The following is a 1153433-nucleotide window of genomic DNA, read 5'->3' on the forward strand; positions in this document are numbered from 1 at the left end:
AATAATCTTTTCATGATTTCATTGACATTCCCTCAACTAGTGTTGACTACACTCAACTATACCTCCTCATCCTATATGATTCTTCTATGATTCTTGTTCATGTCTTTCCTTAAATACTCCATGATGAATCCACTATTTCTTAAATGTAGTGTGTGGACAAACATATACAAACATTATATATATGAATGTAATATGAAAATTAGATAAAAATACATTTATATATTTTATATCCTAATATTTTCCATATATGTGTATTTATCTATATATTTCCATATATATTTATATATAAAAATATTTCTGTATATCTCTATATTTTTATATATACCTGTATAACTTTCACATACCTACATCTATTTATAGCTACATAATTAGAGGTATTCAACTCTCTATCTATCTATCTATCTATCTATCTATCTATCTATCTATCCATCTATCTATTTATCTATCTACTACATGCATTCAATACCAATGTAGTAACAAATTGCTTTTAACACACTCTCATAGCTCACTTTTTTCTGGTTAGCTATGTTGTGATGGTATCTATTATGTTTCGTATGCAAGACACTATTTCTAATATACCTGCTTTCATCAACTGTTTGTCTTTGCTTTGCCCTATGGATCATTTGAAATTTTGATTCTTCTTATACTGAGGTGTTTCATGGTGCGTAGCAATATAGTATCACCAGGAGAATACTGGTATTAAAAAGATATAATGTAACAAACAGTAATAGCACTCATGGACTTTCCGGCTCTTCCTCTTAAATACAAAAAAAATTGTTAATCTAAACCAGTGGTCTCCAAAATGAAAGCTATGGCATTATTCCACAGGACATATGATCAACCAGTCAGAGATTGGAAAAATGGTCTGGATCCCAGCTTTCCTGCAATAGCCATTCATGGGGCTTGTCTTCAGATCAATTGGACCTATCTTTTGCCCATTGCCTATTCACCCCCATTACAATCCCTACATGTTGCTCAAGTGCCTAAATGAACTACTTATATAATGGAGTTAGCCTTTTGGGATAACTATAACATGATTAGCAAAGGGCATCCACAGTAGCAATTGTATAGATACTACCACTCTGTGCTGACCAGATCACCTCATGACTCTGGTAGTCACCCCTTGGAAGTAGGGTTTTTGTTATGGGGCAGTGACCAACGAAAAAGAAACCTTCCTCACCACTTTGCATCTTGGATAGAACAGACTAAGTCACATGGAATGAGCAGACTTGGGTTGCAATATGCATCACAAACTTACTATATTATCTTTTCCCCATCCCCGAAATGCCCGTTTCTTCCAAACTTCCAGCAATGGTGCCACTATGCTTTTAGTCTCCCAGATTCAGAACCGTAGTGCCATCCTTGATGCCTCACTCTCTCACTCACCTTACATATTATCTTAACCAAGTCTTTTTGTTTCTATCCTAACAATAGATTTTGTATCCATTCCTTTATACCACCCTCATTTGGAACCTCATCTCTTACATGAATGACTGTGATAACTTTCTAATTGTTTTGACCACTTCGAGACTAATAATGTCTCTCCAGTCCATAGTCTACCCAACTGTCAAACTAATTTTCCTAAAATGAAGGCCTGACCATGTGACTCTTCTCATCAATATACTCCAGTGCTCTCTATTACCTCTAAGATCGAGTATCATTTCATCTTCATCTCATCTTTTTAATATTTTTTTGTAAATTGCAAAATTTACATAGTTATTAGTATAGTAGTACATGTATACAATTTATAAATATAAATATACATGCATAGATTAGCATATTCAATTTTTAAACTGTTTACAGGCGCATAATTTTAAAAGTTTGAAAATCATAGTAATGTATTATGGAGTAATAGATGCTATTTGGCATGACATTGTCCAGATATACAACAGGCAAGGTGGCAACTACATAAAATGGACAAACTAATAAGTATTTATTGATTACTTATCATGTGGCTAGTATAATACTTAGATCATCTATCTCAGTTAATTTGTTGTCTATACAACCTATTGGGCCCATCTAGAAATATAGCATGAGTTCACGGTAGCCCCAGGGGGAAAAACCTGAATATTTCTTCAAATTGATTTGTTAGAACTTCTTGGAACTGTTTTGGGCTAGCTTTATCTTCCTTAAGGATTCTTTATATTCTGGTCTAGTATAGATACTAACAGTTATCCTGTATCTGACCAGCTGCCAAAGTTTGGAAAGAGGAGGTTTATTCTTACGTCTTTTATTTTTCCCTTGTTGCCCAGTATATGTGTAACTACACCTTTATCCCCCAAAGCAGATGTCCTTAATCTGGAGTCCATGGCATTATTTTGTTTTGTTTTTAATGATATTGTATTTCAATATGATTAGTTTTCACTGTAATCCTATATATGTTATTTTATTAACTTATAGTATTTTTATGAGCAGTGTTCATCAGACATAGAGGTCTATGACATAAAAAGGTTAATAACCCCTGCAAAGGATACATGAATATTACCTTTCCATTGCTCGCTCTCTCTCTCTCTCTCTGTCTCTCTCTCTGTCTCTCTCTCCTTTCTTTCCATATGTATGTATAAATATATATATGATTATATAATATTTATATAATTATATACACACACTAGGGCAGTGAGGTGTCATAGTGGATTGTGCATTGGCCCTAGAGTTAGGAGGATCTGAGTTAAATCTGGCATCCCTTATTAGCTGTGTGACCCTGGGCAAGTCACTTAAGTCTGTTTGCCTCTTGTGTAAAATGAGCTGGAGAAGGAAATGCTAAACCACTTCAGTACCTTTGCCAAGAAAATCCTAAGTGGGGTCACAAAGATTCAGACATAACTGAAATGAGTAAACAACAATAATATATGTAATACATATATGAAATGAATCTCTGTTATTACTAGATAATTCTAGCTACAACGATGGAGGGAAACCCATGTGGCCATTATATTTTAAGAACATAGCGCATGGATTATGACTCGGAGTCAGAAGGTGACAAGATGCCAGATGGGTGGAGAAACAGCCTTACCACATACCCAAATGCACTGTACTATTTTGTTTCTTAATTTCCTTTGTTTGGAGGATTTTTTCCCCAGGAAAGGAAAAATAACTCAGTGGAAAATTATGAAAGACTATTACACACACACAAATCTGATTTAAAATTACAATGACTTGGTAAGCGTTAAGTTGAGGAGGACATATTTCCCAGGTTTGGTATGCTGTTTTTTGAGGTTTATGAATCTTACCACCATTGCTGTCCCAATTTAACCATCTTGCCTTTCTATCCCCTATTCTCAATCATCTTGCAAGAGAAAAAAAAATAGCATTGTATTTATATCATCAATTTCCCTGAGTTGTTCTAACAATTTAGAGAAAGCCAATCTTCTATAAATAGAAGTGAAGACAGAACAGAGAGAAAGTGAAAGGAAGAAAGAAGGATTAATACCAGATAGAAAGGGGAAAAGAAAAAAGAAGACAAGCATGGTTGGCAGTACTCTTGCCCTTAACAAGAGTCAATCAAGTCAGCAAGCATTAGTAAGTGCCTACAGCGTATCAGGCATTGTGCAAAGAGAAAATTAATAATGCAATGACTAAAATAAAAATTCCCTGCCCCCAAGGATTCTACCTTTCTACTAGAGGGAAGCAACATGTAAAAAGATAAGTCAACACAGAAATATCAAAAGCAAATACAGGGTAGTTCGATGTGGAGCTAACGACAGTGGGGAGGGTGAAGAAACACCTCATCTATGAGGTAGCCATTAAGCTGAAACTTGAGGGGAACTGGGGATTTAAAAAAGTAGATGCAGAGAGGGAGAGCATTCCAAGAATGAAGGACAGCCTGAGTAAAGACACAGATATAGGCAAAGGAATGCTGTGAAAATGGCAGTTAGAGCTATTTGTTGGAAATGTAGACAATGTGAGAGGTAGTAATGTGAAATAAGCCTGGAGTTAGATCGTGAAGAACTTTAGATGCCATACAGAAAAGTTGGGAGATTTATCCTTGATGCAGTAAGGATTCACTGAATCTTCTCAAGCAGGGGAGTGATGTGGTCATACTCATACTCTTTGCATATCATTTTGCCAGCTTCATTGAGGATAAATTGGAGAGGTGAAATTGGAAGCAGAGAGACTGACTATGAGGCTTTTGTAGTAATCCGGGTGATAGGTGATGGGAGCCTGAACAGGGTGGAGACTAGGTGAGTGGAAATGAATGTGAAAGATCTAGTGAAAGTAGAATCAACAAGATTACGCAACCGATTGGATGGGAGGGATAAGAAAGAAGGAAGATTCAATAAGAAAGAAGGAAGACTCAAAGACAACTCATAGCTTGTGAACCTGGCTGAATGGAAGGGTATAGTCCTTGAAAAAATATAGAAGGGGAAAAGATAATGAGCAGTGTTTTAAACATAATGAGTTTGAGGTGCTGTAATATCAATTAAGTTGGGTGTCTTTGATTGAGTCTTATTAGGTGCTAAGCCCCAGGCCCAAACCCCTATCTATTAGGTGCTAAGCCTATGTGGGTGTGAAGCCCTCAGGGTCCTAAGGGGAGTTGCTAAGACCAGAGCAAATATTAAGAGCTTAATTTCTGGTTCTAAGTGAAAGATATTTCTATGTTGGATTAAAGTAAGATTGTTAACCCTTTAACGTTGCTTTCCTTAGTAAAGCAGATCTAAAGAACTTGGGCTTACAACGTTCTTGTTGTTGGGCTTGTGTTGGTTTTTCACCCCCACAGCAGCTGCTAGCTGAATTGTTGAAACAGATGCTTATGGGGAAGCCAGTTCAAAATATCCAGTAGACAGTTGAAAAAGCAGAAGTAGAGTTAAGAAGTTAGATAAGTGAAATCATGAGGACTGATGAGGCCTCTGAGGGAGCATGTAGATAGATAACTCAGGACAGAACTTTTGGGTGCACACACACATAGAGAGAAAAATATGAATGATAAGCCAGCAATGATGACTGAGAAAGAGAGGTCAGATAAACCACCATTCTTGACCCTGTTACCACCTCAAGCTGTTATGTTCCCTTTCTTCCCATTCACAGATGAATTTCTAGAAATATTATTTCATGCTTACTGTTTCTACCTTCTCTATACAACTCACTCCTTAATCCCCAGAAGTTTGACTTTTGTCCTCACAACTCTACTGAAACTACTGTCATCAGTGACTTCATTGCCAAATACAATGATCTTTCTTTTTAAGCATCATGACTTTTTCTATAGATTTGATAGTAGATTGTCTCTTAGATTTCCTGATGCTATTCTCTCCTTGCCCTACTCCTACCTTTTCTCCTACTTCTTAATGAGTTTGTAATCTTCTGTGCATTTGAACATAGTCTCCTCGGTTAGTTTCTTTTTTCTTCATTAGCCCCCTAAGTCTGAATATTCTTTATTCCCCATCTCCATCCTGCCCCACCATACACCTTGTTTTCATCCCTTATCTCTTTTCTTCTCTCTCTGTATCATCTTCCTTGGACATCTTATCCACTGTTCTGTCTTGAGTTAACACCTGTATGCAATGATTACCATATCTTTCTCTCTGTCTCCAACCTGTACTTTGATCATTAGTCCCACATGTTTAACTATTTCTCATTTATCTTAACTCAGATTTTCTACTAGAATCTCAAATTTGATGTGTCCAAAGTTTAAATCCTTCTACACCTTCTATAGCCGTTCCTCCAAATATCCCTATTTTTCTTGATGGTGACAACATTCTATCAGCCACCCCTGCTTAAAACTCTGGATTCATTCTTAACTCCCATCTCCCTCATTACATACAAGTTCCTTCTATTCGATTGATTTTTCCTGTGAATTTTTCTCTCCAAAATATTGATCCTTTTCTGTCCATCCCCACAGCTGACCCCCAGTTCACTTTTATCTGTCATAACTTATGATAATTTCTCAACTGGTCGTACTCCAACCCATCATTTACCCCACTAGGAAAGTAATCTTTCTAATGCACAGAGGTGAGGACAGTACTGCCTGATTAAAAAAAACAATAAAACACAACAACTAAAGTGTCTCCTTCTTGTCTACTAAGTAAAATGTGAATTCCTTGATTCAAGGCCTGTTAGAATTTGGCCTCAGCCTACCTTTTCTGGTGTATTTCATACTATCTCTACCATTACCATCCCTCCCCTCCATCACGTATTCTCTGTTACAACAAAATAGAACTACTCATTGCTCCCTGACGTTTTTTGCCTACATCTCCTTTATTACACCTTGAAACAGTTAATTTACCACTCTGTCCTCATTTAAGTCATAGATCAAGTACTTGCCAGCACCACAATGCTTTCTCTATTTCTTCTAGACAGACATGATCCCTCCTTCCATCTCTCAGATCCCTGTGTTTGGCATTTTCTACATACTTAATCACTTTCTCTCTTGTATTTTAAACTTATTTACATATTTAAATCCCCTTTAGAATGTGAACTCCTTTAGAAGGTGAGTATGTCATTGTTCATGGGTATCCCCTCTGTTTAATATGGTGACCTGCATGTATTAGGAACTAAATAAATGTTTGTTGAATTTGGTAGTGAAGTTTGCAAGTGAAAAAGAGTACAGAGGTGGGGTGATTGCTGGAAAAAATTGGATTGAACAATTTTTTTTAAGATTAGGAGCAGGGCATGTTTTTAAGCAAGGGGAAGAGGCTAATATAAAGACAAATATAGAAATTACATTTCTTCTCTAGTGCGGGAAAAACATTTAAAAAACAAGGAAAGGAAATAAGAATAAACTCAACCAACACTGGAACAAGACCATTTCCACAGATCAAACTGTTACCCCACAATCACTTAGACATTACATTGATTCATAAAATCTTGAAAATGAACATTTTTTAAGGAAAATGATAAGTGTTGGAGAGGATGTCAGAAAGTTGGGACACTAATGCACTGTTATTGGAGTTGTGAACTGATCCAGCATTCTGGAGTGTAGTTTGGAACTATACGCAAAGAGCGACCAAACTGTGCATACCCTTCGATACAAAAATACCACTACTAGGTCTGTATCTCAGTGAGATCATTGCTGTTGTGTTTGTCCTTCATTTTCAAAGAGAACCATGGCATCAGGGAAATGATGACATGACTTGCAATTGACTTTGATCTGAGCGAGGGAGGGCTATGCAAGGTCAACAGCCTCACTTTCTCCTCCAGAGCCATCTGGATCCACGACCAGATATTCATCAGGATGATTGGAGATGGCCCAGGATGCAATGGGAGATGCTGGCCCTTTTAGGCTAAGGCCTTTTCATGTACTCACTTAGACTGAGGTAATGCCCCTTCAGTGAATAGGCTCTTCCCTGCTCAAGCTCCACTTAAAGGCTGTATTTTGGGTCCTCCTGGCTTATAGTGAATGTCAGTGGTAACTGTTTGTCTTTAGAATAGCAACCCAGAGGGTCTTCCCCTCCCAGCTTGATTTTTTTCTAATTAAAGGGGCCATCCCTTGACTCACTTCTTAAAGTGAGATCATAAAAAAGAGCAAAAGACCTACACATGCAAAAATATTTATAGCAGATTTTTCTTGTGGTGGCAAAATATTGGAAATCGAGGGAATGCCCATCAATTGGGGAATGTCTGGACAAGCTGTGGTATATGAATGTAATGGAATGCTATTGTGCAATAGGAAATAATAAACAGGCAGATTTCAGAAAAACCTGGAAAGACTTTTATGAACTGATGCAAAGTGAAATGAGCAGAACCAGGAAAACATTGTACACATTATCAGCAACTTTGTGTGATGATCAACTATTTATGAATGACTTGGCTCTTCTCAGCAACACAGTGACCCAAGACAAGTATGAAGGATTCACTAAGGAAAATGTATCCATATCCAGATAAAGAACTGATGGACAATGAATGCAGATTGATGCATATTTTCTCACTTTATTCTTTTTGCATGTTTTTTTTCCTTTTGATCTCTTTCTTTCACAACTGTGACTATTATGGAAATATGTTTTATATGATAGCACATGTATAAACTATATCAAATTGCCTCCCACTTTTGGAAGAGAGAAGAGGAAGAAGAAAAATTTGAATTCAAAATCTTGTGAAAATGAATGCTAAAAATTGTCTTGACATGTTATTGGGGAAAAAATAAAATACTATTTTAAAGAAAGAATGACCCTTTTTATTGGGTACTGCCATTCCAAATACTCTGTCTTTGAGCTACGCAGAAGTTTTCAAAATATAGGGACATGGATGACAAGACCAAAATTATATAGGAACAGGTTGAAATGTATAGAATCCCTGTTCACCCATTTGCTGCTGGAACTCTCTCTGATCCTACAGAGAATGAGCTTTCATTGCAATGCTTTGATTCAGCTACTGAAGCAGTGATTTTATCTATCTTTGCAATAGTCTATAGAATTTATTTAAGGAAGAATCACAGTTTGGCGGCTTGCCCTAGGATCATTTCTATCTGAACCATTAAAAATATGAGGCATCTAGGTGATAGAGTGGGGAGAATACTGGGCTGAAAGGCAGGAAGACCTGAGTTCAGATATGGCCTCAGGAACTTACTTGCTTTGTGACCCTGGAAAAGTCACTTAACTTCTGTCTACCTCAGTTTCATCAATGTGTGAAATGGGAATAATATGTACCTCCTAGAGTTTGTGTGAGGATCAAGTGAAATAACACTTATAAAGTGCTTTGTAGACTTTAAACTGCTATGTTAATGCTAGCTGGTTATGAGGAGATAATAGAAGGAGTCATTGTGATGATAATAATTGCATTCAGCTACAAAAATTAGATACTTTACCCACCTGACTAATATTCTAGAGCAGGGGCGAGGAACCTGCAGCCTTGAGGCCACATGTGGCCTTCAAGAGCAGCCCTTTGACTGAATTCAAGCTTCACCAAACAAATCCTCTTAAAAAAAGGATTTGTAATGTGAAGTTTGGATTTGTTTGGTGAAGTTTGGATTCAGTCAAAGGGCCGCACTTGAGGGCCACATGTGGCCTGGAGGCCACAGGTTCCCCACCCCTGTTCTAGAGAACACTAAACACAAAATAAAAACTAGTTGTTCAGTTGTGTCTGACTATTTGTGACCCCATTTGGGGCATTCTTGGCAAAGATACTGGAATGTTTGCCATTTCCTTCTCCAGCTCATTTTACAGATGAGAAAAGAGCCAAACAGGATTAAGTGACTTGTTTAGGGTCACATAGCTAGTAAATGTTTGAGGCCAGATTTGAACTCAGGAAGATGAGCCTTCCTAATTCCAGGCTTGGCACAAATAATAGAATAGCAACTTGTCTTAGAACTGTTTCTATGTGAACCTTACCAAAATGATGAAAATAATGAGAAATGAATAATTAGCAGACATTTATATAGTTGTTGATGTTTGCAAAACACTCTGAATATATTACCTCATTTGGGCCTAGATATAAATTTATAGTACTTTTTCTCTAAATAATATATTGAAAAGAATTAAAATTCCAGTAGTTGACCAGACACGAACCATTTTAAGGCAAACTATTTCAAAAGTCTGCAGTAATGCTTATATTGTTTTTTCTGCTTATTAAATACACATTCCAGGAAGAATTAGGTACTGTGTCTGTCCCAGAGTATGTGCAAATAAAACTAGAAAAGAAAACAATACCTAAAAAATGGAACAATGACAATCAGTAGAGAGGTATGTCACTTGGGCCTTTCAGTTTCTGGTTGTTAAAAGCTATTTATAAGTCCAACACACTTTTTCTATTTCTGATCACTTTTCTGATGTATTAAGAATACATTGAAACCAATTATAAAGAAATTAAAACTTGATAATTGACAAGGCATCTGTGGCATTGAGTTGTCTTTTCCATTCTATTGACAAGGCAAAAATCCACGTAGTTTTATAAATGGAGATCTGTCGCAAATATGCTAGTACCTCACTATAAGAGTATTTGCTATAGAGTGGAATTCCATATGAGGCAGGTCTGCTTTGGCCTCCATCCAATGGCATTTAGTTACTGAGGGACCTCACTTTGAATATGGTTTCATTCTAGTTAGTGTCTTGGCATAGGCCATGAATGAGGACAGCCCTGGAGTTGGTGCCAATGTTTTGTTAAATGAATTGTCTTTTTTTATTCTGGTTGTAGGCTCTGCCCTTCTATACCCTAGTATTATTCTCTGGATTCTGGGATGCAGATGTGCAGTCATAAATTTACTACTCTCTAGGGGAAAGACTCACCATTGGCAAGGGAGAGGGAGAGAGGCACAGAGAATTTTTAATCGTTTAATCAAGTAGGCAAAATGTGGATGGCCTGACATCATTTTAACCCACATTCAGGGAAGGATATTTATTTGTCTTCTCTACTGTACTCAGACTTGCTACAGATGTCATAGGGTCAGAGATTTAGGACCAGAATGAACTTTAGAGCTATCTAGTCTAACCCCCTACTTTGTAGATGAGGAAAGAAAGGTCCAAAGAGCTTATGTGACTTGCCCAAAGTGACACAAGTAATTGACAAAGCCAAGACTTTAACTCAGATCTTTTGATTTCAAATCCAGAACATTTTCCTACTGCTTCCCAACACTGTTACCTTTCTGCTGATCTTAGGAGAAACTGCAAGTTTTCACTGGTTTTTGACAGATAATAGTAACACATGAAGACCTCAAAGTCTATATTGATATTCTTTACCTGCAAATATTTTTGGATTCTGGACACAGGAATCCACTAATTTCTGCCTTCACAAAAGCCCCAGGCTCCCTTTCACAGTGCTACAAAAAATACAAAATAATTCAGGTTAAATGATTTTCCACAATGTTGCTTTGGCAACCCACACCCTTGAATTACTATGGATTACTATGAATTACTATGCTTACTATGGATGCAAAGGATGACTTTAAGGCTAGAAAGTAATAAAAGCCCAGCAGTCATGCAATTTATCATTGCCTTGGCAAAGCTCTAAGGAGAACTGGCACAGAGAGAACCAAGTCATTTTAAAGGAACACTTTTATGAGCATTGAGGAGATTGGCAAGGTATACTTTCAAACAGGAATTTGCCGAAGTGATTCACTGAAAGCATAGAGGGTTGAGTGGTATCAGGGCATAGTGATAAGAGGACAGAGACCTGGAATAAAAAAAAACTTGAACTTGGTTACCGGTTTTATCCTACTTAAAAGTTCTGTGAACTTGGCCTGCTTATTTAACCTCTAAACTCACTTTCTTCATCATTAATGTAGGAATAATAAAATTTCCAGTAAGTACTAAATCATGTATAGGAAAGGTCATATATACAAAAATGCTTTGTAAATTATTGGAAAATTCTTCATAAATACAATATATCAATAAATCGATATTATTTTTTAAGTTATGGCATGGGTCTCAAAGAAATTAAGTAACTTTCCCATGATCACAGAGCTTGTATGTATGAAAGACAGGATTTGAACACAAGTTTTCCTGACTTGAAGACCAGCATTTTCTGTACCACGAATCTTTCACAAGTCATTATAAATTATATGATAATAATAACCTTGACAATTTATTTTTGCTTATTTATTTTTAAAATTTTCCCCAGTTACATACAAAAACAATTTTTAACATTTGTTTTTAAAACTTTGAGTTCCAAATTCTCTCCCCTTCTCCCTCCTCATCCCTTCCTCGTTGAGAAGGCAAGCAGTTTGATACAGGTTACACGTGTGTAGTCAGGCAAAACATATCTATGATAGTCATGTTGTGAAAGAAAACATAGACAAAAAACTCAATAGAAATAAAATAAACAAAAAAGTATGCTTCAGTCTGTATTGAGAAGCCATCACTTCTTTCTCTGGGGATGGACAGCGGTTTTCATCATAAGTGCTTCAGAGTTCTCTAGGATTGTTGTGTTGCTGAGAACAGTTAGATCATACTACAATAATGCTGTTACTTTGTACACAGTACATTTCACTTTGCATCAGCCCTGGCATAATCTTGACAATCTAAAAGATTATTTTCACATTTCCTTTTTTTTTTAATCTCTAAATTCTTTTTTTTATATTTAAATTTATTTATTTAACATATTTGGTTCTCAGCATCGATCCTCACAACAGTCTGAACCACAAATTTTCTCCCCATCTCCACCCTCCCCCCCACTCCAAGATGGCATACACTCTGGTTGCCCTGTTCCCCAGTCAACCCCCCCCTCTATCACCCCCCTCCCCTCCCATCCCCCTTCCCCTCCCCTCCTGCAGGGCAAGACAAACCTCCAGGCCCCATTGCCTGTTAATCCCACCCTCCAGTTGCATGCAAAAACCTTCTTTTTGTTTTTGAACATCTGCCCTCAAAACTCTGAGTTCCAAACTCTCTCCCCTCCTCCCCTCCCACCCACCCTCCCCAAGAAGCCGAGCAACTCAACCCAGGCCACACATGCATCACCATGTACAACCCCTCCACAACACCTATGCTGTGAAAAGCTAACTACACCCCGATCCCTCCCAACCCATCCCGCTTCACTGAATTTTCTCCCTTGACCCTGTCCCCCTTCCAAAGTATTTGTTTTGATTACCTCCACCCCCATCTTCCCTCCCCTCCATCATCCCCCCCCTTTTATTTTTTTTTTTATCTTCCTCCCTCTTCTTTCCTGTGGGGTAAGACACCAAACTGAGTATGTATGGTATTCCCTCCTCAGGCCAAATCCGATGAGAGCAAGGTTCACTCATTCCCCCCTCACCTGCCCTCTCCCCTCCTCCCACAGAACTGCTTCCTCTTGCCACCTTTATGCGAGATAATCCACCCCATTCTATCTCTCCCTATCTCCCTCTCTCAGTATGTTGCTCTCTCAGCCCTTAATTTCATCTTATTTCTTTTAGATATCTTCCCTTCATCTTCAACTCACCCTGTGTCTGCTCTCTCTCTTTTACATATATATATATATGTATATATATAAAAACACACACACACATATATATACATACATACACATACATACATATACACATAGATAAATACATACATACACATTCACCTATATATATATATATATATATATACATAAACATATATATATATATGCATATTCCCTTCAACTACCCTAATACTGAGGTCTCATGAATCATACACATCATCTTTCCATGTAGGAATGTAAACAAAACAGTTCAACTTTAGTAAGTCCCTTGCAATTTCCGTTTCTTGATTACCTTTTCATGCTTCTCTTGATTCTTGTGTTTGAAAGTCAAATTTTCTATTCAGTTCTGGTCTTTTCACTGAGAAAGCTTGAAAGTCCTCTATTTTATTGAAAATCCATATTTTGCCTTGGAACATGATACTCAGTTTTGCTGGGTAGGTGATTCTAGGTTTTAATCCTAGCTCCATTGACCTCCGGAATATCGCATTCCAAGCCCTTCGATCTCTTAATGTAGAAGCTGCCAGATCTTGGATTATTCTGATTGGGTTTCCACAATACTCAAATTGTTTCTTTCTGGCTGCTCGCAGTATTTTCTCCTTGATCTGGGAGCTCTGGAATTTGGCGACAATATTCCTAGGAGATTTCTTTTTGGGATCTATTTGAGGAGGGGATCGATGGATTCTTTCAATTTCTATTTTGCCCTGTGGCTCTAGAATATCAGGGCAGTTCTCCTTGATAATTTCTTGAAAGATGATATCTAGGCTCTTTTTTTTGACCATCAATAATTTTTAAATTATCTCTCCTGGATCTATTTTCCAGGTCAGTGGTTTGTCCAAGGAGATATTTCACATTGTCTTCCATTTTTTCATTCCTCTGGTTCTGTTTTATAATATCCTGATTTCTCATCAAGTCACTAGCTTCCACTTGCTCCAATCTAATTTTTAAAGTGGTATTTTCTTCAGTGGTCTTTTGGACCTCCTTTTCCATTTGGCTAATTCTGCCTTTCAAGGCATTCTTCTCCTCATTGGCTTTTTGGAGCTCTTTTGCCATTTGAGTTAGTCTGTTTTTTAAGGTGTTGTTTTCTTCAGTGTATTTTTCAGTATTTTTTTGTGTCTCCTTTAGCAAGTCATTGAGTTGTTTTTCATGGTTTTCTCGCATCCTTCTCATTTCTCTTCCCAATTTTTCCTCTACTTCTCTAACTTGCTTTTCCAACTCTTTTTGAGTTCTTCTATGGCCTGGGGCCAGTTCGTGTTTTTCTTGGAGGCTTTTGTTGTAGGCTCTATGACTTTGTTGACTTCTTCTGGCTGTATGTTTTGGTCTTCTTTGTCACCAAAGAAAGAATCCAAAGTCTGAGACTGAATCTGGGTGTGCTTTCGCTGCCTGGCCATATTCCCAGCCAACTAACTTGACCCTTGAGTTTTTCAGTGGGGTATGACTGCATTTAGACTAACGAGTTCTATGTTCCACGTGGTGGGGGAGAAGTGCCAGCTCTGCCACACCGGCACTGCTCCTTCCCCAACCCCTAACCCGAACTGGGCTTAGATCTTCAGCAGGCCATGTACTCCTGCTCTGATCTACCACTTAATTCCTCCCACCAGGTGGGCCTGGGGCCAGAAGCAGCAGCAGCTGTAGCTGCCCCACCTCCGCTGCCCCCAGGGCTGGAAGCCGAACCGCGAACTCCTTCCACTCCCGCAGCTTTTCCCACTAATCTTCTCTGCAGTCTTCGGTGTTTGTGGGTCGAGGGGTCTGGTAACTGCCGCAACTCACATATTCAGGGCGCTAGGGTCCCCATCTGCCCGACTCCAAGTTTGGTTGTTCCACACCGCTCAGGCTGGGCTCTGCTCCACTCTGTTCCCAGCTCCCAGCTCCCAGCTCCGTGTGGAATAGACCTCACCAAGAGACCATCCAGGCTGTCCTGGGCTGGAGCCCTGCTTCTCTCTGCTGTTCTGTGGGTTCTGCCATTCTAGAATTGGTTCAGAGCCATTTTTTATAGGTTTTTGGAGGGACTCGGTACGGAGCTCACTCTAGTCCCTGCTTACCCGCCGCCATCTTGGCCCACATTTCTTTTTGATTCCCTCTATGTTTAGCAAACATTTTATCGGCACACCCATTTGTCAATCTGCTTTTAACGTCCCCCTGATCTGTCCAGTTGTGAGTGTTTTTCCCCCTTATACCAATGAGGAGAAATTCTTTTGTGTTTACTTTGTATTCATTCTTTTTTAACTAATTTGTGGAGTGTTGTTTCCTTTCATTTGATTGTAAGCTTCTTGGAGTCAGCTGTCATTTCCATTTTTATCTTTTCATCTGCAGCACCTAGTCCAATGTCTGGCACATAGCAGGGATTTGATAAATGACTGGTGAATGGGTATCCAAATAATTCTTTCAAAAGTTGGGGTGATGGGATGAAGGAGAATTAGTTGACTAATGAAAAGGTAATGATTGATAGTTACCTTTGATTCCAAGTGCCATAGTCAAATTCCATCAAATCTATACATTGCAAAGTAGTACACCAAAAAGGAGATTTCAAAATCCTGATAGTAAATTAATGTATGAAAATGGAAGTTCACCTAATAAAATGTGATGTGGGGAAAATACATATTTGATTCATAACTGAGGTGTTTCTAAGATGATTCCAGGCCAGCTAGGTAGTGAAGTGGATAGATTGCCAGGCCCGGAGTCATCAGGAAGACTTATCCTCCCTAGTTTAAATCTGTCCTCAGACCCTTACCAGCTGTGACCCTGGGCAAATCACTTAACCCTGTTTGCCTCATTTTCTCATCTATAAAAATGAGCTGGCAAAGGAAATGGCAAGCCACTCTAGTATCTTTGCCAAGAAAAACCCCAAATGGGGTCACAAAGAGTTGCACACAACTGAAACAACTGAACAACAACCACAAAGATGATTCCCAGTTGAAATCAATGATTCTCTGATATATACTTCACATGAGGTTTTTCCTAGTTGTCTCTCCCTTCCCCCACTACTCAATCTACTTCCTATCTCTTTCCTCAAGATCTAGAAAGGCTCTTAAGAGCAAAGATCTAGAGAAAGGATGTCTTCCCCTTGAAGTTGGTCCAAAAGATAAGAAAGTAGATAAGAATCTAGTTCAGTGATGATGAAAATTCCTGTTTCCTTTAACATAGAATATTTCAGAAAGTTCTCCATGAGGCACTGGAGCATTTTCGGATTAAGGGTTATAAGAACAAGGTTTGATTATAATTACCTTTATCTATTGATAATTTTAAACTTGTGTGGAGTATGCTTCTTTGTAGGTTTCAAATGTACTGAGAGGAAAGGTCAAAGCTGAGCAAATATATATTTGTACTAAATGACTGTGGGCAAATCTCAGTTTCTTCTTATGTAAAATGGAGGTTGGACTACCTGTAAATTCCCTTCCAATTCTGAATCTATGATTATTGAGCCCAATATTCCTTATTTCCTTCCCTTCCATGTAGAGTCATAGATTTAGAGCTAAAAGAAAACTTAGGAAATCATCGAGTTCAACTTTCTTATTTTAGGGACTAGGAAACTGAGGCGATATGGAGTAACTTGGCTGAAGGTTGCTCGGCTAGTAAGTGGTAGAACCAGAATTCTTTGTGCGCCGCCCCCCCCCCCCCCCACTTATCACTCCCTATTTCTGTTCCTTTTCTGCTGATGCCTTAAGCCTGTTATTGGCACTCACAAGCATTGCTTAGCTAGTAGTACTCCAGTTAACAGGGTTAAAGAGGTAATGAGGTAATTGACCCCTCTCCTAGAAGCTCATGTTTCCCTCCACACCAGGGTACTTGGGCTATATCTGCACATGCCCAGTGAAGAAAAATTTCAAACTATACCTCTTCTCAGGGTAATAACGTCTACATGGCTTTTATCACAGTGCAAAAAAAATGGGATGCTTCAGTAAGACAATAGATTTGTTTGGCAAAAGAAAGAATGATCTCAATACTCTGCCTTTACTCTTTTCAATACACATGCATACACACATATGCACAAGCAATACCGTGTGCAAGAATTGCAAAATAAGCCTGGCCTAGGTCCAAAAGAGCTTGGTAAATAAGTAATAGAAAAGTTAAATTAACATAGTAGCTACATGGCTTTTATCCCGATACAAAAATTGGGACATTTCAATAGCTCAATAGATTTGTAAAGCAAAGGAAAGGGCAACATTGACATGGTTCTTAGGCTCCCTTCAAAACACAACATAGATACATATATATCTGCATATGTGTACACAAGCATTGCTATTGGAAGACCTGCAAAATGAGACTGGCCCAGGTCAGAGAGAGCTTGGTAGGTCAGCAATAGAATATTTAAATCAAAGTACTTTCTGGGAGGAAGCCAAGTGAGAGAAAGAAGACAGGGGAAACCTGATCTATGATCCTGGCACTGCTGATAATATGAGCAGCTGCACTGAAAACTCTCTGGACTATTTGATCGAACTGTCAAGAAGTCCAGGGACTACAGAGTTATAACTGCTTTCTGTATTAGTGATAGAGACATAGTGAAAATTGGTTGCTGAGTCTTATAGGATGCTTAATGGGGAGAAAGATGCACTTTAAAAGACTGTGCTAGTTATAAGAAAGGAGGGGGAGAGGGGAGAGAGAGAGAGAGAGAGAGAGAGAGAGAGAGAGAGAGAGAGAGAGAGAGAGAGATAAAAATATAAGTTTTACAGATTCATTTTTGTGGTGCTGTGACTTGCAGACAGATACAGGCCTTAAGAACTCATGGAAAACTAATTGTCCCCTTTCTTGATTTGGTCTGGTGTCCTATAGAAGTCCTCCAGAGTCTCACCTTGGGAACTATGAAGGGTTTTAAGAACCATTTCACAGACTGATTTACCTCCAGCTCCAGCTCCTCCAAGACATATTTGAGAACTTTAGAGAAAAGGGATGGGCAAACCCCACTCCAACTCACCCCACACCATCCCATCCCCCTGAATCCTCTATCCTTGTCTCCCCTGGCCATGCACTACTCCCTTCTGAAGCACACAAAAGGTTCAGTCTCTACTGATAGCTTTATTCTCAGTGACTGAGAGTCTGAATCACCAAAATTTCTTATAATTTCCAACCTGGAAAGTGTTTAGAGTTTAAGGTTGAGTTGTAGAAGTTGTAGAAGAGGAAACAGAAACAAATCACCTATCTACTCCTCTTTATAGAATACCTCCATTCTCCAATTCTATAATAAATTTGCTCAAGTAAGAGGTTGAAGATAGTTGTATTCATCATATAAATAAATACTATATATATACACACAATACATATACACACATGTGTAAGTATGTATATGTACACATACATAACAGCATGTACATACATATAAAATTATATGCTTATGAAATTATATATAAATATGCACATAAACATATGTATATAACACATGTGTATATGTATATGTATGTGTGCATGTATACACATGTATCATCTAGTCCTATTTTAGCAGATAAAGAAAATTAAGGCCTAGGAAGGTTAAGTGATTTGAATCTAGGTCCTCTGGCTGCAAAGGCTTTCCATCTTTCCATTGTAACCTGCAGCTTTTTTTTTCTACATACATAAATATACATTGTAGAATGAGAAAATCGAGGCTCAGAGAAACTTACTCCAGGCCTCTCAGCAGCAAAGTTGTGATTGAAACCTTGATTCTGTGCCTCCGTATTTGGGGTCATCTGTTTGTTTGCAATAGTATATTGTGCTATCCAAATGCCTAGGCAGATCACAACTTAAATTATGGAGGGTTTCAAATGAACCACTTTTGGGTAGAAATGACATGATTAAAATTAGTAATAATATCTTTCTTTGTGAATAGTTGAGGTTTTATGGATATTATTCAACTAATTACAAGTCTCTAGGAAACTACTACACATCAGATGTTAGTGGCTACTGCCCCATGCCAACAACAGAAATTCTAAGACCCCTAGAATTGCCCTTAAATGTTAATTTCTGCCTTTGACAGAAAACCCTGCTTCTGTCTTATACTATTAGCTTCTGTTCTTCCAATTTTCCAGGGATGCTAAGGGTTGAGGATCACTATGATGAAAGTATTGCATCCATTCCCCAATTGATAAAAGCAAAGGATATTAATAGACAGTTTTCAGATGAAGAAATTAAAGCTATCTATAGCCATATGAAAAATGCTCTAAATCACTGTTAAATTAGAGAAATGCAAATTAAAAAGACTCAGAGGTACCACCTTACACCAATCAGATTGGTTGATATGACAAAAAAAGGGAAATTGTAAATGTTGAAGAAGATGCAGGAAAATTGGAACACTAATGCATTATTGGTGGAATTGTGAACTGATCCAACCATTCTGGAGAGCAATTTGGAACTATGCCCAAAGGGCTATAAAATTGTGCATACCCTTTGATCCAGCAATACCACTATTAGGTCTGTATCCCATAGAGATCATCAACAAGGGAAAAGGACCCACATGTACAAAAATATTTTATAGCAGCTCTTTTTGTGGTGGCAAAGAATTGGAAATTGAGGGGATTTCCTTCAGTTGGGGACTGGCTGAAGAAGTTGTGGTATATGAAAGTAATGGAATACTATTATGCTATAAGAAATGATGAGCAGGTGGATTTCAGAAAAACCTGGAAAGACTTATATGAACTAATGCTGAATGAAGTGAGCAGAACCAGGAGAATATTGTAGACAGTAACAACAACATTATGTTGCTGTTGGACTATGATGGACTTAGCTTTTCTAAGCAATACAGTTGTCCAAGACAATTCCAAAAGACTCGTGATGGAAAATGCTATCCACACATCGAGAGACAACTATAGAGTGTGAATGTAGATCAAAGCATACTATTTTCACTTTTTTTCTTTCTCATGGTTTTTCCCTTTTGTTCTGATTCTTCTTTCACAACATGTCTAATGTAAAAATACGTTTAACATGATTGTACGTGTATAACCTAAAAAAAGTATTACATCTCTGGCTGTCTTTAGCAAAGCATATCATTTCAATTATTAAGTGACTTGTCCATGACCATACACAAGGAAATAAATAAAGAAGCTAGAATTTGAACCCAGATATTTCAACTCTGAATCCAGTTTTGTTTAAAGTGGTCAGATATAACAATCCCATGTCCTGAGATATCTGCATATCTGGGGACATGTTAATGAGGGAATTAAGTTTTACTGGATATTGAGGATTAACTTTGCAGATAGGTGAAATGAAAAGACATGATATAATTTGAGGGTTACCAGGAAAGAGGTTGGTGGGTTTTTCTATCCAATATTCACAGTGGGCCAATGCCCCAGAGCCAGTGCTTGTCCTCCAAAGATTACTTGGCAAAATAGAGTTGATCTGGGGGGAAGGATGGGTGGGGATCATTTTCCTAATTGTGGAACAGCCACTGATATAGGTGTCCCAGGAAGTGATTAGGTTATTATTATCCTAAGAGTATGGGGAAGGTCAGAAACTTGCTGAGAGGAAGAAGGGGACAGATTATGGGAGCACTGGGGAATGAGGTAGGTGTGCTTGTATTGGGAAAAAAAAACCTCTGAGATTGGCAGCACGGAGAAGGATGCAACCATTTTCCTATCCTGTAACTGACTGATCACCTACCCCTTGAGATAAGTCTTTGGCTTTCATTTTGGAAACCACTCATTTAGGACATCATTTTATATTTTAGCAAAATATGATAATGTAAATTTCTTGAGGGCAAGGATCATAGCTTATTTAAGCTGTAAATCTCCCCCATCATAGAGATTAGCATGAAGGATTTACTTAATTCAACTTTTACATATACACACAAATAGATATCTTGTTTTAGATTAAATTGATATATACAGTGTATATTTATAAAACTGATAAATTACAAGTCACCTTTTTCTTTTGTGTTTCAAAGGTACTCCTTCAAAGCCTTCCTTTAATTAAGCTCCTCTAGTGCATTTAAAAATTAGTCAATTTACCTGTCCTTTCCCTCTGCCAAAAAAATTTGCAAAACACTTTATAAAACACTATGTTTTCTAGGAATAGCTGTGTTTTATAAAGCAAAATACATCTGTATCTTATATTCTCTGTGGAAGATAGTAGGGAATTATTTCATCAACCCTATATCTTCATTCACTCTTTGAAAAGAAGATCAATAGATAGAGATGATAAAAAGGTGAGAGACAGATCAATAGATTGATTGATTGATAAACCATTTATTGTGTTTATAGTAAGCTGACATGAAACTTAGAAGAAGATATGAAAAACATTCAGACATTCCTGAAAACTCTCAGACATTCTGAACTTGAGAGCTAATAGGCATTTTTGGACAGTGACAATCAAGAAATATATTTCAACTGAATGTCGCACACAAAGATTAGTTAGCTGTTTTAGTAGTGGTGTCATGGTGACAGGTTATACTGAACCATCAACACTCTTACCCAATTCTCCAGTGGCATTTTTGTGATGACTGGGACAGAATGCAATCTTTGATTTTTGAAAAGACTTTTCTGCTTATGACTTGAAATGCTCTGTGTGGGGATTCATGACTTCCTTCTCATACAGACTGAGTCAGATGGTTAATAAGAATCTTCTTATTTTTTTTAAAAGTGTTAGTATTGGTATAAAACTAGGCTTTACTAGGTAAAATATAAGGGAAAAAAGGACTACATTTCCTTCATTGCAATGTCTCTTGAAGACTTGTTTTTTGGTCGTGACCCTGTGCCTCTCCTTTAAGAAGAAGGAACTAGTTAACAAAAAAGCTACTAGACCTGAGGTTCTTCTTGATTTTGACCTTTACAATGGATTTAATTAGCCCAGCCTCTCTGACTGACAGCATATTTGATATATTGACTATATTTAAAAACTGCTGTGATAGCTTCTGCATTAGCAATTCTAGTTCTGTCTCCTCTTAAAGAATGCATATTCCCTTCCAGACTATAAATGGATCTCTTACAGCTTGATCTCTCTGAGGAAGCAGGTATCTGGGAAAGATGGGGATCAAGATACATGAAACCAGTTCCTTGGTCTATGAGAAAAGACACAAACATTCATGTGACTTCCACAAATCACTAAGAGACATTTTCAGTATTAAATAAATTGGGATTAACGTCTAACAGAGAGTTCCTGCTGTTTCAAGAGGAGCCTTTATAATTTTCAAGAGGAGCCTTTATAATATATGGCTCTATTGAAATATGTTGAATTAAATTTGTGTGAATTTGAGTGTTTGGCAACTGGAGGGGGTGGGGAGTAGCATTTCAAATACCACAATTCATATAGTATTGAGTAATGACTTCTTGGTACAACATGTTCGTTTGACTCAGTTTCCTACTTAATACCATTAGTTTTTTCTAGCTAGAAAGCCTTATTTTGGTTACTTGCTTCTTTCAAAAAAATATCAATGCCTTTGTTTTTCCAACCCATTTATTTTCAAATATATCCCTCCTGCCACCAAGCAAGTCATTTTTTATGACAAAAAAATTTTGAGAGAAAGAAGAAAAAAGAAAAAGCAACCCACATAACCAACCTTTTCTGACAGTACATGGAATATTCTCCACTACATGGAAAATGTAGTGCTCTAACTATGCAATGGAATAAAAGAGATACATTTTCTTTACTGTTCTCTGGGGTCCCATTTCATATTTAAGAACTGTGTAATCATTACCTAAGAATTCTTAAGATTTCCAGAGATTGTTTTAAAATACATAGCATAATCTCAACAATGCGTTGAGTTTGATGGACAGATTTAAGAAAATCTCATAGTTTATTACTTAACCTTACCATATTGAAAAGTAAAATATTTTTCGCTAAGATATTATTACTCACAATATCATTGCTATAATTTATATCCACAGCTTTGTGGAGTCATGTATTTGAGGGGAGCGTCAATGAGGGTAGTAAACCTACCAAATTAAACATTAAGGGAATTCTCCTTCCCTAAAAATGATATATATGTGGGGGGGGTGAGGATGGGGAAGGAAGGGGGAGAAATATTTTTGCACATTAAAGAGAATGACTCTCCTCTGTTTTCTAAACCAGAGTTTCTCAAAGTGTGGTCCAGGGACCCCTGGGAACCTCTAGGACCCTTTCAACAGTCAAAACTATTTTCATAATAACACTAAGACATTTTAGTTTTTAATGTGATAAATATCAATAAATATGATCATGTCACTCCTCTACTCAAAAAACTCCAGTGGCCCCCTATCATCTCTAGGATCAAATACAAGATCTTCTGTTCAGTGTTCATAACATAAACCCTGCCCCACTTCCAGTCTTCTTAAACCTTACTCCCCTCCACATACTCTTTGATCAAGTGACACTGGCTTCCTTGCTGTTCCAGGAATTAGACTCTCTCCATCTCTCTGCTCTAGACATTTTCTCTGAGTGTTTCCCATGCCTAGAATTTCCTCTCTCCTCATCTCTGTTTCCCTGAGTTCCTTCAAATCCCAACCAAAATTCTACAATCTATGGGAATCCTTTCCCAACCCTTCTTAATTCTAGTATTTCTTATTTACTCCTTTAAATAGCTTGTTTATACATATTTGCTTGTTGTCACCCCCAAAAGATTGTGAGCTCCATGAAATAGTGGAGTATCTTTTGCTTCTTTTTGTATACCTGGTGCATAGGACAGTGACTAATACATAGTAGGCACTTAAGAAATGCTTATTGACTAACCCAAATAAACAAAAATTCTATGGAGTAAGAGGAGGGGAAAAATCCTCAGTAATGTTTAAGAATGTAAAGGGATCCTGAAACAAAAATGTTTGTGAAATGCTACTCTAAACGAAGACAAGGGGCTAATACATAGTTCTTAACTTCATCATCATTAATAAACAATAAATTCTGAACTGTATATTGTAGCTCACACAGAAATCTAGATAAACACTGTCCTACCCTCTGGGCCTCTAATTTTATTAAGCTTACACTATTAAGCTTATTGGGATAAATAACAATGTCTCTGTCATTTCACGATAACATTGTTCATATACATATATTGAATAATTGAATTGAATAATCATAATATTGAACCAACCCATAATATTTTGAAATTTACTATAATATATTTTGGAGGCCAGTCGTCCATTTATAAGACTCTTTTTTCCTGAGTCCTCTGCCAGCAAAGGCACAGATACCCACACAGCTAAGGCGTAGGCAGACTGATAAAAGCCTGCTTTGAACTTGAAGCCTCAGAGTAAGTAAATGTGTCAAGGCCATGAAGCAAGCTAACTGTATCCCATCCAAATCTCTGTTTGCTCTCTGAATACCAAAAAGGACCTATTTGTTGACCTTAGTCTGATAGTTTCACTTCATGTCTGTCCGTCAATGATTTTCCTGCTGACTTTGGTGTTTCCCTTCAGCTTTCCCCTTTAGACTTTGGTCAAAGGTTTGCCTTTCTTGTTTCAGAGTTCTCTGTTAGTTTCCTGTCTGATACAATGCTGGTTTGGATTTTATCTTGTTTGAATTTAACAAATGAAATTAGGAGAGGAAGAGGCATGGTATGGTGCAAAGACATCATCAGCTGGTGGTGCTGTGGATAGAATAGAGGACCTGGAGTCAGGAAAGCCCAAGTTTAAATCCAGCCTCAGACATTTTCTAGCTGTGTGACCTTGGGTAGGTTACTGAACCTTAGTCTGCCTTAGTTTCCTCATCTCTAAAGTAGAGATAATAATAGCACCTACCTCCTAAGATTGGTGTGAGACTCTAATACCATAATATGTGTAAAGCACTTTGCAAATTTTAAAGAGATACATAAGTGCTAGTTGCTGTTAATATTATCATTAATTTGAATCCTAGGTTCTGCCACTTACCATCAGTGTAAACTTGTACAAATAACTCAATCTATTGAGATCTTAGTTTGCTCATGTTTAAAATTGGGGGGCAGTGGTTGGACTAAGTGACTTCTAAGGTTTCTTACACCACAGAGTCTATGATCCTATGAAATTACAGAGGACTAGAAGTTCCTAAGGAACTGTCTGTCCTCTTAGCATCATCTATGTAAAACTAATTAAAGATGTGGGACAGAGGGGAACCCAGTGGAGAAATTCAACAAGGATGGGCTTGCCAACTCTTCTGAACCCTGGCTGAATTTCTACAATGTTTCAAACACAAAACAACAAAGCTTTGCCCCACCCTGTCTCCTTTGAGTGTAAGCCCAAGGAGAAAATTTGAGATGGCCAGAAAAGTTTACCCTTGGCCCCTGGCAGGTCATACCATTAAGTTCCTTCCAAGGGGAAAAGGTACAAATCAGAAAGCTTGTCAGCAAATTTTAGCCCTAAATGTAGTTGCCAGTAATATCGGTGTTGCATTAGAGGAATGAATTTTGAGAACTCTTGATTATACTGATATTCAAATCCCTTGCCATTTGGATATGAACATTCTTGTTTCACTTTTGTCATAAATCCTAACAAGGAGTTGGTGCCCAGGACATTGAAAAGCATTTTGTTATAGTGGAAAGGACAACCCTCAATGTCAGGATATCTAGATTTTAATTTTTCTCTGTCTATGGCCATAACAGCCTGAATACCACTGTATCTTGTCCAATCTAGGGAGCTAAGCAGTGTCTGACCTGGTTAATACTTGGATGAGAGACTGCCTGGCAGCTAGGTGGCACCATAGATGAAGTGTCAGGCCTGGAGACAAGAAGACTTATTTTCATGAGTTCAAATCTGGCCTCAAATACTAACTTCGTGGCCCTAGTCAAATCACTTGGCCCTGTTTGCCTCAGTTTTCTCATCTGTAAAATGAGCTGGAGAAGGAAATGGCAAACTGCCAGGAAAATCCCTAATGGTGATATGAAGACCGAAAAGACTGAACAACAACAGCAAGAACGACAGTTCTGTCCCATTAATTAGCTGAATGAAATTGGGCATCGTTTAACCTCCCTGGGCTTCTAATGTACCTGGCCCTCAGTTGCCTCATTTGTACCCAAGGAATAGATATTTATATTGAGACATTAGCTCCTGTATGTACTTTTGGTCGTTCAGTCATTCAGTTGTGTCCATCTTTCTGTAACCCTATGGACCATAGCACACGAGGCCTTTCTGTCTACCACTGTCTCTTAAAGCCTGTGCAAGCAATACTGTCCATGGGGAAAGACACTTGGCAAAGATACTGGAATGGTTTGCCATTTCCTTCTCCAGCAGATCACCTCGAGTCAGGACTCTCCATTATGACCTGTCCATCTTGGGTAACCCTGTGCAGCATAGCTCCTAGTTTCATTGAACTAAGCAAGCCCCTCCACTATGGTAATGCAGTGATCCAGGAGGGGTCTGTACGTACTAGTGAATTCTATTAGTTGATGCAGTGTCCTAGGTTGGTATAGTTGTGAAAAGAGGCATTGGATTTAGCATCAAAGGACCTTGGTGGAAATTGAGACTCTACAGCTTAATGCAAGTCATTTACCCTATTTGGGCCTCACTTCTCTCATTTGTAAAATGAAGTGCTGAACCACATGGTCTCTCAGGTCCCTTCTAAGCCTGAATTCTGTAATTTGTCTAAGTCACTACCTCTAGAGGAAGAGCTGGATTTCTAGAGGTAATAGGTAATAGTGCCCACTTTTCTATTTGGATCTGTCTAATTCAGTATTCTAATCAGTGCCTACCATCTAGCTGTCCAAAGAGGGTGATTTCAGGGTTACCACGGGATACTGGTGCTGTCCAAAGAAATCTCTTCCTTTGGCTTCTCTTCCTAACATTAGAGGAGACCTCAATTCTATTGTTCTTTATAATCAATACTTTGACAACTAAGACTAAATGTTGCTGTTTCTCTTGCTCCTGTTAAAATGCACTCATTTTTAGGAAAGAAGAGAAGGCCTCCATTCACTCTTCCAAATTCGTTCTATTAAAAACTCTTAGAGAACACAGAGAGCTTTATCCTGGGGGTACAAAATAAAAGACAGGTAAATTTCAATACAGAAAAGGTTCATCTTCTTTGAAATTTTTTTTGTGGGACCCCTCTCTGACTCTTATCATTAGAGTACCAGTTTTTCTGGGTTGAATAAGTGTTTAATATTGCTAAAGGATATTTTGGGAAGCTTCAGTTTGGTAAAAAGACAACATTTTCTAATATAAACAATCGTAAATTAAATGAATAGGTTAAAAGAAACCAAGTTGGGATTTTATTGCTAATTCCTTGAGTCACCCTTAGGCCTGGCTGCCAACCCACTTTCCACCCTTTTATTCCAACCTCCTCCCCACCCCCAACCCCACCAGATTTTTTTACCTTAAATGGAACATCTTATAAAAGAAGAAAGCAATGCAACATTATTATTCAGAAGATTCAAAGGTGATGATAAAGAGGAGAGTTTCTAACTTATCAAAATTATAACAAACTTTTTACTAAAACACCTCAACTTTGCTTCCAACATATATTGAATGGAATATTTCCTGAAGCTAGCATGTATGTATTGAGCTTCTCTGACCTGCCCAGTCTTACACTAGGTTGTGGATGATACAGAATAGGTATGGAATGTGATATGGGCCCTCATAGAGTTTCCAGTCTAACTGGGGGAAACAAAGCAACCTATATGAAACCAATAGAGGCAAACTCTATTGATCAGCCTGTCAATTGATCAGTCATGATCAGCCTGTAAGAAATAAAATTATGTTCACCTGTCTTAAGACCCATTTGAAATTCAAAGAACAATAGTTTTAAGGAAGTTAAATTTTTTTCTGATTCATCCTATTGTGCTGACGTTCTAAAACAATTTGATGTTGGTTGTGATTAATCCTAAGTATTAAGAACCCTTTATTTTGAGGAACTATGCCTACTTCTAAAGTATGAGTTCCACATGAATTTACTTGGTCACTCCTCAGTATTTCTGTTCCCTTCTAGTCTGTTCTGAATTCTGTTTCCAGAATCTTAGACTATACCTTTTTTTCCCTTCTTTAGTCTTTGTGTGAAGTAAAAGTCAGTCAACAAGCATTTATTGAGCACCTATGTGCCAGATCCTTTGTGGAGTGCTGGGCATACTGGAGTGTAGGCAAAAAAACAGTCCCCACTCTCAAGGAGCTCCCAAAGGAATGGGGGAGAAGACATGTTCTAACAACTATGTACAAACAAGATTCAGGATGAATTGGGGCTGATATCAGTGGGAAGGGGTATTGAAAGGATTCTTGGAGATGTTAAAGCTTCAAGAACCATGAAAGTTTGACCTCCCTCTTCTGTTTTCTCTGTCAGTGGATCCTGCTTCATCATTCCTCTTTTTAAATTGTCTTAGAAATATCAATTCATGAGGAAAACAGTAGGGCAGAAGCGGTACCTTGAGGGATGCTATGCAAGTAAAATAAGATGATGAGATAGTGTTTTAGAGATTCTTTGTGACCCTTACAACATAATAAAAGTCCTCAGGAAACATAAAAATGTTATTAATGAGAATAATTAATATTGATGTCATTGTGTGCATGGCAGGTCCCACTGTATAAAAAAAAATTAAAGTACAAGCAAGTAGAACAAGCAATATATAAAATATGCATTATTTTGAAATATGTTTTATGCCAACAAAAAAGAATGGTTCAGTATTAGAAAATTATAAGTATAATAAATCATATCAATAACTGCTCATAGCTTATCTTTCTACGAATGCAAAATTTTTAAGAAAATTATATGCTCATACATCAATGGTAGATATCTAGTGGAGAGTAGGAGTAGAAAAGTGATTCCATATAGATGGTGAGGTCATCAGGATGTTTAGAGAAAACTTGTTAATTGCCCCAAATTCTGGAACACTGGAGGACCTCCCAATTTCAGTCAATAAAAACATTAAAATCCTGTGATTAAATAAATATAGAAAAGCACTTCAATAAACTATACCATCCATCCATTTATGTTAAGAACTTAAAAGGTGCATGAATGATGGAGATTGTTTTAACATGATAAAAATAATTTATGTGAAACCAAGAATTACAGATGTATGTAATAAAGAAACATTTGAGACATTGACCCTAGGGACAGGACCATATATGATCATCATTATTATTTTATAGAATTTCCTAAATTCACCCCTAGATATAAAAATTGAGTCAGAAAATATTAAGGAGCTAAGAATTCTCAAAGAAGAATTTATATCATCTCTGTTTTCAGATGATAAGACAGATTTGTTTATTTTTAGAAAAAACAAGAGAATAAAAAAATTAATAAATAACTTTTAGAGAATATTGGGTTACATAATAAAAAGTATAAAATGATTAGCATTTCTCAGTCACAACAGAGAACAAAATAAAATGTATAGAAAGAGAAATACCATCTGCAATAATAAAAAAAATTGTATCAAATACTTGAGTATTAACCTACCAAGATACATATACACAATACCTATGTAAAGACAATTATCTATCTCGAGTACTTATCAGGCATTGTGGATTGGTAGGCTAGGGCTCTGGACTTGAATTCAGGAAGGGTAGGTTCAGATCCCATCTTGGATGCAGACTAGCTGTATGAACCTGGGCAAGATATTTAACCTGTCTGTGCCTCAGTTTCAGAGGCCTGAAAAGAACTTTCCATGGATATGCATTTACAGGCATGAAGCCCGAGGGGCACAAAAGGTGAAGCAACTTGCTTAAAATCACAGTGGCAGAACTGAGAATGGAATCCCAAAACTTGGGATTCTACTCCAGTGTTCTTTCAACTACTTGTCCTTAGAAAGAAAGGAGCAGAATAGAGGGAAAATCGAGCTCTTCCTTTTTGTTGTTGGCATAGCACATGTTCATTAGGGACTTCATACTGATTTATTAATTGCTGCTTCATCAATGTTGTTGTCCTCCTCCTCATCTTCAGCCATCATTTCTGCCATAGCCTTAGGGAAACAAAGGAATTAATATATTCATAACAATGTAGGAGGAAGGAGTTATAACAATAGGTAAAAAGAATAACATTAGAACAAGGCAGGGAAGTAGAAATAGAGAAAATCCATTGAATACCACTTAAAAGAGATCCTATGAGGAAAACTCATAGGAATATCATAGTCAGATTCAGAAACTCCCAGCTCAAGGATAAAATGTTAAAAGCATCAAGATTAAAACAATTTAAATATGATGGTGCCGCAATTAGAATTACACAAGACCAAACAGCAGAAACATTAAAGGACCGCAGGTCTTGGAACACAATATATTGAAGAGCAAAAGACCTGGGGCTCTGGCTGGAAATATCATACCCTTCAAATTTAAGTATTATCTGGAATGAAAAGATATAGACATTTGACAAACCCTCAGACTTTCAAGACTTTGTTAAAAAAATCCTCAACTTAATAGAAGATTCGACATACAAGAACCAAGACTGACTGTAAAGGATTCATAAGGACAGACTGTTTGCCTTTTATATAATATAAAATATAAACCGTATGTCTAAGATTCTTGTTAATAATTGTCAAGCTCATAAGAAAGAGGGGGATAAACCTGACTATGATAGGAATTTAAAAAGTAAAACCATTTATAAACAGCTTAAAAAGAGTAACTATTTTATACAAAAGAGGCACAAGAGGAAGAAAGGATATAGAGGATTTAGATGGGGGAGGAGGGCTGGTAGTTCTGGTTAACCTACCTTCATTGGGAATGGGTTTAAGAGGGAACAATACATATATATTTAGTCTTCTAAATTTAGAAGAAATAAAATGGTAGGAGTATAGTGAGGGGGGAGAGGACAAGGGAGAGATTAGAGAGGAGAATGAGGAAATAGGTAAAAGCTGTTTAGATTACTGGGAATAGGAGGATGGGGGGGATGCTTAGGGGGGGAAGGCAAGTAATAGGAGGGTGATATAGAGGGTAGAAATAAAGTAGAGGAGGCAGGAGGGATAGAAAACAAAAGATATGTACAAATATAAAAACAAATATCAGGAATAGAGTATGTTTTGGAAAGCATATGTCTATATATGCATGTATATGTGTATAAGTGTATGTATATATCTGTATGTATATGTATCTATTGAGAAACATATCCAAAATATATTGTAGCTTTCTGGGGGCAGTATGGGGAGGGGAAAAAAGAACAAAGTTAAAAAGTGCACAGCAGAGAACGAAAGAAAACACAAGGAAGCAAAGAAAAGATGGACAATTCTCAACACAAAGTGTATTATTTATCATACAGGCTTTCTTGAAATGAAAATGTATTGTTATGTATTTTGAATCCTCCCATGTCCTGCTATGCACATGACATGTTTTTTTTCTTTCTTACTTTATATTTAAGTTTATGATATGTTTTTGTTTCTTTTCTCTATTCTATATCTGTGTTCTGGTAAAATAAAATTTAAAAAAGAGTAACATTGCTATCCAATAAAGAAGGAAAAATGTTTAATTCATTTTTACCTGGTGAAGTCATTTTAATTTATGGTACTTAAAAAGACATTGTTTTCCCACTAAAGATTTTAGAATAGCTATCAAATAAGAAAACATTTATTATGCACCTACTCTGTGCTAGGGGGCTGGAGATACAAATATAAAGGTAAAGAAAAATGTAGTTATAATTATATTCTAAAAGGGACTACAACATATAAATACATAGGAAAACACCAAATACATACAAAGGGAGATACAAGGTAAACATGGGGGAGGGGATTTGCTAACGGATATTGGTACCTGAAAAAGTCTCAGGCAGAAAGAGGTTTTTGAGCTAATTTTTGAAGTCAACCAAGGATTTCAAGAAGTGGAGATGAGGAAGATCACACCAGGAATAGAGACAGCCAGTGCAGAGATAGGAAGGTTAGATGGGGTGTTGTGTATTCAAATCTAGCTTCCGAAGTTTACTGTGTAATCCATGTACCGTGTAACACAACTTCCGCTTGTCTCACGCTTTTCTCACCTGTAAAATGGGGAGAATACTAGCACCTACCTCTTGTGATGATATAATGAGGTAATATTTACAAAAGCACTATGCAAGCCTTAAAGTGCTTGTAAATGTTACTATTATTATTGGTAGTGGTCTTTTCATAAAGATTTGCTTCTCTGACTGTAAAAATTTTGTGGTCATATGTGTTATTTGAGAAGTGCAGGTCAGAGTGATCAGTCAGAGAATTATGGCAGAATCAGACAATTTACCTACTGTAATATTTAGCTGCTTCATCATCATAATTTTCAACCATTATTTCTGCCGCAACCTTAAGAAAGAAAAGAATTAGTTTATAACAACATAGGAGGAAGGGGTTATAACAATAGGTAAAAAGAGTAATATTGCTATCCAGTTCTCCATATTTCCCTCCTGTGTTCCAGGAACAGGTCTGGTCTATTTTCTAGGCTATATTTGATATTAAATTAAGGCTACCCCAGAGGCTGAAAACCTATGGCTTGGCTAAGAACAACTCAGTAGTTTATTTCATTGATCGTTTGTATTTCTCTGGAAAGAAAAAGAATTTTGTGTTTTTCTGCAATAACCTTAGAGTTTCATAGAATGTTATATCTGGAAGGAGCATTGGATATTATCTCTAGTCCTCATTTTATAGATGGAGAAGCTAAGACTCAGAAAGGCTAAGAGATTTATCTAAGTCCGTAGTTCCTAAGGAGCCAAGTCAGCAAAGCCAGCTATTTTCATTTAAGTATTCTTTCCTTAAACCATGACACCAATTCTTTCTAATGGAAATACATTTCTTTGGGCAAATCCTGTGCTGCCTTTTCAATTCCAGGACATATATGTAGAATTTCTTTAAGCTTATTTTGAAAAGCAGCTCTTCTCACTTACCTTGCAAGAAACTGGATCTAATAGAATTAGGCTAAATGTTACTGTAAGGAGACATATGGTTTATCAATGTTAAGGTTCAACTAGTAAAGAAACAGTCAATTCAGAAATGTGTCGAATTGTTTAAACTACTAGACAGGACTTTTTTATCATTTTTTAAATAAAAATAATTTAGGACTAAACCTTTATATTTAAAAAAATGTTTCTGTACATTGATGTTTTTGTGATTCTGGAAGCATTATTAGATTTCAGTCTCACTGATTGAAGTGAGAGATGGAATGATTTGCACAAGATTACATGAAAGACAAAAGACAAAATTCATAAAACCAGTTTCCAGAGTTGTATTCCTGTTTGCTTTTGTTACTCCCACTTCTATGCTAGAGAAAAAGTCCTGAATTCATTTTTTTAATCTCAAAAAAATGAGCTTCTTGATTAATCTATTGAAATTACCTTTACATGGAAAAATCAGCTATAGATTATGAAATTAATTACAATGGTTAATGGAAGGGTAATGGCAGTAACTACCCCATTTGGCTCTGATTTCTTGATTAGGTGTAAACACTTTTTTTCATTGAATCACGCAATCAGAACTGAATGAGAACAGGAGCTATACATCTTTTTGAATCAATCAAAACCACTGAGTGAGAGACTGCAATAATCTTAGAGTTTCATAGAATGTTATATCTGGATCACACTTTAGGCACTTTGTACAAAAGGAAGATGCTGTCTCAAAAGAGGAAAGAAATTTTGAATGTCCAGAAAGTGGACCAAGCAGGGAAAAAAGGGAAGACTGATGTATAGCAAAGAAAGGAGAAACTGAGGAAAATTCTTGGCTGACAAAATTTGGGCATCACAAATAGGAAAATATAGGCTAAAGGGAGGCCCAAGAAAAGGTTGGCTCCTTTCCCAATACTGCCCTTCTCACCCCTGCCTCTATTATTCACAGATAGTATAATCATAATCTGCTGTTTCATTACCCAGATGTTTCTAGTAAATTGATTTTTGCTTCAACCACAGAAGCCAGGTGTTATTAGAAATAGATATAAATGCAAGTCGCCAGAGAACCTAACCTTTGCCTAGGTGATAGGACTTTTTCTTAACTGGGGGGTTTTTATAGCTCATAACTTTTCATCTAAAATAAACAGTCTAAAATTGAAGAGGAAGAAACCAAAGTCTTTATGTTGCTTTCAAGGCTTAATTATTATAGGAGCTAATAAAAGGGTGTTACGTTACGTTTTAACATGAAATAGGCTTTGTAAAAATTGAATTTGGTCTTTGATCTTTCAATTTAAGAAGAACTTAGAAAGTTGCCACTTCTATGTGTTGTGCAATATACTGGGTGTTGAGAATACGACGACAATGTCCAGCCCTTGTTGTGTTTTTACATCCTATTGGGGGAAAACAAAATTCTCATAGAAGAGAAGAAATATTAAATGGATACAGAGCAATCTGACTAACATCTGGGGGAGGGGATATTGCTATAGGCTTCCTCTAGGAGGACACTTGAACTTGGCTTTGAAGAAAGCTGGGCATGCTAAGAGGCAGAGGTGACGTCAGAGTACATTCCGCTGCATTCCAGCATGTGCAAAAGCAGAGACAGGAGGTGGAATGTTTTTTCTGGGGAATAGCATGCTAGTCAGGTTGGCTGGAACATTGAGTACATTCAGGAGAGTAATATGTAGTAGGCCTGGAAAGACTGGAGCCAGACTGTGCAAGGATTTAAAAACAGAGAAATTTGTAGTTTATCCTAGAGAGAGTACCTTGAACAAAAAGTTGCTCCTTGAGGTTTTAAAGTCAGCCCTGTGTTTTGGGAATACAAAGTTGATGTCTTATAAGGGATATTGGAGGATTGATTGAAGAGAGAGAACAAGGAGATCCAGTTGGAGGGAGGCTGTTGTAGTAATTCAGACCAGAGATGATGACTGGAGAAGAGAGGATAGACAGAAGATTTGTGGAGGTAAAATCAAGACCTGGCTACTTATTGGACGCAAAAAGTAAGAGAAATAAATGGAAGAGCTGAAAATGATTCTGAGGTTGAGTGCCCGGGTAACCTGAGCACCTGGTAACCTGAAAGTTAGATGTCTTCAACAGAAATGGAGATGTTGGGGAGGGGGAGAAAGGGTCAGGTGAAAAGATGAACAATTTTGCTTCAGACATGTTGAATTTAAGATGCATGTGGGACATATAGTAGTCAGTTGGCTTATACAAGACTGGAGATCTAGAGTTAGCTATGAACATCTGGGAGCTGTTTGCATAGATGTGATAGTTGAATCCATGGTGGCTGAGGAAAGCTTCAAGAGAGGGAATTTAGGGAAAGAAGAGGGCCTGGGAAAGAAAGAATCCTTAGATTCTCTGAAAGCAAATAATATTTAAAATTAGACATCTTTTCAGTGATTTCTTTTACCTTAAATACTTAGGCCACTATCTCACCCCAAATCTTGTACTTGATTTTCTATTTGTACCTTATGTGCTTGTTTCGCTCATTTCAATCTCGACTGGATTGTAAGTAGGAACTGTCACTTTTTTATTTTTGTATACTTGGCGCCTAGCTCAGAGTAGGTAGTTAGTCAACATTGGTAAGATTTAAACTTTACTAGTAATGTTTTTTTTTTTCCAAAAAAATCACATTTTTAAAGCACAGAAGCTTTATCATTCAACTTTAAGGAAAGAAAAGGAAATTCAAGAAAATTTGACTTGAATATTCATCGGATCCACCATTGGCTTCACTAGCAGTTTCACCAGAGATAGTGTTACATGTTAGCTAGAGTTCTGCTGTTCTTGAGTCAAAATCTTGTTTTTGACACAATTAGCTATGAGCCTTAGTTTCCCCATGCGTAAAATGTAAACAATGTAGTCCCTAGCTCACGGAATTGTTGTGAAGCTCAAATGCAAAACTCTATACAGCATTTGGCAAAATTTAAAGAACTGTATAAATGATTGTTATTGTTATGAAAGAAAATTACTTCCAAAATGTATCCATTCCTTTTGCATTTGGAAATTTTCAACATTCTCCAATTGCCCTCCTTGTGGATGACTCTTTTAGGTGAGCATAACAAACCAACATGAGAAACCTAAACAAAGATAAGGGTATTTAGAAGTCTCATGATTTTAACACCCAAATTATTGGTACCTGAAAAGCAATTTTTGTAAAGATCTTACAGATTGGATCATTGTGCATGCCATCACGAAGCACGTTTATCAATAACACTTCAGTGCTAACTCTGAAAACTGTGGACTTGAAACTGGCATAGGAGTACCCTGTAGCCTTTGTAGAATTGTATTTTAATATGAAAGGTTGGAGAGAACTCTCTAACCTGGCTCTAAACTGCAGTTCTAAGCAGCCCATGGAATAGATGGGAGGCTCTGTCTTCATGGGAGGTCTACCATAAAGGCTTTTAGATCTTTTTTCATTATATGAAAGATTCATGATTTCAGTGACTGAGATTTTAGAAACCTTTAGGAGCCAGAAGAGTCATCACCTAGTAATTTAGCATCAACTGTGTGGTTTAGTGGTGGGCTTTTTCATGTTTGGGAGTGGGGAGTGTGGGGGATTGTGCAAACAATATAGCTGGTTTGAAACCCATCCAGGACCAATGCAAACACCAAGTGGGCTGACTGAAAAACCACACATTGTTTCCTTCAGACAAAAGATAATGATGCACTAATGAGTTTTACCCTTTATTACCCTCCCTGAAACATAGCCTCAGGAAAGAAAACCCACAAAACCAAGTTGTTAGGTCCAGAATTTAGGTTATTTTGCAATGACCCCTATCCCTTTCTCCTCAAGCAGTAGTATGTGTATTGTTAAGTGTGTTGTTTAACCCATAAATTCCAATCCCATGTAATCTTGATAATGCCCTCCCAGGAAGAGAAAGGAAATGAGGAAAGGTAATAATGGAACCATTTTCATATATATAGTGTTTCTCCATGGGATATGAAATTCTTTACTAATTCTAAGCCCATTGAAATGGAAAACCATCAGAGATTAATATTTTTATTTTATAGATGGAAGAGTAAAGGAAGAGAAAGGTTAAGCAATAAATCTAACATAACAAAAAAGTAGGACAGGGACAATAAGGGTGGAAAAGTTCAAGTCTCCTTGACAGATTCCAAAAAAATGGCATAAATAAAGTATTTACAAGTTTCCTCTAACCAAATTCCATATTTCAACAGAGGATGTTCTTGCATATATTCCTTTCATTGCTATCATCCATTGGAATTTCTAAGTGATGACACAAATGTAGGTAAATGAAGAATTTAGGAAATAGAATCAGGGTCTAAGATGTGATTGATTCCATCTATCCTCCCATCATCCCCTTAGATCAAACCAAAATGTGAATCTAACTTCTTTTTCTGTTAATCTACAAAATGTATAATATCATAGCTCATCCCAGAAGGGAAGCTCTGAGTCAATTTCCTGCTATGCACTGCTTAAGTATAGTAGTATTTTAGATATTACACCAGATTTTCTTTTAGATATGACGGAGAATAGATTAATAAATATGCCATCAACTAGCAAGAAGCAGCCTAATTACATATGGAAAGGGCTGTGGCAAGGTGGAAAAAATCGTTCTCCAGTCAAAGAACCTAGATTCAAATTTTTCTATGGGTACTTAATAATTGAATGATCTTGATAATCAAGTCATTTAATCTTCTTGGTTGGGTTACAGTTTGCTGAACTGTAAAATGAGAGTGTTGTTATCTTGTAGATCTATGATCTTGTATTTGCTTATTGTAATATTTATTTCCAGACATTAGTCCCTCTCATTATGTTAGTATAAAAATGACTAATGGTAGATTCATAGAGTGAGATGCCCTAGTCTTCATTTCTAGCTTCATTTCTACAATGGAGTTACTAAGCAATCTGGATAAGTCATCTGATTTCTTTGCATCTTTTTTCTACGCAAATAATTTTTTTTCTGTTTGGATAATGGGATATTTTCCTAGCAGGTTTACAGAAATTGTCTCCATTTAAAACTATTTCTGGAACGTTTTATATGTTGATGTTAAAATGAAATGAACACTAAACTCATATGTTCCTTTTCTCTACATCACCTCTTTCCCTATGACATCCCATTTTTAGAAGACCCTTCTATAATCCCTTCTTTTCCATACTTTACTTTTCTATTTTGAAGAAGCCATTACTGCTGCCAACTAAGACTTGTGTGTAGAGGACCTTTTATTTTTCCACTAGAGCAAAGAGGTAAATTAAAACAGCTGCTTCCTATGGTTGGGGGAGAGAGAGGGACATGGAGAATTAAGTAAGCTTCACACTTCCATTGAGCTTGGTGCATTGGTCCTCTTGTGTATCCCTAACTCTGTTGCTTTATGCCAACAGAGAACTTGAAGCTTCAGAAGTATTCCCCTGAGATAGTACCCTGAATCCCAAATCATAGATTATTGGATCTAGAGAAAACATTACCTTTTACCTAATTCCGTAATTGCTTCTATGCCACCCTTGACTACTTTTCATGATTTCCCCTTCTGTGATTAGAATGTTCTTCTTTACATTGAGTCAAAATCTGCTTTCTTGTAGCCTCCCCTTATTGTTTCCATTCCTAATCCTGCTCCGTGTCACAACCCAGAATAAATAGATACCACATCTTCTAGGTGAAATCTCATCACTTATATAAAGATAGCTTCAGTTTCTCTTTGTTTTTTTTTTTTGAGAGGGGTGGCTAAAATAGCTTTAGTTCCCTTAAATATTCTTTATGATTTATGGTATCTGGGTTACCACCCACATGAGTCACCCTGGTTGTGTTGTCATTGGTCATTGACCTTCTTAATAACCTCCATAATTGTACTGAATACTTACATACCCAGTATGTCTCTCTGGGAGGTTGTGAGAATTGAATGAGTTACTGTATGGGAAAGTTTTGAAGCACATAAAGAGCTATATCAATTAAAGACTATTGTTTCTTGGTTGTAGACTGGATTCATGGATCTTAGACATTATTGCTATGTTTGAATCATCCAGATAGTACTCTTGGCCATGCTGAGGTAATTTCTGTAAATGTTGGAAAGAGAGGAAATTCTAAATCTAAATGAGCATATCTTGATCACTTGCAAATCCTCCCCATTTTTTGTTGGTTTTTGTTAGAAATAATGAATGCAGTCTTTCCCACTAAACAATGAGGAATAGGAAGGAAAGAAGGAAGGAAAATATCTATATTACAATTAATTGTTATCGATTTCTATGCAACTCCAAGTGAGTCATTGTTCCTTATAGAGTGGGAATAAAAACAATTAAGGTTGCCAGGGAAAGACAACTAAAAAGCATATGTTGGGATAACTCTCCCTTCCCTAAATCTTAGACTGAAAATAATGAATAAATATGGTAAATATAGTCAACGAAAGTTTTTTCTAAGGGAATGTGACATTTCTTTTATTCATATTATACCATATGTTATAGTTTTTCTATAAAGTTTGCTTAAGGCATATCCAAAAAAATAAATTCATCTTATTAAAATTATATTAGAAATTGTTAGAATTATATTAGAAAAGGGCAAATACAAAGGAAAAAACAAGAGTCTGCCACAAAAAGAGAATATATAGAATAGGGTTTTTTTTGTTGTTTTTGTGATGTTTTATTGTGTTTAGTGTGTATGTGTTTTTTAAGATGTGATCTCTGTATCTTACCTAGGCTAAGTACAACAGCTTACTCCTATAAGCCTACTCCTCTCTTGATAGCTATAGGGGCTTTGACCTCCTTATCTAACCATGGGGGCAGATGTGGTGGCCTCCCAATTCCAGAGCTCACTGTACTAAGGCTGAACTTAGTGTGGACCCTATGTTGGCATAGTTGGTTCACTACAGCTCAGAACTCCTTATCTCAAGAGACTCCCCAGCTTTAGCCCTCCTCAGAGGCAGGGATTGTAGGTATGAGCCATCATTCCAAGGTAGACTAGTTTTGAGTTTTGTTTGTTTTTGCTTGTTTTACAAATCACTTTATATAGATATTTCATTTAATCAGAGAAAGAAGGTCCAGTATGGGATTTGAGTATTGGGATTTGAGAATATGTATCATAGGCAGGCAATAAATGTGTCACATGCATAAACAATATACTTCACTCTGCTACAGTTTCCAAGGCAAAGAAACTTTTTCCTCACACATCACAGATGGTCCCTGATGTATGCATCATCTTGAAGCAGTGCCTTCACTGTATAATTCCTGGCACACACTATCTCCCGAAGCTCTCTTAAACTTTATGCTGTTGTCTATAATACCATATGCAATCTCTGATTTTATGCTAGGTAGCTGGGGATGTGTATTAACCTTTTTCAGAACACTTGATTACCTTTTAACACAAGGGTAGACCCACACCTGTTTGCAGGGCAGATCTGCCCACTTGCTTTATTTTCCTCTGAACCTCAGAGTGATATTGTGGTGTTTGCTGCTTTACATCCCAGAAAATCATTTCTACTGCATTGAAGCTATTTTACCAATCTCATTCAAAATTAAAATTTGAAAACTAGAATAATTGAAGAGCTGTAGAAAAATAGGAGTTGGCTAGCTGACATTCCTAATGGCAGATAATGTCACTTCAATTACCATGTATAAGTAACACCACATTGGAGCTGTGGCGTATCTGTCAGGCTCAGACAGAAAAAGTATAATGGACTAAGTCGGGACTCAGATAGCTAAAGAGTAAGAAGCAGAAGTCGGGGCAAAATGTATATCAGAACCTGCATAGATCAACAATGACTTAAATACCAGAGGATAGAGCAAGATGAGAGATCTAACATCCAAGGAAACAGTCAGGAACAAGGGGACCTATAGATATTGAAACAACCCAAAAATTATTATAAAAGCTGATGCAGAATCCCAGCAAGGATATTTACAATTAATTACAAGACATCTTTTCTGTCCTAGGATGAGTCTTTTTAATATGGTTCTGTGAGGAGAGAACTTCGTTTCAAAATGACCATTCCAGTCTGAGTAGGCAATTGGAAATATTTTGCTGAGAGTCCTCCACCCTTTAAGTGTGAATATCCCCCAAGGCTCTGTCCATCTCTCCATGTTGTCTCTCAGAGATCTCATCCTCTTGATCTCTGTCCAGGGCTAGAGTCTTACATCACTAACATTATGCTGGATATCGCTGCCTAAAGGTCCCATAGGTATCTCAAATTCCATACATCCAAAATGAAACTCATTCTCTTTATCCCAAGACATTCCTCTCCTCTAAATTTCCCTATTTTTGTTGAGCATCACCATTCCTCCAGTCAGCTAGGCCTTCAACTTTGGAGTCATCCTTGGTTCTTTTCTCTCCTTGACCCCAACATGTTTCCCTTCCATCCCCTACTCTCCACTTACATGGCTGCTATCTTAGATAAGGCTTCATCAGTTCTCATCTGGATTTTTCCAATGGCTTTCTAACTGGTCCCCTGCTCATCTCTCCCCAGCTAATCCATGTTCTACACAGCCACCGAGGTGGTTTTTTTTGTAATTCATGTATCTGAACATATCATATTGCTATTTGTGAAGGTGTGGGTGGTGGTTCCCTAATGCTTCTTGAACAAAATGCAAAGCCCTTGGATCGCAGCTTAGCTTTCCAGATAAACCATGCTGTTCCCTCAGGTAATGCAATGGATAGAGTGCTGGGCCTGGAATCAGGAAGACCCTAGTTCAAACCTGATTTTAGACACTTACTAGCTGTCTGACCTAAGCAAATCACTTAATTTTTGTTTGCCTCAGTTTCCCCAAGTGTAAACGAGGATAACAATAATAATAATAATATACTTCATAGGGTTGTTGTGAAGCTCAAATGTGTTATTAGTAAGGCACTTAGCATAACGCCTTGCACATAATAGACACTATATACACATTAGCCATTATTTTGTGATCATTATTGTTTATTACTTATACTACTGCTACTTTGTGTTCCAGCAAAACTAGCCTTCTTGCTATTTCCTATACATAATTTCCTACCTCCATAACTTTGCATCATAGGGAGCTAGGTTGCATAGTGGATAGAACAGTGAGCCTGAAGTCAAGAACTCATTTTCTTGAGTTCAAATCTGGCCTCAAACTCTTATTAGCTGTGTAACCCAGGACAAGTCACTTAACCCTATTTGCCTCAGTTTCCTCATCTGTAAAATGACCTAGAGAAGGAAATGGCAAACCCATCCAGTATCTTTGTCAAGAAAACCTCAAATGGGGTCACAAAAAGTTCAACACAACTCAACAACATACCTTTGCATTGGTATCTTTTATGCATGGAATTTCCTTTCTCATTCTCTCTTCTTGAAATCTCTGATTTCCTTCAAAAGTCAACTCAAGTTCCATCTCCTACAAAAGGAATTTCTTCATGTTCACTCACTGCCTTCCCCCATTAGCCCTCATCAAGTTGTTAGCTCTCCCCTAACACCCCCCCCCAATATTTTCTATATACTTTTTATTTCTTTATCTGTGGCTATCTTATACCAATCCAGTAGAATATAAACTCTTTCAGATCAGGGACTGGTTTGTATTTAATCCTGAGTATGGATTTGGAGATGAGAGGAGACTCAGAGACCACCAAGTCAACCACCTTCATTTTACAGGTGAAGAAACCAGTGTCATCAGAATGTTTGCCTGTTCATAAATGACTTATAAATGACATAAGGTAGGAAACCAAAGATAAACACATTGCACCAAATCCTCTGCTATCTCCAGGGTATTTATAGATAAAGATTTTAAATAAGAGAATTAAACATGAGTCCAAACTTATTCAAACTAATAAGCCAAAGTTCTTATTGTCCCTTTTTGAAATTTATCAACATTATAATAATAATGATGATGAGAGTTGGAAGTGGTGGCATTCAGTCATTTTTCACTTATATCCAATTCCTCATGACCCCATTTGGGGTTTTGTTGGCAAAGATATTGGAGTAGTTTGCCATTTCCTCCACCAAATCATTTTACAGATGGGGAACTGAGGCCAAGAGGGTTTTAAGTGACTTGCCTAGGATCACACAGGTAGTAAGTGTCTGAGAATGCATTTGAACTCAGCTCTTACTGTCTTCAGACCTGGTACTCTATCCACTGTGCCACCAATCTGCCCTCGTCTGATGATATCTACAACTAAACAAACAGAGCTTCTACCAAATGATGAGAGTTAGCATTTACATAATGCTTTATGATTTTCAAGGTGTATTTATATTTATCTCATTTGTGCCTCTAACCTTGCTCAGGTTACCCATACTTTACAGAGAAAAACTGAGACAAAGAAAATACCAAGCATAAGTGCCTACTGTGTGTCATGTACTGTGCTCAGTGCCAATGGGTATAAAGAAAGGCAAAAACAGTTCCTGATTACAAGGATCTCATGAATGGAGTGAAAACATACAACTATGTACAAACAAGATAGACACAGGATAAATTAGAGAGAGAAGGCACTAATATTAAGGTTTCTTATAAAAGGTGAGATTTTAGCTGATACTTAAAGGAAACTACCAGGTAGGGATGAAGAAGAAGAAAATTTGAGGCATGGAGGCAATCAGTGAAAATCCCTGGAGTCAAGATGGCCAACAAGGCCGATGTGGCTGGATGGTAGAATATGTGTAGGGTAGTAAAATGTAAGATCACTAGAAATGTGGGAAGGACTTTAAAATCCAAACAGAGGATTTTATATTTGATCCTAGAGGTAATAGAGAACCACTGGAGTTTATTGAATAGTAGGATGGCATGATCAGACTTGTACTGTACAGAAGACCAATTTGACAGCTGAATGGAAGTTGGACTGGAATGGAGAGAGACTCGAGGCAGGGAGAACAAACAGAAGGCTATTGCAGTAATCCAGGTATGAGGTGCTGTGCCCTTGTTCCAGAGTAGTGGTAGTGTCAGAGGAGATAAGAGGGCATATAGGAGTGAGGTAATGGAGTAGAATTAATAGGACTTAGCAATTGGATAAAGGAGGTGAGATATAGTGAGGAATCAAAGATGAAACCTAGGCTGGAAGCCTAAGAAGAATGATGGTGCCTTCAGCAGTGAAAAAAAAGTTAGGAAGAAGGAAGACTTTGGGGGAAAAGGAATAAGTTCATTTTGGGATATATTGAATTCAGTTTGAGATGTCTAATGAGAAGTTGAAGATGCTAGACTGGCACTCAGGAGAGGGATTAAGGCTGGGTAAATAGATCTAAGAATCATCTGAATAGAGAAGATCATTGAATACTAGGGAGCTAATGAGATCACCAAACACAGTAGTACAAAGGGAAAAGAAAAGAGGTCTCAGGACAGAAATATGGGAGACACATATGGTTAGCAGACAGGAGAAGCAGCAAAGAGAAGAGAGGGTACCATGATGAGGGCAATAGAAAGTGTCAGAGGCTGCAGGGAGGTGAAGGATGAGGACTGAGAATCTCTAATTATATTTGCAGATGAAGAGATCATTGGTGACTTTGGAAAGAACAGTTTCAGTTGACTGATCAGGTCAGAAGCCAGAAGACCGTAGAGAGACAAGAAGAGCAGAGATGAAAGAAAGTAGAAGTACAGGATGTAGATAGCCTTCTCAAGTAGTTTAGTCATGAAAGGGAGGTGTGATAGAAGGGAAATAGCATAGCTATGGTGAATGGACAGATTGAGTGAAGGGTTTTTGTTTTTGTTTTCTTTTTTTGTCTTGTTCTGTTACGAAGATAAGGGAGACCTTGGTTGTCAGCAATAGGGAGGCACCCAACAGTGTGAGAGAGAAAGTGGGGATGATAGAGGTGACAATATGCAAGAAATGATGAGATGGATCAGATCATATGGAAGGGTTTGCCCAGGTGAGAAGAAAGGCCAACTGTTTCTGTGAAACAAATGTAAAGAATATATGGGGGAAGACAACTGAGTGGCATGAGATGAACAAGAGAGGAGAAGATGGAGTTCCATGTGGATGACCATAATTGTTTCAGTAAAATATCCAACAGGGCTCTCAGTTCAAAGGGTGGTAGGTGGGGAAAGAGGAAAGCTATGAGAGGTTTGAGAAAGAATTTTGGAAAAGCCACTACAATTAGCCTTATCTCACAGGTTGACTAAGTTATAGAGTTCAGAATTGAACACCTGTCTTCTGCATACAAATCCTGTGGGTTTTTTCCATTTAATAAAGGTGCAATAATTCATTGTATTTGTAAATATTTATACCACATAGAAAAATTTATGTACAGGGATATTTACAGGTCCCAATGAGCACCTTTTTATTTAGTTCTGGTGAACTATTCTTGTTTAATTCCAATATTAAGATAGACTACTTCAAAAACATGTGTCTGCTATAATCTTTTCACTTCACAACTCCAGCAAATGTGGTTGACCTCTTACCCACAAATATCTACCATGATGCCCATTTTCTAAATTGTAAGATTTCTACATAAAATCAAGAAGAGACAGTTGTAGCCTGGGAGGGATTTCAGCTTTAGGGTTATCTACAGATTCTTTACAATTTATTCCAGACACTACTGTTAACAGATGCAGTGGGGTCTGAAATTGATGTGGTAAGTGAAAGTACTGGTTATAATATTTTCAAGAAACCCAGTCACATTAATTAAGTAGGAAAGAAACTCCTCCTAGTTGTTAATTACCAGCAGAAAACAGGGAACTATTTAGTAGCTAAGCATGTTAAAGCCAGGGCCAATCCAACTTAACAAAGTGTTAATATAGGCAAGCCATTGCTTTACTAGGAGCATTGTTGGGTTAAGCTCTCAAACTTTTGAGTCTCAATTTTTGTTTGTTTTTAAGGAAATATTTTCTCCTTAAAAACACTGATTGTGATTTCAGACCCTCTTCACCTAGCCCAAGGCAAGAACATCAAATCTGGAAACCAGTTTCCTAGTTCAGGCCAATGACTTCTGTCTAGACATAGTTTCCTAAATAGCAAAATGATGGGTTGATTTAGATGATACTGCAAATCCATCTTTGAGCCATCACATTGTGTATCTAATGGAGTGAGGAAGGAAAGGAAGGACCATAAGTAGAAAATACAGTTGCATACCTCTTAAAATCATGGATATCTTGATTGAATTTCTTCTCTTATTTTTATTAATTCACTATTTTGGGGGGTTGTCTATACTGATGTTGATAGTCACATATTGACTGTTCTATCATCGAATGATATTCTACTCTTCTGCAAAGTGATCTCAATCTTAAAACCTGGTCAGAAGCCAGCTTGTCATATTTGTCATTTTATATGTCTAGTCTCTTTGGTATGGTACTTAGTTTGACTAATTCTGCTTTGGGTGTGCTTCAGACAGTCAATTCCAGGATTACTAAACTAGAATTTCAAAACCCTTACTCCCCAGGAAGAGGACTAGACTTGGAACAGAAATCTTAATAGCTTGAAGATAAATGATTAGTACAAAGGACATTGTCATTTCCTTCTTTATTAACTTTATCAAACTTGGAATTGAAGTGTGAATATGTGAGGATAGGCTTTAAATAGTACAAGATCTGCCTGCATTACTAATCACATTTTAAAAAAAATTGTGTTAATCTAATTTCTGGAAATGACAGAGGCAGAGCAGTAACTAACACTCTTGTAAAGTGGGAGACCCCATGATAATACCATTGCACCATGTGGTGGGGAAGACGGATTAAGGATATGAAAAGACCTCTGTTTGGAAGGGAGTAATGGGAAAAGGTGGACCATGGATGAATGTACCCAGATGTTAAGAACAAGTATACCATCTCTCACCTTCTTGTTTTAACCATTTACTTCCATGATGAGCAATACGCTAACTTCATTATACACTTAGTTGTTTCTTCAGCAACACATATTTAAGTTTCAGTAGTCTGACAGCAGAAGGCACATATCTGTCAAAGAATTAATTTAGCACTCTGCATTTTCTGGGCTTGGCTAAGATATTTTGATTGTTTACACAAGGTGGGATGGGGGGAATTGGGCCATGGACGTCAAGCAGGTCACACAGTCATGCTCTACAAGGTTGAGTATCATAGTCCTTCTGTTAAAGACAAAACAAATCAAGGATGGTGAAAGATGAATGGGGGGTGGTGTTGGAGCATATTCCAGGGTCTAGAGATTATTAAAGGCATGGTAAATGGGATGCAGTGGCAAAATTGTGGTGGGACATTCTAAGAGCAAATAGTTCAAGTTGAACAGGTGTTTTCCGCTATCTTTCTGGGACAGTATTCTTCCCAATAGAAACATATTTTCTCAGTTTCTTTATATGAGCAGTCCCTAGGTTAAATGCAGGCTGTTGCAGGGACTTCAGTATCACTAGAAGCACAGTAAAATAGGACAAGCCTAGAAGCCCGACTCCACACATCTACACCATTCATACTGGTCTTCCTATCCCTCAAAATGGAAAGTTTGCATAAATGAGAAACTTGCCTTTTTGTATCTTTTTTTTAATATCTGGAGTCAGTTATTATGTAAATGGACAGCTCTTGTGTATGCCTCACCTAATGTGGAAAACCATAATGGCAGTGGTGGCTCTAAAATAACTCAAGCAGTGAGTCAAAAAGTATTAAGCATCTACCATATGCTAGACAATGCTGGACACCAGATACAATGAATGAGACAATCCCTCCTCACAAGGAGCTTGTGTTCTAATGCACAAAAGGCTCAGAGGTGTGTTATCATTATTAGTTTTGTTTTTGTAGGTACTACTTCTATTTAATTTCAGATGTGCCCTGTGCTCTTGTCCCTACCTCCATGTTCTCTGAGATGATTTCAGAGCTTTCAATTGTGTTCTCTTGCACTTGTTTCCTTTGTTTAAAACCTCCCATTGGCTCCTTAGGTACTTTAAATTTAGCATTGATAATAATAATTTTAAAACAAAGAAACACTTTCAGGAATAATGGTTAGTATTGATTTGATTACTGTGCCTAGAACAGAAGTAAAAAGCAAGAGAAAGAGGGTTTGTACATGTCAACACGGCATACAGTAAGGTGGTCTGGATGGATTCATGGATGGGATGGGAAGCATCGTTCAGCCTAGAGCCAGCTAGATATGGTGGGCTAGGTTCAGGGCAGCTAGGTAGCACAATAGGTAAAGCACTGAACATGGAAACAGGGAAACCAAAGTTCAAATATGGCCCTGGACACTTCTTAGCAGTGTGACCCTGGGCAAGTCACTTAACCTCTATCTGCCTCAGCTTCTTCATCTGTAAAATGGAATATTAATAGCATCTACCTATCAGAGTTGTCATGAGGATCAAATGAGATAATTATAAAATGCTTAGCACAGTGCCTGGCACATAGTAGGCACTATGTAAGTGTTAGCTATTGCATATACTCACCAGTAAAGACAGCCCAGGGACAGGTTCCTCTAGAGGCTGAGGACATGGTTTCTAGGAAATTCTATCCAAAGTGTGCTTTTTTTATTTTTACTAATTCTCTCATATTTGCCTTAGTTTATTAAAAAAAACCATGAAGACAGAAACAAAGTTGATCAGTTACTTCCCTGTATATCTACGTCAATTTCTTTAGATAATTCTACCAAAAGCCTATAGCATTTAATTCTCAAGAATTTCTTCTCCCTTCTGGGTCTACTTTCCATAGACAATTTTAGTCTATCAGATCCAAATTATCCTTTCTCTGAACTTTTTGTAATTTGCACTCCCCAGATTTAGCATACATGTCAGAGTATTCAGTGTTCTCTTCACCTTGATTTCAAATTCTAAGGTAGAGAGGTTTACAAATGCTCAGGGCTTCCATCATTGCCAACCCAGCAATCAATTTCCTTTATTGCACATGGATCAGATCTAGAATAGAATTCCTCTTTATTGGCTCCTCCACCTTTTGAAGAACAAAATTATCATTTTAAGACAGTTCAAGAAATTATTGGCTACTCTTCTTGCAGCAGAGAGGGAGAGAGAGAAAGCTGGCCAAAGAGAGAGCCAACAGATGCCTGAGTAACTGAAGATCTCTGTCATCTTGAGTACATGCCTCAGTGCCAGGTTTTTCATCTTTTTTACAGCTGCTTATCTATTTTTTTATTCTATCTATGTAGCCTGTAGTATGGAACAGGGATGATACTGTTTTTGTTTCTGCCTCTGTTTATCCTTACTCAAATGTTTTATACCATCCTCCCTCCCCCACGCCCATCTGGTTCCTAGATTTCTTCATTGGTCTATTTCCTTAATATGTTGTGCTACTCCACCTGCTCTACCTTTTACCTATCATGAGCCCAAATTTGGTTCCTTGCATTAACAATTCTCATTCACCGTCTATGCTAACCATACTTGAATGTGTGCATAGCCATCTGAGGTCATGTTCCTTTGGTTTGGTTTCATTTTGGTCTCTGAGGCTAACCCAGAACTGGCTCAAAGCATTTAAGTTCATATCCTCTTGAGTTCCTTTAATCGATAGGCCTGTTGATGTTCATTTCATCCCTAAGTCAATCTATATGAGCTTTAGTTTAGACTGAAATCAGTATACAAAGTCAATAGAATAGGATCAAGAGTTGAATTTTCATTTTTCTCACTGGATTCTTCTTAATGTTAAAACCTTGGCTATGTCTCTGGGGGCCAAGGCATGAAAACTCAGTGTTTCCCCCAGAATAGTTATAAGGCTAATGGAAATGTGTCTAGGGAGAATAATGGGTGGTGCAGAGACATAACCTCTTGGGTCCTGACAACTGGGGCTCTGAGACACAATTAAATCTATCTGAGGGACAAGTTAAGGGTCTGGGTTACATGATTTCATGTAACTCTTTGCCAAACTGATGGATAGCAATAATATGAAAATCCATTTTAAATAGTGCTTTAAGGCTTATAAAGCTCCATATGCATATTATTTCACTTAATCTTCAAAATGTGACTGAGAAGTTGTTAGGAGAGATCTAACTACTCCTATTTTATTTATGTGTGAATGGACTTAGCATACTGAAGTCACCAATTCAGTATGTGACCTTGACCGTGTCTTTTAATGTATCTGGGTTTGTTTTCTTATCTGTAACATGACAGGGTGAAACTGGATGATCTCTAAAAGCCATTGGAGTTCATGGAAGGTAGTGAAGTCAGTAAGTGTGTGGAGTTTATTGGAAAGGGCAATGAATTCAGAGGACTGGGGTTCCAGTCTCTTCTCCTTCATACACCAACTATATGCAACCTCCATTAAGTCCCTTCTCTCACAGGCTCGGTGCCCTTGTATGTACCTGTCTCACAGGAATGTTTTGAAGAAAGTTGCTATAGAAACATGGGTTAAAAGCATTATTTCGCCAAATGACTTGGCAACATTGATGTAGGTCATAAGTACCAAAAGCGAGATTCGAACCTAAGCCTTTCTGACTCCTAGGCTAGTGTTCTTTCCGTGACACCACAGCTGTCTCTTATAATGTATAATGTATAATGTCTCTTTTAATACCTATCAGAAAGGTTCACAGCTGTTGGGCAGTGGCTAGAGTCACTAGATTTTTTCTTTTCCTTCTTGTGAGCTGCTTTGAAGAACACAAAGGTCGACTTCACTGGGATGTGCTGAACCAGGAAAAATAGGGAAAGGAAAGAATTCTTCATGTGTACCAGAGAAGTACAAAGGGGAAATGGTTCTGCCACTCCTTGGTTTATCACCATCTCCACGACTGGTCACACTATATACAAAGCAAATGCAGCGTGAAGCAGTGAGCGGCATACCGGGTGGGTCAGACGGGGTGCATGGGTAGGATGTTTTTGATTTTGTGGAAAGCATTTTAAACAGGCCTCTTTAATTTTTACATATACAAATACAGAAAACTCCCTGCTCCAGGCCAAGTGGAAACGGTTGTTCGAAAACTTGTCTTCAACACACAAGACTAACACCAGGGGAAAGGGAGTGCATTGGTGGAGAGTAACTGACATTTTTTTTCCCCTGCTTTTATTTCAGCAGCATTGTTCTCTCAGGCAAGATCTTTAAAAAAAAAAAACCTCTTTATTGGAAAAAATTAGACAGCGTAACAGCTCCAGAGAACAATGTCCCTGAACAAAAAAAGCCGTAGAGAATTTATCACCATTGTGATCCTTGCTTTAAATAAAAGTAATGACATTTCTCCCCCTCCCCCTCCGCAGAGTTCTTGGATTACTCCAGGATTCAACACCACATTCCTCATAAGATCCCCATGGAATAGGGTGGTGGCAAGTACCATTAACACTGTTTTACAGAGGAGAAAACTGAGAAACAGAAAAGTGACTCATAGTTTGGGCAGATGGAGGAACAGAAATCTTTTCTCCTGACTCCCACTTCTTTTGCATTGCCCCAAGTCCTGCTGACCTTCCTTAGATGCCTATTTCCCACTTTGACCCACTGAGTTTGAATGTTTTTTTTCTGAATTGTATACTCCCAGTTCTGACATTACCTCATCAAAAAAAAAAAAAACAAACAGGTGAGTGATGCCAGTGTCAGACTCACTTGATATTCAAAAACAGAAGGAAATTGTCCTGGTTTGATTCTTTTGTGGTTAGAAGCTCCTTTAGGGAACATAGTCTCATTTTTCCAAGCAGGAATCAAACCTCTCCTGGAGGGAAGCGGCACTCCCCATTCCACTTGGGCAGTATCACTTGGAAAAGTAGATGAAGAAATTTGCAGTTCTTTCTCTTGAGTCATGCAGAGTGCCCTGGTCATTCCACTCTGGATTTGCCTGCCAATAATAATAACTTCCTGTCCTTTCCTTACCACATTATACACATTTACAGTCAATATTTTTATTTTGCATTTTCTGCTATTTTTGTGTCATTCAGGAGAAATTGGTTAAATTCAGCTATTCTTTTTCATCCAGCCATAGCACCCTGATTCTCAGGGTTTAAATTCTATGTTCTCTTTCTATCTGTTCCTTCAAATAGAAGTGTGACAGATCAAGTGATTCTTCCCGAATTGCCAAAGTGACTCCCAAAATACTAATAATGAACTTTGCCATGCAGAAACAGACTGTCAATTGGCCAAGGGAGATTGAAGCAGAGTAGAAACTAGGGATGGGCAAGGTAGACAATTACCTTGGGTACAACACAATATGGGGTATAACATGAGACATTTTTTATGGTTATTTTATTTTTTAATTTTTAAATTTTTTTTATTTTTAGTTTACAATACTCAGTTCCACAAGTTTTTGAGTCCAAATTTTCTCCCTCTCTATCTCTCCCCTCCTTCCCCCCAAGACAGCACGTAATCTGATATAGGTTCTACGTATACCTTCACATTAAACTTATTTATACAATAGTCAAGTTGTAAGGAAGAATTATAACCAATGGAATGAATCATGAGAAAGAAGGAACAAAACCAAAAAAAAGGGTGGAGGGGGAAGAGAGCAAATTGTTTGCCTCAATCTGCATTCAGACTCTGTAATTCTTTCTCTGGATGTGGATAGTTTTTTCCATCATGAGTCTTTTAGAGGTGTCTTTGAACCTTGCGTTGCTGAGAAGAGCCAAAGTTAGTCATCACAGATACCGTGTGTCTATAATCTTGTATACTGTTCTCCTGGTTCTGCTCCCCTCACTCAGCATCAGATGACATTAAGTCTTTCCAGGTTATTATAAAGTCCATCTGCTCTTTATTTTTTACAGCACAGTAGTATTCCATTACATTCATATACCACATTGTTCAGCCATTCCCCAATTGATGAGCATCCCCTTGATTTCCAATTCTTTGCCACCACAAAAAGAGCTGCTATAAATATCTTTGTACACACAGGTCCCTTTCCTATTTGTGTGATCTCTTTGGGATACAGCCCTAGAAGGGGTATTGCTGGGTCAAAGGGTATGCACATTTTTGTAGCCCTTTGGGTATAGCTGCAAATTGCTCTCCAGAATGACTGGATGAGTTCACAACTCCACCAACAATGTAACAGTGTTCCTATTTTCCCATATCTTCTCTGGCATTTATCATTTTCCTCTTTTGTCATTTTAGCCAATTTGACAGGAGAGATGTAGTACCTAAGAGTTGTTTTGATTTGCATTTCTCTAATCAATAGCGATTTAGAGCATTTTTTCATATGACTATAGATATCTTTAGTTTCTTCCTCTGAAAACTTCCTGTTCATATCTTTTGACCATTTATCAATTGAGGAATGGCTTGTATTCCTATAAATTTGATTCAGTTCCCTGTATATTTTAGAGATGAGGCCTTTATCAGAGATACTGGTTGTAAAAATTCTTTCCCAGTTTTCTGCTTTCCTCCTAATCTGTGTTGCATTGGCTTTGTTTGTACAAAAGCTTTTCAATTTAACATAATCAAAATTATCCATTTTACATTTTGTAACACTCTTTATCTCTTGTTTGGTCATAAATTCTTCCCTTCTCCATAAATCTGACAGGTAAACTATTCCTTGCTCTCCCAAATTGCTTATAGTATCGGCCTTTATACCTAAATCGTGAACCCATTTTGATTTTATTTTGATACACGGTGTAAGATATTGGTCTATGCCTAGCTTCTGCCATACTATTTTCCCATTTTCCCAGAAGTTTTTGTGAAATAGTGAATTTTTACCCAGAAACTGGACTCTTTGGATTTATCAAAGAGTAGATTACTATAGTCGTTGACTACTGCATCTTGCGTACCTAACCTATTTCACTGATCCACCACTCTATTTTTTAACCAGTAGCAAGTAGATTTTATGACTGCTGCTTTATAATATGTTTAATATCTGGTATGGGTAGGTCACCTTCCCTAACATTTCTTCTCATTAATTCCCTTGATATTTTGGACCTTTTGTTCTTCCAGATAAGTTTTGTTATTATTTTCTCCAGCTCTGTAAAATAATTTTGGGGTAGTTTGATTGTTATGGCACTGAATAAGTAATTTAATTTAGGTCAAATTGTCATTTTATTATATTAGCTCGGCCTAACCATGAGCAACTGATGTTTTTCCATTTATTTAGATCTGACTTAATTTGTGTGAAAAGTGTTTTGTAATCGTGTTCATATAGGTCCTGGGTTTGTCTTGGCAGGTAAACTCCCAAATATTTTATGGTGTCTACAGTAACTTTAAATGGAATTTCTCTTTCTGTCTCTTGCTGTTGGGCTTCATTAGTAGTATATAGGAATGCCGAGGATTAATGTGGGTCTATTTTATATCCTGCAACTTTGCTGAAGTTATTTATTATTTCAAGTAGTTTTTTACTTGATTCTCTAGGATTCTCTAAGTAAATCTAACATGGGACATGTTTTGATAACACTTCCATAAAGGAATCAAGAAGACAAGATTTATATATTAAATTTTATGTAAAATGAAACTTAATAATAGTACCTACCACTGAGGATAATATTTTGAGAATTATATGTGATAATATATTTTGAATGCTCTGCAAAATTTAAAGTACTATATAAATTCCAGTAAGAGCAAAACACAGATACTTTCAGGTTTAGAGAACTGAGGACTCTGTTCAGTCCAGGGGGACAAGGATCTGACAGAGAAGTAATGTGGCACATAAGCTTAATGCAGAATATTAGAAGAATGTCCCCATCCATTATGTTCATGAACCACTGTGAAATGGTTTAACATCAGAAACTGATATCATTTTATCAGTTCAAATGATATTAAAGAAGAAGGAGGCATTAATATCTGCTTTGCTGCTGCACATGGGCCATGGGACTTTTCTATCTGATTTGCAGCTGAAACCTTTTCTATTAGAAGGTGAGCTGCTAGATACTAGAGATTGTCTTGTGATGTGGAACTAATACATAGTTTATTCATTCTTTTTTTTTTGGATCAGAGTAGAGAAGCCACAGACACTCCCACCCTCCCAGCTGTTAGCCAAAGAATTTAACTCATGTACACAGCAGTATTTCCCAGAGAGGCAGAGGTACCTAGATATACACACACCTGTCAAAGAATGATGACTCAGAACTACTGTTTCCTTTCCTGGAAGTTACAATCAGAATTGCCTCTCAGTCCCCTGGCTCCTGGGGACCTTTTGCCTTGGGCTATGGCACTTCCTGATGGTGAACAACATTTTAAATGACTACAATTAGGAAGGTTTGAAAGGTGCTTCCTTTACTCTGGGCAGTCTGATTTCAAGAGACTAGGCAACTTTGGTACTGTCCAACTCTCTCTGTGGTAGTTAAATAGCCTGTACCAAAAGCAACTCCTTGGGATGAAAGGACCCCATGGTCTTTCTGTTTGCACAAGCAGCTTTGTCCAGCGCAGTCTGCTTAGGCCATCTGCATTTATAACCCTGGTTCCCCTGCTGATTGACAACATTGTCAGACCAGCAGGAGAGTTAATAAAACCAACAGGATTTATTTATGAGTTTCTCCAGATAACAGCTGAATTCAAGATGTGAGGGCAGAATAAAGTATCCCCAATGTTATGGATGGTAGCTATTTCAGACATTCCTGAGAGGCCAATCATTTGTCTGTCATTTCCCTTTAAACTACCACCATCACCACCGTCACCACCACCACTACCACCTCTAATGCATTGCTAAATCCTGTTGATTCTACCTTGAGGAAACCTCTCACATTTGTCCCCTTCTCTCACATTGCAAAACTACTGTTTCAGTTCCTCACAGCCTTGTGCCTGGACTGCTTTAATAGCCTCCTAACTGTCTACCCTACCTTCAGTCTCCCTTCCTGCCCCCTTTGCCTATACCTGTCAATCCAGTCTTCATATCAATATCTCACCATTTCTATTATCCCACCATGTGGGCAATCCCTCCAATGCTATAGATGACAACCTGTCTGTGCCTTTTCATCTTTTGTGACCTTTTGTCTGTATCTTTCTATAAATCTTCTGAGATGGGTAGTCCATGTGATGTTCCTGTGTTTAGGTCTCATATCACTTTAAATACTCCTATGTAGGTATCAGTGCAGCAAGCAAGCTATCCTGGCCCCCTGCTTGTTTGCCTTTGCTTTCACCACATGACTAGTCCATCTCCATGTTTCCTCACATAGCTCTTTGATTATCTATAAAAGAGAACTGCTTCTTAAGCTCAATTCATGTGTTTGTAGCAAACTAACCACATAGCTGCCAAAATAAACTTCCTAAGCAAAGACCTCATCCCTCTCATGCCTCTAAACATTCAGTAGTTCTCTATTGCCGCTAGGATCAAACCTGTCTTCCGTGGCTGCATAGAATTATCTCTCCAGACTAGGAAGGAATCTCAGAGACCAACTGTAGTAGTACAGCTTCTCCCCCCCTTTTTTTACAAATGAGATTATTAAGACCCAGGAATGTAAATACTGCCCATACTCACCCAGGTACTAAGCATCAGAGGGGGAATTGGAACCTAGGTGCACCAGACCCAATGCTTATTCCATTGTGCCAAGCTGTACTGTTGTTTTAAACTCTTCCACTATATCTTGCATAACTATTATTCATACTCAGACATGTATTAGCTGTGTGACCTTGGGTAAGTCACTTAGTCCTGTTTGCCTCAGTTTCCTCATCTGTAAAATGAATTGGAGAAGGAATTGGCAAACTACTCCAGTATCTTTGCCAAGAAAACCCTAAGCGGGAGTCATGAAGAGTCAGACACAACTGAAATGATTGAACAACAACTGTGGCATGGTGGGTTGCACTTGGTTACATTCTCACCAGCACTCATGCCCAGCATGAACCTCTTCACGTGTCCTTTTCGGATTCCTTTTCTCCCTTCAAGCTTCTGATAAAAGGCACTTCTAACATGAAGCATTCTCTGATCTCCAGCAATCCAGTATTTCTTCCTCAAAATTTTCTAGGGTGCTTTACCTGATATCTCCTTTACCCTATCCCTTTCTGTGTCTTATCTCTTTACCTGTAATGTCTGCCACTGCCCTATTATGACTTAAGCCTGTTGAAAGGAAGGACTGTGTATTCATTTTCATTTTCCTAGCTCCTCCCATGATGCTTTGCACATAGTAGGCTTTAGTAAGCATCTGTTTATTGAGTCAGAGTACATAAGGAATAGACTAGGGATTCTGGACTACTGAATGAAATTCTTCCATCACCTACTTTGTAAGAGATGGGTTGGCTCTCGAACTTTACTACTGAAGAGCACACTCTCTCCTGCTGCAGTTCTGAACATGTAAGAAAAAAAGGTCAATGGCAGCGGCTGCCTCATGCTGTCCCTAACGGTAAATGAATGGCTGCTGAAGGAAAAGCTATAGCAAAAGAGCTCTTAGCCCACCTTTAGCCTTATCATTTTTTTCCTTTTTTGATCAGGGGTGAGAATACTATTTGAAAGAAAGAAAAAGAAGAAGGAGACAGGAAACGAGAGGCTGACTTTGTCCCACACAGTTTAGTCTGACCTCATAACATTTTTCTTCTCATCAGCTTCATTTTCTTCTTCTGAGAATTCAGCAGCTTTCTTTTCTTCTTGGGCTCTTATAAGGAATAACTTCTAAGGACGATCACCAAATCTTTTACAAATGTTAAAAAAAAATAAAAATGTGCCCAAGAAAAGCACACTTATTAACCACCAAACCAGCATTATGGCTTCCAAAAATATTTGCCCCCAACTGGTCTGAATATATTTCAATACTATTCTCAAAGACAATAATTAGGATATGCTGAGGGAAACATAGATTTATTGTTCTATCAATGATACATGTTTGTTTTGGGCTCTGAGACGGATGGATGAGGGCTTGATTTTGTAAATGTTTCCTGGCTGCAGCTTATCAAGTTTGGGTCATATTTACTTAGAATGCTATAATTTTGGAAATTATTAAACAAGGAACCAGAATGCTTTCCTTTTAAGACCACTGAAAGCTGAAATCACTCTGCAAATATAATGAGATGATTAAGCTTAATAGGCCAAATATTTCATGTTTGCCATGAACCTCTTGAAGGTGTGACTGTTTTTATATGTCTTATATGCATGGGAGTGAAGAGGTATAGAAAAAGACCTTTAAAAACTTGGTCTAAGACTTTAAAAAAACATCATTTGCTAAAGCTTAAAAAAACCTTTTGTCTTCCTCATCTTCAGTTCTTCACCTTCCCTTGCCTTTTTTCAACTCTCTTGTCCTCAAGGAAAGCTCATTAGATACTTTTATATCCATAGTCATCATAATTATGTCTTTATTTAGTGTCCATTTTCATGCATTGATCAACTAGGTACTATACCAAACTTTCTTTGAGTGTCCTACTAGAAAGAAATGATAATGACAAAAAGATTTAATTTCTATTAATACTTGCCTGTTATGCAAGAATAATAATAAATATTTGCTGAATTCGAATTGAACTTGTTCAATTAACTCAATGCTGTACAGAATCTCTGAGGTGGAAGCGACCATTGAGATCAATCCAGCTGAACCAGGTAATTATTGCGTTTTCCTAAGGAGGCAGAATAGACAGATCTGAAGCAGGGGTCAGAGGAGCTTGGTTCAGATCCCACTTCTAATCTGTGAGCTTGGACAAGTTACTTAACCTCATTTTCCTCATTCATAAAGTGAGAGAGTTGGGCAATGGCCTCTGAAGACCCTTTTACATTTAGGTGTATGGTCCTTACCTTCTTTTCTTCATTCTAAACCTATCTGTCCCCACCACCCCTCAACGAGTTTCATCAACTACTTTTCATATAATGTCTATTTCTCCATGTTTTTGCTGTGTGTCTTCATTAAACATCTCTAAAGAGCAAACACACCATTTATCTCATACAGTACCCAGAATAGTAGGATGTATATAATAATCTTAATATTTTAGAGGATGATAATCATAATGCTTTCATTTGTGGAAGGAAATAGAAGTAATTTACCAGATGAGGTAACAACAATTAATAGTTTATTTAAGTAATACTTAAAGGTAATTCCTAAATGTATTATTATTATTCCACTTTATAGACAAGAAAAGGGAGTTATATAAAGGTCAGTTTTGTACATGCTCATGCCTTAAAGCCCAAGAGAAGTTAGATACTTTAATTTTTCCATTCATTGGCCCATTTTAATTTTTCCTTACATTGTAATATCTAGGACATTGCAGTTTTTAAATTGTTCTGCAGGTAGTCAGTAGTTCAGTTTACTTATTCTATGACCTCCATTACAACTGAATGGATGCTGTTAAGTGAATTTGCCTTGAGGAACCTGTGATTTTGCCTTTCCTAGAATTCTCTTTCTCCTAACTTTCACCTCCTGTCTTCCTTCAAGTCTCAGTTAAAATCTCAGCTTTAGCAAGAAACTTTTCCTACTCCTCTTCAATGGTGGTACCTTCCCTCTGAATTTACCTCCAGGTAGCCCTGATAAATTTTGTACAATCATAGTTATTTGCATGTTATCTCCTCTATTAGCATGTACACTCCTGGAGAACAGGGCCTGTTTCTGCCTTTCATTGAATCTCCAATGCTTGGCACAGTGCCCTGCCCATAGTAAGTATTTAACAGACACTTGTTTCTGACTGAGAACTCTAACCCACCCGAGCCCATATAAGCTCAGGGCTACAAGTCTATTCTTTTATCTCCTGAACAATGGCTCTTAAAGGTCTTGCTGCTTCTCATTGAACTCTGCAAAGGGTTATGTTGGAAGCAAGTAGCATGCCCCAACTGTCCTTCCTAATCGATGCTTTTTACTCTTTTCCCATTGCAGGATGTTTTGGAAACTTTCCCTCTCCTTGTTCCTGGTAGCAATGCTGGTGAAGGTGGCTGAAGCCCGGAAAAACCGGCCCCCGGGAGCCATCCCCTCCCCATACAAGGACAGCAGCAGCAACAACTCGGAGAGGTGGCAACATCAGATGAAGGAAGTGCTGGCTTCTAGCCAGGAGGCCCTAGTAGTCACTGAGCGGAAATATCTGAAGAGCGACTGGTGTAAGACCCAGCCCCTGAGACAGACGGTCAGCGAGGAAGGCTGTCGCAGCCGGACCATCCTCAACCGCTTCTGTTACGGCCAGTGCAACTCCTTTTACATCCCTCGGCACGTGAAGAAGGAGGAAGAGTCCTTCCAGTCGTGTGCCTTCTGTAAGCCCCAGCGGGTCACTTCTGTACTAGTAGAACTGGAGTGCCCAGGGCAGGACCCACCCTACCGACACAAAAAGATTCAGAAGGTAAAGCAGTGCCGGTGCATGTCTGTGAACCTCAGTGACTCAGACAAACAGTGAATGGCCACAGAGGCAGGATGCTGCTCAGCATTTGGGGGGACCCCTCACCCCACCTCCTGTCAGATTTGCTGCTGCCTCTATCCCTTTCCTCTGAGCAGATTCACGCACTGGCTGGTCCCTTCCCTTTCAGCAGGTAGTTCTCTCGGGGGATGCAGGTTTCCGTGTCACTGTGACCGGAAATAGAAGCTTGGCTTATGTGTTCCCAGGTGCCCCTTGGCAAGATTCCTGCATCCAAGACCAGACTGTGAAGCAAGCCCTAAGGAAGAAGATGGAAAACAGTCACCAACCAAAAAGAAAGAAAAGAAAGAAATTGGAAGGATATTTTAGGTGATGCACTGTTAAATCCAGCATTAAAGTTTCCACTGTGTGGGAAAAAAAGAAAAGAAATATATCTCCTTTTCAACCCTACACTCCAACCATCTATGTGAAGTGAAAGATGCCTCTATGGCTTCACTGTCACTGTGTTTCCCAACTGGGAGCTTTTCACTCTGTGGATTTTATGCCACCACTGCTGCCTGAGGCTGTGATGTAGACAAGCACATGGTTCAAATAAAAACAAAACAAAATTACGAGGAGACTCTTGACAAGCCTGATTGCAAGAAGACGCTGGGAGCCCTTTGAACCAATGATTTGGCTTCCCTAGGGGACCTTGCTCAAGTCATAGGATCTTAGGATCATAGCTCTAGAGCTGGAAGGGACCTTTCAGGTCATCTAGTCCAATCGTCTTATTTGACAAACGAGGAAACTGAGACTGGGAGAGTCAGAGTGATTAGGCCGAGGTCACACAAGTAGTCAATGTCAGAGGCAGGGTTTGAATGAGGTTCTCTGACTCCAGCTTCACTGTGCCACACTGCCTTCTCCCTCCCACCCTAAAGCATGTGTTGGCATCAGCTTCCTCACCTTTTTGTTATTGTTTTCCTCCCAATTTGTGGACTTGAGACAAATTTTGGTTTTGCATGCTTTGTTGCTGCAGTTAGAATATTATTACACACAAAGGTCTCTACATTAACGCTGGTTTGTTTTTTTTATAATCAACCTGTAGTAAAGAGTTGTTAAAAGTAAAATCATCCTATCCATGTATTGTTTCATGTGTCGATTTTGGCTCTGGCATTGGATGACAATTCTGAGTAAACACCAAGATGCTGGGGTTGGAATCTTCCTCCACATAGACCAGGTTCATGGTAGCTAGAGGTGCAGAAGCTTGCCACTTGGAAATATTTCCCAGCCAGTCATTCATTGCTAAATATCTATGCTTGGGGATGGGCAGGGTGGGGGAAACACTAATTTCATTTAAGGTACTAGAGCATCTTGGCACAGGGTGGGGGAGGGGGGAAGGATTAGGGTGAGAATGAATGGGGTTACTTGTTAAACTGAAGAACAAAAGCCCCCTTAACTTTTAAGGTGTTTAGATACAAGAAAGAACACTTTTTTCACTGCCGTGACACTAAGCATAGACCTTTTCTGCTAAAAAGAAAGGGAAACTTAGGAGACAAAGGATTTGAGACCTTTTTTATATGTAGAAAGAAGTGAACAATGAAAAGCATCCAATTAAAACTAAGTTAAGCCATCAAATCAGGGATTCTTAACCCTTTTTACATGTCATGGACCTCTTTAGCAGTCTAATGAAGCCTATGGATCCTTCTCAGCATAAATAGTTTTAGAATCATAATGAAAGGAAATGCTAAATTTAATTTGGAGATTAGTAAAAAGAAAAAGTAAACCATTCATCTTCAGGAATACCCTGAAATCTACCCACAGACACCTTGGGAGTCCAAAGATCCCAGGTTAGGAAACTTTATTGAAGACTAGATGCATAGGAGTTCCAGGGACAAAGTTTTAACTGATGTATATAATTATCCACATTAGTCAATTGGCCAATAAAAGTTTAGGTAACTGAAATGATTCATTTAAGTGCAGCAAATTCTTATTAAGTGCCTATTTACTTGCAAGCTACCATGGGAGGAAGTGGAGTTACAAAGACAAAAAAATCTTCTTTCAAAAATGTTTTCAAAATATGAGGTACCTGGCCTCAAGGAGCTGACATCCTACTCGTTCTTTTTTAGATCGTTAACAATACCCAGATTCTCTTTGTGAGAAATCTTACAAGTGGGAAAGGGTTGCATATTTATTGGAACATCCTCTGAAACAATTTTGAGTCATTTCTCAAGGAGTGACCCTCTTATTTCCCCAAGCTTAAATTGTTGAGAGACTTCTGCTAAGGAGGTTCATGATGGCTCAGTTCCCTGTTCCATGAGAGAAATACTCTGTCTGAAACTGTGAGGATTCATTTCTTTCCGACATTCACCTATTAAGTTTAAAAGGGTTTTCACAGGATTTCAGGAGGAGGCCTGGGGAGCTAGAAGTCATTATCCTGTTTTCTTTCCCAGCCTCACTGCTTTAATTTCTATCAATGATTCATATTTATGAGGATGGGGAATGTGGTACTGAAAAGATGGTTGGCTTCAGCACCTGCCTTTGACATGTTTCTCAGTTAAACATGTGGTGGCCCCAAAGGGAGCAGCGCTAAATTACCATCTTGGTGAAGGAAGCTGGGGAGTGGGGGTGAGGGTAGATGTAGGCAGGTAAGAGCAGCAGGGGGAGGAGGATGGGCAAATCCTACCTAACTTAAGAACTGACATTCTTATACTTAGTGATGAATTAAAAGCAAGATTCTGAAATTACGAAGGTCAGCAGAAAAGCTGTGTGAGGAAGGAGCCCTGAGGAGTCTACATGGGCATCCTTTGGTGATTCTCTCTTGCAAAGCCAATCCCTCTGACCAAGTTAGCAGAAGATCATGCAGATTAAGCTATACATAAACACAACACATATGTGCACACTCTCCAGGGGTATCAATGAAAGCAATATGAAAGTTTCAGTGTGAAGCCCTTTATGGAGGTTATTGTATGTAAAAACTAAGTTTACCTTATAATGGTTCAAACTGTATTTAATTGTGTTTTTTGTTTTACAAATGAAGAAAAAAGCTATAAGTATAATGTAATTATTTTATAGGTGTACTATTAAATTATAGAACAAATAAAGATACTCTAGGATTATATGTAATTGAAGTCTCATTGTGCCTTGGAAGGTTAATTGGGAAGTTGTTTGGGGTGGTTCGCTCATTGAGCCCAACCTGTTCAGGACACTAAAGCTGATCAAAGTCTGGGAGTCTAGCCCCAGGCTCTAGGACTATGGATGGCTGTGGGCAAGATCCAGAGGAAAATGTTAGGGCAGTCATGGGGCAGAAGTGACTAGAGGTGGTTTTCTGGGGTGAAATGGGTTGTAAAGACTTTGGGAGCAGTCAAGACTTGCAGCCAAATATAAGATCATATATACAGAAGTCAAAGGAACACTAATAATAGGGAGACACTGTGTTGCAAGGGTGACTCTGCAGTGAGAGAGTCTAGGTACAAGTCCTAACTGACCCAAAAAAACTGAATAACTATGGGCAAGTTAGTCAGTTGAGAATTTATGAAGAGCTCATTACAAATAAAGGCAAAATATGGGCCTTATCTTCAAGAAGCTCATATTCTAATGGAGGAGAGAAGATGGAAATTGCTGTGTACATTTAAGATGTGTAAATGCAAGAGGGAAGTTACCAGCGGTGGTGGAGGGACCAGGAAAGACATCTTGTAGAAGTAGGGTTTGAATTGAATATTGAAGTATGCCTGGGAAGCTAGAAGATAGAAGTGAGAAGAGACAATATTCCTGGCATAGGGGATAATCAGCCAAACAGTCATGTTGTGGGGAGATGGTGTCCTATTTGAGGAATATCCAGAAGGCTGGATCATAGAGTTTATGGAAGGGTACCGAAAGTGTAAGAAGATTGTAAAGGTAATAAGGGGATGGGTTGTAAAGGGATTTAAATGCCAAATAGAAGAGTTTATATCTGATCCGAGGCAATAAATAGCTACTGCAGTTTACTGGGGAGGAAGAGGGAGCGAAGTGGTCAGACCTGTGCTTTAGGAAAATAACTTTGGCAACTGATTGAAGGATCCACTCAAGTATGAAAAGATTTGAGGCAGGAAAACAACAAAACAGAGGGGTATTGTAATAATTCAGGTGTGAGATGATGAATGCCTGTGCTGGAGTAGTGGCTGTAGGAATGAAAAGAAGGGGACACCTACAAGGTTTGTTACAAAAGTAGAAATGACAAGACTGAACAACAGACTGGGTGTCAGGGGTGGAAGTGAAGAATTAGGGATGACGCTGACCTTGTGAGCTTGGGCAAATGGGGAGATGGTGGTACCCCTAAAGGTACTGGGAGGTTGGGAAGAGGGGTAGGGTTTGAGGCAATAAAACATTCTATTTTGCTCATTTTGCATTTCAGTTGCTGCCTATGGCAATTTGAGATGTCTGAAAGGTATTTAGTGATGTAAGTTCTCTAGGCTGAGCTTCACCTGAAAAATGAAGATGATTGGATTAAATGGCTTTTGAGGTCCCTTCCATTTCTAGTCTGTTACCTCAATTCATTTTACATATAGGGAAACTGAGGCCCAGAAAGTTGAGTTGTCCAAGATCACAGACATAGTAAATGGCAAAACAAGGATTTTGAAGCCAAGTTCTCTGCCTTTAGATACAGGACTCTCCACATTATCATAAACCTCTTTGTACCTATGTCTCCTTAAAAAGAGTACTATTTCTTTTCCCTCCCTGCAATTTTAGCTCTGAGAGCAGTCATTGGCAGGTAGTAGTGAGAAGTCATATCTTTCTTCTCAGCTTTTGTCTTTAGTGCCTAAATACTTGATATTTGCCTTCAATGTACCTTCATCTGCCAAACAATAAATGGCCAACTTGTCCTAAAGTGTCCCCTAAATTATACTTTTATACAGTTTAAGCGCTCCCAGATTTCTCACGATGTCACTATCTTTTCTAGTGACTGACTCAGCTACCATTCGAGGAATTAGAATTTCCATTCAGGAAAAACAAAACACTTAATAAAACTGATGAAGGTTACTTGGGGCATGTTCATCAATATGACTCAATAAAAGTGTTTAATGATTTTATGTTTGTTGACTGAATACAAGAAGCTATACTAATTGCAAGTGCTAAACTCCAATGCATTTGTTTCCGAAGTTTCCAAATTGGTTTCTCAATTACACATTAAATGAAAATTAATATTACTAAGATGACTCATCAACAGAGGGGAAAAAGCAATAAGAAAGATTAAGAGGCTGTTTTCAGAGTCATCAACTTGCTATCTGAGTAGGATGTTTGATGATTAAGCTGTCCACAATGATTATTGGAAAAGAAGGGTTTTTTTGGGTTTTTTCCCCCTTAAGTGGTATCATGAGAGTATGTGTAAAAGCCCTAAATAATAAAAATAGGCTGTTATAATTTTGAATATCTTCCAACATATCCACTCACCGAATACATTTGGTACCGATGTCCCCAAGGGATGTAGGAATAACAATTCAAATCAAGAAACACTTATGAAGACGCTATAATGTGCAAGGCATAGCAGCAATGTTATTTTTTAAATTTATTTTTCCCCCAAGATGCCCATGAATACTAGGACAATCACCAAGTTTAAACTGTAGGCTAAGAACAAGAGAACTTGAAAACTGTGAGGGAATTCTTCCTGTAAGAGTCATGGAATCTCAGAAGTGACTTCAGAGGTCAGCTAGTCCACCTGCATCATGAATTCTTTAGTACCACCATTCTTTCAATCAACCAAGTTTGCAACCTTGGGTAATAGCTTGTCCTCACAATGTTCTTTCCTACTCCCATACAAATGATTGAAAGTCATACTGCTTCTACTTCCACACTATTTCTCTCTTTTCAATTCTAATTGTCGCACCCTCTGCCAGCACCCTCTCACTGTCTTTTGCCTGAGCAAAATCATCCTAAATGTTGTCCTAAATGTTGTCCCTGCTAAGTCCCCTTGCAGCTTTCACTTGAAAATATGTAGTGAATGAGAATTTGTTGTTGTTTGTCATTAGTTCTCAAAGAGAACTATGACATCAGGCAGGTGATGCCATGACTTGTAAGTGAATTGGATTTAAGTGAGGGAGGGCTATATACAAAGTCCCCAACCTCACTTTCTCCTCCAGAGCCATCTGGGTCCTGTGGTAAGATATAGATCTGGACAACCAGAGATGGCCCCCAACTGTGCACTTACTACCTATTGCATTATTGAAGCAACAAGCATTTATTTAGCACCTATTGTGTGACAAGCCTTTTGCTAAGTGCTTGGGATGCAAAGTGAGGCAAAATGAAGACAACAAAAACATACAGTTTCTGCCTTCCGGGAGCTTACAGTCTAATTGAGATACCAGACAAACAACTATGGACTAAAAAGCACTATGCAAAATAAATTGGGGATATTCAATGAAGGAAAGGCAATTTTGAACTGCTTCCATGGTTTGAAATTTCATTTTTTTAGCCAAGCATGCCACCCTGTAACTTCTACTTAATTAGTCCTAATTCTGCCTTCTGGGGAAAAATAGAACAAGGCAAATCCCTCTTTTACATGATAACTCTTCAAACCCTTTACCACTTGGCCCGGATCAAGCTTTTAGTGGCATACTGAGTGGAAAGATTCCAGAAGCAAACAACAAACAACATGAAAAATATTTGAATGTAGGCAATGTGTCTGTATTCAGCATGAAAGATGTTAAGCAAAATTTTTATACTCTAGTAATTCAATAGATCTTTGATACATTGATGTGGGTACTTTCTCCACAAGTGCTGAGAAAAAGCCTAACCTACACAGTTCTTGTCTATGTCCTATTATAAGTCCTTCAAAAGGGAGTCTATCCCAACTACTAGATATGTTCCTCCTATGTACCAGCAAGACTCTTAGACTCTGCTAGAAATTTAGTGAGGTGCTGAGGGTACAAAGATGTTCCCTGCCCTTAAAGTTTCTTCTAGCTTAACATAAATATAATATAAATAACATAAATTTATACGGTCCTTACAAATCTCCATGAGCCTAATGGCAAGGCTTAAGGTCCTAGAAAAGTGGTGTTAAACACAAAAAGAAACCAATTTCTTCCTATCTGCATGTTGGCTTAAAAAACAAACCATAAATCAAGACAACGTTTTATTGTATTTTTCAAAAAATGCATCTTCTTAATCTGATTTTGTCACACTTGGGAGTGCATTTGGAGTTGGGGACAGAGATGAACAATGAGGAGCAATGGTATCAATGGTAGTCTTTAAAGGGATACAACAATATAGGGACTGAGCTAGCTGAAAAGAGAATTTGAGTCATCAGTGTCTCATTCTAATATTCGTGCTAGCTGAGTGATGCTAGCTACTACAGCAGCATGGTGTGAGTCAGTCATAAAATCATGTTATCATAGGGCTAATAGGGAGCTACAAAAATTTGTCTAGTTTCTTTCTGCTTTTTTCTAAGACTAACAACCAGATTCCCTCACACAAATGGACAATCTACTACTTTAAAATGTTAGGGAGGTGATGCCATTATATCTATACTCATGACCTTGGCCATCGGTAAATTTTTCCTGATGTCTAACCTAACTGGTGATGCTATTTGCCAAGAAGTCTCCAAAGAATTAAAGCTTCCTGTTGCTCAAGGGGTAATGGAGAGGCACATGGTCAGAGTCACTACATTATAACATATTATGGAAAAGAGTGGGAGAATCATAAAAGCTACGATTAAAGAAACATATGTCCCCTGTGCGTAGAGTGCTTTCCCCACCTTACCCCTCTAACATTGAATGCTAGGTCCCTTCCTCCCAGCTCAAGTACATAGGGTATTGGACAAAGAGTGAGGAAGACATAAGTTCAAATACCATTTCAGATGTATACTAGAAGACAGAGGTTCAAATACCATTTCAGACATATACTTAGCTATGTGACTGGCCTCAGTTTCCTAATCTATATAACGAGAAAGCTGGATTCAACAGCCTCTTAGATACCTTCCAGCTCTAAAACTATAACTTCTTCATTCTGTAGTCTAGATAAGGAAAGGAAGATCACTCCAAACCTGAGAGAACAATGAGTAATAAGCAATTTTTTCCATATCTCCTTATCCCAGTGATTCTAGGATTTCTATGTTCCACCATTTTCTCTTCCCTTTTTTGATTCTCTATCCTCATCCTCTCTATACTTCTACTAAAACATCTTCTCTTTAAAAATTCTCTACTTACCTAGCTGGCCCTAGAGTAAGGAGGGAAAAATATTCTTACCTTAGCCCCTAACACAGGATAGTATCATAGTATAATATATTTTTCAAGTTGAGTTAATGAAGAATTTATTAATTGCTTACTATAGGTCAGGCATTGTTTTAAGTGTTAGGGATACAGAGAAAAGCAGATTCTCCTCAAAGAGCCTATATTCATATGCAGAAAACAACTAGATATCTACAAGATACAGGGTAAACTGGAGAGAATCTCAAAAGCAAGGCGCTAGCATTAAGGATGAACAAGAAAGGCATCTGGCCCCAAGTGGAATTTGAGCTGAGGTTTATAGAAAGCCAGGGAAGCTAGGAGATAGAGGTGAAAAGGGAGAGAGAGAATCCCAGCAACAAAAGATAGCACACGAAAGGAAAAGAAAAAGAAAAGAAAAGGCATCTGGAGACATCGTCTTATTGGAGAAAGCGTAATCCAAACTGTGTGGCTGGATTATATAATACTTGGAAGTCAAGTGTAAGGTTGTGTTTGTCCTTTGTTTTTGAAGAGGACCATGGCACCAGGGAAATGATGACATGATTTGCAGTTGACTTTGATTTGAGTGAGAGAGGGCACAGGCAAGGTCACCAGCCTCACTTTCTCCTCCAGAGCCATCTGGATCCCGTGACCAGATATTCATCAGGATGACTGAAGATGACCCAGGATGCAGTGGGAGACCCTGGCCCTTTTAGGCTAAGGCCTTTTCCTATACTCACTTAGAGTAAGGTAACACACATTCAGTGAATAGGCCTCTTTAAGAAGTGAATCAAGGCATGGCCCCTTTAATTATAAAAAAAGAAAAAAAATCAAGCTGGGAGGGGAAGACCCTCAGGGCTGCTGTTCCAAAGAGAAACAGTTACTATTGACATTCACTCTAAGTTTGGAGGTCCCAAAATACAACAATTAAGTGGAGCTTGGGCAGGGACCTATTGTGGTCCAATCTATGAGCTTCAGAGTGAATTGTGTTTATGTTTTATGAAAGAAGAAAGAAAAGAAGAAAGAAAGGAAGGAAAGAAGAAAAAAAGAAAGAAAGAAAGAAAGAAAGAAAGAAAGAAAGAAAGAAAGAAAGAAAGAAAGAAAGAAAGAAAGAAAGAAAGAAAGAAAGAAGGAAGGAAGGAAGGAAGGAAGGAAGGAAGGAAGGAAGGAAGGAAGGAAGGAAAGAAAGAAGGAAAGAAGGAAGGAAAGAGAGAGAAAAGGAAGAAAGGAAAGAAATCTAGCCAATAAACCCCAAGTTAAGTGGGTAGTTTCTGACTATCAAAATTTACCCAGGAGAGGGAGAGGGAGTGTTTTGAACATAATTCCACCCTTATTGTTGGTCTCACTTTATATCCAAGCCCTGATGGTCTAGTATCAACTTCTTAGCATCGACAGCATCAGGATTTGCTCCTTCCTGTTGGTCTCTGGGCAGCCAGTTGGTGCAGTGGATAGAGTGCTGGGCCTGGAGTCAGGAAGATTCATCTTCCTGGATTCAAATCTGGCTTCAGATACTTACTAGTTGTGTGATCCTTGGCAAGTCACTTAGCCCTGTTTGCCTCAGTTTCCTCATCTGTAAAATGAGCTGGAGAAAGAAATGGCAAACCACTCCAGTATCTTTGCCAGGAAAACCCCAAATGGGGTCATGAAGAGTCAGACTTGACTGAAACAACTGAACATCAACAATCAGTCTCTGCCCTAAAGGCATAAGAGAAACCATTTCTTCTTTTCCAAATAAATTCTCTTCCCCAAGAGAGTGCCAATGAGTTTATGAATATGAAAGTTATTTTGACTCTTGAGTTTTTCTCACCCACAAATTGAGGGATTTAGACTAGATAGTATGGAGATTCCTTTCAACTTCTAATAATCATTTAGAAGATTTCTGGATCCTCTCTGTAATTTTTCTGTATTCTTTAGGATCCTTCCTCCAAAAAATCTAGCGTATATTTAATATTATGCCTCTACTTTCTCCCTCATCATATATCATGAACTTAAAGTACAAAGTTCTCATGTCTTCTCAAGGCACCTATTTTAACTTGGGAAGATAAGAAAGATGCTCAAATAACTGAATAGAAATTGTCCTATATTGGGAACTAAAGCACCTGAGTTAGAATTTTGCCTCTATCACTCAGTGAACTGCTTGCTACCCATGTGACAATGATTGAATCATTTTCCCCTCTAAGCCTCAATTTCTTCATTTGAAAAATGAAGGATTTGGGCATTTAGGTGATACAGTAGATAGAGCACCAGGCCTGGAGTCAGGAAGATCTGAGTTCAAATCCAGCCTCAGACACTTGCTGTGTGACCCTGGTAAAGTCACTTAACCCCTATTTGCCTCAATTCTTCATTTATAAAATGGCAGCATACTGGAGAAAGAAGCGGTAAACCACTCCAGTATGTCTGCCAAGAAAAACCTATGGATGAATCCATGGGGTCACATAGAGTCAGATACAACTAATTGACTGAACAACAATCTCTAAGGTTCCTAGTAGCTATAAATCTATTATTCTATGAACTTTGGTACAACATAGACTACAAATGAGGCAAGAATAGCATTCCAACACTGAGATGTGGTATTATCGAGCCTGCCAGAAGAGGGAAAGACTTGAGGGAGATTCTCCCCAATTTGTCTGCCATTGTTTATATTTCAAATCTGGTGGGTCCTTTACTCTCAGGAAATAAGCATTGGACAGTAGAGTGCCTTGAAATAGAATTCTACCCCATGAAAAATATAATGACAGTTTTGCTCAAAGGAGCTATTTAATGGGAACTATACAGGACATAGGTTATAGGACTGATTATCAGCTCAATAACAAACCATCTAAACTAAATATAAGTTATAAGCTCTCAAGCACATATATCAGACATTTCCTAACATAGTAAACCATTCAGCTCTATAAAAATTACTTCTATGTAAAAAAGAAGTTTAATAGTAATCTTAAAAACCTAAGGTACACAATTATTACTGAAGAGAGTTTGATGATGGCTTACATCTTTGGGGTTCAGTTGCACATACCTTGACATGAGGCCATGCTGACATTTCAACTCTTGGAAATAAGTAAAGAAGAGGAAGATGGAGTAAGAAAAGACTGGTGGTTGCTCCTTTGTTTTCCAGAAGAGATTTAAATAGGAGGGAGAGGGAATAGGAGAGAGAGGATGGGAGGTGAAGAGGGAAATGGGAAGGGAGGAGAAGTTTGAAGAGATGGAGGGAGAGAGGACTAATTCAAAAACAAAACAAAAAGAAATTCTAACATGAGCTTCAGATTACTACGGCTGGTTCAGCCAAGTCACATGTTCCTGGTCATCTTCTTTATTAATGGATCCAAAATTTCTCCTCATCAACCTTCCCAAAAATAAAACAAATATCTTTATCTTTCCATGTTATAATTTCTGTCAGACCTGAAGATCTAAGAAGGTGTTTGTTGTTTTCTTTTTCTAGGGAAGAATTTTGTTTTAAATTGGAAGGGTCAGCAATATCTTTGCTAAGTCTCTGCTCCAAAAGAGATCAAAGAAAGAGGAAAAGCACCAACATGTCCAAAAATATTTATAAGAGGTCCTTTCATTATAGTAAAAATTGGAAACTAAAGTGGTACCCACCAATTGACTAATGGCTGAACAAATTATTGTATGTCAATTAATGTGATATTACTGTACCATAAGAAATGATGAAAAGAATAGTTGCAGGGAAACATGGGAAGACTTGAATGAACGGTTGTAGAGTAGAGTGAGTAAAAGCTGGCAGACAATTTATTTAATAAAAATAACATTGTAGAGACAAATAACTTTATTAGATTTAATAGCTGGTCAGAGCAAATGACTAACTGTGATTCCAGGGGACTGATGATATAGGCTACCCACTTCCTAAGGGGTGATGGATGGAAGATGCAGATTAAGGTATAAATTTTTGAATATGGACAATATGAGAAACTGTTTGGCTTAACTATACACATTTATTATAAGGGATTTGCTTTTCTTTCTTTTTTCAATTGGAAAGGCAAGGAGGAAAGAGACTGAGGGAACTCTTTTTGGATGATCTTAATCTCCTTAGTAAAGTAGGAAGCAAGGTCATCACCTGAGGGCAGGGGAAGCAGGAGGCTTGGGGGCTTTTCTCCACTGTTATCTGGGTCTTCATCTTATATTTCTACATCTATGCACATTTCAAATTCCCTGAAGAAAGTAAACAGCTTCTGAATGAGTGAAACAGACAAGAAGGCATTACCCAGACTATAACTCCTGAAAAGACCACATTCTACATTTGAAAAAAAAAACCCTGCTTATTTTAAAAATTGAAATTTGCTCATTTAGGGTAAGGACATGTAGGGTATAAATTACCACTTGGGTGTCTCACCAGAGCTGGGAACTTTAAATTCCATGTTTGAAACTTCAGCATAACATTTGAGAATTATCAAAATATTTATGGTCGTAGTTTCTTGTTTTTCTTTTTTAATTTTTGTGGTAGTGGTGTTTTGTTTTCTTTGGTTTAAGGAGGCAGAGAATATACTACTTGTTTTACCATAGGCACCACATTGCCCTGTTCCCATGTATGGGAGGCAGCATATCAGGAGGGTCTATTTTTGTCTTTAATTCCAATTCTTTGGTGACTTTGCTAACAACAATCTGTCTCTCTGTCTCTGTCTCTCTGTCTCTGTTACTGTCTCTCTCTTCCTGCCATCCTGAAAAAAAATATTACATGCCCTCTAACTTAGGAAGATGTTAAATACTTAATAACAGGTGCCAGAAAGCAAATAATTGGATGTGAAATGAAATATATTTGATAGCTAATGTTTATACTATACTGTGGTAAGTGCTTTATAAATATCATCTCATTTGATCTGCACAACAACCCTGGGAGGTAGATGCTAGTATATCCCCATTTCATAGATAGGAGAACTGGTAAAAAGAGGTTAAGTTAGTTGCCCAGGGTCACACAACTAGTAATTATTTGTGGCTGGATTTGAAATCAGGTATTCCTGGCTTCAGCTCTATCTACTGTGTCACCTTGCGGCCTCTAATGCCAATCACTTTAATAATAGAGCCCCTTAAAATACAGCACATGGTTGTATCACCAGTCCAATCATAACATCCCCTTAAAAGAAGTAAAAATTGCTTCATGTAACATAGTTAGCCTATAAAGTATGTGGTAGGCCTGTTTGCCAACACCAAAATTATATAGAGTTCATATTTTGTAGGAATTGATGCTAGTTTCTGGAAAAAATAAAAAAAGGCCATTAAAAAATAAACCCATGACAAGAATGTAACATTATGTTGCAGTAGAAATTGTCCTGGCTCTGGAGTCTCTGGACCTCAGTTCAGAATGCACCTCTGTCGCTCATCAGCAAAATCTGTGTGTGATATTGGGTGACTCTTTACCTCTTCCAATCTGTTCATCATTTACAAAACGAGGAGGTTTGACTCTGAGGTCCTTTCTAGTTAAGATCCTTTCTAACAATTTTAGAGAACTAGGAGGCAAAGCTGTAATTGAGGATGAGCTGCTACTGGTATTGAGAGTTTATTGTGGGCCTATCATGAAAGAAAAGGCCCTCGAGTGTAAATATTAGTCCATCGTAGTAGGTAATTGAGTATTTTCCTGAATTTCTTATACTTTTCCAACAGCTGTAAGTAATGATCTATTACTCCAGGAAAATTCTGGCTAGTGGTTGGGCATCATAGTTTCCATTGAAAATGTCACTTTCCCCTAGTTGTAGTGGTGTTTTCAGGAAAGTAAAAATGAAAAATGATTGTTTTTATAGAATTGAGTAAAAGGGACTTGAAGAATTGTGTGGGGATAAAATGCAGAGGGTATAATTAGAGAGATGTATGACTGGAAAAGGAAGTGTAATATAAGGAAAGGATAATCAATAGGCAATCCTTGTACCGCTATGATATCTATGCAGCAACGAGAGATCGAGAGGAAGACTGGCATGTTGAATAGGCACCCTGGAGAGGACTTATGAAAGGACACGGACCAAGAGTCATTTAGGATGAGATGGCATACATGGGGTGTGATCCACACAGTTGAAAGGAGTACCCACATTGACTAGATCCAGTATCAAATTATAAAAAATAGACAGTTGCTTTATATTCAAAACTACATTTTGTAGATGATGTTTCTAGAACTAGAATGGACCTACGAGGGTATGTAGTGCCATGTTTCTGAAAGAGTGTGCTGAGGCACACTAGTGGTTTGCTGGGTCCATGGCAAATCCTTGAGACTTCCTCATCCCCAGCTGTCCTCCTTTCTCTAATCCCCCAAGGGTAGTTTGTAGCCTTTTTCTCCCTTAGAGACAAAACCTTGGACTTCCTGAGGGGAAATAAAGAAGGTAAGGGAGCAGGTGTGGGGAAAGAGAAGCAAAGGAATACCTAGGTAACAGGTCTGGAAGCCTGACTGCCCAGGAACCCTTTTTTGTTGCCAACTTAAATTCTAAGTCTCCCATGGTTACTCACAGGAAAAAAGAAATACTGTGTCATAAGAAGAAGAAGAAATCTGAGAAACACTGATCTAGTGAAGTCCCCTCCATTTACAGAAAAAGAAACTTGGGCTCAGAGAATTTAAATTACATTCTCAAATTTAGACAGTCTAGCCCAGATTCTCTGACTCCAAATCCAATACTCTTCCCTCTTCTGTGCATTGCTTCATGTCCTCATCCAATGTGTTCACCCAAAGAATTATTAAATTCTAAGATATGCTGCAGCATTGGTAGAGTGAGTTTCCTCACTGGGAGGACCATCAACCAGTTAAATGTGTACATATTTCACACTTGAGGTTTTCTTTATCTTGCCCCTTTCCATACCAGACTATCTTGATTATTTAAAAGGCCACATAGGGAAAGCACGGTGAACTGGAGATTGTTGTTTGTCCTTCATTTTTGCAGAGGACCAATGATATCATGGCTGATACCTTGACTTGCACCTGAATTTGATTTAAGTGAAGCAGAGTTGCACAAAGTCATCAGCTTTTCTCTTTCAGTCATCAAAATCCAGTGGCAGGACAAAAGTCAAGATGACTAGCAATGGCCCGGGATGCCGTGGATGACCTCTAAGGTGATGTCTCTAAGCCCTCCACAGTGCCTGCTTCAGCTGCCTTCGTGGCCATTGGGACAAAGTTTTTCTTCTTCCCTTTAAGCTGGGGAAAGTCTTCACACACTTGATGTAGATATCTCCCTAGTTCACTGATGGGTTTGAGGTCTGATGGTTACCCTCAATATGGTTTAGACTATCTGCAGAGATGGTTTTATGGGGTGTGGCTGCTGCAATGCTATGGCCTCTTGGAGCCCCAGGTGAGAGTTGGGTCACAGGTGAACACCAAAAGTGGATAAGCAGCCATGAAAAGTGCTTGGCAAGCCCTCATACCAGAGGTGTTAGGCCTCCCTGAGCATCTCATGAAACAACATCAACAACATAGCCTGGAGAGGAAGCAGTCCATTGCTGGACCTGTACTTGAAACTTTCCAACTTGGAAACGCCTGTAGAATTTGGAGGACTTTGTGTGTGCAAAGTCACCTCTACCATGATGAGGCAATGTCTGAGTAGGACTTGAGTAGAGAAAAATATAAATATTTTTCAATACTAAATATAGTCAATACTAGTATTCATGTGTGGATTTGTGGATTACTTGTGACCTGTTTTTTCTACATCCTTAGCACTTAGCGCATGGCTGTTGTCTTTCATTCTTGAAAAGGACCAAAATGACATCATTATGTTAGAGTCAAGTTATAGTGTGTCCGACTATGGCTGATCAGACCAATACAAGCTCAGAATGCTCTACCACAGGTTAGGCACACATAGTCCATGCCAACATTTGATGTGGGTTCTCTAAATTGACGCATCTTGCCTTTCTCTTGAGCTACTTCAATTCTGCTTTGCTCATAGAACACAGCACCTTCTCTGATGTGGGCACTCCATGCTAGGCGGTCCTGTGCCAGTGTCTCCCAAGTCACACAAACAATTCTAAAGTTTCTTCCAACCTGGTCCATAGGTACTTAATAAATGCTTATTGGTTTCATTTGAGTTCTATACCACCTTCCAGTTGGAAAGAGGTTGGAAGAGCTTTGAAATGGAAATAGCACTGTACTGGTCTGGTACTGTACAACCTTAGGCAATATGTTTAACCTCTTAGGTCTTTTACTCTCCTCATTTGCAAAATGAGTTAGTCTAGAGAGTTAGCCTAGATTCCTAGTAAGGTTTTCTCTGGCTCTAAATCTGTGATCTTGTGATCCTTTGATCCTATGAACAAATAGTAAAATGAAGGGTTCTCCTATGCAACATAAAGTAGAAATGGCTTCAGTTTGACAATAAGAGCATTCTATGACACTCAGGTTGTGACTATCTTTTTTTTTTTCATCTGTAAGAGAATAGTTATGGGACCATTGAGAGAGGTCTCTGTTTGAATAATCTGTCTAGCACCTTCTGTGGGGTATAAGATTCACCCACAGCCAGCACCCAGAAAGCTGCCAACAGCACAGGTTCTTCTGATCTGCTTAATTAAGGAAAGCAAGGTGAAGGGGTTGACAAGCTTACTTTAATTCAGCACACAAATATCATTCGCTTAGTTCAGGGGAAAAAGTCAGCACATTGAACTTCAGAGCAAAATGCAAACAAATTTCAAACATCAATAGACTTTGTCTGATTCAAATTCCAACACATAGTTACCAGAGTTCAACAAAATCTCAACATCCAGGTTTACAAGCTGGAGGGCTCCTTAGCTACAGCTGCCCAGAGTCTCCTCATCAACACCATCTCCAGAGCCCCGCACAAATGGCTCTGTCCTCCCTTCTTATAGGGCTTCAGACATCAAAATTCAACTGGATCACCAGAGCTCAGGCTCTGGTGATTGGTTCTTGAGTTGGTCCCTCCCCTTAGGACCCTGGGAGGTTCACATCCACATGGATTATGTTAACATCTAATGGGATTTGGGCCTGGGGCTTAGCACCTAGTAAAGCTCACTGAGATAAGTTGAGTCACTCAAAGAAAACAAAGGCCATCCCGGTTACAGTCTCACTGAAGAGGTCTCTTTAGGTTCTGAGAATACCTTTAGCAAACTAAATTATATTTCTTAAAGTAATAAATCTATAGAGTATGGGGTTCTAGAAAATCATAGTTGAGTAATTTTATATTAGTTGGACTTCAAAAATTTGTCTTTGTATGGGATGCCTAGAATAGCCCAGGGTTCATGGTCTGTGCTTAATGAATGCCTGTTGAGTTGAATTGATAGGAATGTTCCTGTGCTTGTTGACTAATTAATCTATTATTTTTTACTAAAGCTCAGGTTGTCCCTGCCCCCCCCCCATAGTAGAATGGGGAAAATAGGAATAATCACACCTATTTAGGGGTCAGTCTATGCACAGTGAGTCTTCCATTTCTATCAGCAGCATTCCTCCAAGTTCCCCTGGCCTGATCTCTAAGGTAGATCTCGCTATAGGGGATTTTGATGTACTGTTGTTGAGTCATTTCAGTCGTCTGACTCTTCGCGATACCATATGGGGTTTTCTTGGCAAAGATACTGGAGTGGTTTGCCATTTCTTTCTTCAGCTCATTTTACAGATGAGGAACTGAGGCAAACAAGGTAAAGTGATTTGCTTAGGGTAACACATCTAGTAAGTATCTGAGGTCAGATGTGGACTCAGGAAGATGAATCTTCCTGACTCCAGGCCTCGCACTCCATCCACTGAGCCATTTAGCTGGCCTGATCCATTAGCTTCCACCAAAATCTTAACAGAAGGCCAATGTGTACACATAGAAAGGACTTTGGATAAAATTACTTACCTTATTTTAGTTAACATATCTTCTTAGAAATTTAGACACATGACATGTAAATCTGGTTACCTCAAAAACATTTGGTTAGTATTTTGGCAATCTAGCTGTCTAAAAGTTGATTAAAAACAAACAACAAACTATTTCTTCTCTCTACTTTTCCCAACTTAGGACCACCTCCTTATATTTTTCTCAGACTCTTGGTGAATAGTTTTTTTGAAAGGTCATTTTAAGACCCAAATAGGACTGTAATGATAAAATACTTCTATTCCTTATGGATGCATGAATTCATCAGTGTGAGGATTCCTTTCACTGACAAAGATTGCAACTCATCTCTGAATTGATAGAATAGCTTTCAGGTATGTTGTGCTAGAGAAAAATTCATCCCCTTCTGGTCAAACTGGTAATGAGCTTCTCTCTGAATTTAACTGGCTTGTCAATGGACAATAGACTTATTTGGCCTTATTCTCAAAGACTTTCCATATTGATAGGATTTGTCTGAGCTTCTATAATTAAAAAAAACAACATGCAAAATTAAGAAAACAAGCAATTGTATCTGCAAGACTTAGTTTCCTTATCTATAAAATAAAGGGGTTGGAATAGATTCCCTTCCAACAGCTCTTTCTGCTCCAAATATTTAATCCTATAATTCTAGGATCTGTTTATTCTTTAATAAGAGCCTGTAAAAAGGTGATAGAAGGGCCATGGTACAGATAACTTAGTTGTTCTCAGTCTACCTCTCAGACCTCATTGCCTAGGCCAACTTTAGTGCTCCCCCAACTCCTCTTTCCTCACTCAGCATTATTTACTGGTACACAAATGTTTTAAAAATCACTGCAAGAGCACAGCATCCTGGGTACTTATCATTATACAATTACCCTGATCTCATCATGTGGGAATTCCAGAGTGTGGTCAGCCTTGCTGGCATTGGCAGCAAAGAAAATCTTAATGGGTTCGTCTTTCACCATTTGAAAAATAATTTTCAAAGCACAGTGCTCACCATTTTGGAAAGCTAATTCTCTTCAGGGTGCAATACACAGACAGTCAGAATTGACTTTGCTAGCCAGGAATAACAGCAATGCCCCTGACCTGGCTGTCAATACAACTTATTCAGATGCTAAAGTAGCTTTCTTCAGGAAAATCAAGTGTTCTGTATGTAGGATAAGGCATGGAGTCCTATAATCATGTCTCTTCTTTCCTTGGAAGGGGAGGTCACTGAACAAGTACAAAGCATCATTTTTGAAGGGTGGTGACACTAGTTGGAGAGTTTATTTCTGAATTAAGGAAAGAAAAGAAAGGATTTCTGCCATCACACATGGGGGAGGGGAGACATCACAAGCAGCAATGTGGTAAGTTTTTATTTCTTATTTTATTTTAAACCACCATATTAAAAACAGATGAGCCTCATCACTGGAATTTTGTGGGTTCTAAATCTCCAGAGAATAATAACTTCATGGCGTAATATAACAACATTACACACATATCAAGATGGCATTTTAAATCATATTTGACTCACTAAGCCTTTATAAAGAACCTACTAAGTGCAAGACAGCTTGTACCTCTTTGCAGAGGGAGGCAGGAGCCTCCCTTAGAGTTCAGAAATAGGAGATGAGAAAAAATATGCTAGGCTTTGAGTCACCCACTTAGGGCAAATTTTTGTTTTTGTTTTTGTTTTGGCTGAAATATGACATTTGGAGCCTTAACCTAAAATAAAGGAAATTAACAAACTTGGCTTGGTTGCATTTGCAACAGAGCAGTCTTTGCATTTCTGGACTTGGTATAATTTAAGGAGATAATAAAATAGAAATAGAGAAACTTGGGCAGGTTAGAAATCATTTTCCCTTCCTCAGATCTAGCTTAGTACTCTTTCTCTCCACCATTAGAATGTAATGTTTTTGAGGGCAGGATCAGTTTTTCCTTTTGATTTTTGTATTCCTCGTACTTAGCGCTGTGCCTGGGACATAAGTGCTGAATAAATGCTTTTAAATGTCTGACTTATTCTCTCATATAATTTTTACGCTCTATTTTGCATTGCATGGTTTAGTAATACAGTGTTGAAATTGGAGTTAGGAAGGCTTGGGTTCAAATCCCATCTCAGACATTTATTGGCTAGGTGACTTAACCTCTTGGATTCCACCACTATCCCTTCCCCCCCTTTCAGCTTCCTATTATGTATCATCTTCCTTGATTAGAATATAAGCTCCTTATGTGCCTTTCTTTTGTTTTGTATTTGTGTATTCCCAATGCTCAGCAAAGTGCCTGGTACACAGTAAGCTCTTAATAAATGCTTGTTGGCTATTGAGTGACTGATCCTCATTTGTTCTTCTGGAAAATGGACATACTATTTCATATGGTTGATCCAAGTATCAAATGAAATATCTGCTAAGTGCTTTGCAAAGCAAGATATAAATGTTTATAATTATAATTATTTGTGCACATGTATTGTATGTCCTTATAAGAGTTATAAGTTCCACAAGGGAAAGGAGTATATCTTAATTGTCTTAATAGTCCTGTCCAGAGCCTATCCTAGTGTTCTATAATATATAGAAGGTCCTAAACACACGTTTATTATATTATTTTTTTCCAGCTTTAAAAAATGAGTGGCTAACAAGATGTCAGACAACACTTGCCACCCTGACTCAATTATAATTCTTCATATTAATGCTAGAGTCTAAAGTAGGGTTCTGTTTATTCATGAAGCATTGCATATTTTTTGAGCCATGGAAATCCTACTCTGCTGCCCATCTCATTTTAAACCAGGTTCAGCCCTTGACTTTCAAGATAACTTTTCTTCCTTTGCTCTAGCAGCCTTCTCATGCTGGCAGCATCTCCACCCCCACAGCCTCCTACAATTGGTGAGTTCCTCCCCAGAAACTCCATTTTGAGGAAACATCCATAACAATAATGCTGACCAAACCCAGATTAGCCTTTTATGTATTATCTTTACCCATTAGAATGTAACCTTCTTGGGGGGAGGGACTTTCTTTTTTCTTTTATTTCTATTTCCATCATTTAGCACAGTGTCTGGCACATTGTCAGTGCTTAATAAATATTCTGTCTGTCTCTATCTACTGGGCCCCTCTACCATCCATCCATCCATCCATCTGATCAAGGTAAGAGAATGAGTCTGCCTTTCCAAAGTCTATGTCAGGAGCACAAACTCTGGTAGATTCTTCCATCCTGGAAAGGCTTTAAGTCTGGTCCTCACAAATGGCTTGTTTGTTTCATGAGAACTAGCCTAGCTACGTATACAGAAGAGTATTATAAGTGGGCTGGCTATTTGGTGATGAGGTATTTGCCCATGGAAAACCAGAAAAATACCAGGGAAATAGGTAATGCCAATACTTCAATGCAATGGCGGTAGAAACAATGTTTAAACAGCAACTTGCAACGGAGTCCCATTGTTAAGCCATACTTTTCTAATAGAAACAGGCATATTAAAATACAGATTTATAAAAATACCACAGATCATGTTGCCTCCTAAATATTTCCAGTAAAAAGTAGTTTCTCCTTTTTGGAATAGATGCATCCCAATGAATTTCACTGCTAAGCAAATCTTATTTTCTCCTTGACTTCATTTATATAATTGGCAGTGTGCTCTTACAGGGAGAGAATCACCACTGGTGATTGAGAATGAGAAAAGATGACCCTCTCAGTAGACTGAGTTAAAGTTGTTTGGCATAAAAGATTTTAAGATCGGGATTAGCCCCTTGACATGCTAGATATTACAACATAAGACCAGTTTGGGGAGCATTTTATTCCTTCAGGATATCTTTAATTCAGTGACTATTTGTCTCCTACCCCCAACTCAAATTCATTGCTTCATAGACTAAAATATTATTGTTCTCTATTATTATTATTTTGCCCTTAACATATTTCCCCTTCTGGCTTCATCATTTCTGTTTGTAGTGTTATTCTTCCAAGTTTAAGACCTTCAGATTATTGTCCATTATTTCTCATTAGTCTTCTCTATTTTCCTTCTGCAATAATAATCTCATTTGCTCTCATACATTCATCTTTTTCTGGATTCCCACTGTTAATATCTTAGTACAAACTCTCATTATTATCTACCTGGCCTATTTAAATATTCTCCTAACAGGTGTTCATATTTCTGTTTCCACCTGTACTTCTATAATCCAACCTTGCCACCAGTGACAGAATAAACTTTGTTTTTCATAGATCAGATCATCATTCCTCTGCTCAAAAGCCACCAGTCACTCTTCATTGCCTATTGAATAAATCAAATTGCTATTCCTGATATTCAAGACCTTCCACAATTTGGTATTAGACTTTTTATTTTTTAAAAAATAGATTTAATAATATCACCAAAACTTCCTTAAGAAGCCTTCTCCCTCTACTCTCTGATACACAGAGCCATCTCATATTACAAATAACATTTTTTAAAAAAGAAAATGAGGTTAAAAATCATGAAAGTAGAAAAAACCTATTCAAAACATTAAAAAAAATCCTGCAATAAATTGCAATGTAACATACCATTGACCTCTCACCTTTGCAAAAGTGTGGGATGAGGGGTAGTATCTTCTCCCATCTCTTCCTTGGAGCCATGCCTCTTTGTAATTTTTCAACATTCACTTTTGACATTTTGTGGTTTTTCTTTCTGTTTACACTGTCATAGATGCTGCGTATATGGTTTTCTTGGCCCTGCTTACTTCACTCTATATCAGTTTATGAACCTTTTTTCCTTGTTTCAATGTATTTATTACATTAATCAATTCTTATAGTATTATCATGCTCTGTTACATTCATGAACCACAATGTATTTAGCTATTCATCAATTGATGGGCATCTATATTTTCTTAATTCTTTCCTATTGCAAATGGGGACTTTCTCCTTATCAGTTCCTCCTTGGGATATGTCTGGTAGTGGACTCTCTGTGTCAAAGGCTATGACATTTTAGTCATTTTGTTTGCATAATTCCAGATTGCTTTCCTAAATGATTATACTGATTCAGAGCTCCACCAACAATGTACTAATATGACTCTTTTCCCACAACTCCTCCAACATTAATTATTCCCATCTTTTTCATTTTTTTCCAATTTGCAGGGTGTGAAGTGATACCCCAGGATTCTTTTTATCACATTTCTCTTATTATTTTGAGCATTCTTTCATATAGTTGCTAATGATTTGCAGCATTTTAGAGAACTGTTTGTTCATACCCTTTGACACACCCAGGCTTTGATGCATGCCTGGATCATGTAGGATGGAGACCACTAGGAGGCTCAATGGATAGAGCATTGAGTCTGGAAATAGGAAAACTTGAGTTCAAATATGGGCAATCCACTGAACCTCTGTTCACCTCAGTTTCATCAGTTAGAAAATCGAGATAACTATAGCATCTACATCACAGAGTTATAGTGAGGATTAAAGGAGACAGTACTTGTGATATATTTTACAAAAATGCCTGGTACATAGTATGCATCATGTACATGCTTATTACATCCTTCCTTTGATAACTTAACTGTTGGCAAATGGCTTATGATATTATCTCTGTTTTTGTGTATTCTATACATATATGTTTGTGTATATATAACATATGTGTGTATATGAGTGTGTATAAATGTCCTAGAAGATCAATGCAGTTTTAAATTTTAAGAACTTCAGAAGTATAAATGAAATTTATAAAAAACTTTTGAAAGTTTAATAAGATGATCTAATATTTATATTTTTATTAAAATTCAACATAACTATTGTCTTGTGCTAAACATCACTTTAGTCAATTTTCATTCTTTGTAAATCCTTTTATCGATTGCTATTCAGTGACTGAGTAGATTCCATTTGTATTCCTAGCCTTAAGAACATCCAAAGAAGATTTGATGCATTTGTGACAGTTTTGATGTGGCTCTGTAAGAAAAACTTCAATGGAGATGGATCAGATAACCAAGGTAGCCAAAAAAGAAGACCTGCTATTTGAAAAGGTGAAAAGGTCCTTCAGAAACTCTCTTTGTCTCTGTCTCTGTCTCTGTGTCTCTGTCTCTCTTTCTCTCTTTCACACACACACACACACACACACACACACACACACACACTCTAATGACAAGGTGACCTGTCTCATTAAAATCAAAATTACAATTTTATTATTCAAAATCACAAAATTAAGTATAAAGGAAATTTAAATAAACTTTCAAATAATATTTTTGTACATTTATAGCATTAAATTTCTGAACTTATTAAAGCTTAAAACTATTCAGTTGTTTAGTTGTGTCCAACTCTTTGGGATGCCATTTGGCGTTTTCTTGGAAGAGATATTGGGGTGGTTTGCCATTTCCTTCTTCAGTTTATTTTCTATAGATGAGGAAACTGAGGCAAATGGGATTAAGTGATTTGTCCAGGGTCATACATGTAATAAGCATCTGAGGGCAGATTTGAACTCGGGAAGATGAGTTTTCCTGACTTCAGGTCCAGTGCTTTGCCCACTGTGCCACTTAGCTGTTCTTAAAACTATACTAAGAGTTTTTAGACACCTTGTATATGTTAATTGATTCTATAACTTGAATACAAAATGCTTATTAGAGAAATTTGATGCAAATATGCATTTTTCCCATTTGGCCACTTTACTGCTTATCCTAGATGCACTAATTTTGTTTCTGCAGAAGCTTTTCAGTTTCGTGCAATGAAAGTTATCTAATTCTCTTTTGTGATTGCCTCTATCCCTTGTCTGGCTAAAAATACATCTCCTACATATAGCTGTGAAAATTATATGATCTCCTCTCCTAATTTTTTATGATATGGTCTTTAATACTGTATCCATTTAGAATGCCTTGTTAATATGCTATAAAATGTTGGTCAAAGACTAATTTTTCCCAGACTGCTTAATAGTTTTCCAAGCAGTTTTTAAAAAAAATTAAATAAGGAGTTCTTTCCTAAGTAATCTATATTTTGCATTTTATATAATGCTTTGTTATTAAGTTCCACTGTTTCTGATTCCCCCTTACTTACTCTGTTCCACTGATCTACCTCTCTATTTTTCAGTCAGTACCAAATGACTATGATGATAGCTGCCTTACAATATAATTTGAGGTCTGGGAGTGCTATCCTCCCCCATCTTCTTTTCCTAATTTCCTTTGATATTCTATCCAGATATTTTGTTTTTCCAACTAAATTTTGTTACTACTTTAAGTTCTATAAAGCAACTCTTTGATAATCTAATGGGTATAGTCAGGCTTTGGTATATGCCCAGATCACTTAAGATGGAGACAACCATGTGGGAGGTGGCAGAGACCTGCTTCTGGGAGAAGACATTCTGCGTTCCCTTACCATATCAGTAAGAGCAACCTCTTTCCATTGACTGCATAGCAAGAACTGCCTGGGTCTTTAAAGTTACCAGACTCTCCTCTCCTTTCTACCCTCCACTCCCCTCAGACATTTTTAGTGACATCGGAGAGAAGAGGTAGACCAGATTCCCCATATTATGTTTCCAGTCCCTACCTGTCACCTAGTGACAAACAATACTTCTTCTGCCACACCTCTACCACATAGAATCCCAAATTTCTTTGAGGGTTTGGTCACCTCCTTCAAGAGGCCTTTCCTGATTCTCCTAGTTGTTAGTATCCTCCTCCTCCATTATTATGTGGATTTTTCTTTTTTGGATGTATGCTCTATCTGCAAACATTTTGCATCCCCTGGTAGAACATATGCTTTTTGAAGGCAAGCACTGTCCACAGTATTTGTAACCTCAAGGGCTACTACAGTGCCTGGCACATAATAGGTACTTAATCAATGCCTTGTTGATTAATTGTAACTTAACTCCCTGCTTCTCTGTCACTTAAAATGCCTCTAAGTGATAGGCTATAATATCATACTCACCCATGGGTACCAATGTCCAATACAGTGCTATTCAATTTAGCACATTTTTAAAGTTCAAAGCATATATAAAATGAATCATTTCTGGACTTTGTAAGTTTGAAACAACAGAATAAGAATTAAAGTAAGAGATAGAGAAGAATTTTTGCATCATGTTAATGAAGCACTGTTTCTACAAGTGTTCTAAAACTTTAGAGATGTTTGCCACCATCAGGAAAGTGATCACTTGGGAACAAACCATTCTACCAATGTCTTTCATGCACCAGATTTTATTGTGGCACATGGGAAATTAAGCTCAAACAGAAATTTTTTGGTTTCATAGTGCACTATAATATGGCTCCAAAAATGGCTTAAAAATCCATGTTATCAAAATTGTAATACAAATGTATATATATATATGTATATATATATATATATATGTTTAAGCCATTAACAATGATCAGACCTGCAATAGAAATTCAACCTTCCTGTTCCTTCTAAAAATAGCAGATATAAGATCTTATTTCTCATTTTTTCCTCTGGTTTAAAAATAAGGCTAGAGATTTTAAAGATTTTCTTAGGCAACACATATAACATAAGAAAACAATTTTTATTATTCATTTTATTTTCATATAAATTAACATTCTAGAAAAATTGAAATAGAAACACTAAATACAATATTGCACATAGTGATCTTGTTAAATGTTCTATTACTTCATTGTAGTATGGTAATATACAAGTAGTTGAGGGAAACAGGAAGTCTATAAAATAAATGAACTACTCTATCTTTACACTTAAAATAAATCCCAAATATAAGAACATCAGATTATACTTTACATAAATACAAACATAATTATGAATCAGTGCCATTGCAGTGGTCTATTCTTTTTAATTGCTTTCCATAGCTGGCTCAAAATAGCAAGATTTATCCCCTTTTATCACAAAATACTAATCTGCCAACATACCACTTTTTTTTTCTTAAGGAATCACATTGGCTAGGCCTATTGCCACCATGACACATTTTAAAAGCCCATTAATTTTTTCCTCTTTAGCTAGAAGAAAAGAAAGAAAAACAAACAAAAAAGCTTTTAAAAATAATCTATTAGATAACAAATATAACTACATTCTCAATTTGCATCCTTTAAATTATCCTGGCATATTAATTCAGAAAGAGCCAAGGACAGTTCTGATTCCTTTTAGTGTTGCCCAAATACCCTGGCAGGTTACAAATAATAAAACAGGAGTACATTGTTATTCAATCAGGGGCTTATTTTATTCCAGTTCTTGCTGCAAACTGAAAGTCTGTGGGCATCAAGTATTTAAATTCCTTCCAAATATTGATAAATGATCCTTTGAGAGCATATGTGAAGCAGTAATGAGGATAGTTGCCGCTTCTAAATGATTATACCTAAGAAAATCATTAGTTTCATTTAGGACGGACAATTTAAAACTAGGTTAAAAATATCCTCATTAAAACGAAAATTCCTTTGCTTTCCTGTTAATTGCTAAGAACAGTTTCTTTTTGTGGTGGTTAGGCCTCCTGCCTCACTGTTCTGACCCTATTCAGTATCTGGAATAATATAGCAATTGGAAAAAAATACCCATAATCATCTTCTTCACAAATCATTTGGGTACAGAGAGCAATGAAAGAGTTGGGAAAGCATTGATTATATGGGGTAGACAGCACTTAAATATTTAACATACTAAATACAAATGTGGACATGAAACTGATCCAAATAATTCACGAGGAGTAACATTTTCCTTTCTAAATCTCAGTGCAGTATAGTGGAGTCTAGTTGCTACTGGAAATGGCAACATTAATTCACATCACAGCAACACACGGGCTTAAACCCAAGTTTAAGTTTTTTTTTTACTAGGTTCTGAATATTTGTAGATGCTCCCCCATTCGTGTACTTTTCTGTTCTTTTAGTATTCTTCCATAGGCTTAAAAATAAAATAAAATATGTGACACAATAAAATAAAAGGTATTCCTGTTAGTCTGCTTCTGAGTGGGTCACTTTTGCTGTTGCCTTTGAATGTATTGTGGTATAGGTGGTATAGTGTCTGTTACTTGGAGGAAAATACTAATTTTGATCTAGTTTCATTTTGGAACAGTTAACAGTTGTGATACATGTTTCTACTGAAATCAAGCTGACTTAGAACATTAGTCTTTAGCTGGATGAAAACGGATTGAGCTGATTTCCTTGTATTTAGTCAGATTTCTATCATTTAAGTACTAGAATTCATGCCATTCATGTTGCATTGTTCTCTATTGTTGGCTTTTTTAATTCAGTGGGTTTTTTTAAATGGATATTATTCTGAGAAAATACATAAAAGTTGTAACTTTCAGAGTGCACACTCAATTACTGTTAGAGATATTATAGTAGCTTCCGACGTGAGACAATCAAGGATAATTCAAAGCCCCAAATTAAATATCAGTTACACCAACATGCAAAGTGAAATGTGGTTTAAAAACCACCCCAAACTGATAAACTATTGCTGTATAACAACCTAATTTATCCTCAAAAAACAAGCAAAGACTTTGGGGGAGAGGGGTTACCAGCTGGAGCTTTTGCTATTGATAACTCTACAGTGTGTATGGGCTTCTTGAAATTGGATGAACAATGAAAAAACAAGTTAAAAATCAGATGTTAACCACTGTTATGAATTAAATGATGCTTATCATGGGTAAGATAATGCAAAAGCTATAGTACCAAATGTTGGGAAAAGTTATTTTTTGTTGATAAAACTAAATTTTTTGTTTTCCTTTTAAGGCTATTCAAAAACAGTGCTAAAAGTAAGTCCATGTAAGCTTTTAAGATTTGGAACTCTTTATCAGACTACAAAACATCCACCTGCAAAGAATATTTTGGAGACCTTTTTTAATCTTCCTAGAAGTTTATGCCTATTGAGGCAATGAAGAATTCTGATAAATATCTTGATACACTAAGAAACAGGGTTGTTCTAGCATTATAGGAATTGCCAAGTAGAGATGGAATATTTAACTACCGCTTTGAATGATAACATATCATGAAAGGGTAGGAAATGTATCCAAAAGATGTGTCACTAGCCTGGAAAATTATCTGAACTAAATCTATTTAAAACTTTCAGTCAATGATCAAGAAAAAATGACAAAGAAACACATAAAAATGAATGTGTTAAAATGGTTGTTTTATAATGAAGAATTAGATAATACTCATCAAAATTTTGGGAATTTAACTCAAAATTAAGCAAGTGATTGCCGCAAAATGAGGACATATTGCATGTAATATTTTTTTTAATGTAAAAAGTAGTTTATTTTCTGGGTCAATAAATTTAATTATTTTACTTTTATATTTAATTTGTGCACAGTACAGTGGAATTGATCAGTGAATCAGTCAAGAAAACAGAAACTAGACTTAGGTCAAGATGAAAAAACAATGATGTAGTTTCCTTTCCCCCCCCAAATACAGTGAACTGTGTTGATCTAGTGGCAATGATATATCCATTCTGACTTTTGGTGATCAAATTTTCATGCTTATCTTTGCTTTCTGAAAACAAACAGACAAGATAGAAAACAAAGTTAGACACCAACATTTCCAAGAAGTTTAATGGTATCACAACGTCAATGCTACTAAGTAAAACTTTTCTATTTGGAACAGATTCCAAGGAAGATACTACATGCCTTTCATGGGCAAGCTTCTTTTCAGTGTTTCATTAGACTTACATAAACTAGAGGGTAAGTGCTTCTCATGTTCCACTTTGGATCATGTAAAAAAGATGTTTTCACCACCATATGCCTCTGCCCCCAAATCAAGCAGACTCTCCTTCAATTTTATGTACAATGTTTCTCCACAAGTCTCAGAGAAATGTGACTAGAGTTAACAAATTAGTCAATGTTCCCCTTCACTTATGACCTTTTAAACATATATTTCAATTAAGGAAGGAAAGTACTGAAAAGAGGCTGTCTGCACAATACATTTCAAACTGAAATTTGAAACTTGATCCAAATTAAATGAACTATGATTTGTGGGAATAAGAAGGAAAACAGTGTTAGTAAGTAAAATATGGTTCCAAATCATGTCATTTTTTCTCCTTTCTAATCGTATTCCATCTTAGATTATTGTAATAGCTTGTCTTTATAGACAATGCTAGCAAAACTCAATTGCCAAAGTTCTTCAATTTTAGAAATATAAACCAAGGACTCATTTAGTATCTTCTGTCTTTGGTGGCATCAAACCACTTTCCAAACTTTATAATTCAATACTTCAATGGATCTGTGGTCTTATGGATGTGGGTACTCCCTCCAACTCAACAGGGACTGTTGCAATGGCAGAGACAATGGTGAGATAGCAACTTATCTACATAGTCTCAATCTGTATGACTCTTATTCATGTGCCTCCATAAATGCTCCATGAAGAATTTATGCATTGCAATGGAGAGTTTTATGTGTTAAGATTTGATAAGTATCAGTGTAACACTTGGGTTATCCATTTCTTATCCATTACTCTTATTTCCAGGCCTTCTCCTGATCACAGATTTCTAGGATAATTTCTTTTAAGTCACTTGTTTCAGTCAAGTCATCCTTGGTGATTTACTGTAACCTATCTACACCCAATGATAAGTCTTTCAATTGCCATTTGGGTCACCTATAATTTTGATTCTTCAGAGACCATAGTGTTGCAGCCATACAGCCAGGAAAATATAATTTAGTATTTTAGAAAACAGCTTATGATTGTTTAACGCACTAACTTTCCAAATTTAACACAATTTGTTGTGTTCCTTATTCAATATGGGTCCAGTTCATTGGCCACTTGCAGTGTCAGTCCAAGATATATGCACTAATTCAATGGATTGTTCATTCAACTGAATATCCTAGTGTGATTAAGAGACATTTTTTACCTATTTGTTTTCTTTTTCCTATGCTAAAATTTGACTCAACTCTTTTGAGCAATTGTGGATCCCATTACAGAAGATTTGTAGTGTTCTTGAGCTTGATACAATCAATACAATGTGTTATCTAAACGAAATCATCTGCAGAACTCCTTATGATAAATCTCTTTTCCATAATCTAAATTTCAATAATTTAATTATCAGTCTGCATACTTCATAACATACACATTATATAAATTATTTGCTTCACTAATAGTGAAGCAAACTTGTATGCTTAATGCTCCCTTCCCGCTGAATAATAATTTGTCACATTATTTAAATGGATTAAGTGGCAAGAGACAAATCTTAACTTTGGTGGTTAAATTCAGCTCATTATCTGACATCTGTTAAGCAACCAACTTTGTAATGCCACTCCTGGTTCTGAATTTAGTTTTCACAGCCCTAGGCAAAGGACAACACTAGTTGGAATTTCCCATTTTTCTCCTAATCCCAATAAAGCTAATCAAATTGTAACATTTACTCAAACTTCAAAGGGAAGTCTGGAGAAAGTTTGAGAAATGGGTTCCCTTTTCTCAATAGTCTCATCCTCTTTTTCAGTCTGAAGATTCTGAACACCCTTGCCCCAGCCCAGCCAAAGCCTTGTCTGTGCAACTGCATGAGCTAAACAAGAAACTCACAACTGATATCAGCATAAAGGGAAAAGAAAGACGTAAGAGACAAGCTTAATTGTGTATGTATCCTTGTGTGCATTTTATGAGCAAGTTCTGAAAGCCATAGGTTATAAACAATATATATACTTACGATTCCAGAGTCATGTTTCGGCTTTATTTTATACAGAGATTTTTCTTTTTTCTGCCTACACACTTCCTCTGCTTCTTTTACTCTAAAGAGGGAGAGAACACATTTTGAAACACAAGCTGAAGAACAATAAACAATTCCTACTATAGCAAGTGAGAACTTTATAGCCAGTAAAAGCTTCAGAGAAGCTTCTAAGCTATACCCCAAAAGATACAATGGAAAGCTTTGCAAAATGGTGCCTATCAAAAGTAATAAAGACAAACTCCAAAATCTCCTTTTGGAGACAACATGTCGGTAGGAGAGTGACCTCTCCTTCTGCAAGCCTAAACTAGCAAAGCTTAGGCAGATCCTGCCAGGCTGAAAGTATTTGGAATATAATCAATATTTGCTTTTCACCCTGTTTTTCAAACTTCATCATCTGAAGAACATCTTGGAAGGTTTTATCAGGGAAATTCATAGAATGTCTCTCATCTGTGAACTAATGAAGTAGCTTGAAGGAAAATTCACACTTTAGCCTCATTTAAAGATTCCTTTTTCAAATTCATACTTTCAGGAAATAGGCTTTTTGTTTATGGAAATAGGAAAAAAGAAATGTATCCCTTAGATGGGGAACAGAAGAAACTAACTTGCTGTTGAGTGATTAGTGGTGTGAATTTGGCCAAGTCGCCTACCCTAGGCCTTAATTTCCTCATCTATCATATATAAGGATTGAACTAGATAATCTCTAACATTCCAGCCTTGATACTCTAATGATCTATGAGTCTGTGAGGCTACTTTATGTTTAAAAGATCATCTTTCTTTTTAGAGCTGTGCATACTGTGTTCCTGGAAAAATAACAACAACAAAGAAGTCAGGCCCTCACATCTTAACCAAATCCTCTTATGCAGCTCTAGAAGGCCGATTTATCCAAGAGAAATGTATAATAAATATACTTCTCAAGTCCTGGCTGTGGCAAAGCTCTGATTAAGGAATTCATCTTATATACAGTTGAATGAAACATTTACTTTTTACAATTCAATGAAACAAATACAGTCCAATATCACTGGCAAGAAGATTAATGATACAGTATACATTAAAGCATGACAAATGGAAGCAATTCCTTTGGACATAAAAAGCCTGCTGGGGTTGGTCTTGTTAGTAATTCCAGAAAATGATGACAATTTAGAAGACACTTCATTGTTGTTACTTTTATTACTTTCTGCCCAAGCAATAAATTGTCTTTAATCCTCCCTCTAAACATTTGTAGAAGAAAAAAAAAGTTTCTTTATAACAAGCTAATGATTGCAGAGACCACATTTTCCCCTGAAATAGCTACCAGTAAATTTAAGTTGAAGTATTTGGATGAGACATTAAGAGAAAATTTTTTTGTGCACTTAGTCAAAATCCTGTAGATCCCTCCATTAAATTCACTTTTGACTCTTTTAATACATTTTTTCCTCTTCAAATTTTGTTGGCATTTAAAAATACATCTCAAAAGTTTTTAAAATAATCCAAAAATTCTATTTTTCCACCTTTTTATTTCAATCTCTGAATACATGATGGCTATTTGTGAACAGCTGAGTGTAATGATAAAGAATTTTTTCATTTCACTCTAAACTAATAAGGAAATTCCTATATAGCAGAGACATTTGGAGGGTTTTTTTTTTAAAAAGAGAATCAAAGAGATGAGAAAGATGGTAAGAGGTTTTTACAAAGCCTTCTCTTTTACTTGGGCTGGATTGATTAGATTTGCCAGAACCAAAAGTTCAAATATAGTCTAGTTTGGTTATCCTCTTAAACTGGGCACTATTCCCACGTGAATTAGCATAGGCAGCAGCCCAGTAAAGCCAGCTTTTTGAAATTGTGTCATATAGCCATCAGGTTAGGAACTTGACTCCCAGGTAATGTGTCCCACAGACACAGGTTTTCATAAATTGTGATAAAAAAGCTTTATTAATTTGGTTGTGGTGGTGGTGGGAAAAGAGGGAGCCAATATGAATGAACAAAACTATGAGAAAGAAATATTTTTTTAAAAGATATGAATTTTGATATTTTGAAAAACACTCTAATTCAAACTATCTGCTAACTTCACAGTTCTAGGTAAAAGTCCTAAGGGGCCCCCTTTAGTAAAAGATGAATAGATTAAATTTATAAAGAAAAGCATTGATGTTCAGATCAATTAATTAGCATATATTAAGACAAAACAAAAGGAGACTCAGTAAGCTGACAGAGCTTACATTCTAAATATAAACAATCAGATACACAATTAATATGCTAAGTCTCTCAAAATAAGCTTTTTAATGAGACCACATGCAACCTGATTAATATTATTAATTTGATTAGAGTGGGAGTGAGAATAACCAAAGGTTTACAAAATAGGAGATTTAGATACATAAGAGTACCACTGAAAAATTAAAGGCAGAAGGTTTATGGAGAAGAGAAAATAAAACCAGTTATCAGCTGTGATTTTTGAGGTACTTGTAGAATATCCAAATGGAAATATAGTTGGAAATGGGTGTCTGAAGCTCAAAAGTGAGGGGAGGGATGGAAAGCTACGCTTGTGAGTCAACTGCTTTGGACATACTTGAAGCCCTAGGTGTGAATGATATCTCCAAGGGGAAGATTGTAAAGGAAGAAGAGGGACAAAAATATTAAGAGGTCAGTTAACAGATGAGGAACTAACCTGGCACCTAGTGAGTATTTAACAAAAGCTTGTTGGTTGGCTGGCTGATTATTTGATTGAGTAAATCATACAGGGAAAGAATGGCATGAGAAGACCCAGGAGATTGTGGTGCCTTAGAAGCCAAGAGTAGGAAGGGTTGTCCGCAATGTGTTGTTGTATACCGTTTGGAGGTCAAGAAAGATGTGGGTTGGAAAAATGCCTTTGTATTAGGTGATTAAGAGGTCACTGGTAGCCTTAGAACACTTTTAGCAGAATGGCTAAAAGCCAGATTCCAGGAGCCCAAGACAAGGATGGTTAAGGATCACATGGAAACATCCACTGCAGACATTTTCAAGAAGTTTAGCATGGATAGAGAAGAAAACATTGGGGGATTCAGGGCAAAGAAAGGCTCGCAAGCAAATTTTCTCAAAATCTGTGAAACTTTTTGAATACTATCACTTTACATGAATAAAAAGAACAAATGGTTTTTTTTTAAAAAAAACTTATTTAAAGCTGACTCCTATTATTACTCTCATTCCTAGCATTCAAAAGCTCCAATTATTAATTGTGCAATGTTTAATTGGATTGGTTTCCTTCCAAAAACAAGTCTTCAAATATCTTATCTGTATAATGAAATCAGGCCTGGTTCTCTAAATTGAATTTAACAGCAGAGCAAGTGGCTCCAACACGCCAAGTCAATATATAATAAATAAGAAGTGAAATTTGTATTGAGACTAAAGAAACTAAAGGATCAAAGATGTTACATCATATGTAGGGCTATGGAAGTTAAAGATAGAAATTCAGCATGGCTTTGCGCTAGTAAAAGGAGGTAAAGAGTAAAATAAGAAGCTATGTTAACATAAGAGCAGAAAAAGAGATAACGTTCTATTTTACAAACAAAGAGAATGTTGTCCAGCATTCTACTTGATGTGAAAAACTTCAGAACCAGAGGTAGAAATAACATAGGTGGCAAAAATGTACATTATAAAAGGAAAACAAAGAACAAAAATCCAACCAAACAAAAAAAGATACTTTTTGCCTCCATTAATGCCTGGGTTTAGATCTTCTGCAGGTATAGACCAGTCATTACCTCATCCTCCCCAGGTAAACATGTGTGAATCTGTGAAAGAGAACCCATTTCTCCCTCAGACACAAGACTGATAGGAAGGAAAGGAACCAGAGGCTAAATGCCCTATAAACAATGTCAACCAAATTAATCTCTTCCTAAATGGTAAAGTCAAGATCAGATATTGGTACTTTGTGAACTCCTTTTTCTATTCAATTCAACAGTATTTGTTAAGGAAAAAAATCAACACTGTACAGGTTCTGGGGGTACACAGACTAATATATATATTAGTATATATATGTATGTATATATATATACACACACATACATGTATGTGTATATATACACACATATGTGTGTATATATATATACATATAATATACAAAGCAAGTAAGCATGAAGTAAATAGAAAATATTTTTGGTTTTTTTTTTTGAGGTTTTTTTTTGTAAGAGAGGAGAGAGAAGAACATTAACCAGTGGAGGATCAGGAAATGTTTAATGTACCAAAGTTGCACCTGAGTTAAGCACTGATTGGAATTAAAGATTCCAAGAGACCAGGTTGAGAAAAGACAGTATTATATATAGCTGTGGGGTGAATCCTGCCTCAAAGTGAGAGATCAAATGCTACATACAGAACAGTCAGTTATGTGGATCCCAGATATACTAGGAGCTGGCTGGGTTGGGGTGGGTAGCCAGTATAGATACAGGCTCCAGTAACAGCAGGCAGAGGTATGGGCCTCAGGGACAGGGGACAGCAGCAGGTAGTAGACAGAGATATTGTCCTGAGCAGCAGCAGATGGCAGAGTGGGGGTAGAAATGTGGACCCCAGCAACAGCAGACAGTAAAGGTGATCCCAGAGGCCATGGCAGAAGAGTGGGCACTGGCAAATGGAAGGTACACTGTATGCTATTCCCTTGTTGTAAGGCAAAACTGATTGGCCCACCAGCTGTTCTGCTTGGTTTCTTCCTCTAACTTTAGGCTTCTCTTGGGATAAGCCAGAAACCTGTTTATCATGGAGATTTGATTCAGATTTGGTACTTGATACCGCCTTGGTACCTTCCACTTGCTTTCCCCCTCTGATTGGAGATTTGGAGGGGAGAGCAAAAATACTCTCCAAACCTCTCTTTATAGAAGATTTCGAAATTCCAGCCAACTGTTCATTTCCTACCAGCTGCCATGCTTGCTTTTAACTCCACTAACATCACGTCCCCAAGCTGGGTACTTTCTAACACACCCTCCTCCTTCCCTCCTTTCCAGCTACCTTTTGTCTTCCCCTACTGGATTGTAAGCTCCTTGTGGGTCAGGGACTGTCTTTTTCTTGTTTGTAGCCCCAACATTTAGCAACAGTGCCTGTGAGTTCAGTTCAACATTAAATGATCCTTGTGTAACTCAACCTACTCGATAGAGGACCAAGAGGAGGCACTGTTGTGAGGGGACTTACTCTCTGGCAGCAAGGGGGAGATTTACATGTTTAAATGGTCTCCACAGAAGAAGAACAGCAGTCTATTAGAGGCCTCTTATGGGACGAAGATTTTCATATTGCCCTTTCCTTCCTACTGCCACACAGTTGGTCAGTCAGTCAGTCTGTCTGTCTCTCTCATAAACAAAAAAATATATTTTTAATGGATAGGAAATAATATCATATACAGGTAAGTCATTCCTAAATCAGTTTTCTATATACTGCTAGCTTGACTTCTTAAAGATCAACCGTTTTACAAAACTAGGGTAATAAAAGTAAGAAAAAATACAGTATAGTGAATATCACACAGGTTTTGATCTTCTATAAACGTTTCATTTAGATTCTTTTCCACTGGCCTACCACATACTACCAGAGCAACTGAATAGAATTATCTTGGCATTTTTACTATAAATGAAACCAGAAGAAAGTTGCATTTAAATGAAAGAATGATTCACAGGTTATTCTTGGAGAAGCAAAGAAAGGCATTCATAGAACTGGCTTTATGATTTGCTCCAAATCAGCAAGACACATTTGCAGAGTTCATTATAAATATGTGCAAAAAGACCACTTAGAAAATAATCAGAGCTTATTCCCCAACATTTGTTTCAGGGAAGGAAAAGGTAGAGAAATTCTACAAAGAACTTGATAAGATCCTTAAAACTATTTCAATATATATTCTGACACTTGGTGTCTTCGATGGAAAAAATGGGTACAGGCAGGGACTGTAAGAAATGCTTTAGAAAATATGGATCCAGAACAAGAAATAAGAAAAACCAAAGACTTATTGATTATACAGAAGCTTCACACCCATACTTCAGGAATGCTTTCTTTGAAAAAACAATGAGAAGGCTCTAGATGTAGTGAGCATTAAATAACATTGTAAAAATTAAATCGATTCTATTTTAATAGATAAAAATGACTTATTATTGATGTGGGAATCATACCCAAAATTAACTATCTGGATATAATCATAGCAGTGATCTTTTTGAGCAAGGATTAACCTCTAAGATGTAGTTAAAATGGCATGCATTGGTTAGACCCCCTATTGGCTACTCTCTCAATTTATCTTCATATAAATTGGTTGATTTCCCAGAGGGTAGATGCTGCCTTGAAGTTCAAAGGGTACCCGGTGGATACTCACTTCAGAAACAATAGCTCATCAGTCCTTACTAGTATGTTTCCCTTCAACAACCAGAGTAGATACAACTACTTAAGAGCAAAGGCATTCACTAAGATGGTATGGTAAGGGGATGAGTAAAACATATTCCCCTCATAATACGGTGGGGAGAGTGTGTACAAATTGAAGAACACATGTGTAGTGAAGCATATGGCCAAGGCTGGGCCTTGCTGGGCCTTGAAATTTTTTCTCTGTTGTTGCTGTTTGTCCTTAGTTTTTAAAGAAGACCACTAACATTACAAGGTGACATCTTTTTAAAGAGTTTTTTTATTAATTCATTTATTTTTAGTTTTCAACATTCACTTCCCTAACTTTCAAATTTACAGGGTGATATCTTGACTAGCACATGAACTGGATTGAAATGAGGCAGAGTTGCACAAAGTTATCAGCCTCACTCTCTCTTCCAGAGTCATTGAAGTCCAGTGGCAAGACAAAAGTCAAGATGACTGGCGATGGCCTGGAATGCAGTGGATGACCTTGGCGTCTTCAGAATCTGACCAAGCTCTAAGCACTTCATGGAGCTTGCTTCAGCTGCCTTCATAGCCATTGGAACAAATTGTTCTCATCTGCCCATTCATCTGCGGGAATTCTTCACGTGCTTGGGGTAGGCACTCCCCTAACTCACTGATGGGTTTGAGGTCTGTTGGTTACCCTTAACCTGGGTTAGCCTGTCTGCTGAGACAGTTTACTCGAGTGTGACTGCTGTGCATATTATAGCTTCTGGGAGCCACAGGTAAGAGTTGGGTTACAAGTGGACATCAAAGGTGGATGAGCGGGTCTGAAGAGCAGCCCTCACACCACAGGTGCTAATCCTGCCTTAATACCCCATGCAGTGCTCTCTACTAAAGGGTTCTCACAAAGCTTCCTCTCGGTTTCAGTGCCTGGGCTGTGTGCACTCAGGTGGGTTTCCAAGATCCGCTCCTCTCTACAGCTCAGGTATTAAATGCTGAGGCTCACCCTCTCATTAGTGGGTAGCTGGCTTTTGTTGTTACAAGGGGTCACAGTCCTCGGAGATGCTTTTGGACTTGAGTGACTGCCTCTCTGTATAAAGTTTGTCTGTGCTCCCTGCAATTCTACACCCCAAATATTCCCCATCTATTGGATATTGTCCTTGACTTTACATCTGCTGGTGTAGTGGTCTTTTTCTGGGAAAGCAGCTTTGCTGCTAGAAACCATGGCTCATGTGTGTTGGAATGTTGAGAGGACAGAAAAAAAAATCCCCCAAAAGATAAAGGGTAGGTCTGCATTTCTTTCTCTTTAACTGACTACTGAGCTTTGATTTTAGGGATTAATCATTTAAAGCTCTGAACGTTTATTTATGGCCCTTATTTTGCTAATCCAATGACATTATTCCCTGTTGATTCAGAAAAAATGTCCATACTTTGTAAGGGCGATACTAGGATGGTTAACACCTTGTTAACATAATACAACCATATTATCTATGACTACATTCTACAAGTATATTGACTGAGTTGAGGGGGAGTGTCCTGCCTTTATATTTTCTCTCAGCCAAACATCTGATGGGCAGCTAGGTGGCACAGTCAATAGAGGAGTGTTGGTCCCAGAGTCAGGAAAGACTGTTCTTCCTGAGTTCAAATCTGGCCTCAGACACTTACTAGTTTTGTGAACCTGGGCAAGTCACTTAAACCTGTTTACCTCAGTTTCCTCATTTGCAAAATGAGCTGGAGAAGGAAATGGCAAACCACTCCAGTATCTTTGCCAACAAAACTCTAAATGGTGTTGGAAAGAGTTGGATATGACTAAATACAGATTCAACAACAACAAAAAACACTTGAATATCCTAATCAAATCACCTGGGATGCTGTTTTGGAAAAGGTCACATGTAACAATTCAGAAACAGCCTGGAAATTAACATTTTCCTGTCAGCATATAGGTTGACTATAGCTGGTGGACCTGGGAATTGCAGTCACTTCCAAATTCATGGTTACACAATTTTTATAATCAGCCATCATTTTGTAATATGCCTAAGTGTTACCCCCTGTTATGCAAAAGCCTGATGAAAGCCAGACTTTTAGGAAAATATAAAAAAAAAAAAAACAAAGCCTCCAGTGAAACCTGGTCCCTACAGGGCTTGCAAAAGATGTAGAGCTCTCCCCACAAGGGATCAGGAGTAAAGTAGAAGTCACTCCCCTATCATCCAAGTTAGAAATTAAACTGTGCTGGGTAAAAATTCCTCTGGCTCCCAGTAACACACAGGGCACCTGAAATTTCCACAGACATCTGCAACACATACATATACTAGTTAATATATAAAATGCATCTTGAATATTTTAGATTCCATTATACCCTGAATATATTGTCAGTCATTTCTGTTATGTCTGACTTTTCAGGACCCCATTTTGGGCTTTCTTTGCAAAGATACTGAAGTGGTTTGCCATTTTCTTTTCCAGCTCATTTTACAGATGAGGAAACTGAGGCAAACAGAGTTAAGTGACTTGCCAGGGTCACAAAAACTAGTGAGTGTTTGAGGCCAGATTTGAACTCAAGGAGAAGAGTCTTTCTGTCTCTAGGCTGGGTACTCTATCCACTGACCACCCAGCTGCCATAAACATACATATTAACTTAGTCACATACATATATATGTCAGATTATCTCTCCCATAACATGAATAACTAATAGGCTACAAGCTTCTTTAGGGCCAACATTGTTTCATTGTCTAGAATAATATTGACTAATATAACCTTGAATTAATCAGAATTAAATAGCATACAGTATGAAGTGTAAGCAGATTCCATACAGTCAAATGAGATCTGTCATTTTCAAAATAACTATAGTTTTTATATTAGATACAACACCCACTATTTTATATTTCTCCTGAAAATTGAAATGAACAACCAAAATAAACTACACATATTTAAGTTATGCATTTTTATGTTTTCAGGGCACAATCTACACTATCTCTTTGAGTTTCATTACTACTATCCATTTGACAAGTGAGAAAACTGAGGCTCAGAAAAAATATACGGGTTTACTTGTAATAACTAGTAAAGGACAGATACGAGATTTGAACCAGGTCTTCCTAACTCAAGTCCTATACTCTAGAAGCCCTTTGTCATGCTACCTTTAAGGGCTTTAAAGGAATTAGGAATTACCAAAGTTAGAATCAGAGGAAAATTTTCTGATTCCATAGGGAGTATATGTGAGATATATAGTGATGATACAGAATAATATTCTATCATCTCTGGCAGAGATAACTGGTCAAATCAAGTTGTTTCACATTTGTGCAGATAATGCAGGTCTGTCCTTTGAACTTCAATACTTTATCTTATCCGTTCTGATGTAAATTTTCTCAAATGTATCATCCACTTCCTGACTTTTTGAGAAGAGGTACTGAACATCATTCAATGAGTCCTTGATGAACCTCCCCAAAAGCATTGTATTGTTCTCTGATTCCTTCAGGAGCTACTAAAACTTTAGTCTGCTTATCCAGTACTAATACTGAAGTCAGTCTGCTCAGGGAGTTTTGTAGCTGCTTTTACATTTTCTGTTCCATATACTGATTGCAGGCTATATACTAGCTCTCACTTCTTAGTGACTTTTTCTAATATCATTCTTTTTTTAAAAAATTTATTTAACATATTTAGTTTTCAGCATTGATTTTAACAAGAGTTTGAATTACAAATTTTCTCCCCATTTCTACCCTCCCCCCAACTCCAAGATGGCATATATTCTGGTTGCCCTGTTCCCCAGTCAGCCCTCCCTTCTGTCACCTCGCTCCCCTCCCATCCCCTTTTCCCTTCCTTTCTTGTAGGGCAAGATAAATTTCTACACCCCATTGCCTGTGTATCTTATTTTCTAGTTGCATGCAAAATTTTTTTTTTTGTTTTTGAACATGTGTTTTTAAAACTTTGAGTTCCAAATTCTCTCCCCTCTTCCCTTCCCACCCACCCTCCCTAAGAAGTCAAGCAATTCAACATAGGCCACACGTGTATCATTATGTATAACCCTTCCACAATACTCATGTTGTGAAAGGCTAACTACATTTTGCTCCTTCCCAACCCATCTCCCTTTATTGAATTTTCTCCCTTGACCCTGTCCCCTTTCCAAAGTGTTTGTTTTTTATTACCTCCACCCCCATCTGCCCTCCCCTCCATCATCCTCCCTTTCTTAAATCTTCTTCCCTCTTCTTTCCTGTGGGGTAAGATACCCAATTGAGTATGTATGGTATTCCCTCCTCAGGCCAAATTTGATGAGAGCAAGATTCACTCATTCCCCCCTCACCTGCCCTCTCCCCTCCTCCCACAGAACTGCTTCCTCTTGCCACCTTTATGTGAGATAATCCACCCCATTCTATCTCTCCCTATCTCCCTCTCTCAATATATTCCTCTCTCATCCCTTAATTTGATTTTATTTCTTTTAGATATCTTCCCTTCATCTTCAACTCACCCTGTGTCTGCGCTCTCTCTCTCTCTCTCTCTATATATATATATATATATACATATATATATACATACATATATACATACATGCACATTCACTTATATATATATATGCATATTCCTTTCAGCTACTATGATATTGAGGTCTCATGAATCATACACATCATCTTTCTATGTAGGAATGTAAACAAAACCGTTCAACTTTAGTAGGTCCTTTATGATTTCTCTTTCTTGTTTACCTTTTCATGCTTCTCTTGATTCTTGTGTTTGAAAGTCAAATTTTCTATTCAGCTCTGGTCTTTTCACTGAGAAAGCTTGAAAGTCCTCTATTTTATTGAAAGTCCATATTTTGCCTTGCTAATATCATTCTTTTAGTCCATTTCCTTCTATCATCCTTTACCCTCTCTTCTCCATCATTTCCTTGTGTACACTTTAAATCAGTACCAGTCTGGAAAACTTATATCACTGCAATAAACAAACTGGCTTGACATATATGTTAAATAAGAGTTAAGGAAATTGTAACGTGCACAGTAGGCCTTTAATAAATGTTTGCTGAATTGAATTAGGGGAAAACTCTCTCCTACAGAATAAAGTACGTGACTGTCAGCTGTCTCAAGATTTTTTTTACTTCTAGAAGACTGGTAATGTCGGTCTGCCTTGCACATAAAGGAGAATTACTGTAAATCTAGCTATCATGGTCAGACTTCCAAAATACTTACATAGCAGTGGTATCCATAAAGATAGAAAGCTACACAGATATGAATTTAAAATCTTGAAATCCAAGTTTATTAAAGAAGTTTGACATTATTACCGGTCATGGCAGACTTTTATAAAACTGGCTGACCACCTAGTAATGCTGTGATGCTACCTGGTAGGGAGCAAACCATACAGTTAATCAATCACTAAGTTGACCTGATATTCTATCATCTAGACAAGAGATCATCAGGAAAGAACTACAAAGTCTTTAATTGCTAAGATTTATTTTTTTTTATTTTTTGGGGGGGGGCAGGGCAATTGGGGTTAAGTGACTTGCCCAAGGTCACACAGCTAGTACATGTGTCAAGTGTCTGAAGTCGCATTTCAACTCAGGTCCTCCTGACTCCAGGGCCGGTGCTCTACTCACTGCGCCACCTAGCTGCCCCAATTGTTAAGATTTAACCATAAATCTGGTTTTAAAAAATCATACACAGACATCTTCTCCCCTAGTTTTAAACACAACTCAAGTAACTATATACTATTTTCAGTATACTTTTGGCGGTACTTTTCTTCCCCCATGAAAATACCCTCAAGCAGAAAGAGCTTTACCTAATTTGGGAGATTGGTAGCATAAGAAAGTAAGCTTATCAAGCAGAGAACATTTCCCTTTAAGATGGTCAATGTTTTTTAAAGAATAATTGAATGGAATAAAAATCAGCATCAGCATAGTGTTGGCTCAAACTACCTAATTTAAGTGTTTGGGACTTTATCTTTGGTATCTTACAGAGCAAAACAAAGATTCTCAAATTCCATTCTTAGTAACATTTGCAGTAAGGGTTAATCTAAACAAAGGGAGCACTTTCTTGTTTCTGTCCTAATAAAGTTGTGGTTTTTTTTTTCCTCTGCACTTTCCCTCCCTACCCCCAAACTCATTTATTGTCAGGCAAACATACACAAAATGTTCAGCATGATTAACTTTAAGGACAGTTTGCAAGATGAATAAGGGAGATACACTTTGGCACAGATACAGGAAAAAGAAACCAGACATCTCTGCAGCCGGCAGGCAGAATAATTTTTATCTACCTTCTATAGCAAATGCCAGGCTGGCCACAGCCTTATCAAAATAGCAGATATGCTCCCTCATCATTCAATCTGATTAGAAAGACCACTTTTAACCGCTAAACATTTAGTAATTTTGTCTAAATACATATCCATAGTAGACAAATGCATTTCCTAGTGGCTCCTTCTGTGTTTGGTAGAAAGACCTTAACACATCATTGAAGTCTACCAGTCTAGGACCAATTTAAACTATGCAGAGCTGAAATGGACATATGCATTAGTTACTGGTATAGTAGTAGGGATTCTAACAGTCTCTTCTAGAATAAGCTAAGAGTAGATACTATTATCATTACCAGCTGACAAGGCACTTTTGTGAAAGCTTACACTATCCTGTCTGTCTATGGATTTGAAATTCTGAAACTGAAAAATGGAGGGGGGTTGGGGCATAAAGGGAGAGAGGTCAGGGCAGCAAGCTTGAGTTCTATAACTGGGTTTTTCACTAGTGAAAAAGAAAATGTTGGAGACTTGTAGGATGAAAAAGAGTCCTTATAAGTTGACTCTCAGTCTGAAACACAATGATAATGGAACCAAAGTCCCCCCCAACCCTTTTCTTAAATACAGGGAATTAGAAGTATTTTTTCTAACATTTATGACTTCTGCTAAAATTTTCTGAGTTGTAGCTGAGTTTCCAAGTCTCATCACTGAAAGGCTGGGCCATTTGATCAAGAAACACATATTATCACCTTAAATGATTATAGAAAGAAATTTAAATTTAATAAAGTAAGCTCTAGGTGGCATAGTGGATAAAGCAATGGGCCTGGAGTCAAGAAGACTCATCTTTGTGAATTCAAATCCAGCCTTAGACACTTATCAGCTGTGTGATCCTGGGAAAGTCACTTAACGCTGTTTGCCAAAGTTTCTTCATCTGTAAAATGAGCTAGAGAAGGAAATGGCAAAACCCCTCCAATATCTTTGCTAAGAAAACCCCAAATGTGTTCATGAAGAGTCAGGCATGACTGAAAAAATGACTGGAGTAACCTGAACTTAAAGCTCTGGAGAAACAGGCGAAACCCTCAAGCTTCTGTGTGTGCTCTATAAGCCCTGTAGTGAGGAACAAGTTATGATTTAGTAAGGGATGGCAAAGCTTTTTATGTTGATAGGATATACATTATGGTATACCTGGTCCCTTCAAAAAATGATTCCCACACTAGATCACTAAGTCCATATTTTATAAAACACTTCCTTGGACCAGGCAATAAATCCTAATTTAAAGACCAGGATGAATGAATTGAAAAAAATATTTTCATGTTATCTGTTTTAATATATCTCATTTTTTTCTCACCTGGCTACTCTCCTTCATGGTCTCCAGAAAGTTATTTTCCTATAAGGTAACATCAACTCTGACACTCACACCTTCTCAGTACCACTTGTCCCTGGAGCCTCTCTTTCCCTCTGATGGATATGTCACAAAACATCCTGTTGTTGTTGCATGTATGTATCCCCAGTAGTGATGTTGTACGATGCCTATTGGACCATAAGCTGCTTGAGAACACAGAATATGCCTTTTTTCATTTTTTTAAAACTTAGCCTCTACTAAGCAGTTGATAATTATTCCTTGAATTGAACTCATAAACTGCATTGATTGAAATGTGTTGTCAATATCAAGAACAGTAATAATTTGACTGTACCTTGTGCCGGACAGACAGTACCTGCAATAATATATACACTTTGTGCTGTTATACTTTAAGACAGATAATGGCTAGTTTGAGACAACAATGGAATGGGCTACCTGGAGAAGCAGTGAGCTCCCTAACACTGGAAGTGTTCAAGCAGAGGCCAAATGACTCTCTCTCTCTCAGATGTTGGAAAAATACTGAAGTTATTTGCTGCACTGAGGAGGAGTCTAAATTAAACGATGACTATTGTTCTTTCTAAACTTCAAATAATATGGCACCAGAAACAACTCTTAGGTCTTAGTGTTTTGATGTAGATGGCTAACTGCGTCAACAATTAAGTTAGACAAGTTATGTCTTCTTCTATTAGGACTCATGCACCTTGAAGGCAGGAACTGTTTCCTTTTTCCATTATGCCTTTGTTTCTCTAGTGCCTAACAAACGCTTTATTCACATTAGGTTCTTAAAATGCACTTGAGGACTGATTCCTTGTAAATTTATGTTGAAATTATTGGTTCATGACTGATATTTTCTTCATGTGAGAACTTCTGTAAAAACAAAGGTTTTTACTGCACAGAATTGAATTTATGACCATAATAGATACATTGCTATAAAAAATAATCCCATTAGGAAACTTACAGGAACTGAGAGGAATTTAAGCAGAACTAGGAAAGTGATACACATGATGAGCACAATAATGGAAGTGAAAGGAACAGAACAAATGAAATGGAATGTTGTATAATTACAATTACCAAGCTTGTCCCCAAAGACAACATGAGAACCCCCACTTCTTCTTTACAGAGGTGGGAAACTGTGGGTGTGGGTTAGGATCAATGTATTAGTTTCACTGAACTGCTTACTCTCCCTTTCATTTTTCTGTTTTATAGCTTCAAGGGATAGCTCACTGGGCAAGAGAAGATAATGAAAAAAATAAAAGGTATTAATAATTCAAATAAAATGTTATATATAATCACTATCCTCTTCATTTTTATTTTTTAAAATTCAATTTATTATCAGGAGATTTTTTCCTAAATAGCTAATATTCATCATAGTCTGGATCAAATCATCATCAGAATGATGGACTGATCCAAGTAGTAAAACAAAATTCATAGGTTCTTCAATTACACGATAATATAGATGCTCTGCCCTTAAAATTGTTGTCTGACCACACAAGATGGCCAAAATAACTGTAAAATCATATTTGACAACAAAATTCATTTTTTATTATAGGAGAATAGTTTTGTTTGCTACATTTGACATTTTGCAGGCAAACATATTTTTACAATTACCACCTGCATTGAAATCTTTTCAGGAACTCAGTGTTTCTTGGCATACACTCTAGTAAAGGTTTTGGTTATTGCTATTAAAATATGAAGTTAAGATCTGTTGGTGCTTATATTGTGGTTTTTGTTTAGATACTGCTCTAGTATGGGTGCCATGTCTAGATAACATAGTTTCCTCTCTTTGGAGATAATTTATTTTGGTATGCTCAAGGACTGATATGGCAGTGGGTTTGAAAGGGCTTTGGCAAATTCCCTTATGCATGAAGTTTCTAAAGAAACAAAACTATGTCATATACGTATATATATATATATATATATATATATATATATATATATATATATATATATATGTGTGTGTGTGTGTGTGTGTGTATGTATATATACACACATATATATACATACACATATATGTATGTTATATATACATATATATATATATATATATATATATATATATATATATATATACGATCTAGAAAGATCTAGTCTCTTATAGAAGCAAGGAAATAGTTTAAATGGCCACTGGATTATTACCTTTATATTACTATGGTTTTAACATGCATTTTTTCACCAAAAAGATATCCATCATTTTCACTCTTTTCATTCATTCTTAATTAAAAAATAAGTGTAAAGCCACAGAATCTCAGAGCAAAGAAGGATTGTAGAAATAAACTAGTCCATTTCCCTTTGGAAGAGAAAAATCCTCTACACTCTCACTGATAAGCAGTAAGAAGTTGCCTCAACCATATTTCTACTTCCAATGGTACAAACTGATTTGGAAAAGCAGGCATAACACCGGGGCATATTTTATTGCTCTGAAATTTAAAACACAGATGGAATGCCTTTGTACAAGATTTAGATGACAACTGTAGTTTGGTATCTGTCACAGTTATATTTCACTCGTCTCTTACAATGTAGCAGCTTTTAACTGTAAACATGCAGTTACAGGAAAGAGAATAAAACCATAATCAGAGCATTATCTGAACTGGACAATAAGCTCTTTGGGGCCAGGGAACATACCATCTACTCTTTTTTTGTGATTCCACTAACGTCTAACATGGAACACAAGAGCAGCTCCTAAATAGAAAGGGATTATTATTTCTATATTGCTGTCCTCCTATAGAGACGGGGATAATACAACATCAAGAATATGAAAAAATGCGTTAGTGGTGGGAAATCCCCCTGCCCCATAAAGAATGAAAGTAAATGGAATGATTTACCTGGTCCAATATGGCCACACTATGTAACCCCATCATACTAGACTCACCCACTCTGAGATAAAGAAGGCAGGAAAGAGTCAGTAACATATAAAATTGTAGGATGAATATTTTGGAGAAGTTTTCACTCAAATAGAAATATTATAATGGAAAGTTCCTTTCCCCCAAAATTGAGAGGCCTATGTTTTCCTTTGTTCTCCCCTTCCTAAAGTATTAATTGAAGTCAATTAAGTATCATTTATGGAAGCAGTTGTTTATGATATTCCAGTTTATTTTATGCTATAATCCTTGCAGTAACAAAAAGGGAAGGGGAGATTCTAGTAGTAAGATAGCTCTAGAGAAGAAGGATCATTCTTTATTGGTTGAGCTGGGTTGGGGGAATGTTTGCTGTTACTTACCACTTGCCAAATATTTATCTTATTTGTAAAATCTGGAATCAAGCCAGCATTGCCAACGTGAATGTCTTAAGCCCTGAACCAACAAGCTGAGATGAATGAGGACAGTATGAGTAGAGATGACTTTACAGTGAAGAAATGGTATCCATCTTACATCAGATCCATGGTGTGACTGTTATGAACATCTTACTAAGCACTATAAGCCAGGGCGCCCTAGAGTCAGGATTTTGATAGGAGGAAAACACAGGTTTGAAGAGAAGGAGGAATAAAGTACAAAGGGAGATCCTGAGCTTGGAGGAGCACATAGTCCAGTAGAGAGGGTTCATTTTGGCCCAGATAGATTGCATTGTTTTGGGGCTATGTGGCCTTCAGAAAGAGGGGGACATTAATGCTTGCTTAGGGTAACAGAAGAGAAAAGCCAACTTCACAAAAAAGCAGTAAGCCATTTCGGTCAAGAGGTCAGTACATTTGCTTCAGGTAAAAAACAACACAAAAACACCAACCAAGAAGGATGGAAGGCGGAATGGGGCACAGGTCTTCTTTCATTCCTCATAAATTTTCCAAAGATGATTGATAAGAACTTAGTAAACACATTCTCCAAGTTCCTTGAGTAACCTAGGATGTAGGTATCCAAGCCTGGTGATTTAAACTCTTTAAAAATTTCCTAGTGTTTTTTTTTAATTTCCTCTTTTCTTATTTTTTCTTTCTATATTTTCCCTGGGGTGTTTAGTAATAAAATCATTTAACTAGCTATCATTATTGTGCCTTAGATATACTGGGTACTTAATAAGCGTTGAATTGAACTGAAATCACCCCAAAGGAAAGATATATACTGTTTTCAGTGGGCCTATATCCTTCTCTTTCACTTATTGAGGGATCTAGACTGAAAAAGGAGAGATGATAGAACCTAGAAATCAAAAATGGTAACCATTACTATAAGGTCAGAGGCTAATTGGTGAAAGAAAAGAGTAGAGTCAGCTAAGTACTGTAATGGATAGGGTGTCTGGCCTGGAGTCAAGAAGACGAGTTCAAATCCAGATTTAGATACTTACTAGCTGTGTGACAGTAGGCAAGTCATTTAACCTTTGTTTGCCTCAGTTTCCTCATGTGCAAAATGGAATAATAACAGTACGTACCTCTCAGGGTCGTTGTGAGGATCAAATGAGATAATACTTGAGAAACACTTGGCACGACGCCTGGCACATAATAAGAGCATATAAATATTAGCTATTATTATTGTGTAAAGAAGTGGCCTCATGGCATCATGATGCCACGGTTGGATGCTATTTTTGAAATATAATTATCACATATCACAATAAGGCTGCTATGTAAATGGTCTCAAATTTCTATGGTAGAGTAGAAACAGTCCTTGATGTGGAATCAGAGAACTGGTTTTCAAATTATACCTTTAATAATCAGAGCCTGTGTGATCTTAGGCAAGTCATTAAATTCTGAGGCTTGCTTTTGTCATTTGTAAAATAAGAGGGATGGACTAGGTGGCCTATAAGGGAGTTTCTAGCTCTATAGTTATGATTCTTGAATCATATGATACTTTAATTTACTTGATACCTTAATTATATAAATATATATACACACACATCTCTATATATTTATACATATACACACGTAAATACACACATACATGTACACAAACACATACACGTTCTTTTATTTATTTTTTTCTTTTGAGGGCCAAGTTTGAACATCAGGGTTGCACTGGAGTTTGGGAGATACTGTCACAATGTAAATAATACACAGGGTTAGCCTCTCTCAGTGGGGACCCAGATCAAAATATTTCTGTTGAGGTCTTAGGTTTGAATGCTGCTTAGAATGGTGGAAACCACATGATAGGTCTTCATACCCTCTCTTTTTTCTCTTTTTAACCATAGTTACTCAACAGGCAGCCACAGCTTTGGTAAATGAGTCATTAATACAAAAATAATAATTGGTATACATGTGATTCTCAGAATTCCAAGAATGAGGAGTATGAGCTTATTGGACACAAAGTTTTCTTTCCACATGCTAGGAAATTTTTTAAAAATTTTATTTTATATTATTTTATTTAAAGTTTTTTTCCATACTAGGAAAGTTAGGATTGGGAGATCAGAGGATGAATAAAGCATACATATGAAGACAAGTAGCATTTCATTGCTCTAAGGTTTCAAATATACTACCTCAAAAATAACCCCAAATATATGAAAACTATTGCCCTTTCATCTTTATCTACAACACCCCTGGTGCAATGTGCCTTGCAACTAGTAGGAACCTGGTGAATTGAAATTAAGTGGCTGTACCAGGGCCATACAAGTAGTAAGCAATGTTTGAACCTAACCTAGGTTCCAAGTCTCCACATCCAGTGCTTTTTATAATATGCAATGCTCCCTCCATACTCCCCAAAATGCAAAACTATAAGGGGGAGGTTCCATCAGCTTATTTTAAACTCTTAGGTATTTTATAGCTAAATTAGTTTAGAAAATGCCAATCTAAATTCAGATTAATTTATATCATTAGTAAATACACAGTAGTACACATTACCCTTTCATTTGGATATTAATTTTTAGTTAATGTTAACATTTTAATAGTCAATGGAAACTACAGCCAGAACCATATAGAAATCTTAAGATTCAACTTCAAATTTCCCAACCTTGAAGTAAAAATCTCAAAAATCACAATATATCAATTTAATTCTTCCTTCTGGAAAAAGAATTATAGCTGAATACTCATGGTATATGCTTTCATGGACTAGGTTTTAAAATGAATCAGTACTGAATTGTGTCCATAACAACCACAAAAACAGAAATAACTTATCAACCATAATTACTGTACTGATCTCATCCTTTTCTTCTGTTCTGCCTTTCATAAAAACACTCCTTTACATCCTTTCCATACATTCACTTATGGTTATAGTAGAGGCAAAACTTCATTTAAATGTTCACTTATATAAGAACATGTGCTCAGTGTTCTGGTGGGGGGGAGGGTGGGCAGTGAGGTAGGAGTGGATAGAAAAATGATTAAAGCAATCCATGCCAAAGCTTGAAAGATAAGACAAGCACACATCAAATTAGAATCCAAATTGAAGTAGGTTAGATCAGGGGTGGGAAGCTGTGGCCTCAAGGTCACCTGTGGCTTTCTAGGTCTTGGGTGAAGCCTTTTGACTGAGTCCAAGTTTTACAGAACAAATCCTTTTATTAAGGGGATCTGTTCTGTGAAGTTTGGATTCGGTCAAAGGGCTACACTTGAGGATGTAGAGGGTCATATGTAGCCTTGAGGCCTTAGGTTCCCCACCCCTGGGTTAGATGCGTAGTAGATAGAAAAATATAACAGATCTGAGGAGGGAGAGATTATTTCCAGGTAAGGGAATCATAGGACTCTTAGAAACAGAGATACCAAAGCTTCATATTTAAGTACTCTGACTTAGGTACATGTGCCTACTTGGATATATGTTAAATAGATTCTATTGTGTATCTGGGCTAAGCTCATAGACAGTTTGAGGGGTGGAGTTCACGAGAGGAAAACTTCAACTTTACTTAGATTAATCATCACTCAAACCATAATAATCCTTTGGCACCAAATGCTAATCCAAAGGATGATGTATATGCATGTAAAGGGATGATTTTCAAAAATTTCAAGGCCAATATATCTGATGGCTCCTTACCTCTGCCCATACATCCCCCAGAACTGAGCTTCCTACTATGCCCTAACCAAATCATCACTTCCCTTTCCATTTGTATTTATTTTAAAAAGACCTAAAGCCCTGCTCATGGAAGGAGAAACTTTTGGACAAAGATGAGGAGGGATTTCTTCAGGGATAGTTTATAGAGAACAGAAGATAGTTTATGTACCAAAGCAAAAAGAAACTATGGAGTAAGAGAGTGTGGTTGTAGAGGGAGGGCTCCCGAAAATTCCCTGTCACTCCCTCTGGAAACATAGCCCTAGTTTGGTAAACACTACCTTAAAAGGGACAATTTAGCACTTTATCTCTCTATGCTTCAATTTCTTCTGTAATGGATAAACATAACTAAGTATTTCACACAGAAGATCCAATTAATCATAAGCTAGAATTCACCAAATGCACAATACTACACAAATAAAGGTCAGTGTTATGATGAACACTATTTTCCATTTAGGAAGAAATTTAATTTAAAAGCAACAAATGAACCTAGGGCATATTTATTTTTTAGTAAGCCTAGGCCAAGCCCGAGTTAACCAAAGAAAGTAATTTGACTTATCTGAGCGAATCTAGGACTTTTCTTAACTGATGAAATAATTATTTCCAAGTATTCTTCATCCCATTTACCTCCCCCACACACTTGAGAAACTTTAAAGTGGCCAAATGGAATTTTATCAAATTTTCCAAAAATATTCACCCTTAGGGCATAGGAATTTCCACCTCAAAGGTTAATTTTTTGCACTAATTCCAGCTCATAAAGACAAAACCCAATACAAGTATGTTTCCACTTACTGAAAAGGGCTTTATGTCTGATTCAACTCTTCAATTTAGCAAAATGTGTAGTTTCTAACTACAAATTAAAATATGTAAGATACTACAATTCACTGTTGCAAAATAATTCATTGCTGAATGTTTGCAAATTGGCTTGTTCCCCTAAATAAAATCACAGGATATGATTCAAAAATGTAGTTGATTTAGGAATATTATTTTTCTAATTCTAATTTTACTGTTTTTCTTCAAAATAAACAATTATACATGACATACATATTTTATCTGCTCTTTTAAAATACAATGGAAGACTGCACATGAACTGTACTATGAGTTTAAAGTTGGCTGTTTTTCAAAGCTTTCTGGCAAGATAGCATGTTGCTCAAGATGCCCAAATGGCAAATCAAAATCCCAGGTGCATAAATTTTTAGAATAGGATGACTATGTAGTTAACCAATATTCATTATTCATGACAACAATGTACTGATTATTTTCCATGAAAACCGAAATGAGGTATTACCAGATGCTACTGCACAACTCCAAAAATGACGGTAGGGTGAGACTTTTTCTGGCCTAATTTTAATGCCTTCTAATACTCTGCTAGAATGAATCTAATGAGCTTTATTGTATTGAACAGAGAGGAAAATCACTGTGGCATAAAGGATAGAGAACTGGCCTTGGATTCAGAAAGGCCTCAATTCAAAACCTATCTTTGACACTCACTAGTTGTTGACTATGGGTGAGGCACTTCACTTTTTGGTGCCACAGATCAAATTATAGACACTGTATCAGTAGGTGTCTCCATACCAGGACTAGATCCAGAATGCCCTCCCTCAAACACATAGAAAAAAATTTAACCCCAATCCCCCAAAGTTATTTGAATAATCTCCTTCTGATCCATATGACTAGAGATGCCTTGGTGCATGAGCCAATCCTTGTCATATTTCCAGAAGTATCCAAATCCTCAAGGAATTGTTCTAAGGCAAGGAAACAGGGAAGGGGATGGAGAACAGGAAAAAGGCATTGTGAAAATCCAAAGAAGGCTTAGTTTGATAGCTTTTCCCCAAATCATCAACTAGGTACGTTCTCTCAAAGAGAGTGATTATGAAGTATGCAAGGAGGCCCAGGGCAGGGACTGGCTCAAGACAGACATCATTAGAGGAGATAGAAGTAGTTCTTCCTGTAGAGTCAAAGATTTCCTGAACTTTTCCCACAGAATCAACTGCTAATTTGACCTTGCTATCTGCATCAATAATGTAGAGCCCAGCTTCCTGTTTATTACCTTAGTGTGAGGACCAAGTCAAAGTCATTGTTGCAAGAGTGGATCTAGTCCAAAGTCACATTTACTTTGCATCTCACCTCCAGGACCTAAGCCTCAGTGTAGCATGGTGATTCTTTAATTTTTCCTTAATTAGATTTCTCTTATATTTCCTACATTATCCATTTCAAATCTCTTCTTTCCTCAAGCTTCCCATGCCACATTCCTTTGAATCCCCCTGTAGAGGACCTCTCCACATATTTGATTAAGAAATAGAGGACACTCACAACGAGCACCCTCTTCTTCTCTACATCTCAAAACATCTTTACATCATTCTGTGTACTTTCATCCTTTATTTTAGTGTCTGATGAAGAGGTGTTTGTTCTCACCGTGGGCAATATCTCTACTTCTGCCCTTGTTCCAATCTCAAAGATCTTCAACGTTTCCTTATCTATTAACTGCCTACAAACATGCTTACATCTCCCAAATACTTACAAATCCTTCATTTTGCCATATCATCCCCTAAAGATACCATCCTTTATTTCTCAACTCTTTTATAGCCAACTCCAATTAAAAAGCTGTCTAGACTCCTTGCCTTTTTCTTCTCCTCTTACTTCCCAGTCCCTTTAAATGTGGTTTCAGAGTTCATTGCTCAACTGAAACTGCCCACTCTTAAAAGTGACCAATGATTTCTTCATTGCCACAAGCTATGGCCTTTTTTCAGTACTCATTCTTCTTGATCTCTCTGTAGTATTTGACACTATTGACCATCTGCTTTTCTTAGATATTCTCTCCTCTTTGTATCATCATGACAGTGCTAACCTCTGGTTCTCTACCACCCTCTCTGGCTATACATTTTCAATTCTCTTTTTTGAAGGATACTGAAATCTCATAAAATCTCATCATCATAAAATCATCAAATTCATCCCTCTAACTATGGATATACTTCAGGCTCTTATCCTGGGTCTTCTACTCTGCTATATCTCTTTTTTGGCGACCATCATCCTCATGGGTCAGTTTTTATCTCTAGGCCCCCCAGATCTATCTATCTGCCTGCTTGTCTGTCTGTCTATCTATCTATCTATCATCAATCTATCTACCCATCTATCTAATCTACCTATCTATCTATCTATCTATCCATCCATCCACCTATTCATCTACTAGTGACTCTTTTCTGAGCTCTTGTCCTGTATTACTCACATAATTTTAGACATTCTCAACTAGATATCTATAATCATCTCAAATTCAATGTGTTCAAAAAAGCATTCAGTATTTTTTTTCCCAAACTCCCCTCTCCCCCAAAGTTCTCTATTTCTTTTGAAAGTCTACCTAGTCCCCCAGGTTTGCAACTTTGGAGCCATCCTATTATCTTCTCACTCCTGCAACTCCTTCATATCCAGTCATGTGCCAAGTCTTATCTCTTCTACCCTCACAACATCTCTCACATCTAGGTTTTTTTAAACCATTCACATACACACCACCACAGCTCAAGCTTTCATCACTGCTCTCCCAGACAATAGCCGCTTAATAAGCTCCCCTGATTCCTTTTCATTCCCTGACCACCAATACATCCTCTATACAGATGAAAACTAATATTCCCAGCATAAGTTTGATCATTTCTTCTAGAATAAAATACAAATTTCTCTGTTTGTTATTTTAAGCCCATCTGGCTTCAGACTCCTCTTCATCCTGTTACATTTCAGCCAAACTGGCCTACTTGCTGTTCCTTACAATTTTCTGTCTGCTATTTTTACGCCTTTATACAGGCTATCTATCCCCTGTACCTATAATGCACTTCCTCCTCACATCTGTTTCTTAGAATCTTTTGCTTCCTTCAGATCTCAGCTTGGCAGAATGCATACTTCTTGAGGGCAGGGGATTTTTTTATATTTGTATCCCAGTGCCCAGACCAGTGTATAGATTACAGTAGGTGCTTAATAAATGCATGCCCATTAATTGAAGTGCCACCCCCCTCTAAAGATATTTCTTTCTCACTTGGTGGCTAGGGCAACTTCTCACCTTCAGAAATTTCACTGTATATACTTTATATATCTACATATGTATTTTGTTTCCCTTGATAGAATGTAAGTTCCTAAAGGGCAGCAACTTTTGGTTTTTACCTTTGTATGTCCAGTGCTTAGAACATAGTAGTTGCTTAACAAATGCTTGTTTTGTTAAATGTAGAGTACTTATAAGATTTTGCAAGTCTTCATCATCACTGAAGGCTATTATGCTTTAATTCACCTGCTGTAACCATTAGTAAATTCCTCACAATGTGGCAGTAGGATGTGGCTTCCTCTAGGAGTGATTTAATGCTCCTTTTGTGCGTGCAATAGTGGTGGCCTCCCAGTATGTTTTTCACTATTCAAGGCACAGCTATCCAATGCCAGACTTTAAATTACTCAGCAGCAAGTTTTAAATCATGTAGCTAAGGAATCTGTAGGGAGACATACCAGCCTTTCTCCAGAGAGAGATCAATGAGCTGTGGAGACATGTTGGCCAGGAATCCCCTCTTTCATCTAGATATACAGTGTGACACATCAGGTGCCAACTTAGCTGCTATTCTTAGGGGAATGGGGCAACTTTTATAATCAATTGGAGGAGGGAGAAGCTGATGGATTATTTAAAGGATGTTAGGAATTACCTTGGTAGTTAAAGTGACAGCAGGAGTGGATTAAATGAAGTTCTCAAACTTAATGTGATGTTTAAGTTAGCTAGGTTCCTAAGCATTTGACTATAGATCTTTCTCAGGAAGAAAAAGAAAAAAAAACTCTCATAGGATTTATTTAAGACAGCAGTCAAAAGGTATAAAAGAGAAAGCTTTGCAGCATACATATGTATATTATTAATAGTCAGAAAGTCTAACAGGGTTTTTATATGGCAAATACCAATGTTCTGCATTATTTTGGGATTTATATTGAGTGGAACATTCTTTTCTTTTCATTTTTAAGTTCCACAAAGTCTTTAGTTTTCTGAATTCCAAAAATCATAGCTCCCAACATGTCAGAAGCATCTGAATTTGAAATGAAAATGTAACAAGAATTATATGAACATTTAAAACATCAGTAAGATTGGAGAGGAACAAGATGAAACAATCATTCCTAACAAACTGAAGATCCCCAATGATATCGTCCTGTTTTGCAACTCTGGTTAGCATCCAGAATGTCGGATATTTAAATTCTAAGCAATTCAACAATTTCATTTCAGAAGGCCAGATTTTCATTCTGTACCAAGCTCCACAAGTCTTCATCATCACCAATCTTTACTGAGTGCCCTGGGATTGCTGGCACCTCCGTTACTGACACGACAAATATCTCCCTCTTCCATGGCTAAAAATTCTTCTCGTGACACAGCAGCTGCCCATGGTTTAAACTTTCATGCATTAGAGAGTCTGATGAGCACAAGCATGAAGCCAGAATAACGATTCGACAAAGAGACTACATCTCATACTACAGTATGAGGCCCTGTAACAGCAACCAAAGGACAAAAGGGACTGAGGAAAAAAGTGCTCTGAGCAGTGAATTGTAAACCTGGACTATTAACAAATAAAGAAATAATAGATGACAGTTAATTAAAAGCACATGGCATAGCCCTAAATCAAAGGCAGAAAATATTATCCCTTTTCCGCTTCAAAATATTGTTATCTGACCATATTTTTGGCTATCCATGAATCTTATCTCTCTTAGATCTAAAATTTCTAGGAGCCTGGCAAGTTAAGTCAACAAGCATTTATTAAGTGTCTATTATGTACATGTCAGGCACTATACTAAGTGCTAGGGATACAGAGAAAGGCAAAAGCCAGTTCCTGATCTCAAGGAGCTCATAGTCTACTGGGGAGACAACAGGCAGACAATTATGTACAATATTGATGATAAACACACATATCACGTATGTATAGTAGCTAGATGGTTTAATGGATACAGCACTGGGCTTGGAATCAGGAAGACTCTTCTTCCTGAGTTCAAATCTGGCCTCAGACACTTACTAGCTGTGTTACCATGGGCAAGTGACTTCACCATGCTTGCCTCAGTTTCTTATTCTGTAAAATGGGCTGCAGAAGGACACTACTTTGGTATTCTTGACACAAAACTCACAATGAGGTCATGAAAAGTCAGACACAACTTAAGCAACTGAACAAAAAAAATACCTACATATCCATCCATCCATCCACCTATTTATCTATCTGAGAGATGCATGTTTTTATATGTGCATATATATGTATTATACATGATAAATTAGAGATAATTAACAGGGGGAATGCACTAGCATTAAAGAGGATCTGGAAAAGCTTCTTGAAGAGGCTGAGATTTTAGCTGGGACTTGAAGGAAGCTATGAGGCAGAGATGAAGAGAAATAGGATTCCAGAGATGGAGGACAGTCAGTGGAGGACAGCCATTTCCAGGAGGATATGCTTGAAGTGAGGAAATAGAATGTTCTGTGTGAGGAACATAAAGAAGCCAGTGGCACTGAATTGCAAAGTATTATGGAAGGTTGGGGGAGGGGAAGAAGGTGTAAGAAGGCTGGAAAGGTAGGAGGTGTCCAGGTTATGAATAGCTTTGAGGGTCAAACAGAAGATTTTATATTCGATTATGAGGATGTATAGTTTATCAGCTGGAGATGGGGGAAGGGAGGGCATATGCTCATGTTCTTTAGGAAGACAAATTTAACAGCTGAATGGAAAAGGGACTGGAGTGGGGAGAGACTTGAAACAGGAAGCCCAAACAGCTGGCTATTGCTGTAGTCCAGGCATGAGATATTGAAGGTCTGCACCAGATTTGTGGCAGTGTAAGAGGAGAGAAGTTGGCACAAGCAAGAGGTGTTACAAAGGCATTGAGTTCATCATGTTTGATTCAACGAGAGGATTAAAGGACAATACCATAAAATGGAGGTACTTGTAATCTATAATCTTTTTCTATTTAAGATTCTACAAACTTGAGCTTTGAAATAATTCTCCTCTTTGACCACAATGTCCAGTCTTCACCATTTTACATCTCCAACCCTGCTCTTTGCCCTCGAGGTGAATTCTGGATCTTCATTATCCCTCCTTAGTCTCTTTTCTCTTCTAGCTTCATTTCCATCTATTCCTAGTGTTGATCATCTCAATAATACATTTTCTTCTAGCCTAAATGTACCATCCTTTGGACCTCTTGCTTTACTTCTCTTCTTATCCCTAGCCCCGGATAACTCCTACCATCTACCTTTTTCCATTCAGAATACAAGTAATAGCATCCTGATGAAGGAATTAAGGAAAATACACTGACTGGGTCTCCTGTGAATTTATGCCATTGTACTTTATGGTACTTTCCCAACCTATCCTTTAGCACCAGTCCTGAATATCCATCTGCTCACTATATGTTTCTGTGTGAGTTTCTTGTGGGCAACTCAAGTTAAAGACAGCCATAACTGAATTTGTCTTCTTCCCCATCTATGCTCTTTCCTCTAAATTTGTTCAGCTGTTGATAGCATCACCATTGTTCCAATCAGCCATACTCAAAGTCAGTTGCCTTTGAATCTTTCCTTCCTTTGCTCACCATCCTAAAATTTTAGTATTTTATTTTTTCCCCAGTACCATGTAAAAACAATTTTTAACATTCCTGTTTAAAACTGTGGGGTACAAATTCTCTCCCTTCCTTCCCCCCCTCCACCCTTGAGAAGGCAAGCAATTCAATACAGGTTATAAATGTGTAGTTATGCAAAACATATTCATAATAGTCACACTGTGAAAAAAAGACAAGAAAAAAAACTCAAGCAAGATTAAGAAAATTTTAAAAAGTATGCTTCAATCCGTATTCAGACGCCATCAGTTCTTTTTCTGGGGATGGATAGTATTTTTCTTCCCAAGTCCTTCAGAGTTGTCTTGGATCATTGCATTGCTGAGAATAGCTAAGTCATTCACAGCTGATCATCTAACAATGTTGCTGTTACTTTGTACACAGTACATTTCACTTTGCATCAGCCATGCAAGTCTTTCCAGGTTTTCTTAAGAGCATCCTGCTCATCAATAGTAATCCATCATAATCTCTTACCACAATTTGTTCAGCCATTCCCCAATGATAGGCATCCCCTCAACTTCTAATTCTCTACTGCCAGAAAAGAGCTGCTATAAATATTTTTGTACGTATAGGTCTTTTTTCTTTTTGTTTTTTATCTCTTTTGGGCTACCTTGTAGGGGTATTGCTAGGTCAAAGGGTATGTATGGCTTTATAGCCTCTTCAGCATAGTTCTAAATAACTCTACAGAGTGGTTGAATCAGTTCACAACTCCATCAATAGTGCATTAATGTCTCATTTTCCCCACATCCTCTCCAATATTTGTCACTTACCTTTTCTGTCCTACATTAGTACCTCAGAATTGTTGTAATTAGCATCTCTCCAATCAATAGTGATTTAGAATATTTTTTCATATGGCTATAGGCAGCTTTGATTACTTCATCTGAAAACTGATGTCTTTTGATCATTTATCAATTGAGGACTGGCTCTTACTTTTTATAAATTTGACTCAGTTCTCTATATATTTGAGAAATGAGGCCGTTATGAGAGAAACTTGCTTCAAATTTTTTTTTTCACAGTGTCTATTGATAACTGTATTTCCCTTCATCCTGTTCCCCCTCCCATTTATTCTATTCTCTCTCTCTCCTTTCACCCTAGCCCTCCTCAAAAGTGTTTTACTTCTGACTACCTACCCCTTCTCCTAATCTGCCCTCCCTTCTATCACCGCTCCTCTTCTCTTATCCCCTTCCTCTCCTACTTTCTTGTAGGGTAAGCAAGATAGATTTCTATACCCAATTGAATGTGTATGTTATTCTCTCTTTGAGCCAATTCTGATGAGAGTAAGGTTCACTCACTCCTCCTCACCTCCCCCCCCACTTCCTCTCCACTGTAAAAGCTATGTTCATCATCCTTATTATAGCATTTACCAGATTACCTTCATTCTAAATTCAAAATATCTCTAGTATATATCCTTTTCTTTACACTCTATTGTCACCTCCCAAGATCTTCCCTTTTTTCCTGAATTATTATAATAGCTTAAGTTTGTCTTTCTTACCTTCTCTCTCTCTCTCTTTCTCTCTCTCTCTCTCTGTGTCTCTGTCTCTGTCTCTCTCTTTCTTTCTCTCCCTCCCTCCCTCTTATAATCTTATAATAACCTTCAGAGATACTTGTATCTTTTGAAAAATGTTCATCTGAGGCCTAGTATATTAGTTTGTATGTAGTATGTAATTTAAGATGTATTTGGTGAATTGAAAGGCAAAATGTAAAAATGTCAAGCTAATATAATGTTTACACATGATGTATGCAAACATACATATATGTATTAGCCATATCACATCTGTAATTATTTCAATAAGTGTTCTTTTAACGAATAACTTCAGGAATAAGCTTATATAGGGGAGTCTTTTCAAACTAGAGTCAAGTATTGATTATTTAACAAATGAAAGCATCTAGATCTGAGATTAATAGTGTGATATCTTTGACAGTACATATATCAGTTATTGCTTTCTTTGCCTAATATTAAGATTATTTCATGTTCTTTCAAGCATAGGCTATCCTGAAATATACTGAGTGTAGGGGAACTGGGTGTGGGGCAGGAGGTTAGCCAAGGACTAAAAAAAAATCCGTGAATAATCTTCACTGAGATCATTCAGAGTTGACTTTTTATGACTTTGATCCATTCTTATGACTAAAAGTATATTCTGAGGCTTCTGCTTGCTTTCTTGAGCCAATATTCTCTCTGATTCTTTCCACTGCACATAAATCATATGTCATTTTCTTTTTATATTCTGCAAAGGAATTTATATTCTCACCCCCCTCCTTATTTACCCACATCCTCCACCCTATTCTCACTGTCTTTAAAAGCATGCATATATGTACCCCCGAGTTCCTACTTCCAAAAATTACTTTTTATCATATTGCTCCTAAATCTTTTGCAAGTAGAATGTTAACCAGACTAGACAGAGCTAAGAGATACTGTTGCACATTCCATATTTATTTCCAAAATATTTTTTATTTCAGTAAAACATTACTGGAGATGCTTTGCAAAGTTTAAAACACCTAATAATCATAAAATCATGAAGATAACAGAAAAGGTGAACAGATTTAATAACAATTCTTCCAGTGTTAGGCTTTTAATATTGTAAAAGACTCCAATACACTGTACTGAATGAAGACATCACCTACCTGATGTTCATCATACTAATTTTAACATTCTATTATATTTGCCTCCTTGTCTCTATGGAGCCAGTTCCTATCCTAAATATTAAGCTGGTGACTTTTCAAAGTCATCAAAGTTTTGTGGATTGATGGTAAACCTGAAGATGAAAGCAAAACTAAGCAGAGGTAAGGTCAGGCCTAGGAAAAATAAGAGAAAGTACAAAGGTAAGGGGAGAGGTGTCAGCCTAGCTAATTATCTCATCCTATTTAAGGGGTTCCAGTATCTGCTGGCATAGAGGAGCTTCCTCTATGAGCTTCCAAGCTCTCTAGAGGTATTATTGCTTGGGGTAGGGGGAGTGAGGAGAGCACATTAACTTCAGTCTCCTTCCTCAACTCATCCCACTCTTCACCTAGAGAAGGAGCTCATGACCTTCAGAAAACTGCAGAGCTTGAACTGTTTTTTCATCAGTGTACCTTGACACTTGACACATAGCTAGGACAACAGTGGCTGGCAAAGGTGGTAATCGGTAGCTGAGAATGAACTGAAGGCAATGAGGAGAGGTAGGTTCAACACTTCCTTTAGGAGCCTAGCAGAAAGTCTACACAGTACATAAGGGGAATATCCTGAGGACCAACAATAGTTGTCTCTTTCTACATGTGCTCTCTAAGCTTGTGCACACTTTCCCTCTATGAACTTGAGGGAATATACGCCATAAGGTAAGGAGTAGGTTATGTGAAGGAAGGGGAAGGAAAGAGGAACATCAGTTGGGTTGTTTTTTGTTTGTTTTGTTTTGTTTCCACATTTTAAGAAGTAAGGAGCTATGGTCTTAAAGTTATATAGAGACTGGTAAAAAATTCCCTGCTCAGGATCATCATTTTCCCTTTTGCCACAGTTTTAGGAAGGCAAGTAAAAAATCCAGTGAGCTGATAATAGATGTAAAAAACCCCATCAATTACTATAATAACATTGAGCCTCAAAAGTTTTATTTTTAAGAAGTCCTTCATTATTTTTTTCATTGTTCTGGCTGAAAAAAAAATCCAAATACAAATTACCATGGTTAGCTCTGACTTGTCTCCTAAACCATGACAAAAGTAGAATTAATTTTCCCCTCCTATTTCCAACAGCCTTAAAGCAGAGTAACACCAGGACCATAAAATTAATTAATTATTATACTCTAATATATGCAAAGGAAAGGTAGCATTGCATAGGAGACAGACAATTGACCCCAAACTCAGGAAGTTGTGGGTCTAAGTCTTGCCTCTGACACAGTGTCTGAGTCTACTGGCAAGTAAGTCACTTCTCTAGCAGATTGCCATTCTACCAGGCATGGTATCCCTCTAACCTTTAGTCTCTCTCTACATAATGACTCCTTCTCTTCTGGCTACGAACATGATCCTTTATTTTTTTTTTAAATTTTCAGGGTACTTATTTTATATTATTCTTTTTTAATGTAAATAGTATTTTATTTATTCAAGTTACATGTAAAGACAATTTTCAATATTATATACCTTATTAATAAAATAAATAAATTACTCAGGAATTATATCTTTCAGAATTTTGTTTTGTTTTGTTTTGAGGGAGGAAGGCAGGGCAATCGGGTTAAGTGACTTGCCCAAGGTCACACAGCTAGCAAGTTTCTCAAGTGTCTGTGTCTCAAGTGTCTGAGGCTGGATTCAAACTTGGGTCCTCCTGACTCCAGGGCTGGTGCTTTACTCACTGCACCACCTAGCTGCCCATCTAATGGCCTTTTCTCAACCTTTAAACATCTGACACTTAAATATCATTTCCTGGATACCTTCCTTTTTTTCTAGTTTTTCATGGCACTGCTTTTGCCTTGTTTTCTCCTCCTACCGGTCTGAACGTGTCAATCTCCTTTGCTCGATCTTCAGCCAGGTCATACACATTGTGGATATCCCTCAAAGCCCTCTGTTGATCGTTCTTCCTTTTCCTCTGATATCTCATTTGGTGATCTTAGCTCCCTGGGGTTCGGTTATCATCTCTGCGTAGATAATTTCCAGGTGATACAACCAGCCCTAATCTCTCTCCTGAGTTCTAGTCCGACATCACTTGACTTTTGGTTATTTTAAACTAGATATCTTATATGTGAACTTAGCATGTCCAAGACAGAATTCATCAGCTTTTCCCAAACCCCTTTCTTCTTCACAATTTCCCCGTTAGTGTTGATGATCTCACCATCCTTCTAGCCTCCCAGGCTTAGAACTACAGCCACGTCTCTCTACCCTTCACTCACCCATGTATCCAATCTGTCACCATGTATTGTTGCTTGTTTTTCCCACAACATTTATTGTATAGGTTCCCTCCTCTCCACTCACATAGTGAGCACTCTAGTTCACACCTTCATCACCTTGAATCAATTGATCTTGATTTTTCATACTCTAATACATCCCTTACTCAGCTGCCAAAGTGATTTTCCTAAAGCATTGGGCCTGTTCTCAGTTACTTCCAGGATCAGATATTAAGCCTTTTGTTTGGTTTTTCATAGCATGACTTCTTCCTTCCTACCTTTCTAGTCTTCTTACATTTCCTCCAAGATGCCATACTGGGCTACCTGCTGTTCTGCCTATATAACACTCAATCTGCTGTCTCCAGACCTTGGCGCTGGCTCTCTACCACGCTTGGAATGTAACGGTCTCCCTCCAACTTTCTACCTCTTAGTTTTTATGGGTTCCTTCAAGGCTCACTTCAAATCATACTTTTTATAAAGGGCCATTGCTGGTCCCCTTACCTTCTAGTACCTTCTCCTCTAAGGTTCTCTCCCATCTACTCTGTAGGTACCTGGTTATTTACATGTTGTCTTCCCCATAAGAATGTGAACTCCTTAAGGACAGACTATTTTTGCCTTTCTTTGTATCCCTAGCACTTAGCACAGAAGTTGGCACATTGTCTGTGTGATTAATAACCATTCACTGACTGACAAATTCTGAGTGTCCCAGGCAAGTCTGTAAGTTGATAAGGTGCAAAGAAGGCAAAGATGTACATTTGCCTTAAGAAAGTTTCTTAGAACATGAAATCACAGATATTGTCATCAATCCCACCCAGCAATTCATGCAAAACCTACATATAAATGCCAGCATTAACTTGAAAATAGGTGGCATAGTGGAGAAAGTGCTAGGCCTGGAGTCAGGAAGACCCAGCTCTGCATGGATTGTAAACTCCTTTGGCTCCACATGCATGTTCATTTCTCTTGTAATAAACCTAGTTTTCACATAGGTTTTGTGAAGTTGCGATTGCCTGATGTTGAAATCTGGCTTCACACACTATCTATGTGACCCTGGGCATGTCACTTAACCTTGCTTGCCTCAGTTTCCTTATCTGTAAAATGAGCTGGAGAAGGAAATGGCAAAATATTCCAATATCTTTGCCAAGAAAACCTGAAAAAGGTGAAGAAGAATCAGACATGACTGAACAACAACAAAATGTAAATTATTCCATTCTGTGAACAAGCCCATACTTTCAGAAAAATCTATAATTGTAAACTACAACTTCTGCAAGTTGTTTGTGCTTTCCAATCCCACTTCATATACCTACAAACTATGTGACTTCAGTATTGATGGCAAGACATTGGAGATGCTCGCATGGGACTGCCCACCATGGCATGCTCACATCAAAGAAGGTGCTCTGCTCTATGATCAAAGCAGAATTGCAGTAGCATGAAGGAAACATGAGATTCCCAAATTCAGAGACATCTCCTTTCCAAATGTTCAAATGCACTATTTGTGCTCCACCTGTGGTAAGCGTCCTAGGCTTGTATTAGACTGATCACCCACCATAAAACCCACTACACCTTGGCCCCAACATCATAATGTCATTGATCCTCTTAGACTATGAAGAGCTACCACCACCACCACCACAGTGTGATCATGTACAGCCTAAACTGGGTATAATAATAGTTGCACCACACTTACAACTTGCTTGAAAGGGATGTGCAAAGTACAAAATTGCCTTGTGACTTTATTAAATGAATAAACATGTAGTCAGTATTTACCATGGACAAAGGACTGTACTAGGTATGCCAAAGTATATGAAGAAGTTTTAGACATGGTCTCTGACCCTAAGGATCTTATAATTTAGTTGAAAGGAAAGTGGAGAGATAAGTTAAACAACTAAAAAAAATAAAAGTGGAAAAAATGTCACAAAGTAGTCCCTGGTGATTTGCAAAATGAACTAAATAAATAGAAAAGGAAGATCATGCTGTAGAACAGAATATCATTTTCCCTGTTAGTCATTGTACATTTCTATGCACATTGATAGGGGCTTGACAATGCCATCAAAAAGGTCCAGGGTATTAAGAGCTTTACAGAAATGTCCTTCTCATTGCCAAGTACAGGAAATACTTGTGGAGCTTACAAAAAGGGAAAAGTTTTGAAAAAGTGTGACTTCAGTCATATGGTTTTCTTTCTCACAGCAGCTGGTTAATGATGGAGCCAAAATTAGCAATATATTACAAGGGGTATATTGTGGGCAGAAGGGAACAAGCATTTATTAAGCATGTGCCAGGCAGTGTGCCATGTGCTTTACAATTATTATCTCATTTGATCCTCACAACAGCCCTGGAAGGTATTATTAATTATTATTATTATTATTACTATTATTATCCTGATTTTATAGCAGAGGAAATGGAGGCAGACAAAAGTTAAGTGACTTGCCCAGGGTTGCATGGCTAGTAAATATCTAAGGTCAAAAGTCAACCAGCAGAGTCATGCTCCCCCAACTTTCTCCAGCCTGGCTCAAACTAATGTTATTAGGAAAAGCTTCCAGGAAATCTGCAATTCAGGTACTTGAAAAATGGGAACTTAAAAGCTTGTGGCAAGTTTGTCAGCATGTCAAACCTAGACGGAAGCATCCAAGACTGCCACTTAAAGAGAAAGAGTAATTCTGCAATGTGAGAAAAGCTGGCTCTTGGCATATCAATATCCTAAGATTTCATAAAATATTGAACTATTATTGATGGATAATATCCTGTTTGGAGTTCTTTCTAATGAAGCACATGCTATGCATGAGTTATAGCTAGTACTAAGGAGCTTTGCCCAGGACATTTAGAATTCTCAGTCTTTCCTCAGAAATGGGTACTAAGAAGACATAAATGTCATAGAGAAAGCATAATGACTATTTCAACGGGGTAATTTCAAAGATTTCAGAAATGCCAAACAAGAACAGTAACAAAAAACATACTTCCATCGTCTAGTTAATATCTGAAATTCTACCATGAAAACCTAATTCCTTTAGCTTCAGACTTTGATCCTTCTTAAAACGAAAATGTTCCTGTTTGGCCTCTAGAGTATAGCCCAATTAACTTCCCAACTGTTCCCAGGCTGTCCCTCAAGCTTGGAATGCATTCCTTCTTCACCTCTACCCCTTAGGATCCCTAGCTTCCTTCAAAGCAAAGCTAACGTGTCCTCTTCTAATGAAGATTTTACAGATTCTACCACCTGCTAGTGCTCTTTCCCTTTTCAAATGATCTTGTCTTATCTATTACATATTTTTCCCCTTAGAAAAATGAAAACTCCTTTAGGGCAGAAATGCTTTTGATTTTTGCCTTTGCATTCCTGGTGCCATGCATGTTGTAGGCACTAGCTATTCAACAGGATCAGAAGCATTTCAGGCTCTTTTTCTTCAATTTCATTCACTTTAGACATAATGATTTTCAGACCCTTTCCTGATACCATGTTTTGATATGGATCTCTAGAAGTCATGAGGGTATTACATTTAGGAGAAGGTCAGGGAATGGTTATTGTGGGATAGAGGTCATATGAGAAATAAAGAATATGAAGCCTGGAAACACTAAAAACAAACTTTTCTTATTTGTAATCTTGACAATGACAAGTGCTATTTGGGGAGAGTCACCTAACAAAGCCATGATTTAATTTCCCCATAATTTGAGACCCCCAACTTCTCAACCTCCTTTAAGGCCCTCTCACAGGTCCACTGTAGAACAAGGCCAGGGCCACCTGCCTTCTGACTTTCTTTGTCACTGTCACCCACTGATGTGCTTTGGAGGCCTCCTAGGCCTTTTCCAGTCCAGATTAGACCCGGGACAATACCCATTCTAGCTCTGTCCCTCTTCCCAGACATGGTTCTATGGAAAGCAAGATAAAACTAGGGTCCTATACTTTCTTCTGTTCCTGCCTGTTGTGAGACAGTCATCTTAAGGCCTCAAAAAATAAAACATCCACCTGCTAGAAGGTTAGACTTCTGGGAAAACACTGGAATGATTTAATCACATGATTCCATTTACAGACCTTTCTCTAGCAACTAATACTCTGTCAGTACTCACTCCTCAATGGCTAACATACTCACACTCCATTATATTTTACACATCCCATCCCAGATGTGTAAAGCCCACTCTCCATGCCAAACTGTCCACTTCCCTTTCCCCAACCACTTCAACCCTACTGCTCTAATGTCTGACTCCAGATGTTTCAGCACCTTCCGCCTGACCCATAATTAACTAACTTACTTTAATTTTAATCCTCATCTTGTTCTTTCCATGATCTGGCATTCACTGAGATCTGGATCCCTCCTGAAGACACTGCTTCCATTGCTACCTATTCTGCTACTGGCTGAGTTTGCTTTCATACCCCCAACTCACTCGTCTCAGTGGGAGTACACTACTTGCTCCCCATTGGCACTTCCAGAATCTTCCTATACTACCACTGTTCAGAAAACCCTCCTTCTTTGAAGTTTGCTATTCAAATTTATTATACAATTCAGACTCTTGTGGTGATTGCTTACCTACCTGAAGGACATTCTCTTTTCTTCCTCAATGAGTTCAATGTTTATAGTCTTTCTTACCTCCCCATCTCCTGCACTCATAATAAGGGACTTCCATATCTATGTCTACACACACACACACACACACACACACACACACACACACGTATCCATATCTATTTATCGACAGATAGAAGTGTATAGATGTAAAGATACTCTCTCCAATAACCTAACTTCCCAATTCCTCAATTTAATCAGTTCCCCAAACCAACTTTAATGCACCTCGGCTATACACAAAGATGGCCATACTGTGGATCTTGTCATTATTCACAAGGGCACCAGTTCCACTTTCACAAACTCTGAAATTCTTTTATCTGACCATAACTTTTCACGAATCTATCTCCCTCTATGCTTTATGACTCCTAACCCTGCTAGGAAATGTGGAATAATTATTATGATGACGATTAGTACTCCTAACTGCCCTTTTCTAGCTCATCTATATAACCTAGTGATTAAAACTCTATCATGTATTAGTCTGTATGCATTGGTTGAGCTTAATTTTTTAAAGTTATCACTTATTTTTTTCTTTCTTTTTTATGCCTTCTGCAACCCATCCCAATTATTTTTCACATTTCCCTTTGCTCCAAAGTAATGTATTATCACACATCAAAGTGCAAGAGATTCTGTGAAAGAAACACACAACATATCCATTGCTTGTTCCCACTGATGTAAACTGATGTCTTAGAGTCTCCTTACAAATGAAAACTAAGTGGATGATTGTTGTTTCAAGCAAGCAAAGCATTGGGAAATTTTGTACTACTGATGAACAAGGTCCATTGGGATGCTGCAGTTTTCTAGAGATCTCAGGCAAAGCCACTGTTGGTAGAGAGTTGTTAGAAAGCACACTAAGTGGTTTGGTATTTTGGTTTGGTTGTATAGGGCATATTGGGTTTCCCTTGCTCCTTCCCACAAGACAAAGTTATTTCTGGATATAACACTGGGAGGTCTACGTTTCTCTTCATGACTCAATGTTGAATAAGGCTGCATGTGAACAGAAGGCTCCTCAGTGATTTCATAAACTCATTGACTGGTATTTATTTCATATATTCACACAGAACCCCTTTTCCTCCTCCCTGCCCCCCAAAGAATTAGTCTAGGAAATACTGTATAGGATGAAAGGGTCTCAAAATTATAAGATGATTGATCAATGATGCTTTTCAAGATACTCAGACTAATTCTGAGATGTAAACCTCTATGGTGGTACTGTTAAAGCCAAAAATGGCAGATAATGTCCCTAAAGTCTTTCTGCATTGCTTTATGGCAAACTGAGATCATCTCCCACTATCAAATTCCATCAGTGTTTTTCATCTAAATTTGATTTCTTCTTACAACTAACTCATTGTAGAGACATTGTTTTCCAGACTATTGTCCAGGCCAGTCTTCATTTCAGCTACTCTACAAGAGCATCCTAACTTTTTCTATCTCCTGACTTCCTGAGTTCTACCTTTTGGCTACTCTCAACAGCCCTCTTAGGCTACCCCTTGTAAAGAATAATTCATTTTTCAAGCTGGCAAACTTAGTGATGTCACACCTAATAAAACAACAGTTTTATGACTCTTTGTTCGAATGAAAACAACCTACCTTTCTTGGAGAATAAGTTTGTTCTCTTTTTTCCAGAAATCTTTAAAGTCAGAACTGAATTCATGCCAGAGGCTGAAGAAAACATTTGGGGACACTTCCTTCTCTCCCATTTTTGGTTTCATGAAGAAATAGGCTGTAGTTTCCAAAAAGCTGTCAAAAAACACATAGACACATTTTACACACACAAAAGTAGCAACATTTCTATTACTTTTCAATATGAGGTATTCTTTCTTTATCCAAGCCCTGATTTCATTCACGCATAGTTTTTACCACCAAGAAAACTAAAACACTTCAAACACCAACACTAGTTCTGCTACATTCTGATGTCAGAAACTTGTATAGAGGCGATAGGTGACAGCTGCAAAGTATCTCCCATCTCCAGATGACTATCCCTAGTTATATGGAATTTTCAAAATAAATGTTCATGTGAAACTTACAAAACTATTCCAGTATTAAGATCTGAAGTCAACTTGAGAAAAATAGAAAAAAATGTTCCCTCCATACAATTCCTCAAACCAATATAATTTTGGCAATTTACCCTAAACCTAGTACTTAAACCCCAGCCAACATTTCATCAGGCAATATGCAGTGGTTAGTCAACCCTCCACCTGTCTATCCCCTTCCCAATTCTAGAAGTAAAATCAAATAAATACTACCATTTCTTTTGGAAAAGGTACATCAGTCTCCTGTCCTATGGCTCTACTCATTATTCCTTCTAATTTTTCTAACCAAAATATCCTTCCTTGGCCACCAGTAGGAACTTCTGGAGGATGGAAACTGTCTCCCCTTGTGTTGTATCCCTAGGACTTAGCACAATGTTTACCACAAGTAGCAATAATGTTACTAAATGCTTTTTCATTCATACTATATTTACATGTTTATATCAATATAAAGTATTAGGTTTACCAGTCTATAGATAAGAAACAAAACCAGACATCATAGGCAATGTATACACAATTTCTCACATGAGTCATAATAGACCTATCATATTACCACAAATATAGTGAGACTGTAACCACAGCTTTCATGACAAAGTGTCACTTCTTATATATTTAACATAATCCTGGCATGATAAGTATTAATTTATATTGCCTACTAACATATTTCTATGTAAAGTATTGACAAATATATTAATTAAAAAACAGAACATTTGCCATGAACAAAATATTTCAAAATCTTAACTATATTTGATGCTGTACCCTTCTATTCAATCTAAGTAGAAATTGGTCCTGCCCTTTATGAGCTTACCATCTAGGACAGACACAAAGGATCCACTGTTATCTTATCAAAAAAGGACACTATTGAATAAATAAAATACTTAGAAGAATAAATAGTAAAGGCATTTTGTGGGGTTCCAACTGAAAGTAGGGTCATTAAAATTATATATTTAGAAAAGCTGGGATCTTCTAATGTTGTCTATGTAAAAAGGAGGCCAGATATTTAAATGTGATCTGCTTCAGTGACATCTTTTTGACTTTGCACTGGCTATTTCAAATTCCTAGGCCTGTATAGCATCCTGTTCTTGTCTTTCACACTTGATCATTGTTACCTCGATTCTTGTCTTACTACTTAGTTTTATAGCAAGTATCATATGTATGTAAATTAATTAGGGGATAAGATCCAACTGAGAAAGAATTGAATGATTATTCGTATTTAAGACACATGTTTGTATATACAGATATGTATGCATACACACAACCATACTTACAAAAGAAATGTCTATGAATAAACACAATGGTACATTAAATATCTTCTATGGATCTCAAGGGGGCAGCTGGGTGGTACAGTAGATAGAGTAATGGACTTGGAATTATGAAGACTCATTTTCTTGATTTCAAATCTGGCCTCCAACACTTACTAGTTGTGTGACCCTAGGCAGGTCACTTAACTCTGCCTCAGTTCATAATCTGTAAAATGAGCTAGAGAGGGAAATGGCAAACTAATACAGTGTCTTTGCCAGGAAAACCCCAAAATAGGGTCATAGAGAGTTGGACATGACTTAAATGACTGAACAACAACATAGATCTCAAGAGTAACTGACAATTTATATTCTGAGATTATTCTACTAGCTTTTTGTTGAATTGGTTTGAAAAACAAATATTCATGAGGTTAAGCCTAGATTTTATACCATAACACAACCTCTCCAGTTTTATGAGATCTCTATATTTGAACTCACTTTAGAAAGAATGATTAAAAACAGGGAACAGGGTCAAATTCTCATTCTAGTCACTGGGTAGTGATGGAATTTATTCTATGATGGCTTTAGCTTTAACCTCATTCACCTTTCTTCTTAATATAACCTATATTTACATATGGATATTATTCACATCCGATGAGATAGGACTATTATGCTACCTTAATTCTAGTGGCAGATGTATCATCCATAAATAGGAATTCTTTAGTCATCAAACACTTAATTTACTTGAAAAGTAGAGAGATGTGGCAGCCAAGGATGACACCAATTTAGTAAATAAGCTTATTTGTAAGATCTTATGGAAGATGGCGGAAAGTTATTTAGCAGTTAAAATAGAAAGCAGTTGTTTAGTTGTTTCAATTGTATCTGACTCTTCATGATCTAATTTGGGGTTTTCTCTGCAAAGATGCTGGAGTGGCTTGCCATTCCTTTTCCAGTTCATTTTACAGATAAGGAAATTGAGGCAAATAGGGTTAAGTGACTTGCCCAGGGTCACCCAGGTAGTAAGTGTCTGAGACCAGATTTGAACTTAGGGAGATAAATCTTTCTGACTCCAAGCCTGGTACTCTATCTACCATACCACCTCGCTGCCCAGTAAGCAGTACTAGAGGCAAAACCTATTCTATAGAAGTCTTACAAGAGATCAAACTAAGAAAAATCATTTTGAAGGTATTTAAAGATAAAACTGGAAGACAATAAAAATACAGAAGATAGAAAAGATCTACAATGGCTTTTATAATAAACTCTTTTCAACATTAAGAACATGTGTATCCCAAATATGCTTATAGAGGAAATGCTTATATTGAAAATGTCATAAGATCAGATAATTACCACTTCAAAAAGTATATCCAGTGTGGAGTTTAAGTCAAGGAGACATTCCCTAAAAAAGCAAGTCATCCAGATGCTTCTATTTGATAATGATATTGCGTTGATTTATTCAAGCATTGGAATATTCCAGAACCTCCTGGAAGAGTTCCATAGTCACAAAAAGCCCCAAATAGATAAAGAATACCTTTTTGACTTGTCATGAATTTGACATATTGAGCATCCTGACATACCAACAAATGGAAAACCTAGAGTTTATTCCTCTCTCCCTGTCTCTCTCCTCTCCTCTCCTCTTCTGTCTCTCTCTGTCTCTCTATCTCTCTCTGTCTCTCTCTTTCACCCTTCCTTTCTTTGAATATATACACACATAGAGATAGGTGACATACAGATATTATTGGACAGACATTACAAATAGACATTGAGTTGGACACAACTAAACAAAAGAGAAGAGTAGGCCGGGTTGCCTTTGGAAACTGCTAAGTTCTTTTAGTGATGACAAACTTTTCTCCAAAAAACAAGGGAAATCTTTCCAACACTAGCTGTAGTATGGTTCTATGTCTATCACTCAAAGGATAATTGAAATGTACATTTCAGTGTGATCAGATTGCAACACACTTCAAACAAGGAAAGAATGATTGTGTGAAAAAAAATCACTTATTAAGCGCTTAAGACACAAGAACCAAAGCAGGATATTCCCTGACATAAAGGAACTTAGAATCTAGCAAGGAGAGGTAACATATTTGAGGCAATGTTGGCCAGGGGAAGCTGCTTTGGTTCAAGAAGTTCTGGGATGATTATTAGCTAAATATGCCCTTTCCAGTGGCAATAATAATATTGATTTCATTATAGTTCTCACAGCAAGAAGTGGAAAGCTGGAGTAGGGAATGTAGGATATGTACTGACGCTGAGGGAAGTTAAGTGACTTGCCCCAAAACACAAAGCTTTGAATCTCTTTTCTTAACTCCAAATTGAGATCTCTAACCTCTTTCACCCCAACATGCTTACTCCCATGATAACAAACCAAAGTCAATCTAACTTTGTACCTAAGGTCCCATATATGGTAGGATTTTATGTTCAGTATTTTAAAGTCATCTTTAGATTCATAGATACTCTGAAAAATAAATCAAACAAAAACAACAGGGCACATTTCTGTAATAAGATATAAGCTTTTTAATGCCAAAGATAACTTTGTCTTTTATTGTCAATGTTCAGCACAGTGCCTGGCATGAAGTAAGCACTTAAAAGTGTCATGAATGAATGAATAATATCCATCTTTATCCATCTACCAGACTCCTAATTCCTCCCTTTAATCTGACATCATAAAGACATATAAGGCAGGTGGCTTTCAATTTTGTTTTTCTTCCAGGTGGCCTACTTCTCTTTGTAATTTTGAGGAGGATAGCTTGCCTGGCTTCTTTTGGAGAAACATTTTATTGTGTAGGACATCTGCCAGGCCATGTCTTTTATTTGCTTCAGGATAGGGCATGGGAAACGTCTTCTTTACCTTTGCTGCCGCTCATAGTTTAATGTAATCAGGAATCTCCTTAAAATGGACATTTTAAAAAGAAAGGTAAAGAGAGATTTCTATTCCATGTAAATGAATAGCAAAATAGAGAGTATAGATCTCTTTGGGTAATAATACTTTTAAGTTGTGAGATGCAAATAACTAGGTGGTGCAATGAATAGAGGGCTGGACTTAAGAGTCAGCAAGACATGCATTCCAATCCTACCTCATACACTTACTAGCTCTGGACAAGTCACTTGACCTCTATCAGCCTCATATACAAAGTGGGAATAATGGTAACATCTCCCTCAATGGGCTGTAGTGAGGACCAAATTGAGTTAACACAAGTAAAACACTTTGCAAACCTTAAAGTGCTACATAAACGCTAATTTCTGTTTAGCCATGTTATTTATTTTGTTACTACTTCTAATATACAATTTAAAGCAGCCCATTCCAAAAGATTCCCTCTCACTGCATTTGACATTTAGGGGAAGAGAAAGCAAATAGTTTTCATTCACATCACAAACGAATATTAACAAATACAAACACACACGCACACGTTTTAATTTTGTTCCATGACCCTTGACTTACCAGCACTCAGGCGATAATAGTCCAAGACTAAAAAAGTGAGATGAATGATGAAGGAAAAAAATCTAAAGCTTATCATCCATAAAAAATAAAATCCCCAAACAAAACCTACCACTAATACATCTATAGCTATAAATATAGCTACTATCACACATCTAAATCTGAATCACGCTTATACTTTGTGGGGCCCCCAAGTCTATGCACAGGGAGGAATAGACCATTTATTAATTTCCTCTCCCACTGATTCTAATGCCAAAGGGGCCTTGGGACTAAGTTCCTCCCTCTCTAGTTCTGCTGTTAACGTGGCAGATCAGACTAATCCAGGCATTGCTGTATTTTTGCTAGTGGATTGGGGCCCCAGGAGCAAGGGATCTTGGGGAGTCATTTATTTTAAATATATCTAAGATCAGATGGGCCTCTCATTTGGCTAACAGTTCATTTTAATAAGACTTTCTCCTGAATGTGTCTGCAAAGACCTCTGAGTATCTTTGTTTTGCTCTTTTCTCCCCAATCTCCCATTTCACTATCTTGCCTGATCATTCAAAGAAGAACAGGACCCTGAATGAGGATTTTTGCATAGAGCTAGGATTGTACATGTTTAACTCAATTTAGTTCATATAGGCAGAAACAGGGACATAAAGCATCTCAGTATTAAAAACAAGGCCAAGTGAACATACCAGTTTAAATGAACTGCCAAGAATCATCATCATCAATCTTCCCTTGCTTTTGCCTTTTTTATTGTGCAACGTTGGATTTTGTAATATTATTCTTCAGAACAAACTAAGGTCCCAAGAGACAAGATTTATTTTCAGTAAAAACCTTCCACAAGCAACTGCAATTTTTGGAATCCTAAATCATCTTCCTCATTTTTACCTCCTTCTTCCGCCCCCAATAGAAACTTATATTAAGTGTAACAAATTTTATTGCTCCAACAAAGGAAAATAAAGCTTTTTTCTTCATTATTTAAAAAAGGCCTTCAGGGGTTGTCCATCATTTCCTAAAGAGCACAAAGAATACTCTTATATGAACCACTTCCCTCCAGGCAATGGAAAATCAGTGGGTCTTAGAATGATATTAGGATAGAATGGTATTTTTGTTCTGTTAAAATGATGGACTACTTTATTTACACCTTAAGGGTTCTGGTATTCTCACAGCAGTTAACAAATGATTAAAGAGGCAATGTAGTATAGCATCAGCTCCATTCACCTAATTTCATCATATATAAGAAACTTATTTTCCTACAAAAATAAAATATCCAAACAAAATCCACACTAATATATTTGTAGATAGATAGATAGATAGGTAGATAGATAAAAACACAACTATTATCACAATCTAAATCTGGATTATGCTTATTCTTCATGGCACTTTCAGGTTTACGCAGAATGAAAGGGTTATTGGTTAATTTTCTTTCCCACAGATCCTAATGCCAAAGAGGCCAGGAGATAATGAAATGAAATAAAAAAGAGACCCTGCCTTTAAGGACCTTATAATCCCAGTCATGCTACTATAATATCTATGTGACCTTGGGGCATCCTGTGCCATCACCAGTCATCTCGACCTTTGTCTTCCCCATGGACTTCAACAACTCTGGAGGAGAAAGTGATGCTGACAATTGCACAGCTCTGCCTCACTTAAATCCAATTCTCTTGAAAGTGAAGACATCATCCTCAGGATGTCATTGGTCCTCTTCAAGAATGAAGGACAAGCTACAATATGTGACCTTGGGCAAATCATTTAATTTTTTGGGATTTTGTTTCCTCTTCTGTTAGGGTCAATGACCTCTTGGCTCTAAATCTATGATCCTGTATGCACAGATAATTAGGATACATGTTAGAAAGTTCTATGTCCAAAAGATAGATCCAAAGTATTAGGAAAACTCTCAAGACGGAGACTAGTTTCAGATGGGAGGGGTAAAGAGGGAAATAGAGAAGGCTTTGTGAGTGGTAGGATTGATTGCTCCTTGAGGGAAGCAGGCAATTTAATAGGTAAATGCTTGGGAAGGGGATTAAGGGAGCCCATTTCAGTCATGGGAGATGGGATGAGGAAAGATCAAGATGGCAGAGGGTAGGATGACCATGGAGAACAGAAGAAGTCCAGATCAGCTAGAACATTGAATACAAGAATGAGCAGGATATGGGATTAGGCTAGAAATGGTGTGTAGGAGTCAGATTGTACATGGACATGAATGGCAGAATAAGGAGTTTAAAGGTAATTGGGAAACCACTGCATGATTTTCAGGAAGAGAAACATGGTCATAATTGTGCATTGGGAAGATTACCTTGTTAGTCATATAAAAGATGGGTTATAAGAGGGAAGGAAGATCAATTAAGAGGCCAAGGAAGATGAGGACCTGATTTGTGATGGATGTCATGGGAATGGGATATATGAGGAATAACGGAGAGGGGAGGTGACTCAGAGGGTTAGAAACTAGTGAGCTTGGAAGAGGGTGGTGCCATCAATAGAACTAAAGAAGAATCCTTCTATTCTCTGTCCTGGTCAGACTACATGTGTAGGACTGCACTTAGTTCTTGGCATAGCATTTTAAGAAGAACCTGGATAAACAGAACATCCAGATGAGGGCAACCAGAACATTAAAGGGTCTTGAAATCATGTATTTGAGCATCAATTGAAAGATTTTTACCTTGGGAAAGACAGGAGGTAGGAGGAACATAATATTTTCCTTTAAGTGTGATGTCATGTGGAAGAGGATTTGCCTTCTCGGCCGCAGAGAGCACTGCTAAGTGTAGTATGTGGAAGTTGTTGTTGTTGCTGTTCATTCATTTTCAGTCACGTGTCTGATGCTTTGTAACCCCTTTTGGGGTTTTCTTATGAAGAATACTGGAGTGGTTTGCCATTTATATCACCAGCTCATTTTGTAGATGAGGAAACTGAGGCAAAAAGGGTTAATTGACTTGCCCAGTGTCATAAAATTAGTAAGTGGCTAAGGCCAAATTTGGACTCAGGAAGATGAATCTTCTTGACTCCAGGCTTGCCACTCTATCTGCTGGGCTACCTCATTGTAAGATAGGTGGAAATTACATAGAGACAACAATAGGCTTGATGTAAGGAAAAACTTCCAAGGGGTATTTGAATCAAAATGGCTGTAAGAAGTGGAAAGGGCTGTCTCATTGGAGGTGGCAGGTTCACCTTCACTAGAAGTCTTTGGAAAAGTGAGGATAACTACTTGTAGTTTATATTGTGGACAGGATTCTTGTTCAGTTAAGGGATGTATGACAACCTCTGAGATCCCTTCTAAATCTATGATTCTGATAAAGATGCTGGAGGAGTAATGTGTGAGCGGAGAGAGATGATGAGTTTCGTTACATACATGCTGAGTTTGGGGTGATGGCAGGATATATAGAAATGGGTTTTTGGTAGGTATGAGAAAACACAGGACTGCTACTCTGAGGAGAGAATAAGGTAGAGGTGTATGTGTGTGTGTGTGTGTGTGTGTGTGTGTGTGTGTGTGTGTGTCTATTTCAGAGGCATCTAAACAAAGGAAAAGTGAATTTCACCAGAATGGATGAAACTACTAAGAGAAACTACTACTAAGAGAAAAACAAGAGAACACAGACAAGGAGAGAACCTTGCAAGAGGGAAGAAAGTGAGGAAGTATGAAGGGCATGGTCTGAAGTAGGAAAAGAACAAGGAGAGAGCTTTGTTATGGAAGCCCATAGAGATAAAATATCCAGATAGGGGGAAATCAAGGGACCATACCTAATGTTTGGATAGTTTATGATCCCCACTATTCCCAAGACTCTTGTTTTCCAGATCCTAGTGTCTCCACTCCACTAACGTCTGAGATGCTATGGGAGTTAAAGTGGTGGTTGTGGTTTAACCCACCTGGAATATGCTACCTCTTGCCTCTCCCTTGGGGTGCCTTGTTGTTCACTAGCAACTGAAATTTACCCCCAATAAAGTTGTCATGGATTGTCTTCATTTGGCAATTTGGATTATTAATCAAGATTATTATTCTTGGATTGATTCTGGGAGCACAGAAATGTGAGGTTAACTAAGTTGTCATCGCCAAAATCCTCAGGCCTCAAATAAATAATGACAACACCAAAACCATATGTCTGTATATTGCTTTTAACTTTTAAAAGTTCATTTATATTATTTATATTAGAGGCAGTTAGTAGATACAGTGGATAGAGTTTTGGAAATGGAGTTAAGACCTGAGTTCAAATCGAGACTCAGATATTTACTAGCAGTGTTACTCTGGCCAAATTTAACCTTTCTTAACCTCAGTTTCCACATCCATAAAAGTGGAGATAATAATGGCATGAACCTCCCATGATTGTTCTGAGGATAAAATGAGAGCACTTTGCAAATCTTAAAGTGCTCTTATTATGAGTTTTTTTTAAACCATTGTCACAATGACAAAATGTCACATGAGGTAGACAGGCCAGCTGTTTTCATCTCTATGAGATAATATTAGGAAACTGAAGGACAAAAATATTGTTTGACTCACCCGAAGAAACACAAATATTTAGTTGAAGAGCTTGAACTAGAACTCAGGTCTCCTGAGTGCCAGTGCAATACTCTTGCAAAAAACTATGCTGCCTCTCCTTTCTGAGATACTGTGATACATCTGAAAATAAAAGAAGTCTTAAGGGTTAATCTGGAGCTAACATGGCAGAGTCCTCAGCTGAGCTCCCCCAACATTCCCCTTTAAACAACTTTAAAATAATTCCTCAATTCAAATTTTGGAGCAGCAGAGCCAACAAAGAGTCAGGGTAAGACATTCTTAAAGCTCCAGACAACTTAAGAGGTGAGAAAGAGAGCTCTGTGGCATAGGATGAGAACTGGTCTGGAGCCTGTGTAGAGGCAATGCCAGTGGTGGCAGTGGCTCATTGCAACAATAGCAGTAGTAGCTTTAGGAGTTCTCAAGCCAGAGCCAGTAAGAGGATCAGGCAACTGGTCAGAAAGAGATTGTAGAAGATTGTAGAAGACCCCCTGTCCTCGCAATGGGCACAGGACCAGATGCTGTTTGGCAGTTCCATTGTCTATACCCATTTCTGGGTCACAGTGCAAGGGCAGAGAGGAGTACCATCAGTCTTAAGGGATCAGAAACAATGCGGAGCACTACTGCCTGTGCCAGCAAGGGATGAGGTGCCCAGTGACTTCACCTCTCTCTAGATCTTCCTTTCGAAGTACCAAAACCTCCAAACTCCCAGAACTAGCTCTGAAAACAGCAGTATGAAAAAAGGGTGAAGCTTGGGACAGTACTCCCAACAACCCCCTATGCCAGGAACAGAGTCCAGTTTTAACATAAAGTTCGAAGCAAAGAAATGGGCTGGAATGAACAAGCAACCAAAAAGGAACCTGACCATAAAACGTTACTACAATTACAGGGACACAAACTCAGAAGACTGATGTCAAAATATCTACAAGCAAAGTCTCAAAGGGGAAGAAGGGGGGATTATGCAAAAACTCAACAAAAAATCCTGGAAGAACTAAAAAAAGAGACTTCCAAAATCAGAGTAGTAGAAGAAAAACTGGAAAAAGAAATGAGGGCAATGCAAGAAAATTTTGAAAAGACAATTTAAAACATGGCAAAAGAGGCACAAAGATATTAAGGAAAATAACACCTTATGAAACAGAATTGGCCAAATGGAAAAGGGGTACAAAAGGTCACTGAAGAAAATAATTTCTTAAAAATTAGAATTGGGCAAGTGGAAGCTAATGACACCATTGGATATCAAGAAAAGTTGAAAGAATGAAAAAATAGAAGAAAATGTAAGATAAGAAAAAGAACTTACCTGGAAAATAGATTAATGAGAAATAACTTAATTGAACTACCTATAATTTATTATTGAAGGAAGAGCCTAGAAATCATATTTCCAGAAATTATGAAGGAAAACTGCTTTGATAAGGTAGAACCAGAGGGTAAATTAAAAATTGAAAGAACTCACAAATCACTATCTGAAAGAAATTCCAAAATGAAAACTCCTAGGGATATTATAGCAAAATACCAGAGCTTCCAGGTCAAGGAGAAAATACTTCCCAGCAGGTAGGAAGAAACTATTCCAATACTGTGGAGCTACAGTCAGAATCACACAAGATTTAGTAGGTACCACATTAAAGGAGTGGAGGGCTCAGAATATGATACTCCAGAAGCCAAAGGAACTAGGGTTACAACCAAGAATAACCTATCCAGCAAAACTGAGCATAATCCTTCAGGGAAAAACAGATATTTAAAGAAATAGAGAACTTTTGAGAATTTCTGATGAAAAGGCCAGAGCTGAATAGAAAACATGACTTTCAAAGACTTAAACATAAAAAGGTAAAGTTGAAAGAGAAATGACACAGTACTCAATAAAGTTGAATTGTTTATATTCCTATATGGGAACATGATACACGTAACATGCAAGAACTTTATATTATTAGAGCAATTAGAAGGACTCCATATAGACAGCAGTGGAGTGAGTCAATCATTTTGGGATGATCTAAAAAAACTGGATGGCTGAACAAGAAGGATGCACGGGGAGAAGGGAGAGGAAAAATGGGGAAAATTATGTCACATAAAAGAGGCACACAAGGAAGTGCTTTTATACTGGAGGGGATAATAGCAGAAGCAGGATGGGCAGTGCTTGAACTTTATTCTCATCAGAAGTGACTCAAAGAGGAAAGAATATATGCATATACACACTCAAATGTAGAAATTTATTCCATCTGGCAGAAAAGTAGAAGGGAAAAGGAATAAGAGAAAGGAGTGGGGTAATAAAAGGGAAGGCAGATAAAGGAAGGCAGTGGTCAGAGGTAAAACAGTTTTCTGAGGAGGAACAGAATAAAGAAAGAGAAGGAAAAACAGGGGGAAATACAATGGAGGGAAATGCACAGTTAGTAATCATAACTGAGAATGTAAATTGGAGGAACTCATCCATAAAACACAAAAAGATGCCTGAATGGATTAGGAAACCTGATCTAATAATTTGTTGTATAGGAGAAACACATTTGAAATATAGAGACACAAGCAGAGTTAAAATAAGGGGGCAGAGCAGAGTCTATATATGTTTCAGCTAAAATAAAAAATGCAGGGGTAACAATCATGATCTCAGACAAAACGAAGGCAAAAATAGACCTAATTAAAAGAGATAAGAAGGGAAATTACATCTTGCTAAAAGGTACCATAGACTAAGAAGTAATATTAATACTAAGCATATATATGCTACATGGCATTGCATCTAAAATTCTTGAAGGAAAAGTTAAATGAATTGCAGGAAGAAACACATAGTAAAGCTATACTAGTGGGGCACCTCAATTTCCCCCTTTTAGAGCTAGAGAAATCTAATAATAAAATAAATAAGAAAGATGGTAAGGAGATGAATAGAATTTTATAAAAAAAATATATGATAGACCTTTGGAGAAAATTGAATAGGAAGAGAAAGTATAACTTTTTCTTTTTTTAGTTTAATTTTTTATTTAATACTTTTAGTTTTCAACATTGATTTTCACAAGAGTTTGAATTACAAATTTTCTCCCCATTTCTACCCTCCCCCCCACTCCAAGATGGCATATATTCTGATTGCCCCATTCCCCAGTCAGCCCTCCCTTCTGTCACCCCACTCCCCCCATCCTCTTTTCCCTTATTTTCTTGTACGGCAAGATAGATTTCTATGCCCCATTGCCTGTATATCTTATTTCCTAGTTGCATGCAAAAACTTTTTTTTGAACATCTGTTTTTAAACTTTGAGTTCCAAATTCTCTCCCCTCTTCCCTCTGCACCCACTGTCCCTAAGAAGGCAAGCAATTCAACATAGGCCACATGTGTATCCTTATGCAAAACCCTTCCACAATATTTATGTTGTTAAAGACTAACTAGATTTTGTTCCTTCCCATCCTATCCCCCTTTATTCAATTTTCTTCCTTGACCCAGTCCCTTTTTGAAGGTGTTTGTTTTTGATTGCCTCTTCCCCCATCTGCCCTCCCTTCTATCATCTCCCCTTTTTTATCTCCTTCCTCATTCTTTCCTGTGGGCTAAGATACCCAATTGAGTGTGTATGTTATTCCCTCATCAGGTCAAATCCAATGAGAGCAAGATTCCCTAATTCCCCCTCACCTGCCCACTATTCCCTTCCTACAGAACTGCTTTTTCTTGCCACTTTTATGCAAGATAATTTGCCCCATTCTATCTCTCCCTTTCTCTCTCTCTCTCTCTCTCTCTCTCTCTCTCTCTCTCTCTCTCTCAATATATTCCTCTCTCATCACTTAATTTTATTTTATTTTTTAGATATCATCCCTTCATATTCCACTCACCCTGTGCCCTCAGTCTCTCTATATATGTATATTCCCTTCAGCTACCCTAATACTGAGGTCTCATGAATTATACACATCATCTTTCCATGTAGGAATGCAAACAAAACAATTCCACTTTAGTAAGTCCCTTATGATTTCTCTTTCTTGTTTACCTTTTCATGCTTCTCTTGATTCTTGTGTTTGAAAGTCAAATTTTCTATTTAGCTCTGGTCTTTTCACTGAGAAAGCTTGAAAGTCCTCTGTTTTATTGAAAGTCCATATTTTGCCTTGGAGCATGATACTCAGTTTTGCTGGGTAGGTGATTCTTGGTTTTGATCCTAGCTTCACTAACCTCTGGAATATCATATTCCAAGCCCTTCGATCCCTTAACGTAGAAGCTGCTAGATCTTGGGTTATTCTGATTATGTTTCCACAATACTCAAATGGTTTCTTTCTGGTTGCTCACAGTATCTTCTCCTTGACCTGGGAGCTCTGGAATTTGGCAACAATATTCCTAGGAGTATTCTTTTTGGGATCTTTTTCAGGAGGCAATTGGTGGATTCTTTCAATTTCTAGGTTCTTTTTTTGATCATGGCTTTCAGGTAGTCCAATAATTTTTAAATTATCTCTGCTGCATCTATTTTCCATGGCAGTGGTTTTTCCAATGAGACATTTCACATTGTCTTCCACTTTTTCATTCCTTCTGTTCTGTTTTATAATAGCTTGATTTCTCAACAAGTCATTAGCTTCCACTTGCTCCAATCTAATTTTTAAGGCAGTATTTTCTTTATCGGTCTTTTGGACCTCCTTTTCCATTTGGCCAATTCTGACTTTCAAGGCATTCTTCTCCTCACTGGCTTTTTGGAGCTCTTTTGCCATTTGAGTTAGTCTATTTTTAAAGTGTTATTTTCTTCAGTATTTTTTCGGGTCTCCTTTAGCAAGTGATTGACTTGTTTTTCATGGTTTTCTTGCATTATTCTCATTTCTCTTTCCAATTTTTCCTCTATTCCTCTAACTTGCTTTTCCAAATCCTTTTTGAGCTCTTCTATGGCCTGAGACCAGTTCATGTTTTTCTTGGAGGCTTTTGATGTAGGTTCTTTGACTTTGTTGACTTCTTCTGGCTGTATGTCTTGGTCTTCTTTGTCACCAAAGGAAGATTCCAAAGTCTGAGTCTGAATCTGAGTCTGTTTTCATTGCCTGGCCATGTTCCCAGCCAACTACTTGACCCTTGAGTTTTTTGTTGGGGTATAACTGCTTGTAGAGTAGAGAGTACTTTGTCCCAGGCTTGAGGGGCTGCACTGTTGTCTTCAGAGCTTTTTCTACACAGGAAGCTCTGCCACACTAGCACTCTTCCTCCCCCAAGAACTGCCAACCCGGACAAGACTCAGATCTAAGCTGGCTATGCACTCCCGCTCAGATCCACCACTCCCACCAGGTGGGCCTGGGGCTGGAAGCAACTGCAGCTGTTGTCCTCAGAGCTGCACCACCTCCGCTGCCCCCTGGGTGGTGGCTGAACCACGAACTCCTTTCACTCTGTCCCAGCAGCTTTTCCCACTAACCTTCTCTGTTGTCTTTGGTGTTTGTGGGTTAAGAAGTCTGGTAACTGCTACAGCTCACTGATTCAGGGTGCTAGGGCCTGTTCCACCCAGCTCCTGGTCTGGTTAGTCCAGGCCCAGCTCATGCTGGGCTCTGCATGGCTCCACTCCCAGCTCCGTGGGATAGATGTTACCCTGCGACCATCCAGGCTGTCCTTGGCTGGAGCCCTGCTTCCATCTGCTATTTCGTGGGTTCTGCAGTTATAGAATTTATTCAGAGCCATTTTTCATAGATGTTTGGAGGGACCTGGGGGAGCTCACACAAGTCCCTGCTTTCTAGTCACCATCTTGGCTCCTCCCCCAAAAGTATACCTTTTTCTTAGCTATATATGGCACCTTCAAAAACATCTACCCTGAATTAAGGCATAAAAGTTTTATAACCAAATGCAGAAAAACAGAAAGATTAAATGCACCCTTTACTGACCACAGCGCAATAAAATTAAAGGAATGTGGAAGCATAGAATAAAAATTAATTGGAAACTAAACAATCTAAACCTAAAGAATGAGTGGGTCAAAGAACAAATCATAGAAACAATCCTTAATTTCATCAAAATGAATAACAATGAGACAACACAGTAAAATTTGTGGGAGGAAGCCAAAGCAGTACTTAGGGGAAAATTTATATCTCTTGATGTATACATCAATAAAAGAGAGAAAAAGCAGTTCAATGAACTGGGCATGTATAACAACAATGCTGCTTGGAGATGCTGGGGAGATGTAAGGCCAATAACACCAGTATACAGGAGGGCTGCTAGCACAGGCTCTTTGATCTGCTTTTCTAAGGAAAGCAACTTTAAGGGGTTTACAATTTCACTTTAATTAAACATATATATGCCATTCACTTGGTTCGAGGTGGGGGGAGAGTCAGTACCCCTGAACATCAGAGAAAACACAAACAAATTACAAGCAAAAATTATATAAACAGAGCAAATAACACAAAGCAGACAGGGCTTCTAATCATCTGTCCACAGCAATATATACATAGCTACCAGAGAGAAAAGTGCCAACATCTGGGTTTTCAAAGGTGGGGGGGGGCTCTTAATGGCCATACAGAGTCTCCACAGGAACACTCTTCTAATGAGTGAGCACCCAAAGCAAAATGTTAACCTCAGAGTATATATACCCTTCTTCAGGGTCTGCCCACAGAGGACATCACAACCATGTGACTTGAAATCATGTGACTTAGGCTTTCTTGTGACTTAACCAGGTCATCAAAGACTCTTGATTCAAACAAAGGTAAGTCTCAATCAAAGGCACTTGATTATTTTAGTGCTGAGAACTAGAACTCCAAAAGAAAAAAGAACAAAAGTAAAAATCCCATTTTGCTTGCCATTACAGCATGCAACTAAAAAAAACCTAGAAAAATAAGTAATTAAAAATTCCTAATTAAACACCAAAGTGGAAATCTTGAAAATCAAGGGAGAGATTAATAAAGTTGAAAGTAAAAAAAGAAAACTAATAAAACTAGGAGCTGATTTTATTTTATTTTTAAAATAGGCAAACCACTGATTAACTTGATTTTAAAAAAAGAGAAGAAAATCAAATTATTGGTATAAAAAATGAAAAAAGTAAATGTACCATCAAGGAAGATGAAATTAAAGCAATTATTAGGATTTATTTTTCCCAGTTATATGCCAGGGAAACTAGACATCTAAGTGAAATAGATGAATTTTTCAAAAATATAAATTGCCCAAATTAACAGAAGAGAAAAGAGAATACTTAAATTACCATATATTAGAAAAAGAAATTGGATTAGCCACAATGAGCCCCCTAAGAAAAAATCCCCAGCCCCAGATGGATTCACAAGTGAAGTCTACCAAACATTTAAAAACCAGTTAATCCCAATACAATATAAACTGTGTAAAAAAGAGGCAAAAGTCATACCAAAGTCCTTTTATGACACAAATATACCTAAACCAGAGAGTTTAGAGAAAGAATATTAGAGGCTAATCTTCCTAATGAATATGGATATAAAATTTTAAAATAAAATACTGGCAAGAGGATTACAGCAATATATCACAAAGATCATATATTACCAGGTGGTATTTATACCACAAATGTAGGGCTGCTCAAATATAAGAAAAACTAGCATCATATTTGACCATATCAATAAGAAAACAACAAAAATCATGTAATCATCTCAAGATGCAGAAAAAGCCTTTGACAAACTACAACATCCATTCCTATTCTTAAAAAAACCTCAAAAGCATAGAAATCAATGGAGCTTTTTCTTAAAACGCTAAGTAGTATCTAACAAAAAGTGTGAACAAGTATTATCTGTAATGGGAATAAACTTGAAGCCTTCCCAGTAAGATCAGGGATGAAGCAAGGATGTCCATTGCCACCACTATCACTCAATATTGTACTAGAAGTACCAGGTATAGCAATAAGACAACAAGAAGAAATTAAAGGAAAAAATAGTCACTAAGAAAACAAAACTATTATTCTTTGAAGATGATATGATGGTATACTTAGAGTACCCTAGAGAATCATTTAAAATAGTTGAAACAATAAACAACTTTAGTAAAACTGCAGGATATAAAATAAATTCACGCATGTCAACAACATTTCTATATAATACCAATAAAATGATCTGGAAGAGATAGAAAGAGAAGTTCCATTTAAAATAACTGTATATAGTATAAAATACTTGGTAGTCTACTTGCCAAGACAAGCCAAGGGATTATATGAATGCAATTACAAAACACTTTTAACACAAATAAAGTCAGATCTAAACATTTGGAGAAATAAAAATTGCTCATGGGTAGGCCAAGCCAATATAACATAAAGGACAATTCTAGATAAATTAATTTATTTATCAAGTAAACTATTAAAATTATTTTATTGAGCTAGAAAAATAACGAAATTCATTTGGAAGAACAAAAGTCTAAGAATATCAAGGAAATTGATGGAAAAAAGTGAAGGAAGGTGGCCTTGCAGTTCCAAATTTCAAACTATATTACACAGCTAAAATCATCAAAACAATCTGGTAAATAATTTGGTGGATCAGTGGAATTGGTCATATACATGATACACAGTAGTAAATGACCATGGTATTCTAATGTTTGATGAATCAAAAGATCCAAACTTTTGGGGCAAGTATACACTATTTGAGAAAAATTGTTAAGAAATTTGTAAAGCAGTTAGGCAAAGACCAGGAATGAACCAACATCTCATACCATATGTCAAAAGAAGGTTAAAAATGAGTAAATGATTTAGAAATAAAGGGTGATATAAGTAAATTATGGTAGCTAAGAAAAATGTACCTGTCAGATCTATGGATAAGAGAACATTTTTTTCTTTTTTTTCAAGGCCTTCTTGATAAAAGAACATTTATGACTAAAGAAGAGATAGAACAGATCATGGGAAATAAAATGGATAACTTTGATTACATTAAATTAAAAAGATTTTGCACAAACAAAAACAATGCAGCCAAAATTAGAAGGAAAGCAGAGAACTTAACTGAGGAAATTTCTTTTCAGCAAGCTTCTCTGATGAAAGCTTTATTTCTCACATATAGAGGAAATTTAGCCAAATTAATAAAAATAAGAGCCATTCCCCAATTGCCAAACATCTAAGGATACAAACAAGCAGTTTTCACTTGAAGAAATCAAAGCTATCTATAGTCATAGGAAAAAATGTTCTAAATCACCATTAGTTAGAAAAAATGCAAATAAAACAACTCTGAGATACCATCTCACACATAACAAATTGGCTAACAAAAAGAAAATTAAAAATGATACAGGGGAAGTGGAAAAATTGGGATACTAATGTACTGTTGATGGAGTTGTGAACTGGTCTAACCATATTGCAGAATAATTTGGAACTATGTCCAAAGACCTATAAAATTTTGCATGCTTTTAACCCAGCAATACCACCACTGGAGACCAAAGTAAAGGAAAAAGGACCTATTTGTACCAAAAATATTTATAGCAGCTCTTTTTCTGTGTTGGCAAAGAAGTGGAAATTGAGAGGCTGTCCATCAAGTGGGGAATGGGCTGATGAAATTGTAGTACATGATTGTGATGGAATACTATTGTGCCATAAGAAATGATTAGCAGGATGGTTTCAGAAAAACCTTGGAAGACTTATATGAACTGATACAAAGAAGCAAAAGAACACTGCACACAGTAATAGAAATATCATAAGAATGATTAACTGTGAAAGACTTTGCTACTCCAATGAATACAATAATCTAGACAATTCCAAAAGACCCTTGATAAAAAATGCTATGCACCTCCAAAGAAAGAAGTGATGAACTCTGAGTGCAGACAACTCTTTCCCTTTTCTTTATTTTTCTTTTCTGTGGTTTTTGCAACAGGGTTTATATGGAAATGTTTTTCATGACTTTATATCTATAATTTATATCATATTCTTTGCCATATCATGGGTTGAGGAGAAGAGGATGGAGTAGGAAAGAATTTGGAGCTAAAAATTGTAAAAGACAAATGTTAAATTTTTTAAAATGTGATTGGGAAATATTTAATGAAGTAAATGAAAAATATTTAAAAAGAAGTTAATCCTCAGGTACATGCAGATTTTAAAACAGTTTATAAGGCATCTAGAGTGTATTCCCTTAATACTCCAGAGGGAGGTGACTCTTCATGTATTAAGGAACTAGCACCATCTTAGCATTTTAGAGCATTGAAACTTTTAGTCAATGCTACATGAGTCTTAAAGCTTTGTTCACAAAATGACTATATTCTTCAGGGAGATTTATGATGGCTGTAAGTGATAGCCCAAATGATAGTTAAATTATCATTTACAATGGAAGAAACTGCCTCTTAACCTCTTTTTTAAGCAGAGTAAAGAATAAACAATAAATGTTGCTTTATTCCCTAGAAGCTACTATACAAAAAAGGCATAGAAAAAAGATCTTTCTTGGATACGGCAAGTATCACATGTGTCTCTAAATATATGTGGGCACTGAAGGTGCTTCTAGTAATAATATGGTCCTGGAAACCATGGTTTTAGAGAGGTTTGCTGGGAAGTAAAATGTCACTTTGTATACTAAGTTGTATTCAGCTATTTTTTGTTGTTTATTGTTCAGTCATTTCTGTCATGTCTGTCTCTTTATGACCTCATTTGGGGTTTTTTTTTTGGCAAAGATAATGGAGTGGTTCCCCATTTGTTTCTCCAGCTCATTTTACAGATGAGGAAATTAAGGCAAACAGGGTAATGTAACTTGCCTAGAATCACACAGCTAGTGAGTGAGTGTCTGAGGCCACATTTGAACTTAGGGAGAAGTTTTTCTGACTCTAGGCCCAACACCCTATCCACTGTGCCATCTAGCTGCCCCTTTTCAGATATTATTGAAATTGACAAATGAGTGGGTAAATGGGATGACCAACATGAAACAAAGGATTTTATTCAGCAAATGTGGATCATTTGTTCTACACTTAGGGATCAACAAATGGGGGATTTAAGTACATACAAGTTATTGGGATTCCCTGGGCTTAACTAAAGTTCCCACAAGAATGCCCATAGCATGAGTGACCATAACAATAACAGAAGCTTTAATTTCTTCACGAAGTAGATGGCACGGAATACCAAAACCACCTTTTTTAACCATCCTATTTCATGTTAAGTTATATAGTTCAATGTAATAAACATTTAAAAAATGCCTTTTATGCGTATTGCACTGTTTGGGGGTACCTGGGTTAAAAAGAAAATGAAACAGATCCTCTATTCAAGGAGTTTATATTTTTTGAGAGGATACAACACACACACAAGTAACAAAGTTATTTGAAGAGGAAGAGAGATAGTTAACTATTTGGGGGAGGGAGTATTAAGAAATACTTCCTGTCAGACAAAGAAGTCATTGATTCTGTGCTTTTAAGGAAGCTATGAATTCTATGAAGTGAAGGTGATAAGAGACAGCATTCTAGGCATGCAGGACCACCCATGCAAAAACACAGAGTTAAGAAATAGAATATTATGCACAGGGAACACTTAGCAGCCCCATTTTACTGGAATGAAGAGTGTGTGAATGGCAGTAATAGAAAAGGAAACTAGAAAAAATGGGTAGTAGCGAGATTGTAGACAGATCAGAAGTCATTAGAATATAGATTCTATATTTCATTCCAGAAGTAATAAGAAAAAAAATGGATAATTTTTGAGTATCTGTGTTGGGGGAGGGGCTGAAATATGGTTAAAACTGGTTTTAGGAATTAATTTGGCAGCTATGGAGAGAATGGATTAGAGGAGGAAGAAACTGGAAGCAGGAAGACTAATTAGAAGGCTGTTTGTTACAATAGCCTAGGTAAGAAGAGAGTCTTCTTGAACTAGAGTAGAGCCGGAGGTAGCATGGACAAAGTTGATTGGATAAGGGAAGCTAGTGAGAAGCATCCCTTTAAGCAGAAACATTTCATTGTGGTTGTAAGATATCAAAATTGAGATTTAGGATTCTACAATAGCAACAATTATGCAAGATTTAGCATTCCAGTAGATCTGAGTCTTCTCCCTTCCTTTTTCGCTGATCTTAAAGAACTCAATTCAAATTTCTCTGTACACTTCTCTATCTGGAAAATGTGTCTTACATACTTGCCCCATCCCTCACAAAGGTATGCTAAGTTTCAGTAAGCTAAGACAAAAAAAACTCCTCCAAACCATAGTGATACAAATAGAAGGCAAAATTACAACTTAGATTTCATTAACAGCTTGGTACTGGGTAAGCATCTTTCCCCAGATACAGTGGTCTCTCCTTTCAAGCCAGTGAAAGAATCAACCTAAAACTCACCCTGAGGTATATTTAGAGAGCTTGAGCTTGTGGGGAAAATCATCCAAGTGACAGTTGATGTTTGTTAAATGTACTTTCAGAGTCTGGATAAATCGTTGTTTTAGTGGTCCAACCATGTCTGTGAGGTATGCCTGGCATGTTGAATACTGCATAACACTGCTGTCCTGAGTGGAATAACTTCTTTATAAGAGGAAACATGAAGTCTTGCGATGAATGTGCATGTGAGAAGTACTTGCAATCTAACCAAATTCTCAGGTGTAGGATCCAATTATGTTAGAAAACTTGAAACTCCATTACTTTGGGGAGGAAAATTTGCTCCTCCATTCTGTGATAGCAAAGCCTTCTAAGATTTTTAGAATTCTTGAAAAATATGCTAACACCAGGGAGAAAGAATACTTCTCTGAGGTTAAATAAACAAAACGAACATATTTGATCTCTTTCATTCATCCTCTTCTCTATTATAACATATCTTTCATATAAACTTAATCTTTGCCTTAAGCAATATTCCCATATTCTTGCCTTAACTAAAACCTGGTTTTGTCCAGATGAGACTATCTCCCAGCAATTCTTTCTTTACCTTTTCCCTTTTTCTTCAACTAAGCAAAAGAAGAGGGATCCACAATGCGATGTTTGGGTCTCTGTCCTATTTCCATTATTCAATATCTAATCTTCTTTTGAAGTCCATTCTGTGCTCTCCATATTACCATCTTTATTGTCCATCATTATCAATAACACCTTTGTTTTGCTTAATGAATTCACATCTGGCTCCCATTTTCTCTAGGCTCCCTTTCTCCTGCATTTATCTCTAGAGACTTCAAGATATGCATAGATGAGCCTTCTGATACCTTGAATTCATGATTTATTTACTCTCCTCAACTACTACAACCCTCATCTACACCTGACTTCTGTCACTCAGTGGTAATAAGTCCCAAACACCTAGGGAATTGTTATCACCTAGAACTTGTTTATTTCCATGATCTCAAATTTGGCATATGTGGTACCTATTACAATAATCTCTTAATTTTATACCATTACTCTACTGTCTTAAATCTACTGATTCAGATCTTTGCCTGTATAGTGACATCTAGTGATAGGATTATAAATTTAGAATGTGAAGGAGCCCTAGAGATTATCCAGTCAAACTTTATCACATTACATATGAATAGACAGAGAATTGGAGATGTAAACTTACTTGCCTAACATCAGAAAATAAATGGCAGAACCAGGCAATAAATGGCAGGGTTAGTATTTGAACTTTTAATTCCAATTCTAACACTTTTTTTTCTCCATTTTTTGGAGGCGTTTGGGGTCCAGCACTCTTTTGACAGCAACATGATCTCTTTCGCTATCTCAGTTGGTACAGTATCATCTAGCTTCAGTTGCCTCTATTAGCTCAAATATTAAAGAGTATCACTGATCTCATTGATGTGGATGTTCCCTATTCCAATGCAGATGTCAACCAACCCATGCCTGTACATCCTGTGTGTCTCTCATCCATGTCCTCCCCAAAGTTCTCTATGGAGTGTCTACTGTTTCTCCATTTCTCTTCACCTTGGGAGTATACCAGTGGAGTAATCAAGCTGTCTGTGTATTATTCCTTGCTCTTGCCATGTGACCAGACTATCTCATTTTTTAATAAGATATTTCTTTGACATCTTCTACTCTGACTGTCATTCACATGCCTTCTTTGCTACAGAGTGTAGCCTGCTCACACCAATCATACGGCTCTATCCTTTGCTCTTTATGTGATATTGACCTTTGATTTCTGAGAGATTGTAAAGTTCTATTACTTGTAGCCAAACAGCAAACCCAATAAAATATTGATATTAAAAAGATAGATTTTTGAAAAGGATCAACAAGATGGTGGATTGGCCACTTTCTCCAAACTACTTTAACTCTACAACCTTCCAAATAAAAGAGAGGGGGGGAGAATTTGGCACCACACGTAATTATAGCTAAGTGTACAAGAGAAAAACAGAACTCCAACAAGGAAAAATCCTTATGAATTAACACCAGAGAAATCTACACTTTAGAATTCTAAACCTCACTCAGCACCTCTCCCTCACAAGCACTTAAGGGAGCAGTACAACCTAACTTAGAGAGCTGTTCAGGAACTTTTGTGATTTCCCACAGCTACAGAGACTCCACTAGTAATATTCTTCAAACTCTCAGGGAATGACAAAGATGATAACTAACCACATCTATCTAAAGCAGGAGAGAACAGGGGATACTGAAAAAAAACCTTGCCATTTTTTTAGAGACCACCCCTAATTAAGGGGTCACCAAAGCTACAGAGATTTCCAAGAACACTAAAACAAGTGACAGATTGTTTGAACTAAACCATAAAAAGGAAAAGAAATCCTAGGGAATAAACAGGATGGCATACAGTATGGTTGACTGATCTTGGTCTAATGGAAAAGGGAATGAAACTCAGCCAGGGGGAGTTCTTTGCCCCTCTCTGAGGGTAGGCACTTGATCCACAATCTCCTATAACCCCAACAGAATGAGGCAGAGATAGTCTTACCGCCTTGCTTTGGGGGCATACCCAACATCAAAGGCAGAGGAGCCAGAAATTGAGTAACGGGGGAATAAAAAATAAAAGCTGAAACACCAAACATTTCAAGACAAAAGGTCTCAGTAAAACCCAAAATATATGCAGATAAATCAAAAGAGGATCCCAAGCTCAGGAGAGAGACTGAGCAACTACTCTTCAAAGGTAATAAAAAGTACTCAACAATTATAATAAGAAAAAGAAAAGTAATCCTATGCTTTATGAAATACAAAATACTAAGAGTGCATGAAACATCAAGAAGTTTAACAGTTTAAAAGAGAAATGAAAACAACAAAGTAGGAAATTAAGAATAAATATAGTTTAGAATTTAGAGTTCTTAATGTAAAATTAAAAAAAAAACAAAACCTAAATTACTAGATTAGAAAAAAACTGAATCCAAAACAGAAAATCTCTCTAAAAAACGTGAAAGAGGTTAGCAGAGCAGGAAGACAAAAATACTAAAGTGGAGGAAAATCTTATAGAAGATGAATACAATGAAACAACATTGAATAACACAATAATTGTAGAAAACTAAAAAGGATTAACTTTAAAGAGAGGATATACCAAAACAACTTAAAGATGATAGGTCTCCCAGAAGCACATGCCAAATCCAGAAACCCCTTAATACTATCATGTAGGGAAATAATACAAATAAACCTTCCCAGAAATACTGAATACAGACAGCAAAGCATCAGTCAAGAGAATGCATAGATGGCAAGCAGAAAATTCCCTGAACTCCAAACTATAAAACAATGAAATTTTGCACTTTAAATGACAAATGACAGATTTTGCAAGCAGAGAGAAGAAAGAACTTCAAATATAATGGAATGAATATTGAAATAGCAAAGATCAGTCTCTAGTCTCAGGAAATTGTAGAAGGGAATGGAATAGTATATTGAAAAAAAGCAAAGGAGCTCAAAATAACATGCCCAAAATATGGAGGTGATCTTGGGTTCTAGGTGACTATCAGAGAACTATAAGCCCTGGTAGTTTCTATTATGGTATAAAAGCTTTGGGTATGATCACAGGTCTATTTCCTGAGGGTCAACCTAGTTTACCACAGAGAGGTACATCATCAGTAAGTTAGCCACCCTGTAATAATTTTTTCCCCTCTATTCATGGCAACTCATGAAAAAATGGAAAAAAAATAAAAAAGGCCCTCAGTCCACTATGGCCTTTTCTCACTTCTGAAGTGATGGTAGAATGGCAGGAAATGGGAAAGATTTTACAAAGAATCACATACTCTTTATACCATAAATGCACTTTAATTTGATTATTACCCCTCAAATACTTTTAATGAGATCCTTGCCCAGTGACCAAGAAGACATTCTGTTGAAGGAGCAATCATATCAATCATGACATTATTACTCTGTTATCCCAGAAGAAATAAAGAAATTGCAGCTATATGGGAAAATGATTTATAGTACTCTGTGAAGCAAAGAAATGAGTTGACCACATAGGTTTCATTGTCCCTGTGAAGGAAAAAAGAGACATCAGTTCATGAAATACTGTGTCATCATGGAATGCGGCATTAATGATAAACGTTAATAAAAAAGGAACACCATGAAAATAACTGTAGTTTATTTACCAACAATGGTTGTTGAGAATGAAATGGTAGAGAAATTCTGTAAAGAACTTGATAAAATACTTCAAATCAAATCAACGCATACTCTTCTGCAAAATATATACACTTAATGCAAAGCCTGGAAAAGTTGAGGAGGGGGATAAAGTTTGTTTTACAAAAGCAATGAAAATGGCCAGAGATGTGTATATTGCATAGATGGCTTAGGTCTCTATTTCATGAACACTTTCTTTGGGAAAAGAATTGGCAGGTACTGGATACAACAAGCAATAAATAAACATACAAAGAATGAAAGAGATATTTAAACAAACATAAATTGGCTACATTTTGAGTCAGTAATAGATTTGTTATTAGCATTGAGTTACAACTGAATTAACTGCCTTGGTGCTATCAGATCATCAGTTTGTTACAGCTAAGATTTTAATTCATAGTAAACAAGAAGAATAATGAGAAAGAAAATATGTTGCATAACTGAAACAACTCAAACTTAAACTTTTTAAATCCATTTTTCAAAATTTCAAATTGGCAAAAGGATAACAGAAATGACATTGAAACCAACTAAAATAATTTTATCAGGAAGTCTAGTGGACGAGTGATGGAACTTGTTATCTGTTTTAAAAAAGAAGGTGATGGATTTAGGGTGCTGAATGAGATATTTCTGTATACAACGAATGAAGGATTTTTTTTTGGTTTATTTGACTGCATATTTTTTCTTTTCTTTTTCTCCCCAGAGGACTGAGGTATTTGAGGGAGAGGCCACAGCTTTCAGTTCAATTTTTAACAATATAAAAGTGAGGGTGCTTCACATATAAAATATTTCATGCATTTTCAGATGAAATCATTGACTTAGTAGTTTTACTTAACTCTTATACTTTGGTACAAGAGTCTTCTCCTGAGTAATCTGTAAATATTTTTAATGTAAAAAAATTCAATAAAATTTAACAAAAAAGCCCAAGTTGAAAAATGTTATATGAGGTAAAGCTAAGTTCTCACAATTCAATAATGGGCTTCATTATTTGATCTCCCAAAGACTATACTTTACTTGTCAAATTATCATCTTATGACATTCTAACTCCATAGTATCATTCATGGGAACACCTCATGGTGTTTTAGTTTAGGATCTCTCTACAAAAATGTTGGCCATTATACCATTCCATTACTAGCATAGAGTGGTGAGGGATGGAGTGAGGCAGAGAGAGTAGAGTTTGAGCACTTGCCAGAGATTACACTTCTTAGGGCAATCAATATGAAATTATTCATAGGTGGATATTATTAAATTGACCTTGTGGTTTCGTTATGAAGATGAAGAGAAGGGAATACTTTTGAGTTTATGGATGGTGAGGTCCTTGAAGGCAAAGACTAATTTACTTCAATATTTGTATCCTAAGCACTTAGTACTGTATCTGACACATAGTGGGGTATGTAATAAATACATGCTTGCTATCTCTTCTGAGACTTGGATGGAGATAGTCCAGGATCCAAGAGCCTTGGGAATAGTTGTGTCTCCTAACCCCTTGATATTGCTTTCAGCCCAGCCCCTACCATCATCAGGAAAGAGCTGGTCTTCATTAACAAATGCCATTCAACCATCACTTACGGAGCAGGCTAATTAGGTTAGCTTATGCCACAAAGCACTCTATGGGAGAGATAGGAAGTAGCCACCACCATCACCTATCCTCATACTCCAGTGGAGGTAGATGAGGACCCTTGTGAATATGATAGACTTGTGAATTTAAATGCCAGAATCTTGTGAATATTAATGCCTTTCACACCACCTGGACTATGTCCAGCATAGACTGCACAGCTATCACTATGGAGATGGATCCACCTTCCTTCCTACCACCATGACCAACTACCATGGATGGTCAATTAATCCAGGAGCCCTGTGAGTGACAACACCACCCAAACAACCCATCCTGCTCTCATCACAGCCATAGAGGCCGTCATTCTGCGAAGCAACTCCCTGAGGAAATGTGGCCTGGCAACTGTCTTTTGAAGATGCTACAGCCACAGTCATTGAAGAACAGAAAAAAAGTCCTTGCCACCAAAGTCCTTGGCATTGTCAAATAATTCAAAGTCAAAAACTGATATGATTTTATCTGTGGAAATGACATTAAAGATGATACCTCTTCAACTACCTTACCATTGTACTTCAAAGACAAAGGGAACTTTTCTCCTGATATATAGCTGAAACTTTCTATTTGTTATCTTCTCTATTAGGATCTATTTGTAGGTCAAATGCTAAACTGAGTGCTTTGCACATTGAAAACACTACATAAATGCTTTTTTATTCATCCATTCTGATTTAGTGGTTAATAAAATAGTTGATGAATAATAAAAATATCACAATTCCAAAGTTCAGTTGTACTAATCTTCAATAAATCAGAAGGGCACTTAAGATCTTTTCTCTTTCTACTTAAATCTTATCACCATTACTTCAGGAATCTAACTCTGATGGTGAAATGTACTATAGAGGTGACCTCAATTTTTCTTGAATGCTATTCTAACCAGGCACAAATTCTGGTGGGTTCTACCATCCTGGTATAGTCCCGACAAAAAGAGTTTATTTCTGAAGATCAACCTAATTAAGTATGCAGAGGGTCATCTTAAGGAAGTGAGGTACATGGAAATCCATGAAACAAGAAATTACAAAATCACCATTAGTCTTGCTTAGCATATTTCTAATCCTTCAGTGAAGCTGGCAGAGTAGTGAAAGGGTACAGAAGGTGCTAAGAATCACCTAGTTTTTAGGTCATTTAAAAATATTAGCTGTTGAACTTGAATATACGTGCTTGGTCTCGTGAACTGTATCACTTAATTTCTTTGTTATTTGCTGTTGATCAGTCATTTCAGTCATGTCTGACTCTTCATGACCTCATTTGGGGTTTTCTTGGCAAAGATAATGGAATGGTTTGTCATTTCCTTCTCCAGCTCATTTTACGGATGAAGAAACCGAGGCAAACAAGGTTAAATGACTATCTCAGGACTGAACATTTCGTTATAAATGAAACCAAAAACAAAAGGAATTTGCAGCTAAATGTTAAGATTATTTACAAGTTCTCTTGGGCAAAGCACATAAAGTAGTTGGTGGAAATGATTTTAACATTCATCTAAGGTCAAGAAACATAATTTCATTGAACATCTGGGCAACTCATGTCACAGTGTTCATACCAGCCATTATTAATTTTTTTTAAAAAAAAGTACTTCATGTGCCAACATGGGTTGCAGAGGATATATGAAGGAAGAAAAATTATACAAAATACTTGATAAGACCCTCCAAGTTAAATGAACATATTCTTAAATACCTAATGCCTTTAAAAAGTTAGCATTAGAAAGGATGGTGAAAAAATGTTTTTTTAAAAAACTGAATCATGAATAAGAAATAAAAGAGGCCAAAGGCATATATATAGACCATATAGAAGCTTTATACCTAAATATCACTATGCTTTCTCAAACAAGACAATAGGGAGGAGCTATTTCACAAAAAATGAAATTGACTGTATTCTTGTTGTCCAGTTGTGTCTGATCCTTCATGACCCATGGACTGTACTGTCCATGGGGTTTTCTTGGCAAGGATACTGAAATGGTTTCCTATTTCCTTCTCCAGTGGATTAAGGCAACGGAGGTTAAGCGACTTGCCTAGGGTCACAGCTAGCTGGTAAGTGTTTGAGGCAGGATTTCAACTCACATCTACCTGACTCTAGGCCTAGCACTCTATCTACTGAGACATCTAGCTGTCTTGTGGTTATATTCTAAGGGGCAGTAAATAACTGGATATGATTTTAGAAGTTGATTTTGAATTAGCTGTTTCTCTTCAGTAGACAAAGCACTGACTTGCTAAAGTAAAAATTAAAAATAAAACCCAAAACACCAAGTTAAAAGAATGAAATAAGAAGATAAACACACTAAGGCGGCAACTCTGACCTGACCACTTCAGGTGGTTTCTTGATGTTGAAAAAATGGGAAATGAATAGAAAAACAGTCAATAATGTTTCCTAAGTAAATTTAATTGATATAAATCAGCTGGCACAATTAGGAACCTCAAGAATTCTAACAATCACTTCACTATCAAAATTTACTCTCTACTTGACTAGTGAGTGATAGGTCAACCAATAGTTACACTGGTTTACAATATAACTTTTGAAATAAAATCTTGTGGGAAAGAGTGGTGGAAGATTATGAGCAATTTGTTGTTCAGTTTTGGAGTATTGGGACTAGAACCTAGATAGTTCAGTCATGTTCTACTCTTCATGACCCTGTGGTGACTGTTCATGGGGTTTTTTTGGAGTGGTTTGCCATTTCCTGCTCCAGTGGATTAAGTTAAATGAAGTGACTTGCCCAGGGTCACACAGCTAGTAAGTCTCTGAGGCAATATTTGAACTCAGATCTTGCTGACTCCAGGAGCAGTACTCTATCCACTGTGGACCTAGCTGACTTTTTGAGCAATACCACCTTATAAAAGAAGTAGAGAGAAAAACAATTTTTCTGTAAGTCTGGCAAGAGAACTAATGAAGCTAAGTCTTTCCAAGGGCATTTAAGGATGAAATTAGAACAAGGACAGCAAGAGACAAAAAGAAGAAAATATCTGTCAACATTTCTATAACTTATGACAATGGAGCTACCACATTTGGATGCTATCATGATAGTTTCAATGTGCTGAATGAGTTACTAGAGATGGAATTAAAAAAAAGTTGAGAAGTATAGCTGGTCTAAATTAATTACACACAGAAGTGTATCCTAGAGGAGAAAATTTTGAAGTTATAAGAGGACTGATTTTCAAAATATTTGAAAGAGGGGAGGTTACCAAAGGCTTTAAAAATATCTTAGGCCTTATTATGGCCAGAAACAAGTAAGAAAGTTATCAACAACAATCAGTCTATGCTAATTTTTCCATCACTACAGAATTTTTATGAGAATAATCAACATGAATAAAGAGCAAGCTTAGAAGATAATGCATAGGTTATATTTTTGTTTTGCTTTTATAAATGATGCTCTATATGGGACCAAATTTTTATAGTCACCGAAGACTGAAATGTATGGAGAATACAAGATCTCATTGCGTTTGTTTGTTAATTATAAAAAGTATTTAATTTGATAGCTCAAATTAAAGTTACTTAAAACTTCTCTACCACCAAAGTGTTATACATTAATATGTCAAATCATTCCTACTCCCCAAAAGCAGAATAATAGAGATGGCCTTGTTAAATTTCTCCCTGGTTATAAACAAATTAGTCTATTTTATGTCATTTATTATTCTAGGGCATTTAGAGAGATGAGAGAAGGTATTTATCTTCATGTAGGTTCTTTGAGGAAGGAAGTTGGGTTTTGCCTGTTTGTTTTTGCATTCTTTTTGTATTCCCATTGTATAACACAGTGCTTGGGACATAGTATTTAATAATTGCTTGCAGATAGATTGATTAATTAGAGAGTCAATTCAGAGTTCCTAATTCTGCCTTCTAGGGTTAAATAAAACAAGGCTAATTAATCTATATAAAAGTCCTTTCTATATGAAAGTCCTTCCAAGACAGCTGTCATGGTCCTTCTATGGTTTATTATCTCCAGGTGTAAAAATCCCAGTTCTTTTTACCTGATTGTTATATGATACAGTTACAGACTATCTTGCCATTTGGGTGGTCATGCTGCAGGTTTAAATATAATGTATTTAGCTATGTTGAAGTTTAACATTTTTAACCTATGTTGATCTTGTAAGGCATCGATAATGCACTCTCCTAGAAAACTGCTTGTTCAGTGGAGACTTCAGTACTTGCATCAATCACTAGCCAGAGGGGCTAAGAAATGGGATCATGTGGACAATACAGTACAAACCCCAATAAACAACTTGAATAAAACTTTTTCTGCAAAGCAACAACTCCTTGGAACTCATCACATTGTGGTTTCCCAATTTCCACAGTTCTGGATCCTCTTAATAGCAATTGGACCACAAATTTACTTGGTTCTTCCTTTCTTTTCACTCCATAATCAAACCATTTGACTAAGCCTAGACTATTCCTGTTCTCTTTTCAATTTTTCTGCCCAAAGCAAGGATTATTCTCCATCTAACCCTTTTGTTTTTGGGGTCACTTCCGAGGCATTATCATAATGCAATATTATGGTTTTGGGGAATAATTTAGTTTCCTGTCAGTTTTGATAATTTGCAATACATTTGCAGACACTGTATTTTATTTGATCCAAGCAAAAACCCTGCAAGGTAAGCTGAACATGTATCGTTCTATGCATTTTATTGATATGGAAACAGGTTCAGAAAGATTGAAGTGATTATCTCAAGATCACATCTCTAATAAGATTCAGAGTCTAGAGACCAGGTCTTCTGAGTCTCATATTTGTACTCTATTGGACTATTTCTTATCTTTATTGTTTACTTAGTACTATATAAGTTAAGTTGTCATTCAGAATGATAATCTGTATGCTATACCTAAAGTGAAAACAATTTCAAAGGATCACCTGCAACGATTTATGAAATGTTTCTGCTGTACTGCAAAATGGCATAATGTAAACACATTGGATTAAAATTCAAGAAATCTAGGTTCTTGTCCCAATACTCCAAAAGTATTGTTTGAACTTGGAAAATTCCTATGTCCATAAAACACCTGCTTTGTTTTGAAAAACGAAAAGCACGAAACATGACAGAAATATATTACTAATGTAAAAAGAGATGGCTACCCAGTTCTAAACAGGAATCAGATTGCCTTAAGGATTATTTATAGCCCTAAGTCTTCTCTGTAGTGTTTTGCTGTTTTAAAGTAAATTTTCTCATTCTTTCCCTTATCTTGCTCTTGTTGAATGCAGCCCAGCCTTGAACTGCCTGAGAGCAATCAAAACCAGTTAAAAGAAGATGACTGAAACCAGTTAAAAAAAGAAAAGAGAGGAAAAAAGGGGCATCCTGGCCATTTGACCAGATGTTAGGCCATTTGATCAGATGTTAGGCCATTCTGACCAGATGTTACCATTCACTAGACTTCCAGGCCTTCTCTATGGACTTGAGGTTGTTATGCAAAATGACTTAAGTAACAGCTTCTTGAGGCTGGGCCTCCCATGAGACTCCCTCTCTGTTGAAATGTATTTAACCCTGCCCCACTCTGCCCTCTCTTGGGCAGTCTAGGACTTCTGTGCTATGTGGTGCTCTGAATTACAATTCCCTTATCTCTATTGAAGATCTAAATTTTTGCTATTTTGGTAGTCTTCTTCAGTTCAGATTGACACCCTAAGTTTACTTTTAATATAATGGTTCTCTCTCATGTTAAAAAGTCTTATTTCCCAGATTTCAAATAGTACAATTTGAGTAATTTATATTTCCTCAAGTGTTCTCCTGTACTTAAACACACATATTGAATTAAATAGGATGGAAAAGAATGTCTTCTGCCCCTTGCTTTTTGCTTGGTAATTTCTCACCAAAACTATATAAATTTGATGTAGTTTTCCCAGCTAGCTTGTACAATCCATAGAGCACTGGGAGTTCACATCTAGCCTCAGGGACTTACTGGCTGTGTGTCCCTGGGCAAATCTCTTAACTTTTTTCTGTCTCAGTTTCCTCATCCAGAATATGGGGATAATAATTGTACCTGCCTCCTAGGGTTGTTGTAAGGATCAAATGAAATAATATTTGTAAAATAATTCACAAACTATGAATCATTATATAATGCCTGCCATTATTACAATAATTCATGTTAAATATAATAATTATTATACTAATATAACTCACTGACTTTACATTGTGTGGAAAAAACAAATGTCATATATGATTAGCAAAAGCACCTCCAAGAGCTTGATAGCAGAGACCCTAACCACAAAAGGGATATGTTTCTATTTTCAGAACCAAGCCTTTTAAGGTATAAAGAAACAGTGTTGTCTATATTTTCATTCCTTTTCAGTTTTCAACCAAAACTGGAAAGAGGAGGTGCCAAAATCCAAAATGTTTTTTGAAACCAGTAGTTCTTGTGAATTTTGCAGCTTGAAGCCCATGAACTAAACTAACTCTCTCTCTCTCTCTCTCTCTCACACACACACACACATCTCTCTCATCTCTCTCTTCCCATAGTTAGTATTGAGGTGCTCTACTTCCCTTAAGGTAGATAGCTAGATAGCTTATATTTTAAGAGTCTGAAATATTTAGCTATGAAGTTCTAATTGCAAAGTAACACATTGTATTTGTTATACTTTATCAATATTAGTAAGGGAATGATGTAATTGTTTAGAGTTTTGCAAAGACATTCCATGTCACTTCAGTGTTAATACCAGGCTGGAGCCTTCCTTGTCTGCCTGCATAAGCTAGATAAACACAGACCTGTATGCTTTCTTCTCATCTCAGGATACTTACTCAGAGAGATCCTGGAAAATATGCCTATTGTGAGCTAAACATTTCACTTTTCATTTTATCCATGTGCCAGAAATCCATTCCTTGGATAAACACTTTACAAACTGACACTCTAAAAGTCACTAAACATGATAAAGAGAGTGTACATCATTTCAGGACTGATTAAATATTTTCTCTCCCATGACAAATGAACAGTTACAAACTATATGGAGCCTTTGGAACCAGCATTCCATTTTTGTCTTTATTTTGTATGAAAGATTAATTTTCCATTTCAACTCATCAGTTATGCAATCCTAGCTTTGGTAAAGCAGCACTCATGCAATTCAGCAGGAATATTATTTATTTTTAAAAGTATGTAGAATAGTGCTTTGTTTTGGAATTATATCATAAATGTGCTTTCCTCCATACCACTTCTGTCATTTATAGTGTTTTGTTAGTGACCATTTCTTAAATTTCTCATTTGTTAATGCTAGCTCTATCCTCAAACTACCTCATACTTATTTATCTGGGTGCATGTTATATACCTTAGAAGAATAGGAACTTCTTGAAGGCAAGAACTGTTTCATTTTTGTCTTTTTATCCCCAGTGCCTAGCACTATGTTCTCCATGGTAGATACTTAGTAGATGGTGAAATTTCTTCTTTTTCTAAAGTCAGAAAGAATTTGGGGAAAAGAGTATTGGTAGTTAATCTAGGTGTCTATAAAATTAAAAGAGTGCAATTAGGTATATTTGATTTATTTAAGATATATACATGCTCTAAACTTAACCACTCTGAAATTCATTTTTTAAAAAAATAATCGAAATTAAGTATGTTTACTTCCACCCATCCTATATTCATTTACTTTGTACTACTTGTTTTTTTCTATTTATCCAGTTTGTTCACACATTAACCAATAATAATACTGTATATAAAAGTATTAGAATATACTACTGTATATAGCCTATGATTATCTTTCTTAAATATCTTATAACATTTCTGTACAAAAACATTTAAAAATGTTTTAGTACAGCACATGAGAAGCCAATATACATGTGTGAGTCTGTTGGTGATAAGTACTTTAATATCTGGGCAAAATCATAAATTGACATAGCATGTGGAGAAGGTATTGTGAGAGAAACACAGAACTACAGAACGGTGGAATGGGGGAAGAGGGGAAAGGGGACAGTGAGAAGAAAAGGTAGAAATGATAAAAGACTTCCTTTTATATATATAACTAAGGAGTTCTTTGTCTAGAGTTTTACAGGTATGTTCCCTTATTAATCTATTTTACAGAAGTTGCTAATACAGAACCCACCATAAAATTTCAAAACCTCACTGTAATAGTGTAGCTAATTGGTCACTTATAAAACTTTTTCTATGGAATTGTGTTTCCTAACTTAAGCTCTAATAATGCCATGTTTTTGAAGAATCAATTAATGATGCATGCAGCATATTAATTCTTAGATTGTTTTTTTCTCCATGTGGTTACATTATGCTTAAAATGGATTTAACCAAGGGAACAGGACTTACATGTACAAAAATATTTATAATAGCTTTTTTGTGGTAGTAAAGAAAAAATTGAAATGGAAGGTATGCCCATTAATTGGAGAATGGCTGAACAAATTATAGTGTATGATTGTGATGGAATACTACTATTCTATAAGAAGATGAACAGGATGGATTCAGAAAAACCTGGGAAGACTTACATGAACTGACACCACGTGAAATGAGCAGAAGCAGGAGAACATTGTACACAGTAACAACAATATTGTAATCATGATCAATTATGAAAGACTTTGCTACTCTGATCAAGAAAACGATGTAAGACAATTCCAAAGAGCCCATGGTAAAAAAAAAGAATCTATCTCTAGAGGAAAAATGGATGAACTCTGAGTGTATATTGAAGCATACTCTTTTCACTTTCCTTATGTTTCTTGCTTGTTGCTATTGCCTTTGTTGTTTTGCAACGTGGCTAATATGGAAAAATATTTTTCATAACTTTACATGTATAATTGACATGATATTGTTTGCCATCTCAAAGGGTTGGGGAGGGGTAGAAAGGAGGAAGAGAATTTGGAACTCAATTTTTTTTAAATGGAATGTTAAAAAATAAATAATAGCAGAAGAAAGAACATAGCCAAAAAGTGACAGGGATTCCAGTTCAGGACCTCTGACTCCAAATCTAGTTGCATTTATGACTGGCTGGGCTTGTATTTTAATGGTTGTAATTATTGTAAAATGCCAGATAAAGTTTAAAAAATAACTCAAGAATTTTAGAATCCAGCTTGAAAGGACCATAGTTAAGAAAATCTAAGCTATACCCAATTGTAAATAAACAAATGAATAGATAAATAAATAGATGAATATGTAAATAAATGAATAAATCCTTTCTCCAAACACCCAGACAGTCCTCTAGCTTCTACTTAACTGCCTCCATTGGTGATGAGCTCACTCATTTGTTAGAAATGCAACACTTTCTTAGACAGCTCCAATAAATAGAAAGTTCTCTTTTATATTGAGACAAAATGTTTTGCCTACATCTTCCACCTATTGGTCTTAGTTTTGCTTTCTGGAATTATAATGACAACTACAGCGTCTAATGCCCCATATATACAACAGCCTTCCAAATAGTTACATGGTTACTCCCATCACCTGTTATATTTTTCAGGATAAACATATTGAGTTCCTTTCAGCTTTCCTTATATGACAAAATTTTCTGTTCCACTTACATCCTGGAGGTCTTTTTTTAAACTAATGTTCTTCAATTTAACCAATGGTATTAAAAATATGGTGCCCAGAGTTAAATATGAAATTCAGATGGGCAGATAATACAGTCTGACCATTACCTACCTTGGTTTCAACACTATTAATTGAAGTGATGTAGACCGATAGGGAATTAGCTTTGTGGGTACACTCATATCACTCTTAGACTAAGTGTGCCGTTGACTAAAGTCCTTAATCTTCTTTCACATGATAGATATTTGATTACAAATATGGAGCTAGAAGAGAACTCAAGGGGCCATCTAGTCTAACCTTCTCATTTTTTAGTTGAGGAAAGTAATGCCCAGGTGAGTTAAATGGAATGTCGAATGTTACACAAGAAGAAAATGTCACTGGCATGAATTGCTTTAGTAGACCTTTCTCCCTAAACCTGTTACTTGGAGCCACCCTCAGGGCTCCAAATTTTGATAAAACCACAAACACTGTAAGCCCTCAAACTGAGGGCTATCTTGCTATCACTTGTTTCTAAAATGGTTTATTACAATAGTCTTTTGGTTCATCTTCTTGCTTCAAGTCTCCCCTTCTCTAATCCATCATCCACACAAGTTGCCAAAATGATTTTCCTAAAGCACAAGCCTCATTTATAGAAGATTCTCTCTTCTCATGTCTTTCACCATGGAATCTCACCTAGATTCTATGATTCCTTCAAGACTTAGCTCAAATTCCAACTACTGCAGGAGGCCTTTTTTAGTCCTTCCAGCACTTCTGCTAGAGCCTTTCCTTCTGCTATTAACTCCTATGTATTCTGCTTTAGTCTTATTTTGCACATACTTAGTTATCTAAATGTTGTCTCCCTTACTAGAACATAAGTCTTTGAGGGTGGGAACTTCTTAGTATCTCCAGAACTTAGCATAGTGCATAGTATGTACTTAATAAATACTTTTGATAGATTAAGCATTAACAACTTTTCTTCAAAGATCCCTAATTTTATCAGTGAAGGTTCACCTTTTAGTGATGCATCTTGCAACCTCTTTCCATTTTAATAGATGTTTCCTAGGTGACAAGAAAATCATCACAGTGACTCAAATGTTCTTATGATGAGCCTCATCAAATTTAAGTCCGGTAGACTGGCAGATGATAGACAAATGGTACTAACAGTCTCTTTGGTTTTGTCAAACTTGCCAGAGCCTGACAACAGCAATATAATATTTGAAATTATTGTTCACTTCTCTAATAGACAATATCCTACCAAACCTGTTATTTCACAGGTATCTGACAAATATGAATTTACTACTCTCACTAATGGACTTTATATAAGAATTTCTGAAACATTAATTACAATATATGGAGACTGAATGTTCATATCCCCCCAAACTCAGGTATTCACTTCTTTTACCTACTTTTCTTCTTTGAATTACATGGAAGAAAATTAAGAAGCCACCTTGTCAAACCTATACTTGTAAAACAATCCAGTCTACCATAACCTCAGCAAGTGGTAATGTAGTCTTTGTTTGAATACCTCTATGGAAAGGGGACTCACTTCCTCCTGAGACAAGCTGCTACTCTTTTGAATAGCTTCAGTTGTTATGACTTTTTTTTCCCCCACATGCATCTGGAATATAACTGCAATTTTCAACCGCTGCCCATCTAGGACCAACCAGAATAAGTCTAATTTCTTTTCTGACAGCCTTTCAATAACAGAAGTCAACTATCATCTTTGTCTTAAGCTATCTATTTTCTAGGCCAAACAATCCCAGTTCCTTTCATGGATCTTTATATGGCATGATCTTCAAGCCTTTGAAACCATCCAGGTCATCTACTTTTTTATGTTCCCCAGTTGACTGATCATCTTCTTAAAATATGGCAGTCAAAACAGAGCACAATACTCTAGGTGTAGTTATATAAAATTTCAATTATTAAGATTAACTAAATGGAAGGGAAATCTGAATCAGTATATAATATATCTCTAAAGAATTTGTTTTAAAAGCATATAGTTTTTAAACTAACAGTTTTGACAATCAGAAGTCCTGACAAGTGTGATATGATAAATATCTAAGACTTGTTTGCTATTTACACAATATGTAATGCATAAAAACTATATTGCTATATTTTATATATATATTTATATATATATAATATATATAATATATATATATACATATATAAAACTATATTTTAATCATGGCAATTGCTCTCCTTAAAATTATCTTTGAATCATTAATTTCTTAGTTACTATATTCTTCAGAAATACTTCCAGAAGGGGAGGGGTAATAAAAGGAGTTTTCACTCAAGATGAGTTTTTTACTCAACTTGATGAAATTGTAGGGAACGGACCTATCTTTACAGGCAAATGCAGGGTATCTCTCATGGAATGTGGGTATGCCCACAGGCACTCTTAATTAATGGCTGGGTAAGAATTAATCAAGCTTCCCCATGATTGACAAAAATAGGGTAGTCATTTTCACTCAGACTTCCTTTCCATTTTCATTATAACTGTAGCATACTAGCAAGTATATGCATTTTAAAGGTAGTGGAAAAAAGTCTGTGCTGATGTGCAAATTTTCTTCTCTCTGGTGTAGGTTTCAGAGGTTCACTCTAAACTTCACATGCTTTTCCAGCTAGGTTGAAAGGGCAGTTGCTGGAACTCAAGCTCCTAGATATATTTCTGCCTTTCTGTTGACATTTCTTATAGCAACTGGGAGAGAGAGAGAGGTGTCCTGATGATGTCTATGGCAAAACCAGAGCCACTAGTCACCAACTTTGTTTGATGTCTCATGGGGAAATCCAAGTTCAAAAGTTCCTGAGTTTAAGAGTTTGAGTACCAGATTCTCTATAGAGAGAAAGTGATTTAATGATGTACTGTGCTCCTTGGAGAAAGGAAAAGAGTAACACCATGAGTTATTCTGTCTGACAAAGCAGGTTTGATGGGAAGAGTATTGCTTGTTCAGCAGTCTCTAAAGTGTATTTACTTTCCAAAGGGATTCTAACTCCCAAGATAGTGCTCTGTATCTTTGGGTCAGTCACTATGTATTTATGTGAAAGAGGGACCCATTGGAATATCATAGTTTCTATGATGACAATCCAAAGTTCATTTTCCTTTTCAAGTATCCTAATGGTCGTTTCTGTATCTAGTTATAGTCTCTCAAGTTCACGTGAAGGCAACAAGCTGTAGAGAAGTCAATCCTTTAGAGGCATCTCCCAGGATTGGATTCAGTCTAGGCAAACTCAGAGCCTTTAAGGAGGGAGTGGGGGAGGGAAGCCAGGGCTGTGATTTACACTACAAAGGTAAATTCTGCCCAATTTCTAAATGAATTAGGTTTTACTATAAACTAATTTAGAATTAATCCAATTTATATCTTGCTATCACTTTTATCAAAGGGAATGATCTTCAACCTGGAAAGGGATTAGCAAACATATTTAAAAGAAAACTGAAATCCAAGTTAGTTAGGAAGATAGGAAAAATTACTTAGCTTCCCTAAATAATTTCAAGACCTATGGCTCAGTAAACACACATACATATGTATGTGTGTACATATATTTTTATGTTTGTGTGTGTATGTACACACACACACACACACAGAAATATATATTCTGATCAAAGTTGCAGATGTGACCCTTGAAAGCTGTAAGCTGTAAGAATCTTTAAGGAACAATGAGCATGCTTGTATAATTGAGCTTGTAAAAGATTTCTGGATTTTCTAAAAGATAAGAAAATGAGATTCTAAAAACAATAGACCAATAAGCATTATCCTACTCTCTCTCCCACCTTCATCCAAGAACTGATTATTAGCTAGATAATTTGGGGGCACCTAAAAAGGAAAATGTGATCTTAAATATCAGAATAAGCTCACTGGGAAAAATTCACACAAAATAACCTAATTTCATTTTTGATAGCACCAAAATATTGGCAGAAAATTGTTATAGTGCCAGCAAAGCACTTCTGAAACTGGCAAGCTGTTTTGCAAAGTCCCTCAAGAAATCCTTATGGACAAGATGAAGTACAGTCTGGACGATAGTACAGTAAGGACTCATTGTAGCTGGTTGGGCAACTTTTAACCAAAGATTCTTAACTACATAATAGATTGATATCAACTAGGAATGTAGACTGTGAAAGTAGAGGTTGTTCACATGTCACGGATATTTCAGAGAAGATTATACGTATAGTAGGGGTTGGACTGGGTGACTGCTAAGGGTTCTTCCAATTCTAAGAGTCTATGATTCTACTGTTGATTTTACAGAACTCTTAGAAATATACTATGCAGGTCTCTCAAGTGATGTGTTCCAGGGTTTAACAACTCCTATTGTTAACCAATCTTTCAATAAACAAAAACCTTCATACACCCTGTCCTCATTTAAGGTCCTACTTACTATGTATTTTTGTCTTTAACTGAGGTAGCCAATTACTAGTTACCAGTTTACATAAAAGTTCCTATGTAATATTATGTATCCAAGCTTGTTATGTGCTCTCAATGAAGACAGAAGACTATGGCTGTTGGAATTATATCTGAGTCAGGATGTTATTTCAAGTCTGGTCAGTTTTCTGGATTAAGGAGATGAAAAGGATGGAAGAAATGAAGCATGAAAAATGATGGATTTTCAATCAGATGTCTACCTCTGCTCAAATCTGCAACTCTAAAACCAACCCAAAAAATCCTACAGCTTCCTTGCATTATCAATGATGCAATTTTGCCTAATTCCTCTTATATCTCTCTTCACCTTTACAGAAATCTCACTACATTCCAACCTCCAAAACCTTTACCTATTTTTTAGCAGTACTGTTTTCTGCTGCTTTCATTTTTTTCTGTTTGCTTTTCTTAACTTCCTCTCCAGCTCTGTAGCATTGAACTATATACAATGCATTGGTTAGATATGGTGGTGGTGGTGTTCAGTTATTTTTTTAGTTGTGCCTGACTCCTTGAGAGCTCATTTGGGGTTTTCCTGGCAAAGGTACAGGAGTGGTTTACCATTTCCTTCTCCAGCTCATTTTACAGATGAGGAACTGAGGTAAACAAAGTTAAGTGACTTGCCCAGAATCACACAGATTTAAACTCATGAAGATGAGTCTTCCTGACTCCAGGCCCAGCAGTCTATCCACTGCACCCCTTAGCTGTCCCCAGATTATGGTAATGATATCTTATACTAGTGAGGGGCAAAAACATAAAATTCAGCAGCAACAATGTGCATTTAAATGCAGTAATATATTAGATTAATTTTTAATTGTTTAAAAAAATGACTGGTGGTCTTAGTCGGTTACTTTGAATGAAATATGCTATGTCATGGACACACTGGGCATGTCTGACACCAAGCATTTTGCAAACCTGTTCTGAAGTGAGATATTTTAGTGCAGCATAGCAAGTCTTCTCACCATTTATGAGCCGCTGTCAACGAGTGCTCCTCAGCTTCTTGGTCAATTTTTGCTATAAACATGGAAGGACAAAAAAAGAGGATATGAATGCTAAATAAGTGCCATATCTCAAAGAATATGATGCAAATCCTGTAAAATTATTATATAGTAACATTTAATGACATAACTAAGTAGAAACCTAACATTCGTTTATTTGTCAACAGCTTCAAATAGCCTAAAACATCTTATATTTTTAATCACTATATTCTCCTCTAATATTTTAATCATCATTGGTGCATATACTTTGTCAACCAATACAAATCAGCACTATAACTTGGTTGAAACATTATGAGAAGTTTTGTGGCCAAAAAAAAAAAAACCAACGACCCACTACGAGGCCAATCTGGTAATGACCCTCTCTAAACTTAGCCACTGTGCTCCTTGGATAACAGGCACACCGAATACTTTGCTAGGCCAATACTCACAGCCTTTCTAACATAGTGAAACCTGCAAGAGCTCAGGTTTTATGGGCATACATTTGCATAGACTTTGAGAGCCAGGGTCACCTCCATTTCATGTTGAGGCACCAGAATGGGACTTTAGTGGTGAAAATGCAAACACAATGGATACAGAATTTAAAGTTTGTAGTTTTGATCCTTTTATATTATGCATATAATATTGCTTTAGGCAAGAAATAAATTTCATGATCTATGTGACTTTTAGGATCCTTAAAAACAATTCCTAGGATTGATAACTTCAGAAGATAATTCTAAAGAGGCAAGAGAATTAAAAAAAATTCTGAATATGATGATATAGGTATGAAATTTAATTATCATATTGTATCCCTATTTATTCAATAATATAATAGTGCTTACAGATAAGACAACTTGAGGTTATTAGATTTAGAAGGGATCTAGGAAGTCATATAATCCAGCCTTTAACCAAATCATGAAAACTATCTACAATATTCCCAATTAACAGTAATCTAGGCTTTGCTCAAAATCCTCTAGTCAGAGGGAACTGAACTTTGAAAAAATCCATTGTGGCGGTGGGGGGGGGGCAAATCCAATCTGCACTTGTTAGGAATTTATCCATTTTACTAATTAGTGAAATGATAACATCGGAAAATTTCAAATTTCACTTTTCCGTAGCAAATGTGAATCAATAGAATTTCTATTAACTTTGAAAACAACAATTATGCTTTGATCAAATTTATTTATGTCACAAAGTTAACTTAAGGAAGTAGCATGACTTCAGTTAGTCATCATTAGAGAAATGTACATCACAAAAGTTGACAAGTTCAGAGTACAACTTAAGAGGTATTTACTCAAAAGAACCTAAAGATTTAACACAAATGAAATTTTTTTTAAAAAAATAGACATTTCATTGCCATACTGTTAGTTTGAAGAACGTTGAAATTTTATCAAAATTTTCAAATTGTTTCAGAAGATACAGTTATAAGGATACAAAAGCAAAACGAATAGTGGCAACAGGCAAGGAAACTATCCACAGAGGAGTTTATCTTTCTGTCTGAATGTTCCATTTGGAACTCAGTGATGTATGAGTTCATGTTTGGGGGAATGAAGGAATAGAGATAGTAAAATTAATAAAATAATAAAATGAAATTAATAATAATAATAATAAAACTAAATTGGAGACATGCAGAGAGAAACATTTTACTTGTGACTTTCTTAACTGTCTCCATCACTACTGAAAACACAAAAGTACAGCTTGGACTGGTTAGTGTTTTGCAGCCCCAAGACAGTGGTTTTCAAATATCTGTACAGTATCTGTAAAGTTATAACTAAGTGTCATACTCCTACTATTTGCCAGGATTGCTAAAATTTGACAGGATCATTTGAGCTGGCGGCAGGGATCTCCCCGTCTCCAAACCCCCACACACTTTGCATTAGATGGTTTACATAAGTCTACAGGTCAGTTGTTTACCATATTAAAAATGGGACAAATGTTCCATGATTTATTTTTTGAAAGAGTTTCAACATGAACACCCTGCACCATAAAAATTTGCTTTGGGCTGCCTGGCATAAAGAAAGATTTCCATCCAGAAGCAACTTTATACATACAAAAAGGTTGCTTAAACACGCATACACACACACACACACACACACACACACACACACAACACAAAATCAAAACAAACCTAGACCATTTTCAGGAAGTCCTTTCAAATGTTATCAAATTTAGTTTACAAAATCAGAGATTCATAATTAGAATGGAAAAGGATATTTCTTATGATAATTAAAATAGATTTTTAAAGAAATCATTGCACTGAGGTTCATATCAACAAGTTTTTACTTCCTTAATACATGATACAAACATTTGTTCAATCTGTATTCATTGCATGCAGAGACAGAACACTAATAACACTGGATTTTCTGAAATGATTCCATAAAAGATAGATGTAACATTCAACCAGTCTCCCAAATTGTGATAAACAATTTTTAAAGTGACTATGTAGGAGCTCTATAAAGATTAATTTTGATATGAGAGCTAAAGAAGCAGCTCTTGCCTCATTTTATGGACACATTTGGTGGTTAAGGCACAGTACTCTGTATACAATCTTTGAGTGGCAAGGTGACAATTGTTACTAAAAAGGAGCAAATATGGACTAATCTTACCGAGCCAAAATCCATATTCCAATCATTTCCCCCAGTATGCCATAGTTCTCAATACTGTAAACTATTTTTGCCCAATACTTTTACATAGTTTAGAAACTAGGAGGATTTGTACGTTCAAATGGTAATTAGTCTTAATAAACAGTCAAACTAAAGATCAAAGGAACCCCATTATGGTTTACCATCTTAATCCTTAATATGAGTCAATGATTCAATAAGCCAAACAGATTTTTCCTCCCACTGTTTGGCAATCTTACAAGAAAAGCTTGGTGAGTTGGATTCCAATTCATGTTATGGGAACATGGCCATGCCATTTACCAACAAGGACTTTTGTCCACTTATGACATGTCTTCATTACAACTTTCCATCACCAAAAGATCCCTTCATATAATGGTTTTGTTAACTTACCAATGAAAGTAATTTTTTTGGGAAGGACGTGGTTGAAGGGATATAATTGATTTCAGCCTAAAAGCTACTTTTGATATTAATATAAATTCGCTCAACAATAGTTTGGTGAAATTACTTTGGTGAGTGAAATTGAAGATGTGAATAAAACACTTATAGATGGTTACAGTATACCTGTGATTCTGCCATTTAATATTTTTCTTTTTTTTAATAAATGTCACAGCTTACATGGTTTAGATCAGAAACTTCAAATCCAAGACCTGGAGGCAACAGGTTTTTGCAAAACTCCTCAGTGTGACATGATCTAGATTAAAATGCAATTGGGGGAATTTTTAATAAAATAAATAAAATACCATAAAACATAGATAATGTTAGTTTGTGGTTTCCAAAGTCAATTTACGGGCCTCAGCAATCTGCTTCTATCTGAATTTGATACTATTGGTCTAGACCACATTCAGTACATAATGCACATGTTTTTCTTTTGATTGAATAATACTGATAAGTTTCTAAATATTATTAAAGCCTATTGATGGTCTCTGTCTACCTTTTTAGATTTCCTATACTTTATTTTCTTCCACCTACTCTAAGATGCAACTATATGGACCTATGTACAATTCCTTAAACACTACTCCATCTACCTTCTCAGTGCCTTTCCTCATGCCTAGAATGCTCTGCCCTCTCATACCTGCCACCTCATTCCTCTGGCTTCCTTTAAGAACACACAGCTCAAATGCAAGAGGCCTTTCCCAGTAATCCCAGCTTCTAGTGTTTTCACCTCTGATATTACTGCCTCACCCATTATATATACATTTTTATATACCCAGTTATTTACATATTGTCTGCCCCATTACCCTATGAGCTCCTTGTGGACAGTGGCTATTTTTATCTTTCTATTTATCATTAGCACTTAGCACAGTGACTGGCACATTAGCAAGCTCTTAAAAATTTTTTTTGATTGCTGATTGAGTAACTAGCATAGCATTTAATTAAATTTGTTCATGCTGATTTCCCTTACCTAAAGTAAACTATTAATTCATAATAATGGTGGGCAAAACAACATTAATTAAAAAATTGAATTACAAGACTTATTAAAATTAATACAAATGAGATTATAAAGAACTTCAAACTGGGCTAACTTCTAATGGAAGTTTTTGGAAATCTGATTAATGAATATGTTAGAACTTTCAAATGACCATATTTATTATTTGTATATAAATGTTTACTCCTACAGTGTTTCAAACATTTCAGGTCAAATTCTACCTTTGAAATATTATTTAGACTATTTTAAAAATCAAATCCATTTTCATTTTTAAAGATAAACTCCAGCTCATTCCCTTACTTAATTATTATGAATTTAAAATCAGTAGGGTCTGAATTTATGAATAATCACCATTCCATATTATGCTGTTTATTATTGTTCAGTCATGTCTCAATTTACGTGAACCCTATGGATATTGTTTACAGGTTTCCTCAGCAAAGATATAGAAGTGGTTTTCCATTTCCTTCTCCAGTGTATCCCCATTCTACAGATGAGGAACTGAAGGAAATAAGGGTTAAGTGACTTGTGCTGGGTCACATAGCTAGTAAGTGTCTAAGGCCAAATTTGAACTCAGATCTTCCTGATGTCAAGCCTGGTGCTCTATACATTGCACCATCTAGCCAAACCATGCCAATATATAAAAAATGAGGTTAATTTTTAAAAAAATCATTTCAATATAAATTAAGACACAGATATATAAATATCATAGAATGACTTGGACTTTAACTGAGGGCACTGATATCTTAAAGTAGCACTTCATCCCTCCCTCCACTCAAACGAATATGCCTTAGTTTAGTGACAGGTACAGTTCTTTTAATACATGATTAAAGTGATGGGGAAATAAAGAATTGTTTTTTTCCCCCAAACATATTTCTTATGTATAGACATAAGAAAAAGATATATCTTCAAAATGTATTTTGTATGATTATATGGGCGTGTTTTCCATATGGGTAAAAAATGAATTTTAGTAAATTAGAAGAGATAAGTCGTTAACTTATCCAATATCTCTTATTTTTTAAAGCATATAATCAACAAAATATCCGCAAAGGAAAAACAAATTAATTTTTCTAAGAGGTACTTCTCTTATATGCACAAATATAACATTTTACATATAATTTAAGCATTTTAAAAACAAAAATTTTTATTTTCTTCCTTCCACCTTGAAGTGGTTCCAACTCTAGAAGTTGCTTTTTTTTCTGTACAAGTATGGTAGAAAGATCTGTGGCTGATTAGCACAAAGTCCATTGATGGTTAGCTTTAAGGTTTAGCATTTAAATGAAGTCAATGTCAAAGGTTCAATTACTTTAGTATTCCAAGTAGCTTCACTGAATTCTAAGGCCATAGACAACTACCTAGTCCTCATCAAAAAGGTGAGCCTTTTGTCACATGAGGACTAGGCAGGGGTATAAATAAATCTATGTAAATAAAATGTCACTGCTCAGGGATATAAAAAATAGCATTTCAAACGCATGCCACATTAGCAGTCAGTAGTATCACATTAACATATATGAAGGACTTCACTGTTACTATAATGAGGGTCCTAAAAGACTCCATAGCCAAGTTCAACTTTAAACACTCATCAAATATGTCAGAACTGATTAAAATGCTTCTATGACCATTGTGACTATGATAACCTAAGAATTATTGATATCTGACCATGAAAAGCACTTGAAAAGTGGTTAAAAAGGTAGAGGAACCCATTTTTCCATACTATATGCATATAACAGTTTTATTGCTTCTTCTCCATTTGGGTTATTTTCAAATTAAGAGAATACTCTTAAAGGACAAATAGTTATTGCTGAAAGGAGAAAAAATAGAAAAGAAAATGTTTTTCTTTCAATCTGTAATTTTAAGCAGATTCACTTTCATTTTAATTTTTTTCAGTTTCTATTCTATTTTTCCAATGATGGGAAAACATTTCTTTTTGTTTAGTTCATCATGGACAATTTGTGGAAATTATGACTAATGTTAAATTTCAAGACTGTTTTCAATATATTTACAATCTGTTATCAATGGATTTATAATAAAATATGTTGAGTTAATTATATGAGGGAAGAAATATAAATGATGCCAGTTATTTAATTGCCAGCAAAATTCATTTGACTCATACTTGCAGTGCATATTTCACTTTCCTGAGACATTAAACAAGGGTAGCAGCCTTCCAATCATGCTATAATAAAGATAACAGAATAATGAACCTGAGAAGGGAAATGTCAAGAAGGGCAGACTCAAAAAGCTTTGATTACTAATAAGGTTGGTTTGTTGTCACATTATCATCTTCAAACTCCTTGAAGATCTTTCCTAATCATCTTTAATGATGTATAACTGGAAACTTTGACCACTGTCTTCATAATTCCTCACCATTTTCTCCCATAATTCCACTCATCTCCATGTTTTTGCATTCCCATTCTACAACTTTACTTGTGATATGACTCTGGAAATATTCCCCCTCTTTTATAATTCACCACATTGACTTTGCTGCTTTTCTAGAAGGTATCTTAATACATTTGGGGCTTCTGCTTAGGGGAAAAAAGGGAAATGCCAGGTTTCAAGGTATTGAATGCCAAGGTATCAAGGTATTGAATGCCAAGTTATCAAGGTATTAAATGCCAAGAACTTTTCTTACAGTGTGAGAAAGCAGTATGATGAAGGGATAAAAGCACTGGATTTGGAGTTTGACAGTCTAGGTTTGAGATCCAATATTGTCATTTATTCCTTGTGTGACCACAGGCAAGGAATTTAATATTTCTGAGCCAAAGAGATTTCTCAGCTGGAAACAGTCCTGTAAACAGTATGCTAGTGAAATAGGAATAAGAGTACTTGCACTACCTATCTCCACAGGCTGTTGGGAAGGAAGTATTTGTAAATTCTTATGTGACATATAAATGAGGCACTATTATTGCTACTCTAACCCCACTTCTACTCAAGCTGGGGACATCTTCTGACTTTGACACAGAATGCAGTGTGATCAGAGGGAGACATGACTACTGATTGGCTGAGAGAAATAATGAAGATCTTTTTCTGCAGGAGGGAGGACTTTTCTTCAAAATTACTGAATGGCTTTGAAAGAGATGCTTGGGAAAGGCAAGTAAAGACTTTAGAATGTCTGTGGCTCTAGGGGGATCTCCAGTTCTCCATTAGAAGTTCCACATTTGCCTTTCTCTAGAAGTCCTCCTAGAATTCAAAGAAATCCTTTCTCCCTTATGCAAGTTAGCAGCTTCTCTAATGTGACAGACAGCCAATCAGACTCCATCTCCCTTTGTTTATGTAGCACATAGAGGACAGGAAAATCACTTCAGGTTTAGAGAGGAGTGAGGTTATATTCCTGTTTAATAATAATTCTTTAGAAGTCTCAGAATAATAATAAACCTGGACTACCAAAAGTACCTAACACTACATTCATTAATAACTTATCCTTTACATATTTCATTTGTTGTCTCTTCTATTCGACTGTGAGTTTTTAAAGGGCAGGGACTGCCTTTTGCCTTTCTTTGAAACCCCAGTGCTTAGCACAGTACCTAGGACATTTTAGGTGCTCAATACATTGACTGACTACATAGTAATGTAAAAGATGTTTTTATAATCTATGGCAATCCTACAGCAAAAAAGAAGTAAGGATACACTTTAGGCTCTATGGTGTTGGACTATATAAAATCAAAGGTAAACCTTGATGAAATTTCATGTGCTCTGTTTTTCTCCTTATATTCATTTTGAGTTTGATTTTGAAATGAGCATATTTGTTGGAAAACTTTCAATGCATATGAAATAGGAAAGTATTTGAAGATTTTTATACTAGTTTTATTATATATATATATATTAGAAAATTCAAAATTCCAGGAAGATACAGATAATGTAAGTTTTGGAAGAGCTTATATGAATTAAAAAAGATAAAATAATTTATGAAAACTCATTGAAGGGATACTCTGTGTCACTTGCCAGCCAAGCATAACATCACATAATCTCTATGCCTAGCAGAAGCATTAGATTTGCTAATAAAGAAAGGTCCTGGGCTATAGGTTGTAAAGCCACTGAAGAAATTAAGAAATTGGAGAAACAGAGTAGGAGTTCAGAGAAGGCAAGAGGCTGCAAAAGTGGCAAAGGGAGCAATGCCTGTGTTATGGAGAAAAGGAAGATGGCCATGGAAATAAGAAAGGAGAGTAGTTTTATGACCTGAGATGATAATCAATAGCAAAATTTTGCCAATTATAATTATTTCTTAACTTTTTGTGGACTTTATTACATCTGGAATTATATACTTGGAATGGACATGTCAAAGTCAGTTATAGTAGAATATTAAGTGAATTTAACTATATGTAGAGATATAGATATAGATAACTATACATAAAGAAAAAGCAAGAATATAAGAGAATGATAGTTTAATAAGTGTGGATCTACTTGCCATTCCATTCAATGAGCATACTCCCCAGAAGGAGCATGAGATAGGAAACTAAAATCTACTTCCAAGCATCAAATTTCATTTCACTGTGTGACAGATTTTGTAGCTGTTTACTTCCTGCCCAACCTACTGAACCCTTAGAATCAATCTTATCTTGAATCTATTGATATACGTCGCCATATCATCGGCAACCAATATATTGGCAACCAATATATCATTCCAACCTGAGGCTGTTCACCTTGGAGACCTGATTAAAAAAAAGGGTGGTGGTAGTGGTGGTAATTATTACTTTGGTGATTATGACTTCACTCACTTACTTTAGAACCTAACCCCTACTTGAGACTGTTCCATAGTTCATTCTACCTTCCTTTGTAGTGAAAATAGAATGAAACTTCCATTCACTTCCCTTATGGTCCATTCAACCAGGCCTTTAGCTTCTGAACTAAACATTTCCATTATAATGGCTGCATCATGGTGGGTGGTGGTCGTGTTTTTTGACCTGTGGTTTATGGGATCACAGGACCTAGGGGTGGACAATTTGGAGCAAATAGGGGGCCCTTTGCTGAAACCAGATGGCAAATGAACTCCTGAACTTTCCTAGAGGGCAGCCATTTTTCTCCTTTTAAGTGTCAAAAAACTGGATTACCTTTTAGTTCCAGCTCAGCTGAATAAAACTGCTGGCTAGATAAATTCAGTCAACTGCTAAGTACTCAAGAGGTTAAAAATATTGAAAAACAGTTCCACTTCAACAGCTTGGCATCCATCAATGTCTCCTCCAAAAGCACTCAAAAGTCCTCCGCAGACTTTGGTCACCACAACCCTTTTGTAGTTGTTGTTGTCCTACTATGTTACTATTTTGACCCACTGATTACTGTTTGTAGTTGCTGCCTGGCTCCAAACCCTTTTGCAATGTGAAGTATTTCAGCTGAACTAGCTCCAAAGGAGTATGAGTCAGCAGAGGCACGAAAAAGGGACGCCCTTTCTGATCTTGTGCTCTCATAAGGGAATACCACATCTTCCCAGGTAATTGGAGACAGAGTTGCATTTGAGTAATCTCAGATGGAAAGCAACTTAGAACCCTTTCATCTGTTTGTCTAGGCTTTAAATCTTTTTGCTTTTTTCCCTTTTATTTAAAGTGTTAACTAGTATTTGTTTATAATTAGCTATGAATGTGCATTTCAGTTGCTTTTAAGTATAGCCAGTTGTTGGGCTTTTTTTTTTAACTATGAGCCTTGTCTCTGAGTCATTTAAAACTGTTATTTGATTGAAGCTATACGACTTTTGTTTTGAGATTTCTGAGGCATTGTTTCTGTTTACCCTAAACTGAAGCTCAAACAAATGGAGATGGATTTTGCTAGTGATGTGGAGTGTGGATACTAGTACCTTTTCCTTTCCCCATTTCCTGGATAACAAGAGAAAGCTATGCTCAAATTCATTGCCTTTCTGATACTTCCCAGTTTCTCATGACAATAAAACAAATGCTATGGAATGCTCTTAGCTAAGAAGAGAGGGGACAGAATATCTATGAGGTATGGAATTACAACAGAGCCTTTGTAATATTTCACAGGCACCTTACAGTTACGAGTAAAAGCTATTTCTATATTGTGTGGGAAGATATGTAACACATGTAGACATGTGTCCTTAGGTATATAGGCATATAGGTACACACATTGGCTTCAAATAAAACAACTGAAGTAATAAAGTAATTATATTCATTGGCAACTCACATAAACTTCAACAGTGTAAAGCATATAACTTTTGGCCAAACCAAAAATGCAGTCCCTCTATCAGTCTTATCACCCAGATGAATTTAACTAAATTATTCTCAGTTCATTTTAAAAATCTGCATTAAAAAATAATGGAAAGCACATAGAAAACAAACCAATTAGTTATGGGCATATGTTTTCCATCATTCATAAGGTATGGTGGGTATTATGATGGCACGCCATTTCACAGAGGTACCAATTTCGCCTCAGAAAAAGGCTCATCCCTTGCCTCAGCTGCCAGGTATAACTTGGATCCAGGGCTTTATTCCTTAACTACTTTTACTGTCTGTCATCATGGATTCTTCATGACCCTATTTGGGGTTTTATTGGCAAAGAGACTGAACTGGTTTTCTATTTCCTTCTCCAGTTCATTTTACAGATGAGGAACAGAGGCAAACGGGTTAAGGGACTTGCCCAGGGTCACACAGCTAGCATTGAGGCCAGATTTGAACTCATGAAGATGAATCTTCCTGATTCCAAGCCCAGTGCTCTATCCACTGCACCACCTAGTTGCTCCACAATAGAATATTAGAAGTCTATAAATTAGAACCCTCTTTGCCTCAATTTAATGGACTTCTTTTCCCTTTACACACCGCATCTTCCTTTTGCTAAATATTTATTCTAAATCCAGTTACCAAAATAATTATTTGGATTTAGTTCTTCCTCTGAACTTACTCCCTCATAATAGATGGATGGATGTCAAAGTGATCTAAGAATTTTAGTTGCATGGCATACATAAAAATATTCAAATTTCAGTCCTTCTGAATTAAGTAAAATACTACCCAATAACAATCTGTAGATCCAAAATATCCAAATACATAACTTTAAAATGGGGATTTGTAAAAAGCATAAACAAATTCCTCTTCAACATTTTCTCCCAAATATTTATAATGCCTCCACACTCATATTATGAACTATGTCAAGAACTCTATAAAATTTAATCTATAAGACTGTCAATCTTAAAATATTTCAATCCCTTAATTTCATTATAAGAGAAAATTACAAGAGAAGTTACAAGAGAAACCTCGATCAAATCAGTTTGGAAGATAGTTGGCATGCTATCCAACCTGTCCCTCCTCTTATAAATGATCCAAAATATATTTCTCTGTTTTAATAGTTATGGATTTAGACCCTCTAAAAAAACCCTTCAAAGAAACCAACATTTTTTCATTAGACTGATTATGTCACAATCTTTTCTGAATAAAAACAACACTGGATGAAACTCTAATCCCAGAATTCTAAAATGGCAGCAAAGATTGCCCTGAAAATAGAATTCTGATCACAAGATAGATTTTAGAAGGTCTGTCTCTGAGGTTTCCAACCTCTATGAAATGCCATGCCCATTTTCTTTTCACTTGTTTCCTTGAGCATAAAGTAGGAATGATTATAGTTATTCATGAATGGGCAGGGGAGATATACTAGTTAGTTTAGTTCAACAGTATAGTAGAGGCATTTTCAGTGACAATACAGATAAAGAGGTAGAGTTCCAGAAAGCTTCCGGTTGATTATGGTACAATGGATCTGGAGACAAAAAGTAGAAATAGGCAGTAAAACAGAGGAGGAAGATAAGCTTCTTATTCCCCTTTTATACATTTTTTTACCTATAGCTATGATCTCCATGTCACTAAAACTCACCTCACTCAGCTCATTTCAGTTCAACAAGCATTCAAGTACCTATTATTACACATTTGACACTAATTGGCCACTTTCTCAGAGTATGACAAAAGGTGGAAAACATGGGCTTATTGCAAGGCTTTAATAAGAAAAGTACAGTTTGCTAGATTTTCAGATTCAATGATGTTCTGTTTTTATAGTGATAAATTGACTCTTCCCTACTTTGCAGCAATAATTTAAATGACTATCAAAATTGCAATGGGAATGTGAGGCAATTCAAATGTGTAAAAAAGAGATGGATCCAATGGATGACTGAGGGAGATTAGGAGAACTCATTCACCTCCACTTAAGAAATTTGCTTTTGAAAGCATGTTGATGGCAGTTAACAGTTAACTTTCTCTTTGAAGAAGTCCGACAAACTTTTCTCAAAGACTGTATCAACAGAAATATGGGAAGCAGACCATTGCAAAGTGATGGAACTGAGAACCCATATATCATGTCTTGTGCTCCCTCATTCAAGTCACACTGTCTCATCCTCAGGAAATAGTCTGAGGGAGCTCCAAATTTCTTGCATTGCATCAATAGGAAGTTTAGCTATTAGCAGTTCACGGTGAGTGAAAAGTAATTCCAAAAACTTTTATTCAGTTTTAACTGCAAGCAACTGAGAAGTGAACTTATGAGTTGTGAGTTAGTTCTCATTATCTGGGCTTGGAGATATATGAAAGATAGATTGTAGTCCTGGAAGGTTTCTTCATTAGGAAGAGTGTGGTCCTGAGATCAAATGGAATACACAGTCATTTATGTTACATGTGGACATTACTTTTGTTTTCTATTATCTTTTATGTAATCTGATTAAATGCTTGCACATAAATGATCTAGAGAGAAGTGAACAATGAAGTCATGAAATTAAAAGATATTTGTTCCTTGGAGGGAAAGCTATGGCAAATCTGGACAGCATACTAAAAAGCAAAGATATTATCTTACTGACAAAGGTCTGCATAGTCAAAGCTATACGGTAGCAATGTATGGCTGTGAGCGTTGGACTATAAGGAAAGCTGAAAGCCACAGAATCAATGCCTTCAAATCATGGTCCTAGAGAAGACTTCCGGAAGTCCCTTGGACAACAAGGAGATCAAATCAGTCAATACTTAAAGAAATTAATTCCGCTGTTCACTGGAAGGTCAAATAATGAAACTAAAGTTTAAATACTTTGGACACATAATGAGAAGATGGGAATCACTGGAAAATATCTTGATGATTGAATGCAAAAGTAAAAGTGGAAGGCAGAGGATGAGATGGATAGATAGTGTCACAGAAACATCAAACAGGAACTTGGACAGACTTTGAGAGATAGTGTTGGATAGAAGGGCCTGGTATACTATGGTCTCATGAAGAGTCGGACATGACTGAGTGACTGAGCAACAACAACATGGCTATGATTGGTAGAAACACTAAGTCATGGCATAAATAGATGAGAAAGCTTACATCATACATAAAGGAGCAGATCTAGGTAGTGAATGGCAATCAAATACTCTGAGAGGAACAGAGAAATTGGTACTTAACTCTGAGAGGATTATGTGCATAATTAGTAGGGCTGAGTTTTTGGTTGATAGTCACATATCTAGGATCCCAGCTAATAAATAGGACAATAAACTAGTTCTAAGTTGTCAAATGTGTATGAGGTATTTTAAGACAAACTACCCTGGGTGGGACTTATACATTCTAGCTACTGGTTTCCTTATAAACACATGTAATTAATGCATACTTACGGAGTTAAATTGAATAGGATGTTCCTGAATTTAAATAGTTTACACTTTATATAGTCTTACTAGTTAGGATGGGTTGAAGTCAGAGGGAATATAATATGTCCTCTTTCCTTGGAGTCTTTCATTAAAAGACTAATTATGCTTTAGGATCTTAAAAAATGTCAGAAAAGGCCTGAACAAAAGCAAAAAGGTCAATGCCTCACATTGAGATTAGTCATTTCACTTCAATAATTTTTATTAGAATTTTTGTCTAAAATACCTTCAAAATATAAGTTGGGCTTGATGACTGCTAAGGTACTTTCCTACTTTCAATTTCTGTGATTCAAATACTGTAATGCCTCATGTTCTCAGAGAATATAAAAAAAGATCATTATTCATTTTCTGAGATTCCTGAGGGGTAGCAATTATCATACTAATCGATAACACAGTGATGCCTCTGAGCAACCTAGCAGTTGTGTGACCTGGGGCATGTCAACAGATTCTTCTGGGTATGTCTCTTCATCTTTCAAATGGAAGTGCACTAGATGATGTTGAAGTTCCTGCCCAGCTCTAATGCTGTCTGGTTCCATGGATCTGAGGTACATAGGTCTCTGATATGAGCTAGAGCAGAGTTTAAAGTTGTGGAAAACCAGATAACCACACTTATTAAATACGTATACTCAGTTTTACATACTGTACTAAGCTGTAAGTCAATCAGTTCTGACCTGAGAATCTGAGTGGAGATCCACTTCTCTCCTATGAAGTAAGGGACTTTGTGACATCTATTTTTCTCGATATTTGATATCTGAAAGCTATTTGCAGGCTGGGATAGATGACCTCTTTCAGGTCCCTTCCAGCACTATGATTCTATGGTGAGCGGGGGTGGGGATTGTGAGAAGACAATATAGCCCAGGCCGCTCACTATAGATACCTGACCAAACAAGATAAAGCAAATAACCTTAGAAGATAGGCTGCTTATCCGGAGAGGTGGTAAAAAGTGGTTCAGTCCATTGGGCTACTTGATTACAACTAAATGACAAAATTTTTAAAAATGTATTTTTCTGAAATGCTGAGAATCTTCCAAAATCTTTGCAATAACTGAAACAGGTTGTATCTTTTGCTTATTTTCCAAAAGAAAATAAAAGCAATAGCAAACCTTATTACCCTGTCTATATTCACTTCTTTTAGAAGTGAATGTTTTGGTGCTCTTTGGCTTAGTTAATATCCCACTGCTTTCACCATCACTTCATCCTCAAGTATAGTATTTCCAATACCAAAGACTGTATATTTTAAAAAGACTTGAGGTTTCAACACTCTTTTAATTATAACCTTGTGTTTACAGATTTATTCCTTTTCTCCCCTTGCTTTTATTTCTCTAATTCAGCTACAATTTTCCATGTTTGGTTTCAGCATGAAATTACTTTTGGGAGAGAGAAGAGAAAATGGATGACAAATGGGAGAAGGGTAAGGCAACTGAAATATCCTATTAACTATTTTTAAATTTCTGAAACAATAAGAGGAGAGAAGGAAAATGGAAGCCTGCTTCTATCTAATGGAAGGGAGAAGAACTGTGTGTGGGGTTTTTTTAATTGCCCATAGTTTAAAAAGTCAAAAACAATTTTTTTTTCTTTCTAAACTATATAATATAAAAGGCAATCCATGTCAACAAAGGATAACCAGGATTCCATTGTCTTCCTAGTCACCTCCCCAATAAGAACAAAGGTCATGACAGTTTCAGTGGAAGGTCTAGGAATAGGAAAATATAATGGGAGACATACATATATGCATACACATATACATACATGTGTATATGTCTGTATGTGTGTGAATACATATGTTTTGAGGAAGAAAATTAAATCTAAGGTCCCTCTAAAATAATAGCATTCTTTAAAAGTGATCAGCATAGCTCCTTCTCTGACTTACTCTTTGTCCTACTGAATGCCTTAAGGGGCCGAGAAGGAATGGAAAGAAAAGGGAATGTCTGATGCAAAAATGGTGGTAGAAGATATCAAAGTGGGAGATTCTCTGATGGTTACCTCTGCTTCTCATTCCCTCTTTTTCTTCCTTTTATCATTACAGAATCCATAACTTTAAAAGGTTAAGATAAAAAAAAAGACAAAACTGAACAGCCATCTGGAAAATAAGAACCTTCATTTCCTGGAATGCATGCAAGAGAATGAAATCACTGCATACTTATTTTGTCATAGGCTATAGGTATCTAGTCAACAATCACTTTATTCAAAAGGTTAAATTTAACTGTTGTGCATAAATTCCATCTGTATATTCCAGTATTCTAGAAAATACTGACTTTTCATTTTGCTTTTGCAATTTAACTAAATGTATAATGCTTTCCTTTTTCATGAAAAACCAAACAACAAAACCATTACTGTCTTAACACTTCTTTAATATTTAAAAGGTGTATTTTATTTCAGATAGTTTTTAGAGCACTTAGCCTATTCTGAAAAATATTATATGTATGTTCAAATTTTGAATCTTCATCTTAAAATCATTTCACATAAATGAACAAGTTTCAGGCTTTGTCATTCCTCTCAACATTCTTCCAGTGTTCTCAATTTCAAGTTTTTGAAAATATTATTGTAATTATTACAAAATAATAATTATATAAATATTGATTTGACCCAACCCACACATACAAAAGTTTGTTTTATCTGACTTAAGCATGAACTCTAACTGGAATATTTGTTGATTACATTTATATGAAAACAAAAAATGTCCTTAAAAAATCAATGTAGTTCAAAAACCTGCCAAACAAAAATCTAAATTCAGTCCCATATTGTGAAAATGAAGTATTTAAAATGTAAAATGTTAAATATAATATTTTAGAATATAGGCAAATAATTTATTTCTTTTCATCTTTCATCTTTCAATGACAGCAACAATTCCAAAATAAATTTGTAAATAGTAAGAAAAAACTTATACCAACTTAATAATCCAAATTTCTTACCCCAGACTGAATTGTCATAGAGCAGTAGTAAAACAACAGGATTTTCCTTTCCTTTGAGATGTCTAAATGTCCCACAATACAATCAACAATTGAAACATCCTCAACACTACTCAGATCCTTATCAACTTTGAAATATGAGATGGACTCATAAGATTGCAGAGGATTCAGAAAAGAGCCACAAAGTTGATCTTAAAATTTGGAAAATAAAAATATGAAATAGAGCTTCTTCCTGGGGCAATTAATAGATTTAGTTAAATAAAGGTTCAATCCATCATCACAAACCTTAACACCTACTGTCCACTGGTTTACTAAGACTTATTTTGATTTTTGTTTAACTAAGTATAGATTAAACCCATTAAACCCATTTCAATAGAAAGTGACACTTATGTAGGTCTGGAGATGTGGTATAGTGGACTGAAGGCTGATCCTGTAAGTCAGGAATACACAGTTTTGTACCCTGCCTCTGTGGCCATTTGACCATGGGTAAATCAGAACATCTCCATGTCCTGAGCAACCCTATAATAGTTTTATCTTTTCATCTACATTTGGGAAAGTGATTTCCATACAAAGAGTTGCTTAAACTGATGAAATCATAGATACAAACCATCTACTCACTCCCTCCCTCCCCAAAGAAGACACTCATTTCCTTTTAATTAATAGGAGGCAGAAATAAGAAAACATGAATACCTGTCCTGGAAAATATACAATTCTGTTCAATGTAGAAGTCACATGCAATTTGAGCAACATGGTGGTCAGGGTTGCTATATTGGCAATTGATGTTTGGCAAGAAATTTCTGGTGAATTCACATTGCTTGATTTCTTTTATATGATTTAACACAATTAAAGATTTCATGCTCCCCACACCCAAAAATGTACTGCAAATTACAGGTCCTTGAAGTAAAGAAAGGGCATAACCTATCAAGCACATCACTGGATGGACAGAACAAATGCCACCTTCACGTTCACCAATGCTATTCATAATGTTATGCAGCGCCTTAGCACTTAGGATAATGTTTGTCAATTATGATTTTAAGAAACTGATTAAGTTTGCAAGCTGTAAACTCCTTGAAGTCAGGAATTACTAGTTTCATTTTGCTTTTGTCTTTTTATCTCCAGCACCTAGCATTGTGCTTTACACATAACAGGCAGTTTTAATAAATGCTTGTTATTGAATTGAAAGATAGCATGACATTTCAAATTATATTCACATTGATACACAAAAATAATTTTATTCTGATATTTTTCTTTAAATATATCCTCTTATTAATATCCTCTTATCCTCTTATCCCAGGAAGAGGGGGAACTATGCCTGAGTCAGATTTCAACATCACCCATTTTTTTGTATAACATCATCAATAACCTTTGTAAAACACTAAATCAAATCCATATAAACTGTGAATGAGGTCACTCAACATCATTCCTCTCTTTGCCCACATTTAGGAAAATTCCCGAAGCACTATAAATATTCCCAGAGTATGACAGGACAACTCTCATTTAAGTCCCATTCCAGTAGTTAAGTTGCATCAAGTAATCAATACTCTATTCCATTATAAATTTCAAACTATAGGATTTCTCAATATAAAATTACTTTTTTGCAGAGTAGGACAACTCAAGCTTTGAATGTTTCATTTATATCTCTGAGTTAGAATTTACTCCCTGCTTACTTGAAAGGAATGTGGGAAGAGTCAATGTGATAATGGAGGTTTTTTTGAGTTCCCTAGGAAAAAGTATTAAATACTTGGTGCTATTAATGTTTCATAGAAATAAAATAATGAATAATGCAAAAGATCTGTTCATGTTCTTTTGGTGCAAGGTTTTTTTCTTTACAATAATCAAATAAATAAGACATTGGACACAGGTGAGAAATTTAGCTACAATTTTTTAAAAAGGAACTGCATGCTAAAGTATGCATAAAATGTTTTTTATAATAGATATATAAGCAAAGCCATGGGGGCGAATGATATTATCTTTTCCGTCATTTAAAAAATGAGAATTATACAAAAAACACATCTTTAGCAAATTGTTCTTCTCAGAATTTGTGACTGTGACTCATGATTAAACTTAATCCTTAGCTTCTTGTGATGTCAAAATAAATATTCTCTTTTCCAATATGTATAAACAAACTTTCTACTACCTCTTTGTTGACAACAAAGGAAAAGGTAAAATAACTTCTCATTGTTTACCTTGAAAAATGAATTGCTCCATACTTTCTTTGAAAGGTTGGATGTGCTCCTCTAAGGACATCTGATAAACTTTTCCTGCTTCAGTTTCACAGGCTGAAATTAATGCAAGAAATTGCTTAGAATGCCACATGGTTAATGATAGGATAAAAACACATTAGCTAATGTTAGACAGTCTGGTTAGCCCTGAAAACTGATTTATTTTTAATCATTTCATTGAAGCATTTGAATGAAAAAAGCAATTTGAGTGCAGTTATATGCAAGGATTCATTTAGTGATCCCATTGTTTCAGATACACTATAATTTGTGTGTGTGTGTGTGTGTGTGTGTGTGTGTGTGTGTGTGAGTGTGTGTGTGTCTGTAGACATAGGGAGAAAAGGTAAATTTATTCTCATTGTTCTGGGGAGAATGCCCAATTACTTGTTCTTTCTCCATTAAAAACATGATCTGATTTGAAATTTTCTAAGAAAGATCTAGTATGGCAAAGAATCTTATATGATTATATAATTCCCATGTAGGGGACACCGAGAATTAACAATGAGAAAAGCTCTGAATTAAGATCTGCTATTGGCATGATGGTAGTAAGCCACAGTATGAATCAAAAAACTGAAAATCACATATACCTTGATAGCCAACAACTCAAATTAATTAAATGCCCCATATAGTATTTACACTACAAATTACATTTTTGAAGTAAAGATACCAATAATCGCAAGAGGCGATTCTCATAGAAATCTCAAGGCAAAAAGACTTTCACTAGCTGATATAGTTTTCTTCCTAGTTTAACAAGTGAATTTAGAAAGTGGAGGAGGAAAAGTGTTGTACTAATAGTAGACATTCTAGATCCATAATATAGGAAAAGGAGAATTTGCGTATACTATGATGTGGGACCAATCATAACTGCATTTCTGATAGCTCATTTGTTAGCAAAATGATAAATGAAACAGTTTGATCTACAAACAGGAATAAGATGTGCAACAGCAATTAATCTGAAGACCTAACACTGTTTGTATTGGTTTTCTATTACTTATTGTACGATGAATAAAGAAAAGTTTATCTTGAAACCCAGAATGTTCAGCTTTGAGAAGTGAAGACTTAGTGGGGGTATGAGGAGGGTTTGCTCATTATCTTCAAACATTTCAGGGACTTTCAAATAAAAAAAAATATTTTTGTTGCTTTAAAGAACAGAACTAGAGCAAGAGAGGATGTTGCAAGGCAGATTTTTACTCAGTATAAGAGTGAATTTTCTAACCAATAAATCAAATCTGGTTGCCAATTTGATAGTAATCTTTTCATCAATGGAAATAGTCCAAATGAGCTTGGGTGAACAACTGTCAGAGATTGTGAAAATGGATCCCTGCCCTGGAAGGATGGGCGTGGGGATTAAATTAGGTGACATTTAGCTGCAAGGAACAATTCTCCCCACCCCACCCCCTGCAAAGTGAATATAAAGACCTGGCCAAAGAGATCAAAATCAGAGTAGTGTGGGGTCCATATCATTCCTGCTGTCTTACCTCCTTCTTGAGTTTTACTGAGAATGCTTGATTAGATTTTAGTACCTTAATTCAACTAAAATGAACGGTTATTTAATCCATTCACACACAAAAAATGCTAAATATAAAGTACAGAATACTAACTATATAGGAATAACATGTCCTTTTCTTTCAACACACAGAGCAAACATTCTGGTCTAGGCCCTCAATACTTTGTGCCTGAAATATAAGAGTACCTTTATTTTTTAAAAACATTGATTTTGTTTTTATTTTTTGAAAATTTTTATTTTTCCCAATTACATGTAAAAACAGTTTTTAACATTCATTTTTTTTTTAAATTTTTGGTTCCAAAGTCTTTCCCTCCCTCCTTCTCCTGCACTTCCTTGTGAAGGCAAGAAATTTGATACAGATTTAACATGGGCAGCCATGCAAAATAATTTCCAAATTAGCCATATTGCTAAGAAAACACAGATTATAAAAAAAAGAACAAGAAAAATAAAGAAAGTTTAAAAAGTGTGCTTTGATCTGCATTCAGATTCCATAATTTTTGTCTCTGGAGATGGAGAGCAATTTTTTCATCATAAGTCCTTCAGAATTATCTTGGATCATTGTGTTGCTGAGAATAGCAGGTCATTCACATCTGATCATCGTACAATATTGCTGTTACTGTGTACAATGTTCTCCTGGTTCTTCTCATTTAAATTTGCATCACTTCATATAAGTCTTCTCAGGTTTTTCTGAAACCATCCCTCTAGTCATTTCTTATAGCACAATAATATTCCATCACAATCACACACCACAAATTGTTCAGTCATTCCCTAATTAGTGGATATCCTCTCAATTTCCAATTCTTTGCCCCCACCAAAATAGCTGCTATAAATATTTTTGTACATATAGGTCTTTTTCCTTTTTTAAAAATCTTTTTAGGATACAGACCCAATAGCGGTATTGCTAAGTCAAAGGGTATGCACAGTTTTATAGCCTTTTGTGCTTCATTCCAAATGGCTCTCCAGAATATTCACAACACCACCAAAAGTGCATGAGTATCCCAATTTTTCCACATCCCCTCCAACATTCTTCATTTTCCCTTTATGCCATATTAGCCAATCTGATAGTTGTGGTACCTCAGAGTCGTTTTAATTTGCATTTCTGTAATTAAAAGTGATTTGTACATTTTTACATGACTATAGAAAGCTTTCATTTCTTCTTCTGAAAACAGCCTGTTCATATTCTTTGGCCATTTATCAATTGGGGAATGACTCATATTCTTATAAATTTGACTCAGTTCTCTATTGTGTTTGAGAAATTAGGCCTTTATCAGAGACACTTGCTGTAATCTGTTCCCTGCCTACCCCAGTTTTCTGCTTTCCATCTAATCTTGATTGTATTGGTATTGTTTATACAAAACCTTTTAAATTTAATATAATTAAAATTATCCATTTTACATCCTGTAATGCTTTCTATCTTGGTTGGTCACAAATTCTTCCCTTATCCAAAGATCTGACAGGTAAAATATTCCATATTCTCGTAATTTGTGTATAATATCACCCTTTTAGTCTAAATTATGTATCCAGTTTAACCTTACATTGGTATATGGCATGAGATATTTTCACATGCCTGGTTTCTGCCAAATTGCTTTCCTATTTTCCCAGTAATTTTTGTCAAATAGTAAGTTCTTGTGCTAAAAGCTTGGATCTATGGATTTATCAAACACTAGATTATGGTCATTTACTATAATGCAATTTGTGCCTAATCTATTCTACTGATCAACCACTTTGTTTCTTAGCCAGTACCAGATTGTTTTGATGAATTACTGCTTTGTAATACAGCTTGAGATCAAGCACTGCTAGGCCATCTTCATTTACTTTTTTTAAAAATTGATTTCCTTGATATTCTTGACTTTTTGTTCTTCCAGATGAATACTGTTATTTTTTTCTAACTCTACAAAATATTTTTTGGTAGTTTGATTAGTACGGCACTAAATAAGAAAGTTAATTTAAAAGAATTGTCATTTTCATCATATTGGCTCAGCCTACCCATGAGAAATTGATATTTCTCCAAATGTGCAGATCCAGCTTTATTTGTGTGAAAAGTATTTTATCCTTGTGTTCACATAGTTCCTGGGTTTGTCTCGGCATGTATACTCCCAAGTATTTTATATTGTCTATAGTTATTTTAAATGTAAGTTCTCTTTCTATCTCTTGCTGTTGGACTTTGTTGGTAATATATAGAAATCCTGATGATTTATGTGAATTTATTTTATATCCTGCAACTCTGCTAAAGTTGTTAATTATTTCAACTAATTTTTAGTTGTTTTTTTAGGATTTTCTCAGTATACCACCATATCACCTGCAAGGACTAATAGTTCTCACACAATACTGAATAGTTTTGATGATAATGTGGAACCTTGCTTTTCAAAAAGTCTGTACTATTCACAAGAACCCACCCCCACAAATGTATCCTTCAAACAATCCTTCCAAAATTGACTATTCTTATCTTTCGTCAGATTTGACAATTGTAACAAATCTTGTATCAAGAAAGAGAGGCCGACTTTTCAGGACAAAAAGTAGCTATGATCTGAATATCTCAAGATGCTTGTCCAATTTGCTTTTGGGACAAAACAGCATACTACTTGGGTTGGCACTCAAGTCTCATTTTAACTGAAAGACAAATTATTTTGATAAAGATAATACACTAAAATAACTTTATAAGAATTTCCCTAGGTATCTAAAGTCATTTTCTAATAAGCACTTTGGGATGCAACTCACAAAAAATTCAAATTGGCTAATCAGCTTTTAGTACAGAAAACACAAAACAGTTACCATCTCACTGCACTTTGTTATAGATTCAGGTTAAATAGCTTTCTTTTCTTCCCAAGTCAATTATTTCCCATTCACTGCTAACGCATTTTGAACCTTTAAATCAGCATCCCCAGGAAACAATCAGTACTTATTTTTTATCTTCAAGATCTCTAACTTGAATCATGTCAGATACTTAATTTCCTGATGGAGTTAAAGAAATGTTTGGAGTAAGAATAGACCAATTTCTCAACTGCTTTAGGAAACTGAGAAGGCTAAAGACAATGAAGAATCATATCTAAATATTATATATATTTTTTAAAAATCTACACTTGCTGCAGGAAATTCTTAAGAGAAGTAAGCATTCATTTTTGATGGCCCTGTGAAACATCTGGAGTAATCATTGAATTTCAATTGGAAGGCACTTTACTGAACATTTAGTCCAAACTATGCCCCAAAGTTTCCTCATTTAACCATACCGGATAAATGATTATCCAGCCTCAGCTTGAAGATCTCCATAGGACTAGGTAGCTCTCAGTTCATACTAGTTATGGAACTTATAGGGGCACCCTTTGTGCTATATATGTAGAAGTGATTCTACCATCTCTACAAACCTAAGCAAATAGCTATTCACATAGCAGACTAATTATTAGGATGGTCCTGGATTTGCATAACACCTAAGTTATTTCTAAGTCTAGGAAAAGTAGAGCAGCACAATGACAATAAGTCAACTGATATTTATAAGTACCTACTATATAGCAGATGCCATACTAAGCATTGGGAAAACAAATACAAAAGTGAAAGAGTTCCTTTCTTCAAAGAGCTTACTTTCTTGTTTTGTTTTGTTTTTGGAGGGGAGAAGGCAGGGCAAATAGGGTTAAGTGACTTGCCCAAGGTCACACAACTAGTGTGTCAAATGGCTGAGGCTGGATTTGAACTCAGGTCCTCCTGACTCAAGGACCAGTACTCTATTCAGTGCACCACCTAGCTGCCCCAAAGAGCTTATTTTCTAATGAAGAGACAACATGTCAGCATATAATTACAAAGAGAATATATGTGTGTGTGCATGTATGTACTCATGATGAATAAAAGACTGTCTTGGGAAGTAGTACCCTGGAAGCTACTGGGATGAGGAAAGGATTCATGAAAAAGATTCTATTTGAACTGAGCCTTAAAGGAACACAAGAGATCCAAAAAGTAGAGGTGTATGGAGTGCATTCCAAGTTTGGGGTACACTCTGCACAAAGGCTTAGAGACAGGACCTGAGATGCTCTGTTTGCAAAATAAGAAGTAGGCTGGTATGGCTAGATTATATGGAAGGGAACAATGTGCAAAAAGATTAGAAAAGCAGGAAGTTGTAAAGAGATTTAAATACAAATGGAGCAGTTTATATTTGACCACAGAGGTAATAAGAAACCACTAGAATTTCTCACATGTATTTTGGGGAACAGTATGTTTAGATCTCTACTTTTGGAAATTATTTGGAGGATGGGTTGAAGTAGATGGAAGCTTTAGGTAGAGAGACTCAATAAGAGGCAACCAGAATCATTCAGTTGTAAGGAGGGCCCAAATAAGGGAGATGGCTGTATGAGTCAGTGGAGAGGATAGATTGTGTGTGTGTGGAGATAGAAACAAGATATGGTAATTTAATGGATATGTGCCTTAAATGAGAATCAGGAATTGAGGATGACACTAAGGTTGTGAACCCAAATGACTAGAAGGGAGGTGGTGCCCTTGACAGTAACAGGGAAGTTCAGAAGATGGATGGGTTTAGAGAAAAGGTAATTAATTCATGTTGAGTTATTTTTAATTTTTTTCATTATAATCTGAATAAGCATCAAGAATTTAATTATACAAATAAGAATGGATAAAAGATTATATATGAAACTTTGAGCTTCACTTATGTTTTTAAAAATGTATTACATTTAACATAATAGTTACAGAATTGGCATCCTTGTCTTTTGAATAATGTTGAATGTGAGTTGGCTAGGCACTGCTCCAAGCACTCTACAAATACTATATTGTCTGATACTAGGCGGATAATAAGGAATAAGTTACGTAAGCTTTCAGTGCCAATTTGCTTATTGGTAAAATGGAACACTAATACTTCTTCCACTTAATGCACAGAATTGGTGTGAGGAAAATGCTTTGCAAATCTTATAGTTATATAAAATGAGTTACCTACACTTAAGCTCCATTTTCACGTATCTTGAACTTGAGAAGGGAGCTATATTTCTTTGGAATCTTTTTTACCTCCTTTCTTCCAAGAAAGTACATATTCATTAGGCAAAATATATGAACTCAGTACCATATTATTTCACAGCACGCAAAATTATCTTTTAATATTTTTATTTTGTGTAAATTGTGTCATCTCAGCCAGGATTCTGATATTTTTAAATGGATGTAATTCCTGTCCTTTAGGAGCTTATAGTCTATTGAATATCCCATTTCCTCTCCTATCCCTCATATCTCCTACCTTCAATGGTCTCTGATAAAATATTCTGCATGTAGCTTCTTTATTAAAATAATGAAAACTTAGGAAAGACTTTAGGAATTGCCTAATGGGATCTTCTGCTCATTGTAATAACCCATTCTACAATAGCCCTGAGAGATTGTTATCAAGCCACTGTAGGAACACTTTATTTCATTTATGACATGGCCTGTTTAATAGGTCTTGTTCAATGTATGGAAAGCTTTGTGAGAGAATCCTTTGCATGTCTTTACATGCAACAAACTATTTGGACTTTACAGCAAGAAAGTATTTTGGGAATACATGGTTTTTGTTTTTTGGAATGAATCACATTAAATGTTTATTTTTAACCTTTTACTTAAGTTACAAAATCAAATTAAGTTACCACTCAATAGGAGCTCAGTAGTTTCTGAGGTGGCTCCTACCATTGATTTTTTTAAAGTTCTTCCCAATAGTGAGTTGAAAGGTAAATCTCCAAAACGTCCTCTGATACCAATTCTGCCCTCTAAAGCAAATAAAATCAAGCTTACTATTTTTTTCCACAAGTATGGTGCCCCACCTGAGTTTATTCTCCTGTAGAATAAACATTCCCAGCTCCTCATGTTCACCATATGAAATAGTTTGTAGTCCTCCCAACATCCTGACCATTCTTCTCTGGATGTTCATTACTTTGTAAAGGTGTTTCTCAAATAACAGTGTATAGAACTAAAAACAACTTGCCACATATGGTCTGACCAGTGAAAAGGACCATAGGACTACTACCTTTTTCCACCCCTTCTTTATATTTCTAGATACTTTTTAACTAATTTATAAGTAAGCTCTGATTTAGTAACTTAAGTAAAAGCTTAAAAAAAATTAGTATGATTCATTCCAGAAAACAAAAACTGTATGTTCTCCAAATACTTTCTTACTATAAAGTCCATATAATTTGTTGTATGTAAAGACTATGCAAAGGCTTTTCTCATAAAGTTTTCCATACATTGAATGAGACCTATTACTATATCATAAATACCATACCATACCATAAATGAACTCTGAAGAGTGAAGTTTGAGTACTTAAATTTCAACATCTGATTTTTGTTCATGGAGCAGTTGTTGATTTGAAGTTATTTTTAAAGAGTCAGAAATTCCCACCGGTGACCTGAGTCTTGGTCATTCTAAATTATTTCGTGTTGTGTTGTGTGACTTATTTTCCTGGCTGTTATTCTCCACCTTCAAGACTGATATATGAATATACAGATATATTTGTTAAAGATTTCAAATATTGTAATCTTACAAAATATGAGGGGTCATTTTGAAACATTTTGAAAGGCTGCAATAGATAGGCTTCTTGGAAAATATGCATTGTAGTCAAATCCAAGTATTAAAAAAAGCATTTGTTAGGAGGCTGTGTTGGCATCACTAGCTAATTCCAATCTTGTGGGGTTTTGTTGTTTTTAAAGACATTTCTAGTCCAAAAGTGCTTTGTTTTGTGTTAGAGGGCTAATATTGGAAACCACATGTACTTCATACACAATGGGAAATCTAGGCAGTGTAGGTGTGAAAAAAAAACAGCAGCAACAACAAACAATAACAAACCAAAAATCTTTTAGATGGACTTAATGAAAATGTTTAAAATACAATCTTTAGCTACATACAGTAGGATGTGTATTTCCATCATTATGTTATTAATGCCACCACTATCATTTCACACTCTCTGAAATGAACCAGGGCTTCATATAGACCAGTGCTCTAGTCACTTTTCAACTGAACTTGTCATTTTACCAACATCTTAGATTGATGTAAATCAATGTTAAAGATTATATTCTAAAATCCACAAATACTATTTTACTATATTACTCACAATTACTTATCTTTATCCGACCCACTCCCTTCTTTTTGTCCTCTCCTCATGCTTAGTACAGCCTACATTGTCCCTACCTTTGTAGGACACGTTGGTTATTATCCTTTCCTTTGTGTTAGGTTGTATTTGTTTACTTTTGTGCATGTTGGTCTCCCTATAAGAACATAACCTCCTGGAAGGCAAGGACTATTTCTTGTCTTTTTACCCCCAGTAGTTATCTTGCCCTTAGTTGGTGATTAACAATATTTTGTTTGTTGAATTGAAGTCACAACTCAGGTACCACTTTTCTGTTGCAACCTTCCACGATTTTCTCAAGTAAAAGGACTATGGTAATTAGAAATAGAAGATTTGGTTAGGGACTAAGAGTAAACTCTCACAATTTCTGCTTGAATTTACTATCCTCACCAAAAGACCACTGAGTTAAAGTTAAAGGCTACTACTGCCTCTCCCTGCTTGCCTCAAAGAACCACACTATGTTAACTTTGTCTAAAATGTTACGTAGTGGGAATGTTACTCAATCATCACATGAGAATAATGATGGAAGTAACAGCGTGAGTGAAAAAAGGGATGGGGAGTGGGGGTGAAAATTATTGCCAAACACAAAATCTTTCCCTGATTATGAATAGGTGCTTTGCTCAGGATCTGAATAGCTAAATAGGAAGTACAATGTTGTAAAATGCAGTGCTAATTAACTCATTTAAAGCATGGAAATCATGAGACTAGGGCCCTATGAGATTTGGATTTGATTCCTGGACATGTCTCAAACAGAGGAATGATAATTTCCTGGCCAGGGTTGGAGTACACCTAACAATAAACAGTAAAAAAAAGTTTTTCCTGTTGTGTCTGAAATATGATCAAAATATCTTTCCATTTAAAAGAAAGCATGAAGAAGAAAACTACCTATACAACAACTACCATTTATACAGTGCTTTAAATTTTGTAAAACTGCTATATATAGTATGTGACATGCATATATTATGTATATGTACGCAATATACATAAAACTGTTACATATGATATGTAATATATATGGAATAATGTGTGTACACAAATATACATACATGTATGCATCTAGCTAGCTAGGTCGCTAGCTTGATTCTCAAACCCCTGTGATGTAGGTTCTAATAATATCTCCATTTTAAAGAAGAGGAAACAGAGGCTAAGAAGGGTCAAATGAATTACCAGGGCCACAGAGTTACTAAGTATCTTAGGACTGAAACTCAGATCTTCACGATTCCCATGTCCAGTACTTTTTTGACTGTGCCACACATTCAGTCATTTATCAGCAAGGTAGATACAAGAAAAAAAATAACTACTGTGAGGGAAGAATAGCAGTAGAGTCAACTCAAATTTCATAGGAAATTAAATTCAAAGAAAAAGCAAGTATTATAACCCATGGACTCAGGTTTCTATATAGAAATTAGGCATTATTGTCATTTTTATTATTTTTATTGCCTTTGTATATCTGTGAGCAAGGAGTATTTCTCAAATTATTTGGATTTTTGTTTATTTAGGCAAAGAGTGGTTTTAGTGCATAGAGTGCAGACAGAAGCCAAGGTGAACTGGAAATTTTAATTCAAAGAGGCAAATTTGACCTCATAAGGTATCACTGAGATTTGATGGGATGATATCCATTTGAAAACTGGGGCTCTAAATACCTTCTTCAAAAGACATAGAGAGACCAGCAAAAGTGGTACTGTAAGAAGAAGCAGTAAAGCTAAGTTATCCACACTATTACTCTTATACTAGTCTAAAAATAGTTCCAGACTGAGTGATCAGGAAATCTAAGGATGAACTACAGGGGGTGACTTCTCGAGTTTAAGATTGCAACTTCATCTCACAGGCAAAGGATTGGTGCAAGAATGGTGGAACAGGAATTTGCCAGCAGCTTTGTTGCTCTGACCGTAAAGCAGGACTATGGTTTCAACTCCTGGCTATGAGCATTGGTTCATAGGCAGCTCTGCTGCTTTAATACCAGAGTCTTGTACTCAATTACTCATCCCTACTCCTAAATGGGCACTGACCAAAGGAGGGCCAACAGTTCTATTCCTCTTAGTCTAGACAAGAACAACTTAGAACCTCACCTTCATCTGAATTATTCAAAGGAAAGTACAGAGGCACACACACGTGCGCGCACACACACACACACACACACACACACACACACACAAACACAGAGTTTAACAAAGAAATAAATTGAGCTCTACAGGGAAACAGAAGGGAATATGGAGATGCAATAAGAAAATAAAGGGTAAGGAGAGATTCAGAAATGGAGTAGTCCTATGATAAGCAAAGGGTAGACTATAAAGATGGGTTTAAAAAGAAGGAAAAATTAAGAACCAGTGACTGGTATCATGATGAAGGTAACAGAAGAGGGGCAAGGGAGCAGAATCTGATTGCATCAAGCAGAGGGCAATGGTATGAAACACATTCTGTTTCACCATTCTAGTCTTCTTTGTTCTTGTTTGTCTTTCATTTTTGTAGAGGACTAATGAAATCATGGGGTGATGTCTTGACTTAAGCATGAAATGAATTTAAAAGAGGCAGAGTTGCACAAAGTCATCAGTCTCACACTCTTCCAGAGTCATTGACATCCAGTGGCAAGACAAAAATCAGGACAACTGGCAATGGCCTGGAATGTGATCTTGGCATCTTCCGTATCTGACCGAACTAAACTCTCTACTGCATCTGCTTCAGCCACCTTTATGGCCACTCATCTGCCCATTCTACAAGGAGAACTCTTTACATGCTTGGGGTAGACACTCCCCGAACTCACTGTTGGATTTGAGGCCCAATGGTTACCCACAACTTGGTTTAGCTTGTCTGCCAAGATGGTTTACTAGGGTGTGATTGCTGTGCACACTACAGTTTTTGGAGCCACAAGTGAGAGTTGAGTGTCAGGTGGACATTAATGGTGGATGAGCACGCCTAAAAAGGACTGAGCAAGCCCTTTCACCAGAGGTGTGAGTCCTTGAACACATCCATATATAGTCTTCTTTGTAAGAAGTGGAACAAAGACAAAGAAAAGGATAAGAAGATAGCATGAAGGTAATACACAGTGAACTATCAAAACTATAAACATGAATGGGCTGGATTCACCCAAAAAATGAAAGTAGATAACAGAATGGATTAGAACATCTATGCATGGAATGCTCTTCCTCATCATCTCTGCCTCCTGATTTCTCTGGCTTCTTTCAAGTCCCAGGCAAAATCTTACTTTCTACAGGAAGCCTTTCTTGATCTCTCTTAATTCTAGTGCTTTCCCTCTGTTGATTATTACCTACTTATCCTGTAGAGAGCTTACTTATATATTGTTATTTGCAAGTTGCCTTTGTTATTAGATTGTGAACTACTCAAGAGCAGGGATTGTCTTTTACCTGTGCTTGACACAGTGCTTGGCATATAGCAGGCATTTATTAAATGTTTATTGACTGACTGAAAGTAGAATTCAATGTTGTTTACAAAAAGCGAGTTGAAACATAAATATGCACACAGAGTTAAAATAAGGGTCCAGAGGAAAAATTGATTATTCTTCAGCAGAACTAAAAAAAAGCAGGGTGATGTCAAATAAGGCAAAAATGATGTCAGATAAGGCAAAAACAGCAATGAATAAATATATAAAAAAACTTTACTAAAATAGATAACCCAGGGAAACTGTGTTAGGCTAAGTGGTGGCTTACGAAATGTGTTTATACAAGCACTTAACACGTATGAACAGAATAGAATAGCATAAGATATTAAAAAGAAAAGCTAAATGGATTACAAAGGGATAAAAGGCATTAAATCTTATGAACTTCAATATACCCCACCTCACATTGGATACAACTAGAAAAAATTGAAATGTTAACTCCATTATCATAGCACAATATAAAATTAATCTATATCTATGTATCATTAGCATTTCTGCATATTACTGCTAAAACCCAGGAGAATACACAATTTATAAAATATTTGGGAGTCTACCTACCAAAGCACACATAGACACACTGTGAATACACCTACAAAAAACTCTTGGCCTAAATAAACACAAATATAAATAATTTGAGAAATACTATTTGGTCATAGGAAGACCAAGGCAATACAAAGAAAATGACAGTAATACTTAATTTAATTAACTTATCAGTCCATACCAACAAAACTACCAAAAGAGTACTTTATGGAGCTAGAAAAGAAAAATAGTTAGATTCATCTGCAGGAACAAAAGATTAAAAATCTTAAGGGAAATAATGGGGAAAAAGAGTCAATGAAGAGGGTTTAGTGGTAACAGATCTCAAACTATATTACAAAGTAGTATTCATCAAAGTAATTTGTTTCTATTTTTAAAAAAAATTTGTGGAACAGATTAGGGACACAATACTCAGAAGCAAACAAAAATAGTTCCCTAGTGTTCAAGAAATACAATGATCCAAGCTATTAAAGATTCTCTAGCAAAAAAAAATGCTTGGAAAACTGGAAAGCACTCTGACAGAAATTAGGCTTAGAACAAAATTTTACACCATCTACCAAGATAAGCTCTGATGGATTTAATTACTTAGATATAAAAGGTCATATCATAAATATATTAGAAGAGGAAAGAAGAAACTACCTTTCAGATGTATAGGTAGGAAGAGATTTCATCCCTAAACAAAGTATTGAAAGAATCACAGAAAGAAAAAAAATGTATAAAATGTTTTAATTTGTACAAACAAAACCAATGCAACTATGATCAGAAGGTAAATGGATAATTGGGGGAAATCTTTGCAGTAAGATTCTCTGATAAAAAGTGTCACTTCCAAGACATATAAGGAATTGATTAAAATGTATAAGAATAAGTTCCACTTCTCAATTGACAAATAATCAAAGAAAATGACTAAGAAGTTCTTAAGGGAAGACATGTAAGCTATCAATAGTCCTATGGAGAAAAAGGGGCTCTAAGCAACTAATAATTATAGAACTACAAATCAAAGCTAATATGAAGTTCCATTTTATACTCATTAGATTAACAAAATTGAAAAAAAAGAAAAATATTAAAAGGGTTTAATTAAAGAGGGATTTTGATGTACTGTTGCCATTAACAGCTGGGAAAATGTACAGCCATTCTAAAAAACAATTTTGGATTAGTTACAAAAAGATACTAAACTATATGTACCTTTTTGCCGAGTAACACTTTTACTAAGTCAATATCCCAAAGAGAGCAACTAAAGAGGAAAAGGACCATATGTACAAATATATCTATACCAGCACTCTCCATTGTAGCCTAAAACTAGAAAGTAAGGGAGTGCTCTCCTACCAGAGAATGGCTGAATAAACTTTGATATATGAAAGAAATGTAATATAATTGTGCCATAATAATGCAAAAGAAAATTTCAGAGGAACCTTTGAAGACTTCTATGATCTGATGTGGACTGGAGTAGAACCAGGAATACAATTTACAAAACAACATTATAGAGGTAAACAACACTTAAAGACTTTTAGACTTTTATTAATGAATTTGCTATTCCTTTCCTGACAGAGAACTGATGGGCTCAATATCCAGAACAAGATCCACATTTTTGGACAGGGACAACATGAGATTTTGTTTTGCTTGACTATGCATATTTGTTACAGAGGTTTTTTTGGTTGTTGTTTTCTCAATCGGGGCAAAAGGAAAAATAGGAAGGTGAGAAAATAAATGCTATTTAAAATATAATTTAAACTAAAAACAAAAGAAACCTATAATTAAAGGGGTAGAAAAGCATTATGTATTAAAAAGATTTACTCCTATAAGGAAATCAAGGAACCTGAAAGGGAATGGGATATACAGTAATGAGCATTTGGGAGAAGGCCAATGGAAACCAAAATAGAAGCAATATTGTCATCAGAATACAGTAGACCACCTGGCAAGAAAGAAAAAATAAATAGAGTACAGGAAACAAATCACAAGCCAGGAACTATGGCATAATATAATAGTGATGGGGGACTTCAATTTTCCAGACATTTGCTGGAGCTGTCTCTCTGCCAGAAGCAAAACACTAATAATTTCTTTACTTTTTTAATGATAATTTCATCTTTCAAAAGACTGAAGAATCACCAAGGGGAATTCTAATCTGGATCCAAGAAAACCTGGTAGCAGACTGAGGAATGATGGAAAACTTGGGGCTGGGGGTGGGAAATGAATCTTCTATCTCAGAGTTAATGACTGAAAAGTAGAGGAAAACAAGAAATTTTCTAACATGCACCTTAGATTTTGGATAAAAGATTTAAGTGCTTTGAGAAAGTCTAGGCCTAAACTTCAACAGGGGAAAGTAGTCCGGAGAGGATAGAGAGAATTTCAAAAATGAAGTTCCGAAGATACAAAGAAGAAAAAAAAAGGGGGGGGGCTGTGGAGGGAAGGAGTTAGAAAGAGAGAGAGACAGAGAGAGAGAATGAAAAGCACTGTGTTAATAAGCGCTTTACATATATTATCTCATTTTATGCTTACAACAACTGTGAAGGAGGTGCTATTATTATCCCCATTTTACAATTAAGGAAACTGAGGCAGAAAGAGATTAAGTGATTTGCCTAGGGTCTAACAGATAATAAGAAAATGAATCCAGATTTGGTTGCAGGTTTTGGTCTAACAGATAATAAGAAAATGAATCTAGATTTGGATGCAGGTTTTCCTGTGCTAGGGGGCACAGTGGAACTCTCAGCTGAGAACTTTGCATCATATGTTACATATAAAATTGATGTCATTTTGCCGTGACCTCCCTCTTCTCTCCTCTTTCTCACCTATCACTCAGGTTCCTTCTGCTATCATCTCCTCCTTTAACATGATGAAGTGGATTTACCATTTGTTCCAACAGATTTGACCTTATTTTTTTCTTTTTTGTTTTGCACTTAATAGTATTTTTTCCCAATTTCATGTAAAATAGTTGTCAACACTCATTTTTGTACGATGTTGAGTCCAAAATTTTCTCCCTTTCTCCCTTGCCTCCCCCTGCCCAAGACAGCAAGCAATCTGATATAGGCCTACATGTGTGCAATCATGTTAAACACATTTGCACATTAGTCATGTTGTGAAAGAATAATCAGAACAAAAGAGAAAAACCACAAGAAAGAAAAAACAAACCAAAAACAACAAAAAAGACAAAATAGTATGCTTAACTCTACATTCAGGCTCCAAAGTTCTTTCTCTGGATGTGGATAGCATTTTCTATCACAAATCTTTTGGAATTGTCTTGAATCATTGTATTACTGAGAAGAGCTAAGTCTATCAAAGTTGGTCATCTCACAATGTTGCTGTTACTGTGTACAATGTTCTCTTCATTCTGCTCACATCCCTCAGCATCAGTTCACGTAAGTATTTCCAGGTTTCTCTGAAATCTGCCTGCTCATCATTTCTTATAACACAATAGTATTCCATTACATTCATATACCACAATTTGTTCAGCTATTCCCCAATTGACGGGCATTCCCTCAGTTGCCAATTCTCTGCTACCACAAAAAAGCTGCTATAAATATTTTTGTACATGTGGGTCCTTTTTCTTTTTTTAAATGATCTCTTTAGGATACAGACCTAGTAGTGGTATTGCTGGATCAAAGAGTATGCATGGTTTTATAACCTTTTGGGCATAGTTCCAAAATAACCTTCAGAATGGTTGGATCAATTCACAACTCCACCAACAAGGCATTAGTGCTCCAATTTTCTCACAACTTCACCAACATTTTCCTTTTCTGTCATATTAGCCAATCTGATAGGTATGAACTGGTACCTCAGAGTTGTTTTAATTTGCATTTCTCTAATCAATAGTGATTTAGAGCATTTTTCATATGACTATAGATAACTTTAATTTCTTCATCTGAAAACTGCATGTTCATATCCATTGACCAATTATCAATTGGAGAATGCCTTGTATTCCCATAAATTTGACTTAGTTCTCTCTATATTTTAGAAATGAGGACTTTATCAGAAACTCTGGCTGTAAAAATTGTTTCCCAGCTTTCTGCTTTCCTTCTAATCTTACTTGCATTGGTTTTGTTTGTGCAAAACCTTTTAATTTAATGCAATCAAAATTAGCCATTTTGCATTTCATAAAGTTCTCTATCTCATTTGGTCATAAATTCGTCCTTTCCCCATACAGGTAAACTATTCCTTGCTCTCCTAATTTGCTTATGGCATCACCCTTTATGTCTAAATCATGTACCCATTTCAATCTTCTTTTCGTATAAGGTGTGAGGACACATCCTGGTTTTCCTTCTACTTATTTGACTGCTCCTTTTCTGTTTCCTTTGCTGCATTCTCTTCCATATAACTTCCTCTAACCACAGATGTCCCACAATGTTCTGTCCTGAGACCCCTTTTCTTCTCCCTCTATAATACTTCACTTGTTGATCTCATCAGCTCTTGTGGATTTTTAATTACCATATATTTCTATACTTATGATTCTTAAACCTGTCTATCCTGCCCAATTTCTCTGCTGACTGATAATCTCACATCTCCAACTGCCTTTAGGGCATCTCAAACTGGATGTCCAGTAGACATCTTACACTTAATATGTTCCAAACAGAACTTATTATCTTTCCCCTTAAGCTTTCCTTCAACTCCTACCTTCCCTATTACTGTAGAAGGCAATGTAATCCTCTCAGTCCCTCAGTCATCATGGATTCCTCATTATCTGTCACCCTTCATTTCTAATTTGTTGCCAAGGCCTGTCAATTTCATCTTTGCAATATCTCTTAAATAAAGCTCCATTCTGTTCTTTTACACTGCCACCACTCTAGTGCATGCTCTCATCACCTCATGCCTGGTCTACTGCAGTAGCCTACTGGTGGGTTGGCCTGCCCTGGGTCTCTCCTCACTCCAATTCATTTTCCATTCAGCCTCCAAAGTGATCATGTCACATGCCCCCATCCTCATTCAATAAACTTAAATGGCTTCCTATTGCCTCTAGGAACAAATGCAAAATGCTTTGTTTGGCATTTAAAGCCCATTCAAAACCTAGCACCCTTCTACTTTTCTGGTCTTTTTACATCTTATTCCCTGAAATATACTCTTGGATCCAGTGACACTAGCCTCTGGGCTATCCCATAAGCAAATTATATTATTTCTCAGCTCTGAGCATTTTCTCTGGCTGATCCCATGCCTGGAATGCTCTCCCTCCTCTGCTCTGTCTTCTGACTCTCTGGTGTTTAATTCTCAACTAGAATTTTACAGTATACTTTTCCCAACCTGTCTAAATTCTCCTGTCTTCTCTCTGTTAATTATTTCCTATTTATCCTCTATATAGCTTGCTTTGTATATATTTGTTTGCATGTTATCTCCCCCTGCAGCCTTCTTGAGGGCAGAGACTCTTTTGCCTCTTTTTGTAATCCCAGTGCTTAGCACATAATGGGTATAATAAATGCTTATTGATAGATTGATTACTATGTGTCAAGCACTGTGTTAAGTGTTTTAAAAATATTATCTCATTTGAAACTCACAGCTCTTTAGGTAGGTGCTATATTATTCTCATTTTGTAAATGAGGAGACAGACAGAGATTAAGTTACTGTCCAGGGTCACACAGCGAGGAAGTGTCTGAGGCTGGATTTGACCTCATCTTTTCCTGATTTTAGGCCCAATGCTCTATCTACTGCACCATCTAGATGTCCCCAGCATTGGTGAACATCTAGAAATACAAGCAGTGATCACAAGAAACCAGTATAGTTTTATCAAGATCAAACCAGACACAGTTACTAGTCTTGTATATTAAGAGAATGTTTTTGATACAGTGTAACTAGATTTTAGCAAAACACTTGACAAATTCAAATATTTAGCTATATTTTTTAAAACAGTAATTTGGGTATAAGCACCAATGGCATGCTTCTTAAATTTGCAGATGACAAAAAACTGGGAAGGAAAGCTAACATACTGGATGAGAGTCAGTATGCAAAAAGATCTTGACAGTAGAGAACTAGGCTGAATCTAATGAGATGAAATTTAATGGAATAAAAGTTTTAGATTCACATTAAAAAAAAAAAAAAACTTTTCAAGTTCCAGATGGGGAAGGCATGGTTCAGCTGAAAAAACAGATGGAGGTTTTAAGGGACTGCAAAATCGATATGAGACAACAGTTTAACATGGCAGCCAAAAAAAGTTAATTTGAATCTAGTCTGTATGTAGTGAGCCAGAGTGACACTCCTTTTCCTGTCTCTCTGACTTTGAACTGGCTATCCCCCATATCTGGAAAGCTCTTGCCTCTCTCTCTTCTGTCTCTTAGAATCCCCAGTTTCTTCCAAGATACACTCAAATGTCACTTTCTGCAGGCAGCCTTTTTTGGTCCTACTAGCTACTTGAATCTTCCTTTCTCAGGCTGCCCATCCTCTACTACGCATATGTTTTGTACACATCTATTTGTTTATATGTTATCTTCCTCATTGGAGTGTAAGGTCTTTAAGGGCAGAGATTGTTCTTTACTTCAGTGCTTAACAAAGTGTTTTGCATATAATAGGTTCTTAAAAAAATTTTGTTGAGTGATCATGTCTAGGACTCCGGAGATGATAATCTTGATGTATTCTGCCTGGTTTAGACTATATCCAGAATATTGTTTTCAGTTTTAGGCACCACATTTTAGGAAGGACCATAATAATCTGTATAACTTCCTTCAGAGGACAAAGAAGATGGTTATCATTCAGTTGCTTTTCAGTTGGGTCTGACTATTCATGACCCCACTTGGGATTTTCTTGGCAAAGATTCTGGAGTGGTTTGCCATTTAACTTCTCTAGCTTATTATATACATGATGACACTTAGGCAAACAGGTTTTAAGTGACTTGCCCAGGGTCACACAGTTATTAAGAGTCTGTGGCAGTTTATTTTGTTTTGGGATCTAATTCTTTGTAAGTTTTTCCACACGTTAAACTTGCCGCTTTGGAACTTTCACCCTTTGTATCTAATTCTACTCATTTGTGCCAAGTAGGACAATTGAAGGTATCTATCACGACCCTTTCAATTCCAACTCTTGCATTGTCTAGCTTACACATACTCATTTATTCAACTGATCCTCACATGGTATAAATTTGAATACTTTTACCGCCTTCCTTCCTTCCTTCCCTCCCTCCCTCCCTCCTTTCTTCCTTCCCTCCTTCCTTCTTGTCAACCTCTTTATTGCACAAATGGAGACACTATAGCTAGGGTTAAGTGACTTTACCCAAGGTATCAGAAAAAACAAATAGCAGTGAAAACTATATAACCTGACCCCAAATCCTGTGCTTTTCCTACTCCACTCCCCTTCTTTCCCCCTTAAACTTCCCTATTATTGTTGAGGGCACTGCCATCCTCCCAATCAACCTGAGCACAAAACCTAAGTGTCATTTTCAAGTCCTCATTAACCCTTACCCCCATATTCAATTTGTTGCCAAGGTCTGTCAATGTCACCTTTCCAATATCTCTCAAATATGGTTCTTTCCTCTGATACGGCCACCACTCTGGCATAGGCACTTATCTCCTCATGCTTGGACTATTGCAATAGCCTGCTGATGGGTCTGTCAACCTTACTTCTTTCCTTACTCCAATCTATCCTTCATTCAGCCACCATCATTTTCCTATAGCACAGACCCAACCATGCCACCCCACCACCCCTCTCCATAAACTCCAAAGGCTTCTTTATCTTATCTGGGATCAAATACAAAATCCTCTGTTTGGCATTCAAAGCCCTTTGTAACTTGGCCCCCTCACCTCACCTTTCCAGTATTCTTATATCTTTTTCCCTGCTATATATTCTTCTGTCCATTGACACTGGCCTCCTAGTTGTTCACAAACAAGACACTCCATCTCTCAGCTCCAGGCATTTTCTCTCACTATTCCTCATGCCTGGAATGCTCTCTCTACTCACCTGCCTACTTATTTCCCAGGCTTCCTTGAAGTCCCAACTAAAATCCCATCTTGTATAGGAAACCTTTCCCAACCCCTTATAATCCTAGTGCCTTCTCTCTATCAGTTTCCTATTTCTACTGGATATAGCTTGTCAGATTATATGTGTGTGTTTGTTGCTTTTCCTGTCACATTATAAGCTCCTTGAGGACAGGCACTATCTTTTGCCTCTTTTTGTACCCCTAGTTCTTACCACAATTCTTGCTAAGTAGTAGGCCCATAATAAATGCTTATTATTATACTGACTCCCTCACTCATTCACTGTGCTGTATTACTAAGTATTCTTAAAAATTGCAATGAGCTAAAATTGGTATATAAGTGTATGTGGGTAAGGTATTTTACATATCTAACTTCCATGGGATGAAGTAATGAATCAAATAATGTCTTTAGGCTCTGTCTAGTTTGGTGACTTCATGCCACTATTATTTACATGATTCTGATGGGCAGGAACTATAAGAAGTTAAAAGGGAGCAAGTTCAAACAGGGTATTGTATCAGCACAAAGCTGACAAGGGTTAAAGATAATAGTTATCTCTGACCTCAGTATAAACCAACTGTAGGTTGATTAGCCCATTCTTTTTACCTTGTGCAGTTACAATTCTGACATATTTTGGTTGCTGTGATCCTGGAAGATGTAAGGGATTCAGAAATTCCCTCCCCTCCCCCATACTCATCAAGCACCTCTGACAGCAAACACTATGTACTATTGTATATAGGGATAATTTAAAAGACAGTTCCATATCATGAAATATTAAATCTCTATTTGATGGTGTTTACATAAAGAACATGGTTTTATATAACATCAAACTCCAAAAGCTTGTAGTAAGTCATAGTCACTTTCTTTCAAGTTACATCTAAACAATTTTGACTGACAGTAAGAATTTGTAGAAGTTAGTGGAGAGCATGAAAAGGAAATTAAGTAAAACACGGTGATTTAAAATCTCTTACTTAGTACTGATAAGATTTTCTATTAAAGTGCTCTTGAGCATAAATGCTTACTAAAATGCTATTTTAAATGACTATGAAAAACTTTGCCTCATCCTATAAAAAGAGATAAACTGGGAGCCACAATTTGGTTCAATTTAACAAGCATTTATTAAGCAATTGTCTATATTGGGAATGGGGGAAACAAAAGTGACATATCACTCAAGAGACACAACACATATAGAAGTGAAAAAAATGAAAAGTAATTGAGGAGGGCAGAGAGAGTGTTAACAACCAGGATTATCAGGGAAGCTTTCACAGAAGGAAGTGATACACAGACTGAGTCCTGAAGGAGTGGAAGGATTCTGAAAAGCAAAGATGAGGTGGAAACAATGCCAGGTGAAAGCAGCTTAAGTAAAAATCTGACTATGCTCACCATGCCCTTGTTATCCATTACAAAGCAAAGATTCCATGAATATTCTCCCTGATTTTTACTTCAGGATAAATGTAAGGTTCTGTATTTGGGCTTTAAATAAATAAATTGTGCAAGTACAGAACAGGAGAGACTGGACAATTGAGGAGTTTATGTAAAAACTACCTAGTCATTATAGTTAAATAGAAATGACCTGTGTGATGTGACAATCAAAAGAGGTGATATGATAAGACGCTACAGAGAAACATGCTAAAGAGAGAAATAAGGCTGCTCCTTGCTGTGGCAATATCATATATGGAATTTTGTATACAGTCTGGGGGCTATATTTTAGAAAGGTTATTACCAAATTTACAATGCATACAGAAGACAGTGACTAATGTGATGGGGACTCAGAATCTACATGAAGACTGATGGAAAGGATGGTGACCACATATCCTGATGATGAAGAAAAGATTTTCCATTTTGTGAAGGACTGTCAAGTGGAAGAAAGGATTAGACTTTTCCCTCTTGGTTCCAGATGGAAGAATTAGTACTCATAAAAGACAAACGTTTCTATAAGCAGTTAGAGCTGGCCAAAATGTTATTGTCTACAAGGTAACAGTTTCCCTATCACTGGTCATCTCCAAGGATATTAAATAAGGGACTCAGGCTTCAAGGAGAGGTAGGACTAGATGATCTCTGACATCCTTTCCAACTCTAGGAGTCTATTATTCATTGAAGGCATATCTTGGGGAAATCGTAAGCCAAAATTAATTTCTTGATTGTTAATATATGTCAACAGCTCATTCTTGATGTTACATTTTTTAAAAATGACTAAGCATTCTCTGGTTATACTAATCATAAATTATGAAAGCAATATGGTATAGGAGGAAAAGTGCTAGAATTGATCTCAGGACACCTGGGTTCTGGTCCTAACGCCACCACTAACAAGTTTTGTGAACTACAGGAAGTCACTTAATTCCTCTGAATGTCAATTCCCGCATTTATAGGTCAGAATAATCAATGCGATTTTGAGGTGTTGGCAAGTTATAGTGTTACAAGAATAGTATTAGCTCTATTGTGGATTAAGTGGAAAGGTTTCTGAAGGCACCTAGTCCAACTTCCTCATTTATAGAAATAAGGTGACTGAGGCCAGACAGAGTAAGTAATACAGATAGGTTTTGAACCCAGGGCCTCTGAATCTCAATAGAGTGTCCTTTCTACTGTGTCACACAGACATTCAGCTCCTACTCTCCCCCCTTTACTTCCTTTCACCTGAAAAGATGTTAAACCATGTATTACAGAAACAAATCTTGGATATGTGAAGACAACGAATCCATCAAATTGGAATTTGTCCAAATGTAAAATGGCACGAATTGTCAGTGTTTACATCATCCTAAAGGTAATGATATCATTTCCTCTGATAACACTTAGACACTGTGGAAAAATTATGTTGCCTCTTTCAAGACTGCCATAGTCAATGTTAATAATTATATTTAACAACTTTTAAAAGATAAAATGAATCTGAAGAGAAGCAAATCTATGCCTAAAAAGGAAAATGGAGACAGAGTAGCAGTTTTCCAGTTTGCATTAATTTTCCATTAAGACTTCCACTAAAGGGTGCTGAGGGGTTTCCTGAGACAATTCCTTGTTTGGAGTTTTAAGGACAGTAAAACATGACTCACAGATTGACTACAGCTTGGCTTTAGTTGACATCTGGTTTAGGTTTGAGAGTCTGCAAGCTGTACAGATGTAGTCTCAATTAACCCTTTCACTGATGGTTTGATTGATGCTTCAAAGTGACAGTGAATGCAATGCTAATGATTAGCAAGGAGGTTTTTTTTTCTCTTAATTACTTACACATTCCACACTTCTAAATAAGTGGAAATATTCAACTTTCATGATTTGGTAGTATGAGGGTTATTGCTGAATCATCTTAACTAATATTTAAGATGACAGATTTGGCATTTTTCAATAAAACAATGAAAGCACTCCTCACCACAAGCTAACATGCTTATAATATTTCACATATGGATCTGGGTTCCATCAAAAATGTCCCATCACCACCACTGTGTTTCAAAGAGTTAATGATTTGCTTAAGAGCTTTAACATTTGTAGAAACAAATTAAGTAATTTAGATATGAGAAGATAGAAGAATAAAATAGCAAAATGTTGTAACCATGATATTTATGTAATTTCCATGTAATTAACCTATGACTATAAGAATTATTCTTCAATGAACCCTGTGGAGATAATTAGATATATAGAAATGATCCAAGCAACAGTATCCAGTCTGTTCCAAATAGATAATAAAATCCAGAGTGGTAAGGTAAGATGAAATTTAGTGCCTATTTAAAGGGATAGACCATCTGAATATATACCATTTAGGCTGAAGCCAGGAATTTCTGAAGTGATCAAGTCCCAGGTGATTTAAAAGAAAATAAAAGCAATAAATACCCTTTTTGTGACTGCAGACACGACCATAGGGCCATCTTAAAAACCCATCCAAATCTCCGGGAAAATATTTATAGTTCCTGGATTATTGGGATAATTCAGTTTGCCAAAAGATACCTACAATAATATTATCATTTCTAGGGATTATACCATTAATGTGCCTTCAACAGCTTCTTCTTTTGGAGGACGGTAGTCACGTATTAAGGATTTTAGAGACCTCCCTTGAATCCAATAGCCAAGAAGTGATATTAGCTAGATGAGGGAGATGGCATTAAACTTGGTATTTTTTTCTGGTCTGTTGATTTAATGGTTCATTAATGAATATCATCAACCTATAGGAATGATTTGTGGGAGGAAAAATAGTTTTAATGATTGTGAAAATTGTTCATAAAAGGTAAAACTCCTATTTATCTTTTGTTCTAAAAAACAAAATGTTTTGTCTTTCTTTTTTTTTTAAGAGTCCCAGTTGCCCCAACACTAGCTTGAAGCATATTCTGGTGTGCTGCCTCACTTCATTCATTAGCATCAAAATGAAAGTGACACAAGATCTAGTCAAAGCAATGGGGCTCAGAAATTGTGTCAGCTTTGCTTTGCTGAATCCTTAAGATGAGATCAGAAAGTTATAATGGGGCCATGTAAAACAAAACAAAAACAAAAAGAAACGAAATAAGGGAGAAAAGGTGAAAAGGGGCAAAACAAAGTAGGAGTTAGGGACCGGATCTGTGACTTCACTGGCATAGGAATTCCTGATGGAGGAAATGCCTTCTACCAATGGAGGTTATCAACCTTTCCAAAACATATTCTTCAAGAGTCGCCTAAATAAAGCCTTGAGACATTAAATGAGTTTCATGGAGACACAGATATTATGTCAGAGGCAGAACTTGAACCCAGATATTCCTGGCTTCAAGGACAGATCTCCATTAAAAGGGGGAAAATCATAATGAAGAGACATTTTTAAAAAAGAGGAAATATTTTAAATGAGTTTGGATTGTTTAGCTTGGAAATAAAAAAGGGTAAAAGGAAAACTTCATTTTCTTGAAGCATAAGGTAAGACAAGAATATAAGAATATAAATTGATATGATCAGCGCTTTGACACTTAGGCTACATGGGATATTGGGTAGGTCCCCCATTTTTGTGCCTCAGTTTCCTTTACTGTAAAATGAACTCAATACTATGCACAATTTCAGGATTGGTTGGGAAGAAAGTTTCCCCTCACCCCCCACCCCAAACTTGAAAGTATTATCTATTCATATTCTCTCTCTCCCCAACATATAAATATATGTGTGTATATATACATATACCCACATCTATACATAAATGTATATATACATATGTGTGTGTGTGTGTGTATATACATATACACATACACACACACTCATAGCTTTTTTTCCCCTATTTTTTTCTCTCATGTCCCTTCTTAAATAGTAAGTAGAGTCTGTCTGTCTTACCAGGAATCTAGAGGAACGCAGAGTTGACAAGAAGTCTACATTTTTTGATTATATTCTAGTTATTCACATGGAAAGTGATTGGTTCAAGCTCAAACAAAGGAGTGGTGCCTTATTATTCTTCGAAATGATAGAGTTGAGATAACAATAATTGTAATAATTATAATGGAAGATACTTAAGAAAAAGAAACAAAACTCAAAAAGACCTTGCTTAAAATGACAAAGAAAGGGAATCAGTCCTTGAGAGTGATGTGTTCTGTTGGAAAAGAATGTAACCCCATGGTGACAGAGTTATTCATTATGTGTGGTGTGGTATTTACACTCTTGTTCTGTGACTTGCTAATGCTAGGGCTCCATAGGAATGAGTCCTACTGAAGTGAGTTAATAATAATATGTGCATTTTTGGAAAGAATTTAGCAAAGTAAATATTACAACCAATATCAACTTTCAAAATGAAATATAAATGACAGGGAATAAATAAGTTTCTTTTAATAATCAGTTGTGCTTTTATAAGGCAGTGGAGACATTGGGACAAAATTAGAAAACAAAAGGAAATATATTTTGCCTTCAGAGGAAGACTGAAGTTCTCTTACCAATATGGTTCATTGACAGCCTGAGAAATAGTGAAAATAAATGACCAGAAACTCAGACTCCTTCACAAATGCCTTTGTTGCACAAGAAGAGCTACCTTTGAAGTCAAAAGGAGTTCAAGACATTCAATGTATGGAAGGGACCAGGATGGGATGAATATTTTTGGATTAATAAACTAAAACAGAAAAAAAAATCTGAGAAAATCTGTTACTTGATGCTTTCCTCACTGAGGATCAACTTAACAGACACTAAAGGAGCAAATCAAGTAATGAAAATAAAGCAGTTTTTATAAAGAACAATGTAACTGGCATACATCCTTACTGCATAACTTTTTTTTTCCCTGTTCAAAAGAAAAATAGCATCTCGATTACTTTAAGAATGGAATTTTATTGTTTGTGTCTCAGTAATAACTGAATGAATACACACACACATACATATTTTTTAAGTTCGAGTCTACATTTGCTCTTTGCTCTTTTTTCATAGCTTGTTTCAAGACCATTAGTGAACATCAAATCTAAAGTAGTTGTTGCCACGAAAATCTTAATTTGGTTTTGAAAATAAATCTAACCAGACAAAATTAATTGAAACAGATAAGAATAAAAATCTAGTTATGTCAAAAGGGCCAAACTAAAAACATAAAAAACCCATTTGGGGATTGCTACTTTCTAATAATGTTCTTTTAACTGTAGGTGGTCTTAAAGACAAAAGTCTGTTAGGCTTAAGAAAGATAAAGTCAAATAGTTCACACAAAATTCTATATAGAAGAAAATATCAGGTAAATTCAATAGAGAATAATGGGAGCCTCAATAAAGTTCACAACACTTCCTAAACACCCAGAATTCATAAGCTGTTTGAAAGACATTATTTTCAAACCTAATAATTCTAATGTTTTGGAATTACTCCAATACTTCCTAATAATTCCCTGGGGCACAGAAGATAGATGGATAGACATGCATTTCCATCCTGCTTTTGACTCTTCCATGCAAATCATTTAATCTCTTTGAGCTTCAGTCAAATGTTTAGGATTATAGGTTATAAAAGTTACCTAACTGCACTGGCAGAGAGGTAGCTTCCAAACAGGAATCTCTCACATCAATTAAATAATTTTCTGGATCCTTGACCCCCAAAACACTTCACATTTGAAAACTCCAATTTCCCATCACTTCAAGATAACTCTAAAGAATATCAGTAGAAGCATCCTGACTCTTCCCAAGCTTTGTGAGAATACATTTCCACAGAATGTATTTTAAAATCTTAAATACCACATATGCTTTTAAATGTCTTCATTCAAGGTGAACAGAAAGAGAAGGCTTGTGTCACCTTATTTCCTCCCTGAATGGTTAGGCTCAAGTACTCTTAATTTATAAGATGATCAATAACCAAGTTAAAAAATGAAGAGCTATTGGCTAACCAGCTTCACATTCTATGTGCTTTTTCACAGATGCAATTGTAGTAGTATTGAGATGATTAAAGAATGGACATAAGATCTTGAAAAATATCAACATCAATGCCCTCGGGGTTTCAATAACAAAGAGAATGAGGAAAATAAGGGTAAGACTAAGTAAGGATACTAAGATAATCCTAAAATAGGTTAAATTAAAAATACATGTGCTGAAATTCAGCCATAAGACTAGTATGGATCAATATGGCAGGGTACTTCATAAATGATATGAAAAAAATTTTTTCAGTCATGTCTGACCCTTTCATGACTCCATTTGGGGTTTTCTTGGCAAAGACACTGGAGTGGTTTGCCATTTCTTCTCCATCTCATTTTACAGATGAGGAAACTGAGGCAAACAGGGTTAAGTGACTTGCCCAGTGTCACACAGCTAGTAAGTATCTGAGGACAGATTTGAATTCAGGAAGATGAGTCTTCTGGACTGCAGGCCTAGAACTCTATTCACTGTGCCACATAGCTACCCAAGTGAAAAAAAATGTGATGGCTCAAAATATTGGATTATAACTGAACATAAAAAAACAAGAAAAGTAGAAAAATCCCAGACAGATTACATAGAAAAGATATTTTGGAGAATTAATGCCTTTCTATGGTGTTGCTCAGAGACATGCAATTCAGCAACCAAAAAGCATCTCAGCCCATTTTAGCTGTAGATCAGAAAAAAATATTATATCATTATTAAATGTTTTGATCAAAGACAGCAAAATCAGATAACAGAATAGTTTTTATTCTTCTTCATTTTGATGAGGTAATTTTCCACTTATAAAATAGCATTTCTCTTTCAAAAGAGAAGTTGGACCAAAAGAGATGAGGTGATCCAGGCATATCAGATGTTAATGTCCGCACAGGCTACCAACAACATGCCTGGAAACCTAGGGCTAGGGTGGGGTCATTAAGCAAGTCAGTCAAGTCACCCTAACCTATTTAAAAAGGGTGCAAAGAAAATGCTTAAAAAGGTAAAAAGAATCAACCCATACCAATCATAGATTTCAGTTTTTACTACTCTAGTCAAAATTCCTTTCTAAAAGCTATTTAAGCCTGGCTGAAAAATCATTCTTACCTGATAATCTTGGGGGGGGGATGCATTGGTGGGGACACAGTTTGATGACATTAGAACATTTTATAATAAACATTTTAACCTCTGACTCAGTACCCCTAAACCTCTGTTGGAGAGATGTAGCTTTGTACCAGGACTAGAGGTTTGTGGGTGAGTGGGAGTTGAGATAAGGATATTCACATAACGGGACCCCCCCATGTATGCTTACACTAGCTTAAAAGGTTGAAACACAGGGAGGAGAAAATTATTAAGGGTTATTTTCTCCAACAGAGACCTTCATATCAATTGTTTACTGTGTTTTGGCAGCTGGCAATGAGAATTTCTTTGAAGAATAGGCCCATTACCCCATTAGGAAAGCATGGTTGAATTTCAACACACACCAATTTACCTACTATGCTCTTTGGGTCATGGTAAGGCTATGAAAACTTCCTGTTCATTCTTCTATATGACATATCTAGCATTCATAGCCTTTTCCCCTCCACTCACAGTCATCCTGCTCTTATCCAAGCCCTTGTCAACTTACACTTGGATTACTGCAATGGCCTTCTAACTTGTATCTTTCCCCCCTCCAATATTCTCCCAATTTGAAAAAAGTGATTTTTCCAGAAGTTCAGATCTATGTCACTCCCCAACCCTTTCAAATCAATAAATTTCAGTGCATTCCTATTATCTCTAGAATCAAATACAAATACCTCTGTTTGACATTTAAAACTCTTTATCACCTGGCCCATCCTACTTTTCCAGCCTTATTTCATATTACTTCCTGTTGAAGATCTAAGCCCAGCCCGGGCTGGGGGTTCTTGGGGAAGGAGTAGTGCGGGTCTGACAGAGCTGGCATCTCCCCCCCAAACGTGGAACATAGAACTCGTTAGTCTACAAGCAGTCATACCCCACTGAAAAACTCAAGGGTCAAGTTAGTCGGTTGGGAATATGGCCAGGCAGCGAAAGCACACCCAGATTCAGTCTCAGACTTTGGATTCTTTCTTTGGTGACAAAGAAGACATATTTGATAAAGCCAAATAATTGCATCATTGTTCCTCCCACGGGGCAGGCCATCTCATCTCAGCACCTTTACACTGGATGTTCTCCTTGCCTGGAAAACACCCTTTCCTCATGTATGCCTCTTGGAATTCCTAGATTCTGTCAAGACTCAAGTCAAGTATTACTTTCTGCAGGATGCATTTCTTATTCTCCCTAGTTACTAAAGCCTCTACTTCACCCAAGGCTACCTTGTATTTATTTAGCAGAAGTTCCCAAACTTATTTGGCCTACTGCTCCCTTTTCAAAAAAAAATTACTCAGCACCCTTCTGGAAATCTACTTTCTTTAACGCTTTAACTTTTTAAATTTGCATCATTTCACAAAATATATAATTTTTTAAAATGATGCATCTTTTTTTAATTTAAATTTATTTATTTAACATATTTGGTTTTCAGCATTGATTTTCACAACAGTTTGAATTACAAATTTTCTCCCCATTTCTACCCTCCCCCCACTCCAAGATGGCATATATTCTGGTTGCCCTGTTCCCCAGTCAGCCCTCCCCTCTATCACCCCCCTCCCCTCTCATCCCCCTTTCCCTTCCTTTCTTGTAGGGCAAGATAAATTTCTACGTCCCATTGCCTGTGTATCTTATTTTTTAGTTGCATGCAAAAACTTTTTTTTTGTTTTTGAACATGTGTTTTTAAAACTTTGAGTTCCAAATTCTCTTCCCTCTTCCCTTCCCACCCGCCCTCCCTAAGAAGTCAAGCAATTCAACCTAGGCCACACATGTATCATTATGTATAACCCTTCCACAATACTCATGTTGTGAAAGGCTGACTACATTTTGCTCCTTCCCAAACCATCCCGCTTTATTGAATTTTCTCCCTTGACCATGTCCCCTTTCCAAAGTGTTTGTTTTGATTACCTTCACCCCCATCTGCCCTCCACTCCATCATCCCCCCCCTTTTATTTTTTTTTATCTTCCTCCCTCTTCTTTCCTGTGGGGTAAGATACCCAACTGAGTACGTATGGTATTCCCTCCTCAGGACAAATCTGATGAGAGCAAGGTTCACTCATTCCCCCCCTCACCTGCCCTCTCCCCTCCTCCCACAGAACTGCTTCCTCTTGCCACCTTTATGCGAGATAATCCACCCCATTCTATCTCTCCCTATCTCCCTCTCTCAGTATGTTGCTCTCTCATCCCTTAATTTCATTTTATTTCTTTTAGATATCTTCCCTTCATCTTCAACTCACCCTGTGTCTGCTCTCTCTTTTACATATATATATATATATATATATAAACAAACACATATATATATATACATATATACACATACATACATATACACATAGATATATACATACATACACATTCACTTATATACATATATATACATAAACATATATATATATACATGCATATTCCCTTCAACTACCCTAATACTGAGGTCTCATGAATCATACACTTCATCTTTCCATGTAGGAATGTAAACAAAACAGTTCAACTTTAGTAAGTCCCTTGCAATTTCTGTTTCTTGATTACCTTTTCATGCTTCTCTTGATTCTTGTGTTCGAATGTCAAATTTTCTATTCAGTTCTGGTCTTTTCACTGAGAAAGTTTGAAAGTCCTCTATTTTATTGAAAATCCATATTTTGCCTTGGAACATGATACTCAGTTTTGCTGGGTAGGTGATTCTAGGTTTTAATCCTAGCTCCATTGACCTCTGGAATATCGTATTCCAAGCCCTTTGATCTCTTAATGTAGAAGCTGCCAGATCTTGGGTTATTCTGATTGGGTTTCCACAATACTCAAATTGTTTCTTTCTGGCTGCTTGCAGTATTTTCTCCTTGATCTGGGAGCTCTGGAATTTGGCGACAATATTCCTAGGAGATTTCTTTTTGGGATCTATTTGAGGAGGCGATCGATGGATTCTTTCAATTTCTATTTTGCCCTGTGGCTCTAGAATATCAGGGCAGTTCTCCTTGATAATTTCTTGAAAGATGGTATCTAGGCTCTTTTTTTGATCATGGCTTTCAGGTAGTCCAATAATTTTTAAATTATCTCTCCTGGATCTATTTTCCAGGTCAGTGGTTTTTCCAAGGAGATATTTCACATTGTCTTCCATTTTTTCATTCCTTTGGTTCTGTTTTATAATATCCTGATTTCTCATAAAGTCACTAGCTTCCACTTGCTCCAATCTAATTTTTAAAGTAGTATTTTCTTCAGTGGTCTTTTGGACCTCCTTTTCCATTTGGCTAATTCTGCCTTTCAAGGCATTCTTCTCCTCATTGGCTTTTTGGAGCTCTTTTGCCATTTGAGTTAGTCTGTTTTTTAAGGTGTTGTTTTCTTCAGTGTATTTTTCAGTATTTTTTTGGGTCTCCTTTAGCAAGTCATTGACTTGTTTTTCATGGTTTTCTCGCATCCTTCTCATTTCTCTTCCCATTTTTTCCTCTACTTCTCTAACTTGCTTTTCCAAATTCTTTTTGAGCTCTTCTATGGCCTGGGGCCAGTTCATGTTTTTCTTGGAGGCTTTTGTTGTAGGCTCTATGACTTTGTTGTCTTCTTTAGGCTGTATGTTTTGGTCTTCTTTGTCACCAAAGAAAGAATCCAAAGTCTGAGACTGAATCTGGGTGTGCTTTCGCTGCCTGGCCATATTCCCAACCAACTAAGTTGACCCTTGAGTTTTTCAGTGGGGTATGACTGCTTGTAGACTAACGAATTCTATGTTCCACGTTTGGGGGGGAGGTGCCAGCTCTGTCAGACTTGCACTACTCCTTCCCCAAGAACCCCCAGCCTGGGCTGGGCTTAGATCTTCAACAGGCTGTGCACTCCTGCTCTGATCTGCCACTTAATTCCTCCCACCAGGTGGGCCTGGGGCCAGAAGCAGCAGCAACTGTAGCTGCCCCACCTCCGCTGCCCCCGGGGCTGGAAGCTGAACCTTGAACTCCTTCCACTCCCGCAGCTTTTCCCACTAACCTTCTCCACAGTGTTTGGTGTTTGTGGGTCGAGGGGTCTGGTAACTGCTGCAGCTCACATATTCAGGGCGCTGGGGCCCCATCCGCCCGACTCCAAGTTTGGTTGTTCCACGCCGCTCAGGCTGGGCTCTGCTCCACTCCGTTCCCAGCTCCCAGCTCCCAGCTCCCAGCTCCCAGCTCCCAGCTCCGTGTGGGATAGACCTCACCCAGAGACCATCCAGGCTATCCTGGGCTGGAGCCCTGCTTCCCTCTGCTGTTCTGTGGGTTCTGCCGTTCTAGAATTGGTTCAGAGCCATTTTTTATAGGTTTTTGGAGGGACTCGGTATGGAGCTCACTCTAGTCCCTGCTTACCAGCCGCCATCTTGGCTCCGCCCCTCAAAATGATGCATCCTAAATTGAAATTTGTGGGTTTTTTTCCTGCATTGAAATTTTGATCATTGCGTCATGTAACCATAAAGTATCGTATTGTAAACAAATCATTGCACACACACATATTCCTGCTGATGCATGTTGGACTTTCGGACAATGCACCAGATGCTGACCTGTCAAATTTTGTTTGCTAAAACCTGTGGGGGGACTTGACCTCTGATGGGTTATAAATTGTATTTTGTGTTTATTTGGAAGATAATTTAACCACTACAACTTTAACTGTTATAGATGAAACATGTATGAATGGTTTTTCAAATTTTTTCTTCTCTTCTTTCCTTATGCTTCCACAGCTCTCTTACTTTTATTCAAAGCCCCCCCAATGGTAACACCCAAATCTACTCCCATCCCCTGGGTCATTCCAGCACCCCTCAGGGGGCAGTATCACCCACTTTGGGAACCTCTGCTTACGATGTTATATTTAGAGACCTACAAATTTTTTTGCAGATATTGTTTCCCTCATTGGAGGGAAACAAGTTCCTTGAGGTTAGAGACTGTTTAGCTTTTGTTTTTGTAAAGCTATTGCCTAATATCATGTCTGAGCACATCAAGTGATAAATAAATGTATGTTAATTGGCTGAAGTACAGTAATGATCGCATTAACATTTTGTTCCACAACTCCTATAGACAAATCAAAATGTACTTTCTAGAATACTTTGTATCTGTTTATAGGACAATAATTTTGCATAAAAATCAAGCACAGAACTCAACTCCAAGAGAAGTTACTGCTAACCTTCATGGTACACAGTCAAGAGGTGAACCTGGCTTATTAAAAGAAACTATAAGAAAAAAAACTATAAGAGAACACTACATAAATTAAACCCTAAAAACATGAGTCATGAATGTTAACAGTGCTGAGATAAGAGTCTGTCACAATTCTAAGGTTCTTAAATTCAGTTTTAAATTCTTCTTTATTGTATAGATGGGGTAGCCTATTCCTCTCTACTCATAATGAATCAAATAACATTGAAATGGATATGTACCTTAAGAAGCACCTAATCCAATGTCTTCATTGTAACAAATGAAGAGACAGGGACAAAGGGCTCTTAAATACCCAAAAGACGGTTAGCTAATGGCAGAGCCCAGACTAGTATCTGAGTGTTTGGGATCTCATGTAGAACTCTTTCATTCTTTTTCACTAAAAAATATAATAACAATGATAATATGAAATAGATAAGCTCAAAGGGGAACTCAAAAGGCCCTCCATGAGCTACATCCACATGAACTCAGCCAACGTCATCAAAAAGCACTGAATATTGATAGAGCCACACAGAACTGTTCACAGAAAAAGAGGGATTCATGATAGTAACACAAATCATTGCACTTAACACAATATTAGTGAAAAGTTATCCTTAGGATGACTAAGACTGATAAATCAATGAAGATTATACAAGGAAATGGCAGAAACTGTGCAAACTACCTCTAAAGATTACAAATTTTTTGACAAAATAAAGATGATAAAAATTTGGCACCAACTGAAAACCTGTAAAAACATGATCAAATAGCTAGAATGACAAACTATACAACTGATGTCTGCTGTCCTTTATAAAGTAACATATGCCAAATCCCATATTATAACTACAGACCCCTAAATATCTCTGAGAATTCAACAAGTAAACTGTGCTAGAACTGGAACATCTTCACATACAAAACTATTTCCCACAATCACCTGTTCACAACATCAATTCAAAAACTTAAGAACACTAAAGTGAATGAAAAACTTTCAAAGTATAGAATTCAAAAGGAAGCAATCAAAACCATGTGTAGACAAGAATAGGTATATATTCTCTCGTCCATCTTGTTTCCTACTGGAGCTGTCTCAAAAATACACTCACAAACCTTATACAAGAAACCTAACATTCCAATACTTTTATTCAATTACAAATGGGCACTATTTTATCTATCTGGGTGATAATTCACAGAATATTAAATATAAAAGGCTAAAAATAGTAGGATAGTGACTGGCCCCTGGATGGCTCCTACCTGAGCTATGTTGAAGAGGATTAAAATAATGAGATATTAATAATAATAATAATAATAATAGATGATACATATAGCGCTTTAAATTTTGCAAGGCACTTTACATATATTATCTGATTTGTACCTTACAATGGCCTCGTGGAACAGATAACACAGCTATCAAAACTTTTCCTGGTGAAAAATATAGTAATTTATTCCAGTCCAATGAAAATAGGCACTGAAAAGTTGAACAATTCAACCACTTCAGGGGATTCTTTATTTGCACTAATTGAGATCTAGCTATATATTCAATGATTGTTGTCCCTTCATAGTAGTTCCATTATTGCTGCTCTTTCTCAAATAGTTCTTAGTATTCCTGTAAATGCTTGAGGCATATTATGACAAATATCATTTGTTTTAGAGAATATATTTAATTTTTGGAAAGAGTAAAAAGTCAACTACATACATATTTGTCAATAAGAAGAATGATCAAGCTACGTAATCCTCTTTTTGTTTAAAAGGATGGTGTGATTACAAGTTATAAGGCTGTTTCCAGACAGTTCTGAGACTGAGCTTTTTGTGTAGATCATAAAGTAATCCTTGATATAATTTAAAGAATTCCAAAAAATTTTGAGCAATGATGGCAAAATTCAAGTATGGATATGGATCCAATGTGACTCATTAGAAGGAAAAACTTCTTGAAGGAATCTTTCTTTCTTCCTTTCTTCCTTCCTTCCTTTCCTTTTCTTTCTTCCTTCCTTCCTTCCTTCCTTCCTTCCTTGCACTGGGACAGAGATGGGCAGCTATAATAATTGACATTCTTTTTTTTTTTTTGGAGTGCGGAAGGCAGGGCAATTGGGGTGAAGTGACTTGCCCAAAGTCACACAGCCAGTAAATGTGTCAAGTGTCTGAGGCCGTATTTGAACTCAGGTCCTCCTAACTCCAGGGCTGATGCTCTACTCACTGTGCCACTTAGCTGCCCCAATAAGTGACATTCTTGAAGAATTTTCATTACTTTCAACTGCATTGCAGCCAGCTCAACTAACACCAGGAAAGCACAATAATTAATCAAATGCCCCATCAGAATTTTGGAAAATTTAAAGACTGATATTGAAAAGCATGAATCTCAAGTCGAAGACTTTTTGTCAAAGGTCATATAGCCAGCATATGTCAGAAGCAGGATGTGTCTGAGGTTAGATACGAACCTAGTTCTTCTTCTCTCCTGGGACACCACTACCATGCCAGTGTTACCTCCCTGTTCAGTGACTCCCTTTCTCTTTCAGAATGAAACCTAAAATCCTCTCTTTGGTATTCAAAGCCCTTTATAACCTGCCTCCTTCCTACATTTTCAGTCTTCTTATACCTTATTTCTCCCAATATACTCTATGTTGAACTGACACTACTAATTTGCTACTCCTCAAGCAAAACATTTCACCTCCGGACTCTGAGCACTTCTCCTGGCAGCCTCCTTTTCCCCAGGCTTTGAATTCTCTCACTACTCATTTCTATCTTTCCCCTTCCTTGGTTTCCTTCAAGTCCCAGCTAAAACCCCACCTCCACAAGAAGCCTTTCCCTGCACCACCTTAATGTTAATGCCTTCATTCTATTATCTCCAGTTTGTCTTGTAGCTTTTTACATAATTATTTGCATGTCGTCTACCTGTTGGCTCACCCATTAGACTGTATGTTCCTTGAGTTCAGAGGGTGTTGATTTTTACTCTGCATCTTTAGCACCTCGCATAAAGTGTGTGGTCCATAGTAGGTTCTTTATATATCATTGACTGATTGACTCTGGAGGGTTCTGATGCCAAGCAAACAGAAGAATTTGGGAGACCTTACCATCTTATACAGTAACTCTGCTGGGGACATTATCTATGACTATTTTAGTCACCCTTGCCAGGAAACATCTCCCTGTTTTATGCCTTGCCTAATATTAATAAGCAAATTAGCTGCAAACAATGCTGGATGTATTTTATTATCTGTAAAAGTATGTATATGATCTAAGCACATGCCTTAGAACTAGCTTGTTGAAGATGGTCCTTTAAGGTTCTTTTTTAATCTATTGAATTAATTTAATCCCTCTCCCCCTCCTCCCCCACTTTTAAACTTTAGATTTAGGTGATATAAGGAGCTCTAGTAAAGAAATTCCCCATACCAATGAAGATCACCTAACAAATATTAAGTGCCTACTATTTACCAGGTACTGGAGATACAAATACAAAGAATTAAATAATCCCTACTTATAATGAGTAACCCTGTTTGCCTCAGTTTCCTCATCTATAAAATGAGCTGGAGAAAGAAATGACAAACCACCCTGGTATCTTTGCCAAGAAAACTCCAAATGGGGTCACAAAGAGTCAGACATGATTGAAAAATGACTCAACAACAATTTGTAAGGAGAGAGGGGAGAAAAGGGAAGGAAAAAGAAAGGTAGATATACATATATGTGTGTATGTGTATATGTACATACATATACAATGTGCCTATTACATGCCAGGCACTGTGCTAAGTGCTTTTCTTTAAACAAATATTAACTCATTTGATCCTTACAACAATAACGCAGGTAACTGCTATCGTTATCCCCCATATTACATTCCAGGAAACTGAGACAAACATATTAACATATTAAGTGACCTTCTCAGGGTCACACAGCTAGTAAGTATCTGAGGCTGATTTTGAACTCAGCTCTTCCGGACTCCAATTCTGATGCTCCTTCCACTGTGCCAAGTAGGTGCCTCAATGAGCTGTTAGCTCTATCATCTGAGTGAACTGAGTGGGACACTGGGAGGTAAAATGTTTTGCCAAAGGTGATATAGCTAGTGTATTTCAGAAGTAGGATGTGTCAGAGGTTAGATATGAACCTGGGTCATCATGCTTCTAAGGCTAGTTTTCTAATTATTAATGCCATGCTGCCTCTTAAAATAAAATTGCTGAATGAAAAAAAAGAATATTTTATTAATTGAATTGTTGACGAAGAGGAGGAGGAGGAGAAGGAGGAAGAATGGTAGTACTAGTATTAACAGCCAGCCTTTTAAGGTTTGCAAAGAACTGTATATCATTTTGTCCTCACTTAATTCTCATTTTATAGATGTAGAAACTAAGGAAGACAGGGGTAAGTGACTCACCTAGGCTCACACACCTATTAAGTATCTGAGTCTGGGTTTGAACTTGGATCTTCCTGACTCTAGGTCCAACATTCTATCCACTGCCCCACTCATATACTCATCGTAGATATCCTTGAGATTATGGAATGTAAGTTCCTCCAGTAGAATATAAGATTCTTGAGAGCAGGGATGTGTTTCTCTTTGGTCTTTGTATTCCTCCCTACCTAGCACAGTGCCTGTCACATAGTAGGTGTTTTTTAATCAGCTTGTTGTTAATAACTAGCATTTTTATACAGCAACTGAAGGTTTGCCACACACTTTATGTACAATGAATTCATGTGATCTTGACGACAACTCCGTGAGGTAGATGGTATGGTTATTCCATTTTACAGATGTGGAAACTGAGATTGAAAGAGGTCAAATGATTTGCACAAGGTCACACAGTAAGTTTCTCAGGCACAATTTGAACTCACGTCTTTCTGACTTTAAGTCTCACTTTGTTTACACTGCATCATCTAGCTGTTTCAATAAATGTTTGTTAAGCTGAAATGAATTATATCTTCCATAAAAGATTTTTCTAGCTCTTTTCTCTCGGCCTGGACGGCGGCAGCATGGGTAAGTGCCGTGGTCTTCGTACTGCTTGAAAACTCCGAAGCCACAGGAGAGACCAAAAGTGGCATGACAAACAATACAAGAAAGCTCATTTGGGCACTGCCTTGAAGGCCAACCCGTTTGGAGGAGGATCTCATGCCAAAGGGATTGTCTTGGAAAAAGTTGGTGTGGAAGCCAAACAGCCCAATTCTGCCATCAGGAAGTGTGTGAGAGTCCAGCTGATTAAGAATGGCAAAAAAATCACTGCCTTTGTTCCCAATGATGGCTGCTTGAACTTTATTGAGGAAAATGATGAAGTCTTGGTTGCTGGATTTGGTCGAAAAGGTCATGCTGTTGGTGATATTCCTGGAGTCCGATTCAAGGTTGTGAAAGTTGCAAATGTTTCTCTTCTGGCCTTGTACAAAGGCAAGAAGGAAAGACCAAGATCATAAAAATTGTATGATGTCTTTGTCATAGTAAAAAAGTTTTCATGTAAAAAAAAAGATTTTTCTAGAGATGAGAAGGTAGGCAAATGAGTGATTGATGCTGTCTGGATCACCTTTTAGTCAGTGGTAAAATTGTTTGATTGTTCCCCCCTTGATTGCCATCTTCCCTTCTTTCACCTATCTTGAGGATCACTTCATCAATGCCCTCAGACTCATGTCACCACCAGCATGGGCCTCGTCTGTAAATACTCAGTCTGCTCCAGCTGCTCGTCCAGGCTTTCTGTCCTTTCTTTTCACTTCCACTTTCACACGCAGCACATTGAGGACAGAGGTGTCAGGGTCCAAATGTGGTGGTTCTGCTGTCATTGAAGAAAACAGAAATGTTGACAGATTGTTTCCACTTTTTCATCTGTTTGCTGTCGTCATTCAAATGTCATCTTTCAATGCTCTTGGGATGATCTGGTTTAACTGATGCCAAGCTTTCTTGTAGATCCATATCCTCATGGTCTCATGAAGTAACACTGCTCATAATCTTCCCCTTCCTTCCACATTATATTTTGCAAATGAGTTTCTACTTTTGAATCAAAATTGCAATGTAATGCAGTCCAACCAGAATTACATTTTAGAAGATTAAGAACTGTCTAACAGATTTATCCCTTATGGAAAACTCAAATCATATGTAGACAACTTTAGATACAAATATGGACTTGGGTGTTCATGTAGAAATGGGATTTATGAATCAAAAATAGTTGAGATTAATAGCCCCAAAATGATCTTGCTCATTATTATTATTACTATTTCTGGACTAATTCACACAATGGGATGAAATCCTCTTTTTTGGTTTGGAATATTTTGGGTGCTGAATCCTTCTGTGATTAAAAAATAATCTCTAAACCCAGAAAGATTTAAATAGCACCATTCCTACAATAAAAGTGATAGGATTCTGAAGAGATCAAAAATGTGAAAAAATAAGAAAAATAATTTGGGGAACTCGTCTGTTGGCTTCAATTTTGGTGGATATGGTATCGAGACATAAAACGACATGGCACAATTGGAAAAAAAAACCCTGGAGACCTGAGGTCTAGTTATGATTCTTCCAATAACAAACATTGAGCAGGCCTCTTCCATCTCTTGCTCCTAGTTATCTCATCTGTAAAATGTGGGAGTTGGACTAGATGTCAGACAGACACTTCTTATATTTTAACACTAAATGGCTGCATTTTTAGTCACTTTATGGTAATGTTTTGTTTTCTTCTACCAAAATGACTTGGAGTCCAGCAAAAGATTTTACTTATCAATAAATATTTCATTGAAACATAGGCTTCTATTAGATACTTTATAGATGCAAACATTTCTTTAATTCAAAATGATACAACTAAAGGAACCATTAAGGCAACTAGGGAAGAATTTTCACAAGAACTTCCATGCCTAGTTCTGGTAATGTAATTATTTGACTCTCTGTACATGTTGAATTGATTTAAGTCATGTGGCAAATACTATAATTTCTACCCTAGAATGATACTGGTACAGAAGTTATCACTTGACATGACTGCATCACGAAGGGCTGTTGACAGTCAGGAGAGATCAAAAGCAGATCGGGTTGCTTAACAAACTATACGTCACTGAATTCAGAAAGACAAGGCTGAGAGCCCTAGAGAGTTACAAAACCTGGAGGCAATTGTAGGAGCAAACACAGTGGGTGCATTAATAAAATCCTAAACTGGGCTTCAGCCTTCCTTGTGTTAAAATGTCTGGTACATAACACATTAATCCTTGGCCCTCTACCTTTGCATAAAACAATCTAAGTGTCTATGGAGAAAACTGAAAGATGATAGACTCGAGATAGTATGATTCAAAATCAGGTATTGTGTCCTTATAATCTGTATATATCTTTCACTGTAATTTCCATTTCCTTATTTAAAAATACGATTTACTTTTCAAGAATATGATGAAGACATGCAATTTACTTAAATGTCCATAGATACAGTTACTAAACTTATTCCACAGAAAGAATTTATATAACTTCTAAAACATGAAAAAAATAATCCATAAACAGCAATTAAGGGAAAAATATTTAGCCAAGGGCTAAATCTATACTTCCACAAATGTGTTCATTATTGTGATGTTCTGACAAAAATTTCTCTGTGCATTCCCTTCAAAATTCCAGAAAGCTATGAAATAAATTTTTTAAAAGTTTTTTTTTCCTTGAGAAAATAGAGACCACTGAAACGATGAGACTGTGCCTTGTGGTGGGATGGGATGATGAGAACAGAAGAAATAAAGAAGGTAGAAATGCTCAGTCTATTTTTAGTTTCTGTTTTCTCTATCAAAGAGAATAATCTTTGGACCAGAAAAACTAGAACAAAAATGGCTCACTGGGAATGGAAACCCAGGCTAAGCAGGATGATAGTAAGAACATTTAACTGCTCTGGATAATTTCAATTTCCCAGGCACATAAAAAGTACATTTTGTCAGATTTGATTCCTGTGCTACTGTCAACCATTTCTGAATCATTATGGAGAATGGAAAACAAGTATTATCTAAACAGGATAGGCCAAATGCTGTCCCAGTTTTTTTTTTTTATTTTAATGGGGGGAGGAAGAGAATAGAGCTTGTAAACTATAGATCAGTGAGCTTAACTATTATTATTGGGGAAAAAAATTCTAGAATTTATTATTAGAGAAATGACTAGTAAATATCTAGAAAATAGAGTGGTTATAGCAAGAAGCCAATGAGCATAGTTTCATTAAGAACAAGTCATTTTATACTAATGACTTTCTTTTATGACAGAGTGATTAGATAAGTATATCAGGGTATTATTTAGATACAGTTTACTTTGATTTTAACATATTTTTTGATAGTCTCTCATGGTATCCTTATGGAAAAGATGAAGAAACATGATTAGGAAATAATATAGATAAGTTGGTTGGATAGGTAGACCTAAAGAATAATTGTTAATAGTTGAAGTCTACTTGGAAGGATATCTGTGGTGTAGTTCCCTAGGGAAACGCCCTTGGTCTCATGCAATTTAAACTTTTTATTACATGTAAATTCAAGTGAAGGCATAGATGGCAAGCCTACCAAATTTTCTAATGACAAAATTTGGGAGGTATAGCTAACAGATCAAATGACAGGGTCATGATTCAATCAATCCCAATCAATCAATTAACATTTATTAAGCAGCTACTATGTAGCAGACACTGGATAAAAAAACACTTTAGAGCCTAGAATATTGGGAAAAATCTTAAGTCTTACATCTGATTTCAAGCTATTAATTAAACAAGAAAAAAGTGCAGGAGGTAAGATGAGGTGGTAGTTCTTACACAGAAAAAAAAAGATTTAGGCTTCTTAGTTACCTGGAAACTCAATCTGGGCCAATTCTATATGACATAGTATCAAGAAAGGTAATGAAACTTGCTCTACATTAAAACTGAAATGGTAGCCTTACAGTGTATTATTTAATTGTTTTATAATTCTGTCAAATGTCAACTTAATTAAAAAAATCAGTCAACATTTATTATACACATCATTTTCTCTGCTGAGAATACAAAAATTAAAAATGAAATAGTCTCGTCTTTTCTGTTCAGGACTTTGTAATCAATCTGGGGATATGTTATACATCTACAAATGAGCATACAAAAGGGAGAAACACTAAAGTATTCTAATACTATTTAGGAAGGGCTAGTTCACTTGGAGCTTGGAGAGAGGGAGAGGGAAGATTCCAGAAGACTTCTTGGAGGAAGTTAACAACTGATTTACACTTTGAAAGAATAGGTAGAGATGAGGAAGAAAGATGTTACAGTCATTGACATGGTAGTCTATTCAAAGATATGGAGATAGGTGATTACAGGATGAAATTAAAACACAGAAAATAGTCCAGTTTTGTTAGAATTCTGCCAAAAAGTAACCCTGAGTAAGGCCACATAAGCAGATTGAAAACATCATATCTCAAGCTAACATCCAGTATATAGCAAGGTGTCTGGCAAAGGAGAATCTCTTAACAAACACTTGTTGAGTAAAAAGTTTGCACTGGATCTTAGAGCTTATTCTCACATTTCTATGAGATCTTCTTGTGATGTTTTAATCTAATGCCCTGTGACCTCTTTCTTAGCTTCATGGCAACACAAAAGGCATTTATAGACAAGAGTGGAGGCAACAAATAGAGGACTAGTAGGCCTTGAGTAAGGAAGACCTGGTTTAAATCTGGTCTCAGGCACTTATTAGCTAAAGTGACCCTGGGCAAGTCACTTGAGCTCTGTCTGCCTCAATTTTCTCAGCTGTAAAGTGGGGCTAATAATAGCTCCTATTTTGCAGGGTTGTTGTGAGGATCAAATGAGATGATATTTGTAAAGTGCTTGGCATAGTGCCTAGCACACTGTAGGCACTTAATAAATGCTTGTGCTCTTGCACACACATGTAATTTCTCCACCAAAGTCCAACTTTAGTGTTTCATTTTGTCATGAGGTTGACTAGATACTATGTGAATGGTTCATAACTCTGGCAGATCCTACTAAACCAGAAAAGTTTCAAGTATAAGTCTGGAAATGGATTGGATTTTTCACTTTTAAGCAGGAGTTTAACTCGTTTCTAAGAGTCAGTCTAATGATGACTTTTTTTCCTGCTTCAGTAACTTAGGCCTCTTCTGATATATATAATTGTTGTCTGTGCTCCATCTAAACTGGGCCACATCATATTCCCCCAAATCAGAATTCTACCTCTCGTTTCTCTGCCTTTCCACAGGCTTTCCCTCATGCCTGGATGTATTCCTTTGGTTCTATTTCTAAGAATCCCTTACTAGATTTAAAGAGCACTTCATGGGAAACTTTTCCAGACCAATCCAAAAACATTTATTAAGTGTTTGTGATGTGCCTGACCCTGTGCTCAGCACTGCAGATATAAATTAAAAAAAAAAAAGACAAAAAAGCACAGTCACTACCTTCGAGCAGCACAGATTCTACTGGAGAAAGCTAGAGACAATGGAGTACAAGGAGAGTCTGAAGTACCTTCAAAGTGAACGTCAACTCAACAAGCACTCATTAAATGCCTACCATGAGCCCAGCACTATGCTAAGGATACAAAGGGGATACAGAGAATGGAAAAATATTCGCTTCTCTCAAGGAGCTTACAGTCTAAAGGTGGAGACTACATGTAAACAACTATGTACAAACAAGCTAGATGCAGAATAAATTGGAGATTATCAACCGAAGGAAAACACTAGAATTAACAGGGATCAGGAAAGGACTCTTTGCGATTTTCACTGAGACTCGACATAAGCCAGAGCATCTAAGAGATGGAGATAAGGAAGGAGAGAATTCCAGACGTGGGGGATAGACAACCAGTACCAAAGGCACACAGATGCGAAGTTGAATCTGAGCAACAAATAAACCAAATATCACTGAATATCCATAGAGTATATGGAAGAGAGTGAAGTGTGAGGACATGAGAAAAGTTAGGAAGGAGCCAAGGAGTGAAGAGACTTAAGTATAAAAAATTTTATTTTTGTATCCATTCATTCATTTTTAATTTTGGAACCAAGAGGGATCCACTATAGCTTATTGAGCAGTAGGGTGACATGATCAGAATCACAATCTAGGAAAATCCCTAAGTCAAAGGAAGAGAGACTAATGAAAAGGCTTTTTCAATAGTCCAGGGGAGAGAGAGGTGACAAGAGCTTGTCTCAGAGTGGTGACTGATGCCTCGAATTGTTAATGCATTCCCCTTCCTCAAATTATTGTGCATTTTTGTGTTTGTTCATAACTCCTCCATAGTTTATGACATTACACGAATCAAAGGATAGAGAGCTGTACCTGGAATGAGGACAACCTGAGTTCAAATCCTTCCTCAAACACTTGCTAGCTGCGTGACCCTTGGCGAGTCCCTCAGGCCTGCTCCATTTCCTTATCTGTAAAAAGGAGCTAACAATAGCAACTACCTTCTAGGGTTGTTGTGAGGACCAAATGAGGTATTTGTAGAGTGCTTTTCAAACTTTAAGGTATTATGAAAATATTCACTATAATTATTATTATGGTAATATTGAAATATTGACATATCTTTGAGAGCAGGGAATATGTTTTTGCTTTTGGTCTTTGTATATGTTGCATCTAGCAGAGTGCCTAAAACACAGTGAGTACTTAATCTGTCTACTGAAATAAATTTGAATACCTACACTAATACAATCACTCATTCTTGAAGCATTTCAGCATATGAAAATTGAATGGGGGGAAGGGACATTCAGAGTGGTAGGTGATGTGTAACCGACTGAATAGGAAAAGAAAGAATGGGCTCAATGCCTACCCTGAAGACACCATATTAAGTCATTTGTTATAGAGATAAACATACAGTTCTGCTATCAAATCATGCAACTGTAGCTTTGAAACCTTGTCCCTGATAGGTGAATTGTGAATGTAAATCTGGCTCAGCACTGAAATCATGATGTTTCATTATGATTCTAGCAACACTTCAGTAATGTTTACATAATTTCAAAGAGCTAAAAGCACCATAAAAGGAAATATGTTTTTCCCCTAGAATGCCCAGAAATATGATTTTTGACTTGCCTGCTTTATTTTGTTTTTTGAAAGTTTATTTAGGGAAAAGCAATGAATGACTATTGTTTTCTCTAAGGAGAGGCATTTAGTCAGTTTATCCAATAGTTATATATTTTGGATGCAAACTGTCAATCAGTAAAGATTAGTATGAGATGAGCAAGGCATTGTTTTAGGCACTATCCATCTATAGAAGAAGCTCAGTCAAAATAAGTAATGATCATTATGCTTAATATTTAAAGCCCAATCTATGTATTTGTCCCAGTTTTTTAATGCAACAATTCTTAAAATTTTTTTTTCCCACCATCTTTATGTCATTGTCAGCTTAATATCTAGCTCCTCTACCTATACCTATTGAGATATGGCATTGCCAATAATATCAGATCTGTTCTATCTAGATCTCTGATTTGTGTAGTTAGACCAAAGCTTAAGAAATAAATAGGATAAAGACAGTTGCCTCAGTTGAACAGAAACCAAAACTCTTGGCAAGAACCTCTGCTGGGAGTACTTGTTTTTGTCTGAATGCTGCTTTTAATTCAAAAAGTTCTTTGGGAGAAATCTACAAAACCTTCAACTCTTTCATTTTAAAAATGCAATAATAGCCTAGATTGCCAATAACCTACTGGGTCTATGTGTATGACTTTTTTTTGACTAAATGCATAAAAGAAGAGAGTTTGGTTCCATAAAAAGTCACATAATTCAGAAACTACAAATGTTGGGAGTTAGGAGGGGAGAGAATGTTTATAAAATTTATAGGAAGAAATAAATATAACACAAAATCCCAAAGAGATGTGGCATATTGTTGACCATGTCAGTGAAAACAAGACTAGAAAAATGCTGAAGAAATGTAATACCACCCATATATTCCAGGTTATATTCAAGAAGTATTTTGTTAGATACCTAGATTTGTTTGTTTTGGTTTTAGACACATAGAAGAGTAAGCATAATAGCTATTTTTTTTGGTCAGAGAAGCATAGTTAAACTACCCAAGGCAAAGGCTATAAAAAATTAATATGTTCTTCACATCACGTTGAAAAAGTTTCCTTTGTCCATAAGCAAGGTGAAACTACATAGATGGATTGCATTGTATTTTGTTACCTCGCAAATCTTTCTTCAATTTTCGAAGGTCTTTCTGAAAGTCTTCAAACTTCATCTGAGAGGCCTGAAAGAGGTCCTGGGGTTCTGGCAGTGGAAAAACACATTGTTCTTTTCCAGCATCCTGACAAACAAGTGGGGGGGGGAATGATTTTTTGAAAGAATGACCATCCACAGGCATAGAGTCAGAGTAAATTTGGCTGTGTACATAGAAATTACAGTCACTCACCTGATCGAAATTTCGAAGATAATATGAAACAATGTACGACAAAAGACTTCGGCTGTTGTCCTAGGCAGAAAGATAAAAATGAGTAAAGGTGGTTTAAATTTTACTCACTAATTTTTTAAAAAAAATTCTAGACAACAACCTATATATGATGACATTTTAAATGAAAAGTGAAATTGTATAAGACAAAATGTCTTTCTGTACCTAAGAGGTTTAACTGCTTCAGGAAAGATTATCTATTTAACATTCTTCCTCAATTAATCAGACCACTGTCAAAATTGGTTAAGGGTGATGTTTCAACTGTAAACATTCTCCTGTTTTTGTTTGTTTGTTTATTTCCTAAATCACACATGTAACTTAGCATTCCTTAGAGGTAAGCTATTTTTAATGTTGAAATGTATGACTTCTGTCTTATTTGAAAGAATTTAAAATTTACCGGACCCTATGTCCAGTGGTACAAACTATATAACCACCTGTGGGTTTGTGACTCAGTTCACAGATAAGAGAAATCATAAATGAACCCCTCTCCCCAAGAAAAAAAAGAATAAAATGATTTAAAAATAATTTGGCCTTTATGGAAATCATTTTAGATGATAAGTTATTATATAAACCACCCATTCTGGCAGACTCTTAGGAATTTGTACATATAACATAATGAATAATGCATCATGAGTTCTGCAGAAATCTCAGGCTTAAGAGGCTACTTTTCTGTTGTTTTTGTCATATTCATATAGGGACTGATTTGGCTCTAGAAATTGTATGCATTGCTCATTATTGCTACCACATCTGAATCAAAACCATGCGATATAAATATTGTGAATGACATTTAGACTTTACCTACTTTAAACTAAATCCCCCAAGATAAGCTGCACATGCTCCTGGACTTTCTAATTGTTATGATTTTAGCTCCTGGTTAGAGGTTTATTTTTATTTTTGTTTTAAATATTATTCTTCTCTCTTCATACCCCTCCCCTACTACTTTAGCTATTTCCTAATCCAGACTTTTCACCCTAAAATTTGCTTTCAAGTGATCGAAGTGACTTTCACTTATCATTTTTGGTTTGTGGCTCTATTAACTCTATTAACATGAACCTGCTAATTAGGTTGAAATCAGTCAACAACATATTTAGCAGAGGCTTGTTGTTCATACTAGCCTCTATAATTCTGAGACAGTATCTCGGAATTAGGAAGGCCCAGATTCAAATGTTATCTCAGATACTTGCTAGGTGTGTGACCCCAGGAATGTCACTTAGCCTTTCTGAGACTAGGATTCTTCATGAAATGGGGCTAATAATCTACCACATAGCATTGTTCTGAGGATTATATAAGAAAGGTGTCCTAATAATCGTAGTACAGCTTTAAGCTTTAACAACTTAAGACTTAGTTTTAAGTGTTAATTACATGAGATTACACAAGGTATCCCAATAGTCTTAGTGCAGTTTTAAGGTTTAATAACTTAAAACTTATTGTTAAGCTTTAATAACTTAAAACTTATGTTAAGCTTTAATAACTTAAAAATACACTAAGACTTTTGGGACAAGCTGTGTAATCTCATATAATCCTCATAACAATACTATGTGGTATATTATTATCACCATTTCATGAAGAATCCCAGGATCAAGAAGGCTAAGTGGCATTCCTAGGGTCACACAGCTAGCAAGTATCTTTAATAGCTGTATAACTTAATAAAGTAGATTTGATAACTTAAAACTGTACTGACTTTTAGAATATCCTATATAAATAAAATACTTTGTAAACCTTAAAGTGTTACATAAAATGATCTAGAAATAGCAGTAGCAAAAATAATTCTAATATTCTAATTTTCTCTAAGAAGATATAAAAACATCCAGGAATAAACACAATTATTTCTAACTTAGCAAGGACACCAAAACAATTTTGTAACTTATGTCAGGTCATACAAAAAGTTAAATTACTTCTTGTTCCATGACTGAATGCTGATTTCTCAATGTAGACCATATTTTGAATTTGAATCAATGGGATCTGCCTTTGGAGAACTGACTGAAACATGACCCTTAAATAGAAAGAAAATGGAAGATATTCTCTTACTCATGTTCGTAACCTCTTTAAGAATCTGTTAAGGTTCCATATTAAAAATTAGCAGAAACCTAATCTGGTACTATTTATAGGTCCTTAATCATTTGGAAATAATATTTCTATTCATCAATTCAATAGGGAAATAGTAGATGGAAAATTTTGCTCCCCTTTTAAAAATTTCCCTAATAATCTATGTGTTTAAAACTGTACTTCTATTGGTAAATAATGTTGAATTATTCCTGTACCAGAAGTCACAATAAAAATTTACAGGCTACAAATGTAATAGGTTACAGGTAGAACTCTACCAAAAATATAAATCATATGAAGTTGAATATTCAATAACTAATAGAAAAAAGTTTAGAAATTTGCTGCTTTTAGCAAAAAGTCAACAACTTTTTAGTGGAAAATAATAGGAACAAAATACTATTTTTTAATTTTGATATATAGCTGTTCCAATCCTTTGACAGTCTTTCTAATATTTCATAATTTCCTCACCATTAGCACCACAGCAAGTACATACATATAACCAGATTCCTAAAATATTCTGCTAATATCCTAAATATCCTAAAATATCTGCTAAATGCTTGTTGTTCTAATTTTTTTAACCTCTTCACCAATTTCTTTTCTTAGCAGTTTCATATAGGTAATGACAGTGATTAGATTTAAGGATTCATAAGATTTTGAACTAGAAACATTTGAGAGATCATCTATTCTGGGCATCAGGGAGAGATAATTGTACTGGTATGGCTAGATCTATTTTCTACTTTAATTATTTTACTTCCTTTAGAATAATTTATTTTAGATTCTTCCTAATTTTTTAAGTACTTGAACCTATTGTTCCCCACTGGTTAGCATCTAAATAATTAATTTAAATAGAAAAAATAGCTACTGGCTATTTTATCCTAGGAAAATTCCTTCAGATTTCTGATTTAGACATTTTTTCCATACTGCAGATGGTCTTTGGCATATATAGAATTGGACAAGAAATCAAGAAAGAAAGATGTAGTTCTAGCTGAAGTCATAGTCATCAAGGAGGACATAGGATTAATGGTTACTTATTTAAAGAAACATTTTAATACTCAAAACACATACACACAAAAATGAACATTTCTTTTACTTAGGTATATTTTGGTTTCAAGATATAAAGAAACAATTATTACAAAGGACACATACTGAAACTCCTTATTACTAACAAAATAATCTCATCTTCTAGTGATCCTACAGTCAGTTATAAAAATACTTACACTGCTTTTGACATCTTTCAGCTTTGGAAGAATGTCTAATCCAAAACCATCTGCCTGTCCCCGAGTCTTGTTCCCACCATTCATGTAATTACCAAAGGCAAGAACCAGACCTAGAACCTGCATAACCCCTGACCCATTTTTCAATGTCTGCAAAATAGGATAAAGAACAATTTTTCTCAATTAAAATTTTGTATAACAGTTATCAATTTTTACAAGAGTTGTCATCACACAATATGCCAAGCTTCCAATATATTTACTAACATTTTAGGTCATATCCATTTACCATTATTCCTGCTTACAAATTGTAGTTCATTAGAAAATGTCTAAAATGCATGTTAAGAAGGTCACAAAAGACACAGAAGTTACATTTACATACACATATACACAAAGGAAAAAAACCTTAAATTAACTACATCAGCACAGAAAGGAAAAAAAAAACCCACACTAACTTTATCAACATATTCTAACAAACATTTCACACATAAACCAAAGGGAGCATTTGCAAGATAGTGAGCAAGCACCTAATGCCATGTCTCCTATTCTTTGCTAAACTAAAGAGGGCTAGAAAAAGGAAAATTGTGAAACAAGAACTATTTCAAGAGAAGTTCTTTGCAACTATTCTAATTTTACATACCTCCTTAGCAACCCAAGTAATCTGGCATCAGAACTAATACTAAAAAATGTTGACATAAAGAAATACATTTTATAAAGAGATTAAATTTACCCCAAATATTTCACACTTGTTTCTTCCAAAGCACTGTTAGGCTTAACTTTGTATTGCTTATACCCAGCTCATCAAGTTTTTTCAAAATGTTTTACTAACAGAAGAGAGAATGGTATTACTGCCCTTAGACTTTTTGATATTGACAATTTATGCAGAGTATTAGTAGTCTAACTTCAAGGAGGTATTTTAGCCTCAAAATTCAGCTATGCCGTTGTCTCCAAATCATTGGGATGGACTAATTATTAGCAATTTGTTGAGAAGTCTTTTCCAAAAATCAAAGAAAGCAAACAGAATGCTTTCAAATGGCATTCATTTGGATGTCGGATGTATGAAAGCCTCTGCAAAGTGAAGATTTTGCTTTGGCAGCAGCAGAAGGCACAGTATTCTCTAGAGGCTGATGTGCATTGGCAGGAATCTTATGATGCTGCAGTGAAGCCCTGAAAGCCAATCTGAACATGTGCTTTGATCTGGAAGCACCATCATAAAATGTTCCATTCGGCAGGACTGCGATCCTTCATATTTAATGAGGACTTAAAGTAAATAGAAAGAAAACTTTTGAAATATGAACATGACTGAATAAGATTAAATATCTGAAATCTAGCTCCAGCTTTCTATGGACCAGAACCCACCTCACACAACTTCTGGAGTAGTTCAAGTTTGCGACGAATCGAGCAAATGCTTTCTGAAAATGTTGACTGGAACAGGATGCAAAAGACTCTCTCTGAAAAGTTGGGTATTAGTGATAGTTCATAAAGGAACCTGAGGGAAGAAAGTCAAATGAAGAGGGAAAATATAATTCACATAAACAGATGTTTAGCCTTATATCATTCCTAGCAATTATGTACTTAAGATACTGCACTTTCCTAATGGAAATAGCCCACACATCTCCTGGAGGACTCCTCTTTGGCTATAAGAGGCATGCTTACTGTTCAGGTTTGTCCAAAGACTTGGCGTTTTCTTTTTCTTTGCATGATCTGCCATGCTTTTCAATTTTTTCCAATTCGTCTGTCTGTGCTCTCTGGAAAAAAGAAGACATTTTTTTCCTGAAAACCTGGCCAATTAAACTCTAAAGATAATAATTGTCTTCCTACAAAAATCACTCTATATTTTCATATTCCTTAGCATCTGTTTGTAGTAAAACTTTACTTAATTCATGAGGCATTTTAAAGTGTAAATATGTTTAATGCAAACCAGATTACCTCCAAATCTTCCAAATAATGTTATTGACTATTAGTAATCTGCAAAAGATTTATTCATTCAAGCATGCATTGAGACAATACATTTTTCCTTTCCTGTTCTTTTGGCTGTTTATATACTCTCTAGGATGAAAGAATTTGCTTTTAAAGTGGTATTTCTCATTCAAAAATCAGTCAAGTTGAATTTGAATGTAATGTGATCCTAAAGATTTATGTAAAGTTATTTCTCTGATGGTAAAAGAAACTATTTAACTATCTCAATCATTGTTCACTGCTATTTAGGATATGAAAAATTCACAATGTAATTATTATTTTGACTTTTAATGTGAACAACACAAAAATTGCAGAACATAAACACAATGTTTGGGTCCCTTTCCCTGTATTTTCTTTTTGGTAGAATCATATCTCTAAATTTATTTTCTTTTATATAAATATATACGCTCCCCCTCCCATGCACACATGAACTCAAGATCAAATTTACTGTCTTAACTTCAATTTTTGTGAATCTCCATAAAATGTTTTTAGCAGCATATAAAAAATGTTATAGACATAGAACAACAAATCTAGCTTTAACTAGACTACTTTTTTACATGTTACTTTTATCTATGTACATTTTACTAGGGCAGCTATACATGGTACAGTGGATAGAGTGCGAGGCCTAGAGTTAGGAAGTCCTGAGTTCAAAGCTGGCCTCAGACCCATTAGCTGTGTGACCCTGGGCAAATCACTTATCGTCATTTGCCTCAGTTTCCTCATTTATAAAATGAGCTGGAGAAGGAAATGGCAAACTGCTCCAGTATCTTTGCCAAGAAAAGCCCAAAAGGGGTCACAAAGAGCTGGACATGACTGAAATGACTCAAGAACAACATTTTGATATGGTTTATATTTTACAAAGATATGAAATCTATCATGTCACACATTCTGAATGCGTGGAAGGTAGAACCTCATCTCTTGTGCCTGAGTCAATTAGTTCCACAGCATGTAAATTTCATTCTGTATAATTCATTGTTAAAACACCAACACTGATCAACCAAGAAGTGCTTTGCGAGTCTGGATGGACTTTGGCCTGAGAAGTCTAGAGAAGATCTGTGGTCTCCTTGCAGTCCTGGGATGATTTCAAAATGTGACTTTTTCTGGTTGATGAACTCACATAAGAAAGACTTGTCTGTCACCTACAATGAGATATCTTTTAACTAGGGAAGAACAGGTGATGATTAACAGACTAAGGGGAAATATTGATTCCTTGATGGTTTGATACTTTGAGTTTAGAATAAGGATGAAATATAAAATCTTAGGAGGCAAATAAGGGAACAGTTTCTTACAAATACTCAGTTGCAGCAAAAGAATTGGAAAGCTATTTGAAGAACTCAATTTAATATATATTAAGTTCTGACTATAAACAGAGCACTTTGAGGGGTATATATATAGAACAAGACTGGGGTTTTGCTGCCATGGAGCCTCATAGTTTAGTATGAGTCATCATGGTATAGTAAAAAGTGTCTTGGTTTTGTAATTAGAGGGTCAGGTTTAACTCTAACTGCTGATGCTTAGTATCTGTGTGACCATGGACAAATTACTTAACCTTTCTGGGTCCCAGTTTCCTCATCTGTAAGTAATGACATCGAGTAGATGACTTCTACAATCCCTTTCCACTCTACATCTTTCGAACCTATGGTACATACATAACTAAATATAATCTACGATAATGTATCACTGCATAAGCTTTAGAAAATGTATGGGTAGGAATTAAACAGGTAGAGCAGGGAGGGCATTACAGGAAGAGGGAATGGTGGGATCAAAATACTTTTGAGCTACATATTCACTCTTCAGATAAATACGGAAGTTACCTCAACAGTTTAGAGAAGGGATTATTAAAAATTACTCACTTAAATGCATCTGTGTAAGTCAGACCAAGAACCCAGTGATGATGCACATTCTAAGGAGAAATATTGATTCTCTGATAGTATGACATAAATCAATCAATAAACATTTATTAGGTAGCTGCTGCGTATTAGGCAGTGTGCTAAGTGCTAGGGATCTAAATAGAAGCAAAAGACCGTCCCTGGTCTTGAGGAGTTCACAATCTAATGGGAGAGAAACTGAGAAAACAAATATGTACAAACAAGCTATAGCCAGGATAAAAAGAAAATAATGAACAGAAGGAAGGCCCTAGAATTAAGAGGGTTTGGTAAAGGTTTCCTGTAGAAGATGGGATTTTAGTTGGAATTTTAAAGAAGACAGGGAAGACATGAAGAAGAGCATTTCAAGAATGGTGGACAGACAGAGGAAATACCCAGAACCAAGAGACAGAATGTCTAGCTTCTGAAACAGCAAGTAAACCAATGTCACTGAATCAAAGAGTACCTGGAACCTGAATGTCAGCAGTCACAAAATGCCTCTAAACTTCTTTCCTGGGAAAGGGCAGGGCTTTAAAAAGCAAAATTGAACTCTGGTGGGCTTGGGTCCCATGCCACTCGAATTCTCTCCAGGATCCCCCTCCACCCCACTTCCATGATGCTCAGAGGTTCACACTCTCCACAAAGGAGACTAAAGACAAAATTTAAATTGAGCCACCCTGTAAGAGAGCTTTGACACTGATGTCAGGATCACATCATATTAGTGTTTTCAAAAACAGAACTATGATAAAGGCTAGAAATATTTTGGCAGCCAAGTGGCACAGTAGACAGAGTGCCAGGCCTGAAGTCAGGAAGACTTATCTTCCTGAATTCAAATCTGACCTCAGATACTTACTGTGTGACCCTGGGCAAATCATTTAACCCTGTTTACCTCAGTTTCCTCATCTATAAAATGAACTGGAGAAGGAAACGGCAAACCATTCCAGTATCTTTATCAAGAAAACACCAAATTGGGTAGCAAAGAGCTTTACCCTAAAATATAGCTCAAATTCTGGCTTTCAAACTACTAAAATCACTGGCATCGAAAGGAACTTAAAAAGAAAAGATGAGGGCTTATTCTGCTTCATCACCAACCCATTTATACTCCTAAGACCTAAATGCAAAAAAAGACTGGAAAAATTATGTGTATATATGTGTGTGTGTGTGTGTGTGTGTGTGTGTGTGTGTGTGTGTGTGTGTGTATTTTTTTAGATAGACTGTGCCGAACTAATAGTAGGAGCCTACTTCACCTGGTCCTCCAACTATTTGAGGGTTTAAACAATAGTATGGACACTAAATGCAAAAACCTGAATTTAACTATCTTACACATATAAATGGCTGGGGTTGCACACTACTTTCCAGAGCATACTCCATCCCCCACCCAATATGCCACAGAGGCCCTTCAATGCCCACTTTACTAGGGACAGGAAGTAATCAAGCCTGACAGCACTACTTGATGGCTGGTGCAAGACGTTCTACACACACCTGAGGTCCTACCTATCCTACTGTACCTTCCCATTTCTTCCCCTTTCTCCCCTTTGGGGAGATTGTCACTCTTATTTTGTCTTTAATGACCAATTGATTTCACTCCAGGCAATTTCTTTCCCACTCTGTACATTCCAAAGTCTTTAATCTCCTTCCTCCTTCTTTTCAAAATCTTATTCAATTATTTCAAGATAAATCTCTGCCACCCCCACATCTCCATCTTCAATTCACTTGTCAGAGGAAAAATAACCTTAATCGTAGGTGACAGGCTTAAAAGCAGTGTTATTGATACAACTTTACAATAAAAAAGAAAACTTTAGGTTTTTAAGTGAAATTAAAAAAATAAAGGCTGGCATGATCAGACTTTCAACTCCTTGAAAGTACTGAGAAGTCATTCATAGAAAATTTCCAACTCTGTCTATCCTTCTCTAATTTAAAATGCATATCATATTCCTCCAGGACTATCAAGATGATGATTGAAATATAAAACCTTATCTAAACACAAATTTACAATATACCAAAATATAATTGTATATGAATATTATATGAATATTTTTGTGTTTTCTCTGCTTGTTGGTTAGTGACTGGGAAGCAGCAAGGTGAGTTTCTTGTACTGGTTCACTAAATTCAATTTAACAAATTTTAAAAACATCTAATATGTAATTGGCAGCATTCTTTTCAGTAATAGAGATACAAAAATGAATGAAACATGGTTCCTGCCCTCAAGGAGCTCAAAATGTGGGCTCTATCACTACCTAGCCGTGTGACCTTGGGCATGTCCCTTATGGCCTCAGTTTTCTCATTTGTGAAATGAAAAATGGGAAGCAGATGAATTCTAAGCCCTAAAATGCCTTGTGAAAGATTCTATTAAATTCTCAAAAGTCTTTTTTCTACTTTTTTCTCTTCAAGTATACATTATTTCAGCAGCAAAGTGAATTAGTATTTGAGAGGATAGCCTGTGAATTCAATTATTATTTGTTAACATGGTTTCTACTGGAAAATCTGTTCTAAGTGCCAAACAACTCATTTGCAGATGAACTTTAAGATCCTAACTTGTTTGTAAGATGTGAACTTCTTGTATTAGCTTGACAGTCACTTGGGGAGGAAAATCATAAACAGAGACAGCAAAAGAGGAACCTAGAGATTTAGTTTTCCTTTTCTTTCTGCCAGTCATATTTCAGTACTAGCACTCTTAGACAAAAGCAGAAAATTTTCTCCCAGCTGCCTGTCTTGGCAAGGACCACACACTGATATACATTGTTATGGTGCCTTATAAACAATTAAAGACTGCAGAGGTGACCATTATCCTTATAAAAATTCTCTGTATCTTAAAATATTCTCAAAGGTGAGGAGTATAGGCCATTTCAAAATAATGTAAAGAAAAGAACTTTGGACTTGGAGTCAGGAGAGTGAAGTTTAAAATGCACTTCAGATACTAGTTCTGTGATTATACTGCAAGGTAATTAACATTTTAGAGCCTCGGTTTCTTCATCTACAAAAAGAAAATACACTACCGAGTCTCATAGGAATGTCACAAGAAAAGTGATTTGTATACCTTAAAACACGCAATGTGAGTTGCAATGGTTGGTAATGATTCAAACTTGTCAGAATCAGAAGAAAATGATGATAATCTTGTAAATAATAATAAAACACAAATCTCCTGAGGTATATACTTTACATTTTGTGCTGATTCTTCTATTTCTCCCTAAGTGGGGAGGTTAAATGAGTAAAGAACCCAAAAGTATTCACTGGGGAACCATCTTTCAGACATTGTTAGCCAAGAAAGAAAACTTGCCAGAGAGTCTGTAGATGTTGCCATAAATAACACCCAAGTGCCCATCCCCTTCTCCCTCTCCCCCTCCCACCTTTCCATCTAGATTCAGGAGGTATCACTACACACCTGACACAAGGCTTGAATGTATTCTTTAATTTGTTTGGTAGTCAACAAAGAGAAATTCTTCAAGAAGTTAAAAACAGTTTTTGACCAGCTGTGTTAAAAATAGATCAAAGAACATCTCTTAAGGCTAGCAGGATACAAGAACTGCTGGACTAACACCTATGCTTGTTTTTGTAAGGTAGGTTGGTGTCACTTCATTTACTTATTCACATCTTCCCTAAAGACACTGAACTCTATACTATCACTTATGGTGCTGTTCTTGATGCTTGTTAACTATCCTTATGTACTGCATATATACTGCAACCTGGTGGAGAGGGGTGCCAGACTGAATCAAGAGAAGGGACTAACAAGGCCATTTTCTATTTTTGTCATGAAATTTTTATGGAGTTTTGACCACTTACAATCAATAAATTGACATTTACTGAGGTCTTCCTATATGTAAAGGACTGCATTAAGTACTATGAGGGATATAAAACTATAGGAATGGGGTATAATACGGCTCAGTGGATCAATCAACAAGCAGTATCCTATGTGTCAGGGACCATGTTAAACACTGAAGATAGAAAGATAGAAGTAAAATACACTACCCCTAGAGAGCTTATGTTTTAACAGTAGAGCCCCCAGGTAAATGTGGGCAGAGGCAGATAGGTAGTGCAGTGGACAGAGTGCCGGACTTGCTGTCAGGAAGCTAAAATTTGGCCTTAGATACAAGGTGTGTGACCCTGGGTGAGTCATTTAACCTCTGTCTGTCCTAGTTTCCTCAATTGTAAAATGCGGATAATAATAGCACCTATCTCCCATGGTTGTTGCGAGATTAAAGGGAAATTTTGTAAATCACTTTGTAAATCACATTTGTAAATCACTTCACAAACCTTAAAACACTATATAAATGTTAGCTATTATATCATATTTATTGTGATTATTATATTTTATTATTATGTAAATATACAACAGAGGTATACATGTATAGATTAAAGAGGTATGAAGGACTCAGAGAATAGTTTGAGCTCAATTTTTTGGGGGGGGACCTGGCCAATATTGGAATTTTTTCAGTATTTGTAACAGAGCTTTACCTTGCTTTATCAACAGGGACAGAGAAAGGGGGAGGTAGAGAAGGTGAACTTAATGAAAAATAAAATAAATATTAATTTAAAACAAAAGGAATATAAGGTTGTTTGGGGAGGGAGGGCATTAAGAGCTGTGAAGATCAGGAAAAGGGTTCAAGTATCATATTGGGTTTGAAGCAATCCCAAAAGCAGAGATGAAGAGGGAATCTATTCCAACCTCAGGGGCAGCCCAGTGCAAAAACATGGGAGATAGAGTGTCTTTTGTGAGAAATGGTAAGCAGGTGATTACAGCTATACACCAAAATGTGTAGAAGAGAATAAAGATTAAGAAGGTGTAAAAGTAGGAAGGAGCTTGATTGTATAAAGATTTAAAGGGTAAATGGAGGAGTATATTTGATATCAGAGTTAAAATGAAACCAGTGTAGTTTACTAAATAGGTGCAGGAATTGAGACGCCTAGACCTGTACTTGAGAAACAACACTTTGACAGCTCTAGGTAAAGGTGGGTTGGAGTGGGGAGTAGCTCCAATGAGGTTGGGAGACCAAATAGGAGGTTGTTGCAAAAGGTCAGGCAAGACATGGTGAGGGCCCAAACTAATGTGTGATTGGTGAAAAGTGAGCATTTGTGAGTGATGTGGAGATAGAAAAAAAGAGTTGGCAACTGATTGGAAATGCGAGATGAATGAGAGTGGGGAGCAGAGCAAGATACTGACGTGGAAAAGTTACATGTCTGGGAGAATGGTGATACCCTAACCTCAATAGGGAAATTCAGAAAAGGGATCAGATTTAGAGGCAAAAGATAATGAATTCTGTTTTGAAAATGGTGAATTTCAACTGCCTTTGAGCCATGCAATTCAAAATGTCTAATAGGTAATTGGTAATGTTGAATTAGAGCTCTGCTGAAAGACCAAAGTTGGACATCTCTATCTGGAAAACATCTATGGAGAAATGATAACTATAAATACAAGCAGTGTTTTCCTTGTTCCCCCAGCTATTGATGTCTTCATCTTTTTTTTTTTCTTTCAATCAGGGTTAGGTGACTTGCCCATGGTCACACACCTAGTAACTATCTGAGCGCAGATTGAACTCAGTTCCTCCTAACTTCAGGGCTAGTGCTCTATCGACTGAACCACCTAGTTGCCCCCCTTTTTTCTTTTTTTTAAATGCCTTCACCTTTCAGATTATCTTCTTATACTTTGGTATGTATCTTGTATGTACCTAAATGTTTACATGTTTTATCATGTTAGCATGTAATCTCCTTGACAGTGTGGGCTATGTGGTTTTTGTTTTATGTTGCTTTTCATTATATCTCCAGAATTTAGCACAGTGTTTGGCAAAAGTGAGTCAAGTCAAATCAACAAGCATTTATTAAGTGCTTCCTTTATGCCATGGTACTGTGCTAAGCTCTGGGGATACAAATACAAGCAAAAAGAAAGATAGTCTCTGCCCTCAAGGAGTTAACATTTTTAGAAAGCTGAAGCATGGTGGCAAACTCTAGAGAGTCAGAAGGAGAACCAGGAGAGAAATATATAAGTGGTTGATGACTGACAAAATTCATGGAACCTGATAAAATTAACAAATGAGAAAGTATATAGAGAAAAGGACTTGGGAAAGATGTTTGGGATATATAACTAGTTAGTGGGAATCACATTGCATGATGAACCAGCAAAGGAAACTGAGAAAAACTGTTGACAGGTAAGAGGAGAAGCAGGAGGGAACAATGCCACAAAAAAAATCTCTTTTTTCTACTGGATTCTTTTGTGTATCCAAAAGGAGGGTTTGTCTACCAATTAAGAGATTACTAGTCATTTAAGAGAGAACAGTTTCAGTTGAGTGATCATGCCAGAAATTAGATTGCAGAGGGTTTGCAAGAAAGTGAGCTGAGAGGAAATAGAGGCTATCAGAGTAGAGAGTTCTTTCAAAGGATTTGGCTGAAAAAGACAAGGGAGTTTTAAGATCACAGCTAGCAGGGATGAAAGAATATAGTGACTTTTTTATAAAGGTGGAGAAGACATGGGTGCTTTTGGCAGCAGGGGAGAAACCAGTAGATATGGAGAGTTTGATGATAAGAGAGACATCAGGGCTCATAGGAGGGGCAATATGTGATACAAAATGGGAAGGGATCATGGGTATATGTAGAGGGTTTGGTTTTGGTGAGAGGGCCATTTCATCAGAGGCCAAAATAATGATGGAAACAGTGGGAGATGATGTCAAAGACTTGTGAGATAAGGAGGAAAGGCTGTGAAATGAGAAAAAGGGTAAAAAAAGGAGCTCACAGTCAATGTCCAGGGCTTCCTTTGTAAATGAGGCAAGAAATTAAGCTTTTGTAGGTAGGGGTTAGGGGGTGGCATGGGAAACAAATGCATGGGAAATCAAATCCAAGTGTTATTTTGCCTTTCAAAGCTATGTCTCAGAAAGAATTTTTGACCAAAGTTGGAATAAAATCAATAAACAAAAGTGTTAACAATATAAGATGACAATTCAAGAGATATCAAAGCATTTATATCATTTCAGAATCAAGAGTAGCAAGGGACCTCCGGACACTACCCATCACATCCCATGCCATCTACATCATTGCCTTTTCCAAACTTAAAGTGACATTTTTTACAACTTCTACACTTGATCATCCAAGCCTTCAATTAAAGACATAAAGAGAAGGAAAATATACTACTTCCCAAAGCAGCTCACTTTTGGACATCTCTAAAAGTCCAAAACTATTTTCCTTACATCAAGACAAAACTGCCTCTCTGAAACTTCTGCCAACTTTTACTCCTAGTTCGAAGAAATATGTTCAATGGGTATTTAAGTGTTTTGGGTTAGAAGTAAGTTAGAGTAAGTTCACAGTGTGATGATTTATCTGGGAAGACTTAACCAGGAAGCCAGCTAAATATTAAAACTCTAAAATGTTAAATATGTTTATTATTATTAAATATTTATTTTTATTTAAATATCCATTCATTTATTCATTCATTGGTTGATTGGTTATTGAAAAATTAGGGAGAGCAACCATTTGTTCCTTTCAAAGTTAGATGCCTTTCAAAGCTACGTCTCAGAAAGAATTCTTAACCAAAGATGGAGTAAAATCAATAAAAAAAGATAAAATGGATAATTTCAATTACATTAAACTTAAAACCTTTGCTAAAAAATTCACTGGAACTAGAATAAGAAACAAAGGTGCTGTTTAGACAGAAAAAAAACCTTTTCCATAATTATCTCTGTTAAAATCCTGCTACAGGAGATATGTAGGTAACTAATACAAATATATAAGAAGAGTCATTCCCCAGTAAATAAGTTGTCAAAAATATGAACAAGCAAAAAAAAGAGCTACAAACTATCAAAAGCCATCTAAATCTATGATATGAGAAATGCAAATTGAAACAACTTTGAAGTTTTATCTCACAACTCAAAAGTTGACAAAAATGACAAAAAATGGGAGTAATCAATGTCAGAGGGTCTGTGGAAAGGCAGCTACTTTAATATGCCACTCTTGAACATGTGAAATGATTCATCCATTCTGGAGAACAATTTGGAATTATGGTAAGAATGTGACTAAAACACCCATGCCCTTTGACCCAGAGGTTTCACTGCTATGCTAAAACCCCACGAAGGTCAAATATAGAAAGAATGGTATTATATGCACCAAAATATTTGCAGCATCATCTTTTTTTGGAAGCAAAGAACTGAAAACAAAATAGAATCCTGCCGCATGGATAATGGTTAAGAAAGTTGTGATACAAGAAAGGACTTAATAACTAATACAAAGTAAAATAATTTAGACCAGGAAAAAATATGTTCAATAACAGTTAAAATGGAAAACAAAAAAATTAAAATCTATAATTATCATAACTAAGCTTATCCTTGAAGAAGAGATGGGAAAATAAGCTTCTTTCTTTTCTTTGCAGAAATGGAGGATTATGGATTTGGAAGACTGCAAATGCCAACCATAATATTTTAGCTACTGTTGTTTTACTGATTTGTAATTTTTCCTATTTTTTAAAAAAAATATTGTATATTATTATTGTTGTTGTTGTTATTTCAGTTTTGAAACTCTTGCCTTGATGTTCCAAGATCCTATTTGGAGAATGCCTCACGTGGAGGCTGACTGCTTCAGCCATGTGTCACTTTACTCTCCTACCATCTTATTACCAGCTACTTTGCTGATACTTGCAACTCTCGGCCCCTCATTTCTCCCATTTTCCAGTTTCAGAAACATAATTTTATCACTATTTCCACTGCTGCTGAAAATGGTATTTTGATCCACTCACCAGTAAATCTACTTAGTATTCCTGTAACTTTCCAAATCCCATGAGGTGATCACTGTCCTCTCTTACCCTACAAATTCTTTGAGGACAGGGACTTTTTTAATTCTATTTCTGGATGCCTCAGCACTTACTATAACTTGAGGCATGAGGTAAGTGGTTACCAAATGCATTTCATTCATTCATTTATTTGTAGCTCCCTGATTGAGGTAAGGAATACATTCAGAAATAAATGTGATGTAACAACAAAAGACAACAATGAAAATATTTTAAATTAAAAACCAAAAGCCAAAGAACTTTGTTGAAGACAGCATTAAGAACAAATATCTCATCAAAAGTAATGCTATAAGTGATGATTACAATAACTAATAAAAATAACTAACATTTCTACTACACTTTAAGGTTTGCCAAGCACTTTACAAACATTATCATAAATAATTCTCACAACAACACAGCGAGAGAAGTGCTGTTATTTTCTGCCTTTAATAGATGAAAAAAAAAAACTAAGACTGACAAAGGTTAAACAACTTGCCCTGGGTCACCCAACTAGTATCTGAGGCAGAAATTGAAGTTGTGTCTTCCTGACTCCAAGCCTAACATTCTACTACACCATTTCTCTAGCACGATTATGATGACAGGCTTCTGTGGGGTTTCCTGCAACCATAATCACCATTTATATAATTTCTATAAGGGAAAAAATATAAAGAGTTCCAAGTAATCCACTGCTGCACTAGAACCCACTGGTACATTGGAGACTACCTATACAACACTGGCTAAGTGGTAATTCCTCTAATTACAAAAATTATTTTTCAGTAGATAATCTGGGATCTTTAAGAGCTACAGTTATATAACATAATATAAGAAGTTTTCCCATCCCCCTACCCAGCAGAAAATAATAACATATTATAGATTTATAAATGTCTTGGCTGACAGGAAATTTCAAAATGCTGGTCCCATATACTACATGGAAGGCTAAACTTATTTATCCATTGGCTGAAAGGTTTCCCCCCCTCCAGAAAACTGGAATCGAATTTCCATCACTTAACCCCATATTGGCAAGTATGTAAGCTACCAAAAACACTGAGCCAAAGGTACACAGATCACCATCTGGAAGCATTTAACTTTGCAAATGTGATCACTATTTAAGGAAATCATGATTGGAGTTGTGCATCCTTGCTTAGAAGCTTGGTTATTTATCTACATCATAAGCCTGTTGCTCAGTGAATTCATATATTTATTTATTTTGCAAATGATGGGACAAGGAAATAACAAAGGGATGCTCCCTTCAAACATAATATCCAAACACTCTAAAAATGAATATTTTTCAAAATATTACCAGTATTTTCAGCCAAAGATGCAGATTAGGTAACTATTTTTAATATTACAATAAAAACCTAGGGTAACATGATGGTTCTCTGGTCAAATCACATCTATAAAAACCTAAAAGTTACATTTATGCAGTGTCTAGTTTATATCATAGATCAAAGGCCCAAGATGTAGGAGTTCATTCCATGCTCCAACTGTAGCACTACAGAGTATTGTGCATACATTAGCTGGTTGCAGTTTATCATTTCTTAGACAGCTTCAACGGCTATTTGGTGTTGTATGTTGGTAAAATAATTTTGGTTTAATAATGACTATTATCTTTAAGGCTTACTTGCCATGAGAATACTTGTAATAATTAACGACTTAGATATCAGAAGAAGTCATTCACTGTAAGATAGTGAAAACATTAGTAAGGGGAGAATGTAGGAGAAACGATTTCCGTGCCCTACCAAGTTATAAACTTTACTGTACTTCTCAAAAGAGAAAAGCAAAAGGCAATTGTGAAAGAAAGAATACCAATTTCTGTAAAGACCTAAAAACAATGCCAGAAGGAGACAGACATGGATTGTATAAACAATCCAGTACCACACACATAGGGACACTCAATAAATGTTCTTTTGGAGGTCCCTTAGGGACCAAAGGAGAGTTGCAATAAAAGCAGTGGTAGGCAAGTCTTTCCGTTACTATGTGAAACTTTCACTTAAGATTGGAAGCACAATGAAAAGAAAAATGAAAGCCGCAGAGATCAAGGCTAATATCTGTGGTCATTAAAGTTTCAGTATAGAAGTGTTATTTTCATCACTGATAAAAATAATACCTGGGACCCATCAAATATATTAGTATCCCTTGTCTCTTTCTAGGCAAGTTTCAATTTAATCCAGTACTTAGCAAATAGCTACTAGGAGCAAAGGGCTATAATATGGAAAAATACTGGAAAAAATACAAACATGAATACATCAGGGTCCTAACCTCAAGGACCTTGCATTCTAGTAAGATAAATCACACACAGACATACACACACACACACACACTCACATGCACACAAAGGACTATAATATGAAATATTATAGGAACTCTGAGCTGAAATTAGAAAAGTTGACAAAGTCTTGACTTGCTTTTAGGCAGCTAGCTAGGTATTGCAGTGGATAGAGTACTGGGCCTAGAGTTGTTCAATTATTTGAGTCATGGCCAATACTTCATGACCCAATTTTGGGTTTTCTTGGCAAAGATACTAGAGTGGTTTGCCATATCTTTCTATGGAACCAGGAATATCTGAGTTTAAATCCATCCCTTAAACACTTACAAGTTATGTGATCGTGGGAAAGTCACTTAACCTTTGTCTGACTCAGTTTCCTTATCTGGAAAATGGGTATTAATTACAGCACCTTATTTTTAGGATAAAATGAATAATTTTTGTTAGGCAATTTACAAACTGTAAGGTACTATAAAATGCTAATTGTTATTAGTATTCTTATGATAATTCTTTTCTTTACAAATAGTGACAGAAGAAGAAAATAGAATTACTTTTCCAGATATGAGTCTGACCAATAAGAAGGAACTGGTTATAAATGTTAAAATTACAGAAATCCTGAGAAAAAAGTAGCCAATGATACTTTAATTGGGGGGGGGGCGGGAATGGTAATAGTCTGAAGTGCTTTCTAGATTCAGTATCAGTCGGTTTCAGAGTTCAGAGATAGGATCATGGCAGATTCCTATGGACTAAGATCTTAAGGTTAATTCAGTTTAAGAAATGCTGAGAAGATTATTCTGACATGTTGGTAGCACAAGAACAGATAATTTCTTTGAAAAAGAAAAGTGAGTGTGGTCTAAAGAGACTTATGTGGATGAATGGGGAATTTTTTTAAACAATATAACAGATATACGTGTGTGTGTATATATATATATATGTACATACATATATGCATGTGTGCGTGTTATCAGTCATCTAATCAATTCTGTTTCCTTCATTAGTATAAATTAGTTTTACCCACTCACTTGTTAATTCTGTGATTCTGTGAAGTCTTGTCTATGTCTTTCTATAAATGATACGCTATTATTTTTATCTACTTCTTTTAATATTCCATGGATACCAGTGAAATAATTAGGATGTCCATCTGTTATCCACTTTAACTACAGGATGAGATGATATTTTTGTGATCATAAATAACCATTATATTAGCTTTTCTGCAATTTCTACTAAGTAAAATTAGTAATACTATGTCATAGCCTGTTTATACCTGTCTTTACCTTGCCTTTTATTATTTTACGGATTGATCAATTGCCTGAAATTTTCATCCTTCAGAGACCATTAGAGCTCCACAAATCACAGCAGTATAACATCACTGGAGAGATACTGGTTTTAGAAAAACGGAATTTGGGGTCACTAAAAATACTTTTTTGTTGTTGTTCAATCATGTCTGATTCCTCATGACCTCATTTGCAGTTTTCTTGGCAAAGACACTAGAGTTGCTTGTCATTTCCTTTTCCAGCTCATTTTGCAGTTTAGGAAACTGAGGCAAACAGGGTTAAGTGATATGCCCAGTCACACAGCTAGTAAGTATCTGAGTCTGGATTTGAACTCAGGTCTTCCTGACTCCAGACCTAGAGCTCTATCCATTGTGCTACCTAGCTGCTCTAGAGCTACCCAATTTCAAGAACACAATCTAGTGCAATCTCCATCTTTAAATTAAGCCCAATCTCCATTGTCAAATCATCTCTGAACCCTGTTTACTTGCCATTTGCAGTGCTGGATCCAAATGAATAGGAATTTTTGAACTACCTCAATAGGTAGATAATTAACTGCTTATTATAAAATATGACACATACTTTGCATCTAAGTTTTTCTTTGATTAAGCTCCTCTCTTCTGAGTGGCTGTGGATCTCAGTGATAAGTTTGTATAATATGTTAGAGTTTTATGCAATCAGCACAATGTCATCTACAAAAAAGCATTGGATGACCTTGTCATTTATATGGAATACCATGTCAATTTGGACTTAAGACAATGTATACTCTACAACACCAGCAAACACTTTTAGTTCCATGTCTTCAATATGTGTTTCTTGGTATATGCCTGTCTTGCTATGAGGAATCAGAGATCACTGAATAAAGTTGTTCCTAGGGTTGCATATAGTACAGATTCTTGTAGATTTCAACATGGGGCATAAGAAAGGTTTTGCTTAAGTGAAGTCTGCATACTTTTCTCTACCAAGTCAAAAGTTTTTGCTTTTCAGTCAAAAATTAAAACACACTGGGATCTTATATCCTTTCTACCTCTCAGTTATCTATATGACTGAATATGTGATCTGCTATAGAAACCTGACTCTGAAAGCCTGCTTTTTTCTTCTGCATATTTTCATTAAAGAAATGTTCAATCTATACATAGACCAATCTTATAATTTTATGGGAATGAGAAAGTAGACAAAGGTATCAATAGTTAATTATTTCACCCTGAGCATTGTTTTAGGGAGTAAAAGCAGAATCCTTGATTTTTTTCCTATTCTTTCAAGAATTACCACCTCTTTGGAATGTTTTGAAAACTGATTCAAATACTTTTAAAATTGTGTTACATTCAGCAAGGTGTTCTTTTGCATGTATATTGCATTGGAATCAGCTACTTTTAACTCACTTCCTATGCTTAAGTGCCATATGAAATATATCATTTACTAAGTTGATGTCTAATTTGGGGGGTTCTGCTGTCATCCATAATGAAATGATATTGTTTCAGATGTGCTAGCAGATCTATTCAATTTCATATCTGTTGCCTTCCTTCCAGTTTTATCATTAAATGTTCTCAGGATGATCAGACTTTCTAAGAGATTGTTATCCACTCTACTATATTTCAAGTACTTCTAATAATTTTCTATTGTCATTTATTATAATGCTTTGCGAATGAGCTTGCATTATGTTAGGTCTGCCTTTGGTCTTCCATGTTGTTTTGCTTGGCCAAGAGATGAAATGTTTGCTGGCTGAGGCATTTTCTGGGCCTTCTTGTTGTATTAATTATTTAAACTAGTTAATCCTCTTTAACAAAAAGTAATAATTAGAGTTAATGTCTTTATTTGACCTAGTTTCATTTTTTCAAAGTAAATGCCTTATTTAAATATGACAGGCTAGAGCAATTTTAATTGTACACAGTGCCTTCAAATCTTAATCCTTTTTCTAGTTTGGTATTCATTTTGACCTTTACTCCGACTAGTTTAAGATCTGCCTGCCCAGAGACATCTGATTCAAAAATGATTCCCATGGTGGGAACCAGTTATTTCCTGTCCATTAAGATCCAATCAATATCATTTTTGGTGTGTGATGTTGTTTGACATGTCCAGAACCTTCTGACTCAGTCCCTAAATAATGTTTTCATGATAGAAGTTTTTTTTAGCTGTCTACAAGCTTCTTATAGCTTCATATTTGTACTGCCTAATCATATTTACAACACATCTTTTGCTGGCCTTCTCTATGCCCACAATCCTGCTGATGTTGCTTGTTACTGAGGCATGTCATGATTTAATGTAGAGGAGCCAATCAAATTCAGCATAAAATGTATATACTTATCCAGATTTTGCAAAACACATAGCTATAGACTTTTCAACGGTGACCTGTTTGCTTAAACTCATGAACACTACAGAATGAGATAACCAAATGTTCCATGAAAAATATCTCTTGTAACTTTTAGACATATCCGACTTATGCCTATTCCTTTATTAATCTGTCCAAGAATAGTCAGTGAGTCAGTCTTCCCTTTGGCTAGAATAAAGAGTGGCATAGTCCCATAATAATACCAGGTGAGCTTCAGTAAAAAGATGAGTATATGGTTTTACTTAAGCTAAGTTATATCAAGGTGGGGAAAGGGCTGGAGACAATTGCAATGGCAATGATAAAGGAAAGGGAGGGGTTGAAGAAGAAGAGAGAGGAAATTCTCAGACACTTAGTAGCTGTGTGACCTTGGGCAAGTCACTTAACCCTATTTGCCTTAGTTCCTCATTTGCAAAATGAGCTGGAGAAGGAAATGGCAGAACACACCAGTATTTTTGCAAAGAAAATCCCAAATGGTGTCATGGCAATTTGGAATAACTCAACAATAATAACAAATGAGGTCTCTCCAAACCAAAGCAACTGACCATGAAGACAACTCGGTGAGAAGGTTGAAACATTACTGACATTACTACTTTGCAGAAGTCAGGGCTTTCTCCATTAGCATGTAAACAATGAATTAGCACTTCATTTTTTGTAGTTGTATTCATTTATTCACCTTCTGCATTTAAAAAAAATCCTGCTCAATTCTGTCTTTATCAAGAGGAATGATTTATAATTAAGCATTGTAAATGTCATTTCTTTCATTTAGGAAAACATTCTACTTCGTAGTATGTTATCCATTAATGTAGTGTATTCTCCTTTGTTGCCCTGAAAAAAACAAATGATAAAACAAAGCATCTGAATACTATATTTCAGAAAATCATAAAAGGAAAATACCTGAAACTATTGGGATTAGGTAACAAAGAAGAGCAAAAGCATCCATAGGATTTCATTGGAGAGAAATCCAAAATTTAACTTGCCCCAAAATGTAGCAGTCAAACTCCTGAGCTTTAATGACAAAGAAAAATGTTTTAAAACTGCCTGGAGGAGGCAGCTTGCCATATAATTGACTTATAAATGGCTACTACTATATATCACATAGGACAACAGAAAAAAATATATATAATGAAAAACATGTGAAATGGTATGCCAAAAAGCCAAGGAAAATGATTTACATAACTTAATATAAAGGTACATATTTTCCTACATGAAAGAAAAAGTACCTATAACAATAAGCTTAATCTTAAAATATTCTTCTTGATAAAAACAGAACTGAGGAGGATTTTTACAATGCAAAAGGTAAAGAAATCCATACAGCTACAAAAATGTGAGGTGATAATTCAATGTTTACATGATGTATGGAGAAAACTCCATCTGCTGCAGGAAGCCTTTTTCAGTTCCCCTTAATCTTAGTGCCTTCCCTTAAAGGAGACTACAACATTCTCAATTTGTCCTGTATATATCTTATTTGTACATAGTCATTTGCATACTATCTCCCCCCAGTAGACTGTGAACTCCTTGAGGGCAGGGTTGGGGATTTTTTTGACCTTTCTTTGTATTCCCAGCACTTATCACAGTGTCTGATACCTTGTAGACTTTTAATAAATGCTAACTGTCTGACTGACCAACGGGGGAAGATTCTGATTTTCTAGGTATTTGCAGTGTGATCAGGAAGAAGTAAGATTAGACTTGTTCTGATTGGTCCTGGAGGCAGAACTAGGAACAATAGATAGAAGTACCAGAAAGGAAGGTCTTGGTTCAATATAAGGGAAAAACAAACACAAAAGCTTTCCAACAATTAAAGATGACCAAAAGTGAAAAGTTACTTTGGTAGGTATTTTACTACAGATCTTTAAGCTGGAGAAAAGGAGACAGGAGGCTTCTGCTGACTAGAGATAGAAAACAAAAGTGTCTATACCCAAAGTTTGGAGAAAACTGATTTTCAACATTATGGGCTAATGAGTTTGACTTAATTTTTAAACTTAATTTCTGGAACTATATTAACAGACATAAAATACATGGCTCATGGGCCCTTATAAAAGGGAAGCAGTAATCAATAGAAGTCAGCAAGGATTCATCCAAAATAAGACCTAGCAAATTAAGCTGATTTCCTTTATCAGACTTGTTAAACTGCTAGATTAGAGGGTTGCTAATGATATGCTATATTTATTTACTGAAACATTAGCACAGCATTGGAGAGAAGTGAGTTAAAAGAAAGTACAGTGTGATTTTGAATTACTTGACCCTGAAAAAGTAGGAATTCAGGGATCAATATGAACCTAGATAAATATCTCAAGGATTAGTCCCCAGAGATCTGTGCTTAGCCCTATTCTTAGGGGGGATAGATGGATGGAGGAAAGGGAGGGAGGGAGGGAGGAAGGAAGAAAACATTCCTTTATTAAGTGACTTCTATGTGACAATCACTTTGCTAAGCTCTTTCCAAATATTATCTCATTTAATCTACATTTTTATCAATGACTTGGATAAGTAACAAACTGAATGATTATCAGATCTGTGAACAAGATTAATCTGGGAAGAATACCTAACACTCTGGATAACAGCAAAAGGATTTTTTAAAGATCTGAACAGAATGGAATGAAATCTGAGTCCAATATAATGAAATTGTAATAAAAATAAATGGCTGCTAGGTAGTGCAGTGGATAGAGTGCAACAAAATAACAGCAGTATAGGGGAAGCATAGCAAGATAATAGTTTATATGAAAAAATTGGAGATTTTATCTGGCTAGAAACTGAATACAATATTCATCAGCAAAAATTGAATATAATCTTAAGAACTACAGTGTCCTGAACCATAAAACACACATTTCATAAACACCTACTCTATACAGACTACTGTATTAGGTATTGTAGTGATAACAAAGTTCATATAAAACATGGTCATTTCCCTCAAGGATCATGTGGTGCACAGGAGACGGTAGTACTATTATTTTCTGCCCCAGGAACATAATACCTTGAATACTGTATATCAGTTCTGAGTACTACATGGTAATAAGACCATTGAATAGCTACAGCACAGGGAAAAGTGACCAGTAAGTGTTCATAGGATAATAAATTTAGAGACTGGAGCCCTGACAAATGAGGATGAGTTGAGGTAACTGGCAATGTTTAATCTAGAGAAGAGATGGGGCATATGGTGAGGTAGAATTGCCTTGAAGTATATGAAAGACTGTCAAATGAATAATAAATTTATTCTTTCTGGTCCCACAGTAGTACAATGAGTAGAAGTTGCAGGGAAGCAGATTTCAGGTTCATATATGTAAGAATTTCCTAAGTAGAGTAGGTAGTGAAATTCCAGTCATTGTAGTTCTTAATGGAGAACCTGAGTGACCTCTTAGCCAGGGAAATGCTGTAGAAAAGATTCCCATTCAGGAATTGGTTGTATGAAATGAACTGATGTCCTTTCCAAGTAAGAGATTCTATGATTCCATGAGTTAACTGCCCGATCTTCCTTTGATCCACTCACTAAGCAAAGACCCCAATTGAAAAAAGAATAAGTGTTAGCATATGTTGCCTATAGGCTAGATGTTACAATGTGAAGTGATGCTGAAAATAGCAAGTGATTACCTTTCGCAATTAGACTATTAATCTAAGGCAAGAGGAGGGCAAGAAAAGAAAGGAGGGCCGGAGAGTTTTAAAAATGATAACAGTTTGAGTTAGTTACTTCTTATCATTTGTTGAATTTACATTAAAGAAAGCACTAATTTTGAGGTCCAAACAGGCAGCAGCTGGAAAACATAATGCTTAGTATTCTTTTTCAAGCTAAACAACTGTATTTCACTCCTTAAACATATTCCATAAAAATCGTAAAAGCACCATTAGTATAAAGATAACATTCCTTTTCTTAAAATGATAATAAATACTATTAAATCTTTGAATTTACAAAATTAAAAACAATCTCAAAATTAATTCTTGACAACTTTGATTACATACATATGTATATATTCACACACATATGTTTTAGGTGATATCCCTCAAAAGAAACTGACAATGTCGCAGAGATAAAACTTGTTTTGCCCAAACCAATGAATAAGTAACTGTGATATTGGAACTTTCAGTGTGTACTGTACAATTGACAAACACCAATACGGCACAATGGATTGGTAAATCAGTCATATATATTACACATTGCAGAAAGGATAAACTAGTTAGGAAGCAACAAATAAACTTGCAATAAGTCAACACTTTTGATTGGTGGTAGGGATGAAATTTAAATTTGAAATAAATAACAGAGTGAAAAATTACTTGAAAATTTCACAAGAACATCACTTTTTATGAAAGATTCATTAATCATTTTAACCTTCATTTTATGTAAGTTTCAATGTTCTTTCTCTAAAAGTAAATGAAGACTGGCCAAAAAGACAGGCAAAATTTTTTTATATTTTCAGTGGCAAAGCTCATCCTAAAGGAGACAGAACTGTAATTTATGTTTTTTATTAAATCCATAGATTCAGTCTGTTACTAATTCAAGATCTTAAGCTTTTTTTGGAAGTTTTGAAATTCACCTTTAAGTATGTTTATAGTTGAAAATAAGCATACTTGCAAGGTTTCCATGAACCAACTCGATAAAACAATGAAATATGAGAGTATGGTTTTAGGAACCGTTGAAGTGGGGAAAGTCAATACTCTCAAATTTGTTTGAAGAAACTGATGATTAAATGTTCCTTAAAACATGAATCAATTAAAATCTTCTAGGAAGTTATGGGAACACAGATGGTTAATCAAATTCATTTTCATTAATGTAATAGAGTATACTCTTTTGAGGATGCTATATCATGTGACAGGCTCTATATCCTTCTACTCCAGATTAAAGTTTATAGTATGTCAACTACTACATTAAATAAAGATTACTAAGGCTCTAAAGCATGCTTCTGAAATCCAATCCTAAGAAGTGTAAATTTAGATCTTTAATTCTTTCTACCATACCTGCTCTCCTTCCCCACCCCAAATTGGATTAAAACTGTTTAATGACAAGGGGGTGAGGGTTCCCCTCCCCCACCTTTCTATCCTTCCTTGCCTTTAAGTAAATTGCTTTGAATACAATTTCATTTCTAAAGTCTTATTTAATTCCACATTCAGGGAATGAAAAAGCATTGACCAAATGTATAGGTGACAAAACAACAACCACAACAATGGACTGAAGTGAAAGTCAAACAAAAAAAATTTCAAGGCAATTTTAATGTGACTGTCTCAATTCACTATAGAAAACATAAAGACACCTCTACGCTGCTATCTAAAGAGTAAATCTAAAGAAACAGAAGCCCTAGAACTATTTAACCAATTGTAAATATTATATGTTACTCCATGAAAAAACTTTACTGTCTGAACTCAATGCTAGTGAATAACCCTAAATAAACTATAAAGATTTTTTTTAAATCACTAAGATATACCATATTTAGTAACGATGTGGTTTAACTAGGCTTTAATTCCTCAGTAAACAGGAATTGAGCCCTCAGGATTGTGGCTTTTGAAATTAGGGTGTGTTTAGATTTGGAGACTGCCCAAACTTCATTCACTGTCTAGAAGAGAAAGCTCAGTGCCAAACATATGCAATCAGAAAAAACGATTACATTCTGAATAAAGATTGTAAAACAAATACTCCCATATGTTTCACAGAGATCAAATGAAACTGCTGAAAGCCAGTCCAATGATATTTAAGGACCTGGCAAAAGAAAACTTCAGTGTGTATGGTGAAAGGGGGATAGGTTAGCTCTACTCTTGTCCTCCCCTCCCCCCCTCCTCCAAAACTAAGTAGTGGAATGCTAATAAAGAAAAATGGGGGGTTAAGTGTATCAGTCATCTTTTTTCCAGATGTAACCTAAATTCTCCAACCTGTGCCTCCCACCCTCACTCAATCCAAATGCTAAGAAATAATTAAGGCAAAATATTTAAGACGAGATACTTTTCAACTGTTACTCAGTTCAGAAACTGATAATTAATGATATCATCAACATAACAACTTAGTGTTTTGAAGGAAAGTCAAGGATAACTTTAATAGTGGGCCATTTTTTTTCTCAAAACAATGTCTCAAGTCCAAGACTAATTATTTACCAGTGATCCAAAATATCAATGTATTCAGCTCTAAAAAAGGATGGAGATAGTAATTTAGTGACAATTAGCTGTTTATGGAAAAACACAAAAGTACAATGTAGACTTTTCTTTTGCTCATGTTTTGCTAAATTTGTATTATTTTATGGTAAGAAGGAAGGAAAAGAAAATGAAGACATCTAAAGCATACAAATATAAGATTTTCTTTTGCAAAGATTTTCTTACATTTGTACAAGCATAAACATTTATTTGTGCCCAGATTAAATATCAAGTTTGAAATACAGGAATTCCTTGTACTACATAGTAGCTATGTTCAGAAAGAATTTTTGTTAAAAGTCTATTTTGAATGCAGTGAGTAAACTTCCTAAAGAAAGTGATTCTGTGAAGAAGAGGCCTTTTTAAAAAGTGAATAATCACCTAATTTATTTTTTTTGTGTAAAACCAGATTTATATATGCTATTCACTAGTTTGCTAATATTGAAGTAAATAGTTTTTGGAGTGTTAATCTCAAATATTATATCTTATGTAGAAAGAGAAACAGCAGAAATGCATGCTATGCTACTGTTAAATAAAGTGGATAATGTTATGTTCAAATGAAAAAGACTGAATATTGACAAGTCCTTTTATATGACCTGAAGCTGGACACACATGAACTCAATCTCCCTCATTCATAGAAGCAGTAGAAAATGATATCTACCTTCTCATCCTCTACATGGCAGAAGGAAATGCGCAAAGGACTCTTGATATCACTTCTAAAAGGTTTTGAAGCAGTGACTTATATTTTCTAATAACATGTGTTTTCCTAAGAGTTAAAGGTTGAATACCCTATAATCTCAATCTTGATAACAATCATTAATACCAAATTCCATATGTAGAGCACTTAATACTGCTGAAATACCATCACAGTTTATCATTATATTTCTTTAAAGTTCCCACTGCTAAGACAGGATGGGAAGGTTTTATTTTGCTTCTCATTTTACAGATAAACTGAAGTATAGGTTTCCAAATTCAAAATCCAGTAAAATAGGGTTCTTCAGGAGCCTTTTAAATCAGAAATGCAGCAATAAATAGGCCCAAAGAAGACATTTTTTCAGCAGCCATTTTTATAGAGTGATCCTTCAATGACCTACAAAAGACTGTAGTTCAATTTGAGACCTGGCAGGTATGGTGACTGAGTTTATGAATGTTTGTGCTAAGCTAGTTTTCCTACTCAAGGCATTGTAGAGATATATTAAAAATGCAAGCTTTCTATTTACTATAGGAAAAAAATGAGTTAGAAAACTTCTCATTACTCTCCAGTGAATTATAGAGACTGGAGAGTTCATATAGAAGTAGTAATGAGGTAAAAGAAATAAGCAAGGAGGAAGTCTGATGGAAAAATTCCAGTGAGGTAGAGAGAATCAGAAACAGTGAAGGTGTTTCGAGAGTAGAACCGAAGTACAAAACACAGATGTCTTCCTATAGAAAACAAAGGTGGAATTCACTGACATTCAGTTTTCTCATCTTCTAATTTAGCCTCTCAATCCTAACTTCCTAATGTCTCACTCCAGATCTGCCCAACCCTGACACTCTGGAATGCCTGTTCCATGAACAATAAAGTCATTTTCATCTTAAATGTCTTCCTTTCTTTCTCCTCCTTCTTCTGGCACTCACTGAGATGGGCCTCCCTCCTGATAACATAACACAGCTTTGTTCACTACTCTTCCTAGTACTGCTTGAACTTTCATTGATATTCCCGACTCACTGGTTGTGGTGGGAAAGTCAGAACATTCCTTCCTTTCCTTTGCCACTTCCAAACACTACATACCACCACTCAGAAACCTGTTATCATTTGAGATTCATTGAATCCAAATTTGTCACCTAATCCACATTCAGGTAGCTATTAGATATTGGCCCAAGGCTAGTCTCCTTATTTCTTAATGAGTTCAGGGCTTGGCTCACAGTATTCCTCTCCACCTCAACTCCTTCACTAATTCTAGAAAACTTAAAAATGGATGTAGTGATGTTCCCTCAAATATCTCGACTGTCTGGTTCCTTAATCTATTCAATTACTATGGACTAATCTTTAACTCCACTTCAGTGACTCTTGATCTTGCCGTTATCCACAAGTGATTTGCTTACATATTCAAGAACTCTGATTTTCCTTGTCTTATGATAATAATTTTTAGCTTTCCATCTCTCCTATTCCTCATTCCTTCTAAATTTACTCTCATTCTCTTCATGATCTCCAATCCCTCCTTCCCAATCCCAGGGCATCATCACCTGTGGTCTAGCCTCACATTCTTCCCTTCCCCATCAGACTCCTTGGTAAACCAGTTCAACTCTACACTATCCTTTAATCTTGAATCCCTTGTTACTTTGCCCTGTGGCTAATAACATTTTGCCAAACCCAAATGCTTGATTATTTTTACTATCTGCCTCCTTCCCTCCTACTCACATGTTGCTGGACAAAACTAGAGGAAATCATGAAACCCTGTTAACTGGAGCTATAAATTTATGCTATATAATTTCAAATGAGCCACAGATACATCATGGCAATGCTGCTATGCCTCCCTAATTGGTTCCCTACCTATCACATTTACCATAGCAGTCATTCCAAACCTTTTCTTTCTTCCATCCTCCCACACTTCTCCTTCCCTTGTCCTCTCTGCTTAGAATTTCCCCTAAGAGAAACAATTGAGGTCATTTGCAGAAAGTTCTTTCACTCTTCCCTCATCTCACATTCCTCTTACTTTAGCCCCCACTATTTTCCCTTTCATTCTAGTCTCTGACAAGGCTTTCTACTCTCCAAAGTCAATCCCTCTATATGTGTCCTTAATCCAATTCCCTCCCAATATTCTCCAACAAATCCCAGTTTTGCTCCCTGCTCTATTACTTTCAATCTCTCTTTATCTACTGGCTCCTTCCCTGATGACTTTAAACATACCTATCATAAAAAATCCCTCACATGATCCCCCAAACCCGTCACCCTACATCACTCCTCTCCTTCATTGCTAAATTCCTTGAGTTCTTTTATGTTTGGTGCTCTCTCCTAGCATTTGTTTCTGGACCCTTTGCAAGCTGGCTCCCAACCTCACAATTCAACTGAAAGTGTCCTCTAAACACTTATAATTTATCCATTAATTGCCAAATCTAGCGACCTTTCCTAAATTCTAATTTTCTTTTACTTTTCTGCAGAATTTGATACTGTTGGTTGCTGTCTCTGTAAGATTTCACAACACTACTTTCTCCTGGTTCTCCTCTTAGGTATCTAACTGCTCCATCTCAGTATCTTTTGCTGGTTTTTCAACTATGTTAGAGGAACTAGCTTTAGGCATTGTCCAGTGTTCTGCCCTGGACTCTTTTCTCTTGATTTATATTGTCTCACCTCACAATCTCATCAGTTCACACTGATTTAATTCTCTCTCTGTGCTGATCTTTTTTGTCCTTCATTTTCAAAAAAAAACAATGACATCAGGAAGGTGATGTCTTGACTTGCAAGTGAATTGGATTTAAGTGAGGGTGGGCTGTACAAAGTCACCAGCCTCACTTTTTCAGGGTCCAACTGCAAGACATAGATCAGGAGGACTTGAGACGACCTTGGATACAGTGGGAGATCTTGGGCTTTTTAAGCTAAGGTCTTTCTCTGGTCTCATTCAGTGATAAAGGGTAGGTAAGAAATGAAGCAAAAGAAGGCCTTTATTACATACTTTAAGAAATTAATCTTGGTGGGGGAGACCCTCAGCATTTTTGACCAGACCAGAAATAATTTACACTCACCCTGAGCCACTGAAACCCAAACAATGACCAAGTGAAGCTTGGGTTAGGACCTATTATTGGCCAATCAGTGAGAATCACAGTGATTTGGGTTTGAGTCATACTCAGGTAGCTCCATTTGAATCCCAATGGGCCTTACCAATGTCTGTTTTTTCCAGAGCTCTATTTCAAGAAATCCACTTTTTTGGGGGTAAGGCACCCACATGTAAGTTAATGATTCCCCATGTAGTCACAGGGAGGTAGAGAGGAAGAAAGGAAGGAGGGAGCATTGCCCAACTGGAACTGGCCAGTTGGGTCCCCAGTGGGGCAGCTACCAGCACTCACAGAATGTCGTTTGTCTTTTATTCTTGAAGAGGACCAATGACAACAGGAAAGTGATGTCTTGACTTGAACCTCTGTCCTGATGATTCCTAGATCTATATATCTTGACCTGGTCTCTCTCCTAAGCTACAGTGATGTATCTTCAACTATCTTTTGGATATCCCATAGGCATTTCTAACTCATCATGGCCAAAACAGATCTCATTATTTCCATCTCAAATCCTCCCTTTTGAATTCCACTATTACTATACAGAGTTTCACCATCCTCACAGTCAATGAGTTTCACAACCTCAATGTTATCCTGAACTCCTTACTCTCACGTACTCCACTCATTCAATTGGCTATCAAATATTTTTGCTTCCGTCTTTGAAACATTTCTCATGTACCAATACTGTACTACTTTGGGACTTCTCTGACTTTTCCATCAAGCCCCGGGAGCCTCATCACTGGTAAACCTCATCTTCCTGCAAGATCCAAGCATTCTTGACACACATATCTCATCAGATGGCCTCTAAGTTTCCTTCAAATGTCAAGATTCTAAGAGTAGAAGCTTCATAATGAGGGAAAATAGGATACAAACCTATACAGTTATGAGGTTTCAGGAATATAAAATATAGAAACTCAAAAACAAATTAAAATATGTTTACTAATTTAATACTTATATCAAAAGATTACATGCAAATCCATGATTCATAAAGCTTTGTTTTGGTAATGGCCTCATAGGGCTTGGTCAATTAAAAAAAATCCTGAAGAGATTATTTCTAGCAGTTCTCCCTCTCGTATCACTGGATCATCAATAATGATACTATATTTTTGAAATACTGAGTGGATAGAATTTTATGATGGCAAGATTCCTAGTTTTTCTTAATTTCTGGACAGCACTATTCACCACTTATTAGATAAAAATTTATTTTTCCTCTGGGCACATGGAATACTCAGACTAGATCTTTAGACAAGAAGTAGCTGGAGATGCGGATGTATAACTTAGAAGAGAGGGCAGTGCTAGGGATAGATTTGGGAGTCATGTACATAAAAACAGTTATATAAGGGATGAAGTGACAGAAACAACATGTAAAGAGCAGACAAAAGGGCCAAGGACAGCACCATGGGAAAAACGTATACATTACAGAATCAAAAAGAGGATGGAAATTGAGTAAAGGAGAGAGAATTAATAGTTAGAGAGGTAGGAGAACTAGGAGAAAGAGATATCTTGGAAGACAGATAATTGAAAAGGAAAGGAAGTCAAGTGTGTCAGGTGCTACAGAGAATTCAAATAGAAAAAATAAGGAAAACCAAAAAGTAGAGGATATAATGGGAAAATAGGATTGCATCAGGTAGATGGAAGCAATAATGAAGGTAAAGAACAAGAACACTAGGTGAAGGACTTGAGGGGATGAGATTACAGTCAGTGAGGAGTCTAAGTTTTTAACCATAAAGTTTAAGAGAAAAGTTAAATAATGGTAGCAGTAAGTCACTAAACTTTGATTCAGTACCAAGTCTTATGCTAAGCAGCGGGTACACAAAGAAAGGTAGAAGACAGTACCTGTCTTTTAGGAGGCATTCACAATCTAATGAGGGAGACAGCATGCAAACAACTACGTACAAAGTACATACAGAATAAATTAGAAATAAGCAAAAGAGGGACTGCACTAGAATTAGGACCAGTTGGGAAAGGCTTCATGTAGAGGGGTGTGATTTTAGCTGGGATTTAGCAGAACATTAGTTTGGATATAGTCCCAGGGATCAAACTGTACCCTTCTCTTCTCCTAATAAATCAGATGTGTTGAAAATGGGTTGCACCTATTGGAAAGGACCAAAGGGAAATTTTACTTTATAGTGGGGGAGACAGGAAAACAAACACTTTACTAATAAGATGAGGGTGGAATATTAGGAACAATATTGCCCAATTATATGCCAGTAAATCTAACAATTTAAATGAAATTGGTGAATATTTACAAAAAACAAAAGTTGCCCAGATTAACAGAAGAGGAAATAGCATACGTAAGTAACCCTATCTTGGAAAAAGAAATTGAACAAGCCATCAATAAGCTACCTAAGAAAAAATCCCCAGGACCAGATGGATTCACAAGTGAATTCTACCCAAACTTTAAAGAACAATTAATTACAACACTATATAAGCTATTTGGAAAAATAGGCAAGGAAGGAAACCTTCCAAATTCCTTTTTGTGACACAAATATAGTGTTGATACCTAAACCAGGAAGAGCAAAAAAAGAGAAAGAAGACTATAGAATAATTTCCCTAATGAATACTGATGCAAAAATTTGAATAAAATACTAGCAATGAGATTACAGTAATAAATCAGAAAGATCATACATTGTGACCAGGTGGGATTTACACCAGAAATGCAGAGTTGGTTCAAAATTAGGAAAACTACCAGAAGAATTGACTATATCAATAACAAAAGCAACAGAAATCATATGATTATCTCAACAGATGCAGAAGAAGCTTTTTGACAAAACACAACATACATTTCTATTTTAAAAACTGCATATATTAAAGAGCATAGGGATAAGTGGAGTTTTCCTTAAAATGATAAGCAGTATCTATCTAAAACCATAAGCAAGAGTGAAATGAGTAGAACACGGAGAACACTGTATGCACTAACAGCAACACTGTACAATGACCAACTAAAACTTAGCTCTTCTCAGTAATGCAATGATCTAAGACAATCCCAAAAGACTTATGAAGGAAGATGCTATCCACATTCAAAGAAAGAACTATGGAGTCTGAATGCAGATCAAAGCATACTATTTGCTCTCTCTCTCTCTCTCTCTTTGGTTTTTCTTTCTCATGGTTTTTTCCCTTTTGTTCTGATTCTTCTTTCACAGTATGACTAATGTGGAAATATGTTTAATATGATTATACATGTATAGCCTGTATCAGACTGCATGCCATCTTGGGGATGGGGGAGAGGAAGAAGATGGAAAAATATGGAACTCAAACTCTTATAAAAGTGAATGCTGAAAACTAAAAATAAATAAATAAACAAGAGAATGAAAATAAAACCATGAGCAAACATTATTTGTAATGGGGATAAGTTGGAAGTCTTGCTAATAAGATCGGTGATGAAATAAGGATGCCCACCTAATATTGTTCAATATTGTACTAGAAATGTTTGCTATAGCAATAAGGAAAAAAAAAGAAATTGGCAGAAGCAGAATAAGCAATGAAGAAACATAACCAACATTCTTTGCAGATGATATGATGGTAACTTAGAGAATCCTAGAGAATCAACTAAAAGCCTAGTTGAAATAATGTAACAAAGTTGCAGGATATAAAATAAATCCACATAAACCATCTGCATTTCTAGATATTATCAACAACGCATAGCATCAAGAGATCAAAAGAGATATTCCATTTAAAATAATGGCAGACAATATAAAATACTTGGAAGTTTATTTGACAAGAAAAACCCAGGAACTATATGAACACCATTACAAAACACCTTTCCCATAGATAAAGTCAGATCTGTACAATTGGAAAATATTATTTCCTTATGGGTAGGCTGAGCTAATATAATAAAAATGACAACTCTACCTAAATTAATTTTCTTATTCAGTGCCATACCAATCAAACTACTGAACAATTCTTTTATAGAGCCAGAAAAAAAATAACAAGTAGATGAATCTGGAAGAAAAAGAGGTCAAGAATATCAAAGGAATTAATGAAAAAATGTGAAGAAAGCTGGCCTAGCAGTTCCAGTTCTCAAATTGTATTATAAAGTGGTAATTACTAAAAACAATCTGTTATTGGCTAAGAATTACAGTGGTAGATGAGTGGAATAGATTAGGTACACAATTCACAGTAGTAAATAACTATAGTAATCTAGGTTTGATAAATTCAAAGATTCCAGCTTTTGGGACAAGCACTCACTATTTGACAAAAACTGCTGGGAAAACTGGAAAACAATTTGGCAGACACTAAGCATAAACCAACATCTCACTCCATATATCAAGAAAAGGTTAAAAAGGATAAATGATTTAGAAATAAAGGGTGATGCCATAAGCAAATTAGGAGAGTTCACCTGTCAGATATATAGATAAAGAAAGAATGTATGACTAAACAAGAAATAGAGTGCATTACAAGACATAAAATGGATGGGAAATTTTTTTGAAAATGTTAACAAAATTATGTGTAATTAGAAAAAAAATAAATATTCAAAAAAAGATGATCATATAAATACTTAAAGCTTGTAAAAATAATTCACATTCAAATATGGGTTATATCTGGTATCAAAGAGAGGATTACTAGAGATTTGTGTAATGGCAAGTAAAGTGGGACTTTTTGTTGTCTTTTGTTTTGGAGTACTTCTCAGCACTAAGGCAATCAAGTGCCTTTGAGTCTTGCCTTTATTTCAATCAAGAGTCTTTGATTGAATCTAGAGTCTTTGATGACCTACTTAAAGCATGGCAAGGCTTAGGTCACATTGGTTTGAGTTGCATGATTGTGACACCCTCTGACCCTGAAGAAGTATATTTATACTCTTAGGTTAGCATTTTGCTTGGGGCTCACTCACTGGAAGAGTGTCATTTGATTTGACCGTATGAGACCTTGGGTAGCTGTTGGAGCCCCCTGGCTTTGAAAAACCCAGATGTTGGTGCTTCTCTCTCTGGTAACTATATATGTAATGTCTTGGTCAGATGGCTACAAGCCTGTCTCTTAATTTGTGTTATTTTGCTCTGTTCATATAATTTCTGCTTGTAATTTCTGTTTGTGTTTTCTCTGAAGTTCAGGGTGCTGACTTTTTCCCCTGGACTAAGTGAATGATATATGTATTTTAACTAAAGTGAGATTGTAAACCTCTTAAAGTTGCTTTCCTTAGAAAAGCATATCAAAGAACCTGTGCTAGCAGCCCTCCTGTGTGCTGGTGTTATTGGCCTCACACAGCCACAGCAGTGGCAAATAGCATTGTTGTTACAATTTGGGGGATGAAGCAGGTACAATTCCATTAATGGATATAAATGAGGATGTAGAAGTTAGTGAAATTTGAGAGGATGTTGTGCATAGAGTGATAGACACAGATGACAATGATGAAAGAGGATGAGAGGTATACTGGAGGCACTATTTAGTTTCAGGTGTGAAGAAAGTATGATGGAAGAGCAGAAGTTAGGTTCAGTGGGGAAAGTTTTACCAATACCAAGGTTCCAATTTAAATCCTGACAATTTGAATCTAATTAACTTCAATTTCCTGCCCATGTTTTGCTATACCTTCAAGCCCATTTAGCATCTCTGGTGATAAAAGGTCAGATTGACTAATGTTTATAGTTCAGGCCATTCAACTTTCCTACCCTTCTTATATGCATGCATGTACAGGAAAGCATGGCAAATTCCAGGTAGTTAGGATGACCACTTTTCTAGTCATAGCACCCATAATGAATTAAAGTAAATAGAAACATTTTGAGTTACAACTTCTTTTGGAACAGGCTTATATAATTCTTTTTGGTTGGGTACATAGAACTATATGTATATGTCATACCAGAATAAAGCTGTGGCCTGTTTTAATCTAGCTAATGTATGATTGTAGAGTTTGGGGAAAATCTACAGGAAGTGGGAAACCTTACTGCCAAGTTACACCACAGATGTACATTTCATACAGTATAACCCCTTATTTATATCAGTCATGTATAAACACACTAACTATTAGTAACTAGAAAACATGGAAGATTTATTCTGCATATTGCTCTAAAATTAAACTCAAACTTGTTTTGCTATCTCTGTTTTCTTCATAAGAAAGAATAAGGTACAAGATCTCTATAGTAAGAGCTCAAAGAAGTTCACTTCTTATAGTTAGCTAGATGGATAAAGAAGGAAGAAAAGCTACAGAGCTTTAACAAAATGAAAGGCGTTCTTTTAGAAATAAGGGGATTTGGGAAACATTTGAACTCTTTCTCTTTTTGGGGTAGTGGTGGTAGTAGAAGAGTCTGAATCTGTGATTTAATTTATGGACAGAATTCCGTATAAAGAGATCCCCTCTACCAATCCAGATCAGCTATTCTGCTTCTTACAGTTCGAGAATTATGTCTGAGGAAATGAAAGGAATTAAGTCATTTGCCCAAGGTCACATGCCAATATGTGTCAAAGGTAGGAGTTGAACCCAGGTTTTATCTACTACGCCTTGCTACTTCTCAAATTCATATTAAGAGAAAGAAAAAAATCTTGTTGACTGATAATCACTATAATAATTCAGCTTTAGAAACTAAAGATAATGTGACTAAAATGCCTTTTAAATAGTAAGTGGTGGCCTCACTTTCAGGGCACTGGCAATATAAATGCTGTTTAGTATTTCACCAATTCCATCATTCGTGAGAACCATACCTTATGGCTAGAGAATAATACTTGCTAAATCCACATAAATCTCTCTTTTTCACTTCATGGATAAAAAGTTTTATTTTGTATTTGATTACATTTCTCTTTAGAAATGGTTATACTGTACATGTATGTATATATTTTTGTTCTGTTTCATCAAAATGAACATATGACCCTTACCAGTAGTACCTTTATCTTTCTGTCTGGCATTTCACCCACAGTGTGTACTAGACTACAAGTTCTTCAAATGCTCAAAAATGTTCATTGCTGATATTTTTGGTGCACTGAAAAGATGACTAATTATCATATGACTAAATTGAAATGTGGATTCAATCAATCTATAAACATTTATTAAGTACCTAAAATGTGCCAGGCACTGTCAGAGGTCTGGGTCGCTTCTGGCTTCTAAAGTCTAAAGAAAAGACATACCATTCCAACCTCTCTTCAGGGCTCCTGAGGGAGAAATCCTTTGGGAAGAAGCCAACATGTGGAGGAACTGGCAATCTCAACCATGCCCTTATCCCCAGCTTGCTATACTAGAGACTGTGGGGAATTCCTCTTGAGTGAGATCTCAGACTCTCTCAGTTGATTTGATTTATTTTGTCCCCAAGGGCAAAGCTTATTCACTCTGTATTGTCTGGTATATAGTCTTCTGTGAATAATTTCTCTGATGTGTTTTGTTATTGACAGATAAATGGATTTGTTTATTATTCTCTATGTGTTTTCATTGTGGCATTAGCATTTGGTGGGAAGAGATATATAACTTGGGACATTCCTTTCCCATTAAGGGTTAATGTAGCTTAAACCTAAAAATTTATTTCCTTTAGACTAAAAAATATTTAAGGAAGCAGGCAGATATAATTATGGCCTAGTATCCTCTCTCTCTGGGGAGAAGAGAGGAGTCAATCACTGTTCCCAACATCCTGCCTTCCCTCATGATAGAAATCACAGTCATCTTTGGATAAGGGTGTGAGGAGGAGATGCCAAAATATCTATTCTTGCCTCCCTCTGCTCCACATCTAGACAGACCCATGTTAGTACACATAACCTACATGACCAAAACAGTCCCATGTCAACCCCTTACTGAATAAATACTAACACAAACTTTACTAATCACAATGCAGTAAAGATCATGTTTGATAAAAAGCCTTTGAAGAAAGGATTAAAGTTAATTGAAGACAATAACTTAATCTTAAAGAACTGGTGGGTCAAAGAACAAGTCATAAAAACAATAGATAATTTTATAAAAAATGAAAACAATTAAACAAAAGCAAAATTTGGGCAATTTAGCCAAAGCAATCCTTTAGAAACATTTTTTCCTTTGAACATGTTCACTGACAAAAAGAGAATAAGAACATACCAGTGAATTAAGCACACAACTAAAATATAACAGAAAATGAACAATATTTAAGAAAAACTAACTAAATACCAAAATAGAAATTATGAAAAACCAAAGAAGAAACATATTGAATGAATAAACCATGATCCATTTACCTGATAAAACTAATAATAATGCTTAATAAATTTGATTTATAAAAAAATAAAAATCAAATAAATCACTAGTAGTAAAAAGGAAAAAGGATAGTTCACAAGAAATGAAGAAAATACAAATCAAATTCCCAAAAACTATGCTGTACAATTATATTATAAGATAATCAAAATCTTAAATGGAATGGTGAATATTGGTAAGATTATAAAACGTTCCAATTAACAGAACAAGAAATAAAAATTTTAAATGACCCATTCTCAGAAAAAGAAATTGAACAAACTATAAATAAACACAGGGTGGGGGGCAGGACCAAATAGATGTGTAAATGAATTTTCTCAAATATTGAAAGAATAATTCATTAAAATATTGTATAAATTGTCCACAGTAGGAAAATAGATTCTATTCTTCCTATAATATAAATATTGTTTTGATACATAAAGCAAGGTGAATCAAAACAGAGAAAAAAACTATAGTCCAATATTCCTGAAAAAAAGATGCAAAAATTCTAAATGAAATTTTAGTAAAGAGGCTACATGTAGGAATGAGTCAATATTAGGAAAACAATATTAATGTAATAGACAATAATGATAAGAGCAACAAAAATCATAATTATATACAGAAAACACTTTTAACAACATACAAAATCTATTTCTGTTGAAATACTGTAAGACAAAAATAAATGGAGCTTTCCTAAATATAATAAGTAGTATTTATCAGTAACCATGAAATGGAGATAAACTAGAGTCCTTTCCAATAAGAAAGTAAAGATGTCCATTGTCACCACTACCATTTGATATAATGCTAGAAATACTAGCTATAACAATAAGCCAAGAATAAGAATTGGAGGGAATGAGCATAGGCAAAGAGGAAACAAAGTTATCATTTTTTTTTCAGATAACATGGTTTAAATAGAGAACCCTAGAGAGCCAAGTAAAATTAATTGAAACAATAACTTCAGGAAAGTTTCAGAATATAAAATAATTGAAATAAATCATCAATATTTCTATACGTTACTCCCCAAAATCAGGAATGGATTTTAAATTATGACAGAATGTAAAAAATATTTGGAAATCTACCAGCTAAAGACACACAGAGGAACTACATGAATACAACTACAAAATACCTTTATAGAAAGAAAGACTAGATCATTCAAGAAATGTTAACTACTCATGGGACATGATAATAAAATAATACATAATGCTATCAGCCTACTCCTACTAGCTATTGCCTTAAGGCAAGAAAAGAAAGTAATGGAATAAATCTAGGTAAAAGGGAAGAATGTTTATATTAATTGCTCATGGATAGGTTAATAACAAAAATGACAATGCTATATAAAGTGATTTATTTTTCTGTACTGTTCTAGTTAAACTATGAAAAGATTACTTTATAGAGCCTGAAAAAAATATTTAAAAGTCCATTTAGGAGAACAAAATGTTAACCATCTCAAAAACACAAAGGAAAAAATTAAGAAGGATGGTGACCTAGCAGTACTGGATATCAAATTGTACCCCTAAGCAGTAATTATCAAAATGATTTCATACTGGTTAGAAGAGTAGAGAAGTTGATCATTGTAATATATGAGATGTAGCCCTGTGTTTTTTCAACACACATGACCTTTCTCCATGGTTAAAGATTCACTATTTGACGGCAACTTCTGGGGAAAAAAAACAACAACTGGAAAATTAGGTTTGGACCAATACCTCCCATAATTTTTGTCCAAATAGATACATGACTTACATATAAAAGGTCATATCATAAACAAATTAGAGGAGCAAGAAATAAATTCTCTTTCAAATGTATAAATAAGACTGGTGTTCATGAATAAATAAAGGATACAAAGGATCATAGAAGATAAAAAGGACAATTTTGACTACATAAAATTATTTTATATAAACCAAGTGAATGCAGCTAAAATGAGAAAAAAGAAGGAATTGAAAAAAAAAATCATCGCAGTGAGTTCCTCTGATAAATATCTCCTTTCCAAGCTGTTTAAGGAATAACAGTCATGCTACAGTTAACGAATGGTCCAGGGATATAAAAAGGCACTTTATAGAGAAAACAAGCCAAAATATCAATAGCCATATTTTAAAAACTGCTCCAAATTGTTCATACTGAGAGAAATGTAAATTAAAGTTCTCCTGATGATCCAATTCATATGCAATAGATCGGCAAAAATGTAAAAGAAGACAATAGAAAATTTTGGGAGGTGTGTGTGTGGTGGGGGGAAGCCCATGAATTTAGTGTTGGAGGCACTGTGAATTGGTCCAGTCATCCTGGAAAGCAATTTGGACCTATGCCTAAAAAGTCACAAAACTGTGTAAACCCTTTGGTCTAGTGATAACTCTATTAGATTTATATTGTAAAGAGATCAAAGAAAGGAGAAAAGGCTCAGGTAAGCAGAATATTTATTTCATTCTTTTTGTGGTAGCACAACTGTAAACTGAAGGGGTACCTATCAGTTGGGGAATGGTTGAACAAGTTGTGCTTTATGAATGTAATGAAATACTACTGTGCCATAAGAAGTGAAAAAAAGGAATGGTTTTCAGAGAAACCTGGGAAGATTTGCATGAATCAGAACTTTTTCCTAAATAATAACTATATTGTAAAGACAACTTCAGAAGACTTAGGAACTCTGATCAGAACAACCATAATTCAACAGGATCAGTGATAAAGCATGTGACTCATCTCCTCAGAAATTATGGACACAAGGCATCAAAAAAGATATACATTTTTGGACGTGGCCAAGGCGGGTTTTACTTTATTTCACTATATATGTTTCTTACATATATTTTGCTTTGTATTTGTTTTACTTTTTAAATTGTGGGTAGGTGTGTGTGTGAGAAAGAAAATAAATATTAAATCAGTATTTTTTTTTAAGAAAAAGGAAAGCTATATGGAGAAAACATCATCAGATCATGGATCTCACTAAATATGAATAAATATGTTTTTCTTAGTATATAAAGATTGTACCAGTGACTACTGACTTACTACAAAGGTAAATTTGGAAAACCTTGTTCAGTGCCAAAGTTGATATTACATTTTCCATTTCTTTCCATGTCACACATAGAGACAAGGGCAAAAAGGAAAAGCAGGACAACATCTCCATTCTTTTCTTTCTCCTATTAGTGGGTAATGAAGGGATATAACTGTCTCTTTTGCAACTCTCTTATTTCCAAGTAGATATATGTATTGTACAGCCATTGGTCTTATAGTCTGCTTGCTTTTAGTTACTTTCCCACTAGTAGTAATATGTTTGTAATGAGCCATGAACACACTCTCCCCAAGTCCCTTCAATGACTGATGGTCTAATCTAATTTCATGCTGAATCCAAATGCATTTAATTCAGTGTGGCAGCATGAAAAGAACCTTGGACTTAGAAAACCTGGATTTGTCATTTCTGCCACTTAGTATTGATGAGTAACAGGGCACATAAAGACTCTTTCTCCCTGTTTCTGGCTGACCATGTATGTTAGCTTAGCACTTGGGTACCCCCAAGTATGATAAAGTAACTCACTTATTGGCAGCTGGGCAGGAAGGGTTTCTAACTCAGCAGATCTTTAAATAGGAATAACTCAAGAATGACTGATCTCTCTCTCTCTCTCTCTCTCTCTCTCTCTCTCTCTCTCTCTCTCTCTCTGTGTGTGTGTGTGTGTGTGTGTGTGTCTCTCTCTCTCTCTCTGTCTCTTTCTCTCTCCTCATGAAGACTTTTTGAGCTACTCAGTAGAGGTATAAAGACAGAGCTGGTGCCTTTCTGGCATCATGTTAACTGTTTCAACAAGGTACCTAGAGAAGATAGGTTCAGCTCAGCAAACTTGTGCCTAGGTCTTTGGCTATCTTTTCTGCTTTGTGTTTCTGTCCTTGATCATTAGTGATGAGGGCACAGTCTCTGGGAAGCCCCTTGAATCTGGAATACAGTCTCTGGGAGCCCTCTTGAACTGTCCTTGAATCTTCCAACTAGATCTGGCCTTCCCCAGAGACTATAGCCTCATATTATCATTAGGCCTAAACCTTGCCCTCTATTGTTAACTATAGATATGCATGCCTTCAGTTACTTCCCAAAGACTACAGCCTCACATTAGGCCCAAATCTCTACCTAAACCTTGCCCTCTATTGTTACTTTAGATATGCATGCCTTCAGTTACTTCCCAACCTTGATATTCCTTCAGGAACTTCCTGCCCTTGATCTCATTCTCTTGGTTCCTGGACTCTGACCCCACCTTATCCTCCTTAGACTTCCCCTCAAGACCCTCCCTAAACCCCTCCTCTAGTCACCCCAGACCGCCCCTCAATCCCTCTGACAATCTTCATGTAGATGATCTCATCTTGCCTCCATGAAAGTGCTCAGGTTCAATCTAGCTCAGTAGGTTGAATCTGGCCTGCTTGTGAAAACAGGCATCACAAAGGGTGGGATTTCTTAAGACAGCCCATTATGGTGAATCCCTAATAAACTTTCTCTTTTCCCTTGGCTGAGAAGGCTTGAGTCGAATTCTTTCGGCAGGACCCGGCGTGTAGGTGTTACGGGGTCTCGAGCACCCCTAGAAACGTATGTTTCCCTAACAATCATCATTTTGCAAAAACCTCTTCAAGAAGTAATCAAATATCATTCTAGATGTTTTAGACTTTGAGAAGACCTTGTGAGTTTGAGATGTCTGGAGATCCTAGGTATAGGATATACTGATATACTTTGGAAGGATTTCTTGGCACCTACTATAGTGCTTTCGGAGAAAATGAACAACAGCTGGGGGATAAGTCCAGCCCCTCGTCTAGCTGGCCAGAATACAATGACTTTGAAGACTCTGAGTGCAGTCAAAACCAAATGTAAATTACCTATTCAGTAGTCCTCAAACTGCTTCTTGTTCTGACATTAAAATCTTAGCATCCTGGGAGTGTGCAACAGTAGTTACAAATTATTGCATCCTATTTTATGTCTTCTTCCAATATGTACTTGTCATAGTCCTTTATGTCTAGTATTCATTTTGAGTATAGTAAATAAATACCTGTCCCATTCCTGATTTAAGCTATATACCGAAGACCTTTATACTCTCTATTTTTAGTCAAAGAAGTGAATTCTTAACCCAGAAACTCAGGTTTTTGTGTATATTGAACATCAATTCAAAAATTTCACATGCTTCTATGTGCTATGCACCTAATATGTTTGACTGCTCCACCTCTCTATTTTTTAACTAGTGCCAAATTATTTTGGTGATTGTGATTTTGATATTTGATGATTATGGCTGTGTGTGTGTATGTGTGTGTTATAGATCGCTAGGCTCATGTTTTCCCCCTTTTAAATAAATTCTCTTTTAGATTGTTGACCCTTTGTTACTCCAGATGAATTTAATTATTATTTTTCTAGCTCTACAAAATAATCTTCTGTTTGCTTGATTGGTTTGTTGTTGAATAAGTAAATTTATTGAAGTAGTGGTTGTTAATTGTTAGATATATGATCTTGGGTGATTCACAATCTCACAGGGTTTCAGTTTCCCCAATTCATAAAATGAGTATAATTATATTATCTAATTGCAGGTGTTTTTAACAAAAGCATTATATTTGTAAGTAATAATGTGAGTAATTATTATTAATGACAATTCAACAACTATTCATTGAGAGTCCATTAAGTGTTCAATATAAATATTAATTAATATTGATATATTAGTAGTTATCACGAGTTGCTGCATCCTGTTTACAAGTTTTCTGCTAGTGGGTGCTTGGGAGAGACTTCTGTGTCTGTGAAAGTAAGGTAGACATGAACAAATTAAAGTGTCTAGTCATGAGAATACTGTCTCTAGTCCCTAGACCTGTTATTAGACAGCTTACTGTATTTGCAATCTTTAAAAGAGGTAAATCTAAATTTCTCTCTCATTAATCTGTTATTTTTTTTCCCTTTTTTCCAATTTTTAAAGCATTTTTTATTTAAACTTTTGAGTTCCAAATTATATCCCTCTCTTCCTCCCCATTCCCCTTTCTGAGATTGTAAGCAATCAAGCAATCAGATATAAGTTATACATGTGTAATTATGTAAAACATTAACATGTTAGTCATTTTGTATAAGAAGACTCAAATTAAAGAAAAATATGAAAGAAAGAAAGTGAAAAATAGTATGCCTCAGTCTATATTCAATCAACATCAGTTCTTTCTCTGAAGGCAGATAGTATGCTTCATCATTAGTGCTTTGGGATCATCTTGGAGCATTATATTGTTGAGAATAACTAAGTCATTCACAGTTCTTTGTTAAACAATGTTGCTGTTACTGTGTACAATATTCTGCTGCTTCTGTTTGCTTCACTATGCATCAGTTCAAGGAAGCCTTTCCAGATTTTTCTGAAATCATCCTGCTTCTCATTTCTTACAACACAATAATATTCCATTGCAATCATATACCACAGCTCATTTAGCCATTCCCCAATTAATGGGCATCCCTTTGATTTCCAGTTCTTAGCCATCACAAACACAAACACAAACACAAACACAAACACACACACACACACACACACACACACACACACAGACCTGCTATAAATATTTTTCAATAAACAGTTTCTTTTTCCCTTTTTTGGACATTTTCAGAAGATCAACCTGGATCAAAGGGTATGCACAGTTTTATAGCCCTTTGGGCATAGTTCCAAATTGCTCTGCAGAATGGTTGGATCAGTTCACAAATTCCCCGATAGTACATTAGTGTCCCAGTTTTTCCATATCCCCTCCAATATTCCACATTTTTTATAGTACCCACTCTGATAATTATGAGGTGGTCCCTCAGAATTGTTATAATTTGCATTTCTCTAATCAATAGTGATTTAGAACATTTTTCATATGACTATAGATAGCTTTGATTTCTTTGAAAAATATCTGTTCATATCTTTTGACCATTTATCAATTGGAGAATGACTTGTATTTTTACAAATTTGACTCAGTTCTCTATATTTTTGAGAAATGAGACCTTTATCAGGGATGCTTATTGTAAATCCCCCCCACCAATTTTGTGATTTCCTTATAATTTTGGTTGCATTGACTTCATTTGTGCAAAAACTTTTAAATTTTATATAATTATAATTATGTAGTTTACAATTCATAATGCTATCTATATCTTCTTTGTTCCTAAAGTCTTTCTTTATCCACAAATCTGACAGAAAAACTATCCCATCCTCTCTTAATTTGCTTATGGTATCAATCATGCACACACTTTAACCTTATCTTGGTAGATGGTGTGAGATGTTGGTCTATACCTAGTTTCTGCCATATTGTTTTCCAGTTTTGATAGCAATTTTTGTCAAATGATGAGTTTTTGTTCCAAAAGTTTGGATCTTTGGGTTCATCATATATCACATTACTATAGTAATTTACTTATAATGTAATTTGCACCCAATCTATTCCACTGATCCACCACTCTCTTTCTTAGCCAGTGCTAGATTGTTTTAGTAGTTATACCTTATAACACAGTTTGAGATCTGGTACAGCTACACCACCTTCTTTCACTTTTTTTTCATTGATTCCCTTAATATTCTTGACCTTTTGTTCTTCCAGATCAATTTTGTTATTTTTTCTAGCTCTATAAAATAATTTTTGGTAGTTAAATTGGAATGGCCCTGAATAAATATATTTAGGTAGAATTGTCATTTTATGATATTGGTTCAGCCTATGCATGAGGCAATTAATATTTTTCTAATTGTCTAGATCTGACTTTATTTGTGTGAAAAGTTTTATAGTTGTGTTCATACAATTCTTGGGTTTGTCTTAGCAAATGGAATTTCAAGTATTTTCTATTGTCTCCATCTCTTGCTGCTGGACTTTGTTGGTAATATATAGAAAGGCTGATGATTTATAGGGTTTTATTTTGTGTCTTGCAAATTGCTAAAGGTGTTAATAATTTCAAGTAGTTTTTAGTTGGTTCTCTAAGATTTTCTAAGTATAACAGTAGGTCATCTGCAAAGAGTGATAGTTTTGTTTCCTCATTATCTAATTCCTTTATTTGTTTGTTTATTTTTGACAAGGAAATTGGTCTTAAATAACCTGCCCAGGGTCACACAGGTAATATGTATCAAGTGGCTGAGGCCAAATTTGAACTCAGATCTGTCTGACTCCAAGGCAGGTACTCTTATCTACGGCACCACCTAGCTGTCCCCCTTTAATTTCTTTTTCATCTCTTATTGCTCTAGCTCACATTTCTAGTAAAATATTAAATAACAGGGGGATAATGGGTATCCCTGCTTCACCCCTGATTATATTGGGAAGCTTCTAGATTATCCCCCTTACAGATAATTCTTGCTGATGGTTTTAGGTAAGTATTACTCATCATTTTAAGGTAAACTCCATTTATTCCTATGCTGTCTAGTATGTTTATTAGGAATGGGTGCTGTACTTTACCAAAGGCTTTTTCTGCCTCTATTGAGATAATCATATGATTTATGTTGGTTTTGTTATTGATATGGTAAATTATGCTGATAGTTTTCCTAATATTGAACCAGCCCTGCATTCTGGGTATATATCCCATCTGGTCACAGTCTATGATCTTTGTGATATATTGCTATGATCTCTTTGATAGTATTTTATCCAAAAATTCAGCAGTAATATTAAGGAAATTGGTCCACAATTTTCTTTCTCTGTTTTGGCTCTTCCAGGTTTGGGCATCAAGCACCATATTTGTGGCATAAAAGGAACTTCTTAGGACTCCTTTGACTATTTTTCCAAATAGGTTATATAGTATTAGTATTAATTGTTCTTTAAATGCTTGGTAGAATTTGCTTGCGAATCCATCTGGTTCTTGGGATTTTTTCTTAGGGATTCATTGATGGCTTGTTCAATTTCTTTTTCCAATATTGAGTTATTTAAATATTTTATTTTTGTTCTGTTAATTTGGGTAATTTATATTTTTGCAGATATTCATCAATTTTATTTAGATTGTCAAATTTATTGGCATATAATTAGGCAAAAATATCACCTAACAATTGTGTTAATTTCCTCTTCATTGGTGCTGAATTTACTGCTTTCATTTTTGATACCAGTGATCTGGCTTTCTTCTTTCCTTTTTTAAATGAAATTAAACATTGGTTTATCCATTTTTTTTTGTTTTCCCCCCATAAACCAGCTTCTAATTTTATTTGTTAATTCAAATGTTTCCTTACTTTCAGTTTTATTAATCTCTGTCAAGATTTATACTTTTGATGTTTAATTGTTTTTTCTTTTAGTTTTTTTTCAGTTGCATGCCCAATTCATTGTCTCTTTCTCTCTTTTATTGAAGTAAGCAATTAGATATGTAAATTTTCCCATAAGTATTGCTTTGGCTGAATCTCATTAATTTGGTATGTTGTCTCATTGTCATTTTCTTTAATGAAATTATTGTTTCTGTGATTTGTTCTTTGACCCACTTTTTTTTTTAGGATTAGATTATTTAATTTACAATTAACTTTAAATATCTCTTCCTATTGTCCATTATTCAATATAATTTTTATTGCATTACAATATGAAAAGGACGTATTTACTATTTCTTATTCTCTCCTTTAGATTGTGAGGTTTTTATGTCCTAAAGCATGGTCAATTTTGGTGTAGGTGCTATGTACCGCTGAGAGAAAGCTATATTCCTTTCTATTCCCTTTCAACTTTCTCCAGAGATGTATCATATCTAACTTTTCCAGAATTTTATTCACCTCCTCACCTTCTTTCTTGTTTATTTATTGGTTAGATTTATCTTGTTCTGAGAGGGGAAAATTGAGGTCCCCCACTAATATAGTATATTGATTATCTATTTTCTCCTACAACTGATTAAACTTCTCCTTCAGAAATTTAGATGCTATATCATTGGGTGCATATATGTTTAGTATTGATATAAATTCATTGTCTATGGTACCTTTCAGCAAGATATGATTTTCTTCCTTATCTCTTTTAATAAGATTGATTTTTGCTTTTGCGTCATCTGAGATCATGATTTTTATCCCTGTTTTCTTTGTTTCAGCTGAAGCATAATAAATTCTGCTCCATCACCTTACCTTTATGTTGTATCTCTCTGCTTGAAATGAGTTTCTTGTAAACAACATATTGTAGGATTCTGGTTTTCGATTCATTCTGCTATTTGCTTCCATTTTATGAATGAGTTCATCCCATTGATATTTACAGTTATAAGTACACATTTCTCTCCTTGCTATTTTTTGCTTGTTTATCCACCTATCTCTTACCCCCAGTCCTACCCTTTCCTTCCTCAAAAGATTTTTACTTCTGATCACTGCCTTCTTCAATATACCCTCCCTTTTATCAGTCCTCCCTCCCCCTTCTATTATCCTTGTATGTTTTTACTTCTTCATAGAATAAGATAGATTTCAATAACAAGCTGAGTGTGTATATTATTTCCTCTCTGAGCCAATTTTGATGAGAGTAAGCTTTTCCCATCACCTCCCTTCCATCTTCCCGTTCATTATAATAGCTCTTTCATGCTTCCTTTATGTGGGAAAATTTGCCCTATTCAATCTCCCCCCCCACCTTCTTCCTTGAGTCCAATTTTTTTCCCACTCCTTTATTTTTTTTTGGTGAGGGATATTATCCCATCGAAGTCACCTCACAGTCATACTCTCTGTCTACATATACTTCTTTTAATTGCTCTTACAGTAATAAAGTTAAGAGTTACAAATACTATCTTGCCATGTAGAAATATAAACAGTTTAATCTTATTGAATTTCTTATGTTTTCTCTTTCCTGTTTCTTTTTTCACCTTTTTATATTTCCCTTGAGTCTTTTATTTGGAGGCCAAATTTTTTATTCAGCTCTGTTCTTTTAATTAGAAATGTTTGAAAGTCTTCTATTTCATTACATGTCAATTTCCCCCCTAAAAGATTATATTCAATTCTGCTGGGTAGGTGATTCTTGGTTGTAGTCCTAACTCCTTTGCCTTTCAGTATACCATATTCCAAGTGCTATGGTTCTTTAAATGGAAGCTGTGCAATCTTATGTAATACTGCCCACTATTTTTGAATTTTGGCTGCTTGCAATACTTCCTCCTTGATCTGTGAACACTGGAATTTGGCTATGATTTTCCTGGGAGTTTTCATTTTGGAATCTCTTTCAGGTGGTGATTGGTGGATTCTTTCAATTTCTATTTTGCCTTCCGGTTCTAATCTATCAGGGCAGTTTTCTTTGATAATTTTTGAAAGAAGGCTTTTCTTTTTATTTTATCATGGCTTTCATGTAGTTAAATAAATCTTACATTATCTCTCCTGCATCAGTTATTTTTACAATGAGAAATTTCACATTTTCTTATATTGTTTTATTTTTTCATTTTGTTTTATTGTGTCTCTATGTCTCATAGAGTCACTAGTTTCCACTTATTTAATTCTAAATTTTAAGGAATTATTTTCTTCAGTGAACTTTTGTACTTTCTTTTCCATTTGACCAATTCTATTTTTAGGGAGTTATTTTCCTCAGTAAATTTTTATATATCTCTTCCCACGGTATTCACTCTTTTTTCATAATTCTCTTGCGTTACCCTCATTTCTTTTCTCATTTTTTTTCTTCTACTTCTCTAATTTGTTTTTAAAAATCCTTTTTAAGCTCTTTCAGGAATTCTTTTTGGGCATAAGAACAAATTATATCTATTGTTGAGATGTCACATGTAGCCATTTGGACACTATTGTCCTTTTCCAAGTTTATGCCTTGATCCTCCTTATCATCATAGTAACTTTCTATAGTCAAGTTCTTTTTTGTTTTTTTGCTCATTTTTTCTGCTTTTTAGGTGACTTGGTGTTTTTATGTGAGAGTTGGGCTCTGAACCTGCACTGTCCCAAGGTTCTTGTGCTGGGGCTCTGGGTCTTATTGGGCTTGTATTGGGTTTTAGCTGCTTGCTTTCTCTGGAGGGTAGGCTTCCCTCTTGTACTGGTGGTTGGGGCCTCCATATTGGCCTCCATATTGGAGTTCAGCTCCAGACCTACTTTAGGGGTGGGGCCTTGCTACTAGGTTGCCATGGTAATAGAGTCTTTCTGATGGCTGGCCCTGGAGGATTAATTTTGTTGATGGTCTGCCCTGCAACTGTGTTGCTATGGAAACTGGGTCTCTTTGCTGCTAGGCCCCAGGGGTGGGGATCTCACTGTTGGTGAGGGCAGGGCTTTACTACTATTGGGCAATAGGATCAATGCCTTGCTGGTGGTTTGTGTTAGGGGTTGGGTTGCTGGGGTGGGACCTTTTTGAGCTGCACAGACTGCTCACTTGCCTAGGGGACTCCTGGTTTGCAGGAGGGCATGGCATCATTGGTAGTCTGCCCCAGTCTCAGATCCCTGCTGGAGACCCCCTGCTGTGAGCTGGCTGACATCACTGCTCATGTTCCCTCCCACCCCAGTGAGACAGACCTTTCCTGCTGGGCTGGTGAGCTTCTTCCCTGCTCCTAGATCAATTGTGAAGCAATTTTCTAGTTGTTTAGAGGGGAATTTGTGAGGGCTTCAGAGGTTTCCTTCCTCACTCTGCCATCTTGGCACTGTAAGTCCTTAAATTTCTAAACTGCATAGCTTACTTTATTTTAAAAAAAATGCAGATTAATGTATAAATGTATTTAAAAGATACTATATTTGCTATATGCTCACTCTCCTATTGTGTATATATGTCTCTACATATGTAAATATACACATACACACATATATTTGCATATTCATGTATACATCTTGATCTATTCAGATATCTATCTAAATAAAGAGACAGTGAGAGAGGGAAACCAAAGCAGAGAGAGATAGAGAGAAGTAGGAAGAGAGGAGAACAGAAAAAGAGAGAGACAGAAACAGAGGAACAGGTGTACATGTGTGTGTGTGTGTGTGTGTGTGTGTGTGTGTGTGTGTGTGTATTCACACTTCTTTCTATACTCACATTTTCATAGAGGGCTTGAAGGGTCTCCAGGTCAACCACAGAGTTATCCAAGTTCACAACAGCTGTTTTAAAAAAAGCAAAACAGATGTACCAGTTAGTAATCAAGACAATTATAAGCTAATTATGAAAAGTTACCTAGCCATTTAAGTTTACATAGCAAAATGGCTTCATAAATCCCTAAACACATACCTTCACGTTTTCATTCAAATGATCCCATTAAACCCAGCCCTAAAACGAAAGTCAGTATTCTTAGATGTAGGTATTGTGTTAAAAAGCAAACAAAAATGAAACAATAAAATCCTCATACATGCCATATACATCTATACAGAGTCACAAGGAGAGCTTAACTATAAACTGAGGAATCACTAGGAAGCTTTGCCCTGACATTCATGCCCTGATGAAAAGAATTAGAACAATCTGTACCATGCCAGAAAAATAAGCAGCTTTCTCTTGTCACCAGTAGACTTCAGTCTTAAACTGATTAATCCAGACATCAACCAGTTTACTTTAGAACACTTGACAAAGGTTAAATCTTCTATTACAAAACTGACAGGGTTAGTACAGACATAACATATGCTTATCCTGTTGTCCATTAACACCAATTCTTTGATGTCATATTGTGTGATTTAAAAGGATATAAAGGATCCTATCAAAAATTTTTAAAAAATGAGCCAATACATTTTATATTCAACTCAATTATGTATTCTAAGAAAAAAGCACCATATTCCAAAATAAGTAATAACTAAATTTAAAGATGATTTTACTCTAAGACATTATTATACACTATCCTTGTTTACTTATTTTCCTCATTTATATCTTATTTAGTGTAGTATTAAAATTAATCTGTAATAGTTAAATATATACTTGATGGAAATGGGGCGAGTTAAACCAAATGTAAGCTGTATGCCAAGGAGAAAACTTGTTTGAGATTAAAGCCTTCCTGGAGGTATTCGACAAAGTTTAATAGTCATGAGTTATTTACTTTATTTACTTCTCAATATGAGTGCTAACTCAAATAGAAATGGGGGCCACTAAACTATACATAATGATCCTTGCCAGTTGCATATTGACTCAGAAAATTGCAAATTAATATTATCTATGAACTATTGCATTTTAATTTATTTTGTTAAATATTCCCCAATTAATGTTTGGGGCTGCACTAGGGAGTGATGCTGGTGTTTGATACCTCTGCCTCATATAATATCATATTCTCTAACCCCACAGAGCTTAAGACACAAATACAACATTATCTTAGGCACATTGGCAACACACATGGAATGCAGAAAGGAGGTAGAGTTTCTAAAAGGATGAGTAATTTGAACAAGATAATTTAGCACTTCTATATTGAAGCTTCAGGTATACCCCAGATACATTAGCAAGAATTATACCAAGGCAAAAATGATACTTCCACTCACATGATAAACCCATTTCCATTTCCAGAGAAAGTCATCTCAAATCTCCTCTTTATTTCCACACTGACTCCCTGGCAAACTAATTCAAGTCTGCATTGTATTATTCTCTTGAATCTTTGCCCCCTTAAAATATATTATGCCCTGCTGAGGCTTGGCCTCAGCTTTGGGTCACTCCCATCATCTTCCACTTTCACTCACATAGACATGCTGCTGAACAAATGTAGAAAACCATCCACTACAAATTTATGATGCACAACTTCCTTTATCAACTCACTACCCTACTTTTCATATTGACTCTTTAAAACTTTTCACACCTCCTTAAACCTCGCATGATTCCCTTTCTTCTCATCATCTCAGCTGAGAACTTTGTCTCATATTTTGCTGAAAAAAATTCTGGCCATTCACCATGCCCTTTCTCTTCTCATCTCCATTTCATCTTATTGCCTCATTTACACCTATATTACGCAAAGAAGTATGTTCCTTCTTTTCCTATTCCTTACCAAGACAAAGCCCTCTGCCTGAACAAGTGACCAATTCCTTTGCACCTCCTCCAACAGTGGGCCCCTTCTGTCATCCTGTAATGGCAATGTAAATTTGAAGAACTTCCCTATCCATTAATAGGCCCATGTGACCTGTTTACGTCACAGGAAGCCTAAGTCACATGTGGTCGGGGGAGCTTGCTGAATGAGAGGAACAGGAAAGGATGGAGCAGGAAAGGCTCAGAGTGGTTAGAGTGAGGGAGAGACTAGACCTGTGCTAGCTATACCGTGAGTATGTTTGTGGAAAGGCCCCAGCAGCAGGGCGGGAATGGTTTTGAGATGGAGTTGTTCTCTGCTGTGATAATGTGTATTAATTTATTTGCTGCTATGATGGATTGGACTTACTGGTTTTGGAACCTGGTTCTCTGCTGTCTGAATAAATGGTTTACTTCTACCTTATATATGGAGAGTCTCATATTTCGTGATACAGAAGTATATAGGCATATTTACAATTATGGTCTATATTTTGATTATTGCCTTGCTAATACACATCCCTGCTCTCTCACTTATCTTCATTCTTTCTCCCTGCCTATTGGCTCCTTCCCTACCATCTACAAAAATGCTTGCATCTCTTCCATCCTCAAAAGTCCTCACTTGATTGTTCTATCTCTACCAACTATCATCCTACATCTCTTCTGCTCTTTGTAGCTAAGGTCCTTGAGAAGGACATGTACAGTGGGTGTATCCGCTCCCTTTCCTTTCACTCTCTTAACTTCCTATAATCTTGTTTCGAACCCCATCCCTCAACAGAAACTGCTGTCTCTAAAATTACCAAAAAATCTGTAACTGTCAAATCCAATAGCTTGTTCTCATTACTCCTCCTTCTTGACCACCTGCTGCCTTTGAAACTATTGACCATGCCCTTCTTGATACTCTCATCCCTCTAGATTTTCAGGGCAGTACTATCTCCTGGTTGTCCTTCTACCTGACTACTCCTTCTCAGTATTCTTTACTCATCTAGCAGTCCACTAAATGTGGGTAGACCACAGGACTCTGTCATGGGTCCTCTTTTCCCTCTATACTACTTCATTTGGTGATCCCATCAACTCCCATAGATTTAGTAATCATCCCTGTGCTGTTGATTCTAACATCAACTTATCCGGCCCTAATTTCTCTGCTGACTTCCAGTCTCACATCTCGAACTTTAAGTCCAGTAAACACCTTAAACTCATGTCCCAAACTGAACTCACTAGCTTTCTCCCTATGCCTTCCCCCTTCCAACTTTCCTATTACTATTTAGAGTACTACAACCCTCACAGTTTCCCAGTTTCACAACCTAGATATCATCTTTGATTCATAGTCCTCCATGCTCCCATATCCAATCATTTGCCAAGGATTGTTGATTTAAAATTTGCAATGTCTCTTGAATATGCCCCTTTCTTTTCTCTGATATTCCACCACTCTGGCACAGGCACTCATCATCTCACACTTAGACTACTGTAATAGCTTGATGATTGTTCTGCCTGCCACAATTCGCTCTCCAATGCAGTCTTACATCTTCCACTAAGCCACCAAAGTGCTTTTTCTAAAGTGTAGGTCCAACTATGTTCCCTCCCCTGCTCAATAAATTGCAAAGGCTCACTATTACCTATAGGATCACATACAAATCCTGTTTGACATTCAAAGGCCTTCGTAATGTAGCACCCCTCCCCGCCTTTCCAGGGTTCTTACACCTTACACCTCCCTTCAAACATAGTACTCTTTGATCTAGTGAAACTAGCCTCCTTGCTCTTCCAATGACACGAAAGACAGTCCATCCCTCAGCTCCAGGTATTTAATTTCTCTGGTTGTCTCCCATTCCTGGAATGTTCTTCTTCATCTCCACCTCTGGCTTCCCTGGCTTCCTTCAAGTAAGTCCCAGCTAAAATTCTACAGGAATCCTTTCCCAATCCCTCTTAATTTGTGTACCTTCTCCCTGTTAAGTATTTCCTATTTATCTTGTATATAGCTTGTATGTACATATTTTCTTGTTGTCTCTCCTATAAGATTATGAGGTCCTCTAGGGCAGGGACAGCTTTTTGCCTTTTCTTTGTATCTCCAGTGTTTAGCAAAGTGTATGGTACATAGTACCAGTAGGTGATTAATAAATGTTTATTGATTGACTATTATTACAAAAATCCCTTCCCAGGCCTTAGTTCTTCATCTATAAAATTGAGGCTGATTTTCTGTCTGGTAAACACGCAAGGATTAGAGATTCACAGAGATGGACAAATGGGTAATCACTATTCACACACAATATTTATATAGCTTTTTACCATTTGCAAAGTAATCTCACATAGATTATGCCATTTAATCCCCACAACAACCATTCTATATGATGGCCAGGGCATAGATAATCAGTCTCTTTTACAGATGAGGAAAATGAGGCAAAGAGATATTAAATAGAGGTCATATAGCTTGCTGGGAGCCAGGATATGCATCTATCAAGGTCTTCTGACTCCAAGTCCAGGGCTTTTTTCACAATGCCATGCTTTCTTCTAACTTTTTCTATCTCCTCAATGAGTTTCATTCACCTGAACTGAGGACTGGGATACTAGGACATTCCATGAGGACCCATGCTAATGATTTACGCAGTTTTAATATTGAGATTGAACATAAATTCCTGGCTTAGTTACTGCTTTGCTATGTAACCACTGAATTTCACTTTTGGCCTGTCTCAATTTCCTCCCATATAAAAAAGGGAAAATACTACTCACATCTCCTGGGGTGTGACACAATTAGCTCAGTATGGAACCATGGCCAAATCAATTTCAGTCATCTCAAAATAGATGCCATGCTTTTATTTCATTTTGATATATTTATTTACCAAATACATGCTGAGGCACAGGCAAAATCTTAAAACAAAGAATAAATCCAAGAACTGGACAGGAAATCAGTGTTGTAATCTCTAATTATGATTACTTCATTCACTATAAATCATGGCCCCTTAATAGTCAACTAAATAGTAATATGAATGCAATTCAAGATTAGAGGATAAATAGTTTACACTCATTTTTTTTTCTTCCCTCTTTGTCCCAGTGTCTTCACAAATACCATTAGTGTCTGGGACTCATCACAATTCTAAACTGTCTATCCCTAACAGGTCTATAAAGTAGTTTTAGCTATATTCCCATAATATACTTTAAAATGTTACTACTAATTTCACTAGAGTATCTGCTTTATTTTTATGTGAATGGGTTCAAGGATCAGGAAAATGTCAAGAGGAAACACTGGACTTTTTAAAAGAGCACAAAAGGTTATTCATTTATTTAGATCACTGCTAAATTTTGAGCACAAAAATAACGTAGGTATTTGTGGTGTTAATATGTACATTAGGCTAGTTTCTATCTAAGATGGTTAATGATTTTATGCCTTCACATTAACTTAAAACTAATAAAATAAATAAGGATAAATTGGATTCCATGTAACTAGCTGTTTCGTCTTTGGTAAGTTATTCTTATACTTCTTTCTATTACTCATTTGATTCATTTTTTTAAAGAGGAGAACCATGGTTGTATCTATTACTACAGAGGGTTCACTTGAGGAAATGAGTTAATGAAAATGGAAGTGGATAGTCACAAAATTATTTCTATTTGGTTTAGAAAGAAATAAAATTTGAAGTCTATAGAAATATATCAGTTATATCCTGGAGGAAAACGGGTATGGAGGAGAAAGAGGGAATAAGCTGTGAATTTCAGGTAGAAACTAGTTACATGATTATTTGTTTCTGACAAGAATTAAAATGATAAAATATCAATTGCATTCTCTCATCTTTCATACTTTGGTCCATTTGTTTCAGTTAGTTAAAGCTGTGTGCTAATTTAGCCAAAATCATTGAATTCCATGGTCTTTTCAATGAATTATGCTACTACAAAATTAGAAGTGAAAAAATCTTACTTTAGAATCTCTAGAATTCAATTAGTTGCTTAATTTCAAGTATGCAATGATGATTATATTCCAAAAATAATACAAATGTACAAGAGGGCCAATAAAACTCTGGCAAATTATTTTCTCTTTTTCTCAAGTGACAGTATTAGTTATACAGAAAAAAAGCAGCATCATAAAAAGCCAGATAAGGTTATGAATAGAAAGCTGGGATATTCTTTGATCAATGATTATGCAAAACAAGTCACACACATGTATGGCCCACAGACATCAGCAGAACATTATTTGCACATTGGGTCTTTGCTGTTATCTTGTTTTCAAAAGTTATTTGCTTTAACACCAAGAAATATGGCACATGATTCCTAGTTTGACTTCTACAATGTTAGAATCACCCAAGGATTAGCTAGAAAGCACTGTAACACTTCTGTTTGAATGTTTGTATGAGATAAGAAAATGTCTGTCTGTGAGCTTTCAACAGAAAAGCTATGTGGAAAGGAAAGGATCATATTTTAAAAGCCTGTTTTAAAACAAACGTGTCCAAGAAAAAAAGCACTAAATTTCAATTATCCAAAGGGACTATAAACCTACACTTGAAAATACTGCACATTTTTCAGTTAGTCAGAGAAACTTACTTTATGTAGGAAATTCAACAGAGGATGATAACTTTTAGGATTCTTTGAAAAAATATATCATTGACAAAGTCTCACTAGTCCTTGATGCGAATTTCTATCTGAATCTTCTTACCGTGACCACATTTAAACATAATATATACTGTAGTCCTTGTACCTGGTTCCCTGAATAGTCTATAAGTATTTGATCCACTTCACAGTGATCTCATTTCATCCACAGAATCTGATAAGAAAACTGAGCAAGCTTGAGAATGAGAAACAAAATGAAGAGAGGCAGATAACCTCAGCCCAATATTTGATTCATGCCTCATGATCCTAATATCATGGATTTTTTAATTCCTGCTAGCTCATTCTGACTTGAATGAGTAAGCGATTCACCTTTGCCCAAGGACTTCATGAGAGCTTATAAAACCATCAACATAACTTGACTGCATTTTGAGGAAAGACAATTACAAGTATGTTTTCAAGAAAGACTTATTTCAAGTATAATAGATATATGGATTCAAGAGTTATGTCTAAGATGTCACACTGGCAAAAGCTTATTCCAATAACTGACTTGTGTAGAGAATATTATTGTGATCTAGTAGAAAAGTACATGTTTTATGTCAGTTTTTAAAAAGCCAGATTTGAGGATGTATCATTAAAAACCTCAAGATCTTTAATGTAGAAATAAATAATAGAATTATAGTACATTAAGAGTTAGAAGAGAATTTTGAGTTCAGCTAATCTATTACCCTTTTTGATGCACAAATCTCTCTCAAATATCCAGAAAAAGGATTGTAAACCCGCTACGTACTGGTCATCCAGCCTCCACTACTCCATGTGTTCTGAGGCAGCCCATTCCATTTTTTGAGAGGTCTCTTAGGAAATCTGCTCCTTACACTGAACTGAAATACAAGTTTTGGTAACTTCAAGGCACTGTCAGTCAGTCAATGAAGCATTTATGAAGCACCTATAAAGTGCTAGACATCATGTTAAACACTGGAGATACAAAGAAAGGTAAACAAACAAACATAAAATAAAAACAGTCCTTACTTTCAAATAGCTCACACTCTTGGGGGTGGGAGGTAAGGAATAAAACCTGTAAACATTTGCCTACCAACATATGTGTGTGTGTGTGTGTATTATATATATATATATATATATACACATATAAATATGTGTATATATATACACACACACATATATATATACATATATATGTATACACACACATATATATATATGAAATGGGAGATAAATTCAGAGGAAAGATACTGCTATTAAAGAGGTCTGAAAAAGGCTTTTTTGAAGAAGGTGATGCCAGGTCTGTCCCTGGGAGGCTTAAAACAATTGTTTGTTTTGTACTGGATCACTGATTTCAAGTTCCTCTACCAGTGTGAACTGTCAACAGTTCTGTAACATAAAATCATAGAGTTCGAGTTGGCAGGAAACTTTGAGGGCATTTAGGCTAGCTCCATTTCACAAATGGGGGGTGGGAAAGAGAGGTGAGATGATATAACATAGTAAATGGCAGGTTCAGGATTCAAACCCAACACCTCTGATGCCTGATCTGGCACCATTTCAATTGACCAGAACTACTAGTTATTTGGAACTCTAAGAAGCAAAGGAATTCCACCAGGATAGCATAAGCTAGATATGTCAGAGACAGGACTTAACCCAGATAGTCTGAATTCTGAGCCCTCTACTTCCTCTAGGATTATCTCCATAATATTTATTGCATTTGGCCATATTTCTCCATTCACACACATTCAATCTTAGTTCAGGTCCTTACTGCCTCTTGCTTCATGACAGTCTTCTAATTGGCATTCCTAATTCCAGTCTCTCAGCTTTTCAATCCAGTATCCCAACAGCTATCAAAGTAAACTTCTTAAGGTGTAGACGATCCTGATACTACCCTGCTTAAGATGGTCAGTGGCTCCCTACTACCCTTTAATATAAAATCCAAACTCATCAGTCTGAATGAGTCCTCCACCATTTGTGCTCAGCCTGCCTTCTCCAACTCATTTCACAATATTCCCCTCCAAGTACTTTGTTACCAACAAACTGGCCTACTGTTGAACTCAGTTTTTTATTTCCTGTCTCTATTCCTTTGTAGAGATTGTCCTTCATGCCTGAAATGCACTCTTTCTTCACCTTTGCCTCTGAATCCTTAGCATTAACTACTTAAAAATTGTGTGTTACATAAAAAAGAGAATAATTCTGGGGTTGAGACACCTTGAGATCTAGCCCCAAAGGAAACCACAAAGGGGAAGTAGTCAGAAAGTGAATGACAAGGAAGAAAAAAGCCTGAAAGCATCAAGGATTTCCAGGAAGGAAAAAAAAATCCTCAAAGAACTTGAATACAAGCTGGTAAAATCAACAGGAAAAACTAGTAAACAAGTTTAGGTATCTCTGAATAAATGTTGCAAAATAAAGGAAAATGATCCAACAGTGGTTGAGATAGAGGATTCTGTGGAATTTGAGGTGAATATTTGAGGTGAACCTGCCATTTACTATGTTATATCATCTTACCTCTCTTTCCCCCCAACTTGTGAAATGAAGGAGTTGGCCTGTGGAAATTGAGGTGAACCACAAATGTGCTTTTCCCAAGTGGTTTAAAAGATAAATGAGAACTATGAAAGCAGAATGTATGTCCTGCACAGCAAAAATATTGAACAGAATAGAAAAATGTGAATCAGCAATGGCAAGCCTTACCAAAGAAACAAAAGAGAGTACACTAGACTTGGATTGCAAATATACAGAAATGGAGGATAATCCAGAAGAACATATGTGTGTATGCATATATATATATATATATATGTATATATATATATATATATATATATATATATATATATATATATATACACATACATATAGATACATACACACACATATATACTCACTATGCAAAAAAATCCACACTGAACTTGAAGACAAAATGCATAGAGACAATCTAACATAGGTCTCCCAGAAGAAAAAGACAAGATGAAAAACTTTAACCCCATAATGAAGGAAATAACAGAAGAAAACTGCCTACAACATTTAAATATAGAAAGTTAAATTTCAGGTGAAAGAATTCATAGGTCACCTCCAGGAAAACAACAACCACAAAACAGTGCTACAAACTCCAAAATACTTAATGATTAAATTTGACAATTCAATTCACAAATAAGTTCTGCAACACATTAAGTGAAAGACTTTCAAATACAAAGAAAATGATAATTTCATAAGGGAAGAGAATACGTCCAAAGAGCAGTGGAGCTCATGATGCAGTCCAGGATGACCTATCCTGCAAATGTGAGCTTAACCATACAGGACTAAAGACAGATATTCAATAATAAAAAAGTTTGAAACATTTTTAGAAAGAAAACCCAAACTGAAGAGATCATTTGCCTCTCAAATACCACAAGCAACAGAAATGCAGGAACAAATAAATCAGCAGGCAAGGACAGCAACAGCCACAAAATAACAACAGAGAGACCAATAAGAAACTTCTAATGTATGCAAGGAGACAGGAGTGAAGGGAGAAATCTGGCAGAGGTGAGAGGGTAGAGGTGGAAAAGGATATTATAGACAGAATCCAGTGACACCATGCCTACAGATGAATGCCTTCTTTTGTGGGACTCCATTATAATACTGGAGAGTACACAGAAATAAGGGAGTGGAGCTGGGAGATAGAGAGGAGTGAATTGTAGATCAAGGTCAAATCAAGGACTAGCAGGGAGGGGAAGGTGACTTCTGTGGTCTCAGAAGAAAACTCTACAATGGAATGGGGAAAGAAGTGAGGGGTAATGAGATGGATAGGCAAAGGAAGGAGGCCTTACTTTGGAGGTAGGCAGGGGTTCCACTGATGAATGCTTCTATGGGTGAATAGAGATGTTCAGTGAAGGGAGATGAGGAGCTTACATTGTATTAAAAAAATCCTGGGGGATTTGGCTTTTGAAAAGTCTACTTGTCCTTTGTGTGTGGGGGAAAGTTGGAACCCCTAGAGACAACTGGCACCTGAGGGAGAGGGAGAATAGGGACAAAGGGAGGAAATTTCCAAAAAAAAAATGTATTAAAAAACAGTCAACAATAAAGGGTTAGCTGTGTAATCAGGGACATGTGGTGGGGGAGGAGCCCTATGATAGGGCAGTGTTCTCTCTCACATGTGCAATAATTGGAAGAGTTATGGAAAATGGAAAAGGGAATCTATGGAGTAAGTCCTACAAAGTCATGGCAGAAATCTCCCAGAGGAGAAACCTAGAATGGATGCCCTGGAAGCTTTGATTTCATGAATAATACAAAAAAAGAAGAGAGATCAGATAATTATAGGACTCATGAATCAGAGAATGAGGGTCCAGAGTAAACAGAAACAGAAGATGGATGATAAGAGTGAGAGAAATCACTTTTGGACAGGGATGCAAAAAATGAAATTTCAAATTAAGGAGCAGGACTAACTGAAGGGGAGGAGAGGAAAAGGAATGTACTTGACTGAGAGTAAAAGAAAGGGAAGAAATATATAACCAGATAAAAACAGGAGAGAAAAAGGAACTCATAAATAAAACCATAAAGGAAAAGTAATATCAAGAAGAGGGGATCAGGAGTGAGGGGAAGAGAGACAGTAGGAACAGGGTCACCTTATAAAATTAAAGCAAAGCAACTGAAGGAATGTAATGCTGTGTTTACAGCAGAAGAGGGAACTTGAAAATGAAAAGCTTCTGCAAAGGCAATATTAATATATCTAGGATAAGAAGTGGTTTGACAAGTGGTCAAATATATCTAGGATAAGAAGTGGATTGACAAGTGGTCAAATGAGAAAAAAATCTTCAGATCAAATTTCTCTGATAAAGGTTTACTATCCAAGATATATAAACTATATATAGATGTATACATCATCCCAAATAAATGATCAAAGGTAATGGGAAAAATTCTCAAAAGGAAAATTGAAATGTATTCACAATCACATGAAAAAAATTAACTCATTCATTAGTAAGAGAAATGCAAATCAAAACAACCCTAAGGTTTCACCTCATAACCTGCAAATTGTCAAAAATTACCAAAAATGGCAGCAGTCAATATTAGACAGGTTGTGGAAAGATGGATAAACTAATATATTGTTGGTGGAACTATGAAGAGGTATGAACATTTTGGAAAGCAATTTGGAATTATGCAAATAAAGTGACTAAAATGTCCATACTCTTTGAACCACAGACTCCATTGTTAAACTTATTAATCATAAGGAAGCTATTATTAATAAAAATCTCCATATACTCCAAGATATGTAGCAGCACTTTTTTGTTACAGCTAAGACTGGGAAACAAAGTAGATGCTCATTAATTGGGGAATGGCTAAACAAATTACGATGCATGAATATAATGGAAAATTACTGTATTGAAAGCAGTGATGCATGCGATGAAAACTTTGAAAGATCTATATGAACTGATGTAGAGTGAAGTAAGCAGAGCCAATAAAACAATAAACACAGAAACTAGGACAATGTAAATTAAAAAAAACACACACAAAATTCAAAAACAAATATAACCAACTTTTAAAGATCAAGTGGGACTCAAATGAAAATGTATAGAAGACATTCCCAACCTATCCCTTTGTGGAGGTGGAATATCTACAGTTTGCACATGCTCTTAGAATTTTGCAATGTATCAATTTTGTTTTGTTTTTTTGGAGGGGGGAAGGCAAAGCAATTGGGGTCAAGTGACTTGCCCAAGGTTACACAGCTAGTAAGTGTGTCAAGTGTCTGAGGCCGAATCTGAATTCAGGTCCTCCTGACTCCAGAGCCGGTGCTCTACTCACTGCCCCATCTAGCTGCCCCAATGTATCAATTATTTGTTCTGACTGTAATAGTATTTGTCATATGGGATGGATCTCTGGGAGGGTGTGGAGAAGTTTATATGAGAAACTATGGTTTTGTAGGTAACAGAAAATATAAGTAAAAACTCATTTAAAAATAAATCCAAATAAATATATATGCATACATAGAGATATGCATATAAACACATATATACATATATATGCATGTATACAGACTCACATACACACATATGGCAGTTTTTAGAGGGGCAAAGACTTAGGAGGGTATCCAGCTAAGAAACATTCTAAGTATTTGAGCTAAACCTTGGAAGGAGTTAAGGGTTCAAAAAAGGAGAGGAGAGAAAGGAGAACATATCAGTCATAAAGGACAGCCAGTATAAAGAGTTATAGAAAGGAGTTGGAATGCCCTGTATGGGAAATAACAGGTTTGGCTCTCATTCATGGAATAAGAGATGTCAAAGTCTGAAGGGTTTTGATCAAACAATTTGTTTTCTGATCTATAGGCAAAGGAAGCCACTGAAGTGGTGGCATCATCAACTACATCAATCTGTCTTGAAAAAAGGGTTTTGTTTTGTGTTGTTTTGATTTTTCTTTTAATTAGACTTTGAGCTATCCTATCACAAAGAGATTTATCTATTTAAGAAGAAAAAATGCCTGCCAACTATGATAAGCTATGCATTGTTTTTACTCTTCAAAATAATAGTAAATAATTTGAAGAAAAAAGACCACATTCGAGCTAATAAGGCAAAACATTAAAATAGCCTGGTATTGGCAGAAAAATGCTAAAATTGGAGTCAACTGGCCTGGTTAATTTTTTTTCTGTCAATAGCATGTTAACATCAATGTACTAATGTTAGTTAAATGTTGGCTAATGTCAACTTGTAAGTGATAAATGATTTTAAGACTTTTTAAATGCCTTAGTCTCTGAGTTGAGTGTGGAGCACTGTCTGAGGAAATTGTAACTCACTGCAGAATTCATAATTACTCTACCAACTGCATGCACTATCCTCCCACTTTGTCTATTTCTTATGTAGAGTCTCCAGTGCAACTGAGAAAATCAAACTAGAGAAAAGACTTTTTTTTCTTGCTTGCTTCTACGAATGTCTATCTCAAGTGTTTCCCTGTTTCCTTATCCCCATCAATTTGTTCCTTTTAACTTTTTAAAAATATAGCTCAAAACTTCTTTGAGAATTCTTACACAACAAATAATAAAGTCCACTAATTGGCAATCTTTCAGCACTAAGCCTTTATATTTGCTATATAAGTGTTTTTTGCTCATTTTATGTGCATGTTCTCTCTCCCAAGCTAGATGGCAAACTTTTTAAGGGTAGGAAATGTGTTTCCAGTTCATTTGTATCATTCATGACAGAGAGACTTCTCCAAACACTAGGCACTCAATAAAAGTTGTTGATTGGCAATGTAGTCAACAGTCTGAAAGACAGACAGACACACTACAGTATAAAAATGAAAATCTTAATTTGGTGCTTAAAATAACAAATGCATCTCCTTTCATCACATCGTTCCTCTTCTACCTCTACAGAGTATTTATCACATTAGAAGCAAATTCAGATGTTTGCAGTTTCAGTCTTTATACGGGTCTTCCTTCTCTGCAAATGAAGAAGTGCTCTGAATTTGTTCACATCAGAGTAATTTCAAGAGAATGCTGGCTCATTTTAACATGTGTAGTGGAAAGAACAGACCTGACACTAGGAACATCAAGTTCTAGTGGAAACTCTGCCACTAGCTAGCTATCTGGTTTGGGACAATTAATTTACCCTCTCCAAACCCTAGTTTTGTTGCTGTTGTTCCTTTCTTTTTGTTTTTTTCCCATACAATGGGATTTTTAGACACGATGACCTCTAGCAATCTAACTGCTAATATTATGCAAGTCTCTCATAGTTGTATGGTAACAATTCTCTGTAATTCAGGTAAAGTCATAACATTTCAGTCTGGGAGTGTTAAATGCATAGATATATTCTTCAGTTTATAGAATACAGTTCCATTCTCCTTTTAATAGACCTCGCCAGTCATCCCAATTATTTCATTGCAGTGGAATTTTGATATGAGTGCAATGTCAGAAATTACATCCCAAATCTTCTAGAATGAAAAGAGGAAAGAAGTCAAAGCTTAAAATCACTGGATGATTTAGCAAATAAAAAGAAGTGAAGGAAATCCAGGACAGGAAATAAGGAGATACAACTCATGAATCCTCCCCATTCTTCCCTTAAATTTTAAGTTCTTTTTCTCTTGTTTTAGTGAATGATGTTGATTTCAGTGGTTAGAATGAGTGAGTTATGAAGGCATCAAGGAAAATTCAGTTTAACAGCCTTATTAACAAGAATATGTTGTTGTTGCTTTTATGCACAAAGAAAGTAGACATTGGATATAAAGACAAAATGAAAACTGGTCCCTCTCTTTAAGGAGTTCATATTCTACTTGGTTAAGGAAAAGAGTAATTAGCTCCCTGCCAATAATGCAAGCAAGGGTTTACTGGTAGTATAATTGGTATTTTTAAAATTAATTTATTTTTAGTTTGCAACATTCATTTCCACAAGATTTCGAGTTCCAAATTTTCTCCCTATCTCTCCCCTACCCCCACCCCAAGACAGCATGCATTCTGATCACCCCTTCCCCCAGTCTGCCCTCCCTTCTATCACCCCACTTATCCTCTTCCCCTGTACTTTCTTGTAGGGCAAGATAGATTTCTATACCCCATTGCCTGTACCACTTATTTCCCGGTTGTATGTAAAAACAATTTGTAACATTTGATTTTAAAACTCTAAGTTCCAAATTCTCTCCATTCTTCCCTCCCCCACCCACCCTCATTGGAAAAGCAAGCAATCCAATATAGGTTATACATGTATAGTGATGCAAAACATTTCCATAATAGTCATGTTGTGAAAAACTAACAATATTTCCTTCCATCCTACCCCACCCTCCCATTTATTCTATTTTCTCCTTTGACCCTATACCTTTTCAAAAGTGTTTGCTTCTGACTACCCCATCCCCAAATCTGCCATCCCTTCTATCATTCCCTCCATCTTATCCCCTTCACCCCTACTTTTCTGTAGGGTAAGATATCCAATTGAGTGTGTATGTTATACCCTCCTTAAGCAAAATCCAATGAGAGCAAAATTCACTCATTCCCTTTCACCTCCCCCTTTTGTGTGAGATAACTTATCCCATTCTATCTCTCCATTTCTCCTTCTCCCAATGTATTCCTCTCTCACCTCTTAATTTTATTTTTTAGGTATCATCACTTCATATTCAACTCACCTTGTACCCTCTGTCTATATCAATCTATCTATCTATCTATCTATCTACTCCCTCCAACTACCCTAATACTGAGAAAAGTCTTATAAGTTACAAATATAATCTTTCCATGTAGGAATGTAAAGAGTTCAACTTTAATAAGTCCTTGTGAATTCTCTTTCCTGTTTACCTTTTCATGCTTCTCTTGATTCTTGTATTTGAAAGTCAAATTTTCTATTCCACTCAGGTCTTCTCATCAAGAATGCTTGAAAATCCTCTATTTCACTTAATATCTATTTTTCCCTGAAGTATTATACTCAGTTTTGCTGGGTAGATGATTCTTGGTTTTAATCCTAGCTCCTTTGACTTCTGGAATATCATATTCCAAGCCCTTTGATCCCTTAATGTAGAAGCTGCTAGATCTTGTGTTATCCTGATTCTGTTTCCACAATACTCGAATTGTTTCTTTCTGGCTGCTTGCAATATTTTCTCCTCGACCTGAGAACTCTAGAATTTGGCTACAATATTCCTAGTAGTTTTCTTTTTGGGATATTTTTCAAGAGGCAATCAGTGGATTCTTTCAATTTTTATTTTACCCTCTGATTCTAGAATATCAGGGCAGTTTTCCTTGATAATTTCTGGAAAGATGATGTGTAGGTAGATAAAAATAAGAATATTTTTATCATCACTTTCAGGTAGTCTAATAATTTTTAAATTATCTCTCGTGGATCTATTTTCCAGGTCAGTCATTTTTCTAATGAAATACTTCACATCGTCTTCTATTTTTTTATTCTTTTGGCTCTGTTTTATAATTTCTCAAAAGAAATGAGAGGAATGCAAGAAAATCATGAAAAATGAGTCAACAGCTTGCTAAAGTAGACACCAAAAATAATGAATAAAATAACACCTTAAAATAGACTAACCCAAATGGCAAAAGAGGTCCAAAAAGCAATTGAGGAGAAGAATGCCTTAAAAATGGAACTGGCCAAATGGAAAAGGAGGTCCAAAAACTCACTGAAGAAAATGATTCCTTAAAAATTAGAATGGAGCAAATGGAAGCTCATGACTTTATGAGAAATCAAAAAATTATAAAATAGAACCAAAAGAATGAAAAAATATTGCAAACAGCTGGAGAGAAACAATTTGAGTATTGTGAAAACAAAATCAGGATAACACAAGATCTATCAGCTTCTACATTAAGGGATAAAAGAGGTTGGAATATGATATTCTGGAGGTCAAAGGAGTAGACTTTCAATGAAATAGAGGACTTTCAAGCATTCTTGATAAAAATATCAGAGCTGAATAGTAAATTTGGCTTTCAAACACAGGAATCAAGAGATGCATGAAAAGGTAAATAGGAAAGAGAAATCATAAGGAACCTATTAAAGTTGAACTGTTTATATTCCTACATGGAAAGATGATATTTGTGACTCATGAGACCTTTCTCAGTAGAAGGGAATATACATGCATATGTGTGTGTATGTATGTACACACACACACACACACACACACACACACACACACTCACACACAGATAGCACAGGGTGAGTTGAATATGAAGTGATGATATTTAAAAACAAAATTAAGGGGTAAGAGGAATATACTGGTAGAAGGAGAAGGGAGAGATAGAATGGGGTAAATTATCTCACATAAAAGTATCAAGAAAAAGCTGTTATAATGGAAGGGAAGAGGGGGGAGGTGAAAGGGAATGAGTGAACCTAACTCTCACTGGATTTGGCATAAGGAAGGAATAACATACACACTCAATTGGGTATCTTACCCTACAGGAAAGTAGGGGGGAAGGAAATAAGAGGGAGGATAATAAAAGGAAGGACAGAATGAGAGAAGGGGTAGTCAGAAGCAAACACTTTTGAAAAGGGACAGGGTCAAAGGATAAAATAGAATAAGTGGGGGACAGGATAGAATGGAGGGAAGTGTAGTTAGTCTTTTACAACATGACTATTATGGAAGTGTTTTGTATAATGATACATTCATAACCTATATTGAATTGCTTGCCTTCTGAAGGAAGAGTGGGTGGGGATGGAAGAAGGGAGAGAGTTTGGAACTCAAAGTTCTAAAAACAAATGTTAAAAATTGTTTTTACAAGCAAATGGGAAATAAGATATACAGGCAATGGGATATAGAAATCTATCTTGTGGAGTCAGAGCTACAGGACCCACAAAAAAACAGAGGGAAACAAGTCTCCAGCCCAAGTCAGCCTGGATGGTCATTGGGAAGGGTCTATCGCATCATACTGGGAGCAGAGCAGAGCGTGGGATGTGTCAGGACAGACCAGGCCAGAGTAGACTGGGCACAGCAGGCGTCAGGGTCCTGAATCACTGAGCTGTGGCAGTTATCAGACCTCTCAACCCACAAACACCAAAGGCAATGGAGTAGGTCAGTGGAAAAAGTTCTGGATCTGGGTGAGAGAAGTACATGGTCTGGCCCCAGCCTTAGGGGCAGCAGGCAGCAGCATCAGGAAGCTCCAGCTACTGATTTCAGAGCTCTGGCACCTGCTGCTTCTGGAGCCCCTGGCCAACATGTTGGGAGGAATCAAGCAGCAGATCAGAGCAGGACTGCAGGGAGGGCTTTGATGACAAAGAGGCACAGTTCTCTTGCTTTGCCTTGCTTGAATCTGGGTTGCAGTCCTGGTTGGTGGTTCTCGTGGGAGGAGGAGTGCTGGTGTGGCAGAGCCTGTGGTGACTGTGGAGAGGGAGTCCTCCTGGTGGTTACTCAGAAGAAAGGAGTGCTTGCACTCACAAACCAGAACAGAGGCCAGAAGAAGAGCATCATACCACCATAGAACAGAAGTAGCTCTGAAAACAGCAGTGCAAAATTCCTGAAGCTTGGGAAAAAGCATTCTCCACTCTGAAAGCAGTCATATCCTTACCAAAAGCTCAAAAGTCAAGTAATTGGCTGGGAAAATGAACAAGCCATGTAAAAGGACTCAGAATATAGAATCTTTCTTTGGTGACAAAGAAGATCAAAACATACAGCCAGAAGAAGTCAACAACACCAAAGAGCCTACATCAAAAGTCACCAAGAAAAATATGAACTGGTCTCAGGCCATAAAAGAGCTCAAAATGGATTTGGAAAATTGAGTAAGAGAAGTAGAGGAAAAACTGGGAAGAGAACTGAGAGTGATGAAAGAAAATCATGAAAAACAAGTGAACGACATACTAAAGGAGACCCCAAAAATATTGAAGAAAATAACACCTTAAAAATAGACTAACCCAAATGGCAAAATAGCTCCAAAAAGTCAATGAGGAGAAGAATGCCTTTAAAGGCAGAATTAGCCAAATGGAAAAGGAGGTCTGAAAGACCACTGAAGAAAATAATGCTTTAAAAATTAGAATGGAGCAAGTGGAAGGCAGTGACTTTATGAGAAATTAAGAAATTATAAAATAGAACCAAAAGAATGAAAAAATGGAAGACAATGTGAAATATCTTGTTAGAAAAGCCACTGACCTGGAGAATACATCCAAAAGAGATAATTTAAATATTATTGGACTACCTGAAAACCATGATCAAAAAAAGAGTCTACACATCATCTTACAAGAAATTATCAAGGAAAACTGCCCTGATATTCTAGAACCAGAGGGTAAGATAGAAATTGAAAGAATTCACTGATTGCCTCTTGAAAAATATCCCAAAAAGAAAACTACTAGGAATATTGTAGCCAAATTCCAGAGTTCCCAGGTTGAGGAGAAACTATTGCAAGCAGCCAGAAAGAAACAATTCGAGTATTGTGGAAACAGAATCAGGATAACACAAGATCTAGCAGCTTCTACATTAAGGGATCAAAGGGCTTGGAATATGATATTCCAGAAGTCAAAGGAGCTAGGATTAAAACCAAGAATCACCTACCCAGCAAAACTGAGTATAATACTTCAGGGGAAAATGGATATTAAGTGAAATAGAGGACTTTCAAGCATTCTTGATGAGAAGACCTCAGTGGAATAGAAAATTTGACTTTCAAATACAAGAGTCAAGAGAAGCATGTAAAGGTAAACAGGAAAGAGAAATCATAAGAGACTTATTAAAGTTAAACTGTTTTGTTTACATTCCTACATGGAAAGATGATATTTGTAATTCATGAGACTTTTCTCAGTGTTAGGGTAGTTAAAGGGAATACATACATACATACATACATACATACATACATACATATATATATATATATATATGTGTGTGTGTGTGTGTGTGTGTGTACATATATACATATATACATAAATATACATATATACATGTATATATATACATAAATATATATATAGGCAGAGAGGGCATAGGGTATGGTAAATATGAAGGGATGATATCTAAATAAATAAATAAATAAAATGAATGGGTGAGAGAGGAATATATTGGGAGATGGAGAAAGGGATAAAATGGGATAAATTATCTCACATAAAAGTGTCAATAAAAAGCAGTTATAATGGAAGGGAAGAGGGGGCAGGTGAAAGGGAATGAGAGAATTTTGTTCTCATTGGATTTGGTGTAAGGAGAGAATGACATACACACTCAATTGGGTACCTTACCCTACAGGAAAGTAGGAAAGAAGGGGATAAGATGGGGGGTGATGATACAGAGGATAGATTGGGGGTCGAAATAGTCAAAAGCAAATACTTTTGAAAAGGGACAGGGTCAAGGCAGAAAATTGAATAAAGAGGGACAGTACAGGATGGAGGGAAATACAATTTGTCTTTCACAACATGATTATTATGGAAGTGTTTTTCATAATGATACATGTGTGGCCTATGTTGAATTGCTTGCCTTCTCAATGAGGGGGGGAAGAAGGGAGAGATTTTGGAACTCAAAGTTCTAAAAACAGATGTTCAAAAAAAGTTGTTTTTACATGTAACTGGGAAGTAAGATATACAGGCAATGTATATTACAAGAAAGTAAGTGGAAAGGGGATGGGGGGCGGAGTGAGAAGAAAGAAGGAAGGGCAGACTGGGGATAGGGGCAATCAGAATATTTGCCATCTTGGGGTGGGGGGAGGGTAGAAATGGGGAGAAAATTTGTAACTCAAAATCTTGTGCAAATGAATATTGAAAACTAAAAATAAATTAATTAATCTTAAAAAAGAAGTAGTTTTATAATAAACAAGCATATAATTATATAACACAATATAAAGACATCTCTAAAGAAATGGATATGTAAATAGATATAGATATAAAAACAAACACACAATATTCAAGATTTGCAATTTAATTGGTTTAGGGAATTCCTGTTGAGCAAACTCCCTCCCCCAATGCAGACTGGTAACTATTCTACAACTTACAGCCGTCAAAACTTTCCTGGGACACTTCATTCATCATACTTGAATACAGTTCCTCCTGACTCTGAGGCTAGCTTTCTATGTATTCTACAGATTGCCTCGCAAATTCACATTAAGTAAACTATTCAACTTGTCAAAAATAGGTACCTTTTGTTTGTCTCTTTGTATGTTTCTGTCTCTCTCCTCTATCTCCTCTCTCTCTCTCTCTCTCTCTCTCTCTTTCACACACACACACACACACACATACACACAATCCCTGTTCAGACCACAAATGTGATGCTTTATTCTGAAACTAGGACTGTATTTTAGGAAGGATATTAGAATTCACCTACAGGAAAATGAATATAATGATGAAACTATTTGGAAACATACCATGTTGGAGCCATTGAAGATTAGACTACATAAAATATTTATTAAGCACTTACTATGTACAAGCACTTTGCTAAGTGCTAAGAATACAATTAAAAACACAAAGAAAGACAGTCCCTTTCCCCTAGTAGCTTAGGTTCAAGTGGAGGAATTTTGTTCAATCTTGTCAGACTCTAAGTGAACCCACGGACTCTGTCAATGTGGTTTTCTTAACAAAAACACTGAAGTATTTTGGCATGTCTTTCTCCAATGTGTCTCCATTTAACATATGAGAAACTGAAGTAAATAGGGGTTAAGTGATTTGCCCAGGGTCACACAGCTAGTAAGTACCTGAAGCCTGATTTGAACTCAAGAACTTCCTGACTTCAGACCCAATGTTCTATCCTCTCCACCAATACATGGACAGTATGTAAAAGACTGAGATGCATTTGAAGTGAGCTTGGCTGGCACAGGTGTTTCCTCAATTCTCTGAAGGAACTCATCAATTGAAGGAGGAAACACTAGGGATTGAAGTATTTATGTCATGAGCAGGCCCCTGGACTGGAGGTGAAAAAGTAGTACTGAAATTAGATTATTTAGCTTACAGAAAGTATGACTTAGAGTAGAGATTCTTAAGCTTTTTTATGCCATGGATCCATTTGCCAGTCTGATGAAACCTCAGAATATTTTTAAAAGCATAAAATAAAACATACAAGATTGTAAAAGAAATCAATTATATTGAAAAATATTTGCCAAAATATAAAATAAAATTGTGCTATAGTACCATAGCTAGTAAGTTTTAATAGCTACAGTTATTTAAAAGTAGTAATGAGTGTAAACTATATTTTGAGATATTTGCAACAACTACAATGTGATATGAAAATACCTATGATTTCTATTGGTGACATAGTCATAGATACTGTTAATATTACTCTGATTTGTTATATACATTCATACTTGAAACTGTTAGAGGTTAGTAAAAAAAATAAAGAGAAAAGTTTTGTTTTTTTTCCCATCTAACTTGACAGACCCTTTGAAATCCATTAATGTAGAGGGAAACAAATAGTTGGAAGACCGTCATATAACAGGAAGCTTAGACTTGCTCTACATGGGAATTATTAAAACTTTCCCCTTATTTTGCCCTTCCCTTTGCCCCACTACACATCTACAGAGATCATTTCTTTTAAATAAGCATTTTTAAGGGTACTGATTATTTGCCACTACTAGCCCTTCTCAGTATGTGCCAGCCTATCTTTGCAACCTATTCCACCAGTACTTTTCTAGACAAACTGCTCTTCCAGACAAACCAGTTTATTAACTGTCTACAAGTATATTCACCATATTTCCACCGCAAGCCTTTTGTTTCTTTTTCATCTTTCTGAGAAAACTCTATTCGTCCATGTTCATCAAACAAATAAGCATTAGGCTAAAAAAATAGTTTGTGTTTTTATGACTCTTTGGTGATTTTTGGCACAGTGCTCTGGACATATTAGTTCAGCAATATTCATTGACTAATGGGAGGAGAATATACCTGTCTATGGGGTGGGAAATGATCTGAGGAGGTATGAGTTAGAGAGTTGATTTCATCTTGCAGAACAACGAGTTTCTGGAGATCATGAAACTCAGGAGCAAAGCCAAGTGGGAAATAAGGATGTGAATTTCCTGAGTGCCTTCCTCAAAAAGAGTGTCTGGGAGGAGTTTCCATGTCTACCATCCACCCTTTTTAGCCAGAGGGAGACCAATGACTGCTAAGAAGGTATAAGTTTAAATAATGAATGCACCTTACAGAAAGATGAGGTTTCTGGAGATGATGAAATGCAGGAATACAACCAGGTGGGGAATGAAGATAACACTGTTAACTTAGCTAGGTTAACAGTGACAGTTGCTACACATAGGACAGGCACATTTCTGATCATCCCTATTCACACACATAAAGAAAAGTAGCAATATCTTGAAAGATGAAGGACAACTAAATATTAGCAGAGACTGGGAAAAAATTTCCTCTGAACAAAGACTGATAAAGCAGCCAAGTTATATTGGTAATAACAGTGAATTAAGAGCTTGAGGGAGTATTTTCCAAAGTAAAGGGCCTCTTTTTCTTGAGTTGCAATTTGTCATAGATGTAAATGGTCAATTGTTACTCATTTAAAGGTTCCATAACTAGCCTGTCAGTAAGGAAATAAAGGAGTGAGATGGGTAGAAATTCCTCAAAATTGTGGCTCTGAAATTTTTAGCTGAGATTCATTAAAGCATGGAATCTTAGGTTACAGAATGTCACTGTGCAATTTGGTCACAATAGAGTGCAATTTCATAAAACGAAATACAACCTTAATGAGATATTGATGAAGTTAATCCTCACCTGAAAATATGCACAACTGTGAATTTTCATAAAAATAAAAAAATCCTAAAACTTTATCATAAAATAGACTTTTGCTTAGGAATTTAGCTGTCTAATGATTTTTTAAAAAATGTTTGTTTCAACTGAATATTTCTATCAAATGAGTTATGTTGAAAGTTTGCTAATAAAATCAGCAAAGACTTGGTACCACATTCATCTTAGCTTAACATTCTAGACTTTGAATTCAATATGAAAGCAAAGGCTACGTTCCTTTAAAATTCTCACCAGTAAGTATACACATATGCATGCACATACATATGCTTGGTACAGACTCTGCTGTGGATACTGAGGCATGTTACCATGTTTATTCCTATGATATAAATATGCATCAATGTTTTAAAATTATTTTGGAAAACTTAAAAATTAAACAGATTAGAAATCCTTCAAAATGTCAAGGATAAGTGGTTTCCTTGGTATAAATTCTCATTCTATTGATGCCCAATGAAATCACTTAACAAACACCGGCCGTGGCCAAGGAATTTATCACCCTCCAGCTACTTAAATGATTAACTTACCACAGATTTAGCAAGGCTGATCCTTCCTTGACAAACATACAGTCCATCATGGGAATATGCAATAGAGTGAACAGCTGAGGTCAAAAGAATATTCTAGAGATGAGAAAAAGCCCATTCTTTACTATAATAGAAATCTTGGACTTCATTCTATACTTATTTAATACTTGAAGGAGCTATAATTTGGTTACTTTAAACTTGATTAAGCTAATGTGGTTACTCTCTCCACCTACGCAGATTTCATCTTTCCCACTCAAGAAATGATATAGTGAAAAAAAAAGATCACCTACTTGGTGATGAGTATGTCTGTGCTTAGCCAAGCTAGTTCTTAAATGATGGACATACATCCCATCTCCAGGGTGGTACTTGAAGTCTCTACATTGGTAGAATCTTTCAGAGTTTGTATCCCACTGCAATTGTCTAAGAATGAATTATCACAGGTCAGCTAAATGGTGCAGTGCATAGAGCACTGGCCCTGGAATCAGGAGGACCTGAGTTCAAATCTGACCTCAGACACTAGCTGTGATACCCTGGGCAAGTCATTTAACCCAAACTGCCCCGAAAATGCATTATCACCTTTAGACCAAAATGAGTCTTTCTATTTTGGCCCCATCTTTTTATTTTTCTTTCTATACCAAGTGTTCCTAACCTTGGGTCTGTGATCTTCATTGGTAGAGACAGAGATAGGATATAGATACAGGATATCAGATAGACAAATATACAGATAGACAGATATATATATATATATATAGATAGATAGATAGATAGATAGATAGATAGATAGATAGATCATGAAGCTATAGACATAGGTAAGAAATATATAGCTATGGATATAGTTTCAAGTCCATATACAGATGTGGATATGGACAGATGGATAAGTAAGTAGATAAATATGTACATGTTGATATGTGTATGTTAATAGTATTTGGTTCCTTTTCAATCCTGTGGATTTTATTTTATGCATTTAAAAATACTATTCTGAGAAGTGATCTGTGGGTATCACCAGTCTGCCAAAAGAATTCATGACACAAAGAGGTTCATAAACCCTGCTCTATAGAGGTTAGATATTATTAAGGAAGAGAACTCAAGGGTAAGGGTTTCACCACAAATATTAAAATAAGTTGAATGGTATGGGTGGTACTTAAAGATGGCCTTTAAAAACCATGACGATGTGCGATAGAGGATATGGAGAAAGTGAGGGGCAGGGTGCGGCGGGTCAGAAAGATGATGCTAGCTAACATTTATATGGCCCTTCAAGATTTGCAAAACATGTTCCATGAAATGTCTCATTTGATCCTTTCAGTAACTCCTTAAGTTATTATACTCATGTAACAGATGAGGAAACCAAGGCTTAAGCAAGATTAAGGACATTTGCCAAGTTCGCAAAGCTAGTGTTTAAAGCAGGCTCCAAGTCTAGCACCCTATCTGTTATACTATGATTCCACATTATTATAAGTATCTACTGGCTAATCCTTATAGGTGAAGCCAACTAGACAACACATCATTGACTGTCAGTCTTTTTTCCTCCGAAGCCTCTTAATTCTTAAGCCAGGAGTAGATTCATGCTTACTTTGCTTCTGATCCTGGCTTTTCATCACTATCACCACCATCATCATCATCATTATCTTCTTCATCACATTTATTTCACCCTTTGAGGTTTACAAAACACTTCACAAGTGTAATTTCATTTGATCTTCACATTAACCCTTTATGGTAGGTGCTAACTTTATCCCCATTTTACAGACGGTGAAACAAAGACTCAGAAAGGTTAAGTGACATGCCCAAGGTCATTTAGCTGGTAAGGGTCTATGAAAAGTGGTAAAGGCTGTTCCACTCATTCTTTCCCATTTAATCTGTATCTGAATGGGCGTTTTCTATAGCAGTGAAATCATAGACCCAGCCCTTATCCCAATACTCTATTCTCCTTCCCTGGAACTCCTCCTCCACTAAATTCTGGGCCCAACATTGTCTGTTTGCTAAATCTAAGATTTCTATATCCTTACCTTTCTTATTTATTCCCTCTTACTGAGAGCTTCTATGTTCTGGTTTCTTTTATACTGTGAATGTCAAGATTGATATGATTCAGTTCATTCAATAATGTCTATTCAATCCTCATTGGAAATATATCCAGAATATCATCAGCTAAGTTTAAAATAAAAGATCTAAAAACTGATACATAGCACCCTCTACCCCATTTCAGCCTCTCTGCCACTGTTACTGCTAGTGGACGTGGAAGGGGACAAAACAGAACTACGTTCCATTTTGAGTTTTACCCTTGTTTCATGGGCCCCCAGGGCCAAAGAATTCATTGCCAAGTGGTTACATGACTGGTAAGGAATCTCTCATCATGTCAGCCAAATATCTTTAAGACAGCCATGGTGGGAGGGGCATTAGTCTTTATGTACTTGTGGAAGGCAGAACAAGAACTTAGGGGTAGAAGTTACAGGGACACTGATTTCATCTCAACATAAATGAAAAACCTCTTAATGATTCAAGATGTCCAAAACTGAAACAGCTACCTTCAACATATTAATCATTTATTCAGCATCTATTAAGTGCTAGAAACTAACCCAGTTCCTGGGAATACAAAGATAAAAAGGAAATCATTCCAGTCCTAAATAAGTTTTCTTCCATTCTCTTACGGAGGCAGAGTGTACATATGGAAGTGCAAATTAAATATATACAAAATAAGTCCAAAGTAATTTGGGGATGATGGAGGCCCTAACAACTGGAGGAAAAGATCAGCCAGATCCAGAGGTTCTAAGACGTAGAGACAAAAGAGAGAAGGCATTCCAAGTATGGGGGGGGGGGAAGTCCACACACAGGCTCAGAAGATGGGCTTCGATCATTTATCTGTGATCATTAGGCAATTATTATACACCAATGCACTATGGTATATTATCATTACATTTATTTTGTAAATGAGAAAAATATCAGAGAGGAAATAAATTAACCCATCTCATGTTGCCCAATATTTGTGGTAGAACCTCATTTCTATATTTTCACGTCTGTCCATTTTGCAGCATTTTGCTAGAGGGGAGGCTCTTTTCCTACCGAGCAAAATCATACTCTTGGCCTGTTCCTTAAAGAATATATAAGATTTTGATTGGAGGGAAGGTAGGAATGGTTATTTCAGGAATATAGAATTGGATGAGGAAAATACACAAACAAAATATATAAAGTGAAGCTAAATTTTGGGGAAGCATCAGTCTAATTAGAGCTGAAGGCTTATGCTAAGGCAGTAGCAAGAGATAATGTCAAAAATAGCTTCTGACCAAATTATGGCAATTTTTGAATGCCAAGCTAATGGATCTAACCCTGGGAAATTTAAAATTTACAACCAAATCAGTGATGTGATAATAATGTTATTTAAAACAGATAAACCTGTTGGCAGTATACAGCAGAATGGCTTGGAAATCAGTCAACAATTTAAGTGCCTATTATATGCCAGGCACTGTGCAGTGGGAATACAAAGATAGGCAAAAGTCAGTCCCCGCTCTCAATGCACTCAGTCTAATGCGGGAAACAACATGTAAACAACAGGGATAGGGGAATCAGTACAGAAGCTATTTCTGCATTCTTGTGAAGATGTGATAAAGTGGGCAAGAAATACATGAATTGCTCAGATTGAGGCATGCAACTAGATAGACGACCATCATAATCATCCATCAATATGTATATCTTGGGTATGTGCTGCAAATGGATAAAGAGCTAGAACCGGAATATATTAGGAGTTGGAGAACAGGATGAATTGCATATGGGGAAAATTCAGTTTGTTCACTGACCACAAACTGTAGGCCTTTTAAAGTTCTCCTCTTTAACATTAATAGTCTTGGGGGGTGAAGCCAAGGTGGCAGCTGGAAAGCAGGGACTTGCCTAGGGCTCTCCCCCAGGACCCTCCAAACACCGATAAAAATGGCTTTGAACAAATTCTAGAACTGCAGAACCCATGAAATAGCAGAGGGAAGTAGGGCTACAGCCCAGGACAGCCTGGATGGTCACAGGGTAAGGTCTATAGTGCACGGAGCTGGGAGGGGAGGGGAGCGGAGCCCAGCGTGGGTGACAGCAAGACCAACCAGACCAGAAGCCAGGCAGAACAGGACCTAGCACCCTGAATCAGTGAGCTGTGGCAGTTACCAGACTTCTCAACCCACAAATGCCAAAGACAACAGAGAAATTTAGTGGGAAAAGCCCTGGGGGACAGACTGAAAGGAGGTCACAGTTTGGCCACCGCCTTGGGGGCAGTGGAGATGGTGCAGCTACAGAACTACAGCTGCAGTTGCTTCTGGCCCCAGGCCCACCTGGTGGGAGGAATTAAGTGGCAGACCAGAGAGCGAGTGCAGAACCTGCTTAAGATCTGAATCAGGTCAAGGTTGGTGGTTCTTGGGAGAGGAGGAGCACTGGTATGGCAGAGTTTGCTGTGAGAAATAGCTCTGAAAACAACAGCACACTTTCTCAAGTTTGGGACAAGGTACTCTCTACTCTACGAGCAGTCATACTCCAACAAAAAACTCAAGGGTCACATAGTGTAGCCAGAATGGACTTTGTTTTCTTTGAATGACTCAGCTCGCCTCGTTGAGCTTCCCTGGATGCTTGGGCTTGCTCTTCCGGGGCAGGACCAGAGCTTCCTGTGTGATGAGTCATGGCACTGGCTGAGGGGAGGTGTGTTAACGTGGTCTACGCTGGGGGAGGGGCCAAGTCAAGAACCAATCGGCCCTGGTCGTTCAGGCGCCGCTTGATGATGTCAAAAACTCTATAAGAGGGGAGAGAACAGCTTGAAGATCTTCCTTTCCTTTTCCGGTTGGAGCCAGAGACGCCTACAGCCGAAGCTGAGCTGCCGGTAGCAGAGCTGACTGGAGGCTAGTGGGTAATCTTCTTACCATAGAGAGGAAGCATGTATACGATTTTGCCTTATACCATCTCGCTTCTCTGTGGCCTCCTGGTTACTCTTGTGAGGCGGACTTATTGGGCCTGGAAGCTTTTGATGAAAATATCAAAATGGGGATGCTGGTTTGTGGGATTGTTACTGTGGAGTGTAAATACATGCTTTAGTTCTCCTGCCTTCTGCCTAGAGAATTCCTTATATCCTGCCTTTTAGGCACATATGAGATTCTCTTTGAAATCATAAATTCTGCCTTCCTAATATACGTAGTTGGCTGGGAACATGGCCAGGCAGCAAAAACAGACTCAGATTCAAACTCAGACTTTGGAATTTTTCTTTGGTGACAAAGAAGACCAAAACATACAGCCAGAAGAAGTCAACAACATCAAAGACCCTACATCAAAAGCCTGCAAGAAAAACACAAACTGGTCTCGGGCCATGGAAGAGCCCCAAAAGGACTTGGAAAAGCAAGTTAAAGAAGTAGAGGAAAAATTGGGAAGAGAAATGATAATGATGGGAGAAAACCATGAAAAACAAGTCAATGACTTACTAAAGGAGACCCCAAAAATACTGAAGAAAACAACACCTTAAAAAATAGACTAACTCAAATGGCAAAAGAGTTCCAAAAAGCCAATGAGGAGAAGAATGCCTTGAAAGGCAGAATTAGCCAAATGGAAAAGGAGGTCCAAAAGACCCATAAAGAAAATACTACCTTAAAAATTAGATTGGAGCAAGTGGAAGCTAGTGACTTTATGAGAAATCAAGATATTATAAAACAGAACCAAAGGAATGAAAAAATGGAAGACAATATCAAATATCTCATTGGAAAAACTACTGACCTGGAAAATAGATACAGGAGAAATAATTTAAAAATTATTGGACTACCTGAAAGCCATGATCAAAAAAAGAGCCTAGATATCATCTTTCAAGAAATTATCAAGGGGAACTGCCCTGATATTCTAGAGCCAGAGGGCAAAATAGAAATTGAAAGAATCCACTGATCGCCTGCTCAATAAAGATCCCAAAAAGAAAACTTCTAGGAATATTGCTGCTAAATTGCAGAGCTCCCAGATCAAGGAGATCTAGCAGCTTCTACATTAAGGGATCACAGGGCTTGGAATATGATATTCCAAAGGTCAGTGGACCTAGGATTAAAACCAAGAATCGCCTACCCAACAAAACTGAATATCATGCTCCAAGGCAAAATATGGATTTTCAATAAAACAGAGGACTTTCAAGCTTTCTCAGTGAAAAGACCAGGGCTGAATAGAAAATTTGACTTTTAAACACAAGAATGAAGAGGAGCATGGAAAGGTAAACAAGAAAGAGAAATCACAAGGGATTTACTGAAGTTGAACTCTTTTGTTTACATTCTAACATGGAAAGATGATATGTATAATTCATGAGACCTCAGTATTAGGGTAGCGGAAGGGAATATACATACATACATACATACATACATACATACATACATATATGTGTGCATGTGTGTATATATATATGTGTGTGTATATATATACATATATGTATATACATATGTATTTATGTGTATATATATATATACACACAGAGGGCACAGGGTGAATTGAATATGAAGGGACAACATCTAAAAAATAAAATCAAATTAAGGGATGAGAGAAGAATATGTTGAGAGAAGGAGAAAGGGAGAGATAGAATGGGGTAAATTATCTTGCAAAAAAGTGGCAAGAAATAGCAGTTCTGTTGGGAAGAGGGGGCAGGTGAGGGGGAATGAGTGAATCTTGCTCTCCTCGGATTTGACCTGAGGAGGGAATAATATATCCACTCAGTTGGGTATCTTACTCCACAGGAAAGAAGGAGGAAGGAGATAAAAAAGGGGGGATGACAGAAGGGAGAGCAGATAGGGGGAGGAGGTAATGAAAAGCAAACACTTTTGAAAAGGGACAGGGTCAAGGAAGAAAATTGGATATAGGGGGATAGGAGAGGAAGGAGCAAAATATAGTTAGTCTTTCACAACATGAGTGTTGTGGAAGGGTTTTGCATAATGATACACATGTGGCCTATGTTGAATTGCTTGCCTTCTTAGGGAGGGTGGGTGGAGAGGGAGAAGGGGAGAGAATTTGGAACTCAAAGTTTTAAAAGAAGATGTTCAAAAAAAGTTTTTGTATTCAACTAGGAAATAAGACATACAGGCAATGGGGCATAGAAATCTATCTTGCCCTACAAGAAAGTGAGTGAAAAGGGGATTGGGCGGAGCAGGGTGCCAGAAGGGAGGGCTGACTGGGGAATGGGGCAATCAGAATATATACCATCTTGGAGTTAGGGGAGGGTAGAAATGGGGACAAAATTTGTAATTCAAACTCTTGGGAAAATTAATGCTGAAAACTAAAAATATTAAATAATTATTTAAATTAAAAAAAAACATTAATATTCTCCCAGTGATGCTATATGGCTCCTCTGCTCAAGAAGATCCAGTGGCTGCCTACTGACTCTAAGACAAAATAAAAATTTCTCTATTTGACATTTAAGTTCTTGGATCATTTGTTTCAAGCTTCCCTGTCCAGGCTGATTGCATATTCATATCACTCTCAATACCACACTCTTTGTTCCAGCCACTCACTGATCCCTGTTTACTACATTGTATGTGTGTGTGTGTGTGTGTGTGTGTGTGTGTGTGTGTATGTGTGTGTGACTGAGAGACAGAAAGACTGAGACAGAGAAAGACAGAGAGAGATAGAAACACACAGAAGAAAGAACCAAACATAGAGTGAAAAGGAGGGGAGAGAAGGAAGGAGGGGAGAGAAGAAAGGAAAGCGGAAGAGATGGGAGAGGAAGCAAGGGGAGGGGAAGAAAGAGGAGGGGATAGGAGAAAAGGGGAGAGAAGGGAAGAGGAGAGGAGAGGAGAAGACATTTTTAACATCTTACTATGTACCAGGCACAATGATAAGCACTGAGGGTACAAATATAAGAAAGCAAAATGGTACTTACCCTTGAGGAGTTTACATTCTATTGGGCCAAGACAATACAGAAAGGGGGTATTGGAAAGAAGAGATGGTGGACAAATGGTTATATGGTATAAAGATGATTGGGAAGTATTGGGGAGGCCTGGTTATAGGAAACATGAGACAAAAATTCACCTACCAGAGCTAGGGGATCTAAGGAGTTCAGTCTCAGGTTCTAAGAGAAGGAGGAGGAAGAGGACCGTGAGGGAGGAGGAGGAAGAGTACAAGAGCAGGCAGCATGGCATGGAAACTAGATTGCCTCAAATTGGCATGGTGTCCGGGGCCTGGCAAGAGAAGTTAAGAGCTCACTCTCATGAATAATTAACCAGGAAGAGGGATGTGGATGTTAACTGAAGAGCAGGCAGCCTGGTGTGGTGATAGTCAAAGCATGGAGGCCTAGGTAAAATGGAAAGCTAGCCAATGATAGACACTACCAATAGTATTACTGAAGGTTTCAGTTCTTGATTCTACCAGTAACCCAGTGATCCCTCCCCTAATCATTTTGTATTTATTTTGCATATATCCTACATTTACTTATCTCTGAACACGTTGGAATTCCCTAAGAGAATGTAAACTCCTTGAAGGAATAAACTGTTTCACTTTGGTCATTACATAGCATAGTGCCTAGCACTTAGCAGGTAATTCCTAAATGCCTGCTGATTTATTCATGGCTATAAATCATAGCATGATCATTCTTCAAAAAACTAAAATCACAAATAATCCAAAGAGCAAGAGAACGATACATGATAGGAGTAAGGACACTATAGCATGTTTCTATTAACAACATCTTTACAGGCAATCCATAAAAAGTTAATAACAATGATTTGTACTCCACGAGGGCATAGAAGTTTAAACTTTCTTTGTATTGCCAATGAATCGCACAGAATCTGACAGCCTGAGCACTTAATAGGTGCTTTCTGATTGTTTTTGACAGATGTGTATAACCTAAAAAGGATGTGGATCTGTCCTGAGCCATAAATAAATGAAGAGAGATGATACTTCATCTTTAGGCTCCTAACATTTTCTCTGCCTGCTCCCCCATCTGGGATGCTCTCCTTTGCTTCCTTTAAATCCCAGCTAGAATCCTATCTTCTACAGAAAGCCTTTTCCCAACCCTCTTAATCCTAGTGTCTTCCTTCTTTTAATTTTTTCCCCTCTGTTTATCCTGTATATAGCTTATTTGGGTAAGTTAGGTGGTGCAGTGTATAGAGTGCCAGGACTGATGTCAAGAAGAATCATCTTCCCGAGTTCAAATCTGACCTCAGACATTTGCTAGTTGCACAACCCTGGGCAAGCCATTTAACCTTGTGTGCCTCAATTTCCTCATCTCTAAAATGAGTTGGAGAAGGAAATAGCAAACCACTCCAGTATCTTTGCTAAGAAAACCCCAAATGGGGTAAAGAAGAGTTGAACGTGGCTGAAAATGACTCAACAACAACAACAACAAAATAGCTTATTTGTAATTTTTTTCCATTACTCTCAAACCAATCTGCTGATGAGCCTTTTCACAGTTTGCTACACTGGTCCTCAGGTGAAAGATGCAAAATATGTCCTTCCAGGGCTTGTGATTCATTGACACAGTCATTAAGAGGCCTTCCACATCAGGACTGGGCATCAAAGAAGGACTTATTTGAGGTGCTTTGTATGACACCAATAAAAAGCATTTATTATATTTCGAGCACTTTGCCAAAAGCTAAGGAGATAAATACAAAAGACACTCTTACAAGTGAGGCAACAGATATAGGCAAGCAGTGGCCAGGAAAGGAGTTATGGTCCTGGAAGTCACAAAGAAGGGAAGTGGAACAAAGGTGAAGTTAATAGGTCAATTGATATGCTCTTTCCAGTGGCATGTGATTACAATTCTCAGAGCAACACTTGGGAAAGGGGGGAGGGGGAAGGGAAAATATAAGCCCAGTGGTAGGGTGGAAAATGCTCAAGAGTGAGAGGTTACAGTGTCCCTTATTCCACATTTTGTAAAAGAGGTTTTACAAGGGACTACTTAATCCATTTAGGGAGTATTTTTAAAAATCTATTCAAAACCAGCTATTTAGAAGAACTTATTTAAAAGAAAACAATTGTATTAATTGGAACTCATTCTTACCCAATTATAAGTAAATATTTGTGAGGTCATTCTTATCCAATTATAACTATGAATGTGGAAAAATAAATATAAATATAGTACTTGGAAGACAAGGATTGAATCTTAGTCACTTTTGTACCTTTGCCAATGCCTGTCAGAGTGCCTTGAATATAGTAACTATTCCATAAATACCTGTTTGAATTGGTCTGCTAATTTGCAAGGTTTGTATAATATTGTGTTAGGGAAGTATAGAAAGAAGGAGGTAACTTTTGGAATTTTTCACAGTTACTTTAATATTTCAATGTATAGAGGAACCAGGGTTATGCATAAATGTTTTAGGCAGTCTTAATATTGTTTTCTGATAACCATAGGGAATATTTGTTGTCCCAGCTTAAAATATTAAATGTGCTGGAAAGGCAATTTAATTTAAAAATGCTAAATAAATGAAATTACCCTGCTTCATAATGGTTCTCCCCTACTCCCAATGCCAACCAACTATTTCTCACTGGTGAATTTTAACTTTATTTTCTAAAACTAGGTGTACAATGAAATGCCAGTTAATATACCTTTCTTCCTTAAATTACACAAAGAAAGGCTTTCTTATAGAAAACAGTTGGTACACATTCCACCACTGGTACATCTCAAGTACACATGCTCAAACAAGTCGGCGGACATAAGTTACTGATTAAGTCAGTAGGCTGCATACACCTATGGACTTCCTTTATGAAACTGGTGCAAGTTAAATTGTTAAAGAACAAATAAGTTTTGTTTGAGTCAGTATGTCGCCTTCTTGTCTAGGCAGAAAAGAAATGGAGACTGAGACTGTAATCCTTTCAGAATAAAATACTTAAATACAAACATGATTGCCATTGTAGACTGTTTAATCTAGTGATATTGTATTTCATTTCTGTTTTTGGAGAGGTTTGTTGATTTGACTATTCTGAGTACTACTCTGTGCTTATCTCAACTGTTTAGATAAGATTTATTTGACTTTGGCAGGTGACAAAATCTTGGGTGTGGAATAAGGGAGGGGAAAGAAAAGGCTGGCTCCTTTCCAAATTATGTTTACTTTAAGCATAGTGCATGGATGAGTAAATAGTTTCTAACAACATACTTTACTTTGTGTAAAACATCCACTGTCTCATATTTTTAGTAAACTGTCACTGAAAAGTTTCCTTTCTTGGGCATACATACTTCACCTTCTTGCCTGGGTAAACAATGATCAAAAGTTCTCTTAAAAAAATTAAAAAAAGGGGAAAGTGAATTCCCTTTGAATGTAAGGAAGCTAAACTTGAGCTCATGTTTTGACATTGCTTTCTAGTACATGAACTGGACTGATTATATTATGAGATTACATTTGAATGAACCTATATTGTTTTATTTTTTGTGAATAGATTTTCACTAGAATTTTCAACAGTATTTGTGCATAGATCACAATGGCTTCTGGCAAAACTTTTTTCAGTTGACCTTAATTTTTCTGAATTTATTTTACTATATACAAGTCTATTGGAATTTGAAGCTCTATATGCAAAATTCAAAAATCAAAGAAAAAACAATTAGAGGGCAATCATTCCTATTTAGAAACTATTAAAAGGCTTTGTTTAAATATTCATTTAAACATCTAACTTACTGCATAAGGGGAAACTGGGTATATATACACAAACATACATATTATTTAGAAGGATACAGAAAAAGAGAGTAAGGCAAGGACCCACACATGTTTGAATTTTGAAAGATCAAACTTTGAAAGCAAATTATACCTCTCTAAAATAAGATTGCCAATATTCTTCCAGCAGTCAGTAAGCACTTGGAGAACAAAGATTGAGTCTTAGTCACTTTTGCATCTTTAGAAAAATCTGTCAGAGTGCCTTGCATACAGTAGGTATTCCATACATGCCTGTCTGAATTGATTTATTAATTTGATGGTTTGTATAATGTTGAATTGGGGGAGTATAAAAGGGAAGAGGTAGCTTATTTGATTTGTTTTCACATGTTGTCTTTAATATTTCAATGTATAAAGCAATCAAGAATATGTGTAAATGCTTTAGGCAGTCAATACTTTTTCTGGTACCTATCTAAGAGTGAAAAATACAAATTTTTATTGTATATAAATTGAGTCAACCAGACCTGACCTTCTGCTGTGACAGATGCAGATACATAAGGAAACCTTGGGAAAATCAATATCTGTCTGTCTCATTTTGTTCTCTCCAAAAAGGTTCTCATCTCTTATAAGCACCCTGGAACCAGAACCAGACCTTATGTCACTTTCTCTCCACTTCACAATGTTCAATCTAATCACCCTCCCAATAGAGTCTTGGACTTTGCCCCTGAGAGTCAGGATATGATCATTTTAAATTCATCTTGCCTGGAACCAGGCCTCCAGGACTCTTCCTGACAACCTCCACACCGTGACAACACTGAAGTATCTTGTCCCTGCCCCACTCTCTTCTATATGTAATTTTCCCCACTGTCTGGCACATGGTAAGTGCTTAATACATGCTCTCATTCTATAAATCTGTCTATCTGGTTTTAAAGCAACAAAAAGTACCAATTTGTCTCCTAACTGTATACCTTAATCATTAGGGAAATTTTCTTCCCCTCTTTAGAGTATATCAAATAACTTTCACATCTAGTGGGTCTTTGTTTCTTTGGGGATCTAGTCCTTTTACATGATTCACAGTAACAATGAAAGGATAGACCTAGGCTGCTCCTTGGTAAACATTGTTCCTTGCTGGGCTGCTTATTTTATGATGATCAAGGTCAAGGTCCTTGGGTTTTCTCTCCTACCTTCTGCCAAATATCTGTGGCTCATTGATCCCTAGTGTCTATTGTTCCCTAAAGTGCCACTCTCTCTAATACCAGCAAGGATGAGGACAATAATCCTGTTTCTCCCCCATTGAGGCACTGCTGACATACGAGCATGTCCATCTGTCACCACTCCATAATGCACATGTTCACCACAGGGGTGATATGAATGTACAAGCCACTTGCCAGGCCCTCTGCATAGTGGCTCCTTCTTTCTTCTTCATGGACTGTAGTGATGTCTTCTCTTGCATCTGCCTGGATTCCTCCAATCAGTGAGGGGCAGGGAATGGGGATGAGGGTTATGCTTGTTTTTCAGGAAGAACCAGTACATTGATTTTATGGTGCCCTTGCCATGATACCATCACATACACAGCACTTACAATAGCTAACCAAATCTAATAAAGGCTACCTGAATGGAAATTCAACAAAATTGATTTCCCTTTAATAAATATCTATTGAGTACCTAGTATTGCAAGGCAGTGTGCTAGACATAAGGGTATAGACACGAAGTTGAAACAGTCCCTGTGATTAAGGAGCTTCTATTGTACTAGCAGAGGTGGAGACCCTCTAGGTCCTCAAGTATGGCCCTTTGAATAGGTTGGATTCAGTCAAAGGGCCATACTTGAAGACCTAGAGGGCCAGGTTCCCCATCCCTGTGACTAAAGGAATACCACATGAACTCAGATAACTAAATTCAAGATAATCTGAAGAGGAAGATAGTGCTAACAAGGGAAAGGGAGAATGTTGTGGTGGATGGTGGACTGTCAAGAAAGGTTTTGAATAGGAAGTTATTCCTGAGCCAAATGGGCACAGGAACAAAAGATCCTAAGCAGTGGTGTTGTGATGAGAGTATATTCTATATAGAAATATCAATCTGTACAATGCTGTAATGTTAAGAAGGGTGGGATTTTTTTTTTTTTTTTACTGTTTTCTCTTTTGGAATGTTAAGGCGATCAAGTACCTTTGATGAGTCTTGCCTTTCAAATGTAATGGCAGGCAAAGTGGGACTTTTTGTTGTCTTTTGTTTGAGTGCTTCTCAGCACTAAAGAAATCCTTTGATTGAGTGCCTTTGATTGAGTCTTGCCTTTGTTTCAATCAAGAGTCTTTGATAACCTGCTTAAGTCACAAGAAAATCTAAGTCCCATGAGCTTGAGTCACCTGGTAGTGATGCCCTCTGACCCTTAAAAAGGGTATATATACTCTGAGGTTAGCATTTTGCATGGGGATCTAACTCACTGGAAGAGTGTTGTGTGATTTAACCAGACGAGACTCTGGGTACCTGTCATGGAGACCCTGGGCTTTGAAAAATCCAGATGTTGTTGCTTCTCTTTCTGGTAACTATGTATGTATTGCTATGGATAGACTAGTTTGTTATTTGCTCTGTTTACATAATTTCTGCTTGTAATTTCTGTTTGTATTCTCTCTGAAATTCTGGGTGTTGGCTTTTCCCCCTGAACTAAGCAAATGGTATATGTATGTTTAAAATAAGATTGTTAACCCCTTAAAGTTACTTTCTTTAGAAAAGCAGATGAAAGAACCTGTGCTAGCAGCCCGCCTGTGTGCTGGAGTTGTTGGTCTTACATAGTCACAGTAGCGGCAAGTAGCATTGTTGTTACAAAATTGTTTACACATGCAGGGGGTCCCAGGCCAGGGTCTTCCCTAATGTAATATATCACCCTGAAAGGGTGGCATAAAATACAAGCTTGATTATATCTTCATTTGTAAGTAGGCCTAAAGCCCCTACTTACCAGGTACTAAGTCAATTTGGGCATGAAGCCCCCAGGGCCCTAAGGGGAGTTGCTAAGACTAAAGCCAGTGGTATGTGAACTGAGTTCTAGTCAATCATGAATTCAGCCAATCAGATACCTTAGTTCTAGCCAGTCAGATGCCAGCTAGGACTGTATATAAGGAGAGTCCAGAGTGTGAGAGAACCAGAACTGAAGAAGGCTAGAACTGAGAGCAGAACTGAGGAGACATTGAGGCAGCAGACTTCAAGAGGGTAATGAAGAGCAGACACTGAGAGAGCCTGCTTTGACAGAGCTGCAGAAGAGAGTGCTGAGTGGAGAGTTAGGATTCATTAGTGATTGTTTACAGGAAGGCCCTAGCAGTGGGGAGGTTACATGATGACTTGGTTCCTTCCTATAATACTGTGTTATAATTTCCTTGTTGCTACATTGAAGTGGGCTTACTGGTTTTGGAATATAATTACTGCTATATCGAATTGGAGTTATTGCTCTTGGGATCTGATACTCTGGTGTCTAAATACATTTTATACTTCCTCTGCCTTCTACCTGGAGAGTTTTTCACACTTTGCAGTTCTGAACTATACAGGCATGTTCATGGTCATCCTCAAGGTCATGAATTTTGCCTTACTGATACAAATGCAAAGGTATGAAGACAGGAGATAGAATGCCAATTTCAAGGATGAACTAGTAGGCTGGCATGATTGAAATGTAGGGAACATGAAAGGGATATAACAACCTGAAAAAAAATTCAAAAAATAGTTAGGGGCAGATTGTGGAGGGCTTCAAATTCCAAAGTAGGGATCTTCTATTTTATCTCAGAGCCACTAAGCACTTTGAGTAAGAGATATGGTCAGATATATATCCTAGGAATATAAATTTGTCAGTTATGTGGAGGATGGATGGGCAAGGGAATGGACTAGAAGCAGAGAGACTAATTAGGAAACTAATTTAATAGTCTAAGTGAGAGCTGATGGGGGCCTCAACTAAGCAATAGACTGAGTGGAGAAGTCTGAACAAATGTGAAAGATGCTGTGGAAGTAAAATTGAGAGTGAAAGCCTAGCTTTCATATATTCCACAGTCTTAAAGACTTGTAAAGATTTCAAGGCATTAAAAAAATTGACTGTAGGTTCACGTATTACCATAAATATTTTAAGCATATTTACTGTTTCTTTTTCCTTTGAAACATACGCATGCATCTGAGATTACATGACACTGTGTTTTATTTCCATTTTCCCCTTTCCTTCAAGCAGAGGTAGGAAACAATGTATTTGACCCTCCTATGCCAGGCTGCCAAAATCCAAAACTCATCTCTTCCAAATTCCTTGCTGGTACAAAATGAAATATTTAAAAGGTTGTGAATAGCAGTTATCATACCTTCACAAAGTCCCTAGATTTCATCATATTTCAACACATCAAGCTTTTCACTCAATATTCTAAATTACTACTTAGGAGAACTAGAGATGCTTGAAAAGTGACATAATATTCTTGTGATATTCAGTCCATGATCTAAGTGTGGTAGGATTATGGAAATATGCAACTCCAGAGATTTTTGGCCAAGATAACTGACAAATGACACTGAACTGCCAATTCAAATTGCTTAGCTATAAGTGAGACATCATGGAGGCTATGGACTCTTAAAGAACTTACTTGCATATTTGTAAATTAAGATGTAAGTTTTAAGATCATGAATACTGACCTAACAAAGTCGAGCCTAGGCAGCCAAGGGTCAAGATGGTGCTTCAAAGTAAACCAGTACGATTGATTCAAAAATTCAAATTAGAATAGCAAATTTCAGCCTGGAAGGGGGTGTGGAACTATTAATTGTATGGTGGTAAGTTTTGAATATTATAAAAATGTAATTTCTGAAGAATCTAAGTGTAACAAGCTCTGGTAGGTGTTACCTGGCCACCAAACCCCCTGGGATTTAGAAATCTTCCCTCTTGTTGAAGAGAAAAAAACTTAGCCCTTGGACTTGGGTAGCAAGCTCTTGGGTTTGTTCCATGGGTAGCAGAGATTTTCGCACAGCGAAGGCAAGTGTTTTGAGACTTGCAATAGTCCATGGGAGAAGTGACGAGGGCCAGAAGTAGAGTTTTCCCTGCCTGAATGGAGAAAACTGGACTTCTATAAGAGATGATGTGAACCCAGGAAGGATAAAATTTGACAGAAATGGTGGTCATCCCTTAGCAGCAACACCACTGTGCAAGCAGCCATAATCTACCACATGCGTAGTTCCCTTTTTTAGAACATGAGACATGACTTCTAAATGGATGACCTGGGAGGTATGTGACTGTGTGTTTTTACTACTAGTATTCTGATAGTAGCAGAGCTACTACTATCTGGCTCAGTAGATAGCAGCAAGAGAAATGAGAGAAACAAGCCAGCCACATGAAGAACTGGTGGGGCCTGCTCTGGTCTTACTTCTGCTTAGTTATGTTATTTTAAAATTTATTCTGTTTAAAGACATTTTCTGGATTTAATATTTAATATAAACACCTGCATATGAACCTGTCATTATGTTGACAGATGTCCCTTTGTTTGCAGCAGGAGAGTGCAACGGGAAGTCTTAGGGCACAGTGCAAGCCGCTCAGGAGAAAAGGATCTTTCCTAGGACAAGGCCAGGGACTCTGCCACTAGACTGTTTTCAGAGTTTTTTCTATTCTAACCAGGGCAATAAGCACAAGTTATTTCATAACCAACCTCCTATGTGGAAAATTGCTGTGAATGAAAGCCATGTTTTGTAAATCTGCCTCATAGATACAAGCCAAAGTTACATAATGATATATAAATTTTAGAATTAAAGATTCTTTTTTATTTTTAGCAAACTTAAAATCTAAAGCACTACATGGACAGTAAAATCATATCTATTTTCTTGCCCATCCTTCAGTATGAGTAGTATATCGGACTCATAGTTGCAATCACTGGATCATAGATTTAACATGAGAAGAAAGTTTAGATGTTATACAGTTCAAACCCTATATTTTACAGATGAGGAACCTGAGGCCTAAGGTAAGAAGTGAATGTTGTTGTTTGGTTGTTTCAGTGGTCTCTGACTCTTTGTGACCCCATTTTGGGGTTTTCTTGGCAAAGATATTGAACTGGTTTCACCATTTCCTTCTCCATCCCATTTTACAGATGAGGAAACTGAGGCAAGCAGAGTTAAGTGACTTGCCTAGGGTCACACAGCTAGTAAATGAGGACAGATTTGAACTCAAGGAAGATTATTCTTTCTGACTCCAGGCCTCTAAGAAGTGACTTGCCCAAGGACAAACAACTACTAATATATTCTAACCTTTGACAGATATTGTTAATTCTGTGTTTGCTGCATCTCTCATATAAGTTCATGTTTTTCTGCTCACACAACCACCATACTCTTTTAGGCCTCCATCATTTTTCACCTGAATTACTTCAATAGCCTTCTAATTGACCTCCTTACCTCATGTCTAATCCAATTTTCATTCAGCTGCCAAAGTGATATTCCTAATGATTTCCTAATGATTGGGGGAAAAGAAAAGAACCTACATGTTCTAAAATGTTTATAGCTTTTATGTTTATAGCTCTTTGTGGTGACAAAAACTGGAGATTGCAGGGATGCGCATCAATTGGGGGCTGGCTGAACAAGCTGTAGTATATCATTACGATGGAATACTACTGTGCTTATAAGAAATGATCAGCTCAACAATCTTAGATCAAATATAAGTTTCTGTGTTTGACTTTTAAAGCCCTTCGTAACCTAATCCCTTCCTATCTTTTAGTGTTCTTTTGGGTACTTTATTCCCTTGCACATTTTCTACAATCCATCTTGCCAACTTGCAGCTCCTCCAATAGGACATTCCACATTCCATGGCCTTTGCGTTGGCTATCCTTCATGCCTGGAATGCTCTACTCCCTTATTCCTGAATCTGGGTTTTTTTGGCTTCAAGATTCAGCTCAATGCCCTTCTACAAGAGCCCTTTCTTTCCTTCCCTCTTGGCCTCAGCGAGAGGCTAATGACCCTCCCTTTGAGACTACTTCCTATCTACTCTGTATGTATCTTATATACTAAGTTATTTACATGTTATCTCCCCAATTAGAATGTAAACTCCTTGTAAGTGGACACTTTTTCCTTTCTTTGTTATGCTGGTACTTGGCACAACACCTAGCAAGTGCTTAAGAAACATGTTTTTATTGGTACATAGTTACATATATGTATACATGGTTACATAAATGTGCATTATATAACTATGTATCATGCATACATATATGTACATATGAATATAGGTGAATAACAATCGATAAAATTTTACTTCAAAATAGGATTAAGAGAACAATCAGGAGTACTGACCTACACATACACAATTACTTATTATGTGGGAACAGGAAGTTGAGACAGAATAGTTGAACAAGAAGGTGGGTGGGGAAAAACAAGTAAAGAAAATGGAAGGGGAATCACATGATGGGAAAAAGGCAGATATGACTACATATGTATAACCTATATCAAAGTGCTTGCCTTCTCAATGAGGGGTGGGGATGGAGGAAGGGAGAGAATTTGGAACTTAAAATTTTAAAAATTAATGTTAAAAATTATTTTTAACATGTAAGTGGGAAACTTTTTAAAATAAATAAATATTCAAGTGTAAAAAAATGGCAGATACTGTTTTTCTTCTTCTTCCTCCTTGGAATGGTGCAGGAGGTGAAGAAGAAGGAAGTTTTAAAAAAACACGTGAAGACATAGTCTAGTTAGAGTTCTGAAAAAAATAAAATGAAGAGAGAGTTTTCTAGTTAGTTATCAAAAGGAATTTATTAAATGGATGAAACTAGTAGCTGTTGAAAAGGAAATTTGTGATGTTGTCTTTTAGAACAAACTAAACTGGCAGAAGCCTAAGGAACACTTTTATAGTCATTGAAATATCTTTGTAGTAGTCCAAATCCCAGCACCAAACCATCACCAACTTCAAAATTATAGATGGAATTATTGAGCAATGTTGAGTTGAGAAAGGTCCAGTGAGGTTAACTGATTTGCCTAAGATTACAGGCTAACAATTTAGCAGCAATATGACTACATCAAAGATGCGACAAATTTACCCCATCCCTTTAATTCTTGCCAACAAATCTCCTAGGAGTGGTTTGCTTTGTTTACGTTTTTCGTGCTTTTCTTTTCATACCCTTGTTCGTCTATTTTTTGAAATTGTTACTTGTACCAGCTAAAATCCTTTACCACCTTACAAAATGCTAAGAAAGGATGTGAACTGTTTGAAATAAGCCAGAAACACTGCAGACCTTCATAACCCCAACTTTAACAGAAGTAGTAGAAAGCACAATAGTCTTGGAGACAGAAGCTGTTTTTTCAAATCCTAGTTCTGTGAAAACTTCATCTCCATGAATCGCAAGCTGCTCATCAACCAAATGTAGATAAAAGTATACTTCCTTGCACTATGTACCTAACACCAAAGGTTCTTTGGAAATCTTAAAAGACTTAAATGAATTGGATAGTTTTCTTATTATAAATTTTAGGGATGAAGACGGACCATTTACAAAGTGTTTACTCCATAACAGTTATACGGGAAGTGACACTAATAAAATGGGATATAATTCATGTAAGCACTTGGAATCAGAGATTCCTGGAAGAAAAAAAATAACCCAGTTTTAAAACAAAAGTTATATCTGATGATAAAGAGAGGGAGACAGAGGGAGAGGGGGAGAAGGAAAAGAAACAAAGAGGGAAGAGGGAGAGGGAGGAAGAAAGGAAGAAAAAGAAAAGGAAAGAGGGAGGGAGAGGGGAGATGGGAAGACAGAAAGAGAGAAGGAGAGAAGGGAGAGGGCAAGGGGGAGAGAGAGAGAAAGGAGGAAAGTCAAGGAGGGAGGGGGGAAAGAAGAAGGAGGAGAGAAAGGGAGAGTAGGAGAGGCAGAGCAGGAGAGAGACAGAAAGAGAAGTTATCTTCTTCCTTTGAACTCATTCCATCTGTCAATTTAATTTCCTATAGACACCACTTACTGCTTCTTTCAAGAATCACTCCTTCCTCTTTGATACATAGTAGAAGGGAATTCAAGTTCACAACTTTTGCCCTACTTCTCCTGGAATCAAGCACACAAAGTCACAGAACCTTTAAGAAGAAACCAGCAAGAAGTTCAAGTGTTCTACACACCATATCTACCTTCCTACCCTAGAAGAACCTCTCCTCCCCTGGCCCAGAATCTTTGAGGGAAAGACAGCAAAGTGGCGAAGCAGAAAAAGATCTGGAGTATGTGTCAGGAGTACTGGGTTCTAGTCCTAAATCTGCTACTAATTAGCTTTGAAAACATGCTCCTTCACCTTTTTGGCCTTCAGTTTCCTCATTCCGCAAACAAGTCAAAGTATAACCAGCAATGAAAATGCTCACAGAATCTCTATTCATATTGGGCAGAACATCAAGTTTCTTTTTATTTTAAGTGTTCATTTTTATTATGTAATTAAAAACATTAACCAACAATGTGAACAGGTCACTACACGAAGAAACAAAAAAGAAGCTTATACATGACATTGGAAACTTCTGTAGCGTAGTTTGTTTTGAAGTATGTACTAAATTCAACACGAATAACTAAAGTGGCCCCAAGTTCATTCTTATTGATATTTCCTTCTGAAATTCCTTCTGCTTTCTTTCATGTATTTTGACTTTATTTTCTTTCTTTTTCTCTTTTTTTACGTTATTTTCATCATCCATCAACCCCTACCTCCTCTAAAATTCCACCCTATCCCTGAAACTAGAAGCCCCTCTCTTGTTCCAGAAATGGATAGCCAAGTCAAACAAATTCATGATGGCCATGACTTAAAAGATATGTTTAATTCTGATCTTTTAATTCAGCACCTCTCTGACAAAGAGTATTAGGTGGGTCAAGAGCTAAAGACTGGAACTTTAGGTCAGAAAAGTCTGACTTCAAATCCTTCCTCAAACACTTCCAAAGGCTTGACCCTGGGTGAGTCACTTACATTCTAGCCTCAGTTTTTTCATCTATTGAATGGGAATAGTAGCATGTACCTCACAGGGTTATTGTAAGAATATTTACAAAGTATCAAATAAATGGTATATATTAATATTTATAATGATAACCTCACAAGTTTGCTTCCAGGATCAAGCAAGTTAACACAAAAATTACTTTGAAAAACTTAAGAGTATTAGATAAATTCTAATACAAATCCTAGCTATTATTAGTCATATCAAGTCATAATTAGAACACCAAATTTAAACAAAAGAACTGCAGAAACTCTAGGATAAATGATCTCAAAGTTTCCTTCCACTTCTGATATTCTATGATTCTAAGCTTTATGGAATAAAATATATTTGAAATAAAAAATAAGGACAAATGATCTAAACAAAGGATTTGTCTTACATAAATCCTCAATAAATGTACATTTTCTTTTTATTATTTGTATTAAAATTGGGGCTAGGATGTCTGGTCACAGAACAACAGTATCTCCCAGTTAGAAAGGATCTCCAATAAGCTTTTTTGGAGTCAGAAATTATTTTTTGGTTTTCTTTTTATAACAAAAATATTACTTGCAGCTACTGTGACTGTGCAAGGCCAACAACAAGAACAACAACACCAGCACACAGGAGGGCTGCTAGCACAGGTTCTTTGATCTGCTTTTCTAAAGAAAGTGACTCTAAGGGGTTTACAATCTCACATTAATTAAACATACATATGTCATTCACTTAGTTCAGGGGAAAAAGTCAGCACCCTGAACTTCAGAGAAAACACAAACAGAAATTACAAGCAGAAATTATATAAACAGAGCAAAATAACACAAATTAAGAGACAGGCTTGTAACCATCTGACCAAGACATTACATACATAGTTACCAGAGGGAGAAGCACCAACATCTGGCTTTTTCAAAGCCAGGGGGCTCTTTAATGGCTACCCAGGGTCTCATCTGGTCAAATCACATGACACTCTCCCAGTGAGTGCGCCCCCAAGCAAAATGCTAACTTCAGAGTATATATACACTTCTTCAGGGTCAGAGGGAGTCACAACCATATGACTCAAACTCATGTGACCTAGGCTTTCTTGTGACTTAAGCAGGTCATCAAAGACTCTTGATTGAAACAAAGGCAAGACTCAAAGGCACTTCATTGCCTTAGTACTGAGAAGTACTCCAAAACAAAAGACAACAAAAAGTCCCACTTTACTTTCCATTATACTTTTATATCCCTAGTTCTTAGGATAGTGCATTGCACATACTGGGCATTTTTTTTTAATTTATTTATTTATTTTTATCTTTAGTTTACAACACACGGTTCTACATAATTTTGAGTTCCAGATTTTCTCCCCTCCCTCCCCAAGATGGCATGGAATCTCATATAACTACCATGTATAACTTCGCATTGAATTAATTTATACACTAGTCAGGTTGTGGAGAAGAATTATGACCAATGGAATGAATCATGAGAAAGAAGAAACAGAACCAAAAAAAAAACCCAAAAACAAAAACCAAAGAGAAGAAAAAAAGGCGAGCATGTAGTGTGCCTCAATCTGCATTCAAACTTCACAGTTCTTTCTCTGGATGTAGATAGCATTCTCCATCGTGAGTCCCTTGGAGTTGTCCTTGCAACTTGTGTTGCTGAGAAGAGTGAAGTCTGTCAGGGTTGGTCCTCACGGAATCCATATATCTGTGGTTGTGTCCAATGTTCTCCTGGCTCTGCTCTGCCCACTCAGCATTATGTCGTGTAGGTTTTTCCAGGTTGTTACGAAGTCTGTATCATTCCCATTTCTTATGGCACAATAGTGTTCCATTACCTTCATATACCACAGCTTGTTCAGCCATTCCCCAATTGATGGGCATCCCTTTAAGCCATACTGGGCATTTGATTAATATGGAATTGAAGTGACATCAGTCTTTTAGTCCAACTCAAACAGAAACTGGATTTCCCCATACAGCCATCTAGACAAGTTAGTCACCTCACCTCACCTTAAAGATCTTTGATGAAAAAAAGCCCAGTCCATGTTTGGATGGCTTTTGTCACTAAATTTTACCCTATATCACACAGAATTCTGTCTCTCTACAATGCTGATCTATTGCTTCTAACTCTACCACAAGTAGGCTTCTTCTTGGCACATAAGTGCATCTGGGTAGAAAAAAGGGATATAAACACTAGGAAGGCAGAGAACACACCCTATTTAATCTTTATATTGTTTTCCTCAGATACTACATCTGTCTTTAATATATCTCCCTTCAGTCTTCATAGCACGCTGAAAGAAACCCCAAGAGTGTGATTCTAGGCTCTGGCAGGTTCTATTAGGTTGAAAATACTTTAATCACAAACCAAAGTCAAAATTGTGTCTAGCTGAGCTAATTAGCAGGAGGCTTGTGTCACTGAAAGTCTGGTCATTCTGTGACTTTTTTTTTTTGGCCATAGTGAAACCTCAATTAATCAACCAATCAACAAATATTTATGAAGTACCTTCTGTGTCCTGCTAGGACCTGGGCATTAAACCATCTCTATTTGTAAGGAGCTTAAAGAGGGGGAGAAAAGAAGGACTTGTTTATATATATATATATATATATATATATATATATATATATATATATATATATATATATATATATATATATATATATATATATGTAAAGAGAGAGACACACACACATATATATATACACACACATATATATACACACACACACATATACACACACACACACATATATATATATGTATGTATGTATGTATATAATAAAATTAAAGCAACTCTGAAGTACCACCTCACACCTATCAGAGCAGCTAATATGACAAAAAAGGAAAATGTTGGTGTTGAAGTGGATGGGGGAAAACTGGGACGCTGAAGTACTGCTGATGCAGTTGTGAACTGATTCATCTATTCTGGAGAGTGATTAGGAAGTATGGCCAAAGGGCTATAAAACTGTTCATACCCTTTGATCCAGCAATACCACTGCTAGGCTGATATCCCAAAGACATCCAAAAAGGGAAGAGGACCTATTTGTACAAAAATATTTATAGCAGCTCTTTTTTGTGGTGGCTAAGAATTGGAAATCAAAGGGATGCCCATCAACTGGAGAATGGCTAAACAAGTTGTGGTGTATGACTGTAATGGAATATTATTGTGCTACAAGAAATGAGAAGCAGGATGATTTGGGAAAAACCTGGAAAGACTTACACGGACTGATCTATAGTAAAGTGAATAGACCTAGGAGAATGTTGTATACTGTAACAGCAATTATTTTTCAATGAAAAACTGTGAATGACTTAGCTATTCTCAGCAATACAATGATCCAAGACAATCTCAAAGGACCAATGATGAAGCATACTTTCTACCTCTAGAGAAAGAACTGATGTTGACTTAATACAGACTGAAGTATGCTATTTTTTACTTTTTCTCTCTTTTTTCTTTTATTTGAATCTTCTTATATAAAATGACTAATGTGGAAATGTTTTGCATAATTGCACATACACAACTTTATATCTGATTGCTTACCATCTCAGGTAGGGGAGAGAGAAGGGAGAGAGAAATAAAATTTGGAACTCAAATCTTTAAATAAAAATGTTTAAAAATTGGGAAAAATAAATGTATATAGAGCATAAATATATAGTAAATAAATGCAAACACACACATATAGTAGTTAAATACAAAATAGTTTAGGAGAGCATTAAGTAGTTTTTTTTAATGGTCTTTAGTCCTGTAAAACAGTAGTGTCAAACTCAAATAGGGCAAGGGCCACTAAAACATACACAATTGACTTAGAAAATGGCATATTAGCATTATCTACATTGTGATGTATTTTTATTTATTTTGTTAAATACTTCCTACTTTCATTTTTTACTCTTATTTTTTGAATACTTTATTTATTTATTTGACACTTTAGTTTTCAGCATTGATTTTCACAAGAGTTTGAATTACAAATTTTTTCCCCATTTCTACCCTCCCCCCAACTCCAAGATGGCATATGCTCTGGTTGCCCTGTTCCCCAGTCAGCCCTTCCTTCTGTCACCCCACTCCCCTCCCATCCCCTTTTCCCTTACTTTTTTGTAGGGCAAGATAGATTTCTATGTCCCACTGCCTGTATATCTTATTTCCTAGTTGTATGCAAAAACATTTTTTGAACATCTCTTTTAAAACTTCGAGTTCCAAATTCTCTCCTCTCTTCCCTCCCCACCCACCCTCCTTAAGAAGGCAAGCAATTCACTATAGGCCACGTGCGTATCATTATGTAAAACCCTTCCACAATACTCATGTTGTGAAAGACTAACTATATTTTGCTCCTTCCTATCGTATCCCCCTTTACCCAATTTTCTCCCTCAACCCTGTCCCTTTTCGAAAGTGTTTGTTTTTGATTATCCCCTCCCCCATCTGCCCTCCCTTCTATCTTCCCCCTTTTTTTATCTTCTTCCTCCTTCTTTCCTGTGGGGTAAGATACCCAATTGAGTGTGTATGTTATTCCCTCCTCAGGTCAAAGCTGATGAGAACAAGATTCACTCATTCCCCCTCACCTGCCCCCTCTTCCCTTCCTACAGAACTCTTTTTCTTGCCACTTTTATGCAAGATAATTTACCCAATTCTATCTCTCCCTTTCTCCCTCTCTCAATATATATTCCTTTCTCATCCCTTAATTTTATTTTTTGAATATCATCCCTTCATATTCAACTCACCCTGTGCCCTCTGTCTCTCTATATATGTATATTCCCTTCAGCTACCCTAATATTGAGGTCTCATGAATCATACACATCATCTTTCCATGTAGGAGTGTAAACAACAGTTCAACTTTAGTAAGTCCCTTGTGATTTCTCTTTCTTGTTTACCTTTTCATGCATCTCTTCATTCTTGTGTTTGAAAGTCAAATTTTCTATTCAGCTCTGGTCTTTTCACTGAGAAAGCTTGAAAGTCCTCTATTTTATTGAAAGTCCATATTTTGCCTTGGAGTTTTGCTGGGTAGGTGATTCTTGGTTTTAATCATAGCTCCACTGACCTCCGGAATATCATATTCCAAGCCCTTCGATCCCTTAATGTAGAAGCTGCTAGATCCTGTCTTATCCTGATTGTGTTTCCACAATACTCAAATTGTTTCTTTCTGGCTGCTTGCAATATTTTCTCCTTGATCTGGGAGCTCTGGAATTTGGCAACAACATTCCTAGGAGTTTTCTTTTTGGGATCTTTGTCAGGAGGCATTTAGTGGATTCTTTCAGTTTCTATTTTACCCTCTGGCTCTAGAATATCAGGGAAGTTCTCCTTGATAATTTCTTGAAAGATGTTATCTAGGCTCTTTTTTTGATCATGGCTTTCGGGTAGTCCAATAATTTTTAAATTATCTCTCCTGGATCTATTTTCCAGGTCAGTGGTATTTCCAATGAGATATTTCACATTGTCTTCCACTTTTTCATTCCTTCTGCTCTGTTTTATAATAGCTTGATTTCTCATAAAGTCACTAGTTTCCACTTGCTCCAATCTAATTTTTAAGGTAGAATTTTCTTTATTGGTCTTTTGGACCTCCTTTTCCATTTGGCTAATTCTGCCTTTCAAGGCATTCTTCTCCTCATTGGCTTTCTGGAGCTCTTTTGCCATTGGAGTTAGTCTAGTTGTTATTTTCTTCAGTATTTTTTGGGTCTCCTTTAGCAAGTCCTTGACTTGTTTTTCATTGTTTTCTTGCATCACTCTCATTTCTCTTCCCAATTTTTCCTCTACTTCTATAACTTGCTTTTCCAAATCCTTTTTGAGCTCTTTCATGGCCTGAGACCAGTTCATGTTTTTCTTGGGGGCTTTTGATGTAGGCTCCTTGACTTATTCTGGCTGCATATTTTGGTCTTCTTTGTCACCAAAGAAAGATTACAAAGTCTAGGTCTCAATCTGAGTGTGTTTTTGCTGCCTGGCCATGTTCCCAGCCAACTTACTTTACCCTTGAGTTTTTTATCAGGGTATCACTGCTTATAGAGTATAGAGTACTTTGTCCCAAGCTTGAGGAGCTGTACTGTTTTTTTCAGAGTTACACAGCAAGTTCTGCCACACCAGCACTATTCCTTCCCCAAGAACCGCCAACCCGGACTGGACTCAGATCTAAGCTGACTCTGCACTCCTCTTCAGATCCGCCACTTAATTCCTCCCACCAGGTGGGCTTCGGGCCAGAAGCAACTGCAGCTGTAGTTCTGTAGCTGCACCACCTCTGCTGTCCCTGGGCACAAACTCCTTTCACTCTGTCCCCCATGGTTTTTCCCACTAACCTCTGTTGTCTTTGGTGTTTGTGGGTTGAGAAGTCTGGTAACTGCCAAAGCTCACTGATTCAGGGTGCTAGGGCCTATTCTGCCCAGCTCCTGGTCTGGTTGGTCCTTGCGGCCCATGCTGTGCTCTGCTCTGCCCTGCTCCCAGCTCTGTGGGATAGACCTTACCCGGAGACCACCCAGGCTGTCCTGGGCTGAAGCCCTGCTTCCCTCTGCTATTTCGTGGGTTCTGCAGTTCTAGAATTTGTTCAGAGCCATTTTTATAGGTGTTTGGAGGGATCTGGGTGGGAGCTCAGGCAAGTCCCTGCTTTCCAGCTGCCATCTTTGCTCCACCCCCCAATTTCATTTTAATGCTTTGTGTAGCTCTTGGGAATGTTGTGACTGTGCATTTGACACTTCTGCTATAAAATTCCTTCTACTTTCACAGTAAATGTAGCATAGAATGGGCTGAACATACTAAGATCCAGACAATCCTCAGTCTATCTACAAACACTGCTTTGACTATTAGTGATATTGATGCATTAAAATCATCCGCTGATTGAGTCAACAAATTGCTTAAAGAAGCAATCTATATCTATATCGACAGTCTCTCTATACGTCTAAGCAAAAAGAAAAGTCAGTAGCAAGTAAATTGAAGGAGGATATAGAAGTTGTCCTCGGAGAAAGGAACAAAGGAATGGCCTTAATCGTGGGTCCAAGGATGAGAAACCTCATTTTAAAAGAAACTTGGTAACCTTTCTTTATAGTGCTCAAAATAAGCATAAGTTAACAGATGGCCATGAATATAACTGCATCTAATATGCCAACGTCTGTTGTAGAAAATGGATAAGTAGAGACATTATGTGAAAAATTTGGAAAAAAGTTTCAAATTGAAACACTACCTTGTTGCTTAGTGACATCAATATAAAGGTAGGCAAAGTCAAGGACAAAGAAAACTATGCTAGAAAATATGGTTTGGATCAAGAAATGAAAGTGTCATTGGTCTGGAGAATACTCAGAATCCTTAAGTATGTATATCAAGAATACTCAATTTAGAAAGAGAGTTGAAAGGCCTTGGGTGGCAATGGATGAGCAACACAATAGAAGACGAAAGTAATGGTATCTTAACAGGAAATAACTACTGTTAGTTCCTTTTATAGTCAGATAATCATTTGGTTAGCACAAAGATCAAATAAATATCAAACTAAAAGGATAAAGATAAAAAAAATTGAGTACAATCACAGCATTTCTGAACTAGCCAATTTAAACAAACTGTTAACTCTCAAAAACTGTAAATGGATAAAAGTAATACTAAAATAAAATTTAAAAATAAAGTATTTTTTAGGAAACTTTACTAATCCTTCTTCCTAATGAGCATACTTCAAGTATTTGAAAGCTGTTTTTAAGTGCCTCCTAATCTTTTCTCCTCTTACTTCAACTGACCTTTATATATGGTCCCAAGACCTTTTACTAACAAATAACCTCCTGAGAATATACTGTCTAGAACCAAACACACTATTTCAAGTGTATTAGATATAACTATCATAATGGAGTAAGATATATTTGGGATGAGCTAGATAATTTCTTAACTTTTTATGATGTTTTGAAAATGTTTTTATGTAAGGTTTAGTAATTTCCTTTCATGAAACCAACCAAGTATGTAGTTCAGTAGTCTCAAAATATGGTTAGTGGGTATCTTTCATAAACATCATAAATCTGAATATCTGTTAGTCAAAATACAAACAAATCCTCGCCTGAAAAGTCTTGGTGAGGAAGTGCAAACATTATTGTATTTGTGTTCCATTTTGAATGGAAAAATTGAAGTCTGACCCTGAAGGAAAATGCATGATATATATTCATTAGCACAGTATATCATTAGTGCAATCATGCTGAAAGATAACTTGCTCTTATACAAGCAGTGTATTATCTTTACTATTTAATGTTCCAGTGCCTCGTACTTTGGGAAGAGGTGTGTGTGTGTGTGTGGGAGGGGGGTAGAGTACGCTGAGGCAGAAATGTAATGGTATCTTCTGAAAACATATAATAAGAGGTCTAGTTCTTCAAATAATGGGAAAGTGAGATAATTAATGATACGCAACATCGTTATTCATTTCTGTATGGATGGCCTAGATTTGTTTCTAGATTGCACCACTCACTAGGTGGTTTGTTTTCTCATTTATAAAATGGGGGTAATAGCAAAATTGCTAAATGTAAAAATCACTTGAAAAATTGCGAAGTTCCCTATAAATAAATAGCATTATTATTAAAAAGACAACGGCATGAAATAACCCATTAAATTTTTTCATATCCAAAGTACAAGGCAAAAGGTCAAAATATAGTTTTAAAAAATCTAAGTTCAACCAAAGTTCTTTTCTAACATTAGAATAATATTGGGAATTTAATTTTAATAATTCATTTTTACCTTTATTTAGTAATGTATGTGAGAGCTAAAGTGATTTAAGAGACCTTTGGTTCCATCTTGAACTAAACTTCAAATAACAAGCAGACTTTGAATTAAAATATACTTTGGTATTAAATGTATTGAAAGTAAATTTTAATAAAATATAGATTGTTAACATGAGATTCGGTTCAAGACCTTAATTGATTAGAAGGTTACGTTAAGACCATTTGACCCTGCCTCCTCAAATTTCTCATTTTAAATTAATCTCTCTGCTTGAGAGGTATGAAAACCATGCCCAACAAAATTTGTTTCATTTTTTGGTCTAAAAATACATAAACAGTTCTTAAAACCACCATTATTGTGAAAGAGAAGAAATCTAAAGAACAAAGAAAAAATATGAACATTACATATTTTAAGAGTCTTTATAAACTTTGGTTTACTCATCTCTCCAGTTTTCATTCCCAGAGCTTACCAGGGCCAGTCTAAGACCCCTGATGAGTTTCCCTTGGATCACTTAGGTTCTTGCCATAACTTCAATCCTTCTGAGGTTAGGGACCCCCAGGTTTTTGAGGTTCAGAGTGCTAGATCTTCAAGGCCCTCTACCAGGTCTCAGACCTTGGAACCCCGAGGGTATCCCAGTCTGACCAGTTTGACATAGCTCCCAGTGCCCCCGCTGTGTGCTCTGGGCCATCAAGAGGGAAAGGGGTTATGCTCTATTCTTGTTGTTTACAGACAGATAACCCTGAAGACTTCAGGTGTTTCTGTCCCTTCTTTTGTCCTTTTGAAAAGCCATGGGTTTGCTTATGCCATTACTCACTTTGTAGGTAGCCTATTTTCCTATTTCCTGTGGGCTGCTGACTGACTTTTTATGAAGTTCTATGTTAGAATTCACTTACTATATTTTCTTAATGGATTTCTCAATTCTTATTTAGTCTGGTAGAATTTTCAAGTTTTTGCTAGAATAGGTGTGTAGAAATTTGCTATTTTGCCTCTGTTCAGGTAGCAATCTTGGCTCTAAATTCTGTTTTTAGTTTCTTAAGAGAAAATCTTACATGTCTCATATTTTGAAATAATGTTTTTAATAACCAATTTAGCCACCAGGAAAAAGAATATGTCAAAGGAAGGAGAATTGTCTCTCAAAGATTTATTAAGTTTAACTCATATCCCAAAACTCAATTTTACCAAGAACAAGGAGTACACCTGTGACTTTGTTGGCATATGGGCCTCATTTGTGAGGAAACTCCCTCTACCATTCTAGGTTTGCACCCTCTCTGCAATTGGCTCACTTAGAGATTAAGTGACTTGCTCAAGGTCAAACAATCAGAAAGTGTCAAAAGCCAGACTTGAATCCAAGTCTTCTTTGCTTTGTAGCTTATCCTCTAACAACTATGGCATGCTATCCTTTTTACCAAATAAAAGTAAAATCAAATAGACCTCTTTGTTGTCACATTAAGATGCTGACTATAACTAACAAAAGATCAAAGCATCTAATTCAGTCACATGTAGTCAGAAAGAGTAAGGTTAGAGAACCATGGCATAATTTTTATTTATATAAAACTATTGTTCTATGAGGGCAGGTAGATGGTTCAGTAGATAGAGTGCCCATCCTGATGTTAGAAAGACTTGTCTTCTTAATTCAAATCCAACCTCAGACAATGATTAGCTGTGTGACCCTGAGCAAGTCACTTAATCTTGTTTGTCTCAGTTTCCTCATCTGTAAAATTAACTGGAGAAAGAAATGTCAAATCTCTCCAATATCACTGCCAAGAAAACTTTACAAGGGGTCATGAACATTCTGGCAGGACTAAAGAGACTGAACAACAACATTTTTCTATGAATGGGATTCAGAGACAGCACCATGACATTTTTATATCGGAGGCCACAGCTCTGTGTCAATGATACCTGTAAGTCACATAATGTTGTGTAAATCACTTCATTTCATTTGTAAAATGGGAGAAATATTTGCACCTGTTTCATAGCTCTATTATGATTGAATGTGAGAGGTAAGGAAAAGATTCAGAGATGTCTTCATAGACTCTTCCTCAATGATGGTGAAAACAGTGACTCCATTATAAGAAATTGGGAATTTGGAGGTTTGGGCAGCTTTTACAAAAAAGAACCAACCAATCAACAAGCATTTACCGAGTGCCTATAATTTTGCTCCAGGCACTTTGCTTAGATTCTCAAATACAAGACAAAAATTGAAATACCTTCCACTTTCCTCTTTCAAGAAGTTCACTATCAGTGGAAACTACATGTACATACACAGAGAAAATAATACAAGATAAACACAGAGCAGTTAAATAAAAGGTAGTTGGGGAAGGGGGGCAATGGTAGATGAGGGGCAGAGCAGGAAAATTATTTTGTAGAAGATGGTGCTTAAGCTCCATTTTGAAGGAAGAGAGGGATTCTATGAGAAGGAGTTGAAGAAGCAGTGAATTCAAAGCAAGGAAGCAAAGTCAATACAATGGCATACAGATGGGAGGTAAAGATGGTTGAATTGTTGTGTTTGGGAGGATGAATGGACAACCAGGTAGAAATATCTGGAAGCTATGTAGAAACTAAAACTTGGAGTTTAGGGGAGAGGTTGGGGGAAAAAAGCTATAGATTTGGGAGTCATTCCCACAGAGATAAGGATTAAAGTCATGAGAGTGGATGAGAATGGATAGGGCAAGCATGTAAGGAAGGAAAGAAACTCCTCAGAAAGAGCAGTTCCAAAGAAGTTCAAGGCCTAGAAACCAGAATGCAAGGCATTCAGAAGTGAGAGGCAGTGGGATGGTGGAGGAAGGCAACTGTGACTGTTCTCTAGATGTTTAGAAGTGAAGAAAAGAAATATTGAAAGAAAAGAAATCTACTTCTTTGATCATACCATCAGCATGACCATAACAAGGAAGAAAATAACCTATTCCAAAACTGGTGATTCTGATGACTCCTCTGAGGAGGTTGTAAAACAGGGGCTGTGTCCAGTAGTGCTCTTCAGAGGCAGAGAAGGGCAACTATAAGTAATTAGTTCATATGGATAGAAGACACCTATCCCATGGTTTGCGCTGATGGCACATTTGGAGACAGTACAGTTTGGGAGAAATAAACAGCTAGATCTTGTGCCATGAAGAAGGTCCCCATCCCTTTTTGTTCTTTTTGGGCCTTCGTTTTTAACTTTTTATACAATGATTCTGAAACAAATTAAACTTGTCTAAATCACTAAAAAAAAGGGGAGGGGTGACCATTGACAGTGACACGTGCGAGTCCAGTGGCCTCTTTGTGTGGTGCCCAGAAAGGGGAACGGAGGCTGCAGCTGAGGGAGCTAGTGGCAGGGGCAAATTCCTTGGTTGGGTTTTTTCTACCCGCCCTTATCCTCGGCTGGCCCCCTGACTGGCTCCTTCTCCCCTCCCTCCGCCATTCTTTCCTCTTGCCTCCCCTTCCCCTCATGCATCCTTTCCCTTACCCCCTCCCCTGTGGGGGCCAGGTGACAGTGACCAAGGACCAGGCCAAGTGAGGCCTGAGCAAGCAAGCGGTGGGTGGCAGAGTGCTTAGTTGGCGAGGGGAAGGCTGAGGCTGTCGAGAACTCACAGTTGTGAGGGCTATGACACCATTGGGGTTTTCTTGGCAAAAATACTAGAGTGATTTGCCATTTCCTTCTCAAGCTCATTTTAGAAATGAGGATAGTGAGACAAATGGGATTAAGTGATTTGCCCAGGCTCACATCTAATAGGTGCTGGAAGCCAGATTTGAACTCAGGATGGTGAGTCTTCCTGGGTCTGGCACTCTTTCCACTATGCTACCTAGCAGCTTGTTTCAGCAATCCAGCTAGCAGCTACTGTGGCCTTGTAAAACCAACAACAACCAGCTCACAGAATGCTCCAAGCCCAGGTTCTTTTGATCTGCTTTACTAAGGAAAGCAATGTCAAGGGCTTAACAATCTTACTTTAGTCCAACATACAAATATCATCCACACAGCTCAATGGGAAAAGCCAGCACCCTGAGCTTCAGAGCAAATACAAACAAATTACAAAAATACATTTATGAACAGACCAAATACAATTCATAGTTATCAAGGAACCATCAACATCTGAGTTCTGCCGGGAGCTCAACAAGGCTGGATCAGAGTCACATGCCACTACTGCTGTGGCTCAGAGCTCTTAAAAAAGAAAGCCAGCCTCTGGTTTTATATATCTTGTTCAGGATCAAAGGTGAGTCACACATGTGACTCACCCATGTGACCTAAAATCATCACAAAAATGAGACTTAAACCCACTTAGTCTAAAAGCCTCTGATGTCACAAACATGTCTCTCAAACCCATGTAAACTAGGCTTTCCCTTGAAGCAAGGAGGTCATCAAAGACTCCTAATTTAATCAAGGAAACAAAGGCCAAACTCTTCAAGGGCACTTGGTTGAATAAGTACTAAGAGCCCATCTTGATTGCCAATACACTGCTCCAAAGAAGGAACAGACTTATTTTATTTGTCCCAGAAGGAAGACGCACAAGCAATGGGTAGAAGCTGCAAAGAAGTAAATTTAGGCTCAATGTTAGGGGAAAAAAATTCCTAATTAGAGGTATATCACTGAACTATACTATTTCAGGTAGTGGTGAGTATACTCCTCAAGGCAGGTCTTGAAGCAAAGGCTGGATGACTACTTGGCAGGTACAGTATCTTATAACTGAGATTCCTAAAGCCTGGGTTGGACCAGATAGCCTCTGAGCTCCTTTGCAACTCTAAATTCTATGGTTTTTAGTGCATTACAGTATAATGAAATAATTAGAAGATGGAGCACTGGATTTTGGCAACCACAAATAGGCCACTTTGGATGGAATATAGCACATGTGTTAAGAGGACTGATATGAGAATCAATACATTTGGATAGGCAGGAACCAGATTATGATAGGCTTTGAGTGATAAGCTGAAGAGTTTCTATTCTTCGAGAGATAACATGTAGTCATCAAATCTTCCTGAGCAACGGGAGGGAGGCAAGGTGACTTGATCAGATCTATGCTTTAGGAAAATTGCATTGAGAGTGATGCTGGAAAAGAGAAAGTGGAAACTGGGAAACCATTGATGTGTCTATGGCAAATGTCCAGGCCAGAGTGCTGAGGTACTGAAACTAGAGTGGCAGTCATGTGAACAGAGAGAATAAGATGGATATAATTCCAATAACAAGAAAATCCCTAGTACATCAAAGATCAACACACTGCAACTGTTATCTGTACTTCTGTTCTCAATCTAACAGCTTGTTTACTATCCTCATTAGGTAGTCTAACCACATCAGAAGGGCCTTTGAAAAACCAATAATTAACCTTAAGGAGCAAAGAATAAATACAAGCATTTTTTCTACTTTGTTATGACCAAGAAATAGCATTCCAATGAGCTAATAGCTTATAAAGACATTAAGAGTTGATCCTTTAGGTTTAGACCAGAGATGAGAAATCAGTCTCCACTGGCTTAGAATAAAAGTACAAATACAGGGTGCCCCAAAAGTCTGAGCATAGTTCTAAGCTTTAATAGATTATCTTTCATCTTTAGTAGCTTAAAAATGAACTTAGACTTTTTGGGATAGCCTGTATATTCACAATTTAAAATTTTAATCTAAATTGGTGAAAAATACACAATAGATAGATACAGGCAATGGTGGTTGGTCTTTGGTTTTCCAGTTGTGTCTGACTCTACATAATCCCATATAGGGTTTTCTTGACAAAGATACTGGAATGGTTCACCATTTCCTTCTCCAGTGGTTTAAGGCAAAGACAAGTTAAGCAACTTGCCCAGGGTTGCACAGTTAGTGAGCTTCTGAGGTCACATTTGAACTCAGGTCTTCCTGATCTCAGACTCATTTCTCCTCCTGCCTCCTGCCTACCTGTTTCCATGTAGCAATGGTAGACGAACATAAAAGGAAAGACATATTACCACTAGATTGTCCAATACAAAGGAAAGATTTACTGCTTTTAATTGGAGAGAGGAGGGAGAGAAAAGAGATTAAAATATTAATCAGGCATCAACCAAGACACACATAAACTCTATGAATATCATTATAAAATACTTTATGGAAATCAAGATGGACTTAAAAACTGGAGTAATGTTAATTGCAAATCAATAGACCAATAAAATCTGATAAAAATGATAATACTCACAGACTAATTTACTTATTCAGTGTCATCACAATAAAACCTCCAAAAGATTACTATGTAGAGCTAGAAAACATAATAATGGAATTCATCTGGAGGAATAAAAGGCCAAGAATCTTAGGAAAATAATGAAAAAAAGTATGAAAGAAGAGCAGAACCAGATCTCAAATTAAACCATAAAATTATTTGCTACTAGTTAGAAAATATTAGCATGATCGATCTGTAGAAAAAGCTGGATATGTGACACATTGAAGCAGATGAATCTGTTTGCCTAGTGTTTTATAAACTCCAAGACTCTAGCTATTGGAGTAATACTATTCAAGATCCTGGGCCTGGGGCCTTGAGGATGGCAGTGCCCACCAAACCAACAGATCTAGTTCAAGTGTAATCCCTACAGCCATATTTGAGGGGAGAAATCATCGTGGAGATGCTCACCTTACTCATCACTGCCAGAAACAACTACTGATAAACTGCCGTCAAAAGGCTAGTGGGCATAGAAGCATTGGGAGTGTCAGTACTGTTCATATTTGCTTCAAGTTTTGCTTTTCCTTTTCTTTTAAATTGGAGGCAATGGGAGGGAAGGAATATAGATGCTTATTAACTGGAAAATAAAATGAAATGAAAACATATATTAATCAGGCAGCTCTTAATATTGGAAGAAAAAGTTTTGGACATTTAAATCTCCTTCACCAAAGTTAAATCACCTCCAAAAAGCAGGCCAGAAAATGTCCATGGTATTAAGCTACTAAATATTACTGGCAAGGGTTCAATATACATATTTTTTCTCCTTCCCTCCTCTAAGAAATATAAATTGTATGTATGTAAACTTGTGGCCCAGTACCCTAGAATCTAGGGTTCTCTAAACTTGTTTCAGTCTTAGGGGCCTCTCAAAAATCATGTTTCTTTGATTCATTTTTTCACTCAGAGAAATATAGCTAAATAGGGAAATAAAAGGAATATATATGACTGAAACATCGTTTGTAGCCAGGTCTTTATAAATGTAGTTACAATGGTTCCCAGCTCTCATGTAGGAACACACTATTAAAGAATACCCATTGATAGCAGGTATAGAGTAGGCCTTATTTTACCCTCAGAACATACAAAAAACAAAGAATTCATAGCTGCCTATAAACAATATAATCCTCCTTCCTTAATGGTGACTCTCCAAGGGTCCTACGTAGTACCCCAGACTCAGAGTGCCACCCTGTGGTTTGAACTCTCCCCAGATGGAAAACAAATTTTGAGTGTTAAGAGATAGTAACTCTTCCACATTCCGGTTAGTTTCAATTTCACCCAGGTATCTATATAACCTTTTCCACCCTAAAATCTTGGGTTCTACCCAAAAAGGAAATAGACTTTGGATAGCTGGAAAGGCAAGCCACTTCCCACACTGCCACACTGTCTAAATAACAGTAACAGAGCATGGCAAAACCAAAGGTTTGTTTGTTTGTTTGCTGTTTTTGCTTTCTTCATGTCATTGTAGCTGAATTTTGGGAGAAATTAAATACACGTGGGAGAACTAAAAAGTCCCCTTATAATAATCCAAGTGAACCAATCATTCCTCATGTGTTGGTCCACAACATCTCAAATCAAATCAATTTATATATAATTTTAACTGTTAGGTGGTATTGATTGCTACTATCAAGAATGATCCAACACTAGGTAGTCTCCCTAATCTAGACATCACTTAATGATTCGCTCTACTGAGTGGAAGTGCTAGAGAAGTGACTAGCTCATTATGGTTCTCAGAAAGTTTACAGTCCTCTCCGTTTCCCTTTCCCCCTTCCTCCCTCCCTCCCATATTTTGTTTACTGGCCACACTTATAAGCTCTACCATGAACGTGGATTATTATAGTTTCACCCAATCAAAATCGGCTCTCTAGCTCCAATGTCTGGATAACTCAATCGCTTCTCTGGACCTGTAGAATTTCATTTAGTCTTAGTGATCTTAGGATAATGGGGACACCTGCCCATAGGAACAGAAACAAACATGCTTCAATATTGCATACAGCATTTTACTCTTGGCATAGAATGAATACAGAAGACAAAGCAATACAGAGTAACACATATGCAACAGAGCTTCACTCCTGTAGATAATTCCAGACTAAGGCAGCCCCTAAATGATCCATGGGCCACATTAAACCTAGGAGTTTCAGGAAACACATAATTCAATTTATCGAACTTCCACAGTCATTCTTCTCAGGAAAAACAAAGAACTAGCCAATATGATATATCATGGAACTATTGTTGAAGTCACATTTTTCAGCAGGGCCAGCCATTAGTTGAAGATTCAGGAACTCTGCCAGGCAGTGAAAACTGAAAACCCTGACAGCTTGTGCTTTTCTGACACAAATCTGACTGTTTGTTGCCATAGTTAGCTCATCCTTTGTAGAGCATGGAAAGAATCCTATAGTTGCCAAGGAGTCTCTCTTAGTCCTGAAGTCTGTATCACCCTTCTACTATTACCACTGTATCAGGTCATTTTCCATTGTACTTCCTGACTTGTTCTCCACTGAAAGCTATATATATACCAGAGAGAAGGCTTGAGGAATAAAAAAGGGATGCTACGCAATCAAGGGCCCAAATAAAGGCCATCCTGTAAGCTCATCAAATTAATCAGCTAATTCCTCTTATTGAGTCCTATTTCGGCTATCCAAAAGATGACTAGAGAACTACCATATTACCCAATCTTCATCTCAAATTCCCAATACAGTAATATTTACATATTCAGTCAGGCAGTCAATAAATGCCAAGGACTAAGAGAAGCACTGGGAACACAAGGAGAAGAGAATGATCTATAGTGTCAAAGGCTGCAAAGAGAGGAAAAAGGAGGAAGACTGAGAACAAACCATCAGATTTGGCTTTTAAGATATCGCTGGTAATTCTGGAGAAAGAAGTTTGGGGTTAAATGATGAAGTCAGGAACAAAAATGTAGAATTAAGAAGAGAGTCAAGAGAGGAAATGGAGGCATATGCTGCAGATGGTCTCCTTAAGTTTAGTCACAAGAGACAAAAGAGATATTACAATAATTAGTAGGGATCATAGGATCAAGTGAGGGTTTTTGTGGATAGAGACATAGACATGGACATGTTTGTAGCCAGTAAGGAAGCAGCCAGGAAACAGGGGGAGGTTGAAGATAAGTAAGAGAGTTGGAATGATATAGAGACAATATGCTGGGAGAGATAGAATAGAATAGGATCACTTGCGCAATTAGGATTCCCCTTAGTAATGAAAAGGGCTACCTCTTCACTTGAGACGGGCTTAAATAAGAGGTAATCAAAGAAGACATCAAAATGATATGAGATGAAGAGGGGGGAAGAAGAGATAGCTCTCAGCAAATGCAGTGAATGGCCTCAATTTTTTCAGTAAAATATGAGGGAAAGTCCTCGGGTGAGAAGATGAGAGGAGGAAAAGGTATGGGAAGTTTGAGGAAAGATGACAATGTTTGGGAGAGCTGCTATGGGGAATGGGACAGTGAGTTAATTAGGGAGGTGTAAAAGGGTTGACTAGCAGCAATTCTTTCATATAATGAAAAAAACATATAAGGGAGATACCACTAGTTCCTTGCTTATAAGAAGCAAATGTTTATTGAGATGAAGGTGTAGGGCATTTTCATTGTTCATATATATTTCTTCCCTATAATGAATATATTATCTAACCTCCCATATATCTTAATATGTACTCTTTCAGTATAAATGTGGTTATATTTTTGTTACATAATCAGTTTGTGTTAATAAGATAAATTTACAAATATTCAGATGGCTCTGCCATTCTTCCAATGTAAACTTCCCCTCCAATGATTCAAATCACAACTCATCCATGCCCATCCAAAGTATACTTTCCATGCTTTCTCTTGAAATTGTAAGGCTACCAGTATTTATAGATGCTTATCCAGACTTTATTTTCACATATAACTAGTCTATTATTTTCTTTATCACATGACATTTTTTACTTAGGTTCTTCTTCGTAGTTCCTTTGTATTTGTTACAGCCTGCTCACACTATGAGTTTCTCCACTGGTCTGAGTGATTCTCATTTTTAACTCTTATAAGATTATAATATTTCATGACTTGCACCCATAGTGTAACATTGATTAGAATACAAATATTAAACAGATAGGCCATTGTTCTAGGGAGAAGTTTGGGTTTCCTAAAGGCAATTTGAAATTTCCCCCCAAAAAGCCCACATGCCTCTTTCTGTTTAATTCCAGACCAATTCATTTGTATAAGATATATATATATATATATATATATATATAGATAGATAGATAGGTATAGATAGATCAATAGATACACATATATGTAAATATACATATATATGGAGAAAGACAGAGATAGGAGTTCTTTAGGTGAAAGATATAACCTCGAACAATACATTTCTTATGTGCACAAATATCCACACCTAAAAACTATTCTGTCTCTGTGGTCTGAGTATACCAAGGGAGTTAATAATTAATGTTCATACCAAGATCCTACTAAATACTTTAATATAAAAATAACCACAATTATGGACCAACTTTATACTGTACAAGTACATACGTAAATATATGAGAATATATGATCATTCATTTTAGGTAAATAGTACATATAGACAATGAAAATTCACTGTATGTTCATCTCAGTAAACATTTAATAGTTTCCTATAAGCAAACTTTACTCCAAGAATGAAGGACAACAACCAACCAACCATAAACAGGGGACTTAAATGGTATTTCTTTACCTTGCATGTTCTCATTTTGCTGTTGTTTTTCAGTCATTTCAGTTGTGTCTGACTCTTTGTGATCTCATTTGGGGTTTTCTTGGAAAGGATACTGGAGTTGTTTGCCATTTCCTCCTCCAGCTCATTTTATATATGAGGAATTGAAGCAAACAGGGTTAAGTGACTTGGCCAGGTCACACAGCTAGTTCCCATACTATAGGCCAGGGCTGTCAAAATACAGCCTGTGGCCCGCCTGTGGGTTTTAATTTTCATGAGCAAAAAAATAAAATAATAATTTGCATGGAATGCATATTGGATTTTTTAATACCATCACTCACAAATAATCTCATTGATGTTAATTTTCTTTGGTGTTTTTAAGCAGTATTATGGACTGAACATATCGCATGGAATTTTCAGTCTATCTGTACGACGCAAACTAGTCAGTATGCATCTACCTTTATACTATCATGTTGTTGCTTTGCTGTTTTGTGTTTGCTTTTGCGCTTCCTGCCTTTGCCTGCCATATTGATGATGCGCATTCCCCCACTTTTTATTAGTGTACTGTATTTCTTTATTCTGGGTGCGACACTCGAATAATTATTTTATTTTAATGTGGCCCTAAGATAACCTAAGGTTGGACAGCTCTGTCATAGGCAATACCATGGCACTCCAGAGTACTAGCAAAGGTCCATACTTGCTAATAAGAGACAGCAAAAGTACAAATAACCTTGAGTTCTAAGCTTTTTCATCCCTACTTTCACCTAAGTTTTTTGTAAACATTTGAATCCTGGTTTGTGAAAGACTTAACTGCTCAAGCTAAGGCTAATGAAGGCTGTGACTCCTGCCTGACTAACACTGAATTAATCATTGAAGCAGAGGCATCTTGGTAGAAAAGTAGATACAGAGCTGAATCTGGAGTCACAAAGACATGAGTTCAAATTTGACCCCAACACTTACTAGTTGTATGATACTGAGTATATCTTTTAATCTCAGTTTCAATTTCATCTGTAAAATGGGGATAATAATAGCTCCTACGTCCCAGGGCTGTTGTGAGGATCAGATGAAATAACATATGTAAAGCACTTTGCAAGCAAACCATAAAGTGCTATATAAATATTTGCTATCATCATCATCATCTTCATTATTAGCCAAATAATTTTAGAGGTAAAAGGAATCAAAGATTATTTGCTCCAATCCATCTCAAGATTCTAGCTCACAAATAAAGAACCTTAATCCCTGAGTGTTTTGCTGCAGAGTCAGAACTAGAACTCAGATCTCCGGATCCCCTGATCCCATTCTTTCCACAAGACTACAAAGGCAATTTCTCCTGCAGTGACCAAAAGCTCAAAAAGACTGTTTCTAGCTGTCATCAATGCCACATTAATAAACCTATACAAAGTCAATTGTCCCCTTTCAGTTTAGAAGATTTTCACTATATATTCCCCTGTAAATGGCGTTGTGGGATAGAAATAATATTCAGTTTATTGATAGAACATGTTATATTAGGGTATTATTGTTTTCAGTATCTATATTTTTAGGTAACACCATTAGCAAATAAAATTCTACAAAATAAGCCAAATTGAAATAAGGTACTACCATAGCTGATTTAACTTTGAGCTGTTTTTTTGCATTTTTTTTGCCTCAGGGATACTGAAAAAAATGCATCATAATATTTCACATACAGTTTATTTTCTGCATGTTATTAGGGGAAAAACTTTTATATTACACAAAGCACTATATGGATATGAGTTGATATTATATTGCTTCTTAAAGAAGTGACATGTACATCTTTGAGAGAGGAAATATGGTATAAAACAGTAGTTCCCAACTTTTTTGGTATATAAGGATGCTTTTCTAAATGCCAGAGACCCAAGCATAGTAGTTTTTGAGTAAAATCACATGATAACAAAATGACAATGCTTGATCTGCAAATGAATTTGAGAACCTTTCACAACAATTCCACAGCTCCCGCAGCAGCAACCACTCACTTATAGTGTGGAAAGGGTTTGATTAGATGATTTCTCAGATCATTCTCAACTCTAAAATTCACTGTTTCTAAGAGGCAATGATTTCTTAATCCTAGAATAGCTTTCTGGATGTCAAATTAAATGAATAGCTAGAGTTGAACCATACTTCATTCACATGTATAAGGATGCTTCAAACAAGCTGCAAATTAAAAGTACCTCTTTCATAGAAAGCCAAATCTATTTCAAAATAACCATTGCCTTTTAAGATAACCATTCCTTGCAAAGTGGTGTGCGAGCTTTGGAAGAGACAAGAGCAAACACTTCTTATTCTAATAGGATAAAGGTTAAGTATAATACTGTATGACCCCATCAACTACTGACGTTCATGCCATGTTATTGTTAGTGTTGCATGTTAAGCTAGCAAATTTTCAATGAACTTGTGTTGGCTTTACCACAGACACAGATGTTAGGCGGACTCCTTTGTTCATAAGGTTCTCATTATTAACTCAAACCAAGTTGAATATTTGACTGAAGGAAAGGACCATATCATTGTTTTCAGATTTCACTCTATGACTTAACTGGACTACATCTGCCAGTTTTAGAAATACCAAGTACTTCTTGGCGCCAGCCCTGGCGTCTTGCTCTATGACTACCACCCTAAATGTTTCAGTTTGAGGAAGTCTCCTCACCATCAAAACAATTTAATAAAAACTTAAATTGTGATTAAGAGTTACTCATCAATTGACAGAATATACCAAAGTTGTGCTATTTATGAATTATTCCACATAATATTTTAAGTCCTGCAAAGAGAATTCATGTTTAAAACAGAGTAATCTAGAAAGCCAGTAAAATGTTTTCATGATTTATAAAGTCTGTGTTATACTTGAAACCATATTTATTTAATAGGTAGGCTGGCACTCTACAGGACAGTCCAATCTGCTTTAAATCTATTCTGAGCCTTTGGGTAGCTTAAGGGACTTTCTGACTATAAATTTAATTCCTCTCTTCACCTTTGTGCACTGATATCCTTTAGCATGAATGTGATGGAGATATACAAAGAAATGCTTAGTTTTTATACGCATAATGATGAATTAAATAAGGTTAAAAGCCAATTATAAAATATTAAAGGCAAAACCCTTTAGAACTTATAAATGTGACCCCTAATACTAAACATAGAAACTATTTTATAAACCCAATTAAAGATTTAAGTTAAAAAACAACATAAAAGAAATTACAAAAGGTTACGAAATTACTGCTTCCATGTGTGTGGATCACCAGCAATAACATAAAGTGGGTAATACTGAGAAACCATCTGTGACGCTTGTTTGAAACAGCAATGTATTCTTGCTACAGCAAAAAGCCAAGGAGCTTGCACTGTGTCCATCTCTGGGTACTGGGTAAATGCAGCCAGGTCCCCAATATAAAAAGCTATGAAAATTCCCCCACAGTTATAAAGGATAACTTTCCTTTGCTGACTATGAGTCACTTCTCCTTCAATTCTACAGAAGGATTTCCAATTCATATCATAAAATTTTAGGATCAAATAGGACATTAGAGGTTATTTAGTTCAATCCTCTCTCCAATGCAGGAATCCCCTCCCAACATTCCTGATAAAATCCAGCAGTGGCTTAAACATTTCCAGGGATGGAAAACTAACTGCTTCATGAGATGCCCCAACCCATTGATGTACAGCTCCAAATATTAGAAAGTTCTTCCTCATATTGAACCAAAACATGCATTCCTATAAATGCCACCCATCTGCTTATGTTCTACTCTCGAAAACACAGGAGAACAAGTCCACTGAGGTCCCACCTAACCTATATCCCCTCTCTTACATCAAAGTCTTTCAAACATTTGAAGACATGCCACTCTCTTTTCTCCAGGCTAATGTCCTTACTTCTTTCAACCATTCCCCTTACTACATGGCTTCTAGATCCTTCATTATTCTGTTTTCCTTCCTCTGAATTATCACTAGCAGCCTATTGAAATTATGGAAACCAAAATTGAAAATAATTTATATGTTGCCTGATTAGTGCAGAGAAAAGTGAGATTATTTCTCCTCTTCCTCTACCCATTTCTTTTTAAAACAGTCTCCTGAGAAAGGATGAGAATCTGGCTCTTAGCAAGTTAAAGACATCAAATTTCAATACAACACACAGGCACGCACACACACATACACACACACACACGCACCTCTGGCAAAAAAAAGAAGAAAGCCCACCATAGGGAAAGTTAATACCATTTATCAGAAATATGTAACTACATAATCCAATAGTATTAGTGAGAAGTACTGAGAAAGGTTAGTTGATATACAATAACATGAAAAAATGATACTATTTATCCAGACACGCTACTTTAAAGTTGTATTTGTCTGTGCTTACCATGCTGTATGTCTTTCATATCTAAATGAAGGCTTGACATTAATATCCCAACTGCTTGTGATCTTTTGTTGCTTAATAACTTTACAACCTGCTCAAGATAGAAAGGAAAAGAGAAAAAAAACAGGAGTTAATTTGCAATCCAAGCATATGATTGGTTAATTATTTTGTAATACTAATTGCCATTCTAGCAAAGAAACAATTTTGCGCCAGTGCTTAAAATGTGAAGGACTTGCTGTCATATGTTATATTTAAAGAGATTTGCTTATTTAGGACCATTACACGTGCGCATGACCCAACAATTTATTAATAGTCTCAATTTCATAATTTCTACCCATTCTCTCAATGGAGTGGCTCATCAACAAGTATTATTCCAATTACTTGGGTAATTGGTTTATTCTCCAGGATATCAGCTATTACCCATACTGGGCTGATGCCTAAGATAGGAACAAAAAGTTCTTTTTAAGGTGGATACTTGTAACACTGAACAAGGAAAGTCAGCATGACAAAAAAATGTCCCATCAAGTTGCTGTCTCATGATTTTTCCTACAGTGTAGGTTTAGACTACATTTTATACAATACTTTTAAAAACTATGCTGTTTGCTGGCAGTATCACTATTTTTGTGCTCTTCATCCATTTTAGGCTGAAACTTTCCAGAGAAATAATAGAGTTCCATCCACGACTCCAATGGCTATATCAGGTTTCAAAATGCTTCGCCATTTGTCTATTAGTTTATCCCCCAAGAACCCCAATAGTCTTCCTAAGATAGTCATGAAGGAGTTTCTATAGAGCAAAGTTTACATATGTGTGTATATGTGAATATATATGTATACACACATATTTTATATAGGAAATCATATTTTCACATTTTATTCATATATATATATATATATATTCACCAATATCCAGCTTTAAGTTTCCTCTATCCCAGAAGTAGGCCATATTTATGACACTTCAAGTTTTTACTAACTCTCTGATGTTTTGTTTTACAGCTGCTTAGAAAAACACTCAGGGAAAAGAAAAACAGTTAAGGTCAAATTACCAGAAGTGACAGCTGCCTTAACAGCTATCATAATTGCCCACCAAGCTTTCCTTTTTTTGGTTGAAATTGGGTCAATCAGAGAACTAATAAAATAATCTTAGCCATCTGTCACACAAAGTCACAAAGCGAAACAATATTTGTAATTGCAATAATAGCTTTCTTGGTTCTCATGAGGAGGGAATAAAGAAGGGAAAAAATTCAGAATGATCAACCACAACACTACACCCCTTTGTGAAACTTAAGGTTAAAATGCCTCTTCTGGAGAAGGGGCAATGTTTCACAGTACATCTCACCTTTTATACAGATTTTGCTGTAGTAAATGGAGCAAAATTAAGCACAAAATCTATGGCAAACTTTTTTTTTGGGGGGGGGTTTGTTTGTAAATATAATTAAATCTCTGAGTTTCACTAAGGATGTTGTTATTGATTTTTAAAACTACTTGAGTTTTAAGCCACTTGGTCTACCAAAGCCACTCGTTTAAAAACAAAATCTTCCCTTACATGAAAATCTAGCTTCAGAAAAAAAAAAACACAACAATCTCTTCTTCTGGAAATTCTCTCCAAGTTTAAAAGAACAGTGTCTTCATTCTTAGCTACTTTGCCAAAAGAATTTAATCAAGATCTTAAGAGAATATATACACTTGTTTGTACATTTATTTGAGCATCTGTTTAACCTGAACCATTCAAGTGAGAAAATATATATTTAAGTACACATTCAAGGTATTGAATGAATTAAGGAATATAGGCTCATTGGACCATAGATTTACAGGGTATTCAAAGGCCCTCAGGTTCAAATTCCTCATTTTACAGTTGAGAAAACTGAGGCAGACAAAGTATGACATCAGGTCTTTCTGAGCCCAGGCCCAGATGGTGTTCTATCCACTAGGCAGCCTGGCTTCCCAGGAAGGCACCAGGGAAGAGTACTTAAACAAACAATATTTTTACTGGAAGATATGTAGAAGTATGTTAAAGACATAGAGGATGACCTATGAATGTCTATGGGAGTCAGCATATGCCTCTAGAGTGCCTTCCAGTTCTAGATAGAGGATTCTATCATCCTGTAATTAGACAACTAAAACAGGACCTGAGCTCAGTTGAAAGTGACCTTGAAATCGGCCAGCTCACTAAAGTGATGGGAATGGAATTCAGAGAGCAAGGAACTAAGAAGTGAATTAGTAGTGAGAAAATGGAGGTATCCAATGTATAATAAATTATCTCTCTAGAAGTGAAGTAGTGAAGAGAGAGGATTCCTACAGACACAATGTTGAGATTTTAATAGAAGAGAAAGGGAAGGAGTGAGAAAGTCACTCTGGAGGTAACTGAAAATGAAGGTAGGGGAATGTTACCAAAGTTGTACTTCGGGCTTCTGGGAACTTAAACACGAATTAACATCACGAGGTCATGATAGGCAACACTGTGAAGTCATCAGTGTTTGTGCCTACAGGATTCTTTCTTTTTTCCTCTCCTCTCCTATTTCCTCCCATTACATTGTTTTGTTTGTTTGCCAGGAGCAGGCAGAACTCCTAATTAAAAACTATTATGGAGAAACTATCCTATAAACGTTTCCCTCTTCCCAAATTGGACCTTGACCAGAATCCTGGATATGAACATTAAGTTTACAATAATGAATTCTTACAATGCCAATCCCACTATCTCAGCTCCTCTTGTTCGCAGCACCTGGAACAGCAGCAAACACAAGATCATTAGGTTTAGAGATGGGAGCCACCTTGGGGATAATTGAGGCCATTCCCTGCATTTTTATAGGTAAAGAAACTGAGGGCCAGAGAGATTAAGTGGATTGCCAAAGGTTATTCAGATAGTAAAGTAACACACCTAGAATTGCAACTGAGGTGCTGTGAATTAAGTTTCCTGGCTCATTCTGCTTCGTATCTCTTATATAACATTTAAACACAAATATATACACTAATGTATGTCTTAGATATAATACTTCAGCTATGCAATGTCTCTGTAAGTGAGGTCCAAGTTATTTTAGGTGGGAAAACTTAGGCAGCATCATATACTATGGCATGATAGCTTAAAAGAAAATTGGGGATTTTTATTTTGTTGTGTTTAAGCTGCAATTTTGAGACGCCTGTGCTCACTGACCCTATTGTTCCTACTTTTTGTTGTTCAGTGATATCTGACTCTTCATGACCCCATTTGGGGTTTTCTTGGCAGAGATACTGGAGTGGTTTGTCATTTCCTTCTCCAGCTCATTTTACAGATGAATAACTGAGGCAAAGAGAGTCAGGTGGCTTGCCCATGGTCACACAGTTAGCAAGTTCCAAGGCCAGATTTGAACTCAGGAAGATAGGTCTTCCTGACTTCAGGACCAGCAGTCTATCCACTGCACCACCTTGCTGCCCAGTTGTTCCTATTTATGAATGACTAAATCGGCAGAGAAAGAATGGTGTAAGGTTATACACACACACACACATATACACACATGTATGTATACATATATATGTATATGTATATACACACATACATATATGTATATATACACATATATATGCATTCTTCCTTTTTCTTCCTCTCTCTCTCTTTCTTCTTGTAAACAATCCTGTAATTACTAAAACAGAGGAGAGTATCAAATCTATCATTTCTAGACTGAAGTTGGTTACAGAAAATACAAAAAAGATGAAAAAAGCAACCCTCAAATTTATTCACAAAAACTGCCATTCTACAAGATCCCATTGATGTGTTAAACAGGAATAGACATCACTAATTTTGTTTAGCCATGTTTTGTATAAACCACTTTGGGAGGTAGAGAAGAGAGGACTGTGGTGAGAGTGAAATTGCTTAAGTTCTCATTCACTTACTTCACCTTCTAAATAAGGTACTTATAAAGTAACACAATATAGTACTAATTCACTAAACATGGCCATTAGCATATGTGCCTAAAGTAATTCCCACAGTGAAAATGAAGGAAAAGGAATCATACTAGGCAGAAGTCTAGGCCTACAGGCTACAGACTATCGTCGCCATTAAAATGAAAAACAACAAAAGGCTAGTAATCAAATCTCTAAAACATCTAACAACATCAGACAATCTACAAAACTCCTTCAGCTTGAGACCTGGAAGACTTTTGGGAAAAAAAAGTTTCAAAATATAAAGGAAACTAAAGTTTTGTCAGTGGGCTAAATGACTGTGTCAAAGGCTGCCTGGCTGCTGAAAGCTCCCAGTGTCAGTTGATAAACAAACTATATGCCAAATTTGTTCCTGATCAGATAACATGAGCCCAGCAATCACACACATACACACACACACACACACACACACACACACACACACACACACACACACACAGGAGGGGCCAATGTTACAGAGACAGAATCAATGTATGAAGATTATTTTTCTCTTCACTGACCATTGCTCACTCCCTTCACCCCAGTCGCTTTTAGATTCAAGAGAGATGATTATAGATAATCTTTAAGGTTTGCAAAGCACTTTATATACATATATGAAATGTTATTTTTTCCCTTTCAACAACCCTGCTAGGATTATCCTGAGTTTACATATAAGGAAACTGAAGCAGAAAAAGATTAAGTCACTTATCCAGGATCACACAGCTAAATGAGTAACTGAGGAAATATTCAAACTTATCTCCCTGATTCAGTCCAATGTTCTGTCCATTACGCCACTAGAGTAATTATGATGTGAATGGTGAGAACAAACTGGATAGGAAAGGTAGTGAATAAAGTAAATAAGAATTGGAAATATAGATAAGAGGAAGAAAGAAGAGTCAAGGATGACATTGAGGTAGTGATATTGGGTGGGCAATAAAAATAATGAAGTTTAGAGAAGAAGAGGTATTTAGGGGGAAAAGAATGAGTTTTCTCCTAGACTGAGAATCACAGAAGCATGTGTAGAGCTAATAATATTCAACTGACATTCAGGGGATGTCACTTAGCTGCTCTGACCCTCAGTTTTCTCATCTCTAAAATGAGGTGGTTGGTCTAGATGACCCTTCATATGTATTCTAGCTCCGAATCTGTGATCTTATGATTCTCTCCAAATCCTAAACATGGCCATTCATCCCAAGATTCAGGGGCCTATAGCCTTCTTCCTCTTCTTCTAAGAGAACTCACTTCCATAGAGTCTACTTTCTCGCTTTTCATGCAGATGACTCTTAATTCTATCTCATTAGCCCTTCTCACTTACGATCCAATTTCATACCTATAAATTTTTATTGTTCATTTATATTTAGATGCTTTGCCATGCGCTCAAGTACAGTATATCCAAAATTTAATTCATAGGATCATAGATTTAGAAATGGAAGGAACCTTAGAGGTTCTCTGGTCGAATCCCCTCTCAGTTTATAGGAAGGAACTTGAGGTACAAAAAAATGGGTGCTTAATAAATGCTTATTCCTCCCTTCCTCTTTTTACCCAGCAATGCAACTCTCCTACTAATTTTTCCATCAACATGCATTTTTTAAAATTTCTGTCCTTTTTTCCACCATGTTTCCAATCTATCTAGAGACTCTCTCACTCCAACATCCTAAGTACTATTGCTAAATGAATGTCCTTTCCCTCACTGTCACTTCTCCACTCAAAAACTTTTAATAGTTTCCTATTTCCTAACACTACATGAATCTCTGATTTTACCAATCTGGGTACTCCCTCCAGTGGTGCAGATTACAACCAACCTTTGCAGGACTGGATACCAAGCTTTCACTAGCTCAGTAGAGCCAATTGTTAAATTTTCAGTGTGAGAATTTATAGCTCAGGAAGTATAGAATGTTATATATTACATCTTGATTTATTGTTTTACTTGTGGCCTATACTTAAGAAAGTGATGGAGAAAATATTAACAATGCAAACTGAACTTAAAAGTATGTTTCATGTGCTTTTTTCTTGAAAGTTAATTGTCAAGAATTTACCAGCACACCTCTGTATCTATCCCTCCTCATTCTCATGAAGTCTAATCTATCCTTCTTGAATCCCAAGAATATTCATCATCTAAACCAGAGGTGTCAAATAGGTAGCCTTCAAAACTCTCCAATGCAGCCAGAATTAGATTAAAAAAGTATTTGGGAAATGCTTAACAAAATAAATTAAAATACAACAAAAGACAGATAACATTACATTTTAAAACTAAGAGGCACAGAGTAGTAGCCTCCATTTCTACTTGAGGTTGTTGCCACTGATCAAGACCCATCCATAATTTAAATTCCATATTATTCAATACCACCTCCCCTTCCTCCCCTTACCCCATACATACAGTGCCACTTGAGAATAGGGTTGAGAACAATGTAAGAATTAAATAAATGCTTGCTCCTTGAATGACTAAAGCCAAAAGCAGTAAGATAATTATTTGTATAATTTTCAGCAAAATCAATATTTTTCTATATTACAACATGACAAAGAGGTGATGTAAATACATAGAGTTATCATACTTTCTTATACAAAAGGAGGGACAGCTGAAGAGAAGGATTTATTAATACATTGAATAATTATCAAAAATAGAATAATTCAGAAGAGTGGAGTTGCTGGAAAATTGGGAGGCCACATCAAACACATATACACACTTTTTTTTAAATCAAAACTGGAAATATTACACTGAGCCAAACAGACAACTAAAAAGTACTTAACGATGCTTTGTTTTGTTTTGTTTTAAGGAATAACTGTATATATTTTTTAAACAAACAAAACAGTAGTTTGTTTGCTCATAATCACATAGCAAAGGCCACACAGCAAAGTCAAGACTGGAAGCTCGGTCCCTAAAAGCCTGGCACAGCTCTCTCCTATGGCAATATACCACCTCAGAGGGAACACATTACTTTCCTCTGAAACAACTGGCACTGACTCATGCTAGAGACTTTGTACTACAGGACAGGAATGAAGGGCCAGATCCAGTAAGTTAAATCCCACTCTGAGCAGAGCAAGATAAGAAGAATCAACTACAGAGATTAGGCAAAGGTGAATTCCAAAGCAAAATCTCAGAATGTGAAAAGCCATTGCTTCTCATAAAGGCGCCAGAGCAAGGGGCCCTATTCTAGGTGGTATGCAGTACACTCAAGGACCATACAAAGAGCAGCCAAAAACACTTAACACAGGCAGGAAAGCAAGAGAAGAATGAGAATGACCACTAAAAGGCGATAAACTAAACTAGAAGCTTAGGACTGGAATAAAATATTGGGAAGGAATAATCTAGTCAAAATTTCATTTCTCAGGATTCCCCCTCCCCCTGTTTTGATAAACACTGTATAATGGAAGGAACATTGAATTCCCTTATAAATCTCAGATCTGCACCCTGAACTTCCTATAGGCTACTACCTGGATGCTCTACTTTACCTCCAAACCAACCTTTGCAACAACTGATCTAATATTTCCCCCAAACCTATTATTCTTCCTTAGTTCATCGTTTCTTTCTGGGCTATCACTATTCATCCTGTTTCCTAGTATCAAAATCCTAAAGTCTTTTCCATTGTTCCCAAATATCATATCCAACCAGTTGCCTTTTTTCTCTGCATGTCTCTTGAACTAATTTTTCTCCTCTGTTCCCACTACCATTATCCTAATTCAGGTTTGGTAATATCAAATTGGACAACTAAAATCACCTAACAATTTCTTCCCACTTACACTTTCTGTCACATAGTCATCCTGCAAAATATCTCTGGTAGGACTTTCTGAATAATCTCTTTAGATAGATGATAGATAAATAGAAAGATAATTTCTTTATTACCTGAATAAAATTCAAATTCCTTTGCCTGGCATTACCTCCTACACTTTGATGCCACTCTAACTTTCCATTCTTGTCAATCAAACAAAAAGTGTCTATTAAGCATCTACTACATATCAATCTCTGCTAGTTCATATTACCTATCTTCATTTGGTTTTCCAAATGGGGGAACTACTTACTACTCTGGAACAAATGTATATGCACTGCTTTCTCAGTGCAGTGATTCTGCTCATTTTTCTTTATCCTACCCCTTTAGACATTTTATCTTCTAAAGTTCAATTCAAGTCATTATTTCTATGACGTCTTACCAGATTTCTCACCTTCTCTGACCTTCTAGTAAATCACAGCTTCCCTCTTTCAGATCTCACTTAATTTTGCAAGTTCCTGTTGACGTGTGTGTGTATCTGTGTGTGTGTGTGTGTGTGTGTGTGTGTGTGTGTGTGTGTTCATGTGTAGTAAGACCAATGTCTCAAATGGGTTGGAGACTCTGTGAGGGCACAACTTTGTCCTGCTTAAACCTTGTAACTCCTTCAGTGTTTTCCACGGTGTTTAATAACATACTTGTTGAATGAATGAATGAGCAAATAACTGCAAATTAGGATACCTAAATTCTAACCCGGGCCGTCACTAAATTAGCCAAGTGGACTGAGGCATTTCACTCAATTTTTCTGTATCCATTGCCTTATTTGTAGAATACAGATAACATATCTGTCTTATCTACCTCAAAGATTAAGAGGTATCAATGAAATGATATATTTAAGTGATATATTTAAATTATATATTTGCGTGCTTCTCAAATTAAACTTTAGGGAAAACTATGTTTGAAAGTACTTCTACCTATAGTATATAATAGCTAGGCTATTTTCAATCAGAATGGTATTTGAAGTAAAAAGATACAAAGAAGATTCAAAATTGTGATAAAGAAGCTGGGACAAGACTACCACCTACTAAGAGCAAGCCCCCTTGAAACCTGAGAATGAAGCCAAAAATCAATTTCCCTGCCTCTCTCCCCCTTCTCCCCACCATGTGCTTGAATGTATTATTGTGTATTAAATGACAGATTTCAAATTTTTATGCTGCCTTCAGGCATATGAATAGGCTTTGGTCCAATAAGAATTAAAATTAGACTAGTAGTAATGCTCTTAAATATCTACAGATCTTTAGTGAGAGCAGTAGATAACTGCAAATTACCACCAGTCTGTACTAAAAAGAGAAGAATACAATGTGTGGGATTTTGAAGAGCAAAAGGTTATCCCATTTCTTAGTCTACCTCCACAGTCAAGGAGGGCTGCAGCTTTATTTATACCACCAACTTCTCATGTTCATAACATTAAGACTCCGGACGGGGTGAGCCACAGGCTCTGGCTGGCAGGCAGACCTCACAGTCATCCAACAACATTCCAAGGCCCTCCACAGACAACAAAAGGCATTGACACTGACCATATCCCAGGAATGACATCTCTATTCCAAATGGCTGGCACCAGACATTCCTATCCACTTGGGAAGCCTATGCTCAAACCTTTTTTTTTAATGGCAAGAAGATACAATTTGCTAATTGGAAAAGGGACATCAGATATCTCATAGTAATTAAGAAATATCCAGTTGTCTGAAAGAAACCACATTCCAACCTGTCAGGATTTTCCTGGCTTCTCACTTTGTTCCTGGCCTGTCTCCTTGGCCCAGGTATAGACTCTTGGCTTGCCTCATACTTCACCTCCCCTTTCTGGCCCTGGCTCTGCACCATTCTTAAATGGAACAAAACAACTGTAACATTCTGATAGTTTGCCAGTGGACTCTGTGGTCATAGAAGGTTGATCTTAATTGCACACCATATTTGCCTTAAAACCAAGTTTGGGTGCTTTGGACGCTAGTTTAAAGAGGCTCTTTTGGTTCTGTCCCTAGATGGGCCTAATTTCTGAATATATTGGCTATTTGACTTTGTTTAACAGCTTGGTTTTTATTCTTGCCCTTATCCCCTATTTCAGGTCTCTGTCCCCCAACTCAGATTTAAGGCTCAATTCAAAGCAAATATGCAATCATAAAAGGCTCACATTGGGTCAGTGTACCACGTGTACTTTTAACATGACTGCCAAACCCTATATGGTTTTGTTGGCAGATATTTTATTTCAATATTCTTTCCCTCTTTGATCATCTTCTGTCATTTAACATGCCAATATTAATCAGAATTAAACAAGAAACTAAACTTTAAATCCTATCATAAGCCAGAGATGATATAAATTTATATACAAATTATGTTTCTACCTATGTGAATCATGTATAATCCACAGCTTTAAAAAGTATGTTGCCAATAAACAGTTTAGATTTATATACTGCCTATGAGATAGATAGTGCTATTATCTAAATCTTACAAATGATTCAAATGAACCAAGGAAAGATTAGGAAATCTGATGAACCTCACCAAAATCGGGAAATATCAAAGCTAAGACTTGAACTAAGGTATTATGACCATAATACCAATGTTCTTTCCACTATACCAGCACTCTGTCCATCCACAAAGAATACACATGGAGTGATGAGGGAGTAATATGGCTAGCCAGATGATGAAATTAACCATGGCACTCAATGAGGGGATAGTTTTCTTTTATTTTCCTTCTCTTTTTATGTTATTTTATTTACGAATATAAGGTCTCAGAAGATAAGAAATAAGTTACCTGTTTATATGGGATCTAAAATAATGTAGTTGCTCCAATACTTAACAAGTAAGGTGTAATCACATTTGTTATAACTTTATTCTAACATATTATTCATGCATCTATTTTTAGCATTCCTGGTTTGGTAGACTATGGAGTATAGTACAATATATCTTTAATTCAGTGTTCAAAAATTAATCTAAATTTAAGAGTTGGTTCAAAATTCAGGACTTCGATGAATTTTTCAACTTTCAAGGAAAGAAATACAAAAGGGAACAAAAATGGAAATGATGTTGCCTTAGGATATTGGCTCCCACAGTCATACTGAAACCCAAATGGGTCTTCAGGTTTCTATATAAGGGTAGTCAATGAAAAGGCTCAAAGGTAGAGCTAAATATATCTAGTCAGAAGTTTCCTAGTTATAACAGGAATGGCAGAAACACAGAATTTGAGAGCTGTAAGGGACCTCAGCAGCCATCTAACTTAGCCACATATGAAAGGAATTCCCCACTATAACACATCTAACAAGTGGTTCCTTGGCCTCTGCTTAAAAACAACCAAGGGAGAACCCACCACTTCTCCAAGACATCCTACCACAATATTGGACAGTTCTAACTGGTTATAATTTTACCTGAAGTCAATCTTAAAGAATCCCTGACTCTCCAAGGCTCATTTCTCATCCGTCTAGCATGGTACAGTGGGAGAGACAGTGTTGTACAATTGGAAGGACACTGGTTATGAAATCAGACCTATATTCAAATTCTGCCTCCAATATTTCCTACCTGTATGATTTTAGGCAAGTCACTTAACCCCCCTATGCCTTTGTAAAATGTAGGAGTTGGACTAGATGGCCTCTGTTATCCCTTTACACTGTAGATCAAGGATACTACAATCACATCCATCCCTTTTCTCTACTCTTAAGTGCTCAAAGGAAATGAAATTCAAGCTCCAGCAGGAACAGATGCAATATTGAATGAGATGTCTCTACCTGGATCACCAGCCACTACTACTGGAACTAAGTGGCACTATATAAATGCTGCAGACTTCTTTGCAAGTTACCATGCTAATAAAAACCATGATAATAATAATAATAATAATAGAGCCCACACAATGGGGAAGAATATTACTTCTAAACTTGGGGGTAAGACTATACTAAAATACAGGGCACCATGAAAGAATTTCTAGGTGCTATGGTAACCAAAAGATCAGGGATTGTTAAATTCCGTTTTAGGACAATGCTTACCAGAATCCAGGGCTTATGAGTACGAGGGAACAAACAATAGCAACAACACCAACACTGGCTACAGAGATCGAAACTTTTGCTCTTTTTATAAATTATATCAACTTGTCTTCTCTTTGATTAGCCTAATCTAGACTCTGTCTCTCTGTCTCTCTCTCTATGTACCTATGTATGGATGCATTATATATATATATACATATACATATATATATGTACATAGTATAAATCTTGTCGAAATATATAACTACACATAGGTATCATGTATATATATTTACACATATATTTGTGCGTGTGCGTCTGTGTATACACCAGGAAGTTCCCTGTTAGAACAAAGAAAGGGCAGTAAGCACATTTCATCACAATAATATCTTTGTTCTAATAGGTGGCTACTCCAGTTTCAAAATTGTTTTTTTTTTTTAAATCACTTTCTGGGGCAGGAAGGTAGTGCAATGGAGAGAGCATTGGTCCTGGAGTCAAGAGGACCTGAGTTCAAATATGGCCTCAGACACTTGACACTTACTAGCTGTGTGTTCCTGGGCAAGTCACTTAACCCTGACTGCCTTGACAAAAAAAAGTCACTTCCTATTTACGTTCACACAGTAATAAGCAAAAATATACACTAAGCTTTTTAAGATATGAGAAAGCAACAAAATAAAATGCTTCCCAAATTAAAATCAACGATCACTAATGTCCATTTCCTCTTCTATTTTTGTTAAGAAGAGAAAAAACAATCAGGGATATTTAAGTCTTTTGTCTTGAAAATAAAACATGAGATTATACTTTTTTGTTTCCTAAATGTATTCTTCTTGCCAATTCAGACAATTATGTCTTGTACCATATGTATGCATATACATATGTGTGTAGGTATATGTATATGTATGTGTATATGTCTGCGTGTCTATATATATACACTGAGTACAAATTGATCTTTTCCCTCCCAACATTTCCCATCAAATCAGCTAACATATTTGTTCCACTATTTGGCTACAAGGCAACTAAGAGACAATTACATCTTCTTTTCAAAATTTTTAATAAGACTTCAATGCAGAACTATGTTTAAACACAAATTTATCACTCTCCCCTCCAAAAAAAATCACAAAATCTAAGTTTAGCATTTAAGGCCTTCTATGATCTAGCTTTCACTTAACTTTCCAGCATTATTTCCTACTATCCTGCTTTACCAGCTTTCCAATCTAGTCAAACTGCTCTATTTCCCATCTCTTGCCTTCATACATTTGAATATTGGTCATGTATGTCTGCAAGGTACTTCTCCTTACCTCCATCTCTTGGAATATAGTTTTATTCAAAACATAGCTCAGAAATCATCCTGTATGAAATCTTTCCTGCTCCTCCTCAGTTAAGTTCTTCTTAAAATTATTTGTGTAATATTTTGAATGTAATTTTTGTTTAGATATCTATGTAGATATTAAATCCTCCCCCACTCTCATCCCAGTAGAAAGTAAACTCTTTATGGATAGGATTTTAGTTTTCTTTATATCCAGAGCACCTAGGACTGAACTTCTCATATCACAGGTGTTTAACAAACATTTTATTGGGGCAGCTAGGAGGCACAGTGAGTACAGCACCAGCCCTGAGTTAAAAACCTCAGGCACTTGACACACTTACTAGCTGTGTGACTTTGGGCAAGTCACTTAACCCCAATTACCCTGCCTTCCCCCCTGCAAAAATAAAAAATAAATATTTTATAAATTGATTTGCAACATTTAAAAATGTTAATTTTATTCCCAGAGTATGAAATTGTCAATTACTATTGCACAATCTCAGATTATGGAAAAGAAGTTCTTGAATAATACATGATAAATAATACAAACATACTCCTAATGATAATGAATGTCTAGGAAAAAATATGCATTAACAATGACTTGTCATACCATCAAAGCACACATTGCAATGTCATCCTAATACACATTTCAAAGTGAGGTAACTCACTGTAAATTATCTGTTCAGGTAAAATCATGGCATCAAAAAGAATCAATATTCTTTTTCCCACCTTCTAATCATGAGAGTGAAAAGATTCTAGGTAAAGGATTATAACATACATTCCCTAATATTTAAGGTTATTTTAAATGCAGAAAGCTTACTACTCACACTTCTTCCAAGGATCTTCCACATGTTATCTCTCTTTCCACCCCCTGCCCCCTTCCCATGCTATATTCCGTATTCATTTTGCAAAGAGAAAACTTGAGGGTAGAGTCATTAGACATTTTACCAAGTTAAAATTATCACCCAAGGATGTATTTCAGAGTAAGGTTTAGATTGGCTTATTCCCTGGATATTATTTCTTTTGAATTACTTTATTCAAGAGTTTTGCAATACATCTTTTCTATAATTTGCTATTACAGTAAGAAAGATAAATATAAATAAGGTTTTCCTATCTAGGTAGTTTCTAAGATTAGGAGATTAAATAATGTCTTTCAAATAAGAATTTCTAAATTCTTAAGAAATATTTTATTTTGTCTATAATCACATTTCTATAAGACAGGAGAACACTCAATTAGTTCATGGTCATTTATGCCCTAAATCTCTGTCTTATAACTTATCAGTCTTTCCATTGGAGGTAGATCTAAATTCTTGTTCATTCTACCCATCTTTTATTGATCCTAGCATTGAGAAGCCAGTTCTAGAAGGACAAATTTCCATTTGCTTCTAACTCATATATCAACACAATCCCAGATTTTGTACAATTCAACAATCTTTATTTTTGGAAATGTCATGCAAAGCAGCTGGCTGGTTTTTAAAAAACCTCCCAGTGTTTGAAAGTGAAAATAAAAATGAACACTGATTTGTCAATGTGCTCATTTATGATGATCATTGTTACAGGATAAATGTTTCAATATGCCACTTGGTCTTCAAAAACCAATGCGTTTTCCCTCCCCATGGCATTATTTTCAAGCCATTTCTTTCTTCTTGCCTGACCAATATAAATTGAGAAAATTCACAACATTGTGCCAAAGATAATTTTGCCACGCCTCCTTCCAAACACATTTACCATGTTAATTATTCACATATTCTGTGGCCTCATCTCTTCTGGCCCATCACATCCTATGCTAGCTATTTGAAATTCAACAAACTCACAAACTGGCTTCTATTTACTTATAGCAACAAGCTCTTAGTACATTTCATGCCTTTCATTTAACTCCTCCAATCAACAAATTATCCAGTTTTCTAAATTATCTACACAGCAGTATCTTGGATGAAAGTTTGCTCTCTATGTTTGCCTGGTTATTAATTTTTATTGGCACTTTATGTTGACATGTATTGTGTATATCATATATTCTTTACAAGGCATAAAACAGTTGTGTGTCTCCAGAACTGAACAAAAGATTGAATTGGTCTACCTTTGTAAATTGCAAAGCCATTTTAATGAACTTGACAATCTCCCTAAAATAAAAGCCTCCTCCCTTTTTTTTTAATCTTGCTAATCCCATTTTTGTTGTTCAGAATTTCTAATTTGGTATTTAATTGGTGTTTTGTGATTTATTTGCTTTTCTAGTTTTTCTTTTAAGTTGCTTAATTTATGGCTCTCCTCTTTCTTTTCTTGATGAGAACATTTAGAGACATAGATTTCCCCCTTAGGATTACAGTTGCATTCCAAAGTTCTTGGCTGTGTCTCATTACTGATATATTTTAATTGTTCTGTAATTTTTTCTTTGACCCAGCAATTTTTTAGTAATAAATTAATTTTTCTCTAATTATTTTTTAATTTTTTTCTTCAGAAATCCTTTATTAAACATAGTTTTATTGTATTTTGTTAAGTAAAGGATGTATTTAATATTTCTGCTTTTTTAAACATTTTTGTGCTCTAACATATGTGGTTGCTTTTTGCAAAAGTGCCATGAATAGAAAAGAAAGATTATAAATCTTTCTGTCGCCATTCAGTAATCACTATGTTTGTACCATATGTAACTTTTTGGGGGAGGCAGGGCAATTGGGGTTAAGTGACTTGCCCAAGGTCGCACAGCTAGTATATGTGTCAAGTGTCTGAGGCCGGATTTGAACTTGGGTCCCCTTGACTCCAGGGCTGGTGCTCTACTCACTGCACCATCTAGCTGTCCCTCCATATGTACCTTTTATAAAATTCTACTAAGGTACTTTATTTTTTGTTTATCTATTTGTTAGGTTTGTCTAGAGCTAAAGTGGGTACATCATGGTCTTCCACTACGATAGTTTTACTGTCTACTTCCTTCTCCAATTTGAATAAATTATCTTTTAAGTACTTAGATATTATGATATTCAGTATGTGTATGTACATACACACATATGTATGCATGTTTACATATACTAATATGTTCTAAATGTTGATATGGATTCATTATGGTAACTCTAAGCCAGTGGTGGGATTCAAATGAATTAACAACTGGTTCTCCACGAAACAAAGTCAAGGTGCCGCCCCTGCCAGTAATGTGGTTGGTGCAGGCCCTGCCCCCACTAACAACCAGTCAGTGGAACTCAACCTAAAATTAGGTACCTGTTCTACCAAACCAGTGCAAATCAGCTGAATCCCATCACTGCTCTAATCATAGTTTCCATGTTTATATATTGTAATCATGTCAATACTGTCATCTTCCCTGTGGTCATGACTGCTGCCTCTGATTTTTTAAGTACTCCTGAAGCAGAAAAGATACTGCTCTAGCCTCTGAATCTTTATGCTTCATGAATATTCCTTATGAACAATATATTATTGAATTTTGTTTTTTAATTCATTTAGATTTCATCTGTATTGTGGATGAATTCATAGTTATAAATCTAAATTGAGTATTTGCTTCCAACCTATCCTCTTGCTCCTTTTGCTCTCTTACATATTCTGGTTAAAGGGCATGGGATATTGGGAACTATGTTGCACAGAGGCTACTTAGGTGTTAGGCTTACTCTGTCTCCAATGGTGGTTCATAAATTGACTTGATGACAATTTATAGAAAGGCAACTGTACTACCTAGGCACCAGTTGATACTCTTTACTTTTGTGGCTCAGGTGCATTCTACCTGGGTACTGATCTATCTCTGTCTCTTACTGTAACCTGAGATCTGGCTTCCTAAACCTTCTACTTGGCACTGACTGATGTGACACTCTATATCCTGCTGTGGTTCCAGGCTACTTTTGCGCTATGCCTTCCATCTATCCTAGCTTATCTCTACTCAGAGGTTCTGCACATTTCTGGAAGTCTTATGCAGTCCTGCAAGGGATGATGAAGGTTTTAGCCATTTCTTTCCGGTATTTTTTTTTAAACTTTGTCCCCTCCTGTAGCATTTTTAAAGTATCTAAGGTTATTTTAGGAGGATTGAGGCTCCTTGAGGTCCTTGCAGGTTACAATTTTAGCCAGAAGTCCAAGATCCACATTTTTAGCACCAATTTTCTGCTGCTGCTCCTAGGTGGTTGCAAGTCATGAAAAGCTACAGTCACTGAAAAAATTGTACTTCAGGAACAATCACATTTAGTCTGAGGCAGAGGCACATTGAGAGTCTACATGTTACTTACATATCACAAGACATGAAGTTAAAAAGAGAACAACATAAAATAGATCACCATAGAAATCTATGACTGAAAAAGAAGGTAGGCTAGACACAAAGCCTGGTAAATTGTCTATGTGTTCAAAAGATACCCTAATAAAGTCAAGAGAACTCAGAGAAGGCCTCTGGTACACTGGGTGGACTTTTTGAGGCAAACTTCTGACAGAAAATGGATAAGCGTTATATGGGACAGGCAGGCAAGGATCAATTGTAATTTATATTACTGGAGGCAGTACTCTACTGATGAAACCACACATTCATTGAAATTATCTATCAGATACTATGGAAGTTGACATGGAATAGTGACATAATTAAGGAATTCCCTGAGAGGTAGTTGCATCAGCTGTGTCTGAGAAGTCTTGTAAAAAATCCCCAGTTCACCCTCACCTCCTTCACCTCTCCCTTTACATTACCATCAGCTTTCTATCTTAGTATCTTATTGGCCACATCACTCACCATGCTCATAAAGAGTATTAAAGCATCTTCAGTTTTTTTGAGAGGTCTTTCCTCAACCACTGCCCATAACAGAAATAGTCTTATCTATGTACACATAGGAGTAGTTCATTATATTTTATTGGCTAACAAAATCTTGTCAGTTTTTTTTAAATTTAGTTACTTTGGGAGCTGAGAAGTCATTTTCCCATGGTTGATTCAGAAAACGTAAACATGGTTTTTGCTTTGAGAACAGAAATTCCTCTGCAAATGAGTCAAGAAAACAGAGATGGAGCATTCTGGAAAGCAATTTCAGATTATGAAAATAAAACGGCTTTACTTACTTTAAAAAAACAAAATGTCTATACCCTGACCTGACTAGGTATATAACCCAAGGAAATCACTAACAAAAAGGCTTCAAAATATTTATAGTAGCATTTTTTTAGTAATGAAGCTATGGAAACAAAATTAATGCCTATAGATGGGGAAATGGCTAAACAAATTGTGTTACATAAATGTAAGGGTATATTATTTTGCTATAAGAAACCATAAACAAGATGAAGGGAGAAGTTTGGAAAGCTTCTCAGCAATAGATGCAGAATAAAGTAAGCAGAGGTAGGAAACCATGTGCACAATGATAAAAATATACATGGATGTAAAGAAATTTTATGAATAATAAGTAAATAAGTAAAAATTAATGTTTTAAAATTCTAAAGAACATGTCCCCCATAGTCTTCAAATATTTCCCACTACTCATGTGAAAATGTGGGGCAGGGTGGACAGGTATGAAACCCTGCATATCATGTCAGATTTCTTTTTGATGGACCGAATTGGGTTTGCTCATCTTTTTCTTTTATTTTCCCTTTTTTAATTTTTCTTCTTGTTATAAGAGACAGTTCTTAGGCAGAGTGCTATGTGGTAAACACAGGTAATGTAAAAGCAAAAAAAAACACGGAAAAAATATATTTTAAATGAAAAGAAGTGGGAAAAGTAATTCTACCACATATAGGAACAAGCCTCTTCTTTTTTTGAATGTTGAATATAGTATTAGGCAGCCCATTCCACTTTAGGATAGCTTGGACAATTAGGAAGTTTCTTCCTCATTATCAAACATCACTTTGGCTCTTTGGCTCTTCTATGGCCTACTCCTTAGGCTCTCACTGATTAGCCAACAATAGGTCGTAGGCTAACCCCAACTTGATCACTGTTTGGGCCTAGATAGCTCAGAGTGAATGTAAATAGCAATTGTTTCTGTTTTGGCCACAAACCCCTGCCAGGTTGATTTTTTTTCTTTTTCTGACTAAGCAAAAGAGGTCACTCTCAGTCTTATTTCTTACCTATCCTTAATCACCGAATGTGTATTGCCTTAGTCAAACTGAGATCTGGGAAAGGCCTTAGCTGAAAAAGGCCGAGGTCTCCCACAGCATCAGGGCCATCTCCAGTCATTCTGATCTATATCTTGCCACTGGACCCAGATGGCTCCAGAGGAGAAAGTGAGGCTGGTGACTTTGCACAGCCCTCCCTCACTTAAATCCAATTCAGTTGCAAGTCATGGTATCATCTTCCTGATGTCATGGTCCTCTTGGAGAATTAAGGACAAACAACAACAATTAAAACAGCTTCAGCCCTTCAAATACTTAAAAAAACAACTTATAGTGCTTACTCTAAGTTTTGTTGAGGCTAAACACTACTAATTATTTCAAATGATCCTCAAGGCCTTCTCTAAGATGTCAGTCTTCTTCCTAAAATGTGGTACCAATAACTGAACTTCATAAGATATCTATCGACAAAATTTTATTGTTTTTACCTTCACAACATCTCTCACATATGCTCCCTTCTCTCCAATTCACACAACTACCACCATACTTTAGGTCTTCATCATCTCTCACCTAGGCTATTACAACTGCCCTTTTAAATTGGTGTCTCTGCCTCAAGTCTCTCCTAACTCCAATCCATACTGCATTCAATTGCTAAAGAGATTTTCCTAAAATTAAGGGTCTCACAGTGTCATTCCTCCCCATTCTGAATTCAATAAACACCCAGGGGCTCCTTAATGCCTATAGGATCAAATATAAATGCCTTTGGCATTTAAAACTCTTCATAAACTTTCCAATCTCCTTACACTTTACACCCCTCCTTGCCCTCTATAACTCAGATACACTGGCCTATGTCCAGTTGCTCAAATACATTTAAAGTGTCCATGCCTCTACACTATTCCCCATGCCTGAAATGCTCTGCCCTGTCAGTTTTGCCTCTTAGTTTCCCTGGCTTCCTTCTAGACTTCACTCAAATCAAACCTTCTGTAGGAGCTCTTTCTCAGTACTCTAAATTCTCTTCAGATGACAGGGCCTACCCCTCTTAGATTTGTTGTTGTTGTTAAGTTGTTTCAGTCTTGCCTGACCCTTAATGACCCCATCTGAGATTTTCTTGGCAAAGATACTAGAGTAGTTTGCTATTTCTTTCTCTAGTTCATTCTACAGATGAGGAAATTTAGGCATACCAGGTTAAGTGACTTGGCCTGAGTCATATAGCTAGTCAGTGTCTGAGGCCACACTTGAATTTATGAAGAAGGGTCTTCCTAACTCCAAGCCTGTGTGGCTCTATCAACTGCACCATGTAGCTGCCCCTTTTTTCTGTATCTATCTTGGATGCATCCATTTACATGTTCTTTCTTTTCTCCATGTTAGAATGTAAGCTCCTTGGGGAAGAATTCCCTGTTTGATAAGGATTGCTAGGAAAACTAGAAAATAGTCTGTTAAAAATTAGGCTTAGAAAAACATATTTCACAATAAATTCAAAATGATTCATGACCTGAATATTAAATCTCATACCATAAAATATTAAAAGGAGCAGATCAAATGCCTTCCAAAGCAATGGCTAGTAGATATATTCTTAACTAAACAAAGGACAGAGTCAATAGAAAAGATATATTATTATGATTACATGAAATTGGAAAGCTTCTAAACAACCAAAATAAAAGCAACAAGGATAAGAAAGATAGACATCAAACAGGAAACAAAAAGTCATTCTATCAAATTTCTTAGAAAGTTGATGTATAAACAACTAACAGAAATATTTCAGACAAAAAGCCCTTCCCTAATAGATAACTGGCCAAAGAACATGAACAAACAGTTCTCAAAAGAAGAACTGCAAGCTATGACAACCAAATCTTTTTTTTAAAGAGAAATGCAAATACTCTTACAACAAGAAAATTAGTAAAAACAACAAAAGATGGGAATAATCAGTCTTGGAAGGGATGTGGAAAAACAGGCACACTGTTCAGGCATTGTTGGAGGCACTGTAAATTAGTATGTCATTTAATTCCAAAAATTGAAATAAAAAATAAATGACTAAAATAACCATACCCTTCTACTCAAAGACCCCACTACTAGACATTTATAGTAAGTACACAATTGTTCAAAACAAAGTGCTCCATATAGACCAAAATATTTCTTGCAGGAGGAGTCTTTGTGGTTTCAAATAACTAGAAAAAAGAAGATGGTTCTCACTCAGGAAATGGGCAAAAAAATAGTACATAAATATAATGGAATATTATTGTCTAGTAAATGATGAATATACTTCATACAAAGAAATATGCAAAGACTTATAGGAACTGATATAAAGTGAAGTAAGCAGATAAAACAACACTATACACAATGACTACAACTATATAAATGGAAAGAACTACCACATGGCAAAATCACAAAAAGTAAACATGCCCCCAGAGAAGATATCTGAGAAGATGCTAAGCTTCTTATACTCATCTTCAGAGGTGAAGTCTAAGGGTATTGAATATTGCATACTTTTTAGATTTTTTTCAATATGTTGATTGATTGTTATTCTGATTTTTTCCTCCTTTTTCTTTCTTTTTTCTTTTTGGTATAAAAATTGTTATATGGGATAACTGGGTGGGGGATAGGGAGAGATACAGAGAAAAATTTATCCAACGCAAAAGCAAAAAAAAATCTATGAAATTTATTTCAAAAAAAGAATGTGAGATAATTGAAGATGTGTTTTTGCCTTTCTTTGAATCCCTAACATTTAGCACAGGGTCTGGCATATGGTGAGCACTTAATAAATATTTATTTACTGACTTGTAGAATTAGACTGCACCTCTTCTACTTGTTGTCTGCATGTCCTTGGCCAAGATACTCGAGATATTTGGGTCCCACTTTCCTTACCTATAAAATGAAGAGGTTGTACTTGATGACCATGTAGGATCTCCCTCAGCTTTAAATCTATGATTCTCAGTTTCTTCATCTGTAAAATTAAGGCCTTGGTTTAGATTATCTCTAATGCCCCTACCAAGTTCTAAATTATTCGATATTATGATCTTATTAATACTAAGCTTTCATCTTTTCCCTTCCCCTTTACAAGTAACACATGGTAAGTTGTAGCTCAGTAGGAATAGCTTTCAAGATTCTGTGCCAGGAGCAAAGGCTAACTGTATGAAATGAGAAGCAAGTCCCTTCACTCATTTCCCTCTTCGTGAATAAAATGCCTCATAAATACTCCATTTAATTGATGAGATAAGCAAAATAGAAGGAAGCTAGTTGAATTATTAGTTATTTGACAGTCGGATAACCTTGTAGGGAGAAAGCCAAATTTTTTGGCCTTAGATGAACGTGCTGATAATTAAAGCTCAGATGACCTTGCTCCCTATGCTCTATGAACTAATTCTTAAACTTTTCACATACTCTTCTCAATTATGCTAATTGATCCACAAACATTTGTTAAGTGCTCACTATATAATTTCAATGTCTGATTCATAGAATTTTAAGATTAGAAAAGACCTGTGATATTGAGTCAAAATCTCCAATGGATAGATGGAGTAACAGAGGTCTGAAAGGCAAAATGATTTGTCTATGGTCACAGGGCTATTTATTGATGGAATTAAGTCTTACAGGTTTCCTGAATTCCATTCAAGTACTCATCATATGATACCAACTTTCGTATGGAAAAAAAAAATGTATTCAGAGAGCTGATGTGATGCCTTCTCTTTTTAATTTCAACTTCTTTTCTGGAAATTGTACCCTTCATAACAGCAATAAAAATACACAAAATACTTGAATCCAAAAAATACAATTTCCATCATTTTATGATTGAGTTTTTCCTTGCTTTTTCTAAACTAGGGCTGTCCAACCTTAGGTTTTTATTGAAACAACAGACAATATATTTTGATTTGCCATTTTAGTGAGAGCTCTGCAGTAGCTCGGCTTCCTTCTGTAAATTTCTATGCTTGTAAGCAGGCCACATGAATTGCACCGTGGGCCACATTTTGGACAGCCCTATTCCAAACTAACAAAGACTAGTGAATACTAGACTTCTTGTATTTAACAGCTTTACTTGTAAAAAAACAATTTGAAAGATTTTAAAAATAAAGTAAATTTAAGTAGTAAATTTATCATTATTTTCTGAATCAACTATGCCTTTCAATTTAATATAACAATCATTATGATGTCACAAGTTGTAGGGCCAATGTGATATTCACAGTGCCTATGGCGCCTATGAATATGCCTCCATAGTTCTGAAGAGCAAAATATAACAGCCTTTCCACATGTAAGACAGAACCAAAACATTTTTTCAAACACCAGAAAGCCAAATCAATCATAGCAGCAAAGAAATCTATACACATCAACAATACAGGGAGTACCACCATCCCCAAGCCTTCCCCAAAACAAACACCTTCAAGCAAAATCAATCTCTCTCTCACTCATGCTAGCTTCTCTGCCTGCTCTCTGACTGCCTCCTCTCTCTCTCCAAGCTGAAACTCCCATCATCTCTCTCCCAGCTCTGACTGCTCTGTCTCACTTCTCTTAGCTCTCCTCCACCGTTCCTGCTCCACCCCTTCCAGTTCCACCCATTCAGCAAGGTTCTCCCACCACAGCCTTCATGTGATTGAAATTCATGTGACTTAGGCTTCCATGTGACTTAAGCAGGTCACACAGGCCTATTAATGGATGGGAAAGATCTTCCCATTTACATTATCATTACATTATATCAGACCTCTATTTGGAGGTAGGAGGGCATTAGAGAGAGAAATAGATCTCCCAGGATCAGAGGATTTACCTTATTTCTCCCTAGCAAGAGAATGGGCTAAAAGCACAGGGCTACGGGAAAACTGGGAACCAAGGCTACGGAAAGGAGAACGCAGAGATTTAGCAAGATGTTTGCAAGGAATACCAATAGAACCAGGGAAAGAACCAGCAGGGATGTGTAGGAGAGGCTAAAAAATTATTGTCTTATGTGTAAAAGCAGAGACAAGCTGCTAGAGGAGAAAGCTCAGATGGAAAGGGAGTTGGCTGGTTTGCATGAGAATCTTTCTGTGTCACGGTATTCGGGCTCTCCTTTAGAAGAGCAAGCTGGAGGGTCTCAGGTGATAGAAGAACACGTTACTGTTCATTTAGCTAAAAAGAAGAGAAAAACTAACAAAAGGAATGTGCATGTATCCCTTGCATAGGCTGGGCCTAGTTGGGGCCCCAACACCTGCCAGGAGGATGCCTGGGAGGAAAATGAAACAAAATTAAATGAAGAGGAGGCTTATAATGCAAAAGTTTGTCCAATACTAAGAAGAAAGCAGGAGAACCAGGGGTGCAGGGGTTACACAGTGTTTAGAAAAATAATTGAGGATTTTACTCAGCTAGAGGTCACAGATATTTTGAGTTGATTCACCCAAAAAATGAGAGAATCCTTAGTGTTTTGGATAGTAAGAATAAGTGATGAAGGGGCTAGAAGAACAGATAACATAGATTGCTTGAAATTCATAGGTATTAGTCAGAATCCTTTTGTACAGCAAGCTTTTGAGGATTACTATATGCAAGGAGGTAACAATGTAATTAATCTGTTAGCTTTAGCTGTGGATGGATGCAGCAGAGAGTATCCTACTGACTCTATGTGGCCTAGTGGAGATAGACCCTGGTATTCACTTTAGAAGCCATATGAGAAAGTTAAAGGAAGACATAATGAAGACAGCAATTATGAAGGGAGACACCAAGACTTATCACAGTTCCCCCTTAGCAGTTTCTCACAGAAATATCATAGCGAAGATGGATCCTTCTGCTTATAAGCACCTAATTCTGATTCGGCTAATTGGCGAAGTAGAGCACCCTCTTTCAGAGGTGCTGGATAAGATTTCACATTTAAGTGACTTAAGGGAATGGGGAAAAGATAAATTTCCTTGAGAGAGAAGATTTAATGTCAGAATAGGTTAACAAGGAAAGAATTGTTTACTGCTCTACTGAGAGCAGGGGTAGATATTGGAAGAATAGATGGTATTCCAACTAATAAACTATACAAAATGTACTGAGCAAATGTATTTAATATTAGACTGAATAGAGAAATAGGAATTACCCCTACAAACCGTCATGAATCATTGTATCCAAGTCTGTCATACCTTTACAGAGAATACAAAATTGGCCCAGCCCCAGCTCAGATTAAAGAAATACACAGACAAGATTACAGACCCCATATCAGTTTGACCATATATTTGAAAAACAGATCAAATACTGTAAGTAGGGCATTAATAGATACTGGGGCAGAGGCCTCCCTTATATATGGAAACCCTGATAAGTTTAAACATGGAACTCCTATTACCATCACAAGACTGGAAGGGGCTGAAATATCATCTAGACAAGTCAAACTAATGATGAAAATTGGACAATAACCTGAGAAAGAATACACTGTGGTAATTGTACACATTCCTGAATACATCATTGGAATAGATATATTGAGAGGTATGACTCTAAATCTACCTGAGGGGAGATACCAATTTGCAGTAAGGAAGATAGGAATTAATACAGTTTTAGTGGGAGAAATAAAAATGGACCCAATCAATTCACCTGAACCTTCTGAAGTAATTAATTTAAAGCAGTATTGTATGCCAGGTGGGCAAGATGAAATTACCAATACTATAGAGGAATATGTTGAAGCAGGAGTGTTAGTTCCTACAATCACTCAATGGAATAATCCTGTCTGGCCAGTACAAAACTCAGATGGGACATGGCGAATGACAGTAGATTATAGATAATTGAATAAGGCGACTCCTCCCTTGTATGCTGCTGTTCCAGATACCATTATGTTAATAGAAAGGATCCAGAAATATGATGGGACTTGGTATGCAGTTATTGATTTAGCCAATGCTTTCTTTACTATCCCAATAGATTCTAAACAACAGAACCAGTCTGCTTTTATTTGGCAGGGCAGACAATATACTTTCACCTACTTGCCACAAGGATATTTGCATAGTCCCACTATTTGTCATAGGATTGTGGCTACCTGGTGTACAGCTTACCCAGTACGTAGATGATATTATGATACAGGAAGTGGAGAAGTGGAGAAGAGTTTGACACTTTTAATTGAGCATATGAACAGCAAAGGGTAGTAAATTAACCCTGCAAAGATTCAAGGACCAGCTCAAACTATAAAAATTTTGGGTATACAATGGAATAAGGGGCTGTGAACGATTCTCCCACAAGGCCGACAAAAGATTCAGGATTTCCCTATCCCTACCCATAAGAATGAGGCCAAAGGTTATAGGATTATTTGGATATTGGAGACATCACATTCCACATCTGGGACAGATTTTGAAACCCTGGTATAAAGTTACTAGGGAAAAATATGAATTTGATTGGGGACTTGAGCAGAGTAAAACTTTTGAAGAAACCAAGGCTGCTATATGATTGCCCCTAGATTTATGGCATATGCAAAGTGGCCTGGTGGAATTACCAGTGACTGTACAGGATGAATATGTAAACTGGAGGTTATGGCAAAAACAACAAAGCCTAAATGTACCTTTAGGATTTTGGTCTAGGAAACTCCCTTCATCTGGAGTTCAATTTACCCCTTTTGAAAAGCAGTTGTTAGCTGCATATTGGGCTTTGGTAGAGACTGAACAGCTGACTCTGGACCATGAAGTAATATTAAGGCCTGGAATCCAGATTATGACCTGGGTAATGAGTACCCCAGCTTCCCAAAGAACTGGACATGCACACGAGGCTAGCATAATTAAATGGCAAAGGTATATTCAAAATAGATCTAAATCAGGCAAAAGTGGAGTTTCTGCTCTACATGAATCTATAGCAAACATCGTTACTGAGGGAAATGATAAACCCCCTGAACCAAAGCAACAGTTGGCAAAATCCTTGGTAAAATGGAACGAGGGATATGATGGATTAACTGAAGAACAAAAGAAACATGCATGGTTTATTGGTGGGAAGCTAAATATTTGGGCCACAAAAGACACTGGAAAGTGGTAGTCTATAACCCAAGTACTAGGCAGACTTTGGAAAGTACTGGGACAGGTGGAAGTAGTTAATATGCTGAATTTATGGCAGTACATTAAGCTATCAAAACAGAGAGAAGGATAGCGTCATATATTCACTGATTCATGGTGGTAGCTAATGGGTTAGCTACACGGATGCCCATGTGGAAAAATCAAAATTGAGAAATTAATAGTAAACAAGTCTGGGGCAAAGAATTATGGGAAGATATATGGGACATGTCTTTGGTTACTAATTTGGTTACTACTTAGATGCTCACATGGCCCTCACCATACCAGAACATGAATACGATGCAAACGCTGATGGACTAGCAAAGATTGCAACTCAACATATTGTCCCTATTCTGACACCAACTGATGATCTGGTACGAGCAAAATGGGTCCATGAAATGGCTGGCCATTTAGGGGTCCAGGACACACACCAGTGGGCACAAGATCAAGGTATTAGTGTCTCTCATTCATTATTAAAACAAGCAGCATAGGAATGTTATATGTCAATTAGAAAAGGAATGAACTATTCCTCGGGTTGTAACTGGAGAGATAGCAAGCGGGAAAGTTCCAGCCCAAATCTGGCAGATAGATTATTTTGGACCCCTAGCCCAAGATAAAGGATGCAAATTTATATGTACTTGTGTTGACCCCTATTCAGGTGTACTAGTGGTTTGTCCTTATAAGAATGCAACCCAGAAAAACACCTGTAAAACTCTAGATATCATAAGTCTGTATTATGGAACCCCAATGGAGACTCAAAGTGACAATGGGTCACATTTCAAAGGTAATGAAATGAAGAGATATTGTATATTAAACAATATAGAATGGATATATCATATTCCATATTATCCACAAGCATCAGGGTTAACTGAAAGAATGAATGGATTATTGAAAGAACAGTTAAGGAAGTTACGTTCTAATAATTCGTATCAACGTTGGAAGGAGAATTTGTTCACTGTTTTATGTAATCTGAATAATAGACCACTGGGAGAAAATACCCTTCTAGCCAGAATGATGACACCAAAGCTAGAAATGAGAAAACAACAAACACATAAGATCCCGAATATTGAGTATTAGACTGTGAGGCAAGATGTCCCAGCACCATATCCAGGAACACCTGGTTCAGCAGGATTTCATTGTTTAGAGGACTTTTGGTTGGATAGAAAAGAAATAAGAATAACCTCTACTTGAAAATGTATGAGAATCCCTAAAAATCATTTTGGGCAGATATTACCTAAATCAGGATTAGCAGCATGAGGAATACATGAATTGGCTGGAAGAATAGATTCTAATTATCAAGGAGAAATTCATACGGTTGTGTAAAAATGATAGAATAGTTCAAGTGATTATTATTCCTTGTGAAACAATACCCTTTGTGAAAACTGACCCTCCTTCTGAAATAACTATCACAGGAACTGAAGGGCTTGGTTTTACTGACAGAATAAAATTGGGAGCTAAAGTATGGGTAAAACGGAAGCCAGACAATGTTCCAAAAGCTGCGGAAATTATAGCATACAGGAAGGATAATACTGTAACTGTTGTTTATTCAGGGGAAGATGATTACCAGATTGTACCCTTAACTCATATCTTCTACCGTGAATGAGGCTGTGATAGTGGGTTCATGGACTCCAGAAGCACAGTGGACCCTATATCTACCCTGCTTCTGGTTATTGTCTCCTTGTTTCTTTTTGGCTTTTCGTCTGTTCACCTTGTTTGCTAGATTTGTATCCCGCAGGCTTAGTACCCTCCACCTATAGATGCCTGATCACTTAAGCTAGATGTCACCCCCTGTCCATGACTGTGATGTGTAACCCCTGGAGTTGGCATAGACCAAGTTCTGGATGCCAGCTAAAGAACTGACTTCTCGAATGGGACCTCTTAGGGCAAGGACAGCTCTATGTCCTATTTTAGTAGGAAACAGCTATAGAAGAAGAAACCCTCACCTCTTCCCCCAATGGATTTTGGGCCCCATTCATTTCATGGAGGAATGATGGGGTGCTTTTGCTCAAGCACCACCCTAAGATATTGTATTTTGCGTTATCCCTGTTATATTGTTGTAAGTTCTGTTGACACCAGTTACCCCTAAACTCCCACTGACCTGACCACTGAAATGAAAGATCTTGGGCCAAATATAATGACAATGTAAATGGGAAGATCTTTTCCATCCATTAAAAGCCCCATGTGAACTGCTTAAGTCAAATGGAAGCCTAAGTCATATGAGTTTGAGTCACATGAAGCCTGTGGTGGGAAGAGCTTGCTGAACAGGTGGAACAGGAAGGGGTGGAGCAGGAAGGGGTGGAGCAGGAAGGGTGGAGCAGAGCTGAGAGGAAGTGAGACAGAGCAGTCAGAGTTGGGAGAGAGATGATGGGAGTTGCAGCTTGGAGAGAGAGGTGTCAGTCAGAGAACAGGCAGAAAAACTAGTGTGAGTGAGAGAAGGTGTTCATTTGTGGGAAGGCCCTAACAGAGGGAAGGCTGATTTCTTTGTTGCTATGATGGATTTGGCTTTCTGGTGCTAGGATCTGACTTTCTGGTCTTTGAATAAATGTTTTGATTCTGTCTTCCATGTGGAGAGTCTGTTACATTTTGCTATTCAGAACTATGGAGGCATATTCATAGCCACTGTAGGTGCTGTGATATCACATTCATGCTACACAAGTACATCACATTATAAGATGTGCTTTTATATGTCTAAAAAAGTGAACTCAGGTGACAAAGGTTGCTAAAAGAAAAGCCACTCTTCAATTCATGTACCAATCTCAGTTGAGCTCTTAGTCCCTTGGGTTGCCAGTGTTGCTTTTCTTATTACTTCAATTGCCTTTTGGAACCCAAAAGGTAGCAAGAATGTAACTGTACCCAACTGTATAGGGCACAGTACAGATAAACTCTCAATGCCTAGTTTTTCTATGACAGGATAAAAGAAAACAGACTTGTTAGCAAGGGAGAAAATGGAAGCCAGAGAAAGATAAGAGATGGTTGGAGTAGGAAAACATTTTCCATTACAAGCTAGAACCTAGAAATCATATCCCTACTCAGAGTATTAATTCAAGGAGAAGACATTCTCAAGCAAAACCTCAGAAGTATAGGAATTGTAATTACATCGATTCATATCCAATCTCAAAAGTTTCTTTTTTTGATATTTAAAGGTAAGAGAAAATGGTACTGATGAAGATGAGGCTAATAAATGCTTCACTCAAGGCTAATGTATTGAAATATGCATATGAGCTGGTAGGTATTCATAAACTAATTCCATTTCAACTAGGTCCTTTGGATTGGAAACTTCTTGGAGCTAATGAAATACCACCACTCTCCAAATTTGAGTTACTTCATGACTACATTTGAGGCAGAAGGACAATTGCTAATGGTTAATTACAGAGAGACAGACTGATCCTCTATAAAAAAGAAAAAAAACCCAGTAACTTCCTAACTGTTAGAACTCTTTCAAAAGTGGAATGTGCTGCTTGGAAAGGTAATGGTTCCCTGATCAGAAATCCTCTCTACAGATTTTCAAACAAAGGGTAGACAACTAATCTCCCACTGAAAATTCTATAGAGGGGATTGCTGTCCAGGTGTAAGTTGGATAAGATGAGGTTCTTTCTGATGCTCAAATTCAAAACTAGGTGGTGAAATGGATACAGCATTGGACCTGATGTCAGAAAGCCCTGTGTTGAAATTCAGCCTTAGACACTTACTACCTGTCTTACCCTAGGTAAGTGATTGTTTCAACAATCCGGGTAGCAGCTTCTGTGGGGGTGTAAGATCTACCCACAGCCAGCACCTGGAAAGCTACCAACAGCACAGGTTCTTTTGATCTGCTTCACTAAGGAAAGCAAGGTGAAGGGGTTGACAAGTTTACTTTAATTGAGCATACAGACTCACTTAGTTCAGGGGAAAATGCCAGCACCCTGAACATCAGAACAAAATACAAACAAATTACCAATATCAACAGACAGACCCAATACAATTCATAGTTACCAACATCTAGGTTCAGCCCGGGAGCTCAGAACAAGGGCTGGCCCAGAGTCACGCGCCACCACTGCTGCGGCAAAGAGCTCCAAGGAACAGACAGTCAACCCCTGGTTTTTATATCTTTTTTCAGCGTCAGGGGTGAGTCACACATGCGAATCACCCATGTGACCTAGAATCATCACAAAGAGGTGACTTAAACCCACATGGTCTAAGAGCCTCTGCTCTCCCAGACATATAAACTAGGCCTTCCCTGGAGTTAGCCCTACCTTGGGCCCCACCTTAGTTGCCAATCCACACCCACTAAGGTTTTACACCTAATAGGGGTTTGGGCCCTGTGGCTTAGCACCTAGTAAGGCTCAATGAAATACACTGAATTATGCAAAAAAAAAAAAAAAAAAAAAAAAAAAAGGCCATTTTGCTTACCAACACAGTGATTTAACCTATGACTTAGCTTCCGTAACTGTAAAATCAGGAGAATAAGAGCACCTACCTTCCAATGTGATTGTGGAGATAAAATGAGATTCATAAAGCACTTTATCAATCATAATATGCTATATAAATGGCAGATGCTCTAAAAATAAGATAGGTTCCATGACCACTGCTTTTCTGTTCCTTTATCCCGTCTGACCTATTAAAGGGTAACAGCACTTACCACCCTTGGGATTAACCAAACTTGATAAGGGAAAATTACTTAAGAGAAAAGTTAAATTCAGAGATTACATAAATATAATTACAGAACACAAGGAATTAAAATGGAACCCCCCAAAAGTATGCCCATTTAATCAATCAGGGTATAATCTAAGCATTTCTGAAAATCCTGATCAATGGTAAATGAATCCCTCCTCTCCTTGATGAAGGAGACATAACATCAGATGGTTCAGCAGCAGCATGAAAGAAAATTCCAAAAGACTTTATAAGATTTCTTCCACCATCAAGGAGGCCAGGAGGAAAAGGCAAGAGGAGGACAATGAATATCATTATGGGCAAGGAGTACACATCTGTAGGTATGACTAAAAACCAAAAGTGAAAAAGGGGTAGGAAAGATAACAAAATCTGTTCTCAGGAACCCATGAAGCATAAATCTTTCTCAAATAGATATAAATGGAAACAAATGGCCAGAGCCAATTAAAGAAGCCAAAACTCTGAAGAGACTCTGTAAAGCACTGCCTAAAAGTCTTCTCAGTCTGGTTCACCAAATATGGCAGATTATATTGGGTTCAGATTACTATTAGATCAAAAGTATTATTACATATTCCTGCCCCCATCCTACTAATTCACTCCCCAAAGAAAAGGAAAATTCATCCAGATATACCATGATAGCCATGTTTTTGAAAATTGTCCCCAAATTTTAAATCTCAGGAACAAAAGATAAAAGAAATTAATGAATTAGTCAATGATAAATCTAGAATTGGAGCAGCTACATGGCATAGTAGATAGAGCGCCAGAACTGAAGTCAGGAAAACTCATCTTCCTGAATTCAAATCTGGCATAGCTGTGTGACCCTGGGCAAGTTACTTAACCCTGTTTACCCCAGTTCCTCATCTGCAAAATGAGCTAGAGAGGGAAATGGCAAACCATTACAGTATCTTGATCAAGAAAACTCCATACAGAGTCACAAAGAGTTGAACAGAACTGAACAACAATAACATCTAGAATCATCTTGAAATTCAGAGTGGTTTTCTTTCTTCTAGACTCTGCTGTTACAAATAATAAGTGTGTGTGCATACATACATATACATATAAGTATGTATACATATGCATATATATATTCTAGTTTTACCTACTATTTTTGCCATCTGAAGTCATTATTGCTTTGGAGTTTTACAGAATAACCTTTAATACTCAATGAATCAACAACTGACCTGATTTAAAGCTCTCTTCTCATTAATAGCTGTGAAAACAAATGAATTTAAACATATACAGTAGGGAATCCAGATCTCCTGGCCTCATTCCTGGTAAATGGGCATTGATATGTCTTTATTTAGTCCCTCAGATAGAATTTCAGGTGATTATTTCACAGAGAATTAAAGCATACTGACACAATGTGATGACATCCTTGATCTAACACTTTGGGTATCCTTCTTCGACAACTTTTGGATAAGAAAGAAAATAGAAAAGAAGGAGGATAATTAGGCCACACATGCCTGTGTGTTTGTATATATGTATATGTGTGTATATATACATGCAACATGGTTAAGGAAGTGTTACTGGATAGAGGGCAGGATGAAGGAACTATTCTTCACCCCAGCAAGTAGCATATAGTTATCCAGAAAAAGCAGGGGTAAGAATAAAAGTACTGCCAAAAGCTCCTTAGTTCTGCTATGGGATAATTTCTAGAAAGAAGCACTTCTATAATAATGGATAAAAAAATGCTTCTCTCCCTAAACCCATTTGGTATGTAAACTATAATTACCAACATTTTTAAAAAATCATAATGTTATTGCTTAACAATGCCCCTATGACAAATATATGACATATTTCTTTGTGACAGAAAAGAGCAGTATGGCATGCAGATTCAGACTATATTTGGGCTCAAAGAGGCAGTAATCGGCATCTTCACATATGATGCTCATGTGCACTCACCCTTCCAAGGTCTCTTTCCCTTTCTTCTATATTGGGTTTTCCCTTTTGTGGAAGGCTCTCTACCCCCTTGATATCTTCTCCAACAGAAGCATTGTCCAGTGGGTAAAAGTTTCTCCTGGCCCTTCTCAACCTTTTCTCCTCTTTCCAGGGGTCATCAGGAGGGAGATAAGAATCATGGGGGGAAGGGAGTTACCTGGGGAGGTGGTTAATGATAGAAATTCAATAATGGTTGTTTTGTTTTGTTCCCATTTTTTTTCTCTTCTAGAGAAATTAGCTGATATCTGAAGCTAAATAGTGGCCTAGAAAGTAAGGAGGCAAAATGAAATAATTTTTTTTTAAAAAAAGGACTCTGAGGAGTGTGAGTTAGTGTGTGCAACAAGCTCTCATCCACCTCTTCACTCCCATCTGAAAATGTCGCCCCACTTATCTGCAAAAACATCAAGTCTCTCACCTGTGGGCATTGGCATCAACTAATAGCATAAACACAACCCAAATATACCAGACCTACCCAGATTTCCTCATTTTGGATTTTGTAGAAGAGGAAAGCCTACTATGAAAAGTCAAGTGGAATCTTTTACCACTAGTTCTTTATGTGGAAATCTAGAAAAAAATGTGTCAAAAATTTTGGCTGTATCAGTTTCTAATGAGAAGCATGAGTTTCTCTTTCTGGCACATTTATTTTTTTGTATTCCCAAAGCAAGCACTAATTTTTCTCCCTATCAATGACTCATAGCTTTAGAGCAGAAAGGGATCTCAAAGGTCATGCAGTCTAGATGTTCTTAAGCTAAGGTCAATGAAATTTTAATACTTTGATAACTATATGTCAATATAATTGGGTTCCTTCTTAATCCTACATATTTTATTTTATGCATTTAAAATATTATTCTTGGAATGTGAACACAGGCTTTACCAGACTGTGAAAGTGTACCATGTCACAAAAAATGTTTGAGAACCTCTGGTCTAGTCCAACCTTAAGTCACTTGCCCAAGTCACATACTATTTAAAGAGCAGAGATAGGATTTGAAGCTAGGAGATCCAATTCCAAATAAAAGGCTCTTTCCACTGTGTCCCTCTGCCTCTCTTCAACCTCTTCTCTAAGCTTCAGTATTCTGCTACAAAACTACAATACAGCCATGTTACTAGCTCACTATAAGTGATTTAAGTAGAGCAAATGAAAGAATGAATGAACACAGCATCAATTAAGCACTTAAATGCAAAGCACTAGAAATGCAAATAGAAAAGCAAGACAGGCAGTTCCTGCTCTCAAGGAGCTTATATTCTAATAGAGGAGAAAATACATATATGGTTTCAGTTGAAAGTCAGAAGAAGTCCCATGGTCCTTTAGAGTGCAATGGCAAAGCAGATGTTTGTTAAGAAATAGTTTTCACAAACTAGATAATATGGTTCATATTCTTTAGGAATGAAAGGAAGTGGTGGGGGAAAAGGAAGAAGAGAGTAGTCTTATTCTCAGGAAGAGCTGAAAGGACATTACCAACACTTGTTAATTTCCCATACAGCTAAGGTACAGTGCTTGGTGCTGCACCCCCCAAAATATAATTTAAGGAAAATTTTAAAACAACTTACATTTGGTAACTACAATTTCAATATAGGCAAACAAGTAGGTATAAAAAATAGAAGAACAAAAGAACAAAACCATAGTCAGGGTTTATAGTGAAGGGAGAGACTGATTTGATGCAGTTTCATGTGGCCCAGTAAAAGGATTTTCATAGATGTATATAGGGGTTTAGTGGTTAAAAAGGTGGTATAATACGCAAAGCCATCACAGTAACCTCAAGAATGGCAAACACAATTTATTAAGTTGTGTTCGCAGTGAAAGAGGACAAACTGAATACAAACAATGCATTATTGTTTTGCATAAGGCATGTCCATTTCTAGAATACTACATGCAGTACTGGCTGCCATACCACAGATATGCTAATTGCACCATAACATGCGACATAAAAGAGAGGAAAAAATCCTAAATTTGAAGAAAACTTAAGGTGATTTTTCTTGTTTATGAAAATGACAGAAGATGAGGTAGCCTGACTGAAAAAAATTGCAAACCCCAAGACAGCATCCTTCCTTCCCCACCATGTTGTTAAGTATATCAAAGCAGGAGGGAAAAGTTAGGGTGAAGGGAAGAGGGCAACAATATAAATGTTAAGAAACTGGAGGTTAATAGAGAACTTAAGCAAAACTATTTCCTGAAAAGTGTATGAAACATATGGAACATATTACCAGGAAGGAAACCAAAGCAATGAGGATAAATGAGTTCAAAGAACACCTAGATATTTTTAGAGAAGTTTGGTATTGTATAGGATGGTAAAAATTCAGCTAAGCTATAGTAGGAAACATGATAAGTCACAAACCTATTCCTATCTTTGCTTCCCTCACTGTTTCATAGAATGTTTCATATGATCACATTTTATTATAGATTTTGGCTTCATGCCACAAGGATATGACATTATTCTTTAAATGGTAATCATCTAAAATAAAAAAAAATCTATGAAAAAGAAACATTTTGTTAATGATTTGGCAGAACAAAACCCCTAGAAATATCTCGCATTAGTAGAAAATAAATTTAAAAGTTCCCAGATGCAAGGCAATCAAGGACATGGGCTCAACTTTGGTCTCTGACACTTATTACCTATGTGACCTCAGACAAATAATTTCTCCTCTTTAAACCTGTTTTCTCATCTGTAAACCAAAGGGATTGAATTAGAGAAACTCAAAGATCCTAACTCTACATTGAGAACCCTGTCATTTGATTCAGTACTTTCCCAATCCAATATCCTATTGTTTTCATGTCTCCATTATCTTTTCTCACAATTGAAATTTTTTATTGAACTTGACCCATTGGTAGCTCTGATCTTCCACAATTCATTCCTCTAACCCACCAGTGTACTTCCTGATAATTTGTGGAACCCACTCAGAATGATTTTAAATGTGTGAACCCATTTTTGTGGCAGCAAAGAACTAGAAGCAAAGTTGTCATCCATTCCATGGGGGATGGCTAAGACAACTTTAGTATGTGAATAAAATGGAATCTTACTATTTGGTACTATTTGCTAAGATATGGCAAACATGAAGACTTCAGGGGAAAATGAACTAAAGTAAAGTGAAGTAAGCCAATCCGTGTAAACCAATTACAACAAACTACAACAATGCAATAAATGGAAAGAATAAAAAAGTGAAAAACAAAACAAAAAACAAACTATAAACACTGAACACCATGTCCTTAAAATAACCAAGGCCAGAGAAGAGATGAGAAGAATATACTTCTCTGCTCTCAGTGGAGATGAGAAACTACAAGTATAGAATATTGCATAGAGCAATTCACACTCAAACACAACCAATGTCAGATACAGTTAATGTCTTCAATAGTTTCTTTTAACTTTCTCCCTTTTTTCTTTTGCAGAAATATTTGTTACAAGGAGTGGCTGGGTAGATAGGGAGGTGAAAAGGAAATATTAAGAAATTATTTGAGCCATAAGGCATCAATTTAAAAAAACTCATCAATTTCTTTAAAAGAAAGGTCCCATATGTACCAAAATGTTCATGACATTTTTGTTATACACTTGCATAGTATACTTTTTGTAGATAAAAAAAAAAACTAGAAAAAAACTGATGCATCAATTGGGAAAAGGTAAACACATTGGGAAACAAATGCAGTAGAATGGTACTGTGCTAAAATAAATTGTAAATATGATGAAAACAATGAAAAAATAAAAAATTGTTATATGAAATGACTCAATGTAAATGAATTTGAACCAGAAAAACAATATACATGAATACAATATAAACAGAAAGAATCATAGAAAAATAATAGAAACTTTATGTTCTATGCATACCTTGTAGGATAATATATTTAGAGCTAGAAGAGACCTTAGATACTAACTAGTCCAACGCTCTCATTATAGAGATGGTAAGAGAGATTAAGTGATTTCCTCAACATCATACAAGCAATATATTTCAGAGACTAAATTTAAACCAAAGTCCTATGATGCTAGAGTCAGTTTTTTTTTTCCACTCAGCCATGTTGCACTGAATCATCCTTAATGAGGGTTTTATTAGGAAAAGGAAAGCATCTGCAAACAATATCCCACAGTAGACCATATCTTTACTATCCTGCAACTGACTGAAGGACATAGAAAATTTAAGATCCCACTGATCTTATTCTGTGTCCATCATAAATAAGCATTTAACTCAGCTGAGCAAAACAAATCCTTAAAGGTTGTCTTCCAAAAAGATGTCTGCCCCATCCATTATATCAAAATCATTCAAAATTCCTTGATAGATATAACAAATATAAGCTTGTTTGATGGCTTTCTGATCATAATTATCAGAACAGGGATAAAATGGGGAGGGTAGCTGTTTGCCAAAGGTACTTGCCAATGTCAAGTAGGAGATCTAGTGCTTAGTCCAAGTTGAATAGGCATTTCCTGTGGAGGGATTCCCTCCAGATGCTCCTGTTTGCAGATGACATCTTTCTTGCATCAAGTTCTGGCACACTGCAGAATCTCCTTAGAGAGGTCCCTAACTCAGCAGCAGTTAGGCCTCATTGCTCACACAGGAAAAAATAAGTAGATTAAGAATGCCAATTGTCCAAGTAATGAGATGTAGTTAGCAGAATAACCTACAGATTTTTAAGAGATAATTCAAAATTATAATGAGATGGGTTCAGGATTAAAAAGGAGGAAGAAGGCAGTCTAGATGGCCTTTTGGAAACTATAAAGCCCTTTAATGGCCCAAAATTTCTCCCAGAAACAAAGACACCTATTTTTTTTAGTTTTCTTTCTTAAAACTTATTTAGTGTACTTTATATTTTATTTATTTCGTTTTTCTCAATTAAATGTAAAAAAATTTTAACATTCCTTTTTTCAAACTCTGAGTTCCAAATTTTCTCCCTCCCTCCCTTCCCTGCCTTGAGGAGGCAGGCAATGAGATACAGATCACACACATAGAGTCATGCAAAAACATATTTCCATATTAGCAATGTTGCAAAAGAAAACACAATCTTAAAGCAAAAACAAAGACAAAAAACAAGAAAAACAAAGTAAAAAAGTATGCTTCAATTTGAATTGAGACTTCATCAGTTCCTTCTCTGGAGGTAAATAGCATTTTTCATCAGAAATCCTTCAGAATTGTCTTGGATCATTGCATTGCTGAGAACAGCTAGGTCATTGCCAATTGATCGTCATTCAATATTGCTATTACTGTGTACAATGTTCTCCTCCACTCATTTCATTTTGCATCAGTTCGTATATGTATTCCCAGGTTTTTTGAAAGTGTCCTGCTCATCATTTCTTATAGCACAATAGTGTTTCATCACAATCATATTCCAGAACTTGCCCAGCCATTCTCCAATTGATGGGTATCCTCTTAATTTCCAATTCTTTGTCAGCACTAAAGGAACTGCTATAAATATTTTTGTCTTTTTCCTTTTTTAAAAAATTTCTATGGCATACAGACCTAGTAGTGGTATTGCTGTGAGTGTGCACAGTTTTATAGTCCTTTGGGCATAGTTTGAAAGTACTCTGGCGAATATTTTGGATAAATTCACAATTCCACCAATAGTGCATTAGTGTCCCAATTTGTCCACACCACCTCCAACATCTGTCATTTTCCTTTTCTGTCATATTAGCCAATCTGATAGGTATGAGGTAGTACCTCAGAGTTGTTTTAATTTACATTTCTCCAATCATTAGTCATTTAGAGCATTTTAATGTAACTATTCATAGCTTTGATTTCTTCTTCTGAAAACTGCCTGTTTATATCCCTTGATGATTTTTTCATTTGGGGAATGATTCACAGTCCTATAAATTTGACTCAGTTCTCTATATATTTGAAAAATGAGGCCTTTATCAGAAAGACTCGCTGTAAATTTTTTTCTGCAATTTCCCTTCTAATCTTGGCTACATTGGTTTTATTTGTGCAAAACCTTTTAAATTTAATATACTCTAAATTTTCTATTTTACATCCTGTAATGCACTCTTTCTCTTGTTTGGTAATAAATTCTTCCCTTATCCGTAAATGTGACAGATAAAATTTTCCAAGCTTTCCTAATTTGCTTATGCTATCACCCTATATGTCTAATTCATGTGCCTATTTTGACCTTATTTTGTTATATGATGTGAGATGTCAGTCTATACCTAGTTTCTGCCAAATGCTTTCCAGTTTTCCCAGAAATTTTTATCAAATAGTGAGTTCTTGTCACAAAAGTTTATGTTTATCAAACACTAGATTAATATAGTCATTTATTACTGTGTATTGTATACCTAATCTGTTCCATTGCTCTACCTCTCTATTTCTTAGTCAGTATAAGACTGTTTTGATAATTACTGTAAAGGCCCCCATTTTAACACCAATATTCTACCATTGTTATTTGGCAAAAAGTCATGAGAGAAAACAATATCCAAGGAATTAAAATAAGTACCACTTAATGTGCAATTGAGAAACAGGGTAGGTAAAGGAAAGAAGAAGAATGTAACAAATGAGGAATTTCACAAAAGAACTGGAAGAAAGACTTTTATCATGAAAATGCATGATTTTAATAAAAGAAAAGCTGACAATGTCATGAGAATGACATATAACAGATGAATAGCCAAAATACCTCAGGTAATCTCTTGATGTCAGGAGAAAGCAAGAAAGGTCCCTAGAATGTTGAATGGAACTCTTCTGTTGAACTTCTGGGAGAATTCTGAAAAATGTTATACAGGATGAGTAGGAATGGATAGTATGTGATTACTGGAGGGACTATCTACATTAATGATAAAAAAGATCTATTTGAGTACTTATATGTGCTTTACTCTGATGTCACAATGCCATTGGATAAGGAGTCAAAAGACCCAAATGAGTTCAGATCCTCTTGGTAGAGTAGTCTCTTGTCTAGGGGTGTGGAATGAGCCATAGGCTGGCAGATATGACCACTGTGTTTGTTTTGCTTAACACATTTTGTTACAAGAAGAAGGAGAATATGTGGTGCAGGGAAATGTCATTAACTTAAAAAGGGGGGGGGAGGCAACCTCTCTTCCCCTGAACTCATACAACCAGACAGTCTGCTTTCTATGGCGTCACCCAGGGAATCATGCATGCAAACTAACTTTCCAAATAAAATTGTTAGTTACTTTTCAGCCAACGCTAAAGACAGGGATTAGCTCAGGGCAAATTTTTATATAGCACTGTGCTGATCTAGGCTATAAAAGGAAGGCTGACAATTTTAAAGACATTCAGTTTCAAGTGGATTCCAACTCAAATTCTAGTTTCCAGTGGCACTTTTTGGCACTAGACAAAAAGAAAGAAAGAAAAAGAAATTGCAGGCTCATTAAGGAATGCTTTAGTTATAATAGTCATTGATTAAAGTCCACAGAAATTTCATGAAAGGGAACCAAAGCAAAAAAAAAAGAAAAACATTAAAATTCACAAACCAACATTAATGTGAATGTACTAAAATAAATAATAGTTGTGTTATATACTTAGGATTACTCATTTATTACTCCCCCCACCTGCAAAAATGGCCTGTGTTTCTTTTGTCACAGTTTTATGACTCCATGAAGAATCCTCCTCTTAAAATATACATCATTACAATGATGATGATGATAATACACTACAAAGAGTACTATAGGGATCAATAAAGTAAAAACATTGCCCGGCATTCCCTCTGGTAACCATCCTAGGATGTACCATTTTATAGCTACAAATAGAAGTTGATGATCCATAAAAACACTGCAAGGGACCTACCTGACTTTGGTTGTTACTGTTTTCATTATATTTTTCCTCATATACAAACATTTTATCATTTCTTTCCCCACATCTTTTGGGTACTTTGATTCTTGTCAGAAACTTGAGTTTTCATTTCCTGGGAAGGGCTGTTTTAAAGGAATTTCTACTACTCCAGCACAAGTGTTGTCAAAAACAAACAAAAAACCACCTACTAAAAGGAAGATTCAAACATATGATAATTTTGATAATTTTGAAACATTTTTCTTCAAATATAAAATAATATTAGAAATATAGATGTTGTTGTTGTTCTTTGTCCTTCATTCTTGAAGAGGACCGTGGCATCAAGAAGGTGATGCCATGACTTGTAACTGAATCGGATTTAAGTGAAGAAGGGCTGTGCAAAGTCACCAGCCTCACCTCCTCCAGAGCCATTTGGGTCCAGTGGCAAGATATAGAGAACTCAAGATGTCCCTGATGCAGTGGGAGACCTTGGCCTTTTTAAGCTAAGGTCTTTCCAAGGTCTGAGTTTGACTGAGGCAATGCATATTCAGTGATTAAGGCTAGGTAAGAAATGAGGCAGAGGATGGCCTCTTTTTCTTAGTCAGAAAAAGAAAAAGAATCAACCTGGGAGGGGAGGACAGTCAGGGTTTCTGGCCAAAACGGAAACAGTTGCAATTTACACTCTGAGCCATCAGGGCTTTAGCAGAAAAAGTTCTAGATTAAGTTTCTAAAAATGCCATTTTGTCAGTAAGACAACAGTTTCTTAATGTGTCAGTTTCCTCAAGGGAAAAAGAAAGGAAAGGGACAGATTCACTTAAAGTCAATATAAGTGCCAATGATGGGCAAAGCATTACGAATGCACAGGTAAAAACTAAACACTCCAATAAGTACATAAGGCTAGTATCCAATGGAAAAACAATTAAACATTTACTGTGTGCCAAGCACTCTGCTAAGTACTGGGGATACAGAAAGAAAACAATATTGCCTTTCCTCTCAAAAAGCTCACATTCTAATCAGAGAAGTAAATGCAAAGTAATATAAATAACTAGTTACACAGTAGGAGCTCATGTAACCCTACTATGGTATACCAAATACCAATGAACTATAGTGCTCTCTGGAAAGTGCAAGGTAAGGCTGAATAGTATAAGCCAATTATAACTCTGATTTCTCACTCTGAAATTGGGTCCACACAAATTTCCTTCATTAATGTTTCTGTATAATTTCTAGTTAAAAATTCAATGATGCTCAGTTACCGCCTTCAAGATTATTCTCTACAAACAGAACAAAACAAAACTTAAAAGATCGCTGAACCTTTAAATATAATTTGAAATATACATTGTAGTAAATATCTAAAGTTGCCAGTGGTCAATGCAACTGTCAGAAAATTCAGGAAATCCATCTTTTTTAACTCTTTTTTAAAAATTTATTTATAGTTTTCAACATTCAATTCCATGAGATTCTGAGTTACAAATTTTCTCCCCATCTCTACCCTGCCCCCCACCCTAAGATGGCATGTATTCTGATTTACCCTTTCCCCAGTCTGCCCTCCCTTCTATCATCCCACTCCACCCCCTTTTATCCACTTTCCCCCTACCTTCTTCTAGGGCAAGACAGATTTCTATACCCCATTGCCTGTATATCTTATTTCCCAGTTGCATGCAAAAGTAATTTTTTAACATTTGTTTTTAGAACTTTGAGCTCCAAATTCTCTCCCATCTTCTCTCCCCATCCACCTTCCTTGAGAAGGCAGACAATTCAATATAGGTTATACATACATAGTTATACAAAACACTTCCATAATAGTCATGTTGTGTAAGACTATATTTCCTTCCATCCTATCCTGTGCCCCTTTATTCAATTTTCTCCTTTGATCCTGTCCCTTTTCAAAAGTGTTTACTACATCCTCCCCCAATTTGCCCTCCCTTCTATCATCTCTCCCTCTTACCCCTTCCCCCCACCTTCCTGTAGGGTAATATACCCAATTGAGTGTGTATGTTATTCCCTCCTTAAGCCAAATCTGATGAGAGCAAGATTCGCTCATTTCTTTTCCTGTACTCCCTCTTCCCTTCCATTACAACAGTTTTTTTTCTTGCCACTTTTATGTGAGATAATTTACCCCATTCTATCTGTCTCTTTCTCCTTCTCCCAATATATTCCTCTCTCACCTCTTAATTTTATTTTTTTAGATATCATCCCTTCATATTCAATTCACCTTGTGCCCTCTGTCAATATATATGCATATTCCCTTCAACTGCCCTAATACTGAGAAAGGTCTTATGAGTTACAAATATCATCTTTCCATGTAGGAATGTAAACAATTAAACTTTAAAAGTCCTTATGATTTCTCTTCCCTGTTTACCTTTTCATGCTTCTCTTGATTCTTGCATTTGAAAGTCAAATTTTCTATTCATCTCTGGTCTTTTCATCAAGAATGCTTTAAAGTCCTCCATTTTATTGAATATCCATTTCTCCCCTGAAATATTATACTCAATTTTTCTGGGTAGGTGATTCTTGGATTTAATCCTAGCTCCTTTGACTTCTGTAATATCATAGTATAAGCCCAATCCCTTAATGTAGCAGTTGCTAGATCTTGTATTATACTGATTATGTTTCCACAAAACTCGAATTGTTTCTTTCTGGCTGCTTACAATATTTTCACCTCGACCTGGGAACTCTAGAATTTGGTTACAATATTTCTAGGAGTTTTCTTTTTGGAATCTTTTTTGAGAAGGCAATCAGTGGATTCTTTCAATTTCTATTTGGCCCTCTGGTTCTAGAATACCAGGGCAGTTTTCCTTGATAATTTCTTGAAAGATGGTGTCTAGGCAATTTTTTTGATCATGGCTTTCAGGTAGTCCAACAATTTTTTAAATTATCTCTCCTGAATGTGTTCTCCAGGTCAGTGGTTTTTCTAACAAGATATTTCACATTGTCTTCCATTTTTCATTCTTTTTGGTTCTGTTTTATAATTTCTTGATTTCTCATAAAGTCACCGGCTTCCACTTGCTCCATTCTAATTTTTAAGGTAGTCTTTTCTTCAGTGGTCTTTTGGATTCCCTTTTCCATTTGTCTAATTCTGCCTTTTAAGGCATTCTTCTCCTCATTGGTTTTTTGGATCTCTTTTGCCATTTGGGTTAGTCTATTTTTAAGGTGTTATTTTCCTCAGTATTTTTTGAGTCTCCTTTAGCAAGCTGTTGACTCATTTTTCATGACTTTCTTGCATCCCAATTTTCCTCTACTTCTCTTACTTGATTTTCCAAATTCTTTTTGAGCTCTTCCACGGCCTGAGACCAACTCAGATTTTTCTTGGAGGCTTCTGATGTAGGATATTTGAATTTCTTGACTTCTTCTGCCTGTATGTTTTAATCTTCTTTGTCACAAAAGAAAGATTCTATAGTCCGAGTCCTTTTATGCTGCCTGCTCATTTTTCCAGCCAATTACTTCACTTTTGAGCTCTTTGTCCAGAGTGGAGAGTGCTTTGTCCCAAGCTTCAGGGGTTTTGTGCTGCTGTTTTCAGAACTACTTCTATTATGAGGTGGTATGATGCTCCTCTCCTGGCCTGTGCTCTAGTTTATGAGTGCAAGCACTCCTTTCTGCCATGTAACTACCAGGAGGACTCCCTCTCCACAGTCACCACAAGTTCTGTCACAACAGCGCTCCTCCTCCCCCAAGGACCACCAACCAGGACTGTGACCCAGATCCAAGCACAGCAAAGTGAGAGAACTTGGCTCAGCACCAGCAAAGAGATCCCTGCACTCCCTTCCTCATTAGGCTCTTGATTCCCCCCACCTTCTATTTGCCTGGAGCTCTAGAAGCATCCACTACAGCTGCAGCCACCTCTGCTGCCCTAGGGCTGGGAGTTAGACAATTCACTTCTCTCACCCATGTCCAACAGTTTTCTCACTGACTTGCTAAGTTGTCTTTCGAGTTTGTGGGTTGAGAAGTCTGTAAAATGCCACAGCTATAAGTGATTCAGGGCCCTGAGGCCTACTCCGTCTGGTCTACCCTGGCCTGGTTTCTTCCTGCATGGCCCGTGCTGGGCTGCACTCCGCTCCCAGCATGGTGTGATAGACCCTTCCCAGTGACCATCCAGGCCATCTTGGGCTGGAGAATTGTTTCACTCTGTCATTTTGTGGGTTCTGTAGCTCTAGAATTTGTTTAGAGTCATTTTTACAGGTGTTTGGAGGGATTTTGGGGAGAGCTCAAGTGAGTCCCTGTCTTCAAGTGCCCACCTTGGCTCTGCCCTCCAGAAATCCATCTTCTGAGGAACTTTTGTGAAGTATATTTAATATAATTCACCTTTTTAGAGAATTCAGGGAAATAAAGTAAAATAGATTTACTTTCTAGATTTTAATGGGCCCCCTAAGGCCTATATTCCTACCCAGAAGAATCACAGTTCATAAATCTCACATTGTCTCACTGATAGCATGACAAAGAGATGTACATCTCTCACTCAGGTTAAGATTTTTCTAGATGCTTCAAATGGTAAAGATGATACTCTGTTCACTGTAGGCATGTACTTTTGTAACATTTTTCTAAATCAAATTTTCAACACTATAGACAGGTGTTATAGAATCTAAAAGGTATAGGAGAAAAAACTTTACTATCCTATTTTTTATGATTTCCTTAGGGGTCTAATTCCACTTGGGTCTGCACATGTAAAAGATGTCTCCTAAAAATTTTTATATCTCAGAATTTATGTTTTTACTTCCTATGTACCTCTTTCAGCTATGAATTAAAGAAGAAGTAGTACAAATCAAATGAAGTGGCATATTTAGCCTCAAAATTCTCTAAGTAATAGCAAAAAATAACATGACCCAAAAATTATTGTTGATTCCTCAAGGTATTCTTCAGTTAGAAAAATAATAAAATTAGATTTACTTTTTCTTATGTAGCATTCAAGACAGAGTCCAGAAGAAAATTCAAATTTCATAGCAATTCAAATTCAAAAAAGTATAGTATGAGATCCCTCTGTAGGCAATCAATCCCCTTTCAACTTTAGCTCTATGATCCAATCATCTTTCCTCCTTCTGTCACCTGGTCCTCAGCTATAGTTATTTTCTTCCCTAATGTGATTACTGCTAGTACCAAAACCAACAAGAATGCAACAAATGATAATGTTTGTGCACCTTCCCCACTGACTTAGAACAAGCCCACCTGACTGTGGGTTGTTCTCTTCCCGGGCATGCAGGAAATAACATAAGTCACTAACTGCAGGCCAAAACTTTCCTCTCTGGCAAGAACATGAGCAGTTAATGAAAGGGATAGGTGCCTGACCTAAGGCAGAGCAAATCATAAAAAGAGTAAGGGACAGAGGACATGGGGCCAAGGAAGGAGTAGCTTAGGCCTATCCATAACTTCCAGGAGTGGAGAAAGTAACGCCTCAGATTTCCATAGTCCTTTAATGTTCTTTCCACACAATATCTATGAATAAACTTATTATAAACCCCATGTTACAAATATACATCTCTTGGCTTGCCATATTGATCATCTTAACCTTCATCAGGAAGAGGTAGCAAGAAAGCAAAGTGTCACTCTGTACTTTAATCACATCAACAACTGGGAACAGGTTACAGAAGTAGAAATGATGAGAAGTTTGTGAGAGAAGTGACTATTTTGTCTTAAAATTTATGAGAGAAAAGTAAAGTTGGAAAGTCTGAAAAACAAGGTATATTGTATAAGGTTTAGAAAAAGGACAAATAGGAGCCCATGCCCTAAAAGTCTATAAGAAAAGTCAGTCTAGGAAGAATGAAAAATTCTCAAGAACTAAGTTCTGAATACACACAAAGAAATGATTCTAATGAAGAAGAAAAGGAAGAGTTGTCTGAAGAAACTGATGTGAATGCACAGGTAACTCATCAATTATCTCATATTTTTAAGAAACAGAGAAAAGATGGAATCAAAGACTAACAGGGGATTACAATAGTACTGTAGCATGGTCATGTAGGAATAATTTCAAGCCCACAAAAGTTCAATATGAGTGGAGGCTAGTAAGAAAAACTAATGATAACAAAAAGTGGTGAGGTTTATTTTTTTAAGTTATACTGGGGGAAAAGGAGGATCAAAGAATGCAAAGGACCCATAGTCAGAATGGTTGAGATGATGATAATGATGACAGAGATGGCAGAACTACAAAAATTTTATATTGCTTCTATTTTATGTCCCAAGGAGAAGAATTTTTCCAATAAGAAGGATGGCACCAAAAAAAGAGAGTAAAGAAGATAAATAGGGACATAGTAAAGAAATACTTAGGCCACTGCTGCTGCCCAGAGACTGCTGAATCCCCTATCCATCCTGCCACTCACTCTGGGCACAGAACATTCAGTCATGGATAAAAATGAGCTGGTGCAAAAGGCCAAATTGGCTGAACTGGCTAAGAGATATGATGACATGGCAGCCTACATGAAGTCTGTAACTGAGCAAGGAGCTGGATTATCCGATGAGGAGAGGAATCTTCCCTCTGTTGCTTACAAAAATGTCCTAGGGGCCTAAGTGTCATCTTGGAGAGTTGTTTCAAGAATTGAGCAAAAGACAGAAGGCGCTGGAAAAAAAAAACTGCCGATGGTCTGAGATTACAGAGAGAAAATTGGTACTGAATTAAGAGATATCTGCAATGATGTACTGTCTCTATTGCAAAAGTTCTTGATTCCTAGTGCTTCCTAATGTTTGATGCCTAATGCTTCCTAATTCCTTCTGCTTCCTAAAGCAGAAAGCAAGGGTTCCTATTTGAAAATGAAAGGAGGCTATTACTGTTATTTGGCTGATGTTGATGCTGGTAATGACAAGAAAGGAATAGTGGATCAATCACAACAAGCATATCGAGAAGCATTTGAAATCAGCAAAAAGGAGATGCAACCAACACATCCTACAAGATTGTGTCTGGTCTTGAATTTCTCTGTGTTCTGTTACGAAATCCTGAACTCTCCAGAGAGAGTCTGCTCCCTTGCAAAGACTTTTGATGAAGTTATTGCTGAACTTGACAAATTAAGGGAAAACTCATACCAAGACAGCACACTAATAATACAATTACTGAGAGACAATCTGACATTTTGAACATCAGACATTCAAGGAGATGAAGCTGAAGCAGGAAAAGGAGAGAAGAATTAACTAGCCTCCCAACTTTTGTCTGTCTCATTCTAAAATTTACACAGTAGACAATTTTCCATTCATGCTGCCCCACAAATAGTTTTTGTTTACGATTTATGACAGGTTTATGTTGCTTCTATTTGGATTTTTATATTTTCCATGTGGTTTTATGCTAAATATTAGGGGTGTAGAGCCAGTTAACATTTGGGGAGTTATCTTTTTTCATCTGAGGTGGTCAATACGGGGTTATGGAATTTTTACACACGTTTTACATGTTTGGCATAGTACTTTTGGTACACTGTAGTTTCACAAGGCCAGTGTTAAAATAACTTTCATGTCTAAGCAAAGAAAACTGCCTACATACTGGCTTATCATGGTGGGGGGATAAAGGGATAATTGGTTCCAGCCACAGGTGTAGTTACTATGGGCACTCTAGGGTTGGAGCACTCATGGCTGTGGTAGAAACAGATGTCCCATAGATATTATGTATCATTCCATGTGTATCTGTGGAATACACAATCTCAATGGGCACACCTTTATGATTGCAGTTGCAAAATGTTACTTAAGACAAAATTTTAACACAGTCAATTTACTCTGGAGAAGGACAGGAATGGTTCACATTCCATTATTTGTAAAGTAACTTGCTGTTCACTTTTGTTATTTTTGCTACACTTATTTTATACATATTTAAATGGTTTAGGCAACCTAAGAACAAATGTACAAGCAAAGATGAAGTAAAAATGAATTGCTTGAAATTCACAAAGTCACCATATATCAAGCACAGCAGTAAAACAAAAAAAACACATATTTAACATTTTTTTAGGTTTTTTGCTTTTGTGATTTTTTCGATACTTGCCTAACATGCATGTGCTATAAAAATAGTTAACAGGGAAATAACCTGAGATGATGGTTAAAATGTTTTATGAAATTTTCATGAACAATCCAAGCATAATTGTTAAGAACATGTGTATTAAGTTCATATAAATGGAATAAAAGTTTTATGAATGGACTTTTCTACTACTTTCTCTACAGCTTTTCATGTAAATCAAATCTTTAGTTCTGAAATTTCTCTAAGGGATTTTGTACATTTTGAAGATTAACTTTCCACTTGGTAGCTATATAATGGGCTTAAGGAAAAAAAGTTTAAGTATAAAATTGTCGAATGGCAAAAATTCCATGTGTTCCATATTGTTCAAACATTATTCACCTCTCTACCACCCTGATTTTCAGTTTCTCCTTTAAAACAAAAGTGGTGACCTGAATAAAATCACATGTTCCACTTAAATTTTTGGTAGGGCATTTATCTAACTTAAAAGAACTACAAGTCTCATTGTCTCTGATATTGGTTACCTATCAGGTTTGTGTTTCCAAAGTCATCGTTAAAAGAATTTGTTGCTATTCTTGTAGCCTGCCTTGGATTTTAATCCCATATTCCAATTTGTCAGGTATACCTTTTAGTCTTTTCTCCATCTGCCTTGTCACCAATCACACTCCTCTTGTGGTGGTGGAGGGAGGGAAGGGTGTTGTATGGGGAAAGATAACATGATATTTCTGGCTTCAGTATCTGAGACTCCTTTCTTCCTTTGTTTGCATCCCACAAACTTCTTGCCTTTATTCCTATTTCCTATAGGAAATCTTCCCTTAATTTGGTGAGATAGTGGCTTTCTAAACCTCTTACTCTAAGCCCTATCCTGGATGGTCTCTCATTGCCTGCCTTAAACTCTTTTCCTTATCCAATCCTTTCACCAAGTGATGGTGGGGCTAAGTTATACCCAAGGCTCAAGCTGCAAAATCTTCCCCTCACTACCCTTGTAGAAAACACCAAACACAAAATATCATTCAAAGAGAGGGATATGTTTTTTGTTATAGAATATAATCTCCTGACGGGCAGGGATAATGATTTCCTGGATGAGCTATTGTGCCTAGTACACTGTAAATGCTCAGTAAACATTGATGATGGGGAAAAAAAGAAAACACCTAGTGACCCTTGATGAGTTCTTCAATAGGCACAGATGAATATATGGCAGAGTATTGAGGGAACTAGCCAACAAAATTAGTGATTTTTTTTTATAGATTGTGCAAAATTGGAGATGGGCCATAGGAATGGAGAAGCATGTATACTATACTAAATTTCTAAAAAGAAAAGTGAAATTTGCAAACACTAGGCTGGCAAAACTCAACTTCAACACATGACAAAACTATAGGATACTGCATGAAAGGAAAGCTTAGAGAACATTTACAAAAGGAAATAGTGAGAGCAGAGAGCCAGAATTGCTTCATCAAAAACAGGCCTTTCCACTTTAATTTCATTTACTTTTTTGACAGAAATACTAAATTGATGAATCAAAGGAATATTGGGCATAAGGTTCATCTAAATTTAAGTATTTAATGAAATCTCTTCTGTTAGGGACAAAACGGGGATATGCAGGCTAGAAAACAAGTAAGGTTAGGTAGATTCAGAGATGTTTGATTAGTAGGACCAAAAAGATATACATTAATGATTTGATGTCCACTTGGAATGTGGTCTTTATGATTGACTCTGTGCAGTATCACATTTTTATCAATGATTCAAATGAAAGTTATCAATGGCCTGTATGACACATCTATAGATAAAACAAAATTGGGAGGAGTAGGTAACACTTTAGATGAGCCTTCAGATGAAAAAAAGACCTCAATAATCTAGAATAGAGTTAGCAAACATATGGCCCCACAACACTCAAAACAGATTAAAATGTAATTGGGAAATATTTAACAACATAAATTTTAAAAATACAATAGAATGGAAATAGTGTAAATATGTTTTTCTAAGTCAATATGTTGCTAAAAGAATCCTTATGTATGGCTTGGTAGTTCCTGCTTCTATTAGTTTGATACCACTAGTCTAAAGCATTAGGTAAAATCTAATAAAATGAAATTTGATATAGAAAAAATACATCTTAAATTTGGGTTCAAGTTCAAGGGGAGCAGAGCCAAGATGGCAGAGAGAAGCGAGGCAGTTGCCTGAGCTGTCCCCAATTTCCCTTGGAAACAACATTAAATCAAGCTTCAAAAAGAATTCTGGAGTGACAGAATCCACAAAAATGTGGAATGAAACAATTTTCCATCCCAAGATAACTTAGAAGGACTTCAAGAGAAATCTGTCTGACTTGGGTAAAAGTGGAGCAGTACAGGCAGTGTCTGGGCAAGCCAGCAGGAGGCTCTTAGCCACAGCACAGATCAGCAACTGAGGCCTTATATATAGAGAGAGAGAGCAGGCCAGTGACACAGAAGGTCAGCTGTAAGGCCTCTAGCCCCACCACAGCAGACAAACTTCCAGCCCCAGAACCCAAGGCACAATAGACACAACTAGGTAGGGCTACTCTAAAAAAGTGAGTAAGCTGCCAGCCCCAGAAGCCCCGGTGCAGAAAGCCTAAGTAACCTGACCTCTGGGCTGCACTGCAAGAAGCTTGGGACAGTGCCCTCTGTACCCTAGGAGCAGAGCAAAACTTTTAAAAGTGAGCAAAAATAACCCCCCAAAAAACAAAAAAAAAAAGCCCTGACCATAAAAAAACTACTATGGCAAAAGGGAAGATCCAAACTCAAACACAAGAAGAGGACAACAATGTCAAAATACCTACATGTGAAGCCTCAAAAGGGATATGAATTGGTCTCAAGACCGAAAACGTCTTCTTAAAAGAGTCCAAAAAGGTTTTTAAAAATCAAGTAAGAGTGGTAGAAGAAAAATTGGGAAAAGAAATGAGAATTATGGAAGAGAATTATGAAAAAAAGAGTCAACAGCTTGGAAAAGGAAGCACAAAAATTGACTGAAGAAAATATCTCCTTTAAAAGTAGAATTGAAAAAAAGTAGAACTGGCCAAATGGAAAAGTAGGTTAAAAAGCTGAAGAAAACAATACTTTAAAAATTCGAATTGGGCAAGTGAAAGCTAATGACTCTCTGAGACATCAATAATGAGTCAAACAAACCAAAAGAATGAAAAAATAGAAGAAAATGTCAAACACTTCATTGGAAAAACAACTGACCTGGAAAACAGATCCGGGAGAGACAATTTAAGAATTACTGGACTACCTGAAAACCATGATTAAAAAAAGATCCTGGAAACATATTTCAAGAAATTATCTAGGAAAACTATCATGAACCACGAGGGTAAAAGAGTCATTTAAAGAATCCACTAATCACCTTCTGAAAGAGATCCCTAAATAAAAACTCCAAGGAATACTGTAGCCAACTTCCAGAACTATCAGCTCAAGGAGAAAATACTGCAAGCAGCCAGAAAGAAACAATTCAGACATCAAGAAGCCACCATCAGGGTTACACGGGACTTAACATCTTCTACATTAAAGGATCAGAGGGCTTGGAACATGAAATTCAGAAAGGCAAAGGAGCTTAGATTACAATCAAGAATCAACTACTCAGCAAAATTAAGCATAATCTTTCAGGGGAAAAGATAGAGATTTAATATAAAAGGGGACTTCCAAACTTTCCTGATGAAAAAACCAGAGCTGAACAGAAAATCTGATCTTCAAATACAATATTCAAGAGAAGCATTAAAAAGGTAAACAGGAAAGACAAAAAATCCATGGTATTCAATAATGTTAAACTATTTGCATCCCTACATGGGAAGATGATAATTGCAACTCTTAAGAACTGTATCTCTATTGGGGTAGTTACAAGGAGTATACTTAGCAAAGGGTGTGGGTAAACTTTGATGTGATGATAAAAAAATACATGATTAAGGGGTATGAAAAGGATTTTGCTGGCAGAAAAGTAAAGAGGAAGGCAGAATGGGGTAAATTATATTTCATGAAGAGGGACAAAAGGCCTATTAAATAGAAAGAAAGAAGGGAGAGGATGAGCATTGTTTGAACCTTGCTGTAACAGCAATGCTGCTTGCAACTGCTGTGGAGGTGTAAGGCCAATAACACCAACACACAGGAGGGCTGCTAGTACAGATTCTTTGATCTGCTTTTCGAAGGGAAGCAACTTTAATGAGTTTCCAATCTCACTTTAATTAAATTTACATATATCATTCACTTAGTTCAGGGGATAAAGTCAACACTCTGAACTTCAGAGAAAACACAAACAGAAATTTCAAGCAGAAATTATATAATTAGAGCAAATAATACAAATCAGCAGACAGGGTCTCTGTCTATACAAAGCAATACATACATAATTACCAGAGAGAGAAGCACCAACATCTGGGTCTTCAAAACCAGGGTGGGGGGGGGGGTGGTGCTGCTCCTTAAAGGCTAGAGTCTCATCTGGCAAAATCACAGGCTACTAGAAGGGAGGGCAGGCTGAGGGAAGCAGTGGTTAGAAGCAAAACACTGGTGACAAGGGTCAGGGTGAAAGGAGAAAGAGAAAAGTGTAAAGAGGGGGAAAATAGGATGGAGGGAAATACACAGTTAATAATTATAATGGTGAATGTGAATGGAGTGAACTCTTCCATAAAACAGAATTGGATAGAAGAGTCGATTAAAAACCAGAATCCTACAACATATTGTTTCTGAGAAGTACATTTGAAGGAGAGAGACATGTGCAGATTAAAGATAAATGTCTGGAGCAGAATATATTATCTTTTAGCTGAAGTAAAAAAGCAGAGGTAGCAATGCTGATCTCAGACACAGCAAAAGCAAAAATAGATCTAATTAAAAGAGAAAAGGAAGGAAACTACATCTTGCTAAAAGGTACCATAGACAATGAAGTAACATCAGTACTAAACATATATGCACCAACTTGTATAGCATCCAGATTCTTAGAGGAGAAGTTAAGGGAGTTACAATAAGAAACAGTCAGCAAAACTATACTTAGTGGGGGACCTCAACCTCCCCCTCTCAGAACTAGATAAATCTAACTACAAAATAAACAAGAAAGAAGGAGGTGAATTAATTTTAGAAAAGTTAGATATGATAGACCTCTGGAGAAAACTGAATGGGGATAGAAAGGAATAAACCTTTTTCTCAGCAGTATATGGCACCAAGACAAAAAGTGACCAAGTATTAGGTCATAAAAACCTTACAGTCAAATGCAGAAAGGTAGAAATATTAAATGTACCCTTTTAAGATCATGATGCAATAAAAATTACATTTAATGAAGGGCCATGGAAAGACTGAGTAAAAAATAGTTGGAAATTAAATAATCTAATCCAAAAGAATGAGGTCAAACAACATATCATAGAAATAATCAATAATTTCATCAAAGAGAATGACAATAATGAGACAACATACCAAAATTTATGGAATGCAACCAAAGCAGTACTAAAGGGAAATTTTATATATCTAAATGCTTACATGAATAAAATAGAGAAATAGCAGATCAATGAATTGGCCATGAAATTTAAAAAGCTGGAAAAAGAACAAATTAAAATCCCCAATTAAACACCAAATTATAAATTCCAAAAATCAAGAGATTAATAAAATTGAAAGTAAGAAAACTATTGAACTAATAAATAATACTAAGAGTTGGTTTTATGGAAAAAACAATAAAATAGATAAACCTTTGGTTAACATGACCAAAAAAAAAAAAGAAAGAAGAAAACTAAATTTATCAGTATCTAAAATGAAAAGAGTGAATTCACCACCAAACAAGAGGAAATTAAAGCAATAATTAGGAGCTATTTTGCCCAACTGTACAACAGCAAATCTGACAATCTAAGTAAAATTGATGAATATTTTAAAAAAATACAAATTGCCTAGGTTAACAGAAGAAGAAAGAAATACTTAACCCTATTTTATAAAAATAAATTGAACTAGCCATCAACACACTACATAAGAAAAAATATCTCCAGGGCTAGGTGGATTTACAAGTGAATTCTACCAAACATGTAAAGAACGATTAATTCCCATACTATATAAACCACTTTAAAAAAAGTGAGGAAGGACCCCTACTAAATTCCTTTCATAATACAAATATGGTGCTGGTAACTAAACCAGGAAGAGCCAAAACAGACGGAAAAAATTATAGACCAATTTCCCTAATGAATATTGATGCAAAAATGCTAAATAAAATATTAGCAAAGAGATTATAGCAATTTATTATGAGGATACTACACTATGTGCAGGTGGGATTTATACCAGGAATACAGGGCTGGTTCAATATAAGGAAAACCATCAGCATAATTGAACATATCAATAACAACACTAACAGAAATTATATGATTATCTCAATAGATGCTGAAGAAATCTTTGACAAAATACAACACCCATACCTATTGAAAACACTAGAGAACATAGGAACAAATGGAGTTTTTCTCAAAATGATAATTACATCTATCTAAACCCATCAGCAAGCATTATCTTTAATGGGGATAAGCTAGAAGTCTTCCCAATAAGATCAGGGGTGAAATAAGGATGCCCATCATCATCATTATTATTCATTATTGTACTAGAAATGCTAGCTTTAGCAATAAGAAAAGAAAAAGAAATTGAAGGAATTAGAACAGGCAATGAGGAAATGAAACTATCCATCTTTGTAAATGGTATGATGTTATATTTAAACAATCCTAAAAAAATCAACTAATAAAACTACTTTAGCAAAGTTACAAGATATAAAATAAACTCACATAAATCATTTTTGTTTTTATATAACACCAATAAATCTAGCAATAAGAGATAGGAAGAGAAAATCCATAACTGTAAACAATAAAAAATATTTGTGTGTCTACCTGCCAAGATAAAACCAGGAACTTTATGAACACATTTACAAAACACTTTTCACACAAATAAAGTCAGATCTAAACAATTAGAAAAATACAGTTGCTCATGGGCAGAATGAGCTAATATAACAAAAATGACAATTCTACCTAAATTAATTTTTTTATCCAGTGTCACACCAATCAAACTACCAAAAATGTATATTATTGAGCTAGAAAAAAACAATAACAAAATTCATCTGGAAGAACAAAAAGTCAAGAATATCAAGGGAATTAATGAAAGAAAATACAGAGGAAGGTGGCCTAGCCACACCAGATCTAAACCTAGATTATAAAGCAGTAATCATCAAACTATTCGGTAGTGACTAGGAAATAGATTGGTGGACCAGTGGAATAGGTATACAAGATGCAGTAGTAAATGACTACAGTAATCTATTGTTTGATATAACAAAAAAACTCCAGCTTCTGGGAGAAGAATTCACTATTTGACAAAAACTGCTGGGAAAACTGGAAGATAGTATGGCAAAAACTAGGCATAGACCAACATCTCACAGCCTATACCAAGATGAGATAAAAATGGGTACATGATTTAAGCATAAAGCATGACACCACAAGCAAATTAGGAGAGCAAGTCACAGTTGACCTATCAAATATAGGGAGAAAGGAAGAATCTATGACCAAACAAGAGATAGAGAACATTTTGAAATGGAAAATGGATAATTTTGATTACACAATTTTGTACGAACAAAACCAACGCAAGCAAGAGTAGAAGGAAAGCAGAAAGATAGGAAATAATTTTTATAGCCAATGTTTCTGATAAAGGGCTCATTTCTCAAATATGTAGAGAACTGAGTCAAACTTATAGGAATACAAGTCATTCCCCAATTGATAAATGGTTAAAGGATATGAACAGGCAGTTCCAAAGAGGCAAATTTACACTCTTAAGGAAAAACTTATCAATTAAAGCTATCAAAAGCAGAATGACCCTTTCCAGAGCTAATGTGCTTTCCTTCTTACTTGAAGTCCAAAAGCAAAGGCTAAATGATTACTTATGAGGTATATTTATTACTAGTAGTATTATTATCATTAATTGTAACTAGTTCTAATTAGTTAATCATGAGGTAGGCAGTAGCTTCTGTGATAGGCTGCAGTTAACAGTACTAGAACTGGGGGCTTTTTGAAAAAGGCTGTCAGTCTTGGCCTATTCTTTCTCTGAATTTGACTAGGCTAATTATGCCCAGTGAGTGACAGCACTATTAAGAGGAGAGACCTCAGACCCTTTCCCTCCATGTGGCTGTCATGTGGCTGGGGCATATAAATTCTTTACCTGCCTCAGCATTTATTCTTTTGTTTTAGGAAAAGATTAATCTGGAGGAGCTGATTTTGTAGATTTCAAAAGGTCAGGAGAGGGAGCCTTCAAGAAACTATTGTAGATTTTGCAGCCAGACAAGCATTAATACTTCAAGAATCCATGAGCTCCAGTGTGACTGAGTTGAACAATCATTTTGCAGTGATGTAGCATTTGGATATGAACTTGATGGAACCAGTGTTAATTAGAAACCATACTATAACTGATTCCTTTTTTCTCAGAGATCAAGTGTGCTCCCAAGGTTAAGGGGATAGAAATGTTTTTAATTTTTTTAACTGCTATATCTTGGACAAAATATCCCTTTGTAAAAGTGGTTTGATGTTATTTGATTAAATAACATTTGTTAATGAGGGTTCCTAGTTGCTCATGAGTGACTAACGGTGGGAGGAATATTATTATTTTTGAGCTCCTCAAATGGGGGTTCAAGCCAACAGCATAAGAGAAGAAACACCACAACCTCACATAGTATCCATAGAAAATTGAGGTTACAACAGCCTAATTCTAGGATAGTGAGCTACAGGACCTACTACGCAAGGACAGGCTAAAATATATGGATATTTGACTCTGATATGACTCTGATATTCTGTAATTCTCTGCCTCTTGTGGGTCATATCATCATTATGACTCAAATACTTTATCCCTAATCATATCCCTTAAAAGAAAATATGTACTGCTTTGAGATGGTCAATGATAATGTTCAGACTAAACTTTTCAGATGAAAATCTCTAATCCTATCTTAGGCCATGTTGAAAGAAATAATATCAAAGGCTAACTAAGCTGTAGTTTGCTGAGACCTGGTCAGAATAGATTTGGATCATTCTGGTCAAGTTTGGGAACAGGATTTTAGGCTGAAAATTCATAGAAGATCCAGTGTAGAGCAAACTAAATTTTGAAGGACCTTGAAATTTTGCTCCATGAAAACTGATTGAATAAGTTAGGATTATTTTGTTTGTGAAGAGGGATAAAGAGTTATCTTTTTGGATTTTAACAGATTCTTATAAAAATTTATATTGATATCTTTGTCCCCAAGCCAAATTCTTCTCTATGAAAAAGAAAAATAATCAAAAACATCCAATACCTGTTTCTTATGTTTTGGATGTCATTGCTATCCATCCTATTTATCATAAATTTATTCCCAGTCCATTATTTTTCTTTTAATTATATTATTTTGTTATAAGCTTTTTTTCTTTTAATATAATCAAGCACATGTATTTTGATTACATTTTGATATCTATAATGATGGAGAAACTAATCCATACCAATGAAATAACTGATCCTTAAAGCAGAACTGAAAACTTACCCTAATTTTAACAGTTGAGTGATTTGTTCTCTGGAACATAATTAGGTCATGATTAGATCTCAAAGTGCTAAATTCTTATTCAGTGTAAAATAGACTAAATTCCTGGTCTGATTGTCATTCTGCTACACTACAATGTTACTGGAGTCAGGATAGAGTAGGGCAGTATTTGAATGGTCCTGAGCTGCTATTTTAACACTTTCCTCACATTCTGAGAATGGGAACTTCCTTTCCTAAGACATAAAGGCAACTCATATCTTACAGGCTGCTAAGGCACTAAAAGGTCAGGTAACTAGTATTTGACCACCTAGCCAAGATGTATAGTATATCATGGAGGTCTTTCTGGCTCACTGGCTGACTATCGACTATACCATGTTTCTTCTCATGCTGTCCTCTCCCTTTCTCTTTCAAGATGACTGTTTTCAAGTATCTAAATGTTTGTTATGAAAGAAGTATTAAATTCTAAATTAGCATGAAAGGACTGAACTTTGAGTAATTAATGGCTGAAAACTTGAAAAGCATACTCCAGCTTAATATAAGGAAAAATTTCCTAAAAAATAGTTATCTACAACAAAACTAAAAGAAATCATATGATCATCTCAATAGATGAAGAAAAAGCCTTTGACAAAATATAACACCCATTTCTATCAAAAACACTAGAAAGCATAGGAATAAATGGATCCTTCCTTAAAATTATAAATATCATCTAACTAAAACCATCAGCAAGCATTATATGTAATGGGGATAAGGTAGGTGCATTCCCAATAAGATCAGGGGTGAAACAAGGATGACCATTATCACCCCTATTATTCAATTTGGTACTAGAAATGTTAGCTCTAGTGAAAAGAGAAGAAAAAGAAATGGAAGGAATTAGAATAGGCAAAGAAGAAACTAAATTATCACTTTTTGCAGATGATATGTTGATTTACTTAGAGAATCCTAGAGAATCAAGTAAAAAACTAGTTGAAATAATAAACAAATTTAGCAAAGTTGCAGGGTATAAAATAAACCCACATAAATCCTTGACATTCCTATACATTACTAACAAAGCAAGAGATAGAAAGAGAAATTCCATTTAAAGTTACTATTGATACTATAAAATATTTGGCAGTATACCTGCCAAGACAAACCCAGGGCCTACACTTTTCGCACAAATAAAGTCAGATCTAAATAAATGGAAAAACATCAGTTGCTCATGATTAGGCCAAGTTAATATAATAAAAATGACAATTTTACCTAAATTAATCTATCTATTCAGTGCCATACCAATTGAAATACCAAAAAATTCTTTTACAGAGCTGGATAAAATAATAACAAAATTCATCTGGAACAACAAGAGATCTAGAATATCTAGGGTATTAATGAAAAGAAATGCTAGAGAAGGTGGCCTAGCCATACCAGATATTGAACTGTACTATAAAGCAGAAGTCATTAAAAATTACTTGGTACTGGCTAAGAAACTGAGTGGTGGGTCAGTGGAATAGGTTAGGTACAGAAGACACAGCAGTCAATGACTATAGCAATCTACTCTTTGATAAACCCAAAGAGGCCAGCTTCTGGGCTAAGAATTCACTATTTCACAAAAACTGCTGGGAAAATTGGAAAATAATAGGACAAAAACTGGGAATAGCCCAATATCTTATACCGTATAACAAAATAAAGTCGAAATGGGTTCATGATTTAGGAATAGAGGCTGATACTATAAGCAATTTGGGAGAGCAAGGAATAGTTTATCTATTAGATTCATGGAAAAGCAAAGAATTCATGACACAACAAGAGAGAGACAGCATTACAAAATGCAAAATGAATAATTTTGATTATGTTAAATTGAAAAGCTTTTATATAAATAAGCCAATACAACAAAGATTAGAAGGGAAGCAGAAAACTGAGAGAAAATCTTTACAACCAGTGTCTTTGATAAAGGCCTCATCTCTAAAATATACAGGGAACTGAGCCAAATATATAGGAATACAAGTCATTCCCCAAATGACAAATTGTCAAAGGATATGAACAGGTGGTTTTGAGAGGAAGAAATTAAAGATATCTATAGGCATATGAAAAAATGCTTGAAATCACTACTAATTAGAGAAATGCAAATCAAAACAATTCTTAAATACCACATCTCTCCTGTCAGATTGGCTAACATGACAAAACAGGAAAATTATAAATGCTGGAGAGGATGTGGGAAAATTGGAACACTGTTACATTGTTGGTATAATTGTGAACTGATCCAGCCATTCTGAAGAACAAATTGGAACTATGCCCAAAGGGTTAAAAATGTGCATACCCTTTGACCCAGCAAATACCACTTCTAGGGTTGTATCCCAAAGAGATCACACAAGTGGGAAAGGGACCCGTATGTACAAAAATATTTATAGGAGTTCTTTTTATGGTAGCAAAGAATTGGAAATCAAGGGGATGCCCATCAATTGGGGAATGGCTAAACAAGTTGTGGTATATGAATGTAATGGAATACTACTGTGCTATAAGAAATGGGGAAGATACAGACTTCATAATAACCTGGAAAGACCTACATGATATTATGCTGAGTGAGTGGAGCAGAACCAGGAGAACATAATACACAACCATAGATATATTTATTCTGTGATGACTAACTTTGATAGACTTGGCTCTTCTCAGCAATACAAGGTTCAAAGACAGCTCCAAAGGACTCATGATGGAAAGAGCTGTCTACATCCAGAAAAGAACTATGGGGTCTGAATGCAGATTAAGGTAATCTATTTGTTCTTTTTTTCTCTCTTTTTTTGGTTTTGCTTCTTCTTTCTCATGATTCCTTCCATTGATCATAATTATTCTTTACAACCTAACCATTGTATAAATAAGTTTAGTGCGAAGGTATTTGTAGAAGATATATAGGATTCCATGCCGTCTCGGTGGGGATGGGGCAAGGGAGGGAGGGGAAGAAAATCTGGAACTTAAAAACATGCAGAACTTAGTGTTGTAAACTAAAAATAAAAAAATCTTAATTCAAAAAAATAGTTATCTGTCAATGGAATGGATTGTATTAGGAGATAAAAGTTCACCCTCACTAGAGGTCTTTTAGAAAGTTCCACATTACTGCTATTTTATGGAGAACTTTTATGCTCAGGCATACTAAATGGACTTTTGGGTCCTTTCTATTTCTAAGATTCTGTGTTTTGGTGACTCTTTACATGATACCATACTGTCTTAAAATCTCTCTTCCGAACAACATTCTCCTCTATTTCTCACATTAACTCCAGCATAATAATTCCATAAAGAATCATTTCTGTTTTAAAAAAAAAAAACGACAAGAAAACAAAAAAATCTTTTAAATCTGCCAAGGAACTTATAGTAAAGCCTTATTCATACTCAAGTAATGCTGGTGAGATTTTGTAAAAATCCAATATATGATAGGAGAGTTCTAATTTTTGCAATATTTGAATGTTAACATATAGTTAACATTTAAGTTAACATAAATTAACAAGGTCAATTATATCTAATCTAATTTCAAGGTATCTTTCTTGATAAAGCTTTTGTGTTGTTAAACATAGAGGACTAAAAAAAAACTAATCATTTTGTTTCTTTGAACATAAAATCCAAAGTAAAAATTAAGGTTATGGTTTTACCATTCTTTGAATTGATTGTATATGCTCTATGTATGGTAATAAGAATAGCATTTTCCAAAAAAATTATAAATCCTTCACCATCTAAAACAAATCCAGATTCCACAAAACCTATGTTTGTCTAATTATAGGTTTGTTTTTTGATGTGGTTTTCTATGTAAATACATTTTTAAGCTTGCAATAGGAATGTATTCTATTAAAAGCAGATGTTATTTTAACAGTTACAAAGTACCAAATGTTTATTATCTATGCCTCAAACATCAGAAATTGTCGTCTTAAAAAAATCCTATTTTCCATTTTAGCCTTTATTTCACATAGCTTTTCCACAGATCAGATATAACTACCCAATTACTAGCAAAGCACATATCTCACCACGTACAGCCCACCCTGCCTACCTCCCAAACTAATACTAGCATCTGCCACTGTCAGTTTTTTTTTAAAAAAAAAACCTAATGTAATGGTGAATTCTGGTATCACATAAAACACCCTTAGTACCTAATAATAGATGACGTTTGTGTAAGTTTAGATACATAGGGAACAACTGAAATGGAGGCCCTACAGGTATAATACATCTGCTTCTTATAATGTGACCCTAAAAACAGTGCCACAAAAACAACATTGTTATGAGCCTTGCAACACAACTGTGGTTAATTTCCCTACTTGTCAAGCAGAAGTCATTTAATTTCAATAGGTATTTCACATAAGAGTAATTGTTCATTATGGATTTGAAACTACATACTTCCTCACAGTTAACTGCTAGGGCCATTGAATACAGAAGATTATTATTGTTACTATTACTACTACTTCTAGTGCTGCTGCTGCTACTATAACTATGACTGTTACTATCACTACTACTACAAACTAGTACTCAGTGCACTTCTTTGAGATTTGCCAAATGATTTACAAATATTATCTCAGTTTATCCTAACAACAACTTTGGGAGACAAGTGCCTTTGTCATCTCCATTTTGCTTTTTCTTCGGGGGGGCAGGGCAATTGGGGTTAAGTGACTTGCCCAAAGTCACACAGCTAGTAAGTGTGTCAAGTGTCTGAGGGCAGACTTGAACTCAGTTCCTCCTAACTCCAGGGCCAGTGCTCTCCTCACTATGCCACCTAGCTGCCCCATCATCTCCATTTTACAACTGAGCAAACCAAAACTTACAAGTTAAATGACTTATCCAGGGCTACCACAATTAATATGCATCTGAGGCTGGATTACATTCAGTTCTTCGTGAGGTTTTTCTATAGTAATAATAAAAATAACATTGTTTGGATACTAAATTATCCCTTTTCCCATTATCCTTATTAACTTTAATAATATATCATTCATTTTTGTTTGTTTTATTTTTCAGAATTTGGGCATCAAGCATTATGATACACTGGAATAGGGTCCCAAGGATTACTTAGTATTTAGAGATACAGCAAATGCTCATGCCAATGAATCTTTATATTACTTCTCTAATAAGTAGCAGACTCAACTATCTACTCTGCTGATCACATTTCCAGAGGCTAAAGCTCAACAAATATTTAGCTATCAGGGATTTTTTTTCCTCCTTCCCTCCTCCTTTGGGCAGCAACAAGTTAATCTGATAAATACAACAGAAGAAATTCATGAAGGAATTCATTTGTGTTGCATTAAATGGTTATACAAATGTCAGTTAGGAGTTGAAACACTAACACAGATTCTTCTTGTTCAGTCTTGTTAACTTCTGTGTGTAAGTTTATGTTGCGGGCAACATGTTCCTATGCATGCCTTTTAAGCACGATCAGACACTATTTATTTAAAGCATATTTTACAGTGATATTCCCATTTTTTTTTGTCATTGTGGGGAGCATATGAAGTACCATCACTTGACATCCAATGGAGTTTAACCACAACCACTGTCTGCCTCTAACCACTCTTTATAGGCCACACAAGTGAATGGCCTTTACTTTTATTGCTTACAGAGGTCTGTATGTCTAAATCTTATATATAAAGTTATATTTCGCAAGGAAGACATTACATACAGTGGCATTATGGATTATGTACTTGAGGAATTAGAGTAGCCTAAGGCGAGGACTATACAAATTATTTCCATCTACATCAACCTATTGTAAGAGGTACCGTTTCACAATTTTTGCTATAGCAACTTAAATACTGACCAATATTTAAAAAGACAAATATATCCATATCTATAAAAAGAAGAAATGACATGAAAAATTTTGATAAGAATAGGGATTGGGGACTGAATCTGTGATTTTGGGTTTAAGGAACTCTGTGGTGAAGAAACCCTCTATAAATGTAGGTCAGCTACTTGTCTTCAAGTTAGATTCTAGAAGAGCTACTTAGTGCACTGAGAGGTTGAGTAACTTGCCGAGAGACCCGTAATATGTGTCATAGGCAGGACTTGAACCAGATCTCCAAGCTTTCAAGTCTTGTTCTCTATATGTCTCTTTCTTTTTCTCTCCTCTCCCCTTTTCTTTCTCCTTTTTTTTAACTGAAAAGTGAAAGTTAAATCAACTATTAGAATATTTTTTAAAAATCTCTGCCTTACAAATTTATATTTTCCAACAGTATTTTCATCAGGTGATATTGTCACAAGGAGCAAATATACACATATTTGCAACATTTAGTACTAGATTATGTTATAGTATAGGATTATGCTTCTTAGTTGTGTGTGTATACACAAAAAATACATGTTTATGTACATGCACATATGTTACGTACATACACAGTATGTGATACATGCTGTATATCTATGAATATACATTTATTTACATGTATATACATATCTGAGAAGCATAATTCTATAATATAATTCTTTGTATTTATGTATGTGTATACATATACATGTTATACATATATAAAACACATATACCTGTACTTGTATCTGTATACACTCACCACTAAAAAGAAATACTTTCTAATTAAAGTGACACTTCACTTAATCAGAATGTCCATAGAAGAAAGTCTATTGCTTGTTCTTTTCCATTTACTGTGACACTTCAATGGATTTGTAATCTCATTGTTATAGGTACTTCCTTCAACAACGAAGATCACATTCCACCCATACTTGCCCACCCTATGAGACTCTTTTTCCATTTTGATAAAAAAAATCCCAAGCTCCTCCTAGTTGGTTTTCCTCTTAATCTCTTGACAATACAGTAGACAGAGTGCTGGACTTAGAGTAGGAAAAGCCCAAGTTTAAATCTTGTCTCAGTCATGGTGCGGTCCAGAGAAAGTCGCTTAAGCTATCTCACGCTCAGGTGTTTTGTTTTGTTTTGTCATCTAGAAAATGAGAGTGATGATTAATACCAACCTTACAGGGTTTGTGTAAAGATCAAATGAAGTAACATAAAGTTCTTTGCAACATTTAAAGAGCAACATGAATGCTATCATCATCATTATTTTCAGTTTTAATTTGTTTGATGTCTAGTTATCGTGCCTCCCTCTGACATCCCTGGACTACATTCTTTTCCAATCATGCATTTCACTGATTATGTCACTTCTCCCATTCAGATTTTCTCATGTACATTGTTATTTGTGCCCATTGGATGCCTCTCCATTCCTCTTTGGTTAAGACTCAGTTTTTATTCTTTGGAGAATTTAGTATTCTAGGACTTGTAGCTATAGAAGAATTTTGATTATAAAAAATATTCTTGTGTTTGTTTTTTACTGAAAAGCTTGAAGTCATCAAAAACTCTGCACAAATTCCGAAATGTAGTCTAGCCTCTTCTCCTACATCCTGGGAGAAGAACTCTGGATCCTGCTGATTGTCTATTTTGAGTTTCTGTTCAAGACTTAGACGCTTATGGAGATGCTTTATAGCTCATCCACCCCACAGCATGTGAGAGCCTAGGGTAGTATTCTCCAAACATTTTTGAATATGTATGCCAACAGTAAAAATTTTTGGGCATGTAGCCCCAGTATGTATACATTTTTGTATTTATAAATTTTATGCATATATTATAATATTCATAATTATTATAAAATTATAAATAATTTATAAATAATAAATTATTATTATAAAATGTACAAAAACAGAACCTTAAAAATTGAAATAAAGATGAAATAATATTGTATCTAGAATCAATAGGAGACACTAGAATTTACTGGGTAGGGCAATGACATGGACAACCTATACTCTGAGAAAATCTTTTTGGAGGACCCTACTTTATCTAATATACTACTCTCATTGTAGAATATTCATGGGAGAAAAAAGTTTCTTGAGGCAAGAAGAACAAGTAGAAGGCTATTACTATAATAAAACCTTGGTTGATAAAGGTGATGAAGGCTTGAATCAGTGGTAGCCCAATGAGGATAAAGAAGGAAACTTACAGGAGAGGTTTTGTGTAGTTAAAAAAGACCACCATTTGGAAACTCAATGGATATGTAGGGTGAGAGAGAGTGAGGTGTTGAGGAAGACACTTAACTTGCAAACTAGAGTGACTAGAAGGTTAGTCATATCCTCCACAGGTGGCTAAGAATTGGAAAATCGTGAGAGTGATTGACCATCAAATGAGGAACGGCTGAACAAGTTGCAGTATATGACTACGATGGAATATTATTGTTCTATAAGAAATGACAAACAGGATGATTTCAGAAAAACCTGGAAAGATTTACATGAACTGATGCAAAGTGAAGTGAGTAGATCTCAGAGAACATTGTACACAGTAACAGCAATATTGCACATTGAAGAATTGTGAATGACAGCTATTTTCAGCAATACAATGATTTACAACAAAGACAAAGGACTCGTCATGAAACATAGCATTGCCTGCAGAAAAAGAACTGATATTGCCTGAATACAGACTAAAGCATTCTTCCTTCCTTCCTTCTCTCTTTCTTTTATTCTTTTTTTTTGTTTGAGTCTTCCTGTACAAAATACCTAACATGGAAATGTTTTACATGATTGCACAAGTATAACCTGTATTAGATTGCTTACTATCTTGGGGAGGGGGGAGCGGAGGGGGGGGGAGAAAAGAATAGAATTTGGAAATCAAAGCTTTAAAAAATGTTTTATCATGTAATGGGGGAAAATAAAATAATATAAAATTCAAATTAACTGCGAAACCCTCAAAAAAACTAAAATTGTCTCAATTGTTTCCCCTTTATTCCAACTGTTTGTTTTTCCCCTTCAGATTAATTGGGATTAAGCAAAAACTCATTGCTTTTGTTTCAGATTTAGTTGTTGTCAATCTTTCTAAAACCCTACTTTATCTAATCTACTACTCTCATAAGTATAGGAGGCTAAACATAATTTTTAAATGACTAAAACTTTTATATAACACCTCATGGTCACCATTCTAAATACTAATTATTTTTATACAGACCTAGATATAGAAAGTATTGGATGAATGTGAACTAGTACCCAAATATATTCCCCAGAAGTTTGTTTTCAGTAAATCTTTGACATGAAAGAAAATATCGTTTTTGTCATCATCTACTTCTTTTGTCTAAGAGTTAAATTCCAAGAACTTTTATTTTAAAATTCTAGTTGGTAGAGTTTTGCTTTTTTCAGAAAGGAGCACTGGTAAAATAAAATACTTTATTCCTCAGTCCTGTGCTTCTTTTTTACATACAAACCTCCTTATATCTAGTGCTTCAAAAATCAAAGAATAGCATTATAAAAATAAAACTAAACTAATCCATTGCATTCTTGTTTTTATAAAAATGTAAAGTGCTTTTCCCCCCTCTTGCAGCAAAGATTTTAAAATGCAAGATGCTATCATTATTGTTGATTTGAGCATCCGGAAAACAATCTGCCTTCCCAATATGCCAAAAGGCAAAATTTACCAAGTTTAAGAATTTCATGTTATCACACCAAAAATGTTTGCACTGTGAAAGTAATACAGCACAGGCACCTCATTAAATCCCGATGCATCCAGACCACAGACCTACTTTCAGGAAGGAGACAGATCACAGAAAAATTATTTAGCTATTTTTAAATATTTAAAGAAAAACAGAACTTCCAGCTTCTATTGTATACAAGGAGAATTACTTTGAATTATCTCCATAAACACATGCCACTGCATTTAAGATTATTAATTTTACTTGAAATGAATCATGAGGTACCAAAATGTGTACACACAATCAGTATACATCTGCCACATAAAGAAAACTACTTGCAAGCACTCTAGGAATACACTTTCCTTAAACAAGATATCATCCTGCCCTGTAGACATTGAACGGATAGATTGTTCTTCTAAATGATGAAGTTAAACAAACCCAGCCTTCTTCAGTAATATTTCACTTAAGAGCAGGTCTCTGTCTCTGGAATTCCTACAGGTTTAAAAGAGAACAATTTCTATACCACTCTAAAACCAGACTTGAAACACAGAGCTCAGCATCAGGACCTCAGTCAGGCAACTACTTGATAACTATGGTTATAAGTCAAGATAGAGACAGTTTAGAGAAAAGACTTGAAGTTGCTATAGTGTAAATGAGTCTGAATTGATACAAATGTTAATGATGTCTAAAAGAGTGTCTCTTCTCCATAGTCTATGTAATGAGGTGTTGGTGACAGAGGAGGAGGATACTGCCTGCCAACAGATCTCTGTAACCTGTCATAAAACTTTGAATGATTTCTTGTACATACAGATGATACTCAAGAGAGATAGACTGCTTGCTGACGGACAGTGGGGAAATCTAATGGCAGACAATCTAAGTTCAGCTCTTGGTTACATTCATCATATAGCATATTTAAGCAAAATTGAACATATCTCCAATTCAAATATAGTATAAAGTGAATGGCCAGCTACGTGGCCCAGTGGATAGAATGGTGGGCCTGGAGTCACGAAGACTCCTCTTTGTGAGGTCAAATCTGGCCTCAGACACTGACTAGTTGTTTGACTCTGGGAAAGCCACTTATTAATCCTGTTTGCCTCAGTTTCCTCATCTATAAAATGAACTGGAGAAGGAAATGGCAAACTGCTCCAGTATCTTTGCCAAGAAAACCCCAATGGGGTCACAAAGAGTCAGGCACAACTGAAACAACAATAAAGTGAATATAATGGATATCATTCAAATGTCACTGTTGGTTGCTCTTCATTAGTCTATAAAAGCAGGATTTTTTAAAAAAAAACACCTTTACTTTAGACACACAAAAGAAAGAGCGCACTCCTGAATTCTTAGTTCCCAGGTGAAGTTTTGGGAAAAATTATTTGTTTGTTTACATTTATTTGCAAGCAATAGGTTGTGGTTCTGGTTTGTCCTTTGTTCTGGAAGAGGACCATGACATTAGCAAGACGATGACATGACTTTGATTTGAGTGAGGGAGGGCTGTGAAAAGTCACCAGCCTCACTTTCTCCTCCAGAGCCATCTGGGTCCAGGGGCCAGATAGCAATCAGGATGAGTGGAGAAGATCTGGGATGCAGTGGGAGACCTTGGCTCTCTTAAGCTAAAGTCTTTTGAAGTTCTCACTTTGAGTGAGGCTGAATAGGCCTCTAAGAAGTGAATCAAGAGATGCCCCCTTTAATTAAAAAAATGAAACTGGGAGGGGAAGACCCCCAGGGTTGCTGGCCAAAAGAGAAACAGTTACTATTTACATTCACTAGCCCAAAAAAATAACAATTAAGTTATGGGGGGGCAGAAATTTATTGTTTAGTCCTTGAAACCCAGGGTAAATTGGGTTTTTCTTTGAGAAAGAAATCTAGTCAGTAAACTCCAAGTTAACTAGGTAGCTTTCAGTTATCAAACATTCCCTTCCTTTGGGCAGAACATCCTAAGGCAAGGGGAGAAGAGAGGAGGGGATGTTGAGTTGCCTGGTTGAATCTGGCCAGATGGGTCTAATCAATAGGGCTCTAAAGGAGAATTGCAAGAGATCTTTAAAGTAAGAAATACATAGAGTCATTTTAAAGAGAAAAACCAATCTTAAGATTACCATCTGGGGAGTATTGTACATTGTGGCACCACATTAGAATATCAGACTGCTGAGAATCCCAGAAAAATAGCCTTGTTTAGGTACCCCTTGTGGATAATTGAGGGTGAAGCTAAACATGATGTTTTGCACTCCCAATGTGAAAATTCCCTCGTTTGATAGAAAAGTCCAAAACTTATAAACCTGAAACACAAACATTAAGAGATTCACCTAGCTAATAAATACCAAAGGCTAAATTTGAATCCAAGTCTTCAGAGCTCCAAGCATAAGACATGTAGCAACCTGCCTAAAACCTTTTTCAGATAAATAAGAAATATAAGAAGAAATACGAAGTTTTTCCATTAAAACCTTAATGTATTGATGGCCATAGGGAATGCTCAGCCAAATTTTATTCTATAGCTTACTATAAAATCTTAACTTTAAAAAAAAAACAACAAAACCTAAATTCAGTTTTCCATTTAACTTCATTAACTTGGTTTCACTTTGAACTTAATTCCTGCCTCATTCTATATAACTGATCCTATACTTTTCAAGTGCCAGTCAGTGTAGGTCACCAACTGCAATATCCTAATTTATCTACTGGATGACCCCACCTATGTCCACTAACTCTACCTACATCCACTAAGCACAGGCACTGACCATTTATCCATAATAATATCATTACCTTGTACCTTCTGCATGGCAAGGGTTGCCTTGCTAATTGATACTCTTACTGCTAAAGTACATCATTTTATGAACTAGTGTGCAACAGAAGCATTGTTTGAACCAAGCATCACCTAAAAAAGTATCACTTTTTTATGCTTGGCTATTGGATCTTAGAGCAGAAGGATATCCAACTAAAGAGGCATTAGAGATTTGGAAGCCCATTTGTTCTCTATTCTGAGATGTTCTTATATAACTATACCTTTAACATTTTCACCCTTTTCTCTCTGCTTTAGATCTATGTTGGAGTTTACAATCCAGGAAGCATTTCAAAAGCAAGCACATCTTTTCTAATAAAGTCCATATGTCTGTGCCAGAAATAACGTCCAACAAAAGGGACTGGAAAGAAAAAAAAGGGTACTCACTTGTTTAGTCTTAGTCTTTGTTATGGTGTCAGAAATAGGTTTCTTTCTCTCCTTTACAGCAGTTTTAGAAAATAATTCTTCAAACTCATGGCAATCTATGGATGGCTCTTCAATTTTTTCCCAAATGAGAGAAGTGCTAGAATCTCTAAAGTTAAGCACAAAATGAACGAAAAACAATGTCAAACTAGTAAGTTAAATTATTACATGAGGGGAATAATTATGACTAAAAATGGGTAGGTTATAGAAATAACATTTTACCAATTTTTACAACACCCCAATTTACTTAATAATATTAGTTAAGAAAAGTTCCATTTTATATAACTATCAGAACATTAGCTTTCTTGGAATACTGGAATTTACGTAATTAATTCTCCAGATAAAAATATAACAGAAGGGCACATTGGTGCACATAGTTTCTTAGCATTATGTATTATTCAAAGTAGTTTTTAATCTCAAGCTTACCTCTCTTTGCTACAGAGCTCACTCTCATAGTGCTACCCTTGAATGTCAACTCATTTCAGTATTGACCTAAAAATACCATATATTATAAAGCACATGCATGCGTATATGTGTATAACACATATGTGTGTGTATGTGTGAAGAACTGTGATTTCACTGGAGTAAGGACCTTTCAATATGGAATCCTTTATTAATTTAAGTCATTAATGGTTCCGCATGTGATAAGTGCAGAATAGTTTCATAGTCTTGGATAGTTGCCTAGAATACTGAGAGGCCAAGCAACTTGGCCATGAGAATATATTCAGTATGTACTGGGGGTAGAACTTGAACCCAGGTTTTCCTGACTCTAGAACAAGTCCTCTCTTCATTTCTTTAGAAAAGGTTGAGGTGGGTGAGGTAAGGGAAGGAAACTTGTTGGAATTTTTCATAAAGGATTGTTTTTAGGGATTTTTATTTTTCTTTGAATAGTTTAGCAAGACTGTAGAACAAAGTCTTCATTAGGCAAAGGGAATTTGAAAGTTGAAAGGGACTTCAGTGGCCATCTAGTCCAATCTGTAAATGAAAAGAATCTTTATGATAACATTACTGACAAATTGTGGGTCCTATGTTTTTAGACCTCCAACTAAGGGGAAACCACTACATCTCAAGGTATCACATTCTCATTTTGGACAGCTAGAATTTTAAAGAAGTTTTTTTTTTCCTGATGTCAAGCCCAAATTAACCTCTTTGTAACTTCCAACCATTGTTTCTGGTTCTACCCTCTAGTGCCAAAGAGAAGGAATTTATTGCCTAATCCATGCGAATATCTTTGAAACACAAAGATTCCTATCACATCCCTTTTGAGTCTTCTCTTCTACAATCTAAATTCATCCTTAAATAAAAGGGACTCAGAGCCTTTCAGAATCCTGATGGGCCTCCTTTAGACATCCTCCAGATTATGTGTCCTTCTTTAACATTGCCAAACTAAGGAAGAGTACAGTCTGTTAATTTCCCATTCTTAGAAACGCTGCCTCTCTTAAAGCATCCAAAATTTGAATTAGCTTCTTTAGCCACCATCTTCATCTCTTTTCTTATTGTCCAGTCCTAGTTTCTAACTAAGAGTAGTAAAATGCATGTCTATGTTACTTTTTTCCTTCTTTCTCTATCTCTTCATATATCTATACCTGAATATCTTGGACATACATCAACAAAGGTGTGTGTGTATGTGTTTACAGTATGTGTATGTATGTGTGTGTGTATTCTTAATCTATTCTTAGATTGAGAAGTAGAGAATAAAATAATGTGTGTATATATGTACGTGGGGGTGGTTAAGAATTATCCTATAACCACATTACACACATACACATACACACACCTTCTCATGCCTGCAGATACTCTCTTAAGTAGTTCCTGACTAGGGCTGGATAAGAGGGAGTAAGAAAAAGGGAAGGAAATCATCTTGGTGAAGACTGTTTCTCAGGCATGCTAAACTGTTCAAAGAAGAGAAATATTCCTTCAAGAAGGCATTTATGAAAAGTTCTAATAAAGAATTAGTTAATAAGCCTCAAAGTTGCATTGTTTCCTATTCTACCACATTCCAGACAAGTCAGTCAATGATTGGATGACTCAGGGATATGAACTCCAGACAACAAGTGGACAATTTACGAACCACTAGCACCAAAGTAAAGAGAGAAGGAAAAAAAATAACGGAATATAACAGATCTTCCCAGCCCTGGTTTTGCAGCTCTCTATCCATTATCACTTGGGATGTCAACATCAGATACTCAAAAGCAAACAAACATGTTCAAATTTGAATGCCATAGATAGGTATATCACTTAGCACTTCATTCTAGAGGGTGTGCTACAAAATCAAACCAAACATGAGAAGTTATCACGATCCCCAAAACATTAGAAATCACTGCCATAGAAGTACAAAGATTCCACTGAGATTCTGATTTATATTTATAAGTTTCTTGGCAGAAATGCAAAACTAAATGATGAATACAATAAACAAAGCACCCATATGGTGATTCATCTGGCCAAACCTACTCAGGCTTGTTTACAATTGAGAGCTCCAAGCTTATGTGGTGTGCTTTCCAAAGATTATGGGCATGACAGGAGTTCAGATCTTGGAAACAGCTACTCATTCTCCCAGGGAGGGTACCAATTAACCTTCAGAATCTTGTAGAGTTTGACCTCCTTTTTCTCACTACTCAGAACTTCAATATGGATAAGAGACCGAATTGACGAAAGGAAGAGGTTGGAATAACTTATTAACGTTACTGCATTTTTTTTAAAGGCCAAAATTGGTTGGGCAATATATCAATATAAAAGCTGCAAACACGTTTTAAAAGCTGCACAAAAATGCAATTCTGCCCATTCACAAGACATTCTCTATTAGTACCATATATGCACGTATATGAAACAAGACTGTTTGACAGGTGTTTGCAGTAAGTGTTCCAAACACAATCAAACCTCCATTTCAAGTGGCCGTTTTACCTTTTACTGTGTAGCTGAATTCTTGTCCAATAAAGAGGCTTCATTGGTCGACAAGGTTCTATTGCTTGTTTCCTACTCACTTTGTCCTGATTCAAGCCTATTCCGAATAAGCCAGCTGGCAATGGAGGAGGAAGAAATCCACATACTTGTGGAAGCAAGTTTGGCAATGTACTACCCCCAGCTTGTGGTGGAGGTGGAGGACCTGATCCAGGTGGCAGAGGGGGTGCCGAAAGGGGTGGGATCCCCACTCCAGGCAAAGGCGGAGGAGGTGGAGGGACCCCCACACCAGGCAGAGGTGGAGGAGGGGGAACTCCTACACCAGGCAGAGGCGGAGGAGGAGGGGGGACCCCTACACCAGGCAGAGGCGGGGGAGGAGGGATCCCCACTCCAGGCAGAGGCGGGGGAGGAGGGATCCCCACTCCAGGCAGAGGCGGGGGAGGAGGGATCCCCACTCCAGGCAGAGGTGGTGGAGGAGGGGGAGGAGGGGCAGGAGGGATCCCCACTCCAGGCAGAGGCGGGGGAGGAGGGATCCCCACTCCAGGCAGAGGTGGTGGAGGAGGGGGAGGAGGGGCAGGAGGGATCCCCACTCCAGGCAGAGGCGGGGGAGGAGGGATCCCCACTCCAGGCAGAGGTGGTGGAGGAAGGGGAGGAGGGGGAGGAGGGGCAGGAGGGATCGCCACTCCAGGCAGAGGCGGGGGAGGAGGGATCCCCACTCCAGGAAGAGGTGGTGGAGGAGGGGGAGAAGGGATCCCCACCCCAGGCAAAGGTGGAGGAGGAGGGGGAACCCCTACACCAGGCAGAGGTGGGGGAGGGGGTATTTTCAAGCCAGGTAGAGGTACAGGAGTGGGTAGCACTGTCATGTCAGGAAGAGGAGGTGGGGGAGGAATCATCATGCCTGATCCAGGCATGGAGATGGAAGGTTCTGTACCAGGCAAAGGAGGTAGAGGTGGGGGAGGTGGAATGTCCACACCAGGTAGGGGAGGTGGTAGTGGGATACCTGCACCAGGCAGGGGAGGATTCAGTTCTCTACCAGTCAGAAGTGGGGAGGGTAGAATGTCATGACTATTTTCAAAAGATGTGGGAAGGGAATGTTCATGGCTAGTCACATATTCAGTTACAAAAGGTGTTAGGGGAGGCTGCGTGAGAATCTTTTCTTGATTATCAGAATCTGGGAGCGGTGGAGGTGGTGGAGGCTGTGATACACGCTGTATGGATTGATTTGCGTCAAGCTGTACAGATATTAACCTTGGTGAAACAATCAAAGAAATCTCTGAACAAAATTTTGTTTGAGGTCCAGAAGGTGTCAATGGCACAGTTGGCTGTCCATTTGTACCCTCCTGAGTGAGTGCAGGATGCTGTGGCAGTGTGTTAGCAAAAGGCATTACAGATGCACTGCCCTCCTCTGTTGGTGAAGTCTGTACTGATTTTACATGCAACATCCTTTGATGTCTCATATCTTCTTCACTTAATTGAAGATCTTCATGACAGACACCTTCAGCCATTTCCCTCTCAGCCACTTGTTTTCCAATGTCCATGTCTGTGGTAGGGTATTGCTTCTCTAGTTCAGCTATTTTGGTCCTCAGATTTTCAATTGTTTGTTCCAGCTGCTGAATTACATTTGCATGTTCCTCAGATTTCATGTCAAAAGTTTCCTTTGGAAAGAGAAAAGGACAATTGTTAAAGAACAATGTAGAAGATTCCAAGTTTGTCAGCATAGGAAAGTTTGTGAAACTTAATCAAACAGGCTATTAAAAAAAGTAATAACATACTTCCAATGTTTTGACGTTTAGTAAGACGTGATAATGATTTGCGCATGAACCACCAGTCCCTTTCAGGATGATTTACAAGCATTGTCTAAGGACTAACACTACAGACATGTTAGGAATACTACAATATTAAAACATAGATGTAAAAAATGTTGTGATGGTGATGTTTTTGCCACCAGTAAGGGATTCATCTTATTTCCAAGCTAGGCCCTAGAGACTTTTCAACCTTTCATCTGCACACCTCCCTTCTACCTGCTTAGCTGAGGACCTTGCCTCGCAGTTCATGGAAAAAATGAGAGATTTGTCGAAAGTTCCCCATATATTCATATCTCATATGCATTTGACATCATCTTCAACATTTTTCTTCATTCCAGTATTTGATGAAGAGGCCCTTTTCCTTGCCAAGGTCAAACTACTGACATATACCTTGCTTGTGTCCCCCCACATCTGCAGCATATTGCTCCTACCATTATCTCTATTCTCTCTATATCTTTAATCCTTTGCTATGTCTTTGTGCCTTCCCTGTTGCTCGCAAATACATCCGTGTCTCCTTCATCCTTAAAGATCCTTCATTTGACTTTACCATGACTTTCTCTCTCCTCCTCTTGAGTTAAATTCTGTAAAAAGGCCATCTTCTCGAGATAGCTACACTTACTTTTCGTCTTGGTCTCTTTTACGCCCTCTATAATCTGACATCCAACCTTACAATTCACTGGAAATGGATTTCTCTAAAGTCATCTATCCCTTTTCACAAACTCTTCCCCTCCCTTTCCATTCTTTTTTGTTTTTTTTTTATTTTTGAGTCTTTTCAGTCCCATCCAACTCTTTGCGACCCCATTTAGGGTTTTCTTAGCAAACACACTAGAGCGGTTTTCTACTTACTTCTCCAACTAATTTAAACAGATGAGGAAACTGAGGTATACAGGGTTCTGTGACTTGCCCAGGGTCACATGGGTAGTAAGTGTCTGAGGCTGGATTAGAACTCAGGCCATCCTGACTCTAGGCCAAGCATTGTATCCACCATGCAACCTAACTACTCCTATTCTATTTTAAAGATCATGGAAATACAATAGACCTACTCCCAGGCCCTCTGTCTGATTAGACTCCATTTATGAGACCAAATGATGATACAATTTTAAGGGGATACATGTATCATCTCCCCATATCAGAATGTAAACAGTTTATCTTTTTTGAATCCCTTGTGATTGCTCACTCATATTAGCTTTTAGTTTCTCTTGATTCCTTTATATTTCAAAGCTTTTGCTTGGCTTTGGTCTTTTCATCAAGGATGCTTGGAAGTTTTCTATTTTGTTATAAGGTCTGCTAAGTGACTTACTATTAGTTGTGAGCCCATATTTTTTGCCTTCTGGAATACTGCACTTCAAGTTCTCCACTCCTTAATGTAGTGATGACTATTAAAGTGTGTGTGATACCGAATGTGAGTCTTAAGTATTTGAATTTTCTTTTCTTTGATCTGTAGGTTCTGGAATTTGGCTATAGTCTTCACATAGGAATTTCTTTCTTGAAGTGACTGGTGGAGTCTATTTCTGCTTTTTTTCTGATGCTAAGAGATCCAGGAAGTTTTCTTCTTATCATATCTTGAATCTAATGTCTTGGCTCTTTTTCTGGTCATGACTTTTAGGTAGTCCGGTGATTTTTATTTATCTCTCTTTGAACTTTTTCAAGGTCAGTTTTTTTTTGTTTTTGTTTTTGCTATGTGATACCTTACATGTTCTATTTTTTTCAGTCTGACTTTGTTTTGCTGTTTCTTGTTGTTTCAAGGAATTATCAGCTTCTACTTGGTTCATTCTAATTTTCCAGGAGTTTTTTAATTGGGTAAATTCCAAGCTATTAACTCTCTTTCCAAATCTTTCTCCTGTAGCTCTGTAAGGGCAAGCAAAGTGGGATTTTTTTTTGCTACCCCTTAAGGATGTGTTGTGCTAGCCCAGGACCCTCTGCTGTGTAAACAAGTATTTTGGGAATGCTACTAATGCAATGGTATATGCTATGTGCCACATGACATACTGAATGTTATGATATATACGTATATGTGTATATATGTATGTATATATTAGATGATATGTTTTGCTTAAGGATGTTGCTATGAATGTTACACTTTGGTTTATTCAACAATGTTTAGTATCTGAATAGAGAGTTCATTATACTATGCTATTAGATCCTTGAAATTACTCACAGCAGCAGTCCTCAGGTGTGCTGCAATGATTGGCATTACATTTTTTAAAAATCCCACTTTCTTTGCCCTTACAAGCTCTCATCTATTTTTTCACCTTTACTACTCTCACTTGGCTTTAAAAATCATTTTAATGCCAAAAACAAACAAAATAAAACAAAATCCCTGCTTTATCTCTTCTAGGAATGCTATTTTTGATTTATTATTTTTATATATTTATATAAATATTTTCTTTTTATATATTTATATATTATTTTTTCATTTACAAATTATAAATTAAGGTATACATTAATATATAAAGTAAATTACAAATTATTTATATTTACACAAATGTATATAATTGATTTTTGACTGAGGTCTGTTTTTCTTTGAGAATTTGCTTATAGATGTTTTAAAGTCATTCTCCACTTCTGGATTTGTGCCTTAACATACCTGTTGTCATAACAGATCTTTATGATGGGATTCGTTGTTTGTTTGTGCTTCTTCCAGTTTACTTTGTGATTTTGGATTTTATATTAGGGCTTGGTTATATGCACTTTGGGCTAGAATATCCTGACTTGCCTTTTTTTCCTCTTGGGTTATTCTTCTGCTTTCTTGGGCTATTGAGTGTTTTGTTATTCCAATATGTCAGGAACAACTTAGGCTAAAGACTTACAAGATTCCAGTGCTCCCAAAGTGGTCTAATCCAAGACAAAGTATGACAAATTCCCACCTAGTCTAACCTCTTCAAACTCCTGACTTGGATTTGGGTCTGTACAAGACTAATATGGGCTTGACACTGGTTAGAAGTTCCAATAGGTTGCATCTGGATTCAGTCATTATCAGCCAGCTAGAGAGTTCTGAAGGTTCAGAATGACAGAACCATATGCTTCTCTTTGGTCTGTGGTTGCTCCACTGGTTATTCTACTTCAGGCTTCAGACTAGGCTGTAGGCTGGAACTGAGATTCTTGTGGCTATGTAGGGTCAGAACCACAAGATTACTGGTTTGCTTTTGAACTTGTTCCTAGCTCAGTAGACAGCCTAGGGCCTGTGACATCTCTTCATCCTGGAACATTAGACCTAGGTGCAGGTTCACCCTCAGGAAACCTTGGATCACTTAACCAGAACTGAACAGTAAGCAATACAACTCTCAGCTGGCCATCTGTTCCTGCATCCTGCACAAGGTCAGGAAACTTCTTTGATGAATTTGGGACTTTTTCTTGCCTGGTGCACAGGCTGGATCCTCTTTCAGGTCCTGTGTGCCAGAATGCTCTGTATAATACACCTCTGTTCAGACTCTGCCCCCATTGTCCTCCTTATACTGACCTAAGCTGAAATTGTAAATCACTGACTTTTTTTGGACATCCTGTTAAGGACTCAGTTTGATATGTTTTCAAGATCTTGGAAGAGTTGAAATGGGGAGCTAAGCTGTTGTTCTGTACCATCTTAGCTCTGGTCCTCCCAATTAATTCTTAATTGTCAAGTCAAAAGGTCCTTAATCAATCCTCATCCTTCTTGAACTTTCTACAGTGTTGACCACCCTCTCTTTCTGATATTCTCTCTTTGGAGTTTTCATGGCATTTTCTTAGCTCTTTCTCTGCTTGTATGACTGCTCCTTCTCAGTCTACTTCTTAGATTTTCTTTGTCATGCCCACTAACAGAGAGTGTCCATCAAGTCTCTCTTCTGGGTCTTCTTCTCATATCTCTGTCCTCCTACATGTTAATCTCATCAGTTCCCAAGATCTCAGCTACTATCTCTGTGTAAATGATTCCTGGACTGGTATATCCAGTTTTAGAATCTCTCCTGAGCTCCAGTCCTACACCAGCAACTAAAATGTTCATTGGACATTTCAAACTGCATTTTAAATTCAATATGTCCAAAATTGAACTCCATATTTTTCCCTTCAAACGCATTCCTTCTCCAAACTACCCTATCTTTTCTTAGGTCAACATCATCATCCCAAATACCTAGGTTCACAACCTTGATGTAACTTTTGACTCTTCTCTCTCTCTTACCCTATATAATCAATCAATGGCCACAGATTTTTGTTTCCACTTCCATAACAACACACATATATATATATATATATATGTATATATATATATATATATTATATATATATGTGCGTGTGTGTGTGTATTTATACATACATACATGTATATATAAACCCTGTGATACAGATACATACAAACCATATGATATGTATATATAAAACCTCATCTCTACTCACACAGTCACTCCTATTTTTTCAAACCCTTATCATTTTTCACCTAAGCTATTGCAATAACCTTCTAATTAGTCTCCCTGCCTGAAATCTCTCCCCCACTTGATTTGTAAAAGGAAATTGAGAAATCACATTCACTGGATCATAGGAATTGGAGCTGGGGGGCTAAAATGTATATGTATGTATGTGCTTGCAGGATGGACTTTGGGGATCATATATTCTAACCTGTGTTATGGACCCTTACTGATTTCTAATATTTTAAAAACTATATTCTTATAATATATATAATATATATTATATTATATGGTATATATAATATAATATATATTATATTATATAATATATAGATATATAATATAATATATAACTAGGACCGTCTCCAGCTACTCTTCATTTCCTACACCATCTAGTGAGGGAAATATTTCTACTCACTACTGAATAAAGACTCACTAGATGACATATCCAAAAAAGCCTTGGAGGACTTAATGTTTTCATTTTTAGAACTCTTATCCTGAGCCAGTTGTATTGATTGATGTTTGTCTCAACAGTCCACTTTACTGAGGACCAATCCTACCTAAGTTTCATTTCATTCTCCATGTTGTGGTCAAGGAGTATTATCCATTTTGTATTTGGGTAGCACATACTCCAGATGTACTCTCTTAACCAATCTTTGCACCCTTACATTGGTATTGCCAGTGCTTCTCCAGAATATAGTAAGCTTGTAAAAAATTATTTCATTCATTCATTCATTCATTCTTTCACATAGATGACCCCAAATAGAGCCTTAAATATAATTAAATATAATTCTCTCAGTTCCAAAACCATCCCATTTTCCTTTACATAAACTCTTTAAATCAGGGTGTTCATAATTTAGGAGTCAGGGGTAACTTTCAGTGGGCTCATGAAAATGAGGGGAAATAACATCTTTATTTTCACTAAATTTTGGTTTCATTTTAAATTCCATATATTTTATTTTATTTAAAAATATTCTGGGAAGGGATCCACAGAGTTCACCAAACTGCCAAAGAGTTCCATGATACAAAAAAAGGTTAAGAATCCCTTTCTAAACTGCTAGATATACATATTTTTGAGAGTTTGAAAGGGGAATCGACTATAAGTAAATTCTTTTTTCTTCTCTACAAGATATTTGTTTGTTGACTAAAACAAACAAATAAAACCATCTTCCCATATCCCTCATTAGATTTTTAATGTCTCCCCTATACAAAGTTAGAAGGTCAATTTACATTTCAACTAACATAATAAGGTGATCTGGACCTAAAGTAACCGAACTACTAGAATTTTTTGGATGGGAGGTGGCAGGGAGGAAGAATATATAATTACCTCAAATCACCATTTATCAACAAATACAGGTCTTCAAATAGACTGAAATATAACAAAATATGTTTGAGAAATGTTACCCTATAACATATAAGAAATTCATGGGGTAAGAATAACTAGGACTCAGGGCTTCCAACTTCATATTCACCCTTTGTCTACACTTCCTATCTTCTGTGATAACATTTAGCAAAGGACCAAAGGAATAGGAGAAATTCAAAAGGCAGGTCCATCCTGGTAAAGATCAAAAAAAGTTAATCATTTCTTTGTAATGCTGATGAACTCTCTAATATATTTACTAGTTCCATTTGCTTAACACCTAGTCTTCTAACATTAATTATATATATACCCATTTCTTGAGAAATCAATCATATCTTATAATTAGGGCTATCACTTTTCAAGCAATGGCAACCAGATAGCATGTGCAAGTTGATAAATAACAGATAGGTTTCTCCAGGATGAAGGCATGTTTGCATATCCATACTTCCACTTCAACTAGCCCCAAACAGCTTCCAAAGTCCTTAGGGTCATAAAGAATTGGACAAGACTGAACAACAGCTTCCAAAGCCATCAGCAAGGTAAATCACTGAAGCAAAGACTTGAAAAATTATGAGGATATTGCCACAACATCATTTACTCAGGTAGGGAAAAGTATATAATGTATTTGGGAAGGAAATTTTTAAAAAATTCTATCTTCATGCATTCATTCAGAAATTTTCATGAAATTAGTGACCAAAGGTCAACCAAGATATTTATCATATAGCCTACTCTTACTTAATTGTGCTAAAGGTGGAGTGAGGAACAGACAGGCAGAATAACCATAAGGCTATTGCGATAGTCCAGATGTGACATGATAAGGGCCTGCACCAGAGTAGCGATGGTATCAGAGGAGAGAAGGGGGAGGATTGAAGAGATGTTTAAAAGATGAAATCAGCAAGACTTGGCAACAGATCGGATATGAGGGATAAGAGACAGTGAGGAGTTGAAAATTACTCTTAGTTGGGGGCTTAGGTTGAGAGACTAGTGTTGCCTTCTTTGATAATAGGAAAGATAGGTGTGGGGTAGGGTCTCGGGAGAAAGGTTGAGTTCTGTTTTGAATGTATTTAGTTTAAGATGTCTCCTGTACATTCAGTTCAAGACATCTTAAAAGGCAACTAGAGTTGTAAGATGGGAGGTCAGCAGAGAGATTGGGTCAGGATAGGTACATTTGAGAGTCGTCATCACAGAGATGGTGATTAAGTCAATGGGAACTGATGCCATCATCAAATGAAGTAGTGAAGAGTGAGAAAAAGAGGGCCCAGGACAGAACCCTGTGGAACACCCCACCTTTACAGGGCATGATCTGGCTAGGGGTCTAAAAAAGGAAGACTGAGGAGAGGTCAGATAGGTAAGAGGAGAACCAGGTGAGAATGGTATCCTGAAAACCTAAAGAGAAAAGAGTATCGTGGAGGAGAGGGTGATCAACAGTATCAAAGGCTGTAGAAAGGTTGAAGAGAAAAAGGATTTAGAAAAGGTCTTTGGATTTGGCAACTAAGAGATCATTGGTAACTTTGGCAAGAGCTGTTTTTGTGGAATGATAAGAATAGAAGCTGGACTATAAGGGACTAAGACTAAGAAGAGAGGAGAGGATAAGAGGACAAAGCAGGTGACCCACATCCAAATAACTTCAAATTAAATGCTCCAAGAAATTAAGTTTCCAAATGAATAAAATCACAATTATTTTGCATTAGATTTATTAGCTCTACTTATAAGTGGAGCTGAGTACCACTTAGCTCAAATTGTACAGTAATAGAGTTCCTATTATACAACTGATTGGTTAACCCTCACTCAATGAAAAACATAGTTTCTAGCATCTAAATCTAAAATAAACTTCCATTAAATAAATTGTGTTTTCCCATTGACTTCCATAATCTATCTACAATATCACATAGGAAAAAAATTTGGACATTTACCACAGCAAATGGTCATGAATATACATACACAAATACACAATGACAAGGATGCAGCCAACTTCTATCATATTACTATGTATGACTTTAAATAAAAGTAAAAATGTCTTTCTAATAAACATGTAGTACTCAGAATGTAAACAAAGCTAGTATTCTTCACAAAGCCCACCTCTGCCACTCCATCAGGATGTGTGGTAAACCCAAGGTTTTTGATGGCTATGTCAGCAAAGGGTAAGCTCTGGTAGGTTAACTTTCAATTGTCTTTAATCATTTTGAGCCATGAAGACTATCAATAGTTCTAATGAAAATATAATAATGACTATCAAAGTTATATTTTTATGATGCAAAATGAACCCCATAATTCTCCATAAGGAACCCATAATCCATATGATGGGCACATATTTCTAAATAAAAATGCAGAAAAATATATAAAAGCAAATAGATTTCTTTTAGAAAAAAGGATATAGGATAAAGTAAGCTTTGTATATTCTTTCTTGTGAGATGTTATGTCTAGAAGAAATATTGTTTTAAAATCTTAAATCTTTACTAGTAGACATTGGCATATACTTTGGCTAAGGAATTATATACAATACACCAGCCAAAATTTCTTTATTTCTGCATTATAAGTGGGTGGCAACATTTTGGCCTTATAAATTGAATACTTATATATCAAAAACTAAAAGTGACTATTTTGAAAAATTCATGCCAAGAATATTTTCCAATGATTTTCTCATCCCCCAAAAGAAAAGATTAGTGTACCATTATTGTTGTAAATATCAATAAGAAAGCCAAAAATACACTAGAGCTAAGTTTTTGTTGAAAAGTTAATGTGCTCATCCTTGAATCTGTCAGAAATAGATAGTATATATTTGGAGTTCAAGAATATGAAAATTTCTCAATATCCATGATGTCAGCATGTGAATGCCATAAATTTATTTTTGTACCATTCAACTAGGGTTAGATTCATTATTCATTTTCTATCATAGCCTGGGATCCAACTTTTCTCTTTAGAAACCCACATCCACATGCTTGGTAAGTCATGGTAGCTCTTTTCCCCCACAATATGAGAATCGTACCATTTTCAGAAAAAAAAATTCATGTCCCCTACATATTTTCAGATATGTAATGATGATTTTTGTGTGTTAGAGTAAGAATGCTCCAAGTCACTTGAACCTGAATCTCAAATTCCTCAAGTGTAAGATGGGATTGAAATTGCATTAAATACCTTATAAGACTGTTGTGAAAAAAGCACTTCATAAACTCTAACTTCCATGTAAAAGTCAACTATTGTCATCATCCTTATGAATCATATATTTTGCTATACTATGTACCAGCCCCTTTTCTTCCTAAAACCAAGAGGTGTTGTTTAGCAGTGTCTGACTCTTTGTGACCCCATTTGGGGTTTCCTTGGCAAAAATAGTGGTTTGCCATTTCCTCCCCCAGTTTATTTTTATAGATGACGAAACTGCGGTAAATAGGGTTGCGTGACTTGTTCAGGGTTACACAGCTAGATTTGAACTCACAAAGATGAGTTTTTCTGACTCTAGGTCCAACACTGTGCCATCTAGCTGCCCAAAACAAGAATTAGTATTATTTTTGATAGAAAAATTCTGTGATGCTTTCTAGTATAATCAGGTATATATCAATCGAGTCTATTGTCCACACTATTATTTTATACATTTCTAACAGTATCAGCTATACCAATAAGGTCATATAAAAATTGAGAGAATATAATTTTTTAAGCAAGAAACAAAGTTACTGATTTTGGTAAATGCTATTATGGTTATCCAGTGAACTCAGAGATTCAACTAAAAATAAATTCAAACAATAAATTCAAAAGACTAGGAGGATAAACTCACAAAAGCAACAGTCACTTTATATTACCAATAAAACCCAGTGGAAAAATGAAATTGCATGAAAATAAATATAAAATATTTGCAATGTGTGGGATTCCACCTACCAAGACACACTCAAAACTTATTCAAAACTCTTTATAAATATGTAAAATTACTCTCTCTAATCATAACACCCTGTCCTTCTGCCTCTTTTACATCTATGAGTTCGCTCTTTGCCATCATGATCTCTAATCCTTCAAGTCCTCCATGTTTTCCCAGTTCATCAATATATTCTGCTTTTAGTTCTAACTCTTCGCAATTTCAACCACATTCTCAGTCATTTCAATAGTATACTTTTTCCACTCTTGAAAATCATTCTCTCTCACCACATTCTGATACCGCCCCCCCCACCCTGCTAATAACCTCCACTTCCCATCTTTTCTTCCCCTAATTTTAAAGTGTTGGGCACAGAAGGAAATAACAAATCCTTGCTCTTACAAGGTTATGCCACCCAACATCAACTGGGCCCTGACTGTGGTATGTTTTTTATTCATCTTTTTCTCTCACATTCCTCACCATGGCTCTTTTCATGGTCCTATATCCCCACTCATCATTCTCAACAGACAATCTCACTACCTTCTTAAGAAGAATATCTAGGCTCTCTTTCCAGAGGTTAAATATTCATTCACTCACTGCGTGGTCACTAAACAGTAAGCAGGGGAAAGGGCCTGAAAGTCACCTTCCTTTGTTTCCCAGCCAGGTGGCCCTAAGAAAGACATCTGGGATTTTGATCTTGTTTCTTTTGTCTTTTTCGGTCGTAGTTTCAGGGAGTGGAGTTTCCCCACCCAGAAGCTCAAATCTTGGGCCACGTTGGAAGCCAGAATTCAAAGTCAGATATTATAGTAAGCCCAGAAAGGAAGCCCCAAGAAGCCAGGGTCCTGGAATAAAAGTTTAGAGAGATACTTTGGACTTGGAACTTGGTGGGCCTAATGCTGTGTAGGGACTGCATTAAGTAATAAACTTAATCCATAGGGACAAAATGTAGGTGTGTGGGAAAGGGTCAGGGGTTTGGGATATGTCCCCTAGGTTGGGGCGAGGAGGAATGTTTGTATGTTTCTGCTTGCAACCTTCCCTTACATTACCCCACCCTTATCTTATCATACTCCATTTCACTTATACTAATGTATATCCCAGCCAAACAAGACTATTACCCATGATCATCTGCTCCTTCTCATCTTATTCACTCATGCAGTTTTTCCCTCTTCATTTTTTCATAGCAGTTTATTTGTACCTCTGTACTTGTCTGTCTACTGTCAGAATTATTTCAAGGTATGTTTTATTCCTCTATTAGATTATGAGCTCCTTGAGAACCTATATCTAAATTCTTTTATGTGACCCACTGCTTTGCATACAGTAGATGAAGAATATGTGTTGAATTATCAAGAAAATGTTTAAAGACAGATTGTTTAAGGTAAGAGCTAAATATAACAGCACTTCAATGATCCTTTACAAGGAGGCATTTGTCTCTTTAATTTATTGTGACTAAGGACCCTTTACTAAGACCAGCTATAGTTGAACCAGAGCAATTGACCACTTACTTTGTTTGTTTCTGCAAACTTTTCCTGAAATTCCTCTATACTTTGATTCTCATCTTAATTATCAATACTTATTTGATGGTAAGATTTAGAACTTATGTTTTCTTTTAATTTCTGTAATTTGAAATGCCAAGAAAATATCTATTCAAATGAAGTTTCAATAACAGTCTATAAAACACAGTCCATAATTTTTACACTTATTTTCCTTGTTGCCTTTTCTTACTCTTCCCAGATCTCAAATAATATTGTAAGTACAATTAAGAGGAAAAAGACAGTATTATTGAGTAATCTGTGGCACATAGTAAGCATTTAATAAAAGCTTGTTAACTAATTAGGATGAAATAAGTACGAAAACAGAAGGTAGAGATGAATCCTGTAAAGCTTTAAATGACAAGTGAAGGTATCTGTATTTTATACTAGGAGCCATTGAAAATCCTTTAAACAATGACCTAGTCATATTTGTGCTTTAAAAATATTCTCTTATTAGTTTGCAAATTCCAAAAGATCAGGGATTGGTTATTCTTTAATCTCTGTATTCTCCAATCTCCCTCCCTCAAAAGATATTTAATGACTACTAAAGTTAGAATACTTTAGTCTGAATAATTATATGCTGTCTTACATTATTTGCACATACATTTAAGTGTATATTCATGTACATTTACATCTCTTTTACTGCTTCCTTGAAGCCAGAATGCTTTCTGATGTTCCTCTCTCAAATGTGATGATATTTGTAAAGAGCATGGACAGTGCTTGGCTCCTTCCACCCTCATATTCCCCTTATTACCAGCAAAATGTCCCAACATAATGAGTGCTTAGAAAGCTTTTATTGATTTAAACTATAGCCTTATGAGGCTATAAAGAACTTATTCCAGCTCAACTACCATTTTTAGACATGGCTTCCAAACCTGCCCTTGTATCTAAATCAGACTAATATTTCTAATTCATATATTTTGTACCACCCCCCTAATATTAAGAATATGAAAGGCATCATTTCATTTTACCTTCCAGCCTTGCTCTTCCCTATCTTACTCAGTGGTGGGTAATATCCCGAAAGAAAATCAATATGCTATATTTACCTCTTTTCTCACATTCACAATTCAATTTTTATCTACTTGTCAAGTATTAACACTTTTTAATTCACAGCATGCCTGGAAAAGAAAACTCAGCAACTCTTTAAACTTTTTAAATTCTTTGTTAAGGAACTTCTGCATTTCCACTTCTCATCTGTCCATTTAGTCAGAAGTTTAATCCCAGAGCAATTACTGCTGCTGTTGCTATCACATTATTATCAACGTCTCTGACTGTAAAAATACTACCTTCCAGAGAGTTTCTGATTCACCTCTTCCTGCCCCCCTCCTCTAAGTTGGAAGTGATCTCTCGCCATTTTGAAACTCTCAAGATTTTTGCTTGATACAAGCCTTATACTAAAATTTTATTTGGTATATGAATTAGGTGACCTCTGAGGTTCCTTCTAGCTATAAATTTATGATCCTATGTTATCTCTACCCTTCTAAATTGCAATGCATTTGTGCACAAGTATTGTGAGTTACTTTATCTATCAACTATACATAGCACATAGCTTAGAGTCTTGTACATTGGAGGTGCTCACTAAACACTTAATAAACAGTTTATCCAAGTCCACTGGATTTCATTCAAATTCAGACTATTCTTTCTTGGTTTTAACAGTCTTTATCATTTCCTCCTTTCTGTCCAAGTTTTCTATGTGTAGCACATGCTTTGGAGCAACTCTGCCAACCCAGTCTGACACTGGCAGATGAGGTTCCCAGAGGGTGCTACTATGTCTCCTATCAAGATTTTATGGTGAGGTTGTCCTTTTAATATATAGTTTATGAGCCTCACTAGCATGATGCTCCTTCATGATTACTGATTAATATCAATTAGTCAGCTAGGCTTTAGAGTTTTTTTAAGGGGGGAATATTTTACTCTATTAAAGATAATTGGTACAAAACATCCCCCAAGTCTTTGGCACACTTTCCTATGAGTACGTAGAAAGTCCACGGGAGGGGAATAGAGTCAAGATGGAAGAGTGATAGGAAGTAAGGCCAAGCCCATTTCTACAAACTCTTCTTAACAGATCTAAAAAATATCTGAGACAGAATCCTGAAGGAGAAATCCGAATAAACAAACAAATCTCCCACTTAGTATGTCGACGAGCCCACTTAGGTAAAGGTGAATAGGAAGTTCTTTGGCCACTGGATTTGGGGTCAGTCTAGGAGCAAGTCGTGGAAGGAGCATTCTAGTTACCAGGGAAAGACTGTACACAAGGACAGAAGGATGTCACAGACCTATACTGAGCCACCCCTATACCTATCTTGGGACACCACAATGGAGATAGGTGGCAACTGGCAGCTTTGTCACCTATTATCCAGTCCCAGGTTGCAGATTCAGGGCAGAGTGAGAAGGGCAATGCATGTATACATGCAATGTGCATGCATGGCAAGTTCAGGTAGAGAGGTCCTGGGAGGTAAAGGAGAATGTTAAGAAGCCAGCAGAAACAGTGCTGTCCATCAAAACTCAAGTACAAAGTCAAGTCTCACTTCAAAAGTGTAGCCCAACCTGCAGAGGAATAAAAAGGGCAGAAATCCCAGATGAAAGCAATCCCACAATTTTGCCACTCTGAGCCAGCAGAGCCTTCTGGCCAATTGATGGGATGGAGTTCAGCAGTAGTCTGCTCTTGCTTGGACCCAAACCCAGGTCAGGAACATGCAGAACTCAGATAGGGAGGAACAATCAGACTCTACTCTGAGATTCTTTAGAGAACACTGAAAGTTTTCAAGTCCCTAGCCTCTCCCTGAGATTCTGTAATAATATTCATTGCTCCCAGGAAAGCAGCAGCAAGATCAGCCCAGACATTGCCTCCAGAAGTGCTGCAATGCCCTGTGCTAATATGAAGTCCTTGTAACAATGGACAAAAAAAAGAACCCCACTATAATGGTGGGAGGGACACTTAACACTCAAATACAGAAAAGAATGGCTCCAAAACATCTATAAGCATTTCCTCAGGAAAAAACAGAGATTGAGCATAAACTCAACTATAATTTCTGGAAGAGATGAAGCAAGAGTTTTATAAAAGCAGTTTAAATGCTTTTATAAATGGAGTTAGAGGGTGTGTGAAAAAAATGAGACCTGTGGGAGAAAGAACTGGAAAAGGAATTAATAGCTTAGTATAACAGGTATACAACTGTGATCATACTACCCGAAAATTAGAATGGATCAAAATATATAGATGTCTGCTTGTGCACCATGGTTATATGCAATAATTTTCCCTAATATTTCTTTCCCTCACCCGTCACAATGTATTCCTCTGTGAGGCAACAAGAAACATTAAAACAAAGTCAAAAGGCAGGAAAAATAGAAGAAAAGACAAGGTATATCATAGCAAAAGCAAATGATTTGGAAAACAGACTGAGGGGAAAAAGGTTAGTTTTATTTTTAAAAAAATCATTGGTCTGTCTTAATACCACAACTAAAAATGAAACTTGACCTCATGTTTCAGGAAATCTTAAAAGCTCTCTTAGAATCAGCGGGTAAGGTAAAAATAGAAAAAAATCCACGAGTTACCTCCTGAAAGAAATCTAAAAATGAAAACTCTCAGAAACGTCATAACTCAAATCCAAAGCTTCTTGGTCAAAGAAAAATTACTGAAAACAACCAAAAAGAAAGAATTCAAGTACTTAATGAGCCACAGTCAGGATCACACAGGACTTAGCAGCCAACACTATCAAGGAGCAGAGAATAGAATATGATAATTCCAAAGGTAAAGGACATGAGCTTGTGGCCAAGAATAACTTACCCAGCAAAAGTGAATATAATAAATGCTATAGGGGAAAACGGACTTCTAATGAAATAAAGTACTTCCAAGTATTCTTGAGAAAAGACCAAAGCTGTGAAAAAATTTTGAAGTGCAAACACTAGAATGAAGAGAAACAAAAAAGATAAACATAAATTAACAATGATAAATGACTAAATAAGGAAAAACTACTGACACTCAAATATAGGGAGATGATACTGTCCCCCTGAACCCTATCGTCATCAACTTTTATAGAGGGAGTCTGGGCATGATTCAGTTATATTTTGATTTTAAGAAAAGAATAGAGAGGGGAAGAGGAATACAGTGTGATGGGGGTTGGAAAAGGAAGGTTAGAGAAAATTATCTCACATAATCATGGCACACAAATAGGCATCTATACAAACAAGGAGGGACAGAGGGGATTGGCTGACACGTAAACCTCACTCTCATCTGAACTGGTCAAAAGAAGGAAGAAAACACACACACACACACACACACACACATACACACACATAGCTGGGTACAGAAATACATCTCACTTAACAGCAAAATAGAAAAAAAGGAGAGAGAGGAAATTAGAAGGCTAGATTATGATAGGATTACTCCTAAACAAAACAAATTTAAGGATATACAAAAACACATAGCTTTTTTTAGGTGGAAACAATGGGAATCTGAGGGGTTGCTTATGAATTGGAGAATGAATGAACAAGTTTTCTGTCATGAATGTGATGGAATACTATTGTGCTGAACTCTTATTAGTGTAATGACCAACTATATTGCAGAGGACTAAGGATGAAACATGATACCTACCTCCTGATAGGGAACTGATCAGAGCACAGATTGATACACACATACTTTTATAAATGGAACGACTTTGCAGAAAAAATTTGGAAAGTAAATGGGAACCATGGGGGAAAGGATTGTTAATGGAATATATAGATATAGATATGTAAAAATATAGACATACATGTGTATGTATATATATATAACATGTGCGTATGTATTTATGTATGTGGAGAGACAGACAGACAGATATGGATATAAATATAGGCAGCTATGTGGGGCCCTGGATAGAGCACTGAAGCTGGAGTTGGAAAGATCTGAGTTCAAATCTGGCCTTAGACACTTACTAGCTGTATGATCCTGGGCAAGTAACTCACCTCTATTTGTCTCAGTTCCTCATCTGTAAAAATAGAGATACACTAAAGTAGGAAATGGCAAACCATTCCAACATCTTTATGAAGAAAACCCCATGGACAAAGTCCATAGGGTCATAAACAATTGGACAAGACTGAACAACAAAATACATATATGAAAAATGGTTTTGCTTGACTGTATGTTTGTAACAAGGGTTTTTATCTTTCTTGAATTCTTAAGATGGAGGTGGTGGGCAGAGGTGGGAGGAAGAGAAGGCAGATCCTTGTTTGAAAATAAAAGTTAATTGAAAAAGTATATTTAGTGCAGTGGAAAATGGATTCAGACTTAAAGCACATATGTGGCAAAACAGTAGCTCACAGTTCTCATTGCTGGAATTTCTTATCCCCCTTTGTGGGGTAACCACAAAGTTTCCTTTAGGCATGGTGTAGGTTTTTCTCTAGGCTCCTGGTAGAATCTGGAAGCTGCCTGTCGTTGCTGTCTCTAGATTATCCCCAGGTACTCTGCAGCTATCTCATCAGTACCATAATTCCAGGAGTCTCTGTTTGGGAGATAGGCTCAGGCTAGCCATGTTTCTTTACCTTCCCAGTTCTCCTCTTGACTCTGACTTTGCCACCAAGACATGACTGCCTTCTTACCCTGGAACTTCTCTCAGCATCTATGCCCTTCTCATTCTGAAACAGCCCTCTATCACCTAAACCCCCTTCTCCCATTAATGAGTTCCTTCTAGGCACCTCCATTTTGGGGATGAGCTCAGAACAGCCCTGCTTCATTCTCCTCCAAGCTGTGCTTCTGGCTCTTTAGATTTCACCACCATGCCCCTTCATCAACTACCTTTTCCCCTCAACCCCAACTTTTTTGTTCCCTCTTATGTATCTTCTCCCAATTAGAAGGTAAACTCTCGAGGGCAGAGACTGTCTTTTTGCTTGCATTTATGTCCCAAGTACTTAGCAAACTGTTTGGCACATAGCTGATAATAAATGTTTGCTTTCTGCCTAATTGTCCTGGGGACACTGCTAGAATTGGGTCTCGATAGTGTTTAAAATCCTTCTGGCTCTCCAAAGTTCACAAGATCTGCCTCTGATCAAGGAGGAGAATAGGAGGAGGCCAAGGAACTTTCATCTACCTCCTCCCCCCAAGCAATTCTTAAGAGTTGTGTGCTACTGTTCTTTCTCCTGTCCACAATATGATACTTAAATGCCTAGGTTCTGAATTTGCTTGCTTTTTTGAGTTAAAACTCACTGTTTGACCAAGTTGCCTCAACTGGGAACTGAACAATTAATCAGCGCATGTAATCCAATAGCTTTAAAGGACATCTAGATTTATCAAGCAATGTTCAAACCTAGCCTAGAGGCTTTGCCTGGCCCTCCTATTTCTGCTCTGCTACCTGGTAGGCCTCCCTGCTTCACCTTCTTTTTCCCTGCCTGAGGGAGATGTGAAGTCATCCAGATGTTGCTGGTTGTCCAGGGGCAGACTTGAAAAAAAGGATTTAATGATCAAAGAGATCTCATGATAGGGGAAACTCCAGACCAACTATCTCTATGGGCAGGCTCCCCAAGTTCATGAATGTAGACTTCACGTTGTCCCAGAGCAATGTCATCCTGAGATATCTGAGTCAAAAGCACAGGACGTATGAGAATGTTCAAAAAAATCACTCTTGGATACGTCAGATCAGAGGGTGGAGGACCTCTGAACCAAATAGTTACTTTATCTGTCCAATAAATGAAGAATCTCCCCAGATACCTGAAGCCTTTCAATACCCTGCTGGCTCAGAACCAGAAAGACAAGGTCCTCAATTCTTTCGCATATTGCAATGAACTAGACCTGCTACTGATTCACCATATCCTAGATTAGAGACATTCCCCTTATTCTCTGCCTACATGGGTGGTTTTTTTCCCAGCCCGAGTTCAAAGTTTTTCTGGTTTCAACACAGCATAATGATCACCTCATCACTGGCAATACTAAACAATGAAGGTTGGCTTGGTTCCACCCCCCTCACCCGGCAACAAAGGTTTTTTAATAAAATCTCTGATTGATTTATACGCTGGAGAAGTCAGTGCCCAAAAGTGCACATCTAATACATACTTCTGAATATATTGATTGTGTTCTCACTTGATTAAGGTATCAGAGATAGAGTATCTTATTAGTTACTGTAAGTAGGGTGCTGCGACTTTTGGATTACATAGTCATGGAACATTACCCCCAAGTCCATTCAATCAAATTTCCTCAAAGACTTAACATCTTCTTTCCCGCACTCAGAGATGAGGACCTGGGATCATAGCCAAGGTCTCTTTACCTACTACCTTCGTGATCTTGGGCAAGTCCCTAACCAGTTTCTTCATGTATAAAATTAAGAGGTTGATGATCTCTAAGTTTCCTTCTAATAAAATCTAGGATCCCAGGATTCAGAGACTGATCAATTTTTTGAGTATGTTCTAAGGCTAGAACTTTGTGTTCCTTGGTGTAACAGAGTTGGTCTTTCACTGACCTAATCACAGGAAAAAAAGACCACGTAAAGAGGTGTTAAACAAATTGTAAAATTAACTACTATGTAATCTCTTCAGAGGGTAAGAATTAGTCTCTTGAGGGGTAACAGGAGTATGTGAAGAATGATAGACTGTGCTTCAGGGTGACCTTTGAAAGTTAGTTCCTGAACTCCAGAAATGGAAGAATTCAGTTCCTGAGGGGATGAGCAAAAGAAGCATAGAGTCAGAGAAGGGGAGGCTGTAGAAAGCCATGTGGAGCTCAGAGAAGAAGGCCAGGCAGAGGCAATTAAGACAAAAAAGAGACACAGGACTCTGGGGCTAAAGGTATTAGGGCTGATGGGTGACAGAAGTTGTATCACTGAAAGTTGATCTCCCCTTGCAGACCCTAAGGCAAGTGATCCAGTGTCTCCTTTATTCCCTTGAACTCCTTCTTGAGGACCTGACACTTTTTCCCCACTCTGCGTATTGGGAGGAGGGAAGGGAAAGGCATCTGTTTACCTTACTTCATTTTAAGTGTTTACTTTGCCTTTATAAACAGTAGCAACCACCAGCTATTACCAGTTGTACTTATAGGGACGGAAAGGAAGCAACTGAGAGAGGAATCTTCTCGAGACAAGAGATAGAGACACACTAAAGTATTTTGTCAGCCAGTCTCTGGCTGAGGGTTTGATGCTAACAAAAAAAGATAAAGAGAATAACAGATCCTTTGATGTTGCTCCACAGAGTGGAGAAGAAGCCTTTATACCAGGAAATTCATCTGGGCTATGAGCTAGTAGTAGGGTAAGAAGCAAATAGGAGTAGTTGAAGACCCTGATCACATTATCCTCCTCAACACAACTATATTGAGGGGGCTTCAAAATAATGAAAATATAATCCTTATACATGAAAAAGCTTAAATATTTAATTGGTTAGACAAAAATGAATCAATTGCTGGATGAGGTGGGCATGTCAGTTCACTGAGCCTCAGTGCCCTCATCTGTAATCATAGGGGAGGATATGAGTAGATTAAATAGTTTCTAAGAGCTCTTTCCAACTCCAATAGTCTACCAGGCAAATCATAATCACTGCTGTTCAGTCCTCTCTATCATGTCTCACTGTTAATGACCCCATTTGGGGTTTTCTTTGCAAAGATACTAGTGTGGTTTGCCATTTCCTTTAGAGATGAAGAAACTGAGACAAACAGGGCTAAGTGACTCGCTCAGGATCACACAGGTTGTAAAGTGTCTGAGGCCAGATTTGAACTCCCAATTCCAGTTCCAGCACTCTATCCACCATGCCGCATGGCTGTTATAAAGCAGCATGTTAATAAATAAAAATCAATGGAATATAAAATGCGCATTTAAGTGTTGCCTCTAGTAAAGTTCTATTTCACTACCTCTTTAGTCAGTCAACAAGCATGTATTCAGTACTTATGAGGTAGGCACTGTACTAAGTACTGAAGATAAAAAAAGCATGAAAAAAAACTATCTCTGCCCTCAAAGAGCTCGCAGTCTAGTGCTGAGATTAATGTAGATTCCATGTACATAATTATATACATACAAGATATATACAGAGTAGATGGTAGGTATTCTCAGAGAAAAGGCACTGTGGGGAGGGAGAAGGCAGAGAAGGAAGGCAGTGGAAAGAGAGACGAAGATAACGACCTCCACAAGGTGGGATTTGAACAAAGTTTTGAAGGAAGCCTAGGAGTTTTTAAGAGACAACGAAGGAGAATATTCCATGTATGTGCATGGTACTGAGTTCAGTGAAAAGGGAGTCCAAGAAGGGAGTGTCATATTAAAGGAACAGAAATCTGACATGAGAGTTTAGAAGACAGTGAGATGAAGAGAAATGAAGGAACTTGGAATAGGCTGATTTTTCAATGAACTCAGTTGAGGAAAAGGAGGAATATGAAAAATAGCTAATAGTGATAATTGAAAGCATGTCTGGGTTCTTGAATGTCCTTGTAAGCTCAGTACAAGCCACTGTAGGTCTTATCAAACTGGAAATGCTTTAGTTGTCTTATTAATTATAACCTCAGAGAAAGACTGGTAAAGATCAGGCAAACTTATCACTAAAAGACTCATCTCCATGCGATGATTCCTTGCCCCCACCCCTTACCCCCCAACCATAGAAACACATGATGTCCAGCTCCCGATGTTAGCTGCAGATGGCAAAGGGAAGCACGCAGGACACAATGGTGAAGTATTGAACTTAATATTTAAGTAGTGAACTAAGTAGAGAAGTTTTGGAGCAACTCAGCGAAGCCGTAATCAGAGCCAAGTGTCTGTGATGCATAAAAACTGCCTATAAAAAGTGAATTTTGACACAATTTTCAAAGAATGTGATGATTAAATCGTATGAAGTAAGTGATAAGAGGTGAGAATCTAATTAAAAACTTGTTTTTTTAATTTTCACTCCACTTCATGTTGATAATTATCTTGCTTGTAAGTATTTTCCCAGATCTTAGGGGATGAGGGAGGAGGAGTTGCATCTAAGCTGTGCCACAAATAAAGAAGGGTGTTTAATTTTGTTATCTTTCTTTAAAAAAAATTCTAATGCCTACTCTGTAGGTCCAGATATGTTTGTTAGTAATAGCATTGTTGGTAGACAATGCCGCTATACTCAGTTAACAAAAGAGAAAATAAGAAAATGAAAAGGTTGGTACACTGTGGAGAACGACGATCCTAGAGTCAGAGGAAATGGGTGCCTCTGACATTTATCACTTGTGTGAAATTTTGTAGCTAACTTTACCTCCATTAGTCTCCCCATCTGTAAAATGAGTTAGGCTAGATGGCTTCTAAGCTCTAGACTGTCTATCTTTAGGTTTACGTTCTTATAACCAATTTGTTAATCTTGATAAGATGGTAGTCTTGATTAAAAAATAACTTGGCCATCTTTTAAATTTTAACCTAGTAACCTCTACAGACTAAGAAGCACAAATGAGAGGAAGATCATTTTTGAAGCTTGGCCTTTTTTGCCTGCAAAACCCAAGTTATCCTTCCAATAATATTTCGATATCCAAAAGCCACGACAGAACTGAGGAGAACTACTTTAAAAAGGAAAGTATCACGAAATTAATCAGAAACCAAAGTTCAACCCCAATTTAATTTTCTATCTGGTTTTCTTTAAAATAGACATAACTTCATGAAACTCTATAGAAATGTACTCAAGGCATAGCTGTTATCCTTTCTTGCCACATAAGTTCCATCTTTCTTTGCTTTGGGCAACAGACTCACTGGCAGCAGTGTTGAGAGACGCTTCCCAGCTGAGGAAATGCTTTATGAATCATGTGTTTTTCTAGGCATACTGAACTCTCAGAATTATTAACTACAGCAAGATAGTAAAAGTCAAAACTCATTCAATAAATTCCAGGACATTCAGATTGAGAGAACAGGTGCTTGAAAATTCACAGCTGAAGAAAAACTTACAGGACACTTTCCAATCCTGCTTCAGGGCTAATACAAAGTAGACTAGGCATTCTCTCATTAGGGCTGAAGCATTTACCCAGTAACCAGACTGGACCTTTTATTTCTGTCATTCATACTCAGTAAGGCTTGGACCATATAACTTTTGAGTTCCTTTCCAACCCTAAGAGTAATAATCACTATGACAGCAAATGCTTTAAAACTCTAAACCTAGAATGCAAGTTTTACAAAGGAAATTGAGATACATAACTGCCATCTAGTGACAAAAAAGAGGATGATGTTATACCTAATAAAGGGGAAAGGGAGTTTGTTTTGCTTTGCTTTACTTTAAAGTTTTGTTTGCAGTGAAGTTTGAGACTGGTAAAGAGTTACAGGCAAGCACAGATAAGGGGGGGCATATGTTTCTTAACAAGTTATAGGACATTTACATGCTTTCTAAAAGATTCTTCTGATTCCTTCTCCTATCAAATGATACAGGTAATGACTAAAAATTGTTGAAAATGAATGTCTGAAAAAAAATTCTAAAGATATGACTCTGGCCCAAAAGTACAACTATGATTAAAGAGTGATCTTTATTGTGAAACTATGCTCTCTGAGTGCTGCTGTAAGACCAGATGCCCTCGACGCGGACTCTTCTAGGATGCTGGCTTATCTTAAAAAAAGGTTTGCCCAGAAAATGTGCTTATATTTATATGTTAAATGAAATTTTCCTATTTTTCAAAGAGTTAATTTATTTTCTAGGCAGGTGATTTTACTGTTGAATATGCAATCTGAAATACCTCTAACGCCACCAATTCTCAACCACTGAATCATTCTATTTTGCTTGACTTTTGACTTTGTTTTTCTTGACAACCCTTGGTTGTCCACTAGAAACCATGACAAGAAAGCTAAAAAGTGAAATTAAAATTAATCCAGTCCATATTTACTCTTCAAGACTCATCAACATGCATTAATCAAACTATAAGCATTTATTATCTACACCTACTATGTACTGGCCTTTCTAGATAAAAAAAAGTAAAACAAGCCATACCCTCAATATTCTTACATGCTAATGAAGGTGACAAATATAGGTAGAATCAAAAAGGATGATGGGGCAAGAAAGGAGTACAAGCAGTTTGGAACATGATAGGTTCCATGTAGAAGATCTGAGTGTTGAAGGAAACAGGGATTCAAAGACAAGCTGGTAAAAGGGAAATAATCCCAGCCATCTAAAATTTCTTCAGTATCTATAATTTCATTTGTCAGGTTTCTTCTGTCTATTTGTAATGTTTTCTTCTTTTTTTTCATTTGGGTGATCCAATTTATTCTTTTCTTTCATAAACATCCATATTATGCACAATTTAAAATCAGTCTATGATTTGATACCTACCTTGTATAGAGAATCATAGATTTAAAACTAGGGGGAACTTTAGATGTCATCTAATTCTACTCACATATTTTTTTTACAGATGAGAAATCTGAGATCAAGAGAGGTAAAGTAGCTTACCCAAGGTCATATGGATAGACATTGGCAGTCAGAATTTGAAACCAGGTCCTATGACTTCAAATGCAACATTCTTTCCAGTTCACCAGGTTGCCTCCCTTCTACTGAGGTAATAGTAAGAAAATTTCATCTCCAAGATTTTTCTAATTCCTCTACAAAACCAAGCTGTGGCATAGTTCCTCCTGTTATTTAATGATTTAGATTGTTATATAGGTATAGGCCATCTAACATCATTAAATGGCTGTGAAAAAACACTGTTAACAAAATAATAGGGTACAACTCTTAGAAACAGTGTCATAATAACAAACAGAGAAGTTAACACTTTGGAAAATCAAGCACAAAGGGACATCATTACTGATCATCCAATTTACATCTTGGAAAATTGGCTGAAAGGGGGAATTTTAAAAGGGAGTTAGATAATTATGTACTCATGATATTACTGCAAAACGACACTTCTATGCAAGTATATCCATACTGACAGCAGTCATAGCTCAGATGGTGATACCTACATCCTCATTGGTCCACAAGGCAGTGCTGAGGGGGTTGTGATGGGGAGGAAGAGGTAAAGATATCCAGAGGAGGGTCTTTCAACAGTGTGAAGGCTTTTTGTTGACATTATTTACTTTAAGTGATTTACTGTTGCTTGCTATGCTTCCAACTTGTCCCTCTGTAGCATCCTCCTAACCTTCTTTCCCACAGTCCTTGGCTGTTTATGGCTATTTAGATGACAATTATAACAATACTTCTACCTAGCCTACCATTCTTTCCTCACCTCCAAACATTAAAAAAGGAATACTGCTTTAAATAAAAATTCTGAGCTACATTATTTTTTCATTAGCAACATTTATCTTTGTGTCTCAAATTTAATGATGGTTTCCCTGAAGATTTTAAGATGCACTTATGATGCTAAATGTCAAGGAAACCAGAGAATTCAACCTGCTCATGGATATAGCTTTGTTGTTCCTCCAGGTGGCACTCAGTCACATTTGTTTTTGGATGTTAGGTGCTCTTTCCTTAGAATCATAAAACCATAAAATGTTACACCTTGGAGGAAACATAGACATCCTCTAAGCCAACTACTTTATTTTATAAATTAAAAAAAAGAAAAACTGAGGCATGAAGATTTTAAGTCATTATCTTATTAAGGTCACAGACCTAATTAGTGGCAGAAAAAGGACAAGATAATAAGCTCCACAAACCAAAATCCTGTTCCATTTTCATTACATCATAGCAGCAGTTTTCCAAATGTGGTCTAGGAAACCCACAACTCATTCAGGGGGTCCACAAGATCAAGACTATTTTCACGAAAATACCAAGACATTGAAATTTCTAATATGATAAATATTAGTAAAAATATGGTTTAAAAACCCACATAATGAAGCTCTTTTGGGAGTCCTCAATTTTTAAGAGTATAAAGGGGTCATGTGACTAAAATTTTTGAGAACTACCATAAGCCAAGGTTTGACAAAACACACACTACCTTTTTTGCTTGTGACTCCAGACAATTGGCACATTCAACAAAGACCTAACACCTTAAATTACAACCTGGCTATAATCCAATCTGGCTTTGTGTCCAAGAGTGTCGAACTACTTTGTGTATACTACTACTGCAAATATAATGACTGATTTCTTTATTTGGGTATTTTTCTGTAGTAACCATATTTATTTTGATATATGAATCAGACAGACAACACTTTTTTTGTAAATGAGGAAGTGTTAAAGGTATTGAATTAAGTCAATTAGTCAATAAAACAATCACAACCATAAGATATCATTTCTATATAGAGCTTTAGGAACTCTATATAATCAGTGAGATAGGGATTTGAAATTCTCCTGTTGCGATTTGATAAGAAACTGAGTACTCAAAAAAAGTTAAGTGATATGTCCAGAGGCACTCAACTAGGAAACATTAGAGCCTGGACTCAAACCAGGATCTTCTTACTCAATATTCTTTTTATTACACGTGTCTGACTTCTTTTTACACTTTACAAAGAGCTTTCCCCAAAGCAACCTAAAAGCTATGTCTTGAAAGTATTATTATTCCATTTTTAAGATGAAAAAACTGAGACCCAGAGAAGATATGACTTATCCATGGTCACCTGGTAGGGCCAGAATTCAAATTCATATCTTCTAATTCCAAATCAAAAGTTCTTTCCAATATGTTACACAGCCTCATCAAGAGAGGCAAAATCTGACTTCTATACCACATATGCTTTAAAAATAGCTCACTATATCAGAAATTGCTTTTCAATGAATTTCTTAGTACCTTAGTTATTTTAGAAATTCTCACAGAGGTAAAAGTAACAGTGACACGTGAATATTCTGCCATGCATATTTCTATGTAGGCATCTGCTATAGCTAGCTACAATCTCCAAGCCATCTGCTGTCTGGCCTAGTGTTTTGAAAGATCATAAAACTCAGGAGGTTTTGTTAGTTTGTTTGTTTCTTTTTAATCAAAAGCCTATTCTTGGTTTCACGTCAAGGTAGATTTTTAAAAAAAAATTTACATTGTCTAAGTGGAAAAAAAATTCTTTTCCACTTGACATGATTCTTCTTGTTTTAGGGAAATGACAAGTACCCAGTTAGGTGGAGGAGATAAGAATAGAACGTAGCTGACAAAATGGGAAAATCATAAATGCTGGAGAAGATGTGGGAAAGTTGGAACACTAATGTATTGTTGGTGGAGTTGTGAACTGATCCAATCATTCTGAAGAGCAATTTGGAACTTTCCCCAAAGGGCTATAAAAATGTACATACCCTTTGACCAAGCAATACAACTTCTAGGGCTGCATCCCAAAGAAATCACACAAGTGGGAAAAGGACCCGTACGTTCAAAAATATTTATAGCAGCTCTTTTTATGGTGGCAAAGAATTGGAAATCAAGGGGATGCCCATCAATTGGGAAATGGCTAAACAAGTTGTGGTATATGAATGTAATGGAATACTACTGTACTATAAGAAATGAGGAGCAGACAAACTTCATAATAACCTGGAAAGACTTATATGATCTTATGCTGAGTGAGGGGAGCAGAACCAGGAGAACATTATATATGATTACAGACACATGGTATCCCTGATGACTAACTTTGATGGACTTGGCTCTTCTCAGCAATGCAAGGTTCTAAGACAACTCCAAAACTCTCAGGATGGAAAAAAGCAATTCACATCCAGAGAAAGAATTAAAGAGTCTGAAAGCAGATTGAGGCAAACTATTTGCTCTCTTTTTTGTTTGTCTGTTTTTGTTTCTGTTCTGTTTCTTCTTTCTTATGGTTCATTCCATTGGTTGTAGTACTTCTTTGAAACTTGACTATTTTGAAAATATTTTTATGTAAAAGTATATGTAGAGCCTATATCGGATTACATGCCATCTTGGGTGAGGAGTGGGGAGGGAGAGGGAGTGGGAGAAAATTTGAAACTCAAAAACTTGAGGAACTGAATGTTAAAAACTAAAACTAAAACTTAATTAATTAATTTTAAAAAGACTGGCATGTAGCCATTGCAGTTCACTAAGATGTAGGGAAGAGACTGAAGTGACCACTAATGCTATGAATCCAACAAAATAGGATATCTGACCAGTGATTCCATTATATCTCATTTTTCACTAAAATTGAAAAAATATCTAAAGCAGAACATCTTTCTTCCCCCTCCCAATCTGTTCCTCCTCGTGATCTCCCTGTTTCTGGTAATGGTACAGCCAGTCCTCCAGTTACTCATGCATAAATTCTTGATAGCATCTTTGATTCCTCTTCATCACAACCTATATTGAAATCATGGCCCAGTTCCATGAATTCTATTTCTCCACTATCCACCATAGACCTCACTGTCACTCCCCATAATTATAATGATACCTCCTATGTAGTCTTCCTCTCACTAACTCCTGTTCAGGATTATCCACCCCCTTTCAGTATGTCTTTTACAACGGTACTGTATTTATCCTCCTGATTCAGAGACGTGGCTGTAGGATCAGAGATTTAGAGCTGAAAGGGTCATTAGAGACAATTTAATCCAACTCATTTATTTTACATAAGAGGAACTGAGGCCTAGAGGTTGACTAGCTTGTCCAAGGGTTATCCAGGTAGTGACAGAGCCTGATTTATATCAGATCATCTTTGTACCAAGCGGCTATATTTCTCTACTGAACAAAACTCTCTAATGTTTCCATATTTACTATAAATAGAAGCCAGAACTCTTTGGCATGGCATTCAAGGCCATAATTTGACACCAACTTAACACTTCAGTCTTATATCACACTACTATACTTAAAAATGTCTCAATTCCAGGCTTTAACCATCTCTTAAGCCTCTACTCAAATGCCACTTTTTCCATGAAGCCTATTTGATTTATCCCAATGTGAAATATTCTTTCCTTTCTCAGAACTTGGAAGACATTTTGTGTCTCTAATATATACATGTCCAGCTCTTCATGACCACATTTGTGTTTGTTTGTTTGTTTTTTTGCAAAGATACTGGAATGGTTTATCATTTCTTTCTCCAGTTCATTTTATAGATGAGGAACTAAAGCAAACAGGGTTAAGTGACTTGTCCAGGGTCATGCAGTGAGTGTCTTAGGCCAGATTTTAGCTCAGGAAGATGAGTCTTTCTGACTTCATGCGAGGCACTCAATCACTGTGCCACTTAGTTGCTCTTGTCATACATACTTAACTATAAGATTGAAAGGCAGAGACTGAAGCCTTATTTAAAATATATGTGCCTCTCACAGCACTTAGCATAGTACTTTTCACACAGGTGATACTTAATACATCTTTGCTGAATGAATTTTGAATGAATATGCATGGGTACTATATACACTAAATACTTTCACTGTCTTTTATAATGGAAGACAATGGAGGAGGTGCGTCATCCATGAAAGATATTACTCTGGCAAGTAAGTTAATAGAAATATAAAGTAACAGGTCATAATTTGCTATAAACTTAAAAATGTCCACAGTTTTAGTGAAATGTTTGAACAAAGACATGGTACAAATGTGAAATGACAGCAAAAAAACAGTAACATTATGTTGGTTACATCATTGCATAATATTTCTAAGAAAGTAAAAATGAATATTGATCCAACGAGAATGAGAAGTAGCCCTGAGATGACACTCTAAAATCAGGAAGTTGGAAGGCCTAGAGGGTATTAAGTTTAATGCAATCTAAAAATCTCAGTTTGGAACTCTCTCTGTCCCGGAGCCAATTTTCTTTGTGAAGCAGACAAACTCAGGAATTTATCATGTCTAGTAAAGGAAATAGCCCTTGAAAGATTTATTAGATTTAAGTAAATTTCTTTGTCCATGAAAGGGAATGTAAGAGAATCTTCATTCTTAATATGAGGGGAAAAAATGTTAAATGTTTATTTTTTGAAATTACAAGGCAAAGGACTTTCTTAAAGTTCAGTGCCATAAGAAATACTCAGATAACTTTAGTTTCTAGGATTTAACCAGCACTAAAAGTTTGTTTTGAACACACAGAAATCTGAAGGAATTTTAGATGTTTAAAAAAAAACAAAATTTAATCCTCACATTTTTCATCCTTGTCATAATTATAACAGCAATATATCATCTTCCACTAAGGTTCTATTCCACTGCTTGGCTGTGGAATGGGGGCAAGCCTGGCAAGTCCTATATCAAACTGGAAAGTCTTGGAGCAATATTAATAACGATGACAATGACACTGGGGAATTTCACCATGCTTTGAAGGTTCGCAGGTGCTATAATCTATACTAGTGGTTCCCAAAGTTTTTCTTCCACAAACCTCTTTCAGCAGCATAAAAAATGTGCTGTGCATTCCCAGCGTAATTAAGCATTGTTGTTCAGTTGCTTCTCAGTTGTGTCCAACTCTTCATGACCCCTTTTGGGGTTTCCTTGGCAAAGATATCAGCATAGTTTGCTGTTTCCTTTTCCAGCTCATTTGACAGATGAGGAGCTAAGACAAACAGGATTAAGTGACTTGTATAGGGTCACATAGCTAGTATCTGAGGCTGGATTTGAACTTAGGAAGATGAGTCCTTCTGACTCCAAGCCTATCACTCTATCCCCTGTGCCACGTAGGTGCCCATAATATATTATACTACTCAAAATACTCTTTATAAGTATTTATTGCTCAAGGAATCATTAAAGAAGAGGTGACTATGACCCACCTATCTACAAAATATCATTTGTTTGGAGGCCCAGTGATATGGACTGTATCTCTGTCACCTGAGAGGAAGTTGTAACAACAGTGCTACTTGCCGCTAGTGTGGCTGTGTAAGACCAACAACACCAGCACACAGGAGGGCTGTTAGCATGGGTTCTTTGATCTGCTTTTCTAAGGAAAGCAACTTTAAGGGGTAAACAATCTCATTTTAATTAAACATACATATATCATTCACTTAGTTCAGGGGGAAAAGCCAGCACCCCGAACTGCAGAGCAAATACAAACAGAAATTATAAGCATACGTTATATAAACAGAGCAAATAAACATGAATCAGCAGACAGGCTTCTAGCTGTCTGTCCAAACGATACACAAACTGTTACCAGAGAGAAAAGCACTAACATCTGGTTTTTCAAAGCTGGGAGGGGGGTGAGGGGGCTGCTTCAATGTCTACCCAAAGTCTCATCACCAAGACTCTTCAATGAATGTGCCCCCAAAGGCAAAATGCTAACCTCTGAGTTTATATACACTTCTTCAGGATTAAAGGGAGGCACAGCCATGCAACTCAAACCCACATGACTTAGCCCTTCTTGTGACTTAAACCCTTGCTCAGGGTCAGATGGCGTCACAACCACACAACTCAAACCCATGTAAAACTAGGCCTTCCCTTGATGTAAGCAGGTCATCAAAGGCTCCCAAATCAATCAAAGATTCCTTAGGGCTGAGAAGCACTCCAAAACAAAGACAACAAAAAGTCCACTTTGCTTGACATTACATTTGAAAAGCAAAACTCATCAAAGGTACATGATTACCTCAACATTCCAACAGAGAAAACAGTAAAAAGTCCACCCTAATTACCATAACAGAAGTTCAGATAGTCTCAAAACAGGATGGACAGACATAAAGAGATAAATATTTTTAGTCATTGTAAGTCATGAAAAGTACTGAAGGTAGGGAGCAGGATGCTGATCTGTACTGACAGAAAGGAGAGTTCCTGCTGATAGAATAGCTAACCTTCGAATATTCAAGTACAGATTCCACATAAAACCTAATAGATAAATGTGTCCAATTAAACTTTGGTCTTCACTTTATATAAAAAATAAAACTTTTAATCATGGCTTTTCTTCTAATTATCACTTCAAAAGACCCTCACTTCACCTCAATCTTTTTTAAAGAATCCAAATTTTTGACACCATAGAATATTCTAAGACTTTTAAAACTTGAGACCAGTAAGCATAATGTAAAAGATTCAAAGGGAAAATAAAGCAATAATTCCTCCAGGATTATAGATCGCTGATTAAACTATGAAATCAAAAAAAGCAGTAAATACATTGGACAGAAATGCTGGTTCATTTCATTTAGCTCACAAGTCAAGTTAAGAGCTTATGGGGAATGGTTTGCACACAAATCAAAGTAGGTTCTTAATTCTCCATTGAGCCTCCTCAGTGATGCAGTAGATAGGTCACTGGGGCTGGACTCAGGACTACCTCAGTTCAAATGTAGCCACAGATACTTATTACATGGGTGGGCAAGTCACTTAACCACTGTCACCTTCAGTTTCCTTAACTGTAAAATGGGCATAGCAACACCTTCCTCAAGAGTTGTGAGGGTCAAATCAGATAATTTTTGTAAAGTTCATAGCATAATAGCTGGCACAGAAGAGGCACTTCATGAATTCTGTTCTCCTTTCCTGCTTTCCCTTCTTCATATACCACTGATTGCTCACGCTTACTCATACATTGCTGTGGAGATTCACATTTATATCAGTTGGCATTGCTTTAGCTCTAATAATCCCCACCCCAGCATCCTTACTTCCATTTCAGTCTCTTATATGTCTATGAAAACTAACCCCTCTCTAGTCAATGATTTTTGAAGAGAAAAAAACCACACAAAGGTAAATAACTTTAGTTTACTCACATTTGTTTTACATCCTGAAAAAAAAAAAATCTTACCTGTTGAACAGCATCTGAACACTTTTTCTGTGTTTCCAAATTGGGAGCTTGAAACTCTAGATCAGAAGGATAAAAAAAGAGTAAGTATATCTTGAAGAAAGAAATCATTTTGATTCTTACTTTTTATTCAGAAGGGAAAATAATAAGGACATAGTTGTGACGTGTGTGACATGAGTGATAAACATAACTCCTTCTTAATAGATTTTGTTGATGTATTTTGTTTTTATATCACCTATTTTCCTCTTGAATCCCTCCCTACTTTGAGATCCACATCCTTATGACAAAGAATTTTTAAAAACTGGAAGAAAAGAAAGAAAATCAGCAAAACCAATCACTGCAGCAAAACTTTTTTTTTCAAAATTACATGCGATATTTTAAACCAATGGACACAATATCTGCAAAAGATTTGGGGAGGATGTGTCTTATCTTATTTTTGAGACCAAATTTGATCATTATAACTTTGTAGCATTCAGATACAATTGGTTTACTGTTGTTCTTGCATTTATACCATTGTAGTCATTTTCATTGTTTCTCTTCCTCTGCTTACTTCATTTTGCATCTGTTTATATCAATCTTCCCATGTTTCTCTGTATTGTTGTGTCTAACAGCATAGTAATATTCCATTACATTCATTTACCACAATTGGTTTAGTTATTTCCCAATTAATAGGCATCTACTTTGTCTGTAATCCTTTGGTGACACACAAAGCACAATCATAAGTATGTTGGTGTTTATGTAAACTTCTTTTTAGTAATTAACTGGGGTGTGTGCCTAGCAGTGAAATTTCTGATTCAAATGGTATGAGCATTTTAGTCACTTCATTTGCCTAATTCAAAATTGCTTTTCAGAATGACTGTACTAATTCATAGCTCCATCAATAAGGCATTAGTGTGCCTACCTTTTCATAACCCCTCCAATATTAACTATTCCCATCTTCTGTCATCTTTGCCAATTTGCTAGATGTAAAGTATAATCTCAAAGTTTTTTGATTTGCTTTTCTCTTATTAGTGATTTGAAGTATGTATTGTGTTATATATATGCACATGTGTGCATATAGACATATATAAGCAGGTTATAGTTATGATTGGAGTGTACACACACGTGTGTGTGTGTGTGCATATGTGTTAGCAGTTTACGATTCTTTTGAGAACCAAATGCATTAAAACTATGTCCAAGGTATTTTAATCACAGAATTTGAATATACGAATTTTTATAAAGTATATGAAAAAAACTTTGTTTTGTAACATAGGTGTCACATTAACCAGAAGTTTAGTTATCAAAAACTATAAAGAATCAGATAACCTTCCTTACATGGATATACAAATCAACCTATACCATTTGTTTCCTAACAAAAAATAAAAACAAGAAAAAAAACATACTTCATCACAGACCTAGGAAAATTCTGCTTCTCTCCAGTATATCTTAAAGGATATTTTCAAAATATTATCAAATTAAATGGTATTGTACCATTCCCCATTAAAAGCACATCACAAAGTAGGCTGTAGGTTGATTAATTTTTCAGCCACAAAAACTCTCAAAGATCATCTACCAAGTTTGAGGGTTTATGATTTGCCTTAGGAAGTACCCACATAGACAGAATGAAAGGTCCCTGACATATTGATATACATCATAAATAACCAACCCTTTTTCTAGGTGAAAATTCTATAAATTTCACTAAGGGGGTCAAGGGATTTTTAAAGCCATTTGCTTCTTCAGGACCTGTTCATTTAGGCTTCACAGGAATCACAAAATGGTAGATCATATAATACAGCTCCCTCATTTAAAAAATAAGAAATCTGAGAGTCTAAGAAAAGGACTTACCCAGAGTTATAAAACTGGTTGCATATTGTGGAGAGTCTCACATACTTTGCGATACAGAACTACATAGGCATTTTGACAATTATCATCGACATTGTTATTATTGCCTTACTGATACACATATGAGAAATAAAGCCTATATCTTTGATTTATTCTGTATATATCTTGTTTCTACATAGTTATTTGCATGTGATCTCCCTTGTTACACTGTAAGCTCTTTGACAGTAGGAACTGCCTTTCAATTTTCTCTATACTCCCAGTGCTTAGTAGGAGATTAATAAATGCTTATTGATTGATCTCTTGACACTGCTACTCCACCAATGCCTCTTTAGTTGAAATTTAGAACAGACAGTACTCTAAAGTCTCCTTATATAGGCTATCAGGCTTCTGAATTTACTGCCAAGCATATTTGTAATCATTCTAACTGAAAGCAAAGAGACAGCTATGGCACATTTTTTATAAAGATTTAATCAGCTGTCTCACTCACAATCTTCTTGGTGGTTGGAGGGGGTGGCTTTCTTCTCTGGGAACTGGTACTTGCCATAAATAGAATGCAAGTACTTTGAAGGCAAGGCAAAGACTATCTCACTCTTATACTTTTGTTCCAGTAGCTGGCACATGATTGACATTTGCCAAATGTTTACTGATTAAGGGGTTAACAAATGGAGACAGAGAAAGAAGATAAGGAATTTAATCAGAATATTTATAAATATTACAGTCTCTTCACTTCAACCTGGCACCTCCCAGTAAATACATGCCTTTTAAAACAAAACTCCATTGTTCCAATGGAGAACAACCTAAAGTGGAAGAATAAAAATTTAACATTGGACACATCATAGTGGTCATAAGAAAAGAAACACATAATGCCATTAAGAACATTTTTGATGATTTTCCCTGGTGAACAGACACTGTTAATAAAAATTGGATTTTCTTTCATTTTATGATTGCTAAGCCCGGAAGTAGGGATTACCATTATTATTGAAACCTGATTTTTAATAAAGGCCTTTAACATCAAAGCTAAAGTATAGTCAATATTTGATGGCAAATCTGGGTCCCAATAATACGTATTAGTTTTTTTAATCAGATATACATACAGTATATTCTAGATTTATTTTGATAGTGTTGGACCTAGTAACCTTCTGGGACAAAATAAAATTCTGAACTTTCATGGCAATTAAGATTCTATGTCACAATTAGTGATCAACAGGCTGAATTATAGAGATGTACAGGTCAATATACTGATCTTTAACACTCACCATTAGTTTTCTAGAGCTTAAATGGCGTATGTGAAAGGTTCATTATTTTCTCCCAACCTTGATTCTCCAAAATCAGTTTTTGTCCCCACCGAACCTTTTCATTCTAAAATATACTTCATTAAAAAACAAACAACACTGGGTGTGATTTTGTTATAAGCTGAGGGCAAAATAAGATTCTTCCACAGAACAAAATGTTTTTGAGGAAGGCATAAGTATCCTGGCTTTAAAGTTAAACTTTTGAGAGAGGACAATGAGAGAGATGGAAGATGGGACTTAAAAAAGAAAGGGAATGCAAAGGAGAGGATTAAAAAGAAAGAGGGAAATTTTATATGGTCACAGGATATAAACAAACAGTACTCAAAAGAATTTCAAACTAATAACAATCATATGAAAGATTGTTTTAAATCATTAGTAATAAGAGGAATGCAAATTAAAATAACTGTTTTATTTCACACTCAAATTGGCAAAATAAAAAAAGACAAAAATGGAAACAGTCCATTTTGGAGGCTCTATGGAAAGACAAGCATACATGCCAGTGAAGATGTGAATTGGATCAACCATTCTAGAATGTAATTTGGAATTATGCAAAAAAGTGACTGAAATTTCCACTCTTTGTTCCAGGGATACCTCTGCTATGATTCTATCCCAGTGTGAGATTTCCCAAAGTGTATCACGATATTCGTAGCACCAGTTTTTATATGAATGAAAAACCAGAAACAAACTATGTAAAGAAATTTTGGTACATGTATGTAATGAAATGTTGCTGCAACACATGGAATGATGAATATGGAGAATTCCGAGAAACAGAGGAAACTGGACTGATGCAGTGAAATAAGCAGAACTGGGAAAATACTATATACTACGATTACAGCAATGTAAGTGAAAAGAACAAGACTACAAAGCTCAGTGCTCTCTATCACGACCAAGTTCAGTCCTGAAAAAAACTTAGGAGATGTCTCCCCTTTCATGGCAAAGGTTTGGCAGTAGAATAATCTATATGCAGTTATACAAAGCTGATACATGTTGGTTTTTCTTACTGACCTGCCTTTCCTATCCCACTACATTCAGAAACAGCAATGACAATTTTGTTACAGGAAAACTCTCACTTCTTATGAAATATGAATTTTATGTAAAAAAGGCTTCCATAAAAATATATTTAATCAAGCAATGAAAGGAAACCTAAGCATTTAAAAAGAAAAAAGAAAGGAAATGAAGAATGTCAACAGGAAGTGAACTGAAAATAAAAATTTGTGAGAAAACAGGAGAAAATGAGGAGGGAAAGGTAAGAGGTAAGAAAAAAAAGAAACTAGAAGAGGAGGGAGAAAAGTAAGAGAAAGAAAAAAGGGAGGGAGAGAAATTAAGAGAAAGGAGAAAAGGATGAGAAAGTTTGAGGAAGGAAGAGAGAAAAGAGGAAAATAAAGAAGGAGAGAACACAAGGAATGCAGAGGGAGAGGAAAAGGGAGGAGAAAAGAGGAGCAGAGGAGGAGAAGAAAGAGAAGAAAGGAGCTAACACAAGGGGAGAGAAGGGAAGTATGGGGTAGGTAGGAGGGAAGAAGACAGACAAGAAATTGCTTAATTGCTAAAGAATAACCCCTTTGTGGTCACTGTTATTGTGGTTTCTTCAGAATGACCTATAGGGCCAGAACTATTTTTTAGGTATCTCTAGTTGGAATTTATCCCAAGAAGAAGAAAATTTGGAGACTGAAGCAAGCAAAGAAAAATTGAGAACAGTAAATAAGAATAAGCATGGGCAAAATGGAAACTAGAAAAGAAAAGGTAAAGAAAAATAAATGGAATTATTTTTTCTTTTAAAAAAGTTTCTCCAGCTTCATCGGTACTAAGTATTTAAAACATTTCACAATCTGATTCATCCTTTCCAGGCATATACATTGCTCCCCTCCACATACTCTAGAGTCTAGCCCATCTGGTCATCTTGCTGTTCTTCACACAAGACAGCCCATATCTCATGTCCATACCTTAGGCACACATGTTCTTACCATGCTTAGAATGCAATCCCACCTCACCTCTACCTTTTAAAATACTCAATTGCTTTCAAAACTTAGCCCAAGTGCTTCCTTCTACATGAGGCTTTTCCTGATAGGTTCCCCCAGCCAGCTGTTAGTGCCTCTCCCTCCCCACCCCAAAACCCTCATGTATTTACAACATATTTTCCTTATACTTATATGTGTATATGAATTTTTTCCCAAAAGAATTTGAGCTCTTCAAGGGTGCTTCTTCATTTTTTGTCTTTGTAACCCCAGCCTCACTAGAGTGTCTTGTAAATAATGGAAGCAAAACAAATACTTGTTGAGTGATTGATTATCCATCACCAAAAACCTGTGTAGACACCATGAGGAAGAAGTTTGGAACACCTGAGGCACACCTATGGAGATATGAACAATTGTATCATAAGAACAGGACCCTAGCTAACTTTTGTTTTTCTGTGTATAAGTCCTTGTGAGAGAGATCCCAAGCTTTGACTTTGCCTCAGCTGCTTCAGTTTCATAAGATTCATGGTAGCTTCCATGTCAAAACTGTTCTCTTGGGAGAGTTGGAAAAGAGAGCTTAAACAGAAGAGAGTGACAATGCATGGAGAAAGTGTGAGGTAAGAGAAAGGCAGAGAACTGAACACCAAGTAGAAATTAACCGGATACATGATTAGTACCCAAACCTGATCTGGGCAAAGCATGGAAAAGAGAAAAAAACAATACTCCAGATTTTCCACGATGTTCTGCTTACAACAGAAATTTGTCTTATTCCCAAAATTTGAAAGATGATCATTAAACATGGGGTGTGTATTTTAAAAAGCTATGTATGTGTTTTGAGGTTCTAATTCCCCAATGCCTTTACAAATTTATAGCACTGCACAAATATTAAATGGTACTATTTTTCTGAATTTTGGGTATATAAGCTAGGAAAAATATGTCAACTACTAAAATAAAATATCCTCTACTTACCTTCAGTATCCTCTGCAAGGATGCATATTTTAAAGAGAGACAAGTTTGATGTATTAAAATTATTTGTATTGTAACTTTGTGGATTGTATCAAATAATAAAAATGGGTAATCATTCTGGTAAGTATTGTTATATAAATTCCAATAATATCCTGCTAACTAAAATTATTTTCTTAATGAAGAAACTAAAGCCTAGATCTTCATCAATAGATTTTACTAAGAATTCTCAAGGAATAGAGAACCAAATATACAAAAAATTTTTTTACCACTTGTCAGAGTGCTCAATTAAAAAAAACATCTAACCTATTCTCCATTTAGAAAAATCAAGCAAGATCAATAGAGCAGGACTGGGAGGAGAGAAAAACAAAAAACCTGATATACTAACATCATGATCACCGTGTTGTATGAACAACCATGCTATTAGAGATTCTTGTATAAATAAAAATAAACAGAATAGCCTTTTTTCTATACACAATTTGCTATTTGTATCATCTGGATAGTACTCACAAATGCTTTATGCTATACCATAGATAAGAGACAATATATTATAGCTGACACTATGAAGTAAAAGTTATTTTCCTTTTAAAGTTTTATATGCATTTTAGTTTCAGATTATATGCTACACGATCTTGACTCACTAGAAATACCTATCTTGGACCACACACCTTAATTTATTCCCTCCTGGTGATGACTTTTTCTATATATCATCTATTACATTCCTGAGAAGATGTCTCTCTCTAAGGAATCGTTTATAATAGTATTACATTTCTGAGCATGTAGCAGACATTAATCTCAGGGCAGCTTCTCAAAGGAATGGAGAACAAAAGAAGGTGAGCATAAACATGGCTGGTGTCTTCCAAAGAATCCCATAGTGCTTAGGGTCATGAAAGAAGAGGTTTTCTAAGTGGCAAAGTCATTTCTGAGATAACGGGCAGGTAAGTGGTCACTATACAGACATGGCTCAGGAGCTGAATATGTAAATTTTACCAAAGCTCAGTCTTTCAGAGAAGTTGGGGTTCTTTCTGGGAAACAGAATGGCAGCTGAACATAATACAATGCTAAAGAAAACTCTGGTTTAATGTTCTTTCTTTCTACAGTGGTAACCTGCTGCTGACTTCAAAGATTAAGAGAAACCCCTCTGTGCCCCACCAGGAAATTCCAGGGTTTAAGCCAGGCTTTGCTTTCTCTAGCAATTTGTTGCCCTGTAGATAAGTCATAGTCTCAGTTCATTTGAGGATCAGAATTCCCCCTTTTGGCCAAGGTCATAAAGAAAATGCCTTAGGCAAAAGAAAGAAGGGGGAATGGCAGAAACTAAGGAGATTCAAAATCACATGAGATCACAAACATGGTTTCAAGGGTCAATTGTGTCTCTATCTATTTTCTCATAATCTGGGATGGCAAAGATGAATTCACTTAGAATTTCCCTTAGCTGTGAACATCCTCTAACTTGACTCTCCTGGAATGAAGCTGATAACTCACACTTAGCCAAAGCTTTGTTTTGCAAAATCTTTCCATATAGTATCTCTTTTGATCCTCCCAACAGTCCTAGGAGATGGACAGTTCATTTAATATTATATAACCTCTTAATTAATGAAAAATCACTGAGAGAGGTTCAAAGGTGAAATGATTTGCTAGGAAGTGTCAAATTAGTATTTGGAATTTAGGTCTCTTCTGACTCCAAATTCAGTATTTTAATTTTGTTTTGTTTTCACTACACCACGCTGCCTCTGAAGGGAGATCTCAATCATAATAAATGCATTTGAAGAAATACACTGTGGACCAGAAGAAGAAGAAAAAAGAAACAGAAGGGGAAAATTACGTATGGTTTTGTTCAAAGAAAATGTAACCGGGGTATAGTACCTGAAATAGATAGCTAGGATAAAGAAAATATGTAGAGTTTTTTTTCTTAGTCTTTTTCCCCTCTCTCATTGATCCCTTGTAGTCTCCAGAAAGGAATTTGGCAAAGAGGAGTATAAATAAGAGGAAAAAGGCATTGGTGGTAATGTGCCCACTGGCTTTGGAGTCTGAGGCCAGCTGAGATGGCAGTGGGAAGTAATGTCCTTCAGGGTATCTGATAAAAAGAGTGGGAAGTTTTGCTCCCTGCTCAAAGATGGATAAATACCAAGTAAAACTTCTGAATCTATCAACATGTTTGCCATTTCTTAACAAATATTTCATTGCAAAGCCTCTTATACCAAATATTTCCCCCTCTAAACCAGGTCATCATAAGTAACATCATCAATACCCCACCTGTTGCAGGCTCCTTGGGCCCATGTTCTTCTTCAGGAGGCTTGGCTGGAGGCCAGATGGGGGTGATTCTCCTTGGAAACTGCTCTTCTGTGTAATCCAGAGAATGTGTGGGTTGACTGACTGCAGCCCAGGTATAAAGTTGATCTTGCTGTATTAAATGTAAACATATATGTATTAATTCAAAGTTGATCAATCAAATAAAGAACCAAACAATATTTTTTGGCTGTTACAGAAATTATCCAGTAGAAAATTTTATGTAGGATATAGAATCACAGATCTAGAGTTGGAAAAGGTCATCCAATCCTTTCATTTTACAGAGGAAGAAAGTGAAATCAGAGACCTTCAGTGACTTGACTAAGGTCACAAAGTCAGTAAGCATCAGAAACAGGATTTGCATACATCCTATACACCAGATCCAGTGTGCTTATAACTGTAACTAATATTCAAAAAGTAAACTAAGATAGCCTCCTTCATTTTTACTCCATTTCTTTCCCTCTTTTCTTTTCCTTTCCCTTCCTTGCTTCCTTTCTTTTTTGTCTCCTTAACTCTCTTACCTCTTTTTCTGGAATCAGTACCTAAAAACTCCCTCTGTGCAGTTGTTTTTTAGTCATGGTCAACTCTTTGTGACTCTATTTGGGGTTTTCATGGCAAAGAAAATGGAGTGGTTTGCCATTTCCTTCTCCAGCTCATTTTATAGATAAGAAAACTGAACCAAACAGGGTTAAGGGACTTGCCCAGGGTCATACAGCTAATAAGTGTCTGAGGCCACATTTGAACTCAGGAAGATGGGTCTTTCTGACTTCAGGGCAAACACTCTATCCATTGCACCACCTAGCTGCCCTCTTCTGTTTAGTAAAGATATCTAAACCTATAGGGAATTACAGGACAAACAACCTTTCTTTTTTACCCTCTATTTTATCTTGGTACACCCAGAGGATATCTATAAAAATGTTAATATTATGTCCCATTAAAAATTGTTTACACATTTAAGGGAAAGCCAAAGGACAAACTGTTCTTAGGAACTTTTTAGTCAATAATGGTTCAACAATCAAGAGCCTAGGAAAGAGGCTTAACTTGTGATGAAGTTGAGAATTGCCTTTGAGAAAAAAAGCCACGTGACACTAACGGAAGGGGCCAAGACTAGAAGATCTGGAAAGAAATATTCCAATAAAGAAACAACTTCCATGTTTCAGACCAATAGGATATAGCCAGAATGTGAAGAGGGCAAGTTATAATTATACACAGTGTCCAGGAGGCATTTTGGATATTCCAAAATAAAAACAATTTTAAGGCTATTTAGGATGCCTACTTATAATGTTTCCAAAATAATGATATATTAAACCATTCAATCACCCTGTAGCAAGTCAAACAGATGCTCTCTGTTCAGTTTATAACATTAACTGTTTATAAGTTTCCACTTCACTATTATTTTTTGATAAATATTAGATGTGTATGTGGCAGAAGAGGAAGAGGGCTTTTATAAAGAACTTGCTCTCATCACCATAATTGTGGATTGAAGAGCTCAGTGGTTTTATCCAAGGATTGGTGATAAGTCATAGACTAATAGAGCGGGGGCAGGAAGAGACTTCAGTGACCTTTGAGTCTAAGCCTTTCATTTTATACATGAAGAAACTGAGAGTCAGGATACTTAGATATCTCCTTATCTCAGCAATTCTGAAAGTTTCAATAAGTTTCAAGAGTCTTCATATAATCTGAGTTTAATGTTTTGGTTTTTTTTTGGAAAATCACTCATAAAATGTTTCTGCAATTTTCTTTATCCTTTCTGCCCAGAGACAGGATCTGAATGCAGGCCTCTAACCCCAGAGGCCACTGCTTGGCATTAAAGGGAAATGGCTGGATGAGTTTCCCTTGTTCTGAGCTGATGAAAATACAGAGATTCCTACATTTGCAAGTGGGTAAGCCCTGCCTCAACTAAAACTACTCCTTAGCTTGACTAGTGGCAAGAAACACCGTTATGATAAAGGCAAAAGGGATTAGGCACTATAAATATTCACTACTACAAAGGGTATATACAGACTGTTACAAATTGAAGGCTAACCATATAAGATGGTTTGAATTTGGTCTTAGGAGAACCTGAAAAGTGTGTGTGTGTGTGTGTGTGTGTGTGTGTGTGTGTGTGTGTATTTCCATTCAATCCATCACTACCAGAAAAAAAAGGAAATTACTTAACAATTATATTAATACAGAGGCATCCTCAATCAATGGACTACCATACATCTGTTAACCAGTTATCATGTAACATATTATTGTACAACTTTGAACACAAATCTAAAAGTAAAACAATAGACCCTGGGTGTTCCATGGACTGATTAAAGACACAACAATATCAGTTAACAGCGTTTTAGGTGTCTGAATAATACTATTTTACAATGCATTATTTACCACAAATGAGGACAAATATGAAACAGGGCACTAAATACTGATTATTGCAGCCAAATCAAGCTGACAAGATTGTAAAATGATGGTGGAAGATCGGAGGGACATGTATTATCTTTCAACAATCCCTTTCAATAATGCCATATAGGAATAGGACCAGACCCATCATTAGTCTAGAGCAGGGGGAAGGTGGAACCTTCAGCCTCGAGGCTACATGTGGCCCTCTAGGTCCTCAAGTGCAGCCCATTTGGATTCAGCCAAAGGGCCACACTTGAGGATGTAGAGGACCACACATGGGCTCGAGGCTGAAGGTTCCCCACCCTTGACTCTAGAGAACTACTGGGTGAGGAATCTCCTTTTACCAATGGAGGTCAGACCTTTCTGTGGAACTTCTAGTCTGGGAGAGCTACCTATCACACTTAAAAGATTAAGTGATTTGTGCAGGGTCAAACACTGTCAGAGGTAAGACTCGAACTCAGATCTTCATAGCAGCATGGTAGCACAGTAGATAGAGCATCAACTCTGAAGTCAGGAAGATTTGACATCCAATCCAAGCTTTAGACACACTTACTAGTTTGTGTGTTACTAGTTAAGTGACTGGGCTAGTCACTTAACCTCTCTCTTAGTTTTCCCATCTATAAAATGGGGAGAATAGCAGCATTTTTATGCAGTAATAGAGCAATGTGGTATTTGTATTCACCCTAAAAATGACATGGTAGCACTTCCCTTACCATCCGCTCATATTATTATGTCCATTAGTGAAAAACTGAAGTTTAAATAATTAAACTCCACTACCTTCCAGGGTTGTTGTGAAGATGAAATAATATTTGAGAAGAACTTTGCAAATCTTAAAGTACCATATGTGAGCTATTATTTCCACCATCATTTTTGTGCCATCTTCTTTTAGCTGTTATTATTCATGGATGCAAGTTTAGTTCTCTATCCACTGGACAATCCTATCTCTCCATGGAAATATACTTTAAAATAAAAAGAGAAAAAGAAAACCCAACAATACTTCTCTTTTCTAAAATAATCAAACTTCCTTTTTCACTAATGAAAACAATAATATTAGCATGTGGTAATGGAAGTACTGCTATGACATTTTAAGAAAACACAATCAAATACCAAATTGCTCTATTACTACTTAAAATAATAAGTCATGGAGCTTCAGTTTGCAAAAGAATTAGTGTTCTACAGTAGAAAAATGCAGGAGTGAGAATCAAAGGAGCTAATTTTGAATTTTGGCCCTGCTGCTTGGCTTGCTGTGAACAAGTCACTTCTGTTACCACTCAATGATCACTAAGGTCCTTCTTTATTCCAACCCCATGATCCTAGGATGACATTCTAAATAGTCAAGCCTAGATCTTCTTGTTGGAAAGATAGAAATGAAAGGAAAGCAGACTTACAGGAGCTGGTTTGACCTAGAATTCTTTACAAAGTACAAGAAAAACAGCACTGTGCAAAATCTCAATTGTGCCTTACAGTACATATGAAGCGTTTACTATGTACAAAGCCATTCAGATGAGTTCCTATTTTCTTAGTGCAAGGGTAGCAGAGACAACTGTGATCCACAATGATACCTACTGAATGCATTAATTATTTATAAACAAAGTGTAATGGTAGGTCTAAGGGGTCATTTAATAAATGTTTGTTAAATAAGATTACAAGTATGTCATAAAGCTAATTTTTTGTAAAAACTCTTTTCAAATGCCTGGTAAAAGACAGCTGTTAGGAGTCAATTGAAGAGAAATGTAACTCTTCTACCTTTTATGCATTGCTAAGAAAGTTAAGAACCTAGACTAAGCCATAAGAATATACAGTAAGCTATTTATTACCATTACTAATAAAGTAAGAAGAGGTTCAGATAATCTGAAACAATGAAATAGACAAATGTAAACAGGGACAGGGGGCAGTTTACAGGAAAAAACATCTGGAAATAATTAACTTATTTTGGGGAAAAGGGTATTCTATAAGATAATATTTAATATCTAAGATATTTCTAAGTCTATGCTTTTCAATGAACCTTATTTTATTTTCGGTAGCTAGTTGGTGCAGTGGATAGAGTGCTCAGCCTGGAGTCAGGAAGACCTAACTTCAAATCTGCCCTCAGATACTTACTATAGAGGAAGTAAAGAAAGAGGAGGAGGAGAAGGTAGAAGATGGAGGGAGAAGAAGAGGAGGAGGAGGAAGAGGAGGAGGAGTAGGAAAAGGAAGAAGAAGGAGAAGGAAAAGAAGGAGAAGGAGAAGGAGAGGGAGGAGGAGAAAGAGAAGGAGGAGGAGAAGGAGGAGGAGGAGGAAGAGGAGGAGGAGAAGGAGGAGGAGAAGGAGGAGGAGGAAAAGGAGGAGGAGGAGAAGCTAAATCTGTTTCAAAGTATAAACTGGTAGTAGTATGCATAGTTCTTAAATGACACAAGTAAAATTTTGGAAAATAGTGATATTACTTACTTAGGTATCTAGTTTCAATCATTCTAATATTTCAACTCCACAGTTTAAGTCAAAAGAATCAGAATAAGTGTAAAGGCTTTGGGGCCTAGGACAAAGTTGTATATGCTAAAAGATGAGGTAAAATAGAGGTCCTTAGTGGCACCTGTTTAATACTCAACAAGGCATAGTAACCAAGGGGGTTGGACAGCACTCTTGCAAGACATATCATGAAAGGGACAAGAGAAAGAAGTGATATAATAAAGCATCAGAACTGTGGGGATTCTGTTCCTATATATCTGCTTTCTGACAAATTATTTCCTCCTACCCCTCCAAGTTCACTTCATCTCTTACAAGCTTCTCTTTCCTAATCTGCAAAATGGAGAGGACAACCTGCATAATCTAGCTTACAGTGCCAGTGATAAGAATGAATCCTATAAATTCTCTAAGCTACACCCTGGTATATTAATTGACTTGAGAATCATATCGAGAAAAAGAATGCTTGCTCTCCTTGAATACCTTACAGGCCTTGCCTCTAAAACAGGTGCCTTCATGTTCTTCCCTGAGAACTCAAATGACATTTCGGTTGTAATAAATGTGTAACAAAGTTTCTTTCTACATCATAAAGCCCAAAGAGTAAAAGAATCAAGTAGAGGAAAGAAGAATTTACTAAATGAAGGGGAGATCACTTCATACTATAATTATTTACTTTACATTGTTTAATTAAACACTTTAATTATGACTTAAAGTCATAGAAGAAACTTTTTTAAGTTCCCTGAAAGGGAAAAGGGGTAATTGAGTAAAAAAAATGTTTGCTACTGTATGGCTAAAAAGCCAACATAATGTCTACAATTCAACCTAGGATTTGACATGACAGAGATATGAAGAGGAATATAGCATAAACAGGAATTTCACCTCAAGCTCATTGAGAAAGGCAATTTTTCAACTAGATGAGACTACACTGATACACTACTTAAATTGGACAAGAAGAAAGCTAACCGCCCTCTTCTCAAGATGAAGGCTATAGCAAAGCAGTACATAGCCATAATAAAAATTATTCTGTCAGTGACTAGCATCTCACCCCCATCACAGGCAGCATTACAGACAGAGCACAAAAATAACTAAGAAAACATGAATTTAATGAAGCTAATCACGCCTCCCCTCCACACACACAAGCAGCAGCTTGGTGGCATAGTGAATAAAGTGCCATACCTGGAGTCAGAAGGACCGTCACTGATTTCAATATGTCTCAGAAACTTACTAGGTGTGTGACCCTAGGCAAGTCACTTAACACTGTTTGCCTCAGTTTTCTCATTTGTAAAATGAGCTGGAGAAGGATATGGTAAACCACTCCAGGATCTTTGCCAAGGAAACCCCAAAGGGGTCACAACTGGTACATACAGTATTACAACTGGAAAACAAAGTTAAGTTGTTCTATGAAGTAATGCTATATCAGGAAACTGGCCCCTAGTGACAGTGTAAGAGTCTTACAACACCAGTTTTTTAGAGCTTTTCAAAACAGCTTTACTGTCATTTTAAAAGTACAAAAGTACAAATCTTATATTTGGGTCGATTTTAGGAAAGTATCTTTTTTCCAACTTGTCATTGTGACTTATTTAAAAAGGTAAAAACAAAAGGTAAACAAATATTGCATTATTTGCCAAAGAATATTAATATTAAATGAACTTAAATCAGTACTATTTTTCAGTTACCCTTACCCTGATAGTCTCTTTATTGTAAACCTGGTAAAATCTTGCACTAGTAGCAAAGATTAGATATTTTAAATTTCTAGAGTTCATATTTTAAATTCTTGGTACCCTTGAATTTTCTCCCGATTGTTTGTCTTTGTTTTAAAACAAAAGTAAAGAAAGCTCATTATGTATGATGGAATCTTTAGTTTACTCAACTTCAAAGAAACAGAATTGGGAGACAAGGATAAAGAAAAAAGAACTGAATTCAGACACCCCTTGGTTACCCAAGCAAGCATCATGGGTCATTCCAATAGCTGCAATTCAATTTACTATAGACCATTCTGTAGTCTTAAAAAAGATACTACATATATAGCTTCACTGGAAATGCGTACTAAAGGCTATCTTCTTGGTCAAAGCATTTTGCTCATTAATAGTAGTTTTTGACCCATTCTTTCTCTACTGTAACAGGCCTCCACATCACCAGAATGGTTTGTATTGCTTCTTACCAATCCCAAAGCTGATCAGTATCTAGACGCTTAGTGCATTAGCCTGTTCGATTTCTTTACCTTGTAAATATTTCTCGTGAAAAAAAATTAACTCCTTCTGTGAAGTAGGTTTATAGTCTCTTACTCATTGAACCTTCTGTAAAAACTGCTGTTGTAAGACTCCTACACTATTGTAGGGGCCAATTTCCTGACACAGCATTACTTCACAGAGCAATTTAGATTCTTCCTCTGCAACTGCAGCATGGGCTACATGGGTAAGGCTCTGCAGAGGCCTTTTGAAGTGTAATCAATAAATTTTAAGTCTTTCAAATTATGACTACCCCGGAAGTGGTTTGGACTTTAACCAAAATGGCTTTTATTTGGTCTTTAAAACACTCTCTTCTGCTGATAATTCAGAGAAACTTTTCCCTCTCCTATTAGGCTTCTATGAAGCTTTTGTGGCATTTAGAAAACTTCTAAATCATTTGCCATTATACTTTGTGTGTATGTTGAAAGGAAGGAAGAATAGGGAAAAACTTAAGCTTATATAAAACTAGGGTTCAAATTTGGAACTATGCCCAAAGGGCTATAAAACTGCGATTACCCTTTAATCCAGCAATACCTCTACTAGGTCTGAATACCAAAGAGATCAAAGAAAAATGTAAAGGACCTATTTGTATAAGAATATTTATAGTAGCTCTTTTTGCAGTGGCAAAGAATTGGAAATTGAGGGGATGTCCATCAATTGAGGAATGGTTGAACAAGTTGTGGCATATGATTGTGATGGAATACCATTGTGTTATTTAAAAAATGATGAGCAGAATGGCTTCAGAAAAACCTGGGAAGGGGCAGCTAGGTGGCGCAGTGAATAGAGAGCACCAGCCCTGGAGTCAGGAAGACCTGAATTGAAATGCTACCTCAGACACTTGACACTTACTAGCTGTGTGATCTAGCTGTGTGGCAAGTCACCTAGCCCCGATTGTCTCACCTTCCCCCCTCCCCCTAAAAAAAAAACCTGGGAAGTCTCCTGTGAAATGATGCAAAGTGAAGTGAGAAGAGAGAATATTGTACATAGTAATATGTAATGATGATCAACTGTGAAAGACTTAGCTACTCTGATCAAAACAATGAACCAAAACAATCCCAAAGTACCCATGATGAAAAATGTCATCTGTCTGCAGAGAAAGAACTCATGAACTCTGAGTACAGATTGAAACACAGTTTTTTTTCACTTTTTAAAATCTGTGTCTTTTCTTCTTGCAACAAGTCTGATATGGAAATATGTTTTGCATTATTTCATATCTATAATTGATGTCATATTGCTTACCTTCTCAATAGGTGAGAAGGGAGAGAGAGAATTTAGAAGTCAAAATTTTTTAAAATTGTTAATAAATAGTTATAAATTACAATATGTGATACCTACAAGTATCTGCAGGTATTAAAAACATCTCCATGTCCATCATAATCTCCCATTTAACTTGAATTAAACTTCATTTTCCAGCGTTCTCTGACTTGAGTCTCTTTCACTGCCCTATACTGAAGCCAATCTGGATAGTTCACCATTCCCTACTTTTGTCCTGCCCTCTTCCTTCTCTATGCCTTTCCCCAAATTCTGCTGCTAGTTTGCATTTGAGCTAGCCTTTTCTTTATTAGGCAGATTTTGCATATATGTCAATCAATCCAGGTGCACATAACTATCACTTAAACTATGCTACTTTGCACTACTCTGGATCAAATGTAAATATGTAATCCTTGACTCAATCTGTGTATCCTGTAATACAGGCAAAAGGGAAGCAGTCTTTCATGGCTTGGAGGTGGGGTGTGGGTAGGCAGGGAACAACTTACTCTTTGAGTTAAGCTACCTTTCCTAAAAGTATTGAAGCACTCTGTTTTGGTAATTCAAGGAGTTAAGCCACTGTCACCAAACCACAGCACTCCCTGGTGCACAGATCATCTCTCCCAACAAAACTATGATTTCCTCTATGACAGAAGACAACTCTTTTGTAATTCTCACTATGCCTACTAAGAGGCTAGGCATACATAGTTTTGGAATGACTTAAATGTATTTATTTAAGTCTGCAATAGAAGTCAAGTATAACAGATACCTATCTTACTGTTACATCTTACTACCCAAACATAGAAGACACTCCTAGCTGTCTCATTTTCAAGGTGGCAGATGACACCTGGCAAAGTAAAGAAAAGAGCTTCTTTAGGGTCAAAATTATTTAAACAGAGAGCTCTCCCATTTTAAAACTTGTTACTGATATACAGTTGGCAAATCCTCGCTTCATCATGTAAGGCATATAAATATAAGCGAGACCTTTTAAGTGAGCTATTGGTCCCTCTGTCGGCACTAAAAAGAGTTCTGCACAGTGTTTGATGATCTTACGTTGCTATTTAAAGATTCAGTCTAATGGTTAGGTTCTTATAGGTGTCAATTAGAGAAAAGAGTCTATTGGTTAAAAAAAAACAACTTTCAAGGTTGTAGTTTCACCAAAAATTTATATTAATGATTATATTAATAATTCGTTATGATTCCTGTTGCTTACAATAAGTGCATCAATGTAGGAAGGTCTCGGGAACTCTGCCCAAATTCACATATCAAAAGGGGACATGTTAAAATCACCAGTTAGGTCCCTTGTCCTTGTCACAAAAAGGGGAGACTTAAAACAAAGGTTGAGACTTATATGGTGCTACATATCATGAATGGTTGATTCATAAATATTACTTCCTGGAAATAATAAGAATTTGAAATTTCAAAGTCTAAGATGTTAACATTTAGCTGCTTTGTGAAAAGCCAAGAATCTGACTCATCAGAGGGTAAAAACTGGGTTACAGAGGGAAACTGTAGGCTGAGAAGAAAATATAAGAGATATAGAAAGAAGTGCTTACCTGTGGATGACCCATAGCTGAGAAATGAAATTTGATTTTATACAGTAAAAAGGGACAAACCATTATCAAATTCACTAATGAAGCATCATTTTATTGTTCCAATTACAATATCATTAGATTGCTATTGAACTTTTAAATGACCTACTGCTTTATGAAAATGCTATTCATAAACTTGCAAGAACAACTAAAAAAAGCTCTAAAATTGGATTTGAATCCTTCCTCTGGAAGTTAATAGCTATGTGACCATAAACTAGTCTAATGTCTAAGCTGATCCTCAGTATTTCTATCTGTAAAATGGAGATAATACCACCTGTAGCACCTACTTTGAAGTGCTATTATGAAATGAAATTATGCATATACATGTTTTAGAAACCTTAAAATGCAATTAAATGGCAATTGGTATTAATTCATATACACTTGCTTAATTCAGGCAATATTATTTTTATTCACACACAGCAATTACTATTTTTTTAAAAATATAGAATATTAGATTTGGAAGGCACCTTGGAAATCACTTCATCTACCTCCCTCATTGTATACTTAGAGAAATATAAACTCTTAACATTATAACCTTTGTATCAAAGTAATAACAATGCAAACTGTGTTTACAGAGTCCAGTGAGACTCTATACAGGTATGTGACATTACGTCAACGTAAAGCAAAGCATACTTTTCCTCTGCTGAGAAATGAATAAGATTCTCATCTCTGTTGAAAACCATAAATATTATTTGTGTGATAAATTTTCAAGTATTGATAAAAAGCTTTTTCATGCACTGCTACATATAAATTGTTTTATTTCACTGTTTCTCATCCCAGGTGAAATATCTAAATTCCCTACTGGGGACTTTTCTCTCCTCCCACATTTCTATTCTAGAGGACTATGGAAGCAGACGAACATGAGGTAGGGAAACAAGAAAGAGGGAGGGGACAGAACACAGTAATATAGTACAAAAGAAAGACAAAGGAATATGTAGAGGAAGGACTTGGGATCAAATGTAAGCTCTAGCACTTAACTTCTGTGGGCCCTGGGCAACAATCTGGGCTTCAGTTTATTCATCTATATGTAAAATGAAGGGTTGGATTAAATACTTTAGGTTCTTTTCAATTCTGAACCCCAAATTTCTAGGAGGAACAAGAAGAGACATGTTTATATATGTGTAGATTTTAAGAATTAAGAGCTATGAGGAGTAAAATTTTGCCATGGACCAGCAGCAGGGGAACACCACTTTATTCTATCCAAAAAGTCTCCTTGAAGATTAATCTTCCTGGAAGATTTTTATGAGTGAACCCGACATTCCAAACACATCATTGGGCACGTTAGCTCCTCTTGGGGCATCCTAATGTCTGAACACAGAAGCGTTGCAAGTGTTGGAAGAGGTGAGAAGCAGCAGATAGCTCTGATGACAATAACTGAGGTCACAGGCTCCAATGGTGTTCTTGCACACGAGTTGTATTCTTGCTGAAATGGCTCCTCAAGGAAATTGTCGAAACTTCTAGGCTAGGCTCAGAAAGCTGAATGTTTTATTTTACAGAACAGACTGAACAATTTGCCCAGGTCTTAGTTGAGTTAACTGCCATAATCAGGAATCCTGTGTAGTCTTATCTAGGATTACCTTGGGCTGACTTACTGCCTTGGAATTAAGGTCGTAAGACAGTATCAGAGAGGCCCCTGCTCTGACTGCTGTGGATAGCTGGCAGGTGCTTTGCCCAGAAGAGCAACTATCTCTAAGTTGTCTAATAGCTGGGGTGCTCTGTGAGGTGAACACAGTGCCACAGGAGTCACTAGAAGGTACTACAGGATAGGAAACGCTTCGACTCACAGCACTGGAAGTAGGAGATCTGGCACGATGGCCAGGAGGAGGGGAAAATCTTGGAGAAACAGTTGAAGAGGTGCTGGTGTGCCCAACTGGACAACTGTGATGATTGCCAAACAAAGTGTATAATTGAGACACACCATTATGAAAATGGCTTGTTGAAGATGGAAGGATGTTTGGGAAAGATTCTGTGGCCCTCTGTAAACTGTGAGAACCAGGAGAGCCTTTGTTGTCTACCTGCTGGGATTCTGCTTGAATGTTCCTATTGCCAGGATTAGCAGCAAGAGTCACAGCATTTGTGGGGTCACTAGGATGACAATCAAAGCTATCCAAAGCCAAGGTGATTCCTTTCTCAGGCCCTGGGGAGTGGCATCCAGAAGGAGGAACACAGTTTCGAGATTGTAATTCATGTGTAGGTGGAAATGGCAACAGATTGGAAGAAGGGGTCTGGCAGGGAAGTGCGTGGGCTCCATCAGAGTGTGTGTCTACTCCTTCCTTGGAGGCTCCATCATGTTTGGTCAGCGTCTTGGTGTTCTTGGATGTTTGAGGAAAGCCGGCAGGGGCAGACATGATAGCCTGAGGTGGTGACCTGTGCTGCTCCTCTTCTGGAGAGGAAAGGAAGAGACTGGGAAGAAGGAAAGGGAAAGGAGGGAGGAAAGGAGGAGACAGAAGGGAAAAGTAAACGGTGGGGAGGGGAAAAAGGAGGGAAAGAGGGAAAGGGGATGGGGAAAGGCGAACAGGAGAGAAGAGAAACTATGGAGAGAGAAAACCTCCGAGCGTCACCAAAGGAATAGAACCAGAACACAGAACTCAGAACTGAAAGATGATAAAATTCTACGTCCCTCGGCCTCCCAAGGACCAGAAATCGGTTACTCTTCCCACACTATTCACTTCTGGTGCGCGCACAGTCCCTAAATCGCCTCCATCTTAAAAAAAAAAAAAATTGGCAAAAGCGTAAATGTGATCATAATTAAGCAAACTCCTTACTTTAACTAAGAGGTTCCCTGTTGCTAACCCACCTTACCCTACCGCATACGAGTAAATTATTTTTCTCCTGGATCTGGATTCTTGCTCCAAATAGCTCCTTCTCACTCATAGCCAATGAAAACTTAGAACGGGATTTTTTTTTTAAATAACCAATCACAGTTCAGTTGCCTGCAAGGCTAGATGGAGAGGAAAGACTCGCTGAATTCTATTTGAATAGGTTCTTAGCCCTTCACTTACTATAATTATTCACGTGATCTCTGAATCTTTTCCCTTCTTCCACGGAAATCACACGTGAACTTGCTATTAGCTTTCGGGTTATTTTGTATTCCCAACTAATACACTGCTTTTTCGAGGTATGCTGCGTTTCTGTCTTCCACTGGTGCTAAATGGAAGCCTGAAGTTTCCTGAGGAAGTGAGCATTAGGTGTTAGTAGTATCAATAAATAATCTCAAGTGGCTCAGAGGGCATTACCAAAATTGGGAGCTGTATAGATAAAGTGTTTTAACCAGAAATAGATCCATTGTAAAAAATTCTCAATCAGGGCAGCAATATTGGTTTTTAACACTTTTTTTAAAAAAAATATATGCAAGCTTTACGTGAAACAGTCTTTCTGTTCTATGTGTGCATAATTAACACCAAAACAATATGCATAATAACTGATGTTTATATAGCACTTTCAGGCTTACAAAGCACTTTGCCCAACCCAAGCCTTCAAGGTAAATATTATTCTTATCATTATTACTATTTCAGGAGGAGAGTGACGCTCAAGCAACTTGCCAATAGCCACACAACTAGCTGAGTGAATGAGATGACGTCTAACCTCATGTCTTATGACTCCAAGTGCAATATTCTTTCAAACTATGCTGGACTGCATCACAAACAACATATTTCCAGTAATACTGACTTTGAAGTGACGTAATGGAAAGGGGATCTGTTGTTTTTTTTCTGATATTTTGGAATCATTATAGCCCCAGAATTATTTAAAGGCAAAAATTAAAATTCTTGAAACATTATATAAGAAAGCTCTGTGATATAAGAATCCTGACAAATCCCTTCATCCAGTTCTGGTGCTATGCCATCATGAGCCATTATTTATATCTAGATAGATCATGCAATTATGACCTTGAGCATATAGGCATTCCTCTGTTTTCATAAGTAGTAATCTAGCTATCTATTTTATAGCTATCAAAATTTAGAGCTGATATAACATTCGAATTATGTACAATGAATAAATAATAATACATCTATAACATTATATAACATGTTATATATAACAGATCAGGCATGTTTAATTATACATTACATATGGCATAAATAAATAATATATAAAGCATATTATATATTATGCAATATTTATATTTTATATAAAATTTAATGACATATACTACATATAAACAAAGAATACCAGCAATACTATTTCCTTTCCAATGAATAAAGTAATTGCATTTGTTTTTCAATTAACATATAGATCAGCTTTATTTTATGTTATATATTGCATAGATAACAAATAATATAGAAAGCATTCTGTTATATAATGTGTATATTACAGATAACAAAAATGAGCTTTTTATTGGTGTGTGTATATACACACACACACACACACACACACAAAGAATAAAATATCAGCAATACTATTTTCTTTCCAATGACTAAAAAGTTGCATTTGTTTTTCAGTTACTTTACTGGTAAGAAATTTAATATTATAAAATTATTAGATTTCATTTATAAATGAAATTCTATTAGCTAAGATTTTTCTTGACCCAGTTAATAGTATTTGGAAATTACTTTTTAAGGAAAGTCAGAATTTGAAGTCGCCAGCAGAGGGCACCACATAAAACTTGAATCTTTTTGGGAGACTGAAATGATGCTTCTCTAAAGGAAGGCTGACTGTTCTATTTGTCTTAAAATTTGCCACAAATTTGCTGGACTTTTAGCAGTGCCTTGTGGATGTACCCATTACTAATGTCCTTTTCCATTACTTTCTTAGCCCAGTCCAGTCCTAAATTCTGCCATCAAGAGATGTGACAGCACTGAGATAGAACAAATGGTAAATGCAAAAGGTGTTTTTCACTAAAGACATCCATCATTAGAAACACAATTCTGTAATGAGCTAATGAATGAATGACAAAGTATTTATTAAATACTACATACCAAGTACTGTTCTAAGCCCTGCAGATGCAAATTGAAAAGCAAAATGGCTCTTACTCTCAAGAAGCTCACATACTAATGGTGGAGTCATACATAAAGGAAGTTTCTAAGCAGGCCATGTAGAGAGGCCCAATGGTACTTAGGGGGCAGTGACAAGGTAGAGGTCAACAATATATCAATGGCAAATTGTCCCATGTTACACATATATAAGGAAGACATTTGTACCCACCCTACTCCTCATAAATCAGGTTAGAAATCCTTGGTAAACACAACACTGGTAGGTGAAACACTGTCATAAATGTACACAAACATACAAAATGTACATAAATAGATAATTAGCTATGTCATGCAAATTGGAAAAGACATCCTTAGAGCCACATGCAAATCACCTTGTATTATAGAATTGTATTCTAAACCCTATTTTCTGTGACTTAGGATTTTTTCTAATTAATCTTTTCCATTCAGTGAAAGATTTCAGGGAGACTCATTTATAGCAGTGAAAAGGGGACAAGCAGAAAAGGAGAACAAAGCCTGTTTATTTTTTTAGGCATACAAATGAAGGACGATAAAATGTTGGAGGAAAGTATTTAAAACACCTCTTAAAAGGTACAATTTTTAGATCTTCTTGAAGATATAAAGGCATTTCACATCTCCTTTCCTTCTAATGAGAACAATGAAAATGTTTAAGAAGGAAAAGGGGAGGGGGGAATTCTTGTAAGTACCAAAATGTAGAATTAACTTACTTCACTGAATAGCATTTCTAGGCAATTCTGTGAACTGCCTGGAAACCAATTAAATTTTTCTCAGCTAAGCACTTCCTCAGTCTCTCAGTCTCTCTCTCTCTCTCTCTCTCTCTCTCTCTCTCTCTCTCTCGCTCTCGCTCTCGCTCTCGCTCTCACACACACACACACACACACACACACACACACACACACACACGGCCACCACAAAACACCTTTCATCAGATAAGTCTGTTAGTATATAACCCCTGAGAATTCCAAAAGCAGCAATATCCTTTGAGAGGAGGGGGAAAAAAGCTGAGAGCATTTCTCTAACCTCCAGGGCAAAGATCTTCTCAAAACTCCAATCTCCAGAGGACTTGTAACTCTCTATGGCTCTTCCTAAGGAATTTGTTGTTTTGTCAAAGGATAGTGTTATGAGAATTTTTGATCTCCTTTTATTCCTCCTGCAACTTTTGGTTAATATTACCCTTACCTGACCAAAATTTGAAAATTTCCTTACAGCCTTAAAGATCCCTTAGATAAAACCTAGGGGAAGAATCTCATTTGTCCCTGACTCCTTGGTGAGATGTAAATATTCCCCCTCAATCAAGCCATTTTGTGAACCCTCTAAAGGTAGTTCAATCTGTAACCTGACTTAGTTTACCTAGAGAGTTTGTTTGATAAATTTTATTTCCTTAGGGGATGTATGAGATCACCAATCCATTTAACTAAATTTGTTCAACTTTTATGACCCTGAAGGAAGTATGGGATTAAGGCTCTCTCTTTTCTTTAACTTTTATGGCCTAAGAGGAATGTATAAGATTTCAATAAATAAAAGAATTATCTTTCTATCACTCTGACATAATTTTCCATAAGAAGGCTTGTGAGAATCCTAAAGGGTTTAGGTTTCCTCTGAGGCCTAAACCTATGTCTGAACATAATGATTAAACCTAGGTTTTTGCCTCTATAATTTCTGCATTGTGGTAAATATATTTTGGCAGCAGTTAACTTACCACGTGAACTCAGAGAGGAGATATTTCTTTCCTAACAATATAGAATAAGGGGAAAACAATTAAAGTGACTCAATTATACTACAGCGAGCCCATGGTTTTTCCTGGGTATAATCAATCTTCATTTATAATATCATGGCTAAGGAGAAAAGGATTCTAGAAGTTATTATATCCCGCTATTTTATCACACGCCCTACCTTTACCACTCCGGATTAGATGAGATCAAATAGCAGTATTGGCCCCCTGGACACAATGATGTGGAACAAGAGGCCCTAACAGTTTTCTCCCACATACCAATCATGGGAAGCTATTTCAAGACCTTTCATGATTTCATATTCTAGCTGATACATATTAACTTGGCACCCGGATTAAAAAAAATACTACTAAAGACAGTTTCTCTTAGTGCTTATTTTAGGAAACTTTCTGCTATACTCAAGGGATCAGAGACTTACTTTCTTTCCTTTTTCTGTTCTCTCTCCTCTCTCTGTGTGTCTCTGTCTCTCTGTCTCTCCATCTCTCTCTCTGTCTCTCTCTCTGTCTCTCTCTCTCTCTGTATCTCTGCCTCTCTCCCTCTCTCTCTCTGTCTCTCTCTCTCTCTCTCTCCCCTTCCATTTTACCAGTGGTAACCTTCTCCCATCAAGCCTGGAGTAGTACAGCATACTCAAAATTTATTCTGTTATACAATTAATGGTGTTACCCTGAGAAAGAACTTTGAGATCCAAAGTAAATATTTTCATGAAAAGTTATGAAACCATAATCTGATGGTACTCACCTAACTTATTTTTGACATTAATCATGCTCTTCCAAGAGTCTAGCCCCAACACTTAGGGGTCACTGTCTTTCATTATTAGGCTGTCATGGGAGAGAGGTATTTGTTTTATTTGGAACCAGTGAGCAGGAACAACAAATAGAAGTTACAACATAGGTTTCAAGCTTTATGTAGGGAAAAACTCCTCTAACCAGCAGAATTGTGAAAAAGTACAATGTATTACCTTGGGAGTGGGCTTACCATCACTTGAGAAGCCTTCGAACATATTGAATGACAACTTCTCAGAGATATTGTAGATGTTTAGGAAAGGATTGGTCTTTTCCTATTTGATAGAAGGTGCAGCTTCCCCAATCTTAGGTCAAAACTGTTTTCCTAACAGGCACTTGACTAAACTGAGCTACAGGCCCTTAGCATCTACCCTGACTTAGCTTCCTCTCTTCCTCAGTCTTTTAATCAATTTCTCTGATTGCTACCTCTCCTTTCATAATTCTATCCAGCTGGATTTTACCCAGCTTTCTCTTTTTTAAATCAATCAACAGGTATTCATTGAAAGCATGCTATATGCTAGGAACTATGCTAACTGTTGATGAGTTGTCAAAGAAGAGGAAGACACAGTCCCAACAATAATACCCATCATTTAATATCAACATTGAAAAAAAACAAGAATGAGTCAGTGCGACAGCCCCTTTGATCACTATTCTATTGTAAGACAGTAACTGAAATGCACTATAAACATAAGCTTTCATCAACACATTTTATCTTATTCCTCTTTTCCAATTTTTCCTGGAAGGCCAATTTCCATATTTACTATTCTTTCTTCAGGAATTCCACATTATTTTCCTTCTATGAACGCACAGTATATGTTAAAAGTTCCCTAAATTGGGGCAGCTAGGTGAAACAGTGAGTAGAGCAGCGGCCCTGGAGTCAGGGGGACCTGAGTTCTAATGTGGCCTCAGACACTTGAAACACTTACTGGCTGTGTAACCTTGGGCAAGTCACTTAACCCCAATTGCCCTGCTTTCCCCCCTCCAAAAAAAGTTCCCTAAATTCCCTTTCCAGTTAGAATCTCAACAACAATCAACCAGTCAATAAATATTTATTATCTACTATGCGCAAGCAAACATTCAGAGTACAAAGAAAAGCAAAGGATTATACTTTCTCTGAAGGAACTCATAGTCATGTGAGGAGTACAACATGCAAACAGCTAAGCAAAACCATATAAATACAAGATAAAACATTCATAATCATAGAGGAAAGGCACTAGCATTAAGGGGGATCAGTAAAAACTTCTTGTAGAAGATGAGATTTTTAGCTGGGATATGAAGGAAGCTGAGAAGCAGAGATGAGGAGGAAGAGAATTATAGACAGGAGAGATAGCTAGTGAAAATGTCTGGAGTCAGGAGATGGAGTTTCATGTAGTAAGAAGGAGGCCAGTTTCACTGGATCATACATTCTGAAGTCATAAGTAAAACGGAAGAAGACCAGAAAAGTAGGAGGTAGAGGGCTTGCAGGCTGTGAAGGACTGTGAATGCCAACGGAGAGGGTTTTATATTTTACCTGCCAGAGAGCCACTGGAGTTTGTTGGATGGAGGGGGCAGGGAGAAAGGGTGATATGGTCAGATTATGAAGATTAATTTGACAACTGAGTGGAAGATGGGCTCCAGGAGAAACCTGAGTCCAGGAGACTAAACAGTAGAGTATTGCAATTGTCCAGGTAAGATGAGGGCCTATACCAGAGTGGTGGTAGAGGAAGAAAGAAAGTGGTCGATGTTACAAAGCAGATGTTCTGAAAATCCACAGGACCTGATAATATATAGCTTATAAGGGGCATAAGAAAGAATGAGGAAACAAAAATGACATCTAGGTTTCCAGCCTGGGTAATTTAGAGCCTTCTAGTTTCTTTATAATCCCCTAATCCTTACCTGAAATGAAGATACAAGGATTATAGGCAAAAAAAGTTCAATTTGTCTTTAACTGGTTCAACTTTAATGGTTTAACTGACTTGGCTCCAACCATTTCAAAGAGAAGAAACTTTTCCTTATCTGAAATGGAACCAATCTACCTAATTTTAAAAATGGAGATATCAGTTAAGTACTAAGAATTTTAGACACCTATTGTGTAGTCCACTAGGCACTGGAAGACAAAGACAGAAATGAAGCTGTCTCTTCCCTCAAGAGGTTTACATTCTTATCAGATGCCTATGTTACTGCCCTTATCAACATACATTTATAAACCCAATCAAAAGTCCAGTAAGTTACTTTTAAAAAATCGCGGGACTCTCTCCCTCCCCCTTGTAAAATACCCTTTTCCCTTCTCTTTATTTTTTCGTGAAACTCATTTCCAAGTGCAACCAATGGCTTTCTTCCAAAAAAAATGCAAGTTGAGTAAAGGAAAAAATGCAGTAACTAAGTGTAATGTTGTGCTCTTGAGACATACTACGTATCCCATATGTACAATTTGAATTAAAGATTAAAGTACATATGGGGGAAAATCCAATTTTACCTGAGAAATTCATTAATGTTGCTCTTTTATCATCTCTGACCTGAATTATTTAAGTTGTACAGGTAATAAAAGATCACCAGGTTTTCTCTCAGTTTTCAAAATGTTAATTTTTAAAAAGGAAATGAAATTAAACCCTCAGGGTAGTTGATATTTTCAAGCACATAAAGGGCAATTTTGACAGTTGGACAAAAAAGCACCCTTAAATCAACTTAAGACAAATTCAGACAGAGTATAGTGAGGGGACCTGTTGAGAAAAGACCCAGGATAAAAGAGTGACTGAAGAGAAAGAACCTGAGACTATGAAATATTGGAGGGAGAATGATCTTGAGGGGGTCCTTCATCTGGAAAGTTGATAAAGCACTGAATAAGCTTGCGTTCAGGGTGGGGAGTTGGAAAGCCTCCTATATTAACCAACTGTATTTGCTAAGTACTAAGATGGAGGTTCTTAACCTTTTCTGTCATGGATCCCTTTAAAAGTGTGGTGAAGACTATGGACCCCTTATTGGAATGTTCTTAAATGAACAAAGTAAAATACATAGGATTACAGAGGAAATCAACTATATCGAAATACAGTAGTCAAAACTTAAATTAAAAAAAAAGTTCAGGATCCCAGGTTAAGAAAGTCAGCCATGGAGTATGACAGAAGGAATAATGTGTACTAAGGCTAGAAAGAAAAAATTGGGGCCAGGTTTTGAAGAACTTTGAATAATCAACAGTTTATATTTGTTCCAGAGATGATGGAGAGCCATTGAAGTTTATTGAGTGAGTGATATGGTCTGTCTTGATGTTTTTGGAAAAGTAACTTTGGCATCTTGTAGAGGATGAATTGGAGTAGAGGAAGACATTAATTAGGAAGCTATTGAAATAGCCCAGTTAAGAGTTAAGGAAGTCCTGAACTAGTGTGGTGGTTTTGTGAATGGAAACAGGTGGATGCAAGAGACGTTATGGAAAAAGACTCAATAAGAATTGATAATTGATTAGAAATGCAGAGTAAGGTCAAAAGAGGGTTGTGTTGAAGGGGCAGATAATGAATTTAGTTTGATACACGTTGAGTTTGAAATATTTGTGGAATATCCAGTATAAAATTCCACTAGGCAGTTTTTGGAGATGGGACTGAAGCACAGTATAGAAACTAGAGCTGAATGTATAGATCTATGAATCATTTGAATAGATGATAATTAAATGTGTAGAAAGAAGATGACACAAGACAGATTGTTTTGGTATATCCATTGTTGTACGATGCAAGATCTATGATGACCCAGCAAAGGAAACTGAAAAGTAAGGGTCAACAAAATATTAGGAGAACCAAGGGAGAACAATGTCATAAAACCTCAAAGAGAAGAGACTACCTGGGAGGCAAAGGCAGTCAACAGTACTGAATTCTGCAGGGAGATCAAGAGAGATGAGGACTGAGAAAATACCTTCAGATCTGCCAATTAAGAGATCACTTTGAAGAGAGCAATTTCACTTGGGCGATAAAGTTGGAAACCAGTTTGCTAAAGGTCATAAAGTGAGAAGAGACAAAGGTGGGCAACAGATATGGGCAGCTTTTTTTCTTCCTTTCCAGGAGTTTCATTCTTGCATGATAGTTTCATCTCTTGTGTGACAGTTTGATTGGATGGTACAGTTTAGTGAGATTTTTTCAAGGTTGGGAGTCTGTATGGAGGCATCAGAGAAGGAACCAATTGATAGGGAGATAGTGCATTTTACAAAGATCCTTCTTGACTCCTGCTATGCATCATTTGACACTGTTGACCACTTTTCTCCTCCTGGATACTCTCTCTTACCTGAGTTTTTGTGATACTGCTACTCTAGGTTCTTTTCCTACCTGTCTGATGAGATATTTGTAAAGCTCGTAGCACAATGCCTGACTCACAGTAAGCACTATATCAATGTGTATTTCTTTTTCCTTGCCCTTCTTTTGCATGATCACCAGCTGTATTGTGTTGTTTAACTGTGGGTGTGTAACTGAAGGTTCTTTCCTGATTCTTTTTCTCTTCTGTCTCTGATTTGGCATTCTCATCGCCTTCCATAGATTTAATTATCACCTCTTTGCAGATGACTCCCGTATTAATGTATCCAGCCCTTGTAGTCTATGCTGACCTCTGGTCCTTCAATAACAGCCTATTTAACGTTTCAAATTTTATATCTTTTAAGCATCTCAAAATCAATATATTCAAAACAACTCATTATTCCCCCATACATATCCCAATATAGCTTCCCAGTTTCCTTTTTTCTGTTGAGGACACCATCCTCTTGGTTCCCCATATTCACAATGTAATGAGTCATTCTTAACTCTTAATTCCTTATCTACCCACATAACCAAACAATCGTCTGCTTCTACGATATTTTTCACATTCACCCTCTACTCATTCAGTCGCTTATCAACTCTCACCTAGATTATTACCATGGCCTCCTAAACACACCCCCTACCTAAATCTTTCTCCCTTCTCATAACATCCTCCACACAGCTGCCAGAGTGATTCTCCTAAAGCACAAATCTGACAAGGTCACTCCCCTGCTCAATAAATGTCTGTGACTCCCTGTTACCACAGGATCAAATATTAACCCTTTGTTTGGTATTTAAAACCCCTAACAACCTAGACCCAGCCTCGGTTTTAAGCCTTGTTACACATTACTCGCCTTCATTCACTCTATGGACCATGGCTCAAACTGGCTTTTTGTTGATGTTCTTCATATCTGACAGTCTACTTCCTGTTTCCATACCTTTCAACATGCTGCTTGCCCTGCCTCCCTCCTGCCCTTCCCCACCTCCCTTATGCCCTTCCCCTCCCTATGTCTCAAGGGAACTCCTTCCTCGCCTCTGCCTTTGAGAATCACAAGTTTCCTTCCAGATTCAGTTTACAGGACACCTTCCATGTGAAGCCTTTCCTGATCTCTTAGTGCTGCACCCTCCCCAAAATCATCTTGTAAGGTCAACAAGTATTTGTGAAGTACCTACAATGTGCTAGGCACCAAGCTAGGCACTAGGGATACAAAAAAAAGGCCAAAACAGAGGAACTCACAGTAGCATGAGCATAAGTATATCAGTAGGCATTATATTAGGATATATTCCAATAACAATTATATGATTTTATAATATATTATATTACACATAAACTATATAATGAAATATAATTATGCAATATTGGAATCTCATATTATATTGAAATCTCAGTCAATATGGATAGGCAGCAAATCTAATTACATAGAATAATTGAGGATGGAAGCCAGCTGTCTTGCTCCATCTCTAGTCTTCTAGCTACTGGCTCAGTTGATTCAAACTGCAGATGTTTTCTCCTTGACCTATATCTATATCCTTCCTTTTTCACACCAGTCTCTGTGCTTATAGACTATTAACTTTAAATACACACACACACACACACACACACACACACACGCACGCACACACACCCAGAGAGAGAGAGTTTATATATATGTATATTGTTAAAACATAGTATAATAGTTATAATTACTTATAATAACATAAGCATAATATATTGGAATCTGTCCTAATAATAGATTCCAATACACTATAATATAATCCATTATAATATATAACATACTGTAAGTGTAATATTATAAACATGACAAGTATACACATACAGGTGTATATAATACATTATAATTGTAGGAGTAAAATATTATAATATAAATTACAAGTAAATTAAGAAAATGTCAGCTTCCTACATCTTTTTATACATGCTATTTCCTATGATACAGTCTAAGGTCCTCGAGGGCAGAAAATATTTTGCTTCTATCTTTGTATCCTTACTGTCTATCACCAACCCTGGTGATTAATAATTGCTTGTTGCTTGGGTGAATGATGGTACCCTGTCAGAAATAAAGAAGTTAGGAGAGAAAGCAGGTTTTCCAGAAAAATAATGATTAAATTATAGCTCACGTTTATATAGTGCTTTAGGGCTTGCAAACCACTTCATATTCATGATGCTAAGTGAGAAAGGCTGCCTGCAACAGTTTTCAAAAAACTTCCCTTCCCTGACAGGCCATAAAATACCTCCCATGGCCTATAACTTTGTTGTATAAGCTGCAAAGTCCACAATGGCAATATCCCAGACTTTTCTCCTGCTAGCTTTGAACCACTTTTATTTTGGAGTTTAATATCATGAGGGAGTTAGGGAATTCTATACGACAATTATATTAAAAAGAAGAAGAAATTCTACCAATGACATAAAAAGGAAGGATGTAACAAAGAGATTGGATAAAACAATAAATTAACAGCATTAAACAACAGTAATGCTTTAAAAGAATATCAATTATGGGATTGTGCTTTATGTCTTACTTTTGGGTCTTTATTTTCTGACTCTCCTTTCTAGTCACTGATATAATTTATGGTTAACAAATTTAGTGGCTTCTAGAAAATTAACACAGTTTCATTTAGCTGAAAAGGCACTCCTTTCTAATGTATCATAGGCATTATTTTTTTCCTGCTCCTGAAATGAGTTGTGATAAACCAAGAAGCATTTATTAGGCTCCTAATAAGTCCTAGCAAGAGTTCTTAGCAATTTCTTTTACAATTTGGAAAATTAAGAAAAGGTTTTCATTGGTAGAGAAGAAAGGGACATTTCTCATGTTTCCAATCACAGGTCATAAACAGAAAAGGAAGTCTGTGATTTTTGTAAACATGAGTATTTGAAAGAGTCAGTCTACTGAATAAACTATACATCTAAGCTATGACAAATGACCATAAACTCAGAAATCATAAGGCAAGTGTTTGGTTTTTCCAAATATTTGCCTTAAATATTTTTGAGAAGATTTAGGAGAAGCAAAATGGAAAAGAAATTAACATTGCTATGAAAGAATACCAAGGAAAAGGAAGAACTGCAGCCATTTTCTTAATCCCATAAGTGACTGACTCTCTTAGCTGTGTAAATAGAGGTGGTCAGATGTCCTCTCAACAGCTATTTGGTAACATGGATAAAATTTTTTCCTTCATTGACAACGGATATATATTCCATACTAGTCCCCACCATGACAATCTCAGAACCCCTGAACTTCTAGTGTTTCTTTGAACAAAGTACAAACTTCTTTGAATGGCCTGTCTTTTCATTCCTAACAGCCAAAGTTGTACAGAGGCTTATTAAAGCTTTGCTTTCTTTATTTCTTATTTTGAGCCCATGGTTTTTTTTTTTCCTCATTTTCAATTTTTTTCTCATTTGGGATATTTTTGTTTGTTTTTTGAGGAGAAGGGTGAGAAAAAAGAGCAGGGCATTCTTTCCTAAAAAGTGGGAGAAAAATGGGAAACTGAGTCCTTCCTTGAAAAAAATTCTTCCCTAAAACACCAGAATGACTTTTTTTTGGCAGAACTTCACTCTAGCATCATCAACGGAGTAAAAGAAACTAGTCTCCCCAAGTAGATACTTCAAGTATCTATAATTTCCTTGGTGTGGGTATTGCAGCACAGATTACAACCCCTCCATAACTTAGTAGATGGAGAGTTGCCATGCCTGAAAAGTTCATCACCCTATGAACAACATGGTGATGAGCCTCTTCCAAATGAGCAAAGCTGGCCCAAAGGCAGGCATATAGTCTCACACTGAACCAATATGTGGCTAGATGGGGAGTAGTATTGAGAGGTTGGGGAGGAGGCTGTCTTCTGAAACAAATAAATAAAATTAAGAAATAGTTGTAAAGGATACAATTACTCTTTTCTGGTTACCTCCTCTTTCCCACCCCACCCCCTGTTCCTTCATGTTATTTGCTTCTGAGCTTCATGTTAAAGAGCATAAATTGGCTTGGGAATAGAGACTCAAGCAAAGGCAGGTGCCGAACATGGGCTATAAACAACAGCTTGCTGCAGTTGTGTTTATCAGAGGTCTCTCCTGACTTGCCAAGATTCTATTTCTTTTAGTGATTGGCTTTAAAAGCTTCAAAACTCTGAGGGAGAGGAAATAAACACTGTCTTCACCCTGCTTATTATGCTCCTCAAGTTCCGTCTCCACGATGACTCACACCTCTGTCAGAGGAGACAGAGGAGAAAGGCTCAGATTTATCCCACTGCTCCTATAGGCGAGGGGATCTATTTTTATGGTGCTGAACAAACCCAGCCAGCAGTGGTCAGCTGACATGTCCGTGTACAAAAAGAACACTTACAAGCTTTGAAGAGAGACAAAAGAACAGCCTTGAGAAGAAGGCTTCACAAGTTACTGAACATCCAAGGGAAACTTCTCTCAGAAGGAAAGTAGCCAGAAGGTGACAAAATAGCCTGTTCAGCCACTGACCCAATTTTAGTACAAGTTCTGAACAGAAATTGAGCAAGAACAAGGATTTCTGTGGCCTGGTGGGTGGGGGGAGGAAAAAAGAAACAAACACATTTCCTTTTATTCCATAACACTTCTCCCTCCAAGAGGTACACATTTCTTTCTAAACTCATTACTACTAACAAAGAGCATACCCACCTTTGAGAGACAGTGACTAGGTTAGCAGGGCAGACGGTCTTGGAATTAAATATGAAATTAATGCCATGATTTTGTCCTTTATAGCACTGAGCCCTATCTAGCTGAGTCGATTATCCACTAGCCCATTTCTGACAGGAATTCTTACACATTTGTTCTCAAATGTGATCACATTGAAGCCAATAACCCATACAAACCACATACCTCTAAGAAAGATGGGTGATTTTTTTTCTTTAAAACAATCCATTCGTGCGGATGTTGTTAATAATGATGACCATGCCTTTTGAATTGCTTTCCTGGGGCATTAACTGTCTTGATTAGCAGTGGGTAGGAAACAACGAAGCTTCATGTGATTATTTAAATACATAAATGAGTTATGAAATATATTGATGTAGTATCCAAGGGTTCATGGAAACCCAGGCCCAGTGGGAACAATAGTCTTACCCTGTGGAATAGCATCAGCTGAATCATAGGAAGGATATAATATGCTAATATGCAGCTGGAAGAATGTGTATCTAAGTATCTGCAAAGCCAGGGAAGATGACTTATCTGGACAATATACTCATCAATGATTGAGATGCAGGCTAGAAAATAGTCACTATAACTATGCGCTAAGCAAGGGAAGTTTGACAGATTAAAAGCAATTATAAAGGTGAAAAAAATGTGAAAACCTGAAACATACTGAGTTCATTCGAGAAAACCTACTGAGAGCCAATGGGGAAGGGCAGCATGTATGATGTTCTGTTTCAGAGTATATAGGGTGATTAGAGAGTGATCAAAGATACCATTCCTGCAGCCTGGAATACAAGCACGGATATATTCCATGACTTACATCAAATGGAGCTGAGCTTTGCTGGGCACTCTGGTTACACTGCTCCCTGAAGCAGTCGCTGAAAGGAAGTAGAAGACCCATCGCAATAATCCGAGAACAAAATTTCTCCGCTTCTTCTGGTGGTGCGTTCTCTTGCTGGCTAAACAGCTTTTCCAACAGAGTGCGCCCTGTCAAGATTATGAAATATAGTAATTAGGAGAGGGCTTGCTGATCACTTTTTTTCAGAATATTCCCAATGGAGAAGCACCAAAGGTAATCACCAGGAGCAACAGGGTTACTAAGACTACCCTATGAGGTGGCAGGCAATAACTGGGCTGGAAAGGAAGCTGTCAAACTCCTTAGAAATTTTGTGGCCTGGAGAAAGAGTGGTCACAAGATTTGCCCAATAAAATTAGTCACTTGTACTAGAAGAGGCTGAACTGGAAAAGTTATGGACTAGATCCTTCTAGCTTCAAAGAGTGATAGGTGGAAGGAAGGGAGGGAAGGAAGGAGGGGTAAAGAGAAAAGGAGGGAGGAGAATTGATGATAGGGCTTTGCTTATTTCCTTTAGAAAAACCCAAAGAAATGTACTCACAACAGAGAGGTGTATTAGAAAGGTCCCTGATCTTCTGTGATTCAGGAGATCTGGGTAGTCAGCCCCAATGCAGCAAACTCTGCCACTAAAAAAAAATGAGGCAGAAGAGTAGGCTCATAGATTTAGAATTGAAAGGGGTTAAAAGGGTCATTTAGTCCAACCCTTTCATTTGAAAGAAGAGGAAACTCCACCTCAAAGACATTAAATGAATCCCCAGGTAACAAAGGTAGTAAGTTGCAGAGCCACAATTCAATCCAACCCCTCTAATTCCAAATCCAATTGTCTTCCCCACTCCATCACACTCTGAGCTCTCAATTAGTTTTAGAGAAAATGGAAATACTTTTTCAGAAAACTCATCTAGTCTTACTGATCCTGTGTAGGATAGGTTATACAGGAGATTGTGTTAACTGTATAACCATTGTGCCTGTATTATGGAATCCCTGAGCTGATTAAAAAGTAGTTAGAAAGCTAAGGTCACAGCCTATTTACTATGAAGAGACCATAAATGATGGAAAATGAAGAAGTAAATAGAACAGGCCAACTATCATAGAAAATTACCTGAGAGCTGTTTAAGAATGGGAAGAAAAAGCTTCAGGAAGATATATAAAGAAGAATATTTAGGATTCTCTGTGTGAAATTGAGTGCAATTTACAATGTTAAATTAATTTTCATTAACATTGTTTACATACCCACAAAATAGATTTACTAAATACGGAACAATCTTAACAGCTGCCTAACTTTGCTTTTCTGCAGCTTTCTCTCTTATACATTCTTCACATTGATAACTATTACTTCTATGCTCACAAAACTTTAATGGTTTCCTATTTCTAAGTGAAGTATAATGTCCTTATTATCTTGTCATTCAAGCCATCCCCAATCTCCCTTTCTGGACTTTTATTACACTGCTTCCTTTTCCAAGGTCTATTTTCCAGTTAGACTTAAGTACTAATCATCCACTTCCATTCTTGTTCTCTCTTGTGCATTAAATGTTTCATTTTTACTTTTTTTAAACTTTTTATTATGTTACTTTTTAATTTTTATTTTCAGTTCCAAATTTTCTCTCTCCCTTTTTCCCTCCTCCATCCACTAAGAAGGCAAGAAATACAATATCCATTATATATATAAAGTCATGCAAAACATTTCCACATTAGACACATTATGGGGGAAAAAAGCAAGAACAATAAATAAGGGAAAAATTGTTCCAATCTTCATTCAGAGTGACTAGTTCTCTCTCTAGAGGAAGATACATTTTTTTAAAATCATGAATCTTTTGGAATTGTGTTGGATCATTGTCTTGATCAGAATAGCTGAGTCTTTCATAGTTGATTACCATTACAATATTGTTGTTATTGTGTACAAAGCTTTAGTTCTGCTCATTTCACTTTGCATCAGTTCATCTAGGTCTTCCTGGCACAATAGTATTCTATCACAACCATGTACCACAATTTGTTTAGCCATTCCCCAGTTAATGAGTACACCCTTAGTTTCCAATTCTTTGCCATCACAAATGCACTGTTATAAATATTTTTTGTATATGTGAGCACCCCCTCTACCACTTTTTTGGTCTTTGGGGACTACAGAGACATGGAAGTGGTATTTCTGGGTCAATGGTATGCACAGTTTTATAGCCCTTTGAGCACAGTTCCAAATTGTTCTCCCAAGTGGCTGGACCAATTTATAGCTCTGCCAACAGCACGTCAGCGTGCTTATTTTTAAACATTCCCTCTAGCATTTGTCATTCTTCTTTTTGATCATGTTAGCCAATCCAATGGGTGTAAGGTATTACATTAGAGTGAATTTGCACTTCTTTAGTCAATAGTGACTTAGAGCATTTTTTCATGTTCCCATAGATTTACTTAAGATATCACTATTTATGTCTAAATCATGCACCCAATTTGAACTTAGCTTGGCATAGGGTGTGAAATGTTCATTTATGCCTCCTCTCTATCAGATTGCTTTCTAGTTTTCATCAAATAATGAGTTCTTTACACTTGCCATTGACTGTAGCACTGCATATATCAAACTCTTGGAAAGTTCAATAAACTGCACTGTATTTTAATAAATATTTATGGTTTTTTGTTTTAAGCTCAGCTTAAGTTCTTTTGAGGAAACCATATCACAACAGGGTTATGGCACAACCTACTGTCAAGACACAGAAGTTCCTTGTTTATGAAAGAGTCTGAAGATGTCCAAAATACAACAAATATAAATATATATATATATATATATATATATATGTATGTATATATATATATATATATATATGGGGTCTTTGAGTTTACCAAACACTAGGTTACTATGATAATTTACTTCCATATATTGTATACCTAATCCATTTCCTGGATCAACTACTCTACTTCTTATTCAGTGCCAAATGATTTTTACTGATGACCACTTTGTATAATAGTTTAAGATCTGGTACTGCTAGAATGCCTTCCTTCACTTTTAAAAGATTGATTCCCTTAATATTCTCGATCTTTTCTTCCTTCAGATGAATTTTGTCATTATTTTTTGTAGTGCCAGAAAATAATTGTTCAGTAATTTGATTCATATGGCATTGAATAAGTAAATTAATTTAGGTAGTATTGTCATTTTTATTATATTGGCTCTGCCTACCCATGAGCAGTGACTATTTCTCCAATTGTTTAGATCTGTCTTTATTTGTGTGAAGAATATTTTATAATTCTGTTCATATAATTCCTGTGTAAGTTTTGGCAAGGTGACTCCCAAGTATTTTATACTGTCTGTCTGTATTTTAAATGGAATTTCTCTTTCTATCTCTACCTGTTAGACTATGTTGGTAATATATAGAAATGTTGATGATATGTGTGGGTTCATTTTATGTCTTGCAACTTTCCTAAATTTGTTCATTGTTTTAACTAGTTTTTTAGTTGATTCTCTAGGGCTCTCTAAGTATATCATCATATCATCTGCAAAATGTGATCATTTTATTTCTTCTTTACCTATTTTTACTCCTTCAACTTATTTTTCTTGTCTTATCGCTATAGCTAATATTTCTAGTACCATCTCAATAGTGGTGATAAAAGACACTATCACTTCATCCTTTATTGAATTGGAAAGGCTTCTAGTTTAGTTCTAATTTATCCTTAGCAATAATGCTTATTCTTAGTTTTAGAGAGATACTACTTATGATTTCAAGAAAAGTTCCATTTATTCCTATGGTTTCTAGTAGTAATGGGTATTATATTGTGTCAAAAGCTTTTTCAACATCTGTTGATATAATCATGTGATTTGTTGTTTTTATAATTTGAAATAGTCAGTTGTGCTTATAGGTTTACTAATATTGAACTAGCCCTGAATTTCTGGGATAAATCCAACCTGGTCATAATGTATGATGCTTGTGACATATAGCTGTAGTCTACTTGCTAATATTTTATTTCAAAACCTCAATGTGTTCATACTCACACCATTTCCTACATCTGGAATGGGCTACATGTCCAACTATTAAAATTCTTCCCTTCCTTCAAGATTATAAGAGATAGTAGATGCAAAGATTTTCTTCACCCTTGTTGCATTGACTTTATTCATCTAAGATCTTTTCAATTTCATGCAATTGAAACTATCTATTTCTTCTTTTTATTATTGCCTTTATTTCTTGGTTGGTTAAGAATGTTCCCCCTATGCCTAGCTATGAAAGTTATCCAATCTCATTCTATTTTAATTATATTTTATGGTGTGACATTTTATTCTGGTCATATAACTATTTTGGGGTAATTGTAGTAAATGGTCTGTAGTAAAAGTGATGTTAAACCAAAATAGAAATAAGGTCCACTAATCTCTACATAAGGATTCCTACAGGCAACATATTTACTTAGTTTTAAAATGTCCTGTTTCCTATGTTTTTTGTATTTTCATCTGTTTTGTTAAATATTTCCCAATTACATTTTATCTTCCTTGGGCCACGGTCATGCGTTTCCAAACCAAATGTCTGACACCACTTGTATCAAATGTTGGTTCAAACTTACAGATGTAAAATATTGAATATAAGATTTGGTTGATGGTTTATCTGGTTTGTTAATAGTTCCTTTTTACCCTCTTTTTTAAAAAGAAGAGTTCAGTGCATATAGCTATATTTGGAAATTATATAAAAATAAAAGATATTGAGACAGTAAAATTTTCTTAGACAAAAATAGATCTTGTGAAACACTAACCATATTTCCTTTTTTGATAGAGTTCCTAAACAGGTAGATCAGAGGAATTATATAGACATTATTTATCTAGATTTTAGCAAAATATTTAATAAAGTCTCTATATTTGTGGAAAAGATAGACATGGAACAGATGACAGTATAATTAGATTCAGACTAGTTGAATAACCAGACCAAAAGAGTAATGATTACTGGTTTTATATCAATTCTGATGTAAGTCTCTGGTGGAAAATCCCAGAGATCTGTTATTTGTCCTGTGACTTTCAGCCTTTTTTTTTTAAATCATAGATGTAGAGTTGGAAGGTACCTCAGCAGCTATCTTATTCAACCCTTTCATTTTAAAGATCAGGAAACTAAAACCAAAGGAAGTTAGGTGACTTTCCCAAGATGATAACAGTAATAAGCATGAAGAGATTATATATATATATATATATATATATATATATATATATATACACATATATATACATATATATTAATAATCTAATATAATAAAGGCATAAGTGGTATGCTTAAAAAATTTGTAGAAACAAAGCTGGAAGTGACAACTAGCACAATGGATGGCAGTAAGGATTCAGGAAGATGTTCACACTGAGATGAATCAAATGTAAAGTTTTGTATTTGTTTTCAAAAGCTTTAGGGGATGTCCAGTTTGCCTAATATGGACCCTGCTGCATCCCTCATTACATGGGTGGCGTAGCCTCTTTTTATGGGTTGCTTTTGTCTTTAAAACTGTTGAGGCTGAACCTGTAGCTCTTTTTTTCCACCCTTTTTGGGCTGCACTCTGGGAATACTATCTGTGATGTCCAGAATGAACTCCACTTCTCTTGTTTACCTGTCTTTTACTCTGGCTTTTAGGATTGGAAGGTGTTTGTTTCTATTTTATGTTGTTTTCCCTCAGTTTCAGGTGCTGGAGAAGAACCCCATAGATCTGTTATTTTGAATCATGGCAACTCTAGATCTAGAATTGTAGTCAAGGTCTTGTAGATAGCCAGGCCAATAAAGCCCATCACACCTGAGACTTGAGCTCAGAGGGTGGGTTTTGGAGTTGGAAGTGGATTGTGCTGTATAGGAATAGATCAGTTCTATAGGAACTGAACTAAGCTATTAACCCACACCTTTTTTCCCTCTCCAGAGAATGAGGTGGTGGTAGTTGGGGGGAAGATGGAAGGGACTTTTGCCTCCCATGTGTTGGCAGTAGTCAGTTTGTATATTTGTGATTATATCTTTGAGTAAATAATCCCTTGTAAAAGCTCCACAGTGTTACATGTACAAATACAAGGTGTGGAGGATATGACCAAACAGCAATTTGTCTGAAAAAGATATTGATATGGCAATCTTTAGAGGTATAACATTTCAGAATAAGGAAGTGATTGTGCTGCTCTAATTGGTCAGACTACATCTGGAACATTACATTTTGTCTGATAACTACAGTTTAGGAAGGTCAAAGAACAGTTGGAGAATATCCACAAAAGGGCAGTTAGGATGTTTAAGGAGCTTGAGATCATGCCATATGATCTGATGGTCAACTGAAGGAATTGAGGATGTTTAGTTCGTAGCAAAGATGACTTTGGGGGGACATGAAAACTGTCTTCGAGGATTTGAAGGACATTTGAAAGCAGGATTAGGCTTCTGTAGCTTATTTCTATTTGACACAACTAAGAGCAGTGGGTATTATTTGCTGCAGAGGCTAATTTAGACTTGACAGAAAGATATCAAATTTGGTCCCAGTAACAGACTGAGTCTGTTTTCTGAAGACCAAGCTAGCTCACTATGAGATCTCATTTCACTCCCAAATAGCTATCACCCAAACTAAGCTGTGTAACTGTCCCCAAATTCTATTTTATTCCTTGCTTTAATGGGTTTTTGCTCACTATCCATGACTGTCTTTTATGGAGTGACTATTTAGTTGAGAGAGGAGCTAAGATGGCTGAGATTAGACTATTACCCTCCTGGTCTCAGTGGTACTGTCTCACCTACTCGAGATTGGTGGAAATGGCTTTTATTCCAAACCCCTAAAAGAGCATCATATCCTTGCACTGAAAATATTGACATGAAACAAATAGATATCATTCTATCTTAATACCTGTCTTGAAAAAAGGAGAGATAAGGAGTGTTTGTTGGGCTCAACAAATCATAGTTTCCCCTGAGATGTCAGGTGGGACAGTATACATCTAGCTATCTAAATAGGTCCCTGCATCATTTGCTACTTGGGTCCCTTGTGGTCCAGTTAAACCTTCTCTACAATTAAATACCAGGTCTAGTTCTCATTTGAATACCCTATTGGTACTCTCAATGTGAGATCCTTGAAACATGACCAAAAAGTAGACATATTGCTGGAGGAGATGAATTATATCAATTTTGAAGTTCTGACTATAAATAAAACCAGACTGAAGAAGGAAGTTGCAGCTTTATGGAAGGAGGGGATATATGGGATAATTGATCATCATTTCTGATCATGTCTTATAATATGAGTAAATATTTGTGAAAAGACTACCATGGAAATTATCATGGCTTATGCAGTAATGTTGATAACTTTTGATTTCATATCACCTTATTTTCCAAATAAATGGAACCCTCCCCCGCCGAGAGCAACATCCCTTGTAAGACAATAAGAGACGAAAAAGACAGTTTAGTAAAACTAATCAACATTTCATCCAATTTGACAGCACATGTGATGCCCCATACCTAGAGCCCCTACCTCTTCAAAAAAGGGAGTTACATGAATTTTCTCCTTCTTAAAAATTAAGCATGATTATAAAAACCTCACAGATTCAATTTCTTTTTTGCTGCTGTTCTTTCTACTTATGTTATCATCACTATTTTCCTGGTTCTGCTTTCTTCACTCTGCACCAACTCAGCTCATCTAAATATTTTCATGTATCTCTATAGTTTTCATTACAATAATTTCTTTCAGAGCATTCATATTCCAATTCATTAATTTTTCACAAATTATCTAGCTATGCTGTATTATTAGATATCTATATATTTTCAGTTCTTTGCTATTACAGAAGGATTCCTATAAATATTTTGGTATATATGGAGCCTTTCTTTCTGTTTTCAACCTACTTAGGGTACATATGCCCAGGAGTGGGATCTGAGTGAAAAGTTATGGATAATTTAGTTGCTTCCTTAGTATAATTCCAAATTACTTTCTAGAATTATTGGACAAATTGGACAAATCCTCACTAAAAGTGTATTGGTGTCTTTCTTCTACTAATTACAAAGGCCCATCTAATATTAACTGTTCCCATATTTTGTCATCTTTAGCAATTTGCTAAGTGTAAGTGAAAATCATAGGGGTTTCATTTGCTTATTTGTTTTTCATTTTGTAGAGGAATATTTCAATTCTACATAAGGAAAAATACCCATCCTATCAAAACTATTCAAAAGAAGAGTGGGCTACATTGGTAAATGAGATGCTGATCACTAGAGGCCCTTAAGTAGATGGTTGATTACTTATTAGGGATGTTGTAGCTAAGGTCTCTGCTTAGGTATGCATTAGAACCATATAGTATTCTAACTCACATTCCACAATTCTTTCCTTTTCAAGTCTGATTTTCCTATATTTCAACCAAACAGGACATACTGTTCTCCCAACAAACATCTTTATTTTCCACTACCCATGCCTTTGCAGGCATAGTTCCCATGGCCATGAGTACTTTATTCCATCCTCTAGCAACTACTGTTAGATGTCTATACAACCTTTTGGAAAAGCCTGTATCAGATGCTGTCTTCTCCATGAGGTAACCTTTCACTACTCTGAACTCTATATTATACCTTTTGTTATAGTTGCGTATGTCTCTCCATGCCCCTACTAGACTAAAAGTTTTATAGGCACATGAATTACATCTTATTTTACTTTATATCACTTAAAGGTGGTACAAAAACCTACTTGTGCTTTATCCATTTTAGCTGCTCAATAAAATGCTGAATGAATACGTGAATCTGTTCTTTCTATTTAGTGACAATGAGGCAATAATTATAAGACACGAGGAAGTTGTCTAACACCATAAGGTACTAATAGGATCCAGATGCTAAGGCTCTTTGAGTTCCTTTGGCTGTAGTATCTCTTGGATATCATCAGAGAAACTTATGCCCAGAAAAGAAGATTGGCTAGTCATGTAGTCAGAGAGAATGAGAGCAGATGGACTACTGGCATCCTTCATTGATACCCATATGATATCACAAGATGGAAGAAGGCTCTCCTAGCTGAGGATTTACTGGAAGATGCAGGAGTAGAAGGCAGAATCAGGTTACAATTTACATTTTTGTGGGTAGAGCCATCCCTAACCCTTGTGTTGCTCCTGGAAATTCAGGTGCGGGGAGGGACAGAAGACAAGGAGCTTAGGATGCTTCAAGACTATATGGAAGTAAGCCTGAAAGCTTGGCATTTAATAGCTTTGTTTTTGTATTCTTGCCAATTAAGTGCTAAATTTAGTTCTGCTACTATGCTAATACTATCAGCAATGCTATGAATTTGGTTGACCTGAGGCAAAGCTCCAGTATTCTTATATATAGCTGTGGATGAACGGAAAGGCTGTATCCGTGAGATCTCAGATATATTGTAATATGCAGAAGTCTTCCTGAGTCCTATCAAACTGGACTGTAACAACCATTACTGTTTTATTGCTCCTGTGAGAGGGATCATTCTCAGTCCCAGCAGAAGAATCAAGACCATATATCATAGCTCCAGAGTCTAGGTCAAGGGTGGGGAACCTGTGGCCTTGAAGCCACATGTGGCCTTCTAGATCCTTAAGTTCGGCCTTTTGACTCAATCCAAATTTTGCGGAACAAAAACTTTTATAACCCAAAGGGCTGTATAACTGTGCATACCCTTTGATCCAGCAATACCACTACTAGGTCTATATCCCAAAGATACCATAAAAAATGGAAAAGGACCCACATGTACAAAAACATGTATAGCATCTCTTTTTATGGTGGCAAAGAATTAGAAATTGAGGGGATGCACATCAATTGGGGAATGACTGGACAAGTTGTGGTATATGAATGTAATGGAATACTATTGTTTTATAAGAAATGATGAGCAGGCAGATTTCATAAAAACCTGGAAAGACTTACATGAACTGATGCTGAGTGAAGTGAGCAGAACGAGAACATCGTACATAGTAACAGCAACACTATGCAATGACCAACTCCGATAGACTTAGCTCTTCTCACAATACAATATGAGATAATTTCAAAAACTCAAGATGGAATATGCTATCCACATCCACAGAAACAATTATGGAGTCTGAATGCAGATAGAAGCACACTATTTTCTCTCTTGTGTTTTTCCCTTTTGTTCTGATTCTTTCACAATATGACTAATGTGGAAATATGTTTAATATGATTGTTTATGTATAGTCTATATCAGATTGCATGCTGTCTTGTGGGAAGGGAGGGAGGGAGAAAAAAATTTGGAACTCAAAATCTTATAAAAGTGAATATTGAAAACTAAAATAAATAAAAATAAAACAAAAATGACATTTATTTTAAAATATATTTTGTATATAAGTACATGCCATCTACCCCAAAGGAATATACACTCCTAGAGGGTAGAGACTGTTCAGTCTTTTCTCTAAATACCTCACACTTTACAGAGTGCCTGGTTCATAGTTAGTGCTTAATTATTATTAATTGATGACTGAATGAACAAATGGATTGTGACTCAATTGGTTCAAAGTCATTGAAATACTTTTATACAAAAAAGTTATGTCACCCACTGCTCTTATCCATCACTAAATAGCTTTATCAAAACTAAAATCTCGTGCCTTTTTCCTTTATCTTTTCTCTCTGTGTGTAGTCTCTCCCTTGGACATTTTACTTATTCCTTTGAGTTCAAGATAGAGGTGATAGTTGGCTCTGAAAGTATAAGTGAAACTCCAAAGAGAGTGTAAAGAAAGAAGAAAAGCAAGTTGTTCTTTTTTTTCTGCACAGCTATTTAGAGAATCATGAGCTCAAAAGTGATAATTGATTCTGCTCAAATCAGCTGTCCAGATAGTAAAATATGACTGCGTTGTGTACTTGTATATCTAATTAGTATTTCTGCAGTCCTTCCAGTCTGATTGTAAATTCCAGGAGTGTCAGGTGGTTCACTTCCTTAGTAACACCCCACAGCAGTACACATAAAACAGTAATTAAATGAATGCTGATAACAATGTAATCCTAGGTTGTTATATATCAGCTTTCATTCATATATGAAAGTATCACTCCCATAGATTTGCTTTTCCAAGAAGTCATTAGTTAGGATAGCTACAGTTAACTATGATCCACGTGCGAAAGGATGATGTGATTAATACATCTCCATGGAGAAATAAAGATGTTTATCAAACTTCTAAGTACAGTGATAAAGGCAATTGCTTTTACTAAATGCATGCTGAATAATCATGTTCATAGATCATGCGTGCCCTCCCTGTATTGTCCTGTAATTTATGTTTATTCTGAGTGTGCTCAAAAAGACATACTGTCTCAACCAACAGAACATAACATCCTTGAGAGGAGGTAGGGATATTTTTTCTTTTCCTTGTATTTATATTCTCAGCAGCTGCACAACACCTGACAATTTAATAAGTGATTATCAAATGAGTAATTTAAGTGAATTGATTAATATTGTCTTTTACCTTTTTCAATCATGCCCGACTCATTGTGACCTCATTTGGAGTTTTCTTGGCAAAAATACTGGAGTGGTTTGCCATTTCTTTTCTCCAGTTCATTTTACATATGAGGAAACTGAGGCAAACAGGGTTAAGTGGCTTGCTCAGGGTCACACAGCTAATAAGAATCTGAGGTCAGATTTGTACTTAGGGAGGTGAGTCTTCCTGACTCTAGATCCAGAACCTCTATCTACTGTCCCACCTATCTCCCCCTTTTCCCTTATAGGTACTTATTCATTCAACAAATATTTATTACACAAATTATAAAGAATAAAAACTCCTAAAGGAAGTTGTACTCTTGTAGGGAGAGAGAAAATATATCCAGATAAATATGATTACATATTAGAATGTTAAAATTTTTATAACCAGGAGGATCATAAAGTGTTCATAGTTTTAAGTATAATAAGGCAGCAAGAAGCTTTTACTGAATCCCCACAATGCTAGTGCCTTCTCTCTGAGACTACCCCATTGTATCCTGTATATATCCTGTTTGCACATAGTTCTTTGCATGCTGTCTTCCCCATTAGAGGGTGAGCTTCTTGGGGACTGTTTCTGCCTTTCTTTGTACCCCTAACATTAAGCACAGTGCTTTATAATAAATTTAATATCAGAAAAAAATCCAAAACTGCTCTTCTACTCAGAGCAACATGTTTTGATTCAAAACAAACAAAAAGGCCTAACAGGTTTATACCATACAATTTCTACCTTGAATAAAACATACTAGAATCCCTGCCCTTTCCCTCAGCCACAAGAATATTATAAACTAAAGACTACTGACATTAATACATTAAATTCATAATGTTTTCTGAAAATTGCCAAATCATATTGTACAAAAACAAATTCTGCATAAACTTCCGAATACCCATTTAACACTTTGAAACACTTGGAAACTAGACAACACATGGATTAAGTCTGAGAATCAGCCAAGGATCAAAAAATCAGCATCCATTTCCACTATCCTTTGCAAAAAAAGAGAGGCCTGAAAAGCTCAATGTTTTAAATTCACATAGATCAGTTATCCTGGGTAATATCGAAAATGGCAAACAAAGGATTTAAGGAAAATTAAACTATTTTCCTTCTGAAACACTGTAAATAATTAAGCAGACACCATGCAATGTACTCATCTTTTCTGTTGGGTTTTTCCATCTGCACATAACAAAGGTCTGCTTCTAACTTCAAAACCCCAGGTCATAAAAATATACGTTGCCACCATGCATTCCCCCCTCCAAAAGAGTTACCTGTTCTTAAAAGTTTTGAGAGTTGAAAGGGTCTTTAAATATTACCTAGTTACATCTCTCCATTATACAGATGAAGCAACAGAGAATCAGAGAAATGATATGACTTGCACAAGGTCATATAGCTAGTAAGTAGTAGAGCTTGTCAAACCCCTACTAGAAGAAATCTTTATTGTAGCATACCAGACAAGCGATTGTTCCACCTCTACTTGAATATGTCTAAGGAGGGGATGTACAGTATCATTAGGCAGCCCATTTCACTTTTGGACAGCTCTAATTGTTAGAAAATTTTTTCCCCTGATATCAAGCCTGAATTGTCCTCTCAGAAAATTCCATTTCTCTGGCTTCTACCATATGGTGCCAAGCAAAAGAAGTCATCCCTCCTACACATGACACCTCTTTGAATACTTGAAGACAGCTATCATGTCCCCTTGTGCCTTTACCAAGGCTAAACCTGCCCTTTTCCCTTAAGCAGCACATATATGACATGGACTCAAGGCCTTTCACCATCTGGTTGCCCTCATCTGGTCATTCTCCATCTTATCAGTGTCCTTAATACTTGATGCTCACAACTGAATCCAGTAATCCAGTGAGGTCTGATGTAGGTGGACTACAATAGGACTTTCACCTCCCTATTACATGAAGTTGTGTCCCTCTAAAAGTTTTTCTGGTTGTAACATACACTGCTGACATACTGAACTTGCAATCTACCGAAGCTCCAAGATCTTTTTTCAGAACAACTGTCATGCATCCATGCCTCCCCATCTTAGACTTGTGGAGTTGAATGCTGTCTAACCAAGTGCAAGATTTTACATTCACCCCTATTTAATCGCATTGTGTTCAATTTGTTTCAAAGCTCTCTCAAAGAAGAGATTCAGAGAGAGAGAGAGAGATTCAGTGAGAGAGATAAAGAGAGATGGATTCTGACTTTGACATCATCTGTGTGAGCTAACCCACCAGCTTTGAATCACCTGAAAATTTGAACAACATAGAATCTATGTACAAGCCACAATGTCTTTTTTTTTATTTTTTTTGTCTTTATTTTTATGAGTGTATTTTTCCCTCACATATCACTTCTACAAATATATCTAAGATATACACTTTCTGCCCATATAATTTATATCCACATGAGATAGCTAAACATATAAACACTCATTCAAAGAGAAGGCATGAGTAGTTATCTCTAGAATCTTGCCCTCTTATTTCTTTTTTTTTTAAATGCAATTTATTTATTTAACATATTTGGTTTTCAGCATTGATTTTCACAACATTTTGAATTACAAATTTTCTCCCCATTTCTACCCTCCCCCCCACTCCAAGATGGCTTATATTCTGGTTGCCCTGTTCCCCAGTCAGCCCTCCCCTCTATCACCCCCCTCCCCTCTCATCCCCTTTTCCCTTCCTTTCTTGTAGGGCAAGATAAATTTCTACGCCCCATTGCCTGTGTATCTTATTTTTTAGTTGCATACAAAAACTTTTTTTGTTTTTGAACATCTGATTTTAAAACTTTGAGTTCCAAATTCTCTTCCCTCTTCCCTTCCCACCCACCCTCCCTAAGAAGTTGAGCAATTCAACCTAGGCCACATATGTATTATTATGTATAACCCTTCCACAATATTCATGTTGTGAAAGGCTAACTACATTTTGCTCCTTCCCAACCCATCCCGCTTTATTGAATTTTCTCCCTTGACCCTGTCCCCTTTCCAAAGTGTTTGTTTTGATTACCTCCACCCCCATCTGCCCTCCCCTCCATCATCCCCCCGCCTTTTATTTTGGGGGAATACCATACATACTCAGTTGGGTATCTTACCCCACAATGTCTTTTAAAAATTTAAAAAAAATTGTTGATATTTTCCCTTTCTTACATCTCCAGTTATCCCACACATTCTTCCTCCTACCTTTCCCAGAGAGCCAACCCACATGACTAATAATATTTCTCTTAGAAAGAAAAACAGTCAGCACAACTGATTAATATATTGAAAAGTTCTGAAAGCATGTGCAATGCATAACACCAATGCCTTCCACCTCCAAGAAGGATTAGTTTGAGGGAGTCTTCTCTTATTTATTCATTTGATTCCTCTTTGGTATTTTTAAGTTTGTTACATATACTTCTCATTTTCTGGTGTATTATTGTTCTTTCCATTTACATTCCTGTAATCATTTTACATGTTGTTTTCTTGGCTCTGCTTACTTCACTCTGCATCAGTTCATATAGATCTTTCCACAATTATCTGTATTCATCGTACATCATTTTTTATGGCAGAGTAATATTCCTTTGAGGGGCAGTTGGGGGGGCAATGAGTAGAGGGTCAGCTCTGGAGTCAGAAGGACCTGAGTTCAAATGTGGCCTCAGCCACTTACTAACTCTATGGCTTTGGGAAAGTCACACTTAACTCTGCTTGCTTCATCTGTAAAATGAGCTGGAGAAGGAAATGGCGAACCACTCCAGTATCTTTGTCCAGAAGATCTTAAATAGGGTCATGAAGAGTTGGAAATGACTAAAATGACCAAAGAACAACAACAACATTCACATACCACAATTTATTTGGCGCCAACTGATGGAGATCTACATTATTTCCAATTCTTAGCTTTTACAAAAAGTGCTATTATAAATGTTTTGGAACGTGGGGACTTTTTTCTTTGTGATGGCTTTCTTGAGATATAAGCCCCCCCAAAAAGTCTCTGGTTCAGAGTATGGGCATTTTAGTTACTTTATTTGCATAATTCTAAATTGCTTTCTGAATCAATCATACCTTTTCAGACCTTCACCAGCAAGGTCTCAGCGTGTCTGTCTTATCACAATGTCTCTAACATTAATTACATTAATTACAATTCTTTATCATTTTTGCCAATTTGTACCATGTGAAGCAAAATCTCAGGGTTGTTTTGGTTTTCATTTTTCTTATTATTAGTGATTTGAGGCATTTTTTCATGTAGTTGTACATATTTTGAGGTTTGACGTACAGAAGCTTTCAATTTCCAAGTAATTTATTTATTTTATCTTTTATAATTGCCTTTATCTCTTGTTTGGCTAAAAATACTAGCTTTGTATGGTATATGATCTGTTTCTCTTCTATTTTTTATACTATGAACTTTGATATTTTACGGTTGCATATCCAGTTAGAATGTATTGTGGAGTAGAGTGCAACGTGTTGGACTAAATTTAATTTCTTCCAGATTGCTTTCCACATTTCCCAGCATTTTTTTTAAATTAAATTGGGAGTTTTCCCCTAGGTAATTTTGTTTTTCACTTTATCAAACACTGCACTACTGAATTCTATTGTTTCTGAACCTCTCTTCTCAAGTCTGTTCAATTGAACTATCTCCCTATTCTATAACCAGTATGAAATGGTTTTGATGACTACTGCTTTATAATACAGTCTGAAGTCTGGAAGTACTATTTCCCCTTTGCTTTACTTATTCTCATCATTTACCTTGATATTCTAGATCTTTCCTTTTCCCAAATGAATTTTGTTATTATTTTGTCAAGTTTTACAAAATATTTCTTTGGCAATTTAGTTGGCATAGCATTAAAAGTTTAAATTAATTTGGGTGGTATTGGGACTTTTAATAATATTGGCATGGCCTTACCATGAGGATTGAATATTACTACAGATATTTAATTTGTTCTTTATTTCTTTAAAGAACATTTTGTAATTGAATCGATGTCTTATGTACTTTGAGAGTTTGTTCCCCAGATATTTAATGTCTTTTGTAATTATTTGGAATGAGGTTTCCCTCTCTATTTTTGCTTCTTGGGTTTTGTTAATATATAAAAAAGCTGTTGATTTTATTTATTTATTTATTTGATTTATTTAATTTATTTATTTAATATTTTTAGTTTTCAATCACAAATTTTCTCCCCATTTCTACCCTCTTCTCCACTTCAAGATGGCACATATTCTGATTGCCCCATTCTCCAGTCAGCCCTCCCTTCTGTCACCCCATTCCACCCAGCCCCCTTTTCCCTTACTTTCCTGTAGGGCAAGATAGATTTCTATGCCCCATTATCTGTATATCTTATTTCCCAGTCGCATGCAAAAACAACTTTTTTTGTGAAAATCTGCTTTTAAAACTTTGTGTTGCAAATTCTCTCCCCTCTTCCCTCCCCACCCACCCTCCCTAAGAAGGCAAGCAACTCAACATAGGCCACACATGTATCATTATGTAAAACCCTTCCACAATACTCATGTTGTGAAAGACTAACTATCCTGTCCCCCTTCATTCAATTTTCTCCCTTGACCCTGTCCCTTTTTTAAAGTGTTTGCTTTTGATTACCTCCTCCCCCATCTGCCCTCCCTTCTATCGACCCCCCCTTTTTATCTCCTTCCTCCTTCATTCCTGTGAGGTAGGATACCCAATTGCATGTGTATGTTATTCCCTCCTCAAGTCAAACCCGTTAAGAGCAAGATTTACTCATTCATTTTCAACTGCTCCCTCTTCCCTTCCAACAGAACCGCTTTTCTTGCAACTTTTATGTGAGATAATTTACCCCATTCTATCTCTCCTTTTCTCCCTCTCTCAATATATTCCTCTCTCATCCCTTAATTTGATTTCATTTTTTTAGATATCATCCCTTCATATTCAACTCATCCTATGCCCTCTGTCTCTCTATATATGTATATTCCCTTCAGCTACCATAATACTGAGGTCTCATGAATTCTACATATCATCTTTCCATGTAGGAATGCAAACAAAACAGTTCAACTTTAGTAAGTCCCTTATGATTTCTCTTTCTTGTTTACCTTTTTCATGCTTCTCTTGATTATTGTGTTTGAAAGTCAAATTTTCTATTCACTTCTGGATCTCTTTTCCAAGTCAATGGTTTTTCCAATGAGATATTTCACATTGTCTTCCATTTTTTCATTCCTTTGGTTCTGTTTTATATCTTGATTTCCATCAAGGCACTAGCTTCCTCTTGCTCCAATTTCATTTTTGAGGTAGTATTTTCTTCAGTGGTCTTTTGGACCTCCTTTTCCATTTGGCTCATTCTGCCTTTCAAGGCATTCTTCTCCTCATTGGCTTTTTGGAGCTCTTTTGCCATTTGAGTTAGTCTATTTTTAAAAATAGCCTTAAAAGTTGTTATTTTCTTCAGTATTTTTGGGTCTCCTTTAGCAAGTCATTACCTTGTTTCTCATGGTTTTCTCACATCACTCTCATTTCTCTTCCCAATTTTTCTTCTGCTTCTCTTACTTGCTTTTCCAAATCCTTTTTGAGCTCTTCCACAGTCTGAGACCAATTCATATTTTTCTTGGAGGCTTTTGATGTAGGCTCTTTGACTTTGCTGACTTCTTCTGGCTGTTTGTTTTGGTTTTCTTTGTCACCAAAAAAAATTCCAAAGTCTGAGTCTGAATCTGAGTCCATTTTCACTGCCTGTTCATGTTCCCAGCCAACTACTTGACCCTTGAGCTTTTTGTCGGGGTGGGACTGCTTATAGAGTAGATAGTACTTTATCCCAAGCTTGAGGGGCTGCACTGCTATTCTCAGAGCTACTTCTACACAGCAAGCTCTGCCACACCAGCACTCCTTCTCCCCCAAGAACTACTAACCAGGATTGTGACCCAGATCCAGGCTGGCCAAGCAGGCTTTGCACTCCCGCTCTAATCTGTGGCCTAATTCCTCCCACCAGGTGGGCCTGTGGCCAGAGGCAACTGCAGCTATACCTCTGGAAGCAACCTCAGAGCTGTACCACCTCCACTGCCCCCAGGGTAGTGACCGACCAGGAACTCCTTTCACTCTGTCCCAGCAGCTTTTCCCACTAACCTTCTTTGTTATCTTTGGTGTTTGTGGGTTGAGAAGTCTGGTAACAGCCATAGTTCACTGACTCAAGGCACTATGCCTGTTCTGCCCAGCTCCCAGTCTGGTTGGGTCTGGAATGGCCCAGGCTAGACTCTGTTCCACTCTGCTCCCAGCTCCATGCAATAGACCCTTCCCAGCAACCATCCAGGATGTCCTGGGCTGAAGCCTGCTTTGCTATTTTGTGGGTTCTGCAGTTCTAGAATTTGTTCAGAGCCATTTTTATAGGTGTTTGGAGGGACCTGGAGGGGGGGAACTTAAGGAAGTCTCTGCTTTCCAGTCACCATCTTGGCTCTGCCCCAATGCTGTAAATTTTTAAGGGTTTACTTAATAACCTGAAACTTTTCTGAAGCTATTCATTGTTTCAGTTATCATCTTTGCTGATTCTCCTGTCTTTTTTCCTGTAAAGATAGTGATGAAAAGGTATTTCCCCCCCTACAAATAAAGAGATTTACAATAATTTTCAAAGAATGTAAAGTATTGCTGCTGTTCTTGATGAATATTTTGATAACTAACGTAAGCAGAAAAAAATAATTTATTTTAATATAAACTGTTAAAAAAGAAGCTTTGTACTGAGGTGGGATTCAGACAGTTTTGGAGAGAAAATTATCTCAGTACTGACAACTTGTCACCAATGTGGAATGATGCCTTGTTTAGTGGGAACAATTGTTATAAAAAGGCAGAAAAAGATCTTTTATTTATTAAAAACTAGAGAATTATGAATATGAGAAGTCATTTCAAGAGAACCACAAAGATAGATGGAGACCAGAATTGAGGCATGATGGATAATTCCCCTAATTTGCATATGTATGTTTATAACTAGAGGGGGTAAAACTAAGAAAATGAGAGATCATATAAACATTTGGAGGTAAGTATAACTGAAAAAAACAATGCAAATTTGATATGATAAGTTTGGAAAATTCTAACTTCTTAAGTGAAATGTGAGTCACTGAGAGTCAGGATGCTTTTATTTCAGCCATTGAGGACAGTGAGAAAGGCTTAGTACAGGAAAGACAGCAGTAGCAGTCAAATAGGACCCTCAAGAGAGAAAAGGGGTTGGGGATGGGAGTGAAGCTAAAAAGTTGCTGTTTCTGAGCTGTGACAGTGAGAAACAAACAGTTAAGAGAATGCTTCAGCTAAGTGGTTGAAGACAACTAATTCCACTAGCTAAGGATTCCAGAATCAGCTATTACCCTTTAATCTACTTAGAGAAGAAATATAAAACTATGCACTAGAGTTTGCTGCCACCTCTGACTTGAAAAGAAAATGCAAGGGTTATTTGAAATTGCTATGGTATGCTGGCCAGGTGGTTATAGAGTCAACATGAACTCTGTTTCTGTAAGCTCTGTTGCAATTAGATAGTTTACCATCCAAGTGAGGGAATAACTGGCTGCTCTTTATATTCAGAGAGAGCCAGTTTGATAAGTATGGCAGTTGTCTGGTTTCAGTGGGGGAAGGGAAGGAAAGGAACAACAACCCTGAGAGACAGGAGCCTTATTATCTCTATTTTTACACTTGAGAAAACTGAGGCAGCTAATGAGTAAGGGACTGGATCTGAATTCAGGTCTTCATTACTCCAGGCCCATCACTCTATCCACTGTGCCACATAACTACCTCCAATGTTCCTGAAAGGACCAATAACACTGAAGCTTGAGATACACAGTTGCATTTTCCTAGGCACATGAGTTTTCTTCCATTCCAGGTACCTGAGAGTTTGGGGACAAGTATAACTGAATACTTGTCTTCCATTCTTTAGTTAAACCACTGAATACACTAATAAGAGTGTGACTTGTTTCATACACACACACACACACACACACACACATACACACACACACACACACACGCAAAAACACACGCATGCGCGTATGCATGCATATATATAGAAAGATATAGACATAGAGATATATATACTTATTTGTTTTAATATATTAGTATTTAGAGTATTATCATTTATTTTTCCATGTTGTTAAGTGATTATGTTTAAGATCTAAAAATGTCAGCACTGAGTGGCTGGCTCTATAAATATCACGAATTGTAAAGATGTGTTATGTTGTAAGTCACTGGTTGCATGACACATTAGATGGATGCTCATAGCTATAGTGGTGAGTCAGAGGAGTGTATTTTCTCTTAACAGAGTTATCCCTGGGGCCCTCGGAGAGTTTGAATGCAAACTTTATGTGGAGGTGGTCTCTCTCTGGAAATTAGATCAGCTACTATGAAAGCAGTCAAACCCATAGAGAAGTTTGCCATAGATGTTTGCCAACCATCTCTTTAACTATGTATTTTAGAATTTTGCAGAAATTCAAGTCAAGTTCACAGGCCTATAGTTTAAAGATTCTGTTTCTTTTTAAAAAAAATAAATTTAAAATCAGGACATTTCCTTTTTTTAGGCTTGTGATATATTTTCTATTTCTGTGATTTTCCAAGTTAACATTCAAAATGGTTCAGGAATCACATCTGCCAGTTTTAGTTTTTTAGGACCTGAGGATATATTTCATTTGGGCCTGGTGACTCGATTTGAGACAACCCCTGTGCTCTCATACTATGTTACTGAATGGGAATAGATTATGGAGGGCCTCAAATATCAGGTTTAGGATTTTCTGCTTTATCCTATAAGTAACTGAGAATGTCTGAAGGTATTTGAGCAAGGGAGTGACACAATTAGACCTGTGCTTTTGGAAGATTAACTGGGCAGCTAGATGGATGATGCATTAGAAAGGTGAAGGTCTGGAGGCAGAGATATCAATGAAGGAGCTGTGTTGATAGTTTAAGTGAGATATGAGTGTATGAACTAGAGTAACTGACAATCAAGTCATCCTAGCCTCCTCACTAGGCTATGTGTGTTTACCTTTACCTGCCTGCAATGAACTAGATAGATCTCCTTAGATCTCACAATATAATAATAATAATAATAATAATAATAAGTAGTGTGATACTATTATAGCTCCCACTATATAATATTTAAGGTTTGCAAAGTGCTTTACAAATATCTCATTTTATCCTCACAATAACCCTGGAAGGTAGGTGTTGTTATTATGCCTGTTATACAGATGAGGAAACAATGTAAACAGAATGACTTGCCCAGGGTCCCCTACAGCTAGCAAGTATCTGAGTCATATTTGAACTCAGACCTTTGGGACACCAAGACTAGTGCTCGATCTACTGTGCCACCTAGCTGCAATTGCCACGAGGCTGAACCTTGAGCAAGAGCCAAGAACAGTCTAATCCAGGGGTGGGGAATCTGCAGCGTCAAGGCCACATGTGGCCCTCTAGGTCCTCAGATTGGGTCCCTTTGACCAAACCCAAACTTCACAGAACAAATCACCTTAATAAAAGGATTTGTTCTGTAAAACTTGGACTCAGTCAAAAGGCCACACCCAGGGATGTGGAAAGCCACCTGGCCTCAAAGCCTCAAGTTCCTTACCCCTAGGTCTCACGCCTCTCTTATAGAACTCTAACCATTAACAAACTCCCATCCCCTGCCACTCACCCCACTGATTCCAAACCTCTGGTAGGCCATGTACTCTAGCCCTGTACCTCAGACCTGTCCACCTAAATCTTTGCTCTCCCCACCACTGACCCCTTGCAGATATTCCTGTTTTTTCCGCTGTACTCAGTTCCCCTGACCTATTCCTCTATTCCACCATAGTTACAGAGAGATAGTCATGTTCTTAACCTTATAATCACTATAAGTAAAATAATATGTTATAAATTTTTAATGGGCCAAATTTGCCCTGCTTTATGATTTCCTCCAGCTCTGTTTAGCAGTACATGGATAGGAACAGTGGAGGTAGATAATGGAAGTTATTCAGGGTTGGGGTTTGGCAAGCCCTGATAAGTAATAAGATATAAGAACTGGAGAAAAAAGACTGGAAGAGAGTTAATTTGTTTCTTTAAAGGGTCAAGATAAAGACACTATTATCAAAGATATCAGAGATGATGCTTGGGAGAACTAAAGAGTGGAGGGAACGAATCTATCATTTGCCTACAAATAAGTCTATATCTTTCTCACTCTGAAAAACTCTCACCTGACCACGTTAACCCCAGTAGCTATTGTCCTATAACTAACTCTTCTCCCCATTAATGGCTAAATTACTTATAAAAGTATCTACAATCAGTGCCTCCACTTCCTCCAAGACTATTCCATTTCTGAACAGCTTATAATCTGGAAGATTTTATTCAAAAAGAACAAAAATCTTCCTGAATATTCCTCCTACTGGCACTAATTCTGCCATTTAAGGTGAACAGAATAAGTCCAATTCTTCTTCTACATGATGACAGAATTGTGTACAAAAAGATCTCTAAGCTAGAGTAATTCACTAGTTCCAATAAGATATAATTTAAGAGGGGGCAGAGCCAAGATGGTGAGTAGAAGCAGTGACCTGATTGAAGCTCTCCCCCCAAAACCCTCGAAATACCCATGCAAAATGACTCTAAACAAATTCTAGAGCAGCAGAAGTCACAAAATGACAAAGTGAAGCAGATTTCCAGCCCAAGACAAACTGGAAGGTCAACAGGAAGGGTCTATCGCACCATGCTTGGAGTGGAGCGCAGCCCAGCCTGGGCCACGCTGGCAAAGATGGGACTGGATCAGGCCTCAGGGTACTGAATTACTGGCAGCTGTGGTGGTTTCAATACTTCTCAACCCACAAATGCCAAAGACAGCTTTAAAGGTCAGTGGGAAAGCTCTCTCACCTGGGGGAGAGAGGAGCTTGGTCTGGCCGAAGCCTCAGCCCCAGGGCAGTGGCAGCCACTGCCACAGTGGTGGCAGCTTCTGGAGCTCTCGGCCTACAGACAATAGGAGAACCAAGCAGCTGATCTAGGTCACAGTCCTGGGTGGCAGTCCTGGGGTGAGGAGGAGCGCTGGCATGGTGTAACTGGCAGCAGCTATGGAGAGGGAACCCACCTCGCTGTTCCAGGGCAGGAAAGAGTGCTTATAGTTGCTCACAAACCAGAGCGCAGGCCAGGAGAGGAGCAAACACCTCTCTTTTGATCATACCACTTTGGAAGAACTGAGAATTTACAGGTGCCTAGAGATATCTCTGAAAACAGCTGCATAAAGCCTGTGAAATTTGGAGCACTATACCCTCCAATTAACAAAAAGCTCAAAAGTCAAATAATTGGCTGGGAAAAAGAGCAAACAGGGGAAAAAGAATAAGACTATAGAAGGTTACTTTCTTGGTGAAAAAAATGTTTTCTTACACTCACTGACAAGGAAGATCAAGACATGCAGCCAGAGGAAGACAACAAGGTCAAGACTGCTACATCCAAAGCCTTTGAGAAAAATATGAAATGGTCTAAGGCCATGGAAGAACTCAAAAAGGATTCTGAAAATCAAGAAAGAGAAGTGGAGGAAAAATTGGGAAGAGAAATGAAAGTGATGCACAAAAATCATGAAAAATGAGTCAACAGCTTGCTAAAGGAGACCCAAAAAATGCTGAAGAATATAATACCTTTAAAATAGGTTAACCCAAATGGCAAAAGAGATCCAAAAAGCCAATGAGGAGAAGAATGCCTTAAAAAGTAGATTTGGCCAAATGGAAAAGGAGGTCCAAAACCTCATTGAAGAAAATAATTCCTTAAAAATTAGAATGGAGCAAATGACTTTATGAGAAATCAAGAAATTATAAAACAAAACCAAAAGAATGAAAAAATAGAAGACAATGTGAAATATCTCATTGGAAAAAACAACTGAACTGGAAAACAGATCCAGAAGAGATAATTTAAAAATTATTGGACTACCTGAAAAACCATGATAAAAAAAAAGCCTAGACATCATCTTTCAAGAAATTATAAAGGAAAACTGCCCTAATATTCTAGAACTAGAGGGTAAAATAGAAATGAAAAGAATCTACCAATTACCTCCTGAAAGAGATCCCAAAAGGAAAACTCCTAGGAATATTGTAGCCAAAGTCCAGAGTTCCCAGGTCAAAGAGAAAATACTACAAATGGCCAGAAAGAATCAAGTCAAGTACTGTGGAAACACAATCAGGATAATACAAGATTTAGTAGCTTCTACACGAAGGGATATAAGGGCTTAGAATATGATTCTCTAGAGGTCAAAGGAGATAGCATTGAAACCAAGAATCACCTACCCCGTAAAACTGAGTATAATATTTCAGGTGGAAAAATGGAATGTCAATTAAATAGAGGACTTCCAAGCATTCTTGTTGAAAAGACCAGAGCTGAATAGAGAATTTGACTTTCAAATACAAGAATCAAGAGAAACATGAAAAGGTAAACAGGAAAGAGAAGCCATAAGGGACTTAATAAAGTTGAACTATTTACATTCCTACATGGAATGATATTCGTAACTCAAGAGACCTTTCTCAGTATTAAGGTAGTAAGAGGGAATATATATATATATATATATATATATATATATATATATATATATATATATATATATATATATATATATATGTATATATATATGTATATATACACACACACATATATATGTATATATACACATATATGTGTCTGTGTGTCTGCGTGTATGTGTATGCATGTATATATGTATATACGTGTGTGTATGTGTGTATATATAGTGTATGTACATATGTGTGTGCGTGTGTGTCTGTGTCTGTGTATATAGACAGAAGGCACAGGGTAAGCTGAATATGAAGGGATGATATGTAAAATTAAGTGTTGAAAGGAATGTACTGGGAGAAAGAGAAAGTGAGAGGTAGAATGTAGTAAATCATCTTACATAAAAGAGGCAAGAAAGAGCTTTTACAATGGAGGGCGAGGAGGGGGGAAGTGAAAGGGAATAAGGGAGCCTTACTCTCATTGGATTTGGCTTAAGGAGGCAATAATATACACACTCAATTGGGCATGGAAATCTATCTTACCCTATAGGAAAGCAAAGGAGAAGGAGATATGAGAGGAGAGGTAATAGAAGGGATGATGACAGAAGGGACCACAGACTGAGGAAAAGGGCAATCAGAAGCAAACACTTTTGTGGAAGGACAGGTCAGAGGGAATAGAGTAAATGGAGGACAGGACAGGATAGATGGTAATATAGTTAGTCTTTCACAACATGACTGTTATGGAAGTGTTTTCCATGACCACACATGTATACCTATATCAAATTTCTTGCCTTCTCAATGAGGGTGGGTGGAGAGGGAGGGAGGAAGGGAGAGAATGTGGAACTCAAGGCTTTAAAAATGAATGTTAAAAATTATTTTTATATGCAACTGGGAAATAAGATATACAGGCAATGGGGTATAGAAATCTATCTTGCCCTAAAGGAAAATAGAAGGGAAGAGGATAAGAGAAGGGGATGAGGGGTGTAATAGAAGGGATGGCAGAGTAGAGGAAGAGGTAATCAACATTCACACTGTCCTGGGGTAGGAGGAGGGAAGAGATGGGGAGAAAATTTGGAATTTAGAATTTTGCAGAGGTGAATGTTGAAAACTGAAAATAAATTTATTTAAAAAACAAAAAAAATTATCATTTAAAAGTTCTAAGTATAACATCCTATAAGTTAAAAACAACAACAATTGCAAATAGTGACTAGGAAACAGGCCATGTGAAAAGGACCTGGGTGGCTTGGGTAAATAATAAGGTCAATATGAATCAACACTGTGGCATGGAAGCCAAAAAAAAATTAATGTGATCCTAATTTGCATTAAGAAAAGCACAGGACTCATAGCCCAGGACATGTTAGTCCCAAAATATATACTCTGATCTGTCCTATTATATCTGAAGTACTGTGGTCAGTTCTGAACAACTCATTGTAGAAAGGATATTGGAACCAAGTCTATACAGGGAAGAGTTGTGAGAATGGCGATATCTTGTGATTTTAGGAGTTAAAAATCATGCCTCACGATTATCAGTTGAAGCTAATGGGGAGAGCAGCTTGGTGGTACAGCGAAGGACTTGGAGTCACAAAAACCTGAATTGAAATCCTGATTCAGATACTTATCAGCTGTGTGACCCAGGGCAAGTCACTTAACCCTTCAGTGCCTCAGTTCCCTCATCCTATTATCCACGTAAAATGGTGACAATAATGGCACATACCTCATAGGGTTCTTGGGAGGGTCAAATGACATCTTTATAAAGTACTTTGTAAACTTTATAGCACTATATAAATGCTACTGCTATTATTATTATTATTACTATATTACTACTACTTCAACTACTACCACTACCAGTACTTCTACTTCAACTACTACTACTACTACAACTACCACTACTACATTTACAATCTTTTTTAAAAATTAGTTAATTTTTAGTTTTCAACATTCAGTTCCACAAACTTTTGAGTTTTAAATTTTTTTCTGCCTTCTTCCCCATCCTCCTCCCCAGGACAGCATCCAATCTGATATAGGCTCTACATATACTATCTAAAATCTTAGCAAGTATATGATCCTTGTGTTTAAGAGTGGAAGGGTTTTCACTTGGAGAAGAAACTAGATGTATTTTGCTTGGTTTCAATAGGGGAGAAGGTAAAAAAGATAAACTTACAGTGATACATATTTTAGCTCAATATAAGGAAGTTTCCCCTGATTCTTAGAATTACTTGCTAATGTGGAGGAATACCTGGAGATAGAATCAATGGTCTGGATATAAAGGGATCTCAGAGATCATCTAGTCTAACCCTCTTGCTTTACAAATACATTTTGGGAAGTTGTGATAGGCACACAGTGATGAGATGCTTTGCCCAAGATACTATAAGTAGTGAATTCTGGTAGTGTCAGTGAATTCCCCCACTAATAGAGGTATTTAAACAAACGTTGATGGATCAGATTGTTGGGATATTGCATATGGTGGTCATGTTTCAGGGAGAGTGTAGATCTGAAAATCTCTGAGATCCCTTCCAGCTAAAATAACCAATTATTCTAATTACATGCAAGCATCTACACCAAGAACTACAGGAAATTCCAAGCAAGATAGAAGAAACATTCTCTACCACTGAATATTTTTATCACACATATGTTAATACAAACACAGATCACAAAAATGAACATGGAGTCTAAAATATCCATATTCTATGACTCAAAGATTCCAAAGAGGTCAGTGGCTAAAAGAAATGCTCCATGTACAACAAAATATTTATAGCAGTAACTCTTGTGCTAGCAAAAGGATTGGGAAAAAAGTAGGTACCCATTAACTGGGCATTGTTACATGAATTCAATGGAATGTAATACTGTGTTAACAAGAAATTATTACTGTGACAAATACAGAGAAGTATAGAAAAACATGAACTAATGCAAAGTGAAGGAGAAAGAAAAAAGCCAAATATACAATGGCTACAATATGGGCAATGGAAATGACAACCTCCACTTAATAATATAAACTTAATGAAGTGAAAGTTCCCCCCACCACTGGGTTTTTCACCTTCCTTTTGTGTGTCGCCCTCCCCCACTAAGCTGTAAGCTCTTTGACGGTAAATGCTATCTTTCTCTTTCATATCTGTATCCCTCATGCTTAGCATAGTGCTTGACACATAGTAGGTGTTTAATAAATGTTTATTGGCTGATTAACCATATTGTTTAGTTTTTAACTTTCTTATTTCTTCCATTTATTTTTATTTTATATTAAGGGATGGTTCTCTCAAAAATGAAAGAGGGATACAGTGAGAAATATGAGTGATAGGACAGGAAATATCAGTGTAATATTTTGGGTTTCTTTTTTTTTAAATAAACACTTAGATACCATTGTGAAATAGGAGGAAACAATATTCCCCAGCTCTTCCTCACACCTACTTCACAAAGACCTAGAAAATGTACCATGTCCAGTCCTTATCTGGAAATCCAAGAAAATCTCACACAATTCATCTTTTCATTTAGGTAAGCACAGGAAGAGAGACAGAGAAGTTGGGGGATGGAGGTTAGCCAGAGGTACGTGAGAAGATTTTCATTGCAGGAACTGAATTAGGACATACAGCTAAGCAATAGGGCAACAAGAGGTCTCAGATACAGTAGATATGTCCCTGCTCATATGCAAGAATCAGGACAGGTGCCAACTGGCAGTTCTGTCACTCATAACCCAGAGCTGGGTCACAGAACCAGTATGTACTTAAAAGATACAGACCATCCTGTGTCTAGGAATGGATTACCAAGGTAAAGAGGGATCTCAGGCCAGAAATTGGGTAATGAATAAGGACTCGGAACAGAAGCAAGCAGCAGTTGTGTGACTGACTCTGGGACCAAAGTAGGGTCTCAGATCCAGAGTCCATGCTGGTCTGAAGCCTGAAGTGGAATAACCAGGTTTGCTCAGATCCAAGCCCAGATCAATATCTAGTAAAGCTCAGACCAAGAAGGCATCTATCAGACTTTATTCCGGATTCAAGTCACTATGAATGCAGGTCCTCAGCCTGAACCACCCCTCTGAGATCCTTGAAGAAAACAGCCAATACCTGAAGAAAACAGCAGGGGAACACAAAACAAGACTAAGTATGTCCCAGACATTCCCACCAGAAGTATGCAGATCCATTCTTAAAACAAAGTTCAAAATCAGATAGCAATGAGAGAAGAATGAGCAAGCAAACAAATAAACAAAAAAGAATTATCATAAAGAACTATTATAGTGACAGGGAGGCCCAAGATACAAACTCAGAAGAGGAGAATCATTCCAAAACATCTAGAAACAAAGTCTCAAAGAAAATCACAGTGCTAGACCATGTTCAAACAGAATTTGTAAAAAGAAATGAAGCAGTATTTTAAAGGGTAAAAAAACAATTTTCGTAAAAGAATTGAGAGTGTTAGAGGAAAGAATTAGAAAAGAAGTAAGAGCTATGAAGAGCAGACTTAGAAAGAATGCATGTAAGAGGTACAAAACTTTACCCAAGAAAAAGGTGCATTTGAAAATGAGAATAAAGCAGATAGAAATTAATGACTGCATGAGACAGCAAGAAATATTAAAACAAAATCAAATGACTAAAATAGAAGAACAAAACGTAAGGCCTCTCAGGTCAAAAATAATAATTACAACACATTCAGCTTCTTTTTGGTTGCTATTCTTTCCATTTACTTCATTGTTTAGAATATTTTTCTCCTTACTTCATTTTGTATAATTTCATTTGTTTTCTCACACTTCTCTGAATTCTGTATATTCACAATTTCTTATAGTTTAGCAATATTCCATTACATTCATGTACCATATTATGTTTAGTCAATTTCCTCAATCTATCAGCATCAACTCCATTTGAGTTCTCTGCTAGTACAAAAAGTGCTGCTATGAATATTTGAAATATATTGTACCTTTTATTCTAGAGATCTGCTACCTACTGGCAATGTGACCTCTGTGGCAAAGGAGAAAAGGGGATGGATATTTATGGCACTTAGTTAGCTTTGTTCCAAATTGCCTTCCAGAAAGTTTAGACCAATTGACAGCCCCACCAATAGTTCATTAATTTGACATTCCTTAAACATCATGGACTATATCCATCCTTTTGTCATATTTGCCAATTTCTTGGGTGTGAGGCAAAATCTTGAAATTGTTTTGACTTACATTTCTCATTATTAGTGATATGAGGCCATTATTCATATGGTTGTAATACTTTACAAGTCTTTACTTGAGAACTATTTATGTCCTTTGACCTCTTATCCTCCTGGGAATAGTCTTCTATGTTGATGTTAATCTCCTATATATCTTTAATAACAGACTCATACCTGAAGTGTTGGATGTGAGGGTTTTATTTTTTCCCCAATAGCTAGTTTTCCTTGTTATCCTAGTCACGATGATTTTGTAGCAGCAAAAGTTTTTTTTATATTTTAATTTCATGAAATTAAAATAATCTAGTTTTCAAAACAAATATTCAGAAGGCAAAAATATCACACGCAAAAAGGTGCATGACAGGTGCAAGATAATGCAATTTAAGTAGAATACCTAAGTGCTGAAGGTCTTCAGAGTAAAAGTATGCAACAATTAGTAAGAAATGCTGGCACTAGGAGAATCTGGTTCAATCAATATTTGACTAAGTCAATAAACTATCTGAAAAGACTCAAGAATTAAATCCCTATTGTATTTAACCTTCCAGTATTAAACTAGATTTTTTCCCACTATCCCTGCAATTGAATCTAAATGCTTCCCTATTTCTTTAACTCTATCTCTACTATTTTTCTGAGTATTGCCCTCAATGTGATTTTTAACCAAAGTAATCCAGATTTGGAAGGAAATCAGGGGGAAAGGTTCCATTCTACTAGAATTAAAATACACTGTGTTCTGCTGCTTTCCACAAAAGCTTCATTGATTTGGTCATTTTCCCTTTTGAAAGGAAATTTGTAGGAAGAGTAGTAGCATTGCTGTGGAGATGGAGCTGTTTTGAAAAGCGCCTACAATCCAAGATTCTTAAATTGCAAGGACTATTCTTCAAGAATAGTGGTTGGCAAACTTCAGTTTGAGGACAAAATCAAGGCAGCTTCTTGGTTTTGTATACCTAAGATGGTTTTTACATTTAGCCCACCGGCTTTAGTTTGCCAACCTGATCCAGAACATTAACAAAAATACCATTGTCTTCTAAGAGATAGAAACATGCTAGCAGTCACATTGTCTTTTACTTGCTCATTGCATAGCCTCTGGCCTAAGGTCGATCTTTGCCTTGCTCCTTCATTCCTACGTGCTTATGGCCTACAATCATATTTAAGATATATCTTAAAATCCATCTCTGAACTGGCTGGGAAGTTATAGAGAAGTAAATTTATGTTTAATATAACATGTACTTCCAAAAAGTAGAGCTGCCCAAACATTAAATTGACTTCCTTGGGAAGTAGTGAGTTCCTAATATTTGGAAACTTTTCAGAGTCTGTTGGCTATAAATAGGATTTCTATATTGAGGGGGCATTTAAGCTCAGATGACCTCCAAGATCCCTTCCAACATGAAGATTTGATGGTTCTGTGAGTCTTCTGGAAGGGACAGGAAGAGATTAAATGTTTTTGCTTGTTTGCATTTGTTCTGTCTCCTTTTACTTCGCCATGTTTTTATATGTGACCAGAAGGATCTCACAAACTACATTATAAATTAAACAAACTCACTAAGGCAGAATGAAGGATAAAACAAAACGTGCATTACCATAGATATGCAAAACTATCTATAGATGAATAGGAATTAATATGACAAAAAGGAAAATTTGTAAAATTCCTAATTCTAAAGTTTTTGAGGCTAGAACTAGAAAAAAACCAAAGTGATGAGATCCAACTACCTAAAAAAAGGGCTGAACCAACAACAAAATAATAACAACCTCCACCCCCCACTAAATCTGAAGGTAAAAATAGACTTCTGTTTGGTCTTCTTGCCTCAAGTCTCTCCCAACTCCAGTCCATGATCCACTCAACTACTGAAGTGACCTTCCTAAAGTTCAGACTTGATCATTCAATAAAATCATTCAATAAACTCCAGTGGCTCCCTGTTGCCTTTAGTATCAAATATAAAACTCTCTAGTTGAGTTTCAAAGCTATTTATAACTTGGTCCCTTTCTACCTTTTTAGTCTTCTCATATTTACTTTCCTCCACATACACTGTGACATTGGCCTCCTTACTGTTCTTGGCATAAAACGGTCTAGAATTAGTGCATTTTCATGAGCTGTCCCACAATTATGAATTTTTTCCTCTCTATTTCTCTGCTTCCTGGCTTCCTTAAAGTCTCAGCTAAAATCCAACCTTTTGCAAGAAGCCTTTCCTGCTCTGCCCTTTTTAAAAAAATCAAGTATCTTTCTTCAAAGGTTATACCCAATTTAGCCTGTGTGTGTGTGGATTGAAACATTGTCTCCCTCATTAGACTGTAACCTCCTCAAGGGCTGCGATCCTTTTTGCAGAAACTGTAATATTTAACACAATTTTTGGTAATATAGGCACTAATAAAACAATGGTTGACTTTTCTAAAAGGATAAAACATCAATATCCACCTAGGTTTTTAGCCTTTGGTTTAGAAGCTACTGTAACAAGACTCCTGCCTGATGATCAATATTCAGGTTAAGTATTTTAATTAAAGCTTATGCAAAGGGAATGTAGGTTTCAAAGTGTCCTTCCATCAAAGTTCTTCTTTGATGTTTTACTGATGCATGCCATTGATCATGAAGGCAGCATATTATAGATAAATGGAGTTGGAATCAGAAGACTTGAAAATTTCTAGCTCTTCTACGTACTGTTGATTTATCCATGGGCAAATTACTTTACCTTTTAGCTCTCAATTTCCTCTTCTGCAAAAAGAACAGATTATAATACATAATAACTGATGCTTATATACAATTATGAGGTCTGCAAAGTTCTTTTCATACTTTATCTCATTCGATCCTCACTGTTATTATTATCCCTATTTTACAGATGGAGAAAATGAGGCTATGGTAGGTAAATGACTTGCTTGTAGTCAAACTGCTACTGAATATAAAGAGTTAGAATTTGCAATATAGTTAAACTCTGAAAGGAAACATGTTTCTAGAGAAAATATATTTGAAGCAAATTTCTCTGATAAAGGTCTTATATTCATGATACATAAGAACTTACATTCTTATGTATGTGGTTCAAATTTAAAAAATTAAAAGCTATTCACTAATAAATATGTTTCCAAAGAATCTAAGTTCTCAGCAACTAGATGAGAAAAATGCTTCAAATAACTAATAATTTGTTTATTGTACTTTAAAGCATCTGCAAGGTTATATTTCACATCAAGATTGATGAATCTGATGAAAATGAAAATGATACATTAGAATTGCTTCAGGAAAATGGCATGTGAATGCACTGTTGGTGTAGGTGTGAATAGATCTAGCTATTCTGGAAAGCAATTTGGAACTATGTCCCCAAAGTCACTAAACTCTACTTACTTACCCTTTCACCCAGCAATGTAGGCATATACCCTAAAGCAATTAAAGGATAAGGAAAACAGAAAAAAAAATAGTAGCATCTCTTTTCATGGTAGCAAAAATTGGGGGAAAAAGGAGTTCCTACTTATTAAGGAATGGTTAAACAAATCACAACATATGAATATAATGGAATATTATTGCACCTTAAGAAATGATCAAATGGATAGTTTTAGAGAAAATTGGGAAGGCTTATACGAACTGATGCAAAATTATGTGAACAGAATTATAATTATTGACAGCATTATAAAAACAACTTTGCAAGACTTTAGAACTTCAATCAGTGCAATGACAAACCATTATTACATAAGATAAGGCAAGGGATACAGAAGTGACAGACACAAATGCAGAATGGGACATTTATTAATGAGTATGGACAAAAGGGGGAATTTTCATTATGACTGTGATTGTCGTGAAAAGAGGTTTTTTTTTAAAACCTTTTTGCATTATTTTGGGGGGTAGGGGTGTATTAAGGGAGAAAAAATAAATACTTGTTAATTGATTAAAAAAAAGAAGTACAATCTGTCTCTAAATTTTCTAAGGATCGACCTGAAAAAAAGTTTATTATCACAAGAATGGCTTCCAGATGGTCATTTTTAGAGTGGTCACAGTAACTCATGAAAACATATAGTAAGGCATGGAAAAGATAGAGTCTATGCCAATGGAGGGAATGCCCAAATAGGTGAAGTCATAGATCTTCTGAGATATTCAAAAATATATTAATTTTAGGCCTGGATCCTCTGCTGGTGAAACTTATTGAGTTACAGAATGCAATCTCATTCAAGACAAGGGCTCTTTCATTTGTATCAACTCCCAGAGACAGATTTGATAAATTCAAATTACTGGTACCAAACATACTACTTTCTTACTTTTTTCCCTTATAGATGGATGGATGGATGTATAGGAGCCCTCTAATCAAAGGCATTGGGAAACTCATTTTTTTTAATTTTTAATTTTGATTTCAACGTTGTATTTAGGATAGTTAAACAGAAAAAGTCATCTCAAACTCAAGCACAACAAATTTTGAACCTTGAGCACTAGGCAAATTTTATTTCTGTCTAATCACAATTCTGTCAAAATCAAAGCCTTTATTTAATAAATGACATAGAATTAGTTGAAGAATATCTCAAAACACATGGAACAGTGACTAACAAAACACTTTTCGGTATGCCAACTAGAGGAGATCAGGTTACAAGACCTCAGAAATACCAAAGGGAAGACGTTTATCAAGAAAGAAAAGAAAAACCTTAACTCCCTTAACATTAATTTCTAAATCAGTTTTAGGAAGGCACCATTTTTAAAGAACTGGGCCAAAATATTTGCTGTTGTTGCATCATTTCTTTCGTGTCTGACTCTTTGTGACCTCATTTAAGGTTTCCTTCGTGGAGATGCTAGAGTTGTTTGCTATCATTCTCCAGCTCATTTTACAGATGAGGAAAACAGAAGCAAACAGGTAAGTGATTTACCCAAGGTCACACAGCTAGTAAGTGTCTGAAACCAGATGTGCACTCAAGAAGATGAGTCTTCCCCACTCCAAGCCCAGCACTCCAACCACTGTGCCACCTAGCTGCCCCAGGCCAAAATAAGTTTGTACTTAAAATAAAAAAGGAAAGCTATCCAGTCTAAAAACTGCTACCTTCACATTAGAATCTCAGAAAATTTAGCTTTACTCCTACTTAGTCATTATGTAGTGGCTCTTATCCCTTTCTTTTACATGCTAACTTATCAACACTTATCTATGCTAGGTAAGTTTCTACTTTTAAAGGAAACCTATATATTTACTAAAGATGACTATAACTACTTTAGAGAATTCAGAACTTCCTTAAGATGTGACATCCTTTCATTTATTCCTTTAATTTGTATATCTTCTTTGATTCCTCCAAATCATTATTGCCTGAATTAATAAACTCTGAGAGGCCACAGTGCCACAGCACATAGGACTGTCTAAAGGGTTCCAAACTTCTACAACATGGGATATATCTCTATTTCTTTATTTAACACATGTGCTTATTCAGTGTTTGTTAAATTTGTGTATCTTGTGAACCTTTTGTATTGATATTATCTCAATGTGGGGGCACAGTGCCACAGCACACACACAGGTCCAGAAAAAAAATACTTTGTGATGATGTGAAAGATGAACTTTAATTTTAGGGGTTAAAAGGTGGCTCTGGTTATATAAAAGAAAACAGTAAATATAAATATGATTGACTTATCAATTACTAGGAGATATTAATAGATAAATAAGTCCCATGCATACTTTTTCTTTAAAAAGTAGTTCTAACTTTATTGCTTTATTTCAATGTTCTCCACAGCCATTTTTTTCTACAAAAAGAAAGGAAAAAAATTGTTTTACTTCTCCCTTCCTCTCTCTATTTATCAGAGCACAGCTAGGCAATGAAATCCACATAAAGAGAACAGCAGAAAAGAAAAGCCCTGAGTCTGAACAGCCAATCCGTTCCTGCGTAATCATGACTTGAATTAAAAAAAAAAACTTTCAAATGAGATAAATTCAAATAAGACTGGGGAACTGAGAAATTTCCTGTGGGTTTATCTGAAAAGTGGACATGTTTTAAAAATCAATCAGTAACACAAATCCAAATTCCAGACCCCAGACAAAAATTTAAAAATATTTTCTTTCCCAAATATGCTCCATATTCCAATACTCTTAGAAACATCTGGGAAATTCTTCATTTTGTAGTCTTCCCTCCCCATGCTCCAATACTTCAGCAGCTACATAGGCAAAATTTAGGCATATGTAGTCAGTAATCTAGCCTTGATTATAAAAAGCCAAGTTCCTAACCCCAAGCTGCCTTTGTAAGTATATGCTGTATGTTTGGAGAAAACTTCTTAACATTCCGTGCTGTTCAAAAGTACAATGAGCTGCTACAGAAATTAATAAATGGGTTTCTCCTTGCTTGAAGTTTTAAAGCAAATTCAGGAGAGCCATTTGTTAAAAGATTTGTAGAGAGAATATTTTTTTTCAGGTAAGTGTTGATTTAAATGAACTCAGAAGTTTCTTCCAAAGCAAAATCCTATGATTTCTAACTCCTTATTGGTCTAAGAGAAGAGACTGAGAAATGTGCTCTCGGTTTTTGTCCTAGGTCAAAGTACTGAATTATCTTTACCTTTAACCCTACACATGTGCATACATAGTCCAGAGCTTGGTCTGATCTAAGTAGGCAATAATGAATAGTTTCGACAAAAATATGTCTCCTTATTTTCTCTTATTTTATATTTATGGTCATAGGGTCAAATAAGGTTCTGTATTTTTATGTGTTTCAGTACATACTTAAAAATTTTGATGAATTGATGGGATGTACCTTGTTGGAGAAGAGCCTTTAAAGTGTCATTTTGCTTTACTGTATCAGGCTTTTTTATTTTGGGGTTTTTTTTGGTCTTTTTTTAAAATCAACAAATAAACACAGTAGGCTCCCATATTCTCTCTACTCAATATGTGTAGAGGTGATTTGCATAAAAGTTTTATGTAGATGAGAAAGGCTTATAGAACAGCAGTTATTGATATTAATCACCTTTCTTTGGTATTAATATGGCTCTGTATCTCCTGCTCCTCTTATGAGATGATTCCTCAATTCTCTCATGATTGTGTTGCCTCCAGCACAGATAACTTATATGTATACTTCACCTAATCCACCTCCTTTTCCAAGATTTACTCTCTTTTCCATTTCTACCTCTTCTATAGGTACATTAGATCATAGGATCATAGATTTAAAACTGGAAAGGACGTGAGGTGTCATCAAATCCAGTGGAGACACTGAGGCCCATAGAAGTTAAATGACTTCCCCAAGGTAACCCAGGTAGAAACAAGAGTCAGGATTTGACCCTCCTCTTACTCTCAAACTAGTATTTTTTCCATTGTACCATATTTCTTTACCAATCTGTAACTGATTGCTTAGAATCAAAGTGTGGTGGCACCACTGTCCTTCAGAAGATCATAGCGTTAGAAGTAGAAGGGACCTTACAGATCACCAACTCCAACCACCTCCTTTTACAGATAAGTAAATATAGATCCAAAGGGGTTAACTAAATTGCACAGTGTCACAAATCTAGTTAACATCAAAGGGTGGGGGAAGGGGCTTGAATACAGATTCCAAGTCTAGTACTATCTACAACATCACTGACCTTGTTGGGGGAGTATAAAAAAAAGACTCTACACACACACACACACACACACACACACACACACACACACAACACACGTGTATGTATACACACACACACACACAAATATTAAGGGCAGCTAGGTGGCGCAGTGGATAGAGTGCTGGGCTTAGAATCAGGAAGACTCATCTTCATTCATGAGTTCAAATCTGGCCTCAGATATTTATGAGCTCTGTGACTCCAAGCAAGAAGTCACTTAACTCTGTTTGCCTCAATTTCCTCATCTGTGAAATGATCTAGAGAAGGAAATGGCACACCACTCCAGTATCTTTGCCAAGAAAACCCCAGATGGGGTCACAAATAGTCAGACACTACTGAAACGACTCAACAACAACAACAAAAATATTTACAGATCTTTTTTTTTCATTTCCCTTCTATTTATTATCTTCTATCTATCTTCATCCTTAAATGCCTCTGGGATAAAATTTTGAGCTGTGTCTCTCACCAGGCTTTAAATAAACTGGTTTTTGCTATCCATGGTTTCTTTTTTATTTTGTGAGACCATATTAATCATAATTTTTCATCTTCCTTCTATATGATTTTTCTTCAAGAGAATTTTTGTTTTAAGCCAATGTTGCCCTTGGCTTCCATTTTTCTCTCCAGGGCAATGGAGTCAAGTGTTTGCTAACTAAGGTGATTTTTAGACTATACCTCCACTATTTTTTACATATAAAGTCAATTAGAAAAAAAAACCAAATGTGAGACCATTGCCATGCTTAGATTTCATCATCTAAAGTTCAGCTTAACAGTCAAATCTGTTAAGACCTTTTGGGATCCTGATTCTTTAAAAAAAAATATGTTAGGTCTTTCTTCCAGCTTTGTGCACCTGAATGATCTGATAACCACATCTTCTATTTCTTTATCCATATAACTGATAAAAATGTGAAACAGTGTACTGTGAAGCACAGATCCCTTGATTGTGTCCATTCTACTCTATGAGATCTAGGATTTTGTACCACATCTCTTATGCATGTATCTTATTCTAGTTTTTACTCTATTTGTGAGTATCTGATCACTCTCTATTAGGTCATCCTGCAAGCTTCTTAGGGGCAAGGACTAGTTTCATCTTTATACCCACCCAGGTGCATTTTAATAAGTGTTTGTTATTACAAACACTTTTCACACAAACAGATATAGATAACTTGAAAAAATATCAGTTGCTCATGGGTAGGCTGAGCTAATAGATAAAAACGACAATTCTACCTAAATTAATTTACTTATTCAGTGCCGCACCAATCAAGCTACCAAAAATTATTTCATAGAGTTGGGAAAAATAATAACAAAATTCATCTGGAAGAGCCAAAGTTCCAGAATATCAAGGGAATTAATGAAAAGAAATGCTAGGGAAGGTGGCTTAGCCATACCAGATCTTAAATTGTATCATAAAGCAGCAATCATAAAAACTACTTGGTATTGGCTAAGAAATAGAGTGGTGGATCAGTGGAATAGGTTAGGTACACAATACACAGTAGTTAATAACTATAGCAATTGACCGATAAACCCAAAGACCCCAGCTTCTGGGATAAGAACTCACTATTTGACAAAAACTGCTGGGAAAACTGGAAAATAGTATGGCAGAAAGTGGGCATAGTCCAATACCTTACACCATATACCAAAATTAAGTCCAATGGACACATGATCTAGATATAAAGACTGATACTATAAGCAAATTAGGAGAGCATGGAATAATTTATCTGTCAGATAGACTCAGAGAACATTATGAAAGGCAAAATGAATAATTTTGATTACATTAAGTTAAAAAGTTTTTGTACAAACAAAGCCAATGCAGTCAAGATTAGAAAGAAAGCAGATAATAGGGAAAGAATTTTTACAACCCAGTGTCTCTGATAAAGGCCTCATTTTAAGATATATAAAGAACTGAATAAAATTTATAAAAATACAAGCCATTCTTCAATTGATAAATGGTCAAAGGATGTGAATAGGAAGTTTTCAGAGGAAGAAGTTAAAGCTATTTATAGTCATATGAAAAAAATGCTCTAAATCACTCTTGATTAGAGATACGCAAATCAAAATAACTCTAAGGTCCCACATCACACCTATCAGACTGGCTAACATGACAAGACAGGAAAATTATAAATGCTGGGGAAGATGTGGGAAAATTGGAACACTAATGCGTTGTTGGTGGAGTTACAAACTGATCCAACCATTCTGGAGAGCCATTTGGAACTATGCCCAAAGGGCTATAAAAATGTACATACCCTTTGACCCAGCAATACCACTTCTAGGGCTATATCCTCAATAAATCATAAAAATGGGAAAAAGACCCACATGTACAAAAATATTTATAGCAACTTTTTGTGATAGCCAAGAACTGGAAATTGAGGGGATGTCCATCAGTTGGGAAATGGCTGAACAAGTTGTGGTATATTAATGCAATGGAACACTACTGTGCTATAAGAAATAATGAGAAAATGGACTTCAGAAAAACGTGGCAAGACATATATGAACTGATGCTGAGTGAAGTGAGCAGAACCAGGAGAACATCGTACACAGTAACAGCCACATCATGCAATGACTGAGCAATGCAAGGACCTAAAACAACTCCAAGAGACTCATGAAGGAAAAATGCCATCGACATCCACACAAAGAAATATGGAGTCTGAATGCAGATCAAAGCATACTATTTGCTCTCTTTTTTTGTTTTGTTTTGTTTTCTCTTTCTCATGGTTCTTCCCATTCATTTTAATTCTTCTATACAACATGACTAATATGAAAATATGTTTAATAAGAATGTATATATAGAGCCTATACTGGATTGCACACCGTCTTGGGGAGAAGGGAGGCAAAGAAAATTTAAAACTTATGGAAGTGAATGTCTCAAATTAAAAATGAATTAATTAATTTGTAAAAAAAAATAAGTGTTTGTTGAATGAATTAACAAATCCAACTCAACCAGAAAATTTGGGGCTGCTCCTGGTAAGTAATAATGTCTTTTTATTCTCTATATTTTAGCTTAAAATACCTGTGATTTCATCAATATTGGTACTCCACTAAGTTAGAATGCAGCACTTCTATAACTTAGTAGATGGTCTTTATGAGTTGTTTTGGTAAAAAATAAAACAAAAAAATTGAATCATACTGCAGTCAACCTGACAAGTGTCTCTAAGCTTAGCTAGAATGCCTCTCACATAACAAGCATATATTCTCATCAGTAGTCTTTTCTTGAAGCCCTTCCAGCTCGGTAGGATCTTTCATGCATTGTGCTCTGTTGGCATAGCCTTGGGGAACCTAGGATAGCTGTTAAACTGTGAAGAGAGTCCTCAGTGTAAAACTTTAGTATTGAGTTCATTACCTTATGTAACTTTAAACAATAATAACAAAATGATCTGGAGTATTATTCAAGTTCTTTTACATTTGTAGAAACAAGAGGATTATAGAAATTAGAGTTGGGAGGGATAGTAAAGATCATCTAGGCCAACTACTTCAGCCCCAGTATTTTAAAGTAAATAGCACTTCAACAGCAATAAACTATACATAGAACCCAATATCATTGGTTCCTAAAAATACTTTTTAAAAACTGGAAAGAATAAATGCCTCCAAGCTCTCAGAATAGTTAAGAGCAGGTCTGTAATGTGAAAGCCCCAAAGAACCTATCATCTACCAATATGTTCCTTGTAAACTCATCTACAACCCATTTATGAATCACTGAAAATCATTAACCTACTGTTATTCCAACGCTTTCTGGATTCTTTTAAAACACAAAGAATTTGTGTTAACAATTAAGGGTAAATTTCAGTTGCCAAGATGGCATAGTGAGGAAGGAACCCTCTGAAGCCCTTCCAAAGTCCTCTCCAAACAATTAGAAAAACCCTCTCAGAATTGATCTAGGAGCAGTTAAGCAGCTTACCAGCATGGCAGGAAAGGTTGGTCTCACTGGGGTGGGAGGAGAGTGATACAAGAGGAGCAGCAGCAGCCAGCCTCACAACAGGGGGCCTGCAGCAAGGCTCCAAGCCTGGGGCAATCCACTCGCAAGGCCTCACCCTCCTGCAATCCAGCAGGCCCCTAGGCAAGTGAGCAGTCTGTACAGCTCAGCAAGGCCCCACCTCAGTGACTCCACCCCCAGCACATGCCATCAGCAAGGTATTGACCCCAATGCTGACAAGTGATGAGGCCTCCCTCAACCCAGGACTGGTCAGCAGAGAAACCCCAACCCTGGGGCAAGCCACCAGAAAGACTCTGTTACTATAGCAACTCAGTAGCAAGGCCTCACCCTTAGGCCAGGCCATCAGGTAATCCCCACACTCAGGGGAGGCCAAGAGGGAGGCCCTAGCCCCCAGTACAAGCCAGAAAGGAAGTCTACTTTCCAGTGAAAGCAAGAAGGTAAGCCCTGAAGCCCTATGAAAGCCAGAAGTAAGATCCAGAGCCTCAGCACAAAAAGCTTGAGATAGTGTAGGACCAGAGACCAACTCTCACATAGAAACACCAAGTCACAGAAAAGCCAGAAAAAAATGAGCAAAAATTAAAAAAGGAATTTGACTTTAAAAAGTTACTATGGTTGGGGGCAGAGCCAAGATGACAGCTGGAAAGCAGGGACTAGTGTGAGCTCCCCACTGAGTCCCTCCAAAAACCTATAAAAAATGGTTCTGAACCAATTCTAGAACTGCAGAACCCACAAAATACCAGAGGGAAGCAGGGATCCAGCCCAAGACAGTCTGGATGTTCTCTGGGTGAGGTCTATCCCTCATGGAGCTGGGAGCAGAGCAGAGCCCAGCATGGGCGGCGTGGACCAACCAGACCAGGAGCCGAGGGGAGTGTGCCCTAGCGCCCTGAATCAGTGAGCTGCAGCAGTTACCAGACTTCTTGACCGACAAACACCAAAGACAACAGAGAAGGTTAGTAGGAAAAGCTGTGGGAGTGGAAGGAGTTCGTGGTTTGGCCACCGCCCCGGGGGCAGAAGAGGTGGGGCAGCTACAGAACTACAGCTGCAGTTGCTTCTGGCCCCAGGCCCACCTGGTGGGAGGGATTAAGTGGTGGATCACAGCAGGAGTGAAAAGACTGCTGAAGATCTAAGTCCAGTCCCGGTTGGGGGTTCTTGGGGAAGGAGGAGTGCTGGTGTGGCAGAGCTGGCGCATCCCCCCAGGCTTGGAACAAAGTTCTCTTAACTCTACAAGCAGTCATACCCCGCTGAAAAACTCAAGGGTCAAGTTAGTTGGCTGGTAACATGACCAGGCAACAAAAATGGACCCAGATTCAGTCTCAGACTTTGGATTCTTTCTTTGGTGACAAAGAAGACCAAAACATACAGCCTAAAGAAGTCAACAAAGTCAAAGAGCCTACAACAAAAGCCTCCAAGAAAAACATGAGCTGGTCCCAGGCCATGGAAGATCTCAAAAAGGATTTGGAAAAGCAAGTTAGAGACGTAGAGGAAAAATTGGGAAGAGAAATGAAAAGGATGTGAGAAAACCATGAAAAACAGTCAATGACTTGGTAAAGGAGACCCAAAAAATGCTGAAAAATACACTGAAGAAAACAACACCTTAAAAAATAGACTAACTCAAATGGCAAAAGAGCTCCGAAAAGCCAATGAGGAGAAGAATGCCTGGAAAGGTCGAATTAGCCAAATGAAAAAGGAGGTCAAAAAGACCACTGGAGAAAATACTACCTTAAAAACTAGATTGGAGCAAGTAGAAGCTAGTGACTTTATGAGAAATCAAGATATTATAAAACAGAACCAAAGGAATGAAAAAATGGAAGACAATGTGAAATATCTCATTGGAAAAACCACTGACCTGGAAAATAGATCCAGGAGAGACAATTTAAAAATTATTGGACTACCTGAAAGCCATGATCAAAAAAAGAGCCTAGATATCATCTTTCAAGAAATTATCAAGGTTAACTGCCCTGATATTCTAGAGCCACAGGGCAAAATAGAAATTGAAAGAATCTACCGATCGCCTCCTCAAATAGATCCCAAAAAGAAATCTCCTAGGAATATTGTCGCCAAATTCCAGAGCTCCCAGATCAAGGAGAAAATATTGTAAGCAGCCAGAAAGAAACAATTTGAGTATTGTGGAAACACAATCAGGATAACACAAGATCTAGCAGCTTCTACATTAAGGGACTGAAGGGCTTGGAATACGATATTCCGGAGGTCAATGGAGCTAGGATTAAAACCAAGAATCACCTACCCAACAAAACTGAGTATCATGCTCCGAGACAAATTATGGATTTTCAATAAAATAGAGGACTTTCAAGCTAACTCAGTGAAAAGACCAGAGCTGAATAGAAAATTTGACTTTCAAACACAAGAATCAAGAGAAGCATGAAAAGGTAATCAAGAAAAACAACAAGAAAAAGAAATTGCAAGGGACTTACCAAAGTTGAATTGTTTTGTTTACACTACTACATGGAAAGATGATGTGCATGATTCACGAGACCTCAGTATTAGGGTAGCTGAAGGGAATATGCATATATATATGTTTGTATATATATATAAACATATATATATATCTATGTGAGTGTGTTTGTATGTATATATGTATATGTATATGTGTATGTATATATATATATAGAGAGAGAGAGAGAGGGGGGGGGCACAGGGTGAGTTGAAGATGAAGGGAAGATATCTAAAAGAAATAAAATAAAATTAAGGGATGAGAGAGGAATATATTGAGAGAAGGAGATTGGGAGAGACAGAGTGGGGTAAATTATCTTGCATAAAAGTAGCAAGAAAAAGCAATTCTGTAGGAAGGGAAGAGAAGGCAGGTGAGGGGGAATGAGTGAATCTTGCTCTCATCAGATTTGACCTGAGGAGGGAATACCATACATACTCAATTGGGTATCTTACCCCACAGGAGAAAGGAGGAAGAAGATAAAAAGGGGGGGATGATAGAAGGGAGGGCAGATGGGGGTGGAAGTAATCAAAAACAAACACTTTGGAAAGGGGACAGGGTCAAGGGAGAAAATTCAATAAAGGGGGATAGGTTAGGAAGGAGCAAAATATAGTGAGTCTTTCACAACATGAGTATTGTGGAAGGGTTATACATAATGATATGCATGTGACCTATGTTGAATTGCTTGACTTTTTAGGGAGGGTGTATGGGAAGGGAAGAGGGGAGAGAATTTGGAACTCAAAGTTTTAAAAACAGATGTTTAAAAACAAAAAAAAAAAGTTTTTGCATGCAACTAGAAAATAAGATACACAGGCAATGGGGCGTAGAAATTTATCTTGCCCTACAAGAAAGGAAGGGAAAAGGGGATGGGAGGGGAGTGGGGTGACAGAAGGGAGGGCTGACTGGGGAACAGGGCAACCAGAGTGTACGCCATCTTGGAGTGGGAAGGAGGGTAGAGATGGAGAGAAAATTTGTAATTCAAACTCTTGTGAAAATCGATGCTGAAAACTAAATATATTAAATAAATTTTAATAAAAAAGTTTCTATGGTGACAGGGAGAATCAAGGCATAAACACAGAAGAGGACAATAGCATCAAAATAGCTATATGTGAAGCCTCAAGGGGAAAAAATGGAATTTCGTCTCAGGCCCAAAAAGAATTCCAAGAAGAGCTTAAAAAGATTTTAAAAAGCAAATTAGAGAAGTAGAAGAAAAATTGGGAAAAGAAATGAGAGCAATGCAGGAGAATTCTGAAAAATGTCAATAACATGGAAAAAGATAAACAAATATTTACAGAGGAAAATACCTAAAAAATAGAATTGACAAAATGTAAAAGGAAGTACAAAAGCTCACTAAAAGAAAACTGCCCTGATATGTTAGAACCAATAGCAAAATAGAAATTGAAAGACTCCCCCAAACACCACCTGAAAGAGATTCCAAAATGAAAACTCCCAAGAACATCATAGCCAAATTCCAGAGTTTACAGCTCAAGAAAAAGTATTGCAAGCTGCTAAAAAAAAAAACAAAACTTAAATATTGTGGAGATACAATCAGGATTACGCAGGATTTGGAAGTTTACACATTAAAGAACTGGAGGTCTTGGAATGTGATATATTGGGAGACAAAAGAGTTAGGTATACAACCAATAATCCCTCCCCAGCAAAACTGAATATAAACTTTCTGGGGAAAAATGAATATTTAATGAAGTACAGGGCTTTCAATAATTCCTAATTAAAAGACGAGAGTGAATTTAAAAATCTGTCCTCCAAATATAAGACTCAAGGAAAACATAAAAAGGTAAAAAAGAAACAAGAAAGGGAAAACATAAATTCAATAAGACTAAACTGTTTATATTTCTATATGGCAAGATAGTATTTTCAACTCTTAATTTTATTACTATAGGAGCAATTAGAAGGAAATACACACACACACACACACACACACACACACACTCACACACCCCTATACAGATACACATACACATATAATATAAGGTTACTTTGATGGGATGATACCCCCCAAAAACAAAATAAATGGGTGAGAAAAAAGATTACACTGGAAGAAGAAGGAGAAGGGATTTTTTTTTTATAAATTCATTTATTTTTTAATTTTAGTCTACAACATTCACTTCCACAGGTTTTTGGATTCCAAATTTTCACTCCCTCCCTCTCCTCCCTCCTTCCCCAAGACAGCATGTAATCCGATGTAGGTTCTACATTTACCTTCATATTGAACTCATTTACATAATAGCCCAGTTGGAAAGAAGAATTACAACCAATGGAATGAATCATGAGAAAGGAGAAACAAAACCAAAAAAAGAAGGCAAAAAAGGAGAGCAAATAGGAGAAGGGATATTGAATGTGATAAATTATCCCACATAAAAGAAAGAGTTATTATAATGGAGGGGAAGATGCAGGGGTAGTGGTGGACAAAGACTAAACCTTACTTTCATCAGAACTGACTCAAAGAGGGAATAACATACACATTCACTTGGATACAAAAAATCTATCTTACCCTATAAGGAAGTGTAACAACAATGTTGGTAGCAGTTGTTGTAGAGGTGAAAGACCAAAAACACCAGCACACAGGAGGGCTGCTAGCACAGATTCTTTGATCTGCTTTTCTAAGGAAAGCAACTTTAAGGGGTTAACAATCTTGCTTTACTTAAACACACATATAGCACTTAGTTCAGGATAGAAAGCCAGCAGCCTGAACTTCAGAGCACATATAAACAGATCAGCAGACAGGCTTTTATCTGTCTAACCAAATCACATACATAGTTACCAGAGAGAAGCACCAACAAAACACCAACTTCATAGCTCTTATACCCTATTCAGGGCCCTGAGGGCTCAGAGCCCACTTAGCAAAAAGGTGTGGGACCTGGGGCCTGGGGCTTTCTTGTTTCTTATGCAGGTCTTCAAAACACTCTTGATTCAATCAAAATTGAAACAAAGACATTTGATTACCTCAGTGCACTCAAACAAAAAAACATTAAAAAGTCCTACTTTGCTTGCCATTACATTTGAAAGGCAAGACTCATCAAAGGTACTTGATTACCTTAGTATTCCAAAAGAGAAAATAGTAAAAAAAAAAAAAATTCCCACCTCAGTTACCATAAAATATTGAATTTTGGACTGTGAGGGAAGATATCCCACCACTTTGTCCAGGAACACCTGGTTTGGCAGGACATGATTTACATAGTATAGAGAACTTTAGGTTGAATAGAAAAGAGATAAGAAAAACTTCTACTGGGATATGTATGAGAATCCCAAAGAATCACTTTAGTTGAATATTACCTAAACCAGGATTAACAGCTCAAGGAATACATGTATTGGCTGGAGTGATGGATTCTAATTATCAAAGAAAAATTGTTGTGGCACTCCAGAATTTGGGTGAAGAACCTGTACAGTTTTGTAGAAATGAGAGAATAGTTCAAGTGATCATTATTCCTTGTGAAAAAATGCCTATTGTGAAAACTGTCCCTCCTTCCAAAATAACTAGCAAAGGAACGGAAGGGCTTGGTTCTATTGATAGAATAAAATTGAGAGCTAAGATATGGGTAAAACGGAATCCAGATGGTGTTCCAAAGGCTGCAGAAATCATAGCCCATGGGAAGGACAATACTGTAACAGTTGTTTATTCAGGGGAAGATAATTACCAAATCGTGCCCCTGACTCATATATTTTACCGTGAATAGGGCTATGATAATGGGCTCACGGACTCCAGAAACATGGCTAACCCTGATAAATGCCACAAGCCACTCAGAGGGAATGTGTTCTTGCATGATTAACAAGTAGAAGAAATAGCCCTGAGGACAATCCTAGTTTCTATCTAGGATGGGTCTTCCTGGCTTAGTTTCCTCATTGCGTTACTTTTAAAAAGAAACACTTCTCACCCAAGTTTGGCTATGAGATTGAATTGACATTGAGTAGTTGGAGTCTCAGTCAAAATGGAGATGACCTTATTTGAAGGATAACAGCCCATATTTGCCTACTCCTTTTGGTGGTTGTTTTGGTTAACCTTGTTGCTAGTTCTGTCCCCTCTAGGCTTAAGTACCCTAAGTACCCTACATTTTCAGATGACTGACTGTCAATTGAGCCAGCTTGCTAAAGAACTGACCTCTAGAATAGGACTCTTGACCTCTTGGGGCAGGGGCAGCTCTACATCCAATTTCAGCAAGAAGAAGCTATGGAGGATGAGACCCTTGCCCTTACCCCAAGATTTTGAGCCACATTCTTTTGAGCAGGGGAATGATTGTTCTGTGTACTTATTTTTATTATCCTTGTTATATTGTTACATTGTTATGGTATTATTGACATCAGCTTCCCATTTTCCTGTGTAATGGATACAAAGATCTAGGGGCTGACAGGCGAGCCATGTGACCACTCTGGTGATGAGATGTTATGTTAAATATTTTGCAAATGTGCTGTGTTCATTTTAAGGGGATTCTGTTGTACTTGAAAAAACCTTTGTACCTATTCAGACATAAGTTGCCTATGTAATGGAGATGAAAGATCTTGGGGCGGAGTATAAGGCCAATCAGTAAGTGAATGATCTTTGCCGCCCATTGAATAGGTCTCAGGTGGGGCCAACAGAGAGAGGCCTGATTAGAGGCAGGCCCACACTCTTTCACTAACTAGGTGTGAGGCCCCAAGCCCACACCCTTTGGCTAGTTAAGCCGATGTGGGTGTGAAGCCCTCAGGGCCCTAAGAGCTGTTGCTAAGACTGGAGCCAATGGTATGTGCACTGAGTTCCAGTCAATCATATGACAGCTAGGACTGTATAAAAAGAGAGCCCAGAACTGAAAGCAGCAGAACTGAAAATGGCAGGATTCAGAAGCAGACATCAAGAAGACATTGAGGCAGCAAGAGCTACAAGAATCAGAATTCAGCCAAAGGAGAAGGAACAGGAACTTGGAGTCTACAGAGGGACAGAAGAGAGTGCTAGGCAGAGAGTTAGGGTTCATGAGGGATTGTTTACAGGAAGGCCCTGGGGGGGAGGGAAGTTTACAGGATGACTTGGCTCCTCACTATAATATTGTGTTACAATTTCCTTGTTGCTACATTGAGGTGGGCTTACTGGCTTTGGAATATTATTGCTACTATATAAAATTGGAATTATTGGTCCTGGGATTGGATTTTCTTATGTCTAAATAAATGTTATACTTCCTCACCTTCTACCCAGTGAATTTCTTATACTTCCTGATTCTGAACCATTTGGGCATGTTCATGGTCATCCTCAAGGTCATGAATCTTGCCTTACCGATATAGGAAGTAAAAAGGAACAGGGATAATAGAAATGGGAGGGTGTACTGATAAAAGGGATGGTATATTGGGGAAGTGGGTGATCAGAAGTAAAACACTTCCAAGGAGGGAAAAAGTGTGGAGTAAGGGGGAGCACTAAACAAGGGAAAAATAGCATGGAGGGAAATACACAGTTATCATAACTATAAATGTGAATGGGATGAACTCACCCATAAAACGGAAGCAGATAGCAGAATGGATTAAAATCCAGAATCTTACAATATGTTGTTTACAAGAAACACATTTGAAACAGAGAGATACACACAGGGTAAAGGGAAGGGACTGGAACAGAATATATTATGCTTGTGCTGAAACAAAGAAAACAGTGGTAGCGATGATCTAAGACAAAGCAAAAGCCAAAATACATCTAATAAAAAGAGATAAGGACGGAAACCATATCTTACCAAAAGGTACCACAGACAATGAAGTCATATCAATACTAAACATATAGGCACCAAAAGGTATAGCATTTAAATTTTTGAAGGAGAAGTTGAATGAGTTACAGGAGGAAATAGATAATAAAACTATACTAGTGGGGGACCTCTACTTTCCTGTCTCAGAACTAGATAAATCTAATAAAAAAAATAAACAAGAAAGAAGTTAAGAAGGTGAATAAAATTCTGGAAAAGTTAGATATAGTAGATCTCTGGAGAAAACTGAATGGGAATAGAAAGGAATATAGTTTTTTCTCAGCAGTACATGGCACCTACACAAAAACTGACCATGTATTAGGACATAAAAACCTCACAACCAACGCAGAAAATCAGAAATAGTAAACACATCTTTTTCAGATCATAATGCAATAAAAATTACATTCAATAATGGACAATGGAAAGAGAGATTTTAAATTAATTAGAAATTAAATAATCTAATCCTAGAAAAAAAAAACAAGTGGATCAATGAACAAATCATAGAAACTTTTAGCAAATTTGCAGGATACAAAATAAACCCACAAAAGTCATCAGCATATATATATATATATATATATATATATATATACACACACACACATATATATTTACATACATATATACATACATATACATACACACACACATATATATATATTAACAACAAAGTCAAGCAGCAAGACATAGAAAGAAAAATTTCATTTAAAATAATTGTAGACAATATAAAATACTCAGATTCTACCTACCAGGACATACCTAGGAACTATATGAACACAACCATAAAACACTTTTGACATAAACAATGTCAGATCTAAACAACTGGAAAAAATATTACTCATAGATATAATAAAAATGACAATTCTATATAAATTAATCTATTTATTCAGTGCCATATCAATCATACTGCCAAAAATATTTTATAGAGCTAGAAAAATAATAACAAAATTCACTGGGAAAAATAAAAGCTTAAGGATATCAAGGGATTCAACAACAAAAAAAAAATGTGAAAGAAGATGATCTAGCCAACCAGATCTCAAACTTTATTATAAAGTGGTAATTATCAAAAGAATCTGATACTGGCTAAGAAATAGAGTCATGGATCAGTGGAGTAGATTAGGACAAAGGACATGATAGTAAATGTACTTAGTAATCTTGTATATGATAAACCCAAAGACCCAAGCTTTTCCAACAAAAACTCATTATTTGACAAAAACTGCTGGAAAAACTGGAAAACAGTATGACAGAAATGAGGTATAGATCAACATCTCACACCTTCTACCAAGAGAAGGTCAAAATGGGTACACGATTTACACATAAAGGTGATATCATAAGCAAATTAAGAGAGCATGGAATAGTTTTTCTTTTTTATTCTTTTTATTTTTTTAATTTTTTTTTATTTTTAGTTTACAGCACTCAGTTCTACATAATTTTGAGTTCCAGATTTTCTTCCCTCCCTCCCCCCTGCCCTCCCCAAGACGGCATGGAATCCCATATAACTTCCACATATAACTTCACATTGAATTAATCTACACACTAGTCAAGTTGTGGAGAAGAATTATGACCAATGGAATGAATCATGAGAAAGAAGAGACAGAACCAAAAAAAAAAAAAACCCCAAGAACAAAAACAAAAGGGAAGAAAAAAGGCGAGCATGTGGTGTGCCTCAATCTGCATTCAAACTTCACAGTTCTTTCTCTGGATGAAGATAGCATTCTCCATCGTGAGTCCCCTGGAGTTGTCCTTGCACCTTGTGTTGCTGAGAAGAGTGAAGTCTGTCAGGGTTGGTCCTCGAGGAATCCATGTATCTGTGGTTGTGTACAATGTTCTCCTGGCTCTGCTCCGCTCACTCAGCATTATGTCGTGTAGGTTTTTCCAGGTTGTTACGAAGTCCATATCATCCCCATTTCTTATGGCACAATAGTATTCCATTACCTTCATATACCACAGCTTGTTCAGCCACTCCCCAATTGATGGGCATCCCTTTGATTTCCAATTCTTAGCTACCACAAAAAGAACTCCTATAAACATTTTTGTACATATGGGTCCTTTTCCCACTTGTGGGATCTCTTTGGGATACAACCCTAGAAGTGGTATTGCTGGGTCAAAGGGTATGAACATTTTTATAGCCCTTTGGGCATAGTTCCAAATTGCTCTCCAAAATGGCTGGATCAGTTCACAACTCCACCAGCAATGTAACAATGTTCCAATTTTCCCACATCCTCTCCGGCATTTATCATTTTCCTGTTTTGTTATTTTAGCCAACCTGACAGGAGAGATGTGGTATCTAAGAGTTGTTTTGATTTGTATTTCTCTAATCAGTAGTGATTTCAAGCATTTTTCATATGCCTATATATATCTTTAATATCTGGAATAGTTTTTCTATCAGATTTATGGATAAGGGAAGAATTTAGGACTAAAGAAGATATAGAGAGTATTACAAAATGTAAACTAGATAATTTTGATTATATAAAATTTAAAAGTTTTTGTAAAAAAAAACCCAATGCAACCAAAATTATAAGGAAAGCAGAAAACTCAGGAAAAATGTGGCAATAAGTATCTCTCATAAAAGCCTCATTTCTCAAATATATAGAGAACTGAGTCAAATTTATAACAATACAAATCATTCCCTAATTAATAAATGGTCAAAAATATGAACAGGAAGTTTTTAGACGAAGAAATCAAAGCTATCTATAGTCATATAAAAAAAACATGTACTAAATCACTATTGGTCAGAGAAATGCAAATTAAAAAAAATCTGAGGTATCAGCTTATACCTATCAGATTGGCTAATATGAAAAAAAGGGAAATATTGTATGTTGGAGGAATGAAGGAAAACTGGGACACATTGTTGGTGGAGTTGTGAATTGATTCAACCATTCTGGAGAGCAATTAGTAACGATGCCCAAAGGGCTGTAAAATTGTACATACCCTTTGATCCAGTAATACCACTGTTAGATCTATATCCCAAAGACATCCAAAAAAAGGGAAAAGGACTTATTTGTAGAAAAAATATTTATAGCAGCTCTTTTTGTAGTGGCAAAGAACTGGAAATTGAAGGCATGTCCATCAATTAGGGAATTGCTAAACAAGCTATGGTGTATGATGTAGTAGAATATTATTGTGCTATAAGAAATGACAATCAGGATGATTTCAGAAAAACCTGGAAAGACTTACATGAACTGATAAAGTGAAGAGAACCAGGAGAACATCGTACATAGTAACAGCAACACTGTTTGATGAAGAACTGTGAATGACAGTTATCGATAGCTATTCTCTGCAATACAATGATCCAACACAATGCCAAAAGACTAATGGTGAAGCATACTATCTGCCTCCAGAGAAAGAACTGATATTGTTTAAATACAGACTGAAGCACATTATTTTTCACTTTCTTTCATTTAAAAAGATAATTGAGCCTTCTTGTACAAAAATGACTAATATGAAAATGTTTTACATAATTGCACATGTATACCCTATATCTGATTGTTTATTGTCTCTGGGGGAGTGGGGGAGGCAAGAGGTAGAATTTGGAAATAAGACTTTAAATAAAAATGTTAATACAAAAAAACAATTAAGGGTATTATAGTTTAAAAAACTATCATAAATTATTAAAACCGTTCTAAGTTTAAATCGTGAAATCAGCCCATTCTACTTCATCTGTTTTTAATGTGGCATGTTCTCCAAATAGGCCAAACCTGCTTAAACGTCAGAAAAACCATCTTTTGAAAACTCAAGGGATCCCTTCTGTGCTTCTATTTGCTGAGTAATTTGTAAAATGGAAATACAAAGCCCTAAATGGCAGTGTGTAACAAAGTCACTCCAGATCTAGCTCCTAAAAGAATGGGATGAAAAACACTTACAAATACTAGGCAAAAAAATAATAAACATAAAACCTAAAAAGGAAATGCACTGTTGTATAGTTAATTCATAAGTGGCATCATTTGATTGTATCTTGTGGGACTTCTTTAGATTCAACCATTAATTAAATCTATATAGTCCTCCATCCTTTTAAGATACTAGAGCAATCTTATTACTTAGATAACAGAAGACACTTCTAACTTAAATGACTTGCTCAATAATATGTTATCTCGTAGCAGGACTGGGAATAGACTCCTACTCTTTTAAATCCCTGGGTCACACATTATAATGGGCCTTTTGATTTATGTATTACCATAAAATACGACTGACCACTATACATAAAATCACAAGCTGAGGTTTTTCTCCAATATGCAAACATCTGGATGTAAACTATTGACACTACAAACTAACCATCCAGCAAATCAAATTCTCCTTAAAATTTAGTTAAAATTTGAACATCTAAAATCTTATTGCCAGTTATGTTTGCCATCATCATTTTCTCCATCTTCTCTATGACCACCCCAGGTCTAAAAATATCTTTATTCCAAGATTTATAGAGACTTCCTTGCTGGCATGGGCATAGTCAGCTTCATCTATGTCAATAAATAAAAGCAATAAATTTTCAAAATACTACTTTGTAGGAAGATTTAATCTCCTATTATGTTCCCTTGAGAGGGATGAGTAACCTTCAAAGGACATTCTCTAGATCAGGGCTGTCCAACCTCAGGTTATCTTAGGGCCGCATTAAAATAAAATAATTACTCGAGGGCCACATGCAGAATAAAAAATAAAAAAATAAATAATAGAAAGTGTGAAAGCAAACACAAAACAACAAAGCAACAACACAACAGTATAAAGGTAGGTGCATACTGACTAGTCTGCATCATACAGATGGACTCATCCCACAGATCCACTGAAAATTCTGTGTGCTATGTTCTGTCCATAATACTGCTTAAAAACACCAAAGAAAATTAACATCAACAAGATTATTTGTTAGTGATGGAATTTAAAAATCTAATACGCATTCCATGCAAATTATTATTTTATTTTTTCGCTCATGAAAATTAAAATCCACAGGCGGGCCACATAAAATCACACTGAGGGCTCCATGTGGCCCTCGGCTGTATTTTAGACAGCCCTGCTCTAGATAATGCTTACTACAAGCTTATTATCCCCTCCCCCATGCCCCCTAAAATTTTTTTAAAACCTCAGAAAACCAAAACCAGCTTTCTCCTTATGACTTCACTGTTTCTGTCTGTGGCTCCCAGATTTAGTTTCTATATATAAAATTTTAGTAACATCTCTGACTTCTTACTCTTTCTCACTCCTCATAGTCACCAATTCCTGTCATTTCTACTTCCATAAAATAGGTTTGCTACGTTCCTTCCCCAATGCCACCACCCTAGAACTCAATCTCATTACCACCAACCCTGGACCATAGTAACAGCCTCCCAGTAGATCTTCCTATTATTTTTCTTCCCCTGCCTGATCTTTCACACCCATCTTATGGTGGTACAGAGTTAGGAAGACCCAAGTTCAAATCCTCTAGCCTCAGAATCTTACTAGCTGTGTGATCAGGGACAAGTCATTTAACTTCTGATTGCCTCAGTTTCTTCAACTATAAAATGGGGATAATAATAGCATCCACCTTAAGGGTCATTGTAAGGATCAAATGAGATAATATTTGTAAAAGTGCTTACCACAATGCCCCCAAAAGGGCAGGTACTCTGTAAAGGTTTATTACCTTCTCCTCCCCTTTGCCTTTGCTCAAAAACTTTCAGTGGCTTCCAATTGCCCTCCTGGTAAAAATTCAAACCCCTTTGCCAGGCATTCAAGGCCCTCTACAATCTTACACCATCCTATCCTTCCAGCCTCATTTGTTTAATTCCCATTTAGACAGTCTATGTACTTGATAAACTGGACTGTTCTCTACATATTCTAGAATTCTTGAACATGCTCAACACTCTTCCAGTTCCATGCCTTTGCTTGTATTCTGTTCCCTAAACTTAGAAAACCCTCCCTCCCTATCTCTTGCATTCCTGAACATTCTTTAAAGGAGGACTTAAATGCTTTCAGCATGTTGAAGCCTTCCTTGGTCTTCCTCTACTTCAGAACTCACATAACGTGTTGTTTCAACTCTTTACTATACTTCAGATATTATACTGTGTATTATCACTGCCTGTATGTGTTCTGTGGGACAGTCAGGTGGTATAGCAGATAGAGTGTCAGGCCAGGAGTCAGGAAGACTCATCCTTCTGAGTTCAAATCTAGCCTCAGATACTTACTAGTTCTGTGATCCTGTGCAAAAATTTTTTCCCTCTTTGCCTCAGTTCTCCATCTGTAAAATGAGCTGGTGAAGGAAATGTCAAACCACTCCAGTATCTTTGCCACGAAAACCCCAAATTGCATCAGGAAGAGTTGGACACAAGTGAACAGCAATAATGAATGTGTTTTGTATGTAGAGTATCCTGTAAGCTCCATGAAGATACTTCAACTAACTAATCAATCCACAGGTGTTTATTGTTATTATAACTTTTCTATTACCCATGACCTCTCCCTTTCCATGGTCTCCACATGCTCTGCTCCAGACAAATTGATCTGTTTACCATCCCCCAAACACTGTTTGAACTTTCCTACTTTGTCCATAGCAAGTGGGGAACCACTAAAAGTTTCTGAGAAAACGAGAAAGAAGAAGGCAGACTTTTTTGCAAAGCTCCATCGGTTTGTGGGATTAATGATGCACTAGAGGGGTAACAAGGAAACTATTGAAAACTTTTAGCACTTTGGAGGTCAGTCAATAAATATTTATGTGCTTACAATGTGCTGGGCATTGAGCTAAGTGTAAGGGATAAAAAAGAAAAAGACAGTCCCCACATTAGATGGTGGTTTTAGGTTCCTCCAATCAGAGGGGCAGAGAATACTGATGAGGTAAGAATGCCAAGGCTGATTCAGTCTTGCAGGATGAGGAGGATCCTGAAGATGAAGCTCCTGGGGGCATAATGGAAAAGTCCAAAGGAGTGCAGCCAATTGGAAAATAGATAGATGGCCTGGGTGTCCTAGTTAGGTGATAAGGACATAAAATAGGCAGCTATCTTCATTCTGTACTATCTGATAGTTGAAACGACTTCCTGAAATGTTCCCTTTTATTTGGAGTGGCTAGAAAGGACCTAACTAATGGTTAGAGCTACTCTGGCTCACTAGTAAAATGTCTGCGCTTATTTTATTGTTGTTGTTGTTGAGTCATTTCAGTTGTGTCCAACTCTTTGTGACCCCATTTGGGGTTTTATTGACAAAGATACTGAAGTGGTCTGCCATTTCCTTCTCCAGCTCATTTTACAGATGAGGAAACTGAGGCAAACAGGGTTAAGCAACTTGCCCAGGGTCACACAGCTAGTAAATGTCTAAGGCCGGATTTAAACTCATGAAGATGAGTCTTCTTAACCCCAGGACCAGTAGTCTATTCACTGATCCACCTAGTATTTGTTTTTCCCTATTTAAGAAAATAGTTTTCAAGTGTGAGAGCTTCTGTAGTGCAAACTCATTTTAAGAAGTATTCAATAAGTATCTAGCATTTGACAAAAGCAGAAAAACATGAACACAATACTACCCATGGTGCAGAGAGTCCCAGTGAAATATAATGGAAACAGCACTTCTGACTGGAGTCAGCAGGCCTGGACTTGAAACTAGGCTCTCACTCTTAATACTTGTGTGATTTGAGGGAAGACAGATCATCCCTATGGGTCTCAACTTTCTTCTCTGTAAGGTGAAGGGTTTGGACTATTAAATGGTTCCTGCGGTACACCTTAGTTTCAAAGCTTATGTTCCCCAACAAGAAAAATGATTGAAATAACATTTACATAATACCCCAAGTTAGAGTAACTATTATAAGCACCACCCACCAGTGCAATCCCAGCACCTCTTTCAATAGCATCATATGGCATCATAAGTCTGAAAGCACCTGTTCAGTTTCAAATACATTTGGCATTTATCCAGCTGCTTAAATGCACTAAAGACTAGACCAGTCATCAGTTCAAAAATCAGTCATTAAAAGCCATCACTAAAAGGTATGTGGGTTGCTTGACTGCCATCCAGACCTACATACTGAATACTAGAGACCTAAAGAAGTGGGGGAGGGGGAGAACTGGAAGTGGATTTTCTGACCAAAGCAAAAATGCTTTAATAGTACTTCTTCTAGTACTTACTAATAATTCCTCTTGCCACAATCACCAAATCCCAGTTGGATAGAGAAGGATCCTGTAATGCTGGTACCATGGGACAAGGAAAGAATATGTGTGATTTTTTTGCAGGTTATATTGAAAAAACTGTGCATATTTCACTACTATCCAAGTCTGGTTAGACTAGAGCATGGAGTGTATTACCTACTCAATGATTCATCTAAATAACAAGGACTGCAGTCTAAATTCCAAATATTATACACTAAAACTTCAGCCTTGCCATGGGAACCTTTCAATCTTTAAGGCTTTATTGTGTTTCTGTTTAGGGCTTCCTGTGTACTAGTTTATTGTTGGCATAAAAGTTAGCAAAATAGTTTACATTATTATTTTCTATTCTATACTCCATCCTTCATCCCTACCTTCTCTACCCCCAAAAGAAAAAAAATCCAATTTCTTTTAAAAAAAAAAAATATACTTGTTGGAGAAAAAAAGTAGATATTAAAAAATCAGTATATACTGAGCTCTGACTTCCAGCATAATCAAAAATGTAGCCTGGAACTTTATAATATTTATATGCAAGATAAGTGGTTTTATTTTGTTAGCACTGAAAAATATACTGATTTCACATTCTTTCAGAAGTCTTCTTCACCTTTAGAACAGGGTATGGTAACACTGTATGTGAGAGAATCAGAGAATGGCAGAATTGTAAGGGGCCTTAAAGACCATTTAGCCCAACATCCACCATTTTAAAGAGGTGAGAGCCACAGGCCACAGAAATACAATGATTTGCCCAAAAATATATTGCCAGTTAGTGTCTGAACTAGAATTCAAACCCAGTTCACTAGTAAGCAAGCGCTATGTCCTTTCCATTTTAATACTGGGACTCATCAACTGGCTAGACAGACACAGCCAGGACAATTGGTGTATTTTTTTTTCTAAGTCATAGATCTCACTGTCTCGTCCAGTCAGGAAGTACAGGAGCCATTTATGGGTCTGGCCCACTACTGATTGGCATAGAAGCTCATACTTTCTTTGATTCTGATATGAGCAGTTTCACCCTCCTTAGACAGCCTGGTGGCTCCTTTTCCCCAGGGCCTTACCATATTTGTGTCAAACTCTGTGTGGACACCCAAATCTGCATAGCTCACTGTATCTCAGAACTCCTGAATTCAAGTGATCTACCAGCTTCAGTGTCCATAGCAGGAGGGGACTACAAGCATGTACCATCACACCTGGCAGATGAGTTCACATCCTCAAATTCGTCCACTAAATTCCCTCCATTTTGCTCAAAAGAGAGCCCCTCAGATGTCTTTACTCTTATTCCTCATGCAATTCTAACAAGCTTGGTTGAACACAAAGCACATTTAATAGGCCTAAGAAGTAACAGCTGAAAGGTTGACAGGACCGGTGATAGAAAAAACAAACAAAGGGAAAAATACTACTAAATCAGATATGAAATCACAAAAGCCATGAAAATTTTAGTCTATTTGCTACATAGACAAATAGCCCAACACAGCTCAACAGACCTGAGGGCATTGCTATATTACAGTACAGGGCAGGACAGCACGTTCACAATAATGACCTGGAGTCATCAAGCAAAGGTTAAAGTGAGGTCAGAATCCTCCTATGACAGAAAAGCCTAGAAGCATGGAATATTTCTGAAAGTTTTCCATCAAAAATTATACATGTGAAAACCCTCTCTGACAATTTAAAAGGTAAGCAGTAGTCTGGAAAATAGGGGAAAAGATACCTCATTCTTTGATGGCTCTAGATATATAGCACTTTATGGATTATGCTTTACATATGTGGTATATTAATGAAATCTCTAAATTTTCAATATCCTTTTCTAAAAATTGGAAGCATTCCTACTGAATGGACTGTAAGGTAGTTTCAATTTGAATGTCTTCCCCATGACATTTTTTCTTGGTATCATAGAAAGACCATTTCTCCTCTATAGAACAAGGAAATGGAGAAGGGTTAAATGATGTGAAGTTTCAAAAAACAAGAAAAATGAAAAACAACTTTCTCCAACATATAGAAAAACAGATTACTATAAACTTTCTCCTGATGTTCTCTAGTTAGTACAAAGAGACAGACATCTATTCCTTTATGTAGGGATATGGTTCAAAATAAAGATGCCTATGGAACTTCGCAGATATAATAATCACCTTTCTTTCCAAGGCAGCAGACAGTGAATTGATCCAAATACACATACAACGAGGGCCAGAGAAAATTCCCCCAAGATATAGTATCTGCTCTCTTGATCTCTGGATATTTCAGGGACAGTCATAACAAAGTAAGCAGTGGGAAGAAACCAGAAGCAATGCCTAAATAATGAGCAAATGGTAGATACTTGGAGTAAAGGGCCCCTGAATGAAGTCTGAATTCACACTTGCCACATGGAAGATGTCCTCCAAGACGATTTGCAAAGAGAAAGAAATATAATGAATATTACTCCAATGCTACCCAAGTAAAAACTGTTGGAAAAAATATTTTTTAAGAAAAAAGATATGGTGTCATATAAAATGTGGAGACCATAAGAGTCCCTCAAACATTTAAATATTTTCTTGTAATATTAAACATTCAAGCCAAAATCAGAAGATTTCTATTTCTGGCACTGCTGTTGAATCACCATATAACGTTGAGAAAGTGATTTCACTTCTTTGTCTACCATACTTCTTCAGTAAAATGGGAAACAAAAATGGCCACTTCTCTTTTTAACAATATTCATGGAGTAGATAACATAAAGTTGTTACAAGGTAACTGTCTATATAGATACACATAAACTACCTTACAAAGTGGATAGAGTACTAGGCTTCAAATAAGGAAAACCTGGATTCAACTAAACTTCTGACACTGTAAAGCTGTATGACCCTGGGCAAGTCACAACCTCTATGTATCTCAAGCAGCAGCCTCTAGCTAGCATAACTAAGTCATAGTCAGGTTATACTTTTCCTTTGTGGTGAGACATTCAATGCTTGGAGTTCTCCTGTTGACAACAATCCCAGATCTTTTGCGTAACATTTATATAATGCATTAAGGTTTGCAGAGCTCTTTACATATGTTATTTCAATTGATCCTCACAACAACCCTATAAGGTTTGCCCAACTCCTGCAAAGTCTTAGCATTATAGAGTAAGGCAGGGGATGAATATTGGGATATATAAGTGATACAAGAACAAAAATAGTCATTAAATTTTACTAAAAAAAGATCAACTTATCATACTAAGTGGTAAATATGTTTTAACAGTATAACAGATTAAACACTAACTCAAATTAGATATCTCCCAAGTTTTTATAACTGCAAAGATCATCACCCTCAGCAACTTCATTAATGGTAATACAGGGAAGCTTTTGAATGCATTGTATAAATATAAGTTACTATAGATGAGTGGTTCAGTATTTGATTTTTCATCAATAAGACCCATACTTATCTTTATGACATTCACAAGGGCTAAGAAATGAATAAGACTTTAATTTCTCTGACCCCTTTCCTATAAAGATACCATAATTAAATTTTATACACATGTGGATGACTCCAAATCTATTACTACCTTAAATAATTTACGCAAAGAAGTTAATGGAGAGAAGCAAGAAAGGGGATCATATGAAGAAACAGAATATGCTATTCTTAACCACAAAATTTGCATTCTTTATACTTTCCACTAATGCTGATTATAACCTATAATTTATTAGATAGGTCATAAGGAGATGTCTGAGTCACCAAGAAGTTAAATAACTTGCCCAGAGTCACCCAGCAAATAATTGTCAGACTAGCTTTGAATTCACCTTTCTGACTCTGAGTATGGCATTCTATCCACCATTCCATGCTGTCTCTCATGTATTCCTCATATGCAACAAGAATAGTGGTATAAGTAATAAGTAGAATTCAAGCAATGGAAGTAAGTCATTCAGATCTATTATCTTTGCATTTATTCATCGGAGGTATCAGTAATAGGAAGCTTTCCTCATACATTGATGAGTCCCAAATCATTTCAACATGTACAGACATTTATTAATAAATTCCACTTTTATTCAGTTTTCTACATGTTTAATTTTCAAACTTTTCCCCCATGAATGACTATTAACTTAACTTCCCATTCATTAGTTGAAAGACTTCACAAAAAGGTCATTAAACATACATGTGTCAGCCTGATGATTTATTAAGGCATGCTGAAGACAAGGCCTTGGGACTTAAAAGTTCTGGCTTGAACATATAAGAGAAGATAATTCACTTAGGTGGCTCAACTTTTACTGCAATACACTGACCCTCAAATTGTGGTTAATTGTGAAGTCTGTGTAGGTATCTGTTGCAAAAGCCACACAAAGGAAGGCCAAGTACTGCAGTGTGTGTTTTGGCATCCACTTCAGGGTATATACTATGTTGACTCATCCATAAAACCAAATAATTATTGTACTGAGCATTCCCTTTGGAGTTGATATATTTGTATCAATACACTTTAAAAGACTATTTAAATGTTATGGAGGAGAAGTTAAAACTGAACCAAATTCCTATAAGATGGAGGCTACCATAAAAAAGATTAACTGAAATGATTACGGAGAAAATGTGATTACTGTAGGCTAGAGATATATAAAGGTGTCACAGAGCTAGACCTAGAAAGATACTTAGAATTTGGAGAGGAGAGGATGGTAAACAGGGAAAGGTGTAATAAGTAAGAAAGAATGGTGTGGGCAAAGGTGCAGAAGTCAGAAAGTTATTTCGAACAGAGTTCAGCTTGGGAGAATTAGAAAAACATAACAAAACAAAACAAACTAAAGGCTGATTTATGTTCCTATGCTAGGTTTCAGTTTGTGATGAAATCTTGATAAAACATGTATTTCAGTCATTCAAACTCATCACTTTTCTCTGTCACTGAAGAGAAGATGGATGGAATTACCAGTTAGGAAGAAAAATGAGTGTCCTTGTAATGGCTAATTTTGACCATATGTCTCAGAGGACTAATTTTGTCCCTCTCAGTTATTGTAGTAAATTCAATTCAATAAAGATTTATTAAGTCCCTACTATGTGCAAGTCACTGTAGTAGTTTTTGAAGAGAGAAAAATAGAAATGACAATTCTTACCCTCAAGGAGCTTATAGTCAAAGCAGAAAGACACATATACATACAGAAATAAGCATATGAAATAACACATAATATAAATAGAGACAACACAGCTAATCAAAGTGCTGTGCTTAGAAGAGGAGGGAATGAGGACAAGAGGTCAGGAAAATATGCAACTTGTCAAATGCTTTCAAGATCATGTGCTCCTGTTGACCAAACAGGGCATATAAAGACTTCACCTACTGGTTTGAATGAAGGCATCAGGAAGTAAAAGTTTCCTTAAAAAAAAGTCACAACATATTTGACACAGATTTTTTTAAAGATGAGGTAAGAAGAGAATAATGATATGGATGACAGGTCTCTAGAAACTGGAAGCCTGAGAAAAAGGTAAGAGAAGCTAACTCACCTGTGAATACATTCTGGAAGCCATCAGTGGCAGCTTGCACTCCTGAGGACTTTCTGGACAGAGTTGGGGGGGTTCCATCAGTTCCTTCTTGGGCTGCCCCACATTCAAGCAGGTCTGCTGAGCCACCCACCCTGGGCTCCCTCCTCTCCACCTCCTCTGTCCAGTCAGCAGAGCGGCTGAGTCCCCCCACCAGGCTGCTGCCACTTGTCTTGTGTTTCTTGACCTGGGTGGCATTTGAGGCCAAGGTAGCCCGCTGACTCCGGCTCAGAGAAGGCTCCAGCCTTCTCATAAACCTGGGGCTCTGGCTGGGGGACTGAGAAGGTGAGTGGTTGGGTGAGCTAAGTTGCCGAGTGGTGGTCTTGATGTAACAAGGATTAATTAGTGGGTAAGGCTTGAAGCAGCGAGGACTGGGGGCAGGGCTGTCCAACTGGGGAGGTGTTGGGCATGCCCCTGGTACTTCACTTTCCTCCTCTCCTACCTCAGAGGGAGTCTCCTTGGTGCCCTTATCCCACTCCTCCCCAGGAGAACCCCGTGGAGCATCCTCAAATGCATCCTCCTCATCATCATCTGTGTCTCCTGCTTCCCCAACAGAGGGTAGAGCTGCAGTCTCCCCCAACCCCGGCTCTGGGAAGGGGAAGGCAGTGGAAGAAGGGGACTCTGTGGCTGATAGCAGAGTTGCCACAGGGGCAGTGACCTCCCAATCCACGCCGCTAGGCGGCGGTGGCTTCTCCTGCACTGGAAGCTCGGGGGGCAAACCGTCTGGGAGGTCAGAGAGGGCAGATAAAGCTTGCTCCGTGTCTGGACTACCTGGTGCTTCCCCAGCCCTAGTAACGGGCCCCAGCAGAAAGTGGTCCAGGCCAAGGAAGGCCCCAGGTTGAAGAGGAGCAGAGCCCGGGGGAGATGAAGGGTCCCTGGAACTGACCGCACCACCTTGGTGCTGCTGCTGTTGCTGCTGTTGGAGTCGAATTGCCTGCTGAATGTCTGAGAGCAAGTCCTCCTGCTCTGTGGCCGAATGAAAGCTATAGATGTCTGTATCTGAGCCTGAACTGGTCCTTTGTCCATCTTGCGCCCCAGGGGCTGCTTCCAAATCCCCTTCTATGGCAGATTGAACCCCAAGCCCTGCAGGCCCTGCTGCACTTGGACGAGTGACTTCAAAAGGGTCCGTGCCCTCTGTATCTGACAGGCCCACCTCGTCAGCAGACAGGCTGAGATCAGGGGTCTTGGTGACCAAGGAGTGAGCGCTGTCCAGCTCCCCTGTTTGCAGGGCCTGGGAGTCCAGCACATCTTCCCGCGAACCGACACCCCCCTTTCCTTTAGATAGATTCTTCCTGATCCGCAGGTTGTAAAAAACCGAGGCTCTCGAGTCCGACTTGCTCTTCTTCTTGCCAGGCTCTCCGGTGCCACCTCCCCCTCCCCCCTTTCCATGTTTGCCCAGCGCCTTCTTGCCCCCGCTCCCCTTCTTGGTGCTTTCAGCATCCCTGGGCCCAACAGCATCCTCCCCGCCACAGCCACCACCTCCCCCTCCTTCAAGGGAGGCATCACCTGCGCTCCTCTTCAGTTTGCCATCCTGGTTTCCCATGTTGCAATCCCGCTGCAATGCCGCCCAGCCCGCACTCAGGCCATCCCAGAGGTTTTCATTCCCCGGCTTGATCTGGGGGAGACTCCTGGGGAAGCCAGGCCAATGTGCAAACTGCCCAGCAGGAAAGGAAACGCGCTCTTGTTTGGCCCCTCTTCCATCTGCCGGAGCCGCTGCTTTGCATAATGAGAGGCGGCTCCTGCTGCTGTGGCTGCTGCTGCTGCTGCTGCAGCTTGGACTAGGATGGGCTCGAACATGCTCAGTGCAGCACTCCCCGCCGCAGACAGCTCCTTCCAATGGCTGCTCCTGACGCAGCTGCTGCTTAGGCTGCTCTCTGGGCGGGTTGCCACCGCCCCCTCTTCCTCTCTTTTGCCCCGCTAGGAAAGGGAGCTCAAGAAAGGTTGCCTGCATCCCAGGGACTTTCACCTCCAACTTATGAATCGGATTCATTGTCTCTGCCCTAAGAGCTTGTCAACTGGAAGATCCAATGTCAGAACTTCAAAGTCCAGAGACCTGTCAGGAAAAAAAAAAAGGAAAAGGAAAGTTAAAAACAAAAAGTTTAGAGGACGAATGGGGAGGAAAGAAAAACTATGGAATTTGTATGGACCATAATGTTATTGTCACTTAGGTTCTCTGCCCCTCAAGGCTAGATCTGCTGCCTTTAGAGACATGAACATCAATAATTTTTTTTGAATGAATGAATGTAGTGTCTTTAATAATTGAGCATCTAGTTGAACATATGGCTAAGAAGAGACTACACATTAGACTCCATTTTCTTCATGGTTGCTGCAATCTCTGTTTGCCATGACAAAACATTGTCATTTTCAAAAATTGATTTTCTGATGGGGGATTTACAACAGGGAGGGGGGAAAATAGGAAAGTGTGTGATTCATGTGGCAAGGTGTTAATTAAAATGTTAATCTTCAAAATTCCATGCGTTTACCATATAAATCAGGCAACATTTGTATTCAAGGAGAGTTCATATGCTATACCTCCCAAGAGGTTAAACTCATCAATATTAAACACATCACCATTGTCCCCTCCTATAAGAACCCTTGGCAGTAAACAAATTAAATCCAAAGTTACCATGCAAATGAGTGTCTCTCAGCCCCAGCCCAGATCTGGCCACTTGTAAATCTTACAGGAAAAGCATTTCTTTTCTTCATATGTAAATATTTTGCAACAAACAACCCAACATACTAGATTTTTAAGTTGATGCTTCAGGGATGGTCTAAAGTTTTCATTCTCCATTCTGCCATTTAAAAAAAAATACCAACGAAGTTTTTCTTAATACTATTATGATCAAAATATATTTTAAACGTCCTTGTTAACATAAGACAGACAGATAGATAAATGTCATGTTAAAGGACAGGAACTTAAAAAAAAGAATGATTAAGTATTTTGAGAATGTGAAATTACTCTCTATATACTTGAATGTAATGAAGTTAGAGTCAACCCAAAGGAAAATCTTCTGAAGAGTACAAAACAACAAACACGGGTAAGAAACAATTTAAATATGAAATACACGATCTCTATGTGCTTCTCACCTCTGTGTCTGTATGTTTCTCTCCTCCCCTCTCTTCCTTTTGGTCCTGGGATACCCCTAAGGTGGGAACTCCCAGCAGTGCAATTCCTCAGTGACTCAGAGTCTTGAAGAGTTTCCTAATACTGAAAAGTTAAATGATTTGCCATTGATAATGCAGCTGGTATGTGATATTTCATAATATAACTCACATTTATAGATTACTTGAAGTTTCACAAACACACACCATCATTTGAGACTTACAAAAGCTCCATGAGGTCAATCTCGATCTTCCAAATAAGGAAAATGAGGCTGAGAGAAGCTAAGTGAATTTGCCTGCGATGCTGGAGGTAGAATTGAAATCTAGTTCTTCTTGACATCAAGCCCAGAACTTAGTCCAGTAATACCACACTGTAAATATACGCAACCATCTTAATCGTTCCTCGCTAAAGCTCAAAGGTAATTTACCATCTTTACCAAAATTTTCCATACTGGTTGGCTTTAATGTAAAAGTAATCAAACTGTCTCAATGGTTCAGGTGTTCTTGTTTAAGTCTCTGTTTCACCTCATTCAAAAGACTGCCCTCTTTTTTATTCTGGGCTTCCCAAGAAGTCATAATTTGTCTGCAGCTATAAGAATTTGCCTACTTCTCTGAAGTATGTAAGCCTTTTTGACTTTGATCTGAGTTCTTTGTTTTGTTTGTTTGTTTTTTTTTTTTTAACCAAGACAACCCTTATTTCAAATGCCTGGCTAAGGGAGGAGGTTTGCTACCAGATTCTGAAATATTTATTTCATTACCATTTCCTTCTGTGCACCTTTCTATAATTTTAGAATACAAAACAGGGCACCATATGGCTCTGAGTGATCCTGAAAGGAGTTAAGCATAGTTTCTCAAATAACATTGATCCCCATATATAACCCAACTATTAATCTATTCTTTGGGAACTGGGGAGGGAATCAATACTTGGACTAAACTGCCTGTCACCACAATGGTCCATGTAACAACCATGTTTGTTCCCTCTAAAATTATGCTTGCTGGAAAAAGAAGAGAAAAACTGAAGAACAATCAGTAGATGGTTTCAAACATTTAAAATCATTTATTTCATTTGACTTAGTTGCAATAAAAGACTGAGGTGGATAGAAAACTGGCATCAAAGTGATGAAGATCTGGATTCTAGTCCTGCCTCTGACATCCTGGCTGTGTAACCGTAGGTAAATAATTTAACCTCTTACTGTTACTTCTAGATCCTATCCTTAAGATTCAGTATACCTTTTTTGTCCAGATCTATAGTTTTCTTAGTATAAGAGAAGGTCTGGATTTGAAACACTTTCCCTCATCCTTCCAGCTTACTTTAGAGAAATGAATGGAGAACTGAGAGGCATTTGGCTATTAGTCACTCATGAAGGGTCATTGACAGAACTTCAACCCAGGTCTTCCTGACACCAAGGCCAGCCCTCTACCCATTGTACCATTCTACTTCTCATTTACTCACTCATAAAAAGGGACAATGTGGTGAAACTAATGTAAAAGTTTCAAGCTGAGGGTCTACATAATACTGTTATACAATTTGTTATACAATTATTCAAAACTGAATTACATATATGTGATGCATTCTCATTTTATAGAACTCTAATTATTGATTTGCCCTAGATCAATTCCAAAAATATTGTTAGTAGGAAGGATGTGAGACATATTGTAACACAATGAATGTAATAATTTTTATTTTGGCTTTGGTACTTTTCTTATAATTTTGGCTGCACTGATTTTGTTTGAGCAAGAACTTTCATTTCATGCCATCAGATTCAACTTGTTAGTTTCAGAAAACAATCTCTGTCAATATTCTTTTTTTAGTTTTTAAATTTATTTTAAACTTGAATACAAAATTTAAAAATGTTGCTATGTATACAGCAGAACATAAGAAAGGATTCAATACAAAGTCATACATTTCCATTTCAAGAACACCTATATAATGAATACTACACATTTTCAAAGCTGTCCATCTTTTCTTTGCTTCCTTGTATGTTTTCTTTTGTCCTCTGCTGTGCTCTTTTTACTTTATTCCCCTTCTTCCCCCACCCCAAGAAGGCTACAATTAAGTGTGGATATATAAATCTGCTTTAAGGCATTTTTGTGAATTCCACCAAACTTGAGGTGCAGACATCATGATGATGGACACCTTCATGCATCTATTTAATCACATGCTATTGCATAGCCCCCAGAACTCATAAATATAACAAATATTTAATATCAACTTCTTGAGGGCCTGACTCCAACAAGTAATGTTAAGGCATCTAACAAACAGATTATTCCCACATTTCTTCTTACACAACTGATTATGTGCAACACAATTTTATGATGCAGTGGGAAAGAATGCTAGACTCAGACAGAAAGGATGATGTCATAGGCAAGTTGGGGGAGCATAGAAAATTTTACTTGTTAGATGCATGGATATGGGAAAAGTTTATGATCAAATAAGAGATAATTTTGATTACATGAAATAAAAGTTCTTGCACAAACAAAATCAAAGCAGCCAAAATTAGAAGAAAAGCAGGAAACTGGGAAAGGAATTTTATAACATATTTCTCTGATAAAGGCCTTATATCTCAAATATATGGGAACCAAATCAAATTTATAGAAATAAGAACCATTCCCCAAATGACAAGATGGTCAAGGATATGAACAAACAGTTTTTAGAAGAAGAAATCAAAATTATCAAGAGTCACATAAAAATGCTCTAAATCACTATTGCTTAGAGAAATGTGAATTAAAACAACTTTTGAGGTACCACCTCACTCCCATTGGATTGGCTAACATGACATAAAAGGAAAATGACAAATGCTGGAGGGGGAGTGGAAAAGTAGGTACACCAATGCACGGTTGGTGGAGTTGTGAATAGTCCAGCCATTGTGGAGAACAATTTGGAACTATGCCCAAAGGACTTTAAGACTGTACATACCCTTTGACTAAGCAATATGACTAGTAAATGACCCTAAAGAGATCAAAGGAAAAGAAAAAAAAACTTTATGTACAAAAATATTTATAGCACTTCTTTTTTCGTGATGGTAAAGAATGAAAAATTGAGGGGACGCCCATTAATTGGGGAATGACTGAACAAGTTGTGACATATGATTAGGTTGGAATACTATTGTGCTACAAGAAATGATGAAGGGGATGATTTCAGAAAAACCTGGGAAGACTTAAATAAACTGACGGCAACATGAAGTGAGAAGAAACACACAGGTACACAGTAACAGCAGTATTGTAAGAATGATCAACTGTGAAAGACTTAGCTACTCTGATCAGTACAATGATTCAAGACAATTCCAAAGCACTCATAATGAAAAGTGCTATCTACCTTGAGAAAGAGAACTGACAAACTCTGAGTGTAAATTGAAGCATACTTTTAAAAATTTTTTTTTACTATTTCTTGCTTTTCTAGTTAATATGGAAAATTTGATTTTCATTACTTCACATGTATATTCAGTATCATATTACTTGCCCCCTAAATATGTAGTGGCTGGAGGGAGGGAAAGAATTTGGAGCTCGAAATTTTATAAAATGAATGTTAAAAATAAATAAATGATTTTTTTAAAAAGGAAGACTTCTACATATGGAATCAGAAGAACTTGATTTTGAATCCTCTTAGCCACTTACTACCCTAAGTGATATTGGGCAAGTCACATAGCCATTATAGGCCTCAGTTTCCTCATCTGTAAAATAGAAGAATTGGACTAGGTGACCTGTATTGTCCCTTCTTGTTCTAAATTATGATCCTATGCTGACATCTTCTTCTCCTTGCCATCCTCCTATCCTTCACACACAAAATAATTTTTAAAAACTTGCAAAACAGGAAAGAATGAAAAGGAAAGCATGGCCTCTGAGAAAGATATACATTCCAAGTTTATATTGATTTTGCACATACTGTTTAAAAGGGAGCAAACAAGTCACTTTCCTGATCCCACTTTATATTACTTCAAAAAAATTAATACTTTTTTCAAGGGTAATTGAAACTATCTCCCCAAATTGCTGTCTCTGAATTTTCCACTTCTATACAGAAATAGGGGAACACTCAGCAAAGATGTTTTAGAAAAAATGTAGAGTGAGGAAAATATTTATTTTGATTTTCCAGCAGAGGAGATCCTTCACTAAAGTTAATAAGCTTTTACTTATTTAAGAGTAAATTTTGCTTTTCTTTCTAAATAACCCAATTATTCATAAACTCATTAATTAGTTAATGGCACTATATGGCACTACTTGTGTTTGGCAAATGAAGTGACTTGATTTTCTTTTGGATGTTAGGAGAGGCATCCTGAAGACTCAGTCAGTCTACAATTATAGTAGCCATGTCCAGCCCTTGGTTAAAGAGCCACATTCAGTTCTACTTCTCCCTTAAAGCAAAAATGAAAGGATGAAATTACTTATAAATTTTGTTCATCCTTTGATTAAAAGCAGTATTATGCCCTTTGAAAATATCTAGAAAGATATTTAAATGAAGTCGGAGTGTCATTTTCCTCAAAAATGAAGAATGATGGCAGGGGGTAGCTAGGTGGCACAGTGGATAGAACACTAGCCCTAAAGTTAGGAGGACCTGAATTCCAATCCAGTCAGACGCTTGACACTTACTAGCTATGTGACCCTGGGCAAGTCACTTAACCCCAAATGCCTTACCAAAAAAACTGCACAAATGAGGGGCAACGGACAAGTTATTTAAAGTATTCAAAAGACCTTGATCCCTTACAGCTCTAGCCTTGCATGACTTAAATTCAAAGACAGACACTAAAAATTTCACAAAGACCCTCTAACCAACTAGTAATAGAGAAAAAAAAAGCTTACTATCAACATTCTAAAAACATAGATTGTGATGATCTCTTGTTGATGTGACACCATCTTATGATATATTCAGTCAACAGTCCAGGCAAGCATATGGAAGCTTGCAGCAGGCCTGCTTTTGTCCAGGCATGATGGAGGGACCCTTTCCCCAAGTTAAAGTTGGTACAGATATCCTCTGCTTCCTGTCCTTTGTTATTGTTCAGGATTTATACTATTTGGTGATGAGAAATCTTTTATCTGGCTGGTAAGCCAGAACTTCATGGATATACAAAAGAGGCCCCTAGGCCTTCTTTTCCTACTGGCTTCCAAGATGACTCTCAAAGTTCTCCAGAGGGTTAGGTGGGGAGTTGTACTTCCCTACACAGGCTGCAAAAAAAAAATGCCTGGGGTAAGGCCACCTCCCATTCGTATCCTCTTTCATTTAGCCCTGCACCATGTAAGATTTTGAAAGGCAGCTGTCATCTTAGTCCCCAGAATTTGTGCCACAAAGTAGCAGCCAACAGAGCAGTTGTTGAGAAATAAGATGAACAGAAGCAGACAAGCTGAAAGGAGGGAAGATACAGACAAAGAGAAAGAGACTATTTGAAAGAAATAGCCCAGTTGGCATTAATCTGATAATGATGTTCAGTGGAGGTAAAACATAAACACACTAATTAGTAGCCCTTGTAGGAAAACTGATTGTAACTGTCCCAGTGAGCTTGATTGATGTCACAACTGATTGTATCAGTGATAAGTGATTGGATCCCTTGTTCTTAATACTCTATGATTCTTTACTGCTTAGCATTTCTTTTTCCGGGGAGGAATAATACCTGTTCCATAACATGATTTATGTTATAGATTGGGCACTTTCTTATTTTGCCCTTTTGGGGGAAAGGGTGGGAGTATGGCAGCTGGAAGGACCCTAGATTAGAGTCAAAGGTAGATTTGTTTCTCAGGAGTTGGAAATGGGTGGAATGAAATATTTGGAAGCCTAATCACCTGAGTGAAAAATTGGCAACTCCCAAGCAATGAACCCAGGGCAAATCCAAACAGCAGGTAAATGATCGGGATCTGTTGCCAGTTCAGGTGCCCTGAGCCATGTGGTGTTTGCCTAACCACTGTGTTAAAATGACATTAGTGAGTTCTGGCTCTTATCATGTTCAGGTTGGCCAGATTTGGATTAGAAAATCTGTAAAATAGGAAGCACCAGAGTTGAAAAAGAAGGTCTTGGAATAAAACAAAGGAGTGGAAGGGGACATAACTAATAATGTTCAAATAGAGTTCTCTGTATTAAGGGGGAAAAAAAGTCTTCTTCCCAAAACACAAGCCTCTACCACCACAAAGTTGACCGGACACAGAGTCCATAATGCCAGGGCAGTAGGCCAAGTCTGGAGAAATGTTAAGATGTATTTTAATTAATCTATCCCTGAATATTTTAGGGTTATACTTTCAATATCAATTTGTGACACGAATGGCTTCTTATATCTTTAGTTGTTTTTTTAAAAATTGGATTAAAACCTTAGTTTCAATAGCTTTTGTTTAGCATTTAGGTTCAGATGTAGTTAACGATTGAACCGGGAAAAATAAGGAAAGACAGACAACAAGAAGTCATGGCTTGCTTTCTCAAAAAAAAAATCATCCTTCATGTGGCCAGAGTGGCCTTTGTTTTCTTTGAGTGACTCAGTTTATCTCATTGAGCCTTGCTGGGCCATGCCTGGGAGCAGAGAACTTCCTGTGTGACCTCTTCCAGGGCAGGAAGCCCAGAGACTCATGCCTGTGAGCAGAGAACTTCCTGTGTGATGAGTCATGGGGCTGGCTGAGGGGAGGTGTTAACTCCAGAGCCATGCCCTATTGGGTGTTAACCTAGTCTATGCTAGGAGGAGGGGCCAACTCAAGAACCAATCAGCCCAGGTCATTCAGGTGGTGCTTGATGATGTCAAAAACTGTATAAGAGGGGAGAGGACAGCTTGAAGAGCTCTTTCCTTTTCCGGTTGTTGTGGGAGCAGTGGCAAGCATGACTCTGGGCCAGCCCTTGCTTTCGGGCTGAGCCCAGATGTTGGTAACTATGAATTGTATTGGGTCTGTCTGTTGATATTTGTAATTTGTTTGTATTTTGTTTTGAAGTTCAGAGTGCTGGTTCGTTTCCCCCGAACTAAATGAATGTTCTGAACCTCAGGGTGCTGGCTTTTTTCCCCTGAAGTAAGTGAATGAATCTGTATTTGGTCTGTCTCTTGATGCTTGCCTGTATGCTCCCCTGAACTAATTGAATGCTGGCGTTTTTCCCCTGAACTAAATGAATGTTGTCTGTATGCTAACTGAATGCTGGATTAAAGTAAGCTGGTCAACCCCTTCACTGTGCTTTCCTTGTTTAAGCAGATAAAAAGAACCTGTGCTTTCCCGGCAGCCTCCTGGGTGCTGGCTGTGGGGGGATCTTACTCCCCCACAGAAGCTGCTAGCCAGATTATTAAAACACTTCATCATTTACCCTTTCCTACAAACAAGTAGAACTTGAAACTATATTCCAAATTCACCAAAAAAAGTCAAAAACTCACAGTTATCTTTATAGTTTCTTTCCAGTCTTCAAGCAAATAGTTGTGATTATTTTCTCACACCTCCAATGATTGCCTCAAGCAGTGACCAGCTCATTTCAGAGCAGTCTTTGCTTTGGAGAAGCAAGAAGAGAAGTTTGCCATTTTGACCATGCTTAGGTGGTTGTCAGGGAAATCACCTGGGAAAAGGAAATGAGTCAGGAAGATAGTCAACCCTTCTCTCTGGGTTTAGGCTAACTCAGCTGCTTCCTATTATTCTGTTGGGCTGTTTGAGACCACAGATGCATGGAAAAGTAACTTTTGCTGCATTTTGAGGATTGGATTAATCACCTTTCTTGGGCTGTATTTTGAAAAATCTTTGTTCTTCCAAAGGTTAAAGGAAGGAAGAGAGAAAGAAATGGCTATAAATCAGTGTGGTTCTGTTTAAAGATTGTGGAATTTATAGTCAGAAACCCTGGGTTTGAATTCAGGCTCCGCTACTTATATGTGTGACTTTTGACAAGCCTCTTTGCCTCTGGAGCAGTGGTGGGATTCAGCCAGTTCACACCGGTTCCTTAGAACCTATACCTCATTTTAGGTTGAGTTTCTGGAACCAGTTGCCAGTGGGGGTGGGGCCTGTGCCCACCGTGTCAGAAGTGGGGGTGGTGCCTCCACTCCGTTCCTTGGAGAATCAGTTGTTAATTCATTTGAATCTCACCACTGTTCTGGGGTCCCCCTTCTTCATTTGCCAAACGAGGGCCTTAAAGCCTATGGATTCTACAATCCCCTCCAGTTCTAAATTTATTCTCTTCCCTTCCTTGGCCATATCATCATGACTAAGAGCTCTCTAGTGCCTTAATACCAGAAGAAAAGACTCTAGATGATTCTAACAGGCAAGGAATGTTTTCTAGACAGGTATTTCTCTGCTATACAAGGATGGTGAAATTTTACTAAACAAACAAACACTAATTCATCCAACTCTTATGAATGGTTGCCCACTATAAGTTCTGGAACTTTCTAGCGATCCTTTTTTGATTTAAGGCAAGGTATTAAAGAAGGGGCAGGTTGTGGGAGTTCTGGAATTATTGAAAAGGGAGAGAAAACAAGAAAAGAGTAAGGCCCTATTAACACTGATCTCACCTGCTGAGACAAGTTTCATATTCCAGAGGTAATTGCTGTGAAGTACCTCTAGGCTTTCTAATTGGCAACTTCCTAGCACTCTAAGGATGCTGAAAGAACTTTGAATGGTGATACCCCCAAACTGTAGTGAGTTATTGATGAAATCGTGAGGGGCAAGAGAATGAGGCTTTCCAAATATTAAAGTAAATAATAGATCTTAGGCAGATGGGTCCATGTGGTTTACCAGCTAGAATTGGAAGCTGGTGTACAGAGCTCTAGAACCTGAGTTTCCATTGGCTTCCTTGGCACTGAGAAGTTGACTTTTTTTCGTATTTCCATTTATCATTGGATGTTAGTATAAGATGTTGAAAGATTGATTAGTGCAATTATTGAATATCTTTTAGAGTGTTATATCTACTTGCAGCTGAAGAACAAACTGTTTAAAGGGAAGTCTCATTTGCCTTTGAAATCTTCTACCTTCTTCTCAATATCCTAGCTCTAAACAATTAAATGTTTATGGCTGATAAATGTCTTTCTAGTTAACTACTTTACACGTAAATTCTTTGTATTTCACATTCTAAATGTTTCCCCTAGTTAACATTTTTTTCCAATCACATCTAAATGATAAAATCCAAACGAAAATGAAAAACTTAACATTTTATCAACAAGAATACAATGAGTCTTATTGGGTACAAAAATACTACTGATTGATAGAGTATAAATTAGCTGCATATAGTAAGGGAGAAAAATGAAACCAAGGATTTTTAACATAACTCCTTACCGTATTTTAAAAATCATTATTAATTGAGTTTCCATAGCCGTACAAGGGAAAATTGTATTTTTCCTATTTAATATATGGATAAACTGAGGAAGTAGACACAGGCTAGAGTACTGGATAGAGTTTGGGGCTTAGAGTTAGGAAGATGGGTTAAAATTCCATCTCTGACTTTTAGTGATCTACATAGGCCTCAGGCAACTTCCTAAGACTTGTCTTAAGCCAAAAACTGGAGGAGGTAGTTTCCACACTAGGAGTTCAATAGGCTAAAAAGTTGAGGAAATAATAATTCATTTTCTCAAATTTATAAAGTATTAGTGACACAGATATTCTGACTTCCAGTCCTGTTTCATCCACTTGATGCCAAGGTTGCAGCAGCACAGAATGGAAGCAATTGTTCATTCACTGTGTGGCAGAAAACTGCCAGCCACAGAAAACTGGACATTCTTAGATTGTGTTGCTAGGTGTTTTGAATTGTTGAAACCTCTCAGTAGAGACCCTCCGATAGTGCCACATTGATATGAATGCCAAGGAGTAAATGCTGAAGTGACTGGCAGAGTGTTTTCCCACCCCATGAGGCTGGATTGCATCCATCAAAACCTCAGAGATGTTGGCTGGCCTAAGAAAGTCTGCTTTAATTCATTGTCCTAAGAAGGCCTGTTAAAATTAGAAAATCTTTAAAAAGACAGTGTGGTTCTGCTCTACCCTTGGGCAATGAATCCACTGGAAATAGGCATCAAGATGACCCTATGGGTCTTAGGCACTTGGATTCACCATGAAGCAAGGCCAAGCCATCCAGAGTACCCTTAGGACTGATATTAACTGCTAAGAACCCTGCCTGTATAACTTGCCCTTTTCAGGACTTGCATGTATAGGACAAAAATATTCATAGCTCTATTCTTAGGTTTACTGTCCTTCAGAAGGGTGAAATCAGTAGCATAGAGGTTGTTTCCAGATCAACAATAAATGTGCCTAAGCAGAACTGTTTCCTTGTCCCTGACTGTGCTGAATGTGTACTAGCTAGGTTCAGACCATCTTTTATGGCTGAGGAGATGAGACACCATCTAACATACAGATCAAGAGATCATTACCTCTTTGAATGGAATATAGAAATATTCCCAGGTCATGAATACAGAAGTTCCTTAGGAATGAGGTCTATCTCACTGAACTACCTAATTACAAAACTTGCCTTTAGTTGGGATCCAATTTGGATTTATCCAGTTTTTTCCCAGTATGGTTTATGGCCAGCTGCCTGCCAAAGGAATGCCTTCATAAATGAGAAATCCTTAATTTCAGATATTTCATTTAGTCTCCAATAAAACAAAGGTACCATAAAGAAACTATGGCAGTCTGTCAAATGAACAAACTGTGAAATGGGCTGGGATTTCCTCCCTTCAAATAATTGAGTTTTCATTTATGCTGCATTTGACCATTTAAAAAAGCTTTTTCATAAGCCTGAGCCTCACAACCACTATGCAAAGTAAAGAGTACAAATATTATCATCCCATTGTATGGATGAGGAAACTGAGGCTCAGAGAGGTTAAATGGCTATGTGAAGAAATTAAATAGCAGAGCTCAATCAAACACATATCGTCCCCCTTCTTATCCAGCTTTCCTTCTACTCCATCAAAGCAGCATGTTGTAGAATAGCTATGGGACAGACCAATGGCCTATCTTGTTAACTGCTAATGGGAGGGACTTTTGGGGGAAAAGATCCCAAAAGCCTGGTTGTGCAAGTATTTAATAGTATTTGCACTACTAAACAACACAGCTATTCTTTGGAAATATTCACAATGGCAGTGAGCTAAACATTTTATTTTTGCCTTCACGTCTTCTAGAAATAGTGTCCCAAAAGTCTTAATGCAAGTTTAAGTTATTAAAACATAAAAATGCACTAATTTTTTAAAAATAATTTGTTTTTAATTTTCAACATTCACTTCCATAAGATTTCGAGTTTTAAATTTTCTCCCCCTTCCTCTCCTCCCCCCTCCCCAAGACCATGTGCAATCTGATATAGGCCCTACTTATACATTCATATTAGACATATTTTCACATTAATCACTCCACTATGGTTGATCACCATGACGCATGATGGCATATACCTATAATCCCTGCTGCTGAAGAGGCTGAGTCAGCTGGGTCTCTCTGGCTTGGGAGCTCTGAGCTGCTATAGACTATGGCACTCAGTTATCTACGCTAAATTTGGTATTAACATGGTGAGCCCCTGGGAGCAGAGCCACCAGATTACCTCAAAAGGAGATAAAAGGTGGGAGGAGGGAGAGGAAGGGAAGAGAAAAAGCATTTATTTAGCACCTACTATATACCAGCCACTGTGCCAAGTGCTTTATAAATATCTCATTTGAAATGGAGCAGCTCAAAACTCTCATGCTAATCGGTATAGTGGTATCAGGCCACTGAGTAGCCTCCCTGTACTTCCAGTCTGGGAGAGATAGAGAGGTCCAGTCTTTAATTAAAAGACAAAAACCAAACAAACCAAAAACATTAACTGGTTCACTGAAAAATTAAGTGACTTTCTCATGGTCACACAGATACATTTCAAGGACAGAATCTGAATCTATACATTTTAATCAGAATTTATGTAGCACTTTGGAATTTACAAAGCCCTTAATATATGTTATCTTATTTGAGCCCCAAAAAATCCAATGAGAAAGGCACTAAAGTGCTACAACTGGAGTCAGAAAGACATGAATTAAAATCTGTTTCATTGATAATACACAGGAGGCATTGGAGTTTCTTGACTCCAGCCTCTAATAACTCTTGATCTGGTCAGACAGGAAGGGCAGGAAGACAACTTCAGAGTGGTTAATAATCTTACTTTGTTCTCTAGTCTTCTCAAAGGGTTGCTGATAATGGGAGAACTAGCTCCTACAGCAGTCCCTAACAACCCTTCTTGCAAGGATGGACAAGAAGGTGGAGGCAACTACCCCTACATCTTGATAGGGTCAATTGAGACAAGCACAGCTCATGCACTTCCCTAAATCCCCTCAAGCCTTGATGGGGGATGGTCAAGGCACACATAAATTCCCCTATGGGTTCCCTGTGGTTTCCCATTCACTGCTTTGTAGGGCAACAGACAAAGAAGGCATCTTGCCAACAATGGCCTCACAGGTTAACTTTAGCAATATCATCATTCTGCGCAAGCATAGCAAATATCATTTATGTCACCCCCATATCTCATGGTGCAGCCTCAGTAGGACTGCCTATCACCATGATTCTAGGAATTACTACCTAGGATCCATAGGGCTATTCTGGGAGTTATTATCTAACACCTGGAAACTAGACATTGCCATGGCCATGGATCCTGAGAAACTGAACTCTAAAAAGGATGACAAAATCCTCCTTACTTATACTCCACCCCTCCAGGATCCTAGCCTTTACAATCCAAACAGGTAACACCTTGGCCCTTACAATCTACACAGGTGACACCTTTTAGGGTCCTCAAGCCAAGAAAATAAAGCTTAACATTCACAATCTATAACAACAACAATATAACTGCAACAATATACATAAACATTGTGTTGGGCATCAGGTATACAAATACAGCACATTACCAGAGTGGCCACATGGCCTCAAACAGACACAAAAGTAACTTGCCCTTTTCCTCAACAAGTACGGCCACAAGGCCTGAAACAAACATAGCATTTAGTATGTGACATAATACTCAATATGTAGCATAACACACAGTGTATAACATAGCATACCCTGCACCTTATACATACTTTGGGGGACCAAAATCTTTGGGGAGTGAGAAGCCAGCTTCTCCTCACTTCAGGTACAGTCCAAAGTACTGTCCACTGTACTGATAGATTGGGAGGTCCTGGGTCGGGGTCTTCCCTTACACTGCACATCCCCAGGGGCAGCAGAGAACACAACACAAAATCCTACTTCAGGCATTTACTAGCTATGTGTGCTTAAACAAGTCATTTAACCTTTGTCTGCCTCATTTTCCTTATCTGTCAAATGGAGAGGATAATAGTGCCTACCTCCCCAAGTTGTGAGGATAAAATGAGATAATATTTATAATACACTTTGCAAACCTTAAAGAGATATAAACAAATAAATAAATATGAAATAAAGAGGTACAAATGCTAGCTATATGCATATATCTGTATATATTTTCAAGAGTGACAAGCCACTTGATTTCTTTTTGTTATCTATTTCTTCATCTATGAAATGTGAATATTAATACTACATAGCATCTGAGGATCAAATGAGATAAAGGTACAGCTCTTTGCATACCTTAAGTCACTATGTCAAAAGTCAACTATTGCCATCAGTATTATTACCTACTTCATAGGATTTTTCTGAAGCTAAAATTAAATAAGATATACACATTGTTTTGCAAGCCTTAAAGCACTCTGTAAATGTCAAGTATTAATATTTTCATTGACTGCAAGATCAGCCTTTTAGCCATGACAACCACTGGTTCTTGGACCATGCCAGGCAAATATGGATTCAAGAGAAACTATCTCATTTTCTCATTGTTAATTTTTTCAGGGAAGTTGTATATATATTAAGAATCAATCCAACTCTGCAAAGAACTGACAAGATCATTCCAAACTGAAACATGCTCAGCAATTGTATTACCTCGGCAGAGTTAAAGTGCAACCAGAGCATGTTTCTGAAAGCAGTCTATCAGTAGTTAACAAATATTTATTAAGCGCCTATTCTTTGCCAGAGGAGAAGTAAGAAAAATGGACTTTTCTCAATTGTGGTGATCAGAGCCACCAGTAAGCATGCTCTCTAAGGATAAAAATCTAACGCCCGAAGTACAAATTGTTTCTTTAAATCTACACATATGCAATGCCAGCAGATGAGAAATTAATTCTGCCTTATTTTGTTAAACTTCTACTTAAGTGCTTTATCTCAATCCTTTATCTTCATTTCCACAAGGAGACTAGGCTTAGTAAGGACAGGAGATGGATAGAAAGCAGGAGAAAAGCTGCCTTACTTCTAAACTCTACTTCAAGGATATCTAGAAGAAGTATCTCATTCAGGAAGGGCACCCACCTACCCCACACATCACACCACATACAGCAGGCAAATGGTATCTCTAACTAAGAATCATTTCAGCTATTGACTAACTAAGAGGTCAGCTTTATCCTGAAATATGATGAACAGTTTTAGGCAACAGAGAAGGCCTTCCATTTCGGAAACATCATCTGACATAACAAAGACAACATGACATTCTTTGTTTACTTGTGGGAGCTGCACAATATAGGATCATAAATTCTTGGAGTAAAAATGGACCTCAGAGGCCACGTTCTTCCATTTGTACCTTCATTCATCTTTTTAAAAATTGATTTTTGATTTTTGCTAAAGCTTAGAACAGAAAGTACTTATGCCATGTTTACTCGAAATGGAAAAGTACCAGACTTTGGATGAGAAAAATCTGGATTACAGCCTTCAATGTTATCATTTTAGAGGTGATAGGGACTTGTTGAGAATTTAGTCCATCTTTCTTATTTGACAGATGGAGGAAATATCTTAATTAGAAAGATATCATCAACATCAGAGTTTGCATTTATATAACACTTTAAGGTGTACAAAGTACTTTACAAATATTACCTCGTTTTATCCTTAAAACAACTCTGGGAGATAAATGTTATTATTATTCGCATTTTACAAAGAAGCAAACAGGTTAATTGGTTAAGTGACTTGTCCAGGGTCACACAGCTAGTAAATGTCTGAGGCTATATTTAAATTCAGAATTTCCTTTCTCCAGGTCCAGCTGTCTATCCACTGTGCCATCTAGCCCACATTCACAAAATTACTGACAGAGCTGTTTGATTAAACTCTGTCTTTTGTCTCCAAATCCAATGCTTTGCCAACTTCATGATTTGTTTTGTGACCTTGGACAAATCAGTTAACCTCTAAGCCTCAGTTTCCTTATCTGTAAAATAAAGATAACACCCCCCCCTCCCTCTCTCTCCCTCTGTATATGTGTATGTATATGTATATACATATATACATATAGCCTTAATAGCACACAAATACACACACTCACATATATATAATATATATGTTTTATATATGTACATATCTATTGTTCTCTCTTTATATATGTGTGTGTGTGTTTGTGTGTTATTAAGACTGTTGCGGGAGTTAAAACTATTATGTACATGAAAGCATCTTCATATGATGTAAAGCAAGATGCAAAAGCAAATTGTAATTATTCCATATATGAAAAAAGATTTTTAAAAACACCACCCAAAATTCTGATGTCTAAATTTAGGGTTCCTTATCAAGGTGACAGTAGTATTATAGAAACTATATTTTCCCAATAAACAAGGAGCCTAAACACAGCTTAATGACTTGGAACTATTTGCAAGAGAAGCAGTAGAAATGCTATTCATTCATTCCTTATTTTTATTTATTAAATATTTGTTGAACTCTTACTATATGTATAGCACTGTACTAGGTTCTGAAGGGCATTCAGAAGAAATCAAAAGTCAGTTTGTAAGCTAGATGAGGAGGAAAAACAGCAGTAACTGATTAAGTATGAAGATAAGTAGGATAGATGATAAAGTACAACAGCAGTTGACAGAAGGGGACTTTCCATAGACCAGAGGAAGCCTCATGGAAGAGATGGGATATTCCTACTTGCTATTATCACTGCTCAAGAATAATGACCCTTCCTGAGCCCTGGGGCAGACTGATGTACTATTCATTAAGCATCGATCCATTCTAAAATTGGAAGCTGTCATAATACTGGGAGATTTGACAACTTATGCTTAGGGCCATATTCCACTATAAGAACAAACAAGTCTGCATGTCATACACTTAAATCATTTTAAAATATGCTACATTTATGAAACCAAGAGGAAAAAGGATTTGAAAATCCCTTAAGCTCCCTATTTGTGTGTGTGAGAGAAAGAGAGAGAAAAAGAGAGAGAGAGAGACAGAGAGACAGAGAGACAGAGAGAGACAGAGACCTAGTTAAATATGTGAATACACATATATTATAACGTTTTGTATGTTCTTCCTCATGTTTATTGGAATGAGTGAATGAATGTAGAAAATGAAACCTTCATCAAAGAGCAAGATGTATATAAACAAATGAGGAAGAAAAGAGGTTTGTGATATGTAGCCACAGAAAGGAAGAGAGAGGTGGCAGGATCTGCGAACCTTCAAGGGAAGTGTTTTGCAGGAGTTTGGGAAGGAGGTCTGTGAATGTTAGTGGGTGGCAGTTCCAGGCATAAAGGGCAATGCAAAACAAGGCATGGAGTTGGGAGTGGGCGAAGAAGACAAAGAGTTCAGTCAAAAGAGATGCTTGGGCAGAATAGAGGGTAAGATGGAGTGTAGGAGGGTGGGGGGTCAGAAATGCGAGAAGACGCCAAATTGAACTAAAGCTATATGAAGAAAGGATGCCATGGAGAAAGGAAACCAGAGGAGGATAATGAGGGGAAATGGGGAAAGTCTGGGTAGAAGATCTACAGTTGAAAAGAATCTAGAGAGGTAAACTTAGGGGCAACAGACATGAAAGTACCACAGTCAAAACAAAAATTTATGGTATTACACTTTGGGTATGGATTTATTACATAGAATCATAAGAGGGGGTGGGGAATTGTATGAATTTCAGTGACAGAAAGTGACTAGGAATTAGAGGAAAAACATGAAGGGTACCAATGGGGTAAAAAGGGATCAGTACAAAATCTGCCACTTCTGATTTTATGATGAGACCAATTGGGCAATAGGAACCTAGTAAATGATAATTATCAAAAGCGACTTTGGTATCTATAAACAGGAAAGCTAAACATTTTTTGGTATTTACTAACTTACAACAGTTATTGATATTAATATATACTTTAAAGTTTGCAAAGCATTTCCTATGAATTGTTTCTTTTGAGTCTTCTAACAAACCTGGGAAGTAACTACTACAGCTATGATTATATCCATACCATAGATCAAGAAGCCTAATCTCAGAGAGTTTAAATGGTCTGCCTATGGTTACATAAATAAGTGATAGAGGTGAGTTTTAACTCCAGATCACCTTGTAAGCACTTCCAGCAATCTATCCACTATGCCATCAAGCTGCCTTTTAGATTAGGAATTTTTTTTCTTTTTACTTTCTTGTGATTTTGGCCAGAGGATATGTTTTTTTTAAGCCAATTGATTTCTCAATTTAATATTTTCAAACTCTCCTTAATAGTATTTTTTCTAATTACATGTAATGATAGTTTTCAATATTCATTTTTGTAAAATTTTGAATTCCAAATTTTTCTTCCTCCCTCTCTCCCCTCCCCCCTCCCCAAGAGAGCAAGCAATCTGATATAGGTTATACATGTACAATCATATTAAATATATTTCCACATTAGTCGTGTTGTGAAAGATGAATCAGAACAAAAGGAAAAAAAACATGAGAAAGAAGAAACAAAAAACAAAAAAAAGTGAAAATGGTAGTCTTCAATCTGCATTCAGATTTTATAGTTCTTTCTCTGGATATGGTTAGATTTTCCATCACTAGTCTTTTGGAATTGTCTTGGATCATTGTATTGCTAAATCTATCAAAGTTAATCATCACACAGTGTTGCTATTGCTGTGTTCAATGTTCTCCTGGTTCTGCTCACTTCACTCAACATCAGTTCATGTTAGTCTTTCCAGGTTTTCCTGAAGTCCACCTGCTCATCATTTCTTATGGAACAATAGTATTCCATTATATTCATATACCACAATTTATTCAGCCATTCCTCAATTGATGGGCATCCCCTCAACTTCCAATTCTTCGCAGTGCATATAATTTCATTAGTGTGGGGACTTTCTTACACCTAGGTGGATTGGTAACTTTTGTAATTTATTGTCCTAAAGACTTGTCTAGACCTGAGGTGTCAAACTCAGGCCTGTAGGCTGAATGAGAGCCCCAACACTCCCAAGTGTGGCAGAAGGCAGATTAAAATATAATTAGAAGATGTTTAATAAAATAAATAAAAATACAACCAAACATAGATAATGTTAATTCGTGGTTTTCAAAGTCAATGTGCAGCCCACAGGCATCCATTTCTATTTGAGTTTAATACCACTGGTCTAGCACTGGGATGTTGGGTTTCTTGTACAAGGTCATATCACTACAATGTGTCAGTAACAGGCCTTGAACTCAGGTCTTCCCAACTTAAAGGATGGCTTACCATCCACACCTTAGGATTTTATCCAGTGTCTTAACGGAACAGCTATAATATAAATATATATATAATATATTTAATAATAAAAATAATATAAATAAAATCATATTATAGAAAGTGGTAGTTTTCTATTTTTTGTGTACTGTCTAGGAGTGTTTACCTACCTCTTTAGATTCAACCTCACATTTAAGTGAATACATATGTCCAAGTTAACATACAGTACAAATAAGAACCCTTAACAGCCTGGAAGTCTACATACAAATATTAAAAAAATTTAGCAAGTCTGTCACTGTATCCAATCAGAAGCCCTAAAGGCAGATAACTTGGGGGCTAAGGGAGGAAGTCAATAAAAGTTACCCTCCAAAAAGAACTATTTTCCAGATGAAGAGAAAGCTTTGAAAAGTTCTGTGAATTTTCATTCTCTCTACTGCTCTTTTGGGAAATTAATTTCTGAGTCTAGAGGTTCAAAAAAATATTGATCGAGCAATACAACAATTGGCAAGTATGCTTTTCTATAGCATCTCTGTCCTGACCCATAGGGACAATACTTATTCTTTTCAATGGTCTACGAGTATGCAGAAAGCTAACAATATTCAGCACAATGCAACCATTTTTTCTCCCACATGCCATTTTCAGATCTTACGGTATGTCCTTATATTTTGGTAAAATCCAAGAAATATGTTCAAGTAAGACAACGTGAACAATGGATCATAGTTTTAAAAGCATTCATAAAGCACTTTCTATCTGTATAACCAAAATGGTCATTTGCTATAGCTATTTGTTGCAACAATTTACACCCATGCTGTCATTTCCATGTTACACATGAAGGAGCTGAAGCAAAAGGGAGTTAATGACTCTGTTCTAGTTCACTGAGCAAAAACGATTCAGACCTCTGGCCAGACCTTCCAGCAGTGGGGTCACTAATTACTATGTTTCATTTGAGCTCTTTTTATCCCAAATTAACTATTTACATGGTTTTCAAGTATTTCCAAATTTTATTTTAAAATTTCAACTCAGTGAAACTACGAGGTATGGGAACTAAAGCCTGGGGGCCTACTGCCTTGCCCATGTTCACAAAGTGAGCAACAGAAATGGGATTTGAACCCAGAGCTTCTTGACTCCAAGTATCCACTGTGCCACTGGTTATACCCGAGACACAATGACAATGGCATACATGCACATATGCACACACAAACACATACATGCACGCAATGTACCTTCTAGTTAGGAGAACATTTACCTCATGACACCACAATTCATTTCCATAATTATAAACTCTTTATTGACAGAGATTGTATTTTTTCATTTTTGTAAATACTAATAAATTAACATCCATTTATTAAGTGGCTGTTATGAGTCTAGCACTATGCCAGACACTGGAGAAGACAAAAGGGAAACAACCCCTATTTTCCAGCAACTTGCATTCCATTTGGAGAGACTACATGTAGATATAATTACATACAAAGTAGATACAACATTATTTGGAAGGAATATTAGCAGTGGAAGGATCAGAAAAGCTTGCATATAGATGGAGTCATTTGATTTGGGTCTCAAAGGAAATTAGGAAGTCTAAGAGGTTGAAGTAAGAAGGAGTGACTTCCAGGCATGGGCATGGGAAATAGAGTGCCATACGAGGAATAATAACCTGGTCAGAATGATTAGGGAGGGAGGGAACAAACATTCATTAAGCACCTACTATGTTCCAGGCAATGTAATAAGAACTTTAAAATAAGATTTTTTATTAGATCATAGAGTTTGTGAAAAGCAGTAAATATTTAATAAGACTAGAAAGGGAGGTTGGGCTCAATCATAATGAAATTTAAATGCAAAACAATGAGTTTACATGTACTTTTAGGGACAATAGGGATCTGCTGAAGATTATTGAGTAGATTAATGATGAAATCATAACCATGCTTTAGGGAAGTCACTTTGGCAACTGTATGGTGGGCAGATTCAAACAGGTTAAGACTTGAGGCAGGAAGACCAAATAGAAGGCTTTTGAAATACAGTGTAGTGCAAGTACAACCATGATGAGGGCCTGAACTGGGATGGGGACTGTGTGGACAGAGAGAAAGTTGTGAGAAGTGTTGTGTACATGGAAACAAGATCTGGTGACTACTTATGGGTGGGAATGAGAACTCAAGGATTACAGTGATGGTTTGGACGTGGATGACTAAAATGATAGTGTTGCCCTTGAGAGGGTTGAATATCAATTATGGACTTTATCTCTACCACAGTCTGAAGAGGGAGAGGGAGAGGAAGGGAAGAGGGGAAGGGGAGGGGAGGAGGGAGGTGGGAAGGACGGGGGGAGCGGGGAGGAGGCAAAACTCTGACTTCCTATTAGTCCTCAATTTTCCTTCCAGGAAAAGTGGAATAAATCTTCTGTAGTCTTTTGTGATACTAGTTTCTGGTAGATGGGAGCTAAGGTGGATATAGTAAGCTCAGTGTTATTAGCCTGTTGAGATCAGTCCAAGAGAATGCATTTTATTCCAAAATCCTCCCTTATTCTACCCCTAGAGTGTATGCATATATATATATATACATATATAATGTATATATGTAAATATATGTATGTATGAATGTATATGTATGCATATATGTATGTATGAATATGTATATATGCATGTGTATATCCACATGTATACATGTGCATATATATGCCTGCACACAATGCAAATATACATGTTATTGTTTGCAAACATATACACATATGTATTGTATATATACACTTATACACAATACATATACACATATGTAGTATGTAAAAAAAATAATGCTTGATAACCCACTTGTAGAAAGAAGAATGAAAGTACCTTACAACAACATAATTCATTTCCATAATTATAAACTTCTTGTTGGCAGGGATTGTATTTTTTCTTTTTGTAAATATGAATAAATCAACATCCATTTATTAAGTGGCTGTTATGAGCCTAGCATTATGCCAGACATTGGAGATATAAAACAAAGGTGAAACAGTCCTGCACCCATAGTAGTTGCTTAATCAATGTTTGTTTCCTCCCTCCTTAATCATTCTGACCAGGTTACTATTTCTTATATAGCATTCCATTTCCCATGTCCATGTCTTTGCATGGGATCCATCCCATGCCTGGAAGTCACTCCTCCTCACATTTATTTCTTAGACTTCTTAATTTCCTTTAAGACCCCAATCAAATGTCTCTATCTTCATGCAAGCATTCCTGATCCCCCAGCTTCTAATATTTCCCCTAAATAATGCTATATTGCTGAAAATAAATACCTAGCCATAGTGATCCTGGACCCTGCATGCCCCTTCCCATCTAGGCAGCTTTCATTAGAAAGATGGACATTGCAGTCTCCCTTATATATCATATAGACCAGATCCTACATCACATATCTATCCATGCCACATGTAGGCAAGTCATATCTACATATTAGACAGCTACCAATACCACACATATATTGCCTTTAGATGCATATGATTGTTTTCAAAGAGTGCAAAACAAGTGACTTTTATCATGTTTTTAATTTTCCTTTGCCCCATCCTCCCTCCATCCCTTTATCTCTTTCCCTCTCTCCTACTCTTCTCCTCTCCCTCCCTCCTTCCCTTCCTTCCTTCCTTTTTTTCCTTCCATGGATGACAATGAAGTCAGTACAATGGCTCTGTAGACCTTCAGTTTGGTAGGCAGTCTAATACCTCTTCCCTCTCACACTTTCTTTCAGGGCCTCTCAAACACTGAGCTAGTTTTGGCAAAATGTGAGTCAACTTCATTGTCTATGTGTACATCCCTGCAAAGTATACTGCCAATGTAAATGAACTTATCTATAACATTCAATCCATTTGCTGTAACCAATGGTTCAACATATGAATGATGTGCTGGCTGGTGGAAAACTGCTAGGAAAACCTGTAGGTTTTCAATGGCATATTCCTTGAAAAGACAATTTTGATCTCCTTGGAGAGCCCCAATTATATGTTGACTGTCCTAACGCAAAGAGCACTGCCCTAGAAATCAATTTAATTTTGCATCATCATTTTCAGGGCAAAGCACAGCCTAGTACCCAGTTTGGGGCAATTCTAGGGTGGTGAGGAGTGATCACCATCATGAATGAGCAGGGCCTGTACCTGGGTAAGGACCCGAGAGCAGATCAGAAGGGCAGTGAGCAGAACTCACCCTGGATCACACCATGTTGGAAGCACTGAAAACCTACAGACCCCCAGATCAAATTAAGAAGTTCAGACTGTCTACCCCCAGCCCCAGAGGTGAGGACTCCAACTCCCACATAAATCCCAAAGTCAAGAAATAGGCTGAAAAAATTAGTTAACAAGAACAAAAAGAACAAAGCTTCTTAGAAAATGCTACATATGTATATGTGCATCTATATATCTATAGCTATAGAGAAATATATCTGCACTTAATTGTAGCCTTTGGGGGGAACAAAATAAAAAAATGCACAGCAGAGAACAAAAGAAAACTTACAAGGAAGCAAAGATGGACAGCTCTCAACACAATATGTAGCATTTATCATACAGGCTTTCTTGAAATGAAAATTGTTATGTATTTTGAATTCTATCTTATGTTCTGTTATGCACATGACATGCTTTTTTCTTACTTTGTATTTAAATTCCAATACTTAAGTTTATGATATGTTTTTATTTCTTTTCTCTATTCTGTATTTGTGTTCTGGTGTTTCAGTCTAAAATAAAATTTTATCACCCTCCACACTGGAAGCAGGGTCCTATCTTAACAAAGAGCTAAAACGTCAAGTAATTGGCTCGGAAAATGAGCAAACAATGAAAAATTTTGACCATAAAATCTTACTTTGGTGACAAGGAAGATGAAAACATACAACCAAAAGAAGACAACAAAGTCAAAGCTCCTACATCCAAAGCCTCCAAGAAAAATATGAATTTGTCACAAGCCATGCAAGAGCTCAAAAAGGATTTTGAAAATCAAGTAAGATAAGTAGAGGAAAAAGTGGGAAGAGAAATGAGAGTGATGCAAGAAAATCACGAAAAACAAGTCAACAGCTTGCTAAAGGAGACCTCCCCCCAAATGTGAAGAAAACAATACCTCAAAAAATAGATTAACTCAAATGGCAAAAGAGGTCCAAAAAGTCAATGAAGAAAAGTATGCTTTAAAATAAATTCTTTAAAAAAGAATATTAAAAAAAGAAAATGATGGAATTAGACCACATGGCCTCTGAGGTCCCTTCTATGTCTAGATCTGTGAACTTATTACGGTAATCACATGATCTTCTGTAATCCCACCCAGGAATAAATAGGCACTTCCCTTTTTACATGACTAAAAGGAGTGTGGGGTTGGAAAAATGGGAGTTCCATCCTTTAAACATGCACAGTGTTTTGCTTCCTGCAATGCTCCACCAGCAGCCAGGTAAGCACGCATAATGGTGGACCCTGTTCTTCACTTCTGCCCAGTCTCTCTCTTCGATATAAAAATGGAATTCTCTAGCTATGACCCTGTTCTTTAGGACATAATAAGAAATGATGGAATAATAATGATGATAACAATAATAGCTAACATTTGTATAGTGCTGTAAGATTTACAAAGTGCTTTGCAAATGTTTTATCCTCACAACAACTTTAGGAAGGAGGTGATATTATTCTCACTCTACAGATGAGGAAACTGAGGCTGACCGAGGTCAAGTGACCTGCTCAGGGTCTCATTAGTAAGTGTGTGAGGTCATAATTTTGAGATCAGGCCTTCCTGACAGGTCCAGGTCTGTATCCACTAGATCACTTTGCTTGAATTCTTTCTTCCATCCTAGTATGTGGCAAGGGAAAACTAGAGTAAGTCAGTCAATGGGAATATATGTATACTGACTATCAAATTTAGTTCTATTCAACTGAACACATATTTATTTAGCATCTACTGTGAACAAAAGCACTATTCAGACAATTCTGAATGTTGCACTAATGTCTAAGTTAAAAGATTTCCAATTCAATTTCTCTCTTTCACCCACCCATGTTTAAATATTAACTGTTACTGTATGTGCTCATAATATCGATCCGGTTATATTACTTGTTCTTAAACTTTTTTTTAAAGTGAAGACTGCCTTTATTTTTTAAAAGGAAATTGTAGTGGCAATCTTGCATTAAAAAGGTTCTGAAATTTTTTTAATGCCTGCTATTAATAGAACTAATACATACGACATTTTGAAATCATAACTTTCAAGACTAATAATCTAACAATATTGGATAATACCGGCTCTAATGGATCTAATAATAACAATCTATTCCATAAGAAAGCTGTAATTATTTGTGATCAGTATTCTATCATTGAGAACACTACTAGATACAATAACTCGAATCATCACATCTTTGCTTAAAACATGAGAAATTTGTTTTTAAAATCAGTGTTCATAATTTGCCAGAATAGTGAAAGCACTTTTCTGAAAAAATTGACAGGACACACTGAGCATTAGGTTCAGTTGCATCAAACACTAGTTGCAATAGTGAATAAGGATGCACTGACAATCCATCTGCTTTGCTTTTTTGTCAGTTACTCACGATGTAACTATTTTTATGGCTTCCTATCATTTTACAATTTATCGCTGAATATACTCAGAATTGTTGAAGCAGTTTCTCATTGGCCTATCCTAGAATGCATATAACTGGCCTCCAATTATATACTCAGTATTTTAAATATATATGTACTTGTATATATGTGTGTTTTTTCATATATATAGATATGCATATGCATTAATATATAATGTGCATATCTATATCTTGCACCAACACTCATTCTAAATAATTGGATAAAATGCAACATCTGAAGAGGCAAGAAAGCCATTGTGTTAATAACATAGATTTTTATTATGGGATAAATGAATTTTTATGATAGTTCTAGCACCAAATCCCAAACACAAAAGAAACAAAATGAAAGCTAACTCTAGATTTACTCAATTATTATCTACAGCAGTCCTATAAACAATGGCCATTCCATGGAGCATGCATAGAGTTAGGTCTATGCTCTGGCTATTTCCCAGTTCATCCCTTGATTAAAGGCATGACCAATTAGAGGCTTTTGTGTGCCCACCTTCTCCTCCACCCAATGATGGAGCAACTCCGTGAAACAACAATTTGACTAGCAGCAGCTGTTGAGGTGTAAGAACCAATGAGATCAGCAACAAGAGCTGGGTTCTTTGATCTGCTTCACTAAGGAAAATAAATTTAAGGGGTTAACAATCCCACTTTTGTCCAACATACAAATATCGTTCACTTAGTTCAGGAAGAAAAGCCAGCAACCTGAACTTCAGAGCAAATACAAACAAATTACAAACAAACACAATATAAACAGACCAAACCACAATTCAGTTACCAGAGAAGAACCAGTAGGTCTGGGTTAGCAAAGCTGGAGGGCAGTTACAGCAGCTTGCCCAGAGTCACATGTCACTCTTCCAGTGAGTGAGAGCCCCCAAAGGAAAAACGCCAACCTTCGAGTTTGTATACATCGTTCAGGGTCAAAGAGCATCACAACATGTGACTCAAACCCACGTGACCTAAACATGTCACAAACATGTGACTCAAACCCATGTAAACTAGGCTTTCCCTTGAGGCAAGGAGGTCATCAAAGACTCCTAATTTAATCAAAGAAATAAAAGGCTGGACTCATCAAGGTCACTTAGTTAAATAAGTGTTCCAAAAGAGAAAACAGTAAAAAAGTCCCACCTTAATTAATATTACACTCTGCCAAAGGAGATTTAGCCACTGAACAGAAAGAACCTTCCACTCAGCAGATTTTGAAGGAATAGGCAAATTGTACTCTAGTTCTTTTGCCTTTTTTCTGAATTTTTCATTGAAATTTCAACTTCCCTTGAACTTCCCATGGGGGCAGAGAGGAAATTTATCTCTTCCCATTCTTCCTTTCCTTTTCCATAGCTATGATGGCTCCTCACCATATAGCAGCAAGGTATATGTTCTCTCAGTCTTCCTGAAGTGGTATCTCCAGGTTCTAGTGGTATCTTCTGCTCTGTGTTTCTTGCCCTGTGCATAGGTGGCCTAAGCCATCCTAAGATGGGTATTTCTAATCTTGGTGGCTACTCAGACAAAAAGATAACCACTGCTAGAAGGATGAGCCTATGACATGTTCTGGCTTACCAGAATATGAGTGAGATGAAGGTAAAATGCTTGTTCAGTACAACCTCAAAGTATTTTATGATTTAATATTTTAATTATGAACCTCCTGGGAGAGTATAATAAAAGTTGTGGGTTATTGTTTCCTGTTTAAAGTATCTGTCAATGCATATTTGAGTTTTTGTGTTTTAAGCATTTTTATAGTAGAAGAAAATAAAACAAAACCTGTCCTAGGCCTGATCTACATTATTACATTAAATATTTCCTTGAATAAACTTTAATCCCCTTAGAAAGACCCAGTTAGATGTTGGCTGCCTTAACGCAAAGAATTGTATGCACCACTGCCCTAGAAATCAATTTAATTTTACATCATCATTTCCAGGGCAAAGCAAAAAACTTTGAAACATAGCATAGGGGATAATTTTGCATGTTTTCTACACAGATATTATTATCTTCAAAATATGTGAAATGTTTTTAGGGGGTTAGGTACCTCAACACATAATTCCCAATGGTTCTTTTATTCCTTTTTTCAACACTTAATCATGAAAACTGAATGTGTAACACTTAACAATCCTATCCTGAGGACTGAGATTTATTGCTCTAATAATTCAAATGTCATTTCAATGCTCTGTTAAACTGCCAGATGCCAAATATATATAAGAAATTTCTTTTGCCCAATTTCTTCTGTTTCTCTCACATTTATTTTTTTGGACTGGTCTAGTGACGGCTTGCATACAAAAAATTCCTGGTGAGAAAACTCCTCCTACCAATGTCAATCAGTTCCTACTCTGAAATGTTTAGTCTTGAGTAGCCCTGGGAGAGTTGAGATGCTAAGTGATTTGCCTGTGATCATACTATTATTATGTATCAGAAGTGGGAGGGATGCAAACCCAGGTCTTTGCTGACTCTAAGGTCAGCTCTCCACTGTGACATACTGCATCCTGTGGCATGTTGTCAGAACATAAAATAATTGATTTTGTGCATTTTTGCATATGGCCTTACTCTGTAGAAATGTTTGGTCCAAGTACAGTAGTAGGATTGACTTTTAAATAGAGTTTGTCTATTTTCCTTTTTTTTTTGCTTCATACTAACTTTTTTTTCAATTACTTCTATGTTTGCCTCCAGCTCAAAGAAGAATTAGCATCTTTATTTTCTATATCCTCTTCTATTTTACACTTTAAAGGAAAATTTAGGACAATCATCCCTAAGAGTGCTCACAAATCAATCCATCAAGACAAATTCATTGCGGGAATGGTGGTAGAAAAAACCTGGGATATTACTCTGTGAAGGGGAAACAGAAATTCTAAGATATCGGAAGGCTTTTAGTTTGTTTTCGTTTTTTTTTTGAGGGGTGGAGCGGAGGAGAGGAGCCAGATGGGCCTGAGCCAGGGAGAATCTTACCTGCAATGTAGTTATCAGTGGGAAAAAGTACATTATCAATCACCTTATGATTATACTTAATTATTCTTGCAAATTATGTGCTAAGTACAATAGTATTTACCAGCTGGTAACTGGCATTATAAAATTTTTTTAGGATGTCTAGGATTTTTGAAACTTTTCCATGGCCAGGGCCAGAGCGCCTCCAGACTATATAAAATGATCTACCCTTTACACTCAGATTTCCCTAAAAGCACCCTTCACAAAAATGTCTTCTTAGTCAAGAACTAGAACCACCATGATTAAATTCTCTATCTCCGGACCCATTCCTTTCTGGGTTAGGGTGAGTCTGTCCCATTTATTTTTTTCCCTTCCCTCTGGCATGTGCCTCCTACTTAGTTATCATCACTTTGGAAACCCAACCGCTTGGCATTTGGGCCAAGTCACAATAGTAATGATGGGCCATGTCTCCTAACTTTCTCTGTAAGAGAGGGATGGAGCCCACATTTCTTCTCACCAACTGCATCAGCCACTGAGTAGGGAAGGACAAAGATTCTGCTGCTATGACAAAGGTTGATATTCCTACTAGTCAAGTCAACAAGCATGTGCAATATGTGCAAGGTATTGGCTAAGCAGTGGAGACATAAACAGAAGCCAAAAGAAAAATAATCCCTGCTTTCCTCCATTCTAATGGGAGAAAACATTGCATGAAGAGAGGGGGGAGGTACTTAAGTAGGGGCATGGTGGTGAAAACCTACTTATCCCTAGCCTAATTACTGATTCTGGATCCAAAAACACCATTAAAAATGAATTAAATTACCTTTATTTGAAGAAAAGCAACAGCAGCAGTAATAGTAATATTAGTAACAGTAATAATAGCAAAAGCATTTGAAACTACTAAAAACATTAATAGCAAATTTTAAGAATAGCAAAAGAAGGGTATTACCAACCATGTGAAGTGAATGTTTGGCTCAAAGTGAGGTAAATAGCAATTGCTTCTGTTTGTGCAAGAAACCCTGAGGGTCTTCCCTTCCCAGATTTTTTTTTTGACAAGGTAAAAGAAGCCATTTTTTTTTTTTGCCTCATTTCTTACCTAGCCTTAAGTCACTGAGACCTGGGAAAGATCATAGTTTACAAAGGCCAAGGTCTCCCTCTGCATCTAGGGCTATCTCCAGTTGTCTTGATCTATATCTTGCCACTGAACCCTGAGGGCTCCAGAAGAGAAAGTGAGGCTGGTGACTTTGCACAGCCGTGCCTCAATTAAATCCAATTCACTTGCAAATCAAGATATCACCTTCCTAATGTCATTGGTTCTTTTCAAGAATAAAGGACAGGGGCAGCTAGGTGGCGCAGTGAGTAGAGCACTGGCCCTGGAGTCAGGAGGACTTGAGTCCAAATCCAGCCTCAGACACTTGACACATGTACTAGCTGTGCGACCTTGGGCAAGTCACTTAACCCCAATTGCCCTGCCAAAAAAAAAGTTACATGTGGTAGAAATAATAGTGATTACTGAATGGAATAGAAACCTAACAGAAAATGATCTATAAAATCTATGTTTAAAGTTTTAATTTCAAAACAGTAAATTATAAGGAACATTGATGTCAACAGTAGAATTTGCAGATTCAGTACAAGCCCTAAAAACACTCTTTAAATGTCGTGGAAAATGATCATCTAACACTAATTTAAGGCAAGTTTTAGCTGTTCTGTGGGTGAGAGGGATTGGTGATTGAATAGGAAAGGTCAGCTTTCCTGGAGAATCAGGTCCAGAGATGCTGGGGAAGGGCAAAGACCTTCACTGATTGGTTGCTTGGTACTGTGGGGATCAGAAGGCAATAGAGAGCTAGAAGCCATGGGTAGAGGAACCTACAGAGTAATTAGGTGGGTAAATTGAGGCTTTTTATTTGTTTAAGTGACCAGAGCTAATTGATAAATAAAAAGATTTCCGCATATTCTTATGACTATGAAACAATGAGATGGTGCAATTGAAAGAATGATGGACCTGGAGTCAGAGAGACCTGAGTTCAAATCCTGTCTTGCACACTTACTTTGCCTTATGAGCCTAGAGCAAATCCCTTATCTTCTCTCAGACTCATTTTCCTGATTTATAAAATAGAAACATCTACTTTACAAGGATTTTGTAAGGATAAAAAGAGATATACGTGTAAAGTGCTATATACACCTTAAAGCTCTATAGAAATCTCGGCTATTATTCATATCTCCATTAAAATATTTGTATCATTTATAAAATTGTTACTTTTTCATATATAACTACATAAAAATAGCTAACATTCATATATCACTTAATATGTACCAGGCACTGTGCTAAACACTTTATAACATCTGTGAATTTTTTACAGATACAGTAACTGTTCCTATGGCTTCCCCACCACCAATAATTCTTTACACAAACTCTCTGCACAAGATGTATTATTATCCATGTAGGACTTCAGGGCAAATAGAATTACTCAGCCCTGTGCTGTCACTTACTGATGGAAGGAACTGTCCACAAATAATCACAGTGACAGACTTCCTGCAATGACAAGAATTGGGTCACTTTAAATTAATGCTATTACTATTCACTGATGCTATTTGCTGATAAGAACCCATTCTAGATTGCTGTCAAATGGTTTTTGTATCAAACAGAAGCACTTATTCTTCACTAGTCTTTGTCTCCCTAGATAATAAATATTAGATACCAGGCTTAGCTAGAAATTCTGAGCCCCTAGGCAAATTTTTTTAAAATGTGTTTTTAAACCTTCCTCAGTGAGAGAAGGAAAAAACAACCCAGAAACATTTCCCTATTCAAAGTACTTAGGAGTTGGCTTTGTTTGTCTCCTACGTTAGACTATGACTTCCTTGAGGACAGGGTCTTTTTTTTTGTTTTGTTTTTTGCCTATTATTGTATTTTAGGCTGAGTATAATGCTTGCCTCATAGTAGGCACTTAATTAGTAGATGATGATGATGACAATCAGGATGATGAAGAAGGAAGAGTGGGACTCTTGCACCATCCCTATGCCAAAAGAGTAAATGACAAATACATCTGCATCATCACAGAATCTAACAATTGAAAGATACCTCAGAGGCCATTTAATTCAACCTAAACCTGAAAGAGAATTCTGTCTATGAAATTCCCAAGGTTACCTAGAACTTGTGTGCAGGACTTATTGCAGAAAGGGGAACTGAGCCAGCCCATTTCAGTTTTGTCCAGCTCTGATATTTAGAAGGATTTTCTTCACATTGAACCTAAATCACCACTTTCAACAATTGGCCATCACTCATAATTCTGCCATCTGCAGTCAAACAAAATGAATATAATATCTCATTCATACGTTACTTTAGACATTCACAGTGTAGGAGAAAGAGTGATGAATTTCTCCTATTTTCTTTTACTTCACTTTGCATCTGCTGCTCTGCCTGATTTCAACTCCATGGAAAGAGATGCCCCTTCCAGGATAAGCTCATCACTTCTAAACTTACCACCATGGGGCTAACTTAATCCTAGATTGAAAACTATCTCCCTCAGCCTCCTCTACCTTCTGCCTGGAGGGTTAGAGGGTAGAGTACCAAACTTCTCCCAATGCCATCATTTGTAGAGACTAGAAGTTGGATTCTCACCATATTCCCAGCTTTTACCAAAATGTCTGAAATAGAGTTGTGCATGCTTCATTTTCAGAAACCCAAAGACATCATGGTGTAATGCCTTGACTTGCCCACAAATTGGATTTTAGTGAGGCAGAGTTGCACAAAGTTGTCAGCACCACCTTCTCTTCCAGAGTGATCTGGCAAGACAATAGTCAGGACAACTGGTGATGGCCTTGGATGCAATGAAGGACTTTAGCATCTTCAATGTATGATCAAACTTACTTCAGCAGTCTTTGTGTGTGTCTGTGTGTCTGTGTGGGGAGAGGGGTCTTCATATGCTTGGAGGAGACATTCCTTTAATTCACTGACAGGTTTGAGGCCTGTCAGTTACCCTCAATCTGGTTTAGCTTGTCTGCCAGGATGGTTTTACTGGGGTGTGGCCACTGCTCATGCTACAGCTTCTTGGAGCCACAGGCGAGAGAGTTGAATGAAAGGTGGGCACCAAAGGTAGATAGACGAGCCACCTAGAAAAGGGCTCAGCAAGCCCTCACACCAGATACGTTAGTCTTCCCTGAACACAGGCAGAATATGTGCTTAATAAATAAATGGGCTGGTCGATATGCTGTGACTCCATGATCCTTTTCTTTTGGCCACTTAGATCCCTGAGTTCACAAGCCTTCCAAAGGGTACTTGGAAAGGATCTTTGCCTATGTTTTTCTCTTATCTTTTATCTACTATGTTTCTTTTTAAAAGAAGAGCTAGAGATGTTGGGATGATTTAAAGTATCCACAAAATCTCTCCTTGGTATCCATTAATAGAATTTCACAGCTCTCTCCAGAGCTGTCTCCTCTCTGGCTTTCACATTTTGCCAGAAGTTTCATAACCACCCACTTTCCCACCCACTTCCAAAAATCTTGAACAATTTTTTCCCTGTTCAAAATTTGTGTGAGGAACTGCACACTAAGCCAGAACTACTTTTTTAGAGAGGGAAAGTGTAAAGAACTGGATCTCCAGCTTTTAAAGGACTTTTTTTTTTTGGAGAGAGGAGAAAGAGAATGAAATTCAAGAGGATACATTCATGACGAATTTTTCTGAGTTGAACTAAAAACAAAAACAAAAATACAGGATCAAATGTGACAAATTGTTTATTGTTTTGTCTTATATTCTAGGGCTTTTCTCATGCTTTCTGTGGGAAAAAAAAATATTTTTAGGATCCTTATCATAGTAAGTTAAACTGCAGTGTTTTCCTGGTGAAATCAAACCATGTCAAACCAGGGATCACAAAAGTCTCAGAAGAATCTATATTATAAATATCAGTAGAAATGGATGGTAGATATAAAATGACTGCAACTTGTTACCAATTATGAGTTGTACCAAAGATATAACACAAAAGACATAATCAAGGACATGTCTGGCCAGAAAGGGAAATAGATATGAAGGGAATGTGAATGACAACAGGCAGAGTCCAAATAATACATTGACTCCTCTGAGACACTTACAGAAAGGAAGGATTCTAGAACACTTGATAGAAAGACTATAAAGCTTCTATGATAAGATACGACTCCAAAAATCATGGATTTGAGACACAGAGTCCACATGATACAACAGAACCTATGAGCAGTTACAGAAGCTACACTGACATCTTTCATTTTAACTGTGTGATCATGGGGAAGTCACTTAAATTTTCTGAGCCTTAGTTTCCTCATCTGTAAAATGTAATACTTGTATTACCTATTTCACAGGACTGTTGTGAGCCTCAAATGAGATAACATTAGCAGTTATATCATTAAATGTAAGCAGTTATATCGCTATCATAATTTTGCTATGGTATTTACATTCAAATTTTGATGGCTCCAGAATCTTTGGTATAGCTACTCTCTGAAGCCATGGCTCTCTTAATCTTCTTGTGTGATTCTTTTTCCACATCTTAACATAAAGAAGGGTAAAGGGGAATTTATAACTAGTTACCACCACAACAACAATAATAGTAATTACAATAATTAGCGTTTATATAGCACCTTCAGATTTACAAACCATTTTACAAATATTGTCACATTATATTCTCACAACAGTTCTGGGAGTTAGCTGTTGTTATTAGCCAGGGTCAAACAACTAGTGAATGTTAGTCAATAAATATTTATTAAGAACTTGTTATGTGTCAGGCACTGAGCTAAGCTCTAGGGATACAAATAGAAAAAAATGGACAGTCCCTGCCCTCAAGGAGGACAATGGAAGAAGACAACACACAAAAAGAAACTGAAAAGGAGTGTGTGTGGGGGGGAGGTGGGAAGGTACCTGACTTGGGGGCATGATAGAAAAGTCAGAAAAGTCCCAAAGTATTATAACCAGCTGAGAAATGAGGAGATGTTCTGAGCTGAGCTCTCTCCTTAAATGGAGGTTTGAGAGTTGATGGCTCCACCATCCAATCAGAGAGTGGTGGTGAGGTAGCGTACCAAGACTGGTGGAATTTTGCAGAATAATGAGATTTTCCTACTGTATACTATGCTGCCTCCCCAAAGGGGAAATTAGAAAATTAAAACAAACAAAGAAACAAAAATCATATTGATGAGGGTTTGGGGTGAGAGGTGCTCGACACCCCAAAGTACCGACGCGCCGGGTCCTGCCGAAAGAATTCGACTCAAGCCTTCTCAGCCAAGGGAAGGGATAAAGTTTATTAAGAGTTAGCCAAATAAGCCTGCCCCGAGAGATCCCACCCCTTGCGACGCCTGTAAGGAAAAAGGGCCAGACCCATCTGAGCTAGATTGGTTCTGACCAACCTCATGGAGGCAAGATGGAGATTATATACACAAAGGTTGTGGGAGGGATTGAGGGGTGGTCTGGGGTGACCAGAGGAGGGGTCTAGGGAGGGACTTAAGGACGAGGTCAGACTCCAGGGTGGGGGAAATAGCTGAAGGCTATATGGAAATGACAGACCATGAAGGGCTAGGGTAACAGAGCTAGGGTATAGATATTTTGATCAGGATTAAGGATGGGAAACAGGATTAAGGGTGGGAAACAGCTGGACAATAGAGGACTGGGCAAGGTAGGCATTTGGGCTTAATGGTTATAGCCTCAGGCCAAGGCCAGGTCGAGTGGCAAGATTCAAGGAGAGTTCAAGGGTTCAAGGGGTTCCCAGAGACTGTGCCCTCATCATTCCCCCCTCAAACAAATGGGACCCAAATTCTTTTGGGGTCAGGGACGAAGGTCTCAGCTTCTGGAATTGCTTCCTGCTGACAAGGGGCGTAGAGCTGGCTTGATGGGTCCAGTTCAAGGGGTGCACAGTCATCTGGAAGTTGATGGCTTGGAGACTGGAGGAGACAAACCTGGCAAGGAAGTTAAGCAAACAACAAAACAGACAGTACAGGAGTACAGAGAAAGGACAATATCCCTGGTGGGAATTAAAGATGACTATTTCATACCTAGCTCCCCTAACCACTTGTTCTGCTTCGGGGTTCAGGAGTGTGTAGCACATCCAAATTAGGTCGGGGATATCTAAGAGCAAGGTTTGATGTTTGGTGAGCCTGTGGTTAGCCAGGCACTGGTGGCCCTCTGCTTCCAGGGTGCTCTGGCAAGGCAGAGCTTCTAGGGGCTGGTCTGCTAGAGGCTTAGAAGCTTCCTCAATTGGAATGGCTGTAGCAGCCAGAGAATCTAATTGTTTTGGAAAACAGGGGTCAGATCCTAAGGACTGGATTAGAATTTCCAAAGCCTGTCCTCTCCTTCCTTCAGCAGAGTAAGTGAAAGGTTTTTCTAGATTAGGTAAGGCTAATGCTGGAGTGGTGGTCAGTTTAGTTTTCAAAGTCCCAAAAGCTTGTGCTGGGTAGGGGCCCCACTCTAGAGGGAGTGAGTCAGGGCCTTGAGTGGCAATTAATGGTTGCAGTCCCTCCCAAGCCTTGGGTTTAATTAGATATTGAAGGCAATGGAGGAAAACTATGGCTGGGGTGGCAGAAGTAGCTTGCCCAGGAATTCCCTGATCCCAAACAATTGGCTCAACCCTCTCCCACGCCTCTGGGGGAACATGGGGAGGTCTGGGAAACAGAGGGAAAAGGGAGTTATGAGGTTTAACTATAGAAAATTGGCTTCCCAATTTCACCATCAGGTCCCTTCCCCAAAAGGGGGCAGGGCCAGAGAAGGAGTGTTCAGACAACAGATCCTTGATGCCCATGACCTGATGGGTCGAGGGGCATGTGGGGCCAAAGCCACTAGTTAAAGTAAGAGAACATAGCCGTGATAAAGTGGGTAACCTTACCTTCTGCCTCGATTTTGCCCAAGGCTCCGTGAGAGAGGTGGAGAAAGTGGGAGCACAGCCAAGCCCCAGGCTTTCCCCTCCTCCCGAGTACTGGAGGACAGGGTGCTGGGAGGAGGCTCTACCACTTTTCCAGCCTCGGGGACATGCTGGGCATGGTCCTGGAGGCGTGGATCCTAGAGGCTTCTTCCAGGGGGGCGCCCTAGAGGGGCACTCCTTAGACCAGTGACCCTCCTTGTGACATCGAAAGCAGGTTTCCCCTTTGCCAAAGTTGCCAGAAGCACCCTCTGGCAATCTCCTGGCCATGGCAGCCGCCAAGAATTGGGCATGTTCTCTGTCTCTGGCTTTTTCCTCTGCCTGGACTAAGTCTCTATTATTGAACACTCCGAATGCTGTCTCCAGTAATTGGGCCTGAGGTGTTTGGGGTCCCATTGCCAATTTCTGCAGTTTCCTCCTAATATCTGGGGCAGACTGATTAATGAAATACATGTTAAGTATTGCCGCCCCTTCAATAGAATCAGGATCCAAATTTGAATACTTCTTAATAGCTTCTACTAGCCGGGCTTGGAAAAGGACAAGGTTTTCTTTTTCTCCCTGAGTAATCTCCCTAATTTTTTGAAAATTTATTTGCTTTTGAAATGCAGTTCTTAGCCCTTCTAACAGGCAAATTACCATATGGTCTCTCTTTTCTCTATCCTCACTCCTTTGATAATTCCATCCTGGGTCACTAGTTGGAACAGCAGCTGTTCCTGGGGGATAGTTTATGGGGTTATTGCTAGCCAAACTGTCCCCAAATTTTTGAGCGTGTTCCCATATTCTCCTCTTCTCCTCAGTGGTACAACAGGTAGAGAAAAGGATATGCAAATCACACCAAGAAAGTTCAAATTGTAGGGACAGATCCCTAAAACCCTCAGTAAACTTAGTTGGATCTTCTGAGCATCTCCCCAGTTTTTCTTTAATTTGGATGAGATCTGAAATGTAGAATGGAACATGCGCTCTCCTTGTCCCAGCAGGGGAGGCAGGCATTTCCCTCAGGGGAAAAAGCCTTGAAGGCGCTGTGGGACCTGGAGCTTGGGGCTGAGGTAGATTAGACTGCAAGGCCAGGGCATCTGCCTGGCAAGGGAGATCAGCTAGTACCTGAGGAGGGGTAGAGGTCAGAGGGGAAGATACCCCAGAGACCCAAGTGGGTGCTACCTCAGAGAGAGGGGCTAGGGGAGGAGATATTGCCGTGGGGGCAGGGCCCGAGGCTGGAACCTGAGTAGGGATTGCCTTGGGGATAGGGCCCATGGTGATAGATGTTGCAGGGCCTGCAGTAGAGGCAGGGCATGGGGTCCCTTCGGCTGGAAATTCCTTCCTCCTTAGTAAAGGAGAAGTTAGGAGTAATTGTCGGGAGACAAACAAAATAAAACAAGAAAACAAAATATACAGAAGGTACCTGAAACTTTCCCAAATTCCCAGCGCCGAAACAATTGAAAGGATCTGGCACATGCTTCTGGATGGGGCATCCGTCCATGTCCTTCGACATGACCACTGGACCGAGAACCACCTGATAGCGTCAGGTTGAGTTGACCACGACAGCCTGGCTGTCTGACTCACTGAGACCACTGGACCGAGCTGTCCGAGTGGACCGAGAACCACCAGAGAGCGTCAGGTTGACCAGGACAGTGTGACTGTCCGACTCACTGAGACCACTGGACCAAGCTGTCCGACCCACCGAGAACCACCAGAGAGCGTCAGGTTGACCAGGACAGTGTGACTGTCCGACTCACTGAGACCACTGGACCAAGCTGTCCGACCCACCGAGAACCACCAGAGAGCGTCAGGTTGACCAGGACAGTGTGACTGTCCGACTCACTGAGACCACTGGACCAAGCTGTCCAACCCACTGGGACCTGCTGAGGTCAGGCCCGAGAAGCACATCCAAAATGTCTGGAGAGCGAGGAGGGGGATTGGGAGAGGGGGGGGCTCACATACCTTCAGTCTTGGCTGGAGAAGAACTTGAGATCAGCAGTGCTTCCCGGTTCAGGGAACCATAAATGATGAGGGTTTGGGGTGAGAGGTGCTCGACACCCCAAAGTACCGACGCGCCGGGTCCTGCCGAAAGAATTCGACTCAAGCCTTCTCAGCCAAGGGAAGGGATAAAGTTTATTAAGAGTTAGCCAAATAAGCCTGCCCCGAGAGATCCCACCCCTTGCGACGCCTGTAAGGAAAAAGGGCCAGACCCATCTGAGCTAGATTGGTTCTGACCAACCTCATGGAGGCAAGATGGAGATTATATACACAAAGGTTGTGGGAGGGATTGAGGGGTGGTCTGGGGTGACCAGAGGAGGGGTCTAGGGAGGGACTTAAGGACGAGGTCAGACTCCAGGGTGGGGGAAATAGCTGAAGGCTATATGGAAATGACAGACCATGAAGGGCTAGGGTAACAGAGCTAGGGTATAGATATTTTGATCAGGATTAAGGATGGGAAACAGGATTAAGGGTGGGAAACAGCTGGACAATAGAGGACTGGGCAAGGTAGGCATTTGGGCTTAATGGTTATAGCCTCAGGCCAAGGCCAGGTCGAGTGGCAAGATTCAAGGAGAGTTCAAGGGTTCAAGGGGTTCCCAGAGACTGTGCCCTCATCAATATTATGCCAGCAAAGCTTCTATACTAAGCCTATTTCCTTTTTGGAGAGGCAGGTGGGGGGGATGAAGTTATGAACTGGTAGATCAGCAGCAGTTTTCTGGAACTGGCTTGACTTGGCTCTGCAAAGGGGATGGTTAAATTTTAAATCTCTTAGAAATCAGCAGATGCTGATCAGGGCTTGATTTGTACTTTACTGCATAAATTTTTTAAAAAGTTATATAGAAAAATGTTAATCCAGATAAGTTACAAATTAGGTAGTGAGCACATTTTTTTAAAAGAGTTGGTTGTTAAATATTTACCAACAAACTCCTGCAGTTGGGACAAATGCTGCAGATCTACTTCACCTATATTTTTGTAGAGCATTTAACAACCTTTCATGCAATTGTTTTAAATTAAATGAAGAGATGTGAATTAAATCATAGTGTATTTAGTCATATTTGAAACTAGGAAAATACTAGACACAAAGAATAGTCATTAACCATTCAATGTCAACTCAGAACGAGTGGTTGGTTGGCCCTGTGCTGTTTAATGGTTTAATCAATGATGAGGATAAAGGCAAAGATGGCATGCTTATCAAATTTACAGATAACACAGATAACTAGATAACAGGTCCAGGTACAAAAAAAAAAAAGATCTTTATAGGTTCCTCAATCATTAGACCAAATAAAATGTGCTGAAATTGAATGATTAATGTAAAGTCTTAAGCTTGTGTTAAAAAAAAAAGCAACTTCACAAGTGAAGGATGACTAGAGAGGTGTTCATCTGAAAAAGTGTGGGGCTTTTTAGTAAACTGCAAGTTCCGTATGAGTCAAGAGTGTGAAATGGCAAGAAATCAAATGTGCTCAGGCTACATTAAGACGTGTGATGCCTGGGCAAAGAAAGTAAGTTCCCTGCTGTACTTTGACCTGGTCAGACTATGTCTAGAATATTCTGTTTAGTTCTATGTTCTTTATTTTAGGAAAGACATTTAAAATATTGATAGTGTCTAAAAGAGGAAGTAAGGCTGGTAGAAGATAATGAAGAGGTTTAAGGTTGAGGGGTGATCGACACCCCGAAATATTGACGCACCGGGTCCTGCCGAAAGAATTCGACTCAAGCCTTCTCAGCCAAGGGAAAAGACAAAGTTTATTAGGGACTCACCACAATGGGCTGTCTTAAGAAATCCCCCCACCTTGTGACGCCTGTTTCCACAAGCGGGCCAGATTCAACCTACTGAATTAGATTGAATCTGAGCACCTTCATGGAGGCAAGATGGAGATTATATACACAAAGACTGTAGGAGGGATTGAGGGGTGGTCTGGGGTGACTAGAGGAGGGGTTTAGGGAGGGTCTTGAGGGGAAGTCCAAGGAGGGCAAGGTGAGGTAATGGGATTAAGGGTGGGAAGTAGCTGCACAACAAAGGGCAAGGCTAGGTAGAGATTTGGGCCTAATGATAATGTGAGGCTTGTGGCCTTAGGGGAAGGCCAGATCTAATTGGAAGATTCAAGGACGGTTCAAGGGGGCTCCCAGAGACTGTATTCCAGATTCAAGGGGGTTCCCAGAGACTGTGCCCTCATCAGTATCAAATTAATGCCATAAAAAATAATAATAATAATAACAGCTAACATTTACGTAGCACTTACTATGTTCCAGGCACTGTGCTAAGTAAGCGCTTTAAAATTTTTTATTTCATTCAAGACTCACAAGCATCGTGAGAGGTAGGTGCTATTATTATCCCCATTTGACAGATAAGGAAACCAGGACAAGCAAAGGTCAAGTGACTTGTCCAAGGTCACACAGCTAGTAGGTGTCTAAGTCCATATTTGAACTCAAATCTTCCTGACTCCAGGCCCAGGCTCTATCCACTGCAATACTTAGATGCTAAGAAAGAAGTTGATGAAAGTGATGTTTAGCTAGGGCAACAGCAGTCTTAGGGGCAACAGGGTAGTTCTCATCAAGTTGTTGAAGCTATCAGCTGGAAGTTTCTAGAGTTGGAAAGCAGCTCAGTTGTTATATAATGCAATTCTTTTATTTTATAGATGAGGGAACTAAGACTGAGGAAGGTGACTTGAAAAAATTCATACAAGTTCTAAGTAACAAAGGCAGGATTGAACTTAGTGCTTCTGACTCTGGAACCACTACACCATCTAATGTATCATGTTATCTACCTGTTCTGCTAGTCTCCGAAAGGGGAGAACTAGGAGCAATGGGTGGGTAGAAGTTTTAAAGAGGCAAATTTAGGTTTCAATTCAGGTGGAAAAACAAAAACAAAAAACTTCTAACACTTAGAACTATGCCAAAGTGGAATGGAATGCCTTGGGAGGCAGTGACTTCCCTCTTACTGGAGGTCTTCAACCAAATCTGGATTTTTCAGGAATTTTTAAAGGAATTCCTTTTCAGGAATGTTGTAGAGGGGTGTAACAACATTGTCGCCAGCAGCTGTTGTGGGGGTGAAAGACCAACAACAACAGAACATGGCAGGGCTGCTAGCAGGGGTTCTTTGATCTGCTTTTTTTTAAGGAAAGCAACTTTAAGGGGTTAACAATCTCACTTTAATTAAATATACATATATCATTCACTTAGTTCAGGGGAAAAAGTGAGTACCCTGAGCCCCGGAGCAAATACAAACAGAAACTACAAATAGATCAACAGACAGGCTTTGTCTGATCAAGACATCACATGCATAGTTACCAAAAAGAGAAACACCAACATCTGGGTTTTCAAAGCCGGAGTGGGGGCTGGGGGGAGGGGCTGCTTCAATGGCTACCCAGAGTCTTTCAATGAGTGTGCCCCCCAAAGGCAAACCACTAACCTCTGTGTTTATATACACCTCTTCAGGGTCAAAGGGCGTCACAACCATGCAACTCAAACCCACATGACTTAGGCCTTCTTGTGACTTAAAGCCTTGCTCAGGCTCAGAGGGTGGAACTAGGCATTCCCTTGATGTAAGCAGGTCATCAAAGATTCCTTAGTGCTGAGAAGCACTCCAAAACAAAGACAACAGAAAGTCCACTTTGCCTACCATTACATTTGAAAAGCAAAATTCAGTAAAGGTACTTGATTACTTCAGCATTCCACAGGAGAATACAGTGAAAAAAAATTTTAAAAAAAAGTCCCACCCTAATTACCATAACAAGGGGATTTCCTTTCAGGCATGGGCTGGATTAGATGGACTTTGAGGTCCCTTCTACCTCTGGAAACTCTGTGACTCTGGTTCTACAATATTGACTTTTCCCATAGGGAAATACATTTAAATTCTAGGGAATAACTTTTTACATTTTTTTTATTCATTTTGAACTTAAATACAAAAAGCAAAAAAGGGAACTTTTTCATGTACACAGCATAACATAAAAAGAGGATTCAATATAAAAACCATGAATTGCCATTTCATACTGTTTACTTTTTTTGAAAAATTATATAATAAATATTACACATTGTTTTCAAAGCTACCCTACTTTTCTGTGCTCCCTTCTAAGTTTTCTTTTGTTCTCTGCTGTGTATTTTTTTCTCTTTCTCTACCCTGCTCTAGGGAAGCCTACTATTAGATACAAAAATGTGTGTATACACATATACACACACACCCACACATAAAACTATATTATACATACTTCTATTTATCGGGTCTTCTGTACATGTAGATAGCATCTTCCTTCATAGATCCTTTGTAGTTAATTTGAGTATTTATAATACTCTAAATGACTTAGTCATTCAAAGTTATTCTTAGAACAATATTGCTGTTACTGTATACAATGTTCTCTTAGTTCTGCTCATTTCACTCTTCATTATTTCTTCAAGTCTTTCCATGTTTTTTCTAAAATCAACCAGCTCATTATTTCTTATAGCATGGTAGAATTCCTTCAATGGAGAACCTTTACTGAAACTGAGTTCATCATTACAGGTAATGTTATTCTCATAATTATAAGTAATGCTATTTCAAAGTAAAGGAACTCTTTCATGATCTACAAAACTATATGGCTATTTAGGACTTGATTTAATAGTTTAAAATCATGTTAGTAATGTACTTTTAAAATGTTGATGAATCATATTCTGCATATATGAACAGAGTTCAATTTCTACCCCCTTATTACTGAAATATTTGAAAAAACTTATTATCCTCTCTAATCCCTAACACAGCAGATACTCAGTAAATATTCACTGCATAAATGAATATAGCACTTCTTGCCCTAGTACCCAGCTTACTGTTGAGAAATCTCTCTACGAGAAAGGTCAGCACCATTACCATATTTACATTTATTTTACTGTTGAGAAAACATTAAGAAGTTTCTCAAATTTTCAACTTAAAAAGAAGTAGATTCATATACATTCTTAAATATTCTTTACCTGATGTTGGATGGATTCCAAATGGAGTTCAGCTTCCTCATATGAAATGTGAGGCACAGAGAAGAATGAACATGGAATTTATAGACTACCTGTTTACTATACAGAATTCAGTTCACTAGTCCATTTGCTCTTCTTAGATAATCCCCACACTTGACAAAGTATTTAAACCCTATCTATGATACCATGATCATCCATCCATCCCTCCCTCCCTCCTTCCATCTCTCCATTCATTCAACTAGCAAATATTTATTATCCGTTATACAGTCTGCACTATGCTAAGTACTATAGAGGGATACAAGATACCATCCTTGCCTTTAAAGTGCAAATAAACACTCTGGCAAAGCATGATATGCATATATGAATAAACCATAAAACTACTGAAAGTAATTCAAGTTTCTATAGAAATTCAGGATTTAAGTTTGATCACTTAAATATAACACTATCACAGCATTTTCTCTCCCCTTTCTTATTTTCTCACATGTGCTTGTGTCAGAGGTCACAAGATCTGGACTCTCAGTAGTCATAGGGCCCTGATATTACATGACATAGAAAATGTCATTTCTCTAAATGAATATCAAAGATTCCAATTTAAGTTGGGAAAGTTGTCATTTAAACTAATAATTTAACCCTTGCTGAAATATGGCAAAGCATTATGAAAATCTCTTTACAAGTATTAAAAAAACACAAAGTCAATTCATATTCATCAAGATAAAGAACACTTTTAGCAGGTCATAAGGACAAATACAAGCTGTCATCTGTATTACTTATTTTTAAATGTATTGAAAAGTTGGAATCTATTCTGTGCATTGTAACCTATGATCAACCCTGTCCCCCCCACACCCCCCACAAAACAAAGCAAAACAGACAAACAAAAAACCTCTGGGCTCTTAAGGACTTATGTCCAATTTTGGAGGCTGATACAAAAAAATATTTTTTTTTCTTTTCGGTTCCTTGCCCCCACCTGCACTTTGCTGCCAGCAACCATCCAGAGGTAGCCCATGTCTATGTTTTCACAGTTGTAGGGAAAAGAGGTCCCGAGCTCCTTCACAGGTGGTCAAGATAATAAATACATATAGGTAGAAGATAGTCTTTTTTTCCCTTCAGGAAAAATGAAGATGAATATGTTAAAACCATGTAGAAGAACTTTAATTCAAATCTGACCTCAGACACTTACTAGGTATGTGACTCTGGACAAGACTGTCAGCCTCAGACTCCCTATCTATAAAATGGGGATAATAAAAGCACCTATATCCCGAAGTTGTTGTGAGTATAAAATGAGATAATATATGTAAAACTCTTTGGAAACTTTAACACTATATAAATGCTAGCAAGTATTAAGATGCAAGTCTCATAGCAGTCAATAAACATATTCTGAAAACACCTAAAACATCTCCAGTAGTCTTCCTTAGAAACTGAACTTGGGATTTTCATCATTCTATCTAGCAGCAATAGCTCATCCCAACATCTATGATACTGCATAGCATTTCAGGAAGGGTTAATTCTTTGACATACCTGTGAATCCCTAGTTCTCCCACAAGATTCTACCTAGAGGAATTGTGCCATCTTGTGGTTTAGATTTCCCCAGAGAGTAAATGTATTTTGGGGCCGCTATACAAGTAATACTCTGGCATTCCACTGATTCCCTTATTCAGCCTTATGATCCTACTCCAAAACCTTAGACTCCCCAATTGGTTTTGTTTTTGTTGCTGCCATAGGCAACTCTGTTTCCTGTCAGAGGTCCATTGTTTGGAATGGAATATCAAGGGTGGTAAAATACCAAGATACCAATCTCTGTCCCTCACCACTCCACAATGCAGCTTTAACCATTATGGCTGCTCTGGCTACAGGGTAATATGGACTATCTTGTTTTTTTTTTTCCTTTAAGGAAATCATCTTCTTTATCTAAAAGTTGCAATCCCCCAAATCTCAAACTTTTGGTTAACCTCTAGTCAACATTTAAGATTTGTACTCCTTCTCTCCCCCCAATTCCTTTCTCTGACTTGAAGGATAGAATCTGGCATCATAATGCAGAGGAAATAAAAATTCTGCCTCCTCTATACTGGAGGATTTGCATTGAAATCAGTGATATGTAGGTGAAAGACTAAATGCCATCCTCGAGTTCTCCAGTCAATATGAATTTCTAGGATTATTTTGAAGAATTCTGGGAAAGAAAAGCTGGAGGAGGAGAGTTTGTTCTCTATCTTGGTGCCATGTGGGTGGGTAAGGCAAAGTGGTGTACCGATTGTCAGAATGCCTGCTTCCATGATCCTTCTTTCTAAGGCTTTGAGGGGCTCTTATTACCAGATGGAATGATTGGACTGATGAGGTCCCAGAGAGACTACTGAGAGTTGAGTGTGATGTTTGATGCGACAATGAAAGAAACTCAGCCAGACATCTCCATCCACCATCACCCCTACTCAAAGCTGAGAGAGGAAACAACTCCCACTGATTGCTCATCCTTTCTAGGTTTTCCTCTCTCCTCCCTTCTTGTGAGGAGAAGAGAAATTCTACCTCTGAATCAGCAGTAAACTTTTGGATTCTTATCTCCCCTAAAAAAAGTGTTCCCCTGTTGCTTACTTTCCTTTTATTGCTATCATTTTATTCTTCTCCCATTATATAAAACAAAATATGATAGTTGCCAGATCTTTATCTGGTATGTCCCATGCTGGGTAGATATTGGAAAAAGGTTTGCATCTCTCTAGAGGAAAAATAAACAGTGACTCCACTGAGAAAGCACAATGAAATCACACTCCTAAATAAGCACAAATTTCCACAAACATGAGAGTCTATAATCAGAGAGAGATTAAAAAATAGGTGTAAATATATCCCCCAGACATAGAAGAAGAAGAAGAAGAAGAAGAAGAAGAAGAAGAAGAAGAAGAAGAAGAAGAAGAAGAAGAAGAAGAAGGAGGAGGAGGAGGAGGAGGAGGAGGAGGAGGAGGAGGAGGAGGAGGAGGAGGAGGAGGAGGAGGAGGAGGAGGAGGAGGAGGAGGAGGAGGAGGGGGAGGAGGAGGAGGAGGAGGGGGAGGAGGAGGAGGAGGAGGAGGAGGAGGGGGAGGAGGAGGAGGAGGAGGAGGAGGAGGGGGAAGAGAACTCAATAAGAAGCCTTATTTGTCCTTTCAACAAAATGCCACTGGGCATGTCAATAATCTATAGCAGAACAAATGTGATCATAAAATCGATTATACTAGGAAGAATGACCTCTTCTGATCAACTGGCCCCATGTATAGTTATAAATTATACATTGTATTATATAAATTAAAAATATTTATTTTTTCTATCCATTTCTCCAAGGAACTCTAGATGTTGGATGGTATAGTATAGAGATATCACATGCAACCACAACACTCCCAAGTGTTGCTGAAACCAGATTAAAATGTAATTGGAAAGTATTAAAATAAATAAAAAAGATAATTGAACATGGATTTATGTTAATACGTGGTTTTCTAAGTCAACACGTGGCATTCAGGAAACCTTATGCACATACAGCACTGGCACAGTGTATGGTAAAGAGCATTGGATTTGAAATCAGAAATCCTCAACTTTACTCTTGGCTCTGCTCCTCATCAGCTGATACTTTAAGTTATGTTACCTCCCCTTGATGAACCTCAGTTTTCTGAACTGAAAAACAGAATGTTTGTACTTACTACTTTACAAGTTTCAAGTCAAATCAGGAATGTGAAGTACTTTGCAATATATAATTATAGGATGATATTATTTTACTAAAGTGAGTAGTTGCTATACTAATATGCTCATTTTACAGGTCAAGAGACTGAGACCCGCTAGAGTTGAAATGACTGGCACAAGTATTTCTGTGGCAGTTTAACATACACAACCATTCCTTGGGTAACTATTCAATAATATTAATTATGCTTGCTATCTGTTTTTAAAAAATTCATTGTGTTGTGTAATAGATATTATATTCCTAATTACTTCTTAAAAGCCTCTTATAATAATTTATTTTGATTATACTAATTTAAAAAATTTAGTTTCTTCCTAAAAAAATTAGACCCAATCTTCATTTAAATGACTGTATGATGTTGGAAGATGAAAAAAATCTGAATTCTCTAAAGGATGAAATTATATAATTTTGAAAGCTTTTTCAACTTGACAAAGGTGTTTTATACCTTCTCCTCCACTTAACCAGGCCCTAGTAGGTGTTCTTGGTAGTGAAAGTGAGAACGAGTTTGTAAAATTGGGGTATCTAAATATTAATAATAATAATGCATTTTTATAGAACCCTATGGTTACACAAATACTTTATATGCATAATAATATTTGATATTCATGAGGGTTCTGAGATAGATATTACAAATATTATCTCCATTTGCATGTAGGGAACTGAAATTCAAAGATATTAATTGACTTGTTCAAAGTCATCAGCTAATAAATGGCTAAACTGGAACTCAAATCTAAGTTTTCTAATTTTAATTTTAGCACTTTTTTTCAATATCTATCATTCAATCAATCAATAAACTTTTGTTGACCATCTATTAGGTGCCAGGAACTATGTGAAGTGCTGTGGATGTAATTTAAAAAATAAAATATTTCCTTCCCTCTAGGACTTAAAATTCTATGACTTAGACCTGGAAGGAACCTTACAAGCTCCCTCACTTTACAGTTGGCCAGTCAGCTTTTATTAATTACCTACCATATGCCTGGGCTACTGTGCTAAGGGCCGGTGATATGAATAAAGGCAAAAAACAGTCCCTGCCCTTGAGGAGCTCACAATCTAATGAAGGAAACAACATATAAACAACCATGTAAAAACTAGCTATATATAGGGCAAGCAGGAAATAGTCAAGTGAGAAAAAGCACTAGAATTAAGAGAGATTAGGACAGGCTTACAGAAGCGGGATTTTAGCTGGGACTTAAAGGAAGCCTGGGAATACAGGAAGTAGAAATGAGCAAGAGGAGTGTTCTGGGCATGGAGAACAGTCAGATAAATTGAATGGAATTGAGAGAAGGAGTGTCTGGTGTAAGGACAAACAAGGAGGCCAGTGTCACTGGACTAAAGAATATATGGAGTCAAGGGGTGGGGTATAGGGTATGAGCAGACTGGGAGGGGGTAGGTTGTTAAAGGCTTTGAATATGGAATGGGATTTTCTATTTGATCCTGGAGATGATAGAGAAACACTGGGGTATGTTGATTGTGGGGTGGGGTGGGGAAACTGAGTAGGATCTGTGCTTTAGAAAAATCACTTCAGCAGCAGACCAGAGGATGGATTTAAAGGGGGAGGGGGAGAATTTGAGATAGGTGGACCCATCATGAGGTTACTGTAATAGTCCATACATGAAGTAACGAGGACCTGCACTAGGGTTGAGGCAGCATCAAATGAGAAAAGGGAGCATATACTAGAGATGTTAAGAAGGTACCATCAACAAGCCTTGGCAACAGATTAGATGTAATATAGTGAGGAGTCAAGGATGATAGTTAAGTTGTGAGCCTGGGGGCTGGGAAGCTGGTGGTGCCCTCTACAATAACAGAAAAGTTTGCAATGTGTATGTGGGGTGGGGGATTGGGTTGGGGGGAAAGATGAGTTTCATTTTAGAAATGTAGAGTTTAAGATGTCTACAGGACATCTAGTTCAAGGTACATAATAAGCAGTGGGAGATGCAAGATTATAGGTCAGCACAGAGGTTAGAACAGGATAAGGAGACTGGACAATCATTAGCATAGAGAAGATAACTGAATCCACAGTTGCTAATAACAACACCAAGTGAAACTGTACAGAAGGAAAAGAAAAGAGTGCCCAGGAAAAAGACCAGTTAGCAAGCATGAAGCTGAATGAAGATCTAGCAAAGGAGTCATCAGATATAGAGGAGAAGCACTGTGAGAGAATAATGTCTTGAAAATTTATAAAGAAGATGTTATCAAGAACAGGCTTTATCAACAGTGTCAAAGGCTGCAGGGAGTTTGAGAAGGATGAGGATGAAGGAAAGTGCATTGGATTTGGTGACTGAGATCACTAGTAACTGGAGACAGCAGTTTTAGTTAAATGTAGCAAGGTCAGAAGCCAGACTGTAGAAAGTTAAGAACAGAGTGAGAGGAGATGAAGTGGTGGCCCCTGTTGTAGATGGTCTTCTCAAGGAGTTTAGCAACAAAAGACAAGAGACAAGATGGCAATTAGCGGGAATGGATGGATCCATTCGGGATTTTTTTGATGATAGACAAAACATGGGCACATTTGTTGGTAGTAAAGAAGAAACTAATGGCCAAAGAGACACTGAAGTTAAGTGAGAGAGTGGAGATGACAGAAAATGAGGCCCAGAGAGATTAAATGGCAAATGCCCATAGTTATTTAGGTAGTTAATGATAGAGACAGCAGTAAAACCCAGGTCTTTTGACTCTAAAGCAGCACTATTTCCACTGTATCATAAGAATTTGTTAAATTCCTGCTATATACCTGACACCATCCTATGTGCCAGAGATACAAAAACTAGAAAGACAAGTTATATATTTGTTATTTGAGGACTGGTCTGGCTAAGCTCAGAGAGCCTCTTAACCAGATGGTGCAGCATTGGGATACTGGAGTAACTACAATTTTGCAAAGGCTTTCCATTACAGCAGATTAACAAAACAGCGGATTTTCAAAAATATGATTTGCTATTCTACTGACTATAATTTCTACCACAAGAAGATAGTTCTAGGGCATATTGAATTGTTCTTGGCAAAGAAGTCAGGGACATAAGAGATGATCAAAAATATAATTTTAGTAATCTACGAGGACATCTTTCTTTAACTCTGTTTCAAATGTCTCTAGCAACATCCAACAGAAGTAGTCAAATTGACTCACCTTAGTCTCACCTGTTCCCCCTACCTCCATGGCAGTGGCCTACACATAGTCACCAACAAGAAATGAGCAAACTAAAGGCTGCCTTTACTGTCAAGTCTATCTCATCTATCTAGACTCAAGCAATCTTATTAAAGTCTTAAAGCAATTTGCAATGATACACCAAAAGTTGCTAAGCAGCATAAGCCCTTTGATCCATCTATACCTCTTCTAGGTTTGTACCCAAAAGAGATCAAAGAAATAGGAAAAAAATTCCTTAAATTCAAGAATATTCATAGCAACTCTATGTGGCAAAAAAAACTAGAAACTAAAGTTGATGTTCATCAATTAAGGAATAGCTGAATAAGTCATGGTATATGAATGTGATAAAATGCTATTATGCCATAAGAAATAAGGAAATAAATTATTTCTGAAAGGCATGGAAAGATTTACATGAACTAAAAGCAAAGTATAGTAAGCAGATTCAGAACATTATATAATATTCTAACATTAAAATTATAAAAACAATTCTGAACACTAATAAACTAAAGAAGACTGAAATGAACAAAACCAAGAGAACAATTATACAGTAGACATATATGGACATATAGACATATATATGTATTCTATTGTTGTTTTTGTTTTTCAGTTGCGTCCAATTCTTAGCGACCTCAAGGACCTTAAGTTTTTTTTTAGCAAAAATACTGGAGTGATTTGTCATTTCCTTCTCCATGGATTCAGTAAAACAGAGGTTAAATGACTTACCCAGGGTCACACAGCTAATAAGTGTCTGAGATTGGATTTGGATTCAGGTCTTCCTGACTCCAGGCCCAGCACTCTATCCACTGAGTCACCTAGCTGCTGTGTGTATGTGTGTGTGTATTTATGTATGTATGTATGTATGTATATACATATGTATATACATACATACACATATATATACAAATATATATATATATATATAAACTATGTATATTTTTATAAGGCATTTGGTTTTCTTCTATTTTTTCCCCCAATGGGTTAAGGAGTAGGATGGAGAGAAAATATGCTTCTGTCAATTAAAAAAATAAAAATGGATTGGGTTACTTCTTAAATGCAATAGGGTAATATGGAAATGTTTCTGATATAAAAACAAAGCACATCAATAAAATGTTAAAAGAGAGACAAAGTCTTTCTTATAGAAGCAAATTCAATTCTGTTAAATTCAACAAACATTTATTGACCATTTACTCTGTCCAATGAACAAGGATCTGAACAACTGGGGGAGCATAGTAGATAAAAAGAAAAGCTGAATGCTGCAGAAAGTTGTTATTTTACATGCCCTACATACACACTCACAAACAATAACTCCTTCTGGGGGTTATCCTTTGCAGGAGCTTGGGGGTAGGGGGATGTTTCTTATGGGTAGAAGTCATACCATTCCCAGTATTTTATTAGGGAAAATGAAAAAAGCTTTGAATAAACAACATTAAAGAACTGATGCTATTCTTATTATAGAATTACCAACAAAAATGTTGACCACAGTTCTTTGAACTGTTAAAGAATCCTGAAAGAGGGTACAAGTCTGACAAGTCAAAGGCTATTGAGACCTTTGATGTAAGCTGGTAACTGCTGCCACCTGTGGACCAAAAAAGAAGACAGTAATTAAAAGTAAAAGTGGTTTGATTTATCCTTCTGCGGCATTTTTCAGCCCTTTTAAAGTGATTCACTTCTTCCTTAGGCAGTGCCAAGCTTTCTATAGAAAGCACATTTCACAGCAAATGTGCAAAGAATGTCTCCTCAGGCTGAATTGTGAGAGCTCCCCAAGGTATACAAAAAAGTGGCCACTCATGGTTCCTTCAGACTTGTTAGAAATAACTGGGTATCAGGATGTCCCCTTTAGGGAGGGCTCTAACATCTGCATTTGAGGATTAGCATGCAAATATTTATGCTAATTGGGAACAAACTTCTGAGAGTTAAAACTAGAATTTTCTACTCTCAATTCTATTTCTGACTAGGAAGGAAGAGAGATTTGGAGGGGGAGGCAAGGAGAAGGGAGAATGAATCAGAGATGGGGAATGGGGAATATATTCCATAGTGAATTCTAATGTGAATTGGTATCTCAATTTTAAAGTTTTAAATTGTTTTTTAAAAGACAAAATTCTGCTATAACTAAGTTTACCATGGTATTCATCTGAAATGAAATCAATGAATGTCCCAGGAAAGTTCAAATTCTTTTGTAAAAGGAAAATTATAGAATATTAGTGCTGTGAAGGCCAAGAAGCATGCTGTCATGGAAACAGAAGTGGATTTAGAATGAGGAGACCTAAGTTAAAATTCTGATTCTGCTACTTAACTACCTACAAGACCTTGACCAAGTGATTGCGTCAATTCTCTGGGCTAATTTTCTCATTTGTAAAGCATGGGAAATGGACTATATAGATGATCCATAAAGTTCCTTCCACCCCTAAATCTGAGGCCCTATGATCTGTTCTAACCTCATCATTTTTATGTCTGTGGCTTGAGAGGTAGATTATTCATTCAAGGTTATATAGGAGGCAGGGGTCAGGAGTGGGAAGGAATGAGTGTTTATTAAGCACCTACTGTGCCGGATGGCAGCTAAGTGGTGGCACAGACCTGATAGTCAGGAGGACCTGAGTTCAAATCTGGTCTCAGACATGTACTAGCTATGTGACCCTCAGGCAAGTCACTTAACCTTGTTTGCCTCAGTTTCCTCATCTGTAAAATAGCTGGAGAAGGAAATGGCAAACTACTGTAGTATCTTTGTCAAGAAAACACCCATAAGGAAGCACAAAGAGTTGGACATGATTGAAACAACTAAACAACTATATGCCAGACACTGGGTATAACACTTTACAAATGTTATCTTATTTGATCTTCATAGCAACCCTATGAGGTAGCTGCTATTATAATCCTCATTTTATAGTTGAGGAAACTAAAGGTTAAGTGACTTGTTCAGGGTCATACAGCAAGTAAGTGTCTGAGGTGGGATTTGAACTCAAGTCTTCCTGATCCCAGGTTCAGAACTCTATCCATTGCACAAACTAGTTCTCTATTGGGAACTATTAGGTGGCAGAATCAGTATTAAACTCCGAGTATTTTGACTTATGATCCTGGGCTCTTTCCATCCACCATAGCTTATATTTAAATTCTCTACAGCCAATGATACTTACTGGATATAAATAAGCAACTCCCAAGGTAATATGCTGTCAACATATTCATACTACATCTTATCTCATTCATTTTATTCTCCCTAGAAACTAGAACTCTGACTAAGCTGTTGACATTTTTCTTTTTATCTGATTTGTTTGGTCCTCTTTTGGGTTAATTTGTCCATTAAGTTCTCCTCTCTCCTCCTTAGCAGAGGACCTCTCAACATATTATAAGAAAAACAAGGTTGAGAAATAAGAGCCTACCTCTCCCTAATTTTATATCTAAGGTCTTCTCAACACTATCCTCCACTTTCTCCTTTGCACCAGTCTTGTGTGCCTACACTTGTGCCTTTGATTCTATTACCTCTTGTTTCTTTTAGAAGCTTATCCCTTTGATCATTCATTCTCTCTCTCATCCCTTCTCCTTTCCCAGAAAGCAATCCCTTATAACAAAGAATTAAAAAAAAAAAATCATAGTCCTGATTGGCATGGTTTTGAATGTTTTCTTCCCTCTGAATCACTTCCTCGGTACCTTCCCATATTTTTTTAGAATTCTTCATATCCATAACTTATTAATATACTCAAATGCTAAAATGGATCCATGATTTCCCTTTATCTTTCCTTCATTTCACTTCCTAGTGATCTCCAGAGCATGCTACCATATGTATCACCAAGGCAATATTCACAACGGTTGCTATTGCTATGAATATGCCGGCGTGGTTTCTGAATCTCAAACTATAACGCGCTCCGTATAGAAGACAGAAGCAAAACCTTTATTCAGACACCAGAAAGCCAAATCCCAACACCAGTCAACCGAGTCCATCATAGCGACAAAGAAGTTAATACACATTACTCCTACGGAGAGCAACTCCATCCCGTAGCCTTCCCACAAACAAACGCTCGCCTCCTCTCCCTCCCTCAGCTCTAACTTCTCTGACCTTGCTTCCTCTCAGTTCTACTAACTCCACCATTTCCTGTTCCACTCCTTCAGCAAGCTCCTCCCACCACATGTGACTTAGGCTTCCATGTGACATAAGCAGGTCACATGAGACTATTAATGGATGGGGAAGGTGTTCAAATTAAGCAAAAATACATTATCAATACACCATACCATGTGTTTCTGTTCACCGCCCCTCCTTTCCAGCATCCCTTTATATGTCATCTTCTCCCATTATTAGTTAAACTCTTTCAGGGAAAGGGACCTGCATGCTTGCTTGTACTTGTATCCCCAGTGCTTGGCACAGTATCTGGTATGTAGTAAACAATTAATGCTCTACACTTAAGCACCCACAATTATCTTCCTCCCCCCCCCCCACTCTGATCTTCAGTCTTTCTCTACGTCCTTTGGTACTGTCTACAAATATGGCAAAGTCATTATCCTGAAAAAAAAATTGCTTACTAGTCTCCACCAACCACTCAAACTGCCATTCTATACACTTCTTCCTTTTCATAGTGAAACTGCTAGAAAATACTGTCTAAATCTGTCTCCTCCACTTCCTCTCCTCTCACTCACTTCTCAAACTTTCAAGTCTGGCTTCTAACCTCATCACTCATTTGAGACTGCTCTCTACAAAGTTACCAATGATTTCAACTGCCAAATCTGATAGACTTGCCTCAATCTTCAAACTTTGACCTCTCTGGGTCAAGAGTATTTGATACTGTTGACTACACTCCACTCCTGAATAGGCTTTCCTTCCTGGCCTTGATTCTATTGCATTGCTTCTCCTCTTACTATGTGACCATTCCTTCTCAGTCTCTTTTACTGGATCAACATTCATATTATGTGCCTTAACTGTGGTTATATCATCAATTTGTCATGGACCATCTCTTTATTTTGGTGATGCCTTTATCTCCCATGGATTTAAGTATCATCTCTATGCAAATGATGCCCTAATCTATATCTCTGGCCCTAGCCACTCTACTTATTTTCAGTCTTCTGCTACTTATTGAATATTTCAAATCAGATATTATATATGCAACTCAAACTCAGTATGTTCCAAATTGAACTCATCTCTTTCCACAAACTCATCCCAATTCAGGATTTACCTATTTCTCTCCAGGCCACCTTCATTATTTCAGTCACTCAGATATGCAAAATTGGTATTATCCATCTCACTCTCCCTCACTACACATAACCAATCATTTCTAAAAATCTTGTCTCTTCTATCTTCCCAATATTTCTTGCATCTGCCCCCTTCTCTCTATTTACACAGCCCCCATAGTAATTCAGGTCTTTGTTGCCTCTCACCTGGACTGTTGCTATTGCCTCCTCTTAGGTCTCCCTAAATCAAGTCTCTTCCCTCTCCATGTATCCTATACACCCCTGCAAAGTGATACTCCATGAGATCATTATGCTCATTAGATAAAATGGATAATATCTATAAAGTACTTAACACAGTGCCTGGAAGATAGTATATGCTTAATAAATGCTTGTTCCCTTTCCCTCTTTCAAAATGTGGATCCTATCATGTCACTTCCCTACTCAATAAATTCTGATGACTCTCTATTGTCTCTGGGATCACATACAAAATGAGCTTTTATAAATTTGTGTAATTTTTTTTATAAATTGAGCTTTTAAAGCCCTTCACAGCCTAGTTCTGGCCAACTTTTCCAAGCATATTATAAGACTCCTTTTCCTACGCTCCAGATTTCTGCTACACTGAACTCTTCACATACAACATTCCATCTCTCAACTCTTGATTTTGCCTTGGCTAAGCCTCCCATGCTTCGAAAGTACTCCTACCTCTTAGATGCCCTTGTTTCCTTCCAAACATTTCTCAAAGTGCTTCTTCCAGTGTGAGGGGATGGGCATGGGTCACGTCCCTTCCATCTCCCAGGCTTTCCGGCAGCAGTTGGACTTCCTAGGACCTAACCAATCTTGCGGTTGGGTAGCCTGGCTTCCAGGCGAGGTGGAGGTTGCGGGCTCTCACTTGAGGGCGAGCAGCTGAGGGCAGGCGGCGGAGGCTGAAGCAGGGCCCGTGGAGAGTTCCGGTGCTGCCAGCAGGCCGGGCCTGGAGATCCTGCCCAGCTCAGATCACGGCTCTTGAATTAAAATTTCAAAATTTTCTCAGTACAGTTACTTGAATGAAATTTAAATATGAAATCAAGTTCCTGTGAAAATGACCCTTCAGGAAATGGAGCTTCAAGCTGCTGCCCTTTACTCTGACCGAATAGCTGTATGTTTTGAAGGATGTAATAATCAACGTCCAGTTTATTATACCTACAAATCTATGGTTAATTTTGCCTCAGAATTATCTAAGCTTCCTGCAACTGCAATGCGATTTTGAAAGGATTATGAAATTTGTCTTCATTGCTATCCAGGAATACATTTACCATCTTGGATTCTGGGAATCCTGCAAGTCCCTACTGCATATTCTCCTGTTGATCTAGATATGCCACCAGAGTTGCCAGCCTATTTTATGGAAAAAAAAATGTAACATCAATTATATCCTTGTTGAAACACACCAAGTTGATAAATTAAAATCTTCCCACAAAACTTAGTTAAATAATGATACTATTATAGTAGACCATACTGGTTTAAAGCTTTTTGAACTTCACTAGAATGATACTGATGTGACCTTGATTCTACGTGATAAAAAAAACAGAACTATGGAAAAGGAAAAAAAGAATAATTACATCAGTTCTTCTAATAGCAAGGAAGAAAAAGCAAAAAAAAAAAAAAAACTGCATGAATGTAAGATTGCAGCATTGCTTAGCTTATGTTTTACACACCTCAGGAATTACAGGAATGCCTAAGATTGTCAGAGTAAATCATACATGCATGGTACCAAATACTCAACATTTTCAGAAACTATTCGAGATCACACAAGAAGATATTCTTTTCATGGCTTCCCCTTTGACATTTGATCCATCTGTTGAGATATTCCTTACTTTGACATGTGGAGCATTTCTGCTTATAGTTCCTAATGTTATTAAAATGATGCCATTGAAATTAGCTACTGTTTTGTTTCACCATCACTATGTGACAGTTTTTATTCTATACCAACACTGCCTAGAAGACTTGTATCTCAGCTCATCAAAACATCTATTTTATCAGCTACACCGTCACTTGTGTAGTCCTTGGTGGCATTATACAATATTGCTGTTACAATATACAGTATTCTGCTTCTGTTCATTTCACTTTGCATCAGTTCATATAAGTCTTCCTAGGATTTTTTTTAATTTTAAATTTATTTATTTAACATATTTAGTTTTCAGCATTGATTTTCACAAGAGTTTGAATTACAATTTTTTTCCCCATTTCTACCCTCCCCCCCACTCCAAGATGGCATATATTCTGGTTGCCCTGTTCCCCAGTCAGCCCTCCCTTCTGTCATCCCACTGCCCTCCCATCCCCTTGTCCCTTCCTTTCTTGTAGGGCAAGATAAATTTCTACGCCCCATTGCCTGTGTATCTTATTTTCTAGTTGCATGCAAAAACTTTTTTTTTGTTTTTGAACATCTGTTTTTAAAACTTTGAGTTCCAAATTCTCTCCCCTCTTCCCTTCCCACCCACCCTCCCTAAGAAGTCAAGCAATTCAACATAGGCCACATGTGTATCATTATGTATAACCCATCCACAATACTCATGTTGTGTAAGACTATATTTTTCTCCTTCTCAACCCATCCCCCTTTATTGAATTTTCTCCCTTGACCCTGTCCCCTTTCCAAAGTGTTTGTTTTTGATTACCTCCACCCCCACCTGCCCTCCCCTCCACCATCCCCCCCTTTTTTTAATCTTTTTCCCTCTTCTTTCCTGTGGGGTAAGACACCCAATTGAATATGTATGGTATTCCCTCCTCAGGCCAAATTTGATGAGAGCAAGATTGACTCATTACCCCCTCACCTGCCCTCTCCACTCCTCCCACAGAACTGCTTCCTCTTGCCACCTTTATGTGAGATAATCCACCCCATTCTATCTCTCCCTATCTCCCTCTCTCAATATATTCCTCTCTCATCCCTTAATTTGATTTTATTTCTTTTAGATATCTTCCCTTCATCTTCAACTCACCCTGTGTCTGCGCTCTCTTTCTCTCTCTCTCTCTCTCTCTCTCTCTCTCTCTCTCTCTTTATATATACATATATATATATATATACACACACACATACACATATACATACATACACACTCACATATACATATACATACATACATATATATATGTATATGTATACACATACATGCATATTCCCTTCAACTACCCTAATACTGAGGTCTCATGAATCATACACATCATCTTTCCATGTAGGAATGTAAACAAAACAGTTCAACTTTAGTAAGTCCCTTCCAATTTCTTTTTCTTGTTCTTTTTCTTGATTACATTTTCATTCTTCTCTTGATTCTTGTGTTTGAAAGTCAAATTGTCTATTCAGCTCTGGTCTTTTCAATGAGGAAGCTTGAAAGTCCTCTTTTTTATTGAAAATCCATATTTTGCCTTGGAGTATGATACTCAGTTTTGCTGGGTAGGTGATTCTAGGTTTTAATCCTAGCTCCATGGACCACCGGAATATCGTATTCCAAGCCCTTTGATCTCTTAATGTAGAAGCTGCCAGATCTTGGGTTATTCTGATTGGGTTTCCACAATACTCAAATTGTTTCTTTCTGACTGCTTGCAATATTTTCTCCTTGATCTGGGAGCTCTGGAATTTGGCAACAATATTCCTAGGAGATTTCTTTTTTGGATCTATTTGAGGAGGCGATCGGTGGATTCTTTCAATTTCTATTTATTTCCTGTGGCTCTAGAATATCAGGGCAGTTCTCCTTGATATATCTTGAAAGATGATATCTAGGCTCTTTTTTTGATTATGGCTTTCAGGTAGTCCAAAAATTTTTAAATTGTCTCTCCTGGATCTATTTTCCAGGTCAGTGGTTTTTCCAATGAGATATTTCACATTGTCTTCCATTTTTTCATTCCTTTGGTTCTGTTTTATAATATCTTGATTTCTCATAAAGTCACTAGCTTCCACTTGCTCCAATCTAATTTTTAAGGTAGTATTTTTTTCGGTGTTCTGTTGGACCTCCTTTTCCATTTGGCGAATTCTGGGCATTCTTCTCCTCATTGGCTTTTTGGAGCTCTTTTGCCATTTGAGTTAGTCTATTTTTTAAGGTGTTGTTTTCTTCAGTGTATTTTTCAGTATTTTTTTGTGTCTCCTTTAGCAAGTCATTGACTTGTTTTTCATGGTTTTCTCGCGTCCTTCTCATTTCTCTTCCCAATTTTTCCTCTACTTCTCTAACTTGCTTTTCCAAATCCTGTTTGAGCTCTTCCATGGCCTGGGACCAGTTCATGTTTTTCTTGGAGGCTTTTGGTGTAGGCTCTTGCACTTTGTTGACTTCTTTAGGCAGTATGTTTTGTTCTTCTTTGTCACCAGAGAAAGAATCCAAAGTCTGAGACTGAATCTGGGTGCGTTTTCACTGCCTGGCCATATTCCCAACCAACTAACTTGACCCTTGAGTTTTTCAGCGGGATATGACTGCTTGTAGAATAAAGAGTTCTATGTTCCACGTTTGGGGGGCATGCACCAGCTCTGCCACACCAGCACTCCTCCTTCACCAAGAACCCCCAACCCGGACTGGGCTTAGATCTTCAGCAGGTTGTGCACTCCTGCTCTGATCCGCCACTTAATTCCTCCCACCAGGTGGGCCTGGGGCCGGAAGCAAGTGCAGCTGTAGTTGCCCCACCTCCACTGCCCTGGGGGCAGTGGCCAATGGCGAACTCCTTCCACTCCCGCAGCTTTTCCCACTAACCTTCTCAGCAGTCTTTGTTGTTTGTGGGTTGAAAAGTCTGGTAACTGCCGCAGCTCACTGATTCAGTGTGCTAGGGCCCGCTCTGCCCTGCTCCTGGTCTGGTTGGTCTGAGCCGCTCACGATGGGCTCTGCTCTGCTCCACTCTCAGCTCCCAGCTCCGTGTGGGATAGACCTCACCCAGAGACCATCCAGGCTGTCCTGGGCTGGAGCCCTGATTTCCTCTGCTGTTTTGTGGGTTCTGCAGTTCTAGAATTGGTTCAGAGCCATTTTTTATAGGTTTTTGGAGGGAGTCGGTGGGGAGCTCACGCTAGTCCCTGCTTTCCAGCCACCATCTTGGCTCCACCCCCTTCCTAGGTTTTTAAAGAATCCTGCTCATTTCTTAGTATTACGTCACAATCATATGCCACATGTATTCTCTTGTACATAATAAGTATTTTTTAAATGCTTCTTGAATTAGATAATATGGCAGCAGGATATTTGATGAGTACATTCTCTTTGCTTGCTGTTGTGCTTTTTATTCTTTCTCAATGAGATTTACAGCACATTTGGGTTTTTACTGTCAGGGATGTGTGATCTTTTTTATCAGTGATTAAGCTTCCTATACTAGGAAGTAAAATTATTAGATGATTTTGGTTAACCTACTCTCTATCATTTTCTCTTTTACTAATATCTCCTCCCTGAGGATTACATTAATTTATTTTTCTATGGGCTTTAACTCTTAATCTAACTTAAGTGTTATCTCACACGTACCTTTTATATTAACTTGAGAAAATTTTAATTACTTAAAAAATAATTTCTCAGTTACTTTTCCTGAAACCTCACAGAATATGATTCAAAGTAATTTCCTAACAAAATGCCTATGAATGTAGTAGTAGCTCAAGTGATAAAAGGATCTCCTGATGATTTTCTCCCTGTCCCCATCCATAGATTGAGAATCCACCATTGTGAATAATATAGTCTGTATACAAATAACTTGAAAGCTACAAGCATTAGGTTTTTTCTTTCTTTCCTTGTTTTGTAGCTACCTTACCAAATTCCTGAATTGGTTTCTGGTCCATGTTAGATGAATTCTAATTTAGAATACAAATCAAATTTCTTTTTACTGCTAAGTGCTTAAACATGCCCCCCCCCACAACCAGTGATAACTATAATGAAATATTGCCCAAATTAAAAATATTCCAAATTTTTCTAGTCCAACAACTGTTATAAGTGGATTTAAAGAAATTCCATTTTCAGACAGTCAATGAAAACACTAGATTAAAAAGTACATTTTGAAATGAGATCATCTTGCTATTGAAGCACTTACAGATTTCTTTTATTGAAAGACCTCCTTTCTTTCCTCCCCCAACCATAATGGATGATCTGCATTAAATTTACATTTAATGTACATTAATTGTACACTTACATACATTATGTATATTTATATATACAACCAAAATCTATAGTCAATATTAAAATTACAGTAATGTATCTTCTCATTAAAAAAAAATTTTTCAAGCATCACTCCAATATGAAATTTTTTTCTAAGTCCCTTAGCTGCTAGTAACTCCTTTCTCCCTTTTAGGGTCTATATTAATTTATGTACATATTGTCTCCACTGATAAGATGGGAGTTCCTTCAAGACTGAGACTTAATTACTTTTTTTATTGTATCACTGGTACTCAGCAGAGTTCCTGGCACAAAGTAGGCACTTGATGAATACTTGTTCATTCATACAGTCGTATAGATTTTATTTCCAAAATGCTTGGAACAATTCCCATTAAAAAAAGTAATGAATTAGTGAGCCCATTTTCTTTCCTTTGGAAGAGATTATTCTTTTATTTATAATAAAAAAAAGAATTTTCCTTTAAAAGGCCTCAGCATGGAAGTGATGCAGCTACAGAACTATGGCTGCAGTTGCTTCCAGCCACAGGCCCACCTGGTGGGAGGAATTAAGTGGCAGATCCAAGCGGGAGTGCAGAGTCTGCTCAGATATGAGTCACGGTCTGGGTTGTCACTTCTTGGGGGAGAAGGAGCGTTGGTGTGGCAGAGCTTCCTGTGTAGAAAAGGCTTGGAAAACAACAGTGCAGCCTCTCAAGCTTGGGACAAAGCATTCTATACTCTACAAGCAGTCATACCCTGATGAAAAACTCAATGGTCAAGTAGTTGGCTAGGGACATGGCCAGGCAGCAAAAATGGACTAAGATTCAGACTCAGACTTTGGAATCTTTCTTTGGTGACAAAGAAGACCAAAACACACAGGGAGAAGAAGTCAACGAAGTCAAAGAGCCTACATCAAAAGCCTCCAAGGAAAATATGAACTGGTCTCAGGCCATGGAAGAGTTCAAAAAGGATTTGGAAAAGCAAGTAAGAGAAGTAGAGGAAAATTGGGAAGAGAAATTAGAATGATGCAGAAAAACAATGAAAAACAAGTCAATGACTTGCTAAAGGAGACCCAAAAAAAATACTGAAGAAAATAACACCTTAAAAAATAGACTAACTCAAATGGCAAAAGAGCTCCAAAAAGCCAATGAGGAGAAGAATGCCTTGAAAGGCAGAATTAGCCAAACGGAAAAGGAGGTCCAAAAGACCACTGAAAAAAATACTACCTTAAAATTAGATTGGAGCAAGTGGAAGCTAGTGACTTTATGAGAAATCAAGATATTATAAAACAGAACCAAAGGAATGAAAAGATGGAAGACATGTGAAATATCTAATTGGAAAAACCACTGACCTAGAAAATAGATTCAGGAGAGATAATTTAAAAATTGTTGGACTACCTGAAAGCCATGATCAAAAAAAGAGCCTAGATATCATCTTTCAAGGAATTATCAAGGAGAACTGCCCTGATATTCTAGAGCCACAGGGTAAAATAGAAATTGAAAGAATCCACTGATCATCTTCTGAAAAAGATCCCCAAAAGAAGACTCCTAGGAACATTGTTGCCAAATTCCAGAGCTCCCAGATCATGGAGAAAATACTGCAAGCAGCCAGAAAAAAACAACTTGAGTGTTGTGGAAACACAATCAGGATAACACAAGATCTAACAGCTTCTACATTAAGGGATTGAAGGGCTTGGAATATGATATTCTGGAGGTCAATGGAGGTAGGATTAAAACCGAGAATCACCTACCCAGCAAAACTGAGTATCATGCTCCAAGGCAAAATACTCACTTTCAATAAAATAGAGGACTTTCAAGCTTTCTCAGTGAAAAGACCAGAAATGAATAGAAAATCTGACTCTCAAACACAAGAATCAAGAGCAGCATGCAAAGGTAAACAAAAAAGAGAAATCATAAGGGATTTACTAAAGTTGAACTGTTTTGTTTACATTCCTACATGGAAAGATGATGTGTATAATTCATGAGACCTCAGTAGTAGTATTAGGGTAGCTGAAAGGAAAGATATAGATATAGATATAGATATATAGATATAGATAGATAGATATAGATATAGATAGATAGATATAGATAGATAGACATACATATACATATACATATAGACAGAGGGCACAGGGTGAGTTGAATATGAAGGGATGATATATAAAAAAATAAAATAAAATTAAGGGATGAGAGAGGAATATATTGAGAGAGAGAGAAATGGAGAGATAGAATGGGGTAAATTATCTCACATAAAAGTGTCAAGAAAAAGCAGTTGTATAGGAAGGGAAGAGGGGGCAGGTGAGGGGGAATGAGTGAATCTTGCTCTCATCAGATTTGACCTGAGGAGGGAATAACACACACACTCAATTGAGTATCTTACCCCACAGGAAAGAAGGAGGAAGGAGATAAAAAAGGGGAAAAGATAGAAGGGAGGACAGATAGGGGGAGGAGGTAATGAAAAGCAAACACTTTCAAAAAGGGACAGGGTCAAGGGAGAAAATTGAATGAAGGGGAATAGTATAGGAAGAAGCAAAATATAATTAGTCTTTCACAACCTGAGTATTGTGGAAGGGTTTTACATAATGATACACATGTGGCCTATGTTGAATCGCTTGCCTTCTTAGGGAGGGTGGGTGGGGAGGGAAGAGGGGAGAGAATTTGGAACTCAAAGTTTTAAAAGCAGATGTTCAAAAAGAAAGTTTTAGCATGCAACTAGGAAATAAGATATACAAGCAATGGGGCATAGAACTCTATCTTGCCGTACAAGAAAGTAAGGGAAAAGGGCATGGAGCGGCGAGTGGGGTGACAGAAGGGAGGACTGACTGGGGAATGGGGCAATCAGAATATATGCCATCTTGGAGTGGGGGGGAGGGTAGAAATGGGGAGAAAATTTGTAATTCATATTCTTGTGAAAATCAATGCTGAAAACTAAAAATATTGAATAAAAAAAAATAAAAGGCCTCAGCAGTATCTCTTAACTTTGATAAATGCTAACAGCAGGGAAAAAAAATAAGAAAATACACATACACACATCAAAGCCATTGCCTGTTACTGTTTACTCAATCAGTTAATCAACAAGCATTTATCAAGTGCCTACACTTAACTATACCCCATAGTAGGCACCAGGGACCTAAAAATATAAGTAAAATAGTCACTATCCTCAAAAAGCTTGTAGTCAATTGGGGGAGAAAAGATTCATAAACTGTATAGAAGTAGCTGGAGATATAAAGGAAGGCTCCATGTAGAAGGTTGTACTAGCAGAGAGCCTTGAAGCAAACTAAAGATTTTTAAGAGGTGAATGTGAAGAACTAGCTAGAGCACTCCAGGGAAGGGGACAGCCAGTATAAAAGCATGGGAGGTGAAGTGCTATATATGAGGAATAGCAAGATTAATTAGGTGGACCACAGAAGGTGTGAAGAGAATATATATACATATACATACACACATGTATATATATATACACATACGTACATATATGTATATGTATGTGTATGTGTGTTTTTGTGTATGTGTGTATATATGTGTATGTATGTATGTGTATATATGTATGTGTATGTGTGTGTGTGTGTGTGTGTATATATATATATATATATATATATACACACACACACATATATATATATATACACATATATTTAAAATCTTTCACAACCTGCCCCCAACTTATCTTTTCTGGAAAGATAAGTTGGGGGCAGGTTGGGAAGGATTTTAAATGCCAAACAGAGGAGAATATATTTCATTCCATTTTAACAGGAAACCATTGGAATTTGTTAAGTATGATTCCAACACTTTAAGAAAATCACTTTGCAGCTCTGTGTAGGTTGGATTGGAGAGAGAAGAAATTTGAGACTAAGTAATTAATTCAGTGTCTGTAATAGCAGCAACATTTATAAAGACTGGAAAGTTCTTGCCATACAATTTAGGTTAGTTTTTAACTATAAAGATAATTAAACCATCCAAAAGTCTTAATTACTATGTGAGATTAGGGCCTGAACATTGATGTAGTTTCCCAATCACTTCAGACATAAAAGGGCCAGTGTATATACACTGGTGTTCTCAGGTCTGACACTTCTTTGTTGACAGGCCATTGGGGCAAGAGTAGAAACAAATGAAAGAGCTGTGTGCAACTGAATCAATGTTGCATCTTTGCAAAATATTCTTTCTATGCTATTGTTAAGTAAATAATTTTGTTAAATGTTAAGTAATTGAAAAGTGTCTCATTTCCCTCCGATGACAGGCTACCAGTCTAGCCTGAATCAGGCCAAAGCAAAGGCCAGCATGATAGTTCAAGTGAGAGGTAGTACCTAAGCCTGTAAGATCATAGGATCTTTGATGGAGAAATAGAAGGGATCTTACAGATAATTTAATCCAACCCTCTTATTTTAGAAATGAGGTTGGTGGCCTAGCAGATAGAGTCCTCGCTTGGAATCATGAAGACGTGATTTCAAATCCAGATAAATTATTTACTAGTAAGTTATGAGCTAAGTAATCTAACCTCTGTCTGCCTCAGTTCTTCAACTGTAATATGAGGATAAAAATAAAAATTATCTCACACAATTGTTCTGAGGATCATATTAGATAATATTTGGAAATCACTTAGCACATTGCCTGGAATATAGTAGGTGCTTAATAAATTCTTTTTCCTCTCCTTCCCCCTTTAAGTGACTTGTCTAACAGTGCACAAGAAGTAATTATCGGAGGCAGGATTCAAAACCAGGTCCTCTAACTCCATAGCTAGTTTTGTTTTCACTTTATCATGCTTCCTCCTTGGCTTAATGGTTTGTCATCAAGCTTTCTGCTGTCTTCAGGATAGGTCTCTCATGGTCCTGGGGTTTAGGTTGGTCTATGTTGGATTGAGAGGTCCCTGGGTTTTCCCTTCTGATGCTTCTGTAGCAAGTCAAGTCAAGCCAAGTCAACAAGCATTTATTAAGCACTTACTATGTGTTGGTACTATGTACTGGGGATACAAATACAAAAAAAAATAAAGACTGTCCCTACCTTCAAGGAGCTTATATTCTACTGGAGGAAAACAATGCATAAAAGTGATGAGGGAGAGAGATATATTGGTGGGGGAGGGTGAAGTATGAAAAATGAAAGATGGCTGGTGTGGGCCCATCCTCAGAAGAGAGGTTCTGGAAGAAACTCATTGTAACAACAATGTTGCTAGCAGCTGTTTGGGGGTGAAAGACCAACAACAAGAGCAGATGGAAGGGCTGCTAGCACAGGATCTTTGATCTGCTTTTCCAAGGAAAGCAACTTTAAAGGGTCAACAATCTCAATTTAATTAAACATACATATATCATTCACTTAGTTCAAGGGGAAAAATCAGCCCCCTGAACTTCAGAGCAAATATAAACAGAAATTACAAGCATATATTATATAAACAGAACAAATAACACAAACCAGTCTATCTATAGCAATACATAGTTACCAGAGAAGCACCAACATCTGGATTATCAAAGCCAGGGAGGGCTGTTTCAACAGCTTGCCCAGAGTCTCATCACTCTTTCAATGAATATACCCCCAAAAGTCAAATGTTTACCTTCCAACACATATACCCTGTTCAGGACCCTAAGGACTGGGGCCAACTTAGCATTTAGATTGTGGGAAACCAGGGTGTGGGAAAGTTCTTCAACCACCAGCACCACATCATATACAAATCAATGACTCTCGATTGTCTTAGTACTGAGAAACACCCCAAGACAAAAAAGATCCAACTTTACCTGTCCCATTCAAACAAAGGCCAGGCTCATTAAAGGCACTTGATAGCCTTAGCATCCCAAAAGAGAAGAACAGCAAAAAATCTTGCCCTGATTACCATTACACTCATCAATGGGAGAAGAGGGCTACAGTAGCAGAGGTGAATGGCAGCTAATTGCAAGGAATAAATGTAGTACCTGGAGGTAATCCCCCCCCACCCCCATCTTGAAGTGGAGATTTCCCCAGGGAATAGCTACATCAGGTCTAAGGTCCATCCCTTAAAATATAGCTCAGCCCCTATCAACGTGGATAAGATTATTAGTCAGACATTGAACTCAATTAATCCAAAGCAAAGATATTTATTTAATGAAAAAGAGTAGTAAAAATAGTAACAACAAATGTTTTCCCCTAATCTGTAGGTGAAAGATCTTTCCCACCCATTGAATAGGCCTCAACTGGGGCCAACAAAGGGAGGCCTGATTAGAGGCAGGCCCACACCCTTTCACTAACTAGGTGTGAGGCCCCAAGCCCCACATCTTTTTGCTAAGTAGGCTCTGAGCCCTCAGGGCCCTGAACCAGGTATAAGACTTCTGAGGTTGGCCTGTTGCCTTTGGGGGCACACTCATTGAAAGATTGTTGGTGACAAGATTCTGGGTAAGGAGTTGAAGCAGCCACCCACCCCACCCCCCTCAGTTTTGAAAACCCAGATGTTGGTGCTTCTCTGGTAACTATGCATTGTGATTTGGTTAGACAGAAATGTTGATCTGTTTATATTGTCTCCGTAATTTCTGTTTGTATTTGCTCTGAAATTCAGGGTGCTGGCTTTTCCCCCTGAACTAAGTGGAAAAGTATATGTATGTTTAATTAAAGTAAGATTGCTAACCCCTTAAAGTTGCTTTCCTTAGAAAAGCAGATCAAAGAATTTGTGCTAGCAGCCCTCCTGTATGCTGAGCTTTCACACCTACAACAGTTGCTAGCAACATTGTTGTTACAGCTTGTCTGTGATTGATTTATTTATTGAGATGCATTCTCCACTTATGGTATTAAGCTAAGATGGTATGGGGTGGTTTCATCCCCATCCTTAATAATCGATTAGAATTTAAGTTCTTTAAGTTGTTGGCATTTAATAAATGTTTATTGGTTGATTAGTAGATGGATGGAGATACCTGATAGGCCACAGAGAAGAGCGAAATACGCAGGGAAAGATTGAATCTGAGATAGTGAGAATGCTTAATGTGTCAAGCTCTTAAAGAAGATAGGAGGGGATAAGATGAAGAGCACAACTTGTAGAAGTTTTAGTTTGGAAAAAGTGGATAGCCAGGAGTCAGATAGGTGGCTCAGGGAACAGAGTGATGGACCTAGAGTCAGGAAGACCTAAGTTCAAATCCATCCTCAGACGCTAGCTGTGTGATCCTGGGCAAATGACTTAATCTCTGCCTTAATACACTGGAGAAGGAAATGGCAAACTACTCCAGTATCTTTGCCAAGAAAACCCAATGAACAGTATGATCCACAGAACCACGAAGATGGCAACACAACTAAATGACTGAATAATAACAACAACAGCTCTTTCCTTGAGATTGGAGCAAAGCAGGAGAGTCTAAATGAAGATTTAGTGAGATTTTTAAGATATGGAATAAAATCAGGAAGTGTTATTTAGAGTTGGAAGCTTCATGTTGAAAATTAAAATTAAATTTTTAGTAGGACCAGAATAGCAATATATAGACACATTGCCTTGATAGTATGAGTGTATTCTATGTACTTCTGACCTGAATGCCCCACTCAATGCCTCCAAGAGCCAGTGGGGAATCAGACAACTATATTATATGTAATTTAGCATCTACTATTTGACTAACTATACTGTGAGGAAAATTTTATGCAACCAATTCATTTCAAAATATTAATGGTTTCTAATGTTTTAATTAGAGTTAATTCTCTTGGGAGTATGCTTTACAAACCTGAAGTCATAATACATTAATATGAAGTAATGAATCTCTAGTGGTAGAATTTCTGGTTCAAGGCCAAACCAGTGCCATGGCAGGAATGGGAGGGTAAGGGTTGAGGGCAAGAATGGGGGGGGGGTAATAATATCCCACTGTAAAAGTAAAGCTTTCATTCCATTTACATGCTTATCAATGACGTGAAATTCTGACTAACATTGCTAATCTTTGTAGTTTCTTTTATCTACAACTTAGTTAAGAGCTAAATCTAATTAACTGGATCAAAATGGCACTAATAGAGTTTCATCCTGCCAGTAAGAAAATTATGTTCCTGGCTCCAGGATTGGCTGTCAAGGATTATGGGGTTATGTGTTTAGAGCTCTGAGGCACTTTATAGTTAACTAGTCTAACCCCTTTCATTTGCAGGTAAGGAAACAGAAAGGTCATGACTTGTACAAAGAGGCAGTATGATATACCTGACAGATCCTGAGACTTGGAGTCAGAAATCCTGATTCCAACAATTACTAGTAATGTGACTATGAGCAAGTCACTTAATCTCTGAGTCACAGTTTTCTCATCTACAAAATAGGATATTAATAATACCTATACACTAGGTTGCTGTGAAGGCAAAATGAGATAATTTATGTAGGATGCTTTACAAACCTTAAGGAGATGTATAAAACTGCTAGTGTTATCATATAAGGCTACATGGATAGTATGTGTCAGGATTTGAGCTGAAGTCCCATGGGAGCAAGATGAATTCGTTTGTCAATAAATTGGGCAACACCTATTAGTTCAAGGCATTAGGGGAAAAGCAAAAATAAATAAGTTACAGTCTCTACCTCAAGGAGCTTACAATCTATCATAAGATCGTGGATTCAAGCTATGAGAGATATTAGAGGTCATCTAGTCCAGCCCCTTAATGGATACTTTCTTGTTCAGTTGTCCTGGATCTTTGTGACCCCATTTGGGGCTTTCTTTGCAAAGACACTGGAGTGGTTTGCCATTTCCTTCTCTACCCCATTTTATAGATGAGGAAACTAAGGCAAACAGTTAAGTCAAGCCCAGGGTCATCCAGCTAGTAAGAGTCTGAGGCCAAATTTGAACTCAAGTCTTCCTGTCTCTCAGCCCAGCACTTTATTCACTCTATCACCTAGTTGTCCTACCTTAATAGATATAAATACAGACCTATAGATATAGATATGCATAATGCCTATTAGAATACAGTGAGTACATAGAATTAGTATAAGCAAAGTGTTATGAAATCAGATGATGGAGTAATTACATTATTATTACATAATCTCTATTTCTTTACTTTTAATAGTCACATTGAAAAATCTGTGGCAAGGTGGAGCCAGGATGGAAGCAAGATGATTCACCAGAGCTCTCACCCAAACCCCTCCAAATACCTACAAAAAATAACTCTAAACAAACTCTAGAGCAGCAGAACCCACCAAAAGATGGAGTGAAACAAATTTTCAGCCCAAGACAACCTGGAAGGTCGACAGGAAAGGTCTGTTGCACCAGGCTGAGAATGGAGTACGGTCCAGACCAGGCCATGCCAGAACAGACCAGCCCCAGCAAACCCAGAGCAGGTCTCAGGGAAACTGCATCCCTCACAGCAGTGGCAGTTTCCAGACTTCTCAGCCCACAGATGCCAAAGACAACTTAGAAGGTGAGGAGGAAAAGTCCATCAGACCTGGGTGAAAGAGGAGTGCAGTCCAGCACAGGCCATACCAGCACAGTCCTGGCACCAGCAAACCAGTAGCAGGCCTTGGGCATGAGTGAATCAACAGTGGTAGCAGCAACAACTATTTCTTGAGCTCTCACCCCACAGATAGCAAGGGGGTAGAACAACTGGTCAGAAAGAGACTACAGGGCTCTCTTTGCTAGCAACTGAGGCAGGATTCTGTTGCTTTGCCCATACTCAGAGCCAAGTCACAGTCCTGGGTGGCTATCCCAGGACAAGGAGGAGCACTACCATAGCAGAGCTTGTGGCCACAGTGGAGAGGGAACCCTCTTCACAGTTCCAGGGCAGAAAAGAGAGCTTATGGTCACTCACAGACCAGAGCGCAGTCCAGGAGAGGAGTTAACACCTCTCCTTAGATCATACCACCTTGGAAAAACTGAAAACTTGCAGATCCCTAGAAGTATCTCTGAAAACAGCTGCACAAAACCCCTGAAGCTTGGAACAGTTCATTCTCCACATAGAGCCCTACCTTAACAAAGAGTTAAAAAGTCAAGTAATAGGCTGGGAAAATGAGCAAAAAAAACCCAGAAAAAATCTCTGACTATAGAGACTTACTTCGGTGACAAGGAAGATCAAAACGCACTTGAAAAAGAAGACAACAAAGACAAAACTCCTACATTCAAAGCCTCCAAGAAAAATATGAATTGGTCTCAGACCATGGAAGAAGTGAAAAAGGATTTTGAAAATCAAGTAAGAGAAGTGGATGAAAAATTGGGAGGAGAAATGAGAGTGCTACCAGAAAATCATGAAAAATCTATGGCAAGAGGGTAATTTGATGTTTGGCAATAAAATAATTTACGTTAATCACCAAACATTAATCACATCTTATTTCAGGCATTATGTGAGGTAGTGAGAATACAAACTTAAAAATCAAACAGTCCTTTCCCTCAAAGAGCTTACAGTCTCTCAGGGGAGTCAAGACACATGTAGATAAGATACATACAGAATAAATACACTGTACTTTTTGTGGGTAAGACATTAGCAGCTGGATGGATCAGGATAGTCTTCATGTAGAAAATGCCAGCCTAATTTTGAGCTGAGTTTTAAAGGAAATTGGAAAAATCTAAGAGCCAGAAGTGATAAAGGAATACTTTCCACATCTGAGAGACAGACAATACAAATAAACAGAGGAAAGAGATGGAGTGTCACATGTGAAGAACATAACCAGTTTGGCTGGAGAATAAATTTCATGAAAAGGAGCAATGTATAACAAGTTTGGTAAGGTGAGATGAGACCAGGTCATGAAAGGATTTAAATGCTGGATATAGAAGTTTATATTTGATCTTGGAGGTGATAGGGAGCCATGGAATTTACATGGTCTGCCTTGTGCTTTAGGAAAATGACTTTTACGTGTCACAAAATGATAGTATTGATTGCTATGTATTTACTTAGACACTGGCTAGTCTTTCGATTCCTCTTAATTTTCACTCTTTTATGAATAAGTATAGCATCACATAGTGGATAGAGAGCTGGCCTAGCAGGCAGGAAGATCTAGATTTAGACAGCATCCCTATATATCAGTAACATTTAAAAGAATAAACAATGCAATTTAAACATTTATTGGCTACAAATCATCCAAACTAACACTTTATACGTTTAATTTTGACTTTTCATTTTGCATTTATAACTCATACAGTTAATGAAAAAATATGTTCCTAGATTGTTTACCATTTCTATTTGACAATTATTTCTATCTGGCAATGCAGTACCCAAAAGTAATCACATACTTTCTTTAAATGACACTTTAACACTGAGATCTCTCAAAATGAAAATGTTCATTACTATCTAGCATTTATAGTTGGCCAATGATTTATAATAATTTACATTCTTTATTCATGAAGTTATAATTCAAAACCTCAAAGTGGACTGCTTTTGATATCGAAGAGACATTGTTATCAAGCAGACAGTGGACTGTTCTGAAAAGCAGTACAAATAGTACAGATTTAGCTAATATGGACTCCTAAGATCAACAACAGCTCCTCTCTCTGGTTCAAAGTGTCCCTGGGAGCTTATCAAGAGAGAGGATCATTCTGGTTTTTGTTTGCTTTCTTCATTTCCTTGGTTTTCATTCCATAGCCATGGAAAGTGATAACTCTGTTTCTACACTTCTGTCCAATTATTTTGTTAAAATTATTTTTAAAAGATTATGCTAGTCTAATCCTCCAACTATTTTGGTAGAAGTTTCCCAGAATTCTCTGAGATCATCCATCTTTACATTCAGTGTTAATAATGTGCTTCTAATAGCAGTTAATGAAAAATGCATAATAACTTTCTTAAAATAGATTTAAAACCTGAGAGATTTATGTTTCTATGTCTTTGCAATTTCTGGCAGAGAATTTAAAGTGAATGAAGAGAGTGAAGAGAAGAGAGTCATATGTCAGGAAAGACATATATGGACTTCAGTCAATTAAATATTTAGTAAGCACCTACTATGTGCCAGGAATTGTGCTAAGTGACTTGTCTCTCCTGACAGTATTGTAAGTAGGGATTGGTTTCTTGTATGTGTGTGTATGTGTGTGTGTGTGTGTGTGTATGTATATGTATATGTATATGTATATGTATATGTATATGTATATGTATATGTATACACACATATTGCATCACCATCACCTAGCTCAGTGCCTGGCACATAGTAGTCAATTATTAAATGCTTCTTTGTTAATTCTGAAAAGGTGGCTTTTGGTCTGAGTTGTAAAAAGGGTCTTTAGATACTTAAATACTGCTGATGATGTCATGTGGATTCTATTATCTCACATACATTTTTAATTTATCTTGACAAATTAAGCCCAGTGTAACAAAAATGTTGCTTGCAGTTGCTGTGGGGGTGTAAGACCAACAACACCAGCACACAGGAGGGCTGCTAGCACCAATTCTTTGATCTGCTTTTCTAAGGAAAGCAACTTTAAGGGGTTAACATCTTACTTTAATTAAACATACATGTATCATTCACTTTGTTTGGGGGAAAAAAAATCAGCACTCTGAACTTCAGAGCAAATACAAACAGAAGTTACAAGCATACATTATATAGACAGAGCAAACACACAGAGAAATCAACAGACAAGGCTCTAGCTGTCTGACCAGGGAATTACATAGTTACCAGAGAGAGAGGCACCAACATCTGGGTTTTCAAAGCAAGGGGGGCTCCAATGGCTCCCCAGAGTCTGTCTGGCCAAATCACCAACATTCTTCCAATGAGTATGCCCCCAAAAGCAAAATGCCAACCTCAGAGCTCTTATGCCTTGTTCAGGGCCCCGAGGGCTCAGAGCCTACTTAGCAAAAAGGTATGGGACCTGGGGCCTTCTTGTTTCTTAAGCAGGTCATCAAAGACTCTTGATTCAATCAAAGACTCCCAATGGAAACAAAGGCACTTGATTACCTCAGTGCTGAGAAGCACTCAAACAAAAAACAGCAAAAAGTCCTACTTGGCTTGCCATTACATTTGAAAGACATGACTCATCAAATGTACTTGATTACCTCAGCACTCCAAAAGAGAAAACAGTAAAAAAAAAAAAAGTCCCACCCTGATTCCCATTACACCCAGTAAAGTACAAAGATGTTAACAGAAGTAATTGATAGAGGAGCTATAGAAAGACAAGCACACTAGCAAACTGGTGGAGCTATGAACTGGTCTAACCATTCTGTAAAGTATATTAAAATTATTCTTTTTTAAAAATGACTAAAATGCTCCTAAACTTTGATCCAAAGGTACCATAGTTAGGCATCTAGCCCCTAAATGGTCAAAGACAGATAAGAAAATGTGTTTACATAAGCTGTTAATTCTTGACTTATTTAACAGACTAACACTAGGCCAGGTATTTTCTTATAATCCCATTTACTGGTGAAAATGAAGATTTTGAGAGCTCTGGAGTTCTAAGTTGAAGCGGCCTATGCTGATCAGGTGTCTGCACTAAGTTCAACATTAATATGGTGAGCCTCTAGGAGCATGTGTATAGGGTGGGGAGGGTATCCAAAAGATCTGCCTTGGGAAGGTAGAAGGCTCTTCCTCACTAGAAGTCTCTTATTAAAGTGTGCCTAATCACTTAGGAACTTGGGGTATGTTGTGCTGCAATTTTTTTTAAAGTATGAGATGCGTTAGATGGCCACTGAAATCACTTCTGACCCTAAACTTACATCCTTATCATCCTTATTTTGTCCTGAGGCCTAGTCACTGATTGATTGATGAGTCTTTGCCTGGAACTGCCATATCATGAGGAGTCCCAGGCACTCTATTCATATCATGTCCTGCTCACTTTCTGGTCTGCTCCACCTCCACACCAGATGCCTTGCCCTGCCTCCACCCCAACCCACTATGTCTCTCCAGGTACATTCTTTTGCTCTCCTCCTCCTATAAAGCAGTTCCTCATATTTTGCATTCCCTTATTAGAATGAAAGCTCCTTGAGACTGGGAACCTTGTGTTTTTTGTTGCTGTTGCTGTTACTGTTGTGTGTGTGTGTGTGTGTGTGTGTGTGTACGTATGTATGTATGTGTGTATGTATGTCCCACTTAGCACAGCGCATGGCACATACTAAGTAATTAATAAAAACTCTATCTGCTACCCAACTACTCTCTCTGTCTCTGTCTCTCTCTTCGTCCAGGATTTATTTGTCCTGAGAAATAGCAGTAACAGCTACTAGGTTGCAATTTTAAGGGAGGGAGCCTAATTTGGAGATTGAGAACATCTCAGAATCTGCAAGAAGAACATCACAGAACCATAGAATTTCAGAGTTGCAAGAGAAGTCAACAGTCAGTGTCCTTCTAGTCCAATCCACACCCTCCAAAAGAATCTATTAGATAATATATTTGCCAAGTGCTCACTCAGAATTACTAAAAGACATCCAATGCAGGGTGTAGATGAGAGATGAGAAGGGGCTAGCCCATTCCCTGCCGAGGTAATCCATTGCACCTTTTGGAAAGCAAAAATTATTTGATTTTTTTTCTGACATCAAACCTAAAATTGTCTGTGCGATGTCCACCCAGTGCTGCTACTTCTTCCTTCTAAAGCCAAACAGAAGGAATCTAATACCAACTACTTTCCCCCACAGCACACACACACATTTTCCAGCCCATTTCTTTCAGCATTTTTGTAGTTCTCAGAGTTTGATGAGAGTTCATAGAAGCAAAATTTCCGCTGACTGGGATTGCTCTATAAAGATCAGAGAATCAGGCTGTGAGAAACTTGCATTGACCATCTGGTGGGTTTTATAAGCTCTGCTCGTGAACAATAAGGGAGCGGTTTCCTTTTTATGCATCTTCTTTCAAATGAAAAGTCAAGGCCAGGCTGAGACAGAAAAACAAAATGATGAATGGGAGGACTATAAAGAGCTTCAGTCCAGGGCTGAAGACTACAAGGGATTAGAATCCTTCCTTACTGAGTATAGAAGAGCCTTTCTTTCCTTGAGACAGTCTATCTGTCAAATACAAAAAATGGTATTGGAACAGATATTATTCATGCATCCCATGGAAAACCATCACACATAGTTATACCAAAGCTACCGAGGTTGCTTTTTGCCCCTAGGAAATAGCCACCATGGTGCTATAATTCACATACTCTCAGTCTGCCATGAAGTGGGTTTAATGATTCTCAGGTTTATGATTCATGTGGACAGAAGTTCCCTTTCAAATCAAAGTATTGCCTGACTCCATAGGCTTCAAGGTCATGAACCTTTGAAAATCAGAAAGGAAATACAAACTTAGTTCATTTCAGAGAGAAAGAATGGACAGAATACAGTGCTTTCTAATAATATTCATCAAAACAGTTTACAGCCAAATGAAAGAGATTTGCATGGATAAATCAATATATAAGGATCCGCATAATGGCCAGGATGATAGAGACCAAAGAACGCTATCTCCAGAGTCAAAAGATACGGGTTTAGCTATTGCCTCTGACACTTGCAACTTGTGTGACCTTCAGCAGGTCATTTGCCCTCCTTGGGCTTTGGTTTTCCTCACTTTTAAAATGAAGCACTTGGACTAAATGGTGTTTTGGGTCCCTTTGAACTCTAATTCTATGATGCTATGATCTTATTCAAGGAACTAGATTAGTAACTAAATTTTTAAAAGTATAAAATTCCCTGCTTTTTAAGGCCCTTTATAAGCTGTCCCTTTCCTACCTTTCTAGTCTTCTACATTTTACTGCCCTATACATACTCTCGCATTCCCTGCTCTTGTTGTTCAGTTGTTTCAGTTATGTCCAACTCTCTGCGACCCTATTTACGTTTTCTTGGAAAAGATTCTGTAGTGATTTGTCATTTCCTTCTCCAGCCCATTTTACAGATGAGGAAACTGAGGCAAACAGGGTTAAATAACTTGCCCAGGGTCGCAGAGTTAGTGTCTGAGGCTGGATTTGAACTAAGGTCTACCTGACTCCAGGCCAGATGCTCTATCCTCTAGCTGCGCTCTACCATTCCCTACTCTGTGCCCTTTCAATGGCTGTCCTTCATGCCTAGAATGCTTTCCCTCTTTATTTCTGCCTCCTAGTTGCCCTGGCTTCCTTCAAGACTTACCTCAAAACCCATCATCTGTAGTAAGCCCTTTTCTGTCCCCTCAAATATTAGTAGCTTCCCTCTGAAATTAAACTTCTACTGTATACGTGGGTGTGTGTGTGTGTGTGTGTGTGTGTGTGTGTGTGTGTGTGTGTGTACAATTATATTGTTATATACATGTTGTCTTCCCCATTATAATATGGGCTCCTTGAAGGTAAGGAGTATGTTGTTATCATGTTATTGTTTTTTTTTAATTATCTTTATATACCCAGTTCTTAATGCAGTGAACCTAGTACATAATGTGTGCTTAATAAATGCTTGCTGACTTACTTACTAATAAAAAGAACTGTTTTTTTTTTCCATCGAAACGTTATTGAACAGAGATTCTGGCCTTAGCACTTCTGCATATTGGGCATACCAGGTAGGGGTCTGCATGTGAAATAACAATGATCAGAAACCAAGCCCCCTCCCCCACCCCCAATTCTTCTCCTTGCTTATCCTTCTCATTTTGGTTTATGAGCAATAAAAGCCCATTCACATACAGACTAAAACAATCTTTTCAAGTTAGTTTCTCTTTCCTTTCCTGAGGATCTTACACCATGTACAAATATGGTGGCACATGGCTAATTAATAGTCGTTACGTGGGTTTCTTTATCAAGTACACATCAACCCACCCTTTCAAGCTCTTATTGATAGGCAAATAAACAACTTAATCTAAGTGATTTTAAAAAATCGTTTTATCATTCAAAGCCTCAGTCTTTAACCTATGCACATTTTCCTAGAAAAGGTCCATGAAGTTTTTGTTAATAAATAAAATGTATTTATTGTCTTCTATGAAGACTTTTAAACCAAATAAAAACAAAATGGTAACTCTTCCATGATACTTAGAAGCTCTTACCAAATGATTTTTCCACTCTTGATATGAAGTAACATTCTAAGTGTTCTTCTTAAGTATTTACTGTTTTTTTCTTCTTGTGACAAAGCATGTCAGTACACAAACAGAATATACTATATTGTAAACAAAATCAGATTTCACACAAAAAAAGCCAATGAAAAATTCTCATCTTTTCACTCTGTCAGGGAAGGCATGCCAAAATCCTCAGGTTAAACCCTAAACTACTCTGTTTTCATTTAATGAGGGGGGTAGAAGGAATAGCCTAATCCCAAATCTCAATGTAATTTAGGCCAGGTTTTCCCTAAAAGGTAGTGATTGAGGCATTTCTTGAGACTTGGTTGACTCAGGGAAATATCAGTATCTTGGACTATCAGCATCATTTCCTCATCTCCTCAATACAAAGAAGCCATGAAAAGCTCTAGGGGTGTTTGAAGGCTTGACTGGTAGATCATAATGAGTATCTACAGTCAAAGGAGCTTCACTCAGCTAAATCAACTCAGAATGTGCAGTGGTAGAAGAATGGATATTGGTATATGCACTGGCAGAAGGCAGGCCCACTGTAGCTCATTGCTTACCATAATATGAAAGTGGCTCCTCCACACGGCTACCAGTTTGTTTTATGATTCCTCACTCAGGGAGGAATTTCAGGGTCCAAGAACTTGTACAGACATCGGGTCTATGTGTAGGGTACACTTATTCTTAATGAGAATAAAGCAAGGGGGATTTTAAAGGGCAGAGCTGAGATGACAGAGTAGAGGAAGCAATCAGGTGAGCTAGCCCAACATTTTCCTCCAAACATTTTCAAATAACACCAGTGACAGAGACAACTAAAAGTCTGGGTGAGACATTATTCCAGCCCCAGTAAACTTAGAAGGTAGGGACAAGAAATCTGGGATATGTGGGTATAGGCAGGCTCAGAGCCCACATGAATGCAACACCAGTGGTGTAACTTGGAGTTAGCAACATAAGTATCAGCAATTCCAGGAGCTTTCAAGCTGGAGATAGTAAGGGAATCTGGCAAATGGTCAGAAAGAGATTGCAGGGGACATCAGTTGACGCCCTAGATGCAGGACCAAACACTATTTGGCAATTCCATTGCCTATATTCACTTCCAAGTCATGGTTCAAGGGCAGAGAAGAGGACTTTTGGTCATGAGAGAGCAGGAGCCGTAAGGAACAGTATCAGTTGCAATCTATTTTTTTTATATAAAACCTTTTTTTTTTTTTGTTTTTGAACATCTGTTTTTAAAACTTTTGAGTTCCAAATTCTCTCCCCTCTTCCCTTCCCACCCACCCTCCCTAAGAAGTCAAGCAATTCAACATAGGCCACATGTGTATCATTATGTATAACCCTTCCACAATACTCATGTTGTGAAAGGCTAACTACATTTTGCTCCTTCCCAACCCATCCCCCTTTATTGAATTTTCTCCCTTGACCCTGTCCCCTTTCCAAAGTGTTTGTTTTTGATTACCTCCACCCCCATCTGCCCTCCCCTCCATCATCCCCCCCTTTTTTTATCTTCTTCCCTCTTCTTTCTTGTGGGGTAAGATACCCAATTGAGTATGTATGGTATTCCCTCCTCAGGCCAAATTTGATGAGAGCAAGATTCACTCATTCCTCCCTCACCTGCCCTCTCCCCTCCTCCCACGGAACTGCTTCCTCTTGCCACCTTTATGCGAGATAATTCACCCCATTCTATCTCTCCCTATCTCCCTCTCTCAATATATTCCTCTGTCATCCCTTAATTTGATTTTACTTCTTTTAGATATCTTCCCTTCATCTTCAACTCACCCTGTGTCCGTTCTCTCTCTCTCTCTCTCTCTCTCTCTCTCTCTCTCTCTCTCTCTCTATCTATCTATATATATATATATATGCACATACATATATACTTACATACACATTCACTTATATATATATATATATATATATATATATATATACACATAAACATATATATATATGCATATTCCCTTCAGCTACCCTAATACTGAGGTCTCATGAATCATACTCATCATCTTTCCATGTAGGAATGTCAACAAAACAGTTCAACTTTAGTAAGTCCCTTCCAATTTCTTTTTCTTGTTCTTTTTCTTGATTACATTTTCATGCTTCTCTTGATTCTTGTGTTTGAAAGTCAAATTTTCTATTCAGCTCTGGTCTTTTCACTGAGAAAGCTTGAAAGTCCTCTATTTTATTGAAAATCCATATTTTGCCTTGGAGCATGATACTCAGTTTTGCTGGGTAGGTGATTCTAGGTTTTAATCCTAGCTCCATGGACCGCCGGAATATTGTATTCCAAGCCCTTCGATCTCTTAATGTAGAAGCTGCCAGATGTTTGGTTATTTTGATTGTGTTTCCACAATACTCAAATTGTTTCTTTCTGGCTGCTTGCAGTATTTTCTCCTTGATCTGGGAGCTCTGGAATTTGGCGACAATATTCCTAGGAGATTTCTTTTTGGGATCTACTTGAGGAGGCGATCGGTGGATTCTTTCAATTTCTATTTTGCCCTGTGGCTCTAGAATATCAGGGCAGTTCTCCTTGATAATTTCTTGAAAGATGATATCTAGGCTCTTTTTTTGATCATGGCTTTCAGGTAGTCCAATAATTTTTAAATTATCTCTCCTGGATCTATTTTCCAGGTCAGAGATATTTCACACTGTCTTTCATTTTTTCATTCCTTCGGTTCTGTTTTATAATATCTTGATTTCTCATAAAGTCACTAGCTTCCACTTGCTCCAATCTAATTTTTAAGGTAGTATTTTCTTCGGTGGTCCATTGGCCCTCCTTTTCCATTCGGCTAATTCTGCCTTTCAAGGCATTCTTCTCCTCATTGGCTTTTTGGAGATCTTTTGCCATTTGAGTTAGTCTGTTTTTTAAGGTGTTGTTTTCTTCAATGTATTTTTCAGTATTTTTTGGGGTCTCCTTTAGCAAGTCATTGACTTGTTTTTCATGGTTTTCTCGCATCCTTCACATTTCTCTTCCCAATTTTTCCTCTACTTCTCTAACTTGCTTTTCCAAATCCTTTTTGAGCTCTTCCATGGCCTGGGACCAGTTCATGTTTTGCTTGGAGGCTTTTGGTGTAGGCTCTTGCACTTTGTTGACTTCTTTAGGCTGTATGTTTTGGTCTTCTTTGTCACCAAAGAAAGAATCCAAAGTCTGAGACTGAATCTGGGTGTGTTTTCACTGCCTGGCCACATTCCCAACAAACTAACTTGACCCTTGAATTTTTCAGCGGGGTATGACTGCTTGTAGACTAAAGAGTTCTATGTTCCACGTTTGGGGGGGTTGTGCCAGCTCTGCCACACCAGCACTCCTCCTTCCCCGAGAACCCCCAACCCGGACTGGGCTTAGATCTTCAGCAGTCTGTGCCCTTCTGCTCTGATCTGCCACTTAATTCCTCCCACCAGGTGGGCCTGGGGCCGGAAGCAACTGCAGTTGTAGCTGCCCCACCTCCGGTGCCCTGGGGGTGGTGGCCGAACCAGGAACTCCTTCCACTCCTGCAGCTTTTCCCACTAACCTTCTCTGCTGTCTTTGGTGTTTGTGGGTTGAGAAGTCTGGTAACTGCCGCAGCTCACTGATTCAAGGTGCTAGGGCCCGCTCAGTCCGGCTCCTGGTCTGGGTGGTCCACGCCGCTCACGCTGCGCTCTGCTCCACTCTGTTCCCAGCTCCGAGCTCCGTGTGGGATAGACCTCACCCAGAGACCATCCAGGCTATCCTGGGCTGGAACCCTGCTTCCCTCTGCTGTTTTGTGGGTTCTGCAGTTCTAGAATTGGTCCAGAGCCATTTTTTATAGGTTTTTGGAGGGACTTGGCAGGGAGCTCACCCTAGTCCCTCCTTTCCGGCCACCATCTTGGCTCTGCCCCCCATCAATACTCTTTCAATGAGTGTGCCCCCATCAGTTGCAATTTTAAGGGAGCAGGTGCCCTTCCTGGGTAAGGACTAGAGCACAGACCAGGAGAGCAGTAAACACACCTCTCCCCAGATCATACCATTTTGAAAACACTGAAAATGTCCAAACTCCAACAACTAGTTCTGAAAACAGCAATGGGACATATGCCTGAACCTTGAGACTGCATTCCACCATCTCCACACTGGGAACAAGGCACAGCTTTAACATAAAGTTCAGTCAAGAATCATGATGGAAAAATGAACAAAAAACAACAAAAAAATAACCTGAGCATAAAAAGCTACTATGATGACAAGGAAGTTGAAAACACAAATTCAGAAGAAGACAATGATGTCAAAAACAGCTACAAGCAAAGCCTCAAAGACAAAAAAAAAGTGAAATCAAATAATTGTGGGGGATGAAAATCTGGAGGTTGAAAGATAGAGAGTGAGGGGAGAGAGATATTGAGAGATCAACAGAGAGACAGAGACAGTAAAGAAAAACAGGAAAAGACAATTAACAGCTTTGTTTCTTCTTAAAAAGGTAAAAAACATACTGAAGAAAATAATACCTTAAAAAACAGAAATGGCCAAATGGTAAGGGAGATACAAAACTACACTGATGGAAATAAACTTTTTAAAAAGCAGAATTGGCTAAATGGAAAAAGAGGTACAAAAATCCACTGAAGAAAACATTTTTAAAACAGATTCAGACAAGTGGAAGCTAATGACTCCATGAAACATCATGAAAAACAAAAGAAAGTCAAAAGAAGGAAAAAAAAAAGAAAATGTGAAATCTCTCATCAGAGAAACAATTGAGCTGGAAAACAGATTGAGGGGAGATAATTGAAAATTGTTGGACTAACTGTAATCCATGATAAAAGAATGAGCCTAGACATCATATTTCTAGAAATTACAAAAGAAAACTGCCCTAATATCCAAGAATCAAAGTGTAAAATAGAAATTTAAATAATTTATCAATTACCACCTGACAGAAGGCCCCAAACATGAATTCCCCGGAATATTATAGCCAAATTCGAAAGCCCTGGGGTTAAAGAAAAAAATTTTTTTTTTAATTAAAGGGGCCATCCCTTGACTCGCTTCTTAAAATGGCTTATTCACTGAATGGGTGTTATCTCGCAAAAAGTCAGAACCTGAAAAGACCTTAGCCTAAAAGGGCCAGGGTCCCCCATTGCATCCTGGGTCATCTCTAGTCACCCTGATGAATATCCAGCCACTGGACTCAAATGGCTCAGGAGGAGAAAGTGAGGCTGGTGACCTTGCACAGCCCTCCCTCACTCAAATCAAAGTCAACTGTAAGTCATGTCATCATCTCCCTGTTTGAGAATGAAGGACAAACACAAAACAATCAAAATATGCATATTATAAATACTTTTTAAGTTAGAATGAGATACTGATTGAAAATCCCAAGGGAAGCTCTGTCACTTGCCACTCTGTGATCTTTGTTGAGTCACCAACCAAATGGACCTCAGTTTCCCCAGTTGTGTGATGATAGGGCAGATCAAAGGACCTGGGGCATAAGTTTTATGAACTTATTAAAGTTCTTTTTATTGTACATTTAGGATTTGTGTGTCCTTATAAAAATGTAATAAATTCTTAATTTTACTTTTTAAAAGCATTCCAAGGAAGTGTTCTCTAAATGGCATCATTTACCTCAATCATAGTACAGTTCTTTTTTATTTTTTTTTAAAGTCCAGGCCTCTCCATCTCATTCAAGAAGAAAGTTCAGGGACTACTCAGACCTAATCTCACTACTGAACGGCACAGAAGCTTTGACCTGCTTCATTTCTTACCTAATCTGGTTGACTTATTCTTAGGCAATCGAATGGCCCCCAGAGACTCATCATATTAATGCTGAACTTAATGTGAAAACCCAATGGGTTCCACTGAAGCTAAGCACTCTGAACTCCAGAAATCTGACAACCTCAGCTTCCCTAGAAGCTGGGATTATAGGTGTACACTACCAGATTTGGCCAAATTACCATTATTCCTTTGATCTACCCTATTAGATCATCCCCCCACCCCAAAAATAAAAAAAAACCTTGGTTTTTAAAGTCAATATCACAGAGAGGGAAATCAGAAGTTTCAATATATGGACTCCTACTGATGGGGTGCTTGTGCTTGGACCCTAATTCCAGGTGGCCTTGCCTTGGGAATTTTGGTTTGGGATTTCTACATCCCTGGGTTCATTTCTCCCTCTACACTACTGAATATAATATTAAGAACAATAAGTACTTATAATGCTTTGTATGTACCTTGCATGTGATAGGTGTTGAATGAATATTTGTTGAATAAATATTAATGATAATTTGAACCCATTGCTTGAAGCCGAGTCATGAACTATATATGAATTGTGAATTCAAGCTAAAAATCTTTTCCACAAGAACCTCTTAGTAAGAAAATTGATCATTTGGATATGGGGAATTAATTTGGTTACAGGGATCATATTTTTCATAAAAATAATGTGCCTCTCATCTTTATTTGCTGAAGCCACCGAAATCATCATTTTTCGCTGAACAATATGTTAGGCATTCTCATTTATTATTCTATAAAGCAGGAAATGTGCCAGGTTAACATTTCAGATTAGAAGTTGCTATCCTGAATAAGTCTCTTTGCAAAACAATTTGAAAATACCATCCTGTACTTGCCTTATGTAAACCTTTATCTGTATTTCTCTGTCAGCTGTTAATCCACATAATATAACAGAATGAAGTTTTCCTCATTTCAATCAGCTACTTGCCACATTCAAACAGGTCATACAGATGGTTAAGTAAAAGTCTACATTGTTCAGATTGCAGATTTGATTCATTTTATCTCCTTTCATCTCATCCCAATAAATTAGATCTATATCATAAATACATAAACTTTTAAAAAGTATTTAGCAGAGATATATTCATTTCACCAAATATAAACACATTTATGCATATATATATGCATGTATATACACATATACATACACATGAGGTATCCCAAAAGTTTTAGTGTGGTTTCAAGGTATTAAGCCTTAAAAGTGCACTAAGATTTTGGGGACACCTGGTGGCTATGTTATGTGCATGTACATATATACATGCAATACATATATACAAATGTGTATAGATATAGATATACATATGTATATGCATATTTATATATGTGTATATATGCATGTGTATATGTATGTGTATGTATCTACATCTCTATTTATCTATAGTCATCCTAAGATTAAAAATCTTACTTTACATTACAGAAAGAAATTCAGTAGATTGAACCAATAAACAGACATTTATGTACATGTTAAATCCTCATGAATTCTTAACAGTAAGTTATAATTCCATAATAAGTATTTTTAAGGCTTGCCTTCTGATAGGGATATGAGGATCTTAAAACTTTATGAATCTTATCCTTATTTATACCTTGTGCAGTGATCAGTTATTCATATAAAAGATAAAAAATGTGCTTTCGTTTCACTTTGATTTGTGTTTTGCAAAATTTCTGCTCGTGGTTAGGCTAGACAGTTGAACAGCCATTCTGACTTTGTGCCTGAAATTAATTGGTAAATAATAATGATATAAGCACCACGAGGTGGTGCAATGGATAGCACACTGGGCTAGGAACCAGGAAAACTCACTTTCATGAGCTGGGTGACCCTAGGCAAGTCACTTGTCTCTGTTTGCCTTAGTTCCTCATCTGTAAAATGATCTGGATAAGGAAATGGCAAACCACTCAAGTCTCTTTGCCAAGAAAACCTCAAATGGTATCATGGAAAGTTGGACACAACTGAAAAGAATGAACAACCACAATAAAAACTACTAGCAAAAGCCAAGGATTATTTGGAGAGCTACTCTTCAGGGGAAAAACTCCACCAGAAAACTTGTTCAGTCTGCTCACAACTCATCACAGTTGAAAGCATTGTCAATAGAATAATGATTGGCTCTCTATCAGACAACTTGTTTCATGACTTCAAGAATTTTTTGGTCAAGAAAACTTATTTTGACACAATCAACTCAGTCTGGAAAGTTTTGACTATGTATCCAAATTCATGCTGGGAAAGCCGATTTAATTTTTAAGTTAATTTGAAACTCTTTGTCTATAGATGATAGATAAAATAATATCTCACATTTGTAGAAAGTCCCAGTAAGCTATAACTGATACAAAGTCAAAATTGAAATAGAAAAAAATTCATAGGATATCTCCAAAAAAGCCCATAATTGATTACAAAATTCACTGTTTCAAGTGAATTTGCAAAAAATTTAAGTTGCAATCCTAATATACTAAAGGAAAAACAAAAATTCAGAAAATATACAATTAAACAAGGAAACCACATCATATTGAAAGAAACCATAAACAAGAATCCAATATTAGTATTTAATTTGTATGCCAGGAAAGGCCATAGCATCTAAGTTTATAAAAGAAAAATGAACTGAATTACAAGAATTCATAGATAGTAATACAACAGGAGGAGACTTTAGTGTTTCTCAGTTTTGGAGCTAAACAAAAGGGAAAGTGTAGAATTAGAAAATTTCCTAGAGAAACTAGAGCTTGAAGACTTAGGACATATTCTAAATGGAAAATTCTTTTTCAAAAATTGGCTATGAATTGATACTACAAATAAATATTAAAAGACAGAAATCATAAATACAACCTTTAGAAATCATAATGCTAAAAAATGGTAATCAGTTCAGGGAGCAGAATTTAAAAAAAAAAAAGACCTAAATGGAGACCTGACAACAAAGTTTTAAATAATGAGGAAAACAAAATATAAATAATAGAAATGATAGTTTTGTGAAAAATGGTAATGACTGGGTAGCATACCAACATTTCTGAAATACAGCTAAAGCAGTCCTCGGTAGCAAAATTAAATCCCTAAAATTATGCAATAACAAATTGAAAATAAGATTAATGAACTGCATATACATTTAAAATGAGAAAGCCAATAAATATGCAAAGCTTAAAGACTCAGAAAATAGATACTGAAAATTAGAGGAGAAATAGGTATACTGCAAACCAAGAAGACTATAGAAATGATAAACAAAACTAAAAACCAGTTCTTTAAAAAGACTAAGGAGAAATTGTTAGCAAACCTGACTAAAAATAAGATGGCAAACTGAACTGGTAACTATTGTCTGCATATCCCTGGTCACTCTCCTTTATTCTTCAGTGGATTTGGTACGTGGCTCACCAATTTTCCCTCCTCCCCAACTCCTGGCTTCATACACACACAGACACACACAGACACACAGACACACACACATATACATACACACACACGTACATATATATATACTTTCCTTCAAACACTCTAATCACTCAATTCCTCAACCTACTAGCTTATCATAAGCCACTTACTCCTCCATCCCATTTCAACCACACCCAAAGATAGTCATACACTTGATTTTGCCGTTACCCACAAATCTACCAACTACACATTGAAAAATTCTGAAATCCCCTTACTGGACCACACATTATTGTCTTTTGATCTTTCTTTCTTCCTTCCCTTATGGAATCCTACTCTTCATCTGTACCATGACCTCCAATCTTTTGACCCCTCAGTTCTCTCCCAGGCCATCTCACCTGAATTAATGGCACTCTTGTTCTTCCTATCTTGACCATGATCCAATTCTACTTTACTCTGCTTTCTTGAATTCCTAGTCCTCTTATCATGTCACCAATTATGGTCTACCAAGCTCCAGCCTTGGGTCATTCCCACTATTTACTACCATTGCTCCTATACATTCTGCTGAAAGAAGGTGGAGAATTCTGTAATCATTCTGATGGGGTCCACTACAAATTTATGTAACACAGCTTCAGCTGGGCTCTCACCATTGCTAAGCAATCTTCTTATGCCTCCCTTATCAATTCACTATTCTATACTTGCTATAGTACTTCTTTGAAAGCTTTTTAAGCCCTCCTCAAACTTGCCATGGCTCTGCCTCCTACTACCTTTTCAGCTGAGAACCCTACCTTATATTTTACAGAAAAAATGAGATCATTACCTGTGAGATCCCTAATCTCCCCCTTTCCTCATCTCCTATCTCTCAAATACCTTCTGCCACTATCTTCTCCTTCACCCCCATCTCACACGATGAAGTGGCCTTACTCCTTACCAAGGCTAATCCGTCTACATCTTTAAGTGATCCCATTCTATCCTTTCTCTGCCAACAAATTGCCCTTTCTATCATTCTCATTCTATCACTTATTTTGAATCTTTCCAGCTACTGGCATATTTTCTACAACCATGCCCATGTTTCTCCAAATTCTGGGAGGGGGAACCCTCACTTGATTCTTCAATTCTTACTATGTCTCTTTTGCCTATATCCATCCTATATCTCTTCTTCCCTTTGAAGATAAACTCATTGAAAAGGTGATCTATAATAGGTGCCTCTACTTTCTCTCCCCTCGGTCTCTTCTTAATCCCTTACAGTCTACTTTCTGACCTTATCATTCCCCAAAACTGCTCTCTCCAGGAGTTACTATGATCTCTTAGTTGCCAAATCCAAGGGCCTTTTCTCAATCTTCATTCTCTTTAATCTCCATGAAGTCTTTGACACTGTTGGTACTCTTCAATACTTTGATATTCTTTTCTCTCTAGGTTTTCAGGACACCATTCTTTCCTGGTTCTTCTCCTACATATCCAACCAAAGGTGTCCCTTGGGGTTCTGTCAAAAGCCTTCTCTTTTCACTCTACATTTGTTCACTTGGTGATCTCATCATCTCTAATGGATTTAATTATTACCTCTATGATGATGATCATCAAATCACCTATTTTGCCCTAACCTCTCTGCTGACCTCCAATCTCACATCTCTAATTGCCTTTCAGGGGACTCAGATTGGATGTCTAGTATACATCTTAAATTAAATGTGTCCAAAACAGAACTCATTGTATTTTTTTCTTAAACGGTCACACATTCCCAAGTGCGAGTGAGTATGTGTGTGTGTGTGTGTGTGTGTGTGTGTGTGTGTGTGTGTGAGAGAGAGAGAGAGAGAGAGAGAGAGAGAGAGAAACAGAGAGAGAGAGAGGGAGGAATAGAGAAAGAGAGAGAGAGAGATGTCAGCTTGGGCCACTGGGAGAATGGTAATGGCTTCAACAGTGATAGGGAAGTTAGAAAAAAAAGAATTAGAAGGACAGATAATGAATTTTGTTTTGGTTATGTTCAGTTTGAACTTATCTACAGATCATTCAGCTCCAGATGTCCAATGGGTAGTCAGAAATTTAAGACTAGAGGTGAGGAGAAAGGATAAGACTGGCTAAGTAGATATGAGAGAGATCTGCACAGAGATGATAATTGAATCTCAAATGAGATATTGTAGAGAGAGAAGAGAGGAGATGACACTCATGCTTAGTGGGAATGATCAAGAGGAAGGTGCAGCAAAAGAAACTGAGAAAGCATGGTCACACATGTAGGACAACCAGGAGAAAACAGTGTCATGAAAATCTAAAGAGGAGAGATAATCTACGAGAAAGTGTCTAATAATACCAAAGCCTGCAGAGAAGTTAAGAAGGATGAGAACTTGGAAAAATGACATTAGATTTGACAATCAAGAGTTCCTTGGTATCTTTTGAGAGGGCAGATTCAGTTGAATACTGAGGTTGGTAGTCAGATTACAAAGGGTGACAAGAAAGGAAATAGAGGTACCAACTTTATATAGCCTTCTAAAAGACTTTATCCACAAAAGGGAGCAGAGACATAGGATTATAGTATATGAAATGAATGGAACAAGTGAGGCTTTTCTTAAGGATGCGAATACCTGGGCCTATTTGCTGGTAGCAGGGAACTCGGCAGTAGAAGTGTAGGGAATGATTAGTGAGAGAGGAGTGAGAAAAATGATTATTTCTCTTTTATATTTAATAACTAATTATTGAATTGGATTTTTCCTCTTTTCTATTTTCTCACCCAGAAATCAACCAGTGTGGAAAATTTGAGGCAGGACTTACCTAGCCAGGAAGGCTAAGATCTAATCAAAGAAAGTCAAGAAATTCTAACTTTAGGTGAAAGGGTGGATTCTGGTTCATCCTGTTTACTCAGACAGGTCTAGGAAAATTTGGATTCTCCCTTTTGTCAGATGGGTGATATGGAAATTGATAAATCTCTGTGACCAAGATTTCAATTCATACCTCAAGACCCTCATTGGAATAAGCCCATCTCTCATTATAATATTCATTCTCTCCTTAATTGTTAACCAAACAGTTAATTGCCACCCTCAGGAATGCCCACTCTTCCAAGGGCATATAAACTGTGAGCCCATTGCCATGATTCGTCTTTAGTCAAGAGAGACGCCCAAATGGTCATTCTTTTTATTTAAAAAATGCTAGCATTATTAAGAAAATGATTAATTACCCAGAAACTATGTCTCTCAAACTTTTTAAATGTCACAGTGGAGAGGATAGAGGGGGTAATCTGCTTAAGAAGATAGGATAGAATATGCTGTAGGGTGCATGTAGAAAGGCTTGAATTAGCCAGGATTACCTCTTTCACAGAGTTTAGCTGAGCTCCCTCATTGCCACTTCTGAGGACACATTCTTTTAGTACTGAAAGAACTTGGGATGATGCATCAATCTCTGGATCTCTGTGATGGTAATAAATGGAGGGCGCTCCCTCTAAGTGGAGGGAGCTCCCACTAAGTGGACATTAATTTGCTTAATTCACTTGCTTCTTTCTCTCTGGGATTTCCTGTGAGAAGAAAAGATTCTCTTTTATACCACTTCTGCTCCCTCTTCCCCACCCCCATATGGTGACTGCATGCACCTGGCATCAAGTATATATGCTAACTAGATGATCCTGAGATTAGATATCAAGATCTTAGCTTCCTCTTCTGGTTTATATTTCTTTACTTATGCTCAGGTATAAGTGACCAAATAGTAATTCAGATATGGGCTTTTCTAGCCTTAGGGCCAGCTTTGAGCTTGAAAGTTCACAGAAACTTCTGGATCCCTCAGTCAGAGCTGATGTCAGTAGAAATTTTTACATAAAGAAGATAACTGGGGGGAGGAGCCAAGATGGCAGCTGGAAAGCAGGGACTTGCTCAATCTCTCCCCCAGGCCCCTCTAAACACATTTAAAAATGGCTCTAAACAAATTCTAGAGCTGCAGAACCCACAAAATGGCAGAGGGAAGCAGGGCTCCAGCCCAGGACAGCCTGGATGGTCGCTGGGGAGGGTCTATCACACAGAGCTGGGAGCAGAGTGGAGCAGAGCCCAGCATAGGCCGCACTAGGACCAACCAGACTGGGCAGAACAGGCCGTAGGGCCCTGAATCAGTGAGCTGTGACAGTTACCAGACTACCAGACGTCTCAACCCACAAACATCAAAGACAACAGAGAAGGTTAGTGGAAAAAGCTGCTGGGAAAGAGTGAAAAGAGTTCATGGTCGGCCACCCCCCTGGGGGTGGCAGAGGTGGTGCAGGTCTGAGGCTGCTTCCAGAGCTACAGTTGCAGTTGCCTCTGGCCCCAGGCCCACCTGGTGGGAGGGATTAAGTGGTGGATTGGAGCCGGAGTGCAAAGCCTGCTTTGCCCTGCCTGGATCTGGGCTGCAATCCTGGTTGGCAGTTCTTGGGGGAGAAGGGGAGCTCCAGTGTGGCAGAGCTTGCTGTGTAGAAGTAGCTCTGAAAACAGTAGCACAGCCCCTCAGGCTTGGGACAAAGTACTCTACAAGCAGTCATACCCCACAAAAAGCTCAAGGGTCAAGTAGTTGGTTGGTATCATGAACAGGCAGTGAAAACGGTCTCAGATTCAGATTGAGACTTTGGAATCATTTTTTAATGACAAAGAAGACCAAAACATACAGTCAGAAGAAGTGAACAAAGTCAAAGAGCCTATATCAAAAGCCTCCACGAAAAATATAAATTGGTCTCAGGCCATGGAAAAACTCAAAAAGGAGTGGGAAAAGCAAGTAAGAGAAGTAGAGGAAAAAATAGGAAGAGAAATGAAAGTGATGCAAGAAAACCACGAAAAACAAGTCAATGACTTGCTAAAGAGACCCAAAAAATACTGAAGAAAACAACACCTTAAAAAATAGACTAACTCAAATGGCAAAAGAGCTCTAAAAAGCCAATGAAGAGAAGAATGCCTCAAAAGGCATAATCAGCCAAATAGAAAAGGAGGTCCAAAAGAACACTGAAGAAAATACTACCTTAAAAATTAGATCAGAGGGGGTGGAGCCAAGATGGCGGCTGGTAAGCAGGGAATAATGTGAGCTCCATACCGAGTCCCTCCAAAAACTTATAAAAAATGGCTCTGAACCAATTCTAGAATGGCAGAACCCACAAAACAGCAGAGGGAAGCAGGGCTCCAGCCCAGGACAGCCTGGATGGTCTCTGGGTGAGATCTATCCCACACGGAGCTGGGAGCGGGGAGCTGGGAGCTGGGAATGGAGTGGAGCAGAGCCCAGCCTGAGCAGCGTGGACCAACAAGACCAGCAACCGGGCAGAGCATGCCCTAGCACCCTGAATCAGTGAGCTGCAGCAGTTATGAGACTTCCCAACCCACAAACACCAAAGACTGCTGAGAAGGTTAGTGAGAAAAGCTGTGGGAGTGGAAGGAGTTCGTGGTTCGGCTTCCAGCCCCGGGGGCAGCGGAGGTGGGGCAGCTATGGCTGTTGCTGCTTCCGGCTCCAGGCCCACCTGGTGGGAGGAATTAAGTGGCAGATCAGAGCAGGGGTGCACAGCCTGCCGAAGATCTAAGCCCAGTTTGGGTTGTGGGTTCTTGGGGAAGGAGGAGTGCTGGTGTGGCAGAGCGGGCACCTCCCCCCCAAACGTGGAACATAGAACTCTGTAGTCTACAAGCAGTCATACCCCACTGAAAAACTCAAAAGTCAAGTTAGTTGGTTGGGAATATGGCCAGGCAGCGAAAACGCACCGAGATTCAGTCTCAGACTTTGCATTCTTTCTTTGCTGACAAAGAAGACCAAAACATACAGACAGAAGAAATTAATAAAGTCAAAGAGCCTACAACAGAAACCTCCAAGAAAAACATGAACTGGTCCCAGGCCATAGAAGAGCTCAAAAAGGAGTTGGAAAAGCAAGTTAGAGAAGTAGAGGAAAAATTGGGAAGAGAAATGAGAAGGATGCGAGAAAACCATGAAAAACAAGTCAATGACTTACTAAAGGAGACCCAAAAAAATACTGAAAAATACACTGAAGAAAACAACACCTTAAAAAACAGACTAACTCAAATGGCAAAAGAGCTCCAAAAAGCCAATGAGGAGAAGCATGCCCTGAAAGGCAGAATTAGCCAAATGGAAAAGGAGGTCCAAAAGACCACTGAAGAAAATACTACTTTAAAAATTAGATTGGAGCAAGTGGAAGCTAGTGACTTTATGAGAAATCAAGATATTATAAAACAGAACCAAAGGAATGAAAAAAGGGAAGACAATGTAAAATATCTCATTGGAAAAACCACTGACCTGGAAAATAGATCCAGGAGAGACAATTTAAAAATTATTGGACTACCTGAAAGCCATGATCAAAAAAAGAGCCTAGATATCATCTTTCAAGAAATTATCAAGGAGAACTGCCCTGATATTCTAGAGCCACAGGGCAAAATAGAAATTGAAAGAATCCCTCAATCACCTCCTCAAATAGATCCCAAAAAGAAATCTCCCAGGAATATTGTCGCCAAATTCCAGAGCTCCCAGATCAAGGAGAAAATACTGCAAGCAGTCAGAAAGAAACAATTTGAGTATTGTGGAAACACAATCAGAATAACCAAACATCTGGCAGCTTCTACATTAAGAGATCGAAGGGCTTGGAATGCGATATTCCGGAGGTCAATGGAGCTAGGATTAAAACCTAGAATCACCTACCCAGCAAAACTGAGTATCATGCTCCAAGGCAAAATATGGATTTTCAATAAAATAGAGGACTTTCAAGCTTTCTCAGTGAAAAGACCAGAACTGAATAGAAAATTCAACTTTCAAACACAAGATTCAAGAGAAGCATGAAAAGGTAATCAAGAAAAAGAACAAGAAAAAGAAATTGCAAGGAACTTACTAAAGGTGAACTGTTTTGTTGACATTCCTACATGGAAAGATGATGAGTATGATTCATGAGACCTCAGTATTAGGGTAGCTGAAGAGAATATGCATACATATATGTTTATGTATATATATGGGTGAATGTGTATGTATGTATATATCTATGTGTGTGTGTGTGTGTGTGTATATATATATATATATATAGAGAGAGAGAGAGAGAGAGAGAGAGAGAGAGGACACAGGGTGAGTTGAAGATGAAGTGAAGATATCTAAAAGAAATAAAATCAAATTAAAGGATGAGAGAGGGAGATAAGGAGAGATAGAATGGGGTCGATACATACATACCCATACATACCCAATGGGGAATCTTACCCCACAGGAAAGAAGAGGGAAGAAGATAAAAATAAATGGGGGGGATGAGGGAGGGGAGGGCTGATGGGGGTGGAGATAGTCAAAAACAAACACTTTCGAAAGTGGACAGGGTCAAGGGAGAAAATTCAATAAAGGGTGATGGGTTGGGAAGGAGCAAAATATAGTTAGTCTTTCACAACATGAGTATTGTGGAAGGGTTATACATAATGATACACATGTGGCCTATGTTGAATTACTTGACTTCTTAGGGAGGGTGGGTGGGAAGGGAAGAGGGGAGAGAATTTGGAACTCAAAGTTTTAAAAACAGATGTTCAAAAACAAACAAAAACGTTTTTTCATGCAACTATAAAATGAGATACACAGACAATGGGGTGTAGAAATTTATCTTGCCCTACAAGAAAGAAAGGGAAAAGGGGATGGGAGGGGACTGGGGTGACAGAGGGGAGTGCTGACTGGGGAACAGGGCAACCAGAGTATACGCCATCTTGGAGTGGGTGGGAGGGTAGAAATGGGGAGAAAATTTGTAATTCAAACTCTTGTGAAAATCAATGCTGAAAACTAAATATGTTAAATAAATTTAAAAAAAAGATTAAAAAAAGAATAAAAAAATTCACTTGAAACAAAAAAAAATTAGATCGGAGCAAGTGGAAGCTAGTGACTTTGTGAGAAATCAAGATATTATAAAACAGAATCAAAGGAGTGAAAAAATGGAAGACAATGTGAAATATCTCATTGGAAAAACCATTGACTTGGAAAAGAGATCCAGGAGAGGTAATTTAAAAATTATTGGACTACCTGAAAGCCATGATCAAAAAAAGAGCCTAGATATCATCTTTCAAGAAATTATCAAGGAGAACTGCCCTGATATTCTAGAACCAGAGGGTAAAATGGAAATTGAAAGAATCCACTAATCACCTCCCAAAAAAGATCCCAAAAAGAAAACTCCTAGGAACATTGTTGCCAAATTCCAGAGCTCCCAGATCAAATAGAAAATACTGCAAAGCAGCCAGAAAGAAACCTTTTGAGTGTTGTGGAAACACAATCAGGATAACCCAAGATCTAACAGCTTCTACATTAAGAGATCAAAGGTCTTGGAATATGATATTCCGGAGGTCAAAGCAGCTAGGAGTAAAACCAAAAATCACCTTAGTATCATGCTCCAAGGCAAAATATGGATTTTCAATAAAATAGAGGACTTTCAAGCTTTCTCAGTGAAAAGACCAGAGCTGAATGGAAAATTTGACTTTCAAACACAAGAATCAAGAGAAGCATGAAAAGGTAAACAAGAAAGAAATCATAAGGGACTTACTAAAGTTGAACTGTTTTGTTTACATTCCTACATGGAAAAATGAAGTGTGTAATTCAAGAGACCTCAGTATTAGGGTAGCTGAAGGGAATATACATACATACATACGTATATTGAATGGGGTAAATTATCTCACATAAAAGTGGCAAGAAAATCAGTTCTGTTGGAAGGGAAGAGGGGGCAGGTGAGGGAAAATGAGTGAATCTTGCTCTCTTTGGATTTGACTTGAGGAGGGAATACCATACACACTCAATTGGGTATCTTACCCCACAGAAAAGAAGGAGGAAGGGGACATAAAAGGGGGGACAATAGAAGGGAGGGCAGATGGGGGAGGAGGTAATCAAAAGCAAACACTTTCGAAAAGGGACAGGGTCAAGGGAAAAAACTGAATAAAGGGGGTTAGGATGGGAGGGAGCAAAATATAGTTAGTCTTTCATAACATGAGTATTGTGGAAGGGTTTTGCATAATGATACACATGTGCCCTATGTTGAATTGTTTGCCTTCTTAGGGAGGGTTGGTGGGGAGGGAAGAGGGGAGAGAATTTGGAACTCAAAGTTTTAAAAGCAAATGATCAAAAAAAAGTTGGTTTTGCATGCAACTGGGTAATAAGATACACAGGCAATGGGACATAGAAATCTATCTTGCCTTACAAGAAAATAAGGGAAAAGGGGATGGGCGGGGAATGGGGTGACAGAAGGGAGGGCTTACTGGGGAATGGGGCAATCAGAATATATGCCATCTTGGAGTGGGGGGGAGGGTAGAAATTGGGAGAAAATTTGTAATTCAAAATCTTGTGGACATCAATGCTGAAAACTAAAAATATTAAATAAATAATACAATATTTAAAAAAAGAAGAAGATAACTACCAATAAGAGGATGAGCCCAAGCTAGGAGATGGCTTTCCAGGATACTTGGATCTTGAGGGAATTATTTGTACAGTGTAAAGCCAATGCGAAGGTGAAAACCTCTGTTCACTACCCCTGTAGAATTTTTCATATTTTATGTTTAAGTAACAAACTCTTGGTAGAGTGTAATAGCTGTTATGGGTTACTATATCGTGTTTTAAATCTTCGTCGATGTTCATAAAATCCTTTGTGTTTTTAAAGTTTCTTTTGTGATGAAGGAATAAATTGCTATGCTATACCTGATTTACATTGTACATTAAGTATCTTTCTATTTCTTTTGGAGGAATCTGTAGACATAAGCCTGAAACTCAAGGCCCTTAGTGGGAAACAGTGCCCCAGTCTTTTGTGCCAGTGCAAAGTTTTATCACAACTAAAAAAGAAAGAAAACCTGGGAAAATTAAAAGGAGGTGAATTTCTTTTCAAAGATTATCCTGTTTCTAAAAGGTAATTACTATTTTTGTAATTTAATGTGAAAGTGAAGGTCATTTAATACATAAGGTTTCACTGCCATCTTGTGGCCCACTAAGCAAGTGACATAGTGGTGAAATATAAAGATACTCTATGTATTCCAGCCCATAATCTGGAAACTTTCTGATTTGTATTAAGGGACACCTAAAGAGATTGATTGGTGAAACTGCTAGAGTCACTATCTCCAACTCTGTGTAACAATAATAAAAATAATTCACATTTCTGTAATGCCTTAAAGTTAAAAAAAAGTTTTCTCAAACAAAATTTTAAAAATGTATTGTAAATATTATAATCTCCTTTGATGGTGAGAGAAATGATTATTAATAACCAATGATTTGGGGAGATCCGGAGTTTCTCCTTTTTTCTAAAGTCCTGATTTTTAATTGTTCAGTCTCTGGAAGGATATCACTGATGGTGAGATTGGACTAACTTTCTTGTTCAAGACCCCACCCTGATAGAGTATCCACTGTGTCCTGCTCATGCCTGGGTGGGGCATAAATTCTTTAAATAGATTGCCAAAGACTGGGGGTGGTTTGGGTTTAGAGATAGTCTCTCGGTCAAAGGGTGACATGATATCACTCTCAGTCCCTCACTGTAATATTTTTTCCCTCATTAATTGTTAACCAATCAGAGTTGATTGTGACTCCTCTGCCAAAAGAACATATAAGCCTGCCACCATGATTGCTTTTGTCTAAGAGACAGTCAAATGACCATCCTTTTATTAATAAATATGCTGGCCTTATTAATGAAATAATTAAATTACCCAGAAACTATGCTTCTCAGAACCTTTTTAATTGCCACAACAGTTAAAGAAACCGAATCACAGAGACTCTAAGTGACTTGTCTACTTAACTAGTTAACTGGAACCAAGACAATAAAAACCTAATTCTCGTGATTCTAGAAACAGTAATTTTACCATTCTACTTCAAAATGCAAAATACCAAATCCCTACTCAAGTAGGAACTAAAATAGGTTAGATAGAGCAATGAACTTGGATTTAGGAAGACCTAGGTTCAAATCCCACCTCAGATACTCATTAGCTATGTGACGTTACTAAATTTCTCTAAGTTTCAGTTCCCTCATCTGTAAAATAAGATAATAACACCCATTACTTTGTAAAAGTCAAAAGACAAAGTGCTTTGCAAACCTGAATATGCTATCAAAATGTTAGCTATGATTATGTTGTTGCCTCACTCTGCCTCCTAAATGTTCTTCACGTTCCTTCTAACGGGTTTCATTATTTGCTTTATTTTTCACAGATAAATTCAAGCCTATGTCAATCAATGACCTCTCAAAGTATGTTGAAGGCTTGACAGTCAATTAAAAGCATGGGATTTTGAGTATGGATTTGAGTCTGGGATTTGAGCCTGGTTTTTAATCCTAGCTCTGTCACCTACAATGAGAGTGACCTGGGGTAAGTCACTTAACATCTCTGAGCCTTCCCTTCCTCAACAATAAAATGATTATATGATTGCTGAAGTTTTGTCTAGCTCCGAGTTTATGATCCTATGATATTTCCATTGCTTTTGAGTGTCAGAATGTTTGGATCAATCCATTGGGGGAAAAACAAGCATGTCTCTCTACAAATAGACTGGTTTATCTCTATGAGCAGCATTTATCTATCCACATGGTTAGATAAATACCAGCATGATACTTAAAGATTTTGATGTGCTCTCACTAAATAATCTTGTTTACTTTATGCAGAAAAAAATAATCAAGTGAAATTACAACCACAGGAAACTAACCAGCTATTGAAAATCTTAATGACTTTCTTCTGGATATTGGGAATGCTATAATACTAATGTTTAGAATGGAGCACACTGTACATTCAAATTAAAAACAAACAAGTAGGTGAACATTGTGTTACTTCTAAACGAATCCCTTTTATAACATGAAAAAAGGGTCAAAATCTAAATTGATATGAATTCTTAGTACATTTTTGATAGCAAAAACAAATATGAGTTACAATTTCATAATAAAATTATACTGCTAAATAAATTCTCACTCTTATTTGGCAGAGTCACTTCTAATGTTTGGTCCTTTAAACAGCTGAAAATTTTATAATTAAGTTCTCCAAACTTTTGCTGTCACTTATATAATCTCCTAATTGATAAGGACCATAGACCACACAAGGGCTACTATTCAGGTGAGAAAACAGAGTCCGTCTGGGTGGGGCTTGACTGCACAAAGTAGGATTCAGGCATTCCTCTGACTTTCTAGCTTGTTATGTCCCTTACCTGGAATGCCAGGGGGGAGGGCGGAAATGTCTTTAAAAAGGCTTAGGTATGGCTCATGCCTAGGATCTCCCTGAAAAAGATTAACAGGATCTCTGTAGAAGACATTCATTATATAAAGTAGAAAATGTTTGATATAAAATAGCTATTTATTTTTTGCCACAACAAAAGAAACGCTTGAAAAATTCCTAAGAAAACATTAACACATACTTAAAATATAAATTATAACCCATTACTTTTACAAGTAATGAATAAAGTAATAGTAAATGGGAAAGATTGTGGGATTGCTGTCCAGATTTCACTATCCTTTCAGTCTGTACTATCCTAGCAGGAACTCAAAGCCTAAATTTTCTGGCCAATCATGTTACAGGTTGATTCCATCAGTGATGATCCCCTCCTCTAAGAAGCATCAGAATTGCAGGAAGAACCTCCCAATACCTGGCAATACCCAGGAATCCCTTATCTCTAGAACTCATGAGGAAGCCATCAGGACTAGAAATATTCATTTCTTGGGAAGGTTATTTGGCCACCTGTGTTTAAGGAGAGAAACAGAAAGCAGAATAGGAAGCCAGAGACTTGAGATCTAGTCTCAGGCCCCTAGACAAGCACAGATTTTCTCAGCGCTCTCTCTCTCTGTCTCTCTCTCTCTGTCTCTCTCTCTCTGTTGCTCTCTCTCTCCCCCCTCCTTCTCTCCTCTCCTCTCTCTGTCTCTCTGCCTCTCTGTCTGTCTCTCTCTCTCTCTCTCTGTCTCTGTCTCACACACACACACACACACACAGTGTATGTGTGTGGCTGCCATAGTTACTGTTGGAGAAGGGTGAAAGAAGAGAAATTCCTACCACCACCATTCACTGGAAGTGCAGTGATAAATCTGGCAGAGTTCCAAAAGATACAATAGATCAGAGGGAATGGTAGACAAAGAGGCTGAGAGTTTGTCATCTTTTAAATACTTAAAGACTTCTCCTGGCTCAGTGATCAATACTATGTGACATAGTCCCCAGTCATAGTGACCGAAAAGGAAGTTTTATTATCCCATAGTGCAAGTCTGTTAGCAAGACTTGTGCATGTGACCCACAGAAGGAATCACTTTCCATGGGAAGTATTCTAATCCAACACCATAGTTGCAACTACATTTGTGATTTTCTTTTCTCTTCTCATGACCATTTAATTTCTTTAGGTGGCAAGTATTAATTATCAATATCCTTGTCTCACCAGCTAACTCCCTCTCTAATCCTTCCCTTCCCTCTCAAACACCACATCTACTACAGTAATACTCCGAGCAGCTATGATTTTATTAATGTGGATAGTTCCTGTGCCAATGTCTCCCCTTTTAGCCAACTTAGTGATGAGCCTTTCTAGATTAGTCATCAGAGGGAATACAGTTAGTTACCCCTCTATGCATGAAGTCTTTCTAGCTTGCTAGGAATTTTGGAGCTTGAATTCCATTAGCACAAACTACAAGAATTACACTGCTTAACTTAGTACTTAGAGCTTAGGAAGCATATAGAAATTCAACCTTGTGTTTGGGGAAAAAATTATTACCAAAAAGTAAGATAAATCATTACCTCATAGTGCTATTTGAGGGACAGTGGAAACAAAAAATGTCCCATCTTCTAATCCCAGAAGCCAATCATCTGGTATTAAATTGCATCATGACAGAGTGATTTTTTCTTGCCCGTTTTCTTGCCTGTGATATCCCTGGGAAGAAGAAAGCCTGTAGAAGGCTCTGTAAGGAAACTTAGAGATCATCTGTTACAACCTTTTATATTTACAGATTAGCAGAGAAGGGCTTCATGGTATAGTGCAAATAGTTCTGGATTTGGAAGACTTGGGTTCAAATCTCAGTTCTAACACTTATTCCTATCTGTACGACCATACACGGGTTGCTTAACTTTTCTAGGTCTCGGTTTTCTCATCTGTAAAATGAAGTACCTCCTGATACCTGACAATACCCAGGAATGCCTCACCTCTGGAACTTGTGAGGGAGCCACCACTGCTGGAAACATACATCTCTTCCTTCCAGCTCTAAATCATAGAAATTTTTGATCATATGATCCCAGATATAGTTATTAATACAACAGCAGTTCATTTTTATACATGTTTCCCAACCCTGTACAAAATGGGACAGAGGATAGGTTACTAGAGCATGGGAAGAGGAGGGAATTCATTAAGCAATGAGGGAAAATCACTAAAAGAGGGTGCCTTGACAAACTTCACCAATTTCAGACTTTTGCTGGAGTCTGCTAAAAGTCCTCATGAATCATCACTGAAATCTAGACAATGAACAACAGCCCTGCAGGGTGCTCCAAGCGGCACAAAATCTCAAGTCATCCTTTACATCCATCCATCTCTGTCTTTAGAAGAGTGAGCTGTCTCTTACTAATGGGCAGACAATCCTTCATATGAAAAGAAATGTTAGCAGGGATTTCCATCTCTTGGTCTTTAACCAATCTAACAAGATACTCTTTTTCTATTTTTAATAATTGCTGATGGCCTATTTTCGGAATGTCTTATAGATCCTCCCTTAGACCTCTGATATTCCCATTACTGCTTCTTTCCAAGGCATATTTTCATTTATTAAGTACACCTGGGATTGCTGCTTTCATGTGAAAACATTCAGTGGTAGTAGTATCTAGCAGAATGACAGACATAATATGCTGATGTTTTGTTGATTCAATTAAATTAAGTTTAACATATATTTAGAAGAAAGAAAAGAAGCATTTACTACGCCCCTACCATGTTCTGGGTACTACAATAAGAGCTTTACAAATATTATCTCATTTGGATCTCACAATCATACAGAAAGTAGGTGCTATTATTATCTCAACTTTACAGTTGAGGAAACTGAGGCAAACAGATATTAAATGACTTGCTCAGGGTCACAGAGCTAGTGAATATCTGAGGTTAGAACTCAGGTTTTCCTGACTCCAGGCCAGCATTCTATCGAATGCACCACCTAGGTGGCTCATAGTAAACACCTACTATGTAACAGGCTCTACAGAAAGTAAAAACAAAATAAAACGGTCTCTGCCATGAGAGATGGTCAGATGGGCATTGATGTCATTAGTTTCCCTGAATATACCTACTGAAAAAGGAAGTCATTTCTGTGTCTACCTCTGGCTTATATTTCTACAATTGTGTCCTGTGATTGCTAGAGACTTTCATCATTATTGTTGTTGCTGATGGTAATTCACACTTACACAATGCTTTTAGTTTTGCCAGCCCCATAGTTTTGTTTTTTTTTTTTTTGGTATACATATACTTTTACCATTTATTAAAAACAAAAGCAAATTTTGCATATTAATGAGATGGATATGCTTGTTTATTTTTACATAAAGAATTAAATCTTGGTGGACTATTTGATACTGTAGGACATAGAGCACCTTCAATATTCTTTTAAAGTTGATTGATATTTTGATTTTATAATTGTCAGTGCTGAGAATGCCACTTTACATAAATACATAGTACAAAATGGCAGAAGTACATTTAGGACTATTTAAAAAATTGTTGGAAATTCTGTCCTAATCCCAAGCTAAAATTCACTTAATGAATTTTTAGAAAACTCAAGTTTTAAACTTGTATCGTTTGTTAACTCAGCAAATTCTTCTTGAACTTTTAATAGCAGATGAATGACATTTTTTTTTGTTTTTTTTTATAGCAATATTTAAATGCAATTTATTTATTTAACATATTTGGTTTTCAGCATTGATTTTCACAACAGTTTGAATTACAAATTTTCTCCCCATTTCTACCCTCCCCCCCACTCCAAGATGGCTTATATTCTGGTTGCCCTGTTCCCCAGTCAGCCCTCCCCTCTATCACCCCCCTCCCCTCTCATCCCCTTTTCCCTTCCTTTCTTGTAGGGCAAGATAAATTTCTACGCCCCATTGCCTGTGTATCTTATTTTTTAGTTGCATACAAAAACTTTTTTTGTTTTGGAACATCTGATTTTAAAACTTTGAGTTCCAAATTCCCTTCCCTCTTCCCTTCCCACCCACCCTCCCTAAGAAGTTGAGCAATTCAACCTAGGCCACACATGTATTATTATGTATAACCCTTCCACAATATTCATGTTGTGAAAGGCTAACTACATTTTGCTCCTTCCCAACCCATCCCGCTTTATTGAATTTTCTCCCTTGACCCTGTCCCCTTTCCAAAGTGTTTGTTTTGATTACCTCCACCCCCATCTGTCCTCCACTCCATCATCCCCCCGCCTTTTATTTTTTTTTTTATCTTCCTCCCTCTTCTTTCCTGTGGGGTAAGATACCCAACTGAGTATGTATGGTATTCCCCCTCAGGCCAAATCTGATGAGAGCAAGGTTCACTCATTCCCCCCTCACCTGCCCTCTTCCCTTCTCCCATAGAACTGCTTCCTCTTGCCACCTTTATGTGAGATAATCCACCCCATTCTATCTCTCCCTATCTCCCTCTCTCAGTATGTTATTCTCTCATCCCTTAATTTCATTTTATTTCTTTTGGCTATCTTCCCTTCATCCTCAACTCACCCTGTGTCTGCTCTCTCTCTTTTACATATATATATATATAAATATATATACATACACATATATATATACACATATATATAAACACATATATACATATACACATACATACACATACACATAGATATATACATACATACACATTCACTTATATATATACATAAACATATATATATATATATATATATATATATACATATATATGCATATTCCCTTCAACTACCCTAATACTGAGGTCTCATGAATCATACTCATCATCTTTCCATGTAGGAATGTAAACAAAACAGTTCAACTTTAGTAAGTCCCTTGCAATTTCCATTTCTTGATTACCTTTTCATGCTTCTCTTGATTCTTATGTTTGAAAGTCAAATTTTCTATTCAGTTCTGGTCTTTTCACTGAGAAAGCTTGAAAGTCCTCTATTTTATTGAAACTCCATATTTTGCCTTGGAACATGATACTCAGTTTTGCTGGGTAGGTGATTCTAGGTTTTAATCCTAGCTCCATTGACCTCCAGAATATCGCATTCCAAGCCCTTCGATCTCTTAATGTAGAAGCTGCCAGATCTTGGGTTATTCTGATTGGGTTTCCACAATACTCAAATTGTTTCTTTCTGGCTGCTTGCAATATTTTCTCCTTGATCTGGGAGCTCTCGAATTTGGCCACAATATTCCTAGGAGATTTCTTTTTGGGATCTATTTGAGGAGGCGATCGATGGATTCTTTCAATTTCTATTTTGCCCTGTGGCTCTAGAATATCAGGGCAGTTCTCTTTGATAATTTCCTGAAAGATGGTATCTAGGCTCTTTATTTGATCATGGCTTTCAGGTAGTCCAATAATTTTTAAATTATCTCTCCTGGATCTATTTTCCAGGTCAGTGGTTTTTCCAAGGAGATATTTCACATTGTCTTCCATTTTTTCATTCCTCTGGTTCTGTTTTATAATATCCTGATTTCTCATAAAGTCACTAGCTTCCACTTGCTCCAATCTAATTTTTAAAGTAGTATTTTCTTCAGTGGTCTTTTGGACCTCCTTTTCCATTTGGCTAATTCTGCCTTTCAAGGCATTCTTCTCCTCATTGGCTTTTTGGAGCTCTTTTGCCATTTGAGTTAGTCTATTTTTTAAGGTGTTGTTTTCTTCAGTGTATTTTTCAGTATTTTTTTGGGTCTCCTTTAGCAAGTCATTGACTTGTTTTTCATGGTTTTCTCACATCCTTCTCATTTCTCTTCCCAATTTTTCCTCTACTTCTCTAACTTGCTTTTCCAAATCCTTTTTGAGCTCTTCTATGGCCTGGGGCCAGTTCATGTTTTTCTTGGAGGCTCTGGTTGTAGGCTCTATGACTTTGTTGTCTTCTTTAGGCTGTATGTTTTGGTCTTCTTTGTCACCAAAGAAAGAATCCAAAGTCTGAGACTGAATCTGGGCACGTTTTCGCTGCCTGGCCATATTCCCAACCAACTATCTTGACCCTTGAGTTTTTCAGTGGGGTATGACTGCTTGTAGACTAACGAGTTCTATGTTCCACGTTTGGGGGGGAGGTGCCAGCTCTGTCAGAGCCACTTAATTCCTCCCACCAGGTGGGCCTGGGGCCGGAAGTAACAACAGCTGTAGCTGCCCCACCTCCGCTGCCCCCGGGGCTGGAAGCCAAACCGCGAACTCCTTCCACTCCCGCAGCTTTTCCCACTAACCTTCTCCACAGTCTTTGGTGTTTGTGGGTCGAGGGGTCTGGTAACTGCCGCAGCTCACATATTCAGGGCGCTAGGGCCCCCTCCGCCCGGCTTCTGGTCTGGATAGTCCACACCGCTCAGGCTGGGCTCTGCTCCACTCCGTTCCCAGCTCCCAGCTCCCAGCTCCGTGTGGAATAGACCTCACCCAGAGACCATCCAGGCTGTCCTGGGCTGGAGCCCTGCTTCCCTCTGCTGTTCTGTGGGTTCTGCAGTTCTAGAATTGGTTCAGAGCCATTTTTATAGGTTTTTGGAGGGACTCGGGTACGGAGCTCACTGTAGTCCGTGCTTACCAGCTGCCATCTTGGCTCCGCCCCCTTTTTTTCCAGCCCCATAGTTTAAGTAGCACAAGTATCTCCATTTTGGAGATGAGGAAACTGAGGTTCTGTGCATTTATTAGGTGACTTCTTAATGATTAAACAGTAAGTACCTGAGAAGTGATTCGATCATAGGTTTCTGGATTCTAAGAACAATACTGTATTCACCACCTCACCCTCTACCAGACTCTGCCTACCACTTTACCATGCTGGGTAGCCTACAAAATTTTCGTTTGTTCACCTTGTTTTCATGTATTCCACTCATATTCCTAGGTCAAAATCTCCCTTGTAGGCCTTTTGTTGCTGTTCAGTCATTTTTCAGTCATGTCTGACTCTTCATGACCCCATTTGGGGTTTTCTTGGCAAAGATGTTGGAATTGTTTGCCATTTCTTTCTCAAGCTCATTTTACAGATGAGGAAATTGAGGCAAATGGGGTTAAGTGACTTGCTCAGAGTTAGACAGCTCTTATAGCTATAATAAATACATAGAATATAATATATAATTATGCATATTATATAACATAATTATATATAGTATATGTGATATAGCTATATATATAGTTTAAATAGAATGTATACAATATATAATTATACATATTATGTAATGTATACTATATAATTACATGTGACATATATAGCTAACTTATAACCCTAGGGCAAGAAAATGGTATAGGGGGAAGAGCACTGGATTTGAAATTAGAGTACCCAGGTTTGATTCCTAGCTCAACATCTTAATCCCTGTCTAACCATAGAAAAATGTAATTTAACCTCCACAGGACTCATTTTCTTCGTATTAAAAAATAGGGATTTAGAAAAGATGATCTCTAAGCTAAAGTCCCTTCTACCTCTAAATCCTATGATCCCCTTCATTTTAGCATCTGGGAATACTTTCTCTTCTTACATGCAGTCCATAGGAAAATATTCATGTTCAAGGTACTTTGGCTCTGCATCGACTCAAAATCAGAGCTCAGAAGGTCCACCAAAATGTTTGCTCTACTAGACAGCCAGGAGAGCACACTCTCACAAGAGGATCTCCCAAAAGACCCTTTTGCTTTTAGAAATGATTAAAGTTATCAGGATCTGGACTCCATTGGACGCACATGTTGAAGTGCCATTAGAAAATGGTGTTAAAAAAAGAACACAGCATTTGTTGGTACCTACTGATTACTAGAGTGGAACATAATATTATAATCTTTCTTTTCTCTCCCTAATCTCCTTCACCCATTTCTCTATCAGAAGTGTGAAATTTCTGGAAATCTTTCCATTGTGTTTTCTCTCCCAACTGATCTTTATTCTGTTTATGCACATGACCATATATTATAACTAGCCTTTTAGGTAATGATTAGAGAAAGGCACCTGGTCTCTTGTCTCCTCCAGGTTTTATAGGATATCACTCATTTCCTTTCAGGAAGGAACTGGACTGATTTTAAACAATAAGTCTTTAGGACTACGGTTTTCACTGCTATTATTCCTATTGCTTCCATAATCTAACCCTGGCTTTTCATCTTAATTTACTGGAACTGAAAGCCAGGATATGAAAATCTATTTCAATAAAACTCTAATGAATCAGAATGTCTGAGGAGTGGAGGATCCGACTATAGTGAATTTTTCTGTGTGAATTTGGGGTCTCCTGGTGCATGTGCAGACTCTATCAGCTTGCTAAAATGGAACCTCCATATGGAGGACACTAGGAAGCTGCCTCTAACAGAATTGTGATAACTGGACCATACCTGGATAGTCTATAACTAAGTGGTAAGGCTAACTTACTGTAGTTTGAGGGTATCTTTTTCCATTGGCTATGTAGCTAGAAGTGTTGGTGTCTTTGAAAGGGCCAGAGTCAACTTTGGCTGTCTCTGCTTCATTCCTCCCTTGGTAAATGAGGGGAATTTTCACTTGTTCTTTTTCACTTTGTTCTTTTTCCATTATAGATGTAGGAAGTAGGGTCTCCAACTTTGGGAGTTAAAAAGTCATTGAGCCCAAGCCACAGGAATCTGGGAGTCCAGGGATCTAGGTCAGGTTTTGCAGCCCGCTCAGCATTGATGTCCTGAGGAGCAAGGAGTGAATCTTCAGGAGTGAGGTTTTGGACCCTAGCATTCATCTGACAATGATGCCACCTTTGTATATGAACTTGGTGAGATGAATACTGTAGGAATTGAGCTCAATTATGAGACTAGTCCTATCTCCTACTAGTAAATATCAATGTAGTAAATGAGGACTTGTGCTCCCAAAGTACTGGGGAAAATGTATGTTAAATCTTGCTGTATCTTTGAAGTAAATATTCCTTTGTAAAATATATTCAATGTTAAATTGTTCAATGGAATTAAGGTGTGAGGCACTGTGCCCCTAAAAATAAAGGAACACAAGCAGTAGGGATTTGAGCCAATGGCAGAGAAAATCAATAATCCAACCCACTCAGCATACTTGAGAAGGCTGAAGGAAGGAGATAAAACAGGCCTCTTAGCACTGACAGAGTAAAGTCAGAGGCAAGCACTAACACAGTCAGCTCTAACAGCAAACCAGTTATATTTTCAGTGTGCACATTATACTACTGAAATGGACAAATGCTACAAATCAGAGATTAATTTATAATTTTATTGATCATTAAGAAAGTGAGAGAAAATATTAATAATTCAAATTAAACTTTTAAAGTAAGTCATGTATCAAATGTGATACATGCTTCATGCGTCATTTTTTTTCCTGGAGAGCCAGGTGTTAATCATTTACCAGCACACCTTCCAGTATGTGGATGAGTGGCTCTGTAGAAAATATTTGGTCCTATCAGATCCCTCACCCCTTCAGAAAGGGGACAGAGTTGAATCTCATTAATGTTTCATTTGTCTCTCTCCTGCTTCCTCCTTTTCTCACATGATGATTGGAGATTTAATTAGTCATACATTGTTACATTGTTAGGGGAACCTAGACAGCACAGTGGATAAAGTACCAGGCCTGGAGTCAGGAAGATCTGAGTTCAAATCTGGCCTGAGACACTCACTAGATGTGTGACCCTGGGCAAGTAATTTAACCCTGTTTGCCTCAGTTTCCTCATCTGTAAAATGAGCTGGAGAAGCAAATGACAAACCACTCCAGCATATTTATCAAGAAAACCCCAAATGGAGTCACCAAGAATCAGACATGGCTGAAACAACTCAACAACAACACATCCTTACATGAGCTAACTCACTTTTAGCCTAAGGGGCAATATAAAGGTAATCAAGTCCATGTTGTTTTATGCAGTACATATCAAACAAAAAAAAGTTATTAGTATAATCACAATATCATAACACACTCAGTTGGAAAAATGTTTAATTCAGACAGAGACTAGGCACTGGACTTTAATTTACTTTTTCAATTTTTTAAAATATATATTTCCAGTTAACCCATAGCTTCTCTCTCTGTACAAAGGAAAACCAGACTACAAGAAATGTTTAGATTAAAGAAACAAATTGAGTATATTACAGTGTCTGTTACTAGACATGAACAAAGTGGGCAAGAAGTGGAAGATTTAGACCAAATGCTGTATTCCGTGATGTTTAAAGAGGTCCAAATAGCCTACCTTGATCTTTCCCTTCTTTGTTGTAGTTCAGGCCACCTTTCAATTTCTCCTTTCAGTTTCTTCTGTCAGTTGTTGCCCTTGTGTTCCTGTGCATATTATGTTTTGTACTATAATTCCATGTGTCTTTGAAAAAAAAGTAACACTTTTAGGGGTGGAACTAAGATGCCAGAGGAGAGGAAGCACTCAGTTGAGCTCTCCAAAATTCTCCTCCAATCAACTTTAAAATATAGTCTCCAATAGAATTCTGGATCAACACAGCCAACAAAACCTTGGGTTGAGACATTTTTTCAGCCCAAAACAATTTAGGGGGTAGGAATGAGAAGTCTGTAACACAAGGTGTGGATTGGCCCAGAACCCACATGATGACAATGTCAGCTATAGGCCTTGGGGGTGGCAAAAGCATCAGCAGCAACTTTGGGAGGTCTCTATTCAGAGATGATAAGGACATAATACAACTGATTAGAAAGAGATTAAAGGGGACTCCTATCCTAGTACTGAGTGAAGGACAGGGTACTGTTTGGATACTCTGTTGAATATACCCATTTCCAAGTCACAGTTACAGGACAAAGAGGAGCTCTTACAGGCACAAGGGAGCAAGAGTCCTGACAAACAGTGTTGCTTTCTTTCACAAGGGATTAAGAGCTGAGAGGAACAATATCACTTGTTTTCCCAAGGGAGCAGGGGCCTAGAGGAACATTATCATTTTTGGTTTTAAAGTATCAGGGTTCCTGAGGGGCAGTATTGATTGCAACCAGGGTTTTTTTCTGGGTAAGAACCAAAGTAATGACCATGGGAGCAGTGACCACACCTCTCCCTGGATCTTACCACCTTCGAAGCACCAAAACTTCCAAACCTCTATAACTAGCTCTGACAACAGCAAGACAAATAAGCCTAAATCTTGGAACTATGCCCCCATCCCACCCTTACCCTGGGGAATAGAACTCAATTTTAACTCAAAGTTCAAAGTCAAGAAATAGGCCAGAAAAATAAACAAACAATAAAGAAAAAACCTGACCATAAAAAAAATTACTAGGGTAACAGGGAGGGTGAATGATAAACTCAGAAGGCAATGATTTTGAAACAATGATAGGCAAAGCATAAAGGAAAAGGTGTGATTGGATGCAAGATTATAAGAATTCCTAAAGCACTAAAAATGATTTTCAAAATCAAAGTGGTGGAGGAAAATTCAGAACAGAAATTAAAGTAATGTGAGAAAGTTATGGTAAGATAATTAGCAATTTGATAAAAGAGGCACAAAAATGCTGAAGAAAATAATATCATAAAAACCAGAATTGTCCAAATGAAAAAAAAAAAGAAGTACAAAAGCTCACTAAAAATAATTCATTAAAAATTAGAATTTGGAAAGTGGAAGCTAATGACTCCATGAGACATCAAAAAACAATGAAACCAAGTTAAAAAATGAAAAAAATAGAAGAACATGTGATCTATCTCATTGGATAAACAACTGGCCTGGAAAATAAATCAAAGAGAGATAATTATTGGACTGCCTGAAAACCATGACAAAAGAAAAAGACAAGACATCATATTTCAAGAAATTATCAAGGAAAAGTACCCTGTTATTCTAGAACCAAAATGTAAAATAGAAATTAAAAGAATCCATCAAAATGAAAAATGAAAACTCCCAGGAATATCATAGCCAAATTCCAGAGCTCCTACAATAAAGTGAAAATACTTGAGGCAGCCAGAAAGAAACCATTCAAATGCCATGGAGCTGCAATTAGGATAACACAAGATTTAACAGCTAGAATGTTAAAGGAGGAGAGGGCTTGGAATATGATATTAAAGAAGGCAAAGGATCTAGGATTACAACCAAGCATAAGCTAATTAGCCAAATTGAGTATGTTCTTTTTGGAGGAAAAAATGGATATTTAAGGAAATAGAGGACTTTCAAGCATTCCTGATGAACAGACAGAGCTGAATAGAAAATTTGACTTTCAAATACAAGACTCAAGGGAAGCATAAAAAGATAAGTGTGAAAGAGAAATCATAAGGGACTCAATAAGGTTAAATGGTTTATAATCCCACTTGGGAAGATGACACATGTAACTCTTAAGAATGTTATCATTATTAGGGCAACTTAGAAAGAATTTACAGAAATAGAGGGCATGGGAATGTGTCAATAAAGTTAGGATGATCTCCCAAAAATGGATAGGTAAGAAAAGAGGGATGCACTGGAAGAAGGGTTAAGGGAGAGGAAGAATGGTTGAAGTTTTGTCATGTAAAAGAGGCAGGAAGTGCTTTTACAGTGGAGGGGGAAATGGCTTAATATTAGGAAAACTATAAGCATAATTGCTTATAAACAACAAAATCATATGATTATATAGATGGATACAGAAAAAGCTTTTGACAAAATACATCACCCATTTTTATTAAAAACATTAGAAAGCATAAAAATCTATGGAGCTTTTCTTAAAATGATAAGTAGTATCTTTCTAAAACCAAGAGTAAGCATTATCTGTAATGAGAATAAGCTAGAAGTGTTCCCAATAAGATCAGGGGTAAAGCAAGGATATCCATTTTCACTGCTATTATTCAACATTGTATTAGAAGTGCTACCTACAGTAATGACAAGAAAAATAAACTGGAGAAATAAAAATAGTCAATGAGAGACAAAACTATCACTCTTTGCAGATGATATAATAGTATATTTAGAGAACCCTAAATGAACAATTAAAAAAAACTAATTGAAATGATTAACAACTTTTCACAGTAGCAAAATATAAAATAAATCTATGTAAATCATTAGCATTTCTATATACTACCAACAAAATCTAGCAGGAAGAGATAGAAAGAGAGGATAACTGCAAACATTATAAAATACTTGGGAATCTAAGCGACAGCAAAAACCAAAGACTGTATGGCATAATTACAAAACACTTTTCATGCAAATAAAGACAGTTATAAACAATTGGAGATACATTCATTGCTCATAGGTTTTTTTCTTGTTCTCCAGTTGTTTTAGTTATGTTTGATTCTTCATCACCCTATTTGGGGTTTTCTTGGTGAAAAAACTGGAGTGTTTTGCTGTTTATTTCCCAGTTCATTTTACAGAAGTGGAAACTAAAGCAAACAGGGTTAAGTGACTTGCCCTTGGTCATGTAGCTAGTAAGTATCTGAGGCCAGATTCAAACTCAGGCCTTCCTGACTTTAGGCATCATACTTTATCCACTGTATCACCTACCTGCCCATGCTCATAGGTTGGCCAGCCCAATATAATAAAAATGACAATTCTACCTAAATTAATGTACTCATTCAGTGCCATACCAATCAAACTACCAAGGAATTATTTTACAGAGCTAGAAAAAATAATAACAAAATTCATCTGGTAGAACAAAAGGTGAAGAATATCAAGGGAATAATTTTTTTTAGTGTGAAGGAAGGTGACCTAGCAGTCCCTGACTTCAAACTATATTACAAAGCAGTAATTATGAAAACAATTTGGTATTAAGAATGATAGAGCAGTGGAAAAGATTAGAAATACAATATGTAGTTGTAAATGACCAGAGTAATCTAGTGTTTAATAAATCCAAATATCCAAGCTTTGGGGTCAAGGACTTAGCATCTGACAAAAATTGCTGGGAAAAAGGAAGTCATTTTGGCAGAAACTAGGCAAAGACCAACATCTCCCAATGTATAACACAATAAGGTAAAAATGGGTAAATGATTTCAACATACAGGGTGATTTCATAAGTAATTTAGGGGAGCATGAAAAAAAATGTATCAGTCATATTCACAGATAAGAGAAGAGTTTATGACCAAACAAAGGATGAAGAAGGTCATAGGAAGTACAATATTTTGATTAGATGAAATGAAAAGTTTTTTTGTATAAACAAAACCAATGTAGCTAAAATTAAAAGGAAAGCCTGAAATGAGAGAATTTTTTAATAGTGGATTTCTCTGATAAAGGCCTCATTTCTCAAACACATAGGGAACTGAGCCAAATATTTAAAAAATTAGTGCCATTTCCCAACTGATAAGAGGTCAAAGGATATAAACAGGCAGTTTTCAGAAAAAAGAAATCAAAGCTGTCAATAGTTCCATGGAAAAATGCTCTAAATCACTATTGATAAGACATATTAAAATTGAAACAACTCTGAGGTAGTACCTCCTCCCAATCATATGAGCTAACATGAAAGAAAAGAAAATGATAAATGGTAGAAAATAGGGACACAGGTGCACTGTTGGTGGAGTTGTGAACTGAACCACTCATTCTGGAGAACAATTTGGAACTATGCCAAAAGAGTTATCCTACATTTTACCTAGACCTAACACTACTTTATCTGTATCCCAAAACAGATCAAAGAAAAGGGGAAAGGAACTACTTCTTGAAAAAAAAATCTGTATAGCAGTTCTTTTGTGGCAGCAAAGATTAGAAATTTATGGGATGGTCATTAATTGGGAAATGGTTGAACAAACTGTGATATAGAATTATGATGAAATAGTATTGTTTTAAGAAATGACAAAGGGGATAGTTTCAGAAAATAACCTGAAAAGACTTATATGAATTAATACAAAGTAAAGTGAGCAGAACCAGGAAAATATTGTAACAGCAACATTGTAAGCATGATCACCTGTAAAAGTTTTAGATACTCCAATCAAGACAATGATCTACGACAAATCCAAAGGACCCATGGTGAAAAATATTATCTACTTCCAGAATGAGAAATCACGAACTATGAGTGCAGATCAAAACATATTTTTTCTCTTTGTTTCTTTACATTGATTTTTTTGCAGCATAGTTAATATGGAAATATGTTTTATATGACTTTACATGTATGATTGTCATGTCTCTTGAGTTCTCAATGGGTGCGACTGGGGTGGGAAGGAGAAAGATCATTTGAAATTCAAATTTAAAAAAATGTTGAAAATTAACAAATACATATACTGAGGCATAGAAACAATAAACTTTTAAAAATGACCTCTAGTCAAGATATGTGTACAGAGGCAGGCGACTTAACTTCTCCTTATCAATACAACAACAAAAACTTTTTAAAAATGAGAAACTACAGTGTCTGATATCATCTAATCCAGAACCATGAAAATGTCCATCAGAAGCCCACAGACAATAGGAAAAAGGACTACCAAATAGTCAGCACCCATGCTCAAGAAACAAGAGGGTAGCCTCCCATCATGATTAAGGACATATATAGTCTATAAAGCTTTGTATCTGAGCAGGGAGAGTCAAAGGCTACCCTAAGAAAGCCCCAGAATGGGACTAGCAGTACCAGATTTCAAATCATTCTATAAATCTGAAATCATCACACTGATCTGGTACTGTAGAGAGAAAGAGAGAGAGAAAGAGAGAGAGACAGACAGACAGACAGACAGACAGACAGACAGAGACAGAGAAACTGAGTGATTAATTAGTGCAACAGATTAGGTAGGCAACATGTAGAAGCAAATGAATATAGTATCCCAGTATTCAGTAAATCCAAAGATACAAAGGACACACTATTTGACAAAATCTGCTGGGGAAAGTGGGGTGGAAATTTGTTGCGGGCTCCCAAAGCCTCGCAACTATGCTTGGGGTTCCCCCCAAGCCCCAGGCCTTTGCCTAAGCAAAGGACCTGATCTCGTGGACAATGAACTGGGTGGGAGCCGAAAGATGATGACGGATTCCGAATTTTATTCCAGCAAGCAGCACCTTTATATCTTTAGTGACGCAGGTACATTCTTTGGTTACGTGGGTGAAGGACAGGTAAAAATCAAGACACCTGGGTACTAGCACTGCCCTGACTCCACCTACTCTCCTCCCCTTCTCTTCCCACGCTAACCCGAAGCTCCCTGTGGTCAGGCAGTCCAGGCAAAGAACCGGAAGTTCCACGTGCTCTGGCAAGCCCGGGAAGAGAACCAGAAGTTCCATGTGGTCAGGCAGGTCCGGGCAAAGACCTGGAATTGCTAGAGAGGCAACAAAGGCGAGACCCCTCCTCCTGGCTCCACCCACATCCCAAAGCCCTGAGTTTATCTCAGCAGGCCCCTGGGCCTGGAGGTCCGAGGAGGACAGGGCTCAGCTCTAACACGGCCTGCAACAGAAATTAGTTTTAGACTAACACCTCACACGATATACCAAGAAAAGTACCAAACTGATGTATAATGTTAATATAAAGTCTCACCACAAACAAATTAGAGGATTAATAAACAAACTGTCTTTCAGACATATGAATAAGGGAAGAATTTATAACCAAGCCAGGGATAGAGAAGTTCAAAAACATAAAAAAGAAAATTTTTATTATGTGAAATTAGGAATTTTTTGCACAAACTAATGAAGCTAAAATTAGGGAAAAACAATTAAATGTAAAAAGAAATGTAGCAAATTTTTTCTAATAAAGGTCCCATTTTATGTATGTGTGAATTTGTGTGTATATGTATACACACACACATATATATTATATATAAGAGATATATATATATTACATATATTATATATATATATACATATATATATCTGTGTATCAGAGAAACATGAGAAGACTTATGTGAAATGAAGAGTAAAGTGAGCAGAACAAAGACAACAATTTATGCAATAAAACATCACAAAGACAGACTATTTTGAAAGACCTAAGAACTCATATCAATGCAGTGACCAACCATAATCCCAGAGGACAGATGATGAACCATGCTACTTACCTATTAACAGAGAGGTTAATTGACTCCTGATACCTTCAATCTTTCCTAACATCAGGATCTTTTCCAATGAATCCTGTCTTCTCATTATGTGGCCAGCATCCCATTGGATTCAGGACTCTGCTACAGGATTCCTGACATATGTTCACCCAACATCTTTTTTAAAACCTCAAGGACTGGAAGAGAACAAACTGCACAAATAGGCAATCCATTTCAGTTTGGGATCATTCTAATGGTGAGAATTCTTCTTTACAAAAGAGCTAAAATCTCTTTTATCCTAGTGTCCTAGCCCTATCTGGAGCTATATAAATGATATAATCTTTTTTTTTCTTACCTTCTTTTTCTCTTCCTTCCTTCCTTCCTCCCTTCTTTCCTTTCTACCTTTCTTTTTTCTTTCTTTCTACTTTTCTTTCTCTCTTTTTATTCTTTGCCTCTTTCTTCTCTTTCTTTCTCTCTTTTCCTACTTCTTCCCTTCCTCTCTCCTTCCTTTTTATTAATCCTCTCTATTTCTCTCTGTTTCTCTCTTTTCCTTTCTTCCATCTTCACTCCCTTCTTTTACTTCCTCTCTTCTTTCTTTCTTTTCTTCCTCCCTTCCTTTCTTCTTTCCTTCCTTTCTTTTTTCTTTCTTTCTGGTTCTTTTCTCTTTATTTCTTTCTTTCTTACTTTTTATTTTTTTCTTTCCTTCCACATAATGAGAAGACATGATTCACTGGAAAATACCCTGATGTTGGGGAAGATCGAAGGCAAAAGGGAATGGGAATGGCAAAGGATGAAATGGATAGAGAGTGTAATAGAAACAATGAACACGAACTTGAACAGACTTCAAGAGATAGTAGAGGTTGGAAGTGCCTGTGGTGCTATGGTCTATGTGGTCACGCAGAGTTGAAGAAGACTGAATGATTGAACAACAGTGAGTTCAAATCTAGCTGCAGACACTTACTAGCTGAGTGACTTCGGGCAAATCACTTAAACTCTGGTCTGCCTCAGTTTCCTCATCTACAAAATGTGGATAATGATAGTAACTAATACCTTCCAGTGTTATGAAGATAAAAATGAAGTATTTGTAAAGTATTACATAAATATCAGCTAAAATTATTAGTTATTATATTCTAATCCTTTTATGTACTTCTATATGTCTGCTCCACCCTTCAAATATTGTTAGTTTAGGAGTGTCATTTTGGGGGGGTTGAAAACCAAATCTTCCTCCTGCTTATGCTTAAGGGCTAGGGTAGTGCCAGTTTTGCTCCTTCTCACCAACCACTGGTTTTATAAATGATCATCAGAAATAGCAAATAGTGAATAAATATATTTTTTCCAAGCAAACAGCAAGCAGATATTGAGAGTTATAAGGATTGGAATATATACATGAAAATGTACAAGAGGCAATGCGATCTCCAGCTGGCAATGAGATATCTCAGCTCAAACCAAGAGAGAGGTCTTATTCTTGCCCACGAAGAAAATGCCCAAAGTCTTTAGAGAGGCAAGCTGGAAATCATAAACTCTTTGAGAAGCCAGATTCACCTGTATGTCTACAGCTTTCAAAGTCTACTTTTTTCTGGAATCTCTTTTGGCATCACATGTTTCTCCCTTCAGAAGCTCTAGCTATCTCTCTCTTTCCACAGGTCCCCAGTGTCATATCAACATTCTATCCATCAACTTAGAGTCCTATCTCTCCTTCAGCAAATGTAGCAGTGCACAAAACATTCTAGACCTGGTTGGAAGCCTGATAACATGTAGGAAGGAAAAAATGAAATAAACATGTATTTAAATACTTACTGTGTTCCAGGTACTATGCTAAATAGATAACAGAAAGAAACAAAAGGAACAGTAGTCCTTCCCCTCAAGGAACTTACATCCTAACTAAGGAGGACAACACAGAAAAGGGAGCCAGAAAGTGGAAACAGAGGAAGTGGAAGGTACCCAGAGCAGAGAAAGGTTTTGAAGTTCAAAGAGGAATGGGGCCAGAAGGAGAATGAAATTAGTTGGGTTTGGTTCTTTCCACAAAATAGAGGCTCCAGGAGGAACTCACCAATGAGAGAAAGGGGGAGGTCTTGAATATTCTAGAGTGAGCATGCAAGAGTTACAGATTATTTCAGAGCAAGGAGGCCACAAGGTTTAAGGGAAGTTCCAGGATAAGCCAACAGTAGGGAAGGCACGGTTCTACAGTGCTGAAGTTAGGAACCAGGCCAAGAGGAGAAAGTGTACATAATATATTTCCCAGGAATCTTGGCCAAATGTCCACAAGCCTTTATTTTAAAAAATCAACTGCCTGAAATGACTAAGATTAATTGTCATGAACTAAAAAATTCTTGATTTCATCTCTACTGCTCTTCTCTCAAGTCTCTTATTACATTGCCAGTCTTGCCATGCCAAGTTTCACCCTTGGATTACTCATGATTCATGACTTCCACTCCTACTCACATGCTGATGAATGAAGCTTGAGAAAAATCATAAGATTAGGCTGACTAGGTCCAATACAAATTTATGTTACATAATCTCAACTGAACCCTTCCTTCTTAAAGCAAGACAATCCTTTTACACCTCTGTAATCAATTCATTGTCCTAATGACCATAATGGCTTTCCAAACTTTGCATCCCTCCTCAAATCTCCTATGGCTGCCCTACCAGCTAAGAATCTTGCCTCATATTTCACTGAAAGAATTGAGAATATTTGCCAAGAGCTCCTTCTTCTCCTTCCTCCTAATCTTACATCACTCGAATGCCTTCTGCTGCAATCTCTTGCTTCACCCCATCTCACATGAACAGGCAGCCTTTCTTATTTATGTTTTTTTTTGTTGTTGTTTTTTGGAAGGGGGAACACAGGGTGATCGGGGTTAAGTGACTTGCCCAAGGTCACACAGCTAGTGTCAAGTGTCTGAGGTCAGATTTGAACTTGGGTCCTCCTGACTCCAGGGCCAGTGATCTACTCAGCGAGCCACCTAGTTGCCTCCAGCCTTTCTCTACAGTCTGTCTTCCATCCTTACTGTTCAACTGAAATGGGTGCCTCCAAAATTACCAGTGATCTTTGAATGGCCAAATCTAATCACCTTTTTCTCAAACCTTTTTCCAATCTTTAGCACTATCACTCTTTTCTCCTTGATACTCTGCCTCTAGAATTTTGTGACACTGTTCTATCCTGATTGGCCTCCTACCTACCTATCAAAGCGCTCCTTAATATTCTTTGTTGGATATCTACGTAGTTCATTTCTGCTAACAGTTTGTGTCCAGGGCCCTCTCCTCTTTTCCTTCAATACTATTTCACTTAGTGGCCTCATTAGCTCCAAATATTCAATCACTATCTTTATGCTAGTGATTCTCAGATCTCCTTTTCCAGTCCTAAACTTTCTCCTAAACTCCAGACTCATATCTCCAATTACCTCATGGACATCTCAAACTGAATGACCCATAGACATATTAAACTCAATACGTCCACAATTTAACTCATTATCTTTTCCCCCAAGCCCCCCACCTTTTTCCTAATTTTCCTGTTAGTGTTAAGAGTATCACTATCCTTTCAATCATTCAGGGTTGCAACTCGAGTGTTATCTGTCCACCCCCACCTCCCACTCCCATTCATTCTGTTGCCAAGTTCCATTGATTCTCTTTTCTGAACATTTCTCTTCTTAACACTTCTCAATACCCCTTCTCTCCTCTGACCCTGCCACTAACTGGTGCCAGCCTTCATCATATTAATGGCAGTATCTTCTTTCTGTTGATTTTTCCCACATAATCCTGTACATATCATGTTTTTATATAGTTGTTTGCATATTGTCTCTACCATTAAACTGTGACCTCCTTGAGCATTTTACTCCATATCCCCTGTACTTAGCACACAGTACCTGGGACATATCAGACACTTAACAAATCTTTGTTGATTTTCTAACTGACTGATTGATTAAAGCTACTGCTTAATTTTTTTTATTTTCTAGAATCACATCAACATAGTTTCTCAGGGATTTGCAAAGATCATAGAAACACTCTGAATTTTATTTTTTCCCCAAATATAGATATTATAGTTAATATGTAACAGCAACCAATTTTGTTAGTACATTTTTGAAAGTTAAGCTAAACTGCATATATGTATGAAAGGTATTGTGGTTCTTGCCTTCTCAATGTGGTAGGTGAGAGGGTAGAGGGAAGGAGAGAATTTGGAACTAAAAATAAAAATTTTAAATAACTATTTTAAAAGAAAGTTACCTAGAATATATATATAAATATAATTTGTTGGATTTGCCTTGTTGTTTCTATTCAGTCATATCTGACTCATTGTGACCCCACCTGGGGTTTTCAGGGCAAAGATACTGGAGTGTTTTGCCATTTCCTTCTCCAGCTCATTTTACAGATGAGGAAACTGAGGCAAACAAGGATAAATGACTTGCCCAGGGTCACACAGCTTATAAGTGTCTGAGACTAGATTTGAACTCATGAAGATGAGTCCAGGACTGGCATTCTATCCACTGTGCCGCCTAGCTACCTAAACAACATCATTATGTCGGACAGGTTTTCTCAGCTTCCAGTCCATGAACTGACTTTGGTACAAATGAATTTTTACAGGTCAACAAAATCTCTACTGCCAAAGTCCCTTAGTTAAAATCTATTCACTTAAGATAACTGTGTCATCCTGTTTCTTAGTGCCCCATTTATGCCATCATCTTGTTCCTCAAAACCCTAGCTTCTGCATTCTCCTCAAATACTATCCCCTGCCCCCTGACCTACTATTAGGTGTTACTCTAATGTTATGGAAGACACTGTTAGTCTTGATAGAGTTTTCATTTATCATGCTGGTCCAAAATATAGTTTGGATTTATGAAATACTGAACTAAGGGAAGTCTATCTGTGGTAAGATTTCCTTTTCATTTCATCAGTCTCCCAGTGGCCTTGTGTTCCAACCTGATTGCTATGGGCCTTCCACTCTAGCATTCCATTAAGACTGGGAAGCAAGGGTGGAGCCAATATGGCAGCTGGAAAGGAGGGACTTACTAAAGCTACCTCCCACATCCCTCCAAAAACCTATAAAAATGGCTCTGAACAAATTCTAGAGCTGCAGAACACACAAAATAGCAAAGCGAAGCAGGTTGCTACCTAGGACAGCCTGGATGGTTTCTGTGAAGGGTCTATCACACAGAGCTGGAAGTGGAGTGGAGCAGAGCCCAGTGTGGGCTGCACCAGGACCAACCAGACAGGGAGCTGGCAGAACAGGTCATAGCGCCCTGAATCAGTGAGCTGTGGCAGGTACCAGACTTTTCAACCCACAAATGCCAAAGACAACACAGAAGGTTAGTGGGAAAAGCTGCTGGGACTGAGTGAAAGGAGTTGGTAGTTTGGCCACCACCCGGGGGCAGCGGAAGTGGTGCAGTTCTGTGGCTGATTCCAGAGCTACAGCTGCAGTTACCTCTGGCCACAGGCCCTCCTGGTGGGAGGAATTAAGTGGCAGATTAGAGCAGGAGTGCAAATCCTGCTTGCATCTGGGTCCCAGTCTGGATTGGCAGTTCTTGGGGGAGGAAGAGCACTGGTATGGCAGAGTTTGCTGTGTAGAAGTAGCACTGAAAATAGCAGCACAGCCCCTAAAGCTTGGGACAAAGTATTCTCTACTCCACGAACAGTCATACCCTGACAAAAAGCTCAAGGGTCAAGTAGTTGGCTGAGAACATGAACAGGCAGTGAAAACGGTCTCAGATTCAGACTCAGACTTTGGAATCTTTTTTTTTTGGGAGACAAAGAAGACTAAAACATACAGCCAGAAGAAGTCAACAAAGTCAAAGAGCCTACATCAAAAGCCTCCAAGAAAAATATGAATTGGTCTCAGGCCATAGAAGAGCTCAAAAAGGATTTAGAAAAGCAAGTTAGAGAAGTAGAGGAAAAATTGGGAAGAGAAATGCAAGTGATGCAAGAAAACCATGAAAAACAAGTCAATGACGTGCTAAAGGAGACCACAAAAAATACTGAAGAAAATAACACCTTAAAAAATAGACTAGGGGTGGAGCCAAGATGGTGGCTGGAAAACAGGCACTTGCGTGAGCTCCCCACCCAGGTCCCACCAAAAACCTACAAAAAATGGCTCTGAACAAATTCTAGAATTGCAGAACCCACAAAATAGCAGAGGGAAGCAGGGCTCCAGCCCAGGACAGCCTGGATGGTCACTGGGTAAGGTCTATCACCTGGAACTGGGAGCTGAATGGAACAGAGCCCAGCATGAGCTGTGCCTAGACCAAGCAGACTGGGAGCCCAGAGGAACTGGCCCTAGCACCTTGAATCTGTGAGCTGTGGCAGTTACCAGAATTCTCAACCCACAAACACCAAGGACAAAAGAGAAGGTTAGTGGGAAAAGCTGCAGGGAACAGAGTGATAGGAGTTTGCGGTTCAGCCACCACCCTGGGGGAAGCCTGGGTGGTGCAGCTACAGAACTACAACTGCAGTGACTTCTGGCCACAGGCCCACCTGGTGGAAGGAATTAAGTGGAGGATCAGAGTGGGAGTGCAGAGCCTGCTTAAGATCTGAGTCCAGTCCTGGTTGGTGGCTCTTGGGGGAGGAGGAGCACTGGCATGGAAGAGCTGGCTGCATAGAAATAGCTCTGAAAACAACAGCACATTCCCTCAAGCTTGGAACAAAGTACTCTTTACTCTACAAGCAGTCATACCCCAACAAAAAGGTTGAGGGTCAAGTAGTTGGCTGGGAACACGGCCAGGCAGCGAAAATGGACTCAGATTCAGACTCAGACTTTGAACCTTTTGTTGGTGACAAAGAAGACCAAAACACATAGCCAGAAGAAGTGAACAAAGTCAAACAGCCTACATCAAAAGCCTCCAAGAAAAATATGAACTGGTCTAAGGCCGTGGAAGAGCTCAAAAAGGATTTGGCAAAGCAAGTTAGAGAAGTAGAGAAAAAATTGGGAAGAGAAATGAGAATGATGCAAGAAAACCATGAAAAACAAGTCAATGACTTGTTAAAGGAGACCCAAAAAATACTGAAGAAAACAACACCTTAAAAAATAGACTAACTCAAATAGCAAAAGATCTCCAAAAAGCCAATGAGGAGAAGAATGCCTTGAAAGGCAGAATTAGCCAAATGGAAAAGGAAGTCCAAAAGACCACTGAAGAAAATACTACCTTAAAAACGAGATTGGAGCAAGTAGAAGCTAGTGAATTTATGAGAAATCAAGATATTATAAAACAGAACCAAAAAGAATGAAAAAGTGGAAGACAATATGAAATATCCCATTGGAGAAACAACTGACCTGGAAAATAGATCCAGGAGAGATAATTTAAAAATCATTGCACTACCTGAAAGCCATGATCAAAAAAAAGAGCCTAGATATCATCTTTCAAGAAATTATCAGGGAGAACTTCCCTGATATTCTAGAGCCAGAAGGTAAGATAGAAATTGAAAGGATCCACTGATTGCCTCCTGACAAAGATCCCAAAAAGAAAACTCCGAGGAATATTGTCGCCAAATTTCAGAGCTCCCAGATCATGGAGAAAATACTGCAAGCAGCCAGAAAGAAACAATTTGAGTATTGTGGAAACACAATCAGGATAATACAAGATCTAGCAGCTTCTACATTAAGGGACTGAAGGGCTTGGAATACTATATTCAGGAGGTCAGTGGAGCTAGGATTAAAACCAAGAATCACCTACCCAGCAAAACTGAGTATCATGCTCCAAGGCAAAATACGGATTTTCAATAAAATAGAGGACTTTCAAGCTTTCTCAGTGAAAAGACCAGAACTGAATAGACAATTTGACTTTCAAACACAAGAATCAAGAGAAGCATGAAAAGGTGAACAAGAAAGAGAAATCGTAAGGGACTTACTAAAGTTGAACTGTTTTGTTTACATTCCTACATGGAAAGATGATGTGTATGATTCATGAGATCTCAGTATTAGGGTATCTGAAGGGAATATACATGTGTGTGTGTGTGTGTGTGTGTGTGTGTGTGTGTGTGTGTGCACAGGGTGAGTTGAATATGAAGGGATGATATCTAAAAAAATCAAATTAAGGGATGAGAGAGGAATATATTGAGAGAGAGAGAGAAAGGGAGAGATAGAATGGGGTAAATTATCTCACATAAAAGTGGCAAGAAAAAGCAGTTCTGTAGGAAGGGAAGAGGGGGCAGTTGAGGGGAAATGGGTGAATCTTGCTCTCATCAGATTTGACCTGAGGAGGGAGTAACATACACACTCAATGGGGTATCTTACCCCACAGGAAAGAAGGAGGAAGAAGATAAAAAAGGGGGGACGATAAAAGGGAGGGCAGATAGGGGGAGGAGGTAATCAAATACAGAAACTTTTGAAATGGGACAGGGTCAAGGGAGAAAATTGAATAAAGGAGCATAGGTTAAGAAGGAGCAAAATATAGTTACTCTTTCACAACATGAATATTGTGGAAGGGTTTTACATAATGATATGCATGTGGCCTATGTTGAATTGCTTGCCTTCTTAGGGAGGGTGGGTGGGAAGGGAAGAGGGGAGAGAATTTGGAAAAAAGTTTTAAAAACAGATGTTCAAAAAATAAGTTTTTGCACACCACTAGGAAATAAGATACACAGGCAATGGGGCATAGAAATTTTTCTTGCCCTACAAGAAAGGAAGGGAAGAGGGGATGGGAGAGGAGTGGGGTGACAGAAGGGAGGGCTGACTGGGGAACAGGGCAACCACAATATACGCCATCTTGGAGTGGGGGGGAGGGTAGAAATGGGGAGAAAATTTGTAATTCATACTCTTGTGAAAATCAATGCTGAAAACTAAATATATTAAATAAAAAAGGACTGAAAAAAAAGAAAATTTGACTTTCAAACACAAGAATCAAGAGAAGCATGAAACAGTAAACAAGAAAGAGAAATCCCAAGGGACTTAATAAAGTTGGACTGTTTTGTTTACATTCCTACATGGAAAGATGATGTGTGTGATTCATGAGACCTCAGTATTAGGGTAGCTAAAGTGAATATACATATACATATATATCTATATATCTATCTATATATGTATATATACACAGAGGGCACAGGGTGAGTTGAATATGAAGGGATGATATCTAAAAAAATACAATCAAATGAAGGGATGAGAGAGGAATATTTAGAGAAAGGGAGAAAGGGAGAGAGAGAATGGGGTAAATTATCTCACATAAAAGTGGCAAGAAAAAGCAGTTCTTTGGAAGGGAAGAGGGGACAGTTGAGGGGGAATGAGTGAATCTTGCCCTCATCGGATTTGACTTGAGGAGGGAATAACATACAGACTCAATTGTGTATCCTACCCCACAGGAAAGAAGGAAGGGGATGAAAAAGGGAGGATGATAGAAGTGAGGGCAGATGGAGGAGGAGGTAATCAAAAAGAAACATTTTCAAAAATGGACAGGGTCAAGTGAAAAAATTGAATAAAGTGGGACTGGATAGGAGGGAGCAAAATATAGTTAGTTTTTTACAATCTGAGTATTGTGGAAGGGTTTTACATAATGATATGCATGTGACATATGTTGAATTGCTTGCCTTATTAGGGAGGGTGATTAGGGAGGAAAAAGGGGAGAGAATTTGGAACTCAAAGTTTTAAAAAAAAAGTTGTTTTTGCATGCAACTGGGAAATAAGATATTCAGGCAATGGGGCATAGAAATCTATGTTGCCCTACAAGAAAATAAGGGAAAAGGGGATGTGGGGGAGTGGGGTGACAGAAGGGAGGGCTGACTGGGGAACAGGGCAATAAGAATACATGCCATCTTGGAGTGAGGGGGGAGTAGAAATGGGAGAAAATTTGCAATTCAAAGTCTTGTGGAAATCAAAGCTGAAAACTAAAAATATTAAATAAATAATTTAATAAAAAAAGAGTGGGAAGCATACTGTGGGCAAATCCTCCCTCGACCTCCTTGCCCTATTAAATCATAATCAGTGTCATCTCCTATGTAAAGCCTTTCCTGATCCCTTCTATTCTCACTGCTCTCTCAATCCTCTCCTTATGCTTCATTTAACAATCTGTGTGTATCTTGTATCCCCCCCGTAGACTTTTAGCTCTTTGAGGATAGGAGCTAGTTCACTTTTTATTTTGTATCTCCATTATTTATCTTATTGCCATTAGTTCATTTATCCCCTCTCTGAAGAAATACAGGTATGTGTGTGGATCCAGCCCAAGTGTCTCTCCTAAGCTCTAATCCTTCATCACTTGCTGCCTATTGAACTTTTCAAACTAAGTGTCCCATAGGCATATCAAATTCATCATGTACAAAACAGAACTCATTTTCTTTCTTGAAAAACCTATCTTCTGAACTTCCCTGTGACTGTTGAGGAACTATCATTCTTCTAGTCACCTATGTTTCCAACTTAAGTGTCTTGCTCATCCTACATAACCAATCAATTGCCAAGTTTTGTTGAGTCTACTTCTGTAACATCTTTTTCTCATCTGGCTCTCTCTCCACTTATAAAACCATTTATCCCAGTAGTCCTCAGCACCTCTCTCCTTCTTGGTCATTTTGTCTTAAATTTCTTCCTTCTCTAATTCATCCATCACATAGCCTCCTTCCCTTAGCCATAAATTCCAGTTGCTCCCTATTACCTGTAGGATCAAACAGAAACTTTTCTTTTTGGCATTTGAAGCCTTTCAGCACCTTCTCCCAACCTAATTCTTGAGACTTACTCTTTATTACTCTCCTTTATTCTCTAGAGTTTATCAAAAAGGCCTTCTTGTTCTTTATGGAATTTCAGTTTCCTTCTTCATGACTTTACACAGGTTGTCATCCATAACTAGAATGTATTCCCTCATTTCCTTGCTGTTAGATTCCAGAATTTCCCTCAACACATAGCTGAGAGGTAACACCTCCCACATTAAGATCTTTTCTGATTCTCCCAGATAAGATTCCTCCCCTTCTCCATTGCTTTGTATTCATTTTGTATATATGTTATACATACTTGCATGTATTTATGTTGTTTGCCCCAAAGAATGCAAGCTTATTGAGGGCAGGGACAGCTTCACTTTTATTTTTATACACCTAGCACCTAGCATAATGCCTGACTCATAACAGGTTAAGTGTTTAATATATACTTGTTGAATGATTGCTTTCCATGAAAGTCACTTTATAAATATTTTGTCAAATTGAAATGAATTTATATACTCATTTCAAATCCTCTTGAGACAATAGTCTCTTTAGAATTGTCAATCGACTTTAGTGCTTTTATACTGATACTTCTTCTAGGTAACATACTTGCATTTAACAGCTCCTTCTTAGAGACAATATTCTGACCAAAAGAACTGATACCTATGTTGAAAATTTTAGATTTTCTGGAAGGTCAGTGGGGAACATTTTGTGGATAACCATGACTTTTAGCTAATCTCCCCTATATACTTAATAGTTAGCACTCATCAAATATCAATAAATTAATATGTTTCTTCCTTATTGGTATTTCTACTCCCAAAGTAATAGATGGTTTATTTATTTCTTCATATTTGAATTTTATTAAGCATTTAAATAATACTAAAATTAGCCTTGGGGACATAAGATGAAACACAAGCAAGTTTTATCACATTTTCAGGTCCATCAAATAAATACCATTCTAATTGATTGAACTGGCTTTTAACAGAAAGAAAACCCATTTGTTAAGAAAAACAAAAATCAGGTAACAAAAGAATCAAGGTTTATCTTCATGTCGTTGATGGACATTAGTTAGTTCATAGACATTAGCTTTGACACATATAGCTGCATTATTTAAATGCTAGCCTAGTTGTTATTGGTTTGTCTTGCTTTTTTGATACGGCAAAATCACTTTCTTGGCTCTTGCAATATTGCATTTGATTTGGGATGAAGGGTTGCATGAGGCCACAGTAATCAGAAACCATTGTTTCCACTAAAATCAATTGCTCTCCAAAAGGAAATGGGATATATTTATAGAAAATGGGCACAGATGTAGAGAATATCACAGTTTTCTATTTATGAAGAGCCATTTTGTAATAAATTTAGAAAATTGGTAATTATCAGAACTATTCACTAACATCTGAAATTGCACGAAAAATCCAGTGAGTCATGATACTTGTTCAAATTCAAGAAGGGAAAGCTCTACCTCCTTTTTATGAAACTAGGCCAAATTCTCAAAATGCAACAGAGGGAAACATCAAAATTGCTTTCTTTGTGGAAAATGTGGTAATTTGATTTCCTAATAGGGAGATCTAGATCACATGCATTTACTGCTATGTTAGAGGACCACTGCTTTCCATCTTGAGGCTGGTCAATCATTATGATGGTTTTTAGGTTTTTCTTTTCATAAAGAAGCAGGGAAAGAACTAGCCATGAGTTTATTCTAAAAATGTCTATGAAAAAAAAGTATTTTATAATTATTGTCCTGCCATTACAGGAAGTTATTATAACTCTCATTTGCAAAGAAATTACATCAAATACAATTTCTTTCTTAACTTTTAGAAAACAAGAAAAAGTCAGCTTTGGTGTCTTCCTTTTATAGAGTAAAATAGAATCAAATACTTGAACCATTTCATTTATAGAATTTCAGTTATGATCTTTAATTGTACTCGAGAATAAATGCCAAGGAACTTCAGATAAAAATAATATTTGCATGTGAACTTAGTGTAAAAAAATCAACAATTTTACAAAATATACCTATAGCCTACAGCAGTCAGGAACCTGAAGCCTCAAGGCCACGTGTGGCCCTCTAGGTCCTCAAGTGTGGCCATTTGGATTCAGTGCCCTGGGGCCCTATGGTGTACTTGTGTAATATATTCCATAGAATCTTAGCATTTTCCCAAAGAATCCCAGTTTTCTAAGAAATAGTTTGAACCCTGATCACCAAAATAATTATTCTAAACTTTTGATCATCCTAAACTGCCATTTGTCAGTGTAGTGGAATAAGGTTGGTGTGGTAAAAGGAATAGCTACCAGAGTCCCCTACCATGTGTGTTCTGCTAGATTTTTTTTCTTTAAAAGGCATTGAAAACTTCCTGTGGACTCAGAGGAATAAAGGCTAAAGATGTTGATATCATTGTCTAATCACCTCACAATCAAGAGCCATAAGAAGCTGCACCTTCTACCTGATGTTTGGCCAACTGAAGACATAGGCAACAGAGGAAGGGGACCTGTGCTCTTCTGAATATACACGGATATCCTTGTTCACTAACTCCCCTGCTGAGGCTAGGTAAATCTTTCTTTGTTAACTGTTAGATGAACAACTACTAGTTTCTCCTTTCATTCAAAATATAAACCTAAACTACCTAGAAAATGGTCTGGTTAGCCCTGGTTTACCAATTGGCATTGTCTGCAATTTTAGAACAAAAGGAATCCTGAATTGGGCAATGGGCAATGCAGTAGAACATGAGCCCTGCCTGGCCTCCATGTTTCTGGTGATGCCTCTGGCAAATACTGGCTGCTTACTGGAACCTTGGAGAATAAGCTACCAGAGGTCATTCAGCAACTATAAGCTATTGTGATTATAACCTTCAAGAACTATACCCTGAAGATAACCCCAGTAAACTGTTGTTAGTTAAATTCATATTTTTTCCTATTTTGGGGTAATAGTAATCTTTAGACTATGTTATCCCTTGACTTGGTAGTCTGGTTATTTGAAGCAGTTCCCAATTTGACTAAAGCATTTCCTTAAAACTCAGTTTACCTTAAAACTTCATGGGGGTGGGGTTTAAATTTTTGGAATAAGATTTTTTTACTCTAGCAGAGACCCACAAAAAGCTGTGGCTCCTCCAAGTTTTAAGAGAGTTTTCTATAATATAAATTTAATACCAATGTATCTTGGAAATTTAAAAAGAATAGTTTTTGTCTTTTTTGAGTTTATTGTGAATTTAGCATATGAATAAGGAAAGAAGTACATTTTTTTAAACTGCTGAGGAAAAGAGGGACTTTATACATGATTTCGAAGGCCACTGGATTTTGTTCAATTTGGATTTTGTTAGGAGTCCACTTGAAAAAAAGTGTTTGATCCCCTCGCCTCAGGATCCCAGAGACCTCTCTAGAACTGCATATATGGATGGACAAAAGCCCATTAAAAGAGAGAAGCCTGCTTTCTAATGAAAAGTCTAAAAAGAAAGATAGCTTCTCTTCTCACTCAGATAACATCAATTCCCTCCATCTCTTACCCCCTTGGCATTTTTCACAGCCCACGCCTTCTTCATCCCTCACTTTCAGTATGGCATAGGGAGAGTGCCAACTGCCAACCTGGTAGGTAGTTGTTTGCACATGACAGAGAACATGTAGTGATCAAGAGGAGGATCTTAGTGTCATTCAATTTCTGTTTTTTGTCTCTTTCCCTTTGCAGAGGATAATATTCCTCACATTGGGGGCAGCCTAGGGAGTCATGTCAAGATGTCAGGAGATCCTAGTTCCCTCCATGGAAGGCTGACTAATAGCAGCAGGAATTCCCTTCAATGGGGAAGATGACCAACAGGAGTAAACCAAACTCCAGCATGACTGGCCAAAACCCCTTTGAGTTACCCAAACCATTTGGTGGGGCTCTTTGGATATTACCAAAGTGGTAGATCAGTCACAGGCTGATGCAGGATGGCACTGACAATGAAGTAGCCCATACTGGACCTGGAATAGTGGTACGGGTCATATCCTAACAGTGGAAGCCCTTGCAATAGTGGTAGTCCTCTAGCCCAAGTGGGCAGTGTCAAGTGCTTGAACCCCAGAACAAAGTGGCATTGGAAATCCCTGTCAGAGATAGCATTTGGTCATAGCTACGGTTGGCAGGCCCCAGTAACTACCTGTTGGGATGGTGGAGTAGACAGTGGCAGAGGCTCCAATAGCAATGGCTGGGGGAAGTAGTACAGACTCCAGAGACAGTAGAGTGGGCAGAGGTGTGGATCCCAGCAGAATAAATACTGGGATGGGCAGTGGCAAAGAAGGCCTTTGTAGTGCCTTTAATGTAGCCCCTCCCCAGCATTGCTACTAATAGAGTAACAGTAATCACTGTATAACTTTTTCTCAGGTGAGGTTTACAGCATAATTCTCGGTATTGACTCCAATGCTGGGACAGGCTACATGAAAGATGCCTTAGCTATTTTACTTCAGGTGACCCCTGAAACATTATGAGAATTGGTGGCTATGCAAAAGGTATCCTTGTCCTTACTGTAGACGTAATGTTCCTAGTGCTACTCTTGCTCTTGGTCGCCTGTTTATATCAGGAGACCCATTGTTAAAAGTTTAATATCAGTTACTACATGGAGCAGGTTTTTTTAGATTCAGCACTTGATCCTTCCAAAAAGGGGAGGTTAATCCTGAGATTTCTTGTTGGTGTTCTTTTATTATTTGGTCACTCTTTAGGGGGAAATTATATAATTTATTATCTTTTAGTTTAATTTCGTTATGTTTCTGGTTCAGTTTTTATACCTCCAGTGATACTTGTGTTAAACTTTTTCAGATCTCCAAGGTCAGGATTGCCAGCAGCCTTAAAACCATTTAAAGTGGTAGAGGGTTTTTTCTAGATGAACTCTTAGAACTTTGCCACCAAAGAGAGGAGTACAGTAGGAAGAATATCTAGCAAAATCTCCCTACTGTGGGCTGGGCTAGTTATTTTCCTTAAAATGGTATTGGAACCATCTTTGAGATTTAATTTATTCAGAAGCTATTGACATCACTCCCTAGTCACTGGAGCACCAACAGCTTTGAGGAGTTCCCATTGTTCCCTGGTATTTGACCAATGGAGCATCATGCATGGTCAACTCAGAGGCAGGGGAACTGCATTCAGCTGAATCAAAATGATAGTCTAGCTAAATATCCTCCTGCTACAGCTAAGTAAAGTCCTTTTTTGTTATTTAGAGGGACCGTGAGTGCCTCGTTTTGTTTCGCTCTTAAACCTAAACTAAGATCATATTCTTGAATCAGTCATTTCACCTCCACAGGCCTCAGTTTAATCACCTACAGAATGAGGGGGTTGAACTAACTGAAATCCTCCAGATCTAAATCTCTTGTAACACCTCCTTTGGAACAACTTCCCCAACTCCCACTAACACTGAGTCCTCAGAGTGCAGCTAACTCAATCCCTTGAGGTTCTAGGCTGGATTTACTCAGTTGTTGGAGCTTCTAATATTGTTACTCACAAGTCATGATCTTCAATATTTATCAACCAGTTCTGTCGATTAGCTTTTACAAAAGGGATTATAGTAAAAAAGACAAACGAGAAAGAAGAGAAGGGGGAGGAAGAAGAAGGGGAGGGGAGGAAGAAGGGCAGCAGAAGCTTTCTAGAATTTTTCCATGTACTAATAATATAAATTTGAGCTGCTGATCCTGCTCTGATACCTCTGTTAGTTTTGTCTAAAATAGACAAAAATTCAATGATTTGGTGAATTTTTAGAAAATTGGGCACACACAGAAAAAGAAAATATATTTTCACTAAATCATTGAAGAGCATTGTTTGTATAATAGGGAATTCTATTGTTAATTCTAGTTAATTAATCCTACAGACAGTTTTTGGACATAAGATTTTGCCCAAGTAAGATCAGACTAGATTCATACATAGTCAGTAATTTACTTCAACACACAAATATGATCTGTGATTTCCTCACCATGTGTTCTTCCTCCATTCAGACAAATCCCAAAACCTCTTCAGCTTAGATGGTCTTTACTCCTTGCTGTAACTGAAAAATTTCATTACCTGTCTACCACAACCCTCTAGTCCTCTTCCATAATGAGTCAGACTGGCTCTTGAATAACAAACAACTAGACTGTTTATTTGTTGTAATTTTAAGGGTGAAGAGAAGTATGCCCATCCAAAAATATCCCTCCTCCAGCTGCCACATTACCTCAAACTCCATCGATGGAGATCCATGCTTTCTCCTTTAACATGCAAATGTAATAACAAGTTTTAGGAGATAATGATCCCCTCCAGTAACCTTCATACAGTCATATGTACTATATGGTACACTACACTTGTCAACAACTACATAAAACCTTTTTTTTTTTAATTCAAGAGATCCGCCTCACTCCCATTTCCTCATAAATTAATAGAAATGAGCATTCATTAATTAAGCAATTGTCTATAAGCTTCCACCCATTTTATCAAATAAACTAAAGTAACCTCTTTCAGTAAGCTTTCTTTTATTTATCTTTCTCCACCTCTATCTCTTTCCCTCTCTTTCAACAAACAAGTATCTAATTTATATAATTAAGGATGGTGCAAACTACAATAGCTGACTTTTCTTTAAACCTGGAAACAGTCTCAACATTCAGCTCTCCCAGGATGGCATTTAAAAGCTTTCAAGAATTATCTTTAAAAAACTTCTCCACAGCGGTAAAGTTAAGCTCAGTCTCTTGGGAAACAACTTCTCTTAGTCCTTTCTCTAGGTCCTCAAACTGTCTCTCTCCAGGCATGAAAGTTAATAGTTTCTCCAGAATTCAGGTAAACTTCCTCACTCTCAAGATTCTATTGCCTCTTAAAGATACAGCAATAGTCCCTGTTGGAGGGGCTATTGAAGCTTCCATTACCTTCACGGAGTGGCAAAACAGTGTCTCTATCACTTTAATGTGAATCACTCTCTCCTCTCCTCTCCTCTCCTCTCCTCTCCTCTCCTCTCCTCTCCTCTCCTCTCCTCTCCTCTCCTCTCCTCCCCTCCCCTCCCCTCCCCTCCCCTCCCCTCCCCTCCCCTCCCCTCCCCTCCCCTCCCCTCCCCTCCCCTCCCCTCCCCTCCCCTCCCCTCCCCTCCCCTCCTCTCCCCTTTCCTTTCCTTCCCTTGCTTATAAGAGACATCTGACAGCATGAGATACCAGGAGAAAATAATCTAAAAAGAGAAGGAAGTGAAACAGAGAAATTACTTTGCAATTTTCCCCAAACTTAGATCTGATAATATAGAACAATTCAAGTAATATGTGATTGGTGCTGAGGATATGAATGTAGCCACTAGGTGTCATAAAAACCATGCAAATTAGGCTCTTTTCATCAGGAATGACCTGGAGTTTTCTTTTAAAATTCTGCTTTGGGGAGCTCCAATATTTGAGGAAATAAGGAATGAATGGCTCATAATATGTGACCCACATTTAAGAGATTATCTAACAATGTACCATGGATTGATTTTGCCAGCTCAATAAGGAAGGAACTCCCCCTCAGTGTTCTGCGTAGCTAAAATTCCTAGAGCAAGCTCACCAAAACCACAAAGGGGTACAAGAAAATACAGATGTCTGTATTGGTCGCACTATTATGGCGAGAAAGAGCAAGAGTGAATGTAAAGGAAGCAGCTTCGACCATAAGACAAATTGCTTGTTAATGAACAAGTAACTGGATAGGGGATGGGAGCTGGATGGAAATACTTCAGTTCTTTCACATTCTATTCCTGTCACTGCTCCCATTACCAATTTTTGCAGCTCCCTTTTGTAGATAGAATTGTGGTTCTGAAAGGCATCGAAAGTGCTCATCTGAATTTTTTGTCTCTGGTCAACTGAAATGTCTAGACGAGGTCTCACTGAACATTTTAAATGTTTAATGCCACTAGCAGAATTAAAAAAAATACCTATAAGTACCTTTAGGTGACAAAGGTATATACCTAAGACATAGAAGAGAAGATCATATGATTCTAGGTTAGGGTTGGGAAAAATTTTATACAATGATAACTAGGTAGCAAAGGATTGGCAATTTTATATTGTCTTAAAAGTAATTCCAGAGTTAGCTGTTCCCTCATCAGTCAGCCACCAAGGAAGGAACTCACCATGGATATTAGGCAGCACTGGTCTATTTCACTGCTTCACCTTAGTGTATTTATTTAACACTTGTACTGAACTTGTATCGATTTTCATCAGAGCAGGTTAACTGGGACTAACAACTGCTTATTTACAAGAACATCAATTGCTCCAAGGGTCAGAACCACCTCCATGATTGCCGTTAGAGGGCTGTTCTATTTTAGAAATCAGGCAGTGGGAGTTATGAAACTATAAGCATCTGAGCCAAAGAATCTAAGAGAAAACAACCAAAGTTCCAGGGTCTTCATCATTTTAAAGACTGAACTACGGTTCCTAAGGTGGGTTTACAAATATAGCTCCCACCTCTTACCTATGTTGTATTTTATTTTTTACCTTCACAGCTCTCTAGTGACTGTTAGCAACTGAAAGACAAGTTATAATCTTGAGGTGATAATGCAAAGTGAATAAGGGACTAGAGTAGATCCGTGGTGGAAAAGTTATTGGACTTTGAGTCAAGAAGACCTGGGATCAAATCTCACCTCAAATACTTACTTGCTATGTGACTCTAGGCAAGTCCCTTCACTTGTCTATTTATAAGTTTCTTTATCCATGAAATGATGGGGTTGGATTTGATGGCCTCTAAAGTTCTTTCCAGGTCTAAATCTATGATCCTATCATCTGGTATAATTAATTTAAAAGACTTAGATACCCATACCTTGGATTTCATGTAGAAGGGATTCTGGGTCAGAAAGGGGATAACCTGGATGCCTGCTGAGGCCTCCTCCTCTTCCTCTATGCAAAACCCTTTCCCTTGGACTCTGTATGTGTGGGAAATTATAAGCTTTTATAATGAATGTTTTATACCAACTATTTTCATTAGAGCATCTTAGTAAATAATTCTTCCAAAAGCTAGTTGTCTGGCTGAGTAATTGATTATCACATTTTGGTGAGCTTACTGGTGAAGGCTTATCAGCTGTAACTCAAAAAAAAGACATTCCCAAGCCCTCAGGGATATATTGAGAACCCTGATGACATGTAATAACCTTGCTCTGGGTATATATTTAAGGGGAAGCTAGGTGATGTAGTGGATAGAGTATGGGGCCTGAAGTCAGAAAGACTCATCATTCTTAGTTCAAATCTGGACACAACAGAACTTTTCTTTATGACATACAAACAAACAAAAAAAACTTCCATATTTACTTAAGCACATCTTATTTTTGTGATTTTTTAAAATTATTATGCCAGCACCTGGGCAAGCTATTTATATATAGAAGGTAGCAAAAGAAGATGTCACAGCTGTAGGAATATTTCTTCCCCTTCCCTATAAAATTGCTACTGATGAACCCAATTTCTGAAGCTCATTTAAGCCTTGATCATCTCTACCTTAACTGTCACTCTCACAGATGACATTCATAGAGCTTGGCTACATCTTCTCTTTTGGGTTCTAGCATATCCCTAGGGATTCCTTAATGCCATTAGCTTCAATCACCCTGATATAAGCTGTTCTTCCTTCCAAGATTATCTGTTTGGAAGCTTGCAGTCATCAGCTCTAAGTTTCTCTTTAAAAGAGATATTTAGTAAAGTGGTAAAGTGAGAACATTTGTACAAAACAACCCCTAAAAGTCTATGCTGTAATATCCCACAAGTACATAGAGCATCCAGGGAAAAGTAGATTCAAGAGTACATGTAACAAAAGGATAACTCATATCTCCTAATTTCTGGAAGTCCTTTTCTCCCATTTGTGGGGTGCTCAAAAAGTTCCTCTTAAGCCTGTTGAAGCTTGAGCATGTGTGTCCTTGCCTGCCAACTAAAACAGTGCCATTAGTTGATTTAGGGATACATTCAGGACACTGATGGTAGGATGAGAAGCACAAAACAGTCCAGATGCTTAGAAATTGGCAATATTTTCTTCAGATGAAAGAGATGTGGGGAAGGAGACCTAGGCCAAAAGTCACTCCTAAAACCTCCCTTTACTTCCCCCTCAAGCAGTTCCTTCTCAAGGGGTGTGACTAGATGTCATGCTTATTTCAATCTTTTGAATGAATTCAGTTCTAACTAGTTAAGTTTCCTTGGCTTATCTGAACATCATTTTTGTATAATGGCACACCAGTTCAAAGGACCTTTCATTTAGTATGAACCCTATTATTTTACCTATTTGAACTATCGAGGCTATTATAAAGTGAGGTAGTTTTGACTCCACCCTTACTTGTATTTATTTTTACATTCATTTCTGCCTAGAAGAGGTTGTCCTTCTAGTATGATATCCCTACATTTGAAAATTTATTCTTTTTTAAAATTTAAAAAATTTTTCATTTAGTATTTTATTTTTCCCCAGCCATAAGTAAAAACAATTTTAATATTTATTTTTAAGACTCTGAATTCCAAGTTTTCTCCCTCTCTTTCTCTCCCCACCCACACTCCATTGAGAAGGCAAGCAATTCGATATAGGTTATACATGTGTAGTCATGCAAAACATTTCCGTAATAGTCATGCTGTGAACGAAAACATAGAAAAAAACATCAAGAAAAATAAAGTTAAAAAAAAGTATGCTTCAATCTGTATTTAGACACCATCAATTCTTTCTCTGGGGATGGATAGCATTTTTCATAAGTCCTTGAGAGTTGTCTTGGATCATTGTATTGCTGAGAATAGCCAAGTCATTCACAGCTGTTCATCTCACAATGTTGCTGTTACTTTGTACACATGATACTTCACTTTGTATCAGCTCGTGCAAGTTTCTCCAGGACTTTATAAGAGCATTCTGCTCATCATTTCCCATAGTAAAATAATATTCCATAACAATCATATACTACAACTTGTTCAACCATTCCCAAATTGATGGGCATCCCCTCAATTTCTAATTCTTTGCCACAAGAAAAGAGCTACTATATTTTTGTACATATAGATCCTTTTCCTTTTTTTAAATCTTTTTTGGGATACAGACCTAGTACTGGTATTGCTAGGTCAAAGGGTATGCATGGTTTTATAGCCCTTTGGGCATAGTTCCAAATTGCTCTCCAGAATGGTTAAATCAGTTCACAACTCTGCCAACAGTGCATTAATTGCCCTGTTTTTCCCACATCCCCTCCACCATTTGTCATTTTCCTTTTCTGTCCTATTAGCCAATCTAATAGGTATGAGGTAGTACCTCAGAATTATTTTAATTTGCATTTCTCCAAGCAATAGTGAGTTAGAACATTTTTTTCATATGGCTATTGATAGCTTTGGTTACTTCATCTGAAAACTGTTCATATATTTTCATCATTTATCAATTGGGTAGTCGCTTTTATTTTTATAAATTTGACTCCATGTTTGAGAAATGAGGCCTTTGTCAGAGAAACTTGCTTCAAATGTTTATTTTTTTTTCATATTTACTATTGGTAACTGTATTTCCCTCCATTCTATTCCCCACCCCATTTATTCTCTCTCTCTCCTTTCACCTTGTCAGTCTTCAAAAGTGTTTTGCTTCTGACTATCCCCTCCCCCAGTCTGCCCTCTGTTGTATGATATCCCCCACCCTTCTCTTATCTCCTTCTCCTCCTACTTTCCTGTAGGGTAAGATAAATTTCTATATCCAAATGAGTGTGTATGTTATTTTCTCTTTCAGCCAATTCTGATGAGAACTCTAAATGCGTGCTCCCCCTAGTCTTCTCACACTTTACCCCATTCTAACTCTCCCTTTCCCTTTCTCCCAATACATTCTTCTTTCACTCTTAACTTTGTGTTTTTTTTAGATATTATCCCTTCATAATCAACTCACACTTGTGTGCTCTGTCCATATATACTCCTTCTATGAGCCCTAATAATGAGAAAATTATTTTGAGTTACAAGTTTCCTCTTCCCATGTAAACATGCAAACAGTTTAACCTTATTAAGTCCCTTATGATTTTCCTTTCGTGTATACGTTTTTATGCTTCTCTTGAGCCTTGTCTTTGAAAATCAAATTTTGAAAATTTATTCTCAATAAATTGGCATTTGTTCTTGTTTGTTTTCTTAAAGAGAGGGCTGGACTAGAAGAACTGTAAATTAACCTCCCTGGGACTCAATTTCCTCATGTCTAAAGTGAAGGAGTTGGTCCAGATGGTCTCTAAAAGTTTGGGGTTTTTTTAGGCTCCAGAGCTCAGTGTCTGATAACCTATTCCTAACAATCTCTAAATCTATGATCTTTAGTTGCCTTTAATCTCCTCTATCTATCAGATTGCTTCTTTTAAGTCTCCTTTGCTAGATCTTCATCCAGATCACACCCTCTAACCATGGGTGTCCCTCAGGGTTTTCTGTCTTGGTCAGCTTCTCTCCCTCTCTACTACTTTACTTAGTGATCTCATCAGCTCCCATATTTAACTACCACATCTATATTGATGATTCTTTAGGACAAAACTAGCAACTCCATTTTGTCTGTAGTTCCTCTATCTTGTTTCTTATCCTGTTTGTATTATAACGCCCAGCCTGTCTGCAACCTTCCTTTCTGCTGAAACAGCAAGTATCAGAAAGAGTTCTAACCTGAAGCCTTTACAGTTACTAGCCTCAGCAATAGGTCCTGTCCAATCAAGGGATACTACAGCCCCCATTCTTACCCCGCAAGCGCCCAGCAACAGTTCCTGTCCAATCCAGAGGTACCTCATACCTAATTTACCTCCTGCCTAAATTGAAACCTATGTAAGCTTGTTCCTTTTGTTCTTTCAGAGAGTCTGGATCCACGTGGGTGGGGCTCCCTTAATAATAACTTAATAAGTCATTGATGGGATTCCCCTATGGAATGGCCCATGGACCAAATTTTCAGGAATTCTGCAGGTTCTGCCTGTTTGAGATAGCCTTTATATTTAGGTTTTGATAACCCGCTGGGCAGGAGGACTGCCATGCCATCATGAATTGGGAATAACAATTACGTCCCTACCCCACATCTGATCAATTGAGTGATCTGGTCTGGTCTAGAAATTGGTTTCTCTGGAATTAATTTGAAAGACTTTACCAGCAAGCATGCTTCTATGTGATTGTCTTGTCTTTTAGTTTACTTATATGATGTCCAGTATGTTGTTAGCATTGTCTATGTTTTGTGTCTTGGTAAATCTGAACGTAATTTTTCAGCCAAAGGAAAAAAAGGGTGTGACGATTAAAAAGGTTTAAGAGACATAGTTTCTAGGAAAGTTAATCATTTTATTAATAAAGCCAGCATGTTTATTAATAAAAGCATAGCCATTTGGCTGTCTCTCTTAAACCAAAGACCCCCTCATGCCAATGGGCTCACAGTTTATATACCCTTTGAAGGTAGGTGTCCCTGACAGGTACCAATCACCTCTGATTGGTTGATACAATGGGAAGTGGACTATATTAAAATGAAGGTCTTCAGAAACATGACTTGGGTCACCCAAATCTTGGTCAAAGAGACATCAATTTCCATATCACCTGTCATGACAAAAGGGAGAATCAATACTTCCCTAGACCATTCTGTGCAAACACAATGGGCAGGAATATACCCATTAGCCTGAACTTAGAATTATTTTTACTGTCAGATTAGATCTTGGCCTGGATAACTCTTTAAGAAAAATTTCCTATACTGGTTGGTTTCTTGATAAGGAAGTAGAAAAGGGGAAAAACTTTAATCTTGACTTAATAATTAGTTATTAAATAGAAGAGAGAAATAGTCATTTCTCCCATTCCCCCATTTTATTCTGAGAGTCGAAGTCTCTTCAATGAATCATTAACTGATATTACAAACACTTCATCAAGGATTCTTAACTATGGGGCTTATGATGGGTAACAATGTGAGGGAAAAAGGGAAAAGAGATTGATCACATTGACAAAATCAAATGAGGCAGTCCCCTCTGTTAAACAAACCTTACAAATAAAAGGTGCAGAGGGAAAAAGTAGACAGTAAAAAAATAAAATTGTCCATTTAAGGTTCAGAAGTCTCCTCTTATACAGCTGTATGATTCTCAGGACACCATCTGATGAGATTCTGTGTGATACCATTTGTACATGTAGATCCAGATGTGACTGAATTTATTCTTCTCTCATATTAAGTGAGATATATTCTCCTGTTAAGATAATTGTGATGCGTGAACCTCTACAAATAGAGCAGGTCTAAATGGAAAAGAATTTAATATTTTGCATCAAGGCAATATGTTTAAAAACTGCAAAAGTAATTTTTATTAAAGGTATAACTGGATCAAAATGACTCTATATTGGTCTTGAATGCAATCAATATAAAATGTCAAAGTCATAAAATGATTTTCCATGTAAGATCATTTGAAAATACATTCAACTGAATTCATGTAATTTGACTGGCAATGAGCTTTGTTTCATATTTTAAATACATGACATAATTTATTTATTTTTTTCCTAAATCTTCATGTATTGTGGATTTTGGGAAAACATTGCATAAGAAATGTTATTAAGAGAATGATACAGTTGTATCATTGGAAAATTTAACTCTTTTTATAAGAATGCTGTGAAATTATTTAGTTTTTAAAGGCTGTTGTCATAATGTTAAAGCCTATGAAATATTTAATTGGATACATTTTAGAAAGGAAGAACCATAATTACTTACTTTGTGGGACTTGCCAGATTCCATGGGAACTTCTATGGTAAAGTTATAAAATCTTATCAGCCCTGTGGAAGAACTTGCTAAATGTTGTGAAATTCTAAAATAATGAATTGCTTTTCTGAGAAAATGGGATCCCCTCTTCCAACACTCACCACCAAAAGGGGGAGAGGAGGACAAGTTTTCTTATACTATGGGAGTGATTTATATGGTGATTAGTGATAATTAAAATTATGAAATTATACCTGGAATAGTATATGTTGACATTACATCTTGAGCCGCCTTAGTCTCAATAGATTCCAGTCTTAAAGATTTATTTTTGCCTTCTTCTTGTTGTTTATTGTTTAGTCTTTTTTTTGTTTTGTTTTATCCAACTTTTTGTGACACCATTTGAGGTTTTCTTGGCAGAGATGCAGGAGTCGTTTGCCATTTCCTTCTCCAACTCATTTCACAGATGAAGAAACTGAGGGAAACAGGATTAAGTAATTTGCCCAGGATCACAGAGCTAGTTTCTAGTTATTGTCTGACTTATCATTAACTTAGTTATCCATAATTTGAGGGAAATGCCACAAGCTACACAAAGGGAGTGCAATCTGTGAACTGTTACAGGTGGATGTCTGGGTCTGGGAAAGTTGAGAAAATCTTGCATAGGCAAAACTAGAATCATCTTAACTCAATTTCACCCTTGCGTTATTTCCTTTATGAAAAGGAGTGTTTCTCACCTGGTACATTCTGGGCCTGGCTAGGACACCCAATGAATAATGTGGAAACTTGCTACATAATTGGCTGTTTCAAAAAAGTAAACAATGACTCATGTAAAATAAAAGAGAAATAAGACTATTTTATTCTGTTATACCTCCGTACCCTTACGCTTAAGCCTGGTGGAATAATTTTGATGCTGTTTCAATCATGTCTCTCCTTTTTCCCTTTCATAGCAAATCTCTCCCATGGCAGGTAAAATTATAATTTTTTAAAGTAATAAGTCCTGTTGTTGCAACACCTCAGCACCTCTGAACTGCTATAATGGGGTAATTTCTAACTCTGCTTATGTTTTTTTTCAGCACTGACAATTTTAACCACAATTCTCAAATTTATCTATCCTGTCCTAATCTCTGTGCTAAACTCCATTCTTACATGTCCAATTACCTTTCAGAGAACTGGGGCTGGATTAGGGCACCTTTCATGAAGCTGGGCAAATACTCTGCGTCTTGCTGAGAGAGACACATCTTGCTTGCTGAGAAGACTGAGAACTGTTACAGAGTACTATGAAACATGTTTTCCCTTAGGAAAATTTTTTTTATGGATAAACCATAAAATAGAAAATAATACCTTTTAAAATTTGTTTCTTCATTTCTTAAAAATAGCACACGTGTGCACACACACACACAAACACACACCTCTCTCTCTCTTTTTTTTTAGCACATATGTCTTTATAAATGTACAATTAGTGGGTCCAGAATTAAATGGAAGAATGGGCTGAATTGCCTTTTGGAAAGTGCACAATTCTTGTAAATCATAAAAGCTTCACCATGAAACAAAGATCAATCTTTTTAACACCAGTATTCTTTTAGCTGATATTTTGTGATTGCACTGAAGTTAAGCATCAAGCAAAGGGGAGTGAAGAAGCCCATGGAGGGTGTGGAAAAGGCTGTAGTACACAGTAAATGGGAATTCTATGGAGAAGCAGTGTGAAATATGCCATCAGAGAGGTCTATGACCAGAAAAATGATGGGTTGGTCATATAGCAATCACAAAGTAAGAACAGTCTCTGTGCTCCACTGGTATCCATACATTGTCAAGAGGAGAAGATAAGTCCCTATCATTTTGGGCATACCTACTATGACAAATTTATGAAAGGCTATGGATTAGAGTCGCAGAAGATGGGTAGGCATTAATGGATTATGATCTTCATTCCTGAAGATAACACCCATAACAATGAAATCAGAGATCTATAGATGGAATGGACCTCAGAGGCCTTTTAGCCCAAGTTCCTTATTTTACATACGAGCAAACTGGGACTAAGGAATTTAAGTGATTTACACAAAGTAACATATGTAGGAAGTATCACAGGTGGAATTTAAATTAAGTCTTATGACTCTAAGTACTCTTTGAACTATGCATTAGAATATTGGTGTCTAGAGTTTATTGGATTTGTTTTATATGTACTCTTAGCAGACAAGAATCATATCTATATGCTTGTATATCCACACTCAGAGATATAGTAGATTACATTTGGTTTAACTGTTACTACAACACCCATACTTAATGAATAAACATGATAAGTTCAGTTCTTCCAAATGTTGGAGAAAATCATATTTTCTATAGAAGCAAGACACAATTCAACGGATATGGTACCATATTTCAGAATGTGTTAACATTATCATTCCTTCAGATTTATTCCCATTCTCATTCAAACCTGCAATGCAATCTCCCTATATATAAAAGAAAAGCTTACAGTTACGTCTTAGACCTTGGATGAAAATGAAAGGACACAATCTTTATTTAGTAGTGGATTTTATTTATTTAGCTATTTATGCTGTTAAACTTAGTCAAGGAAGTTATATTTACCACAAAGTTGCAGGCATAATTTTATCATACAGACCATTGACTCGTTTTCAGGAGAAAAAAAAGATGAAAATGTTCTTTGAAACCCCCCACATGTCTCTGGAAGAAATGCCTGGTCAGTAAGTAGTAAAAAGGTAAAATTTGGCACCTTTCTCTAAGGCTCGGACAATATTTTAAATACAGCTATGATACATGTTCTTTGCTTACAAAGCAAATAATACACTCAACTCATGTGGACAGTGGTTAATTCATATTTGTACACCCCTATAGAGAAGGATGCAAACATCCTAATCATCTTTACACTTGTTTATCTATTCAAGCTTCCTGCCCAATGAAATAATGCTCTGGTTTCACCAACTTGGAAGCCCATTTATTGACTTATGCGACAACTAAGTTGCACATTTTTATTTCTAGTTTCCATAAGATTCCCCTCAAGCCTGCCCCAAACTTAGTGAAGCTTTTAATGTGTAAGAAAAAAAAGTGACACTTGTTAAAAAAAAATGTTGGCACCATAAATCTCTAAGAACAGGCAAAAACAGGTTTTCCACAAAGTTTTTTTTTTAACTAATCTACTTAGTAGTCTGGAACTAACATTATATATCATGGTGTGATGATTATGGGAGCTTTCCCTTCAGTGTTTGAATCACAGGCTAAAGTTGGAATCTTCCTCAGTTTTGTAAGCTAACCAAAATTATATGCAATGATGATCCTAACATACATATAGGAAACTCTAGATTATCCAGGTGTATTTATCAATTCAGTTTGTAGCCTACCACTTCTCTTATTTAATGTAAGAAAATGAAGTAAGAAAATACTTGAGCTTAGCTTTAACAGGAAGAAATGGAAATCTCAAACTGATAGATTTGTTCTGCTAAATGGTTTGGTGGAAAAGGAGGCTGGAGCTATTAATGGCTTTGAGATTTTCCATGTTATAGATGATTATGGATTTGCTTTCCCTATTAGTATGTATTCTTAACTGCCTAGCTAGACACTATTTGAAAGGTTCATTAGATTAATGAACAGCTTTTTTAGTCTTAATTTCTTTGTTGTCTAAATGACTCCTGATTTCTGTAGCAGCACAGCATGGTGCTATGCATATCATCAGTACCAAATAAATATTTTAAATGATGTAATGAGCATGCCCATAATAATGCTTAATAAAAAGTAGAGAAGCTTTCCCCTGGATATCCTTCCATTACCCCCAACTAACTGAGACTAGCCCATTTGGAAGCACTGAAAGAGTTAACAAAGGAATCTAATTATGCCTTTTACTCATTTGGACTAGAGGCAGGCAGCTTCTTAGCATTTATGGATATTTTTATTGGTTCACTTTTTGCCAGACTCTAGAGCTACCAGGAGATGGGGTGGATAGAACTAAAACAAATTTAAAGAGGGAATTCAAGTAGACTAGATTTGATGAGTAAAGGGAAGGATGAAAGAAAGAAGATTACAAATAAGGGAGACCTGAATAGTGACCAAAGGAGAGATCATAGGAGGAAAAGCAGAAAGCAGAATGTATAGGCATGAGCGTATGTGGATATGACAGTGTGAGACAGTATGTGACAGAGTTAGATAGCATATGTGATAGTATGTGATAATACGTAATTTATCTGTTTGATTTTTTTCTGCTTTTTCCAATAGAATAGATAATCACAGAGCATACTACACTGACTTGCACATAATGAAATCATTTAATTCCCAATTTGAGCAAAAGGACATTTGTAACTGATATATTGAATACCTTATTTGCAGTGAACCTATTATAATGTGAATGTGTAATGTTATGAAGTGACTTATAAACACTCACTATATCGTATATTTTCAAAACTTTTTTTACACTAAAATCTTATTTTTTATTGTTTTTTTCTTCTCTGAAAACGATCCAAGGTTTGCTGCCCCTATCCTGTAAACAAAGTCAACAGGTAATTTTTGAAAGTAGCTTTTGAGAGTTGGTAACTTTAAAAAAAGTTTGTAGTAAAAATTAATAATAATGGAGGAGGGTTAGAATCTCTCATATATTTTTTTCTTTCCTCTGAGCTTATCAGAATCATATAAAGGCATGAATCAAGAGACAATTCTCTCTACAGAGAATAGTGATTACCAACCCTGGTTTTGCAATGCCCAGAGTGTCTCCATTTCTCAAAGTGAGTTTAATTTTCTCTAACCTAAAATACATAAATAAATAAATAACTAAAGCACACCAAATAACAGTTTTAGGAAGAAGGCGGTGTGATAAACCAAAATAAGGAAAGGGTATCGCAACTCCTAAAAATGTTGGGTAGTAATTGCTTGTTTTAATGGGAGATATTAACATTTTAAATATTTTTTGCCAGTTCAACTTGAGTGAAAAATTAAAAAAATAAAAAAAACAAATGTTTCACCTGAATCATAAATCATAGCCTTTTAGAACAGGAAGGGACCTTAGAGATAATCTAATCTATCACCTTCATTCTGCAGATAAGGAAAATGAAGGCCACTACTGGTAACTGACTTGTCAAGGTCAACTGGTTTGTGGTAGAAGTGGGATGAGAATTGGTTGCTACTTGGTTTTAGAGTATAGAGACCTGTCATTTTCTATTCAACTTAGAAAACTTCATATTTTCCTTATTCTTTGGTTGAACAAGGTCAACAAAATAACTTTCAATTATATTGGTTTCTCTTGTTTTGTTCTTATCAGGTTCAGCAAAATTGTGGCTTAAGTGCCTTACATTAAAATTACTGTTTGTTTTTTTCATTAACAGACAAAAGAGTTAAATATTCACTGATGCCAACAGGATGACTTTTTTTCTTAGCAACATGAAAGCTAGATATACTGTATCCATTGTTAAAGTGGACCTTTAGGAATCACTTTAAAAGGACACCACAGCTGAAGATTGAAGAGTAATATTTATCAACATTAAATAAACATTTGGTGAAGTATGTATAAATATTTCTTCATATAAACATAACACAAATTAAATAGCTCAAATACACAGACACCATTTAATATACTTCCACTGTGGTCAAAATCATCTGTAAACACCATCTCACACTGAATACAAAAGCAGCTTTTACACCAGCTCTGTGTTCACAACACTGATGCCCCAAACAAAGGTAAGGTTTTCCTCCCCCCTCCCCCCACCCGCAATGCCCTCCCCCACCCCAAGCCAAAGAGAGAGAGAGAGAGAGAGAGAGAGAGAGAGAGAGAAAGAGAGAGAGAGAGAGAGAACAAAAGAAAAAGAAAGAGAGAGAAAGGAAGGCAGAAAATTGAACAACAATTAACAAACAACAAAAAACCACCCCAAAACAAAACTTATATAATTTTGGTCAAAGGAAAATACAAAATTATTTCTCAAAATGTAAGTAAATCAGATTAGAAGCAATACTTTTCAAAATATAGTCTTTTCCTCAGAGGACACTTAACTTGTATAGAGCCCACCCATTATTTGGGTGCTGATCACATGCTCAAGCCCAGGAAACACTGGCAATGTCTAAGTGACAGATTTAAGCCCTTTAATTTATTTAATAAATTTTCATCAGAAAATGCCAGGTAACAAAATCAAAACAATTTTATTTTTTCATTCTTTTTCCTCTTCTTTTTTTTAAAAAAATTTCCTTTTATTATTACCATATATATTGCAAATGATGAGACCCAGACAGCCATGTCACTAATGTCGAGTTTCAAGCATATCACAGGAATTTTGTTTAGCCGCAAGCTCAGATTTGAGACTGTGGAGAATTCAAAAACACTTTGTTGCAATTCATTCTTTGAGATCCAAGGGGCCTGGGCCTTAGCACAGGTACAGAAAGCTTTAAACCAATGCAGCTGGCTACCCAGTCCTCAGTGTGGGGTGCTAGAGCCCAGAAGAGGTTGATTTTCCTGGCTGATCTGGACTCAGATGGTCTTGAGACCACTAATCTCCACAGATCTGCTGATGTCGCTTAGCTGCTCAGACTGAACATGTGGGCTTCTAATAGGCACAGCTGTACAGTGCTGGCCTCATCTGGGTGTACTTTGGATAGAATTCTGCTGTTCTCTGAGTGGCCCCTAAAAGCAACCTTGATTTAAAAGCATTAAATGAGGCCTGTTTCATCTGGATCATGTTGTACATTTGTGTTGTGTTAGGTTTCCAGAGAACTTTAGTTGCCAAAATACTGAAATCATGTATTGCAGGAATAATTTGCCAGTTTTGTTGTTTCCCAGTATATTATATACATGTGTGTGCCAGCTCTGTACCCACACATATATATGTAATTATTTTCATATACATGAAACTTTAGCTGCACAAAACAGTACTCCGTAAGGATGGAGGATCAAGTCCACAGGTAGGTAGGGTTTAACAAGGATACACCAAAGAGAAGACAGGAAGCTCTATTGGGACAACAAGATGCCACCTTGTAACATGTTAAAACTTTTCACAACCATCTTCTTGCTGGCTTCCTCTGTCCAAGAGCCTGGATCAATACTTGCAGGATCCTTGGAAAGAAGATGGAAATTAGGCCAGCTAGATGTGCTTACCTGAGATCCCAGAGCTGATATGAGTCAATGGACCTGGGCAGGTCAATAATGGGTTTATAACTACTGTACAGCTTTGTTTTCCTCCCTTTTCAGGAAAACCATTTAAAGTGGTAAAGTACCAACTTCGGAGTTAATGTTTTACCACTCAGTAGTATATTTTTTCTTTTGCTTAATGTGCATTTGACTTTTTATATTAAAATAGGTTTATTAAAAGGATACATCAGCCAGGCAGTGGCTTTCACATCTGGACACTGAAATGTCTAATATCAATACCAGAAAAAAAATCCTCCCCCTCTCCCTTTCTCAAGGTCTATGGGGTCGAAGCGCATGTGTGTTTGGTCACTGCTGTTGTTTAAAAAATATTTCATTTTATGAAGCCTCCTGTGGTACCCTCTTGTGAAAAATAACTGACTGCCTTTGCTGATACTGCTGTTTGCGTCTCTTCCTTTTATCACACTGACACAGCAGCAACATCTTGAATGTGGTTCTGAATGTTTTGTTACACAGTGCATAGCACATGGGGTTCACGGTGCTGTTGATGTAACAAAGCCAGTACCCCAGGTTCCAATAGGTCTTAGGGATGCAGCTCTCACAAAAAGTATTCACCAGGACCATGATGTTGTATGGAGTCCAGGTGATGATAAAGGCAAGTAAAATTGCACTGAGGGTCTGTGCTGCTTTCTTCTCCTTGATGAGGGACATCCTTTTCCGTTTAGTGATCTGACTTCTGGTCTTCAGGGCAAACCTTTTGGCCAGTGTGGCCTCCTTGAAGGAAAGAGGCAGAGCTGCTGTTGTCTTAGCAACAGAAGAAATGGCCTCAGGTGTCTTGGCAGTCTCCACAGCTGACTCTAATTGAATGGGAAGCTTGGTAAAACTCTTCCTAAAGCTGCCTCCGTCCTCCATACTCTTCTGAGCTTGTAGCTTGCTAGTTTTCTTCTCCAAGTCAGCTTTTCTCAGCTCCTCCTCTGATCCTTGCAGGTCCTCTGATGAGGGTAATTTGGTGGAGTTCAGGATAGTGCTGTGACCTGGGAGCTTCAGCACAATGGAGTAAATGGCTCTTGTCTCCGAGCCAATGTCTTCCTCATCAGATGAGGCAGAGTTTTCAAGAGAGGCAGCAGCATCATTGTTGTTCCAGCTATCACTGCTACTGTGCTCCTGATCCATCTGCTCAGCACTGGGTTTCCAGCTCTTTGTTGTGAACCAGAAATGACAGCGGCCATACTTCCTCCTGGTGGAGCGTTTTAGGGTCTGCTGTTGTAGCTCATAACTACTGCAGCTCCTGGAACTGCCCGTTGGATTAACAAAGTGGGCAGCCTCTGCTTCACTCCCTGAGGCCTGCAGTCCTGCAAGCTCTTTGGTACGTTTCTCAGTCTCCTTGTAGATCCTCCAGTATAAAATAGTCATAATAGTCACAGGCATATAAAAGGCAGCTATGGCAGTGCCAAAGGTAATGGTAGGTTCAGTGAGGAACTGGATGAAACACTCTCCTGGGGGAACAGTTCTTTTCCCAACAAAGTACTGCCAGAACAATATGGCAGGAGCCCAAAGGATAAAGGAGATGATCCAAGCAAGGCCAATCATCATACCAGCCCTTTTGGTTGTTCGTTTAGCTCGGTATGTGAGTGGCCTGGTAATGGAAAAGTACCGATCAAAGCTGATGACCAGAAGGTTCATGACCGAAGCATTGCTGGCCACATAGTCGATAGAGAGCCAGAGGTCACAAGCTAAGTTCCCCAAAGCCCAGCGGTTCATGATGATGTATGTAGTAAAAAGGTTCATTGAAATAACACCAATGATCAGATCAGCACAAGCCAGGCTCAAGAGGAAGTAGTTGTTGACCGTCTTTAGCTGCTTGTTAACTTTAAATGCCACGATCACTAGGATGTTACCAATGATGGTCACCAAGGCTAGGATGCCAGTCAACAAGGCAATGAAGACCACTTGCCAGATGGTGTGACCACCAAGAGGGTCATTGTTTGTAGCATTGTTGGAAAAAGTCTCAGAGGCTTGAGAGACGTTGTAGCTGCCATAGCGAGGGGGAAGACCTGGGCCTGAGGTGCCTTGGTTCCAGGAAGTGCTGATGTTAACAAATGAGGAAGAGGTTGTATTGTTACTGTGCAGGGTCATCGTGGCTCTCTGGCATAGTCTAGAAAACAGAGAGAAAAAGAGAGAGAAGAAAAGAAATCAGGGAGAATGTTGCTTTATTTTGGCATGTCCTCAGCATTGGACATTTAAAAAGAAATTAAAAGGCCATCACTGAATCATAGACTGTTACCACTGGCAGGCACCTGTGAAACTGTCTAGTTCAACCTCCTCATTTTGCAGATGAAGAAGCTGGGACCCTCAAAATTAAATAATTTGTCCAAGGTCAAACAGGGAGTTGGCTGTGTGCTCAAGTCTAGGACCCAGGACTACCAACTCCCAGCTCTGGATATATTTTTTTATTATATACCATACTATGCTCATAATATTTCATCTTTCTTCTTTTGTATTATTTCCTAAAATGTAGAGTGATTCCAAGTTATATAGTACTTATCCAGTATATTTTTTCATCACCACTGTTCTTGATATATTCACTTCCTAAAAATAACATTTCAAATAAAATTTATAAAACTTGAGATAAAGACAAATTTTACAAGGTATCTGCCAGATAAGCTTCATAGGGATGAGAATAAACACCTCTACAATCCACAGCAGGGGAAAAAATAGAAACAAAGCAAGTTAATATTAAACTTCTCAAAATATGATAGAATAGAGATTCTTAACCTGCGATCTGTGAGCTTTTTAAAACAAATATTCTCATAACTGCACTTCAATATATTGGTTTCCTTTGTCATCCCATGAATATTATTTTATTCATTTAAAAACAATATTTTGAGAAGGCATTCATGTTGTTGTTTATCCTTTATTCTGGGGACCAATGACATCAGGGGGGTGATGTCTTGACTTGCAAGTGAAGTGGATTTTAAGTGAGGCAGGGCTGGGCAAAGTCATCAGCCTCACTCTCTCCTCCAATCATTGGAGTCCAATGGCAAGATTTAGGTCAGGACGACTGCAATGGTCCCAGATGCAGTTAACAGACCCTGGATTTTTTAAGCTAAGGTCTTTCCTAGGCCTCAGTTTGTCTGAGGCAACACCCATTCAGTAGGTAAAGGCTAGGTAGGAATTGAGGTAAAAGATGGGCCTACTTTGCCTTCACAAAAAAATCAGACAGGATTCACAAATTTTGCCAAGTTGCCAAAGTGGTTCATGATAAAAAGACGTTTAAGAGCTCCTGCTATACAAACTATGTTATCTTTGTATGCATGCATGTGACCACTACAATGGCTTATTCAGTGAATTCCTAGATGCCAAAAACCATATGCATGGTCAAGTGGGTACTCCATAAATATGTATTTTTTAATCTCCTAGGGATATCTCTCCAAAGTTAATTTTCAATGAAGTTCACAAAGATGTGCTAGTTAGTTGAGAATACTTAAGATCCAAGAAGCTATCACTGTTTATCTCCTTTAGAAATGTTTTTTTTTAAGTAATTTGTGGTAACATAAAATGTTTTAGTATTATGGAGGGAGCAAGAAAATGAAGAGGCACTATGGGAGACATAGGACAGCTAGGTGGTGCAATGGACAGAGCACCAGCCTAGAGTCAGGAAGACCTGAGTTCAAATGCAGCCTCAGACTTATTAGCTCTGTAACCCTGAGCAAATTACTTAACCCTGTTTGTCTCAGTTTCTTATTTGTAAAATGAGCTGGAGGAGGAAATGGCAAACCACTCCAGTATCTTTGCCAAGAAAACTCCAAAGGGGTTCAGAAAGAGTAAAACACAACTGAAAACGACTAGACAGCAACAATGGGTGACAGTGGATATTAAGCTGACCTGGCCTTGTAATCACAAACAATACGAACGTTCGAGTCTGGTCTTTGAAAACTGTTGACTGGATGATACCTAGCAATTGATTTAACCTCTCAATGCCTCAGACAACTCACTGTGTTGAAGATTGGGTGTCAATTTAAAAATTCCTCATTGGGAATTCCTTTGACCAAGAAAAAAATTACATTTTATATAAACCTAAGAAAATGAAAATCAACTATACTTAGAAAATGGTTGTTTTCATGCTGATAAACTTGAAATAAAATATTTGATTTTTGTTTTCTTCTTTCAATATGTAAATGTTCAGTGTGAGGTTTAGATAACTGGCCTCACATTAAAGGAGGGAGAAAACACTCTTCAGTTTTCTATTGGTGTGGAAGAAAAAAATAACCTTATTATCCCAATGTGCTATTTTAATTATACCTCATTCTGCTGCACTCTTAATAATACAACCTTATTGAATTACCTCCTTTTCTGCTATAAACTGAATAATAAAAGTGGACTAAACTACCTCCATCCTCCTTAGGCTAAAAACCATAAAAACCTGCTGTACATAGCATTCTTTAGCTGTACATGAACCCACAAATGGTACCTAACACACAACTAGGGACTTTCCAGATATGCTTTCCTATAGAGACAAAGTGCATTCCATTGGTTCATTCATGTGAGGCATATTGGCTATGGAGGCTTGAAGAAGCTATACAAGCCAAATCCAAACCATGGGAGGTTGAAGCTGCAACCAACCCAAGGAGTTTTCCTTAGCATGAGAATAAATTCCTTTTCAATTTGACTACTTACTTTATTTGCTCTCCAGCCATATGGATCTGCCAGTAGATGAAATTCTCCCTGTATTCTCAATGAAACTGAGCTGAAGATTTACCCAAGAATAGACAAAGGGAAAGAACATTTTTTCCCATTTGTCCACTTCTTTGCTCCAACACCGACACCACCCCTATACCTGGAGTGGGGTAGGGAGGGGAGTGGAGCATTGCCTAGATTATTTCAATAGCCTATTATTTGGCCTCCCAGATTCAAGTCTCTCCCTACTCCAGTTCATCCTCCATTCAGCTATCAAAGTCATCTTATTACAGTGAAGGTCTGACCATGGCATGGACACCACCACTCCCATTCAATAAACTCCAGTGGATTATTCTAGAATTAAATTTAAAACCCACTGTTTAGCTTTAAAAACCCTTCATAAAGTGGTCCTTGTCCCTTCCTACCATTCTAACTTTCTTATGTTTACTTCTTCCATGTACTCTACCTACTGACAATGGAATCATTGCTATTCCTTGCACAAGATACACCATCACTCTGCTCTGGCTGTCTTCCATGCCTGGAATGCTCTCCCTCTTCATCTCCATAGCTAAAATCTTTTCTGCAAGAAGCCTTTCCTGGACTTCAATGTTAGTGCCTTCCCGATGAAATTATCTGCAATTTATCTGGCATGTATCCTTTTTTTGTATATCATTGTTTTGCAAATTGTTTCCCTCATTAGATTCTGAGCTCCTTGAGAGTAGGGACTATTTTTTACCTTCCTTTATGTCCCCAGTGCTTAATACAGTGTCTGATACATAGTAAGCACTTAATAAATGCTTATTGACTTGTTTTAGAATCAAATCTACCAAGAGACAGTGCTGATACAACTTGGTAATAATTTTACTTAGCAAGGTCAGGTTAATTATTTTGGGCAAAATACAAAGAAAATGGGAATAATATGTCTTCTATAGATGAAACCCAAGTCTCAAAAGGAGGAAGAGCATGGGAAAGAGACAGTAAAAAATCCATTGAGCTTGAGATAAGTGGAATCCACAGAATGCGAATATTCAAAGTTAAGGGGGAGAGGGAGGGAGGGAAGGAAGGGAGTCCACAAAGGACTCAATAACATCCTTCAAGTCAGGAGAAAGTGCAAGTTATTATATGGCCTTGTAATAAAAATAGTAAAAGAATGCAGAAAGCATTTTGCAGGGGTGAGAAAGGACAGAAGTGATGTACTTTCAGGACAAAAAATAATGGAGAATATAAAAGGTAAAATATTGAGAACAATGGGACTAGGTTTGGGGTCCTTTGCATTCTTCAGTGGGTGAAGAGAATCATACAGAGGAGATTTTTATTAAGCACAAAATATGGATAATATATGTGTACTGAATAGGGAAAACAATCAGATCTGCAAATGTTTAAGCCCCACAAAAGCCACGTGAAAGCGAAAAGTTCTTTAATGTTATTTGCTTTTTCTACGGACCACCAGAAGGGTAATATTGGGAAGGAATTTCAGCTTCCTTTTTAGGAAAGGCGATAGGGCTAGAAACTAACTAAAATAATCTATGAAATGAAAATATTTAGAATCAGTCTGAAATATAGAATAATTACTAACATATACAGTATTTTAAGGTTTGTAAAGTGATATACACACGCGTACACACACACATACACTCACACCCTTACTACAATTCTATGAGTTAAGTGCTATAATTTTTTCCATTTTCCATTTTAAGGAACTGAGGTTCAAAGAGGTTAGGTGATTGGTTCTGGCAACTAGTTGTTAGGGATGTTGAAAAGGGGCATTTGGGAGTTCAGAATCATGACCTCTAAGGTCTTCTCCCACCGCAATTCCAAGATTCTAGGACTTTCCAGGGTAGCAGAAATATTTGTTTGTATTCAGTAACAACAGTATTGTTTTAAGAACAACTTTGAGTGACTAAGTCATTTTGATTATTGTAAATATCCGAATTAGCTACAAAGGACATATGAAGGAAGACATTATTTGCATTCAGAGAAAGAAAGAACTGATATATAGAAGAAAGTACAGAATGGTTTTACATCTATATATATGTATATATATATATATATTTGTGTCTAATGGTAGACATTTCTAGGGTGGAAGGGGGAGGGAAGGAAGAAAGGGAAAAAAGAAAGTTACATGATAACTTTATTATATATTTAAAAGCAACAGCAAGTTGTACATAATAGATTTGCAGTTTCATGAACAATCTATTCTACTGTCATAGAAATGCTTATTTTATTTCTTAAATTCAGAATAAAATAAAAAATATAACAAATGGATAAACTAAAGGAATTCGGGATAGTGTAGGGGACAGGGAGCTGGCCTTAGAGTCAGGAGATTTCAAATCTTACCTCACACTCAAACTAACTGGGTGACCTTAGCTAAGTTACCTTACTTCTCAGTGCCCCAAACAACTTTAGGACAATAGCTGCAGAGCAGGTGTTGATGTGTACTGGTGGAGAGTGTTCTTCACCTGGAGTCCTGTGCAGGAATGAAGCTACAGATCTCAATTTAAAAAAAGTGCCAGTTTGGAGAAGAATGGCCAGAACAATAAAACTTGTTAAAGAGAAGAGAAGGGAAAATCAGTCAAGAAGAAATTAAACTCAAATTAAATGAGAGTACTGATAAATTTTGAGAAACCTGAATGTAATGTTTGTAGAAATCATGAGGTTTTTTTCTCTGATGGTTAAAGAGTTGAAAATATTGGTACTCTGTAGATACATCTCTGTTATAAATCATTACCAAAAATATATAAAGATCAAATGAGCTGATGAATGTGAAACCAATGAGAAAAGTACAAAGTGCTATAGAGATGCCAGGTGGAACTATCATGCATGGTACATGTATGTGAGAGGAGCAAATTGAGGGCAGAAGGAGTTGAGGCTCCCTTCTCTTGTTGGCTTGAAGGCCCTGCAATAGATACTCGGGAAGTAGGCTAGACCCATTTCTTCTGATATTTGGAACTTAGTCTCCTCTCACAAATCAAAACCAAGTTTCTTTTACATGGGTTTCAACTATCTTTTCCCAGAGTCCTCAAATCCCACCCCACCTCCCCATCCAATGCAAAGCAAAGGACAAGTATATTATGTTAGTAACACTGATATACCATCCACAGAGTCATCCAGGTTCAGCAATTAATTCTTACTCAGAATTAAGTCATCCAAGAATGCACTAAGAAAACAGTTTCAAAAACTGTATACTAAAGCCTGAATTTAACCGTGCCTCTGTTTTTATCATGAGAATTGGAGAACAATTTGGCATAGAACAGAACTATCTTCACATTGTGCTAATTTTTCCCCTCCCCCATCTGGTATCTAGCCTGCACAATTTCAAGGTTTCCTTTCGAGTGTCCATTTTGTTGAGAGCATTCATGACTGAAGGGGAGAGTTAGAATGGCTTTTCTGCAAGAGAAGCAAGAGAATTGGTTAGATGAAAAGAAATATAAGAATCTGCCCACTAGATGGCGAAATCAACTCAAAAAAACAGTCTTACTGCTGCGCCACAGCTCATGAATAGCTGTGGGTACCTCTGTCTCCTCTGAGTAGCAGGGGATTTGAACTTGAGTCATGCACAGTTCTTAAATGATATCATATGGAATCACCAAAGCCCATTCCAATCAAAAGTATCTTTAAAGGAATTCAAACTTTCTAGAGGTTGAATAGTCAGAAACAAACTCCAAGAACTATGCCATTATTATTCATTGTTGGATGTAAGAGAGGAAATGTGTCCTGATTTGGCAGGATTGTTTATGCTCTGAATAGAACATTTTCCCCCCAGAACACCCAAACTGAAATAAAATCCCCTTTTCAAAAAGAAAAAGAAAATATGTTTATTTGTCAAAAAAATGATGCATTACACTGTCTCTCTTTGTTACTTCTTTTTGTAGGTTTGATTGAATCTGACAACAAAAATGAAGGATGCTTGGAAACGTAATTACATCAGGATTGATTATGCATAGCTGTTACCATCAAAATAGCACAGTTTTGCCTTTAAAACAAGGAACTAAATTGGACTAATGATTGTCTGCATTAGTTCTCTCAAGCCTGAAAACCTTTTATTTTCCTGATCCATAGAAAAACTGTGAAACCATTCATTTGAAAAAACAAAAACAAAAACCAACCCAAACAAATAAACAACGAACAACAACAAAACCAAAAGGTAAGGCTACCTCTGCAAAATTTCCCTCCTTGCCCATTTGTCCCTGAGGGCAGTCTATACTTCAAGGCTCCAAGCTGGCATTTATGGATTCTTTCAGTTATCACAAGACCCAAAGGATTCAGGAGGTGATGCATTTGGGAGCTAAAGTTTATGATGAAAAGGAAAGAATAACCTGTATTTCTAACTGCAAACCTTTGACTGAGTTCAATTCCATGTGATTTTCTCTGAAGATTTCGATGCTTAAGCCATTGAACATAGGGGAGAGCTGGTTGTGTAGGTGCAGAAATGATTTGAACTGATAAACTTTCAGGTTCTTTTTCAAGAACCACTGAACAAAATATTTCCCAAGTGTCAATTTTATTCAGGAATTCCTGGTGAGGGGCAGGAGGTAGTGGGAAGATTGATTCTTTAAAACGCCTATGAAATGGATCAGTTATGATTGAATTAGTGGTATATATGTGCTACCAGGGTTGCCCTGCACATACCTAATCTTTTTCAGAACCTCTGAACCTCAACCCATGTGTATCATAACTTTTCTACATTTACTTAAATCTAAACTAGCTAATTACATATATGAAGGTATAAAACATTGATAAAAGGAAAATAAAATCATAGTGACATAGTAGAAGTAGGCAGTATGGGAAGAGAATAGAAAGGAGAGAGATGTCCCCAATGCCTGAAGTTGTCTCCCTCTTCATCTCTATCTCATGGCTTCCGTGGCTTCCTTCCATTCCCAACAAACATCTCAGTTCACATAAAAAGCCTTTCCCAATCCCTTAATGTTAGTGCCTTTCATTTACTGATTATCAACAATTTAACCTGTATACATCTTGTTTGTACATAGTTGTTTCATTTTGTCTTTCTCATTAGACTGTGATATCCTTGAGATTGGGACTATCTTTTGCCTTTCTTTGTATCCCTAGCACTTAGCACAGTGCCTGGCAAACACGCATTTAACTAATATGTGAGGCAGCTAGGTGATGCCGTGAACAGAGTGAAGGCAGAAAGTCTCATTTTCCTCAGTCTAAATCTGACCTTACACACTTACTACTATGTGACCCTGGCCAAGTCACTTAACCCTGTTTGCCTTGGTTCCTCGTCTATAAAATGAGCTGAAGAAGGAAATGACAAACCACTCCAGTGTCTTTGTCAAGAAAACCCCAAATGCCATCATGAAGAGTAGGACAAGACCGAAATGACTAAACAACAATAATAAATGCTTGTTGACTAAAAATCCCTGTCATAAAGGGGAAGGGGAGAAAGGAATAAGATTTATTAAGTACCTACTGTGTACCAGGCACTGTGTTAAGTGCTGTATATAATTATCTCATTTGGTCTTCACAACAATCCTGGGAGGTAGGTGCTATTATTAAGACCTATTTTACAGTTGAGGAAACTGAAGCAGAAAGAGATTAAGTGATTTGCCCAGTATCACACAGCTAGTGTCTGAGACTGGATTTGAACTCAGGTCTTCCTGATTCCAAGTCCAATGACTTGACTTTCTGACTTCAAGTCCACTGAGCCTTGTAGCTGCTTCTATGTCTCAAGATGTACAGGAAGGACTCAGGAGCTCTGGATTCTAGGTTGTTTCTACCACTATATGCCTTTGGCAAGGCATTTAATCTCCCTGGTGATTTATAAACTAAAGGAATTGAACTAGATGTTCTTCAAGGTCCCTTCCTGCAATAAATCTATTTTATTATAAAAGCTGGATCTCTTTACAGGTAAAAAAAATGAAGAACATTTTCACTACTCTTCTGTACTCTCAGGTCTAATAATAAAAACCTGGAAATGGTAATCTAATTTATTTGAAATTAACGTAGTGCACTTTGAGTGTCCTATCTTTTTTTATGAAAGGAGTATGGTTGGACTAAAGTCAGAAAACTCTCCCAAAGAGATGCTGTGAAGTGGATTATTCTAAGTATATGGTAAAAAGAGAATAATTGGAGGCTCAAAGCTGCTACTTAGGTTAACACCCCAATTAATGACCAAACAAAAGATGAAAGAATGAGAGAAACAACATTAACTATCAATACAAAATGCTATGAATAAAAATAAACCAAAAATGATATCCTATCAAACATAGTACTCAACAAGCAATAGAGATCAATGTTTAGCAATTAACATGTTTTAAACAGTATTAGCTGAGGCATTGTAGAACAGGGATTAAAGTCTTAATCTAGGATCTTCCACTCATAAACTGTGTGACTATGGGCAAGTCCTGGGCCTCACCTTCCTCATCAAAAGGGTTAAACTAGATGATCTCTAGTGTCTGCTTCTTCTAACTTTAATGATCCTGGTTGATGACCAGTACATTTTTTCCCTCTGCTTAGTGATGCCAGTCATGCCTAGATCATAATTAAGAGCTAGGACTCTTAAGCCAAGAAATCTAATGTCATTGTAGTTATGTGATGGGAAAGGTCAAATCCTGAAGGGAAAATGTGGTGGGACAGAGATAAAGCTAAGACAAGGAGGAGGAGGATATTAAATTATTGTAGCCGCATAAGGGCAATTATGGTAGAATGCTAAGAGTAACAGTCACACCAGAATATTCAAGGAAAATTGTTAGAAGATAGAGAATGGAAGGAGCAAGTACAGGGGCTGCATTTAATGACCTTAAATATGAATGCAATGAAGGTGATGGTTTGGAAGCTTGAAAGACAAATCTGAAGGAAGGGGAGAAAGGCTGTTTTGTGAATAGAGAGAACTGGCATTTTTTAATGAACTACAAGGAAAGAGACTGATGGTAGCCTCATTTTAAATATAGGAAACACCCTGGTTCTGCTAGAGATATTTCTGTAAGTAATAAAGATTGAATTCTAGTCTCTCCAATTAGAAAGTGTAAATATTCTTTACTATTCTACAGAAATTAAAGGTAGATTGTTAAATAATGAAGTGCTTTTTTAAAGAAAGTATCCACCTCAGAATGAACCTAAAATAAGTTAGTGACAGGCACATGCAATATATATTAAAGCAAATACCATTTAAAAAATTTTTTCTAGCCTTCCTCTGAAGTTATCCAAGTGACTTATTTGATACAACAAATCATGTTTTGTTGTTCAGTCATTTCAGTCCTGCCCAACTCTTTGTGACCCCATTTGGCGTTTCCTTGGCAGAGATGCTGGAATGATTTACTATTTCTTTTTCCACTCATTTTACAGATGAAGCAAATGGATTTAAGTGACTTGCCCAGGGTCACACAGCTAGTAAGTGTCTGAGGCCAGATTTTAATTTAGGGAGATAAATCTTCCTGACTTAATGCCCAGAGGTCTATCTATTATACCATCTAGTTGCCACTATCTGCATCAAATAATACTGTATTGTTAGCTTCTCATGTATGCTATATCTTTTTTTCCCTATTACTAGGCTGTCAGTACTTATAGGGCATGGAGTCTATTTTAAAATTCTCTGTACACCCTATAGTAACTATCAAAGTATTTCGCTTATTATACATACTCAATGGATATTTGTTTGATTAATGTAATGTCAAATGGACCAATTGTCACTCAAAGCAGGAAGGAAAAAATATATAATCCTTCTGTTTCTTTAAAAACATCTGAAAACAAACCAACATGAGAAAAGGGGTAAAATGCATTCTCTGTGATAGATGCAGAGAAAAAAATCAGTATAGCAAAGGGAAAATGATATAATATAGCTTGCCTTCTCAAAGGGCAGAGCCAGGTTATGAGGGAGAAAATTTGGAACTCAAAATTTTAAAATATGAACGTAAAAATTTTAAATGTAATTGGTAAATATTTAACTAAATAAATAAAAGTACATTTTTAAAAAGTTAACACATACAGATATGAGATTAAAAACATTAAGGGGAGGAAGCTAAATGGGGATGAATAGGCAGTGGAGCATTGTTTATGTTTCATACTGTTTTTGTTTTTGGAAATATTTTTCTAGGCACTTTTAAAAAATTATTCTAAATATGAGCAATATCATGTCATTAGAGCTATGTAGACTTCAATCTCATCAACTTCTCTAGTATAAGAGTATCTGTTAAGGAAATACTTTAAAATCAAATCCAGATGCATCAAGAAAGGGTACAAACACCTAATACAGCAAATTCTGGGTTAAAATGAAATATATAGCCCAAAGAAATATAAATGCATTTGGAGAGACTATGGGTTGAAGACAAAAAATAAAGAAAATATTTCTAAGTTTGTTCCACCTTTGCCACTGACTCTATAACATGTTAGATGAGGGATATAAACATTTTATACCTTGGTTTCCCAATATGTAAAATGGAAGGAACTCTATTTGAAGACTGTGGTATAAATATCAGTTATAGTTATCATTCTGAGATCACTGAAACAAAACAATAAGTGTTTATAAAAAGCGAAGAATAAAGAAAAGCAACAATGGAAACATATTTTGTGTGTGCTTTCTAATTAAGTAAACACTAGAAAACGATTTCTCATTTTGGATTTCACTGAAAGAACTGGAAAATAAAACATATATCAGTACTAACCTTGACACTGTGGGATCAATAAGCAATAATAATAATAACTGACATTTAACAGCTATCATTTATAAAGCACTCTAAGGTTTTCAAAGCACTTTACATATGTTACCTCATTTGAACCAAACAACAATCCTCTGATTATTTGGTGTTATTGGTGGTTTTATTATTAATCTCATTTCACAGATGAGGAAACTGAGTCCTAGGGTCAGGACATCTAGGAAGCATCTGAGACAGGATTTAAATTCAAGTCTTCTAACTCCCTGTCTAGCGCTTTCTCTATTGCACCATCTAGCTGCCTACAAGGTGCAGAGGTGTAGAAGTTTAAGCAATAGTGAGTCGAACAAAATGAATAAAGCCCTGCTCAAAATCATGCAAGAAATATGAACATTCCAATGAAAACTAATAATATAAATGCTCGTAGTACTCAAATGGATAATCTGTGATCTCACTGATGGGTACATCCTTTCCAATAATGCAGATTGAAATCTATTCATGCCTGCCATGAAAAGGAAATGGAGAAGGAGATGGCAAACTTCTCCAGTATCTTTGCCAAGAAAACAAAAGTCCATGGGGTCATGTACAGTCAGACATGACTGAATGACTGAAAAACAACAGAAAATGCACAAAAACAATAATTCTGGAGATCAGAAGAAAATGAATGAGCCAAAGGTTTCAGAACAGAAGCAAAATACTACATATAGGCAAACAATTGGTGCCTAGTACTTGGAATTCCTAAGTACCATAGTGGAAGGCCCATCTTATAACCTACTCAACAAAGCCTCTTCTTCTGATCAAGTCTTCAAAAACCACTCCCTCGTGTGAATTCTGGTAGTACTTACTGCCTGTGTTATTCACCAGGCATTGTCTTTGTTGGCCCGTATTGTTTGTCTTTTAGTGCAAATTCCAAGACAGGTAATGAACATCTGAAATAGAATACTTCTGGAAGAAAAGCTACTATGGATTTGGTGAGTGTGTGTGTACATGTGTGTGTGTGTGTTTGTGTGTGTGTGTGTGCGTGTAAGGTTAATAATATGTGGGGAAACGGCATTTCATGGAAACCGATGAATCTCATAGAGAATGAATAAGCTTAAAGTATACACCTTGTGACAATTACCAAAGCATTTCATTATTCTTTATTGTTGGCAAGATAGTAGTGAAGGTAGAATCAATTTGTACTAAGCATTCAGCTCAACTGCCTTTGCATCCCATGAAATTGGACACGGTGAAGGAAAAATACAGAAAACTTTAGGAACTTTATAGTCTATTCCTTGACCTCATGGAAAGCTCATAGATTAAATGAATTTAGAGTTAGAGGGAAGTTTAAAAATCATTTAGTCCATACCCTTTATTTTAAATATGGATCTCAAAGTGATTAAATGACTTGCCCTAAGTCACACCAGTAGTCAATATCAGAGACAGAGTTGGAGCCTAAGTCTTTGGACACCAAATCCAGTCTTCTTTCCACTATTCTGAAATAATAAGCAGCCCTTGTTTACCAATGAATTTTTGTTGTTCAGTGGAGCTCATTGAGATCCCACATGATTACTACATGTGCAGCAAATTGTGTCTGAACAGATTGTACCCCAATGTGACTCTAGCGTTATTAAGTCTATTTTATGTAACCAGGCTTAAATATGCAATAAGGGATCTAGAAAATGGTGTCATAGCTAACTTGTTCTCTGAAAGACTTTTATAACAATAAAGTAGGAAAATAAATATGAAAGCTTTTTAAATATATGTTAATGAAAATATATTCTAATAAAAAAAGCTTCGGTAAAAGGAAGTTTCATAAATTAATGATTAAAACACACCTGAACTATTAAAAGCTTTTTTTCTTACATGATACACTTTTCCCAAAGAATAATAAAAATTAAAAAAAATAGAAAATAATGAAGAGCTATTAAAATGTCTTAATAAAAGCATGTTAAAGGGCTGCCTGGAAATTGTAACACTGTGCAGAATACAGTTTAGCATATTCAGGTAATTAGTATACCAGGGCACTAGGGTAATCAAGTTCCTGAACTTTCAATTAGTTTTAAAAATTCTTTGTGAACTGATGAAATCCTCAATGATTAACACTGCATTGTCTTTTTTCTTTTTTCATTTTCAAGAAAACGATGGAATAGAGAAATTACAGAACTGGCAGCTTGATTCAACACTGAGCCCAAAACAAGGAGATTGATCTACAAACATAGGAAACACCAAGGCTGTGTAATTCACATGCAGCCCTTGTTTAAAGAGGCCAAAATGGAATAGGCATGCATAACAGGGTTTGTTTGTTTGTTTCCTTAGTAGTATAGAGGGTGTGACTGGTTAAAAAAAAATACTAACAGTGTTTGAAGGAATTTTTCTCGCAAAATTAGCCCAGTTTAACTTGGAAAGAAGCATAGTCAAATTGATTGGAAACTGGCTGGAATGCAATTAGCAAGGGTAATGACTGATTGTAGCACATCCAGTTGCAGACAGGTATCCACTGGGTTCCTGAAGGAATGTTGGGTCCAACAGACTTTGAAATATTAATTAGAGATCTCTAAGTGGATGTTAATGAAATTTTACACATGATATTAAATTTGTAGCTAGTGCAAGTCAAAATAGAGGTATGAAAATAGATGGATCTGTCTTCAAGCATACGAATGGTTAGTAAGTGGAAAGTTCTAACCGGATGCTGTACAGGCCACTGCAGAATGAAGACAAATAATAGAATCAGGCAAATTAAAAGTAGAGGGATTTTAGATGATCTTGAGCAGGGGTTATTAACCTGAGTTCCATAAACTTTTTAAAAATTGATAACTATCTTTCAGTATAACTGGTTTTCTTGGTAATCTTATGTATTTTATTTTACGCATTTAAAATATTATTCTAAGAAAAGATTCATAGGCTTCACCAGATTGCCAAAGGGGTCCATGCTGCCAAAAACTGTTAAATAGTGTAGAGAAAGGATAGCTGAGCATTGTAAAAGGTCACCCAACATGAGTATTCATTGACTTGCCTTCCCCAGTGAAATTTTATATCTAGATAGATATCTGAATATTAAATGAGAAAAATTTGTTAAATGAATGTTGTTCAAAACTAAACATATGTTTAAAGTATCTATAATGTATGGGGCATTATAGGAAATAGGAACTGAACAAACTAGGAACGGAATGGAATGGAAAGAGAAATAAGATATGGTCCCTTCCCTCAACAATCCAGCAGTCCAATAGGGGAGATAAGATCACACACACACATAAACATACACACACACACACACACACACACACACACACACACACACAGAGACCTATAATATAAAATAAGTGAGAAATATAGGCAAAAAGCTATGAGGGTAACAATCTTGAAATTAGAGGAAATGTCAGAGATCAAGTAATCTAACCAGTGACAGTACAGAAATAATCTCTGCAACAGTATCAATTTGCAAACTTCCCTTGATGGGCAATACTCCATTCCCTGGGGCCATCTGTTCCACTTTTTAATTGCTCTGCCTACTAGAATGATGTTCTTTGCGGTGTAATAATTTTTATTGCTATGCCCCATCAGGTCGTTCCTTTTTCAAGGATTTGAAACCCCCCATGAAAAAAAGTAGGGAATGTAATACAAGGAAAATTAGGAACCCCTGAGTAACCCCTAGCTACTGACAAGCACCCCCAGAAAGAATGGACTCAGATATCTTTGGCATTTAGCAAACCCCCTGGGACTCCATGACTCCACCAAGGAATGTCAATAGATAGGACCATCCCACTGAAGGATAACCTGGCAGACCCTTTCTAGCAGATATCCCTGGGGCTCTGTGACTCCACCAAGGAATGTAAATGAGATTATCCTACTAGTACGATAACCTGACTGAATCTTTTGATCAGCCAGGACCTTTGTTTCTGTACCCCCACATATCCTATATAAGCCAACCTATCACCCCAACACATTGCCATTGATTTGTGGTGCAGTACCCCAATGGCCGCCGGCTAATAAATTCTCCACTTAAAACATACTCTGTGGTGTATCTCGCTCACTTCTGGTACGACAGTGGAACCTAAGGCGGTCTATTTACTGGTGCTAAGAACTAGTCTATGATTCTTCCTTGTGGAAGCCCTTCAGATAGGTGAAGACAAATATCTTGAGACTCCTCGTTTTCCCCTTGTCTTCTATTCTGAAAGGCAACATAGGTTGCAAGTATATGAGGATCTGAGTACCTTTGCTACTAATTTGGGACAAGTCACTAAACTTTGTTGGGCTTCTGTTTCCTTATGTAAAATAAGAGCATTGAATTAGATATCCTCAAAGGTTCCTTCTGGCTCTTAAATACTATGATCTGAACTCAAAATCCAGTACTTACTAGCTTTGAGACCAGGAATGTGTCTCTAAGGCAATATGGTAGAGTGAAAAGAATGCTGTTCCTAGAGTCAGGCAACCTGGGTTCAAATCCTGTCTTAAACACTTGCTACCTATATGACTTGCTGTATTAGACAGTCCACATAGCAATTTAACCTCTCAGATCCTCAGGTTTCTCAACTGTAAAACTGGGAGAGTAATAATGCTTCCATTACCTACCTCATAGAATCCTAGTGATGAACGTACTTTGCAAAACTTAAAGTGATATAAAAACATGAATTGTTACTGCCTTCATCTTCCTTATTTGGGAGATGTGGATTACTACATGCAGAAAGTGATGAGACATAATTTAGGCAATTTATACAGATACTCAGCATTCAGGCTAGACTTTATCATTTAGAAATGGCTAGAAGATCATTTTAGTCAACCATTTCCCATAACCTTGTGAAAAGAAACTTGTGAGAAACCAATTTCTTCAGCTCAAGGATAAAGTATAACCCTCACAAAAATTCAGAGTTCACACTACCTTGGTTTAGTTGGCTAGCCGCTTGACCCGGCAGTATCATGTCACTCCATTAAAACGGACATAATATTGAGTAAATGTGCCCTATCAGGCATTTGAAGAAAAAGCCATTGCAGGTTTGAAGATTTGTGGAAGAGTAATGGATTAGCCAGAGAATGTCCAGAAAGCAAAGAAGCTGGTGTGTCCACTGCTTCATTAGAGAACAATGTTCTTTCCATAGAAGATAGTAGTGGAACAATTACTTTGTTCCCTGCAAATAGCCTATCATTAAATAAACACACTTGCTGTTTTAAAATTAACATAAATTTAGCATAAACTGTGTAGTGGCTTTGTTCTCAGGATGCAACCAATGATCCTAAGTAACTATCACTAAACAAACAATTTTAACAGAGATTCATCAGGAAAGAGGTAGGATAACAATTAGGTAGTATTTTTAAATGCAATTTATTAAAGGGATTTTGCTATGATGCCTAATTTTTAGCTGCAGCAAATGATACATACCTACTGCCCCCACCAATCCTGGAGGATCTTAATAATTTAGGACTCTGTTTTCCCTTTTCTCCAATAACTTTTCTTTCTCAAATTCCTCTATCTTTAAAAGAAAAATCTCCTTGGGATGCAACTATTTCCACTTATCCTTATCAGGCTGATTCTAAATACCAGGTTAAATTATAACTTCCCTGGGGGACAGAAGTGTTTTGTGCTGATTAATGACAATATGGTGTTATGTGTATGTATGTATGTATACACACATATCATACACACACATACATATTAAGTATTTGTTGAGTATTGGGGTCAGTGAATATAAAACAAATGTCAAATTGTGGTCCACTAACCTTAAGGTTAGGAAACTGAATCTAGCTGAGGAAACAGAAATAAGAAAAACATTTTGAGAAAAAAATTATAGCTAAACTATATCTATACTCCTTTGCATTTCCTCCACTGTGTTTCCCTATTAACACAAATACAGACTCCTCCATTTGGCATTTAAAACCCTTCGTAATCTGGCTACCTTTCTAATTTTATTGTTATAATTTATTATGTTAACTTCATTGTTATTTATAATTGTATCATATATACATACATATATGCATGCATACATACATACATACGTGCGTGTGTCTATATTACTTTCTTTCCTCACTCCATGATCCAATCAAGCTGGTTTTCCTGCTTACAGCTAGGTGACAGTGCTAGAGCACTGGGCCTGGACAAAGAAAAACCTCAGTTCAAATCTAACTTAGATACTTAGTAGCTGTTGTGTGACCCTGGGCAAGTCACTTATTATGTCTGCCTCTGCTTCCTCATAGGAACATAGAAGGCATAGGACAATATTTATTGATTGATTAATGATAGATTTAAAAAAAACTACTACTAAGTTTATTCTGAGTATTATATACAAAGAAAGTAAATTATAGGTGTAGCTGCAGATTATTAAAATTAAAAGATTATCATACAAGTATAATATTTATATAAAATATAATTATAATACATAATTAGGATCATAAATTTAATAATATTAAACTATTTAAAGTAACTAAAGGACAAGCTATGATGATGTTTATGAAATCCTCTATCCTTTAGTGTCAGGAGGTAGTATCTTTTATTGGCAAGGTAGAGGTCAACAAAACCAATCCCCCAAAAAGCTCGGATAATGAAATGAAGATGAAGCAGTTAGTGCAGTCTGAAAGTGTCAGCGTAACATGACACGCACTGAGTTTTTAAGTGACCTTTTGAGACTGAAGCTCAAGAAATTAAGTCTAAAACATGAGAGTATCTGTTTATTGGATTGAGCCTTCCTGCCATGAATATATTCCCTCTTCAATTCTTTTCCTCCCCGTTTCAAGCTTGCTGAGCTTTAAATGTATATCAGGATTATTTTGAAATGAGAAAATTTCTTTCCAGTCTTTCTAAAAATGAACAACAAAGGGGAGTGTGTTGTTAACTGGATAGAGAAAACTGATAGGCAAGAGACTTATTCTTTTCTTTGTTTCTTCACATTCCCTGGAAAATGCCAGTTTCTCTAGACTGGTTTTAATTTCTCCTATCAATAACAACAGATAAGTTTACACATGGGTTAAAGACAAGGGAAAGGAGAAAAACAGAATTACATTATGTCTTTTTTTAAATTTCTGATAGACCTTGAGTGAGGGATTAAGGAAATCTGGCAACATAAGCACCAGCCAGTTCTAGTAAAGGGAGGCAGGTGGTGAAGGAGGAAAGGAAAGAGGGAAAGAAACAAGCATTTACTAAAAACCTACTAGTACATATCAGGTGCTAAGTGCTTTACAGATATCTTATTGACCTTCATAAGAATTCGGAGAAGTAGGTTTTATGGTTATCATCATTTTGCAGCTGAGGAAACTGAGGAAGACAGAGGTTAAGTGACTTCACCAGGATTGCCTAGCTAGCAAATGTCTAGGGTAGGATTTGAACTCAGGTCTTCCTGACTATCCAGCTGCCTTTAGGAAAAAAGAACTGAATTTGGACTCAGAAGACTTAGATTAAAAATTCAATTCTACCATACACTGTGTAACACTGGAAAAATCATTTAACCTCCCTGAAGATTAGTTTCCTCAGCTATAAAATGAAGGAATCTAATGAGAAGACCTGATCAAATCCTAGTTCTCCCACTTATTACCTGTGATAGTGAGCAAGTCACCTATGGGTCTCAGGTTCCTCATCTAAAAATGAGCAAATTGGAATCGACACAAGATCTCTTCCCAGTCTAAATCTTTGATACTATAATCCTAAAATCCTATGATCTATTTATCTGTAGAAAAGACCCTATTCAAGAAGATGTTTCTTTGCCCCTTGGGAGTAAATATTACTCTGAATGGATTGTGAAGAGGTATGTGAGGTACTTTGTTTTATATAAATGAGATTCTTTTTAAATTTCAGGGTGGTGGGAGGGAGGGTAGAGAGCGAAGTGATTTTAAAGTGGCTATTTGAACAATAAATTATAATCATCAATTAATGTTTATTGAGAGACCATAGAGTACCTAGCACCATAGTAGCAATCATGAAAAAAATACACTTTGATGACTCACTGTAGATTTCAGATTATAAATCAATGGATATTTTAATTATTGTCTGCCCTACTGGTACTACCTACTATGCATGTCTACAATTTTATCATTCACTTTTCCCACCACATATGAGCACGAAACAAAGGTAAAAGTCACATCACAGGAGTGGGAAATATTTTAGTACTCTAATTTCAGCAATACATCCAGATTTTATCAACCTCTGGGTAAATTATGTTCATCAAAGTGGCAAATTTTATTTATAGGAACCGGATACACATACTAACTTCTGATTAATTATATTCACGGCTGAATTTCAGCTTGGAAGGAGATTTCTACTGGAATTGTCCAGGGGCCTGTGCTTGGCTTGGTATTATTTGATATTTTTAAATAAGGACTTGGACAAATATATGCTTATTACATTTGGATGTGACACAAAGTTGGGAAGGACAACAAACCCACTAGATGGTAGAATGACAATTCAAAAAGATCTCAAAATATGAGAAATTTGGACTGAATCTAATAAAATGAAATTTTACACTTACATTTGGGATACATTTAAAAAAGCAAACTTGACCCTGATATCTCTTCATATCATTCTATAGTTTTTCTTTCCAAACAGACAAAAATCTAATTCTCCTTGTCTCCATTTTCTTTCTTCTTACCTTCTCTACATCTTGAAATCTGGCTTCAGTCATCATTCAATTGAAATTGCTCTTTCCAAGGTTACCAGGTGATCACTTAACTGTCAAATCTCATGGTGTTTTCTCAGTCCTTATCTTTCTTCACCTCTCTACAACTTCTGGCACTGTTAACCACTACTTTCTTACAAAAATTCTCTACTCTCTGGGCTTCTGAGATACTATTCCCTCTTCTTCCTAGCAGTCTGTTCCTTCTCAGTCTTCTTTGATCTATGTCTGGATGACCCCAGGGCTCTGTCATGAGCCCTCTCTTTTCTTTTTACATTCCCTCTCAGTGATTTCACTAATTCAGTGAACTCAATAACCAGCTACTTACATCTGGAGCATTCTGTTCCATCTTCTGTCTCTCTACCTCTGTGCAGGCCATTTGCCACATTTGCAATGCACTCCCTTCTCACCTCTTTCTCAAAGAATCCCTAGTTTCCTCCAAGACTCAGTTTGTGTCTCCTCCTTCATGAGTTATCTTCCAACTCTGAGCTTCTGTGATTCTGGGAAATGATTCTTTTCGTTATGCTGATTGGTAAATAGGTTATTTTCATTAGGGAGATTTATGTAATGTAAGATGTTTGCCTAGTAAGCCTAGAACAAGTGTAAAAGAACTCAAGGGTGATATTAATGGATAATGGTATCAAGCCATGGTAACCTAATGCACATATATCCACTATGTGGGCTATATTGGCTATGTGGACTAGCTTGTTGGAGCACTCTTTTCCCTGGACAGTGCTGGATAAATACTGGCAAATTCTTACTGTCAGTCAGTCAACATTTATTAAGTGCCTACTACGTACGAGAAAAGTGCTAGGGATACAAAAGAGGCAAATTCTCTTTGTTCACTCTAACTTATCCATCCTATGGTTCTTTTGGCCTTTCAAACTTCCCCAGGACAGACATACACCCTTTGGCAGATTGCTTCGCTTCTCTAGCGTGGCATCAGTTTTGTTGTGTGCTTAACCTAGTGTCTGGAACATAGTAGGTGCATAATAAATATTTATTGATTGATTGGCTGGTAGATGATCTCTTGGTTTCCTTCTTACTCTATCTTCTGTGATATTTTGACGCTATGTCATGAAAAAAAAAAGATGAAATTCAAAGAAAGGGGAAGGTCTTTGTTTAGTGTGGATAAGAAGATGGCAATCGATAACAGAGAGAAAAGAAAATTATTTAATCACCAGTTTTCTTCTTTTTAACGTAAGGAAATTATCTTGGGAATAGGAAAGAAAGAATTAAAATGTTTATCAAGGAGTAAAACTTAAGATTACTAAGTCAATATAGTAAGACAGTGTCCAACCGCCTTCAGTGTTTTCAAGTCAAGCCAACATGATCTACATCCGTGGATATAGAACGAACTGCTTGATTTTACTGCTGTGTTGTTATGGGAAATATTTGAAAAGTTGTGGTGAATGAGAAAAATGTTTCAAGCCTACAGAGCACATGCTGTCCCAGTTCTTGAAACTCTAGGCCAGTGAGCTTGACTTGATTTTTAACTTGATTCTCTTGATTTGGAGAATCTAGTTCAGTTGCTGGGGTTGGCTACAAGTCCTCTGAGGACCCTATGGACTCTGAGATCCAAGAATCTGTGCTTTTATCAGTGTGGGCCATAATGGCAAAGGCTCACATTTCAATAGGACTTTATGGTGTGCAAAGCGTTTTACATGCACTGACACATTTGATCCATATAACTACAGTAGGAGGTTGGTGCTATGGTTTTACTCCTTTTACAGATCAGGAAACCAAGCTCAGAAAGCTAAAACGATTTGCTTAGGAATATACAGCTAGGACACACCTAAGGCAAGATTTGAACCTAGTCCCTGTGGATTCCAAGTCCAGTGTTCCAAACTCCTAACAACATGACAGAGTACCAGGTTTTTCTTTAGTTGCTGGGGCTAAAAAAAATCCTCACCGAGTAGCTAACTCTCTTTTAATAAGCCTCTAGCTGAGGCAACTAGTGCTGGACCTGGCATCAGGAAGATCTGAGTTCAAATCCAGTCTCACAAACTGATTAGCTGTGTAACCCTGAGTAAAAGTCACTCAACACTCTGCCTAATTCTGTTTCCTCAACTGTAACGTGAGGATAATAAAATCACCTATCTCTCGGGGTTGTTCGGTAGCTTAAATGAGACATTTGTAAATCACTTACTGCTTGTAAAGCTGGTACTCAGCACATACTAGGCACTTTAAAATGATTATTCCTCCCTCCCAATCCCCCAAATCTAGCTTAATTAATGAAACAAAATCAATAAGCATTTATTTAGTGATTAATATATGCCAAGCACTATGCTAAGCACTGTGGATATTAAGAAAAACAGTTGCTGTCCCAAAGGAGCTGACATCCTAATGAGGGAAACAGCCTATAAATAATTAGCTAAATAAACAATATATCCACAATAGATTGAAAGTAATCTGAGAGGGAATGGGGCTAGCAGCTGGGAGGAGGAATAAGGAAAAGCCTCCTACAGAAGGCACGATTTGAGTTAAGTTTTCAGGGAAATTTAGAAGCATATATGAGGAGGCAGATCATTCTATAACATGGGGGACAACCATGACAAAGGCACAAAGACAAGGGATGGTCTGTCCTACTGAAGGAACTTTAAATAACCCAGTGTAATGGCATCCAGAGACACTGGTCTCCTTGCTGTTCCCAGAACAAGTCACTCCATCTTTTGGCTCCAGGTACTTTCTCTCACTGTCCTCTATGCCTAGAATGCTCTTCCTTCTCATCTCCACCTACTGGCTTCCTTTAAGTCTAAACTAAAATCCCATTTTGGCAAGTGAATGGGAGGATTGACTGGAGTGAGGAGAGGCAAGTGGCAGGCAGACCAACTGGTAGGCTGTTGAAGTAATCTAAGTGTGAGGCAATGAGGACCTGTGCTAGAGTGGTGGCAATGTCACAGGAGAAAAAGGGGATGTATTCCCAAGATGTTGTAATAATCAAATCGACAGGTCTTGGCAACAGATTTTCTATGGAGTAGGGGGTGGGGGTATGTGTGAGAGATAATGAGGAGTCGAGGATGACTCATAGATCATGAGCCTTTTTGAGGCCTAGGAAGATGGCGTTGCTCACAGTGTAATAGGGAAATTTGGAGAGGGAGATGATGAGTTTAGTTATAGACATATTGAGTTTAAGATGTCTATTGTAATCCAGTTCAAGATGTCTGAAAGGTAGTTGGAGATGCAAGACGAGGTCAGAAGAGAGGCTAGGTCTGGGTAGCTGGATTTGAGAATCATCAGTATAGAGATGATAATTGAATCCCTGAGAGTTAATGAAATCACTAAGTGAAGTATTTTGGAGGGAGAATAGAAGAGGGCCGAGAATAACTCCTCGTGAGATGCCCAAAGTTAGTGGGTGTGACCTGAATGAGCATCCAGAAAAAGAGACTGAGGAGGAGTGGTCAAATATGTAGGAGGAGAACCAGGAAAGAGTGGTGTTTCAAAAACCTAGAGAGAAGGGAGTAGTACCAAGGAGAATTAAAGTGACCAACAGTGTCACAGGATACAAAGAGGTCAAGAAGAATGAAAATTGAGCAAAGTTTGGATTTGGTATTTAGGAGATCATTGGTGACTTTGGAGAGATTGGTTTTGGTGAAATTAAGGTGGAAGCCAGATTGTAGGGCATTAAGAAAAGAATGAGAGGGGAGGAAGTAGAAGCACCTATTACAGACAACCTTCTCAAGGAATTCAACCAAAAAAGGCAGAAGAGATATAAGACAATAGCAGGGATGAGGAGATCATGTGCAGGTTTTATGAGGACAAGAGAGATATGAGCACGTTTGCAGGCAATAGGGAAGGAGGCAAGAGATGGAGAGATCAAAAATAAGTGAGAGAGCAGGGGTGACAGAAGGGGCAATCTATTAGAGATCAGATGGAAGAATCTAACACTTTCATCTTACAGATGGATCAAGAAACATGAAGAAACTTGCCCAAGATCGCACTGGTAGTAAAAATCAGGGCTGGGAATTAAACCTAGGTTCTCAAACTCCAATCCAGGGGTCTAGCCACTATAGCAAAACAGTGAAGAGATGCCTACAGGCAAACTGATCTTGATTTGAGCAGCCACTCTGAGTTTGTGACTACTTAGCTACTTTGACTCAGTTTCCTCAGCTACAAAGGATCCATACCTTGTTTGCTACTTGCTCCAACCTCTAAGGAATATTGTAAGAATGCATGAATCAAATCAATTCCTGAAATTATGTCATTTTCTGATCCTTGGAAATAGCTGTTATACAGAGGACAGAGTATGATGTCTTTGAGCCAGGAAGACCTGTGTTCGTTTTCTATCTCTGGCACATATTAGCTGTGTAATCTTATACATCACTAAAATTTTCAGAGTTCCAGGTAACTCTATAAGTAGAAGAAAAGACGGCTAGTAGAGGGAATTTCCACACCCAGGAGTTCTATAAACTAGTGGATAACGACTTATTCAAATAATGCCTTATGGTTTACAAAAGGTCACAAGTTATATAATTGTTGCTGTTATTAGCAAAGGAATTAAGCACCTTAGTTTCTAAATATGTAAAATGGGCATAGTAATAGTACTTCGCAGAGTATCCAGTGAGATAAAATATGTAAAGTGTTTTACAAACCTTAAAGCAGTACATACATTTGGCTGGCATCAGGAAGATCTGAGTTCAAATCCAGTCTTACAAACTGATTAGCAGTGTAACCCTGGGTAAAAGTCACTTAACACTCTACCTAATTCTGAAAACTAGGAAACTAGAAAAACTAAATTCAAAGATGTGGAGTAACAAAATTCTATAAATATCAAAAGGCAATTTAAAAAAATATTGGCTATTATTCTAAGATTAATAATGAAGAAATAATCACCAAAACCTACAGTTTCTTCCACAGAAAGAAGGTAATCAGAAAAAGGAAAGAATAAGGGAAGTGTACTACACCTCCCTTGTCTCTCCTGCCATTGAGTTTTTGTTGTTGGCACTCTTATCTGCTCTCTAGGAAGCTGAAAGCTAGTTACTCTGTCATTTGGCCAACCAGATAATTTAAGAGTGAAAAATGAAAGCTTTGGTTTCTCTCCTTCTCTCTGCTATTGTCTGTCTCAGTCTCTCTGTCTCTCTTTCTAAGGATTTTTCAGTTTGCATAAGAAATCTAGGAGGCATAGACCTTTATAATCATAAGGATTTAGTGCTGGTATTGGCTATAATACACGGAGATAGATACCACACTGATCTGACTGAAAAAAGTTGATCATGGAGCTAATCAAGGAGTGATAACTCCTCTTTTATTGAACAGAGTCCAGAGTTCATGGTGTTTTATTTGAAAAGCAGCCAGCAATGTAAAATGTAATTTAAATAAAAGAAAAAAAGAAGAGGAACATAAGAAAAAAATTAAATTCAAAGATGTAGAGTAACAAAATTCTATAAATATCAAAAGGTAATTTAAAAACCCTATCTAGGATGCTCAATAACTAACTACTTGGATGCTCAGAACTGAAATTTTGGTTATATTCTCTTTATTCAATTAGAATTCTATAAACTATATTATGTTTATAATTCCATATAGAATCTTCTGGTTTTCATATAAGAGCAAATAGGCCCAACAACTTGGCTTGAGTTTTCAGCACTGTAAGGGTTAGCTTGAATCCTCTATATGGCCACTAAGGGGGCGTGGGGAACATGTCTCATCAAAATCAAATTGCTATCTTAAATATTCCCACTGGATTTTGAAAGAAAGTATCCCCCACAACTTCTCTGAATCTACAGTTGCAATCCAATCTATCTGAGAGAAGCAAATAAAAATCAAAATGCAGGAAACATTCTGATCTCTTCTTACCTTTGCATGTAGGTCTCAAGAGTAACCTCTAAGCATCTTTTAATGAAGAATTGTTCCAGACATTTTCCATTTGCCTCCCTCACTGAGAATAAAACTATGTCTCATGGAAGGTGAAAAATGACATTTATGTCTTTCACCCAGAGTCTTTTCAAATCAGCAGATAGTGTCCTGCAATTGTGCTTACCTGGGTGAAAAGCCTTGGGTGAACCAGCAAGCTAAGCTAATAAATGTGAGTATCTGAAAATGAATGCTGAACAGACACACTCCAGGAACGTATTTTGTGACATAATCAAAAAAGGAATACTGGATAACAAAAATGAAGATTGATTTCCTCAACTAAAGACCCAACAAAGTTAATATTAATACATAGAAATATCACACAGACAAGACCACAATGTGAGAAAACTGTATTAATATAATTATCAAAAGACTAAGTACATGTGACTTGCCATTTTTATTCTTATTAGCATTATTATCTATTTTCTCCTTCCACTATAGTCTTACTCTCTTGAATCTAATGCCTTATCACAGTATTTAGGATGACTTTGGCTTCTGAAAGCCTATTCCAGGAGAACATAAACTCTGATAAGTTCTTAGAAGCTAGAAAAGCTTTGTCTACCAACTTGGTGACTGACCAAGTACTCTCTACTAAATTGTAATCTCCTTGAGGACAAGAACTATATCTTCTCTAAACTTGGTATCTTCCTCAAGACCTAGCAGAGTGGTCTATACTGTAAATACATAGTACATGTTTCTATTCCTTTCTTTTCTAAGGATAACAATTGTAAGTGCTGGCACATAGTAAGCGCTTAATAAAGGCTCTTGCTCCTCCTCCTGCTTCTCCTTCTCCTTCTTCTTTTCCTTCTTCTTCTTCTCTTTCTTCTTCTTCCTTCTCCTTTCTTTCCTCCTCTTTTTTCTTCTTCTTTCTGCCAGAAAAAGACCCGATCTTCTATTTAACTGATAAAATTGAGGCAATTAATCTGGCCCTCCTTTATTTTACGTAAGTCACAAAATGGAAATCTAAACCTTGACCCATTTCTTCCATCCGCCGTTTCATTTTCTAAGGAAGAGGTGGTCTTTCACCTGCTAACAGCTGTACCTATGCCACATCCTCCCATCTCTTCTGGGAGTTTGCCCCTTTGATCACTGTTTCTCACTTCAACCTCTTGCTCTCTACTGGCTCCTTTCCTACTTGCCTAAGAACGTGCCTAAATTTCTCCCATTCTTGAAAAAATGCCCCTTGATCCTAGAGTATCTAAAACCATTGTCATATATTCTCTTCTACTGTCAAATTCTTAGGAAGCCTACCTACAATTGTTTGACTAAATATATGTTTCCACTTACTTAGCGTGCAATCATATCTCAACCCCTTGTAACCAGGCATCTGATTACCACTCCACTGAAACAGCTATTTCAAAGGTAATCACAGATCCTCACATGAAGCTTAATGGTAGGCACCATGGTATAGCAGAAGGATTAAGTAAAGAATCAAAGGACCCAGGTTCAAATTCCACCTCTGCTTCTTATTACCAGGGTGATGTGCGGCAAGTCACTTAACCTCTCTGGGTCTCAGTTTCCAATTGTAAAAAATGAGGGCTTTGGACAAGATGGCCTCTGTATTCTCTTCTAGTTCTAAATCCATAATTGTGTAGTCTCTAAACTGATAAATCTAAAGGCTATTTCCTCAAAGGTCAAATTCTTGAAAGTTTCTCTTGCTTTTTGACCATATTTTCCTCTGGTGTGATCTATTGTTCCTGTATATCCGGACTATAGTTTTCTTGTCTTGGGTCCTCTCCTTCTCCCTCTCTTTTCCTCTCTCTCCCAATTCTGACTCATCAATCAATCAGTCAAGGATTGCTATGCGCCTATTATGTGCCAGAGACTGTGCCAGGTAATAGGGATACAAATACTAAAATCAAATAATCCTTGACCTCATGGAATCAATAATCACCTCTATGCATCTCAAGTCTATCTATCTATCTATCTATCTATCTATCTATCTATCTATCTATCTATCTATCATCTATCTGTCTTCAGCCCTAGTTATACTTCTGATCTCCAGTTCCACATCCCAAGAGCCTATTGGACAATTTGCTTGAGCTCCATGTCAAGTTCATTGATATCTTAGGCTCAATATATCTACAATGGAACTCATTATCTTCTTCCCTGTCCTCCTACCTCCAGCCTGCCAATTCTCTCCTCTTTCCTATTTCAGTTAAAGGTAACACCATTGTAATAGGGTCTGGCACATGTGCAGAGTGCCTTAAACTACATCTCTCCATGTGGAGGAAGTTAGAGATCTTGCTTGCGGGAGCGTTGCAGTGATATATGATGGAAGTGACTTAGAGATACTGTAGAGGATATATAGATAGTCTGTACCTGATTTTAATCATCTGAATAAGAGTGTGTTTAGTTTGCTCTGTAAATATTCAAAAGGCCTGGCAGCTTCACTGCTATCCCTTTGTCTCATTCGGTGACTACCTCTCTCACAGGGTCTGGTGAGTCATAGTTCCATAAGGAGAGGACATGTGGACTTCTCCTCCCCCCACAGCCCCATGCCTTGGTTGTTGCCCTCTGTATTTGTTCTTTTCTCTTTAAGGTGAAAGAGATTAAAGTCACCAACTTATTGAGAATGAAATGTCAAAAGAGACCTCTAGGGCCCTAGCATTCCAAGGCAGATTTCTAAATCCAGGGCAGTCAAAGTTGAGACAAGGACTCATCTGGTAACCATGCTGCTTCTGTGCATGGATTGGGTGAAACCAAAGCCATGTAGGGACTGAGGTAAGTTTTGAGCCTACTCCCCACCAGGGACCAAGGTAGTATAGGGGAAAGAAGGCCTCCATGATACTAAGAGAACTTTGCAATATTTTTGAAGTCAATACCCTTTGTAAAAGATAATTGATGGCAAGTGGTTAAATGGGCCTGGGGATCTTTAAATTTGTTCTTCAATATGGGTGAAACAGAAAGTGGGAGCTGGAACAGATGGTAGTAAAAAAAGATCACCCCAGGTCCTTGGGATACCCTAGAACTCACCAAGTCTTACTGATAACTGCGAAGTTAACTTTGCAAGTTAGGATGTCTGAACATTGCTTGTGCTTAAAGTTTGAGCATTTAAGTATAAACACTAGAGGCCATGGATTTTACCACCGGCTCCTTTCTTGAATTTTCTCTGCTGTGAACTTCTTTGCATATCTCAGCTGCAATTCTTCTTTCATTGTAGTTAAACTCCATGTTATCTAGCTCCTACATTTAAAAAAAATGTTTAAAGCCCTATTGACTAGATCTGAAAGGCTTTACACAAATATGTTTTTGCCAGTACTTGTTTGGCATACTCTAGCCATTGTCAGCATTTCATCATTTTTATATTTTAAAGTGCCAGTCAGAAATCCAAATCTTATTCTTAAATACCATCTTTTAACTAGCTGTCTAAGAGCCTGAGTCAGGATTTGAACAGCTAACCAGCTATTTAAGCTTCTTTGTACCTCCACTACTTCTCATTATTTTGTGAAGAGATATTCCTTCTAATTTTTTATCAACTTTATTCATAAGGTTTGACAAATACATTTGAATTATAAACAAGTATTTTCTCATATATCTCCATCTGTTAAGGGGATAAATACTTACTGATTGAATTAGTATCTACATTCTTTTGGTCTTCTTGTTATGGCCATTAATTTATATTGGCCAAACTCCAGTATGAAATTGTTAAAATCACTATTTATATACTTTTCTCTACATTTCTTATTTTAGGGGAGACTGGCCACTCCTTTAAAAGGGTTATTTTGGAGTTGTTTTACTTGTTCATGGTATATTTTTCTCATTTTTATTCCTTATTCTCTATTTTTCCCCCTTAAGAATTGGTGATCTGATTATTCGCAGATTCTAGAGTGACTCCTGTACCAGTAAGGACTTGTTTTTTTTCTGTTAAAAAATAATCAATTACATTTGCTGTGTCTAGCACTTTCCAATTCTTTTCTAAAAAAAAAGTAACCATGATGTACAGATGTGAGATTTCCATGGGGACTACCAATTTATGGCCTCTCTCATTCCTTATCTCTGAAACATATTTTCCAATATATTTTTCACCTTCTCCTATGCTTGTTTGCATTGAAGTTACCAAATATCAAAGTATATATATATACATATATATATATGGCAACCAATGTCCCAAGAAATTATATTTCTTATTGTCTTTGGATTTGTGATAAAACCACTTTTATCACCTCTTTTATTAGCTCCTTCCTTTAGCTACCGCTTCCTTTTGTTTTCTGGTTTCATTTCTAGCAAGCATCTCAAGTTACAAAACTATTCAACTTCTTCAGTAATATATCCTGTTATCACTGCACAAGGATCTCACATTTAGAGTATCAACAGCTAGGATGATGTCTAGAAACGGTTTAAAAAGTCTTGTGATTCTTTGCCCCGTTTCCTCTCTATCACACTACTCTGCCACAACCACGGCAGAATAAAACGCAGGGCAAAAAGTCAAATGGTGGAGTAAGGAGAGATGAGTGCAGAGGTTGGTAGAGGGGGCTTAAGTATTGAAGGCCTTGAATAGAATTTCTAGATTGCTTTATGACCACTGGGAAACCATTGCCATTTTTAAAAAATAGGATACAGTTATATACAAACCATGCTCAATAAGATTTTTAGATTCACTGCAGCTCTAACCTAGACGCTAGAACAATAATCCTTAGGAAACATGTACAGAGAGCTATAGAGATAAATATTCTAATAACTGACTTAGTAATACTTTTGAAATGTTTTGTGCTATTGGATGAAATATTTGAATCATTTTGGGGTAAATCTGTTGCAGTGGCCAATTTAAGATTAATTTCTGTTAGAAAAACACTTTCATGGTCCCAAACTTAGCATGTGGTTGAAGAGTGAAAAATTAAAAAAAAAAACATAGGAGTGTGGTGTTACAAAATTTTAAACCAAACAAAAAGGACTTTGACTAATACTTTTTTTTGCAGGTGGCTTTGTGTTCCAAGGGAAACAAACCCTGCTGATTTTTTTAGAACTGCTCATGACATCTTTCGCAGCATGTACATTATTTTTTAAAAAATACACACTACCCTAAAAATATTCCACAGTCTAGCATGACTGCAGGCTGTCAGGATGTTATATCCTCATTTTTGTACTTCCTGCTGATATTTGAAAATTGTCACAATCTCCAATGTTTAATCAATGTTTTCTTTTTGTCTGGAGAAGTAGGTATCAAATGGAGCAAGGCATAGGGCCTGCCACTTACTGGGGTCAGCTCTGAACTTGTGAGATTTATCCTTATTCTACTTGCTATCTTCAGTGAGAGGTAGAAAGATATAGCAACAGAGAACCGGCCTTGAAGAAAAGGTAACCTGGGTTCAAATCCTGCCTCAGACACATGCTGGTTATATGATCCTGGGTAAGTTCATTAACCGCTTAGTGCCAGGCAACTCTAAGAGTATAAATTGTAGAGAAGGTGTTGACAAGCATTGATCTAGGAAGGTAGTTATTAAGCTTTTTTGTGCGTGTGTGTCCTAGACCCTTGAATATCTAGTGGAGCCTATGGATCCATTCTCAGAATATATTTTAAATGCATAAAATAAAATATATAAGAAACCAATTATATCAAAATATAATTATCAAAATATTTAAAACAAACACTTAATGGACCCTAGCTTAAGAACTCTTGTTCTAGGGAGTTTTCATAACCAGGAGTTCCCCATAATAATAAAATCAGAGGTCCAGTATCTATCGCTGTCTTCAAAAGAGTCTTTTTATTTCTATGCACTCATTGTAAAGTATGTCCATTTGACAATTAAGATCTTGGGAGAGCACCAGAGAGGGCACAAGTTTTGGAGGTGGAAGACATGAGTAGGAATCCTGTGTCTAACACTTTCTATAAGTGTGATCATGTGACTCAGAATATTTTCCTGAGGAAATGTTTTGTAAGTTTTAAATGCTTACTCTCTTTCAAGATAACTGGATTCTAGTCCAAGCTCTGATATCCAGTAGTGGCATGACAGTGGACAGCTTTTTCATCTGTAAAATGGGGATAATCAAATTTGCAATGCCTCTCTCACAAGGCTATTGTGAGTAAAGGCTTTTGTCAACCTTAAAGTGTTATACAAACGTGACCTATTATTCTTCCTGACCCTTTAAGAATCTGCCCTATTCAAGTATAATACGCTATTCAAATGTAATATTAAAGCGACACTGGACCTATTCAAATGGGAAGACAACTGACAATATTTACATAGGCACAATAGTTCTACATCTTCTCAGTCATTCTTCATGGCATGGAGGTGCTCCTGGGTTCTCTAAGGCCATAGCAGCAGAGCACATAACCTCTGGAAGGTTTTGTGATGCTTCACAGGTTTGGAGTTCAGGCTCAGCGATAGGCTGTGTCTGCCTAGTTCAGGCCAGAAAGGCTTCTCACCAAACTGGCTTGAGTGTTAGAATTATGTGACTAAATAGCCTCTGAGAGTATAAATTAAATATGTCTGGATGTATTCCTTATCTCTCTCATATTCCTCCTCAAAAGGCTTCTGCTGTCTGAAAGAGCAGACAGAAAAAAAGTGACAGAATGACTTATGTTAGGAGTGTCATTATTCATTCATATTTTATAAATTTAAAGGAGATCTCTTCAAATCTTTTCATTTTGTTTCTTAAGCTTGAATTATGAACTTAGCCTGAGGAAAAAAGTAATACAACGTCTAGCACTACTCTGGTCCATTAACACAACAATTTTCTGCCCTAGTAAAGTGCTACACTATTCTTGGCATATAGTAAATTAAAGTTATAATATTATACACACATGTAAGATACACACATATATGTAATGTGTAAATACGTGTAATATTAAATATAACATGTATGTTTAACATATATGTCCATATTCACACATATGCTTCCACACATATGTGGATATGTGTGTGTATATTACATATGTATATATATGTATATATATATACACACACACACACACATACTTTTGGGTTTCTGTTTGCTATTTAAAAGAGGTACAGAATAGGCTTTAAAAATACTTACTTGTCATTCTTGCTATAGAAAAAACCTATAGTACAATTTACACCTACCCTTAAGTCTGGTTAAGTGAAACTCTTTAGGATAAGGTTAGGTATCTGGAGTCATTCAGGCTACAAGGTGGTACTTTGATCTGTTATTGATGGCATACTACCTTACTGTACCATATTTGCTTATTTCTTTCCTTCTTCCTTTTTCCTATGCCTTTCCCCTCTCTATTCTCCATCTACTCTCCTTTGCTCATTCTATCCCAAGCCTATCACTGGCACCCAGCACTCCATTGTTTCCCCATCCCTCAAAACCACTTAAAGCAACCTCTTAAATTGGTTTTGGGGATATTTGAATGTGGAAAGGACAACATAAATGGATGGTGTTAATCAATTTCATATTTTCTCACTTTTTCAACTAAGGAAAAGAAGTATATTGTTATAGTGGAAAGGGTATTGTGCTAGAAGCTAGAGACCAGAAGTCTGCCCCACAATGTACTTTTGACAAGCCATGTGACCTTGTACAAGATATTTACTTCCTTTAGGTCTCAGTTACTTCATCTAATAATAATATTAAGGATAATACATAAACTCTCAAGGTAGAAGCTGGGCCTGATGCTTGCTTGAGATTGCTTACACCTCTAAGATCTATGAGTCTATGATTCTATTCATTAAGTGTTTTTCGCCTTGTCTTTGGGACTTGATAATGATGAGGAAAAGAGGCTGGTTACTCTGAGGTTCACTGCTTTCGTAGTAATAGGTGACACAGATCACAGAACTGGAGCTTCTAAGGATCTCCATAATTTTGCTTAAAAGACCTGGAATCAAACCTCAGTTTTGCCGTTTCCTTTCTATAAGTCACCAAACTCCTTTTGACCTGAGTTTTCTCCAGTGTAAAATGAGCACAGTAATGCTTGCATTCTCTCCTTCACAGAGCCATTGTGAGGATCCAGTGAGACAACAAATATAAAGTATTTTGTGAATCATAAAGCACCAAATGTATGTCAACTATTGTTACCGTTATTATTTTTACATAAACAAATATTCTAATTTGAAATTCCACAGAGTCAGGTAAGATAAAAAGGGGAAGCCAGCAAGCACTTCTTCATAGCTAGGTTTACTTGAGAAATTATTCCCAGGCAAAAATGAAAAACGCCGCCAAAACATCTCAACGTTAACCTTTCCACAGACTCTTCTCCAGCTTGCCAACATAGTTCAATCCCATACATTTGCTTTATCTATGAAGTTATTTGTTTATGTGCTATCATAATGCCAAAAGTTCATTTCTCTACAGCATTGTACATTCCTCTGGATGTGCAATGTGTTTATGCCATTGATTTAGCACAATCAGTTACCATTACAGCGGAAAGAATAGAAAGTATGACTGCTCCCTACTGAGTCCACAATGTCAGCATTGGTTAAGAAGTTCAACATATTATCTGTGGCTACAGTTGTTATTTGTTTTTTCTCTCTCTCTCTGCCCACTCCTTCCCTTAAAAGCAGAGAAAAAACACCTCTTAATTTGTTGTCTTTTTATCTCCCCCACCAGAAATAACCTATAGCTGTCAAGTAAACAAGAACATAAACACACCTTACACAGATGAGCTCTCCCTCTTTCCGTGCTTCAGTAGAAATATACAGGGTGTTCCAAAAACCTAAGCTTTAAATACCTTAGAATTGCATTAACACTTTTGGGATAGCCCACATAAAGAGCAGGATCTCCTCAAAGGAGTTCCTTTCTATAAAAGTCAGACCCACACAATTTAATGCTAAGAACTATATTGTCGATAGTTCTTGGTATTAACTCAGAACTATTAAAAAACATACAAATATTGAATTTGGGCCATGGGGTAGTCCCCTTTGCCTTCCCAGAATACCACTAAGTCCAGGAGCAGGGAAGGGGGAGAGAGAGGAATCCAAAATCTGCAAATAGAAATGCCCAGAAACCTCTCACCTCTGAGATTTTGCCTTTTTTCTCAGCTGATCCATTTTGTATTCAAATGGCTTGTCTGTTTTGTGTTCCCAGAAAAGTTTGGTGTCATGTGTCCAGCATATTGCCAACTACATTGCTGACACTCCATCAGGTGTGCCTTAGGTTAAAACTTATGAATGTCATCTGAATCAAAACTACAGCATAAACACACCTTACATAGGTGATTTCTCCCTCTTTCCGTGCTTCAGTGGAAATATACAGAGTGTTCTAAAAATCTAAGCTTTACATACTTTAGAATTGCATTAACACTTTTGGGACAGCCCACATGGAAAACAGGGTCTCCTTAAAGCCGTTCCTTTCTAGGAAAGTTAGACGGGCACCCACAATATAATGCTAAGAACTATATGGTTGATAGTTCTTGCTATTAACTCAGAACTATTAAAAAATATACAAATATTGAATTTGGGTCATGTGGGAGTCCCCTTTGCCTTCCCAGAATACCAGCCTAAGTACAGGGGCAGGGAAGGGGAGAAGGAGGAATCCAAAATCTACAAATAGAAATGCCCAGAAACCTCTCACCTCTGAGATTTTGCCATTTTTTCTCAGCTGATCCATTTCGTGTTTGAATGGTTTGTCTGTTTTGTGTTCCCAGAAAAGACTGGTGTCATGTGTCCAGCATACCGCCAACTACATTGCTGACACTCAACAAACAATATTAATCCTTATCATATGACATAATTGAAAGCCTGCACAGGAAACTAGCACACAAAGTTTCACCTGTCCTTCCTGTCTGATCAAGTGTAATTCTACTCATGTAGAGAACCACAATCTGTTTATTAAACAGACTAGCAACCTCTTCTCAACTCCCAATAATTTCATGTAAGTACGTGAAAAATAATATATTTACATGGAATTATATCTGTGTACTGATTTGCTTTCAGAAGGAAACAGAGCCTACTACTTATTTGTTAGCCTTGCATACTTTTGTATTTCTTTCCTTTTGAAGATCAACTCCTTGTGTTCAGGGACTACAGCCTCTTTCCATTCTGTGAATCTGCCTAGTGACACTTCATACAGGTGGTTTTGTTCCAATCAGCCTAGAAGAACCAGTTGTAAAGGCCAATAAATGACTCACTAATGATAAAGACTGCTGAGCTGTCAGAAAAATGGAAACAAGCACAATGACTTAATATAATTTCCATTCAAAAGCTCCAAATGACCTAATCTGCATAGAAAATAATTTATAGAAAGAGTAAATAAGAAGAGAGCTAAATACATGGTTTATATACACCCCTTCACGTCCCATAGAATCTCCCTTTTGTCCTCATTTCCAGAAATATTTTAAGACACTGATCTACATTTTTTAAACAACTTCATGCTATTGAATACGATGCAAGGTATTTAAGAGTGAGAAATAGTATTTCCATGACATGAGCTTGAACTCTAGTTGAAGAAGGATTAATACAATTATAGAATCTCATAGTACATGGGACCTCAGAGGTCATCTGGTTTAATCCCTACTTAAGCAGGGATATCCTCTCTAACAGTGGTGTCAAAATCAAATAGAAATGGATTTGTAGGCCACATATTGACTTAGAAAACCACAAATTAACATTATATATGTTACATTATTTATTTTTGTATTTTCCAATTATATTTTAATCTGGTTAGGGTGGAGTTTAATCTGGTTAGCTGGAAGTTTGACACTTCTGCTCTATAATTTCCTTGGCCAATGTTCATTCAGCCAATTCAATTTTTGAAAAGCTCTAATTTTTTTTCTTATATGTAGCCAAACTCTGTTTCTCAGAAACCTATTATTTCTAATTTCCCCCACAAGAGTCAAGGTAACATGTGAAAGCCCTTCAAAAACTTGAATTATTAAATTTCCCTTTGACTAATTCTTGTTTGTCCTAGTTTTGAATCACAACACAGTCATAAGCACATGCTCTTCTTTGTCAACGTTTTCCTAAAATATGTCCCACAGAAGTGACCACAATATTCCAGATGTAGTCTGGAATACTATTAGGAAGGCCTGTAACCTTCCTTATTCTAAATACTATACTGCTATTATGCCATTCTCTCTTTCAGAGAGACATTCTTTTATATTGGGTAGAGCCAACCTTGAAATCAACAAGACCTCAGTTCAAGTCCTGATTATGACACATACCTAGTATGGGACATTTAGTAAGTTAATTGCTTAGTGCTCTCCAGCACTTCTTAAACTGTGGGTCATGATCCTACGGGTCATGACCCACAGTTTAAGAGGTGCTGAAGGGGTCACGAGTGGAAAAAGTTTAATAGGCCCTGCTCTAGGCAATGTTTTAGGATGATAAGTTGCAGAAAAGGTACCAACCAGTTTTAGTGAAGGAAGTCCAGAATCATAGATTCAGATGAATTTGAGGGTCATCCATGACATTAGCAGCTATCTAACCCAACTCATACACAAAAGGAATCCTCACTATAGTATATCTAATAAGTGGTCATCCAGCTTCTGCTTGAAGACCTCCACAGAGAGGCCACCACCAATATCTACAGGCAAGCTTTTCCTCCATTATGAACAAATTATAAGTTCAGTCTCCCTCCCTATCCTATACTTCCATTAATATGGATTTTGACATCATTATGACATCATTACATGTCTCATTGTTGGCCTATATTGAACTTTTAGTCTACTAAAACTCCACTATCTTTTCCAGATGAATTGCTATTTAGCTGTATTTCCTTCATTTCTTATAATTATGTAGTTGATTTTTAAAATTTAAGTATTGGTAAGTATTTAATCTAAGTATTGATCTTTGTTAAATTTCATTTTGTAGATCTAGCCTTGATGAATTACAAGTTCAGATGGTCATCTAATTTAGTTTCTAACTCACTACAACATCTATGAACAGTGAACATCTAGTGTTTTTGAAGACCTCCAATGAGAGAAATCCACCACCTCCCAAGGCAGCCAATCCATTTGTATATAGTTCTAATTACTAGTAAGTTCTTCCTGATACCAATCTTAAGTTTACTGCTATATAATTTCTACTCTTTGCGCCTAATTCTGTTCTTTGTGGCCAAGACCAAGTCTTAACCTTCTTCCAGATGATAACTCTTTAGATACTTGAAGGTACCTATTATGTTCCTTCTCCTTCCTCTTCCTCTTCCCTTTATTTTTTCCCTATATCTCTTATTTTTTGCTAAACATACCAAGCTCCATCAAATGATCCTTACCTAGGAAAGGATTTATGGCTCTTTACAATTCTGTCTGACCTTATCTTGAGGCAATGTTCTTCCCACATTTTAGTGTCTTTAACTAAACATAGATCTCCAGATTGTGAACTTACCAGAGCAGAGTACATTTAGACTATTACCTTATTTCTAAAAACCATCCTTCTCAATGTAGTCTGACATTAACATTTTTGTCTGCAATATGACACTGTTGAATGATATTGGTCTTTCATTCCATCAAACCTCCAGATCAAAAGGCTATCTAACTATATCTCCCTCTTTGTGTATCTGGAATGTCAAATTTTTATCATGAGTGAAAGTTTGACATTTATTGCTGTTAAATTTCATCTTATCTTTTAAATTCAATCCAATCTATCCTGTCAGGCCCCTTTTGGTTGCCAAATCTGTCATCTAACATATTATCTATCTTCTTTGGCTTTGTGTTACTAGAAAATTTGTTAAGCAGGCCACTTATGGCTTCATATAAGTAACTTCAAAACTTCTGAATAGAATAGGGACAAGGACAGAGGCCTATTACACTGAACTAGAAATCAACCTCCTTCCAAGTTGATATCAATTAATTAATCAACATACTTTGGATCTGGTTGCTTAAACATATCACTTGATGGAGAAGATGAGACAGAGAGGGACAGAGACAAGAAACACTTAAGCACATGTATATCATACATGTGTATATATAAATATGTGCATATATGTGTGTATATATGTACATATACATATAATTTTAAATTCATGAAGTACTTTCTATACAATAAGCATTTTCCTCACAACAAAACTGTAGAGGTGGAAATGCTAGTATTACTATCTCCATTTTATAAATAGGAAAGCCAAGGTTCAAAGAGGTTAAATTATATACTAAAAATCACATGACTAGCAAGGAGTAGGTCTAGCTCTTGAACACGTTTTCCAACTTTGCAATCAAGAGTCTTGAGAACTTCCTTTTGGATCAGGAAAGGCTTCAGGATAGAATTAGACTTTAGGAACTTTAATACGATTAGTAGGTGAGAATGAAGTCATAGGGTAATACTTATATGTTTGGTGAGATCATCAAAGGCAAATATTCAGACTTAATGATGAACTTGGAGGGTCCAAATGACTAAATGTACATTCCTCCTATAGACGAAGTAATTTTCTTAATTTTTCACTGAAGCCCTGGAGACCCTCCAAAGCTCTGGTGGGCAGATAGAGCATGTCAGAAATGTGTGCTATTTTCTAGGAGAATGAGTTAGGACTCCAAACTTAAGGATATGGGATCACTCTATCCCTTCAGCTTGAGGAAAGACTATTTTGCAAACTGAAGAAAAGCACCAAAAATTAACTTCAGACTCCATGGTCAAGTGACTTCAATGAACTGTATAATTAGCTGTGGTGATTGTGTGTGTCATGGACTTGACACTCAGTATAGGAGTGTTTCAGTCATCATAGAGTTATGAAACTAAAGGAGATTCTTTTTTATGGGAGAGAAGTAGGCTGGTGGATGGAATCAGTGAGATTGCTGATATACTTTTGGAGGATGAATAAAAACCATTTTGGTTTCATCACATTTCATCACATTCTTCTTCTCACATCAAACTGAAATCTGCTATTCTGTAACTCCAACCCATTGGTCCTAGTACTGCTCTCTTTAGCACACAAAGAAAATCAATTTCCTTTACATTATACTACTTCAAATATTTGATAAATGTTGTATATAATAATGATGAGGATAATGACAGCTAGTTTTTATATACCATTTTAAGGTTTGCAAAGTGCTTTAAATATATCATCTGTTACCTAAAACAAACCTGTGACTAGGTACTATTATCATCCCCATTTTGCAAGTGAGGAAACTGAGACTAAAAGAGGTTAAGTGACTTGCCTAGGGTCACAAAGCCACTAAGCATCTGAATCAAGATTTGAATTCAGATCTTCTAGACTCCAAGTCCAGAGTTCTAGCCACTATTTCAACTATCTCTTCACTCTTCCAAGACTCATATATTATCATTGAGAGTGACACCAGTCACCCAGGTTCTCAACCTAGGTACCATCTTCAACTTCTCACTCATTCTTACCTTCCATATCCAAGTAGTTGTCAAGTCTTTTCATTAGATATGAACATCTCTCACGTACATTGTTTTCCCTCCTCTGACACTATCTTCACCCTGATGTAGGCCCTCATTACTTCACACCTAGACTACTGAAATAGCCCGTTGGTTGGTCTCTTTGCCTCAAGTCTCTCTCCGTTCCATTCCATCCTCAATTCCGCTGTTGAAACTATCTTACATTTCAAATCTGACCATATCACCCATGTACTTATCTCCCGGCTTCCCTGGTTTCTCTTAAGTCTCAACTGAAGTCCTGCCTTCTACAAGAAGCCTTTCCCAGTCCTCTAATCTTAGAGCAGGCCTTCACAACCTGCAGCCCATGGGCCACAGGCATGACAAAGGATTTTGATTGAATTGTGAAAAATGTAGAGGATGTTTTCCTCTACATTTTTCACAGGTTGCCCAAAATCCTTTGGCGGGCTGCAGGTTGTATAGACCTGTCTTAAGGCCTTCTGTCTCAGATTACCTGCAATTTATTCTATATATCTCATTTGTACATAGTTGTAAGCATGTTGTCTCCCCCAACTTGATTGTGAGCTCCTTGAGAGTATGTATTTTTTTCCTGTTTGTTTTTTGCCTTACTTTGTAGCTCCAGTGCTAAACACATACGTAACAAATAATGCTAAGTCACCAAATATCTGACTGACTAAGTCTTTAAATAGCTTTAAGAGGAAGCATAATGAAAATAGTGCTGAACGAGTTAGGGGATCTGGATTCTGGCCCTGGCTGAACCACTAAATAGCTACTTGACCTTAAACAAAATCCCTAAACCTCTCTGAGACTCAATGGCCTCATTTAAAAAGTACATGGGAAGACTAGAAATGTACACAAGATAATACATAAGAACAAATGAGATAATGTATGTAAATCTCTTTGCATATCTTAGCATATGACATAAATATTAGATATTATTGTTTGATAGTTTTCTTCACTTCTAAAATTCATAATTCTCTGAATTTCCTCAGTTGTTTCATATAATATGACTTTGAGACTCCTAATCAAACTATTGAGTCTCCACCGATTACACCCTAATTTGTTATGAACTGGAAAGATTACTTCAGATGTGGTCTGATCAATGTAAAGTGTCATGGAACTCTGAGCTCTATTTAGCTGTTGGGTTTTTTTTTGGACGGCAAGGGACTGTTTTAGTAGTGCCATCATACTTTCAAGCCTGTGGTCATTTAAACTAAGCTAAAATAACAGAAGGCAGTTGTAGGAATTCCTTTTTATCTCTGTTTACTCTGGGGCAATACAGCCAAGCACATCTTAACCACTAGAAATGGGATGTGGAAGAAGGAGAACTAGAATCTATAGGTGCTCCCACAAATGAACTTGTATGATTAGAGGCTGAGATAAGGGACTGAGTCAGAACATAGTAGGTTAGTATACCTTTTTTTTAAAAGAAGCCCTGAATACATCCGTAGACCTTGGCAAGCAGAAGTGTGTGAGCTTTACTCCAGCACATGAAAAGGCATGGGGGAAGGAAAATGATGTATGGGGGCTATCGAATAGCCCAATGGGCTAGAATACAGTTTGTGAGGGAGAGTTATGTGAAGGTGACCTGGAAAGGCTGGTCAGAGTCAGAATGTAAATAGTTTCAAATGTCAAATTTAGGAGTTTTCTCTTTTTTTCTAGATGCAGTGGGGAACCAGTAAAACTTCTTGAACATTGAACTGTGCCTTAGAAATACTCATTTGGCAGCTGTGTGTAGTTTGGACTGGTATAGAGAAAGATTGGAGGCAGGGAAACCAATTAGAGGACAATAGTCCAGGAAAGAGGTGATAATGACCCTCGAGTAGTTTGGTGGCAGGGTGAGTGAAAAGAAGGGGTGAAATGCAGAGAGAGAAAGGTGTTTCCAATGATTTCTTAATTGCCAAAAATAATAGCCTCTTTTCAATCCTCAACCTTCTCTACTTCTCTGAAGCCTTTGACACTATCTCCACCCTTTTCTCCTTGAGACTCTCTTCTTTCTAAGCTTCGCGACATTGCTCCCTCCTGGTTCTCCTCCTACTGGTCTGAACATTTCTTTATAACTCCTTTAATAGATCTTGATCCAGGCCATGCCTGCAGTCTAGGGGTATCCATGAAGGTTTTGTCCTGGGCCCTCTTCTCTTCTCCCTCTATGCAATTTCACTGGTTTATCTCATTAGCTCCCATCAGTTATAATCTCTATACAGATGATCCTCATTTATTAATCTAGCCCTAACCCCTTCCCTGACCTTCACACTCGAATCTCCAATTCCTTGTTGGATACTTCAAAGTGGATGTCCTGTAAAGGTCTTATAGTCAGCGAGTCCAAAACTGAACTCATTACCACTACCTCTTCCCCCCAGCCTCCCCTTTTCCAAATGCCCCTTTAAATGTCAAGGGTACCATCTTCCTCCAAGTTACCCAGGCTTGCAAAAAAAAAGTTGATCTTTAACTCCTTACTCTCACCTCTTCTCCAACTTGCAATCTGTTACCAAGTCCCATTGATTCTATCTTCATAATATATTTTATATATTTCCTCTTCTCTTCTCTGACATGACTGCCACCCTGATGAAGGACCCCATCACTCCTGGACTATTACAAAAACTTTCTGGTTGATCTCCCTCTCTCAAATATCTTCCCTCTCCCATCTCTCTTCCATTCAGGAGCCAAAACCCTAAAGCTTAGGCTGGAACATGACACTCCTCCACTCAATAAACTCTAATAGCTCAAGGATCAAATTTAAAGTCCTCTGTCTAGCTTTCAAAGCCCTTCATATCATGGCCCCTTCCTATACCTGTTTACTCACCTCTACATCCTCTACAATCCAGCAATATCGGCCTCCTTTTACTTCCTTGTACAAGACATGCCATTTCCTGACTCTAGGCATTTCATTGGTATCCTGTATGTCTGGAATGTTTTCCCTCCTCACCCATACCTTCTGGATTCACTGGCTTTTTTCAGTCCTCTGCTAAAATCTTATCTTTTGCTAAGAAAACTTTCCCAATCCCCCTTAATACTAGTACTTTCCCTCTGAGGTTATCTTCAATTTACTATGTATACATGTGTATGTATGGTATATACATAGGTATATATGCATGGAGGTATATTTTATGTGTATAGTTGTTTGCAGGCTGTCTTCTTTGTTAAAATGTAAGCTCTTTGAGGGCAGGAATATTTTTCTCCTTTCATTGTATCCCCAGTGCTTAGTAGGGTGCCTGACATATTAAGTTTTTTAAAAATACTCCTTCCTTGACATGTTAACTTGATTTGGCAAATGATTGCATATGGGGAGTGAGGAAGAAGACAGAGTTGAAGATGACTCCATGGTTACAAATCCAGATGACTCAAGGATAACATAAGTAAGAGAGTTAGAATGAGGGGTGGGTTTAGGAGGAAAGATAATGAGTTCTGTTTTAGGTATGTTAATTTGGAAATGACTATGGGGATATCACTGGAAAATACATTGGACTTGAAATAATCAGATCTGGGTTTATATCCCACTTCTGCCTTTAATTAGCTATTTAAATTTGGGCCAAACACTTAACTTTGTACAGTTTTAATTTCATAATCTGTAAAATGTTCATCAAGCATTTTGTAATCCTTAAGTGCTGCATAAGGGAAAACTGTCTTTATTATTTTTACCATCATGCTATAACACGGTGAGAATTTCAGTTACTTACAACACCCAGGTTGATTAGAAACAGCAGCGGACTCCCTAGCTAAAGGGGCCTTCAAGAGAGGCTGCTGCCTGCCAATGGTGTACCTTGTGTGTAAGATCAAGGGCCTCTTCCCCACCTTCCCACCCACAAAGGATAGGGAGTCACCCTCTGGTCACAACAGAGAATTATGGAAGTCTTGTTCAAACCCCTCCAAGTGTAACAGCTATTGACCTGATGCTTTTGATGAGGAAAAAGTACAAAATATTACTGGGGAAAACAAACCTGGTTTGAGCTGCTTCGTTTTTTCAGAAAGAGAAATAGCACTTCTTTATTCCTTGTGAATTGGTAACATAGGTACATTCTGCCCAGAATTAACCATAGCATCCAGCATAGCAGTAGTAGATAGGTATGCAAAGTGGAAGTTTGTTCTAGGGTATCTTTATGCAGTAGTATCATTTAAGGGCATTTAAATTGTTATACAATCATTTCTATTTCCTTCTGTTCTCCCCATTAGCACCCAGGGCTACTGCTAGGCAATTTAATTTCTCACCCACATAGAAGCATTCGTTTCTGTGAACTACTTTAGAGTTTTGTTTTTCCATGTTTCTTTTACAGTTGTGGAAGAGGCTAGCAGAAAAGATAATTAAGGGTTTGGTGTTGGAGTGTCATTAACATGTAGTCAGTGGTCTTCCTTACCAGGTCTCATTATTCTCTCAGCCCTTCCACTCCTTCACTAAATCAAAGATTGATGATGGAAGACTTTTCCCAACAGTGAAAATGATGTGGATGGTTAGGACAAATCTAGTCCCCTGTGAATTTTGGAGACTCATGTTCCCTTTGGCAGTGATTTTCAATCCAGAGATTTCTCAGAGTTATTGTGAAGATAAAATGTGAATATGCACACAAAAGTGATTTGTAAACAGTAAATGCCATCACAATACTCATAATTCCTTGAGGAGAAAAGAATCTTCCCCCCACCCCACTTGCCTGGCACATAGTAGACACATAATAAATGCTTGATGATATGCTTATTTATTGACTTTGGTGATTAAAAAGTTGTTTCTACCTGATACATTTGATAGAATAGAACCTCCTTGATGGCAAGGAATCTTTGTAACCCCTGGACCTAATGATTAGGGCAGCTAGGTGGCACAGTAGATAGAACACTGGGCTTAGAATCAGGAACACTCATCTTCTTGAGTTCAAATCCAGCCTCAGATACTTACTAGCTGTTTGACCCTGGGCAAGTCACTTAACCTTGATTACCTCAGTTTCCACATCTGTAAAATGAGCTGGAGAAGAAAATAGCAAATGACTTGCCAAGAAAACTCCAAACTGGGGTCATGAAGAATCAGACATGACTGAAATGATATAACACAAACAAGACCTAACACTGCCTGGCTAGCATTAGGTGGCTATTTGATTGATTGATGTGCCCACATTTTGAGACATTCAGTTCAACAATATTTACTAATTATCCAGTGTGTGCAGACTCCTTTCCCCAAATCCTACCCACATACAATAGGGGATGATTCCCTTTTTACAATAGAAAGTTATAAAGCACTTGCTCAAACTCCTCCAACTGAAAGTGACAGCTACTGGCCTGACACCAGCTATCACTAAGTTTAGTACTAGAGAAGATTTAAAACATAGAGAAGACCTGATATCTAAATATGAACAGTGTATTATATTATAAGATCACCCATGAAAAGTACATTAAAAGCAAGCTATCAACAATGATAAAGAATGCTACTAATAAAAAATAATGAGATATGAAAATGAAACAACCTTGAGGTTTCACCTCACTCCCATCAAATTGGCAAAGATAACAAAAGACGAAGATGGTAAATGTTGGAAGTGCTGTGAGAAGGCAGGTACACTAATGTACCGGTGGAGCTGGGATTTCATCCAATCATTGCGGAAAACAATTTGGAATTATAGCAGATGAGTCATTAACTTGTGTGTTCTCTTTAACAAAGCAATATAACTGCTAGGTATGAACCCAAAAGAAGTCAAAGACAGAAAAAAGATGTCATGTTTACAGGAATATTTATAACAATCTCACTTTTTTCCCAATAATAGCAAAGGACTCAAAGGAAAGTAGATGTCTACCAATTGAGAACATGGTCGAATAACTATAGTAAATGAATTAATGGAATAGCATTAGGCTATAAAATGATCAAAGGCAGGGGCAGCAAGGTGGCGCAGTGAGTACAGCACCAGCCCTGGAGTAAGGAAGGCCTGAGTTCAAATCCGGCCTCAGACACTTGACACACTTAATAGCTGTGTGACCTTGGACAAGTCACTTAACCCAAATTGCCCTGCCTTCCCCCTCAAGAAAATGATAAAGGGCAGCCAGGTGGCACAATAGATAGAGTGCTAAGCCTCGAAACAGGAAGACTCCTCTTTCTGAGTTGAAATCTGGCCTCAGACACTAGCTGTGTGACCTTGGGCAAGTCACTTAATCCTGTTTGCCTCAGTTTCCTCATTTCTCAAATGGGCTGGAGAAGGAAATGGAAAACTGCTCCAGTATCTTTGCCAAGAAAACCCCAGATGGGGTGACAAAGAATTGGACAAGACTGAAAAACAACTTCCCAACCTATAAAATGATAAATATAAAGAATTTATAGAAACATGGAAAGACGTATGAATTGATGTGTGGTGAATGAAATAAGCAGAACTAGGAAAACAATTTACATGATAATCATAATAATATAGAAAACAACAATGAAAAACTTCAAAATTCAAGTCTATTCAATGACTAATTGTGACTTCTGAGAGCTGACTGTGAACTTTGTGAAGAAACTTTTCTCTTTTCCTTGGAGAGATCATGGAATATAGGTAAGAATGAGTCATGCATTGGCAGATATGACTAACATACTGATTTGTTTTTGCTAAATTGTACTCCGTTGCTACAATGAAGAGGTGTGTGTGTGTGTGTGTGTGTGTGTGTGTGTGTGCAGTGAGAGTCACTGGAAAATGAAAGAAGCAAGGTTTAAAAAATATTAATGAAACTTTTTTTTAAAAATTAAGTGTGTCTGAGAGTTGCAAAGAAAATGCTTTCTGTAGTCTGAGGGGAAATGTCTTACAAACTGGGGTGGGGGGCCGGGAATGGAAAATAGGTGTTGCAGAAGAGGTGCCAGTTCAATCAGGCTTTAAAGGATGTTGTAGTTTAGGAGGTGTGCCAAGTTAATGTGTGGTGGTTCATAAACCAACAAAGACCTCCACGTAGTTTCATCTCTCAATTTTATAAACAAAACACTACTATAAGATGAAGGCTTAATAATTCCTAATCTAACCATTCTATATTTTCATCAGCATGGCCCACTTTAGTTAATACTTCTTTTAGTATGTAGAACGTGACTATGTGCAGTGAATATTGATGACCGATGCAGACGTTCCAAGTGGCTTAGAGAACATATCTTAACCTCTATTCTGCTCCAACTTTAGAAGTTGCCTTGAACCTAAGGACTGTGTATATTCCTCTTAAAGAAAATTGCTTTCCTCAATAAAACACTTAGAGATCTCTTGATTATAAGTGTTGAAGGCATGAGAGTAAGGAGGGAAGGAATCTGGGGAAGAGCAACCTCTCACCTTCCCCACAGAGAAATAAATGTGTAAACTCAAGGAGCTAACAGCAAGACCAGTGAAGCACGAAGTTGAACATTTTCCCTGAGTGTTAAGCTGTGAATTGAGGAGTCTTGATACTGTGCTATTTATCATCATTCTATTCCTTATAGTAAATGCACCAAAACTATTAAAAATAGGGGAAAAAAGGAAGATGATACTCTTATTAGCATCTTGTTCCTGGAACAAGTCAGTTAATCATAGAATCAGAGATTTAAGCCAGAAGGGTCCTTGGAGGCCATCAAGTCCAAGCCTTGTATTTGATTCAGAAGTAGCCACAAAGAAAGAGAGGAAAAAATGCAATGGAAAAACGTGGTTTGGGATCAAGAAAGGAAAGCAGCTGAAAGCTTATAGATTAGCAAGAAGTCCTACATCTCTATATTATGAATGAATTTCTCAAGAAGGGAGTTGGAAGGACATAGACTTGGCAAGTCCCAAACTACATCTCAAAAAATGAGACTGTCTTGTTGGACAAAAAACAACTGATAATCAAATGGAAGTCATTTTTGGATTAGCTGCATATACATATTCAGATCATTGACTGGTTTGAAAAAAGGTAAAAATTAATATTAAGTTAGAAAAGAGACAAGAGATAAGAATTATTGATATGAGACATTGCATGAAGTTACAGTTCCAAATAAAACTTGTCTAAATATTCTGTTGATGCTGAAAAAAGTGAAAGAAAGACAAAGAACTGGACTCTGCTCATTGTCATTTCTTAAATAAGTTTAACTGATATAAATAATTGTCACAACAAGGAGACTAAAAACATCCCAAAGCCACCTTAACTAACCAACACGATCTTCTTGCCTATTAAAAAGACATAGCAGCCAAAGGTAGCACCAATTTAGGATGTAAGATCATTTGAAAAAAAATGTTAGTGAGGAGGAAGATGGAATGTTATGAGCAGATTACCTCACAAAACAGCAAAAGCCAAAACCAAAAACCAAAACAAGGGAAATGAGCCTGTAGAAGGCTTGGAGTGAGACCCAATCAAGCAAGCTTGCTCTGAGAGCATTAATAAACAAAACTGGAAGAACAACCTAGAGAAATATGAAATATAAAATAAAATAGTGCTACCTTAATCTCTCATCATTGATAACAGTATGCTAAGGAAGTGAAAATGACATTCAAGAAAATGAAATCAGGAAGTATAGCTAGACCCGACCAGGAACCTATAGAGGAAAACTGCTGAAAGTGATGTAGTTTTCAAGGACTGGTTCTCAAGATAGTCAATTTCAATTCAATTCAATTCAATGCATTTATTAAGTATCTAACATGTTCAAGATTCTGTCCGTTACTGGGAATTTTTGTTGTTGCCATTTTATTGTGTTGCTATAGGGCAGCTAGTTGGTGCAGTGGATGGAGTGCCAGGCCTGGAGTTAGGAAGACCTGAGTTCAAATCCAGCTTCAGAAACTTACTAGCTGTGTGACCCTGGGCAAGTCACTTAACCCTGTTTACCTCGGTTTCCTCATCTATAAAATGAGCTGGAGAAGGAAATGGCAAAATACTCTAGCATCTTTGCCAAGAAAATCCCAAATGGGATTTTGAAGAGCCAGACATGACTTAACTGAACAATCACAATACAATTGTCTCATTACCATTAGCAAGTGGGACATAAAACATGGAGACATGCGCACACCGAAGATATGTAGGACTCTCATGGATGTTCTATGTGAAGTCCAAATGTATGAGCCATCCCCTATAGATTGTGAGGTTTAGTGCTGTTTGAAGATGACGTTGTATTGATTATACTGAGCTCTCCAATGAGAAACATGGACACTTAAAAGAGATCAGATTAGCAAAACCAAATGAATGAGGAATGCCTACTACACAGAGTATTAAAATATATTCAGAAGGAAGCCCTCTGAGCTAGTCCATTAGTTCCCATATCTTCTAGAGGCTCTATAGAGGGCATTCGTCTTGGTCCAAAAATGAGGAGTAGGAGGTGAATGTAGGCAGCATTATAGGTAATTTAAAGCCCAAACTGTCTCACGATGTCTACTTCCCCTTTCCCTGACCCTATTATAATAAATCTCAAATTTTGTTTTGCAAATGGATTTAGCTGTGGTCTGAGAGGCTTAGTTACACTGGTTTTCTCTGCTTATTATTAGGAAGTCAGCTACTTTTGAAAAGCAAATTAATAACTATCAAAACAATAAATTTAATTTTTTGCTTACATGTTCAGACATACTATGCAGAATTATCACTCTATCTCTATTTGCTATTTCTTAATACTCATTATTTATACCTGCATTTTTTGCTTCTCTCTTGGGTGCCAATACAAAAATAATGTTTCAAATGGAATTTCCTTTAATAACTTCCAAACAAAAAAGTCTAACCAAAAATTCAGTACAATGAAAATGGTGTTGAAGGAGGAAATTTGCTGAAGCAGTCATACTTTAGGAGAGTTTCTATTTGCTGATCTACTTTCTCTTCTGATAGTTTTTGTCACATAAAAGGAAAACGCAGTTGAATTAACTTAGAAAGACGTCCACCATTTGAAAGTCCCAATGACTTTAGAAACTTAAAAATCTCACTCTGGTGTCTTCTCAGTTAAGTGTGTTTCTCTTCAGGTGATCCTACGAAGTCAAAGAACTATAGTGTTCATGAATTTTTTGGACCATATTACACTCCAATTTTTCTTCTTATTGATGTTAATGGTATCAGGACTAAGAAATCACATCTGAACCATCTCTGCAAGCAATGATTTCCATTGACTTAGTTGTCCCAGTGGAATGTGGCACATAAATTGAGGTATCCTCACTCTAGGGAGTTAGACTGCTCTGTGTATACTTTGAAAATTTCAAGAAAACTCTTTTTTTGTTTGCTGACTGATCAATCATCTTTGCCTGGTACATAGCACCCTTCTTTAATGAGAACCAACATGAAAAAGTGGCTTACTGTAGTAGTTCTCTTATATGACTGTCAGGACGCCTGAGTTCTTTCCCTTGGCTCTACTATATACAACATTTGTGGCCTCGAGAGAGGAATACTTCACAGGATTTAATTTCCCTATCTATGAAATGGTCTACTTCCCATAAATCAGTCATCTTTTACCACAAAATAACATTGTCTGTTTTCTTATTATATTGTTATTAAAATTATTATGTCTTCCAAGGCCCTGTACTCTAATAAAAACAAACAGCCTGGTGGAATGGGACACATAAAACTGAAATCTTCTGTCAGATTCTCTCCAGAATAGTGGATTATCTTAAGTGATTTGGCCACAACAGTTTTGTTTTGTTTTTAAGAATAATTAAGTCTTTTCTTTTATTGCATGGTCATGTGGGCAAATTGGTTTAGTGGTAAGAATATTTCCTGGTTTCTAGCATCATCTCCATTACAAAGCACATATATAACATTGGACACATAACTGTACTTGGCTTCCAGGGGTCTCAGTTTCTATATCTGTTAAATAGGGATTTTAATGTTTTTAACTGGTGTTTGAAAGATTGGAATGAGATAAAAATATGTGAAAATATTTTAACAGTATCTAACACATTTTAATGATGATTTTATTTTGATATTCCTTCAACTCTTAGAAGAATCTATCTAGTAAAAAATAATAAAGGGCTCTTTTTACTTGTATTTATATCAAACACAATCATTGGCTTCAGAAACCAATCTTTCAATTCCATCCCATTATTTATCATATGCATTTAAGAACAAGCCATGTTCTCTTTTAAACAGGACACTAGTAATCCTGGAGCTAATATGAACCCAAAGTCCACACAGCTGTCAGTGATTTTCCTTAAGCACAGCTCTGACTATATTGCTCTCATATTGAACAAGCTGTAATAGCTCCCTACTACTTCTAGAATAAGATATACTTTCTTCTGCTTGGCATTTAAAGCCCTTCAAAACTTGGCACCAACCTATCTTTCAGTTCTCAAGGTCCAATACTCCCTTTCCCAGATTTGATGGTCTAGTGAGTCAGACTTGGCTCCTTGTTCCTTATACACGGCAATCTATTTCCCATCTCCATGTGTTGCCATTGGCTAGTCCCCATGGCTGGAATTCCCTTTTTCCTTACCTCCACATCCTAGAATCCCTGTCTTCCTTCAAATTGGAGTTCAACTAATAGGTACACAAAGCCTGTCATGATCACCCTAATTGCTTCTTCACTCCCCCACCTGGTATTTAAATATCTTAATTCTTTTGCAGTTTCATGTATATACATATGTACATATATATACATATATATGTACATATACATGTGTATATGTATGTATGCATACATATATGTACATATAGACACACATGTGTGTGTGTGTGTATATACATATATATATTTCCCCAGTAGAATGTAAGCTCTACAAGGTTAGAAATTATTTTATTCTTTATATTTGCACCTCCAGTACCTAGCACAATGCTTGGTACATCATTGGCACTTAATAAAAACTTGTTGATTTAGTGATGAAATAATTCCTCTTCTAAATGAGATAATTCCTAAGAGCTATATGATCTCAGGCAAGTCACAATTTTTCAGAGCCTTATTTTTTAAAAAAAATCTGTAAAATGGGAATAATACTTGCATTTCTTACCTCTTAGAGCTGTTCTGAAGATCATGTTGGATAACAATGTTTGCAAGATAAGTTGTAAGAGACAGGGATGGAACCTGTGATTTCACTGTTAAAATGAAATCCCAGGAGGAAACTCTGCCAATGCATATTGGCACCTTTTCCATAACTTACGGGCTTATAGGACAGACTAGAATACAGAGAAATTAAGTGATTTCCTCAGGTTAACACAGCCAGTATGTGTCACAAGGAGGGGCTGAACCCGATATATCCTGACTGGCTTTCTACCCACTATGACACTTTTTGTCTCTCACTTTGTCAAGGAAAGAGCTATAAAAAATATTAGCTGCTATTGTCACAGGAACCTAAGATTTGTAGCTGGGAGGGAGTTTAGAGATCATCTAGTCCAAATACTCTATTTTACAGATGAAGAAACTGAGACCAAGAGCATTTAATAGACTTGTCCAAAGTGACAAGGATTGCAAACCAAGATCCTCTGACTTCAGATTTACTTTTCTTGTCTCCAAAGCAGTAAAGTTGCCCCTGATTCCTTCCCTCCTTTTCATGTACGTGTATATATGCACACACAATATGTATGTATATATATACATATATGTATGTGCATGTGTGTGTATATATATATATATACACACACATGCACAATGGTTTTAGCTATGCATACATTTTTGAACAAACTATGGCAACTCTTATGGGGACTAGGACTTTTTTGTTTATATTTTCTTGGCAATTCCAAGAAGGCATCAGAAACATCTCCCTAAGCAGCTTTCCTTTGCATCATGGGATTCATGCCAATTAGCTGAACAAGAGCTGCACCACCCCCGATGGCCATATTTATATCAGCTTCATAAATCTCTTGTTCTAAATGTAATGTGAATATCTCAGCATTGCCATATTGCCAAAAATGCTTCAAGTATTTCACTGTATTTCTACAACTGTTCTTTAGTCCATCTTGTTTAATTAAGATCATTCCATTTGAACTCCACATAGCAGGTGCTATGTTAAATTCCATGATTTTCCTAGAATGCAAGTCTGACCATGTACAAAATGCTTTATTTGGCAATTAAAACCCTTTACAATCTGGCCCTTTCCTAACTTTATAGTCTTTTTACATTTTACTCCCTTCCATGGACTCTATGATCCAACTATGTTTTTCCTTGCATTGATATATATGATACACCATCTCCTGACTCCACTTTTTGGCCTTTTCACATTCTCTTAAGGGCCTGCTCCTCTACTTCCCCTGCCAATAGCTAATGCTTTCTCTATGATATTCTTTCCATTTACGCTCTATCTATCTTGTGTACACACACACACACAACTATTTACACACTATCTCCTTGGTTAGTCTGTGAACCCTTTGAGGGCAGAGACCTTGTTTTTGCTTTGCTTAAAGTATCTCTAGCATTTTAATATTCCTGTTCTCCTGGTACATAGTAAGCCTTAAATACTCCTTGACTGACCAAATGACTAACCCTCTGAATAGACAGATGTGGAAAGAGCAAACAACTGTTCATTTCTGTAAGAGTATGACTGAACTTGTTTTTATAAGATCTGGCTCTTTGAAGTTTTTCCAAATGGCTCTAAAAGTGACAAAGCTGGTATTTCTGGTCCCATTCCTGGCTCCTTCTTATCTTTTGGTCTTCTTATACCTTACTCTCCTCCACAAAATCTGCTTTCCAGGGACACTGGACTTTTTGCTTTTGCTGTTCCTTGCACAAGATAATCCATATTTCAATCCCAGTCATTTTTCACTAGTTTGTAATGCTCTCCATTCTCATCTTCATCACCTGGCTTCCTTCAAGTTCCAGCTAAAATTTCCCCTTCTACAAGAAACCCTCCAAATCCCCCTTAAAGCTCGTGTGTTCACTTTGTGATCATTTCCAATTTATCCTGTATACACCTTGTTTATAAATGTTTGTTTGAATATCATCTCCCCCATTAGACGGTGAGGTCTTTGAGAGTAGGAGTTGTTTTTTTGTCCTTCTTTGTATCCCTTGTACTTAACACAGTGCCCCAGCACTTAGTAGGTGCTTAATACCTGTTTAGAGACTTGTTGACTTCCAGTACCTGGCTCTGACTTCTGGTTATACCATTGTTTAAAAATGGCACAGGAGAACGAAAATTGGATTTGAAGTCAGAGGATTCTGGTTCTGATTCCAGCTCTGCCACTTACTACCTGTGTGATGTCACATGAGTCATTACCCTTTCTGAATCTCATTTTTTTTCCTCTTTCAATGAAGGGGTTGGAAGGGTTGGTTTCTAAGAACCCTTCAGTTCTAAAACTACGATCATATGGCCAGATAATCTTTAGGACATTGTCCAGAGCTAGATTCCACAATCCTATGAGTAATGAAATTGTAGATAGACTAGGTAGCACAGAGTAAAAACACTCTGTGTTTGCTATATTCTTGTCATTAAAAGCTTTCAATTGTTCCCTTTGAATATTATATCATATCATTTCATATATCATATCATATCATATCATTATATAATGAGTTAAGATAAGCACTTTGGAGGCTGGCAGATTTCAACCTTTATGTATGACTGAAATAGTCTATAGCTTAATGAACTGTGACTATCTAGATACCTTGCAGGGCTCTTAGCAGACATTGCTGAGACAAAGTGCATCAAAACCATCAACAGCAGATGCTACGAATTACACATTGACCATTTAGCCTATAGCCCATTAGATTGAATAAGTAAACAGATGATGAAGGAATAGATGTCTACATTAATGAATCCAATCTCCAAATTCCTGTGCAAAGGCAACAGTGGAATGACTTGGACTAGGGAAGGTTGTTTTGGTTTTTTTTTGTTTGTTTTTTTAGTCCTTGTGAAATTATAGACAAAAGAAAACGGCTATAACTTATCTGATCCTTTTTTTTTTGTTTAGTTCCTTGTTTACAAAGAACCACCAACATATGTGATCTTTAGAAAGTCAAATGACATCTTGCAAATTGTATAAGAAATGCCTGATAAATAAAGTTTGAGAAAGGCTCTCTTGTCTTTAACGTATTCCAATATTTAATATAATTCAATCCTTTAAGGGATCTGTGGGCACTTTTTCCATCAACCCTTCTGTGAGTTAGTTGATGGTCTTGCAGACTTACCGAGTCTGAAAAAAAACATCTCGGTGTAGCTCAGATTCTCTGACCTTAGCTAGGTTTGTCACTGTACAATAGCTAAACAGTCCATCATTGGACCTGTGCTTGAAGCCATTCCAGCTTGTAAGGACCTGCCAGATGTAATGTTTACTGGCTCAGCTTTCTAGAACTTAGAGTTACGTCTAAGCTAGCAGGAAGCACCAGGGTATAATTTTAGTGGAAGGAGTGAGAGATTGCATGGAATAGAGCAAGGGTTTTAAACCTGGGCTACTCAAATGTGATTGTTTTTAATATTTGGACAACCGTATTTCAATATAATTGACTTTGTAATGTTATCTATTTTATTTTAAGTAAGTAAGAACATTATTCTCTGAAGAGGTCAAAAGGCTTTCCTAGACCACCAAAGGGGTCCATGACATACAAAAATGATTAAGAGGTCCTCTTATAGAGGATAAAGAACTGGACCCAAAGATGATAAGACATGAGTTAAAATCTTGCCTTTTATACTTACCTACTAACTAGCTGTGTGACCAGAAGCAATTCACATACATCCTCTGGGTTATAAATGCCTTGTTTGTAAAATGGGGATAATAATACCTGCAATTACTTGATCATCGGGTTGTTAGGAGGCTTTAATGAGATCATACATGTAAAGAAGTTTACAAATTTTAAAGCCCTATAAAATGTCAGTGTTTACAGGAAGAGTTCCTTACACCAGAGAATTCACAGGTCATGACATTACGCACACATGTATTTTGTGTGTGGGTGTGCAGCGTTATTGTGATTTCTCTCATGTAGGGAATTCTTCCTCCAAGTGAAACTCATTCGTAAATGTAACAGTTTCCTGGAGCACAGAGACATTAAGCGATTTAACTAGGTTCATAGAGGTAGACAGAACTCAAATATGCTTCTCTGATACCAAGGCTGGTCTATTAACTAACTGTATTAATTAACTGTATATAGAACATAAAATCTTTTCATTCCTTAAGGAAACTGCTAAAAGTATTTTCTATTCCAATTTCCCCCACACCTACTCAGCTCTGCTCCTATGTGGAATTCAACAAGATATTTCCTTTGTCCTTATAAAGCAAAATATTGATGACTGATGGAGTCCCTGCTCTTTATTTGTGTGGTTTTCTGGTACATCTTTAATCTGCCTCTCACTTATCACCTTATTACTGCATCTGTGGTTCATACCCCATAGGGCCCTCCCCCAGTATCCTCTAAGCTCCCAAGATCTTGTTTAATTTTGTATGGATTCAGGAAGCATGCTTTAGCCAAACTTCTGTCACAAAGAATAGATGATCTCATTGGCAGGCCTTTCATTCTATTCAGCAGTTCACTTTCTTAATACACAGTTGGAATTCTGTTCACTTGGCAAAACTGGTTACAGCTTTTGGCAGCCACGATACTATTGCTTTCCACATGATACTTGGAACCTCTCAGGTCAGTTTCTAAGTAAATTCAGTGCATTGTACATGAATAGAATTTTTAAAGAAACATTTTCAGAGAAGAGGAAGAGGAATGCATTGGGTCCAGGTAGAAAACAGGAAAGGCATTCAGGATGAGCAGAATTGACTTATGAAAAGATGGTGGCGGCAGCATTTCTGATGAGAAAAGTATCATGAAAGGCACAGGAGATATCTGGTACTAATAATTAGGAGGGGCTTGCAAAGCAGACAATAAGACAATTATTGTCTGGACTGTTTATTCCCAATTACTGCGAGATTGGTCATTCTTCTCAAGTCTCCCTTTTCCCCCTACTATATTCTCTCTGTCTTTTTGCCTGACCCTTGTTTATGGTTATTTCTTCTCTTTCATCTGTTGCTTCCATCTTTTGCTTGGTCATCTGTTTGAGACATAGCATGATGCAGTGTAGGACTTTGAGTCAGGAGTTGTGTTCATATTCTGGCTCAGAAGTTTCTGAACTGTCTGACCATTAGGAAATCACTTAGAGTCTCTCACTTCAGTTTTCTCACGTAAAATGTAGATGATAGGTTTGCTATCTACCTTACAGTACTTTGTTGAGGAAAATGCTTCGTAAAAGTTAAAGCACTCCATAAATGTGATCCACTCCTATAGCTTCAGCCATTGCATCCATCCCATGACTCTCTTAAATATGACTTCTTCTGAGCACTTGGCATACATTTCCCCACAGCCCTGTCTCTCAGGAGGAAGTTCTGCTAACGTAAGGAATTAAAACATCTCTAGCTACCCTTCCTGACTTCTCATTTCTCTCCTTCTCACCCAGGCTCAGAATCTCAGTCGTCTTTCAGTTTTCACTGTCTCTTCCTTCCTACATCCAATCAGTTAAAAAGTCCTGTTCATTCCTTCCATCTTTTCTTTTGCTGCCACCATTACACTAGTTCAGGACCCTTTTCCTGGACACTTTCAACATCCTTGTAAATAATTTTCCTGCCTTCAGTCTTCTCCCCCTATACCTGGGCCCATATGCCACCATTATATTAATCTTCAAATAATTAGAAGATGCCCTTTGACCAGCCTACATTAATCCCAGATCAATCACAATGTGTTAAAGGGCTTCTATTCCCTCAAGGCCCACCTCAGCTGACATTCTCTCCTTGAAGCTCCTCCTTAAACCCCCTAAAAACTCTCTCCCAGTATTAAAGTAAACTCTCCTCTTCAAATTTCCTATAGCACTTTGTCTGGACCAATGAAGATGAAGCCTAGCACACGGTAGGTACTGATTGACAGATTAATTCTGCCCTCTAGGGCCAAGCAGATCAAATCTAGTATCTATTCCACATGCCAGCCTTCTCCGACTTATATAACATTCATTGGTGCTTATATTTTTACCCACCATTGGACTATAAGTTTCTTGAAAGCATGGTCTGTGTCCTATATATTTTTGTATACATAGAACATTGCACACTTTGGGCAGTTAATGTTTGTTTTGTTGTTGATGAGATTCCATTTTGATCCTGCTATTATTCCCTGATGAAAATTTTCCATTGTCTTCCATTCTACTGAGCTTAGTATAAAAATAAATAAATCTGTAGGCATTTATTAAATGCCTACTGTGGGACACAACTCATACTAGGTGCTGTGGATACAAAGACAAAAGTCAAACAGTCCCTGCCCACAGAGAGATATTTGTATTCCCAGGGCTTGGCACAGTACTGGGAACATAGCAGGTGCTAAATAAATTCTTGTAGGGGGTGTGGTATAGGGACTAGACTGGTGATTTTATTGGAATAGGGAATACCTAGGTGAAGAAACTCCTTATACTTATGTAAGTTGGCACCTTCTTTGTGACTTACAGTCTTAGAGTAGTAAATACAGTCTTGCCAAGCTAAGTGATTTACCCAATGTCACAGGGTCACTATCAGAGGTAGGATTCAAAATTCAGGTCTTCCAAGTTTTGAGGTCAGCTATCTATTAACCTTTCTTGGGCTCTTGTTTAAAATGAAGGGGTTGGGCTAGATGGCTTTGGAGTTCTCTTCCCACTCTAACTCTACAAGTCTGTAATCATATGAATCCCTGGGAGAGTTTGAAAAAATCCACAATTTCAAGTCAATCAAATATCTCAAAAAAAAATTACTAACTAGAAAAATCATTCACATTCTAAGAAAATAATGGATTAGAGTTTGTCACCCATCAACTAATCATCAGTAAATCTATATTCAGTCTGTTAACGGCAAGCTAACTGCAGGTGACCAATTTAAAAAATGCGTGTTTGCTTAATAAAGCCTATAATCAAGCACTAGGAATTTATAATATATCTTCTGTTGATGTGATGTATGGCCTTGTGTTAGTGAGTTCATCTGAATTTCTGTCTGCCTTGTCTATAAATAGAGAAAATAATCCCTGTCTCACAGAGAGACCTTGTATAAATCAATTAGGTTACAGACTCTGATGTTTAGAAAGTAACATTATCTTATCATAAAACAATAATGTTTGGCCCAGTGGGTTCTACTTATGTTTCCAAGTGGATTTCACCTTGGATCTGTCTGAGAGAGAAAGGTTAACTTCAAACTAGAAAAATCCTATAAAATCTCTTCTTCAAGTGTTTAAAAATGCTGTGAAAATGTATAACAATCCAATCTCTGTCTCACATTCCACAGCTGCTATTATTCCAAAGGAATTTTTTTTTCATTTTTGCCTCTCAATGCTTATATGAGGTTTGTACTAAGGTGACCGTGAGCCAGGTTTCAGAGAGTCTGAAACACTGCATATACTTGGATCAATAAAGCACATTTCAATCTGGAAAGCCAAGGACATTACCAGAAATAACTGAATAGTGAAGCTCTTAAATCAATACAAAGTCTATGAATGAAGTGATATTTGAGAGTCAGTGAGAAAAAGGTATGGCTATAAATATATTTTTTTTTCTCTATGAACAACACAATTTAGAAAATGAACTAATTAATTATGGAAATGACATTAATTTTCTAAATTCTTCTGAGTCAGGAGTTAAGTTTAAAAAGAATGAAGGAAACATATGCTGAATTTCAAGGCAAATTCTACATCTTTCCTCATATAAACTATATGTTTGTGCTTCTGAACTTAAAATATAGGCCGATTAGTCAATTAATGAGCCTGGAAGTGATTGTTGAAAAAAAAATTCTTTCTGTAAGCCTTTTTAGGAAATCTTGTTTTCTTGTATTAATCTTGTCACAAAAATTAGTTATAGATATTTTGTGTTGCATACTTATGAGGTGATATCTATATTTATATAAATAGAAGTTGGCTATTTGAAATTAATTTAGCTTATATATTAGCAAGGCATAACTTGCTGAGGATTGTGGACAGGACCTAAAGAGAAGGCCCTGAATGTGCCCTGGAGTGGGCAGAACAGGAAGTTCACTCTTTCATTTTGTTGAGTTGCCAGACGTACCACATGGATAGAAGAGGGAAGCCATCCAAAGGCAGAGATTTAAATACTATCTCTTTTACTGAGACCTCAATGGCTACTTGGTGGCATATTAACATTATACTTTCATATTTTTTATTTATTTTGTAAAGTATTTCTCCATTACATTTTAATTGTGTTAGGGCAGTACTCCAGAATGTTGCAGGCTACATGGCTATGGGTTTGACACCTCTGGCCTCGAATACTAAGGGAAATGGTGGTCTGTCTAGGCTCACATAGCAAAAAAATATGAGTTTTAGAAGTGAGATTTAAAACCCAGTCCATGTCACACTTCCTCTGAAATACTGATACTACTGCTGCCACTGCCAATTACAGCAGACATTTGTGTAGTACTTGTAAGTTGCTGTATTCATTTTATTTTGTTTGATACTAAGCTGTATTTGCTCCACTAAAGTCCTACTCTGATTCCTCTGTGTGGCAGGGAGGTAATCTTGGATTTTAAAAATCTTTTATTTTTAATTTTAATTTTTTTCTTTGGTATTTTATTTTCCCCAGTTACATGTTGTATCAGTAAGGCAATAAATAACAATGTAGATGGTAACTGTCAAAATGCCTATGTGGTTCTGCTTCGCAGAGTACACAAGACTCTCCACATAGAAGGTAGAAGAAGGAAACCATTTATTCAGATAGCAGAGAACCATATCCCACAAGCCATGTATCCAATCTATCAGAGCAGTAAAAGATTCCATACATAACATCACAACCTGGAGCCTCACCATCCCAAAACCTCTCTGACCCCCTGCTGGGGTCTTCCCAAAAACAAACTCACAGTACAGCTAAGTCAGCCTGTTCTGATCTATCTATCACTATGGCCATTAGCAGCCATTAGAAGCCATAGCTGCTCTCTCTCCCTCTCTCTCTGCATTTCCTGTGACATAACTTCCTTTTCCTGTCAGGAAGCTCCTCCCACCACATGTGACTTAGGCTTCTTGTGATATAAGCAGGTCAAATGGCCTATTAATGGATGGGAAAGATCTTCAAATCCAAATTGCTATTACACATGTAAAAACAACTTTTAACATTTGTTATTAAAACTTTGAGTTCCAAATTCTCTTCCTTCCTCCCTCCCTATCCCCACATTGAGATTGATCCTCCTTTCAACTGACTGTGTATTGCCTTATTTTGCCCATCCTTTCCATTGCTAACCAAAGTTTTGTTAGATGCTATAAAACTGCAAAGATTCTAAGGACAGACTCAACAATGGGACTGTATATACCTTCTGAAGTCCTGATAAGCTGACTTCACAGTGGCATCCATCCCATCAGAAGGCTGATCATAGGAACCCTTGAATACAGCACATCTGCTAAGGCAAAGTGGGAACCAAGGGGAGAAAGAAGCCTTGCAATCTGTGTCACTGAGGTAATAGGTAGACCAATAATATTTCAATTCCCTGAATTTCAGAGCTAGAAGGAACCTCAGAAATCTTTTGTTCTAATTTGTACCTAGGAAAGAAGGAGGAAGGATCTGTAAAAGTATCATAAAACGGTATCCACACCATAGAATTGCCTACATAATGAAGTTTCAGGAATATATCTTCTTTGTTAAAAGAGGAATTTATGTGTAACAATTTACACAGGAGATAAAGCAGATATTCATTATTTGCTTTTACAAAAGTTCTCATCATAAGAAACAGATTTTCAGAACCAAAGAATCCAAATACAACCCATACTTATAGAGGTTTATATGAAGTCTTGTGTGAATTTTTATCAACTTCTGAAAATCCAAATATATTATATTAAATGTCTCTTTCACTTTCTTTATCCTTTAACCTAACACTGTTTTGTTAAAAAAATAAAATCTTATTAATTTCATTAGCTTTCACTTATCTGTGATAAGTCATATATATTAAATTACTTGTTCTCATAGATATGGATATAGACATTTATAAATCTCATTTTTAAAATCCTTCCATGAAGAAATATTATTGTTATAGATTCATTCTTAGTTCATTCCATAAATATCACCCAATAAAGTCAGAAATATGCTCAATATTGTGACATCCATCTTGTGTGCCATATTTTTCCTAGCTTATAATCTATAAAATCTATTCTTACATAAAACCCAAAGATCTATAATTTTGAATCTAGACTAAAAGGAGCAATTTGATTTTATTTTTTTAGTCTACCATATATTCATGGATTTATAGACAGAGATTAAAGAGACTACAGATCATCCAGTTATATGCTATGATTTTGCTTGGATACCAGTCAACCTTGGAGGCTTATTCCCATTGGTTCTCTTCCATTCTCTCAGAAACAATGGAAATGCTCCCCAAAGGTATACCCCCACAGTAGACCCATCGGCCATAAAAATCTATAGTATTAAAGGATGATAAGTGGTGTCATACAGTGAGTGGCAAAGGTGGAATATGAGCCCAGGTCTCCTGATTTAGCCCAGTGGAGCACTACATGCACCCCAACAAATCAGGCTAAAAGTGAACTGTGAATAGATCAAGGATGGTGAAAATGAAAGCACAGATACTTATTATGCCTCACTGGGGAAGTATATCAATGAATATTATGGCTTTGAAAAGTGGGGAATGACTGAATATTCCTAATCAAGGACATCCAACTACTTGGAACATTTGGATATTTGCTCCATATATGATAGGTGTTAAGTACTTGCTGAATGGGCCCTTCACTTGTTCTACTTTTAATGATCACCTTGGCAACCTTATTTTTGCTTATCTCAGTCTCTTTAGCTTTTAGTGGTCATTAGTTTTTTTTGCTATTTAATAGGCCTCCCTTCGCAAACTTAGATCAAATACAGTTAAATTCTAAGGAGGCTGTTTTGCTTTCTTGACCTCAGAAATTCTTCATGACTCTGTTTCTGCTTATGAAGCATTTAACTGATTAGTTGATTGGCCATGATGTTCTCTATATGACCAGTTTGTGATAATGGTATATATGCATTTTCAGCAAATTCTCGCCACTTTAAAAAACTGCATCCAGTTTTTCTTTATCTTAATGTTCCTTTTCCATCACATCAGAGCACGTATATTACATATTCTTTCAGGAATTTTATTGTTGTTTAGTTGCTTTTCAGTCATGTCTGACTCTTTGTCACCCCACATTTAGGATTTTCTTGGCAAAGATACTGGAGTAGTTTGCCATTTCCTCCTCCAGCTCATTTTACAGGTTGAGGCAAACAGGATGAAGTGACTTGCCCAGGGTCACACAGTTATAATTGTCTGAGGTCAGATTTGAACTCAGGAAGATGAATGAGTCTTCCTGACCTCAGGTCCAGCACTCTATCCTCTGTGCCACCTTAGCTGCCCCCTTTTGAAGAATAGGCTTCCTTAAACTTATATGATCAATTTTGCCTAATTTCTTCACTTCCTTAAATTGAGAATTATCTAATACAAAACTCCATTTGAGGTTTTGGATTAGATGGCCCAGGCTCCTGCAAACACCTTCAGCTCACATCTGGTAAGGAGGCAATTGTCCTTTAAGTGATTCAACAAACTCTGGCAAGTGGCATCTGTTTTCTCCAGTGAGAAACAGGTTAGGCTGCTGTAAACTGAATAGAACCAATGAACAAAATCCAAGCACCTGTTTTGTTGTGGTAACTTTTTTCTTAACATGCAAAGTCCTTAGAAAATACTGTTGTAAATCAGGCTTATTTTTCAGAATGGGAATTGGTTAATTTATAGAATACCTTCACATAATCCTACTGAAGAAGAGAAGACTGAAAGCTGAAACTATATTTAAATGCCAAACACTTCAATAGAGTCACAGAGCAGGGAAGGTCTTGGATGGAGGCATTATCTGTCCTGTGCCCCACTTTGTTAAAAGGTTATACTTAAATCCCCTCAGCCTACAGGGAATCTCTGTCCTACAAATTGTCTCTTCTTGGTTAAAGAAGATCCATAACTAAAGAAATCCTGTTTACAACCTATCTGCAAAGTCTGAGTTTATTAAAGTCAGAAATGCTGCTGGATTTCAATAAAAATAAAACACCTTAGAGATAATTTAGAGTTCTAGATCAACTTTTTTCATTGTACAGATAAAGACATTGAGAACTGATATATCTAAGGTTGCACAAGCAGCAAAAAGCAGAACCTGAATTCAAATCCTAATCTTTCATTAATCCTACACAGTCTCCAAATTTCTGAGCCACTTTATTGAAATTTGCTAAGTCAACATAGCTTTCATGTAAATGGAAAAAGTCCAAACAAGGAGAGCTCCATCACACTGGAAGACCCTCCTATCAGGATTTACAAGTATCATCAATAATTCCAGCTAGGGTCGGAAATGAAGGAAAAATTTAGGGTTAAAGTAGGAGTGGGGTGGGAGAGGAGCTCATTTTAACATTACTTTTTAATCAATGCATATATTTTAGGCAAAAATTTTAGGCTAAAAATTCCTTTCTCTAAAAAATCCTTTTTCCATGACAGTACATATTTAGTGATATATCAATTAATATTTACCAATAGAGTGAATTATCTAGTAGATAGTAACACACAATATACAAAAAAACCTTCAAACCTTGTCACATAGAATGTATAAATGTCATGCCTTGGCTTTATGCTGTCTCTTTCTTTTTTTCTCTCTATAGCCATATGAATATGTATATACATATATGTGCATTGTATATTACATACATATATCCATATGTAGATATATATTCATACCTTGATGTTGTTTAGTCATGTTTCACTATTCATGACCCCTTTTGGGGTTTTCTTGACAAAGCTACTGAAGTGGTTTGCCATTTCCTTCTCCATCTCATTTTTACAGATGAGGAAGCTGAGGCAAACATGGCTAAGCGACTTGCCCAGGGTCACACAGCAAGTGTCTGAAGCAGGATTTGAACTCATGAACACAGGTCTTTCTTTCTCCAGACCAGGCACTTTAGCCACTGCCTAGCTGCCTGCCTGCCTACCTGCCTGCGTGTGTCTCTCTACACACACACACACACACACACACACACACACACACACACACAGAGGCACACAGTTTGTATGTAATTGCGTGCCTTTATATCTCTCTGAATATGTACACATATGTACATACATATAAACACATGCAAACATGTATATGCAAATGAGCATATGTGTACGTGTGTATATACATGTATATATGTGGGCACATATATGCACATAGCATACGTATACATATATACACACATGCATACATACAATTAACACCCAAATGAGTAGGAAACCATGTCCTTAAAACGACTGGACACAGAAAGCATTTTGTTGAATAGCTTTCTCCCCAAGATCTTTCTAGTCTCAAAACTGCATGCACTAGCAACAGAACTTTATCCACTCCACTCTTGTGCAGCTCAAAAATGCTATATTATTTTCAATCTTCCTCCCCTTTTCATTTGGTAGCCTCCATATTAGAAGACGCAAAGAACAGATACAAAGAATATGAACTTTTCTTTCTTTCTAATGCTTTACTTTTTTTTTTTTTGCTCTTAGGTTTAACTGATGTTGATGTTGGAGATTACATAAAGATTGATTTCCAAGAGAGAAAGGAAAAAAGAAAACAAAGCAAACATGACTCATTCAATGCTATCACAAATTTATTCACAACATTGATCTCATACACCACTCCTATGTTAGTGTTGTGGGATAAGTGGGATAAGTGAACTACACTTCCAAAAGCTTACCTTTCTATCCCATATTTTCTCAGTGTTATATTGAAAATGTACCATACTCCAAAGGTTGGTACTAAATATCTATTAAGTAATCACTGCCAAAACAAAGCCTGGCAATAGCTACAATGATAGATGAGTTTTTTATTGTCAAAATAACAGATGTGTTAAATTGTTATAGATGGAAGCACATTGTGATGATAGAAGAATAACTAGAAAATTGAGGCTCATTAAAAATTTGATCTTGAAACCAAAATCAGTTGAAAATTTGATGATACCTTGAACATAACTGGCCCACCAAACCTAGAGGTGAGAAAGATTAGTTTGAAAGACATGTCTTGTATACCCTAACTTCAGTCCACATAATGTGGGTATTTTTCAATAGATCAAGATACCAATGGGGAGAATAATCTCCTCCTGAGGCAACTGATAATTTCTCAGCAGCCAGATGGTTTTCATGACTTATTCAAGGCCAAAAATACTTATGATTTGGTCATCAAGCCTTAGGAGGTAAGCTTCTGTACATGTTACTCACCAGTCCCATACCTGTAGCTTTTCCAGAATGGCAAAACCTGCCAAAACTTGTGTTCTGGTGACTTAGCCTTTAAGGACCCCACAGCAACGAAGCCTCGAATGATGGCTTTAGAGTAACTATAACGGGAGATCATTTTGCTCTGCGAAGTGCTTAAATAAAGCAACTATTAAGATTAGTTTTTAATTATTATAAATTTTCATAAATTTAAATAAATAATTTTAATATAATTTTATTTGATAATTAATAATTAAATTTAAATAATTAAATAATTGATAATTAGATTGTATATAATAAATATAAAAATTTATAAAATACTGAGCATAGATTCAGAGCTCTTACATATTTAGGTAGAATAGTTCTGAAGTTAAAGTGTGGTATAATGGGCTAAAAGCCTTAGATTTGGAGTCAAGATCTGGGTTCAAATTATGGCTCTACATTTAATTCTAGTGAACTAAGACAAATTGCCCTCTCTGGGCCTCAGTTTTCTCATATGTAGAATCAAGGGATTGGACTGCAATTTCTGAGGCCCTTCTAGCTCTAAATTTACAAGTCACTATAACTGCTAAGTAAGAGACAATAAATATCTCACTTATCCAGAATTAATATTTCTTGTAGTTTAAGCATCTGGAATAGCACACCAAACCCTGGAAATAAGATAGGAATACTGCACATGAAGCAAAGACCAAACTCAGTGAGACTCAAAGACCTTGAGATCATACCATGTGTTGTAACTAGTTCAGTCTACCAACCAGAAAAAATAGAGCCTTTTAGTGGTATCAAATAGACATTGGAGACAAATCATGCTGGCACAAAAAGCAAGACTTCTAGGAGCAGTAAAGAAAAAATACAGAAGAGAAGTGGTGTTGGTGAGGTAAGAAAATCCGAAAGAAAAATAAAGGAAATACAATAAACACTTCTGTAAAACTAGGTTAAATAGTAGCTCTTAGGGATTCATATTGTAGTTGTTGTTTTCTATTTTTCATTTTTCTAAAAAATTTAGGATTTTATTTTCACCCAGTTACATGTAAAACAAATTTTAACATTCTTTTTTAAAACTCTGCGTTCCGAATTCTCTACCTTCCTCCCTCCCCAACCCACCTCCCACTGAGAAGGCAAGCAATTTGATATAGGTTATACATGTGTAGTCATGCAAAACATTTCCATAACAGTTATGTTGTAAAAGAAAACATAGAGAAAAAACCAAACCAAAACAAAACCTCAAGAAAAATAAAAAAGTAAAAACGTATGTTTCAATCTATATTCAGACACCATCAGTTCTTTCTCTGGGACTGGATAGCATTTTTCATCATAAGTCCTTGAGAGCTGTCTCAAAATGGATTGCTGAAAATAGCTAAGTCATTCACAGGTGATTATCTTACAATATTACTGTTACTTTCTATACAGTACAATTCACTTTGCATTAACTCTTGCAAGTCTCCAGGTTTTTCTGAGAGCATTCTGCTCATAATATCTTATAGCTCAACAGTATTTCACCACAATCACATAGCATAATTTGTACAGTCATTACCCAGTTGATGGGGATCCCCTCAATTTCCAATTCTTTGCCATGAGAAAAGAGCTGCTATAAATATTTTTGTACATATAGTTCCTTTTCCTTTTTTTAAATCCCTTTTGGGATATGAACCTAGCAGTGGTATTGCTAGATAGAAGGGTGTGCATGGTTTTGTAGCCCTTTGGGCATAGTTCCAAATTGCTCTACAGAATGGTTGAATCAGTTCTCAACTCCATCAGCAGTAAATTAATGTTTCATTTTTCTCACATCCCCTCCACCATCTGTCATTTTCCTTTTCTGTCCTATTACCCAATCTAATTGGCATGAGGTATTACATCAGAACTGTTTTAATTTGCATTTCTCCGATCAGTAGGGAGTTACAGCATTTTTTCATATGGCTATTGATAGCTTTAATTCATATGAAAACTATTCATATCTTTTGATCATTTATCATTTGGGAAATGGCTCATTTTTATAAATTTGACTCAGCTCTCTATATGTTTGAGAAATGAGGCCTTTATTAGAGAAACTTGTTTCAACTTTTTTTCACAGTTACTATTGCTAGCTGTATTTCCCTCCATCCTATCCCTCTCATTTATTCTATTCTCTCTGTCCCTGTCCCTCTTCAAAAGTATTTTGCTTCTTACTATCCCCTCCCCCAATATGCCCTCCCTTCTATGACCCCCCTCTCCCTTCTCATATCCCCTTCTCCTCCTACTTACCTGTAGGGTAAGATAGATTTTTATACCCATTTGAGTGTGTATGTTATTCCCTCTTTCAGCCAATTCTGATGACACTAAGCTTTACTCACTCCCTCTCACCCTCCCCCACTTCCCCCTATTGTAAAAGCTTTTTCTTGCCTCTTTTTTAAGTGAGATAATTTACCCCATTCTACCTCTCCCTTTCCCTTTCTCCCAGTATGGTCTTCTTTTACCCCTTAATTTTATTTTTTAAGATATCATCCCTTTGTATTCAACTCACACCTGTACTGTCTGTCTATACATACTTCTTCTATCTGCCCTAACAATGAGAAAGTTCCTATGAGTCATAAGTATCATCTTCCCATGTAGGAATGCAAACAGCTTAATCTTATTAAGTCTCTTTTGATTTCCCTTTCCTGTTTAGCTTTTTATGCTTCTCTTGAGTCTTGTTTGAAAGTCAAATTTTCTATTCAGTTCTGATCTTTTCATCAAGAATGATTGAAAGTCCTCTATTTCATTGAATATCCATTTTTCTCCCTGAAGGATTATACTCAGTTTGGCTGGGTAGGTGATTCTTACTCCTTTTCCCTCCAGAATATCATACTCCAAGCCCTCCATTCCTTTAATGAAGAAGCTGCTAAATCTAGTGTTATCCTATCTGTTGTTCCATGATACTTGATTTTTTTTCTGGCTGCTTCCATTATTTTCTCCTTGAGCTGGGAGCTCTGGAATTTGGCTACAATATTCCTGGGAGTTTTCATTTTGGGATCTCTTTCAGGGGGTGATTGGTGGATTCTTTCAATGTCTATTTTACCCTCTGGTTCTAGAACATCAGCATGGTTTTCCTTAATATATTTTTGAAAGATGATGTCTAGGCTCTTTTTTTTAATCATGGCTTTCAGGCATTTATCCAATAATTTATCCAAAAATTTCTCCTGGATCTATTTTCAAGGTCAGTTGTTTTTTCCAATGAGATATTTCACATTGTCTTTTTTTCACCCTTTTTGGTTTTGTTTTATTGTTTCTTGATTTCTCATAAAATCATTAGCTTCCATTTGCTTAATTCTAATTTTTAAGGAATTATTTTCCTTAATGGGCTTTTGTACCTCCTTTTCCATTTGGCCAATTCTGCTTTTTAAGGAATTCTTCTCCTCATTGGCTTTTTGTACTTCTTTTACCATTTGGCCTAGTCTGTTTTTTAAGGTGTTATTTTCTTCAGTATTTTTTTATGTTTCCTTTACCAAGCAATTGACTCATTTTTCATGATTTTCTTGCATCACTCTCATTTCTCTTCTCAGTTTTTCCTCTATCTCTCTTACCTGATTTTCACAATCTTTTTCAGCTCTTTCCATGGCCTGAGACAAATTCATATTTTTTTGGAGGCTTTGGAGGTCAGAGCTTTGACTTTGTTATTGTCTTCTGAGTGAGTGCTTTGATCTTCCTTGTCACCATAGTAACTTTCTATGATCAGAATGTTTTTATTATTTGCTCATTTTCTCAATCTATTACTTGGCTTTTTACTCTTTGTTAAAGTAAAGCTCTGTATCCAGAGTGGAGGGTGCACTGTCCCAAGCTTCAGGGGTTTTGTGCAACTAATTTCAAAAATACTTCTAGAAACCTCTAAGTTTTCAGTTCTTCCAAAGTAGCATGATCTAAAGAGAGGTGTGTTCACTACTCTACTGGCCCCTGCTCTAGTCTGTGAGTGACCATAAGCACTTTTTTCTGCCCTGGAATTGTGAGGAGCGTTCCCCCTCTGCTGCGACCAAAAGCTCTGCTACGCTAATGCTCCTCCTTGCCCTGGGACTGCCACCCAAGACTGTGACCTAAATCTGAGTATGGGTGAAGCAATAAGAGTCCTTCCTCAGTGCTACCAAAGGGACCCCTGGCATCTCCTTCTGACCAGTTGTTTGATACCCTTATCATCTGTTGCTGCTGCTGATTCAGAGGCTCCCGAGGCCTGCTCCTGGTTTGCTGGGGCCAGTTCTATGTTGGCATGGCTTCTGTTGGACTGAGCCCCACTCTCATCCAGGTATGCTAGACTTTTCCTGCTGACCTTCTAAGTTGTCTTTGGAATCTGTGAACTGAGAGGTCTGGAAACTGCTACTGCTGCCAATGATTCAGTTGTCCTGCTGCTGTTTCTGGTTTGCTAGGGCCTGGTCTGTCCTGGTATGGCTTATGCTGGATTGCTTTCCTCTCTCACCCTGGTGCAACAGACCTTTTCTGCAGACCTTCCAAGTTGTCTTGGGTTGGAAAATTATTTCACTCTGTCTTTCTGTGAGTTCTGCTGCTCTAGAATTTGTTTAGAGTCATTATTTCTAGGCTTTCTGAGAGTTTTGTGGGAGAGCTCAGGTGAGTCCTTGATTTTACAATGCCATCTTGGCTCCACCTCCATGTTTTCTTTTTTTATTGGCAGGGGTGGGAAGTAGTTGGAAACAGACCATTTTCTGAAAGGACAAGCTAAATCTGACTCACTTAAATAGATTCAGAAAGTAGGTAGTGCCACATGGAAGGCACACTAGCTTGCAAGATGGATGTCTCTGGAGGCACATACTATAGGAGAGTCAGTATTAGAGGCTATAGAGTGGTATACACATAAGCCAAAGAATCAACCATCTAAAGGCACTCAGTGTGATGGAGAGAGAACTGGTCTTGGAGTCGATGACCTTGAGCAAGTTACTTATCTCTCTGTTCTTCAGTTTCCTCATCTATAATGATTCATAGGATTGGACTAAACAATATCCTAAGGTCATTCCCAGCTATACCATTCTGTATATACCATTCTCTTTGATTGAAGTCATATTAGAAACTCTAAAGCACTATATAAATGTAAACAATTTTAAGATTCCATATTTTCTCCAGTGAAAGCAGATGCCAGAAACATAAAAAAGAAATTTGTGTTAACCTTCAAAGAGAAGAGATTCACAGATGACTGGAACAGGGAAAGTATGAATCAGATGAAACAATATATTAAAAGCACTTTGTAAATATTAACAGGCCACATAAATGTCCATTATGTTTATTATTTTTGTTGTGGAAAATTTTGATCAGCACACTGTTCTAAGGAAAGAAAGAAGGAAGGAAGGAAGGAAGGAGAGAAGGGTCAACTATGTCCCAGGCCCTATGGTAAGCACTTTGTAAATATTATCTCAGTTGATTTTCACAAACCTGTGAGGTAGGTGCTATTATCATCCTCATTTTAGAGTCGAGGAAATTGAGGCACACAAAGCTTAAAGGACATGCCAAAGATCACACAGCTGGTGAAGTGTCTGAGAACCTATTTGTACTCAAGTTTTCCTTCTTTCAGGCCCAGCTCTCTCTCCACTGTGCTATTTTGGTGTCTGGAAGATGGAGATTCAACTAATAACTATTGCTGGGCTGTACTGTACCATGCATACGATTAAATCTGAACATCTTGACAATATTTTTATATGTATGATTCTTTCTGAAAAGATTAGAGTTCATTACTGTCTCCTTGACCCAAAATTAAACAAAAAGGTAACATGTGTTTGTAAGTGAAAAGAGCCATAGCCTCAGGAGAGTGGCTCCAGCATTTCTGAGTGAGACCTGGCATTAAAAGGCTAGATACTGGTGGTGGAATAAACAAACAAACAATAAATTAAAAAACTAAAGAATATTTCTGTGGATTTTTTCAGAGAACACATTTCTCCAAATAACAATCCATGAACAAATTTGCAATCCTGATAAAATATGCCTCTTTAGATGGTGCTCCTGATTTCTATCCTTGCATGGCTGATGAATCAAATACCCATGGGTATAAGCCTAGGATAGACTGACGAGGTAAATGTAATAACTCTCCAAGCTACAGTAAAATAAAGCCTTTGGTGAGTAACTTTGGAGATTGCATTGTCCTTGAACAATGGAAGCAGAAATATTCAGGATTTTCAATTTCATAACATTTAAGACCTGATGCTTGATGTTGCTTCTTTCCGAAGTTTGTTAAGTGTCAAATATTAAAAGGAGTATAGAGGAGACTGTGAACCAATTTTTAAACATTTATTCAATTTAGATTCTAATAAATTTGGCCACTGGCTATTTAATTCTGGGCATAACTACTGATCTTTATACAATGGCAATGAGAACCTCAAAGATCAATGGAAATTGCCAGAAACCTAGATGCTCCCATAATTTTGTCCTCTTTCCTCACCCTTCAACGTAAGGCAGAAAATTCCAGTATGAAAATTTTGCAAATAACTCCAAAGTTTCTACTTTAGTGAAAGAGGGTTGTGTGAGAAAGGAAAAAGAGGACTCAGATTGAGGAACTAAGGATATGAAGGAGGTTTGGAGGGTTTGGGAATTGTGGAGAAGGCTGCAGATCAAAAATGAGGAGGTGAAATTTGGGAAAATGAGAAGAATTGGAAAGAAAAAGGGGGAGAAGAACTTGAACTAACTGAAGAGGCGAACTCAAACAGAAAGACATGAGGAGGTAGAGAAGAAAGATGCCTAGAAGGAGAGGATTAAGGAGAAGAGAGAAACAGGAGGAAGTCCACTGGGAGGGAAAAAAAAAAGACTCAACCTGAAGGAGGAAAAGGAAAAGGAGAGAAGGCCTTGGGGATGAATGAATTATGAAGGACTCAAGGAAAGGAAACAAATTTTTTCTTATACTTCAAAGAAGCATTTAGATAGTTTCATACTAAGTTTTATACATTTCACCTCATCATATGCTATTTGGGGGAGCAATGGGGTACGTTAAAGAAACATTCGGAATCCAAGCACACAGATTTGAATCCCGATTCTGCCATTTAATATCCGTGACCCTGGAAAAGTCATTTAAGCTCTCTGGGCCTCAGTTTACTCATCTGCAAAATGAGGCAGTTAGATTAGATGATTATTTCCCGTCTAGCTCTAAATCCCCACAATATATAGCAACTCTCTCCTATTTTCTCTAGCTCAAAATACTGACATAAACTTCCCCTCTTCAAGGTATTTATCCTTCAAATGACAACTTTATTTTTTTTTTTTGGAAGGGGAAATAAGTTTCATTGTGACCTATATATTTCAGAGGGACATGTGCATAATGGATACATATGAATAGAGTTAGGAAAATACCTCTTCCTTTTCTTAATAGAAATATGAGGGATGGTAGAGCCTCCTTTTGCAACCAAACATATTCTCTGTCTCTTCCCCCCTTCTTTCTTCTTCCTTCTTCTTTCCTTCCTTCCTTCATTCCTTCATTTCTTCCTTCTCTCCTTCTTCCCTCCTTCTGATGAGGGCACAGTCTCTGGGAACCCCCTTGAATCTGGAATACAGTCTCTGGGAGCCCCCTTGAACTGTCCTTGAATCTTCCAACTAGATCTGGCCTTCCCCAGAGACTATAGCCTCACACTATCATTAGGCCCAAATCTCTACCTAAACCTTGCCCTCTATTGTTACTATAGATATGCATGCCTTCAGTTACTTCCTAACCCTGATATTATCAATATCCATGCCTTCAGCTACTTCCAATCCTTAATTCCATTCTCTTGGTTCCTGGACTCTGACCTCACCTGGTCCTCCTTAGACTCCTCCTCAAGACCCTCCCTAAACCCCTCCTCTAGTCACCCCAGACCACCCCTCAATCCCCCTACAGTCTTTGTGTATATAATCTCCGTCTTGCCTCCAGGAAGGTGCTCAGGTTCAATCTAGCTCAGTAGGTTGAATCTGGCCAGCTTGTGGAAACAGGCGTCACAAAGCAGGGGGGGGGGGGGGAATTTCTTAAGACAGCCCATTATGGTGAATCCCTAATAAACTTTCTCTTTTCCCTTGGCTGAGAAGGCTTGAGTTGAATTCTTTCGCAGGACCCAGCGTGTAGGTATTTTGGGGTCTCCAGCACCCCTAGAAACCTATAGTTCCTTACCATCATCATTTTTGCTTTAACCTCTTCACTTCCTTCCCTCCTTTCTTCCTTCCCTCCTTCCTTCCTTCCTCCTTCTTTCCTTCTTTCCTTCCACAAAACCTTAAATCCAGTTCACTCAGCTCATGAATAGGTCCCTGCCAAAGGTCTGCTTAATGGCTGCATTTTGGGCCCTCCTGGCTTAGAGTTAATGTCAATGGTAACTGTTTCTCTTTGCAACAGCAACCCTGAGGGTATTCCCCTCCCAGCTTGATTTTTTTCTAATTAAAGGGGCCATCCCTTGACTCACTTCTTAAAGAGGCCTATTCACTGAATGGGCATTACTTCACTCTAAGTGAGTACATGAAAAGGCCTTAGCCAAAAGGGCCAGGGTCTGCCATTGCATCTTGGGTCAACTCCAGTCATCCTGATGAATATCCACTGGATCCAGGTGGCTCTGGAGGAGAAAGTGAGGCTGGTGACCTTGCACAGCCCTCCCTCACTCAAATCAAAGTCAACTGCAAGTCATGTCATCATTTCCCTGATGTCATGGTCCTCTTTGAAAACTAAGGACAAACACAGCAACAACTTTCCCTCCTTTCTTTCTTTCTTTCTCTCCTCCCTCCTTCCTTCCTTCCCTCCTTCCTTCCTTCTTTTCTTTGTTTCTTTCTTTTCTTTTCTTTTTTCTTTCTTTCTTCCTTCCTTTCTTTCTTTCTTTCTTTCTTTCTGTCTTTCTTTCTTTCTTCATTTATTCCCCACCCCCAGAAAAGACTGCTAGCAGGCAACAATATTGTCAAAGGCTGATAAAATGCTTAATGGAAAATCTGAAATCAGTAGGCTTTACTTATAATAAATTCCCCATGGGAAAAATAAAAAAAAAAGAAAAGAAAATTTTAAAAATAAATCTAGATTTATTTCTAAGGTTGGCCACTGGGTCTTCAAACACAAAAGGGTACAATTTTTATCCTTCCATGGTACCCCAAGGTATGACAAATAGCCATGTTTAATTTCAGCTATGGACATCAGAGCTCACGAAGCACTAAAAAAAAAAGACAGAAGGCAGACTAAAAAAAAAAAATGACAAAGCTTGTCTGTACTATCAAAGAACCTGTTATGGGCTGACTATTAAGTTTTATTTTTCACAAAGCCCTCAAAGCAACAGAAGTAATGCCTGGCTAATATTTGATAGGATATAGCTTAGAAATATTTTAAAACATTCTTGTTTTTTCCTCTTAGATTCTCATGGGACAGTTTGAATCACTTACCACAATGATTAGGGAATACAGGCATGGAGTCTTTATGTGCTCACTTAGGGGTAGGAATCGAAACTGGACCTATGGTTTCATTGTAACTCCTAAATGAGGAAACTCCCTCTACCATGGCAAGTCTATATATTCTAGGCAATTTAGCAGTGAGCAGTTAATTCAGGGTCATAGAGCCAGGCTTTACTTGAAATGTAGCTGTGGAAGCAGCCTCAGAGCTGCACCACCTCCGCAGACTTCGAGCAGTGGCCAATCCACCAACTCTTTTCACTCTGTCCAAGCAGCTTTTCCCACTAACCTTCTCTGCTATCTTTGGTGTTTATGGGTTGAGAAGTCTGGTAACTGCCACAGCTCACTGATTCAGGGCACTTGAAATGGGTGGCCAGTTCTCTATCTACTGGGGCAATTAGATGCACTGGGTAGAGGGCTGTGCCTGGAGTCAGGAAGACTCATCTTTGTGAGTTCAGATCCGGTCTGTTACCTCATCTATAAAATAAGCTGGAGAAGGAAATGGCAAACCACTACAATATCTTTGCTAAGAAAACACCAAATGGGGTCATTTAGAGTTGGACACAACTGAAATAACTGAAACAGCAATAACTCTATCCATTCCAACAAGGGATCACGTATATAGATATATTCATGGAATCACAAAACTACAAGTCAAATGTATATCCTCATTGTCATAGCCTCAGTGAATGCAGGAAATGGGAGTTATGGAGCACATTGGCTCAGAGAGTCAAAAAGCCAGAGGTCTCTAGGTTTTAGTGACTTTTCTCTTTGCGGTAGTAATCTTCTAGATACCTCAGTTTTGAAAAAGGGAATGATTGTACTATGCTGCCCAGAAAAGACTGGGTGAAAGCTGTTTTAAACCTCGGGCAGTAATGGTGCAAAGATAAAATTTATTGAAACCTAAGTCGACTCATTTTTTTTCTTTAGAAGATGGCATGAAAACTGGGTCAAAATCTTCACACTCTTTTTTGTTTGACCTTTAACAAATTTCAAGGCAGAAGCAACTTTGAGAATTGAAGCTTGGAGGTTCATTAGGGCATCAGGAACAGGTTCCTCTTAATAGGCCTCAAAGGCTTAATCAAGTAGAGATGTTCCTTCACTTTTATCTTTTATTATATTGCTGTCATACATTGGAGAGGGAAATGACAAACCACTATGGTACCTTTGCCAAGAAAATGCCAAAGGGGGTCATGAAGAGTTGGACACAACTTAAAATCAACTGAACAAAAACAAAACAAAACAAAACAAAACAACAATATACCCTGCCATATATACACTGGAAAGGCAGTGTAGGGTAATTAACAGAGAGTTGGTCTCTGAGCTACTGAGATTAGATTCTAAATCTGCCTCTGAGACAGGCTATGTGACTTTGGGCAGCTCAGCTGACTAGGCAACTATCTACAAGAGAATGTAAGACTATAAAATTACAAAGAGGCTGACCTGACATATGTAGAGGAAGCTTCTTCAACTGGTGTTCCCTATAAAACTAAAATCACAGGTCCAGGCCCTATCCTTTGCATACACTCAAAAAGAAACAGAAAATCTCAGTGTCAGAAGGGCCTTTAAATGTCATTTAGTACAACCTGGAGCTGAGCATTTACTTAAAAAAAAATGTGTCCCTCAAAGATACTACCTCATTCTTCCTCAGTTAGGCGTGCCATTTTCATAACGTGACTTAAAGACTTCTGGAAATACAAAAAAGAATTCATATTTGGCTCTCCTCTGGCTTTAACTCTTCCCTCTGAACAGAAATTCATTCAATAAACAAGAACCTCAAAGAATCTATTCAAAGTCCCAAAGTCCCTGTTAGGAGCCACATGCACTGAATCTGCCACTGCTTAGAGTGGAAATGATATATCTTCTCGATTATTTCCTATTTTATGGCTAAGCTCCTGTAGCCAACTAATGCCAGGTAATGATCAGTACTTTACTAGCCTTAACAAACTCCTAATGATGCTATTTGTCATTAGTTAAAGGCACCATTAAATTGGGAAGAGAATTTCCTACACGGGAATAATCTGCTGATTTGTTGATGACTCTCAGCCATTGAATGGTTTACAAAAGTAGTAACATGGTGAAGCTGAAAGGGCTGTGATTTTAGAGTCAGAGGACCCGTGTTCAAATCCGGGCCCTACCACATAATTTTGTTGTTCGGTTGTTTCAGTTGAGTTTGACTCTGTGACCCCATTTTGGGATTTTCTTGGCAAAGATATTGGAGTGGTTTGCCATTTCCTTCTCTACCTCATTTTACAGATGAGGAACTGAGGCAAACAGGGGTTAAGTGACTTGCCCAGGGTCACGCAGGCTAGTAAGTGTCTGAGGCCAAATTTGAACTCAGGAAGATGAATTTTCTTGACTCTAGGCCAGGCTCTATCTACTGTGCAAATCACATAATCTCCCTAGAAGGCCTAAAAATCTCCCAATTTCTTTTGAAATGCTGTTTTCTACCATGAATAATGTGCTTATCTTTAAATCTATGTTCCATGATTCTATATATTTGGAGTAAATATCAATTAACAATTATAGCTTGAAAATTAATATCATTAGAGTTTTATGTCCTTTCATTCAAAGATTTAAAAAAAACTGACAATGTATAGGGAATAAAGTCAATAAAGTGGTTTTCAATACTGCAAGAAAAGGCCAAATGAACGACTCTGGATGTTAAAAAAAAAAATCACAGAATTTTAAAACCAAAAATGGTCCTCCTTGTTTGTCTGTGGCAAAATTATAAGTATTAAGATAATTTAAGGCTTTAAAAAAGTTCTAAATACCATGTTAGAGATCACTACCTTTATGGGGTAGGGGTAGAGAAGATAATGCATATCGTACCACTTTTTGATCTAGCACTGTCTTTTTAAGTTCAGCACTTTTCTTTTCATGGCCTCATGTTTTATAAGATGAAATTTAATTGCTAAGATTTTAGGGAAGAGAGAGCAGCACTTTTGTTCTGACTAGAAGCCAAGTATGAAAAGAGACTGAGGAACAAAAGACAGAGGAAGGGGGGGGGGGACAGGGGGAGAAGGAGGACTGGGGAAGGTTGGTGGGTTTAAAAGCAACCTTTCTACCATAGCTTCATCTAACTCTTTGGCAGAGCCTTGGGAATGCTTGCCTAGACTAGGGGATGTGAATAAGAACTGAAGGATTTCTTAGCACAACTCAGTTGAGATTTATATTGTGGGAGCCAGAACAGGAAGCAAAGGAGCAAGTTCAAATAATAGATAATCCTAGCCTAGGGGCTCTACCGGTTGCCAGGCTGGGAATGACTGGTTATAGCTTTAGGCAATGCACTGAAAACTCAACCCTCTCCAGCAAGGGAGAAGTTTATTAGCAGCTATAGTCCAGCAGATGGTAGTAGAGAGCAGCAAATGGCCAAGTAGCAAAAACAGTTGAAGATCAGTGGGAAAACCTAAGGAGGAAACACTAGGGACACTCAAAGGACAGTGGACATGACTCCCTAGAGGGCACAGTATAATGGAACTACTAGGGACATGGTTACACTGCAGGAGGCATGAGTGGTCCCAGCCACATGAATTCTCCCTGGGCTTCATGTGCTCCTTTTTAGTTATAACTTTTAATCACAGAATAATAAAAGAAAAAGCTGAAAGTGATCTCAGATCACTTTGTGCATGTGTGGGCGCATGCACACACACCAAAGAGAGAGACAGAGACACAGAGAGACAGAGACACAGAGACAAACAGGGAAAGACACAGTGAGATGACAGAAGCAGAGAAACAAAGAAACAGAGACACAGAGAGAAACAGAGACAAAGGTGCATAGAGAAATAGTTGAGTCCATAAGCGTTTATTAAGTACCTAGCATGTACTGGTCACTTAACCTTGTTTGCCTCAGTTCCCTCGTCTGTAAACTGAGCTGGAGAAGGAAATAGCAAACCACTGTCGAGTCTTTTCCAAGAAAATCTCAAATGGGGTCACACAGCAACAGGAATGACTGAAAAGGACTAAACAACAGCAAATATACCAGGCAACGTGTGGAGGCCTGGGAACACAAAGAAAGCCAAAACCAGCCACTACCCTTATGGAACTGACAATCTAGCAGAAGAGACAATTTTTAAATAACTACATAAAAACAAAATATTTACAAGGATAAATGAGATAATCTTAGAGGAGAATTGTTGTTACTAGTGCTAGATTAAAAATATCCATTTGAGGACATTTTAATGTGCATACAAGTGTACACAAAAGGCATGTGCAGAGGAAACAGTGTTGACTCTGGAGTCAGAGAATCTGGGTTCAAATCTTACCTTTACTATTTCTCTATCAGTTTCTCTATGGCTCTACTCACTATCCCTGTAACTTCCCAGATCAAAACATGGCTCTCTGTTCATCATTCCCCTATATGTGCAGTAAGCTCCTTAAAGTCAAGAACTGCCTTGATTTTCATATTTGTATCCTCAGCACTTTGCTCACTTCATGGTACATAGAGAATACTTTAATTTTTTTTTATTCATCCATCCATTTTGTGAGAAATCTATCTACTCTCCTGGTCATACATTTTTATAATAATGCTATTTATGCCCCTTCTCATACTAACTGAACTCTTTTTTACTATTGTCTTCCTTGTGCTTAGGGGAATACAAAGTAATTCTAACAAGAGAAAAATTAAATCATTGGAAAGATAAATCCTTTGCTCTAAAAAAAATGGAAAAACTCTCTACTGCATCTATAATTTTTTTTCTAAAAAATGTATCTGCTGTTAGATTATATACCTTTCATTGCTATGGGTAGGAGATATATTTTTAACCAAACAAAGGATAAAGGAAATTACAAAAGATAACCTAGACTTTTCATTACATCAAACTAGAAAGTTTCTGCATAAACACAATTAATACAGGTAGGATAAGAAGGGAAACATCTCAGTGTGAAAAAAAATCTTTGTATTGAATTTCTGTGATAAAGGTTTTATATTTAAGATATATAATTAACATATGTATAAGATACCAATAGCCATTCTCTCAGTAGATAAGTCGTCAAAGGAAGTGAACAAAAAATTCTCAAAAGAAGAACTGCCAAGTATGTACAACCATATAAAATAACGCTCCAAATCACTAATAAGAAAAGTCCAAATTAAAAATCCCCTGAGATTTTACCTCAAACCCTGCAAATTGGCAAAGATGATCTAAGATGGCAATACTCCATGTTGCAGGGGTTGTGGGAAGACTGGTGCATTGTTGGTGGAGGTATCAATTAGCATAACCATTTTGTAATTAACTTGCAACTATGCAAATAGGTGCTTAAACTATTTATACCCTTGGACCAAGATTCCTTTACTGGAGTTGTACTCCAAAGAGGCCACAGATAAGAAAGAAGTCCCCAAATACACGAAAATATTTATAGCCACCCCTTTTATGATAGCAAAGAATTGGAAACAATGTAGATGACCATTTACTGTGGAATAGCAAAACAAACTATGTTACAGGAATGTAATGGAATATTATTATCCCTGATAATCATTTAATATCAATTTAGTAACTTCAATAAGGGCCAGAGCCTGAACTAATAAACGAGAAGCAAAGCCAAGACCCTAACAGCTTCTTTGTCCTCTTCTTATGTCAGCAAGTCCAGATGGGGCTGACTTAAGAGCGTTCTTTCCTTTGTCTACGGCCATTAAAGATGAGATCCTTAACCTGGGACACTATCTTGAATGATGTGAGTTTTTCTTATCATTTTGTTTTGGAGTTCAAATTTCTTTATTATTATTTATTTAATAATTTTAGTTTTCAGCATTGATTTCCACAAGATTTTCAATTACAAATTTTCTCCCCATTTCTACACTCCCCCCCACTCCAACATGGCATATATTCTGATTGCCCTGTTCCCCAGTCATCCCTCCCTTCTGTCACCCCACTCCCCCCCATCCTCTTTTCCCTTACTTTCTTGTAGGGCAAGATAGATTTCTGTGCCCCACTGCCTGAATATCTTATTTCCCAGTTGCATGCAAAAACAATTTTTTTTGGGACATCTGTTTTTAAAACTTTGTGTTCCAAATTTTCTCCCCTCTTTCCTCCCCACTCACCCTCTCTAAGAAGGCAAGCAATTCAACATAGGCCACACATGTATCATTATGTAAAACCCTTCCATAATACTCATGTTGTGAAAAACTAACTATACTTTGCTGCCTCCTGTCCCGTCCCCCTTTATTAAATTTTCTCGCTTGACCCTGTCCCTTTTCAAAAGTGTTTGCTTTTGATTACCTCCTCCCTCTATCTGCCCTCCCTTCTATCAACCCCATCTCTTTTTTTATCCCCTTCCTCCTTCTTTCCTGTGGGATAAGATACCCAATTGAGTGTGTATGTTATTCCCTCCTCAAGTCAAATGATGAGAGCAAGATTCACTCATTCACCCTCACCTGCCCCCTCTTCTCTTCCTACAGAACTGCTTTTTCTAGACACTTTTGTGTGAGATAATCTACCCCATTCTATCTCTCTCTTTCTCCCTCTCTCAATATATTCCTCTCTCATCCCTTAATTTGATTTCATTTTTTTAGACATCATCCCTTCATATTCAACTCACCCTGCGCCCTCTGTCTATATATATGTATATTCCTTTCAATTACCCTAATACTGAGAAAGGTCTCATGAATTACAAACATCATCTTTCCATGTAGGAATGTAAACAAAAGAGTTCCACTTTAGTAAGTCCCTTATGATTTCTCTTTCTTGTTTACCTTTTCATGCTTCTCTTGATTCTTGTGTTTGAATGTCAAATTTTCTATTCAGTTCTGGTCTTTTCACTGAGAGAGCTTGAAAGTCCTCTATTTTATTGAAAATCCATATTTTTGCCTTGGAGCATTATACTCAGTTTTGCTGGGTAGGTGATTCTTGGTTTTAATCCTAGCTCCATTGACCTCCAGAATATCATATTCCAAGCCCTTCAATTCCTTAATGTAGAAGCTGCTAGATCTTGTGTTATCTTGATTGTGTTTCCACAATACTCAAATTGTTTCTTTCTGGTTACTTGCAGTATTTTCTCTTTGATCTGGGAGCTCTGGAATTTGGTGACAATATTCCTAGGAGTTTTCTTTTTGGGATCTTTTTCAGGAGGTGATTGGTGGATTCTTTCAATTTTTATTTTACCCTCTGGTTCTAGAATATCAGGGCAGTTCTCCTTGATAATTTCTTGAAAGATGATTTCTAGGCTCTTTTTTTGATCATAGTTTTCAGGTAGTCTAATAATTTTAAAACTATTTCTCCTGGGTCTATTTTCTAGGTCAGTGGTTTTTCCAATGAGATATTTCACATTGTCTTCCATTTTTTCATTCCTTTGGCTCTGTTTTATAATATCTTGATTTCTCATAAAGTCACTAGCTTCCACTTGCTCCAATCTAATTTTTAAGGTAGTATTTTCTTCAGTGGTCTTTTAGACCTCCTTTTCCATTGGGCTAATTCTGCCTTTCAAGGCATTCTCCTCATTGGCTTTTTGGAGCTCTTTTGCCATTTGAGTTGGTTTTTTTTTAAGGTGTTATTTTCTTCAGTATTTCTTGGGGTCTCTTTTAGCAAGTCATTGACTTGTTTTTCATGATTTTCTTGCATCACTCTCATTTCTCTTCCCAATTTTTCCTCTATTTCTCTTACTTGCTTTTCCAACTCCTTTTTGAGCTCTTCCATGGCCTGACACCAATTCATATTTTTCTTGGAGGCTTTTGATGTAGGCTCTTTGACTTTGTTGACTTCCTCTAGCTCTATGTTTTTGTCTTCTTTGTCACCAAAGAAAGATTCCAAAGTCTGAGTCTGAATCTGAGACCATTTTCACTGCCTGTTCATGTTCTCAGCCAATTACTTGACCCTTGAGCTTTTTGTCGGGATATGACTGCTTGTAGAGTAGCTTGAGGGGCTGTGCTGCTACTTTCAGACCTACTTCTACATGGCAAGCTCTGCCAAACCTGCGCTCCTTCTCCCCCAAGAACCGCCGACCAGTATTGCTGTCCAAATCTGGGAAGGGCAAAGCAGGCTTTGCATTTCTGCTCTAATCTGCTGCTTAATTCTTCCCATCAGGTGGGCCTGGGGCCAGAGGCAACTGCAGCTGTAGCTGTGGAAGCAGCCTCAGAGCTGCACCACCTCCACAGACTTCGAGCAGTGGCCAATCCACCAACTCTTTTCGCTCTGTCCAAGCAGCTTTTCCCACTAACCTTCTCTGCTATCTTTGGTGTTTATGGGTTGAGAAGTTTGATAACTGCCACAGCTCACTGATTCAGGGCACTCAACCTGTTCTGCCCGGCTCCCAGTCTGGTTGGTCCTGGCATGGCCCACACTGGGCTGTGCTCCTCTCCACTCCTAGCTCCGTGTGATAGACCCTTCCCAGAGACCATCCAGGCTGTTCTTGGCTGGAGCCCTGCTTCCCTTTGCTATTTTGTGGGTTCTGCAGCTATAGAATTTGTTCAGAGCCATTTTTATAGGTGTTTGGAGGGATCTTAAGCAAGGGACCTGGGGGGGACCTTAAGCAAGTCCCTGCTTTCCAGCTGCCATCTTGGCTCTGCCCCATCCCCCTTTCTTATCATTTTATGGACATATACTATGTTATGGCATTTTAATGCTAAATTAAACACAGATATCCTGGGTTGTAATTTCAATTGACACTTTGTCAACTCTCTTATTTTATTGTATTTACAACCTATTCAATTAAGAAAAGTCCTTTTCTTGTATCATGGTTAAATATACATGGAGATCATAAAATTGAGTAACACAGACATGCTGAGTTGAGACTAAAAATGTATTTAAACCTTCTCATTCCTTTATTCAGTCAGAACTCTGGCTCCTTGTACGTACAAGTAAGCTAGCTTTGCTAGCTTTAAGGGAATAAACATTATAAATTTACATATCACCTAGATTGTTTGCCTCCTTTAGTCAAACTTTCAGGTCGACATCCCATAAGAAATAATGAATATAATGAAAACCATGAAAGATCTACATGAACTAATGCACCATGAAGTTAGTAGAGTGAAGAAAACTATCTATATACACAATGACAAAGCAAGGTAAGTGAAAGCAACAACCATACCACCCCCCCAAAAAAATCAAAAGAGAATGTTGTCAAATTATATAGAACAAGTTTAGGTTGAAAGAAAAGATATGAGGAGACACTCCCACCTCACTCATTTGCAGAAGTAGGAAGTCCACAAGGGTGGTCAATGCTCTTATTTTAAGACTTTTCCAATGTACCGATCAATTATAGTGATTTTTCCTCTCTTTTTGTCTTAAAAATACTATTTATTATATAGTATTGCTGTCTGGGAGAGGGAGCTAGACAGGGAAAAAAACCGGGGAAAACTGTGATGATATAAAGCCAAAAGACATCAATAAAATTTTATTTTAAAAATTATCTTTTGATTATCCATATCAATGACTTCTAGTGTGAACACTGATTGGGGAATGATTAGCTTTGATATATAAAGCTATATATCCCACTGTTTTCAGCATTTGGACAAAGTATGGTTCACACCAATTTGTCAGCTGTTTCTCAGACCCTTCATTATTCTTCACTTGGTGTTAGTTCTTTCTATTCCTCATTTTTTTTTCATCCATGATATGACTTGCAGGATTCCTTCCCTCACATGGAAAAGGTTTTTAGAGTGGGTTAATTTAGCTAAAAAATTTTTTTAGTCATCTCAACAATCATTTATTAAGATTTACTATGTGCCAAGCATCGTGCTTAGAATACGAATACAAACAGGAAAATATTCCCTGACCACAAAGAGTTTATATTGTAAAGGCAAAAAACATCAGATAAAGGGGAGCTGGAAAGATGAGGAGGAGGGAGGAAGAATTAAGGCACCCTGCCTGAGGGCATGGTAGAGAAAGTCCAGAGTCAGAAATGAAGCCTAAGGAAGAATGGTTGGGGGCGGGGTGAGGTTGTCCTTCTTAAAATAGAGGAACTAGCCAACTAGATGTGGGGGAAGGGCTTGGGGAGAGGAAGTAGGAGAAGGGTTCTCTAATGTGACAATAATCCATAGGTAGAAAGAGAAGTTTTTGTGGCATGGTAGAGAAAATCCTGTGGAGATGCATCAGGATTGTAGCCTGGAGAGAAAAATTACCTTTTAATAGTAACTTTTTTTCCCTATTGCTCAAAAATTGTTCTAGTATCAAGTGCCTAAAGCAGAAATAGTGGCTCCCAGGAATGCCATTATTGTTAAAGGCTTGACAGCCCTTCCACAGCAAGCATTTTTTGAATTTACTTCAGGAAATATGTTGACATTTCCTAACATCAATGTCAGAAGAAAAAAAAAACAGCACCTTCACATCAAGGAAACAAAACACCACATATGATGACAGACCCATTATGCCACGAAGGGCCCTGATCCAGCACAAACTAGAGTTGGCTTCCTTATTGATTGAATAAAACAATATTTGTTAGACTGCAAAACGATCTTCAAAAGGTACTGTTCTGACCTAACATCAATCTACTTTTATGCACTGTCATCTATATCCGTTATGATTTCTTAAGTTAGTATTCATATATGTCCGAATTTTTAAAAAATCACTTTAAAATCACTTAAATCACTTTTAAAAATCACTTAAATCACTTAAAAAATCACTCATATGAAAAGGTACATTTTATTATTTTCTCAAATTTGAGATCAGAACTAACAAGACCTATTTTTATTAATGAAATTTGACTTTTATTGACTTTGTATCATAAGCATGCTGGTAAATGTTCAAAAATCTCCTCTCCAGAAAAAAAATAGTATGCAGCACACACATTAAATTTTAATCTGCATTATTTACCTTTTCCTTTATTGCTTTTTTAAGCATAGATAAACCAACAAAACAATAAATCAAACCATGATTTCTTTAATATAAATATTTGCAGTGAAAATGTAACAATTCATTCTCCATCCCAGAATCTAAGTTGTACTGAAACCGAAAAACTGTTCAGTTTTCTTCCGATGACTTCAGCAAGTCCCTGTTTTGCATTTACTTTCTAGTGTTGAAGTTGTATTCTCAGATAGAAGGTAAGCTCCCAGAAGGCAGCAAAGGCTTTCTTTCCCCAATGCCTAGCACAGTACCTTGCATATTGAGTGTATTATTGAATCAAAGGAGAAATTACTTACATAAATGTTCAACAACAACAAAAAAAAATGTGTTCACCTATTGCTGATGATATTGATTAGAGACTGCATTTGAAGTCTTCTAAGAAATTGGCCACCAACAATAGTTTGGAATGTGAAAACCTATAAACCTTTAAGTGATGTTTGTTCAGATGCCTGTGATATTTTGATTTTCTTCTTAAACAAAATGCTAGAAGAAATAAAACAGTACCTTTCTGACATAATGTACTTTTACAACTTGAAAATTACCTCTAAAAACAGGCAGTCTATAACTTCTCATTCCAACCAAAGTGACAGCGCATTTCATTTAAGAAACGTTTCCTAAGGGTACAGAGCATTAATGAACTCTGCCACAAGTATTTTGTAGTCTGCCTACAGCTTGACACTACCTGATCTGGCCAGCCATATGGCATACTCAGCTGTATCTTGCAGGATGTAGCCAAACCAGATTACTCTATGTCTCCCGAACATGTAATGTGCTTTTTGTCCTCCATGCTTTTGTTTAGGTCATTCCATTTGCTTATAATCTAATTCCCTTCTCTCTCTTCATGAAAATTTTTCTCTTTTATGAAGACTTCCCTGATCCTATTAGCAATAACAATTCACTTTTAGACACAGCATTTTGTTTTTCTCCCACTGCATCTATTATTATTATTATTATTATTTGCTATAATGAAAATAAACTGCAACTGGGTAGACATGATCTCTAGGAGCGGTCTGGCTATTATATAGAATTATGCTTATAATTTGAATGGGAACTTCTATATAGAAAGAGTGCCTTTTATGATAGCATGAATCACAAAGTCAGGGTGCCCCCTGGTAAATGGGGGCGTTATGGTTCAAAACAATCATTAAGTGATCAATACGCAGAATCACAGAACCTAAATGATAAAAGGGCACCTGAAAGGTCCAGTAGTATAAGCCACACCACTCAGCTGAGATCTTAATTTAAGGCTGTAAGATTTCACTTTCTTTTTTCTCAGCCTTTTCTTCGTTTCCTCAGCACATAGCACATGTGCCTAGCATCTAGTAAATGGTCAATAAATAATTATTGAATGACTGACTGATAGGATATGACTAATTTCTAGAGTTGAATAAGAGAAGAGTATATCCTACTCCACAGAAATTCATTAGACATACACATAGATTCATATTTATATACACTCCATATGTGAGTGTATATTCAAAGAGTATACAGTCATATAATGAAATCTACTTAACCCATTAGATGAGACATTCATATTGGAAAAGCCACAGATTGAAAGGGGAAAGCATGGTAGAAAGAAAGAGAAAAAGGGAGCTGATAGCTTGAGAGTCTACTACGTGTATGACCTTGGGCAAATCACTTGGACAATTTTCTGTGTCAGTTTATTCATAAAATGAGCAAAATTAGAACAGATGATTTCAAAGGGCTAGCTCTAAATCATATAATTCTATGATTGTCAAGATCATAAATGTGTGTGTGTGTGTGTGTGTGTGTGTGTGTGTGTGTGTGTGATTTGGCCAGAAAGAAAAAAAAGAAATGGAGGTTAAAGTCCTTCATCAGCTCACAAAGCTGACGGAGCTATGTTATAATAGTAAAGACTTACCTTCATAGTAATAACAAAGATTTCAACCACCCTAACACCTATTAGATTCTCTTAAAGAGTGGTTCAGAGACCCCCATTACGGTCTGCTCCTACCCCTTTCCACGAATCAAAGACATAATTTTTCACTAAGCAGTACTATCAATTGGGTAATATTACTGTGACAGGTTAGTCAGCTGGAGGGTGCATTGACTAGAGTTCTAGACTCACCCTAACAGTTAAAAGTTAAGTTAAAAGCCTATCTCAGGCACTTATCAGTTATGCAACCTCAGGCAAGTCATTTAAATTATCTTATCCTCTTTCAGCACCTACCTCTCAGGGTTGTTGCAATGACTAAGAGATAAAACAAATATAACATATTTCGCCAATCTTAAAAGTACTATATGAATAATACATTATTATCATTATGAAAGGACACTAAGGTGTCATTCAGTCCTGTCTGACTTTTCATGATTCCATTTGGCCTTTTCTTGGCAAAGATACTAGAGTGGTTTGACATTTTTCATCTCCAGCTTATTTTATAGATGAGGAAACTTAAACAAAAAGGGTTAAGAGACTTGTCCAGAGTCACAAGGCAACTAAGTGCCTGAGGTCAGATTTGAACTGAGATCTTCCAGACTTCAGGCCAGGTGCTCTATACACTTCTCTGCCTAGCTGCCCATAAATCAATGCTCTCTGGATTTAACTTCTGCTACCATCAATTATCACTTAACTTCATCAAAGTCTGTATTTTAACTTTATTTACCTAAAGAGTTTCTAAGGCTTAAAAAAGCCATTCAAGTGGGAAAACCCTTCAGGCTGCTTGAGCCACTCCACTTTATCTGAATTAGGAATCACAGACCTCTTCTGTTTATAGTTCCAGTGTCTGGTCTAAATTGCATATTCACTATTTGTGAAAGGAATCTCCAAACTTCCTCTAAGCATGGCTTTTTACAAAATCTTCCTTCTTGTAGCCTAGGTTTGAAAAATTGTATTTCAAGTCTTTCCTCTGCTTTTTCCAGGAATGTCCAGAACAAATGATGAAGAAACCTCACTTATTTGGGTTACTGATCCCAATCCAGTGAGTTTTAACTAAAAATTCTGCACCTATTACAAAAGGCAGGAAACCACCTTCAGATGAATGGTGAGAAGTAGAAAAGAAGGGAGGGGAGGATTTCACCTGGCAGCTTCCATAGGCCCTTAATGAATGAGTAACTAGGGATAAGGGTCTATGATAGGCTTTGGAGATACAAAGACAAAACAAAGACACAAAGAAAAATCAGTTCTTGTCCTCAAGGGGCTTATATTGTATTGAGGGGACACCATAGGTAAGTGGATCAAGCAGACAGGGTATAATCTGTAGAGGAAGAGATCACTAACAATCAGGGGGCTCTGGCTCTGGCTCTGGCTCTTCCAGTAGGAAGTACATGAACTCAGCCCAGACAGAAGCTTAGACGCAGCTTAGTGCACAGAGAGTTCATCCCAGGCCTTGAGCAGCCTTTGAAAAGGCACAAAGGTGGAAGACAAAATGCTATTGCTAATGTCTGGGAACAGCAAGCGGGCCAGTTTGGTTAAATTAAACACAGAAGGAAGAAAGGTGAGTAACATGAAATAATCCTGGAAGGGTAGGCTGGCACAGAGAGTAAATGCCAGATGGTGTTTTATTTTGGAGGAGGTAACAAGAAATCGTTGAAGGTTCTTGAGCAGAGCAATAAAAAGCTAACCTGTACATAAGAAAAATGAGTATGACCTCTGTGGAGTGTGCATTGAAGAGAATAAAGAGACTCCACAGGGTAAGAGGACAGTGGCAAATTGCAATGATCCCAGAACCTGTAAGTGTAAGCATACAAATTTGAACTGAGGTTTGCCCTGACCACCGATGTAGTCAACAGAGCCAGGATGACTCGGCCATGAACCACGTTGGAACTAAGGAAGAAAGAGGTTTTTTCACTGCTAGGACCAGGGGGTGAAATACAGGGTAATGCAAAGAATAATAGCATATGAGAGCTGGAGCTATCTTAGAAGTAAGGTAGTTCGAGGAAATTGAAGGCCCCAGAGAGATGAAGTGATTTGCCCATGAGTACTGTGCAAGGTCAGCCACTGCTGGTGCAGAGTCAGTCTGACTAACTCCGTGTTTTAACCTTGGCTGACCTTTGGGTCCTTGGACAGCCAGCCAGTTGGAGAAGGAAGTCCACATGTGCATTAATCCTACCTAACAGTGTCAATCTCATCTCTATGAAGCTGCAAGGGGGAATGGGGGGTGGGGATGGAGCTGAGGTGATACTTATCCCATATCCTCACTGAAAACATGTACCAATCAGGACTGTTTTGCCTCACATGAAAACTGCTTTATTCCTATAGAAGCAGCACACAGTATGAATTTGGGGCTGGCCGAATGTCATCTGTTTGATGACTAATAAACTAATTAATGTTAAATAATGTGCTAATAAACTCCTTTAGGTCTTATTTCATTAGTTTGCCTTATTGACCAAGCTAAGGACTGAACCAAGATTTCTTTTAACAGAACCACAGAGGAAGAGCTGAGAATAGAACCCAGATTTTGAGATTACCAAGTCCATGAACTTTCCATTAGCCCATGGCCTGCCAGACTTCAGTCACAGGAAACAGAGTGATGAGTAGCCTGACTTCACATAAATCTCTTCCAACAGTATGCCTTTATGAGTTTGTTGCTCTAGTGAAATGCTTTTCAGGTCTTCCAACATGTACCATTTCATCATAGGATATGAAAAAAAATCTATCTCTTGTCACCTAAGGAAGTATAACATGCCAACCTCTATTCAGAGATCTCATACTTCATTTTTTATTTTCCCATAAGCCACCTGGTAGTGTGCAAATATGTACACAATAAAAGGCACTTTAAAAGAATCCCAATAGACTAGTAGGTAATATACTGTAAGTGCTGGCTCTGTTAATCCAAAGCCCAACATCAGGATCAGACATGCCCAGCTGAAATCCACATTTTTCCCAATTCAGCTCCAGAGCCCTTTAGCCCAAGGCTTATTCTAAAAGTTTTAATCAATTGTTTCGAAGGCATCAATACTGAACAACATGTCACTTTGGTATGTATTACCTATTCCAAATTTTTTTTTGAGCCATGGAAAAACACCAAGAAATTCACATGAATGGACCCTTTAATGCATTTAAGCTTCATAGCTTCCTCCATAATGGTTTCAAGGTAGAATGGAATCAGCTCAATTACTATTTCAACATGAAGTCTTTTTTGCACTTAGTACTGTCTTCCATCCTCTAGCCTTATCTCACATTTATTTTGCATAGGCATATATGTGTACATATCTCCACCCATAGAAAGTAGGTATAGAATCTTCTTGATGGCAAGGGTAGTTTTATTTTTGTTTTCAGAGCCTGAACACAGGGACTGATACTTAGTACAGGGCTTAATAAACGAATATCAATTAAATGATTGATATAAGACCAGAAATGTGGTTAAGCAAGGGGAGGATATAAGACTTTTCCCTGGGCTTAGCTTTGTTTTTGTTCCTTTCCCCTTTCCCATTCATTTGCACAGGAGTACAAAATAGTTTTGGGATTGAGAAACTGAGAGGGCTTTGAGGTGGGGCAAGGGTGGGGAAACAGAGAGTTTTCAACTTATATACATATTTATGTATATATATTATATGTATATATATATATAATACATATAATTATTTTATTCAGTTTGCTGAAAGAATGGCATTCAAATGGATGCTAACTGGAAAGAATTTAGCAGTTAGAAATTAGGCAGAGAGCTACATGTCTTTCTAAATCAGACAAAATTATTACAGAAACATTGATCTTGTTGCTTGAGTCATCTTTCAGTTGTGTCTAACTCTTCACGACCGCTTTTTTAGGGATTTTGTTAGCAAAGACACTGGAGTGGTTTGCCATTTCCTCCTCCAGTTCATTTTACAGATGAGGAAACTGAGGCAAACAGGGTTAAGTGACTTGCCCAGAGTCACACAGCTAGTAGGTGCCTGAGGCCAGATTTGAACTCAGGTTATCCCAGGCCCAGTGCTCTATCCACTGCACCATCTACCTGACTAACATTGACCTTGGTGACCAGCTAATAGAGTTCAAAATCTATAACCCTGAAAACACCAGTTGGGCTATCTTTGACTCTGTGTCTTGAATTCCTTGACATATGTGGCAAGGAATCTCCCAGAGAGGAAATGCTCAATATAAAGATTCCCATCTTATATGCCACATGGGGGCTTTGTCTTTCTCAAAGAGCTATAGCCAATTAATCAATCAAGATTTATTTAGTGCCTAACAGATATTGTGCTGGGGATACTAAAAGAGGCAAAAGGCAGTCTCAGTCCTCAAGGAATTCACAATCTAATGAGGAAGACAACATGCAAACAAATATATGCAGACAAGACCTATATAGGATATATAGGTAATGTTGCTGTTATTCATTCTCGAAGAAGATCATGACATATTGGGAAGAAGATGTCATGTCTTGCAGTGAATTGGATTTAAATGAATTGAGGGCTGTGCAAAGTCACCAGTCTCACTCTCTCCTCCAGAGCCATCTGAGTCCAGTGGCAAGATATAGATCAGGATAACTGGAGATGGCCCCCAAATAGGAAACAATTAGCAGAAGGAAGGTACTAGAATTAAGAGGGGTTGGGAAAGGCTTCCAATAAAAGATGAGATTTTAGTTGAGACTTAAAGTAAGCCAAGAAAGTCAGTAGTTAGAGCTGAGAAGGGAAAGCATTCCAGCTATGGAGGACAATCAGAGAAAATGCCTACAGTTGAGGTATGGAGTATCTTATTTGTGGAATAGAAAAGGAGGTCAATGTCACTAGATAAAAGAATACATGGTGGGAGAACAATAAAAGAAGACTGGAAAGGTACAAGGGGCTTAAGCTATGAAAGGCTTTGAATGCCAAACAGAATATTTTATATTTGAACCTGGGGTGATAGGGAGTCACGGGAGTTAAATTAGTAGGAGTGTGGAGGTAGTGTACTTTTATCTGAAAGGATAATGGCAGAGTATGTGCCACCTCCCATGAGGGAGAGATAATACCTGGGCTTAGGTCTCTAACTGAAGCCTAAATCTGGAAGCTTAAATAAAGCTTTCCAGCATCAAACTGCCCATCTATCCATCTATCTATCTATCTCCACATATATACGTGTTTGTATATATACACATATATGTATGTATATACATGTATGTATATGTATATATATTTTATATATATATATGAAGAGAAAGAGAGACAGAGAAACAGAGAGAGACAGAGAGAGCATGAGATCAGCATAGCAATTCTGAATAGCAGCCATGTCAGACCTATAGGGTTAAAAAAATGGCTGCTGGAGACTATGTGTCTCATGAGACTTTTGAGGCATTTGCCTGGCAGAAGCAGCATAATGACATCATTAAAGCACATCAGTGGTCCTGTAGAGTTTGGAGCATGAGTTGTTCCTACACACATGTACCTGCCTTAGGCACACATTCTCCCTATATACGTGTTTTGTCCATGCATTTTTCCTATGATTATTTGCCCTTTCCACTGATAGTTTAAGTGTTTATGGGAAGATGAGTACCAGATTTGTTGGGAAATGTTTTAAGACTACTTTTCTTCCTATGCTACTTAACATTTTTGCTTTGAATTGTGACCTCTAAGTACTTTGACCTTGATATAGCCTTGTTTGGGGATCCAATGTACAAGTGTTTGTGCATGTATATGTGTGGGTTCTTCATGGGTTCAGTGGTGACAAGGCAACTTAGCAACTTAAAGATCTCCATTTAATCTTTACTCATTAAAAGGATGACACTGTAGGTCACTTTGTGGTGGCTGAGGACAGTTTGGCTTGTATAAGTATAAGGTAGGTGGATGGCCTCTGTAAATCTGTGGAGCCAAGTCTTTGTAGATGACCTACAAAAGTTCTACATTCACAGTGTCTTCTGCAGCCTTGACAATGAATCAAGGGCCAATCACATCCTGTGCCAGGCAGAAAAAAATGAATATTAATCACAGACAGATGGCCCCACTGGGGCAGCAGGGTACTAGACACTATTTCTGAGCAATACACGGTGTTTTGAAGTTAAAAAGAAGCCTCTAAGGAACTTCTTTTTTTTTCTTCATATTTTGACAAGGGCTGAGTTGATGCAATAAATATCTTATAAAAGTCCCAGAAATTTTGATGTGTGCTAATGCAGTGTTTTTTAAAAGAGGCCAGATGACCTCTTAAACAAGGCCAATGCATCGCATTCAGTACCATAAGCATGCATTTCCTACTTTCTGGATCTTTCTCCCACGGGATCCCCTCTCCCTTGTGAACGTACCCCTACATGCATGCCATACACAGTAGTAACCACCTAAATAGCCTGTTAAAGAAGGATGCTGGACTGTAAGTACATAGATACTGCCTTCAGTTACACAGGCTTAAGTTGGGGTTTAAATGTTACTCCAGAGGATATATTGCAGAGATTAAAAAGAGTTATAGGAAGGCTGCCAGGATTCTAAGGGAAATTATCAATGGAGGATTCAGGATAAAACATGGACAAGAGTTGCATAGGGTAAGAATGTGTAGAAGGCTTGCAATCTCTTCTGTACTACCTAGAGGGTAATGAATTGTCCCTTAACAGGAGGTCTTCAAATAGATTCTACATAACCACTTGTAAGGAATGCTGTAGAATGTACTTCTCAGGCCCAATTTAACTGGATGACCTTGAAGGTTCCTTCCAGATTTGGGATTCTATGAGTCTTCCTCAGCATCAGAGATTGATCACTCAAAATATCACACCTATGCAATGTATTAGCATTGTTCCATTTCTTTGTCTTATAAGTAAACAGATGTCCTATGTGTTTCCCACTCTGTGTGTGTGTGTGTGTGTGTGTGTGTGTGTGGGAACATTAGAAGGGAAAAAATGACTCAATAACATTTGAAATTTAACCTTAACATGTATGACTGGAAATAATATCTATGTACTTAGACCAGTATTCTGCCCAGGAATATTATTCAGCGGATGCTAATGTGTCTTTATGCATATGTGAGGGTATGTGTTCAGAATAAAGGGGGTCTCATGAGAGAAAGATTTAGAAAAGAAAGTGTGAATGAAACAACATACCAAAACTTACGGGATGCAGCAAAAGCAGTTCTTAGGGGAAGTTTTATATCCCTAAATGCCTACATGAATAAAATAGGGAAAAACGAGATCAATGATCTGGGCATACAGCTGAAAAAGCTAGAAAAAGAGCAAATTGAAAACCCCCAATTAAATACTAAATTAGAAATACTGAAAATCAAAGGAGAGATTAATAAAATTGAAACCAAGAAAACTATTGAATTAATTAATAAAACAAAGAGCTGGTTTTATGAAAAAACCAATAAAATTGATAAACCTTTGGCCAATTTGATTAAAAAAAAGAAAGAAGAAAATCAAATTACTAGTATAAAAAATGAAAAGGGTGAGGTCACCTCTAATGAAGAGGAAATCAAAACAACAATTAGGAATTATTTTGCCCAACTGTATGCCCATAAATTTGACAACCTTAGAGATATGGATGAATATCTACAAAAACATAAACTGCCCAGGTTAACAGAAAAGGAAGTAAAATTTCTTAATAACCCCATCTCAGAAAAAGAAATTGAGCATGCCATTAATGAACTCCCTAGGAAAAAATCTCCAGGGCCAGATGGTTTTACAGGTGAATTCTATCAAACATTTAAAGAACAACTAATTCCTATACTTTGTAGACTATTTGGGAAAATAGGTGAAGAAGGAGTCCTACCAAATTCTTTTTATGACACAAATATGGTACTAATACCCAAACCAGGTAGAGTCAAAACAGAGAAAGAAAATTATAGACCAATTTCTCTAATGAATATTGATGCAAAAATTTTAAATAAAATATTAGCAAAAAGATTGCAGCAAATCATCACAAGAATAATACACTATGACCAGGTAGGATTTATTCCAGGAATGCAAGGCTGGTTCAATATTAGGAAAACTATTAGCATAATTGACCATATCAACAACAAAACCAGCAGAAACCATATGATCATCTCAATAGACACAGAAAAAGCCTTTGACAAAGTACAACACCCATTCCTATTAAAAACACTAGAAAGCATAGGAATAAGTGGAACCTTCCTCAAAATTATAAATAGCATCTACCTAAAACCATCGACAAGCATTATTTGTAATGGGGATAAACTAGATGCATTCCCAATAAGATCAGGGGTGAAACAAGGATGTCCATTATCACCCCTATTATTCAATTTGGTACTAGAAACATTAGCTGTAGCAATAAGAGAAGAAAAAGAAATTGAAGGAATTAGAATAGGAAAAGAAGAAACTAAATTATCACTTTTTGCAGATGATATGACGATTTATCTAGAGAATCCTAGAGAATCAAGTAAAAACCTACTTGAAATAATAAACAACTTTAGCAAAGTTGCAGGATATAAAATAAACCCACATAAATCCTCAGCATTCCTATACATTACTGACAAATCCCAACAGCAAGAGATAGAAAGAGAAATTCCATTCAAAGTTACTATAGACACTATAAAATATTTGGGAGTCTATTTGCCAAGACAAACCCAGGGCCTATATGAGCATAACTATGACACACTTTTCACGCGAGTAAAATCAGATCTAAATAAATGGAAAAATATCAGTTGCTCATGGTTAGGCCGAGCCAATATAATAAAAATGACCATTTTACCTAAATTAATCTATCTATTCAGTGCCATACCAATCGAACTACCAAAAAATTATTTTACTGAGCTGGACAAAATAATAACAAAATTCATCTGGAAAAACAAGAGGTCTAGAATATCTAGGGTATTAATGAAAAGAAATGCTAGAGAAGGTGGTCTTGCCATACCAGATATTAAACTGTACTACACAGCAGCAGTCATCAAAACTACCTGGTACTGGTTAAGAAATAGGGGTGTGGATCAGTGGAATAGGATAGGCACACAAGTAGGAGAAATCAACAAGTTTAGCAATTTACTCTTTGATAAACCTAAAGAGGCCAGCTTCTGGGCTAATAATTCACTATTTCACAAAAACTGTTGGGAAAATTGGAAAATGGTAGGGCAGAAACTGGGCATAGACCAATATCTCACACCATACACCAAAATAAAGTCAAATTGGGTTCATGATTTAGGAGTAAAATCTGATACTATAAGTAATTTGGGAAAGCAAGGAATAGTTTACTTATCAGATTTATGGAAAAGTAAAGAATTCATGACCCAACAAGAGATAGAGAGCATTACAAAATGCAAAATAGATAATTTTGATTATGTTAAATTGAAAGGTTTTTGTACAAAAAAGCCAATACAACAAGAATTAGGAGGGAAGTAGAAAATTGGGAGAAAATCTTTGCAACTAGTTTCTCTGATAAAGGCCTCATTTCTAAAATATACAGGGAACTGAGCCAAATATATAGGAATACAAGCCATTCCCCAATTGAGAAATGGTCAAAGGATATGAACAGGCAGTTTTCAGAGGAAGAAATTAAAGCTATCTCTAGGCATATGAAAAAATGCTCTGGATCACTACTGATTAGAGAAATGCAAATCAAAACAACTCTTAGATACCACATCTCTCCTGTCAGATTGGCTAAAATAACAAAACAAGAGGATGACAAATGCTGGAGAGGATGTGGGAAAATTGGAACATTGCTACATTGCTGGTGGAGTTGTGAGCTGATCCAGCCATTTTTTTTATACAATCTGATCTTTGATATAAATTAAAATCAAGTTTTTAAAAAGGTTAGGCAGAGCAGGAAAAATACAGAAACTATTAACATTGTTATAGAGAGGAGGGTAGAGTTAAAAGTCAGTTAACTAATCTGAATAATAAAAAATATCCATATGTACAATATTTAGAAAAAGGGAAGAGGGCTGCAGCAACCAAGATCACTGAGCTGGTAGGGCAGGGGTCATATGCATGTTGAGGGGAGGAGGGTTAATGGGAGGCCAGCTTTCCTGGGTCTGGAGGAGGCGGTATAGCTGCTTCAGGTGGGCAACGATATTATCTTTGATATCCGGAGTTGAGATCTGCAGGCGGACACTGCCACTATCAAAGGACCAGGTGAAATCGCCAGAAAACATCTCATAGATCATCCTTGCAACCACTGGAATAACCTGGACCACAATGAGCTTCCTCCCATCAGGCCATTCTTCCCCAAAGCACAAATAAATCTCAAAAGGTGGATGTTTCTCTATTTGTCCTTTCTGGCGGGCAATGAGTTCACTGAGGAAGGTTTCCAGGCAGAATAGCTTGACCTTCTTTTGCCGCTCAATCAAGTTAGGGGCTACAAGTGAAGGGGCACATGGCCCAGACCAGTACACCTTGCACTGGCATAATCTGATGGCATAAATGGCATGGCCACTGACTTCCAAGATCAGTCCCCTGTCCACGACATCCAACAACCTGCTGGTAAACAGCTTCTGCTTTTCATTAGTGATCTGATCTGGTCCAGGGAACTTCACCTGCTCCAGGCTAATAGGACCAAAAAGCTCCTCCTGGTCTGGCATGGGCCCCAGATCACCATAATAGAGTCGGCAGCCCTGAGGGTTGCTCACCGTTGTCTGCCCCAGCTCCTTCCCACGGTATTGGAATTTAATGTCCAAATCAGTCATTGGGAGAGAGCTGATCCATAGTTCTGGAGAACTAAAGAAGTCATGCTGCATGGGAGCTGGGGGTACTTCCATTTCCAGGTGTTCTGTTTTGGGCCACACTGCTTCAGGGCTGCAGTTGCCCACGCTGCAGTTGCCCACACTGGCTGGTGCCATAGGAGAGCCATTGATGTTCAGGAAAGGGAAGGCATCCTGGATGGGAATATGGGGTTGTGACTGATCTAGCTCGTCTTCCTCTTCCTCATCTAGTTCATTATCCTCTCATCCCATGGAGCAGACCCCGTGGACCCTGGATTAATAATTGAACCCTGGGGCTGGGGGATATCACAGACTTCATATATCTTCACCGGGTTCATGGGCACCTCCTTGGTGCCATCGTACATCAAGTTGAACTCCCGGCTCTTGTTCAGAGCACATTGGAGTTGGGCCTTCCACTTGGCAGGGTCAGGGTCATCAACTCCTTCCTGGTATTTCCCAGTTTCCACAGCCCAGGCCTTGAAGATAGTATTCTCCTCCTCATGTTGAGGGCTATGTTGAGTTGCATGTTTCCAGGGAATCTGGAAGCACTTAGATTCCCTGTGTAGCCAGACAAGCCCAGGGTACATGCCACTGTCCACCTGGGCCACCAGCCAGGGCTTCAGCCGAACTCTTCGGGGTTGGAGAGCCATGATCTGCCCAGCCCAGGTGCGCGGAGCTCATGTCACCGCCGCTGTCCCTCCCCGCCCCCTCCCCGTGGGCCGGTGGCCCCTGATCCAGCCATTTTGGAGAGCAATTTGGAACTATGCCCAAAGGGCTATAAAAATGTTCATACCCTTTGACCCAGCAATACCACTTCTAGGGTTGTATCCCAAAGAAATCACACAAGCGGGAAAAGGACCCCTATGTACAAGGATATTTATAGCGGCTCTTTTTGTGGTAGCCAAGAAATGGAAATCAAAGGGATGCCCATCAATTGGGGAATGGCTGAACAAGCTGTGATATATGAAAGTAATGGAATACTATTGTGCCATAAGAAATGGGGATGATACGGACTTCGTAACAATCTGGAAAAACCTACACGATATAATGCTGAGTGAGCGGAGCAGAGCCAGGAGAACATTGTATACAACCACAGATATATGGATTCTGTGAGGACCAACCCTGACATACTTCGCTCTTCTCAGCAACGTAAGGTGCAAGGACAACTCCAGGGGACTCACGATGGAGAATGCTATCTTCATCCAGAGAAAGAACTGTGAAGTTTGAATGCAGATTGAGGCACACTTCATGCTCGCCTTTTTTCTTCTCTTTTGTTTTTGTTTTTGGGTTTTTTTTTTTTGGTTCTGTCTCTTCTTTCTCATGATTAACCCCATTGGTCATAATTCTTTTCCACAACTTGTCTAGTGTATAAATTAATTCAATGCGAAGTTATACATGGTAGTTATATGAGATTCCATGCTGTCTTGGGGAGGGAGAGGGAGGGAGGGGAGAAAATCTGGATCTCAAAATTATGTAGAACCGTGTGTTGTAAACTAAAAATAAAAAAAAATTAATAAAAAAAAGTTAAAAAAAAAGAAAGAAAAGAAAGTGTGAGAACACATAAAAAGGGTCTAACCATTTTCTAGGCACCATATAGTCAGCAGTTCTAGCCAGTGGTGTGCTAGAGATGGTTTGAATGAGTACATCTAATTATTGTTTGCCCTTCATTCTCAAAGAGGACCAATGACCTCAGGAGAGTGATGTCTTGACTTGTAAGTGAATTGGATTCAAGTGGGGCAAAGCCACGCAGTCAATAACCCCACTCTCTCCTCCAGAGTCATCTGAGTCCAGAAGCAAGACATAGGTCAGGATGACTGAGGACGGGTAGATCAACGTTAAAATTTCAGTGTGAACATTTTCACATCAGAAATGGGCAAATGCTATAAATCTGGGCTTGACTGATTGTTTTGTTCATGGTGGATAGGGAGAGCTAGGGGATAAGCATTTATTTACCATGTCCCAGGCTTAACAAATATTATTTCATTTGATCCTCACAAGAAGGTAGGTGGTATTATTATCCCCACTTGAATTCAAAGTGGCCTCAAGTCTTCCTGACTCCAGGCCCAGCATTCTATCTGTCGTTCCACTTTAAAAGTGTGTAGGGGGTGCATTTTTTTTCAATTGCAAAACATTTACTACTATCCCACTGGCTCTTGTCTTCATTAAATAGAGGTGAGGGGTCAGAGAGTTTTCTTTTTCTTTAAGCTCTAAGTAGTCTGGAATTACAAGGCAATATCAGAGCACTAGAATCTGTGAAAGTCAATAAAAGTTCTTCCCATTTCTACCATTATTTTGGGTTACCTAGCTTACTTTTAAAATGCAAATCACTTAGTATGGGTGAAATGGTATTATGTTTCAGTGCAAAGAACACTAGTTCTGGAATTAAGAGACCTGGGTTCTAGTCCTGGCTGGAACCAGCTATTTCTTTAGGTAAGCCACTTATTTTCTAAGGGTTTTCCTCATTTGTAAAATAAATGGGGTGAAACAGGATCTTTGAGGTCTTTACTATGAGTCTGTTCCATTTTACCCCTCCACCCCTTTTGCTTTCTAATGTAAATTACTTCAATTAGATAGATTTCTTAAAAATTAATATCTTTGTAATTGGAGGTTTAGAATGAAAGAAAAAAAAAGACAAGAGCTGAAAGCAGGGAACCTGAAGAGGATTGTTTTTAGAGCACTGGTCTGCTTGGAAAAGGGGCAGCTAGGTAAAGAAATGGATAGAGCCTCGGGCCTGGAGTCAGGAAGATCTGAGTTCAAATCTGGCCTCAGACACTATCTGTGTGACCCAGGGCAAGTCACTTAACCCTGTTTACCTCACTTTCCTCATCTGTAAAATAACCTGGAAAAGAAAATGGCAAAGCACTAAGTAAATTTGCCAAGAAAACCCCGAGTAGGGCCAGATGTGACCAAAACAATTAAACAGCAATGATTACTTGGAAAAGGGACAAAGACAAGTGTTGAGTGATGGGGAACGGTGTATAGAGAGGTGAGAGGATATCAAAGACACACTTTGCCTATTTTGCCATTTTTTCCTAGGCCCTTGATGATATTAGTTGCATAATACAGAAGAGGGTTACAGTCCTTGTTTTGGGACACTTCTCTAATTTTTTGATGTTTGGTACACTTGAACAAACATAAAGCTTGGTAAGGAGTTGAACTACATTATTAAAAAACATTTATGTGTCTGTGTATGTATATACATATATATATAGTCTGTATTTTAATATATATGTATATATGTATACACATACAGATATTTCTGAATAAGGTGTGTGTCCTTCTTTCTTGAACAGAACCATGACATTAGGAAGATGATGCCATGACTTGCAAGTCAATTGGCATAAAATAGGCAAAAGAAAAACCTAGGTCATAACCATAAATCATTGATACATGCAGACTATGGAATCTTTTCTTATAAGCAGGAGAATCCCCTCTGTTTGAAATAGCTTAATAATAATTGTCAGCAAGCAGAAGACAGCGGGACTAGACGAGCTTGGATCTTCAGCCCAATTCTGTAATTCTAGGTTCCTGGATGTTTTGCTGCCTTGTTCTATTGGACATGCACAGTAGCTTTCTTTCTTTTCTTTTTTTTTTCTTTCTCTCTCTCTCTTTAACTAGTTAAAAAAATGACCTTTAAAGAATAAGCGTATGAAGAGAGGAAAAGTGATATATCTTTATTCTACCTTATATATCCTAAAAAGTGATGGTTTCTCAATTCATGGTTTATTTAGCATTTCAGCTAATGATCCATGGAGCCCAAGACAAATATATTCTATTTATTCTCTTTATTCCCCCTCTTGTTATGCACTGATAGTAATAAAAAACCCTTGAGATTAGTAAAATGTCACTACATATTTGTATAGTATATATACATGTATGTACATATACATGCATGTATATATGTTGTTCCAAAAGTGCAGTTTTAAGATATTTAAAGTTGTCTCTCTTTCTCTCTCCACATACACACACACACACACACACATACACACACATCCACACACATTCATTTTTATGCGTACACATATCCTCATTACACTGCCTTCCTTCTTTTTTTCTTCTTCTAAGAATAACTGAAGCCTATAGTAATAAAGCAACACTCTTAAAGTTGTTTTAGATACTTCATTCAACTCTTCTACTTTTATGACACTGACTTGTCGAATAATAATAATAACAATAACAATATATTTTATGGTATCTCTTAAAGTTTGCTTCCCATGTATTATATCATTTTTTCCTATACTAACCCCATGAAGTAAGTGCCTTTATCCCCATTTTACAGATGAGGAGATTGAAGATGAGAGAGTTAAAAGATAACCTGAGTGACAGAAGTCACCGTGAGTGACTGAGCCTCTTTGAATCCAGTTCTTTCTGATTCCGAATTCCATGCTCTATTCGGTCATGGGACTGATGTCCTCACTATTCAATAACTATCCATGGATTCTGGCAATAATTCCTCTAGGATGATTACTTGGTATCTTATTCTCTTCTCTCACTCTATCTCTCACTTCCCTGCCCCTTTCCACATTCACATGAGTAATTTCATTAACTCAAAGCTTCTCTTCTAGATAAAGCCTTGACAAACTAACCCCATTAACTTCAATCAGGGCTCTATTTTGTATTCTGTTAGCACTTGCAGATGCAGACTTATTTTGTGCTTTTAAGTATGTTACTTACATTGATCTTATTCACCATACTTTTTATTATTACCAATTGATGTATGTAGCATGTGCTGCTGTTTCTTTTCAATGCAGATGTGTGTGTGTGTGTGTGTGTGTGTGTGTGTGTACACAAGTCTCTGACACATATTCTCTGCATGTGGCTTTGGGCAATCACATAGCCTCTCACTCTCCTGGGCAACTCTCTTAAGATTATAAAATACAGAACAATTGCTAAGCTACAATGGCAGAAGGGATTTCCACACAGGAAATTCTCTCCATTGATTACAGGCTGAAGGAAGAAGAAGGAGAAAGAGGAGGAGGAGGAGGAGGAGGAGGAGAAAGAGGAGGAGGAGGAGGAGAAGAAGAAGAAGAAATAGACATAATATAATCAACATAGGCAGTTAGGTAAGATCTGGACTTGGAATCAGGATGACTGAGTTCAAATTCTGAGTCAGACACTTATGAACTCCAATGACTCTTGGCAAGTCAGTAAGCCCTCTAGGCTTCAGTTTCCTTTTCTGTAAAATGGGGATAATGAAAGCACCTACTTCACAGGGTTGTTGTGAGGACCAAATGATATAATACATAAAAAGCTCTTTGCAATCCTTAAAATTTCACAGGAATACTAGCTTAACACTATGAAGTTAACACGTATTTACTAAGAAAAGACCTAAAATTCTAAGTTACCACAAGATAAGTGGGTCTTCTCATTTACAGGACTCTGAAGCAACATTTGCAAGCACCATTTACCCAAAGATCCACATGGCTGTGTTTTTTGTTTACATGTGTTTTTGTTTTTAGAAGAAAAAAATAGGCAGGCTATGTTTATTTTTATTTACAAAGGCCAAGTAAGCACTAGACTATTACCAGGTTAGATACAGCAGAGGTCTCATATCTAGTATCCTTCACCCACTTTAGTATGCAAGAGTTTCACACTCAATATTTACTTTTGTTGCTAGAGCTAAGAAACCTGCAGACTCCAAAACAGAACTTCAAGGTATATAATTTTAAAATATACTTTAAAAATTTTCAAGACAGTTTTGAAATATCTACCAAAAATGACATTAAAAAAACTATTCATCTGCATTTTTCTATAATTATGTGCATATGTGTGCATAACATCTAAATGATTATTTATCTACATATATACCCATGTGCATATATAATATAGATGTATGCACATCTATAACATATATGTTATATATTCAATATACACAAATATGTGCATGCACGTAGGCATCTTTCTAGCATTTACTTTGAAACCATCCTGAAAGTGAATGTAGCTCTATCCCATTTGGCAAAGCGGTGTTTCCTGGGCTGTAAAAGGAATTCTGCCCATTTGCTTATAGATAAAAAGTGACTTCTCAGCTGTTGCTGTGCAGACTTGTCTCTCCAGCAAAATGAAAATCTGTCTGCTGCCTTTTTAAAATGGGTGGAGCAAGGAATCACAAGAGCAGGTGAATTTATCAGTCTTAAGATATCAGTTTTTCTATAGAGTAGAATGTGGTATAAGGTAACTCCAGATGGGACTGCTAAGAGGAGTCAGAAGTAACTCCATGGTAAGGCAGCGTGAACTACAATGAAAGTTTAGTTTTAGAGTCTGTAGTGCTTTGAAGTTATCAAATTCTTTACTTCTATTACCTCATTTTGTATTTATAACAACCCTTGGAGGCAGGTTATGTAAATATTCTTATCCCCATTACACACATGAAGAAACTGAAGCTCAGCATAAGGTAGAGCTTTTGGGGGGGCAGGGTGGAGAAACAAAAAAAGCACTAAACATAGTCAGTAGAATGTATATTTCATGAGAGCAGGAAATGTACCTTATGTTTCTAGCACCTAGCAGAGGCCTCACACATAGCAGTAGATTAACAAATGTTTACTGAATGAATGACTGAGTCAGAGGAACAAGAGTTGAAGTCCAAGTTCAGCCGCTTACTAACCATATGACCTTGGAAATATCACTGCCTCTCCAAATCTCAGATTCCATACCTACAAAATGGATATATAACAATACTGGCACTACTTTCCCCACAGAGTTGCCGTAAATGTCAAATGAGAAGATGCATTCAGAACCAATTTGTAAAATCACCAAATGCTATTATAAACATGAGCTATTATTACTAATTATCAGTATTATTACTAATTACTATTAATTTCCCTCAGGCCACACTGCTAGTAAGTGACAGAGCCAGAACATACCAGTTCAGATCTCTTAGCTCCAACTTCATCATTTAATGCACTACGTATAATACTGCTTCTTTCCCAGAAGCCACTTGAACTGTTTTATAATCATGTATCACCCATTTCAGAGGACATCCACACTTGACAGATTTCTAGCTTTATGTTAAGGCATTTATGCAACGGATCAGGGGAAAAAAGGTTTGTGAAAGCAACTTAATTTCTATTAGTACATAGCATGCACACTAATATTAACCTTCTTTGATCTTTCTTCCTTTGCTCTTGATGGAGACGGATGGTGAGGATCAGAGAAAATAAATGAAAGATCAATGATATGACTCAGACACAGGCACTGAGAACACACCACCTGGAAGAAATAAAAAAAAGGCAATAATCCACCTCATTCTCCTCATTCTGTTCATGTAATCAAGGCAATGATTTCAAAGTTTATTATGATTATAACTGGCAGATTGTTTAAGCTCAAAGAAGAGTGGGAGGACATAAGTCCATGTACTGATTCATTCATTCATTTTATTCATTTGACAAATATCTGTGGGGGAAGACAAGAATACTTCTGGCTTGGGGAACCTGGCACAGTCTTATAAAGGAGATAGAATTCCAGTTGCATCTTGGATTTTAAGAGATGAAGCCTAGAGGCCAAGGGTAGTGCAGGTGGAAGGAATAATATGAGCAAAGGCACAATGGGAATGTGAATGGCATGTTTGGGTCACAACAAATACTCCTATTTGGGCAGAGTATAAGGAAGGTAAGGGGAAGGTAATAGGTGATAAAACTCAACATAGATGAATGTATGAATCCAGTCTCCTTCATCAGTATCTTTTATGCACTCTAGGTGAGGTAAAAAAGCCAAATTTTAAAAACGGGTTGGTCAGAAACATAAAATTCATATTTATTATCTAAAAATACCTCAAAAGATGCATTGGGACACTTTTTTGTTAAAACAATGAAAATCTTACTGACATGTAGAGGTTTTGAAAATCAGCCACTACATGGAAGATCTTTTGCAAATTAGAGTTAATTCTGATTGACTGATGTGAAACACATTTTTAAATAAATTTCATGTTTCATGATTAACACAGGAATTATAATTTACATATGTACTATACTTCTTTAATCTGTAAAATTACTCACTGATGAAAAAACTCCTTTCCTTCCACATAATTCATTCCTTCAAGTCTGGAGAACAGATTTGCTCTTACCCCACTCTACTCTTCCTTGACTGCTTTCTTTTCTCTCTCTGAGTTTATTTGCCTTCCTAACCATCCTGGATGTATGGGGTATGATTGGCTATTTTAATGATGTTCTCACTACTCCCCTAGATTCTCTGTCCCCACCTTGTCTTCCCCTCAACTTCTGACATACATGCCTTACCAATTCTGAATCCAATGCTCCTATCTAGAGGAAAGTAATGAAATCATGCTGATTTATCTGCTCCAAGTTCATGCCATTTGACCTTATCAATGGCTCAGCTAGTAATCCAGCCATTCACCTCTGATCAAACCCCGGCCACATTCCCCACAATGACCATTCCTAACATTTTTAAGTGCTCATAGCCCCCAAATACAGCTCCCTAAATCATCAATAAAGTCTTTCAAACTGAACTATCCTCTATTCTCCTCCTTAACATTTCATAGGATCATTGGTTACAAAGGCAAAAGGAACCTTAGAGATAATCCAACACCTACCTCTTTAGTTTACAGAGAGAGAAAAGGAGGCCTAGTGAGGTTAAATGATTTATCCTAGCTCACATGGGTACTGAGTTACAAAGTCAGAATTTGAAATCAAATCCAGTAACCTTCTAACTGTAACATACTTCCTCTAAAACATTCCTACAATTCACTCATCCTTTTTTCTTTTCCATGTCAGTAAAACTAACAATAAGGAATCTTTCTCTTCACCAGAAATAATTCATTTGCCCATGCCCTTCACCCTATTTTTCCTGCTTCCTTTAGGATTTTTCTGCATCAATTATTGCTCTCCGCCCCCCTCCCCTCTTCATCTTCAATTTTTCTCCTTCGCTGTGTCTTTCCTGGCTACTTCCAAACGTTTAGGTTTCTCCATTTCTGAAATCCCTTAATTTGATACTTTCACCTCTTCAAGGGGTGATTCCATCTTTCCTTCCTTTTATTGTCTACCATTTAAAAAGAGTAAATCTATAATCAATATTTCCCTTTGCTACTTACTCACACAAGAGCAGTCTCTCTTCTCAGAACTCATAGAATTCTGTTTTGTACCTTTGTAAATGCATTTATTACATTATACTTTGTATTACATGGCTTTGTATATGTACCTAGAAGACCTACAGGAGGGCCTCTAGTGTTTTTGGAAGTTTTATGGGAGGATGTGAACCAGAGATTTTCAGGCTGAAACAGCATGGAAGGACTCTAGTAGCGGAGGCAGTGTCCACATTGATAATATCACAGATACAATGAAACAGTATATAATAGGAGAGTGGGCAGCAAATCTTGTCCTTATGGGCATGCAGAGAGCATTTCTCTGAGGCAATCACCGTGTGGACTCAGAAGCATGCACATACACTTCATGGTTCTGGTCTACTATCTACAAAATAAAGAGGAGCGTTTTGGATCAAGAATGGAGCCAAAATGGGGGTGAATTCAAAAGGTACTAGTCGGCAAGGGACCATTCCTTGGTCTGACTTTTTCCTGCCTGATGTATTCATGTGAGGAATCAAAGACTCTACATTCAGCAGGAAGAGAGGCAATAGTCTGTTCTCACCAGGGCTGTCATAATATGGTCCATAAGTATATGGTCCTATTGTTTCTGTTGCTGCTGTGTCCTTTCTTCCTGCTTTAAGTGAAGAAATTAGAGATGGCGGTAACCTTGTGAGATTTAAAAATCAGGAGAGCAAGCCACCAGGGTTCTGTGATTGAAGTCCATGCTGAGTTTTGTGGCCAGCCAGTCCATCATCAAAGTCCCAAGAAACAATCTTTGGGACCCAACTCAATGGTAGCTGGGACAGAAACTCTTTTAGCTATGCCATATTTGTCTGAGAACTTGGTGGAACCAATGCTATCTAGAACCTGTGTTAAGTCTGATCTCAGTCTCACTAGGGACCATGGGAAACAGGAAGATTGCATCTCCAGGGTGGCCTTCCTTCCTTCCTTCCTTCCTTCCTTCCTTCCCCTGCAAAGGAAACATTCTTTTGTAACACAACCTAATGGAACAGGGAAATATTTTAATTGCAGCTGACAGTGGAGAAAACACACTGGAATGGGAGCTTGAGGCAAAAGCAATAGAGATGCTCAAACTTGGAGGGATTTGATACTCAAACCCTTGGAACCCTGAGGGAGAGATTTCCCCTCAGCAACTAGTACAGAATCAGGCTTCCTTAATCATTTGTTGAGTTAAATAATTTTAAGATGAAATAACAGTGGCCAGAGAACTTTATCATAATTATTTTGTTAATTAACTTCACAGCATCTGAAGTTTTCTTTTTTGGTTGTTTTCATGGGAATAACCTTATCTGACTATTCACTATTTTGAGTTGTTTGATTGCAAAAGGATATAAACCTGACAAAAATTTCTTTTGGCATTTAAAGGAATGGTAATATTATAAACATAGCAGAACATTACTTGTCTGAATCTATTGGAAAACATGTAATAGAGATATAAGAAAACCTGGCTAGTTCGGAGAGCCCTTTCTGCACATATAAATACAATACAATCTAGCAGTGCATCAGGTGGCACAGAGGGAATTTTCCAACCACTCAGTAACGTAAATGCATGTTGTACTCATAGACTGTATCCAAAGACTCATATAATTTTAAAACTAGTAGGGCTCCACAAATCAAAAATTATCTAGTTCGCATTTATAATTTTCCAGATGAAGAAACTGGGATGCAGAGTATTTTGAAGAACAGAGGCTGGGAAGGTCATATGGCAAAGAAAGCAATCAAAGATACATTTAAGAAGAAGCTGAATACATGAGAAAATACTATAAATGTGAAAGTATTTCACGTTAAAATTCTTGGGACAGAGGCTTATGGATCTTTCTGCAAGAAGATATTTTGAGTTCTGACAATGAAGAGAAGATAATTTCTTTGTTTCTTTAGCCACATAGTACTTAACAAAATTTTAAAGAAGTGGTATCTATAAATTATCAGAAAATAAAAACACCGAGAGCCAGAGACAACAGGGTTATATCATAGACAGGTACAGGCCCCTATTATCATTGGCCATTCACACTGCATGACATGTGTTTCCTCAGTTAAGAGAAGAACACAAATAGGACAAGACATAATTGGCTCTTGGCTAATCCTTGGAAAAGCACTGTTTCCTTCATAAATCATGGAGGCTGGCATTAAAATGGCAAAAACACATATTATATGTTAATGGAAGTTTCTTCTGAAATGATTTTTCTTGATCAATTTCTATGATAGGTTCTGTTCAAGACCATAGCCAGAAAAAGTAGATTCTTTTGCTCATTTCCATAAGGGCTATGCATAGAAATTGAGCATGACAGCTGAGACATCAATGTAATGGCCTTTTAGTAAATGCAGGCATTATATACAAATAACAGACTATGTACAGAATGCTAATACAAATGTCCACCCTCAGGGATCAGTGTTCCTAGGAAAATTTCAACATGATTTAGAAGCCTACGGTTTCGAGCTAATGTCTGTCACAATAAAGAAAACAAATTGTCTTTATCCCTTTAGTCGCATGTTTTGTTATCCATGGAGCAAATTAAATTGCTTTGCTATAATAATGTCTATGCAAAGAGCAGGGTTTTTAACACATGCCCATACAGAGGGATTCTCTCTCTCTCTCTCTGTCTCTCTCTCTCTCTCCTCCTTCTCCTCTCTCTCCCTCTCTTTGTCTCTCTGTCTCCTCCCCCTCCTCCTCTCTCTCTCTCTCTCTCTCTCTCTCTCTCTCTCTCTGTCCCCTTGATCAAATCCTATATAATCTTGGTCCTTTCTTTACTTTTCCTTCTAACATAATTACCAAAAGCTTGCTTTTAAACAAAAGCAACTATGTGATATGATGGATAAAAGTAGTGGACTTAAAGTCAGGAACATCTGAAATTGAAACTTGACTCAGAAATGTACCAGCCAAGTGACACTGGTCAAGTCACAACCTCTGCCTCAGTTTTCTCATCTGTAAAATGGGGTAACAATATCAGAGTGATGTTGTGAGGATCAAATGAAATAATATTTCTAAGAAGCACTTAGCACAGTGCCTACCACATAATAGTTTTTATATGTATGCTTGCACCCTTCCCTTCCTTTCTGTTCGCTTCCCATTAATCCTAATCAATAAATAAAAAGTTATTAAGCACCTACTGGGGGAAGCTGAATGGCACAGTACTAAATTCTAAGTGCTAAGATCAGAGTCAGAAAGATGAGAGTTTCAAATCCAGCCTCAGACACTTATTAGCTTTGTAACCAAGTCACTTAATCCTGTTTGCCTCAGTTCCTCACCTGTAAAATGAGCTGGGGAAGGACATGGCAAATCACTCCAGCATTTCTGACAAGGTGACCCCATTATGAAGAGTCAGACTCGACTTTAATGGCTGAACAACCATGACAACTACAACACCCTAGGATGCATATCTGTGTAAAGTAGGTAGTGAAAGTGTTGGTTGAACTAAACTGAATTATATTGTGCTGTCTTTAGTGATGTGAAGAAAAGAAAGTTATGAAGTAGTGTAGAACAATTAATTGCCATATGTACACTTGTTAAATGTTCTTATTTAATAGAAGGCACATAACTCTTCACCCCACACACACAGTCTTTTAATTCTCCAAACAGAGACAATTCTGGAAATCTAACCAAATAAGTAGGGGAATTTTTTCCACCTCCTCAGTAAGTTGGTACAAAATGTTCTGAGATCAGGCCTGAGGAAACTCCAAACAAAAATATGATTGTTTCAGAACAGTGGGAGGTGGGGACGTTCTTTGTAGAAGTGTTGGAACACCTATAGTACAGGGATACATTCTGTCCCCCTTTGTCAATATCCAAGCAGCCTATCTACATTACCTCCCCAGATTCTCTTATTTTCTTGTAAGCGTATCAAAGTGTGCCAAGATTCTGCATCTGAGACCCGGGAAAAACATGTCATATTTCATTTATAGGGATTTCATTTAGAAATGCTTGAACCAAGGGTCCTATCTTGAATGTTACCCAGCTATTGAGAGATAAAAGGCCAACTCAAAATATAATTCTTGGTTGCAGACAATCTATGTCTATGCCTCTGCTAACAGCCTGGGGGTATAGGCTTTAAGGGAAACTAAAAGGTCCTCCTTGCCTCTGGCACTGGTAGCCTTTTGTAGAAAGGACTGGAAAGGAAAAAAAATCTAAAGTCTTTTAAATGCAGAAATGGGTGAAATACTTTCACTAAGAAGGAGCAGGGCTATTTAAAAAAAACATTTATTAGAAAAAAAATGGCATAAGAAGTAACAGTCTTAGGTTTGGAAGGGCTTTTAGAGATCATTTCTGCAAACAAGAATCACCTCTGTAATGATGCCCCATTTAATTGGAAATTATAACCTTCAGTTTTAAAAACTTCTTGTAAGGAGGAAGGAACATGATGCCAGGATAGCTCCTTTTACTTTTGGACATATCCAATTCCTATTTTTTCCCTACTTACATTGGGCCTAAGTCTGCCCTCACTATAGCTTCCTCTCATGCGTCCTAAATCTGGAGCCAAGCAAAACAAGTAGAATCTTTTTTTGCACATGGTGTACCTTCGAATACTTAAAGATAAGCAACTAAGTATCACCTAAATTTCTACTCCCTTCTAAATACTCTCAGTTCCTTCTTCAAATAATGCAGTCTCTAATCTTCTCAACATTCTGGTCCCTCCTTTGTGTGTACTCATTTGTTAATTTTCTTTCTAAAATTTGGTACTCAATTACAAATGCTCCAGATATACTCTAACTAGACTAGAGTAGAGAAAGCCTAAAAATCTACCTTGTCTTAGACATCATACTACATTAAGTTCTATAACATGGATTTTTATTTTTTAATATGTTGTTAAGTCTTCATTATATTTTTCCTGTAACATCTCCTTATGAGGCAAAGGTGGCCCTATGCTCTCAGAGGCCATGTTAGCCAAGCATGAGCTGAGAACGTCCTATCACACTGGAAAGGCTTTGACTATGGTTCCACCAAAATACTGTATTAACTATCACCCAAAGACGATGCTAGGTAGGTTTGGAAAGGTTAAATGCCAGAAATTGGCCTTAGTCTGGTGAAATTTTGGCCAAAGAATTTTCACAAACACAACCTGTGAGGATTTTGCAATTGGATTTGCATGGATAGAAGAAACACCTATTCAGAAGAAATCACAGATCTCTGAAGTCAAGTATCCCTAGTAAAACCTTGGCTAGTGTGGTATAGGGAAAGAATGCAGACTCTGGAACTGGAGGACTTGATGATTATCCCTTCTGAGATCTTGGGTAAACAGCTTAACTGAAGGAAGATTTCCTTCTCAGTAAAATGAGGAAGTTGAACTTAATGGCTTTTGAGGTCCCTCCCAGTCTATAGGTACAATCCCAAGATCCTCAAGTAGGATACAGTCTTCTCTAACCTTAGACTAGTTTTAGAACTGAAAGTAGATTTGTGAGGGAGATAGTAAGACCCCAAGCCATTTTAATAGTGAGAAAGCAGCTCCTGAATACCCAGAAACAAAAACCAAAGACCTGAAAATTTCAGTCAATTTGCCTTATAAAAGGAAGTACTGTGATGCAGGGCAGTGTGGGGGAATAAACAGTGAGGCTGAAGAACCTGGTTCTGCCACCACAGACTTCTACTTTTATGCACATGATCTTATTTTAAACTCAGAGTAAGTAAAGTCAGTGATGCAAGTAGTGCTTTTCTACTTTTATAGATAAGAAAAATGAGGCTCAGAGATGTGAACTGACTTGTGAATTATTTAGTGAGTAGAGAAGCTTGGATTCCAACCTAAACTTTAAAAATCTAAATCAGATTTTCTTAGCCTGTGATCTGTGAACCTTTTTTTATAAAATATTATTTTGATAACTTTACTTCAGTATAGTTTCCTCTGTAATCATATTTATTTTACACATTTGATGACATTTTTCTGAAAAGGGGTTCATAGGTGGCCCCAGACTCCCAAGGGGATTCATGATACAAAAACAGTTGAGAACTCCTGTTCCAAATACGATGAATGCTCTTTTCACTCTACTTCCTCCAACTATTAGGAATGATAATTCCTGATTCAAGCTCCTGTTTCCTAACTTCCTATTCCTACCATTTTACATATTGGTATCTTTATCTAACAAAGAAGCAACTGAGGACAATTAGTTCCCTTTTTAGAGTCAGCATTAGCTTCCATTAAAGCAGTGGAAGAAAAGAAATCTGCAGGAGGTGGGGTAGGGAGAAGAAGAAACTTGCCTAATATTTCATGTTTGGCTCTGTGGGTGGGCCTTGAATTCTTAACTTTTCAGCATGCCACACTTATTGTGCTCACTCCAGGTTTTTTCTTGACATCTGAAGAGGCAGTGTATCTAGGGAGTATATATTTTTGTATTTCTCCATATGCTGCTTTTTGTCTTTCTCATCAACAGACTTTGCCAACAAAAGTTGTGAGTTCCACCCGAGGCCATCTCTCCAACTTATGTTTAGTGCTGGCCTTGAGAAAAATAAATTGCCAAACCATTGCTGAATGCCTTCCTTTTTTGAGAAGTGATACCTCTTTCTATTTCCCCTCAAAATATTTATTATCTTCTATTTTACCCACATTTCTTATACTCTCAGAGGTCTCTAGTTTGTTCATAATCATCTTTTTTGTTTTTGTTTTTGGAGGTGGGAAGGCAGGGCAATTGGGGTTAAGTGACTTGCCCAAGGTCACACAGCTATTAAGTGTGTCAAGTGTCTGAGGTTACATTTGAACTCAGGTCCTCCTGACTCGAGGGCCAGTGTTCTGCCCACAGCTGCCCCATCTTTTTTTTTTTGAAGTAAAAACTCACCTATCTTCAAATGCTATATACTTGAGGATTTATCTCACAAGTTTTCTTGTGAGCATTTTAGATTGAGCCTGCTGACTCCTACTATATTCTTTCCTCCCTCCCTCCATACTTTTGCTTACATGGAGGTGTGGAATATTCCTTTGTTAGACCCTTCTCATCTTCTGCCTTCTGACTAGGACTAGACTCAAGGCATTGGAATCAACTTCAATACTCAAGATGCAACCACTTCTCTTTTTTTTAACCAAGGTCATTATATCCCACATACTATCTGAGGAGAAGACCACAGGATTTTAAAATATTAGATATAATATACTAACATAATATGCCATGTAACATAGTATATACACTATCTATATCCTTTATCTGCTAGTAACAATGCAACATTCACCTAAGTATTTAAAGAGGATTTAGTATGAAGCATCATTACAGGGAACAGTGCACAATGACAAGATGAAAGACCAGAGCTTACTCAACAAACGCCAATTCAATAAATATTTATCAAGCACATCTATATGCAAGATACTTTGCTGGGAGTTGGTTCTTAGAATTCTTAAAATGCTTTTACAGTTTTCTCCTGGTTCTCCAATAAAAATAGGACATTTGCCACACTTTTTGGCTTCTTACTGCCACTAAACTGTTCTCACTCAGGGTCTTGATATTAACACAGTTTTAGTTCTGTGGCTACTGAATTAAACTGTGGTCACTATCTATAGTTGTCTACCAGCTTCCAAAATCTGATTCTCTGGCACACAAAATGGGAGTGTGAACTTAGAGACTTTCTTTCTCTTGTCTCTCAATGCTCTTTCATTGAATTAATCATTGGGAATATGCTGAAATTTATTTATGTTCATTATAGATTTTCCATTTGCTTTTGGGTGATGCACAATTTTAATTCTTAGGAGAATGTGTGATATGAAGTTGGATGGACAACCCATTCAGTTGGTCCATCAGTACATATATCTTTGTCAAACACTACAGATGAATAATTCCCTGGGCTGAGATTGAAATAGAAGGAAAAGAATTAGCTGGATTGCATCAGAGAAACTGGGCAGTAGTGCCTTTCTTTGTTATCTCCAGTACCTGGCATCTAGTAGGTAATTAATAAATGCTACTTGACTGCTCACTGAAAATATGAATATCAGGTAATTTATTTGATCAGTACCAGCTGGCATAGAGTAGGAGAAACCTGTTAAGGACAGTAGGGATGTGATTGTAGTAGATATACTGTATTATATGTTATATTGTAATATATAACATTACATGTAATATATACACACATGTGTGTTTAAAATAATATTTTAGTAGCATATTTTATTGTAGATAAGAACCAGAAACAAAGTAGGCATGCAGCAATTAGGGAATAGTTGAACAATTTTTGTTATGTAAATGCAATAGTATTTTATTGCACAATAATAAATGATGAATATGATAGATCTGGATAAATACTGAAGGACTTACATGAACTGACATAGAATGAAGTCAGTAGGGAAAATAGTTTACACAATAACCACAATAACAATTTGAAAGACTTCAGCTTTTTGACCAAAGTTATAACTAATCACAATTTCCTGGCTGTCATCTCACCATGTCTCTACTCTCCAACCATCTCCACAGCATTAGAAACTTGAATTGTATTGCCTTGGTCCCTTGGATCAGATAAGTCAGTTTTAATCTTTTATTTCTAGGGCAAAAACCACCATGACATTTCCTAGTCATCTTTTCATTATGCCCTCACAACTTCCTCCATTTTTCAGCACCCCTTCATATGTAAACTTCTTCCATTAGTCTATAAGCATGGTGAGATCGATTAGCGACAGACTTTCTTGCTTGTATTTGTATCCCTAGTGCTTACCACAGTTCCTGGCACATAGTAATCAATGAATAAATCATTTATTCATTTGTCTATCAATCGATCTATCCTTCAGTCCATGCATTCCAAACTTCAAAAGCTTGAACATGACATGTCTCTCTCACCTTTGGGCAGAGAGGTGAGAACTAGAGAACACGATGAGATAATCAATTCTTAATCATGCCCAATAGGTTGATTTCTTTTGCTTGACTATACAGTTCTATTACAAGTGAGGGGTTCTACTCTAGAATGATAGGGAAAGTGGGTTAATGGCTAATGATAAACATGAAAAAAGTCAATAAAACATTTTTTAAGAGATAAGAAGTTGTGGTGTACAATTGTGATGGAATACTATCGTGCTATAAGAAATGATGAGCTCAACGATTTTAGAAAAACATGGAAAGACTTTCATGAAACAATGAAGATTGAAATGTGTAGAACCAAAAGAACACTGTAGACAGTAACAGCAATATTGTTTTAAGAATGACTTTGAACAAGTAAGTTATTTTGACTATTATAAACACCCAAATTGGCTAGGAAGGACAGATGAAGAATTTTCATCCAGAGAAAGAACTGATGAATAGAAATATATCTATATCTATATCTATATAATTATACACATGTACATATGCATGTGTATTTGTGTCTAATGGTAGCCAACTCTAGGGCATGGGGAAAAGGGGCAAGGGAAAAAATAATCAGAAGAAAAAAATGCAAAAAGGGACAGAAGTAGAGCAATACTGTTATTACCTTGTTAAACTTAATATATATATTTCTCAAACTATACAAAGTTACAGTTCCTTATACAATCCCTTCTTCTTTGTTCTTTACATCTAGAAATGTCTATATTTGTTGATAAGTAATTTTGCAATAAGTAAAAAAAAAGAATTTACTCTATGCTTCCAATGATTCCAAGCTTCACTCTAAAATCAAAATCCATTTTTTAAACACCAATACTCTTTAGGTAATGGCATATGGCTGCAACTCATGAAACAGCACAATCTCCCAAAATACTGAAATAGTTGACCTTCTGTTTAACCTTTGTTTAAACTCCAAACAAATGGTTTCTTTCCCTGGAAATTTGCCATCACTATAAACCAGTGGCAGTCAATAATTAATGGAAATGTTTCCACTTTCCTAGAAATGTATAAATCATATTTACACTAAGGAACTCAGCTACATTTTCATACTGAAAAACCTCAGCTCAAGACATAAAGCTTGTATTAATGAGCCTCTAAAATGATATAGAATCTAAATTATACATTTCAGTACTTTTAACAGCTAGTTTACTCTGCCGTGGATATAGTCAAGCACCTGCTCTTGAGACATAAGCTTGCTTTAAGATTACAGTAAGCTCCCAGAGGGAAAGCACAACATGTTTTCAAGTCTTTCTCATGCCTACTCCCTTGTGGGTAGTAGGTGCTTAATAAGTTTTTTGTTAAAGTTAACTGCATAATTGAATACCAGATAACATTTCTCTCTAAATTCTAGCATCTTATGCTCATGACAGCGTTGTTTAAATACAGAAGAGAAAATATGCCATGCAGCATTGTATGGTAGAAAATACCAGATACAGAATGAGAAAATTTGATCTAGGCTCTGCCCCTTACTAGCTTATATCTTGGGCAAGTCCTTTTTTTCATTTCTCTATACCTCAATTTTGTTTTCATTTGTAAAATAAGGTGGTATATTAAATGGTCTCTGATTTCCCTTTCAGTTCTAAAATACTGTAATCCTATAACTATAAGGTAAGCAATTTTCATTAAACACCTACCATATACAGAACATTATGCTAAGTATTAGGTTAGTTTACATAATACAATAGTTGTAAGAAAGCAGAGTTAAATCCAAAATAACTTAGTGTGGGTTAAGTGGTACCAAAAAGGAGAGCACTGTATTCTGTGCTTGGGCAGCAGATGGCCATTGTAAGCATTGGAAGGCATCAACACAGTACACAATGTAGAGTTATTAATCTACTTTTTAAAATGTTACTGTTTAGCATTCATTTTCTTTAGGTGTCCATGAAAGGTTAGAGTCTGATCTGAACCCACCCACAGTCTCATGAATTATGCTAAGCTTCTGTGTGTCTTTCATAATGGCTTCTGTCATTCTCTCGGATTCTATTTTTTTTCTCCACTTCCTTCTTGCAGATTATTTTTGTTAGTTGCAGTTGCTTAACGATTCACAAAAGTATTTCTTCTTCAGTATTCTGGAGGTGTTTACTTTCTCTAATATTCCTGTTTGAAAATCTTATTAAAGCAACTTGATATGTCAATTTATTTTTTTCATTTTGTAAATGTTAAGCTTCAAATTTTGATTTTTTTTGTTCTTTATATTTTGTTAAAGCAAATGATCTTAAACATCATTTGTTTAAAAATGTATTGCATAACTCTTACCTGAGTTCATCTAAGGAAAAAAGTTCTAATTAAAATTGTGGAAAAGTCAAATGTAGTGTCTCGATCTATCACTAGTGATCTTCAAGCAAAAGCTACATGACTACCTGATGGAGATGTATGCAGATAAGTAAATACAATAATACAATGTGGGAGTTTATATATGTGTATATACATATGTACATATGTATGTATGTATACATACTATACATAATTTGTATATACATATGTACTTGTAAACAAAATGTGTATAGCTATATATAGTGTGTACATATGTACATACACACACATATACATGTGCGTATACACATGCACACTCACCCACACACCCGTACATATCTGCACATAATAACCACAAATTAAAAGCAGAGTTACAAAGTACATAAAATGCATTTTTAAGTGGGGAGAGCACTAAGAACTTGGGGGATAAGAAAAGTTTTCTTATAAGAGGTAGCTTGAACCAAGCCTTGAAGGGAGGTTGGGATTTTAAGTGTCAGAGGTTGAGAAGGGAAAGCAGGTCTACAGGGTAGTCTGGGTATAGGCAGAGAATTAGGAATGTAGGTGGCGTCTGATACCACTCTACCTTTCCCAGGTTATCTTACATTACAACAAAGTCAGAAACTAGATTACTGGGCATTCCCCATTTATAAGTCTTTATATTTCTACCACTTTTCTTTTTCTCATGCCCTGTACCTGGGATAGGTCTCCTCCTACATTCCCTACAGATCATTGTCTCATTGAAATCTTATCTATCCTTCAAAATCTAGTTCACATGCACTGTCCTTTATGAAGCCTCTCTTAATTTCCCAAAGTAAATTAAAAAAAAAAACAAGAAATCTTTTTTTTCTCAGATCTTGAATAAATAGCTAACACTTTGAACCTCACTTATGTACTTCTCATTTCTACTTTATGATAACATTGTGCCTGTCTTCCCATTGCTACTAGATGTTAGTTCATCTTTCTATCCTCTCTACAGAATACATCAATAAATGTTTTTTGAATTACTGAATTGTAGTTCTTCCAAATGACTGTCTAGTTAAATGAGTCAGGAAACAACAATTGTATTTCTTTAAGTTATGACAAATAACAATTCAATTAATGGGAATTATTTTATTCTATTCTTATTGTACACAGAAATATAGAGTTGGATGGAGTTGGGGAAATCAGAAATAAGAAAATCAAGGAGAAAAGAAGCTAAATTTAGAAAATGACCATGAAAGGACAGATGTGGCTGGCTCCATTATTTAAATGAGTCTCATTGTCATACCAGGAAAGATTTTAAGGTGGCAAGGTCAATTGTATTTGATCTGATATAAAAACAGAATAAAATAAAACAATTCTTTAAGAATCTTTCTCCTCACTCTGGTTTTCCTCCTATGATAAGCACTGGTTATATGTTTTACTAAATACTTACTAATATTAAACAGTATTCTTACTATTTACTAAATATTTACTTTACTAAATATTTTACTAAATACTTAGTAATACTAAAATAGTATAATTTACCTACCATTTCCTTCTTGGGTTGTTATGATAAAAGAGGAGGGGAGCTTGTGCGTGTTCCTATTGTAGGTAACAAACTGTCAGAAAACAGTAACAGAACACGCATGACCTTTTAACACCCTCTTTTTGGCTCTGTCCAATGCTCAATATTTCCTAATACTTCTCCATAAGTTGTTTCATTTGAGTAAGGCAGGGAGGGGAACAATATCAAATGGAGACTTTGTGAAGACCAGAGTTGCTGTCTCTTTGCTACCTTCCCAGGGAATAGCCTTTATAGAAAAGAATCATTCAAAACAGTCTCTTTGCTTATTATAGGTGCTATAAACTAATAAATAGACATAGCATTCTTACAGATAAAATCATCATTAATTATATTACTCCATATTAGAATGCCTGTGTGTGATTATGCTTATTAGCTTACCATCTCCCCCAGGAAACAGAGAAGTAGCAAAATGAAAAGGCTAGCATTTTTTATCTATTCCTTCAGCATGTACTGCCACATAATTTGAATGTGTATATCAAGGTAATTTGGGAGTACTGCTTGCATCAATAATGTATTTGGGACACAAAGTAAAAAAAAGAAATGACAGGACCATCATCTATCTAATGTAGCCAACTTAGAGTCCAATTTGAACATTCCAACTCTGAAGTCAATTTTTTGGGCCCATTTATCTGGTTCAAATTTATTTGTTTATAAAAATCATTATAATTTCCTGTTTCTGTTTCAGTTTTCTTTTTCTTGAGGAAAAATAATTAGGCCAATTTAATTCTTGCTGTCATTTAGCAGTGGATCTTTTGACTCAGGGCAAATGCCTCATTCTCAAATATAATGCATCAGGAATTAGAAATGGAACACTTCTCATTTTGAATCCTTATTTCGTCTAAGGAAAAGAAAAATTTAGCAGACTTGGGAGAACGGGGATGCATTTTTAATAAAGTCTTTAATTGTACTTTGGAATACATTCAATTCAGTATTCATTTATTAAGTACATGCTGTCTGCCATGCAAGGTACTAGGTGCTAGGAATACAACAGCAATAATAAAAAATGGTCCATGCCCTAAAAGAGCATCCATTCTTCATTTATAAGCAGAATCTTTGCAAACATTTTTCCCTCTGGCCAGAAGTTTAAAAAGTCACAAAGTGAATAATGAGTTCTGGTCCTAAAAATTAACTGTAATTAGCACATATTCTCCCAGCTTATCTCTATGCAGCAGAGCCTGTATCTGTGTGTACTATTCCCTTTTTTGGATTGCTGGAAAAAGTATCTATAGAGATATATATGATATATATGATATAGTATCTATAGAGATATATATGATAACTTTACATAAATCCAGGGAGGGGGGTAATAATTCTATTCTGCCCTCCTTTATCAATGATAAGAAAATCCATAAGAGAGGGAGAAGTAATCTAGGGACTAGAACTACCCGAGTCTTTGATAGGTAGCTTATAAATCAAGTGATGCATGAAAGTGTCACTTTGAAAAGTCATTTTTTGAGCTCTATTAACACTGTAGTTTGGAACCCATAGACTGCTCCACTGTAGGCAGAAACTGAGGGTCACAGAGCACATGGCTCTTGCCCTGCATAGATCTTTCTTACAGACCGAGGCTCTCTTTCCCATTTGCTTTGATTTAAGGTTAGCAATATTGTCAACCTTGAGAATTCAGTAACAGTGGTTGGAGGAATTCACATTAGTGTTTCTAAATCTAGTAGAAAACATGGGGGATTTGAGGGTAGGTGAGGTGGGTTGCCTTCCAAGTGTTTTCATTGTGTAAAGAACACAATTGCAAACAGCAATTTCTGGCACAACTATTTAGAAAGATTCTTGTTCAGAAACTGTTCTATATCAGGGAAGCCAAGAAAACTGGTGATGATGTTGGTAGTGAAGAATCAGAGTCCCTCATAATCATGGATTCCTGTTTGTTTGTTTGTTTGTTTTGGTGTTCAACGAGATTAAGATAAAAAATAGTCTTTACTACTGATGGATCAAACTCCACTATAACTAATACAAACACAACAAACACCATAGTGCAATTCAATCAAACACACTAAAGCACCAATTGTGTTTTGGGAACATAAAGCTATTTGTTCAAGAAGTATAAAACCTAATCATCAAGGAAAGGGCTTCATTTAATTAACTTTGATTATCAAAACTGAAAGGAAAAGTTCTAGGGAAAGAGTAGTGAGTAATTTGAAAAGAGAAGTGTCACTTTTAACTGGGTAATGGTGGTGGTGGTGGTGACAGCTGTAGCATTGAAGAAGAAGAGGAATAAATGAAAGATTCATGACAGATTGGCACCTGAGATAGGCCTGGAAGAATATTAGCACCATGAAGGGATAAAAATGCTGTGTAGTCGATAGCATGAGCAAAGGAATGGAAACAAAACAAAACAAAAAAAGGCTGTTATGAGAGAGCAAAGAGCACAGAAAGTAAGAGTTAAGAAGGTAACTAGCTTCTAGAGGCCATCTAGTCCAACCCACACCTTAACAGGAACGTACTCATTGGGAATTTGAACAAGAGGCCAGACTGGCTATATGGAAACCTAAACCAAAGGGAATAGGTGCTAAATTTAGAAAGATACTCCAGACACAGATTGTGGAGGGTCTTGACTGTCATGCTAAGATCAGGAGTTTATGCTTTATTCAGTAGACAGAAGGAAGCCACTGACAGTTTTTTGAATATAAGTGTAATGTGATAAGAATTGTGCTTTAGCAAGATTATTTGGGAGTTGATGTAAAGGATAGACTGGAGAGGGTGGAGAATAGAGGCAGCGAAGAACAACTGTAATGATTATAATAGTCCATTGTGATATGTGTTGAGTTTCCCTAGTAGGAGGTTGTAGTACAAATAGAAAGGAGAAGATATTTGTGCGAATTACTACCAAAAATAAACAATAGTTCCTGCCTTAAAGAACTTTATATTCAGGGTTGGAGTAGGGGGAGGAGGCAGGAGGGATACAACATGTATAGATAAAAATAAAAAAAGGTAGTATAACTAGGAGGAATAAAGAAGGCTTCCCACAGTAGATTATACCTGAATTTAATTCTGAAAGATGCTAAGGATTCTAAAAGTTAGAAGGATGAAGGGAGTACCTTCTAGGCATGGGGCACAGGGGGTACAAAGGCATGTAGATGGGAGACAGATTGCTACAACGGGAGGACAGAATATTTAGGGTGTGTTTGGTTTGAACACAGAGTGCATGAAAAAGAATAATATGAAACAAGTCTGGAAAGGCAGATGGGAATCAGATTCTGAAGGGTTCTATATGCTAAATTGAGCAGTTTACATTTTATCTTCATAGCAATTAGAAGAGAGTGGAAATGTTTGAGCAAAGAAGTGACACAGAAAGACCCGCGTTTTAGAGATAGAGACCGGAACCATGATTTCATTGCCATAAATAACTCCCTCTGCTATTGCAGGTCAATACCTTGTCTGCAGCTCACAGTCTTAGAGAGCAGCCTTGAGCACTGAGAGGTTAAATAACTTGCCTAGAGTACACACGTAATTTGTGTCAGAGGAAGGACTTGAACTCAGGCCTTCTTGGCTTTGAGGTTGGCTATCTATCTTCTATGCCACTTTCCTCTAAAGATCTATACTTTATTAAAATAATTTTATCAGCTCTGTGGGGAATTGATTGGAAAAGGGAGCAATTAGAAGCAGACCAATTGGGAAGCCTACTGCATTAGTCCATGATTAGTATCAGAAATGAGTAGAAGTGGAGAGATAGAAAGGAAAGGAAGAATGAATAACTGAAGATAATTCTGAGGTTGAAAACCTTAGGGACTGGAAAGATGATGGTATCCTCAACAGAAAAAGGGAAGTCTGATGAAGGGAAGTTTGTTAACAATGAAATGGATTGCCAAAGGGTACAGTGTAAGAGGTAGACTAGTGGGATAGAGAGTAGTTAGTGGTAAGATCTGGATGAATTGGGATGAGTTCAGGGATAGGTAGCAGTATAATGAGCCAAGTGCCTAAGCTGATCTTTCAGGATAACAGGACGAGGATGAGCTGAATAGGCATATTATTCCTAGGGAAGAATATATTATGCAGTAGGAGATGCACAATGGAGAACCCTGATGTTCTGATTAAAAATCCTTCCATAGGCAATGAAGGCATATGATCATAGGGTCATACATTTAGAGACGAAAGGGGCCTTTAAGAAGTCACCTAGTCCCTTACTGTATTTTATAGATGAGGAAACCAAGGCTCACAGAATTTAAGTGTCTTGCTCAAAGTCACACAGATTGTAAGAGGCAGAGTTAGCATTTGAACCCAGTTCTTCTGAGGTTAAATGGCTCTCCCAGAGTTACACAACTAAAATGCACAATAAGCAGGATTTCAAATTAGATCTTTCTGACTTCTTTAATATCAATAATTCAAGAACATAAATGCCCCCATCTTTGTCTTTTGATAGTCAGTTATTATTATAAAAGTATATTGAATTGTTTTCAAACTTCTTTCCAATAGCTTCTGATCTATTTATTTACATTTGCTCAACCAGCTCACTGCTGTTTCTTATACGTAGACTTTGCTAATTTGCTTATATACATATATAGGTCACAGGTGAAAATCTCATGGAAGATTCTTGTTGAGCGTGTCCCCTAGTACTTCCCCATTTCCCTTTGTTATCATCTCCATTTTACAGATGAGGAAACTGAGGTAGAGGTTAAATGACTTGCTCAGGTCACATAACTAGCTAGTAAGTGTCTAAGACTGGATTCAAATTCAGATTTCCCTGACTCTATAGCATTCTATCCATTGTGCCACCTTGCTGTCAATAAGAGGAAGCTGAATTAGTGTAGATTCAGTACTGATCTATCAGTATTGATATCAGTATTGATCTATCAGCACCTGGGCTACTGCTTCCTGGCTGGGGGGACAGTGATTTACATTAGGAGCAGGAGTATAGCAATATTATAGTGACAACCCAATACAGTAAAATCATGAGCATACTCAAATATTATTGCAATTGCATTCCATTTATAAAGCAAATGGGTACATCTAAAAAGAATCCCTAAGATATGGGATATTGGCATATTGATCATGGATCTGTAGAACGGGCAACTGCAGATTCAAGTCCTGTCTTATATTGCCTATGGCATGAAGGGGTGGGAAGCCTGTGGCCTCAAGGCCACATGTGGCCCTCTAGGTTCTCAAGTGTGGTCCTCTGATTGAATCTGAGTTTGGTAAAGGCTATCTATACTCCCTTGATTTTACCAGGCATCTTCAGATCCTGGGAAGGCCTTGTGATATCTTGCAGGCATAGGGATAACTTGAAGATAAATTTTAGATTATAGATACCAAGGGCTATGCTTTTGGCCTTTGAGATTTGGAGTAGTCAACGATGGTAGCAATTTAAGTACTTATTGTGGATGATAGATGTTACTTATAGGGAAGCCGGATCAAACTAAGACCCTCCAAGTACCCTAGAGCCTCCTTAGGAGGGTGTGGAGAGAATTCCTTTAAACCGTTCTGGTGGAGAGGAAAAATTCATGACTGCAACAAATACTCAGGACATCTCTAGGTCTTTAAGATCCTCTTTTTGGGGAACACAGAGATTTGGGGCAGTTTTAGGGTATCTGAAAGTAAGAGAATGGAGGCCAAGAGAGCTCTGCAGTGCAGTGGTGTTATTGAAGTGTTTATGCTATCTTGAAAGAAGTTTACTAGACTGCTCCTGTGGAAGAGAAGAGGACTATTTGGTCCTATGTGAAGGATGGCCTATATTCATTGGATGTGGATCTCTGTAGGTTTCCTGCATATCTTTAATCTTCTGTTAAGTAGTGTATGTATAGATAACAAAAATCAGAGAATCCTGGACCTGGTGTTGGGGCACTTTTGGGCTAATGCTGACTACTCTTATTGCTTCATTATGTTATTACTAGCAAATTATTCCTCCTGTTTTTTCTCAGTTTATCCTTTGTAATAAGTGATACCAAATCTGGATCCTATCCATTGGAATAATTTGGAGATTAGTGAACAAAATGGTTACAAAGTCTCAATAAAGACAAAGAAAACAATGTGCAAAACAAAATATCTTGGTATCACTGTCAAATTAGTAAACATTATTATCTTATTGGGAAAGGTTACAGATCATGTATTTATTGAGAAAAAAATCCCAAATCCCAAAACAAAAACAAAGCAAAACCAATAAACCTCATTCCCTAAAACTGAGCCATTCTTACATGTTAGAGCAGATAAAAGTTGTTAGCTTCAGAATCCTATGTTCAAAAGATCATAGCTTTAGCTCTGGAAGGGACCTGAGAGGTCGCTTAGCATGATACACTCACAGAAAATGGAAGTGGGGTCATTTAGGTTAAGTGATTTGCCCGAGGTCAAACAAATAGTAAACGTCCAAAGTGTTTCTCTGATTTCTGGAAGATCTTTTCTTGGCCATATACATACTGTCACCTAATTCCCCTATCTGCTTGACCACAATGGATGAGAGAAGAGAGGTTCAAAGGAAAAGGTCAGAAAAAACCTAATCTTTCATATTACTGAATCTATCACTTTTTTTAAAGTCACCATAATAATGTCTGAGGAACTACAAAGATACCAGCTTATTGTCCAGGTGCCACTGAAGCTAAAACACCATATTGATTTTCCTGAAGTGTTAGCACTGGGCATCATTAAACTGAAGAAAGGTTAATTAACAATGTGCAACAAAGGAACATAAACTAGCCAAGCTATATCACTTCAATTCATGTACAGCCTTCCAGAGTTCAAATGTGGGTCTGAAGAAGGAAACGTATCCCTGGAAGCTTTAACAATTTTTAAACTACTAGCCCACTGTCAATGTAGAGGCTAAATTTTTCATTTGCAATGGGAGTGGAAAATTTTGTGTCTATTTGCTGATGGAATAAAATGATTCCTGTAAGTGCAATAGAATGAAACATAACAGAGTGAATTAATTAGTTTGAGAAAACAGAGTCTTTCCCAGTCCAGCTATCTTACTTCCCGGGAGACATCATTATTTAATATTATGCTCCCTTTCAAACTGATCATGATTGTTCATCTTGCAGATTTTTAGAGAGAGGAAACAAGAGCTACTGGTGAAATCATCCAGAAGCATAGTATCTTTAAAAAGAAGTCTCTTAACATAACAGCTGCTATGTCTATGGTACTTTCTGTTTAACAAAACAGTATATAGATATACCACTTCCTCTTTTGAACCTCACAACAAAGAGTTAAGCTAGGTGCTATTATTATTCTCATTTTATGAGGAAACTGAGTCTCAGGGAGAAGTTAAATAATTTACTTAGGCTTACACAACTAGTGTTTGAAGAAGGATTTGAACCCATGTCTTTCTAATTCCAATATTTTACCTATAATATCATGCTACTTCCCAATATAGTTAACCTAAATAATTTCTCATGTGTTAATAGAATTTTAGAGCTGGAAGGACCTGTGAGAGGAGTTTAGTTCAACCTCTTTATTTTAAACACGAGGAAACTGAGGCATAAAGGGCCAAATTTTCTGCCTAGTTACATAGTTTATGGATAAGCAATTTCCTATTATTTCCTTTAATAGCCTAATAATAATGAATATATAACTACTTTAATTACTGCATACAGGGGAGAAAACAGATAAGTGAAATATACAGATAACCCTTCATTTGAATACTCCTCTCTAAGTCTTTTTATAGGATTCTAAAAAAGAAAGTGTGCTTTCCACCCCTATCTTTTGATAGAACTGCAATCTTTTAAAGTACTGAAATGGTCACTACCTACGTAGTCAGAAAAATGAAGAAACCCCCAAATTATTGAAGAATCTGCTGACTATATAATCAATCCCAATAGGATAAAGAATTACTTACAGTAATGATGAACTTGTCCAGACTTTTTAAATGGTAAGAAATGTAAGTCAGAGTGAACTGTAGTCAATTTCCTATCCATTCTTCTTTCTATTACTAACTTATTCAGTGACCTCAAGTAAACTCTTCATGTAAAGAAACCCAATACATTCCTAAGACAAATATTCCACATTCCCTTGTGTGATGCAGTGGAAAGGGCACAAAATTAGTAATCAGAAGACTTAGATTTGAACCCTGGCTCTACCACGTGATATCTGTGTGACTTTTGATGAATCTCTCAGCCTCAGTTTCTTCACCTGTAAAAATGAAGGTGGGTGGGTGGAATAGGAGATGCTAAAGGCCCCTTTCAGCTCTAAATCTATGAATGTATGAGCTTTATCAAATTCCCTCTAACAAGCACTGCAGCTAATCAGTTTGCCTCATCTTTTCTTCTGTTCAACCTTAAATGCAATCTCACCGGCAGCATTTTAATTCTAAAGGTGTCAAGGAAAACATGCGGTAATTATCACAGTTAAAAAGCAAAGCAGGTGCATTCCCTTTTGTGGAAAAAGGGAAGCCTTCTTTCCTTCTAAAATACCCATTACACTAGCATCCAGCTCTGACAGAGTTTTGCTGTGACTCATCATTATTTCTCTTGTGTGTGATTAAATATGAAAGCAGCCTGAATTGTAAAGGGAGGAAAACTGGTTTTGCAGAAAAATACAGCAAATTGACTAAAATTTGCCCTTAGAAACAAACCATGAACTTGGCTGGCAGATCACATTTGAAAGTAAAGTTAGAGAGAAGAGAGGCATTAAAGAACAAGAAGAAAAAAAATCACTTCAGGTCACTTCCTTTTATGCTACTTGATTTAGAGTTCTAGCTTAGACGATGGAAGCCAATGTCTCGACCAATTTCTACTCTTTGCTCCCCAAAAAGCTCTATGTCAATTGTTTAGTATGACTGATTCATTTAGTCATTCATGTGATGTCATTTGAGGGGTATCTAATGGACTCTTAAATCTCTCTGGTGGCCAGTGAAGGGTCCTGAAATTCTTAGAATCAGAGTCACTCCTTTGTATTAGGTCATTTTCTCCAGGAGACTCCTTAAAATGCAAATAAAATGCCTGAGAAGGAACTCTGCATTCGTACTTTAGAGATTATGGAGTCTGTCTTTAGAGCTGAGGCAATTGAGGACTGGACCACATTGGTTAAGGGCCACATCCAAATTCACACATCTGGTAAATGTTGAAGCTGGGACAAGAACCAAGGTTCCATGGTTGTAAATCGTATACTCTTTCCTTTATGCTGCATTAATCTATTAGTACTTGACTCAGATCAACTAGCAAAAAATAGGGCCTCAAGAGAATGGGACATAAGATAGACAATTCTGATAAGTGGTTATATAGAAGGGATGGATTGATGATATGGGGCTGGTAAGTGAAGGTGAGCAGGCCTGTGTTAAGAGTTTTCCTGGGGCAAGGAAAGGTTGGTCAACCAGAGAACAGTGGTGGAGGATTGTGCAGTGGAGGTAACCAAAGATTAATTTGGCCTATCTCAGTTTTGTTCATGCTTGGTTGTGAGGATTATGTTGCTTTTGTCATGGAGCCAGGATCAGACTTGCTCCATTTCTACCCAACTAAGGACTCCAAACAGAACTTTTAAAAAAAAGATTTTTGTAGTTAGTTACCTGTAAGCAACAGGAGGCGGAGGAATCATTGGAGAAAGAGAATAATCAGGTACCTTCTGCTGAAGCCCAAGGCTACTTATCTTGGTTCCTAAAAGATAATCCGCTTCTCCACCCTATTAACAATGCTTTGTGAGGGTTCGACTTCTGTTATTCCTCCTCTCCTCTCAATGAAAATGGTGGCGGTACTGCAGGGTGAGGGGGGAACAGTACTGGAGGCAGACATATTGCTTCTTCTTTTACATCATTTATACATCAATTATATGTAGTTGAAAATAACATTTTTTAACATCTATAAATTGGCTTCACTATTTGCTTGCTAGTTAAGTGAGCCTTTGAAACCCATTTAATACTGTAGCACATTAAATAGAACCTTTTAAATATTAGTCCAGCCTAGATAACAGCACCTCTTTTGTGATCTATTATCAAGCATTTCAATATACTTAACTATCGCTCTTCCTAGCCTGATGAAAATACCTACAAAGCAGAGTGATGGCAGATAGGAGGCGCACAGATGAGCACAACATACTACTAACTTATTGCCAGCTAAAATGCCCACTGCTCATATGGAGGAGAATATAAAACTTCCATTGTACTCCAAGTGTGGACAACTACCCTTGATTCCATTTTGTTTCTCTATTAAAAGGTCTGAAAGTCTGAAAGTTCTCAAGGAAAGCTGTAACTGTTGATAAATTTAACAAGGAAATAAATATACATACACCAATGTGGAGCTTTTCCATTTTGCAAGGAAAGTAGAAGCCAAAAGAGGCCAAGTGCTTTTTTCCCCCAGAGTTACACAATCAGCTCTGGGCAGGGCTGAAATAGAACCCAGTGCTCCTGTTGCTCAGCAATCAGAGTAGCCACTGAATCACTGTTCCTCCTGCTGGTGGTTCATCACAATAGGAGGACCAGCTCATATTTCATACATGAAAGCTGATGGTTTTCATTCACTAAGGTGCAAAGTTACAGAGACGAACTCTATGGGATAGAACTCCTTCGCAAGAAATTGACAATAAACACGTTCATGCATGATTGCAATGAAATCAAATGCTCATTCTTCTATTAAGCCCAGTCTCAATCCTGCAGGGTCTGTAGCCATAGTTACCATCCCAAAGATGCAGGCCCTATAGGTAACACGGACTAGATAGAGACAGAGACATCAACTCTACTGAAAAATGAATGCTGTAGTAGCATTTTATATTTGTAATATTTAAGACTGTGTACAGACCAATATTTTCTTCTAGGTTCAAAATGATTTCTAATTTAGACAATATTAAATTGCTATGTAATTCAACTAAATATCTTAAATAAAAAAACAAGTCCAAAGTTTATGCTAAGACACTCTTCTTGACCCAGTAGCCTTTCTCATGGTGTTTTTCTACAGAATATGCTCACCTGTACATATTGCCAGTTGGACGTAATCTGTCATCTTATCTCCCAGCACTTTATATCCTATGCACACCTTCAAACTTGAATTGTATTTGGTACATCTTACTAGATTATAAGCTCCTTGAGGGCAGAAGCCATAGCTCATCTATTTTTGTGTCTCAGGACTTATAGCAGTGCTTTGTAAATAATAAGAAATAATCAAATATTTGCTGCGGAGCCCCTTTATTGACTATACAAAATATAGTTTTTCCCAGCTGGAAGGAGCAACAGAAGGATGACGGGAAACAGAAGCTATGGTGGATAGAAATGCCCAGAAATTGGGTGCTCAGAGGTGATAAGAAAGAAGAGAGGGATATGTGGTGAACACACACCATTGGTGGGCTAATGGCAAGAAAAGTCACCATTACCATGAACGAAATTAAATTCACAATCAGTTCAAACTTTCTTTGGCTCACTGACTCATCTAAGGAAGTAATCTCCTTGCAGAGAATTTGCTGTTTTCCTGGATGCAGCTGTGTGCCACACTGTGGGCCATGGTGAAGCTATCTGCTCTCCATTATTTCTCTCTCTCCTGCTTCATTGGTGCCTAGCCATCCGACATAGCTTCCATTAAGAGTTTTCTGTTACATTCAAACTCTTTTTTTAAAATGTCATCCACAATTTTATAAGGGATTTTGTCTCCATATAAAGATGAGCTGGTTTTTTGTCACATTCTGATTATTTGCTCTAAAGGAGAAGGCTATACAAGGTAAGGAAAGTCCAAAGGGAATCTCTGGACAAATAGCTCTGGACTTAATCACAAGTCTATACTAAAGGACTCTCTTTCTCTCCAGCTCTGTGTTTCTCTCCTAGATACACACACACACACACACACACACACACACACACACACATATTCATACAGGCTCTAGTTGAATGAATGACTCAAGAGTTTCCTGGATAGCATTGTCTTTGCTCTAACTTCAGTAGTTACATATTCAAATACTTGGTGCTGTTTGCTGTTTTCGAACCCCTGATTTTAAAATTTCTAAATCTGCCTTATTTATTTATTTATTTGAGCCAGGATTTCCCTGTCTAACCCAGACTAGAAATACAGGAACCACTCATGGGCCCAATTCTACTCCTGACCTGCGCTGAGGTTTTGACCACCTCAGCTTCTGATCTAAGCCACTTTGTTCTTCCTTAGGCAGCCTGGGTGGCTCTCCCTCACTGGGGCTCACCACATTTGTGTTAGACTTGGTGCAGACATCTTATCAGCTTTATTCCTATGACAATTCAGAGTTTCAAGTTCAATTCGTCCCCCTACCTCAGCGTCTCTGGCACCATATCTAGTCTTCTGTCCTGTTCTTTAAACAAACATTTTTGTGTTTATAGCCTGTTTAAAAAATAACATGCTTTAGTTTCATTCTTCCTTTTGAGTTTCTGACCTAAAGCAGCCTGACACATTAAATATGGGCCCATGGACATTATATCAATGACAATTTTAATCACTTTGTTACCCAATGCTTACAGTTTCTTAAACCTCCATGAGGGGAGGAGCCATGTTAATTATTTTAGCTCCTTCCACACACACACACACACAGACAAACACACAGAGACAACATTTAGCTCCTTCCACAACACCATGCACAGGTGCTTAATATGGGTTAGCAGATTTTTTAAAGCTTAGGATAGCGATCATGGTAACTGTTAAAGAGATGGATATACACGAGTTGAAAACCCTCATTCTATTTGTCTTGGTAGTTTTGTTTGGCTTGGATTTCCTTTCTTTTTTTCTGACTTAACGACAACCAGTGAATTCAGCCAACAGTCAGGTTAACTCTTTTTCGCTGGATTTGTAGGCTGTTTTTCTTTTTATATAATATTACTCAACACAATTTTGGTCTCAGGTCTTCCTGCAAAATGTGGGACACAAATTCTTAGATGACAGAAAAGGAGTTCAGCAGATAGGTAGAGAAGATTATAGGTTTAGAGAATGGATCTCCGAAGTTATCTCACCCCACTTCTGGACTCTTCCCAGGTTTTCCAGTCTCGGGTTCACAGGCCAGGACAAAAATGTGACATTCCTAGTATAAGACTGCGACAAATGAGGACAGTTTTGCTTGATGACAGCAAAGCCACAATAGAACTGGAAAGTTTTGCAGAATGGAAGGACCAGGTTTTCAAACTCAGAGGAAAGACATTGAAGCTGGTATGAAATACACAACAGTAGAAATGTCTTTGTTGTTGCTTACTTACTTTGCTTCACCTCCTTGGTTTCAATTACCTTATCCCTAACATGAAGGAACCAGAGTAAATGATCTTAGAAGTTGCTTCTGTTCCTAAATATTTCTATCTTCCTTCTCTGGGTCACCAAAGCACAACAGAAGCCATCTACGTAGTAGTTACACTTAAGTCACCTGTGTGAGTGACAGTTGTTTTTTTTTCTGCCCTAGCTCCTCGAGGAGATGACCCCCAGTCAGCACTGCTCTTGTGTAGCCCAGTATCCCAGCAGGGGCTGCCTTTAAACTGTTGATAAGTAGGGGGTTATTACTTAACACCAGGGACACTGGAGTCCCTGTGATGTTCCTGCAGCAGAATTCTGGCGTGACAAGGAAAAAGAATGCTATGAAGTTCCCCAGCTTTCCCCTAATAGCCCGGGAACCCAAGGCAGCACAGCTTCCTTTTTGGTGAGGATTACCTCACAGCTGGCATCACATCACAGCCCTGGGGGATCACAAAAGGATATTTAGAAGAGTAGTCATTATGTTGTTGGCAGCTGCAGTGCATGGAGATGCCTGTGCCCCCCTCACTCCTGCCTTGGCACAAGCTGCTAAATATAATGGCAAATAGTGGCAGGATTCCACATATGGAAAACCTAACCAACCCTGCCCTGAACCTGCTAAAGATGAACCTTAATGACCTCTCTGTGTCAAACTTTAATTTCTATCTCCCACGCTTCAAACTTCTACCCCTTAACCTTCCCTGCCCTTTGTCTGCCCCTCTGGACTCTATGCCTTTGTATGACTGAATCACTCCCTTAACCTACAAGCTTACCAGATTCTCTTAAGAGTCTTTGGCACTTAATAAATGCTTGTTGATTGACTTACTGAATTATGGAAGGGGAAGCAAGGAAGATTAGACAAGAAAAGGCAAAAAACTGGCCTATCACAGCTTTGAGATTGGGGGGTGTGGTGGGATATGGTTTCCTTTTCATCCATACAGCTACCACCTGTATCTAGGCCCTGTTCACCTCTTGCCTGGACTGTTGCCATAACCTTCCTACCCCAAATCTCTCTCCTTTCCAATCCAACCTCTGTGCATCTGCCAAAAGCACAGCTATGATCATGCCACTCCATCGGTCAATAATTTTCAGAGGCCCTCAAATTGCCTCTAACATCAAATAAAAAAATCCTCTGTTTTGAAAAGAAAGCTCTTCAGAACAATATGATTCCAAACTCACTTTTCCAGATTGATTTCATATTACTTCCCATCATATACTATATATTTCAGTCAAATTTGCCTACTTGGCATTTCCCATATGTGGCATTTGCTCACAATCACAGTCCTATATCTACAACGCCCTGTTTCTTCAATTCTACCTCTGAAATCTCTTTTTAAGATTTAGCTAAACTGCCATCTCCTACAAGAGGGATTTGGGCTTTCCTGGGTACAAGTGAGCCACCTGGGATATATAATTATTTCTGTAAATTATTCTTCCTTCCAAGGGTAGCTAGGTGGCACCATGCCTGGAGTCAGGAAGATTCATCTTCCTGAGTTCAAATCTGGCCTCAAATATTTACTAGCTCTGTGATCCTGGGCAAGTCACTTAACCCTGTTTGCCTCAGTTCCCCTATCTGTAAAATGAACTGCAGAAGGAAATGGAAAACCACTTTAGTATCTTTGCTAAGAAAATCCCACATGGGGTCACAAAGAATAGAGTTGGACAAGGCTGAAATGACTCAACAACAACAAATACTTCCTTCCAGCAGAAGGAAGGACATTCCTGCCTCATTAAGGGCAGGAACTGTATCTACCACTACAGCGGCTACCAATTGCCTGTCACAAAGTAGATGTTTAAAACTGGGTCCATTTATTCATTCTATTGCAGTCCCTGGGGCAGCTCGGTAGCCAGTGGATAGAGTGTCGAGCTTCAAGTCAGGAAGACTCATCTTCCTGGATTCAAATCTTCTGTGTGACCCTGGGAAAGTCACTTAACCCAGTTTGACTCAGTTTCCTCATCTGTAAAATGAGCTGGAGAAGGAAATGGTAAACCACTCCAGTATCTTTGTAAGAAAATCCCAAATGGGATCACACAGTGTCAAACATGCCTGCAATAACTGAACAATAAAAATTCTAGTCTGAAACAATGGAGAGTTAACTTTATATTTGAAATACCTACGAGACAAGTGATTTGGGACTCAGACTAAAGACCTGTTCTAAATGGCTTCTATTACATGTACTAAACGAAAAATAAACTAGATATTTCATTTTATGCAGCTTAGGATTTAAAACACTACAGAAGATCAAAGAAGAAAGCCAGAAAAAATTACATTTGAATATATGAATGCAATGTGAAGATTCCTAAGTCAAAAGAAAACTATTTATCTGACTTGAACAATGTTATTTAAATCCTAGGCCTCATTCATGTTAAACAGAGGCAACATTTTCCATTCACTTTTCCAAGGCTTCTATTCTCTTGAGAGCAAATTCCTTTCTTCTCCTTTAGCATTCCTATTTATGGGCTTGATGCCCAACATCAAGAGAGATGAATTTGGAAGTTTTTCCTTTTGAAAATGAAGATACTTAAATGGTTGTTCAGATCTCAAACAAGAATTTATTTTTGTTTTGATGATACATAAACATGAGTATTTCTACTCTGAAACTCTCCAGGACAAACCATTTCATTCATTCAATCAACAAGCAGTTATTACATGTTCACCATTTTACCCGACTCTACCACAGGGGCCGGGGATACAAAGTCAAAAACAAACAGTCCCTGACCTCAAGAAGCCCCTAAGTGAAAGAACAATAGACCTGAAGTGTGGGAGATATGAGTTCAAATGTGGCTTCAGACACTCCTAGTTGCGTGGCCCTGGGAAAGTCACTTAACCTCTTTCTGCCTGTTTCTCCATCTGTAAAAGGGGCTAATAAAGGCACCTAATTCCTTTGGCTGTTGGGACGATAAAATAAGATAACATTTGTAAAGCACTTTGCGAATATTAAAGTGTGATATAAATACTATTTCAAGAAGGTTAAAGAGCCAGGCCTGGAGTCAGAGTAACTTATTTTTGTGAGTTCAAATCTGGCCTCAAACATTTCCTAGCTAGGTGACCCTGGACAAGTCACTTAACCCAGTTTGCCTCAGTTTCCTCATCCACAAAATGATCTGGAAAAGGAAATGACAAACCACTCCAGTATCTCTGCCATGAAAACCCCAAATGGGGTCATGAAGTGCTAGTCATGAAGACTGAACGACTTTCAAAAAGGTTATATTCTATTAATGAGGAAATAACATGCACACAAATAAATCAATACAAAATTTATGCAAAGTAAATTTATTTGGTGGTAGTGGGGGTGGTGGTGGTGAGGGCACCAACACCTACAAGAATAAGGAAAAGTTGACTGTGACAGGTGGTATTTGAGCCGAGCCTTGAAAAGATCAAAAATATATCAGTGAGGTATTAGGGAATTTGATCTACTGTTCTTTTTCTAAATAAGCAAAGAAAATTTAATACATTTGCAATCATCATGTGTATTCTTGTCCAAATAAAGACTCTCAGTTTTTGTCAACATTTACATAGCTTCAGCTTGTTTAATGCTTATTTATAACAAAAAAATTAGAAGCAAATCTCTATTTTTGGACATTTGAAATGACTAAGTATTTGATGGTATAGTGACATGATGGTACAATATGTCTGCTGGCAATACGCAGAAATGTTTATATGAAATAATGTTATGTGGAAAAAACAGAACATAAATAATGTATATACAATGAGTACAACTAAGTAAAAACACATCTATGTGCAGTAATAAAAATCAGAAGAGAATTTGGAGAGATGTAAATATTTGGAATTTAATATCCATTCATTTCTTTTATGCTGTAAAGTTGCCTAAGTTGATGATAAGCTGAAAAAAAATAAAAAGTTAGATGGAAGCAACTGAATCCTATAGAACTGAATATTTAGAAAGAGCAATTTAATTCTTTATGGAAAATTTTGTTTTTATTTCCCCTTCACTTCTGAATATATCCCTTCCTTCCACTACCCAGCAATCTATCCCTTGTTATCGATAATAAAAAAGGAGTAAAAAACAGTTCAGTAACACTTAAACCAAATTGTACAATACATATATGGAATGTTCAACAACCAAAGTCTCCCACCCTTGCAAAGAAAGTAAGAAGTTAAATTTTCTTATTTCTTAAGGAACAAAATTAGAGCTACTTAAAAATTACATTTGCACACACATGTATGCACATGCATATGCGCATATATATAGATGTATACATGTGCACATGAATGTATATGTATACATACACATATATATGATATATGGATATATATGTATGCATGTAGGGCAGCTAGGTGGCACACTTTCTTAAGTCTAGACCACCAACAAAACAATAAATCAAGCTTTGATTTATATCAACAATTTTTGAGTTGTAAATGCTCACACTGAAAATTTAACAATGAGCTCTCTGAGCAGATTCGAGCACACCTTTGCCTATAAGGGTGGATCCAAGTGTCACAAGAACCTATTTCCTCCATAAGCCAGCCAAATACCTGGAGGAGAAATCTTTTACCATAACATTCTGAATTTTACCCAAATCAGTAGTCAGATTAACTGCAAATCTTCTTCTACGGGTTTATTTCTGTTGAGGGAGGATATCACCCCATTCTACCTTCCTTTGTGGTGAGCTCTCTAATCCTAATCTTCCAGTATCAGGGGCTTAGATGACAGTAGCATGATCATGCTATCTCCCAGCTTCCCAAGTGTATTTCCTACTCTGTATCGCTTTTACCTTGATAAGGACATTTGTGTATTGTCAAATATGGTAACATCTCCTGTGTAATAAAAATCAAGCACATTAGTATATTAATAAAAGCTGTTTGTCTATCATCTTTCTGTCCATACACACATACACATGCAGGCGCGCACACACACACACACACACATACACTTCCACTTGGAATGTCCTCCTCTATCCTTTATGTCTGTGCAATTTCTTAAAAGGCTCAAATGGTACTTCTATGGAGTCTTCCGCTATTGTTGTCCAATCATTTCAGTTGTATCTGACTCTTGCTGACCTCTTTTGGGGTTTCCTTGGCAAAGGTACTGGAGTGGTTTGCATTTCCTTCTCTGGCTCATTTTACAGATGAGGAAACTGAAGTAAATAGGGTCACACAACTAGTAAATGTGTGAGGCTAGATTTGGATTCAGGTCTTCCTGAGTCCAGGAACTCCATCCACTGGGACACTTAAGTACCCTAAGTCTTCCCTGATGTCTTACAATTAATTGACCTTCAGAGCTTATTTTACTGAACATGATTTTGTAACTCTAAGACCATTAATGTTCTATCAGCATGATCCATAATGTGATCTTATCCTCTCTCCAGACTTTACATCATTGGTGCCTGCACAAATGACCTACTAACTATTTGTTGCATTTTACTATGTTCCTCTCATATAGTGGAATAGGCACAGACACAAGGATTACTGGGTAAAATGTATAGAGAGATGTAGGTCTATTTATTAGGAGAATTTGGAAAGACACAAAGTTGAAAAACGTGGGACTTAAAAATAAAGCTAGAGCTAGAGACTCCCAGAACTAGGTGGGATTGGAAAAGTTGAAGTAAGTTAGCTATAATCCCTTTACCACAGTCACCAAACTGAAGGGGAGAAGGAGAGGGAGAAGGGCAGGAAGAAAGAGGACAGAGAGATGGGGAGAGAGAGAGAAAGAGATGGCGATGTGGAGAGAAAAAGAAGTGGAGGGAGACAGGTAGGACAGGAAAGGGAGAGAACATGAATGAACTGGAGTTAACAAATAGACACACTCTTTTGCTGGCTATTCCTTCTATATCTAGCTATTTCACTTGGGTAGAACCTACAACTCTTCATAAAAATGAAAAAAAAAACCACATGCCAAAATAAGCCAATGGATTCAACTAGTGCTGTTGTAATTGTCACAATATAATTAGTGCTGGTGTCACAATACCAGTATACCACAGACTGAGGCTCTATTGAATGATATTTAATTGTATAATTTTAAGGTTTGCTTCAATAAAGTAGCAAGAAAATAAGTGTACTCTTCTTCATCAATGCTACACCTACCCAGGGTAACTCTACTGGTAGAAGGGCTCACATTTTCGAGACTCCAAGTATGGTTCATTATGAAAAAGTGAAAACACAACAGTTGGCAACATTTGAATGCAATGGGAAGGATCTGAATAAAAGCTGTCAATTTTGTTTGATGGTAATAATACCTTCACTTGCACCCTGGAGTTTCAATCGTTTTCTATTTCATAACTTGGTTTCCCTTTCATATGCTTCTTATAATCTTTTTGAAGGCTTATTGAATTTTACTCAAAACTACAGTCTGTGGCTTTCCACAGGAAAACCATAAAACTGTCACCTCTGATATATTGATAATAGTTAGGGTACAGGGTAGGCTGAATATAGCCTGTTCCCTTCCGTGATGTCTAACACTTCTGGGATTCTTCCTTTCAGGATGTGGTAATTCTCTTATTTCTCCTGAGTTAATAATTGGCAATTGTGGTGATCCAAAGAATGAATGACAGTACAATACTCATTTTGTTAATATTTTGGTGGCTACTTTTCTCAACACAAAGTCTGACAGGATGCTGTTAATATTTAATTCATTTTACCAGAGGAAACAACTGTGACTACATTAACAGTGTGGGAAGTTAGCCACTTATTAGCTTAGAGGTCTAGAGTCAATGAATCTCTAAGCTGGAGGGGCATGAATGAATGAATAAAAACATATTTATTATGCTCTTATTAGGCCATCTAGTCCAATACTCACCTAAACAATAATTCCTACTATCTGATGCCTGAGAAGTGATGATTCAGCCTTTTCTGAAAACCTCTAGAAAGGAGGAAGTTACTACTTCCCAAAGTGGCCCATTCCACTTTAGCATAGCTCTAATCACTCGATAAGGTTTAGGCTTTAAAAAATTATTATATTGGATCATGCAAGTCGACAGCAGTACCCCTGGATGACCAAATAACTTTAGGCAATAATGTGTTCTTAGAAAGTTAGGTAGTTTTACAAAAATGATTTGGTTTAATTCATTAATATTTTTACTTAGATAGATGTAATTTCAGAAATGCTTTATATTTTTGTAAGAATGCCTTTGGCAGTGTTCCCCCATCAGCCTTTTCCTCCACCCTCCCAATATGAAATTACTATGCTTTTGGTTTCATAGGCCAAATATTCCTCTTCTAATACTCACCAAAACTGAGGTTATCCCTAAGCAAACTGTTTGGCAGGTGAGAGACTTAGTCATTTTTCTATTCACTTCAAGCAATGTATCAGATGAACAGCCATGTTTTATTCATGTATTATTTAAAGGGCAAGGGGAGAAAGGACAAAGCCCTTCCCTGTGCCCTTTAAATTGTTTTGCAAAGGTATGATTATTCACTCTTAACTGTTGGTAAATCTGATTATGTGACTCTGGGGCCTTTTCTAGCTTTAAAAAATTATGAATATTGCTTTTTTGCTACTGCTAGGACAACAGAGGTCACAATCAAGCCATATTAATGAAAAGTACGATTAGATACCACAAGGGAGCAGAAACATTTTGCCTCAATGCTTTATAATGTGGAAGTGGTGACTCAGCCTAACTGTTGTCTCCCTTGCTCAATGAACTATGTTAAAATTTTGTATATTCTCAGCCCCTGCATGACAAGATGGAATATGAGGATCAGGCCCCAGACTGATGAATTGCTGCAATGCAGCCAAGACATCTTAGCTATTTATTTGTTTGAAGATGAAATACGTACACCTTCAGGGTGTCTACTCATTCTGTGATGACCCAACTGTATCTATAGTTTTAGCTTTTAAAGTTTTAAATAATTTTAATTTCATTTTGAAGTATGGCTTCATTGAAAGGTTGTTCAACAAAGTCTCCTTTAATTAGAGCCATTGACACTTTTAAGTCAGAAGTTCCTAATCCAGGGTCAGGGGATCCACAGATAAATTTCAGTCAATCTGTGAAGTAAATATGAATGGGAAAAATAATACATCTTTGTTTTCGTTGATTTTTGGCCCCCTTTGTAATTCTGTATATTTTATTTTGTGTATTTAGAGACATTATTCTGAGAAGGGGTCCATAGGATTCACCAGACTCCCCAAGGTATCCATGACATAAATAAGATTAAGAATCTTTGCATTATAGAAAGGTATCAGGAGTGGGGGAGAATTAACTACATTCATAGAATGGAGGGGCAGAATACATAACAGAAATTGGAAGTCAATAGGTCAGGGGCGTCTTCAGAGTTGTATATACTCACTATGGTCAAAATGCAAAATATGAGTCAGATAGCAAAGAGTTATTTGGATGAAGGAACAGGGGATATTTTAATTGGAAAAGAGAAGACTTAATGGGAAAGGGGGCATGATGGTTATCCTTAGGTCTTTGTGGGGCTGTTATGGGGAAGATGTGTTAGATTAGAATGGGGAAAAATATTGTCACCTTCTAATTTCTTGTACGAAACACACATATATGTACACATAAATATATATGTACATAGATATACAGATATACATATATTTAGATATATATTTTAGATAGAGATGTATATGAGAGAGACAGTAAGAGAGAGAGAGAAAGGGAAGGAGGGAGGGAGGAGGAGAGGTAGTTTTTGCATTTTACTCAGCTGTTTGTAAGGGAAATACATATCAATGAGAAAATTCTAATTTTTATATGGATCTGGAAACATCACTATGGTAGTGAACAAAAAACGTTAACATGTTCTTCTCTCTGAAGAAACCTGGGAGTGTAATTTCAGATTGGTCCATGGGCTTCACCAGACTGTCAAGGGGTCTATGACACAAAAAGGTTAAAAACTCCCATTGTAATGTAACCCTTAAATTCCTAGAGCCTAGGGATTTGTACTTGAAATGCCTTATTGACCTTTATGGATTCTTCACCTTTCACTCAAGTGTGAAAACTAATCAACTCCCAGGTCAGAAAACAAATATATATTGTTCTAGAATCTAGACCTACTTCCACAAGCAAAATCAGTTTAAGGAGTCATAGGTTTTATTATTGGTTCATCATTATCCACTAAATAATTATATGTTGGATATCATGGAATATTACAGAACCACTTTCAACTAATATAGTTATCAACACAAAAAGAAAAGAAAAGAAAGAAAGATAAAGAAAGAAACAAACAAACCTGGGAGTAAAAATAATAATGAATCAGATTTGTAAAGACTTTAAGATTTGCAAAGGACTTGATACATGTAATATGATAGGAGCCTCAGAAGAAGCCTGTTTAGTAAGTCCTATTATGATCCTCTTTTTAGAGGTGAGGAAACAAAGGCTGAGAAAGGTGAAATGACCTGCCCCCTAAAGTCACACTACAAGCAAGTATACGAGGCCCAACTTGAGCTCAGGTCTCTTGGATTCTGAGTTCAGCCTTCTAACTCTTACATTTCCTAGATGACTTCAAACAATTGAGAGTGAAGACATCTAAAACTATGGGACCTTTAAAAAAGTCGTTTTAAATCAATTTTTGGAGGCACCAGGTAGTATCATGATACATCAAAGTTATTTTATTAATGTGTGGATGAGACGAAGGAACAGAATAACCTGGTAGCTGGGTAACTAATGACCTCTGGGGTAAATTGTACTTTTCTAATAGTGATGTAGTAGGAAGCACTAGGGAATTAGCAGTGTGGCTCAATTCAAACTCTGGATTTGGAATAAGAGAATCTGATTTCAAATTCTTCCTCTGCTATTTGCTTCTTATAAGCAAATTGCTTGCAGGGATAGGGAACTTGAGTCATTGAGGTCCCATATGGCCTTCCAGGTCCATGGGTGTGGCCATTTGACTGAGTCCAATTAAAAGGATTTGTTCTGTGAAGTTTAGTTTTAGTCAAAGGGCTATACTTGAGGACCTAGAAGGCCACATGTAGCCTTAAGGCCATAGATTCCTCACCCCTGGTAGGCTTTTGGGGTTTTTGTTTTCTTATCTGTAAAAGGAAGGGGCGGGGAGGGGTTGAATTAGAACACTAAGGTCCTTTTTAGCTCTAAATCTATAATGCTATTACTTAAGATAAATTGGCCTAACCTAACATAATCTAACCTATAACATAAGATTATAAATCTTATAATCATGAGAATTTACCCAGTCTTCTTTGTGGATGTTGTCAAATCCTAAAGGAGGAAAAGAAGAAATAAGAAATCATAGACCCTAAATTGGAGAAACTGAATAAATATAATCCTTTTTTCTTTGTTTACCTCCCTTTGTTGTTACTGTTCTGTCATTTAGTCATGTCTGACTCCATTTGACCCCATGGACATTGTCCATGAGGTTTCCTTAGCAAAGATACTAGAGTAGTTTGCCAATTCCTTCTCCAGTGTGTCCCCATTTTACAGATGAGGAATTGAGGCAAATAGGGGTTAAGTGACCTGCCAAGAGTCACACAGCTAGTGAGTATCTGAGGCTGAATCCGAAGTCAGATTTTCTTGTTAGCTGCCCCTAATCTCCCTATTTTATTTTGTCTTCAAATATGCCTCACCTCTTTTAAATGTAATCAACAGTTAAAGATTTTTAAGACTATCTTAAGGAATACTGCACACGTAGCAACATCCTTGCTCAACAACCTTGATTGGCTCCCTATTGCTTCAAGATAAACTACAAACACCTCTGTTTGCATTTTTAGCCTGAAAAATCTGACTCCACCCAATCTTTCTGGACCGATTTTACTTTATTAAACCAGGCATGTGCTGTACATTTGAGCCAAACTTGCTTGCTTGATGTTTTATGTACATAGCACTCCATCTTCTAGCTCTATGTTTTTGTAAAAGCTTTACTCCGTGACTTGACTATTTCCCATCCTTACTTCTCTTTTGCAGAATCAGGTTCTACCTCTTACTGGAGGTTTTCCCTAATCTCTCTAGTTCTTAGTGCTTTCCTTGCCCCCTCCCCGCTTCCCAAATTACTCTGGATATGTTGTATAAAGACTTATCTTGATACATGCTGTTTTCTTCCCAAATCATTACAGCTCCTTGGGAGAAAGTATTGTTTCATTTTTGTCTTTGTATTTCCAGTGCCTGGCACATAGAGGGTGCTCAATAACTGTCTTCTGAATTGAAGGGATACAAGAGTCATACTAATGTATTCTTAAGAAAGTACTTCAGACGCACAATTTTCCCAAAGCAGCCATTAGAGTGTGTTGTTTAGTCCAGGGCTGTGTCTTCCAACCACCTGTTTATAGTCTGTGTTTCTGACATATTCTCATCTAGAGCCTGTCATTCATAATTCATGGATTTATTGAGAGCTATAAGGGACTGTCTGCACTTTGGTATTTCATAGCGGCATAGTTTCCTCCCAGAGATAGTACAGCACGGCGCAGTTAAAGTTTGATGTTGTGCAGAGTGACATTTTTGCCTGAAGACAATGGGATCTGTACTGTTAGCAAAGAATATCATGGCAGGGAAATACAACACAAATGAAAGCCCTATCCAGTCATCTCATCTGAAAGCTGAAAGTGCTAAGTGTGAGAGACTGGACAGAAAGTGGTAATCTAGACAAACTATAATTTATGACAAATCAGCATGTTCGAGAAGAAAGGACAACCAAAAGCAATTCAGATAGGAAAGCATGTGTTTTCTGAAGGAATGATCAAATGAGGACTGGTCTTGATTTCCTGCTTTTGGTTCAGGCAAAATTTAGACTTACAGCATGTAAAGAAACAGTGTCTATACTAACCCCTTGAAGCAGATGGCAACATTTACATAGTCCTGCTTCCTATTCTAACAGCCACTTGATCATCTTTAAACATGGTCTCACTTTTCCAGCATCTGTCTATCTCTTTAACTAATGTTCCCTGACACTCCAAACCTTCTAATGAAACCATACTCTATTAAACCTACCAAATGCAGTGATCCTTTTCTTAGTGCTTATTACTTTAGAAATCTGCAACATTTAATACTGTTGCCCTTCTCATCTTTCTTGAAACTCTTTCTTCCCTTGACACTACCTCATCGTTCTGGTTCTCAGTGATTTATCACAGCCTTATCATTCTCTGTCCACCCTCCTCTTCCCACCCTTTACTGTGGGTGATCCAAAAGGTTCAGTTGAGTTATTAGCCCAATAAGTTTCTATGTTCTTCCTTGGTCATTTGGAGCTCTCGTCCAAAAACATAGCTTCCAATATTAATCCCACTTGGACGGCTACCTGTTTATATCTATGTCCATATATGTTTACATATGTCAGTCTCAAGACACAAAAATCCAATTGCCAATTGTGCCTCTCAACTCCAATGCCCTTTGTACTCACCATTATAAAATCATAGATTTTGAGAAGGTAGGAACACATCAGAGGCTGTGCAGTTCAATCCCCTCACCTTAGAAATGTGGATATTGAGGCTCAGAGAAGTTAAGCAGCTAATTTTCCCCAGGTCACACAGGTAAGCATTAGGTATCAATTTCAATCCAGGATCTCTGGCTCCAGAATCAATGTTCTTTTCTCAGTTCCACATGGCTTACACTTGTCTTGAGAGGTCATGTGAAAAAAGACCTGGATTTTGGTTGACTATGGGCTCAATATGTACCAACAGCGTGAGGTTGCTGCTAAAAGTTTGGAAAATAAAATAATTTCATGATATTCTAGACTTCTCCTCACGTTGTGGGATCATGCTTAATTCTCGGAGCCACACATTAATAGCGGGAATTGCCAAACTAGACTGAATCCAAAAAAGAGTAAGCATGATCCTGAAGGGTCTGGAGGCTATATCATTTGAGGAACTAGGGTAATTTTTTAGTGAAGACAGGGAAAAATATAAAGGTTATCTTCAAACAGTGCGAACCATTATGTGAAAGGGACTAACCTTATTCTGTGACATCACATACAGGGAAGGAGAGGGGAGGAAATATTTATTAAGAGCCTCTTATGGGCCAAGCGATGTGCTAAGTGATTGGCAAATATTACTTCATTTGATCCACATAATAACTCTATGAGGTAGGTGCTATTATTATCCCTATTATACAGTTTGGGAAACTGAGGGAGATCAAGGTTAAGCAACTTGCTCAAAGTCACAGAATTAATAAGTGTTTGAGGCTAGATTTGAAATCAGGTCTCCCTGACTCCAGGCTTAGCACTCTATCCACTGTGTAACCTAGCTTCACTATAGGGCATAACTATCTAGTTCCACAATATTATAGAAGCAACCAAGGTGAATGGACTTAGAATCAAGAAGAATGGACTCAGGTATTGTGTGATCCTGAGAAATCAGTTAATCTCTATTTTAATTTTTTTATCTGTAACATGGGGATAATAACTTCCAAGGTTATGAAGATAAAATGAAAATATCTATATGTAAGCATGTATATGTATATGTATACATAAAACATTTTGCAATCCTTGAAGATCTATGCAGTTATTAGCTGATGATGCTTCTACTGATAAGACTTTTTGTGTGTTAATCACTTCTCTCCACTCACATTGCCATCACCTTACTTCAAGCCTTTGTTACCTTTTCGCTTGGACTAATATACTAGTCTCCTAACTGATCTTACTGTCTCTATTCTTTTTACTCTCTGTTCCTTTTTCCTGATAGGTGCCTAACCCAGACCTGCACAATTTGGCAGTAGGTAGGGGGACAAAATTAGGCTAAACTTCTTCAGGCCTCAGGTAGGTTAGACTAGAGACAGACTGGTGATGGTTGGTTACCATGGGTCACATGACAATCCGAAGAGTGCGAAGTGGCAACTCTCCATTTTTCCCGGGCTCTGGAAATCCTTCTGCGGTCCACAAGCAGAATGTGGCCATGTGTTTTGCAGGCCTGGCCTAAACAGCCTTATTAAATGTACAAGTTTGACCCTGTCCCTCCCATGCTCAAAGCTCTGTGGTGGCTCCCTACTATCTCTAAGATTAAATACCAATTTCTTGGCTTGATCATTAAAGTCCTCCACAATTTCGATTCTGTCTTCTCAAACCCTTCACATTACATCATGCAGTTTATTCAGACCACATTACTAGCTACTCCCTGAAGTCAATTGCCTTTTCCTACCTTCAAATATTCATGTAGGCATCCTTACATATCTGAAAAACACATTCTCCTCATCTGTGACTTTCAGAATTCTTCTCTTCTCTAAGGGCTCAGAATCAACCTCTTCTGTGAAACCTTCCTTAATCCCAACCCATCTCCCTCAAATCTCAGATAAAAAGTATTTTTTCTTTCTTCAGATGTGCCCAGATCCATTTGTTTGGACCTTTTCCTTTGCTCCAACAAAACTGGCATCACAATAATATTTATCTGCACATATATCCATAGGAGGGGTAGGGACCATGTATTTTTTTTTCCCTTTATATTGCTGGCACCTGGCATTGTTTCTTAGGTCGCATAATAGGTGCTTCAAAAAGTTCATTCCTATTTCAGTAATTTCCACCTCTTCATGATCCCAGTTGGGAATTTCTTGGCAAAGATAGTGAAGTGGTTTGCCATTTCCTTCTCCAGCTCATCTTACAGATGGGAAACTGAGACAAACAGGGTTAAGGGACTTACCTGGGATCAAATAGCTAGGAAGGGTCTGAGGCTGGATTTGAACTCAGGAAGATGAGTCTTTCTGACTCTGGGCCCAGTACCCTCTATCCACTGTGCCACCTAGCTGCCCTCAGTAGATGCTTAATAAATGTTTATTTGTTGATCAGGATCAGCAAGATGGAGTTACAAAGTAGGGTTTAAAAAAAGAACTATGGATGAGGGAATGTATAAACATAAGAGTAATTCAACTTGAGGAATTCTGTTGTTATTTCACAAAATCCCTATGATACCTGCCAATTCAAACACCCTACAATTCTAGAAAACATTTTTTAACATAAAAACTCAACATCTCTAAAACCATTTGCAACCCTGGCCTGGTTTTATAGCTGCCTACTGTATTAGTTATACCTGAATAACATGCTTGAACTCAAAACAGTCTTTAAAAAATACCCTGAAATACTCTGTAATTTTCCTGTTTCTTTTGATGGCTACACCATGCTCTCAAGTCGGTCAGGTCAGTAACCTCAAAGGGTGTCTTAAATCCTTCTCTCTCCTTCACTCTACATACTTAATCAATTGTCAATTACAGTTTACTCTACTTTGGCAACACCTCTTGCATCCCTCCCTTTGTTTCTAATCTCCATTATACTTCAGTGGGTCTATAATCTAATTCATGCTGGTTCATCCATATGCAGATCAGAACCCAAACAAACATCATCACTTGAGACTCTGAAATTCTGCAAATCACAAACCTGAGTGCATTAAATTGACTCTTTTTACCGGAAGAAGAAATTTTATGGTAGCAGGACAGTTGTCCATATAGTTCATTTACCTATACTTTCTGTTTAAAAACAGGAAGAAAAGAACTGTGCTTTGGACTTTCATTAAATAGGAAAAAGGGACACTGAAAGGACAGGGCTCTTTAATTACTGTGATAATACCTATGATAACTGGAATAGCCAAATGCTTAGGTGAAGACAATTGCCTGTAAAACAAACAAACATAAAACCTCTCTAATGCACAAAGTTAACCACACCAAAGGCACTAGAGTCAATCTATTTTCATTTAGCAATTGTAATGTATTAATTACATGGAAGATAAGCTCCAAATAACTGATCTTGCCTTATATTTGCTCCCCCACCAATAAGAATCATTGTGATTCCATCACCACCCAGTAGTTTGATTGGGGATAGTAGTAATAAGGAAAATCTTCCCTCTTTTACCACTTCTGATCTTCTTCAGTAATTATCATTGTTCCCATCTTACTGTCTCCTAAGTTGCTTTTTCCTCTCCTAACTGGAGAGGAAAGCAGCAAAGGGAAAAAGATCCTATAGGATTTTTTTTTTTTGGCGGGGAGAGGCAATCAGGGTTAAGTGACTTGCCCAAGGTCACACAGCTAGTAAGTATCTGAGGCTGCATTTGAACTCAGGTCCTCCTGACACCAGGGCCAATGCTCTATCCACTGCACCACTTAGTTGTTCCCACACAGTTTTTAAAATGTAAAATAAAATCGCAGGAATGGAACCCTATGCTTCATATCTTTTCAAATGAAAGCCCACCTTCTTTTTTTTTTTAAAGGGATACTAGAAAATTGGTCTTGTCACAAAGAACACTCAGATTCAAGTCCTACCTTTGACCTACCAGCTGTGAAATCCTAAGCAAGTCAATGAAGCTTTTAGTGTTCTAGGCCAGGGCTGTCCAAAATACGGCTGCAGTGCGATTTTCTGTGGCCCGCATGTGGGTTTTAATTTTCATGAGCAAAAAAATAAAATAATAATTTGCATGGAATGCATATTAGATTTTTTAAATTCCATCACTGATAAATAATCTCATTGATGTTAATTTTCTTTGAAGTTTCTAAGTAGTGTTACAGACAGAACATATCGCTCGGAATTTTCAATCTATCTGTGGGATGCGTTCCATCTGTATGATGCAGACTAGTCCTTTGCCTGTTGTATTGATGACGCGAATTCCCCCACTTTCTATTAGTGTACTATATTTTTTATTTTGGGCACGGCTCTCGAATAATTATTTTATTTTAATGTGGCCCTAAGATAACCCAAGGTTGGACAGCCCTGTTCTAGGCAATTCTGTAAGATAGGTGTTCTTAATGTGGGGTCCGTGAACTTTAAAATGAAAATTGATAATTGTATTTCAATATGAGGTCTAGAGAAGCCACTTATATCCTTCACTGGTAGAGTAAGTTTCCTTAACTTGACATCACAGATGAATGAAATCACAGATCTAGTTCCCATTTTATCCTGTCTTAATTATTCCTTATTAATTTCTATCCAACCTTTAAAGCCCAACTCAAATGTCACCTTCCTCAGATCCCATATAATATTTCATTTTGTAACTCTTGAATGTAGGCAACTTTCTATAACAATTGTAGAACAGGCACAGTGAATTCCCTAATAAAATACATGTATCCTGATGCATTTTATTAAACTATTACATTATAATACAGTGTATTATCATACATTGTGTACTGTCATTATCCATTTTTGTGACTTATCCTCATACTCATTGTAAGCTCCATAAGGGTAAGAATGGTTCTTCGTCTAAACTCTGTGTACCTCCTGATGCTGTTTTTTTTTTTTTTTGCTTTTTTGGCAGGGCAATTGGGGCTAAGTGACTTGCCCAAGGTCACACAGCCAGCAAGTGTGTCAAGTGTCTGAGGCCGGATTTGGACTCCGGTCCTCCTGACTCCAGGAGCGGTGCTCTACTCACTGCACCACCTAGCTGCCCCCAACTCCTGATGCTGTTTAATACATCTATGCTGAACGAATATTAAAGTATGCATTATATCAAGGATTCTGTATAGCTAAGTATTCAGAATTAATAACAGTATTACTAATAAATCTGTTAGAATAACATATATAATCTGTGAGGTTACTTATACTCTATGTTCCTTCCACTGAAGACTTTATCCTATAGAGCTAAATATACCAAAGGAAGAGCCTCCCAATCTCACCTCCAATCCATTCTAAAGTTTAAATGTTACCAAAATGAAGCCAATTGAAATGCATCAGTATAATCAACCCTCATGCTTTGCTATATGGGAAATAAGAGTTTGTGTCTATTCAGGTTAGACTAAGATGAATTTAGCAAGATTTAATGTGCCGGCAGCTGCGTAGGTGAAAAAGCATTTCTGTGTCTTTAAAACTATATCCAAATATGAAAAAATGTCATATTTACATCACTACGAGGGAAAATTAAACTTCATTTAAAGCAGTGAATCTTATTCACTTTTTCCCCAGCTTTTGAGACTACAGTAAATTTGAGGAACTCTTTCATAATCACAGCTGACAGAATTACCATAAATAGAAATGGAAAGTTAATGGTGACATAAGAGAGGATGTCTTCACTGTTATCCTGAATTGATTAATTTAGAACAAGAAATGAAATACAGTCAACTTGGACATCATTGAGACAAACTGGCCCATAAAAATTAACAAAATAATTGATTAATTTGGGTCATAGTATGGGAAAGAAATGGTTGAAGTGGTAAGTACTTGTAGTATTATAGATTGAAGGTTCATACAATTTTAAATGAAGTAAAACTTTTTTTAGGAAAAAAGAAAACCTTGAAATTATAAGTACACATTGTTTTTGAGGCTCTCACCTCCAGGAAGTTGAAAATGTAGAAACCTCCTCATATGTCAAACTCTGAAAGAACATAAGAAAAAAACTTAGATTATCACTGTCAACCCTGATTTCAATAAACTATTGGCTAGAGTACAATGCCATAACAAGTACAATGCTGGATAAAATTGCAATCATTCTCTAATGTAGTTATTAAATAGCTTAATGATCTATTGTTTATTTGACATCACTTAGGCTTTAGATAATAGTCATGATAAGATATTCTGAGATAACAAATGCTTGTCCATTATCTAAAAAAAAAAACTTGCTTTTCTGTTGTTTTATAAACCTAGTAGAACTGTGGGATTTTAAGACATAAGTAGAAACATCCCAAGATCTTACATGGTAAAATAAACGTGAGAGAATGGAGCTATATGTACGCAAAGCCATCTGCCATCTTTGATCAGTAAGGATTAAACATCTTAAATACTAAAAGTTCTTAGACAATAATTCAAAAGTGGTACTTTGAACTGGAGAATATTGGAATGAGAATGGTCATTAGAGATCATATAGTTCAATCTTCTTATTTTATAGATGAGCAAACAAAGGCCCAATGAAGCTAAGTTCAAGTTCAACTAGCTCCTAATAGCAGAATTGGAATTAGAAATCAGGCCTTCTAACTACTCATTTGATATTCTTCTCATTAACACTATATTGCCTCGGGATATGCTGCACAGTCAGGAATCCTTTGATACAATTGAGTGCCAGATTTGGAGTGAAATCCCACTCCTTCCTTCAGTGTGACCATCTGTGTATGTCACTTAACTTCCCTGGGTCTCAGTTCCTTTACCTGTAAAATGATGAGTTTAGACCTCTGAAATCCTTTCCAGCTCTGCTATTTACTATTACTTACTAAGATTATTTCCTCTTCTGGGTCACTGCCTTGTTGTGGCCAAGGGTTTTGCCTAGTTCAGTGAAACTGTAAGCTATGCCATGCAGGGTTACTCAAAATGGAAAGGTCATGGTGGATTGGTCTGAAAAAAGGTGATCTTTTGGAGAAAAAAAATGGCAAACTCTGCCAGTAGCTTTGCCAAGAAAATCTTATGGACAGCACTAAAATGAAAAGACATGTCAACAGAGGATGAGCCCCTCAGGTCTGAATGTGTCCAACACACTATTGAGGAAGAGAAAACGACAAGTACAAGTAGTTCCAAAAAAAATGAAACAGCTGTGCCAACACCAAAAGTAAGCTCAGCTGTGGATGTATCTGTTGACAAAAGGAACGTCTGATACTATAAAGATCAATATTTTACAGGAACCTGGAATGTAAGGTTTATGAACCAAGGTAATCTGGATATGGTCTGACAAGAAAGAATAAACATTGACATCTTGGGTGTCAGTGAACTCATAGATGGCAATGGTTGAATTTAATTCAGGTGATCATTGCACATACTACTGTGAACAAGAATCCCTAGCCTTCATAGTCAATAAAAGGGTGAGGAAAGCAGTACTTGGATATAATTTCAAAATGACAGAATTATATCTATTCAAACCCAAGGCAAACCATTCAACATCACATTAATAAAGTTTATGCTACAACCACTGATGCTGAAGAGGCCAATTCATTGTTTTTAATAGAATTTTATTTTTTCCAATACATGTAAAGATAGTTTTCAATATTCATTTTTTATAAGGTTTTCAGTTTCAAATTTTTCACCCTCCCTCTCTCTCCCTTCCTCGTTAAGTTATGTTATGTTAAATATGTTAAACATATTTACACATTAGTCATTTGGTAAAAGAAGAAACAGAACAAAAGGGAAAAACCATGAAGGGAAAAAAGTTAAAATTGTATGCTTGGATTTACGTTCGGACTCTATAGTTCTTTCTCTGGATGTCCATAGCATTTTCCATCATGATTCTTTTGAAACTGTTTTAGATCATTGCAGTGCTGGGAAGAGCTAAGCCTATCATAGCTGGTCATTCTATAACATTGCTGTTACTATGTAAAATGTTCTCCTGGTTCTGCTCACTCCACTCAGCATCAGATTGTATAAGTCTGTTCAGGTTTTTCTGAAATCCACATGCTCATCATTTCTTATAGCACAATAGTATTCCATCACAATCATATGTCACAACTTGTTCAGCCATTCCCCAATAGATACACATCCCCTCAATTTCTACTTCTTTGCCACCACAAAGAGAGTATTTTTGTACATGTAAGTACTTTTTGCCTTTTTTATGATCTCTTTGGGATACAGATCTAGTAGTATTGCTGGATCAAACCATATGTACTATTTGATTACCCTTTGGTTGTAGTTCCAAATTGCTCCCCAGAATGATTGTATCAGTTAATAATTCCACCAACAATGCATTAGTGCCCCAATTTTCCCACATCTTCTCCAACATTTATCATTTTCCTTTTCTGTCATATTAGCCAATCTGATGGATATGAGGTGGTACCTGACAGTTGTTTTAATTTGTATTTCTCTAATCAACAGTGATTTAGAGCATTTTTTCATATAACTATAGATAGCTTTAATTTCAAAGAGACCAATTCTGTGAAGACCTGCAACAACTTCTAGAAATAACACCAAAAAGAAAAAAGAAAGATGTCACATTCATCAAAGAGGATTGCAACGCTAATGTGAGAAATCAAAAGATAATTGGAATAACAGGCAAGTTTGGCCTTGGAGTACAAATGGATCAGGACAGAGACTAACAGGGTTTTGTCAAGATAACACTTTGGTCATAGGTTACTGTTTCCAACAACCCAAAGGGTTCCTTTACACATGGACATCACCAGATGATCAATATCAAAATCAGATTGATTATATACTTTGCAGCCAAAGATGGAGAAGTTCTATACAGTCAGTTATTACAAGACCTGTAGTTGACAATGGCTCAGATCATGAGCTTGTTATTGTAAAATTTAGATAAATTAAAGAAAGTAGAGAAAACCACCAGACCACATAAGCAGAACCTAAATAACATCCCTTATGAATATGAAGTGGAAATGATGAATAGATTTAAGGAATTAGTTCTGGTAGAGTGCCTGAAGAACTATGGACAAAGGTTCACAATATTCTACAGGAAGCAGTAACAAAAAATATTGAGCAAGAAAAACAAAATAGCTGTCTGATGAGGCTTTACAAACAGCTGAGGAAAGAAAGGAAAGTGAAAGGGAAAGGAGAAAGGGAAAGATGTACCCAGCTGAGTATAGAATTCCAGAGAATATTAAGTAGAGATAAGATTTTCTTAAATGAGCAAGGCAAAGAAATAGAAGAAAAGAATAGAATGACAAAGACAAGTGATACCTTCAAGAAAATTAGAGATATCAAAGAGTGTTTCATGCCCAAATGGACTTGATAAAAGACAAAAAATGGTAGGCATTTAACAGACTTAGAAGAGACTAAGAAAAGCTGGATGTTGTTGTAGTTTGTCCTTCATTCTTTAAGAAGACCATGACATCAGGAAGGTGACACCATGACTTGCAAGTGAATTAGATTTAAGTGAGGCAAGGCTGTGCAAAGTCATTAGCCTCACCTTCTCCTCTGGAGTCACCTGGGTCCAGTGGCAAGATGTAGATCAGGCTGACTGGAGATGACCCTGGATGCAGTGGGAGACCTTGGCCTTTTCAAATTATGGTTTTTCCCAGGTCTCAGTTTGACTGAGGCAATGCCTATTCAGTGATTAAAGATATATAAGAAATGAGACAAAGAATGGCTTCTTCTACTTAGTCAAAAAAAAATCAGTCTGGGAGAAGACCCTCAGGGTTTCTGGTCAAAACAGAAACAATTGATATTTACACTCATTCTGAACCATCTGGACCAAACAATGACCAAGTGAGGCTTGAGTTGGGACACATTGTTGGCCAATCAATGAGACTCGGAATGATTTGGGTTTAAAGTTTGGTCCTTAAAATACATCTAGCCCATAAACCCTAAGATATCTTACAAGGTATTGAATTTGCATTCCTTTGGGCAGAGCACCCACAGGTAAGTGTATGATTCCCTATGTGGGCAGAGGGAGGAGAGGGAGGGAGAGGAAGAAGGGAGAGGAAGGAGAGAGAGAAAGGGAAGGAAAGACAGAAGGGAAGAAGGAAGAGAGGAAGGAAGGAAAAAAGGAAGGAAGAAAGGAAGGAAGGAAGGAAGGAAGGAAGGAAGGAAGGAAGAATGGAAAGAAGGAGGAATCTGTTTTGACCAAGTGGAACTGTCCAGTTGGGTCCTCGGTGGGGCAACTACTACCACTCACAGATTGTTGTTTGTCCTTCATTCTTGAAGAGGACCATGACATCGGGAAGGCAATGCCATGACTTGCAAATGAATTGGATTGAAGTGAGGGAGGGCTATGAAGAGTCACCAGCTTCACTGTTTCCTCTGGAGCCATATGGATCTGGTGGCAAGATATAGATCAGGACAACTGTAGATGGCCCTCAAGTAAAGCTGGCAAGAATATACAGAATAACAATAATAGAAAGATCTTAACATCATCAGTAATCATGATGTTGTGGTTACTGATGTAGAGCCAGACATCCTGGAGAATGAAGGCAAGTGGGTCTTAGGAAATATTGCTAACAATAAAGCTAGTGGAGGTGATGGAATTCCAGATAAGCTATTTAAAATTCTAAAAGATGATGCTGTTAAAGTGCTATAGTCAATATGCCAGAAAATTTGGAAAACTCAACAAGGCCTACTGTATTGGAAAAGATAAATTTATGTCTCAATCCTAAAGAAGAGCAATTTCAAAGAATGTTCAAATTATTGAACAATTGTGCTCATTTCACACACCAGCAAGATTATTCTTAACATTCTTCAAGCTGGGCTTCAGCAAGATGTTTTCTGAGAATGACCGGAAGAACAGGTTGGGTTTTGAAGAAGCTGAGGAAATAGAGACCAAATCGCTAACATTTGCTGGAATATGGGGGAAGCAAGGGAGTTCCAGGAAACATTTACTCCTGTTTTATTGACTACACCAAAGTCTCTGACTGTGTGGATCACAATAAAGTGTAGCAAGTCCTTAATGAAACTGGAGCCCTAGATCATCTTACCTGTCTCCTGAGGAACAGGAAGGCAGGCCAAGAAGCATCAATTAGAACTGAATAGGGAACAGATGATTGGTTTAAGATTGGAAAACGAGTGTAACAAGGCTGTACACTGTCATTTTATTTAACTTATATGCAGAGTACATTGTGTGAAATGCCAGGTTTGATGAATCAAAAGCCAGAATAAAGGTTGCCAGGAGAAATAGCAACAATCTCAGATATGCAGATGATACCCTCTGATGGCAAAAAATAAAGAAGAATTAACCAGCCTCTTGATGAGGGTGAAAGAAGAGTATAGAAGCTGGCTTGGAGCTTAACATTAAAAAAAACCAACAAACAAAAAACAAAAACAAAAAAAATTAAAAACCTAAGATCTTGGCAACTGGTCTCATCGCTTCCTGACAAACAGAGGAAGAAGAAATGAAAGTAGTGTCATATTTCATATTCTTATACTCTAAGATCCCAGCAGATTGTAACTGTAGCCATGAAATTTAAAGATGTTTGCTCCTTGGAAAGAAAGCTATGGCAAATTGGGACAGCATACTAAAAAATGGAGACATTACCTCTCCTACAATATACTCAAAGCTATGGTTTTTCCAGTAGCTATGTGTGGCTGTGAGAGTTGGACTAAAAGGAAAGCTGAGCAATGCAGAATCAATGCTTTTGAACTGTGGTGCTCGAAAAGACTTTCGAGAATTCCTTGTACAGCACAGAAGTCAAATCAGTCCATACTTAAAGAAATTAACTGAGAGATCCAATGACTTGCTGAGGGTCACAAAACCAATGTATGTCAGAGCTGGACTTAAGTCCAAGTCTTTCTGGTTATAGGTTTGCTCTCTTTCCACTGAACCTGTACTTCCCTGCCTTTATTTAAAATTATATTAAACTATACACATAAAATAATATCAATTGTGGGACAACACAGTGCAGAGCATAATAAATAGCTTTTTAAAGAAACAGAAAAGGAGAAAAAGAAATATCCGGAGAAAAGTAGGAAAGGAAGAACAATCATTAATTTGTCAGTTTTTATTCACTGATTTTAGGACATGTCTGGTGGGTCCTGCCTTAGATAAAAGAATTCTTTCAGAAATAACTCATTCCCCACTACTAGCAAGGCATTTGCTTCACAAAATGCAAGTTTGAGACTAATTCCTACAACTCTACCACAGGAAAGGACTTATTATCATTAGATACTTATTATTAACTTCATTAGGAGTTGGAAATGTTACTTCTGGGAGCAAAATGAAAAAAAAGAGCTATGAACCTAAATGTAATTCTTAAAGATTTAAGAAACTGTAGCTACCATATAATACTTGGAGCTTTCCAAATTGCCCACTCACATTAAGGGCCTAAGACAAAAATTGTGGTGATTTATTGAGAATTAGAAATAAATGTAAGTCTAACAACATGGAAAGATCCAGGTATGTGACACACACAAGGAAATAAATCAAAATATATTTGAAAAATTTCTTGTACAATAGGTATGAGAAAAGTAGGCATCATCCATACATTTTCTGGCATTTTACCAAAAAATAAAAGAAATACTCAACAATTAATAACTAAGTCTAAGGTTTAAGTGAATAAATAAAGAATAAAAGGGTATCATGTCATTAAAAACAATGGCAGATGATAAAGTATATATGTTACAGGTAAAGAATGAATAAATACTTATACACCTGGAGTAGCAGGAAAGAACAGTGTCAGAGTGAAGCATCAGGGCACTAATGAGCCTTTGATTTTGAAGGATAATCAGCTTCTCTCTTTGGTTATAGTTAGGCATTCATTACTGGTCATTATGATGAAATGAGATAAAAATAAGTAAATCATTCTGTATCTACTATACAACCCTATCTCTAGTGCAAATGTTTTGATCTCTATTTTGTTGAAGAGGAAACTGAACCCAGAGAATTTAGATGACTGTCTCAGAGCTGCACAGTTAGCAGGAAGTTTAACCTAGTTCTTACACCATGTCCAACATTCTTTCTGCAACATCACATTGCTAACATACATTGGATTGGAGCATATGTCTGATTTTCTATCTCCTCAGATGAGGCAAGACTTAGAACGGCAAGGAAATCAATCCAGCTCTACCCAGAAAAAAAAAATAAACTGATTAGAAAAGCTCCCAGTAGCTTTCCTGCAGCAGCTAAAGATGCAGAAATACCCATTCTTACTTATACTTCTCCATTCTGCTTGCTCATGGATACTTTAATGATATTAGGGAAATTGCTCATCTCTTCTTTTAAGCAAAATTGCTTTTGATCTCGATAAGCTGGAGAATTTTTCTGGTTTGGTTGTTTCTCAGCAGCCTCAGAACACTTTAGGATATTTTATGAGATTTTACTAGTACTTTAAAAATCCTTTTGTTTTGTTGATGATTAATGGAAATCGAATGGACCTTAAACAAGTTACATCTTTTTAAAATGTACATATTGCTTCCTTCAAATAGAATGGGTTTTCCTTAGTTTTTACTTTGCAGCTCATCATGATACCAATTATGTTGAATCCATGTGTATAAGCCCAATGTTTAATGACATGTTCTATGCTCCTAAGATAATGTGGCTAAGCAAATATTGTATGGAGCAAGAGATCAGAATATCCACCCACTTGCAACCATGTAAGTGACAAATTTTATGACTGCCTTCAAGACATCAATTGTCCAAAGCTTTCCCATCAAGAAAGGGAATTTAATATTAGTAGTCTGCAGTAGTTATTGGACATGTTGGATTAGATGTTTAATAAATTGTCAATGAGATAAAATAAATTTCTTATATCTCCAGAATGTTGGGAGGATTGAGTGTCCTGATCCACACATGTATGAACAGAAATCAGTTTTCCTTCCAGAATCAGATCCTCCTATTGTCTCTGTTTCTGTTAGTGGGAATCTCATCTTCCCAGTCAGACAGACTAAAAGCCCCAAATAATTTCTTTTTTTTTTTTTGTTTTTTTTTTTTGGCAGGGCAATTGGGGTTAAGTGACTTGCCCAAGGTCACACAGCTAGTAAATGTGTCAAGTGTCTGAGGCCGGATTTGAACTCAGGTCCTCCTGACTCCAGGGCCGGTGCTCTACTCACTGCGCCACCTAGCTGCCCCCCCAAATAATTTCTGACTGGTCCTCTGCTCTGTTTTACATATTCTATAGCAGTTGTCAAGTCCTGTCAATTTTGACTTGTACAATTTTTCTTGCATCAGTTTTTCCCCCCTCTATTTCCATCATTTGAGTTCAGGCCCTTTATCATTTGTCTATGCTATTACAAATGTCTTCCAATTAGCCTTGCCATCAGACCACCTCCAAGTTTATAATATCGGCCATGTAATCTTCCTTAAAAAAAATTACCAATCAAATCTCACCTTCCTCCCCACAATATTCTAAAATTCAAGCCCACTTTATCCTATTATGACCTTACATGATTAGGCCCAAATCGACCTTTTCTACCTCTTCTTATACCGTGCTGCAGTTGAGCTAAACTACTTGCTTTTTCTGGAATATGGCTCTGCAAAATTATAATCCTAACTGTCCTTCAAGGCTCAGTTCAAATGCTACCTCTTCAGCGAAGCTTGCTCTGAGCTCCCACTCCGTCATCTTTTCCTCTCATAATACTTAGACTACACCTCTCTCCTGGATCATATTTTACCTTACACTAAATGTGTTTCTGTATACATCACTCCTCACCACCTGGATCACAAGCTTTTGGTGGGCAGGGACCACTTCTTGCCGATAACTGTAACCTTAACAATATGCAGCAAAATGCTTACCATCATGTCTTGTGTATACTAGTGGCTAATCACTGTCTGTTAAATTCACCAGCAGAATATTCTGCTTAATAGTGCTAGTACATGTTAGAAGTAGAATACCCATTCTCAAAGAATTGATACGTAATAAAATCCACATTATGCAGCATAATTTCATTTTCTTTAATGACTAAGAATGAAATTCAGAATTTTTACCTTGACATGAAAATTGAAGGTAGAGGAAATTGGGCTAAATAGATCTGATGGCAGAGTCTAAAAAATTTACTAAAATTTGGATATGAGATGCAGTTTATTATGTTTCTTCTAAGGGAAAAGCTAAGAAAACATTTCTTGCTATTAGATTCCTCTACCTCTGGATTTGGAATGAGTGAATTTTTTTTCTACTTGGGGCTTCTGAAGAAAAAAAAATATAATATTTAGTATCCAGGCTTTGAACTCTATTACTATTTTTCTCAAGCTTAAAATAAAAGTAGTATACATTTTAACAAAAAAAAATCCAAATTTTGGAAGCCAAATGGACTACAGGAAAGGCTCAGTTTTTGTCCACTGGATTGTAAATATAAGATGATAGATAACAGTAGAGCTGATGAGCCTTTAAATCATTTCTACCTTCACCAACTAAATCAACTATATAGCATTAGTTTTGCTTGCTTACATGAAATTAATTGACATTAATTATAATTTACACCACTGAAGAGCACACATTGTATTGGATTTTTATATAATTTTTTCCTGAAAAGTATTTTCACCCCCTTGGATAAAAAAAACCACCTCATCTCTCATCAGGAAATATTTCTATAAACATGAACACTAATAACAATTTTAAAATGAAAATACGACCTGTTGACTGCAGGGGCTTTCACTGATTTTTTCATAAAGGAAACAGCAATCCATCCATCGCTGACTGGAGTGAATGCTATAGAGAAGCTGACACCAGAGGGATGTGTCATGGGTCAAAACATGTTATGGGAGCCAGAGAAGCTATAAATCATGAACACTGAAGAATGAAAAGGCAGGTAGAAACAGGGAGAGGAAAGAGTGAGAATAGATCTGGAGTTGATGGAAGACAAAAGATGGGAGAAAAATCCATCTGGATAGACCTACAGAGCAAGAAATAGACAAATCAAAAGCATACAGGAGGGCGTATTTATGATGAGTCTGTCCATGTTAAGATTCCGTGTAGCAAGACAGAAAGCCAGGAGTTTAAAGAATTTATTTTTCTATTTTCAAGTCCCCAGACTGTTCTCATCTTAATTCCCAGATCCATGTTTAAAAAATGCAATATTCATAACTATGAACTTAAGGTTAAGAAGTGACTTTATGCTGCTTTTATTACTTCGTCAATCCCTATTAACTTTACATGATCCATACAAATGAAATACTCCTAAATTAAGACATGCAATCTTGATAGGGTTTCACAAATCAAACCTTTATCCACAATGGGTAAAGGGGATACTTGACTCTGAATTGTTAGTTTTTTTAATTTGAAAAATAATCATTTCTGTATTTGAAGGACTAACCTCTGTCCCACTTATTCTATTTATACCTAAGGCCGCAAATAGTATCATCTGATCTAAAAGTCTTGCTGAGATTTTTCAAGGGCTGGTAAACAGAGATCAGAGGTATTGCTAAGTCAGCAACATAACAGATGGCAAATTGGAAAGCATGTAAGGGAACCAACAAGATAACAGAAATACTGAGACCACTATAGGATGCAATGGGACTTGGTCCAAGTGATTCATTTGGTACATAAGACAAATGCAATGTGATTTAGAATCTTAAAAAGGTTAGAGCTGGAAGGGACCTCAGAAATCACTGGTCTAATGCTTTCCTTTCATTGATCAGGGCACTGAAGTTCATGGAAGTGAAATGGCCTGTCTAAGGTAATTCAACTAGTTAGTTAATTTCTGTTTCTCTAATTAGTTCTCTAATTAGTTAATTTCTATTTCTCTACATGACTCCATAATTAGTTAATATAAGGCATCCTCCTAAATAATAAAATGGTAATTTACTGCTATTTCTTTTGCCACTGAGAGTTTTGAAAAGGTATATGCCACATTACCCTTCTCCTAAAAATGAGACTGGAAAATGGAAGAGCTCTAAGAGAAGGTCCCATCCTGAAGCCATATGAATTCTCCTATAAAGTTAGATGCATGAGTTTTCCTGTAGTGTTGATGGGGCTTCACAGGCTCCTGTAGAGAGAGACCCTTATATGGTCAATACAAGTGCTTATAATCTGTGGCCAAAGAAAAGTTAGACAAAAAAGGCCAAAATGAATAGACCCTGGCATCCCCTGTCATTGTGGCTCTAAGGAAGAATTACAAGATTGCATATGGGTAATGTCGAAGTCATTTCTGAATCAAATCCAGATCCCAGTGTTTCGATCATGAAAAAAATTGCCTATGAACTTCCTTATTCAAAATCATACACCATATACATACACGTGTGTGGTTTGCATTGTTGCATTCTAAGAAAGCTTGTAGAGAAAGACATTGCAAACAATATAAGGAAAGGATAGGATGGGCTTGCTCTGTGAATGCAGAAGGAAAAAAAATCCCTGTGACCTAAAAGGATGAAAGTTAGTCAGTGTGGTGGAAGAAGTCTACGAGTTCATGAAGGGGGTGGGTAGGCAAGGCAAATTACTAGGGTAATTTAACTATGTCCATTCATTGAACAATACAAGTTAGGAGACAACTAGATACTTCTTAGCTGTGTGACCCTGGGCAAGTCATTTAACTCTGTTTGTCTCAGTTTCTTCATCTGTAAAATGAGTTGGAGAAGGAAATGACAAACCACTCCAGTATCTTTGCCAAAAAATCCCAAACATGGTCATAAAAAGTTGGACAGGACTTGAAATGATTCCACAACAATAAGGGGCCCTCCTGTTAGGCTCTGGACAACTAGGATACAATTCCTAGAGAAAAGAGCACTTGATTTAGCATAGCATAACCGAAAGTACATCAGGACTGGGGTGCTCATATCTGAATATGGTTACAACAAGAATGATTGGCCAGGGAACTCTCAAAAATGAGTTATACAGTTACACAGAAGTCAGACATGTCAGTCTCACTGCACAGACCCCAAGTAGCCAGCAAAACTCCCTGCCTCTGAACCAGATTAAAATGTAATTTGGAAATGTCTAACAAAATAAATGAAAATGCAATACAACAAAGACAATGTTAATTTGTGGTTTTCTAAGTCAATATGTGGCCCTCAGGTATCCATTTCTATTTGAATTTGACACCACTGACATAAATGACTGCCCAGATGCAAGAGATATGACTTGATAAAGGATCATGACAAACGTAGATAATATAGAGCAACACTAGTCAAATTTAAATCATGTCTGGAGCACTAGGGTCAGGAATTCATACTAGTAACAGCCTTTAAGGAGAATGTTTGATAAGTTGGACAGAGTCTAGAATCACTAATGTCAATCAATAGCATTGGTTAAGTATCTGTTATGTATGTTCTAGATGCTGTACCAAGCCCTGGGGATACAAAGAAAGTCAAAAGAAAATCTCTACTCTAAAGGAGCTCACAGTATGAGAGGAACACAACATGAAAACAACTATGTACATAGAAGATATACAGTAAAAAGTGGAGATAATCAACAGAAGGAAGACACAAGCATGGAGGAGGATTAGAAGATGGTTCTTGTAGAAGATAAGATTTTATCTGGGAAACCAGGAGAAAGAAATGAGGAGGGAGAGCATTTCTGGTGTAGAAAATAACCAGTAAAATAGCATGGTGCCAGGAGATAAAAGTATTTTGTGCAAGGAGCAGCAAGAAGGGTTAATATCACTAGATCAGAGTATACATGGGGGAATAAGACATAAGGCTTTGGGAAGGGTAAGCAGAGGCCAGGTTATGCATGAATCAACCAATACACATGTATTAAGTACCTAATATGTGACAAGCACTGTGCCACCTTTAGGGTTACAAAACTTGCCATCATAAGCTTGCAGTCTAGTGAGGGAGATAACATGCAAAGAAATAAATACTAGGCAAGCTATATACAGGACAAATAGGAAATTAAAAGAGGGAAAACACTGGAGTTAAAAGTGGTTAGGGAAAGTTTCCTGTAGAAGAAAAGATTTATGTCAAACAAAGGATTTTTTATTGGGTCCCAGAGGCACTAAGGAGTCGCTAGAATTCAGCGAGTGAGAGAGTAACATAATCAGATCTGTACTTCAGGAAGATCATTTTGATAGCTCAGAGGAGGAATGACCAGAGTGGCTCTGAGATTAACCCACAGGCTATCATCATAGTCCAGGTATGAGGTGATGAGAGCTTGGACAATGTGGGGAAGTGTTAGAAGAGAGAAAGCACAGTGTCATGAAAGAAAAATCTACAGGACTTGGCAATAGATTGGATATAGAAGATGAGAGAGACTGAAGAGTCAAGAATAGCACTCAGGTTGTGAGACTTGTTGACTAGGAGCATGATGTTGCCCCTGACAGTAAAAGTGAAGCTCAGAAAGATTTTTGGGGAAGAGGTGAGCATACTGGATTTGTCTATGAGACATCCAATCAGAGATGTTAAAGAGACAACAGTCGGAGATAGGAAATTAGATAAAGATCAATAAAGAGGTTAGGCCTGGCTAAGTAGATTTAATAATAATCAGCTGAGATAATAACTGAATTCAAGAGACTTGATGAGATCACCAAGTAAAATACTACAGAAGGAAAAGGATACAGTTCTCAGGTGCTATGGCACACCTATCTTTATCATACATTGCCTGGACCAGTTCCAATAAAAGAAAGTGATAAGGAGTGGTCAACCAGAATGAAAGACCTTGATTCCATGTCATAGAAGGATAATTTCAAGGAATAGAGGATGTATAGCCTAGAGAGTAGACAACTTTATTATTCCAGATGTGGTATAAGAAGGGGCTAGAATTATACTGACTATACCAAGTGTTCCTAATTGTGTGCATGTGTTTGTGTTTGTGTGCACACATGTCTGTCTGTTGTGTCATGTACACCTTGGCCATCTGCTAAAGCTTGTGGACCACTTCTAAAATTAACTTTTTTAAATGTATAAGATAAAATACATAAGATTAAAAAGGAAACCAATTATATTGAAACATGTTTATCAAACTATCCCTTCCCCCTCACCACCCAAAAAAGTTCTCAGACCTCAGGTAAAGGAGTCTTGCACAATATATTCTGTCTCAGTGTTTTTAGAGGCCATCAGAGGGAGCTGGCCTCCTCCTAGTCTAAGTTCCTACTCTTTCCATAATCTCAAACCTTCCAGGGATCTGTTGCTAGAATTATCCAGAAATTGTTGGCGATTCACAGCCAACTCACTGCTAGAGATCAACAAACTACTAAAGATCTGTACTCTCAAACATATGCACTAGTTCAGAATCTCTGAGCTCCCCAAAAGCTTTTCAGCAGAGGCAAAACTAATCTCAATCTCCCCTCCCTCCCCAATCCTTTCTCTCTCTCTCTCCCTCACACACACACACACACACACACACACACACACACACTATTAAGTTCAGCACCAACAATAAACTGCACATATGTGCACAGTGAGTTCTCCATGCTCCATCTTCCACAGTTCACAAAACTCTCAAAAAATCCACAAACATCTTCAAAAATGCCTACTTTAGCTATTATTGGCATTAGGAGAAGATGATCCTTTATAGTCTAGGAAGTCACCAGTCATTGAAAGCAGGTTTGAGAAAGCCAAGGCAACCAAGATTATATGGGAAGCAATTTTTACGACCAGTGTCTCTGATAAAGGCCTCATTTCTAAAATATATAGAGAACTGAGTCAAATTTATAAGAATACAAGTTATTCCCCAATTGATAAATGGTCAAAGATATGAACAGGCAGTTTTCAGAGGAAGAAATTAAAGATATCTATAGTCGTATGAAAACATGAAAAAATATAGTCATATGAAAAAATTAATTAGAGAAATGGAAACTAAAACAACTCACACCTATCAGATTGGCTAACGTGACAAAACAGGAAAATGATAAATCTTGGAGAAGATCTGGGAAAATTGGAACACTAATGAATCATTGGTGGAGTTGTGAACTGATCCAACCATTCTGGAGAGCAATTTGGAACTACACCCAAAAGGCAATCAAATGGTGCATACACTTTGACCCCGCAATACTACTTCTAGGTCCATGTCCTAAAGAGATCATAAAAAAATAGGAAAAGGACCTGCCTGTGTAAAAATATTTAAAGCGGCTCTTTTTGTGAGGGGATGCCCATCAATTGGGGAATGGCTGCACAAGTTGTGGTATATGAATGTAATGGAATACTATTGTTCCATAAGAAATGGTGATCAGGTGCATTTCAGAAAAACCTGGAAGGACTTACATGAACTGATACTAAGTGAAGTGAGCAGAACCAGGAGAACATTGTACAGAGTAACAGCAACATTGTGTGATTACTAACTCTGACATACTTACCTTTTCTTAGCAATGCAAGGATATAAGACAACTCCAAAAGCCTCGATGGAAAATGTTATCCACATCCAGAAAAAAAGAACTATGGAGTCGGAATGCAGATCAAAATATACTGTTTGTGCTCTTTTTTATTTGTTTGTTTCTTCTTTCTGGTGGTTCCTCCAACTGGTTCTAAGTATTCTTTACAATATGACTAATGGGAAAATATGCTTAATATGAATGTACATGTAGAGCTTATATCAGATTGCATGCTGTCTTGGGATGGGGGAAAAGAGGGAGAGAAAATTTGGAACTCAAAATCTTATGGAAGTAATGTTGAAAACTAAAAATAAATGAATTAATATTTAAACAAACAAAAAAAGAAATCGGATTTGAGACCTGTTCAACTAAAGTACACAGAATCTAACACTCAAATACGTGGAATTTCTAAGTGAATTCTCAAAGTCGAAATGGGCTTGGACTATTGACTGACTACACAACAAGCAGTCAATAAAGTTATGTTCAGTCATTTCAGTCATGTCTAACTCTTTGTGACCCAGTTTAGGGTTTCCTTGGTAAAGATACTGGAGTGGTTTGCCATTTTTTTCCAGTTCATTTTGCAGATGAGAAACTGAGGCAAACAGGGCTAAGTAACTTGTGATGATTACACAGCTAATAAGTGTCTGAGGCCAGATTTGAACTCTGAAAAATGAATCTTCCTGATGACTCCAGACCCAGTGCTCTATCCACTGTGCCACACAGCTTCTATAATAAATTTATACTAAATGTTTATGTGATAAAGTGTCCAAGCTGCTCTACATAGAGTCATATGTCTAGAGCTGAAAAGGACCTTGGAGAATATCTTTCCCAGCACATTTTTATAGAAACCCAAGGCTACTAGAAGTGGAAATGAAAGGCAAAAGCTAACAATCACTATCACCATTTTATAGGTGAGACATCTGAGAAGTTGAGGTAAAATGACAATCATTTTCTAGACAAACATTTGTTAAATGCCTGTGCTAGGTAATAAGTATACCATCATAAAAATGAAATTATCTCTGACCCTCAAGGCATTTACATTCTATTTGGGGGACACAATATATACATAAATAAGTAGCAACAAAATAAATAGAAGGTAATTTTGGAAGTAGCATGTAGGAGTATGAGTGATTAGGGACAGTTTCACACAGAAGGTTGTACATAGGCTGGGTCTTAAAGAAAACAAGATATTGTAGAAGGTGAAGGCAAAGGAGTACATTCCAGATATGACAGCTTTTGTAAAGGTAGAGAGATGTGGTATATGAGTAATGTGGGAGAATTAGTAAGAAGACCAACTCACCACATACAAAACCAAAGTGTTCTTTCTTCCCCTATCCACTACTCTTCCAAAGATCCCTGTTTTTATCAAGGATTCCATCATCCTTTGAGTCTCCCAGGCTTCCACCTTCAGTCTTATCTCTGACTCTTTACATTCTTTCACCCTACACATCCATTCAGTGGTCTATCTTTTTGTGGATAGTCAAGTTTACATAAGCAACTTGTTGGTACAGTGGCTAGAGTGCTGGACCTGGAGTCCAGAAGACCTTGGTTCAAATCATACCTCTGGCTTACTAGTCAGGTGACTTTGGCTAAGTGGTTTTTTTCTCTCTAAGATTTAGTTTCTTCATCTGTAAAACAGGAAAAAATAATGGTATCTATCTTCCGAGGTTGCTCTGAGGATCAAATGAAATTATAAATCTATATATATAAATGGTTTTTCAAAATGTAAAGTGATACACAAAAGCTATTATTATTTATGATTATTATTATTAAAGGTAATTATTGGCAAAGCCTTCTTTCTATAAATATTCTGCCTGACAAGGTGAAACTGTTTGATGTCATCCTTAGCATAGATAATATACCTGGTAATATGCCCTACACTTGTTATGAACTTGATATATACTCATGCGATTGGTGTGGGCAACAGGATTAAAGAATATAATAAAAAAGAGCTCCAAACATAATTCTTTCTATTTCTCTTGGTTCAAATTTTTCCTTGTGTTGTAATGCAGCACCCTAGTCATCATAGCATATCACCTGGTGCATATAAAATAACCTTCATTAAACTAGGGGTCTGGAAAATAACTACAAAAACTCAAATTTTACCTTGGGAATTGATATGCCAAGAGAGGAAACAAAATCAATTACTTTCTTCAAATACATGCTTTCTTGCCATTTCTATTCCAGCCATTGAAGTAAACCCAACCATTGCAACCTCCACCTCAGGGAATTCCTCTTTTCCTTGAAGATGAAGCTCGAGCCCCGCTTTCCACAAAAGACCTTTCCCGGTCTCCCCCAAAGGCCACTGCCCTCCCTCCCAAACTACCTTGTATTCAACTACTTTGTATTTATTTCTATTTATTCTCCTAAGGTTATTCTGCACATATTTATACATGTACTTGTTGACTTCACTATTGTAATAAAAACTCCTTATAGGTAGAGATTGTTTCATTCTTTGTATGCATAACCCTGGTGCCCGGCATGCTGACTGATACACAGTAGGTGCTGAATAAATACTTGTAAATTTATTTCTCTGTGTATCAGGTCTTTCTTCACATCTTGCTATAGGATGTGCTGTTTCTCCCTTTCCAAAGGGGCATCATCTAATTTTCACCCACACTCCATGGTCCATAATTTAACGTACCAAACAATTTTTTTATTTGACAGCAAAGCTTTTTGGCAGTTGATTTTACACAATCATTTGCACTTCCCCAATAAATAAGGGAAAAAGGTCCATATACATTAGCAGTAGTTTCAAAAAGCCCCACAGGAAAGATAACAACCTCTTTGGTCTGAAATTTAAGTAGTGCTTAAACTGTAAGTTGGGGTCAAACTGTATTTGTCATGTAAGAAAATACATAGCACATTTTTCTATGTATGTCATAAAAGCAACTGTATATTTTTAAACTCTTGCACAGAAGAATTGATCTAAATGGTTTTGAAGAAAACGTCTAGGTGGAATACTGATACAATTTCACAAAGCATACTGTATGTTCAATATACCTGCCTATGCTCCACATTAAAAACAAACATGCACTGAGAATTTTAGAGCTTGTATTAAGTTGTTTTCCCCCTAGGATAGCAGATTCAAATACATATGAAGACGATTGAGATTAGAAAGTTTCAATTGTGTCTCCAGCCATAAAAACATTATAGCCTCAATGAGGCAGGCAGGTACCAGCATCCGCTGTATCTAAAAAGTTCTCAAAGTAACCTAAAGGTTTTTATTTTTTTTAAGATTACATAGAAAGAAACTAGATGAAGCTTTTCAGGACAAAAAAAATAAAAACAAAAACAAAAACCAAAGTGAATCCAATGACAGACAAGATGAGAGATGCCTAGATAGAAAGGCTAGAGAAAAAAAATGACTGAAGACTCCTAAAAAAGTCTAAGAAAATAAATAATTCCTTAGAAAAGAAAAAAGAATTAGAATTTGATGCTCCAGCCATTTTTGTATCTCTTTCTTTTTCTTTTGTCTCACTCTCTTAGGTGATGTTTGAGGACAAATCAATCTAAATCATTAAGTTTGGATGTTTAATTATATTTTATGTTTCATCAGCTTGATTCTCTACTATACACTAGTTCCTACTCTCCAAGGTTGTAGTGCTAAGAAGGGTGGGACTTTTTTACTGTTTTCTCTTTTGGATAACTAAGGTAATCAAGTACCTTTGATGAGTCTTGTCTTTCAAATGCAATGGCAAGCAAAGTGGGACATTTTGTTGTCTTTTGTTTTGGAGTGCTGCTCAGCACTGAAGCATTTGCAGGGTGTCTTTGAGTCTTACCTTTGTCTGAATTAAGAATCATTGATTGGAAACAATGTACATGAGGTGGTGCTACTGATTAAAGATCTTTTCCACACCCCTTTTGTTAAGTAGGTACTGAGCCCTCAGGGCCTTGAACGGGGTACATGAGCTCTGAGGTTGGCATTTTGCTTTTGGGGGCACACTCATCAGAAAAGTATCAATGATTTGGCCATACGAGACTTTGGATAGCCGTTGGAGACCCTCCTACTCCTGCTTTGAAAACCCAGATGTTGGTGCTTCTCTCTCTCTGGTAACTATGTGTGTAATGTCTATGGTCAGACAGATAGAAGCCTGTCTGTTGATTTGTGTTATTTTGCTCTGTTTATAATTTCTGCTTGTAATTTCTGTTTGTATTTGCTCTGAAGTTCAGGGTGCTGACATTTCCCCCTGAACTAAGTGAATTATATATATATATGTTTAATTAAAGTGAGATTGCTAACCACTTAAAGTTGCTTTCCTTAGAAAATCAGATCAAAGAGTCTGTGCTAGCAGCCCTCCTGTGTGTTCTTGTTGTTGGTCTTTCACCTCCACAGCAACTACTAGGAAAGTTGTTGTTACAAAGGTAGATAGGAATATAGACAATGCCTACCTGCCCCTGTTCTTCCCCTCTACACAGGTTACAAAGATAACTGCATTGATTTGGGTTTTTAAAGCATTTCCAACAAGAATATGAGATAATCCTACTGTAAAGACAAGGTAATTGAGGCTCTGAAGGAATTGTCAATTACATAGCCAGTAAAAGTCTAAAGTGGGGTAGAAACCCACATCTTCCTGATTCCACATCAAGACTTCTATTCTCCATATCAGTGGTGTCAAACTCAAATAGAAATAAGGGTCACTAAATCATAAACAAGGATTCCTCCAGGCCACATACTGATTTAAATAAACCCATATATTAATATTATTTCTGTTTTAGTGTATTTTTATTTATTTTGTTAAATATTCCAACTACCTTGTAATATGGTTTGGGCTACATTCAAGAGTGTTGTGCCCCGCCCCCACCCAGACAGCTGTTTTCAACACCATTGCTTTGCATTATTGCTGATTCTCAAGGAAACTATTCTAGCCCTTTGGAGGTCAGGACTATTACTTACACCTGGTGCTCTGCTTCTCAATAATCCATATCTCTTTTCAGTCATATACTTACAAGAGAGAATAAGTATCAAAAGACATACACTCCTACAGATAGGGAATATATCCCTGTCTCCATCTTCTCCTACCTCAAAGTAACTTGTGGCTGTTGTCACCTGGGAGGGAATTGTATGAGACCATTTGGCTTCCACTAGGGGACAATGAGCAGAAGAGCCAATACTGCTATAAAACATCATATATTTCCTTTTACTCATTATTTTATTAAGTAGAATGACATCATAGAATTCTGGAGTTAGTTGTCAATTTGGATAAACAATCAAAAAATATATATCAAAGCAATGTGGAGAGGCAGGTAGTTAAACCTCAAAAGGAATTTCATTTTATGAGAGTTTCTAAATTCTATTTCCTACTTTTACATCCTAATTGCCCAAGCATTTCTGAAACCCACAGCGGAAGAATATTTGACATATTGTTCAGCAGAAAAGAAAGTTGGATGTGATGGGAATGAATAGCTGCCACCTAGTTACATTTTACCTAGATAATTCTACATTAGCTACTGAATTCAATATTTAGCAAGAACTGTGCTTTAGAATATTTAATTCCTCAAAGAGCAAGGTTAATGGCCAAATTGTCTGGCTTACCCACCTAGGGACACACAAAGAGTCATTGAGGCTAATGTACCTGGGAGATACTACGCAAATGGAGAGGAGGAATAAAAGGAGTCTAGAATCACATTGCCTGAGTGAAGTTAACTAAAGCAAAAGGAATCGCTAACAAGATAAATTCTTCAGAGTGTTATAAAAGTCTTCAGGAAAACTGTAGTCTACATTTGCTGGTTCTATATACTCATTTAATACCCAGAACCCTGAAATAATGACTTTTATCTTCTTGGTGATGCTGAAAATGTTCTTAGAGGTTACTGATGATCTCCTAATCCAATGACACTTTCCTCAGCTTTCTTGATTTTCTCGATTCCTATCAAATCTGTCCCTTTTGACTTAATTCCATTTAATATTCTCTGGGTTCTGAAAAGAGTGAAGTTACCTGTGTGTTGTGGCATACATGTTTGGATGGTTTTCTTACATTTCTAGGTGCTTCACTGACTAAGCTGGCAAGAGAGGAGGGGGGGAGAGAGACAGAGACAGACAGTGAGACAGAGACAGACAGACACAGATAGAGAAACAAAGAGAGGGAGACACAGAGAGAAAGGGGGAGGGAGGGAGGGAGGAAAGGAGGGGGACAGAGAGAGAGAGAGAGAGAGAGAGAGAGAGAGAGAGAGAGAGAGAGAGAGAGAAATTATAGAGCTTTATCAACAGTTTACTATGCAAGAGACTCTAAGAGCTCTTGAAGTAGAAGTAGATAGGGGAAGATCTGAGTTTGAGTTTTGCCTCACAAATTTGCCAGTTATGGACCCTGGAGAAATCATTGAACCACTCAGCCTTAGTTTCCTCCTCCGTAAAATAGGGAGAGTTATAGCACTTACCTCAGAGATTATTGTCATGTAAAGGGTTGCTTAAATTTTAAAGTAGTCTATAAATATAAGCTATTAAGACTGATTTCTCAACTTAGACGTTTCTGAAAGATGTCAGTGACTTTTGTTCTCTCTATGTCATCTCCCTTGGTGATGTCATCTTCTCTTATGACTTCTATTATCACTTCCATGTGGATAATCCTCACCCACATTTCTACCTAAAACCCTCTTCTGAGATACACATCCATATTTATAATTGCCATCTTGAATGTCCTACCAGTAACTCAAACTTAAACCCTAATTCATCATTTTTTTCTGTAATGTCCATCGTTTTTCTGACTTCTCTATGAGCACCACCTTCTTCCTAGTTACTCAAGTTTGAAGCTTCAGAGCCATCTTTGTTTTCATTTGCCTTGATTATTAAGAGGTAGCTAGGTGACAGAGTGGAGAGAGCACTGGACTTGGAGTAAGGAAGTTGAGTTTCAACCAACCTTCAGGCATTTACTAGCTGTGTGATCCTGGGCAAGTCACTTAACGTCTGTCTGCCTCACTTTCTTCATCTATAAAATGGGGCTAGTACTAACACCTAACTCCTGGGATTCTTGTGAGGAAAAATGAAATGGTATTTGCAAAGTGTTTTATAAACTTTAAAGTACTTTGCAAATGCTAGCTATTATTATTTTTAATTTGCATTTGACTCTCAAAACCAACCATTCACGGAGTCCTAGCAATTCTTCTACAGTGTATTGTGAACCTATTTGCTCTTTTCCATTCTTAATACAAGGCCCAGCCTTAGTTCCTCATTACTTTTCTCCTCAATTATTATAATAGCCTTTTAAATAATTTTCCTTGCTTCTATAGTCTTCATTTTCCCATCAAATCTACCCATTATTTAAACAAGTAATCTACCAAATGTACATGTCTGACCATGTATCTACACTTATGGAACACCCAAACTCTATACTTGGCCTGGAAATGGAGAATTTTTCCTCCCAAAATTGTTATGGGCATAAACCCCAGAACATTAAGGAAACAAGACAGTAAAGAACAAAATAATGCACTGGACCCTGATGTAGTATGTGATGTGTTAATAATATTATGTGATGTGTGGAACACTATCTGTTTGTGCTTGTCTTTTCCTGCCATACTTTTAATCATAAAGCAATAAATAAATAAGTAAAGCAAAAAATATCTTTTTCATTCTGCCATGAGTCAGTTTTTTTTCATTCTATGTAACAATCAGCTGTGCAGAAAATTGTAGTCCACAAAATGTGCTTTGCACACTGCTCTACTGAAAAGAAAACTGAACAAACACCACCATGTATCTGAAGAGGAATGTTATGACTGGAAGGTATTTTGTTTTGTTTTGTTTTTTGATAAATTGATTCAAAATACACATTCTTAGCTTTAGTGTTGTGATGGGCAAGTACTTGGAGAATACATATGGCAAAATAATTAAATTTGTCCATTTCGATCTCCCCATTTGAATCTCAATCTCTCTTAAAGGCATGTAATATACAATCTCCTGGCACAGTTCTAACCCCCAATTTCTCTGTCTCTTTAAATAGAATCATCATTCTTCCAATCAAGCAGGCTCAACACCTTGGAGTTGCCTTTGATTTACCCTCTCTAATCTTTCTGCAACCAGTCTCTGTGATTCAGTCTGGTAGCTTTGTTGTTCCAGTACCAAAAACTTTCCTTTCAATTTCCATGGGCACTACCCTGGCTCTAATCAACTCCAGACCATATGGCTAAGGGATAGTAAAAGTCTACAAGTTGGCTCCCCTGACTGCAGTTTCTTTTACTTTCAATCTACAATGCATACTGTTGACAGATCAATTTTCCTTAAACATTCCTTTCACTGTGTTATGTTCTTGAACAAAGTACTGCAAAAAGCTTCTTATTTTTTTACTATATCATCTATATTTCTCTGCTTGTCTTCCAATATCCTCCATAATTAGATCTTACCCCTTTGACTGTGTAAATATTTAGCACATAATAAGTGCTAAATAAATGAATGACTACTAAAATGACAGTTCTGACAGAAAAGTCCTATTGGCAGGAGCACAGAATATGAAATTTCAAAAATTCTCCTACCCACCCCCATTAGTTTGTAAGACTACTCCAGATGCTAGATAAGCCAGTAATTACACTATCAACAATTCACATTTAAAAGAAAAAGAAAAAAAAATCTTGGGACTTATTCCTGCATTTGTGAATCAGCTATTTATCACCAGTACTACATTTAGACTTAGGTCAAATTATGTTAATGTTTGATAGGAAAGAAAGATGTATCCACCTAAGGCCATTCAGATAAGGTCCAGGAAAATTAGAGTCAGGGTGGATCAAAGATTTACTAGGTGACCCAAGGCAGCCTGAACCCAGGTGGCTACACACCCCAAGATCTTATTGTAGAATGCTTTATCTTGGGAGGTAGAAGTTAAATACATCACTATTTCTTTTCCCTGAGTGATAAATAAGCTGAAAGAAAATCAGAATGCCTCATATGATAAAGTGCATTATCATAAAGATAACAGAATTATGAAAAATGACCAAAAAAAATTACCAGTGATTGCTTAATACTGTGCCCTATAGCAAAGAGTTGAATACTAAATACATTCTGTTTGGGAAAAAAACACCTTCTAAAGATTTCAAATTACCTTCTCTTATAAGTTTAAGCATTTTCCAAATATTAAAGATTTTGGCAAAGGCAGTGTGTCAGATGAGAAAAAAGGAGATAATTCCCAAATATAAACAAACATTATTGTTCTTGTTCTTATTTTTTTAGTATTTTCATGAATACTAAAATTACTCATCTCGCAGAATTGATTCAGCACAGTATAATCAGTAATTCACTTGAAATCACACGCATTTTATAGTTAATTATGGAATAAATTAAATTTTGTGTAATCAATAGAGAATCCCTGAGAAGTCATAACTGACCTCTTCAAGGAAGGAACTGACTTTATTAACACTTTGAGGAAAACATATTAGCTTCATAGCTATGGAAATCAAGGGATTTTAAAGTTACACAGGATCTTGACATCTTAGCCATCAGGTAATTTAAATACCTAATTTTGCAAATGAATAAACTGAGGCCCAGAGAGTTTGATTTTCATTCATTAATATTATTTTTTTTAAAAAAATTAAGTGTCAATTTTGTTCAAAGCATTGTGCCAGGGGAGTTACAAAGTTTAGATCTCATATGGGTTGATCGTTGCCCTCATAGAACTTATTAGCGTAATCCCTACTAGACACAGAAGATATTAACCAGTGTTACAAAGGAAATGTGAAAAAGAAAAGAGCATTAACATTACTCAAAAATTGCACAGTGGCACACTACAGGATGATGGTCAGAGAAATGTAAAGCTGTTTTACTTGGATCTGAAATGTTTTTCTTCTAATTTCTTTCCTTTTATCCATATCTGAAAGAGAGAGCACAAAATGGGGATCTGGGTCCCTAGTTTATATTGCTGACAATTACACAGATACTAATTTTGCTATTTAAAAATTAATTAGCAATTGAACTTCTTAGACATGTACAAAGAGCGATCTTTTTTTTAAAAGAAGTAACAGGTTGTTTTACATTTTGCATGCTATGCAGACTGAAAATACTTCATCATGATGAGAAAAAAGGCAAATCTTCATGTCAAGAAAACCTCAAGAAGAGTAAATTGGAAATAGTGAAATAGAAATGATACAGAAAAAAAAAACAAATTAACAATGGGCAAAATACTTTCTGGCTGTAAAATTCTGTGTTATCTCTAGGTGCTATAAATCTTTCATATACAAATATAAACAGTTGACAAACTCTGAATGGACAAAGTTGATATATTTCCTAGGATGGAATAAATTAACAAAAGATCTAGAAATTATTCAGTCTGACATGACTACCTTACTTTAACGGATAATCTTTTTAAAAGCTATACTATCATGATTTGCCTCCAATTCTCAGAATATCTATGTGAAGTAAAAAAAAAAAGTCACATATCATGATCTCCTTTCTTATAAAGACTATCTTAGGGATAGAAGTATTAAATGATCAGAATGGGGTTATTCAATGTTAAAGCCAGGCTAAAAACTCATGTTTCTTTGTATTCTAGGCCTACTATCTTCTTGAAGTCATTATCCTTTTGTTTCTGAGTTTATATGTGTTTAAATTGACTTAAGTAACGGCTTCTGCTGGCCTGAATTAATTGGTCATGCACAAATCATTCCCTTATCTCTCCTGCCTGAAGTGTTAGTTCGAACGATTATTCTAGGAGCATTAATGTTCTTCCATATGGATTCTCTACTTCCTTCCTCACAGAGAGAGTCACTACTCTGACAGAAGCACAATGCTGTTTATGTGCTCACTAAATGTATGCATTGTAAGTGTATGAATGAATGTATAGTAAGTGTAAAATAAATAAAAGTGGAATGTGAAACAAAAAAAAATAAAACATTGTAAGAAATCAGCTCAAAATATTTAATTCTTGCTCACCTGCTAGCTTTTGCTATTTATTCTATGTATTTCAACAAACTAAAACATTATACCTGTATTTTTTTAAATGCATAGATGTTTCTTTATTCCTTTGCCTTTTATTTTTCCAAAATGGCTTATAGTCTTCTCTGGGAATATGCTACTTTTGGTAATGAAAGCTCAATATTTTATTTATGAGGACCACAAATGCACTTTCTGCATTTGTGCCTAGTGTTACTGTGCCTCGGTCTTTCTGATGATACTTCAAATGCCAGTTCTACTCTTGGTTACAATTTGTACTCAGAGATAAATTCTTAATATATAGATCTCCCAAGGTCCCTTCCAATACCTTGGACACATGTATTAAATAATAGCAAATAATAGCAAAATTGAGGATTTTTTTCCTTCAAAAATTATTCTCTAAGAAAATGAATGGACTCAATTTTGTTATCATTCCTACTAAATGTAAATTACTTGGTTTCTCTCTACAACTAGCAACAGTTACAGATATAAATGTTGTATCATTTTTGCGCTAAAAATACCTGTGAATATGTGGTACAATATAGTTCTTGAGTTTACAAAAGTTTCTGCTCTCTGCTGTTATAAATAATCGAAATCATTTATAATAATAATGATAACTGGTATTCATATAACACTTTAATGTTTGCAAAAGACTTTACAAATGTAATATTATTTGATCCTAACAACAAGCGCAGGAGGTAGATATCATTATTATCTTCATTTTACAGATGGGAAAAGGAACTTAAGGAGGGTCACACAGCTGCCAAGTATCTGAAGCCGTATTTGAATCCCTAACTCCAGTACTCTATCTACTATGCCACCTAGATACCTCAAATTTCAGACCTAGAAAATAATAAAGCTTCAACTTTGCCCAGCTCTAATCAACTTTTATCAAGATAGTGATGAACGCACAGAAAAAAAGGGGCAAATAGAAAGGCAAAGAACAAAGACTCTTACTGGTCACTAAGATGTCTTAAATAGGAATGGAGAGAAAGCAGGCTCTATCTAACTGAAATGGGCACATCAGTCTGCTATATTTGTCAGCATCATGCCAAAGGGAAGTTGGTAGGAATGGACTTCAGCTGAACTTGGTGGTATACAGCTATAATCTCTTTTACCTGGGAGGCTGTGGCAGAGGCATTGACAACTTGTGAATTCTGAGCTGTAGTGGGCTATGTTGGTCAGGGGTCTTAACTAAATCCAATATTAATATGGGGAGACCCAAGAAGCAAAGGGCAACTGGGTTTCCTAAGAAGGGTTGAACTAGTGCAGGTTGAACACAGAACAGGAAAAATAGCTACCATAATGATCAGTAGTGCGATTAGGACTATGAATAACCACTGTACTTCCAGCCTCTGTGAAATAGACAGACCCAGTTAAAAAAATGGCCCATAACTGAAACTTTGGTTGATGCTTCTGAAGCACATTGATTTGGTAGGAGGAGTATGTTTCATAAGGGTCCAAGAAAATTTGCAACTGCATCTCAGCAATATTTCAAACTATGGGCACAGTAGAGTTGTATTTTTTCCTTTGACTCAGGGATTAATCCCATTATACTCAAGTGTATGAATAGTTTTTTTTATATGAACTTTCTTGCTAACCCAAAAGGCCTTTCTGGCTCACTAGACCAAATTATCTTACCACTCACCTTTGTTGGAAGAATTCTTCCCCTTCAGAGCATCCACTTCTCTAGGAAAAATCTAAGTTGTCTAGCACTTTGTTAATTAGAAACCTCTAGAAACCCCTGTTCTCTTCCCCTTTTCCAATCAAAATCTTGGATCTAATAAATGATTCTGATATTGACTAATCAATTCAGTACTTACTAATTGTCTACTGATGATATGAACATAATAAAAAAAATCTCTGCTTCCAAAGAACATAATCATCAGATTGTAGAATTTCAATACAGGGATCATCAGATAGTGGTCCTTAACAGCTCTTGTTCCTCCTGGGTTGGAAAAGGATCTCTTACAAGAATTTCTCAACCTTTTTGGGTATATCTATCTAGTTACAAGTCTTTATGTGCAGAACAAAGAACAAATTAATATATGTGTAGGAAATAGGAGTACCTTAGGCAAGTTTAGCTAATTAAGTGGTTACTGGCAAACTCTTGAACTAATGAAAAAGTTGTCTTCAAATACAGCAATTGATAGCAATCAATTTGTTGTTCTTTACATTTTTTGTCACTCTCCAAATATAATTTCATTGAGACTAGGGAGCTTGCTTCATTGAACAGAGTAGTATGCCAGGTAATAGAAGAAATGAACTCTGGCCCCAGCTTTCTCATTACTGGCTATGAGATCACCATGGAATGCAACTTAGTTTGTTAAATGTAACTATATCAATAGAATGATTTAGATACTCAAAAATATGAAAAGACATTTTATAAGTTGATGATAGATCTCTCAGCAGAGTAAAGAGATATCTATTTTTTTTTGGGGGGGGAAGGTGGGGTGAGGTAATTGAGATTAAATGACTTGCCCAAGGTCACGTAGCTAGTAAGTGTCAAGTGCCTGAGGCTGGATTTGAGCTCAGATCCTCCTGAGTCCAGGGCTAGTCCCCTAGCTATCCAAGGTCCAGGTGCAGTCTATTCACTGCACCACTGAGCTGTATAATTTTACAAGGTACATATTTTAAAAGAGATCTTGAAGGCTATCTAGTCTAATATGTACTTTAGCAAATTCTCTTCTATATAGTTGAAACAATAATTGTAGCAAAGTAGAAGGATATAAAGTAAATCCATATAAATCATCAGCATTCTTATATGTCACAAATAAAACTCTCAAGAAGAAATAGTTAAAAAAATACCCCATTTTAAAATAACTCTAGAAAGTATAAAATACCTAGGAATTCACCTGCAAAAACAGACTCAGGAACTATTTAAACAAAATTATAAAAAAAATTATACAAATAAAATCAGATTTAAGTAACTGGAGAAACATTAATTGTTCATGGGTAGGCATGGGCAATGTAATAAAATGACAATTTTACTCAAACTAATTTATATATTTAATGGCATGCATGAATTAGACAAAAACAACATTCTTTTGGAAAAACAAAAAGTCAAAAATATCAAAGGAAATAATGAAAAAATTGTCAAAGAATGAGGTTTACCAGCACCAGATCTAAAACTATAATATTAGGCTGTAATTATAAAAACTATCTGATACTGGCTAAGAAATAGAAATGGAATAGAGGAGATGTACAATTTATAGCAGAAAATAAACATAACAACCGTGTATTTGACAAGTGTTAAGGCTTAAATTTTGAGATAAGAATTCATTATTTTGTAAAAATTGTTGGGAAAACTGGAAAGCAGTATGGCAGAAACTAGGCGTAGATCAATATCTTACACCATTTACAAAGATAAGGTCAAAATGGATACATGACCTAGATATAAAGGGAGGTTTTACAAGAAAATTAGAACATAGATTACATTACTTACCAGACTCATGGATTGGCAAATAATTTACTAGTAAACAAGAGATAGAGAGCAAAGTTGGATGTAAAATGGATAATTTCAATCACATTAAATTAAAAGGTTTTGGTACAAATAAAACAAATAAAATTGAGTAAAAAAAATTATAGACAGCTTATCAGATGAAGGTCTCATATCAAAAAATATGTAAAACACTTTGTCAAATCTGTAAGAATGAGTCATTCCCCAATTGATAAATGGTCAAAGGATATGAACAGGTATTTTTCAGATGAAGAAATCTAAACAATTCATAATTGTATGAAAAAATTCTCTAACTCATTATTGACAAGAGAAATGCAAATTAAAACAACCTTGAGATATTATTTTATACCTACCAGATTGACTAAAATGATAGAAAAGGAAAGTGACAAATGATGAAGATGTGAAAAAACTGAGACGCTAATTCATTGTTGGTGGAATTGTGAACTGATCCAACCATTTTGGAGCGTAATCTGGAATTATGTTCAAAGAGTTATTAAACTACCTATACCCTTTCACAAGCAATACCACTACTTGGTCTATTTCCAAATATGATTAGAGAAAAAAGGAAAACAACCTGTATGTTCTAAAATGTTAACAGCAGTTCTCTTTGTGGTGGCAAAGAACTGGACATTGCAGGCATGCCCATCAATTTGAGAATGGCTAAACAAGTTGTGGTATATGATTGTGACGGAATACTAGTGTGGTACAAGAAATGATGAGCTCAATGATTTTAGAAAAAACACGGAAAGACGTGCACAAAATAACGAAGAGTGAAATGAGCTGAACAAGGAGAACATTATATACATTAACAGCAATACTGTTTGAAGAAAATTTTGAGCAAATAAGTTATTTTGACTATTAAAAATATCCAAATTAACTATAAAATGACATATGAAGAAAGATGCTATCTGCATCCAAAGAAAGAACTGTTAAATAGAAGTATGCATAGAAAAATTTTACATATCTATCTATCTATCTATCTACCTATCTATCCATCTCTACCTATTTCTGTCTAGTGGTAGCCATCTCTGGGGCAGAGGGGGAATGGGGATGGAAGAAATAAAGGAAAAAAAAATACATGATAATGTAATAGGAATAGCAAGTTGTGCATAGTAGATCAGCAATCATCTTTTTATTGTACTATGTTATGGAAATGCTTGTTTTATTCCATAAATTAAAAAATAAAAAATTCATAACATAATAATAATAATAATGATTATTTATATAGCACTTAATATGCCAGGTGGGCAATATATTAAGCACTTTACAATTATTATATCATTGGATCTTCACAATAACCCTTGGAGAAAGGTATTATTATCCCCACTTTACAGATGAAGAAACTGAGGTAGAGTTTCAGTGAATTGCCCAGGGTCACATAGCTAGTAAATGTTTGAGGTCATATTTGAACTCAGGTTTTCCTGATTCTAGGCCTATTGCTTGATCCAGTTTGCCACCTAGTTGTCCCTAATGTCCGCAAGAAATGAGCATCCAGCTTTTACTTTAAGACCTGTTATGAGATAGAATTTACTACCAACTGAGGCAACTTATTTAAGTTTTGATAGCTCTAACATTTGGGAAGATTTTTTATTTCTATTTTTTCTCACTTGCTTAGTTTAATTAACTCTGTTCTCAGTAATTTTTGCTTACTATTTCTAGTTCTGATAACTGAGACCACGCAAGACAATGCTTACTCATCTTCCACATGACAGTCACTGAGATACTTGATGGTAGATATCCTCTTCAACCTGCTCCCATACATCATTTTTTTCTTTAAGCTAAACATCCCACTTTTCTTTATGGTATAATATCAACGAACTTCATCTTTCTGGTAGAACTCTTGACGACTCTCCAGTTCTTCAATATCATCCCAAAAATATGGCACTCATAACAGAACACAATATTCTAAATGTGTTCTAATCATGACAGAATGCATTGGTACTATCTCTTCTCTTACTCTGGACATATCCTCACTTGTGAAATTATATTAACTTTCTTGGCCTCCATATCATAATGCTGACTTCCAATGAACTCAAAGCCCTCTAAATGCCTGAGTTCTTTTTCATGCTTATTGTTATCTTTCTTCCTCTATTTTGTTTAGTTGATTTTTGAGATCAAATGTAGAGGTTCACATTTATCTCTAATAAATTTGATTTTATTAGATTTGGCTTAAATACTCTAGCCTATTGACATCATTCTACATATCAGCTATCTCTCTAAATGTTGTGTCATCTGTAAACTTTGTATGGATGTATCTATGTTTTTGTTCAAGTCAATGATAACAATGTTGACTGCTCATTCAAACAGTTTCAAATCCACTATGGGGAATTTATGTATAGTGAATATATAAACACTTAGAAAATTATGTTTAGGGAGATTTCAACATGAAAATTGATCATTCATTTGGTACTACAAAAGTTCAATCATTTGGATTCTTTATTATGTAGCTAAAAGGCTAAAGTTTATTTGGAATAAGCAAAACATTACTACTACTACTACTACTACTACTATACTCCTCCTCCTCCTATAATACTACTACTACTACTACACTCCTCCTATTACTACTACTACTACTACTACCACTACTACTACTACTACTACTACTACTACTACCACTACTGCCACCACCACCACCACCACTACTACTAGTACTACTACACTCCTCCTCCTCCTCCTATTACTACTACTACTACTACTACTACTACTACTACTACTACTAGTACTACTACTACTACTACAACTAATGCTACTACTACCACAGCTCCTTACTGAGATCATGAAGGCTGTTTTCTCCTATGGTCTTAACTTCCACAACTATAAGTTAATACTCAATTGATAACTTGCAGGCAGGTAAAGTTGACCAGATAACATTAAAGAGCTTATCCTATTCTAATAACTTTGTATTAAAGAAAAATATAGACCAAATCACAAATATTTAAACGTGATTTTCCTCTTTGCTAAAACCTACAGAAATTCTGAATAAGCCTTAAATTAAACAGACCTTCTGGCAGAAAACTATTCAAGTTCTGATTGGCCCTGGCTTTCTGGTTTAGGTGTGGATAAATTCAATAAATCTAACTGCTTGACACTGACACATTATAATGTGAAAAAAATAATGTCTCCTTCTGACCAATTAGAGATTGAAGGTTCCCCTCTCTAATTTTGGCAATACAGAGGATAAGGGTAGGAGAGATGGGAGGAATACTGCTATCAAGAAAATAGAGAAACATTCAAAGTGAGAAGAGGTGCCAAGAGTTTAGTGATGACAGCCTTAGTGCCTCATGATTAGTGATCTTGGGCATAGACTTACCAATTGGAAGAGAGGGAGGATGGCAAAGGGGGATGCATCTCTGATATGAGAATACTTTTCATTAAGATGTACAGCATATCAGAGAACAGCTGGATTTACAATTTTCAATGTAATAAATGTGACAAGGGACCAAATAACTAATACAGATTAACCAAGATCAGGAAAAAAATCCATGATAGGTCCTAAATGTGAAAATTTTAATTGCTACAATAAAAATAATGAGGCTTTAGGAAAATTTCTGCTTAAACCTAGAAAATGTAATTCACTAAAAATAAAAGAGAACAACTACATAAATATTTTAATAGTTCAAATTCAAATGCAAAACTTTAATTATTCTTATGCAGTGCTCAGATAATGGAAGCAATCCCTATTTGGTAATAGTAATAAAAATATTATTTCCCCTTGAAACTCCCCTGTACATGTAGTATCAGTATGCTGCAAATGGTGCTGATTAACTGATAACTTCAGTGGTATTTTAAAAGCCCAGTACCTGTTTAGAAGAACATCTGTAGTTTTGATGGACCCAGCTGGGACCTTTGAAGATCCATCTGTGTCTTCTTTGAGAAGATGCTGTAGGCTAGATGTTACTTGGCAGGGTTTCTTCAAGCTGCCATTTGTAAGATAACCAAAGAATTCGAGACTACATGTTTTGCTGAATACATGAATCACCCAAACTACTAAATGAAGATGCAGAGCAAAGTTCATCTTCAACCTTCAGATGCTCACCTATGCCTAGACTGAGATATTCACTAATACTTTGAGAGCCACAGATATTGAAAAGGAAGCAGCTCTTTGAGCTGAGAGCTTTTATAAAGGAGAAATCAAGCATGATATTTTGGTTACAAAACAAAAAAAATTCCAATGACATTTGATAACTAACCTTTGACTTGAGCTAGTCATTTTCAGAACTGCCTTTAATAGACCAACTGATTAAGAAATAACTAGTGAAAGTTCAGTCATTTAAAAACAATTTTGAAGCATGAAGAAAACTAAGTATTGGATAAATTTGGAATCATTTACATATTTGCTATTTATGTCTCTGTATTTGAATAAGCAATTGCCAAAGGTTTTTATTTAAATGTGCCTCATCTCAACACTGTTGCAATTTATACAAATAGTACTTTACAGAAACAGAAAAAGGAATAGTGATTGAATATTCATTTATTTATTCAGCAAATATTCCTTATGTACCTTATATGTGCAAAAAGGTGATATTAAATTAAATTAGACATGGTGCTCACCCTTAAGAAGATTACAGTTATAGAACTTAAGCAATTGTAATCCAACAGTTTATTACAAAATGTATTTGACAATACAAAATATTCCATATATGTGATATATTTTGGATATTTCCATGCTATTTTTAGGCCTAATTTTTAGCATCCTTGTACTATTTTGTGTAAATTATATAGCATATCTAGATTTTAATCACAATGTAGACAAAATATTCCACAAATGTAACTTTTCATCCAGATTTTCTGGGGTCATATAGGCCAGGAAAGACTACAGGCATTTATTATGCACTTATTATGTCACCAGCATTATACTAAGCTCTTGGGATACATATACAAGCAAAAAAAAAAAACAGTCCCTGCCCTCAAAGAGTATATATTCCAATGAAGGAAGAGCACACACAAAAGGGAGCTGAAGGGGGTCGGGGGGAAGGATTGGAGGAAACCCATGTGAGGACATAGTATGGAAGTCTAGAAAGCCAGAAGCAAAAGACAATGAAAGTTGGTCAGCCTAGGCCCTTCTCCAAAATGGAGGCCACAGGAGAATTTTAAAATTGTACTGTGAATATTTAAGAGAAAAGACATCCCTGCTTTTTGCAAATTGTGTTATCTTAGGCTAGTTGCTTAGCTTTCTGGGTCTGTTTGTTCATTTGTAAAATGAACAGTTCAAAATCCAATTCATGTGTCTATATTCAGTCTATAAATATGTATTAAGCACCTACTATATACCAGGCACTATGCTAAGCACTGGAGATAAAGGAAAAGCAAAAGACAGTCTTTGCTTTCAAAGGGCTAACAGTCTAATGAGGGAAACAACACGCAAAATAAATTCAAATAAGCTATATCCAAGATAAATTCAAAGTAGTCAGTGGAGGGAAATCAAAAAGTCATCTGACATATTCTACATTATAGTTACCATGATAGTAGCATTGTGTAGAGAAAAGAGATATATTTGGATTCAGTTCAGTTTGAACATACCTGTCTGACATCAGACAAGCCACTTCCTATCTATAAGTCTCAATATTGAAGTAGATGACCTATGCTATGTCTTCCAGATTAAAATATACAATCCTATGATACCAATTTGTAGTTTGATAAAAATCAACAAAAAATAATTAACTTTGTTTTCTGAATATCAATAAGGTTATTCAAGATAATGCGAGTTCCATTTTAAGTTTCATAATATACACACAAGTCCTGTGCTTGACTCAAAGACTGTGATCTTGTATTTATGTGCCTTCTTCCTCGGCCTTAGTCTACGAAACAGGCAAACAAAATACATTTATTTAACAAGTTTTTAATATTTTTTAACTTAATGCTTAAGGAATTAAATAAACTTCATGAGATTTTTATTTCATTTAGGCACTGGTAAATGAAAATAAAAATTTTCACAATAGTATTTAAAAATGCTTAGGGATAGTGTGTTTATCAGCATTAGTTTTGCAGTGAAGATACATACTGGATGGAAGCCTAAGAAATGATCATTGCCAATGAAGTAAAATACAAAAAATCAACAATTGAAATATTTTAATGGATCTTTTCTTAATTCAGTGACTGGAAGAAATCATTGTAAATAGAGGACAGGGGAAGATAAATAATAAGGTAGAAGAAAGAATATTAGACAAGGAATCAGAAGACTTGGATCCAAGGCCTGGCTCTCTGTCACTTACTCAGCATGTGACCACGAACAAGTTATTCAACCTCCTGGAGTTCCTGTAAAATGGATTGAGTATTACTTGTACTCTCAACAATCTTACTCTGCCAAGCCTCAGCTTCGAATTACTCCCACCATCTGCTGCCTTTGCTCCTATTTATATATTGCTGAATAAAGCTTGAGAACATCAAAAAAGTGTGTTGATTGTGCCCACTACAATTTACATTACTGGACCTCAACTGGACCCTCACTGGGGCAAAGGCATCATTATAAATATTCTTAATTGATTTACTATCCCACTCATTATAGTGTTTTTTTTCCCCAACTTTCTTATCTCTTCTCATATTTCAATGACTCCTCCTCCTTTCACATTCATAGCTGAGAAACTTGCCTCATACTTCAATGAGAAAATTACGGTCATTCGCTGAGAATTCCTGTTCCGCCTTCTACTCATCTCAGCACTCAAATGTCTTTTGCCACTCTCTCCTCTGTGACCCCTCTCTTACAAAAAGAGGTGGACCTTTTCCTTGCCAAGGTAAACCCCTTTGTAGATATATGTAATTCCAAGCCATTCTGTCTTCTCCAACAGACTGCCTCCTCTATCATCTTCTTTTTCACTAATCTTCAATCTCTTCTTGTCTACTGGATGCTTTCCTTGCTTCCTGAAAACACACCCAAGTCTCTGCTATGCTAAAAAAAAGAAGACCCAAAACCAAAGAAAACAACTTTACTTGATCTATATCTCACTGGTAATTATGAAAGAATATCTCCCTTTAGTCACTGAACTCCTTGAGTAATAGGTCTACAATAAAGGTCTTCACTTTCTTTTCACTTTGCTTAACTTTCTACAGCTTAACTGTACAGTCAACTGAAACTGCCTTCCCCTAAATTATCAATGATTTTTTTTTATTTTGCCGTATCTAATGGCCTTTTCTCAATTCCCATCTTTCTTGACCTCTTTAATTTTTGACACTGCTGATCACCATCTTCTCCTTGATACTGTTTTCTTTTCTATGTCTTCATGACACTGCTTTGTCTTGGAGCATTGTCAAACTGGAACTAGCCAGTTGGATCCCCTGTGGGGCTACTACTACTACTCACAGATTGTTGTTTGTCCTTCATTCTGGAAGAGGACCAATGACATCAGGATGGTGATGTTTTGGTTTGCAAGTGAATTGGATTTAAATGAGACAGGGCTGTGCAAAGTCATCAGCCTCACTCTCTCCTCCAAGGTCATCTGAGTACATTGGCAAGACATATCTTGAATTGCAAGTGAATTGAATTAAGGTCACGATGACTGGAAATGAACCTAGATACAGTGGGAGACCTTGACCCTTTTAAGCTAAGGTCTTTCCAGGTTTCAGTTTGTCTGAGGCAACACCCACTTGGTGATTTAAGGCTAAATTGTGTGTCGTTGTATGGTTTGTCCTTCATTCTCGAAGAGGACCATGACATCAGGGAGATGACCGGACTTACAATTGACTTTGGTTTGAGTGAGGGAGGACTGTGAAAGGTCACCAGCTTCACTTTCTCCTCCAGAGTCATCTGGGTCCGGTGGCCAGATATCTATCAAGATGATGAGACATGGTCCATGATGCAGTGGGAGACCGTGGCCCTTTTAAGCTATGGTCTTTTCAGGTTCTCACTTTGAGAAAGGTAATGCCCATTCAGTGAATAGGCTTCTTTAAGAAGTGAGCCAAGGGATAGCCCCTTTAATTAAAAAAATCAAAGCAGCAGTGGAAGACCCTCAGGGTGGCTGGCCAAAAGAGGTATAGTTGCTATTTACACTCATCTCAAGCTAGGAGGGCCCCAAAATGACCATTAAGTGGTACTTGGGCAGGGACCTATTGTTGTCCAATTCATGAGATCCAGAGTGAATGAAATGGGTTTAAGACTTGGTCTTTGAAAAAGAAATCTAAGAAATGAGGCAAAAGATAGTAAGCTCTTCATAAATGCTTATTAACTGACCTCACTATTTAACTCACACAGTTATGAGGACCGAATTGTATAATGCATGTAACATACTTCACAAAACTCAGTCCTATGGAAGAATGTGTCACAAGTTTTCAGTGATGCTTTAAAATTTGTAATTACATCTTAATATTCTCTCTTCTATAGTGTAAGGTCTCTCATACCAAGGGTCACATTTCATTAATTCTTATATGTCTCTTTGTAAACTTTTCACCTAGCAGGAACTCGAATTTTTTTAAAAGATATTTAGTACACATTTATTTTTTATCTTCTAGTTCATAAAATATACATTTACTATTTTTGCTTTTCTTTAATTTATTTAAAATTTTTAGTTTACAACACTCAGTTCCACAACTTTTTGAATTCCAAATTTTCTCTCCTTCCCTCTTCTCCTCCCTCTCTGCCAAGACAGCACAGAATTTGATATAGGTTCTACATATACCTTCGCATTGAACTTATTTACATAATAGTTCAGCTGTAAAGAAGAATTATAACCAATATAATGAATCATGAGACAGAAGAAACAAAACCAAAAAAGAAGGGAAAAAAAAGAGAGCAAATAGTTTGCCTCAATCTGCATTCAGACTCCATGATTCTTTCTCTGGATATGCATAGCTTTTTCCACGAGTCTTTTGGAGATGTTTTTGATGAGAAGAGCCAACTCTATCAAAGTTAGTCCTTACAAATAGCATGTGTCTGTAATCATGTATAATGATCTCCTGGTTCTGCTCCCCTCACTCAGCATCAGTTCATATAAGTCTTTCCAGATTATAATGAAGTCCATCTGCTCCTCATTTCTTATAGCATAATAGTATTCCATTACATTCATATACCCCAACTTGTTTAGCCATTCCCCAACTGATGGGCATCCACTTGATTTCCAATTTTTTTGCCACCACAACAAGAGCTGCTATAAATATTTTTGTACATACTGGTCCATTTCCCACTTGTGTGATCTCTTTGGGGTAGAGTCCTAGAAGTGGTATTGGGGTCAAAGGGTATGCACAATTTTATAGCCCTTTGGGTATACGGGAACTTTAAATTGTTACTGAACTGTTAAAAAAAATTACATTCCATGTGCAAATAATGATAGGACTAGGAAATAAGACCTATATGAGTGATTATTTTTTAATTTGAGATATTTAGAAATACAAACAGGTTTTTAGTGAAAAAGATAGAGGAACGGATAGTGGCAAGTTGAGAAAATTTCAATAAAGTGTAGGGATAAAATGATCATGGGGTAGGGATTGGGAGAACAAGTTTGACACAAAAATAAAAAGAATTTTTTTCTAGATATCCTAAAACATGAATTTAAGTATTATCACTAAGCAGATGATGCCCAGATCTACATATGCCTCCCCAGTCTCCTTTCAGCACTTCAGTCCAACATCAGTAACTGCTTATTGGGCATTTCTAACAAGATGACCCACAGGTACCTCAAACTCAACATGTACAAAACAGATAACATTACTTTTGTCCTACCCTTTTTCTTATTACTCAAATTTGCTATTCTGATATTTTCCTCAATTTGTCACTGTCATTCATCCCACATATCTGATCATTTGCCAAGTAATTGTCTTTTCTACCTCCATGATATCTTTTGTATATTTACTTTACTTTAGATCCTTACCTCTCACTAGCATTACTATAAAACCACCTTAATTGGCCTCCATCGTTCAAGTTTTTCTTTACTACAATTGCTCCTCTACACAGCTAGTAAAGTGATTTTTTTTCTAAAGCACAGATCTGACTGTTACTCCCTTATTCAATAAATTAGTGCCTTTCTATAACCTTTAGAATCAAATATAATCTCCTCTGTTCATTATTTAAAGTCCTTAACAATTTTTTTTGAGGGGGGAAGGCAAAGCAATTGGGGTTAAGAGACTTGCCCAAGGTCACACAGCTAGTAAGTGTGTCAAGTGTCTGGGGCCAAATTTGAACTCAGGTCCTTCTGACTCCAGGGCCAGTGTTCTACTCACTACTCTACTCACCTAGCTTCCCCCAGTCCTTAACAATTCGGTCTCAATCTACCTTTTCTGCTTTATTCCACAATATTGCCCTTCTAGCACCCTTTATCCTAGTCAAGCAGTCCTTCTTATTGTTCCTCAAACATGCTTCAATTTCCCATTTCTGTGCCTTTGCACTGGTTGTATCCCATGCCTAGAATCTCCTTCATCTTTGCTGCCATCTCTAAGAATCCCCAGTCTTTTTCATGACCAGCTCAAGAGCTTATGTAGAATCCAAAGGCCTTCCTTGACTCGCTGCTTTTGTGCCCCTCAATTACCTTTTAATTATTTTGTATTTGCTTTTATAGGTACATGATATCCTCCCCAATATTATGTAAACTTCTTAGAGCAAAAACATTTGTTTTGTATCTCCACACCTAGCAAAATATTTGATATATCTCAGGTTCTCAATAAACATGTTTATACTTTTGTGGGTGACTGGGTGGCACAGTGGTTGGAGTTCCAGGCCTGAAGTTAGAAAGACTCATCTTCCTGAGTTCAAATCCAGCCTTAGACACTTACTAGCTGTGTGATCCTGGACAAGTCACTTAACCCTATCTGCCTTGTTTCTTCATCTGCACAGTGAGTTGCTGAAAGAAGTGGCAATCAGTCTTTGCCAAGAAAACAAATGAGGTTATGAAGAGTCAGACACTACTGAAACAACAACTAGAAATATAGTTTTTTATACCATCACTGAGGGAATCTGGTTTGCTTGATTATGCATACATGTTGCAAATAATTGTTTTTCTTTTATTTTTTTTGATAGGGTGGGATGAGAGAGAGAGAAAGAGAGACAGAGACACAGAGAAAGACACAGAGAGAGACAGAGAGAGACACAGAGACAATTAAGTGGCACACTGCACAGATTGTTGGACTTGAAGTTAAAACTTGAGTTCAAATTAGACCTTATGTACTTACTACCTATGTGACCTCGGACAAGTCATTTAATATTGTCCACTTCAGTTTTCCTTTCTTTTTTTGGGGGTTGGGGGTGGAGGACACCAGAGTTGTTCTGAGGAGCAAAGGAGATATTTGTCAATAACTTAAAGTGTTATAAGGATACTAGCTATTATAGCCCTTATGAAATAGATTTCTGTTAAATTAAAAATAATTTAAAGTTTTAAAATAATTTAAAATATACAGGTGAGGGGGTGTTACAGATGTGTAATATTACATGCATTTTCAGATGAAATCAATATAATCCTAGTTTTAATTGTTTCCTTGTTACAAGAGACTCATCGATTTGGGTGATCTATAATTGTAATATAAAAACAAAACACAATACAATATTTAAAACATGCTTGTGTATTGGTTAAGCATCTGCTATCAGTCAGACACTGTGATTAATGTCGGAGGAACAAAGCAAGGCAAAAAGCAATAGGATAGCCTGTTAGGGGCGCTCTGGACCTGGGCCTCCTGAAAGGGTAGTGAGACGCCAGGGAGTCTGGACCTGCTGACGCAGCAGTGCCTGTGTGGCTTCTGTTACGTCAGTACCGGGGCGGCTCCAACTGGAAGGGCTCCACCTTCGGGGAGGAACTGGGGAGGAGCTAACCCGAAACACCCAATATAAGGAGCACCCCAAAGAGGGTCAGTGGGATTTTTGTGTAAGATTTCTGGTACGCCATTGCAATAAAACTGCTTGTCGCATTCTGGTAGCTGCCTGGTGATTCTCCTCTCGCGTCCCCCGGGAGGAGCCGGAGACGTCCGAAGACCCGTGGGCAGGGTAAGTGATAGGCGGTGGTCGGGGTGCAGCCCCCGACAGCTGGCGCCCAAACGTGGGGCTTGACCAGTGAGGCCGCTCCTGCTCCCAATAGATAAGGGGAGCGGAAGACCAGGCAGAACCCAAGGAGACAGGTTGAGCCCTTGGGATGGGACCGAAAGTCTGTAAAGCCCGTGTTGAGCCGGAGGACAAAGGCGTACTCGCCTGCCAGATCTACAAGGTCTGTAAGGAGCAAGGCGTTAGAATTCATATAAGAGCATGTAGAGAGTGGGTGGAGAAAGTTTGGGTAGTTAGCCCGTGGTTAGAACACACGGGGGTAGATCCGCAGAGATGGGGTTTGGTGGGCCAGCAAATGGCCTCTTACCATAAAACAGACCCCACATTCTTAGACCCCAAGGATTTTGCGATTTACTCGGCGATTGGGGCTGCCCTATCGCCCCAGCCACCCCCTATACGGGACGAAAGGGGGGCCCAAGTAGGGGCATCCCTGGCAGGCTCGGATGATGACGATGAGGAAGAGAAAATCCCCGAGCCGAAATCCATCTACCCTTGGGAGGCTTTGCAGCAAGGCAAAGAGGGCTTCCCAGGTCCCCTTCCAAGGGAGGAGTTGTTGGAAGCCCCAAAGCAGAAGGAAGGGCAGAACTCACTAGGCAAGGGAGGTGCTTCTTTACCGCCTAGGTACCGTTTCACAGAGAGAAGAGAGGAACAGGCAAGAGGGCATAAGTGGGAGGAAGCTCATGAGCCCGGGGAGAAGGAAGAAGCGGCCACTGCCCTTATGGCAGAGATGACACTGGGGCCGCGGAAAGGCTTTTCGTTCAGTACCAAGAGTGCAGCTGCAGCCCGGCCCCCACAGAGCCTGCTGTCCTTCAGCCTACGCCAGGCTGTGAAGGACGGGGAGGATGTAGATTGGGCAGAGTGGGACTCCCCGCTGGCACTACCGGTGCTGATAGAAAATCCAGGCGATATAGACGAGGACAGATATCACCGACCTGTTCCCTTTAAGTTTATTAAAGATTTGAAGGAGGCAGTCCAGAAATATGGCCCAGGCTCAGCCTATGTACAAAAGGCTTTAGAATCATCCTGCCTTATGCTCCCCTGGACCCCATTCGATTTTCAGGAAGTTGCAGAGGCGATTTTTGAGCCCGCCACGGCAGTAGCCTTCAAGGCTTACGTCCGTAGGGAAGCGCAGAAGTTTATTGCAGAGCATAATATTGCAGACGAGCAGGATGCCTTAGACATGATTTTGGGACAAGGACCTTATGTGTCTTTACAACACCAGTTAAATTATGACGACCTGGTGAGGAGGGCAGTGAATACCTGCCACATTAAGGCCCTCCAAAAATTAGGCACTCCTGGGAGCAAGGTCTCTTTAACTTCCCTCAAGCAGAGGAATAATGAATCACCTCTGGACTTTATTAGCAGGGTGCAAACAGTAGTCCATGCCACCTTTGGCAAGACGGGCGCAGCACCACCTCTGATAGTGCAGTTGGTGAAGGGAGGGCTGTTACCGCAATATCGTGCAGCGCTTGCATTGCTGCCACATAATCCCTCCCTTGATCAAATTATTGAAAAAATGATGGATTTGCCACACCGAGACCCTATGACCATGATGGCTTCATGCTTGGAAAAACAAACTCAGTTGATGGCACAGTGGGGCGGGAATGGAAGGAGGCTTACTTGCTTCAACTGTGGGAAAGAGGGGCATATGAAGAACGCTTGCCCTGCGCCATTTAACGGCGTTAAATGCTTCTCATGTGGCAAGTTAGGGCATGTAGCCAAAAACTGCCGTTCCATGCTAAGACCATTGGAACTATCCTTACCCAGTCAAACTGCCATTTCTGAAAATAAGATTTTAAAGAAAGAGTTAGATGCCATGAGAGCCTTTTGTGATTCAGCTAAACAAGATAAGATTAAGCTCCAAAATGAACTGGCCCATAAGGTGGCAGAATGCAAAGCTTTGGCATTAGAATGTGAAAGAGTCAAAGAGGATTCTGATGACCAGATAAAGCAGTTGGAGGATGCTTTAAAAGATGTGCAAAAGAGAATGTATGATTCAGAAGGTAAAGTAAAGCAAATGCAGACTCATTTTCTTGCTCTAAAGGAGCACTTGACGAATGAAGCAGCTTCAGGAAATAACAGATTAACAGAAGAACTAAGGGAGCAATTGAAAGAAATGAAAGCAAAATATGAGGGAGCTTCTGCTAAAGCAGGAAGGCTAAAGAACCAAATCAAACGAAATGAAAAGTTAGTAGAGGAATTTAAAAGGGATGAAGGGAGACTAGTAGAAGAAAATAAGCGACTACAGAAAGAATTTAGCATGTCTGAAATAGAGCGAGAGAAGAGAGGAAGAAAAGCCTTGGAGATGGAAGGCCAATTAAAGGAGTTAGCAACAAAGTTGGCCCTCTCCATCCCTACGGAAAAATTTGAAAACATGAAGAGCTTACTATCAAATGAAGTGAATGAGAAAGCAAAAAAGTTTGTAGAGATGGAAAGGGAATATGAAAAATCACAGGCTGAACTTAGGCAGTTAAAGAGAGAACTTGAGAACTATGAAGCTAAGCTTTCTCAACATGTTAGGCCAGAAGAACATGAACAACTTAAAGACAAATTTGAACAAAAGTCAGGTGAATTTGGAAAGAAGATCACTGAGTTAACTTTGAGGAATCAGACATTACAGAAAGAACTTGAGAAGGTTGGTTCAGATAATAAGCTACTAAACCAACGGTTGCAGAACTTAGAGATTGAGATGCTGAACAAAAAGCCAATGAATGTGACACAAAAGTATAAAGAAAGAGAAATGGAAACTGAGAAACTTACGCCACGGATCAGGCCACATTCATAAGAATCATATACAAGATGGCCAAAATCAGGGGTGTACAATCACTCCCCGAATTACAGATGTGGCTACCGGAACAGAGCAAGAGGAGGAATTTGCACACTTGGTAGACTCCAAGGACAAGATACCAGAAAAAGGCAACTTAGCATATGATCCGGAGGAAAGAATGAAGTCTTCTTTGGCCCCTTCCCCAACTCCTCACATTCTGAAGAAGTTAGTAAGAGAAAGCTGTCTCTTTAAGAGACCAGCCAGCGATCTGCCTCTGATCATCTTAAACGCAGGGTCTCCACAACCCCAATAAAGCATGGCACCTGGCCTCCGTTACATCAGAGGGCCAAGCAATTTGTGCATAGGATTCAAAAAATCCTCTCTGTGTTTTTTGTCTCTGTGTCTGTGTGCTGTATCTGTGTTTCTGTGTGTGGTGTTTCTGTGTATGTAACCTGACACCCTGTAATGTCCACTATCTCTTTCTCTCCCTCCCTGACTCCAGTCTCTTCAGAGGAGCGGGAGGGCAGGGGGGGAGAGCAGGAGAGAGGAATATGTCTTCTTGTTTAATGGTCTATAGTTGTTGGAAATAATGCTCTTTCTTTCTTCCTTCATCCCAAATCTGGCCAATTTGGGATGTGAGGAGAGATAAGAAAGGAGGCGGGGACCTTTTCCCTGAAATTCAAATGTGTTACTCCTGATTTGATGCTTAAGATAAAGTCAGAATTTCTCATACCATTTGGCACTAAGGCAAATTCGGAAAATGCATGAATCTCCTAAAGAGACACTTTGAGCTCCCCAGTATGAGGAGAAAGGGACATGGTACCACTGGATCTTTTCCAGAGTCCCACTCACCTTAGACTGGCAAATTCAAAGTTCTCACTTCCAAAAAGGTTTTTAAGGAGTGAACACAGAAGTAAAATTTACTCGAGAAAAAATTAGAACCGTTAAGATTTTGATTTAGCAGATTTTGTTAACCATAGATAATCTGGTGAAGTATATGAAACCTTTTTCAACATAATAATACACGTATGAATGTGAAGAAAAATCAGTTTATATGACAAAAGATATTCTGTATCCCCCTCCGATCCGTAGACTCCTTGGGGGGTTAAGAATTCCAGCTCTATGTCAGAAGTATATACAAAGATGTTTTAATTCCTGTGTGGTGAGACTAGTATAGATAAAAAGTTGGAAAATATTTAATGACATAACGGTATTAAATCTATAGAGTTAATAAGTAGTTTTCAATATACAACTACAGAGATCCTTATGTGCAATTTAGTGACCCTCATTCCTGTTTGAATTTGAAACAAGTGGTTTAAAGCTTCCAAAACAGAGAAATGAAAGCTAAACGTGAAAGCCAATCTGAACATAGTGTACCCAAAAGACTGTTACTGTAGTCCTGAGAAACAAAAATACTTCTTCGGATAGGAATTATCTCCATAGATATAACCCAGTCCGCCTGGGTGAAAACATTTCTAGCTCGTTGTGATTTTCCTACGTTTGCTACTTGAAAAGTTTAGAAAGTGATTTGCAAATATACAATAGAGAATTGGCTTCTTTTCAAAATAATTGCCCTGTGTACAAGCTGCTTTTTCTTATTTAGGCCCTTTTATTCTGATGTGCCTTTCCCCTAAAAGTTCTCAAATAAATTAAATCATAATAACATAGAAACTGTAGAAATTAGAAAGTAAAGATCTCTCAGGGACCCCTCAATGATTCCTTAGACCTTTGATTCAGGTGCTGGACTCTGCAGCTTCCCAGCACCTTTCCCCCTTTCAGTCCACAGCCAGACTCTGCAACTATGAGGAGAAGAAAAGCCTCTATGCTTGGTAAGCCTAATGTATGTAATGATTTGGGAATGCAGTTAATGTCATCTGAAATTTTTCTGTTTGTACTCTTATTGTACTTCTGAATTGTAGTAAAATTCTCCTACATTGTAAAATTTAAGTGACCAGATATGAGATTAGACAAAGTGATCTTTAATTTGAATTTTGGTGAAACTACAAAATGAAAACAATTGTGTAAAACTGGTTAAGTTACTTTCTCAGCCTTGCTAACCCTACCTTGTTAAGATCACAGCTAAAACAATTCTGCCAGCACTTAGGAAACTTGTAAGATCATTAACTAGGTTATTTGGGATTACTGTTTTAATGTTAAACACCACTACAGTTTTGGAAAGATAAAAGGAATTAAGTCCACCTAAAGATATTGATCAGGATAAATATATTGCTTATTGTGAGTTATTATAATTGCTGTTCCATTAATTATCGACCCCCTCTGCCTGGAAGGGAAACCGACTATACCTTCTTCGCAATGATTCAAATTTCTTAGGTCTCCTTTTTACCCGGAATACTGGCCCAGCACATTTTAAACCGAGCTAATTATAATATGTGATTGCAAACTATTTGTAAAACTTTCCCAAGAAAAATGTGAATGGAACTTAGAAATTCATATTTGAATAATTTAAAAGGTGCATATTGTTATTTGGCATTGAGAAATTTACTAACTGTATAACCCTGAGAAAATTCTGTTCACTGTAGTTTACTGTTCAATAAGGGAATGGTGGTGGAATCCATTCCCAGGGATATTACAAAGATCGCATGATTGTAAACGTGCTTGGCACACTACTTGATATAAGATACATGCTATTTACATGTAACCTGTTTTAAGTTAAAAATAATTGCTTTATATTAACTTTATGTGGATTTTCTTCAATGTGAAGTTTTGGTAATGAGATGAATGATTCTCTGTATTAAGCAATTTGGGGTCCTATCTGCCTGCGGTAAAGCCACCAACATGGAAATTAATTGGTCTTGGTTTTCCAGTTTAAATGGATGATAATTATGGTTTTTTGATATTTTGTTATACGTCTCAAATTTTTCTTATTGCGTAAATTGGTGAGCAGCTATATCATCTGTGTTGTTAGAAACGCAATTTCTTTTATAATCTAACTGTTATTAGGTTCAGAATTGTAATTTAAGGAATCTTAAATTACCAAATTTTGTGTTTCATTGTTTTGCTATCATTTGGGAAATTTGTGAGATCATTAATTAAGCTATTAATGTTGTTGCTTAGTGATAGTATTTACTATGGTAAGTTTTGTGTTCCTTTTTTTAATTATGTGGAGAAGGTGTGGTGATTAACAGTTCAGAATCACGTAGCACTTAGAAATTAATAATATCGGGATAAATTATAAGCTGTCTGAGAAAGAGAGATTTTTCTGAAGGAAAGTTTTGTGCACTCCTTTGCATAATTTTTGGTAAGACTCGACCTTGAATAAGTTTGCTCAGAGGAACAGCAAAAGATAGCACACAGAGTTCTCTATGTAACCCCTTCCTAGGGACCATGTTGCTTCTCCTTATTTTGTAACATTGCCAAGGCCCTTGGAAACTCTCTGCACTCTCTGCACGGGCAAGGTCATCAGCCCAGAAAAAGAACTTGTTTGAGTTATGTGGGTCCTAAACAATGCACTTGGCTTGCTGAGGAACTGAAAGTTTATGTACAATAGATAGAAAGGATTCTAATATTTAGCCTTTACACCGGGACAAGTTTCACGTAGAGAATGAAAGATGTTTAATTAAATCCCTTATGTATGTGAGTCCTATTGTCTTAAAACAAAAAGGGGGAGTGGCGGGGAAGCTGACCCATGCGCAGCTCGCTACAGCCACCTTTACTGCCAATTTTTTGCAATTTCGTGATGATGGCCTTACGCCTGCATTAAAGTACGATGCTGGGGACCGGTGTGACAAACAGGAACCGGGCCCACAAGAGGCACCGCCGCCAACTGCGTGCCTTCAAGGCAGCACGGTATGGTGGAAAGATGAGAAAGGGGAGTGGCACAGGCCGGGAAGGGTCGTAATCAGAGGGAGAGGGTATCTTTGTGTCTCTACAGATGATGCCACGGGAGAACAAATCTGGGTGCCCCTCCGCCGGGTCCGTGAGGTTGTGCCCCCGTCGACGCCCAGGGAAGAACAGGACCGTCCAGAGAAAGAGGGCTGCCTTGAACAACGCCCTTAGCTGCCTGCTTGCCATGATCCAGTTGGCAACCCCATCCACAGCTGCTCCTGCCGTCTTGCCACCCCTGGCAGTGACTCCCACGCATTGGGCCCTTACCCCGAATCTCCCGATGTTCCAGTTGGTGACCTGCAGCCCATCCTGTCTGTGTAACCCCCATTCCCTACCATGTTTCCCAGTATGCACAATTAGAAAGACTTCTAGCACTGCCACTACTTTCACCACTGAACTGCACATGTTAGATGAGGCCATTGCGGCCATACAGCCACTATACACTTTAATAATGACTGGGAAAAGAACTATAACAATGCCAAAGACTGGTGGGACACTCTTAGTCTTCACCAATTGCTCCAATGGGCCTCCATTGGGGGGATTTTCCTCGTACTTGCCTTTCTCATCTGTTTGTGCCTGCCCTGCTTGATTTCCTGTATGATTGGGGTTTTGCGCCGCTCCTTAGAAGCTGTAAAAGCCGATGTCATTAAACAAAAAGGGGGAGTTGTTAGGGGCGCTCTGGACCTGGGCCTCCTGAAAGGGTAGTGAGACGCCAGGGAGTCTGGACCTGCTGACGCAGCAGTGCCTGTGTGGCTTCTGTTACGTCAGTACCGGGGCGGCTCCAACTGGAAGGGCTCCACCTTCGGGGAGGAACTGGGGAGGAGCTAACCCGAAACACCCAATATAAGGAGCACCCCAAAGAGGGTCAGTGGGATTTTTGTGTAAGATTTCTGGTACGCCATTGCAATAAAACTGCTTGTCGCATTCTGGTAGCTGCCTGGTGATTCTCCTCTCGCGTCCCCCGGGAGGAGCCGGAGACGTCCGAAGACCCGTGGGCAGGGTAAGTGATAGGCGGTGGTCGGGGTGCAGCCCCCGACAATAGCCTGCTGTGATGGAGCTCGCAGTCAACAGGCATTATGCAGGATTGAATTTACTTATATTTTATTCAATTCAATTAATCATCCCTACTATTTATTAGACATATTTAGTTTGTATTTTTAAGAAATCCTTGAAGATCATCTCCAAAATCCTATAGTACTATCATTCAAAATTTCTGTAGCTAATGGTCCTTTTCTCTAGTTATAAATACAGAAGAACCTCATTATGATGTTGTTCTCAGGGAACAAAATTAACACATTATTTACAGACTTCTCATTTTATACAGTCAGAAACACACTCTACCTTAACAATGCCTATTGGGCACATGGTACATATAAATAATAATTTAATTCCATTAGACTGTAAGCTTCTAAGGAATATTTTCTTTTAGTCATTTTCCAGTTGTGCCCAACTCTTTTTGAGATTTTCTTTGCAAAGATAATGGATTGTTTTGCTATTTCCTTCTCCAACTCATTTTACAGATGAGGAAACTGAGGCAAACCGGGTTAAGTGACTTGCCCAGGGTTACACAGCTAGCAAGTGTCTGAGTCTGGATTTGAATTTAAGAAATTGAGTCTTCCTGACTCCAGGTCTGGTGGTCTATTCACTGCGCCACCTGGCTTCTCCGCCTATGGAATAAAAACTATTTTTTGCCTCTCTTTGTATCCCTCGTGCTTAGCACAGTTCCTGGAACAACAAAATTGCTAAATAAATGTTTACTAACTGACTGTAGAACTAAGTTTTACATTGCAATGTTACTTAATGGGACAGTTAAAATATTGAACAAATTAGAATATTTTCTTTTTTTAAATGTCAGGTTCATCGGAATGAGTTGGTTGCCCAAAGATTTGGGCAAAACAGAAACTGTGAGAAAAGTTTTGCTGAAATGATGCTCATTGTGTCTGTACTTGCATCATGATGAGAAAAAAAAGATCTGAATATAGATGAGAGTTCTAAAACTGAAGTTTGAACAATTATATTGTTTTAAGGAGAAAGTTAAGGAACTTTTGGTCTTTACATTGTTTTTTCATTTGATGCTAATTTTTGCATAGGAATAAAACTATGGCAATCAATTACTTAATAAGAGCTTTTACCTCCTACTGCTATGCTAGATATTTGGAATACAAAGGCAAAAATTAAAAAATAAAACAGTCCTTGCCCCTAGGGAGAGTATACTAAAGGCAATTTTCATAACCTGAATCAGAAAACAAAATATCCTTTTTACTACATTGATCAACTGTCTACTTTTAAGGATTACTTACTGAAAGGTTTTGACCTGCTCATTTAAAGATGTTTCCCTGATTCTTACCCTTCCCCCACCCCCAGCTGATGTCTAAAATAAGTTTCTTCTCTTAGAGTAGATCAGCAAGATTTTAGCCAGTGGTAATCTCTATCTCAAGGCCTCACTCAAGCATGTGGAGGCCAAAGCAGTTTGATAAAGGAAAATGGTCTTTAGAAGAGAGAAAGGAAAATATTTTTGATATTTTCTTATTACTCCACCCCTGTGGTAAATAATTGAGGAAAGGAAAAAAAGCATTTAAATCTAAGACAGCAGGAAAGGAAACTCCTACCCACAAATTTAGACTGTGCCGGCGTGCAGAAGATGTTCATGCATAAGTCACCTCTCCACCTGGAACATCAATGTTTCTGCTTGGTAAATACAGTTTTCTAAAGTGACTGTGTCTCAGAAGTGAACCAACAATTGCTGTTGCAAAAATTGACAGGAGCCTTCACCACAGTATTCTAAAACCCTATCTCTAGTGATCTGTTACCTAAAACAGATTGTAAAGGAATCTCCCACAGCAAAGCTAATATTATTTCCATATGATAAGACTCCTATTTCAATGTTTCTTTCTTTCTATCTTGTTACTTTTTTCAGTATGTCTTAAAATAAACCTTCTTTCAAAGATCTCTCAGTTGTTAAACACAGCATCAACAGCTGTACTTGCGGCAAACTGCTACAATATCAGACTTCTTAATATGCCACTTATTTAGAGAGTAAATAGGAGAAGATGATTTCCCTCAATATCCCAGCCTTGTCACCTGAGGGAAACAGAGCCACCGACCTATGTCAATTCTATTCCTTTATGTTCTTTGAATTTTTGTCCTTGATGATGAATGTATGACCTAGAACTGCTGAACACTACCAAGGAGATTTCTTTTCACAGTGTAATTAGCACATCTCAGGAGCAGCCTAAAGAATTCTAGGCTTTTCAGTGTTAGGGGAAGGAAAACTGACATTAGACTTTAATTACTTAAAACAAATCTACTCAATACAACAACACCTATACACTGCCACAGATTGTATTCTCACACAAATGCCATGCTGTGATTAATGAAAATCAGTCTAGGAATCCTATTTGCTTTAATATGATTTTAATAACATCCACAACAAAGAACAAATAAAAATGTGAATCGCTGGTACTTTTTCTGGTAAATACAAATTTTCAATTGATAATACAGTATAGTAAAATTATTTTTGTTGCACAGACCACCATTACCTATTACTGTGGTATTTATCATTTTTCTTCCAATTCAATTCAAGTTGACCTTTTATTAATCATCTATTATATACAGGGCAATAAGCTGTTAGACATGGAAGAGTCCATGGGAATTATCTCATCCAACACTCTCATTTGATAGGAGAAACAGTACAATTGTAGATGAACCAAAATAAAAATCCTTTATAAACTAAACCAGGATTCAATATCTTTAATTACTGTTCTTCATACTTCCTTGGACTCACTGTATACCTTTTAGGAAGTTACCTTATTCCATTTTTTTTGGTCTCCATTTATAAGATCAGAAAAATATTTCACTTGGAGTCTTATTCAAGTTATGATAAGAAACAGTTATATAACTTCTTTTATATTAAAAAGCTCTCCAAAGGAGCACTAAATATATACATAGAAAATCTAAGATGTCATAACGTGTATACATTCAATTTTGATAATTTCTTATATGGGATGGCTCTGTAGGAGAGGGAAGTGGAAGGACATTGTAGATAACTATGATGATGTAAGAAATAGAAGACATCAATAAAAACTTATTTTTAAAATTACAGTAAGGTCCAAGGCACTCGTATGAGAATTCTTTAGATCAAATGTCAGATTTCACAGTGTTAAATTGGTAGTAGGTGGCACAGAGGATACAACACAGGACTTCGAGTCAGAAAGACCTGAATTCCACTCCATCCTCAGACATTTACTAGCCATGTGACCTTGGCAAGTGACACAAACTCTCTCAGCCACAGTTTCCTCATCTCTAAGTGCTATGAACAGCACCTATCTCCAAGGTCTGTTGTGCAAACAATCCTTTGCTCTTATGTGTCTGTCTTAAAAGTCACTTAGCCATGCTAACTGGGTCTGGAAAAATTTAGGTTATCTAGTGCCAAATGTGCCTTAAGTGCATGCATTGAAATATTTTTATTCTTCCTTGTATTACCATCAGATGCTTCAAAGTCACTTTCCTAATCCTTCAAGCTTCCTATACCAAACCTTCCCCTGTCCTCAGCAGAGGACCTTGCCTCCAATTTGCTGAGAAAATAGAAGCCATCTAATGTAGGGTTCCTGTTGTCACATATTCTGCTCACCCAAATAATTTTACAACAGTGCAAATACAATTTTCCTTTGCTCCAGCTTGGGATGAAAAGGAGTCTTTATGCTTGACAAAGCCTATTTCTCTCCTCCTGTCTAGATCTTTTCCCAAATCATCTTTTCCAGGAGCAAATTTCTTTGATCATTCCTCTCTCCATTTCCTTCTCTGTGTCTGTCTTTTTCACTGTTTCTCACCTTTAATTCTTTCTTACCTACTAGAACTTACCCTGATGCTTACAAAAATACTCCTCTTTCCTCCATTCATAAAAAATCCCAACGCTTCATTTCATAGTGCCATCCCCTCAGAAGAGGAATCTATATTTTTCCTCCCTATCACAGCCAAACTTACAAGAAGCAAAATAAAACAAAATATGTCTATATCGATTGCCTTTAGTTCTCACCTCCATTTTATTTCTCAGCTTTTTGTGTTTTGGCTTATGATATACCCCTTAAATGAAGTTGTTCTCTCCAAGTTAACTAAGATCTCTTAATTGTTAAGTCCAAAAGCTTTTTTTCTTCAGTCTTCTTTTTTGAATTCTCTATAGCTTTGATTAGTCTAAACCACCCCTTCCTCCCACACAGTCTCTCCTCTCTCAACTTTCTTGACCCTACTTTCTCTTGGTTTTCCCTCCTACCTGTTTGACCTGTCCACAGAATGTCGTGCTTAAGAATCATCTAACTCCCTCTCCCTAATCCTGGGTATTAATCAAGGTTCTCTCCTTTTTTTTTTTTACTCTTCACTTTCTCCCATGGTGATTTCATTAGCTCCACTGGATTCAATTAAAACTTCTAGACAGATGACTACCAATTTTTCTATCTCCAGTCTCTTTCATGAGGTCTAGTTTATATCATAGACTTCCTGCTGGACATCTCCACCAAGATATCCTACAGGCATCTCAAATAGTAATTCTGGAATGTAATTCATTACCTTGCTACTTCAAAAAAAAAAAAAACCAATTCTCTCTGTTTCTACTGAGGTAGCCACAATCCTTCCAGTCACCTAGGTCATAACCTTGTCAATTCATTCTGCTGACTCAACTTCTCCCCCTGATCCCTATCCCAAAGCGTATGCAAGCAGTGGTCAAGACTTAGAATTCTAGCTCCACAGTAATAATTCTCTCATTTGTCTTACTCTTCCCAGTTTCCTTCTTTTTTCTATTTCTCACACAACTGCCAAACTAATCTTCTTGAGCAATGTGCCCAAATATATGACCTCCCTCCTCAAGAACCCTTGGTAGTTCTCTACTATGGAGGATAAAATACAAACTCCTCAGAATGACATTTAAAATCCTCCAAAATATAGTTCTAGTCTACCTTTCCAGGATCATTTCTCCCTGCCCCCTCCCCCCCACTTAATAGTATTTTATTTTTTTCTAATTATATGTAGAGATAGTTTTCAACATTCGTTTTTATAAGATTTTGAGTTCCAAAGTTTTCTCCCTACCTCCCTTCCTTCCCCCTACCCTAAAACAGCAAGAAATCTGATATATATATATATTATATAATATATATATTATATATATAATATATATATAATACATATATATATGTACAATCACATTAAACATAATTCCACATTAATCATGTTGTGAAAGAAGAACCAGAACAAAAGGGAAAAACTAAGAGAAAGAAAAAACAAAACAAAACAAAAAAGTGAAAAGAGTATGCTTCTATGTGCTTTCAGATCCCATAATTCTTCCTCTGGAATTGGATAGTATTTTCAATCATGAGTCTTGGAATTGTCTTGGATCACTGTACTGCTGAGAAAAGCTAAGTCTATCATAGTTGATCATTGCACAATATTGCTGTTACTGTGTACAATGTTCTCCTTGTTCTGCTCACTTCACTCAGCATCAGTTTACATAAGTCTGTATCAACAATTTAGCCAGCAGTTACAGTGGCTGTGTAAGACCAACAACAACCAGAACACAAAAGGGTTCCTAACACTAGTTCTTTGATCTGCTTTTCTAAGGAAAGCAAATTTAAGGGGTTAACAATCTCTGTTTAATCACACATACATATATCATTCACTTAGTTCAGGGGGAAAAGATCAGCCTCCTGAACTTCAGGGCAAATACAAACAGAAATTACAAACATCAACGGACAGCCCTTGTCTGATTCAAATCACAATTCAGAGTTACCAGAGAAGCACCAATCATCTGTCTGGGTTATCAAGCCAGGGAGTTTATTTCAAAGGCTTGCCCAGAGCCTCCTCACCCATACTCTTTCAATGAGTCTACCCCCAAAAGTCAAGCACCAACCTCTGATCTTGTATAGCTGTTTGAGGGCCCTGGAGCATTTGATTACCTCAGTGCTGAGAAGCACTCAAACAAAGAACAGTGAAAAGTCCCATTTAGGGTGTGAGAAAGTTAGTTAATCCCTAGTACCACAGTATACATGGTTTCCAATCAATGACTCCCAACTGTATTAGTGCTGAGAAACATTCCAAGACAAAAAAGATCCCACTTTACCTGCCCCATTCAAACAAAGGCCAGAATCATTAAAGGCACTTAAGAGAAGAACAGCAAAAAGCCCCACCCTGATTACCACTACAAAGTCTTTCCAGGTTTTTCTGAAATTGCCTGCTTATCCTTTCTTACAAAACAATAGTATTCCAATACATCCATATACCACAACTTCTTCAGCTATTCCTTAATCGAGGAGCATCCTCTCAATTTCTAGTTCTTTGCTACCACAAAAAGAACTGCTATAAATATGTTTGTACATGTGGGTCCTTTACCTCAGCATTCCAAAAGAGAAAACAGTAAAAAAAAAAAAAAAAGCCCCACCCTAATTACCATTACAATACAAGATAATTTTAATTTAAAACAATCAAAATTAGCCTTCCCTCACTTCAACAATGCTCTCACCTTATAATATAGTTTATGGTGCGATACTATTGAATCTACTTCCTTTACATCCTTTCTCCCTGGTTTCTTTGATATTTTTTCTTCGAAGTTTCTGTGGACCTTTTGTTCTTCCAAATGAACTTTATTATTATTTTTTCTAACTCAGGAATATTTTTAAGTAATTTAATTAGGATGACAATGAAAAAATAGATTAATTGGGTAAAATTGTCATTTAAAAATTATATTGACTTTACCTACCCATGAACAACAAATATTACTTCAATTATTTAGATCTGAGTTGTTTTGTATAAAAAACGTTTTATGTTTATGTTCATATAGTTCCTGGGTCTGTTTTGGCAGTATGTGCTCAGACATTTTATACTGTCTAAGTATTTTAAATGGTATAAAAGAATACTGAAAAATATTGCTTCCACGTAGTGTAGTTTCTCTATTTTTTATTTTTGATTATATCTATTTTAACTTTAACTTTGTCTGAGATCATGATTACTATACCTTTGTTTTTTTTTTGTTTTTTTACAGACTACATTCTACTCCTGTCCTTTATCTTTGTGTGTATCCTTCATTTTTATGATGTTTCCTGAAAGCAATCTATTCTTGAATTCAAATTTGTAATCTTTTATCCACTTCCATTTTATGCATAAATTTGTCCCATTCACATTCTAAGCTACAATTACTTGTTATGTATTTTTCTCCTTTCTATTTGTCCTCATCGCTGCCACAATATTACCCCTATCCCTCCTCATTCTTCTGCTTTACTTCTACCTGCTACCCTACCCTCCTATTCCTTAACATACCTATCCTTATAAGAGTCCCTCCCTTATCCTCTTCCCCTATTCTATCCCCTTGCACTCGTATTTCTTTCTGAATTTAGAAGATTTTTATATCCATATATATGTATATGTATATATGTGTCATTCCCTCTGTAACCCATTTGTGATGAGAGTAAGGTTCCAGCACTACATGTCCCCCTACTAGCTTCTTTTGTATCAATTTTTCCCTTTTATGTCTTATTTGTGTGAGAGAATTACTCCTTTTCATCTCTCCCCACAGTTTTATTTTTCTAAGAATCACCCCATCATACTCAGCTCAGATCCCATCTTTCTTTCAAACTACCCAAATAATGATGGCAATTATGAGTACAGCTAATATTTTCACATATACAAAGCAAACAATTTGATCTCATTGAGTACTTAGTAGTTGGTCTTTAATGTTTTACTTTACATTTCTCCTGGATGTTATATGGCAAATATTCCATTAAGTTCTGGTGGTCTTGTCACAAAAACCTGAAAGTCTTTCAGATTGCTAAATGTCCTTTTATATTATTATTATTCATTCAGGATTATAGTTAATTTTGCTGGATAAGTTACCCCAGCTCTTTTGCTCTACAGAACATGGTATTCTAAGATCTATGGTCCTTCAACATAGTAACTGCTAGGTCAGTTGTTTTTTTTCAATGAGGTATTTAACATTTTCATCTATTTTTTTTTCATTTTTATATTGCTGATTTTTGACGTCTCATAGAGTTATTAACTTCCACTTGTCCAATTCTAATTCTTAAGGAATTATTTTCTTCAGTTAGCTTTTGTACCTCTTTTTCTATTTGGCCAATTCTACTTTTAAGGAGTTGTTTTCTTCAGTGGATTTTTTTTTTCATCTGGCCAATTGTACTTCTTAAAGAATTGCTTTCTTCAGTCAATTTTTGTCCTTCCTTTTCCAGGCTGTTGATTCTGTCTTGCATAATTCTCATTTCTTTTCCCAATTTTTCTGCTGCCTCTATTATTTGGTTTTTAAAATCCTTTTTGAGCTCTTCCAAGGAGGCTTTTTGGGATTGAGACCAATTTATATTCCTTTTTGAGGCTTTGCATGTATGCATTTTGACATTGTTGTCCTCTTTTGAATTTGTTTTGATCTTCCGTATCACTGTAGTAGCTTTCTATGGTCAGGGCTCTTTTAAAGTTTTTTTGCTCATTTTTAAAAGTTGAGCTCTGCTCCTGGGGCACTGTCCTAACCTTCTTGTACTGGTGGCCAGGGTCCTTCACTGGCTTTCCATGTAGGGGCCTCAGGTGCTTGCAGCTTGCCCATTGCACTGGGGGTGGCAGAGCCTAGTTGCACCTGTTGTGCCCTGGGCTCCAGGGCTGTCAGTTTGCCTTCTATGCTGGGACTGCAGGCCTCAAAGCTGGCTTTGAGAAGTGCCAGTGGCCTGCTGAGCCAGGAGCAAGGGACCTCAGTTGCTAATCTGAACTATGGCTAATAGTCTCCTGTTGGTCTGCCCAGACACCATCTGCTCTGGGCTGCACTCCCCTTTTATCCCAGTGAGACAGACCTTTCCTGAAGTCCTTCTAATTTATCCTAAGTTGGAAAATTGTTTCACTCTGTCTTTTTGTGGGTTCTGTCACTCCAGAATCCATTTAGAGGCTTGATTTAACATTGTTTCTGAGGGAAACCGGGGAGAGCTCAGGCAACTTCTGTGCTTCTCTCCACCATTTTGGCTCCTCCAGTCTCATTTCACAAAACGTCAAACACACTGATCCACTTATTGGTCCCATCTCATATGTCAGTACCTTTGCACTAACTGCCCAGGGATAGAAGGCAATCCCTCGTCATTTCCAACTCTTAAAAAATCAGCAAGTATTATTAAATTCCTGCTATGTGTGAGGGATTGTGTTAGGTGTTAGAAATACAAAGAAAAACATGAAATAGTCCCTGTTTTCAAAGAGTTTCTACTCTATCAGGGAATACACTGTGATCAGCTTAATGCTCAACTCAGGGAACATCCCCTAAGAATCTTTTATTTATCTATTTACACATTATATTCCTAAGTAGAATGTAGGCTCCTTGAAGGCAGAAATTGTTTTTAATTATTGCCCATGAACTCTGTAATACTCTAAAGGCCTGCAAAGCTCTATCTTCAGTAATATAAGGTTGGTAAAGGAACAAGTAGGCATTTTTGTACCAGGTTCAGTTTTTGTCAATTAAGAGAAACATGGAACCCCATGGGTCCTTAGACACTCAGGCTATCCCAGGACACCCTGTCTCCATTTTGAGAGTTGGATGGAACTGTGGGCCTAGGAAAGGGGTATAGTGGCAACAGGCTGCTGTAAGTGATGTCCCAAGGATAATGCTGATGGAGAACCTTTTTCATAAGGCATAGGTCCAGGTTACCACAGAGAAGAAACATGGCCTTCTTGGAGAAGCAGCATTCTCTTCTTGCTATATGGTGGAATTCCAAGCAAAACTCTATTAACCTTGAATTGGTTATATCTCTATGATAGTGACAGGTAATGAAAGTATTATTATACGCATTTTACAGATGACATGAAAACTGAGGTTTTGTGAGGTAAAGTGATTTGCCCATCATGACCCAGATATCATATATCTGATATGGTGAATGAAACTCAGGTCTCTGGGATCTAAGTCAATCGACACATTAATCAAACAACAAGTATTTGTTAAATGACTACTACATGGCAAGTAATATGCTAGGGGTCCTGGAGATATAAAGGAAAAAAATGCAACTGCAGACTATTCAACATTCTAATCACTATTCCACTAAATATGTATATAGGGTTAATAATTTTCATTATTTATGAAAAAAAAGATTACAGGATTTTTGAGCCTGAATGGACATTAAAGGTAGTCTAATTCCCTCATTTTATGAGTCCAAGTCCTACCCACTTTGGAAGTGCATGTTTATTTGGCTGCCATGTAAATTCCCTGAATGAGAACATCTGATAGAGATGGGATTATATAGGAGCTGCTTTACTGATGGAAGACGGTTTGTTAGACAGCAGAGGGGAAGTTACACCATTTAAGAGAAGACAATAAATGACTATTTTGGACCAAAATAAACACATGTCAGTAGAGACTTCCTGTGCTGTTTGTTCTTCTCAAATTGTTCCAATATAAGGGATTTTTCACCCCATAATTAATCTTTTATTAGTATAGCACTTCATTTTCTAGTCAAAGTACTTTCCTTGACTCTTGTCTTATATGATCCTCACAGCAACTGTCTTGTGGTTAGAACAGGTTTTATTAGTCCCATTTTAAAGATGAGGAAATCTATCAACCAATAAATATTTACTGAGTTGAGGCCCAGGGAAGTTAAGTGACATAAAATCATATAGAAGTTCAGAGAAGCTGAGAATAGAGCCTGGATCACAAATCCTAGCCAAATGCCCTTACTTAGAATTTCAGTTCATGAGGTTTAACCAAGGCTTTAAATTCTGAAAAAGAACACTTCATACTAAAATCAAATACAGCGATTTTCATTAACTAATAGTAAACTCTGCAGGATGGCTGTTCTGGTAATCCAGCGCACCGTTCCCTTAAATTTTAGATGTGCCATTTAAACTTCTTGAAAATCTCCTGAGCCGCATCTTTTTCCATGGTATTCTGGCCCAAAGTCCTACTAGAAGCCAGTGGTCATAAACAATTATCAGAATTATTTACAGCTTTAAAAAATAAAAACAAAAATGGTTCAGTTCGAGTTTAATTTTTGAAGTGTCTTAAGGGTCAAAAGAAAAGCATTACCAACGGGAGTGATTTTCTTTATTTAAGTTAACTTTTCTCTTTATACACCACCTTCTAGGTGTATATTTAACCTTTTCAAACAAAATAGTAAAACTGAGCTTCTGTGTTTCTGGGTACTCCTGCACCTTTTTCTCTGGCTCCTTACCGAGAAGTTAAGTTTATTGTTTACGCTGTATATGCACATATCAACATTAGGTTTCAAATATTTTAATATCTTTCATGTGACTCTTCTACATAGCATAACATACTATGGAAATGATATCATCTTTAATGAGCCACCAATTCATTTAGAACACAATCTCAGCACCCTACAAAGTCTAAAGAAAAGCCAGCTGAAATACTGGATAACATGTTAGAATTAGCATACAACTCATTGCTTTTTAACAAATTGTTCTATATTACTTAAAGTTTATTTTGGGGACTGGCTGAACAAGTCATGGTATATGATTGTGATGAAATACTACTGTGCTATAAGAAATGATGAGCTCAATGTTTTTAGAAGATCATGGAAAGACTTGCACAAAATAATGAAGAGTGAAATGAGCAGACCGAAGAGAACATCGTATATAGTAAGAACAATATTATTTTAAGAATGACTGAGCAAAGAAGTTATTTTGTCTATTATAAATACTCAATTTAACTATAAAGGACATATGAAGAAAGACATTATTTACATCCAGAGAAAGAAGTGATAAATAGAAATATACATATCACATATATGCACCTATTGTGTCTAATGGTAGCTGTATTGGAACAAGAATTCTTTCTAAAACCAGCCCAAGAACCCATCCAGTCTTTGCTTGATGATATCCAGTGAGAAGAGAACCACTGTCTCCCAAAACAGCCCACTATAGTGAAGGATACTTCTAACTCATAGGAAATATTTCTTTACATATAACTTAAAATTTCCTCTTTATGAATTGCTTAGTTCTTTCCTCTAGGAGCAAGAACAAACTTAAACCTTCATCCATTTAAAAGCCTTCAAATATTTGAAAGCAATTAACATGTCCCTACCTGCTGACTCTTTTTTCCTCCACTCTAAGAGATTTCCATTTCCTTCAACTAATTCTAATATACCATGATATATTTTTAAATTTATTTTATTTTCAACTCATGGATCACTTCTGCTCAGCACCTCTTGGCCTGGCATCTGGAAACAGTAGGGTGTGGAAGGTGTGTGTGGGGGGAGGGAGGGTTCTTCAATCTTCCTCCACTCACCTATCTGCTGTTCTTTGTAAGGTAAAAGTTCTGAGGCTGTGAGGTGAAATTTCTTGAGGCCATAAGTGAGGTGAAAGTTCATATGAAACTTCTTGAGACCTTATCTATTTCCCATGGAGCTTCCTTCAGGGTCTACTGTTGGTCGATTCAGCGGAGTCTGCCTGGAGGGGTCTACACTTCATTCAGATCAAACCTCAGTTGCGGGGGAGGAAGTCCTACCTATTCTAAGGTCCACTTAAGTTATCTTAGGAGAACAACCATTTTAAACCTTTATTTTTGCTGCTCTATGTTCATTTATCATGGCAATTGTCTGTCTGTTTGTGGAGTAAATCTGGAGAACCTGGACATTTCTGATCTACTCCATCATTTTCTCAGAATGCTCCCTATGCCATGATATTGATGCCCTGCACCATTCTGCCTCTTTGTTTTCCCTGTCTCTCTCTGGAAAATCTATAGATTATCAACATATTTCCTAAAATGTAGTTCCCTGAACTAAACATAGCACTTCAAATGTTATCTGATCAATGTAGAGCATAATGGGACTTGGATGACACTAATCGTGAACATAGTTTCCCTTATCATAGCCAAAATTCATATTACATTGTGTGGAAGCCATATTGCATTTTTGAGTCATAGTGGACATTCACTAGTAATTCACATAACGGACAGTTCACTAACATATATATATATGTATATATATATATGTATACACAAACATACATATACACATGTATATACATATGCATGTATATACATACATGTGTGTATAACGAACTATTATCTAAGCACATCTTTTTGTGCTTGTGAGGTTGACTGAATGCAAATATAAGACTTTATACTTATCTTTATTGATTTTTATATTGTTAGATTTGATCCAATGTTCTTGCCTGTCAAAGATATTTTGACTTCACATTCTCATCCACTGTATTAGCTATCTTTTCTAGATTTATATTATTACATATTAGAATAATTACATATCCTCAGATATCTTTTCCTTTCTTTTAAATATAACAAAAGGCAGATATAGGTTAATTCTAGTTAATTTCACAGTTTAAAATTTTCTGACCTAGAAAACTACTTGAGCATGGAATTTACTGTTCAGCTGTCTAAACATTTCATTAACTTAAAGACCAATGTATATTTCCAATCTGCCAATGAATAAAAAAAAATCAGAGGACAGATGGCTTCTGTGATTCACCCTTTCCCAAAATAATAACTTAGAAAACCTAGCCATAGAGTGACACATCTCTGAAGAATTCCATTAGGAGAAATGGATACAGAAGGAGCAAATGAATGTATGAAATGAAATGAAAAGGAAAGGGGTGATTGATTAAAAATTTATAAGCAAAAACAAAATTAAGGCAAAAACCTAGCTCTTTCAGTTGCATTTAATAAAATTAAATAGCTAGTGTCAAGCATCTGTAGAATTGAGGAAATCATAGTTGAGGTGTGCAGTATTTCTCTCTCTCTCTCTCTGCCTGCATACACAATATAAATACATACATATTTGTGTGTATACATGCATGCATGTGCATACAAAGAGAAGAGAGAATACAAGTTCCTTCAACAAGACAGGTTTAAGAGGCTGCATTTTGTTTTGGTTCAGACCTGCAGTTTCATTGGAAGAGAATTCACAGTGAGGAAACTCCTTATCTCCGCAGGTAAGCAATAGTACTGCATCTTAATCTTAGAAAGCTGCTCATGAATAGTGAGAGTTTCATCGACTTGCCCAGGGTCATAATGCCAGTATGTGTTAGATTTTTATGATCCCAAGGCTGATTCTCTTCTCATTATCTGACACTGTCTGCTCACGGAATTATGAAGGGAAGCACAAATTGACCTAAACTTGAAAAATTAAATAATGAATTGACCACTTAAGAAATCAGTAACCATTCGAATATATTTCCATACTTCATGCTAATTTCTATCATCTGTTCCTTAAGTCATAGTCTCTAGCTGGTGCCCAACATAGATACATGGAACAAAATAGGATGATTTCAATGCCAACTCTAATCTTTGCAACAATTACTTACTTTTCTGCAAAATTCAAATTTGAAGTGAATAATGTTATAACATCCTATCTTATATTTTTTGAAACAACTGTGCCCATCAAATCAGTATTAAATTTATTTTTGTTCCATTAATTATGGCATAATTTTAATTATAACCTAAATCATATGAAACATGAGAAAAATAATTTTTTAACAATTTCAGGCCATGACACTGACATTACATTTAGATTTTTCACCGTACATAAATATTTAACAACAGAATTCCTTTAAACAGCAACCCCTCTTAAGGAATTTGAATCATTATCCCATTTACCAGTAAATTGTGACATACCATTTCAGCTACATTTAGAAATAGTTATTATAGGAGACCTCAGTTTGATTCCAATCTCTTCTCTTATTATTTGTGTAACATTAGGCAAGTCAAGTAACTTCTCTGGGCAAGTTTCCTCATATGTATATATAATAAGGTAGTTGGACTCAACAGTTGTGAAATTCCCTTTGAGTTCTCAATCTGTGCTATAATGTAAAGCAAAGTGAATTCATACACATTCCTGAGAAAACCAATTCTGTTGTCAAATTTTTGTTTAATGTCTTGGCTTATCCTCATATTCTACCAAAAAAAGAGAATATGTCCAGCACACATGTTTTTGGCTAGGTATATTGTATTTTCTATTTAAGTATATTCATATACCTTTGGATAAATTCGCTTACCCTGGCAATATGCTTTCTAGAGATGTACCCATTTCTAATGAGGTCGACACAAGCATTACCAGAGCTAGCTCAGTGTTTGGGAGGTCCAAAGGAAAGTGTAGGAGAGAAGAGATGTTAGATTGCCTACCAAACTGAAGGTCTACAGAGCCATTGTGCTGACCTCATTGTTGTATGCCTGCAAAACCTGGACAGTATGCCAGCACCATGCCAGGAAACCAAATCTATTCCATTTGAATTGTCTTAGGAAGATTCTGAAGATCACCTGGCAAGATAAGGTACTGGACACAAATCTATTCACAAGCTAAAATGCCAAACACTCAAACTCTACTACAGAAAGTGCAACTCAGATGGGCTGGCTACATTGCTCAAATGCCAAATTTATGTTTGCCTAAAAGACCATTTTATGGAGAACTCACATGAGGCAAGCCCTCATACAGATGTCAGAAGATGCGATACAAGGACACTCTCAAGGTTTCTCTGAAGAACTTTGGAATTGATTATGAGACATGGGAGACACTGGCAAAGGACCACTCAGCATTGCATGCTGCATCAAAGAAGGTGCTGTGTTCTATCAGTGAAGCAAAATTGCAATAGCTCAAAAGAAACGTGAGCTGGACAAATTTAGAGACATCTCCACCCTAAATGTTCGTATGGACTATTTGTGCCTGATCTGTGGTAGAGCATTCCAAGCTTGTACGGGTTTAATCAGTCATAGTCAGACAAACTATACCTTGACTCCAACAGAGTGGTGTCAGTTTGATTCTCTTCATGAATGAATGACAAAAAACAATTTTAATACTTTTATGAGAGCATACTGTCTGCCTTGATCTGTTTATTTTTGTGTTCATGACAAAAGTTTTGAGTGTGCTGTACTCTTGTCCTTGTGGAACTTGTTAACTTCTTCTAAAGATTTGAGATTTTGCTATATGATTATTCCCTACAGTAATGAAAGTTGTAGCACAATAAGGTGGAGAGTTAGACTTCCTCTAGCCTCAGACACTTACTAGCTGTGTGATCCTGGGCAAGTCACTAAACCCTGTTTGCCTCAGTTTTCTCATTTGTGAAATGAGCTGGAGAAGGAAATGGCAAACCACTCCAGTATCAACTTTGCCAAAAAACAAACAAACAAACCCAAAATGAGGTCATGAAGAGTTGGGCAAGAGTGAAATGACTCAATTTGGAATCAGAAAAAAATGGATTCAAATTCTACCTAAAATACTAGCTCTGTGACCATAGGCAAGTGACTTAACCTGACTATTCCTCTAGATTAAGCCTTTCCTGATCTCACCAGTAGTATCCTCTATCATTATGACTAACATTTATATTGTGCTTTAAAGTTTGCAAAGTACTTTGAATACATTATTTTATTCTCACAACTATTATTGTGCACATATGACAAAAGAGAAAATTACAGCTGAGAGAAGTTGTGGCTTACTTACAGTCACACACAGTAAATGTCTAACATAGAATTTGAACTGATCTTCCTGACTCTGAGTCCAAACTCTATCCACTGTTCCACCTGGCTACTACTATCCTAAACTACTTCATATTCAGTTTATATTTATTTGATATATATATATATATATATATATACATATATACATATATACATATATATGTGTATTTATTTATTTTTGTGCATTTAGTTTTCATGGTATGAACTGCCTAAAAGCCAATGCAGAATACATGTTAAATAGAAATAGGCTACATGATATAATCAACAATTTCATTTAAAAATTATATAAATGTTAAGTCGAAGTTTGAAAAAGGAGATGGGCTACGCATGCAGTAAAAAGTGAGGGATAATATATAGATAAATCAGGTACCACAATGATGATCATGGAAGGCAGTGGGCAAATCTTTTTTGGAAAACAACTGAAAGGAGGACAAAAACATTATAAGGATAAGAAGTGGGAATGGATTGTGAGCTACGTCACTACCTTCATAGACAAGATCATGGATCCACCAAAGGAATAACTGAATTTCACATAGCAAGTGTTCAGGGTTTATGTCTTACTCTTTTTCCCAAATCTATTATAGTCCTTTGATAAGTATCGCAAGGAGCTGCAATGCCAGGATACAAGGTTCAATGGGATACTAGTTAGACCACTTTTTTTCTGTTACATAAAATAGAAAATAGGACTTCATCCCAAACCAGAGCAGATCAATTGTTATTAAAATTCATTCCTTTTTACATTTATTGGGTCAGATTTAGAACAGTATAATCAACAGACATGAATGCTTTTAGCATACTAATGTTTTCAGATAGATAGAAAACAAATTTTAATTATTTAGAATGCAGAAATAAATATGTCCAACATTAGTTACATTAGATTGTACTAGTTAAACCAGATTGTTTACTAAATATGTTGACAAGAAAAACTCACATTACATTAAGTTGCCTCTATTAACTACTGCTTATCCCATCAACCTACTAAAAACACACACAACAGAGAAGGGTCAAAGGTAGTGCATGTGACAAGAGTGACCCAATTTGTATATAATTCAGACACAAATATCAAGACTCAGTATTAATTTTATGCCCAGAACTAGCCTTAGAGATAATTTTTATTTAGTCACTATCAATATGCCAAAACCCTGCCACAACACAACAAAGTGGGGCTGCAATGATTTGATCAATCCACTCCCTTGACTTCTGTCTCCCGTATTCAGAAATTTGCTTATCAAAACAATTTTCTCATTCATGCTTTCCACTATTAACTGAGCTGACAAAACTCCCCGACTCTGAAATCTCTGATTCAAAGACAACATCAGAAGTAAACTTCATATATAAAAAATAGAAATAAATGAAAATTCTAGTAGCAACTCTAAATATGACAGTACAAACTAAAAATGAAAGCTTCTTTCATATATTTTCAGTCTCCAAATGTCCTGAAATTATATTATTTTGATCACATTCTAGGTGATTTTTGTTAGATACCATTCATTCTTTAAAGGAAAGCAATCAAATAAAAAAGGAAAGCAATCAATTGGGTGAGGGGGTAGTCAGAAGCAAACACTTTTGAAAAAGGACAGGGTCAAAGGAGAAAATTGAATAAGAGGGGAATGGGATAGGATGGAGGGAAACATAATTAGTCTTTCATAACATGACTATTATGGAGGTGTTTTGCATGATGATACATGTATGACCTGTGTTGAATTGCTTGCCTTCTCAAGGAGGGGGGATAAAGGTGGGGGGGGTGTGAGAATTTGGAACTCAAAGTTCTAAAAATAGTTTTAAAAATTGTTTTTACAAGCAACTGGACAGTAAGATATACAGGCAATGGGGTATAGGTATCTATCTTGCCCTACAAGAAAGTCAGGAGAAAGAGGATGGGGGGGTGATAGAAGGGAGGACAGACTGGGGAAAGGGGCAATCAGAATATAGGCCATCTTGGGGTAGGGGGAGGGGAGAGATGGGGAGAAAATTTGTAACTCAAAATTTTGTGGAAATGAATGTTGAAAATTAAAAATAAATTAATCTAAAAAAAGAAAAGCAATCATACTAAGGTTTAAAAATAGTTATAAATTTATACATGAAAGTCCAAAAAATCATCAAATTCCAAACCCATCAATCCACAACATAATAATTTGGATAGAGTCTGATGTAATGTTTATGTATTTTTCCATTTAGAAATAAAAATAATGCTAATTGAATTAATAAGATATATAGCAAATGAGAAAGATCATACGTTCATAGACTGAGAGCTGAAAGGATTTCTTGGGACATATAATCCAACCCTCTCATTTTACAGAAGAAACTGAGACCCAGGAAGGTGAAGTGACTTATCCAAAGTGACAGAATTAGTAAATCTCACTGGCAGCATTTGAAACCAGGTCCAGCCAGCTTTCTTTCTAGGTGTTTTCGAACATTCTTGTTGTTAAACATTCAACTGGATTCACTTGATTTACTAATCAAAATGATTCTTTAAAGCATATAGGGAAAGTTTACTCATTGGCAGTATTTCCTTGGATTACTGTTTGACTTGGAAATAATGAAACTATGAATCCTAAGACAATTTTGTAATTCTTTACTATCCAACCAAATACCTATGCCATGCTCATATTACATTTTCCTCCTAAAATCTATCTATAGGCTCCTTGGTCAATGAACCTCAGGTTATGAATTTTTATTCTAAGGAAACTATTATCCAAGATTCCTAAGGGTATTAGGATAATTTATAATTAATCTGTAGCCCTGGTGGAATCTTCTGAGAGCTCATGATTTTGTCCCAAAGAAGGCTGTCAAAAATACTTAAAAATTTTCAGATGAAGGCATCAAAATCTCCCAGCTTTTTTAAGCAGTTGTTTTAGACATAAATGGCATTCAGTTTGAAGGGGAGTAGCAAGAGGTCTAAGAGCATTTGTGTTTCCACTAAGAAGGTGAGGTGGGGCAGGGAGGGGGGAGAAAGGGATGAGGGGTTGGGTCAGAATACTGTGGATCTAAATGTCTGATCTCAAAGTCAAGAGGAGTATGTTGTTTCAGCTGCCAAGGCCATATGTGCTTGATCTGATTATCATGGAGACTCCCATGAGCTCCTCCATTCCCTCTTAAGGATGAATAGAGAAAGTAGCCCAAACTGTACAAACCAATGGGACAAGATGGCCATCAACCAAAATCCCTCTTTCAGGGTATCAGGGGGATGTGATCTGGGCAGTTTAGCTGGGTCCTTTCTCAAAGAAGAACAAAGGAAATGTGGTCTAGTTACAGATGATATGGTGACATCTGCATATAACTGGGGGGGGATAGGATCTGGTACTGAGGTAAACAAAAAATGTCAACAACCCAGGATCAGACATCAGTACTGCCCACAAAAGGAGAAGAAAATGAAGTGGTTAAGGCATTTAGAGTAAAGTAATTAAGATCAGTGAAGTATTCCAGTGCATCTGAAATGGATGCATTACACACAACTCATCAGGCCAGCTCTGCACCGTAGGGATCAATTGGCCCTGTCCTGGGTCTAGAATTCTCAATGCATCCCTGGAAGTATTATGCATTGATAAACATCACCTGTTTCAAATGTAAAAAGAGGATTCTGCCCATGTCTATATGATGCTCAAAATCTACATAACAGGGAAAATTTCTATCATATATCCAGATATGTTTTATACATGATATCAATCCTCCAGAAATATGGAACACTCTAGAAAATTGAATTAATTATTTTATGTTAGGTGTCACAGGGAGAGTCATTAAATATGTCTTTCTAAAGTATTTTTTAAAAATAAGCTAGTCTTGCACTGGTAGAACAAATGGAATTTCTAACTCTGCCACATGAAAATGTTAAGTTTGTTCTATTTACATATCTGCTGCATAGGACAGAAAGGCTGCCTAATTAAATGAATGTTCATGGAAAGAAGACAATTCTTCAAAGAATAAATCATGTACCCAATGACAAAATATGTTTTTCTAACATAAACTTGTCACTTTGAAATGAAATCTACTGTGTACCAGAGTTCAACCAAAACTACATAAATAGTGTCGAGGCAGACATTGTGTGTGTTTTATTTAAAAGCAGGCATTGGCAAGTTCTGACTTAGATAAAAATGGGTAGTTTTTAATTTTTATTTTCTAGCTTTTTTTCTTTTGGGGGGGGGGCAATAAATGGTTTCATTTTAGCTTAGAAAAAAAATTCAATGGAATGTTCACAGAGGCCTGAAAAATTTGAAGCAAGTTGAAAGTAGTTTTCAAAGGAAGTGAGCTCCTTGAGAGCAGAGATTATCTTATTCTTCTGTTTGTAACACCAGCACTCAGCATAGTGCTTTGTAAATAGTAAACATTTAATGCTTCACTCACTCATTAATTCATTAGGAAACATCTCTCAAATCATTAGCCAATAAATCTAATTTATTGAATAACTTCTAATGTTCAACAGTCGACACTATTAGGGGTTTGGTAATCTGTTCAGGCAGGCTTGAGCTATATTTGAGTCCAGAAATATATTAGGTTGGCATTAGAATTCACAAAAATATGTTGAGAGAGTCCCTTGAGAATATATAATTCAACTCCTTCATTTTATGCATGAAAAGAACAGGTCCATTAATGCCTATGGCCACAGAGCTAAGGAAAAGAAACAACACCAAAGCCCAGGTATACTGCCTCCTGAACCAATGTTCTTTACACTAGACCATGCTTTATCATTAGCTATATGATAAAATAATCTTCCCCTTCAAAAAACAGTGCAATCTTTGCATTACATTTCATTGTGTTCAAATAAAAATTATGTTTATTATTTCAGAAAAAAAATCACTTTTTGGACTGATAATAGAAATGTGTTGTAAGAACTATACTCCGATGAGATATAAAGTAACTCTCACTTACATAATCTGTAAGGTGAACAGTACGTGTTATTATAGCCACTTTATACATGAAGAAACTTAAAATTCAAAGTGTTTAAATGCTTTCCTCATAACTGATTAAGATCACAGTTGGTTAAGTACCAGAGTTAGGAGCCAACCCAGGATCTTCTGATCTTATTTAGGTTGGTGTTTTGGGTTTTTTCCCACTCATCTTCCTGACTGAAAAAAAAAACCATGACGGGAAAGCTTAAGACAGAGAATTATATCCTTTTTGTAACCTGTTCTTTGTCATAAGAGAACTGACAAGTGAATTAAAGGAGACAAGATTTAAAATGACAACGTGTTCAAGGAACAGCTGGAGAAGACATCACAGAATTGTTATCCCTGATCCTTCTACTGCTACTCCCATTCCTCAGTAACTTCCTTTGTATTTAAATATTTTACACAAAGCATTCGTGGGTATTTATTTGGAGCTACTTATCCACATCCACACATAGGTACATATACATGTTTTCCCCACTACAATGTAAGAAAGTGCCTTGAAATGAGACCTTGGTTTACTTTAGCCTTTGTAACCCCAGTGCCCAGCACAGCGCCTGCCACATAGAAAGCATCCAAAGACATGCTTGTGGATTAATTTATGGATCAGATATTACAGAAAGAATTCATGCAGAAAAATGTTTTGGATAGTCTTTAATCCTCCTTCCAACTTGGAAAAATTTCATGACATTGGAAGGAAGTTAAAATATGTATTCAAATGCTTAGTTCTGACTCTAAGTAGAGTAGGAATTCAGAAAAGAGAGATCACTGTGAGTCACAGCGATGAAGGGGGCTTCACTGGGAAGTAATTACATGAGTAAAAACCTAAAAGATGGGCAGAATTAGATAAGAAGAGAGAGAAATAGTGAAAACAACAGTGGTTCTGGATTCAATGGACCTGGGTCAAATTCTGGTTCTGCCATTTGGTACATTCATGACTTTAGTACTAACTAATCTGGGCCTCAGTTTCATCATCTAGCAAGGTTGGTAGGTAGTACAGCAGATAAAGTACTGGACCTGGAGTCAGGAATTTGTTGTTTGTTTTGTTCAGTTGTTTCAGTAGTATCTGACTATGACCCATTGGGGGTTTTCTTGGCAAAGATATTGGAGGGGTTTGCCATTTCCTCCTCCAGTTCATTTTACAGATGAGGAAACTGAGGCAAATAGTGTTAAATGACTTGCCCAGGGTCACACAACTAATAAATGTCTGAAGCCAGATTTGAAGTCAGGAAGAGGAGTCTTCCTGATGCAAGGGCAGGTACCCTTATCCACTGCAACACCTGGCTGCCCCTGGAGTCAGGAAGATTAGGACACTTACTAGCTATGTGACCCTAGGAAGGTCCCTTAACCTCGCTAGGCTTCAGTTTTCTATCTGTAAAACTTTGATAACAATATCACTTACACCTCATAAGGTTGTTGTAAGAATAATATGAGACAGTTTTTGTAAAATGCTTTGCAAATCTTAAAGTATTACATTAATGCTAGTTGCTATTGTTGTTAAAATAAGAATGAAATGAAATGACCTTTTTGATCTCTTTTGATTCCATGAAGAAAGAGAGGGCATTTTAGGTGAGGAAGAAGGTAGAAGTAATGTCTCAGAAGCAGGAATTACAAAGGCATGGGAGTGGGTAGAAAGAAGTCTGGTAAGATTAGTAAATGTTTCAATTTTGGGGAACAGTCTGAAATCTGGCCTTAGACACTTAATAGCTGTGTGACCCTGGGCAAGTCACTTATCCCTATTTGCCTCAGTTTCTTCATATGTAAAATGAGGAGAAGGAAATGGCAAAACCACTCTATTATCTTTGCCAAGAAAATCCCAAATGGAGTCACAGAGTTGGACATGATTGAAATGAACAGCAACAAAAAGGATGTCAGGGTCTTGATAACTACTCATAATTTCTACTCCAGCTTTCCAAATCTCATAATACCTTAACTCTTTTAGTGAAGCTAGAAGTGGATTTTGACCATGCCTACAGACACACAAATGAGTTTGGAGACAAAAACTCAGTCAATGACTAGATCTTTTTATCTAAGGGATAACTCAAATTCAGGAACTTTACTTTTAAACTTCTAGAAAGAATAGTTCATACTAACTGGCTCTATCAGTTATAGAGGAGGAAAGTTAGATGTAAAGGGTATTGAGTTAGACTAAATAGGACTTGCCAATGTGCTGGATCTAGTAGTAGAAGTAGCAGTAGAAGGGTTGAAAGGAAAGGAAACAATAAACATCACAGAAATATAGAATAGTTCTAAAAGAAACTTTGGTTTTAAAAGAAAGTTTATAGGGTCATCATGAATTTACATTCTACTTGGATTTGAGAGAAGGAAGATGCAATATTTAAAGAGATGGGTAGATGTAACATAAATTAAAGGGAAGGGAAGAGGGATTTAATGAGTAGGGAGGTCAGGAAATCATCATCATAGGAGATAGAATGTGAGTTGGGTTCTGAAGGAAGCTGAGTTTTCCTAGAAGTAAGCATCAGGAGAGAGTACATTACATGAATGAAAAAGAGTCTAGAAAAAAATTCAGAGGCATGATATGGGAAGCTGAGTTGTCAGAAGAGTGAGTACATTCATTTGGTTATAATATAAAGTGAAAAAGGAGGGTGATACGAAATAAGACAACACAGGTATATGGAATCCAGCTGTGATACAATTACAAAACCAAACAGAATGAAATTTGTATTTTACCCTATCAGAAGTAGCTAGCCATCAAATGTGTTTCACTAGGGGACCACCTGTGTTTGAGGAAGACTGTATGGAGGATGAATTGGAGATAGGAGAGAGTAGAAGCAAGGAGTTTAAATGGGAGGCTTGTGCAGGAATTCAAGTAAAACACGATGAGGGACTACACTGGAGAGGTGATGGTGTGAGTGAAGAGAAGGGGACAGATGTAAGGGATGCTGGGTAGGAAGAATCAAAAAGAGGTACAATTGTAGAGCAAAAAATTCAGCAAGGACAGATTCTTGGGGGATTGGGAGAATAAGTGATAAACCAGTGGGGGGAAATAGTAAACACATAACAGGGGAGAAGCAGGAGAGAGCAATGTCATGGATATGAAAGGAAATAGAAGAAATGGGTATTCAAGAGTGCCAAATAATCAAAAAGTTCAAGTAAGATGAATACTGTGAAAAGGCCATTGGATATCAGCAATTAAGAAATCCTTAAAGATATTAAAGCAGTTTGAAAAGTGTGCAGCAGTGACGGTAAAAATCTACTAACTTCTAAATACACTGCAATGTGAGTTTCCAACTTTCCTCCTTTACAGCTATTTGATACCACCTTAGTTTAGACCTTAATCATACTTTGTCTTATCACAACTGCCATAGCTTCTGAACTGGTCTCTAACTTACAATGCATCCTTCAGAAAGCTGCCAAAAAAATCTCAAAGCACAGGTACGATAATGTCACTCCTTTGCTCTAAGTCTTAAATATATTCAGTATTCAAAACCCTCTACACTCTGAATCCACTTCATTCTTTCTAGCATTAATTTACTCTGATACCCTTCACACTCTACCTTTCACCCAGTTCAGTGATTAGATATTCTTTCTCCAGCCTTATCCTGACATCACCTATTTGTGCACATTATTCTCTATTGCTACCAACCCCCAGCTTTATCTGTTGAAAACTTTTTCTTCCTCCAAGGGTTTGGTTAGACACTAATATTTTTCAGGCCTTCTCAAACCTACCCAAATAAAAGTGAACTTCCTCTCTCTTGCTTTTTTTTCAATCTACTTTCTATTACATTAATTTTGTACATGTCTTCTGGGATTATGTTGCTTTTAATCTTTGTATCCTAGTGCTTAACAAAAAGTTCATGGTTACTAAATGTTGAAATAAACTGAGTTGAAATAAAGAGAATACAAGTGGCATTCCTTTTTTGAGGGGAGTAATCCAATTTCTTGAATACAATTAACTACCCTCCAAAAAATATAAAACAAGCAAAACCAACTCATCCCAACTAAAATAATGGGGTCATTTGTATACGAAACTTCAAGCTCAACTTTCCTAACAGTCAGTGGTCTCAGTAAAAGCACTAGACATATCTCCTACTTACATAGTTTTACCTCAGAATAGCATGACTGAACCCCATTTAAAATTCTGAACTTTTCAGTTTTACAAAAACTAGAAACAAAAGGTAGGGAAATTGGAACATTTAAAGGGGAAAAAATACCTTGCACAAAATTCCTTCCAAAATGTTGACTATTGTGTTGAAAGATAACAGTTTCCCAAACTTCATTTGTGTTCTCTAAATTCTTGGAATATATAACATAATATTCCATTGTATATTTTTTGCCCTGTTTGGAAAACAGAAATTTGACAGAAAATAATTTTGAAACAACTCCCCCAAACTCATTTAAGTAGGTTGGCTTCATTTACCATCACAAGCATCATGTTATACCCAAATCCTGTCTGTAATTTGTGTTCTCTTTATTGGTCAGCTGACATTGCAGCTAGTACATTTAGTCCATTTCAGCATTGCAGACCAGTGATGTTCCATATAAACACGTTTCATTTGGCTTCTCTTTGAATACATCATCCTTGAATGCTAGATCTCTGTTAAATCCTCTTCTTAGTACTGGGACTATAAATACAGCAAACTAGTTTGTAGGTGCTGTGTACAACCAGCTTGCACAGGAGGATAGGTCCAATCAATATCTTTACTGGAGAAAGTTGCTAAAGAAACTTGTAGGTGGGTTCAATAAGCATTAAACCTTCAAACAACATTGTTACTTGGGAAGTTAGGTCACACTCTCCTATGCCCATTCATTTCCCCTTCACAATACAAAACAACTTTAACGTATCTGAAGATTCAGGATTGTTTCTTGGTGGGTGATCATGCAACAATACTCTTTTTATTGGTAAAATGATACAGGCATATGAAAACATGGCTGACAAGCTCCAAGATCAGATAGAAAGCTTACCATCATTCTCAACAGCATTAGTACTTTCAAATCCCATAACACTTGTTAGAGTATGGATAGTCTTAACTAAAACTCAATGCAATTGGACTTATCTGCCTGAAATTTGCTTGAAGACTCAGCCTATATTCTTATTTCCTTTGTACCTCCTATACTATATCTAGCAGTAAGATCATGACTGAGAACAATTGCTGGGTTCTAGGCCAGAGAGTAAGTGGTGTGTCATTGAAGGAGCTGCAATAGCTAGAGTTCACGCCATCATTTTCAAAGGGCTTTTGGATTCTTTTGTATAAAAACAGCAATATAAGCACAAGTCATTAACTCCTATTAATAGTCACTACAAACATATCCGTAAAGCCAAGTACATGCCAGTTCTCAAGTGCTTCTGAAACAAGTGGGTGCTTTCAAACTGAATTGGCAGTACATTTTTCAAATGGCAACGATTGTTACCACTGCTCAGTTGGGTCAGCTGCATAAAAGAGAGCCCAGCCATTGCTGTAAAGTTTTCACCTCTTCCCTTCACTTTTCCTGGCCTCATCTCAGCTTGAGAGCAGTGAAAAACAGTCCATGTAAGAGCATAGGAGGTAGGGTTATATGGCATAGCAAATCTGTACCATTTGTTCCATGGAATGAAAGGTGAGCAGAATTATTGGGCTGTACAGAGGAAGGGGAGAGGTAGGAGGCTTCAGAAAAACTTCAGGTCTAAGGATAAATGTATTATGCCTGATATAACAAAGATTTTACATTTCTCAGTACTATGATTTACCTTAGGCAATTTTCTGAATTATATGAAACTATCTTTGACCCCTCCACTCAAATATAAAAAATATTGCCTTTGAGATATTTCTAAGCTCCATTTCCTTTCTGGAAGGCCCATTATGTTCAGATGGCTCTTCAGTGTGACTGTAACCCAGGTTTTCTCTTCTCACATTTATGATGGACCTTGATCTCAAACCCAATCAAAATATATCTGCTCTGGGCTCCATTCCCTGAAATGCTCTCATATTTCCAAGGTGATAAGCAGATTTGATAAACTAATCTCCATTAATAGATGCTAATGTGCCCTTCTGTCCCCATTTCCTCTTCCAAAAAATATATTCAATTTAACAGTGACTTTCTGGAATGAAAGCCTTAACTTAGCGCTAATGGTGGGTAACTCAGGCTGTGAAATGGTTAAGGAGCTATATTGCTGAAGGTAGTAATTTGCCTTTTATTTCCAAAAGAAACATATAAGGAAATGCCTACTGTTTTTGTGGTGTAGGTGCAATCCGGCTTGCTTCCCTCCCAACCCCCTCCCCAATGTTTTCTATATGCTAAATATCTAATATAGTCATTGATTGTACTAGTTAATTTTTATTTTAAATTTACTAAGAATTACTAACAAGGAAGAGATTTATGTCAAAGAAAAATCATAGGGTGTGTGGAGGGTGGTTTACTTAGGAGTGGTTTGTTAGAGACTGATGTTATTGTTCAGTCCTCTCAAAGTCATGTAGGACTCTGCATGATCCCATTTGGGCATTTCTGAAAGATACTGAAGTGATTTGGTATTTCTTTCTCCAGCTCATTTTATAGATGAGAAGACTGAGGTAAACAGTGTTAAGTGACTTGCCCAGGGTCACACAGGTTATAAATGTCTGAGACCAGATTTGAACACAGGAAGGTAAGTCTTCCTGACTCCAGGCCCTATACTCTATCCACTGCACCATCTATCTGCCCTGGCAGTCAAAAAGAATGCTGGGGATCTTTCAAAGTCTTTTTTTCTCCTTCTTGACAGAGAAGTAATAGAGTAGAAATGCAGAATAAGATGTACACATAAGACATAGGAAATTTGTTGATTTGTTTTGCTGGACTATCTCTCTTAGAAGGGAAGACTTTTACTGAGGAAGAGGGTTGGATATAGGTAAATTGGTAGTGATACATATATATATATATATACATATATTATATATATATATACATATATATATACATATATATATATCCTCCCCTTCCCCTTAAAATATCAAAAAATATATTTTTAAAATACACGGAAGAAAACAGAACAGAAGGGGGCCTATACACACAAACTGAGTAGTTTTATTACCACCTTAGTAAACTTTATATAGTTATCTCTTGAGAGAAATCTTGGTGGCACAGTGGTAAAAATGCTCTTTTAATACAATCCAATAAACATTTATTAAACACCTACTGTGTGCCAGGCACTGCATTAAGAGTTGGAGATACAATAAGTAAAAAGAAAGAGAGTCCCTGTACCCAAAGAGCTTACAATTTAAAGGAGGAGACAATATACAAAAAGAGGTGGGGGACACCTGGGGACATCTAGTTCTGTGGAGGTGAAACCAAGCACAGCAGTAGAAGCGAAGTGGAGTGAACTGAGAGACTAGTTTCTAGTTTTCTCTATAAAGTAAGACATCAGGAGGAATGTGGTACTCTGCCCTTTACCCTTCAGTCAGAGAGAAGATGAGGCTGAGAGAGGCAGTGTCAATCAAGGCTAGAGTTAGCATGGTGACTTTGGAAGTGTTTGAGCTTAACCTGGGAAGGGCGTCTTGTTGCCTGGAGTTGAAACCAGACAGGAGCAGCAGATGCAGAGTGGAGGTGAGTGGAGGTTTTTCAAATAAAAATATCATTTCATTTCCAGGGAAAGGCGTTAGGATAGGAGGAGACAGACCTTCAATCACCTCAATGATAAACCACTTGTCCATGTTGTGGAGATGTCTTGATCATCTTCAGCTTAAATGTGCCTAGTGACCATTGATCCCTCCCCCCTCCCTTTTTAAAAATTGTTCTCCAACTTCTCCTTATTGCTGAGGATGATCTTGCATAGTTCCATCAGTTAAGATTAGAGATTAACAGGTTTGGGGGTATATCTCCTTGGAGGAGATCAGTGGAATTTGAGAGACTCAAAAAGTAGGCCAGAATGACCTCAAGATATAAAGTAACAGGAAGAAGACCATGAGAGGAAAGAGACAAAGTAAGTAATAAAGGGGAAACCTGGGCTATATCATTTGCATTCCCTTTGTGAAAACAGCAATATCCTTTGGAATAGGAGCTTTTGAATAATGGGGATTTTTAGTCTGTTGCAGTTTTGCCTGTAAATTTTTCTTTATGACCAACTGAGGCCTACTCTCCCAAAGACTTTGAAGGCTATAGGTCTGAAATTCCAAAAATTCCCAGGAAAGATATATTCATTTCCTCCTCTCCACCCCAACCCCCACCATTTCTTTTCTGTACGAGTGACTTTTTCTGTACAAACATTTCAGGAGGATTCCATTAGATATTTAATTTATTCTGTAAAGGAAAGAGTTCTGTAGTATATTGGTGTTTTCAGTCTGATCTAGGATTTCCCAAACATAATTAGTATATATTGAAATCTTGTGTATACATCAAAATTTTTAAGAAGTGTTATTTACTGTATGTAATTTGCCAACATATATGTGACCCAGGATCCAAGCCTGGAGCCTAAGACTCTCCTAATTAGTTGAGAGAATGATTAAATGACATTCTGTGCCTGCATGAGTGACAGAGATGGCAAGTAATCATTCTCTCTACCACAAGGAGAGTATTATACAAATAGATCAGGTTTGAATCATGTGTTACATATAGTTTTATCAGTCAAAAGACTGCACTCTTTTAGAAGACCTTTGGTGTGCTTGTCGTTTTTGTTGTTGCTCAGTCATTTTCAGTCATGTCTGACTCTTCGTATGTAATACAAGGAAAATTAGGAACCCCTGAGAAACCCCTAGCTACTGACAAGCACCCCCAGAAAGAATGGACTCAGATATCTTTGGTATTTAGCAAACCCCCTGGGACTCCATGACTCCATCAAGGAATGTCAATAGATAGGACCATCCCACTGAAGGATAACCTGGCAGACCCTTTCTAGCAGATATCCCTGGGGCTCCGTGACTCCACCAAGGAATGTAAATGAGATTATCCCACTAGTAAGATAACCTGACTGAATCTTTTGATCATCCAGGACCTTTGTTCCTGTCCCCCCCCCAACTCTGTACCTCCACATATCCTATATAAGCCAAGCCATCACCCCAACACATCACCATTGATTTGTGATGTGGTACCCCAATGGCCGCCGGCTAATAAATTCTCCACTTAAAACTTATACTCTGTGGTGTGTCTTGCTCACTTCTGGTACAGCAATATATTAGAGTGGTTTGCTATTTCCTTCTCCAATTTAATCTGCTAGGGAATCCCAAAGATAGATTTCACAACCCTTTATTTTTTATCTGGAAAAAATATATATATTGCTTCAGCAACTATTCATTATATGAACACTATTTTTCCCCAAGCTTGACTTGTGTGCATTGCTTAGAATATGCCTGATGGGTGTACAAATATCTGCAGAGTACTTAGTCTGTGTATAGTGTTTATTACTCCCATGTCTACCCCCGCTCCCTATAATAAATATACCATGCAGTAACTATAGACTCTGTGAGATAGGGGTTTTAGTACAAAAACATTCATTAAATTACCATAAAGGAACTGAGCAGAGAAATAGAATCAAACAATAGAATCAAGATCACAAGTCTCTCTCTGTCTAGTTTTATCTAATGCTATCGCAAAACCCTAACAGTCTTCTCTAAACAACCTAGTTATAGCCTAGCTATATTGGCATTCAGCTCAACCCTCATCCTAGCATGTGAGTCACACCTTCTCAATGAAGCAGCTGTTCCTACCACTCTGATCATTCTATCCCTAGTACTCCACTTACACTAACCCTAAGAACAGTCCCTGTGCTCCAAATCCCTCTGATCCCTACAAGATAGAGATGATAATCCATCCATCTGGGACTGGCTGTTCTAGCTTGCTATTCTTGCCATTAAGTGATAGGGCTGAGTGCAAATTAATGTATCGTAGAGTTTTCCTCATTTAGAGGCAGCCTCTTATGCCCAATGGAACTTGAAATGTGTAACACTACTTGACTTAATATAGAGGCAGAGATCCAGCTTAAGGCTTGGAGAAACAAGGGGAAGGAGGACATTAAAGGTGGAGGAATTGTGGGGACTGAGTCTGTTATCAATTTAATCTGTTGAGAGAGCAAAAGGTCAACTAGACAGGGAAAAACAGATCAACTGATTGCTCAGCCACTGCTCGTTTTCCCTTTATTTTGTACTCAAGAATCTCTGATTTCATCAGTATAAGTATTCCCTTTATGAATTCAGACACCAAACCATTTATGTCTTGGTAGATGGTCTTTGCAAATTGCAGTGAAAATATTTGCCCTATTGTGGCTGAAACTTTGGAGATGGGTCTCTCAGAAATTATCCAGTCAGGTCATTGAGTTACAGCTACCAATGGTCCCCTACCTTGGTCTTGCCTGCTTGCTAGGAGCAGACTGAACCTATATCCTACTGACACAACCTTCAAGAACTCCTCTATATCATGGAGATACATCAGAATAGAAAATTAGTGGAATCTTCCGATGAGTTAAAAAAGTAAAGAAATAAACAATCATTACTTCTCTTGCCCTTTGCTTCCATGTTTGAATGACTGAGGAGACAGATTATTGGCTGAGCTAAGGCGGTATGAACATTTCTAGACATTTTTTCCTACTTTAAATTTCCTCAAGAGAAAATACTGCAGTGTCTGGAGATACTTTTCCTTATGCTGTGAAAACACTAGAACACACTCTTAATTGATTATCAGAGAAGAGGTAACAGGTGCATTTGGTAATCTACCACCACTATCATATTGTCATGGTATTTTAGGCACAGTTTTTGAGCAATCTTTTGTTTTGAGAAAAAGAAAGAGAAATAAAACCTGTGAATCAGTGCAAACACACTGTTACTATTGAAGAACATATATCAATTCCCATCCAATCTTAAATGTCAGATCAAATTGTTGGAAAGTAGAAGCCTGCAGGATTACAAATGGATATGAGTGGTATTTTAATAGTGAGAAGCATGCTATGTCAATAAAAGCAGAGCATATCAATATTTATTTGGTCACATATTTTATTTTGAAAAAAAACACTCAGAACTAGATTTTCTTGTGTAACACCTCATAAATAATATTAAAGTAATTTAACAAGCATTTATATGTAGTTAGATGGTGTAGTGGATAGAGTGTTGGACTTCTTGTCAGGAAGAATTGATTTCTTATCATGTTTCAAACACTGTGTGAACATGTATTTTCACTGGGTGTTCCCCTATGCCTAGTTCTCTCTTTCCTTCTTTTTCCCTCCTTGTTTCCCAAGCTTCCTTCAAGTTTTAATTAACACCCTGTCTCCTAAAAAACAAAAACAAAATAAAACAAAAACCCAACTTTTCTTAGTACTCCTTAATACTAGTGCCTTCACCCTGTGATTATCTCCAATTTATTCTGGATATAATTTGTTTGTGTGTAGTTGTTTACAATACATTTTCTCTCCCATTAGATTGCAAATTCCTTGAGGATAGGGAATATTTTTGTCTTTCTTTATATCCCCAGTGATTAGTAGAGTACCTGGTACATAGTAAGTACTTAATAAATGTTTCTTGACTGAATGGCTATAAGTAAGTTACTTAGCATCTCTAAAGTTCTGTTTCCTATAACTGCTCCATCATGCCCCCTCTAGGGACCAAGTCCCTCCTCCTCTTTTCAGTTTCCTTTTGTGTGTAATCTTCCCTCACCATACAGGAGGGCAAGGATTGTATTTCCTTTTCCTATTTGTATTGAAAGCACTTAACACAGTGCCTGGCAACATAGTAGGTACTTAATAAACTTTTATGGATGGAATGACTGACTACAGAATCTTCCTAGTACTGATTGTGCATTTAGAATAGGAATTAGGCTACTTCATTTGATGGTTTTCCCCTAGGAAGGAAAGGAATTCTCTCAGAGCAAGTCATTATTTGGTGAATGAAAACATGAATAAGTTTTTCAAAATCATTACTTGCCAACAGGTTCTATAAAACACCAAAAGAATATATTTTTAGGTTTTATGAAAAGCGTAAAATAATAACAATTGATAAGCTCCTTGTAAATAGGGAGAATTTCATTTATTTTACTTATATACAGAACATCTATCATAGCTCCTCTTTTGTGGTAGGCATTCAATAATTATTTTCTGATTGATTTATATTCTTTCTGTGCAAATGTAAATGTTTTATATGGTCTATTCACATCATTTTGGCAGATAGCTAAGGGAGAACTGAATTAGGAATTGCAAACCAATTATTCCAATTATCCATTGGAATGCTTTTAAAGGTTATAGCTATTCTTCACAAGCAGCTTTATTTCAAGTGACTTCGTTCCATCTCATATTCAATGAAATAAAACTAAAAACGACAATGCCAAAATAGTACTAGAGATGTGAATCGTCTCTTATGGAACAAGAACAGCAATAAGGTGAACAATTAATCTTCATTTTTTTCAAGGAAATATAAGTAGTTGTAAACAAATTACAAAGCAAAGTATATCGTAATCAATATCAGTCTCATTCTCATTGGATTCAATGCTATGATATATTCTTGAATAAATCTATCACTGACAGTGGACATAGAAAACGTATCAACTCTGCTTGTTTGAGATCATTGTTTAAATCTGAAATTTTTAAAGATAGTAGTGAAATGATCGTGGATATAAATGACAAATAAGGATTTTACAATCTATTTAATGACTAAACAAAATTCAACTTTGATACACTTTGATGTTATGTGTGTATATATAAAATGTGTATATATGTAGATGTGCATATGTATATATGTACATATACATACACAAACATATATAGTTTCAAAAGTGACAGCATGGGAAAGTATAATGGACTTGGAGTCAAGAAGACCTAAGTTCAAATCTTGCAGCTGTGTGATTCTGGGCAAGTAACTTCACCTCTGTGAATCTTAGTTTCCTCCTCCATAAAATGGGCACACTAAGAGTTGTGGTACCCATCTTCCTGGTGTGTTTTGAAGCCTAAGTGATATAATGCATGTAAGGGACTTGTCAAACCTTTAAAAATGCTATGTATATATCAATTAATAATAATGATAATAATATTATTATCATATATTGCACCACCAGCAGCAGCAATAGTAGACGTAAAAACAATAAAAATGAAAAACTGTCGACATGAAGGCAATAGCAGAAGCAATTTAGCCACCATCACTACCACTACAATAACAACAGCATGAAATGAAAAGAAAGGTTCAATTCAGCTATCTGTGACTTCCTCCTGAGGGTCAAGGACACATTTATAGAGGGCAACGATCCACAGTTTATACCGGAATTGTCAGTGGTGAGGGTAGGGTTCAGGGTTGGAAAGAATTCTCACTACTACAAGAGCACAAGGTCTCTTGGATCCAATCCTCCAGGCCTCCTTTATGAAAATACCATGCTGTATGGTCTCAGTAGTTCAGAGACAGAAGCCCTTAATTCCAATGCACTACTTTTAAAAATGATAAAGTAATGTGACTGGCAGCATAGGCTTTTGAGAGGTAAATGCTCTGACTGCATCCTACAGGGGTGTTTCCCCAAGAACAAAGGGTAGAATCAAAATTCCAAAGATAACTCTATTTATGCAAATGAACTAAGCAGAGTCTAAAAATTTGGGGAATACTTAAAAAGTATAACAGCGGTGCCTGAAGGTTGTGCTAGGGAAGGAAACAGATACCAGGATTTCCTTGACCTTGAATCCTGGATATTAGTGGTCTATAACCAGAGTGCAACAGCTGGTCAAAAAATGTGTCAGCAAATTACATCACTAGCCAAAGAATAACTGTATTTATTGTTTAGAAATTCTAGCTTCCTTATTGCATTTATTTCATCTCAAATCAAATCAAACTTATGCTTGGGGGAAAAAGTTTTGCTATGACTTCTTTTGACGAAGACATTTAAAACAAGTTCTCCTACTTTCAAAAGTAGATACATTTTGAAAGATGACTAAGAGCAATAGTATATTTTCCTCTTTTTGACAACCAAATAAGATACACACAAGAACTAAATGAATACAAATACAAAATATCATTTTTGGAAAAAATACAAACCTAAATAACTGGACTAATAGTAATTGCTCATGGGTAAGTTTAGCCAAAGTAATAAAATAACACTAGTACCTAAATTATTTTACTTATTTAATACCAAACTAGTAAAATTTCCAAAGGATTGTTATATAACTAGAAATGATAATAATGGAATTCATCTGGAGGAACAAAAGGCTAAAAATGTCAAATTAAATAATTTCTAAAAAGTATAAAGGAGAACTAGCAGTGTCATATCACAAACTATTTTACAAAGCAGTAATTTTCAAAACAATTTGCTACTTGTTAAAAAATAGAGAGATTACTGGAACAGATTTAGTGCACAATGTACTGTAACAAGTGAAGCTAGAAGACTAGTGCTTGATAAACTCAAAGATTCTAGTTACTAGGCAAGGAATCACTATTTGAAAAAAATGCTGGGAAAACTGGGCATCTGGCAGAAATTAGGTTTATACCAGCACCTCACATTACATAAGAAGATAAAACTCCAAACGGATAGATGATCTAGTTATAAAAGGCCGTATCATTTTGAAATTTTCCCTCATTCCCTCTAAAAATATCAAATTAGAGGAGCAAAGAAGAGTTTACTTTTCAGATCTTTAGATAAGAAAGAGTTTTTTAACAAATAACAGATAAAGAGGATGACAAATTAAAATGGAAACTTTTAATTGCATAACATTTAAAAAGTCTTTGTACCAACAAAGTCAATATAGTTAAGACTGAAAGAGAAATAGTTGAATGCAAAAGAATAAAAAAAATCTTTTCAGTAAGTTTCTCTGATAAAGGTCTCATTTCCAAGATACGTAAGATAATTAAAGAGTGGACAAAGGAATATGAACAGGCAGTTCTTAAGGGAAGAAATCCAATCTACATGTAGACATATGGAAATATGCTCCAAATCACAAGTAATTAGAGACATAAAAATGAAAACAATTCTACCTTTCAGATTGACAATGTTTTAAAAAATACAAATGAAAAATGTTAGAGGAAATGAGGGAAAGCAGACACATTGACACACTGTTGATGGAGCTGTGAGCTGATCAAGTCATTCTGGAAAGTAATTCTGAATTAAGCTGAAAAAAGTTATAAAACTGCATATGCTCTTTTACCCAGCTCTATATATGATATCCTATTTAAATAGATCTATGATCCTATTTAAATAGACCATGAAGAGAAGAGCTCTTCCAAACAAAGAAGTTTCTTTAGGGAAAAGTATGATGAGAAATATTTCTTTCTCATGTTTGTTTCAGGTCATAGTATTTTGACATCTTTGGGGGGAAATTGGCTTTTCCAGAGTCTACCAAAAACAAAAGAGCTTAGCTCTGCATGTTTTTTTCTATTCATCAATTTTCTTTTTTTTTTTCTCATGATCTATACAGATCTTCTCAAAGAAACTTCTTAGTTTAGAAGGGCTCTTCTCTTTGCGGTCTATTTAAATAGGATCATAGGATATCAAATTAAATAACTGGAAGGTTGTGGCTAGACCAAGCCCACAAAAGTAGAAGTGGACAATCCAGAATTTGATCTCAGCTCCTTTGATCCTCAAATCAACATTTCCCCCCATTGCACTGTGATGCTTTTAAATAGATTCATTTGTTGGTGTGACAAAAGCAACACATGGATCATCTCTAGTATATAGAATACAGAAAACAAAATTGTCTTTAGTGAATTGATTTAGATGTTTATTATTGTTATCCAATCACAAATGGTTAGAACAACACTGGGAATCAGGCAAATGAGGTGTCCCTTTACAGACATTTGAGAATGCACAGGGAAATATAGACACATTTTGAAACATAAGATGCTACTTAAGGAAAGAAGACTATGAAAAGGGAAAATAATAGCTATAAAAGGTACCACTTGTTTAAAGATGGCATTTTAATCTCTTTTTTCACATGAGATGAAGCTGAGAACTACAACTACAGAGCAACTACAAAAAAATTAGCTGAATTGGCTTTACTGAGACATTGGTTTATGTTATTACTGCCACCATCTAAATCATTCATGGGTAGGAGCAGGCTGAAAGCCTATCAACCCTTAGAAGAACCATTACATCACAAATTGTCTGAACCTTAGGGAATATAACCTTGATAGCGAGGCATTTATTTCTTTAAGTCTCTTACAGATGACAAAGTGTCATATTGGGCAGCTACATAATTTGTTGGCTAGAAGTTGCCAATATTGTACTGCAGCTGATCATTCTGAAAGATAATGAAGGAAAGGAGTAAAGGAAGAGCTTTTCCTTCCTTTAAAAAGAAAGTTCCACAGTATAGGAATTGGGCAGATGATTTCTTCAAGAGACAGAAATGTAGGTCATTTCTTCTTTTGTTTTAAAAGTCTAAGCCACTGCACATATGGCTAATTATATTATCTTATTCTTGGCTTCGTGCTATTGTTTTCATGTCAACCAATTTATTTCAATTCATGAAAAATACCCTAGATTTTTTTTGAGCAATCATAATGGCTTATTTATAGATTAAAACAGGCTTCTAAAATCCTATTTGAATCTAAACCCAAAGTAAATGTTATAAATTATCTAAGTGCTACCTGCCAACAGATTAAAAAAGAAGATTTGTACTAGAAAATATACAAAATTTCCAAACATATTATTTTGGTTTCCATTTATCTGTCTAGTCTTCTCTCTCTGTCTCTCTCTCTCTCTCTCTCTCACACACACACACACACACACACACACACACACACACACATATAAATACACACACGCACACACACATCAAAATTCCTTACATCAAATGTTGGATGTAAGGGAAAAAATCAATCCAAAACAAACAAAAAAAAACTTCCTAATGATTACAGCTATCCAAAAGCAGAATATGCTTTCTTGGGAGCATATTTATGAGAGATATTTAAGTAAAGGCTGGTGTTGTTTGTCCTTCATTCTTGAAGGTGACCAAAGACGTCAGGAAGGTGATGTCTTGACTTGCAAATGAATTGGATTTAAGGAGGCAGGGCTGTGCAAAGTCATTAGTTTTACTCTCTCTTTCAGAGCTATCTGCGTCTAGCAGCAAGACCTAGAATAGGATGACTGGAGATGGCCCTGGATGCAGTGGGAGACCTTGGCCTTTATAAGCTCTTTCCCAGTTTCTGTTTGTCTGAGGCAACATTCATTCAGTGATTAAAGCTAGGTAAGAAATGAAGCAAAAGATGACGTCTTTTACCTACTCAAAAAAAAATCAATCTGGGAGGAGAATTCCCTCAGATTTTCTGACCAGAACAGAAACAATTGATATTTACATTCACTCTGAGCCAGCAAAACGCAAACAATGACGAAGAGAGGTTTGACTTGGGACTTATTGGCCAATCAGGGACAGCCAGAGTGATTTGGGTTTAAGGCATAGTCAAATGTCTCCATTTGAATCCCAATGAGCTTTATTCAAGCCTGGTTTTCCAGAGATGTATTTCAAGAAATTTATAAAATGTTGGTTTTACATTTGTTAGGTATAGATCACAGATTAGATTTTCAGGTATGAGTTAGTATGTTTCAGCCATATAATAGAGGATTTTTTTTCATGAGTGGGTTGGCTTAAATGGCTACTGCGAATCTCTTCTACTTTGATATTTTATGACAGACTAAATTTCTTGTTTATAAGCAATCAGTGCAAAAATGATGAGCTTTTACTAATATAATACGAACTCCTTGAGGAGGAAAGAGGAGGGATGCTGCTATTTCACTTTTGTCTTCTTATCTCTAACACCCAGAACAGTACTTTGTGTATAGTATGGCTTTAGTAATTAGTGTAGCATGAGAATTGGCACATGTAGAGATTGCCTCTGAGGTCATCTTCCACATGGAGAGGCTGGGGATTCTGCCTCTGGAATATGATATATAATGTAATAGCTTTAGAGAGAATCATATACATAGATTTTCCATAACCACAAGGTTAGTCTACTAACTACAGTTTGGAAAGGGCTTTTTGATTGACTGGGTAGCCAGAATTGAGAGTGCCTTAAAAATATGCCAGTGTTCAGAGTCAATGAGAGAAAATACAATAAGGATAGATACCTTGGACTTTCTACCCAGTGAAGCTATTTGTGGGCCTCTAACAATAAACATCTTTGCTTTGCCTGCTTTGGTGCTTGTTCTTTCATTTTAAGTGAAGACCAGAGAGGTTTGAACCTTGTGAATTTCAAAAAGTTAGAAGATCAAGCCTCTAGGCAGCACAGAATCTTAGGTTTGAATTAGCCTGCATCTATGCCAAAAAGAGCAAGGAGAGACTTGCATGAGTGAGGGGAAGATGAAGCCTTCCTCTCGAAGGCTGAAGACAAAATGTACCTGACACCCTCATTTTTTACTGTTGTTTTTTGTGGTCGTTGCTGTTGTTGTACGAGGCAATCATACTTGTCAAGAATAAGGTAAAGTGTATTGCCTCAAAAAAGGAAATACTTTGCTATAATCTAAAATAAGCTCAAATAGCCATTCAAAGTATATGATGTTTTCCCTACACATATTAGTGCCATATTTTGGCTATAAGATCATATCTCAACAGTGAGCAGAACCATCACAGATTGAGTTTGAAGAAGTATTTAAAACCTGAATAACTTTTGAGATGTTAATCCCCTAACTGCTGCTAAGTAATAAGGATATTGGACAGAAAGGCCTAGTTTTCAGAAATGAGAGGCTGAGGGGACTTTTAACCAAAGTGAGAGGCAGTTTTTGCTAACAGGCATCACAAAGAAGAAGAGGTCCTTCCAAGGAGTTTGTTTACAAACAGTAACATGGGCTCAGAAGGAAGGGACCAAGAGTTATGGGTTTTAGCATCATTGACAGTAACTTGGTGAGCCATACTGTCTTATAGTCTAAAAAGCCTCATATAGACTTGTACTACAGCATATAGATCTTAGCTTGAGATTATTTCAATTTTTTTTTGCTAGGTGATTTATTTTTAACACTTGTGTGAGCAATTCTTATGCCCTTATAAAAGACTGAGACATCGTGCCACTAAATGCCTTGTTCAGTGCCACACTATGAGTCAGTGAAGTCTAGGAGCAGTCCTGGGGTGTGCTCAGGCCCAGTTCTTTTTTTTTCCCCAACTCTTATGGCTGCATTACCTCCCACTAGGGCCATTCAGCCACACAGGAGACATGTCCTAATTGATATGTTAGATTGCACTCTGACAGAATTTTGTTCTGAATCCTTATCTTATTGCATAACATCCAACCTAATTCTAACTGAATGTAATACAGAAAACTAAAGTTAAAGAACACTGATTTTAATGGGATGACAACATCTGTCTGCACAGTGGAAGAAAGAAGATGGCAGACGTTTTGCAGCAGATAGCAACAATAGGTGGCATGGAGGTTTGTGCAACATACTTGTTGTCATTATGATGAAAATAAAGTAAATTATAAAAATCATCTTTACTTACACATCTCCTCAAGGCGCAGGGAAGAATTTTTTCTGTTATATTAAGCAATGACCATGTGTAGCCCCCTAGGTCCTGGGGAAGATTCAAAGACAAATAATACATAGTTCCTCTCTATAACATAGTAGGAAGAAGAGAATGTAAGTTGATAAACAGAATATAAATTTAATCAAATGCAGGATAAATCAGTTCTAGTTTGGGAATTAGAGAAGGTTTCTTTGGTGAGACAACAATATAATAATAATAATAATAATAATAATAATAATATAGTTAATGACAATGATTGTATGTTATTTGATCCTCATAACAACTCTGGGAGGTAGGTGCACTGTTATCCTCATTTATAGAAGAGGAAAGAAGAGGCAAACAGTTAAGTGACTTGCTCATTGTCACACAGCTAGTAAATGTCTGAGGCTAGATATGAATTAAGGTCTCCTTGTCTCCAGGCCCAGTGCTATATCCACCACACCATCTAGCAGTTTTGAAAGATGGCTGTATATGAACAGATAAAATTAATTGCATGGGGGAAACTCATGAGCAGATTGGTCATTCAGTCAATAAATATTGATTACCTACTTACTATGTGCCAGTCATTGTGCTAAGCACTGGGAATACAAAGAAAGGCTAAAGCAAACAAAAAAAAGAAAAAAGAAAAAAAACCTAGTCATTTCTATTAAGGAGCTCAGTCTAATGTGGGAGACATCATACAGCTAATTATATGAAAATAAAATATATACATGTTTACACACATATATATACATAAATATGCATACATACATACTATATACACACATATGTATGTATGTATATGTGTGTATATGTATATGTGTATATATACATACATACATACATACACACACTCACACACACACATATATAAACTGGAGTAAATGAGCAGAGAGAAGGCACTTGCATTAAGGGGAAATTGAGAAAGGAAGAAAGGATTCTGGTAGAAGGTGGGATTTTAGAAGCCAAGGAAGTTAGAAGGTAGAGATGAGGATGGAGAAAATTCCTGGGATGGGGGACAGTATGTGAAAATGCCTAGAGTTAGGAAATGCAGTATCTTGTGCAAGGAGCAATAAGTGGGTCAGTAACACTAGATTGCTAAGCAAATGTATGGGGATGGTGGAAGAATGACAGCAATACACAAAAAGACTAGAAAGGTAGAAAGGCAGGATATTAAGGACTTTGAAAATCAAACAGATTTTATATTTGATCCTGGAAGTAATGGGGAACCAATGGAATTTATTGAATGGGGATGGCCAGATCTGCACTTTAGGAAGATTAATTTGATGGCTGGGTGGAGGATGGATGGGAGTGAGGAGAGACTTGGCCCAGGGAGATGAGCCTGCAGACTACTGCAAAAATCCAATATGGGATGATTAGGGCCTGTGCGAGGGTGGTGGCAATCAGAGGTGAGAAGAGGCCATATATGAATGCTGTTAAAAAAGTAAAATCAACAGGACTTGGCAATAGGTTGGATATGGGGTGGGGGGGATGAGAGAGAGTGAGGAGGCAAGGATGGCAGTTTGGTTGGGAGCATGGATGACTGTTAGAATTTTGGTACTAACAAAAATAGTAGGAAAGTTAGGAGAAAGGGAGAATTTGGGGGGAAAGATAATAGTTCAGTTTTGGACATATGGAATTTAAAATGTTTACAGGTCATCCAGTTCAAGATGACCAATAAGCATTTGGAAATGTGAGACTGGAGGCCCAGCATAGGGGTTAAGGGATGGAAAGGAAAATTTGAGAATCATCAGCATAGAGATGATCATTAAATATACTGTAGCTGCTGAGATCATTAAGTGAATTAGTATAAAGGGAGAAGAAGAAAGGGCTCTGGATAGAGTCCTGGGTACATCTATGGTTAGCATACATGACAAAGATCCAACAAAGGAGACTGAGGAGGGTTCAAACTAGTAAGAAAAGAACCAAGATAGAATGGTATAGCAGAAACTTAGAGAAAAGATCATGTCAAGAAGACTAAGGTGATTGGCAGTGTTGTTAAAGGTTTCAAAGAGGCCAAATGGATGAGGATTGAGAAAAGGCAATTAGATTTGACAATTGGTAACTTTTGAGAAAGTAGTAGTGGTTAAATAAGGAAACTGGAAGAGAGTAAAAGAAAAGCAAGTGGAGACCGCAAATATAGATGGCCTCCTTGAGGACTATAACCATGAACAGGGAGGGTAAGGTCCAAATGTCAGCAAATGTACTGAGGTAGTAAAACACAGACCAAGGTCAAGGCACAATAGGTAATCTTGTTAATACAGTGAAGAGATATAGTTTACTTAGCGTGATTAACATTTCCTTGGGCCACTGGGGGCCATATCTACAAGAACAATATATGTGGGTGTAAGAGGAATTGTCAAGAATACAGCTGGTCTAGAATGCATACTGAAACCATTGATCAGGCAAAGTTTGTCATTAAAAGGGATTTTAGGCACTCTATTGGTGTTAATGAAACATATATAACTCACTGCTGAGAGCAAAATGCTATGCTTTTTCCTTCCATAATACTTCTCATGTACTCTTAAAAAAATCACTCTGACCCTTGCTGATCTGAGGAGACAGAGTGCCCAATTAAATTACTTTCATTATAAAAGCACATACAGCTAACTACTTTTTATAGTACATGATTCAAAACCTATAATAAGCATCATGGAAAAGGAGCACAAAAGCTCTTTAAAATTAAACGGAGACTTTTAAACAATTGTAGATACCAAAAAAGGTCAGAGAGAGCAACGAACTTCAGAGGGCTCAATTGGCAAAGAAATTATGGAACAGCCATTTGAAATGAGAGAACATTTTAATAGTCATTCTTATGGGGATTGCAGGAAGGGGAGGAGGAATAACAATTATGATTCAAAATGAAGAAATTGAACTTACAGGAGGAATTACCTGTATTAGAGGCTAGAGCTTTGAACTTTTGTTTCTTATTGTCAGCAAAAGCTCAAAGCTCTTTCATCTCATTATTAATTAATCCTCACATCATCCACAGACAGTAAGAGGTAAGCAGAAATTGACTACCATTCCCATTTAGACAGAAGGGAAACTGAGACAGACACTTGTGCAAGGGTATAAATCTAGTCTGACGATGCATTGAGGGTAAAGCTCCCACCTCTTGATTCTCAGTACATCATTTCCTCCATTGAACTTTCTATATTGCATTAAAATAAATGAACAAACAAAATAAAAGGGAAAGTATTGAAGCAATAAACCAGTGTTATGACAAGCTAAAGATATCGTTTGGTCATATGATTGAAAGGCAGTGTGGTGTACCAGAAAAAACCCGGAATCAAAGGGATGCCCATCAATTGAGGAATGTTTGGATAATTTGTTGTATAGGAATGTGATTGAAAAACACTGTGCTATAAGAAAAAAAGGAAACAGAGACTTTTAAAGAGATGACATATGAGATGATGCAAAAAAGTAGGACCACGAGAACAATTTATCCTATAAATTATGAAAATGAATAATTTTGAATAATATTATAAACTGATGATTCCAAAGGATCCAGAAAAAAGACATGCTACCCTTTACACAGAGGTGACAAATTTAGGGCACAGAATGAACCATACAGTATGGCTGTATATCTCATTTAATATCTCTAGCTATTAAAACTTAAAACTAAGTAAGATTTTTGGGATACTTTGCATTTTTATATACAGTCAATAAACTTATTAGTTTTACTTGACTATGCTTCTTTGTAACAATGAATTTGTTTTTTCCATCCTCATTTTTCCATTTGGGTAGAGAAAGAGAAAAACTATTTCTGTTCATTAAGAACACTTTAAAATTAGAAGTTGGAAGGTGTTAGAGAGATAGAATGTTGCACGCATTTTTGGATGATGTCTTTGGATTGTTAGTTTTGCTTAAATTTTTTTTGTTTTGTTACAAGAAGTCTCTCACAACAGTGGAGATAATCTGAAAATAAAATATTAAAGAAATACACAAATAAAAGCAAAAAGTAACCTACTTAGAACTGAATACTAATTGACTGTTACTTTAGGAAAGTTAGATAGCCTCTCTGGGGTTCAATTTCCTTAACTGTAAAGTAGTTGGAACAGCTAATAAAACATAGAAAAGAAAGTGCCTTGCAAATTGCAATGTATAAAGGATATAAAGTCCAGGGAATATAAAGTGTAAAGAATCATTATTATCCAATTCAATCAAACAAACTGATTCAGCATTTACTATATGCAAACTCCTATAACAAGTGCTGGAATTAAAAAAAAACAAAATAAAAAATGACTAATAGATGAAAATCATTCCTACTATTAAGGAGTTTATAATACAATAGGGAAAAGTATGTATACAAAAAGGCATGCTACAAGCTAGAATGTGATAAGGACAAAGCAAAACTAGACAAAGTATGAAGTGATATAAGAGGGAAGAAACTAGTGTGCACACACAGAAGAAAAAAATGTGAGTTAGAATGTGACAAAAGGTAAAGGAAATTTGAAGAGAAAAAGCTCACTTTGAGCTAGGAAAGACTTCTTAGAGGAGGTGGCCCCTAGGACCTGACGGAAGTGAGGGATATTAACAAAGAGAGGGGTGTGGAAAAAATACATTTCTAAAATGTATGTGTGTTTATGAATGGATAGTGAAATAAAGGAAAAGATGGAAGTGCTGGTTAGTTGAAATAGGTATGAAGGGGAGTAGAAAAAAAAACAAAGCTAGAAAGGTAAGTTGGAGACAAATTGCAAATAGCTTTATATGACAAACTAAGGTGTTTGTATTTTATACTATAAGTAATAGAGAAGTGAAAGAAGGATTCTGACTGACTACAGAGTTGCTATGGGCACTAAGAGGGTTAAATATGACTTGCCCAGAGTCAGATAGACAGCACATACCAGAGGTGACACTTGAACCAAGGTCTTCCCAGCTCCAAGACTTGCTTTCTATCCATTGTGCTATACCAAGTGAAAGGAGGGGGTTATTGCCAATAAACAGGATGGAGGTGAGATATATGCTGGAGGAGAAGAAAAGCAGAAGAAATATGGTAAATACTATGACAGTGACTTATTATTTAAGGTAAATAGAAGCACATCTAAGCAAAAGGGATGATCCAACCAAGATTATACAGCAGAAATTTAGTGGTTCAAGTTGTTTATTTTCATAGCCTTTTCTAGCAATATTCAACAGGCTGAATGGGGTTGCAAGAGAAACCAGAAAAGAGAACAAAGGCAGAGACAATAGCAAGTGGCTAGGAGACTAGAAATCTCAAGAAAGATGAACAGGTTCAATAGCAGTGAGACAAGGCATACAACTGTTATCTTCACTTAGAAATCATATTTCCTCTAAAGCTAACCATCTCTAAAGTAAACACTGCCCACTCTTTCAACTGGTAAGTTTTAAGTCCACTAAGCATTGTGGTTGGCATTGTCTAGATATGTTCTGGCTTGTCAGTGTCCTAGCAGGCAGCATCCAGTGGTGGGGAGAGTCCTGGCTTTGGAATCACAGGATACAGGCTACATTCTGTCATTCACTTCCTGGGTCCTTGGACAAGTCTAATAATGACAAAGATGGTGATAGCAATAGTAATAATGTGTTTCTATTAGCTGGCATATATACAGCCCTAATTTGGCATCCGCAGTGCTAAGCACTTTATAAATATTATCACATTTGATTTCAGAACAACCCTAAGAGTTAAGTGCATTAATATCCCCATTTTACAGATGAGAAAATTAAGGCAACCAAACGTTCAGCGACTTGCCCAAAGTCACACATCTAATAAGAGTTTAAGAACAGATTTGAACTAGTCTTCCTGATTCCAGACCTAGTGCTATATCCATTGCACTATCTGACTGCTTTGATAGATGGTTGGATATCAAGTTTGAAGCAGTTGGTGGGGGGGCATTGATGGGTAGGTCAGTCATGTAGTCAACAGGTATTTATTGAGCATCTTCTATGTGCCAAGCATTGTGTTAAGTGCTGGGGATACAAAAAAAAGGCAAAATAAAACAACAACAACACGAACTGTAACAACAACAAACATAGTCCCTGTGTCAAAGAGCTCACATTCTAATAAGGGAGAAAACATGCAAACTACTACATACAAACAAGGTATATACAGGAGAAACAGGAAGCAATGGAGAGAAGGAAGGCATTAGCACTAAAAAAGGATTCTTGTAGATGATGAAATTTTAGCTGGTACTTGAAAGAAGCAGAGAAGCTAGAAGATACAGATGAAGATGGAGACAATTCCAGGTATAGGGAAAAGTCAGCTGAAATGCCTGGAGTTTTGTATGAGAAACAGTAAAGAAACCAGTGTCATTGGACTGCAGATTATGTGGGAGGAGAAGAAGAAGAAGAAGGTACAGGAAGACTGGAAAGGTGGGAAGGCAGCATATGAAGATGTTTGAAAACCATCTACGAAGGGCAATTTCTTTACCTAATAACTTAAAAATGGAGAAAATTCCCCCACTTCCAAATCTTACCACATTGCTGTCTCACAACGTGTATACACACACACACAGAGTTATACATTATATGTATAAACACGTACACATATGCATGTATACACACATATATAAAAATGCAAAAACATAGTGTATCATTAATGTCATTTGGATTTTCATATAGACAGATTTTCAAAGGCTTTATAAAGAGCAACAATTAAATAAAGTTAACATATGACTTCTCCAGAGGTTAGACTGCTAGTGATTTCAACCCTTTAATAGCAGTCCAATATGTAGAAGCAAAATTTCAAAATGAGAAAATAAATGCTCGTCAATTTCAACAGTAGTCATAATTCCATGTAGTTTTATTTTCCTTCTTAAACCTCCATTCAGAATTTTACTGGTTCTTATTATACACCTGTGAATAAGGTAGGCTATTTTACTGACAAAAGGTTAGAAATTGCAACCTAGAAGTGGGTGTTGAGAAAGTACTATTTTAGAGGTCAGAATACTAGTAGGAGGGGAGCTGGAGTTTTTATGTTCAATTACTTAAAGTTATTTAAGTAACTCTTACATGTAATATTCTCTGATAGACATTGAGTTGTTTCAGTTGTGTCCAACTTAAGAAATTTTTGTGGAATGAATGGCACACATAAACACACACATACACATATACATATCTATTCTCAAAAAGCTAAATTATTAACACTGTCCATAGAAGACATTAATAATGACAATATCCTGTGAGACATAGATTTTCTTAATACCAAAATTCATGGAAATTGCTAAGGATTTGTGCTTCACAGACAATGGAAATAGTATTGGATGATGAAGTGACCAAGGAGTCTACCACGTGTTTTCTTAACATCACTGATTGCTTCCCTAAAACATTCTTTTTAAATTCCCCGATAGCTATCTAGTTGAAATAATTAAAAGAAAAGTAGATTTCGTAAGGGAAAAAACAATTAGTTTCATCATTTTTTCCCCTAACATTTTCCAGGTGACTACATCTTTTAAAAGTGTTTTGCATAGACTAATGTTAACATTCCTCCACAGACTTTGGCTGGAACATTAAAGAAAATGAATGATCTACACAGATGAACATCAAGTGAGTTTCATTAAACTTTAATGCTTATCCTTTGAACCAAAATTGTGACTATGACCTGGCAAGTTAGTTCTTGTTAGTTCCTTCTATGATTTTATAGTCTGAGATGTCTTAAACAACTTTTGATAGGTGTTTTCTCCTTTTGACTTTTCAAACTTGTACCTATCTGTCAAGAACCATTTCAAATACCACCTCCTCCAGGAAGCCTGGATCTGCTCTCATATTCTGATAACATTCTTACTCCCCAGTCTCTGCTGTCCATATAATTCATAATCTGTACAATACATATAAACACAATTATATTCTATTTTGTATTGATTCTTAATTTTTTCATATTTGTAAGTTCTCTCCCCTAGAAAACTTGTAAATTCTTTCAGGATACAGAATAGATCCCTATGTCATAGCAAAAATCTACCTTTATGGAGAGCTTTGCTGTTACAATATAGTTGTATTATCTCATTTGATATTCACAACAGCCTTGGAGAGGTACGGTACGTATTATCATCTTCATTTTACAGATGAAGAAAATAAGGATTTGAAAGAAAAAAATGTCACGCCCGATGTTACACATATTAGTATACATTGAGATGGGACAGGAACACAGAATTTCTGAATCCAGTGTTCTGTCATGTCTGATACATTTTGTTTTCATGTCAGATGGTATGTCATTTTTTCTTATTTTGAGGAATCCACTATAAAACATACATGATATGATACTGAGCACATTTTCTTATTATTGTTCCTTGTTCTTTTATGTATTAAGCATTATTAACATTTAGCACAAGCACATGAAAGAATACTCCAAATCACTAGTAATAGGAGAAATACAAATCAGAACAACCCTGAGGTTTCACCTTACAGCGTGAAAATTAGCAATGATGACAAAAAATGGCAATTGTCAATGTTGCAGGTGTTGTGGGATGATGGGCAAAATGCATTGTTGGTGGAGATACAAATTGGCACAACCATTTCAGAAAGCAATGCAATGTGTAATTATGCAACAAAATGAATAAACTTTTAGGGTGGTTCAATAAAAATGTCTTATAAATGGTATCTAGCTATTTAATCCAAATGCTTTTATTGATCCTGGAAATAACTAGGATTCAGATTTAAGGAGATATTTGAGTAGAGGAAGAGGTGACTAATATTATAAGCTAAACTGGATAAGGGCATTTCTCTTGCATTTGCCATCAATCTCATTATCTATATTCAATGATCCACCTAAAATGAATTTCACTAATAGCAGTGGATAGTATCTTTTTCTTACATTAATTCAAAGAAAAATCTCTTTTCTTTCATAAATCTGCTACTGAGTCTCCAGTGGAAAGACTCACAAGCAGTAGAGTGTTTATAATTTATTCATCTGACATACTCTAAATACCTTAAGTGAATCTGTCTTTTAAGTTTATCACTAAAATCAAAACTATGAAATGTTTTACAGGACCCACAAAAACAGAATTTGCTGCTAGAAGGTGGTGTCTTAGGTGAGTGCTTCTCAAAAAATCCATTTCTAGACATGTATAACTAAAGAAAATGTTATTTTAAAAATACATATTGTGCTTGAAGAAAACCTATTTGTGATTCAATCCAGAATATTCTACTTATCCATAAAAAGCATATTCAAATAAGCCTAAGAGGTAATTAGCAATTTTATTTATGCAAATAAAGTAGTCACATAAATGACCACTTGATTACTTATTGATGATGATAATGATCATCAGAATCTCTAAATTATACTGTCTAGCACTTTGGTTTCTATTTAACAACATAACTTTTTGGGATTTTACTATAATTAAAAAAAATAAGAATCAGTGAAATTGGCTAAAGACTCCCCAAGTATACACTCTATGGCCATCTTATAAATACAGGATAAAAGACAAACCTTCTAAGGCACAATAGGAGAGCCATTTGAAAATATATGAAAACCTTACAAATTTTATAATTATGCCCTGAAAGCTACAAATAAATGCCATAACAATCTTATTTTTGTTCATTCTCCTTATTTAAACGAGTAAAGTTCCCCCCCTGTTCCTCCCACTGAAAGGTATATGGCTTACCCTGTATTTTGGCATATCTATGAAAATGAAAAATGAAAAAATAAAAAAAATCATCCAATAGCAGAATAATTGTACAAAGGGGAAGTACACAATATACCTTGCTAAAAGATTAGCAAGAAGGGAATGATGAAAGTAAAAAAAAAAAACAAAAATAATAAAAAATCCACCAAACAAAAAACAAAAACAAAAAGGAAGGAAAATTTATTCCATTGCCACCACAAATATGCTTATACATGAGCATATGTATTTCATTAGCTCCACCTACCTATATTCTGGATTCTGCTTAACCAGCAGTACTAAATATCTCAAATTTTGGGGGTAATATTAGTCTGAATTGGTAATTTAGAATCACTGTCAATCAAATTATGTTCTCCTGGAACCGCAACTAAAAGTAGTTAAAACATAGATGTAGAACAGTTGATGAGTATCTATTTTTCCCCTTATACCATTGTTATAAAAGGATCCCACTATATTTATTTTAAGGAATCAGTTTCTGGTGCAGAGCTTTAAAAAAATCCTGCTTATCCCTGTCCTAAAACAAAAGTATTTAGAAGCAATCCACTGCTGCAGCTTTTCATGCAGACAATATCCTTTTATTGTGGAAATACACACAATCTGCTCTGAATATGCACAGAATACAATACAAATAACACAGTTTTCCCACAGGCAACAGGAAGGATGTGGTTGAGGCTTTGAAAAAAAACCAAGGTTGCTACAAAAGGATATTGTTCAGTAATGTACTTGTTCCTTAAAGAACTGTTGTTTCTACACAGAGCTGATAAATTCCACTGAAGAACCAGCACTATTGCTATAGCCAACCTACTTTAACCTTTTTCAAGAGCAGATCACAATTCTTCTTTGCTTCTTACCTTCGATGGACACATGCTGAAAGTGTGCTCACATCCAAAGACATTTCTGGGAGTTGGATGACACAGTAATCCTGCACATATACAGGTCAGCTGCCATGCTAGAGTACTAAAAATTGTCAGATGGAATGGTCAGAATTACCCAGTGGCTTGATAAAAATCAGCTTACTTTGAGTCTAATCCAGGGATCAGTGTACAGAAAGCTCTGAACAGTGGAAACAGTAAACATTGTAGAACTACCGATGAAACTATAAACACTGACAGATCGTTCACTGCCAAGCAAATAAATATTTGCCAAATTAAGGGGCACAATCTTGGTTTCACATGAGACCAAACTAATTCTCTAAGCCATGGAGCTACTGAGTAAAGTGAAATGTGTAGTAATGAATAGATAACTCCCACCAAAAGAACTCCACAAATCAAACAACCAAACCTAAGTTCCAGCCCAATGTTACCTGACTTTCTGGATCTTGTCCATTTCCTCTATTCCACGATTTTGAAGGCTTCCTCTATTAACGCTCTGGCTGTAACTCAACACCCCTCTCAGAGTTCCCATCTTTTCCTGTCCATTGCTTCTCCAAAGATTTTTAGCATGGTGCATCTCTGGTTATGGATTTGTTCAGATCTTGAAGAGCTCAAGGCTCCAACGCGAAGACATCTCAGCTACTCTAAACCTCAAAGCACATGTCAAAATCTCCTGCAGATCAGGTGTCTTTCTCACTTAGTCTGTGAACCCAAACTTACCTTTGAAACAAGCAGTTTGTTAGCTAGCACCTGTTGTGGATCCTCAGCTACACATTCCTGTCCTCTTCACAATCCCTCTTTAATTTTTCTACCCTCGTTAGATTGTTACCCAGAAAGCAGGCGAAACATGAAAAGCCTCTGGATCTATCCTGTCCTTTAAAAGTTGTGATCAAACAGTTCATTCAGCTTTGGAAAAAAGGTGGTAGAATTGAAACCACAAGTTACTCCTGAGCTACAGACAGCTGATGCCCCCCCATTTTGCTTCTCCCACCCCTTTCTTCATTTTGCTATATGTATTACTTTTCATATTTAAAGGTTCTTGGAGCTATGGAGACAGGAACCACGGGAAAGTAAAAGTAGAGAGTTGATTAGTGGTGTTTTTGGACACTATCATAACAAAAAATAAATTCCTGTCAGGGTATACACAACTACTCAGATACTAGTGGCCAATCACTGATTATTATATAGGTTATCACCACTCACTTTCATCTTCCAAAATGACTCAACTATGTCCCCCACCCTTTCCCTGTGAAATAGTTCTGCCCCAGTCTAAGAGAAATCTAAATATGACACTGAGAAGCCAGGAAACTTTCACCTTGTGTCATGCTTCACTCTGAGAGGTTTGTACAGCTCTTGTATAAACCTTGATCTCTAGGACACATTCCAAGCTGCATTTATTCCAAATTCCAAGCTCAGTTTATTCCCTTCCACTCACTTAAAATTCCAATTGCAATTGGAAAATATACACTTCATTTACCTTCTGTGCAGTGTTCAATGAGCCACATGGCATGTTTCACCTCTGTAGTTTGTATTTCAGCAGAGAATACCCCTATGCACAACTGGTTAAGGACTCTGACAGAATCTGGGAGGAACAATATACCATGTATTTAAGACCCTTGCCACCTTTATTATCAAGTTCACCTGATAACAACCAATTCTCCTGTTAGAAGCAGTGTGTTAAAGTGACAAAGTGCTAGGCCTGGAGTTGGGCAACTCGATATTGAATCCCACTGCAAATATTGATTAGCTGTGTAACCCTAAGCAAATCACTTTACTTCTCAGTGTGTCAGTTTTCTCATCTTTAAAGTGGGCATAATAGTTCTGTCACCCCCTACCAAAGAAGTGACACAATGAACAAAATGTTTTATAATCCTTCCACTGGTATGCAAATATGAATTGTATTTTATATTGCTATTTACAAATCAGTGCAGCAAGAATTGAAATCCTATACATTGAGATGCCTTGGGAAAACTAACGGAGGCAAATAGATTATTGCCAAGCGATGAAATTAAAAAAAGTAAGTCTCTTCAGAGGCAGTGATGGCCATAGTCCTGGGGCTGGAGTCAGGAATACTCAGTTCAAATCTGGCCTCAGACGCTTACTAGCAGTGTGATCCTGGGCAGGTCACTTAACACTGTTTGCCTCAGTTTCCTTATCGGCAAAATGAGAAGGAAAAGGAAAACCACTCCAATATCTTTGCCACGGAAACCCCAAATGGAATCACAGAGAGTTGGTCACGATTGAACAACAAGAAGTCACTAAGGAATATTAACCAACAAGTACCAATACAAGAGAACAAAAGATACAACATAAGCAAAGGAGCTAGTTTTTTGTTCAAATTTAGTGAATTTCCCAAACAAAAGTATAAGCTAGAAAAGCCAAGTAGCAAGTATAAGAGAACAATGCAGGTTTTAAAGAAACAAAATGCAATGGTGAAAACCCCCTTCCCAACCTCACCCCCAACTTCAATGTTTATCTTACAGAGTTGACTAGTTTATTTGTTGGTTAATTCTAGGATCCCATAATGCCATTCTCTTAAGCAATCAACTTTAACCACTCCTTATTTCACTTAACAGTTTTCTAGTCATAAGCCATAAAACAAAGCAAAACAAAACAAAACAAAATTTGCTACTCAAAAGCACCCTTCCCCCTCTTTTATTCCTTCCCCTCCCCTCCTTTCCCTTCTCTCCTCTGCTGTCCTCTCCTCCCTTCTCCTTTCCTCATCTTTACGTTCCACAGTCTCCTTTCTGATGACCTAAGGAGTTGAGAGGTCAACACCAGTTGATCAGCCACTTGATTTTTCTGGCCATGGCAATCCATGAAACAAAAATGGACTTGCACAAGTTAAATCATACTCTGATTATGGAACTTAGACATGTGGTGGAGATAGAATTGTCAGTTAAGGAAAATACTTAAAGTTTTGGCATAGAAATTCCTTCAACTCTCCCTTAGTGCCATTCAATTGGCTATAGTATCTCAATTACTGAATAGGAGCTGTTTAGGGTTTTCCTAGGGGCAACAGAAGAAAGCCAGTGCTCCTGGTGGTTTCTTATGATGGAAAACTGACTAAAGATATTTTGTTTACAGATACAGAATCAGCACAGGAATATACTTCTTCTCTGGTCCCAATCTTTCACAGCTTAGAAATGCAGCCAAATGTCAGTATGGGAACACAGATTTAAATGTATCCTCCTACTTATTTTGCAGCTACTGTTTGACTAACAAATTTTTGTCATCCAAAAACAAAGAAAAAAACAACTAGAAAAAACCTAGGACCGGTTAAGAGATAGATAGATAGATACAGACATAGATATATGCTTATTATTTGGCTCTTCAGGCCCTTCAATCATTTTTAATTTTCTAAGATATAATAATTTTCTACAGTCACAACTCTAGAATACAGATTCTGATAAAAGATTTAATTTATGTCTTTTCTCCATCTCTCACCCCTTACGTCTCAGGACATATACACAACCCAGAAAAACAATTATATAAACAGGAAACAGGACTATAAAATTAGGGTTATAAAACATAAAATCTACTATAGTCCTAGACATTTTGTATTTTTATGATTTGAAGATGTTCCCATGCTTTAGAACTGATATTAAAGAGGATAAAAAAGAATCACAGGTTTGTGAAGCACTGAGATAAGTACCAATAATATTACCTTGAAAGCAAAATTTTCTGCACACACATTATTTTCCTCAATAAAAGGCAAGTTTCCCAAAGACAGGTATTGTACCCTCCCCTCCCTTACTCTCCCCTTTTCTCCACTTACCTCTGGAACCTTTTTCCTCTTCTCCTCTACACTCTTCCCCTCTCTTTTTCTCTCTCCCCCTCCCATCCCCTTCCTTCTCCTCTTGCTTCTTCTGATCTCTCCTCATCTTTGTATTCCTAACATCTTTTAAGCTTAGCCTTGGCAACATAGAGTCTGCTTTCTGAGGTCTAGGGAAGTTAGGAATGAAGTGGCTCAACATTAGTTTACTGGCCATTTGAAGATGATTTTTTGGCCATGTCATCCCATGAAACAGAGGAAACTATATAATGTCCCTTAGTCTTGTGAATCCCCTTTCTACTTCTGCATTGACTATGTAGAATGTCAGGGAAGAAAAGAGAGTAGTGAGAATCACATAGGTAACAGATCTTCTATAAACTTTAATTTGACTGTTGTTCCTCTGAATTTTAGATCCTTGTCCAATAACCAGTATTTCCAGAGAAACTGATTCATATTAATTTTGACATTTTTGATATGAGTAAATGAGGAAAAAAACCCTTTTATTAAATAGTTGCTATATGCCAGACACTGTGCTAAGCCCTGGGGATACAAATATGAAAACAAAAAGTCCTGGCCTTAAGGAACCAAAATTTTAATTGAGAAAGACAATAAATATTGATAGTAGTGGTGACCAATGAAGGACATCTTGATTAGGGAAGACATAGAGTAATGGACTGTTGTTTCCTTTACAGGAAGGAGAGTATTAATTTGATTGTTTTTTTTACAGTGTTAAAGGTGAAAAGTAAGGGTCTGAAGTAATACCATAGTCAGCTGCGATCAAATTAGTTATGATGAATTTTAGCTATTCAGAAGCCTTGGAGCCCAGAGCAAACCTGGATTGACAGAATTTAAGAGGCTGGAGCATAAGAGCATAGCATGAAGAAAAAAAAAATCAGAAGAAAGAAGGAAGTTGCACCTAAATGGATAAATGACTTAAAAGCACTTCTTGAAGAGGCAAAGAAAAGCATTGCTGCATTTGGTTTTATAATTATCCAAAGGCAGAAAGAGGCATGATTTTGCAACTTATGTGGTCATTTTGTATTGCAGTAATGAATGCTTGGAAATGAATGAATGAAACAAAATAAAATAAACACCATGAAAATAACTGGTTTGTGAACAGAATTGATTACTGAAGATGACGAGGTAGAGAAATTCTACAAAAAACCTGATAATGCCATTCAAATTAAATCAACATGTATTTTGATATTTAATGATTTCAATGTAAAGATGGGTAATGGTGAAGATGGTGTAAAGGGGAAATATATGAAAAAGCATGCTTTGGGGGAAAAAGAGTGAGAGAGGCCAAAGACTTTCAGATTATAGAGAAGCCTTATGCCCTTATATCATAAGCAGTTTTTTTAAAGAAAATAATTGGTAGATATTGGATATAGCTGCACCAGAAAAAATTGACAAAAAAGAGAAGCTTGTTGTTGATGCAATAGTTATCTCTGAATTAGCCGTCTACATATATTCACACCACCAAATTATCAGAGCAAAGATCAGATTTAGCAAAATCAAGAAGAATAAGTATAAAAAAATCTGTAACAAAATAGAAGAAACTAATTCCCAATCTAATCAAGTAATTAGAAATGAAAAAATGGGAGAAAAACAACACAACATAAAGGACACCTGAATGTGCTATAGTAATTTTATATTGATGCTTAACCAATGTAAATATAATGCCATAACAAGAAGACTAAAAAGTGCCCCCAAAACACAACTGTCAGAAAACATTTGATTTATTTGGTAAGGGAAGAGATATGGTGGCCAGTGCCAGTTAATACCATTAAATTGTTTGTAAAATCTTATAAAGAGGCATGATGAATGATTATGAACAGTATTGTCTCATGAAGTAGAAAGAAGCAATAGAGGGTAAAACCTGATTAAGGAAAACTTGGAAAGAAATCTAACTACGCAAAATCATCTTAGGGAATTTATGAGAAAAATAACTACAGATGAATGCGAAAGGAAGAAAAAAGGAAACAAAAAAGCTCTATAAAGGTTACTATAACAAACAGTTTTCACCTTTAATGGTGATGGAACCACCACAGTTGGACTCTAATACTTTATATAATTATAGATGTGCCTATAGCAGAGATGAATATAACATTAAAGAGAACAAAGGAGAAAATATCTTCCATTTTGTTCTAGTTGTATATTTAGGATATCCATACCTGAGGAGACACAGTAGGGGTCACAGAGAAAGAAATAAAAAATGTGGGGAAAAAACAGATCTAATGTATACTATCCAAATAGGTGATCATAAAAACAGTTCTAGGCCTGCTCTCTTAACATTTTAAAATCATTGAAAGTCATCTACCTTGGTGGCATCCTTATTATCAGGGTGCATTGGGTGTTCAGGGAGGACTAACTCCTCTGGCGTGAGGGTTTCCTGAGCCCTTTGCAGGACTGTTCATCCATATTCGGCGTCCACTGTCTCCCAACTCTCACTTTTAGATCTAAGAAGCTATAGCATGCTTAGTGAACACATCCTGCTAAACCATCTCTGCAGATAAGCTAAACTAGGTTGAGGGTAAATGACAGGCTTGTCAGTAAATTAGAAGGATATCTACCCCAAGAATGTGAAGACTTTCCCTGGTAAAATGGGTAGATTAGAAATATTTGTTACAACAATCATGAAGGAGGCCAAAGCAGGTGCTGTGGAGTGCTTAGGGATTGGTCAGCCATCAAAGATGCCAAGGTCATCCACTGCATCCTGGGTCATCTCCAGTCTTCCGGACTTTTGTCCTACTACTGAACTTCAATGACTCAGGAAGAGAAAGTAAAGCTGAAGACTGTGCAACTGTGCCTCACTTAAATTCAATTCACATGCAAGTCAAGATATCACCTGTGATGTTACTGGTCCTCTTTGAAAGTGAATGATGAACAAAAACAGCATCAGGAAGCAAGCAGGCTTGCAAAAGTAGCATAAAACAATTTACCGCACATTTACCATTGCAAAAATGAATGAAGATATACGGAATAGATTCCATGGTGCTTGTTTATACATTATAAAGACAAAACAAAAAATTGATTTAATATAGCAAAATGCTAATTTAAAAAATCTTTCCAACAAGGTGTCTCCAATACTCACATCAAAATAACCAAAATTTCTTGAAAAACACAACTGAAATAATCCTGTTTAATGATAACATTTGGATAGTAATATGATAATTCTAGATGCACACATAGAATAGTTAGAAATAGCATGAAAGAGAACAATGAAAGGAAAAGCTCCCAGATTGTCCTAAATGTACGCTGAAGAGGTCCATGCTTGAGGAGACACAATAGGGTCACTGAGAGATAAAATAAAGATATGTGTGTGTGTGTGTGTGTGTGTGTGTGTGTGTGTGTGAGAAGATAATGTTAATACCAACCAAAAAAGCAACCATGAAGCAAGGTTGTACAACCAAAGATGTCCAACACCATGAAGGAAATGCACTATAGGGTCCAAGTTGAACATGGATTCTCTGGGCAGTGACATCCTCCAGATGCTCCTGTTTGTGTCTGACATTGTGTTAGGTACATAAAACCCTGAAACACTGTTGAGTCTTCTGGAAGAATTCTGGAACCACTCAAAAAGGTTTGTTTGGCCTAATCAAACACACAGAAAAAGTAGACGAAGACTGTCCATTACATGAATTATCATATGCCTTTGATGGACAAAATAGAGAATCTGTCCATTAGGAGATACGTGTGTATATGTGTGTGTATATAATATGGGTGTGTGTATCTGCATGTGCATAGACACACATAGACACAGATACATATATGTGTGTATATCTATATAAATACTTGTATATATTTAAGTATATGTATGTATATATTTGGCACAGACAGTACAGATGGCCAACAATTTGGGCCCGGATTTGTATATGAGGATGAGAAAAGTTTGAATTAACAAACTCTAGTGGCCCCAAGTTTCTAATGGAATAAAAGGCCCATTCTGAAAATCACAACATTCCAACAATATTGCTGCATAGCAGCCAGACATGGAATAGAGCAGTTTCTGGAGAATTAAAATTGAATTATCACTAATAGGGCAGTGGAAAAGTACATTGTGGACATGAGTAGATTGAAACATAACCAACTTCAAAGATGAAAAGGAGGGAGAAATGACATCAAGGAAATATCTGCTAGGAAAAGAAGACAGCCTTTTCACATGATGGTAAGTTGATATTGAGAGTACTGCCCTAGGACCCCAACAGTGTTGGGCGAATGTAAGGATGACTTTCAAAATGTTTAGTGGGCTCCCTGTAGCAAACTTATCTCTGCCTCCTAGTTTCCCTAGTAATTCATTTCTTCAAGTAATTAATAATAATAATAGGCATTTGTATTGTATTTAGGAATTTTCAAATCATTTTACAAATAGTATTTTATTTTATCCTCATGGCAACACTGGTACAAAGGTGCTATTATTAGCCTCATTTTATAGCTGAGGAAACTGAATCAGGCAGAGGTCAAATGACGTACCCAGAACTAGTAAGCTAGTAAATATCTTGGGCTGGATTTGAACTCAGGTATTCCTGATTCCAGATCCATTGTTCAGTCCATTGTGACAACTAGCTGCCCAATCTCATCTGAAGTCTGATCTTCTTTAGAAGCCCTTCTCAGTCTTCCTAAATCTTAGAACATTCCTTCAGAGACTAATAATTTATGCTGTATATATCTTGTTTGTGCCTTGTTGTTTGCATGTTGTTTCAATCATTAGAATATGAGCTTCTTGAGAGCAGAGACTTTTTGTTTTTTGTCTTTGTATCTCCAGTGTTTAGCACGAAGAAGGCATTTAGTAACTAAAGTAATTTTCCTAAAACACAGGTCCAATAATGTTAGCCTCCTACTCAATAAACTCCAATGGCTTCCTGTTGCCTCTAGGAGCAAATGCAAAATGCTCCACTTGGCATTCAAAGCTGTTGGCAACCTAGCCCCCTCTTATCTTTCCAGTTTTCTCATATCTTATTGCCCAATACATACTCTGATCCAGTGACACTGGTCTCCTTGCTGTATTTCATCTCTTGGCTGTAGGCATTCTCTCTGGCTGGCCCCCATGCCTGGAATACCACCCCCTCTTCTACTCTGACTACTAACTTCCCTGGATTCCTTTCAGTTCCAAGTAAAATCCCACCTTCTATAAGAAGCCTTTGCCAAACCATCTTAATTCTAATGCACCCCTGTGATAATTACTTCCTAATTATATTGTACATACTGTGTGTACTTTTATATATTTGTTTGTATGTTGTCTCTCCGATTAAATTTTGAGCTCCTTGAGTGCAGAGACTGACTTTTGCCTCTTTCTGTATCCCCAATGTTTAGCACATTACCTGGCACATAGTAGACACTTAATGAAGATTGATTGATTGAATGATATTTGACTGATTGCATTGTTGAGACTTCCAAATCAACGATGTCACATATTTACTTGAGTCCTGAATATCCCAGTGCCTAGCACTTAGTAGATATGTAATAAATGCATTTTAAGTGAATGTTAACTAATAGATAAATGAAAATCATCTACTAATAACTGTAAAATAAGGAGGAATGGCTTCATTAATATATACAAAAGTTTAGTGATCCAACACACAAAGACATTAAGATGATACCAACAAGTTTATTTTTTCTTCACAATCGACAAATTGTATTCCTATTTGAATCTTGAGAGTGAAATCATCCTATAGTCATAGAAAGTTAGATTCATACAGAACATATTAGGGGTTATCTTGTTCACCCCTCTTATCTTACCTGTGAGGAAATGGAGACAGAAATGAATTAAATGACTTTAGTGATGTCACAAAGCTAGGCTTAATGTCAAGACCAAAATTCCTTTTTTCACTTTCCATCTGTTCTTTCTCTACATTTTAATTGAAGTTCTTATAAAAACTTTTTTCCCTATTTAGTGTTAAAACATCAAATTCTTTAAATGATAAAAATCCAGTTTTAATATAGAGAAAAGGCCTGATTATGAATTAGGAAGAATATAATAAGAGAAAGGATCCTAGGATCAAAATTTGGTTTCATGGCTGTTTGGAGGATTAATCACTATTCTTAACCAGAAGTACTACCTTTTGTCATTCCTGTACCTTTGACCTTGATCCTTCAGTTTTTAGGATGTTGTTTGCTAATGACAATCTGGCTTTCAAAAGCTGCTGAACTAATCCTAGTATCAGAGGATGCTAAGGGTCCTTAAAACATCATCTGATGCCACCTTCTCATTTTATAGGCAGAACTTTGAGAGTATAGGTGACTTCCCAATGTTCTTATACCTATTTAATGGAAGGGCCAGGACTAAAACTGAGGATTTTTCCATAGTCCAGGGGTTTTTACATAGCATCACCCTGCCTTCCTTATTAGTAGGGCATTCCTGGTAAGGGATATTTACAAGATTGGATTCACAGTTAAAAGACAACAGCATTTATGCCAGTCTTTGTATACTTATCCTTTAAAAATCATATAAAAGATGAACATAAGGTGATAGAGATTAGAATAGGAAGAAAAAATGTTTTATGAGCGTTACCATACTGATTACAACGTACAGCTAGGAGCCCTGTAAAGTATATAGTGTTTTATACTTTTGAATTTATTTCCATGTTTTCACTTAATTGTTTCATTTGATCTTCACAGTAATCTTTTAAAGGAAGAATCAACTGGAATCTATTGAGAATCTCATATGGCCAAAATTATGCTAGAATTGAGGCCCACAAAAGTAGGATAATGCATGATCCTTGCCCTTAAAAAACTTAAAATATTGCTGTAGGGAAATATTTGGAACCCCAAATTTATATGTGAGAGAATTGAATTTTGGGAAAATTAAGAGGTTTAGTCACCTAATAGGCAAGTTATTGGCATTACTAAAGGCTGCTCCAGTGCTCTTTCAATGATTACTATCCTGACTCTAAAATGAGTATAGCACATATTTCGATGTATTTTATGCATTTGTATATATTACCCTGGAGAAATACCCATAAAGCACATATGATGTTTTGTAAATTCAGAATGTCCCTGAGGTCACCAGACATTTTTCTTCTCTTATGTACACATCCTTTTTCAGCAAAGAGAACTGGCATTTGGACAGATAATCTGAAGTAGCTCTGGAATGCTGAATGAAACTGAAGCTCCCTGGTTGACTCACTGGAATACCAAACCTGGATCTAGCTGCCAAGTAAATACAACATCCAAAAATATTTCCTTTTATTGTACAGTCAAATTCTTCTTCAGAAAAGTAATGAAAGAGAACAGAGGTGGCCATTGTACACTTTGGATAGAGAAATAGCCTCTAGACATGTACAAAACTATGCTATTTGTTACATATCTAACAACAAATTACATCTTTCCATTAATCTATTCTCTTTGAAAATAATAAGTGAATTCCAAGTCAATAGTATGTTGGAATGTCTTTTTGCTCTCCTAACAAAATAATTGAGTCATGTATTCTCATAGAAGTCCTTGCTATTTGAGGGTGCTGTGGTGGAAATATATCATCATCCTCAAATTCTCACAAACCCTGGTAACCAGAATAGAATTCAACAACAAAAGATATTCAATACTCAAATATCTTCCACCTCAAAAAATCCCTGGGGTTTCTTTCATTAAAGATATTCATTCTAAATCTCTCATCTTATATTCAATTTAGAGTCACACTAGTAAAAAAATGAATATTAGTATTTTGAAATTCTCTTTCAATCATTAATATCTATCTTTTTCTGTTTCATTCATTCATTTTTTAAAGTTTACTATGAAGGAAGCTTTGTACTGGACAATGAGACAGAGCAATGGTAAAATCACTGCCTGAAGGAACTGATGATCAAGTAAAGGATAAAAGATAAGCTAAATAAATGTTTGCAAGGTAAGTTAGTGGAATATTATATATCCCATGAGCTAGGTTAAAAAAGAATTCCATGTGGCTTTGAAAAAAGGAGAAATCACATTTGGGTATATAAAAAGAGAAAATCAGAAAAGACTACATTGGCATTATTTTATCTGCTGTGGGGGAAAAACTCTTAATTATTAACATTTCTGTTCTTTTGATAGAGAAGAGAATAAAGGGGGGAAATAGTATATCATACTTCAAAATAAATTTAATTTCATAATTATATAATTTATTATATCCAAAATAAAATATCACAAATTCACCAAAAACAATCAGGAATTAAGTTTCTTGAAACAAGAAAAGCCAATTTTAATTTCCTTGCTATTCAAGGGGAAAGTTGTTTTAGATTACTGTCCTCCATAACTGAGAATAAAGGCAGTACCTCTTAAGTATATTTAATAACTTGGCATCAGATTATAGTTATTCAAATTAAGCTGACTAATCATGTCTGAGTAGTATCAGTATAAAGCAACACTGTCTTAAGCAAAATATTAAAAATAATTAAAAATTAGAATAAAGAATAAAAATCTATGGTTTTAAAAATAATATATTTCCCATCTTTCTAATCCAGAAACTTTGAATTGCTTACACTGCTTTCTTTTTCTCCATAAAGACTATTGCAAAATAGCCATTTTCATTAATTGCTGCCTATGGACAGATGAACTACCAGGCTTCAACAGATTAATTCTAGACTGAGAACTAATGACTATAAGAATCCAGTTTTCCTTCTGATGAAAAGAAAGATTAACCATCATTTGTCTTGAAAGCAGATCCTAACAGATAGTTTTAAGTTAGGGAAAAATGGGGCACTAAAAATATTCTCTGTTTTATGAAGCTCAAGTCTAGTTGTCACCATGTGGAGATATACAAAGATGAAAAAAATATTTCAACTTCATTGCTCAGAAATATTGAAGATTATGGTGAAAAGAATCCTATATGCTTAGTGAGAAGAGATTAAAAGATGATCAAGTTGGTCCAAATTGCTGGGAAACTATTTAAAGAGTAATGAATGATTTTAAGTAAAAAAATGAAGATCAGGTTGGAAACTCTGTAGGGAAAGGACTTAAAGGAAGCTTTGTGAGAAGTTTCCAGAGCTTTCTAGACCCCTGTATATGTTTAGCTCTATCTGACAAATAGCAGTATAGGACAGACAACATTATACCTTATGTAATCATTTATCAACAGTGAGGACTTTATGGTGCCAAATTCAAATTCAACCAACATTCATTAAGGCCTTATTGTATATAAAGCACTGTATTAGTCAATAGAGTAAAAGTAAATACAAAGCTTATATATGATAAGATTTCTAGTTTCATAAATCTTCAAGTCTATGCCAGTCTATACCAGTATTTATCATATATACTACTCTTCGTCTATTAGTATGCATATGCAACTATTTATCATATATATGACATTTTGACACATGTATTTGAGACTCAGAAAACAAAGCATTCTGTTAACCCTGAAATCTAGTAAGCATCTTAAATATATTTTGCTTATTTCATTAAATATTTCCCAATTACTAGTAAAAATTTTAATATTCTTTTAAAATAACCATTTCCAAATTCTCTTCTTCCCCCTGCTACTCCAATACCCCTTCAGAAGTCGAGATATGATAGTGATTATACATGTGAAGTCATTCATAACTTATTTCTGTGTTAGCCATATTGTAAAAGAAAACATACTAAAACCACCCAATAGAAACAAAGAAGGTAAAACAAAGAGTATGCTGCAATCTTCATGCAGAGTTAATCAGTTCTTTCTCTGGAGGTGGAGAATATTTTTCATCATGGGTCCTTTGAAATTGAGTTGGATCACTGTTTTTATCAGAATATCTAACTAAGACTTTCACAGTTATCAGCCTTACAATATTGCTGTTACTGTGTAAAAGGCTCTCCTGGTTCTGCTCACTTCACTTTGTATCAGCTCATATGTCTTTCAGGTTTTATCTGAAGCCATCCTGCTCATCATTTATTACAGCATAATAGTATTCCATGGCAATCATATATCACAACTTCTTCATCCATTCCCTAACTTATGGACATCCCATCAATTTCCAATTTTTTGTCACCATAAAAAGGGCTGCTATAAATATTTTTTTACAGATAATTATCTGTTCCTTTCCTTTGGTATCTTTGGGATATAGTAGGTCCTAGTAGTGGTACTACAGGATGAAAGGATATGCAAAGTTTTATATAGCTATATAGATATATTTATATAGCATAGTTCTAAATTGCTCTCCAGTATAGTTGAACTAGTTCACAACTCTACCAGTGGTACATTAGTGTCCCAATTTTTCCACATTACCTCCAGCATTTGTAATTTTTTTTCTTTTCCATCATATTAATCAATCTCATAGGTGCTGGGTGATTATCTCAAGAGTTCTTTTAATTTGCATTTCTCTAATTAATAGTGATTTAGAGCATTTTTTCATATGACTGTAGATAACTTTGATTTCTTCTTTTGTAAACTGCCTGTTCATATCCTTTGGTCATTTATATATTGGGGAATGGCTATAATTTTTAAAATAAATTTGGCTCAGTTCCCTATACATTTGAAAAATGAGGCTTTTATCAGAAAAACTTGCTGTAAAAATTCTCCCAGTTTCCTATTCTCCTTTTGATTTTGGCAGCATAAGTTTTGTTTGTGCAAATTTTTAGTTTCATGTAACCAAAATTATCTATTTTACTTCTTGTGATCCTCTCTCTTATTTGATGACAATTCTTCCCTTAGCCATAGGTCTGACTGATAAATTTTTCAACGGATGCTTATTTTACTTATTATATCATCCTTTGTGTCAAAATATTTTATCCATTTTGACCTTATCTTGGTATATGGTGTGAGATATTTGCCTATGCCTAGTTTCTTCTAAAGTGCTTCCCAGGTTTCCAAGCAATTTTTTTAATCAAAGGGTGATTTCTTGCTCCAAAGGCTTGGATCTTTGGGTTCATCAAAACTTGATTATTAGCACAGTGTGGGCCACACCAGGACCAATCAGACTGGGAGTCAGGCGAGCAGGCCTGAGGGCCATGAATCATTGAGCTGTGGCAGTTACCAGACTTCTCAACCCACAAACACCAAAGACCATGGAGCAGGTTAGTGGGAAAAATGCTGGATAGGGGTGAGAGTGGTCCAGCGCCAGTCCTGGGAGTGGTAGAGGTGGTGTCATGGTGGCTGCGGCAGCAGCAGGAAGCTCCTGCAGCTGCTTCCAGAGCTCCAGTGTCGGCTGCTTCCGGAGTCCCCGGCTCACACAGTGGGAGGAATTAAGCAGCAGATCAGAGCAGGAATGCAAGGAGCACTTTGCTGGCACACAGACAGGTTCTCTTGCTGTGCCCTTCTTGGATCTGGGTAGTGATCCTGGTTGACAGTTCTTGGGGGAGGAGGAGCACTGCTATGGCAGAGCTTGTGGTGATGGTGGAGTAGAAGTAGCTCTGAAAATAGCAGCCCCTAAAGATTGGGACAAAGTACTCTCTATTCTACAAGCAGTCATACCCTGACAAAAAGCCCAAGGATTACATAGTTGTCTGGGAACATGAACAGGCAGCGAAAAAGGACTCAGACTCAAACTCAGACTCAGATTCAGACTCTAGAATCTTTTTTTGGTGACAAGTAAGATCAAAACACACAGCCAGAAGAAGTCAACAAAGTCAAAGAGCCTACGTCAAAAGCCTCCAAGAAAAATATGAATTGGTCTCAGGCCATGGAAGAGCTCATAAAGGATTTGGAGAAGAAAGTAAGAGAAGTAGAGGAAAAATTGGGAAGAGAAATGAGAGTGATACAAGAAAACCATGAAAAACAAGTCAATGACTTGCTAAAGGAGACTCAAAAAATACAGAAAAAAATATTGAAGAAAACAACACCTTAAAAAATAGACTAACCCAAATGGCAAAAGAGCTCCAAAAAGCCAATGAGGAGAAGAATGCCTTGAAAGGCAGAGTTAGCCAAATGGAAAAGGAGGTCCAAAAGACCACCAAAGAAAATACCACCCTAAAAATTAGATTGGAGCAAGTGGAAGCTAGTGACTTTATGGGAAATCAAGAAACAGAACCAAAGGAATGAAACTATGGAAGACAATGTAAAATATCTCATTGGAAAAACCACTGACCTGGAGAACAGATCCAGGAGAGATAATTTTAAAATTACTGGACTACCTGAAAGCCATGATCAAAAAAAAGAGCCTGGACATCATCTTTCAAGAAATTATCAAGGAGCACTGCCCTGATATTCTAGAACCAGAGGGTAAAATAGAAATTGAAAGAATCCACCAATCACCTCTTAAAAATGATCCCAAAAAGAAAACTCCTAGGAATATTGTCACCAAATTCCAGAGTTCCCAGGTCAAGGAGTAAACACTGCAAGCAGTCAGAAAGAAGCAATTTGAGTATTGTGGAAATACAATCAGGATAATACAAGATCTAGCAGCTTCTACATTAAGGGATCAAAGGGCTTAGAATATGATATTCCAGAGGTCAATGGAGCTAGGATTAAAACCAAGAATCACCTACCCAGTAAAACTGAGTATAATGCTCCAAGGCAAAATATGAACTTTGAATAAAATAGAGGACTTTTAAGCTTTCTCAGTGAAAAGACCAGAGTTGAATAGAAAATTTGACTTTCAAACACAAGAATCAAGAGAAGCATGCAAAGTAAACAAGAAAGAGAAATCATAAGGAACTTACTAAAGTGGAACTGTTTTGTTTACATTCCTACATGGAAAGATGATGTTTGTAATTCATGAGACCTTTCTCAGTATTAGGGTAGCTGAAGATAAAATACATACATACATATATATATATATATATATATATATATATATATATATATATATATGTAGAGAGAGAGGGGGGGGCACAGGGTGAGTTGAATATGAAGGGATGGTATCTTAACAATAAAATAAAATTAAATTAAGGGGTGGGAGAGGAATATATTGAGAGAGGGAGAAAAGGAGAGATAGAATGAGGTAAATTATCTCACATAAAAGTGGCAAAAAACAGCAGTTCTGTTGGAAGGGAAGCGGGGGCGGGTGAGGTGGAATGAGTGAATTTTGTCCTCATTGGATTTGATTTGAGGAGGGAATAACATACAGACTCAATTGGGTATCTTATCCCACAGGGAAGGAGGAGGAAGGGGATAAAAAAGGGGGGATGATAGAAGGAAGGGCAGATGGGGGAGGAGGTAATCAAACGCAAACATTTTTGAAAAGGGACAGGGTCAAGGGAGAAAATTGAATAAAGGGTGACAGGATAGGATGGAGGGAAATATAGTTAGTTTTGCACAACATGATTATTGTGATACATGTGTGGCCTATGTTGAATTGCTTGCTTTCTTAGGGAGGGTGGATGGGAATGGAAGAGGGGAGAGAATTTGTAACTCAAAGTTTTAAAAGAAGACACTCAAAATAAGTTGTTTTTGCATGCAACTGGGAAATAAGATATATAGGGAATGGGACATAGAAGTCTATCCTGCCCTACAAGAAAGTAAGAGGAAAGAGGATGGGGGTGGGGGGGGTGGAGTGCGGTGACAGAAGGGAGGGCTAATTGGGGAATGGGGAAATCAGAATATATGCCATCTTGGAGTGTGTGTGTGGGGGTAAAAATGGCTAGAAAATTTGTAACTCAAAATCTTGTGGAAATCAATATTGAAAACTAAAATATTAAATAATAAAAAAATGAAATTAGTTTTAAAAATAAACTAAAAATGAACCCAGAAAAAAAGGATTATTAAGGTCATTTGCTACTGTATATTATGTACCTAACTTATTACCGTGAATTTCCTCCCATCCTATTTTCTTTTATTTATCCCTTTCACTCTTTTTTTTATTCCCTCCATTTCCATGTCTAAAGTCCTTTGCTTCTGACCATTGCCTTCCTTAATCTGCTCTCTCTTTTATCACTCTTTCCTTTCTATTATCACCTGCCTACTTTCCTGTTCTGTTGGATTTCTATACCTAATTGAGTGGATATATATGTGTATATGTATGTATGTATATATGTATATGTGTACATAATATATAATGCATATATAACACATATAAGTATGTATAATTCCCCTCTTTGAATGAATTTTTTATATGAGAGTCATGTTTAAGCAACACTTGCCCCCCATACAACCATTTTCCCATCTTTTGTCTAATAAGTTAGGATTCATGTTTGGTCCACAGTGAAGTATCAGAGAAGGTCTTGAATGAAACTGTCTTTATTAATATCTCCTGTCTTCCCAACATGACTACATCAGGGGTATGGAACAAGTTTTATACAATCTATTTCTATACCCAACAAAATTTTGCATATTAGCAAATACTCAATAAATATTTATTGCTTTTGATGTTGTTGATGATGATGATAGCTTATTAACTGCCAAAATCAGTAGGAGTGGGTGGGGCATGCGGAGATTCAAGAAAAAATGAGCCCAAACTGTTTAGAAAGTCACTAATTCCATTTCTACCTAATAAAGGATGCTTTTTCATCAGAGATTAATTGGAGCCAGTAGACTAAATTAAATGTCTTAAGTTAAGCCATAAATTAGGGGTTTTAAATTTTTATTTTCTGAGCATAAGATGTAATTTCATCATTTTAAATGATGGCACTCTTCTTAAAACTCATTCTACATATCAGCCCTATATTCTATGGTTGTAGATTCTATATGGATAATAGCCAAAAGAGACAATTTAATTACAATTTTAGACATTATTTTCATTTCTTATACAATGGTGCACAGTTAAAATGTCTATGAATCCTACATTTGTTCTTAAGCATCTTTATTTTGTAAAAATCTAGAATGTTAAGTTTTTCACTTTAAGCAAATTTGGCTATTGGATATATATAACTGAAAATTTTAGAAATAAGTATGGATTAGTACAGTGTGTATGCAGTAGATGGTCTACATATTTATTGGTGATTATGTCGATGATGTAAATATTCATTGAAGGTACATTTATAATTATATTTTGAGGGACAAATCTTCCCATTCAACATTTCCATTACAGCTTAGAGAAAACTATTTTTCCTAAGAGTAATATACATGGTATAGAACAGTCTTATTGTTAAGAGGAAGAAGAAAATCAAGACTGGCCTACAGTCTTCCACTACAAAGGAAAGAAAAAAAACTTGTATACCTCTTTAGAGACACAAGCACAGCAAATTATATTGAAATCTGTGCTAAATTTAAACCTGACCAACCCATTTTTTACCTGGTAGCAAACCCTTCTGTGTGATCTTGACTATTCTTTCTCGCCTACTCATAAAATTCTCTTAATCCTTGTAATAGTGTATATTTTTGATCTTAATTCCACCTTTTTTCTTTTGATTCAACTTTTAATTTCTCCCACCATTAACCCACAGAATCAGAAAGAGTGAGCACAGCCTTCTGGAAATGCACTAATCAGGAAACTTGTGGAGAAGACTTTCCTGGCTTCCTCATTCTGGAAGTCTTAAAAACCTGAGTCCAAGAGACTCAGTCCAACAACTTGCTGGCCTCCTCCTTAGATATATGTTCAAGAATACTGATCAACGTGGCTTTGATGCTTATATTTTGACCCAATACTTGAGGGACAGGGTTTAGAAGGTGCTAGTCTCTTTTTGAGTTTTAACTATATTCCTCCAGTGGTGAGTTTATGAAAATCCAACCCTTATTATATTCTTCTTCCACTTTTTGTGTTACTTCCCAGTGTCTGAACAAGCTATTTGAATGTCATGGAGATAATTTGGAAATGATTTCCCCTGGGTGTTAATGTTCACAAGAAACTTTGAGACTTCACTATATCATATAGGACTTGGTTTACTACAAATATCTATGTCCATAGATAATAAAGCTTTTCTAGCATTAACATAAGTGGTTTCAAATTTAAAGTAACTATGCTTGTTGTAGAACACCACTTTAAATGTTTTTAAGTTGTTTGTTTGCATCTGTTAAATTTGCCTATCCAGTCAGAGGAAGTAGTGTAAGTGAAGGTGTTTAATTATTGTTTTCTTTTCTTGATGCTCAACAGAATAATTGCTGACAAATCCTGTTGCCCAGAAAATGCCTTTCAGATTTGTTGAGAACAAAAGAAAAGAAAAAAAGGAGATTATTTTATTTACATCCTCATTTCAAAGCTAATGCTTGAGAGTCATTAGATATTTTGAATGTCCGATATCATGCAACTGCATGTGTTATGATTTGTTTTTCACTTTCTAATAACAAATATTGGCACATTGATATGAAAATCTGAAGTTCCACTTACACCCCAAACTATACATTTTTGTTGCATGTTCATGCAATGAGAGTTTATCACTTGAACCCACACAATAATTTTAAAGATTAAAAGGCAGCATGTGTGTATATACATATATGGTTTATACTCTAATGTATAATTTATATTTCTGCACTCTGTGAGGTTCTCCTTTAGACCCTGGGACCTTGATGGATATTCCAATGGAGTGCAAAATCTGGCAGGTTATGTTATGCTAAAAATACTATATTTATTCATCAAAGATGAGCCTAGATAAGCACAGACAGTCTCATAAACACTGGATTGAGAAGGAATTTATAACAGTTGTGAAATCACCATTGGAGCTAGGACCCACACTGATGAGATAAGAAAATCCAAGAAAGTATGAACGTATCTGCATCTACACACACACACACACACGCACGCACGCACACACACACACACACACACCTACCTGCCTTTGCATAGGTGTCTCCCTGTGCCCAAATGCTCTCCATCCTTAGTTTGCCCTCTCTATCTCCAAGGATCAAGTAATTGTCTTTTGCCTTCCTTTGTATCTCTACTGTTTAGCACGTTGCCTGGCATAGAGTAGTGCTTAATAAATGCATGTCAGCAGATTGTATGGAAAGCACTGGGCAAAACTTAAAGCATTATGTGAATATCAGCTTCTGCTTTCATTAAAACAAAAACAATAATATTTGCATGACCTTATAATGCTGATGTGAGCAAGGAGCCCTGTAAACCTCAAACAGAGATGTGTTATTATGACTACTACAGTACAGTGTTCTTTAGCCTATATCATAATCATTTATTTAATTTGTTGCCTGTCCCAAATTCTGCTGTGATTTCAGTTAACCCTTTATTCAGGAATTATCTTTGAAATGATTTACAAATAAGAGCAGTGGTATACTTTTAAGTGTTTAATAGTGCGCTCTCCAAAAAGCAGGACACATCTTAAAATTTAATCTTCATCATGTACATTTTCCCATGACTTTCTTAAGTCTAAAAATAAACACAACAATAAATCAAGCCCTGATTTGTAGTGCTTGATGACTGATTTCTGAGTTGTAAATGCTCACACTGAAAACTTACCAATTGGCTCAAGCAGGTAGCATTTGGCTTCAGCAGAGCCCTGAATTAAACAATCCTATCCAGTTCACCATATGGAAGCAGTACTGTGAAAAAGGCTTTCAAATCTTGTTCCTTAATTGTTTGCTTATTTTGTAGGTGCAAAGCTATGAAGTCTAACCAGACCTTTTATAAATGTGTGTGTATAGAAAAGATAAGGGGATAATAGGAATTTATTAGCAACCTGAAACAACAACCTCCTCCTCCTCCAGCTTTATGCTTCAACTTAAGGGTTGATATTTAGTCCAACAGTCCCAATTCCCTTTTATGGCATTGGATTAAAGAAGTATTTATTTAGCATGTTATATCTGATGAATTACATGAAAAGAATTAGTAAATGCATTTTCATTGATTAACAAAGATTTATACCTGAGAACATTTTATTTCCTGACAAATTTTGGGATTTTAAGACTATATTGCTTTTCAAAAATCTGATGCCTTTTGTTTACACCAAATTACACTGAACCGGATTGAATCAAAGTGTAAAATTCAAATGAATTAGCCAAATAAGTAGAACAGGCTGACATTATCCAGATCTGCTTTCATAGCTCCCACCAATATGTTATTAGTTCATTAGACTGTCTTTAGCCTGGGTCTTGGACCACTGGGCTAAAGCAAAATGAATGGACTGAATCTAATGCCTGAAATATCATTATGTAATAAAAGCAAGGAGAATTAAAACAAAAAAGTAACTAGAGACAGAATATATCTAGGGACAAGCTCAAAAGAGCCAGAAAGCTATTGGAAAATGGGTAACAGCTATTGAAAGAAGTCCATGGTTTTTTGTACAATAGCCAACATCTTTTCCCCACAAGTGAACAGATTTTTGTTGTGAATCTGTTTTCCTTAGCTAGACTCTGCTTCTGGTTATATATGCAAAACAAGATTGAAATATACCTATGATGAAATACAAGCCACTACTGGGAAAAATGTAATGCGTGAGAATTGGAAGTGTCTTGATGATTGATTTAGTTCCTCTGATCTTTTCTGGGGAACCAGGTATTGATGTAAAATATATAAGAAAACAGAAGAAAAAGTTTGCCTTGAGAGTAAAACAAAGGTTCTCTAAAGATGAAAGGACTGATTCTACTACCAGTTTGGATGTTTCACAATCACTATTGCTCTATAATGTTAGTTGCTTTTAGCCCCAACCTAAGTGTTCCCAGTCATGTGAACCTCTGGATAGGGTTTGTGTACCTCAGCCATATTTGAGAAAATGTTTGAAATTTCAAAACCTTTTTGGCTTTTCCTCTTCTATTCTTAAAGTATGAGTATTAAATAATCTAGAGTGTAAGTAAGTTTTTCTGCAAGTGGGAGGGCAAGATGTTAGGGGAGATGAAGGGAATGCTTTCCCATTTCCACTAGAAGGCCACGCTTTACTGATGACTGATAAGAGATTTCAAGGTAAATGTATCTCTTTCCCATCTTCACAAAGCAATACTGTTTCTCTCAAAGAATGATAAATTTTAGTTCAGTGATTCTCAGACATTTTGAATTTAGCACTCTTTTGGACTCTTAAAATTACTGAAGATCCCAAAGAGATTCTGTTTATGTGGGTCATATATATTTATAATATTTGCAATTAAAGTTGGTAAAATTTTAAAACATTTATTAATTCACTTAAAAGAACATTAAACCTATTATGTTAACACAATTAATATGCTTTATGAAAAATAATACATTTTCCAAAACAAAAATACTACTGAGAAAAGGAACATTGTTTTACATATTTATTCAAATCTCTTTAATTTCTGATTTAATAGAAGACAGTTGGATTCTCATTTGCCTTTCTGTGATATGTTGTATTAGTCAAAATATATGGAAAAAAATGACTTAATAGAGATATGTATTTGGAAAAGAGGGGAATATTTTAATAGGTGGATAACATCTAAGTAATATTATAACAATAGTTTTGACCTCATAGACTCCCTGGAAGGATTTCTGGTACACCCAAGGGTCTGCAGATCACATTTAGAGAAACATCACCTTTATTTTAAGACCGGGAACTACCAGACTTCTTTTCTCCTCTATTTCTAGCAGGCTCATTTTCTGATGACCAGTTCTGCTATTTTATTTTCCTGTTCAAACCCTATGGGCTCTTTTCAGAGTCAAAGATTTCTAGGCTAGTGGGTACCTCTTCACTTAAGGACACGTGATACAAAAAATATTTTTTCATTGACATGGAAAGGATTCCTTAAGCAGGCATTTAGACCCCTGTAGCTATAAATCATTTAGTCTGACAGAACCTTCTTACTTCCCCAAAGAATATTTCTTCACAATTACAAATAGGATATATTGTGAAAATCTGAAAAAAATGAAATCACATTACCAAGGAAAGGGAAAAGTGTGTGGCCACTATGGTTTTGATGAATACTTAAAAGAAATATTCTCCCTTATCTCTCTACTCTGTACAATTATCCTGAATAAGATTATCAAAAACTAGGATAAGACATGCCTTTGTTCAATACAGAAAATGGCTTCATATGAGGTGTAATTTGAAGATGGAAAAGTCCCTTTGCTCAAAAGTGTCTCTCTCTCATTCAGATGCTTTAGAATCTGAAATGTTACCACCAGGAATTTATTAATTTTGCTTTGTGTATTTCTCTATGTCCCTCCCCAAAATTCCACTTCAATGCTTCATTATGGTGTGAGGGTGATCTGAGTTCCCTGAAAATTTATACAAGTAAAGGACATATTTTGGTAGGTCCTGCCAAGCTATAAAGGCTTTGCGTATGGATCAAATATGAACCATGTATTTCTCATCTGACATTTGGAAAGATTCATTATTTTAACTGCAGAATGATTTTTTAGGGGCAACAAATCACTATTTTTTTAATAAGGCCTAGAAAGGATTGTAATCTATATAGGCAGAAGGAATACACAATCCTTCAAGAACTATCCCTTCTTTGTGCCCTTTTTCAAAATGTAAGTGCCCCGGGAAGAGCAACATCAATTAATTAACCAAACCTAATAAATTAATGTAAGTATATGCTGAATAGTTACTATGTGGCTTGACATCTGTTAAATGTAGTAAAGAACAATACCAGATACACACACACGCACACACACACACACACACACACACACACACAGAGCAAATCCCTTTCACAAGGAGCCATACTGACTGGAAAGTCTGACATTGATTCACTAATCTAAGACAATATAGGCCTAAAGAAGGATGGCAGATGTAAAGCTAGAAAGAAGATATTTCTAAGAATGGACCAAATACTAGGATTCTATGACAAATTGGGCATTGAGAAAGAAAGAGATTACTTGAAGGTTTCTAGGTAGGAAAAATGAAAAATTGGTGGAACCACTTACAAAAATGGAAAAAGAAAAGAGAGGATGAAAACCAAAGAAAAAGATGTTATGAATCACAACGGTGTGTATTTATTAATTCTCAAACTAACTTTTCTCTTTGACAAGGAGATGAAAGTAGCAAGAATCAACTTGGGAAGAGGGGAAATGTTGAATGGAAGAAGGCTGTAGAAAAGGAAGAGAGAGAGAAGATGTAACCCTGAGGCAGGGATTGTAATCTAGTACTGCTACTCCAGATATTCAGAGTTACTTTGCTCTGTCTTCAAAAGATACCATTCAATCAACCAAAAATATTTTTAGGCTGTTCTATATCTAATTTCTACCAGACTGCTATCTTTTTTTTTTAATTTTGAGTTCCAAATTTTCTCTCTTCTTCCAACCACTACAACATCCATTGAGAAATCAAGCATTTCACAATAATACAATTCATGAAATTATGCAAAATATCTTTCCACATAAGCCATGCATTAAAAAAACAAGAAAAATAAAGTGAAAAAATTATACCTCGATTTGCACTTGGAATTCATCAACTATTTTTCTGAAGGTGGACAGCATTTTTCATTATGAGTTAGGTGGAATTATCTTGGATCATTGTGTTGATCAGAGTAGCTAATTCTTTCATAGGTAATCATCATTACAATACTGCTATTATTGTGAACTGTGATCTCTTGGTTTTGCTCACTTCACCTTATATCTTCACAGGTTTTTCTGAAACAATCCCCCTCCTCATCTCTTATATCACAATATTCCATCTCAATTACATACCATAACTTGGTGTATTGTTAATGTACTGTTAACGGAATGAGAAGATCTTTCCCATCCATTAATAGGCCCATGTGATCTGCCTGAGTCACAAGAGTCTGAGTCACATGAGTCTGGGTCATATGGAGGCTGTAGTGGGAGGAGCATGCTGAAGGGGTGGAGCAGGAAGGGGTGGAACAGGAAGTGAGACAAAGAAGGCAGAGCTGGGAGAGAGACACAGAGCAGCTAGCATGAGTGAGAGAGGGGGTGATCTTGCTTGAAGGAGTTTGTTTTGTGGGGAGGCCTGAGGGTGGGAAGGCTTGGAGATTATGGTGCTCCCTGCATTGATAATGTGTATAGATTGCTTTATTGCTCTGAAGGATTTGGTTTTCTGGTGCTTGAATAAATGTTTTGGTTTCATCTTTCATGGAGAGTCTTTTATATCTTGTGATTCAAACCTGGGATATTCATAGCAACCACTCTGGGTGTTGCATTGGCTGTATACTTGGTTGAACCATTGCCTCTTCATATCCTTTAACCACTTACCAATTGGGGAATGGCTCTTATTTTTACAATTTTGACTCTGTACTTGATGTTTTTGAGAAATGAGGCCTATATCAGAGAAACTGGTAATTTTTTTCATATTACCCTCACTGAATATGGTAACTTTAGCAAAAAAATATGGTTTCCCTGATTATCTTTTAAATTAGGTCTATTTCTGCTTTTGCTTTGTCTGAGATAATGATTACTACCTAGCATTTTTTTTTACCTCAATTGAAGCATAAGACATTCTGTGCCAACCCCTTATTTTAACTCTATATGTGTTTCTTTCTGTTACAAATCAGTTTCTCATAACCAGCAGATTGCTGGGTTCTGGTTTCTAATACATTCTGATATCCTGTTCTGTTTTAGGGGTAAGTTCATCCCATTCATTTTTACAGTTGCAATTACTGTGCATTTTCCTCCATACTATTTTTTTCCATTTGTCCTTCTCTCTGTGCAACCTGTTCCTCTTTAAAAGTCTGTTTTGTTCCTGCTGACTATTTTCCTTAATCTGCTCTCTCTTTTATCACCCTTGTATTTCTTTAATTTCCTTTCCCTCCTACTACCCTGTTGAGTAAGGTAGATTTCTATACCCAACTAAGTGTATGTATTCTTTCCTTTTTGGATCAATTCAAATGAGAGTGAAGTTCAAGCATTTTCTGCCACTTCCAGTTTTCCACTCTACTGTAAAAGCCCTTCCTTACATGCCTCTTATGGGAGATAATTTTCCCTATTCTACTTCTCCTTTCCTCCTTCTCCAGTTGGATCCCTCTTTCTCATCCTCTCTTTTTTCCTCATATTTTATTATTTAATATTTTAGTTTTCAACATCGATATCCACAAGATTTTGAGTTACAAATTTTCTCCCCATTTCTACCCTCCCCCTGACTCCAAGATGGCATATGTTCTGATTGCCCCATTCCCCAGTCAGCTCTCTCTTCTGTCACTGCACTCCACCCCCCATCCTCTTTCCCCTTACTTTCTTGTAGGGCAGGATAGACTTCTATACCCCATTCCCTATATATCTTATTTCCCAGTTGCATGCAAAAACAACTTTTTTATTTTGAGTGTCTGCTTTTAAAACTTTGAGTTCCAAATTATTTTCCCTCTTCCATTCCCATCCACCCTCCCTAAGAAAGCAAGCAATTTGACTTAGGCCACACCTGTATCATTATGCAAAAAACTTCCACAATAATCATGTTGTAAAAGACTAACTATATTTCTGTCCATCCTATCTGGTCCCCATTTATTCAATTTTCTCTCTTGATCCTGTCTCTTTTCAAAAGTGTTTGCTTTTGATTACCTCCTCCCCCTATTTGACCTCCTTTCTATCATCCCCTATTTCTTATATCCTTCCCCCTGCTTTCCTGTGGGTTAAGATACCTAACTGAGTATGTATGTTATTCTCTCCTGAAGTCAAATGCAATGAGAGCAAGATTCACTCATTTCCCCTCACCTGCCCCCTCTTCCCTTCCAACAGAACTGCTGTTTCTTGCCACTTTAATGTGAGATAATTTACCCCATTCTATCTCTCCCTTTCTCCTTCTCTCAATATAGTCCTCTCCTGCCCCTTAATTTTATTTTATTTTATTGTTAAGATATATACACACACACACACACACACACACACACACACACACACACACACATATATATATATATATATATATATATATATATATATATATATATATATATATATATCCTTAATACTGAGAAACGTCTCATGAATTACAAACACCATCTTTCCACGTAGGAATGTAAACAAAACAGTTCAACTTTAGTAAGTCCCTTATGATTTCTGTTTCCTGTTTACCTTTGCATGCTTCTCTTGATTCTTGTATTCGAAAGTCAAATTTTGTATTCAGCTCTGGTCTTTTCATCAAGAATGCTTGAAAGTTCTGCATTTTATTGAAAATCCATATTTTTACTTGGAGCCTGATACTCAGTTTTGCTGGGTAGGTGATTCTTGGTTTTAATCCTAGCTCCATTGACCTCTGGAATATCATATTCCAAGCCCTTAGATCCCTTAACATAGAAGCTGCTAGATCTTGTGTTACCCTGATTATGTTTCCACAATACTCAAATTGCTTCTTTCTGGCTGCTTGCAGTATTTTCTCCTTGACCTGGGAACTCCGGAATTTGACTATAATATTCTTAGGAGTTTTCTTTTTGGGATCTTTTTCAAGAGGCCATCTGTGGATTCTTTCAATTTCTATTTTACCCTCTGGTTCTAGAATACCAGGGCAATTTTCCTTGATAATTTCTTGAAAGATGATGTCTAGGCTCTTTTTTTGATCATGGCTTTCAGGTAGTCCAATAATTTTAAAATTATCTCTCCTGGATCTATTCTCCAGGTCACTGGTTTTTCCAAAGAGATATTTCACCTTGTCTTCCATAGTTTCATTCCTATGGTTCTGTTTTATAATTTCTCGATTTCTCATAAAGTCACTAGCTTCCATTTGTTCCAATTTAATTTTTAAGGTAGTATTTTCTTCAGTGGCCTTGGACCTCTTTTTCCATTTGGCTAATTCTGCCTTTCAAGGTATTCTTTTCCTTGTTGGCTTTTTGGAGCTCTTTTGCCATTTGGGTTAGTCTATTTTTTTAAGATGTTATTTTCTTCAGTATTTTTTTGGGTCTCCTTTAGCAAGTTGTTGACTTGTTTTTCATGATTTTCTCACATCACTCTCATTTCTCTTCCCAATTTTTCCTCTACTTCTGTTACTTGCTTTTCCAAATTTTTTTTGAGCTCTTCCATGGCTTCAGATCAATTCACATTTTTCTTGGAGGCTTTTGATGTAGGTTCTTTGACTTTGTTGACTTCTTCTGGCTGCATATTTTCATCTTCTTTGTCACCAAAAAAAGATTCTGTGGTCTGAGTCTGAGTTTGTTGTCACTGCCTGTTCATGTTCCCAATCAACTACTTGACTTTTGAGTTTTTTGTCAAGGTTTGACTGCTTGAAGAGTAGAAAGTACTTTGTCCCAAGCTTTATAGGCTGTGCTGCTGTTTTCAGATCTACTTCACTCCACAGTCACCACAAGCAAGCTCTGCCACAGCAGCACACTTCTTCCCCCAAGAACTGCCAACCAGGACCAGGACCCAGATCCAAGCTGGGCAAAGCAAGCTCTGCTCTCCAACTCTGATCCACAACTTAATTCCTCCCACAGGCTGGGTCTGGGGCTGGAAGCAAGCACACCTGGAGCTCTGCAAGGCTGTACTCCATCACCTCCACCACCCCAGGGGCTAGGGCCAGACCACTCTCACCCCTATCCAGCAGTTTTCCCACTGACCTTATCCCTTGTCTTTGGCATTTGTGGGTTGAGAAGTATGGTAACTGCCACAGCTCAGTGACTGATGACCCTAAGGCCTGCTCTGCCCGGGACTCCTGGTCTGGTTGGTCCTAGTGCAGCCACTATGGGCTGCAGTCCACTCCCAGCATGTGAAAGACCTTTCCCAGGGACCATCCAGGCTGTCCTGGGCTAGGGACCTGCTTCCCTCTGCTATTTCATGGGTTCTGCAGCTCTAGAATTTGTCCAGAGTCATTTTTTACAGGTGTTTGGAGGGATTTGGGGAAGAGCTTAAGTAAGTCCCTGGTTTCCAGCTGTCATCTTGGCTCCTGCACCTTCTCTTTTTTAAAAAGTTTATCCTAACCTTATTGACTTACACCCATACCCTTGTAGACTCCTTCTAACTAAATTTCTTAGGAATTACATGTGTCTTCTTCTCATATATGAATGTAAACAGTTTAACCTTACAGATTTACTGATGATTTCTCTTTCACATTTACCCTTTTATGTTTCTCTTGAGTCTTGTGTTTGAATGTCAAATCTTCTATTCATCTCTGGACTTTTCATCACTAATGCCTTAAAGTTTTCTACTTCATTAAATATCATTTTTTTCTTTTGAAGGATTATGCTCAGTTTTGTTGGGTAGCTTATTCTTGGTTGTAATCTTGGCTCCTTTGCCTTCTGGAATATCATATTCCAACCTTCTGCTTCTTAAAAGTGGAACCTGACAAATCATATGAGATCTTTACTGTGGTTCCATGACATTTAAATGGTTCTTTTTTTTACTCAATAGCAAAAGGGAACACTATAGGAGAATTAGATATTGTTGTAATCTACTTTTCCCCCGGTGGAGTATACTACAAAACATTTCCTAGGATTCCTCATCCGGAATGCATCATTTTACTTTCCTGCCTTCAAACATGGCTAGCACGCAAAAGAGTTACATCTCCATCTTGAAACCTCTCTCCTCCTCTAAAAGACTTCCTCATTGTCTGCTGTGTTTCTCTCCCTCTCTTTTTCGCTTCCTCTCTCCTTCTCTCCCTCCATTCCCCTCTCCTCTCCTCTTCTCTCCTCTCCTCACTGCTCCTTCCTTCCTTCCTTCTTTATTTCCTTTCTTCTTTTTAATGGAAAGGTAAGAAAAGCTAAAACTGAATTTACTTTCTTCTTTTCCAAAGTTTCTAATACCTGCATCGATCAACATCCTCCTCCTCCTCCTCTTCCTCATCATCATCGTCATGACCACCATGAATTTGTTGGTCCTCCAAATTTAGAAACTCAGATTAGTATCTTAGTCCTTTAACTTACATGAGTCAACATTAAAATCCTATTTCTTCCTCTATGATTCCTCACATGATCTGTCTCCCTTGGCTCACACTACTAGAACCTTGTTTTCAGTGAATGTTTAAAGGTTATCTGTCACTAGGACCACAAAGAGTGATTTGACATTAGTGTGGTACATGAAACCATGCTAAAAACATATAAATGAAAGAGAAGGCGACTACTCTTTTTTATACCAAAGTCACTGGCTGACAACCAAAGCAAAGTCTTCATTTGGATGTTATACCATTAAGTCTAATGTAATGCTAAATGACAGCTAAGCCAGTCAGTGATAAGTGCAGAATTACTACTGTTGATTCAAAGCAAGAAAGTAGCCCTGTACACAAGCATTCTGAGGCTAAAGAATATCTACTTTTGATCCAGAAGTAATATTATGCACACACACAAGTATGTACACACATATGTGCATATATACACATACATACATAAATATATTTATATATGTATAACTCCAATTATATATACACATACTGTATCTATGTGTATACATATATGTATATGCACGTATGTATATTCCACTTATATCCCCAAATATATCCCTATTATAATCTTCTAATGACTGAACATTTTGCTGGAAACAATTTTTGTCAAAGAACTTTTAATTACATATTCTTTCAGAATTCCCAACACAAGACCAAGGTCAGGAAATATATAACTGGAAGATTTCAGTTCTCTCTGCACATTAGTGAAAAGATGCCTGAGGATGATGACAGGAATGATAACGTTTGTTTTCTCTGTATTCTAAACAAATTTATCTTCGATTCTGTTTATAATAAGATATATAATGATTGAACTAGTGGTGGAAACCAATTGAGGATGTTAGATTTAGAGACATTACTTGCTTTTAACTGTGATATTTATAAGGGTAGACAATTTATTCTTTCCCCAATTCTCATCCATGACAATTAAATAACTGTAGCATGGGGACTAGATAAGATTATTCTCTAAAATAAATATAAGTAAGCAAAGCTAAATAAATATTACATGTCTAGTTCCAAGTCTAGTAGAAACTTAAAGCATACAAATCTCAGATATTTAAAAAGAAATGGCAGCTGCTGAGAGTTTTATTGCATTTTTACACTGGTTTCCTAAAGATAAATCAAGTTACTTATTCACTAATTCAGTTTCCATTTTTGGTCACTCTCAATAAACACATAAAGATGTGAGTCTCAGAAAACTCATAGTTCAGATTACTATGAAAAAAAACTGTACATTTTTATATCTCTCAAATTCTTATGCAATAAGATTAAATATCGACAATTACAACTTATGAAACTTATTTTAAATTTTTATTTTTGCTAAAAATAAATTCAGCTGAGTAGAGAAAAGTCAAGCTCCTAAATTTTTAGTGTCTTAAAATTCATTTATTATTTATAATTGAAAGAGACTAAGTTTAATGTGCTAAGAATTTCAGTTTTACAAATTAGATTTTTAATAGTCATTCCAGTCTAGCACCTCTAACATCAATATGATAAATCATTTAACTTCCTCATATACTTGCTTAATTTTGACAATTTAAAAATTTTTTAAACAAAAAAATACACAACTAAACTTCTGGACAAAAAAATACACAACTATACTTCTGGATGAATTCTTGAATAAATCTTGTCTACTGTACTTTCATATACTTTACAGTCAAATTATGTTTTCTTTTTTGATCGTTAATACAGATGCCAAAGAAATATAAATGTACTTTCAAAAGATAAAAGGTCTAGGCTTTAGCTGAAAAACTGGCTTCATTAACTTGAAAGAGGCACATTATTAATGCTTTGAAAGGAATCATAGTGCTCTTTTGCATAAAAGATGCACATCAGTTTAAATGTGATCATTCTAGAATGTTGTTATAATATCGGTGGTGATTCAAAGTTTTCTCTACAATTCCATTTTTATATGCTCATTAATGTGTATGAGAATTAAATACCTTATTTCCCTTGGTTTAGTTCCCTTGGTACTGAGGTCAAATTTTTCTTCCCTCTATTTTCTGTCAAAAAATTAGAAGAAAGGGAAAAAAAAGCACTCCTATTAACACCAACCAGAGCAAATTTTTTTTAATTCAACATAGGGCCCAAAAAACAACCATTAAGTGGTGCTTGGGCCGGGTCCCATTTTTGTCCAATCCATGAACTCCAGATGGGTGCTCCTGGCTCAGGATAAATGTAAATAGTAACCATTTCTCTTTAGGCTAGCAAACCTGAGGGGTCTTCCTCTCCCACTCTTTTTGTTTTGTTTTGTTTTGTTTGATTAAATGGGCCTTCCCTTGACTCATTTCTTAAAGAGGCCTATTCACTGAATGGGCATTACCACACTCAAAGTGAGAACCTGGAAAGAACTTAGCTTAAAGGCGTCAGGGTCTTCCATTGCATTCTGGGCCATCTCCAGTGTTTCTGATGGGTATCTGGCCACTGGACCCAGATGACTCAGGAGGAGAAAGTAAGGCTGCTGACCTTGCACAGCTTGCTCACTCAAATCAAAGTCAACTGCAAGTCATCATCTCCCTGATATCATGGTCTTCTTTGAGAATGATGAACAAACACATCCTGTGAGTAGTCTTGAATGGGGACCCAGCAAGTCTGGTAACTCAGCTCATCCTCTCCCCTTCCCTCTCCTTCTCTCTCTCTTTTTCTCTCCCCTCTCCAAAGGAAGGTAAATTTTGATGACTGAAAGCTGCCTAGTTCACTTAGGGTTTACTAGCTTGATTTCTTTCTCAAAGACCAAACCTTAAATGCAATTCACTCTGGAGCTCATAGATTGACATTCAAGTAGACTATGAAAGGAGCCTCCACTGTGGAAGTTCATTCTATTCCATCTTTTCTTCATTTTATAGTGAATATAGTGACAAAGTGAACCACATAGGGAGCTGGGCACGCAGATAATGCACTGCCACACCAACATTCTAAACAAAACTAGGAAGATTTTCATTAAACATTTTCCTGTGTTGTTTTGTATTCCTCTTCCTCTGAAGGTCTGCTCACTTCAAAATGTCCTACCCCCTTCATCTCTACCATTCAAATCAATGTCCCAAATGCAAGTCTGCTCTTGCCACTATCACTTTCTATCAATATCCACCTAAGCTTTGAACTTGCATTCCTAATTTTGTCCACATTTCAGTTCCTTTTTTTTAAACTCCAGCATAATTTTAGCTGAACTCTTGTCTAACTTTTGTATTTCCCTCTTCTACTCTTTTGCGGGTGACTGTGCACTCAATGCAGCCTCTGAAGCTGAGATGCAACAAAGTATGGATGAATTCTGCTGCTTGCGCTAATTTCGGCCTAACAATTAACACTAAGAAAACACACGTGCTCCATCAGCTACTACCACACCATCCATATGTGGAACCATCAGAATGCTGTGGATAAGTTCACTTACTTTGGTAGTGTACTTTCCAGGGATGTATACATTGATAATGAGGTTGACCCATGCATTGCCAGAGCTAGTACAGTGTCTTGGAAGCTCCAAAGGAAAGTATGGGAGAGAAGTATTAGGCTGATTGCCAACTAAACTGAAGGTCTATGGAGCTGTGGTGCTGACCTCATTGTTATATGCCTGTAAAACCTGGATAGTCTACCAGTGCCATGCCAGGAAACTGAATCGCTTCCATTTGAATTGTCTTAGGAAGATTTTGAAGATCATCTGGCAGTTTAAGTTGCCAGACACTGAGTTCCTTACTCAAACTAAACTGCCAAGCATTCAGATTCTGCTTCAGAGAACAGACCTCCGATGGGCTGGCCACACTGTTCAAATGCAAAACATATGCTTCCCAAAAAGACTATTTTATGGAGAACTCACACAGGGCAAGCATTCACATAGTGGTCAGAAGAAGAGATACAAGACCCAAGGTCTCTCTCAAGAGCTTTGGAATTGACTGTGTGACATGGGAGACGTTAGCACAGGACAACTCAGCATGGCATTCCCACATCAGAGAAGGTGCTGTACTCTATGAGCAAAGCAGAATTGAAACAGCTCAAAGGAAATGCAGGATGCCCAAGTATGGAATATCCACCTCAAATATTCACATGGACTACCATATTTCCCCATGTATAAGAAGAACCTTTGTTTTTTTGAAAAATTTGGGGTCTAAAAACTGGGTACATCTTACACAGTGGTGGTAGATTTTTTTACTTGCATTTCCTGCTTTTTCGTGCTTGTTGTCTTTGCACTCATCGTTTCACATTTGTTACCGGTATATTAGGTTACATTTTGCCACGTTCTGCCCAGAAACGGCTCAGAAAAGATTTTCGTACAGTGCCGAATTCAAGTTAAAAGTGATCCAGTTTGCAAAAGTGAATGGAAATCGGGCTGCTGAAAGTAAGTTTGGTCCTCCTCCAACTGAGAAAACAATCTGAGACTGGCTACAGGAAGAAGAAACCCTACTGAAAACACCAAGCAGAAGGCAGCCATGAGAGGCAAGTCAGCAAAATGGCCTGATATAGAAAAGGAATTGAAGAACAAAGGGCAATAAGAATTCCTGTGTCCACAAAGATGGTTCAGCATGAGGCAAGAAGAATTGCTGATGAAAAAGAAGTTAGTGATTTCAAGGGAGGACACAATTGGTGATTCAAGTTCATGAAACAGAATGGACTAAGCATCTGTACATGCACCAGATGTGCCCAAAAGATGCCTGAAAGCTATGAGCAGATGAATAAAACTTGAGTTCAATAACTTTATGTAATATATTTTTTTTCAAATTTTGGGCCCCAAAATTAACATGCACCTCATACATGGGGAAATATGGTATTTGCGCCCCACCTTTGGTAGAGCATTCCAAGCTCATATTGGCCTGATCAGCCACAGTGGGACACATTGCATCTTAACTCAAGCATAGTGATGTCATTCTGGCCCTCTTCTAGAACTCAGGACAACAACCAACCAACCAACCAACCTAATTAGGAACATCTTCTGCAGAAGGATTTCACTTCTGGAAGTCCTCTTCAATACCACTCTTCTTCCCACTGCCCTCCCCGCCCCCATGCTACTTCTAATTCCCTGTTCTGCAACCGTCCTTCAAAAAACCCTATTTTCCTTTTAAACTTGTGCCCAGACATTATACTACTCTCTTCTGACCATGCAGCTATTATCCACAGCCTCCTGTCATTCTGCATGACTGCAGCACCTGACTCATAGTCTTCACAAAGAAGTGAAAATCTGAATTTAACCAAAACCAAATTAAATGAGCATTTCCACATACATAGTAGAAGAGAAAAAAAGGATCATTCTTGAAATGGAAATCGCTATTAAATACTACTCAGCTTATTTGAAAAATACATTCAAAATCAACTTGCAGTTATTGCTGTTGTCCTACTTGCTGTGCTTCTTTCTGGACTTCTGTCCTCTCCTGTGTATTTTTTCAAACTTGTATGATCCTCTCTCTCTCTTGTTTATTTTCTTTCTCTTTGTGTTTTTATTACCATATTCTAACCCCTCACCCCTTTCTCTCCCATTACTCTATTCTGAAAGAAAATACGCATAGTCAAGTAAAACTAATTTTACCTTAGCCATGTCTGAATAATGTATGTATTATTCTGTACCTTGAGTCCCTCGAGTAACTTTAGAAAGTAGGCATCTTGCTGCATTATTGATCACCTGGCATAGTAGTTATCAAATTATACCAGCCCACCAAGATCATGGACTAGTTTTCTATTGACTCGGAGCTAATAATAGTATTTGTATTTAAAAATTAAAGATTATTGTACTTAAAAATGTAAAAGCCATTCTTAGCTCTGGCTCTACAAAAACAGGGACCAGACCAGATTTGATCCACCAGGCTACAGTTTGCACTCCCTTCCCCACCTCCAGTCACAATTACTCATTGCACTAATCACATATTTTTAGTCTTTCAAAATTATTTTTCTTTACAATGTTGCTAATATATATATATATTATTCTCTCCTTCTCCTTCATTCTATATCAGTTCATGCAAGTCTTCTCATATTTTTCTGACTTAGTCCTGTAGTTATGTCTTATGCCTTTACATTTAGATGTCAAAATTTGTCCATTGATTCCCAAATTGATTGATATGCCCCTTACTTTCAATTTTTTTTGCCACTATAAGACAAAAGGTGCTATAGAAATTTTTTGTCCATATGGATCCATGTGGATTCTTTTTTTTTTCTTTCTTTGATCTCCGTTGGGGTATAAACTTAATAGCAGTATCTCTGGGTCAACAATTACGTACAATTTAATGACTTTGGGAGCATAGTTCCAAACTGCTTTCCAGAAAGGCTATATTAAGTCACAGCTCTACCACCAACAGTGAATGACTTTTTCTGCAGCCCCTCCAACAACTGTTATTTTCTTTTCTGATTTTCCTTTTTGAAATTTTTAGCAATCCTATGTGTGTGGTATAGAATTTTGAGTTGCTTTATTAAGTTTTATTGCTCATTCCATATGAGTGCTAGGGTTCCCCAGGAAGCTGATACTAACATAACAGTTTTTGAACAGTGCTATCTTATGCACAGGGCTACCATGCTTGCTAGGATGGAGCATGAGATTACAAATACTTCATGCTTTCTGAGCATAAACATGGAAGGATCTTCAAGTCTCTATTCCTCTTGTGTACATGAACAAAATCATAAAATTAGGTGATTGTAAAAGAAAGAAAAGCCAGTCTGAGTACTCCTTTGCCAGACAGGATTCGTCTAAGCTGATCTAGATTAAAATGATTACTTTTGTCAAGGCCTTTGAACAATGCAATTCGACAACTTTGCTTAGTAACATTTAGTGTTTAGAAATATTCAGTGACAAGCAGGAAACCTTGCCCTACATCTAGCCTAAATTCCTCATGCTTCAGCTACAACAATTTTATCCCCTTTGGAGTTTTAAATAAACATAGTCACCATGTTTTGTAAAGTAATTCTTCGTTTGATGATTATCATATATTCTCCCCTTGACATCTGCTTCAATTCCTCTAGCCTTTTCCTTACAAGTCATAATTTCTGCCCTATTAGTCATCCTTGCAATTATTCCATCAACCTTTTTCAAATTCTTCATTTCTCATTCAAGTTGTGGAGCCAATATACTTATAAGGGTCTCATCAGTGCTGAGTACAATAGGATTACTTTGAGTATTCCTGTAAGTTATTATAAAAAAGAGCTATCCAAATCTTAATAACACTATTCACAAAGATCCCTTTTGTAACCCTAGATGTCTCTTCTTATTCATGGAAAAGGAGTGGTTCATGTTTCAGAAACACCAGTGTAAGATTCCACAATATTACAAAATGACTCCCTTCCCAGATATATAGATCCATGTAAGCATAGAGAAAAACCCTCCAAGCTGACCTATAAAAATGAAAGTAGCTTTGGAAAAACAAAAAGTCCCTAAGGTAGTGACATTTAAATGCCTTAGATCCTTCCCCTGCCTTTATCTTTCATATTCTCTCATATTTCACGTGAAAGATTTTGGTTATTTTACATGAAATGCAGCAGTAGCTCCTTCTGGACTTGGAGCAAGAACCTGTCCCACATCTCAGGAAGCCAGCATAAAGGAAAGTGATACATGAAGTTGGTTACACTTGAAACAGTTCAGTTGGAAAGAGCTATGTGTCTTGATTCTAAATCCCTGTTGACTTGGTGATCTTTCCAGACACCTGGTTTTGGGAATGATGTTCTCAAATGGCTTACCTCAGAGAGCTCCAAGTCTAGAGTGTAATAGGACAAATCCTATTTCAGATAAGAATATGATGCAAGACATTTTAGTACCATCTTGACATGTACCACAAAAAGACAAGACAGCTAAACAGGAAAAGATATTACAGCTTTAAACATTTAGAGGGTCTTTTAAATCTTGTCAGACTATTGAATTCCTTGGAGCAACAGTTAAAGCTTAAAACTGAAGAATAATAAATAGCATAATAAAGTTCCCAGATGCCTGTTTTTAGTTGTGTACTGAAAACTAAGTAGTGATTAGTCTGTCTCTCTCTCTCTCTCTCTCTCTCTCTCTCTCTCTTCACTTTAAAAAAAGATGAAAATCTTTCCTGTGATTATCAGCTAAATGCTTGTAGCTTATAACCTTTAAAGGTTTTTTTTTGGGGGGGGATCCGGTGGGGCATATGGTATGTTTGTGTATGTATACATGTTGGTATTTACAGCAAGACTTAGAAATAGGCTTGGAAATGAAGGTTTCAAATTAGAAGGCACCTTGGAGGCCATCTTATCCAACATTCTGCTGAAGAACTGAAGCTTGGAAGGGTCAAGAGATTTGTTCAAGACTACACAGATAGGAAGGATTTGAACTCAACCAATGTGACTCTAGAGCTAGAATGTGTTCTTTCAACTACATCTGTGCATTATATCAGCCAGCAGCCAATTGTCTAGGCAAATCAAGGGTGTGTTTAATGTGTGTATTTGATAATTTTGGTTCCATAGCACTGGACCATATTGAAACGGCCATTCCGAAATATGAACAAGAGCAACGAAATGCTGTAAATTTTCATATTTCTTTTTTCCTTCCAACTGAGTAAAGAAAACAATTTTATAACTGAAATTTCATTATTTAGCAGTTTTCAAGAAATAAAGCTTTCTTTTTTGATACTAAGATATTAGCACATTTAAGAAAAGTTTATTATATTAATATTATTTTGTAAATTAGGTCAAAGTTGGGTAGCTAGGTGGCACGATGGAGAAAAAACCTGGGCTAGAGTCAGGAGGACCTGAGTTTAAATTTGGCCTCAGACACTTACTAGCTCTGTGACACTGGGCAAGTCACTTAACCCCAATTGCCTCCCCCACCAAGAAAAGTTTCCCCTCCCCCTCTCTCTGAAACAATTCTCTCTCGTATGTGCATTACATATCTGTATTTGGTCATACAGATAAAATTTATAATCTAAAGAGGTTACATAATCTAAGCCAGAGCTGTCCAACCTTTTTTTTTCAAACAAGAGACAATATATTTTGATTTGCCATTTTAGTGAGAGCTCTGTGGTAGCTATTAAAATATTTATGTAAATTTCTATGCTTGTTGTCTGGCCACATAAATGGAACTGTGAGCCACATTTTGGACAGCCCTGATCTAAGATATATTAAATTTAAAGTATGCAACAAATGTTTCAAGAATCTGTTAGATTCTGGGGGAAAATAAATTTATTTAGAAGCCATCCAAAAATTAGTGATATGCTGTATGCCAAGATAAGGTCAAAATAGGTACATGATGTAGACGTAAAGGATGATATCCTAAGCAAATTAAAGAAGCATGGAAAATTTTACCTGTCAGATCTATGAATAAGGGAATAACTTATGATCAAACAGGAGAGGATCATGGGAAGTAAAACAGATAATTTTTATTACATTAAATTTTAAAAAAGTTTTTGCACAAACAAAATGGCAGTGCCATCAAAGGTAGAAAGAAATCAGGAAACGGGAAAAATTTACAACAAATTGCTCTAATAGGCCTCATTTTTCAAATGTATAGAGAACTAAGTCAAATTTATAAAATTAAAGTCATTACCCAATTGATAAATGGTGAAAAGATAGGAACAGGAAGAATTCAGAAGAATTCAAAGCTATCTGGTCACATTTTTTTTTTCTAAATCACTACTAATTAGAGAAATGCAAATTAAACAACTCTGAGATACCATCTCTTATTTATCATAGTGGCCAACATGATAGAAAAGGAAAAACAACAAATGCTGGAGGGGATGTGGAAAAATTAGGACATTAATGCACTCTTGCTGCAATTGTGAACAGGTCTAATTAGCCTGGAGAACAATTTCAATCTATGTCTGAAGAGCTATAAAACTGTGCACACTCTTCGATAACAGCAATACCACTACTAGGTTTGTGTCCCAAAGAGATCTAAGAAAAGAAAAAAGAACCTACATGTACAAAAATATTTATAGCAACTCTTTTTGTTGTGGCTAAGATTTGGAAAGCAGGGGGATATCCATAGTTTGGGGAATGGCTGAACATGAGGTATATAATTGTGCTGGAATAAAATTGTTATAATAAATGATGAGCAGGATTGCTTCTGAAAAACCTCAGGAAGACTTATATGAACTGATTCAAAGTGAAGTAAATAGAAACAGAAGAACACTGGACACAGTAATAGCAGTTTTGTAACAATGATCAACTATGAAACACTTAGCTATTCTGATCAAGACAATGATACAAGACAATTCTAAAGGACTTGATGAAAAATGCTATCCACTACCAGAGAGAGAACTGGTGAACTCTGAGTGCAGATTGAAATATATTTTTTCACTTTCTTTATTTTTCTTGCTTTTTCTTTTGCAATGTGGCTAATATGGAAATATATTTTACATGATTTCAGATGTATAAATGATATAATATTATGTCTTTTCAATGTGTGGGGGAGGGCCTGGAAGGAGAGAAAAATTCAACACTCAAAATTTTTTAAATGTTAAAAACAAATAATAAATTTATTAAAGAAAAGCAGTGAAAATAGTTTTCAATTTTATGGTAACTTTATTTTTTTGATGTATCATCTGGATATGGCAATGTCTAGCAAAAAATTCTCCCATATTTTAAAATAACTAAAGATGGTACTGAATGTTTCATGCAAATGGATATAATGCCCAATGTGGCATTTTGTAATTAATGTAAATGACATATAAGAACACTGTATTGAAAACTCATGTAGGTTACATCTTGCACATATAGATTTAACATGTAACACATACATTAATCAGCATGCTATCTTGTGGTATCCACACATGATAAATCAGCATCACTATTTTAATCACTTGCAAAAAACCATTTAAAATGGAGCATATTTGGGGCAGTTAGGTGCCTCAGTGAGTAGAGCACTGGCCCTGGAATCAGGACGACCTGAGTTCAAATCTGGTCTCAGACACTTGACACACTATCTGTGTGACCTTGGTCAAGTCACTTAATCCCAATTGCCCTTCCTTCCTCCCTCCAAAAAAAAAATGGAACATATTTGACTGAATACAGCACGCAGTGAATTTTTACAGAATTACAGAATTTGAAAGGGTCATCAGCCTTACCCTGAAGACTTCTAATGAGGGAGAAACCCACTATTTTCTGAGGCAATCCAATATACTTTTGGATAATTCTAATGGTTAGGAAGCTTGTTTTTTTCTCTTTCTTCATCTCCTGATATTAAGTACAAATTTTGCCTCTCTCCAACATCCACCTATTACTTCTAGTGCTATACTTGGAGGCAAAATTTGTTGAGTTGTAAAGATATCAAAGTAATCCAATTTCTGCCTTGTCATGCTGTGGCCACATTACATGATTACTGCACTGGTATTTTCTCACTAACAATTATGCCGGTATGAGTTACATCTGAAAGCAGCATGGAAGTTAAAGCAGTTACATTAAGTTGTATAGAAACAAGAGTTAGGTGAGAGATAAATTAAATAGTGCCGAGCAAACGTACATTTTCCCCTTGCTTCCTGGAAATGGATCAATTTATTTTTCACTAGACTTAATGACAGCTCTCTACCACAGACTAAATTACAACATTACTGTTATTGGAAAATAATAATAGTACTGATAACAACAATTACTATGATAATAACAGCATCATTAACTTGGCATCAGAGTCTGCCTCTGTATTTGTATAATAGCAAATAAGAAAATTGTAGTATATGGTTTAGAGTTTTTTTCAATTTTTGTGAGCTTAATACTTCTTCAATTTTTTTTTCACATAGCCATGTCATAAGGTCACAAATATCACTTAATGGAATAATAATAATGATAATAATATTAAGGAATGTATATAGCTTTTTCAGGGTTTCAAGTTACCTCGTTTTATCCTCACAAACCAGTCTGAAAACAAAAACAAGAGGAAGAAATATCAATGATATAACATCCAATGTAATTATGACCATGAGTCTGGACTGTGGAGTTCCTTGCTTTCTTTTGTTGACATGCTAAATTAGTTTCCATGACTGTGTCATTCACCCAAATACTGATCAGTGATTAATTAGTCAATTAACACACATGTACTTGCTACAAATCTAGTAGGTGCCAAGTTTAACTCTGTCACTAATTTGCCATGCAACCTTCAAGAAGTCACATTTTCACCTTTCTGGGCCTCCTTTTGCCCAGGCATTAAAAGAAATAGTTTAAAGAAAATCATTCAAATGTCCACTCCAAAATGATGAGCATCTCTCCATACAACTATGTATAGTGGATGATTGAAAGAAGTTTATAACATGGCTTCAGCCCTCAAGGATATTATATTCTAAAGCAAGACAGACAGATAGATAGATGGATATAGATAAAGATATGTACACACACAAGATAAACACACACACACAGAGCAATATGAGTTCCATTCATCTGGAACACACTTACTCCCATATAAAATCCGAAGATAGATAAGAAAGAAAGTATGAAAGAAAGAAGGAAGGAAAGGAAGAACAGAAAGAGAGAGAAAAGGAAAAGAAAAATTTTATTATTCCTTGAGAAGAAGGCTGTAGTTGATGCTGGGAGGAGCCTGCTTGGATAGTAATAAGCGTATTCAAGGATATATAAATGATTTACCAACAATAAGTACAAGGTTCCCAAAGCAAACCATTACCATTCCTCGCACTGCAAAATAGGCATTAAATCAAGATAACATTTTTAAGAACAGTTTCATAATCAGTCTGAAGATCTAACAATAAAAGGAGAAATTTTAAAGCAATAACTATGACAAATTCTCCTTATAGAAAAAGAATGTTCATAGTTAACAAACTGCTTTCTTTTCTGAGCTTTAAACTTTCAACTAGATAAAAAAAGAGGAGAGGAATGAAAGAGCAAATTTGAATCTGTCAGTGTTCAGTGTAAGGGACACCAACCTGTTTACCACAAGCTCTCAAAAGAATAGAAGATAAATAAGTCATATATAAAGGCGAATCATAAATTAGGCTATAGCTAAATGAGAGAGACCAGTGGAATTCAAGAAATACCTTCCTGGCCTGGTTATAATCCTCTCAACAGCTGCTGCCAAAAGCATGACCACACAGATAAAGTGAATGGGACAGATGAGAGACAACCGGAGTTATGTTTCTGGATAGATCTGAATACTCTTCCCTGTAGTCTGAATCTTTGGAATGAAGGTTGATCTCTTTGGAAATAGGTCCTATGTTATACTCAGATTTCAATTTTCTAACTTAAGTAGTAGGAAGAAATTGTAATGCCACATGAAGAAATACAATAGAAAGTCTTTTAAAAAGAGGAACAAAGGCAACAGAGCAAATGCAAATTTTCAAATATGGAACTGGCACATAAACAAATGCATTTCAATTCAACTAAGAATTAGGTGTAAGGTGCTGTGACTAAGTGTTTGAGATACAAAGTCAAAAACAACTCTGTGCCATTGCTTCATAAGCCGATTCAGCTTAGGAAGCCATCATAAAGAGTGCCACAACTAGCAATTTTGGTGTCCAGGGAAAGCAGCAATAAACATTATTTCAAATCAACCACAATGAGGTAGTATAGTTGACCTGTCACATAGGGAGACCCAAAGATGGACTCACTCTTCTCTAGGGGTTACAGAAACTGTAGGTTCACTGGTTAATATTAAAGAAATCCCAGGGGTACTGTAGGGCCACTTTCATAAGCAGTATTTTAAGTTTGGTTCCTTAAAATTTCTGTGTCCTTAAAGACAGTCTTGATCTTTCTACCTCAGTTACATCTCTGCTATCAGGCTTACACACAGGAGCAATAGATACGGCACAACACTAACTAATCAAATCCAAAAGGATGACTTGCTCACACAATTAACAACTGTAACATTTAACTTTCAAAGTAGAGCTGAAAGATACATTTGTTTGTGCAGGGTTTTATTAGGTAAACCTTATGTTGTCAAGTACAGTGCGTGACCTCTATAACAGCTATCAGTAACAGTGAGAAGACTTTCTGTTGGACAGTTATCATTGCTGAGATTTCCAAAGTCCCCTTATGATCACATCATTCATCCTCATTCCATATGTTAGTTCCAGAAAAAAGGTACATTGAATCGTCAAGGAAGGGCATATTTACAGTGATTCTGTATAAAGCTATCTCATCCTTACAACTCTTTGTACTGTATTTTTTTTATGTTTGAGTGTCTTATTAAAGGTCAGTGGCTTTTGTTGCTGGCCTCAGAGGAAGTTGCTATGTTTATGTTCCTAAGGGATCAAGATTTCACAACAGTCCTGCTAGTCCTCATACTAGTCAGCCTGAGAAAATTTCTCATTAGCTTGACCAACTAGCAATAAAGCTTAACTCACATTATGGTGAAGACAAAACAAATCTGAGACCCAAACTTAATTAGAAGGAAAAAAATCGAGTAATTTAACCATTGACTTTTCAGTGAAAGGTGATTCTGAAATTAATCCAGTTCAATAACTATTTATTAAGTATCTACTATCTGCCAAGCATTAGAGATAAAGCTAAAAAAAATGACAGTCTCAACCTTCCTTTACTTTACATTTTAATGGTGCAGTAGAAATATATTCACAGGACAAAATATATACCATGCAAAGCAATGAGGAGGAGGATTTGGAGGGATCAAGATAGGTTTCCATTAAGAATTAGTACTTGATATGAGCCTTAAAAGGAGATAGGGATTCCAAGTGTCTGAGATGAGAAGAGAGTAAATCCCAGAAATAAAGGACAGTGTGGGCAAAAGCAGAAATGTGAGAGATATGCAAAAATTGGGGAGCACCAAATTAGTCTGGCTAGCGTGTGGAGTATAACATAAAATATGTCTAGAAAGGCTATCACTGAGAAGAAAATATATATGTATATATTTATAAAGTCACAAAATCACCATTAATAGATGCAAATTTGCAAACCAATACACACAAAACATTTATTCCTTGTGACAATATGTTATCAGTGTAACAATGTAATGCAAATTGTTATCAGTGGTTACAATGGCAGAATTTCCATAAGTATTCTTCCTAGAAAGTACACTAGAAGAATAAATATTTGCCTGAGCAAGGCTAGAAGTGTTTGCAAGTGTCCACTAGTGAAGCTGGGTTTGGCTCAAGCAGCAGATTCCAACATTCTGGGCAGTGTTTGCTATAACATGATTCTTCTAATGCATTCCCCCCTCCTTCCCCACAAGTGAAGTGTTTGTCTATAAGCATCTAAAGAGGTTGTTTCAGACAATACTGGATCATTGAAATAGGAAAAAAAAAAAGAGAGACAGTGATGTCGCATAAAGAGATAGTTGACCTGGGTTCTGGTTCTGCCACTAATTTGCTATGGTATTTTGAACCAGTCTTTTCACATATCTGGTTCTGTTTTCTCATTTATAAAATGAGTAAGTCGCATTACATGACCTTTAGGTTTCCTTCCAGGGTGAACAAACCATACTTCTATGAGCCTTTGGTCTGGAAAATGTTCCTCAATTTGTCAGAAATGGATAGTGGTAAATTAAAAATGGTAACGGTAAATGGATGATGGAATTCAATTTCCAAACAAAAATACCACCATCCATAACCAATTAATTCTGATCACCACAAAACATGTTTGTTATCACACAAAACCCAGACCCTTTCAAGAATGATGCATTACTCTCTTTGAGTTGGGCACAGTATCTCAACTAGATAATTATCTTCATTGATTCTGATGATTATTTCCAGCACACTGACCAAACCAATATCCTTACTTTCGGAGAATTTTCATTTGCTTTCAGCTAAGATGAGAAAAAGCCCTAAAATTTCCTATTTTAATTTATGCATTTTTACATTATGATAATTAAAAAAGTACTTAGCAGAAATAACTTCAGTAATGGGCACTTTAATGTAGTGTTTAACAGAAACTGACACCAAATATTTTTTAAAATGTTTTATATTTGATACATTTCTAGAAGAATATGCAAGTTGTTATCAATTGTTTTGGCCAATTGTCCACATTGACATTCTTTGCCTGTCCCCTAGAAGACATGAAATATAATCCTGTCCATGTTAGAAATATTATTTTCCTGATACTACAATGATACAAAATTGAAATGAATTATCTAAGTAAATAAATATTATTATTGTATGTCACATTTATATTACCTTCATGGTTAGATAGATCTACCTGTGCACTCATATATCCATCCTTCTATCTAGATATTATGTGCACACATATTCATACATAACATCAAAATACATTTCTACCAGTATAATTTTAAAGAACTCTTGAAAACGATATGAAAATACACTGGAACCTCACTATGATGTTACTCATTATGAAGCAAGTTAATTCAGATTTCTACCACTGGGATATACTAAAGAGATCTCATTTCATGAAAAGAATGTCTTCTTGCATCAGTGAGAGTTAGCTGAGTGCCATATTTGGAGTCAGAAGATTTCAATATGAATTCCAACTCGGCCATTAGCTGAATGACTCTAGAAATGACACTTAATCTCTCTAGGTCTCAGTTTAGTCTTCTGTAAAATGAGGAGGGCAGACTAATGCATCTCTCAGGTTCTTACCAGCTCTGGAGCTTTGACTCTATAATTGGAAGGATGGCTAAATGAGACTCCAGTTGACAAACATATTGTTCTTAAAGATGAACCACATTTTTCAATAAATTTCATTCCAGAAATATTAACCTTTTCCCCAACTTGATGCAAAATATTTTTAAATCTAAATCCAGTACACAAACAGAATATACTAATAACTCAAAGTGCAATGGAGGAAAAACAGTTATTTTTGGAGTCAGTAGAGCTGTGTTTAAATCTCCCCTCTGCTAAGTACTATCTGTGAGACCTTAGGCAAGTCGTTTAAACTTCTTGAGAAAAAGGTTCCTTATCACAAAATGAGGGTGATGACTTGATTACCTCTGAGGTACCTTCCATCTCTAAATCTGATCTTATGGTTCTAACGGAGTATATTTTTTTTTACTTAACCACATTTATCACATTATTACGTAAAGATATGTTTATATAGCTTTAAACATCAATGACTTACTTTTTTTTGCAAAATATTAGGTCTTTCATGAGAAATTTAATGATGAACATCAGTACAACTAAATTTGTTAATCACTATATTAAAATCAGTTAATTTCAATTAATAAACTATCATAACTTTTTAGTCACTCCTAAATCTCCTTCAGGATTCTTTGTTAGGTAATATATTTTAATCAATGCCAAGATATTGAATATAGAATTTGTGAACAGTGCAATCTAAAGTTCAAGACCGAGTGAGCTGAGCATGAAATTGACTTAAGTTTTAATATAATTTTCATTAGTGTTAAAAATGACAGCAATGGCTCTCAAAAATATTTTCAAAACTAAATCAAATGATATTTCATTATAATGACTTAGCTTGTCTTTTAAAAAAGATATGAGAAAATGTATCTCCCTCCTTTCTTCACATAGAGGTGGAGGATGATGAGTATGGCATAATGCATATTTAGTTGAGCTGTACCAGTGTGTGGGTTTAGGTTTTGAACAATTTATTTCCTTTCTTATATACCTTTTTTGCTGTCATTGTCATTGCTGTCATCATCATCTTCATCATCATTATTGTTACAAAGACTGGTTTGCTGGATAGTGAATGGAAGAAGGACATATTTGTAAATGAAAATGATGTAAAAAATCAACAAAATCAAAAGTGACAGAAGGAATCCTAATATCTTTTTCCTCTAGAATTTTTTTTTCTGTTCATGAGAGATTAGTGACAGGTTTAAAGTTATGATGGGATATTCTTTCAATCAGTGCTAGACTTGATTTTAATTAGTTGAAAACTATAATTCCTTCTCATACACCATTAGAAAAAAAAACACAACCTTTCATTACTGTTTTAGGAAAAGGAATAGCCTTACTCAGAGTTGGCATATCTAGAACTCTGTAGAGAATGACCTGAGGGGAAAAAGAAAGGACTGGACATAAAATAACTCTTCTACAAGGTCTTGGAGGTGGTGGTAAGGAGTGTTTTGTGTTGTTGCGGGGCGGGGCGCCCTTTGGCTAAGCATAAATATACTTGGGAACCATAAAACATTAAACAGAACTATTTACAGCAAACACTTAGTTCTCTCAGTCCTAGAGACAGATAGTCAATCTAAGCTTGATGAGTTTAATTTATGGAGGGTATATAGGTGCTCTCTGACCATTTTTCACTTATCTTGAGTTTAATGCCTTTTTAACTACTTCTGTTCTCTTTTCATTACGAAATGTGCTTTTATTGGTCAATAACAGAATTAAAGAGTTAAATACCTCAGGTTTCTGAAACCTGTTATGACCTTTCCATTCAAATTCAGCAATGGTCTTTTTCCTTCTTTGATTTTTCTATGGCCTACAACAAAGCTTAAAAAATATTGAAAACCTTAAATATTTCCTTAGGATTCATCTCCAACCTATTTATTCTGATTTAAAATGTTACTAAATTTATCCTTTTTAGGACCAAAAGAAGCTGTTTTGAAGTAATTCTCAACTACTGTCTCTCCATCTACCTTCTGCAATAACATTTTAAAAACAAAATTGGTCAAAAAATTCCCCATAAATCCACACATCTTTTTTTTTTAGAAAGTGATTTCTTCCATATTGGAAACACTTTTGTTTGTGTCATGTGAATTTTGTTCTTAAGAGCATTCCATCACTCTGGGCTCTGGAGTTTTAGGTCACAGGAACTTTTTGTAATCTCTCCAAAAGTAAAGGGTATATGTTATACTATTCCTGCCTTTCCTCTCTTTATAGTCAACTCTAAATTCTAGTACTTTCCTGCTATCAGCTCCTCTTTATTAATTAGATTGTTGTCCAAAATAGCATTTCCTTTTATAATAGAACTTTTGGCCTCAGTCATCCTGTAGAGGAGATTTTTTTTTTGGATGAGGGAGTAGTATTTGATCTTTCACTGGTTGTGAAAGCAAACTAAGTAGGTACCTGATACTTTACCTCTGTGTAATGATAAAGACAGGGTGTGGTACTGCAACGAAGCACTGAAGAAAGAGATGAAGGGAACACTAAGAAAACAAGATCTTAGGGTATATGAGTGAAACCATGCCGAGGTAATAGTAATTGTATACCCTTGTACAAACATGCCAAATGTCAACTTTCTGTCACATATAGTATCTCTTATGCTTTAATTCTGTAAAGTGGTAAATGAATCAATATTATTTTATTTATTCCTCATAAAACTCTATTAGCTAAGTAATAAATTAATACTACATTAATAGTGAGTGATAGGTTTACAGAACTCTTTATAACTAAATAACTATATGATATAGGCATAGTCCCCACTTTACAAATGAAAAAAAGCAAAAAAAGAAAACCAACAACACAAAAAACTGAAGCTCTAAGAGAGTTAAGCAAATTGCCTGAAGTCAAATAACAGCTATGCAGCTAGACCAAGACTTGAATCCAAAAATTTTGATTCTAGGTTCAATGGTCTTTCCATGACAACATATTCTTTCAAATGGGAGTTATGAAAGGGAGGTTAATAGGCCTTGTATTACAACTATACCCAGACCTGACTTGATTTTTACTCCAGTGGCATTGCCATCTCTTTCTTTATAAATTTTGTTCAATACTATGGCCTGATATGGAGAATATTTCTCATATTAACCATAGGTAAAGATATTCTATAAAATATATTTTAGTATGTTAAATAATTATAAACTTTTAAAATGTATTTGTACATTTTTCTCTTCTTTTTTATTGCTAAAGATTTTAAATTTGAAGTACATGAAGTAGTTTATGATATAAAAGGAAAAAAGAAACTCATTTAAAAATGTAATCATAGGGGCAGCTAGGTGGCGCAGTGAATAGAGTACGGGCCCTGGAGTCAGGAGGACCTGACTTCAAATCAGGCCTCAGACACTTGACAGACACACCAGCTGTGTGACCTTGGGCAAGTCACTTAACCCCAATTGCCCTGCTTCCCCCCCCCCGAAAAAAAAAGCTTATAAAAAATACAATCATAAACATTTGAAAGTTGTTGTAAATCTCAATTTTCTTGCACAAAGCTCCTGTCAGGAATTAGTAGTCATTCTACATAAAGGAAGATTTTTCTACCTACTCTGAAAATCTTCAATTCCGTGTACTTAAGTTCATATGATGTATAAATGGTGGGTAATGACAGAAGCATCAGAATTCCAGACTATAGCCCAAGTAGCTGGCAAACAGAAAACCACTGGGCACAGTAAATGGTCTGGTACATCAGAAAGAAATGGAAAAAATGAGTGCAAGATTATGAATTCTGATGTGCAGTGGATTTGGACACCCGAAAGAGTCATGCAGCAAGAATGATTAATGATACCCTTCAGTTTCTTTTACTTGTTTATATTTTAGAAAATATGCTTGCTTCCTATTTATAAAAATAATAGATGGTCTTTGGATATTAAGTAATTATTAGTAAAGCACCTGTACAATAACTGTTAAGTAAAACTTTTCCCTTTTTTTGAACAGTTTCCAAAATAGATGGCATGATTTTCTAGATAAACCAACATTTCTACACTTAGGAAATCATATGTGAATTCCTTATCAAATATAAAAACTTAATATAAAAAGTGCAGAAAATATCAGCGAAATGACTCTTGTCTGGATTTAATGCCATAAATAGTTCTTACCCAAATTTACTTAGGAATAGATAAAAATTAATGCAAAAAACCCCCTCTTACATTAAAGCAGAAAGTCCAGAACTGAATCCTAGACAAAGATTTAACTGAAAACTCTGTGAATTCCAGAACAATAGAACTTGAAAGTCCTAGCTTTCTTTTAATATCAGTATTAGATACACAGGAGTAATTATCACAAGCTCTCACATATCAAATAAGCTATTGAGAAATATGCCTATCTAGATAAGGAAGAATCAGAATGAAAATGAACTTACTAACCTAGATTTTGATAAACTAGAAATTATACTTTTGAAATTTTAAAGACAACCAAGACATCAGGTACCTTTAACAGCTGTGGCTAGAGGGAAAATTATTAACTAAAATATAACAAAAGTTACCAAGTACAAAAAGATAATTTTTATTAAAATAAACTAAAACTTTTATGTGAATAAATTTAATACAACTAGAATGAGAAAGAAAGGAATCAAATGATTAAAAAAATTATAACAAAGCTCTCTGACAGGAACCTAATATCAAAGATGTATAGGCAACTAAAGAAAAATATATAAGACCAAAAATGATTCTTTTGATTAACATATAACGATAAACAGTTCTTAAAAAAATTGTAAACTACCAAACATAAAACTACTAATGCTTTAAATCACTACTAAAGCTTCAAATCACTAAAAAGAGCAATTAAATCAAAACATTTTACTCATTCTCTGAAATTTTACTCATCTCTATATATATCAATCAAATTAGTAAAGATGAGAAAAGATGGGAATAGTAAACGTTTAAGAGGCTGCGGAAAGATGGGTACAATAATATACTGCCAGGGGAGTCATGAATTGGTCTAAAGTTAAATACCCTGGAAAGTAATTTGGAATTATGCTAAGAAAGTGAGTAAAATGCCCACACCCCAAGATACAGAAATCCTATTGTTAGGCATATACAGTAAGGAGGTGAACGAAAAAACGAGGAGTCTCATATATGGTAAAATATGTATAGCAACACTCTTCATGGAAGTAAAGAAATTGAAACAAAGTAGATGCCAATGACTTGAGGAATGACTAAGCGTTAATATGCTAGAATATCATTTTGCCATAGCAAACAATGAATGTGATGAATATAGTGAAGCATGAGAAGAATTACATGAAATGACTGGAAGTGAAGTAAGCAGAACCAGGAACGATAGCAGTAGAAATGGAAAGAACAACAAAACAAACAAAAGTGAATTTTGAGAAATTAAAATGACAAGGTATATATACTTGATGCATAAGGCATAAAAATATATGAGAATGCACATCCTTCCCTTATTTGCTGAGGTGGTGGACTTTAGGTGTAGAAAACTGCATAAATAGCCAAACTTGGTTGATGTGGGGGTTAGTAATGCTGAACTGTTTTTTTTTTACTTTTTCTCCTCTTTTTTAAAAAATCTTTGTTATAAGGATGCCTGTCTGACATGGAGGAAAGAGGGAAATATTAAGAAATATAAATAGTATTAAAACAAAACATAACAAAATATAAAAGAAAAAAGTCTATTACGTCTCATGTTTTAAGATGTAACTCCTCTGTTTTCTTATGATTGACATGGTGCCTGCATGTGTCAAATATTCAGACTCCACGTACCTAATTGGTTAACTGCCATGCTAGACACATGCCCATTTTGTTGTCATTCAACTGTTTCAGTCATGTCCAACTCTTTGTGACCCCATTTGTGGTTTTCATGGCAAAAATACTGGAATGGTTTGCCATTTCCTTCTTGAGCTTATTTTACAAATGAACAATTGAGGCGAATAAGGTTCAGTAACATGTCCAGGGTCACACAGCTAGAAAGTGTCTGAGACTAGATACGAGCTCAGGAAAATGCATCTTTCCTACTCCAGGCCCCTCTAGCTGCCCTACAGATGCCCATACAAATCCTATTTAATATCTGTGAACCAGTGTGCCAAAAGAATCTGTGAACCATGAGTCCATTCTTGCATTATGGTTTTACTTTTGCCTAGTTAGGTGAATGTTTCTACAAAGAAAGACAATAGTAAAATAAGAAACAAAAAACAATCCTATAAGCACATATCCCATAAAACTGTAGGGAAGAAATTTGGGCATCATGGATTTTCCTTTACAGAATAAAAATTATCTACTTTGGATAATAATTGACATTTATGTAAAAGGACTATAAGACTCTTGAGGTAAAAACAGTGTAAGTTTTACATACATGTTCCAGGTAGAAACATCAAATCAAGCCACTGGACTAGGCACTGTGCTGTATTTCTCTTCTTGAAGGAAACCTGGTGCTCTATTACCATGAAGGCTGTAAAAGAAACACAGGAAAAAAGGGAAGGTTAGAATTCCATAAAAGAAATAAGAGAAAAATATGAGATAGTAAATCCTTTATAATATAACAATTGAAAGTTGGAAAAACAGAGAGAGGCCAATAAAAGGTAATTCAATGAAAAAGACCTGGAGAACACTTGTACTAATAATAGCTAGCAATTAAAGTTTGCAAAGTGTTTTGCTTATGTTCAATAATTTTGATACTTACAACAATGCTGTGAGGTAGGCCCTATTATTATCCCCAATTTACAAATGAGGAAACTGAAGCCCAAAGAGGCAAAGTGGCTTATCCAGGGTCACATAGTGTTTAAGGTAGGATTAGAAATCAGGTTTTCCTGATTCCAAGTCCTGAATTCAGTTGCCCCAAAACTTTTAACTACTGATAAAGAAAATTGTAGATTTGGAAAAAGGTAGAAAATCGATAAAATCACAGAATCTTAAATTTGAAAGGGAACTTGGAGGGCAGCTAATGGAAAGTCTATCCACTTAAATGTGTAATGCAGTGGATCTAGCACTGGGCCTAGAGTCAATAAGACCTGAATACAAATCTGGCATCAGACACTTACTAGCTATGTGATCCTGGGCAAGTCACTTAATCCTCTGCCTTCCTCAGTACTTTCCTTAGCTATGAAATGTTGATAATAATTGCACCTGTCCCTCAGGGTTCTTGTGAAGATCAAATAAGATATTTTTAAGTGCTTAGCCCAGTTTCTGGCACATAATAGACATTAACAAATCATTTTTTCCTCCTTCCTTTCTTTCCTCCCTCCTTCCTTCCTTCCTTCCTTGCTTCCTCTTTACTTCACTCCCTTCTTTTCTTCCTTTTCCTTGAACATTTGGAATAACTAATTAATGGAAGTGGAGCACAGTGAAGGGCAGGTAGTTTGAAGAATAAATGACTATGCTAATGTTGAGAGACAGAACAAGGTGAATTCTTCCCCAGGATAGAGTATGGCCACAAACCCCATAAAAGTTTCTGTGGAGAAAAAAAGAAAAATTCAGTATGTGGTTATTGAGTGCTAAACAAAATAACATGTTTTACCTCCCATCCAAAGATAGTTGTCAAATTTCATGGTTCTCAGAGCCAATCCTAGATAAGAGTTAAGCTAAAACTAGTTTAGACCAAGACATCTGGTACCTGTCAGATTTACTGATCTACTAACTTCTTAAAATTCATTAAAATACTATGATATTTATGAACATTATCCTTCCTTTCATAATGACTCAGGTCCAAAAACAAAAGAAAGAATGGAAAATATCAAAAGAGAAATATTTTAGTGTCATCTGTGAAGTAGGGATATAATCAGAGTAAAAGATACTTGAGACTTCCAATGATTAGTGTCAGTCAACGCAGTACTTAAAGAAAAGGATACGATCATCTCACCCCGGGACTATATAAATTCCTTTACATGGTTGGACTGGGCTTGATGATCTCTCAGATCTTGTCCAGACAGGGACATTTCAAATAATAACTCAACTAAGATGACTTCTTTCCCCTCAAGACAGTAACATCTATTTAAAAGACTGTTCTCATTTAAAAATTGCCTTTCATTACAAGTTTGCTATGTTCTGTATCATATTAAGAGTTGTTTTTGCCTTAAAGAGAAAAAAAATGTTTGCTTAAATAAGCAGTTCTGCCTACTAGATTCTCTAGGACAGAAACCATTTTCCAAACAACACTCGCATGTCAAAACAGTAAAAGCACTTTTAGGAAGGTAAGTCTGGATACAGTGGCATGCAGATGTAGTCAATATTGCAATCAACATTAGCACAAGATAAAAAATGCTTATTGCCATGTTCACTTTTCCTTGAGCTAAAAGCAAAAGACAGGAAATGAAAGAAAAATATTAAGTCAAAACAAAGCAACAATAAAAATAAAAAAAATAATCCAAAGCACCTTAGATGTCACAAAAGGGGAAAATTTGGACAAAGCATGTTGAGAATGGGCTACACATGAAATAAGAAAAGTGAATTATTTATTTATAAAGTATAATATCCTCATCTTATCTCTTACTTTTTGTTATATATATCTATGAGATTGAATTACAACTTTTTTAATCTTAAGGTTTAATGCATACGAGTTGAAACACTTGACACATTACCCAGGGTTCGAGGTGGAGGAGGAAAAATGAAGACTGTGAGATGAGTAAGACTAAGTGCCAGGAACACACAATTATAGTATTTGAAAATATGGATACATGCAATTGATGACATATATTACAATCACAATTCTAGTATATGAAAATACGTATACACAAAACGGATGACACATATTACAAAAAGGAGTTCCTTAAATAACAATTCCCTGGCCTTCATAAGTATTGCCAGAATATTTATTATTAGATAGAAAAGAGGGAAGGGAATCTTACTCTACTGAAAATGTTAGAGGTCAGTGCTAACTGAATAGTAATCAGAAATGACAAGCAGTTATCTTTCAAATTAAATATGTCTAGCATAAAAGATGGTTTGATTAGGTACCATTAGTCAACACATCATTTCTGAGCCCATCTTGGTGATAAAAAGAGATAATCTATGTAAAATACTTTGTAAACCTTTAAGTGTTTTATAAATGCTAGTTACTATTAAAAGGATGGACTCATCTCATAAGGTCTTTTAAAATTTAACTGAGGAAAAAAGTCCTTATAAAAAGTACTCTGAAGTACCCCCTCCCTCCAAAAAAAAAACACCACTCCGTGCAGTGAACATATCTGGACATCAACAACATTTTTGAAGTAAGGATCATCATCATCATCATCATCATCACACACACACACACACACACACACACACACACTTGGATAACCACAGCAAGATTTGATAAACATTAGCACAAGTACTATCTATTTTGATTTATTCACACATTATATGTGAAATACACATCATCCTTACATTTTTAAACATTCTCCTAACACACAGGAAGTATAGTCATCGGTACTTGCTCAGACAAGAGGTTCTGTCACTTTATGCCCTTCCACATTTCATCTACTCCAATCCCCTATGTCTTCCATTAACATATATAATAGAATAGACAACTTCTTCTAATATCACAATGGGTAAAAGGCTAACAATAAAACATTATTTCCTTGTTAAAAATCTGTGAGAAAGCTTTATTTGTAAATATTAAATGAAATAACAAATAAACATTGCTCAGTATTTCTTCTATCTACTGAAATAATGTTTAAAATTAATTGTAATCTTCTTATTTGTTGTTCTATCAGAGCTTCTTAAACTTTTCCCACTCCCAACCTCCTTTCTAGTTTTGGCAGCATTATTTGGCTTTGTGTAGCCTGAGGACATGTGCAGTGCAAAGTGCACATGCTTTGTGTTCAAAACCCCCTGGCTGGAGTGAAGTTGAGTGATGCAACATAGGCAAGCACTGCCAGAAACATCTCCGATTCACTGTGTTTGATTTTTAATTAGTTTTTGGTCACTGCACATTCAGAAGCCTTTTCCTGTTGCCAAATTTTTCACAACCCCATATGGGGCTGTGACCCACAATTTAAGAAGCAGTGTACTAGAACGTTGATTTTTTCTCAATAATAATTGTAGTAGTCTTCACTAAGTCTTACTATTGTAGTATTTCTCTATGGCATGGGGGTGGCTCTGGATTTTGAACACTATGTCAGTACAGTGTCAACTCTACTACGCTGGAAAAGCTACTAGTAGTGATCAATTAAACCTACCTGACAATATCCATCTGACACAACATTATCTCATTTCTTCACTTTCATTATTTAGCATTGTTACTTGTTTACCTGACCATGCATTAGCCAACTGCTTCCCAATAACCTAGTCTTGACTCTAATGGCCTAAGTAAGGCCCTAGGACTGTTTTATCCAGAATCTTAAATCTTTACTGTCTTCATGGTCTAAGGCCAGGTCTATACTGTCATGTACTCATTTCCAAACCCATTCTTGTCATGTCACTGCATTCATCCAATCCTAAAAGTATCATAGCCAACCCAACCTTCATCCAGTGCAACAAACATCTATTAATCAACACTATTTTGGTTTTCAACAAGTCATAGATTCACCATCTCGCATCTCTCCAACTTGTCTAAAAGAATATCACATGAGCCTCTGTCAACTGCTTTGCTGGAACCCAGATATAGTACACCTATAACATTTCATTTATCTACCAATCTAGCACCTCAGCAAAAAAGATGGAAATGAAGTTAGTGTAGTAATGTTGATGGTTTCTGAACCTATGAAAGCCACCTAGTGATAGTTTTAAATATTATACAGTTTAAACTTTTCAGAGAAGAGAAAGGAGAAAGAAAGAGGAGCAAAGAGGTCAGACTAAAGCCTATACATTCTAAAAACTAGAGAAAATCCTTTTGGAATTTTTTTTTGTAAAATGCAGGAATTAAAAGCTATCAAAACTAAGACTTGTCGACTGATGATTAGTATAAACATTTTAAGATCTTTTAAAGTCTAACTTAGAAACTAAGCCAGATGACTAACCATTTCTGATCGAAGTCCAGTATATATTATAGATAATACATCTAATTGCCAAGTGATCTAATAAAGAACATCCCAACCTTGACCTTCAATAATTTTATGAGGCTTAGAGTCATATGCCTGTTACCTTGTCATACTTTGCCTCTTCACTATCAACCACCTCATTTGGTAGTTTGCCTAAAATTTGTCCAGATTTCAAAAATGGAAAGAAATTCTCTTCCTATGCCTCAAGAACTTTTGAAGCACATTATAAGCATTTATAAAGCATCTGCAGTATGCAGAAAATTGTATTAGGTGCTAGGGAGAAACAATATGATTCTAATAGAAAGTCCAGGGGGTAGCATTTTCATATAACTTTCCCACTTACTCTCTATGAAAGATATTTCATCTGCTAACTTGAAAGGAAAATAATTGAAACCTAAATAGAAATATCACTATTTAATTTAACTGCAAATTATCTTTGTCTTCCTCAAAAAAAACCCCACAAAGCTCCAATTAGAAATTCTTTTCCTTCTAAGTTTGGTAGGAATAATCTTACCCAAGGAAGAACTTTTAGATCTAGATTCCAAATAACTTTACTAATGATTACTACAGAACACTGTGGGATTCCACATTCTTTGCTAGGCAATGGCAAGAATCTCAAAGATTAATAAATATTTCAAGGATGATAGAAGATAAGGACACAGAGAGATAATTCCTCTCCCTTCATCTTTGCGTGTAATTCTCTGTCCAATTCCCCCCTTTATTAATTGCTGCCTTTGATATTTATTATTGCATTAGCACAGGGGTCAGCCAATATAAGAAAATCAATTACCAGAATTTTAAATAGGGGAAAAACAGATTGTTTTGTATGCCGGATTTACTTTTCCTCTATTGAAATGAATTGTAGTCCTGTTGAAAGTTTTCTCTGTATCTCCCTTTCCTCCAGACTCATGAGAAGCAAAGGAAGGTGAATAGTTCTGTTAATTAGAGGAAATCATCATGTCTGGTTGAGATCCTTTTGCAAACAAATGAGACATCCCTATAAAGAGATACCAATTTGCTAATTGAAGTGGACAACCAATTTGCCTGAAATAACTAGATGTATGATAAGAACCAGAGTGGGGAAGTCATTGTTAGACAATTAAAAGGGAGAAAGAACGACCGAGGAAAGAATAGGAGGAAGGAGAGAATTTCTTCTTCTTGCTCTATCTTTTCCTTTTAAGGAATTTAGCATTTTTGTCTAACTTTTGGGAAAGTTGGCTGCAGAATGACAATCACATGAAAGGGATTTCAAGCCAAGGAATATTGGGCTTATTTCCGAATATATGCACTGTGCAGCTGAATGCCCATGCTGACAATGTTTTATTGATGGTTCAGTGAGAAATCTCAGGTTGAAGTAAATAAAATAAAATTTTATTTTGAACATTAAATATATCTTGAATTTTAAAGAAATTAGTGCCACTTTCAGTTTGTTAACTGTCTTTATATTATGCTATAACAACTTTTACTGACAACATAGTCTCTAGGAATACCACATTACTAGCTGAGTTAGATGAGTTAGAATTATAAAGCCTGGATTAAAATATCACATCTAATATATCCAACTAACTATGGTCAAGTAACTTACTTTTTCTGGATCTCAGTTTCTTTATTTGCAAAATAGGGATAACATTTTTGGTACTTTGCTCATAGGATTTTAGTTAAGCTCAACTGAGATGATGTTTGTAAAGAACTCGACCATCCTTGAAGCATTATATAAAATTTGTTATGATAATTCCAACTAGCCTTTTAATGACCTAAGAAAAGGTAATAATTCTTCTGCTAATCAGCTAAGAACACAGACCTGCACTTGGATTAAAAAAAAAAAACCAAAAGCAAAAAACAAACAAACCAAAAAAACCCAAGGTTGTCCTTCCCAGGAACCAGCAGGTTAACAATAAACTTTATACTACTGAGAAATTGGTATATGATTGAAGATAGGATACATATAGAAAAGAAATAAATTTTAGTGCAGAACTGTATTTACCTAAGGCTAACTGAGAGGTAGCCAGTGGTATAGTAGATAAAGTTGTCTCAGTCATCAGGAATGCCTAGTTTCAAATCCTGTCTCATATTATTGTCCTGGACAGGTCACACAAACTCTCAGGGCCCCAGGGAACTCTATGACCATAACTTGCAGAGGAGGTATAGATCTGTAGTGGCAAAAGGAGTTTCCTCACTGGGAGTTCCCTATGCCAATAAAATCAAATGCCAGGTTAAAATAAAACTAAATAATAATTGCAAGATCTAATCTGTCTTCAAAATTCCTCCAAAAAAATAAAGCAATGTGAAAATTAAATTTAACAGTTTAGTAAGTGCACATAACATGACAGTAAATGGATCAGAAGCTGAGAATATGAAAGAATACATTCTTTGCTCTAAAGGAGCTGAGAATCTAGTTGGAAGCAGCAAGTATGAACACAAATGTTACAATATGTTAGAGCTTATAAATGCTTAGGAAATATTCAAAAACACACACACAGAGGGAAGTGAGATTAGAAGAGTCAAGAAGATCACTTTGAGCTTAGGGCAGACTTCATGGAGGAAGCATTATTTGAGCTCAGTATTGGAGAAAAAGAAGGAATTGAATTAAATTAAGTTAATTGAAAAAGACAGAATTAATGAAAGAAAAATAATTTATTAAATACTTTCTCTACACCAAGCATTGTACTAAGGTTGAGAATTAAAACAAAAAAAAAACACAACAAAAACAAAAATCTTCCCTGCCTTCAAGTTTACCTCTTAACATGGGACAACTTCACAATGGTGAGTGGTGACTAGGTATGGGGGACTTTAGTTCAGAAAATTATAGAGGTGGGGAATAGGTCCATAGCAGAGCAGATTTACATGCCCCATTCTGGAACAGTGGAAGAATTGATTTCATCATGAGAGGAAGAGCTACTTATGTGGTGGCAAGATGGCTGTGACCTTCCTAAAATAGTGATCTGAGAAAGAAAGCCACCAGTTAAATCTCCCAAATGGATGAGATCACAAATCCACTTAAGTATCTGAGTGATAGTATGCCCATAATGAAGTAATTGTCTTAATATCAGTTACATGGTCTGACCACATATGGAGTACGATTCTTATTTAATGGCACTACATTTTAGGAAGGAGACTGGTAAGCTGGAGAATGTTGAGTGAATATGGTGACCATCATATTGGTGACAGGACTGAAGATTCTGCCACATAAGAAATGCCTGAGTCAAATTTGAATATTTAGCCCAGAGAAGATACTTTGGTTTGAGGGAGACAAGCTTAGAAATCATCAACTATTTGAGGGACTGTCATATGGACATTCTCGTAAAGGAACGAGACTTGTTCTCCTTGTTTTCCCAGTGGCAGAAGTAAGAGCAAGAGGTAGAAGCTGCAAAAAAGCAAAGTTAGGTTTAGCAATGAAAGAGAACTTTTATCCAAAAATGGGATAGGCTACATTGGGTAAATTCCCTCTCACTAGAGCTCTTTAATCAAAAGTTGTCTGTCCTGCAGTTGGTTATGTTATAAAAGGGAACGTTCTAAAGGTAGGGGTTGAACTAGATGGACTTTGTGGTTCCAACAACTCTGAGAGTCTGTGATTACACTGGACTTAAATTTTTTAAAGGCTCTTTCCAACTTCAAGTTCTAGACATTTTCCAAATAAATAAGTTGTTTTAGAATAAAATGGTTACTGTACATGAATGAAGAGGTCTGAAATTAAAAAAGATGTCAAGGTTAAGGAATAACTGAGATGAAGTTTAGTCCTCCTTAGACAAAAGAAATTATACAAAACTACCAGTCCAAGGAAAGACTGATTTATATAAGGACATTTATAGTATAATTTTCTAATTCTGGAAAATTAACAAAAATCTTTGAATGGATTTAATAAAGCTCCCTTCACAAGGACCTCAAAATGCTATATATGAATTTTTGTTAAAAAGGCTACTGCGAATGCAAGATTACGTTATGGTTTGTCAAAGTATGAAATATAACAGCTCTATAAAATAACCAAAAAGAACAAAAAGTAATATAGAAAGAAGGGTATGAAGTGAGTGAAGGAAGAAGAAACAGAACAACATACATACTGACTACAACGATTTAAAAATATAGCAGCAATTTTTGGCAATTAGGCGAAAAGTGATCAAAGGATAAACAGGGCAAATGAGATATTATCAATATGATTTTAGTAAAGTTGCTCTACAAGCAAATCACATACATATTATACATATTTCCTCTGAGCAAACTACAGTTTAGAACTTCACTTTTGATTTAACATTTGATTCCTTATTTTGTTTAATTGCTCTCTTCAGATTTTTATTAAATTAATAATGCAAATAAAATTTAAAGAAAGTAAAGGCATGGCTAAAGAAAGGTTTAAAGTCTTGTGAGGACAAATAATTCACAGAATGTTAGGAGATAAAACAATACAAGACAAAATTTTTCTGATTTACTTCAGAGTTCTATTGTTTGGTCCACATTGAGTACTATAATAACTAAGTGAAGAGTTTTACTTTACTTGGTTTCGGCCTTATGGCCTAAGACAATGCTAAAGCAGGCTGACATTTGGGCTGTAAATTCTGCAGCTGTGTAATCACTGAGGGCTAAGAGACCTAACTATACTTGGTTCAGTTCTTAAATTCCTTTTGAGACAAAGACAATGCAACTTATAATTAGCAAACTACCATAAGCCTTAGTGTATGACACATGAATAGAATGATTCCTTCTTTTCCTTCCCTGAGTAGAGATATAAAAATAGAATAGGAAACTAAACCAGTGTATTTGCCTTTCTCCTCAAGCTACCACAATGAGGGTGTGGAGGGAAGTGAGCAAAGTTTGAATTTGGTAAAAAGCATCTTACAGTATCACATTCGATCCAGTTTTGTATCTTCATTACAATGTCACTCTTGTTTATTTCAATTAGTTAATATAAACAAAACATAAGGGCATAGGGGAATGTGATCATCAGAATGAATTATTTTGATTCTTCTCCATGCAAACTTTATGAAAGATCTACCCCTTCAGTAAGATTTGGGACAATTTGATAAAGAAATTGAAATCCCATACAACTAAAGTTATCACTGATTCTGGCATTTTTCTATTAGCTACTTATATGAAAATGAGCAATAAATAGTACAAAAAAGCTACATCATGATTCTTTTCAACACTAAGTCAACACAATCTGCTTTCTTCCTAAAGCTTTTTCAGTGGAAGAGGAAAAGGAAACTTAATTAATTGATTTACTTAGGTCAAGATAATTTTTATTAAGGGCTTGATCATAGTAGCATAGAATTTCAGAATTTGAAGAGACCTTGAAGATCATCTAGTACAATCCTATCAATACACCATAAATCTAAACATTAGAAACTAAGCAAAAGACAATAACAGTCGAATCTCATTTGTTACTCTTATTTGACTTTCTTTGTTCAATGGTTTCCTTATATGCCCAATGTACACAGTGCCTCAGAATTGAAGCTGTTTGGAGAAAGAGTAAACTATATTTTTACTTGGTTTAAATTAATTCTGTCCTACAGATAAAGAGTTGTTTACTGCTCCACAACTCTATTCTATAATACTCTGTAAAATTCTAGGAATTTCTTGCAGAGTGAGGTCCACATTCATGAAACTTCTACATAATTTAGATGTGACATCTCCAATTTTATCTTTTATTATTTCCCTACATATAAGTTGGTTGACTTCCTCCCCTGACTAGCCCCAGTAATATGCTGTTCACAATCTTGCCTCTGCACATTTGCTCACATCATTGCCTTTCCAGGAAATTCACAATCCAATTTTCTTTTATTCATCCTTCAAAATCTTACTCAAGTTCAACCTCTTTCAGCCTACTCTCATTCCCAAAATTCAATAATAATAAAAATAATAATAGCTCAAATTTATATGGCATTTCCAGTCACGTGTCTTCAGGTGGGTCGTAAAAGTACTCTGATTTACAGTTTCTGATGTTGAACTAATTGACAATGTCAAGGCTTTTCATGCCAAGAATTTTATTTTCTGGGTCTTCAGTTGCTCTGATTGTAGCACTTGCAGGAATAATTACCAGGCTGCACCTCCACAGGGGTTGCTTTCCTAGATTATGTCTGAGGTCAATGGGCTTGAAACACTGCTGTACCCAGGGCTCCTAGGTTCAACTGTCTCCAAGGTTCTTGGGCTCTAGATTGTCTCCATTAGGGTTTGAGTGGACATAGTGGTCAAGGTGGTTGTGATGGTTTGTTTTGCCTGGCACATGCTACCTCCCTGGCTCTCCCTCAGGGTACCTTGCTGCATCAGCCATCCTGGCTTCCATGCCCTGCATTTGAAAGCTGGTCAGCAGTTGATGAATAAGACTGACCATGTCTCCACAAGACATGCATCTCCAGATGAGGGCTGGGCTGGAAGCAGGATTGGTGTTTTGTGGGGTAGTACCACAACCAGGCTCCCATGCCTCTCTGTCAGTTGGTGACAGCTCATCAGAAGTTGTTGCTGGTGATAACGAAGGAGGAGGCCCTCATTTTCAAAATGATTTCTCTCTTTAATTATGGCTATGGGAGCTGGGCTAGGAGAAGATTTGGGGTACAATGATATTCCTAGGGCTCCTGTGTTCAGGGTCTTGCATGTCCCAATCAGAATTAGAGAGAAAATGGTGACTAATATGGTTGGGGTTGGTTTTGCTTGCTTATCTCTGCATGTGTGTGCATGTATGCACATGTGCATGCATATGTGTGAATATATGACTTATCTATGACTACAAGTCATGAGTCATACATGTGCACACATGCATATACATACATACATATAGCACTTGCATGTTCATTTGCATATGTATGTACTGTATTTCCCCATGTATAAGATATACCCTTTTATGAAAAATTTGGGGTCTAAAAACTGGGTGCATCTTATACAGTGGTTGTAGTTTTTTTACTTGCATTTCCTGCTTTTTTGCGCTTATTGTCTTTACGCTCATTGTTTCGCATTTGTTACCAGTATATTAGGTTACATTTTGCCACATTCTGCCCAGAAATGGCTCAGAAAAGATTTTCGTACAGTGCTAAGTTCAAGTTAAAAGTGATCCAGGTGGCAAAAGTGAATGGAAATCCGGCTGCTGAACGTAAGTTTGGTCCTCTTCCAACTGAGAAAACAATCTGAGACTGACTACGGGAAGAAAAAACCCTACTGAAAATGCCACGGCTGAAGAAGGCCATGAGAGGCAAGTCAGCAAAATAGCCTGATTTAGAGAGGGAATTAAAGATGAAGATTGAAGAACAAAGGGCAATTGGAATCCCTGTGTCCACAAAGATGGTTCACCATGAGGCAAGAAGAATTGCTAATGAAAAAGAAGTTAGGGATTTCAAAGGAGGACACAATTGGTGCTTCAGGTTCATGAAATGGAATGGACTAAGCATGCATATATGCACCAGACTTGCCCAAAAGATGCTTGAAAGCTATGAGCAGATGAATAAAACTTCAGTTCAATAACTTTATGTAATACATTTTTTTTTCAAATTTTGGGCCCCCAAATTAACAAGCATCTTATACATGGGGAAATATGGTACATGTGTTGTGTATGCATACTAAATATGTATGCATGTATACACAACTATATATATGCATATTGAATATGCACATGCATACACATGTATACGTGTATATATAAATGTAAATGTTAAAATACTTGCTTCTTTACTTTCTCAGAAAATCTTGGTTAAATTAGTCATCAATTTGGGTCTCTTGCTCAAGTGCTGGCCTGAAAAACTAAAGTTTCACTATATGAAATCTATCTAAAGCTACTTAATTTCTGTTGATTCATATTTTAAAGGTTAGTCTGTCTCTGTCTCTCTCTGTATGTCTCTCTCTATTTCTGTGTCACAGTCACACACATTTGCTCTTAATCTTTTGGCAAAGTGAAACTGAATGAAAGTTTATCATGTCAGCTTCAAAATTAGTAATGTTAGTTGGTAACAATGCTATCATATCTTAATGATAGCTCATATATAAAATAATAAGATGCTTCCAGATGCATTATCACATGTCATCCTCTTGACAATTCTGAGTGTTGGGGTAGCACAAGAATGATTATATCTATTTTGTAGATAAGGAAACTGAAGCTTAGAAAGTTTACATGATTATAGGATCATTGACTTAGATCTGGAAGACCTTTATTCTAAAGCTGATATTTTTTTCTGGCTACCAGCATCCTTACACAAAATTAAGTATGGCCATCACACCTCATTTCCCTCAAAAAAGGAAGTCAGGTTGGAGCTCGCTGTTATATGACAAACTATCCACCTGCATTATGGGGGCTGTCGCCAGTTGTCCTGACCTATGTCTTGCCACTGGACCTAGATGGTTCCAGAGGAGAAAGTCAAGCTGGAGACCTTGCACAGCCCTCCCTCACTTAAACCAAATTCATTTGCAAGTCATGGCATCATCTTCCTGATGTCAAGGTCCTCTTTGAGAACAAAGGACAAAGAACAACCTGAGAGGAGTCCAAGATACCCCTCTGTGGATGCAACTGGCCAGTTCCAGTTAGGCAACTCAGCTCTTTCTTTTCTTCTTTCCTTCCTTCCTTCTTTCTCTTCCCTTCCCTTCCCTTCCCCTTTGACCACATAGGGTGGGTGTTCTGCCCAAAGGAATGTAAATTTTGACGACAGAAACCTAGAGACATATCTTGGGGCTTACCAGCTAGATTCCTTTCTTAAGACCAAGCCTTAAACCAAATCCACTCTGGCTCTCATTGATTGGCCAATAGTAGGTCCCAGCCCAAGCACCACTTAGTGGTAAACTGTTTGGCCCCTGATAGCTCAGAGTAAGTGTATTTCTACACTAAGTAGTTATTTCTGTTTTGGCTAGAAACCATGGGAGTCTTCGCCTCCTAGACTGATTTTTTTTATTAGATAAAAGGGGCCATTGCTTGGCTCATTTCTTAACTAATCTTAATCATGGAACGGGCATTGCTCCAGTCAAAGTGAGAACTCAGACATACCTTAGCTTATAAGGTCCAAGGTCCCCCACTGCATCCAGAGCCATCTCCAGTCAATCTGATCTATATCTTGCCACTGGACCCAGATGACTCCGGAGGAGAAAGCGAGGCTGCTGACTTTGCACAGCCCTCCCTCACTTAAATCCAATTCACTTGCAAGTCATGGCATCATCTTCCTGCTGTCATGGTCCTCTTTGAGAACAAAGGACAAACAACAACCAGCATGATTGATGGAGCACTGTTCACTAAAGTTATTACTTTATTTGTTTCTGGCATTTGCCTCTTCTATCTTCTGATCTAGCTATCATTGAGCTACTTCCTTAGGCTTTTTCAAGGGCTACCTCGGCACATGTTTTGCATTTCTATGATTCCTGGTCTTAATGTCTCTAAACTTCATTCTAATGGAATCCCTTCTCTTCTCTGGTCTCCTCAGGCTGCTTCTGTTAGACATTAACCATTATTAATCCACAGAAAACAAACTATGACAATGTATGAGTCATGAATCAAATGTATTTCTTCTCAATTCTGTCTAGTAGACTTTTCATTTCAGGCAGTAGTCTTATTGAGGAGATAATTATTAGAAATTATTTCCAACTCTAAATGAAAGTCAATATATTAATGGGGTTTATTTTATATACATTTATTCAAAGTCAATTTTATTGAACCACATGCTGCAAAAGAAATCAATATCCTCTTTTCATTAAAAGCCATTTGTTTATCCAACTTGAATAGCAAACGCTGAGCTTCACTCCTTGTTCATAATTAATGCTCTGCCTTTGTGCCCCTCCGAGAACCTAGTTTTCTGTCTTGAATCAAACTGGAGATTATGTTGGAAGATGAAGCCTTTCCTTATTCACCCCAGTTGGTAACTACCTTTTACTGTGGGCTTTGCATAGTTGCCTTTCAACATTCTGATGCACTTGCCATGCCTATCAGTCAACAAGAATTTATTAAGTGCTTTATTATTTACTAGGTACTGTGTTAAACCCCGAGGATGAAAGGAAAAACAAAAACACCATTTTTTTCCCTCAGGAATCTCACATTCTTATTGGAAAGACAGCATGCAATAAAATTAGACATATAAGGTATACACAGTGTAAATTGCAAGTAGGGGGAAGGTACTAACAGTTTTGGGGGTAAGGTATGGAGTGGAGGGGAAAAGGACTCCTGAAAAAGTTGGGATTCCAGCTGAGTCTTGAAGGAAATGAAGAGGCAGAGGTGACAGGGAAGAGCATTTCAGGCACTGTGGACAACAACTGGAGTAAACAGAATAGAGGAGTCAAGAATGATAGTGGGTAATGAGAATGATGACATTGCCCTCAATAATAGAGGCTGTGTGGAAGAGGGGAGGATTTGAGGCTAAAGATAATTAGTTTTGTTTAGGATATATTGAGTTGGAGAAGACTATGGGATGTTTACTTCCATATGTACAAAAGGGAGTTGGTGATACAAAATTATTTCTCAAGAAAAAGTTGAGGGCTATACATCTAGATCTGGAGATTATTTGAACAATGATAATTTAACCCATGAGAAGTGATCACAAAATTATATAGTACTAAGTCAGAAGGCCCAGGATAAAACTTTGGTGAAAACCCACTGTTACTAGGAGTGAACTGGAGGAATATCTAGCAAAAGAGACTGAAGAGAAGTCAGAGAGGTTGGAAGAGAAACAGGAAAGAGGAGAACAGTGTTACAAAAACCTGAAGGTAAAAGAATATTCAGATTTAGCACAGTAATTGGCACACAGTAGGCATTTAATAAATGTTTGTTGCCTTGAGTTGAGAAAAGTTGATCTATAGTCTCAGAGGTCAGGAAAGATGAGGATTGAGAAAAGGATATTAGTCAATTAAGAGATTGTTAGTGTCTTTGGAAAGAGAAGGCTTAGAACTGAGTGAAAAGGGAGGAAGAGGAATCCATGGGTATAGACTTTTTTTCTATAACTTTGAGAAATTTATTTACCAGCTCAATAAAATGTTCCTCTGCATTTAGAAGACTGTGTTAGACAACTGATAATGAAATATGTTTTGTTCTGGAGAAGGTAGATTCTGCGGGACAGAGAGAATTTGGTTATGAAGTTGTAGAACCACTTGACTTTAGTTCAGCAGCACTCACTGGCAGCAATTTCTTTCACTTTAATGATCTGGATGGAGTGGGTCCAGGAACTGTGAAAAATACTGAAATGCAGTAACATTGAATTTGAGTGCCAACAAACGTTTCTTTTTCTTTGTATTTGTTTTGGGTCCCACTGCTTGAATCATATTTTAGCCTGAACCAAAGCTTTTCCAAACTAAGAGGGGGTTTCTCAAAAACCTATGCACAATAAACAATTCCTCCAATGGGCTCATCTTCAGTTGGGAAACAAAGTACCAGAACCAAGAAATTGTAATAACATGACTAGAGAGAAGCAAAGATCCAAATTTGAGAACTACATGGCACTGGGATTTTGGGATGGAGCGTCTGGTTCCTAACTACCATATTCTCTCTCAAGGTGCCCATGGCCTCCACGGTTCTGGTGCCTCATTCCCCACCAACCCCCAGAAACTGTACTAGGTGTCTTTCTCGGGGAGTTTAGCCAAAAAGGGAAAGAGAAGTGTCAGATAATCATTAGATCAAGTGTTGTTGTTAAAAATGGAAGAGGTATGGGAATGCTTACAGGCAAAAGAAAAACAGCTGCTGTGTAGATATAGTGACAATGAAGATAAGAGACAGTAGTGATGATAGAAGAGATAATCAGTTACAGAAAACAAAGTGGGATATAATGCATGTAGTGGGGTTCTGAGGTAGTTGTTCTATCCACTACAGTATGTTATTTATTAATTGTTGTTTTTATCATTATTATAATTCATGGCAATCTAGAATCTCTAGCTTTATTAATATGATATAGTATATTTAATAAATTATGTATAATAAAGAAGCATCAATTTACCACAAATCCATATGGAATTGTTTCTAACCATTCCTAGTTTGTGAGTAGGCAAGTCACAGACTCCAAGATCACAAATTGAAATGTTCAGTACCAGTCAGAGATAGAGATATTTTTGCCAGTGCTAGAATACTAACATTCTATTTTGGAAATCAAGGATGCATTTAGGTCTTATCTTTTTTAGTGTGGTTATGTCTCTGTCTTTCTGTCTCTGTGTCTCTGTCTCTGTCTCTCTCTGTCCGTCTCTCTCTCTGTCTCTCTGTCTCTCTGTCTGTCTCTGTCTCTCTGTCTGTCTCTGTCTGTCTGTCTCTCTGTCTGTCTTTCTGTGTCTCTGTGTGTGTCTCTCTCTTTCTCCCCCTACCTAACTATTCTACTCTAACCTCTTAATTCCTGAACTAATAATACTCGTTACCCAGTGATCCCATTCCTATTTCAACTAACATGATCCTGCCCTGTTCATGAACTCTCTGCACTTATCATCCCTATTATTCACAGCTATCCCTTCCATTAAAAAATGGGGTAGGGGGGGTTGGGTAGCAAGTCGGAGTGTGTGACATGGGCTAATCAGTATAGCAACTAAGGCTGGGAAAACTGGGAAAGAGAAACTTTAAGCTCATAGAAATTTTGCATGTCAAAAATATTCCCTGGACATGAGACTCTATATTTTATGGATCAACAGGATCTGTTGTATCTTTTTTAGACAAATTATTTTATTAATTAATAGTTGGGAAATATTGGAGGAGGAGGAATTATCTTGGAGACCTTATGGTGCTTTTTGTCATTGGAGATCTAATCATGCAAAGCCAAGAATGGAACAAATAACTATTCAAGAAGGAATTTTTAAAAATTTCAATTATTTCCAAAAGCACCCATCTTGAAAGAAAACCTATTGGCACCAAAAATCCCAATGTGTAATCCAAACTAGAATCCAAAAAGAAGCAAAGCTCATGAATTCCTTGAAACCACAGACTCAGAGCCAAATTGAATGATTATAGAAATATGTAATAAAATTATGAAAGAGTAGAAATCATTTTACATTAGAAGATATGCATATCTTCTATTTATATCTGTAATGCTTTAAAAAAAGTAATAGTCTTTATTGAAAATATTCTAACATTCAAATCATGGAACATAATCTTGAAACAATATATTGTTATAGTTAAATAAATTATAAAATTAGTGCCTGCAATATAGAAAGTAAACAAAACAGAATCCTTCCCTCATTTTGACAAAAATTGATAATGATTCTCACATCTTAGACTATTCTCTGACATCGATATAGTCAAAAGTACGGTGAATTTAAATAGAATGACATTGTCCTATAATATGAATTTTTTATAAGAGAAATGTCATAAAAACTAAAAAAGTTTAAATGAAATTTGAAAATATTGCTAAAATAATGTAAACTGTGAATGCACCATCAAGATTCTGTCCTGGCCCCTCTTCTTTTTCTCTCTAAATTATCACTTACTGTTATTGTTCAATTATTCAGTTGTGTCCAATTCTTTGTGATTCCATGAACCAGAGCATGCCAGTGATGTCCATGGGGTTTTCTTGGCAAAGATAATAAAGTGACTTGCCATTTACTTCTCCAGTGGATTAAGGCAAACAGAGGATAAGTAACTTGCCCGGGATCACATAGCTAGTAAGTGACTGAGGCTGGATTTGAACTCAGGTCTTCCTTACTCCAGGCTCAGAACTCTATCCACTGTCCCACAGAATATATATTATCACTTAATGACCTCATTTAGAGTCCTGGGTGGTAGATCTGGGATTGAACTTGAGTCATATAACCAAAGAAAATAATTTAAGATCTTTTGAAAATGCTTAATGCAGTATAATGTTATTAGGAGGAGGAGCTGTAGTAGTAGTAGTTGTAGCTGATGTTTTTGCTATTATTATTATTATTATGCCTTTTATATTATTTATATATTATGTGTTATAAATTCTAATCCAGTGTTACTTCTACTACATCATGCCTCCCATACCAGAACAGCTTCAGTTTTGGCTTCTTCTTTGTTTATTTGTTTTACAATTTCCTAACACATCATTCTGAAGACATACAAGTGCTTACTATATGACTAAAATCAAGAAGCAAATATTGTATAAACAGCTGTCAAATCTCAATTGATAGAAAATAAAAAGCCCCCAAACTGCAACAATCTCACTATGAGACCATATTTATTTAACTGAAAGATAAGACATAATTTCCTAGTTTCAATTTTTTGTTAGCATTTTTCAGTACAAAAGCATGGTGTGTAGTTTGGGTTACCTGAGGTTAACAAAGTCAATTTACATGAAGATTACATTAGTTCTAACATACAATGTAGCTATAGATTTTGATTTCTGGGAGGATTTCTGGGAGACAAGATGGTGGAGTAAGCAGGAAATCTCTATAGCTCTCCCATAGTCACCTCCAAACAACTATCAAATAGCACCCCATAACAAATTCTGGAATAGTAGAGTCAGCAGAAAGATGAGGTGGGGCAGTCTTTTTACGTGGAAGACTTGGAGGATCAGCAAGAAGGGTCAATCTTGCTCAGGTAAAAGAAGGACACATTCCAGGACAGGAACTAGCCCAGCAAGCCAATAGCAAGCCCCACCTCAGCAAACTAGAGGGAGATTCTGAGTCCCAGTATGGTGGAGCAGACAAAGGTCAACACCACAGCCTCCACGTGCCTTGGTATAGCCAAGGGAATCATCAGAATCCAGCTCCTAGAACCACCATGTTTCAGTGTAGCCCCAGACAAACAGTCCTCCCACTGCCAGGCCTCTGTGTGCTTCAGTATAGCCCCCAGGAAACACAGAAACACCTCACCAGGCCTCAGTCCATGCCAGACACCACCACTAAGACCACACCTCAGCACCAGGCAAACCTGCCAGACCCCATAGCCTTTAGCAGCACCAACCACCCTCTACCACAACCCCTCAACAGAGCACCAGACATAAGGGTCCCTGTGGGCTTCAGTGTAACATCAGCATAGCACCAGGTAAACAGCAAGGCCTGTAGCCACTGGTACAAAAAGCCTGAGACACAGCCCATTCCACCACGGGGGCAGAGATCAAATTTAAAAGAAAGGAAAAAGGCCACAAAAAAGATGAGCAAAAAACAGCAAAAAAAGAATCTGACCATAGAAATTTATTATGGTGAAAGGGAAGACCAATACACAAACTTGGAAGAGACAACAACGTCACAACACCTATGTATAAAACCCTAGAGGAAAAATGGGGAGTCATCGAAGATCAGAAAGAATTCATGGAATAGCTCATAAAGGACCTTAAGATGATATGAGAGGTAGAAGAAAAATAGTGCAAAGAAATTAGAGTGATGCAAGAGATTTATGAAAAAAGGAGTCAACCACTTGGAAAACTGCCTAAAAAGTAGAACAGGACAAATGGAAAAGGAGATACAACAATCCTCTGAAAAAAATGATTCCTTAAAGAGTACAATTGGCCAAATGGAAAAGAAAGTACAAAATTCAGTTGAGGAAAACAACACCTTAAGCTCATGACTCTATCCAAGAATCAATCAAACAAAATCAAAGGAAAAAATGGAAGAAAATGTAAAATGCCTCACGGAAAACAAAGACAGAATCTATTACGCTTTAGCTGAAGTGAAACAAAACAAAACAAAACAAAACAAAACAGTGGCAGCAATCCTGATCTCAAAGTAAAAGCAAAAATAAACCTAATTAAGAGAAATGAGGAAGGAAACTACAACTTGCTAAAATTTACCATAGACAATGAAGCAATATTAACACTAAATGTAGATGCACCGAGTGGTATAGCACCCAAATTCTAAAGGAGAAGTTAAATGAATTACAGGAAGAAAATGTAAAACAATACTAGTGGGGGACATCAACCGTACCCTCTCAGAGCTCAATAAATTCAACCAAAAAAAATAAACAAGAAAGAAATAAAGGAAGTAAATAGAATGTTAGAAAAGAAGGATATGACAGACCTTCAGAGAAAACTGAGAACAGAAAGAAATACGTCTCTTTTTTTTTAATCTGCAGAACATAGTATCTACACAAAAACTGACTATGATTTAGGGCATAAAAACCTCAAAATCACATGTAAAAAGGCAGAAATATTAAATGTATTCTTTTTGGACCACAGTGCAACAAAAATTAGATTCAACAAAGGGTAGTGGAAAGACAGATTAAAAAATAATTGGAAACCAAAATAACCTAATCTTAAAGAATAAATGGGTCTGAGAACAAATCATGGAAATAATAATTTCATTAAAGAGAATTACAACAAGAGAAAATATACAAAATTTATGGGATGCAGCCAAAGCTGTATTTAGGGGAAAATTTATTTCTCTAAATTTTTACATCAATAAAATGGAAAAAGATCAATGAATTAATCATGCAACTAAAAAATAAACTAGAAAAAGAACAAATTAAAAATCCCCGATTGAGCACCACATTGAAAATCTTGAAAATCAAAGGTGAGATTAATAAAGATTGAAAGTAAAACAAACAAACAAACCAACAAACTAAAACAACAACAACAGCCATTGAGCTAATAAATAATTCTAGGAGCTCATTTTATGAAAAAATCTAAAGGTACATAAGCCATTGGTTAATTACATTTTTTTAAAAAAGAAAGAAGACAATAAAATATCCAGTATCAAAACTGAAAAGGGTGAAATCACCACCAACGAAGAAGAAATTAAAGCAATCATTAATAAATACTTTGTCCAATTATATGCCAATAAATCTGACAAACTGAGCAAAATCAATGAATATTTACAAAAAATAAATTACCTAGATTAAAAGATCAGGAAATAGAATGCCAAAATAACTCCATCTTAGAAAAAAGAAATTGAACAAGCTATTAATGAACTCCCTATGAAAAAATCCCCAGTGCCAGGGAGGTTCATGAGTGAATTCTACCAAACATTTAAAGAACAATTAATTCCAATACTATATAAACTATTTGGCAAAATAGGTGAAGAAGGCATCCTACCAAACTTCTTTAATGACACAAATGTGATTCTGATACCTAAACCAGGAAGAGCTAAAACAGATAAAGAAAATCATAGACTAATTTCCCTAATGAATTTTGATGCATTTTTTGAATAAATAGCAAGGCAATTACAGAAATATATCCCAAGGATTATAGGTTTTTAGCAGCTCACTTTCCAAGTAAAAATATAATTAATAATTAAACTATTTTTTCAAATAAACTATATTTAAAAAAGGGAAATTTCAATTAATATCAATTATTACTTAAGATTTTTATTTATCATGAAATCACATTAATGTTTAAAAAATTACTTTCCTAAGTGGTACAAATTTTAACATATTTTTCAATTTTTCTTTGTTTACATTTAATTAATGCTGTGTATTATACTTCTTGTCAGAAGTTTATCATACTCCAGAATCATGTTTGAAATAAATTTCTTTAGAAATCTAAAAACTAATTTTAGTAGCTGCCTCATTTTATGAGTTTATTTTCTCGAAAAACCATTGTTCCCCACTGAGATTTTTCAACAATTTGATTTGTTTTTCAATGGTGTCCAATTTGCTTAAGTCAGGATTCGAAATGGCAATGAAAATTGTATTCCTTCAAAATGGCTATTACTTCTTGGCAAACAAGGCACAGTATTTTGTCTCTCATGCAAGTAACAAGTATTTATTTGTCCACTCTGGGTTAAACACTCTAACTTCTGATAAAATACCTCACAGGAAACACAGAGTATATTATGCTTTAGCTGAAGTGAAAAAAAAAAAAAAGCAGTGGTAGCAATCCTGATCTCAGACAACGTAAAAGCAAAAATAAACTTAATTAAGAGAAATGTTTCTTCTTATCATTCCTTTTACAAAGTCATCTCCCAAACTTAAATGTTAGAACCAAAAAATCTCCACAGCAACTGCTCACACACAAAGAAATACTGAACTGAGTGTCTGTCCTTGGAGAGAGCACGAGACACTCATGTAACTTGGAGGGAGTCCACGCAGCAAAGGAGGGGAAGAAGTCCTCACATTGTTGCCACTCATCACATAGTGGGAGTTAGTTGTGTTGACACATGGCTGCACTCACTTTTTCCCCTGTTCAATAACTGAAAAGAGAGCAAAACTCCTCTCAGACTAGAGACAAACTGATGATGGTTGGTTGCCACAAGTCGCATGATAAACAGGAGCAAGTACCCAGTGGCATTCCACCCAGCAAGTTAAATGATCGCCACAATAGTGACTAGTGGAAGGTGGGTTAAGCGGGGCATGGACAAAGCACTTGTTACAGCTTTACTTTCTTTTACATCCTCTACATCTTTTGTGGGCCTTTGGTGGGCTGTACATTGTGCAGGTCTGCTCTAAGAGTGTAAGTTACAGTGATGGTGTTAACCCGTACTAAGAAAAGGAATTTCCTTACTCTGTCATTCTTTTTATTAAGGAAATGATTAGTTTTAGTCCCTGACACTCTTTTTAGTGATCAACTCTATCCCTATTTGGTTTTAAATTCTTTTCATAAACATTACGGTGAATTGTAAATTTATAATAAATGCCACACTCTAAAATTCTATTATTCCTAGTTTTCAGCCCTATTTCACATTAATCTCCTCCATGTACTTTACAATATAGTCAAGCAAACATTGTTTGCTATTTTCTGTATACAACAATTCCAGCTCCACATCCTTGTAGAATGGCTTCCTTTTTACATTCACCTCATGGAAATCTTAAGCTTCCTTCAAAGATCGCACCAAGTCCACTACCTATAAGAAGCCTCTCCTGGTCTCAGTTTCTTGGTCTGTCTCTCAAGAATTAATATCTTTTGTATTTATTTTTCTATATAAATGTTTTTGTTCATAACCTATCCATCCCCAATAGATTTTTAAGCTCTTTGAGGGCAGGAATTATTTAATTTTTGCTTTTGTATCCCCAGCAAATAGCACAATGACTGTCATATATCAGGCATATCATAAAGATCTTTTGCATAAATCGTAGATAAATGTAATGTATCCCTTTTCTCCTTGTTCCGTTGATTTTAACTTCTATTTTATAAAAAAAGAATGTGGAGGTGAAGTACAAAGAACTGTGAAGCTAACATTATTTCATCTTAGTTGTTCATATTCCTGCTTTGTTATATTGTTCTATTATTCTTACGCTAAATAAATTCAGAAATGATCCCATAGCTGCCAGTCTCTTTCCCTATTCTTCTATACAAATGGAAATAGACAATGCTAAAATAAATGTATGAATAACTTAAAAAACATTAATTACTTGCTATGTGCCCAACTTGTACTAAGTGCCAGTAAAATAAATACAGAAAAATAATGCCTGCATCAAGGAGGTCAGTCTAATGGAGAAAACAAAATGTAGAGGGGAATGGTGACAAAAGAGGAGCACTTTGGTATGGAATTTTACAGGGAAGATGATTGGAAAAATAGAGAAGGTTTCTCTGTTTCATTAAATAATTAATATTTAATGAATTGGATTGATCACTCAAAGTAATTAATTAATGAGAAAATATTGGAAGTTTATCCATGAAAAATAAATGATCATAGCATACACTTAGGTTATCACAGAACTCTGGAAGATAAATTTGAACATATAACAATGATTGAAGTGATGGGCTAAGGTGAGATCAACAAGTGAGTGAGATCAGACCATAGATCCAATAAAATGTAAAAAGTCATGGCACTTTAGAACTTTCTCCCTCTCCTCTCCCTCTCCCACATTATTTTTAAAGTGCAGATGCTGAGATCAATTTATTTTATATCACTTTATATTTCATATAATAGGCTTTTATTATGACCCAGCTCAATGCAATTAATGTAGTGTCATCTAAACAGGAATATTTAGAGACTTTCCCTCAATTGGGAATAAGAGGAAGAATAATGAGAAAAAGAAGAAGAAGGAGAAGAAGAAGAAGAAGAAGAAGAAGAAGAAGAAGAAGAAGAAGAAGAAGAAGAAGAAGAAGAAGAAGAAGAAGAAGAAGAAGAAGAAGAAGAAGAAGGAGAAGAAGAAGAAGAAGAAGAAGAAGAAGAAGAAGAAGAAGAAGAAGAAGAAGAAGAAGAAAAAGAAGAAGAAGAAAACCAACAACAGCAACAACAAACAAGCAAAAAAAAAAAAAACCTCTGCAGAGTATGTTTTTCATGATACTGCTGAATCTTGGATCAACATATTTTAGAGCTGTCCAGTGGTTTAATTAATATAAGTGACTCATAATGAAGAAATACACACACACACACACACACATTCCCTTTTAGCTCTTGCTTAATGCCAACACTAAGCAAATACTAGAAAAAAAGTGTCTTAATATCTTACAAGAGACTTGCATATTTTTATCGTATACTTGTTTAAGGGGAAACTTCAGATCTACACCATGTTCCAAAGAGTAAAATACTTATTTAAAAATCTAAATAATAAACACCATAAAAATCTTCACACTTAAACAACTTTGGTAAGATAGGTGACAATGACTTGTTGTCTGCCATAGGAAACAATTTATAAAGGTTTACCTATTTCATTCTCCTCATCCTTTATTTTCATCTATGACAGTATTCATGCATGTCCGAATCACATTCAAAAGATTTTATGACGGTGAAAAACAATCATTTGAATGTACAATTTGTAATATTTTCTCAGTTATTCTTTCTTACAGAAGCAATTGCCTTCATTACCTTTTTCATTGTTTTTATGTGTTATGATTGTGATATCTTCAAAATTAGTTCCTGAATGCAATCAAACTTCCATTTGGATCTCTTTAACATGTAGTTTGTCTGGTCCAGTCATTTTTATTGCTCATTATTTTAATTATCATTAACATTTGTCAACGAATTCATTGTATACTAAATTAAGGCAGCAGAGTCCAAACATGTGGTTTTAATATTGTTGCTAAGTAAAGACAATCACTATAAAACTAACAATCTCTTCCATTTTGCATGTGGTTATTCTTCTTTTGGTTTTACATACAAATACTCTCAGGGTGACCTCAATTAGTTGTTGTGTCTTATAACAATCTCTCTTGAGGCTTCTTTTCTCTTCTTTGGTTTTTGAGCTATTCCTAGCCTTCGAATTTTTTCCTTTGTAATATTTTGCAAAAAAAAAAAAAGAGGACAGAGGCAGCTAGACAAAAAGGGAATAAAACAGTAGTGGAAATACTCAAATAGAAAGATATGGAGAAGATAATACAAAGAAAGTCATTGACTGCAAAAGTTTACTTATTTAGATGAATAATACTTATTATGAATACAAAGACTTTGGTCTAATGAATATCTATAAGCAATGCTCTCCACTTATGAAAAGATAAGCCAGAAAGCTCAGTATCTTAAAAAAAAAAACTAAGTCTCAAAGTTCTATAAAGAAGGCTGACAAATTTAAAAACAAAAAATCAAAGTAATGCCTAAAAAAGCTATTTTTTTCAATCAACTTTTCAAAATTCTGAAACAGGTAAACCAAGAAAAGAATACTGACAATCCATAAACTGTGTTTTAACCAACAGCATCAGCATCTTTTCCAATATATCCCTTTTCTGGAATTTGTAACAACAATGTTACTAGCAGCTGCTGTGGGAATGTAAGACCAATAACACCAGCACACAGGACTACTAGCACAGCTTCCTTGATCTGCTTTTCTAAAGGAATGCAACTTTAAAGGATTTATCAATTTTAATTTAATCAAACATATATAACATTCACTTAGTTCAGGGGAAAAGTCAACACCCTGAACTTCAGAGCAAATACAAACAGAAATTACAAGCAGCAATTATACAAACAGAGCAAATAACACAAATCAACAGACAGGGCTTCTAACTGTCTGACCAAAAGCAATACTGTTGCAACAATCTGGCTAGCAGCTGTTGTAGGGGTGTAAGACTCACCAACAACCAGCACACAGAAAGCTGCCAAGACAGGTTCTTTGATCTGTTTTACTAAGGAAAGTAGTGTTATTTCAATCCAACATACAAATATCATTCACTTACTTCAGGGGAAAAAGCCAGCAACCTGAACTTCAGAGCAAATACAAACAAATTACAAACACCAACAGATAGACCTTGTCTGATTCAAATCTCAATGCATAGTTACCAGGGTTTAACAAAGTGCCAATGTCTGGGTTTACAAGCTGGAGAGCTCTTGACTACAGCTGCCCAGAGTCTCCACATCAATACACTTCCAAGATTGAGAGCCCCCGAGGGGAAACACCAACCTCTGGGGTTATATATCTTGTTCAGAGTCAAAGGTGAGTCACACATACGACTCACCCATGTGACCTAAAAGTGTCACCAAAATGTGACTTAAATCCATGTGGTCTAAAAGTCTTTGATGTCACAAACATGTCACTAAAACCCATGTAAACTAGGCCAAACTCTTCAAGGACACTTGGGTGAATAAGTGCTAAAAGCCCTCCTTAATTGCCAATACAAACCAGAGAGAGAAGCACCAACATCTGAGCTTTTTAAAGCCAGGAAGCTCCTTAATGGCTACCCAGAGTCTTATCTGGTTACATCACATGAACACTCTTCCCATGAGTGAGCCCCAAAGCAAAATGCTAACCTCATAATATATATACAATTCTTCAGGGTCAGAGGGCATCACAACCCTCATGACCCAGGCTCATGTGACTGAAACTCATGTGCCTTAGGCTTTCTTGGGACTTAAGCAAGTCATCAAAGACTCTTGATTCAATCAAAGGCAAGACTCAATCAAAGGCATTTGATTGCCTTAGTGCAGAGAAGAACTAAAACTCCCAAAGAAAAAACAGCAAAAAGTCCCACTTTGCTTGCCCTTACAGAAGTAAATGAGACAAAATCATTGGAATTGTTACCTTCCCCTTGACCAGTCTGCTTTCTAGAGGAGATGCTGTTGAGGACTTAAAAGTTGCAAGAATAGACATAATAAGAATATACATACATATAAATTACATAATTAAGAATATACAAATTAGATAATCAACCCTTCAGAGGTGACCAAAATAATATCTGCAAATCAATCTGTTTAAAAAAAAGTCTATTTTCTAAGCATCAAAATTCAGGCTTAGAATATTAACATCCAAAAACAAACTAAAAGGATAAAAACAAAGCTCCATCCATCAAATTTAATACTTCATCTAAAATGCTATCAGTCTACATAGAATTGCACAACTTTCCTGTCTCTGTAAGAATAACGTGAGGACAAAGTGCTGATATACCTATCTTCTCAATCCCAGTTCTTACAGGGAACACCCAGCTGGTACTCCCTCTCACTCTACTCTTCCCTTCTACTTCAACATAACTAGTATCCTCATCATGATCTGTGCCAGAAGAAGGAGGCTCCACTCCAATATTTAATTAAAGACTTGGCTAGAGTCGTTCACTTTGGCCACAATTATTTCTTATATGTTTTGCCAAGGCAAATAATGTAGATACATGAAGACAATTAAGCTCCATCTAATTACTTAATTACTCCATTAATCAATTACTTCTCTATTTTCTGAAGGAGTACAGGAGGTAATCATGGGGGAGGTACACTGAGAATTAGTGTAGTAAATATAGCTGCAGCTGGTCAGGTATATTGCTGCTATTGTGGTGTTCAGGGTGAGTCTCCAGCTTGGTCCTGCTAACTAGTAATAGGAGGCATTCTGAGTCTAAGCCATGTGAACAGCCTGCTTAATCACTGAAGGCTTGATTTCTTATTTAGATTGGACCCTGCTGGGAAATACAACATACTACTTACAGGATCAGACACCCCAGTGTGATTGTAGCCTGGGGAAATGAGTATACCTGGGATTTAAGGGTGTAGAAAGCTTTGGACAAGAGGGAATCAGAGTTGTTGTTCACTCTTCATTTTCAAAGAAGACTAATGACATCACAGAATGTCTTCACTCGCATGGGAATTGGATTTAAGTGAGGCAGAGTTGCACAAAGTCATCAGCCTCACACTCTCTTCCAGAGTCAGTGAAGTCCTGTGGCAAGACAAAAGATGACTGGCAATGGCCTGGAAGAGAAACGGATGACCTTAGTGCCTTCAATATCTGATGAAGCTGTAAGAGCCATACAGCACCTGCTTTAGCCACCTTCATGGCCACTGGAACAAACTGCTCTCATCCACCCATTCAACAAAAGGAAGTTTTCACTTGCTTGGGGAAGACATTCTCCTAATTCAATGACAGTTTGAGGCCTATTGGTTACCCTCAAGCAGGTGTAGCCTGTCTGCTGAAGTGGTTTTACCAGGGTGTGGGCTGCTATGCATGCTACAACTTCTTGGAGACAGAGGTGAAAGTTGGATGACAGGTGGACACAAAAGGTGGATGGGCAGGTCTGAAAAGGGCTCTTGTTAAGGCCTCACACCAGACATGCTAGTCCTCCATGAACACCCATTACGCCCCCAGGGAATCAGGGTATTGATATGACAATAGCCATTGTCAACTGAAGCAAATTGTTAGTATTTGGTTCAACATCTTTCAAAAAGGTAACAGTTGTTCTCATCTGAAGATCTAGGAGGGCAAATTGGTTTAATCTCATTGGTGGGTTTAAGTAGGCTCTACCATATAGTCACTACTATGAACACAGCTGATATCTCTGACCACACCTGTACTAGTCATATGTTAATGATGATACCTAATAGTGCTGGCCCTATTTCTTCTCAAAATTTTGTAAGTCATTTAATTCTGTGATTCTAAGTAGCAGAAACTAGAAGAACATAGGAAAGGATATCTAAACTTTTACAGAACTGTACTCATGTCATTGTTCTACAAAAGCTAGTACTCTGGTCTGAGTTCTAAATTAATCAGATGTCATTTTTGTAAATTTCTAGATCAGGGCTGTCCAAAGCAGGGCCCACATGCGAGCCCCCGCAGTGTGATTTATGCAGCCCACCTACGAGCATAGAAGTTTACATAAATGCTTTAGTAAATGAAGCCAAGCTACAGCAGAGCTCTCACTAAAATCACAAACCAAAATATATTGTCTATTGTTTCAATAAAAACCTAAGATTAGACAGCCCTACTCTAGATGAATCAGTGCCTATAAAGACCGAAGAGCAAATTTTCAAGTCCCAAGAAGCAAAGGGCACATTTACTTCATTCACAAAGTAGTATTTGGGGCAATTCATGTAGAGAAATACAATCAGAAGACACTTTCTACCTACACCTAAGACTTTTATAATCAAACCAGGATAAAACATATGTTTGTATACACACACACACACAAACATATATACACATACATACATACATACGTATGTATGTATGTATGTATGTGTATATATATGTGTATATTTGTATATATATATATATATAATGTATGTATATTATATAGGTGTACACACACACACACACAAACACATATAAGCAAATAACCTGAAAGAACTAAAACACAAAATTATTCATTGTATATGGTGCTTAAATACTTAAAAAGTATTTGTTTTTGCCTGCTAGATCTGGATTTTGGTTAAGCTTGTCATGACATAGTTTTCTTAATCACAGCTCAGTTCTCTTGGAAAAAAATTTTTTACTAACTCTTCCCATTTGACTTCCTATAGTTCACCATTCTACCTCAAGAAGAGCTCTCAGCAGCATGAGTTTTAAATCAAGGAAATGTGAATCATCAGCTTTCTATTCCCAATGCCTTTAAAAATGAAGTGACTCAGACTTAAGGTTCAATTTGAAACTAAAGGGACACATGCTTAGTTCAAAGCTCATACAATTGGTATTTTGCTTTACTGGCCATAACAAATGTCTACTATCTGTCTGAGAGTTTTGATCCTTCAAGAGATTTTGTGTTACTGAGGGCACTTGCTCCGAGGAAAACATCCAACAGAGGAGTTTTCTTTTATTCCTAACAATACCCCCAACAAAAGTAATAAACTGAAGCAAGTAAACACTATTAATTAACAACATCTAGGTGGTTGTTGATGCAAGAAAACTGTAGACCAGCAGAAAATGGGCTAAGCAACCAAAAGTTTGCCATTTCCTTTCCTCCCTTCCCCCACTTTCATGTCGCTGTTCTGAGATTAAGCTCAGTAGTCAAACATTCATTTTGGAAACAAGAACTGGCCTTTTTCCTAGTACCAGCTTAGTCCTATTATAAATTATTTGTGTGTGACATTCATTAGGAGTAAGAATTTAAACCACGGAGCATAGATGACAGGCTTCTTCAAGAACACGTGGTTTAAATGGATGACTCTTATGCTGTTGCCATTATTATGTGGTTAGGCCAAATGAAGAGAAAGAGACAGTTCAAGACCTTAGATCATTTGAAAAGGCAACATGTCATTTGAAAGGACTCAAGAGAAGAATGAACATGGAATAAGGAAACTTGGATTAGAGTGCAAGCTCTAACCATGTACAAATCACAAGTTTTCTGGGCAATAATAATGTTTCCACAAATTCCCCCACCTGCTGAAATAGAAAATATTTCAGAAACCATTAAATTCTATATAAATGAGTATACTGTCATTATTATTAGAAAGCAAATTAAAGACTCAATTTATTTTGCCCAACCAATAAATATTCCTGCATCTGAATTTTGGTTAGGAAGGGTAAAACCTGTTTAAAGGAATGTTCCCACTCAATCCATGACCAAAGATTTATCATGCATTGACTATTAGCAAGACACAGTTAGGCTTTGCTGTCACCAGCATGTTATGATGTTTTGTTGTGATATCTACCTTATTTTGCTTCATCAGGCAAAATCATGCTAACCCTTTCCTCAGAAACATAATTTTCCAAGCTGTACTTTAGGGTTCACATTTATTTTAATTCTTAAAGATTGATGAGCTTTTTAAAAAATTTATTTTTCAGATGGCAACAGACTACTGCTTCAAGGGATGTGATGTACTTAGGCTTTAGAACTTAGATCTAGAAATGGAAGGCACTTGATAGGCACCATCTAGTCCTCTCTCCTTATTTTACAGATGAAGAAATTGAGGTGTATGGAAATGAAGTGACTTATGCAATATCACATATTTCAGAACAAGAGCTCTTTCACACTATCATGTTATCTCCTTTTCCCTACCCCTCAGATTTTGAGTTCTCATTCTCTCTCTCTCTCTCTTTCTCTCTCTCTCTCCATACATATGTATAAACACACACATACACATATACACACATATACCTGTATATATACATACATTTACACACACATAAAACTTGGACAATGAAAATGGACAATAAATTGATTTTAATTTTTGGTGCAAGGATATTATACATATATATATATACACATACATATATATGTATATATACATACATATATACGTGTGTGTGTATATATAAATATATATATATATATACATATATATTTATATACACACACACATATATATATGGAGAGAGAGGCAACACTGGAAGAAGGGAGTCTATTTAGATTGTTACAAAATTCCAGGAGATGCCACTAATAGATATGTATTCCACAAAGCTCCAAGGAAAAGGACCTATATGTACAAAAATATTTATAGCATCTCTTTATGTGGTGACAAACAACTGTAAATTGAGGGGGTGCCCATCAATGGCGGCATAGCTGAGCAAGTTCTGGTATATGATTGTAATGGAATACTATAGTGCTATAAGAAATGGAGGTATAAGAAATGAAGAAGAGGATGGTTTCTTTATTTTTCTGGTTGTTTCCTTCTGTTTTCTATTGTAACATGGCTAATAAAAATATATTTTTCATGCCTTCACTTGTACAATATGTATCAAATTGAGTGCCTTCTCAAGGAGCGGCAAAGGGAGGGAGTGACAGGGAGAATTTGGAACTCAAAATTAAAAAAAAAACCCACAAATGTTAAAAAAAATTTACATGGAGGGGTGGAGCCAAGATGGTGGCTTGAAAAGAAGGACTCACTTAAGCTCTCCCCCCTATAAAAATGACTCTAAACAAATAGTGGAGCTGGAGAACCCGTGGAATAACAGAGAGAAACAAGTCTCCTGCCCAAGACATGCTGGATGGTCGCTGGGAAGGGTCTATTGAATTGTACTGGGAGCGGAACACAGTCCAGCATGGGCCACGCCAGGACAGACCAGGCTGGGAGTAGACTGGGTGAAGCAGGCCTCAGGGCCCTGAATCATTAAGCTTTCTCAACCCACAAAACCCAAAGACAATGGAGCAGGTCAGTGGTAAAACTGCTGGATATGGGTGAGAAAAGTGCATGGTCCAGTCCCAGCCCCAGGGGTGGCGGGCTGCAGCAGCAGGAAGCTCTGGAGGTTGCTTTCAGAGCTCCAGTGGCAGCTGCTTCTGGACCCCCTGCCCACACTGTGTGAGGAATCAAGTGGCAGATCAGAGTGGGAGTGTAGGAATCACATGCTGGCTCAGAAGCAGGGTTCTCTTGATTTGTCCTGCTTGGATCTGGGTCATGGTCCTGGCTGGCAGTTCTTTGGGGAGGAGGAGTGCAGGTGTGGCAGAACTTGTGGTGACTGTGGAGAGGGATTACTCCTGGTAGTTACACTGCAAAAAGGAGTGCTTGCTCTCACAGACCAGAGCACAGGTCAGGAGAGGAGCATCATACAACCTCAAAATAGAACTAGCTCTGAAACCAGTAGTGCAAAACACCTGAAGCTTGGGAGAAAGCACTCTCCATTCTGGAAGCAGTCATACCCTGACAAAAAAAGCTCAAAAGTCAAGTAATTGGCTGGGAAAATGAGCAAGCAGTGTAAAAGGAGTCAGACTACAGAATCTTTTTCTGGTGACAAAGAAAATCAAAACATAGAGCCAGGAGAAGTCAATAAAGTCAACGTTCCTACATCAAAAGCCTCCAAGAAAAATATGAATTGGTCTCAGGCCATGAAAGAGCTCAAAAAGGATTTGGAAAAAGAAGTAAGAGAAGTAGAGGAAAAACTGGGAATAGAAATGAGAGTGATGCAAGAAAATCATGAAAAATGAATCAACAAATTGCTAAAGGAGACGCAAAAAATACAGAAGAAAATAACACCTTAAAAAATAGACTAACCCAAATGGCAAAAGAGCTCCAAAAAGCCAGAGGAGAAGACTGCCTTAAAAGGCAGAATTAGCCAAATGGAAAAGGAGGTCCAAAAGACCACTGACGAAAATACTACCTTAAAAATTAGAATGGAGCAAGTGGAAGCTAGTGACTTCATGAGAAATCAAGAAATTATAAAACACAACCAAAAGAATGAAAAAATGGAAGACAATGTAAAATATCTCATTGGAAAAACTACTGACCTGGAGAATAGATCCAGGAGAGATAATTTTAAAATTATTGGACTACCTGAAAGCCATGATCAAAAAAAGAGCCTAGATGTCATCTTTCAAGAAATTACCAAGGAAAACCAGAGGGTAAAATAGAAATGGAAAGAATCCACCAATCACCTCTTGAAAAAGATCCCTAAAAGAAAATTCCTAAGAATATTGTAGTCAATTCCAGAATTCCCAGGTCAAGGAGAAAATATCGCAAGCAGCCAGAAAGAAACAATTTGAGTATTGTGGAAACATAATCAGGATAATACAAGATCTAGCAGCTTCTACATTAAGGGATAGAAGGGCTTGGAATATGATATTCTGGAGGTCAAAGGAGCTAGGATTAAAACCAAGAATCACCTACCCAGTAAAACTGAGTATAACACTCCAGGGCAAAATATGGATATTAAATAAAATAGAGGACTTTCAAGCATTCTCGATGAAAAGACCAGAACTGAATAGAAAATTGGACTTTCAGATACAAGAATCAAAAGAAGCGTGAAAAGGTAAACAAGAAAGAGAAATCCTAAGGGACTTACTAAAGTTGAACTGTTTTGATTACATTCCTACATGGAAAGATGATATTTGTAACTGATGAGACTTCTCTCAGTGTTAGGGTAGTTGAAGGGAATATACATATAGACAAATGGCACAGGGTGAGTTGAATATGAAGGGTTGACATCTAAAAAATAAAATAAAATTAAGGGGTGAGAGAGGAATGTATTGGGAGAAGGAGAAAGGGAAAGACAGAATGGGGTAAATTATCTCACATAAAAGTAGCAAGGAAAAGCAGTTCTATTGGAAGGGAAGCAGGGGCAGATGAAAGGGAATGAGTGAATCTTGCTCTCATCAGATTTGAGTTAAGGAGGAAATAGCATACACACTCAATTGAGTTTCTTACCCTACAGGAAAGTAGGGGGAAAGGGGATAAGAGTGGGGGGATGAGAGAAGGGAGGGAAGATTGGGAGAGGAGGTAGTCAAAAGCAAACACTTTTGAAAACGGACAGAGTCAAGGGGGAAAAGTAAGTAAAAGGGGATAGGATAGGAGGGAGGGAAATATAGTTAGTCTTTCACAACATGACTATTATGGAAGTGTTTTGCACAATGATTCATATGTGGCCTATGTTGAACTGCTTGCCTTCTTAAGGAGGGTGGGTAGGGAGGGAAGAAGGGAGAGAATTTGGAACTCAAAGTCTAAAAACAAGTGTTCATAAAAAAGTTATTTTTTACATGCAACTGGGAAAGAAGATATATAGGCAATGGGGTATAGAAATCTATCTTGCCCTACAAGAAAGTAAGGGGCAAGGGGATGGGGCAGGGAGTGGTGTGACAGAAAGGAGAGCAGACTGGAGAAAGGGGCAATCAGAATATATGCCATCTTGATATGTGGGGGAGGGTAGAAATGGGGAACAAATTGTAACTCAAAATCTTGTGGAAATCAATGTTGAAAACTAAAAATATTAAATAACAGAAAATAAATTAAAAAATATACATGTAATTGGGAAATATTTAATGAAATAAAATATATTGGGAAATTATACTCCAGGAGAGCAGGAATGAGCACCTTAAAGAGCGTATTTTGAGTATTAATGTTGAGAAGGGCAGATGTAAGAGATGCTGTAGAGGTACAGCAATAAACCAGATTTTGAGAGTGACTGGATATGAAGATAAGAGACAGGGAATTACAGTAAAATGTTCAGGTGGACTCTGGAAGAATTCTGGGCATACAACAGAAATTGGGAAGTTAGGAGGAGGTAATGTGTTCTATTCTGGACATAATAAATTTAAGATGATTATGTGGCATCCGTGCATTACCTGGCCAAATAATTTCTTGACCTGGGGCCTAATTTATCTGATTGATGACAACCTTTTGCAGACCATTAATTCAAGAAAAGCTCTAGCTCCAGTTTGCCGTTTCCTCCTTGCCTGTCACCAAGTGCTGAGCACCCTTTCCCACTTTATTTTTCATTTATGGCACAGCCCAAACCACTGTGCTTCCTCCACTCCCTCCTGTGCTATTACCACCTCTACAGTCTCCCACTTTGCCACCCACAACAGAAACCACACTACAGGTACTTCCTTCTTACTGCCCTACTCTACTGATGGGTACTGTCTCTTGCCAGCCTTTATTTTAGGACAGTTCTTGCCACCATTTTTTACTTCACTCTCTCCTTTCCATCTACCACCTCCAGATATGGACACTTTCCTCTCATGATTATATAAATTCTGCTATTATTCCTGGATGTGGTATGTAAATCTACTTTTCTATGGCCCACTCAATATCCTTGTAACTCTTCTTGACCAAAGAGACTCAACCTCACCACCAATAGCCCTTTTGTGTTATATCCTTATTTGAATTTAAGTCTCTAGGGCAGGAGCTGTCTTCACATTTGTTTCAATTTGTATCCCTAAAGCTTAGCACAATCTTTATACAAAGTATGTGTTTAATAATGTTACATACATTCATTCATAAATTCATTTACTCCCTGAAATGCCAGCTTTTGAAAACTAATATTCTGCTGGCATCCCAGGAATTTCTAAGAAATTACAAATGCTTATCACTAAGAGGATAATGGAGAAGTTCACTGCTGATGTGACTAGACTTCCATGGCCTTAGCAATTAAGGAATTACAAATGGAACTAGAATTTTTGAAAAAAGCAAAAAATAAAAATAAATTGGGCCAGTTATGTGAGGAGCGAAGAGATAACCAATGTAGCCTATGTTCTCCACCGAGCTCTTCCTATTGTCAAGAGAAAGTCAGGAGAGGCAGCTAGGTGGCGTAGTGAGTAGAGCCTGGCCCAGGAGTTCAAATATGACCTCAGACACTTGACACACTTACTAGCTGTGTGACCTTGGGCAAGTCACTTAACCCCAATTGCCCTGCCTTCCCTCCTCCAAAAACACAAAACAAGAGAAAGTGAGGAGAGCCACCAGCATACCAGATGACTCCAGCAGGTTGCTCTCCTTGTGACAAATGAATGAGAACATAAATAAGAATAATATAAGGTAAGCAGGCATGGATGAGTTATGATTTGCATCTGTGATGGTGATATCCACATTGATAAGATCACAGATACATTCAAAATTTGAATTTCTATTATTTTTTTCCAGCTTGTACCTAGGACTTTTTCTGCTATGATCTAGAAATCTCTTCACTCTGGAAAATTACTCCAGTCCTGTAATTCACACACTGGAAATCCCTTTTGTACCTGTGGCCTCTCCCTCTGATTGGATGACTCTTCCAGAAAGAAGTGCACCCAGGAACGATAAAGTTCATTTCTTTGGATTTTCTCTATCATGGGCCTCAGAGGTAAGGCCCATTGGGTGATTAGGCCTCTTTACGAAGTTAATCAAGGGAAGGCCCCTTTAATCAAAAACTCAATAAAAAAAATCATATTGGGAGGGGAAAAGCCCAGGGTTCTTGCCCAAAAGAGACATAGTTACTATTTAGTATTTATATTCACTCTATGCTCGGAGGGCACCCAGAGTGAGTTGGGTTTAAGGCTTGGTTTTTGAGAAAGAAATCTAGCCAGTAAACCCAAAGTTAAGGAGGCAGCCTTTGGCCATCGAAATGTACCTTCCTTGGGCAGAGTACCCTCAGGAGAGAATGCAGGAAAGGGAGGGGAGGGCAGAGGAAGGAAGGGGTGGGGAGGGGAGGGGAGAGGCTACTCACGGGTTGTGTTTGTCCTTTGTTTTTGAAGAGGACCATGACATCAGGGAAGTGATGACATGACTTGCAGTTGACTTTGATTTGAATGAGGGAGGGCTGTGCCTGAAATGGCCAGGGTCTCCTAATGCATCCTGGGCCATCTCCAGTTGTCCTGGTGAATATCAGGTCACTGGACCCAGATAGCTCTGAAGCAGAAAGTGAGGCTGGTGATGTTGCACAGCCCTGCCTCACTCAAATCAAAGTCAACTGCAAGTCATGTCATCATTTCCCTGATGTTGTGGTCGTCTTCAAGAACGAAGGACAAACACAGCAGCAACAACAACAACAATCATGCCCCTGTGCTGGGTACCATCCCCTTCACCACCACTTTTCAGATTGTTTCATACAGTTTCTTTCCCTATTAGAATTTAAGCTTCCTTGAGGGCATAGACTCTCTTTCTGCTATTATTTGTATTTCTGTTGTTTAGCTCAGTACCTGGCACTTATTCACATGTCTCATACATGTTTGTTGCCTGAATGAAAAACATTTTATTATAGATGCTTATGATATTTAAATAAATTTTAATCAGTTAGTTGAACTTGATATCGTACCCAATTTAAAAAAGTTATAGTATTCATAGAGGTGACCTAGAATGATCCCTGTCCCAATTTAATAATAGGAAATATGTTTAGATAGGCTTTATCTGGGGATAAAAATAAGAAGTGCCTTGAAAAGTTTAACCAATCTGTTTTGTAAGAAAAAATAAATATAGATGCTATAACATATTATACTTCAACCTAGTCTAATTTGCCTTGTTTCTAGTCAACCCCAACACTCACTCACTATCTTACACTCATGCAGATGTCATGTAGCACTCTTAATTTTTTTTTTCCATCCAAGAAAATCATCTCATTTTTTGGCTTTTACATCTACTAGAAAAGAGCTGAACACTAGCTAGATCTAAAAATATTATTTTTTTAAATGATCATGGGTACTCACTCCTTATGTAATAATTGAAGGGAAAGCAAAGGTCTAGAAACTAGAAGAAGAGAAAGGTGTCAATATCCATCATGGAATCTAACTCATAAGACATTGACAAAAATTGATTGCTTATTTGAAATGAAGTCTGAGGAAAACTAATATATGAAAATGGACCTGCAAAGCGATTCAAAGATGGCATTTTATAATAACCACTATTTTAACTACTGTCTCAGGTGAAAATGTTTCTCCTACTTAAGGAGGAAATCAACTGCATGGCCTTTGTGACATTACCTAACTTACTAACAAGAAAGCAAGTTGGTAACTACTTGTTTGTCATTTATTCAGCAAGTATTTGTTAAGTATCTACTATGTGTAAGACATTGTACTATGTTCTCAGGCTACAAAGAAAAAAAAAATGAAATAGTCCCTGATGTCAAGGATTTTGTGTTCTATAGCCATTTTATTTTTCATCTTTTCATTAATTAGTCCTCCTTGAGTTTTCTCAACTTGTAACCCTATTCATTTCTCACTATGCAATACACAACTCATCTTCTCTTGAAACCTTCCAAAAAGCAACCCAAAACTTGAAAAGTAAGCTCCAAAGAAGGAAAGAAGCAGAGTGGGAATCTAAATAGAAAGATTTCCCAAGTTCAGTTGGTCTAGAATAGATTTTCTTAGTAGATGCTAACATTTCTCAAAAGAAAATAAAACAATACAAAAACAAACAAAAAAAACCCTCCTTTAAGTTAACAACATTAGAAATTAGAGGTTTTGACAAGTTGTGGAGAGAAATAGATTATGTGAAATGACGCTTCTTTTGTCTTACAAAATCTCAAATTTACCAACATCAAACAGGCCTAATCATAAGTATTCAGCATGCAGATCTTGAAATCATGATGCTGACAATAAAATATTTGATTTATGATGTTTATTTACATTTCTCAATGTTTTCAATGATGTTTTAAAGTTTAATGAAATACTGCGTGACTTTAAAAAGAAATTCCATGGACTATTCATACTAATGTCAGTCAGCAGTTGTATTCTATTTAAATTTGTTGTATTTATTAAAGAAGGCAAGATGAATGGTACAATAGAATTTGTTAGAAAAAAGAAATCTATGATTTTGCAATTTGCACTTGCAATTTTCAATTTGAACATGTTTTGTTTTTATCAGAAAGTTACTAGACATTATATCTGGTCATTACTTCATTTCTTCTTTCTAATAACGACATAATGTCAAAGCTGGAAGGTAGCTTAGATAACATCTGGCCTAACACCCTTTACTTTAAAATTATATTCTTTGGAAGTAGTATTTGGTGGCATTAGTATTGTGATATCTAAAGGTTCAAAATGATAGTAATACAAGTCATCCCCAAAATATGAACATCTAATCCATATGAATTAAATTTTTAAAAAATATTGAATGTTCTCTATGGAATTCATTCAAAGACAGTAAATGTCAATGAGCCTTATTGAGACATACCTGCATGAAGTTCCTTTTATTTGGGGATGGAGGAAAGAAGTTTAAATTCCTTTAGTTAGCTATATAGTCTTTTCCCTGAATAATCTAAGATATCAACAATAGTCTTTAGGGATCCAGTTCCATCTGCAGAGTAGTTCCCAACTGCAAGGTTGACAGCTAGCACCATTTTGCCCGCACCTCTTGTATTCTCAGGGTCAATTCCAAGCATACTACATCTCTTCTACTCATGTATTCAGTTGAATTATCACATTAATCCCAAATCCTCAGGGACTTTGACTAACTGTTTTGTTCTTCATTTAGACCTCTTCTAAAAATCTCTATTAATACCTTTTCTTCCTAAGCTAAAGTGGTCTTTAATTGACAGAACTCCATAACTAATCAAGCACTTTTCTCTATCCTGCTTATTCTCACAGACCTGCCACTGTACTATTAAATCCTGAAGCCTTTTTCAAACTAAAAGAAACTCATTTTTAGGCAGAGCCAACATGGCAGAGTAAAGGCAGACACTGGCCTGAGTACTTCCTCAAACTTCTCCAAATATCTTTAAAAAATGACTCTAAATAAATTCTAGAGCAGTGGATCTAACAAAAAGACAGAGCAAAACAAATTTCTAGCCCATGACAACTTGGAAGGTCAGCAGGAAAGGTCTGTTGCATCTGGGTGAGAGTGGAGCACAGTCCAGCTTAGGCTGTTCTAGCACAGTCCTGGCCACAACAAACTAGGAGCAGGTCTTGGAAGTGACTGAATCAGAAGCAACAGTGGCTGCTTCCAGAGCTCTCAGCCCACAGATGGTGAGGGTTTTGAACAACTGGTCAGAAGGAGATTACAGGGGTCATTTTTTTTGCTAGCACAGAGGCAGGATTCTGTTGCTTTGCTCATACTCAGATGTGTGTCCCAGTCCTGAGTTGCAATCACAGGGAGAGGAGGAGCATAAGCATAGCAGAGCTTGTGGGAACAATGGAGTGGGGACCCTCCTCACAGTTCCAGGGCAGAAAAGAGAGCCTGTGATTACTCACAAACCAGAGGACAGGACAGGAGAGTAGTAAACACCTCTCCTTAAATCATACCACCTCAGGAGAACTGAAAACTTACAGGTCCCCAGAAATATCTCTGAAAACAGCTTCACAAAACTACTGAAGATTGGGACAGTGTGCCCTCCACGCAGGAAGCAGAGCCCTACTTTAACAAAGAGGTAAAAGTCAAGTATTAGGTTGGGAAAATTATAAAAGAATGGAAAAAAATTCTGACTATAGAAAGTTACTATGATGACAAGGAAGATCAAAACATACACTTGGAAGAAGACAACAAAATCAAAGCTCCTACATCCAAAGCCTCCAAAAAACAGTTGGTCACAGGCCATGGATAAGCTCAAAAAAGATTTTGAAAATCAAGTACAAGAGGTAGAGGAAAACTTGGGAAGAGAAATGAGAGTAATGCAAGAAAATCATGAAAAAAACAGTCAACAGTTTGGTAAAGGAGACACACACACACACACACACACACACACACATACACACACACACAAATACTGAAGAAAATAACACCTTAAAAAACAGACTATGCCAAATTGAAAAAGAGATCCAAAAAGGCAATATGGAGAAGAATGCCTTATAAAGCAGAATTGGCCAAATGGTAAAGGAGGTACAAAAGCTCACTGAAGAAAATAATTCCTTAAAAATTAAAATGGAGCAAATGGAAGCTAATGATTTTTTTTGAGAAATCAAGAAACAATAAAACAAAACCAAAGTAATTTAAAAAATAGAGGACAATGCGAAATAACTCACTGGAAACACAACTTACTTGGAAATAGATCTGGGAGAGATAATTAAAAAATTATTGGACTACCTGAAATCCATGATCAAAAAAAGAGCTTAAACATTATCTTTAAAGAAATTGTCAAGGAAAGCTGCCCCAATATTCTAGAACCAGAGTGTAAAATAGAAATTGAAAGAATCCACAGATCATCTGCTGAAAGAGATCCCAAAACAAAAACTGCCAGGAACATTACAGTCCAATTCCACAGCCCAGGTCAAGGAGAAAATATTGCAAGCAGCTACAAAGAAACAAGTCAAATATTGTGGAGCTGCCTATGGTTATATGAAAAAATACTCTAAGTCACTATCGATTGGAGGAATACAAGTTACAACTATTCTGAGGCACCACCTCATACCTATTAGATTGGCTAATAGAACAGAAAAAGTAAATGACAAATGTTGGAGGGGATGTGGGAAAAATGAGACATTAATGCACTGTTGGTAGAGTTGTAAACTGATTCAGCCATTCTGTAGAGCAGTTTGGAACTACGTCCAAATGGCTATAACACCATGCATACCCTTTGACCTGCTAGATCTGTATCCCAAAAGAGATGAAAAACAAAAGGGAAAAGGACCTATATGTACAAAAATATTTATAACGACTCTTTTCTGGGGGCAAGAATTGGAAATTGAGAGGATGCTCAGCAACTGGGGAGTGACTGAACAAGTTGTGGTATGTGATTATGATGGAATACTGTTGTTCTTTAAGAAAAGATAAGCAGGATGCTCTTGGAAAAACCTGGAAAGACTTGCATGGTATGACACAAAGTGTACTGTGTATAAAGTAATGGCAATATTGTAAGATGATCAGCTGTAAATGACTTAGGTATTCTCAATAATACAACAATCCAAGATAATTCTGAAGGACTTATGATGAAAAATGCTATCCACCCCCCGAGAAAGAACTGATGGTGTCTGAACACAGTTTGAAGCATATTTTTTTTATTTTTCCTGAGTTTTTTTTCCCAGGTTTTCTTTCACAACATGATTATTATGGATATATTTTGCATGACTATACATGTATTACCTATATCAAATTGCTTATCTTCTCAATGGGGCAGGGGGTGAGGGTTGGGAGGGAGAAAGGGAGAGAATTTGGAACTCAAAGTTTCAAAAACAATTGTTATAACATGTAACTGGGAAAAATAATATACTAAATATAAAATAAAGGTATTGAAAAGATAAAGAAATGATTGAGAAAATAAAAAACTCGTTCTTGAAGTACTGATAGTTTCTTAGGCTATTTCCATCCTCTGTCAGAGAAATATCTCAATTAATGACAACTCCTTCCAGTTTGCCAATAACAAATTCTACTTCTGCCACATCTTCTACCATAGCTTTTAAGTTTTAAAGGCCAATTTGCATTGGCCAATAAAGGCTATGATATGAAAATGCCTTTCAAACTTAGTGTAACAGAGCAGCTAGGTGGCATTGTGGATAGAGTCCTGGCCCTGGAGTCAAGAGGACTGGAGTGAAAGTCAGGCACCAGGTTCAGATACTTGACACTTACTAGCTGTGTGACCCTGGGCAATTCACTTAACCCTCATTGCCTCGCAAAACAAACAAACAAACAATATGCTTAGCATAACAAAACTATTTGAATGCCATAAGGCAAACATCTAAATGAGTGGCAGAGTCTGCATTTAGGCATCCATATTCAATCTGTGGCCAAGGAAGCAATCTCAATGTGATGTTCAATTTCCATAAATCTCAAATGGCTCATATCAACCTGACTAAGAAAGGAACAGTCATTTTTTTTTACACTTGCTAAACTTATCTTAATCTGAGAATTCATTTGATTATGTAAATATTTAAATAAAATGCATAAACCTTATGTGAAAAAGACCCTGAAAAATCAAACTGGCCATCCAAGAGAACAAGGCAGTGACCCATGTTGAACAAAGAATAATGAAAATACTAATGGCTTTTGGAAATAAACTGCTTCTTTTGATAATAACATTTAGAAAGGCACATTTTCAAATATCACCTTTGAAAATGCAGCTGTGACATTCTTAGATGCACACTTGACAATCTAATGAGTTCCTGAAAACACATTTAGTCAAAATTCCAACCTCTTAAAAATTTGGAAAGGTCAACTTTGCTGTGATGAATTATAATTCTGACTATTCCTATTGTAGAAGTGCTCTCAGGAAATATAAAACATTTAGTATTTCTATTGCGTATGGTGTAAACAACATACTCGATCTTTTTCTTTAATTTGTCCTGGCAAAAATCTTTTAGAATTATAAAATAATTTCACATGTTTGTAATAATTTACAATTTAGAAAGCATTTCTTTATAAGATTCACATAAAAATAGATAGTTCAAGTATTATAATTTCCAATTCATAGATAGAGATATTTGGCCTAAAGAGGTTAAGTGGACCAAGACGACACAGCTATTAAGGTCAGAGCCAGAATTCAAACCCAGATTTTACATGTCCAAATATGGTTCCGTAAAACATTCAAGATGTCAAAGCTAGTAAGAACATTTCATGCTAGCATAACTAGTCAATGTTAGATAACTACTAAATACACTGCTATGAGCCAGTCTGCTTTGACATTCATACACTTTAGAATCAGTGTCTACATTCCAGGAGAATTAAGGTATCAGGCAAAACATTCAGGAAAGATTTTAAAAGAATTTACATGAAGGTCAAATGCAATTTAAATGGGATAATACATCCTAATAAAGATATGAGACCACTTTCCATCACAAATACAAAGCAGAATTCTCCATTTTGGACTAAATGACTTGCTAGTTGTTCCTCACAAATGAAATTCCACCATATGCCTTGTGAAAAATAATTTTTCTTAGTAATCATTATCTTGGAGACTCAGAGCTCCACTCCCCCCAGTCCCCTTCCTTCAAAGTCCAGACTGTAAGTTGTTTTTCTTCATTAAGACATTTCTGATAATGAGATTACATTGAGTCTTCTTGCCCCTGACAAAGCCAACCAAGTCTGAATTGATTTAATGGTAAGGGAGCTCCATTGTGTTCTGCTCAGGCTTGGGTGGATACAGATTCTTGTCTAGATAAGGGGAGAGTAGTCTGATAGAAGAGGTATTTCCTCTGTCTGGAGATAAAACTATGATGGAGTGATATTAGCCCCGGTTGAAAAGGTATATAAACTGTGTACCCCCACCCACAAATCCAGCCCAGTTCTAGACTGGCTCCCTTAAGAGGGCTCTGTCTTTGACTGCAGCTCTGCATGCATGCTACCAGCTTGAAAGAAATAAAAACATGAACTCGGACAACCTAATTTCATTTGTCTTTCTTAGATCAAACTCTGCCGGGTTGACAGCCTCCATATCTTTCCAAAAGTTGGGTCCCAAACCTAGAATGTACTCTTTTTTTACCTACACTTCACAGAACCTTTAGCTTCCTTCAAACTCTATTCAGATGCCCCTCCTCAAAAGAAGGCTTTTCTTGTTCCCTTAAGTCATTACGCCTTTCCCTTGAAATTATTTTCTATTACTTTGTATGCATTTATACATACATATATGTACACATACATATGTGTATACAGACATGTTCATATATGTGTGAATAATAATAATAATTTACATAGCACTTACTATGTGTCAGGTACTGTGCTAAGTGCTTTACAATTATTATCTCATTTGATCCCTGAGATATAGGTGGTATTATTATCCCCATTTTACAGATGTGGAAACTGAGGCAAACAGAGCTTAAATGACTTGCCCAGGGTCACAGCCAGTAAGTGTCTAAATAGGAACTTGAACTTAGATCTCTTTGACTCTTTGCCTGGCATTCTATCCACTGCACCACCTAGCCATACCTAGTATAAGGAAGTGTAGTGAAGATCAGGTAGGGGCATCTAGGTGACACAGTGGATAGAGTGCTGGTCCTGGAGTCAAGAAGACTCATATTCTTAATTTCAAATCTGGCCTCAGGTCCTTAAACTGTGTGACCCTGGGCAAATCACTTACCCCTTTCTGCCTCAGTTCCTCACCTGTAAAATGAATTAGAGAAAGAAATGACAAAGCACTCCAGTATCTTTGCCAAGAAAACCTCCTATAGGTTCATAAAGAGTCGGACATGACAGCAACAACAAGGAAGAAGCCTACAAACTGAACTCAACACTTAGCTTTCAGGCAGGAAAGTACTGAGTAGGTGAAGTTGCTCAATGGAGAAGTTTGACAGGATCGACATTTCAGCGAACACAGATAAATATATGGAATCGAATCATATTAGAATGAGGAACAAACTAAGAGATCATCGAGTTCAACTTCCTCCTTTTACACAAGGGGAAACACAGGACCAAAGAGGCTGTTATTTGCTCAGTGACACACAACTAAATTAATGTCATGGACAGTACAATAACTTAGACTATGCGTACTTTAGTGTTTCTAAGACAGAATATTATTGTAGCATGTCTGTGACAAAGAGAAAACAATAAAAATTTATTTGTGCAATATATGTAGACATGTGGCACAGTGAATAGCTCCAGGACTGGAGTCAAGAAGACCTGAGTTCAAATCCACTTCAGAAACCTACAAACTATGTGATCCTGGGCAAGTCATTTAGCCTTTCTTTGCTTAAGTTTTCTCATCTGTAAAATGGGGTTAATAATAGCACCTATCTCCCAAGGTTGTAGTGAGGATAAAATGAGATATTTATAATGTACTTAGAAGATTGCCTGGCACATAGTAGGATTTACTAAAACAAAGCCATTTGTTCCACAAAGATAAAAGACTTAAAATTCAAACAATTTTTTTTTGTTCAAACAAGTCAGTGCTCTTCATATTTTTTTCTTTTAAAGTTATTTCCTTTATGCTTCCTATTCCCATTCACTCACAAAGAATGGAATCTTCATAGTTTTTCCTACCCTAAAATTTCTTAATAAAATAGTTTAAAAATAATAACACTTGCTTAGCAATGACAGAAATGATTTCCCAAAAAAGTACATGTTAAATTTATTTTGTCACGTTTAGTACTTGAGCAGATTCATGATTTCAGAGCCAATAAAAATCAGAGTCAGCGTCACCAAGCATTTACTAAGGGCCTACTAAGTTCTAAGCACAGTGCAAAATGCTGAGGGAATGAAGAAAGGCCTAAGACAGTCTCTGTCTTAAAGGTATTCACAATATAAAGGGGAAAGATAACATATAAGTAAAAAGGTCTAAAAAGGGTGGTACCCAGAGAAGTGGGCATGATGAAATCCTACAGCCAGGGTGGGAAATGACCTGAAGAGGTGTGAGTTATAGTATTGATTTTATCTTGAAGGATTATGAGTTTCTAGATATCAAAAAGTCCAGGAAAGCAACTGGGTGGGAAATGATGAGGTGCCTTCCTCAGAAGGAAGACCTGGGAGGAGCTCCTAGATGAGCATACCACCCTTTCCAACCAGAGGGATGGAGAGGCCCCAAGGGAAGCGAGGTGTGAGTTCCAGAGCTAATGTCATTTTGCAGGATGGTGAGGTTTTAGAGATGTTAGAATCCCAACAGTCAGTTGGGCAATGATATTTATTTCATTGAAGTGAATATGTTCTTCACCAACCCAGATCAATTTTCATCAAATGATTCAACCTGAAGGGGGTCAATTTTTTAAAAAAGAATTTCTCTGGACTTAGAACCATTATTCCTGAACAGTAACATGAAGTCCATTACCAAGCTAAAAAATACATGAAAGCTGACAATTTGATAACACTTACCAAAGCATTTATTCCATGGATATACTCTTCAAGAATTCAGGATCACTTCCACACCTCAGAAAAAACAATGATATATGACTGGAGTGATGTTTCCTCTTAGCCCCTTAATAATAGGGGGCAGTTAGGTGGCACAGGGGATAGAGTGCCAGGCCTTGAGTACAAAAGACTCATCTCCCTAAGTTCAAATTTGGTCTTAGACATTTACTAACTATGTGACCCTTTTAAGTCACTTCACCATTTGCCGCAGTTTCCTCATCTGTAAAACGGAGAAGGAAATGGCAAACCACTCTAGTATCTTTACCAAGAAAACCCTAAATGGAGTCACAAAGAACTGAAAATGACTGCACAAGAACAACTAACTGATAGCCTCTGTTGTTGTTGTTTGTCCTTCATTCTTGAAGAGGGCCATGGCATCAGGAAGACGATGTCATGACTTGCAAATGAATTGGATTTAAGTGAGGGAAGGCTGTGCAAAGTCACCAGCCCTACTTTCTCCTCCGAAGCTATCTGGGTCCAGTGGCAAGATATAAATCAGGATTATTGTAGATGGTCCACAATCTCATTTGTTACCCTAAAGAATAGAGCTACTACCAATTTCCTCATCCCCTAATTCTATACTTTGGAGTATGATGCTTTTATTTGGTAATTACCTTAACCAAATATTCATTGGTATAAACATGATGTTATTTTCCAAATTGAGTCTATGAAACCAATATTTTATGTAAAACTTTTTTTCAATGAATTTCACTGACATATATAAACTCCAACAATTGTACAATGAAATGCCTTACAATGTCCAGCTCCCCCAAACCCCTAAGGAGTTTAAAAGATTAAATGTAATTAAGATTTTATGAAAAATAGGTGTTTATATTTGTTAAACAGGTCTGGAGTTTAACTTTTATAAGTTAGTACCAATATTATCTATTCTATTTTGCTTAAGAGTTGTCTTCATTTCTATAGTTCAATTTTATATACATGTGTGTGTGTGTGTGTGTATATATATATATATATATATGTATATATATACACATATTTCTTTCTTCACTCTATATTTTTAAAAACTCTTCCCATATCTATCCATTTTTTGTATTTGTTGTCCTTTATCACACAATAGTATTCCTACAAGTAATAAAATTTATCCAGTTTTTTTTCCCAGTCATTTTTCAGTTATATCCAACTCCTCTTGACCCTCCCCACCCCCATTTGGGCAGAGATACTGGAGTGGTTCACCATTTCCTTCTCCATTTCACTTTACAGATGAGGAACCTGAGGCAAACAGGGTTAAGTGACTTGCCTAGGGTGACCAGATTTGAATTCAGGAGGATGTCTGCCTGACTCCAGACCTAGTGCTCTATCCACTGCATCACCTAGCTGCCCAGTTGCTATTCACATGGTTTGCTTCCGACTTTCTGCCTTTTTATCCCAGTTGATCCCCATTTTACAGAAATGGCATAATTTATTCCTTAAGTGAATCAGACTGATTTTTTCCAATTTCATTATTTTTGTTTATAATTTTGAAGCATTACATGATTCATTAAATAAAGTTTTGGGAGCAACCTAGTTTTCACTAGCTCAACTTTGGCTTAATTCGTTACCAATTTAGCTCATTCTATGAACAACCTTTTGTTTTTCCTGGTTTATTGGAAGCTCTCTTTTACTATTTTTTTTTCTTTTTTAAGTTTTATTAAAAAAAATTCCCTTATACAGACATATGGCTTCTCTCCCACCTCCATGTTTCAAATTTACTTCAAAACGCCTACACAGAGATGGAGGTTCCTTACATGTCAAAAGATGAGATGTCCCAGAAGTTGCACACACATTTTCAAGTAGAGAATTAGTGAAATGGAAAATTACAATATCTAAAGACAGTTGAGAGGTAGCTGCCTACAGTGTAGAATTTCTCAACTTTGGTTTATTTCCACAGATTTGAATGATCTAGAGGAAAAAAATGCCAGAATCTTAAATTGGTCACACTCTAAATTAAAAAAAAAATTAAATTCCTTTTATTTCCCTGGTTATAGATCTGAAGGAGAAAAGGCAAGAGAGTTGAAAACCCTATTCAATTGTATTGGTCACTATTTAGATATACTTCAGGTCATTTAAGAAAACAAAGCATAAAATCAAAGGCTGACCCAACGATCAGCTTTTAAAAGTCACAGAGCTGTCCTTGAACACTAGAATTTATTGAATGATAATACTAACAATTTTTGTGATAATACATTATTATTATTACTATTTAACTGGTAATAATAATAATGAATTGTACTCAGTTTTAGCACTGATGTTTACGTCATAGTATGATCTTCCAATTCTTTGCCCAAGAACAATTTGCTTTACAACAGTATAATTGTAATGACTAATTGCTGGTAGTGATATGGTTAAAACAAGTTTTAAATTACTCTGTTTGAAAATTAACCAAATTTTCTCCTTCAAGAAAATGAAGATGATAAAAATCAGGTTTTTTTAACCAGTGTAGTATAATTTAAAATATTATTAGCCTGAGGATCACAACTTTTTTTTTCAATTCCCATCTATCACACTTATTAGTTGTGTGTCTTTCAGCAAATCACAATCTTTTTGTGTTCCAATTTCCTTAGATTGCTAGGTCTATCCATTAAACCTCAGTCTCTTTCCTGTCCCTGTTTGGCAACTGCCTATTAGAATTTCACATGAGGTCTCCTGTAAGTATTTCAAACTTAAAATATCCAAAACAAATTCATTACCTTACCTCTCAAAGTCTTCCTCCTTCTTAACCTCCCTATTAGTATGGAAGGCATCATTATTCTTAAGCTCACTGAGATTTATAGATTCATTGCTAGATTTATAACCTCATCTTTCACTTCATTATTCAGTCATCCCACAAACCCAATTAGTTGTCAAATTCTATGTCTATCTCTACAAGATTTCTCATAGACCTGCTTCTCTCTAACCCATAAAACTATCATTACAGTTCAGGCATTCATCTTCTTTAGTCTGAACTAATGCAACAGCCTCTTATTTGATCAATCTACCAAAAGTCTCCTCCCCACTCCAATCAATCTATTCATCTGCCAAAGTGATTTTGCTCAAACACAGATCAGATCATGTCACCCTCCCATAATCAGTTACTACTACTTTCCTAACCTCTAGGATCAAATATAAACTCTACTGCCTTGTCACTTAGAATTCTCCACATTTCCTGTGCCACCTTTCTAGTCTTCTTACCCCATTACTCCCATCCATACAGTCTATGAACCAGCCATATTGGGCAACCTGCTGTTACTCATGTAGGACACTGTGCCTTCCATATTTTATGCCTTTTTCACACTTGCAATACCTCATGTCGGGAATTATTTTTAGTCTACTGGAAAGGTAGAAAGGTATATTGGGGGGGGGGCAGTCACTAGAGTATGATACCATGTTTGTGCTTTAAGGTATATGAGATAATCTTTGATGCCATAACGTTTGTTCCTCAAGATTCCCAGGATGATATACAGATACTTTGTTACTATTCTATTTTTTCCTTTTCCTTCAAGAAAATCTGAACAAAATAAAATGAGAAAGTCCATATCCATGGTAAAACAGAATAAGAGGGTGGTAAACATGAAACTGAAAATCTCTACTATAAATACCTTCCTTTAAAAATATGTAATCAATTCAACATGTAATTTTCAAAAATGGCCCACTTCTCTGTGATTCTGTTCTTCCTTTTGCTCTCTTCTGTGAATAAAAAACATGCATCAAAGCCATCCTTTATTTTTCCTTTATTTTAAATTCTCTTATCCCCACTCTTGTTCTCACAAGTAGGCCTTCCTTATAGGAAACATCCCTGCTTATTCACATACCAGTAGTTTGCTGTCTAGTAACAGGAGCATAGCTACCATGAATATCACAACTAAACTTCAGTTTAAAGGAATAACTTCCAAGGGTATTTGGAATATGCCACCTCAAGACCACTTTAAACTTATGAAATACGCAAGCAGTGTAGCCCAGTAGTGATCAATTAACACATGTGAAGTGCTTTGTAAATATTAAAGTGTTGCCTAAATGTTCACACTTCATATTAGCTATCATTTGGAGGCAAGAGGCTCTGGGTTGGAATCCCAGCACTTCTACTTATTACCTGTGTGACCTTGTTAAAGAACACTTAACCCTCCCTGTGCCTCAGCTGCTTACCTATAAAACCAAGCTGGACTTGATTATTTGCATGGTCCCTTCTAGCTCTAAATCTATAATCCTGTGAACAATGTTTTATCCATTCCAAATGCATATACTATAACATTCATTTGTCCAAACCTGGGATCCAGCTACAAATATCCTAATATTCTCATTGTATTCACAATAAAGATATAGCACACAAGCACAATTTTATTACAACCCCTTCCTATTCCTAGTGCCTGTTCTCTGAGATTATCTTCCATCTACAAGACTTATCTGTAGAGGCAGAGTTGCTTCCATATTGTCTTCCCTATTAGAACTTGAGTTTTTTGAGGTTAGGGATCATGTTCTTTTGCTTTTTCCATTTTTTTAATATATAAAGAAATTAGCATGGTGCCTGGTAAATGATAATCAACAAATGCTTGTTGTACTGGGCCTAGAGTCAGGAAGACCTGAGTTCAAATATGGCCTCAGACACTTACTAGTTGTGTAACCCTGGCAAATCACTTAAACCTGTTTACCTCAGTTTTCTCCTCTAAATTGAGCTGGAGAAGGAAATGGCAAACCACTTGAGCATCTTTGTCAAAAACAAACAAACAAACAAATAGCTACTGAAAATGGCTGAACAACAACAACTTAACACCAACAAGTCACTCAACTGCTCTAAGTCCCATAATCCAGTTTTTGCAAAATGAGGCAGTACAATTTGTATCAACTCAGAAGGCTAGTGTGAAGAAAATAATTTTCATAAATGTGAGGTATTACATTTATTATAGGGAAAAGGTACTTATTTTAGTGGCTATGTGGAAGCTTCACAATTCATAATTAACCAACAACCAGAGGATATTATATTGCCTGTTAAAGATATCTGAGAACAGGAAGTCTTGCGATTCCCATGCTATCAAAAACCACTAGTCTACCGAAAAGCATTTTACCTCTGAATCCTCAAATGTTACAACTAATGGGTCTGAGTTGCATCACATCATGGGAGGAAGCCCAGGAATAATTTATGCCTGGAAGAAATTTTCAGATAATAAAAAGAGTGGAAAAGGTCATCCACTTAAATCCTTTTTAAATCCTTTCAAATGTATTCTAAGCTTGAAAAGAAAGAAAAAAGACTAATAACATGGAAAACACCTCAGAAGGCAATTACTATAGTTATGGAATAGTAAAGAATGAACATGCTTATCAGTAGATCATGAAGTCAGAAATAATTATTCTTCTATAAAGTTATTTGTCAAGCAGAATGGCAAATGCCTTAAAGTAAGAATGATAACAATGCTAAGGACAGATATTTAGTATACTTATAATCAACCTTGCTCATACCTCAGGGGCATTTGTCATTCTTGCTCCTTAGGACTGAACAGAGGCTCTATCAGTAGACACATTAATTAATCTGATGGCTTAATCAGAACTATGAGAGTGTAATATTACAGTAAGCAGAAACATGATCATTACCATCGTTGATAGCTTTTCTAATAAAATTGTTACTTATCTCTCCCCTCTCTCTAAGTTGTTCTGTTGCAGGGATTTTCATCCTCCAGGTGCATCTTTAAAGGCAACTCAAATGCCTGAGACTAGTGGTTCCAAATCTGCAACAGTCAGGGAAAAGTATTCCTATTTAAAAAAGAGTGGGTTGGTATTAAGGTTATATTTTCTAGGTAATTTGCTTCACTTAGAAAATAAGGAAGGGTTGGACCACGGACTGATGATGTTTATGAAGATAATGTCCCCAGTTGTTCCAAGAGAATGTAAACTCCCTGAAGGCATGAACTGCTTTTCTTTTGGTCTTTGTCTTTGAAAGGTAGCTTCTCTTTAGTGGATAAAGGACTGAATTTGAACTCCAGAAGACCAAGGTTCATATCTTGCCTTTTCTTTTTAAAATATATAATAAATTCAACGTATAACTTTCATAGCTACCCTGACTGTGACTCTTTTCCACTTCCTTTTTCTTCTTTGCTTTAAAAAAATTGTTTCAAGGACCCTCATTTCTCATTTTTCTTTTTCTTTCTTGTTTTTGGTTTTAATCATAGCACCTATCTCCCAGGAATTTTCTTCCCCTTGGATAAATATGCAGAACACAGTTTTCTTAAATGTTAATTATTTCTCCTTACCCCCTGCAATCTAGTTCTCTAGTTCAGTAGTTGGCTGTGGTTGACTATACTTTGAGAAGGTATTCAGATCAACTTTGGGTCATTACAGAACAGATCTTTCTAAATTAGAAATATTCAATCTTTGCTACAAGTATTTAAAGAACCAATCACCACCAACCCAGCAGAATCCTAAATGGAAGACATCTTTCCTATGTTGAGTGCAAGGTGGATGGGAAGAAGGAAAAGTCTGTCCATGACACCCGCTCTCTCTCTCTCTCTCTCTCTCTCTCTCTCTCTCTCTCTCTCTCTCTCTCTTTAAATATTTAAGTGGTTCATCAGTGAAAGCAACTTGGCCCATATGAAAAGGGACTTTTAAAATTCCATGTCAGTTAACATATTCACATCTTTTATTTTGAGGTTATGGGCCACTGGAGGTTGTTTTTTCACTTAAAGACTGCACCTGAAGCTGCATGAGCTCCTTTGGTGAGGCCTTCTGAGTACCTCTGTAGGACTGGACACTGAAACCTGGGTAAAGTTTCTGGATTTCTGATGTGTCTCATGCATGGGACCCTGAGCAAGTTACATCCTCTCTGAACCTCTTTCCTCATGTATAAAGTGGAAGGAGATAAGAGTACTTATTTCATAGTGCTGTTGGAAGGATGGAGTGAAATAATCTGAGTTAAAGCATTTGACAAACCCAAAAGAATTAAGAACTAAGCTATTTCTGCTTATATTTTTAGAGTCTAATGTAGTGCCTTACAAATAGAAGGCACTTAATAAAGTTGTTGAGCATTTATTAAGCAGCTACTATGTGCCAAATACTTTGCTAAGCACTGGTGATTAAAAAAAAAAGACAAAGGAAACAAAACAGCAACAAAATAAAAATGTAATGTAGGAATGTCTGAGCATGCCTAGTTCATCTAATATGGGGATGCACTGAGGTGCCCTTGGAGCATGTCCTGCCTGCCTTACACGGAAACCTCTGAATCTCCTACCAAATAGGTGGGCTAGTCTCCAATGATTGGCTGTCTTTGTCTTTAAAACTGGCAAGACTGAGCCACTCCATCTCTTTTTCTGCCACTCCTTCTGCCAGTCTTTTTAGCTACTCTTATCTAGTGGATCCAGAAGGTGCACCTACAGAATGGGCTCCAGGAACCGAACTGGTAAAAGGAGAAGGCTTTCTTTCCCCTGCTCTCCCTCCTCTTTTATACTGGTTCTGAGAAACAGGCTTGGGATTATTTGTTTCTGTTCTGTGTTGTTTGTCCTCTTCAGCTTCAAGTGCCAGAGGTGATCCTCAGGGGATCTGGGTGTTTGAGCCATGATAGCCTTGGAACCAGGATTGTAGGCAGATAATATAGCCACCGAAACAGGCAAGGAAGCCATGAGAAACCAGGTGCCAAGGACTTGAGCCTGAGAGGGATTTGGAATTAGTGCTGCATAGGAAATGAGTTCCTGTGAACTTAATCTTTCCCTGCCCAGAGACTGAGGTGTTGCAGAGAGGAAAAGAGACTATGTCTCCCAAGATTGAGGGAATAAGTTTGTGTATTTGTGACCACACCTGTTAAAGTAAATAATCCTTTGTAAACTAATCTGTCAGTTGTTAGGTGGAACCCGAGGGCCTGGGACCACTTTCTGTATAGGCACACCATTGGTAGGGGCTGAAGGAATTTGGAGCATACTTTTTCTTCAGTTAGTTTATTTTATTTTTTTCCACATGGCTAATATGGAAACATGCTTTGCATGACTTCAAATGTATAATGTGTATCATTGCTCCCCTTGTCAATGGACTGGAGAAAATTTAGGATTCTATTGTTTTTCAATGATGTTAAAATAAAGTATTTTTTAAAATGCTTGTTGAACTGAATTGACTATATCTGCATGTCTGTTTGCATATGTGAATACTGGAATAATCTTGGATTTTGACTCCAAGCTCAGTTCTCTATCTACTGTGTCATACTATAAAGATAATCTCAGATGATCTTCCCAATCACTCTATGGGAAAAGTTTGTCAGGTGTTTTTATGCCCTCATGAAAAACAAGGAAAGTAATGTGTTGGGATTTGGTCTCAGCCCACCCAAGGATGCCAAAAACAGTTGTGGTTTCATGATATGTTGTGATGGAACTGTCTCAAAGAATTCAGAGTCAGACCACTTCTAATCCAAGTATAGGCATTTATTGAGATTGATACCGTTCATGAAGCAGGCTAAGTTCCAAGAGGAACTAGCAACTCCAGAGAGAGTAAGATGGATTTTTATAGTATAAAGATGTAATTATATAATAGAAATTATGAATATTAAAAAGGCAGGAGGGGTTTGTCAAGGGATTAGGTAATAGGGGAGGGGTCCCTTTTATGGTTCTGTGGTCAAACATCCTGGTCATGTTGCTTTCCAATGGGCTAGCTATTGTAGTCCTGTCTGGTCAAGATGGATAGTAAGGTATTGTGGTCCTATCTTGGGCTAAATGGATGATGTGATAGTGGTTGAATATAAGAACACTTCTGTTCAAATATGTGAATTGGATCTGAGGGCTGTGATTAGCTAGGGGCAGTGGCTATATTGAGTCTGGAGGCCTGAGCTGCTTAAAGCCAGATTGGTTGGCTAAATCAGGGCTTGCCTGCTGTTCAGTAGGGCCTACAAGGAAATTAGAATATTGGGACCAGGGGCAGCTTTATTGGGATTCCATCAAATTCATGAAGAGGTAGAATGATACTTCTAACGCCACAATAAAGTTAGTCCCAGAACTTAGGACTAAAATTCAAATTCCTTAAATATTAGTTCCAAAATCCTAACATCAGTTTAGTTATGAGGGTTTATCACTATTATTCACTGCAGGTATAAATGTTAGCCCTAGGCTTATCTCTGGGGAGACCAAATAGGGATCTACCAGTAGGATGATATGCTAAAGAGCAAATCAAACAATCTGCATACATGCTTAAATGAGGTTGGTATAAAATTAGCAGATAACATAATGTATTCAAAGGTTTTATGCAGTATTCACTCGGAATGGAAAATTCAATACATGTTTTGAATTAAAAGTATAAGACTAACTTATCTTTGTGTCTCATGGAAATAATTCAAAATTCAAGCAGAAAGAACCTATAATAAAATAATAAAACAAATAATTCAGTGTGTAGAAGTATATTTACTGATGTGATAAAAGCATACTTGATTCATATGAAGAAATCTATATTGCACAAAATGGATCAATAAATGTTTGGTAAATGTCATAACATTTTCTAAATTTCTAAAAAATAGGAGTCTTTAAGGCTGACTCTAGGAATAGAGTTATCTTAATCAAAATTTTCACCAGGTTCAAAAAATACACATGTAGAACTGATTCCTTGGAAGGGAGATTTGATGCTATTGAGGGAAAAAAAAGGAGGGAACCAAACAGAGCAGAGTAATAGGAAAAAAATGCAGACAAATTCACCAAGTAAGTAACAATCCCATCACCTTCAAATTGCACTCTTTGTAATGCCAAAATTAAACAAACTACTCACATAATAATCTCTGACACAAGATCCTGTAATACTCTAATTTTCTTTCACTCAAAGTTCAGTTCCCCAATACCTAGCACAGTGCAGTGTAAAATAGTTTGCTATTTAGTCAATTAGTCAGGTCCAACTCTGCATGACCCAAAATTTAGGGTTTTATTGACAAAGGTACTGGAGTCATTTGGCACTTCCTTCAGCCCACTTTACAAATGATAAAACTGAGGCAAACAGGGTTAAGTGACTTGTCTAGGGTCACAAAACTAATGAGTGCCTGAGGCTGGATTTGAACACAGGTACGTCCTCCTGACTCCAGGGCTGATACTCTATTCGCTGCACCAGCTAGCTGCTCCATTGTAATATAGAAGGCTCTTAATAAAGATCTGCTAGATGTATCTAAGTTAAAGAATAGTACAAAAGTCCTAAAATTTCTTTAAAAAGGAATAATCCTTCCCTGATGCTTTTCAGAATTGTGTAACAAAAAGGACTGGGGGGGGGGGGAACTTGTAGAGAATCATTACTGTAAAGCATAAAAAAACCAAGAACAATTAAAATTGCTTTACAAAAAGCCCCTTTAAAATGAACCTTTTTCTTTTATTATTCATTGCTAAGGTGGACATTAATTTACCATGGAATCCTGATGGCAGGAATAAAAATAAGATATAAACCTTGCATTTTTGTAGATTTCAGAAATATTTCTTCTTATTTTAATTATCTTGACTTATGGATTATCACTGCTATAATTTTTGCTTTGGGTTCCGGCTTTGATAAACTCCAACACACCAAAACGAATGAAATGCAATCTAGATTCAACTGGTCCCATATACAGATCTTTAAGTCATTTATGAGTTAATAAACCACTGTTAATTTGTTCCGCTTCAACTTCACTTTTATGCACTCTATGTTCCAATAAAACTGGCCACTTACTTTTTAATTTTTTGTACTCAAAATTTTCTGTTTTCTCTCTAGACTTTTGGAAGTACATGTTTCTCATGCCAGGGATGCACTGGCTCCTCATCTCTTTGAAATCTTAGAGCCCTTCTACTATCTGCTTCAATGCTACTTCCTTTGTGAGCTTTCTATTTATGGGTATATGGTTTGGTATTTCGTGTAGAGGTCATTTCCTCCAGTACAATGTAAGCTCCTTGACTGCATTTTTGTTGTCTCTGAAGTATCTTGCACCAACAGATCTTTCACAAACATTTGATTAATGGATGGAGGGGGAAAAACCTACAATAACAATCTAACCACATTTTCTTAACGCTATTTATACTTTGTATTTAGATTTCATTTTGAAGTAAACAAAGAAACAATCTAAAAATCAATAGGATTTAATTTACAAGGATCTAGACCCACTGAAAATATCTTTTTTCTTTTTCAGAAAGATCAGAAAATGGACTTTAGAATGAGATATAAAACACTCTTTTAGGCTCTTTATAATTTAAGTAAATTGAAATATTTTAAGAATCTAATTAGTATGGATAAAGATTGATACCTAGTTAATTTCTCAATATTGTTTATATAACAAGGTCTATTTTGCATTCATATTATGCTGTTCAAGAGCTCAGTGTGTTCATTTCACCACCATTCTCTATTCATTTTCAGAAAACACAACAGGGAGAGGGCAGTAGTAACAATACAGAATTTGTTTGTGGGGGGGATAGACAACCTTTTTAACTAGAATCACTGAATTTCACTTTTCAAAAGAATCACAGAGATAATCAATCTACTTTAGTCCATACCTAAATTGTAATAGTCTCTACAATATGTCCAAAAAGTAATCAACTAGATTTTGCTTTAACATCAAAAGCAAGAGGGAACCCACTAACTCTCAAGATAATCATTCCATTTTTGGAAAGCTCTAATCATCAAGGTTTCATTTTTTGTTTTATTTTGTCCTTCCCTCCCTGTACATCAATCTTAAACCTGTTTCTGCACCTCTACATACACCTCCAGTTCTGTCCTCTAAGGCCAAAATAAAACCAGACAAATCTGTCTTTCAAACATTTGAAATCAGCTATGAATTTTACTCCCTCACTATGTATTTTGAAAACATTCCAAAATTTTTCAACCAGTCTTCATATAGAATGTTCTTATAAGTCTTCACCCTACTTGTACCCATCTGGATCATCTCCAATGGTCTTCTTAAAATGTGGTGCCCTGAAATGAACACAATACTCTACATCTGTTCTGCTCAGGGAAATGTATGGCAAGAACACCAATTCCCTAGGCTTGGAAACTATATCCTTTTTAATTTGAAATTTAGTTTTGGTTAGCTAAATATGGTCGACCATATTACAGTTATCCCTTCCACATTGTGGGGGTTAGAGGTGTGGCACCCTCATGATCTGGAAAATCCATGTAAATTTTTTTGACTCTCCCTTTGTACCAGAGAAGAATGTTGATTTTTTCTTTTTTTTTTTTTTAATGAGGTATTTATAGTACCTTCTTGTAAAATTTGGGTTAAGTATTTGGTCATAGGCTCTGTGTAGTCTGCTGGCCTTCACGTGTCATCTGAAGCTTCCATAAAACTCCCCTAAAGTTGCCATTTAATTTCTTATGCCAACCCATGATTTTTGGAAACAGCAACAGGGAAAGTTGTGATGTGAAAGGGAGAACTGTATATTGTTACCTCACATTAAAATTGTAATTGCCACAAAAACCCATCCCCTCCCACTGCCCCCCCATAGTATATGGCTACCTAACCCCAAACTTCCCCTATCTAGACCCTGTGAAGGTGACCTTTTAAACTCAAGTATAAGACAACTTCATTAAATTTTATTTCATTACCTTTGGTCCAGTGTTCTAGAATGTCAAGAGTTTTGGGGGGGGGCATTTTCTGTCTATCGTTCAACTCTAAGAATATAATATATGATCCTTTTGTCAAAGGTTTATCATATAAACAAAGGGCCTAGGCATGGTACATTCTGGAAGATTTATCATTTTACTGGTTCATTGCCCAATCCCAGACAACTTGCAAAACTCCTTATGTGACAGCAGCTAGAATACTGACTCACTGTGCAAACAATTCTAAGATCATAAGTGTTATTGAAAACATAGAGTAAACAAAATATAAAATACTACATGGGCAATGAAAATAAGGATTCCCTTTATTAAGCACTTCTCTCACTGGATACTGATATAGCACTCTACTCACTTAAAGTGATGAACTTGGTTGGCCTTCTAGCTGACATCACCTTTCTCACTATCTCCATATATATAGTTCTTTTCAACTCTCAGCAGGTGGTGTCCAATGTCACTCATCCTTTTTGTTCTTTTATGAAAAACTTAATATTGGGCATAGGTCCTGTCCTACTGCTTCTTAAGGGGGCAGGGAGAGAAGGGGGGGGGAGAGGGGACATACCAGTTATTTCCTTTAATAAATCTAACCAATTAAAGCTAGCAGGGACCTTAGAAATCATTGTTTGCTTCAGATAAGTAGACAGGGTCATAGATCCAAAATTACTGTCCAGACTTATCTCACAGTATTCTTCTTCATGTGTTCTCTGTCCCAGCCAAACAAAAATAATCTTTCTCCTGCATTTTCATGCTAACCTCTCTTGTCACCATGTCTTTTCCTATAATATCTTTCAGGTCTATAAGTACATATCCACACACACACACACACACACAAACACAGTGAATCCTGCTTTTGATTCTAGGTCTAACTTAAATTCTACATTCTCCATAAAACTATCTTAAAAAGGAAGGGTGAGGAAGAAAACTGCCTTTGTATATCCATCAAGCTAGATACCATAGAGTAGCTACAATGTAAGGAGAATAGTTGTCAAATACCCAGGTGTTCACAGGAGAAAAATATCCAAGAAAATAATGCGTAAAATTGGCGACTTCAAATGTCAATGCACAAATGTACAAAGTTAGTTGATAGGCATTTATTAAATGTTTACCAAATGCCATGTAAGGCCTCAGGATACAAAAAAATGAAAAAAAAAATTATGGTCCCTGACCTCAAGAAGCTCACGTTTTAAGGGCAACAGCATGCAATATATTGTACTAGACAAATACAGTGAAAATGGAAGCTAATATGAAGGACAGAACTAGTACTGAGAGGAAAATGGGGGGAAAAAAAACCTGCTGCCTGTGAGGGTTCATGGGAGGAGAAGATAGAGTTGAGCTGAGTATTAAAAACAAAACAAAACCGGGAAACCAGGAGGTAGAAGTGAGGAAGGAGTGCATTCCAGGCAAGGAGGAAAGCCAGTGAAAAGGCACAGAATCAGAAAAAAGAGTACAGGGTTCAAGAAATAAGCTACTATAAGGCTAGTAGACCTAGATCACAGCATATTTGGAGGGAGAGTAAGATGGTAGAAGACTTGAAAGGTAGGAAGAAGCCAGGTCATAAAGGATTTTATATGCCGAAAAGAGAGTTTTAGATTTCATCTGAGAAGTAATAATAAAGAGAAAGGGCAAAATTGAGATGGAGGAGTAGCAGGAAGAAATACATCCTACAACTTCCAAAACAACCCTTTTATAAAGATAGAAACACAGTAGGCTGAATCCTGATTGGGAAATCAAGGGGGAAAAAAATCCCAGCAAGTCACTTTTCTATCCAAGGTCAGCATAGGAAAACAGACAAAGGTCTCTGGACACTCTAGACGATATCAAAGATCTGCATAGAAAATTCCAGTGGCCCAGGACTGAAAGATGACTGAGGCTGCTCATGGTGACAAGACAAGATTGCAGGAGGACTTGTGTGGGTGCAGGAACAGGGTATCAGCTGGCACCTTTGCTGCTGATTTTTACCCACAGAGCAGACTGAAGAGAGGACCTGGGGGTGGCTTTCTTGCATCAGAAGTGCTCTCAAGCCTCCAGGCCTAAGTAAGGGACAAGTTAAGAAGCAAATAGAAGCTATTTGGCTCTAACCTGAGGGGAAGAGCAGGGGACACAATTGTAGGCTGCAGCCCAGTCTGAAGCCTACAGTGTTAAAAAAAAAAATTCTGTTAAGCCAGAATTCTAGACCAAAAGTGAGCCTTCATTTTTGTCAGTGTGAACCCTAGAGCTTTAAAGCTATCTGAAAGAGGTTATCTGAAAGAGGCTGAACCTAGCAGCATTCTACAGGAACATCTAACTAGGGATTAGGTCTCCTGCATTCATTCAAACACAAACTTTCAAACCTCAGACCAGGAAGGCAAGGAGAAGACTTTGCCCCAGAGCACACATTTTGGGAACACTGAAAGCCTGCAAGTCCCCGGCTGGAGCTATCCTTGAGATCCTGGATTAGCATAACATTCCACACCTAAAGAAAGCAGCAGAAGGATCTGAGGCCAACAGCTCAGCTCAGACATTACCTCCAGAAGTGTACCCAGTTCACCCTTATATAAATTGTAATGGCAGTTAGGTGGCAAATAGTGGATAAAGTGTGGGGCCTGGAGTCAGGAAGACTCATTTTCAAATTTGGTCTCAGACACTTAGCAGCTACGTGACCCTGGGCAAGTCACTTAACCTTGTGTGGTAGCAATTAGATTTGAAGATCTTTCCCACCCATTAATAGGCTTATGTCACAGGAAGCCTGAGTTATATGGTGGGAGGAGCTTCCTACAGGAAAAGGAGGCTATGTCACAGGAAATGCAGAGAGAGAAAGATGTTATGGCTACTAATGGCCACTGTCCTGATTGTTAGAACTGGGTGGGCTGACCTAGCTGTATTGTGAATTTGTGTTTGATGAAGACCTCAGCAGGGGGTCAGAGGTTTTGGGATGGTGAGTCTCCAGGTTGTGACATTGAGTGTGGAATGTTTTACTGCTGTGATAGACTGGATAAATGGCTTATGGGATATGGTTCTCTGGTTTCTGAATAAATGGTTTACTTCTTGTACCTTCTACGTGGAGAGTCTTGTACACTTTGCGATACAGAACTACATAGGCATTTTGACAATTGTCATCTACATTGTTTTTATTGCTTTACTGATATACCTTGTTTGCCTCAGTTTCCTCATCTGTAAAAAGAGTTGAATAAGGAAATGGCAAACCATTCCACTATCTTTACCATGAAATCCGCAAATGGAATCACAAAGAGTTGTACATGACTGAAAATAACTGAACAACAAAAACAAAATAAGGTCCAAAGTCAGGAAGAAGACTGGAACATTGGGCAAACAAACAAACAAATAATCCCCCCATAAAGCTCTGTTATGGTTGCAGCAATTCTCAAGCATAGAATAAGAATAAGCATGAGAAGAAAATGACTATTTCCTACCTAAACTTATTTCTATTTCTCTAAAATGCCCCATGGGAACCTTATCACCAGGAAGCTCCTCATTCTGTAAGTTCACATCAACCTTGATATTCACACCTCATCAGCAACCTTTGCCTTTGGGATCCCTCTGATTAAAACATAGAACAGTCTTCCCTCCCCACAAGATCCATTTAAAGATGGCACCCAGAGCAATCATCAAAACTACTTGGTACTGGCTAAGAAATAGAGAGTGGTGGATCAGTGGAATAGGTTAGGTACATAAGAAACAGTAGTCAATGACTATAGTAATCTACTGTTTGAGAAACCCAAAGACCCTAGCTTCTGAAATAAAAATTCACTATTTGACAAAAACTGCTGGGAAAACTGAAAAATTGTAGGGCAGAAACTAGACATAGACCAATATCTTATACCGTATACTGAAATAAAGTTCAAATGGGTACACAATTCAGATGTTAAGGCTGATACTATAAGCAAATTAGCAGAGTAAGGAATAGTTTACCTGTCCGATTTATGGTGAATGGGGGTATTTATTACCAAACAAGAGATAGAGAACATTAGGAAATGCAAAATGGATAATTCTGATTACATTAAATTGAAAAGTTTTTTAGCACAAACAAAGCTGATGCAACTAAGATTAGGAGGGAAGCAGAAAAGCAGGGGTATTTATAAACAGTATCTGTGATAAAGGATTCATTTTTTAAAATATATAAAGACCTGAGTCAAGTTTATAAGAATACAAGTCATTCCCCAATTGATAAATGGTCAAAGGATATGAACAGGCAGTTTTCAGAGGAAGAAATTAAAGCTATCTACAGTCATATGAAAAAATGTTCTAAATCACTATTGATTAGAGAAATGCAAATCAAAACAACTCTTAGGTACCACATCACACCTTTCAGATATGCTAACATGATAAAACAGGAAAATGATAAGCGTTGGAGAAGATATGGGAAAATTGGAACACAAATGCATTGTTGGTGGAGTTGTGAACTGATCCAACCATTCTGGAGAATAATTTGGAACTATGTCCAAAAGGCTATAAAATGAGCATACCCTTTGACCCAGCAATGCCACTTCTAGGGCTGTATCCCAAAAAGATCATAAAAATGGGAAAAAGGACCCAAAAGTACAAAAATATTTATAGCAGCTCTTTTTATGGTAACCAAAAACTGGAAATTGAGGGGATGTCCATCAATTGGGGAATGGCTGAACAAGTTGTTGTATATGAATATAATGAAATACTATTGTGCTATAAGAAATGATGAGCAAGTGGACTTCAGAAAAATCTGGAAAGCCTGATATAAACTGATGTGGAGTGAAGTGAGCAGATTCAGGAGAACATTGTACCTAGTAACAGCCACATTGTGTGATGATTTACTTGATAGACTTAGCTCTTCTCAGCAATGCAAGGACCTAAAACAACTCCAAAAGACTCATAATGGAAATGCCATCCACATACACAGAAAGAAATATGGGGTTTGAATGTAGATGGAGGCATACTATTTGCTCTTTTTGTTTAGAGTTGTTGTTTTTTCTTTCTCATGGTTCCTCCCATTCATTCTAATTCTTCTACACAACCTGGTTAATGTGAAAATATGTTTAATCGGAATGTATATGTAGAGCCTATATTGGATTGCATGCCATCTTTGGAAAGGGGGAGGGGAGGGAGGTGGAGAAAGTTTAAAACTTATGGAAGTGTATGTTGGAAACTAAAAATGAATAAATTAATTTATGTATAAAAAAAGATGGCACCTGGGCCATCTGTCTCTTCATTTCCCACCTGACTGCCATCTTTGACCTACTCTAATATCTCCCTACACCAGGTACCTTCTCACACCCACCTACTTTTAAGTTTCCTTTTGTGTTTTACTCCCTCATTAGATTGTAAGCTCTCTGAGGACAGATAATGTTTTTCTATTTTGTTTTGTTTCCTCAGTATTTAGTACAGTGCCTAGGATACAGTGCTTAAAACAAAACAAAACAAAATTTACTGACTGATTGACTACAAAATGTCTGCAAGCTAAGTCTCAAAGAAAAACACAGCCCAAGTACAATTCCAAACAGAATTTCTGGAACAGATGAAACAATAATACAAGAAGAGCAAAAGGATTATTTAAAAAAAATAAATGAGCTAGGGGGAAAATGAGTCCTAAGAAAGAGGGATATGGAAAAAATATAAATAGTGGTGAAACCAGAAATTATATATATATGAAAATTAGAATGATTTTAAACAGAAGCCAATGTATCTCTGAGAAACCAAGTAATATTAAAACAAAGTAAAAAAGTTTGAAAACCAAAAGCAACAAAATATTGCATAGCAAAAATAAATGATTTGGAAAACAAATCAATGAGAGATAATTTAAGAATAACTGAATTAATTGAAAGGAGGGAGAGAGGGAGAGAGGGAGGGAGAAAAGAGAGAGAGAGAGAGAGAGAGAGAGAGAGGAACAAAATAAAAGAAATAACAAAAAACTTTCTCGATTACTCACAATCAGACAACACAGTAGAAACAGAAAGGATACAATGGTCACCTCCTAAAAGAATCTCAAGATCTAAACTTCTAGATATATTGCAGTCAAAACCCAGAACGTTCTGGTCAAAGAAAAGAAAAAATGCTGCAAACAACCAGAAAGAAAAAAAAAAGATAAAGTAGCACAGAATTATAGTCTGGATCACACTTTATTTAGCAGCCATCTCTTTATGCATTCTTGATATAAACCCAGCCTAGTCATAATTAATGATTTCTTGGATAACTTGTTTTTTTTTTTGACAGAATTTTACTTAAGTTTTAAAGCCAAAGTTCATTAATTATATTGGTCTGTAGTTCTCCTGTTTTGTCTCCTCATTTAGGCATTAGAACTATATTTATCTCATAAACAAGTTTGGTAATATAATTTCTTTCTTAATTAAAAAAAACAATTTGTATAGTATAGAAATTGTTTTTCTGAAGTCCAAGTGAACTCTGTAAATCCATTTAAAGAGTTTCCCTCCCTTCCCATCTTTGGCATTTACTTTTCTAGTTCACATTATTTAAGGAATATATTTTTTGTCATTAATTTGAGTACATTATGCTTTTTTAAAGGTAACCCTCTATTTCTTTTGAGTTCTTAATTCTTTTGTTGGCATATAACTGCAGAGTAGTTTCTGAGGATTCTGCTTCTTCTGATATTGTGATATCACCTTGTTCATTTTCAAATTTTGATTTGATTTTCTCCTCTATTTAATTTAAAATTTTATCAATACAGAGAATAACTATTAGTGATTTCATATAAATTTAGAAAGATGACTCTTCATTGTAGTGTACCAGGGATGTGTGATTAGCATAATTTAATATGGTTATCAATGACATAGATAAAGGCAAAGGTGCTATACTCATCAAATTTGCAGATGGCATGTTGCTTAAGGGAGGATGATATTAGCTAACTCAGTAGTTAATATAATTTTAAAACATCTTGGAAGACTAAATGTAAGATGATTAAATGGAAATAAATGCAAAGGCTTACACTTGGGTTTGAAAAAATCAAACCACTAGTAGAAATAGAAATATTATGCTAGTATAAATGGGTTGAAACATATCTAGGGGTTTGGGTAGATGTCAATCTGTATATGAGTAAACAGCTTGGGATGACAGCCAACAAAGCTAATATGATCATGGACTGCATTGACAAAAAAAAATTCCTTCAGTAAGAAAGTAATTGTCCCACTGTACTGTGTGCCCTTGTCAAACCACGTCTAGATTATTGTGTTCTATTCTTGGTACTGAAGTTCAGGAGGTATTGCAGTTTAGGGGGAACATTGATAAGTTGAAACATGACCCAGAAAAGGATGATGAGAATTACTGAAGGCCTCGAGTGAATCTCATATTGTTGTTGTTGTTGTTTGTCCTTCATATTAAAAAAGACCAATGGCATCACAGAGTGATGTCTTGACTTGCACATGAATTGAATTTAAGTGGGGAAGAGTTTCACAAAGTTGTCAGACTCACTCTCTCTTCCAGAGTCATCAAAGTCCAGTAGCAGGACAAAAGTCAGGATGACTGGCGATGGCCCAAGATGCAGTGGGTGACCTTGATGACTTTGATGTTTGACCAAGCTCTTAGTGCTCCATGGTGATTACTTCAGCTGCCTTCGTGTCCATTGGAAGAAATTGTTTTATCTACCCATTCCACAGAGGGATATCTTCACATGCTTCAGGTAGACATCTCCCTAATTCATCAAGGGGGTTGAAGCCTGTCAGTTACACTTAACCTGATGGAGCTCTTCTACCAAGACAATTTTATATGAGTATGGCTGCTGTGCATGCTATGGCTTCTTTGAGCCATGGGTGAGAATCAGGAATCCCATACATGGATGAGTTGAATAAACTGGTGATCATTGTCCTAGAGAAGAGATGACTCAATGGAGGATATGAGAGCTTCCATTAAATATTTAAAGGGCTCTCATATGGAAGAAGGACAAGAGATGCTCTTTTGATCTAAGGCATAACAGGCAGATATTATAAAGAATCAAATCTAGGCTTGAAGTGAATGAGGGGGGAAATCCTAAGAAGCACAACTGTCCTACAGTTAGATGAACTGTCTTGTGAGGTTTTACATTCCCTATCGTTGGAAGCCTTCAAGTATAGAATGAACTACCACTTGTTGGAGGAGTTGGAATGAATATTCTGATGGCTTTTGGGGCTCCTTCTAGCTTTGAAATTCTGTTATTTCCTGACTCTCCTGCTATTCTCTTCATCCTTACATAAAAATGCTCATTTCTCAACTTCTTATCCTAGTTTTTGATGTACTTGCTCTTTACCCCCATTAAAGCATGACCTCCTTTGGTAAATTTCCTAATAAAATCAAATTAAATGTTGATTTTGACTAAAAACTTAGAAAGTAACCAATTTTTTTTTCCTTATATCAAATTATCTTACAAAAGAAATATATATATATATATAAAAGCTTGGTAATCATAAAGACGATGAGATGAATATGAAACTGATATATGGGAATATTGCATAATACGAAATGCAGATTTCAATTGAAAATATAACACTACTTCTTGCTTCATACTTGGACTTCACAAGCTCAATAGCATATCTGAAAAAAGTTACTTAAATCAGTCACACTTATAAAAATTTATGTAATATACCTAATTTAATACTGCATTAAATTAAATTTACACTGGATGTAGAAGTCATGTAGTTCTTTAAAGTAGCATTTGGTTATACAAAAACTTGCTTATATTATAGAATCTAAGAAAGGAGAAATCAATAGAACCTGTAATATTGTCATCTTTATATTTCTTGGTGAAAATAATCAATCCTGTGAAGTGGTCACATGTATTTAATTCACAGTAATCAAAGTTATAATTAAGTAATATAGGGTAATTGGCTCAAACTCAATGAAAGTATGCAACGTGAATTTAAATAGAGTGACCACTTCAGGAAATTCATTATTTTCACCAATTAGGACTTAACCATACTTGTTACTTAAATATGTTTACAGAATAAAATAAATGGTTGTCTTTGAGAACAACGAGGAATAATAACAATTTTCATAATATTTAGTAGTTTGTGTGAGTAAACTTTCATCACTAACAATTCAGAGGAGGAGGTATTGGAATAGGCTATGTGTCAAACTACCTAATTATTCAGATTTTAATGCCTTCACCTCCAGGTATATTTGAACACTGCTATCTACCCTTGTTATGTTATTTCAACTAGCTCTTTCAAGTCCAACATCTGCCTTCTCTATCTAGATCTCCTGGTCACCTTTCTCAAATTTGCTATTTACATTTTTCTTTCACTTCATCTTAAATGAAGTGTGTGTGTGTGTGTGTGTGTGTGTGTGTGTGTGTGTGTGTATTTAAAAGGAGGTTCACTTGTATATACACTCTGATTGCTTGTGTTTTGGGGAAAAAAGTCTAAAATGGGGTTTTTTCTTTAATTTTAAATCTGTGCTTCTAAGATGGAAGGGTCCAAGTCCGGTTAGATTTCTTGTGAAGTTATGGGCTTAATGAAAATGACAGAAACTGCAAGGTACAATGAAAAGGGCAATAGCTCTTGTATCAGTGGATCTAGATTTGAATTACACCACAGACACTTGCTATCTGTGTGACTATGCGTGAATACATGTTTTTATGCATGTACATATGTAATACATATGTTGAGAGATATTATTTTTATCTTTTATTCTGGTTTTGATGAAAAAACAAAAAATACAAAATATAACAGAAAAAATTGATATGAGAATAGATGAGAAACTGTGTATCTCTAATATGTAATTTTATTTTCTTGAAGTACATAACATATTTAACAGGTTACTTTTCAAACCTGACCTCTTTGTCTCTGATTCCTTCTGAATTTTCTTCTATCCTGTTCTGTGACCTTTAAAAAAAGACTTTAATGATATCCTTTTCAGGCAATAATATTATTAGCTCTCCTATCATCTCTAATGCCTCTTAATAAAGATACAATCCTTGTAGTTGGTAAACATAGACAAGCTAAAAAGAAAAATTTAACATTGACCATATCCAAAAATGCATGTCTCATTCTGTGTCTTTATTTCATCACCCTTTTGGTATCAAGTAAGTAACGGCATATTTGATCATGAGTCCTCTTGAACTGGGATTGTTCAATGCATCTATCATAATTCTTAATTGTTTCAAATTATTTTTCTTTACAATGTTATTACTATATAAATTGTTTTCCTTGTTCTGCTCAATTTTTCATTAATTCAATGATGTCTTCTAGGTTTGTCTTAAAATTTTTCTTTTGCCACTTCTTATAGCACAATAATATTCCATCACATTCTTAGGAAATAATTTCTTCAGTCAATTCTCAATTGTTGGGAAGCCCCACCTCCCCATCTTCCAGTTCTTGCTACAACAACCCATCTATAAATATAATTTTACATTTAATTCTTTACCATTCTTTTTAACTTCCATGAGACACCAACATAAGAGTAGTATCTTTGTGTCAAGAATATCCATATTTGAATGTATTTTTGTGATATATTTCCAAATTGTATAAATACTACCTTGTCATAAAGTGAAATCTTTTTTTTTAAATTTTTTTTTTCCTTTATTTATTTTTAGTTTACCACACACGGTTCTACATAGTTTTGAGTTCCAGTTTTTCTCCCCTCCCTCCCCCCTCCCTCCCCAAGACGGCATGAAGTCTCATATAACTGTCATGTATAACTTCGCATTGAATTAATTTATGCTCTAGTCAAGTCGTGGAGAAGAATTTTGACCAATGGAATGAATCATGAGAAAGAAGAAACAGAACCAAAAAAACAAAACAAAAAAAAAAACCCCAAAACCAAAAACAAAAGAGAAGCAGAAAAGGCGAGCATGTAGTGTGCCTCAGTCTGTATTCAAACTTCGCAGTTCTTTCTCTGAATGAAGATAGCATTCTCCATCGTGAGTCCCCTGGAGTTGTCCTTGCCCCTTTAGGTTGCTGAGAGAAGCGCAGTATGTCAGGGTTGGTCCTCACGGAATCCACATATCTGTGGCTGTGCACAACGTTCTCCTGGCTCTGCTCCGCTCACTCAGCATTATGTCGTGTAGGTTTTTCCAGGTTGTTATGAAGTCTGTATCATCCCCATTTCTTATGGCAAAATAGTATTCCATCACCTTCATATACCACAGCTTGTTCAGCCATTCCCCAATTGATGGGCATCCCTTTGCTTTCCAATTCTTGGCTACTACAAAGAGAGCTGCTATAAATATTCTTGTACATATGGGTCCTTTTCCCGCTTGCGTGATTTCTTTGGGATACAACCCTAGAAGTGGTATTACTGGGTCAAAGGGTATGAACATTTCTATAGCCCTTTGGGCATAGTTCCACACCGCCCTCCAAAATGGCTGGATCAGCTCGCAACCTTTGACAAAGTACAACACCCATTCCTATTAAAAACACTAGAAAGCATAGGAATAAGGGGAACCTTCCTCAAAATTATAAATAGCATCTACCTAAAACCATCAACAAGCATTATTTGTAATGGGGATAAACTAGATGCATTCCCAATAAGATCAGGGGTGAAACAAGGATGTCCATTATCACCCCTATTATTCAATTTGGTTCTAGAAACATTAGCTGTAGCAATAAGAGAAGAAAAAGAAATTGAAGGAATTAGAATAGGAAAAGAAGAAACTAAATTATCACTTTTTGCAGATGATATGATGATTTATCTAGAGAATCCTAGAGAATCAAGTAAAAAACTACTTGAAATAATAAACAACTTTAGCAAAGTTGAAGGATATAAAATAAACCCACATAAATCCTCAGCATTCCTATACATTAAAGTGAAATCTTTTTGATGTGTTGCTATAGTCTCTTTGTAAATATATGATTTTTTTTTAAAAAAGTATGTATTTATATTTCATATTCATTTATGAATTTTTATTTCTGGGTTGTTTCCCCAAAGTTTAAGTAGCAAGGCCATATTTGGATGACAGAAAGAAACTGGTTGAATATTATCTTTAAAAATTTTTTTGCAAACTTTATATAAAACTATAATTAATTATTACTTAGATACTTAATATAATTCATTTGTATAAAAATCATTCCTGACTATTTTTTTTCCTATGAGACTTCATTTATGGCAAGTTCAATTTCTTTTTCTGTGATTGGATTGAGTTATTTAAATACACTATTTTTGTAGTTATTCAGCCATGTCATGGAAATTGTAAGGTTTGGTGAAATGTAATTTGGCAAAATAATTTCTAACAATTTACTTTACTACTTCTTAATTTATTGTTATCTTACCTTTTTTTATTTCTGATACTGGCAACTTGGTTTCCCTCTCTTTTAGTATCAAACTACCTATGGCTTTCCTATTTTATTTTTAAAATAGCTTCTGCTTTTACTTATTGATTCAAGGGTTTTCCTTTATCTTTTTGCTTTCAAGTGTGTTATTATCTTCTTTGATTTTTAGAATTTATTATTATTTGTTGTTTTTTCTGCTTTTTAAAGTTTCACACACAATAATTTATTATTCTTTTCTTTCTCTTTTTTCTTGATGATAGTTCTTGGAGGTATAACATTGCCCTAGCTTTAGCTGCATTCCAAAACTGTTGTTACCACCTCTATTGGCTTATTTTAACGGAACTTCTGCTATTTTTATGTCTTCTTCTGTGACCCACAAATTCATTACAATTAGATTCTTTAGTATACATTCAACTTTTAATATTTTTTCAAAGGTCCTTTATTGACTATAATGCTTATTTTGTGGATGGTAAATGACGAATTTAATATTTCTGCTCACTTGAATTGTGAGAACTTTAAGTTCCAATACAGGGTCACTTTTAAAAAAAAATAAAGTTTCCATGCATAACTGAGCAATACTTCTTTTTCTTTCCATTCAATAACTGCCAGAGATCTATCAGATCAGCTTTTAAAAGATTCTTTGAAAGTTTTTAACATCTTTCTTGTGTTTCTTCTGGACAGACCTGTATAGCTTTGCAAGGGGGTTGGTTATGGGGGTTATAATTTTATTATATTGTCCTGTTCATTTTTAATGCTATAAATTTGATAAATAAATATTAAATATTGATATTAATTCACTGTTGATAGTACCTTTCCTCAAAATGTAGTTTCATGTTTGTTTCTTTTAAAAAAAAGTCTATCTTTGCCTTTGTCTAGTCTGAGATGAAAGATATCCTTTCCTTTTTTAAAATTCAACTGAAGCAAAATTGATTTGGCTCTGGGTCCCTTATTTTACTTTTGTCTGAATCTTTGTGTTTCAAGAGTGTTTTTTTTAATCAACATGGCTTTCTAAAGCATTCTGCTCTCCTTTTTATGGATATTCATTTTCTGATTGATTTCATCCTATTCACATACAAAATTATGATTATAAATTATGCATTTTACTCTGGCCTATCCTCTTTTATTTCTTATCTTTGTCTCAAAGAAGAGGGTATTGAGAGAGAAGCTTTGTGCTCACCACTAATAATTAAGTTGCTTAATCAGAGGCAGCTAGGTGGCTCAGTGGAAAGAATGCTGGTCCTGGAGACAGAAGATCTGAATTCAAATGTGACCTCATACTCTTACTAGTCACGTGACTCTGTTTAACTCAGTTTCCTCAGCAACAAAATGTGGATACTAAAGCACATTCCTTTCAGGGTCGTTGTGAGGATTAATGAGATAATATCTCTAAACAGTGCTTATTATATTGCTTGGTGCATAGTAGGGCCTAGTTAAATTCTTACTCCCATTTATTTATTACCTGTCTCAGTTTCTTCATCTGTAAAATGTAGATGATAATATCACCTATGTCTCATGGTGTTGTAAGGTTGTGATGATATTTGTAAAGCCTATTGTAATACCTTAAAATGCTACACAAATATATTATTATAATAATTATCATTAATATTAATTTATTTCTTTTAATATTACTTCTCTTCCCCCTGCCTAATTTCCAATCATAGTTTCTTAACCTTTCCTTTTCCCCATTCATGCTTCACCTTCTGATGATTGTTTTGACTAATCCTTTTTAAAAACTACCCTTCCTCTTAATCTCTCACTCTCTTTTCCCAGTCCTTATTGAATTTCATGTATTTCTACAACAAATTCTTTTTATGTATATGTGTGTGCTTGTGTTTAGTCAAATCCATTTTGTCAGGCTCAGATAAAAGTGAAATTCAAGTATAGCCTGCTTTTCCCATCCCTTTTTCCATGTCTGTATGTCCCTTTTCTCATACAGACCAATAATGTGAAATAATAAATTACATCCTACTTGTTTCCAAGCTTATTTCTCTTTCTTTCCCTTTTCTTTTGTCTTGAAATCCTAAAAAATATAACAAAACTGCTCTCATTTACTTCTGACTCATTTCTTCAGCCTTACTTTCTAAACTGGACTTTGTGTCAAGGCCAGGCTCTGAGCTCTTCTTGAGGAAATGACTTGATCTTATTCAGTACTTTCCTGTATTATATGTGGTCTATATAATGAGTATTGTTTTCTTTTCTTCCCCAAAAACCTCAGGGGTTGTTGGCCAGTATGTTTACATATGGAGTAGTATATATGGGGTGACCTGCTCCAGGGTATGCCTTTATCATTGTCCTCCCAGTGGGTTTCTGAGCCAAGATTGTAGGTCCGAGTGACATAGCTGCAGGCTCCAGGTGTCCCCGACTTACCCTGGGCTCTGTGTTGGAAAGTTTCTTCTGCTTTTTTTTTTCCTGGCTAGATTCCTTCCCTCATGCCCACAGACTTCTGTCAGTCCCTCTTTGTGGACTTGTCTAGGCAAGAATTATTCACTCATTGCAGTTTTTCCTTGGACCTCTTGATTATTTCTTTATTCAGGTGTCTGTTGTTAGGTATATTAGGAGATACAATATACTAGATCTGAAATCAGGAAGACCTGAGTTCAAATCTAGATCCAGGCTCTTTTTAGCTATTTGACCCCTGGCAAATCATTTAACTTCTCCATGCATCAGTTTCTTCATGCATGAAATGAGAGGGTTGAACTCCAGCTATTCTATGATTTAGTACTCTTTAATACTATGATTCTATGAATGAGGACTCTTCAAAATCCATGCTGGGGTAGTTCTGAGAGAGCTGAACTTTTCTGTTTCCTCTCACTCAGTCATCTTGAGGAGGATATCTCCCAGATATTAGAAAAAATGCCAGCTGGTGAAGCCATCTGCTTTCTTCCCCACTGATGAGTACTCTGACTAAACAACACCAAGTTACAGTTTCTGAAAACATTAGGCTACTCTGACCTCCAACATGTATGTGTGTATGTGTGTGTGTGTAATTTCATTAATCATACAGAAGCATCCCCTCAAAGACCCAATGATTAATTATTAGCATTAATTATTTACATTCCTGAGAATAGTAGAGTCAAGGAAATAGGATTGTTCTGAGTTGAATGGGGCCTTAGAGTTTATGCAGTAAAATACTAACAATAATTGTTTTTTAATTCAAATTTATTTTTGGTTTTTAATTCTCTCTGTTACAACTTCACCTTTCACATTCATGAAGCAGGAAAAACTAAGCTCATTACATATGTGTGTACGTGTATACGTTCAAACCAAACAAATTCCCAAGATAGTGAGAGAAATGATTAGTAATAACCAATGATTTGGGAAGATTCATATTTCCCTCTTTTTCTTTTATCTTCATTCAAGACCTCAGTCTCTGAAGGTTGAGCTAACCTTTTCCTCTATCTGACCCCACACCAACCTTACAAGGAATCTTTAGTCTAAGATGAATTCTATTCAATCAAGCTTAAGTTGAGAAAGATCCTGTTGTCTAGATTACCCAGTGCTGGGGGTTGTCAGGGCTTAGGGATATTCTCTCTGTCCAAGAGTAACATGATGGTACTTTGAGCCCCTCATTGGAGTAAGCTAACTTCTCTTTGTAAAGTCCACCTCTCATTAATTGTTAACCAATCAGGGTTGATTGCTACCCTTGGGAACAACCCTCTTCCAGTGGGAATATAAGCCATAAGCCCACCACCATGGTCTAAGAGAGAGATGGCCAAAAGATCATCCTTTTATTAAAATGCTGGCATTATTAATAAAATGATTAGTTTACCCAGAAATTATGTCTCTTGATTCCTTTAAAACACCACATTAACCATTTCAAAAAAAAGATTCAATATGCACTCTGAATGCATCGCATTTCCATTTGGAGGTGGGTGGCATGTTTTGTTAAGAGTCCTACGGAACTTTGGTTGGTCATTTCATTGATCTGAGTTCCTTAGTCTATCAAAGTTATTTTTATAGTATTGTTATTGTGTAAATTGTTTTCCTGGTTCTGCTCAGTTCACTTGTCATCAGTTCATATGTCTTCCCAAATTTCTCTGAAAGGCTACCCTTCATCATTTTCTACAGCATATTAACATTCCATTATGTTCATATAATATAACTTGTTCAGCCATTACCTAATTAATGCGTACCTCCTCCCTTTCCAATTCTTGATCACCTTGAAAAAAAACTACTATAACACCAACTCCCATCTGACAGAATTTAAATGACTTATCCAAGATCACATAGAAGCTCAGAAGGAAAGTTAGGGCTATAATTTAAAAAGAAATTAATTTTCATATAAACTGAAAAAAATCTAAATCACTGAAAAACAATAAGCATGGAAGATGGCAGAGTAGAGTCATCTAACAGCATTATAGCCCAGCTCTGTCAATATTCTTCTCCAAACAACTTTAAAATAATGCCTTAAATCAAATTGTGAAGTGGCACAGCCAACAAAAGTTTGGGGTGGGGTGAGACATTTTTCCAGCCCAAGGAAACTTAGCAAGTCTGAAGGAAAGGTCTTTGACACTGGGGTAGATGCTGACCCCAGATTACAAGTGACAACACACCACCTGTGAGTCTTGGAGGTGGCAGTGACAGCAGCAGCAGTAGCACTGGGAGCTCTCAGCTGAAACATAGTAAGAGGATTGGACAATTGGTTGGAAAGAGATTACAGGAGACCCCTGTGCTAACATTAGGTACAGGAGTGTATACTGTTTGGCAACTCCATTGTCAATATGCAGGTCCAGGTCATAATTCCAGGCTAAAGAGTGCTTATAGAGTCATGGTTGAAATTTCAAAGTAAAGTAGAAAGAAGTACTAGTGATTGCCACTGGAAGGGAAAAGGGGTCTTACTACAAAGTACCATAGCTCAGACCAGTAGAACAGTGACTACTCCTCTTCTTGTTCGAAACAATTGTGGAAGCACTGAAAAAAATTACAGACTCCTAGAACTGGCTATGAAAACAAGGGTGATAAAAATTCTGAAATTCGGGAAAGCACCCACCCCACCCCACCCCCAGGTGAGTAGAGTGTAACTTTAAAATAACATTCAAAAATAAGAAACAGGCTGAAAAAATGAGCAATTTTTTTTAAATGAATCTGACCATTAAAAGCTACTATGGTAACAAAGAAGATCAAGACACAAACTCAGAGTACAATCCCTTTAGTACACCTACAAGTAAAGTCTCAAAGGAAAATGCAGAATTAACATAAGCCAAAAAAGAATTCCCAGATAATCTAAAGAAAGAACAAAAAAGAATTTAAAAATGCAATAAGAGTGGTACAGGAAAAACTGTGGAAATAAATCAGCAATGGAATAATAATTTTGAAAAATGAATTAACAGTTTGGTAAAAGATGTACGAAATATATAATAAAGAAAATAATATCTTAAAAATAGGCCAAATGGCAAAAGAAATACAAAAATTCATAGATTAAAACAACTGATTAAAAAGCAGAATTGGTAAAATGATAAAAGTTACAAAAGTTCACTGAAGAAAATAATTCCTAAAAAAATAAGAATTGGACAAATGGAAACTAATGGCTCCATGAGACATCAAGAAACAATAAACTGAATTTAAAGGTATGAAACAATAGACAAACATGAGAAATATCTCAGGAAAAAAAATGACCTGAAAAATAGAGAAAAAATTATTTAAGAATTACTGGACTACCTGAAAGTACTGATAAAGAAAAAGAGCCAATTCTAAATGAAAACTGTTCTAATAGTTTAGAACTGGAGGGTAAAATAGAAATTGCAAGAATCCACCAATCACCTCCTGAAAGAAATCCCTCCTCAAAAAAGTCCCAGGAATATCAAAGCCAAATCTAAGAGCCCCACATCAGAAAGAAAATACTGAGAGCATCCAGAGAGAAACCATTCAAGTATTGTGGAGGCACAGTCAAGGATAACACAAGATGTATAGGCTACCAACTTAAATGAGCAGAAGGTTTGGGATATGAATCATGGAAGGCAAAGATTACAATCCAGAAAAACTGAGTTTCCTTTGGGGAAAGAAGAAAAATGAGAAAAGGAAGAAAGCATTATTGGAACTGAGATATTTCAAGCATTCCTGAAGAAAAGAGTAGATCTGAATAGAAAATTTGACATACAGATATAAAAAACTCAAGAGAAGCATTAAAGGGTAAACATGAAAGAGAAATCATAAGGTACTAAATAAAGTTTACATTCCTATATTAGATTATATTTGCAACTCCTGAGAACTTTATTATTGTTACTATGGTAGGTAGAAGGTATCTACATAGATAGAAGGCATATGTTTAAGTCATTTATGTTAGAATGATCTAAAAAAATGGAGCGGTGAATAAAATAAATGCACTGGAGAAGGGGGAAGAGAGAAGAACAACAGGGAAAATTACCTCACATAAAAGTGGTCCATGATGAAGAACTTTTACAATGCAGGGGAAAATTAGAGCAGTCAATACTCGAACCTCATTCTCATCTGATTTGGTTCAAAGAAGGAAGAATACACACACACACACACACACACACACACACACACATGCCTTGCCCCCTCCCTTCCTATACTTAGTTGGGCACAAAAATCAATCTTACTCAATATGGAAGTAAGAGGGGAAGGGGATAAGAGAAAGTGGAGGGGGAGATAAGATGAAGGACAGACTAAGGGACTCAGTAGTAAGAAGCAAATGGATTTTTGAGAAGAGAGAGGGTAAAAGAGAAAAAGGGGAGAGAGAGACAGAGACAGACAGAGGGAGGGAGGGAGGGAGGGAGGGAGAGAGAGAGAGAGAGAGATAAACAGAAAAAAATAGGATGTAGAATGTACAGTAATCATAACTGTGAAAGTGAATGAGATGAACCCATTCACAACATGGAAGGGGATAGTACAATGGTGTAGAAACCAGAATTCAATAATATCTTATTTACAAGAAACACACTTGAAACAGAAAGACACATGCAGAATTAAAGTAGGGGGCTGGAACACAATTTATTATGCTTCAGTTGAAGTAAAAAAAGCAGAGGTAGCAGTTATGATCTTAGACAAAATAAAAGCAAAAACAGGCCTAATTAAAAGACATAATTGCTCAAACTATATCTTGCTAAAAATAACACAGAACATGAAGTAATATCAATACTATACATATATGCAAGAAATAACATAGTATCCAAATTATTAAAGAAAAAGTTAGAGCTACAGGACAAAATAGTCATCAGAACTATACTACTGGGGGGACTTCAACTTTCCCCTCTCAGAACTAGATAAATTTAACTATGCAATAAATAAGAAAGAAGCTAAGGAGATGAACAGAATTTTAGGTTAGGTAGAATAGAACTCTGGGAAAAACTGAATGGAAATAGAAAGAAGCTTACATTTTCTCAGCTATACACAATACCATCACAAAAACTGACCATATATCATCTTTAGAAAAGCGGAAACATTTAATTCATTCTTTATAAATTGTAACCTAATAAAAAAAACTACATTCAATATTGTGCTTTATATGCATAGATTAAAAATTAATTGGAAAGTAAATAATCTAAATAATCTAATTCTAAAGAGTGAGTCAAAGAACAAATTATAGAAACAATCAATTATTTCATTAAAGGTAATGATAATAATGAGATAACATATTAAAATTTGTGAGATGCAACCAGAACAGTAGTTAGGGGAAATTCCATATCTCTAAACACATATACAAAAAAAAAGCAGAAGAAGATCTGTAGGGGCATCTAGGTGGTACAGTAAGTAAAGCACAGGCCTTGGAGTCAGGAGGACCTGAGTTCAAATCCGACCTCAGACACTTGACACTCTTACTAGCTGTGTGATCTTGGGCAAGTCACTTAACCCCAATTGCCCTGCCTTCCCACCTCCAAAAACAGATGCTGAAAAAATTGGTCATTCAACTAAAAAAAAAACACCTGAAATATATCAAAAATCATCAAATAAATAACAAAATATAGGTCCTGAAAATCAAAAGCAAGATGAATAAAAATGAAAGTTAAAGTAACATTGAAATAATAAATAAAGCTGAGATCTGGTTTTATGAAAAAATAGCTAAACTCTTTAATTTAATAATTTAATTTTTCAAAAAGAAGAAAACCAAATCATCAATATCAAAAATGAAAAAGGATGAATATGCAACCAATGAAGATGAAATTAAAGTCATTATTTGGAGCAAGCTTCCTAATTATATATCAGTAAACCTGACAATCTAAGTGAAATGGATGAATATTTACAAAAAATATAAATTTCCCAGATTAACAGAAGAGTGATTAGAATACTAAAATAACCCTATCTCAAAAAAAGAAATTGAGAAAACCCTCAATAAATCCCCTGGACCAAGAAAACAATCTGTTATTGGCTAAGAAATAGAGCGATGGATCAGTAGAACAGATTAGGTACATACTATACAGTAGTAAATGACCATACTAATCAAATGCTTTCTTCACTTGACTTTTTTCTTGCTTTTTTTTCAACATGGCTAATTTGGAAATATGATTTGCATAAATTTATGTACAAAACTGATATTATATTGCTTGCCTTTTTAATAAATGTGGTATGGCCACAAGGGAGGTAGGAATTTTATCACTTGAAATTAAAAAAAAATGTTAAAAGAAAATATATTAAAAGAAAAAAAGCCTGTCCACTATTTAAAAAAAAAATAAAAAATAAATTGTGCTATTTTGTATTGTAATATTTTATTGGACAAGTAAGTCACTCCACAATTTCTTCATCTGTCAAGCGAGGATAACAGCAGCACTTTTCAAAATGATATGATAAGGACTACCACTAAACTCATTGCTAAACTATAGTATTTTACAAATAGCTATAAAATAAGAACAGAACATAAGCATTCTAGTTTCCTTCCTCTTTAGATAATATTGAATGGCTGTGGATAGGAGAACCTATGAAATAAAAGATTTTGGAATCCAAGTTAACATATCACAGTTCACAGAATCACAAAATTTGAAAATTGAAAGGAATCTCAGTAGCAAAATACAAAAACCAAACAAGTTTTGCATTGCACATAGAAGTGGACTTAATTAACTTTTAAATCAACTCCATTAGATCAGTTTTAACCTAGAATATTTAGGAGACATATTCTCTCTTATCCTTCAAATGTCCTTCATCTTTGAAACACAATAAATAAAAATAAATGAATGCTGGCCTTTATTGTACAGGTATATGAGAGTTATACCTCAATTAGTATAATAACATGGGCATCTGGAGAGGCATTAAGTTCTAAAGGAATGTTCCATAGAATCCTGATTTCACAGCAGCAAAGGTTTTATTTTGTTTCGTTTCTTAAATCCCATGTCTGTGCAGGTACCTAGAAGCATCAGTACATAAATGTTGAAATAATAATGAAAATAATTTGTCAGACATGATGTCTAAACAACTCATGTGCTCTTGAGTTGCTTGGTATGGTAAGGAAGAAGTTTGGTACAGAGCAAATAGCACTGACCCTAGAGTTCCAGGCCTGGGGTTCAAATCTTATTTTTTACCCTTACCCTTTGACCTTGACATGACAAAAGTTACTTATCTTCCTAGGAGAATGTTATTCTCATGAGGTTGGTTGAGTAGATGGCCTCTGACATCCCTCCCTACTCTGGCTATGTGATCCTAATAATGCCAATTCCAAAACGCCATGATCTATTCCATAATGAGCTCACAGTCTCTTAAGAGACAACATGGATTCTAACAAATATAAAGGAGGATTTTTAAAATCTAAATTCATGCAAACTTTGTAAATTAATTACATATTAGTAATTATGGTGAATCGATTCATAAAACTCTCAATTTAGAGTTATGAGTGACCTCAGAGGCCCTATCCAAACTCCTCATTTTACAGCTGAGGAAACTCAGGTACAGAGAAGTTTAATGACTTGCCCGGTCACAAAGCTACTTGTATGTGGCTGAGGCAGTATAGGAACTTAGGTAAGAAACTATAGCATTCCAGTTAATTGAGGTTTTTTAGCTGTGAGAAGGGAGGCAAGAGACCAAGATATAAATTTAATAAGAAATGATAACAATAATAATAATGAGGATGACAATAGTAATATTATGGGAAATAAGTATTATAAATATTATTATCCTTAATTTATAGAAAGGGAAACTGAGGGTCAGAAAAATTGACTTGTTCATAGTCATGCAGAAGTGCAGCTTAAAGTCACTGTTTTTAAAAATAATAAATCCAGCATTTTTTGTGTGGTAGAAACAGACCATCTTTATCCTTTACAACTATGGCATCTGCTTGCAATGACTAGCAGCTCACTAAATAGCACAATAGATAAGACAAATGTAAAGGACTCACCATTTTATGGAATAAAATTAGAATTCAGTGAGAAATGAGAACATTTGTAACTATAACCTATCATTTTTTGGTGATTCATCAAATGATCTTCATTTTTTGCAAGGATTATTGGGAAGTTCTCCAAGATATTTCAAAGTATAATTAGTTTAATTTAATTTTTAAGATTCAGTTAGGCATTATATTGAATACAGTGATTAAACTGGATTCAATCTTAAGATCATCTCACACATTTAAAAATATATATGTATATACATATACCTACCTACATACATACATACAGGCTCAGACCCTGGTCCAGAGTTTCCCCTGAGAACATGAGAATTTGCTTTTAGTTCTCCCTGCTTTGTGGTAGACAAGCTTGCATAGGTCAACGAAGCTATGAGCTATCCTGTGAAGGGTGACCCAAGAGGGCCAGGTCATAGTAGAGAGTTCTGACAAAAGGCAATCCACTGGAGAAGGTAATGGCTAACCAATCCAGCAAATTTAAACCCTACAGACAATATTAAAATGATAAAAGATAAGACACTGGAAGATTTTTCAAGTTGGGCTGCAAAATATGTGAATTAAGAATTACCAGAAGTACATGCTGGTTTTCAAAGAAGCAGAGGAGCTAGAGACCAAATTGCTCATATTTCCTGGATTGTGGAAAAAAGCAAGGAAGTTCCAGAAAACAAACAAACAAACAATTACTGCTGTTTCATTGACTACAATAAAGCCTTTGACTGTGTGCATCACAATAAAATATGGCAAGTCCTCAAAGAGATGGGAGTACCAGATCATGTTATTGTCAACTGAGGAACCTGTATGTGGGCCAAGAAGCTGAGTTAGAGCCAAACATGGAACAACTGTTAAAATTGGAAAAAGGAGTACACAAAGCTGTACATTGTCACCTTGCTTAACTTATATACAAGGGTAAATCACACAAAATGCCAGACTGGATGAATCGAAAGCCACAATTAAGGTTGCTGGGAGAAATTTCAACAATCTCAGATATGCATATGATACTACTCTGCAGGCAGAAAGTGAAGAAAAATTAACAAGTTTCTTGGATAAGGGTGAAAGAAGAGAGTATAAAAGCTGGCTTGAAACTAAACATCCAAAAAAAAACCCACCCTAAGATTCTGGCAACTGGTCCCATCACTTCCTGGCAAATAGAAAGAGAAGAAATGGAAGTAATGTCCAATTTTATATTCTTAGGCTTATCTATTGCAGAGTGTGACTGCAGCCATGAAATTAAAAGATGCTTGTTCCTTGGAAGGAAAGTTATGGCAAATCTGGACAGTATACTAAAAAGTAGAGACACCACCTTGCCAACAAAATTCTATATAGTCAAAGCTATGGTCTTTCCAGTAGCAATGTATGGCTGGGAGAGTTGGATTGTAAGGGAAGCCAAGCACTGTCTAATTGATACTTTCAAATTGTGGTGCTGGAGAACACTTTTGAGAGACCCTTGGATAGCAAATAGATCAAATAAATCAATACTTACAGAAATCAATTCAGACTATTCCACAGAAGGACAAATACTGAAGCTAAAGCTTACATACTTTGGCCACATAATGAGAAGACAGGACTCATTAGAAAAGACTCTGATGTTGGGAAAGATTGAAGGCAAAAGGAAAAGAGGACAGAAGAGGATGAGATGGATGAATAGTGTCATGGAAGCAAAGACTATTACCTTGGAGAGAGTAAAGATAGTGGAGAATAGAAGAGCCTGGAATGCTATCGTCCATGGGGTCATGAAGAATCAGCAAGACTGAATGACTGAACAACAAATAAAAGCACCTTCAACTCCTATGAAAATTAAGAAGATCTAAAATATAAGACAGGGATTATTTAACCTGATAAATATGCAAAGGAGTTGTGCCCAAGACCATAAGGAGTACAGACATCTCCTCTTCCCTCACCAGAGGTTCCATGTTCCTTATGGTCTTATATAGTCATCCATATTTATAGTACTAAGTTAATATCCCCAACAAATTTTGAGGAGGAAGGAAGAAGGCAGAAGGAGAGATAGTATTGTGTACTTAGAGTAGTGGGGTAGGCAGAGAGAAGACTTGAGAGGAAAGAATGGTACAGAAGATAAATGGGAATATTACAGACAAATGTTATCCATGTCACAATTTTATAGCCTTACAATAAATACAAAATATATGTACTGTGGGTAGCAGTGCAAGCTAAAAGAATTCTATTTTGTCTGCAATTCCTCTGTCTTGCCCCTGACATTGTATTGCAACCCCAACCCAATCTTCCACCTTGCTTATTGATGAAATAGCAAGGACAATCCAATTTAGTAGGGAGGGTTTATAAGAGATAGTTAACCTTAATAAGAGACTTTCCTGTTACTAGCAGAAACAGGACCTATCCAGCCAGTCCCCTGTTCCTACCCTGTGAACCTCTCAGCAACAACACTGTCCAATCCTGAGATACCCCATACCCATTTTACCTTCTGCCTAAATTGAAACCTTTTGTTCCTTCAGGGAAGGTGTTGGGTTTGGGTTATGGTTTTGGTTTTGGTGTTTTGGTTCTGGTTCTAGTTTTTTGAGTCACTGGCAATTTTACCCACAGCACCAGCATTCTTCCTCTTTGTTTCACTGGGCAAATTCATTGAGGCAATATCCAAAGTTTAATTCATGTTTTAATATCAAGATTATTCAATGGACTAAATGCTACTGAATCCCTAGCTTCTACTCTGGAACATGTACTGATCTAAATTTATTAAGTGCAGTCAAGAACCGGTTGTCCTGAAAAAGTCCAAGTATTTCTAGAAAACCACAAAAAGTTTTTCAGCCCCATTCTTCTACAAAGGCCTGTTGAGGTCAGAAAGAGAAAAATGCCCGCCATCTGCCCCTCTTCTTTGCTGTTATTATTCAGTTGTTTCAGTCATGTCCAAGTCTTTGTGATCCCTTTTGGGGTTTCCCTCAAAAATATACTATAGTGGCTTGCCATTTCCTTCTGTAGCTCATTTTATAGGTGAAGAACTAAGGCAAACAGGGTTACATGACTGGCCCAGGGCAACACATTAGTAAATATCTGAGGCTACATTTGAACTCATGAAGATGAGTCTTCCTCACTCCAGACTCTGCACTCTATCCACTATGATACTTAGCTTCCTAAGGATGAGCTGAATTCTCCAACTTTAGGTAAATATCTTCTCCAAGATTCACACTATGTTGGCTTCTGATCTGAAAGCTGGCTTACTGTGTATTTTCACTGGTATGTACACACTGACTGATAATATGGCAAGTTAAAGTTTCTTCTTTAAAAATTAAAAAAAAACAAACAAACCCCAAACCCACTGAAGTATGACAATGAAAGAGCATGGGTAACTAACTTTCCTTACTAGTCAGTACTTGCCATGTTTTATAAAGCCTCCCGATTCCATTCCAACAATTTCTTGAAAAGCAATCCTATGCAAATAAACTTCCTAGTGCCTGAAATTAGTCTCAAGATCCTCACACCCTTTTGAAAAAACGTAATGTGTTCAGCTCTTATGAATTATAGATAGACATATATATGATACATATGTGAAATAGATACATGTGATACGTTATATGACACACATGTGTATTTCTATTTTGTGATACATAAATGTTTATATCAATATATTTATATCTCACTATATCTAAACATATGTTTACCTATAACTATGTCTATCCCTACTTCAAAAGATTTATCTTTTCATTTTGATTAATTAAGCTTTTAAAGGTATAATCTCTCATTCCTTTAAGTGGCACAGTGAAGGGCATTTGGAGAAAAGCAGAATCACTGTCTGTATCTCAGTTTCCATGAAGGGAAAAATACTACTTGGTCACTAAGTTTCCTTGAGTCAAAATATTAGAACCACCAGCACTGGCTGTGGTGTCACGGACTTGAGATTTAATCTGAACTCTGCCATTACCTGTGCCATCCTAGGCCAGTTATTTTATCTCTTTGTGCCTCAGTTTCTTCATTTTCCAAATGAGATTGTAGTTTATTGTCTCTGAGGCTCCTTTTGAATCTCTACCTGTTATCTTATAAAACTATTCAACAATTAGAGGCATTCTTTTAATAAATGAAAATAATGACTTACAACCTTCACTATATAAAGGAGACATTATCAATCAATTACTAGGAGTACTTACACATTCTTTGGTTTGTATTTCCAGAACCATAAAAGAAAATTTCCTTCCACAAACCGTTACTTTACCCTACCTCTCCCCCTGTCCCACACTCTTAGTGAAGTCAGAGACGATACTTGGTATTAGTCGCATAGGTATCCCCTCGTCTCATCAAATAATTATATACTCTGTTCATATGTTGAATTTCTTCTGTCCTATCTACTATAAGCTCCTCAAGGGCAGATAATTTTTTTTTCATTTTGTCATTGTTTCTTTAGCTTCTATAAAGTATCTTATAAATGGTTTTAACTATTTGGTGTAAGGGACTATGAGGAAGCAAAGTTTCTCTAAAAATGCAAATCAGAAATTGTTTTACAATTTATAGTTCTAAAGTTTGGGGGGGACTAAGATGTTAGGTTGTTAGCACATAGGCAGAAAGCCACTATATGTCTGAGGGAAATTTTGAACTAAGGACTTCCCAAATCTTAGATTATCATTTTATTCACTAAGGTTGCACATGATGAGCACATAATAAGTTGATTTTCTAATCATTTTCAGTTTTTCCCCTATGGGTTTTTTTTGGGGGTTTCTTATTTGGTTGATCTTCTAGATTTTTAGTTCTAACTTGTTTCATCTTCTGTTCAGTTCTCTGTTTTTCATTTTTACTTACCTTTCTGTTAGATTTATCCAGCTCTGAGAGACAAACATTAAAGCATCCTACAATATTATTTACTATATGTGTCTTTTTATAATTCAGTTAGCTTTTACTTTATGAATTTGGATGCTTTGCCTTTTGGTACATATATATTTAATAATTTATTATTGTGCATATTTAATAATTTATTACTGTGATGAAATGTAGAGACAGTCTATGCTTCTTCAAGACCTAGGGTAAAATCCTGACCTACGCACATTCATTATGTGACCCTGAACAAGTCATTTAAGGACTCAATGTCCCAGACAACTCATTAAGACTATAAGGTACAGAGAAGGCATAGATTCATACAGGTAGAAGAAGTTCTATAACGGGGTCTCCCTACACAGATGTTATCTTAGGTTGAATGACAGATAGATAGATAGATAGATAGATAGATAGACAGACAGACTGATAGATAGACAGATAGATAGATAGATAGATGGACATATAGATATAGATATATAGATACATAAAGATATAGATAAAATATATTATAGATAAAATAGGTAGGTAGATGTATAAATAAACAGATATAGATAGATAGATAGACATACATATATACATAGAGATGTAGATAGAGATATATAGAGATATAGATACAGAGATATAGATATAGATATATAGATAGATATAGATAGGTAGGTAGATAGATGGATAGACAGACAGGTAGATAGATAGATAGATAGATAGATAGAAAGATAGATAGTGATGGGTGTATAATGATCTATCCATATGTCCTCATACGTTCTTCCTTTGGATGAGCAGTGCATGTTCATGAGAAGGCTGGTTATAGTTACAGCTTAGGATATGGAATGGGGCATAGAACAGAGTGAAGCAACTGGTCCATACAAATAGACCTCTAAATTTGGTGTCATCAGCAATGAATTCTAACTAACAGAATTAAACTACATAAAAATATATATTAAAGAGATTATGTTTATACTAATAGGAATATTTTAATTATATTCTTTAAAAGCCATATAAGTCATAAAATGCCAAAAAGGATATATTGTCAGGAGGAGACAGATAATGAAAGGACTGGATGACTTATTTAAGGCTGTCTAGTTAATGAGGATCTGTCTAATACACATACCCATAGACGAATACATATGCAGGCATATTTAAAACTCTGATAGAGACAAGCCATTATTGTAATGACAAATAATTGTAACGAGTGCCTATAAAAAGGGAGAGGAAGAAGTGAGATTTTCAATACCTCAAGATTACATTGCATAGATGTCTGCCTCTTCTATGTATCTGATATATTAAATGCTGAGGAAATTCCTTTAAATTGGAAAAGATGTTTATTATTTCCTAAAAGGCCAGAGAAGTTATTTCACTCATTAACATTCAGGCCTTCACAATTCTATTTCTATAGCCTGGGACATGAAAGATTTAAAGAGGCTTAGTTTAATGTAATCTATGCTAATCTAAGGCCAGAAAGAAGGTCTTGCCACTAGAGTTGTAAGTAGGGTAAAGAGACAAGAGCTTTGCCCCAGAGCACAGAAAATTGGCGAACACATAAATTTAACACATGCGTACTTTGAGAAGCCAGAAGACATTTATAACAACTAATTCCTCTTTGCACTAATTTGTCTTTATGATTTCATATATTATTTACGAATTACAAAGTTGGTTTGAGGGCATATTTTTGTTCTTCTTGCCAAGGTAGTAAAGGACTTCATGGTGCTTTCTCTGGGCACATTTTCAGGCTCAGCTGCAATATTTGGTAGCTATGGATGTACCTACCAGTACCACTGTATCCATCCTTGACTGGGCAATTTCACTATCACAAACACTACTGGGGCAGTACTCCCATATGTAGAAATCAGTTCCTCCTCCCTTTTAAATATTCATACTTCTATTTGAGAGCAAATAAGTGTAATTGGATTGTAGAGATGGTAATTTTTAGGGAACTAGTATTAGGAAGAAATAATAGACCAAAAGTTGTCTTGAGAGAAGTGACTTCCTTAGGTAGAATTCATGGAAAATAGTGAATTCTGATACATGGTATAAGAAAGAGGGAGTTTTGAAGAACCATGAAAAACTTGTAGGAATTGCTGAGTGAGATAGATAAAAAAAAACCAACCATGTAAAAACATGAGCAGCTCAAAGACCTAGAGAGTCATATCACCAGTTTTGGAAACTTCAGTGGGTAAAATTGATGGCAGCTAATGATTAAGGATTTTCCAGGATAGGAGAACAGATCTAACTTGATTTCTGTGGTCTAAAGAGGAATCTCATTCTTATAATAGAGGCCCTGATTTGAAATAGGAAATAAAATTTGAAGGAAACACAGAAACATGACATTAATCTATGCTAAAATGAATCTGGTTAGGCCAATGTCTATGCAACATCCTGAATTTGTATAGAGTTTGTCCCCCAAGAATCGCTTGCTCTTCACTAAAATTGTTTCTATACTTAAACAGCTACCTAAACTGTGGATATTTAGGGTAGGGAGGAAAAGACAGGGAAGGAAGAGCATGGGTGGGGGGAGGAGAGTGGGGAATCATGGGCATAAGAATACGATCTTTACCATAGCTGAGAAATTGCTGAAGCTTTAATGAAAGAATTCTCTGAAATCAGGAATAATGGCAATATTTCATTATGCCACTATCCTCAATAACATAATCAATTTGTTCATTGGAAGACACTAGACAATTCATTCCTGAGTCACTGAACTAGTAGCAATGATTGGTGAGAACAGCAGCTGAACAGCTTAGGTGGCCAGATAGCATCTTAGCCCCTTTGTTAACCCATGATTCATTGTAATGTGGCAGTTTCCTCCAGTGAAGTAGATGTCAACATTTTTCACATCTAATCATACAATATGTAATTCTTGCTTGTTTTCATCTGAATCACCATAAACGCTTTACTTAACCCACTGCATGATGCTTTTCCTGGTCCTCTCCCTCACTCCACAGCTATTGCTTTCTCTCTCAGATTAAATCAGAATCAATTTTCATTAGCTATATCTTGTACATACAGCTACTTGCATGTTGTATCTCCCATTAGAATGTGAACCCATTAAAGGCCAGAACAATTTTTTAAAACTTTGTTTCTATCCCCAATGTATAGCAAAATGCCTGTTAGCTTGATTTGACATGATGATGGCTGTCAATGTATTGCCTCTTATTCTTACCATGGAAACCATCTACTTACTTTCCTTTACATATATACTCTAAATAACGTTTGTTTTTTTCTGACACTTCTCATGCATAAGTTATTTATAATATGCTGAAGCTCATTTGTACCTACCATGTATATTTGTACTCTGTTCTTATTTTCAAATTCCATTCTTCTAAGATTGTGGTGTTCTATGATTTACAGCAATATAATGTAACCTAGAATATACTGATAAAAAAGAGAGGCTTTTGTGGTAGAGTAGGTTGTTAGTAATCACTGAAAGTACTATGTGATTTCCCCAAAGCATTTCAACTCAATAAAGTTCCTTCTACTAATTAATTCTAGGCACAAATAAATTGTCTTTCTGTAGTGTTTACTCGAGACACATATATCAATGGACTAATTCAACAAGCTGCCAAACTAGCTGCATGTCATACATAACCTGTGAAATATATACATATGTATTTTATTTATGACATTGTATATTTGTACATATTATTGCTTTGAAATGCATATATTATATATATACACACATATATTTTTTATTCTGTTTATAGTATGAATGGTTGGACCAATCTTTTATGTACAGCTAAATTTTTCATTGAAGAATCTTGGTAATATTTCAGGGATCTATGTAATTAAGTGCATTGTCATCTGTGCATAGGAATAGTTGCAGAACTAAATCAGGAGATAATCCTTTTCTTGTTTGGATACTGAGCAGATTACATTCTATAATACTAATAAATACTTCAAATGATAATTTATTTTTGTGGTAAAGTAGAAAGAATATTAGAGGGGGAGTTAATGGTGGCCAAGTTACTAAAGATCCCTTTCCCTCAGTTTTATCATTTGTTAAAAGGGTGAATAATACTTCATAAACCATCTCATAGATCTGTTATAAGGACCAAGTGACATAGTATATGAAAAGTTCTTTACAAACCTTAAAGCATCATAAAAATGTCCAATGTTATTATCTTACCTCAGTAGATCAATGAATGCGGTTATCTCTAAAGTCAAATCTGTCCTAGAGTGTATATGATGTCACTTTGTCTATGGACTCTGAGGATACCTTTGAAGGCTCATTTTGTTCTAATAAGTAAAATGCTTTTAAAAATATGAAGTAAATATGAAATAAATATGAACTAAATGATGAAATCTTGTATTCTTTAGGAATGAATGAAAATACAAGGAGAAACATATAAATAACTATTATACCCAAAATCGCTGTGAAGTCCTGTGGATAAAAAGAGGAAAGAAAAAGTCCCTGCTTTAAAGGAGCTAACAGTCCAAGAGAAATCACACATAGAGAAACACTCAGGACAAAGATGATTTAAAGGAACCATAGTCCTTAGATTACAATGGGAAAGCAGAAAGTAACACATATTATTTAATGTCATTTTCACTGGTAAAGCCTATCAGTTTTTGATTTTGGATAATTTGACAGTGCCAAGGGACTTTGGTGAGGAGAACTAACGTTTTGGGGGTTTTTAGTAGCTGCTGAAGTGGTAAGGAAGGCAATACCTCTGAAAGCAGTTGCCAAATTACAACTAAACAAGAGTCACTTCTCTCATAAAATGATTATAGACATTAGGATGGAAGCAGGGAAGATGGTTTGATGAGTGGTACTATTCCTAAGACTCTTATCCTTACTTGTATATTTGTGGCAACTGATCAATCATTGCTACTGGTGGCATTAGGATGGTGGTGGGGAGAAGCTGGAAGAAAGACTAGTAGTATTGAGGCCATTCCTGCTACCAGGGCTCCTGGGCTCTTTGTCTTGGGTTGTGTCCATCAGGATTCAAGAGGAGGTCATGGTTACAGTGTGACTCACCTGGCACCATCTTGTTTTTCCCTTGGGGTATCTTTCTGCTTTAGCTTTGTGTTCCATATTTACTAACATGGAAAGCATTCAAGCAATGATTGCTGAATTAAAATGAATCCACTTTCTGTTTTGAGTCATTTTAATGTCCTATCCAAATTACCATTCCTATTTTTTTCCTATTCTATTAATCTCTTCCTCCTTGAGATATCTTGAGACTTAATCCCTGAGGACCTTAAAAATCACATTGCTTCCAATACAAATTTCTCCAACATATATTCATTCCAGTCCAGAGATTAAAACTTTTCACATAGAGTATAATCTCAGATAGAGGATACATGTGGGATTTCCATGGTTGTCACCTATAAGAGTATATTATTATAAAACCTATCACAATTTGTTCCATTTTGAATATTTGTTGTCTTCCTGATTCATCTACAAATACTCTTTTAGTAGTAGGGCTTAGTAAAGATTTAGAGGAATCGCTTCTCAGCTTTATTTTCGCTACAACTGCTATTTGCTGGGTATTTTTTGTGGGTTTTTTTCAGTGATAAAGGACATGACATTCTGTTATCCTATTCTATAGTGTTTTACAAATCTCTGACCTGGGGCTGTCATTTCTCTCTGGCAAAAAAATAAAGTAATTGCTGGCTGGAGCAGGTTCTGGTCTCAGACACATAGGTTCAATGGATTTAGGAGGAAGGTACCTCCTAAGTCATCGAGTGAAATCATTTCATTTTACAGATGAAGAAACCAAGCCTCAGAGAAGGTAAGAGGTTTGTGCAAGGTGCCCTGGGCAGTAAGTGATAGAAATGAGATCTGAATATAGGTTCCCTGGCTCCAAACCCAGTTCTCTTTCCTCTGTGACACATTGTCTCATCTGTCCTTACGACTGTTTTCCATCACTTGAACCACACATGGATGATAGTCCATTTCTTTAATCCATTTCCCATTATTAAAGTTGGCAATCTTAAAGATAGCTTGGGTTTGAGTTGTGGTGATTAATCTTCTCATCTTTATCCTTTTTTTCTAACTTGGTCTTTATTTTGACCAGCTGCACACAGATAGCTAGTTCAGTAAAAAAAAATCCTGCCACCATATCTATATAGTTACATCTCTTCTGTTAAAACCTCTTTTTTGGTGATCTCATTTGGAGACTGTCCCATCCAGTTCCTTCTAAGGTGCATCTTGAAGAGAGTATTAGGATATTCAGAAATGAGGCATCTGAGTAATCTATAAACTTTGATGCTTTTTTAAAAATCTTGGACCACGCTATTGGGTAGTCTTCACCATTTTCCCCTTACCTAATTCTAGTATGAAGTCATTGGATATCAAAATATATGCTCAGAATTTGCAAGACCTTGTCTAAATCTTTATAGAAATAATATGTTTCATTATTTGTAATAGATGTTGGCATGTGCACTGTTGTTATTTTCATAGAGATCTGTTCATTATTTATGTTATTTATGCAGAATGCAAAATGAGATAAACATCATATAAAATTATATTTCCTTCTGCTTTTGGGGTACACTAAAAAATCAATTCTGCTAAAAATTTCTTCACTTCTCTGAAGAAATCCTGTAAGCTACCTTTTTACATAGCTCCATTTTTAGTTGCTTTCATTTATACTGAGCTGCTGAATATTAATGTTTTTTTAAGCATTGCACACATGGAAAATATCAATAGCTAGATTCCTATTTGCAGAAGGTAAACATCCCTGTGGAAGTGGAAGGAGGTCTCATAGGAAAGAGGGTTATTTTGTTCACTTTATAAATAGCCACAGGGGAAGGAAGTAAGAAAGTTAAGGGAAAGCATGGTGGAATGACGATAAGGGTAAAAGAATAGGGGAGAAGACAAGCATAGGAGCAGAGGAGAAAAGGAAAGGAGAGGAGAGGTGAGAAGAGGGAAAGAGAGAGGGACAAAAAATAGAAGGAAGGAGAGAGATCTTCCCTTGTTGTTCAACCTTCTATCTCTGCACTTATCTAAGCAGGTGCTCTGGTATTAGGCATTGACTGGTCCAGTTACAGAAGTATTTCCATCTTGGTTAGGACCTGTTAAAAGTTAGTGTCTGCATCACTGGCCCATTCTTCAAAAAAATCTCACTTCCATATCAGGATGATGCACTGGGTTAGGACATTATTGGAGTACCACATAATACTAAAAATGAGGGGAGTACAATAACCTAAGAGGTGACATATAGCAGTAGAAGAGTAGAATAATTCTGAAAACAAGAACAGAGTTTGAAATGGACAGTAAAGTAGTTTGAAAGAAGATAATTTGGCAACCATATTTACCAAGGTCTGAGAATACCACAATGTCTGAGAGCTAGATTAGGTTATGAAAACTTTGTAGTTAAGTTTGAGAATCAAACCTGGTTAACAGAAACAAATAGTAAGTAGAATGAAAATTATCACATTAGAAAAAAATAAAAAAATGATTAATCCAATTGGCTAGGGAGCTATAAAAAAGTATAGAATTTAAATGTTTAAGTATTGGTTTAGACTGAGACTTGAAGTAAAATATTTAAACATGTTTTGTCCCTTTTCTTCTATTCTGCCCAGTTCTCAGTTTCTTATAATCAGACTTCTGGCCCTACTAAGCTATTAAAATCTTTCTCTCCAAAGTTATTGATAATCTAATATCCAAATGGACTTTTCTCAATTCATATCTGCCTTGAAGTCTTTGTAACTTTTGACACTGCTCTCTCTCTCCTCTGGTTCCCTTACTTCCTATATGACAGGCTTATTAGTCCCCTTTACTCATACATCATCTATCTCCAACACCTGGAAACTGTAGGATGTCCCACACAATTTTAACCTGGCTCTCCTTTGTGATCTCATGAGCTACCAAGGGTTCAGTTATGATCTCTATGCAAATGACTCCCAAAGCTACACATCCAGCCATAATCTCTCTTCTAACCCCTGCTGCAAGCACAATACCTGTTAGCCAGTGATTTTTGCCATTATCTCAGCTTCTAGGACAGTGTCTTCATCAGAAACAAGTCAAGTCAACAAGCAATTCTCAAGTGATTAACATATTCCAGGCATTATGATAAGCCCTGGGGATAAAATACAAGCAAGAACAAAGAGTGTGTTTGCCTTTTAGGAGCTTATATGTAAATGGAGGAAGATTGTTAACTGTAAATGGAGCTAAATTAGGTTGAAGGGGAAAGTACTTATATAGGCCATGGTGACTAAGACACAAAAGCCAAAAGCTGAACTGGGGAGAGAATGAAGGATCCCTGGCCTGGATCATTCCTCAAAATGGATATTCTGGTTGGAATTCACCAGGGGAAGAAGGGGGCAGTTGATTCATAATATATATTTGTTGAATTGAATAATTCTAATAAGGGCTTTTTAATCAAAATGTTTTTTAGAAACAATTATTATTTATATGCCCTTTTTACTTTAATGTCTGTTAATGAGCAGCAAGTTGTATGTTGTGTATTCATTAGTAGCTAATTTTCTCAACTTAGCTATTTATTTAACTATCCTCATTAGAAGCTGAGCATACAAAAATGATTTTTACACCATAAATTATCCTTATAAGCAAAAATGTGAATGAAAGCACAGCAAACACTGCTTTGTTTTACTAATAGCCTCTAATTGAAGACAAAATCATCAGTTAAATAAACAAAACATTAGGCTGAAAGCCTAAGTGTCAATGCTAGCACAGTTAGTCATGATAAACTATATGATAGATATCTGTTGAGGCCTATGCATTAAATTAAGGTGAGGTTATTGTATAAGAAATTTAAGAAACTGATATAGGTGCAAATAAAGAATCTTGAATGATTTTTTGCAAATTATCTTTTAAGTAAGCAATGAAATTAGAAATGAATCTAATTAAAATTTCTTCTAAGTGTTTTTGTTGGCAACATTAATTTGCTGATCATTCAAGTTTTTGAAAGTCAATTTTATGCCATAAAAAAGGCAGGGACATTTTGTCTCTAAGAAAGAAGAAACTCTGGCTCCTAAAACTCAAAAGTACAATGTATATAGATATGAAATATTATAATATACTTTATGCCCCATGCAAAAAGTAGAGTCATAAAGTATGTTCGTTTTCATCTCAGGAAAAACAACTGGTAAGAAGGGTACTGCTCAGGATAGAGAAGGGATGGCCTGTATCTTCATCTCCTAACCACACCATTGCAGCCCACTTTCTCACTCGCTGCAAGGGCCGCCTTCTCCCCAGTCCCTAAAGTGATAGGGATAAGCAGAAGAATTTCAGATGAAAGGTACAGGGACAGAAATCTCTGAAAGCTGAAGCATATCTCAGCCCTATAGCAACACTTGGATCAAAGCACAGAAGCTCTGCCCTTTTAAGATAAGGCTTTGGTGGTAAGAAAAGAAAAACTTGGTTAATTATTTAATGTTTTAATTGAAGTTTCATCTCTTTTATTTTTAAGAAGGCAAATGGTCCTTCAATTTCTAAATATGCCTGAGAATTGCTTTTTAAAGTTAACATATTAAGATAAATAAACTAACATCATTGAATGAAAAAAAAAACCTGTTTGTAAAATGGACAAATCAATATGATATCTCTTATCTGTTATACCTATAATTTTTTCATTAATAGATGTATCTGCTACCAATAAATTATGTCAAATATAAAAACAAAAAGCTGCTAAAATACATATACAAGCTCAGAGTGGTGAATATGTGTTAACAAAGAAGGGAAAAGCAAATATGGATATGTATATATATACACATATATATAATTTCCAATTTAATTATAATAATAATTTCTGGATATATACAGAATATTGCTGAAAATGGAAAAAAAATGATTTAACATTGGTTTCATTATTTTTCTCTTTCTAATTTATTAGCTCACCTTTAAAATTCTATTTTGATGTTTCATTGTGGCATGGAATTGACCCCAGGTTTTCAAAGACTTTGAAGAGGTAACATAAAATTACTTCTGCCAGAAAGGTTTCAAACTCACCTAATCTATCTTCAGAATCACAAGATTTCAGAGTTAGAAGAGACCTCAATCACAATCCAGTCAAACACCTACCCTATATGGACTTTTCACTGGATATTAACAAGTTATAGTTAGTGTACTGTAAATTATAAGTCAATTATTCAATCACAGAATTGGAATGTACTGCTGGAATTCTGGCATTTTACTATATACAATAGCCCAGGGGTATGTATGGTGTGTTTTTTTCCCCCAACCAATTCCAATATATTTTCTGTGTGGAATTATCTGATTTCATTTAATAAACTAAGTACTTTGCTCTTTCCAAATTGGCTAAGGACTTTTTTTTATACTTAGTTCACATCTTTGACTGATTGAATTGAAAACCCTCTTTGTCCACATTTATTAGGGTGTGGGTTCCTATCCCCACCTTTACATAAATATAATTTGTCTTGTTTTCTATCCTTATAACTCTTATTGCCCAATTCTTCAGGGCACAGATAAAACCTATGAATTACATATATCCCATTGATCATCCAGTAATACCCAAAAGACTATGTAAGCTCCATAAAAAGAGAAGAAGAACGTGGGAGGGAGCACAGTCAGATTTTATCAGGAAGAGGTGGTCTGTATCTTTCTGTTTAAGCTGAAATTATGTTTTCTAAATTTTTACCTCCCTTAGTGATTACCACAGGCACACAGATTCACTTCAAAAATGTTGAAGTAGAATGAATTAGGAAGCTTTAGAGTCAACTGTAATATCCACATTTGTTTTTCTATGAACATATAGAGATGTAGAATGTGTAGACATAATTCTGTAGAGGCACTAATAGGATGATTAATCTTTCACCTGTATGGTAAATCTCTCACCCAGTGCCATCTGCTCCCCAACCTCCTCTTTTCCCTTATCAGACATAATGCCCTGCAAAAACCTTTAACCTGGGATCCATAATTTTGATTGGTTACTACATCAATTCTGTCATTATTCCTGGATAGATACCCTAAATTCCTCCCCTATATGCCCATTTATCAACCCTGAAACATTTCAGACATGTGGTGTTTCCCCTATTAGAATGTAAACTTTGACGGCAGGAACTGTTGTTGCTTTCATATTTTTATCCCATGTTTAGCACATAGTAAGTGCTTCATAAATGTTTTAAATTAATTCAATCATATTATGACAATAGCCATCAACTACAGTAATATATCTTTTCTTTTTCCTTCCTTCCTTCTTTTCTTCCTTCCTTCCTTCCTCTCTTTCTACCATTATAACCCTCATGTCTATAATTGCTAGCCAGAAACTTGTTTATCAATATATCCTATCTTTCCCATCTCACTTCATATAATCATGAAGTTTGGGGGAAAATGAAAAGTATTAAAAATCTATAGTATAAAAATATGTTGCCAAGTGCTGGATGCAACATTGGCCACTCTTTTTGAGGTTGTATCTGGAATAATAAAAGCAGGGCTGCACAAAGAGGAAAACTCAAGATGAACAAAAATCATAGTAAGGAATATAGGACATGAGCTTGAAATTCCAATTTACTTTAAAATGTGTTGACCAAATTTCTTTTGAGGGGTGACACACTTGGTCTAGAAATTGAACGCTAATATCTGCCTGTCTACTAAGACTTGACATCTTCTGCCATCTTATATTTTTCACCTGTCTACATCATGAAAACCTGTTCAACCCTCTGATCCTTGTGAGATAGAAAGAAGCTCAGAGATGATTGAGATTATATCAGTCACTTGGGAGTGACTGCCTTCTCCTCTTAAAAGATCTGAGATACTAAATATGTTCTACCTGTAGAGATGACAAAATCAAATCAGTTCAATAGGAATCTTTCTGTCTCTCATTTTGTGTCTTAACCAGAAGAAGGCCAAGGGAGTAACACCATTTAAAACTGTCAATTACAATCAATCACAGGGTCTCATTTTTATCTTCCTCTCCTAGAAATATTCAAATGTATGCAACTTTTTCAATGAAAGCCCAGAATACAAGAATTGTCCCTGGTAGCTCAAATGATTCAGTGAGCAGCATCAAAGGACATAAAACTACTTTCCTCTTCTGAGTTTTCATGATCTGTTCAGTTGTTTCCTTCTGAGGAATATTAAAGTTACCTAAACTCTTCTCATGCATGTTAATTTAATATTGATAATGATTCTTTCCTGACAATACAAGGGGAAAATGAATCACAGCAGAATTCATTGTATTGAATATTTTATAGGAATAGTTCAATCAAATCTTGCTGAACTGGTCATGTAGTAACAACAAAGGATAGCTCATGGATAGTCTCTTTTATCAATTGCCATTCATGTAATCAATAGATTCAGAGGAAAGCACAGAGCATAATACAACAGTATAGATCATCTTTGGAGAATATATGGGAGGATATGGAAGTAGCTCTTCATGTCACTTTTCTGCTGAGCAATATGATACAAAAAAAAAATACACTCTCTCTGTCCTCAAGGTCCCTTTTCCTCCTGCTTTATTAAAGTCACATAGTACTTAAGCATTTTCTATTTGCCAGGTACTGGGAACCCAAGTATGAATAATGAAATAATCCCTATTTGCAATGTGCTTACATACTAATGGGGGATACAAGTACTTATGAAAAATATACATTGTTGTAACAACAATTGGGTTAGAAGCTGTTGTGGGGTGTAAGACCCAACAAGACCAGCAACAAGAGTTGTTAGCACAGGTTCACTAAGGAAAGTAACTTTATGGGGCTAACAATCTCAGTTTAATCAAATATACAAATATTATTCACTTAGTTCAGGAGGAAAAGCCTGCAACCTGAACTTCAGAGCAAATACAAACAAATTACAAACATACGTTATAAACAGATCAAATACAAACCAACATCTGGGTGAGCAAAGCCTGGGAGTGGGGGGCAGTTACAACCACTTGCCCAGAGTTACTCACCACAATTTCAGTGACTGAGAACACCCAAACAAAACATTTGGGTTTCTTCAAAGCCAGGGGGCTCTTAACAATGGCTGCCCAGAGTCTCTACATCAACACTCCTCCATGAGTGAGCCCCAGACAAAATGCTAACTTCTGAGTGTTTATATTCTCTTTAGGGCTTGAAGGCTTCACACCTAATCAGCAAAAGAGTATAGCTTGGGGCTTTACACCTAGTTAGCAAAAGGGTGTGTGCCTAGAGCTTTGTAGCTAGTAAGATTTAATCAAATGCACTTAATTAATTTAGCATTCTAAAACATTAAAAAAGTCCCACCTTAATTACCAATAGGACTGTAGGCATAAAATTAACAAATTTACATACATATAAAGCAGTTAAATACAAAGTAATATGGGAAGGAATTAGCTTTCTATTTTCCTTTTATGTGTTATCTTCTCCTGTTAAAATGTAAGGTCTTTAAGGGCAGAGACAATCTTGCTTGATGGTACATGTATCCCCAGTACTCAGCACATATTAAATATTTAATAAATAATTTTAGCATTCATTTATTCATTCATTCATTTAAAAGTCACAAAGCTTTAGAAGGCATATATGAGTTTTGATATGCAACCCATACAAGATCATAAATTTAAGTACCAAATTAAACTCAATCAAAACTCAAATTTATTCAAGATCATGACTTTACATTGACTTGGTGCTTGCACTGCAATGAATTTCACATTGTTTTGATTATTATTTATAGAAGTGAATGCACACACATGAAAAAATTAATGAGACAATTATAAATTAATATAACATTTTCCTAAAAGTGACTAAGTTCCATTTTTGAAATGGCAAAAGGTCTGTACTGTGTCTTATTTCATCAATGGAATGGAGCCATATAGACTGATTAATCACTGAAACAGGACAAATAGAAACATCATTGAGAAAAATAAATGATATCAGGATTAGAAAACTAGATGTTCCTGTGATGTTAGCAATTAATAATCTATTATTGGTCCCATGAAGCAGTAAGTAGAATTTCCTTTCTTATTATAGTCTTGGTAGCCTAGCTGAGTGGTTAATATACATTCAGTCTCAGAATTATATCCTAAGCTACAAACAAAATTCCTCTAACTTCTGTTTAAAGCACTATTACTAATTATGGGATGGAAAATGAGGTAGTAGTATGAGGATTATCAGTATAATGAGATGCCTAAGAATACTGACATTGATAAGAGTGGTAAATGCTAGAAGGAGCATGTAGAACAGCTAAGAGGGATGATAGGAGGTAGAAGAATGGGGGAATTTTAAGAAGTGGAGAATGAGTAAAAAATTTTTAAGCAGTTCTGAAAGGTCTCACAAAGTCAAAAATATATGTAATTTTTGCTTTATAGCATATTGGATATTAGAATGTCAGTTTCAATGCATAATAAAAACAAACAAACCTAAAAACCAAAACCCAGTAAGGCTGAAAGAGGTAAATGAATGAGAATTCATCTCTTGCATGCTCCAAAAGAGGTAAAAAATGGCAAATTGAAGAAAACCCAAAGCTGAGAAGGCAGAAAAAATAAATTGGTTAATGCATAACTTCAATAAGATACCATGATTTTAGGATGACCACAATGAAACCTCATTAAAGAATAGAGTTCTTTTGAGTCAAGAAATTTGGGGAATGAGTATGTTCAGGAACTATTTCCTGCACCCCCACCCCGCCCCAGTAGTTCCAGAAACAGTGACTACAGATGGAAAGAACAACCTATTCTGCTGCTGGCAAATGAGGTGAGGTTTTTTGTTTGTTTGTTTGTTTAGTTTTTTTCTGAGATTCTGTTTGAGACATCATGACCACCACAAGTAGGTTTGTCTTTAAATATGAAGAAAAATGATATCTTAAGATAAGGTTTCACATTGAATGGACATCTTTGTTAACGTCTAATTTCAGCAAGTTAAAATAATCTTCCAGGAAACTGAAAAAGTGGAGTTAATTTGCAAATTTAGTCTCATGAAATTCTGATATGCCTGCTTTCCCAGGGTTTTATACACCAGGTGAAATTTCATTTAAACAAATTGCATTCAGTAAATTGACTTCTGAGCCTTTTTTATCCCTATCATTTTCCACTGTATTTTCATATGCGTTTTATTGGTTGCATGATTTAAAGAAAAAAGATTTCATTCTTTATGCAATTTATTTCTTTGATTTTTTTTTAAAAGAGAAATACCCAGCAATCAATTGTTCAGAGAAATGGACATAATCAAAACACTGCTTTAAGCAAACAACATTGATGTGCAAATGCTGATGTAGTTTGTATCATATCTACCCTCTGGTTTGTGCATAAATCATAAAACCTCATTAAGTTAATAATAAAATCCAAGGAAATAAAATGGTTCATAAAAATACCAAAGAAATTTCCTCAAATTCATATATCATTATGTCTTATTTATTTTCATTATGTGGTTCCATCATGTTAATCATCCTCAAAATCATGTCCTATTTAATTTCCAAGAAGGAAACACACACACACACACACACACACACACACACACACACACACACACAGAAGCATATATGTATCTAGTGATAATCATGTTCAGGGTATTTTGCTAGCCTGGGGACACAGAGACAAAAAAAAGGAAAAGAAAAAAAAATATTGCCCTCAATATGCTTACATTTCACTTCTTACATTCTATTTTTTTTTGTTCTGACTTTTATGTTTTCTGTACTCTTTATCACTACAAGCCCAGTCCCCATTCCAAACATGTAAGCCTTCAGCCTTTCTTAGACTCCCAGCTTTTACTTCCAGTTCTGAGTGTGGAAGGATAAGAGTAGAAGAAAATAGAGTCTGGAGGTTTATTAAGCGACCTATAACCATTATGCATTATTAGTAGTAAAGTAGAATGTAGAGGGGGTGGAGCCAAGATGGCAGCAGGAAAGCAGGGACTTGCTTAAATTCTCCCCCAAATCCCTCCAAACACCTGTAAAAAATGGCTCTGAACAAATTCTAGAGCTACAGAACCCATGAAATAGCAGAAGGAAACAAATCTCCAGTCCAGGAGAGCCTGGATGGTAGCCAGGGCTATCGCACAGGGCTGAGAGCAGAGGGCAGCCCAGCATGGGCCAAGCCAGGACAGACCAGACCTAGAGCCAGCCAGCCAAAAGAGGCCTTGGGGCCATGAAACAGTGAGCTGTGGCAGTTACTAGACTTTTCAATGCACATTGGGGGAAACTGCGGAATTGAGTTCAGAGCACTCTGGCAGCCAGCTCTGGGGGTGGAGGAGGTCTTACAGCATGGAGGTAGCAGCAGCAGGAAGCTCCTGAGGCTGCCTCCAGAGTGCCAGACTCAGCTGCTTTCCTAGTCCCTGGCTCACACAGTGGGAGGAATCTAGCAGCAGATCAGAGCGGGAATGCAAGCAGCCCTTTGTGGGCACAAAGGCAGATTCTCTTGCTGTGCCCTGCTTGGGTCTAGGTCACGGTCCTGCTTGGCAGTTCTTGGGGGAGGAGTAGCGCTGCTGTGAGAGAGCTTGGGGTGATGGTGGAGTAGAAGTAGTTCTGAAAACAGCAGTGCTTGGATCCTAAAGCTTGGGACAAAGTACTCTCTACTCTACAAGCAGTCATATCCTGACAAAAATTTCAAGGGTCAAGTAGTTGGCTGGGAACATGAACAGGCAGCGAAAACAAACTCAGACTCAAACCTAGACTCAAACTCAAACTCTATATTCCTTTTTGGTGACAAAGAAGATCAAATCATACAGACAGAAGAAATCAACAAAGTCAAAGAGCCTACATTGAAAGCCTCCAAGAAAGATATGAATTGGGATCAGGCCATGGAAGAGTTCAAAAAACATTTGGAAAAGCAAGTAAGAAAAGTAGAGGGAAAATTGGGAAGAGAAATGAAAGTGATGTGAGAAAACCATGAAAAACAAGTCAATGACTTGCTAAAGGAAACCCAAAAAATACTGAAGAAAATAATACCTTAAAGAATAGACTAACCCAAATGGCAAAAGAGCTCCAAAAAGCCAATGAGGAGAAGAATGCCTTGAAAGGCAGAATAAGTCAAATGGAAAAGGAGGTCCAAAAGACCACCAAAGAAAATACCACCTTAAAAATTAGATTGGAGCAAGTGGAAGCTAATAACTTTGTAAGAAATCAAAATATTATAAGACAGAACCAAATGAATGAAAAAATGGAAGACAATGTGAAATATCTCATTGGAAAAACCACTGACCTGGAGAATAGATCCAGGAGAGATAATTTAAAAATTATTGGACTACCTGAAAGCCATGATCCAAAAAAGAGCCTAGACCTCATCTTTCAAGAAATTATCAAGGAAAACTGCCCTGATACTCCAGAACCAGATGGTAAAATAGAAATTGAAAGAATCCACTGATCACCTCTTGAAAAAGATCCCAAAAGAAAACTCCTAGGAATATTGTCACCAAATTCCAGAGTTCCCAGGTCAAGGAGAAAATACTGCAAGCAGCCAGAAAGAAACAATTTGATTATTGTGGAAACACAATCAGAATAATACAAGATCTGCAAGCTTCCACATTAAGGGATTGAAGGGCTTGCAATATGATATTCCAGAGGTCAAAGGAGCTAGGATTAAAACCAAGAATCACCTACCCAGCAAAACTGAGTACAATTCTCCAAGACAAAATATGGACTTTCAATAAAATATAGGACTTTCAAGCTGTCTCAATGAAAAGACCAGAGGTGAATAGAAAATTTGACTTTCAAATACAAGAACCAAGAGAAACATGAAAAGGTAAACAAGAAAGAGAATTCATATGAGACTTACTAAAGTTGAACTATTATGTTTACATTCCTACATGGAAAGACAATGTGTGTAATTCATGAGACCTTTCTCAGTGTTAGGGGAGTTGAAGGAAATACAGACAGAGGTCACAGGATGAGTTGAATATGAAGGGATGGTATCTAAAAAAATGAAATAAATTTAGGAGGTTAGAGAGGAATATATTGAGAGAGGGAGAAAGGGAGAGATAGAATGGGGTAAATTATCTCACATAAAAGTGGCAAGAAAAAACAGCTCTGTTGGAAGGAAAGAGGGGGCAGGTGAGGGGGAATGAGAGAATCTTTCATTGGATTCAACTTGAGGAGGGAATAACATATACACTCAATTGGGTATCTTATTCCACAGGAAAGTAAGGGGAAGGGGATAAAAAAAGGGGGATGATAGAAGGGAAGGCAGATAGGGGAGGAGGTAATCAAAAGCAAACACATTTGAAAAGGGACAAGGTCAAGGGAGAAAATTGAATAATGGGGGACAGGATAGGATGGAAGGAAATACAGCTAGCCTTTCACAACATGAGCATTGTGGAAGTGTTTTGCATAATGATACATATGTGATCTATGTTGAATGGCTTGCCTTCCAAGGAAGGGAGGGTGGGAAGGGAAGATGGGAGAGAATTTGGAACTCAAAGTTTTAAATTTTTGTTTTTTTGCATGCAGCTGGGAAACAAGATATATAGGGAATGGGGCATAGAAATCTATCCTGCCATACAAGAAAGTAAGGGGAAAGGGACAGGAGAGGGAGCGGGGTGACAGAAGGGAGGGCTGACTGGGGAACAGGGCAATCAGAATATATGCCATCTTGGAGTGGGGAGAGGGTAGAAATGGGGAGAAAATTTGTAACTCAAAATCTTGTGGAAATCAATGTTGAAAACTACAATATTAAATAAAATGTATAAAGAAAAAAAAGTAGAATGTAGAAGCCACTTATACTCACCTGAGCTATTGTTTACCGATAAAAAACTCAGCTACTTGTAATGGAAATTGCATTGTATTTCTTTTCAAAACATTAGATAAAATGGAAATGTAATTATTACAGAGCATAAACTAATAACTAACCTGAATTATGCCTCAGTAAAGAATACATCAGAGGTTAAACCTCATGAAGTATGGAATATCTATTTCTTTAAAGTCTGCAAACTAAGATAAATGACAGACTTACTCTAACTTTTGACTTTTTTCAAAAAGAAAATTTCACCAGAGAAACCTCTGGCATAATTTTCACTTATTAAAAAATTGGAAACTATGGAAAACAAAGTGAAATTAAAAGCTTCCTCTATGGGTTATATGTAGTGACTTTTAAATATAAAATTAGCCTTGTTAATCAGAGCAACATAAACTCTGAATTCTAAAGAAGAAAGAGATGATCCACTCTGGAGAAGTAGCCTCTTGCACAAAAATTCTACGAGCAATAGGATTACAAATCTAACACAATTATAAGATAATTTATTCAACAGCCAATTAAGATGAAAAAAGGTGGGGTAAGGGAAAAAGCAAAAAAAATCTAAATCAGAAGCAGACCTTACACTTTGGAATGCAAAATACTCTTTAAAACACCAGACCTAATGATAGCAATGAACATTAACTTTTTGCAATCTTCAAAAATTAAAATATAAGACAACTCCAAAGAGAAAGAGTTGAGGCAGAGACCCAGCACACAGTGTCCCATTGAGGGGGCAAGAACGTGAGAGTAGATTCTTTAAGGAAGAGGATTTTAGCAAAATCACATTCATCAACAATTGAGAGCACCTAATCCCTATTGACAAAATGCCCCTTTTTCTCTCCTCAAGCCAGGAACCGTTCAGGATGAGAGTCCATGGTAACAGATCTAGCAGAGAACATTAACTCATTATGCAAATTCTGGCAGCTGAGCCAACAAGTAGAGATTTCAGGCAATACTCCTGAGGATTTCCCCAGTGTTTTCTTTCTATTCTGAGACATTATAAGAAATGAGAACAAGAAGGAGGCCAAAATAAAACAATGGGAATCAGAACTTCTGGATTAGTGTTTGTCTATAACCATTTTAGAGCTATTTTTCATGAAAGCAGGGGAAGATTGTGAGTTTTTTCCTTTCAGCAGAGCATTGAGGGTTAGGGAGGTGGAGAGTTTGTTGTTTGGAGTTCTCTCTACCTGCCAGTCTATGTTTGTTTGTTTTCCTCCCTAATGTTTAAGATGTTTCTGCAGAAGTCTCTTCATGTGGAGGGCTCTGTGGTGAGTCACTTGAAACCTTAGGTACACAGAGAAAAGCAAAGGATTTGGCTAATAATGACTGTCTCATAAGGAACAATGACAACTTTATTTTGTGCCCTTTCTTATTCTTTCAAGTTTGCCTCTTCCTGTGGTATTGGGCAGTGATAGGCAAGACTTGTTTCACTGTGAGCAAAGAATGGAAAAAAAAAGCAACCCCTTGTAGGAGATCCTCTTCCTTGCACCCCTCTGCCATTGTCCTAGTTTCAGAAACCTCATTATCTTCTATTTCATATCCTCCTCAATCCCTCTCAAATATTTTTCTTGGTTTTTCTTTGAGAGTGATTTCCCATTCCACCCCAGTTGGATTGGTCCTGATTTTGCTTTGTGATCATTAGACCCACAGGCAGATACCTAGCATAGGAGACTGCTTTCCTTTCTAGAACGTAGATAGGTAACCTTATTTGAAATTGTATTTCCATATGATAATCATTTTATATCAATTTAGTAACTTCAATAAGGGCCAGAACCTGAAATTATAATCAACCAGAAGAAGAGACTGGGCCTAAGCCTCTTTGTTCTCTGAGTTTACTTAGAGAATACCTCTTTCTATGTCAACAAGCTCAGATGGGTGACTGAAGAGAATTCTTTCCTCATCCATTAAGGATGAGCCCTTAACCTGAGACACTCTTGAACAATGTGACATTTTCTTATCTTAACGATGGAGGTGCTTGGGTGCTTGTGCTTGGACCCTAATTCTAATATTTCTCCTTAGCCTCTGCTTGGATGCCTGTGCCTCATCCCACTTCCAAAATCACATCCAGTTCCAAAATCACATCTCTCCCTAGCATCAAAACACTATCCCTAGCAGTTTCTCTTTAGCAAAACAGGACAGCATGCCCTAGCAAAATACTTATCTCTCCTCCTGATACAGTGGACAGATGTACCTATAGAATTTGTTGGTCTGACCCCCTGTGAACATGCTGAACTGGCCATGTACTGGGTCATAAAGATATTCACTACTCATTGGCCTATCATGTACATGCTAGATCCAAACATATGTATACTCCTTTACATTCATCTTGTCTAACAAGATGTTGATGGAAGAAACCTGGATATTTCCAGTCAGTCCTGACTGTTAATTGACTTAGTGAAGTTTCATGGTCAAAACCACACCTCCTTGTAGCTCCCCCCCTTGGGCTACTTCCCAGTGAAGTCTGGGTAAGATACCTGCTCAGTAGATACAAAAAGTGCATGTTCCCTTAAGAACTGACCACCCCTTAACCACTCCCCAATCCCACCCCAAAACACCTAATTAACACACTTGGCACAGGTGTTACCCCAAAATATCACATATAAACATTAACTGCATCCCTCTAAGCTTACAGGTTCCCTAAGAACTCTTGCCCTCTGTAAAGCATAATAAATCTTTGCCACCTTGACATAAAGAATGCTCGAGATTGTGAATTCATTCCAGATGGCCCAACCTTCTCCAGTACTCGGGTCCTTCGGGGTACTCCCCCTCAATTACCCTGTCTGGGAACTCAAGTCTTGGGATTCCTGGGCTTTGTCTCCCCCAATCCTCAACATTAATATTTTATGGACATATGCTATGTTATGGCATGTTAATGGTAAATTAAACACAGAGATCCTGGGTTGTAATTTCAATTGACACTGTCACTTCTCTTACCCTATTGTATTTACAACCTATTCAATTAAGAGAAGTCTTTTTCTTGTATCATGGTTAAACATACATGGAGATCATAAAATTGAGTAACACAGACATGCTGAGTTGGGACTAAAAATGTATTTAAGCCTTCTCATTCTTTTGTTCAGATGGTCAGATTTTGCCTGGCTCCATACGTGTATGTGTCTGCTAGTTTTACGAGAATAAACAATATGAATTTACATATGACCTAGCCTGTTTGCCTCCTTTCACCAAACTTTCAGGTCGACACATAGAAAGACTTATTATTTTCATTCTTAATGAACAAAAATTGGCATCTGCATGAGATTATAATTTTCCTTAAAGGCGCTGAGTGAAATAAAAAAAAAAGAAAAAGAAAGATTGACAAGAAATGGAGGGAACATTTAAAATACCTTATCTTTTCTTTTCTAACAGTAAAAACCCTTAGAAAACTTAAAAAATTAAAAGTCACTATCCTTGCTTTACGGACAACTGTGAACCTCAAAAATAGTTGGAGATACAGTGAAACCTTGTGGGGCTTATTTCCATCTAATAAATATCTGAATCTAGAATTTTAACTCAGTCCCTTGAAATTTTCAATAATAACCTTGTGAGTGAACTTTCAGAAAAGAAATGAAGCATCTGATGGAGATTTTTCTTAATGCTAATCTTGTGGAAAAGATAGATACATCAACTAAATTTTAGTATAGTTTTATTGCTGCTGTTCAGTCATTTTTCAGCCATATTAGGGGGATTCAAAATTGTTGCTTCCTCTTTTCTAAAGGAACTCAGATTCTGGCTTACATAATTTGTCTGTACCTTTACCACTTCCCTAATATTTGGGAACCTCAAAAGTATGGTAATGTGCCTTTGAACACCCTGACCTCCCAGATCATCAACACCATAAATCCCCCTAACGTAGGTATTCTCTATACCTCAGCCAACTACATGGCGGTATAGACCCAAAGGTCTTAATTAGGATTGATGACAACTTAGTCTCCAGTGGAGTGACCCAAAGATTTGTGCTTAGCCCTATCCTATTTATTGATTTATTTAAAAAAATTACTATTGTTCTTTTAATAAATTTATTTTTTTATTTTTAGTTTACAACATTCAGTTCCATAGCTTTTGGGTTCCAAATTTTATCTTCCTCCCTCTCCTCTCCTTTCTCCCCCAAGACATACACCTTCACATTGAACTTATTTACATAACAATCCAGCTGTAAAGAAGAATTATAACCAATGAAATGAATCATGAAAAAGAAGAAATGAAACCAAAAGAGAAGGAAAAAAAAAGAGAGCAAATAGTTTGCCTCAGTATGCATTCAGACTCCATAATTCTTTCTCTGGATGTGCATAGCTTTTTCCATCATGAGTCTTTTGGAGCTGTCTTTGAACCTTGTGTTAACGAGAGGAGCCAAGTCTATCAAAGTTAGTCCTTACATATCTCGTGTGTGTGTGTAATCGTGTATAATGATCCCCTGGTTCTGCTCCTCTCACTCAGCATCAGTTCAAATATGTCTTTCCATGTTATGATGAAGCCCATCTGCTCCTCATTTCTTATAACACAATAGTATTCCATTACATTCATATACCACAATGTGTTTAGCCATTCTCCAATTGATAGGCATCCCCTTGATTTCTAATTCTTTGCCAACACAAAAAGAGCTGCTATAAATATTTTTGTGCATACTGGTCCATTTCCCACTTGTGTGATCTCTTTGGGATATAGCCTTAGAAGTGGTATTGCTGGGTCAAAGGGTATGCACATTTTTATAGCTCTTTAGGCATGATTTGAAATTGCTCTCCAGGATGGCTGGATCAGTTTACAAGTCCACCAACAATGTAACCATGTTCCAATTTTCCCACATCCTCTCCAGCATTTATCATTTTCCTATTTTGTCATTTTAGCCAATCTGACAGCAGAGATGTGGTACATAAGAGTTGTTTTGATTTGCATTTATCTAATCAATAGTCATTTAGAGCATTATTTCATATGACTATAGATATCTTTAATATCTTCCTCTGAAAACTGCCTGTTCATATCTTTTGACCTTTTTTCAACTGGGGAATGACTTGTATTCTTATAAATTTGGTTCAGTTCCCTGTATATTTTAGATATGAGGCCTTTATCAGAGACACTGGTTAAAAAGATTCCCAATTTTCTTCTTCCTCCTTATCTTTGTTGCATTGGCTTCCTTTGTACAAAAAGTTTTCAATTTAACATAATCAAAATTAATCATTTTGCATTTTGTAATGCTCTCTATCTCTTGTTGGGTCATGAATTCTTCCCTTCTCCATAAATCTGACAGGTAAACTATTCCTTGCCCTCCCAAATTGCTTATAATATCAGCCTTTATTCCTAATCATGAACCCATTTTGACTTTATTTTGGCATACTGTATAAGATATTGGTCTTTGCCCAGTTTTTGCTATACTGTTTTCCAATTTTCCCAGCAGTTTTTGTGAAATAGTTAATTCTTAACTCAGAAGTTGGATTCTTTGGGTTTATCAAAGAGTAGATTGCTACACTCATTGGCTACTGCATCTTGTGTACCTAACCAATTCCACTGATCCACCACTCTGTTTCTTAACCAGTACCAAGTAGTTTTGATGATTGCTTCTTTATAATACAGTTTAATATCTGGTATGGCTAGGGTACCTTCCCTAGCATTTCTGTTCATTAATTCCATTGATATTTTGGACCTCTTGTTCTTCCAGATGAATTTGGTTATTATTTCATCTAGCTCTGTATAATAATTTTTGGTAGTTTGAATGGTATGGCACTGAATAAATAAATTAATTTAGGTAAAATCGTCATTTTTATTATATTAGCTCTGCCTAACCATGAGCAACTGATGTTTTTCCATTTATTTAGACTTTTTTGTGTGAAAACTGTTTTGTAATTGTGTTCATATAGGTCCTGGGTTTGTCTTGGCAGGTAGACTACCAAACATTTTATAGTGTCTACAGTGACTTTAAATGGAATTTCTCTGTCTCTTGCTGTTTGGCTTTGTTAATAATGTATAGGAATGCGGAGGATTTATGTGGACTTATTTTATATCCTGCAACTTTGCTAAAGTCATTTATTATTACAAGTAGTTTTTTACTTGATTCTCTAGGATTCTTTAAGTAAGTCATGCAAAGAGTGATAACTTAGTTTCTTCTTTGCCTTTTCTAATTCCTTCAATTTTTTTTTCTTCTCTTATTGCTAGAGCTAACATGTCTAGTACCAAATTGAATAATAGGGATGATAATGGACATTCTTGTTTCACCCCTCATCTTATTGGCAATGCATCTAGCTTATCCCCATTACATATAACGCTTGGTGATGGTTTTAGGTAGATGCTACTTATAATTTTAAGGAAGACTCCATTTATTCCTTTGCTTTCTAGTGTTTTTAATAGGAATGGGTGTTGTATTTTGTCAAAAGCCTTTTCTGCATCTGTTGAGATAATCATATGATTTCAGCTAGTTTTGTTGTTGATATCATCAATTATGCTTATAGTTTTCCTAATACTGAACCAGCCTTGCATTCCTGGAATAAATCCTAACTGGTTATAGTGTATTATTCTGATGATAAGTTGCTGCAATCTTTTTGCTAATATTTTATTTAAAATTTTTGCATCAATATTCATTAGGGAAATCAGTTTATAATTTTCTTTCTCTGTTTTTACTCTTCCTGGTTTAGGTATTAGTACCATATTTGTGTCACAAAAAGAATTTGGTAGGACTCCTTTGCCTATTTTCTTAAATAGTCTATAAATGACTCCAATACTAAAAGTATTGGAATTAGTTGTTCTTTAAATGTTTGATAAAATTCACATGTAAAACCATCCATCTGGCCCTGGAGATTTTTTCCTAGGGAGTTCACTGATGGCTTGCTCAATTTCTTTTTCTGAGATGGGGTTATTTAGGTATTTTATATTGTTTAACGTAAAATGCTTAACACTTGGAAATTAGCAAGTCCTCAATTAAATTAGATTTCATTTGCTTAAGGTGGTTAATCCCATGAATTGTACAGTAGATTTTTTTTAACTGCTGCTTAGCCCAAGTCCCATGGTAATACATTAAGAATCACATTAGCCACTGTATCCTTGGCTCCTCCTCTGGGGAGGAGAAAAGGGGAAAAAAACCCCAAACATTCAAAAACCAAAATATGCTCCTTCTCCCTGACCCCCAACAAAAGACTCCTTCTTTCAAGGTTCAGTTCAGCCGTCATCTCCTTTACATGATTGTTTCCTCAGCCCCACATTGTTAATGTTCTCTCTCCCTCCTGAAATTACCTTGTATGTACATGTCTCTTTACACGATGTATTCCTTCTATTGTCAGCTCCTTAAAGGAAGGGGTTGTTGAGTTCTGTTTTTTAATCCATAATATATTGCACATAGCAGGTATTTCAAATGCTATAGTTTAATTCAATTTGCATTATTATTGGTAGTGCTTCTCTAATTTTTTATTTACAATTATAAAGGACTTTGTAATAGATTTATAGAAGCAGTCACTGAATTTATCACATGATGAGAAAACTGGGGGTTGAAGTGTGAAATGACTCACTAGGCATCAAAAAGAACATCAAAGGCAGGAGTTAAAACATCTCCCCACTTCTTAAGACCTTATTCTGTTGCATCTTACCAAATCCTGCTGCCACTTTTCATTTTCCAATTGATCTCTAATACCCATGGTATATATCTTCACTTAACTTTGGATTATATCTGACAACAAAGTCATATTGAATATGTCAAGCTGTTCTCCCTGAACTTACTAGGCATACCATAAAAGGAAAGAAGATATTTATCAGCCTGAAAGTTATCACAAACAGTTTGAATTTCTTTATCCCTGACAGTAATCCTCAAACTATCCTTTAATATCATCATTCCAACTCTTGTTCAGTAAGGCAAAGGAACAACCATGCAGTCCTTAGCTAAGGATTAAATATTAACTTCCTGAGGTGTTCATGAAAAGTCTACAGCTAATCCATTTACAGGGGTCTGGAGTCTACCACCCCCACTTCATATTCCCTTATATATTAAACAGCAAATCAACAAGTATTTGATCTCCCACTATTCAGAAAGTACTGTGTCAGGAGCAACAAATGTAATGTTCACGTTACAATTAAGTGTAGGCACCACCTAGAATTAATTTAAGATTTGCTTCTGGGGGAGATACAAAGATAGATTAGAGCTAATTCCTGCCCCTGAAAGAGTTTATAATCTACTAGGAATGATTAGTTATGTATATAAATGGCAGATAAAACAGACTATTCTTTCTAGAAATTTTATATGATAGAAAAGGATAAAGATAAAATGGAAACTTGGAGTTAAAGAGGGAAAAGAAGTTGGGCTATTTATTTATTTATTTATTGTGGGACAAAAGAATGTCTGCACATACAGTGGGAAAGAGAAAAGGAACTTTAGTCAAAAAGTGATTGATGATAAAATATAATGGATGACGACAGAATCAAAGCAAACTGACTTCTCTCAAAATATCCTTTTCTTTTCATTCCTGAATACAACACATTTTCCATCACTACACATATTTTCATTTTCCAATTAAAATCTTTTCTTTGAAAGTGTATGCAAAGTGTTACACACTGTAGAGGCCAATACTAGGAGAGTGTAGAATGTAGGCATGTCTTCATTTATTGAGAATCTTTATACAAGGGACTAGGGAATACCAAGATGGACAATGACAGCGTTCCTACCTTCAAGGGACTTAAATTCTAATGGAGGGACTATGATATGTGCACAAATAAGTACTATACAAAATAGAAGGGGATAAGACCAAAGTAGAGATTCAGAAAACATGCCCTTATTTTTTTCTGGGAGGGACAAAAGAAAGAGCATATGGTGGGAAGAAGAGAAGGTGCACTAGTGGAAAAGTGATTGATGATGAAATATAGAGAATAATGATGGTATCAAAGCAAACTGACTTTTCTGAAAAGGATCAGATCTATTTCACATGTGAGGATTAGAGGATGTTTCACCAAGGAAATAGCAGCTAAAGAAAAATACTTCAAAATATGAAATGAGAAGAGTGTCTTCAAGGCATAACGGCCAGAGACATGAATACAAAGAAGGTGAAAAGTGCAGGACAAGATTAGATAAAGATGGCAATATGGCAATGCAAGTTGAAAAGAATGTACACCGTGAGAAGGCTAATTACAGTAGTATGAAATAAAATAGAAAATTAGCCTGGGATGAGGTAGTAGAGGGCTTTAACTACCAGGCTAAGGTATTTATATTTTATCTTATAATCAATGGAGAGCCACTGAAGGTTTTTGAAAAGGAGAATTACATCATCAGAACTGTGTATTAGAAAATTTATTTTGGCAGAAGTGTAAAGGGTAAAGGTTCACTAAGTTGACTACAAGGTGGTGATTGTCACAGCCACAGTAATTCCTGAACATTTAGTAAGTTACAGATGGATTTCAATAGACCCATGATATAGACAACCACAAATTTGAATCTCCATTGTTGGAGGACCTTTTGAATCAATGAGACTACAGATGCTTTGGAGTATATTAAGGTTATGATCTTTATCACTAGATGTATTGCCAACTAGATGATGCAGTGGATAGAACACTTAGCCTAGAAGTAGTAATACTTGGGTTAAAGTCACCTAGATATTTAATGGCTGTGTGTCCCTGGGCAAATCACTTACCCTCTGTCTGCCTTAGTTTTCTTAACTATAAATTGGGGACAATATTAACAGCACCTACCCCCCAGGATTGTTGTGAGGATCAAATGAGGTAGTATTTGTGAAATTCTTAGCACAGCGTCTGGCATAGGGCAAGTTCTTAATAAATGCTTATTTCACTCCATTTCCCAATACATTGAAGGGTGAAGAATAGATTGGTGAGAGGAAATAATGCAATTATGGAGACCAAAAAGACAGGTATCATAGTAATTGAGATGTGAGGTAGTCAAGTCTTGTACTAGGAACATGGTAATGTGGAGGTAAAATAAATAAGAATTAACAAGTGAGTAGAAGCCAGGCAGAGTGGATGATAAGGGGCAGGGATGGATTAGGACTCATTGTAAGGTTATAAACCCAAGTACTGAGAAGGTAGCAATGCCATTGATACAAATGAAAAAGCCACAAGGAAGATCAATCAATCAACACTTTATTATTAGCCAGCTAGGTGAAATAGTAAATAGAGCATAGGAACTGGAGTCAGGCATTTAAAATCTCTGTGACCTTGGGTAAATCCTTTAACTTCTCTGTATCTCAGTTCCCTCTACTGTAAAATGGGGTTAATAAAAGTACCTGACAGGGTTGTTATGAGAGTAAAATAAATTAACATATGTAAACCACATTGTAAACTTTAAGGCTCTATATAAATGCTAGTTATGATTAGTATGATAATTATTCATCAATTTCTGACTATGTACCAGGCAATAACATAATTCAGTTGGATGATGGACACGTTAGCTCCCTATAGTTCTAGATCAATAATGACAAAAAGTGAATGATGAATGGCTCTGAATCCAATGATTCTTTCAGAAAAAAAGAGCACAAACAGAAGAGAAAGAACTAAGGAGTGAAATTGACAATCTAAGACAGACAAATCTGTTATGAAAAATCATTTTTAAAACGAAAACTGGCAGCTTCTCTTCCTCGAAAGGTATAATTATTATAGTGCTCCCAAACTTGAGGAACTAACATGACTTTTCTACCTCTTACAACCATAATAATTGATGGCACAAGGCACTCCAAAGCGAACAAAGTCTTATGGACAAGGACAATTCACATAAACTAATTAACATTATAACACATTCACAATGACATAGTCTCCAGATTCACATTAATATCTCTAAGTCCTATTTGCTTATAATGAAACAAGGTAACATCGCAAGAGGAAGAGAAAGTAAAACAAGGGAAAAATCCATTTCCCTGATTATTTATGATACCCCTACAATTTTTTGCAAATTTATTTTATCCTTTTGGCCAAGGATAGAAATAATAGCATTCTGTAAACTTTGATTTATACAAAATGCTTTCAACATCATAAAGTATGTTAGTTTTCCTTCTCTGTGAACTACAGCTTTCCCATCCAAAGACGTTTGGTTGCTTTTTAGTGAAGGATAAGATTGGACACAATATAATACATGCTGTTTCATTTATATTAACTATGTCTTTATTTTTTTTCAATGACTAAGCTTACTTTTTTCATCAAATATTAAAAATGCTTAGGGTATTGGCTGATTAGAATTCATGGAAAATCTCTAAAAATACATTATATTTGATATGAGTGTATGACCTGTGAACCTCCTGGCTAAAATATCAAGTGAGGGTAAAGCAGATAGAAAGTGTCAGGAATTAAGTTATTGTGCTACTTTTGACCAAAGAAAATGGAATTAATGGCCATTGTTGGAAACAGAAGGTACCTAATTCACTTGGATAAACTCTACACTACTCTTTCTGTGTGGGATTATGTGGGAACCAAGCATAGCATATTAGGATATGAACAAACCTCAGAGGTTACCTTGCCTAATCCATACATAGTCATTAAACTTCCCCTGGGAAATCTTCAAGAATAGAGACCTCCTATGGTAGCCTATTCAATTTTAGACAACTTTAGATAGCTAAAGAGTTCCTGTCATGGAGATGATATAGGACTATACAATCCACTATATACAACCCACTGTTCCTAATTTTGCCAATTGGAACCAGTCTATCTTCAATAGGACAGTTCAAATACCATCACCACCAAACCTTTTTTTTTTCCTCCATGCTAAATATTCTTCATTCTTTTAATCATTACTCTTATGGAATGATTTCCATTTATCTCATCACCCTACATACTTTCTTATGGAAGCAATTCAGTTTGTCAATGTCCTTCCTAAAATGTGATGTTCAAATTTGGGCTAACCAGGATAGAGGAGAATGGAGCTATCACTTTCCTCATCCTGGACGTATTATGAATTTATTAGAAGATTGTATTATATATTCCGCCTGCCATGTTGCATGGGTCACATACTGAGCTACCCTAAACATGCTAGTAATTTTCAAATGTTATTATCTAGCTAAGCCTCTAAATGCTCACAAATTATCTCTTTATTAATGCATTCAATTCTGTTACAAATCACAGAGAAGTTCACAAACTAATAGTTTCAAAAAATCAACCCATTTCCCTTTTTCTGAAAATAAGGATCACATTTACCTATCTCTAGTCCTGAAAGTACTTTCCCCCTTTCCTCTTCATTTTTCAAAGACACAAACAAGTAACATAGCAATGGCATCCACAAGTTTTAACAGTGATTATGTGCAAGTTATCTGGACTTTGGTGACCTGGATTCTCTGAAAGCAGTCAGAGACTCTCATCCTATCACCTCACCTATCTTATATTTCAATTTTTTGTTAACTATTTTTTGTTTTATTCTACCCAGTTCTGATAATTATTTTTTTCCCTTTAGCAGAGAAAAGATAAGTAAAATTGGACTTAAGAAGTCTTTGCATTCTTTCAGTTTTTGTGTTTGTCAGTTTTCGAAGAGGACCATGACATCAGGAAAATGATGACATGACTTGCAGTTGACTTTGATTTGAGTGAGGGAGGGCTGTGCAAGGTTACCAGCCTCACTTTCTCCTCCAGAGCCATCTATATCCAGTGACCAGACATTCATCAGGATGACTGGAGATGACCCAGGATGCAATGGGAGACCCTGGCCCTTTAAGGCTAAGGCCTTTTCATGTACTCTCTTGGAGTGAGGTAACACCCATTCAGTGACTAGGCCTCTTTAAGAAGTGAGTCAAGGGATGGCCCCTTTAATTAGAAAAAAAATCAAGCTGGGAGGGGAAGACCCTCAGGGTTGGTCTTCCAAAGAGAAACAGCTACCGTTGACATTCACTCTAAGCCAGGAGGGCCCATAATACTGGCATTAAGTGGAGCTTGGGCCAGGACCTGTTGTGGTCCAATCTATGAGTTTAGGAGTTAAATGGGTTTGGGTATTCACTGAATTCTTTCAGTGGATTACTGTGCTGAACTCATTAACCCCAAGTAGTGATCCTAGCCCTTCTTCATCCTTTCTCTTTCCCCTTCCATTGGCAAAGGAAAACCACTGTTATCTACAGCCTCAAGGTAATCAGAAATTTGTGTATCTTGACACTTTGCTTACCAAATAATGCTTTTCTTCCTCAATTACTTTCCTTCTATCTTCTGACTTAATTATTGCTAATCACTTTCATTTTTGATAACGTTTTCATTATTGACTAGAATTAAGAAAAGTTCTCTTCACTGTTGTTTCCATCTTTTGGAGAATGAAAATATCATTAAAAAACCTACCATTAAAGACAAGAATTTTTCAGATACCCAGTTTTGGAGAGGGAAACGCAGAGGGAGAGGGAGAGTGGAAAAACACAGAAAGAGGGAAAGGGAGAGAAGGGGAGGGGGAGAGAAGTAGAGAGAGCTCTTACATTTTAAATAAGATTTCTGAATCAAGAAAAATCCTACAAGTACACCTAAGGAAAGCAGAAATGTAAAACCGGTGGATCCAGGAAGACAGGAATATACCTTATGTTTACCGAGGCTCTGAAAGAAAAATGTTCCAGAGGTCTACAAGTATTTGATAACTAAATGAAGCTTGGTTTTAGAGGAATCCCTCTTCATAACCAACTTCCTACACTTCCAGGCTTCTTCCATCTTACTCTGAGATCAGTGGAAGCTGGCCTTCCTGTTTTACACAAATACAATCTTATCTCCTGAATGAGCATTTTCATTGACTGCATGCCCAGAATTCTCTTCCTCCCCCTAGCTTCCTTGATCTTTGAAGTCTTAGCTTATGTTTCACCTTATACTAGAACCCTTTCTCAGTCCTTCTTAATCTGAGTGGTTTCCCTCTGAGACTAAACCTACTTTGCCCTGTATGTGTCTTGTTTGTATGTATGTTTGCATGCTGTTTCCTCTTTTAGAATATACAGTTCTTAAGAGCAGGGATTTTTTGTTGTTGTTTATTCTTTGTCTACCTTGTGCAGAAACTTCCTAGTTGTGTGACCCTGAGCAAGTCACTTAATCACTATAGGCCTCAGTTTTCTCATATATAAAGTGGGGATAATAATGAGCATTATTATCATCATCATATTATTAGTAATAGGCAGCATGGTGACACTGTAGATAGAATGCTGGGCCCAGAGTCAAGAAGATATGGTTTCTTATCTGGCCTCAGATACTTTCTTGCTGTGTGACATTGGGTAGGCTGCCAAATGTCTGCCTCAGTTTCCTTATCTGTGAAATGGGGTTAATAGTAGCACCTACCTCCCAAGGTGGTAGTGAGGATCAAATGAGATAATATTTGTAAAATGCTTAGCACTAGGCCTGGCACATGCTAGGCACTTTATAAATGCTACCACCATTATCAGCATCATCATCAACAATAGCACCTTTTGCACCGGGTAGTTGTGAGGATCAAATGAGTTAACATGTTAAAGAGGTTTACAAACCATAAAGCTCTATAAAAATGTTAGACAGTACTACTACAACAACTGCTACCACTAGTAGTAGTACTATTAGTATCCTTACTAATTTTAGCTTAGCATAGTGCCTGGCATACAGTAGGTAATTAGTAAATTTTAGGTAATTGACTCACTGGCTACCTGGTTTCATTTGGCATCTAAGAATCGCACAAAATAATTTTATACTTACTTACCTAAGAGCTCATCTTAATGCCATTGTTAAGTTGGAACTTGATAAAAGCTATAACTCCATATTACAGTTCCTATTTTTTTAGTTACTTGGATCCTAAAGTCATGCAAATTTAGAATTCTACAATCATGAATAATTTTACAGAAGTGCCAATCTATCCACATGTTTGGCTTTTTTTAGTCCATTAGTGATTCTGGTATAATACAGGCAATTGATGATTATAATTGACACAGTCTAGTGGGTCGTTGTATTTTTTTTAATGTGGATGGGAGTAGTATGGCGGGGGGAGGTTCAATTATTATCACTTAATAGATAATGCTTAAGTGAACACTTGACAAAGTATATTTGCAGGAAACTAATTTAGGGTAGAAACAAGCAGTTGTGGAAAGATGAGGAAATCCTACAGGGAAAAAAAAAAGCAGCAGGATTACAGTGAATAGAGGCATTAGTGTAATTTACTATTCTAGGAAATCTAGCAGCTGGTTTATCTAAAGCATTCCTCTCCCCACGAGTAGGGAATCAAGGACAGGAAATGGTTCAAAAAAGAAATTCTTACCTTCTTGTGCTATATTTCCCTAAAATTATAGTGATAAAGAATAATTTTCAGAAGATCATTATTCCCTTTCTTTGGGCCTCCTTTTAATATGATAATATAGTATAGTTCCAGTTTTAATTTCCTAAAAGCTACAATGTAAAGATGTGGCCATAAGTAGAAAAAAAGAGGCCCACAGGAAACAAATCCAATCACATTTTTTTTACTTGTTTCATTGATGAAAAATATTAAAAGAACAGGAAATGGTTCAAATTTTCCTCAGCTCATTGCTTAAAATTTAGTGCAGAATAAACATTAGCCTAGAGATCCAAAATTAATATCTTCAAAAATACAACATATGCATTTTTGTAAATGATCAGTGAAGAAATGTCCTTTACCAATGCAGATGCATTTGTTACAGTCAGTCATTACAGTCGTGCCTGACTCTCTGTAACCTCATTGGGATTTTCTTGGCAAAGACTAGAGCGGTATTCCATTTCCTTCCCAAGTTCATTTTATAGATGAAGAAACTGAGGAAATAGGGTTAAATGATTTGTCCAGGGTCACACAGCTAGTAAGTGCCTTGTGCCAGATTTGAACACACAAAGATGAATCTCCAGGTCTGGCTCTCTATCTACTGTACCACCTAGCTACTCATGCAGATGCATATTTTCCTTCAAATTTGTAGTCTTAGAGAGTTGCCTGAGAGACTGATAGGTTAGCAGATTTGCCCAGGGTTACACAGCATGCGCCAGAGACAGCCCAGGGCTGCATCCTGACTCCCAGGACAGACACTCATCCATTAAGCCATACTGCCTCTCTCAACATGTGTGATTATTTTGTAAAAATAAAATTTGTTCAGGTCACAGAACTATGGAATTAGAAAAAAACCCAAACTTTAGAGACTCCAAGTCTGTTGCTGGGATTAAAAGGGTTTGAGTAGAATTAAATGGGCCAGGCAATGCTGAAAGTAAAAGGTTCTTTAATTTGGTGCATTTAATTGAAGGGATAGAGATGGCTAGATTGTGCAATGGATAGAATTATAGGCCTGGGGTCAGGAAGACTATCTTCCCAAGTCCAAACCTGGCCTCAGACACTTACTAGTTATATGATGCTGGGCAAGTCAAGTAACCCTGTTTGCCTCAGTTTCCTTATCTGTAAAATGAGCTGGAGAAAGTAATGGCAAACTACTCTAGCATCTTTTCCAAGAAAACCCCAATGGGGTCACAAAGAGTCAGACATGACTAAAAATGAACAACAATAAAAATTGGAGACCTCAAAAGGAAGATATTTTCAAAAGAAGGAAGGTGTGTATACAGTTCTAGAAAGAATTTTAAAAAGAGGGAGAGACTTGTCAGAAGACAACATGAGAAGTGTTTGGCCTTCTAGCAAGATCACTAGTTTTAGAGCATTCCCTAAAAATGAAAATCTATTCTATTTAAAGATGTTAAGAGAAAGTCCTCAGTAATGCTTTGTAGGGTACAAGTACCATCATAAATAGGAAATTCTTCCTTTCATTCAACTGAAAACTAACCCAAATTCTTAAGTTTATTTCACCAATTTTTTTCTTTTGATATTATTGTTAGAATCAGAACTTTTCCACATATGTGAATAATTGGCATAAAATAATTTCTCGGCTCTCTTTCAGGGATATTCAAAATAACTTTTTTTCCATACCTCATAATTTCAGATTCAATAATATTAGCCATGTTAATGTCTTTCCTAATTTGAGTGATGTTAAGCCAATTGGATGGTGTAGAGTCTGTTCATTTCCTTAACTTTGATTAGAATCTGCTATTTCCATGATGGTGTGAATACACACACACACACACACATACACAAGTATGTATGGTAGCATGGTATAGTAAGTGAAAAGCTGTCTTTTAAATCAGAAAGACCTGGGTTCAAAATCTTCCTTAGACACATGTTGGCCTTGGGAATATGAGTAAATTCTTAAACACTTTGTACCCGAGGCAAATATTTATGACTACATTATAGAGCAATTATCATATCTCCATTGGTTATAGGAAACTTCATCAGCAGGGGGGCCCTTTAACAACAATGAAATTGATGATCTAGCTCAAAAAATTGACCCACACACATATTGAATATGCATGTTCAAAATTTAGGGAAAAAAATTAAATTTTACACAAAGTAAAAGAACATGTCCATTCTGATGACTCATTCTGTCTTTATGCTTGTCTGCTTAAGGTCAACCTCTTCATGACCTGAAATAAAAAAAAAATGCCACTGTTTTCTTTGACAAGATATTCTGCTCACTGTGTTGTTAAGCTTTTTAAAGATTTCTCTGGAGCACTTGATTTTAAATTCTATAGTAATATTTAATTCCCTTTAGCAATGAATAATGTAATGGTGACAATAAAGGGCAAAAGGAAAAGTCTTACTAGAAGTGGACCAATTTCATCTACAGCTAATCACTGCCATTTCAGTTCTATTAACTCTTCCTTCAATAGTATTACTGAGTTAGCCCATTATATAGTTCAATCTTCTACCAAGGACAGCATTACTGCTCAGTAGTAGTAAAAGGAAGTGATGGGATAAAGAGACAGGAGAGAGGGAAAGATGTGTTTACAGTAGAGGGTATAATAATAAAGAGAATGAATCACCACAGATTTAATTTTTCTTATGTCTTTTAAAATTAAAATTATTGTGGATGCCATTAAGCAACATTAAAATTCTGCATGAAATAAAGTCCTACTTCATGATTCCGATACCATCCCACCTTTAATTTGGCAGTTTTGTCTGTCATTGACAGGGTGTAGCCTTCTGGATATAACAAACTAAAATCCTTGCTCATTTCTGTCCTAAAAAGAGAGCAGGTCTGTGTAAACTTGGTCAGAAAGGGCCCTGAGTTTATATTCTAAAATAACTCAGACATCTGTTAATACAGAATCTCAGACATTTAAAGTACCTGAGCTTCAGGATTACAGTTGAATTTCCTGAGTTATGACAGATCAGTCAGTGAGCAAGCATTTAATAACCATCCACCATGTGCCAGACAGTGTGCTAAGCACTGGGGATACAAAGAAAGGCAAATAAAATAAAATCCCAAATCATGAACTAAGGACTCTTCAATCAATCAATAAGCATTTGCTAAATACCTAATGTGTGCCAAGCACTAAGCATAGAAAGAAAACAGTGCAACAATCTGAGCCATCAAGAAGCTTATGATTTATGTGGGAAGTCAACAAGATTCAGTTGCCAAGCTCGGAAGGCTTTAAGCAAAATCTCATTGATCAATGGCATTTTAACACAGAAGTATAAAACTAAAAGTGTAGTAGCTTATTACTGGTGAGGACACAAAGTAATGATTCTTTTAGGTATAACAACTGTTAGATATAATCTACCAAAATGTAGAAAAGTTGTGATTTGTTTGCTCGAAGGAACACCAACGCCAACAAAATAATGGATTCCTGAAATGTTTATATATGTTGTTGTTGTTCAGTCATTCAATCATGTCTAACTCTCCATGACCCCATGGATCATAGCACACCTCTACTGTCTTTTGAAAGTCTATCCAAGTTCATGTTACCTGTTTTCATAACACTATCTATCCACCTCATTTTCTGCCATCCCCTTTCTCTTTTCCTTTCAATCTTTCCCAAGATCAGAGTCTTTTCCAATGAGTTCTGTCTTCTCATTATGTGGTCAAAATATTTATGCTTTGGCTTTAGTATTTCATTACATTTTATTAGTTAAATTATATAAATGCATTTATATAAAATTTATCACCATACATTATCTTATGGGTTTCCTTATACTCGTATGGGCTTCACTTATCATTTGACTTTGTACGTAGGGAACTTTAGGTAAGAAAACTCCCACCACAAAAGAAGATCTGAAACTACTCTGCAACTTAGGGAAGTTGCTAAAATAAGTAGAACTTACACAACTCGCCAAGAATCACAGCACCAGTATCTAGCACCAGTATCTATTGGTTGCTGTTGTTAATTCATTTAGTTGCATTCAATTCTTTGTGACCCCATGGACCAGAGAATGCCAGGCCCTTCTATCCTCCACTGTCTCCTGAAATCTGTCCAAACTTACGTTCATTGTTTCCACTATCTATCTGTTTCCACACTATCTATCTTCTCTTCTGCCTTCCCCTTCTCCTTTTGATTTCAACCTTTCCCAACATCAAGGTTTTTTTTCCAAATGAATTCCATCTTCTCATTATGTGGCCAATGTATGTAAGCTTCAGTTTTAGTATTTGTCCTTCCAATGAGAAGTCTGAATTAATTTCTTTAAATATTGACTGGCTGGATCTCCTTGCTTCCCAAGGAACTTTCAAAAATCTTTTCCAGCCCAACGATTCAAAAGTGTCCATTCTGCGGCACTCAGCTTTCCTTATATTCCAACTCTTACAGGTGTACGTGAGTACTGGAAAAAAAAAAAACACATACCTTTGACTGTACAGACCTTTCTTGGAAAGATGATGTTTCTGAACTTTAGTATGCTGTCCAGATTTGCCATACCTTTCCTTCCAAGAAGCAAGTGTCTTTTAATTTTATGGCAGCAGTCACAGTCTGCAGTGATCTTTGAGCCTAAGAATATAAAATCTGACACTGCTTCCATTTCTTCTTCCTCTATTTGTCAGGAAGTAAGGAGACCAGTTGCCACAATCTTAGTTTTTTTAGTGTTAAGCTTCAAGTCAGCTTTACATTCTCTTTTTTCACCCTTATCAAGAGACTTCTTAATTCTTCTTCACTTTCTAACATCAGAATAGTATCATATGCATATCTGACATTGTTGATATTTCTCCTGGCAACCTTAATCCCAGCTTTTGATTCATCTGCCCTGGCATTTTGCATGATGTACTCTGTGTATGTTAAATAAATAAGGTGACAATACGTTGCTTTGTCTTTTCCCTTTCCCAATCTTAAACCAATCAGTTGTTCCATGTTCAGTTGCTTCTTGACTCACATACAAGTTCCTCAGGAGACAATTAAGATGATCTAGTACTCCCATCTCTTTGAGGACTTGCCACATTTTGTTGTGATCCACACCATCAAAGGCTTTAGTGTAGTCAATGAAGCAGAAGTAGATTTTTTTTTTCCTGGAACTCCTTCAGAGGGGGAGATTAAGCCCAGTTCTGCTTGAATTTAAAGTTGTGTGCATGTGTGTGTGTATGTATGTGTGTGTGTGTGTCTGCATGTTGCGTGTGTGTGTCCATGTTATGGTAATTAGGGTGGGATTTTTTGTTTTCTCTTTTAGAATGCTAAAGTAATCAAGTACCTTAGAGTCTTGCCTTTCAAATGTAATGGCAAGCAAAGTGAACTTTTTGTTGTCTTTTGTTTCTTTGATTGAATCAAGAGTCTGTGACCTCCTTAAGAAACAAGAAAGCTTAGTTCACAAAGGTTTGAGTCGCATGGTTGTGATATCCTCTGACTCTGAAGAAGCATCACATGGTTTTGAATCACATGGTTGTGATGCCCTCTGATCCTGAGAAGGGTATTTAAGAGCTGAGGTTGGTGTTTTGTTTGGGGGCTCACTCATTGGAAGAGTGTTGATGTGGAGACTCTGGGTAGCTGTTAAGGATCCCCCTAGCTTTGAAAACCCAGATGTTGGTGTTTCTCTTTCTGGTAACTATGTATATATAGCTTTGGTCAGACAGCTAGAAGCTTGTCTGTTGATTTGTGTTATTTGCTCTGTTATGTATGCTTGTAATTTATGTTTGTATTTGCTCTGAAGTGCAGCATGCTGGCTTTTCCCCTTGACTAAGTGAATGATATATGTACGTTTGAGTAAAATGAGATTGTAAACTCCTTAAAGTTGCTTTCCTTAGAAAAGCAGATCAAAGGACCTGTGCTAGCAGCCCTTCTGTGTGCTTTTGTTGTTGGTATTTCACCCCCACAACAGCTGGTAGCAACATTGTTACAAAATGGTGTAATGCAGGATCTGCTGATTAAAAGAAAAGTATGAGGTTTTGGGGGACTGGGATAGTGGTTGGATGTTTCCCAGTTATTGGGTTGCTTTTTATACTTGTGATGGCTATGGTTCTGTGGAGCCCAGGAGCAGCAGTGGCCTGAAGGAAAACAGGAAAGTAGCAGTAATGGGAGTGGTTTCCTGCTTGCCCAGAGCAGGGCCCCTGGGAGATAACCTCTCCTTCCCCCTCCCTACCCCACTAGCCCTCTGGAGGAGACAGACTGGAGCAGATGCTGTGAGAGAAAGACTATCAGAGGCTTGGGGGAGGTGGGGATGGCCAGAGCCATCCTTAGAAAAGCAGATCAAAGAACCTGTGCTAGCAGCCCTCCTGTGTGCTGGTGTCATTGGCCTTACATAGCCACAGTAGTGAGAAGCAGCTTTGTTGTTACAGTCCATTGAATACAATTCTTCCTAAGTTCAAGGCTGTCTTGTTATATGTCATCCTCCATATAGTTCATTCTTTTTATGTGTAGGAAGCTTTCATTTCACTATTGTATCATTCTTAAATTCAATTATTAAAAAAAGAGATCCATGACTTATGCTGTTTATATGACTAGAACACAGAAGATTCATTTCATGCCATTTTAATGGACAAATAGTATCACTTGTTTGATATTCTATAAATCAATCCATATTTATAAAGACTGTTTACTTACAGCCTCCTCTGATGTCTCATTGTGACCTGGGGCCTTAGATTTTTAAAGGCTAAGCAAAGCACAAGTTCTTGCAGGTCCAATCAAGTTAGAAAGGCTTCATGAAGAGACTATATATGTTAAATGTGGAGATATCAGTGAACTTATGGGGGGTGGGGGCTAGATCTACTTATGAAATTCTCTACTTGAGTATAGAGTGATTATGAATTGTATTTAAGAAAGAATTTGACTTAAAGATTTTCACAATCTGGCTTCAACCTTTTTTCCCATGTTTATTTCATATTCCTCCTTCTCATGTACCCTATTTCATATTCCATCTTCTTCTATACCTGTAATGCATTTCTCTCTCAGTTTTAACTTTTGAAGTCACTTCATTCGAGGTTCAGGTCAAATCCTCAATTACTAACACTATCTCCCCAAAATTATTTTGCATTTTCTGTGTGTCTCTCTCTGTGTGTGTTACTTTATTTGTACAGAACAGGGTATATAAAGTGTTTCCTCTTTGGGGGGACCATGAGGAGGCTTCAGGCCTGATACAGGGAAAACTGAGTCAGGAAGTTATTGAAAATAAAAATTGACAGCATCAGAGGTTCAAGAAGTCAGGAACTAGAGGTGAGATTTTTGTAGGGGAGGTAACAAAACAGTCTTTTTTTGTAGGGGAGCTAACAAAACAGTCTTTTTTTTCCTTCTGGTCCCTGGCTTTGCCCTAGTGAAAGAATTTTGACCCACAAATCCTCTGATTCAGATTGGTACTCTGCCTTTCCATTCCTTCATATGGCTAGTATCAGAGAAGTAGAAACTGAAAACTCTCTGCTGGACAAATGCCTGTTAGCTGATGGGGAGAACAGTCATTGCTATGGAGGTACTACACAATGAAGGCAGCCCCAATAGATCCTGCACAGCCACAATGCCTGATAGATGAAAAAAAAAGTGTTGCAATGTTAAAAGAAGCCACCAACTAGAACCTGAAACTGGACTTCCAGCTGTTGTGAAACTTTCATTTCCAGTGAAATACAACCAGGAAACAATTTCCCGTCCACTGCTGGTTCCTCCTTGTTTTCTGTGGTTGCAGAACCAGTATTTCATCACTTACCTTTTCCTTTCCCATGACAATGTCTAGGAGGACATCTGGGGAGAAACTAGGTAGATCAACTCCTATAAAATTGCAGTGCATATGAGCTCTGAGAAGCCTTATCCCAAGTCTTACTGCCACTGATAAGTGGAATACCAAGAGTTTGGCTAGCTAAACCTCCCACTAAGGGTTCTAGGGGTAGCCTGGAAGAATTGGGCATATCTTTTTAATGTAAAAAAAAACTTGAGTTCCCACTGCTATGCTTCTCTAAAAGATTATCAGTTGAGAATCAGTTTAGTAAGCCAGTGTCAAGTAGCTTTTAGAAAGTGTTATTTAATAAGGTAGAACAATAAGAACAATTGATATAAAACAACCCTTTCCCCACAAAATCTGTGACACAGTCTTCCAGAAGTACATAAAGAATATAGAGGAAAATGGGCTCAAACTTAGAGACCACATGTAGAAAAGAGATAACTCACAACTTTTAGTTGCTGGAAATGCTTTTCTGCCATTCCTTGGAAACTTAAGAAAATCCCCCTTAAGAATGATTAATCTACAACCATTATATCCTTGATTATCACAGACACTGGCATCAGCAATTTGGGAGATGTTGTTTGAGACACCAAGGGTAAATACATAAGTCTGACTTCCTCCATGATCTTTGAAACTGAAGGTCCTCTTATGGTAAAAATGGGGTAGAAAGGAGATCTGGCCAAGGCTGAATTTTCAGCATTTTCAGGATTTTCTCCCTCAGACATTAGGTAGTGCCTCCTCAGGAATGTGCTCTAATACAGTTCTTCCCATTCCATCTAACTTGATGGTTTGTACAAAAGCCAGGGAACGTAAAACAATCCTGTAGCCAATTGATAGAGACTTCTTGTCTTACATTATTTCATATCATCAAAGCTTTGCATTTTTTAGTACTTATTTCAAGGCCCATAACTGAAATTCTTTGACTGAGATATATTTTCACCTAGTTAATGAATCAGGCTAAAATGAAGCGGAGTGGACGACTAAAAAATGGATTTCTTGTGTGAAACAAAATATAGAGAAGATAATGAGTTGAATTAAATCTATGAAAGGAAAGGCTTGGGGAGAGGGGGCAAAGATAAATTAAGTTTCAATACTTTTAATGCTTTGGAGAAGTCAATGCATTTTCACTGAATACCTTGACAAAACCCCTAATCTGGTGGCTTGATTGTAATTCCACCTGGTAGCCAAATTAATAATAACATTGCTATGGAATTTTTAAAGTGCTGTGTATATATTATCTGTTTGATCTTAACAATAATCTGGTAAGATTATTGTTGTTCACTCATTCAATTTTACCCGATTCTTTGTCATCCTGTGGACCGTAGCACCCCAGTGTTGTCCATGGGATTTTCTTGGCAAAGATACTGGAGTGTTTTGTCATTTCCTTTTCCAGTGAATTAAAACAGAGGTTAAATGACTTGCCCACAGTCACAAAGCTACTAAGTGATAATGCCAGAGTTGAACTCAGGAAGATAAGTCTTCCTGACTTTAGGCTGGGCACTCTATACACTACACCACTGCCTATTAATTACATAGGAGAGGTTCAACATCAAGAACATATGTGTGAAACCTGGCCCTTAAAATGGAGGAAGAAAAAAAGAAAAACATCATGCAGTCATTTGTCAAATGTTAGCCAGATTTTTAATAAAATGGTTTCCTTTCATTGAGACAATATTTTTCTACATTATTCAATGCCATATAATAACATCATAGATTCTGGCACTAAATCTTAGGTTAGAGTGATGAGATATTTTCAAAAGTTTGAAAATTTTTATTTTACCTTGACTTTTTTCTTTCCGGAAAGCAAATTTTCCTGCCTATACCAAAGAGCTTAAAATAAATATTTGAAATCTTGGGATAAAGTTTTAATGTCACCAAAATAAAATCAGTCTTACAAAACAATCCAATCTGATTGATTATTAAAGTTATCAGTCCCCTATGCTAGCTGTATGTTTAGTTAAGTGCTTTTTTAACTGACTGAAATTCGATTGAATTAGAAAAAGTACTTTTTAGAAGGTCAGTGTTCAGCTGGATATGAAGGGCTGAACAGCATGAGATCATAAAGTTAGAACTAGGATGGATTGCAGAGATTCAATGCCCTTACTTTATAGACGAGGAAATTGAGCCCCTATTAGCTTAGGGGACTTGCCTAAGATTTCACAGGTGGGAAATGGAAAAGTAGGATGTGAACTCATGTCCTGCAACTCCAAGTTCACCATTCTTCAATGAATGGTAATGCCTCCTGATGACTAAGTCAGAAGTCAAGAATTTTCACAGATTTTCAATTTAAACTGGAACATCCCAATAGGAAAACCCATAGAAAAAGCACATTTTCCAAGAATCAAATGGGAGGTTTTCTCCTAGCAAGTTCCTTCTGAAAAATTATTTTTTCCAAGACAGAAAAAATGTAGAAAAAGTACATTGCTAATTTAAATACCTTTTTGGTTATAGTTACTTGAGATTTAGGGAAGCAGGACAGAACTACTATAATGGTTAGTTGGTATTTGAAAGGCATTTCAAGGTATATATTTATATATTTGGGGTATGTGTGGCTGGAAGGAGAATGGAATATTTTTATTTGCACTGAATATTGTAGTCAATTGATACAGACTTCTTGTCTAATATTATTTCCTTTCATCAAAGCTTTGTCTAAAAAAGAATATTTTTATTATTTTTAAAATATATTTTATTGATTCATTGATTCTCCTAGTATCCATACCTCTAACCCCTCTCAGAGAATCATACAACAAAGAATATTTTTGAACAAAAAAAAGAAGAAAAAATAAGCAAAGTTGATTGACACATCAAAACATCTAAAAATATATACATTCTTCATGCCTACCTCCTACCTGTGCACCACAGTTGTTTTGGGGTCATGTTTGTTCTTTGCAGTTCTGCAACATTAACTCTCAGTTGTTTTGTGCTTGTTCTTTCCATTTAAGGTGTCATAGACATGGTGCATATTTTGCCCTCTTTAAGTTTATCTAAATATTTACATGTTTCTCTATAGTTATTATATTCATTGTTTCTTATAACACAGTAAC

The 1153433-nt window shown here is 36.8% G+C and overlaps 4 protein-coding genes and 2 pseudogenes across 4 annotated transcripts; 3 read left to right on the top strand and 3 right to left on the bottom strand.

The window, feature by feature from the left end:
• Window positions 1-58753: 58753 nt before the first annotated feature.
• GREM2 (gremlin 2, DAN family BMP antagonist) lies at window positions 58754-59945 on the top strand. Its single transcript, XM_036753441.1, has one exon. The coding sequence runs from the start codon at window positions 58754-58756 to the stop codon at window positions 59258-59260; it is 507 nt and encodes a 168-aa protein (XP_036609336.1). The 3' UTR covers window positions 59261-59945.
• Window positions 59946-88241: 28296 nt separating this feature from the next.
• FMN2 (formin 2) lies at window positions 88242-566911 on the bottom strand. Its single transcript, XM_036757134.1, has 19 exons — window positions 565333-566911; window positions 502354-502520; window positions 475268-475415; window positions 466990-467045; window positions 434745-435343; window positions 433692-434642; window positions 430755-430899; window positions 359707-359794; window positions 290460-290521; window positions 242899-242990; window positions 242602-242731; window positions 241249-241395; window positions 237953-238012; window positions 237727-237847; window positions 190816-190908; window positions 172088-172139; window positions 129871-130020; window positions 90591-90672; window positions 88242-88447 (listed from the first exon to the last, which is right to left on the bottom strand). Exons 1-19 carry the CDS (start codon window positions 566909-566911, stop codon window positions 88421-88423), a joined length of 4749 nt encoding a protein of 1582 aa, XP_036613029.1. The 3' UTR covers window positions 88242-88420.
• On the top strand, window positions 229661-230143 carry LOC118848296 (annotated as a pseudogene).
• On the top strand, window positions 407150-407929 carry LOC118848295 (annotated as a pseudogene).
• A 149164-nt stretch (window positions 566912-716075) lies between the features above and the next one.
• CHRM3 (cholinergic receptor muscarinic 3) lies at window positions 716076-753139 on the bottom strand. The gene is made up of 2 exons (XM_036755476.1): window positions 753077-753139; window positions 716076-718048 (listed from the first exon to the last, which is right to left on the bottom strand). The coding sequence occupies exons 1-2, from the start codon at window positions 753091-753093 to the stop codon at window positions 716272-716274; spliced, it is 1794 nt and encodes a 597-aa protein (XP_036611371.1). The 5' UTR covers window positions 753094-753139; the 3' UTR covers window positions 716076-716271.
• Window positions 753140-815598: 62459 nt separating this feature from the next.
• LOC118846718 (interferon regulatory factor 6-like) lies at window positions 815599-816989 on the bottom strand. The gene is given in 2 exon segments (XM_036755477.1): window positions 815599-816581; window positions 816584-816989. Coding segments are annotated over 2 exon segments (1389 nt in total).
• Between the last annotated feature and the right edge of the window lie 336444 nt (window positions 816990-1153433).

Source organism: Trichosurus vulpecula, chromosome 4, assembly GCF_011100635.1.
Source record: "Trichosurus vulpecula isolate mTriVul1 chromosome 4, mTriVul1.pri, whole genome shotgun sequence".
NCBI lineage: Eukaryota > Metazoa > Chordata > Mammalia > Diprotodontia > Phalangeridae > Trichosurus > Trichosurus vulpecula.

Bases quoted from the DNA above. Each gene is read 5' to 3' on its own strand.
- FMN2 (XM_036757134.1), bottom strand. From the start codon at position 566,911: ATGGGAAACCAGGATGGCAAACTGAAGAGGAGCGCAGGTGATGCCTCC. The intron at 475,416-502,353 runs GTAAGTCATGGA...CATTTAATACAG, and splicing joins AAAGCTCAGCTCCATTTGAT to CAAGATCAACTTTATACCTG. The intron at 88,448-90,590 runs GTAAGTATATAT...GTTTGTTTTCAG, and splicing joins CGAAACATGACTCTGGAATC to AAAGCAAAGATAAGCATGAA.
- GREM2 (XM_036753441.1), top strand. From the start codon at position 58,754: ATGTTTTGGAAACTTTCCCTCTCCTTGTTCCTGGTAGCAATGCTGGTG.